Source organism: Anthonomus grandis, chromosome 9 (genome assembly GCF_022605725.1).
Source record: "Anthonomus grandis grandis chromosome 9, icAntGran1.3, whole genome shotgun sequence".
NCBI classification, from domain to species: domain Eukaryota; kingdom Metazoa; phylum Arthropoda; class Insecta; order Coleoptera; family Curculionidae; genus Anthonomus; species Anthonomus grandis.
The window spans coordinates 14,567,691-15,650,879 of NC_065554.1; the positions used below are offsets into that span (position 1 = coordinate 14,567,691).

The 1,083,189-nt window shown below is 31.8% G+C and overlaps 26 protein-coding genes and 3 long non-coding RNA genes across 58 annotated transcripts in view; 14 read left to right on the forward strand and 15 right to left on the reverse strand.

The window, feature by feature from the left end:
* Positions 1-7,922: 7,922 nt before the first annotated feature.
* On the reverse strand, positions 7,923-9,065 carry LOC126740703 (uncharacterized). Its single transcript, XM_050446830.1, has one exon. The coding sequence runs from the start codon at positions 9,063-9,065 to the stop codon at positions 7,923-7,925; it is 1,143 nt and encodes a 380-aa protein (XP_050302787.1).
* A 2,744-nt stretch (positions 9,066-11,809) lies between these two features.
* On the forward strand, positions 11,810-12,858 carry LOC126740773 (transmembrane emp24 domain-containing protein 2). The gene is made up of 3 exons (XM_050446939.1): positions 11,810-12,040; positions 12,179-12,460; positions 12,519-12,858. Exons 1-3 carry the CDS (start codon positions 11,911-11,913, stop codon positions 12,707-12,709), a joined length of 603 nt encoding a protein of 200 aa, XP_050302896.1. The 5' UTR covers positions 11,810-11,910; the 3' UTR covers positions 12,710-12,858.
* A 4,546-nt stretch (positions 12,859-17,404) lies between these two features.
* Positions 17,405-45,339, reverse strand: LOC126740771 (uncharacterized). Of its 2 annotated transcripts, XM_050446936.1 has the most exons (5): positions 45,132-45,338; positions 19,365-19,593; positions 19,171-19,310; positions 18,916-19,101; positions 17,506-18,437 (listed from the first exon to the last, which is right to left on the reverse strand). In XM_050446936.1, the coding sequence occupies exons 2-5, from the start codon at positions 19,589-19,591 to the stop codon at positions 17,953-17,955; spliced, it is 1,038 nt and encodes a 345-aa protein (XP_050302893.1). In that variant the 5' UTR covers positions 19,592-19,593; positions 45,132-45,338; the 3' UTR covers positions 17,506-17,952. The 2 variants fall into 2 exon arrangements, with proteins under 2 accessions (XP_050302892.1, XP_050302893.1); XM_050446935.1 differs by having other exon boundaries at positions 17,405-18,437; positions 18,916-19,310; positions 45,132-45,339.
* A 4,966-nt stretch (positions 45,340-50,305) lies between these two features.
* Positions 50,306-60,992, reverse strand: LOC126740768 (serine protease gd-like). Its single transcript, XM_050446928.1, has 8 exons — positions 60,688-60,992; positions 56,922-57,081; positions 56,715-56,859; positions 56,333-56,559; positions 51,090-51,265; positions 50,886-51,015; positions 50,702-50,833; positions 50,306-50,642 (listed from the first exon to the last, which is right to left on the reverse strand). Exons 1-8 carry the CDS (start codon positions 60,916-60,918, stop codon positions 50,446-50,448), a joined length of 1,398 nt encoding a protein of 465 aa, XP_050302885.1. The 5' UTR covers positions 60,919-60,992; the 3' UTR covers positions 50,306-50,445.
* Positions 60,993-65,688: 4,696 nt separating this feature from the next.
* Positions 65,689-91,767, reverse strand: LOC126740131 (glycogen [starch] synthase). 2 transcript variants are annotated; one of them, XM_050446048.1, is made up of 15 exons: positions 91,601-91,767; positions 88,454-88,603; positions 86,602-86,783; positions 86,343-86,534; positions 83,021-83,221; positions 82,862-82,970; positions 82,647-82,800; positions 82,467-82,587; positions 82,247-82,413; positions 82,073-82,191; positions 81,944-82,017; positions 81,669-81,891; positions 74,008-74,171; positions 73,748-73,945; positions 65,689-66,095 (listed from the first exon to the last, which is right to left on the reverse strand). In XM_050446048.1, exons 2-15 carry the CDS (start codon positions 88,593-88,595, stop codon positions 66,069-66,071), a joined length of 2,073 nt encoding a protein of 690 aa, XP_050302005.1. In that variant the 5' UTR covers positions 88,596-88,603; positions 91,601-91,767; the 3' UTR covers positions 65,689-66,068. The 2 variants fall into 2 exon arrangements, with proteins under 2 accessions (XP_050302005.1, XP_050302006.1); XM_050446049.1 differs by lacking the exon at positions 91,601-91,767 and adding an exon at positions 91,059-91,256.
* Positions 91,768-91,855: 88 nt separating this feature from the next.
* LOC126740134 (thioredoxin-related transmembrane protein 2 homolog) lies at positions 91,856-107,500 on the forward strand. The gene is made up of 5 exons (XM_050446051.1): positions 91,856-92,103; positions 92,175-92,355; positions 92,416-92,601; positions 92,653-92,775; positions 107,234-107,500. Exons 1-5 carry the CDS (start codon positions 91,960-91,962, stop codon positions 107,398-107,400), a joined length of 801 nt encoding a protein of 266 aa, XP_050302008.1. The 5' UTR covers positions 91,856-91,959; the 3' UTR covers positions 107,401-107,500.
* Positions 107,501-107,912: 412 nt separating this feature from the next.
* Positions 107,913-113,087, reverse strand: LOC126740133 (cell cycle checkpoint control protein RAD9A). Its single transcript, XM_050446050.1, has 6 exons — positions 112,796-113,087; positions 112,469-112,719; positions 108,940-109,210; positions 108,689-108,869; positions 108,504-108,627; positions 107,913-108,451 (listed from the first exon to the last, which is right to left on the reverse strand). The coding sequence occupies exons 1-6, from the start codon at positions 112,827-112,829 to the stop codon at positions 108,065-108,067; spliced, it is 1,248 nt and encodes a 415-aa protein (XP_050302007.1). The 5' UTR covers positions 112,830-113,087; the 3' UTR covers positions 107,913-108,064.
* Positions 113,088-117,887: 4,800 nt separating this feature from the next.
* On the reverse strand, positions 117,888-147,992 carry LOC126740271 (zinc finger protein 711-like). 6 transcript variants are annotated; one of them, XM_050446219.1, is made up of 7 exons: positions 147,685-147,992; positions 140,795-141,289; positions 140,108-140,735; positions 137,592-137,656; positions 137,440-137,538; positions 137,308-137,385; positions 125,916-126,763 (listed from the first exon to the last, which is right to left on the reverse strand). In XM_050446219.1, exons 1-7 carry the CDS (start codon positions 147,853-147,855, stop codon positions 126,044-126,046), a joined length of 2,256 nt encoding a protein of 751 aa, XP_050302176.1. In that variant the 5' UTR covers positions 147,856-147,992; the 3' UTR covers positions 125,916-126,043. The 6 variants fall into 6 exon arrangements, with proteins under 6 accessions (XP_050302181.1, XP_050302180.1, XP_050302176.1 ...); XM_050446221.1 differs by lacking the exon at positions 147,685-147,992 and adding an exon at positions 144,353-144,651; XM_050446222.1 differs by lacking the exon at positions 125,916-126,763 and adding an exon at positions 131,284-132,346.
* Positions 147,993-155,581: 7,589 nt separating this feature from the next.
* LOC126740088 (uncharacterized) lies at positions 155,582-189,520 on the forward strand. Its single transcript, XM_050445961.1, has 16 exons — positions 155,582-155,969; positions 156,066-156,165; positions 163,878-164,009; positions 164,075-164,248; positions 164,309-164,493; positions 164,563-164,716; positions 164,772-164,826; positions 164,929-165,079; positions 165,137-165,322; positions 165,380-165,513; positions 171,391-171,500; positions 171,567-171,783; positions 175,847-178,230; positions 182,733-183,014; positions 183,646-183,738; positions 188,160-189,520. The coding sequence occupies exons 1-16, from the start codon at positions 155,941-155,943 to the stop codon at positions 188,253-188,255; spliced, it is 4,482 nt and encodes a 1,493-aa protein (XP_050301918.1). The 5' UTR covers positions 155,582-155,940; the 3' UTR covers positions 188,256-189,520.
* A 103-nt stretch (positions 189,521-189,623) lies between these two features.
* Positions 189,624-231,753, reverse strand: LOC126740089 (histone-lysine N-methyltransferase eggless-like). Of its 2 annotated transcripts, XM_050445962.1 has the most exons (24): positions 231,314-231,753; positions 227,985-228,103; positions 227,819-227,930; positions 227,669-227,760; positions 227,331-227,457; positions 227,143-227,240; positions 225,979-226,215; positions 225,748-225,909; positions 225,506-225,688; positions 225,141-225,317; positions 216,486-216,642; positions 216,233-216,429; positions 211,776-211,957; positions 211,484-211,696; positions 208,982-209,209; positions 205,172-205,298; positions 204,855-205,009; positions 204,610-204,752; positions 201,340-201,517; positions 201,108-201,280; positions 200,931-201,029; positions 196,570-196,766; positions 196,358-196,518; positions 189,624-190,001 (listed from the first exon to the last, which is right to left on the reverse strand). In XM_050445962.1, the coding sequence occupies exons 1-24, from the start codon at positions 231,514-231,516 to the stop codon at positions 189,795-189,797; spliced, it is 3,927 nt and encodes a 1,308-aa protein (XP_050301919.1). In that variant the 5' UTR covers positions 231,517-231,753; the 3' UTR covers positions 189,624-189,794. The 2 variants fall into 2 exon arrangements, with proteins under 2 accessions (XP_050301919.1, XP_050301921.1); XM_050445964.1 differs by lacking the exon at positions 200,931-201,029.
* A 6,430-nt stretch (positions 231,754-238,183) lies between these two features.
* On the forward strand, positions 238,184-290,666 carry LOC126740116 (uncharacterized). Of its 3 annotated transcripts, none has more exons than XM_050446023.1 (20): positions 238,184-238,420; positions 250,705-250,885; positions 251,001-251,155; positions 251,209-251,340; positions 254,711-254,834; positions 254,891-255,057; positions 255,117-255,287; positions 255,352-255,542; positions 258,261-258,510; positions 258,569-258,721; positions 262,481-262,670; positions 264,289-264,448; positions 266,625-266,761; positions 267,527-267,652; positions 270,597-270,755; positions 274,245-274,498; positions 278,929-279,061; positions 279,116-279,451; positions 282,626-283,030; positions 285,121-290,666. In XM_050446023.1, the coding sequence occupies exons 1-20, from the start codon at positions 238,295-238,297 to the stop codon at positions 285,534-285,536; spliced, it is 3,966 nt and encodes a 1,321-aa protein (XP_050301980.1). In that variant the 5' UTR covers positions 238,184-238,294; the 3' UTR covers positions 285,537-290,666. The 3 variants fall into 3 exon arrangements, with proteins under 3 accessions (XP_050301980.1, XP_050301982.1, XP_050301981.1); XM_050446024.1 differs by lacking the exon at positions 238,184-238,420 and adding an exon at positions 248,345-248,449; XM_050446025.1 differs by lacking the exon at positions 267,527-267,652.
* LOC126740117 (ELMO domain-containing protein 2) lies at positions 286,682-302,468 on the reverse strand. 2 transcript variants are annotated; one of them, XM_050446027.1, is made up of 4 exons: positions 302,398-302,468; positions 301,939-302,255; positions 301,559-301,780; positions 286,682-298,618 (listed from the first exon to the last, which is right to left on the reverse strand). In XM_050446027.1, exons 2-4 carry the CDS (start codon positions 302,210-302,212, stop codon positions 298,158-298,160), a joined length of 957 nt encoding a protein of 318 aa, XP_050301984.1. In that variant the 5' UTR covers positions 302,213-302,255; positions 302,398-302,468; the 3' UTR covers positions 286,682-298,157. The 2 variants fall into 2 exon arrangements, with proteins under 2 accessions (XP_050301984.1, XP_050301983.1); XM_050446026.1 differs by lacking the exon at positions 302,398-302,468 and having other exon boundaries at positions 301,939-302,391.
* A 4,299-nt stretch (positions 302,469-306,767) lies between these two features.
* On the forward strand, positions 306,768-321,907 carry LOC126740265 (46 kDa FK506-binding nuclear protein-like). The gene is made up of 8 exons (XM_050446209.1): positions 306,768-306,956; positions 307,166-307,362; positions 311,600-311,780; positions 311,838-311,935; positions 311,995-312,147; positions 314,508-314,645; positions 314,702-314,874; positions 321,577-321,907. The coding sequence occupies exons 1-8, from the start codon at positions 306,947-306,949 to the stop codon at positions 321,656-321,658; spliced, it is 1,032 nt and encodes a 343-aa protein (XP_050302166.1). The 5' UTR covers positions 306,768-306,946; the 3' UTR covers positions 321,659-321,907.
* Positions 321,895-339,274, reverse strand: LOC126740263 (uncharacterized). 3 transcript variants are annotated; one of them, XM_050446206.1, is made up of 10 exons: positions 339,108-339,274; positions 338,797-339,047; positions 338,579-338,717; positions 338,328-338,525; positions 332,250-332,413; positions 331,856-332,146; positions 328,538-328,682; positions 327,384-327,461; positions 327,195-327,257; positions 326,949-327,136 (listed from the first exon to the last, which is right to left on the reverse strand). In XM_050446206.1, the coding sequence occupies exons 1-10, from the start codon at positions 339,150-339,152 to the stop codon at positions 327,044-327,046; spliced, it is 1,467 nt and encodes a 488-aa protein (XP_050302163.1). In that variant the 5' UTR covers positions 339,153-339,274; the 3' UTR covers positions 326,949-327,043. The 3 variants fall into 3 exon arrangements, with proteins under 3 accessions (XP_050302164.1, XP_050302163.1, XP_050302165.1); XM_050446207.1 differs by lacking the exons at positions 326,949-327,136; positions 327,195-327,257; positions 327,384-327,461 and adding an exon at positions 321,895-322,192 and having other exon boundaries at positions 339,108-339,273; XM_050446208.1 differs by lacking the exons at positions 326,949-327,136; positions 327,195-327,257; positions 327,384-327,461 and adding an exon at positions 327,859-328,062 and having other exon boundaries at positions 339,108-339,273.
* A 6,388-nt stretch (positions 339,275-345,662) lies between these two features.
* LOC126740174 (TBC1 domain family member 1) lies at positions 345,663-433,639 on the reverse strand. 4 transcript variants are annotated; one of them, XM_050446104.1, is made up of 20 exons: positions 433,492-433,639; positions 402,836-403,030; positions 363,603-363,728; positions 359,741-359,911; positions 359,274-359,678; positions 359,100-359,220; positions 358,744-358,891; positions 358,530-358,691; positions 358,300-358,468; positions 358,023-358,243; positions 357,728-357,966; positions 356,879-357,037; positions 356,502-356,818; positions 356,194-356,446; positions 352,998-353,167; positions 352,626-352,937; positions 352,398-352,566; positions 352,158-352,338; positions 347,260-347,402; positions 345,663-347,205 (listed from the first exon to the last, which is right to left on the reverse strand). In XM_050446104.1, the coding sequence occupies exons 1-20, from the start codon at positions 433,603-433,605 to the stop codon at positions 347,033-347,035; spliced, it is 3,948 nt and encodes a 1,315-aa protein (XP_050302061.1). In that variant the 5' UTR covers positions 433,606-433,639; the 3' UTR covers positions 345,663-347,032. The 4 variants fall into 4 exon arrangements, with proteins under 4 accessions (XP_050302061.1, XP_050302063.1, XP_050302064.1 ...); XM_050446106.1 differs by lacking the exons at positions 402,836-403,030; positions 433,492-433,639 and adding an exon at positions 380,651-381,010; XM_050446107.1 differs by lacking the exons at positions 402,836-403,030; positions 433,492-433,639 and adding an exon at positions 376,920-377,037.
* LOC126740178 (uncharacterized) lies at positions 347,807-350,274 on the reverse strand. The gene is made up of 2 exons (XR_007661807.1): positions 349,889-350,274; positions 347,807-349,691 (listed from the first exon to the last, which is right to left on the reverse strand). It is a non-coding gene; the product is annotated as an uncharacterized LOC126740178 (long non-coding RNA).
* On the forward strand, positions 379,329-398,920 carry LOC126740176 (fasciclin-1-like). 2 transcript variants are annotated; one of them, XM_050446110.1, is made up of 8 exons: positions 379,329-379,441; positions 388,878-389,065; positions 389,137-389,382; positions 389,471-389,671; positions 389,814-389,985; positions 398,072-398,311; positions 398,365-398,563; positions 398,622-398,920. In XM_050446110.1, the coding sequence occupies exons 1-8, from the start codon at positions 379,426-379,428 to the stop codon at positions 398,803-398,805; spliced, it is 1,446 nt and encodes a 481-aa protein (XP_050302067.1). In that variant the 5' UTR covers positions 379,329-379,425; the 3' UTR covers positions 398,806-398,920. The 2 variants fall into 2 exon arrangements, with proteins under 2 accessions (XP_050302067.1, XP_050302066.1); XM_050446109.1 differs by lacking the exon at positions 379,329-379,441 and having other exon boundaries at positions 388,806-389,065.
* Positions 403,102-428,553, forward strand: LOC126740175 (cilia- and flagella-associated protein 61-like). Its single transcript, XM_050446108.1, has 24 exons — positions 403,102-403,367; positions 403,418-403,551; positions 408,961-409,164; positions 409,226-409,423; positions 410,391-410,583; positions 410,633-410,812; positions 410,868-410,998; positions 411,045-411,151; positions 411,203-411,303; positions 411,363-411,447; positions 414,237-414,396; positions 414,836-414,977; positions 415,031-415,206; positions 415,262-415,443; positions 417,155-417,330; positions 418,695-418,906; positions 418,958-419,136; positions 419,218-419,437; positions 420,815-421,052; positions 423,703-423,829; positions 423,885-423,995; positions 424,139-424,333; positions 424,397-424,462; positions 428,349-428,553. The coding sequence occupies exons 1-24, from the start codon at positions 403,168-403,170 to the stop codon at positions 428,532-428,534; spliced, it is 3,903 nt and encodes a 1,300-aa protein (XP_050302065.1). The 5' UTR covers positions 403,102-403,167; the 3' UTR covers positions 428,535-428,553.
* On the forward strand, positions 428,838-434,297 carry LOC126740179 (uncharacterized). Its single transcript, XR_007661808.1, has 3 exons — positions 428,838-429,063; positions 433,524-433,988; positions 434,047-434,297. It is a non-coding gene; the product is annotated as an uncharacterized LOC126740179 (long non-coding RNA).
* Positions 434,298-439,231: 4,934 nt separating this feature from the next.
* On the forward strand, positions 439,232-449,301 carry LOC126740493 (glucose-6-phosphate exchanger SLC37A2). 3 transcript variants are annotated; one of them, XM_050446524.1, is made up of 12 exons: positions 439,252-439,364; positions 439,423-439,642; positions 441,961-442,124; positions 442,183-442,403; positions 442,885-443,017; positions 443,114-443,274; positions 443,335-443,427; positions 443,574-443,612; positions 448,009-448,204; positions 448,265-448,413; positions 448,474-448,675; positions 448,737-449,301. In XM_050446524.1, exons 2-12 carry the CDS (start codon positions 439,491-439,493, stop codon positions 448,904-448,906), a joined length of 1,680 nt encoding a protein of 559 aa, XP_050302481.1. In that variant the 5' UTR covers positions 439,252-439,364; positions 439,423-439,490; the 3' UTR covers positions 448,907-449,301. The 3 variants fall into 3 exon arrangements, with proteins under 3 accessions (XP_050302480.1, XP_050302482.1, XP_050302481.1); XM_050446523.1 differs by having other exon boundaries at positions 439,232-439,642; XM_050446525.1 differs by lacking the exon at positions 443,574-443,612 and having other exon boundaries at positions 439,233-439,642; positions 448,737-449,300.
* Positions 449,302-454,156: 4,855 nt separating this feature from the next.
* On the reverse strand, positions 454,157-456,046 carry LOC126740307 (gamma-secretase subunit pen-2). Its single transcript, XM_050446270.1, has 3 exons — positions 455,880-456,046; positions 455,715-455,819; positions 454,157-454,451 (listed from the first exon to the last, which is right to left on the reverse strand). Exons 1-3 carry the CDS (start codon positions 455,938-455,940, stop codon positions 454,312-454,314), a joined length of 306 nt encoding a protein of 101 aa, XP_050302227.1. The 5' UTR covers positions 455,941-456,046; the 3' UTR covers positions 454,157-454,311.
* Positions 456,047-460,668: 4,622 nt separating this feature from the next.
* Positions 460,669-482,224, forward strand: LOC126740328 (uncharacterized). Its single transcript, XM_050446300.1, has 8 exons — positions 460,669-460,843; positions 462,966-463,175; positions 464,029-464,263; positions 464,321-464,555; positions 464,614-469,702; positions 477,410-477,571; positions 477,626-477,735; positions 477,808-482,224. The coding sequence occupies exons 2-8, from the start codon at positions 463,022-463,024 to the stop codon at positions 477,955-477,957; spliced, it is 6,135 nt and encodes a 2,044-aa protein (XP_050302257.1). The 5' UTR covers positions 460,669-460,843; positions 462,966-463,021; the 3' UTR covers positions 477,958-482,224.
* Positions 482,225-491,795: 9,571 nt separating this feature from the next.
* On the forward strand, positions 491,796-888,407 carry LOC126740249 (ly6/PLAUR domain-containing protein 6B-like). 2 transcript variants are annotated; one of them, XM_050446187.1, is made up of 7 exons: positions 491,796-491,966; positions 563,430-563,476; positions 762,944-763,016; positions 843,564-843,614; positions 887,623-887,833; positions 887,884-888,014; positions 888,063-888,407. In XM_050446187.1, exons 4-7 carry the CDS (start codon positions 843,612-843,614, stop codon positions 888,300-888,302), a joined length of 585 nt encoding a protein of 194 aa, XP_050302144.1. In that variant the 5' UTR covers positions 491,796-491,966; positions 563,430-563,476; positions 762,944-763,016; positions 843,564-843,611; the 3' UTR covers positions 888,303-888,407. The 2 variants fall into 2 exon arrangements, with proteins under 2 accessions (XP_050302144.1, XP_050302145.1); XM_050446188.1 differs by lacking the exon at positions 843,564-843,614.
* LOC126740251 (uncharacterized) lies at positions 716,894-735,756 on the reverse strand. Its single transcript, XR_007661850.1, has 3 exons — positions 735,661-735,756; positions 733,371-733,551; positions 716,894-717,021 (listed from the first exon to the last, which is right to left on the reverse strand). It is a non-coding gene; the product is annotated as an uncharacterized LOC126740251 (long non-coding RNA).
* LOC126740704 (uncharacterized) lies at positions 790,077-790,706 on the forward strand. The gene has a single exon (XM_050446832.1). The coding sequence runs from the start codon at positions 790,077-790,079 to the stop codon at positions 790,704-790,706; it is 630 nt and encodes a 209-aa protein (XP_050302789.1).
* Positions 888,408-899,347: 10,940 nt separating the features above from the next.
* On the reverse strand, positions 899,348-931,054 carry LOC126740381 (sodium/nucleoside cotransporter 2-like). Of its 2 annotated transcripts, XM_050446367.1 has the most exons (12): positions 930,731-931,054; positions 921,131-921,216; positions 919,493-919,685; positions 919,258-919,435; positions 912,281-912,434; positions 908,172-908,369; positions 906,603-906,764; positions 906,433-906,526; positions 906,219-906,378; positions 906,011-906,156; positions 905,776-905,954; positions 899,348-900,044 (listed from the first exon to the last, which is right to left on the reverse strand). In XM_050446367.1, exons 2-12 carry the CDS (start codon positions 921,164-921,166, stop codon positions 899,772-899,774), a joined length of 1,773 nt encoding a protein of 590 aa, XP_050302324.1. In that variant the 5' UTR covers positions 921,167-921,216; positions 930,731-931,054; the 3' UTR covers positions 899,348-899,771. The 2 variants fall into 2 exon arrangements, with proteins under 2 accessions (XP_050302324.1, XP_050302325.1); XM_050446368.1 differs by lacking the exons at positions 921,131-921,216; positions 930,731-931,054 and adding an exon at positions 920,688-920,790.
* Positions 902,375-903,423, reverse strand: LOC126740382 (piggyBac transposable element-derived protein 3-like). Its single transcript, XM_050446370.1, has 3 exons — positions 902,978-903,423; positions 902,632-902,795; positions 902,375-902,559 (listed from the first exon to the last, which is right to left on the reverse strand). The coding sequence occupies exons 1-3, from the start codon at positions 902,989-902,991 to the stop codon at positions 902,375-902,377; spliced, it is 363 nt and encodes a 120-aa protein (XP_050302327.1). The 5' UTR covers positions 902,992-903,423.
* A 7,619-nt stretch (positions 931,055-938,673) lies between the features above and the next one.
* LOC126740395 (uncharacterized) lies at positions 938,674-952,719 on the forward strand. 2 transcript variants are annotated; one of them, XM_050446389.1, is made up of 8 exons: positions 938,710-938,836; positions 947,779-947,817; positions 948,280-948,496; positions 948,549-948,750; positions 948,837-949,074; positions 949,155-949,403; positions 949,538-950,350; positions 950,401-952,719. In XM_050446389.1, exons 1-8 carry the CDS (start codon positions 938,767-938,769, stop codon positions 952,506-952,508), a joined length of 3,936 nt encoding a protein of 1,311 aa, XP_050302346.1. In that variant the 5' UTR covers positions 938,710-938,766; the 3' UTR covers positions 952,509-952,719. The 2 variants fall into 2 exon arrangements, with proteins under 2 accessions (XP_050302347.1, XP_050302346.1); XM_050446390.1 differs by lacking the exon at positions 947,779-947,817 and having other exon boundaries at positions 938,674-938,836.
* A 34,286-nt stretch (positions 952,720-987,005) lies between these two features.
* Positions 987,006-1,083,189, forward strand: part of LOC126740062 (uncharacterized) — a 313,797-nt gene continuing 217,613 nt past the window's right edge. For 6 of the 8 annotated variants that reach the window (XM_050445914.1, XM_050445915.1, XM_050445916.1 and 3 more), the window contains exons 1-3: positions 987,087-987,116; positions 1,002,296-1,002,934; positions 1,026,979-1,027,164. In XM_050445914.1, coding sequence (XP_050301871.1) covers positions 987,102-987,116; positions 1,002,296-1,002,934; positions 1,026,979-1,027,164 — 840 coding nt within the window. In that variant the 5' untranslated portion in view covers positions 987,087-987,101. Of the gene's footprint in view, positions 987,117-1,002,295; positions 1,002,935-1,026,978; positions 1,027,165-1,052,459; positions 1,052,764-1,083,189 lie in introns of those variants that run through there. The other 2 variants (XM_050445920.1, XM_050445922.1) reach the window with 2 other exon arrangements.

A 1,083,189-nucleotide genomic window follows, 5' to 3' on the forward strand; every position in this document is an offset into this window, starting at 1 on the left:
TCAAAAACAGAATGGAGAGAAAAAAAGTCAAGGCAGAAGACATCTTGGCTCACTAAAGAGATTGATTTGCATTAACATCAATTTTACCAGTGCTTTTGGAATTGGTTTAATTCCCTCTACGTTGTTAAGTTTTAAAAATCGATTTACGGTTCTAGAAAATATGGAGATTTAAATGTTAGTCAAAGTAAATTCCTTCAAAAGAATGCACTGTTGTTAATTTACAAATAATTTAGGCTTATATTTTAGTGAGTAAACAATTCTGGAGTTCGTGCTTCACATTTAGATAGTTATAGTTGTCTTGTGACTATGATTGCAGAATTTGTTTGGAAACTGAACCTAAAACTAGAGAAAAGTAGCGACTTATAAATCCTGTACTAAATGGACCTACGGAACCTACTGTGTCCAACCAATCCAAAAATTTTTCAGGAAGCACACACAAAACATCGCAGAAGTTGAATGTAAGAGCTTGTATCTTTAGAAATTTTATTGTAGGCCCTTTCTTTTTAAAATGAAATTTAACAGGTGATATAAAAATACCATCGATCTAACTCTAACAAATATCATAGAGCCTACATACAATGAACAGGAATTCATTTTCCCACAAGTGTGACCAATTATTTTTACGCGTTTCCAACGCTGGATTAGACAGAGGGATGGAGCCCCCTCAGTCACCAGACTTGAGTCCTCTATATTTTTTTGAGGGGGCACAAAAAAGCAAAGTTTACCGTACTCCACCTAACAGCATTTACTGTACTAATTCGGTAAGTTTAAAAGTAAAATTAAATCTATCTATGCATTTTTCTTATAATCCGATGAATTTTTTTATTTTATGAGTGTATTTTGTTTATGCAAAGATTTACTTTTGGAACATATGTTATTTATCTTGTTGTCTGTATGTGTATTTCAAAAAGGTAATTGCATCTGTTTTCCTATTAATCAGTAGTATTGTCCTCATTGAAACTTTGTTTAGTTTTTAATGACAGTTTTGTTTATAACAATAATGAATAAAGTATATTTTGACTTGATCTCAGTTGTGACTAAAGACACAGACCATCTTAGCATACCGTCCCATTCATCTGCATTTTTCCAAAGAGGCTCATACTATAATATGTGTACTTAGGAAAGTAAAGGATTTAGTTTATTACCACCTCGCAAGTTTGCAGTTGCATTAACAATTTTTTGCTGCAATAATAAATGTTTGTTCTCCTTTATTTTTGATACTAAATTTTTAAGCAAAAATTACTTATATGAGTAACCAAGAATTATGGTATTCTTATTTTGGCATTTTATTAATTAAATTATAGTAGCAGTTGTTTGTATATTCAATATGTTTTAATGTCAATTAGTCTTCAACTTATTGTAAAATATTTTATCAGAAATTTACAATATTTATTAACGCTGCTGCCTTTTTAGTAACATTTTATGGGTAATGAATAGATTATTTATTTATTTAACTAAGGTTCTTTAGTTATCACTCACTGTTATTTACAAAAAAAACATAATAATATAGGAAATTGCCTTTTAGGGTGTATATACCGAAATTTACCAGTTTGGTGCATATAATTAAACATTTTTGCGAACTTGAAAAGCGTTCTGCAAGCGTCTAACCCAATAACCTAATACCTCAGTACTTGCTGACCCAAGGGTTTTGGGTTATAAAAAATCTAATGCAAATTCATAATACTGTATTTAATTTCAAAAAATTGTGTAAACCACTATCAAAAGTGTAAAAAAGTTATCCTACTACGTACTGCCTAAAATACATAAATAACTTAAATTATAAGGTACACAATTGATGGTTGATCATGAATGCACTGGTGCAATATAAAAAGGCTAGTAACAATAATGGAAAAAATATAAGCGAATAAATCAATTATAAATATCTAATACTGCTTCAAATCATACAATTCGTGATATGCATAAGGCACATTCTCTTCAGACTTAATTTATAATATCACTTAAAATTAAGTAATGACTTAGTTTTAAGTTAATGTTTCAGCAAACTCATACATACTGGTACATTTTCCTTATCAATGGTGGTAGTTGGAGCATAAGGACTGTCAATCCCAAAGGGACTATATAGTTTTTCAGGGGTTCTCCCCAGCACTTGTCTGGATCGGGTGTATGGAGTTTGTGCAGTTGGTGTCATAGGGCCCTCTTCTAGAATTTGTCTCCTTTTCGTTGCAGTTTTAAAACGCTACAAAGATTTACAGACATAGATAAAATTATCACAAATTTTATGTTTATGATTAATTTTTAAAAAACCTTTGGTTGAGAATATTGTAAAGTTATTTCTGGTAGTTTCTAGATTTTTCTTGGTAATTTTTTAGATTTTATATGCTTTCTTAAGATGAAAGAATTAAAAAATGTATAACTGACATAAGAGTATTCTAGATAGGACTGCTTCTGAATTCCATTACAATTAGTGTCAGAAGTAAAAGAAATTAAATATAGAAATAGCAATATTAATCTATATAGGAAAGCCCAACTTAGTAAAGTGCTTAATCAGAAGTCCGGCCAAGATGGAGACTAAAAGATTTGGAACTTTTGACAGTCCTGAGGAACCAGGAAAACTTGCTAGAAAGCTTCATGTAGATAAGATTTAACCTGCTACTACATCCTGGAGAGGGCTGGGTAGCACCAGATAATTGTCAAATGGTGATGGATACAGCATCAAGTCAGAAGTCAGACCATTGTGAAGCCAAACGACGAGGCACACATCGGAATTACACCACCACCAAATTTAATCCTTGAGACAGCAAATAGAAAAAGAATTCTGATCATTGGACTACATGAAGTTGAACTCATCATTAGCTTAACAACAGAATTAGATATCTATGATGATTAGATGTACATGCTCAGCAATTTAAAGTGTATGTATATAAACTTTATCTAAGTTATCTAAGGATAGTACCAAACCAGCTAAATTAGAGGGTTTGATTGAGCCCATGGCAAGTTGTTAAATATATGGAAATGGATTTCTTCCAGCAAAAACCTTATAACATTATCAAAAGATATGATCAGCTTCTGAAACAAGTAAAGAACACTGGTGTATACTCTGAAGTAGTGGCAGTTATGAAGAATGCTGATGGAATTTGTCAATCAAGGTCTGTCATCAACTGTATGTTTACAAAAACTATTAAATTTAAATAAAAACTTAATATTCTTTCTATTGAATTTCTGATGCAGCATCTTGGATCACTGGATTTCTAGTCTCTAGTATTAAATTGACGAATGAACCATCTTGGATCTCTTGAACCTCTCCAGTTGTATAAGTAAAGAAAAAAGATGACCAGATTCTGTGTGGAGTATTATTGACTAATATTACCAAAATACAGCAAATATCAAGAATTAGAAACATCCTGGACAGGCTATCAGGTTCACATTGGTTTTCAATGCTGGATCTGAAGAGTGGTTACTGGCCGGAAAAATGTAAAGAATGTATTCGCGACTGAAACAGAACTTTGGCATTTTATGTCCTTTGGATTCTGTAAAGCTCTACTATTTTTGATAGGTTTATGGAAACTGGGTTAAGTGGAATAACTTGAGAAACATGTCTAGTGTGGGCCTTTGTACATATTATGGAAGATTTGAAGAAAATTTTGCTAACCTTGCAACAAATCTACATTAGCTCACACAGGACAAAATGGTATTTAATTGGTCAGCAGACTATGAAGAGTTTCAAAGGCTCAAAAAGCACTGTGCTTATCTCCAATATGAATGTATCCAATTCCTGGACAAACACTTATTTTGGATATATACCACAACACCCTTAAACAACATTATCACAATCTATCCCTAGATTTATAAATAGGAACTATATATGGTTTTTCCCTAACAACCTAAGACTACAAAGATTTATTCAAAAGAAGCAAATGAGGAATATAAAGATTGTTTTAGTAGTTTCTAAGAACCAAATGTTTGAGAAAAATTGTCAAAAGTTTCTCCAGCCAAAGATAACTTCAACTCTTTATAGAATGCTCTGTATCAACAGAAGCAAAATACTCAGCAAACAGATTAAAATATTAATACCATTATCAGCAAAAGCATTAACTTAATTAGTCTTTATTTTTATTCTGTTGAAAACCAAATAGTAAAGGTACTTTTATGAGTGACTTTAAGTCCTTCAGACCAGACAGCCTTATCAGTTTTTCTAAGGCTGCTGGGCTCTGGTAACCGCCGGTGGGGCATGACAGGCTCATCAGGAGACCTATATGCACAACTGCCCTGGCAGCCCACTGTTTCTACAATTTCAATTTCAAGGTACTTTTATGAGATACAGTTACAAATTGTCAGAATACTTCAATAAGAATAAAATAAAAATGTTCTATGGAAAGCAAAATATTGAGTACACAGATAGAACAAATATTTAGTTTTAATTATCCCATCACTAATTAAGATCTTCTTAATATAATTTTAAAATTATAAGCATTTTTACATAGATAATGTATTTTAGATTAATAATCTATTCACTCCTGTCTCTACTGGTAGATGTCTAGGTAAGGTAAACGCACTAGTCTTTGACCCATTAAGATACTTCTCGAAATTTAAAGTAATACCAAAATTAGAAAGATTTATTAAAATGGTTAGCAATTTTATTACCATGTAGCTTTATTAGTTATTTTTACGAAAATTACTTTTAAGACAATCGTAATATATTTCAAATATTAAAAAAAAATTATTTAATAAAAAGTCCAATGGGTTAGTTATTGACCTATGTAAAAACGACCAGCGCTAGTGTTTCACCAGTTAATGCACTAGTTCTTGACCAATACAGGAAATAATACGCTTTTTGATAAAAAAACACTTTTATTTAATCAAAAAAAAAATTTATAACCAAAAATAAAAATTCAAATTCTCTAAAAAAAATTCAAAATTAAACTGTATTGAAAAAAAAATATATAAATCATTCCAAAACACTTAAATATTTTGCAGCTTCTGGCATGCTGTAAGCCCTTCTTTTATTAATAGGTTGTGGCTCATTAATTGTCTCTAACGCGTCTTCTTCAGAATACCAGATGATGTAATCTTTGTCTGGCCAAAAAAAATATCTCTTAAAAGGAGTAGGAAAGTCACTGTTGACTTGCTCATAAGACAACTCGGGAGTTTTATAAATATTTTTATAAAAGTAGGGCAGTATTTTTTCTACTAATAATATTTACTTCATCTTCAATAGTTGTTATTGCGTCTAAATCAGTTCTTTGTCGCTTTCTTGGTATTATAGCTTCTCCAGAGAATCTATTGTTTTTAGGAGAAGCTTGGAACTTTTGAATTTTTTCAGGAATATTTTCTTCATCTTCAAATGGATCTCGATGAATCTCAGCAACTGTTGTCATTGTTGTTTTAATATTTGACTGTATTTGAATTTAGTTTTTGACCTGCCAACTTATATGTCTATAACTTATAAGCTGTTACTTTAAGTATAGGACAGCAAATAAAATTTAAAATATAGGTGCTTTGGTCTGTAATAAAATACTGAAAACAATTTACATTAAAAAAGTATGATGATAATAAAATAAATTTTAGTTATTCTAATCATTTTTGCTTGATTGACCAAATTGCGTCAAAAGTTGACCTATTTTGTTTCAATGTTTGTAAAGATTAACAAAGTGTTTCAAAAAATCGTAAAGATTAACAAAGCGTTAGTATTTGTCCTAATGGTCAATCATTAAAGCACACATTAAATATATTGTGCTAATGTTTGTCCTACTTAATAAATGAAAAAATATATAATTTTTCGTTACAAAGAGGTAATTTTTATTTTATATTAAGTATTTAAAAAACCCTAACCAATAAATATCCTGCTACAGTACATTAAAACAGGCAAAACACTTACATGTTTGTATAGAGGTTCCTTAACATTTCACTAGCAAAACAGATCTGAACTGCATTGACAGGTTGCGCACTGTCAAAAAACTATTTATTACGGTGTCTGTAGCAAAGCAACCATGCTTAAATTTATTGAGTTGACAGAGAGAATGTATAGACGGCGTTATAAGGCAGTCATATAAAGACAATAATAAAAAAAATCCTTAATATTTTGAATTAAAGTGAAAAGCGGTCATAGACTAGTACTTACTTAGTGAAATGCTTTATCCACAGTATATTTTGATTTGATAGACTATAGATAAGAAATTCAATTTTACTTTTTTTTTTTTTTTTTTTTAATCCTTTATTCAGAAATCAAAACAATTAACAAGTTATAATAGGTAACAATATACAGTAAACTATAATATAAAATCCGAATTAAGGTAATCTCCTAAGCAATACTTATAGTATTGGTACCGGAGATGACGCCCATAATTTCAATCAAAAATAAAAATAACAAAACATATACTCTCTTAAGCTTTAAAATAAACAAAAAAAATCCCTATCCAACACAATTTAAATATTTAAAAATAGTTATACATAGTCCCAATTAACAAGGAATAATTTTAATCTTTTTACAAACAAATTGTACGATTTTAAATTCTTTAGTTCTGATGGTAATCTGTTATAAACCTGTGTAGCTGCAGCCAGTGGGCTTTTCAGTGCCTTATCTCTTCTAGCATTGTCCAAACGTATATTTGAACAATTTCTCAAATTATGGTTATGAATTTCATTAACATACTTTATTTCTGTATTGGATTTATATTTAAGATTTATTATCTTATATATTAATTTACATTGTTCCAAATTATAAGGATTGATAAAGATCTTTGTTGGTGTCAAATAATCAATATTAAATAAAATTTTTAAGGTTTTTCTTTGCAGAGACTTGATAAGTGATTGAATGAATTTAAAAATATTAAAAGAAAATTATTTTAATATTACCATTTAAGAATTGGTTCTTTAATTTTGTGACATACTGTAACTATTTCAGATTGTATGTGCTTATATATTTATTTCTAGTTTACCTGTGAGAATGTGCCAAATGATACCCTCATTGAGTTAAAAGTTTTAGATATCCTATCAGCCCCATTCCTGATATATCTTCTAGTATCATTCATATTTAATACTGAAAACACAGTCCTCTCTTCACTTCTGTTTCTTGGACAATCCAAATCATCAATCTCAGATCTGTCAGATTTACAATTTTCGGCATTTTCACAATTATCAAACACATCTTTTAGCCTTATGCGGCAGTGTTCTTGTCCATTACTTCTCGTGGAGGAACCTGTAGGGTGCACAATACAAAAGTGAACAAAAATGTGTTATTATGAATGAAAAACGTTTAATTACTTACTTGAGGAGTTGCCTGAGGTGTTACGTTGGAACCGGAAAGATTCACTCTTTAAACCTTGCATTTTAACTTAAAATAATTGTATCAATACAGTAAATAGTCAATTGAATGTTTATTTATTGTTCATTTGAAAGAAAACCGTTAAAAAAAAACAAAAGCATTGAAATGTCAAAATTATGTCAGTCTAGCGGCAAGTCAGATTCAACCAAATTGACGACGTTGCAAGCAAGGGCGGCGCCAGCCGGTGCTAGGGAGGGGCAGCATGAAAGAACTAAAGACAAAAAACAAAAATTTTAATGAAAAAAAAAATAAAAACCGAACAAAATATTTACATGAAAATCAATTGAAACATAATCTTCTAGGGTTCTTTGCGAATTCGTTAGTCACTTTGTTAACAAAATCGTCCAAGTTTTTAAAAATGTGTTGCCTGTGTACACTCATCATAGCAAGGCCATTGAGTCGAGTTTCAGACATGGTGCTCCTCAACCAGGTTTTGATTCTCCTAAGGCTACTAAATGACCTTTCAACTGTACAAGTCGTACAAGGTAATGCAACAAGGATCTGTAAAGCCTTCTTAATTTCAGGAAAGAAATCATCAGTTTCCTTGAGGATGTCCACAACACTCATTTTGACCGATTCTGGTTTTTCCTCCCATATTTTTTTCCAAAGCTCTATCTCATTTTGGATATTTGTAACACCCTTAAAAATTTTTAAATTTCTCGCAAGCCTCTTCAAGTTCTTCCAAAGAAATGTTTTTCATTTGCGCAGGATGTAGTTTTGACAAAGTAAATGATGGTTTATTTTCTTCAGAAAACCTTATTTCTAGGGAATTTATAATTGAGTCCAAATAAGGAATTGTTATGGACCGCACGTTTACTGTTGGTTCTAAAAGAGCGGAATATTTGGCTATCAATCCAAGGCTAAAAATAAACGAAACTTTGGAAGCTGCAGCATGGAGCTGATATGCATGTTTCCTTGTCGCAATATTGCCATCTCGAGACAGGGTTTCTAGTGCCTCCATTATATCACAAAAGTTCTCTTTAAAAACTCTGATGCTCTTGTATTTCTCGCTCCACCTTGTTTCGCACAGCTGGGGAATATTGGGTATTAATTTTCTTCTTAGAACCGATTCACGAAAAAATGTAAATATATCTTTGATGGCCCCAACTGTATTTCGGATCTCCGGCAGAGCATTCAGATCATTGATTACCAGGTTGAGTTTATGTGACGAGCAATGAAAAAATAGTGCTTTCTTGTATTTTTTACGCAAAATAGCCTGAAAGCCACCTTCTTTTCCAGATATCGTGGAACAACCATCGAATCCCAAACCAACGCATTTATCTGGATCGAGATCCTCTTTCGTCAGGAATTCGTTTATTGTCGTGGCAATCGATTTAGCGTCCAAGGCTGTAAGCTCAGCAAATCCGAGGAATACTTCTTCAATGTTGCTGGTTTCCTCATCAAAATATCTTATGCCAACTGAGAGCTGTTCCTTTCCAGAGATATTCGCTGTTTGGTCTGCTAAAATGCTATATGCTTGCGATATCTTCACATTTTTGATGCAATCGGCCTTAATAACATCTCCACAAATACTGATAATCTCATTCTGGATGTCAACCGATCGATAACTTCCATTTTTCTTTCTATGCTCAAGATGGTTTTTTAAAATAGTGTTTCCTGCGTCAATTCGCATCTTATACAGCCCTTCCAGAATTCCATCACCATAGCTTGCCCCCCTTAATGCTAGGTCGTGGTATCCGCAAAACGCAACGCAGGAAATAATCGATCTTATAATTTTCCTGTTTTTTTCAAGACTTTCCAGAGTATTTGTTAACTTGCACATCTACTGGCACATTATCAAGAAAATATTTAGCTGCTTCCAATGCCGTCTTATGAAAGTGAGTATCTGCGTGTTTTCTGTAGTATTCATGAACATCTTTGAACTTACAAAACGGCCTTATAATGAACGAATCTAAAACACCTCTAACGGAGCTCAGATTGGGTGGAAATAGTGTACAGAATTTATAGAAGGCTCCTTTTTGTTGGCGGGAGTATGCTAACCATGGTGAGTACATTTCCAACCAGGAATGATTGAATTTTCTTTTCAGATACTGGGCGTCTTTGGCAAAGTCGTACGTTTTCCGTAGTATCTGTAGATTCTTGGCTCAAAGTGAGCGTAATCGTTTCAATTCGCTTTTCACTTGCGAGCGCTTCGAGCCCCCGAAATGTAAATATGTATAGGTATAGTAAAGCCTTATCTTAGATTAGAAATTGAAATTAATAAGTGATAGTGAAATTAGAAATTAATAAGTGATAAGTTACGAAATATACGTTTTAATCTAAGTTTCAATTAGCCGGATGACTGGTTTAGCGTTAACCTCTAGGCCTCTAGGGGGAGGCAGCTGCCCCCTCCATGCTCCTCTCTGGCGACGCCCTTGGTTGCAAGACTAAAAGCAACACTGGGTAGACATTTGAAGTAAAAGTGGGGCTTTCTTCAAATAGGGATAGATATCAAAAATACATTCATATAAAGTTGTTAGTATAGCCCATATATTATAGAACTATTAATTCCTATGAATGATCATAGAATAACCAGACAAATTCTCTCATTAGCCTATGGAATGAGTAAGCAAATACGAAAACCAAACAGTAATAAATACTAAATTAGGTGTATTATTCCAAACTATTCGACTTGTGTGAGTCAACTAATGAAGTTGCGACATAATATCGACTTTTTTATTAATAGCAATAAGCACATACATATAGGCTCTAAAAAATAGACCTTTACGTTTCTTTTAAACTCTTTAAAATTTATTACGTTCTACTATTGTTCCTTGTCCTCGAACCAGCTTGGGTTTTAAGAAAAAAAATCGAAGATCCGATTATGCAATTAACATTCTATTTGTAGCTAAAATAAGCCTATATTAAGTATACTTGTGGACTTAACAAAAGCCTTTGATACGGTAAAATTCTTTTAAAAAAGTGAGAAAAATGTGGAATATGTGGAGTGGCAAACAATCTTATCAAAGGTATTTATTTTGTGGAAGGCAGTTGATAAGTAATAAAGGTGTTTATAATGAAATACGGGACGTAAAGTCTTAAATATATTTGTTCATGTTTATATGGAATCATACTTCATAAAACAAGGAGATCAGAAAAATCTATTAGGCCCGGTTGTACAAGCAGTGGTTCAACTTAAGTTCTACTAACCTGCAGTTCTTCCTTGAACGTAGTTCAGAGGTTCGTATGCTGTTCCAGTACAAGTTTAGATAAACTAGGTTCTATTTAGAGTCTGCAATGCCCACATAAAAAAGAAGAAAAAGAAAAGAAGAATCTAACCTATTCATTAAAATTAACTTATTTATTTACTTATTTGTTTTTTGTCTGTTGCCGATTATTAGTATTTTTTGAACACAAAAAATACCGTAAATTCCGAAGTGCTGTTTGTTTAAAATTATTTTGTGCCGCCTTGCTATTTGCCAAACCGTTTGGGTCTGCTTATCTGACATAGAGAAAAAAATTAGGGCAAGCAATTTTTCTGTGAGAGAAGAAAATGTTCTTATTAATTTAGTAAAGAAATACAAGGAAAGCATAGAATGTAAGAAAACGTATTACAAGAATAATGAAATCAAAGCAGAGGCCTTGGAGAAAATTTGTCTTAGAACTGTTACATTTCTAAAAAATAAGTATAAGAATATAGAAAAAGGGCGAAGCAAAAATTTGTAACAATAACTGCAACCGAGAGTGATATCCATGAAATATTAGGGAGCCAAATTACAGGACTAACATCAAAATATGACGTTGATGCTACTGCAGGTTTTTTTAACTTGTTTTAAATCATTTTCAATCCTAAATATTGTAAAATTTTAAGAATCAATTGTTATTCAGATTGAAAGCAAAAATGCTGACGAAATTCTATTTAAAATCTAAAAGTATTTTTAAAGTCTATAATTAGTGTAATTGAACTAATACAAATCATCATACTTGTCCGCAACAGATGAAATTTGTTCAGAAATTCGATCTACTATGAATCTTACAGCTTGCTTTTCCAACCTAAATCTAGCCTTAAATTCTTTATCATCCCAAATGTTCAAATGATCCGGTCTATCCCTGTACACCTCTGATGATCTAGGGTGTACAATTTTATTTACTAATTCCAGAAATTTTTCGTTATCCGCAATATCTTCCCAAATAGGATCCATTTTTATATTTATGGTTTATAAACTAAACCTAGGGTACCTAGTCACTAATAAATTAGCACCTCACCAAACACAATAATTATTGAAAGGCGGCTGTATTTACATAAATAAAAAATATCAAAATGATATACTAAATATTAATTTAATCTAAAAAATTTGCTTGCACTCCCTTTGAATGCTCCAAATTGGACGTTCAAGATGAACTGCAGTTTATCGTTTGAACCAACATTGTACAACGGATTAATTCCGCTGAACCGGAGATCTTTATGAACTGTTGTTGAACGCCCATTGTACAACCGGGCCTTAGATTTTGAAGCAAGAAAAACTTTAAATTGACCTGGCAACGCTGTTTATCAGTCGCATAACCGTCACTAACAGCTGACAGTGACAATTTGGAGCTTGTCAAAGCAAATAGAGGTTATAAATACGTGGCCCCAAAAGAAAGTTGTAAAATTTGCAATATTTAATTATTGCGTATAATAGTTAAAGATGTATTATTTAGGAATAATATGTCTATTATTCTTTTCCTATTTATCTGGAGCCCATAGCTACATTGTTACTGTAGACGCTCATGCCGAAGAATGCTTTTTTGAAAAAGTTGAAGCTGGGACCAAACTAGGTATGTCAATATTTGAAATCAATTTGAAATCCGAACTTGAGCTCTTTATCACATAGGTCCAGTATTTAACATCACAAGGTTATACTAAAAAAGGCGCTTCCATATGCAAAAAATTAAATTAATTTTTCCTATTTTTAGGTCTAACTTTCCAAATTGCAGAAGGGGGATTTTTGGACATTGATGTAAGGATATTGGGTCCTGATGGTAAAGTAATTTATGAAGAAGAGAGGCAAACATCTGGAAAATATTCATTTGCTGCCAGTTATCCAGGAGTTTATACTTTCTGCTTCTCAAATAAAATGTCCACAATGACCCCTAAAGTTGTTATGTTTGATGTGGCAGTAGGAGAACCACCTAAACCTGAGGGAGCTGAAGGTCATAGCGCTAATAAGTTGGAAGAAATGATTAGGGAGCTATCAGGTAGATGTTGGAAAAATTATTGTGCTAACAAACTTATATATAATTTTTCTTGTTATAGCCTCTCTTACAGCAGTCAAACAAGAGCAAGAATACATGCAAGTAAGGGACAAAATCCACAGGGCGATAAATGAAAATACAAACTCAAGAGTTGTAGCTTGGTCATTCTTTGAAGCTATCATATTGTGTGCAATGACAGTTGGTCAGGTGTTTTATCTTAAGCGGTTCTTTGAAGTCAGGAGGGTAGTTTAAAATAACAGCAAATTTGAATACAGACTGTTTTTGTGATACTTAAATTCATATAGTGTGCAGATATCTTTGTGGATATGTTAAATAAGGTTTTGAAAGATACAATCTCAAGGGGTAACTTAATAATTTAATATATCTCATTAATTTCTTTATGTTTGAAGTTTTATGTGTGTTTCTACCACTTTCAATAGTTAAAAGAGAAATTCAGTTAAACCCATATTTCTTTGGAATTCTTTTGTATTTATGTTATTTTTATTTTATTTTAGCAATTACTATACAATCTAGGTAAATTTTTTTGTAAGTTTTTAATAAATGGGTATTGAAGAGGAAATCAAGGAAGTAGAAGTTTTAAGTTTCAATTTTAGTTCTAGAAATATAGTCACTTTTTTTTTGCTTTAAGGATTATCTTTCATGAACACATCCAAAGCATTTGGTGTATAACTCTTGTGTTATTTGGCTTGGCTTATTTTTAAAAGTTTTATGTACCAGGGATAATCTATCAATATTATTCCATAAAATTTGTCACACACAATAACAAAGTCAGTCATTTCACTTTATTAGTGAAATCAATTTATGGTTAAATGTAAAGCTAAATTTATTGGCTTATAGTTTATAGTTACACTATTGTTCATATAGAGCAGAGCAACAAAATTCTTATCTTACAATTTTTTTGCTGTGAGGTTCATAAGTAGAGCAATTAGATACAAAATGCATGAGGTATTCATTTATTTATAGAAAAAAAAAAACAAAAAATTGTAGAAAAGTTTAGGTAAGAAGAAAAATGCTGTAAAATTGTAAAAAAAAATTAAGTTTGAATAAATTAATAGCATTAAGATTTCCAATTTTAACAGAAGAAATACTTTAGAAGCAGTCCCCAAGAGTGGTAGAAGACCCAAAAATACTAGTGCCATTGACAAAAAAATTAAAATGCTTTCTGCTAATGACCCCTTTATGAGTGCATCCTGTATAAAAAAATAAATTTATGAAGTGTATGTGCCTGTAAGTACCATAAAACAAAGACTAAAAGAAGCTGGTTTATATGGGAGGAAGTCCGCTAAAAAGCCCTTTACATCTAGAAAAAATTAGGGAGGCTAGACTTCACTTTGCTTGAGAACATGTGAATTGGTCCTGTAAAAAATGGAAAACGGTACTATTTTCCGATGAGAATCGTTTTAAACTTTTTAAAACATCTAATTTGATGGAATTTCTTGGGTGAGGCGACCGATCAACGAACGTTTCAACCCCAAATATACAAAAACTCCATGGTTCAGGAGGAGTTGGAATTATGGTTTGGGGATGTTTTTTGGGGTTTGGCATTGATCCACTAGTGAAAATAGAGGGAAGAACTACATGCTTCCATTGATAATGACCTGAAACACACCTCCAAATTAATAAAAGATTGGTTTGTTGCAAATAATATCCATGTAATGTTTTGCCCAGCACAGAGTCCCTTTTGTGTTTTTGTGTCCGACATAAAGAACTTCTGACTGAGAGACTGTGCGAGAATATCAAACGGTCTCGTGCAGCCGTGACTCGGGTAACAGTAAATAAATACTTCGATAATGTCCAAACCAACTTGCAAAACGTTGAACCTGAGTCCGTCATTTATTATGATGAAACATGTTTTGTGGATGATCCCGGACGGAAAAAGGTCATCGTAAAAAGAAAAACAAGGCATCCAGAACGGATCATCGATTCAACAAAACAATCGTCATCAGTGATGTTTGCAGTAAGTGGTGATGGCCATCTATTACCCCCATTTGTTGTTTATAAAAGCGAGCATCTATACGATACCTGGTTGACAAATGGGCCATCAGTTGCGCGGTATGGATGAAATAAAAGTGGCTGGTTCGACCAGCCATTGTTTGAAGACTGGTTGATTTCCATAGCTCTACCTTTCTTGAAGAGGCGTCCGGCACCAAGGGTGTCACCAATTTGTGTAGTCATTTGTCGCATAGGGTAATTGAATTATGCCAAGAAAATAATATTCTTTTTTGGCGCCAAATTCAACCCATTGTGTGGCTGTGTTACACTTGACGTGTCCGTTTTTGGCCCGATGAAAAAGGCTACTCTAGAAGGTTGGAAAAAGCAATACAAGGGTTCTTTGCCGAAGGAGTATTTTCCAAGCCTACTAAGGCAAGCTATAAGCAAACTAGAAGCAACTCTAACCCAAAATATTACAATATAAAATATTATGACTGGACGGAATCTGTGGTAGAAGTGCTTAACGAAAGCAGGAATGCATGCAAGCCTACTGTAGCTAGGAAAAAGAAAGTTACAGTCGAGCCAGGCAAAAGCATTTCTACCACAGATTTTTTAGAAGCGCAACCGCAACCGTCAACAAGCAAGACAACAGTGCCTCAAGACTCTCAAGAGGACGACATTTTCGAACTTGAGTCAGATAAAGCAAAATCTGAAGCAATGGAACTGGACGAGTGTTTTGATGTACAGCATCCAATAGAAAATAGCATTGCCACTGACGATTTTGTCGAGGTTAAGTTTAAGACAAATAAAGTGGAAAAATATTTTATCGGGCAAATTAAGGGACTCTTTGGTAAAAGTTTTGAAGTTAAATTTCTCAGATCAAACCGAAAAATAAAAAATTGTTTTATTTTTCCAACAGTGGAAGATATTTGCATGATTACGCCGGAACAAATTAATAGAAAACTACCTAAACCAACCGGATTGCGACGAGGAGGATACAAATTTCCTTTACAATTGAAGTTAAAATCTTATGCCATTTAATATCATTATATTATTTCTGAAAATATTTTTTTTTAATGTGGTTTTTTTAAGTTTGTAACTGAAAACTGTAAAATAAAGACTGTTTTTGTATTTTACTGTAGTATTTTTTTTTGTTTTTATAATTAAAAATATATGAAAAATATAATGTTTTTTAATTTTTAGTCCGGATTCACCTCATACGCGGGGCGACATGCATTTTACATGGCCTAAAACGGCGCGTCCCGATTCGCCCCAAAACGGGGTCAATCGGGACACCCTATATTTTTTTATTTTTTTTTTATAATCCATGGAAATTAAAAAATAATCGAATTCATATTTCTGCTGTTGTATGGACTACGGTCTTTCTGCTAAATTTGAACTTTGTTCGGCAGTTGTATAAAAAAAAATAACATAAATATCTAATAGTCGCCCCGATTGACGGTAGCATTACTAGAATTGAAAACTATGTAAACAACAATGAGAATAATTTAGACATTAATTTTAATGAATCTGTCATTAGGAAATTGTCGGAAACAGTCGCAAAAGGCTTTTGAATCATACAGTAACATGACGAGTACAATTATTGATTGAAAATAAGGATGATGTAGACTCAGCGGATGGGGAAATTATAAAGGCACAATATTTTAGAGATTCAGAATAGAGGTAGGGTAGCCATAACTTTAAACTTGCAACAGTCTCAACCCTCCACTTCTACATTGGAAAGTGATTCTCAGGGCAGAGTAAGATTAGCGAATATAAATGCACCTACATTTCCTAGTAAATATAAAGATTAAAAATCTTTTTATGATCTTTTTACTGCATTAAGTCTGTTCAAAGGTTTATGTACTTAAAAGGTGCACTTTCACAAGAAGTGTTTTTGACAACATTTCTATAACAAAGGAAAATTATACAGTGGCATTGAAAATTTTAAAGAAAAGGTATGATAATAATTTATTTACTATAAACTCGTACTTACAAGCGTTAATGAATATTCCACAAATAATAAGAGGTCAAGGGGATCAAATAAGATAATTTCTTACAAAAGTTAGACAACATTTAAATACACTTACTAAACGAATTTCTTGAATTCTTAGAGAAACATTGTTTGGCATTAGAAAATATTAGGGAGACTGATAAAAACTTTACAAATTTTAAAGGGCAATATACAGGTAAAAGGGAAAAGTTCTCAACTTTTGTAAGTACACAGCACACTAAGAAACAAAATTGTTTATTTTGCAATCGGGAAGGACAATCATTAAATAAATGATTCTATATAGCAAAAAAAATGTTTTATAATTGTTTAGGTACTAACCATACAGTAATACACTAAATCTTTAGGGCGTAAAAGAACGCTTAATTCACTTTTATATGATAACAACATTAAAGACAATGTGCAAGGGAGAAGGTAAAGTAATCAGGAGTTGTTTCACTAAATAGCATTGAAGAAAATAATCACCAGGGTCAAGGAGTCCATATTCAAAATGTAAAGGACAATTTTAAAGACTTTATTGACCATGGCTAAAACTTATACAAGAAATAGCAGCCATTTACTTTTAAATAATTTATTGCAAAATATTCCTAATCTAGATTTTCAATTACTAACATTTGCTTAAAATATATTTTGAGAATATAAATAGGTTGATCACCTCACTAACTTATCCTTATAAAAAAACATATAATATGTATATACCTTCTTCCCAATCCAATTATTTTTTCAATAATTGGGATCATTTAACATTTTGTCCAGAAACACTTAAAAAATTTCATATAAATTGCTCCAAAAATTTTTGAGATGAAAGTAAAAAAATATAATAACGTATATATATAACAGAAGTAAATATATTTTTAAGAGTTAATGAAGTAGTTCATATTTTTGGCGACTTAAAAACGTTGTGTGCAGTAATTTGAAAAATAGCGGTAAAACCAATACTTGTAAACAAATGAGCCAAATTTCAAAATGTTTGTATGATTTAGTAAAGTTAGATCTATGTGAAATTTCGATGGAAATAAATATAATATGTATTGAATTCCTTAAAGTAGAATTCACAAAATAGAAGAAGAAAACCCAACATTACTTAAGTTTTATTATATCTTTACAATTAAGAATATTTTTTTCTGTAAAGTTTATTTCATTAAACAGTTATATTTAGTAAAAAGAGACTTAGTTTTTTTTAATAATTTATTAAAAGTTTAGCAACAAAACCTTAGTAATTATTGGTTGATGAAATTATCATACATAAAGATTTTTTTTATTGTGCTTCAAGATTTATTAATAGAGTTTCTGGACTGCTGTATTTAAGATCCTTGACAAAGATAAAACCTTAAATCTAAAATTGCACAGTATCAATGAATAAATATTATTCAGTCAAAAATGTCATCTCTAAAAACGTTAGAGCTTATGCAACATATAAATCTACATCAAGAGAAATACCATTAGATATCAAATCAGTAACTGTTAACAATTCAATTTAAACCCACTAATCACATTTAATAAAAACCAATTGGTAGTAATGAAGTGAAATCTATGCCATATTTTGTACATTATATATCATTTGTCTATTAGGTTGAGGAGCAGGACCCTTTTTGGCCCTAGGTGGTACCGTCGGAGGGAAATTTTGCATATTACTAATTTTATTCTCTCCTTTTTCCCCTCTGCTTTTAACCCACTCTCTGATCTGCTTACCAACTCGGTAAAAATGAAAATAGAGAAGGAATAAAACTAAAAATGCTATTAAAAAAGATAGCAAACTAATAATAAGTGCTGAAATTGGATTGTAGCTTTCTTCGGGAGTAGGTAGTTCACCAGGTGGTACAACAGAGGTAGATGAAGGTACCAATTCATTGTATTCGTCATATTCATCATCTGGTATAATTGGTACGGTTGGCACCACCATTTGTTCATCATCAGCTTTACCTGATATAGTGATGTCTGAACAGGCACGGAATTCCTCTTGGGGACCGCAACCTACTGCTCCGGTACCATTAGGACAGTTACCCCAATTGTTTCCTGTGGATTTAATAAACGTATATACAAATTGTTTTACGATGAACTGCGACGATCAGGTTCTCGAAATCACACATTTTATGTATGTTATTTTGCAGAAATTACTCAAAAACAGTTAATATTAGGCGTAGGTCATTTTACAAAAACTGTATCTAAAATTTTATGTAGAATTTCAAATGCAATACCTACTAGGGTGTACCAAATGAAATTTAAAAAAAATATATTTTTTCGGTTTTATATAGAAGTGATCATTACTGAAAATTTTTTTACCCGCCTAGGTGGCCAAATTGACTAAAGGCTTCTTTGGAGAAATCAATCACCGTAGTTGCTACTGGCACACCCGTGTATAGGATATTTAATACATAACGATAATTTAGAAAATCGATAGTGATCCAAATAATATTTAATAGAAGTGGCAATTAGATAGGTCTTCTTGGATTTTCAGTTAACAATTAGAAAAATATGAGAATGTCGAACTTACCAGCAATATACTTCCATTGTAAAACACAATGTTTACAAGTCTTTTTAGGTAACCTATATTTCATTTCGTAAATTTTGTTGCCTTCCTTGGGGAAATACCGGTGATTTTTGTGATCCATTCCCTCTTGGGGCTTTATTAATTTTAGAATGTTTTGATCTAAGCATTCTTGTGTTGTTGATTTGTAGTCTAAAAAAGATAAGTAACATGAAATATATTCTCTCATTAAAACATGTTTGAGTGAAGAAATAAATTTACCTGGGCATATCCTAAACTCGAAGTATCCATTATGGTTTGCTGTAAGCTCCACTCGAATGTTCATAATTCCACCCACGCCGTATTTGCGTACAATAATTCCTTGTCCAAATACGCCGCCATACTCGTGAGCTCTTGGTTTCCTGAAAATTATTATTGGAATATATTAACTATTCTCACAAAAAAAAAATTAGTACTTTGAATCCCAAGGGTCTCCACAAACTCCACATTTGCCTTCATTTTTCACCCACTGTCTAGTAAATCCTCCACAATATAACTCGTGATCATTATAGTTGTGAGGCGTGTCGAATCCGTATCTCCAGGCAGAGGCACGGGATGGAGGTTCTATTAGTCTACCATGACCTTCAATCCACTCCACTAAGGAGAAGAATATTGAGGTAATAAGGAAGAATCGTACTTCCATATCTGAAATTAAAAAAAAAATAGTTTAGGATAGTACACCGGATAATGAGAGTCGTTAAAGTATGCCATAGGGTTATTTGACTCTTGGAATCTCCTTTATAACGCAAGGCAAACCTATAATATTTAGTTCGGCTCAGGAATAGCTTGCAGGGAGTCCTAAAACATTTCTTGAAAAATTATAAAACCGTTTCATCCAAATATATATTTTTTTGACTATTCTACATAGATATTCTCATAATAACGCAACCTTTATAACGTAGTATATCGGGCTTAAAATGTATGTATATAATATTTGTATACAATAAAACTCAATCTACATATACTAAGTTTACTTATTATTTTTTATTATGTAATAATAGATTTAAATGCTATAAATGAAAAGAAAATTTAAAACTAGCTTAAAGTAAGTTATAAAGTATAGTAAGTAGAAGAGTAAGTTATAGTTAATTTGAAAGTTTCTATTTTTTTTTCAATTTTTCTTTAAATTAATTCAATTGAAAAAAAAGTAATTTTTCATATTTTAGTATTTAAATTTTTTGATTCAGAGATTAAAAATTTATATTAAAAACCGAAATATTCTAATGTATCCTAATATATTGTTGATAGGGATAGAATTTGAGGTTATGGTTGGATTTGATTATATATATACCACTTAGATAAGTTATGTTTTTTTCCGGATATTTTTTTAAGTGTTGCTAACTTTCAAATAAGAAAAAGGCCTGTGATTATATAGTTCCGCTTTTAAGATATGTAAGCCAACTAAATTTCAAAGCACATATGCTTATAAATCATCAATTTTTTTATATCGTTTTAAAAAGATGGATTTGTAAATATGTTATGATATGAGTGGACTGAAATCGCGTTATTATTCGTCTACTCCCATAAAAGTAAATACCTAATGGGTTTTTTAAACCTCTGTGGGTAGTATCAGTAATAAATTCTGTTTGGAACCATTCTTAAGGTTAAAAAAAATTAGTGAAAACACCTGCTCGTGTGACTTATAAAATTCGTCCTTCTTAAATCAACTAGGTATTTAAAAACCCCCCGGATATCTTTAAAGCAAAATTTTTCTTTACAGTAGCCAGTAAGTCAACTCAAATGCTGCAAATAATAATTTATCCAAAAAATTTTATCAATATTACATATATATACGTATATTGAAACCAGTGTTTTATTGTAATTATTATTGATTGCAGCTAGTAATAGACCTATAGAAAGTGAGTCCGTTACGTGACTTTTTTTATTTATCGCCTGATTGACACAATATGAATAATGCTAATTGGTTCAATTCAAATGCATTCCTTTACTAACTGTCAGAAGAGAGGTCAAAAGCCGATAGAAAAATTTAAGCACAGGGAATTCTCCATTTGGGCACAATTAAGGCGATCTTTAGGATAATTAAACAGATGATATGCTTCATGTGATGTCTCGCTACTTCATGTGAAGCAATAATTTTAAAGTGATTAGTACAAACTCATTTTCAATCCTATTAAATCTTCTTTTTATTAGATACCTACTCGTAGTAAATATTTTACCAGACAATTACTACTTGTTAATTACTGGAGGACTAGAATTAAAAAGTAAACCGAACGGCCTTTATCCACTTTGGTTCCAATTACCTACCGACCGGTAATTTCATATGCAAAATTAAAATTATACTGTAAACTAGCCGGCCTATATATATCATATAAGTGAATGTCATGTGTTTGCAAGTGTCTTACAATAATAATTGTTTTATTTAATTAAATAATATAAATTTTGTATGTGGTCTAAAAACTGTCCTTACAATTATATTTAAATCGTGTAAATCCCCTTTAGAAGTACTTCTTGTTCTTTTTTGTCCTCGTTTTCATCGTATGATACCGATTTATCTTTTTACAATAACTGTTTCAAATGACCTAAAAGAAAGTGTGAGCTATCAAATTCCTAATTTTTTAGTTGGAGTAATGTAGAAAAATGTACGTTGGGTAATTTTTTTTAAGTCGTAAACAAATTAGGCAAGGACACATTAGAGTGTTGATCATGTAACGGTTTCTATTTCATGAACAAAATCTCTGTTTTTTTTTAAACTTGTTGAGGAAGCAGCTGACAGAAGACTTATTAACAAACCGGTTAAAAGAACCTTCTTCTTTGTTGTTGAACTTGTTCTTTGAAAAGATGATGGTTGCCATTTTTAGATAATACAGAGAGATCCATATAATCGAGGTTATAACGCAAGAACATACCAAGAATGTTATACAAGTGTATACCTAGGATATTTAGAACATCTCAAAAATATTCTTTAAAGTTCTAGGATAAAGGTAAAACTTGTCTTATCAAAATATTTATTTTTTTATGAAATAACTTTGCACTTTTGGGTTACCCTTACCATATCATGGTATCAATGTATAATAAAAATAGCCCAACCTTGTAGCAAACCATAATTAAATTATTACATTTAGACCCCACACAACAGCGATTTTTACGGAAACCCGACTTGTTAGGAATATTTATTTTATTCTTATTACAGTGGGTAAAAGCTATTCCTTTACACACCTCAAGTTTAATGTGTATAATGTTTCCACTGTGGTTGCAATTCGTCGAATTATAAATAAATTGGAAACTGAATTTATTGTACATTAAACGATTAAAAACTACCATAGCGACGAGAAAATTCATAAATTCCTAATCAGATTTCTGCTGTAAGAGCAATAAATGCACTAGTAAATGTAACTGTAGCGGTAAATCGTCTTTCTCTGTTGGCCTCTGTAGATAAACGAATGAGTATTTTGAGGACGTATTCTTTGATTTACTCCCTTACAAGAATTATTGAAGTTACAAACAACAAACAAACAAAATATTTATTTCAACAGTCAAAAATATGATTATAAAACTAATGGAAAAAATATTCATAATGATCTAGAGGTCAAATGATCATGTAACGGTTGTATTAAATGTATGTAAATATGGTTGTATTTTATGTATTAAAAGAGAATTCAGTGCAAATTTGAAAAATATTGAAATTAAACACATCTGAATTTATTTTGGAAACACTGCCAAACATTAATTTATCAAAAATTCATCGTGGTATAGCGGGAGATTAATAATATATGACAATTTAAAGTAAAATATTGAAAATTCGAGATAAGAAAAGCTAAGTCCTTATTACTACTCAACCATATCCAAGTGACCGATGAAATTTAGGTGCGCAGTGGCAAAACCCTTTGACGTACACCGTAGCTCATTTACAGAGCTTCGGTTATAGAGGCCTCTTGGCTTACATCGCAGTCTTATAGCCGAGTGTTTTTTGTGCATTTTCGAAACTTATTAATTTTAAAATGTCTTTTAAAAGTAACATAATATATCTGTCAAAATTATCAAATATTTTAGCAATTTTTTAAATTTTATGGAAACTGAAGTAAGTGGCTCAAGAAGTCATATGGACAATGGAAAGGTAGTAAATAATGTAGGCTTATTTTGGCAATTATCCATTTTGCTCAAAACTGTACAACTAAAACAGGGTAAGTATACATTTAACGCAAAATGTTACTTATCTGGTTTTGGCAGTAAACCGACGATATGAAAGTTCGAAATCAAATACCACAAGTGGCAACTATCATCATGACATGAATTACAAAAATTATAAAAAGTAGTCACGGAGAATGTGAATCCAAATTTAAAACCACGAACTGTGATTGTAATCGATAATGCCCCGTACCACAATAAACCACTAAAAAAAGCTCTAACAATTTTGTCAAGGAAAGCGGAAATGCAAGAATGTTTACGGCTTAAAGGAATTGCATATGATGAATTTATATTTAATCCCCAATTATCTATTAAAATAAAGCTTTACAGAACTTTTTAATGCAAAAGGTCATGGCGTGTTACGATTACCTCCATTTCATCCAGATCTAAACCCATTTGAGTTAGTTTGGGCTGAATTAAAAGAATATGTAGCCACACTGCATTAAAGATGTGTACTTTTTCAGATTAAACAACTTAAAATGGAACTTCTCAATTTGAATAACTGTTGCATCGCTGAAAAAACGAACATATGGTTCTTTTTAATAAAAATAAAACATTATTTTTTTGAGATTATTTTTTTTCTCCAAAACGGTTCATTTTTATCGGTAATAAACAAGAGTGCCTTTCCTTTAGTTTAAGGTTCAAGCTATCCATATTTATTATTTCAGAGTGTGTATCATACGGGGTGCTAAAAATCTAAGAATTATAATGTATAACCTAGTCCGCCCCTGGTAAAATAAACAAGGTAAATGTGTTTTAAGAGGCCCTTAGTAGGCTTGATCACGTAATATTTTTATTAAATTATACCAAGTACTTCAAAAGTTATTCAAGAAAAACCGATGTGGAACCTGTATCCGAGAGATTCCCCACATTTTCCGGGACACCCTGTATATGCTTTTATATTAAAGGAAAAAACCAAACTTCATCGTTATTTAAAAAAGTTAAAGGAAAAAGAAATAAAATATCTTAAAAAAAAAGGAATAATTCTTTCTTTTATCGCAATCTTCGTAAGTGATTCCCTTTCGCCTCTCATTTTCAAATGTTCTATCATTTGCTATGTTTTTCCAATTGCTTCATTTGGTGTCTTTTACTGAATTTTAAATTTCTGTTATAATTTAATTATTTCTAATAATAATTTATAGTACAAATATAATATTTGCTTCATTAACATGTTTAAAATACATTTAAAAAACGGTTTGATGCTGATTTCTACATATAAAATACATTAGTATAATTTCAATTTACTGAAATACTGAGCAAAAACGTTATTTTGCACTCTTGACATATTTTCCTAAACAACCAGATGTTTGACTTTCTTTATTAACATAATAATTACATTTTCATCGATATTTTTTTTAACCTTTTTAACACCATTTGCTATCATAGACCATATTTATTAATATGCATGAAAGAACTTTCTGCTGAGATAAATATAGTGTAATTAGGCACAGGTCGTATTTATCAATTTCACTTTTGATTTTTTATGATACGATATCGCGAAATTATTGTTTCTTGTTGAAACGATTGCATGTTCCTGCATGAAATATAGTATCATTTACGCATGCATGTTGATATTATAATACCGTTAGGTTAAACTAGACTAGTCGTAAAATTAACTTTCATTTATATAGAAAAAATATTTTCTTTTTAAGCAGAAAGGTTGTTAAAATAATCGATTTAACTCAACGAGGCTGCAACAGATGTTCTTGGAGGCATTACAATAAAACAAAACATTTTGTTTCTGGACTTCTGATTTTTATAGTTCATAGTATAATCTTTTGTGAACAATGCAATTGCATTTTTATTTAATTTTTGAAAAACATTTTTTTAATTCTTGTCTCTCAAATAACTCGAATATGTACCATCGATACTTTAATTAACTAAAAAATGTTAAAAATTGTGATAAATCCCGAATTATCAAATAATAAATGTATATTTGGCTTTTTTTTAAATTTTACTAGAATATCCACATTTCTTAAAAAAGCAGAAGATGCCCAGTTCTTCGACTTTTAATTAATGCGGCTATGTGGCTAAAGTTTTTATTTTGTCAGTTTAAGTCGGTTCTTGCATGTTCCTTGTCATATCATTTATTTCCCATGTTTTAAGTCAAAAAAAATTCTTATAACTTCCAGGTACTGGCACTAATTCGCTGCGTGTTTAAGGCATTTGAAGGAATTTTTTAAGCTTAATTTTAAATAATTTTTTTCTGGCTTTTGGGCGTAATTTATTTTGTCTTCCAAAAGTCTTTAATGATTTTCAATGTTTTCAAGCAAGAATTAATTTTGTATGTCTTCCGGACATTTTTTTTCTTAACGAATACTTTTATTTGGTTTTTTAAGTGTCGCTATGTACTTAATAAACCTCGTTATGCATGTACCTTTAATTTGTAGGTATTATAAACATTATACTCGAAGCATAAGAAATGTAAAATGTATTTACATGTTTTCCTAGTTCTAGGATTTTGAAGTATTTTTGAAAAAATTCATTTTTCAAAGTTTTAAAAGTTGAAGTTTGTTCTTAAACCATTGAAATTAATTCTTTAGGTATTCTAGGCATTTCTAATTATAAATTATACCACCAAAGAAATGGACCAATCACTATTAGAAGCTATTGACTGAAATCAGCGAAGAATGTATTAAACACACCTATGGATGTGTGGATGATACAATGAGCTTGGAAACGAAAATTCGATTATTTTTTAGTAAAAAAGAGCAGGCTCCAACTTAAATTTAGCAATTTATTTCAGTTCTCTAGCATTTATAGTTACTTCACAATTAATTTTCAAAGTTCGAATAAATATGCCATGTTTAATTTTTTCGCGGCGCAAAACGCAAAAACAGCTGATATGGTACGGATATATCCAAAGGATGGAAATGAGTACCAGAGAGGAACAGTGGAATAACAAAAGGGAGTAAAGAGCCACTGGACAACGACCAAAGATATTTTGAAACCTATATTATTCCAGGCATTTAAAGTTATTTTCGATTTTTCGAATATCCTGACATAATTCATTATTATACTTTTTAAACAAATATACGTTTCGTTATCTACTTTATATATTTTTGAGGCATTCAAAATAATTAATAAAAAAGAATTTAATTTATATAAGGTCTGCAAAACGTCAATAACTCGAATCATTTGAATGTAGACCCATAGAACTCCGTTAGACTTGAACAATATACAGGGAAAAATAAACATGTTAACATGTATTGCCAGAATAATCGCAAATACGACCACATTATACCATCAGATTTTCAAAAATTTCCTAGCCATAGCCTTGAATAAAGGATAAATGTAGTTCCTATAATTCCACTCTATAAAGGTAGATTAATGCAAAAAATCATTTCTAAGCACAATCAGAATGTAAGAAAAAAAAATTCAAAAAAGTTGGCCTTAACTTAAGATAATGGTAGTTATCATTCACCGGAGTGAAAGTGCAACTATAAATTTATTGATATTTTCGACGAATTTAAATATTATCCACGCGAAAGTTGTAAATTTAATACGGCATTTTTTCACATTTTTTATATATAATGCATTCATTCTTTTAGCGTGGGAAGTGTGTCGTTACTTACTTTAATCTGATTTTGTACTGAAGTCAACACTATGATAATGAAAGTAAATTTTTATAAATATATATCCTTGGTGTATATATAAAGTATATATAAATATATATATTTATATATATTTATATATATATTACCACCTTTATATATATCTAAATATATATAAAGGTGGAGTGAAAATGATATAAAGAATAGATAAAATGAAAAGCTCACGTTAGTGAACACGTATGTAAAAGGACAAACGAAATATGTGAGCTTGACAAACGTTTTTAGAAAAAAATTTGAGACAGACTCATGTGCTTGTCCTTGATTTTTATCATATTTTTCATACAGTAAAGAAAAACTCCCTAAATGAAATTAAATGGAATCAAATCATCCTCCTTAACTAACTAAAAGTTTTATTAACCACAAGTTTTATTCGAATGGTAAATTTAGTCAAAGGTAATGAGGGGGATTAAAAATCCTAACCCTATCTAATATAAATCCTTAAGAGACCAGGTGAAACTAGGGTGTATACAAATCTATTTTCATATATAAAAGCGACGATTGCCGCCGACCAGGGTATAATATGAGCGGGCACCTGGATATTATATGAACTCAAATAACAGAAAATAAGAAACAAAAATTATAAGGGAATAGATGCGTAATTATTTGACATGATTAGTAAGATCGTTATGTTTTTAAGATAAATTTTATTTTTGGTCTTTCGTCACAAAACGTATCAGCATTCAAAGCTGCTTGGTAAATGCTATATATAGAGAAATAAAATTTTATCAAGGCTTCTTGAAGGCTTAAGCATTTTCTCCAAAGTAATATCCAGGAAATTTATCCAGAACTATTATAAGTAACGCGTACTTCAATTTAAGTAGTTAATTATTATTTATATTAATCCTCGGAAGCTTAAATTGCAACTCATTTTCATTCTTGTTTGATGTTTATATTTTAAACAAACTCTATCTGTGAACATACATATAATTTTTTTTGTACATGAATATTTTATAAATATACCACTACAGATTACCTATTTAATTATTATTTTTGTGACAATTCTCTTCCATAACAAAAAAGTAACTGATTATTTTTTTAAAATAAATTTAATAACATATAATTAATGTACAAATTAATATGGTGTTACATAACTCTTCAATATTACACTCATGAATTTCTTGTATTTACAGAAGGTAACATTTTCGCCCACTTTGGCCATTATTTATAGGATGGTAGGTTTTTCAATTAATTTGATATTCAATATCTATGTCAGCAAGTTATAAAATTATCACAACAAATTCGGAACATTTAAAAGTGGAGATGTTATATACTTCCTAATTAAAGCAGAATAAGCGGTTGTTTTATCTTGCAGTGTTTAGTTGGAAACCATAAATTTAAATGAGAAAACCACCTCCGGTTTCACTAACCAACTGGCTGGCATTTTTATTACATGCTTAGTAGAGCCTAAAAGAATTATAGTTTAACTAGAAAATAGTTTTTGCAAGTGTAATTAATTAATTAAACCCCATTAACTCATTATATTGGTTAAAAACAATAAAATTAACGATTTCCCTAAAGCCACACTAAGCCAGTCCTTACCAGAGAATCATGTAATCGCAAATATGATATTGAAAATCTTGAGTAAATTGACCTTGCCCATTAAAAAATTACATGATTTGATCTGGTTTTAGATAAATTCATTTAGAAGTTTCCTTCTGCTCATTGTTCATATTATTTTAATTACTTACTACCGTAACACTTAAATCATTAATTAATAAATCTTTTTATTAAAATGATTGTAAAACGTATACTTTGTCTCGCCAAGACAATTTAAAGCCTTTTAATTATGTAACATTTGTAGATTAAAGTAGTCATGTAACCGTAACAAGTATTAAAAATTATATGAAGATTGCCATTATTTCTACGAATACGTAGGCTAAAGTTACCGTAATATGCGGCTGTTGATCTCTAATAGACTTAGTGCTTAGTGAATAGCGACCAAGCAAGCAGATAACTTTAAGCAAAGTGGGATTAACAGGATTTTAATTACTTTATTATTATGAAGTCGCCTTTTAAAATTAAATCAGCTCATTGTCATTTCCGGATTAATTTTAAGAATCAATGACTTTATTACTCATAAATATATTTATAATGAGTCACACGCGCCCCGTATTTGTTATGATATTTTTTGATTCCTCGAAAAATATTTGTACATGCTTTTAAGCTACTTTTCCTTGTGAATAATCTTCAAAATAAACCCATTGGAGGGCGAAGCGTCGAGAGTTTTGATCCTCAACATTTTTTCTTCGTTCATAAGCTCAATAACCTCTGAAAATATGATATTTTGAGGTACATTTTATTCTCTATGAGAAGCACTATTTTTACACATTTTTTATGCAGAAATATTTGTCATTACCTGTAGTAGAATGCAGTTCTTTAGTAGTCGTCCTATTGTCCTCATTATTATTGTAATACCTCGGGATGTGCTGGACCAGTATAATATAAGTCGTTACAATCATAATAAAAATAACTGAAATGACGTTGCTCTTATTCAAATTTAAACGGTTTTGAAAATTACCTGCTCAATCGCATAAACGGTGATGAAGGGGGATTAAAAACACCAACCTAAGGATATATAAGGATTTATATATTTAATATAAATCCTGACAGGATCTGGTGAATCTCTGGAGTATACAAATCTACTTTCATATAGAGATTCTCCGATTTCTAACCAGAGTATAATATGGATACCCGGATATAATATGCACTGAAATGACAGAAAAAGAGCAACAAAAGTTATAAGGGAATAAAAGCTGAATTCTCTGAAATGATAGCTAATTTTAGTTAGCTTCTAAGACAAATGTTATTTTTGGTCTTCTAAAAACGTGCCTCAAAAGAAAGTCAACACAGGAAGAGGGAGAGTGTGGAACGCAGACAAGCTCATCTGGATTAACTTACTTCAGTGTTCATAGCTAGATACTATACCACATAAATTTACAGATCTTTAGTCAGATATTGATCACTGGGATCTATTATAAGAAACCTGACATGAAGATATTCTCTTGAGAGCATGCGGAATGGGACTCTTTCTAATTGGCTAGTACGAGCTCGATCTACAATGTTTAGAAAAATTGTTCTCTGCATGACTTCTTGGATGCCTTGCTCACCAATGCATCAAAGAGTGGTTGCAGCATCAACGCATCAAAAACTATTCACAGTTTAAAATCTCTCTTCAAACACATTCAAGCTAAGGACAGTATGAAGAGGCTTAATATTAATTTCATAGCTTAGAAAATATGCTTCAAGTTCAGATTCGTTAGTTAGTGTATTAAAAATCGTATTGATTTGTGTATATGAATGTATACTTTAAAATCAGTGCAAAGATCAGAGCTAATGATGAGCAATTGATGTAGTAAAAGTCTGATGTGAAAAATTGTTTCCTCAAAAGCAAATTAGTCAAAATAGAAATGATGTTCAAAAGACTGCAGTAATACGAAGAAGTCATAGCTTTAGTTATGTTGTTACAATTAAATATGGGAAATGGGAACTCCCTCTCATTCAAAATCTTTAAGAGAACAATAGCGCTAAAGTAAGAGTAGAATAATAATGTAGACTCAGAAGCCTTTACAACTAAGGCAGGGTGGAGATAAGGGTGTATATATATATTTTACTTTTCAAAATATATACAAAACATGTAATGCGCATTAATGGATGAGTAGGAAGGCGGAATAACCATTAGAGGCAGACTCTTAAATAATCTCAGATACGCGGATGACACTCTAATTATAACATCAAATGAGGAAGAACTGGAAACGATCATGAATAAACTAGTAGACGCCAGTAGAGCCTGCGGCCTAAAAATCAACGAATCTAAGATAAAAGTGATGACAGATCAAATCCTAACCCATTTCACATCCATAGAATCGCGGGATACGAAATGGTGAAAGGATTCCAATACCTCGGATAAACGATGAAAAATATAAGACAATGTGAACCGGAAATTTGAAGGCGATTGGTACAGGTCGTACTGCAACCACATAGCGTTAAAAAATTTGGAAAGACACGAGCAAACTAAGAACACAAGCCACAAATTCTCATCTTTCTCATAACAATGTACGCAGCCGAGACTTGGACAATTAAAAAAGCAAACATGAACAGAATCAATGCTTCTGAGACGTGGGCGTACCTACGCATACTGGGCATGCCAAGTACTGCACACCGGGATAAACCAATCAATCATATATGCCGAAAAGAACTAGGTATAAAGAAAGGGCTGACCACGACCATAACCTAGTCATACCAAAGGTTCATTGGACATCTCGCGAGGCGTGATAATGCTATGGAAACCTGGATAATTCAAGGAAAATTGAGGGACGCTGTCTGAGGGGTACATCACCAATAATATGGATAAACCAAATGAAGATAATAACAGGACAAATATTACAAGAAGATACCCATTCAGCTCAAGATAGAGATCTCTGGAAGACCATCAACTTAATTACTAAACTCATGATGCCCCTACGAGGGGTGAATGGACTGAGAAGAGAGAGAGATAGAAAGTAAACCTAAAAAAAGTTAACCAAATTTATGGGGCATCAAAAAATATTCCTAATGAGTGCTATATAAAAAATTAGGAAACACAATGATCAGATTATGTGAGAAAAAGAAAACTTTAAGAGTATTTTTAATAAGGAGCACTACAACATTAAAAACATTTTGGAAAATATAAATTAGGACCGCCAGTAAGCCACAACAAAAGACTCGTACATTACTAATTGAGGGCAGCTCGGTGTTGGATAGAATGATGAGAATAATAGTGAAAGTGTTTTTTTGTTTGATTACATCTAAGACTTAACCTATAATTTAGTTTAACAAGGATTTTGAGCTGAGATTTTATTAATATAGTATATAATAAACCACGACGCTTCATTTGCACAATCATAAAAAAAACATTACATTTCACAATTTAGTTTCCGTACGTATCAAAATTAATATTCCCGATAAGCAGTCGCCATTTCCTAATGACACGAAGGTCTAGAGGGTCAAAAAAAATATTAGAGTTAACTACCGCAATTTCTGTTAAACAATGGGTCGGTGTTCGCGTTTCAATGTCTTCTGTTTTAATATGCAATCGGTGTCGAAATATTTGTTTCACAAACGCCGAGTAAAGTATTTTTTTGTAATTAGTTGTATAATCATGAGATTTTATATAGGATATGATTGATATATTATGATTATATCGGTATTTATATTTTCTTTAATATGGTAAATTATATTGACAAATGTTTATTCGTTTATTATATCTACTATTAAAAATTGACACTTTTATGTAAACAAAAACAAAAAATGGAATTTCAGTCAACTATGAACAATATAACAATAGTGAATAAATATTAAAAACTTAATTGCCGTTATAATAGTTTATTAATGACCAGACATAATGTATATACAAAACTTAATTAAGTGTGTGGTGTTGAATATCTTTCTTTTTATTATTTTAGTCCTACTAAAACTTAGTATACTCTCCTTTATAGCCGCTCAACTTCAGCAATATCTTGAGAGTGGGATTCTTGTAATGCCATAGAAAATCGTGATTTATTCGCATAAATGCAGGATGCACACCAGATTGTTTATTTTGATAATCTGCTCACTTAGATAAGTCCTAAACCCTAAACTATAAAAGTTGACCAGGATATATGTTAAGGTTTATTAATATTATGCCATTTTCAATATATAATCAAATACCTTTTTTACGACACAGAAATCAGTTGATGTTAATTTACCTTAATTGGCTTCCCTTAATTTTAGCTAGCTAGCTCCCTTAAGTTTACATTCAACTTTTCCAAAAATTATTTTTCACAGTTTTCATTTATAGTAGAGTTTCAGTCTAAATTACCATACATGTCAAAAAATAATAAACTACTTAACAGGAAAGTTGACAAATTTTTTTTTTGCTTTTTGGGAAGAAAATAAAAATCAGTAAACATTTTTTCAGACAGTAATTCAACGCTTTTTTCAATGACTTTTTTCTCAATTTACTCAGAATACGTAGAATTATCCCTTTACTATGCAATTGAGAAAAAAAAATTGAACGGAGCTTGAAAACTTTTGCTGCGGTCTCCTGATACCTGCTTAAAAAATGTAGTCATTAAATTTTTTATTTAAAATGGCGCTTTGTTTTGTAAATTTGACCTACGCGTCACTGTGCAATGGAATTTCGAACATATTACTGGACCTTTTTATTCTAAATTCTTTCAACTAAATTTTTATTCGATTCTCCATGGTACTGTCAATAGACATAAAAAAAATTTCACAATAAATCGTAGACCTTGTCGTCCACATTTTGTATTTTAGTTTGGCAGTTTTAGTTTGAAGTCGGTTTTTATAGTCCATATTTGCTAATTTAGTCCTTATTAACTGGGTTAAGTTCACAACACTTTTTTAACATCTATAACTATACACAATTCCGCAATTTCTTAATTAATATGAATACAAGTTTCAGTAGACAAGTACTATTAGCTGACATTTTTTACAGTTGAATCTTGCCATTTGAATTGTAAATTCAGTCGCTAAGTTCCTTCTTATATTTTGTTATTCTTTTAATTCCTTTGATTTCATTTGGAATCATAATATATATTTTAGGTACTAAGGAAGTGATATTTTTGTTGCTATAGTCTTGCTAATGTACTCATATTATTTATCATACTTCTGGTTTTATGTGGATCGGTTGAAAATTTTAGAGGTAAATAAGAGCAATTTTTTTAGTATATACTTGCCTAAAGGTACACATTCCCATCTACACAGACCATATACCAAATGAGATTCCACAAGGGCAAAATATAGATTTCTTAAATCTGTTAGTTTAGTGCTTTCTATCACGATACACTCACGATATTTAAATCTGGAAAAATAGCAAGATATCCTAATTGGTTAATCAAATGGTTTACCCGTAACTCCCACCTCAAATGTTGATCAATTTGAATGCCTAGATATTTTATTGAATTAGTAGCTGTTATATTTATAGAGTCAGATAAGTTATTATTATGATTAGAAATTCCTAAGCTGTAAGAAGTAAATGTTATAAAATGAGTTTTATTAGCACTGAAGATGAAAGTGATGAAATCAAACCACTCCTTTAATTTGGCGAAATTTTGCTTTGCAATGTTTTTATCTCACTCCACGACTTAATGAATAAAAATGTATCATCCGCCAAGCTTCGTATTTTGGCATTTAGCTTTAGGTCAAAAACATCATTCATACAAAGAATAAATAATAATGGTCTGAGAACCGTGCCCTGGAAAACACCATATTTAATCATTTTAAAGGAGCTTGTTGTTTCACCAATTTTTACAGTTTGTTGTTGATCATACAGATAACTTAATAACTAAATTTATTAAATCAAAGCACGGTCCCCTTATACTAACTAATTCAAATTTTTTAGAAAGCTTGGGCTAGATCGACGAATATTCCTAGAGATGACTCTTTATTCTAGGGTCTAATAAATTTATTTCGTTTAAAACATTATAGGCTTTAACATTATAGACCGATTGATTATAGGCAGTATTGTTTCTTTCTCTCCTATTTCCGTGGTGACTGATTTTGATTCGGTTAAAATAAAAATTGATACTGTTATATATATGGCATGTAGTGAAAGGCACCTATAAAAAATAATAATAAAAATACGGTTGCAATTTTCATTATATATTGTAACTCGTTTATGTCCGGAAATAATGAATAATTTGATTATAGTTTTAATTGGTACGTAAAAGTGCGTTTAAGTTCCTAATATGCTTATAATTACGCAAATCTGAATGATAAAATAGGTAAATTGAGTTTTTAAAATTTAAACTGCCAGGATTAATTATAAATATATCTTTTCACTTTTATTTTTCCAAAATAATGTTTGATGGCGCTATTCAATGAAGGTTGGATTCTACATATATAATTTCTTTTATATTTTTCATCTTTAAACATGTTCTTTAATGAGTATTGAGAGAGAAGGAATTTGTAATATTTTTGGAATGTTTCATGTATAAACTTAAAATATTTACTTTATTTATATTGTAAATTTAAAATATTTACCATGATTTCGATAAACTATTTTTGCACATTAAATATTCACTAAACATCTTCAACAAATTTTTTTAAACGTTCTAATTTTCATTTTATTATTTAGTTGTCTAAAAAATCCTAAATAAATGGCCATGCATATCCTACTTATTTCTATTCTGATTTCTGTTAAATTAAAATCGACACAAGCTAAGAAAAGCATAACAATAAATAAATACAGTTCAAAAATTATTCAAGTTCAAGTATTATAAACTGCTTTTATAATAGTATATTTATGACCAGAAATAATTTGCTTATGCGTTTAAGTTCCTGATATGTTATGATGACACAAATCTCAATAAATAAATTTAGTTTAAACTGAAAGTATTGCCGCAAAATGATGTTGGATTGTATTATTTCGTTAAAGTCGAATTCCATCAACTAGTTTGATTTTAATCTTTTTTTCAATCTTCTTTAATTAGTGGAGGAGGATTCAGAAGATTTTTTTAGGAGCAGATATCACAGTTTACAAAAAATTAAATATTATCTAGAATCCTTTTTATATAAGAAAATTTTAAGGTGAAACAAATATTAAAAACATTTACTAAACCATCATGTTTACCATTCTTGAAGTGCACGAATATTTTAATAGTTTTTAAGCATATGAGCATAAAATAATTAAAGTAGTATATCTTGTTTGGCGATATTTTAAAAACTAAACCTCTTTTGAGAATAATAGTTGAAATAATATTAATACATTTTAAGAATAATACGATGATACAACGATACACATTTTCTAGTCTGAGAGATGTTTCTAAAACTGAAACATTAGAGGAAACAATGCATGAATATTTGACACATATTCAAGTAACTCAAGATAACCTGCTTCAGTAATACTTCTTAATCAGTTTATTAAAGTTCTCTGGAAATGTTTATTTTTACACTGCTTTTTTTTAATTTGAATTATGTGTGATGTGTAACGTATTAAACAATGCTAAATCGATAATTATTCCGAAAAAAATACTCTTTTTAAGCATTCTTTTGCAGAAATCACGTATGTACATAGCCTAGTTGGAACAAGTCCTTTTTTTGCCATTAAAATCTATCATTTTGATTTTTATTAAAAAGAGTAAATTAAACATTTATGTCAAAGCAAGTGATGGTTTCGTTCATCGTGTGAGTTCTGAACGTGATTTAGTGGGGCTAAAAAATAGGCGTGAAAAGGACTAATACATGTGAATAAAATGACAGGTACTTTCGTAATTATTTGGTTGCTCAAAACTCTTGTTCTTGGATAACTTTGCGACAAACTAACTTCCTAAACTTTTTAGTTACCTTTTTTTTTCTTTTAACTCTTTTTTTATAATCTTTGTTACATATAGTTTTTTTTTCCATAACATCTCTTCAAACGCACTATTTAAGTTTTTTTTTTCTTTTATTTTTGTTTTTTACTTATTTACTCGGGTTCTAATATATACATTAATTTATGTCCTTGGTAAAGGTTTCACATATAAACTGTAGGTCGCTGTTGGCTTATTTTGATGATTTTTCTGCGGAATACTGTTCAGGGGATTTTAACCTTATTGCAAGTACAGAGTCATGGCTGACTCGCGATATTGATAGTGATGCTGTACGTATCCCTAATTACCAGCTAATAAGAAATGATCGACAAAATTATAGAGGTGGCGGTATTGTTGCCTTTGTTCAGAGCAGATTAACCTATGAAATTCTTTTGTCTGAAATGTATGAATTTTTAGAAAGCCTTTGGTTAAAAATTAATATTGATGGTGAACCGCATATTTTTGGAATAATTTATAGACCTCCAAATTCTAATATTCAAAGTTTTTTCTTAACATTAGAGGAAACACTAATTGATATGTTTTCTAGTTTTAACCATATAACCTGCCTCGGGGACTTTAATATTGATGTTTCAAAAGCTTATGACAACTATGCACGCCAATTAATATCTTTGTGTGAGACTTTTAATCTAAAGCAGGTTATAGCTGAGCCGACTCGTATTTTTAATGGCACCAGCTCTATTATCGACTTTATTTTTACTAATCAGCTAAATATTTTAGAGAGTGGCATTATTAACTCTACGTTTTCCGATCACTTTGGCATTTTCTTTGAATTTAGTGGTATGGTGCCGGAAGTGCTTCCTAAAGTCGTGACCTATAGACCCCTAAAAAATATAAACTTAGATAACTTTCAGGCCGATCTAGAGGCCATTCCATTTCATCTTATATATGATTATCAATCTATTGACGGCAAAGTAAAATTTTTAAATACCAACCTAATAAAATTGTTTGATACCCATGCTCCTGTTAAAACATTTACAGTGCGAAGTAAGAGAAACTCTCCTTGGTTGACAGACAATATAAAACTTCTTCAAAAACTAAGAGATAAAGCGCTAAAAGATTTCAAAACAAGTAAATTGCCTGCAAAGTGGGAGTATTACAAGCAACTTAGGAACTATACCACCACAGCCGTTAGAGCAGAAAAAAAAGCTTTTTATAGAAATAAATTTAGGAACTGTACATATAGAGAAAAATGGAGTGAATTAAGAAAAATATTACCTTGTAAGCAAAAACAGTTTCCTGAAGATTTTAAGAATCCCGATAATTTCAAAAATTATTTTGTTGACAGCAGTAAGGTACCTAGCAGCGATAATAGTCAGGAAATAATTTATTTTTATTTCGCACAGTGAGTTATAATGATATATGTTCTATTTTATTTAGCATTAAATCCAAAGCATTTGCTATCGACAATCTTAATATAACATTAATTCATATGTGCTGCCCTTTTATAATACCATTTATATTGCATATAATTAATAAATGCATTGAAAGCAGCTATTTTCCCAAATGTTGGAAATAGGCCTTTGTGATGCCATTGCCAAAGGTAAATAATCCAACAGATTTTAATAAGTTTAGATCCATTAGTATTCTGCCTACATTTTCAAAAATTCTTGAAAGAATCTTAGACTAGATATTTTGCCCCCTAAACAGTCTGGGTTTAGAAAGAACTTCAGTTGTGCTTCAGCAATGGCGGATGCTATTGATGACATCATAAGATCTAGGGATGATGGTATGATTTCTGCCGTGGTTCTATTGGACTATACGAAAACCTTTGATTTTGTTAATCACGAAATTTTAAAGTCTATATTTCACTATATAGGTTTTTCTGATAAAGCTATTCATTTCATTAATTCTTATTTAAGCGGTAGGGTGCAGCGAGTCAAGATAGAGGAAAATGTATCTGAACCCTTGGAAGTTGATAATGGCGTACCTCAGGGTGGTATTTTAGGACCCTTATTTTTTATTATTTATACTTTTAGATTTTATTTTTATTTAAAAAACTGCCTTTACCATTTTTATGCCGACGATGCTCAGTTGTATTACTCTTTTCGGCCAGAAGATGCTAAAAATGCGGAAGCAAAAATTAATCAAGACTTACAAGCCATATGTGATATTTCTTCAAAGCATTTTCTAATATTAAATCCTTCTAAGTCGTCTGTAATGTTTATTGGTAATAAGCAAAAAATTAACCATATTTTAAACAGCAACACTATTAATATTAAGATGGGTGATGCTAATATTCCTGTTGTAGATAATTGCAAAAGTTTGAGCTTAATAGTGGATAGTGATTTGCGATTTCATCAACACGTTTCTAATGTTCTAAAAAAAGGGTATTTTGCTTTAAAATTAATTTACTTCCATAGGCATTATCTAAGTGAAGATATTAAAAAAATGTTGTGTGACTCTTTAGTGCTGTCACAATGCAATTATTGCGATGTTGTTTACGGTTGGTGCCTAGACTATAATGACAGGTGCCGATTGCAAAAGCTTCAGAACTCATGTATTCGCCTAATTTTTGGCATACGCAGACATAATCGCGTTTCCCATAGACTTTCCGAGCTAGGGTGGTAAAATATGCAAAATCGTAGGGTTGCTCATTCACTTACTTTTTTTTATAAAATTCTTAAATACCGTAGTCCACCTTACCTATACCTTAAGAGTACTTTTAGAAATGATGTTCACCATTTGGGCTTAAGAAGAAACACAATTCATATTCCAAGACATAAGACTCAATTATTTAAAAGGTCCTTTTCCTATGATTTTGCAAATCAGATGAACTCTTTGGGCATACATTTTGAGTTGGGTTTGGTGTCTGTTCAGACTTTTCGCAGGGGAATGATGGTGCGTCTGATGAGTCAGCAGCGGTCTGCGTAAAATACTGAAGGGTCAATATTGTTAGTTTGGGTATGGGTGGAGACTGAAAATTTGTGTTTAGTGTGGGTAACTAATGTGCGTGTTTTTTTTTTGTGAGAGGTACTATGTTAATGTTATTGTTCTAAATTTTTTGGGTAGGTGAGTATAATTAAACTTAGTCTGTTACAAGCGTTTCTACATTTTGTTTTGTAGTTAGTTTTTTTAAGTTTTGGCCACAATGTTAAAGACCAGAATCTGCCTTGGCAGAATTCTGAATTTGTCGGCCTTTATTTGCATAAAATAATAAATGTGTATTTCCTTCTCTTTTTTTTATGTAGTTATGTTGAGTTTGCATATAAAAAATATTAAGGAACGCTGATAATAAATTTTTAACCAAATATGTAAAAATTAATTTCTTTCGGTTAATCTTATGTCCCTTATATGATCGATAGATTGAGAGAATCTTAGTTGTTTTTTGTTCGTTTTCGGCTTACATAGTTTTATCGAGACAAATCAGGAAAGGTGCAAATTTAAAAATAAAGGCAATCTATCTTAAAAACGATGCATCATGTGAAAAAGTGTACATATGGTTTTTGTAGTTTATTTTAAATAATAATTTCTTTTAAATCGTTGCAACATTAAAAAAAAAAATGACATTTATTTACCCTCAAAAATTTTTTTGGGAACTTTTGGCTTATTATACCTTTGAAAAAGCAAACTTAAGGAGATACTCAATATGTCAAAAATATTATCCCCAACAATTTTTATCTACTACAATAATTTTTTGTTGAAAAATACAATAACTCAAAAAGCGCAAAGAAAGAGGGCATACTAACGATTTATGCAAAAAAAATAAACGCTGGAAAGCGCTTTTCTATGACGTAGATTTTAGTGTATAATATTGCACTATTTTCCTAATACCAAATCTCCAAAACGAGAATGTTTTAGCACCGCTATTTAGATACAAAAAGCTTGTTAAAAAAATTTGCTTAGATCAAATACCTGTCAAAAATCAAAATGTGAAAAGGTAGAAAAGTTTTTTCGTCTTTTTTTCTTTGTATTTCTTAGAAAATTTTCTAATGAAAATTTAGAAAATATAAAAATATAAAGATAAGTAAAAATACATTGTTAATAGCCCTATGCACCACAGTAATCAACAAGTCTTTTTTTAACTTTTTTACTACTCTACTGTAAAAGATTATCCATATTATTTTTTCTTACCTAATTATCCCTATTATTTTTTCTTACCCTTCAAACTAACAAAAAATTCAATTCTAATTTGAAGAATAAATAAGAGAAAGTGGACACGAAAAAATACAAAAATTATTTAATTTTAAGATCTATCCATAACATTCAACCCTTAGATCTATCTTTCTGAAATAAGTGACATAATGGAAAGTAGTCGTCCAGTTTTTCCTGAGACCTATTTATTACAAGAAAACATATGTTAACAATTACACCCTGTCATAGAGATTCCAAGTTGCTTTTTTTTAATATATTAACTTGAATGTAAAATTTATAGAAAGTCTTCAGCCATTAACAATATTATGAGATATTTAGGGACTTCACAGTTACTGAGACTAAGCCTGCCTTTGCTAACCTTTCTCCTATCTTCGAAACACTTTTTTATGTCAATTAAACTACTTTGTTGCAGAGTGTTAACCTGGATCTTTTAGAATACTTGAAGATCACTAGGGAAAATAGGTGTCATGCCTTAGTCTGTGTAAATGATGTTTCCAATTTCAAGCATGGTTTAATTTTTAATAACATTAAATAATACAATTTTTCCATATGGTAATCACTATGATTTATTTTCTACAATATGCCCCATTTAGCGGAGAGTGTCAAAGCACTTGCTTTTGCTGGTTTGTCGCAATCTAAGTTCGGGCCCGAATCGGGTCAATTATTTTGTTTTTTTTTTGTATTTTATTTTACTTTTTATTTGTTTGGGTTGTTATTAAGTTGTTATGAGTTAATACGTTTTAAAGTTGCTGTTTTTTAAAAGATATTATTTTCAGAAGCTGTTGATCAGATATCACCAATCAAATGTCACCAAAATGTAAAAAAAATTGCAGCCATTTTTGACATATCGCATTCTAACACTTTAAGACACTCATCCTATAAATGTTAGTTTAAATAGGTTGTAATATTTTATTATTTTTACTTAGTACCGATGATAACTTATTTTTAATTTGAATATATGTTCGAGACTTTTGACCAAACTTATAGTTTTCTTGTAAGTAAAACAATGCTTATTTAATTTTATATAGGCATTACACTGTACCATATTCAAACAATTTACGCTAACTATTGCTAATTGCTATAATAACTGTTATAATTCAATCAGATTTGCATTATGGCATATTTATTTAATATTTTTAAGGTCTGCCTTGAAACATAAATTTAATAAATCGTAATATGTTGCAACAAGCATATAGATGTTGGAAAATTTATACACTCTATTTTAATAAGTGCAGTACCCACGATCGATAATTATAGTTTTACAAATGAAAAATTATTATAAATCGGGATACTGGTTGTCCCAAACATTTAAAAGGCTGCACTTTTTTAGTTTCTTGTACAATTTTTGAAATTTGTTTGTACTTCTGTAAAAGTAAACTGTAATTTCAATGGCGAATGATGTGAAAAAATATGTCCGCATTAAAAGACGTGTCAAGGAAAGTCTTCCAATATATCCAAGAAGGCTCAATAAATTTTTTCGAAAGAAAGAATTTATTGAGTCTTCTTAATTAAGATACATTTTCAGTACAAAAAGACTCTTCTTGAGGTTGGAAAATAGGAAATGAAACCGATGATTTTATTGTCTTTTTCAGTTTGCAAAACTTGGTATCTAGAGTTTCTAAAAAATCCTGAAATATTTTCAAAGGAAGCAGAAATTAATAACAAAGCAAAGGCAAAGGAATCTGATTTTTGCTTATTTCCTTAATCCAGCAATTTTAAAGGCTAGCTATAAGAATTTTTAAAGTATAAAACTAGGAAACGGAAAACAATTATTAGGGCCCTTATGATGTTTAATCCCACTGAAGACATTCCAACAATAATAGTGATTTATTTCATTAATATTCTTTAAAACTTTTAATCGAAGATTAACTAGTCTTTAGTCAAAAAAGAAAAAAAGAACTTTATTTGAAAAGAATATTTTTTCAAATGCACCCTAAACGACTTTGAGATAAATGGAAATTAGGAAAGCATCTCGTGCAACTTGCAGACCTAAGTATAGTCATACTAATAAAATCTGATCCGAAAAACAGTTTGCTTTTAATAGAATAGACCAGGATTTATTTACTGTTATATGAACAAAGTTAATTACTGGAGTATTTTTAATGATCGAAAAGGTTAGAAATCGATGATCGAAAAGTTAAAATATGAGATATTATAAGAAGTGGTGTTACGAAATGTGAGTTATATCTATTAAATCTGAAGTCTGTGTGCTACGTATCATATCGAAAATCTAAATGCACAATCAATACTACAAATTTAAATATCTTCATTACAGAGTGGTTAAATTAATTACCAAAGAAATTAGGCAGAATAAGTTATAATAATATCACTATAGTAAAACCTTCTTCAGACAACAAAATACTCAAAAAATTATATAGTATACATACTGATAAACTAAAACTCCAAACCTTTGCGTCATGAACATTAAATTTGTCCATAAATACTATGAATAAGATTATAGTCTTGATATACGTACTTTCTAACGTGAGCCTCAATTATGTTTAATTAATTTTATATAAAAATTAACCGAATTATGTACTTTTATATTAGATTTAAATATTCCTGTTATTACAATTTTATAAGAACTTTGATACTAAAAGGTATAATCTATTTATATCTATTTATTGTGGATTCGTTTAGTAATCGTTTGACTAAAGGCTTTAGATATAACCGTCAGACATATCTGACGTCAAATACATCTAGACCTAAACTAATACACCTAGAGCAATGCAAATATTGCATGATAAGGAAAATGCAAAAGCAGATGAGACACTAATTATTTAGAAACGGAAAGGCGAAAGAAATTAGGATAAATCAAAATAAAAGTTTTTTTTTATATAACGTATTGTTCTATATTATGCATTTCTCCATACAATGTACTACCAGTTACTGTTGTTTATGTACTAACATATTCTTAGAATCATATAAGCGGTCGAGAATTGTGTTCAAAATAGTAAAATGGTAAAAACTCGTAAAATTCGCTGATTTCTATTTGGGTTTTGTCAGTACAAATCAAAATAAACATATAGGTATATAAAAAAATCGACAAAGATTTTAAATCGGAACCTGTACATCTGAACCAGCAAATAAGCGTCAAAAGCTTGAATATTAGCCCGGCAAGGATTTTTACATGTGGATTTTTACTGAATTATTGATAAAAGTTTTATTTATTTAAACAAAAGGTTATTGTTTAAAATTGCTTTTATACATATCTTACTTTGTGCTTCGTATAAAATAATAATATTTCTAATATTTGTACATTTTAAGTAAATAAAAAATTCTTAAATCTTTGGACTATTCATACAGGTAAAAGAAAATAGTTTATCGTTGATGGCAGCTATATATAGTGATTATAATATCCTTAATTATACGAGACTATTATTTATTTATGGTATTGCTCTTAAATCCTATTCGATTTTTCGTTTTATCCTACGCCATACCACTGTACTACTTAAGCATGATACCATATGTAAAAGTAAGATAAACATACCCATTATGTGTAAGCTTGCAAAGACCAACCATCAGCATAAGTATATCATCTTGACATAAATAACATTGTCTATTGTAACAAGAAAGGTTAAAAAACTGTATATTTTCGTAAAAACTTCATCTGTTAAATTTATTGTTAATTAATTTTGTCAACTTTCTTCCGAGGATCCGATGACACAGAAACGCTTCGAACTTTAGTCACGGCCAGTGAGATACAAAAATATTTCTGAACGCCTCGACGACCACTTAATTTCCCATTTATTTTAAATTAAACTACTATAATATACGTTTTATGCCCCTGTCTGCTCTGTTTAACTGCTAAAATTAATTTCATGACTAATTTTTAGCAAGAAATAAGATATAGATAAAGTTTACTCATGTGTGAGATTCATGGTTGTTTGATAGCGTGCACAAAATAAACAAAGACGGCACTAAAGAATCAGGGGTTTCGTTTTAAATGCAATGTTTCCAATGTAATTTCACTAAAAGGTATCTAGTTCGAAAAATTGATGAAATATTCAGTGCCTTAGTAAACTAAGGTGATTCGTGATGATTGGGGTAATATCAATTATTTTCGGGCACCTTATGCTTTAGGCATATTAAAGATTTGTTACATATTCCAGGACTCCTGATGTCATTCAGTTATTCGTTATATCTTTCAGATTCAACTTTTCAGTTTCATCCTAAAGTTTGAAACCATTTATTTCTGTTGCGCAAATTTATTGATAACATTAAGAGTCAATTTCTATTTTATTCCAGGCATTTAATACGTTTGGAAGGTAGTAAAACTCATGGTTTATTGCTTCCATATATTTGAAGTCATTTCTTATTTTATTCCAGATCTATTAAGTTATTTTTTGTATGTCTTTTAAGTTTTTAATATAATTTTCACATATTCTAAGTATTCGATGCCATTGCCAATTTCTTTTCATGTAATAACTTCGGAAGTTATTCCTTCCAGGCAACTGAAATAATGATTTGTTTTTCCAAACATTTTTATTTTTTCCAGACTTCTGGAAACATTTTTTCATTTATCTTCCTGGTATTTGACGATTCTTGGCAGAAGTTGGAATCGTGGATTACTTAATACACATTGTAGGATTTGGGTGTGATGTTTAAAGAATATTTTGAAATAATGAATGTGAACAGAAAGAAATATAATTTTCAATTTTTATGGAATATCTTAAATTTTTCTCAATCCTAAATCTATGTATATGTATATATGTGTAATAATGTAATTAAATCAGTTTATCACACATATTTGCAAAAATCTTCTGCTTTTCAAATAATTTGGTACTTTATTATTCGCATTATTATGGAATAAATGATACTTCTACTAGATACAGGACATTATACAACCTTTTAAAGAACAATGAAGTTGGTCAATTTATATTTCCGCAATGTCTTTCAAATATTTTTATCACAAGTACACTTGTTAACCACCAAAAATGGATTATTAATAATATTCGTAAAATTCAGGGTCAATACTTACCGCTGAAATTGAATGATCAATATTCCATTAGCCAACAAACAACAACCTTACGAGTAAATTTTTTAAAATAAAAACTTTTTAAAAACGATGTATTTTATTACCGCCCAAGTAAATCAATAATAAACACAATTTACCGGAAACAATTTAAACTGACTGTAACACACGGAACACGGTCTACCTCGTTTCTGCGGTAAGTAGGTGACTAACTTCTTGATGCCGATATAAAACCCATTGGTCGGGTAGAAGAACGCAAAGAGAAAATTTCACCACTCCACTTTACTTTGTTATGAATTAAGTTCGGCCAGAATGGGTTAAAGTTGTTTTGCTTAGCCCAGGTTAAAATTTAAAATGTTAAAATTGGGTAGATGTTGGTGTTGAACAAGAAACCTCTATAAACGTTTTCTGAAACATTGCAATTATAGAGAAACTTCATTTAAATATGTCAAAGGAAATTTTTTCAATCATCTTAAATTTTCTCTAGCTATTGTAGTTAAGAGATATATACAAAAGAAATTAATAAAACCAACAGGAGCAAAGCTATGTAAAAATTAATTAGGGAAACTGGTTTTTGAAAGTTTCACGAAATATGGGAAATAATAACAACAAAAAAAATGTCGGAACTAAAACTTAGCACCTAACATAGAGGCTTGGTGATTACTTTCAATTTACATCTAAAACGGTGCACATTTACAAAATATTTAATCATAATTTCGTAAACAGCAAACTTAAGCACAACGCAAGCTTTGGTATTGTTGGTATAAGCTTGAATAATAACAGGTAATTGTTCATTTTAAAAATCAATTTAAACAGTACAAATTACAAATGTATTTTAAAAAATTGAGGTTTTTAGCCCCACATGATGCATGAGTGAATTTTGTTTGACCTACCATAACTACTGCTTTAATTAATTAACAAATCTTATTTTAACATTAGAGTCATCAGTAAATATTCCACTATATTAGATTGAAGTAATTTTTCGGATGCATCTGAAACCATCATTATTCAGGTTGTTCAGAGCTTATAAGCTTTAAACAAGTGATAGCTAAGCAGTATTCTTCATAGTTGTATGATTGAAATGGTATTATTGGAGTAAAATAATAGAAAGCTCATAATCGGACAAGTCACGGCAGAGAATATTGAAACCAATATTCGAGAGATCTGGGCATCATCCATAGAGTTTTGTGTCCATTTGGAGTATACTTCCAAATCATCAACTTTACCATGATGGATTCGCTCCAGGGAGTATAACTATATAAACTCGATATTGTAGGGTCAAGATCATACTGCACTATTTTTTAGATTTGATCACATATCCAAAGACAAATAAAATATTTTAGTTTTTATTTAGTTATCTTAAATATGTGGGTATAATGATAATTTGTGAATTAAAGTTCTTTAAGCAACAGACCGTAAGATGTCAGTTCTATTTAATATATAGAGAAAGATTATTAGTCAGTGACCAATTAGCTAGAGACTATACAGATTGATCTGGGAGGTTCTCAACCACATTTTATTATTTAATTAAGAATAGTAAACTGAATAATGAAAAATAGTTTCTGTTTAAATTGTTACTGTTTACATTGGAACTTTTGCAGTACACCTAAAAGAGTCTGGGCATGCGAGAAATGAGGCTTTAATTTTATTCGTATTATATGAAATTATACTTGGCACAGATGTAAATAGCTCCGCTCGCTATATATAGCGTGCGGAGCTATTTACATCTGTGTACTTGGTCAAGCTTTGAAAACTCACTATAGACAGAATCAATCTGAGTTTTATTCCCAAAAGCTTGTCAGTCGGCTTTATATACACAAATACCAAAAGATTGATCTCTTGCAGCTATATTGGATTTATAAATAAATAATTTATATTGGTTTTATAAAAATATATTATGGCTAATAACGTTAAATATCTCGGGACTTCGGAAAAAGACTTTTAGGGGCTTATTAGTGTGGACCTTAACTACATTCTCCAACCAATAACTAATAGCAATTTTAGTTTAAATAATTATTTCAAAAATTGGCTACTTATTTCTAAAGAATATGGTACTTTTATTTTCATATCCTTAAAAAATTACTATTAATTAAAAAAGTTACTCAAATCGAGGAGGTGATCTATTTAATCATAATGCCTACTATATTGAAACAATAAATATTAATACTTTTTTTACTAAATTAGTGAACTACACTAATATTTAAAATTTTAAAAATAGTATTAATTAGTTCTAGGGCTTAGTTAATATAGCATAACATAAACTACTTATTCTTGATTACATATTAAATAATTTTTTCAGTTTTAATTAATTTAAAAAAGAAGCCCAACAGCTACAGTGACAATATTTATTACACGTCAAGGTCGGAAACAAAAACTAAAATTTTTTAACAAAAACGTATCTCCTATTTAATAAACAAATATGCTTCTTTTAAAAATATATTTTGTAGGGATAAACTGTTTGCACCGTGGACACAATTTTTTTAAACAAATTTTTTAAGAGAAGGGAGAAGATATTTAGAATAAAGCAAAAAAAAATAATTTACCAAAAAAAAAACGTTTGAATTACTGAAAATTTTATTGTACCCGAGGGCTTTTCAAATACCATAAACCATAAACTTTAAGAATTCGACATAATTAAAAAATTTTAGCTTTTATGTTATGAATAGTTTAGTGATAAAAATTGACTCATTCTTCCCCGGTCATCACTGCAGTAGTCAAATATTGTGAAGACTAGTGTCTCTCGCTTTTCATGGACTGTGATTCCAATTTATAACACTGTCTTTGGGGATATAGAGATGTTAACATAAAGGGGCGCTCCCTGGTTGACTTTCTGTGCTCAAACGGCCTAGCACTTTCTACTACAACGCCTGTTATCGATTTTACAATCACACCATGACACTATTGACACGCCGACTCCTTCGCATGGCAGAGCTCGCGTTCCACGCAGTGCAAACCCAGTACAAAAAGGTACTTAGGGACTCTAAAATAGTCCTGCTGGAGGCGGTTCTGCAGGGCTGTTCTTTGCGGCACGCCTGTGCACTGTCCAAGGATTATGCTAAATTGGTGTCGCTATCACTGCCAGATGGCGGCTACCAATGAGCGGGAGGCCTAGGAGGTTTTGCTACGTACCCACGTCCAGACTTCAACTTGTCTGATAATCCCCCTAGCAACACGCGGGCTCGATTAACGAGTACGGTACTGCTAGAGCGATAATCGACGAGATGGTGAAATGGGCAATCAAATCAAAAATATTCCATCCTTTCAAATTCCGGGAATGGATGGGTTATATATATGCCTCTTGCAAAATCGATTGGATGTACTCACTCTGCATTTAGTCAGGCCATTCAAGACTCTCATTACTCAGCACCACGTCCCCAAGTTATGGAAAGAGGTAAAAGTTGTGTTTATCCCAAAACCAGAAAAAAGCGTCTACAAAGACTTAAAATCGTACTAACCAATCAGCCTTGCCAGTTTTCTGCTGAAGACGATACAGAGGCTGATTGACCGATACCTAAGAAAGAGTACCTTGGCTAAAAGACCACTGCATATGCAACAAAACGCCTACCAGACAGGCAACTCCATGAACCTGGCCCAACGTCACCTTGTGAGCAAGGTGGAGAGTGCTCCGGGAAATTAAAAGGCCTATCTGGGTGCGTTCCTAGATATTGAACGTTTTATTGAACACTCACTTCGCAATAATCTACCAAGCACTCGGATATCAGGTTTCAGAACCCTGTGGGTACTGCGTATAGTGGACAAATGGCCCTCCGAGAGGCACTATTTATCTATCACACTATTACATCTATCTGCTTTGTTTGGGTCGATCTAAGGATAAACAAAGCAGAGCTTCTCGTATTTTGGTACACCACCTGTTGTGTCCCTGGGAGGCCTGCAGTTGGAGTACTCCAGGGCATTTAGATTTTTGGAAACACATTAGATTACAACTTCTAGTATGATCACGCAGACATCAGACTTAAGACCAGCTGCGCGCTTTGCGCCTGTAAGAGAGCTTTCGGTAGCACCTCTGGTCTGTCTCCTAAGAATCCTAAGATCCTTCGAGATTATCTATTGTCAAACCTCTACCGGGCTATCGTTGGGTGACCCTGTACGGAGAAAACAAAAATTTAAGCTTAACTGGATAAAGTCCAACGCCTTGCATGACTAGCATAATGGGTTCCATGCCTGCAGCCCCAAGTAGAGCTTGAGACTATGTTGAGGATTCCGCTCTTGGACCTTCGGGTGCAATTCGAGGCAATGACTTTCTATGCATACGCATCTATGCTGGAAACAAAGAAGCGGACTCACTTGCTAGACTGAGATCTGCAAAACGGCCGGTAGGCGCCGGACCTATAATCGGTATAGCCAAATGTATGACTGTGGCATCAACTAACATTTACATAACCAGGACATTGATTTCAATCAACGTAAGTAATATATATAATAATGTCTACATAGATATTAATAAATTTTATATAGATAATAATATTATTAAATTATTTTTTACCGAAGATAAAAGCCCCCAAAAATCATTAAGGATGAATCATAAAACCTTTTGACCCCATCTAAATCGTCCAAATAGTACTGACCATATTTATCGCAAAGAGATGTTGAGGAAACGTATGCAGTACCAAAAATAATTGATTTGTTTTCAGCTTTTGTTTCCACAAAGGTCTGCTCAATGAGACTGGTGCACAAGCTCTTGAAGAAATTGTGATAAGCACATCTCCGCCTCTTGTTTTATCAGTACATAGTTAGTTGACTAATTAAAGTAAACACAATTTCAGCTAAAAGATGACATATAGAGTGAAATTTAATACCAAGACAGTCAAAAAGAAAATCAGTAATTTTCATCTATTCAGTCACCTTTTGATTCTTGATTTGTCTCATAATTTTTTGTCTTGATCTTGATTGATTTTTTTATTTGTCTCTATGCTACTTATTATATTTTACATTAGTATTGCTGATAAAACAATTTCCCTTTAACATGTAAGGTATTATAAATTATATATTTTGTCCAGACAATGGTATCTACTAGATTCTCATGAGATGGATTTATGCTATCGGGTAGGCTTACCATAATAATAGACAAATAATTCGCAGTTGAAGGGAGAATGATCAATCCACAGACCTCAAACTTATGCTTATGACATCTTGTAAATTTATGAAAAACACGGAAGAAATAGTCTCAAAATTTTTATTAATAATTTTCAAAGGCATATTCTGATTTCACTAGTTCTTTATCTTAGAATGGCAATATATTTGGCACATATAATATATACATACTAGTGAAATATAGCATATACTAGTATAGTTACATTAATTAACTGTTTATAAACTGTCTTATCCAGTCCGTAAGTTTTCCCACATCACAGAAAACCATAAAATTAGCAAGATCACATTTTCCTTTATCACTTAAAACCAGTGAAGCTAAGCCTCGGAGATAGAATTTTCCATTTTTAACCATCATAAAGCCGGCGCCACTGTCTCCTATACAGGTACCACTACCATCCCGTTCACCTGTAAAAAATAAATTGAAAAAACTTACACATCATCGTACAAAAATGTAAATATAGTACCCGCACAAAATGTTATATCTGAAGTCAAGGTAAGATACGAAAAGTTGGAAAACAAGCAACTATCCTGAGACACCACTGGCATATCCACAGATTTTGCTTCAGAAATACTAAACTTATGGTTCTTTTGTGCAACTAAAAAAGTTAATTTATTACGAGAACTATTTTCCATAAATTAATGCAATACTTTCATCTGCTCCCCATCCAGCCACTGTTCCAGTTCTATTTATAATATGGTCTAATTCATTACCACCCTCCCACAAGCATATTGGGGAAATGGTGCCTGAAAACTCTACAGGCCTATCCAACGTTATTATCTAAAAGTAAATTTATTAAATTAATCATGAACCATCAGGAATAATGTTCATGAAGGAAAGGAAAAATGTCTTACTGTAACATCCCCATGGCCAGAGTTGGAGTTAAATTCTGGATTAGTGTGAACCTCCGATGCTCCTCTTGTAACAGCGCCGCTGGTCGCCCAGTATCTTAGGTTGCTTTTTCCAAAAACAAATAAAATATCTTCTGTTTTTACGACTTGAAGTCTATGGAGGTTCACGCATCTGGCAGCTGAAATTCAAAAGAAAGCGAAAGTAAAATTAGAGCTAGGAGTGAAGTACCTTTACAAGTTATAAATTAAATGGTTCTAGATCAATTATATAAAAAAACATATTAGCTGGTACCCTTTCAAACGATTTTTCAAGAATCCAGTCTTAGATGAAAATGGGTAAGAGTATTCCAAGTCTCCAGACGTGATATCCACTATTATTTCTTGTCATATATATATATTTAATTGGCTAGATATATAGACTTTACAAAAGAGTTTATATATACAATTATTGGATAGCTTCCTATTATCCCTGCCGGTATTCCTACTATCCCGGTTTGAAAGACCTCGCCTAGAGATCTTAGACTCCCTATTTTAATATCTATTTCTTATTCCAAGCCCAGGAGAACGTGAAAGTTTCTTTGCTTGATTATCACAGACTGTGCAAATGGATCTTTCTTTTTAACACTCTTAGTCCCTACTAAAAGAAAGTAGGGAAAGAAGTCCTAGACCTGTTAGCCTTACGAGGATCACAATTGAAGCTTCGGACGCCACCTCAAGGCTTTCTTCTTGAACAAGTACTAATTTTATACATCTTATTCATATTGTAAAAATACTAGCAATGTAGCGAATATCAGCTGTTCTTCATTATTCTGAAGTCCACGCATGACGCAAGTTGGCACACCGCACGACATCTCTGGAGACTCGTGGAAGGTCAGCGAATCTTCCGGAACAAAGGTCTACTACGGACCCATCGCCGCTGGAAGGCTAGTTTGAGTCGAAATATTGGCACGACTTTTAAATCAATATAAATATTAATAAATGAATACAGTGTCAATAAATATAGTCTAGTAATCTTAAGTGATCGTGTTTAGTGTGTACGTGTACAATAAATCAGTTCAGTCAGTCAACTGGAGATTGGTGAAAAATCAGTAATAGTGAACTGAAATAAATCAGACTATCCGTGTATGAAAATGCCAAAGCTGGTGGGTTTAAAAGTTGTTGAGCTAAAAAAGAAGCTGGAGGAAAGAAACTACGAAAGAAATGTTATTACGGGAAATAAAGCGGACTTCTGCTGAAGCGGCTTCGTAACTCATTACTTGAGGAAGGCGATGATACGGACATGTTTGTTTTTGCTGGTGCTGCAAGATATCGATCAATTGTTGCAAGATTTGAAAAACGAATTGCTAGAAAATTCTGCTAACCTGGAAGCTAAATTGCTGGAAAATTCTGCAAAAACGGATGAAGGTTTAAAAAATGTCGTCAAGCTGGAAGTGAAGCTGCTAGATAATTACGCTAGACTGAAAGCTAAATTGCTGAAAAATAGTGCAAAACTGGAAAAAAAGTACGCCACACTAAGAGAGAATGAATTATGGCAGGTTAGAAGAAAAAATTTTAGAAAATAAGAAGGAATTAAAAGAAGAAAAATCTTTTTTACTAAAAAAGAGATTCTTCCATTAATGGAGGACAGAATCCCGGAAGTTCAAAACAAAATCACTTTCTCATTTTACTTGCTCACACAGTCAACACTTTCGATAAGCTGCCCTGTCGACCTTCAGCAGTGGACCACAAGAACAAAGTTTGTGCCGTTGGGCTAATGTCCCTTAAACCACCTCAATTTGATGGTACTACATCGTGGTATATTTATTAGTGTTAGTTTAAAGCGGCTGGTTACCCAGGGAGAAGACCATTGCCTTTACGTTGGCCTTGAAAGAAGATTTTCCTGCCATCCTAAAAATAATGTCCCTTGAAGAGTAAGAAGTCTAAAACCACCTGGTGAGGCATTTGGAAGCGCGTTATGGTTAGTCACACCTGGAACATATCTACCACATGAAGAACTTGAACCTGAGATTGCGCGTTTGGTTCAAACGGCATATCCAGATGTCCCGGAAAGAGCCATGGAACGTTTGGCAGTTTAAGCATTCCTGGATGGACTCTATGGTGAAGTGAGGTCGGGCTTACTATTAGCACATTCACCTAAGTTAGTAGATACACTAACACGGGCCCTTAAATTTGAAACTGCCAAAAACACGAACAAGGCACAGGATCGTGACCGCCAAGTGATTTTAATAGAGAACAACTTTGAGTCAGTCAAGCTGATCATTAGGCAGGTTTATGGAGGGGGTAGACGTCAGAAATGGACACTGGAGGAAATGTCGCAAATGTCGGAAATGTCGCAAAGCAGGTCACATAAGAAGACACTGTCCAAAAGGCAACAGTTCAACTACCACCAAACTAAGAAAAATCCATGCAAAGAAGAAATCGTCGACTTGCATTCAGCAAGCCGTATCAAGAAGACCCTGTCCGAGATTCTGCAAGCAAAGAAGAAAGATGCTCAGTTGTTAAAAACCACCATCGTCAATAATAATTTGCGAAATGCAGATCTTATAAGAGACCAACATCTCAATATCCAGATAACCCTTAACTGGATAAAGGAACGAAAGAAGTCAATTTGCCAAGTATTCTCTCAATGTCAAGTCATATTGGGCATAATGGGACTCCCTAATTTTGGAAGATGGATTTTTGCAGCAGAAAATAGTTGACCACGACAGCAAAGTGGCAAGAAGGCAAATTGTTGTGCCTAAATGTCGGATTGCTAGAGGAAATCCATGCGGGTGTGTTAGGACATCTTAAAGTAATAAAGACGTTGTGAAAAGTTAGGGAAAGATTCTACTGACTCAATAGTAAAGCAACCGTAAAGGACCTGTGCAGGAAATGCGTTTATGTGCGGCAAGTAATGGATCGCAGAAAAATCAGAAGGCTGCATCAGGAAAACGTGAGAAGTTCCTTTGCTATTGACGTTGCCGGTACATTTCCGGAATCAGAAGCAGGGAATAAGTACATTGTAGTCTTGATAGACTACTTCAGCAAATGGTTTCAGGCGTACCCTCTATCAAATCGGGAAGCCTCTACTGTCCCCGACGCTTTAATAAAAGAATGGATCTGCCGATTTGGTGTACCTTTCGATCTACATTTAGACTAAGCACAACATTTTCAGCAGCTGTTTCTTGAACAGTTGGAAGGTGCTTAGAATAAAAAAAGAGGACTACTACATTACATTCACAGTCAGATGGTACTGTTTTCTTATATTCGTAGTTTTTAGTTATTTCTAGATTTTTTATAGGTTTTTTAAGGCCTTTTAAAAGTTGTATATTTAGGTCTTATAGTTTTATTTTTTGACATTATCCGATACTTATTTGTAGGAGTCTATGAAAATATTTGAGATGGCATGGTGAAACGAATGAATAGAACCATTAATCGGTATTTGATCAAAATAGTCTTTGGCCTCCAAAGAGACTAGGATAACTTTCTTCATTTATTTCTGCTGGCTTATCGATCTCCATAAAACCACAGGAGAGTCTCTTGCTCGAATAGTCATGGGAAGAGGAATCTGTCTGCCATGCGCTCTGAACTGTGGTTACCCGCCAGGAACCGATGAGAACCGGGAGAATTACATCAGTGAGCTACGTCAAAGAATGGATGTCATTCATAGTCACGTGGGTTTCCATTCAAGATGCCAGCGATCGGATGAAGGACGCATATGATCTCATAGCCTAAGACGAGAGGTAGAACAACGGTGACTTGGTTTGGCTTTACGAACCTAAGAGACGAATGGTTCTGTGCGCAAAACCTCAAACATCCTGGGAACGAGCATACAAAGTTCTGGAAGTCATCAACGATGTTCTTTACAGAATACAAAATCCGCCGCGGGATAAACCTCGAGTCACTTACTTTAACCGGCTGGCTCCTTATTACGAAAATCACGAAGACGTTGAATTGCGGTACAACTAAAGTCGGATTTGGCATTCTATGAATTCATGGCACATCCTTCTAATGGCCGAAAGAGTTGGTACGGCGTGACCTGTGAAGTGCAGCAAGACCTGTCTACTTTTCCAACTGAGTATGCTCTTGCATATTGAGTGGCTAAGGATATACAAATATCTGGAGGTTTTCTGCCGAAAATACAAAATAATTCAAGAGCTGCGTGGGTCTAATAGCTCGGGCAGCCACTTAAAATAACTGATGAAGAGACCGGTAGAAATGTTTTCTACCTGGTTACCAGAGGCGTCATGTCGGAAGCCAACCTATAAGGACGTTTGGAACGCTTTGTGTTCTCTAAAGGAGCTTGCCGAGAATTTAAGAAGCCTAGCAATTCTTGAATTGGAGATGAACGCAGTATGTAAGAGGTATTCTTCAGGTTTACAGGTGTCCAAATTATGGGGTGCTGTTATATTCCTCAACCTCATTTTTTGGAGAAAATCATGGGTTGTTATTTCTGCGAGAGATTCTGTTGCAATGAGGTTTACTTATGACGACGTACGACATCTCTGGAGAAACGTAAAAGTTTAGCAAATCTGCCGGAATAGTAGTCTAGCAAGTATAAGGAGCCGTCGCCGCTAAGAGGCAAGTTTAAGTCGGAATATTGGCGCGACTTTTAAATCGACCTAAATAAATACAGTGTAAATAAATGTTTCTAGTAGTTTGAAAAAAATCAGTTGACTACTTGTGCAACGAGTATTTTAATTCACACCTAACAAAGGGTAAAGATGCTAAGATTTAAAGATGTAAGATGCTAAGATTTATAACGTATCTCCTTTCATTTATCACTACTGTGACGTACCAAAATCACATATTTTGGCACGTGATCTCATGTTAAGTACGTTAGTATATATTGGGCGCTTTTGTTTTAAAAACCTCTAAAACTCTTTGCATCAGAAACTTTCTAATTAAGCCCATAGATACCTCAAATCAGTCAGAAAGAATCCATTGAGACCCCACATTACCACCGAGAAAGTTTTGATGCCAATGACTGTGGGATGCATATACTTATGCATATTCCTAGATATCTCTAAGACTTTTAGATACGAGGCAACTTTTTTAAGTAACGCACTGACTGCATTCTATTCTTAAAAAAATAAACTTTCCAAGTCTCCACTTACAATAAATTCAACCTCCTTCGCCAAATCCCTTTAAGGATTCTATTTCACACTCTATTTTAGGATCTAGTTGCCATACAGAAAACACTAATAAATTTCAATCATAAGGCATCTCACATATTTTAATATTTGCACCTTTGTTGAGGCACTTACCGGTAATTACATGCCTATCCGAAATCAAATTGGCGACGCACTTGTACTCATAACCATTTCCGCTGCTAGTAAACATGGCAGCTAACCAAGGAAACATACCATCACTAACCTCTTTCCCCCCTACGATAAGAGGTATGTGTTTGATCTTACTTACACCGCATTCTTGGACTTTTTGGGTGGGTGGAAATGTGGCGATCTGCGTCATTTCTGGTTTTGGTGAAGAAGCCCTATATTAAATTAATTATAATCAAATAAAAGCAGAAAATAAAGATTATTACTATTTGTTTTTTTTTTAAGAATTCATATTTTAGAAAAATATCTTCTACTACGAAAAGAACTAACACAAGAACAGATTATAGTGTTAAAAGTTTAAATTTCTTACCTGTCGTCTTGAGCATTATACACATTTTTGTTCGAATTGTCGATATGAGGTTCAAAAGAAGGAACGGGAGAATTCTCGTTTAAAGTGTGAAAATAGTAGTGATGTCCAGACCAGAGGCTTGTCACTCCAGGGCTTCCGGGAATCACTAGAAATAAGTAATTTAAATTATTAAATTAAATTAAAAAATAAATAAAGACTTATATTTACAGTCTTCCGGAGGTCCTGAGCAGAAATCTTGTTGGTTAAATCGGATCTTGGTGATTTTTGGAATAGCATTTTGTATTGGAAAGCGAACGTCATAATTTACGGTGCTCGTCGTTCGTTGGATAAGATTCTGACCTTGTGTTACCATTTTTATAATTAGTTTCTGAAAGAGAACCTATGTTATAAATAAAATATACTGGATAAATCCCAGGGACCAGAGGAACCATTATAATGGTACAAGATGAATTTATACTAGACGTCCAAATATACAGTTTCAGTTAATTTATTTTATACAAAAATGTGATTGGTTTAAGAGATTCACAAAAGTAAAGGGTGTATATTTCATGAAATATTGGAATTTAAATACTTTGCACCTCTCAAACCTGTGACAGTTGTTGTATTACATTTTTCGACGTGTTCTAAGAAGACTCATAAACATCGACATTTAGAACCTCCTGAAAAAACAATATTTTTAAGGAGTATAAATAAAAACCGGATACATTATCTACAAATAATTCTAATGAAAAAATAACATCTATTAAGATTCATTATCATTATTATGGTTTAAACGAAATATGCTTTGATCATCGATTGATTGTTATGATTACTAGTAACTAGTTAATTAGTTCCTATAGAATTGAACTATGATTTTTATTATGGTATTTATATTAATTAAGTTATTTGTATTCCCCGAATTAATTATTGTGAATTACGTATTTTATCTTTAAAGCAGATTTTGTGAAAAAAGTTTCACTATTCATTTTTTCCTGTATATTATATTGGTAACAATTTATGAAAAAAATTAACAAAATCTTAAAATAGTTTGAATTATTCATAATTGTCACTTATTTCATTCGAAAAATTCATCTATTATCCCAAAGATGCTGGTCATACACTTTTATAAAAGGTAAAAACACGAAATCTACAGCATCACAAATACATTTAATAAAATTACAAAGGTTACATATTTCGCTCGACTAGAGCATCATCAGACCTAAACAATAATTAAATTTATGTAACCCGAAAAAAGGAAAATTCAACAAAAACATATAAGAAAACAAAGCTTACCAGTAATCTTCAGATCATATTTAGAGGTGAATTTTATTTAAGTTTAAAAAAAATATAGTTTTAATTAATAAATACAAAAATATTTTTAAATATATGTTTTGATGTATCTACGCTTCATAAAAATTATAAATATGATGAGAGATTTATTTTTGGATTGCTGATGGTCAAAAATAAATGATCACCTAATTAGGAAAAAAACACCTTAATAGAAATCGAAAATTAATGGCTATCTTTGTAAATTAAGTGTGCAGATCCGGTTTGTTGAGGTAATTCTAATTTAGTGAATACTTAATCCGCGCTACTGGTTGTCCGTTTTTCGGTCATATCATCTGTTTTTAATTAATATATTTACAAATCTGAAGTTGTTTATTAGAATATTATTTTAGAAATTTGTTTGGCGGTATTTTTAATATACTTTTGATTGGTAATATGCAGTTAATATGCAAGGTCTAGCAAATCCAAAGCTCGCCACAAAAATTGTATTTCTCAAGCTAGACCAATAGTAGGGCATGATGCACAGATTCGCCTTGGTGAAGTCATCACCATCTTTTATTCTAGATAAAAGGAAAAATAAGAGATTGAAAAATTGTATTTTTACTATCCTGCTAACCATGGTATTCACAAATCTAAACTAATCTAACTTCTTTAAAATATTATTTATTTCAAGAAACCATATAATGCAGTTCATTCCAAGCTTCTCCATCACTACCCGGAGTAGGTAACAGATAAATTTAAAAATGACTAATTTTTAATCTTTCAGAGGGTATGGAGTGCGGTGTATAGCAACTTGTTTAGAGCTTTCAGGGGAATTTCATCCCAACCTACTTTATCTTGTCTACTTTTTGATTCTTTAAGGGTTTGCTGTAATTTGTTCACACTTGTTGGCATCAAAAAAATCATGTTTATATTTTCCTTAGCATTTTGGCAGAAATTTTTTCTCCTATAAGATATAGATTTTGTAAAATATTAATTTCAGATTTAAGGCCATTATTAGGTTTCTTTTAAGGTATGTACCTGGGTTTGCCATATTAATTATACAGTAAAACAAGTCTAATTACTAATTAAAATTAAAAGAAATGTTGATGATGAACACATTACATAGCATCGTAGAATTACTTTAAAATCGATTAGGTAGGTTGGAAAAAATAGCCTTTAACGTCACAAAAAACAAATTTAAATCTTTTTTCGGTTATTTACGGAAATATTCTGATTTAAAAAATTAATTGATAATTTTATAAGCATCAAATTGCGTAACTATGCCATAATTTAACCAACCTTTAATTTTTTACTTTTTCTTTCTTTAATCTTCTTAACTTTAATCTTTTTCGCAACTTGAAATACATTCATATTTTAATAGAAGATATATCCGATCCCTCAATATTTATTACCAAGCTTTATTGTTTAACTAGTCAGTATCTTATAATTAATTCTTATAAAACTTTGCCGAGAAGAACAATATTTTTTTAATAATTAAAACTTTTTTCAACCTTAATATATTTATTCCTTCAACCGTAGTATTTTCAATCTAATTTTTACTAGAAATATTTGTAAACCCGAAATATTGAATATATCAAACATTGGTGGAATTCTATTACTATTCCAGCAATGACTCTTTAGTTGTATAAAATATCAATGCACAGGAATAAGAAGTAATACATAAAATATATGGAAAATAAACAGATAATAAAATAATCTGATTTTTTTACTAAAAACACATAAAATGCAGCATTTCTCAATTTTTAAATTAAATATTTGCAAGACAATGGCCGCTGGCTGCAGAAAAATCAAAAGCTGCACTTCTATACAGCTGCACAATAACCCATATAAAAAGTTATAAAAATGATAAAATGAAACTACAAGCAATCATAATAAATTGTAAGAATATTAATATTTCAAAAAAAGAAAAAGTTTTTGCTTATTGGCAACCAGAAAACCAAGAATGGAAAAAATATCGTTTTAACATTTAATCATCCGTGATAACTTTCATTTTTAAATAAAAAAAAAACAATTAATTAAACGAAAATTTTAATATTTAAAAAAGGGATATTTTTGATTAAATTAGTTTTTAATTGTATATTGAAAGCCTAAATTAAAATTTTGTTCCCAGTTTAATAAAACATAAATAAATACTTAAACATTTTTTAAACAAAAATCTGTATTTTCTTTGTTTACCGATTAGAAAATTTTTTGTATAATTTCTTATTTTGTTATACTTTTCATATAAAAAAATCTTCATCTGACATAAGTATAAGCGTCTCTTTTATTCAGACAAACTTGAATTGAGAGATTTAAAAAAAAGCTATTATTATGGTCACTTGAAGACAAATATTTATTTAATTTATGTAATTAAAATTTATAATTTATATATTTAATAATTCTAGCTTTACTATATATTTAAATATATATATATATATTTTTTAAATTTTGGGTATAAAATTTGTCAAAACACATTATTATTCAAGTTAGGCTATCTTTGTCAAAAATACATATTTTAAGATACAAATATAATAAGATAAATATTAAACATGATAATTATTGAATTTTTAAGTGAGCGTTTTATTCCTGGTTTTTTTATCAGATTAGTATATTTTTTTAACAATTAATTATATTTTACCGTGTTTTTAATTTCAAATAAATAAAGCTAATTACTAACAAAAACCGAAAAATAACCACATCTTAAAGAAACCCATTATTGACTTACCACTTTATTATTATCACTATAATAACCCTTCATGGAGGCGTTAACTCCCAAAAGTAAATCGCTGCTTCCATCGTACGGTATACTGATTCTCCCATAAACATAACCATTCGGATCAGTTTGGTACTGAAAGACGTCTGGACAAGGAGAGTTTGGTAATACTTGTGTTGTGATTTCAACAATAGCTAACAAAAAAACTATAAAAAATATAACAGCCCGTCTAAAGACGTTCATGGTAGTCAACTAAAATTATTCTATGTAAATGTGTTTGTTTATATCATCTGATGGCATTGACTCGTCAGTATTAATTTGTAATTCTCGAATGAAGCGCAAGGAGTCTATATATATGAGATCTGGTTTTACCGACTTTTTGTTAATAATAAAAGACAGTGGCGCACGAATAAGACAAAAAGATAAATCTATGCACGTAATTAGTAAAAATAAATATTTTTTTTAAATAGAAGAACGATAAAAAGAAAGAATTGCGTACATGTAAGTTATACTATATAAAAATTATTATAAGTTATATTAGGCACACAATTTAATAAAGAAAGTAATTTAAAAGAATCTGAAATTAAACAGGCATAATAATGAATTATTTTAATTTTTTCGTAATTTTATAATAAAATCATTAATGCCTTTTTTAATTTATTTTATTTGAATAAAAACAATGTGAGCTACGTTAAAGCTAGTAACTAATCTGTTACTAAATCAATTATTTCTAAAGGAAAATCCCTGTATAAAGCAATATTTAAAAAGGTTAAATAAAGGCACTTTTCATATACCATTTAGATGTTTATGTTTTTGACACAAATGGTACATTATAGCGTTTGGAAGGAAACTACAATATTTTTCCTGGAACGCGTTTTTACATTTAATTTTAGAGATTTTTTGGTCTGGTTTAATATTGGAAATGTTTAAATTACTACCACGTTTCTTAAAAAATCTATTTTTCTCGACATCTATTTATAAGTATTTGGAAACTACTAACTAGTAATTTAAAAAACCAAACCGGAATGGCAAAAGTTCTTTCTAGCAAATTTTAAGCATATAATAATTTCTTGATAGCAAACATCGTTCAGCAAACATTCCAAAGTTCTACCAATGTTTAAATGTTCTGTACCTTAAGGGGATCTTTCTTTAGGAATAAATGCAAATAATTTCCTAATTGTTATTATGGAATGTTCACAGACATTTAAGAAAATAGGTAGAATGTTTATTAAGATCAAAAGAAAAAATAACCTGACCAGTTTTGTAAATATTATATGTATTATCAGATGGGATACATTAATACAAAGGTGCTATCTATCTGATACTAGAATAGGTTACATCCTAACAACAAATAGCCTTTTAAAGTGCTATTTTAATTCATACAACTTTCATACATAAAACATACCACTTTTTGTGTATATAATCAATCAATACAAAAAGTGGTGTTTTATTTATGAATTAAGTAGATCGTACATACATTTTATGATACACTCATTAAATTCATATTTAGCAAGAAACTATAACGATTTTTCTGGTCAAATAGGGTTGTCAAGATTTTTGTAAACATAAAGACTGAAGTCTTTTGTTTGAACGCATAGAATGACTTTCGAAAGGACAAGCCTAGAATACGAGCTATTCAGACATAATAAAAGTATCAAACCATAAAAGTGATGTCGATGTAAATAGCCATAGTTCAGTGTTTGTGTAAGTCTGTAGTATTAGTAGTAACCTGAGATGTCGTGTACATTGTCCATACAAATGAGCTCTCACGTATCTCTAATAAGTATACGGTTCTCTAGGGTAAAGATCTAAATTTTTGGTATTTATTGGAAATGTTTATATAAGATGCCTATGATAACGAAATGTCTTCATGAATATGTCACGGCAAATGATCTGTTTTTTTATGTAACCAAAATGCAGAATACAATCCCTTACATTCGGAATTAGAACTGAGCAAGTGATTTCAATCAGTTGCAGTGGTTAAGAAGAGCCTTTATTAGCTTATTATTTTCGTGGGATCATTAAATTAATAAGCGTTTAGGTTAGAAAGTCTAACATGCTGTATATCTAGGTACTGTTATACCCTTGGGGTAATAACAAAACTTGTGAGCACTACAACTGCTCTAGGTGCTTAGATCCAGTCTAGGCTAGCTAGTGATTTTTGGGAACAACTCATCTGATATACACAGAATTCTCGTCATACAGAAGAGGATTTTTTTTTGTTTGAAAATTGTAGCCTTGTCTTTGTTGAACAAAAACATATTGTTGGAATGTAAAAGTTGAGTCAACAGAGCGAGTGCGCGAAGTAGTTTATTATCGTGAAAATAATATTTGTCGATTGCGTGCTCCTGCTGTCCAACTTTTGTGGAGATTATCCAAATATACATTAGTCCAGGAGCAAGCACACCATCGATAACTTACCTTCAGTTTTTGAAGGTGGTAGACAATGGTACAGTGAAAACATCTTGTCGAACTTGCATTGTCTTATTTATTTAATGTAACACGACGTTTCGGTTGGTAAGTATCTCCAACCGTTATCAAGTGTAAACTGTTTACACTTATTCCAACACACCCACATATTCCAACTCTTAGAAAAATAAAATATTTTAAACTATAAAGTCCAAATTACTGGAAAGGATCAAAGATTCTATACCTAGTACAAACACTGGACTATTACAACCCATACCACCACAAAATGAAATACACTTTACTCTGCTTTGAGATAGAGAGAGAAATTCAACTACAAAATCTCCCAATATTCAATCTAAACCTCAGGAAACATGAAGCAAGCTCATATAAACAACCTAAATTACCTAATTCTAGATAGACAGATCCAAATATGGAATGGATCAAAAAAGGATATAGAACAGGCCTTGGTGTGCACTGCCTTAAAAAAACACAATCCTCGAAGCCTACCTAATGAAGTAGATATCTGCACTGATTATCAACTACAGACTCGAGAAGTGCTCTGAAAAAGTTAAACAGAAAAACAGTCAATCCGGACAACGATGAAATTATCCTCAAAACCACAAAGACTCATTTTTAAAGCTTGGATTCTTAAGTATTCTAACCTGACAGGGAATGACAAACCTGACAAATATAGGTAAAGAACTAAATGTACCTAAAAACCTCCCTCTGGAACCCTCGCCGATATTACCATGTCAAGGAAAGAATTAGCCAAGAACACGCTAACCATGGGTCAGACGACAAGGCAAATGGTACAAAAAAAAATTCAACCTAGCTTTCCAAAAAAGTCTAGCATAGGGATATATGGGTTGATGGATAGGAACACATAACAATATCACTACGATGAGAACTGGTCACTGCCTAACTGCACAGAATCTTCATAAAATAGGAAAAAAACTGAACCAGCTTTGTGATTGTGGGGAAACAGAGACTCTGGACCATATATTCTCGGGATGTCAGATAAATAAAATTGTAGGCTTTGGTGGTTATCGCACATTCGTCAAAAAAAGGGATAAAGGTAAAGGTAAAAAGCTGTTTTATCTTCCTATAAAATTTTAGACAAAGAATGACGGTCTCCAAAGGTAATATTAAAGAGTACCAACCCAATACATGCAAAACTCAAAAAAACAATAAAATAAAGTGTTAATTACAAATAATCCTGCCAGGCAATGGTATTAGGTAACTTACCTGTTTGTGTCACAACCCAGTATTTAATTCCCTTATTCCTTAATATCTTGCAACCAAATTCTTATGTTAACATTGGATAACCAAGTCAAAAAAAAAAAAAAAAAAACAAACGCACGGCACTTAATAAAAGCAAAAGTTCAGTGTTAAGTAATGGTTCGATCTAGACAAAACCCGTGTACAAATGAGCTGGCAAATTGCTCCAGGGGTGTAAAAGCCAAAACACTTGAAGTCAAGACAATTCAAGTAAATATTAGTCGTCTTTTATTTAGTTTCGAGCTATTACAAGAGAGGCGATATATAGCTGACAAAACAATACAAAATAGATCTTATTCACAATAAACCAAAAATAAATTATTGAATGCGAGTACCAGAACTAATGCTCACTATAAAAAAGAAGCGATTATCCCTCGGTGCAAGAGTTCTAAAAACCTATGCAAAAATATATAAACACAAGGCTCTCATAAGATGGTTGCTAGGAATTAAACTTAAGTTTGTTTTAAAAAAATATTTATTAAGTAATTCGTTATTTTATACCAGTGAACTTTACAATGACCTTGATAGGAGAACTTATACCTAACAATTCGAAATGATATCTTGTGTAATTTCTGACGTTGCTCAAAACCCTCCTGTTTTTTTTTGCTGCTGTTTATTGTAAACACTGAACAACAAAGATTAACGATTACAAGGTGTTTGAGACGACAAACACATTTTTGAAAAATGTATTTTAATCGTTTTGGGCCACACTGTATAAATAATATCCCTGTTACATAAAAAAGAAAAATATGACACAGTATAAAATCGATGTGATCTTCAGTAATATTAACATTTATTATTTAAATGACCTGCTGATTAGTAATCGGTCGGCACAAAAGTCACAGGGGTTCCAATTAAACATATATAATTTAAAGTCGACAGTTATCTATTTTAAATCCAGGTGTTGAAAATTTGAACTTAACCGTTGGTGCTGCTATACTCCACTTTGGAACACCTGGCATGAATAAATTGCAAAGAGAAAATAGAAATTTATTAAAATAGTAAAATATTACATGCAAATGATTACAAATTGTATTTTTAATAATAAATATGTTTTAATAAATGAGCAGGGGCGTACATATTACTTAGTTTTACTTTCAGTAAAACTAAGCATAAAATTTAGATAAATTTATTCTTCCCCAATCTCTCTCCATCATTTCAGAATACAATAAAACAATGTATATATTTATACACAAAGCGATAAATGTAGTAAAATTTTGAAAAATATTATTCTGAAAAATAATAGTATTGATGAAAATATCAAGTTATATATCCAGTTTTCAAAGCTTAAGGCAAACTAAAGAAATATAACAAAGTTTTATATTAAAAAAATTTATATATTGGCACAATTTGTCGATAACATTTTTTATACTTCAACACTAATATTGATCTAAATATTTTAATATACTCTAAACTATAAAACTCAACAATAATTTCATAAACAATTTAGAAAACTTTATTAACAATACAATCTATTAATATTTTTTCGAGTGTTAATGGGTCTTAAAATACACAAAAAGGCAAGGTTTCGAGTATCCTAGTAAATACTTATTTGTTCGAATAGAGAGAATATATAATAACCGATAAAATGATCTAGTTAATCTAATAAAAACCATCTTAAAATAAATGTATAAAAAGTATTGCATAGATGCCTTATTATCTAGCAAATAAGATTACCCAACTCCAAGTGGATTCTCTTCAGATTCTTATTTATGGTTCCGGAGCTCTTCCAGCTGTAAAATAACATAATAAAATTAGGATTTAATGTTGATTTTAAAAAAATCAGTATTGAATGAAATTATAACAATTGTAATATGGACAAGAAGAGTTGTGGCATGATAATATTCATGGATAAAACAATTTATTGCATGAAAAAGTTAACCAAAATTTGACCCATCTATAAAAATCATTACATTATTAGAAGCAAGTACAGCTGTACAGGTATCTTAAACTCTATGGGAAGTATATTAAAAATAGCCTAAATATTTTTTAGGTGTAGAGAAAAAAATTACATTGCAAACAGAAATTAAATTATCACATTTCAATAAAAGCTTAAAGAGCTTAAGGCTAAAGCTGCACCATGATCAAATTTTCGGTTTAAGATATGGATAACTTAAAGTCAGATATAATATTTGTTTAAAAAAGGTTAATTGACGAAATATTATTGATCGGAATATTCTCATATAAACTAAAAATCAAGAGAAGAAACCAGATATATAAAAGTAAAAGAAAAGATTATAAAAATAATTTTAGGCCAATATCGATTGGGTGAATTTTATTTTTTAGGTACGACTGACCATACAAAGAAATCAAAAATTGTAAGATCGGTGGATTTAGCGGGCCACCTCGCTGGACCGTTAGTTTCAGACCCTAGTATATGTAACTCATACTTCACATTTACAGATGACTGTAGTGGTATTTACAGAATCTGAGGGCCAAACAAAAACTAAGATTTAACAATGTACACTATGTCCGATTTTGATTGTAAAGATTTATCTTAATTAGTTTTAAAGATTTTAAGGTTTTTGCGAACTGCGAGGTTTTGCCTCTGACTGAAAAAAATTTCACTTTTTAGGGTGCAGAGATATTTCGCACATTGTAGAAAAGATAGCAAATAGGTAAAAGCTGCTTTGGATACACAATTTCGTGTAGAATTCATTGGTGTGCTTAAAAAAAAAATGAGAGGCTTAATCTATCGTTTAAGAGTATGCTCCCAACTTGGCCTTTTTTTAATGGAATTCGTTGTATCTTTTGACGTCGATGACTTAAATAAATATATTTATTTATTTTTTAATGATGTATAATAATGGGGACTTCATTTCTAACGAAAGCTCTCAATAGCAATAAAAAAATTTTAGCTATAACATTAACAGTACAAATTATAATACCTATGTATACAAATTATAATACATAGGTATTATAATTTGTACGCTATTACACATTACATTATACAAATTATAATACCTATGTATTATAATTTGTATGTTATATTGCATTTTTATAGAAGAATGTGGACTTAATTAATAATTGATACCGATCTTAGATTCTATGAGAACATACAGTATCGGACAAAAATTCAGCGACGCTATAATATTCCTAAAAAACTTGAATGAACTGTGACTGTACCTCGTATAATTAAGAACAATTTTGTAGTATCAGTACATACCTTTGTTAATCGTATTTAAACATTCTTTGCTTCTTGTCATGAATAGCAAGAGATTAGTAAATTGTTGTATGTTTTTATGCATTTTTTCATGGACAAAAATAAAGCGACTTGATCGATATTGTTAGATAAACATCGGTTTTGGTCGGTATCAAATCTATATTTTGTTTAAAAATGCCTCGTGGTAAAAGTTTTTCTATTGATCTTAAAGAAAGAATTATTGCATCGTTTAAGATGGGAACACCACAATACGTAATAAAACAAGAACTAAGGGTTTCAAAATCTGTTGTGTCGAGGACCATTCAGAACTATCGAATTAGAGGAAAAGTAGTTAACCAAAAACAGACGGGCAGACCGAGAAAAACTTCAAAGAAACTGAATAGAAAGATTAAGAGGATCTTCCAGGCAAATCCTTTTCTGTCAGCAAAGCAAATTTTGGCTAAAGCTTGGGGCTCTAATGTTTCCTCTCGAACGATACAGCGCAGACTAGTTGAAGCAGGCTTCAAAGCATGCACACCTGCCAAAAACCGCTTCTTAGTAAGAAGAATATTAAAGCACGTCTTCTGTATGCAGAACAACATGCTCACTGGACACCAGAGCAATGGAAAAAAGTACTTTTTAGTGATGAGTCAAAGTTTAATTTGCATAAAAGTGACGGTGTTCAATATGTTCGTCGTATTGCAGGTAAAAGACTTGACCCAAAGTATGTCCAAGGTACTGTAAAACATGGAGGTGGCAACGTGTTAGTGAGGGGTTGTTTCTCTGGCTATGAAATGGGACCAATTTACCAAATTGAGGGCATTATGGATAGGTTTAAGTATAAATAAATCCTTGAAAATATCATGCTACCTTATGCGGAATGGAATATGCCACTACGTTTTGTTTTCCAACACGGCAATGATCCAAAACATACAGCAAAATGTATAAAAGAATGGTTTAATGAAAATAAAATAGCCATTCTTAAATGGCCAGCCCAATCGCCCGATCTTAACCCGATCGAAAACCTGTGAGAAATTGTGGATAGGCAACTTAGAAGTAAAACCTATAAAAACAAAGAGTACATTTTTGAAGAAATTAAAAATATGTGGAAAAATATTGATCAAGATATAATTGATAGTTTAATTTCTTCCATGCCTCAAAGGTGCCGCAAGGTAATCGCAAATAAAAGCTTGTGGACTAAATATTAAGGGCGCAATCTGATAATGTTTTCTTTTATTTTTATTGTAAGCGTCGCTTAATTTTTGTCGTATAGAAATATTTAACTTTTCTTTCTTTTTATGATCTTGTTTATACGGAAGAATTTTGGTATGTTATGTAATAAATATATGTTTATTAATAAGTGTATTTGTTTTATTGAGTTTTAATTCTTCTTGCGTTTTTGCTTTTTTAATAAAAGAAAAAAACTGTATCGTGGCTTTATTTTTGTCCGATACTGTATATCATTGTATAAAAAAAGCCTCACACTTATTTATAGCCCAAGATATTTAAGAAAAATCCTCTATGACTCGCTGGTCTATATACATAACGGGCTATGTGCGGTAGAGATGAAAAATGACGGATATAAAATGGTTGTGTTCATTAAATTGGTGAAATAAGAAAATCTGACACAGGATTAAATGCAAAACTGAGAGAAAGAGGCTAGATAAATATGTGTGAAAGAAGGTTACTTTATAGTTTAGTTTTGTATAACAAAATAAAATTCAAGAAACTTCTTGTCCGGTCATATCTGTCATATCTAATTGTCCGGTTTAGATATTACACTCATCACTTAGACACAAGAATATTATTTCCCCTTCTAGGCATCGGACTACTCTATTAAAACGCTCATTTTCTCACCAGATTTCTAAATATTATAACAAAGTTCAAGCCGGACTTAAAACTTTATATGCATCCCCTTTCAGAGGCAAAATTAATAAGAGGCAAAAAGAATAATTCAATAAATATTGAATTATTCTTTAAATTAAATAATTTAAATTGCTTGGATTTTTGTCGTGTTTCCCATTGGTTTACCACTATTCAAAATCCGACAGCTTATTTACAATGTATGTACTGTTGAAATGTATTTTTTTAGACATAGTTATCATACAGTCTTATAGTCAAAAAGATGAAAATAAGCAAACTTTTGTTGCAATACCATACGATCCTATTGACGAGAGGCTTTGATAGAGTTTTCAAAAACTTAGGTCTAAGAATGGTCAAGGTTCAATTAAGGTTCGGCCAAGTTACGAAATCTTTTAGGAAACCCAAAAGATTGAGTCCTATATTTATATAACCGGAGTTAATAAACATATTTATTAACTCCAGTTATTGACGGTTATTTTATAATAAGTTTGCTTATTTTTTAATAAATAAATTTTGCGGAAAAATATCTATCCAAACCAATTTTCACCTTTTTTTATCTTATACAGGATGCCACCGCCTAAAAAGCGAGCATGTCACTGTCCTAACAAGAAATTTTTCGTTTTTATCTGTATCTCAGAGTGAAAACGAGTTACCTTAATTCTGTTTGCAGCAATATTAGTTTTAAAAGAAGTGAAAGGTGGTACAGGTTCGCGAAAACCTCAAAGTTCTATCTTTAAAGATAACCGAGATACTATGAAATGACCAAATTGGGACACACAATGTACGTACATATAAAGTTGAGAGACGATTTACGTTCATTCAATGTCAAATTCAAATTAATGCATAAATTAAAAGCATAAAACATCATTTTCGAAATTATATTAAATTTTATTTCGTATTTTCTGTTTCGGTCAGCTATGATTGTCGTGTTTTTTTAAATAAAAATTTGCAGTAAAATTATAGTTGATATCCTAATCGGTGTATGTCGAACACCAAGAGCTTAAAAAACCTCTATTGGGATGGTAAAACGGACACGACAAACGGCTGTTTATGAACCGGGAGTTACCTTAATTCTGTTTGCAGCATTATTAGTTTTAAAAGAAGTTAAAGGTGGTACAGGTTCGCGAAAACATCAAAGTTCCATCTTTAAAAATAACCGAGATACTATGAAATGACCAAATTGGGACAATATAAAAAGTACATACATATAAAATTGAGAGACGATTTGCGCTTATTCCATGTCAAATTAAAATTAATGCATAAATTTCATTTTCGACATTATATTAAATTTTATTTCGTATTTTCTGTTTCGGTCAGCTATGATTGTCGTGTTTTTTAAATAAAAATTTGCAGTAAAATTATGGTTGATATCCTAATCGGCGTATGTCGAACACCTAGAGCTTAAAAAACCAGAGTTCCTCTATTGGGATGGTAAAACGGACACGACAAACGGCTGTTTATGAACCGGGAGTTAACCTTAATGAAAAAAACTTTTTTTTGTAAATAGAGGTCCATTCTTGACGTGGAGTGGTTATAATATAGCGGGTTAGGAAGGGCGGTAAGACTTTTCTCCACAAATGAAAATGCCAATCTTTTTGTCAAGTTATATATTTTGATTATTTTGAAGTTCACTCATCATTAAACTCTTATACTATATAGCTATAATTTTTTGTTGTTTTGAAATAAAAAAGGAAGTTTGTTACGTTTTTTTTTGTGTCATTTTGAAAAAATACTTATTAAAACATAATAATAAATTGACCAGTAACATGTAAATGAGGCACTTTTGAAATTATGATCAAAAAGACACTAATCAATTCAACCTGTCCAAGAAAGTTCAGAGACTTTTAAAACCGTAAGAGATACAGTTAAGTAGTTATATAAAAATGTAGAATATAGTAAAAATTTATCAAAACTAAAAAAAAATCGATCGGATCTAGTAATTTTCCAACAAATTTTGGAATAAATTACACTTCTGCTCGTCTCTTGGTAGTCCTAGATTTAATATCCGACAATGCTTTCCTATGCCATCATCACCTTTATTTCTTTCCAACGATATCACAGTTGCATTACCAAAAAAAAAAACAAACCATTTAAAATACAAAAATTTCATTATTTCCAGAATTCCCTAAAACAAATCAGGTTTTTACCAAAGCGGTATTTTGTTTAGGCTGTGTATCTTTTGCTCACCTTATCTCAGATAAGTTGATTTCTCTTCGATTGTAATTTTTTAACCAGTTAAGATATCAAAATGCTTTTTCAATTTTTTTTTCACTAAGTTTCTGTACTTTTTGAATTGTACTAATTTTTTAAATAGTATAGAGTTTAAAAAACCAGAGTACCTCTATTGGCATTATAAAACGGACACGTTAAATAGCAGTTTATGAACCGGTGAGTTAACTTTGACGAAAAAACAATTAAAATCTAGTAGAAGATTTAGAGGAATATCCCTATAAAAAAAACGAATTTTCTGTATACTGGATGTCTTTACCAACAGATTGTTTAAAAACTTATCCATTTAAAAAGAAAAAGTGTATTTGTTCAGCTTTATGAGTCATACTGGAAAAATACTTAAAACATAATAAGAAATTGCAGAAAATTTGCGAATAAATTTTAAAAAATCCAGTTTTGAAATTACAACCAAAAATACAATACTAAATTTAACATGTCCAAAAAAGTACATTTAAAACCGTAAGAAATACAAAGTTGGTTAAATAAAAATGTAGATCCTATTTTTAAAACTAAAAAAACTCGGATACGATCTGGTAATTTTCCAATAAACTTTGCAATAAATTACACTTTTACTCGTCCAAGTAAAATAAAGTGGTATTCTTAGATTTACCATTTTCCAACGATATCGCAGTTGCATTTCCAAAACTACAAAAATTTTATTATTTCTGAAAATCTCTAAAACAAATCGGTTTTTTTACCAAAGCGGTATGTTGTTTAGACTTTGTATCTTTTACCCTCCTTGCATCTTTTACCCTACTTTATCTCCGACAAGTTGTTTTATCTTTAACCAAAATCCCATCAGAATGCGTTTTTAACATTTTTTATGTAAAGTTTTCGTACTTTTTGATTAGGTCATAATATTTTTTTTTAATAATTATAGCCAGAAAAAAAGATGTACTAGTTATTAAAAAAATCCTATGATAGGATTTCTGTTAGTACCTACATGGAGAAATTTTCCAAAAAGTACCTAGTAACTATAGCAATCACAATATCTAACAGCAAATCTATATTAGCTGTATTCGATTCAACGCCGGTTCTGGTTCTGGTTGACAGCTATTTGACGCTATTAACAGAATATTTGACGTATTTGGTTACAAATAATGACGTCAACGCATAACCAATACCAAACCACCCAAATGTAATAGTTCTGCTGTTTTTTTATTGGTTATGGTTCTTGCTATATTTGTGTTCTGTGGGTTCTTGTTTATCTTTTTGCTTCGGTTTGGTGGCGTTTGCTTTACACTTTTCTACTTTTCCCCCCAGAAAAAAAATAAAATTGCTGGTCAGATTGGGGTACCTTCCTCTATAACGCTATATATTTTAGACTCTAGAAGATTGTAGCAGATATTTCTGTTCAAGTCTACATCTATTAATGTTCTCTAATTATTACTAATCCTCTTTTATATTATAGTAGGTATGGAGTAAGATTTTACCAGCCCTGCAACTGTAAGAGACCTTAATCGACATGCGGCCCGTCATTGCCACCTGTCTTAAATAGTCAAGTGTATAATCATCATCTAAAAATTTAAAACAAAATACCTAATAATTTAAAGGGCTATTAAATAAATTATTGAGTAATAAAGGCCCTGCATTTATTTCTGCAGTGTAGTAACCGAGAGTAATATGATGTATGTAGTTTTTATTTACTTTAGTAGAAAAGAAATACCTACTAGTAAGAAGTAAATGGCAAGTAGAAATGTCAGCCTCTATATATATGGACTTATCGTTAATTAAAGTGAACATTTTCTATGTTATCTGGTTTAATATAAATACTCCTTAATTATTACTACCCTGTGGGATCTTATTATTGTATATTCAAGTTCAAATATAAAAAATTTATCAATAAAAACAATTTTGTCTTTTATCTCCTGTTTACAAACAAATCCAAACCAAATCGGATAACCACCTCGGCGGTCTGGTTCGAGATATGACAGACCAAAAGTAAACAATGACGTCATTAAATGTAAAGCGAATACCGTTGGTATCACTTCGGTTAACCGAAATAAGAACCAGCGTTCACTCGAATACAGCTATTTAAACATATATATTTTTTTAAATATTATAATAACCATAATACCCTCAAATATTTTAAGATTAAAAAGTTTATTCCACATTTCTTATTACGTTCTATATTTTATCTAAAGAACTCACCTCAGCCTCGCTATCCACAGAATCGCCCTCATCATCGCTGCCATGAACCGATGCCGCGGGCGTAGTTACGTGACTCGAGTTAGGACTCGGAGGCTCAGAAATTGGTCTGGGATATTTCATAGTTCCAACATTTTCAATTTCATCGACATAATCAGGAAACAGCTTGAGTAGGGCTTGGGTTCTAGCTTGACGGTAATACTGAAAAATTTAAGGATATTTAAGAAATATGTTGCGTTTGAAAGTATAGATTAACAACTTACTGCTCCTAAACTTCTCCAATCTAGCATATCACTCAACCGTTCAGTCCTATTTCTCTGAATAATTCGTTGTCTTCGACTTAACCTAGAGAAGTCATACATGAAGTGCGCCAACTGTTGTACTGACTGTTCTAAACCGATGTAACGTCTATCGACGATGTATATACCTAAAAAAGGTGTTTGTTGTAAGAGCAATTGGTTACATGGATAAGTTTAATTTATTAACAATCTAATAAATGACTAGAAACTTTTAAAACTTTAATCATCATCAAAACCCAAACAGAATTGAAATAATAACACAAACATGTTAAGCAACCCTATCTACGGCTACGGAGTATTGGTAACGAGGATGCAAGAATGAAACATGACTGATTTCATTTATAAAGGGAGTGTGGAGTTAACATAGAAACTTAAAACAACACTAAACGAAACGGTTAAACCTCGCCACTGAATACCATGTGCAAATAAGAACTTTGGAAAAACGTTAACTTTAACACGTTCGCTACCAGCGTCGCATATATGGACACATCGGTTCTTGCTTTTGAGCCCGGCGTCGCAAATGTGTGGCGTGACTGCTTTATCAGTTTTTGCTACGGTATTGCACTATTTTTGAAGCAAAAACAGATTCAATAGGTTATAGAACAATGAAATAACTTCAAAATGTTCTTGGTCTGAAGATAATAACATTTGTTAGTCCATGAGAAGCAGTTGAATTTGGCAGTTCAATGTTGGAAGTATTAAAGCAAATTGAATTGGTTTATATATTTTAAATATTAAAATTACACTTATTTACCGTAAGTAGATAGATATGCGGTATAATAATATATTGTTTAACTGCATATTTTACCTTAGAATATATTTTTTGCGTTTACAAGATGTCAACCCTACGTAAGAAATCCACAATGAAGAAAAGGCGTGTTATATATTCAAGTGAAGGAGATATAACTGAAATTACAAATAAATCGAATGAAAACTAGCTTTACGGACTATGAGGATAGGAGCAGCTCATCAAGCTGCAGTGAAAGTGAAAATTTTGAAGACAATTCAAATTATACTAACGGCGGCAGTAGTATCAATGTTTCAGAAAGTAATTCACAGTGGACAGAAGTAGATGCAGATCCAGCATTACAAGATTTTATCGGCAAAGAAGGATTAAAAGTGAATTTATTGCCAAATAGTACAACTTTAGATAATTTTTTATTATTGTTTGATAATAATTTATTTGAAAAAATTGTGGAATGGACAAACACCCACGCTAAAATATTATAAGATACATCAAATATTTCAAGTGAATCCAATTTAAAGAATTGGAAAAACGTTACGGTAGATAAGAGGAAGAAATTTTTAGGTTTGTGTATTTTAATAGGCAATATTCGTATGCCTAAGCTCTATTGGAGTAATGATATTCTGTACTATCACCGTATATTTGGACAAACTATGTGCAGAAATAGGTTTGAATGTATACTTCGTTGCCTGAGATTTTATGATGAAACATCAAATAAAACCAGTCGCCTTTATAAAATATCTGAGGTGTTAGATCATCTGATCACAAATATTGAAAACGTTTATTATCCTGGAGAAAACTTATCTTTAGATGAAGCGTTACTATTATGGCGAGGCCGTTTACTATTTAGACAATATATTCCACTGAAAAAAGCTAAATTTGGAATAAAAATCTATGAATTGTGTACTCCTGATGGTTTCGTCTTGAATTTTTTTATATATTGTGGAAAAGAGACGGTTAGTAAAAAAGAAAGAAAGAAAGAAAGAAAGAAAGAAAGAAAGAAAGAAAATGTGCTATATTATGTAAGAATAATCTTGTGTACAAGCATCCAACAAGCTAAAAAAACAGTAATGAAAATGGTCATGCTTATAGTGTTGTCTATAAGTTGTTACAAAATTATTTGGGAAAACGGCACACAGTTTACATGGACAACTATTATAACAGTGTGCAATTAGCCGCTTCGCTTTATTGAGACCAGACACACGTTGTCGGAAGAGACTTTTTATTACTGCGGAATTTGTAAGACAAATAATGGATTACCCATTGGTCTATGTGTTGATGAATGTTTTCAAATTTTTCATGAAAAATAATAAATTATATCTTTTGGATTTGAAATTTTGTTTTTTTATTCAACCATTACTATATAATTACATTCCTTTCACTAAATACATATAACATGTGGTCCTTTAGATATCCCTAGACCAGCGTCGCAAATATGCGTCAGGTTGAAAAATAGCTTATTTTGCTTTATTTCAATGCTATAAATATAATATTAAAAAATCTGATGCCATTTAAAGTCATTTCATAAGAAAAATTTCCATGGCCTGTGGAACAAGATTTTCTTCTCAAGCTCCGGTAGCGAACGTGTTAAATACTCAGTAGTAAGAAAGTATAGATATTGAAAACAAAAGTAACTATGAAAGTTTATTAGACACACCAGGTGATATATGACGTCAAAGATACGCAGTAAATTATACTCATACGAGGATTAGGATCATTTATGTGAGATAGTTTGCGTGGTCTATGGAAGATGTAGTCACTGTCGCAGGAGATAATCGGCTTTTTATTGTCTCCAAAAAGTCCAACTGTTTGCCATTGTCGCAATTATGCCAAATTCTTGTCATTTTATTCTAGCGGAAAAGTGTGTTTATTTTCTAAGAGATGGTTAGGGAACGCTGATTTACTGTTAACGACGTCAGTGTTAAAGTGTTTTTCGAACTGCTATTTGTGTTCTTTAAGTGTAAAAAAAGTGTGAAAGTATCTTGACGACACTTTCTTACCAGATATATACAGCTATTGTCCAATATATACAGCTGGACATTCTGGGCATGTGATTTCATATACTCCAGAAGTCTTGTTCTTAACCCGGACAAGGTGGTCTTAAAAGAAGTGCTGATATTGAATTTTGTAAAAAAGTGACTCAATGCGTTAGAGATGCCAGCAAAGTATAACAAACTCTGTATGTTGTCACTTCGTCCATTCAGTATGTATTAAATTGAAAGACAATTTATATTTGTTAACAATCTCGATACGATTAAGAATAAGACTGACATAAGTAAGTATTATAGGAAATTTGTTTGATTATGAAATTTGATGATGTTTGAAGTTCCTTATTGAACACTTTCCTTGATAAGGGAATAATTAATAGAATAAAAAGCTGAAGCTAGCAAATTTATGGGTTGTTGAAAAATTAGAATTGACCTAGGTTTTCTGTACATCTCTAGGTTAATACTATTATTTTCCCTTATAAAAAGAACGAAGTGTAACTTGTTTTATTCGTTTTCAAGTTTAAATTATTTTTTTACAATTGTATAACATTAACTTCTAAATTAAAATTATTTTTCACTTAATCGCTCTTTTTAAAATTAAACTTTCGGCAACAAATAACAAATATACGACGGGCAATAAAAAGTGAAGGCCCTGAGGATGGCCTAATTTAGGCCGAAACGGCAATATTAAAATCTAAAGTCTGAGTTTTATTTGACGCCAAATCCAACTCACTTAGCAGAAGCATAAAATATTTTTGAGTCACAAAAAAACATTAATCGAAAATGTTTGTTTGAATTCCTGTGGTAGCTGCATATAGCCAGAGAATATATTATAAATCATCAAAATTTAATAAATTTATAAACATTAAAACACTTTATTTTTCAGACATTTTAAAACAAATTTTGTTATCTTTTTTGACCCCATAATGGTATAACAATTTTGTCAAAAGGCGTTAAAAGCAAGTAAATAAACCACATACTGCGGCACATGAGATTTGATAGAAACAACATAAAATATCATCAATAAATTGAAAAACACATAAGTTAATAACATAAACATAGTAGGGAAGCTAAAACTATACAAATTTTAATTGAATTTAGCAAATCTATAAATTAATTTTATTATAAATAATACATCCCCATTTAATCGCAGGATACCTGTAACAAATTACGTTACGACTGACCTAATGAGGTTTAGACAAATATTTGCGATGTTTCGCTCAAGAAGTTAAAATTTATAATTTAGTTTCATATATTTAGTATAGTTCTTCTCTTTCTTGCCTGCTGGTGTAGTTCCCAGTAAGGCTGTTTTGGTCTAAGCAACTTTGGCTATTTGAAAAGGAAAGGATAAAGAACACCCACATGCTCACTGGGTGACGGTTAACGCGGAAATCGTTACTAGAGTTCATACCAAATAAACTTCAATACACGTCATGAGTGACGTAATTTAGTTGCCAACCATATACATTTTTGGGGTAATTAGACTGTTGGTAAAAGATGACATACATATTGCTCTAATGTGCCAAGTTAGAGCAATATGAGTTGATAAAGCAATACAGAGTTGATTTTCAGTTGACTTGCATTGAAGTTGAAGTATATTTTTTACTTCCGATTTAACCGTAAGTAACTAACAAGTTTCTTATTTTTTTATTAAACCCTGTGTCTTTTCAGTGACATATCACAAGACATATCACATTGAATTAACAGTTAAAAGCAATTTTAACGTAAATCGTTTAGTAAATCATAATGTAAATTATGGCTATGGACACCGCGTTAGCAATTGTTTTAGCTAAGTGTACTTGATTTAGAAATTGTGTACATGTATATATTTTGTTACCTTTTTTTGTTTAAAAATTAGAAAACATTTAATAAAATGTTTCAATGCGTTTCATAATACATTTACTTGTTTTCTGTTATGACACTTTAACTTCGGATTAGTAAAAAAAGATAGTGTGCTATCTCAGAGATACGAATGTATTTATCCATGTAAGAAGCATAATCAAACTGACAATTTTGTCATGAGACCTTAATCTTAACTGCTCTAAAATTATATATTTAATAAATTTTACAACAAACTAACATAAACACAAAAAACAAAATAAAGAAACTAAACTATGTATAGAAACAATAATAATATAACTAAAATCAAAATACATGTTTCTCTCACAGCAAGTATGGTGAATATTATCCCTACGTATTTGTAACTTTCATCACATTTTCTAACCTCTTTTACACCTCTTACTCGTCTCTCTATGACGTCTCTATCAGCTATAGTTGTTTGGCTTTCTTTAAAATGTTTCCAAACAAAAAAGTCTAGTGGGGTAAGATCCGGTGATCCTGCTGGCCATCTTATTGAACCATAGGTGCCTAACCAACATTCTCCAAATCGTCCTCTTAAATAATTTTAGACCAGCCTGGTGTTATATGTAGTGCTCCATATGGCTGGAATATTATGGGACCAACATTTAAAGGAAATTCATCAAGAAAATTTTCAATTTAATTTTGGAGAAAATTTAAATATCTTTCTCTATTTAATACATCCTCAAATATAATAAATAGGGCTAATCATTTTTCTTCCAAGTATTGCTTCCACAAATTGTTCTTGAAAACCACTGTCTCTCTTAATTCTGGGATTTTCTTCCGACCAATATCGTGTATTTCGATTAAATAATATCAGGTATGTAAATCTTGATTCGTCAGAAAAAAGAATATTAAAATGATCAAGAAATCAACTTTAATAATTAAACCACCTTACATAATCGTTTTCATATAAATATTGGTGTATTTGATATTTGTAGGGTTTAAATTTATACTTTCTTAAAATGCGGCAAGCTGTCTCATGGTTTGCTCCAATTACACTTTATATTTATCTCAGCGAAATTGTTGGATCTATTAGAACAAGTGCCAAGACATTCACTTCTTGTTCTTCGCTTCCAATACCCCGATTTTGGGATGGGTGTTGGTTTCTCCTAAATTACTCCTTTGAGTCTCCCAAAATAATTATTTGGTGGGCAATTTATTTCGGCATATAATTTAACGGCTCTACGACTATTTTATTGACATTCGCCATACGCTAATAGCGTGTCCCTGTGTTTTAAATTTAAAACTTTTAAATGAAAAAATGTCAAGTAGTTATAAAACAATACCTATTTTAAAACGACGCATACATATTTTGCTATGAATCTATTAGTTTTAAATTTTTATTTCATGGCTTTATTAAGTTCAAATTTCTCGGCTACGTCGCGAAGGCGTTAAACCAACATAACTTTACATAATTCATTACGCAACCCAATATAGGAGAAAACTTAAGCCAAAGTTTACTGAATAAAATACAAGTTGCTTCACTCGGCAAAAAACCTTTTATATTTCGATCTCAAAGGCAGGCCGCCGAGCTCCTGGAACTAGCAAAAAATGTAAAGGGGAATTCTGGTAAAAAATCGGTCGCAATGTGCGTGAGTGGATGAATAACCATTTTCCTGAAGGCTGGATTGGTCGAGGTGGTCCTATAAATTGGCTTCCTCGATCTCCAGATCTAACTTCGTTAGATTATTATTTATGGGGACATTTAAATGAGTTGGTATATGCCGTGGAGATAAATACCCCTGAACAACTGATGCAAAGGATTAATTGGGCTCTAATTATGGAAATAAAGAGAAATCCATTTTTTGTTTTAAGGGCTACTCGCGCAATAACGCGTAGGGCAAGATTGTGTCTTCAGCAAAATGGAAACCACTTTGAACATTTGTTGTAATTTGTGCTTTTTTGTTTGGTGTTTTTATGTTTTTTTTTTTTACGTAATAAATTAATTGTTCCTTTTTTTTACCTATTCAATTACATTAAAAAAAAAAAACAATTGAACTCGAAAAACAATTTTTGATCTTAAATAAAGTATTTGTGATAGTCTTAGGTCATGTTTATCCCCAACGGATTTTTAAGATGCTTTTTAATTTTATTAACTGTTGCCAAAATAACTTACGCGTTCTCTTTGTAAAACATTTACATCTAATTTTTTCGAAAACGGAAGCTCCTATCGAAATTAGACAAGAGCACCTTTTTTATGTAAAAATGTTTGTTCTTTTTAATTCTAATACCAAAATTATCACGGAGTTGCTAGAAAAAAAAGTTTTAACAATTTAAACTTTACCGACCACTTATTTTACACGACCCTGTATACATTTCGGCAAAAATGGTTGCAATATCAGTTTTAAATAGTAACTGTTGAAAATTTCAAAAGATTACAACTAGGCGTTCCGGATATATTAACAAAAAACCATCTTTAACATGATTCATAAAACACCCTGTAACTTAAAAACGATGCACTTTTGAACCATACTGTATATGGACTTTTTGTCTTATTTTTAGACAAAGATGCGGCTGGTAAAATATTCCGATGTAATTTCGGGACACCCTGTATAGCCACCTAGATGAATTACTAAGATTACTTTTAACTGTCACTTGTTAACTAAATGTCAACTTGTAAAATGCCGCTGAAAAGAGTCACTTTAATGCACAGCGAATGGCCTTAAAAAAATATACAGGGTTGGGTTGGAAATTTTAAAAAAAGTTATGTAAACTAAGCAGCGTATATAAATTTCTAAAATAAAAAATAAAAAATTCAAAGCCCAACAAAATTAGAGCTTGTTACATGGTTGCTGTGCCACCCGGCATATGTTTTGATTTCAATCTTATTTTAATTTTTCACGATATGACGTTAAACTAAATTTATTATTTTGAAATGTTATTTTCAGAGGCTCTTTTTACCCACTGTATTTCGTACCTTGGTTGTGCATTTTCAATTATTAAAAGCTTTTCCTCGAAAAAGAACTGTAGAATTATTTTAAAATAAAAAAAAATATATGAATTACATGATGCAAGAAATCCAAAACTCTTACCATAACTTTCCGGATCTGAGATATGTTCTTGCATAAAGCACCCAAATCCACTTAAATTCGTGGTTATACTTGGGATTCCCATAACTGTGCATTCTGCTGGAGTATAACCCCATGGTTCGTAGTAGCTAGGAAACACGCCCAAATGGCAACCTCGTACAAATTCCTCATAATCCAAGCCAAATAGCGGGTTTGTTGTACTCAAAAATTCTGGATGGAAGACAATCTAAAAAAATTATACACCGCATTTGGTTAATAGTCAAATGTTTCTAACTTACTTTAACGCGGTCGTGAGTGGTATTGAATAAATTGCATCTTCTAACATGGCACAAAACGGGATCGTTCCAGTCATCTACAAAGCGCAAAAAAAATAAGGAAAAATATGATTAAACATTTACATCTCTCACCAATAATGTTATGTGTAGTAACTGGTGGAAGCCCATCCCTTTGCAAGGAATATATACAGCGTTTTAATCTGACCATTTCTTCTTTCGTAAGTAATTCATTACCAGCTGGTAGCCTCCCACTTAAAACCGAATATACTTATAATACCTTTTTGTTATAACTAATCGTAAACTTACTTCAAACAAATCTCATACATCCTTTTTCCGATTTTATTTTGTACGTCTTGTATTGAGTCCCTTAAAGCCTTAGTTACTGCATGGCCTCTCAGAGATTCAACATTAAAATTGTTTGTTTTTGTTGGGAAAATCATAAAAGCGACTACTGTTATTTCAGGGTGTGAGCTCTAAAACTTAAAATGTACAAAAAAACAAATATAACTATTTTTTACTACTATACCTTTAAATAATGATTCAACCTAGCCAAAGCTTCAATAAAAATATCTGCGCCTTTGTTCCCAAACTCGTACCTTCCAGCAATAAAGAAATATAGGGTCTTATCTAAGTCGAAATCATAATGCCTAATGGTAATAATAAAAATCAAATTTAAAGATAAAATTATGAAAATTTCAAGTATTACCCATAAAAGTGACCTCTCACAAATTCATGAATTTTATCCTTTGAAAGGGCGTGTAAATTTTGGAACTCGTGCAGAGCTGAAAACTTCTTAACGTTTAAACCGTTTGGCGTAATAACGTCGGGCTTTCGCTTAAGTAAATGTTCTGCCTCATAGCCTGAAAAAAAAACCATTTTTGATAATACTTACACCTTTTAAAAACTAAAGAAACAATTTACCTGTTATATCAGAAACAGTAGTAAATGTATGACATAAATGTGTAGCCGCCCTTTCCAAGCAGTATCTATGGTATATCTGTCTTTTACCAGCCTCTTCATCTACTGCAAACTAAAGAGAAGCCCTAACAACCAACTTTTAAACTAGTCAATGTGGCTTACCTTGTCTAAATTATTATAAAAATCTGTGTTTCCAGCACACAAATACCTCCCTAACAAAGTAGCGTGAGTAGTAAATACAGTAGCTATATGTGTATGTCTAGTTCTGACTGCTATCAAACCAACACCGGCCTGCCACTCATGAAAATGTGTCACAATTTTAGGTACAACGCCATCGCCATCATCTTCTGATATTTGTCTAAACTGCAAACATAAGGTTCTCCTTAATATTCAGTTTGTGGATTCAAAAGTAATTGAATTAGAAGTATTTTTTAGAATCAGTAGATTTTCCTAGTATGTTAATTCTTGCTTAACACTGGTTGAGGTCTGCTAAGCCTATTGATATTCCTGTTTATGTATTGATTTCCTGTAATAATCCTGTATTGATTTCCAAATTCTCACTCAGGCAATTTGCACATGATGATACATTTATTATGATGGAAAATTCTTTTTTAACTAAGTTGACATTTATTACTGTTGATAGATTTGCTAATTTATTGACTGAAAAGGTTACTTTCGTATTGTATTTAGCAGTAAGTTAAATTTGTATATTTTTATTAGAGATCCCCCTCTGGAAATTTATCAATGCCAGGATAATTTTGTGACTGGTGATCTAAATGTACATTTTATAGAAGAAAAATTAACTTAAATTTTAAGATGCACGTGGATCAGCCAACCCAGTTTTCAGCATTTTCTTCCTCAATAATATATTTCTTTTCTACACATTTTAACCAAAATGATAATCAGGGTAATACTATCAATGCCGGGTTATTTGACCATGAGGCAATAGTATGGCTTAAGGGTTTGTGAAAGTTAGTAGTGGAATTAATGAGAATAAGTTTAGACACAATAGACTTGATATAGGAAGGGTTTACCGAGTATCTAAAAAAAATATGCACTCTCTTCACTATATGAGCAAATACTCTATGAGCAATGTCTCATTTTTAAAATATTTTAGCAGGGTCGATTAAAATGGCAAAGTGCACTAATTTCTTCCATAGAGCAAGAGAATCTTGGCAAATTATAAAGGACCTGAGAGGAAAAATAACGTCTTTGTTTCTCCAAGCACCTTAAATTACAATGTCCTCAATTCCTTCTACTGTAATATCACTAGTAAACCTTCAGCAAATATCTCACGGAAAATAGAACCCTGAAGCTATCTAAACAATGTGGTAGTAGCTGAATCTTTCTTTTTCGCTTCAACTAGTGAAGATGAGTTTAAAAGCTTATTCAATAATATAATTAAATAGAGTTCATGAGGTTGGTATATGGGCTTTCACTAAAAATATTTTTGGCCTCCTCCGTTTACCTCCTGTTGCCTTGCAGGTTTTAGGTGAAGCAATTAACTTTTCATTTGTTTCTGAAGTTTTTCCGCTTTGCTTAAAGAGAGCAGTGATTATTCTTCTTTACAAGGGGGTAAGCATAACTCTCCTGCTCATTTTAGACCCATAACATTACAGCCTAGTTAACTACACAGTTAACTCATGCAGTAAAATGCCTTCTCAAAGGCATTTAACTGCGTGAGTCACAGAATGCTGCTGGCGAAAGTAGAGCTGTATGATTTTAGGGGAACTGCCTTTAAGTGGTTTCATTCTTATCTTTCAGATCGCGTTCAGGCAGTTAAGATAACGTGAACGATCTTCCACAATTACAGATATCTGGCAATTTTACGTTGTTTGTAGATGATACCTCCATCCTCTGGCATGAACATAGATATGAGAACAGATTTGTTGAAAATAAAAGACTGGGCTGACGCAAACTGTTTTACAATTAAACGTTTCGAAGACCAATATCACTAATTTTAAATGTAATAATAATAAGCATTTATTTTCAACAAGCTAATGCCCAACTAAAGGAAAATCAATTTACAATTTATGAATACAATATGCAAAGTAATTTTCAATTGCATACAAAAAAATGTGTAGTTGCCGTAAATATAAAATTTAAACCAATAAGTACATTACGAAAGACAGGATAAAATATAACAAGCATAACTTAATTTCTAAAAATTAAAACAAAATACATACATACTTGCTAATTCCTCTAAATTTCCAAACAAATTCTACTCCAGCCAGTGCACACACAACAATTAAGGGACAAATATAGGGGAATTTCTGCATATATTTAAAAGTGGCGATAAGCTACAATTGTTTGTCACCCTCATCAGAGATGAGATACAAATTTTTGGACATAATGAAAATGGGTTCGGGGTATATGAAAAGACAATTGTTCCAGAAGGAAGGAGCAATCAATTTTGTTGTTAATGACCTTCCACAGAAAACTGATTGAATGTAACGTTCGACGTTCAGCTAAGGGCACTCCTTCTAATCTTAATAATAGTAAAGTGTGGTCTATACCTCTATCTGGCTAGACACCATCCTCTCGATATGCCAAATATTTTGAAAAATACCTTTGAACAACCTCCAGAGTATTCACATGGCAAATATAGTAAGGCTTCCAAATTAAAGAGCCATACTCAAGTAAGGGAGTTGGGTGTTATATCATCATATGTATGTAATACCAATGGTATTTATTTAAACAAGGAACCCATCACCATGCCAACCTTCAGCAAGCTTTTGGGTTTTCAAACAAATCTCTTAAATTTGGAAACCATATCGCAAATTTATGCAAGACAGTTTCATCTGGCTGTTATGCCCTTCGAGTTATTGTCAGCAATCTAAATTTTTCCATTGCCAGATGTGGATATTTTGCGACTATTAAGTCCTATTTTCGATATGGAATCTGCTTCTAGGGTTAATGCTTAAATTACCTTTTTAATTCACTATTTGTTTTGCAGAAAAGGGCCATTAGATATTTATATGGAGACAAGCCTTGTGACTTTTGTCGTCCTCTGTGCCTGACTCGTAATATTTTAACGCTATGTTGTCTTTTTTATTCTGGAAACAGTTTCTTTTTTTGTAAACTAAAATTATGTAATCAGTACAACACTTGACAAAATTACCCGCTGAGGCTACTGATTCCTCACTCTGAATTTATACATGGCTCTATTGTATATGGAGTTAAAACGTTATTTAATAATCTTCCACTAGAAATAAGAAAGCTTAAGACCGAACAAAACCTATGTATAAAACAAAGAAATTTCGCGCTAGTACAGCTAACTATAGTTTAAGTGAATTTTTAATGATTAGCATTTAAATATTTTTTGTTTTACATTTTAATCTAGTTTTGTTTTAACTTATTGTAATGTTTTGTAACTTATTTTATATTTTATGCTTTCTCTACAACATCAAAAGGCATTTTTTGAATTTTTTGTTTGAAACAAATGCATACATATAAAAGTTCAATTTAAGCCCAATCGACTTACTTCAGCTAAGAAATCTGCCACCATATACCCCAAAATAATCGCATCATTTGCTTCGATGTCTAAATGCGGCACTCCAATATTCGTTTTGTCCCAAAGTTCTTGCTTAAATTGGTCTAATTTCCATGCGGCACTACCTATGTCAAATAGAATTATTTGGGGGTTTCCATCTACCAGCCATCGACCTGTTACCACCTAAAGAAATTGAACGAAAATTGCGAATGTCATAAATTATGTTGATAAATAACTAAAAAAATATTACTTTATATCCCTTGTTTCTACAAGCATCTACTGCTTTGTTTAAGCTATTGTTAGAAAGAGGACCCTCTTCAACTTCGGTCCTGGCACAATGCTCTTTGTATGGTCCCATAAGGCAGTACTGATCTCCCATTTCTTCTGTTGATACATATGCCTTTGATCTAATCACAGTGTAGATTCCACCAACTAAATATTTCATAAAAATATGTAGATTAAATTATGATAATGGTTTACATTATAATAGAATATAATAAATATATGAAGTATTTTAAACATCAAAACTTTGAAGTTTGATACTGTATACCCAAATTAGCAAATAGAATAGGCAATTAAAATTCATCATTAAAAGTGTAAAAATAGTTTTAAAGGTTAAATATAGTCGGATGAGGCCAAATAAACTGAAATAGTAACACACAACTACGTTTCTTTGAATGAAAATAATCGATCAATTCGTTCTATGTGTTTGTATATTTTTATTATGTTTAAACGATACTGATATTATCAACATCGGTGTATTTCCCTTGAATAAAAAAAGAAACATCCAGAACAAAACCCTTTATAATGTTATGAACTTATTTCTGAATTTAGCCCATTACCCATTTATAAGAACTTAATCATATAAAATTTTTAATTTTTTCTAATTATTTTAGAGAAGCCAGAAAAAAAATGGATTTCCAACAATCTTTACATTAAAACCCTTCTAATAATAGATGTATATATCCCTCTTATTTAAATCGTTAGCATCTAGAGGATGACAAAATATATTGTTAAAATATCAAAGTAATTAAAAAATCAGTTTCCTGTGTTCCAACTACAAAAAGTTAAAAGAAATAAAAAATGAATTTATTAATCTATTTTTCTCTCTATTTTTTATATTATCTATTAACACCTACCTAATTTGAAAATTTTGCCGCCCTTTGGGTGAAAATACGAAAAGGTGAATTTTCTATGAGTATCAATTATTTTTGAAAGAACATTTCTTATTGTAATTATAGATCCAACATTTAAATAAGTAGACTCGTACTGTTCCTAAACTTAATTCCAAACCATCTTTCCAATTTCAAGGGCTTGTTACAGAAATTGTTACATAAAACTTTTTTGAATGATATCTAGACATAACTAGATAACTGGTAATCTTGTACTCAAGAAAATGGGACTTACAGAAGACAACACATCTATTTGTAATGGTAGAGTTGATGACTTAGAATACTAATTTTTTTATTGCGATTATAATGCAAATGCTTCTAAGTTTGTATTGTCTGAGTTAGCAAAACACTATTTATTACCAACAAATGTAAAATCCCTAATTTCTATGATAAGCCAAGATCCAAGATAGTTACATTTTTAGAATAGGTATTACTTTTGTTCAAATGTGAGAGAAAGTTATAGGGTATAATATTCTCTTGTCCTTCATATATGTTATGCCCTTTTATCCTGGTTGATTGTCCTTGTAAGTTGCCTAGATAGACCACTATGTAGTATGTGACCTTATTTTTTATGTTTTAGGATATTTAAGGTATTTTATGTTTTGAATGGGTAGTTTTTAGATTTTAGGGATTTGTTGTAGTTAATTATAGGGGCTGTATGCGCTATTGCGCAAAGCCAATCAAATGAGGAAAAAGCAATTTTTCTATTTAAAATAACAAAGACGTTGCTGATTTTGTATAGTGTAGTGCCGCATTACTGCAAATATTTTTAAAACATATATATGTAACCCTTAATCCATGATGCCAAGTTTTCAAATATTTCCAAAGTGTGAAAAATCGATCGCTGCAATTTGTCGTGAGACACTGAACTTATATAATAGAAAGATCTAAAGATGAATGAAAATATGTACCCTTATCTCCCTGGCTTACCTTTATTGGCTGCCTCCCAAGCCACTTCAAAAGTCCATCGGTTTTGTTCTTCAGCAGTCATACCCCTATCCATAAATGCCAGAAGGTTTGACGTAGACTCTCCACGATAAAACCTTCTACTACTTGATCTTTCACGTGACATTGTGGTTACTATAAAAAAAAAAGAAAAATTATTTAAATAATTAGCAATATCTTATTCCTTTTTAAAACAGTACAGGGAATACATAACTTGATTAGTTAGCATATAACTTAACAAGTTGGCATATAATCTATTATCCACAGAACATTAATTATTTACTAATTCTTATCTCATGAGTTAGGATATCTTCAATCTTGACCCTCACAAAGGTCCTGGTCCTAACAACATACATCCCATTTTACTTAAAAATTGTTGTCTCATCTTTTCCAAATCTTTATATTTTATATATAATCAGTCACTAAAAACAGGCAAACACTTTCAAAATTTTCGGAGCTATGTGGTTCCCATCCAAAAGTCTGGTGATACCTGAGATGTGAAGAATTATTGGCTAATATGTGTTTTAAGTACCATCTCTAAAGTTATTGAAAATTTAGTTACAAAGTTCGTTACTTCCTCTTTGGGCTCTGAAATTATGACTTCTCCAAGACATTTGACAGGGTCAATCAAGAGATTTTACTTAGTAAACAGTACTCCTTTAGAGTGTGTGCAACAGATAAAAGATTTGGGACCGCTACTTAACTCCAACTTAGACTCACTCCACATATGAATCTCAAAATTGATAGATCTCTAAATTTACAAGGATTCATTAAATGTAGTACCAGAAATTTTAATGACAGTACCTCCATTAAAACACTGTACTTTGCCTTTGTCAGAACCCACTTGGAGTATGGCTCCTCTGTTTGGAGCCCAAGCTACACATTTCATATACATTAGCATGATGGAAAGAAATCAACATAAATTTTGCAAGTACATTCAATACATGTTTTAGAATTTTGTTATATGACTGTTTGCTCAATAGTAGGTCTTGAAACCTTATCAGCTAGAAGAAAGTAGAAAAACCTAAAAACTCTCAATAGGTTAGTCCATTCAACCATAGATTATCTATATCCCTCTTTACAAATCACTTTACATGTACCATCTCACAATAGACATACCTTTTTACAGGACAAACTATGCCAAAAATTCATTCATTCCTGAACATTAAAACTAAGCAATGAGCTACATAGCCTTGATTTCTTTCAACCTTTGAAGCCTTTTCTGGAAGCTTTATCTAGCCTTCATTTATAAATTAAGTTGATTGTCAATAAATCTTTGTATCCTTTTTGTAGTACTTACTTACATAATTTTGTATTGTGCTTGACCCATTAATAAATAAAATAGAACAGTCTTATGTCTTCTGACAAATTAAACATGTATTATTAACTTTTTACATGTATTATTTATGAAGTTATTTTTATGGTATACTGGAAGTTAATGAATAGCATTTATTTAAATATTGTCATTCATTTTGTGTGGTACTTCTTGTTGCTGTGTGTACATTTTTGGAATAAGATTGTAAACATGCAAAGTTGCGAGATGCAAACACCTTAAATGTTAAAAAGAGGAAAAGACTAAAATATAGAATTTCTCCCGCATAATTCTAGTGCATTTTTGTACAAATCACAAGCAAAATTAGACATTTTTTTATAATGGATCTACCATGAGTTTTATAAATTTCCAAGTGACTTAAAGATTCATTATAATTTTCAAATTGGATAGTTTTGTATGCATATTGGTCTGTACAATTCACTCTAACTTATACATGCAATAAAGGAAATGATTATATATTCATAAATTATGAAACAGTATAAAAAATTTATATAGGGAGATCAAGTTTTATGAAGAATCTTTTGTCCGAAAATTATATTAGGCCAAGTTCAAAATTTTTATTAACTTTTTTTATTATTGCAAGTTGCTTTTTTTGCAAATACATCAATTTCTGTATGCTAAATTTAAAAACATAATAAAAGAAATATGTATGTACATTATATAAATATGAAAACCTTATACTAAAATGGACTTATACTAAAAGTCCAACTATTTTCATGTAAAATTTTTTTACATATTTTAGGTGGTTTCTAAGTTATGCCCATGTTCCATTATGAGTAAAACACAAATGTCCCATAATGACTAAAAATCTTGTTGTCACAATATGCATTTCAAAGGTTTGAATCTGATGACTTCTGGACCTGGGTTGAAAAAATAGCCTCTCAAAAAATGCTTATAGTAGGTACCTACCAAGAACTATTTTTATATTATTATTTTGAAATTGTTGGAAAAAAAATGCTCCTTTTTGTTTAACCTTTTTAAGAATACTGAAATTATTTCATAAAAATTGTTTGAAAAATATTAAAATTGTCCTAAGAAGTAGCAAAGAAATTTCCCAACCAAATAAAATATATAAACATGGCCATCACTTTAGTAGCATGTTACTCGATCTGTGATCTTTTTAATATTTGAAAGTTACTTATACAGTGTATTTTGTAATAAATAAGTTTTAGTGTCTACTGGTAACCAAAGAGGACAGTATATAAAAATATATTTTTATATAATTAACTAATTAAAATACATAATGCTAATGCTTACCAATTTTTCAAGGTTGGAATAATTTATCTTGAAAATGTCTAAAGACCCAATGACTATAAAAATATTATTAGAGCAATATATGTAGAACCAAAAAATTAACCAAAAGTTATCAGTTAAAAACAATATAAAACTGTAATAGAAATTTATAGCAATAGATAAGAATTTATATAATATTAAGCAAGTCTAAATAACATTAATAAGCCGTCTTATCTCATACTTTCAATAAACTAAGATGCATCTGTAATTTTAATTTAATTTTTGAAAATAAAATACTATTTGCGTCATTACGCTAATTAAAAATAGATATTGAGTACATGCGATTTGGCAGAAATATTTTGGAACTATACAAGTTAAACAATATAAAGATATTCCTGCAAACATACCAAACAAAAAATAATTCACAGGATAAAAAAAGTAGTACTTAGGCATGTTGCCAGATAATTGAATGTTATTGGTAAAAGAACTATTTTTTTACATTTTACCTTACGGATATGTTTATTTATAAAAAAAAATCGCTAAAAACCAGGATTTTTTTAACTTACAGCAGTTTTTCAGTCACAACTTTCGAAATCAAGATCACTCCGGCACTATTACACAAAAATTTAAATAATAAAGAAAACTTTTTGCACGACCTTCCTTCACGTAGTTATTCTATGAGACAAAAAGCATATTGTGCGTATAAAATAGAGAGAAAAGCCAATCGGATGACGTAAAGTATAATATTTGTGGTCCCTGCCACAAGGTGACCTTCCTGTCATATTGAGGAAATGAGTTTTGATGTTCGTTGAGCTGGGTCAACAGAGCTGTCTGTCATCTGTCAATGTGAAGAGCAAAACCAGCTGAGTGCTTATATTTGGTTAGTTTGTTTACTAGTTTAAGTCGGTTTAAATTTTACATAATAATGTCGGTAAAGAAAGATCTTTTACAGCTCTTAAGGCCGTATTATTTAGTTAATATAATTCTTAGTTTATCATACATTGTTATTAAAAGAATTCCAGGCGTTTGCAACTATATATTTAACACAGACAACTGTGAATTTGAAGGGGTAAGTGGCATCACATTTTCTTTTTGGTGGATATTATTTAATTAACTCTAATTTCTTGAATTAAATTGTAGAGGGAAACGGAAATACTATTTTTCCTACTTATTGTAATCGTAATGCGAACAAGAAAAACAGGAAGTGTTAGCATGATCAGCTATTTATCATCCAGTTTTATATACACAAAAATTGCTAACCTTATATTGTGGTTTAATGCAGATTATAAAATGGGCATTGTTTATGGAATTCTATTTATATGTAAGAGACTTGTGTTAATCCAATGAAGCTTAATAAAAGTTGACTAAAAATGTTTTATAGTGGGTGCTTTATTAGTTCCTGAGCCAGCCTACTCAGGTCCAAATAATGTGATCTACTTCAAAGGGGAAAGTGATTTAACTGAGGAGGTTTCCAATAAGACAACTTGGCTGGTGGCCTTTTACACTGCTTGGAATCCAACTTGTGTTAATTTAGCCCCTGTGTTTGCTAAATTAAGTACAAGTTATGGTAAGCAAAGCCTAAAATAAATATTGTAAGTACTAAAGAAGTCGTTTTTAGCTCTGGACAATTTAAAATTTGGAAAAATTGATATTGGGAGGTATCCAGAGGCTGGCAAAAAGTATCATGTTAGTGACAGCAGTATGAGTAAACAGTTACCAACTATTATCTTGTTCCAAGAAGGTACAGTTCAATATCTTTAGTTATTCATTATGTGGGTATTTTTCACCAAATTTTGACATTTTATGGGCACTTGATAAAATGAAATTAGTAAAAATATATTTTTTCTTTCAAAAAGTTCAAAATTAATCTTAAGGATGGTTAATTAGTCTTCCATATTCAGATTATTTATTGGTATTCAAAAAGCTTACACAAGTCAATAGAAAAATCTTAATATACAATTGTTCTCTCAAAGATTACTAATTACTTAAAGAGAAAACTATAATATCATAAAATAAAATGATAAAATCTTACAGATAATTATACCTATTTTATTTACAGTCATTTGACTAAAATTTGTCACAAAATCAATTGATTTAATAATCGAACAGAGATCAACAATTCTGATATGTATTCACTTAAATTTTACTTTTGCAAATGATTTTAAAATATACTTTGTAGTTGGTATTACAGATGATTGTGTTTGTTTAAAAAATAATTTGAATACTGTGGTGGACTGATGTAACACAAATTGCCTTACTATTAATATTTAAAGTGTTGTGAAATGTCTCTTACTCTGAATAGGAATCTTATATCATATACCTATAGCACTATTAGGAATTGAGAAAAAGAGAGAGACTTGGGTTTGATAATGGACTGTTATATTGTCTTCACAGATCACATTGTTAATATGGTAAATGAGGCACATAAAACAATGGGCTTTATCATTAGATCTACCAAAGGTTTTAATGTTGAGTGTTGTCTGAAAGTTTTTGATAATTTGATATTACCAAAACTGAAATATGGTAGTATTAGATGGGTACCTCAATATGAGTGTATGGATTAAAACTATAAAATGTGAACATCGAAAATAAGTTTTTATAATACATGTTTTATAAAAAAATTAGATATTACCTTGGATATTATACTTTTAAGGAGAATTGACACATTGTCCTTAGAAAACTGGTGAATTAAAACTTGTCTTGTTTTTATGTATAGAGTATTAACAAATAAAATTCAAGTAACAAACAAAAAATAACTCTCCAGAACTTCTTTCAGTACTCCCTTTCTTTTGTAAAGGGAAAAAGACTTTCCACCTGGAATTTCCAAAAACCAATAATTTTAAGATTTCACTGGTTAAAAAATGTGTAACTATTTTAATACTTTTGCTAGTGATTTTGACTTGGATATAATTAGTTTGACTACCTTTGTAAAATCACTTGAGGATAGGCTTTTTGCCTCCTTGAATCAGACTAGTAGGTAGTGGAGTAGTATATATATTTGACACTTATTAGTTTATGTAAATTGTTTTTATTAATGTCATGGGTTAACCTATTTTGTTCTTGTTCTAAGTTAATATATATTAAAGATGTTATAGTTAGTGTCTGTCAGTGGCCTCTGGCTGTTGATACTGTTATGATAAATAAATAAATGATTTTTAATACAATTTGTAATTAAAAACATTAAATAAAAAAGGGAAGCATTTTTTGAATTGTACATAATTACCTTTATATTATACTCTAGGGTGTCACTTATATTCTTATTACAAAAATTATTAGAATTTTTCAATCACATTTCAGTCCACCCCAGCTTTATCTTTTTAATTACTTTTTGAATTTTCTAGCTCCTTGACGTTCTTAAGTAGTTAATTTTTCTCTGAAAAAGGTCCATTTTGTCGCGTGTCTTCCGGTAAACGTCATAACAAGGATTTGTACAAGAGAAAATTTTCGTAAAAGCGTCTCACAATTTCGTTAAAATTTTAATGAAAATGAACCAAAAAATGTCAGGGAAAAGTATCTTAGGTATGTTAGGGTGATTATATATTTAGTTAAAAAATTTACAATTAACTTTATCATCTCTATTTTTTGTGGAATATGTTCCCATCTCCTGGCCATCTCCAAAATATTAATCCTCACTTCTTACCTCTTTACCATTTTACTTTATCAAAAACAGAAATAACTAGGGCAGTGAATCTTTGATTTTTCCATAAAACCAGGGCAAAATGTCCAATAGCAATTTGATAATGACAGCATTTCTTGTCAATTTCCTTGTGCATTTCAGTAGAAGAAGGCACAGATATTGTCCATTCCACACAGTTCATTGTTATCTACTATATTAATTTTTATAAGCTGTGGGGGTTTTGTGTTTAGTGCAAGTATTGCTCTGATGATTTAAACAATATCTGACATAATCCATTATAATTTTTTGCACTGGAAAGTGTTCTAAGCAAGAACCAAGGAGACAACAACACTGTTAAAAGCTGGGTCGAGCCAATCGGAGTGAGATATACTTCTGACCAAACGTGCCGACGTGGCTACTTTCTGAACCTAGTTATCCTTCATTTTTGGGTACGCACGCTTAGCGTACAGACCAGTCTTCTTACATGTAGTCTTCTTCGTAAGAACAAAATCTGGCGCACCTTCTGTATACCTCAGAATGTGGGAATAGTTTTTAATTTCTGAATAAATTCTTATATCAGAAACTTATGTCAAGAAACTTTTTCAAAAACTTTTTCACTTAGTTTGACTTGTTCTTCTATTTTAATTTTGAACTTTGTAATCTCTGCGTACAGAATAGTTCGCCGCTTACGCATTCAACCTCTATAATAATACATAAATATCAATATCTAATTGCTTTATCTTTCAATGATTCAAATTTTGTCAGTTGTCTGGTAAGATTTGGGGTTTTCCGTCTATGTTTATATTTATTTTTATGACTAGGTTCAGAATTTTAAAATCGCCCTGAGGAAGCAAATATATTTTGCGAAACGTGGGCCATTTAAGTTAAACTGGACTTTTATTTCTCTGATCCCGAAAGCCAAAATCTTACCAGATAACTGATCAATATCTAACTTAGTAAAATGAATAAAGAAAAATTAGAAAAACAATTTTATAAAAAGTTACATGTATATGTATATTGGCTTCTACCCTCTAAAGAATATAAGTTTAAAATTGATTTAATTTGAGAACAATTTATATCATTACAAGGAATACCTATTCAACTTAAGACCAATCCTTTTCAAAGCATAAAATGGCTGCCAAATGCAGGATACCTATTATAAAACTGAACTGACTAGGGCACAGTAAAAATCCTTCATTACAAAATTATTCTCAAGTTCCTGTAAGGTTCGAAAAACGAAACCTTATAATCATATTGCTCTATAGGACATGTAATCAATATGCTGAGGAAAAGTAAGTTCAAAATCAAAATAAATCCCCAAATCCTTAACAAGACACTGACGTTCCTAGTATTGCTAATTGAAAGTAAATGGATTCTTCTTACGACTGAAGGATATTACTTTACATTTATTGATATTCAAAATTAATCTATTTTTATTGCACCACAGCAAAAAGCCATTACGATTAGTTTGCAGCCACTTGTTATCCGACTTTATGACTCTAAACATGTTTACATTATCTGAAAAAACCAGAAATGTGGCAGAAAATACAGATTCAATATTGATGAAACAATCAAAAAGGAATGTTTCATCAATCAGAGAGATACCCACCTGATGTAATCACAACTTCGAAAGAGATAGAGTTTTTTTTTATTTTATCTGCTTGTATAAAAGAAAGCCAACAGATCACAAAAAATGTCGGAAAATTTCATGACAAATAAGGCAAGACCACCTTTGTCAATGGTTTTCGGGAAATCGGTATAAATTGAATCAACCTGGCACCTATTTTCCAAAGCTTGCAACAAGGCCTGTTCATAACACAAAAGGTTGATAATGGCGGATCGACCCTTCATGAAGCCATGTTACTCAACTACAATAACATGCTTAAGCAACGGAAGCAACTCTTATCAGCCACTAATGCCAGTTCAAACATTTTCGAGATGAATGATGTCTTTGATATAGAGCGATAATTCTCAATATTTGACCTATTTCCATCTTTGAAATATGGTGTAACATAGTTTTTTTCCAAAATTCTGGAAAAATTCCCCTATTTAATGGTTAAAAATATTACATAAAACTTGGGCAAGCACTAATTTACACGACTACAAGAAAACCACAGGGATGCCATTTGGGTCAGCACCCAGACTCGGCTTTAACTCGCTCAACCTATTAAAAACGTCAGTAACAAAAACGTGGAGTACACTCAGACTTACAGATTTTTCACAAGGGGGATCATCTGGGGAATTTTGGGAACTTTGACTCTGAGGAAGCACCAATGCAACATGTTGGTTGGAAAATGTTTCCAATGGATCACTTGACTCAATATCATTAAAATAATAGTTTAAGGATACTCAGCATTTCTCCATTTTGAATTGACATACCTATGAAATGATCTCTTTTTCAGTTTTTCTACTTTTAATATCTCCCAAAGAATTTCAATGCGAAAACCATGATGTCTCTTTACCTTGGCTTCTCAAGTCAGAAAATAGAATGTAATCATCCATGGATGATGACAGCTTATTGGTTTTATGTGCTTCTTTCTTTTTCAGGATTATATCCTTCAAATCATGCAACATCCATTTAGCAAATTTAGGGGTTTTGTAACGGGCAACAGGTGTACCAAATCAAAATTCAAATGCTTTCTTTCTGTCATGTAGTCCTTTAGTAAGTTTTGCGGACCATTTCGAAAAAGCATTTCCTCTAACCGATCAAACATAAGAGCATGTAATACGGTGTCAAACGCTTTGGACAGATCCATAACAACAGCTTTTAAATTTCCTTTGAAAATGTTGATTGATTCTATTTAGAAATTCAAAAACTGCATTCTCGGTGCTTTTACCTTCCCTAAAGCCAAACTGTTTAGAATAAAGTATTTTTTTTCTCTACAAAATTTACGATTCTTTGTTTTAAACATTTTTCGAATATTTTCGCAAAATTGTTAATAACTGATATAGGTCTATAATTTGTTAATAAATTTTTTATCTCCGCTTTTATGAACTGGTGTTACCACTGTCGCATTAAACTCTGAAGGAATTTTATATGTGGAAAACGATAGATTTATTAAATAAAGTAAGGGTTTAAGAATTGTTTGGATTTCCAATTTAAAAGCCGGCTAATAACCGACCACTAAGACAATTTCTTATAGGCCAACTTTAACCCTAACTAAAACATAATTCATTATACTTCTGGGAAACCATCATACGATTATTAAACGTGTCTGGGATTTATTTTTGGCTATTAAGAGGGGTAAAAGAGAAGTCAGTTGCTCTTCGCCTTTCATAATATTGGTTACGTCTCTCGTTCTTATTTTTTTCATTCTTCCTGAAATCGGTTGACTCTCGATCTCCGTTATTTCCTTAAATATCCAGTATTAATATAATTAGTAAACATTTTAAGTGAAAAAGTGTTTTATTGGTCCTTCATTGGGAAAATATAAGATTTGAGAGTTTGGGGCATTTGTATAAGGAAAAACTTAATAGTAATCAGAACCAGCAGTATATCGAAGGTGGATTCGCTAATTTGGGATTAAATTAGCCACAATTGAACCAGCGACCATTCATTTTGGTCCAAACGATCCGGATTATTAAGTTTTTACTGGGATTCTTACACTTATACTATCGTGACCAGGAAGGAGTTTTGGGAATTTGGAAAACTACTGGGACAAGCTAACGAAGTGATTGGGATTTGGATTTACTTCAAGGCTTTGGGATTTGCAGACTTACCGCTGATAGTTGAGGGCAAAGCTGAGGGAATTTGCAGCAAGAGTTCGACGAGCAACTCCGAGACATTGGAATTGGGAACTTTTCACTCCAGAGCGCTGGACAAAGGGACTTACAAGGTCAGATCTTTCAGATTTATTTTATATTTTACGTCGATTATCGTACTCTGTTGCAAGTGTAGTGAATTGACTTAGAAGAAAAGTGTAAAATTTTTGATTCAATTTTCTTTGTAAATTTGATGTACTCTTACAGGGTGGATCTAATTAGTTTTTGAAAAAGAATTTTAATAAACACAAAGGGTTTTAATTGTTTGTGGTTAAATGTAAAGCTGAATTTATAGCTAGTTATTACATAGGGTTGTTTAAAATAACAGTTCTAAATTTAGAATAATTTCTAAGGTATAAAGCTTTATTTTAATTAAATAAAGATTAGGTCTGGGATTAAGATTTACTACTACAAATGTATATTGGTACTGTTTAAAAGGTTATTACGTTATTTAAAGTTGAAACAGATTTTAGTTGTTAAATTTAGTTTCTTTGGTGTATTAAAAATTAAGTATGGAAGAAAACAAAAAGGAACGTAGAAAGCTAAAGAGTAGTATCACTAGGATTGAAAACTATGTTAACAATAATGAGAGTAATTTAGATATTAATATTAATGAATTTGTCATTAGGGAATCGCATTTACAAAAGGCTTTCGAGTCATATGATAATGTTCAATCATTAATTGAAAATGAGGACGACCTAGAGTCAGCGGATAGGGAAATTATAGAGACACAATATTTTAGAGCTTGGGCTAAAATTAAAACAATAATTCAAAATAGAAGTCGGGTAGCTACAACGGTGAACTTCCAACAGTCTCAACCCTCCACTTCTATATCGGGTAGTGATTCTCAGAGTAGAGTAAGGTTGCCGAATATAAATGCACCTACATTTTCTGGCAAATATGAAGATTGGAAATCTTTTTATGATCTTTTCACTGCATTAATACATGATAATATTCAGTTGACCAATGTCCAAAGGTTTATGTATTTAAAGGGTGCACTGTCACAAGAAGCGTTGAATTTAATTGACAACATTTCTATAACAAATGAAAATTATACAGTGGCATTGGAAATTTTAAAGAAAAGGTATGATAATAATTTATTTATTATAAACTCACATGTAAAAGGGTTAATGGATATTCCACAAATAATAAGAGGTCAAGGGGATCAAATAAGATCATTTCTCACAAAGGTTAGACAACATTTAAATTCACTCAAAGCTTTAAATTTACCAGTGAATTCTTGGGACATCTTACTTGTGTACGTTTTAAGTCAAAAATTAGATTTTCAAACTAGGCGTGCTTTTGAATTAGAAAGGGATATTACAGTGTTGCCAACAGTAAACGAATTTCTTGAGTTCTTAGAGAAACGTTGTATGGCATTAGAAAATATTACGGAGACTGATAAAAACTTTAAAAGTTTTAAAGGGCAGTATACAGTTAAAAGGGAGAAATCTTCAACATTTGTAAGCACACAGCACACTAAAAAACAAAACTGTTTATTTTGCAATCGGGAAGGGCACTCATTAAATAAATGTTTTAAGTTTAAAGGAGCTAGTCTTGTTCAAAAAAGAGAATTTATACAGCAACAAAAACTGTGCTATAATTGTTTAGGTACTAATCATACAGTAATACATTGTAAATCTTTAGGGTGCAATTTTTGTAAAAGAAAGCATAATTCACTTTTACATGATGACAATATTAAGGGCAATGTGCAAGGGGGAAATGTCTTAGGTTTTAGTTCTAACAATGAAAAAGGTAATCTCTCACAAAGTAATCAGGAGCGTTTTCCACTGAATACTATTCAAGAAAATAATCACCAGGGTCAAGGAGTTATGCATACTCAAAATGTAAAAGACAATGATCAGATTTATTCAAGTACAAATGGTACAACTTCTTCTTCAGTTATTCAAAGAACACTGCATACTCAGGGATTTAAGTCACAAATATTATTAGCAACTGCAATTGTTGAAATATGCACAGGCAATGGTAAGATAATTAAAGCTCGGGCTATTCTTGATTCAGGTTCTCAGTCTAGTTTTATATCATCTAAACTTTTAAGAGAATTAGAGGTTCAACCATATAAACAGCATTTAACGATAGGGGGTATAGGAACTAGTATCGCTCATGTAAATGATATGGCGGACATTCAGATTAAAACAAGGTATTCTAATAATAGAAGTATTAAAATGAGCTGTTATATTTTAAATACAGTAACATGCCCTTTACCGCATGTCAATATAGATATAGACAAATTTAATATTCCTGGGCATATAAAATTAGCTGATCCGTATTTTTATAAAACTTCAGAGATAGACATGTTAATTGCAGCTGATATATATTTTGATGTTCTCTTACCAGGACTAATAAAATTGGGTGTTGGATTGCCTGTTTTACAAGAGACTCAGTTAGGGTGGTTGGTTTGTGGTACTGCTCCAGCTAAGTCAAGGGATTATTTTAATTCATGTCATTTTCAAGTTGCACTTTTAGGGCAATCGTTGGGTACTGAAAATATCAACACAACTATGCTAAAATTTTGGCAATTGGAAGAAGTTTCAAATAAAAAAATTTTATCCTTAGATGATAGACATTGCGAACAGATCTTTTTAGATACTGTGAAGATTTTGGATAATGGACAGTATCAAGTAGATTTGCTATTGCGTAGCGATAATGATATTCATAGGTTGGGTAATTCTTTAACTACGTCAATTAAAAGATTTTATTCTCTTGAACAGAAGTTTTTAAAGTATCCAGAGATCTTTTATGAATATAAGAAATTTATTGAGGAGTATATTTTATTGGGACATGCACGTTATGTAGAATATGATTTTAAACAAAATTTAGATCAAAATGGGGTACAAAGAAATTTTTTACCGCATCATTGCGTAATACGGGAATCAAATGTATCCACAAAACTTAGGGTTGTTTTTGATGCTTCGGCAAAGACATCAACAGGGGTTTCATTGAATGAAATAATGCTTAAAGGATTTACAACTCAACCAGAGTTATTTGATATTTTGTGTAGATTTAGAACTTTCAGCTATGTAATAATAGCTGATATAAAAAAAATGTACAGGATGGTGAGGATTAATCCTCAGCAATGCTATTTGCAAAATATTATTTGGAGAGACGATCGAAATAATAATTTTAAATGTATTGAACTTCAAACTGTTACTTATGGCACCAACTGTGCTCCATATCTGGCTACTCGTTGTTTGAGTAAGTTGGCTACTGATAAGGCCATGGAGTTTCCATTAGCATCCAAGGCTCTTTTGCAGCAGTGCTACGTAGATGATATTTTAGGAGGAGCTAATTCAAGGGAAGAAGCCAAGGAGTTGTTGACTCAACTTACAGAATTGTTAGGATCTGCGGGATTTTATTTACATAAGTTTTCATCTAACGACTCATCACTACTACTTTCAGATTTAAGTGATTCTAAAAACGAAATAGAATTTCAAGATGAGAGTGTATCGAATAAAATTTTAGGCTTATCATGGTCTCCTTTTAAAGACTCTTTTAAAATTTTAGCTCCCGTTGAGATAAAAAACATGAAATATACTAAAAGAATAGTCTTATCACAAATTGCGCAAATGTTTGATCCATTAGGGCTGGTAGGGCCAGTAGTGTTGTTGGCAAAAATCTTAATGCAACAAATCTGGATAAGCAAAATAGATTGGGACGATGAACTTCCAGCACATTTGTTGGAAAAATGGCAAGGTCTTTCTGATACTCTTCCAGATTTAGTCAAATTGCAAATTCCTCGTTACTTATTTTTGGGTTCAGGAACATTGACAAATATAGAAATTCACGGGTTTTGCGATTCTTCTATGGCAGCTTATGGTGCTTGCATTTATATTAAGGGCATCTCTAAAGATGGGAAGATAAGTTGTAATTTGATTTGCTCAAAATCTAGAGTTGCACCTTTAAAATCAGTATCGTTGCCGCGACTAGAACTATGCGGGGCTTTACTCTTATCAAGACTACTTAACAGAGTCTTAGAAATTTTCGGGATGGAGCCAAAAAGGGTCATCTTATGGACAGACTCAAATATTGTTTTGTGTTGGTTAAAGGATACTCCTTCACGTTGGACTACATTCGTGGCTAATCGTGTTTCTGAGATCCAGGAACTAACCATTAACTATGAATGGAGACACATTAAGTCTGAGGACAATCCAGCAGATTATATATCACGTGGAGTTTATCCAAGAGATTTGCTTTTGTGTGAAAAATGGTGGAATGGGCCGTCATTTCTTCGCGAAAATAAGGAATTGCCAGTTATTAAGCAAATACAAAATTCATTCGCATCATTACATGAAGAAAAAAAAGTGAGTTTAGTTCAAACTTGTTCACAAATTGTTATTGATTGGAAAAGATATTCTAGTTTTTCTTTTTTACAAAGAACTGTAAGTGTTTGCTTTAGATTCTTTAATAATTGTAAAAATGTTAATAAGCAAATAGGTCCGTTAACAGTTGAAGAGTTAGACATTTCTCTTAGAACTATCATTAGATTAGTTCAAATGGAAAGATTTGCTCAGGAAATTCATTATTTAAAAACTTCTAAAGGTGTTGATCAAACAGAAGAAAGACAAAATTTAATATTGAAAAACAGCACTATTAAATGTTTAAATCCTTTTATTGATATCGATGGCTTATTAAAGGTCAATGGGCGTCTTGCAAATGCAACAGTTAGTTATAGTCAAAGATTTCCTATTATTTTACCATCTAAACATCATGTTACTAGGCTTATTATATTGTTTGAGCACAAAAAACTACTGCATGCGGGAGCTCAAACAGTTTTGTCGAACTTAAGATTGCGATATTGGCCAATAAATGGATTAACTGAAGTTAAAACAGTCATAAAGGGGTGCGTTATTTGTTACAGGTTCAAGGCTAAGGTTTCAAGTCAGTTAATGGGTAGTTTACCGTCGGATAGGGTTTCAATTTCACGTCCATTTTTAAAGGTAGGAATTGATGTTGGAGGTCCTTTCTTTATTAAGCAGACAAGGGTTCGCAAAGCAGCGATTTCAAAGGCATATATAGCATTATTTGTATGTATGGCTACGAAAGCTATACATCTTGAATTGGTTTCAAGTCTATCCACTGACGCATTTTTACTAACATTTAAAAGATTTATTTCACGACGGGGCTTACCAGGTACTGTTTATAGCGATAACGGCACTAACTTTCAGGGAGCGAAAAATCAATTAAGCGAAGTTCATGAATTTTTCAAATTAACTTCAAATTTAGACACAATTAAACATTTTTTATCCACAAAGGAAATAGAGTGGAAATTTATACCGCCTAGCAGTCCTCATTGGGGTGGCTTATGGGAGGCTGGAATAAAATCGACAAAAACCATTCTTCGCAAAATTGTAGGGGAAACTCAATTAACATTTGAAGAGTTTTCCACTGTCTTGGCTCAGATAGAAGCCATTTTAAATTCAAGGCCTTTGTGCCCAGTCTCAAATGATCCGAACGATTTTAATGTACTAACACCATCTCATTTTTTAATAGGGGAACCACTGACTAGTTATCCCGAAAGGAACCTAATTAATGTACCTGAAAATAGGTTAAGTTTTTGGCAGAAATGCACTAAGTTACAGCAGGCCTTCTGGAAACGGTGGTCAACTGAATACTTAAATCGGCTACAAAACCGTCCAAAATGGTTCGTTGCATCTAATAATATTAAAGTTAATTCAATCGTTTTGATTAAAGAAGATAATTTACCACCATTAAAATGGAATTTAGCTCGTATTCTGGAGGTATTTCCAGGAAATGATGGTAAGGTTCGTGTAGCAAAGATTAAAACAAAGAACGGTGTATTTATAAGGCCCATTACCAAAATGTGTCCGCTTCCTTACAACATGAGTTGAGGACTTCGCCTCAAGGGGGGGAGGATGTTTGGATTTCCAATTTAAAAGCCGGCTAATAACCGACCACTAAGACAATTTCTTATAGGCCAACTTTAACCCTAACTAAAACATAATTCATTATACTTCTGGGAAACCATCATACGATTATTAAACGTGTCTGGGATTTATTTTTGGCTATTAAGAGGGGTAAAAGAGAAGTCAGTTGCTCTTCGCCTTTCATAATATTGGTTACGTCTCTCGTTCTTATTTTTTTCATTCTTCCTGAAATCGGTTGACTCTCGATCTCCGTTATTTCCTTAAATATCCAGTATTAATATAATTAGTAAACATTTTAAGTGAAAAAGTGTTTTATTGGTCCTTCATTGGGAAAATATAAGATTTGAGAGTTTGGGGCATTTGTATAAGGAAAAACTTAATAGTAATCAGAACCAGCAGTATATCGAAGGTGGATTCGCTAATTTGGGATTAAATTAGCCACAATTGAACCAGCGACCATTCAAGAATATTATGATGTATATTTTTTATTAGTGAAGAGGTAATTTGATCTATACCAGGTGCTGAATCATTTTTTAACGAGCTAAGTTTTTAAGTTCGTAATTGTTGACAGGAGTCAAAAATAAAGTATCGCTCAATGCAAATGTACTATTGGATTTCGGAATTCAATTCTGTAATTCTCTCCCTGCCTCTATAAAAAAGTCATTAAATTTATTACTAAGCGAGTGTTCATTCGTTAACAATATAATATATGATATGCATTTGAGGATTTTATTTTTGAATTTATTTCGTTTAAAGAATTCCAAATTTGTTTATAATCATTTTTTGAATTAATAACTGTTTGTTTATAATAGTTGTTTTTAGCTGCTTTTATAAGTTTAGTAACAGTATGTTTATATTCTGCTGATGCCCTTTTAGAGAAGTGCTTTTTACGTTCTCTTTTCATGAAATCTCGTTTAGCAATACTACAAATTAGATCCTTAGTTATCCAAGATTTTTTTTTAAGTTTATAATATATTTCTTTGTATTTAAATCTATACCGGGTGGTGCGTCGCCGAGCGGAACATAGGAAAACCCATGTAAATTTTAAGGGGGTCAATTATTGGCTTCCCTGTACATTTTATAGAAAAAATGTAAGATAACTTTTTAAAGAGACCAATCTGGAAAACCCTTGTGCAAAGTTTTAAAAAATTTTAGTAAGCTAATCTTAAATGATTCAATTAAATGTAATTGCAAAATTAGCAAATTTTCGGTTCAGGTAAAACCAAACAGACAGTAAAATGTATAAAATCCAGTAAAATGAATATTGTCACTGACGTGAGGAAAAGTGTCAATAAATCAGTGACAGTCGATATTTGAAAACAAGTATGAATTATTCAATCGACGAAAAAATAGCCACAATTAAGTGGCATTATGCGGGAAACAGTTTTAGAGCAGTATCTGAAATGTTCCAGTTTATTTCCCCACCCATTCCGTAAAAAAAAAAATTTCTTGTATTCGACTGTACATCAGATTTGACAAAGCCTTATAACAAATTGTTTGCTGGTGACTCGGGTCTGGTTTTACCTGAACCGAAAATTTGGTAATTTTGCAATTACATTTAATTAAATAATTCAAGATTCGCTTATTTAAATTTTTTGAAACTTTGCACGAGGGTTGGTCTCTTCAAAAAGTTATCTTACATTTTTTCTCTAAAATGTACAGGGAAGCCAATAGTTGACCCCCTTAAAATTTACATGGGATTTCCTACGTTCCGCTCGGCGACACACTACCCGGTATAAGACAGTACTTTTTTTAAGTGTATATGCTTCTATATTTTGACTGTCAAGAACATCATTCCAAGATCCATTTTCTAATAATTTATTGAGCTTTTCATAGTTAATTCTGGACACTGTTGTTTCATTATATAAATTATTTTTTTTATTTTCTATCATCTCATCTATTGATTATGCTATTGTGTAATGATCAGTTAGAGAATTCTTTAATATAATTGATTATATATGATTTTTTTGTAATATAAACATTATCTATCTTAATAAAAATATGATCAATAGCTGTGGCTGTTTCAGTTGTTTCCCTAGTAGGTTTATTAATGAAGGATAAAAAACCAAATTAGGTAAAATTATTCATATACTCAATAACTTTGAGGTTATTTTCATCTAAGATATTTATATTTACTCTCTTTATATTAAGTCTCATTATCCCTATCTGCTAACAATTCTGTTTTAAGGTCTTCCAGAAATATATCAAGATCTGTAGAAAATGGTCTATAAACACCAACGATATTTAGATTGTTTTCTATGCTTGAAACTCGTTTTTATAATATTTATCTCCAACAGTTTTATGATTTTGCTACTTGCATGAACACACCATCATTTTTGTTAAACTGACTCATTATAGAACATGTCAAAATTTGGTATATTATACCTGGAAATATTTTTAATTGTAAATGTTTCTTACAGAACCAAAACATCAATATTGTCAGTATTTATTATGTCTAAAAAAATAATTTCAATGAAATTCTGTTGAATACTTCTGATATTTAAATCCAGGGTATTTAATTGATTCTTACCACAAAGAATATTACTTTTTTCCATTATTATGGTGTATAGATGTCAATAATAGAATGCAAAATTTGAAGTTTAGACAGAACCACATTGACATGACAGTAATAGAAAATTTCAATTTACACTTGAAACAAAAATGTTTCTTTAAAAGTCGCATGTGGAAAAATTAAATGTGTTTTATACTTTTTTAATTAAACAAAAAAATATCTGATTGAGTTGACTTTTCTGAGTTATTGCAATATCTAAAAATTCAGTACAAATTAGACGATTATCTTTTCAAATTTAGACCATCGATGTATTCTCAGTCACTTCTATTTATTCAGCCATACATATTGTGTCTGAATAAAATGGATAGTAACCAAAAAATTCTAATTAATATACTTATTTTAGGAAAAGAAGTTACGAGAAGACCAATGGCAGATGCAAAAGGAAAACTAATAAAATTCATGTTCTCTGAAGAAAATTTAAAGATGGCCTTTGGTTTAAACAACTTGTATGAAACAGCAAAAAAAGAAACGAAGTCGGAAAACATTAGTAATTCCAAAAAAAATAAATAATTATAAAAATGCAATCTTTATTACCGTTGAGATTGAGGATAGAATAAAATGTTTGTTTGTGACACAATGAGCACTCGAAAAAAAAAATTTCTTAAAATAAGCTTTCTTAGGATATTTGAGCTTGAAAATATGTTTGATTTAGGATTTATAATTTTTTAAGTAATTAGTCCCATTGTAGGTAATATTTGTGTTCAGTGTTTCATTGATTTATAAAAGTTGCATTTAAAAAATTGTAGAGCTGGTACTATACTATAGAATCTCTATATAGATAGAAGTGAATTGTTACAAAATGAATAAATTATTCAACCAGTTAGTTTTTCGAATGTACAGCTAGATTTTTCTTAAAAAATGTGTACTCATGTCAACCATTTTGTTTGTTTATTTGACATATGCGTCAGAATAGTCTTCGAATAAGGATTGTTTTTGCAAGTTTGATATTGTATCTAGTCCTTTATAAGTTTAAGCAAGTCTTAATATTTACAAGTGTTTAAATAAGTTTGATTAAAATAAAATTAAAAAAAAACATTCATTTATTTAGTCACTCAATATACAAACAATAAAGCCAACCTTAACATACATAACTTAATGAGTAACAACTAACACTTTGGACTTATCCTATTCTTGTTGCAATTTTTTACAGATTTGAATATCACAGTCCAAAAATTTACTCAGAGTCACTATCCTTGGCAAAGATCCTTTTATTTATTGGATGGAAAGTGACATCATAAGATCTTTTAAATATAAGTCTGGCCTTTTTTGTTTTTGGACTTTCCGGACTTCTTTGTACCACATCCATATTAGAATCAACAAAGTTATTTTCATCCTCTTCTTCCAAAACGAATTTCTTGGGACCCTTACTAGCACATTTTTTATCTTCAAGCCAGCTTAAACTATTATCTTTTGTTGGCATTATATTTGAATGGTTTTTATCCCTATCTGGATTTTTTCTCATTTCATGATCCATTTCAGCTTCAAAATCCTCCCAGTTTTCATTTGTTAAAGCTACTAAATCTTCATGAGTTATATTATTTTGTATCCCATTCATTTGAACCTATAACATATGAATGCTCAAAAAACCATTTAAATAATATTAATAAAGCTACCTGTGATACTTTAGCTCCAAGAGATGTAGTAGCAATTGTTGACTGTCCCTCCATGTATGGATTTACTGTGGCAACTATGAAAATCACCTCAAATGTAGGGTTTTTCATAGAAATTGAAAGTGGGCTGGAGAAATAAAAAATCTGTTGATGTTACATAATCTTTAGGTTTTTATCTTAAGACATACCGGCCTCCTTTATCAAAATCAATCCCAATATTTATGTTGAAAGCATCAGCAAAACTTATGGCTGTCCTAAATGGCTTCAGTGGAAAGTTTATGGTGGTTTCCTCACTTATTCGAAATAAAGAAAACTCTGAACTTCTCAAGTTTACTTGACTCCTAACAGATTTTGGTTTATGTGGGGAACCTATTTGATTGAACATACATTTTGTATGATTATTTTGGCTGACAGGATTGGCTGCTATTCATAAACTTACCTGCACAATAGTTTCTAGCCACTAATTTATTTTTGGTGACGTCAAAAGAAATATCATCATCTGAATTACTAAATAAGCTTAAGAGGTTATTATAGAAGTTGCTGGGGGCACTAATACTGTTAGTTTGTATTCCCGAGTAATCATCTATGGTTGAGATTTCTGGATCCAACAGTCTCAAGATGTGAATCATTGTGATATCGTCTGCCTTATATTTTACTTTGAAATGGATTGAGTCACTTAGAGAGGCGTACTCAATTTTTATAAAATCAAGCTAAAAAGAGATAATTATCACAATACATCACTAATGTGTAAATTTTGAGATTTAGGATAAAGCGCCTACTATTCCCGAATTCGTTAAGCAATTTTGCTGTTCAATTCTGTGAAAAACTGATTTTTTGCTATATTTTCCAGTATATATCTCATATCATTTAATTACGGAAAAGAGTAAGAAAAATTGAGTATATGAAATAGTATTTTCTAAATTTAAATTTATTTCAACAAAATAGGTAACTAAGCGAAAAGTCATCACAAAATTGATAGATTTCGATTATTACCAACTAATGTTTTTGTCTTCATCTATACTTTTCATATTAAGATTCGTTTAATTATATTATCTTTTTTATTTTAATTCGGGCTCGAAAATTATCAAAATTAGACAGGGAAGTACCTCAGGAAATCTATTAAAAAACTACTGCATCGTCGTCATCTCAAAGAATTAAAATGTGTTTTGCTGGTAATTTCCAATCACAGCCCTAGAAAAAGTAAAGTGAGTATCATAAAGACGCTTCATTAGATTATTCGCAATATATTTAATTTATTCGCAAATAGATTGGACAGTGAAGTTTTACAATGAAACCTAATTTCTGTGCAGTGAATGTATATATATTGGCTATTTTAAAATATAATTTTCAGAAAGCCCTATTGAGTTATAATATTCGTTACAGTTCTTTTTTGAGTTTGCCCAGAACATGCGAAAAATAATTTTCCAATCATTCTCAAACATAGTAAGAAATAGGTTTGCATATACAACAGGTTTAAATCATTCATGCTTCTGAACAAAGAAAGATTCCTACTTAATCAGATCCAAAATAATGAAGATTTTTATTTATGTATGCAACATGTTTTGTTAAAAGTTTTTTTCAGAATCAATAGAAAGCTATAGCCTTTTATTTTTTTATTATACTTATAAGTTATAGCTACAGCATAATGTGTATAACTTGGTGTTTTTTTTATTGGAACATCATTTTAATATTTTCTGTAAAATTAATGTTGATATTAACCATATAATAAATATGTGTCATAGAGTAATTTTTTCTGCTAATAAAAAGCATATCACAAATGACTAACTGAGTTACTTGAATTAAAGTTTTCAGACTGGTCAGAGCTCTTGATGTTAATTCACCAAAGTTATGCATAAAGTACTAATCAGTAAAATAAAAGCCAAATGGCACTGGAAAGTTTTTGACTATTTTACTAAATTTTTCACAGCTATTCATGTTATGTAATTCTGATAGTATTTTATTTGTTTTGAGTTTTGGTTAATGTAGAAGATTCAACAATCTGGGCTTGCAGTTGAGCTGGAGTGCAGATTGTCCCTGTACTTTAAAAACACATTGGCAGTAGGTTATGCAGTTACAGTTCAGTATTCCTATTAAATCCTGTGTTATGAGTTTAGCAAACCAATGTTCTCCAAAAATTTTCGTCTTATTTGATAATATTTATATATAGACCCTAAATAAACTTTAGAAATCAGGTAAATTATATCAAGAAATTGTGTTAGTGAGGACAAATTTCGAATGTATCTGGATTGAGATAATTTGAAAAGGCCATATTATGATCCTGCGTAAAAAATTTTTACACTGTATTTACTTGATTTAAAATTTATGCTAAAGTCTGTACCAATATTATTTATTGATATTGGTACAGACTTCAGCATGAAATGAAAATTTTTGTTCAAATAGGGCTTATGTTATTCTGGTTTTGGTTTAGTTTGTGGTTGTTTTATGGCGCTGCAACGAGGCAATTTGCCAGCACAATTTGGAGACTCGGGAAAACCGTCGGGTATGTACCCTGTTTCCCGAATCGTAAACTTTCACAAAATTTAATTCTTAAATGCACGTTATAGAAAACGGCATGGGGTAGGAAAGGAATCTGAAGGATAGGAAAGGAAAATGAACGACCACGTGTTGACTGGGTGAAGGATGACGCGGAAGTGTTATGTTATTCATTTTTGTGGGCAATGCACTCATAACCTAAGAATTTTTGATTACACCTGGTGTGGGTTACCAGCAGAATTGTTGGGATATTTTATTTCTAAATGAAAAATAATAACTTATCCTTTAAAGCCCATATCACTTATCGCAATTTAGTTTTGACAGTCTTTTTATTTCTCTTGGTCTTTCAGAATACAAAGTATTATAGACAAGTCTAGAATAATAGTTACTACAGAATAAAGTCAACTAAATTTAAAATTTTAAGATAGTACTGATACACTATGGGTAAAATAGTAAAAACACTACACTTACGTACATTTTAAAATAAAGCAAAAATATAAAAATAATACAAAATACAAAGAAGTCAAAATCCCTAATGATAATCATTTTTGCAAAAATTGACAAAAGGGACACAGGTCAAAAACTCTCAGAACCTGAAAATGAAAATTCCTATGCACAAATCATCAACTATTTATAATATCCAGCAGAGAGTTGCATTTTTTACATTTTAAATAGTTTTGTTTTTTAATATGGAAACAATAGTCGATGTGAGTCAGGTGAAAATTGTTATCTGACATTGATCAATAAAAAGCTTGTGTCCCTGACATGACATTTTTTTTAATGGTGCAAGTGTGTTCTTAAGTTCTGATACTATAATGTTATTATAATTTAATGTATTTATGTTCAATTATTATAATGTTTAATGTTCCAGTAACTCAAAATTAGAGTGCAGTTGGCATAAAGATTGTCCTAAGACAGCTCTAGAGTTTTCCTACATTATTAAACAAAAAACATAAAGATGTGACTATTTCTTCTTTATTATTTGCAGTGTTTGTATGTATTTTAGTCATTTCCATTTTTTTAACCCTGCAAGCATATTACATAGACCATATATTTTATTGCAATGTTTTCTGTGCATAGGAAATTTTACTTGATGGGCATGAAATCATACCATTTATTAACTTAAAGATAAAGCAAAGATTATACACGATCCTCTATTTGTCAAGTCAAAAGTATGTATAATTTGAATCTTAAATATATCCCTGGATCTATCCTAAGCTCCAGGCAATAATAGACTTCTGTTTAAATAATAATGTACAAATAGCTCATTCATCTGCAAAGCTGTTTTCACTATATATTTTCAGAAGAATTTTACATGATTTTCGGTAGTATTAGTAGGATAGTAGATTTGTGTAGTATAAACACAAATATGATAGAATGGTATATGTATAGATTGGTTATATTATTAAGATTCAGGATTATAAAATATATAAGTAGGACACTTCACCTTAGTTGTTAGGAATATTTTATATCACCTTTTTTTCCAAATTTGTTCCTTTAAATAAGGGTAGCAAAGTCTTCATATGAATTTTACAGCCAATAGCAGAATTTTCATTAAACTCTTTCTCTTTTACACTATATACCGAGAAGAAGCTCTCCAAGAAGTGGAACTGCCCACACACTGTTTTTGATTGATTGAAAGTTAAAAGAGTAAATTTTTCAGATTTTGCTTCTATAAACAGTTCATCCCCTATTTTCGCTAGGGCTTGTAAAGCCCTCGCAAGCACTAAAATGTAATATTAAGTATAAATTATTGTGAAACACACAAGGTAATTTACCAAAACTACTCGGCTTATATTTACCTTTAACATTTAGTCCAGGAATTATGCAGTTCATATTGACTAAAACTATTTTTCACAATAATTTTAGCAATGAATATATAATAAACAAAAAATTAAAAAAAAAACATTAAATGTTTACATTTTGCAGTTTACTTTTGACTTTTGACTGACTTCGGCCCGCGAATTTAGGCACTGTTGCCAAGTGATTATATTAATGTTACTGCTGTAATATAAATTTTAATTTAAATAAACATTTAAATATTTTCTGCAAGCACATCTAAAATGTTCAATATTTCTTGGTTCATTAATTAAAACCAAAGAACCATCAACCAATATAACCTTACACAGTTTACACCTTACACAGTTCCAAGATACTGAAAATGGAAAAAATTGCATGCGAATCCCCCAAGTTGGCAACACACTATTTTTAAGGTTATATCTCTCATTTTCAGAAAGCAGTTTTGATGTTTTTTATATAATCTATCCAAGAAGACTAGAGCGAGGAAAGATATCTCTTATTCTTAATCAAGTTTATTGAAGAGTGTAGATCTTCTGAATGCCTTTGGAACACGAAATCGTCTACATGCAAAAATATGCAAATGCGGCAAGACTCACTGCACAAAATTGTGGAAGCAATTTTGAACAAAAACAAAATGCGAAATTTACGATCAACTTAATATCAGGAGAAAAGAAAAATAGAAAAATCAAAAACATCTGGCAGTGGTTCTGATAACGTTTACCTACCCAGTCTAAAATGGTATACTGTGATGAACGCTTTGCTAAAAGACGTAGATAACGTGAGAAATATTTCCTATTTTATACTAGATTTTTTATTTTATTTTAGATTATACTAGTTTCTTGTTGTATACTACATTACACTTTTCAAAAATATTTCTTGCTTCTAAATTAATATTCTTAAATTCAATGGATCATTCTGTTTTGCCACAAAACGCCACCTTCATTTACAAAGTAGGTTGTAAGTCTTTCCCTCACCATTCGAGCCTGTCTTGACGAGTGGTTGCTATCTAGTCGGTCAATACTCAGCAACATAAGTTGTTACGTCTCCTGGATCCGGATATGACATCTCCGCTATTTACATCTTCATAATCTACTGGCAGTACCACCTTTAGCATAAAATTTTAATCGTTCTTCTTAATTTTGAGTAAACAGTAACACAAAATTTATTTTATTGTAGTCAGTTTGGCGTGACAATACCACTAATTAGTGATGTAAAATTCTCGAGCACGTAATTTAAAAGAATGTTCCCTGAGCACGAACGAGCATGAACGAGAATATACAAGCATAAGCGAAAAAACTTGAGAATTTATGTTTGGGATGTGGTAAAGTATTCAAAAACTTATTTTTCATGATTTTTTTCTCAAAATGCTCAAAATTCTCAAAATGCCTAGAAAAAATCTCAATATTCTCCTAATGCTTTGTAAAATACCGACACTGAATTATTATTCTAACTTTATAAAAACCTTAACATCATAATATTCATAAATCCGGATAGAATAAGAATATTCATCATAAATAACCAAATATTATATCTAAAGGGGTTTTTAAAGAATATACAAGAATTTATGTTACCGATCAGGTTTGATATTATATTCTTAAAAACTGAGCATAGTTTGTGTGCTATGCTATGTGAATACAAATACAACGTAGGTAAAGTAACATGAAAATAACATAAGAGACGTTTTATGATGTAAGAAGGAAAAAGTAACTCGAAAAAAAGCTTTATATAAAAAAATAAACTGCCATCTGCAATAAACCAGAAATACAGTTTTAACCTAACTCAGGTACCTACTCTAATTGTGGATCAATATCAAGATCAAGAGTAGTCAAGCCCATCGAAACTTTCTGGCCCGATGCTACTATTGGAATCGAAATCGTGAACACTGTAGGCCCCGCTCTCTTCGTCATCGGACTCATCAGTCTCTGAACTATATATTTGTGTTCTGTGCTCTGAACTCTCGTTTTGTTAAACGCAACACAAAATAAACAAAAAATAAATAAATAACATGCAAAAACTACAGTCGGTATTGCTACAAAAGAGACCGGTCGTAATATTCGGGGAACCGCCGCTGTCGGCGCGGGCGCCGCTTTGTCTTTGTGATCGATGCTGTTGCCGACGCCGACAGTAGAAGTCTAGTTTTTGTAAATAAAGCGCGCCGAATACGGAATCGTGCTGAAAATTCTCTGGCGAACGTTCGTGCACGAGAGAACGATCTATCTTGCGCGCACGAACGATTTATCGGGCGCGAACGTGCGCGAATATTCGCCATAGCACGAAGGGAACGTTCCTTCATTTACATCACTACCACTAATAACTAATAAATAGAAATTCAATAAAACATTTTATTGTGTTAAAATTTAAGAAAATCTGTTGCTAAGTTTTTGTGAATTGCAAACTCTTTGTAGAGCCAGGACGCTCCAAGAGCAGGATACCGCGCTCGGGCAGTCTTCGCGGGCACTTGGGATAAGCAGCAGATTATCTTGTTGTGCGAGACAATAAATCGCGTTTGTTTTAAGTACTATTTGTTTCATTTAGGGTTGAAGTAACCCTATTGTTTACAAATATATTATTGTAAATAGATTTTAGAACCACATAATTTAAAGAGTTTTTTTTTGTACGGAATTTCATAAATTTAGAAAAAATGTGGCATTCCATATTCGTTCAACAGTAAAAGTAGTAAATTTGAACGTTGTTAAAAGACTTGTCTTGAGTGTAAAGTCTTCAATTTTTTAATTCATCATTATAACTCAAATAATCAGATTTAAGTACTTTTTTTATTTAAACGCAATGCCCTATTTAACTAAAAGGCACAAGATTAAAATCTTAATGATGATTGGATACGGAGATAGAACAAGAACCCAAAAGGAGGTTATGGACTAACATGTATCCTGATTTACCACCGATATCGTAAAGTACTGTAAGCAAAATTGAAAAACAGTTTCGGGAAAATGGCCACGTTAGAAGAACAGCTATTTCTCGTAAATCTGCACTCAATGAAAATCCTAATAAAATGCATCCATTCAAGCAAATCGTAACATTTCCCCTAGGCAAGTAGCCCGCGAATTGGAAGTGAGTAAGAGTTCTAAAGGCACAGAAATTTCATCCCTTTAAACTAACAAATCTCCAGCAACTCAATAAAGAGGATGCAGATAGCAAGATCGAATTTTGGAACAATTTATGGAAATACTGCAGAATAATACTGTTAAAACAGAAAATGTTCTCTTTTATGATGAGTTAACGTTTAGGGTGAACTGAAAAGTAAATCGACAAAATTGCCGTTATTGGACACAAGAAAATCCATATTGGATGAGACAAGGCCACACTTAACACCCAGAGAAAGTAAATGTTTGGGCAGCAAGATAGGCCCAATTTTCTCTGAAGCAAACCTAAATGGAGCAAGATATTTACAGTTTTTGAAAGAAGAACTGCAAATTTAGCTGCTCTGTTTCCTTTCCAATATATATTTATATTTTCCAATAGAAGCTGATATGCCAAATAGGAACATCCGGTTTCAACACAATGGCGCGCCTCTCCTAAACTATCTGGAGTCTATATTTCGAGGCAAACGGATTGGTAAAATAGGACCTTTTGAATGACCACCAAGATCTCTCGATCTAACTCCTATGGGGATATTTGAGATCCAAAGTTTTATGTGTCTAAACCCGCAAACATTCAGGAGTTGAAAACCGGAATAAGGCATGAGTGTAGATTAATTTAAGTACATTTAAGGCATTGCCATAGAGTAAATGAGCCACATTTTAATAAATTATAACACTTATAAAAAGAAAAAACTTTGAGTAAATTTTTGTTTTTCTTGAAAAGAAGGTGTTTCATCTTGGACATCGTAAGTCATAAAAACTTGAAGTTTTGTATAAGTTGATATGCTCCTTATAATTAAGCAATAAAAGCCATTTTTAAAAAAATCATCGATAACATTATAATATGTATTTCAATTTTGGGACACACCGTATATCAATTTCTAGATAAATTGTTAAAAATGTTCAAAACGATTTTCAAGTACATACGTTTAGGATAAGACGAAATAGTTAGGATAGAGAGCCTTGTCAAACCCGGCTAATAAGATTTTGAAACTAAGAATTTAGGGCGAGGAAAATGCGGTGTCTGGTGCGAAAATCACGTTATTATTATTCGTCTTTATGACAGGCATCAACTACTAAGAACGTTTCATAAGTAGTGTGATTATATTTTGAACCCAAAAGAAAGAGAAAGTAATATCAAATAATGTAAATTTGGTTAAGTTTGGTTGGTAAAGTTTATCTGAAATTATTGTGATAGCCTATTAGCTGGTCATTCCCATCCTCCAGATAATCATCATAAGTCGTTTAAGTATGCGTAGACAGTCCTGGATTTACACTAGGGGCAGTCGGGGCAAGTGCCCAGGGCGGCAGAATTTTGAGGGCCGGCAAATATCAAGAAAGAAAAGAAATTATTTTCAACGGTTATGGGGAATGTTTACATGTCGAATATTAAGAGTAAAATTTGCTTTAATGAAGTAATTGCGAAGATATCATCGAACAGTTCGCAACACAAAAAGTCAGACGCGTCTTTCGATGAAAACGACACGCTCATATACATCTTTAGATTTCTATAGCTGCCAGATCGTTTTTCGAAACAGTTGTTATAGATATTTTCATTGTCTACATGATCAAACAAGTCTGTAATTAAAAATCCGTCTCCATTTTGCAATTGTATTAAATGACAGAATATTTTACATCTTTTAATTCTTAATAAAAAGTATTTTTCTCCTGTTATTTCGTATATTTTTTTTGTCTTAACCTCCCTTCGTGATAAAAAAAAAGACGAAAGCAAATTATATTTAATCAGATACAAACTAATTTAAAAAAAAAGGCAAAAAAAAGGGCAGCATTTTTCACAGTGCCCAGGGTGGCATTTTTTGTAAATCCGGGCCTGTGCGTAGATCGCGAATTCCACTGTTACCAGTATGGAGTTTATATGGATATGGTAATAACCCTAGATTCGCCACACCAAAGAGCGAATTTTCAATAACAACCAATTCCGCCATTTTTGGGACGAAAAGTAAGAAACACGATAGATTAAAAGATCAATAACAGATATAATACACAAAATTCTTTATTTTACATCGCCGTTGCTAAAGATACATTTTACTACTGACTTAAATATCACAGAAATAAACATTTAAACCGATAAATAAATAAATAAATAAATATATAAATAATTTAATAAATAAGTAAAATAATTTATGAAAATGATACCTGGGGCAAAAGTAAAAACAGGTAGGTATAAAAGTTCAAATGGTTTTATCCGGCTATATTATTTACGTCCAAATTATCCATTGTAAATGGGCCAATATAGAACACAGTGTTAGATATGAAGGCCAATTTAGGGAACAAACCGGATATCTATGTCTCAATTTTTCTTAAAATTTTCAATTTAAGCCTAACACACCTCAAAATATATACATTAAGTCTAATAAGTGAAGTGACTGAAGTACTTTTATCCATACAATGTTATAAAGTAGATTCATACTTTTTTGAAACAGTGTTTCCTTAATCACTCCCTTATTCTGCACAATCAAAAGTAATACTACACAAATTATTAATAATATAAACTACGTAAAGTTACTTTCGTACATTTATCATTGCGGTGAATATAAAAAACTATTCTACATCCGAAGTTATGGCCACATATGACTAGAAAAATTAACATACAGGATTAATCTAAACCTAAAATACCGGATACTGAGTGCCAGCAATTTTCTGAAGTTAAATATTAGATCGAGATTTAGTCCAGTAAACATCATAAATAACTCCTTATTTGGTTTAGTTGTAACACCCAGTATTTATTTATTGCAAGAACACAATAGTGCAATAAAAAAAACATTCAAACGCCCTATAAACAAATCACACATAATCATAAAAAAAGTCAAAATGGCACTCTCTCAGAGGGAACAAATAAATAGATAGTGCTGAAAAACCTTATTTACAATTATAACTCCAATTGTGCGGAGATTCTTTAGAATTTAGGACCTATGATTTGTATGTATAGTTATCTGCAGTATTCTTGTCTGTTGCCCTTTATATGAATCAATGGCAGCAATAATGAAGGCAAAAATCCTGAACTACCATAATTAAACAAAAAATACAATTTTATTGGAATGGTTGAAGGTAAATACAATAAGAGAGTTAATGAACTTGTACTCTACGAAGCAGCGGGATTTTATCTAGACAAGAAAAAGTTAAATGTATGTTAAATGTATCTATAGCCGACATTTTTAATTTGGTTCCTCGGTAAGCAAAAAAAGACCCTAATACTAAAATTATTCAGAGAAGAGTTAAATATAAATTTATAATAACGATACCTGAAATATTAACACTAAAAATGACTAGATAGGTTTTCTCTAACATTGACCACTTAAATTTTTCTTGTAACTGTAGATTATGATACAAAATTTTTAACATATGCAATGTGATACATTTAAAACCGGGACACTGTTAGTAAAGAAAGGTGGTAAAACTGTAACGATCAAATTTGCCACAAACAGACACAAACAAATTGTATTACACCCAATATACAAAATTTAAGAATTTAAAATAAATAGTAGTAATACGTTTTTCTGATGAAAAAGTTTGCTTTTTCAGCACCTCGTAACCTTCATTACCTTTATGGAGGGTGACTATTGGGATCTCAGAAACCGTAAATTCTGGCAAAGTTGCGTAATTAAAAGCTTATTAAATTGCCGTTTAAAAGTTAAAAATATTCTATAATAAACAAATGTCAAATTTAAGATTTTTTTGTTTTTAAAAATCATTTTGCGGGTCAATATTAATTAAAGAAGAACTTATACCCAAAATAATTGTTAAAAATACATTCAAAGGATAATTAAAAAGAATAAAATTCATCTGATATAATCAAATATGGTGCTTAGATGCTAATAGACAAAACGTCGTATCATCGATTTTAAATCACTACACGTCTTATTTATTTTGCTCTATAGCTTTTTTCAATTATCTCGCTAACATTCATATTTCAACTTTTTAAACGGAATTTATTTAAGTATCAAATTACGTCACTTTGCTCTAAGCTAAACGACCTTGTATCATTTACGGTTAAAGCACCTTTCAATTTGAAATCATAATCTTGTTATATATAATAATCTTTTTCATTAAAAATGGTTGAAATCCGCACAACAGTGTCCGATCTTTAAATTAGTAACCTTACATATGAAAAATATGCGAGCAAATTAAACCGCAAAATGTTTTATACCCGTAAAATAGTTCTCACTCTTACAATATCGCGTAGATACAGTCTATCCTAGGACTGCGCTATTTCCTTTTCGATCTCGCGTTTTATTGTTTCTAAAGTGATTTTGAAATTATCCAGTGCCTCTTGCTTTTCCTTTTTAAAGTCTGGAAGTGGGTATGGATGATTTCTTGCCTAAAACCATATAAAAATTGTATAATATGAACTAGTGTCTATTTCCATCTATTTTGTTGGTATTATTTTCCATCATCTTTTACAAAAGTATGTACACAGGAACATTATAATTCAAGAAACTGACCATGGCAAACTTATGACGTTATAAAATGCAAAAAGATATAGATTATAAAACCATATAGAGGACGCTGACTTTTACTGTACAAATTCAAGTAAGACATAATAAAAGGACTTTTAACAATAATTACAAAAGCTTATTTATTGTCATATTTAAACTATTTTTTTTTCGTGGAAAACTTCGGTTATTAATGGAAAAAGTCATATATAGGAGAGTTGTAATAAACGTCCTTATTTGTTTTTGATTAGTGATTATAATATGCGGTCACTATTAGTTTCGATCGGATAAATCGAACTAAAATTTTGGCAAAAAAATATTCCAGGACCAATCATAGTTTAAAATACTTCATATTCATCGAAATAAAAAAGAAGTATTTTTCGAAATTAAACAACACGCGTTAATTTATAGACATAAAAATTTTAAAATATATAGAAACATGTAAAATTATTATCAGAAATGAATAACAGAATAAATATTTTAAATTAAGCAAATTTAAGTTTGAAGTTACATTGTTACTTACCCTCGGATCAGCTTCTTTTCCATGTTTCTGCTTTTGATGTCGCCTCAGCTGATAGGGGGAAACACACTTGTAGCAGCAGTGGTCGCACGTTAAAGGCTTCGTTCCATGGGTGAATAGATGCTTTCTTAAATTAGATTTATCTTTGGTGGTATAAGGACACACGTCGCAAGTATATTCTAGTCTTTTAACAATTTTTGGTGTGGAGTTTAGAGTGTTTTCTGAAAAAGCGCTATTTAAGATGATCGGGCCTAAAAAACGTTTTTTTTTTAAGTTTTAATAAACTATTACTTTGTTCTTCTTACCATCCGATCGTCCATGGGCCGACATATGATGAGATCTAAGGAGGTCCAAGCTTTTAACACTAAATGGGCATATCGAACAAGCGTAATTCTCCGTAACTTTAAAATTTATGGTGGTTTTTGGTGGCATAAGGGATTGCGGATGTACCATGGACACGTGTTTACCTTAAAGTATAATATAGTTATTTTTAGTAATTCATTTATAAGTTTCGAGTTTTAAAAATATCAATTTAGCAAAAAATGATTTAATATCGGCCCAATCGTTAGAAAAACAAAATCACAATAAATTAAGAGTTACGAGGTTAACCAAGGGATATACAGTCTTGTCTAAAAAAACTACACTCACGTTTAAGAGAATTTCAATACATATCTCAAGTCTTAGGTAACAGTATATTTACAGGAGATATAGATATAGTACTATTTTTGGCACTTGTTACAAACATTCAAAGAAGTTTTCAACAACAATGAGATTTACAATCAATTATATACAGGGTGATTTTAAGTTGATACTTTTTTTTAACTGTGTATAGAACTCGGTAAAATAAACATTTTTTTCAAATAACAAAAATAAAAAAATTGCATTGCCAAAATGTTATAAAATGAGTCCAATACGGTCCTCTCTAATTTAAATAAGTTGTTCAAACTTGTCACCATTAACTTCAACACAACGATTTGCTCGACGAAACCACTGTTCCGTAACGGCACGCATAGGGAAATCGGTTTTTGTCTAACTGTTACCGCAGCCTGCTCAATACGTGCTATTAGTTCTTCTTGTGTGTCGATAGGCGTCTTGAAAACTAAACTTTTCATATATCCCCACAAAAAAAAGTCACATGGATTTAGGTCTGGCGACCTTGGTGGCCACGCAACTGGTCCGTTTCGGCCAATCTACCGATTTGGGTAACTTATAACCAAAAATTTGCTCACTTCTCGTCTAAAATGGGCAGGTGCTCCATCCTGCAGGAGCCACAGAACACGCAGATTATTTTGCAAAAAGTCCAAATAAACATCGCCCGTCAAACGGTCTGGTAAGATAAATGGTCCAAAAAGTATCCCATTCACAATTCCTGCCCACACATTAGCAGGAAAGCGGTGTTGAAAATTGGTTCTGCGAATTGCATGGGGATTATCAGCAGACCAAACATGCGTATTTCGAAAATTGTTAATTCCGTTTCGGGTGAATGTTGCCTCGTCCATGGCTAAAATTTTGTTCGAAAAATGTTGATCATTTTCATGTTGTTGTAGGACACAACCATTCACAAAACTGAATTCTGCGGAGGAAGTCTTCAGGCAGTAGCGCTTGGACACGTTGAACATGAAAGGGATTAAATTGATTCTCGCGCAATGTTGTCCATACTTTTGTTTGACTTAATCCGACCTGCCCTGCAACAACTCGAGTACTTGTTGTTGGATCTTCTTCGATGAGATTTAAAATTTGTTCTTCCTATGAACATTTTCAGGTCTCCTTCCTCTTCCTGCATGCCCTCCACGACGTTCCCGTAAATCGCCAGTATCCCTAGCCCGTTGAATAAGATTTATGAAATTTCTGGGTGTAGGATGATTCCGCAAAGAAAAGTGGTCTGCGTATAATACCGAAGCAGCAGCAGCACTTTGAAGACACTCTCCATAAATAAGCAACATATCCACAAGTTCATTGTTTTCATAACGATGTGCCATTTTTAGGATTTGCAAATTTAAAATTTACAACAATAAACCAAAAGTGTCTAAGACTAACTGATGCGTGATCGATAATACAAAAATTCGAGCAAAAACTAAACATAAACAGACGATAAAATACAAACCCATATTCACTTTTTTTATTCTGTATGTCCCTTGTTTTTGAGTGTATCGAAAAAAGTTAAAGTTATGAAAAAAGTTAAGAGTTGTCGAAAAAATGTATATTTTACCGAGTTCTATACACAGTTAAAAAAATGTATCAACTAATAAATATATATATATATATATATATATATATTACATAATACTATATATACTACACCAGGACGTTAAGCCCAAGTACAGGCGCAAAATAAATAAGAAAAACTTTTAATAAATTCACAATATAAGTATTAATATAATAATTTATTCATACCCCAGGTATGGATATGGAATGATATTACATATTCATATCTTAATAAATAATCCCCTATATCTTGTTGTATCTTACTTCAATTCCATCTGTGATATCTATGCTAAGAAAGTGAAGGTAATAAAAAGGACAGAGACCCGTTTGTTGTAATTCTGGTCAAACTTCTAATAATTGCAACCTTGTGTGTAATTACTGGAACATTTTAAGTTTAATAACTCAGTATGCTTTAACTATACTTTCTTGAAAAGTTATGTTAATGTAGTGTCTAAGAATCAGTCAACATACATTCTAAGTGGTTGAAATGAGTTATCAAAATATGATTTTTTAAGCATTATTGATGTTAAATGCTTGGAGATGGAAATTCTAAATTAAATTAACTGTTTGTAGTCATGGTGTACAAAAGAACTTTTAAAATAATAAAAAAATTGTCTATTAAGATCAAAATCTGACAAACCTGATTATGTAATAAAAAAATGATCTTTTTATGATACTTATAACAATCAAAAAGGTAGGTACTTTCTTGTGTAATAGTCAATGCAAGCAGTGACTATAATAAATAAAATAAGTTTTGATAATGGGATGTATTAATTAAATTACTCTACCTATACAGAATGGGATAAAAATATTATGATGCTAGATTAACTTCTTAATGTTTACAACTTACAAAAAGTAAATAGGTAACGTTCCTAATTTTATGAGTAGATTTCTACATCTTACTCTAAAAAACATGAATGAAGAACACAATAAACACATTGTGGGTTATTTTCTACTAGTGTATTTGTATCACCCAGCTCTCAACTATACAAATTATAGGAAACTTTCCAATTGTTCAGGAAACACTTAACAAGCTAAGAAAAAAAAATCTATACTCAAGGGAAATATTACTTCTTTATTTGCTTATTGTATTTGGTTTTTATTATTTTAATACCAGGACCTTATGATGTTTTTTAGTTATAAATATGATGTTTATTCACATCATTCCGTTCCAAAAATGAATATAACATGCAATGTCACTCGCAGGTTCCCTCAAGATTTGGTTTGCTTAAAATTAAAAAAAAAGGAAACAAACAACTCGAGCAGCATGGCTTCATGAAAGGTAAATTAACATCCACTATACAATTTGCTTATTTCTCACGACTTACTAGTTGGAGAAAGGGATTTTCGTTAACGTTTCCTTGCGAACATATTTTTATGATTGCTTTTTTCTCATATTTTGTATTTCTAGTATTAAATATTATTATATTGTTTATAACTTCATAATATACACGTAATTACTATTAGCTCTATAGTGTTGGTAAGTTTCCTTAAATAAATTATATTAATGAAACAACTTATTTTTGAATGAATCTTTTTTATTTAACTTAAAACCCTAGTTAATATTCAACATTTAAGCAGTATATTAATCACGAACTAGTTGCGTTTAAGATTATCTTAATATTTTATGTTATTTTTCAAATAAAATACCTTATAAGTATATGAACTTAAAAAATGGAATATTCTTTACAAAACGAAAAATACAAAATTTATTAGGCCTTATTAAACAAAAACGAAAATATTAGGAAGGAAAAAGTTATCTTAAAAGTTATAAATTAGATGTATTTATATTTGTGTATGTATACTTAACCATTGTTTTTCAGATGTTAATATTATCATTTTTCTAATTATATTATTTGTAGAAACAAATGAGGGGACTGAAATGTAACCAAGATAATCTAAACGCATATAAATTATTATATTACAAAAAATTTACAAAATCATTCCAGTTTCTAACGAGAACAACCACTTAAACTACTGTACATCCTTATAATAACAAATATAAAATATAATTTAGTACTTTACCCCGTTTGCTCATGATCGAATATAATGCCAAGCACTTTTTATTTCTAGCGCACCCATACATGAGCTTAAAGGGAAAATATTTTATTTATTTATTTAAGGTATTTACAGTGATGCATGTTTTAAGGTGTCTTCCTTTTTTACATTATTATTTGTTACTTGGAAACAATGGGTACAAGTGGCAACCCTAAGATTGCTTAATGGAGGCGAACAAACTTTCATAAGGTCGTTAATCACCCCTAATTAAAACGAATTAAACTATAACTGTAAGAAGTCTTTGAAGGACTGTTCGGCGATATGGATGACATAGAATCTATGCCAATATCTAATTTTTTTTATATTATTAGCCCCAAAATTCCGCATGTCCATAAAAATTAACTGTAATTAACTGCACTCGTATATACAGCATAAGGAGATATGTAAGAAGAATCGCAATATTCGAAATGATATTTTGGAAGAAATAAATAAAAACGGCTTAAGAAAAAATGTCGAGCTGACAAAATCAGGTCAATCAAGGTCTGTCTACTGCTGTAGCCCATTGCAGATTAAGATGTACAGTAAAACTTGATTGTCGTTTTGCCGATTCGGGGTATTTACCGAACTTCTTCTTTCAATAGTTTCAAAAGTAGGTCAAAACAACCAAAATACCATACTTAACAAAGGATCAACGTAAAATCTTATCGTGGGATCAAGAATGGAATATAATGGTTCTTTCAGGAGTTTGTCTATGGGCTCACAATGGTCGAAAAAGGGACAGCCGACTTGATTGTTCTTAAAATTATATTTTTAAGAACAATTAAGTTTGGAAAGAAAACTAATGAAAGCTAGTGAACAAGCAGATTTTAATGTTCGAAACAATTATAAAAATGTTCAGAAGTACTTATCAGAGAATGGGACTTTAAGCCACATACAGGAATTTTTATTCTCAAAGAACAGATATTAAAAATAAAATTATTTTGTTTGCTTTGCTTTATATGCGTGATAAATAAAAGTTTTTACTCTAGTCCAGTCTTTATTATTTAATATATGACGAAATTCCGTGGCACATTTCATACATTCTTTTTTCGAAGGTGTCACTCTATTTTTCATGTGATCTTTAAAGTACTCTAATACTAAAGCCTTTTCTTTTTTATTCCAATCACATCGGTAATACGGTAGATTGGGCTTATCTGGTATTATCTCTGTTGTAGTTTGGTCCTGTTTTGTGTACTTAGCAAGTAAGTTGGAACTAGTAGAGTCAGAACAAGGACTATCTTTTGGACGGGCATTTGAAGGCGCCATAAAGCAAACTTTGAGATGGTCAATAAATACGTCCGAATTAAATCGAACGCCACAATAATTGCAAAGAGCTTTTAAAGCGACATCTTTATCCACATCTCTAGAAAACTTATTCGCGTAACAGATTTGAATATGCCTCTCAAAATATATTCCGCGGTTGTATTGTATCCAGCAAAATTTACAAGTCTTCTTGTCAGAATTAGGTTGGTTTCGTAATTCAGACAGTAAAGCGTAGCGCTCTCTACTACGAGGCGGATACTTCAATACTTCTTGCACGTCTTTTTCCGTTTTATGGAAGCGAAAGATGTGCCTTGAGAAATTAGCAACTTTTTCGTTGCAATACAAGCAGAATATCGCTCGATAATCTTCGTTGTCCACTCCGTCCTCATTAATCTGAAATTAATATTAGAGAAAATGTTATTTGTTTATCTTTAAACCCTTAATTGTTCATCCTCAGGACACAAAGTAGCATAATTTAATAGCAGAAAACATCTATGGCATTAATAAAGTTTAACGTCCTTAGTGTGAAATGGAAAGAAAGTATCGCAAGTTTAGGACTTCAAATAAAACTGATTTTATTTCAGAGGAACTGCCAACGTTTCGGCCTTTATTTAGACCACCTCTAGGGCTGGAAATGACGCGTTACACTTTACAATTAAATAAAGAAATAAGTAAATGAATAAATAACTAAATTAAAACATTAAATAAAAAACGCGAAGAGAAAGCATTATTTCAATCCCGGATAAGTAGAGTAAAAGATAGTGTTAAGATGTACATACCTATTTCTGTTTAAAAAAACAGCCTATGTCCAGTGATAAAGTAAGCAAACATCTGGAAGTATTACGCTGTACATCTACGTAATATATTTTTTTCTTCTAAAACACAATTTAAGGGACAAAACAAAACAGCTTGTACATACTTATCAGCGACTGCTATTGAAATCCATTCAAGCTATGCACCAGTCATACCAATAACTGCCGGAATGCTATTAGCGATATTCTTTAAGATAGTAGTTTTTGTTTTATTATTTAACACTAATTATGTTCCTATGCATTATTAGTTTAATGTCATGGTTATAAATGTACAGCAACTGATTATATTGGGCACTAAGGCTTTGGGTGTCTGTTCTACAATTTACTGTGTCGTTAATATGAATAAATAACATTTCGGAGACATTGCACTTCAAAAAATGTACTTCCCTATCCAAGATCTTAACTTTCGAAAAATCGAAATTATGACCCAATGAAAAATGATGTTCTTTATTGGTGATATAGCAATCATAGTTGTGCTGACTCATTCTGCTTTTGATATATTGTCTAGTTTGTCCAATATAACTCTTATTACAGTTACAACAGGGAACCTTGTTAATTAAATTAGAAGATAGTTCTTTCGGAATAGGGTCTTTTTTTAGTGACAATAGAGCCTATTAATTTTGTATTATAAAATGCAAGTTTAATATTCTGTGCTTTTTTCATAATAGTATTTCTTACACTATACATCTATAAACATGACATTAAACTACCAATGTAGGAACGTAATTCTCATTAAACAATAAAACAAAAACTCCTATCTTAAAGAATATCGCTAATAGCATTCTGGCCGTTATTGGTATCACTGGTGCATAGCTTGATCGATTTCAATAGCAGTCGCCGATGACTGTGTTTACGAGCAGTTTTGTTTTGTCCCTTAAATTGTGTTTAAAAAGAAAAACAATATATATTCCAACTTACAGCGCAACACTTCATAATGTTTGCTTATTTCATCACTAGGCTGATTTTTTAAACAGAAATAGATCTGTACATCTTAACACTATCTTCTCATATTCGGGACTGAAATACATGCTTTCTCCTCTTTTTTCCCTTTAAAAATTACAATCTTTATAATTTTATGTAAACATAAGAAAATAAGACTGCCTCATTTACAGTATTTTTTATTTCATTTATATATTCATTTACTTAATTGTAAAGAGTAACGTGTCATTGCCAGCCCTGAAGATGGTCTAAATAGAGACCGAAGCGTTGACAATTCTTTTGAAATAAAATCAGTTTTATTTGAAGACCTGCGATACTTTCTTTCCATTATCTATATTGTGTGTCAAGCTGTCACAAGTACTGAGACATAAATTATTTTGTATAACATAGAGCGACTTTAGTTACTCATTTATACTTTGCTAATTTAATATAATCCAGAAATAGTTTTTATAAGGATATATTGTTTTTGACTACCGATAGCAAAACTTATTTAGACATATACTATTAAATTTTCTAAAAACCTTTAGTAATTGTTTGTTTGAGAAGACCTATAATTCTGTAAATAACAACCGTTTTTAACTGTAAGTAATTATCTTATATCGGACGCGAATTATTTAAAAAATAGAGCTAAATAAAGAACAAAATGCTTAATAACTCTATTAATAATGACAATAAAAATCAAAACAAAAACGAAACAGAAGCCATTTTGAAAATGTATCTTATTCTAGGAATCAAAGTTGTCAGTTATTCAATTAAAGTGATTAAAAATGTATTTAATTTATTTTTGTGAAATGTTAGTACGTAAAGAACTGCTTAAAATGCCCCCCAAATTGGAAATTATAACACTAAAGTGCACCTCAATTTCGAAATTTTAATCAAATACGGTAGCAGAGAAGTTACAAGAAGAAAGTACAATCTCTCAAATATCTACAAAATGTTAAAATTTATTAATTTTGACACACGTTGAACTTTTAAGATCAAGTTATAAAAAAGGAAATCCTATAGCTTTCTTATAGGCGGCCCATTCCTATAATTAGGGAGCCAGAAAGGTGATTTAGTGATAAAGGTGATTATTTATGTTCTATTCTTGTCGAAGTCGAACCGATTACTTTATTTTTTGAATAAATAAAATATCCACAATTCTAGTTAGTTTAATTTGCCTGAGGGTTTATCAGCAGTGGATGCTCTATTAAGTCTTTATTTAAAGATTTTCCACAGTTCTGAGTGAAGCTTTAAACATATGAGTCTATTATCTCTTGAAACTTTTAGCAAACAAACATACAAATTTGATACTCGAGGATAATATTAATGAATTTCTTACTATCTTCACTTACTAAGTAATAAACTATACCGAAAACTAGAAAATGGAGCCAAGGCATGGGTTTTTCCACGAGCAGCAAGCATGCAAATCTGTCGGTTGTGCCATGATGATTCCGGACACCTTGGAGTAGAAAAATCTCCACAAAGAATTCGAGAAAACTATGGGTTTGCAAAAATGAGAAAATTCATTACGAAATATGTCAATGCATGCTTAAGCTGTATGTATTACAAGTATACGTCTTCGAAAAGAGAGTGTAAATTACATTCCATTGAAAAACATCCAATTCCGTTTCATACATTACACGTAGACCACGTTGGTCCATTTGTGACAAGTAAGAAGAAAAATAGGTTTCTTTTTGTAATCGTTGATGCATTCACAAAATTTACTATAATCGAGCCAGTTCATAATCAAAAGAGTAAGCACGTAATCAGGATTTTAACTAACTTACTTTAAGTGACAGGGGAACAGCGTTTACATCCCGAACCTTTAAAACGTTTTGTGACACGTATGGGGTCAAGCACAAATTAAATGCCGTAGCAACGCCTAGGAGCAATGGTCAATGTGAACGCTATAATAAAACTATTGTGAGTGCCTTGTCAGCAACATCTGCGGGGAAAGACGAAAGAGAATGGGATAAATACGTGAACAAAGTGCACTTAATACGAGCTTTAATAGGGGTATTAATTCAACACCTATGAAGGCGCTTATTGGCTATAATTCAAAACACGCGGCAGAGCCAACAGTTTTGAATGAAGTCCAAGACGAAATAGATAGGCTAGATCTAGAAGAGCTGAGATGTAAGATTTCAGATCACATAACGAGTATAAAGGACCTTTTCGTATCACCAAGGTTTTATTCAATGATAGATATGAAGTTGAAGACGTACGAGAAGGGTTCAAAAGTAAGAGGACTGTTGTAGCCGCAGACCATGTTAAAAAATGGATTAGTATACAAGACGAAGTCAGACAAGAGCTTAATATTAATGAATTTCTTACAATCTATCTTATTATCTTCACTTACAAGAGTCGTATCTTTAATAGATTGGAGAAGCATTTTGACATCTTACCAATGTCTTCTTGGCCCTGCACATTTTCATTAATGGTATTATTCATAAATACAAGCCATAGGTGTTTTTTGCACATGACACGATGGGGACGACTTTGAGGAGCTTTATAGAAGGTCAAATCTGTGTGTCAATAAAATTTTAGATTGGCGTGCTCAATATGGAGTCAATGTTAAAAAAAACAGCTTAATATAGCTTCACCAATAAGAATAAATAGGCATAGAAGCCTGCTATTAAAATATAATTATAATCAATTGAATCTTAAGAAATTGAGTTTTTGCGCATCAGTATAGATTGCCATTTATTATTAAATACTTATATGGATCTACTGTATGTTAAACATGTTTTATTGAAGTATGCTGTGCGTCAGTTAACCGATTATATAAATACACTTTAAAAATATGTTATTATACATCTGTGAGTACTGTCTGGAATGTTGATTTGGGGTCATTTGTATAGAGACTAGAGAAACGCGTGTGAAGATTGTATATAAGAGAAAAGATCTTAAACATTTCAGTATTATACAATTTTCAGAGGGCATATAATATTTACAAGAATATAATAATAAACGATAAAACTAAGTATACGTAAACGAATATATAAATAATAAAACGAAGTAAATATAGATCTTGTGGAAAAGTTTAATTCTCAAAATAGTTTGTTTTTGAGTACTTGGGACATGTCAGTTAAGAATTAATAGAATCTATATGTAGGCATAGTCTATCAACTATGAATTATAAACATTTTCATAAATAATAAAAATATGCCTAAAGGTAATTAATTTTATTTACCAGTTTTTTTTTAACCTTTCATAAAAAATTCATAAACAGGATTTACCAAATAATAACAATAATAAAATAAAGTATATATGACGTAATCAATTTTATCATTGAAATTCGGTAAAGTTTTAGACTCCTAACGGGCCAAGTTTGAGACCTTCAGGGAAATGTAGAAACAAGTATGTCCAACTTTTTAATAATTTCTTAAGGCATTTTAAATAATTGAGTTGACATATCCAGTATTTCACGTTCTTTTTAACAGATATAATACAGACAAATTGTAAAATCCCTTATATACAACCCTGGTCCACCATTTTCTTACAATAAGTAAATTAACTTGAGTTCACTGCCAAATTCATAGTGAAAATAAAGGACTTTACTTTAATCCAGTCCCACGTTTTAGTCAACTTTTTGCCAAACTGCTTAACAAATTTGATACACTCGGTTTTATTAGGTGTCGATTTATTTTTTATGTGCTCTTCAAAGTATTTTAATATAAGTTGTCTTACATTGTTGTCAGTACAATTTCGTTTTATAGAAGGGCATATGTCAAGGTATTTCGCATAACATTTACATTAAATAATTTATAACAGTAAGTGCAAGCGCTAAAGTTTACATAAGCCTCTGAAGGCGCCTTAGAACAAGATTTAAGATGGTCTATAAATGCATTGCTATAAACGGCAGTTTTACAGTAATAACAAATATTTAGTTTATTTTTTTCTGGATCCAGTCCCGGGCATATAGGCAGATGCTTTTGAAAGGAAGCTGCATTATTAAAGCACTCTGAGCAATAAGTGCAAACCGTATAAGTATGCCAAGTGTCAGGACTTTTGGACATAAAGCCTTCATTTTTTTAGATCCTTTTTCATGTAGATCAGCCAGCCAAACGAAGCGCTGCTTACTGCCAGGCGGATACTTCAATAAGGCTTGCACTTCTTTTTCCGTTTTATGGTCGCGGAATATGTGCAATGCAAAATTCTTAACTTTTTTATCGCAATAAATGCACCACGCAAATTGATGTCGGGATTGTGTCTTACGTGTCTTGAGTGCGTCCACGCTGATCTGTAATTAATATGAGAATTGTCAACTGTCAAGGTTTGTATTTTTAATTGGTCATCCTCAGGACACAAAACGAACATGATGTCTACATACCCTCTACTTAATTGCCATAAGCGTGGTTATCTCACCAAGCTATATCAAAAGAATTTTATGGAAAAAGTATTACCATTATGAATTTAATCATAAGACTGGGAAAATATTATAAATATTTCAAAAATCACTGTAATGTCAATATTTCAGGAAGAGATTGATCCTATATAAGATATTACTTAAAAACACACATTGTTATAAATACATGTCCTGATCTATGAAAAATTAAAATTATAGTTTTATTTTTATGTAGAAATCCGAGAAGGAACCAAAGATAAGAAATCTTTATATCACAAATTAAAATAACTAAATCAGATATGAGAAAGTTACGCCAAAAAATATTCAGAAAAAAAAATCTACGTCTAAATAAGTAGAAAGACACCAAGTATCCATTTAAAATTTCTCGGTAAACTGAAAGTGACAGAAAACAAATGAATCCGTTAATACGGAGGCGGAAATTTCCTAAAATGTTTAAACAAGCCATTATTAAAGCCATTTTTAAATCTGGAAAGAAAGCACTACCATTGAACAATGTATAGGCCTATTTCATTATAAAATACATCCAGCAAATTCATGGAAAAAATTATTAAAATTAAACTGGTTTCTTCTTTTAAAAAAACAATCATCTCCAAGAACCAGTTGGGATTTCAGGAAAAATTGTCAACGAAGATGCCTTAACTGAACTCATGAACAACAAAAATATTTTCCTTAATGGTAGAGATAGGACCTTGGGTGTCTTTGTCAACTTAACCAAGGTGTTTGACACCGTTGATCATCCTAAACTGCTGGAAATACTGGTGGTAGCTGGCATTAGATGTATTGCACTCGACCTATTTAAAAGTTACTTGTCTGAGCAAACACAAAAGATAAGTATTGATGATAATATCTATATCATTGATGATGATATCTATGTCATCATCACACATGATATATAATTTATTCAATATTAAATCTAATGAAACATTAATTTGCTTTGCTGAGGACTTTGCAATATCATATAAAGGTGAAGACTGGAATACTCTGAAGAAAATTGTCCGGCAAGCAAATCTTTTAACAACAAACTTTGAAAAAACATATTTTATGCAGTTTGGATCTTACTCAGACTCTTTTCCTCACTATCAAGAGCTAAATATTGAAATAAATTGTAGAATTAGGTGTTATACTAGATTGCCATTTAAAGTGGAATGGGCACATAGAACAGTCAACAAACAAGTTTAGAAATCTATTGTATAGGTTTACCATGACTAAATATTTTCAATCTTCCTATCTAAAGATACTTTACCTGGCTCTTGCTCAGTCTCACATAATATATGAAATAATAGTGTGGAAAGTATCCAAAAGTGGATACTAAGGGTAATTTATAAAAAGCCTAAGCTTTACCCAACAAACTTACTTTACAAAGAGGCAAAACTTTTAGACTGTTTATACTCTTTATACAAAAAATAGCTTTGACATAATACAATAAAAAAGAAACTTTAAAAATTAAAAATCATAACCATAATACTAGACACGACAAGTCAACAGACTATCTTCCAAACTTTAAAACATCACTACCCCAAGGATCTTTTCTTTTCATAAGTCCAAATATACACAATTCCTTGCCAGATTTGCATTACACTTTCATGACAGATTTGCATTAATGTGTATGGAAAATAGTAATAGAACATGAAAAATAAAAGACCATGTCAATGAAGTCTTCAGGCGATGCCAGAAACTGATAAGCCTAAGTTTCATTTGCTTGCCTGCTGTGTGTTTTTTTTCTCGATTTCGACGAAAACTTTCCGACTTTAGACTGTATAAGATTATTTCCAGAAATAGACAAAACCCTGAATTTGACTTATATATACAGGATGTCAATTTGAAAAGGTACCACCCTCTATATTTCTGCCCCTGGAGAAAGATAGAGATCTGGGGACATTTTTTATGTTAGTTTTCAATCAAATTGCAGCAGCCCTCTGGCGAAGACGGTCTAAAATCTTAAATGCCTCATTTTAAAGGTCTTTTAATTACATTTTCAAAGATACCACATACTTTAACTTTTGGTTAACACTTACGAAACAAATTAAAACCGTAAAGATATTTATTTTTTTAAGTAATAATTATTGTAATGAAATAGAATATAAAAAAGTAATAAAGGTAACTTAATTTATAAAATATTCAAAATGTTGTCCATTCTTTTCCAAACAGTAATAAAGTCTACTCTCAAACTCCTTTCTAACAACTGAAAAACTTCTGCCTGGATTTCTCTAGACGCAGCTGTGATTCTTCTTTTTAAATCTTCCAAATTACTAGGTTGTGTTTTAAAAACAATCGATTTTAAATGTCGCCATAAAAAAATCTAAAATCGTGGTGGCCATTAAATTGCTCCCCGTCGATCAATCGTTTAACCACTCTCTAACCGGAAGAAAATAGTGTGAAATTTTTCTTGCAACATTATATTACACGCTGCATCAGTTTGATTTGATAAGCTAGATGTAATTAAGGGGTCTATTGTGCCTTCCAGCAGATTAAGATAGAGTTCATAGGTTAGATTTTCTTTAATAGATAATAGTCCTATAATAGAATTTCCAAGAATTCCAACCCAAAACATTTATCATATCTGGATGCTGGGTGTTTTTGAAATTCGCGGAGTTTCACTACTCCAGTAGCGACATTTTGTTTGTGACATTATCATGTAACTCAACAATAAAGCAAATATTCTGTAAAATATTTTGGTTTTCGTTTATAAAATTAGTCATTATTTCACAAAACTCAATTCTTTAATCAAAATCGTCATCAACAAGCTGTTGAAGAATATCCATTTTATATGGGTAAAATTGATGTAACTTAGTGCTTTTCTTACTGTCTGGTGAGACATTCCTACCTGGCGTGACACACTGCGAAGTGATGTAGAGGGCTCTGCATTAAAGGTGCCTAAAACTTCCAGTTGTGCAGCTTCATCCAAAACATGACGAACCAGGTTCCATAAACTTACCAATTAATTTTAAAACATATTTATGATTTAATTGACTATTAGGATATCTTTCGTTAAACAAGGCAAGCCTTGCTGCCGTTCTTCTTGCACATCTTTCCCGTAAATAAAAATAATTTCCGTTCTATGCTCAAGATTAAACACCATTTTTTAAAAAAATACTTAAGAGCGCACAACGCTTGATTTTTTTGACAACTTTTAAATTAATTTGTCAATCGTTACTAAAGTGATTACCACGCAAGTACTAGTTAGGGAAATCTATCATGTTTGCTTGATTTTTTGCTCTGAACTTCTCAATCAAAAGGTCGACTACGTGGTATTTTAAAAGGTAATTAAAAGACCTTTGCAATGAGGTATCACTCGACTCCCCTTTCCATTTAAGATTGTAGAAGTTATGTTCGCCCCCGCCAGAGAGTTGCTAAAATTTGATTGAAAAATAACCTACAAAATGACCCCCTCAAAAATAAAATTGTATTGGTAGTACTTTTCAAATTGACACCCTATATATATGATATAAATATGCTTTCTAATTCTAATTCTTCCCTCTTATTTAATATAAGAAAAGATTTGGCACTTTACTTGGCCATCCTCAAGACACAAAATAATTTTGATGCGATTTTTTTAAATAATTTTGCAAGTAAATAAATGATATTATTATTTTGTTAAAAATGCTTGTTGCTTAAATACTGAAAGGGGTAGCAAGCTTAATTTTAATTAAACTGAAACAGACTCACATACACAAGTTGATTTAAGATGGATGATACATTAGAACTATATACAGAATGGCAACATTAATTGATTTAAAATTTGGCAACATCGCCTGCGCAACAGCCTATAGATATTATATTTTGTAAACTTATGCAATGGCATTTAAAACAATACCCTTTTTTCACCTCTCATAATAGTTAAATTATAAATAATTTAACGAAAAAAAACTCCTTTTATGTGTTATGTCAGATACCGACTAAGATTCTGGACTTACTTGTCAAACCCGGCTGGCGAGCATTTTAATTATAATAAGAAATTATTGTACAGGGTACACTTAAAAGTGTGTTGTATTCTTAGCGCATCAAATAATAAAAAACTTAAGTTTTTTGTAATAGAGTTAAAAGCCCACACAATATGCGAAATGTCTTTCTTGAATCACCTTGTATATCTTAACCTCAAATATATTTATGACTTCCATATTTGAAATTTAAATTCTTTTATTCTAAAAACCCTATTAGGTATAGATAATCAGAATATAATCTTAATAATTAATTTAATCTGTTTAATTATAAAAAATAAACAAAAGAGAAATTCAATAAAAAAATTGTGTTAAAGTAAATTCTGTTAAGGTCAAAATGTATTAAGATTCTGGGTATATTAAATCTCTGAAAAAAGTGAATGATTCATATATTTTTGTAAAATTCTGTAATTTTGATTCTGCTTCTCATATTCTAAATTGGTTAGGAATATTTACTGATTATTATCAACAACTGTACTCGTATAGTACTTGCCTAATCTATCGAAATTATTATGAAATATTAGTTTAAAATGTAGCAACAGTTCATTTTAACGATTTGACAAATTATTATTACACTTTCGTTATGAATCTTAATTGATCCACATAACTACCTGTCATGAAACTAACAAAGTGTTATTATTACAAATTATAAATCCGACACATTTATTAAAGCCTAATTATTCCTAGCTTTTTTCACTCTTCTGTTTTAAGCTATTTTCAGCATTTTTAAAATCACATGACATATTCTGGGAAAATAATTAAACCTTACTCTATGTAGTGTTTTTCTAAGAAAACGAAATGTGTCCTGAGAAGGATCAATTATAAGCTGATTCTTACAACCAAAATAAATTCATATGACAATTAAATAATATAATAATGTATTGTTTTAAGTATTACCGTTGATATTTTCTCGTTCGCCTTATCAGTGCCATAGATTTTTTCTTCTGTTAATATAATTGCTGTTTTAACCCCAGGCTAAAAATTGAATTAGTACTGCTCAGAGAATATATTTTAAAATAGAAATATTACCGTTGGATTATTCGAAATGGATGATGAGGTGTCAACAATAATCTCATGTTCACTCTCAGTTTCCCAATCTTCGACAAAGTGGATGTCTTCTTTATTTGACTAAAAAATTTAGGTAAGAGAAATTGATACACAAACGAATAATCTAGACTTGCCTCAGAGCAAGATGGTTTATCATTGTTTTTTGTTATACATTCATGTTTTATTTCTGACGGTGTTCCTAAAAACGATCAAAATGATACCAAAAACTCAAACGCCTTGACTAACCGAGTCTCAGTCAATAGAAGGTTCAGTGGCTAAACTGTGAGTGATTTAAAACAAATATGTTTATAGACAAGACCTTGCAATTTATAAAAATAACCTCCGATCGACTGTGAATCGAAATTTCCATATATCTCAAAAGCCTAAGAATCATATACGACTTGATAATTTCGGGCATATATCTGTTTAAAATGTGTTAATAAATTAGTTGAATTAATAAAATTATTATAATTGTAGCTCCATTACTTACCTTATATTAAAGAAAACTACTAACATTGGGAAATGTGAACCGAAATATTGTCAATCCAATTTAACACGCTAAAATACGCGACGGAATGACTGCGAATTTTAAAATGATAGGCACTGAAATATCTGCTCAAGATGAAGAAATTAGCATGCACAAAAGCTAGCGATACAAACTCTACAGTAAATAAAACATAAAACTTATAAATAAAAATAAAACACAGGTGAGTGGAGAGTGGATATATTCCTCGAAAAAATCGAGTCGTATGTGCTTTGCAAAGCTTTTGAATTCACAGAATTAAAAATGTATGCCGATAAAATATGATAATGTTTTAATATTAATTTTTATACAGGGTTAAATTACTTGAGCATATTTACAATGAAAAAATTATTTTGTAGGATTCAGAATGAACAGGTGCAGGTGGTTCACCAATTTTAGATCTTATGTATATAAATGTCAACACTTTATTTAATTATGAAAGACTCCTCTTGTTTCAAAAAATGTTTTTTTTTTTATTTGTTATTTTGTTTTGTCAAGTTTGTTGTAGATTCATAGACCAAATTTAATCATATCAACCGTTTTTCAGCTACATGGTATTTAATGTATCAATGTGAATATCCATTATAGCACAACAGGAAATAAAGAAGACATTTGTATGAAAAATAGCCATTGGTCAAAGGAGATTAGTGAAGTTTGAGTAGGTATTTTCTTATGTATGTATGTATGTATTTCAATAAATGGATTCTTTTACCTTTGCTAAGACTTTGCTACATCCCTGTTTATAATGAAAACTCTAACCTTTAATCAGACTTATAAAATTTCTAATAATACTAAGACTCTCTTACAAAAGACTTATATTATAAAAGCTCTTTAGGTCTAGATATAGGATTAGATCAGGATAATTATTGCAATCAATAGTTTATATTATCCATATTTTATTTTAATTGGCTCTAAATTTAACTTTCCAGATTTGACAGTATTTTTATATTTTTCTTGGTCAAGGGTACTATCAGTTCTTCTTATGAAGCTCATTCGGACCATGAAAATATATTGCTTATCAAGTTTAACAATTTTTTTTATCATATTTTAAATACTTGACTATTTAGACTATCTATACTTCTTGGTCAGATTACAAACAATCTGCCATGCAATTTATTTTTGTCACATTTTAATTCAAACTAGTTTACACATGCTCTCTTATTGAGCAAGTAAAAGAAATAAGGAGAACAACAACAAGCAAAATATTGAAAGTCAATAAGATGAAGTTTGTTAATCATAACTTTTAAGAAGACAGTAAAGTTATTATTAGTTATATTCGGAATGTAATATAAATGTAAAAAGAAAATAAAATACAGTTCAACATTAACAAAAATGCTGTGAGCTAATAAACTTTTTTGTTTTTTTTTACACTTACAAACTAGTGATATCTCAGGAGAGACTTATCTATTTTAAATGTGGAAATGATAGAAGAATATATAGGTTTGTGTGGATATTTCCAGGTGGGTTAGAGGATTTGCAAATATATTTAAAATTATTGAAACACTTAAAAGTCTACTATTCACACATGTTCTGAAATTTTTGAAAGCTATATTAGGTTAATTGGAATACCTAAGAACCTAAACTAAAAAGCTTTAAAAATAAGACAAACAGACTAAATGCTCAGTGGTGCATTAACTGTCTTCTGTAGTTGATGAAATTGGCAAAGAAGTACTTAAGTACGTAGGTAAAGTAAAATTTATAAACTTGACCTTTGCCAATACAGTTCAAATATATACACTTGGTGCTCAAAATAAATGTATTCCCGACGTTCAAGACTCATAGCATATTCATTTAATAAATAAGATGGCAGTTGTAAAATCATATGTACGACATTGTTGTTTATTACAATCTAAATTGTAAAATCAAATGAATATAGCTAATATGGATATTAACAATTATTATGGATTAAATTAAATTTCCAAGCCATTTGACTGGTGTATGAAAATCTGTATAAACAATATAACAAGCAATAAGAAAAATGTTATTTTCTTCCAGCATTGAAATGTCTAGTGCCTTTTCCGAAGTCTCTTAAGACATAAAAATAGAAGATCTCCAAAAAGCAAACCAAACAAAAAATGAAAAAAATTGGCTAATAATACAGAATGCAACACTCAAAACATCACTTACCTAACAGTTCAACTTTTGAGGTACTAAATGGACAGTGCTGACATGTATAGTCAAAACTGTGAAATCGTCTATTATGATCATACATTTGTATCACATCTTTTGTCTCATAATTACATTTATTACACTTATACTCTGTGTCTGGAGGATCTGATGTGTCCTCTTCTTCTGTATCAACTGTACTGACAGAGACTATTTTTGGCAATTTAGGTGAAGAATCTATACTTGTATCAGTTACTTCTACAGTGTTAATACTAGGGGTTAAGGGTTTAGACTGGTCTTTGGATTCAACTTCTTGTAGTTCTAGAGGTTTATATGGAGCCATACTTTGCAATTTCTTTCGGTCAATTTTTATCACAATGCGTCCATTTTGAGCCATCATTCCCTTGTTTAGGATAAGTGAAGGTTGTTCCTTTGGTATTTCTTTTACTATTAACTGAGGGGGTGGCTGACTAGAATCAAACAAGTCTTTCCTCACTGCAACAATGTTAACATGAGATTCATCTTGTTTTGTATCCGGAGGTTTTGGGACTGGTGGCTCTTGCCTTGGGTCATCTGATTCTTCAGAGTTGGCTTCAAAATCTTCTGACACATCAAAGTTTTCTAGGTCTTGGCTACCTCCATCCATACTCTAAAATCAAATATTTCTTTAAAAAAATCAATTACAGAAGCAATATGGTTTCAGCATACCTCATCTGGTTCAACAATTTCTGTTTTTACAGTTTTTTCTGAAGTTTCTAACAAAATGTCATGAATAATTGCAGCAGTCTCACTAGAATCCATTGTGTCTTCTTCATCAATCTCACTAAGTTGACAACCTGTGTTGTTAGTTTCATTTTCAGTAACACTTATTGGAGTAATAATCATCATAGGTTTTTGCTGAACAGGAGTTGAAGATAAAACACCAGCTGATTCAGAGTGAGATTCACTTTTATCAGGCAGATCCAACAGAAGTTTGATTTTATTTTCAATTTGACTTGAGAGTAGTTTTTGGCTTTTCATTTTCAGGTCTTCAATCAAGACACAATTTAGGTTTACATGGTTATATTCTTTAAGGTTATTTCTGGTTATATAATCTTTAATAATGTTTTCACCACTTAGACATTTTATTTTGAAATTGTATACTTGAACAAGGATTGGGAGACAGCCATAACATACTACAGGTCGATTAGAGACATACAAATCCTAAAAGAAACACAAAAGTAATAATTTAAGTGATAGTATTGATAATCCTGTAAGTATAAGGAATATAGCAGATAGGATTTTTAGCAGATTGCAGTAAGAATAACACATATGAACAATAACAGAAAATGTCTTGGTGTTTTTATTGACCTAGCTAAGGCCTTTGATAAGGTACCACAGACTAAGCTCTTTCAAGTTCTAGTTAATAAACTATAGTTTATCATATAGCTGGTTGGTAACAGGTGTGTGTTATTAGTCTTCCACCATTCAGGTCTAATGATGCTCAACTCCTTGAGCGAAACATGTAACCATTTTAAGAATTAATTTTATTATATGACTTTTGCGACCAAGACTTTATGTTTTTTCTCCTATTTAAAATCATATTGGGGTCTCTGAGCAAAATAGCCAAATTTTTTCCAATAGAGATTTTTTTTTTCCAATAGTCCTTTTTCATAGATTGTTAAGTGTTAATAGATAAGGTATTGTAATATTAGTTTCATTATTTCTAGTTTAATATTAACAATGATAAGTGACAACTAATGCACACAGGTGTATATTTTACACTTAGACGTCACAACAACTTAAATTTGTAATACTGATCCAGGAAAAATCTGTGCAGTTTCTGGCCAATTAGTTATAAAAACAATAAATGTAGTAGGGTGTCAAAGTTTACTGATCCCTCCAAATAAATGTTAAAAAAAAATTGTATGGTATGATGGATTGACCCAATGTAAAGTTATGTAATTTGTAATTAGTGTTGTAAAATGCTCGAGAATTTATTTTTCGAGAACGTTCCTCGAGCACGAACGAGAATTTTCAGCACATAATAATAATATCCTTTATTTGCCAACAAAATCGTATACAGGACGACAAAGCAACGTCATACAAAGGAGGATCTAGCTCCCATGGGGTACATTAATTTTTCTTATCTAGAATTCATAGAGGCAATATACTTATATAAACAAAATAACAAAATTTAAAATAAATATTCTAAATATCTAACACAAGTTAAAATTATTATTCAAAAGTAAAATTATAAAAACATTTAATCTGCAACCAGTGGTAAACAGCTTTTTTAAATTGGACTGTAGATTCAATGCTTCTAACATCAGCAGGTAGCATTCTATAAGCCCTGATGGCCATATAATGAGAACCTCTTTCATAGTAAGCTGAATTATGCAATGGAATACGGAGATCGCTTCTATGTCGTGTAATCATAGTCACATCCTCAGCGTACATTTCCCTATTCTCAACAAACAAATGATTGTGTCTCTTCACAAATAACACCAAGGAAGAAAAGTATAGGGAGGGAAGGGTGAGTATTTTTAGTTTGCAGAAGTAAGGCCTACAGGAAGTTCTGTAGGTCATGCCCAATAAACAACGAATGATACGCTTTTGCATTCTAAATATATCTAGAGCTCCTCTTGCAGATCCCCAGAAACAGATACCATATTGTAAGATCGACTGTACCTGTCCGAAATAAAATAGGCGAAGAGATACCTCAGACACTACATCCCTTAATCTTCTAATCAATCCGCACAAGCTAGCTAATCTGGAATAAAGGTTTTTAATATGTTTCTCCCAATTTAAATTGGGGTCAATGTGTATTCCTAAGAATTTAATACTATTGGCCACAGGGATTGACTGCCCACCAGACCACACAAGTAGAGATTCTGAGACAATATTGGCCTTCGAAAAATTAATCAACCCCGTTTTACCAGAGTTCAAAGACAACTTACTGTTCAGACATCAGGTCCTCATGCGCTCCACTGCGGATGAGCAGCCCCGTGAAAGATCTGCCACTGTCTTCCTGGCAACTATAACTGATGTGTCGTCGGCGAATTGACAAATCATATCAGAAGGGAACAGCTCAGGCAAGCCATTGACATATAATAGGAAGAGCACAGGTCCCAAGATTGAGCCCTGAGGCACACCTCTTCCTATAATTTGGGGGCGGGAAAACGTTGGTGAGCCGGAATGTGTCACACAAACTATTTGTTCTCTTTGCTCTAGATATGAACTGAGTAATTTAGATGCTGCACCCCTGATGCCATACCGTTCCAGGATGTCCAACAGTAAAGAATGGTCAACCGTGTCAAACGCCTTAGACAAATCGAAATACAGTCCAGCCACACTGGCCTTTCTCTCAAGATTCTCCATAATATATTGTATTGCACTATAAATGGCCATTTCCGTCGATCTTTTGGGAACGAATCCGTATTGGTGTTTATTTATTATTTGATGGTGAGTTAAATAATTCATAACTATTTGATAGATAACCCTTTCAAATACCTTCGATATGGATGGTAATACGGATACTGGCCGATAGTTGGCAATATTCGTTTTTTCTCCCTTCTTAAAAACAGGCACTACTTTTGCCCGCTTAAGAGCAGAAGGAAAAATTTGGGTAGAAAGACTCTCATTGATCACATTGGAAATGGGTCCGGCTAAGTGAATTCCAACAAACTTTAAGACGAAAACCGGAATTTCATCCAAGCCAGAGGAAAATTTATTTGGAAGGTTCATCAATATCTTAAAGATATCCTGAGAATTAACAGGATTGAGAAATATGGTTGGATAATCATTATGCAAGTCATGTATATTGGAGTTACAGCTTTGTTGATGGTCAAGAGTAAAATGTTTAGCAAATAATTCGGTGATTAAAACTGGGTTTTCAATGGACTGACCATCTTCCCTTAAAACAATATTGTTGTTAGTTTTATTTTTACCTGACTCAGATTTTATGATTGACCATGCTGATTTTATCTTGTTTTTTGAATTTCGGATTTTGTTATCATTTATAGACTTTTTATAAGAGGAGATGTAACGTCGATATTGTTTTCTTTCATGTTTGTATGTAACGTAGTATTCCCTAGAATTAGTATATTTGTACCAAACATAGAGATCTTTTATGTAGTTTGAATATCTTTTTATCTCGGGTGTAATCCAGGCATGCAAGCTGAATAAATGAAAAAAATGCAAAGGAAACATATTAGGAAAATATCTGAAATTAAAAATGTTTGTGTTTATTTATGTTCTATTTATTGAGGTAAACTTTCAAACAACCTATTTAGGAACTCTCCTCCGAACTATCCTCTCCCTCCTCGCGCTGGCTTGATTTTAAATCACTCAGAATTTCCGTTAAATCAAATTCAGAGTCGTCAGACTCAGAAGAATCATCTTCAATGGTATTAATTTCAGCCCCAGATTTGGTAGTGAGTTTTATTTTTTTTGATTTTGGTTCCATTAAATTGGTAGAGGTGTTTGGCTGTCCGGTATTTGAGCTTATACTTTGACTTTTTAATTTTGTTTCTAAATTAATATTTGAAGCAACAAATGCCAATTTCCCCGCCCTCTCAGTGGTTACTGCCGAAAACCGACACCAAACGTTAACACTATGGGAACGTTCACATTTTTGGGGAACGTACGGATTCATGCTCATTCGTGCTCTTGAGAATAAACGTCACGAAAAAAGTCGTGAACGTTCGCGAACGTTCTTCGAGAATAAACGGGAACGTTCCATTGCTCACAACACTATATGTAATGTAACACAAGTTCTCTTTCATGGTCACTAAATTGCAAAACTAAGAATATTAATAAGTATATGAAGAACATAGTTTTTTATTTACTGATTTGTATGCATCTATGTATTTTATGATTAATGACCTTATACCGGGTAGTGTGTCTCCGAGCGGAACATAGGAAAACCCATGTAAATTTTAAGGAGTCAATTATTGGCTTCTCTGTACATTTTATAGAAAAAATGAACAGACCAATCTGGCTTTTATGATTAATGACCTTACCGGTTGGTGCGTCTCCGAGCGGAACATAGGAAAACCCATGTAAATTTTAAGGGGTCAATTATTGGCTTCTTTGTACATTTTATAGAAAAAATTTATGATAAAATGAACAGACCAATCTGGCAAACCCTTGTGCAAAGTTTCAAAAAATTTTAATAAGTGAATCTTGAATTATTCAATTAAATAAAATTGCAAAATTAGCACATTTTTGGTTCAGGTAAAACCAAACGGGCACCAGTTTGTTCCCACACCCAACTGAATGAAGTTTAAACATTACTAAGATCTTAACATATGATATATTTGAAGGTATTAGCTCACTCCCTAACAAGATTACTGCAGGCCCAGATGGGATTCCGAATTTTCTCTTGAGGAAGTGTGTATGTACTCTTGCCATTCCTTTATCTTTGTTATTTAATGCTTCCTTACAAACATCCACATTTCCAATTGCCTGGAGGGAAAGTTTTATTGTGCCGTTGTTTAAAGCTGGCCGTCGGGATGTCATAGATAATTATAGAAGTATTTGCATTCAATCTTCAATACCTAAACTTTTTGATAGCCTCATAGCTAATCAACTTTCTTGGTTATGCAAAGGCTTAATATCAGATTCACAGCATGGGTTTTGCAAGAATAAGTCTACTGCCACTAACTTGATCTGTTACCAATCTGATCTTATGAGTAAATTAGAGGATCATAAACAAATTGATTCTATATACACCGATTTTAGTAAGGCGTTTGATCGTATTGATCATCAAATTCTTCTGTCAAAACTGATCTCCGTAGGGTTTCATGTTGATTTTGTGAGTTGGATTAAGAATTCTTTAACTGGCCGTATTCAAAGGGTCAGGGTAGGTGGACATTTTTCTGATCCTATCAGCGTAACATCAGGTCTCCCTCAGGGAGGGCATACATCACCCTTATTATTTAATTTATTTATTAATGATATAGTTAACTGTTTCCTGTATAGTCAGTGTTTGATGTTTGCAGACGACTTAAAATTTTGGAGGGTGGTTGGTAGTATTGTGGATCAAGATTTACTACAAGCAGATATGGATCGCCTAAATAATTGGTGTGAACAAAACAATCTTCATTTAAATGCTAGGAAATGTTGTGTTATTAGTTTCACTCGCAGGATCAACCGGTTTCAATCCAACTACTTCATTAATAATGAGCCACTGAATTATGTTGCATCTATTAGGGATTTAGGAGTTATTTTTGATGAGAAACTCACATTTATTGATCATATTAATTCAATTTCTATAAAAGCATCAAAATTGCTAGGGTTTGTTATGAGAAACTGTTCATATTTCTCAGTCTCTTCAACAAGAAGGGTTTATTGCTCCCTAGTAAGAACTATATTGGAGTACTGCTCTGTAGTTTGGTCTCCATACCACCAGATTCATATCGATGCTTTAGAAAGAGTTCAACATAAATTCCTGAGATATTGTGCTCATAGAACTTTAACTGTCATTGAGAACCATGACTATTCTTATATTGAAAGTCAATTATCTATTCCGACACTGTCGCAACGCCGTAATATTTCTGGTGCTAGTTTTATATATAAGATCGTTAATAGGCTTATTGATTGCCCTGATCTGTTGGGTCGCATACGATTTAATGTTCCTCATCACGGGTTGCGCCATAATGTAACCTTTAACATTCCAATCCACAGAACATCCTATGGAATTAACAATCCTATGGATAGGTATATGAATTTGTTAAACAATTCGAATATTGATGTGTTTAACATAAGTTCCTTAATGCATCTAAAGAGGTCACTTACTTCATAATTGTGCATAAAGTTTTGTATTTACATTCTTGCATATAAATTATTAAGGTTGTTTCTAGTATATGTAGTATAGGTGTTTTTTACTTTAGTATTAATTTTTTAAGTAGGTTTAGATTATGAAAGTTGTTTATGTAAATATTATTGCTTTGTAAAATTTACAGTTAATGGGGTTTTCCCGTATTATGAATAAATAAATAAATAAATAAACTATTAATTTTAATGTGCATCCTGAATGGGGTAAACAAGATTTCTTTTATATGACTGTAAAACAAGATCTGAAATATTAATAGTTAAATTATATTTATAAATGATTTCTAAATTATTTCTGAAAAAGTTTTATAAGAATAAAGGATTGATGATTAAAGGTAGGTACTAGGTCTAATTAGTTAGCACTTACCAACCAATAAGACACAATTTTTACCAGAATAAATATACTGGGAGATTACCAGGACTTTGTTTACCAGTATATTATAATACCAATACTCAAGCCATTAGGAGATTAAAGCCAGCCCTAAGTTTAGCTTATCTATTCATGCAGGAAGATGTAATACTAACACACATTCTATGCAAATCTCCAGCTTCCACCAGTCAACTTGTGGAGATTCAATTTGCTTTTTTGGTCAAAATAAACATGGACATCCGTGAATTAGATGAAAAATATATTCCACATAATAAAACTTATTTTAAATTTAATAATGTTCTGTACAAGATTTCAGTACAAAAAATCTAATTTGTACTAAAATCTTGATAAGTGATGGCTTAAGGGGTGGTGTTTACCAAGCCTTAAACAAACTTGTTTGAGGAAAACTTACCAGTTCAGGAATACAAAACTGTAACATTTCCCTAATACTGCCCACATCTTTAACATAACTGGTCTCATCATCAAGATAGGTGAATCCAGTACCTGATAAGTGGTCCAGGACTTTCAGGCAAGTCCTACACACGATACTTTCCTCGTTTAAAATCATTTGGGGTAATTCCATGTTCGGAATTTACGTGGTTTTCATTATTTACCAATTTGCATTTATACCTTTTTAGTAGTTTCTAGGGTGGTAATATTAATCCGCTGGGGTAGTTTTTCCGTCCATGTTAATTTTTTTCCTTGTTTTGTTTGATTGATCTGCCAATTATGTCATCTGCCATAAAAGTCAATGTCAATATTTTGGACATGTCACATTAGTACCATGTCAGTGTTGCCAAACAAAAGGCAGCACAGTGAAATGAAAGTTCGAAGAATCCAATCAAATCAAAACATGCCTTATTCATCATATCATAAAATGCAAAGTATTTGTGAACAAAGCTTCCTACTAGATGAAACATTCAGCACTTAAATAGCAACTAAATAGTGATTAAAAAATACTTAAATCTTAAAAGTAATATTATTGTTTTTAGTAGCAAATATGATTAAACAAAAAAGGAGAAGATATTAAAGTTACCCAATAATTTTATCAATAAAAAAGGCAAACATTATAAACATATAACAAAATTATCACAGTTGTGACCAAAAACAAAATTCAAATAGAAAAAAAAACAAACTAGTCATTTGTTGACTTAACAATTTGCCTTCTACCAGACAAGAATGATTCGAACCATGCCATCTCTGAAACCATAGCAAAAGAACTTACCGAGTAATAATCTGCAGTTCACGCAATCTAATGCTTCGGAGAAATCAGAAAATACCGCTGCGGCTGCTTTTTGCAAAACAAGCTTATTAAGGAATATGACCTCCTAGTGCATTGAGTGTGGCTCTGCAACGTCTTTGCTACTAACTGGGAATTGCTAACTAACACTGATGAAATTTGTACCAATATTTTAAGCGTTTGAAACAGCAAGAGGTTCTAAAACATTTCTAACCGAGCGGTCTGCTGATAAGAAACGATACAGAAGAACGAGCTTAGTTCGACTCCTAAGAGAAATTCCTGCCTATTCCATATTTGTGCCTTCTCTATAAGTGTGAACCTCCTGTGTATGATAGATTCGATTTTCTAGGTGCCTTCTATATAATATGTATTCTTTGAGAATCTGGATACAAGCCAAACCGAGATTTATCAGTAAATAAAACATGTCATTGATTTTGATCCCAAGTGATATGTTCCTGAGCCCAAGCTAGTGGACTGGCGCAATTCTCTCGATTTGAGGGTTGGCACACAGAACTTATATATATACCCTTACCCTTATATATATAAGGGTAAGGGTATACTTATACTTCAAGGCAAACATTATGAGCTCTTGAAACAGTAACATTATAAGCTCCGCGCCGATGACTTAATTATGGTTGTTACTGTGTCATTTCGTCGAGCTTCTAACTGAACAGATCAATCCATATGAGTAGTAGTCACTCTTGATCGATAAAAATGATTTTGGCGTGTGGTTCCAGTGTCCCGATACCGGCTCCAGAAGCAAGAGATAATTCTCTGAGAGGTGCCTATATGCATTCCAGCCTCAAACGTCCCCATAGCCCTTAACATCTCATTATCTACCAATTGATATCTAGGCATATTTAAGCAATATCAATATTGTGTATTTTGAGCATCTTTAACAAATAGTTTTTTTTGTGATTAAAATATTTGCAAATGAAAATAAGTCGTATATTTAAATCAAGAAATAATGCTAGAACCGCGTTACACTACTCAAAACAGTTTAAAGTAAGAAAGAAATAGTTATCAAAAAATTAATAGTTAACGTTTTAAATATCCCTAGATTTTGAGCATGTGTGTAATACAATTTTTTTGCATTAAGATTTGATCTGTGATATTTTTAGAAGAGAGCTTGATTAGATTCAAAGCTAAGTAGGTAATTCAAACTAAGTAAATCATCAGCAAAAGCCTGTAGCTGACAGTTATACATTTTTGAAAATAAATCAAAGGTATAAATAAAAAATTACAACGGACGCAGTACTAACTCTTGCGACACCCCTATAGTAACCGGAAGCGAATCTAAATACATACCATTAATACTAACTTTTTATTTTCGATCCAACTTTGAATTTAACTCATCGTGACTGACCGTATCAAATGCTTTCGAACAATGAAGCAATACAAGGGAGGTTAACTTTTGATTATCGATGGCTCTAGATATTGAATTTCGTCAGTGGTATAAGATGCAATTGACTTTCGCATCTTATTGCTCAGTGGGCGAAGTACCTACGTCCTATTTAGGAGCCATTTGTATAATAATGGTCTCCGGTTTTCTTGTGTGTTTGTTTTAGTAGAGTCATCCTTTAACGAAGTCATGACCGTAATGATAGCCTACAGTCTAAAGCGCTAGGCAGATAATATCAATATATTTCTCTGAACTAGACATCTTGTTACTTGCCCATGTACAACCTTCTCCAAGATTTTTGTTAAAACCGGTAATAAATTAACAGGTCCTAAATCCGTAAATGTTTCTGGCTTGGAATTTTTTTAGATGTGGGCAAATAATAGATTCCTTCTATTGTAAAGGAAAACAACGTTTTCTTAAACATACATTTATTATGTGGCATAGTAGTGGGAAATAATAATCCGAGGAAAAGTAGCAGGAAAGAATAATTCAACATCCGCAGCGTAAAGTTATCATTGCCCGGGGTGTTTGATTTTATGGAATTAAAAATAGAGCTTACGTCATTTACTGTAGCTAACCCTAAGCGAAAACTATCATTTCTAATTTTTTTAAATTTTGATACATAAAATCTGTATTTTGACATTCCGAATTTTTACTATTAATCACTTTAAAGAAAAAGTATTAAGAACATTTGGTAGAGCCAAAACTGCTTTAGCTGTACTATTCAACCCTAAGTCACTAAGAGTCCTCCAGCCTTTTTTATTAATAAGAGAAAAAATTCTATTTGTGTAAGATATTTTCTCTCTCCTGATACTTGGTTATAAGCATTGACTAACACTTAAATAAGAAACTCCCATAAGAGCTAATAGAACAGTAAACATTGATTGAATGTTGTGCCCTCTGAATGTAGAGGAGTAATACTAACCAGAAATGAAAAATGGGTATGTGGTGGTTCTTCTGGAAATTATTGAAGGCAGATTGAAAAAGTGGTACGTTGGAACTTTTTTTTTGTCCCCACATTAAATAAAGTCCTCGATTTGTCACTTTTTCTATCTGCGTACATTAATTTCTGAGAAACCCGTATATTTCCTATTAAATACATAGGTCTGGGTTTGAGAAATTAAACAGAACGTATTAACAAATATATTATAAACAGATTAAAAAAAAGTTCACAATTTAAACAATTAAAATTAACAGTTATACATGCTTGTTAAAATATTTAAATTCCATAATGTATAAACTTACAACTAAATTGAATGAGGAACTTTGTTGTATGACAAGCAAAGTTTGCAAAGGAGAATTTATACAGGGCAAAGTAAAAGTACAAAGGTGATAAAAGTTCTATAAAATTATCAAGGAATAACCCCCTACTCAATTCACTAGTAGTGTTCCTTAGTAAATATTATAAATTAAATAACTATAATATCAACAAATTAGTAAAGGTAAAAAGAGGCAATAAGTAAATAAGTAAAATTTACAGGATTTACCATTTTTCTATTTGTTTACTATGATAAAACAAGCAATTTATCATTAAATTTAGCTTAGGGCCAAATTACGGACCAGCTGGTAAAGTTCCTGTGTGTTATCAGGCAGATAAATTCTATCCTCTCAGTAAACCTACCTGTAAATAGCTGTAGGAGGAATTATGAATCAAATTTTAACCTGTTGTTATGTAGCAGAAGGTTTACAGTTTGGCAACAACATAATTGTTGTGGCCGATACAATAATCTTAAGACAAAAAGAAAGATTATAGGGTTATGAAAATCCGGTCCTGAGAAAAAAACAAAAATAATGAATGTGTTTGGTTTTTAATCTGTGATAATTGTTATAGGTACTTGCATACTTGTTTGGTGCCAAATCCGATATTCTTTCTGTTAGTACTAGTATAAATATGTATTTGCATTTTTGCTAATTGTTTGTAAGTATCCCACCGAACATTTTCAGTGAATCACAGTACGCAGCTTTTTAGAAACTGTATACTGTGCAGTGAATTTGCTAGAATTTTAATCAATTTTTTTTACATTATTTTTTTAGAGGATGTCTCAATAACCTGATAAAAAAAGACGTTGATAAGCTTTTCTAAAAAATAAGTTATTTTGCTCTGTAATTTAGTAAGTCAATATGCGGGTACAATTGAATGAAAAAAGACTGATGCAACATCTTGGAAAGAAAAAGATCAGGCCTGGGAAAAAATTGACAGCAGAGTTTAATGTAAAAAACCCTGTGCTAGGGGTGGTTCGAACCCTGAATAATCTTCGAACAAAGTATGAGGGTATAAACAAAAATCTAAGAAAAAAAGTAGCCAAGAACAAACAGGAAATATTTAAATATAGTGGCTCAAATTTGATGTTTCTATATAGGATTTCTTAGATGTATGTTTTCTTTTTATTTCTTAGTCACATAACAGTGGCATAGCCAGCAAAGAGGGGCAGCTGAGGGAAGGGTGTAACCTTAAGTCGGGCATTATCATATTAAATAAAGAGAGATTTAACCAGATGAACAATAATAAAATACTCATACAGATTAAGAACAAAATTTAGAATTTTATACTCAAACTTCTTGCAAGACTATGGAAGCTCCAACTCTTTGAAAAATTTGAGCTAATACATTTCCTGGTAAACCTTTTATACGCTGCTTTTTCCTGTTGTTAACTTATTCTACTGGTAAGCAAGAATTATCCCGATGGTAATACAAACAATAAGTTCGTAATTCACAATTTTTAATGTTACCAGCAGGATAACTTTTCCAGGCACTTTACCAGCTGGTCCATAATTTGGCACTTAAGCTTACAACTTTCTGGGATCACTTGTTACAAAGACCTACAGCTTCTTCTCAGAATCCGTTTCTCACTTTTGTTGTTTACATTTGCACTTGGCATTTTCACAAAAAAAGTTGATTGCAATAACCACATATGCAAATGCACTATCGCCAATGTCTTTATTCAATTCCATTTTTTTACTGTTCATCTCTTAATTCTCAGTTCACTTGTCATCACACCTAATAAAAACTAACCACAGCTGACATAAACATACTGAACTAAGCACCTGCAGAAATTTTGTGCAAAATATGAGAACAGAACAGATCAATTTTGTTGAGAATTTTAATGAAACGTAGTTTTTCGGCAAAAGTAAAAAGAAGGTGTAAGCTAAAGAACTATGAAAAATGGCCGCATGTTAATAATTTTTTATGACATATCAGATGTTTGACAGTCCGTGTAGTGTCAAGGAGCCAAGGAGGTAATTTCACTCTCTTACCGCCAGCTATATGTCGAGGAGTAGAAGCTTTTTTAGCGTTTCGTAAATCGCCCAAGCCAAGTAAATACGTAAATCTAAGGATTTACCGATAAGTATCAACAAATCGACGCCATGCAGAGACGACTTGAGTTATATGACATCCAATTTCAATTTAGGTATTGTTCTTTTCGAGCGGCTAGTTTGCAGCACATGGATGAAACTTGTATGGTGAAAATCGGAATCGTATATCGGCCATCTTGCTTGGCAAAATTGACAGGGAGCTGACAGACAGTTGTTGACATTGACTGATAGAACATCATTTGTCATTGTCATACCATTTGAGTTTGTTTTTCATTTCAATGAATGCCAGCGTGGGTTTAGTTTGCTATTTGTTTTAAGGATGTTGTTTTAAATTTATGACTTTTTTTCTAAAAAGTTCTCTTTCAATATTGGGAGTAGTGTTTTAGTTAATTTGCGGCAAGCAATTCCAGGTTTCTGGTAAGACAATCTAATTTTATTTATTACTATTATGTTTTTGTATTGTCAATTTTTAGTCTTTAATAAAATCAAATTCAGTTGATTTCAATGAAGAAGTTTCACTTTTCAACTTGATTATTTAATTTTTAACTTGATTATTATAAATACATATTACAAAATGTCTGGCCTCTCATTTTCTATTCAACAATTAAAAATTTATTGAAATTTTCTTGACCTTGATGTAAGAGTATGTATATTTTAAATGTTTCTGAGAAACAGTAATAAAAGATTTTTTTAATTTCCTTTAGTTCATATTACAAGAAAAACATGGAGAGGGATATTCAATGTAAATATTATTAAGACTGAGCTATAGAACTTCTTCTGATCAGTTCACAAATTTTAATAATGCTGATACCCCTGGCTTTACACTACAATACATATTTATTTAAACATTTATTTTGTCTTTTTTTTTACATGAATCATTTAATAAATTGATTTATAAGGTTTGCACTGTCTATTTTTTTATTTTATTTCCTGCTCGTATCATACCACTTCCTGTGTTCAGTGGGACAAGACATAGGTATAGCGGCTAAGAGACCTGAGCCCCCGGAATGGATCAGACTTAATGTTTTTCTTACATCTTGTGTTTTTTTGAGAGTTTCTTTTTATTTTATGTAAACATGTATCCTTGAATTAAGCTTTTAGTAATATTATAGTTCCAAGATATGTTGTTAGTATTATAAGAGACCAACAAATATATTCTATGTAAGTGATATATGTTTATACTAAAAAGTTGTTTTCATTTTGAAAGAGTTTATTTTGTTTTGTCGATGGATATATTGTTTCTTTCGATAATACTCTGCTATAGAATTTTTAATTAATTTTAAAAATTAATATTTAGATTATAATTTAAATAATTTTAAAATCTGTTAAATTTTTCTTTAGGAAACAGATACAAGTACATATTAAATAAGAATAATTCATCCTCTATTGACTCTATGTGTTAATAAAATGAGGATATTATTAACCTAATGGGAATGCCTTTAGATGTATTATGAGAAAATAGCACAAAAATGTTGACATCCTTTTCTAATCTGTATAAAATTAGGGTAGTTCAGTGCTAACAAAATAATTTTAAACATTTTTAGATTAATTCTAATTTATATAATGTCTGTTATAATGAATTATTGAATATTAAGTATATCGATTTAAAATAATTTTTTTTCCGGGAAAATTAAATAATAAATGTTTTAAAGCAAAAAAAACATTGTTTTATTTCCATTTGTCCAATTGGTGATATATCGTACACTATTGTTAGTACACTTTCGTAGATTATTGCAGTAAATTAACCTATTTAGATATGTAAAATAAAGCTGAAAAGTTTTATTTTTGTTCAGATCAATATCTGATGCTAACACCTAAACAAAAAGGCTTTTTTCTCTATGAGTAACCTTTTTGATTAGGCGTTTGCTTTAGATATTACGATTAAATGATAAGATTGTCAGATTAAATAAAAAGTGATTTCCCGCCTTAATTTGGCCACGCCTTTCTACCATTTCGATTGGTCCAATTAGACACGTCAAACTGTCAAGTTAGTTACAACAGTTTCCGCTGCCAAGCGAGAGGCCGCTAGCTGATTTGTCAGAAGAATTTCTTTCAGTTTGTATGCAACCACCACTTCTCTATATATTTGTGTTCTGTGGTTTGCAGCAAATTTTGAGGAGCAAGTTTGCATTCAAATTTTAAAGAAAAATACATCGAACAAAAATATGGATATGTTTCGATATATCAAAAGAAAAATATCGAGTATCGAAATCATCGATATTTTCTATACTACGATGTATCGTGTGCATCCCTACAAGCTGTCAACAATGTCAACACTAAATACTCAAAAGGAAATCTATTGGAGTCTGACGCATGCGTTTTTAAAAATGGCCGAAAATCCCGACAATTGCCGATTGTGAGTGTAAATGGCCCGGTCGTGTGGTTGTTAGGAGTGTTGTGGTCCATGTGAATGTTTACGCATTTTTCATCAAAATATGTAACAAACAATAGTTAACAATCATTTCGAACAGTGCAAAAAGGTGCCGTTTAATATTTGGTCTATTATTTCAAAGTATATCGGATCGGTGGACCGTTTATTATTGATTTTTTGTGTTTGTTTTGCCTACGTGAATATTTGTGTGTCAGTAATGGCCGCGTGAAATATATATTAAGAGCCTCAACATGATTTTTATAAACTTTTTTTGCTAAGAACGGCCCTTTTTATCGGTGCAAATTTAGTTTTTGTTGCTGCTTCTCGAATAAATTCTAACAATGGGTGAAAATCCTCATAGGACACACAAGTAAGGGCAATATTTTTATTCTATTGTGTAATGTTTGATTAAATTTGTAGAGGGATTAATGTAAACTTGCTATACAATTTGTTTGTATTTATTTAGAATTATGGTGTTTCGACCAACCTGGGAAGAGTTTAAGAATTTTGGAAAGTATGTTGAGTATATGGAGTCCATGGGTGCACATAAGGCTGGGCTTGCAAAGGTAAATTAATTGGTTAGGAGACTTTGATATAGCTGATTATTTTTAACTTTTATGTTTTCTAAAGTTGCCCTACCATGTAGCAGGAAATTCTCCATATTATATGGAATATTGTATACAAGTTTTTTTCAGGCTGTAAACAAATTCTCTCTTTAATTAAATATTTCCAAATTGAGTAATTGTGGTGCAGCAGTGGCCAAAAGTGGTTATTGTTCACATTAAACAATTCAAACAAATATATTCACAACTACTTATTAGTAAATCTGGTTCTAGTCAACTTTAGGTATCTCCGAATAACATTTATTGAATATGAAATTGTAAGCTAATCTTCTTTGGACTATTTTAAGCAAAAAAAATTGGAGGATGAATAACATTCTTTAATAAAATAATAAAAACAAAAAAAAATCATGACAATGTGTACCTATGTACAATATAAACTCGTTTTCGAACATTCGCCGCAAGAGCTTTATGGCTTAATGGTAATGAAAGTGAACTATGAGCCGGTCGGCCTGGGTTCAGATTTCAACTGTGCCAGTTTTACTTTTTTTATTTTTTTGCGACTAAGAATTTTGTAGTTTGGAAAAATTATTTAATTTAAATGAAATTTTACATAAAATATGACCAAAAAGACGAAATTGTTTATATAACATAAAAAAAAGATTTTACCTTTTCTTGTAATTAAGTCCAATTATTTTTGTGTAAAAAAACATACCGAAGACACCTATAATGTATTATTTATTGTTTTGGTACTTTTTAGATTTTGATCCTAATTAAAAATAATATGAAATATAGGCATATTCTATTTAAAATTAAGTTTAAAGGATATTTATTTTTCATATAAATAACAAAAACAAAATTCCTTCCACCTTCCTTCATTATTCTTTTTTATTGATATAATGACATAACGCCGCGAGGTGACAGCGTTGCCATACATGTTCTTTGATGAAAGAATTTTTTATTTCTTCTATATGAATGTTTTTAGTGTTTTAAGCTTGGTTGAATTGCATTGGGTTGATTTTGGGTTACGTTAGTATACGGGGGGCATAAGCCCCCTGTGTGCCTCGGTGTTGGGATGAGATGAGATGGGTTGGGATGGGATGGGTTGGGTTGGGATAAATTGTTTTAAATTAGGATGTTGAGCACATGGGGAGTGGCAGATAGATTTAGATGTCTTTCATGTTTTCTCATATATAAGATATGCTTTCGAGTTTCGATCATCAAATAGAGTATAGTCGAAGTCGTTTATAATAGTCAGTGACGTCAGAAAAAACCAACAAGCAACATAACTAGAGTGGCTTAAAATAATATTTAATTCCCTAAATACAAAATCCATTAAAAGCCGGTGACACGCGCCTACTCCAATTGTGTGAACTCAGTGGCTGTTGTCATAGGCCCGCCTTGCTCGCATAAAGCGCGCAGTGGTGCCAAGTATATTGCTCATCCTTTTCTCTCTTGTTTCGCGGTAAATGGGGCAGCGAGATAAACAGTCATTACTTTTAACAGAATGGCAACGCCTATAAACGCAGAAACATGCTTTCCTTGTTATACGTTGATTTGATACATCCCATGGGCGTGTTTGCGGGTTTATTGTTTATTTTAGTGTTGTTGCTTGCGTTAATATACGTTATTTTAATAAATAATATATATTAATATATATTATAAATTTATTTTATGACTTATAATATTATTAATTTACGGTATTTTTCTTCGGTGTTTAATACGGTGTTTTTGTTGTTTTGTTTGTGAAAAAAGTGTATTTCAAATATAAATTTTTAGTATAATGGAACAGGGAGAAGCTTCGACTAGTCGTGAACCTCCTCCAAAAAAAGTGAAAAAACATTTAACTATGGGCGAACATGCAATGGTAAAAAAAAAGATTTCGCGCTGGTAAAGAAAGTATTCGCGCTCAAAATCCCGATTTATGTGCCGAAGACGCAGCAAATTTGTGCGGAAGTTTAACAAAATTAGGACAGTTTTCCGATCGCTTAAAATTAATAACAAGAAGCAAAAAAAGGAAACAAGAGGTAGAAAGAAAATTGTTCTAGAGGATGATATAAAATATATACTTCGCCGCAAAGTGCACAGTTTTTTTTTTAGAAATGAAATGCCAACACTAAAGAAAATTAAGGCTGAAGTAGATGATGATGATTCTTTAACCAAAATATCCCTTGGAGTTTTAATGGAGTTTTAAACATTACGCGGTGTAAACTTCCGGTATTTGAAGCGAAATCGCAAAAGCTTTTTAATTGAGAAAGATGACATTGTGTTGTGGCGAAGAAAATGTTTAAAACAAATACGCGACCATAGGCTTAAAGGGAATAAGATATATTATACTGACGAGACTTGGTTAAATGAGGGACACACTCGCTCAAAAGTATGGCAGGACTTAAATGTCACAAGCTCACGGCAAGCATTCCTTGACGGGTTATCGACAGGCTTGAAATGACCTTCCGGTAAGGGCCGTCGTCTGTTCATCAGTATTACGGCTTGTGGAATCCGGTTCGGTGATCGTTATAGACAATGCGCCGTATCACAGTCGCCGAGTAGAAAAATTACCTACGTCTGCTTAGCAAAAAGCCGACATAATAGACTGGATAAAATCAAAAGACATCCAGTTTGATGAAAATTTGCTAAAAGTACAATTGCTTGATATTGTCCGGGTACATAAAGACCGGTATATGTTATCGATGAAATGGCGCATAAATGTGGAGTTACTCTATTGCGATTACCTCCATACCACTGTGAGTTAAATCCGATAGAACTTATATGGGCGCAGATAAAAGGTGAAGTTGCGAGAAAAAATACAACCTTTAAATTAAATGACGTTAACCTGTTGTTAAGTGAAGCTATTAATGGCGTGACAGCAGATGATTGGAAGAAGTGTCTGCAGTAGTCTGCAGAAGCTAGTACTGCAGACTATAGGTACCTGACCTACCTGAAAGAGTTTTAGGGTTTGCGACGCTGATTATTTACTAAAAATTCTACCCGTAATTAGAATAATAGGAAAGTAATAAATAGGTTCTCGAACTTGCAATGCCTTTATTTTAACATTTAACACGACGTTTCGGTTGGTAGTATCCCCAACCGTTATCAAGTGTAAACTGTATCTATTTATTACTACTCTACCAATGTCTACCACCTTCAAAAACAGAATAATAGGAATTATATATATAATAGGAATTTATAAATATAGTAAAGGTACTAAGCCCATATGTGAAATTCAAATCATTTTATCTTTTAAAACTAGAAACTCTTTGTATGAAATAAGCTGGAGATAGGAAGTACATATTTACCTCTTTATTACTATCCCATTATAATAGGCATTATAAATAATAACTAAAGAGAAGTTGTTGCCGCTACTGAATTTATTTCCCTCTTCCCTTGCTTCACTCGGCGCGCCCTAAAGCTGAAAATACGTCACTGACTATTATTTCCGTCTCCTAGTATAGAGTAGACTACTTTTTTGACATAATTTAATATTATTTTTTAGCGTTCTATGTGAATGATCCGCAAATTTATTTCTCTTAATCTATTATTTTCAAAGTACTCTTTATGCTCAAATTTTAAAATATTGCAAAATCGAAGATACTTAAAGGCAACAAGACCTGTAAATCTTAACAATTTAATCAATATCCAAGCTTGATAAAATTACTGCTTCACTCTATCTTGGTTATTTAATTTGAAAAGCTTTTACAGGCAACAATTTAAATCACTAAAGTTTGTGAACTTATAGTTGAACTGAGACTATGAATCCAGAAGTCATTCATCAAAAACATCTTGCCAATGTTGAATTTTCTTTCCCATTATTCAAAATTAAAAAAATAAGAAACTTTTAAACAGATTTATAAACAAACAAACACACAGCTCAATAAGAAGACTGAATATGAAAATGTTACCTAATATATGGTCAGGGTTGTTCCTTATATTTTCCCACCCTCCTTAACTTTTTTGGACCATCCTATATAAAAGTTGTAGGGTTTGACATATAGTTTTTTTCAGACTCTCAGAATTTTTTAAATATTTTAGTTTAAAGTTCATTGTCTGGTTGCCTGCTTTCATTATAGCTCAGTACAAGATAGTACCTTAGAAGAAAGGGCAATAATATGAAATGTAATTCCATTAATATCTTTTTTGTTAGTTTTTTAAACTTCTATATATACTCGAAAAAATACACAGTTTTGGGCCTCACAAAACCCATACAAATTTTGATAAATAAAAATTCAGGGTAGAGGATCCCTCCACATGTGGAGTAGTAAATAATAATGTTATTGCTCCCATTTTTTATGAGGGATCTTTAAGTGGTAAGAGGTATATGGAATTTTTTAATGCAGAAATAGGGGCATTCTTAGAGGAGATTCCAATTTGTCAATATGCGTAAATAATATAGCACCAAGTTGGAGCTCCACCAGATAATAAGAAGCTTGTACATTTTTTAAATAATAGTGAGGAACCATAAACTGACCACCAAATAGTCCAGAACTTACAAAAAGTTGTAAATAATCCAAAGGGATTAATTTTTTTTTTTTGGGGTTTTTTAAAGGACAAAGTATATTCACAAAGAAGTGCAAATATCAGAGAACTTGGGGCTAGAATTTTAAATCCTATAAAATGATTTAACCAGAATTCAAACTAAACTTGTAATGCAATCTATAAGTTAGATAGGGACTTTTAAAGATGTGTTGTTCAAAATAGTAGGGTTATTCAGGAATTATTGTGAAATTTTACTACGAAATTATACTTAGTTCTATATTAGTTAAGAGTTCATATGTTAAAAAGAAAATAAATTGTATTCTAATTATTGCATTAATTTATATTTATTTTTTCATATAAACATTTAAAAATTATAAACTATAAAATATTTCACAATTAGCTAAACCAAATGTTAATAATGCATATATATTTGAAATAAGAATAAAAAGACTTATTTAAAAAATTAAAATACATGGTGTCCCATATAAGAAATTTTTACAACACCTGTATATGTACAGTAATGTTTACATTTATCATTTTTTATACAGGTTGGCTGAAAAAAGCTAAGGGGGGCAGAAAAATATAAAGAATGATCCTATACATATGCATACCTTCAAAAATGAAAAGATATGTGGTATGTAGAATAGTGTGCATAACTTAATGTATCAAATGTTTTATAACCTTAAAGCAAAGGATAGATTAAATAAAAAATAAAATAAAATAATCTTTATTGTATGCAATAAATAAATTACATCTATTCTATAGGTATACATACAAAGTTGGAAAGTACCACTAAGCATGTTTTAATAACCACTACAGTAAATAATAAAAGGACAGTACAATTTTCTTAAAAATAAAAATTGAACAAAAATGATTCAGAGAACCATACCAGAATCAAAGTTACACCCGTATTAAAATATCAGCAGTCTCCAAAATTTTTGTTTAATTTAGACTTAAAAGAGGCCATGCCTAAATCTTTAATTTCAGCAGGTAGGCCATTGTAAATACAGGCAGAAGTATATATGAAAGAACTTTTCAGAAATTCAGTCTTATGCTGGGAGATGGCCAGTGTGGTTGTGGAATATTTACATTATGTGTATCTCCCCTTTGAATAAGGCATTCTGACAGATATTCTGGTTCATGGAAATTAAGTAATTTATTTACAGTGCAGCTAATACCCAAAAATCTTCTTTGGGCCATATTAAGACTATAGACCTGCTTTACATGCTCACTCACATGAACCTTCCGAGGCAAATTTCTAGTAAATCTTACACAGGAATTTTGAATTTTCTGGATTTTATATTTATTTTGTTCAGTTAAAAAAGGACCACTTACAATATTTAAGTATCCAGCAATACTAAGCATTAAACTCTCTGTAAGGATTTTTGTTTTATGCAATAATTATGACCACAAAGTTCTGTGAAGTGCAATTATTGAGTTTAAACTAAAGTATATAATAAATATATTAGATACAATGACATCACACTTACTACAACACTGGTGTGACCTTTCCTCACTATAAATTCCAACCCACGGTTGTGGTGCTCAAAATGAAAAAGTAGTCAGAAAAAAGTTAATGAGTTGTTCTCTATTTGTTAATAAATAAAACCCACTACTTGTATTCAGCATATAATAAATTAAAAATTGCTGCCTAGCATTTTCGTATGCAGGCCAAAGACATTATCAAAGCAACAACATTATTTCAAAACAACAGTATACAATATATTGCCTATGGTTTCTTAAGTGCCCTTAGTACTTAAAAAATCACAGAAAAAAAGGTACTCTATCCTAGAGAAGTATGAAATAATTCCTGTGAACATTTTAGGATTACTATTTCAGCAGTTGAACGACATCCATATTCTCATGAAAAGTATAAATTAAAACAGAGCTAAACCCTGAAATACAACTACAAGACAAATACCTGTGTATGTCTTAAAAATATGTTGCCCAATATTGTGTGTGTCTTGTAGATGTTGTCTCAAGAGAAGTTATAATGTTTCACTTTTATTTTAATTACTCCATTTCCTACAGATTATTGTGGATATATCCTCTTTCAGGATGACATCATCCTGGTTGAAAATAAAAAAAATCATTAACTCTGTATATTTTCCTATATTTATTAACATAATCATAGTTATAGTTTGTCATTATAATATGAAACCCTTAGTGAAAGCTTGATATACATTTTAATTGAAGACTTACCTGACAAAGCAATATCTATTTTGACCTTTATAGTAATAAGTAAATTTGAAACTTATTATCCTAGGTTACTTTATTCCACTAATTAATCCTAAGTAAGTAATATTTAATTGACAATGGGTAATATCTTATAAAATTACATTAAATTTTGCAAAATTGGAATTCATGTTTATATTTATCAGCCAGCTTTAACTTAAATGTGTTAAGACATTAAGCTATGCTAAACTATGCTAAAAATCTTGGATATGGGATCACTGAAGTTTTTTATTGCATAATCTTCAGTATCAATTGTAAAAGGAGTCACTGAATAGCATAAAAAATATTTAAAAAGCAGAAGAAAAAAATTCTTGCATAACTTTACCAGAAACCAATGACAATCAAAAAATAAAAAAATTAAAAATATGTATTTGTTGAAAAGTAAGCTACATTCGGAACACTTAATATATTTTCATATTAAAATTAATTGGGTATTTCCTTTCTTAATTTTTTTACTTAATTTGGGAAATGCCCTGTAATGTATGTTGATTGTCTTTACATTCAAGAATCAATTTTGTATGAATAGTAAAGTATGGATATAGCACAGGTTCTAAATTACCTAGTTCAAACCAAGTGATTAATGTAATTATTGTTAATTGAAAATTAACAGAATTAATTAATTATATGACATCATCAAATAGGTTTAAAAATGGTTGAGTTTATTTTCATTTGGAGAACATGGAATGACACTTTAAAGAAAATATGAATAAAAAATCAAATTTTATAAAATATTTCTTGTTTTATTTATTGATTATTTTAAATATTAAAGAAAATAACAAAATTCGTATTTGAATAATGTTATATAAAAGGTCTGTTACACTTTCCCTTCAATTAGACCTAAGTTATCAAATATTCATTATAGTTTCATAAGAATAGATTATTTTTAGTTTGGTATGTTTCAGGTAATTTTTTCCTTTAATAATTTAAAGTTCTCATCTATTACGAATTTTAAAACAATATTTTCAAACTCTCAGTAATCAAAGTGTTTAATCCTTTTTATTTCAATTAAGGTGATTCCACCACCAGAATGGGTTCCAAGAAAGAATGGCTATAATGTTGAGGAATTAAATGTTACTATTCCTGCCCCAATTTGTCAGGTAGTGACAGGAAAACAAGGTCTTTATCAGCAGATCAATATTCAGGTAAACAAGTGATTTTAATTTATGTTTATAAAACAATATTTGAATGTTTCCTTGAATATTTTCAGAAAAAACCAATGACAGTTAAACAATACCAAGATCTGGCAAATTCAGAACGCTACGCAACTCCTAGACACTTTGACTATGAAGATTTAGAAAGAAAATATTGGAAAAATATCACCTATGTTGCCCCTATCTATGGCGCTGACGTCTCTGGCAGTATAACAGATAATGATGTTAATGTAAGACACCACTAGAGAAAAGTTTTGAAAAATGTGTTTTTTGTTTTAAATATTTTACAGGAATGGAATATAAACAGATTGGGGACCATATTAGATTATGTAAATGAAGACTATGGTATATCAATAGAGGGAGTTAACACTGCTTATTTATACTTTGGAATGTGGAAGACTACATTTGCTTGGCATACAGAGGATATGGACCTCTATTCCATAAACTATTTACATTTTGGGGCACCTAAAACATGGTGAGTGTATTTTTTGTAGTTTTGAACCGGTTGTTATGACAGTTATTTTAAGAAAATGTTTTTTTTAAGGTATGCTATTCCACCAGAACATGGGAGAAGACTAGAACGTTTGGCTAATGGCTTTTTTCCATCTTCATATAAAAATTGTCAAGCCTTCTTAAGACACAAGATGACACTTATATCTCCTCAGATTTTGAAACAATATTCTATTCCATATAATAAGGTGAGCTCTATTAAATACCATTATTGAAAAATTGCTAAATTTGTTTTTATTTTAGATTACTCAAGAAGCGGGGGAAATAATGATAACATTTCCTTATGGATACCATGCAGGTAAAGTCTATTTAACTGTTTACTAGTACTTTCATTATTTACTATATATTTCTTACTTAATGAAATACAGAATCAAATTAAATTGATATCATTTAAATTTAGGCTTCAATCATGGCTTTAATTGCGCCGAATCAACGAATTTTGCATGCGAACGTTGGGTCGAGTATGGTAAGAGGGCCACACAATGCACTTGCAGCAAAGATATGGTGAAAATTTCTATGGACACATTTGTTAAACGGTTTCAACCTGACCGGTAAATTAAAGATTTTCCCGCGATATGAAAATATTTAACAAAATAACTATTATTTAGGTATGAAAAATGGTTAAAAGGTGAAGATGTAGGACCTCATCCTGAAGAGCCTGACCGCAAAGTAGCCGCGCCTTTACCGATGCCTCAAGATATTTTATGTAATAAAAATAACCCTAGCTTACCTCAGAGTTATGTCGAAGGACCTTTGAAGAAAAAGAAAGGTAGAATGATGGCTGGCTATCCCAAGTAAGACCATTTCTAATTTCTTCAATAATTTGTACTTTATTTTTGTTTTTTATTTAGTTTTGATGAGTTACCTACCGAACTTCAACTGCAGCTAATGGAGGAAGATAATTTGACATTTAGTGACGACATTCCGCCTGATGAACAACAAATGGAGGTCTTGGAGGATATCTGGTTAAAGGCCGGGGAAATAGGTAATAATTTTTGTCTTTCAGTGTAAATATTTTCCAAGATTTTATTTCTTTATTAATAATAAAAAGTGCACCATCGAAATATAAGATTTTAATCCTACAAGTTCATGTAAAAAAAAGTGATTAAATTCATAAATATAATATTACTAATAAGACTCATATCTTTAACCTGATATAAACAATTTTAAAAGAAAGCTACAGTCTACAATTTTTCTTGAAGATCCCCAAAACGATCAAGTCTTGGATTAGTATTTAATGTAATTAAAGATCATGTTAATGGCATTATGGAAATCCATAATTTGCCTGATTTTCAATCTTAAATCAGTTGACTACATTAAACAAAGTTCATGCTGTTTTTTTATTTGAATACTACATTTCGTGTCCAAATATTTCACAAATTTATTTTAAAAAGTTCATAATGTGGACCTAACACCCATTAAATGTAATTAAATAAAAAGTGCTTATAAAGAACTTAATTAACACTCATTTGCAGAATAGAATAAGCACATACAATGTGTTAATAGCTTTCCTAAGATTGTCCAACAAAAGAGGAATAAGGTTATTAAACAAACTCCAAAAAATTAAATGTATACTTTCATAATGCAGCTGATCTTTGAAATGCCATCAACTGTTGCATATATGATATTCTAATTTTAAATCTTTTAAAGCCAGGTTATTACATATCAGTGATTCAACCCTGAAACATATCTTTGTGCTTGTATCATGCAGTGACAAGAATATCATTTTTGGTGCTCTCTACATCCCTTCCCTTTGTCAGTTTATGACGAATTTGTCCTTTTATCCATGAATCTTCTGAGTATTTATACCAGTTGTGATATTTTATTCTGTGGTGATTTTAACCTGCCGCTTGTGGTATGGATGAACTCTGTGAATGGACTATGTATTGAGACCGCTGAGTCTATATTGCTTGCAAATGTGCTATGTAGTGGTTGTTACTATCTTAATCTGAAGCAGGTGAATAACTTGCCAAAGTTGTTTGGTACATTTCTTGATCTGTTTTTCTCAAGTTTGTCTGATCATGTCTTCATCAATGTTGAAGGCATTTAGGCCACTGAAAATTCGGTACCGGCTTTAAATGTGATCAATCATAGTTCTGTAAGTATGTTTGCTGATGACCTGAAGCTCTACATGCAGATTAAGCAGGTGAATGATATAGCCAAACTTCAGAAAGACCTTGATGCTTTGTGTGAGTGGTCAGTGATGAACAGATTGAGGCTCAATATTTCCAAGTATTGCTACATATCATTTCATAGAGGTTCGAAGAGATTCAATTCTACATATAGTATCCTTGGTAAGTCCTTGCATTATGTGAATGTAGTCAAGGATTTGGGCGTGTGGTTCGATGAGCATCTGAGATTTGTTCATCACATCTCTCTCTGCAAGCCTTTAGACTCCTTTATGTCTCGCTGGTTAGATCTAATCTTGAATTCTCTTCAGTAGTGTGGTCTCCTCTATATCAGAATTCAATAGATATGATTGAGAGAGTGCAAGATGGATTTTTACGGTGTGCTGCATTTAGAATGGGCATTAGCTTTGACGAGTACCATCGTGAGGACCTGAGAGTAAGACTTAACCTGGACACATTGGCCAAAAGGCGTGTGAACGCTGATCTTTGTTTTGTCTTTAAGCTGGTTAATGGCATGATTAATGCTCCTGACCTTTCTAAAGTGGGTCTCAATGTTCCAAATAGAACTCTACGCAATTTTGACCTTTATCATGTTCTTATGCACAGAACTGAATATGGCCGTCATTCTCCTATCGATAGATTTCTGAGTGTCTTAAACGCTCATAACATTGATTTATGTAGTAATTCACTGTCCATTTTTAAGAATAGCCTGAGCAGACTATGGCTGTAATGGTGTCAACTCAGTTCTTAGATATATATATATATTTATTTACATTGTATCAACTCACTAGGTTAAGTTATCTATTATGTAATAATCTATTTTGTACATTTATTTTGTAAAATGGGGATTCCCGTAAATTTAATAAAAAAAAAAATTCGATCTCAAGTATGAAGTTTATCATTATGATTATGTAAACTGTGATTTTGTTGCTATTAATAATTACCTTGCTAGCATGAGTTATGGGATATTGCTTTTGATCAGCAAGATATTAATAAGTACATTGACATTTATTACAATTTTCTCTATTTTGCTATTGAGACGTCTGTTCCAATTAAACATTTCAAATCATCCAATTTTTCAACTTGGTTTAGTAGAAAATTAAATAATCTTGTATTTCAAAAAAAGAATGCTCACACAAAATTCAAAAATAGCAAGGATTATGTTCATTTTTCGACTTCAATCAATATCTCATATCAGGCAAATTTTCTGATTATGGGAAGGTAAGCTTTTTAACATCAATTCATCAAAATGACGGTAGGACGAATATTTGTAACTTTCGAGGTGAGTTTATTCAGTCTGTAATTCCTAAGCTGTTTGACAGGTTGTTTTCTGTACAATTTTCATGGCACTGTAAGAAATTGCTTAGTGATCATCAACATGGTTTTTCTTAGAGTAGCCTACAGTGAATAATTGGGGCTATGGGCCTTGGTGAGGTTTGGTTGGATTTTGTCATGGTTTTTTGGTTGGTTGCACAATGCACATAGTTAGGATAAATAAATTCTATTTCTAATGGTATTGAAGTATCTTGAGGTTTGCCTCAGCGTTCACATATTGGCACAGTCTTTAACTTGTTCATAAGAGATTTGAGTGATGTAATTGTTCATTCAAAGCATCTTGCTTTTGCCGAGGTTTTTAAACTGTATAAACCCATTGAGTCATATTTTGATGCTGAGCTACTTCAATTAGATTTAAATAATATTGTTGAGTGGTGTAATAGCCATAGTCTGGAACGGAATGTAAAATCATAATGATGTAATAAACTTATTAATTATCAATAGACAATCAATAACAATGAACTTAGGTCAATTGATACAGTTAAAGATTTAGGCGTTCTTTTCAATGTTAAGCTAACTTTCTTACCGCACATTTTGAATATTATTAGTTATGAACAGAAGTATGCATAGTTTTGGATTTATCACTAGGAATAGTGTATATATTTCACCTTACTGTTTCAAATTACTTTTTATTACTATTATTGCTCTTTGGCTCGTTGCTTGCTCAAGTAACTAATTTAGTTCCCTTATTATGATTATCATATTGAACGCATTGAGGCTGTACAGATAAGTTTCTTAAGATTCTTTGCCTATAGAGCTGAAGCTAATATTTTTCGTAATTATTAAGTCGACTATAATGCTATCAGTATCCAGTTTGATATCCCTAATCTTGAAATCAAACGGCATAAATTCTGATGCTTTAGTACGGCCTATGGTGATTCAGGTTAATCTTACGAGAACCTAACCGATTTTCAATGTGGAATAATTCTTAGTTGGTATTTACCCATGCGTTTCTGCGATTCTGGTTTTAACCAAAATAGGAGAAAACATAACGTCACAGATCAGCTGTTTGGCGTGTGATATTTACCAATTATTACCCGGCTTTGGACTTGGGTTACTCTTTTGGTTATACAGTTCAGAAGAAGGTTTTGTTTAGATTGTGAAAAATTTCTTGAGGATTGCGATACGGCGTGCGCCCTTTATAAAGTAAGAATATTAAATACCAATTAGTTTTAAATTATCGAGGAGACGTTAAGGTTGAGGACCTGGAAATGGCAAGCAATTATTGCATACCTAGTAAAGTATTTTACTTAGTAAAGAAAAGTTAAATTAAATGAAAGAAAATTTAACAATAATTCCGGAAATAAGGCGTTGATGGCTTCATCTATGCAAATTTATATGGCTGTTATTCATAATTTATTTCAGATCCAATAAAAGAACAATAGTTTATTTGAGAGAAAAGAGTGGCTCAACTCTTTGGAGTTGAGTGGAGGATTAAAAAATTCGAATTTATTCTTTAATCAAACAGAAAAGAAAAACATATACTCTTTAATTGCTAATAACCAATCCATTTCCGCGACTGTTTGTTTAGATAGTAATTTTTAAGTGGTAGGGGAACAATACGTCACACTTACCTGCCAAAGTTGTCAACCAAAAGAGTAACCGCGGTTTTTACCAATTCCACGCTGAAAATCAGGCTTAGATTCCTTGCATAGTGATAAATTATTTTTGTGTGAAGATTTTAGCTTTGTTAATGATTATTTGTTCTGATCTAGGCTTCTGAAGTTTTATCTTGATATACAGTACTGTGCAAAAAGATAGCAACATTGAACTTTCCTGTTATATATCTTTTAGTATATATTTTATAAGTAAGGTTTATATATTATTTACAAGAATAGTTAGAGCCTGTTTATATTTTCATATTATCATATTTTTTGTATCATAATAAATAAAACACCAAATTGTTTTATGCAAATTTATTATTCAAAAATATAGCAACAAAAAATAGTTTTCATTCTAAAAAAAATATAACCCAACTAAATTAAAATCAATTCAATATTTCGTGTAGTACCCCTCTTTATAACATCTGCACATCGTCTTGGCATGGACTCAAATAATTTCATAATATAGTCATTGTTCACTTCTTTCCAAGCTTTTTCCACTATTTCAAAGAGCATATTTGTATTAGAGCATGTTAGGCCTGATTTTGGTGTCAATGTAATGCCATAAATTCTCTATAGGGTTTAGGTCTGGCGATTGAGATGGCCAAAGCATTACATTTATTTTTTCATCGGATAGCCATCTCTTAACAAATTGAGAAGCATGTTTTGGATCGTTGTCATGCTAAAATATGGCTGTTACTGGCATGACTTCATCCATATATGGCACTATGAACATATATCCATATATGTTTGCAGAATGTCTTTGTATATGAAACGATCCATTTTGCCCACTATTCTTACTATGGGTCCCATGCTACGAGCCAAGAAACATCCCCATGCAAGAATATTTCCCCCTCCATGTTTAACTGTGGGGCAAATGTACTTTTTGTTTAATCTTGTTTTGTTTAATGTTCACTGGGGCGTCTGACGTACATCAGTCCTGAATAAATTATATTTAGATTCATCACTAAATACGACTTTCTTCCAATCAGCTACAGACCAGTGGACATGAGATTGGGCAAAGTGAAAACGAGCCTTGACGTTCTTCTTTGAGAGTAACGGTTTTTTGGCGGCGCGACGAGCAGGTAAGTTGGCATCAAGTAATCTTTTCCTTACGGTACTGGAACTGAGGATTACTCCTTCAACCCTCTTTTAATTTTGCCAAAATTTGGGAAGAGGACAAAAAGGATTTTCCTTGGAAATTCGTAGCAGCTGCCTATCCATCCTCAAATTTGTTTTTATGGGTCTACCAGGAATGGGCGCCGGTGCAGCTGTTCCAGTAAGGCGAATTTTTTTGCAAAATCTGGATACGATTGACCTGTGAAGCCGTAAGCTTCTTGCAATGTTACTCTGCCTAACACCGTTTTCGTAATGCTCCACAATAATTTTTCTTACATCACCAGAGACGGTTTTTGAGCAACCCATTTTAAGTTAATTATGAGATTTAAAAATAACAACTTTACAGCAGGTAAATCGATATTTAACTGATAAAATAAATGCGAAACAAGAATGTTGCTATATTTATGCACATTGTCTAAATAAACAAACATGAAGTTCCTTACTCTGCATTGCCATTCTTATGATATCTCGGTATATTTATAAATAATACAGAGGCGTGTACTGTATATATTTTTTGGTAATTCTAGTATTATTGTGTTATCTAGTATTTTCTATTATCTAATATTATTTTTATAAATTGGCTCTGCCGTATATTGAAATGAATTAATAAATTTTTATTTACAGCATTATTTAAAAAATAACTAAAATTTATATAACATTGATTTTTATCTACCGTAGAAGCTGAAGATGTTGATATTTGTGATGCGGGCTATAATGTGAAAAAAAGCAGAAAACTGGTTCAAAAAAAGCGACGAGGTCGGAAACCCAAAAAGAAGGACGCTATTGAGGTAAGTGATTTAATTTAAATCGATTTCGTATTCGTACTACTAGATCATTTTTCATTGTAAAACCAGGGTGAAGAAGGTGGATCGAAAGATGAATTGGAACCAAAAGCGAAGAAACAATGCGGGAAAATCGTTTCTCTTAAGAAAGGTCCCACAATTGATAAGGACACTGAAGAGTTGGTTAAATCGTTGGTGGCCAGTGAGACCCTCAAGCTTAAAAAGCCAAAACACAAGGAGCGAACAGAAGGCAAAGAAAAACTCAAGAAAAAACATAAGAAAAGAGAAAGTAAGTTGGTTTATTACCTCTAACAAATATCCATTAGTCAAAAGCACAACAAAATAAAAGCTCAATATCCATAATATCATGAAAACGTTTAACTAAAACTATAACCATATGTTTCACCCAACTATTAGACCTACATATAGCTCTTATCCTATTCTGCAGAATGTAAATTTATAGTGAAAAAACTTTTTTTTAACACAAACTAACAAAGTTTTTAAATACAAGCAAGGTAACATCTAATTATAAACAAACGAAGCCAATATCAAATATTTTAATTGAATATCGAAGACATATGCAACAAACTGTATTATAAATGTAAAACATAAATATGAATTTCTAAAAGCCCTTTGAATATCTGTCACCAACAAATCAAGTTTTTTACTCTTATTTTGTTTATTACTCTGTTAAAGAGATGGTTATCAAAAGAGGACTTTATACTTGCTTTAGTCTCTCTATATTTATTGAACTGGACTTTATGCTGAATCCGTTCAAAGGGAACATACTTTTTTGAGGCAATTTATTTCATTACATGAGAGAGAAATTTATTCTTATTTATTATAAAAATTAGATGTGATGTTTTGTTGGTAAATTGGTCAAATACTGAAGAAACCTATTTGTTTCTAGCCAACGTTTCAAATTATATTTATCTTCAGGGCTCTATAATAGACGGAGAGAAATGGCGTTTAAAATTTTCATGAAATATTCGCTAAAAGAAAATATAAGTTAACATTTATGTATGTGAATGATAATATGCATGTCATAGGTATAGGATATTGCTCCGAAGGCTTTAACATTATGGTTTCAGAGTAGCATTCTCTTGTTACCTTCATGATCGTCGAAAACGTCTATCCTTTGGCTCTGGCTAAATATGAATATGTGTCATGTAAGCCTCAAGGGTCGGTCTTAGGCCCAAAATTTTTTTTCTCAATGTACATCAATGATCTTGATTCTCGACATAGGAAGGATCCTTTAACTTGCGACAACAATCCTCTAGCACAGTCCAGATGGTAATGTTTTACCATCTCCAGATGGTAATGTTTTACCATCTCCAGATGGTAATGTTTTACCATCTACAACATCAAATGAGGAGTTTGGGTGCAAAGTCGGATATATCCTCATTTCACCGAAAATCGTTTTTTGACGATTTTTGGTTCTTTGCTATCATTTCTATAGGTTCATATATTTGTTTGGAAGCAAAACCGACCAAATCCCATTTAAAACGTTAAGTAAACTTCGACATTTGGAGCAAAACAGGATATATTCAAATTTTGATAACAAAAGCGGATATATTCAAATAAACAAGTTGTGCGTATTCTATTGCACTTTTTATTATCTATTCTAGTAGTTGTTGTTTGGAAGTTGAGTTGTGATTCCACGCGCTTTTAATTCCTGTAAGACCAGTCAAATAAAAGTGTTCTTTTAGTGTTTTAAGTTCATAAGACATCCACTCATTACAACAAAAGAAAAATACGTTGAAATATATTCGGAAGTAGGTTTGGTAAAAACACTGGGCCTTGACTGGCAAACGTCTAATGTTAAAGAACTGGGAACGGTATATAAAAAAATGAAGGGAATTTCAGAATGCAAAAGAATTTACTTAAAAAAAAATTGAGAATGAACATAATAAAACCACTGTTAAAATTAAGATATCTCAATTTTATCGGTTTACATCATTGGGTGACACAGTTTGGGAATCACTTCTTAAGAAGGGAAAATCAGAAGACAACATAGTTTAGCACACTACCACTAGGTAATTCCATACCAGAAAAAAGTTTAAATCATTTGATGGAGCATTTTGGGGATGATTGGCGAAACAGGGAAGATTTTTTGTGGTACAAAAACCTATTACATAGTAACAATACCGGGGCTAATGTGGATACTTCGGTAAATTTTGAATCCCAAGAAGAAAATGAGCTATGCGATTGCCTGCATGAAGAAAATACAATACACATTTAATTTTCCTTTTATTACTTTAGTCAAATTAATTAACTTGATACAGTTTGTTTAAAGAGAAATAAATATATATTTTTACTTACTATGTCTCATTTGTGTACAAAAACGGATATACACAAACTTTTATTGCTAATAATGACGAATTGTTATATTTCGTTTGTTTCTTTTTATGTTAATAAATTGGCCAACCCCGCTTAAATAAAGCTATTTTCTTAAAATATCACTATTTTTAAATATAAATACACAGGGTGTTTTTCGCGTTTCCTGAAAATTGTCTGAAAGTGGATATATCCGGTTATGCACGCGAACTCCTCAAATGAACCCGGCAGATAAAATAGTGGTTTGACTTAGATCTTCTCAGTCTTAATTCCCAAAAAACTAGACTAGCTTCAAGGGAGTACTAGAGGGTGGTACTTTTGACAATAAGCTGGTAGCACAACATGCAACGGAGATCTACTCTTATTGGTTCACATCTCCAACATAGCATCTATTTTTGGGGCAATGCAAGGAACTAACTCATTCATTTGCTGTTTATCATACAGCAGCGTGCTTTAGATACATACAAATAAAGCGAAAACTCAAGATTCCTGCTGGCATTTGTTCAACAAAATATTCTAATAAGTGTATCAGTTGTACGCTGTGTTTGATTAATAAATAAAACACACTACTTGTATTCAGCGTATAATAAATTAAAAAATTGCTGCATAGCTCTTTCGGCCGTAGGCTATCATCAGGGCTTAAGACACTATAAAAGATATATTAAATTAGAACAGGAAGGACCATTTTAGAATTAGGCAAACATTGTTAAAATATAAATCGTAATAAGTCACAAAAATGAAAAAGACCAGCCACAAAATGGGATGAAAAAACATAAGACATGATACAAATATGAAAAATCAATCCAATCTTAAGATCAACTTACTTGTCAAAGCAACGTCACTATTCGAAAAAACGATAACAAATATGGTTCTGTTTATTGCATGATTTGAAATGAAAAGAAATATAAATTTAAAATTTCATTATATTGTTATTAGTACTATACTATAATCAAATGTTTATGGTTTGGTGAGGTTGTCAGTCAGGTAAGAGTTACGACCAGACTACAACTTAAAATTATCCGTTTTTTGCTTTTATTCTTTTGGTTTAATAAATGCTCCTTCCTGTTCTAATTTTATGCATCTTTTATAGTGTCTTAAGCCCTGATAAAGGCCTACGGCCGAAAGCGCTAAGCAGCAATTTTTTAATTTATTATACGCTGAATACGGTAAAGTGTTTTATTTATTAAAATATTCTAACACTGGCCTGTCTTTATATACTTGAAATGATCAGTATAATTCACAAAAATCGTCATAATTTAATAATAGAAAATCCCTGACATTAGACTCGTCTGCATCTACTTATCTCTCGATCATACTACAGCCTTTCGGAGTTTTACGGTGACTCTTTTTAATGTATTTATTTTAGTAATGTTTTAAATCTTGCTTTTATAATATATATGTGTGTTTTGCTTCATTTTACTTTGGATGGTGATTTATATTTAAAAAAACATAAATATGTGTATTTATTTGACCTTTGTCTTTGACATGTTTTAAGAACGAAGGGAAAACTATTAAAAACACTTACCTAAGTTAAAGTTGTCTCGGCTCCAAAACAAATTTCTCGTCCAAAATTACAAAAAGAGCACTACAAATAATTTATTTGTTACTTTGGCGCCCTCTAACGGTTCTCGTTGATTATACAGCTTTACGCCCAAAAGATAAATTGTAGAAAATTTAATTATTTTCATTTTTATTCCTTTTTAACTTCATCTGTATGGATTTAGCCAGAAAATCTAATTCAAATGGATGCATATTTTGTTTTTTTTTAAACCTTTCCTTTGGAACACTAACGATTGACAAAAAACGGCGGCTTCATGGATGCATTAAACCTAAAACTTTAATCGACTAGACTACTATAAATTTATATTTTTTAAGATATGATAAGAACAATTTGTAGGTCTCTTAAATGTTCTTGTGATACTGTGAATTTTGATCTGATGTAATGCTGTTTTTTTTTTGTTGTGCAGATTGTTAGATAGTATCTTTGCGACTATTTTTTCAATTTGTATAAATAGGTTTGGATTCTTCAACCTCAACATCTATGGACATATCAAAGGATCTTGACGCCTCCCTAACTCCACAAGATCCTCAACTAGCAGAAACCGAGAGACTGGAAAATGCCAAAGCTAAAGAAGTAATAGATAACATTATTAGACAGGCAGATGAAGAGTATAAAAGGGAAACATCCCTTACTAGCACTAGCACTAATACAGCCTGCTTAAAACCAACTACTTCTGCTTCCAGTACTACTACCAGCCCGACCTTCATAGCAGACGCTCTAAAATCGTTCAGAAAAATTCCAGTAGAAAAATTAAAAAGTGGGAGTAAGACTTTGCTAACGACCGAAGATACTACAAAACGAGTTCCACCGATTCAAGGCTTCCACGGTGCTCCGACCGCTACGAAAGGATTTGAAAATGAATTTCTGTCATTTCTCACTACTGTTAAACCCAAAAAGAAAGATATCTTGCCTCTCTCGAATATAGTGCCTAGGAAATCCGTCATTGCCGCTCCAGAATTAAGTTCATCGGAAAGCATTTTGATGAAACTTAAGTCTAACAGTCAAATAACGCTTAACAGCGCGAGTAAAGTTAATGAGCAAGTTGGAATTTTAAAAGAATTGGCTGCACCCGAATATCATCCCGATCCGACACCCCCTCAAGCAACAGTGTTTCCGAAACTCGACGCCATTAACTGTGTACCTCTGCTATCTAACCATCAAGGTATTGCAGATTTAAGTCTATTTGATCAGCTACAAGGGAACAATCGTAATCCGGATTCAAGCAATCAAAATTTCTTTTATACTCCTCCACAACCTGAACCAAGTTACGTGAACCTGCATACCAATCAAAATCCAAGACTATTAATACCCTCTGGTTCAGATGATAACACTATAACGTTGTATTCAGCGCCATCTGGAAATACTTCGGATATACCTCAGTTGGCCACAACTTGTATGCTCGCCAGTAATCAGGTGGCTGTACCTGTCAATAATATTTTAAGCAATCCACAGATAGTCAAGCAAAATGTGGTGATAGTAAATTCAAATTCTGCTGATCTGAAAAACATGATTCGCTTACAACATGTGAAGAATCAACCTGTTGCCATACAAAAGCTAGTTCTGCCTCCAGGTTTGTCACTTGGACCAGTGGTTTTGAACAAACCGAATGTTTATAGATGCTCCGAGACTATTTACGACAATAAAGATCGTTTTATGCCGATGACCAGTCAACCTATTAAGTTAGATCAAGAAAGCAAACCTGATCCCGAGCTAGATAAATTATTACAAGATTTAAGCTCTGAAAGTGACGGTCTAGGTCTCGAATATGGAATAGATTTGAGTGAAGAAGCCAGATCTGAAGTGGTTATTGAAGAAGTAGCAGAGGTGCCTGAAATCGAACGCGACGAGACGGTTGATGAGGAATCCGTTAATGTTGAAAATCTTTTAAATGCAGTTGAAGATATCGCTATGGAATTTGTGCCAGAATCGAATCCAAACGGGTCAGGGCTGTCGATAGGTGATGAAAATGTGATAGTAGATAATATAAATGAGGATATTATGCTTGCCGGGGAGGAAATAATTAATAGTCAGGGTCTAAATCAGAAAGTGATGGTTGAAAATATTCATAATAAATATTTAGAAAGCTTAACGCCGATCGATTACGATAATATTTCAGGAAAAAGACTTATTATTAAGATTGACCGGCAAAAGGACGAGTTGATTACGAATTTAGCTGAAAATCAACAGAAGACCCTAGAAGTAAAAGAACACTCCAAAGATATAATTGAACAGACGAAGTTAAACCAGAAGAAAAGTATGGATTTCAAAAACCAGAAACTAAAACCGGAAAACTTAGAATTCCAAAAGCCTAGACCGTTGGAAAAGCATCACACAAAACATTCCGGCATAGGTCAAAAGTCGACGAAATCGAAAATTTTAAAGAGCAAACTGTTTCGGCTTTTTATAAAGTCCAAACAGAAGGCAGCGTCTCCTAAAATGGATTTTTCAGAAATAATCGGTCTCAAGAAGAAAGGAAAACAATCTAAAATAGAGAAGCAGAAGAACATAGACATTTTGAGGGAACTAATAAAATTCTGCCGTACGCATGTAGGTGGTGCGAAGAATCGGGTTCCGCCAATACCCGACTTAAACACCCAAACCAAACCCAGTATGGAAGAACAAAAAGCAGCTTTAACACCGATGAATCTTACGGTGGAGGTCGATGACGTCTTGGGATATCTGCCGGTTGCTGTGCGGCAACGTTTAATGGGCGGTTTACCACTATGCGACGTTCGGTCTTTGCCAGCTTCTTTGATGGTGAAAGAAAACCGAACAACAAAGGCAAAAGATGGAGGCAAGACATCACGAATCGATCGGCTAAAGGCTCACAAAGAGAAGGTATGTTTGTATAATCATTATTCTCTTTACTCATAAGCTATCATCATTTAACTTCGGTAGTGTTTTATAGTTAAATCCTTGTATTTGAAAACTTCCCGCCCTTATATTGGGTGTCAATTTCAAAACTTTTCACCCTTAATATCTTTTGCAGTTAAAAATATGAAAAATCGGAAAGACGCGGTAATTTTATTTGTACGGGAAACTTTTCTTTTTAAATCAGTCTTTATTTAATGTGAATTGAAATATTAGTTCTTCTAACAAAATATAGAATTACAGTATCTCATTACAAAAAATTATTATTATAAAACATACTATTTGTTTTAATATTGATACAATAAAGCACTCAGATGTGAAACATCTGTATGTGCGGTATCAAATCGTGTTACTGGGATCAAATGTTCAGACAAAAGAACCTTTAAAATTGATGATTGCTTTCATAGATTACATTTTTACATAAAAACTTAATTTGTTTTATGGAAGTGCAACTTCTACAAGTAATTGGCAACAAGTTATACAGTAGAAAATCATTAGTTATAACATTAGATGAATAGTTTTAGCCTTCATGTTCAAGGGGAAGTAGATGTCCCCTTAGAATCTGAAATAGGAATGGGGTCAAGCACATCGTTTTAAAGGGCGTTTAATTATCTTTTCACTGGTATCCTACTTTGTTGCTTTTTGTCTAGAGGATTCAAAATAATCGCGTTTCAAAGTTGCAGAAACAATTAAACTTGCCTGCATTGAGATTTTGGTTTACAGGATAGTGTTAAATTGTAGGTTACACCGTTAAAATGGTTGAATAACAGGAAGAAAATCAAGTTTAAATAATTGATTTTCTGTTTATTGATTATTTTACTTCGACAAAAATTACTTTTTATTTGCGAAAGACAAATTTCTAATAAAACACATGGGATCTACTTATGCACTATCTTATAAGTTGCTGAAAATTTCAAATTTTCTATAAATAATATTTTCGAATTCCTGCCTAACATTTCGGAAAACTTCTTCGGGAATCGGCTGGCATTCTGCTGCAATTCGTCTTTTCAGATCAGAAATATCAGTAGGTTGCATTTAAAGACAATGGATTTAAGATGCCCCCAAAGAAAGAAGTCAAAGAGTGCTAAATCCGGTGATGTTGGAGCCCATTCAGCTGGTTCCCCTTCTTTCAATCCATTTATCCGGCAATCTCTCGTTCAACCACTGTCGAACCGGAAGAAAATAATAAGGTGGAACATCCTCCTGCGCTGGAATGTTCACAAATTCTTCTGTAAAACTGAATTACCCTCTGCTGTACTAATTTGAGTTTTTAGATCATGCACGACAAGAGGATCAATAATTTCTTCTAGCATATTAAAGTACAGATCACCTGTCATAATTTCATTCAATGAATAAAGGACCACTAACGACATTTCCACGAATTCTAGCCTAAACATTAACTTTTTTGGGGATAATGTGTATGTCCTCGAAAAATATTCGTGTTTTTGTTACTCTAACATGGACAATTTTGCTTGGTAACGTTTCCATTTAGAAAAAATGAACATTAATTGCTGAAACAGATATTCGGCAGCATATTAGGGATAACGTTGACTTGACGACTCATGAATCCACAAAACTCTATTCTTCTATCAAAATCATGGTAATAGATTTCTTGAAGTATCAGAATTTTGTATGGAGTTTATGCACTCTTAGTGCCTTTCTTACTGTCTTTTTTGATATTCCTGTCTGTTCTGCTACTGTCCGTAAGGAACTGAGAAGCTCTGCAGCAAACAATTGATTTTTTTTTCTATTACAAACTTCTTTAGCGTTGGCTCTAATTATTTAGTCTGAATTATATGAATACCAACGATATGTGGTTTCAACAGGATGGGGTTCACACAGCACGAGCGATTTGGAGCGAGTGCAGCAAAGGCCAGTTAGAGCACTCGCCTTTGACGGTATTGGACTGATCAACATCTTTCTCAAAGAAAAATTAACTGACGGCGTCCTAAATTCTAAACAGGGACTTTTTCGGAATGTATTGAACGCTCTTGGATCTCATGCGAATTGGTATTATCTGAACAGAATTTTTTTAATGAAAATTAGGATCAGTTTCCAACTGCTCCCGCGAACACACGTTGTTGTCTAGGGTCGTTTACCTTCAATTCTTGGCTCAGTTGAACTTTGTGCGACTAGAGGCCGAAGTCACGAGGCATTTCTTGTAACTGACGCAAAATCTACTGCTTTAGATTCTCTTGCATGGTATTCACGGATAGCGGCAATGTTTTCGGCAGATATTGCATTTCGTCGACGTGCAAGTGTTGGTTGATTTTTTTACTGAACCAGGAAACTCAAATTTATCCACCACACTGTTAATAGTGCTTTCGGTAGTATGATTATGGTAGCGTAAAATGGGCAAAACGCGCGTAACGTTGTTCGAACACAATATACATTTTGAGAAAATAATGTTATCATTTGCAAAAATTGTTGAACACTACGTATTCATGGTGATTTGGCAAAACATACTAAATAAATTACAGCCAATGCTATAATGTAGTTTCAACAATATAGCTACTAGAAATCGTCCAATTTCCTTTTTTTTTCCACATTGCAAGATGCTATGTTTTGCTTCGCTCGCTGTTTTAAAAAAAAGTGATTAATTAGCAAGAAATACCAATTTGATAATCAGCCATGCTCTAAAGATTTGATTGCCGGGATGCCTGGCATGGTCGTTATGGTATCCGATTTGCACCAGAGAGGTACCGAGTTTAAATCCGCTTAATGTTCATACATTTGTTTTTCAATATTAGTTAAATTAGAAGAGAGATTTTGTTTTCTAAGATAAATACTTAATATTTTTGACGTGTTAAAATAATTACATTATGGTTGTATTTAGAATGTTTTGTTTCACACATACAATTAAACATGCTTTTTAGTAATATCATTGCAACTATGTTATTAATCTTTTGAATAAGGAAACGTCATCAAGTGCTTTTGATTCTTATTATTTTTTTTCTGTAGTACAAAGAAAATGTGTATCCATAAAAAAGGATCATTTACTTGTTACGTAAATAAGTATTTTATTTACGATTTAAAATTTGATGTTGAAATTAGTAATAATTCAAGTAGTATGAAAATAGAAACACATTTTATAAGGCACCTAGAGCGCTGAATTAAACTTCCTCACTTATTTGACAATACAATGACTATAACCCAAAAATAAAAAAAGACCCTCTGCAAAAATTAGAGGATTCTAAAATTAAACAGTTCTGTAAAATAAAACAACTAATTTTCTTTTACGTTCTTTATGCTAAATGGCTTAGAATTTAAGTTTGATAAATAAGTCAAAAATTTTATGTTTAAAAAGGGATAACTGACTACAAATTCAAATTCATATATTTCGTGTTTATACAATAAGATAATTATTGTTTACATATGTCAGGATTATCAGGTTTCTATAATAATATACAGTAGGTACAAAGTAATAATAAATTATCATAGAGAACCAGTAATTTATCTAAATTTTTGCTTCAATTGCTTTTTATCTCTACCCTCTCTAAAGAAGATCTACGTACTTATAAATTAATACACTTATAACATTGAAATCTTAACACTCTTATAACACTGTTAAAAACGGAAAACATCCAAAAACAACACTCAAAATAGAACACCAAAACACCTTGAAATTTCTGTATCAAGCATCTTCCTCAAGCATGAGCCGTCAGGCCGAGACCACAACAGATCCACTTAAGAAGTCTTCATATTTGTATACAATATTTTTCATTATTGCTGTTTTAATAGCATTAAGAATTTTTTTATTATCAAGTGATTGAACATTTCTTGGTAATTTGTTAAAAAAGAGGGGCGCATAATAATTTAAATGTATCAAGTGTTATAACCATGATTGATAATAATCTTATCTTCTTCTTTTTTCATAAATAACTAAGCAGGCAGATATAATAAAGAGTTCTTTTAAAAATTTTCATTGTATATCTGTTTTCACCCACATCTTTTAAAGCACTGACCATAAAAACTGAAACTATAATATTATTATTAATATTAATGCGTTGTCTTAAGATATAGTCCTTTAAACTATTGCCAAATTTTTAAACGAAAACCTATAAAAAAACTGAGATTTCCTGGAATGAATTCTAAAGAAAAAAATATTTAAATGACCTTTGGTCTCTACATTTTTTTAAAATCAGAAATTACTTTCTCTAATTCCTCCATTAGTTTGAGTGATATATTTGACACTATATTTACTCAGATTTTTACCCATAGAGAAATAAATGTGGTTATTAATTGATGTCCGAGGTTGCCTTTCTTTTAACTCTTTGATGAGTAACTATTTTTGCAACTGGATGATCTTGCAGTCCGAATTGGTTAGTCTAATCTATTAAATATTACACCAAAATATAAATCTGTAGTTTTTATTATCTGAAATCTTCAGCCATCACTGGTGCTTTCTAGTTTTTTGAAAATGAAGATAAGATATAATTAAGATTCTTCATCTTAAATTATTCTTCTAGTTAAATCGTGTTCCGATCGCGCTCGGAGACGAAGTGTGGGCAAAACACAAGAACAACCGCTACTACAAAGCAAAGGTGTCCAATATAAGTAGCAGTTATAAGTTTTGCGTGTTATTCACATGCGATCAAAGTTTTTCCAAAGATATTACGCTGGACCGCTTGGTTGGTTGGCAAGGATCGAGACAGGGGCCCAATAATGGTGATATGGTCCGGTTAAGGTGGACGGACGGTGATATTTACGAGGCCGAGTGTGTAGGCCGGGTAGATAATTGTATATATACAGTGAGTAACATTTTATTTCAAATACAATGATTTGTTTTCAGTTTTTAACTTTGTTTTGCCTTCAGAGAATTTAAAGTAATTAAACTTTTTTACAAAAATTTGGAAATTATGCAGGGTGTTTGATCAAAGGTGGCGAGGTACCATATCACAGCAACAAATTATCCAGGAGCTTCGGGTTAATAAAAGTGCAAAAAGAAATGTTGGAAATTATTTTTAAGTTCCTAAACCCGCTTTTTTCTTAAACCTCTTAAAAGTTACACAAAACTATTACGTCAATAATTTTTTTTTAACACTTTTTTGGCAAGAGAGGAAAGTTAAGAGAGAGAATTGCAGTGAAATTATTGATGTATTATTTTTTTGTAACTCTTATGCTTAAACATCCAGTTTTTTAAAACTGTTTATTTTTCAAAACTCGGAATGTTAAAAAACCTTTTTTTCTTGACCATAAGAAATACACCTAATAGTTGCTTAGAATTTATTTCTATCAATTTGTATTAACGGAATTTCTCCCCAACCTTCTAAGATTATTTATTTCTGAAATATGGTACCTTGTCCTCTAATCGCTTTTAGTCAAGAATAATATTTTAATATATAAATAAGTGAAACTCTTGTATCAATAATTTCTATTTAGGTTATATTTGAAGATGTTAGTCACCTAGATTTGCGCAGAGAGAACCTCTATGCCTTAACGGAGAGTATTCCAAAGCGAATAGCATCAAAACTGGTAAGTTTGAGATCGTTTTGTCATCATAAAGTTCAACACCAAATTTCTTCTTATAAAACATCTTGCTTGCTATGTCTGTCATTTTCGATCGTAATCATTGTTTTGTTTATTTTTTGTTGAAGTTATGTGTGGCCTTCTTCTGTTTTTGAGGGTATGTTTCACTTGTCTTGACTTTCTATTTTTATACAGAATCAGATTTCTTTTTTGGGATCTTACCTCTCGTTATAATAATTTTAACACCTTATATTTTAATTCTTATACAGAACCAGCCTTCAGGAAGTCGTTCCAGGAGTTGGTATAAAATGTTTGTCTAGAAGAACGGTCATGTCAAAAGTTAACAAGGTGATATGAACTTTTTTTATCTTTAATAGGGCAAAACACAAGTTTTCTGGTTTATATAAGCTAAAGCTTTATCGGCCGGTTACGTTTTACAAAAATATATATGTGTTTAAAAAGGTACTTTTTCCAATATAAACCTTTTAAATATTTAATATATATAGTGTGGACCAGCTAATTAGACGCGGATAATAGTGGACACAATCTAATTTTATATTTTACTCTAATTATATTAATTTTTGTAGCAATACTACTCAATTCTAACAATTTACCGTTAACAACACTCAAAATATCTGTAATTTTTGCTAAGATATTTTAAAAGAATATAAAACAATATTTCGGGCTTATATATTAAAATTGAATTAGAAACAAGGTGTAGCTCTCAATGACAAATAATATTAATACGTTAATATTTTGTAGCAAATCATCAACAGCCATCCATTTCTACAGGTTCTCGGCTGACATTGTTTTCATACAAACGCGTATCCATTTCCAGCTTTGCTCTGTTATTATATTTGGGATCATTTTGATTGGGTCAAGGCTAGAAGATTCTATTATTGTTACATGATTATTTTTTCAGAGATTTAACTGCTTTTCATATTTTTAAGTGCCTATTGTATACTAAGCTAAGGATCGTTTTCTTTATATTTTTGCTGCCGTACAATCTACTATTATTCCTAATAATTTCGTAAACGTTACAGTTTCGATTTGTTCATACTCCAATCCTGGCGAGCTTTAATCTAGCCTGACAATTTTTGTTGCTTAAAAGCTCTTTTTTAATTTTTAACAAAAACTCTGCTTTATTGAGGCATCTTTTACAAAGCTAGTCTCTAGAACTCTGTGATTATTTTTTTATCCGTTTAGTCATAATTTATTCCATTCTTTTCTGTGATTTTAGTATGAACCATGCTCTTATAAGTGTGTGTCAATGATCCGAATTATTTATTTTGTAAATGTTCAATAATTGTTTTATAGCTTTACCCACAATTCTTCAAACCTATTGTTTTACCCATTGTAGGGCAGCGAATCTTTTTCTACTTATTTTAAAAGCTTATGAAGCGCAAAGTAGAAACTCTTATTATTAAGCAAGTAAGAGAAATACTAAATTTATTTGTTTGTGTTCCAAGTATATGAACTTATAAAGATTTGAAGAACCATCAAAAGCATATGTTTTAAATTAGTAAAAATATTTAATCTAGTGTTTTCTTTTAACGATCCAATAATTTAAACACAGTCGAAGTTGTTGACTTTTTTTCAGTCCAGGGAGAAATAAATGAGTCTCAATGTATTGAACCCGGCCGACGGTTCCTCAAATATATTGTCTTCTTTCCGGTAAATTTATGGACAATACATGGATAATTATATTTTAAGATAGAAATATCACAGATAAAATAGTATTACTTTGAGGTGCATGTCATAAGTTCAGTAACGCACTGCACGTCTAGCTTGCGATCATCCTGTATTAGTAAAAGTTTGCCAGTCTTGTTATGTAATGACTAATTCCAGAATTCTAAATTTGGTCCGACGAACACTAAACGTAAATTCTATACATTTGGACTTATTTATTGGTTACTATAGCCAAAAATTCAAACACTGCAAATGTAAAATATTTAATGGCTTCTTGCTAAGTGAGTTGGATGTGGGGCTCAAATAAAACTCAGGTTTTAGATTTTAATGCTGCCCACGTTTCGGCCTGTATTAAATCTAAAACCTGATTTTTATTTGAACCCCACATCCAACTCCCTTAGCAAGAAGCATACAAGATTTTTGGGTCACAAAAAAAACAACAAAATATTTAATGTTTAATTTTGTCCCGGCATTTAATTAGTTGGTCCCAACTGTATAACAGAATGATATGAAATATCTATGAATTTCATTTGAATACTTTTAATGTTTTTAAGATTCATTAAAGGCATTGTCTATTACAGTATTTAATTAAAAGGCTCAATAAAGAAATCGTAAATATATATTTTTTATGTGTCTAGTAGGCGAAACCTCGAAAAATAATTGCTTTTTAAATAATTGTCCTAGATAGCCTGAAAGAAGTTATGATATATAATAAAGCTGCTATTGCAAGAAAAACGGCGATTAAAAAAAACGTTTTTTCTATGTGGTATAAAAGCCTGTATTAAGTCTTGTGAGCACAAAACTATGGGTAATTTTCTTAGCTTTATCCGAGAAAAACGAATTGTTATTAATTTGCTATCGCAATTCTGCACTAATATGTAAAAGAATGTGCTCAAAAATAAAGTGCTACTTAAATGTCATTGATACTAATGTTAAAATGCCATTTCTAAAAAAATATGCCATAAATCATCGATAAAAGAACTAAACATTTGTCAATATATTGCAAAACCATCATACGATATCTACTAGACGAAAATTATGAGGGTTGTTATTTATATTTCTGGCTTTGGTAACAGTGAATGTTGCCACCTGACGTTTTCCTTGGAAACTTGACATTGTTGAACATAACCTTTTTCAGAATATTATGTCATTTGAGTGCAATTTGTGTTGTTTAGAGTTAACTCTAAGTTAAGTTAAACTAATTTAGAGTAAAGAGTAAAAAATTAATCTTGATTATGAAAAATAACTGCTCGAAAATTTCGTGGATTATCAAGACAAGGATGTATCGATGAACTTAATTCTTTATACAGCCAGAGAGCACCACCATCCTACAGCACTGTAAAAAAAAACTGGTATAACGAATTTAATCGTGGCTGATGTTCGCTTCAAGACGAATTTCGTGGAGGCCTTCCAAAATCGGTTGTTGTGCCAGAAAATATCGATGCTGGGCGTGAACTGATAATAACAAGATCGTCGTATGACATACCGTGAGATTGAGGCATCTTTGGGCATTAGTATGATAAGCATCAGTAAGATACTGCATGAACTGTCTGGAAAAAAAATTGTTCGCGGTGGATTAAGCATAACATGACAATCGCTCAAAAGAAAGCTCGTGTTGATTGGTGGAAGAAAATGTTGAAAAAATACGTTTAAGGTGCACTAAGGCTGTGTATAACATCTACACAGGTGACAAATCGTGGATCTATGAATATGAGCCTGAAAGAAAACAGCAATCGACTGTATGGGTCTTCCAGGATGAGCTAAATCTAACAAAAGTTGTTCGCGAAAGAAGCCTATCAAATGATTGTTCTTCGGCATTACTGATGACGTGGCCATAAAAAAACGTAGGACGATCAATTCTGAATAGTACACGACCATTTCTTGGCCAGAAGTGATCTATCCGCCGTGCAGTTCTGATTTGGCACCTAATGACTTTTTGTTCCCGCACATAAATTACGTGGTCAACGATTTTCGACACTCGAAGAAGCGGTTGATGAATTCAAAACGCATGATTTGAAGTTACCTTAATTGGAGTGGAAAAAGTGCTTCGAATTTTGAAAAACAATAAAACCTATTTTAATTATAAATATTTGTGTTTTCATTATGAGGCCAGAAATATAAATAGCAACCCTCGAATCATGAAATTTTTCAGTAATATAGTTAATCGGTTGAGTAGGCTCTAGAATTACGGCCAAGTCGAGAAACATGGTTTGGAGAGAAAGCGTTTGAAATCGCAAAGTAGTTTGTAAGTCAATCTAGCGTCGAAACGACTTCACTATGACGATTTTGTTCACCGGTTTATGCTCTTTTTCCGTAAAAAACTTTTAGACGCTATTGTCCGATGAATTATAAAATTAATTGAGCGGATTACCGGCGTAAGATTATCACTTAATTTTTTTAGATATTTTTTCAATATCTTTATTCTGACGTCTGGTAGATCTAAAATTGCCATTCAGAAATAACTTAGCCTTTCAAGATCCAGCAACAATATTTAGAAGCAATAATTCTTCTGAAGAGTTACACCTACTTGAAAATTAAATGTATAGTTTTTGTCAAGCAGCCTAATTTCCCAAATAAAAAATCATATTTAAATTAGTTTATTTTTGATTAATTATGTCTGTATTTATGTGATTTTTTTGCTATCACAAAGTGTTTGCTTGCCACTAGTCATTCAACCAAAAATGAACCTCATTCCATAAAAATATTAACAGTCGCCGCAATAGCCTCGTTTTTTCTAGTCATATGCGAGCGAAATGCACCACAGAGAACACCTATACGACCTGGAGCGACAGCTGCCTCAGAAGCGACCCGTCAAGAAGAAAGCCTTTGAGTAACACTACATTAGTAAAACTTTTCGTTTTAATTTAAAAGACTGATGTACTGAAGTTTATTAATTATTTTTCTGATTAAGTTGCTATAGACGTACTAATAAACCTTATGGACAATATGATTTTGTAAAACCTACTTAAGAATTGGTGATATCTTGCTAGGTCTGTTCAATTTTCATTTTTAATGTTTGGTTGCTCTGACCAAACAGATTGAAAAGATATACGTTCTTATTAAATGCAAATCTTGACTTGTTGACCTAAACTTATATATTATTTGTTCATAATGCTTTGTAGTACAATTTAGTAGGGCGAGTTAGGTTCCGTTAAGGAAAATATATTATTTTTATTATAAGTACTCGCCAAGAAATAGTGTTTCATGAGTAAATTCATTTAACATTGTTTTAGGGTATAGAATCGATTTGAAAAAGCAAATTTTCATGTTTTAGATAAGTTATATGTAATGCCAACACATGTTTTTATTTTCAAGTTTTATTCTTTAAAATACAGATTATTTACCAGGACAATACCGTTACTTTAGATGATATCAATGCTTCAAATTTAGATTATCTGAATCGGGGTCGCTTGAACTGTGAAAACATTAAATTAAATTAGAAGCGCTTTGAATAGGGTGGTTTTTTATGTACATAGCTGTATATAAGGTACTTTATTTTTTAAACGGTTTTCATCTTAGATGCACGTTCACTCAGTTTCGTACAAACATAATTACGTTTGTAGTTTTTTTGCCTCTACATACTGGGCTTTTAATTATCATTGGGGATTATAAAAATATTACAGTATAGGTTACGTGATGCGCAAAAGATTTATTTATTTATTGTGCAAAAATATTAATTATGTTTCTGAATTTTATTGACCTGGATTCAGATAACAACTGCCTACAACCACATAACTCTTTATTATCAATTTCGATGTAAACATGTGAATTATTGTGATGTAATTAAAATCGTATTAACCAGGAATTTTCGTTTGAGAAAACTCGCAGCACTTTTTTTTTTAATTACGTAGGTTTTGATTTTGTGTGTGATATTTCGCCCAATGGAACGTTAACTAACTTAATTTACTAGAATAGTTGGGTTTATACTATCCACGTTTAGTTCATGTTCCTATTGTCGGTACTGTATTTTATGTATATAATGTATTAATTTAAACATTGGATTAAAAAAACCCTTATTCCTTTAATAAGAGTTTGTGCAAATACATTTTCATGAGTTTTGTCAAGTATTAAAGTAATATAATAGATTCTTTTAACAAAATTATTGAGTTGTTATTAAATAAATTACATTTTATTAATGACTCACAAAAGTCTCTAAACAATTACAAATATTTTTCTAGTATTTGTTATAACATTAAAAAATATCTAAACAAATGCATTTATTAGACTACAACAAAAGATCCTTAAACTCATTGACTCTTACAATCAGACTCACAAATAGTATACTGTTTTTTTTTTCACAAAAAAATACTATACTAATTAAAATATTGCCTTAACAAAGATTATATAGTCATAACTAAATCTAAAAAAAAATTTTACAATAATCTACCTTTGCACTCGGTGGATGAGCAATGACAATACAGTACCCGTCCCGGTACACTGCCAATGTCATAATTATAATTCCATGTTAGTTCGGTGCCGGCCCGAATAAACTGTGACGAGAAAAATGCGACCCATGGGAAACGCAGATCCTGAGTATCTACAAACACATTTTGGACGAACACGTTCGGTGAGCAGGAATGCTAAAAAAATATTAATGCTATAGTCCGTCTAGAAAGTATCTGGAATGTTTTATATTTTTCTAATTTTAATATGTTTTCTTTTCTCAACATTCTATGGCCGCAATTATAGTTCGAGGTGACGGGCGACGTCACCCATAGCCATATTTTAGCGAGTAAGTGGTCTTTAAGACATCTCATTCAAGCGATCAAGTCATGACGTCATGGTATAAGGCGCTTTAACCGTTTGTTAGCGGTCTCCCGAGACCGCTAATAAACCCGATATGTCAAAGTCAAAGGGAAGCTATACAAACAATAAATATTGATATAATTTTTTTCATATTTTTTTAGAGTTGAGAAGCATTATATTTCTTAGTATTAGTTTTAATTTATTTAATATTAATGTATATGAGACAGTTAAGACATCCAAACCAAATAACAATGCAGAAAAGAATAAATTATAAAAAGAGCGAATAGATTTGCAAAAAATATAGTGATGAACGTAAAGGTGAGGTTGCACGGATATTTTTTTAAATTCATTTTTGATTAGTTTGTGTTTATTTCTGTGGACAAAAAATATGAGTGAGGTTATGTTTACGCCAGTAACTTTTTTGTCTATTGTATTTCCTCTTGGGCAAATGTCTGTCCTTTATAAACGTTTTCAGGGCGAAATTACTATGTATTTTGTTACGATCTAGATCTGATCCTAAAAATGTATGAGATCGGTTTTAGACTCAAAACGTTTTGAAAACTTAGACAAATGGGTGTTTTCATGGTTTAGGTCAGTCTTCAAAACGAATGCAATACCGATGAAAGGTATAGCTAAAATTTGGACTCTGACAGCTGTTAGACATGACGTCATTCGAGCGCAACCATATGATGACGTAACGCTTAAGACATTGTAAGGCAACCGAGTAAGGCGCTTACTCGCTAAAATATGGCATGTTTGATTTGTTTAATTTTCAATTTTGTTTATACTTGATCCGGGTCGCCTACTAACAGCCGTAGCTGCAAAATGTAACACATTCGCAGCTTGGCACCCAGCGTGCGCGGCATTCTCGCGCAGTATATTTATATTTTTCACATCATTATAATCGAAAAATTACTTATAATTTTGTTTTAATTATAATAATTTATAATGGCAAAATACGCAAATCTAAAGAAGATCGCGAGATCTTAATCAGTGAAATGCAGACAAGATCTACAATTTAGAACGATGTTTAACAATGTTAATTTAAAAATTAATTAATGTTAATAAAACGCTTTTTAAACGACATCCGACAAAATATTAACTTAAACTGCATTTCTTTTTGGTTTGTAACCAACCGTTGACACCTTAATACACCTGCAACTTGTCACCTGACACCTATCGCCTGATGCCTGGGAAGTATAATTGCGACCTAAGGCAAAAGTAATACATTAAGTAGATTGTGCCGATAGTATGGATAAAATCGTATGGAAACTTTATCTATCATATAGTTGATTGTAGCAGGCATGAATTTTGTGAGATAATGTCTCAAAATTCTCGGAAACAATTTAAACTTAAAACTCAAAATAAGATAAAATTTAGTGAATTTAGGACGACCAAATCCGAGCCAAGGGTTTCGAAAACTAGCCAGCAGATCAGAAATCTGACAAAAATTGTTTCCAGATTGGTACAAACCATCAAAATCCTGTGAATAGAAAATCTTACCGTTCAAATTTCGAAATTTGTCACTAAAATAATGGTTTGGGGTGCAATATTTCACCGTGGTGCCACGCCTATCTGTATAGTTGATGGCACTGTTAAAAGTGCAATGCATTGTAATATTTTAAATTTTTTTTTCTTAAAACGGCGCCTTTATATCCAGAGAGGTGGCGTTTTCAGCAGGATAATCCAAGATGCCATACTTCTGCATATACTCAAGCTTGGATGCAAGAACACCAACTGACAATTTCATGGCCAGCAGCTTCATCCGATCTTAGTCCCATTGAAAACATATGGGGATTAATGAAGATTGAAGTGGAACGAATAAATCTGTTTGATTCCTTGGGTTTTACATGCCTGAACCACCATCACTGAGGAGTATAGCAATCACCTAGTTTTAGGTGTACTTGTACATTTATTTAAGCGTTGGGATTAAATGAATGTTGTATAAGTAAATGAAATGAATGTTGTTATTTTATAATTCAAATAATAAAAATATATACTGCAAAATTATAAGTGTGTTTTATTTTTTCCGGATATTTCTACGAGAAGTGAATAATAATAATCTAGGGGATTTTGTGATCGCCCTTAGGCATGGTACAGTTTATTTACACTTGAAATGAAGTAGAAGGTAATAGACATATATTACTTAAGTTGTAACCATACAAACACAATGAAGATATTCACTTTAACTCTATTGGAAAAATTAGACTCTACAAACACTGTGAAGATAATAACTTTAACTCTATTGGAAAAAAAGATCATGCCTATCATATAATATCAGACGGTGTACTCTATACCGTTCATTTTTTTTCCCATATTTCTCAAGAAATTCAAGATAGTTAACTCACATATCAGAAAATATGAAAATCGCAATGAAGAAACAATCGTATAAAAAGCAAATTTCGAATAAAACTGAAAAGTAACCGGATCGAATATAACCTAAAAAAATGCATACTTAATTTTGAATAATTTTTTGCAATTCTATCATTTTTTGGAAATTTATTGAACATTAAAATAAATAAAAACATTATAAGGTATTAGTTCTTTCCTCGGCTAGTAATAGACAATAGTCTGAAACGTTATGGTCCCCTCATTCTCCTAATCTAAATTCTAATTTTGAGAAAAATTAAACAATGCGTATTTCGAGGAAAGTTTTAAAAGCTTAGCTAAGTGCGTTGGGTTTATTAGCCATTATTAGTGCTAATTGGCATCATGCATAGGAAGTCAAAGCCAAATTAAGGGCAAATAACTGATGGATAAACAAGATTTAAATGACATTTAAACAACCAGGACTGCAAAAACGAACGTACAATATATAGTTTGGTTACCTTTTGGTAAACTAAATAAACAATAGAAAGTTCTTCGTCTTTAAATATTAAAATTGTTTTATTTTTCTTTAATCTATGAAGCAACTCGTGCATAACATTGAATTAAATTATTAGACACAATTAATTTAAATAGCAATAAATTAACTAAAATATTAACTAGATTTTGTAGTTCCATGTGGCACTTCTATTCAAACCGACAATCAATATTTCGAACAATTTTTTATAGTTTTAGGATTGTATTAATTATCTATTTATTTAAAAATTTATTATTTTAAAGAACAAAGTGTAAAATACACTTAGATCATAATTAAACACTTAAGAAAAACGATAATGCTTCATTAGCTTGTGCGCGCTTTTGATATGATAGAGCAGAAGCTGTAAATTACCAAGAGCATTATTGGAAGGCTATTGCAGATATTTGAAGAAACTGGTAATTTGAGAGAAATATGTAGTCCAAGAAGGGCAATAGAACCTAAACATCATAGGTTTAGGTTTATTCGCCTTCGGCATTGCAAAAACCCCAATATTATTGCCAATCAGCCAAGAAGTGAGATTCAAAATGTCCTTGGCGTTAGTGTTACTCAAGGAGATTGATCTGTATGCTAAACGTGCGTACCTAAAAGTGTGTGCTAGATAATTAGCTCACATTTCTTGAAAGTAGCCCCATCGGCGCTATTGTCAAAAGTGTAGAAGGAAAAGAAGAGTGTTAAAGAAGTTCTGGCGGTCGAGGCTAAGAGCATCATCTAACAATCTTAATAAAACTATTGGTAGGGCCAATATGATTACATTCCTTAATTCAAAAGGTTTTCCATTAAATAATGCCCACAGAACCCTATTTAATTTCTCTTAAGAATAAAATTAAATCTTATAATTTGTTATTAACGAAAGCAGATAAAGGTTCTTATTTGGTGGCCATGAATAAATGTTGCTGAGGTGATCGAATTTCTTTCATATGATTTCATCCCTAATTTTTCCAGTAAAATGAAAAGTAGCTTGGACCAATGTCTTTTCACTTTGGAGTATTTTGAAACTTCCAAGACCAGCTTATGCTCTATAAACTCCAGAACAGTACTTTTAATTGCCCAAAATGCACAAGGATGGTTATCCGGTTAGATCTGTTGTTTCTTTTGTGGACTCAAAATGTTTTAAGGAAGACTACTGGTTTTTATTAAATTTATTCTATAAAGAACTCTGCAGGTTACCTAAAATATCTTGCAAACCCAGGCAATACTCTTTTACATTCTTTGGACTTTAAAAACACTTTTCCCCAGTATATCATTACAGGAATGTATTACTATTATTGAAAAACTCCCTAATTCCACAACACTTCCCAAATTACTCATAATCTAATCTTAACCTTTATCAATTCTATTCATCAAAATATATTTACTTTTGAAAACTAATTAGATAGGAAACTACCCTTCTTAGATTTGCGTCTTCGGAGAAACCCCAATCATATCTTTTTATAAGTTTCCAGAAAACCGTCATACACCGACGTCATTCAATTTAATTCAAATTCTCCCGATTAATCCAAATTTGCTATTTTTATTTCTTTATTTTACCGCCTTTTTAAACTCCCTTTATCGAAACTTGCTGTTTTAAAAGAGTATAATTAAATTAAAACCATAGTAGACTTTAGTACTTTTTACTTTTACTTTAGTACTTTTATTAGTACTAAACTTTAGTACAGATTAACACTGTACAAAATTTTGAATTGAAAGAAGCCGTCCATATTCTTAAAGAGACCTTGATATAACAATATCAAAAGAGAATACAAAGTAAAGTGGTGCCACGTGTTGTAATGTATGTGTAAGAGCTGCTATCAGACCTAGAAAAACCCAGTTTTGACTTGCGTTAACGACGTGTTCAATTTTGAGCCGGCATTTGGGAATTTTTAATAACATTTAGTCCCCTCTTTTCTTTTCAAGCTAACCTTAAAACCTCAACCTTCAAGTGAACCTTAACAGGTTTACTGAGGTTGTAGGTTCGAATTCTATGTTATTGTTATATTTTACTGTTCAATGTGACCCAGTTGGTCGTGTTTTAACCTTTTTATGGTATACTTATTCGTTTAACTTTAACGTCTTTATTGTAATTAATTGGTTTTGTGTGCATTGTTTTTTAGGTCTGATGATGCTCTTAGGAGCGAAACACGTGTCACCACTTTACGTATAATTAATTAATAACATTTTTTAAGACCGAGACTTTGCGTTGTTCTCTTTTGATAAAACCTTAAATGCTTAAGCTACTTTAGTGGCATTTCCCAATAACTAGCAACATTTTTTAACCCTTTTGTTACAATATCTTTTAGACAAATAACTCACTAAAAAAGAACTTAGGCTTCAGATCAATCAGGCCGGCCCTCTCTCTAAGTCTGGTGTATATTGCCTATAATTTGCACATAGTTCCTGAAAATGTGTTAGGTATTAACCAGCGCCACAAGAGTATAGAAAGCTGGACCTTCTTAAAAAGATGGAAATCACTAAAGCCAAAAAAAAGCCGCATTCAAACTTGCGTGAATGATGTTGTCACCTTCGAGTCGGGACTCATCTTTAATACCCTTACTTAGTATCACACTTACTTTCTTTCATTCCTAAATCATATATCAAACCTGGGTAGCGCAACGGTCTAAAGCTCTTGCCTATAATAAGCAGATGGGAAGCTATGGATTCAAACAACATGAATAATTTTAATTTTTAATTCGTGTTTAATATAAATGGGTAAATTGTTGTGGTTCGGCTATTTTATTCTCAGTGTTACTGTGTAGTTAGTAGATAATATGTATGTGTGATGATGATCAGGTAATATTTTTATATCACTATATTATATTTTTATTTTTATATAATTTTGTCTTGCAGTGAGATGTATTTTATACTTTAGGTCTGATTATGCCTAATTCTTTAAGCGAAACATGTTACCTATAATTTATTTGATTATATAGTTTTGACTGAGATTGCGTTTTTTTCGTTTTATTGTAAATGTATAAAAACTTTATTCTACAATTTGTTGATAAAATGAATAAATGATAAGATAAGAAACGCCTTAATTTAACACTAATACTATACCTAAATAATGTGGTATAAGCCGGTTTCGGTGGTTTTGTCGATTTTAGTGTTTAGCAGCACATATGATCTTTGTCTGAACGCAATTTATTAATAATGAATGTGATACAGGTATACACTAAAGAATGTCAATCTATATTTGTCAAAAGAGATTTTTTTTAAGGAACAAACAATTAATATTAAGGACGAAAAAACATTTGGTACCGTTGGTGGTTGAGCAAACAATGATAAAATCGTGAAAAGGAAAATGATGAAAGAAGATATAGAAAATTATGACTAGTATTAAATGATAAAACTTACATTTAAAAATCTCCCAATATTTCCAGCATTTTTTGCATCCATAATATAAATATTATCTTTTTCTTCGGGCCCAAACAATTCCCTAACAGAAACGTGTTTGAGACTTCTTTCATCCACATCTTTCGTTTTAGGGTTAAAACTAAGGACTTCCCTGTTTCCATCTAAAAAAACAAAATTGTTGGCTTTTGTACGTTTATTCATGAAATACGTACCATCCTCCTCATCACTTATAGTGACGGTGTCAACTTTATCACTTATTTTTTCTATAATCGAGGCTACGTCCTTATCTGGAACACCAGAATCTTGTTTCATTTTTATCTCGGATCGGTCTCTTTTCTCTTCCTTGTCTCTTTTTCCTTTTTCTTTTCTGTCTTCTTCGTCTTTTCTCTTTCTTTCACGCAATCGCGACCTATAAGAAGAACACGCGGATAACGACACAAAAACTTTAAAAGGCACAGAATATAACGACGTTAACGTAAATACTATTTACAGCAATTTAGTAATATAGAATAAGAAATTTCTTATTCCTTTAATAAAACATTTTGACGACAGTAAAACCGCGACAAAAAGAAAAACACCATAAGCCCAAAAACAAGCAGTGACCAAGAAGGAATCTGTCCTCCTTATTTACAGAATACTTCGATAAAAATCTCTTGCAGAATCCATGACAATATCAATCACCATTATCTAACTCATACCAACATCTACTATGACCATTCCCAATAATGTTATGCAATTTCGATGCCTATACAAGAGAACCCTTATTATGACCAAAGAATATTAACTACAATCTTAAAATATAAATTATACTAATTATCATAACAAGAGTTAAGGATAAAAGCAAATGTATGACATTTAAGAAATGTTTGTACCATAATAAAGAAAATTGATGGTTAAGGAAAATGGAAAGTGAAACTTTTTTTAACATTTGATATAAATAACATATAGTAGAAGAGTCAGCGGACATTAATCTCCCGTCCAAAAACATAATTCTCGATTTTCAGGATTTACCTATTTTTTGCGTAGGAAATGAAATGTCATTCGCCTGGGTCGCCCTTTATCTGTAAGTAATTACACGCAACTACATCTCAAAACATTACCGAAATCATCAACTTATAACTTTAAAAGTTAAAGTTTAGAAAAATTAATGATAAAAAACAAGCAAAGAAATAGAAAATGATGTGATTACTTTATTTTCTATTTCTTGGTAAAACCTTAAGATTTAGTATTGGCTTAAAATGATGCAAAAAAAGGTTTAATGTTTTTAAATCAAGATTACCTCAAAAGATATTTTGGACAAATTAGCAATGCTTGTGGAAATGCTAGAAATCCCACTCACATTCCGTTTAACAGAGCATATTGTTAAAAGGGTAACTAATTAATATTAATTGTTGAGAGAATACTAATATGTTGAGAGGATATAAATGGAGGCAGCAACAAAAGTAAACCAATTTTAAAAATTCAGATTAACAAAATTTACATTTTGAAGAAGGCAGTTCACTGTATGACTTAGATAGTTTTTATGTGTATTTTTAAACATACAATTTTTAATATAATTGAATTTTGTACAAGCGATATTCACGATAAAAATACAATTTCTTGTGGAAAAAATCTACGAAGGTAGTCGCAAAGGGCGGTTTGAAGCATTACAAGTACCTTAAACAACTTTTCTAATATTATGACAAATTAGAAAAAATTATGAATTTTGTTTGCAAGATAGTGCAGGCATATGCAAAAAGTGTTCAAATAGATAATTTTCATACCCTTGCCTAAGCTTTTCTCCCAAACACTTGCCTTTATAAAGAAAAAGGATTTACTATATTCCTAAAATTTGCAAATAATCAACTAAGAAGTAAATGAGACCAGTGGTTTCTCTCGTCAGTTCGCCCTGCTATAGACTTAACACTACTCTCAGGACAATAACAGGATTTCAAAATGAATTTTCAATCAAAAATTCAATAGAATTTGCAAATTTTGTAAAAAATATTAATATACCCGATAATGCTATTTTGATTTCCCTGGACGTAAAAAATCTCCCAGCATACCCGCCTCAGAATGTGTAACGTTAGTTGAAGAATTGCTTAATACCACCAACCTCCCTAAGTTAGTTATAGACAACCTCGTATGTCTCTTATCGCTGGTTTTGGACAAAATTTTTTAAGCAATCAGCAGGAATCGCTAGGGGCTCATGCCTTTCACCTTTCTTAAGCGAAGTATTTATGAGATATTTAGAAAATCAAATTATGGTTAGTAAATTTTTTAAATTTATAATTACATACAAAAGGTATGTCGATGACATTTTTCTAGTCTGGAGAAACGACGATGATTTGGCGGGATTTTTGAATTTCGTAAATTCTCTTCATAGTAACATAATTTTTACTTTGGAAAAAGAAGTTAAGACTTTACCATTTTTGGATTTACTTCTGACTAGATACAACAATGGAATAACTTTTGAAGTGTACAGAAAACCATCCGCTACAGATAATATTATCCAATTTAATTCCCTTTCTGCTGGCCAACAAAGTTTGCTGCTCTTAACTCATTCTTCTATAGATTATTTAATTTACCTCTCTCCAATGTAGCCTTTAAAAAAGAGTCCAATATAATACAATCTATTGCATTCAACAATAACTTCCCTCTATCAAGTTTCAAAAAACTATATTTTAAGTTTTTTAATAAGTACAAACTTTCGTACCACATTGTACATCAGGAGGAAAGGGAACGTAATAATTAAAATTTTAGATGTTTAACTTACTTTGGAAGTATTTCCCAGGGGGTGGCGAAATTCTTTAAACCTTTTAACATCTCAATCGCTTTTAAGACTTCTAATTCCGTAAAGCGAAATCTGGTTAAACCATTGGATAAGTCAGATCCGCTTTCGAAATGGGGAGTTTATAGTTTGCATTGTGCCGATTGCCCTACGATTTATGCGGGACAGTCCGGGAGGAAAATTTCAACAAGGGTACAAGAACATCTAGGTCTGGTGAACAAGTTTAAAGCCACCGATATTGTCGAGACCAAGTCAGCGTTTGCCAATCATTTATTGTCAACAGATCATAATTTTTCCTACCTCAATAATGTGGCAGTGGTTCATGACTGCCAGAAGGGCAAAAAGCTGGATCTTCTAGAGAAGCTAGATATTACAAGAGCGAAGAGTCCAGTTTTAACTTGCGTTAACGACGTGTTCAATTTTGAGCCGGGACTCATTTTTAATAACATCTTGTAGTCCCCTCCTTTCTTTTCAAGCTATCGCATGAACGGTGTGGCCTAGCGGTCAACGCAGCAAACGGTAACAGTCTTGCTGTAAGGTTGTAAGTTCAAATCTCCATAGTTCCTTTTTACTTTTTTATTATTTTCTTGTATTCAAGTTCTATGTTATTATTTTTTATATATTTGTGACGTCAGTTTTTTAAACTTATATTTTACCGTTCAGTGTGTGTGTATATTTGACCCAGTCGGGCGTGTTTTTAACCTTCTTGAGGTATATTTTTTTGTTTAACTTCAAGGTCTTTTTGTAATTTTATTTGGTTTTGTTTACATTATTTTTAGGTCTGATGATGCTCTTAGGAGCGAAACACGTGTCACCACTCTAACAAATTAAAGGATTTTTTTTTGAGACCGAGACTTTGTGTTGTTCTCCTTTGATTTAAGAAGTAAAGGACATAAGAAGAAAAACTCCAACCAAACAATTTTGCAAAATTCAAAGTTAAAAAGAATTTATGTTGTGTAATATTTTTTGTTTTATAATTGTATTTTTATGTATTTTATTATACTCTAGAATTAAGTATGCAATTATAAACACAAAAAATATACATCGTTTAAAAATCCAATTGCTCTTTTTATTAAAAACTAAAGTTAATTATCATGTTACAAATGAAGCAAATTACTAGTTGCGGGCAAATAGATAATGCAGAAGTTTTTATTGTGCATTATCAAAAATGAAAAAAGCAAAATTGAAATCAATATTTAAAGCCATGCAAATAATTTTTTTAACATCAACTGCTGAATGAGTGCACCCCAGTTCTCGAATACGCGCTCTACTCGACTGATTTAGCACCATGTGATTCTCCTGTTTCTGAACATTAAAAACAACTTTTTTATAACAGTATCGTTATTTGATAGCTAGAACTCATATACATATATGAAAATCTCGGGAATGTACTTTAATTCAATAATGAGACACGTAAATACTAATAGGTACTTAAGTTAAAGATAAAGGGTCAAGTTTTGCCGCGTCGGACATGAAATTGCATTTTAAAAGCATAAAAATAAATAAATCCTGAAAAGAAACAAGTATCGCTATTATAGTATCGCTGGCTCTTAGACTATTACGATAATTAATTGCTGAACCCTATGGTACCTATAAAATTTTAAGTTATAAGTTATTCTTAGTCATGTTATAAGTGTGATGATTAATGACAAATTTAGAGAGATGCATTCCCTACCATGATGAGCAAAACATACTCGGCAAGACTAACAAGCAGGGAAAACAATACCTTAGGGAAATCAATATCTAACAAAAAAGTGCTTTTGTAGGGTTATAAGACAAGCAGTGAACAAATAAAAATCTTGCCTTATGCCATCATTGTTACCAGGTGAGGAAGAAGAATTATGAATCCTAAAATTAGTCGATGCCGAAGGCGTAAAATCATTATCCTCCAAATAAGGATTCCTAAAAAAATACAGTTGATTAATCTAAACCGCTTTTTATTATGGCGCCTGAAATAATTTAAAGGTTAATTTTTCATACCTCTTTTTGCCCGAAGATTTCGTATGTTTTGGTTCATCAATGGGCGGCGTCTTTTCTCTTTCCATGTACTCCTCTTCCTCCATCACTTCCGCTTCATAATCTTCTTTGAATTTCTCGACAGTTTCAATGTAATCTAGTTCGGCAAAATATTCATCACCATATTCCTTCCCATCCTACAAAAAATTGTAAGTTTTTCTTTCAACGAAAGACGAAATAAAAGGTTTTCACGCACCTCATTCGCTCTTTGTTCTGTATGCAATGTTCCCGCGTAGCAACAAATAAAGGTCCCTTGCGGAATGTCGTTTAGACACCTTATACCCCAACCCCTGTTTGGCGTTTTAAAGACTTGAAGTTTTAAAGACATGGGGTTTTGAGCCACCCGGTTCAGACACGTTGATGTACATTTACATCTAAAAATATAGAAAAAAAAACTGGTTAATATAACAAGTATTGGAAGAATTTTATCATTTTCAGAACCGAATACCCTGCATTTGAATACTTTTGAGAATGGAATAATTATTCGAATAAACACAATCGAATTTAAGTTTCGAAATCGCTGTTCTCGATATCGCAAATCTTCAATTAGTGTCCGATACCTTTTGTATGTGCTCGGGATTATCGAGTCTCGCTTTCGAATTTAAATTGCCTGTGACGATACGTTAAAATAAAACAGAATGGTGGAAAGAAATTAAAAATATAATATATTTTTATGTCTATATAATAAAAATTTTATTATAACGGCATTTTTAGCACACTTCGCCAATAAGCTACCAGCTGTAGAATTAAAAGGTAAATAAGCCTTAAACTTCTAATTCTACTCCATTTGTATGTTGTTTTAATTTCGCATGTCCATTTACTTGAATTTTGTACCCAAGTAAACTATACTGTGGGCAAGGTACTGTGCGATCGAGTCCTAGGCAGTATTGCCGATGTGCATAATTTTTCTCGCTACCTATCTTAATGATATTATCGATCAGTACCGAGTGAATCCTAAGCCATCACAATGGTCTGCGGTAACCAGGTCGCGGCGCGCGAATCTTCGATACAATGCGATGCTTGCAAGGAATCCATGCATGCAGCCTGCGCTGGGCTATCTACCGATGATTATACCCGCATTACGAGGAAAAAGTTCGGGCCTTAAAAGTTTTATGCTCACGTTGCGAAATAAAATTGGAGAATATCTCCAATTAAAGTCAATTATAAAAGAGGAAACATCCATAGCTGAGTTGGAAAACAAAGTAAGGGAGCTTAACTTGGAAAACGCAGGTTCTAAAGAATGTATTACTCCGACCCACTTTGAAGAAATTATTTCGGAGATTAATGAGCGTAACAACCGGAAACGCAATTTAATTATATTTAATCTAAAAGAGCCGTCGTCCACTATCAGTAAGGATCAAAGAATAAGTCAAGAGATGAAGGATGTCAAGGGAATAGTTAAGTCGATCGTCCCGGAGTTTCCGATGGATAATTTTCAATCCCATCGCCTGGGTAAATACACTCCAGGTAGCAACAAACCTCGTCCTATCAGACTGACATTTTCAAGCGAAGATATCGTACATAAACTAATAAAACGTTCCAAAAAGGTCCAAGAATCGCAGGATTATAAAAACTGTCTCTTACGATAAAACCCCTAAGCAAATAAGTTATTACATTATAAAGAAAGAAGTTAAATCACAACTGAAAATAAGAGAAGGTAATGGTGAGCGTAATCTTGTGATTAAATATATACAGGGAATTCCTAAAGTAATTTCTTTAAACTAGTAAAGTCACCCCCTTCCAGCTTAAATGTTTCAAAAACTCTTGTACTTTACTACCAAAACTCTAGAGGTTGTAACACTAAATGTGACGACATTTTTAACTCAGTTTCCACAGGTTTTGTGACGTTATGGGACTTACAGAAACGTCGTTAAAGGCCGATATATCTAACTCTGAATTGTTTCCCTCTAACTATGATGTCTGTCGTGCTGACCGCGACTGTGAATCTCATAGCGTCGGAAGGGGTGGGGGTGTGTTGCTAGCAACTAAATCGGAACTTAGGACTATCCAGATTGATTTTGCCGATTTAATTCGGCGATTCCCATTAATCGATATTGTATGGTGTAGAATAAGCATTAATAATCTATGTCGTTTAAATATTATTGTAATTTATATTATGCCTTCTCTACCCTACGACTACCTTATATTATTGTTTATAGAAACAGTATGCATGCATGATGAAATTCTTAATCAAAAACTTATTATTATGGGCGACTTTAATGTTCCTCTATATGGTATAAATGAATTTGACAACAAGGCTGCACTCCTTGACTCTTTTTTAAATATTCTGTACCTAAAACAATTAAACATTGTCAAAAATGGGGCGCACATTGGACTTGGTAATTTCAAATATCGATTGCGAAATCTCTGAAACAAGCAGACCCCTATCAAGAGTCGATCATTATCACCCCCCCTTACTTATCAATATTGACAATTTAATTATGGAAAAATCGTCTCCTTTTGGGTTGTGCAAAACTGCTCCTAAGGCATTTAACTTTCGTAAGGCAAATTTTCCTCTTCTATATAAATTAATCTTGAATATCGATTGGAAGCAATTGTTTGAATACACAGATGTTAACAAAGCCTGTGACATTTTGTATAACTTAATTAATAATGTTTTTAAAACCACTGTACCATTAAAAATAAATCAGAAACGAAGATATCCCCCTTGGTACACTTCTGAGATCATTCGCTTAATTGAAAATAAAGAATTAGCTTACAAAAAATATAAAAAACACAAAACTAACTATTACTATGAAATATTTCGAAATGCTAGACTAACTCTTAAAACACTATGATTATTTACGTCAATTACAAAATAATATCCACGCTGACAGTTCTCAGTTTTGGACATACATACAGATGAAGAAGGGCGACTCCAGAATACCAGGTGTGGTGAAAGATGGCACTAATGAGTTCTCGGATCCCAAGTCAATAGTCGAGGCTTTTGCTAATTTCTTCCAGAGCGTTTTCATTGATTCAGATGCAAGCAACTTTGTTCCTCATACTTTACTGCATAATCAAAACACAGTCTTAATTAATCCTGTTCAAGAGTCCGATATAATCGAAGCATCCAAAAAACTCAGAAACAGTCGGTCAGCGCTCGAGCCTCGACCACTTTACAAGCTAAGAACTAAGTCCGAAGTCTAATAACGTCAGTTACTACACAACCCACAATTTATCTTCTCGAGCCACTTAATTAATATATTCTTGTTTATTGAAATTATCGCCCGGTTTAATGTTGACGAACATTGAAAATTGTGATCATATCTCTAATCCTATATCGAAAAAGAAATGAATCGTTCTAATAGTAATAAATATTTGCTAAAAGTTTTGTTTTTTATATAATAATTATTCAGGTTTAGAGTAAATTTTTTCCCGAAATGATCCTTGGATCAATATAAATGGTTTAAAGTAGAGCTCGTTTTATTAGTAAACATTATCTTTGTTGATTTTAAATTTTTACCTTGAATTGCACTCATAAATTCCAGTAATTACTTGCTCCTGCAACCTTCGATAAATATAACCAACAGAAATTGGATCGGTATCTTTTGCTAAAAATTTGATTCCTTCCAGAGTAAGCTTCCAACATGCACATTTTAGTTTATCCTAAAAATAAAATGATTTATAGGTTTTTGTCGGTTTAATAAAATATTTTCTTTTCTTTTTTTATGCAAATATATTTATTACTTGTAGCTTTTTCGTACTTACCACACAATCGTCTTCACAGTCACACCCACATAGAAACTCTTCGTCAACGTTCAGAAGTACCCCGTCTGTAGGAATCCGCGTTATAGAATAGTTCCAGAAATCTAGCGCTTCGGTACTTAACCCATTAATAACGGGAATTGGAACTTGCTCAACACCTAAAAATACAATGTTTGTTTTTTAATTTCTTTAATATACGGAGTGGCACAAAGAGAACTATTTAACTTGTGTCAGTATTTAAAATAAAAAAAAAAACAGAAAATGATTTTTTAATTTAAATTAAAGTCTTCGCTAAGCCACCAAATTATTGATCTACATACCCTTCGATAAATCTTTTGGATCAGGCACACAGTCTACACTAAATTCTGCCAGGCACCTAACCATGTGATTAAAATCGAATAAGTCCACTGTCATTTCGCTTTCAGTCACTCTAAGATAATAGTGTATCTAAAAATAAAGATATATATGCATATTTCTATTTAAATCAAAGTAAAAGTTTTTAATAGGGTAAGTAATTTAAAAAGTGCATTAATTTATTTGTTAATAAAAGATTTTCTATAGAAAGTGTTTCCTAATTATTGAGGTAAAAAAGAAAACCTAGAAGAAAAATGTGTTTTTCTCTTAGCCATATCCAGTCGTAAGGATTGTGATTTATAGGAGGGCTGCTCGCTATATCAAAAATTAAACTCAGGAGCTCTGTATAACTTAAATTCGTCGCGAACCACTTAAAATCAATAGGACGTGTTCTATCATAAGTAAATCTAGACACAACAAGAAATTCAAACAGAATTTGAATACAGTAATTGATATGACTAAATCTTAGGTCGCTGTAAAAAAAAAATAACAGCAATATCTACATTGAAGAATTGAACTTTTTTTTGAATAAATTTGCTGATATTTTTTCTCTTACCTATTAAAACACGCTACATTTATCTTTAGACCATAATCGTTCAACTACTGAAGAATGCAACTGATGTACTAATATTGCTATTTAGTTTAGCCACGGCTTGGTTAGCTTAGTTTAATAAAAGAGAATTTTAAATTTTAAAATTTAGAATGAAGCTTAGGGATTGCAATGTACCGGCATCGCGATCTAGAAAATCTCGAGATCCCGGACAAAATTAAGTGTCCAAAAATCCCAGGATATCATAGTTTAATCCCGGGAAAAAAGGAATCACAAAAATGGAATTAATTAAATCTGATACCAGACATTTTAGAAAGTCACCTCTGAAAAATAAGATATTATGAAATTATGTGAATCAAGATCACAAAAAAGAACCTGGAATTGAACACGTTGGACCAGCTTTTTTATATTGCTGGAGAGTTATGCAGGGTGTTTCCTAACTACGGTACGAAACTATACAGGGTGAATCTTAATTGCAAAAATAAATAAAAAGCTGCAAAACAATTAATTATTGGCCTTGTTTTTTTCTCAACAATAAGCATGTGGTGCCCACTGACACGCCACTGGACCTAATAATTTCAATCTAGTTACAGCTAAATAAGCGTCTTATAACTTCAAATAACTGCACCAAATTTCAACCAAATCGGTTTAAGGATAGTTATAGTATTTTTAAAATACCGTTATTTTTTTGAACCTTCATCGCCCTGTATCTCAGAAACAAAGCAACTCCCGACATACGTTCATAGGAACTTTTTTTCATAAAACGACCTAACGATTCACCCTGTATAGTTTCGTACCGTAGTTAGGAAACACCCTGTATATTGTTAGAAAATTACAATACACGCTATAGTTGGTATAAAAATGACTTTCTAATCAAACAGTTAGCTCTAATATTAGAACCAATAAAGTTGACTGTAGAAACTTTATGTCGGCGAGACATAAACCTTTATAAAGTAGATATCTCAATGCAATTGATGATGGAAAAAATAATAAAAAACATCGCCATTATTTTATCTATTTTAAATTACTGCCTTATAGTTTATTATCCTTGCTTAGGCCAAATAAATCGTTACCGCCTGCAACGCGTGCAGAATACTTGCTGTAGATTTATTTTTAACCTCGGAAAGTTTGATCATGTATCAGACTCTATATTTCAGTCGAGGTGGTTAACGCTACCTTACCTATTCAAATTCTTCACTTCTACTTTTCTCTATCGATTATTTATGTTAGTCAAAGACCTGAATATCTTTTTGAAAAGTTAATACCAAGAAACCAGGTTCACACTCGAAATATTAGATACAATATCTTGACCATGCCGCACCATTCCACGGCTCTGTTCGAGCGATCTTTTACTTATAATGCCGTTAAGTTCTTTAATACCTATAAACCAATATTTAATACTTCGTTAAATGTGTATAGGAAATATTATAAACTTTTTTTTTTAAATCAATCTAAAAGTATAGTCTAGTGTTCTAGAAGATAAATACTTTATATATACTTGTTTCTTTTTTTGTATTTTTTTCTCGTTTTCTCCATTTAAACTGTGAATGTTAGGAAGATTAAGAGTTAAAGAGTAGCTTTAAGCTAATCTTCGCCTTCTTTGGCAATGTAGTATTAAGTAATATTGTAAGATTAATATTGCTTTTTTTTAATAAAGACATATTATTTTTATTATTATTATTATTATTATTATTATTAGGAAAAGCTGACTCCCTTACAGTACGCATACAAGAATGCAGGACAATTTTTTCAGGGATACTTAACTATTTGGAATATCCTATAAACCTAAGAACAGGAATGTCGCTATTGCATGGAAAACCAATTCAAAAAGTGTTAGGGTAAGAAAAAGAAAAACTTTGGTAGTAAAAAGGATAAGGATAAAGATGATAATGTAATAATTACTGATATACAAAAGCAACAACTGAACGAAGCATATCCTCTTCAGCGTTAATTTGTTTGAAAACTAGATCCAAATTAGACGACAATACTATTAATTAATTGATGTTTTTGTGCCATTACTTTCGGAAATAAACAATGTGCGTCTTGCATAAAGTAGTTTTAGTTTAGTGGTACCTAATTTATTATTACTGCATAAATGTTTTTTGTTGTTTTGTTAGGTTTAGAAATAAGTTTCATTTCGTTGTTGCTTTTTTTAATTAAACTTTTCAAAAAAGAATAGTATTTTATTTTATTAAAATATTTTCCGTTTTAATAATTTTTATAATAAATTAATTTTCGTGGGGCTATAGACAAAAGAATACACTTGTTATAACTAAATTGTCAAAAAAATTACGTGTGTACATAATATTACAAATTCTTATATTATATACGCGTAACTATTATATACGCCTACATACCTAAATTTGAATATTTGTACCATCGACATTAAAGTTCCATGATAGTTAGCCACAGTTTAAGAAAAAAAATAGTCATAGCAAAAAAAGATCACTTTATCTATGGTCTTAACAAAACATTAATTTGATGGTACGACTAGAATTTTAAAATAAAAATCATTAAGAACGTACCAACACACATACAGTTGTACGCCAACCAAGTAACTGATGAATGGTATTCCTATGATGTTATTTAGGTCACTTCGCTTTAATCTAAAAATAATCGTTAAAATAATGTAAACTTAACGCTGTTTTTAAAACTTTTTCCATATCTGTTACATAACAATCATATTTATATTGGTAAATGCATTTTTTGAAATATATTGATGTAAAAGTTACCTCAACAAACTTTTACAAACATTTACAACAAACTTTTAAGGTTTGACAAACGGGTTTTAAAAAACTTGTTTGTTATCCCATGATTTTGGTACAAATTCTGTAAATTACGATGTTTAAGAGGAAGCTGTTAATTAAGCAATACATAGATAAGGCGACCCGGATAATTGTTTTTAGGATTTTTTGTTTTAATATAGAAGAGTTCTTTGAATTGTGAACTTTAAACTGTATGCTGAGTTATCATTGGAGCCCAGCCGAATTTGTAACAAATTTAGGCTAAATTAATCTATCACTGCAAATAACAATACAAGATTTCACCAAAAGTGGATGACGATCTATATTATAATGAAATCATTTAAAAAAATATATTTTCCATGTCGATTTATGACACCACTTAAACACGACATTCAACTAATAAAAGAGACACTTGACTTGTATATACTTACATAGTTTGCAATATATGCATACGCGATATGGATAATGAAACGAATTCTTACCTCGCTAATGTTTCTAATCATCCTTCCACAAGGCGCCTTATAAATAATCTCCTTTCTTCCTCGGTCCTTTAAAGTCATTCTTGCCCAGCCACACAACAAAGGTTTCGAGAGCGGATTATGTCCTCGCAGTTTGGTAAAGTTGTGGGTAATAAATGTTTTACACATTGGGCCACATTCGTGAAGTTTATACTCCTGTCGGGTTACTTGTTGGTCTCTTGGAGTAAAATACTAAACAATTAAAAAAATGTATGCAATACTCGTAGGCACATCCAAGGTAAAGGTCACTTATACTTTTTTACTTTATGGGAAATATACTACATTTTTAATTACAAAAAAAATAGGAAGGTTAGGCGATCTTTGAAAAAGGAAGTTGTATCTTAATGAAGTTAGAGTTAATTAGAGCAAAAGTTAACGTAATGTTAAAAAGTAAACCTTTGATAATTGACTTCGAAAATGGTAACTTCTAAGAAAATGAAATAAAAAAATAAAGTAAAAAATTTCAGGATTATTACTGATAAATGTATGAAATGGATTATTCGAGAAATGTAGTAAATGAATTGTATATACTAAGAGAAATTCTCTCAGAAAATTCTTCGATTAGCATAATAATATTAAACCACAAACAAAAGTTGTAAAACTTTAATTTTTAAGAACATAAAAGAATTTAAAGATCTATTGATTTATTTCTATGCAAAAGTTTTATTTTATTTTTGGATTAGAAGTTTACTTTATAGTTTAATTTGTGAGGAGTTAATAAAATTAATAATAGAAAAAAATTAATAAAATATTTTGGTTCAGATTTAAAATATTTTATTACCCACAATAAACATTAGATAGGGTGTTAATTCACTCATGCAGATATTTCAACGGGTTATAGTACTCGTCAAAATATGATGATTAATCATATTTAGAATACTAGTTATTTGCAAACTATGGTGTTTAGGCAACTCTATAGGGTATAAAAAAAGCGCATACAACAATTTTATTAACTTTTGTATAGTCTTTGCCAAAAAAACTTGCAATTTAAATGCATATAGATGTTTAGTAATGTTGGTGATTTATAATTGTTGCTATTATTATATTAATTTTATATCATAAACTAAAAGCATTCCTCATTTACGTAATATATTGTTAAATAAATAAAAAAAGGACGAAGAAAAGAATAAAGAAAGGAGGAAGGAAGAAAAAGGAACTAAGTGCAAGAAAACAGGGTAAGGAGGAGAAACTAAAAATATGGAAAGTGAGGGCTAGGAGGGAGACTTAATAGAGGTGACTGCTTCAAAGATCTTCTTAAACGGGAGCCTTATTGTTATAGTGGCATGGGTTCAACTAGAGTTCAGTAAAATATAAGCGCCACCTGTTTTATCCCGGGGACTAAGAAAATCCCGATGAACAACAAAACAAGAAATTACTTAAAGCACGAGACCTACAAATCTGAAAGTAAATCTCTTAAGGAACAACAGATAGGAAAATTTATAAATACAATAAATTATATTGACCCAAAATAATATTATGCCTAAGTGGTATGATGTAATTATTATTGTACATAAAAGAATTAAATGAACAATAAAATAAATATTAACCCTTAAGTTGGCTATTAAATTACAAACTTTACTGTCAAAGCTTCTTAATACTCCAAAAAAATGTCAAATGGATTTGCTATTACACTAAAAGTCTTTTGTCTAACTTAGAAAGTTAGGATATTTCGAAATTCAATACTAACATAAGAGAAAAGCTTAGTTCTGCCATGAATTTAGGTCAATCTATATTAAAATAAAAGTTAATAATCAAACTTATTATGTTAAAAACAAGTTATGTTGCCCTTCTCAAATATAGTGTCTATATCAATGGTAAAATGTGATATGTGGTATTTGACGTTAAAAGTTCGCGTATATACTTTCGAAATAGGCCTATTTATCCAGTTTACAATATAAAAAATGTATTATTGTATCATCAAAATGTATAGTTAGTTTTTTTTCCGGGTGGACTAAGATAACAGTTTTATATTGCACATTACAATTTAATAAATGCATAAATAATTTAAGGGTAAATTTAAGAGTAGGGTTTAGTGACTAAACAAGCTAGAATTCGCCCTTTAAGATTTAATAATTTAATAGTGTTATTATTCTTAATAAAGACATTATTTATTTATTTATCTATATAATTTCTTGTAATGAAATAACTAATACAAACTTAATTATTGGGAAAATATTCAAAACAGTGGAGAAGTGACATCTAAAAATGAGGATGATAAAACATATTTTTGAGGTTGGTTTTTAGTATAATATACTATCGTAAAGCTATAAAACATCGAAAGGATTATGATGAATATGAATAAGCGACTTACTTATTTAGTAAATAATATATTTCTAAATTAAACTTAAACGGCAGAATGATTCCCCAGTAAAAGCTAAGTTTCTCTTATAGCTTTGTCGTCCTAATTAGTAATAAAAATTGTAAAAGTAGTATTGAATTTGAACAAAAAAAAAATTTAAAACTTACCATAATCTTACTCGTAGGTCCTGAAGCGTTCGAGGTCGGCTGAATAGGAGGTAAAAATCGCACCGCTTTCGGTGCGGGTTGGTTAACGCTATTAGGTTTGGTAGTACTCTTACGCGCGACAGCTCTAGTTTCACTAGGCGGTGTATTTTCTTTTTGAGAAGACTGAACAAATTCCTCGTTTCGACTATATTGAACTACCGCAGCAGATTCGTTCTAAAATTTATTACAAAATGTATTATAACAGACATTTAAAACAAGGTTCTATAAAATTAAAACCGGTGTAAGAGCTTACAGGTCCAAGTTTTCTAGGAGTTCGTATGCCAGTGTGTCTAGTAGAAGCAGCCAATTCCTCCCTGTACATAGGACTTAATCTGGTCGAGCCACGATAAATCCATTCCCACCTGTTTATTTGGTCGAAATAAACCTTCACTAGGGAACAATCGACGTGTTTTATCGTGCACAGCCACCATTTGCCTAAAAAAACAAAAATATGTATTTTTTACTTCCGCTGTTAAAATCCATTACGAAACAAATTTACAAAAAGATAAAGGCAAAATCAGTTTATAAACCAACCTTTCTTTTGTTACGAGGGCTAAAAAATTCAAGAGGGTCACGTTTTTTAAATGCGGGACAAACAAAAAAAATTAACTTTATTTAAGCCAATGAATTTCTAATAGCGTGTGTTACCGCCCCTGGCTCTAATTATATACTCTATTTCAGAAGTGTGTAGAGCAATAAAACCTCATTAGGTATGCAAAAGTGGTACCTGGTGATCCACCAATATTTTATGCCACTACCTTAGTTGGGTATTAGTTTCAATGTAAAATTCTTTCTTTTCGTTGATTGCAGGTAGTGCCACCCGGTTTTGGGTCAATTTATGAGTTTTGCCCATTGTTACCCACTGATAAACATTGAAAACGGTTCGCCAAAGGCGTGCAACTGGGACTTGTTTTTTACCTTATAATTAATGTACTTAAATGCTATTTTATTTTAGAAAGTTACTTTTGTTTAAATGGAATAATATATTTTTTTCACAAATTTATTGAACATAATATGTAGAGTAAAACAGTTGAAAATGTCACTTTTGGATCTGGCACTTTTTGAACAGTGTATAACAATTTTAAATTATAATAGATTGTAGTCTTCTTCGTCATCTGACGAACTGTCATCACCTCTTGACATTATAATTAAAGGATCGACTGTCTGATCGATGAGGTTGTCAAGATCCCACATTTTGTCCTCTTGCTTAATTACATGCTGGACTGCTTTTCGCCAATTCTCTGGTGTCGCTTCCGTAATGGCTTGATCAAACAGTAGCTTAACATCTTTCATTTTAAAAGTCGTGTTTTGTCTTGCTACAAATCCTTTTACCTGCGCCCATATCAGTTCTATAGGATTTAGTTCGCAATGATATGGCGGTAAGCGCAGTACAGTTATATTATATTTTTCGGCTATATCTTCCACGGCTTATTTCATGAAACGAGTTTTGTGTAAGTTTGCTATTGCCAGCAGTTCTTTTTTTATCAAATTTGCTTCAAACGCAATACCTTTTGCAGTCAGCCAATCGATAATTTCTTGCTTTCTCCAACTTGAAGTTGGCGTCTTCTCTATTCGCCGTGAATGATAGCTTGCGTTATCCATAACCACCACCGAATTAGCCGGAAGAAATTTTATCATTTCACCAAAATAGTCCTCGAAAACGTCTGAGTTCATGTCTTCATGGTAATCTCCTGTGCGATTCGACTCAAAGGTTAGCAGACCTTCTTTTAAAAATCCCTCTTCGCTTCCAATATGTGTGATTATAAGTCTTTTTCCTTTTCCCGAAGGTACTTTAATACCCGTAGACAGGCCTTCTATGAAAGCTTGGCGAGCACTGGTTATATTTTTGTCTTGCCACATTTTTTGGACTATATAACCTTCGTTAATCCACGTCTCATCAAGATAAAAAACTTTCTTTTGCTCCCTGCGGTACTGCTTGATACTTCTCAAGTATTGTTGTCTCCAACAAACAATTTCGTCGCTCCCAGTAAAAGTGCTTTGCGGTTATGCTTTTCCCAGGCAAAATCCATATTTTTTAAAGTTTTCCATAAAAGTTTTCTACTTATCAACGGAATACTGTCATCTCGGCCAAGCTCCATTAAAATTTTGTCTAGGGTGGGTATTTCCTTTTTAAAATAAAAAGAGTGAACTTTTCTTCGAATTATACATTTAGCATTTTCATCAAGGACTTTTGTAGGTCGTCCTGGCTTTTGCTTGGGAGATTCCACTTGACCTGCTACTTTTCTTTCCCGCAACAATTTGAAAATGGTGGACTTTCCAATTCCACTCATTCGAGAACATTTTTCAACAATTTCTTGCACAGTAAAACTAGGGTAATCGTGTTTTATGCAATCATGTACATTTAAAATAATAACTTTTTCACTCAGCGATAGTGGAGAATTTTTAGTACATCTTTTCGTTGGACTGAATACCTCCATTTTTTAAATATTGGGATAATAATATTGTGATTACACTACAGCGTAGCAGTGACTACTAACGTTTAAAATATGATTTAAAAGTATTTATAGTCTGTATATATTACCTGACCCCATTTTTGCATGTTACAAAGCGTTAAAAGATAGGTACCTATACAAAAGGATTAAAAGTATTTATTTAGTATTTAATCTCTTTCAAAATAAAGGCATTTAATCCGTGAAAATTAAATTCATAAATATTATAAGTACCTGCGCCTATGAACTACCACGAAATGTAGCCAAACAGAACGGAATTCCCCAGTTTATTGCTCTATACACTTCTGAAATAGAGTATAGCTTCCATTCGTCTTCGAAGGCTTCTAAACAGGTTCTGGAGGTATTCTTGCGGCACGTTTGCCCAGAAGTCAAAAAGAACATTTTGAAGATCATCTAGTGTTTGAATTTACCATCCTAGATGGTCCCAGACATGTTCTATCGGATTAAGGTCCGGGCTACGTGCAGGCCAGTTTAGGGTGGGTATCTCGACCTCTTCTAAGTATTGCCGAACAACTCTAGCCGTGTGTGGACGAGCATCTCATGCATTAGCACACAATTATCACCGATATATGGCATATAGGGCACTACATGGGGCTCTAGGATATCGGTTATGTACCTATCAGCATTTAGTCTTCCATCATTCACTTGTACTAGCTCCGTGCGACCCTCAAAAGAAATTCCTCCCCAAACCATCGATAGACCCACCACCAAAGCTTTCAGTTTGACAAAAATTAACCTGATCGTGCCGTTCACCACGTCGCCTATATACTGGTACACGCCTATCTGATGAATACGGACAAAATCTTGATTCATCCGTGAATAAAATATTGGACCAATCTTGAATATTCCAATTTGCGTATTCTCTAGCAAATTGCAATCTTGCTACTCGATGTTCTCTGGTAAGACGTGGACCTCTAGCTGGCACTCTGGCTCATAAACCTGCTTCTCTCAGCCTATTTCGAACTGTCTGTAGGCTTATTCGGACATTACGAGCAGCCAACAGATCTGTTTGCAGTCTTCTAGAGGTGGTATGCCTAATTCTTAAAGCCGTTAACCTTAAGTAACGATCATCTATTGCCGAAGTTACCCTTCTGCGGCCTTGTCCGGGTCGTTTGGATAATTGTCCTGTTTCTTGGTAGCGATTAACAACTCTGGATATGGTGCTTTGTTGAACTCCCATTATCCGAGCGACGTATCTTTGACTGCGGCCATCTTCTATACGCGTAATGATTCTAGCGGCTTCTTCATTAGTCACATGTCTTGTTAAACGTTCAGGCACATCCATTATTAACAATAAATTTAAATTTTTACTTTAGAATAACACTATTTGCTTAGAACGTTTTCGATCTCAATGCATTCGCCAACACAGGAATAATCTACGCGAGCATTTTTGCTTCAAAAAAAATATGTAAGAAATTCCGATCATTTTTTGTCCATAATAAGAAACCAGAAATATCTTTTAAGTTGATACATATACAGATTGTCCCAAAAAATATTAAAAATATCTTAAAATATTAGTAATGCGATAATTTTTATGGGGTGTGTATATATAAATAGCTATTAAACTTAAAAAATAGTTTGCTACTCTATTGAATGAACTTTAATCCTGTGTTTAGAATGTTTTTATTTCTTAAATATAAAACATATTAATAGTATTATTTAAATATATCACTATATAGTATTATCTTTATAGTATTATAGTAATATCTTTTCAATATCAATCAAATTAAAATATTCACAAATGCATAAGGAAGCGGTATTTTTAAAGAGCTTTCTTTCTTAAGTAGTATAATAAAAGGCCCTATTCGGCGTAAATTTAGAAAAATTTCTTTTGAGAAAAAAATATGTTGACATTTAACTCATATTTTTGTGTGCATTTGTGTGTAAAGTTAATATATTTTACTCATTAATGTATAAAGTAATTTAGTATTTTTGGACGTAGAAATAATTTTGTATATTACTCGTGTGTAAAATCCCCTTTTTTATTCACGGGAGCTGTAAAAAATTACCAAAATTCTCATTTATAAATAAAAAATCATTTTATACATTTGTTAAGTAACTAACTATTTTCACCTAAACCCACAAAATTTCGCATTTAAACTTTTGTGTTTAAATTAACACTTAAAAATAAAAAATGGCACTTTAGATACCATCTTATCTATCCCACCGAAAAATGTTAATTCTGAGATATTTAATCGACGTGCATAAATTAACATTAATAAATAAAAATAATAATTACCATTATATTCCACTCTAACAGTTTGACCAGGAATCAACTTAACCATAGGCCTGTCCTGGCTTTCCAAATATTTTTGTATAAAGGGCCTAGAATCTTCTGGCATATCCTTCCACACCTGCGCATCAGCTTCAAACACTAAATTGATTCCATGATGATTTACGTACTGAGCATATCCAATATCAAAAAATATCAAATATCTGCAAGCGAAAAAGAAAATATTTCTTTATAGCATTGAAACTTAAGAATTTTTTACCTGTAAAAATTAGACTCTACTGGATTTTCTCCTACAATTCCAGCATAATAGGGATCAGACCTGGCAATTTTTGTACCCGGAATTCGATTAGTTTCCTTAAACACTGAAAGAACTCTAGTTCCTACAGTTAGGCGTGATCTGCAAGGATTTATATAGGCTGAAAAAAAAATTAATATATTAGTAAAAATAATTACATAGCAATATTTTATTTGTTTACATTTTAGATCTTTGCTTTAGTTTTGCCTTCAAATCGGGTTATGTTTTTTTCGAATTCTTTGAATCTCCAAGTATATACAATAAAAAAAGAGAAATTTATTTTAATGTCATAAGTGAATATCGTTTTACCTTGGTAATAAATCAAGCAATAAGATTAAATAATGGCTCTTCCGGTTTCCTGTACAGACCATGTATTTAATAACTTAAAAATAAATAGTTATGTGTGTTTATGGTGGACATATACAGATATAATCATTCAAACCTCGCCTATAGGAAATGTCTATGAGCGTAAGCGAGAGAGGACATATGGAGTCCGCATGAGACAGACAGAGAGCACAATACATGCCGTTTCCAAATTAATACGTTTGGCAACACTGATATTTCTGCCGCACGGCTCTCCGCTCGTGCATCGAAAAACGAGACAATTCTTATCCCCACCACACTGTACCGCCAATCTGAGATTGCATTTGAAAGTTTGCAGAATTGCATTCACGTTCGAAAATTGGCCCATGCCCGTACGCAGCACAATTTTTGCAATTATCCATAGGTTTGAGACTTTTGAGTGCTTGCAAAATTGCAGGAAATGCTACGCAAATGAGCAACCACCCGTTGTTAGACCGCTAGGCGAAGAAAGCGAGCTTCGAGAGGTTAATGTTTGTGCTGTTGTTGAAATGAACTTTCGTTGCAATAGTACAACCATTGCCAAAGAAACGGGTATTGAGCCTTTAAGGGTTAAAAGAACGTTAAAAAAAAATAAGTACAAGCGCCATAAGTTGCAAAAAACCCAAGAAATTTTCCCACAGGACCATGAGAGACGGGTGGAATTTTGCCATGAAGTACTGGAAAGGGCAAATCGGGACGAAAGGTTTATTAGTAACATTTTGTTTTCAGATGAGTCCTCTTTCTCTATTTGTGGTAAACATAATCCGTCCATTACAGTGGGTTATTCGAGGGAAAATAAACACATAAGCATACCAACACGTACACAATACCCTCAAAAGATTAATGTATGGGCTGGCATTTTAGGTGATTCAATTATAGGCCCTCTTTTTATCGATGGAAACATTAATGCCAACAAATACCTTAATCTTTTGAGGGATGAAGTTCTTCCTCCTATTAAATTAACTTAATTTTTTGCTTTGTTTTGAATTAATGTTTTTATTTCTTGTCCAATATTTAGTTAATTTATGTTTACAACAATATTGCAGTCGGTTTTTAGTTTATTTTTTGCTGTTAGGACAGGCAGCAGCAAAGACTCAAACGAAACAATTTTTTTTTAATTTGCTACAGAGCAGTGCATTCCCGCTTGAACGCCTTAAGAAATAAGAATACTGAAAGATTTCGGTTTCGGGCTTCGGCGGGGTCCGCTGCTTCGAGTATGTTGTCACAACGTTGCCAGACCTACCGCGATATATAATTCCTATAGGCGAAGTTAGAATGATCATATCTGTATAGATTCACCATGAACAATAATGAAAACCAATATACTATCATAGATTATGATAGTATATTGACATTATTGAAGAGAGATCGATTCATCGTGCCATGTTTTTTTATCGTTTAAGTTTTTATTAAAAAATCCACGATAAACAGTTAAATAGTTTCAGAAAAAGACGTCTTGATTCTTGTTTTACAAAGGGATTACTTAACTCTATTAAAGAACGTGATACAATTAAAAGAAGGCAGGGTAAAAAATTCACTAATGCTGAATTGTAAAATCGTTTTAAAGAATTGTAAGAGAACGAACTGTACCTTAAATACTTTCTTTATTCTGGAGAAATTCATGACGAACTCAAACTCGAACTCTCAAACAATTTTATTATATTTTATTATTATTGATATTATTTCTACGATTATTATTGCATTTAACTCCGTGTACTAAAAGATGTGTGGCGCCTTTGACTTACTGGTCAGTACTTTTAATTTTTAGGATAAGGATGCGACTGTCTTAATTCTTGGATAGTTATTTATTTACTTTGTATTTATTAATTAATGTTTTAAAATACAAATCTCCATTGACCAAATAAAGTGCAATTTCCCTATTTATCTTTTGGTTTCTTTATCCCAGACAAAACCCCGTTACAGACTACTGTGGACGCTTAAGTAAATTGAATTATTATGACTCAAGATCACGAAAATAACAACAAAATGTGGGAATCTATCAACAAAATAGGAAACATTTTTGATAAAAGCTCACAAAACTCAATTCAGTACTTTCTCTTTAAAATTGAAGATAATAAAACATAAAAATTAAAATGGCTGCAACATCTTTACGCTCACCTACAGTTACAAATTTGAAATTTTTATCACTTATAAATGAACATGAAATTTTCGGTATTATGAATACATTAAATAGGAATTCCAGCTGTGGTGATGAGCGCGACCTGCCTGATTATACGAGTATCGCATCGTGTGTAGGCTAAGTGATCAGGATCAGGGTGCTGGCTATCAGATAATACAAGGCACTATTACACAAATCAATTAAAACAGATTTTTTCACTTATCTTTGATTTTAGTAATGAAAAATTATTAGGAATTTTAATAATTCGGGGCCAAGGATAATATTACAGTGCAAATATGAACTATGAAGGGAAAATACAACAGCTCATGAAAAGAACTAATTGAGATTAACCATTTTTTTTGTCCCTTGTAGAGCACATACAGCCTTAACTTAGTATTAAATAATGCATGTGAGGTTTCATTTGAAGCACTTGACTTTATTTTAAATTCTGGACTACAATTCAAGAAACATTAAATTTTTTGTCAAGTAGTACAAAACGCTGGTCTGTGCTTAAGAGCAAAATACAAAATGTTTGCCTTGACATCGCTACACAATATAGTTTGTGATCATAATAGAACAGGTTGCTAATATAGTATTTAAAAAATTATACTATTGGGAAGGCAAGGAACATTAAATCCACAATTTTAAAGTTTTGAAGTGACGAACATCTCGCCTATCATTACGGTTATGAAGATAAACGAGGAACCTTTAATTAGTCAGAGAAATATTTTAAAGTAAACATTTTCTTTATATGTTTTGACGCTGAGCTGGGTGCTCTTACTGATTTAAAGATTCGATTATTTGCATTGCAAATCCTAGTCATAAATAAAGAACTATTGATTAAATACTAATTTTACAAACATAGCGATTGCATCACGAATACTGCTGATTCTTATGTTGTTAGTGGGAGGGGTAATTTTCAAAATTAAAACTCATACAACAATAATTAGAAATAATAATGTGGCAAGAAGGTTTGTAACGCCTTAGATATAGTATATTTAGTATATTAAGATTTTGTGACCTTAAAAGCCAGAAAAGTTACATTTTAGTGAAGATGTTGTTGTGGTAGAGATGTGTTATACGGTGAATCTACCAAGACTTTCTGTTACAGAGACAGCCAAAATTTTCTTGCAATAACTGCGAGGTCTTTGCAAATTGTACGCTGTCGAGTCCATTGAAACTGGATTGTGTGCCTTTACAGATTTTTATTTTCAAATATCTAAATGAAAAGGAAAAAAGTGCTGCTTGAAAATATTGACATCAGAAAAATACGAATAGATGAAAGTTGTGTAAGTACGATACTTAAATGATACGAAGACTTAATGTATATAAATCCAATTTCATGTGCTTTAAATTTAACAACAGAAAGTATACCATTAGGAAATCAGTTGGTTTGCATTAAGACATTTTAATTAAATCTTGGTTTAATTTTTTATCCACAGTTACAATAGAATAACCATATCGGTCATCGAAATTGCAAAAATGTAGGTACTATAGAGTCTTTTAAATTAAACAGTGATTTTATTAATTTACTGTGAACTGGTGACAAACTAGGACAATTCTGTGGTAGAATATATCTAGGTCGTCTTTATTTTTGTACATTGACCTCAAAACGGACCAACAAGATGCATCCCAAACTATGATGCAATAACTAATTATAGACTATACAAGAGCAAATAAACTTCATGAATGGTTGATAAAATTTAAATATTTTTTGTTGCCGCAGAGGCTTGAGTACCGGAAATTTTTACAAAAACTGATTTACCTTGTTTTAAACTTAGATAATGTTAATGGTACCAGCTCCTTATTTTTTTAAAAGCATATTCTGCTTTAAATGCGGTTTCTATCTAGGTATTTCCTGGCACAGTATCATCCGCAAAGAACACTACATTGCTCTCAGTTGATTTTAAAAATTCAAACAAACCATTTATATAGATCATTAAAAGCACCACGCCCAGTACTGTTCTCTGCGGCACATTAAATTCCACTAAACTAGTACTATTTATTTTAACATGTAAATATAATTCTAGTATTCTATTTTAGTTTTTTCTGACATTTGTGTGTAATTTAATTGATTTATTTGCTTTAGATATTATTTAGTTATATTTTGGTTAGTACAGTAAAATAATTTGGCACCATTAACTTTAATTAGGTTGTAATTGTACCCACAATCTTTATATTCTTAAAGACATATACCGGGTGTTCCAAAAGGCTTTTAAGAGCATAGAACATCCCCGAGGAACCACCCCTAACTTTTTTTCAAATGGCACCCCCATTTAAAGAAAAGATGTTTAATTCTGAATATTTTGGAAAAAAAAGTATTTTTTTCATTAAAGAAATTGAAGGAAACTCTTATTTATTGATTTATAAATAAATCAGCAGAAAACAATAATTTCATTAATAAATCACAAAAATATGCCACTGGGGCCGCTGCATCTTGTTGGTCTGTTTTGAGGCCAATATACAGAAATAAAGACGACCTAGATATATTCTACCACAGAATTGTCCTAGTTTGTCAGCAGTTTACAGTAAATTAAGAAAATCTAACGCTGGGTTTTAAAATTTAATATGAAAATAATATTAGTTGGCGTAAGAGGTAGAGCACTATTGATATTAATAATTGAATCGTATTCAATGTATTTTTCCATTGTACTAAAAATGCTATTAAAAAAAAAATGGAGTTGCCATTAAAAAAAAAGTTAGGGGTGGTTTCTCGAGGATGAATTAGTTAGGGGTAGTGTTGAAAAGAGCATTGTCTTCCATAAAAAATGCATTTTGACATTTTTTGCTATCTTGAAAAATGGCGAAAAGTTCTATGCTCTTAAATGCATTTTGGGACACCCGATATATACTGGGTTACTTTTTAAATTTGCTCCTATATTTCTTCAGGGTTACCATAACAATTAACTTCTCTCTTAATCTGTCAAAAAAAGAAATCTGCATCGTAAAATCAAAAATACAATGGCAAGTTTAGTTTTTTTTTTATTGAAACAACTTGTATATTTTTGGCCAATAGGAAAGATGTTCTTATTCTGATTTTAAAATATATACATCAACATTAATTGAAGCTTTATTTAAATAATTTAATCCCTAGACCAATAAACACTATACAGGGTGTTTGGCGGAGGGTTAGCCAAACTTGGTGGGCATGTAGATAGGCTCAGATAGAAGATATTTTCTTAAAAAACTTGTGTTCTAAAAGTCTCGGGTTTTTTTATATCATTAATTTTGTGTTATTTTCAGGATTTTCAAAAAATTATGCCTTTTGACATCTTTAAATTTTTTCAGCATATTTTTCACGTTTTTTTTACATTTGTATTTAGTCTGTAATGTATCCTGTATCTAAAAAAATCAATATCAAGTACAAATAATACCGAAATAATTCGTTTTAAGCTCAAAAAGTTAATACAAGTAGCAAAAAAAGTTATGAAAGGTAACTTTAACTTGACGCAAAAAAAAATTAAAATCTATCAAGATGTTCAGGTAGTTTTAAAAACATCTCCAGCTAATACTCTTTTCAATAATATACGATGTGTAACACAAAGCCGACTAACTTGCCACAATTCATGACTTTAAGTACAAAAATTTTTTTTTAAATTTTATGTATTTATTTCAAAATTACAAATTTTATTAAAACTGCGCTCCCCTGGCTCTAATACATGCCCTACGTCGCCGTCGTATTTCCACTGTCGTAAAACGAAGCCGCATCTCTTTTCTAATAGTTTGAAAAGCGGCATCGATTCTTTGAATGGTCAAATGAGGAGATCGTGGAACGTGCTATGGGATTGTTGTTGTGATAATAACAATATGTGCTACATATTGTTGTTGTCATTCGACATTTGTCATGGTGTAACTTTTTAGCTTTCTTACGTTTCCAAGTCGTTAACACTTTTCGTCGATTAAGGGAAACAGGCAATCTAAATTTTCAAGAACCGAGGATCAATTGGAGGCAGTATGATGTTGATGAAAACGTTATTCGCGCATTCGATGAGGATCCCACCACTAGTACAACGAAAGTAGCTACAGATCTGAACATTTCTACATGGAAAGCATGGTCAGTTGTCAAGGCAGAAGGAAGGCATCCTTTCCATTACACCCCAGTGCAAGGTAATTTCATACTACATCAACAACTTAATTCCGCAATTTTTACTGGCATCGTGATACTCTATTCTAGGTCTTCTACAAGCCGACTATGAGCGACGGGTACAATTTTGCCGCTTTTTGCTTCATGCAGACGTTGAAAATGGACACTTTTTAAAAAGCATCTTATGGACAGATGAATCAACATTTACACGTGCGGGGATATTTAACCAACATAATTTACATTATTGGGAAAACAAAAACGTAAATCTGCATTTGACCAGAGCCAAGTCTTTCCAAACAAGATTCAGTGTTAATGTTTGGGCAGGTGTGATTGGGAGACACCTCATCGGTCCACACTACTTGCCGAGAAACTTCAACGGGGACAATTACTTACATTTTTTACAAAATGATCTCCCACAATTATTGGCTGATATACCCATATTTAATGAAGACCCAATCGTCTTCCAGAATGACGGGTGTCCTGCACACTATCGAGTCGCCGTTAGAGAATTTCTGGAGAATACTTTTCCCAATTTGTGGATCGGAAGAGCAGGTCCCATCGCATGGCCTCCACGGTCCCCTGATTTAACCCCTCTCGATTTTTACGTATGGGGACGTGCGAAAGAACTCGTGTACGAGGTGGAAATTGACAATCTAGACCACTTAATTCAAAGAATCAATGCCGCTTTTCTAACCGTCAGAGAAGAGATGCGACTTCGCCTTACGACAGTAGAAATGCGACGGCTATGTAGGGCATGTATAAGAGAAAGGGGAGCGCAGTTTCAACAAAATTTGTAATTTTGAAATAAATACATAAAATTTAAAAAATATTTTTTTTTTAATTTATTTTCCTAAGTCATGAATTGTGGCAAGTTAGTCGACTTTGTGTTACACATCGTACATCACTGAAAAGAGTATTAACTGGAGATGTTTTTAAAACTACCTGAACATCTTGATAGATTTTAGTTTTTTTTTTTTGCGTCAAGTTAAAGTTACCTTTCATAACTTTTTTTGCTACTTGTATTAACTTTTTGAGCTCAAAACGAATTATTTCGGTATTATTTGTACTTGATATTGATTTTTTTAGATTTAGGATACATTACAGACTAAATACAAATGTTTAAAAAACGTAAAAAATATGCTGAAAAAATTTAAAGATGTCAAAAGGCATAACTTTTTGAAAATCCTGAAAATAACACAAAATCAATTATATAAAAAAACCCGAGACTTTTAGAACACAAGTTTATCAAGAAAATATCTTCTATCTGAGCCTATCTATATGCCCACCAAGTTTGGTTAACCCTCCGCCAAACACCCTGTATTTTGAATCTTGCTGGTATTTTCTTCTTTATAACTTTTTACGCCTTACTTGTGTTTGAATTTATTATAGTGAGTTAGACATGAATTGCACAAATGTAATTTTTACCGTATATCTATTTTAAAAATAAAACTTAATAAATTGCTAGCTAATAGCCCTAATTCAAACCCTCTAAATATTTCTCTGTGGAAAAATCTAACATTAAATATCTGTTTTTAACTAAATGACTATCCAGATTTTATATTGAATACTATTCATAAAAAAAACCAGAGAAAACTATTTAAAGTGTATTAGAAGTCGTAGTGGATATAAAAAAAATAAATAAACGATAATTTAGTTTATTGTACATCATAACAGTTAAAAGTCATGAAAATGTTCAATGCTATTCATTCTATTGTAATAAACGTTTATTAGCTATTTTAAATCCTTCATGAAATGTTGGCATATTATATATTTTTAAAATAAGAAAAAAAACATCTTCCATTTTGGGCAAAAATACACAAAGTGTGGAAAAACGAAAACTTGCTATTATTTTTCGATTTTAAGATGCTCATTTGCTTTTTTTAACAAGTTTATAAGATAATCGGGAAGAGCCTTATCCAATTAAAAAAAACATACGTATGAAACTCTTGTAGGTATAGGTGCAAATATAAAATAAAAATAATCCTGTACATTCCTGTAATCATATATTGTCTACTTATGATATGGATAATTTGGATATGTTCTTATTATTGTTTTTAAAGACCCAATATCTTACCTAGGTATTTTCCAGTAACAATCCTCTCTTTCTGCTGTTTGAGTTCAGTTAATCTATAGCTAAGTTCAGTATACAACTGACCTTTGTATGTGGTATTTGGTTGAATGATTTGCTGTAGCCTTGCCTTGATCCAACAGCCTTGGATATTGTTTTCTTTTGCAATGTAGTATAGACCATCTAAACATTAATATTTATAGTAACTAATTAATTAATGAAGTTTTTTGTAAATAAATTAGAGTGATTTTAAATAAAAGGTTACAAACAGCATTGGTAGTTTAACAATTTGAATTTTTTACTGTTAGATCATAGTTGCTTAAATGGTACTTAGAATTTCACTTATATTAGGATTTTTTACATTTCCTTACCAATTTGTGGTACTGGTTTATCCACTACCAGACTGACTGGCAAATCTTTAGGTATCTCCACTATTCCAGGATTACCTTGAGTAGTTTCCTTTGATAATGGTGTTGCAATATCTTCCTTCACAATTGGCTTTTGTACTATTCTATTGCTCTTCCTCTGGATTGAGTCTGATGGCGGATTGTTTTCTTCAGAAAAAATAGACATTTAAATCATAAATTAAACACTAATATTATATTACACTTACCTGGACGAATTTGCAGTGTCGGACTCAAAGAATAATCGTCCAAAATCATAATACCCTTCAAATTTCTAAACTCAGGTCTGAAATGACTGTATAAATCTAATTGTATAGTGTCTAATGAAAGTCTGATTTCGTTAACTTCTTTAACTAACTCCTCGGAACTCTCTAAAATAATCAACAATAAAAAGGATGGTTACAATTAAAAAGTAAATATGGTAATATTATAAAACTAACGTGCAACTTTATCAGCTACGTCTTTGAGATATTTTCTCTCCTTCTCTAAGTGGTTTTTAAGTCCGAGCTTTTCAATAGTTTCTTCAAGCACTGAATCAATATTATCAGCAATAAAATCTAAATTTGATAAAGGAATAAATTCCTCCAGTTGGTTCTCGTCTTCGTCCTCTTCATCCGAATCATCAATTTGGAGGGTTTCATTAATTATTGGAAAGTCAACTTCAAATAGTAGATTACCTATGATAAATATTGAATATTCAATTAAAGGGTTTAAAACTACTTAATAAATAATAGATTACTACTTACAGTGCTGCATATACACAGCTTTTTTACAACATGAAATATTAAAACTACTATATTATAAAAATGTATTAAAAATCACCTTAGTCAGTTGTTAAAAAATACTCTCAAAAAACTATGCTTCACATGGCAAAATTCGGAAATTACATAAAAAATCTTAAAATATAATCCACATTTAATATAATATGAGCCAAGCCACAACAGCAAACATATCTAACAAGACCGTCTTTAAAAGCTATAATATTTATCTAACAATAATATGGCAATAATAAAGCTTTATCAAGCTTAACTTGCAGAATAAACAAAATATTTCCACTAGTAATATCCAATGGTAGTATTTTGCATGGTATCATTCTTTTGGTAATGATGAGAAGTAGTGCAAATCATGGTTTTAGATTATAAAATTCAAATTTTAAATGACTATTTAAGATATTAATCCAAGGGGAACTCAAAAACATAAAAAAATATATTCATAAAACAAATAAATAAATGGTTTTTACACAAAAAGCTTTTATAAAAAAACATTTAAATAGACATCATTTTTATTAACCCACATTGGTAAACATTTGGTGCAATATATAAACACGTTAATTTAATTAATTTTTTAACAATATCTACACCAAATTACAATACTATTAAGAGCTCAAATCCTAAAGCATTTTTACTTCAATTAAACCATTTATACATATAGGTTGTTTTATATGAATGCTTAAATTGTTTTAAAGGAATTTTGTATACTTTATTATAATTTAAATCTATTTATTTACTTTTTTATTCAATTTTACAAAAAAGAAATAACAGTATATTAATTATATGCAACAAGACCACCTAAAAGCTATAAGGCTATATGAATGTTTAATCTACCTTTAATTAGGCTTTCTGCTAACTTGTCATTATCTATGACGGACAGTTCATAACAATCCATACAAATCTCTTCTCTATTACCATAAGATCTCTTTACTCTAAAATAAATGTTATTTAAATAAAAAATTTCACAGAAATAATATATAAAATCTCAGCCAAAGAAATTGAAATAATCCATTTTTACATACCTGAAATAAGACAAACAGAAATCCGGTGCATAAATAAATTTCAAGCTATTCCCCATACAATTAGTATTAATGCATCTGTTACTGTTTTTAGGTTTGTCTACCAAATCAATTATATCTTTTACAGGTTCTAAAAAAATTTATATTTAGACCATTCAAGTATAAATTGAAAAAATATGCCAGCTTTTTTTATTTTACAATAACCAAAATTTGCTATAAAATTATTAAGAATTTATTTAAAAAAAAAACGCTTTAACAACATTTTTTGTAGATTATATGGCTCAATTAAATATTACATAATATTATTATTTAACTTAAGCATATTACTTAAATAGCCATACCATTAATTCTAATAGGCTTTTTGTTGTTCTTTAAGAAGAATGCATAACATGTGGTACAGATTTCCATATCCTTATTTTCTACTCTTGGTACCCTAAAATATACATCAAAATAGTCCAGTTCACATGGCTAATATTAATTTATTTACTTACTGAAAAAATGCAAGACATATATCAGATGCAGAAATAAATTGGGATGACATTCTTTTGCATTGTTTGTTGAAGCATCTGTTTTCATGTTCCTGCAGACCAACTTCTTTTTTGCCTAAAAACCCTGAATGTAGATGAAAAATTTTATGTGAATGTATCTATCAAATACCAGTAATTTCTTGTGAATTTTGTTCACTAGTGGAAGATACATTCAATTTTTCATCTTCATCATCCAAAATAACTATGCTTGGTTCTGAGGTTGGGACGGAATCTTTTATTATTGAATTCCTAAATAAAAAATAAAAATCAGGAAGGAAAATCAGCTTTTCTATTGAGGCTGTAGAAAGCAATAGATCTAGTGATAGAAAATGAAAGATTACTTAACATGCATTTTGTCTTCAAAAGACAAAACTAATAGGGACAACCATGTGTTCTATGAATTCTGAATTATCTACTGCACTTAGGATAAGACAACTTTTATATAACTATAATATTTTTTTACAATCTAAAATTTTGAAAATTTTTGGATTGATTAAAATAGTAGCTCTACATTCTTTAGTCCACTCAGTCATTGTAATGTGTAAAATTATTCTATATTTGTTGGCTATTTATGGATAGTTAGTTATTTATGGTACCATATATTTAAATGTAAAGTCAAAAAAGCTTTATCATCATAAGACGGATCTTCTTCACAAAGCCAATATAAATTACCATAGTTTAAAAACTATGGTAAAAAACTTAATTTTACAATATTAGCACTACTTACAAACTATAAAAGTAAACTTAATATACATACATACATCAGATATAAATAAAAGGTATAAAATAACTAGACAGAAACAAAGCCTGAAATTAAAATACAATTGGGTAAAATATAATATAAAAAATATAAATAGAAGTATGTAAATAGTGGACCTAACATACTACCAGACAACTGCAAATAGAACTGATACAAATTTTTAAAAACTTAAAATAAAGAATAATAAGAACATTAAAAACAGTCACAATCAAATTCATTTAATCCATAATAGGCTCTACCAACTAGCAATCTCCTAACTTTACTTTAGACATATAAAATCATATCTCCTCATATTCACATTCAGACATATCTCCAACCTTAGATTCAGTATATATTACGGTAATTAACCAATTTTCAAAATAAATATAGTATATAAAATATTCAACAAAGTAAGATTTTATATTGCAATAAAGCACTTGAAGTATTAGTACTATCATTAAATATCTAGCATAAATAACAGATAACAGGTAACATCAATAAAGTTAAATAAAATATAAGGACAACAATGGTTTAAAACAGAGTAACTGCAATAGAAAAGAAGACACACTTTAAGCAAAGTCAAGATATAAAATTATATTGCACTTAAGCAGATTTTAAAACTCGTTGAAGTGAACTCAAAGAACAATGAAACAAATCTATACTGACACTATTTGAGTTAATCATCATTCTACCTATTGCACAGTTTTCACCATACAGTGTACAATGTTGTTCAAGGTATCGAATAATCTAGTCTGTCTGAGCACTGTAGTAGGAGGAACATTTAAAAAACTTAATGCTCTCATAAACAGTTGATCTTTTTAATAATGATGAATGAGGTATGGGTAATTGTAATTTTGAGGCATTTCAAGTCATATGAGTGACATTCTTAGGCTGAAGCCTGTGTTGATATAATTGTAACCAGACAAATATGACTCCAACTAAGAATGCGACAACCCTCTAAAGCCATAGTTGTGGAGATTTTCATCAAATGTGATGACTGACACAGTCAAAAGCTTTTGGAAAGTCACAGAAAGCTGCTGCATTTACTCCACCAGTATTAATGCCTGAATATAGTCCTAAAAAGTGAAAACTGGCATCATTTGTACTGTGTTGCTCTCAGTACCCAAATTGAAGAGTACTTAGAATATAGTATAATAGTAAGAATATTATATTAGTTGACATAGTTACATAATAATTCTTCTTTTGACTTATTCTATTAGATTTATATATATATTATGTATTAGTTATGATTTAGATTTATAATGACTTGAAGTGATAGAAGTTTATTCATAAGTATAACATAAATATAGTATTTTTATATGTCAAATATAACATCAAAAATCAGTAAACCAGTAAAATATATTGGCTTACATCTTAAACACGGAAAATATTCAAATAAATATACATTAAAAAAAACAGAAATATTAACTTAGTTTAAAATATGGCAGTTCTGGAAATACTCCCCAAAGTCATGAATGGCTCAATTTAATAGCAGGTTCTTTATTACTTTTATATATTATATTTTGTCAAGCTTCCTAACAGGTTGGGACAGAGAAATAAAAAATTTTAAGCCTAAAAAGGTTGAAAGATGTTCAATAAATAAAGTGTCCTTATTCATAGTAGGTTAATTGAGTACATCCTCATAAGTTTTTAAAAACCTACAGATTCTGCTGGACAAACATTAAAAATTGTAGGATGTAAACACTTGGGAATGTTAATACCCCAAGACTTACAAATGTCTGATGACAGTCCTCCTTGAAACCCAGTCCAGCCACCAGCCACAAGCCACCTTCTTTATAATTTAAAGATCTTAAGGCCATGAAGAGAATGACCTCATTCTAAGATTGGATAACCCACAACCACACTCGAAGCATTCATGATATGCCACTAAGAGACATTTGGTGGAAACACAATGTGGCAAATTTCTAATCAAGTACAACAGTTTAGAGAGCTTCGTGCAGACATGTTCTTTATGGTAGTTCCAAGACAGTGTTCAGCTCAGGTAAACACCCAAAAATGTCACCTCATTAGAACAGTTTCTCATTAAAGGATGATTTTATTTTTGCCTTCTTACAGTAAAGTTTATTATTGATACAACTGAAGCAAACTCAAGATGGTGCCTTATACAATCTTATAATGCAATGCATCTTACAATGACCTGAATCTGATAGGCCAAATAAGTAATCTGCTAATAAACAGGAAATTAAGACCACTTTTAATACATATAACTAGTCTTTGGAACAACAAGGTATTTGTTCAAAAGACTGCAACAGATATTTATGTAATTAACTTTTAAATGTTTAAAAACTGCACTTAGACTATTTGTTCTAAACAGGAAAAAGCACTTAAATATCTTAAAATTGCTCATTAATAAATATTATAAATAGAATTACTAGGTAAAGTGCTATAAAAAATAAAACCTAAGAATGAGATTTGTGAAAAACATCTGGTTTGGTGTGAAAAGAAATTCAACTAAAAGCACTTAACTCACTAATATTTTCCCTTCAACTATTTTTTAAAACTTACTATTTTGCTATTTACAAGAGGCTGAAACTTCAATAAATTTGACCAGATCAACCAATTTTCAATTAATTAATATACATCCTATATGTTGTTCTAATCAGTTTTTTTATTTCTTTTTGTTAAAGACAGATTCTTCAGAGTTCCGCTTTTACTCTTAAATTGTTGTTTTAAATTTTATACAAAGATTTAGTACATACCCCTCAGAGACTCTATTTTCTGAGCCCTGTAATCTACTGGATACGGGAGTTCCATAAGTGGTAGATGTAATCTCATTGTGAGATATTGAAGCATTAGGATCAGAGTTTTCAGTAGGGAACTCATTTAGCTTTCGTTCAATTATTGGGGTGACAGGAACAGGTTCATCAATGTCCATAGCATCATCACCTTCTTCAATATCCATATTTATGTTGATTTTTTTCAGGATAAAAAGAAATGATTTTAATATAAACTTAGTAGTTTCCCTGCTTAACGTGTATATCTTCTAACAGACTGTTAATTTCACCACTGCATTTAAATATGTTAAAAGTAATGCTAGAAAAATTAATACATTGGGATATAATCCATAAAATCTGAAAATTTTACTTAAAAATCTGAAAACACGGCAAAGCAAAATCGAAAATTAAACGAAAAATTTTGTTTGGGTAATTGACATGTGACATTTGACAGCTTGAAAAATCGATTAAAGGATAAATGTTCAATAGATGCCAACGTTGCAAGATGAACGATACGGCAGTTTTAGAAGCCTTTAAGGTCCTCTTACATGAGTTTTTAACTGTTTATTAACTGTTAACTTTGCTATTTAACTGCGACATGACTAGTCACAGAAGGTCTTAATGTAATATTTTTATTTATAGAGATTCTTGTAAACCTCTCTTTATATGTCAAAAAATCCTAACTCTTTTTTCTCTTTTTATCTTAGAAACAGCTACTCTTATTCATAAATGTCCTAAACCTCCCTCTAACACTGGTCATATGACTCGTCAGGTTAACGATTTTCCCTTACCAATCCCTACATCCTCCCTCACCAAGAACTCACTTATATACCTTAGCAAAAAAATTTACAACCATGTTCCTCTATGTATCAGACAAATTTTAGAAGTTAAGAGATTCAAAAAGGAATTAAAATTACTTTTATTATCCAGGGCATCTTATAGCCTTGACGATTTTTTTAATGATACCTTTTAACCTGTGCTCTGACATCATTTTAGTGTTTTAGTTTTCTTTCCTGTTAAATAATTTAATTTACTTCTTCTAAATTCTGTTTTATTGACAGCTTTACTTATTTTTTAATGAAATTTATCAAAAAGATGCTTTTTTTTTCTCAATCTGTTTTGTTATGATTAATTTTGGTAATGTGTGAAAATTTTATGGTAAAGTGTCTTAGATGTTATGTTTGTTTGAAATTTGAAATTTAAAGTGAATTTGGAATTTTTTAGTTTTTAGGATGCTTGTATACAAGATTTTGTTGTCTTACGTAATATAGCACATTTTCTTTCTTTCTTTCTATTTACTCCTCAAACGAATTTCACGTACTTACAATCGTAGGTAGAAGCGGTGTATACATACTGCTAGAAGAAACTCGGTAGTGCGACTTCTGCTGGCTAAACTTCAACTTATTGATTTTGAGAGGTATAGTACTTGTCGGTTACTATTTGCTATTTACTCGATATATTTCAATGTAAAATACGAAGCAATTTTGATTTGACTGATCTAATTTATGAAGAATGTGAATGTCTCTAAATCCTAATTTATTTGATTATATTGACTTTACCGTGCACTGTTAAATGGAATAACGGCGGTAAAAAATTTTGGAATAATTGCTTGACAAGAAGCTTTTATTTGTGCTTATCTTTAAAGGTTTATTCAGGAAACATATAGAACTGTAGACTTGGCCTCTACATTTTTATTTATTTATTCATCTATTAGTTTAAACAAGCAAAGCACAATTACACGTACATGTAGTAAAGACTTTTCATGCTCAAAAATTTTATTATTACATATATAAATGTATACCTGCTCACCGTTTAATATGTTTGATATTGATGGCATTGAGAACGTACAGAAAACTTTTTTAAGACTGACTTTTTAAACTCAGTTCCTTTTCGTAATAAAGCTGATTTATATTTTATGATTGTAATTATTTTTTAAGAAAGATTAACTTTTAGGCTTAAAAAATTAAGAGACCTAAATGTAATGTAATCAAGTTAAAACTGGATTTTACGTTAAATTTGTGTAGCCTATTAAACTTTGAATTAAAATGGTCAATTGTTTCTAATAAAAGCTGGTAATAGTAATTATTTATTACGTCATGCATAAGCACCCCTTAGAGAGTTCTACAGATAGGCAAGGATAAGAATAGAATATTGCTTTTGACGACAAAAACACAGAAGCAACTTTAAAAAACTTCTAATTTCTAATCTAGCTAGAGTTAGAATATTATATATAATAAAGACTTATTAATTCTAAATAGCAATTGTTACATAATAAAACATATGTTACATAATAAAGGTTGAAAGATCTCTTGTGGTATAACTTATAAGGAAAGAAAGCTTGCGGTATGATACTATATGATCTAAAGATTTACTTTGCATACCCTGCAGCGATCTATTTATTGGACGGTGTAGATATTTATAGAACCTAGTCTAGTACAAACAGAAATGATAATGTATTAATACATGAAATAATTATTAGCAAGAATACAAGAAAATATTGTGCTGTTAGAGTGATTTCAAATGAAGTGGGATTGGAATCTGCAAAATCGGTCTACTTTTCTTTGATTGAAAGTCACCCTATGGTAGAAGATAGAATTTTGGGGTTGTTGTGGTCAAGGACTTTTTAACTCTGTGTTTGTTTTGCAAAAAAGAGCCATTGGTTATATGTGTCATAAATCTCCACAGGACTCATGTAGACCCCTATTTAAAGATGCTTTTACCTTGTGGTGCTTGTTTATTGTTGAGATGTTGAGTCTGCTTGCGTAATATATAAAAAATATAAATAGTATATTTTTTATATATTAGGTTAGATTTTTTGTCATATTATATTTTATATTATTTTTGTGATATTACTCTCATAAAATTTTAACTCATTTCGTCTTGAATTTTGTGTTATTATTTTTTATGCTAGTATGTTGAACCCAGTATTGTTTTTTTTAATTATGTGTTAGTAATATGCCGATTTATCTTTATGTTTTATATTATAAGTGGCTTTGTCAACAAATACCATGTATTTGTTATAATAAAGCATGCCCTTTTTGAGTGTCATGCTCCAATAATTGAAAAAAGAGTTACTTACTAGACCTTCTTCTCCTTGGTTTACTGATGCCCTGCGTGAAATGAAAAAGCATCGTAATAACTTATTTTCTAAATATAAACGGACCTTTATTACTTTTTTTTTATTATTTACAGTAGGTCGAAAAGTAATATAGATATTCCTAATCACTTGGAAAACCCTGACATAATTAATAAATACTTTATAGACTCAGTAAGGTAAATCTCTAATAATGTGGACCATAATAGCATTTCCATGTACCTTAACACAAAATGCACCAGATCAAAATTTGAACCCGAACTCATAAACGAGGATGAACTCGTCTGAGCTCTCTCGGAAATAAAATCCAATACGACTGGTGCAGATGGAATCGCTTCTAATGCTGCGGCTGTGTTGTCCAACAATTCTTCCTATTCTTACTGAAATATTTAACACATGCCTTAAAAAAAGCATTTTTCAGCATTTTTCCCTCACAGTGGAAGGTAGCGGAAGTTATACCGTTGCCAAAAGTAAGTTGCCTCAAAACAGTCATGGAACTTCGACCCATTAGCCTGTTACTTTGCTTTCTAAAGAGTTTGAAAAGCTTATTTACAAACAAACCATCGATTATATCACTGAAAACAACCTGGTAGCCAAAACGCAGTCAGGTTTCCATAAAGGATATAGCACAGCCACGGCCTTACTAAAAGTGTTGGATGACATCTTATTAGCAGCAGGCAGAGGAGAAACATCTGCTCTAGTTTTACTAGATTGCAGCAAAGTATTCGATACCCTCAACCACTCTCTGCTTTGTGCCAAACTAAGCTATTTCGGATTCAAATCTAAGACCATCCAGCTTATCCATAGTTATTTGGACAACAGGTCCCAGCTAGTGATACTTGATAATATAAGATCAGTGCCTGTAGAAGTTGATAGGGGGCTACCTCAAGGATCACTCTTGGGTCCTCTTTTCTTTATCATTTTCACAGCTGACATGTCAAATTGTTTTAGAGAGTATAGTGGTTGTAGATACGCGGTTCCTCATTTAATTTTTTTTACGATCTGATGCAGTGGAGGCATCAAGGAGACAAATGTCTAGCGTGCGTCTTTAAATATTCGCAAAATCACAGCTTAAAACTTAACCCAAATAAGTCAGCTATTATTTACTTTGGACCGGCCAAGGATTGTGCAGTTGAAAATATAAATGTGTCAATAGATGGTGTTAAAATCCCTATTCTTGCCGAGTATAAAAATTTGGGTGTAGTGTTTGATAACTCTCTTCGTTTTCGTAACCAAGTATCTAAAATAATCCAAAGAGCCTATATTAATCTCCGCAATATCTATAAAAGCAAAGATGTTCTGGACTTTGGGAGAAAAAAAATGTATGCGAAGCACTTAAAACGTCTTAGGTCATTTAAATTATTGAAATTTTGTATACGGACCTTGTTTAGATATTTCAACTAAATTTAAATTACAGAAAGTCTAGAACTCCTGTATTCGTCCCATTTATAACCTGAAACGTAGTGATCACGTGAGCAATAAACTTCAAGATCTAAAGTGGCTAAATATATCCTATCGACAAAAACTCCATGTTACTTGCTTCCTGCATAAATCAAATCTAAGGGCCCTTTTTACTTGTCTAAAAAACTAACACGTTGAGATAATATTCATCTACGTAAAATTCGTTTCAATACGCACTATGAACTACCCAAAATTAACAAAGCCATGACTCAGAACTGCTTTTCTTACACATCAGTTAAACTTCTTAATCAATATCCAATTATCAGTCAAGTTAATAATAATAACTCCTGCACATTTGAATTAAAATTTAAAAAGCAACTGTTACGTTTAAATGACTAATATCCTGCTTTCTGCTAAACTTGAACTTGTATCTTTTCTTTTTAATGCTCGGTTAAACAACAGCTAAGCTGAATTTCGCCGAGTTGAAAATAAAGGCGCTTTTATTTATTTATGTTTTTGAATTTGAATTTTGATAAACCCAGCTATAATATGACCTTTGTCAAGCTTAGCCAATTCACAGTAGCACGAAGTGTGCTCCTTTTTTCTATTATTAACGTCATTTAGGGCCAAATTACGGACCAGCTGGTAAAGTTCCTGTGTGTTACCAGGCAGATAAATTCTATCCTCTCGGTAAACCTAACTATAGCTGTAGGAGGAATTATAAACCAAATTTTAGCCTGTTGTTAAGTAACAGAAGGTTTACAGTTTGGCAACATCGTAATTGTTCTGGTAGATACAATAATCTTAAGAAAAAAAGAAAGATTAGGGCTATGAATCTCCGGTCCTGAGAAAATAAATAAATAAAACAAAAATAATGAAAGTGTTTGGTTTTTAATTTCTAATAATAGTTACAGGTACTTGCATACTTGTTTTGTGCCAAATGCGATATTCTTTCTGTTAGTACTAGTATTAATAGGTATTTGCATTTTCACTAATTGTTTGTAAATATCTCACCAGACATTTGATAGTGAATCATAGAACACAGCTTTTTAGAAACTGTATACTGTGCAGTGAATTTGGTAGAATTTTAATCATTTTTTTATATTATTTTTTTAAAGGATGATAAACAACCTGATAAAAAAAGAAGTCGGTAAACTTTTCTGAAAAAGAATAATAAATTATTTTGCTTTGTAATTTACTAAGTCAATATGCAGGTACAATTGAATCAAAAAAGACTGATGCAACATCTTGGGAAGAAAAAAATCAGGCTGGGAAAATTTGACAGGAGAGTTTAATGTAACAAACCCTGTGTCAGGAGTGGTTCGAACCCTGAATAATAATTCTTACCTCAGACTCTTACTTCAAACTCAGACAATAATCTTCAAACAAAGTATATGAGGGTATAAAAAAAGATCTAAGAAAAAAAAGTAGCCAAGAACAAACAGCAAATATTTAAAACTGCTGGCGGTAGTGCAACCGTAACACCTCTTACCACCTATGAGGAAATAATTTATAATTTAATAACACTGAGTGTTTAGGGACTGCCTGATGATATCATGATGATAGTAAGTGACAGAATATAGTGGCTCAAATTTGACGTTCACCTAGATCTCTTAGATGTTTTAGATGTTCAGATTTAACCAGATGAAAAATCACAAGGTACTCATACAGATTAAGAACAAAATTTAGAATATTATAGGCAAACTTCTTGCAAAAGTATGCAAGCTCCAACTCTTTGAAAAATTTGAGATTAAATTTCCTGGTAAGCTTTTTATACACTGCTTTTTCTTATTGTTAACTTATTATACTGGTAAGCAATAATTATCCTGCTGGTAAGACAAACAAGAAGTTTATAATTATACCAGCAGGATAACTTTTCCAGACACTTTACCAGACGGTCCATAATTTGGCCCTTAGATATGCGAGACAAAAGCACGATATTTCTATCAAAACACAATAAAAGTGTACACGAAAAATACTTAGAAGAATTAAAATTTTAATTTTTTATTAAATATATCTATGCAAAAATAATATTATCAATTATCAATTATACAAATACTAGCGATAAATATACCACTGACTACAAATGTCACTTGTGGATAGCAGAGCAAATTTCTCATTAAACGCCGAACACATTCTAAAGAATCTATTCGGGGCCGAATTCGTTTTACTTCGTACCCTCAATGTGTGTGTGTGCCTTTAGTAGCTTCGAAGAAAATCTCGAAAATGCCTACAACGGCAACAGTGGTGCAATTCGATTGTTTAGCCATCGTAGTCTTTTGACTAAAGAAAATACCCACTCGTAATTTCCTGTCAAATTTCCAAGGAAGCATGAATGACGTCATGTGACATAAATTTCATTGACTGACGTGAGATCTACATGTGAAAAATCGTACTAGAGAATTTCGTTTAGTTGTCTAGTTGAAGAATAGTGAAGTTTTTCATGGTGTTTTTGTGGAAAACATTAAATCATGTCCGGAAAATCTTTTCCCGTCGAAAAACTAGTGCGGGTCGGATATTATGAGCTGGACAAAACGATAGGCAAGGGAAACTTCGCTGTGGTGAAGCTAGCAACACACATCGTCACTCGTACAAAGGTAAATTTTTCAAAGACAAGGGAAATCTTTAGCGTTTTAAAGGACAATTTCTCCATTTTCCTCGGTAGGAACGTTTAGAATTCGTCGCGTCCCATTTCTACGCGCCTAACAGCAATTGTAAACCAGTTGTAACCCAATAAATTAGCACCAAAATTCAATCAATTTTAATGAAAACAGAAGGGTAATTAGCCTTGACAGGTCCATGTCCTCCTCTAAGGGCAATGCGATATTTTTTATTTATTGCTTAAATATCCACTACAAATTTTCTTCTTATAAACTTAATTTTTGGTGGACCCAGTAAATTCACCAGTGTTTCTGTGATAGGCTTTAAATATTTACAAAACATACCTGAAACATTAAATGATTTATTTGCATGTAAGTGTGTGTGTTTTGGGAGATTGTGTTTGTCAAGGTGTTGTATTTGGCTGTTCACCATGAACCTTTTTAAGACATGTTTAAGTTGCTGTTTTGTATGTTTATTTAGCATTTTTCTTTTCTTTTGATCAGGGTACTTTTTTAGTGCAATGTTTACAGAGATTACTTAAGAATGTATAATATTAATAATGTTTTTAAGCTTCTCCACTAATGTTTTCTCAGATATCTTTAGTTGTGACTCATAGGAAAAATGCACTTATGTTTATCTGCTTTTTCTTTAAATTACAATTACAGCTATATAAAGACCAAAGGATCTCTAAAAATTAATGCTTGACAGTTTTGCTATACATAATCCAGTATAAACATCCTCTACTTTTTAAAACTATTTACCTGTAGAAATAAGAATGGAAAATATTGTCTCCAATACCAATGCTTTATACATTGTTTAGGACATAAATTCATGTAGGTTAAAGGAATTTCTTTTTTTTCTTCCTGTAAGATATTACAATTTATTAAGTTAATCACAAGCTATTAAGTTAAAAAATGTGTAAAAGAATACTTAAATAAACATTTAATAAAAAATAAATTTTATATAAAATGCAATAGTGGATGGCCACTGCCGAGGTCACAGCTATAGTGGCATCCTTTACGAGTTTAAACCAAATTGTCCTTGTTTAGCTTTATAATGTTTTTTTTAGGCCTGTAAGGTTTCTTCAAAGGTAAACTATTTAATTATTTAAAATAAACATAACAAACAGTTTAGAAGGAAGCAGTTTTAGGTCACTGTATTTATTATTATAGTAGGTATAGTAATACCTATATTAGTATAGTAATATAGCCTTAAATTTTAGTTAGTGATTAGTCCCATTATTCAAGGCAATAACATATGGTTGAAATAGCCCTAATTTTCTATAATGTGATCTACTCCTCAATGGAAAGGTTTATTCCTCTAAAGAGGTACAAAAGTTCTTCTTTTCCATCTTGGTTTTCTTCAGAGCTTCACAGTTTGATCATAAGAAAGAAACAAACTCACAAAAAGTTTAAAATTAGTGGTCAACAGCAGGATTATGATGAATTTGTATTGTTGAGACAACAATGTGAGTACTTAAGAGAGTTGTGCTATCAACAATACATTAATAAGGTGGAAATGAATCTCGCTAGCAATCCAAGGTACTTCTGGTTATATATTCAAAATAAAAGAACTGGTTTTAGTCTTCCCTCCAGAATGACATACAATAACAGGATTAGTATGAATATCACCGATACTGCAGATATGTTTGCAGAATACTTTTCATCCGTCTATTCGGATGAGCAAGTCAATGACATACCATCTTTTGATTTTGATAAATCAATTTGTCTGAGCACTTTAACTCTGTCAATGCAGGATGTTTATGAGGTTATTACTTCCTCTAAGAATAAGCTCTGCACTGGACCAGATGGAATTCCGGCATTCTTCCTAAAGAAATGTGTTTGTGTTCTTACGAAACCAATACTGTTCATTTTTAACAAATCTCTAGGTACTGGTTCTTATCCCTTTCTCTGGAAGAGAAGTTTTCTAAAACCCATTTTTAAATCTGATAGTAGAAATGAAATTTCCAATTATCAGGCTGTGTGTAACCAATCTGAGTTGCCAAAGCTGCTTGACTGCCTGGTCAGTCATAGGATTGCCTGGAGTTTTAAATCTTTATTTAATCCTGAGCAATTTGGATTTATAAAAGGCAGATCTACTGATGCTAATTTGGTGCTGTATGTCAACTACCTCTACCGCTGCTTGAAGAAGGGACTTCAGGTTGACTCAATATATACAGATTTTTCCAAAGCTTTTGATCGGGTTAACCATGGGGTAATCTTGCAGAAGCTTAGGGCTTTAGGTATTGTGGGGACTCTTCTTCAGTGGATCTCGGGATTCATCAGAGGTAGAACCCAGATTGTTAATCTTGGAGCTACATGTTCCTCTCAAATTTTGGTGCCATCTGGGGTGCCACAGGGCTCTCACTCAGGCCCTGTTTTGTTTTGCCTCTTTTTGATTGATTTAGCTTGGAAACTTGAAAATTGTCATGTGCTAATGTTTGCTGGGTTTTATCCAAAGGTCTACAACTGATTTGTCTTTGTTTACTTTTAGATTATTTTATTGCTCTCTTGTTAGGCCCATCTTGGAGTATGGCTCAATTGTGTGGTCCCTGTCATATAACTGCTACATTGAGCAGATTGAAAAAACTCAAAATAAATTTTTAAGGGTGGCGGCTTTTAGATGTGGTTACAGGAGACAGGAGTATTACTATCAGTGGGTCAGGGATAACCTGAACTTACCCACATTAGAGTCACAAAGAACATTACTCGACTTATGTTTTATGCATAAGGTTTTAAATGCTACTATAGATTGTCCCGAGTTATTGTCTCTTTTTAAACTTAGGGTGCCTTCCAGATTGAATAGACAATCAGAAATATTTTCAGTCCCATTCCACCATACCAATTATGGCATTAATGAGCCAATTACGTATGGCTCGAAGTGCTAATGGTCTGTCAGGACAGATAAACTTTTTTGACTCTAGAATTAATTCTTTTAAGGGGCAGTTAAAGAATATTATTTCATAGGGGCTTTAATTAATTAACTCATCTACACCTTTCATTGATTTATAGATAGTTTTGTATCTGAATATATATGTTTGTATGGGTATGCTATGTAACACTTTTGTAAATGGATTCCGTAAATAAATAAATAAATATTTTGACCTGGATTTTCACTGGTATTTCAAATTGCAGTTGTAAAATATAGAAAGCTAAGGACTAGCAGAATCTTTAAACTCATAAATCTGAAACTCATTCTATAATTTGTGAAATTATTAGCAGAATATTATGTCAAGATATGTTATTAAGTTTCTGCAATATATCAGTAACATTTTTTCTTGTTGGTAGCAGATATATCAGCAAATAAAACAAGGAGCACAATTTATTTAAGAATTTCAAGCTCTAGTTATTTGTTCATATCTACTGAAAGATAATAAAAAACTTGATACTCTTATCCATAAAACATAATCCTATTCGATGTGTGATTGTGCCTCTGCATTTGCAAAGCCTCTGTACTATCTTTAACTTACTTTTTTATATAAATACCTTTCCTAAAGACTGGAAATTTGCTAAAATTTGTCTCATCTTCAAATTGGGAGTAAAAAATGTGGTGAAAAACTATTGTCCAATTTCCAAACTATCAAACTTTTCTGATAATAGCCTGATGATACTATACCTGACTTTTCTGATGATAGCCTCTTTTACCAAGTAAGAGATAATTTTACCAATCCAGCATGTTGCATGATCTTTCAACAGTAACTAACTTAATATCATTTCTTCAGACTGCACATGAGGCTATAAATAATAAATGTCAACTAGAATAATTTACACAGACTTCACCAAAGACTCTAATAAGATGGATCATGAACTTCTTGCTTAGAAACTTATCAGGCTTGGTTTTCATTCCAATGTTGTACAATTTTTTGCTTCCTCTCTGGCAAATAGACACCAGTTTGTAGAATATAATCGGTTTAGGTCATATGTTTATTAAGCATATAGAAGTGAAAGAAAGAAAGAAACTGTGCTATATTATGTAGGAATAATCTTGTGTATAAACATCCTACAAGCTGAAAAAACAAAACAAAAATACAATTTCAAAAATTGACAAAACAATGAACAAAATTAAACACAAGAAGACTAAACTTTTTGAACATACTTGAATTAAAGATAATTAAATAAAACAATCAATTACTAAACTTGTTGACAAAACTAGAGAAGAAAAAAGGTAAAAAAAAACCTTTGCAACATGTCCAAGGTTAAAACCTATCATTAAAAAAGTCATCCAGGTTATAATATGCCTTAGCCAATAAAAGCGTCTTTAATTCTCTCTTAACATCCGATATATGTCTAACACATAGAGGAACATGATTGTAAATTTTTTTACTTATGTAAATTAATGAGTTTTTGGTGCTTTACAGGGTCGCAATCTTGCTCCTTTTTTGTTTCCCATTTTTATCAATGACATATCTGTTAACATTTTAAGCAATAGTGCTTCTGTTTGGTGATGATCTAGAACTATTTCACATTGTAACTAATTGGGAAGACTGTTTGCTTCTCCAAAATGATACTAATTTAATCTACAACTGATGCAAGATTAATAGGTTTCCTCTTAATATTGAAAAGTGTAATAAGATAATAAATTAGCTTCAACTATACATTAAATGATTGATTTGGGTTCACTATTGATAAGAAGCTTAATTTTTGCATCATATACATATCATAGAGTTATCTTGGTTCTATTATAAGAGCTACATCAGACTTCACTAATATATATTGAGTAGAATCATCTTATTTAATTACCTAAAATCTCGATTACTTTATGGGGCTCTACTGCGGTATCCAAACTGTAATGTTCACATTATTAGACTTGAATCTATTCAACTTAAATTTCGGAAACACATCTCTTTTAAGACTGATGAAGCTTACACCGACTCTACAAAATAGGTGTCTTTTATCTTTTAGTCTATTGTCATATTTAAGACTCTTTTTGTCATTTTTAGTTTATGTTATAGAGTTAAGTTCCAGTATATTAACTGAAAGTTTAGTTGATCTCTACCTACATAATATTTATGTGGATTATTTGTCCTTTATGTGGACTTTTTGATGTATCTATTATGATTTAATGCTTTAAATGTGTTTTAAAAAATATTTTGTTAATTTTTGATGTAGCCTGTTATTCTTTGTTATCAATCTTTGTTTTGTATATTTCTTATTTTTTGCATACAAAATTCTTTCTTTGTGTGATGTGTGATTTGGGGTTTACATCAGATCAATTTAAAAAAAACCATATGGTGTAAACTCAATATTGTTGATCCTCCATATTATTATATTATTCTAGTACTATAACCTTAACCAATATTTTTTTAGTGCTATAAATTAAGTTTAAAATTCACCTTTTAAACCCTGATTGTTTTAAATTATACTTTTAGTATAACATTATATAATTATTTTATGTGATTTATGTGACTTTCTACTGTTAGTTAGCTTTAGATTGTGTGTTTTTGTGTACAATTTTATGTCATATGTATTTTCATTTCATTTTAAATTATGCTGCTTTAGTCATATGTAAATTTTTTATTCAAGCTTTGTTAATCATATTTTAAAATATTGTATTGTCAATAAACCATATTTTGAATTTAAATTATACCAGGTTAAATAGGTATGTAAATAAAGTTTTTATCTAATGTTCAAAAGGTGTGTTTGTGATCCTGAAACAGATTTTAAAAGTAGGTTTTGTTAGATAAGGATAAAGAAAAAGCAGAGATTTATCTCATGTGTATATTGAAAAATCAATAAATATACTTTCATTTCAAAATGAAGCATCCTTATTAACTTCTTAAAGAAAAAAGGACAAGAAATGTCAATCTAGATATACAGGGGATGTTTAATTTTATATTTGACAAAGTTCTGTCAATCAGCTCCTCACATCCAGCTAATCTCACTTTGATATGTCAAATGGGAACCCCCATCGTGTGACACATTGTAAGCAGCATTGAAATGTCTTATTCAATAGTGCCATAAAAAATTAAATTGTACTAGAGAATAGTGATCATTGTTGACCATGATTTTTGTCTGGCCTAATTTATTAAAAACATAGTTATCAAAAACAATAGTTAAAAAATAGTTATTGAACATATTGATTAAGACTAAAACATAGTTAGAGTTAACATCTAATTGTGTCAAAGTCAAAGATAGCTTTATAACATGGTTGTTGACAAAGCCATAAAATAAAATAAAAATTTCATTGTAGATATAAAATATAAGCAATAATACTTATAATAGGAACAAAGAAATAAATTAACAAGCTTAAATCACATCAGGTTTTTACTTTGTGACGACCGGCATCTATTTTTTTTTGTTTAATTGAGACAGATTCGCATGCCACAAGACAGTTGTATCTTCTGCAAATGCAGTGAACTTCCCTTCAATTAAAATTTGGTAGGTCATTAACATATAAAAGAAACAACACTAGGCCCAAACTGAATACTAGAAAAACCAGTATTGACAGACAAGTCCCTTGATACTTCATCATTAAAAACTACTCCCTGGACTCGGTCATGTAGGACTGAAACCACTTCAAATCAACACCCCTGACATCATAGATCAATAGCACTTCATGATTCATGCAGTTGAAAGCTTTTGACAAATCACAAAACACCTCTGCAGCAGCATCACTGGCTAGTAACCTATCATAGAGCACTCGAAGAAATGCGAAAAATCGCGTCCCTTCAAATCAAATCATTTATTTTCATCGACATCATAACTATGTATAGGAATTGTCAATAAAAAACTACAATCCTAATAAAAATAGTATAAAATTACAAAGATATGAAAGGAAACAAATTGAACTTAATTTAGTCAATAAATCTAGAGTTAAAGAACTCTGTCAACGAATAAAAAGGACAGTCAGCTAACATGGCCCTAAGAGCCCTCTTAAAAGTTGGAAAAGTCTTAGCTCTCTTTATTCTACATGGGAGATGATTAAAAATTTTGAGATATTGACACATTGCCAGTCTGTTAGATTACATCTTGACTTAAATTCTTAAAATTTTTCGCAGCATATAATCTACCTATTCTCACACTAGACTTTTGTTTCATATTAAAATTCGCATAACCAAGAACTGCATGGTGGCCAGATAACCCGGCATTAACAGCTTTGCAATAGATATTGCGCTGATCAAGATTAGAACAAAAATAATCTATTAATGAAGAATCAATTTCTGTGAAACGAGCTGGCTGATCTTTGTGCATATTTTGGTTCATTGATGTAAAAAGATTTTCTAGGTACTTACTGTGCTTATCTTGTTTATTCAAAAAAATTATGCTTAAATTACCACATAGCAATACTCTAGGGTCTATAGGCAAGTTATATATTAGTATTTCTAAAAATATATTTACTTTTTCTAAAGGAAGTCAATATAAGGCTAAAACATAAAGGGATCAACTTTCATAAAATACCAAAGAGAATTAAAAAGTCCTCTCCTTCAAATGACCATTAAAGACTTGTCGGAAGATACATTTATAAATGAAAATCATCTTTTTTTAACCAGTATTCTACAAATACTAAAATATTAAGAAACTCTACACTCTCCAGAAATAATTCAAGTTCATCACCAGGTGATGGACTAACAATGTTATTCTCTTCCAGAATTTAACTCAACATCAGTATTAACAACTAAATCTGGCTCAGTGTTTACGATATTTAGATACAAATTTTAAACAATATCATAATTAATATTTGTATAAGTTGAAGAACTAATTTTTACAGATTTTAATGAAATTTTCTTACATGAGAAATCGTTTGCAACATCAATATATATGGAGAGAGGTTTCCAAGGGATCTATTTGTATATCTAAATTTAAGATTTGTTTTGATGTCTGCAATTAATCTAATGCTAGAGTTATAGCTTTGAAAGTAGGTCGATATACATTTTATGATCCTTTAGTATTTCTGATCAGAATACATTGTTTAATTACATTTAATAGACATTATTACATTTTTTGTTTTACCTATAGCTAGAAGCTTTCTGAGATTGTTAATGGACAAGAGTAGGGTGTTCAAATTTAATGACACAACAAAACTATCAGAATTTTCTATTCAGAATTTCCATAGAGTTAGTACACTATATACGTGTCCCTTTATTTTATAAGGTAGGTCCTCACAGAAAGACAAATTTCGAGCCAGTTTTGGGCAACAGTCTTTCTATAACACACATTATCACCAATTTGTCATGATTTTATCATGACAAAATCATCTGGATCCATACCTGGATCCAGTGCTAGATCTGCATCAGTATGTAGGGATATTGAGATTACAGTGGATGTCATTCCTAGCTTCCTGTAATTCACTATTCTGATATTCATTGCTTACTTCAAAAGTCTTCATCGAACAGACCAAATCCTGTTGAATTTTCTTTCATTCCTAATTTTCCACACTGTAAGTCCTGCTAAGTTGCTCAATTTTCAATAGTTTTGATTGGAGTAAATTTTTTTATCTGTGACTGTAAAGAATCAATAACCTTTCGTTGCTCACCGACTCTAGCTTCTGGTTTGTCTCAATTGCTTCATCTCGAAAACTTTGAGACTTCTTTGCTTCTTCAGGTAATTTCACTTTTGAGTTCTCGTTCTTTTATTGAATATGTATTTTGCATATTGTTCATTTTAGATTTTATGCCTCTTAAAGCCTCATTATGCTGCTCATATTTTTTGAAGCAAGGAATCTTGCACTTTCCTAGGCTTTTAAAAAAGTTCTGCATTCTAGACTGCTTGGGTAAAAGACACTATAGCAGTTGATGCAAATCGAATTTGAAAATTCTTTATTTTTATAACACTTACATAATAAAAAAGTAATCTACATAACGATATAGTTATAAAAATCCCGGTTTATTAAAAGTTTTTTTTTTATTTAATTAAAACGTATAGTCCAAGGCGGCAATGTGCTGATTCCAATTTTCAAACCTCATTGTTGACTACTGTTAGCTAATGTTTATAAACCATATATAATTTATAATTCATTATATTATAATTCAAATAACAAATGGTATTTTTTAAGGACTAAATTGTAATAAAAACCAATCAATTAATGTACGTATCATATATTACTATATATACATTATTGTCTAAGATAAATTTAATTTAGCAAAGTGGAGATTTTCGAAAAAAAAAAATTTTATTAAAATTTTGCAAATTTTTGCACACAAAATTTGGAAACTTTGGGCCCTTTTTTGGAAAATTTTGGGAAAATTAAATATGAAATATAAAACTTACCCATATGTAGAAAAGAGACAATATTAGATGATATCTGCAAATTTTAATACTCGGTTTTTTATTCACTGGAATTAAAGCATTAGAGAAAGATGTATAGACAGTATGGTTATTACTCTTGATAGACTCTTTATAGTTACTATTTCAAAATATTAAAATAGCGTCCTACGGGATTTTTATAGTTCCTAAAATTATATACATATAAATCATTAATCATTATTATCTGAGTACCTATGTAGTTAAATCAGTATGTAAATAAACTTTTTGTCATTTTTTCAAGTGTACTTGTGAACCAAAAACAGATTTTAAAGGTTGGTTTTGTTGAAAGTAGTCAAGATAAAAAAGAGGAATCTTTTTTATATTGACTTATTTTATATCAATGGTTCCACAAATTTTATTGTCATCCTGAAGATATACTTTACCAGTTGTTTTATCTAAGTTTTTGTTTACTTACAAAATAATACTTGTTCAATCAATAAAAAAGGTTTATTATATAAATTTAAAAGTGAAATATTGTTAACTATTTAAAAGATAATGTTATTAAACATGATGACCTCTAGGATAAATAATACATAATAAGAATGCCTCATCCATCCAAGACATTATACAATTTTGTTAGAAATATACAATTTAAATATGAATTTGGAGATAATAATTAATGAGATTAGATATCTATCAACAATATAACTCTGAATAATTAATAATTTATGACTGATGATTAGTGTAGGTTAATATGACCAGAATTAGTAGTGATCTAAGATTTTATAAATTTGGAAATTATATTTCTTCTGGTTTAAATAATTAGAAGAAATGGCTAAAAACGTAAGTAACCTTTCACATGGCTAAAAAAAACTTAAAATCATTACCATTGAAATTATTTTAATGATTACTTGGAATTTCGTAATTAATTATTGAATTTTTCAAATATGCGATAAGATATTGATTTCAGGTTTTTTTTTCTGAATCATGTGTTAAAACATTCAAATGAAATACTATTGTTCTGTATTACCTAAACCACATTATAACCACTTAACAAATTAACAAAAAGATATTGTGCCATATATTTAAGCTATTAAATGAATTTTATATAGAATGTTTTTTCATATGCATAATTTTTCTAATCAATTTAATTTTAACAGTAAATAGCTATATTATTATTTTTCTATTTAAAGGCCAATATATATAATTTGATTCGTTTACGTTTGAACGACAATCAGACACGTGTTTAGGCGCTAAAAGGATTTAAAAACATCACCTCATATGTTTCATTTGAATTAATGCGAATGCGTTTTATCCCATCACGTCTTTATCAAAACAATTATCCAATCATGACGTAATATCAAGTGTGAAGACGCTTAAAGAGGCATAAACATTTTTGTTTTTTTGGTTGGGAAAATTTGCTTACATCAAATATTCATACTTTTTTTATGATTAAGTTTGTAGATAGAGATTTTTCATTATTATGATTTATTATTTTATTAATGTTAGGTTTAACGAACATATTGCTCATGTGAAATATGGAAGAGTTGCAAAGTCAAGTGTGGCTGAACATGTATTAAATACTGGCCACTTTGTAGAAATAGACAACTTAAAATTACTTAAACCAGTTAATAACAATAGAAAATTAGATGCATACGAAAGTTTAGCAATATTCCAAAATAAAAAAAAAACATTCTTAACAGGGATAAAGGTCCAATCCCTTATAGTCAATTAAATAGTTTAGTTAGTGTTTAAGATTTGTTCGGCCTGCTTCATTGCATTTTCCGCTCTATTAGTTACATCATTAGTATATAAAGAAAAATATAGAAACACGTGTCGAGAGTAAAAATAAATAGTTTTGGTTAGTGGTAAAACTGTCTCATAATTTGAGTGTCACACCAGGGGTTTCAACCTTAGGATGATGTATCTTAGGGATGTTCATTGATTTTTAAGGATATTATTTTACGTTTTAATTTTCTTTGTGAAAAACATAAATAGGCAAGGTGTGCAAAAATAAATTCACAATTTTTCCACATTATCTTATAGAATATAATTTTTAATTTGATCAAAGTATAATTTTGTTATGATGACTAAAAAATATAGGCCCAACATAGTATAGTTTAGTTTAAGCAAGACGATACTAAACGAAATTAGGTCTTTAATTTAAAAGAGTGCCGCACAGCTATTCTTCCCTTCATGAAAAGTTTCCAGTTTTCCACACCAAATTCCTCTGTTGACTTTATATATCCCTCTAAGGCTCCCAGTCTGCATTTTGTAAACTGTAATAAGTTATTTGATTTAATTCTAGAACTATTTCTACATTGTTTTGATTATTTCTTCTATGAACTAATATATTTTTTAAACACTTTAATCATCTTGTGATAATAATAAATCTGATCAGTAACTTAATTTATCTACAATGATACTTAGATTAAAAATATTTCGTAATTTAAAACAATTATGTTTAGTTAAAAAGTTATCACAATAATTATTGCTTGGAAAGATCATAATTTTTTATTTTCATTATTCAATATTGCTTTATCTTTATGTAAATAATGGAATTTTTACATAATGCCATACATCACTTTTTTTGCTTAATTTGAAGTAGGCTTTTAACCGGTATAATATTTTTAGGTCATCATATTTTTATGATTGAATATGTTTTAAATTAAATGCCATTTTATTATTTTTGGGAGTTATGCCTCTATCTTTCGTCCAGTTCTGGTCTATAATCTTTCATGTTGGAACTCCTTTTAAATTAGTGGTTTATATAAAAAATTATCTTTATTTATTTCTCATAATTTTTGGTCCAAATAGGTGAAATATTTTTTACAAAAACACCAAGTTCATTGATGATATTAAGCAAAAGTATGAAGGTATTTTGGAGGTCTGATGATGGCCGAAACACGCGTATCCATTTTAATAACATTTGTGACTTTATCTGTCAAAAATAGCTGAATATACTGTTTGCAGAATAGTTCTTTTTCTATTTTCTCCTAAATTGGCTAAATTTATTTTTCATTTATCACATAATCAATGAAAAAAAATTAATTGATAACATAACTTTATAATAACTGCAGAATTATTTTTATTTTCAGGTGGCTATAAAAATAATAGATAAGACTGTCCTAGATGAAGAAAACCTAACTAAGATATTTCGAGAGACTGCTATTTTAAAGAAACTTCGACACCCCCATGTCACCAGGCTTTATCAGTTGATGGAAACCAAACAAACCATTTATTTGGTTACAGAATATGCCAGTAATGGTGAAATTTTTGGTAAGCGGTTTATAGCGAATATTGTAACTCTTAAGTGTTCTCAACCCATTGTCTGAAACCAATGTCATTTTTAGAAAGATCCAGCGAGCATATTCTCAAATCTATTGTTTTACAGATCATTTGGTCGCCAAAGGGCGCATGTCAGAGCCGGAGGCGAAACGGGTATTTAGCCAGATTTTGGCTGCAGTAAGCTATTGTCACTCACAGGGGGTCGTGCATAGAGATTTAAAGGCTGAAAATTTGCTGTTAGATCACAACTTTAACATTAAAGTGAGTGTGGATGCTTTACTTTAGTATATGACACTCATCACCATTTTATTTAGCTTGCAGATTTTGGATTCAGTAACCAGTTTACTGAAGGAAATTTACTTACGACGTTTTGCGGTTCGCCTCCTTATGCAGCTCCTGAACTATTTCAGGGGCTTAAATATGATGGGCCAAAAGCAGACATATGGGTATGTTGGTGGATTAAAGTCATAATTAAGGCCAGCTTTTTACTTTTTGAAAGTACGAGCTATGTGTACTTCTAAGCGAAGATTAACACTAATTTGTGTTTACTACTTATAAACTTTCTTGAATTCTTAAAATGTGTGAATTTCAAATTACAGTTTGACGTCTTAATTTATATGTTATGTAGCTCATCATGTATATTCACGTATTATGCATAAGCATATAGCTGAGTTAACTAAGAGGGTTGTGGATGATTTGTTGTTGCTTGTGAGTTGACACTAAAAGTTGCTAGGAGTGTTTATTACGCCTTAGTTGCGGCCTACTTACGAAAACTACCAGTCTTATTCATACTTAAGATGTATTGTCTGATTCATAATAAATATAATGAATAATGGATAATGGATAAATATAAAAAAATATGGTCTTTTAAGTGCATACTATGCTATTTTTTATTCACACATTTCATATGGTGTAATTTTATGGGGTAACTCTTCTCACTCAATAAGAGTGTTTCGACGCCAGAAGAGAGGTTTGAGGACGATTTTAAATCTTCACTGTAGGGAGCACTGTAGACCATTTTTCATAAAATTAAAAAAAATGTTCACATTTTTTCAAAATGAGTCTCCACAGTAATTCAAGATATAATTCCTATTTGGACGATAGCATAAAATTCAAAATCTTATTAACGTTTTATGAATGTTTTCCCAAAAAGCTCGTGTTTGGAAATTCCCAAAAACCGTGGGGGTTGTGAAGCACAAATGAAAATTGCAGAAAATTGTATTTTGTGATGAAATTTCTTTATTGGAATCGGAGAAAATAACAAATTGTGAATTGTAATCTAATTTTTAGCTAATATAATTATTATTATAGCTGCAAAAGTTTAAAAAAAATTGAAAAAATGACAAGTTGTTCAACTATTCAGATTCGCAATGACCACAAGTATAACTGCTGGCCTATAAATCAGCACACTTGAAGTGGACTGTTCGGTCGCATCCATTACAATGAATTGCATTGTTTTTGGTCAAATTTTCCTGTATCAGTCCGTTGCAGGTGATGTAAAATTTTTCCTCCGAGTCCGATCCCAATTCTAGTAATGCCAATAATGTACAAAGTTTACGTGCTGCTGATGGTTTAGACTGCTTTTTCCATTTTCTTCTGTTCGTTCTTGGTTCGCTTGCCTTCAGCTTTTTGTGAAAAAGACTATAAACAATTGTGAAGTTTTCAAATTGCATAAGGTATAACGAAATTGTATAGAAGTATAACGAAATTCATTGAAAAAAAAATTGGAATTGCAGACATAACAGTTAAGTTAAGTTTAAATCTATCATATTTGTTGTGCTTCACATCTCCCCACTTAATGTGCTGCATTTCTCCTCATTCGCTACTTTTTCCATTTGCCCACAGAGTATGTAACTTTTTTACCCCACCAAGTAACTAATATAATTTTTTTGCATAAATTCTTTCACACTGAAAGCATAATCACTAATAATCATTTTTTGTGTACTCATCTTTTTGATATGCTACAAAATATTTATGAAAATGCCAAAACATGAATACTCCAAAAAACTTTTCGAGCAAAATATCAAACACACTCTCTGAATACATATGTAGAATTTGTAAGGAGTCCATTCTTGAAGTAGGGTGGCTATAATATAAGCTGGTTAGTAAGGGCGGGAAGACTTTTCTCCACAAATGAAAATGCCAATCTTTTTGTCAAGAGTAATGCATTTTGATGAATTGACTCATCATCAGACCTTAAAATTAATTTTTCTTGAGAAACATTAAATAAACAAAACGTAAGTCAAAATTATACAAAAAATTTAAAAAAAAGTTTTAAAAACCTTACCTTAAACTACATACCTGTAATGTTTACATGAAAAACAATCATTATTATAATAAACAAATGGTAAAAGTCACGACATTTAGTGAACGCAGTTAAAACTAAGGTTTGAACATTGGATCATAAATCTATAACGATAAAGGCGAAAAAGCTCGAATTATTATTGAAATGAAAATACTTGTAAAGGAGATTATCTAAGAAAAGGGTGAATTAAGAAAAAAGGTGAGGGGGAGGGAGGGATGAATGATTAGTATTTCTCAATCTAATTAGGATATCGAAAAGAAAAAACGAGGTCAGGGATCGATAGATAAAACCTCAATTCCTGGTTATATAAAAAATCTATTATAGCTCAACTCAATCATATTTCTTTTAAATACGTGAATAAGTCTATTTCCATCTTTTTTTCGATATTTGAACGTGTGACATAGTATTTTCTAAATTGATTTTTACTATAAAGGTGAAGGAATACCTAACAAGTTAAGTAACTTCTAATATTCTTATTTTCGCCTTGTATTTTTTTTGTATTAGTTCATTATTTATTTTAAGTTAATTATTTTAAGAAATATTATTTTATGGAAATATTTTTAGTTTGACAGTTAAATGGACTAGCAGTGCTAGATGTTAGAATTAGTCATACTTTACGTTTATTATTATTATAAATAATAGCAGGGAATATTCCTTAGTTGTCTGATTTAAGAGAAGAAATATTTATAACTTATTCTTAAACTTTAAAATATTTAAACTTCTAAATTTAAGAAGTTGTACATACGTATTCATGCCTGATATTAACATTGTGAAGTGCTGACCTAGTAACAAAAATAAAAGTTGATAATCTAATGCAGAAATGCAACCAAATGAAGTCTCTTGTAGTTTTCCATTCTTAGCCATCGAAGTAAACTCAATAACTCAATTTTTGAGATGTGTTCCGTCTCTTTAGACAAAAAATAATATGCGCTAAAAATTTGTTAAGAATATTAAAACTTGATCCCAAGAAAATTAGAATTACTTAAGATAATTAGAATTATTAAAAGCAAAATCTCCGATCAATATGGTATTACCGTAGCAAGTAGAACGATGAAAAATGGTCTAATTGATAGAGGTCCTTAATGAGTTAATTTACGCTGTTTGTATATTTTTATCATTCTTTTAATGATTTACCTCAGTTTGTAGGTTGTTTAAATTTAATGTTTATATTTTAATTCTTTTCTACCTTTACGATTTGATATTCCTTTATTTTTAATTTTTAATTGCTTTTGTCTACAATATCTAAAATGATATCTCTATGACATGTAAAAGAATAAAACTTGTTTGACTGTAACGTTTTAGTATTAAAGGTATAGGTTTTAAGTGATAAAGAATGTATATGGGTGATATCGTAAAATCTTATAATATTTCATGCCAAGTCGGGAATTAATATTTTTCAAAGAAATCTATAATGGAATAATATATATTATGGAAAAAAAGTAACACTGAACTTTAAAAAATAACTTTTTTCAGCTATTTAGTAAAATTATACTTTTATTTACGTTTTACAGAGTTTGGGAGTAGTAGTATACGTTTTAGTATGCGGTTCCTTGCCTTTTGACGGTCACACTTTACCAGCACTGCGAAATGTTGTAATAGAAGGAAAATTTAGGATACCGTTTTTTATGTCACAAGGTAACATGACATTAATTGGTAATGAACAAATTATCTACCTATTTTTTTCCATGTAGACTGTGAGCACTTAATTAGGCATATGCTAGTTGTGGATCCCGAGAAACGCCTAACCATACCACAAATATTAAAACACAAATGGTTGACGGACTCGGAGCCACCTCTTCAATTAGACGATGAGGAGGACCAACGGCTAAATAATACCGTTATAGATCACATGCTTCACGTAAGCTATTTAACGTATTCTAACAAACAAGTTGTTAAAAATTAATTAATTAATTTTAGCTTCCGGGGTTAGATAGGGCTGCAATACAAAAATCGTTAGAAGATAATTCGTTTGATCACATTTACGCCATATATCACTTGCTGCTCGACAAACTGAAAAGAAGAACAATGAATTTCCAGAGTAAGGTGGCCAGACATAGGAGAAACACTGTTACACAAGAGCAAATGAAGGTCTAATTTTTTGTTATGACTTGAGAATTATTGATAATAGCTAATTTTTGTTATACTTTTACAGGCGCCAGAAGATTCTGATTGTTATTTACAACCTCGAAATCCCAAATATACAGAGCGCAGCGAGTCATTTAACGAGCAACAGCTTATTATGCAATTGGGAGTTAGTACGGCCACGACCCCATTATCCGTTGATGATCGACTCTCATTCCAACCCGAAGATCAATCCGGTCAAAATAACTGGAGGCGCGAAAGGTACTTTATCTATACAACATATAAATTTATAATTAAAATCTATGTTGTTGTGACGAATTCACAATTAGTTAACTATGTTATTCAGTGTTACGTCACTATTTAAACTATTAATAAACATAAATAATAGAGATTTTATGAAGAACAGAACTATTTTATAATTTAGCATTTTATCTAAAACAGACCTATAAAAAAAAACTATTTTTTTTTAAAGTCCAATTACTTTAATAATTCTGCCTAAAGTAAATATTCTTTCAGCTTTGAAAAATGCAAGAAACAACAAGTAAGTCTATCAAAGATTGAAAAACTAATACAAATTGAACACTGTAAAATAAAAAGCTGTAGAACCCCTTAAATCCGATAACACTATTAAAATTTTTCCAGGAAATAGAGGTAAATCTAGTGTTATAATTGACCCCACATACATTGGGTATTTTAGCCCAATTACGCGTCCATTAAATACGTTTTGAAGATATTCCCTGACTTGCTGTGAATTGTGCGCAGGACAGCCATCCATTTGAAACTAAATCTCATTTTCAGGTGCAACTTCTTCCAATGCTGGTCCCATTTGATTTTGTAAAAGTTCCAAAAAGGCGTCTCTTCCCAAATATTTTTCCAAAAAAAAAGACCCAATAATTTTATGACCAAAAATATCCGCCCAAATATTTACCTTTTGATGGTACTGGGTCCTTATAAGAATATATCTGTGTTTGTTTTTTTACTCCAGTAAAGAAAATTTTGAACATTTGGCTCATTATTTGAAGTAAAGGTAAATTCGTGCGTAAAACAAACCTTATGTAAAAAATCCTTGTGGTTATTCGCCCTTTCATAACTTCAATTTCACCGCCTTCCCTTAGCTCTTGATGTTTTTGATATTTAAAGGAATGGTATTTGTATTTTTTTAATGTGTGCAATACTGTACTATGATCTTTTCCGATAACTTCTCCAAAAGTTCTGTTGCTAATTCTTTTATTTTTCTCCCTCTTTATTTTTTTTAAGCCTTACATAAAAAAAAATCATTATATCTCAAATATATTATTGTAATTAGGAATTAGTGAACTTAATTGAATTAAACTACGAAAGGCGTCGTTAAGGTGTAAGTTTCTTCGAAGAAATAAACTGATCAAAAAAAGTTAAGGATATTGTAAATTGTTTAGGTTTCGGAAAAAATTAGACTTACATTTACTTTCATTCAATTTTATTATTAGTCAAAAAATATACTTATGATTTACAGGAGTTTAAATGTTTTAAGTTCTGTAATTATGTAACTGTTGCTTTGTTTGCGTGTTTGTTTATATACTAGCCATCTGAAAAAGTCTCAAATCCGAGACGAAACGTCATGCTGTACCAATAAAAACAAGTAACGAGAAAGTGAGGCTGTATTTTTGGAAACCTTTTATTTAGAAAAACTATACCCTCGGCCTGGAACCTTTACTCCAACTTTTCTCTAATAACGTAACAAAACAGTAGATTGTCAAAAAGAAAAAACATTAATAACGATCGAGGGTATCGCATAAATGTGGAAGATGTTGGCTCGGTGATCTGCGGTCCTGAACTAGAGGTTGGTGGGCAATTATGGCGCCCTTCCGAGCATGTTCAATACAGCTTAGATCTTGGGAGAGCGAGGGTATTGCCAAATGATTAATTTAATTAAATGCTAGCCCTTCTTGTACTCTATGCGTGCTTATCATCTAGAAATCTGAAATTGGTTTCTTTATTCTAACGATAACCATTTACTAATTTATCAATCATGTCGCGGGCATCAATTACACTTTTCATGGTACCTTTACAAACGTACAACTCCCGTAAAAAAATTCCACTCCAGACTATTTTACCTCCACCTTCAAATGGATGCATTTCTTGAACAAATCGGTTATAACTCTTGAATTTCTTAGACTCGAACTGTACGTCTTTCAGGAGGAAGACAAAAGCGGCTTTCAGCTCTGAACATCGCAGTACGCCATTTATTATTCCAGTTGTCTTATTACACCAAAGAAAACCTTGAGATTTATGGGCTGCGGTTGGAGGGCGTCTTATAGGTCTCTAGCAACGTAAACCTGCTTTATTTAAACGGTTTAAGACTGTCCGAGGTGTAATACGAATTCTGCTGGCAGCGAAAACATCCTGGCTGAGCACCGTGCAGTTTATTTTAGGATCCATCCAGCTCCTCTTACTAATCTTCAGTCCTCCCTAGCACTTGCCGATTTTGGTCTGCTCTCCCTAGGCCTGTTCATGGCAGATCCAGTCTCATTAAATCGGGTATGAAGTCGGGAAATTACACTTTGAGAGACATTAAACCCATTAGCCTCATAAATCTCTCACGCACCTCCAGCAAGCAACCCAATAGCTTGATTCATTAAATGTGACATCATTTATATTGTCGTAAACATAATAACCACAATATCGCAAACTGCCTTTTAGCAACACACAAATTCAATTAATTCTTACAAAAATAGAATCTGCATATTTTGTGACAATGCTGTTTTTCTGTTTGAGTACAATTTTATATGTTTACATACCATAATTCTTTTAAACGCAAATGACAGCTATTAATAGCTATACCACATTTTTTCTAGATTTCTTGTGTATAAGCTTCTTCTTTTCAATTATGGAGCATATGAGTATTTCTTGAATGATTGAAATGACGTGTGAGTTGAAGTGACGTAATACATATTAAATAAAATAGGTAATTTACAGAAGCTTATGTGATTTCCTTAATAGCTTCAATGAGTCCTATCTTCGCAACGATCCTGCTTCAACCGGATTTAACTGGCGACGCGAAAGTTTTAACGAAAATTACCTTCGCGGAGACGTTCAGGGAGGTGGAGGAGGAAATGCTCCGATGAATCAAGATTCTGAAAGGAGAAGATCATTACAGGAAGGAGAAGAAGCTGGTTCGCCGTTTGTTTCTATGCCGGCCATTCCTGCCGTGTATTTGGCTGCGGATGGGGAGGCACAACCGCTGGAAAAGGTTACATTCAATCTATCGGGTGGTTTAAGGAAGGCTAATTTTCTAAATTATTTTGCAGTTTGGTGAAATGGATTTGGATCAGAGCGACGACACTTGCTCGTTAGCTATTCCGTCATATTCCACTGGATATAGTAGTTGTTCTTCAAGTGGTGATCGGTATTTGACTATAAGAAGGCATACAGTGGGTCCAGGTGATCCGGCTCATGAACAGGTTAGTTATTTGATTACAGGTCTTTTTAGTTTTTGACAGTATGTATAGTAAAACTCTTTAAATTTCAGTAATTTTTAGATAACATACTTATGATGAACCTATTTTTTTTCTAAATTATATTATTATCAGTGGTACCAAAATTTACGTTTTTAAATTCATTCTTAAATAACATTTTAATCTTTGCATTATTGACAAATTAAAAAAATAAAATAATTATCATCATTAAAATTGTATGGCTACAATTTATGGCATAATGATTTTTTATTATGAAATTAAGAACTATCGCCCAATTACTATTATGAGCTCTATTTCTAAAGTCTTGGAATTGATTATCTTTGAGTGCCTATTTAGTGAAATACCTAGTCGCATTAAGGTCGCGCTGGTTGACATGAAGCAACATGGGTTATTGCCCAAAAAATCAACTTTCACTTTCACTCTTTCACAAAAGAATCTTGTCTCATTCTCCCAATATGTCCATGAATCTATTAATGGAAAATCCCAGGTTGATATCTACACGGATATGGAGAAAGCATTTGATATAGTGAGACACTGTAGAATCCTGAAATCTATATCAGACTTAGATGTGTCTCCTTCTATTACTTTCCTAATTCAGTCATACCTCTGTTGTAGGTTTCAATATGTTGAAATTAAAGGTTTGAAGTCGTGTATCTTTAAAAGTACTTCTTGTATTTCACAGTGCTCCAATCTTGGACCACTCTTGTTTTTGGCTGCTGTCAACGGTCTGACTTGCAATATTAAACATGCAAAGGGATTATTGTTTGCCGACGATTTCAATTGTTCCCTTCAGATTCAGTCTGAGAATGATTGTCAGGCGTTGCAAGATGAATTTTGCGAGATGATGCGAATTAAATAGCTTCAGATTAAATGTCCTGAAGTGTGCTTGTATGTCATTCACCCTAAATAGTAATTCCATAGTTTTTAATTACACTTTTAAAGGTGAACAACTTCAAAGAGTACTCCAGTAGAGGAATCTAGGAGTGATTTTTGACCCGACTCTTTGATTTTCTAAACATATTTTATCTTAAGTAGAAAATGCCCAAATAATTTCTGGATTTATAGTTAGAACCACCAAGGAGCTAAGTGTTATAATTAGTCTCCATCTTTTTGATAGCTTAGTTTTGCCAATCTTGGAATAAGGGTCCATTATTTGGTCTCCCCAGTATAGTATCTGGGTAGCAATGGTTGAAGGCGTTCAGAGAAGGTTCTTGAAGTGCATGTTTTTTGGAAATTTGGTATATATCCCCAGAGAGGTTGTGATAATGATCATTTGTTGCAGGTTTTTGATAGACTGTCTCTGAGTAAAAGAGGAATTAGAATATTTTTGTGCACTCTTTTCAAAATACTGAAAAACAAAATAGATTGTCCTGAGATTCTTAGTCAGTTACCTTTTGCTTTAAACAAAATTAACACTCGCCATCCATTAGTTTTTTATCTGGCTTATCTACGAACCAAGCTATATAAAAATTCTCCTATTTATATAGTTTGTGAATATTTTAACTATATGCTTCTGATATTTACATTGATTCAACTAGTCTAAATCAGTTTAAAAAAATAATACTAAATAAACGAAAACAGAACTGAACTGATCAGTGATGTGTTGGGTATTTGTTATTGTATTTTATTAATGTGGATAATTTCTGCGTTATTATGCGCATTGCGTATTTGCTCATTTTTGTATTCCCTTTTATTATTTATTTCAGTACTTTTTATGGTATGCTAAGTTAGTCTCTGTAAGTGGCCTTGTAGCTGTTGATACTTGTAGCAAATAAATAACAAATAAATAAATTATTGCTATTGGCCATGCTCTTCTTCATTTTCATCGATCAGTTGAACCTGCGCTTGACATCATCTGGCAGAAACTTAGTGTTTGCTGTTTGATGCGATGACTTAGAATGTTGAAACTCTGAGTTTTCATGAGGTATTCGCGTAGACTCTAATACTGTGGCAGGTTGGGGTATTGATAAAATGCTAAATTGTGGGGAACTTGATACAATGACTGAGCTTGCAGAGAATGATGTAATCGAAAATTGACCCATCAATAATTTAAAGCAGATATTATCAATCGCATTCTGAGCAGATCAAAGTTGGATCTATCGCTATCTTTAAGTTTATTAGCAATATGCTCCCCGTAAACAATATATTCGTCACGTTTTGAAGCATGTCGGCAAGCGTTTTCATAAATTTATAACCTTCAACTGCATTTGAATCATCAACTTTTTGTAAGTTCTTTAGTGGTGGTGAAACAAATTCGTTTCTTTTTATTGGTAATGTTCTAGACTGATCGACAATGTTTTTCTAGGGATGAATTTCACTTGCATAAGTTTTATCTTTAATAAGGCTTTGTGAATTGTCTTTCATCACATTATGGACGGTAAACATGTTCAAATTATTGTAGCAGCACATAGAGGAAGCTTTTATTTTAATTATAAGAAGACAAACACAGTATTGTGATGTTTCGTCATTGCAGACGCAAATTATAATGTTTTATGTGCTGATGTTGGATGTCAAGGGCGAATATCTGATGGCGGAGTTTTGAAACATAACACCTTTTATAGAAAACTTACTGAAGAAAGGTTTCAACCCCATCAACCATTGTTTGGAAGAAATACGACGAATTACTTTAACGACAAACATTATAAAGCCATATCTTGGTCAGTTACCTGGTTCGAACAATCCCAAACGAATTTACAATTATACACATTCTAGAGCAAGAAGAATAATTGAAAGGGAATTGTATCTTCAAAATTCAGAGTTTTTACTTAAGCCTAAATGGCATAAGACCTAAACAAAGTAGAACTGGTTAAATGTTGAACTGTTGAAATCATCAACACTTATTTCCCACCAAGAGCTTTTGGCACTGAAGATCTCAATAATAATTTAATTATCCCAGGTTCGTGGAGACAAGATGTCCAAAGAGACTAATTGTCTGGATTGCAAAATGTTGCAAGAAAATCACCAGTTACAGGGCAAGAAATACGAGAACAATTCAAAGAATATTTTGTATCCCTGCAAGGCTTTGTACTTACCTATTTTAGTAAGTGTTTAAATAAAGTTAGAGTTTAAAATTATTCAAAGCAAAATTTTTTACCAAGATATCCGATCGGGAAGTCAAATGGATAAATAACAACACGTATTCAGTGTAAAAAATATATTCATATTATTTGCCTAGCGGTTTCGGCCGTAGGCCATCGTCAGGGCTATTATTTGTGACGTGCTTCGCCCATTCAACTCGATACAAGATATCCGATGATATGTTTTGCATAATATTAACATTGTCACATTACACTTAATAAATCCGTATTTATTTCAAGATATTTTTTGAAAACCGTTGCCTTACTTCCTAATAATTATAAAATAATTAAAAAAAATTAAGAAAAACCCACGTTACTTCAAAAATGAGAGAAATATTATCGTTTTAGTGCCTTAATACATAATTTGTAGGGAAGAAGACAAAAACAAAAAAGAATAAAATATTAATAATTACAAGCGCTACTGACAAATGAAATAAACATTTGCCCCAAACGCAGCCAGAGTTCTTCGATGTCGAATATAAAAACATGGGTTTGACAATTGGCATTTGGGAAACCAAAAACCTAAAACATTCATTTAAATATTTTTAAACAAATGTTTCAATGTTGGCTGGCAAATGTATGTAGGACTGGACTAGGCTTTAAATCAGAGGAAATTCTCTATATGATGCATTCTATATATGTATAAATTAAGGTTTTTTTTATACAGGTTCTGGAAAACCATTATTTGGGTCAAATGGCGCCCCAAGATCCAAACGCCACCAAAATGTTGCCCAGTACAAATCTTCACTTGCCCATGTTGGGACAGCAGAATCCGCATTACTTTGGCGGTAAAGATCCACATTTATTGAAACCTCCAACTGTCTTAAGCGTGGGCGGATTTGGTAGAAGAGCTTCAGGTAAGTTTTTTTGCTTATTCATCGTTGTAATTAAATTATTGTATAGCTTTTTTTTTAAAGATGTTATATGTAAATAAATATTGCTACACAGCTTTATATTGGTAAGCTTTTGGTCGTAGGTTGATAAATACTTACCACATTGCCATAAATCAAAAATAAGCTAGGCGCCACTCAATTTAAATTACAATACCTTTTAATTGTTTGGAGCCACTTGAATTGAAACATTAACTCACTATTTAACTTTTCTTACCTACTGAAACGGTATTTTGAATAGAACAACACTTTTATATCAGGTTTTAATAAGCTTTATTATAAAAAAATCCCAATCAAATATGTACACAAAATATATGAAATAACTCTTCTGATTCCGAAATGAGAATCAAAGTAAAAATGCATCGAAACCCTTTTTATTTTGTTTTATACCGCATAATATCGATTGTCTTTGGCCAAAGAGTAAATAGATACTGCATTTGAAAAAAACAAAATATTAAAGAATTAGTAATCACAATTGTTTCACATTAAATATTAAGATTTAGAAAATAATTGCTTAAGTTTTAAATATCGGCAGAAAAGTTTTAAATAAATGGTGTTATAGTAATAAAAGTTTTAAATAGATAATGGGTGAATCTTGATTTTAAACAAAATTTTAATATTATAAGAATGATAACTGGCCTTAAAATTCCTCTGATTGGAACTAGGTGATCACCATGGGGGTCACTTCGAAAGGTATAGCTGAGTTTTAGTCAGGTACGTGAGCTAAACCAGGGTAGAGCTGTTGGCGATCAGTGGACAAAAGCCTTCTTATAATCACCGATATTATAGGTGTATAAAAGAGGTTATAAACGAAAATGGATAAAAAGAGTTACCCCAACCATAAAGGTTTTGCACAAAAGAAAGTTTCGAGAACACGTGACACGTGATTATCGAATTCTTATTTTCCTATATGTGCATTTAAAAGATTTTAAGAAATATTCACTCGGCGGTGTTAATAAATATTGATGATACTTCTTTGAGACATAATTAAATTAAAAAGAGCCTCAAAATTGAGCCATTTAGAGAAAACACCCGAAAAAGGTCTTCAAAGTTGTCCCTTTCACCTGCCCGCAAAGTGAAAAGAAAGAAATCGTTCCTGTTAAAAACATTGTTCAACCGAGTGACATATGACAAGGCATGTGTAAATGACGGATAGTGATCGTGACAAGAATCAGTTACAAGTATCTCACAACGCTTAAACTTGAAATGACCTCGAAGCTTTGTATCGATTTTTATTAAGTAGAACAAACGCAAAACTGGGTCAGTAGTGCGGGTTAGGGCGAGAGTTTGGATTATGACATAATAATAGGACTATAAAGTATTTAAATGTGAAAATAAATAATAAATAAATTTAGTAAGACTAGTCTAAAAAATAAAACTCTACAATTGCAATCATTTAATGTGTGACAGTTCGCGTGTGCTTGTATTTTTATAAACCTTATTTCATCTTACTATTTACATTTATCAATAGTGTGGGGCACCTTGTGTCCCTCCACTGCGTGTATAATATGTAACAGCTAGTTTATTTTTACCTCATTATAAGGAGTGCAATGGAATTTCAAGAATCCTCATAATAACATTTTAGATGGTGGTGCTAATTTACACATGAGTTGGGGTGCACCCGGATCCCACGAGCAGCTGTCGATGATGTCGACCAGTTCTAGTGGCAACCCGAGCAGTTTAAGCAGCGGCACCGGCACTCAACCTTTGGATCCCAGTCAGCAATTTGATGACTTAGCTACTAGGTAAGTTCATAATTAATAATAATAAACATTTTACTTCAATCAATCTCTTATTTAACTATATTATAACAAAATAGTATTGTTAAATTGCTGGCAGTTGCTTCCCAAACTAAAATATTCTATAATTTCTGCACTTATTACTTTTTATTCCTCACTCTTTATACCCTCCCTATTTCTAATCAAATATACAGGGTTGAGATGCAATGCATATTCAGACCCATTTCTATACCACCACCATTATCCAAGGTTATATAAAAAATTATGTGCAAACAAATTAGGGATCATATTAATGAATACTGTATCCTACTAGATAGACAATCAGCATTTCATTCGGAGTATGGTTGTGCTACAGCACTGCTTGAGGTAATAGATGATAGTTGAATAGAAGTCCATATTTTGTAGGAGAATGCGTATATAAAGATAACAAATAGGGGAAGTCTTTATCTCCAAGAAAAATGCATGTGGGACACTTAGGTAAATGTATTATGCATTTCGGCTGTGTAAACAGCCATCATCAGATACTAAAATAAAGAGATCAGATAATAAAATTACCCGTTATCGGGAAAAAAACAACAATAAATTCTACAATTCTTGTGAATGAAATATTAATGTATATGTATTCATTATTATTACTATATTATACAGATTATTATTACTGAATGCGTTAAAACCAGTGCATTCAATACTTTTTTTCCTAGTCAAAGGTACCCTAGTCATAACCTAGTTGAAAATACCCTTATAGCCAAACAATGCGTATTGAGTACGCAATATATTAGCATAAAAACAAGTTTTAAAACGTGTTTTCTTGCCATTTTCTACAACAATTGCGTTCAAGTTGTTTTTCGTCATGTTGTGGGTCTATTTAATGAACAAACTTACACATACACCTTAAGTGATTTCTAAATTATGAACATTTTTTTCTTCTTAGTCGTATAATTGTGCTATTTTTACAAATTTTGCTTAATAGATTTAAGCTCTTGTTGACAAACCTTACAACGACTTTTTTCACAATTATTGTATCGAACTGTGCTTGGAACCTCTTAATATTGTGCAATACTTTGAATTGCTTAAATTTAAAAAAAATATTTTCATTTCTTATCGGCTATCAGAACAAAAGTCATTTATATGTCCTTCCTCACCATTAGAAAATGATCCTTGCCAAACCCGCCTCCTTATCCTGGCTTTTCACTAAAGTTTGTAATTTAGACCACATTAGTCTATTCCCTTTTATTTCTAATGTAAAAGTGGACACAGTAAATACCAATAATTTCATAATTAGTCATTTTACGAAATATTACTTGTTGATATACAGGGTGCTTAAAGATATGCTTATATTTAAGGGGAAGATTCTTGGATCCATTTTAAGAAAAAACATCCTATGAATGTATGTCTTAAAGGCCTTCAAATTTTTTGTCACTGCTTTCTATTAAAAAACATTTTTCTTAAACCCTCATACATTTTTGAGCAAATTTGATCTCCCGATTTTTCTTTATCCGACGCATGTTTTTCAATCAATTTCTTAAAAATCATGTACGGTATGGAGACGCTTGTGAATCAAGTAAAGTCTGAGATGCAAAAAAGGAAGAAATGGAGAAAATGCAAAAAAAAATTTCTTGTCAGATGCACTGTTCTTAATTAAAATAATTAATTGAAAATTGTTTCAGTATCGATTAATAATTTTTGAAAACATAAATCTCGGTTATTATTTAAAATATTTTTTTGTTCCCATCGCCCTGTATCTCAAAAGTTAAGACTGTTAGGACAAACGTTCATAGAAATCATCTCTTTAAATAATCGCATGTCTTTAAGGAACACCTTATATGTATAATTAATTTTGCAGAACGATTTGCAATTTTAGCATCTCAAAACACAATTTTTTTTAAATGTCTGTATGAAATGTTAATATTTTCTGATCTTGGATCATCTTTTGACCAATCAATTTTAATTTCTCTCTTGATAACTATTGTTTGATTAATAAGTCAATTTTTTTTTCCCTAAATTTAACATAAAGCCACTCCCTTTGGAGATCAGTGAATTTATTCTCTTCTATTGCAGATTCGCTCTCATTAACATATCACTTGTTTGTCCTTTGCTTCCTTGTAATCCTTAAGGCAAAAAACCAACTTAATGTAACTTAGTCTTAAAAAAAGCTATGTCTGAGTTATTTTTTAACTTTTAGGTACCTGCAAGGCCGAGGACATACTAAACGCCATACAATGGCGAACCCCGAAGACGTACATTCCTTGCAATCTGGATCGGGTTCGGGAAGCCGGACCCGTAGAACAGGGTTGCTTACTGTGATGGAACGACCACCCGGTAAGGAATTACGTTTTTATTATTAATTTTTGCGCGTGTTTTCTAGCTTGATGTCTGTTGTCCTTGCTTGTTTTATATGATTTGAGTTTAATCTGTTTGAGAAATACTATTTTCTAAAATCCTTAATAAAGTTAATCTCTTAGGCTGTCAAAATCATTCAAAATTCAGTAATTTTTTGCTACTATATTTTGTTATTTTATAAGAAATATCTTACAATATTTGACTATTGCAATTAAGATACTTCGTCGTAGAGAAAAAGTCGGATACGTACTGTCAATCTGTTTTAGTAATAACAGATTCACTTTTTTTATTACTTTTTATTTGATTTTTTTTTTGTTTTAAAAATTAAATGTTAAAATGATAAGAAATACCAATAACATAAAATATTGCACTAAAGCCAATATATAACGTTGACCTATTAATTATTATTATTTCATAATTAATATCGAATTATTATTAACATAATATAACTTAATTATTTTTACGTACCAATAGATACGACGTCTTGTTAACGATGACTTTTTAAAACCTAGTTTCGACTGTCGAACTGTTTTCGTAAATATCCAATTTGGTAAAAACGAAAATTTCACCAGTATAACTTAACCTTTTAAACGAATCCGAATTCATAATCTTTTAAAATTCATATAAATTGACAAACCTTTATGTCCCGAATGTATGGCAATTATATTTTCCACCGTTTTATGGCTTGTGCTCACTTTTTGTTTTGTTTTATTTATTTTGCATGCACTTTGTTGTAAAATGTAGTAATCCCACCCGAACTCGTGATGGAGGTCGAGGCGCGCATGAACCGTAATTATATGCCCTCTATTCTGCCACAGCGTAAGCCTAGCAGACATGTCAGGCCGCAGTTGCCGACTGTGCAGGAGTTAGGTAGGTTTAATTTATTTTTTACACTTGGAACTTTTTTGTTTTTGATGTTTTTAAGCTTTTTTTGCTGTTTAAATTATGGTTCCCCGAATGTACAGATTGATTGATGATCGATTGTACCTATAATTTTCCTGAACCAGCAAATCAAAAGTAGCAACAACTTTTATTTCCTTAGTTTAATGCGCAGTATATTATAACAGTTTTTTTATTCTTTTTTTTAATTCGGAGTGTTTTTTTTCAACCATAAATTGAAAGCACCCTGTATATTTTCAAGTGTTTATATAAACAAATTGAAGTTTCGTCTCCTTAAATTAACTTCTTTGCAAAACATTAGGGTTTGTCGGAACGTAGACTAGGACTATAATTAAACACTATTAGTTTAGTGCGACGTTTGGCCGGTTTAATTCCAGCTTCTTCAGGCATTAAAGCCGAAGAGACTGAAAATAGGGAGAAGTCTCTTTCCCTAAAATAGGCGAGAATTACAGCCTTTGTTCAAATATAAATGTAAAAAAAACAACCCAGTTTAAATAAAAAGTCCTAAGTGCCGACAAATCCTAACGTATTGGAATATATTTTTTTTAATTCCTCAAGAAACCAGATATTATGTTAATGCTCCATATGACCACCATTGATTTATAAATATTTAAAAAAAAAACATTATTTTGTAGATATATTTGTACTTATTTTTTCATTGGTCTCCAGTTTTCACAACTATTGATAACTCGTTGCCGCAGATCTTCTTTACTCTACTATACTGATGTTGTGTAACCCGATAAAGGAAAATCAAGTGGTTTGAAAAATCAAGAGCTAGGATCGCGCCAAAACCACTGGTCAGAAACCATTTCGAACGATTTTCTCAAACTCTTGTGACGGCATATTTTTAAGACATTTACCACTAACCTTCTCATTTTTACATATTTAGCACAGTTCAGTGGTTCATCTTGTAAATCAAGTCTTATTCGATTGTAAGAAGGCTACATTTTTTCTTGATATCCCATTTCTTAAGTTTACTTGATTCGAATTACAGAGACCTTCTCTAGAAAATATGTCTTCGTGTCCAAATTATTTCACAAAATAAAAGAGGTCTACTGGTTTTAGGAGCTAAATTCTATTAAATTTAAATGACATTTTGTGACAGGGTCTTTTAAATAGCGTAATATGTATAATGGGAATATAGTACTTTATTTTAAAGGGATTTTATTATAAAATCATAATATAAATTACATTTATATATTTAGAGGCACCTAGGTGACTTAAAACCTGAATGTGCCTAATAACAGGATTTTTTTTTATTATACATATTCTATTATAAATTGACATGATGCTAATGTTCACTCTACCTAAACTACCGATTCAGTATTCTAAACTAAACTTCACCTATTTGAATTCAAACTTATAGTTGAATCTACTCTTAAATAATTCTTTAAATATTCTATCATTTGTATAGATACAATTTCAGCAAGATTACTTAAATGTTTTTCTATTTACTATTTTTCTTACATCTTTTGGAATTCAATTGAGTATTTTTGGTGCAAAGTAATTTATAAAACGCTTATTTAAATATTTGTTACTCTTGGGAATTATTAAGTGCTTATTTATGTTATTGCTAGTATTATGGTTATGTGTACAGCATTATTTAGTTCCGGATTTTTCATGAACAATGCAACTTTCAAGAGGTTAACTGATCGTTAAAAATATGACAAAAACTACCTTAATATCCTGTATTATTTTCTATATCAAGGGAACTAAATTTAGGGAGATTTGCTTCAGTTAATGAAAAAGCAATATAGTGAGTTTTTGATACGTTACATTAAGTGATAATTTAAAAGTGTTTTGCCAGTTGCTTATCTTACCCACTGTTAGAATTATTAACTGGTTGGCTGTTATTTGGTGTAGAAATGAAAACACTTTTTACTAAACTACATTTGAATTGTATTAAATAAAATAAAAGAAAAATAAAACGTTAACAAAACGAAACAAATCGGCTACATTATATTATCTAATCTCTACCGCAATCAACCTTTCTTAAGTTATACTCGTGATCTTCTGCCTATTATTCCACGATGAATTTTAGAAGTTAAACAAAACAAGCGGACTCCCCTTTTTTGTCAAACATGCGGTCCAGCGTCACTACGTCCGTCTCTCTCGCTTCTCAATAGCCAGCATCTCCACGTTGGTTGGAAGAAAAGAAGGCCATAAACGAATGTAAGCTAGAGCACTACAAACACCTTTAATATAGGCTTTCGCACTTATTTTTAACGGGCATATTTAAACGCAAACACCCACTTTAAATATTGCGCTGTCTTTTACATTTTTACAAGTTTTTTAAGAAAACATTTTAAATTGAAATGAATAACATCAATGCTCCATTCAACAAAAAGCACTTTTTGCTATTTTATGGTTTAATCTTAATATTTTTATTTTTTATATAAATTTTATATTTTTTGCTATTTAATGTTCAAGGGATATATTAAACGATCCCGTATAATAAAATGTGTTTATTATGTTTGAACTCATTTCAAGTATTAATTACCTGACAATAAACATGTAGTGTAGTCAACGTAGGTGGACGTTTTTACGAAGAAAAATACAAATTATTATTTTTTTCTTGGCAGCAGATATGTTTATGAAGTGCTGCAAAACTGCTCAGTATTGAAAAGAGAATCAAAAAAAAAATAATATGTAGGATATTTCATTTAAGAAATCAGAGTTGCTGCTACTTTTTGATGTAGGTCGGAATGAAAACAATATTTTAAATTGAAAGAGGTCTGTTACCATAGTAAGTAGTTTTTTGAGAAAAATGATTTTTCTAGTTCTAGCATATTTTCATAATACCGGTTATCAATCATCCCGTATAGGAAATTATAAACTATTAGTTATACAATTACACTTTTCCAAAACCTGTGCCTTTTCTTTTGAATCAAAACAATATTTCTATCATTCGTAGGTCGTGAACAAAAATCTGAAAGATTTTCACCCGTGAGACGCGGCAGTGAAGGATCAGCGGGTCCCTTGCGAACCTTAAGCCCTTCTACACCGCAACAAGAATGCCAGAGATTGCAGAGAGGCCTTCAAAACAGGTCGAGTCCACCAAGATCCATTCCAAGTAAGAAAAAAAAAGTATTTTGCAAGTAAAAGTATTCTGAACTTGATTAAGGTTAACCATTCTTAAGTTAGCAGGATTCAATTGTCAATAGAAATAATTATTTTGAAACCCTAAGAGTCAATTTATTTTGACAAATACACACATTAAAATTGTCTAGGGCCAAAAAAAAAAGGCGTTTTATTTTTAGTTTTAATTGTGTTTATTATTTGTTCGACATTCCTTTGAACATACCTTATGGCATTCATCATATTAAGCAGTCCTGGATTTACTTTTTTTTTTTCACCAGGGACAGTCGGGGCAAGTGCCCAGGGCGGCAGAATTTTGAGGAGCGGCAAATCTCAAGAAAGAAAATAAAATATTTTCAACGGTTATACTTATAAATTACCATGAGGAATGTTTACTTGTCAAATATAAAGAGTAAAATTTGCTTTAATGAAGTAATTGCGAAGATATCATCGAACAGTTTGCAACACAAAAAGTCGCGTCTTTCGATGAAAACGACACGCTCATATACATCTTTAGATTTCTATAGCTGTCAGATCGTTTTTCGAAACAGTTAATAATATTTTCATTGTCTACATGATCAAACAAGTCTGTTATTAAAAATCCGTCTCAATTTGCAATTGTATTAAATACCACATTTTACATCTTTCAATTCTTAATAAAAAGTATTTTTCTCCTGTTATTTTATATATTTTTGTCTTAACCTCCATTCGTGATAAAAAAAAAGACGAAAGAAAATTATGTTTAATTGGATACAAATTAATTTTTAAAATAAGGATTTTACCAGTATTTTAATATGATAGTTTTAGATAATTTGCAATCTAATATTCAACAAACCAGCTTGACTGACCAGCAACAAATAACAAACCTCAGCATACGATTTTACCTACCCTAGCTTCGCAAGCTAAAATCACTTAAAAAAAAAAGGGCGGCATTTTTCACAGTGCCCAGGGTGGCATTATTTGTAAATTCGGGCCTGATATTAAGTTATTTTTGTTGATATTAAATAGCATTAAATTCTTCAAGGCATATTTGGTAAACTGAAAAATGTATTCAGTACAATTCTTGCTGCGAGTGTAGTGAGAATTTGTTTTGATTATGAGTGCAACATAGTCATTATACAAAGGCAAGTTCTTGATCGTGAAATACAGTTACCAGCTGTTGGTGTACCAGGGTGGTACCAACATCTTTAACGTCGCAGAAGCTGTAAATTTTATCAACAGCACTATAGGAAAGTTGTGACAGAGATTTGAAGAGAGTGATGTGAAAAAAAGACATACTGGTCCAACAAGAGCAACAGAAGCTTTACATGTTAGGTTTATTCACCTTCACGCATTCTATTACTGCCAACCAGCAAGTGAACTTCAAAATGTTCATGACGTTAGTATCATTGAAGGGATTTTACCAGCATATTGGGATCAATTGGAACTCACTCTTCATCCATCTACTACAAAGTCAAAGTCAAAATATACTTTATTTGCCAAGTTTACAAACTAGTGCTGGCTTCCTAATCCTAGAATTTATAATACTAGTATTTATTTGGTTATACAGGATACACGACAAAAACAAAATACAGAATCGATTTTGATTGTACATAGAAGCATATTTTATATAATCAAAGAAAAAACCAAAAAAGAAGAAAAGAAAAAGAGAGAACCAACATAAAACAAGAATAATAAAAAAAAATTAATCTGATCAACAGATATATAATTAATTTTAAATATTAAAATGAGTCGTTAAAATACTCTTCAATGCTGTAGTAAGCTCTCGGTAAGATTAATTTCTTTAGTTCTCTCCTAAACTTTTTAAGGTCTTTAACAGTCCTAATCGAAAAAGGAACATGATTAAATATTTTACGACTAATAAATATAGGAGAGTTTCTCGTAAATGAGGAGGTGGGGATTGGAAGAGATAAGTTGCCCACTTGACGAGTATTATGACTGGTGCAGGATGGTGGACTTTCGGACTTATGTATGAGTGTTGCGGTTTCCAATATAAAGAGTGAGAAAACTGTTAAAATTCTTTCAGCTACAAAAAGAGGTTTACAAGAGACTCTCAGACCAACACCACACAGATACCTTAATGGTTTTTTCTGAATAGTAAAAATTATGTTAGGGAGTCCCTTGAAGCACAAACCCCAAAATGGCAACCCATAACGGATATGAGAGTCTATTAAGGCGAAATAAACTGAACAAGCAAACAACCCCCCCAACTCATGCCTGGCAACCCTGACTGCAAAACAACCAGAAGAAAGTTTAGCAGCGAGGCCCAACACGTGGTTGTCAAACCTTAAACTCTTATCAATGAAGAGGCCGAGAAATCGGCAATAATCCCCACCATGTAGTGGGCTCTGCTCATCAAACAAAAAACCCTCTACATTACACTTAAAGCCCAGAACAAAAGTCTTATCAACATTGAATACAAGCTGATTGCAGATGCACCACTCTTTAATTTTGTGAAGGTCCTCTACTATGAGAGATCTGACTACTTTTTGATCTTTGTTATGCCACAGAATTGTAGTATCATCGGCAAACTGAACTACTAGTCCATGCAGTGATAGAGAGCTTAAGTCATTAACATATAATAAAAATAAAATAGGACCTAACACTGACCCTTGAGGTACACCACATTTAAGGTGTGCTATCCCTGACGAAAATCCAGATGCAACCACCCTCTGAGTGCGGCCAGATAGGTATGACTTCAACCACCCCAAAGCCACTCCCCTAAATCCGTAAAAATCAAGCTTTGACAGCAGTATTCCATGATCCACACAATCGAAGGCCTTGGACAGATCACAGAACACCGCTGCTGCAGCCTCCTTGGAGTTCATAGATAGATACACACTCTCCAAGAATCTGAAAATGGCATCCTGCGTGCCCTTAGATGGCTGAAATCCATACTGATTATGGGACAGCACATTGTATTTGGTCAAAAAAGAGACAATTCTCTTTTTTGCAAGCCGCTCAAGAACCTTGGAGAGGGTAGACAAAATTGATATGGGACGGAAGTTAGAGGGTCGGTCCAAACTACCACCTTTATGAAGAGGAATAATCATAGCTTTCTTTAAACAGGACGGGAACTCGCCTCGAAGAAATGACTGATTGATTGCCCAAACCAAAGCACCTAAAGCGCTCGCAGGCAGAAGTAACAGCAGACGTGAAGAGATACCATCGGAACCTGAAGACCTATGATTCTTCAAGCACTGAATTCACACTACAGAATTCGGTGCTTTTCTATAATTTTTTTTATTTTGAATTTTTGATATTTTACTTTTTTAAATTGTCATACAATATTGATCTCCTGGTATACTACAATAAGTTTTTGTCTTTTTGATAAATTTATGTCGAGCAGTTTTCCAAATGAATTCAGATGTGCTTAATTTCAATATTTTTCAAATTTTCATTTAATTGGATTTTAATACATTTGTCACCTATACCATTTTGATGTGTATATTTATTGGCATTAAAATTTCTATTTTCACGTTAGACTCCCCAATCCACCAAATATCCTCCGGACACCAGATAAATTCGGAGAGCGCATCACCTATTCACCAGTTTTACGGTGGTGGCACTCAAGATCAGGCAAATTTGCAAGATTATTCAAAATATGCGGGTATACGAGATCCAACCTTGGGTTTGCCGCCTGAAACTTTTGTACCTGGGGCTTTAGGGGGATACGACAGGAGCGCCTTGCATGGGCCTACAAATTATGGTGGACCGACTACGCAGTCCTATACCCAGGTAAGTAAGTATAAATTAAATATGAAATATAAATTGTTTTTGTCTCTGGAAAATATACATTTTTCGTAGACACATTTTCGTATCAAAGGAAAACATCAAAAAAAAACAATTATCCGAAATTTTTTAAAATAAGGGTAATTAAATAGTGTTAAAAATAAAATAGTGTAAAAGTAAAAATTAAAGTCGAATCTCATTAATAGTTTTATCAAATACATCTTTAGTCTTTTATTAAAATATTTAGTTATAGCACTCTAAAATCCAGTGGGAATAAGTTATAGAAACTGCCTTTTTATCTTAGGTAATGCAGCCACTTTGTCTCACTACATTTGATATTTATAGAAATTAGATTTTATTTATGTAAAAACTATATTATTGTGACAATATTTTTTGCTGATTTAAACTCAATATAAGAATACCGTCTCAATTACGAATGAATGAATATATTTAGATAGAAACTCGTATATGTATCTAAATAAAAATTATACTAAAAATCAATATCAATAAATAATGCAAGAATTAAAAATCACAGAATATCAGAATTATTTTCGTTTTTAATATTTTAATTTAATTTAACTATATTCCCATATTTACCTGCTCAGTAAAATAAACTTTTATAGTTTTATATGCACAATATATTTTTTTAAAGTTTTACCCTAAACTCTCTTACTGATGACACACTTTTAATACTAATGGCAAATGCTTAAAATCAATAAAAAATAAATCATTGATTCTTCTTGTGGTTATAACCAATGAATTTCTCTCCTCGAAACAATAAATTCCTTGAAATATTTTGGAAACATTGCCTTATTTAACTTAAAAATGAAAATTATCGATCGCAGTTGATCCCGAAAATAATTCTCAATTCCTGATTAAGTAAAATTAAGAACTCTGAATAGATGCTTTATCTGCAGAGCATATGAGTTGCGTTGAATGATGGTTTTAAATATCGGTATCATTGGAAACACTACTGTCCATATACAGTGCCATGAAAGGAACAAATTCATTTAAAATTAAGGTGTTTTTTCTTCTGTTAATTTTTTGGACACGTCCATTAGCATTGCGCGTTTTTTGCAATAAAAATTTTTTCTACAGGGTACCTCAAGTGGAAACTATTGCGTCAACATTTATTCTTTTAAATGGAACACTCTACATTTTACATTTCTACATTATATTCTGTATACTTTTTGTATAGATAGCATACCATATGCATAAAGTCAGTGGTTTGTCAAATTTGACGGAATAGACTAATGAAACACGAAATTAAAAAATGAAAATGTATAATGAAATATTTATTGGAACTGATGTAAAATTTGTTGTCCATTTGATTCAATGCGTCCTTTGCAATGAATTCAATTTTATATAAATATCATTCAGATTATTTCACAGTAAGACAAAATTTACACAGTTACAGCCTAAGAAACATTATAAGACTTCAAATACCGCTGAATAGAACTGATTTTTTGTTAAACTCTAAAGTATACAACTTAATAAGTTCATGCTCACTTTTAAGAAGAAATACGAGGCTTTTCTGTTAGATTAATATATACCTTTATTGTAATGTTAAGTAATGAATTTAGCATGAAGTAGTATTGTATTAGAACTACTCACTAATACTGTATTTTTCAAGTAGCATGGAGCAACACATGTGAATGTAATACTTTGTGGTTGCATAATACTCGTTTATTTATTTACTTATTTATTTAGATAAAATTTAGTTGCTCAACATACAGAGCGCTTAAAAACTAAAAAATTATCAGCAAAGAATGTGGCTTCACCAGATTAACAAAAATATTCTGATGATGGTTTCTGTTTAATACCAAATCTTATTTATGTCTGAATTCCTAAATATTATGGTATTAAGTCTTTTAGAGTATTAGAATGAAACAAATGATTTTAATAAAGATTACAGCAAAACATTTGAAGAAAACTTCTAAAAAGTGATTGATCCCATTGGGGTGGCCTTAGAAAAAATCGATTAAACGCTCAAAATATACAGTGCATCTCAAAAGTTATGTCTAAATTCATTTAAAATTTAGAGGTGTGTTCGAAAAAAAAAAAAAAAACGCTCGGACCCGTCGATTTTTATTTCAAGTTGCGCATTTTTGTACGTGAAGTTTGTATATACAGGGTTGCTCAAAAATAAATTACGACCATCAACTTCATTTTTTCAAATGAAAGCACCTTTTTTTATTTCATCTTTGAATTTCGCGTGGAATTCTACGTATGTTTCATGCATCATGTCATATATCTAAAGTCAAAAGTTATCGAAAAAAAGAAGATTCATGTAACAAATAAAAAAAGAACAAAAATTAAGTTAAATGTTCAAAATGGTTGCCATTCACGGCTTGACAATATCCAAGGCGATCAATAAAGTCTCGTTGCACATTTTCAATCATTTCCGGAGTTATGGCGCGCACTTCTCTCTTTCAAGTCGTCTAGATTATTTGGCCTATTAACAAATACCTTCGACTTGAGGTATCCCCACAAAAAAAAGTCCATTGATGTTAGGTCAGGCGACCTAGCAGGCCATTCGATGGGTCCTCTCCTTCCTATCCACCGATTGGGAAAGATTTCATCCAAAAATGTACGCACAATGGCAGCATAGTGCGGAGGAGCGCCATCTTGCTGGAAAATTAGTTCTTCGTCAGGGTAGTCTGGGTCAAATGGATTTGGAAATAAAGCTAGTAATGCTGGAACTAATTCAAATTGGAGAAAATCGAGATACACTTGTCCCGTTAAAGTCTGTCTAAAGAAAAATGGACCTATTACTCTTCGGCGCACTATTCCACACCACACATTTAGTTTTTGAGGGTACTGGGTGTTTACCTCCGTCATCCAATGCAGATTTTCTGTTGCTCAATATCGACAATTTTGTCTGTTCACACTACCATTCAAACTGAACGTGGCTTCATCGGAAAAAATAATATTTGTTACCAAATTATTATTTAGATTGCACATGTTTTGTAAGCGTTCACAAAACTCATTTCGCCTATCGAAATCGTCATCAAATAAATCTTACACAGGAATAACGTTGTAGGGGTGGTATTTGTGCTTTTTAACTATTCGGTGAACTATAGATTTCACCATGTGTAAATTTGCCCCAATCTGCGACAGAGGAGTGCATGGATTTTCTTCCAAAGAAAGCAAAACGTCAAGTTGTTCATTTTCATCTTGAGCAGGACGACCAGATTTCGGCAGATCTCTAACATGACCGAATTCTCTAAATTTAGCCTCTATTCTACTCACCACCTTTTGACATATCGGAGGACGATCAGGATGGATTTCATTAAATAATTGAGCAGCTTCTCTTTGAGTACGTGTCCTATCACCAAACCCAACCATGCACAGAATTTATATTTTTTCTCGTTCCGTTAACTTTACCATTGTGAAAACCGCAACTTTGCTCGTACACTTCACACTTGACAATATCTGTTTGGCGTACAACTGTCATACAGTTTCTATGAAAATACACTGTCGCCAGCCAACAATAAAAAAACACGAATGAATGGAATTTTGCTCTGTATAAAAATTCTCAGAGATAAGGTGACCCGTAAGGTGAACTTCAATAATAATGTTTGGTCGTCTTTTTTCCGATAACTGTTGACTTTAGGTATAGGACATGATGCATGAAACATACGTAGAATTCCACGCGAAATTCAAAAATGAAGTAAAAAAAGGTGCTTTCATTTGAAAAAATGAAGTTGATGGTCGTAATTTATTTTTGAGCTACCCTGTATATACAAACTTCACGTACAAAAATGCGCAACTTGAAATAAAAATCGAATTTTTTTTCGCGTTTTTTTTTTCGAACACACCCCTGAATTTTAAATGAATTTAGACATAACTTTTAGGATGCACTGTATGTTAACATATTCTTAATACTCGTGTAAAAAAATATAAAAAATGAAATACGAACAAAATTATTTATTGCATTCTATTTCAAAATTAAATCATTTCTGGGCGTTTACGATTGTTTTTAGAATATCATCTTCTATCGACATATGTAATAATGAGGTGTTTAGCCTATTTAAGCTTATGAAATAAAAACAACAAGCTTACATGTTTCGCTTGACTAGAGCATCATCATACCATAACATACACAAAACACCTAACATATAAATAAAACAAAAAAAATACAAAAATTTTGGCGAACCGGAGGTGACAGAAAACAACTGAATATATATAATATATAAAAAATGCAGATTTACATACCATACCTACATAACACTTCTCATTTATTTTGCCTAAAAAGTAAAAATGTTAGATGTTAAAGATTGAGTGTTCCCATTTTGTGCCATCTGACGATTTAAAGTAACAAAAATAAGCCATTTTTTTATTCTTTTAATCAAATCATAAATTTTTTTGAGTATCTCACAATATTTTCAAAAATGATCCACTACTTGCATGTTCATAACATATAATTATTTTAGGTTGGTGGCTTAGGAATGTTTAGCAATGTACCACCATTGATGAATCCCCTGTTAAGTCCATCTGCCTCTTCAGGGTTCGGTAGTTATTCGACGCCTACAGGGGCCGGTAATAGTGTTTCGTCAATTACGCAAGGTAAACGACATCTGACTTATAAATCGATCCAGTAGAACTTATGTGTTAATTTAGGTTTAAGCGGCCTAAACACCGCTGGTAGCGGGTCGATTATCCAAGGAACACCATCGGTCAACCTGCAAATGGGAGCTCCGATGGACGATGGTAAAATGGACACCCATTCGATTCCTTCGTATATGACGTCGAGTCAGCCCTTCATTCATCAGGTGCCTCATCACATGCACGTGTTAAATGTTCACAGCCACAGGAGCCTTACAAACTCTCCGATAAGCAATCCGGGTAGTCCCGGCTTGGATATGATTCAGGAAGAGGCGTCGCAACAGTTGGCTCCTTTTCAGGCGAAGGCCGATGGTCCCAGCCATCCGCAGATCTCAGTTACTGATGTGTTGGGTAAGTGAATATTTTATTTAGTAAAAGCTTTTTCCAAAATCTAAGCAGATTATACCGGTCAACAAATTTTTTATCCAAAAACCAAACTATACTTTTCCGAAGGTTTTCGGTGCGTTCAATTTACACCTTTATTAATTTATTTATTTCCATAACAATAATTCCAAAATATATCGGGTGACCCAATAAGACTGTTTCTTGGCCATATCTCGGAAACCGTTCGACGTAGGACTTAGGGGTAAAAAAATATATAAATTATAAATGGAATTATAAAGGGTAAATCGGTCATGAAGAATATCTTGAAAATATTTTGCAGTTCTAAAAATAACCACCAGAGGGCTTAACTGTTATTAACTGAGTTTAATTGGCTTAACTAAACATTATTTTTTTCACATTTTTAAAGAGAACCAGTTACCATTTTTGTAAAAAAAAGTTATTTACACAGATTGTACAGATTAAGACTAAAATGTTAAATTAAGTCTATCACTGCTTAGACTGGTTCAAGATCCAGAAATTACTGATTCTTCAATTGATCATAAATTTATCGTGTCAGGTCATAGCTTCTTCTGAATGATGCGGATCCGCAGTCATTAAATCAAAGACGAATAAAAGGGAGTTTATTTATGAAGATTGGATTAATTTAGTTACCAGTGGTACAAAACCATTTAGTAGGCAGTATCAAAATAGGTATTCAAATAAAGAACATTATTTTCTTGATAACGACACTTATATTGCAAAAACTTCAGGAAAGAGAAGGTGTGGAATATTGTTCAGGAACTCTTCTACCCCAATACTACTTTTGATAATATTTACCAGCAATAAATAACGTGAAAACTCTAGCTTCAACTTCAAAGGTTGCGTAAGTTAATATCTTTCAAGCTATTGGGATAATTTCACGGTATTATAAATATTTTTTTGTCCTAATATTTTATGTTATGTCTCAATAACAATTGTTATTAATATCTTGACAGAAATATTTATTTTATTACAAGTTTTGGACAAAACCCATTTTCTACATGTAGTGATTTACGCTGATTGGCTTCTGAGATCTGTTTATTATATTTACAATATAGACAAGGGGAAAATTGCAATCTCGCAACTTAATTTTACGAACTAATTAGTGACCAAAATCATTAGAAGATTGGGTTTTTACTGATGAAATTGGTAATTTTCGTTTCAGTGGCAAGTCTGAAAAAACATGGAAGGAAACATTGGTTAGCTTAGTAATTACAAAACTAAAAAAAAAAACATATTCAATTCATTACTTTTCAGTGTTCAGTGGCTTCCTGATGTTCTATCTCGTTAGGATTTTGAGATATCCTAATCGAAAAGTGGAAAAAACGTTTCTATCTGTGTACGACAAGTTTTTTTCGCGAAAAAGGATACTCAAGATTTTAAGTCATCTTCTTTTAAATGGCGTCAAGTTTTCTCAATATTTTTTTTGCGCTGAGGTGGATTGCAATTTTAAATACATTTTTTCAAATTTTTCTTTGTCTTCTGGAAATTCACGGAAATAACATAAGAACAATACAATAGATAGCTTTAATCTGACTTCTATGTATTTTTTATGTTTATTAAGAAATTTTAAGTTTGTAAATTTAAAAAAGCTAAATCTGTAAGAGCAAACTTACGAGCGTACTTTATGTAGGCATGCGTTTGTTATAAAGCAAGAACTTTGCACGCAGATTTAGGATCAACATATCGAAAACCCTCGAAAGATTATTGTTAGATTTCTGGGTGGAAAGTTTACACCAAGGAAGTTCACTTTCTAAAAAATTCAGTTCCTGAACTTATTTAAAGAACAACCTTTTGGAATAGTTTTAGAACTATTAGCAGCCTTCTAGATTTACCTAAAATATGTTGTTTTTAGAATTGCTTTCTTGCCTTAAATTGCTTTTGGAAAATTGGCATCCTTGTAGTTTAATAGGTTAGGACATATGTATAGTTCTCTTCAGAGCTTATTTCCTCAGTGAAAGCAGTTTTGGTAAAAAAATGGGCTTTTATCCTCAAAGACATAAAGATATTATGGACTGAACTTTACATGGTGGCAAAAGCACAATGATTTAAAATAATATAAAAAACACACAGAAACTTAAATATGATCATATTTAAAACTCATATATTTAATTTTCAGTTTCGTGTTTGTGACCCAATATCTTCAATATTGCGGAGGGTTGTTCGGTGGGGTCAGAAATAAAACAGAAACCTGTTTACCTAAATGTCGACGTTTCGGCTTATATTATGGACACTGAAATGGATTCAAGTAATTACAGAGATAAAACAAAGTAATTTCAAGTACATAAAAAACACTATTAATATAAATGTTCTTTAAGTGTACAAAAATTAGAACAATAAAAACCACGACACAGTTAAAATTACATTCAGGTACAATCCGTTAAAAAAAATTTATAAAAAAAAAACAATATAAAATTAATTTTGTATACATTACACCTAAGTCTAGGTTTCTTTAGTTATAATTAAAACACATTTATAATAGGAGCGTAGAATTATTTTTAACATGGGTTAAATTATTTTTAACATGGGTTGAATGTAATTTTAACTGTGTCGTGGTTTTTGTTTTTTGTTGTTTTAATTTTTGTACACTTAAAGAACATTTATTTTAATAGTGTTTTTTATGTACTTCAAATTACTTTGTTTTATCTCTGTAATTACTTGAATCCATTTCAGTGTCCTGAGGATGACTTAATATAAGTCGAAGCGTCGACATTTAGGTAAACAGGTTTCTGTTTTATTTCTGACCCCACCCAACAACCCTCCGCAATATCATATATTTAAATTTATTTTGTACATACCCATGGTGTGTTGCCTCTTATTTTATATTATTTTGCTTGATATAATAATCTATAGTTCAGAGGATAACACCTTTATGTCTTTGCGGAGATCTCTCTGTTTACGAAAATTGCTTTTAGTTAGAAGACCTAAATAAATAGTCGATACGTCAGCATTATTTGTGAAATAAAGTTGTTTTATTTATCTGCTAACTTTGCACTACTATTAACCTATAGCTATTACTACTATAAATGTGTAAACACATTTTCTTTTACTTGTTTTCGTAACCTCTGTAAAGAATCATTAATTACAATTATATAAAACCCTAACATTTAGATCATGTTATTTCCATTTTATGTGTTTCCATATAAAGGAATTTTAAAATAGGAAGCGAGGTGACTTTGGTAGCAGGCTCCGATACGTCCGAAGACTCGATGGATAGCCTGGACAATCCAAAAATCTCGAAAATCCCATCATTCATCATATCCGAACCATCAGAGAACACCCCGAGCATAACCCGGGGTATCGGCCGAAAAACCAGCCAAGAAAACGAGCCGAGACAGTCGGCTGAAGAGTCTCAACAACCGCAACATTCCGACGAGTTTTTTCTGAGGCGTAACTCGGACAAAAGCTCGTGCTATTCGGACGATTCCCTGTCCAATGATAGTTTGAGTATAGGGAATCAAAGTCCGAGCAGTAGTTCCAATACGCAGTCGAGCCACGCGTTTGACAGCGATTTTAGGAGTAGAGCAATCGATACGGTGCAATTAAATAGGGAACTTAGTAATGCCGGTAAGTTTCTTTTTTTTAAATCCGTACGCTATGAGGTTACATTAAATCTATGTTTTTTTTTTTAAATCCAATTATTCTAAATAGGAGAATAAACATTTTAAATAATTTTTGTTGGTGATTATTGGCTTTGAAAACATTGAGCAACTTTTTGAGAAAATACAAAACGCATTTTCTCTTTCTAAATGTCAGTTTGTAGTAAAATATTGTAATAAAACTCAGGAACATGCTTATGCTAGGAACACACTCTTTTTATAGTCAACGTCAGTGTACTAAACTTTCACTTGATTCACGTTGCCTGTCTAACCGTTCATTGTAGTTTACGTTAAATCGATACTTGAGAAATTTAAGACCCAGTGATTTTCTGTTTTTTTTTTTCAATAGAAAGGGTACAGTTTGGAATATCTTAAAATAAAGAAAATTTTGGATGAACCATTCTCTGTACTAAAGAAGGCAAACAACTCACTAAATGAAGTCATTTTCAAAACTTACAATGCAAAACTCTTTGATATGTCAATTTTCTGCAAGGATTATTAGCATTGTTGCCATACAAAATTTCATAAGGTTTAGGTAAAAGTAAGTCCGCAGGTATTAGCAACAGTCAATGGTGAGTTTGGTTTGTACACGGGGTTAAGTGAATTACTTATAGTTCAGTGTTTATATAATTAATAAGAATACTAAACTAATTATTGTATTTTTACACGCACTAATATTTTTATATTCGCAATTGGGTTGGGTTGGTTGTTAAATTAAAGAGTCTAAAAGCTGGAGTGTCTAATACCTGCCACCACATGAATTGATCGACGTATTCTGGTGGAAAGTCCTCTATGTGATTTGTACAAACGCCCATCATTGGATCCACAAAATTTCGACATTAATTTACAGTTTTATATGGAGATACTTCAACTATAACCTCCTCAAGAGTCTGTCCAAATTTCTGTTCTTGGAAGTATATGTTTCTCAATAAGTCTTTGCAGGGTTTAAACTGCACGAATATTACAATTTATGGTTCATCTATACCCAGTTCCTCTCCAACATTTCAACAAGGTCAGTTCCAATACTTTGGCCAGCACGAAGCCCTGACTCAACGCCCCTTGATTATAGCATATGGGGTGAAAGAAAGCACTGGTTTATACGACCCCAGTAAATACCCAGGAAAATCTTATCCTAAGAATAACCAACCCGTCCAGGAGATCCGGAGTAAAATAACAACCAGAACAGTAAAGACGGATATGAGCGGACTCTGCCGAGTTTGTATCCTCAATAAAGGCTCTCATTTTAAACAAGATTTTTGAAATGTAAAGTTACTTTTTTATTATTCATAATAAATTTAGAAAATGGTGTCAAGCAGTTTTGAAAGCATTTGTAGGCTGTGAGATAGCTTAGGTAATAAGGAAGTTTTAAGCACATTTTTACAAATGTAGCTCAAATATTTTTCGAAAAATAACGCCTAGAAAATGTAATATTTATTTAAAAAAAAACTTACTCTTTGCATTTTTAATTTACCCATGGTTATAACTATTTCTGAACTTTATCGTTTAAACGTAATACCATAGTGTTGCGCATGTATTTTGCTTAAAAGCTTAAAAATATTTACAGCAGATTTTCTGGAAACTGACTTTTAAACCTTAAAATTAAGGTTTCTGGAGTACCTACTACCTTTTGGAGAAAAACAGAAATATTTGAATATCTCAAAAACTATCAACTTTAGCATAATTCAATTTATACTGCTTACTGCATCCCCTATCACATCTCCAAAGGAATGTATTGAATTACCAGTACCAGTATACCAGATTGTATAGCTTTGTACCGTTCGTCTTTACCGTTGGCTGTCCAAGTCTTGTTGTTTGTCCAAGTATGCGACTCAGTCTATGGTTCTTTTGCCTCTTTGAAACTCGAAATAATAAATAATTTTTAGGTAATAAATGTAGGTTTTCAGACCACAATTCAAAGGCAGTTTTTTTTTAAGTCAACCACTAAAAAACAATTTTGAAAAGGCATAAATAATTGCCGTGTTTTTAAAAAATAAATATTTCTCTGAGAAAATGATATTTCTTAGTATTTTTCTTCAAAAAGCCGTTCATTATTTCCAGGTGGTCAAGCGGAGAACTTTCAGATTTTTCAAAACCTGAAACTAAACCTCAACGAACCGTTAAAATATCCGAACAGTTCCGATTGCCACGGGAGCCTGCATCACTCGAACCTGCACAAAAATTCGGGTTCGTTCGAGTTCGAATTGAGCGACGTGTGCTCGAAACTCCACGCCAACGATATCCTAGAGCTGGTAAAGAAAACTATTAACGACCAGATACCTCCTAAGCAGTTAGTAAGTTCCAATGATGTAAGTGATAGGTTATCTCTAGAGTATGAGGGGGGTATTCAGATCGAGCTGAAAATCGTCGACAAGCCAAGGGACTCGAAGGGCTTAAAAATGCGACGCATTTCCGGCGATCATCTCGTTTATAATCAACTTTGCCAGCAGTTGATATCGTGTATGACTGTTTCCTAGCATTTAAAGAACCTATTTTAGTTCCATTTATTTAAGTAGAATGAGTTAGAACGTGGTTATTTTTAAGGTGGTGCAACATTCAATAAGAATCAGGTATAATGACTAGATTTGGCTGACTGTTTAATATAACTATTGCTTGAGCTTTTTGAACATAATTGGCGCCTAAACATATTTTTTAATATCTAAAGATTTTCATTTTACTAAATTAAAATATGTTGATCAATAGTTATTTTTTGTGATGCAGTTCTTGTTAAACAAAATACTTAGATATGTTCAAATATTTTCCTAAAAAGCATAGACTCGGGTCATAGAAGAGAATTGAGATAAAAATTACCTTTTTCTAGCGAGAGATAACATAATGTCTTTTTTTTTTCAATTTTTTATTGAGGGAAGATCATTGAACCTTTTGTTGATTTACTTAAGCAACAAACAAAACTTCCCACTTTTTATTTAAGTGGATATTAGAAACTTTGTAACCTACTAAAAGTATATATATATTCTGAACTGATTATTTCTTATTTTCACTCTTCACATTTTTGGTCTGATGCCTAAAGTCGCATCTGACCACAGTGTGTGTCTAATACTTTAATTAAATTACGTTAAGATAGGAGCGTAACTTTAGGTAATTTAAATTAACGAATACCGTGTTAAGAACGGGCAATAAAGCTTATTTGCTAGATAATAAAAAAAAAATTCTAAATACACTTTATAGTACTGAAGAAGACGTTCGAAGAAAATATAAATGTTATCTGAACTTCTCTAGAATTTTTTTCTTCAGGACACGAGAAGGAACAATAACTAGATCCTTCTTAATTCGATTTATGACTCTGAAGAAGACGTAAAAATTAGCATACAAGAGTGTAGCAACATGCTTTATTACATGTATCTAATCGGCTACTTCAATGTTAACAGGTTTATGGACAACGCAAAATTGATAAGTGAAAAATATCACAGTAAAAATAATGGTACATTACTGCTGGACTAGTAGAATTTGTGTGTGGTACAATCTAGAAAAATTATCTTTATTTTAAGTTCTAAATTTTATGTATTATAGTACAGTGAACTCCGGTTATAACGTACCCTCTAGGGTGAATAAAATTATTACTTTATAACCGGAGGTACGCTATAAAAGAAACCCATAGAAATAAATATGTAAAGATTTATTTGTATTAATTAAAGGACTAAATTAACAAAAAATACATTCTAAGTATTAAATACAAAAAAAGATATAATATTAATATGTAAAATATAACATTGAAATAGGATACATATACATATGTAATCAAAATAAATCTGTACTATTTATTAGTTACGATTGTTCAAAAAAATAACGTGTTATTTTTGTTTGCTGATTTTTTTTTACACAATTTGAAATTCTCGATGTGCTTCTCAACTTTTAACGAGGCTTGTAAAATTGTATCATCAGATCCGTAATCAGTATATTGTAAGAAATTCGTAACAGTTTTAATTGCACAAAGTGCTTCACAATAACTTGGAATGGGCTCGTTCACTGGTCCATCATCATCGCCGCTTTTGTTATCGGAACATACATCATTCGTTGAACAGTTTGATTCTATAAGTTCGGCAATAATGTCGCAATCCGTTAAGGTCTCTGTTGCTACCAGATGGTCGTCGATGGTCGTAAAATTATCTAGTTCAGGAAGATATTTTTCTACAGTAGTTACGTCTTGGTAGTGATTTTGCAACCAATAACTTAGCGGAATATCGCAGTCATTATCATCATCAACACTTTTATATTTCTCGTACCACTGATTCAGAGGCAAGTCATCATCTGAATCAAACTCCTCGATCGATTTCACTAGAGCAGCAGTCGAAAGCAGTTTTGAATCGTTTTTTGTGAAACCTCATTCCAAGATTTCGCAATTATTTTTATCGAGTCTAGAATTGTTAGATTGAACGTTTCCTCACTATCCAATGCTTGAATTAGGCGATACATAAAATATCTATGGTAATAGGTTTTCAGGCATTTTTTTATGCCTTGATCCATTGGTTGTATGACAGAAGTGCAATTGGGAGGCAAAAATTCTAATCTGATATTTGTCAGATCTACATTCTTTGGATGAGCTGCACAATGGTCCACTAGAAGCAATATTTTTATTTTTTGACGTCTTAGTTTTTCATCCCACTCTTTCAAATAATTAATAAAAATGTTTGAAGTCATCCATGCGCGTCTATTCGATTTATAAATAACAGGCAGGTTTTTAATATTTTTCATGCACCTCGGTGGTTCGTGTTTACCAATGACAAGAAGTTTACGTTTTTTACTACCTGTCATATTTGCACAAACCCAAACGGTGTATCTTAGCTTTGATTGTTTGCCTCCCATACACTTTTCTCCTCTAAATTTCAGTGTACGGGCTGGAGTCATCTTGTAAAATAGTCCGGTCTCATCCCCATTAAAAATGTCTTCACAGCTGTAATTTTGTGCAATACCTGGCCATTTCTCGGTTAACCAGTTCACCACAGCTTCCTTGCTAACATCTCCTGCTTCACCGGACACTTTGCCGACATTGATGTTGTGAAGAACTTTAAAACGCTCGAGCCAACCTGTAGAGCACTTAAAATCTCCACCGTGTAATCCCTTAGATAAATCTTCTGCTTTTGCTTTTAAAAGTGGTCCACTTATAGGAATATTTTCGGTTCTTCTCACCTCAAACCATCGAATAAGAGCTTGATCCACATCTGGGCGTACGGGATTCCTAATTTTCTTAATTCTTTGCGATTTATTTTCACTTGCTTGCTTGATTTTTTCACGATTGCTCCAAATTGTAGAAACTGTTGTTTTTGCCATGTTTTTCCTTCTCCGCAATTTCCGATTTGTTAATGCCACTTTCAATACTTTTAATGATGTCTATTTTTTCTTTCAAATTTATAGCTCTGCGCTTATCAGTCATTTTACCAAAAAAACTACTAAAACTCGCACAATAACACGCAATGTCCAATCTAAAACTATTTTTCTTTAAAATCCAATAAATTTGAAATCTTTGAGGATGTGGAAAGTGCGGGACGACCGCGTTTCTTCGGTAGAATTTCGGAAGTTTTCTATTTTTTTTTTGCTGCGTTTGGTTTCGGCTTTTTGAAGCAGAGTGTCAGCATTCTCTGGCGATGTCACAATGGTGGTTCGCATCGACTTTCGGCGACGATCGGACTTATCCCTGGAGTACTACTTTTGAGAAGATTTACTTCATCTCTTCTTTTAATGCACTATAAGTCGATGGACGATATGGGTCCAAGATTGGACCCTTCTGATTTGGAAAACATCACGCCTTTGTGTGCTGCTGTCTCTAAGACATCATAACGAACCATTACAATTCGATAGTCATCAGAGTGATAATTTTCGTTTTCGGTGCATTTATTTTCTCTACTCAAACTAGTTGCTACAAAATCTTCAGATGTAAACAACATTTGGATCAAATGGAAAAATGCCAGTTGCCCGAAAACCCGCTTTTATATTCTTGGGCCTGGCAGCCGCATCAAGACATTTATCAGCGATAGCTAATAAATGTCAATATTTTTGATAATATTTTGATGATATTTTTCAAACCAGTATGGCGTTGGTTGTGATACATGGATTTGAATGGTCCAAATACGGTTGCATGCAATGTGAACAATGGAGGGGAAACTGAATCATCGTTATACCATGACCAATTGCCAGCTTCGGGTTAATTTGCGGATGCATTCGCCGGTTTTATGAAATGTGACATAAATTTCACGAGTTCTATGGCAGTCATCCATGCAGATTCATAGGCAGTACCAATCGCTCTAGAAAACATCCGTTAATTTATTCACACTGACACAGTTCGAGAATATGATTCTATATGTTCGAGAGATATATGGTATCTTTTTAAATGGCTTTTCATTTTTATTAGTTCAATGGCTGCTCTCTTTTTCAAGCCATGGGATTAAGAAATTCGTAAATCTATCGTACGTCCCATAAATATTAAAGAAACATTTTTCGACTACAGATGGACATATTATGCATATATAGAAATAAATTTAAAAAAAGAGTCCAATGGCTTCTCAAGAAAATTTATTCACTGGACTCAAGTAAACTAATTATACCTTTCAAAGTTATTTTGATGTTCATTGGTTTTCCAAAATTCTTATTCATAGGGTGTTCATTATTAATCCATTGACATTTCGACCTAGTTTATAGCAGTACTGGACTGTCTGGGACGTCCAATATATGCATCAATATGAAGAAACATTTTTCATCAAGTAGTACCAGAGTCCAATCGCGTTTCAAAAAAAATCATTCTATTGGACTCAGTTAAACTAATTATACTTAAGTCCACTGGACAAAGATAATTTGAAGTCTGTTGGTTTGTACAAGATTGTTATCTGTTATGCTTTACTGTTATAGCAGTATTGTCCATCCACTTGTTAATGAAATTATATGAAAATTAAAATACAATTTTAAATACACAACACATATTTAAATATCGTTTTTGGCTGAGCAGATAATTTTTTTAAGAAATCGAGCAATAACATATTTTAACCATGTGAAAAATGCGCCTTTTTCACAAACTGTATTAATATTCAGAATCTTAATTTTTCTGTTTCTATATATATATACATTCTATTAAATTTGATATATGTATGTTGCATCACCTTAACCATTTAGGTGAAAACTTTACACAGTGGAATTAACTGAAACATTTTTTTTAACCTTGCAAAGGGCCGATTTTTTTGCTTAAATATTTAAGACATTTATTTTTTAATCAACTTGTACAGAAAAATAATACATTGCACACTAAAATGGACTGATCTTTCATATCCGGAATTTTGCCACTTTATTTTTTAAATCGCGTAGTTCGCAAATTCTGGTTGAATACCATTCAGTTGATTTGCTGACTTTAAATAGCTGCAAATCATATTTTCTACCATTTATTTTAAAAACTTTTAATATATGCCTGAAGAAGCAATTTTATTTCTCAGGTTTTTAAAATAAATGAATTTTTCGTTGTGATCTGCCTTTTAAAAAGGCCCATATATTATATTACTTTATCTTGTGATAGCGGATGGAGTTACGAGTGATATAACTTCATTTTAATGTAAATAAATTTAGGAGAAATTGTAACTAAGTAAGTAAATAATAGTTAAGAATTACATGCAGTTTTATTTGCCCGGATTAGATATAGTATTAGTAAATTTTTATTTGCCAAAAGAGCTGGTCCCGGCTATTTTGACGGGAAAGAGTGGCGCGATATAAACATTTAAACCCAGAAGCAAAATCGACTGTATGTATCGATTATTGAGCGGAATACAACTAAAATATTTTGTTAGTTTTGGCATATTAGGCTTTACAAGATGTATATCAACTAATGTGGTTACATTTTTAGGTGAAAATTTAGTTTCAAATGGAATCTATAATAATTTATAGGATGTGATATAAAAGAAAAGTATCAAATATTTTAATGGTATGTCCCCCAATGGCCCTGCAACATTGAAAAATGTTCAGTATTTTCTTATTTATAGTTTTCCTTTAATCCAAAAATGCAATTCCCGGAAAATTACATTGTATACCTAATTATATAGATGATTCTACCATACGTATCGATAGCTATTTCACAATCATGAGGTGAACATTTTGAAAAACAGCGCAAACTGCAAAAATAAACTAATGGACATAACAAAACTAAGAAATCTGTCATGATCCTAAAATTATGGTTTTAGTAATGTGGCTTAGTAAGTCACCAATTTAAAGTTAATATCTGGATTTTTTTTAAGTTAGTTTTTTTTTAAATATCTTTTCATTTTGATTTCGCAGAATATTCAGTACTTTTAGGGATAGAAGCCAAAATTTTGTCGATTTAATTTATTGCTTTTTGGCAATGGTTTATTTAATAATAATAATTATAAGTTTATTTATATCAAATTTCTCAATATTACAACTCAGTAAAACAAATAAGGTAAAATAAATAAACGATTACCCACAAAAGGAAAACTTTGTTAGTGGGACAAAGGTTTTGGTTAATAATATTTTTTATGTTTAGGGATGTTCATTGCAAGATTTAAAAAATAGATATACCTGTCGTAATTTCAGAATTTTTGTTTCAGTTTAGTAGGATATAAAGTATTTTTATTCAAAATAATGTTCTAAAGGCGTCGCCAAAGGGGCCCTTCCTAACCTCTACAGATTCCATAAACTAAAAATTGAAAATAACTACAAGTAAAAAATAAATAATTGAAATAAAATCGCATTGCACTATTTTCAATATTATAACGATTTCAATATTATAACGATTATTTAAAATTCTTGGGTTTTATTAATTAAGCTGGTGTCAGATTTGCAAAGAATTTTTTTTAAGCTTATTTTTTTCTGATTTTTATTTAAAAAAATATCAGTTTTTTTATCAATTCTGCTAGAGTTAAAAGCGTTTAGAAAAATGTATTAATTATAATTATCATTGGCACCTGCTCCACTAAATCATGACCCAAAAAAAAAAATCTCTAAAACTTTTATCTACTATAGAAAAGATAGAACAAACTTATATTGGACTTGTCATTGCACTTAAATGTCTGAAAAATATTAAAAAATTACGTCAAATATCTGGAAGAAAAATAATTTTAAAATAACTTGAAATAGGTAGAATAAAATTGAAAATTAGTACAAAAGTCTGAAACACACATTAAATTATTTTACATATATGAAAGATGTAAAAAAATTACTTCAAAGTGCCTCGAAGATTTTAAAGGGTCAAAACAATAGCAGCTTTTGCTGAACACCTAGTCGACAGCTGAGTTAATAAAAAACAGTAATTTTTACATTTTAAGAAACTTTTTTTGACCTCCCTATAAAAAAGCACATGAGCCGCCACTGAATTTTCCGATTTTGAATTCCTAGAGTTTCTTTCATCTTGTCTCACTCCACACGCCACAGGCTGGCGACGTTTACTTTATCTTGTATCCAATAAGTCCTTAGGCTACTAAATGAAAATTACGGTTGAACCAATAATTGGTTGCCTTCTTAATTTAGCAATTAAAAGTTCGAAGCTTCAAATGACTATTGAGAGTAAATATTTTATTAAAAGTTTTTTTGGGACATTTTCTATACAGTGCAATATTTATGGAAACTATTTAATTTTTTGGAAAAGTGAGAAATTTAGGAAAAAAAACAGAGATAGGAGGTACAGTTTTTATTGAGGTGAATTCACTTTAAGAATTGACTGAACGCAGCACATTTTCGTTGGTATTTCAGAACCACACGTTAAAGAGGAATTTTAAGTAAACCTGAACTTATTTACTAGTACATGGTGAACAAAATAAGTAGGGAGTGCATAAGAAAAAACGTTTTGTAATAAATTAGAGCAAAACTGAAAACTCATCCGTTACAACTTTAACATCATAAAGTAGATTTGTAAAAAACTGTTTAATCTTCGTTCATTCCAGAGGTATTAAACTATTTTATTAGTTTTTTTACGTTTGAAGTTGAATTGGTATGTTGACATCCCATGTAAATATTTTCAAAATTTATGGCTGGTAGGTTTATTTCTCACCCCTTAAAATGGCCGAAAAAGTTAACTAGGATTAAAGAAAAATTTCATGATTAAATTAATTTATTGTTATAGCCTGTTGGCCTTTAAACACGCTCCAAATGTTGCACCCAACATAATTTGGACTAGTCCTAAGCCTAGATAAAGTGTGAAGGGAGGCACGGGAGATAACAATGAAAAACTATATAAATCATTTATCAACATTTTTTCTTGGTCTTCTTTTCACAATTATGGTATCATCAGGGTTAGGTGATCAAGGAAAGCAAAGAAACCTTTAAAATATGACTGCTCATATAAAAAATAAGGTTGTATTAACTACAGTCGACATGGATATAGAATATTGATAAACCTGTCAGCCCTCTGTTGGTAATGTACCGAATATATAAGTAGGTATCGTTGGGATACCAAATTTTGGGACGCAGGTTTTTGTAAAAAGCTGAAAATATCTAGTTCCATATATATTTGGAAGAAATTGCCCTTAGCCTAAGATTATGTTGTATGTATGCATGGTAAAATTGATGATATACACCATAATTTTGTATACATAATATTATTCCTTACAAAAGTTTATTATTAATATTAAGTTATAAATATATTTATAACTAATATTCACTATTCCATAATTAACTGTGGTATGAAATAGAACATTTCATTAAAAAATTAATGTATAATTTTATCTTTGACGTATTTTAAAATTGGATATTTCTAATAGTCTTATCTTTTGGTATGTTCCCTTAATAGTTTCGAATGTGGGTAGCTATACTAGTAGCTACACTGTAGAAATGAATATTTGGTATAATGGAGATTTGTAACATAATCTTATCTTTTGGTCTGTCTCCTTAATAGCTCCGCACGCAGTACCTTGAGGAATGGAATATTAACGAAAGATATTGAAAATATATTTCGTTTATTTCTGGGTAGATTTATTAACAAAAGTGTTTCGAAAGGCGACATTTTTATAAAAGTTACTTCAAATATGATTATATCTGAGGTCACCTATCTATGTTAAATTTGGTGAAAATGTCGTCACAGGTTGATACCACCTGTCTGAAGAGTCAACGGAATGACGAAACGATATTATTCATCATTTGTTTGCGAAAACTAACATCTAACCAATTTATACTCGTTGGGTACCTTCAGATTGAAAATAATTAAAAGTTTTAAATACTTCGTTTTGTTTGTTAGGCACTTAATATATTTTGCTAAATTTGTTTCTATAGCTATTATAAAAGTGAGCGATATACAATATAAAATACTTAAAACGAAAAAGGAGCCACTACTCCATAAGCTTATATTTCACGTATTTTGTAATTAAATTAATATATTATTTTACAATCACAATGTAATATAGACTTTGTGTTAGTTTTCTCAGAAAAAAATGTTAGTCGGGTCGCTATAAACAGACCATAGTCTCGGTATTTAACTTGTGACATTACTTCAATGTCAAAGTACCACATCAGCTCGAGAAGACCGTTTATTAAGTCTGAACCAGAATTTCTGATCAAACAGTACGTAATGACTTTAGTCAGTCTCAGTTGCATGCTAGAAGGTCGGTTAGAGTGCCTCGTTTAACATAAGCAGAGCATCGAAAAGCTCGAAGAATTTTTGCCGAACCACACCGTCATTGGACAATACCATAATGGAGTAATGTTTTGTTTACGGATGGGTCCAGATTCTGCTTACATCACAACTATGGACGAGTTCGTGTATGGCGACGAATAGATGAGCGGTATTTGGACTCCATGCAAGAAACTGTTCGGTTTGGCGGAAGGTCTATTATGATATGGGCTGGTATATGTTTAAATTGGTGCACCGACTTGTGGTAATCGTAAACGGTTCCTTAATGGCACTACGTTACTTAGAATACATTTTATGACGCCACGTGATTCCTTTTACGGATAATATGGTAGCAGATTTCATTTTACAACTTAATAATGCCACACGTGGCTAAGATAACAAAAACTTTTTTAAATGACTATAATATTCAAGTTATGAAATGGCCGGCTAGCAGTCCAGATCTTAACATCTGTGGGATACAATAGGACGAAGATTATTTGAGCGGCAACCTATACAAACCATCCACGAACTTGAAGAACTTCTTATTCAAGAATGGGAACAACTACCCCAGGAATTGATCAGAACCTTGATTGAGACTATGGCCAGTCGTTGTGCTAAAGTTATCAGATCCAGAGGAAGGCTTACTCGCTATTAAGAATAGTTTTAAGATATTGCCTCATTAAAAGATGGAAAAAATTATATCATGATTTATTGACTTATTCAATTTTGAATTTTTTATTCCTAAATAACACATCCGACAGGTTTAAGACATTAACAATTTTAACAGTAGTCTTTTACAAATAAAGGAGAAAAGGATAACTTTTTCAAAAAACTATTCACAAAAAATGGTTTAAATTTTTTTAAGTGGCTCAGTTTTCGTTTTGAGTAGTTTTCCAGTTACGTCTCCTGTGCGCGCTCCATCTACGTCTTGTGTGTGTGTGTGTACAGCCGGTGCCTTCGGGTATGCTCGTTCGAGAAATCATGCGACCTTTTCACGGCCGCAAATTGCTTGAAGAAAATCGATGATTTGGAACCGTCTCAAAAAATCCAACTTTAAAACTTTACCGTTTTGTCCCTATTTTATGTTTTCGATTTATTCTTATCGAAAGGCTTTGTATCGTATCGAAAAAAATGCAAGAAATGATAATTCTAGATTTTCAAATTTCTTAACGGAATACTCTCATCTTACCCTGAATTCTTCCCTTAAATTGGGTTGACACTATTTTTGGGACAGAAAATCTCAAGAGCAGCCAAAAAAACGTGGACTTGCAAATTTTCAAAAGATTTGACGCATAACTGTAGTCAGTGTTCCAACTAATCGATTTTCTTCAAGCAATTTGTGCGGGCTGTAGCTTTGGGAGGGTGCATATGTTTAGGATGCGTCGCATGTGCATGTTTATAGGAAAAAAGTCTTATTTTAAATCCAACAATACGCTTTTAAAATATTTGCACCGAATTTTGTGTTGTATATATAGAATATTCCAGTATGCGAAGAGTAATGAAATAGCGTGTTCTCTGTAAGATCCGGAGACGAAAAGTACTTTCTCAATTTCCATTTTACGGAAAGTAGTTGAAAATTTCTGGTTAATGCGCATCAGAAATATAACCATCAGAGCTTGTTGCCGGCTGAACCGCCGGTGGCGTAATATGTTACGCACGTGATATGATGGTTGTAAAGTTTTTTGGTCTAAATTTTTAGTGCGCTTTTGCATATTAAGCTGTTTGTAGCAAAAAACGCTCCGCGTTTAGTGAAATATCACTTGTTCACAAATATATCGGAACCACGATTACTATGAGATAGTACTCATTTACGGGGATGAGATGGTACTCAAACAGTATCCGACCTGTTCAGGAGTACGCAGTGCGATTTCTAAATCGTCCAACTCCTTCCGCAAACAACGTTACAAGATTCCGGTTAACCGGCTGTATGTTAAAGGTGTACTTCAATCCGATAGAAAAATTTTTGGAAAAACTCTTTTTTTACTACACCTACTGTTTTAGGACTTGAAACTGAGAAGTGTTTCGACATACGACATTTTTATAAAAATCACCATTTCAAATATAAATATATATTTCTTAAATTTGTTGAAAACGTTGTCACAAGTTGACGCCACCTACCTGAAGAGTCAACGGAATATCGAAACGATATTATTCACTATTGTAACCAAAAACTAATATACAACCAATCTCTACTAAACGCTAACTTCAGTCCTTTGAAAAATTCCCAAATTCGAGGCTCACATTGGAGACTTCAGAAGCCGAGAGATACAATGTTACTAATTAAAGTAATGCGATGCTTGATTCAAAATATAGGTATGATAACTTAAAAATGTTAAATACTTTTTTCTGTTAGACACTATTTTTCTATTTTGGTTTTTAAAGTACGTTTTAAACGTGAGCGACACATCATGCACAACATCAAAATCAAACAAACTAATAGAAAAACGAAGCCGTATTAGAAAAAGTAGCGTGTTACCATTGAAACTTAGAAGTTTCAATAATATTTCTCTATTAGTAATAACTGCTATATTTTCTTAAGAAAAAAAAATCAGTAAAAAGATAGTTTTATCTTTTTGTAGCGTAATCTTATCTTTTGGTATTTTAATTCAATAGTTTTGAATATTTAGTATATTAAAAATCTCCAATATATATTTATTTCTTATGTTTCCTGAATTCCTCACTAAAAATTCCTTCTTTATTTCCGATTTATTGAAAACAGTTCTCTATTTTTAATGTTTCTTATGATTTGTTCCATTTTTTTTTACATATTCTATTTAACCCTCGAATATCGGTAACAATCTACTATTTCTTGGCTATCGTCCTGAGGTGAAATGAAAGTGTTTCGAAACATTAATTACTATATTTGGAGAAATTGACGTCACAGGTAGATAGTACCTTTCTAAAGCGTCAACGAAATGACGAAACGAGATCCTTTACCATTTATAGGAAAAAGCTAATAAATACCAGTCTATATTGCACTAATTAATTTTCCAAGTTAAAAAATACTTAATATTTTTTCTTGTTTTTATCTATCTTGTTGAGGCACTTGAAATAATTCGCTATTATTTATTTTTTAAGAATGTTATAAAAGTGAGCATTATATAACATGTTTTACAATATTCAAATTAAACAAGCTATCTTTTTTATAATAGGATGAAATTTTTTTTTTTATAATGGATTTAAAAGAACAAGTAAAAACTACCTAAGAGTAAAATTTTCAAATAATTGCTAATTAAAAAATTTATTAAATTTTTTAGTAAGCACATTGACCCATTGTATTTAATACTGCCTTAAATTATCACTTGTCATATTTTTATAACAGATCTGAACGGCATTTTCAAACTTTATGTTAAAGTGCAGACAGCAAACTAGAACACTTTTATATTTCTCTTGGCCGTGAAATTTTATATAAATATGGGGAGTTGTCACGGCATCCCCATAGTTTGAAAATAGTCATATGCCTTAACCTCTGGTCACCTTTAGTGTTGATATTCAGATACCAAAGCGCAAAATAAATTAAATCTTATTTTTAAACAGTCCTTAACCACTAAACTATTTCCACCGTCAATGCGATTTTAAACTCAGTCCGCGGATTTTGCAAACTAACTCGCACATTTTTTTCAAACTTGTCCCTTACTGCCGAAAATTCCATTATATCCGTAGGCTTACTATCTACCCAAAACTTGTCAAACTCGTAAAATAAATAACTATAAAACGAGTGAAACAAGCGTATCGCCGGCAAGCTTCTTGAAGTATTATAGAAGTAGGTCTTGGCGCTACCGTCTCTCAGCATTGACCAGGCCATTGAAGTCAAGTTGATTCCCACTATTGCAAAACAGTAGCCATATTGAGGATGCATCGAGTGGGAAAGCACATGTTGTGCTGGCGCTTTGTACTCGGTAGCAAAGAAGAGTAGATTTTCTAGACCAAGCAAGCCCATCCCTCGAAAATCAGTTTTAGGATCATCACCTTGGAATCCTATATCCTGCCACTGTTTCGTGATGCGACCTATAGAAAATTAAATGAAAATATATAGCAACAATTATAAAAACTTATAATTTGGAAAACTTCATATTAACATCATATAATTATGTTGCAATCTTAACCTTAACCTAAAATTAACTTTCGGGAAACTACCAACAGAGTAATCCATTAAAAATATGTAATGAATCTTGTTTTAGATTTCCATCATTAGAGTAATTAGCCATCTGACCCTATCCATGCCAAAGAGGTCTAATGAAAGCCAAAAAATACTACATGAAATATAAATACCTAAGTAATATTGTTTAGATATTATGTAAAAAACAATTGCAAATATTGTTGCTTTAATTTTGTCCACTTTTTTTTATTATTTTAATGCCTCATATTTTCAAATGGAAAAATAAAGAAATTTCATAATTAATTTTTTTTAAATCTTTCTGGAAAATTGTAGGTTCTCTCCATTTGTTCCACTCTTAGTCTTAAATTATATCACTTATAATAAATAGTCATTACAGTACAATTTCAATATTCTTGACAGCATCGAAAGTTATATTCTGGATCTAGAGCATAGAGAATCTGTAAGGCTTTGCATCTTTTTCTTATTTATTTGGAAGTCTTTTTTAAAGCCCCGATAGTGAAATGTTTGCTTCATCTGATTCCTTTGTATCTGGGAGCCTGTTTAGATACAATGCTGCTCAACTATTGTTAATACTCTTTTTGAGATCTAGATTTCAAATATATATCTAGATTATAAGTTAATTTTTTAAGTTAAACTGCTCTAAAACCATCACCATTTACGATAAATAATATTATTTAGTAACCCTTTTAGGTGTAACTTATATATTTTGGATCAAATTTTGATCCAATGGTTGCAAAATTGCCATACAACTGAGGATGATAAACAAAACTTGGTCAAAATCATGGTCAAACTACAATTTGGCCGCAAGGCATAAGTAACAATGCTTTAAAGTCTATATGCCATAGATACCGTTGCTCATTGACTTATATACGACTGGTATTGTCGAGTTCTTAAAAGTCCTTGGATTTGCCGCTTTACCAGTCACTAACAGTTTTAATTTATGTAGTACAGCAATGCATAAATGTTACTCAATATTTGAAAAATTTTCGATCTGGTGTTGATTTTTCATACCTGTGGACCAAAGTGGTGTCTAACTGTAAAGTGGTTAGCTAAGTAACGCCCTCCAAAAAGCTGCTGATAAGCACTATAAATCTGGTGCCTACCTAGCCCCATCTCTTCAACTACAGCTCAAATTTTTTAATGATAAGTTTTTAAATGACCAGTTTCATTGTTTTAATTTTGTTTTTTTTCGAACGTTTTTTACTTTATCAAGACATTCTTAATATTTAATAAATAAGCAGTAATGTTTTGTGGAGCAGTTTAATAAATGGCGCCATTTTTTTGCAAAGGATCGACACAGTGCACACATCATAGTTTACAAAGCGATTCTCACATGTGCTAAAGAAGCAACCAATGATAACTTGGTCACTCATTAGCCTGTTTATTTTGCTCTAATCAAGTCTAAGATATGGTTTCTTTTTGGAGATTCTGAAGCTAGTACCGCATAGACTCATAGAATGTGCTAAGGTATATTGGCGGAGCAAAAATTAAAGACAATTGTAAATTTTGTTTAAAAAGGACAAAAATTTATCTTTTGGCTGATTCAAAAACTATGAGTCTACAAACATCGGCAGAGGTTTACATCAAATTAAGTGTATAGGTATAACAAGTAATGTCTCAAACCTTTTAAGGTCAATACCTCATTCAGCCTTAATAAAAAAATCATCTGTATGTGAAGGAATCTTGTGACATTAAAACTTGCATTACTTTGAGATTCTTTAGGAGGAGGATCCAAGGTTTGCTTATTAGATGGGCTATTATGGTCTAAATGAATTTTATTGTAATAACTTTTAAATGGTATTTATGTTTGACTTTCAAACCTGTATGTGATTAGTTCTTTGCTCTTTTAACTCTATATTTTACTTTTTGAAATAACATTTAATATAAATGTTCTTTACTTTTACTATAATATATTACTTATATTAGACCAAACTCAGGGTGATAAAAAGTAAAAACCTTTTGTTGACAAACATTATAATGTACAATCACAAAAATGTAGTGAACCACAAAAATGCTTATTATATACAATAATGTTTGTAGTTCTTAAACAGAAGTGGAAGCAACCAATGATTTCATTATAATTAAATCATTAAATCAAACTTTAATGACGCTAACAGTCTATAATACATATGCATAAAAATATTTTTCAGGCTTTCTATTTACAGGCAAAAAGTCACTACCAAATTAAATATATAAAAATAAGCAATTGTTTAATCCCTATATATTAAAAGCCTTAGCAAACAAAAAAAAAACTGCAATAAACAATCCAAGAATCATAATTAAGCACTCAATTTATACCCTGCTGATTCATTAGAAATAAAATTATTTTTTTAAGTAAAAAGAAAGTATTACAATAAATTGATATTTGATTTAGGTCTAAATTTCAGGAATTTATTTGTTATGCAAAGAAAATGATCATTTGAATAACTGTATTTTATGCCTTGGAATATAAATAGTATTTCTTCTTAAATTGAAATGAAATGGTGTACATTTCTAAATATATTTTCTGGTAGAGATAAGTATGTACTGTATCTTTACTTTACTCTCATTGTTCAGTCCTGTTTATAGCATATATGGTTTGATTTGATATTTCAATAAGACAAAATAAGTTGATTTTTTTATATTTGTAACCAGCATATTACTTTGCCCAATTTATAGAGGCAAAAATTACAAGATATATCTGGAGTGTCCGGAACAGTGAATGTCTGAATAAGAGAAGTTGTACTGTATTTAAATATCATAAATTCAGTGAAAAGTGAGTATATACCATTTTTTGATTCATATAATAGGTTTCAACCTTAAACTTTTAAAATTTATTATTGACTAACCTTCTAATTGCTCATGTGGCATTAAATTCTCCCACAAATCATATAACTTTCTTTCATGCTCAAAGTCATCACAATCAAATGGGGTCTGGCGCAACATTTCTACTTCAGCCATCAATTGCTTATAGCCCCAAATTTGCTCAACACATTTTCCAAATGCAGTAACAAACTGCTGGTGGATTTTAGGGTTGATTCTTTTAACTAAAAGAACTGTACTAACAGCCCCTGTAAAGAATATTACATACTGAATATGGATATATGGAGCGTGTGGTTAAAACACACAAAGCTGTTAAGCTAATAATACATGTATCGAATGTATGTTTTAATTTATGTAACTGATATACTAAAAATTTGTGAGTTTTATCATATGAAAAAATACTTACCTCTTAATATTTCTCTTTCATTAGCTCCAGTAAACCTCCTATTCTCCGCAATATCATTTAAATGATCTACCAATTGTCTAATCTGCTTAGATTTAGATAAGTATAATGATTGTTCGACTCCCTTGACTCTTGGAGCGCCACTGACTTCCCCATAACAGATTCTTTGAAGTTCACAAAATCCAGTGGTTTTTCGAAGAAACCACTTTATAATTGAGCGAACATAACAGTAGAGAAACCACCATATAGACAAGTTCATTATGAATTCTGGAATCATGGAGCTTTGTTACGATTTTTGAAGTTTGGTGAAAATCAATGAGCTGTAGAATACAAACATAGTAAGTTCATGAAATTGGATTGTTTAAGTTAATGCAACAATTTTTATTTTTTTAGATATATTCTCACATAATGACAAAGTTATTTCGACGCGTTTGTTAAACAAAAAATAATAATGTATTCTACCTTTTGGTTAATAAAGTGAAGGGAATATTGATGAGGAATAAAAAAATATATAAACATTAATTGACCTTGACCCTTGTCAATGTTGGCATATGAGACAGTTACTACTGCTGATATTTGACAGTCTAGCCTTGGGTCTCTGATGACCCTAATAGCATTTTCCAGTTCCTATTATTAGTTTATCTAATAGAAAAAAAGTTACGGTTTTCACAAAAATTGTTGAAAATTGTTCCCATTTGTTCGGTTAACACACAATCTTGCTCGGCGAATCCACGACTATTTACAAGCTTTGAAAATAAAATCAGAGTTTTCACAAATTAAATCACAAGAATTTTCAATGCGTCTTGAGTTTCTTCCGAAGTATTTACTGCTCTATCATGATACACCAACGTTTTTCAAATTGCAACAGAAAAAAATCAAAAGGCGTTATATCTGGGGAGCGTGGAGGTCAAGAAATAGGTTCATTGCGCCCTATCCATCTAATCGGAAACTCATTATTTAGATGGTCATGAACTTCTCGTCTCAAATTCCATCATGTAAAAAACATATACATGCATATTCTCTCTCACATTTGGAGGAACATCTTTTAATATTTGTGGCAGATTGTGTAGAAGAAAATCTAAATAAATTTTACCGGTCAGTCGAGATGGACAAAAGTAGGGCATAATAAACATGCCATTTACCACGCCAGTCATCTCCGTCATTACTTAACATATTAAAAAAGTAAAAAATGGTTTTCATAGACTGTTGGACAGTCTTATCTACGACCAAATTTATTTCTATTGTAAGGAGCTGTTGCTCAATCAGCAGCATGGGTTTAGTTCGGGCAGATCTACGGTCACTAACTTGTTGATCTATCATCAGGATCTGTTGGATGCCTTGGAGAGGGGATGTCAGATGGATGTGATTTATACAGACTTCTCCAAGGCTTTTGATAGAGTCGATCACAGAATCTTGCAGGAGAAACTTAGAGTGTTTGGTTTCTCCAATCATATAGTTGCCTGGTTTGACCAGCAGGTTAGATGTAGTGCTAGATCCAGCAATATCAATGTATGTTCTGGTGTACCTCAGGGTGGACACTGCTCACCATTGCTCTTTAACATTTTCATTAATGATATAGCTACATGTTTTGAAAATAGTGCCTTTTTATTGTTTGCAGATGACCTGAAATTTTATAGAGTAATCCAGACTCCCAAAGACCAAATTTTGTTACAGAATGACCTGAATAGACTAAATGATTGGTGTGTCAACAATATCTTATTCTTAAACATAAAGAAATGTAATTATATTAGTTTTCACAAAATAAGTAAAAAAGTTGTAACATCATACAATATAGAGGGAAGCCCTGTTCAGTATTCTGATACAATCAAGGATCTTGGCATTTATTTTGACGATCATTTAAATTTTAATATACACATAAATAATATAGTGGTTAGGTCCTCCAGGGTTCTGGGTTCAGTCGAGACCTGTAAGACAGTGTACATGTCTTTGGTGGTTTCTTTATTGGAGTATGGCTCAATGATATGGTCCCCCTATTACATGAACAGCTGCCTGGCCCTTGAAAGGATTCAGAATAAGTTTTTGAGATTTTGTCTATTTAAATTAAATTTGGAAATACCGAACGATCATGTTTATGATGATGCACGGAAAGTGATGGCTATGGCAACATTGAGAGAAAGACGTATTCGTGGTGATTTAACCTTTGTATTTAAGCTTCTTAATGATCTGATTGTATGCCCCGACCTTCTCGATAGAATTAGCTTCAATGTCCCCTCAAGACTCTTGAGACGAAACCGACTATTTGCTTTGCCTTTTCACAGTACCAACTATGCCACTCACTCCCCTATCGAAAGAACCTTAAATATTATCAACCATGAGGATATTGAAATTGTGGGCATTGGCTTGTCTAGTTTTAGGAATCAAATTAGAGAGATTGTGTAAACTCTTCTGTTGATTTTATGTTGGTTTGCCTGTAAAAACATATTTGTATTTTAGCTATTTTAAGTTATGTTTAGGTGTAAATATTGTAATATTTTTTTTTGTAATGGGGTTGATCCCGTCTATTAAATAAATAAGATTTCTATATTTTTTTTCCGAAACTAGTATTCTAGGAATGGCCGAATAATACTAGCATTATACCAACCATTTTGTTGAAAATATATATTGTTTGAATTTCCTAAGGAAACATTTTATAAATGGATGGGAGTGACTTATTGTAGTAGATTTTAATATCGGTTTGCTGTTAGCACCCCTTTAAATATTCTAAAAACTAGTGGTCCATCCACAATAAAACATGCAACGCTAAAGCCGAAACTTCCTTGCCGTTGACCTTCAAGAGCAATATGAGTGTTTTCTTGGTGCCTGGTATTATGCCTATTAAAGATTCCATCTGTTGAATAATTTTTTCCTTGTTAGGGTGAAATTTATGAATTTTTAGGATCAAATGGGCCCTGCTTTTCTTAACCCCGACTTCAAACTCAAATGATTCTATAAGATGTAGATGGATTTGCAGCCTCGCATGTCAAAACACTAATTTCATCCAATTGATTCGCTTTTTGATAATTTTTTGGTCTTGGTTTCAAAAAATGGTTTCGCTTTTAAGTTTTAAAAACTTGTCAGGAAAAGTTTGTCTTCTCTGGGGATAATTAATTACAAGAGATAATGCAACCCGTTAATAAGTAGATATGATGGATAAAAAATTTGTATTTACCTGTTAAAATATAAGTCTACCGCCTGTAGGAAATTTTGACTACATCTGATATAGCAAACTAGCATATCAGATTTTTCAAAATGTTATAACTAGAAAGACGCAACTTTTTTTAAATTGAGAGTTTTTTTAATTATCTGGCATACTGTAGCGACCCCCTTAAAAGCAATTCGGCATTATTACTCATGGATACTCGGATGCATGATCATGACCTACTATTAAGATTAAAATAATAAAAAAATATTTTACGAAAATTGTCTCTTAATTAGTCCATAGTATTATAAATTTAAATTTTTTTTTTATCTTAATATTCTAAACTATTACAATAAAACAAATTATATAATCGGGTTTTACGGAGAAAATCCTATTAAAGACAATATTTACTTTTTAAAATGTTACATATTAACGGAAATACTAGGGAGGTCCTAAAATCAAAAATTTTAAAAATTACTCTGTAGATTAAAAACTGTAATCTTTTTTTAAAAAAATAGCACAGTAATGCGAAAACCGCAAGACTCCATTTCCTATAGCAACCGAGATAACCTACAAAAGTGTCCAAATTTGGACACCCTGTACACACACGTCAATAGCTTTTAATGCTTTACAAGCCTCATATTCATTTATCTCTTAAGTATGGCTCTCACATATGCAGCTCTGCATCCAAACATATTTTGAAGCTGCCTAATTCCATCCTGAAGAGGGCCATACATCTTATAGGAGATCCAAAGATAACTAGAACTTTGGACAGTTTGGCGCATAGAAGGAGGGTGGCGGAGCTTACTTTGTTTTATCGATACTATCACGGTATATGCTCTTCCGAACTGGCCTTTATCCTTCCACCTAGAGTTAAACACGTAAGATCTACTCGACAGGTAGATGCGACTTATGAATATCAAGTGCATCTGCACACGCCTCTATGAATGTCGCCATATTGGGACTTCTTTTTATGGAGAAATGAAAGTGTGTGGAATCAACTCCGATAGTATATCTTTCCCGAACATTACAACTTGCAGAACTTACAACGAACAGAAGAAAATTATCCACCGACACCTTCGTAGTACTGGCGCTACTCGTGGTGCTCGAGTACCAAAAGATTTGCCCTTTCGGGCCTGTGCATTCGGTGTAAAAAAAAGCGTTTGGTGGTCTCTGTCTGAGTGGATAGCTGCCCTTCAATGCTGCGACTATCGCACGAGGGTGAGTTCGCCAGAAGGGTGTACCTTATAAACATGCTCACACTATCACCGACTAGTTCCTCTCGAAAGTGGTCCCAATCAGCGTTCATCGGATTTCTTAAGCTGGAGTATCGCGCCGAGCATGTTCCTCTAGCTCAAATAGGATACGTGTAAGGTCCGACGTTCGGACTTACGGACTTACTATGTTATTAATAAATATAATTAATAACATATTCCTAGATTGCACTGCGGAATTGCCTCCATAAAACCATTTAATAATTTTAGCTCTCTAGGAAAAGATATAATAGCTATAATAAGTTAAGAAGAAAATAAATAGCGCCTTAACATTTAACAGTGCATCATGGAGTCACAGATGTATAAACGATGCTTAAATATCGATGCTCTTCTTATTATGCGCAACCCTAGTTTCGATGACCCTAAAATAGCAGAATAACCGCCAAAATGTGTTTCCTAACCTCAAAATTTAGAGCGGCAGGGTCTGTCAGAATAGCGTCGGATGTTCGGTCAACTCGATTACTCGAGTCACTTTTTACGTTTTAAAGAAAATTGAAGAATATCTTGGGAAGTGGTTCTCACAGCTATATTATACGTTCATTTACTATAATTTAAAATCCTTTTTCGCGTTCTTTCCTTTACACAACACGAAATCAACATGTTTTGGGGTAAGTACAATGTGTTGAAATTTCCACGTGGTTTCTTTACTTTTCTCATGTTTTTTGTCCAATAAATCTTTAAAATTAAAGTCTCTAAATTTATTACTGATACCATATCAGTGTTTCTGGCATTGACTTACAAAATCTTCTGTATGTTTCTAACATTTTAAATATATGCCTTTCCTGAAGTGTTAATTTATAACTTGAATTGTTTCCAGGACTAATAATGGAGCCTGAAAGGCGCTACACTCAAGTTGTGAAGAAGGGATTTCATATATCCATGGCTTCATTAGATATTAATTCATCAGACTTAGCTCCTTCACAAATTATGTGTGGATATGAGGGCAGAAATTACTTATTGTGCACTCTGAGGAAACCTGATATTATCCAGTGTCCGATGGATTTAGAATTTGCAGTAAGTTTATCATTTTTAAATACAGTGTACTCAAGTAGCTATTTTTTCTGTTTCATATAAATTAATAATAAAAATACAATTAATATTAAATTTATTTGCAACAGCTCAAGGGAACACTACCTCATATATTCGCTAATTTATCTAAGGTTATTGTATTAGGTGTCTTAAGGTGACAATTAACATTTTTAATAAAAATCAAAAATAATTACCTAGTAATAGTTAAGATTAAAACCTCAAAGTTACTTACAAAGTTACTTATAAGATAGTTTATATAGTTTAGGGTTTTGGACTGAAATATATTGAAGAAGCAAATTTTCTAGTTACTGTATTAAATTGTAAGTTAATGCTTTCCTATATTTAAATTCATTTATTCATGTTAATATGCATTAATTATGCTTACATATATCAAAAAGAAGAATGTAACATAACACATATCAACATAACAATTAAATTAAAATAACACTTATTAGATTGAATTACAGGATAAATACACTTTAAAAATGCAGTCAATGCAATACAGTCATCACTAAATTTAATTGACAATAACATAATATAAATGGTTATCAGTACTGTTGAAGGTGCCAGAGACTCAAATGCTTTTAATGGTATTCTTAAATTTGCCTAGGCATATCTCCGATACCTCTCGACAGATGATTAAAAAATTTCACACCCTGATATTTGGAAGCAAGATTTTTTACAGTCACCCCTTTAGTTCAACCTCGCTAAGGCTTGATTAGCCTTTCTTTGTAGCCCAAAGATGCAGACACCTGCACTGTGATCCCACATAGGCTGTTTTTAACACCTATAAGCTCAAGAAAAGTGCAATGCTCAAGCAAGGCATCATAGTGCATAAATGCTAGAACCAAGCTTGTTAGCTTTACAAATATATGAATGTCCCATTTAAGTAGTGGGTCAAGATAAACACCATTAAGAAACCTAACAGAGTCAGTTGCCACATTTGTGATGCCCAGATCAAATAAAAAGACCATCCTTCGAGTTTTGTTCTAATTAAGCAAAAACTATGCCTTGGTATCAGACTAGCAATCCTCTAGATTAGATTAAGGGAGTCACCTTTAGCAGAAAGGGTAGTATCGTGTGTGAATAAAGTAAAAGCAGCTTTTACATTAGGAAAGGGCAGGTTATTGATGAAAAAAATAAACAATATAAGGCCTAAAACTGAACCTTGTGGGACTCTTTCATGCACTTCCCTCTCCTGAGAGGTGCTTTGTCCTATCTTGACTACCTGTGACCTATTTTATAAATACAGATTTTAAAAGAGAAACAACAACAGGATTTAATTTGTAGTTTTTTGATCAAGAGATCATGGTTCATAAAATCAAATGCTTTGTTTAAATCACAAAAAAGCTGAGCCCAGTATTTTAGTTGCTCAAATGGGTCTGAAAGCAAAACCGAGGCCTTGCAAGATAACCACTTTTCTCCAAAAATGCAACAAGTCTCAGAGCAATGCACTTTTCTAGTATCTTAGAGGTAAGAAGCAAGCTAACTGGTTGACATTTTTTGACAGTTTTTTTTTTACCTCTTAATTATTGGCATCATCAGAGCCTTTTTTTAAGATATAGGGAAAACTGTCTATAAGTTTTTGAATTGTTTTAAAGAGATTTACACTGAAACCAAAGATATCATGGCAAGCTTAATTTTTAAGACCTCTTCTCTTAGTAAATGAAAATTTGAGAATAACTCAGTAATGTTTTTAAAATTATCTAAATGGTTAGTAGCAGAGTTTGGTAATTTGCAAAGAAGATTATGTGCAATGAGATAATTGAGTCATGGTTTCAACATTTCTGGTTTTATCTATAATCAATATTTTTTTCTCTGGGTTATTTGCAGAGGCTCTACAATTTGCAGTAATTTTTGCATCCTTTATTGCATATCTATATATTGAAACATTTGTAGTCCTCACTGATATTCAAGTTTCTATACTTCTTATTTAGCTCTGCCAGAGCATTTGGATGGATGCATATTATTTTTAGGTCATTATTAAACCAACAAGGGCTATTAACCTGATTTGAGGGGATATGGAATTTTTTTCAGTAAAAGCTTTTAGATATGCATATTCTAATACCTCATTAAAACATATAAAATTTTTGATTTATATCTTAACTTATCTCTAAACAGTATGGCTTCTACTGTGTTATAAATAAAAAATAAACTGAATTATAGGTCTACAAGTCCTATTTTCTATTTTGCAGTTTTCTTTATTTTGTTGGAAGTTTTTGAACTTTATTAACTGTGATCTATAATCAGAAAACTTGGGTTCAATTATGTAAACTAGTGAGTCTTCAGATGCAAAATTCAAAAAAACATTGTCCACACAGGAATTCAGTCTCAATGGTTTACTTATGAATCCAAAGCTGTTCAGGAGATCACAGAGCAAGGCTCTCTTCTGTTCCAAAATAGACATTAAAGTCCCCAAGTGCTACATGTGCAGTATATATTTAAAAAGTATTCTTTAAAGTCTAGTTCCAATGTCTAGATTAGTCAATATAAAAGATCTCTGTAAATTAAGTTTTATACCATTACTTCTATTTAATTTTTTTTATCAAGTACCATGAAAATTTTTGTACCATTGAGCTTTAAATTTAAATATTTAAATTTTCTTGGTCCTTCAAAGTGATATCTTAAAATTAAAGTTATATGCCAGCCTATCAGTTAAAGGTGGTTTAAATTATGCCATTTTGCATCATAGTTTGTTCTCTGAAAACTAATTATTCAGTTTATACCAAAACATTATTTTAATTTTGTACTAATGTGTAAAAGTTTTCCAATATTCAATATAGCTTGTGTGGCATATTAGCAACTATAAAATATCATGGTTAAAATAATTCAAATTTTAGTAAGTGATAAAATATATGAAGGCCTCAAAAGAATACAGGATGTCCCAATTCTATTTAATACAATTCATACATTTTTGCTCCTGTATATAATGTGAAAAAATAAATAAAAAGTGTGATTATAAAACTAGAATAATTAAAAAAAAACTTATAGTAAATGTTCAAACTGCTGACTGTTCTCGGTTTGAGAGAGTTCATACCTTTTTATTAGCACAAAGGTACCATCGTGCGGAAAAAAAACTGGGACATTAAAATTTAGGTAGGGAATTGTCTCCTAGTCTATAGTAAATCGCATTCCTTGGGTATGGTATGCATATTTACGCATTATGAATTTTTGGAGTCTTAATAATTACATATTTAAAAAATAATATTGATACAAAACATTTTTATTTTTCGATATTTATTTTTATTTGGAACACATTTTATAAATAAACCAAAACTAACTAATATCTTTTTTGATAACATGGAACAAAAAATTATTAATACTTAGTAAGCACACCGTCGTTATCAATTACAGCTTGCAAACGTCGTGCCATACTTAAAATTAAGTTTCTGGTATATTCTTCAGTTATTTGGTCCCATGCATCATCTATCTTTAGGTTAAGTTATCTTTATACATATATTTTGCCATTTTACCCTAAATGTATCCAATTGGGTTGATATCAGGGCTTTTCGAGGGTCACGGTAAAACTTGAATTCGTCTTTCGTCTAGATAGTTTTGAACTATACGAGCTGTATGTTTAGGAGCTTTTCATGTTGGAAGATAAAATCTTGCCGATAGACTACACCAACCGATGGCATCATAACATTGTTCAGGATATTGCAATATCCTAAGGCATTAAGCCTTCCCTGTACTATTTGACAAACGCCTGGTCCTCTAAAACTAATCCAGGCCCAAACGTTTATACTAGAACGTCCACTTTGATTAGTCTTATGTATATATCTTTCATCACATCTGGTATTAGAAGGCCTGTACTGTAAACGCGAATTTTGCCATTATTGCACGATTGCAAGCACATGTAATTTAACAAATTTCTTAGCTCTTTAGTGTAAATTTGTCCCTTGAAACATCACCTCAAGAAAAAAATCTAGCAGTGTTAAGTCATGATCCAGTTCTGATCCAGTACCTTCCAAATCTATTGTCAAGGAAATTTGACACAATTTGTGAGTTATCAGGTGGAGCATTATCTTGTTGAAGGCACATATTACATAGTTCTGTATATGATTGATGTGGAATTAAATAAAGAGTAAAAATTTGGTAAAATATATAGGGCGATCTATTTAAAAAAACTTACTTGACAATGAAAAATTTGTTTCTGAGACACTCTGTATATTTACCAATAGGGTCAACAAAAATTAGTATTAATTTTTTATTTGTCCTCCAGGAAGGTACTGAGGTGTCATTTGTAGCAAATGGTAAAGCACATATTCACCTTACTGGTTATGTCACTGAACCAGATGAAGGACTTGGACTTGCTGACCTGGAAGAGCAGGAGGAAGAAGAGGAGGTTGAAGAAATAAAATCAAAAGGAAAAAGAAAAAAGTTAACAAGTCTGAACAATGACAGTAAGTAGCATGTTGCAATCTGTGATTGATTAATTTACAAAAATATTTGCTGCTTAGAGGCTGCAAAAAAAGCAAAGTTAGCAAATGGCAGTGCTGATGCTGAAGAAGAGGAATCTGATGATCCAGATTTTGAAGAAGCTAGTGACAATGAAGAGGTAAGTACTATAATAATAAATGGCACCATATAATTAATTGTATATATATATTTTTTCAGGAAGCTAGTGATGAAGAGGGAGAAGGAGAAGGTATTGGTGAAGAGGAAGATGATGATGATGATGAGGAAGATGATGAAAATGATAGCAGTGATGAAGAAGTGGAGGAAGAAGAACAGCCTGTGCAGAAAAAGTCAAAGCAGCAGCAAAAACAGGTAATTACTGTGTTTTTTTAAATTTACAAATATTACAAACCTACCTTATTAAGTGAATTCCCCAACTTTAATCAATTTGTGTTTCTAGTCATATTGATTACTACATATTTTCAAAGTTTAAGAAAAATTAAAGGTTATTTGTTGTTAATAAGTCTGTGATCCAAATATACTACCAAATATACTTACCTATCATAGCATATCAATATTTTAGAACTTTATTTATTTGAAGAATGCCTTAATTTTATAAAATTGAATTTTATTTATTATTAAAATCAATTATACCTCTGAAATTATAATCAACATAATTTTTTTTTGCAATTCTCTCAACTTTATCAGAAACATCAGGATCATCAAAAATGTAAAAAGTTGTAAAATCATCAGTTGTAAAATAAGATTAGTTTGCACTGCAATAATATCAGATTTTGTAAGTAACTTTTTGGAAATTCATGATATTTTTAGCTGTTTCACAAAAATGCGCAACTTCGCCGAAACTGTCAAATTTTCATGTCTTAAAGTTACAGTATTATGAATTAATTAACGGTAGATATGTATAAATTATTTTAAATTAGTTTTAGTGAATAATTAATTTTTCCTTATAAAGAGAGAGAGAGATATTTATTATAGACGCACCGGTAATTTAGACCTTTTGGCGTCGTATCAGAATTTTTAATAGTTATATAAATAAGCAAGTTAATACATCTATAAAATGTCTATGTACAATATAAGAGTATGTGTATGCAAATAGATTGGACAGACAGATAAATAAATACAACAAAACAAATAAATAAATAAATAAATCTAAAATGTCTATGTACAAGGCTCGTATATATCAATGATCTCATTAATAATAAATGTGTCTTCTTTAATTTGTTTTCAAATTTTTGAGTATATTTTTGTCTCTTTTAGAAGTAAGATAATTAATTCATTGTATTTAGGGCTGAGTAGGATTTTGATATTGTTAAGTTATATTTTAGCCTAGAGTCTTTATACTTAATACATTCAATTAGTATATGCTGGACTGACAGAGGTATATTGCATGTTTCACACATTGGCTGGTTACCTTTTTGTACTAGATATTCGTGGGTGATTTTTGTGTGGCCTATTCTAAGTCTAGTTATTACTACTCTGTCTTTTCTTGTGAGGTTTAATATTTTATTTCTCAAGAAAAATTTGTCTTTGATTCTGTATAGTTTATTGTTCTCGTCTTGAAGGTCCCAATCGAGTTGTATTAGATTTTTAATAATATTAAGGGAGAAGTTATTTATATCTTTTGCATAAAGATGTTTATGTATGGTAATTGCATTAAGTTGTTCTTTAGCGAGTAAGTCGGCTTTTTCATTTCCCTTTATTCCAATGTAACTGGGGACCCAGATGAACATGATATTATATTTATGTGAATATGCGTTTTCTAATTGGTGCTTAATATCAAGAGCAAGTGGGTGGTTTGGGAGATATGATTCAATACATTGTAATGCACCCATGGAATCAGTGGCTATTAACCAATTTGGATTTTTTAAAGTAAATAGATGTTCAATTGCTTTATGTATTGCGAATAGTTCTGCTGTAAGAATCTCTGTTGATTTAGTCAGTGAGAAATTTTTTCAAAGTAAGTATTGTAATAAGATGATCCTACCCTGTTTTCCGTTTTAGACCCATCTGTGTATATAATATGATGATGTTTGAATTTAGTTATATTGTCTAGGAATAGTTGCTTAGAAAGAGACTTGAAAAAGATTTATTGGTAAAAAGGACAGAATTGTCCTAAAAAAGAGAGACTGAAGTTTTATTAATTTTTTACTCATACATTTTAAGTCAATATATTAATTATCTGTAACTAGTTATCTGTAGTATTTATCTGGTTTGGTTCAAATGACCCAAGTACACATTTGTTTGCACTTACGTACAAAAAGTTTCTAGATTAGTGAATTGCATAATACTGTGTATCCGTAAAGTAGCAGATAAATTCAATAAAAATTAAATGGATTGTTCCTGAAAAAAATGCTTGAACCCGTCGATTTTAATTTAGGGATTTAATTTCCATATAGAAAAACCTTAAACCAAATATTAAAATCTTCAAGTTCAGGCATTTTTTTCAAAAACGGTCCATTTAATTTTTATTGGATTTATCCACTACTTTACAAATGCACTGTATTTCCTTTTCTTTCTGTTAGTTTCTTATTTTCAACTTTTTAGTATCCAGCCCATAAGGAGTTGCAGGCTTTATTAAAAAAATTTAACACCAGCTATGATATTAAAACAAAACCTTTGTGGATAAAAACCATTTTGGGAAATTACTTTTAATAAAACTTTTTTTTTAGTAATTAACATTACTAAGAATACATAGAATAAATAATTTTTAGGAAAAAATCGAGGCAGCAAAAAAGAAAAACGCAGAACAACCTAAAAAGAAACAGGAACGTGTGCTAAAAGGCGGTGTTACGGTCGAAGATGTATCGGAAGGTAATGGGCCACAAGCCAAAGCAGGTCAATTTGTCACAGTGAGTATATTGATTTAATTTATCATTTTATGTTTTGTTATTTGATACTCTTTTAGGTGTATTATGAGGGCAGGTTAGCGAAGAATAATAAAATGTTTGATTCAACATCAAAAGGTCCAGGCTTTAGGTTTAGGCTGGGAGGCGGAGAGGTAATTAAAGCTTGGGATGTCGGAGTAGTAGGCATGAAAGTTGGAGGAGTGAGAAAGATTGTTTGCCCTCCGCAAACGGCGTAAGTATAAACATTTCAGCTTTTTTGTACAAATACCAGGCATTTTTTTATTAATGTTTTATAACAAGACAGCATATATTTGGCACAAAATTGATAAAATAAAGCAGCCATTAATAACAACAATAATTCTGCAATGTAGCTTCTTTAAGCACCATAATGAACTTAATTTAGTGGATTTTTTTTGTTAAAATGACTCATTTTAGCGTCAAACTTATTTCAAAACTGGAGATAAGAATCATTTTGCAAGTATTTTTTATCCTAAATAAATTTTAAACTTTTTAATCTATATCATTCATATTTTCTTTCTAATATTAAAAACAATGTAAAGCAAAAACTTATTATGTCAATTTTCAAATATAAAATTTGACTTTGAGGTATTTTATTGAGGTATAGAGGTTAATTTACTTGATAATAGATTTTTTATGTACCAGGTGCTCAGATTTTATCTATGGACCTCTGAGCTTGTTTCTTCTTTTTAATATCCTACCTAACTTATTCTGAATATTGAAATTGAGAAGAACGAAAAACTTATTGGATAAAAATACCTAATTTGAACCAACGTTTCGGTAGTTACATCTACCGTTATCAAGATGAATAAAATCAAATAAAAAATATTTCTTTTTTTACTTCTTTCTCATTCTTAAAAATGTTTTTTAATATACTTTTTTTATAATTTGATGGTTGCTTGACTTTGATAAATTGTTGTTTTGAAAAATAACAAAAAATACAAAAGTTATTTTTTTTTTAAATAAAGGGGTGTGATTCTAATATAATTTACTGAAAATATATGAATAAAATATATTTCAAATTAATTTTAAGAAGGCCTACCTCTCTCTTTAGCAAAGACATCCATGTATTATTAAAATGAACCGAAGAAGTAACATGCATTTGTCTTCATTTAACATTATAAACGAACTTTCCTTTAATTTACGTAATTTGTACGTACGTTGAAATTGGTTCCTTTCCTAAAATTGAGGAAACAGCCCAGTTTATGCTGGTTATGGTTAATGTCAAATGCCTGTTGTGTAATTTTGGACTTTTAAAAATCATTGTGTTTTATGTAACATTTATGTTCATTAATTCTTTTGATAATGGTCTACACTCTACAGGTTTCACCTATGTAAAATTTACCACAAGTACAAGGAATTTTATATATCATATTTTTATTAATATATAATTTCTAATTTTCATTGAAAGGTTTAATCGAATTAATGAACATAAATCTTACATATAAAGCACAATGATTTCCAAAAATCCAAAATTACACAATATGCATTCGGAAATAACCATAGAATAAACTGGGCTGCTTCCTCAATTAAAGCAGAGAAAACAATTTCAACCAAAAATCACATAAATTAAAGGAAAGTGCATGTATAATGTTAAATGAAGTTAAATGCATAGTTACTTCTTCGGCTGATTTTAATAATACATGGATTTCTTTGCTAAAGAGAAAGGTATGATAGAGCGTTATTAACATTATTGATAATTTGAAATATATTTTATTCATAAATTTTCTCATCATTAAGTTACATTAGGATCACACTCCTTTATTTTTAAAAAGTAACCTTTAAAACAGTTTATCAATGTCAAGCAACTTATGAATTCGTCACAAAAATACAGATTTTACTTATACAACTAAGCCAGAACTATAGAATTCGCTTATTTACACAACATTCATTGCCAGGAAAGTTAGATACCTACGTTGGATTCTCGGTTGACTGTCAACCTCATATTTTTCAGTTGGGTAAAGGCTTTTCTACTAAATAAATAAAGAAAATAATATTTAAAAAAAGAGTATCTGTGAATACATCTTTACAATTAGGCAACTTTGTAGTTATTACTTTCTTCTGAATTAAAAATTGGAGTATCGATTAAAAATGTCATGATTTTAATTAAATAAAACAAATTGGTAAACGTTTTTTTATGAATTTCAATACTGACAATAATCAAAAAGAAATTCAGAATGTTTCTTCCAGTTTTAAATTATGAGCATATCAACGTTTCGAAAGTTCAAAGTTAGACATGTCATGACGCAGAGTTAAATACATCAGATGGAGAAATTGGGAGAGAACAGAGTGCCTGTTCAAACAGTTATTTTTTATTCCGCATCATAACGAACTCTCATCTGAGCCGGCTTTTGCCTAACCGGCTAAAACATATTGCCGTTGTTTCTTTTATTCCTATAATAGAACGTAAATTAAAACCCTGAAGCGGTACTCTCTAACTCGATAAACATAAAAATAGACAAGAAAAAATATCTTTCTATGCGCGATTAGCACTTGCTAACCTTTTCTCTATGTCACTCGGCATCGTTCGGCTTTAGACATTCTTATACTACCCAATCTACAAACATTAGCCTATTTTTATAGCTCATGGGATTTTTCACAGCCCACAATGTCAATTACTGAAATGTCATTTGACATTATCGATCTTTTAAGCTATAAGTATGCTTTGTTATTGTTTCTGTTTTCATCCTATATCCATAAGGGATGCCAATAAGGGAAAAGTTTTCTTATAGATTTTTAAAGTAATTTTAGGTATCAATAAGACGGCGAATTTTATGATGGATCCTCCTAATTTTATCTTATCTCTTTCCTAGTGTGTATTTATAATAGCTTAATACATTTTCTTTTTTTTTTAATTTAAATATATTTACTATTAAATTTATATTTTAATATTTGCCTTAAAATATAGATTTAAGATAATAATATTATTAATTTTGCCTTAGAAATGGAAGAGAAAGAACAAACCATTGAATTAAGGATAAAAGGATTATATATATAGTATTTTCAAAATTTGTGAAGAGTAATAAAACCCATTTTACTCCCTTCTGTGGAGTCACTGGGAATTTCCCAATTTCGGGGCGTAAATAAGCGTGGTATAAACTATATGCCCTTATAAACTTAATGATCGTTTTAAACCTGAAAAAAGTAGTTAACAAATTATAGTTCACTCAAAGATATGCCATTGATCTTTTGACCGCAATAAAACCCTAATTATCTGTTGTAACCAAGTGATTTAAGTAAGATATTTTTTCGTGGACTTTTATGGTTTAACATTTTCTAATAAAATACTATTCTTTAATTAATTAGTAAGTTTCATTTAGAATCACTTTCAAGGGAATAGGGTCGTATTCCCTTTCTCACTTCTTAAAAACGTTGGTCCTTGCACAATGGGGCTTAATGGTCTAATATGAGAATTCGTTGATTTTCAAATCTGCTACAAAAACATCCCCACAACAAAGATAAATACATCTTTTTTTCAATGTACTAAAAAGAGACGAAAGTAATAGCAAGACCATACAACCTCTTTCTATATTTCTATTCCGAAGGTTGCCGACGGCAACCCGAACTCTACCCGATCGAAGCCAGTTGAGATTGAGAGTAGAGTTTAGACTTTTTCTATAATAGAAAGGCATTTTCTTTCTATCGTGTTAGAGAGTTCGCTCGCTGGATAACCTAATAAGCAAAGAGATAAACTTTAGATTTTTAAACAATGTTGAGTTACAGAATACTCACAAAATAAAACATTTTGTATAAACTTTTAGCTGAAGCAACAAATACCGACAGTAATTTTTACTCGACATTTGTCAAAAAATTTAATAAATCTGTTCCTAAACCATTATTCTATATTATCAACCTTATTTTTTGCACATGAAAATACCAGATCCTTTCAATTGTAAGTCCAATATTAAAACAAGGAAATAAAACCTTCATAAAAATTATAGGCCTATAAGTTTCATCACAAGTTTCTCAACAATTTTTAAAAAGTGCTTAAAAGTAAGGCTTTATGACTATTTAAATCTCTACAACATTTTGAGTACAAACAGTTTTGGTTTCTGCCTAAATTAGATACAAATGATTCTATATTTAAAAGTAGTCAGTAAAATTGAAGGCTTTCTAGATAAAGCAGATAAATGTGTTGCAGTATTCTTGGATTTAGCAAAGGCCTTTGCTACAGTGCCACTTTAAAAATTGATTTGCTGCTTTAATTGCTTTAACTGAATGGCATCAGAGGTCTTGACTATGAAATATTTAAAGACTACTTCAGGGAAAGAAAACAAATACTAAAGATAAACAATATACAGGGTGTCCGGAAAGAGGCCAATCCGCCGGCCACATATAGGGTGGACCAAAATAATGCGACTTTCGTTATGTAATTTTTTAAATGGGCGCTCGGTATTCAATATACAGGACGTCAAAATGATAAATATAGAATCGTTTTTTTTTTAAATAAGTCGAGTGTTTCATAAGATATTAAATTAGAATTTGGTATGAGGGGGTTTTTTAGAACGAGAAATTGAAATCCATTCACGGATTTGCAATACCTTGCAGAGGGCACCACCTGCGGTATATTGCATGTGTTAAAAATACCAAAACTTTTTTGTACCCCTGTATATTAAAGTTCTAGTAAAAAATTTTGGAAAAAATCTTGGATAATTAGAATTAGATTTTGTCTCAACTATGGCCGTAGGATTCTCTTCAGCCAATATGTGTGCGTTATGGATATTTGTCATGCCCTTTCTCGTGGCCTCGTCAGTAAACAGAATCGCCCTTATAAAATCCACATTTCTATTATTCATTTCACATAACCATCTACAAAAACCAAGTCTTGCCTCGGGATCGTCGGGTAAAAGACCCTGTACTTTTTGAAGATGAATTGGGTAAAGTTGGGTAAAGATTCCATAAAATATGATATTGTGTCTCGGTTTTCCCAATATTGCCCACCCCTTCAGCCAAAACCCTAGTACTAATGTTTGGTGATTCTTTGACAATTCTTAAAATTTCTTCCTCTTGCCCTGATTGCAACGCACGAGATCCGCCGCAATTACCCTTCCGTCTTTCGCTGAAACTTCCAGTCTGCCTTAGGCAGTTGATCAAACTTAAAAAATATTTTCTTTTGGGATGAAATCGGTTTGGGATTGTGGGTATAGCGTCTAGCGGCTAAACTAGCATTGGAGTCACATTTTCCTAGTTAAGAATTCACAGGTATTTACCGTTTACAATAATATTTAAAACTTGCCAAACATCAAAAACATATCCGCCATTTTGGAAAAGGGTACATTTCTTGGTCTATGAGCCATTATGGTTTTATAAGTTGTAAGAAAACACACCAAATACAAATATGTAATTAAAAAAGGAATATTTATTTTAGGAGTAATTGAGAAGCTTGTAAAAAGCGTCAGAAGCGTTTAAATTTGTTACTTTGACAGTACGTAAAAAGTTACTGGATCCGGGAGGTCAGCCAATTTGTTTAGAAAGAGGTATCTAGATTTTAAAATTAAGATATTTAATAAACGGATTCTTAGGCCGACATTTACTAAGAATACTTTTTTTACAAGAAAAGATTGGATAATTATAATTTTTTACTATAACTTTATTATACAGGGGTACAAAAAAGTTTTGGCATTTTTAACACATGCATTATACCGTAGGTGGCGCCCTCTGCGAGGTATAGCAAATCCGTGAACGGATTTCAATTTCTCGTTTCAAAAAACCCCCTCACACCAAATTTTAATTTAATATCTTATGAAATACTCAACTTATTAAAAATAACGATTTTATATTTCTCATTTTGACGCCCTGTATATTGAATACCGAGCGCCCAATTAAAAAATGGCATAACGAAAGCCGCATTATTTTGGTCTACCCTATATAGTGACGCACTTTGAAATGGGAGTTTCACAAGGCGCAGTCTTGGGCCCATACTCTACATAAACTCTACTAAAAATTATCGAAATAGATGGAGAAATAATTTCATATGCATATGACTCAGTATGTCCACCACTTACTGCTTTTTCACTAAATAATTCAAATAGGCAAGATTTAAATAAATAAAGTATTAAAAATAGTAATGGTTAGAGTACAAATTGACAAGAACCTTAAGTGGCATGATCAAACTGTGGCTCTCAGTAAAATGTTTAGACAACCTATTATGATCTACAATACATAATATTAAATCAATAATTAGGCATGGTATTCTTGTTTGGAATGCATTATATGATATTGCTCTTCACGCACTAAGTGTAAGGCAAAATTACATATTAAGCATCATGTTAGGAAGGATAGATTTTTTCCTTTGAAAGTTATGTTGGGACAACTCAATCTTAAATGTACGCCCACGTCATGTTTTACTATAAAAATCCACAGCTTGTAAAAGTTTCGAATCATACCCGCAATACAAGGCAAAGAATGTACGTACCGCTTTAAGATACAACAGTAAGTCAAAGATTTGCAACTTATATAGGGCCACAAGTAATGAACAGGCTTTTAACTTTAATTAGAAATATCGAAAACCATAAAATATTTTCAAGTAGGATTAAACAGTTTTTAAGGCGAAAATATAGAATATTTTGTTTTTTTTTGGAATAAGTATCATATAAGTGATTTTTGTTAATAAGTTACTGCTTTTACATGGATGTTATCTTTGTGTAGAGAGATATAATATAAATTTTCCTTTGACACCCGTCTTTGTACCAAATTGTAGTGACGCATACAGGATGTCGTTTTCCTAGGTGTATGCTTTCCTATTTACTAATGTAAATTTATTTGATAACAAGTATGTATGTACATTTGTCTTCACAGCAAGCTTTATACTAAAATGAGGCACTTTAACAAAAATTGAAATAAGTTGCTAAAATACAGAGTTACCAAAATATGTTTATGATTTATACCAGATAATTATTCAATGTCTTGTTTTCAGATATGGTGCTAAAGGTTCACCCCCAGCAATCCCTCCAAACTCGACCCTAGTATTTACAGTTACTCTTAAGAAAATTAAGTAAGTTTTAAATTTAAGTTTTTTTTTTAATTTTCTGATATCGAATTTTTATGTATCTGCTTCTCAAGCTTCATTACTTTTTGATAGTTGTTTGTTCTTTGCTCATAACTAGTTATTTTTGTTACATTAAGTTTTCATTCATGTTTCTTAATAATTAATTCTTTTACAATTATATTTTTTTTACTGGATTATTTGTCTATTACCTATTGTAAAGGAACTCTTTAGGCTGAAATAAACTCATTTGTTATTTTAATGGTCTTTAATTTTTAACATTCTATAGTATACCCTTGGTAATTTAATTTAAAAAACTTACAAAAAAGCACATAATTAAGCTTTAGCTGCCATTTGATTTGTTGTAAGGATCCTCGGGCTTCTTGTAGTAACCCCTGTTCATGGGTCTTTTCCTGTACTTTGGTTTTTTTATAGGCTTTTCTGGACAATTTAAACTTTCGGCACGATCATCGCAACAAGGAGGCGGATGTCCTTCGTCTCCTTTGACTGGTTTTTTATCCAAAAACATGCCCTCGGCCGCGAGCATCTAAAAATAAAATAATTTTTTAAACATACTATTACATACATAAAAAACATGGATTCTTCCAATCAATGGGATACAAAAAATTATTAGATACAAGTTTACATCTAGATGATAAATAACTAGATATTTTTTTACTTGAAAGGGTTTTATTTTTTTTACAATCTACAAACTAATAGAGATCTAGTGTGTGAATAATATGGCATACAGATTTTAAAAATATTGTTCTTTTCTTGTTCATATTTTGTCAAGATCTTAGACACATAAATAATAAATCCTCCATTAAAATCAACGATCTCCTAAAGAAGATTAATAAATCTTCAATAAAAATAAAATAGCAACAAAATTTTGTTTTAATTTAAAATAATTTACAAAAATTATATAACTTGGATTACTTGTCCAAAACACCATTAGTTTAAACATTGAATACACTAGAATAACCAATGGCTTCTTTGGATTGAGCACACCATCTACACAGAGGGTATATTTTGTTGCTAAACATGCTTAATATTCCAAGTTGCCGCTGATTGCTCAATTTTAGTAAAAGCAAAAAAAAAATATAATAATTATTAAAATTTGGGTGAATTGAAGCATTATTTATTATAAGGCAAAAGAAGAAGTAAAACTCGGTTAATAACCAAAACTATTTTGTACTATATTTATACTAATAATAATTATTATTTATAATTTAGCGTCTTTAAGTCGCCACAATTACAAAAAGTATCAAAAAGCTGCAGGTATTTTTAATAACTGACACCTAGAGAAAAATCTTCACTATGGCACAGTAAGGAAATATTAACCAAATTTAAGACTTTTGGAGATGTAATTAATAAATTTCTGAAAGAACGCCAACAACGGGTTGTCAATGATGACATGAACTTCGAAATAATGCTGTCAACAATCGACCATACAACAAAATCCTTCAGAAAAAAGGCAGCTTCCATGTCATATCCTATAAACAAAGATACAATTTCGACTGTTTAAAAAAAAACAGGTTTCACCCATGTAAGCAACAATTTATTCATACGTTAAGACCAGGAGATTGTGACCGACGCTTTGAATTCTGCTGTCATATCCAAGGAATCTTAGAAGATAACCCATTTATAGAGCGACATATTCTTCTTTAGGATAAGACAACATATTCGTCAAATGCAAAAATATTTTCCCAAAATTGCCGTTGGTCGAGTGACAATTTAAATTTGAGAACTGCCTACTAAATACTACGTCCACCCTTTGTCCGGCTGATATCACGTTCACTGCCAAGCAAAATTTGCAATTATTCCACTAGCGCCACAAAAGTAGGGGCCAAGAAAAAAAAAGTTCTCCTGAAGCCACTTTGTCTAGTCAAAGGCTTTTAGTTATTATCACGTCACCTGCAGTTAGTTTTTTTGTAGATGTCATTTTTATGTCAAAAGTGACGTTAATGTCACGCGGTCTAATAGACCGAGGCGGCGTGGAAGTAACTTTTTTAATCATACGCGCCAACGCGGTCCATTCCTCGGTCCGCACAGCGATTTTGCGCAATCCTAACAAGTCAGCACGTGGAGTCTGCTGTCTTTCTAATTACATTTCAATTAGTAAACGTTTCAGACGGAATAAGTGGTTTTTGTTGATATTTTTGTTTGTACTTTGCGTTTCTATAATGTCCAGGAAACGTGCTTTGACGCAAAAAGAGTTACAAGACAAAATGGATCGAATCTTTTGTGCAAAGAACCTTTTGAAATGTTCTTTTTTTTCACTGGTTGATGATCCATTTTCCAATACATTGCTGACCAAACGAATCTTTATGCCACACAAGTTATTACAATTGAGGCAGATGTAAGTAGTAAATCTAGGTTACATAACTGGTTACCCACAAATAAAAATGAAATCAAGAAAGTTTTTGGCTTGCTCTCCTATATGGGTATTGTAAAACTGCCTAATATACAAGCCTATTGGAGCCGAGAAGATATGTATAAAACTCTATGGCTCCCAAAGTTATGACACGTAATAGATTTGAGCTGTTACTACGTATGTTGCACTTTGCAGATAATCAGGATAATCCAGAAATTGACTCCATAAGATTCAACCTTTGGCAAAATAGTTACAAATTTTAAATCATCATTTAACCTTCTGAAACTTGCATTGCATTGATGAGTCTCTTATTCCATTTAGGGGGAGATACCTAAGGAGGTTATACCTACAACTTTAAAATTTATGCAGGAAAACACTTAGACCAAGGTCGTACTACTCCTACATCTGTAGTTATGAGTCTTTTTGAACCCATATTAGATTCAGGCCGTACTCTCGTAACAGATAACTGGTATACAAGTGTAGATTTGGCAAAAAGACTGATGGATAGACAAACATATTTGATAGGGACATTGCGAAAAAACAGACGAGGGCTTCCAAAAGATCTGGTAAACAAAAAACTTAAATCTGGAGAAATAGCCGCTCTCGAAAACCAGGATGGTGTCACAGTAATTTCATGGAATGATAAACGTAACGTTTTAGTTCTTTCTACAAAACATAGCAATACAACAGTAGACACAACAAACCGCAGATAAAAAACTTTAAAGAAGCCTGAAGCCATTGCAGCATATAATGCAGGAAAGTCATAGGTCGATATATCTGATCAAATGACAGCTTATCAGACACCCTTAAGTAGAACCTTTAACTGGTACCGTAAGTTAGGCGTGGAAATTATCCTGAATACTGCGATGGTCAATGCATGGATTATGTATAAGGAAAGTGTGGATGTCACAATTCCCTTACTTCAGTTTCGAAAAGCTGTTACATATAAGTTATGTGAAGCGCAGGATCCTTTAGAGCAACCGGATGCAGAGATTACTCCAAAAAGAAAACGCCAAAAACACGAAATGAGTAAAAGTGACTATAAGAAACGAAGACCTTGCAGTAAATGCTATGAAAAACTAAGAACCGAAAAAGGATGGAAAGAGGCACGAAAGCTCACTAGAGTACGTTTTTATTGTAACGGTTGCGATGGTGAACCGTTTTTCTGCTTAGACTGCTTCAATAAAGTTCATAGATATGAAAATCCATAGATAGGATTTTTTTTATTACGTTTGTTCATACATTATTATGTAAACTACTGGTTTTTGTTTAAGATTATTTCAAAAATAAATAATATATTATGTAAAATATTCTTATTTCTCTAACCTACCATATCTAGAAATAAAATATGCAAAATAATAAAAAACAACTCGAGTTCGGCATATTTTTAGAAAACTAATATGTTTCCCAACTATCGTCAGACGCCAACTCGGTCTATTATCAGCCCTAAACCAATGTAAAATAAAACAGTTGGCGAAGGAGGATTGAATATTTAGCTCGGTCCTATAGACCGCATTGGCGAGGGTGGCAAAATTTCTTTTCGGTCTTATAGACCATGGTGGCGAATAAAACTAATTCGTTTTTGGTCTTATAGACCGAGTTGGCAGCGAACGTGATATGGAAACAGTCAGCTAGAATATACAGAGTGTTTACTTTTGAATGTAAAGCACTGAGAATCCGTGCAAGGGTACAGGGGTGATTGTCGAGAGATATACTCATCCTTAAAGATTGTAACCACTATAACCAGAAGAAATTCGGGTTTTACCATTTTTTGTCAAAAATTATGTTTTATTAACGAAATTTTAACGAATTATATAATTTTCTTACTCTTTAAATTAATTCTTAGTCTCTATTAAACACTACATAACTGTTTTTAAACATAACAAAAATTGTGTTTAGCCTTTATTTTAGTCATTTTATTATGGTTATTTTTTAGTCATATTATGGTCAGGGTCTTTCCCCATATATTGACCCATCCTCTACAGAGGTTAGATGAACATTTAGGAAAAAAAGTATAAAAAACATTTGTAGTTTTGCTTAAAATTTTTGAATTCGATGTCAAAGTTTTTTCTCTTTTTTAGAAATGTCAAATTTTAACAGATGGTTAGATTTTTCTTATGGAACTTTTATGATTTGAAATATTTATGGTTTAACTACTTTTAGTTAAACTGTTTTGGAAATATCGGTTTCAAGTTTTAAAAAAATAAATATTGGCGATCTTGGTAGACGGTGCATTGTTATTGTTTGACATTTACTAGGAAATAAATAATTCTATTATAAATTCTATTATATTAACCAAAATCTTAGACAATTTATAATTAATTCGATAATAAAAAAATTGAACGTTTTTATAAAATGTATTAATAATGGTGGTGGTCATGTATAGCAGTAATAATTATTTGGATTTAATTCAAAGTAAAACAATTATTAAAAAAATATATTTTTGTCAAAAAAAAACTAAATATCGCTTAATAAACATTAAAGGTTTTATTATTATTACTTAATTTATTCCAAAACGGTTTAATTAAAAGTAGCTAAACTATATACATTTGAAATCAGAAAATTCGGCTCTTTTTAACTATGAGGTCATATATAGGGTGATCCATAAGAAAAAACTGACCATCGGTCATGACATCGGATTAAAAAATTGAAAGTCACAAAAACTTTTGTTATTATCAAAGTTATTATTTTTTTATTATCAAAGTTTTGTATAAAATTTTTGGTTTACTTTTCACCTAACCCCTGTAGACGGAAGGGGTCTATATATGGGGAAAGATCCTGTACATATATTGCAATTTTAGTGCTACTTTGATTATTTAGGACATGTATACTATTCAAATCCGTGGACGTATATAAGAATAAAGGGTATCGAGTATTAAAAACCCATCTCAGTAAGTTGGTAATTTTTGAACTGTACAAATAAAAATAGTTTTTATTAATTTATCCTATTAATTTATTTTCATTTTCCTGTTATAATTATGTACTAACGCATTAAGAACATCCAGAAATTTATTACACTTTATCTCAATATTTTCTTCGACTCTGAAATGGCGTCGTCTTGTTGTTAACCTTGTCAATTTTCTTTGGTCGTTTGAACCACGTCTTCTTTGTCACCTCCTTGAAAAATAAAAATGCATCATAATTTTATATTTAGATCAACATTTTACTATTTTACCTGTTTGCTTCGGATAGTAGTCTCCGGGCATTTCGTAATACAATCGTGCTTATCATCCGGATGCTAAAAAACGAATTATTTATCAAGTTTGTCTCATAACTAATTAATTTTCTATATTAATACAAGGCTTTAAATTTTTTTTTTTAATTATTAAGGAAAAAACTCGAAAGTTTTTAAGATTGTACATACCTTTTTTCCGATAATAACTGTCTTTTTTCCTCGCCCTGACCACCAATCCACATTTCCATATTCAATCGATAAATCAACCTAAAAAGGTTTAAGCAATTGCAACTCTATGGTCTGCACTTAAAAAAATTTTTTCAATTCAATTTTTTAAATGCATGTATTTAGTGAAATCTTTTTACATAAATCAGGGCTCAAAATTTTATAACCGAAATAGTGTAAACTATAACTATGTTTCTCTGTCTGTATCAGAAACTTTAAATGCAATGTGTGATTATTTAAATGCAAGTTTTTTAGTTTAATGAGTGTACATATGGGTTATACTTTATTAAAAACCTGTCATTTTCCCAAATATATTATAGTATAATAAAATAATGTATTTTTTTACAGATGTTCTATACAATCATGTACAATAATGCAACCCAGTAATAATGTAACCAATGAAATCTAGAAAGATTTTAGAGAAAAAATATGTGAAATATTAAGTGTCGACATTCGTTTATTCACCATGTTAATTTTTTACATTTAAAGGGTTATTTTAAATGAGATGAATATGAGTTGCTGTTTTATTCTCTCTTATTTGTACAGACCATCAGTTCACAATTGTAACAGTGATTTAAAGTTAATAAAAGTTTGGGTCGTCTCGATTCTTCCTATTGGTCGGATAGACACAGGGGACCTTAACCTGAAATTAAAGAAAAATAAAAAAATACCTTGGTGTAAGTAATATGCTCAATTTCATAATAAGACAAGTTACCCATAATTCCAATATTAAAAAATTATTTAGAGAAATTATAACTTACCTACATATTAGGCACTGACACTTAAAATGCATATGGGGAACTTGCCTTAATATGATACACTATTGTGTCTAATATACTATGTCAACCTCAAAGGGCTTGAAAATATATTAGATTTAAATAGGTTTAGGTAAAAAAGAGGGGTTATCACAATAATGCACATTCCCCAATTGCATTATTGCCAATCACTAAGTTTAATTAAATATGGATAAGCACAAAATTTTATAACTAATAGTCATTTAAACCGGGCATTTTTGATTCTAAAATTATTTTAGACAAATTTGACATTGTTTTAAGCAAACGTTTCATACTTTTGTTTAAATATCACTTTATTTCAACTAAATATCGAATATTACTTACTCTAGGAGCTTTTTCGTCCGGCCGTTTTGGCTTCTTTCTTTTATTGCAGTTGGGCCATTTTTGTTTTTTGTCCAACAACATATCAACAACTTCGATATCAGTCCAAGAGCTTTGTTTTCCAACAGGTATTTGGTCAATGTTTAATCTTGAAAAAAAAGAAAATTATAAATTTTCATGTTGATCAATCGGGAAACTCTGGGTGTAATCCTAGGCGAATAAGGTCTCCAATCAGTAAAGTTTATAAGTGAACATAAATGAAATTTGATAATTCCTGGAACTTAATTGTATTGAAATATGTATACGAAATCGAAAAAAATAGCCATGTCTCCACTAGGCAGATAGCTACGGAACTTTATTACAAAATTAGCCAGTCTTCAGTGGGAACAGTTTTTAAAGCTGAAATATTTTATCCTTATAAAATAACAATCCTCCAGTAACTCACCGAAGATGATTCGAATTGACCACTCCAGTTTTGCGAGCAAATGATGGAGCTACTAGACAGGAATATTCTACAAATATAAAACATCCTATTTTCTGATGAATCAACGTTTATGTTGAATGGTGAGATAAATCATCAAAATTGTCGTTATTGGGCAGACAGAAACCCACACTGGATAAGCTAAGGCCACATTCAATGGTGATCCGAGTTATGGGACAGATTTTCTTCAAAGAAAATCTTAGTAGAGTATATCTTAGTTATCTTAGTTACTTATCTTATAATCTTAGTATTTAAAATTTTTGCAGTAGGATATAGTTCTGAATTTAGCTATTTCGTTCCCTTGCAATATAGAATCTGAAGTTTCGAATAGAAATACCTGGTTGCAACAGGACGACACGTCTTCTCATTTTCTTTACCTGGACTTTCTAGTACCTGGATGATGTATTTCCAGGTAGATCGATTGGCAGAACAGGGCCTTTTGAATGGCAACCTAGGTCTCCGAATTTAACACCTTTGGATTTTGTCTTTTGGGGTTAGTTGAAGGGAAAAGTTTTTATGGCGAAACCGACTAATATTGAGGATTTGAAAGAACCAATAAGACAGGAGTATAGGCTAATTTCCGGAAAAGTAATTAGTTAGTATTGTCAGTTAGTAAATGGACAACATTTTAAATACTTCTTAAGAAAGACTATTGACTTGAATTCATTTTTCGAATTAGATAATGTTTGTTAAATATCTTTTAAAAGACAATGAGTAAAACATTTAAATTGGACACGCATGTAAAAAAATTAAAACTCTTTAAAAGTATAAAGTAGTATCTTTAATAGTATATAAGCATTAGACATTAAAAAAACAGGGTTGCCATTAAAAAAAAAATATCGATGACGTCATATCTCACATTTCAGACAGCCTGTAAAAATTGTTTACATAAAAAAAAATTAAAATACTATCCACATATCCGAGCATATTTCAAAAAAATTAATTGAATTTTTCTCAAAGTTAGAGACACGCACTGTATTAAGCTTTTGTTTATGCTGCTTTTTACCGTAATTTGTTTATGAAACATGTCTAATTCTTATAATTGGCCAAATGGTTTGTCCGACATCGACCTCAAAAATTATTTTTTACATTTTCATAGGACATAGTCACTAAGAAGAAAGAGCTAATGTTTCGAAAAATTAAAAAAATTAAAACAAAATTAAGGCTAAACTGTATGGATTCAAAACCAAGAGGCCAAACGTAAGCCAATGTCCACGCTCTTCAGGTACAAATCAACAAATGTACATACAGCCTCTCAGCTGCAGGCATTGGACCACTGGATTGAATTTTACCTCTGATTCCTCTTAATCCTAAGATTGAGTTATTTCGGTTTCGAATACGTTGCGATATTTGGTAGAGCATTGGAATTTTAAATGAAAATTTTCTTGTTATAATAAAACCATTGGTAACCTTTTTGCAAAATGAGCTATGGACTAAAAAGTAGTATTTAGGCTGCTAACAATGTGTGCCAAATTTTTGATATAAACGGATTCAAAAAATAAGAGAAGAGGGGGGACAATTAAGAGCCTCACTGTATATTAAATATTTAATAATAATAATCTCATGAAAAAAATGTCAATTTTTGCAAAACAATATTCATGAATCTTCTTTATTAGCTGAAACCTGATTCCAGACTTTCGTTGACTATTAAAATGAGTATTTAAATTATAATCTAGGTCCATAAAAAAGTTGTTTAAAGTAACTAATTTAACTACATAATCCTATGCAGTAGCTTCGAAGAGGCACAATGTTGACTTTTGCTTTGCTTTTAAAATTATACACAAATCACATCTCTTAGTATGTTTAGAGCCTATTTATAAAGTCATGTCTCTAATATTGTCTTAAAAGGAATAATCTGAATATTACGATGCCTTATAGAACATATTACAGATTGTAAGATACCTATACTTAAAATAATTAGCTCTCGAACCTGTTCTAACTTTTCTAAACTATTCTAAAATTTTATCCAAAGTTGTTATTAACACTTGTAATTCGCGTAAAAAGTACCCCTTCTAAGATTTTTTTAAAATTTGGACTACGATTAATTGATTTATAGCGGCAAATAAACTAAAGATAAGATACAACTTAAAATGGCGTGATTTTAAAAAAAGCAAATGTTGATCTTACGATAAATCAGATAAAAGATATGCATAAAAATACATTTTAACAGCATTTTCTATTTGATGCACTGGTGCTCACTAATCCCAGTTTTTATATTACATTTTACTGCACCTTTTAAGTTTTTGCATTCCATTTGAAAACCAGTGCATGTAATATTGTACCAAATGAATGTTTTCACGCACCTTCGCTGGGAGATCAGTGTACTTTATCAAACATAAAATAAAGCGACAAAAACAAAAGTCCAAAAGTCATCTAGCTGCTATTTTAACTATAATAAGCAGTAGCGAATCAGACTCTGAAGATGAAATAATAATGATTGAACGTATCCCTCAACCCAAAGTGAAAAATTTTATAGATGTGATTTTCAAATGCAATAGTAAACCTTTCCTATGTTCTATTATATATGTATGTACTTTTCCCTGCATATCAATAAATTTGCAATGCATATACTTATAAAGATAATTGATTGCCAAATATTTTGCAGTATAAACAATACTTCAAATTGGAAAGGGGAAATACGTATAAATGAATTGCCAAAATCATTTAAACTTAACCAAAAGAGTGAAAATGGGACAATTTACACCCAAGGTTAAAAATACTATTTCATTTACGACACACTCGTGCACAATTTTGATAACACAAAAAAAGTGCTCACTTAGTGCTGCACTATCATTACAAATGGAAAACGCTATAAGTAAAAGTGTTTACATAAATCTTACCTCAAAGAATTCGAAGGATCCCCAATAATAGCAGCGTCGCTTAAAACCATGCGGTTTATCTCCTCAGAAGCCTTCTTGGGCTTAGGAGGAATCCTAATTTCTTTTTCTCTCCGCAACTCGTCCTCCTTCTGTTTGCGCACCTCGCACGGTCCAGGTGGCGGCTTGCAAGGAATATTTTGCTTATTACATTTGTCCAAATAAATTAAATCCATGACTTCGACAACTTGTGGAGGAGGCAGGGTCGGCCCAACAACTACTCCAGTGTTAAAACCGAGATGTCTTGCCGACGTACTGTTTAAAATAATAAATGAAAATAATTTAACATAATACTATTTACTGTTTGTTTTTAAGTTTTTTTGTTAAATAATCCACTTTTTTTATAAAATCATTTTACCTGTAGTTTCTCTTATTTCTCACTGGTTTTCCGGGTTCGATGGAATCGGCAGCATCGCAGGAACGCCACGGGCATTGCTCGCATTCAGATGGATCCTCTGGCAACGCTTCTGCGCAGGCTTCGCTATATGACGGATAAGGCGCAAACTTTTTTGTACAATTTGTCTGAAAAAAATTAAAAGATTTGAAATAAGGGAGCCAAGAAAGTGTCCCATTGTCACATACAAATATTTAGACACATGCAAAACCATCAAATTGACCACAGGCGATTAAAAGCAGTTTATTGCTTGATATAAGAACAGTATAATACTCCTGCGCTACATCAGCAATTAAATAAATAAATCTGGCCTTTATTAAGTGACAGTAAAAAAGAAAATCAAAACGGCGAAGTCTAGCAAGTTCTGCTATTCTACTGAACTAAAAATCATATCACATGAGAAAATTGGTTCCCTTTAACAAAACACAATGTAGCGGATTATAACCATAACAATTATAACAATATACCAAACAAGACTGATCTCTACATTCCAACCCCAAACTTAGTCTTAAGATTTTCACCTTAAAATATTAAAACTTCTATTCTACTGGTAACTCGTTCAAATAGAAGTTGATGTAAAAGTAAAAGATTTTTAAAAAATGAACTTTTAAATTTAGGAAGAAATATTTATGCATGGTATTATAATACTGTGAAGTATTGATCTTGTACATAACAAAAATAATATCTGCGTATTTTCAGCAGAAAAATTAATATTCTACAGAAAGGCACTCGAATAAAGTCTCCATTGGTTTTCCATTCTTAGACTTCGAACTAAACCCAATTTTTCAGATATGTGGTCGCGCCTGTTTAGAACAAAAATAAGTTTACAACTTGCATTTTGCATTACTTGAATCAAATCTAAACTATTTTCATTTTTCTTCACGTATTGTTATTTTAATTTAATAGTAAAATAATGTATGTACATATGATTTTCTATTAATAAATTGACCACGCATAAAATTGTTTTCATTTTTTCTTTCGCATGTCAGATGAAAAAAAGTCAAGATATCAAATTTGCCATAAAATAAATGGAGATTTTTTATACGGAATATTTTTATTAATTGATGAAATATACATAAAAAATGGCTATTGATACTCAAAGCGTGTATGCTAAATTTCATAAACATATCTAGGAAGTTATTAAAGTTATGATAAAGAAACGATTTTTTTCTTAAGATTTTAACACCTTATGGCATAAAAGTTAAGGGATTAGGACATAGCTTTATTTAAACTTTTCGTCTTAAAATCACTTAAGGATTAACACCCTTAAAGATCAGCATCTTATCCTGTAACACTCTGTAAAAAGTCACAATAGTTGAATCTTAATAGAACTAAAGACTTCGATAATACCTTTCTTAAGTTTAAATTAAGATATTGACGATTACAATACAAGAACTTAAACTATAAAATGTCTTCTTCCTAACTTCATCAACGTGACGTTTAAATTTATCTTCAAATGTCCCAAATTGCCACGTCCACATACTCAAGCGAAATATGATCAATACAAATCTATATTGTTTTTTAAAAATCAACCTTACTCTTACTTGCTAATAACATCACCTTAGGAATGGAGTTTAAATTGAAATTATATTCTGATGGTGAAATCTGAATGACAAATTTGCGCAAGTTATTACTGTCAAATAAAAAATACAATTGTGTATCATCAGCATAAGCAACAACCTTGCAGTGTCTTGAAGAGATTACGAACTATGACGTATAGATATGAAATAAAGGACCCAAAAGCGAGCTCTGTGGAACTCAAAATAAAATATTTAGCTTTTCGGAACAATTGTCTTTATATGATTTGCTTTGAGATAGATATGATGCAAGTAACTCCAGAGCAGGTAAATTAAAGCCATAAAATTTAAGCTTGAAACCAGTAACTGATGGTTAATAGGGTGCAATGCTTTTAAGTAGCCAAGCAAAATAAGGAGCGTGGCAGACCCTTTATTGTAGGCTTTAAAAATGGCATTTGTTACCTTCGCTAATGCAGTTACTGTACTAAAGCCATTTGCCAAATCAGGGAGATAATTTCTTTCTATACATCTTTTCATACAATATAATAAAATCAGTCACAGTTCGTTTTAAAAGCAAATAAAAGAACTGATATATTCTTTTGAAATCTTGAAGTAGTCAGATGCCAATTTGAATGAAATCGATAGGCTAAGCCGTTAGATTAATTGAGGAAATTTCGATGTCTTCACACCAACGCATCAGTAAATAGGCTATACCTCCATAGACGGCGACTCTCTATATAAAGACGGGAAGTGACTGCTGAATATACAATAATAACTCTGCAAAACTCAGGACATAAATCTAAGGCAACGATTGCTCGAGTCTCGAACAAATAAAGTTAGAGATTACACGGTATGCACGGTAGATTCCCCAAACACCTAAAGGAAAAAACATATACCAAGTAGCTTCTTTAGCATGGCTCAGTGAAGGCCAATTATATGCAAAATCAGAGGGCTTCCTGTCAGCTATTCAACACCAAGTTATAAGAACACACAACTATGAGAAGCATTATTTGAAACTAGACATAGAGAACAAATATAGGAAATGTGGTAGATTGAACGTATTGTAGTGCGTGACGACAGGGCTTATTTACGCCGGCACAACCATGTAGCAAAGATCATTAATCAACAGATGACACTTAAGAACGAATTATTAAATATTTATCCACGCATATTACAAATATCAACCTGCAGCAGTATTAGAATCAGAGCTAACAGTTCTCTATTAGGACAGACTAATAACTAGGGATAAAACTGCAGATTATATGTAATAAACCGGATCTGTTAATTATTGATAAGGATCAGAAGTCTTGAACAATAAGTGACATTGAATCATAATATAGGTAAAACAGAGTGGGAAAAAAACAAATACGAAAGCTTGGCAAATGAATTGAAAGACATACGGATCACGTATCTCTGCTGAAGGAGAAATAACTAAAACATTTAAGAAAAATCTTCAGCGAATTGTCCTACTTTAGAAGATCGCGGGATGTGTACCGCAGGCCGTTGCTCTACAGACCTGCTATATCGTGCAGGATATTTTCTGAACTAACTTTTCTGAATAATAATTAATAATAATAATCAGAATAAGATAATGGTTATTTAAGGTACTGACGAATTTTACAAATATCTAAAAGCATCAAGCAATGAAGAAAGAACTAACTACAAGGTTCATTAAAAGGGTGAGATAGGTATTACGAATTTATATTAACAGTGAAAACATTTTCAAAACATTGAATATATTATATGATTGCTCCGCACTTGATTACTCCTTCAGTATAATCGATTGGAGTAAAACTGATATGGAGAACTTACAACGGAAGATCAGGACACTTGTGACAAAAGCACACAAACATCACCCTCGCTGTGCAGGGGACGCTGCTACCTCGACATCTTGGAGGAAGAGGACTCATGGATATCAGCAGATAGCTGGATGGTCAACCATTCGGTCTGCGATCGTATTTTTAGAAACAGGCAAATACCTCTTTATTAATTTATTATCAATATGCTAGGTAGACTACGCAATATCTTTGAGCTTGAGTGAACAGGAAGTATGGATACCTCATAAGACCAAGCAAGAGAAAATGCGCCTTTGCAAAGAAAATTCTCTGCATGGGCGACATCAAGGTGAGTCAGGATTATGTTGACAGTATCATGTAAAACTATTGGCTGATGTCAGGAAAGATGATCCCAGAAACGGAGCGTCTTTTGCTGGCTTTTTAAGATCAATTCAAGAAGAAGCTACTAAAGTACATTGTTAGGAACACGTCTGAACATAGTGACAAATGTCACTATGGATGCCAGGTAGAGCAGAGATACATCAGGCAGATACACAGGCATTGGCTGTGACAGAATACAAAGAGAGGCAAGATTTAGTGGAAGATCAAGAGCTGTATCTCTCTCCTCTACTTTAAATACATCTTTCAGTTTGTTCTCGTAAACAACAACTATAAGCTATACTGGGATCCCAGTATTCTCACAGATCAGCGAGTGATGCATAATAGACCAGATCTCATACTTGTAGATAAGAATGCTAGGCAAACAACTCTTGTCGACGTAGCAGTACCAAATAACAGCAATCTACTTGATAAATATAATGATAGCCAAGTTCAGTGAAAGTGAAGTGCAGATAAAGCAGTGGAAGATGGAAAAATTCCAGAATTCTAAATAATATTAAGCTACTTGAGCTTAGTCAAGACCTTTATTAATCTATGTAAAAGTTCATTTACTACAAAATATTCACAAAATGCAAAAGCGCTGTTGGATCCTTGCAATTTAGAAGAGGTCGCAATTCGAGTGTTGGTTCAGAACTATTACGATCAGAGAACAGATGTGTCTTATAGATTTCAAAAAAAGAGTTTGAGTGCAACATAATAAGTTCGTTTAAATGTTAAAGCGACTCGACATAGATCATAAAGACATACGCTGTATTGAAAACTTGTACAATGAAGAAGCACAGAAAATCCTTAAAGGTGTAAGACAGAGATGTAAAGAAATATCTTCTCCACACTTCTGTTTAACATTAACTCTAAAAACATGTTCCAACAAGCTCTTGAAGGCCAATATTCAGGCATCAAGGTAATTTATTGAACCTAATAGTTAGGACTGGGAAAAAAGCCAGGAATTATTGGAGAAGGCAAAGACTGTTAATAAAGAGCCGACAGGGAATAAGAGACTTGGTGGGAATCCTATCTGAGCATAACTGCCTAAACGGGGATCTCTTTCTCTTACACCTTCTTGGTATAGAAAGTCCGCTCTGTTTGAAGTGCGATATCGGGGAGAAAATTTCATGCCACATATTTGGAACTTGTGATAGGTGCAGTGGCCTGAGATGAAAAAAGTTTGGAACAACGATACTGCAACGGGAAGATCCTAAAGATCTCGACTGTGACAACGTGGAAGCCTTTATTAAAAGGACCTGCCGACTCAGTAAAAACCGTGCATTGGGAGTGGAAGCGTAAAGGTAAGTAATTCTGAGGTTGGCAAAAAGGAACTGGCTTTCCCACCTTATTTACTACTACTACTACTACTATTTAATGGCACATGGATAAACAATATATGCGGTATGCAGATGATACAGTCTTCATAACACATAATATGAATGACATCCAAAGGCTTCTGGACATAATTGCAATTCATTCCCATAAGGGAATTAACATTAACATAAAAAAGAAAAAAAATCTAGTAATCACCTGCTAATTAGATGAGTTTCAGAATGCTAAAGTGGCATACGATAGTGAAGGCATACAACGAGTAAAAAAGTGTAACTATCTGGGGACTGGTTATATGAGACTGGTCTTCAGACATAGTAATCAAATGCCGGATAAAAAAAGCGAGGAGCTCATTTATGAGATTCAAAAAAGTCTTTACGAACTGTGACTTTGAACTTAATCTGATATCGAAGGCTGGACATTGGAGGTTTAACAAAATAAATAGGATGAAAGCATTTGAAATGTATCGAATGCCATGGGTAGCAAAAAATCCAACAAGGAAATTTTAAAGATAATAGAAAGAGAACGCCAACTGGGCACGATGAAACGCAGGAAAACAGCGTACGTGGCAAAGAAATATCAAACATTGAACATGCATAAGAACCACAGGAGAATTAATTCGCATGACCAGAGCTAGGTAAAATATGGTAACAGAAATATCTTCAAATTTTATTTTTTGAATTTTTCTCTAAAAGAAACTTAGTTTGTAGTTGATCCATTGACTTGATAATACTCCTAATTATTTTGTAATAAATATAAAATTATATGCAAATTAATTTGTTCAAGTATCCTAGTTAAATCAAGATTTGAAAGTTCATACTTTGTTTATAGTATAAACATATCTCTATATAATACATCATGTTAGATATAGAGGACAACTTATTTCTACTTACAGAATTTTTAACTTCCTGTATAAGGAAATGAAAAATGAATATCTCAAAACTGCTGTGTAAAAAATCATGTTATAAATCAAGTCAAAAAATGTACCCACTAACCCTTTGCTCACTTGCCTATTTAAACATATTAAAATCACTTACATCCAAATAATTCAATGTGCAGTTGGATCCCTTTGATTGTTCGCAATCGGGCAATTTAAATTTAGGACAGTTTTTATTCACCACCTTGCAGTTATTCACTTTTTGCCTGAAGGCGCACTTGTCAATCTTCTTACCACAATCGCTTGAACCTGTATTGTCAGCGGGATAAGTATAGAATCGTTTCGGGATTTTATAGGTCTAAAATAAAACAATTATTTTAAAAAATTCAATTAAATTTTTTTTTAACTTACGGTTGAATAATTTCTCGATTGAGAAAATCCTGACATTTTGTATTTTAATAGTTTATCTTCGGCTTTCTGTTGGTCCGTGTAAGCTACGTGAAGTCTATTTTTCTGTCTGATGTTGGAAGGGAACGGGCTGTTATTAGTTCTAAATTTAGAAAAAAATATATTTTCAATTTTGAAAACAGTTTTTTATTTGACATTAGCATGAAATCTGTCAAACTTACGCTTTTTCAGCCCATTTTGGGGAGCTAAAGTCAAATTTAAATTCCGGTTTGGCCGAGGGTTGTAGGTCCGCAAATAAAGTCGTCGATTCCTCCTTGAAACTTATTAGAGGCACCCCTGGAGGCTTGGTGACATTTGATATTTTGTAACGAAAATTTTGTTGAGCTTTAACAGGTTCTTTACATTGTTGCGCTTCTAGGTTGGCTGAAATGTGCGTTCTTAAGCCGGCACTTCTCGAAATGTACTTGTTACACTAAAAAATGGAATTTATTGCAGATGGGAATAAGTACGATATAAAACACAATAAACTTACGGTTTGAATTAATTCACTGCTAATTTTGGATGGTCTGAGAGCCATTTTGGCTCGATGATGTTAGGTCATGAAAAATAAAACAACAACTGATTGTCGATTTGTTTAGTTGCTATGGATTTCTTATTTCATAGCACTCTTAATATGGCTTAAAGTCAGTTTGGCAGTTTTTTGACACTGCTAAAAATAATATACAGGGGATTTTACATGTTAGTTGCATCCGCCAATTAGTGATCTTCTTTTTAAAATAAGTTTAGTATTATACAGGTTGTTCTAATTTGAAAGATAAAAACCAGCGTTCAAAATGCTTTTCAGAATAATGGAAATAGATTCATTATACCAGAGCTTTTGATATTTTAGCTTAAATGCTCGAAAACTGGGAGTTTCACACGATACACAATTGGAATTTTTTGTTGTTTTTTTCTATTTAGATAAATTATTAAAATACGTTTATTTTAAGCAAAAACTTTTTGGATTGAATACAGCTTTACTTAATTTATCTGAATATTCCCTCGAGAAATCTAGTTACTTCCTACGCTGTTTTTATATGATGTGTATCTATTATTGACCCTTATTTAATACTGCCAAAATACAGTTTGTCACTCTACGTAAAACTATGAGCATCTACTTTGGCCCATAGCGTATTGTGCTCGATAATTTTTTTTTTAAATATGCCAAACTCATTAGAAACATAAAAACAGCTCTTAAATTGGGTATTTTAATTACAGGGTGTTTGGAAAATAGGTGCAATGCTTTAAGGGGATGAGAGATGACCTAATTTTAAACATTTTAAGGCAAACATTTAAAGGTCGAAGTCCGTTTTTAAATTTTTTATTGCAACTTGCATTTGTTCCAATAAGTATCCAAATTTCGCACTTAACCGGCAATACAGCGCAAGATACAATTAATATCTAAGTTTCAAACCTTATTTTGTTTTCTCTAATATTTATTTAATCAATACCATTAATTCGAAGCATCTATGTTAACTGAGAAAAAAATAGGTACATTAAAACGTGAAAAATAGTTTTAGAGGTAAAACAAGATACTGTGTTTCATGCTTAAATAAAATTGTCTTCATCCTTCAACCCTTTTTAAAAATATAGCTAGTACCTGCCCTTTATTTTAGGTTATTATTCATCGATGTCTGGAAAATTCTCAGAATTAGAGTCTGTATTGTGGAGCATCTTATTGTAGGGTAATTTCAAGCCTTAATAAAACACAATTTTGTTTAATCCATTTATTTTCATACTTTAAATATGATCATTCATTTCTAATAGAGACGCGAGATCAGTAGTGTCAGTAGTCAGTAGTTCTTACATCAGTAGTGGTCACCCTTATCGTCATCCCTTCTTTTATTCTGGAAATGCCTGATTGATTCTGCCAACAAACTCTTTCGTCCTTATCTTCGTTGTGTATACAAGTTCCTTGGCTTGATTGCAGACGAAAAAATCCTAGGGAGTTAAGTCAGGCGATCGAGAGGGCCAAGGAAAGGTTCCGCCTCTACCGATCCATTCCTCCGGAAAAAACAGTCTTCCAAGTAATTCCTGACAGCCAATGTCCAATGCGCTGGATAATCATATTGTTGGAAGATTTTTGGCCTTTCTTATTCCAAGTCCAGCTTCCGTTAATTACAGATTAATATTATTTTACAGGAACTACATAAATAGTTAGCTCTATCTAAATGATCTGGTAGAAAATGTGGCCCTATAAGAATTCCGCCTATTACTCCAGCCTATATGTTAACAAAAAATTTGCGCCCTTAGGAGTCCACTCGTGGAGATGTGGAAGTTCGTAACACCCTCCCTCGAAAATTGAAACTCGTCTGTCCACAGAATCCTTTTTAAAACCAACGGATCTTTATTGTCCATGTTCAACAAACAGTGGCAAAACTAAATTTTTCTTGCCAGGTCTTCTTCATTTAAGCTCGGCACATCCATACCATAAAAGCGATACGACAGATGTAATCTGTGGCGATACTTCATCTTTGTGGATACTCGCCAATCTAGGGTTGCCAAGGTCTTTGGCTACTTTTCTGACGCTTGCCGTAGGATCTGCGGTATAACCTGCCAGTATTCCCTCGTCAATCTCTACATTATCACCAGGGCCAGGGTCACTAAACTAGGCCGACGAAAGGTGTTTTGAAATACCCTGAAGTAAACTCTAATAACGCTGGTACAAGTGTCGCGCCAAAGCTTCATTACCATCAGCTTGTCAATACGCGAAGGCAATGTAAAGTGTTCGGTCCGTAAAACGTGAAGGAACTTGATTTAAAAAACATGTACGTTGCAGTTCATGATAACCTTATACAAATTAGTCACGAGGGCAGATGCTCAGTGACTAAAAACACTTTTTTGTTTATTAAGTGGGTCCTCCACTCTAAACTGCAGATCAGGTACAAATTGCTACTAGATTGGGTAAACTTTAATTTGCATAGGTTTCCCCACAATAGAGGCACTACTTCTGAGAACTTTAATGAGAGATCTTAACCCTTTGGGACCCAATTTTATTTTTAATGATTTTAAGGATGTTTTTGCGAGTTATAGTATTTTAAGAGAAGATTTGACAATATATACTAGTTAAAATAACAAAAATAGGAGGGAGAGCAAAAAATTATGGGACAAATATATCCCAGCGGGATTTTTAGGTGGGTTATAAATATCTCTAGGGGCCAAAAAAACACATTTTTGTATTTCAAAATTTTAATTTTTTTTATTCACAAAAAGACAACCCGCAAAGGTAAGTATTTTAGGACGAATGATAAAGCGCAAAACAATGCTTGCACAACCCTACATCGCACATTGCACAAATAGTAGTGGTTCTACGTTCTTTTTTCTGAAGAGCGCAACGAGCACATCTTCGCCATTTCGATGTTTCTATTGGAAGGTGATCAACCAAATTTTTCATTACTTTTGATCTATTTGACCACATTTTTCAATACTTTTGATGATAAAAATTTCAGTAAGGGTATCTTTTTTTGGGTACGACGTAAGTCATTATATATTACCCAGCTGTTAACAACAGCAATCATCAAAAGTCGATAAAATACTTTTTTCCACCATTTGCATGATTTTCTGCCAAAGTCATACACACCACTCATCTGATCAGCGAGATCTACACCACCCATGATTTCATTGTAGTATGCAATAGCAGTGGGACATGGTACGTCAACTCTCTGCCCAGTCTTGTCTTTTCTCTTCACACAGGTCATATCAGGGGTATGGCAGTTACTCAAAAGAATAACCTGCTTTGTATCTTGCCATTTGATCGCAATAGAGTTTGTTTGATTTGATAAAAACTCGCATTCACCTCTAGACATTTTTCGTTTTTCGATAATTTTTTTTTGCATGTCTTTTCTTGTAATAATGGCTGTTCCTACAGCTGGGTATTGGAGGGAATCCATCAAACGGACTGATGTAAAAAATCGATCAAAGGCCAGAACTACGTTTGGATTTTGTATAGTTTTACATAATTTTTTTACAACAGTTTCGCCCAAAGTTCCGCTTCTTTCAACGTCGTCTTCGCCGCAATATACATTTGCATCGTATGTATATCCTGTTTTGGCATCACATCTAGACCATAATTTTATGGCTCTTTTCACAGGTTTTTGTGGCATATATTGTTTCAGTGAAGATCTTCCTTTGAAGCCCACCATGCTCTCGTCAATACTTTAACTTGTACTGTCGGATCGATATTTCTGAAACGTATATTTGAAGCAAGATAGAAGCTCTTGTACATAGTAAATCTTACTGGCCCCTTCTGGCTTGACTAGATTATTGAAAAAAGCTTGGATAGTAAAAACAAACACCTGTTTTTGGATATGGCCGATTTGATGGCCTTGTTTCCCAAAGATGGCCAGTAATGGCGAAGTTTTGGCACCTTATTGAAACACATAACTAATGTGCAGCCAATAGTAATCTTAATCTCCCCTGCATCAGTGAAAGTCGCCTTTTTTTTAAATTTTCTTTGTAAATTTTGATTCGCTGGTTTGTAGACTCAGCAATAAAAGTAAATAAACTTCGAGGACAAATTTTAGTGAATATGTCCAGCGGGGAGGCATTTGCAGCAATGGAAGGATGTATGATACATTGACTTTCATTTGGAATGCTAAGTCTTGGGACATAGGTATTTGTAGGTAATGACCAAATTATATTACCAGTTGTAACAGGAGTTTCAGCCTCTTGATCTGAATTTTCAGCAGAAATAACGCCGTCGTTGGGTTGGGTTAGGTTCTCGTTTGCATCACTTTCAATGTCTCCACTATCTTCGTCCGAAGTATCCGAGGGCTGATACAACTTTACTATTATGGAATGGGTCTTCTTCTGAGGAAGAGTCTTCATATGGGGATTGTACCTCTTCTCCGGATGACAACTCTTCTAAATTGTCAGCAAGATCTTGAAGTTCTGCCCTAGTCAACTTCTTTCTTGACATACTGTAAAATACCATTGGGATATAAATCACCCTATCAAAAAACCCACTGGGACACATATATCCCATATCCAAATATTACACCCAAAATGCAAAAACCAACACAAAAAAACCATCAAAATACTTTGCTATTATATATGCTGAACTTACCTAAACAGATTGTTTCAAAAACCACACAAAAACTATCAAATTTGTAGAAAAACAGTGTCAAAAATCAACAATGTGCTCGCTTTTCGGCGTTTACAATCAAAATGACCTCCAAAAATCGTGTCGCTGCCTGTCGAAAAATTGTTAAAACCTTAAAATACCCGCTAATGACAATTTCCATTAAAAACGGGACAGATAGCGCCCCGCAGATGTTATGAAATGTATGTTGGGATTTATTTTTCCCATTGGGGCCGAAAGGGTTAAGCCAGAAACTTTTGTTTACCTAAACTGTATTACAATAGAAGCTCTGAAGAATTGGTCAGACATCGGTATGAATAATTGACATATATGACAAAGAAAGGTCTTAATTGTGGAAAGGCCAATGATATAGAATAGACAACAACCTTTACAGGGCACGGGATTAAGGATTGCGATTTCCTTTAATATTATGTACTTTGATTTTATTTTCATAATAATAATAATAATAATAATAATAATATTTTTAATAACTTCTTGCTTAAATAATCAAATATAACCACACCGTCAACATCTACAGGGTGTTTCAATTCGACCCTTGATATGGGGATCTCGGAATCTATAAGAGAAACGAAGATGGTTAAGTTGGGATTTAAAAAAAAATCGGAATGGTTTCCGCAGATGAAAAAATACTAAGTTTTGAAAAATTGATTTAATTTTTTTCTGGTTTTATTTCTTATTCGATTTTAAAATAATTTGCACTTTTGCCTTGCTACTTTTTTACTGTTACATGGTGTTTTTAGATTTTGATCTATAAGTTTTATTCTAAACCAAATTTGCACATTAAAAACAAGTACCTCTCATACTCATATTAATTTATTGCAAAATGTTCAATATGTTAATAGGGCTAGATATTCCAAAGATGAGTTGAAAGAAAGCTTTAATTTGGGCCAATGAAACAATAAAAAATTTAGACTTATTGTCATGCCATCTTAAATGTGTCATATTGATTGCATTAAGCAAAAATAAAAAAGATTTTGAATAAACTGCTCGTTTAAACAAAGTTTCTTCAGTTAATGGTCATTCTACGAATCAGTGTTGTCAATTTAATTACGGACTTACTGCAGTCTAATAACTCTAATAGATCACAGCATCAAATAATTCCAATTCCAATAAGTAGGGCGCTCGAGAGGTATAGGTTATTATTAGCAGATTTCTCTCTTAATTATATCGAGTAATACATTTTTTAATTTTATTCACAAACTAGTTTTTATATTCGATTTATGAAATAACTGTTCTAGGTTGTGGGCTTTTGGTAATTGGTTGTTACCCTTAATTAATTAATAAACATAACTGACAAAAATAAAGCACACACAGAGGCTGACAATAAAAATAATATTAAAGAAACTTTGTTATAAAATTTTGTCAATTTGTTACTATAATAATAATAACAACAAATTAAAAAAAAATATTGTCACCTACATAATATATAATTTGTGTTGCGACCGTATATGTATTTACTCTAACAACAAAACTAAATTTTTCTTGCAAGGTCTTCTTCATTTAAGCTCGGCACCTCCACACCGTAAAAGAGATACTTTCCATTTTGGTGGATAGTCGCCCATATAGGGTGGCCAAGGTCTTTGGTTACTTTTCTAACGCTTGACGTATAATCTGCGTTCTCGCAAATTTTTCAAAATTCGCTTGTCAATCTCTACATTATGACCAGGCTTTTTCTGGTTTTATTTCCTATCCGATTTTAAGATAATTTGCACTTTTGCCTTGCTACTTTTTTACTGTTACATGGTGTTTTTAGATTTTGATCTAAAAGTTTTATTCTAAACCAAATTTGTACATTGAAAACAAGTACCTATGGACTTAAGTTAATTTAATTTTCCCCAACTCATATTAATTTATTGAAAAAAGTTCAATATGTTAATAGTGCTAGATATTTTAAAAATGGGTTGAAAGAAACCCCTTATTTTGGGCAGATGAAATAAAAAATGTAGACTTATTGTCATGCTATCTTTAATGTGTCATATTGATTGCATTAAGCAAAAATAAAAAAGATTTTGAATAAACTGCTCATTTAAACAAAGTTTCTTTAGTTAATGGTCATACAACGAATCACACGAATTTAATTACGGACTCACTGCAGTCTAATAGATCACAGCATCAAATAATTCCAATTTTATAATTAGGGCGCTCGAGAGGAATAGGTTATTATTAGCATGTTTATCTCTTCTTAATTATATCGAGCAATACATTATCTAATTTTATTTACAAACTAGTTTTTATATTCGTATTATGAAATAACTGTTCTAGGTTGTGGGCTTTTGGTAATTGGTTGTTACCCTTAATTAATTAATAAACATAACTGACAAAAATAAAGGTTTGACAATAAAAATAATATTAAAGAAACTTTGCTATAAAATTTTGTCAATTTATTACTTTAATAATAATTACAAATATTTCATAAAATAATATCATCTACATATTATATAATTTTTTTTGCGGGCGTATATGTATATACGTGGATATATATATATGTGACCACATGACTAATATTTTTTTATTCTTTATTGACGAAATACTCAGCAAATTATATTGCCATACGCTTACATAAACAAATATGCCCTTATTAATATTATCAGAACTATTTGCTAAAAATAAATTAAACAATAACCTTAAGTACAAAATATACATACTATGACTACAACAATATTTTTCTTTAAAATTTAAAAATTGCCATTAAAAAAATATAAACGATCTATAAGGTGTTCCATAATGCCATAAATTGGTATGAGCTATAAAAAAGTTCAAAACAATATATGTTCCGAAATTTGTTGTATTGTAATTTATATTCTGAAACTTATCTGTAAGTTTTATTTCTAAACCAAATTTGGACATTGAAAATAAGTATGAACTTAAGTTAATTTAGTTTTTTTTTAAATTCATATCAATTTGTTGCAGTTATTAGGGTTTTCTGACAAAATTTCTAAAAATATACATTGCGTTGTTAAAAAAATTATTTAGGTGTGTTTTTAACTAAACATAACATAATATAGGCTAATATCACCAAAACTAATATATTCTGTGATTAACGTGAAATATCTAAAAATTAAAATGGATACAATCCTTATTTTAACACGAGTACTAAGAAGCAGTGAATTTATGAATATTAAAAAAAAACATTAAAAAAATCTTTTTTGGTTTAAAATGCCTAGAATTTTCAATTTGCGGAATAATTTTTACTCTAGAACTTATTTCTTTTTATATTTTGGATATTTTTAAGGCGGATTGTAAAGCATTCTCACAAATACCTATAACCTAAGAACTATCACGAAAAATCAAATAAATGAGAATTTTTATCATCATTCCTAATTTAATTTCGCATTTTCAAGCATATCAGGACTCGAGTTTCGTTGATAATGCTTAAGGCTTTTCAGATTTTTTAATTCTTTAGTGCCACTATAAGTAAATGTTACGTCACAATTACTGAGCGGGTGGTGTTCGGGTATTTTCGGGCTTGATGGAGTACCAACTCCACTATCTAAAAAATGGTAATTATTAATTTGTTAACTATCAGTAATGTTTAAGTACTTACCTATTGAATGTGTAGGAGAGGTATTTTTATTTGGGTTTGGTATATCTATTGATGGTGTTTCGGAGTTTTTCCTGTTGTTTTCGCACTCTTGAACCTTGATGTCTATTTTGCTATTTAATAAAGTAGTTTGGCTACTATTTAACCTAAGAAAAATAATTATAAAGTATAATCGAAAAACCGCATATCCATTATTATAAATATATTAATTTTTAATACCGTAAAGTGGGGCTACTTTGTGACAATTTTTTAGGTTTTTTGATGATAAATCATGTAAACTTGCAAATAATATTATTTTAGATACACCAACTTATCGTTTCATATTTGTTCTTGCTTGATTCAAATCGGTAACTCGACATGTGAAGTAGAATTTGAGAAAAAAACAAAATAAAGTGTCGCAAAGTCTACTTTGTGACAGGGATCATTTTGTTTGATATTTAACGTGAAATACAATTTTGGCACAAAGTAACACCCATGCTCTATTTATATACAAAAAATATATAATATTAAAATTTTAAATAAGGATATTTGATTGATAAAAACACATAAATAATTACAAAATAACTTTTATTTTGCATGTCTAAATGCTCTTATGCAAAATATTAACAAAATGTTTATTAATGTGTAGGTAACTTTAAACAAAAGAAAACTAAGGAATAAAACTGGTGGTAAATAATATATGATACACCTGTGATATCATTTCACATCATTTTTATAAAATATCTCGTCTTTCTTTTGAGGCCACTTCCACTGCTTTCCAACACGTTCCGTCACATTTACTGTCGCTCCTATGCTGTATACGGTCGTAACTTGACCTGTAAAATACTTTCCTTCAAATTTAACAACGACGTACTTTCCCTCTGACTTTTCTGCTTTTTGGGCTACAGTTCTTTCTTTAAGTACCCGTTCATCTTCATCACTGGAAAAATGTTCATCCCATGGACTGTCATCACTTTCCATGTATTTAATTTGGTCCTGATTTTCACTGGAACTATCTGATGTTGATCCATTACCTCGACCGCTTTTTAGGCGTTTCTTTTGTTGAATGCCGGAGGGTCCAGGTTGAGGGTCATCGTTGTTTTGCGTATTCTCAGCAGAAATGGCAGCAGATTGGATGTTAAAATCACTACTACTTATGCTTTGACCTGGTGGAATGTTTAGCCGCTTTCTTCTTTTGATCTGCCTCCCTTTGGTTGCGTCAGTCCTTACATTGGTAAGGTGTTAAATAAAACTATTACCCACAACCTTAGCTATTTCGGTATCTGCTGTTACAATACGAGTGCATAAACGGTCCATGACCTCGTTTCCATCTAAAGGATAAATGCCTGTCTTTCTAAAACCAGATCTTAGGCTATCAGGTCCTCTTTCTTCTAACTAACTCATCAGCTTTTTTAAAAGGCTTGGAAATTCATCCTTTGGTATGGAAGAGACTCTGCTACCGTAGTGGCTTGCCTTCCACTCGTTTAAAATTTTGCGCCATTTTTCCTTCATTGGGCGGAAAAAGGCCACGTCAAGTGGTTGGAGTAGATGCGTTGTATTAGGAGGTAAAGGTATAAAGCGAATATTATTAGCTTCACATGCTTGAATGACCTGCTGATTTAAATGCGAGCTAAGATTATCTCCTATAAGGGCCTTTCGCCCTTCTTGGCGTTTTAATATTGGCAGCATAAGATTTAAAAACTAATTCTCAAAAACTTGGTAGTCAAACCATCCCGAAGCCGTTCTATTATATCGCGCGTTTGCGGGTTTTGAGATTTATAATTAATATAAAGTGGAGCTAATTGACCCTCGGCATTTCCGCATACCATTAGAGAAGTACAGGCTTTGGAAGAGTTTCTGATTCACTCAGGGTACTTTGTTCCCCTTTTGGTTATTATTTTTGTCTGGCCTGGGTCGTCAACAAGGTTTGTTTCGTCATAATTCCATATATTTTCTGCAGGAATTCCTTCTAACTCAGCCTCCAAATTATCAAAGAAATTTTTTACAGTTTCTTCATCAGTAGCATGTGTAATATTCTGTGCGATTCTCTGTGAAAGCTGTGGTTGTCGCTTTAAAAAGAACTTGACCCAATCAGGTCCTGGCATATTGTTTTAAAAAGGCTTAACTTTTTTGCCTTGACGTTCTATATACGATTTAACTATACATCTTAGATCAAATGTGCTTACGGGAAAACCAAAAGTTGACACAGTGATAATATGGGCGGCAAAGGCATCTTCTTCTTGGTCGGTAAATACTTTTTGTTGTCCAGGCCTGTTTTTGTGCCGTTCTTTAATTTTCAGCCATAAATTATTTCGATGTATACAATATTTTTCCGCAGCACCGCGTAATGATATTCGTTTATTTTTTATATCATTAAGAGCTTCAGCTAACGTTTCTTCTGTATAGTTTTTGTAGCTGCGGCAGCCAATTTTCTTTGTACGCCCTTGGCATTGTATCTAAAACAAAACAATTTTTTTGGTCTTTGTTTAACAGGTAAGGGGCTACTTTGTGACATTTTTTTGTCACAAAGTCGCTGCTCGTTTTGTACTTTTTTCGTAAAAATAGAAAAAACAAATTAAAAAAAAACTCGAAAGTAGGTATACATTTTTTACAGTAAGGCAAGCAAACATATTATACTTTAATATAAACTTACCTTAGTTAAAAAATCTTTCACGGTTTTTTGTGTTCAATAGAAAGTTTACACACAAATCGAAAAACATCTGTTTGCCTAATTTTCAACTCTGCTCTGGTATGAGGAGCGATGTTTTGCTACCGGCTTTTGTCATATTGACCTAGATGGCGCACCCGGTACACTATTGTTATATGAAATTTAAATGGTTCTATCGTTTTTAGCGACCTGGTAAAAAATTAATTTTAATTAAAAGTGGCAATGTCACAAATTAGGCTGTAGTGTCACAAAGTAGCCCTACTTTACCGTAGCAAAATTAAAGACAAAAAATGCAAATTCAGTATTACAGTTATGTTCGTATTGAGCAGATCATAGTAGACTCAAAATTAAAATCAAAAATCTAACTGTGATTGAAATTTGTAGATTTTGTGATTATAAAGTGAATATTATTATAATTTATTTACCCAAGTCATTCTAAAAGTATTTATAGAAAAAATGCACAAATAAATCTTCAACTTCAAATTATTATTTCACATTCTCTAGGGTCCTTAAATTGTACTTTTAGGTAATAGTCGCATCCAATTAAATTATGCAAAAATTAGTTTGTGTTTTTGTGGTACGATTTATATCTTTCTAATTTGATTAGTATTTTTCTAAAATAAATATTAAATTGATGTTAAATGAATAATTTGATGCGACTGCCAAATATCTTCAGATTTATGTGTGATCAGAATCTTTTTGTTGTTTTTCTACAAGAACTAGAAGAGATGAATAGTAGTAGTAAAAATTAAGCATTAAGTTATCGGTATTTAAATGTAGCTAAGCGTAGGTATAAAATCATGACTTGTTTTTAAATTAGGTTTTGATAACGGGGTAACATACATTTATTAATAGTATATAAAGAAATTCTGCAGAAATAAGCCACTTGGTAAGTTCTGGAAAAACTTAATATATTGCAACTCAATTTCAAGGGTAAAGTGCAAAGGGATGCCAAAAAAAATCAGACGACAAAGACTTAGACTTGCAGAGATCTATTAATAGGCGAGATTTGTCTATAGTGTTACGCAAATAACCGCTGAAGATGCAAACTGATTATGGACAAAAGACGTGAAAAAGAAAGTTAAAAAATAGAGCAAATATTGAATACCTCAATTGAGCTTGAATATACGAGTATGAAAAATATCTGCTACTATACTGCTTCAACTTGATACGCTGTGACTATAGACGATGGTGGAATAGTCGATCTCACTAATGTTTTGTACAGCAATTTGGTGGCATTTAGAAAATAAAAAAATCCCAAGATGTTTTGGATTTTTATGCTAATCTTAAGGATATGTGCTCATAAAGGTACAGTTTTTCATTCAACCAAGAAGTTTTTGTCAATAAAAACAGTGCAAGAGGTAAATTTTACCTGTATATCTAAGGTTAACTTTCTTATTTCTAAAGAAGCCTATGTAGCAATAGTTTTTAATGTCCAAAGAAAAATTATTAGCCACTGGTCAACTCCAGAGACTATCCTCGCTAGAACTTTAATAAGTTTCTCTACTGTTTTATGTTTCTATAAATCTTAAAGTTGTCTAAGAACATACTGAATACTAATTAATGATGGTTTTATTTCAGTTGTAGTATCCAAACTCAATTCAAGGCTCTATTTGAAATAGGAGACAGCATGATGCCTCCAATAAGATACAAAAAGGAACAGAAATATTACTATAGCGGATGCCATCTAAATAGTATTCCAATGGTCTGGCCCAACATTAAGTTATTATGAGTAAATGACAACGGGTCTAATTAGTAGATGCCTTTTAAGGAGTCTTTGACCTTACATCCTTATGAGGACACGAACATGGCTCAACTTCTCTTTTTTATTCCTAGGATCTAGATCGATCAAGAATAGTTATTAAAAATTCTAAAACGCTCGCAAAGAATATTATGATCTAGATAAAAACAACATGAATAAGACCGCAAACAAGAAGAAGACCTGATCGTGAAAATCGCAATAAAGAAATTAAAAATTAAAATAGAAAACATAAAGGACCAAACCTCAAACCAAAATACAAAAATACCTGATCAAAATCATTAAAGAAAATAAGACATAAAGCAATAACTGTCTAGGAATATTAAAGCAAAGCTCGTCGAAAAGAAAAAAGAAAGGGAGGAATCAACAATTAAGATTTTAAAAAGAAACAAAGTGAAATAAAAGCTCAAATAATTTTTTAGTATAACAGTGTCTGGTAATCAAAGATTGAATAAAAGTTGGTTTAAAAATGGGTTTAACAGTAAATAAATTTACCTTTGTTGCTCTAATATATTACTATGCGAACTCGAAAAAAAGCTAGACTTTTTCTCGGTAGAACCAGATGGTGATTTTTGAACTTGGTTTTTTAATAGTGGTACAATTATATTTTCTTCTTTGGTATTTAGACTGTTTGCCCTAGACATAAAGTCTAAGGATGATGGAACGGTTATTTTGCCTAAAAATATAATTTAAATAAATAACAAAATTATATTTATAAATATAACTACTACTGACCGGTACTGAGAGATTTAACCATCAAACGATCCGGCGGCTGCATACGATTCTCCTTTTCTTGTAGTATTTTTAATAAATTATTTTGCCCTTTTCCCTCAGATTTTTTCTTTTCGGAAAACGTGATTTGTGACAATATCCTTCTTACTTCATCTGGAATTTCTATGTCGACCTAAAATTACATTGAGTCTTAATTTTTTATGCTTTTTAAAACTTTTCTTAAAATTTTACCTTTGTCTCAATTAAATTATTAATAAAATTTCCTAGGATAGATATGGTTACATCCGACCCTCTACTTTGCATTTCCAACCTGTTGAGCTGCGCTTGTTGTAACCCCCTCGTTTTTTCTAACCTCTCAACATTTGTCAGCGCTACCGTTAACTGCCCCATTAGTTCTTGATTTTTTGCATTTAAAAGTTTATTTTGTGCCTCTAATTTGCGCATCGCTTCGACTTGGGGCTGTACAGAGGCCATTTCTTCTTGTAATACTTGATATTCCACTTTGTATTCGTCAAGATGCCTTGAGATATCTGTAGTATAGATCTGGAAAATGAATAAATTAGGAGTTAATTGAAATCCTTATTTTGATAAATCATTACTTACATGCTTCATGACTTTATCTAGTATGGGTTTATCTATGGTAGCCAATGGTCCTTTAAAATAATTCATAATTTCTTCAAAACTATCACATAAGAGGATATTTTCTTTATGGTAAGTAAGGAGGGCCAAAGCAACTCGAAATATCACATCTGGGCCTTCAAGGAAAACTAAATCTAAAAAAAAGACGAAAAGATTGAGTACAGATAAGTACTGATTAAAAAAAGAAGACAGGAAGTCAATTGTTTTGGTCGTTATTAATAAATTACAAATATACACGTTCTAAAGTAAATAACTTAAATATATGTTAGATTTTTAAATATTACTTTTAACCATTATTGATATTTTTGAAATATTACATATTTAACTGGAAAATGCTATTTACATTAGCGAAGACCATAGAATATTTTTTAATTAAAGTAAGATTTTAGAGTAGTTATTTTAAAGGCCTACAATAAAATTAAAAAATACTTTAAATGCATACAAAATATAAAAAATAATTTCCGATTTCTGGAAAACACCAAAATTTAGATGCGTTAATTGCCTAGAATAAAAAAGAAGCCTTAGAAGGCATAAACGAATACTTCAAAAGCGTGGGAATTGTACAAAAATATTAAGTTTTTAGAAAAAATAAAAAAATATTACAATTAATTTTTTTATAAGGTGAAGGTAGAAAAAAGGTCTTATTTCTCCAGAAAATTTCTATAGGAATATTCGGATAGGTATTTTCTGAAGAAACAAGACCTTTTTTTCCTTCACCTTATAAAAAAAACCCAGAATATGGACATCACTCTACAAAATGAATTTTTTTGCAAAAACTATTTTTAATTTTAAACAAACTGTAAAATGCATGAAACAAATTAAGAAATGTGTTTAAAAGCCTGGAACAAAAATGAGAATTAGTTCAAACCTACAAGAAATATGAATATATAGCAGCGTCAACCAAATACGGAATCAACAGCAAAATTAAAAAAAAACACAAATTTCTAAACAGCAACTAGTAAAAATTTAATTTGCACAAATACTGAAGACTCTCCAGATTCAAATTTTTTGGCCATCCAGCAAAACAGTGTACAAGCAATAAAAGATGCCAGGTATCCACCGAAACTCAGAAAGAAAAGGAATATATAGAAAACCACCCAACCTGCGCATACTGCACCAACACACACAGAACTACGGATAGGAATGGCTCTGAGTATCTGAGATAAAAACAAATAAAGAAATTAATGACATTAGAAAAAGTCTCATACTACGAATCCCGAGGCCGATGCCCCAGAACTTACAAACACATACAAAATATAACTGAACCACACAATTCTCCGGCAAACACAGGGATTTTCCAGCCACTCTCCAATAAAAAGCACAAACAAATTTCATAACCCTGAATTAAAGAAGCATGTACCTAAACGAGACGAGAAGCGTACACTATACTCTAAAAATAATGTCTAATACAAGAAAGAGAAGAAGGTCCGCAACCTCAGGCAAAAATAAACAAGAACATGAACCTCTACTATTACAAAACTCATCGAGAACCCGAATTGATACCACAATCATATCAAAGAGCTAAACCTCAAACAAAGAACCAATCCAGATCCTGATCTTCTGAACCGGCTGCTTGCAAAAATCACTTTTACAGATGAGGGAAAGAAACTAGTGTTGAATAAAGTAAAGAAAGCAGAAAACTTGGAAATAGAAACAGAACATTGAACAAGACCAAACGCTAGGCCCTGGTAAAAGAAGGGAAGACAAAAGTTGTCTGATATATCAGAAGTACAGACCCCCAAAGACACCTAAAGAATGCTTACCAGTAAAAAGCTAGTGATACTACAATAGAACTGCCAAAGCGTCAAAAACAAATACCCAAAAACTATCCATTTACCACATACAGTAAAACCTTCTATATTCTAGTCTTAAATGAAACCTGGCTTAACCTAACAATACATCAACTTTCCAGCTACTCACTAATCCGCCAAGACAGAGAGGATAGCAGTGACGGAATTGCATTCCTAATACATACTGATTCAACATTCATATTAGTATCATTATAATCATGGGCAACTGGAACAGACAGAATCACCTATGGGGTTCCAACACGAAGAAACTTAGCTCAGATATTCGAAGACAACAATCTTGTAGTACTGAATGACCAAGCCCCTACAAGAATAACCCATCAACGCAGGGAGCTAGGTGCTGCGACATCACTCATGTCCCCAAACATCTGTAGGACCCTATGTACTAGATTAAATAAGTATCAGCGACCACCATCCAATATACTGTAGCATGAAATTAAGAATCAACAACCAGGCATTAGAAAAACCCAGACTCAAATGGAATATCAGAAAACCCAACCGCAAGTTTTACATAGAGTAGTTTAATCCAGGCCAGAACATGGTGAAGATCTGGTAAGCCCAATACTCGCTGCAGCGGAGGATCCTGCAACAAAAATAACCATAGGGAAGAAGAAAATTCCAAAAAACCGTACTGGTAAGATAAAACATGCGAGGAATCAGTCAAAGAAAGATCTGAAGCCCTGAAAATTTACAACACCAGCAGACCTAAATAAGATCGGGGTTGAAGACAACCCCTTATATTTATGTGGAGAACTGGGAGACTCGACACACATAGCACTAAACTGCCAGAACCGAGACTAACAAATTAGAGAAGTCTACAGCCGTCATGATAACTGTTGTAGGTAAGCAGTATCGATAGGTCAGACCTAGACGTGTGTGCCACGCTTTGACTGCATATTGATGATAAAACCAGATATAATCCACTGACTGAATGCTCCGTCAAGGCAAGAGGCCATAGTAAACTGAAGAATAAGAATAGTACCGCTCTCGTAATTTTAAATAATAATTTTACTGCCCTATTTACTAAAATTTAATACCTTGTCGTTCGAATTAGCTTTTTAAAAATAATTCTGCTTCTACTCATATATTAAATATATATAAAAGGTTTAATATGCCATTCCATGAATTTCTATATTGATGGCACAACAGCGATTTTATATGAATATCCCTGATTCATTCAGAACTAGTACCCTTGAAACTCCTTTCACATTCATTAATTATTCATATTCATTAAGAAAGCTTGTAACGCGAAGTAATCCAGATATTATCCTTACAATTATTAAAATTAAATTATTTACACCAATATTGTATGTTTCTGTTATTGTATGTACTTAGAAACTAACAGTACTTACCAAATACTCTAGTGACAAATCCTAAAGGAAATTGAGAAGCAAACACCGTCAACATCCACGGAGCAGCATATAAAGTTGGCGCGACTTCGTGAAAGTCTAGATGCTCATACAAGTCAGGGATCTGATCATGTAACAGTCGAGAAAGCTGGTACAGTTTAATCTGAAGACCCACCATATCTGGAAGATATTGATTACGCATGCCTCTGCGAAACATCAAATGACGCAAAAGAGAAAAGGCTTTTGATTCCTCCATCTGTCAAAAAAATCCATATTAATAAATGATTAGTTAGTATCAGAGTTAAGCTTACATGCAGAAGTAACACTCCGGCTACAAAACTTAACCCTTGACAATAACCAACTTCAGGATCCAGCAAGGAGTAGGCCTTTAACAAATTAAATAGTGCCAACTGTCCTGGACCCAATGGACTACTGAAATACGAGTGATTTGGAAATGTTCTGCCAAGATCGATCAGGATGGCGTGCTGATGTGAAGTTAGTTGCCTCAAGAGTTGTTCGTAAGGTATGTTATAATTAGGATATTTGGTGCGATCGGGAGGTGCAGACTTAATACAGTGCTGCTCTGCGAGAAACTGCCATACGTCTCCACGTTTACCTCTTGGAACACCTACAATAATTACAAATTTCATAAATTGAGACTTTCTTAGGTGATCTAGTTAACACTGACCTTGCCGAATGGCTTGTAACAGCATGGGCTTATTTAATTTAATATGAGATTCTTGCTTATTCGTTATCATCTCCCAAACTTCCATCACTTCGCGTTGATTGGGCTTCATCTCGTCGTATTCCAGTTTTATTCTTTTAACTGCAGATTCTTCTTGTTGAGCTTAAAAAAAGAAATGCATTAAAATAAAACCTGGCTTATCAATACTGATAAACCAGCTCATTTAGGTTTCTTTTTCTCATGGAGAAAATTCTTTTTCAAAAGAGAGTCTCCTAAAAAATGAATAAAAGCTTATATAATTCGTGATTTTTTAAAACATAATAGACATAAAGAAAATAATTTATAAAAATAGAAAAGTAAGAAAATCAAAAGAATAAAGAAGTATCAGAATCAAGTATACTAAAGGAATGTAAGCCGAAACTACTAGATCACTAGTTCATTGACCGTAGTGTTATGTCAGAAAGCCAAATGCAAAACAAACCCCAATATACTTCATCAAGAAGAGATAATGTATGCCGTCGTAAAGAAAAAAATCGGTAGTATTTCAGAAAAGCCAACTACTTAATTATGAAAATTATCAAATAACTGAACTTATGAAAACTATTTTGAAATAAGGGCTAAAAGGCTTTCTCTAACTACAAATACCTCATCTCATTAGAGAATTGTGAATCCACACTTAATGATGATAACTGATGATGGCAAAATAAATAGTGTGATTCAGCTCAGTAGACTTCTCCACATTCATACCCAATTCCATAGTCTTGGAGCATAACAATTCAATATTAAATTAATTCATGCAAAAAAAAAACGCCAGTCTCGTTCAACCAAATCGCACTTTTAAAGACCTCTTACCTTTTAATCTTTCATTTTCTTTCTCCATCCTAACCAATAAAATTGCTTGCCTTATGGCTTTTTTCCATAAAGTTCGCAATTCTTCTTTAGTTTTTTTCTTTCTAGGCTCTTGAATATCTTCTTCCTTTTTAGGAGTAACTACCCTTTTAAAAATCGCCTGTCTCCATGAACTAGCATCCAATTTATGCAGATCGTCCTCCGAAGTTGACGACTTTGGGTTGTTACCAACTTTCATAAAGCTTTATGATATAAATAAATAAATATATTTTATATACTTATTAAAAAGAGAACTTACATATCTATCATGGGTGATTTCAATCCTTGCCCTTTATCCGATCCTGTGGTGCTTCTATCTGGCGATATTGAAGCTTGTTTAGATTGCCTAACAGACAAATGCTGGTCTTTTCCTTCACTTTGGGATTCTAGGGTGGAAGATCTGGAACGAAATCCTTCAGAGTCTTTATCGGAATTTGATTCATTTATTTGCGGCTGTATGGAAGAAGATGGTGATGATTCCTGAATAAATACATTTTAGATATATTATAAAAAACAAGACATATACATATACATACTTTATTCAAATTATGTGATATTGGTAGACTCATTTGTCGACTGCTTGCGAACTCGGCATTGGAAGTCCGTCTCTTAAGAAACTGGTCAAATGAATTGGTAAGAGACTTTTTTGCTTTACTAAACACATTTGATCCCCCTACACCTAAATACTGGTTTAGAAACTCTGACCTAAAAATTTTAATTTAAAAAGTAAAATGTGGAATATTCTTTGAAATATTTATCAATTAACCTGTTTTCTGCCGTATCGTGTATATGCCTGGCCTGCTTCATTTCACAATGAGCCCTCAGCAGCATCATGAGAAACTCGTTTTGTTCTCTAACAGAATCAGTTTCAGCACCTCGGAATTTGGTGAGGATAGTCGCTTGTTCTTCAGGGTCAAGATGTTCTAGCCTAGAAATTTAATGTATAAGTATAGCATAGAAATTATAGTTTTAATTCTTACTTCCTGAAAATTGCTGCTTGAGTTTTCTTATCAGACATTTGGACGACTTCTGCACAAAGTTTATGAAACCAGACCATAGGGCAGTGTTCACATGAGGTAATTAAGACTCTATCTTTTGCTTCGGTTGTTAGGAAGGCTTGAGTTATAGCTTAAAATAATAAAACAGTTACAGTTAGGTAAATATAAAAGTATGGACTTCTTCAGGACCTTATTAATATATAATGTTGGTATTAATCATAATAACTTTGAGATTACTTATATAGACTTTATCGAGGATTTTGAAGGTATTTATCATAAAATGTTATTAAATACAATTAAGCAGCATATACAATCAGTGTAACATTTTGATTACTTACCTGCTACAGCATCACTCGCAATAGAGGCAGATTCACACTTAAAAATGTAACCCATAAACGTTTGTAGGCCTCCAGCTTGTTCTTTACATATAAAGCCAAAATGGTCCGGACGAGTTATCCCCTAAAAACCAATAGGAATAGGATATTGAAAAAAACATAATCAATAATATTTACTTGCACACAAGTTGTTACGTCCCGATGATGCTTATGCAGCAAGATAACTTTTCTATCTGGACTTATTAATCTCAGATCTGTCCGGTCTACTTGCAGAACCATCGTTCTATTATGCTCGTCATTCTCTGATGATTTCACTTCTTTTGCTTGAGAATCGTCGTTTTTTATATCTGAAGACTGACTTGTTGAGTCTTCTTTTGCATCCTTTGGATTACCATTTTCATCGGTTATTGGAGCAATACTAGTAAGTTTACCGGGATCGACATCCTTGTCATGTTCGTTCACACCGCGGGGCGGTTTTTGTAAAATATTTGAATGATAAGATATGGACCTTTGAATCTGTGGTGTCGGAGTGCTTGATGAGGTACTATCTGTTGATGAGCTGTTTTCGCTAGTTGTAGAATCCTTGAAAAAGCATTGAATAATAAATAATTAAAACTTCGCTTTGTTCAATATAGTTAACTTACGATGGATCCCCTGTGGTAGAGGTTATCCACACTTTGTTGTTTTCCAACATGTTCTAATTGTCGCAATTTTGTTTTTTCTAGTTCATGAATTCGAAATTTTTCTAGTGCGTCATCTATAAATGTGTCTGCGACCTTCTTTTGCCATACTTTAATTTTTCCAATATATAAAACCTACAATGAATACATTGTTTAATAAATATCTCATTATTTTACAAGTTAAGTTAATTTCGTCTAATATTAATTTAAAAATAGTATTACCTTACTCCTACGCTTAATTTGCTGTAACCTCATTTTGAATATATGGGTGTATATTGGAAGTTTTCAAGAAACTTACTAATTTTAGTTTTCATAAATTAAAAATGGCTTTTAATATTTCATTTAACGCCCTGGTATTATACATAGCAGTGGTGTACGAAAAAAATAGCAGTTCTCATACATTTTTATTACGATAATTATACAGAAAGTATATACAAAATTAATTTTTAATTAACCAGCAATAATAAATCTGACTCAAATCATTAAATTAACTACCTAAGTTTTGCTAAATACAATAAATCTGCATCGCATATCAGTTCTCTCCCTCATACCCTGCACTGTGTTTTTAACTTTAAACTTGTTTACTGAAACTAAATTTATGACCGAAATTTATAATTTATATTGCTAACATTTTAAAGGTTTATAAACCTATTTGATAATAAATTTATTAGAAAATTATGTTTGTTTACCAGTCGACAGGAAAATATAACTTTTTTCACTTTATTCTACTCATAACAAGGGGAGGTATATCTCTTCCAGTCTGTCAGCAGACAAATCAATATAGGAGATCGAAGAAGGTTTTAAAAGTTCGATCAAATAGTTTAGAGATTGATTAAAGTTGCGAGATTTTTGACATTAATAGTGTTCATTCAATCATTCACCATCGACACCATCCATGATCGATTCAACAATCAGACAAGTCTCTAAGTCGTGCTTGGTTCCGTAAGACCGTTAAATGAGAAATAAATATGAAGAAAAAAATAGGATTTACTTGTAATACCTATTTGTATTTTGCTTTTAGATTTTCAAGAGTTGGGCTCTGGAAAATCTGAATCTGAACCTGGAAACTTGTGGCTTCAAATTATTTTATAAATTTTATCAAGAGTTTTATCACCTACCACATACGACTGTACTAGCTGCTTACAGTCTTATTACCTAGAAAGGTTCGAAAAGCGTTTTCAATATTCACAATTAGGGGCTAGACAAAATACAGCCTGAAATAAAGACTGACAAAAGCTACAAGCTCAAAAATAAAGATAGGGAAAAGAGACGACTCTAATCGATGAAACATTTTCTTGATTCGTTGAATAGGATTAAGATCTTTAAATAATAACTAATTAAGATATGATTGAAAATAATAGCATAAGATCCTGGTTCTCCTTGGCAGTTGCTTATTGGGTCCTTGGTTGTATGTATTATATTAATTTATAATAATATCTCTATGAGTATTTTCCCAATATTGTCCTGAATATTGTCCTTCTTAAATAAGTCTTAGTTTCTTTAGCGAATGCAGGACTCTATTCTTCAATCATGCAAATGTCAAGCGATGATTCTACATATTTTGTTGAAGTTCATGGCAGCTTTTATTAAGAATTCATTACTTTTTTTGATTATAGAATGATCTAGTTGTTTATATTGATAGACAATGAAAAAGGATCAGATAATAAGGAATTAAATACATGTATTGGAAGCTATTAACATTTGACGTGAGGATCTACACTAAATTAAAGACGGAAGAAAAGTTTTAAATGGTAATAAACGTAATACTCAGTAGACTACTGCAAACAATACATCTTCTCAAGAAAATAAGAATCGTGTGAGGTTAAAGAAAGAGTTCCATAAATATCAAGACTCAACAAGATACTCGGAATTTCTCTATTTTTCAATAAATGTAAAATGTTGACAATTGAAGGTATACTAAAAGAATCGAAGAAGTTGCAGATATGAAAGGACATTAAATTGCGGAAAAAGTAGAGAGATGCTCATAGTTATAAGAAGCAAAGGATCGGATAAGGAAGCAGTAAATTTAAATATATATTTGGTTATATAATTTAATTTGCAATGCAACACTAGCAACCACTAGTCGCGCCAGAGCTATTTCTGGGACCACTTAACTTAATTATGAATAGTAGGGAAAGAAGATTTCATAACTTCTGGATGGTGAAGCAAGCAGATTATAATTATAGTCAGAATCTTAGCAAAGCATTTTGGAATCAAAAAGCATTTATACCTGATGAGTTTACTTACTTCACGTATTTTTAACTCCGCTCTACGCATATTGTTTTTGTTGTTCATTTTCGTTAACTTTGTTTTATTATTACTGTTGTCTACTATGGCTGGCGCCTTTACAAACGAGTAGTACGCCGATATCCTAATGGCATATGGTAGAGCTGATAGAAATGGACGAGATGCAAAAAGAATTTACCAAGAGCGTTTTCCCAATAGACGCCAACCTAATCGTCATACTTTTGAAACGACCTTTAGACGCTTAAGAGAAACTGGTAGTCTAAGTCGCCGTGAACCTGGAGTTCGCAGACAATTGATATACAAGATAATGTTGCTGATGACGAACGAATTCTGGAAGCTTTTGACGAAGATCGCACAACGAGCATCCGGACTGTAGCTGCCAATCTAAACCTAAGTGTATGGCAGGTCTGGTCTGATCTTCATGCCAACGGAAAGCACCCCTTTCATTACACTCCCGTGCAAGATCTCGAAGAAAACGACTACCAAAGACGCATTCAGTTTTGCCGCCTCCTGCTACATATGGACGTGGATAACCGCGATTTCTTGAAAAACATACTGTGGATAGATGAATCCAAGTTTTCAAGGGAGGGAATTATCAACTTTCATAATTTGCATTATTGGGCCCCAAAATAAGCAAAACCCAAAAATGAAGAAAGTCGTGTCCTTTCAAAGGAAATTCTCAGTAAACGTTTGGGCAGGCCTAATTGGTAATGCCCTTATTGGTCCACATTATTAACCGGATAATCTGAATGAGGATAATTATCTCTTGAACGGGGTTCCAAATTTTCTCAATGAAGAACAAATGACGTTCCAACACGATGGGTGCCCAGCGCACTGGAGGTTGGCGATCCGGGAGCACCTAGACAATGCATTTTCCAATACTTGGATTGGCGTTGCTTTCAAGAAATTAGTTCACGCGTCCTTGAAGACAAACTTATTTGTTTCTCGTAAGTTACCTAATTATTTTTGTTACATGTGGCACATCGTTAGAAAGGCTATTAACTAGCGAAGTTTTTTAACACATTTTAAAACCACACAACTTTTTTTATTATTATTTTTTTCATTGTAAAGCTGACGTAAGATTTTTTTTCTATTGATTTAAGGAAGTTTGTTACTCCACTAGTAGTTTCTCTTTAAATATTTTTCTCAGTTATTACCTAAATCTGAATGAGACAACATTAGTCTTAAAAATAAAATTAATTGTGCGCCATTTTGGCCAAAAATTAAAAAAAAATTGAAGGTTAAATTAAAAAAACGGGGAAAATCTATTAAAAAAAGGAAAAAATATATTACTCCTTAAATCTGAGAAAAAACAAAAAAATACTATGCATTTTAAATAGCCAGTAATCTCACCTATTCACCATTTCCGTTTGGCTACTCACCTTTCAAACACCCTGTATATTTCAGTATCTATTTCCTAGAAGACTATCGTTGTATCCAATATATTAGTAATTAAAACTTATTCTATTAGAAAAGAACAAAGAAATTAATGGAAGCGAATTAAGAATAGTGGAGATTTTTATTTTTTCACAGTTCAAATTTTAGATTCTTACATGATCAATAGATGTTTTGACATTACCTCAAAAAAATTACTCGAACTTGGCGAGATGTCCACACAGAGTGATGTCAAAGTTGCTGCGCTACTAAGAGATCTTGTGGGCGCGGTATAGCTTTGTTCTTTCATTTGCTTGTAGAGGTCGGTAACCTAGAAGAAAAATTTAAGAATTAGAAGAAGTATTTAAAAAACAATATATCATCATCCAAGATGAGTATATTTAATGAAAAAAAACATTTTATCAAAGCACTTCAGTTTTAACCATGCATCTTTACGCACCGCTGAAAAATCTTGTTTTATGTAAACGCAACTGCCTGCTCCTTCTATTTTTAGGATTTCTTAGTTTGATTGACCTCAGGGCGCAAAAAATTTTCGAAAATCAAAACTAACCGAAAAACCAGACGTGTCTTATTTTTGAGTTTAAAAATAACTTTCGGCGTGTTTTGTGCGTTTTCAGAGAATTTGTATATGCGGTACTTGACACCGGCGAGGTTAAATGCTTAATTACTCCTCATTTAGATTGATTTAGACGATTGAAAAGAACCACATAAAAAATGAAAGCGTAATAAAAGCTTTTTTCTAATCTAAGAATTGTTTGACTATTAAGGAAAGAACCTCTGAAGATGGTTATTAAATAGAAATAATTTGGGCAAAAAAGATGTCATTAGAAAATGTTGAAAACAATATCATTCTTAATTCTTTTCGAAGAAACACTGCATATTTTATTACCATTTTTTTATTTTCTTTTAATTAATAATTTTAATCATTTTTGTGATCAAGGTGGCGAGTTAGGAATATAGGAGAAGGATGTGGATTATAGACTACGTTTCGTTAAAAGTCTTTTAAATACAAATTTAAAATTTCGGCATTGTAAACAATTCCTTGCTTCTCAGGTCTATTATGACAATTTTAAGCTTACTTAGTGTTATCGCTTATTTAAGCTTACTTACTTTATGTGTATCGTTACCATTTTGTAGACAAAATTTGTAAGGTGTCAATTACATCTGTTGGACATAGTTAGTCAATTAGTTTTTAAATATTTTATGAGATATATAATCACTGTTTTTAGTTCCATATATCAATTCGCAACACGAGTTCACGATTTTTTTTTGTTCTTTGTTTTTCGAACAACCTTAAGCATGGTATATATAATCGCAGTATGATTAGTAGTTAAAAATAAGAGAGCCACGAAGTACCCGTTTTAGTTTAAAATTGAACAAAAGCCTTTGGTTAAAAATTAATTTAAGAGATAAAAAAGGTTTTTTATTCAATTTTCTGACATGTTCACTAAAATGCAGATTCTCATCGAAATGTAAACCTACATTTTTAGAAGAGGTTACAAATGCGGCCTTAAAGTCATCTAAGCTAATATTAACATAATTTTTCACCATGTGTCCCTTTTTTGGCAGTACATTATACATGTACAAGTTTGGATTTATTTGAGTTATTTTGTAGATTGTGCTCGTAACATAATGATCTATCTTAAATCTTAGTTAAAACGGTCAACTAGTTATACTAATGTTATAAACAAGTTGTTTATCATCAGAAGAAAAGCTGTAGCTGTGCAATCATTTGGGGATAAGAGAATATCGATACTATGCTTTTTCTGTCACAAAGGAATATAACTAATCCTTTCAAAAATTTTGGACTCAGTAAAATACTAATTCTATGCAGATCAGAAAACGATGATGGATTAGCCAAAGGCATGCCAATAATAGTCTTCCAACAGTCCGGAACGTGATCCGAACTTTGATCAATAATTCAATTATTGATCAATGCCTGCTATTATGGTTATACCCAATAAAGAAAAAAAACATATTGATAATATATGTCCCCTTAGAAGTTGTTTTTACTGAATGAATATTTTAGGGATATCCGAAATTAAAGAAAGTTCAAAAGAAAATTAATAGAGATATTTTGTAAAAATTAACAGAAAATTCTGGGTTTAATAAAATATGGGATGGTAAGTAATAGTTTTTAGTACGTTATAGAGTTTAGGCTGATGCTTAAGTGAGTTTAGTTTAAACACAATAAAAAAACGATTCATAAGCGGATAACCTGTTAGTAGAATGTATACCGAATGATGTCACAAAATCTGGATGGCCTACAAAAATTAGGTCAATAAGAGTGCTACTGTACTCCAATATTCTGGTTGGTTTATTCAGTATTTGAGTAAGAGAGTATGATTCATAAAATTGAGATTGAGAACGAGTTATTCACATAAAAGAAAATTATAGTACATCACTTATAATAATGACGTGATCAAAAATGTGGCAGATATGTGATAATAAATTGTCAAAGTCTATAATTCTATTATTTATTTTTATGTTGAGAAGTTTATAAAAAACGCCCATCCCAAGGTTTATCAATCTTTTCTTTTAAAATTAGATGTTTAGGCTGACGGTTAAATTGAATGTCAATTTGAAACATATGATTTTAAATTTTGCTCAAGAAAACTGTTTTTATGCAACATGTAATTTGAAATACTTTGCAATCTTGTATCAATTAAATGAAAGTAATTAAATTAACTCATTAAAACTATATTCTTGATTGTTACATGTTAAAAATTGCCTTTTGTGTAAATTTGCATTTCCTTAGGGTTTCCTTGCATTATTTTAGTAGGTAAGTATCAATTTCCTAAAAAAATTTCGAATTCTATATAAATAATATATAAATATAAAATATAATATAAAAATATAAAAATGATTGGTTATGATATTTTTTTTGTCCTTTTTCTTAAGAAATAAGATTTCTAATTGGTATCAGAATCACATTAAGTAGTTTGAAGTAGATTTTAGATAAAGCAGAAACAATTAAACAAAGTTGATCAGTTAATGATATTTTTTTATTTTTTAACATAAAATTGAACTGGTCTTACGAAATAAGGCAAATTAATAAAAATATCAAGCATATTTATTATGAATAAAAATAGGTATTTATGCCAATATTTTTTTGGAATGTAAAAAATGCTACATATAAAATCTAACCTTTTGATATAATGCAACGTAAAAAATAATTTTTAAAATTTAATTGTAGGCTAATTTTTATTCGAATAATACAAGAAAATTCTATTTTTTAGGAATTTTTCAACTAATTTCTCTTTTATCCCTTTACAAATTATAAATAATGATTTTTAAATGGGCTATTTTAAAATGGTTTACATTGTTCTATTAAAATCAAGCCTGGGAATAAAGTTGTAGGCTATTTCCATAAAATTTGCATATAGAAAAGAAAATTTTTAGAGCCGAAAATAATTGCACAAAAAGTAAATATGGAACGTTCTAGACGGTAATAATCGTAGTCTAAAATGAGAAATTTTACAAAAAAGAAATATGATTATAAGTTAGTAACACGCTATTACGAGTTTCTTTGGTTTTTCATTGTTGGCATCATTAAGGCGAGAAAATGAATTTAATTTCCCGAAAAAAAATACAATTAATATTCAGGAAGATTTTGCGTTTGATTTTTCTATACCATATTTTTAAATTTGTATCATAGAGGATTTCCTAAAAAAATTAATTTATACTATATACAACTATTAAAAACCTTAAAAAACTATGCAAATATATTATTCTAGACAATTGCTTACGACATTTAATAACAAAATAATTCTCCGACATTTTTACTTGGAAAAAGATTATCGTAATAATCGAAATTAAATCTTTAAAAATTATGAGAAATGTCATTCTTTTGAAATTTCCTATACATATATAGCATGTAAAAAAAAAATCTTTTTGCGTCTTGTTCAAGTATTTCTCATTTTTTATTGTTGGCGAGGCAATTTGTTTTTTTTTCTATTTCTAGAAAGATTGATACATAAAATGATAACAGTTTACAAAGAACTTTTTATATAAAATATTAAATAATCTATACCAAGCCGGTAGTCTATGAATTAAGCAACTTCATTCCTATAATGTATGTACTTTTCTATGATCACATAAAATATATACATATTAATGGTTTGTTTACTCTTTTTGGGAATCAGTCGAGAGCACAAAATATATAATTATTAAATAATATAGCGTTTTTTTATGATTTAATTATTAAAAATAATAAAAAAATATAAATAAATCAACCCACTTTAAAAGTAAAATATTATTTTAATTCTGACTTTGGCCTTTGCTCCTTACTTTTAATTAAACTTACAACTTTCCTCTCGATGTAGGAGGCATCACTTTTGCTATGAGGCTCTGCGATGTAAGGACTATGTAAACCGACAGGAACAGATATCATTTGTCCGAAATTCATTGTTATTTACACAAAAACTACTTGTAATAAAATATTACACGTTATTTTACACAACACAATATTTTACGACAAAATTATTGGTAATTAACACAAGCGAATTAAAGGATGCAGGAAAATATAATAATTTTGATCTTTTATCACAAACAATAGCATAAAACCGGATTTTCAAGTGAAACAAGTAAAAAATATAGATCATATGGGAAAAACTCAATTACTAGGAAAAATTTTTAGAAAAAAAGATTTTCGCGATGACGCGGGACTTTATTTTCGGGAATCACTCGTTGGACTAGTGGTGCCTGTTGGCCTCATAGCCAATATTCCCACTGAAATGCCTTGTAGTCCGGGAAAAAAAGGGTAAAAATTCTTCGCCATTTTATGAATAAAACCATAATTTTTTAAATTACTCTTTTAATTCTATGACTTGAAATATAATGACAATTATAATTTGTATAAAGGGTGCCTTTAACTAAGTCGACACTATTGGCATCCAAGAGTGGAATCTCTGGCGATACTCTTCTAGCACTCTGTCATTATTCATTATTATTTTTTCGGCATATAAGGTAAAATGTTAACATATCACATTTTTCAATATGCGTAAAAGGCATTTTAGTAATTTAGATTTTACAAAAATCACAAACTTTGCTAACATGTAACTGTATGTATTTATTTATTTTGTTAAATCTCTATGGCTACTGTTATTTTATTATTCAAAAATGTTTTATTGCACTCAAAAGTTCAAACCCAATTTGGCTGAGTTTGGTAAAATTAATAATATCGCTATAACATTGTTATTTTTCGGTTTAGGCTATTAGTGTAAATAACATATTTTATTAAGAAAATTATTTTCTTTTGATTTATGTAATTATAAAATGCTGGGGATTCCAATTAACAAAAGTACATTTTTCATTCTCGATGTTCATTTATTTTTGCTTTCACTATTTGAATTTAAAAAAAATCCTAGTAGTATATCTAATTAATATTAACAAAGATGCCAATAGTGCCAACTTAATTGGAGGGACCCTGTATAATACGAATAATTAGTTTACTAAATTTTGATTTATTGCTAAAATCTATGAGTCTGTAGAAAAAAATTAGACAAAAAAACCTGCTAGAAAGTCGATTTACGAAAAGGAAAAGGAAATTTTAGTGGACTGAAATAAATCTATCAATATATAGGAAGAAGAAAGTCAGTTGAGCTGAATTTCCAATTTGCTTGAAAAATATAAATCTTATTCTAAAATGGATTTGCACTGTTGACTTCATATATCTAATTTCGAAGATATTCTATAAAATTCTTAACAACATAACATTCTGTTTTATTTCACAATATAAGTCACAAATTCATTAATATAAAATGAAATGATTTCTAAATAAATAGGTTTGGCCATATCCGGACAAACATTTTTATACACACCAAGCTCAATCTTTCGACAAATGCCTAATATTCTCTGGCATACCTCTAAATTTCATTAAGTTCAGCTTCTTACATCTTTTATAGCCATTTTGTAGGGCCCCAATGGTCACCAAAATTTAGAGAATTATCTTTTTTTGAGTTAATTTGTTCCGATTGTTAGTATAAGGTACTTGAGACTCTACTTAAAGATCGGATTATGAATTATTAACTTAATTTATTATTCTATGTAGCAACTTAGGCTGTTGAATTTTGAATCAGGTCAGCACTCCCATACCACAGATTTGACCATTATAGTGACAAACTATTGCAGACCTATTTAAGTGGTAGCAATCACTTTATTTACTTTGAAGTCATTTCACATTTTATCGATATGCTGATGATACTACTTTCTTTATTAAGGATAATCGTTTTTTAAATAAATGTTGCAGGACACATATCAGTCTTCTGCTTCTTTTAGCAATTCTAACTAATTAAGTCAAAAATACAACACTTAATTTTTTTAATTTAAGATGTTAATATCCAATAACCCCTCCTAGGACGTATCTGTTAACTTTTTTGGTATTAACACTGGATAGTACGTGAAACTCTGGATAGTAATGTCATGTTGAAGAATTGTCTAAGCCAACTTTTAGGTGTTTTATTTTTATAAATACTTTGATATCTAAGAGTAATTGGGCAAATAAATTACACAAAATGCTGTAATATTTATTATCTAGAACCTAGAACCTATACTCTTGCGGGTCTATTACTTGTTTGGTTATTCTGTGAAATTCAAATTTATCTGTGAGGCATAGTAGCACTCACCAGTATTTCACTAGGATCACTATTTCACTATTTTTGGCATTAGTTTTAACAATTTCAGTAATATGAGGGTTGATGATATTCTCTAGCATATATTTACATATCATTCTGTCAAGTTCTAATATATGTTTAACATGCATTTCCTAGATATTGCGACTGGAATTTTTTTAATACATGCGGATTGATAGAAACGTAGTAATAGTATAAAAATATAACAGATACCAGCGAACGTGTAAATTTAATATCGCTTTATCTACCATTTGAACTTGCCTTTTTTCCAAAATTAACGGACAATCCGTTTTTTCACAGGAATAAGACGTTTTTTCACAAGAATAAGAGACGTTATATTTCAACATAAAAATCTAAAATTTTTGCCAGTTTATACAATTCAAGAATCGAGTTTTTGCAGATGTTTGCATTTTCAAATACTGCAATATTCTTGAAAAATTTGTTCTATAGTCGAAAAAGATATACGTAGTTCTGATAATGGCTTTTTCTGAGCCCAAATAAAGAAAAAATAGTAAGGTCACTTTTGTATAGTAAAAATATCAAACCAAGTGTGTATAAAAGTGAAGATATCAATATAATATGAATGAAATGCCCTTCTAATAATATGCGCATCGTTACCTCTTAAGCGAGGAAAAAATTAACAAACTTTGTTGGATCTCGTTGGTATTAATTTTATGTGATTTTATAGAGAAGATAGTAATTAGTTTTGATGTTAGCCTCTAACTTTAAAAAATTGGTAAGTTAACTATAATTTTAATTTTAAATATGCTAATAAAATGAAGACCTGGTCTTTTCTTAACACAGTTAATTACTTAATTTAATTAATTACTTTCTTAACACACTTAAGGTAAATCGAGTTATATGTAGTTGGATTAGTTGTCTGTTATTTTCGTTTGGTATCTATTTTTTAGAAAATGTAGTAAAAGTTATTTGTGTTAATTCCTTCTAACCTTGAAGAAGATAAATTTGATTTGTATGTCTTTAACCTACTACTTTACTCATCTATAATACATCCAAGAAATTTGATATATTTAATCATCATACATATAATATACTATCTTTCATTTATTAATTATTGATTATTTACTTTAATATTTATTTCTTTACTTTAATATATATTAATTGAGAGCTCAAAATAAGGACTTATGTAGTGTTCAAGAAGAAACAAAAATGAATCCTTCAGATTCATTAAACCTATTTATCTACATATAAACTCATACAAATTTATATTTATACTGATTTAAGTAAATATTTAAGTGGACAAAGAGGTTGAAGCTAAAAATCAAAAAATCTTTTATTAAACTATATTTTTTCCACATTTTTACTGCACTATAAAAAAAATTACCAGCTGGTTTGCCTGATCGCACTTCCATGAAACTGGCAAGTTAAAAAAACCCCAATGTATGTTGTAAATTGAACTGGTCATGCAATAAGTTAATAATGATTTGTGCCTTACTTTTGGTTTTTTTTTTTAAATGACCGTGCATGTGCCGACTAAGAATGAATTATTTAAAAATAAAATAAATTTCAAACTCTGATTGGAATATGCTCTTCCTACTCGCGTCCAGACTAATGGTGATATTTTTAGACTAAAACATAAAGGTGGTTGCTTACACATACACAACAGTCGACCTTTGACCATCTGTTTGTCCTACATCAAGATTTATTGAATCTTCTATTTTTGATTCGGGTTCAATATCAACAAAAAATATTTTAAAATGTAGAATTAAGCATTTATAAAAAAAACGATTTAAAGTGTTAAGGACGACTTAATGTATTGTTAAATATAACTTTTGAGCAAATCTTAAAATTGATGATTTTTCATTGTTAAAACCACTATTAACTCAAAACCTATAGTATATATAATTTCATTAAACAAAGGAAATTATATTAGCATTAAACTGATAAATATATATGTATGTATTCGGAGGCCATATGGTTTCTTTTGTTGTGTACAACAGAAATTTAATACAAAATACATAGTTTTATGATAATATGATAATTGACCATATGTGTGATAAAATGGATCTAAATATCATTTATTGTGCAATAAAAAACCATTTACAATTCCAACGCTTATTAGTATTTAAATTTTTAAGGATACGTGCCATTCAATAAATGATAAACGATGGTTTGTTTATTTATCTCCTGCCAGAATTAGAATTTCTAGTGAATATGCAAAGCGTTTTTTTTAAACATACAGACCTTGGTATAGTTAAAATAAGTGCAAAATGTTTAATGAATAAGTGAAAAAAAGATTATATCCCAAGCTAAAATTATATAAATTTAATAGAAATATTCGTTTAATGCCCTTAAGTAAGCCTACTTACCCTCTACTAATTGGTGGTAGAATATTAACATACATTACCATGTTTTTTATTTTCAATTTTTTCCTAATATTATCATTTTTGACAGCGACTAACCTAAAGTGTAATTATTAGGAGTGTTATGATTTTAAATTAGAATAAGTTATATCTGACTGCGACCAAATATAACTTATGTACACTTGTTTAAAAGATATCTAAAAAAGTTTTTTTAACTTCATGGGATTTAGGGTTTTTTCCTTAGGATTTTAACTGATGTGAAACAATCAATAGATAAATCAAAAACAAAATAGAAAAATTTAAATATTATGTAAGGAGAATATATAAAGAATATTTGACAATATTCTTAAGTCGATGCGAGCAACTCGTTTGAAATACTTTCAAGATGCCGACACTTTTCACACTCACGAAGTTGAGACCTACAGGTGTAGTAGTTTTTACGTTTAGTCGTTATTTTAAATGAAAAACCCAATACATTAAATTAAATTTTTAAATTTCTTGTAGGGTTCTTCGTAAAGAACTATTTTTATTAGAATTTGTATGAAATTTCTATAATTATTAATACAGGATAGTCAAAAAAGAGGAATAATTTTTTTTTTATTTTGAAGGAACTTAACAACCCATTTTAAGTGACTGTATGTGACTTTATTCACATAAAGTCACTGCTAATCATTTTCAAATTGTGAATAGTAAATCGTATCGAAACGACTAACATAACAAACGCAGACATTTGTTTTTTAATTCAATTTAAGAACTTTTAAAAAATCTTTTGAAAGTTTTGAATTAAGGTTTGAATTTTTATTATTAAATCAACCAATTATATTTTTATTATATCAAGACTTAATAATTAAGATCTATTTACTGAAAATTTTGTCTGATATGCAATCCATCCTCAATTATTTTATTAAAAGGCTGGTGATTGAATGATTTTCTGATTCAAAAGAGCGTATAAATATTACTGAAAACAACTCTGATTCGCGTATAAAAAAAAAAACAAAAAAGAAAAAAATGAAGAGGCCCAAACTCCTAAAAACAAGCAATGAAAAAAGACTAAAAAATAGAGTAGGCAAAAAAGGCTGGCATACCTACTCAAAAGGCAGAAGCATCTGCCAAGGCTCTACACCCAGTGGCCGCAGACATAGGGGCTGAGGGTAGCACATATGACCCGAAAATGCAAAGGTCTGAACAGGAGACGGCACCTAAATCCACAGCCAAAAAGAGGCCCAAGGATGAAAAACCATCCACCTCGCGAGCTGCAGTCAAACAAACTAGTGTCCACTCAAAAGCAGCCGACAACCTCATACAAAGACATCACAGTGGGAGTCAAAATTGCGGTTCTGGCAAAGATATTCAGAGTATCACTCTGGATAAAATTGTGGCTGACAAGGATCAGGCTACAAAATCTGCTTTTCTGAGGTGTACTTACAAGGCAGGATACCTAGTCCTGCATTGTGAAGATAGCGCAATGTAAGGATAGGGTAAATTGATAAAAATTATGGACCATGGGAGCTAAAAAGAGCAGAAAAAGGCTTTCTTGTTACATTGGTCCTTTCGGTGCACCAAAAATCAGCAGCCAGCGGTATTTCAGCAAATGGAGGCGGTTGAGTTGGGGAGAAGCAGGAAAGACCAACTTCCAAATAAGAGGTAACCACATGAAATATGTACAGCCAAATCTTTATTGTGCTAAGGCTGTATCGGCCGATATTAGCAGAAGGTTTGCTGGTGGCACCATCAACATAGGGCTTATACAAGATCCCTGGATATTAAGAGATCGTATATCAGGCCTCAATGTACAAAAAGGTAACTTAAGGGGTGCGCTTATCATGTACACCGATATTAACTATTTGCCTCTTATAGAATTTAAGGATGGTGAAACTGCTATAGTGCTAGTTGAGTTGGACTTAAACGGAAGCAGAAGAGAGGTGCTTATTGCCTCAGCATACTTCCCGAGGGACATAGACATAGCACAACATCTTAATATCAAGAGACTAGTAGAATATTGTAATTGAAATGGTTGTATTGTAGGTAGGAAAAAAAGACCCTAATCGTTGGCACGGAAGCACGGATATGAATGAAAGAGCTGAATGACTCCTAGAATACCTAATGCTCACTAACATGGGGACTGCACATAGGGAGAATAATCCAACAGTTTACAACACTATTATGGAAGAGGTTCTTGATCTGACACTCATAACTAACAAATCTTTTGATATGATCAGTGACACTGGAGGTTCTCTTAAGAGGACTTCATGTCGGATTATAAACACATCATTTTTGATGTAAGGAGACCGATAAAGAGTCAATAATAGAAACCCTAGGGAAACCTGTTGGTTAAAATATTAGATTCATATTTCCCATTATATCATCTGAGGAATTGGATACATTAGTAGAAAAACTTATACGATAATATCCTCATTCCAAGACTCCACGAAAAGAGTATGTACCTTCGTGAAACAGAAGTCTTGAGAAACTTTGCAGCAAAACAAGATTGGAATTCAATAGAGCCAAAAGAACTGAAAATTGGGAACAGTCCAGGGAAGCCTTAACTCGACATCGAAGGTGATTAGGACCTCATTTGGAGCCACGGATCTTAGTATCACTGCGGTTCCCCACAGGGCGGGGCATTATCTCCCGTTCCATAGTCTGTATTGGTGAATAATATATAGATACTGACCAAGCTCCTTAACCGGAGAGGGCACAAGACCATCGATTATGTGAATGATATCTCATACATCTCATAAATCCGGCGAAGATGGCCATTTTACGTACCATTTACCAGGAAAAGGATGATGGATGTTCCAGCCTTAGGATAGGCGGCATCGAGGTCATTCTCAAAAAGACGATAAAATATCTAGGTTTCATCTTGGATAGAAAGGTAACTTGGGAACTGCACCTCGAATCAGTAATAATAAAGGCCACAAGGAACCTTTGAAGGGCAAGACAACTACATGGTAAATTCAGGGGTATGAATTCCAAAATGACCTATTGGATATATACCCAGATGGTGAGATTCAACATACTGTATGGTATTCTGGGCATCGGCTATGTCTATACGACAGGAGGCAGCCACGAAAACAGTCTCCAGGAAAGAAAACCTTAAGGCGGGCAACCTTACTGGTTATTTGTCAATCCTAAGAGAAATCTGGGATATATTTGATATATCTCAGGCCGGCGATCATAAGGACCCGGTAAACTTGTTTGGATAGAAAATCCCTACAAGAGAAGAATAGTACACAAACCCAAGGTGATTGGGGTGATGAATCGCAAACACGGATGGATAAAAAATGCCCCAAGGAGTTGGGGCAGGAATAGTAGGGTCTAGAGCACACAAATCTATAACACTAAGCAAGGATACAACAATTTTTTAAGCGGAACTGGATATTGGAGACTATCAAATCGTAATCCGGAAAGGACACATGGAAATATAGGTTAAGATATTTTCGGATAGGTAATTGGTTTTTAGGTCCAGATTACTACTGGAATGACACAGCAGGGTCAATGACATCTGCAATGACTACCTCTAAAAAATGGGCTTATTTGACACAGACATTACAGATTCTGCGATGAGAAAGAGGATGGAACACTAGATTGCAAATTGCGGAGCACTCACAGGAAATACAGGATCTTATACATATGTATGCTGAGTAAATAGAATTTGCTGACGCTCCTACTGAAGCAGCTGATCCTGTTCGCGATTGAATAGACATTTTGAATAGATATAATTGAATAGATATAATTGAATAGATAATAATTGAATAGGGACAGGAACAGCACAATAGGTCAACAATGGTCGCAGTACAAAAGGCCATCCTGGGCCAGACCCCATTCACTACATTACATTACACTGCCTAAAATAAAAACACAATTGAAACAGCTATGTAGCTATAAAATGAAAGTAATTATTCACAATACAAGAGTACAACAAAAAAATAAATGGAAGCAACTAATGCTAGGAGCGAAAAAGACATTAAAAGGAAAAATAACAAAATACACGACAGTCAGAGATATGATTCAAGATGTATTCTCATTTAAATATACTTAAAGGCACAACAAATTATATTTAAGGTTGTAGATTATAGAAAAAGTATCCAGCCATAGGATTTTTTTAATGATTCCCCACATGACAGTTGAGAAATTATTCTGATTGTTTGCTGAATTAACTATTTCGTAAATTTTCATTTCATAATGCAGGAATATGATAGATGGTTTAACAAAACACGTAAAAAATAGGTGGTTTGAATAAAAACAAATGAAGGCTACATTTTTGTTGTTGCTCCTTTGTTTTATCATTTTGCATCAGTTTAAAGTTGGCTCCGAATCTTAAAGGGCAGGTTTAAAAAAAAACATTTGATTTTTGAGTAATCATACACAGTCCATATGGCTGTAAGATGTAATTTTCATGTTGTTTTCCGTTAATCGAAAAACAACTGCATATACTTTTCTTCCAGAAAAGAAACTTACTTAATAATCTTTTACTCCACAAAAACTAAAATACACATCTCAACTTTCTAGGATTCATGTGTGTAGAAATACAGTGATACTTACTTAACCGACATGGATAAATAACATTTCTGTTCTAGACTCCACAGTCCCTTGGACACTAACAATAATGATCCAGAGGTTTTTGTGAGAACATGGTCGTGACTTGTATTGGATAAACTGCCCGAAAATAATAATTCCTTATCAGTAAAGCTTGATGTCAATGATGAGTCAATCGAGCAATATCAATAAAACGACAACTTCACCTTGAATCTAGTTAAAGATTTTTTCATGAGGACTTCATCCATCATTTAATTAAATTCCCTTGATAATAAATTTGACAGATCTTATCGTTTTTAAGAAAATATTTAAACGACTTTTTAAAGTAAAAAGATTTAGTGTTTCAGATATCACTCCCTTTATATTAATAATTATAGATGATTTAGTTGATTTTAGGGTAATTATATTGAAAAGATACCGCTCAGTGTACCATGGAAGTATTTTAGAAAACAAACTTTTAGAAATTTTGAAAATTTTTAATATTAAAAGAAGCTCGTTGGGTTTCTTTTAATTATTTTTAAGTAGTTAGAAAGTGGCCCAAGGAACGGCTTCCAGGTACATGAACTGATAGGCAAGGTGCAGTGCAAAAGCCAGATTTAATTCTTTTTTACACCCTACACGAAAGAGTTTTTTATTTATTTAATTCTACCAAATTTATTTTTTAACACAGGCATTTGTTTTTTTAAAATGGGAGTAGTCGTTTCCCTATGTAAAGATGGCCACAAAGAAGATATCAATGATTATAGTCATATATTACTTATATAATACATAGCCAAGATATTTGAAAATACTTTTTAAAATAGACTAAATCTATTTTTAAATAATTTCATTAACTTTTGCAATAACCAATATGGATTTTGTGAAAAGAGATTAACACAGGATGCTGTTTTAAAATTAACTTCTTATACAGTGCGGTCTTAGTTGGGAAGATAATTCTTTCTCTCTAACTCCCTCTTATCTTTTGAATGCGTTTGTATAAAAATTTGAAATTTGGCATACATCATTAGGAACCTAAATAATACGTTTTGGTCCCTATCTCATTTTCAAAAAGTTCAAAATGGCGGCTACAAATGGCGTCATTTGTGGGCTTTTGTATTTCAATTCAGTTTTTTTTTTATATTATAGTTCCAAGGTATGTTGTTAGTATTATGAGAGACCATCAAATATATACTATGTAAGTGATATATGCATATATGCTGTACTATAAGTTGTTTTCATTTTCAAAGAGTTTATTTTGTATTGCAGATAGATATATTGTTTTTTAGATAATACCCTGTTATAGAATATTTCATTAAGGTGTAGTTACATTTTATGTATGTATTTTTTTTGCTTTTTGTGTCTGGATCTGGCATGTTTTGTTTTTAAATTATTTTTAGTAATATAGATTATGTATTTTTTTAACTGTATCTTTAGTAGGTACATGGATGTTTGTACTTATGTCGTTACTATTATCTGAAAGCATTGCCTTAATTGCTTGCTAGTTGAACTATATACTTTATAAAATATTGCTTTTTTTGGATCACAATGTTGAAGTGCAGTGCAAAAATCCTTTGTCGACCTTTTATTTCCATATATAGTTTTATATTTCACTTATAAATATTTTATGTATTGTATTTTTGCAAATAAAAAAACATTTATTATTAATATATTATGGTCTATTAAACCCATATTTGTGTTAGTAAAATAGTGATATTATTAACATATTGGTAATGTCTTTAGATGTATCATAAAAAATAGCACCAAAATCTTCACAACTTTTTCTAATTTGTTTGAGTTGGCGTAGTCCAATGCTAACAATTTTTTTAAAAATATTTTTAGATTATCTCTAATTTATGTAATGTCTGTTATGATAAATTATTGTATATTATATATATAATTGTAAGTAATAATTTTTCAGGAAAATTAATAAATAAATAAATAAATGTATTAAGTATAATAAATGAATAAATGTATTAAGGAAAAACATTGTTTTATTTCCATTTTGAAATTGGATATTTAATTGGATTTGTTAACTGATTATTGCAGTACATTAGCTCATTAAGATACGTAAAATACATATTTTATCCTGATCAATATCTGATGCTATTACCTAATCAAAAAGTAACCTTTTTGATTAAGCGTTTGCTTTAGATACTGCGATTAAATAACAAAATTATGAGATTTCCTATTAAATGAAATTTGATTTTCCCGCCTTAATTTGACCACGCTTTAATCGCCTTTCTACCATTTTGATTGGTCTAGTTAGGCACTTCAAACTGTTAGGTTAATTACAACAGTTTCCGTTGCCAAGTGAGAGGACGCTAGCAGATTTCTCAAAAATCAGTTTGTATGCAACCACCACTTCTCTATAGTTTTGTATATTGCATCTAAGAAGTATTAATTTATGATACCTGGCTTAAGGCAGCAGTAACTTAAAAAATAAAAAACCAATGATAACAAAATAGTTATTGAACAGCTAGAGCATCCATTTGCCACATGATCAGTTAAAGCAAAACTAGCAATTTTCCTGAAAATGGAGAAATCTACAGGTCAGATATTTTGAATGTTATGCTTAAAGGTTTCAAAGATGCTCAAAGCAATAAAACATGATTTAGACTTTTGGAAAGAGAGTTGCTTTGAAAAGATTGTCAAATAAAATAAAGCAACACTTTTATTTAATTTTTAAGAGTTGGAAAAATGGTAAAAAAAAATCCAAGCTTTTTAATTTTTTTTTAAACGCCAACGTTTCGGCCTATATTATCCCTCTTCAGGGCACTACAAAATTTAAAGAAACATAGTAAAAACATTTATAGACAAGTCAAAACGGTATGTTATACAGTGGTCAAAAAAAATTATCAACAATTAAAATACATTAAAAATAAATTAAATAAGTATATTAAAACTAAGAGGAGTTATGGTTAAAATTAAAAATTAAATGGGAACATTTAAATATACTTACAACAGAAACAAAATTATCAGGATTATAGTTCAATATATAAATAAATTTAAATTTTATATATTGAGAAAAAAAAGATTTCTAGTTTAGATTAAAATGAAAATAGCTATAATATACTACTATTATATATATATTATACTACTATTTGAAATATTTTATTTTAGACTTTAAATAAATATGTAGGCTCGTGTATTGAAATTATCACGTATAAGTAGTATCCTGCTGCTTCTGTGATTATTGTTTATCTACCTTTTCTTTTAAGTGATGCCTGATGTTTATTTGTTTCCTGTAGATTTGTTCATAAACTTTATTATTTTTTCCTTCTAGTCATTTAAAAGGTTAACTGAATAGAACGTAATTGTACTAAAACGTAGAGGAGAAAAACAAAGGAAAAGTTGCAAGGAATTTCAAAACAAGCTTAACACATTTTTGCCATATGCGTCAAAAACAATTTACAATGGCAACGTCGCAAACGGCATACACAACTTATTAGAAACATGCTACTGCCACATTTTTTCTAAACACCTTATAGATGGTAACAATTTTAAAATACTTCTTTTATGTCATTTGATAAAAATGCTCTCAAAATAGTAAGGTCAAAGACGAGAGTACTATATGAACATGATGTGTTTTAATGTATCTTCTATTTTTGTCCATTTTGTTTTAAGATATTTATAACTTAGAAAATTTCTATTGCCTCTTAAATTTTTAAAAGTAATATAAAAAGGCAATTTAAGCCATCTTGGACATCGACTATTTTACATTATCCAGCACAATATATCGTCGTCTTTCTTTTACTTACTTTCAATGTAGAAATAATAATATATTCAAAAAGCCTCTACGTCAATTTCTTCTTTCTGACAGTTTTAACAAATAATTCCACCACCATGTGCAATTGTTCATTATTAATTCAACATACTACAACAGAATTAATGCGCATTATTTATCACTTTTATTAATTATCACTTGTCAATTCTTGAAAAAAAATGAGGGAGACAAAATTAATAACGACACCACGAACAATACAGTCCATATAAGTATTTAATGATCACAATTTTTACGATTTTTCTATTTCTATAATACACAACACGAACCGAGTAAAATAGTGTTATTCAGGTATTACAGGTTTTCAAGTCAAAACTGAGAAGGTGTGTGTGTGGGGTAATTTGTTGGCTCAACTGATTAGTTTAATTTTAACCAAAAATCGGGTACGCAATGGTCCGCTTCGTGCTAATTTTTATGCCAACTTATAATAATAGCAATAAAACATTAACGATAGCAGTGGAAATAATATCTGATTGTAAAATATTTATAGGAGCAAATGAATTCTTTGTAGCTTTTTTAGGTACTTACCAGTAGCATGTTACACAATTGTTATAAAAACCGTTTTGATTTGGGATTATTGGAAACCGTAAAAGTTACAAGGTCAATTTCAGTTAAATTGAAGCAATCGGAATCGAGTAATTGTTCAAAAATTTAAAAAAAAATCTGGAAATTATTATCAATAGCTGTTTTGATGGACATAGGCTTGCCGTAAATCATTCTATTGTTTCCAGTCTTGAGCGCTTTGCATCTAGTTGTGCGGGATGCGCTTGATGTCGTTATTGTCATTCGACAATATGACATTCGTCATTCGACAATACGACATCTCGTTGGAGGACATTTGCTTTGTCCATCTTCCATCTCTGACTCTGACAACATGCCCTTCCAGTTCCATATCAGCATTGTACTCCATTCAACTGCGTCCGTAATGCTGATTCTTTCCCTAATTATATTATTTGGAACTGTGTCTCTGATGAGTAAATTGACTTCATCGTCGCTCTCTGTGCCACTTGAATTTTGTTTATTGCCTTCCTGGTAAAGGTCACTGTTACTGTTCCATATGTGAGAGCACACACTGATCAAAAAGACATGCCTCTTTAAACACATGAGAATAAATTGATTTAAAAACTTTTTTTAGTTTTCCGTAAGCTGCCCACGTCAGTCCTATTCTGCAGGGGATATTTGAAAAAAATCAAAAATCTGTTTAATTTTACAAACCACACGGGTGGGTAGATAATTTTTGCATATAAATTTATTTTCATCTTAAAAATATGCAAATTGAAAAGCTAATTAATGATATTATTTAAATCTGATATATTGGAATATATGTAGTTCCTTTAAGAAATTGTTGATACTCGCTATAAGCTGAAATGTCGAATCATCCGTCGATTCTGTAAATCTTCATTTTTTTCAAGTCGAGAAACATCGAAATCTTTTTAAATTTTCGAACGACATTTTATTGAGCATTCAATAACCCAATTTTGCCTCAATTTAACCGACCTTATATCTTTTACAGCTTTCGAGTCCTTCAATTTGGGACAACTTAATTTTTCTGAAAATATCTATAATCAAATATGGAACTTCTTGTGAATGTATATCTGATTTTATTTATTTTTTTAATTTAAATGCATGGACTCATCTCCGCAATTCTAAGCACATCTAACTAAAGCTTAAGGCTTAAAAAACTCAAAGGAAGTCACTGGCAGCTAAAATTTTAAGTCATCTGCAAAACACAAATATGGAATAAATTAAAAATAGTCAGAAATATCAGTAATAATAGGAAAATAGCAAATGTCTAAGATGAATGTTCAAAAATTTATAGATCCCTATTTTTTTATTTCAAATGCTTGAAATCGCACAGGTAAATAACTCCTTAGCCTTTTTAACACTGGACCTCTGGATACCAGTAGTTTCAAGTTTCCTTAGCAAAGTTAAATATGTCGATTGCTTCTAAATCTAAGCTGTTTGTTCATTACCTATAAGCCTAATTTTGCTTTTAAACGGACAGGTAGTATTTTCTAGTATGGCATAGTTTTTGAATGGACCTGAGAATGCTGACTGGCCTATTGTTTCATCTATCAACCCCATTACCAGATTATTAAAAATAACTTTGACTGTGCTCATCTTCCGGAACTCTGGAAAGATACTTGTGGCGAAGAAGATGCCAAATAAAATATGAACTAGATGTGGAAGACAAAACTAGAAGATCTCAAAGCTCTTAGATATGTCAATATTAGTCATCTCATTATAAATGGTAGATATAAATATTTTATATTCAGAGAAATAGATATAACTTAATCATAGCTTACCTTACCTGTCACTTCTTTTAACCGTGATAAAATACCAGTATTGTCTTATGTTTCTAAACAAATCATATTTTATGGCACCACGGACATAAATGTTTGAATTTCAGTCGAGGTCTACACCCTACTATAATTAACATAATCACTCCTTAATGCTAAATTTTTATACGTTTTGTAAGTATCTTTTTTCTGATTTCAGCTGCTGTAATTCCGAAATCAGCAGAACTTTATCAAGAAATGATTAAACCAATGTGTCGTAAGCAATAGACGGTCATCAACAATGTACGAACAACCAAAGAGAACTGCTAAATCACGAAAATTTAAACTAACATAATGCGAGAAAACCAAATAAGAATATTTCAAAAAAAGTAAGAAAAAATTTGAGAAATTATGATATTGGACAAATCAAGAATACAACAGATGAAAATAGAAGCCTAAAAGCCTTAAAGAAAAAGCTGAAAGAGGTAAAAGAAAAATAGTAAAGCTTAAGATCAGATACGGCAAAAAACAACCAATAGTGATTAATAACTCAAAGTAGTAGAAGAATTTTATGCAGAGCTATACTGAAACAGATATCAATTGAAAGAAGAATCAAAGGAGATCAACAAAGTGGAATAATAAATTAAAGATCGGAGAAAATTTGCAAGATCCCAATAGGCAAAATTTAAAATTCATGAGATGAAAAATAATAAGTCAGCAGGCAAACCCTGATACATAAAAAGATGATACTGCTAAAATTACAGGCCTATAAAATTGCTATCCAACCTATACAAACCTTTCACAAAGAATATAAATAAGAGACTGGAGAAATACCTATATTTTTATACCAGAACAGGCATGTTTGAATTACGAAACAAATTACCATTTTCTTACATTAAAGTTACTTATTAAGAAAATGATAAAAAACAATTGATGCCTATGTTGACTTTCAGAAAGCATTTGATACAATCGAAGTGCATTCCATTCTAGAAGCCTTTTGAATTGAATTGAATTGTCGAAACAGTGGGCTGCCAAGGCAGTTGTGCATATAGGTCTCCTGATGGACCCGTCATGTCCCACCGGGGGTTACCAGAGCCCAACGACCTTAGAGAAACCGATAAGGCTCTCTAGTCTGAAGGACTTAAAGTCACTCGGTACATTGGAAGTGTTACCCAAATATTTGAAACTGGCGCGCGTGAGTGCTGGGCACTCCCCGACTACATGGTCAACGGTTTCATCCTCCTCACAGCACCATCGGCATTCCGGGTTGTCCGCAATACCGATAGTATGGAGATGGCTTCTTAAGTGCCAGTGACCGGTTAAAAGACCTGTCACTAGCCGAATTTCGCGTCTTTTTAGGCGTAGTAGATTTTTGGTGAGACAGGCAGAGGGCCCACCTATGTGCGCTTTGGCCTGTTTCATACCAGGGGACTCAGTCCGTCTTCGGTGGGTCCACTTGTCCAGTAGACCCTTCATTGACGCGACCGCGACGCATTTGGCGATACCAACTATAGGTTCCGGCCCCATCGGCACATTCGCGGATCCCAGTCTGGCAAGAGAGTCCGCTTCCTCATTACCTGCATGGCCTGCGTGGCCAGGTATCCAGACGAGCTGGACCCTGCAGCCAACCTGTACCAGTTTTTTCAGGACTTTACGTCTCCTCGTGAATAGTAGAGGCTATGCTTTTTTGGGGTTAATCCTGAGCCCCCCGAGAGGCACCATATGTCCACCATATGCAGGGCTCTCGTCATAGGGTCCCGCATTGAGACGGCGTCTCTCCCTGGGCAAAGGATTACCAGATCATCAGCGTAGGCCTGTGTGTATAGGCCAGCATTGTTTAAAAGATTTATCAGGCTGTCGACCACAAGACACCACAAGGTGAGCGAGGTGAAGCGACCGACAATACTTCTCCCTGCGGGTAGTCCCTAGCCGCCAACGTTTCGACAATCTCGTTGTTGAGCTGGGCAGATACATGACGTTTCGAGAGCATAGCCTCTATCCAGCTAACCAAACAGAGTTCTGAGCCGCAGCTCTCGAGTGCTTGACAGATTAATGCGAAAGGGATGTTGTCGAACGCCCCTTTAAAGTCTAGAAACGCACCCAGACAAGCCTTGCCACTACCCAGAGCACCACCTCCACCTTCCTCACGAGGTGGTGTAGGGCCAGGTCCGTGGATTTGCCCGCCTGATAGGCGTATTGGTGCACATGCAGTGGTTTGTTGACCAGGATGCTTTCCTTAAGGTACCGATCAATCTAGAAGCCCTTAGTAAGTATCGGATAGACTACAGATACACTCGTGAGATACATATTTAAAGTATCTCAAAGGTAAGTGTTAAGATCCATTATACTATTAAGAAGTTTCCTATACAAATAGGGGTAATACTGGGTGATACTTTGTTTCCAAAACTATTTAAAACAGTTCTAGAACATGCTTTTAAGAACCTAGGTTGGCATAAATAAAGGCATCATCGAGAGGAGAAAATAGTAAACAAAATAGGCTTTGCGAATGACATGCCAATAACAGATGATTAGAAGGAGGCCGATTAAATGATAAGAACTCGGGAACGGAAAAGGCAACAAAAAAGTTGGCCTATACACAAGTCATAAAAAAACTAATAAATAATTTACTACTATGGGAAACTATATCTTTAGAGAACAAATTCTTTAAAGAAGTCCACCAATTATAAGTATCTAAGATACGAAATCAGAATAAATAGAGTTAAATAAGCATTGGAACTATAAAGAAACATTAGTCTTGAATGGACCGCATATGGAAAGCTAAGGTATATTTTTAAAACCAATATACCAATAAATTTAAAAACAAAAGTATACAATCAATGCGTATTGCCAGTAATGACTTAAAATGAAGAAACGCTTACATTGAGAAAGAACGCTGTACATAAATTAAAGGTCGCTAAATAAAAATGAATATTGTAACTGTTTGGAATTCGAAATCAATATCGCGTAATAAATACACACATCCGGCAAAGAACAAAAGTAGAAGACATAAAACAAAGAATTATGATACTAGACTAGAAGTGGCCAGGACATATTACAAGATTCAAAGAAAGCGGACGTCACATCGACAAGAGAAGCAGAGACAGACCAGCAATAAGTTGGAGTGATGATATAAAAAGAGTAGATAGACTCTGAATTAGAGCAGCTAAAGACAGAACCCAGTGCAGTCCATGTCTAGATGCATGTCCAGCAATGGATTCAATACCAGGTTGAGTGATAATTATGATAAATGTCTTTATTTTTGTCATTTTGTCTATTATTTTAACATATATGTCATGATATATGATAAAAAAAAGAGAGTATAGAATAAAATATTAAGCAGATAAATAATATTTTTAGTTAAAAGGGATCGATATTCGTGAGTCACGTATCTAAAACAACCGATTAAAAGAAAAACAATATACATAGCAGGTAACAACTATTCACTAGATAGAAGAAGGGATTTAATCGATTTCCTGAACTTCAATAGGCTCATATTCTTAAGATATCTTTAGTTATCATTTAGCGAGTTATAGGAGGAATGTAGGAGAAACTATTCTTAAAAAATGCTTGACGAAAACGAGGTATAGTACTAAGTCTATGATTGTATCTTAAGACAACGTTGTGTGCATTATAGCGATATTCAAGTTTATGGTAGAGATATTGGGGTGCTGTGGAAAAAAATACTCGGTATACAAAAATTGAATAAGCATAGGTATGCAATTTAACAACTTTAAGTCAACTTTAAGCACTATCGGAAAAATTTCAACGATTTTGTTTTAGTTTGGTCCTTCCGAATCCAACGGGACCATCTGCAAGGACGTAGCTTTCATATTAGCTGAGATATGGCATTTTTAGAGCCCATTTTTAGGCTCAAAAACGAGGTCGAAAAATTAATTTTTCCAGTTTTCAAGTGCTCCTATTCCGTTAGTTCTGCTCGAATCCCGGTATAACCCGCTGTTTTCGTGATGTAGGTGATACGAGCAAGCTGCCGGTGTAGTAGGTTTGATTTCGAAAAAAATCAATTTTTGATGAATAAATTCCAGCCGATATCTCGGCTTCTATGGGCACTATCGGGAAAATTTCAACGGTTTTCCCTTTGTTTCGTCCTTCCGAATTTAACGAGACCATCTGCAAGGTAGTAGCAAAGATGTAAATAGCTCCGCACGTGTGGAGTATAGAGTATAGTGTAGTGCGGAGCTATTTACATCTGTGGTAGTAGCTCGCATATTAGCCGAGAGCATTTTTAAAGCCCATTTTTGGGCTCTAAAACAAGGTCAAAAAATGACCTTTTCCGAATTTTTAAAGTGCTCTTATTCCCTTAGTTCTGCTCCAATCCCGTTATAACCCGGTGTTTTTGTGATGTAGGTGATACGAGCTGGTATAGTTAGTGCGATTTCAAAAAAAATCAATTTTAGTTGAAAAACTCGATACGAGGAGTTTTTAATGCTTCTGCAGCCTGTATGCAAACGTGGTGTAGATAGCCATATGATCCGGTATTAGGTCAGCTAAAAGTATTCCAGAAGAAGTTACAAAATTAAAGTTATTTGTGTAGATCGGGTCTGTAATTTTTTCTGTGTTTATTTTAATTAAAGAAATTACAGTAATCTTCTGTTACTATTGCTTACTTATCATACATTTATTTGAAAAATTATTTAGTGACAGTGATTTAGATGGTTCATCGATCGTTAACTAGTAAACAAATAGTATTTTATCTTATCGGCTTAGGTGCGATAACATATTTATCTTGATAGCGATTTTAAGGGTTTGTCCATTTTTCATTGACACATTTCAAACAAAACATAAATTTTAAACAAAATTAAAAAAATGGAAAATGGAATCATCTGACATAATTGAGTATAATTATTTATTTATAATTTAAACTATACTATTATATTATTTAGTTAGCAGATAGGAACTAAGATCGAATTCAATCCAAAATGTTTAGATGTCGGTTTTATAACTTTATTTAATCTTTATTATTAAAGTAAAAATTTGTGAATTAGATAATATAAGAATTTAAGTTAAAGAAAAACATTGATTTTGCATGTTTTTTATTCAAAAACTAATAAAGTTTTATTGGAGATTTTAAATATATTATAAAATATATTAAAAAACTATTATAAACAATAAAAAAAATCTACTTTTAATAAAAAAAACATTTTTTCTCCTTTTATTATTTTTATACATATATACAAATGAAAAAATTATAAAGCTTTTAGAACACAAATAAATTAAAATTTGGATACTTATTCAGAAATAAGTTTATTTTGAAAACGACTGTTAATTTTCGTAACACAAAAATTTGTCAAATAATAATAGAAGTAAAATATTGAAAATTTGATGTAATAAAATTTAAAGAAAAGAAAAGAATCTGTCATCAAAAACAAAAAACTCTTAAAACAACAACACACCTATAAACAAATTACACCTGAACAAGTGTAGTAAAGTAAATAAAAATGCTTAAAATTTTGTTATGGGTAGAAGTAATGACTTAATATTCTAGGACCATAAAGCATTCAGTGGGAGCTATCAAACGATATACCGCATGACCCACCGTTTCTATTTAATTTTAATTTTTAAAATGACGTCCCGTTGCCATACTTTAAACTCTTTAACTCAAAAAACTTCTTATCATCCTATAGAAAAATTTAAAAAAACTAATAAGGTAATAAAAACTGCGATTAAATCCAACCAAAATATTAGTATATAACTTTATGCAGTAAGTAAATTTCTAATCAGTTAGATCAACACCGAATCGCAGAAATTATTAGAGCAGGTCACAGCCTTGCCACTTCTGATATCCCAATTTTTTATGTAAGCTTGTAAACATTATAATTGACTGTATACTTTTCATTGTCAAAATATTAATTATAAGTAGTTGGACAGTGGTAAACATGTGGAAAATACAAAAGCTACAATTTTTAGGATGGTGTGCCTTTTTAAACTGGAACACTGTACTAAGTGTAGTGCTAAACACACAACCCCAAAGAAGTATTTATAATAGGATAACCCAAGACGAAGAATTTAAAGATTTTGCAGATTTGATTCATTTTAATGGAGTTGCTCGAGTGGATTTGTTGCAGAGGGAACTCACAATATTTGTACCGATAAAAGTATATTTTAATACCTTCATTAATGACTAATATCAAGAAAATTGTTAAATATTCTAATTAACAATTTTCAGACGAATGTGGCTTTCCAAAGCTACAAAAAACCTCTACATTCTGATTTGGCATTTTATCATATGGCATCCGGTGTTTGGCCACTAAAGCATCTACAAACCACTAGAAACATAAGCAGTATCAAAGATGGCCTTCCGAAACTCTGGATGACCAAAGCTAATGACAGTTTATTTATTAATAATGCGGAAATTATTCAATTTAGGTCTGACTATAATGGACAGACAGGAAATAATCTTGTTGGAAAACAGGTAACCTTTCTTTATGTAGTTCTGTTTGAAGAAAAATTGTTATCTTGATACATATTAAATTGGATCAAATGAATATGAATATTTTTAGGTTATGCACTTAATAGATGACGTACTTGATCCGATAATACATCATTCAGAATACTCGTACACAGCCTACGACTTTTTAACATCAATTGAAAAATGGAAATTGGGTTCACAAATAACCGTGGCAAATTATTTACATAAAATTAGGGAATTTCATCTGGAACACCTTTATCGATCACCAGGAACAAATACCTATTTTATACCGGTAATTAAAATTTAAGAGTTGTTTCAAATAAACTCAGCCTCTTCGTCAAATTACTCAACGGTCTATATAATTTAACACCCCTTGCTATTTAAACAACAATTTACATATAATCGAAAGATCCAATATATGCATTTGTTTTTAGATAGATACCGGCATAGATCCCCAAAAGTTTAACATGTTCAATAAAGATATTATATTTGGGCATATAGTACCACTCATGGTCTTATTCACGAGACCTACAGAAAAAGGCAGGAATTATGAGACGATGGCCAATGGAGATGATGTTTATATCGTTTTATCATTCGAAGATATCGGTAAATAAAAACAAATATTATTTCAATTTGAAAACATTCATATTTTAAATAAGCAACTCAAGTGAGACTATCTGACGACTTCAATATAAAACTACATAGAGAAAGATTAAAACACTATATGGGACTTCACCTACTACCTCTCCTGTTTAAATGGAAGTCCTAGAAAGAGAAGTGGGTATAATCAAATGGATTTGGCATAACATAATAGTAAATCTGATATTTAGAAATAACGACAAAATAGCGAAAATATATGTAAGGGTGGAAAACCCTGATTAAAACCAACTAGTTGTTAATTTAAATTTGTAAATAGTATATTACTAAATTCAATTATTAAATAAGTAGTATTTATCAAATGAAGTGTTTTAGTTAAATTCAGAAGCACATAGAGACATTTTAGACATTTTTCGTTTTCGTTACTTTACTCCAAGACAAATACATAGTAAAATTAAAGTTTAACAATACATGAAAATAACAAGGAAATTAAAAAGAAATCATGAGTAGATATAATGGAATAGGATAATGGAAAATATCCGGGAATAAAAATTTCGTGTAACAGATAAAATTAACATAGAATAATTAGGTAGAAGAGAATAAGGAAACAATTTGTCAGAACCGCGGACCAAATAATAAAAAATAAAGTACTGTCTGGTTGTCCGGTCGACAGTTATTTTTGTAAACGCTTGGCAATACCGCATCCCTTCCATATCACGACGTCATCATGCGCGAGGAGAGCGCCGCGCGAGGTGTAGAAGTGGGAACGACGGACTCTCTCGTTTTTGACTTTCTGACGACGCAAGCAATGGCGTCATACTATTTAATTTAATAATTTATACTGTACTTATTACTGTGTTTGGCAAATAAATGTTGTTTTTTAAATAACGTGAAATGCAAATAATTTGAACGCCACACACTACATTTTATGGTCCTTCGTCGCTGGATTTGACTCCTGAACGGAATTTTACTGCATTTTAACATTCGTACGGGACTTTCAACGAGGCTTTTACCGCATTTATTTGTGGCTTGAACTGGAAGAAACGCCGACCGCCGACCCAATCGACACAAGTTTGGATATTTTGCCTTTTTGACGACGGAAACAACAAGACCGTCTTCTCAGGGAACACCGATTGGTTTTGCTTATTTCACTACAGGTTAGTGCGTTCCTTTCTCACTTTCTTTCCTTTACTTTTACAGGCCTCTGTTTGATTTATTTGTTTATTTTTTTTAATAAACTTAAACTGCTTTGTATTTGTGTTACTTTATGGTGGTTACTTTGATGGTACTTTACATTGATTTACAAACGATTTCGTAATATTTGATGCTACTTTGGTGACAAAATTAATACCTTTAACTGACATTTGTTTACGTTGCAATATATTACACATTTTGCTGGTATACTATACCTATTTACACTCATTTCTTTTGGTATTTCACACTCCCTTTGATGGTGATTTCTACTATTTACATTTTATTAAATTTTGACATTTAATATACCTACTTTATTAGATATTTTACACATTTTTGGTGTCACTTACGTAGGTCTGATAACTTTACATGCATTTTAATTAAGTGTTCTGAGAAACCTATTTAATTGCATTGTTTTATTACTTTGCCTCTATTTTAAACAATTTCTTTGAAACTACTTGTATATTTGTATTATTAACTATTCGAGATGGCTGACGCAAGAAATAAAAGAAAGGCTACTAAAGCTGCTCTTACACGGTTTGAAAACTATTTTCAAGCTGTTAAGTCAAACAGAAATCTTTCTCAAACTGATTTGGTGGAACTCAAAATGCGTGCGCAAAAGGCTGATCAATTGTTGGACGATTTTAACGCTGCTCAGTTAAAGATTGCCGCTACGGAGACTGATATTGATTTTGATGAACATGACAGTGAGTCTGAACAATTTGAAAATAAATTCTACCGCATAACATCTGAAGCGAGCAAATTTTTAATTGACCAGATGCAGCCGCAGGTTTTAACTCCAAACGTGGAAACTAATTTAGCATCTAATTCTAATGATGATTTAGCCAACATTAGACTGCCTCCAATAAACCTTCCAACGTTTGACGGTTCATATGACCAATGGTTGTTTTTTAGAGACACTTTCAATTCTTTAATACATAGCAATTTCAAACTGACACCAGCCAAAAAATTTCATTACTTGCGCCTCTCTCTAAAGGGTGTGGCCGCTGAAACTATCTCATCACTTGAAATCTCTGACGCCAATTATGATGTAGCCTGGAACATCTTAAATGAGAGATTCGAAAACAAACAGATTTTAGTCAGCAACCATGTAACGGCTATTTTTAATTTGCCATCTTTATCACGTGAATCTGGACGTGGCCTTAGAGTCATACTTGACGGCTTACAGAAGCACATGGGCGCCTTGACGGTTTTAAAGATGCCCACAGAACATTGGGATGCCTTAATCTGTCATATTGTGACAGGTAAATTTGACAATGTGACTAGAAGAGCTTGGGATTCCAAAACCTTTATTGAAGAACTCCCTACTTACAAGGAACTTATAGACTTTTTAAAAGACAGATGCCGAATTTTAGAGTCTTTCGAAAACAGCTCTTTAAGAAACGCTTCAAACAAAATCGAAAGGCCTCGCCAATCACACCCCAACTTTCATAAAAATACTTCTCAATCCTTTGTCGCTACTAACAGTAATAAAAAATGCACGTTTTGTCAAAAAGAACATCTCATCTACACATGTCCTCAGTTTTTACAAATTTCTGCTATTGAAAAATTAAATAATGCTAAACAAATGAAGTTATGTATTAACTGCCTTTCTATAGGCCACGCAACTAAAAACTGTAGGTCGTCTGGATGTAGAAAATGTGGAAAATTCCATCATACCCTTCTACATTTCAACAAAACCGATTCTGGGACTGTACAAACCAATAATAACAACACATCTACCTCTTCTTATTCCAACAGCACTGAGACTGACTTGAAAGACGTAGCCACAACCTCTTTGTCTACACATGTGATGCACACTCCTCTTATATACTCACCTTGTAGTTTAGTGGTAAATGAAAAACTTAATTTAAACACTGTATTATTATCCACTGCTATCATCAAAGTTTTTGACACTACAGATAAGTCACACTTGTGTAGAGTACTCCTAGACAGTGGAAGCCAATCCAATTTCATTTCAGAAAGACTTTGCAACTTGTTACAACTTCCTATTGAAAATATTAAACATTCTATCACTGGTATCAGTCAGAAAATTGAAACCATAAATTCTAGAGTTTTTGCTAAAGTCCAATCCAATTTTTCTAACTTTGAGGCGAACATATCGTGTCTTGTACTTAAATCTATAACTGGAAATATTCCAGCTATATCCTTTGACTCCAGTTTATTACATATTCCCAAAAATATTGCATTGGCTGACCCCGATTTCAGCTCTGCAAAACCTATTGACTTACTGCTCGGAGCAGACATTTTCTGGGAACTGATCCATATTGGTCAAATAAAATTGGGTCGAGGACTTCCAATTTTGCAAAAGACACATTTTGGATGGATTATTTCTGGTCCTTTACAAACTAATCTTAGTTCAAGCCTTTGCTCAAAGACACAGTGCTTTTTTACAACTTCAATTGACAATCAGCTAACTAAATTTTGGGAGGTAGAGGAATTTCCTAAAACTAAATACTTATCACCAGAGGAAACCTTTTGCGAGGAACATTTCTCTCAGCACACTTCTAGAGCCCCTGATGGTAAATTTGTAGTACATCTTCCACTTAAGGACTCCATTGATCGTCTTGGGGACTCGAAGTTGACAGCTACAAGTCGTTTTTTAAATCTTGAAGGGAAACTGAATAAAAGCCCTGATTTAAAACGTACTTATCAAGATTTTATAACAGAATATGAAAAACTCGGTCACATGACCCTATCTAAGAATCAAAATGATACTTCTGGATATTTTTTACCGCACCACTGTGTGCTTAAATTAAGCTCCACTACAACTAAACTACGGGTCGTTTTCGATGCTTCCTGTAAATCTGACTCAGGTTTTTCTTTAAACGATTTACTTATGGTCGGACCTAATGTCCAAAACAGTCTTTTTTCAATTCTCTTACGGTATCGTATACATCCTGTAGTTCTCAGTGGTGACATTGAAAAAATGTATCGACAGGTCTATGTAGCCCCTGAATATCGTAAACTTCAGAGAATTCTTTGGCGTGCTAATATTAATGAGCCGATTTTAACTTACGATTTGTCCACCGTTACATACGGTACAGCCTCTGCTGCATTTCTGGCTACTAGATCTTTGCAGGAAGTAGGTAAAATACATGCTAAAGACTGTCCAAAGATTTCTAACATAATACAACGTGATTTTTACGTTGATGACCTTTTAACCGGCGCACAAACAGTCGATGAACTTAGACAAATTAAAGAAGACATCCATGATCTTCTTATGAAGTATGGATTTCCACTTAGAAAATGGGCTTCAAATGAGCCAACCTTAACTTCTGATTCCTCAATACATTCGATTTCTTTTGATACAGATATTGCTTCTAAAACCTTGGGCCTTTTATGGAATCACATTTCTGACACGCTAGAATATAAAATAGGTCCTATTGAATCTAGCACTCGCGTAACAAAACGTACAATTTTATCTTCAATTTCTCAGATTTTTGACCCTCTTGGTCTACTTTCTCCTGTCACAATCTCGGCAAAAATCATCTTGCAACAGCTGTGGAAGCTTAAAATATCATGGGATGAATCGATTCCAATGGATCTTTTTACAATCTGGTCATCTTACAGGACACAACTTGTGGAATTGAGTAATCTTAAAATACCAAGACTAACTCTTTGCGGTAATCCTATTGAGCTGCAATTACATGGCTTCTCTGATGCTGCGGAGCCAGGTTATGGTGCCTGCGTGTACCTTTGTTCAAAGGATTCGTTAGGCAATTCTTCGTCTAAACTACTCTGTGCAAAAACTAGAGTCTCTCCACTTAAAGAATTGACTATTCCTAGGCTTGAGCTTTGTGCAGCATTACTCTTAGCAGAACTAGCTAAAACTGTGTTAGCTTCAATACCCTCTACTTTAGACTCTAAGCACTACTGGTGTGACTCTACAATAGTACTTGCCTGGATTAGATCATCTCCTCATCGTCTAAAGACATTTATTGCTAATCGAATAGCTCAAATTCAATCCATAACTAATATTGATGAATGGAGATATATTAGAACCGCAGACAATCCAGCTGATCTACTTACTAGAGGAATTCCACCTTTAAGCTTGTTAAATTCGACTTTATGGTTTCATGGACCTCCTTGGCTGACTGAAGATGAGTGGCCAACCGACATAGTAGATTTATCAAATATTGATACTCCTGAATTACGAAATGTCACTTCTTTTCATGTGTCCATCGAAAAACATACCAATAATGACTTACTTACTTTAATTGACAAATTTTCTAATCTAACTAAACTGGTTCGTACTTTTGCCTTTGTGCTACGCTTTAAAAACATCCTTAAATTAAAATCTAAATCTGACTTTTTTAATAGAGAGCTTTCAACTCTGGAAATTGAGAATTCTTTGCATACACTTGTCAGCTTGGTACAAGCTTCAACATTTTCTGAAGAATTTAAAGCACTGAAGAATAATAATAAGGTCTCTAATAAATCCAAACTCCTTACCTTGAATCCCTTCTTTGACCACACTCTTAATCTTATTCGAGTTGGGGGTCGTTTGCAACAATCTGATTATGAATATCAAAAGAAACACCCTATAGTTTTACCCCCTAAACATAGACTTTCACTTTTGATCGCACATTCTGAACATATTAAGCTACTTCATGCTGGTCCACAACTTACATTGGCATCACTTCGTGAAAGCTTCTGGCCAATCAATGGCAGGAACTTAATCAAAAAGGTTTACCATGACTGTTTAACTTGTTTTCGCTTTGTTGCAAAATCGACAAAGTACCTTATGGGTAATTTACCCAAGACACGAATTACACCCTCTAGACCCTTTTCTGTGTCCGGTGTTGACTACGCAGGGCCCTTCTCCCTTAGGGATCGCAAAGGACGTAATTTTAGAACTAACAAGGCATACATAGCATTGTTTGTGTGTTTTGCTACCAAGGCTATTCACCTAGAGCTAGTAAGTGATCTTACTAGCGAATGTTTCTTAGCCGCTTTGTACAGATTCATGTCACGAAGAGGCAAGTGCATACAAATTTATTCTGATCAAGGGACAACATTCGTGGGTGCATTAAATGAATTAAATTCGTTTCTCAAAGGACACTCTTCTACTATTTCGGATAAATTAGCAAATCAAGGTATACAATGGAATTTTATACCGCCTCGCGCTCCACACTTTGGTGGGCTTTGGGAGTCCAGCGTTAAATCGGTAAAGTTTCATCTTAAGCGTGTAGTTGGTAGTTTATCATTAACTTTTGAAGATTTTTCTACAATAATTACTCAAATAGAAGCCTGTTTAAACTCCAGACCCTTATGTCCTCTTTCTGATAATCCGAATGATCCAAATCCTCTCACTCCTGCGCACTTTCTTATTGGTGAACCATTGACGACGTGCCCACAAGTTGATCTACTGGGAGTAGCAGAGAACAGACTATCAAAATACCAACATAGACAACAAATGGTGCAACATTTTTGGTCTCGTTGGGTCAAGGAATGCATTGCAGAACTCCAGATACGTACGAAATGGAAGCAGAATTACCCGCAGCTCCTGAAACTAGGCGTTCTTGTGCTCATCATGGAGGATGGATTACCACCATTAAAATGGCGAACTGGCCGAGTGGTACAAATATTTCCTGGAGGAGATGGTATTGTCCGAACAGTATTAGTGAGGACTGCTGCTGGCGAGTATAAGCGTCCAGTTACGAAGATTGCTGTCCTGCCTATTTATGATTTTTAAAGCCTGGAGGCTTTCAAGGGGGGCGATATGTCTGGTTGTCCGGTCGACAGTTATTTTTGTAAACGCTTGGCAATACCGCATCCCTTCCATATCACGACGTCACCATGCGCGAGGAGAGCGCCGCGCGAGGTGTAGAAGTGGGAACGACGGACTCTCTCGTTTTTGACTTTCTGACGACGCAAGCAATGGCGTCATACTATTTAATTTAATAATTTATACTGTACTTATTACTGTGTTTGGCAAATAAATGTTGTTTTTTAAATAACGTGAAATGCAAATAATTTGAACGCCACACACTACAAGTACCTGTATCAGAATTAAAAAGCTGATGATGTTTAGTCAAAGATAATCAAAATGTCCTTCGAAGCCAAGAAAATTAGATGGTAATTTAATCAAGATATGTAGTTAAAAATTGAAACATACCAAGGCAAGATTCTTGATTAGAATATACAGTTCGTAGGACCAGTAGATACACTGTAAGATAATAATCTTTATGTAATCGGAAATTGTCCCTAGTCTGCGAAAAACATCAAGTGTTATTTAAAATTGTTATTTAATAAAAGATCTTGCTACAAAAAATGTTTGACTTAAACTTTAATAATATGTAAAATATATGCGTCTGGTTCATAGATCATCATCAATTATTTGACATAGTTTACAAACAAAGAAAGTGAACTTGCAAAGAAGCCTTAGAACATATGGTAGCAGAAATTTCAATAAATCATGAGGAACTTGAAAAAAATTATGTAACTCTTGTTGGTCCACAAGACAATATTGAACTATCTGAACTATCCTGAACCCATAATTTAAATTTTGGACCTTCTTATTGACAGTAGCAAGGTTTAGGCTTATATACATAAAATATGATAGATAGGTACTGCAAAAATTAAATATAAAATATAAAGCATGTCGTAATATAAAAAACAAAATTAGAATATGTATAATAGTTAAAAAACATTATAGCAAACGTAAGTTTCTGAAATACCTTTGCTGCAAAAAAAGAGGAAAAAGCACAGTAAAGGCAAAAGCAAATATTGCAAAGTAAAGGCAAATATTCATGTTAAAGCCTTAAAATCATCTCTGCTAATTCTCTTAATTAATATATAGATAAAATCTCTCTGCCTTAACGATTGATTTTACTTAACCTAACGAGATTAATTATCAAATTATTTATGTATCTTTTAGATAATAAACTCTTTATAAAAGGAACAACTGTACATGGCACCACCGAAACACCAAATGGGGAAGTATTAGCAGAAATCGTTCAGGCAAACATACCAGTTGATAATGGAGTAGTACATATAATTTCCTTACCTATAGGAATATTTAAAAGGAAACTGAAACTTTTTCCATATTTACCGGTCCTAGACAAACTGGCTGCCGATCCAGAGTTATCTACAGTATATGAAATGGGAGAAGAAACTGGTAATATTTCATTTCATTTAATTTATAATAATTTTTTTTTATATTTATTCCAGGTTTCAATAAAATATTTGAAACAAATAATGGCCAGTTCACTTATTTTGTACCAATTGATTACGCTTGGCGACAAATGAAAGCTAATAGATATAAATACAATCTTAATAATGTAGATCTTTTAAAAAGACATTTGATTGTATCTGAACATCCCTACACTATGGAAAATCTTTTTGCAATATCCAGTGGGAGAAATTTTACGTGAGTGTACACTCTCCAGATAAAAAACTACAAATTAATAGATTTTGTTTTATTTCAGGAACATTGACTTGCAAACGACTGGGGAAACCATTCGTTTATTAGTACTAAAATTTGGTAAACACTTTTATATAAAATGGAAGAATTTATATATAAAGGTGGTACGACCAAATTGGGATTGCACAAATGGAATAATTCATATGCTGGCAGGCCCTATGGTTGAATTAAAACGTCCCTTTATTTAAGTTTTGGATTTAAGAAGTTTCGATCATATGGTCGAGGAAGTTCCGTAAAAACTGGTGGCATTGTACAATTTTGTTGTAAATATAAATTTGATGTTAATATATGCTTGAGAGAAAACTGTTTCACTGAAGAAATCAATTTTGTAAGCGGATTAATAAGGAAGATACTTTCTTGGAAGGAAGTCTGTTCTTCACAAAGTAAAATGCCAATTTTGTTTCAAGAGTGAAGAAATAACTCATCATCATCAGACTCAACACTTAGTTTCGCTGATTATAATCCATTCTGTTGTAATCAGGATGGTCAAGTAAAAAAGTCAGGCAGTTGACACCTATTATGAATTTTATAATTTATTGAAAATGAACTTACTATTAAAAGTATTAGGAAAAGATGAAGTTTAATATTTTAGTATAAACTATTGAGTATTGTATAGGGTGCGTATATGGAACAAATCTATTTTGAAGAAGTTTTCTCAGCTTAGCAAAGTAGCCATTAGCAAGAATCCATGTTTTTGCTATAGTTGACAATAGAAAATATTGTAACGATATAGGCAACAATGGAACTACCTAATTCTGGAAGATAGACTTTTGCGGCAGAAAATAGTTGACCATAACAGCAAGGAGGAAAGAACGCAAAAAGTTATGACTGAATTTCGGAGTAGGACTACTTCAGCAAATGGCTTGAGGCATACCCTCTACCAAACAAGGAAGCCTCTACTATTGCCGGCGCTTTAATAAAGAAATGGAGCCGCCGATTTGATGTACCGTTAGAGCTACATTCAGACCAAGGACGGAATTTTCAATCCTGCCTGTTCGAGAACATTTGTAAGAATTGGGATCAAGAAAACCAGGACTACCGCATTGCACCCGCAGTAAGAGAGCATATTTGTCCAAAGTGGTCTCCAGCCACTAAATAGACTGGGATAAGTTTCTTCATTTGTTCCTGCATTGACCATGAAATCACAGGAGCGTCTTTGACTCGAATAGTGATATGAAGAGAACTCCGTCTTCCATACGATCTGAAGTTTGGTTAATCGCGAGCAACTGATAGAAGAGCTGCATGGAAAAATGAATGTCATTCACAGTCAAGTGTTTATTTAAGATGTCAGCGAACGGATGAAAGGCGCATATGATGTAAATGTCAAAGATCCGAGGTACAAAAACGGTGACTTGAGTTAACTTTATGACCCTAAGAGGCAGAATGGTCTGTCACCGAAAAAGCTCCTGGGATGGACCAAGCAAATCATCAACAGACAGATCAGCTTTAAATGAATCAAAAAATCAAATCTACCTTACAGGGAGAGCATTTTGCAATAAATCTTTAGCTTTTATAAGACAAATTTATGTAACGTTTATCAGTCTAACATTTAGTACTATGCCATCCGATCTGGAATCCTTACTTTGCCAAAGACATAGAACTCTTGTAAAGGGTCCGAAGAAAAGAGAGCAGAATTCGTATTGACACTAGGGACATGCCAAACAAGGATAGATTAAAGCTATTCGATATAACAACTCTGGCAGAAGACAAAGCGGAGACCTCATAGAAACATACCAAATCATCCGCGACCACTATGCTGAATTTCTAAACTTAACATTTAACTTACTAAGCACGGCCAAAACTAGAGGGCACTCAAGAAAACTCTAAAAAGAAAAATTTTTCAAGAAAAGTTGTTAGTGTATGGAACTCTCTTCCAGAGCTGGTTGCGCGTGCAGAAAATAAAAATATATATTTAAAAACAGACTAGCACTAGACAAATTTGCTTAAAAAACATAATAATCTACATCTAACGAACACAAAGAGTATAGTTTCATTGTAGCAAACCGCTTATCAAGTATGAAAAAGTTAGTAAGTATAAAGTATTATAGTAAGATGTTCTTTACAAACATAAAAGCCGCCAAAGGGTAAAGCTCACATTATTTACTTGAACTGACTGGCTTCTTATTATGCGGCAAATCTCATCACGGTGGGTTTGACGTTCGATGAATTTATGGCCCGAATGGCCGAAAAAGCCGGTGGGGCATAACCTGTGTTACATAAGTGTACCAAGATCTGTTTACAGCTTCAGCTGACTACGCTTTGGCGTATTGTGTGGCTAAGGATTTACAAATGTCTAGAGGAATAGCTAAGGTTTTCTCCTCAAAAGATTCTGAAAAATTTAAGAGCTGCGTCGGTCTAACTCCAGAGTCGGACAAGCACTCAAGATAACTGATGAAAAAACTGGTACAAAAATCGAATTACCAAAGAGGAATTTTTTTTTGGTTTTTTTGAATTTCTGTTTGGGACGGTTAGTGTTCTCTAAAATAGGAGTTGTTTGCTGAAGATTTGAGAAGTCTAGCAATTCCCAAACTCGCTTTGAATCATCGCGGTGACGCAAGCGGCACAACGCACTACATATCTAGAGACGTATGGAAGGTTACAGAATCCTCCGGAACTATGGTCTGCTGAGTATATAAGTAGCCCGCGCCGCCGGGAGGTCACTTCAAGTTGGAATTTTGGCGCGACTTTTAAATCGACGTAAATAGTAATAAATAAATATTTCTAGCAGTCTTAAGTGATGGGTTGTAATGTGTACGTGTAAAATAAATTAGTTAACTAGTTTTGTGCATCAAGTATATGAAATTCACAACGAACGGTGAAAACGCTAAAATATGCTAATTCTAAAAAATCACTTTTACGAATTAAAATACGGCATTTGTTTTAAAGGTCTTGAACGGGAGAGTCGACAGCTTTTCCCTCCTATATAACTTTAAATTATTATATAATGTTTAAAAGTTTCACTTGATTATTAATGCTTAAAAATAGACTGCTACAAAATGCACCAGAAAACGCATTTTCAGAGCGGTGCGTGTACCCCTTGACATAATTAGGTCGACTAACTTAATCGATAAATTGAGTGCGGGCGATGAGGATGTGGTTACAGAGCAGGTCTCCGTATAGTAAAGTCAGTTGTGATAAGATTGGTCCGTTATGGGCGCTTCAGACGCGTTTAATTGTTATGGGAATCACAACAGGTCTCAATATATTTCTCGAACTCTTTTTGAAGCAGCCAAATATCAAATGTTGAATTTTTTTTATGCAGAGTATTGCAACACCTTAAGACCTAAAGGTATATAATGAAGTAATGATCAGTTTAAAATCATATTCAACCAATACAAGAATTAGCTTACATCTAGAACTTTAGACCAAGGCTCTACACCGCCTATTACGACCCATGTTAGTGAATTTATCAGATCAAATGACAAAAAGGGATGAAATAACAGCGATTGAAAAAGTTAAATCTCTCTTTTTTATTGATTTACTATCTGATATAAGATTTCATTATATATTTACAGAGTGAAATGTATTTCACCTGCCTCAAATTGCTAATATTTTAGGTGAAGTTAAAAAAAACCTTAAAAAATAACTCATAATGAATATGTAAAAAGCAGCTGCTGAGTTGATAGGAGAAGTGATCCTCGCAAGTAATTTTTTTTTTATAGTTGGTTGCGTCAAAGCCTCAAAACAAAATTTTTGACGCACTAATATTCTTAAATTGGCTGTCGTAATACACCGTCACTTGATCATCAAAGATACGTAGATTGCAATTTATTTACTCAATTGAATTTTAATTAAAAGCACTACGTATTTACGCCTTGCGGTTTATACAACATAAGAAAGCTAATTTCATGTTCATTATTTCAAAGCAAATGCATTAATAAAATTCAATAATAATGGCCAGTAGAGGCCTTATTGCATGGTTTTTGTTGATTTTTATATTTTTTGACGTAAAAAAATATATAGCAAGAATTCAGACTAAAAGTAGTTTAAGAATTTGATTTAATAGATTGCATAGAAATGCTTTGGTTACATTTTACTACAAATTTATCTATCAGTGAATTTAAACAAACGTTGATGGGATCGGAATTAAACACCCAGCACAATTGCAATCTGCTCAATGAAATCGCCCAACTAATTATAAATTTTTAATTCAACTTTGAGGTTTGAGATAAATATTTCTTTCATATAAATTATTTAAAATTTAACAGAACTACTTACGTCTTTCGTCTTTTGGGCTTGGAACAAATAGCAATAAAGCAAGTTATCATTTTCATCCCTTAATAGATAGAGAAAAATACAGGCATCCGTGTCAGCTTGAGAAAATCTAGTAATCTGGTTAATCCTATGTGAAAACTGCAACTCAAAATCCATGTTGTAGGCCTGTAGAATGCCATCTTCTACTCCAACACTTAACTGAAACAAAAAAGTAATAATTATCACACTGAGATTGATATCACTTGTGAACAATATGTGTAACAAAAATACATAAAATTGACGTCTTTCAACATATTGTCAATATTATATAATTTTATTAAATAATTTATAAAAAGATGGAACGTACAAATAAAGGAGGTCAGTCCTTCCATCGAGTCAGTACAATCTCAAACGATTATTTGAACCGAAAGCAAAGTGTATTGAATCCAAAAAGTGTAAAAAGAATCAGTAGAGAACAGACCAAATCGATAGCTAAGTTTTATAACGCAGACCTACAAAAGATTTTTGGCGAAGTCCAAACTATTGAAGAAAAGATGTATGTTATTGTTCCGATTTATAACGGTTAATAAGTAGAAATATTTTTAGAATAACGAGTTTCACGACACTAGGAGTTGAGGATGAGCACGGACATTTGGCTGGTATATTGAGTTTACAAAACTATCCCAATATTCCTGCTGTTGCACCATGGGGCTGGGAATCAGTTTTTCTCACTTTATATGGTAGGTTTTGTTATAATTCCAGGTACTACATACTAACAAAAGTACTATTTCCAAACAAATATTTTGTTTATCGTTTTAGTAGTTAGTTATTGTTTTAATAATATGTTATTGTACTGTGTATATAAAAATTAATATTTCTTTATTCTTATGAATATTTTTTCCTTTATTTATATTTGCTAGTCTCATTTTGTTCCATTTATTTCTTTTTCTTCTTCTTCCTTGTTGAGGTCGCATCTTTGCAGATGGCTGTCCATGTTCTGCTTACTCATGAAAGGCGTAGTCTAGAGTTACGTCTGGATCTTTTCATGCCTTTCATGGGGTAGTCTTTCCGAGTTTTTTTTCTTTTCTTAAAGGTTGATGTTTTCTTTTGTTAGGTATTCTATGATTTTGTGCCTGGTCATTGACACTGGTTTTGTTAAAATATTCTTGATATCTACTGTTCCTAATAGTTCCTCATCCTTACGAGTGTAGTAACTTTAGTCATGTTTGTGTATTTAGCGTTGTTCAACCATGTTTCCTTTTGTAATGTAGGTTGTATTTGTGAGTAGCTGCCATATTTTTCCTGTTTTCAGATGTCATATATGAATATCCATTTTCTCCATAGGTTTTTTTTATTAGTTTAATAATTATTCTGTCTTCCTTCTGCTATCTCATTTTCTTTAATTCTAGTGTTACTGGGTACTTGATGTCCCTGTTTTCAATACTAAGTTCTTTTTTGGTGCTTAGTGTTATGTAATCTGCATCTCTTCTGATTCCTATATTTGATATATTTTCTCGCGCATTTATTTATTTATATTTTTTAAGTATTTAGTTATTGCCATTATTTTTGTCCTTAAGTCATATTTCTTTATTTGTTTATCAAAATCTTGTTTTAAAATCTTATTATTGCATATTTATTATCTCGTTTTAGCGTCTCGTTTCATTTTTTATTTATGTATAGTTTCTATAACTTGATTCTCTGTTTATTTTAAGCATCTTTTTTGTTTAATTTTTTTGCCCATATTTTTTTCTTGTGAGCCTTATCTACCTTTTTTATCACGGCAGACTTTTATTATTATATATTATTTGCTTGTTTTTTATGTTTGATACATTTTAATTATTTTTTTGGTTTTTTCTTTAGATTTGGTTAAACTCATGTACTTTTTCTATTTTCCACCACGTTTTTTTCTGCTTACAGTTTTCTATCCATTTTGTTTTATTGCTTTTTAATATTTTTTCAACTACTAATTTTTTTTCTTTGCTCATGATTTTCTTTTCATATTCCTCTCAATTCCTTTTCTGTCTTATATCTTTTTATTTAATCATTGACTTATCTTTCTTCCTTATCCCACCCCTCATCTCTGTATTTTTTTGTTTGTTCTTCCGTTTCCTCTTACGCCTCTCTTCCTTTCCTGCCTGGGTATTCTAGTTAATTAACTGCCTTTTTTTATTTTTGGCTAATCTTCTTGTCTTATTTGAAAAAGAAAAATGAAAAAGGAGAAACATAATGAAAAAAAAAATATGATATTTATTCTCTAATTTTTTATTATAGAATATTAGAGAATAAATATCATATCATAAATAATTTTGCATTTTCTATTTGCTTGCCTGTTATACAACCTATTCTGGTTGTTGGCTTCATTTTTACTCCATTTTTTCCTCATACCCTTCCATTTACCACGTTGTTTTCCTCTTTGTTATTTTTTCTTTTATAGGAGTTATTCTATTCAATTTCTTGTTTATTTATATTTTTTCTCTTCGCCTTATTCGCCTTATTTTTTTTGTGCTTCCGATTTTCTTTCCATTCTGTTTCACATTTTTATCAATTCCTTTTTTATATCCACTTTTTATCAGAATACTTTAAAAAATAATGTATTTTAAGTGGATGATTTTTTTAAAAAGAAGCCAAAGGATTAAAAAAAACAGAGCAAAAGAAAAAACATATTTTAGAAGGAAAAGAATATAATAATTAAGTACCAACTAATTTTCCAAATAAAAACAAAAATAACTGAAATTAAATCAAAAAGAAAAAGGTTCTCTTTAAAAATAAAAAAAGTGCATAAATACATAAGAATTTCAATAAATAAATGAATACAAAAAAATAACATATAATTAAAAAGCACTAAAAAAGACAAGAAAATAGGTTACAAAGATTAAAACGAGAATATAAAAAGGAATGAAAGTTTTAAAGAAGGTTTGCTAGGTCTCAACTTAATATTTTGTTGTTTTTTTTTGAATTTTGCTACACCTTTTTAATTAAGAGTATTTTTCATATATGTATATAAAGAATATACAACGTCACAGGCTCTAACTTTATTTTTAAATATAAAAATTTTTAAGAAATAGTATTTTTAATAGTTATAGGACCACTACCCAAAATTACTTTAAAAACTACCTCCGACAACTTCATCCCCTAAAAACCACCACAACTTTTTATATGGCACCACCATTATTTTTTCGAATGTTTGGAATGCTTGTAAAATTATTAATTCAATTTTTTTTGTTATAAAAATTGTCGAGAGAAATACTGTTTAAGCTTTTTAGTTAAAGGATACAATATGAACTAATGTAAAGGGTGTTTTTTTAGAGGCGGAGAACTTTAAATTGAAATTTAAACACACAATATTTTATTGATATGAACGAATTTGCTTTTATATTAAAGAATTTTTTTTGGCTTTAATATTTAAAAATGATTTCGGGCATGTGACCTCCACGGCTGGCGCGTACGTGGCGAAATCTAGAGGTCCAATTTTCACACACTCTTTCCAGTACTGCAGGCTGTATTTCGGCAATCACGCGTCGTATGTTGGCTTCCAAGTGCTCGGCAAGTGTTTCGGGTTTATCAGCGTAGACTTAACATAGCCCCAAAGAAAATAATCTAATAGCGTCAAGTCGCACGAACGAGCTGGCCAGTGTACAAGTCCATTCCTTGAAATTATTCGTCGCTCGAATGTCTCTTGCAGAAAAATAATTGTTTGGCGCGCTGTATGGCACGTGGCACCGTCCTGCTGAAACCACGTTTCTGCAACGCCTGCAACGGCTTCCAATTGAGGCACAAAAAAGTTGGTTATCATTGTTTCTGTATCGCTCACCGTTTACTGTAAAGGCGCGGTTAGACCTGAGCACGCACGCACTGAGCCTCCGCGCACAAACGCTCACAGCATTGGAGCGTGCTCACCAAAATTGTTTAAATATAAACACACGCTCGCTATACAGGGGCTGATCCAGTTGTTCGCGGATAACGGAAAGGTGAGTTGACAAAAATGGAAGACCAAGAAACAGCAGCGGTCACATTGTGATGTATAGGTTAATTACAAAAATAGGAGAAAAAAACGCCAACGCCATCATTGGTGGCAAACAGAACTTTTTCGTTATAGAACATTTTTTAAAGATTACAAAATTTTGAGTTATTTCTAAGCTTGATAGAACCAAAAATTTTTAAAATGGATACCTATTATACACAAACAATACCTAGAGAGATACTAGGGTATATTATAGAACACGTATAGAATACGTTTAGCTCTGACTTTACGCTTTTTGGCAACTGGAGATTTAAAAATTACAACAGCATCCTGCACTTGTTTAAAGTCTCCAAATCTTCCCTAACTTATATTGTTCCTGAAGTTTACTAAGCCATAGTAGAAGTACTACGTGAACGGAAATATATAAAGATAAGAAACATTAAAATTTGTTGTCATCATTGTCAAATGTAATTTTTATTAGGTTACATAAAAACAAATAAATATATTTTAATTTCTTTAATGTTTTAACTTTAAACCACAGTTATGAAAATAGCAGTTAACAAAATAAACTTAGTTGCCACCAAACGGCTGCAAGTAGGTATTGTCCGTATTTATATGAGCGTCAATTTGGGTATTATTGCAAAAGGGACTAATCACCAGCGTGGTCAGTTAAAGAGGGAGATGCCAGGATATTTGTTATGGATTGAGAGTATCAGTTTAGCTATTATCGCCACAGGGACTGTAATCACAACCAGAAAGGTCAGTTAAGGAGGGAAATTTTCAATATTTAAATTGTTTATCAGTTGTTGCTAGGCGTAATTTTTTGGGTCTTTGAAAAGTATTCTGGATGTTGAGCATTGCACAACACCAGCAGTTTCTGAATTTCTTGTATAAGTAATAATAAAATCTCGTTATTCCACTTCATATTTATATATTTATTAACTCTCGCACACGAATAACGTTGCACCGCATTCCCGTACAAACTTAGCAGTGCGCGAGCCAATTAATTCCTTTGAGCACATCCCGGATACCGACACCGGCCGGCTCGCGTCCTACTTATTCGCGGAGCAGCTACGCACGTGGTGAGCGTGCGCGCATAGATCGTTTTCACCTGAGCATTCGCAGTGGATCAGTGCGTGCGTGCTCAGGTCTAAACGCGCCTTAACGTTCTGACCATCAGCATTTCTGAAGACATAAGAACCAATAATTCCACCGGCCCATAAAGTGCATCAAACGGTTAGTTTTGGAAGCGTGGATTCTCATCCCCCCAAATTCGGCAATTCTGCTTGTTTAAATAGCCATTTAACCAAAAGTGTGCTTCATCATTGAAGAAAATTTTCATATGAAATTGGATGGACATAAGTTCACTTGTTGAGAACGACGACGAATTGACACATTTGGATCATTATCAACACTATGCTGCACAGCAGCTATCGCTTGTTGCGTGCGCACTGTACGGCGTCTTACGGGATGCATATTGTCGACTAGAGTAAAAGTATTGCGAAAACGATCAACAGTTTCTCGAATTAATCTCTCTGAAGGACGATTATGAGCACCATAAAACTCACGTAATGCCCGATGTGGTTCTCGCATAGAACCATGTCTTTCAAAATAAATTTGAACAATTTGGAAACGTTGCTCAGGCGTGAGTCTGTTCATGATGAATTGCCAAACCAAACTAATCTAAAAATAACCCAGAACTGTCATGTCGGCTGTCATAAAAAACAGTGTTGCCAAATGAAAGTTTTCCGCCTCTAAAAAACACCCATAAGCATTTATTAATATGTAAAAATAATTGAATAATGTGATGAATAATAAATGAAAGTGAAAAATTATTTTTTCCAAAAAATATCCAACCAAAACTATTCAAACAACCCATCAAGCAAACCCATTCCTAGTAACTATATTTTTTCTGGCTAATAAGTTATGCTCAAAAATGTACGCTAATGACAATTGCCATAATAGAAAAAATGTGCGCATCTTGATTAAAATAATTTTGTTTGTATCTTGATTAATATACGTAAAAATGCGCGTCTCAATGGATTTTCTTAGGTCTTGGTTGGTAAAATTGCTACTAATTCAGAAACTTTTTGAGGCATATATATTCAGATATTATACGTAACTCTTGATTTTTTTACACTTGTTAATAAAACTTTTCAAATATAACTGTCCTTCTATGGCTTTTTAGATCTGCCCAATATAAACCCACGCAACACATTCTTTATCCACTTCATGGCGTTTGACCCTAAATATGAGATGTTCTTTGCAAGGCCAATTTTGCAATACATTTTCAAATTCATTATGCCCTTAGCGCAAATAATGTTAATATTACCTCCAGGTGTAGCAAGGGTTGAGTGCTTGGAACAATTTGCAGTAAGAATTCTCCCTAAAGGTATCTATTAGAAGTATACTTTACCAAACGCGAACATATATCTCACGAGTCTTCTTTTCAGATTATAAAAAATCCCAAAAAATACAATCTATATATAGAATTGCCAGAGAGTCGTTTGTGTTATCATATAAAATAAGACGTGCCGTAGAGGAGGATAATGACGATTTGGTTCCAATGATAGATCAGTACTCTAAAAGATTAATAGAGCTTTATGGGCACTATTATATTGCTGAAATATTGACAAGGCATAAGGATTCTGGTAAGCATAACGTTTGCTGGTTAAGCTTTGGATTCTCTGATCTGGTCAGAGAGGCCCGAAATATTTTGGTGAATATTCGTGTACAAAATGTTCCAGATTTTCGAACTCAGTTCATTCAGAAGTTTCGTCTTTTCGTGGTTTTTCTGAAGCTAGCTTCAGAATTAATCCGTTGCGATATATTTCAGCCTTTTAAAATTTTACGTGCAGTACATCTTGCATTTAAAAACTAAAAAAAGGATTCTTTATTGGTATGATTTTAGAAGCAGAACAGGATGATGATAGCCAATGAAAATAGAAGAATAGTTTTAAAAATGTTCGAGAATGGGAGTAAAGAGAGAGTATATAAATTGTTAGTGTTAAAGCATCTTTCGGATAACTACACAAACTTTAAAGAAATTTTCTGTTTAACGCCGCAACCGTTTTACACTGTACTACATCATATAAAGGACGAAATTAGTACGCAACCTACAAATAAAAATCCGACTCTTATTTCTCCAGCGGAAAAGTTATATCTTAGCATGTAGTGTGAACATGTCAAATTGAGGAAGATCTAGGAAATGATGTCAACAGCTTACGTGCTCACGTGCACGCGCACACGAGCGGAGCTGTTTACATCTGTGTCACTACTATGTACTCCGCATATCCTGGGTTTCACCGGAACCGCTGACGAACTTTTCGTTCCATATCGCAGAAATATTTCGGACCGATCTGGTCAGAGAAACCAGGCCTTTATAAAGCTTTTAGAAATTAGAAAAAAATATCCAGGGTACTTCCATATTACAAATTCATCGAAAGGCAGTCAGGTAAAGATAACAGTAAAGGTAGCAAATGATGAAAGGTAGTAGTTCCTCCCAGTGGATCACCAGAATCAAAGATGTGATGCGCATAAATTGAATCCGGAGACAACGCACGACAAAAATTGTAAAAGTTTGCTAGGCTTAAATAACTACAACTTTTATTATTTAAGGAAGACAAATAATAGTGGCTGAATATGGAGGTTCCGCCGTTGGAGTAATGATCTTAAATGAAGCAGTCAATTACGACTTATTAAACGAAGAATTCGAGTTGACACCCTTTCATGGCTTAAGACAGAAGTCGGAACAAGACGATGTTGATTTAGAAGTGATCAGTCAACTGGAGCTTATTCAATCTACTAATGAGTAAGTGAAACGATCGAGCCGGAAATACATATAAAATTCATTATTTTAGTATACAAGAGGAAATTGATCTAGATAAAACATCTAAAGGCATCTTTTCTTCTGAATTCGAAGACGAAGACGATTTTTTGGTCGATGTAGTCGAGAGTGATAGCGAATATTCCCTGGTATTTACTAATTCAGACTTATTTGTGTTTGATGAGGATGAAGAGGAAAATCAAGAATTGCCTTCGTAAATAGATAATCTCTCTCAAGTTAAACAATTCAATAAGTAATAATGTTTTAAGATATACTCCAGAGATAATGCAATCGGTGACTAGTTATGAAATTTTAAGAGAAATGGAAAAATTAAAAATGTATGAAGTTGATCCGAGATTAACCTACGCCGATATGATGGAAAAACTATCTCGGAGTATCAGTAAGTATTTAAATGTCGTTAATGAATAACTTAACCAATAAAGTAGTTTCCACAAGTTGCAAAAAGAAAGTTCCAAAATATTATGGCAAAAGCAATGCGTTCTGTATCGAAGTTGCAGCTGCCCATGCTGACCACGAGTTAAGTCTATTATCCGTAAGAATCTCTTTTAATTATCTTTTATAGTTCTAATAGATGCTTTTTTAGTTACTACAAGCGGTTTTTGAGTGCTTTCCAGATAGGGACTACTGCTTAATATGTATGCCTAGTATATCTTCGGTGGAGCCTTGGATGTATCCATTTAACAGGTATACATACATACATTAGTAAATATAAATATGTAATATATAAGAACTGTTATTTTAAGAGTGGTTTTAAGAAGCAATAGCAACTTTCCCAATGACCTATATGTGTGCCACAAAACATCGCTTCTGGGTAGACTGCAGGTAGTTGTAAGTAATTCAAAAATGTTCTTAATACTCATGGTGGTTTCATAAACACGCAAACCTTTATGTTTAAATTACGAGACCGTTTTACCACTAACCAAAACTCTTTAGTTTATTCTCGACCCGTGTTTCACTAACGATGTTAGCATCTTCGAAAAAAGATTAAAACTTTACACAGTTTCGAGAGTAAAATTAAGAGTTTTGATTAGTGGTAAAACTGCCACGTAACTTGACTCTCACACAAAAGGTGCCAACCATGGGATTTTATGTTTAATGATAGAATGTACAGCGGCCTTCCGGTAGGACGTATGAGGCATATTTGAGTACGTAAGAAATCGCTAAATATTAGGACTTTAGGTCCTACTAGCAGGACAAATGTGCGTATATTCTGATTTGTAAAAGATTGTCTTACAAGCGCATTTTTGAATGACGTCAATATCTGTATTGAGTCCGATTTTATAAGAGCTGAAACTTGTCAATTAGTTACGCGTGAAAAATGGAAGCCGGCAGTCGTATTTTTACACCCGCTACGGTTTTTGATTCAAAAAATGATAATTCGTGGAGTAAATCACAGTTTGGGGATAAATGGCAAATTTCAGTGTGTTATGGCGTTGTGAAAAAAATGTTTAAAACAACAAATATGGCATAAGTAGAGTGGGAATTAGATGGAAACCAAACAAAAATTAGTTGCAAACATCTGCGACTTGCTAATAATGGTAAGTTTTTAGTGGCGTATGTTTGTAATTTAGAGCAAATAGAGGTACAGGATTTTATTTGTATTTTATCTCGGCGTATTTTTACATTCCCGTTTTTTATTTATTCAGGGAGCTAGCCAATATTATTTTGGTAAGGATTACAGGTACCTTTAAAAATTAGGAAAATTTAATGAAGGCTAAAATACTCTTTTTATGAAATACAAATTTAATTTTTGGGAATGGGTAAGATTTTAGTGTTGAAAAAAACTTTGTTGGTTGGTGTTTGCTGGTGGGTATGAAGGTGATTTTGTAAATATTAGGTGTCCCACTCGTAAATAGAATCACCGCATCCGAGCGTTTTCTAAAAAAGCTAACTGTCCGTAATTGCCATTCTTTTTAATTTTATTTTTCTTTCAAGGCGTATTAGAGACAAAAGCCCCACCACTCAAACGCAAAATTACTGATGCCATAATATCCAGCTGTAATGATGAGCCTCACCAAACGTCATCTTCGTCTTCCTCTGAATCATCTGATTCAGATTCAGCTGACGACGATGCAGAATCCACCATGGAGACTGCGCATGATGAATCTGAGACGTATATGCCAGTTATTCACAGTAATCAAGTAACAGTTCATGACTGTACCTGGACTTTTGGAGAAACCGTGACCATCAATGCTTTCAAAGATGCGCAATATAAGCCCCAATTACATGTTAATAACATACCAAACATGACTGAGTTAGATTTTTGGCTAGCATTTTTTCCGTCTGAAGATATAGATGTTATTATCCAAAGTACCAATGCAAGATTGAGGGAGCGCCGAAGAGCTGTAACCAAGGGCGACCTGTACAAGGCTTTAGGAATTATGTATGCGATGACTCTGAATTCACTGCATACAAAACGAGAGTATTGGAGTACCGAATCTAGTTTGTTTTCGGCTCCTGCTTTTGGTCAAAGGTTTGGGATGGGATTACATCGATTCGAAGAAATCATCAATTGCCTGGCATTTGCAATGCCTACTGCTGAAGAACTTAACAATGAAGAAAATATGGATAACTGGTACCAAGTCAGAGCGTTCTTCGATATGACAACATCTAAATGGAATGATATTTTCAGCCCGGGCTATAAGGTAACCGTCGACGAATCGATGTTTGCGTGGTACGGGAAAGGACTTCATAATGAACGCGATGGTATGCCAGCTGTAATAAAAATACAAAGAAAGCCAAAAGGTGTCGGTTGCGAATGCAAAACCATTGCTGATGTTCAGTCTGGAATCATGATAGGGCTTGAAATAAACGAAGGAAAAGAGGCAATGCAGAAAAAGGAATAAATTTTAAAAAAGATTTTAATAAAAAGCATTGTGATTTTACTACAGCTTTGGCATTACAACTTATTAATAGCCAATGGACAGGTGCTGTAGTAGAAACTCCGCTGCCTCCGCGGCAAGTACATAATGAAGCACGGCTACCCCCGAGACAGATTGGCTTCCTGGAGAACGCACTCTCATTGCCCTGAGTAAGGAAGATGAATGGCAAAGAGTGCAAAGAAAGTGTATTATTTGCAGTAGAATAAGAAATGTGCAGCAGAAGTCTAGTTACAGATGTAGCGCTTGTGGAATCCGAGCAGTAATGTGTTGTCCAACTACTGGAAGAAATTGTTTCACATATCACATTCAGCATGGTATACCAGCCTAATTTTCTATCAACATAAATTTATTTCCTTTTTTTTTATAAAATCCTTATATGTTAAGTTGATTAAAATATTACCGTTTTATTTAAAATGTTTTATTTTTTATTTTGTACTTACATATCAAGATAAAGTTAATAAAAATAATCGTTTTTTTAAACATTGAACTTCTGGAAGTACAAATATGCCTAAATATGAGTTCCGCCAGCAGGACATGCACTGATTAAGACGATGAGGCTGCATGCTTTATTTTTTTATTTTGCACCTGTACTGCCAGAAGGACGTTTTGTTCTGCTTGCAGGCTAATCTTAGTACCTAGTACTTCCAGAAGCGCTTCTGGCAGGACAAGCCTCTGTACAGTCTATCATTAAGTAAATTGATCAATATTTATGCTATTAATAATTTTCTTACTAAGCTTGCTTCAAAAGAGCACATGCAAGAAGTGCATACGCTATTAAGCACAATTCCGACTCGGTCAATTGTATTATCACATTTTGAGATATTCATGGAGTATCAAAATAGTCCGTATCAATGTTTCGTCATTGTATGTGAAGGTCACGTCGTTGGAACAGCAGGTAATATAATTTTTTTAAATTTGTACATATTTTCTACTATCTAATATTCTTTATCAGCGACATACACATGCCAAATTGTTCTCGTCGATGTAATATGGCAACAACGCCTTTAGCAAGTAGGGACCGAGTATACTCGTAGCAAATCGCAATCTATTATACTAGTGTACTAATTTGATTTAACTTTAACATTCACTTTTTACGTTAAGCCATAATGTTGTAAGATAACTTTGGTATCTACGATCACAAAATTGGGTATATTAGTGTAGTTGCCACATGGTGCGAAAAAGTAGTACAGCTCTTAAAATTCCAAATACTAATGTATTTTAATTTAAACATTGAGTGAATAATGAACGCTCTTTACACTAAACCATAATGTCGTTAGATAAGGGCAGATGACTTTGGTATCTACGATCACTTAGTATAAGCATTGTTATTTTAGTTTTATCGGAAGAGTACGGCATTAATCATATTGATGCTCAATATGACATATCTACCTGGGTACCATTGAACTACTTTAAAAGCGGTACTTTTGGAATTATTGAAAGTTTTGTTCTAGCTACCAACTTTCATTGGGCGGGAAGGTACAAATGAAACATGTGCATATGCCTTAAAATAATATATTTTTATTCTACAGGTATCTTAAGAGAGAACTTCACCGCCTAAGTGACTACTTAGTGCTGTTTTACAAGTACAAAAATATAGAAAAGGGTACTTTTAAGGAGCGTCCGATCGTTAATCTTCTGCATTGGTTTCAGCCGGTACTGCCTCGCAGGATGCCAGAGTATGATTTTAAAATGTTGTCGGAGGAAGGTATGTAATAATTAGAGGCACTTCAGGTTTTTTCTGTTAAAACATTTTCTTATAGGTTATGGGGACTGTGAAGTATTGACGAAAAAAGATCATTTCGCTCTTTATGTGAGTACAATTTCCCAAAGTAGTATCCAACGCATCCCTATTAATACTAGAATCGTTGTTGTCGGATGCAGCAATACGGCATACGCATTTTTAGAAGCGTTATTATTGAGACAAAATAACCCCAACTATAAGGTAAATATCTTTTATGTCATTAATTCTTAGTTTAAGTTTAGTTCTAATATTTTCCTGAAGATGCTAACATTGTTAGCGAAACATGTGTCGGGAGTAAAATAAAGAGTTTTGATTATAGTGGTAAAACTGTTTCGTAATTTAAGTGTCACACCAAAGGTTCCAACCATAGGACTACTATATCTGCAGTCTATTAAAAAAATCGTTAGGCTCTGCCTATAAAAGATAATTGCAAAATTAGACAGGTTCTTCAAGATATTTTAGGTATAAATGAAAATGCTCAGGATCAATTAATCAGGAATCCAATATTACAGATATGGAAATCCGTAATATTACAATTGTAAGAGAAAAATATTGAAAAAATATAATAATATAAAAAAATTGTATAATAAAAATATGCAAGAAAAGTTTTCACTTAGCTATTCGATCTAAGGAATATATTGACTTTTTTTAATTCTATATATCTTAGCGCTAAACGAAACGTTAATAAAAAATAAATAACTATAAAGGTAACTGAGAATGGGTGAATAGACCTTACATACGTGGTAAGACAGACCATATAATTTTTAACCAACCGATGAAAATTGTAGAACTTGCCCATATCCAAAAAGAGGTTGTTGAAAAATCGAAGGTGCAAGCTTAAATAATTTCTAACGAAAATCTTAATAGTATTCTGCTATTATCCTATGAACATCTCCTTGAAGAGAAATAAAAGAGAAAGTCAAGAATTTTGTTGACAAACAGACTGACATTTTTGCTCAAAAAGATATATAGTTTTTTGATAATACTGGCAAGTCAGCATTTAGAAAAATATAAAAAAAATATTTTCTACTACAAATGGAAAACCATTAGCTGATCTATACTGGGTAAAGTTAAGGCAAGCGTGGAATATGCTTTCCTAGGTCTTTTGCTAGTAATGGTCTAGTAATGTTGAGTATGTCCATGCTTGATTGAATATCTCGTGGTTCTTTTTGGCAAAGTCCGCTCCCTTCTTTAATGTGTTTTACTAACGTGTGTCGATACTAAACCGCTTATTGTGGTTCCAGAATTAAAGATAGTATTTATAAAATATCTGATAATCAATTGTAGTAAATTTAGAGACTAAAGTACCTAAATAAAGAAATAATCTGATCTAAAAATTGAGAACTTATAGTGCACTTTCAACTATCTGATTAGTACAAAAACATACCATTTTTCAAGACAGATATAAAAAAAACATCTTTTGCATCGAAACTTCAAGGACTAAGCTGCATATCAAATTTTATTCTGAACTTCTTTAAAAACTATAATACCACTTTAACATCCTACTAAGTGAAACTATTGGCATTGTCTTTAGTGACATCTTTACTTATGTGTTAATAGTACTCGTGGGTTCGAATCCCCCAGAAGCTGAACTGTTATTCAATTTATATTAGTTTTTTAGCTTGCAATATTTTAATTCTGACTATATAATAGTATGATAATGAAAACTTATAACGTAAGAGTATAAATACTTGCGTTTTTTGTCTATTAATGAACTCTGTTTAAAGGCCAAGGATGTAGTTTTAATAACAAATGAATAATACAAAGTAGCACCCAATTTAAGTTTAATGTTGTAATTATGTAAAATAAGAAATACGACCGCTTGAAAAATGTTTTATCTCCTAAATAAATATTTTTAATGAATAATAATGAGCTAATTTTTTAAAAATAATAATGTCTTTTTCTTTTACAGTGCGATTTTAACAATGTGACGTTAGTATGTGCAGATGGATTTCACGTCAAACTTTCCAAGAAAGTAAAGGAATTATTTATGGTCCAAAAGAATTTTATGACAGACAAGCATATTGATATGATGAATCTAAAAGCTTTTGTAAATGTGGTCTCTGGAAATATCTCACAAATTAATAGGTATGTTACTTTTAACATCCAAAAATAAGAGATTCATTGGAATTGCGGTTTCGATATAATATGAACTATTGGATATCTGGCGTAAATATATGTAACTATAAATCCGGTAATACATATATTTACGATTTCGAATATACTCATATATTCATAAAATACTTAAAGAGTTGCAACTAAATACAGAATGGTACTGACAATAATGTAGAGAGTCATCACGTTCTTCGTATATCAAGGAAGAAACTTCGAATCTAATTTATTTCAAAACATTTGTAAAATCCGCCAAAATGGTCTCTAACCATCACTGACTGAGTTATAGTGAGACTATCTTCATTTTTGGCAGAAGACAGTCGTGGGAAGAGAACTAAAACTTTCATGTGACCTCAAACTTGTCTAGAACTACTACTTGACTTACCGGTTCTAGTATCGCAATGAATGCAATTCAAAACTAAGTTAGAATATTCACTTAAAATTCCAGCGATGGGATGAAAGATGAAAGACATATAGATGCCAGGGATGTAAGGTATAACAAAGGTGTACAATGAGAACAGGACCAAAGAACCTTGACCTTTTTGGAACGGCCGATATAAGATTTTAGAGGGCATAAATAATGTTCCCTACCGAATCCAAGATCTTGCATATTAGTGGTCAGCTGAGTCAATATGGTGTGACCCATGAAGTTCAGCATGATCTCTGTACCAGTTCTTGTGAATACCCTTTGACAAATTGTTAAGCTCAAAATTTTCGAATGGTCCAAGCATCAATCTAATCCGGAGTTCGGATAAGTACTCCAGTAAATTAATCCAGTTAAGTAATTGGTAGGTAGATACTTTACCTTTAAAAAGACCAAAAATGAAGGATTTCTGAGATAGTGTATTTTTTTCAAGGGGTAATTTGCTAACGGCGGATATAAAGTCAGCAAACAAATTTTACAGATATTCTACTCTGCTTGTGTTCTGAAACCACCAATTAGGGAATTTTATTTTAATCCAGTTTTTAAGTGTAATTGATTCTAAACGTATTAAGTTGCGGCTTTAACCTACTGTGGCTAATCTATTCGCCTCATTTCCTTGATTATTTTTATGAATAGGTACCGAGGCCACTTTGTTTGACAAAGCTTTAGTATTATTCAATATTCATCTAGGGTATATTTCGATTCTTAGAGATTTACTTACTTTCCAATTCTTTTTTCTTGTTTTGCTTCCAATTTTTGAATCCGCTAAATAATAAGAACAAATGTCTATTTGGCAGAAATATACGTAGATATAAAATTGCCCATGCCATTAGAAATAAACGTACCAAGAAAATATTGTAATAAAGTTACCAAGAAAATGTTATAATAAATATAAAAATTTCAAGTAAAATTTTAGGAAAGAAAGATATATTACAGTCAATGAACGCAACGCCCTAAGGTACGACCTTTTATTCCTAATGTGTGGAGAGAAATTCCAAAAACCACTGCAGGACTACAGAATGCCTTTTGCCGAAAATCCAGATAATTTCTTTCTTATTAATTGCCCCGCAGATGGAAATAAAGCCATAACGAAATTAAGAGACTTTCAAAAAGGGGACTATAGTGAAGGTAACAAACAAGATTATTTTTTTAACTGGTCGTAAGTAATAAATTTTGCAGAAAATATAATAGTATATGGACATTTTCTACAAGCGTACAGTTGTTTGGCAGGGCTATTGGAATATGGAGTGCCTGGAAATAAAATTACGCTTGTCGAACCCTTTCCTTATAGTATGAATATCGATAAGAAACGAAGGCACAATATTTCGGTTTTTAATGATCCAGAAATTTACCATGCCGTAAGTATTTATATATCCTAAAATACTTTTTTTTTCACTTTTCTTGTGTGCATAATGATTTGTCATCATTGACTGTTTTAGACAATGGAATATATTAATGCTCAAGGCATTGAAGTCTACTCTTCCTATTATTTTATTAACTGGACTTACTGCCCGGAGGAGAATATTATAACAGAAGTAAAATTCGAGTCCAAACATAAAATGTTAAAAATGGCATGTCAAGCTATAATTTTCTTTTACGAGAAAAGCATCAGTCCACGGATATACCAAGTTATTAATTCGGCTGGGCTTGTTTTTGATGGTAATAGTCAAATTACATTATACAATAATAACCTGATATTTTACCTGATATTTAAACCATAGTTGGAATGGACTTCAAAAATAAAACTTTTCATTTAAACTTAGTCATTATCTTCAGAAAAATGCATTGTAATAAATTTCTTAACAGGTGTGGAATGTTTTCAAAGTATTATGATCGCCACTTTAATCGTCTAATTATTCATAACATGTGATAATTTTGGTATACATAATTTTCCAATTTAGTTTTAACTCGTTAATTTGTCAATAAGTTGGAAGCTGATATGAGCTTAAGATATCGCTTCTGCAAAAGCAACTGTAGCAGAGAATGCAAATGTTTCGTTAAATCGTCATTTTTCAAGTATTGTACCTCTCTAGAGTGACAACTTGCCATATTGTGAGAAACCATTTCGGTTTATAGCCTTACAAGATAATGCTGGCTTACGAACTAAAGCTACTTGATGATCGTAACATTGTTTGGTTAGTAGCGTCAAGAGCAATATTCTCGAGAAATCTTTGAGTCCACAAAAACTTAATCTCTGTGGTTTGGTTTATGACGAAGCTGAAAGATATCGGACGGTGACAACAGATTTTTTCCCCACTACATAATTTTCAACAAAATGGTTTAATATTATACTTAACCATATTATACCATTACCCTTACTACTAGGGAAACCATTGACTTATTTAACGGAAAATCACCTGAAACATTAATTTCTTTTGATGTGAGAGATCCAAGAAGAATTAAATAACATCGACTAGATGCCTAGGCTTCCGAAAGTTTTGATTGATTGACACCGTTTAGATTATTTGTTTAGAAATGTAAAGTTCCTAGTCTATGCGGAACAAACCAAATATACATTAGAAGTCTTAAACTATCATAGAAAATTATAGGATTTTTTGCAACAAGTGACTAAATATAAGTTTGATCGAATTTGCTCTTACATTCATCAAAAGATGCTTCTCTTTGTAACGATATTGTAAACATCGACAAACCAAGTGATTCTCCGTCATTCCAAAATGACATAAGTGGCGCTCCGTACAATGTCCGGTTGGTTAGCGAATCTTCCGAAATGTTCAGCCGAGTATATAAGGAGCCACGTCGCCGCTGGGAGCTAGATGTCAGTTCAGTGAACTAAAGTTCGGAATATTGCCGCGTGATTTAAATAGTTGTAAATAAATGCAATTCAAATAAATATCGTGTTTTCGTAGTGAAGTGGATAAATAAATTAGCTGACTATTTTCCATTGTTTTGATCCACTCCTAACGAACGAAAAAAACGCTACATCTTATTCTTTACAAAAGACAAATGATTTACTGTTTACGTAAATAGTTTAATGTTTACTTACATTCAAAACCAAATATATTTTTTCTAATTAAGGTCGACTAGTAGTAGATAGCAACTGTAGGACGAACGACGATCGAATATATGGAGCAGGAACATTAACCAAGTATTCTAGAAGATATTTTGCAGCCAACATGGTGCACAAATATTTCAATAGAGTAGAGATTGGGCGTAAGTTGGGCACACAAATACGAAATATGTTAGTTCCCGGATTTGTAAGGAGGTCTGATCCAAAAAAACATGGTTGGAACTTTCATTTGGATATTCGGGATAGGTAACTTTTAATGAATAGCTTAATAAAGCCTAATTTAGCGTATAATTTTCATGACACCTACAAAAATTGTCAACTAGGTAAAGTGCGTAAGTAAGGTTTTTGCATCTATGATGCATATTTTTTATATCAGCAATAAAACTCATAAGTAAGCGATTAAATATGTTACTTCAAGGATAAGTCATTAATTTTGTTGTTCTGAAAATCGGATGATTTTGGTAAATTCCGCTGTATGCAGAAAAGTCGATGTATATTAGTGATGAAAATTTTGAGCATAGAAATCTCAGATTAGAAAACAATATATTAAGAGTAACTTAATCAAGTCCACTGAGAATTTTGACATGGATGCGGTACCCGCCCAGCAGTGGAGCTTATTTTTATTCAATGCCTTTAAATATAGTACAAGTTTCAAACTAAAATTGATGTTTAAGTCAATATTAAATACTTAATTTTACAAACATTTCCTACAACTATTAACGGATTATATAGAATTGTCATATTTCCTATATAATCTGCAAATTTTCCGCAAGAGGATCATTTTTGTAATTGATAGATGTCATTGATACTTCGATATATGTAGTTACGTCGGTAACAACGATATAGCGATTTATCTTTGAGAAATAGAAAATCTAAATGCTACAAATATCTCATATTGTCTCGCAGTTGTCAACTGTGCATAAAAGCAAGTATGTCGAGTATAATGGTGTCAAATATTCACAAACTTTTGCAATCGATGCTTGATAGTTCTGAGAAATGAAACTTTGTAAATATATTAGATTTTTGTTGTAATTCTGATAACTTATTCGGTGCATTTAAGGGCAGAATGTGTAAATTCAGCAAAATAGCTCATATATTATGAGATAACTAAGAAGTTCTATAATGAAATATTAATTTAGACAAACTGGGTTGAACTTCTCGGCTATTACTATCCGCCCTGCACCCGTCACATCGTCGCCGATGATGCTAAACATTGAAAAGTATTAGATTTATGAATTTGCTTTAAAATTTCCGTCGCTGCCGAGTTTCATTTCATCTATGTCATCCTGACATATACCAATTTCTCCATTGGCACGTTGTTAATAGAAACGTAATAGAATTTTTAATCAAAAAAGAAAAAGAATAAAAAAATTAACAAAAACAAGCACGTCTTTTATCACCTTCGTTTATAAACTTGACGATTGACGTTCGTAGTTTTAGTTCGACAAGCATACCCAATGTTCGTAAACTTTTTACAAGCAAGGGTTTGACATGCGACGGTACGCTTGTCAAAAATGTCTACTGCACGAACTTAATAAATATACCTGGACTGCTAATGCATATGGCCACATTATCCAAAAATGAGCACTGCCTGGTGGCCGCCATTTTTATAGTGGTTGTGTCCTTGATGTTGGTCACTTTGAACATTTTCAGTGTTTCAGCCAAAAAATATATTAAATAACTGTAATGAAGTTGAAGACGCTGATATATAGCGGATTGCCTAGTTTTTGGCGATTTGTAAACGACGCTTGGGTATAGGTATCGTCTGGAACAGGCGCTATAGCTTCTTCCTTATTTAATACGTCGATAATGTATCACCATCTTTATTCTTACACCATCTTATAGATATTTGGATTAGTGTTTCTCAAAACCTATAAATATATATAACTTTTACTATATAAACCCTTGCTAATTACAAACACACATAATATCATCTATATTTTGATTTTCATAGATGGTTGTACCTATTAATGTGAAAACACTGTACATAGAAGGAAAGTAAAAGTCGTAGTAGTAAAAATAGAAAGAAAATAAAAGTGTTTTTAACTGAATTTGTATTAAGTAAATACAAGCAAAAATTTAAATGAAGATCATCATTTTCATGGTATTAGGATTTATAAGATTCAAGTTTAAGTTTAGATTTATAAGATTCAAGGTTATCAGAATAATAAAACAAATATTTTTGCATTTTTAAAGTGCATCTATTCCAAGTTAATTGAAACTTTGTCTCAATTTAGATGAGGATTATTTTCTTTCATAAATGTTAGCGAAATTCTTAGAGAAAAAGGCGAAAAATCACAAATCTAACGCAACTATCTTAAATTCTTAACTAAATGTAACTTTCTATTTTGTATTTGTAAACATATTATCTCAAAAACTTTAATTGTTTTGTTTTCCTACAATTGGCACAACTGAAATTTGTCACAGTGACCAACATCGAAAGAACACAATCACGCAAAATGGCGGCCTCCTAGTAGTGGTCATTTACTTTTCATTGAATTGGCTGTCCAGGTATATTTATTAAGTTCGTGGTCTATTGCCATTACAGTTTTAAAATTAATATGAATTGGTTTAAATAATTCCTTGATTATGTACACTCTCATTGATTAAATTACTATGCTATGGATATGGAAAAAAAATGAAATATTTCTGAACTGTACCATAGATCGATGGTCAATAAACCAGTTTAAGAACTCGGCCTTAAACTTTCTCTAAACCATCCTAACCCGCTGGCTGGTGACAACAGAGCAAGTTCATAGGTCCACCTTAACTTCCACCATAACTCACTTATAATAAAGTATGAAGTATTTTTTTGTATAAGAAATAAAATTTGAGGCTTTCCAAATAAAGCATTTAACTCAGACTAAAGAATGTAAATGTTTTATAAATATTTTAGGCTAGTTCCAAAGTACGACCAACCCATAATGAGGTACTGTCGTTTACCGGGTGGTTTATATTATTTGTCAATTGTCAAGCCTGGCAGACGGATTCCTTTGGAGACCGCCAGTTCTATGGAAAACTATGTAAGTTCGAGATACTTAAAAAAAAATTAAAAATATAAAATCTTTGTTTGTTCAGGGTCAAGTATTTATTACTGGTAGTTGTCGCAACTTGGATCAACAAGGCTTCTTTAAATTGCATTTCAATGAGTATAACCGGGTCGAGACCATCACGTGTCTAACAAAGTTTGTAAGTATACATTGTACAAATACAAGTAAAAATAAAGTATACAGTACAAATTAATTTACTTTGATCATCAGAAAATCAATCGGCAAATAATAAAATATCAGACATTGACATATAGTTTTTGGTACTTATTGTTCCTTTTTTAGGCGATTGACGTAAAAAACATATACTGTCTTTGGGGCAAACACGAAAAACTCCTCAATAATCTGCAGCTTCGGTTCGAAATGGTTTTAATCACTGACTTCTTTGAATATTTCAAACAGCCGTGGGCATACGCTATTTATCACGATCGTTTTGAAAACCTATTGGATGAACTGAATAATATTATGACTTCTTCAGTGGTAAAATTGATTACACAATTTTTTTATTTTATTTTTTAATAAATAATCATGAACTTTTTGTAGGGTAGTGATGAAACCTGCCTTATTACTGATATAATAGAAATGTACAAACAACAAAAATGGCAACCGGTAAGATGTTTACAGTTTTACAATAATAATTTTATTGAACTACCACCATTGTAAAGAAACATTCACATAGTTGCGTAATTTTCATCCATATACGGTAACATTGCTTTTCATTGGGTTTTCTCAGAATTACATCCAACAGCGACCAGTACGCATATCAAGTGTTATTGGGTATGTGAAATATGTTAAATTTGATTGTATCCTTGTAACCCATTGTAGAATATTCTTATGTTAATGTTACAATGAAAGGCTCGAGACAGAGTTAGGCAAAAAATATGGATCACTAGTTTACATAAACCACTTACAAATTATTCAACAATAAAAGACCTGAGAAAAACCCTTTACAAACTTGAAACTTAAGCATAGCAAAACCAAACAAAATGAAAAAGTAATGAAAGAAATGGATGGAATTTGTTAACCCTAATACGACATCTGGCTATTAAATAACGAGATTTCGCGTTGCGCAAGTATCAAATGTCCACTATTAAAATAAGAAAAGACGTTTTTATTGCTGTAGTACTTTTTTTTTTATGGAAGTTAGAAGTAAATGTATGTTTTATTATTATGCCGATAACAATGTGTTTAAAATTAGCAAACGGTTAAATTTGAAATTCCTCAAAAGGTCTATGGTGAGAAATTTTTATCTTGTGCGCGGGTTTCCAGATGGTATAAATGGTTCTGAAGGCCAAGAAAGCCAACCAATAAAACCAACCTCCAGTTCTTATTTCTAGTCAAAATCAATAAAATTGTTCGCGAAGATCGTCATATGATTGCTGAGACTGTGAACGTCGATAAAGAAACGTGGATCTTGCGACATACGACACACTGTCTGAAGCGTTCTTTAGCTGCTAGAGGCACTGCAGTGCTTGAACACGTGCTGTATTCGACTGATTTAGCAGATTAGCACCCTGCTACTTTTTCCTGTTCCCGAAAATTAAGCCTTTACGGTAGACTTAATTTTTAGGGTATTTAGGAATTCGGTTTGAGTCGATGGTAGATGTGAAGCGAAAATCGGCAGGGGTCCTGTAATGCCCATAAAAGAAAACTTTCAGCAATGCCTTGACCAATGGAAAAAAAATAATGAATTGGTGTTTGGCGAGTGAAGGACAAGTACATTGACGGGGAGAATTCGATTGTAGATTAATTTTTAAAATAAAACTCTTTTTCATAAGTAGTCCCGTTATTTAATATTCAGGTCTCCTATAACCATATTGCCTGAAAACTTAAGTAATCTTAATGATATAACGACGATCTTTAACTTTTGCGTTATTATTATCAAGGTGTCTCGTAACTTAGTGGACATAGAGCAGCATCACATTCTTTGATTGAAAATATTACGATTTTACCAAATTTGTCTAGTTCAAACATCGATAATAACCGAGATACAGGATGTTAAAGTTTTAATTTTATTTTCATTACCTCTTAATTAATAGTTCATACAAAAAGAAACATATCAGCACAAAATTTGGTTTTTGGTTAACAAATTAGAATTCAATGTTAATTTATGCGTAAGGCCTAGAAGGCGATTTCTGCGACACTTCGACTAGATAATAACGTGTACAACTTTTTTGTGCCTTAGTGTATATGGATTTTTCATAGAAAACTTAAATTTCCATGAATAATAATTAAGACAGGTATACCTTTGGCAAGTCGCTCAGAGCAATTATGTTTGAGATAATTGAATTTTCAATGCTTCAATTTTTTATTTTGTTCAATTGATGAGTAGTATGGAAATAAGGTATCCAGCATAATTATATGTTTTGTACAGACATAATATTTTATATTTTAATATAATAGTTAAATATGTGTGAAATACAATAATTTATAACAAAATAAATATAAATATTTATTATAATATGACTTCATAGAAGAATTTGGAATAAAAACAAAAGGGTAATATCAATAATAGTAATGGAAATTTAATTTTTTTTATATTACAACAAATGCTCAAAATAATCTCTGTTAAGTTGATTACAGTTAGCTACGCGTTTATTGGCCGACTGCCTGATATTTCATAATATGTTGTTGTCTAGAATTAATTCTGCTGCATTCTGGATTTTTTCCCATAGCTCTTCCCGAGTACTGATTGTGTCTTGATATATAACTGACTTCATGTATCCCCATATGGCAAAGTTGACGGCATTCAAATTAGGGCTCCAACGTGGCAAAGACATTTGGCTCCCACGACCGATCCAGCGGTTGATCGAGATATTCCCTGACAGGTCTGAAAAAGTGAGCATGGGTTTCATTCTGTATGAAAATCATACGTCTCCGTAATTGCAATGGAAGACCATCCAAAAACTCGATCAGCTTATTTCGTAGTTTTTTTGTTCGCTTTTATTTAGTAATTGTGTTGATCCCAGAACGTAATTCCAATAATAGCACTAAAATAAGGATTTTCAATATTATCCTAAGCATGTTAATTTCTGAAATTAAAAACTCCTCTTCGAGTAAAAGTCGTTTTGTCACTGAACAAAATCGTATCTAACAAAAATGGGTCGGCAATTCGCTCGTGTGACAGAAATGATCAAATTCAAGACGTCTTTTATGTAGATCGGAGAGGGGTAGCAAATTTTGAACAGGAGTAAAATGGTTAGAATGCAATTTTTCTTTATGGAATATTCGAGAAACTGTTGATTAAAAACAATTAACCCAAAAACTCTCTACTACCAAATTTTATGCTGATATGCTATTTTTTAAAGGACTTATAATTATTATATTATTATATTATTTACTTTTAACACCGTATATCTTGGTTATTATCGGTTTTTGGACTAAAAGAATTTAGTCAAATTGTAATATTTTTAAGCAAAGAAATTGCTTTTGCCCTGTGTTTAATAAGTGATGGGACGCCTTGTATATTATAATGAATATTTCAGTTAAACATAAGTCTAAAGCAATCGGTCGTGATAATAATCTAAATTTAAAGCTTGTTTTATTTTGTTAGGAAATTACCAATCCTAAGGAGTACAGTGATATTCGTTCTATCTCGATATTGCCAATTTTATCCAAGTGTATTGAGCAACAGGTTGTATTATTTTTAGCAATGAATTCTGTTCTTTCTTCCTTTAAAGAAATTAGGTTTTCCTTTCACTTATAGTTATCTGCTACAGCGCTTTGTGAGGTAATTGATCATATTGTTGTGTCTTTAGAAATTGCGATAGAGCTCGTAAAAAGCTCTATCACAAGTAGAAAGCAAAGAGTCTATTTAAAGACAAGAGTGTTATTTTCGAAGTACCACAGCTCAATATTCTTCGCCGTCCTATTCTTTATTAAATTTAGGATTCGCATTTATTTAAATGTGTAAAATATTGAAAACATCATACTTGTGGCGATTACACTTAGTTAATTGACTCTGTTCACTGTTTAAACCTTCATGTTGTCAACCACTACTTGAATCACTTGTCAAATCTATACGATTAATTTGCAAATGAATCCTAAGAAACCTGTAGCAATGCTGTTTAGTAAAAAAACCCGAGGCAATATCTTTTAGATAATCTAATTCTAAAAATGTTTGTTAATAGGGAACGAAACTCATTAATAGGCTACAACATCCCTCAACTATGTTGCTGAAACCTGATCTTTAGTTCGCAGTACCTTTTTATGTACGTTGGTAGTAGAGATAGTTAAAATCCTTTTTTAATGTTGCATGTTTGCTATTCTTAATGACAGGTTGATCATCAGAAATGTTGCCATTTGGCGGAAAAATTTCAATGATTATTCTGATGGATCTATAATTTTAAATCATAAAAAGTGGCTGCATCCTTATGAAAACTAGGGAAATAAAACCGTTATATTTTAGGTTATGGATATATCTTATAAATAATCGGTTAAATATATTTTCTTTTGGCTGTGTATTAAATTCGTTAACTGTATTTTTATATTTTAGCTTACAAATGACCAGCAAGAGAATATCGAAGAAACGTTCCCTAACATGATTTATCCGAAAATACTCGAACAAAAGGTGTTAGATTTTATCCAAGAAAATCTAAATTACTTGCCAATGTATGCCCACCCCATAGTAGTTAGAAATATACTGGAAGGATTTGATAAAAGTCCCTTATTTTCAAAATAAAAATAGGTTGAAACTGAAATGAAGACTGTTTCATTTCTTTTAGCTAATCTAACAGGGTGGATTGATCTCTAGAAAACTGTTAAATTAGAGTAGAATTTGAAACAACCTGTATAGGTTTTGAGCTTATTAGTCTATTGTTAGCCTAATTATTCATAATATTCGTGTATGAAAGCCGCAAGGTCAGGAAAATTTGCATTATTATCAAATTAGTTTTATTTTTACGCTGATATAAAAAAGTAGAAAAAAAAATTATACATGCAGTAATATTAATTATTCCTCTCTCAAAGTAAGCGATTTCTGGAAATAGTTTTTAATTCTTTTGGAAGCTTATACTATATTCTACTGCAGAGTATCGATGCATGAAGTATATTATGAAAACTGCATTTTTAGATCGAACAAATTTTAACAAAAAAATTATCTAGTGATTAAAAGTTTGTCTTTATTGGCTCTATGATGAGAAACACAGCCATTCCATTATTTTGAAAAAAAAAACGTTTGTACGCAAAAGCACGGAACATGCATGGTATAGGTGAGACAACTCTTTGATCATTATTACATGAATATACACACTCAGTCAAAATCTAAGACAGTCCAGTACAGTCACAGTACAGTACCTTGATACTTTAGTTTTTTGTATATATTTATAGATAAATTCAATCACTATAACTTCAACGCCTTAGAGGGGACAGCATTCACCCTTATTTTTTCATATTGAAAGATTTTGTTGTATTTATATGCAATTTGAACAGGCATTCAATTTTCTTACAAATGGCCCTTGGTTTTTGAAATTTGAGCTTAAGGTTGTCAAGAAATTGACTTGAATTGTATTCATTGGTACTATAGTTATTATAGCTACTTTTTAAATTTTTCTTTGATGCAACCTGTAGGGTGCAGTGTGGGACAAAAGGAATTTCTGAAGGGTGGGTTTTGAGGATTTTGAATGAAAGAGATAGGAATTGATTAGTAGCATTGGCTGGAGCCTAGACGGCTGAGAGTCCGGGCAGTTTTAATTTATTTTTTAAAGAAATAGTTTATTCTAAAATTATAGGGTAGCTGTGTGCTTCCTCAATATTTTCTATTTTGATTGTGTATTTCATCGTTCCTTAGAAACCAAGTAGCTCCCGTGATGGCTCTATGAACTTTGTTTTGGAATTCTAATCAATGAGTTTAGAATTGGATACTTGTTTTTATCGCTATGTTTAATTTTTTAAAGTTAGATACTTTTTAAATAGGCCATATAAAGACATAAATTGTAAAATGTATTTCTGTATTTTTTTGGTCTAGTTTTTTTTTATTTTGTACATTTAAATTGTTTGTGGGCATTGTTCGTTTTTTTGGAAATAAGAAGTGCCTTTGTTTTTTTCTGTAAGACGAATATCCTTTCTTTAGCGATACGGTTCCGTAATCTTTTAAGGATCCAGGTTGGGTAATATATTTTCATAATTATATATTTGGGCATAAATTTTCAATTTCAATTGTCCTCACAAAAAGAAATCAAAGGGTGATCTTGCAGGCCGTTCGATAGCCCCCCTTTTGCCAATACATCTGCCAGGAAAGGTTTCATCCATAAACTAGCGTTCACGTAATGCATAATGGGGAGAAACTTCGTCTTGGCAAATATAAAATTTTCTTCACGGTCGTCCATCATTTCTCGATTTTAATTTTAATTAGGGTTCAATCCAAATGTTTTATTTCTGAGGATGTTGTTTATGAACCTCATGGGAGACCTTTGGAATCGTTTCCTGACAGCATAACGACACATTTGTTAATTAACAATGCCATTGAAAAAATGAGTATTTGTCTGAGAAGCAAACATTAAGAAGGTACTTGGGAGTATTTAGAATAATTCCTTAAATTATTTCAGAAAATTCTAAACGGCAGTCATTATCATCATTCAAATCTTAAAGTAGTTGAATTTTATGTAGGTGCCATATGCACTGCATTCACGATGAAAGGAACAAATTTATTTCATTTACAATTTAGGTATTTTTTCTTCTTTTATTTTTTGGATACATCGATTAGTTTTGTCACTTTTTGAAACAAAAAATTTCTATACAGGGTGTCTCAAGTTGAAACTATGGCGTCAACAATCCTTTTTTTAAATAGAACACCTTGTATATTATGACTTTTTACAATTCTATAATGTATTCTGAATACTTTTTGTATAGCAAACCATATGCCTAAAGTTAATGGTTTGTCAAAAATGGCGTAAAAGACTAATGAACCATATGAAATTAAAACAAAATAGAGATTAAGATTGATTGAAATAGATTGATTGCACCTAGTGTTTTAAATTTGTTGCCCATTTGATTCAATGCGTTCTTTGCAATGAAAATATTTGTTATAGAGTGTTTCAAGTAGAAACTATGATGCTAACATAAATTTTTTATGTGATTTATTAGAACGTAAGTAGATATTATTTTCGGTTTCCAATCTTAGAACCTTCTTGATAACGGTTTGCCATGCATCTATGAGCATCTATAATTGTCATATTAGTTGTCATTTCACGCATAATTTTTTAATAAAATGCAAGATATATAGATAATAAGAGCCCTACTGCAATGGGTGCAATGGGAAATTATTACCAGCAAAAATGCGTTGAAGCAAATGGACAACAAATTGAACATCAGTTGCAATAAATATCGTATAAATTTTCATTTTTTAACGTCGTCTATTTCATTCGTCTATTACATCAAATTTGACAAACCGCTGACCTATAAAAAGGATATAATTTTTTATACAGTGATCTGGAAACTCCCGTTACATCAGATAGTTTTCTGGTACTTCTAATGTGGTATTCATAGTAATTTGACCCAAAACAGCTATTTCTACTGAATTATTTATCATCATATTTTCAATATTCTGCTTTTTACTTTCCATTGAACCAGTTTGCCGCAATTTTCCTACTAATTATTATATTATGCAAATCTGCCATTACTCTTGCACATTACTTGTTTAAATGATAAATAAATATTTTGCTTTAAAAATAATTTTTTCCTAGAAACAAACATAGAAAAGAGGTCCAGTAAAATGTGCAACATACCATTTCTGATTTAAAAAAATAATAAAATAGGATATAACCTCATTTACCTTCCTTTTCAAAAACTATCTGAAAAGAAAATATAAAGAAAAAAATTAAATTCATAGGATTTTCTTGAAGTAGAAGAAATACCTTTAAGTTTGTGCAGAAATTTATGGTTTCAGTCAGATGTTAATAATAAGCAAGAATTGTGGGAACAAATTTATTATTTCAAGTATTGAAACATTTATTGAAATAATGTTTTAAATTGCAAATTAAAATATATAACTAAAATTATAAATTGCAAATTAAAGATGTTTTGCAGAAAGCAAAAGATATAATCATTATATCATATTCAGCCTATTCCACCCATCGTCGACTGAAAGCATCTCTTAACATTCGCCATTCTCTCCTATTATTGGTTCTCCCTATCCAGTTGTGGTCAGCCAGTCTTTTTATCATGTCATCCGACCATCTAATTTGCGGTCTACCTCTACTTATTTTATTTTCCATTCCATCATCCTTCGCGTTTATCTGTTGTCATTCTACTTTAGTGTACATATTTTGTCTATAACATCTTTAGCTTTTGGTTCTTCTTCTTATTTTTATGTTGTTAATGCGATCTTGTAGTTTGATGTTTAGGATTCGTCTTTCTATGGCTCGCTGTGTCACTTGTAATCTATTTATAATATTCTTGGTTAATGCCCAGGTTTCTGTTTCATAAGTGAAAAGGGATAGGACATACTGGTTAAAAAATCTAGCTTTTATTAAATTTGCATTTGTCTATTAACATTCTTTCAAATACTAACCATGGCAAGAATATTCGGCGTGATAAATCTGTAGTCAGATTGTTTCTTGTTATCTCTGTCTTTTGACCTAAAAGTATATACATATATGATTCTACTTTTTCAGCTGGTCAGTTATTTATGATTATATCAGGTTAATTTTTAGGCCTATTTGCTTTGATTTCTCATTTAAATCATACTCCGCAAATCATCTTGGTCACATCCTATCAATGTGATGTCATTCGCACAATTAATGCTAAACTTTGCCTTTCACTGTTTATGAGAATACAGTAGATATAGTAGTTCTTACTAAAAGGGGTATAGGTTTTTTACTGTCTTGTCTTAAAACACTAGACTTAAGACTTGTTCTTAGAGTATTTTTAGTTATTTTTGAAATCAGGAAGATATTTTTTTTCTTAAACGCATAATCTGTTAAAAACACTTTATTAACAGATTATGCGTGTTTCCGCAACGTGTAACCATCTTAATGAGAAGATTAAAACTCCCTTATTTAATTTTTAGTAAAAAAAAAAGTTTCAAAAGTTAAGGCTTCTGAAGTAGGTGCAGTTGCTGGCATTTTAGCCATCATCTTGCCGGCTGTTTTATGTTAATAAAAGATAATAATTTAACAATCAACTAGTAGTTTTCCTAGTAAAGTAATTCTACAGTTTAATAAATTTAGTTAATATGAACCTTTTTCAATTAGATTTGTTGTTAAAATAACCCATTTTAGTGTCAACTAAAAGTGGCGAAAGAAACGTCTTAACAACTCTACTCAATCCAATGCGGCATGAAAGCTGCCTTATAAGCTAAAAATTCTGATTAAAATAGATAAGCCATAATGTTAAAAAAATCGTTAATATTTAAAAAAAAACATTTTACTTATTTAAATAGTGACATTATAAATAATTACGTTATAAATAATACGTTACGAATATCAAATTTGTTGTTGTGTTGACATTTTAATTATTGTAAAACTACACAATATTGCTTACATAACCTACTTTGTATAATATATATAATAACAAAGAAGTAAATAATAGTTTAAAGTTTGGATTACCGGAATACCCTGTATAACTAAATGAGCATATGTTTAGTAAGTTAGTTGTAAAAACCTCGAATTTATACAATATATTTAAAATCAGAATTATACCTTTTCATTGTAATCCCTTCGCCTTATTTCAGACACAATCCAGGGTAGCATGGCACTAGAGAACCTTCGATCCATGGAGGTAAATCCATGATAAATTACAGGAATCAACTTCATTCTGTTTTACTTTGACCGAATAAGTAATTAAATAATATTGTAAATAATGGCCTTTAGTGTCCGAAAGGGCTTATAAACAACACACATAACCAACTCTATTCGGTGAAAACGAAACATGAGGATGAACACAACGATAATATTTTCACAAAAGGCATTGCATATAGTGCACTTCACAAAAAATTACATTTCACTTTTGGCCTTATTCGAGCCAGTGTTAGCCGTGTTATTGATCGCTATATAAGGCATGAATGAGAAGTAAATCCCGCAGGAAAGTGATTCCTGCGGCGCACAACCGTCGCTAAAAAATCGATCCGACGAGAAAAACTTTACAATAAGTAAGTAATTAGTTAAATTGAATAGCGATGGTTTGTCGCACGTTCAACGTACGTACACATCAAGTTCAAATTTGACACGACAGTTTTATAGAATTTTTTTTTATAGCTTAATTGTTTACAACAAACAATGCGGGACCGAACCGCAGGACAAGGACGCAGCGAGTGCGTCGAAGATTTCCGCGAAAGTTTGGCTTAGTGCTTAAACATTTTTAATATTGATTTGTATTCTGATATGTATATATTCGGTATATCATAGTATGGACTAAATACACTTTATTGTATTATGTATGTATTATGCATTTACTTAGTACATTTTGAAAAGTACTGTGCCAAAAGTCTAAGTAAATTTTATAGTATTGTGACGAATGTTACCTACCTATTTTGTTGGATATTACGTTACGATTTAAATAAATATCAATTTAGAAAATAATAATAATAATAGAAATAAATGGCATTTTTATTAATATTACTCTCTACAACAACAATAAATAATCATAGTAATTGGTGATAACAGAAAAGTTCAACTAAAACTACCTTCAAAAAAAAGAAGAAATAAATGATTAATAATGTTAAAAATAATTATTTATTAAATCTATTAAATCTCAGAACTTCTTGACAAAACAGTGTTTTTAATATTTTGTGTTTGAAACTGAATAGAGAGGTAAAAGATTTTAAATCACTAGGTAGCTAAATGCTTTAATTACAGTATAAATAAATGAACTAAAATTTAGTAACACAGTTGTAGCATATACTCCTATCCTGTGCTTTATCGGACTCTTTGATAAAAATAGCTTATAAGCTAGCGTAGAGAGATACACTTGGTATCTATTTTCTAAGTTCAACCATTTAAATGCTTTAAATAAGTGTTAAATGATCAAATTTTTTACCATTGTACGTTTGATACAAAAATGTTGAAGTGTCTGTTAGCTGCGTTTTTCTTTGATTAATTTTGATTGACGGCCACTGAAGTACGTTACAATATGAAAATCTTGATAAATTAACGAGTTTACATAACTTTAATTTAACATTAGTTGAAAGAATATCTTTATACATATAAAGAAGTGTTAGTTTTTGTATAAGCATCCTGAAGACCTAAAGTAAATGAATATTACTTCAGAGTGAGATCATTAAAGCTTGTAGTTTCTAAACAGCTAAATTTTGATTTTGAGCTATTAAGAACAAATTTATGAGCTTTCATTTTGTCGAGAGAAGTTTTCGAAATAGTTGAAAGATCAGAATTTATATAGTCTACAGAAGCAGCTATATCTTCAGAGGAAAACGACAAATAAATTTAGCATTCAGTATGCTAAATTTATAGGCGGGAATGACATTTTACTAAATGGCAATAAAAATCGCATATGTACAGAGAAAATAAAACTGGACCCAAAATTGACCCTTGGAGAACACCACAGTTAACTCTTAAATAATTAGACATTTTTGATCCAATACAAATTCATTGTTTTCTATTGGTTAAATAATATATAATAACTTCAATAGCATTGTCATCAAAACCAAAATATTTCATCTTCTTGCAAAGAACAGCCCCATCCAAAACTTCCAACAGTTTGGGAATTTGAATTGGGTAACTTAATGAGGTATTGACTATTAACGATATTCAATATTTTACGTATAGAGTTGCTAAGGACGGTATTTTAAAATCAATATCTTCACCTCCACTTGTCTGCACTTTTTCATTTTAGAAATTATTTTATCAATATCAGTACAAGTTACATTGAAAAAATTAATCGAATCAAGAACATTTGGATGTTTATTATCTATATGATTTTTAACTAAACTATTATTAGAAGAATCAGTAATATTGGGAACATATATAAAAAAATTATTAATTTGCAAAAATCAACATTGACCTCGTTAAATTAATAACTTCTTGATTGCCTTGAAAACTTCGCGGATCTGATTTAAATTTAAACTGTAAATATGCCTTTTTCTCAGATCTTACAACTGAAATTGCTAAACTATTCACGTATTAGTAATAATTCACGGTATTCCCTCAAAGCAGAGTCTGTTCTTAGTTTTTTATAATTTTTGACGAAACTTCATCAAAAGCTTAACGTTTTCCGTTAACCAAGATGCAAGAGCTTTAGTAAATCGTGTTTGTAGTAAATGTTTTCTAAGAGGTATGTCAACTTAATAACTCAGTTAATTTACTATTAAAAAATAACATCCTTTCATCGACATCTAAAATAAATTCCATAAGTTGCAAGACAATATTAAATAAGTCTTGGAAAAATTTTTGAAAATTAAATTTTAAATAATCTCGTGTTGTTCAGAAGTAATAATAACGTCAATTAAACCACTAGAAGAGTCCGTAATTGTAATGTGGTCTTCCACTAATTGAAAAAGGTTATACCTTTTCAATTATTATTATTAGAATTTTAAATTATTATTAATAAAAAATGTCACTTCACCTTCTCTATCCTTTCTCAGGATATTATAATTCGTTATAGAGAACTGTTAGAAATAGCTTTATCTTTAAGTCTAAGACAAGCCGATTACATTAAAATGCTTCAAGTCAACAATATTAAAAAAGGCATCAAATTTAGAACACAATGAATGCATATTAAAATGTACAAAAACATAATTGTCTTTATCTTTCATGCAAATACCTGCAGCCTCTGCAGGAATAAATATGTGATAAAAATAGAAACTAAATGCATCATATATTTAATGGGATATTTTAAAATGTTATTTCTTTGCATTTTAGAATTTCAATAATACATTTTTCCAAAATTGTATCAAACATTGTTATTTCCATATTTGCTTTGCTCTTCACATATAGTTGTTTATTACGGCTGATTAGTCAGATCCTCAAAAATGGCAACAGATTTATTTTTAAAGAGTTTTATGCAAAAATTAGTTATTCACGTTAAGAAAACCAAACATGAATAATGTGGAGAAAAGGAAAAGCTAATGGTCTAATTTAGCCAATGAGAAAGAGCATATTTTTCCCTATAATTACATTAAGGTCGATTCTTGTACATAAAAAAACTTTATGAATTAGAAGCAATTTTATTAACAGCCATCAAAGAAGCTTTCAAACGTATATTGCAAATATCCAGCCTTTAATTTTTTTTTGATTTTTATATATATCATGAGCAATACAAAGATCTTAACAGTGAAATGAAATCTCATTTATCTCACAGATATATGTATATTTGGCAAACCCCGTTCAAAAAACATATGTTTTAGATATAAAACAGACATATTTTCTTAATTGTGTTATTCGTCAATATGATATAGATAGATAATAGTTTAAGCAGTAGTGGTCAGTCATTACAAAAAAAAAGCAGAATCTATGTGAAAATACATGTGTTACATTGATAAGATTGAAGTGTTACTTATATCTTCTTGACTTAAATTGTTTCGGATACTTGTCAAAACTCCTGCTTTTTACCTGGTTTGTCATGTTGTATTTACCTTGTTTGTCAGGTCTTGGTGGCGATTATATAAATAGGATGAAGAATCGTACTCTAACAATAAAATTTCTTAAGTTTCATTTATTTACTTCATTTTTCTTATGGTTCTTAATACTTGGTATGGTAAATATTTTATTAGGTATATATGATGATAGTGATATATTCGAAATGACACAAAATCTGTTCTTGAAAATAGGATATTTTTAAATATTTCATAGAATAGTATTGCCTTTATTATGGTTTGCGCCTTCCTTGATAATAAATGGCTAACATAATTAAGGCAAATAAACAGATCTTTATAAAGAATATCCTAGGTCAGTGATTTAACTGTAAAACATCCAGAGATTTTTCTGGAAAGACTATAAAGTATTATAAAAAATTTAAATAGTATAATTGTAGATACTGTTCCTACTGCCCGAGATCATAACTAAAAGACAAAATATCTTCTTAATTGAACTAAGATTGAAGGCCTTCTTAGGAAAGTAAACAGAAGACTTTCTCACCAATGTGTTCCCGAAAATTATTTGAAATATTATTCACTTTCCTTGTGGCATATGGTCGAGCAGGGACCAGTGAATATTGTAAGTTGGAATACCTTTTGAAGACTAAGCAAACATTTTCAAACAAATACAAACATCGTGCAGCTAAGATAAAAGTAGGTTACGAAGACTGCCTAGAAGAAATTTTAAATATGAACCTTAGAGCCCCTATAAAAGCCTTCTATAAAATATATATTAAAGAAAAACTGGTGGTACTTAAACAATCCCAGAATGCCATGCCATATGCAATGTGAGAGTTAACTAAAGAGAAGTAAACAGATCAGTAAGTGATCCAAAAGGACTTTCAAGGCTTAACAACAAGAAGATTTTCTTAAGACTCTGGTCGTGCAAGTTTAAATTGCATAAGTCGGTTTTCGGTTTATAGAGTGGCCAGCATACAGTCCTAACCTAAAGCCGATCGAACCATTATATGAGTTTATTATTATTTATCATTATACCATAGTATGAGCTAAAAAGAGGAATTCGAGCTAAGCTTCATACCCCAAAGTCAACCCCAATTCAGTTCTAAATTGTCAATAAGCCTATATAATATTAATATTAAAAAGGCATAATTTGTTTTAAATATTTTTAATGGATTAATTTCACTATGTTAAACATAGGAAATCAAAATAAGTTTTCATAAATTTATACTCACATAAAAGCATAATTTAATAAATTTTCTTTCAAACAGCATGTTTTTTTTTGATCTGATAAATAATTTTAAAAAAATTACTTAAAAGTTTACAGTGGACCGATTTTTATAATTATCTTTCCGAAGTGTACGATAATTACATACATAAATTAATTTTTTCTTGATTAATTTTTTTTTTGGGATTATAACTTTCCTTAGTTTTTAAAAATGATTTTGACATTTAATTATAATTTATTTTGCTTTAATTATTTTTTTCATTTTTTCTTCTTTAATGTTTAAGTAATAATATCTAGTTTATACCTTTATATTTAATTTTTTGTTTTATTTGTATATTTAACTAGCTTTTTTTATTAAAGAGAAGCTGTGCGGCGTTTACCCATTCCGTTTAAAATAATCTTAAATAATACCACAATTTTATCAACCACTATAATTTATTTTTAGCACTGTTTAGCTTAGCTATTTAATATAATAAACAAAAAATCATATCAGAACATTATTTTAATCTTTAGACTTATGTTTACAAGTTTTTTTTTAATAAAATTAAAATATCTTTATCAAGCTAGTTATTTAGCGGAAATATATCCAATTTAGCGGATTTTAAAAGTCGATCTAGCGGATTCTTTGAAAGTTGGCAACACCGAATGCCACGAATCAAGTTTTGAGGTTGTGTACGTTTGTTATTGAAGGTGGATTGGTGGTGGTAAGATTAGATTACAAAGAAGTGAATAAATTTCTTATCATTTTAATAGATAAATAAACAGTTTACCAACCAGACATGCCTAACAATTATTAAGAAGTAATCGCTCATTAATTCCAGCAAGTTTTTATTCAAAAACACCTTGTCAATTTGTCAGGTCATCAGTTTTTGCTAATGCAGCAGTTTTCAAGGAAACCCATTGTTTTATAGGATTTACTTAGTTTTATGCTTTTATATTTACGATCAAAGTTAAGGCTTATTAAACGGAGACTTAAAATGAGCCTGAGCTCCAGCGAATTGCCCTGGGGAATAACACTGTTACAAAAAGTTTCGCAGAAGTTTTGTCCAAATAGACTACATTTTAATAAAGAAGTATGGTAAGTTTTTTTAAGAAATTTAAGTAAAGCTATATTTGCTTCGATTACTGCTTCTTATAGAAGATTTTTATTACATGACATGTTGAACTTAGAATTCATATCACAGAGCTTGAACAATCTAAAGAGCATTCAATTTATATGAGTAAAGAGCATTCAACATTTATAACATCAAGAGACTGGCTTATCTATTCTTAACAGCTTTTCAGAAACTAATTCTACATGCAACTAATTGGTTTCATATCATCTAAACTGTTTGAAACATATCTATGCTAATGCCATGTTACTGCCAGACTTAATGCCATGAGTAGATCTTTCTAAATATTTTAATAAATAGAACTAAATTATATTCTATAAAACTTGTTGCATTACTACATCAAAGATTTTTTAATTTTACTTTCTATTTTATTTGTTGTGTGTACACCAAACATGTCATACTTGAACTCCATAATATACTTTTATTGCTAACCAAATCATATACAATGATAAAGCAACATCACAAAGAGAAAAAAAATACATGTGCACTATAAGAAATTTTAACTGGTATAGTAACAAGCATTCATAAATAAAACATAAACAATCATACATTACAAAATAACAATTTAAAAACAGTGTGAGTAAAAATAAACAAATAATTAAAAAGGACACATTGTGATAACTAAGTAAAAGTAAAGGAGCAGTAATGCCTGCCTAGTATCAAATCTAACACTGCTCTTTTAAATGAATCGAAATTTTAAATACATTGTATATTCAGTGGTAGCATTTGATAACCCATCACCTCCATGTAATGTGCCCCTCTTTCATAAAAGGTAGAATGATGTAGTTGGATTTCGCCTTGGTCTCTGTTTCTGGTTGCTATGACCATGTGATCAGAATAATGACTGGAATTTGTTGCAAATAAGGTGCTGTGCTTTTTTACAAAACATAACAAGGATAAATAGTAAAGCGAACCACCTGTCAGATTTCTAAGTGACTGAAAGGGACAAAGACATCTGCTTAATAAATTCAAATACAAAATATGCTTTATTGCTCTAAACATTTATTGTTGTGAACAAAGTTATATAAAACAAAAAAAAATAAAATTAGGTGAGAACAAACAACAAAAAATATATGAAATATATACAGAAATAAAATAAGATAAAGTACTGATAAAACCTAACGCTAAAAAAAACACAATGAAACTTATACCAGTAGGAACTAAATACATTAAAAGGTATCATTATAATATTCTTTAATATCATAATAGGGTCCTACAACAAGCAATTTCCTGACTTTCTTTTTAAATCTATGAGCCTAAAAAATTCAAAGTGATATGATCTTGTTAAATGATAAATAAAGAAGTTGTGAATTAGGAAATTTGTAACAAGAAAAAAGTGAAAAAATCCTCCCAGTTTGACAAAATATGTTTTCTTAGAGGATAATACTTAAACTCAATCAATCATTTTCGAATATAACATTAATTTAAATAATATTAATGAGAACATAACTATTTAATAATGTGATGTATAATGTTGAAAGTAGTATTCTGCCCCAACAATTTGTTTTCAACTGTACTGCTAATAAGAGTTATTTGCTCAATATTTAAATTACATAGTTCAGTACCTATATAGTTGAGAACAACTGTTTTCAAGTTCATTGACCAAACCTCAGAAAGTCCTATAATATCTCTGAGAGTTTAATTCTGGGAATCTTAATATTTTTTTCTCAGATCAGTTTGATAAAAAGAATGTCTGAAAACTGAAGCCTAGGATCTTACATTCTCCAAATCTTTCATTTAAATAAATCCTCATACTGAGACTATTTGCATCTATAATAATTGTTGATATATTATCTAATTATAAACAACATTTTCAAGTATTTTATCTAAAAAATGCAAAAACCTTTTTAATTCAAGTTGTTGAAGTTGCGTGGATAATGAAAATAAAACAGTGAAATTTATTTTGTGTTTATCCTCAGTATATGAAATTAAATAGGATGGTATGGATGTTTTGAATGTTATTTATTAGTGCGACTCAGATTACTTTTTTATTTCTGTGTTTTATTTCACTTGACCTCACTCAACTTAAAAATTAATTGTTGGATCACAATTTGAAGTCAAAAACTTTTTTGTCATTGAGGGAAAAAATAAGTGGAGATCATAAAGTATTATCCTAAAATTTTTATTAGCTCAAATAACAGGCTTAGCTTTTAACTGAGGTTCAAATATACAAGTGAAGGTGGATTTGAGCAGAAATCTTTGACACAATCTGTTTGCACTTCTGCAAAAAGATTTATACATCAATCTAAATAAAAATAATAAATAATCTCTCTGAAATTTTTAGTTACAAAGCCAGTATAGTCTTCTTAACTTACATGGGATATATGTCCTATCATCTATCAAGAAAACCCATATCAGTAGTGAAAGCAGTGTTACATAGAAATTGTAGCACTCTTACACCACCTACTGCTGATGCACCACAAAATTGGTGTGATTGGGCACCCTTTGGTAAGTCTCAATTATGTGTTTTAAAAGCAATATTTAATCTTTTAATCTAATTTTATAGATGGATCTGATTCAATGGCCTCCCAACTCTTAGGTGAACTGGACTCAGCATTTTTGTTTTGCTATGCTGCTGCCATGTTTTTGTCTGGTTTTATTGCTGAAAGAGTGAATCTTAGATACTTTCTCAGCTTGGGAATGTTATTTTCAGGAGTATTCAGTTACCTGTTTGGCATAGGAAAAACCTACAACATTCACAATATTTGGTATTATATCATTGTACAGGTAACTTTAATATCACAGTATTAAATTAACTGTAAATTATTAAAATATATGTTCTGGGTTTTAAATCAAATTACATATCCTTCATCTTTGAAAAATAGTTTATTTTAAGAATAAACGGAATAGATTTATCGTTGCGTATCGTCAAAGTATTTATTATATAGAATTGTTGCAGGAAAAAAAATTAAACAACCTACATGTAGTTACGTTGGCTGATTAAAATTTAGATACGACGTCATCAACTCAATATTTTTAAATGATAAATTCTTAATCCTTTAATTGTTTAAGTAGATATAAAAATTGTTTAATTACTTTGACGCTGTTAATTAATTTATATGGCATATTTACTTAAAACCGGACTTTAAAATATTACCGTCAAACACTTTTTTTTTAACCTTTGATATGATTTATGTTGTACTCTTTTCAAATTTCTTCTTTTGCTGTTTTAATTTAGATATATTTTATATATTCTTTTGCTTTGTAGGGATTGGCAGGAGTTGCCCAGACCACAGGATGGCCTGGTGTAGTAACAGTCATGAGCAACTGGTTTGGAAAATCTAAAAGAGGATTAATTTTTGGATTATGGAATTCTCATACCAGCATTGGCAACATTTTAGGTATATGTCCTGTATATTTATAGTTTACACGATTTTATAACTTAAAAGAAAAATATAGTGTACATATCAGTAATTAAAAACCTACATTTATTTTAGGTTCATTAATAGCGGCAGAATATGTTGAAACTGACTGGGCCCTTTCTTTCATAATGCCTGGGTTAATAATTGGCGTTATGGGCTTTATATTGTTTCTTTTTTTAATTGTCAATCCTAGTGATGTGGGATTTACAACAACTGAGACTAGAGTCGATTCAGGTGTAAGTATGTTTAATATGTTAAGCACACTTGCCTCTTATTTTAAGGGAACAATTTTTTAGAGAGTTTACAGACCCGTCGAAAGTCAAACTACGAAATCTGCATCTGGGTCGGATTCAGAAGTTGACGATTCTGCGATTATTATAGGCGAACATGTAAGTGAGTTATAAAGCAATTATTATGACCTTTTAAAGCCAGGTTATTAATATCTTTCTGGTTGATTTTTTGTACACCGTTTCATAATTTATTAAAACTGATTATTTCTTATAAAAAAACATTAATTGAAAGAAATCTGTTCTAGGCAACACCTTCGCGTTACTCGATCAATTCAGAAAATACAGTAAGTTTTTTTTTAACAAAATTTAATATGGTTTGGTGCTTTTCTTCCAAGAGTCATTGTTACACAAAAAAACATTAAGATAAGATCAGCAACACGTTACGTTCATCAATCGTAATTGAATGTTAGCGAAATTTTTTGAACACTATACGTATAAAATAAATTTACACACCTTGTATATCAGTGTCATTTGGGACAATAGTTCAGTAACATTAGTGATTTTCTGAGATAACTGGTTAGATTAAATCGAATTAATAAAATTAAGGTATCACATCAAGCTCTATTTAATTTATAATTGGTAACTGCAATTTTTGTTTTTAATTGCTTGAAACACAAAAAACATATATGATGTTTGTTAAACATAGTTTAGAAAATGATAGCTGTTGCTTTTTGTTTGTTTGGGTATTTGATTTGAAGGGAACATACATACATAATACATAGCAATTTTAAATATACTATTGTAATTTTTGCAAAAAAGTTCTAGCGAGGAGCTAATTTATTATAAGGAACATTTTCTGGAATCTTAAGGTTATGTATATTTACTTTAAATACAGACATAACAGGGTTTACCCCAATGAAACAAAAAATAAAACAAGAATAACTGGTTAAATTAGTCAAGTAACATTTTAAGTATGTAAAAGTTACTCGAGGACTGTGAATAAAAACATCTCTATTATGCTCCTGTAATGGACATTATAAGTTCATACATGTTACCACAGATTTAACGAGACAAACAGATAGAAGTAAAGTAATGCATTAAAAACGGTGCACCGAATGGATCCCAACTTTAAAAAGTTAAGATCCATTATGCGTGTTTAAGTGCACCTTCCAAGAAAAAAATTAAATTTGAAGAAGAAAACGAGTTTGTTAAAAAAAATTTCGACTTCCCGGATGCTCTTAACAGTCCAAGAAAAGTAAAACTTAAAAATAAAATCTCTTATCAAAGGAAAAAAAATACATAATATTAAGAGAAAACTTACTCGGTTGAGAGAAAAAGTTCGCAAGTGCAAATTTTCAATTTTTAATTTGTTACCTTTTTTATCATTTTTATCCATATCTGCAAAAACGTTTGTTATGATGCAAGTACGGGGTAAACGTCGTACTTTATATTCCCGCAACGAAAAGGAGTTGGCTGTCTCCCTGTACTATAATTCACCATCGTGTTACAATTTTTTAAGAAGAAAAGGCATTATATTACCATCTACGTCAACCATTCAAAAATGAGTGGTCAAAATACATTTAAGACTGGCGTAGATGATAATATAAAAACCTGTCTTAAGCTGAAGTGTGCAGGTATGGATAAGAATGAAAAAAAATGTTTGGTGGCTTTTGATGAAATGTCAATCAAAAAACGCCTCGAATATAATAAAAAACTGGACCTAATAGAAGGTTTTGAAGACTGAGGGGCGAAAACCAACGGAAGCCACTGATGTCTTAGTTTTTTCTATTTGAGGCATATATTCATCATGGAAATTTCCACTTGCATACTTTTTCTCTCACACCACTACAAGTGGCAAGAATTTAACACTTTTGATTTTTTACGTTTTAAAATCTCTAAATGAGATTGGTTTTATTCCCAAGGCAATAGTGTGTGACCAAGGAAGTCCTAATAGGGCAGCTTTTAAATTATTGAGTGTTACTAAGGAACGACTTTTTTTATTATAATGATTTAAAAATTTTTGCTCTATTTCATGCTCCGCCTCTTTTCAAAAGTATTAGGAACAATTTGTTGTCGGGTCGGGAACTTTTAAGTTGGGAAATAAGAGCATATGTTTCAATGTTATTAGGAAAACGTATGAAATTGATAAATCTTCATCTACAACAAGAACTCTTCCCAGAATTACCGATAAACATATTTTTCCTAATGCATTTGAAAAATGTCATGCTCCTTAGCGCTACAGGTTTTTTCAAGTACTATGGCAGCCGCTATACGAACTGCTGTCGATAAGTGTTTTATACTTAAGGAGCTAGGTAATAATACTGCTGATTTTATAGAACTTATGAACAATTTATTCGATGCTTTAAATAGCAAACGCCCTTTTGCCAAAAATCCTTTTAACCGTGGTCTTAGCGAAAACAGTTCTTGTGTGAATCTGGTTTTTGGCAAAGGTAAATCTGTTTTTGAAGCATTGATTAAGTTGTACCGTAAAAAAAGAAAGACCGTAATTAGCGAAACAAGGCCTCCATATTTCGATGGAATTATTCATACTATAAATGCAATTAAACAGCTTTTTGAAAGTGAAAAAAAGGAAAATATTCAGTTTATTCTTACAAATAGATTAAATCAAGATTTCTTGGAAAACTTGTTTTCAATGGCCAGGCAACAAGGTGGTTGGAATTTAAATCTAACTGCAAAGTCATTTCGACTATTTTTCAGGATTAAATCTATAACGGGTTTATTAACTCCATCAAAGTTATCGAATTGCGAAGATGATACAGATACTCAACTTTTGTTGTCAGGAATTACAAAAAATATTGATACAAAATGTGACAGCGAAAAAACCACTCAAGGTGTTCATATATCACAAGAACTAAATACTAAAGAAGATCGGTCTGAAAGTCCGGTTTCTGAATTAGAAGAAATTGCAGCAGTCAAAGAACCTGAGATAAATTTGGAAGAATCGGCAAATAACTATTATGCGGGGTATTTGGTTCGACGTGTTATCGAACAATTTAAATGTAAAAAATGCAAATTAAATTTTCAAAACAGCACAAAATTTACAGACCCCTTCTCAAATTTTTTCCCTTCATAAAAGTTTCACTGGGCAAGAGAAAACATCTCTTGTAATTCCTACTTCAGAAGTTGAGTATATTGTGTCAAAAGCAATGTCCAAGTTTCAAAAATATTTAAAAAAATATAAGCATCAAGAGTTTGTGGCAACAGAAATTAAAAATAAAATTGTTTCAAAACATCTAATATGGTTGGGGAAAAAACTGACGACTGTCATGACCATAAACTGTTTTTATTAAATAAACTTGTTCAAATAGGTCTATTTAAGTTCTGCAAATGGTCAAGGGAAATGTCAAAAAATCAGAAACAAAAAATTAGAAATTTGCAAAATTTGCAAGAAAAATATAATGTACTTAACTTACCTAAGAATATTTTTTATACCATACTTTATCTACAGTGCGTTTTTTAAGAATCATCATAGATGATCTTTACATGGATGATTTTACATAAAAAAAGTTATTTTTTAATTTATCATTTCAAACATTTTTAATTTAATAGCGGAGATCAAAATTTGAATAGACAAAGGCTAGGATTCATGTTAAGGTAATATAACACTGAAAAATTTTTTTTCTTAAAACGCCTGGTATATTAATGACCACCAATTTTAATAAAATTAAGACAATTTGTTAAATTTGATAATGGCTGGTTTTAAATACCTATCTCGATAAAAATTTTACGTTTTTTAATTAATTTTATTGTTTTTTTATACAACTCCAAAAAGCTTTTTAATAATTAAATTTTACAAAAAAAAAACAATTAATTATTTGATAATTTTAATAACGTCTTTCAACACCAAGCACACAAAATTAGTACTTTACCACCAAATAACATCTAATAAGTTATAAATATTAAATATAACACCTCCAAATCAATCCATCTATCCATCTAATAAGTTATAATAATTATAACAACTTCAATATGTAGGTATGTTGATATTCACGGCATCGCAACCCACGAAAAAGACGAGAAAGTCTTTTTAGTTTGGCCGGGCAGCGTACGTACTTCGACTAAACAATCAATAAATCGCGTCTGTAGATATTAGGAGAGATTCTATCCTAATAATTCACATATGGCTTATAATCTGGCAACGTGGTCTAATATCGTATTGCCGCGAGAGAAGCAAAATTTAAAATATTGAGAATTTAACTGATCGCTTGATCGAAACGCCGCCAAACACCGTGTTCCATATACCGCCGTAAGATTACGTATCTGTTTGTCTCGTTAAATCTGTGATGTTACATAAGTTCAACTATGGCTATCACAATAGAGAGGATTATAACACGTAATTGACAAAAGAACGAACGAAAATTTAATTGACATATTCAAGTGTTTTGTTTCAGCATCCCAAATAAATTATTGAAATTATATAAGAACTGAATTACAATGCTTCTATTTCTAGAGCATGATTTATATTTAAAACCTAATATTAATCATCATATAAACAAGAATGTAAACAGACATATTCCATAAGTGTTTTATTCTAGCATCCCAAAATAATTTATTTAGGATATGTGAATTAAAATATAATATTATTCATTGAATAATTAAGAACGTAAATTTAACTTCGTATTTGAGTATGTTGTGTTTCTCAATTACTGAATGAAGCATTTTGAAAATGGAAGTGGATTATCTAATAATATGAAAATTACTTACATACTATGATTTTAGGAAATTCTTCGAAGAAGTGTCAACGAGAGAAGCCGGCTTTTAGGTGACTCGTCGAACAGTTCACAAGATCAAGCAATTGGTTTTTTAAAAGCTCTTAAAATACCCGGGGTTGCCGAATTCTCTTTGTCGCTCTTTTATGCTAAATTAGTTAGCTACACTTTTCTTTACTGGCTACCGCTTTATGTCTATCATTCAAGTAAGCATTTTATTATTAACATTAATGTTTCTATTTTTCTTACGTTTACTTTTTTGTTAGCCACAATGGGAGCAACATTAAGTGCAGACATGTCAACTCTGTTCGACTTGGGTGGCATATTGGGCGCAATAGTTGCTGGTGTAATCAGTGATAAAACTGAAATGCCAGCTACCACTTGTGTTGGTATGTTACTATTTTCGGCGCCAATGGTAAAAAAATGCCAAATATATATACTTATTTTTTTAATAGTAAGAATGTTTTTTTTTCAGATGTTTATTTACCAAAAATTCAGTGCAGAAAGCATAGGTTTAAATATGGTGCTACTTATAGTGGTTGGCTTGCTGGTAAATGGACCATATGCATTAATAACCACAGCGGTATCAGCCGAACTAGGAACGCATCATAGTTTAGAAGGAAATTCTAAGGCGTTGGCCACCGTAACGGCTATTATTGATGGTACCGGTTCTATAGGTGAGACTAATATTAATAAAATGTGAAATATTTATTATTGATCTATTTTTGTTTACTTTAGGTGCTGCGGTAGGTCCACTTCTAGCAGGTTTTGTCTCGAGCTATGGTTGGCACAACGTATTTTATATGCTTATTATAGCAGATTTGCTAGCTTTATTGTTTTTGGTAAGGTTAGTTAAGCATGAAATCGTCAAATACCGAAGCCATCGGAGGGGTTTAAGGATAGAATAATTAAGTATCAAAATGTACCTATGTACGAGATTTTTTATGGCAGCCTTAAGTTTGGCTATTACTGTGATAATTTTTCCCAATAGTGACCAACATAAACCCTTATTCCAGAAATAACACACGATATTTAGTTCCTAGAGATGTATTTCACATTTTATATGGTAATTTTAAATTAAGAATTTCTAAAATTGTTTTTTTCATTATTTTCTTAAACCATTAAAAACTTTCATTTAAGACTATCTATTGAAAATTAGCATTTCCTTTGATTTGTTAAGATTATGGTTCTTTTATTTAATGAAGTCAAGCCATCCCAGTCCAGTATTCATAAAGTTCTTTTGTCACTCTTTTTTTCTTTTTTAAAACTTCTCTATATGAAATTTTTTTATTATTGCTAGTTACAATTTAAAAAAAAATGTTTTTTTTTTTCAATTTATATAACTTGCATTTAAATTTTTTGATTATGTGTGAAATTGTAAATAAATTATATATTTATTGTGGTGTACATAAGTTGTATTAATTTGCCTCTTTTTAATGATTTAAACTTATTTATGTATAAGAATTTATTTAATATCAATATCCTACAATGGTTTTGGAATGAGAACATTTCAAAGAAGAGAAAATAAGATAGAAAGAAAGAAAATGTGCTATATTACGTAAGAATAATCTTGTGTACAAGCATCCTACAAGCTAAAAAAAACAAAACAAAAATACAATTTCAAAAATTGACAAAACAATGAACAAAGTTAAACACAAGAAGACAAAACTTTTTGAACATACTTGAATTAAAGATTACTAAATAAAGGTAAACTTGTTGACAAAACTAGAGAAGAAAAAAAAAACTTTCCAACATGTCCAAGGTTAAAACCTATCATTAAAAAAGTCATCCAGGTTATAATATGCCTTAGCCAATAAAAGCGTCTTTAATTCTCTTTTAAATTTCTTAACATCCGATATATGTCTAACACATAGAGGAACATGATTGTACATTTTTTTACTTATGTAAGTTAATGAGTTTTTGGTAAGGGAAGACGTAGGAATAGGTAGGGGAACATCATTTACACGACGAGTCAAATGGCCAGTGTCAGAGGGTAATTTGTGAATAAGAGCAGCTGTTTCTAAGATAAAGAGTGAAAAACGATTTTTTCAGAAATGAAGAGGGGTTTGCAAGAATCTCTTAACTTAGCAGAACACAGGTGATCATCTAACTGCTTTTTTTTTGAATAACAAAGACAATGTTAAGTAGCCCCTTATTGGTTAAACCCCAAAAAGGCAAGCCATACCGAATATGAGATTCAATAAGTGAAAAGTACACTGAACGTGCAACCACCCCTCCCAGCTCTTGTTTTGCCATTCTTACTGCAAAACATCCAGAAGATAATTTCCCAGCTAAATGTAAAATATGATCTTCAAACCGAAGGCGACCATCAACGGTAATTCCTAGGAACTTGCAGCACTCTTTATTCTGCAAGAGGGAATTTTCGTCAAACATCAGACCCTGAAGATCGCACTTAAACCCCATAATAGACGTCTTTCTTACAATAAAGACGAGCCTGTTGGAAGCACACCACCCTGATAAAATCTAAAGGTCCTCAAGGATACAAGTCTTAATATAATCAGAATTTTTATGGCTCCATAGTATGGTGGTATTATCAGCAAACTGAACCACCTTGCCCTGCAGTTTCAATGAACTCAAGTCATCCACATACAGTAAAAATAACAGTGGTCCCAACACTGAACCCTGGGGAACGCCGCATTTTAGGGATCTAGAAGCAGACAAACGCCCAGACACTGTAACCTTCTGAGTACGATTTGATAGATAGGACTCAAGCCATCGCAACGCTACGCCCCTAAAACCATATTTATCGAGCTTAGATAACAGTATTCCATGATCCACACAGTCAAATGCTTTGGATAGATCACAAAACACTGCCGCCGATGACTCTCCAGAATTCAAGGACACATAGACGCTCTCCAAAAAGCTAAAAACAGCATCATGAGTCCCTTTACCGGCTTGAAATCCAAACTGATTTGCAGACAAAATGCCATTATGATGTAAAAAGGACAAAATTCTGCTTTTTGCAAGTTTTTCAACTATCTTAGAGGGGGTAGACAAAATAGAAATGGGACGGACATTACAAGGCTGATCCAAATCTCCACTCTTATGAAGAGGGATAACCACTGCCTCTTTTAAACATGAAGGAAAAATGCCAATATGTAAAGAATTGTTTATGGCAGAAACTAAAGCATTTAAGGCTGAATCAGGCAAAAAGAGTAACAACCTCGAAGATATCCCATCAGCTCCAGATGATTTATGGTTTTTTAGGCGTTTGATTTAATTTTCTACTTCGGTGAGATCGAGAGGATGAAAGAAAAATGAATGCTCAACCGACACTTGTTGAAGATAGTGTAAGGGATCAATGTTACTACGAATGCCCTTGAGCAAGATATTAGGTATACCACAATAATAGTCGTTGTCAGGTCTTAACTACGGTTCAGATACTTTTCTATGGCAATGTCTAAAATCATTAATAATCGACCAACACTCTCTTTGCCTATTTGATGACATATTTAAGCGATCCCTAATAATAATTAGATTTTGCTGCTTTAATTGTCTTTCTGTACAGACTACGGTATTTCTGATGATATACAAGGATATTTTCATTTGTGGTATATTTGCACAATTTAGTCAAAAAACGGAGGTTTTTAGCTGAAATTCTAAGGCCTCTTGTAACCCATGGTTTTCGTTTCTTAGTTTTAAGCCTCATCTTATCACACAGAACTTGAAAAAATAAAGATATAAATAATAATTTTGTCCCTATAAAAATTTGCAGAAACATAATAATATAAATATGTAATGAATATTATTTTATTCCTTATCTTTCAAATTTAATTTGCCTTTATTCTTTTAAGTGTATAAACTACAGTTAAAAAGGCACGACGATTTCCATAAACGGAGCCGAGTTCACTCGATATAATTTGCAGGAGGCAATTAGGAAGTTTCCAATTATTTTTCCTTAATAAGTAGTACTAAAAATATAAAAAAGTTATTATCTTCCAAAATTGCTGGAAATTAGGTATTTTAAAATTCGCAATTCGACTGCTAAAAAAATAAGCATGCTTTAAAGAAAAATAATATTTATTTGCACGTCAAATACATTAAAAATTTTATTTTGTAAAAAGTGCACTAAAGCATTATTTAATGTCAAATTAATTTAAAAATATACTAGTTTCTAAATATTATTTAGCGTTTTTTTCTTTCTAATGTATATTCATAAAAAATTTTAGTGGAAAGCGGCGGGGCAATGTGATCGCAGTTCCAAAAATTAAATTTTTTAGAAGCAAAAAGCTGTTTTTTTGGGTTTTCTTAAAAAACATGTTTAACACAGTTGTACCACGAAAAAAATCTAAATAAATGGTTTTCCTTATAGTAGATCTAATTCAATATTATATTTTCTTTACAAAATTCTAACTCTATATCTAACATTTTGGATGAGATTGAGGGGTTATAACTATATATAATATATTATATATTTATATGTCTATAATTTTTTAAGATATAGCTTTGCGGTTTTTGCGACCCTGTATTACTTTTTTCTATCAACTTTTAAAGTCACAAACAGAAATATTCCAAGTACTACTGAAATACAGGGCGAAAAATGTTATTTTTGGAGATATTATTTCTCATGTCCTGTATAAGATAGAAAAAAATTAAAGCTGCTTATAATAGATGTTTTTATATTAAAGTCAGTGGCGCATTTAGAAAAAAAAAGCATAGTTTTTAACATTTGCCACAAACTTGTTTGTTTAAATAAAACTATATTTTAACGTCAAATTTTTGCATTTTTTTCTGCATACATTGATGTATAGCAACCTAATCTTCAATAAATTGTAGCTTTAAAAATCAGAAAAATTCATATTTATGTTTGTTTTTTTAATAGTCCATAAAGTCTTTCATAAATGCATAAAAGTTGAACATGCATAAAAAATATTTTGTTTATTGCATTGTATTCATGCAAACTAAGCCACAGAGTCAATACACTTCAATAATGATGGGCTGACGGTAAAAACATCGAATTTCAAAATTTTTAAAAGATCATACTATACTAACATTTTGTAATTTGTTTAAACAATTCAACCGAAAATGTCGAAGCAGCGCTGCAATTATATTTAAACAGGTATAGAATCGGCATATTTTATTCTGTTACAAAATTCAGAAAAACAAAAAGATCTTTTAAGTTTCCAGAAAGACGTAGCCATCTCGGGCAACGGTATTCCGGTTATAATGCAATCTTTTAAATTATGGCTGCTATTTAAAATCTAGGCAACCTCATGATGAAAGAAATGAAGCTGGCAAAATAATTGTTTTAGCGTTTATGGAAGCAGGAAGACCTCAAATTTCCTGTAGAAAAATAGAGGAAGAGGTAGGAGTTTCAAAAACAAAAGTGCAAAAAATTAAAAAAAGGAAATTGAAACCATATAAGGTAAATATTGTTCGAGAATCTCCGAATGAAATTTTCTAATTGGTTTTTAACCAAAACTAATGAAGATCTTGATTTTGCGAAAAAGGTAATATTATCTGACGAATCCCATATAAGAGGCAGCAACATATGTATATATATGCCAGAGTTGCTGAAGCTGTGCCAAGGATATGTCACCTTTGGCACAGTGACATCAGATATATTTCCAGCAAGATGGGGCGTCCTTACATAATTCAAGGGTAGTTGGAGAATATTTAAGTGCTGATTTTGGTAGACTAATCTGTTTTGATAGAAAAAAAAATTAACATTTTACTTTGAAGGGCAGTAGCACTGATAACCACTACTTAAAACGTTCTACACCTCAACACCATACACAATAACAAACTTTTTAATATATTGCCAATTTTAATCTTTAGCTCTTCTCCTTAAAATTTGATTTATAAATGCTTGCACAGGGTTTATTCTTAAAAATTAAGGTGGCAGTTTGTTGAAATTAAAAAATCTGACAATTACCTTTCAAAAAATTCCAACCTTAAATTTAAATTGTAAACATCCATTCTAGAACAAAGTTTTCCATATAAGTACCTTGGTGTTTTTACTACCTCTGGCTCAAGTATATTAATATACCTTGCAGTTGACTATAGTGCTATAGAAAAAAATCCTTCCTTTACAAAATAAGTTATTATTTTTTGGCAAGTGTATCAAGCAATATGTTACTATATTAATGGTGTCTATCTTGAAAAGCATAGAACTTGTTCTTTTACTTGTATCCAACTTTCTGAAAAAATTGTTTTTATTCAGCACTTTCTAATAACAAAAACATTTTAAAAAGTAAAAAAATATTTAATACAATGAATCTATTTGGTAGGTAACTAAACTAGAGACTATATTAATTTAATCTTAAGCAATAATTTAATACTCTTAAAATAATTAAGGTGTTCCTAAAGGGATGATAAAGGATATCTGGTCAGCAAAGGCTCCCCAAGATGATCTATTTAATTGGAAAACTGTTATCCACGAAACAAGGATGATTAGCCATAGTAAAGCCCCCAGTGCTGAAAATATAACATCTAAAACAAACAAGATTAGTTATTAATATTTAGATTTAAAATTCCACTAATGCATGGTTTATACTACTAATACTTTTAATTGGAAATTGATTTTAGCTTGTGATATAACTTGACTGTGGTACTCCATTCAAGTACATACAATTTAAGCTAATAATTAATAGCTATGTAGGTATCATATTTTCTTAATAACTTAATAATGTGACAAGAACCTAAATATTTCCTAAATTAGACTATTGTTTAATAATAGACTATTTAACCAATAGCAACTTCCCAAAAACTTGCTATAAGCATTTAAAGTTTTTCTAAGGATGTAAATTAATTTTAAAAACAGTAAAATTAAGACCATTCAGAATTTTGAAAAGAAAAGAAAGAGCATGCATCTTTCTTTTAGTGCAACTAGGATTTCAAATTTACTTTAATAATAATTTTGTTCTGTAAATCTATAAGAAAACCTATGCTATAGAGGTTTATTGTGTGAAGAAGATAAGGCCTAACTAAACAAAGGTAAAAAAGCATTATAGTGAAAAGGCAAAAATTAAGATAAAAATATAAAATCAAGCATTAAAACACCACTAAATGTCAGTTGAAGGCGAGTTTATCAGTTTAGATGAAGAATTATAGGATTAACCTCTAATCTTTAAAAGTGTTATTGTTGTTTAAAAATAATAAAAATACACTAATAAATTTTTTTCAAGGCTTAGGCTTGCCCTTCTCTTCCTCCTTTTTATTTTTATGAACAAAAATAAAAACCTCGTAAGCTAACATCCAATGAAATGTCATTTTGGTACTTCAAATAGGTCCTAGGTGTACACCAAATTTTTTTTTTTAAATCTCCATTGTTTGGGAAGTATCAAATTCTCATATCAATAGTCCTCGTGATGTCATTTGATCTAAGTATTAAACATTTGGTACATGTGTTGTAAACATAGCTTGTGGCACTACTGAATAAAATAGCAAAATCTGTACTAATAAAACATGGTTCTTTATTTGAAAATTCCAAACAGTTTTAAATCTGCAAGGAAATAACAGCCAGAATTCATGTTTTGTCTTACATATAGGTTCAATCTGAAGTACAAAAATTGTAAATGTATGATGTTAACCTATAAATTTTCTATCCTATTGAAATGAAACAATATTATTTTAAATATATACTTTATATTAGGTATCTCCTGTTTTGAAAGTTAACTCTCTTGTATGCCCTTCTATGTTTTTTATGTTCTTTTATTAGAAATTATGTATTTTAATGCTAAATAATCTACTTACATTTTTTAATTTGCTTTTGTTCGGGATACTCCGGCTTTCTAAATGCCTCATTAAAAAACCAAATAGCATTTACCGCCCACACAAAGGGTAGAAATGCAAAACCAACTGAAATTAATATTAATTTCTTTAAATATTGAATATTACAAAAGAATTAATTTAACTTACCTCTAAAATACCACATGCATAGGTTAAGCTTTTTTTCGTTGGGAAGTTTCGTCAAATCCATATTTTAACTTTTTTTTTAAAAATTTAATGTTTACTATTTGAAAACAACAAAATTGAATCATGAATTATCAGCTGTTCTCAAATGACTCTGACAGTTCACGTGTCGATGTCATATGCTGAGTAGACAGAGACCCCAATAACCGTAAGGAAAACTTCTTGTCGTGACCCCATTGTTAAGCAAGAACTACAAACCCATAAGCCATAATAATTTTGGCTGGAAAATGCATGAAAAATTGGACTGTAGAAATTAAATTCTATTAGCCAGTCGGAAAAAATCGTTGCTACAATCGGAACTAGACGCTGTGAGCAAAGGTTAATTTAATTAATTTTGAGATTAATGCAGAGTTCTCCGGAATAGTATGTGGCAGCCATATTACATTAGTAAAGTTCGGGTGAAATCTTGAGACTTTGGAGTTGAAAGAGTTTGATTATTATAAAAACCAGTAGCAGCCTGGAGAGATAACTTCAGTACAACTGTGCCCCAAAACAGAAAAGTACCTTACCCTACATAGCGAGGATGTGCCGCCACATATTATAAAGAGATAGAATGTCTCGTATAGGACAGAAGTGATGTTAGTGATACTCTTGATGTTGAAAATTTTTAAATTCCAATAATTTCTCCTTTTTTATTTTATAACAATAATATTATTAATAATACTATTATTAGTGATAAACATTATTGAAAACTTAAGCTAAAGCTTATAAAAAGCGAAGTTCAAGCTAAGATTTCAATTTTAACCCTAGAGTAGTTAACAACGTTTTACAATAACTGATGGACACACTTTAACCAATACATTAAATAGAAAATCTTATTTGCTGCTTCATAAATTCAAAATAATATTCGATAATGTCCCTTTTAATGTTAATAAAATCAATAGTTTAAATTGATTAAGCATTCTATTATATAAAGCCGAAGCCTGGTATCGAGAGGTGATCATTTATGCCGTAAGTCTAAATTATATGCATCGTATCTAAACTTAATTTTTTGTTACAGATAGGTCGGCGATTTCTTTTAAATTTTAAGATTTAAATTTTATGATATATCAAATAATATAAAATCCTTCTTTGCTTTATATTTATTACCACAAGAGTTTTGCATTAGTTGTATCTGCTTCGAATCATGTTCAAGAAGACATCCACTATACAAAGCATCATAATACGTAAATTATGATAGTACCAAACCAACGCTTTTTTAAGAACACCCAAACGATGTCTTCGACTATATACAGATATAATCATTCAAACCTCGCCTATAGGAAATAGTCTATGAGCGTAAGCGAGAGGGGACATATGGAGTCCGCATGAGACAGACAGAGGGCACAATACATGTCGTTTCCAAATTAATACGTTTGGCAACACTGATATTTCTGCCGCACGGCTCTCCGCTCGTTCATTGAAAAACGAGATTCTTATCCCCACCACACTGCACTGCCAATATGCGATTGCATTTTAAACGTTATTTTTATTCCTAGCTTCCTGCTTAATCAGCAAAGATTAAATTTAAAACCGCTCGCTATTTTCTTGTTAAAATGTGTTCCCTTGAGGAAAAAAGGCAAATTATTAAGTGGTATTATGCCGGCTGTTCTGTCGATGAAATATCAGGCAGAATTGCATTCACGTTCGAAAATCGGCCCATTCCCGTACGCAGCACAATTTTTGCAATTATCCATAGGTTTGAGACCTTTGTGTGCTTGCAAAATTGCAGGAAATGCTACGCAAATAAGCAACCACCTGTTGTTAGACCGCTAGGCGAAGAAGCGACCGGGAGCTTCGAGAGGTTAATGTTTGTGCTGTTGCTGAAATGAACTTTCCTTGCAATAGACAACCATTGCCAAAGAAACGGGTATTGAGCCTTTAAGGGTTAGAAGAATTTTAAAAAGAAATAAGTACAAGTGCTATAGTTGCAAAAAACCCAAGAAATTTTCCCACAGGACCATGAGAGACGGATGGAATTTTGCCGTGAAGTATTGGAAAGGGCAAATCGGGACAAAATGTTTATTAGTAACATTTTGTTTTCCGATAAGTCCTCTTTCTCTATTTGTGGTAAACATATTCCGTCCATTACAGTGGGTTATTCGAGGAAAAACAAGCACATAAGCATACAAACACGTACATAATACTCTCAAAAGGTTAATGTATGGGCTGGCATTTTAGGTGATTCAATTATAGGCCCTTTTTTATCGATGGAAACCCTAATGCCAACAAATACCTTAATCTTTTGAGGGATGAAGTTCTTCCTGCTATTCGAGGGCTCAATATCAATTTAGAACAAGTTTGATTTCAACAGGATGGTTGTCCCGCTCATACGCATTAGTGGTACGTCAATTTCTCAAAACGTCTTTCCCTGATCGAACAATCAGTGGAAACGGTACTATTAAATGGCCCGCCAGAAGCCCTGATTTAGCCCCCAATGATTTTTTTCTTTGGGGATACCTAAAAGAACAAATTTATAGTCATGAAAATGAACGGGCTACTAATTTAGAAGAGCTTTGTGTTAAAATTAGGCGAGCATTTAATAGTATCTCCATTAAAATGTTGTCGAACACGAGAAGGTCGTTTTATGATCGACCGACGTACTACACTGCTAAGCAGGGTGGCCTTTTTGAACCTGACATAAGATAATTTAAATTTTTATTTAATATTATTAAATTAACTTAATTTTTTGCTTTATTTTGAATTAATTTTTTTTATTTCCTGTCCAATATTTAGTTAATTTATGTTTACAACATTATTGCAGTCGGTTTTTAGTTTATTTTTTGCTGTTAGGACAGGCAGCAGCAAAGACTCAAACCACAGATTTAACTAGCTAACGCAATTAGCTGTAGCTTGCGTTAGCTAGTTAAATCTGTGCTCAAACGAAACAAATTTTTTTTTTAATTTGCCACAGAGCAGTGCATCCCCACTTGAACGCCCTAAGAATACTGAAAGGTTTCGGTTTAGGGCTTCGGCGGGGTCCGCTGCTTCGAGTATATTGTCACAACGTTGCCAGACCTACCACGATATATAATTCCTATAGGCGAAGTTAGAATGATCATATCTGTATAAGTTTGAGGTTAGTTAATTTTCGTTTAATAGCTATTAACATATTCAGAGAATCCTAATACATTTTTGAGGATTCAAACAGGGAACTGAGATCTTCAGAAAGCTTGACATTGGCGTCATCAATATATTCCGAACTAAGAACTAACTGGCCAATAAATTGCGTATCATCGGTCTAAAAGTGCGAGGACCTAAAGCTCATATGGGTGCAAAATTAGGAATTATAGAGTGTAAAGAAAAGTAGGATGAATATAGATACTTGAAAAACACCATTATAAGCTACTCGACAATTTGACTGCTGTCCATTTAATTTTACGCATTGTGTGCGACCCAAATAACTTTTTATTAAACAACGCTTATTTAACTACTAACATTACTAAATTACAAATAATTTAAGATAGCCAACAATAATTGAGAATTTAACTTATCGAATACTTTCAAATAGTAATATTAAGGCCGTACAGCTATGATTCTTATGAATGACTGTGTATGTAGTAGAAAGGATGCTTATCGGCTCAAATCTTTGAATTCAGGTGCTTAGAAAATTTTAGATATCGGTAAAAAAATGAGCTTTTTCACTAAATAATTAATATAGCGGCTTCTATACAACTGTTTACTAAATGCAAAATTATAAGAATAATGTGGGGAATGCAGTTATCTAGCAGAAAGAGTCAAACTTCATCAGTTCCAAAAGCCCTTGATTTTATGTATTTATACGCGGCTGTAACCTCATCAATCGATGCTTATTTTCAAAAATATTCACGTATTTTTTGTTCTGCATATAAAAATGAAGGGTGGTAGGGTCTGGAGTTTCAGAAGAAGCCGCTTTTATAAAATAATCATTTATTTCGCTAGGACAACCAATATCCAATGAAATATGATTCGTATCTCTAGAGTAAATAAATATTCATTTCTTTAAGGATTTCTTTTACAATTTGTTTTTTATATTATCAGCATGCAGATTTGTTTAATTAACCGTAATTACTAGTTTCAAGCATAATATGGTGGTAAATTAAGGCATATAATTTGAAAAGGGTTAAGTTTCTAAGACATATGGTTCCTTCAGTCAGACAACACAGGCTAAATGAATGAAAAAAATATAAGCTGGTAATAATATCTAGGTACTTTAAAATTATTATTATCCCCTTCTGGGTCAAGGCTTAGGTTTGATGCAATTTCATGGTTTCCTCTAAAATATCAGGTTCTGTTAGAACAGAGCAATTCTTCGTTCTTCCAAAAAGTAAAAAAAATATTCAGATGATCAATTTGTTAATAAAGTAATTCAAGTTGCAAGCTTGTAGATACAAGTGGTATGTTCACTTTAACTATCTCCTCAGGTAATGTCAGGAAGTAAACAACTAGTTCAATACTACATATTCTTATAAAAAGTGTCTTTTACTGTTTTATTATTTTAACTTAAAACCTCAGTTTCATTTGACCCTACAACCAATTGACTCAGTAAGAAGCATTTAAATTATAGCGATATAGTTTGGACCGAACTTAACAAGTAAGTTCGTTTGATCCATAAATTTTACAAATTCAAAATGAATCAATAGGAAGATTATACGCAGTTCGCGTTATATGAGCTTCTGATCGGGGCTTAAGGATTTCTGATACATGAAAAACCATCAGATGTCATTATTTACCAAACATCAAATGAACTGTCATCTGTCATATCTAATAATTTTGAACTTTGAGTTTAGAAGAGACAACCGTTGATCGAGATGAAAATTATGTTTACAGTTTATACTTTTGTATTCTTATCTAAAATAAAATAAAGTTTACAGCTACAAAATATATAAATATAAAAAAATATTAGACGGCAGAAAAGAGGAAAATTAATGTTTATGCATGTTTGTTACTAGGTAAATAAAATTAAACTTTTATTTTTAATTGTATGTTAGTGGAAGATAGTACATAATTATTATTTTATTCATGTTATTACTATTCATTGACAGGGAATACAATAAAATATAAGTTAATATGCTATATGCTAGTAATATTTCGGAATTTAACTAGTTAACATTGCAATTAATTCAGTAAGAGTAACAAAATTTATAAGAACATTTAATTACAGCATTAAATCCTATTTGGTATTTTCCAAAGGCAAACCTTACTCTAGCATATTTAATTTAGCCAGTAAATATTTCTGTCCTTGGGAATGTGTAGCCAAAATAATTGTGATCCATAATTTTGGACCCTAATGAATCACTAACTTTGTGTTGCTTTCCTCTCATTTCTTTAAACCTGTAATATTTAATTTAATTTAATACAGAGTAGGTCCTAAGTTTTTAGTTCTCTATAAGAGTAGCTTGTGTGTTAGAATATTAAAAGTGGAAAAAGTATTATCCACCCATAATGTATTTCAAATGACTTATTAAAAGTATTTCAAATTGTAATCTAATATTGTTGTAACCAGATTGAGAACCCCTTTTTCCAGATTTATTAAGACCTTCTTTAAAGATAGGCTAGAACTCTATCCTATAGGTCCTGGACAAATTAAAATATTTGTAAGCAAAATATTTCCAATAGATTTGCATCAACTGGCATTGTTGATTGTAAAAAACTATATAATAGCCAAGTTACAAATTTTAAGTCTGTTTTAGGGCCCTTTCTGTACTTTTTTGTGTATGGTATGGTATTATAATACACCCATTTTAAAAGCACCTACAGCAAAGTACCTGCTTCTAGCAGCTTAGCAATTAATAAATTAAATCTATCAGTGCATATTGATAAAGTGGTTTATCAGATTGTACCTATGCTAGGTACTCCATATAGATGTAAATCATATCTTAATAATGCTTTATCACACACTTCTAAGTAACATAACAATTCTTGTTAATACACTTGTGGAGCTGTAATATGAAAAAAAAATGAAGTGAATCAAAAAAGGCTATTAAAATCCATTTTAATTTGTTATTGAGAATGCATATTATTGTTTTGGAATCTTTAACCTCAATAGATCCACATGCTATATAGTTGAATTTGAAGAATGTTAGTGAATATACATAAATGTTCCCAATCCACTGAAATGTACCTCGAATATAGTTTCTAATAGTGACATCCATATTTTATAAAATGAAATTGTTGTGACTATATTGAAATGTGCGTGCTAATAAAGACATATTTAATGTGATTGTATTTCATTATATTCATTATAAACAGCCATTGTTAATTAGGGTTAAGATAACAATTCTTCCTGTGATATATGAAATTGTATATTCTAGTTAAAAAAAGATACAAATTCCCTCCTTTTTCACAAAACCCTTCCTCTAGTTTTGCTGCATTTAGTATAATTTAGCTTTTATTGTCCTCTTTATTCTAGAAAAGAATCTAATGTTTCCTTAGCAGAAAGGATTCCCCGGTGTCAGTATCTATCTAATATGCTTGTTCGGCTAATTTAGTAATTACCTTTGAACTATCTGTCTATTAAGTTTATAATGTTATAACTTGGCACTTAGCCTTTTGTCTTGAACCCTCATCTTTTGTTGGGACTACTATCCATCTTATATGTCAAAGCAAACTTTTTTGTAAAAAATTAAAGAGCATTCCAAATGTTAGTTGCAATGATATTAAATGAGAAGGTAGGCATATCATTTAGGTCCATTTGCAAGAAAGTACATAAAAAAATTATTTAACATAAGAATGATGAGGATAAAAGGTGGAAATTACATTTTAATTTTTAGTCCAGTTTAATTGGTTCAACTAACTTTACCATTTTGAAATATGTCTGTATTGAAATTTTACATTCTATAAATGATTATAGAATTAATTCATTCATTTTGCACAACGAAACATCTATGCTATCAAATCTTATGATTTTTAAATGCTAAAATATTGTTTTATTCTTAATTGTATATATTATGTATTCATTTACCAGTATGTGAGCTGATATGAGTTGTAAATGTATTTTTACCCTATAGAAGGCAATAAAAGCTGAATTTGCCTTGTTTTAATATTAAGTTCTGAAATTAGATTTTATTCTAGGTGTATTTTTTGGTGTATATAGTTTTAACTTTTACTGTCTTAAGTCAACTAGAACTATGGGATCAACTAATATTCAGACTGCAATTAGAGTTAGGCCTCTAATAGAAAGGGAGAAGAAGGAAAAACTAGAAACAATGTGGCTAGTAAAAGAAAATAGCATTGTTCAACTAGATTCATATCAGAATTTTGTGGGTGAACCTTATAGCTTTGGTAAGTATGCATTGTTTGAATGGCATTAAAAACCTAGGTTAAGTAACATTATTATTCAAATATGTAAAGTGTGTATTTTGTTAATTATTTTACAAGGGGATATGTACACATGAATTTATTAGCAGTTAATTTAATGAAGTTTTACACATAATATGGGCATACTAATTTACAAGCTTAGCTCCTTAATTTGGTCCTATATAATTGATTGCCATTAAACAAAATAGATAATTTTTTTAGTCCTATAGTTAGAAATATTTTCTTTTATTATTAAAGAATTTGGTCTACAAAAGTTAAAAGCCTATATGGTTTACATACAATATAGGGGTGGGTATAAGGCTGCATTAAGAAATTACAAAAGGGATTCGAAATAGAGTTACTGTAAGTGTTCAAATAATCACATTCATTGTTCAAATTGTTCATGAATTTTTTGACAGTGTTGCTACACTTATGAGCGTTGCCAGACTTATGCCAAGCCCTTTATTATAATACATACAATTATTCAGTCACTAAAACTATTTGAACTAAAATTTATATTGTGGATTGTGAGAAATGTCTGATAGGTTTCATATTTCATTGTATATTACATCATATTTATCAGATAAATAACAGATAACTTCAGAAATATATCAGCACATATTTTGAAAAGCAGAAGAAAATAGACTCAGATGTTTTTAAAAGAATTTTTTGAATTGACTTTTTATTTATGTAAATAGTGATATATTATTAAAATTTAATAAGATATCACTTCATATTAATTAAATAAAAATTTGAACAAATTCATATCTACCTGTTATACTGCATACAAATTTTCATATTGCCAGGTTTTGGTTTATGTATCTAATTAACCTTTTAGATCACATTTTTGACCACACCAAATCAAATCAAGATGTTTATAATAGTGTAGTAAAGCCTCTTGTCATGTCTTGTCTGGAAGGTATACATGCAACTATATTTGCTTATGGACAAACATCGTCAGGTAAAACACATACTATGTTGGGAGATAAAAATGTTCCTGGCATAATCAGTTATGCTGTTCAAGATATTTTTTCTTATATAAAAGAAACTTCAACAAGAGATTTTTTATTAAGGTGAGTCTCTAAAAATACTAAAATGTTCTTTGTTTTCAATGTATCAACATTTATTAGGTGTTCATATTTGGAGATTTACAACGAAAAAATTAATGATCTGTTAGACACAAATGCAACAGATATAAAGATAAGGGAAGGTTACGATTCAGGCGTTTATGTTGAGGCTAAGGAAGAAGTAATAAGGGAACCTTTAGAACTATTTAATATCATGAAAAGGGGAATGAAAACTCGGAAAATAGGGTGTACAGATATGAATGAACGATCTAGTCGATCTCATACTATTTTTAAATTGGTAAGAAATATTATTTTTCTTGTTTTGAATCAATTTTTAATTGAAAACTCACTTACAGGTTATCCATTCTCAAAACAAAGGAGATTCAGAAGTTTCTAAAACAACAGAATCAACTTTAAGTCTTGTAGACCTTGCTGGATCAGAACGCGTTGGTCAAATGAATATGGGTGGCGTCCGACAAGCAGAAGGTGTATCAATTAACAAATCCCTGACAACATTAGGACTAGTCATCAGAAAACTTAGTGAAAACGAAACTTACATTAATTACAGGGATTCAAAACTCACCCGTTTATTGCAGGATTCTTTGGGAGGCAATTCCAGCACTTTAATTATAGCTACTGTAACTGTAGCAGCGGAAGAAACAAAATCAACATTGGAATTTGCCCAAAGAGCAAAAAAAGTAAAAAATCGACCCATAATCAATGAGAAAGTCACTGACAAAGAGCAACTGAAACAGTATGAACATTTATGTCAGGATTATAAAAAACAAGTTGAGAAATTACGACTGGAGAAAATGGAGAGGGAAAAAACTATTGAAGCTTTAGAAGGTAAAATTGGCAATATTAAACTGTTTACTGCAGGGAACGATGAACGACCTCGAAGTAGAATACCTTCTAGAAGACACACCTTGGGATTTTATAAAAGTCATGCAAAACTAGGTTTGCCAATTTTTAATGATGAGTGTGATCAAGATGAATTTATCAAACCACTTCCGTTATCACCAGTCAAATCTGAGATTTGCTTTAGAATGTCTAACTCTGATGATAAAGAAAACTCGATAATTCAGTCACCTCCTCTTACACCTATAAATTGTCAGGAGTTTAAATTTTTAGAGCCTCCAAAAACACCTTATTCTTCCTTAAAAACCGAAAAGGTACTTCTAGAAGAATCTTATGAAAACCTTAAAGAGTTTACTACGTTTGAAAAGTTGTTACAAGACAAAGGGGATGAAGTACAGGAGCTGCAGAAAATAATTGACAATTTAAGAAACGAAAATTGTAAATTACAGGAACAAAAACTAAAATGGCAGGAAATGGTGCATGAAGATAATACATATTTGTCTGATAGGCTCGTTCTTTTAGAAAATATCTTAAAGCGTGATGAACCTAGTAAAAGAGGATCTCTAACCACCATTTTGGAAGAAGAACTTGAACTTTTTTCTGATAACATCGAGACTTCGGATCACAGTATAGATTCTGATAGTTTAAACTCCAAAGAAGATGAAGAACTTAATAGATTGAAACAGTTGGTCGAACAGTTTAAGTGTGACTTATCAAACAAGGACATGGAATTAACTATTCTCACAGAAGAAATTAGAAATTGTAGGAACAAAATTATTCAAAAAGATGAAATTATTGAGAACCTTCAAAAAAAGATCATACAAGAACAGGATGTTAAAGAAGCCGAATTGGAAATTTTAAATAACAAAATTATTAAATCAAATCAGTATAAGGAAATGATGCATACTGAAATTGCAAAGTTAAAATGTCAGAATGAGGAACTTCAGAATCAGTGTAACACAGAGTCTGAAAAAAATACAATTAATGACTTAAGGGCATTATGTGATAATTTAAGATCTAAATTGACATTTACTGAGTCTCAAGTATCCGACTTACAGAAGACTAATATGGCTTTGGAGGATAAATTACAAAACAGTATCGCTGAACTTCAGGCATATGACATTTTAAAAGGTGAAATGGAGCAGTTAAAATCTGATGAAAAAAATGATGCTGATAAGTTGCGAGAAGCAAATGTGGAAGAAATTAATAGATTACAATCTGAACTATGTAACAGAAAATCTGAAATACAGAAACTAATATCTGATTTAGAGTCTTCTCAATCTCAACTTGCGGGTAAACAACAGGAGTTAGAATGCACTAGTCAGGAATTAGACCTTTCAAAAAAACGTATTAACGATCTTGAAGCCTCCGTTCTTGAATTGGAGACTAAATTAACGAGCAACGCTACTGAACTTCAAGATTTAGTTGCTTTAAAAAGGCAAAAGGACTTACTTATATCTGAAAATGACAATAAAGATAAACAAATCGAATTACTACAGAACTCAAATGATGAACTAAAAAATAATGGTTCTTTATTGGCAGAAAAGGAGCTACAAATCAAACATCTAAATTCTGAAATTGAAAAACTACAAACAGAATTAGACGATGTGAATTTCCAACTGACAGGAGAGCAACAAGAATTAGAAAGTACTAATCAACAATTGGAATTGGCAAAACAACATGTAAAACACCTTACAGCTGAAGTACTTGCCTTGGAAGCTGAAGTAACGAACAGTAAGTCTGGGCACCAGGAATGTGATTCCTTAAAACACCAACTAGACTTGCTGAAGTCTGAAAGTGTAAACAAAGACCAAAAGATTGAAATACTTGAAAAATCAAATCATGATCTAAATAATGAAATTGCATCTGTGGCGGAAAAAGATAAAAAATTGGAGGGATTAAATATCGAACTTTTGGAGCAAAAATCTCAACTAGAAAAACTTGAGTCTGACTTAAAAGACGCCTATTCCCAAATAAACCGTAAGCAACAGGAATTAGAAGATACTGTTCGGGAATTAGAGTCTGTAAAACAACATATTGTAGATTATGAGACCAAAGTTGTTTCTTTACAAAGTGATCTATTGAAAGTTACCCTTCAAATTCAAGAATACGATTCTCAAGAAAAGCAATTGAATCAATTGAAATCAGATTGCATATTTAAAGATGATGAGATTCTCATATTAAAAAAGTCAAGTCAAGATTTAATTGCCGAGCTAAAGGAGCGTAATGAGTCAGAGAAAACATTAAAGGATGAAATTGACCATTTGAATAGTCAAAGTCTAAGTAAAGATGCGGAAATAGGTGAGCTAAGAAACACAATTGACAATCTAATGGGACAGATTACCCTGCTAGAGCAAAACATGAAAGAATTAAAATCCCAGCTTCTTGACAAAATAACTGAATTAGATTTATTGCAGTCAGAGAACTGCAAAATTAATGTATTACAAAAAGCAAACTCTGACCAGTTAAAAGAGCGAAATGAGTACAATGAGAAAGTTAAAGTATTAGAGGAACAAATTTGCCAATTAAAAGGTGAAAATTTAAATAAAGATACCCAAATAAATAAACTGGAGGGGACAGTCAATAATCTTTTGGAACAAATTTCCATCCTAGAGAAAAACATAAACAATTTACAATCAGAGCTTGTGAGAGAAAAAACAACTCAACTTGATTCTTTGCAGTCTGAAAACAGCAAGATTGAAGTGTTACAAAAATCAAATTCTGATTTAAATGAGAAAATCTCTACTTTAGCAGAACAGGGGCAGAGAGTGGAACAAGTAGCCTCTGAACAAAAATTGCAAATTGAAAAGCTCAAATCAGAATTAAATTGCAAGTGTCAAGAGTTAGATTTTGCAAAACAACAGGTTCAAGAATTTAAAGCAAAAGTTGTGAACTTAGAAACTCAACTTAACGTTAGGACTTCGGAGATTAACGATTCTTTAAAACATGAATTGGACTTGCTTAAATCCGAAGGTGCAAATAAAGATAAAGAAATTAACAAGTTACAGAAATCTAACGACTATCTGAACCAGAAAATAGCAGAAAAAGATGCTGAAATACTGAAAAAACAAGAAGACTTAAAGTATGCTACTCAGGAGTTTCAGGTAACAAAAGAACATATTAGCAATCTTAAAACTAAGATTACTGATTTAGAAGCTGCATTAAAAAATAGTGCTATAGAACTTCAAAACTATGAATCTCTAAAAGGTCAACTAAATTTACTAAAATCTGAAAGCGTTACTAAAGATCAGGATATCCATAAGTTGCGCAAATCATTGGAAGACAATGTTTGTAATATGGAATCACTACAAAATTCCATTTTCACACTCAAGAATTCCAGGGAAGAATCCATAAAAGAAGTCTTGCACCTGAAAAGTAAGTTAGTCCAAACCGAGACTAAATTACAAGAAAAAGTCCGCCATATCGAGTCTCTGGAAAATACCATCGCGACACTGCAGAGTTCTAGAGACCAATCCATAAAGGAGGTATCTCATCTGAAAAGTAAGTTAGCCCAAACTGAGAAGGATTTAGAGATTAAAAATAGTAAAAAGTTAAAAGATATAGAAAACTTATCAGAGATTGAATATGCCAGAATACAAGATTTGCTAATAGCTAGGGAAAGAGATCTGACAAATAAAATAGAAGAAAATGAGAACCTTAAAAAGGAAAATTACAATCTAAACCAAAAAATTCGGCATCTACAGGTTGAAATAAATGATCTTAAAACAAAAATGAGAGAGAGCTATAAAGATGCTTCTGAGGTGGATGATCTTAGGATGCAGTTACGCATTCTGGAATCTGAAGCAAAAGAGAAAAAACTTCAAGCTCAATATGCTCGTGAGGATTATTTAACTTTAAAACGTTCCTACAACTCATTGGAAGAAAAGTTACTTTTGAGCAAAAAGGAGCTCGCTGATCAGAAAAAGCTGTCTACAAAAAGCGAGAAAACGTTGGAAATTATAAAAAATGTCATGGAAAAAAACGATTTTGGCCTTAAGTACATGCCCTTTGAGCAGCAACTTACTGAACTAATCCTAAAAGTAAAAAGTTTAAGTAAAGATTTAGCGGAAGCGCATGCTGAAGTGAACTTAAAATCTTCTCAACTTTCAACAGCACAAGCTGAATTAAGTAAAATTTCTTCGGATCATCAGTCCTGCATTAAATCTATTGAAAATTTAACCCGGGAAAAAAATGATCTTCAATACAAGTTGGCTGAAGCTGAGAAATCATTGGCAAGGGAACAGAAAAAAATTGAATTGAATGCAGAAGAACTAGTACAAGCTGAGAGGCGTTGTAAAGACCTACAAGAAAAATTAAAGTTACAAAGAGATAAGATGATTTCATTTAAAGAAAAGCTAAGTGCCAAAGAACAAGAAGTTCTAAGTTTAGAAGCTAAAGTGGGTGAACTGTTGAAGTTTAAGAAAACACTCCAAGATTCTCAGGAAAAGATTGTGGTTCCAAGAAGATCGGACGAGAGTAGCAGGTCGATGTCTCCAAATGACCTTAGGAAAGTTAAGAGGCAGCTACTGCTGGACCAAAGGAGAGGATTGAGTCCAGATATCGCTAGTTCAGATGAGGATTCGAATGGTAAGTTTAATGCTTTAGTTTGTTAAAGGTTTTTTATCATACAGCAATACATGCTTATAATTTAAGAGATATTGTGATGGCTAAAGCAGGATAAGGCCCACTTTGTGTGTTTAAAAATATTTCATTAAAAAGTTATAAAATTTTTGAACTTTTGAATGTGTTTTCGATCTTAAAATAAATAGCAAATTTATGTTCTTAATTTTTTGCTGCTCCTTACTGGCACTCAGATTCACGCTGATGTTTTGTCTTTTGTCTACCATTATCAACTTGTTTTTAATATGGATGCATTAACTAAATAGTTTCTTTAATTAGCTCTTTAACGATAAATTTTCTGTAATTATAGAAAGAGACATGTATTTAATTTACTGTTGATTGGAGCAGTTGTTTGAAATGCAAGTGTATTGTGTATCATTGAAAAAGTAATTAAAGGGACTACTTAAAACTGTAATTCAATATACAAGGTCTACCGTAAAGAATGAGACAAAATTTCCGAACTAGTTCGTTACGCAAATTTGAGTCGCAAATGTCCTATAAACATCCGGGTCCGTAAATATTACTATAACAAAATATGATTTTTTTTTTCGATTTTTTTTAAAAATAAATGGTACTATACTAAAATATATTTACACTCATTATCAGTAAGCCGTCTATGGCTATTCTCATCAATAAGATGTTTAAATTGACCTAAATTAAGCCTAAGTATATCAATATTATAATTTCTTCTGTGCTCTAGTGTATAGAATAAATGTTGTTGGCTAAGAGCATTGTGGAACCCTAAAACCTTATTACAGATGTTAAGTTGTTGCATTTAATGTATACATGCATAATTTTAAATAAAAACACTGCTAAAGTCTTCTAACTTTAAGGTTTTAAGTATTAGAAACTATTCCATTGTTTGAAGTACTTAAAACCTTAAAGTTAGATAAAGTCGAAATTATACCCATTTGTAGTTACGTCATCCAGGTGAGAAAAAACGTATGGCGTAGATATTTTTACCAATCAATATTAGGTTATAAACTCTACCATCGCCTTCAGAAATTAATAGTCTGCTATGTATTTTTACGTTCAGAAATTAACAAATGATTTATTTTAGCAGCATATTATTATATTTTTATACTTGTGTATATACTTTCATTCCCAAAAAAATTAAAAAATCTTGTAGTATTTATTGTATTATTAACAAACTTAACAATTAACAAATATTATTATAATTAATCATAAATAATGGGACATAAACAACAAGTCCGAAACGGAATTCCACTTCAAATTGAGAATGTGATAGAGCGAGCCGCAGATGCAACAAAATTGAGCACAACAACGATCGCAAATATAAAGAAGAATGGGATAAAATCAGATCAGGATTACGCTGCTCATATATTTTCCAAGCAAAAGACCGCAAAACCAAATCTACAACATATTTGAAAAGTAGAATTCGGCACGAGCAGTAGACGTAACAAAACTTACGAGCTTACAAAAATTGTGAATAATGGTATAAAATTATTTTAACTCACTGAAAAAAATTTAAATACTGACAATTTAATTTACTTGTTCATGAAAAAAATGCTGCTTGAAGGAATATGTCAACACATTAAAATGAAAATACCATTCCAAAAAATAAAACATACAAACTCATAAAAAACACGCCATATTGCATTACCAAGTTAATGAAATTGCAACGATATGATTGAATACTTAAACGACGATCATAAAATAAAATTTGCTAGAACAAAAAAAGCTTAATCAATCTCGTCAGTATTGTCAGAGTCAGAACTGAAATCAGAGATATTGTCTTCGTCATTGTCGTCTTCATCAGTCGTAATCACAAGTGGCAGAATGTCATAGGGATCACACACTTGTATTGCCTCCCAAGCCTTTTGAATTACCTTTTCTGTATGAAAAACATATTTTTGCCAATGACCTATAGAAATTTCGTTTATTACCCTTTCCCATGTAGTCAGAACTTCTGAAGGTGACCTCTTAAAATTGTAAATATATTGATCATATTTTCGTTTACATTCCGACCATACTATTTCAACTGCATTAAACAGGCAATGATATGGTGGCAGTCGCAAAATTTTGTGTCCTAAAGGTTTAACATATTCATCAAGGAAGTACTTTTTTCACTAGTGCAGTTTCTGCGTACAATACTCCATATTTTATCTTTCATGGCTTTTTCTGGAAAGCCAATATTCTTTTTCTTCAACGATTCGGTCAGTCTCTGCTTTGTCCAAGATTTTCTCGGGATTTCTTCTAATAAACCAGAATGGTAACTTGCATTGTCCATGATTATAAATGACTTTGGGGGAATATTTGGAACCAGCTGAGTTTTAAACCAGTTTTCGAAGTTTTTCCTGTTCATATTGTCATGATAATCTCCCGTTTTTAATCCACTCTTGAATATTAAATTTGCACCCTTGATGAAGCCATCTTTGGTTCCGGCGTGGACCACGATATAACGATGACCCTAAAAATAAAAGATAATTCTATTCTCTTCTTTTAGAAATCATTCTTCCAGAACATACATTTAATATAATTAATAAGTAATGTTCCATGCACATACGAGTAGTGTATGGAGTTAAATTCCCTCATATTGTCTTAGAGAGAAATTATATGAAACTATGAAACAGATGAAATTATGAAGTTAGAGGGTCCTAACAAGGGCAATAGTTTTTATTCAAAAAAAAAATCTAAAAAGATAACCAGATAATTTTTACCTTCACTGTTTTTCCTTGAATTCGTGTGCTTGGTGTCATCTTGCCAGCTTCTACGAAATGAACCCTTGCTAAAAATCCACGTCTCGTCAATGAAAACTGCAGTAAAACCTTCCGGACTTTTCATTTTTCCTTTCTATTCAATTTCTTCCCTGAACTTTTCTCTTATTGTTGCCAATATTACATATTCTTTTCTGGCGTACATAGAATAAATTGTGTGCCGAATTCTATGTTTCAAATATGTTGTAATTTTGGTTTTTGCTGTCTTTTGCTTGGAAGATATACGGGCTGCGTAATCCTGATCTGATTTTATCCCATTCTTCTTTATATTTGCGATCGTTGTGCTCAATTTTGTTGCATCTGCGGCTCGCTGTATCACATTCTCAATTTGAAGTGCAATTCCGTTTCGGACTTGTTCCTTTTCCAGTTAAAAAAAAGCCAATATATTTAAAATCATCAGCTGCGATTGTTCATAATACCTATTATATCTTTTTTTAGGCATTATCTAACACTTTTCGAAATAACTTTCAAGAACAAGTTGACAAATCAATATTTTTGATTGACAGTGACGGATATTACACATAACCTAGTATATAAAAGATGAATAATCATCAGACACCAATTTTTTTCAAAAGTTTGTTGTCGCCGCTGCTTGGAATATGCTTAACAAAGATAAACAAAAATGACGTCAATACAAATGGGTATAATTTCGACTTTATAATGGAATAGTTAATATATTTATAGTAAATCACAGTTTATATAACAGAAATTTTGTTGTCAGCTTATTTTTAAACGTTGAACATTAAAATTGTTTTGGACACCAGACAAAGTGCAATATTCTAAAATAGACGTTAGAAAACAAATATCTAATTATTACTAAAATCAAACAAGATAGAAAATAAAACTAAAATAGAAAATTATCGGTATTTTACTTATTGTAATTACACTAATTACATAAAAAGAAAGATTAAAATTCATTATGTAAGCAATAATGATCTTATATTGTAGTAAATATTGTAAATATAATTAAAAACAAACTTATTTACTGCTAGCTTGTGCTTGGCTTCATTGTATATTGAACACTAGAGCATTATTTTTATTTTTTGCCAGTTAAATTATGCAAATCGCTTTTGATTTGATCGTCAACGCCAAACTTTTTTAGTAAAGGGTGTTTTTTTTAAAGGCGGAGAACTTTGAAATTACAAATTAAACTACATTGAAATTAAACACAAAATATTTTATTGATATGAACAAATTTGCTTTTATATTAAAGAATTTTTTTTGGCATTAATATTTCAAAATGATTTCGGGCATGTGACCCCCACGGCTGGCGCGAACGTGGCGTAATCTAAAGATCCAATTTTTACACACTCTTTCCAGTACTGCAGGCTGTATTTCGGCAATCACGCGTCATATGTTGGCTTCCAAGTGCTCAAGTATTTCGGGTTTATCAGCGTAGACGTGCGACTTAACGTAGCCCCAAAGAAAATAATCTGATGGCGTCAAGTCGCACGAACAAGCTGGCCAGTTTATAGGTCCATTTCTTCAAATTATTCGTTGCTCGAATGTCTCTTGCAGTAAATTAATTGATTGGCGCGCTGTATGGCACGTGGCACTGTCCTGCTGAAACCACATTTCTGCAACGCTTGCAACAACTTCCAATTGAGGCACAAAAAAGTTGGTTATCATGTTTCTGTATCGCTCACCGTTTACTGTAACGTTCTGACCGTCAGCATTTCTGAAGACATAAGGACAAATGATTCCACCGGCCCACAAAGTGCACAAAACGGTTAGTATTTCTGGATGTAACGGTTTTTCGCCAATAGCTCGTGAATTCTCATCCCCCCAAATTCGTTTTCACATAGCCATTTACCAAAAGTGTGCTTCATCACTGAACACAATTTTCATATGAAATCGTGGATCAACAGCAATCTTTCCTTCCGCCCATTCAGCTAATGTACGGCGCAAAAGATGATCCTGGGGTTTCAACTCCTGGACAAGTTGAATTTTTTATGCTCGCAATCCGAGATCTTTGCGCAAAATTTTCCATAAAGTGGATGGACATAAGTTCACTTGTTGAGAACGACGACGAATTGACACATTTGGATCATTATCAACACTATGCTGCACAGCAGCTATCGCTTGTTGCGTGCTCACTGTACGGCGTCTTACGGGATGCGTATTGTCGACTAGAGTAAAAGTATTGCGAAAACGATCAACAAGAAGTCAACGATCAGTAAGCTGCAGAGTGACAAAACGCAGTAGACGACAGTACTGGCAACACCACACCTAACCTCACCTTAGTTGTAACCTATTTGTTGTCAAAACTAATCGAATACAGGGTTATTCTAATGACGTTATTCTATTCATGTCCCATAGTGAGTGATTTAGTGCGCGATAACACACTCTTCGTGATAAAATTTGGCTTTCCGCCACTCTTAGTGAAAAATATATATCCAAATCCACCCATTTTGCAAAAAACCCGACCATTTTTCGTTAGTTTTAACAAAAGCCGCTAAACTGCAGAATTACCCGATCGGTAGTTTCTCAAATTAATCTCTCTGAAGGACGATTATAAGCACCATAAAACTCACGTAATGCCCAGACGAGCTGGACCCTGCAGCCAACCTGTACCAGTTTTTTCAGGACTTTTATGCAGTGTAGTACAAGCTTGGAGCTTACCTTTGCGGCCGTGATAGTCTTAATGGCAGCTTTGCTATCCGAGCATATTGATACGACTGTATTGCGGTGTCCGCAGCTTAGGATTTTCTGTCCGCATTTTAATACATCAAATACTTCGGCCTGGAAGACAGTGGCGTGCTTCCCCAGCGAGTATGCCCTAATGGTATGTGGGATCCCACCACAAAGCCCTGATCCAGCTCTGTTATTCATTCTGGAGCCATCTGTGTATCAGATGGTCCCCCTATTTAGCAATGCAGGTCTGTTGGAATGCTGCCACTCCTCTCTGCCTGCAATGTGCGTCACGAATCCCTCGCAGTCCACGGTCACTGGAGCCATGCAGTCACTGCCTATCAGAAGGAGAGGACATTCCTGTTTGGCCCGTGACCACATTTTTGCGTGACCGGTCTCGCCAGCACGTAGTTCGCCGAGGACGTATAGCCTGTACGCAGTCCTCATTGCCTCGAATTGCATAACGAGGTCCAGAGGCGGAAGGCTCATCAGAGTCTCAAGTTGGCGCCGTCCGCATGGAACCCGTTATGCTGAGACATGCAAGACGTTGGACTCTGTCCAGTTGAGCACGAATTTTCGCTTTCTCCGTACATGGCCACCAAACGATAGCCCCGTATGTGAGAAGAGGTCTCACAATGCGCGAGTAGATCCAGTGGAGGATCTTAGGAGACAGACTTCATTCTGGTGTCTGCATGATCGTACCAGGAGAGTTTGGGATCTAACTTGATTCCCAGAAATCGAACTGTCCTGGAGTAATGCAGCTGCACGCCACCTAGAGATATAACAGAGGGCGTGCCAAAGTTACGTCGTACTATTTTATCAATTTTAAATCATCACCAAGTAGAGCCAAAAAAGTGGCCATGAAAAAGCCATCGTTTATTCTGTTATACGGCTTTAAATATCGTCAGAAAAAAAAATAAAAAGATTTTTAAAATGTTTTTTTTTTAAGGATTTTTTCGTAAATATTGGCTTTTTTTGCTTTAACCGTATTTAGTAAGGATTGAATCACGCAACCTTGGCTACATTTAGGCGTTTTCAAAATTCTTTGTATAGATAGGTGTTACAGGATTATTATAGGATTACTTCTCCATACAGTTCTCAGTGAGCTACCTAATTAGCTTGTAAAAAAGGACAGTGATCATTAATTGATGATGATCTTTCATTGTAGCAAAATTAGGGAGAGTAAGTTTTTAGTGGGGGGTTTAGTTATAAAAGGAATGATGTATTCACCTTTGTTTCAAAACTAAAAATTTAATTAAGAAAATAGGAAAGCTAGAACAAATAAACAAAATATTTATTTCAACAGTCAAAAGTATACCTAAAGGTACATATATTACAATACACAATGTTTCGTTTAAAAACTACATGTACATACTTACGTATTATTTTCCAACAAACACTTTTTATATTCTATCTATATGTTATTTACTAACTATTTATTCCATATTTTAAAATAGATTTTGGGTGTCGATTATAATTTATGTTATAAGTTTTTAAAAATGTTGATTTTTTTTAAACTTATTATTAAAAATATGGCCATTTCATTTAAAAAAAAAACATTTTAATTATGTTGTGCGGTGCGGATACCGCATAATTTGTCTAACGAAATTTGCTTTTTTCAGGGGACCTTAATTCAGATGTTGATCTAAATCGATGTTTTCTGTATTACTATTACCAGTCGTCTTGAATCGCCGTGTATTAATATGATATTTAAAAAAAATGGCTACTTACAAATATAGTCCAGGACTATAAGACGAAAAGAAGACCAATCTGCAAAAAAATTCTTATCTGGTTGAATTTTTTACCAAAGCTTCTTTTCGACATTAAAAAAAACCTCTATGAAAAAAATTCGTTTCAGACCTTTTTTGTGAAGAATTTCATATTGGACAAAAAAGATTGCATTGCATTCACTCATTTTATCGTAGGATTCATAGTTTTGACTGGACCTCCATAAAAAAAGCTTCACTTTGATTCATCGAGGCTTTTGATTTCAAATGTCAAAAAAAAGCTCTGGTAAAAAGTTCAGATGGATGGGAATTTTTTAGCAGAAAAAGTCTAATAGTTCTGGACCAATAAGGGTTTCTCGAATTTGTCATACATTTTTGAAGAAGCTTAGTTCAGTACTACGAGTGATAGCCTAAAGCGAGTTTATATACGGGAGCACGATATTTTGATAATAATACGCGAGAATTTACTTTTTGGACGTTTTCATTCTTTTACTTTATATTACCTAACTCAATTATTAAAATATTCAAATTCACTTATTCTATGAATAAATTCTATGCTATCTTAAACTATTTTTCAGGTTGTGAAACGTGCGTTAAACTCAATACTAAAATCTCCTATCTTAAAACTGTTAACGAAATACTTAAAGAACAGATGGGCGAATTAAATAGTGACATTCGGGATTTAGACAAAGAAAATGAAGATTTAGAAATTAAAGTTAAAAACATGGAGGAGAGAAGAGGTAAGACTATTTTGAAGACCATTGTTTACATTATCTGATTTACTTTATGTCTAGATTCTCTAGAAAAAGAAAATGCTGATCTGAGGGTTACAATTTCCTGGTTAAGTAAACAAAGCAATTCAAAGGGAAATGGACCTAATGTTGAAAAAGGCGTGCAGGTTGAGGTAAGAAAACTTACGTTCATGTTCTATTTATATAGTCTAATATCTAATTTGTTCTTAATATCTTATTTTTAGTGTAATAGTGATATCCAAGAAAAACTAGAGTTATATAAAAAACTTGCAGTAACGAGGCGAAAAGAGGCCAATATCTTAAGGTCTAAATTGGGGTTACCTTTGGATTGTCCTGTGCTGCAAATGCAAAAAAATCATGACGACGTGCCTTAACTTTACAATTATAGATTATTTTGTAAAATTACAATTTAGTCATGAGTTAAAAAGAAAGTGGAACAAGAATGTTAAAGATTTAACAAACCAAGTTTAAATAATTTTAGTTTTAGCCTTAAATTTCGACAAACTTATATGTTTGGAATCAAGGTCTGTATATTTTTAATGCCTTAAGACTGATCTTTTTGTGTAACTTTATAATATGATGTGATGTTACCACCATGTGATAATAGAGTATTAGTGCCATTTTAATGGGACTATTAAGTTTTTAAAACGATAATTAGATTATATTTTAACACTGTGTGGCTAATAATTTTGTAAATTTTAGTGTCTAATTAATGTATTCATCCCCAATTTTTTCATAATTTAATAAAATATAAATTTCATTTTCCAGAAATGTAATTATATATGGACTAGTTTTAGGGAAAAAAATATACCAGTTTTTTTTCTTGAACGCGAGAGCCGAACGTAGAGAGTAGAAAGCAAAAAAAAAATCGAATTATACTGTAGAAAATTACAATTTTTTAGTAATTATTTAGGGTTTATAGTGATGCTTTATTAGAAAAAACTAGTTAAAACTAAACAAAACATAAAAAAAACACAAATTTTTAATCTTAGCGGATTGTAAAAGGCCAAAGAAAGAAATATGAAAAAACTGCATTGAGTAAAAAAAAACAATATAAACAAGATTTACGAGAAAAATAAAGCATATAATTTTAATTGTTTTTAAATAATTCAATATGTTTATAATTTTGTGTGAAAAACGTTTAATTTACTTTAGTTTAAGAAAATAAAGAATATTAAGGACATGATTTTAAATTACAAAAAAATAGCAACGCGACTCAAATGATAAAAAGATAGGTCTGTACTCTTACAAGTCGGATAATTGGGATTTTCTTTGTATTTTTGCATTTGTCCTTTGTTTTTCTGGTTGCCTCTTCCTGAAGAAGCCAATAAGCATCGATTAAAATATAAACAAAATACAAGTACAAATGATTGTAATGTACTACAACGATATTGGTGACGCCGCAAATATCAGCTGTTCTTTATCATTCCGGAATCATCGTGGTGATGCAAGCGGTCACACTGCACGTCTTTGGAGACGCGTGGAAGGACAGCGAATCTTCCAGAATATATATAAGGAGTGGATAGTACGGAATCTTTTGGGCTGACTGGATGGCACTATATCATAAAATATTAATCAGCGTCAGTTTAAAGCGGCTCCAAAAGCAAACGATTGATCATATAGGGAGAAAGCCATTGCCCTTACTTTGGCCTTAAGAGATGTGGCAGCCATCCTGCAAAGAATATCCCCAGAAGAACAAGTGTACGACCACCTAGTGAGGCATTTGGAGATGTGCTACTATGTGTGGTTCGACTGGTATATCCTGATGTCCCGGAAATAATCATGGAGGTTTGGCAGTTCAAGCATTCGTAGATGGACTCGTGTCCGGCAAGTGATTCCAGAAGAGAAATGCTTTGAGGAATCGGTAAAGCGGATTTTTAGGGAGGCGATTGGAGCACGTAGCCGGTATGACCGGAAATTGGGCTGTTGCAAATGTGACAAAGTAGTTCACAAAAAAAGACACTCTCCAGAAGGCGCCAAACTAAGGAAGATCGGTGTTATCGTCTATTCAGCTAGCCGTAGCAAGAAGACTTTATCCGGAGGACTGTAAAAAGCATTGTCAGCGAACAGAGGAGAAATTCAGTTGTTAAGAACCACGACCACAGATGTAAATAGCTCCGCACTATGTATGTAATGTGCGGAGCTCTTTACATCTGTGCTACCACCTTCCATAATACTTGGCAAAATGGGGATCTTATAAAAGACTAAGAGGACGATATCTAGATACTTGTAGTCTGGATAAAGAAAAGGAAGAAGCCAACTTGGAAAGAAGTTGCCAACTATTTTCCTAACGTCATATTGGTCACAATGGCACTCCCGAATTTTGGAAGATAGACTCTTGGCGGCGGAAAGTAGTTGACCAGAGGAAATAAGGAGAATCGTTGTGTTTCAATGTCGGATTTCGGTGTTGTTAGAGGAAATCCATGCCGGTGTGGCAGGAGGACATCTTGGAGTAAGAAAGACCATGCGCAAAGTGAAGGCAAGATTTTACTGGGTCAATAGCAATGTAGAGTAAGGAACTGGTGCAGGAAATGCGTTGTAAATGCGGCAAGTAATGGGCAGAGAAAGAAGAACGCTTTGTTGCGTAGATCTATTTAATCTATCTAACTGGATAATTTTTTATCCAGCTTATTCCAGATCATCTGTAAGACGCTTGGAATAAAGAAAGCGAGAACTGCTGCATTACACCCGTAGTCAGATGGCATGGTGGAACGAATCATTAGAATCAAAGTAGCCTCTAGCCATCAAAGAGACTGGAATAACTTTCTACATTTGTTCTTGATCGGCCATCCATGAAATTACACGAAAGTCTTCGGCTTGAAGTGATCTTGGTTGCCCGCCAGGAACCGATGTTGCTGTCGAGGAGTACGTTAGGGAGCTGCGTAAAATGAATGTCCTTTACAGTCAAGTGTGCATTACGATTCAAGATGCCAGCCCTCATATGAAGGAGGCATGTGATTGGTGCAACAACAGTGACTTTGGCTTTGAAAGGCTGTGTCACCGATACTTCAATCATCCTGGGATGAGCCATACAAAGTTCTGGAAGTCATGAAAGGTGTTCTTAGACAGAATACAAAAGCCGCCGCGGGGTAAAGTTGGAGTCATTCACTTAGACTGACTGGCTCCTTATTATAAAAACCACGAAGATGCTGAGCTGTGGAAAATTCAACCAGAGTCGGATTTGACATTCTATTAATTCACGGCTCATCATTTTCATTTCATTTCATTCTTATGGTCGAAAAAGTCCGGCGTGACCTGTGAAGTGCAGCAAAATCTGTTTACTGCTCCAGGTGAGTAAGCATAGGTACATTATGTCTGGAGAAATAGCTGCAGTTTTCTGTAGAAAATTGGAAAAAATTCAAACGCTGCGTCGGTCTAACCCCAGAGTCGGGCAAGCATTTTTTAGATTTTCTACCTAATAATTAAAGACTCGTTTTATCAGAAGCCGGCCTGTAAGGTCCTTTGGGACACTTTGTGTTCTCTAATGGAGGAGTTGCTTGCCGAAATTCTGAGAAGCCTAGCAACTCCCAAGCCGACTCGATAACTTGACTGGAGAGTGATTCGCAGTATGTTAGATGCGGTATTTAGGTTTAGAGGTGTTCAAATTCTGGTGTGCTGTTATACTCCTCAACGTTCTTTTCCGAAGAAAAGCGTAGATTGTTATTTTTACAAGAGCTCCTGTTGCAAGAGGGAAACCTTATACTGATATCGACATCTACTATCTTTGGGATCATTTCGGGACAAAATGAGCTTAGGTCGGGTGCAGTGTAACAATATTGGAAAACGTCGCGAATATCAGCTGTTCTTTGTCATTCCGGAACTATCGCGATGACGCAACCAGGCATACCAGTGGAATGTTAGCGAATCTTCCGAAACCATGGTCTGCCGAGTATATAAGGAGTCCACGCCGCTGGGAGGCCAGTTTAAGTCGGAATACTGGCATGACTCTTAAATCGATATAAATAATAGTAAATAAATATATCTAGGATTCAGTAAAATAAATCATTTTTGTGCATCGAGTGTTTTAATTCCCAACGAAACGAATGCTAAAAGTGCTACAGTACTTTTAGATGAAAAAATGTTGGTCTTCAAAACGTTAAACCATAGGAGGCTTGTATGCCAACATGATTTCATGGTCAAGTTATTAGGTACGCTCTTAAAATGCGGTAATATTAGAGTTGCACCAAGTTAAACTACTATCATGTGTGAAGAGGCTGGTTTTGTCGGTAATATCCAGACTAGCAATGTCTTGATTAATAGCCATACAAAAGCTTTTGAGAAATTACAGAACTTGTTCCAGATTTTTTAAGTATTATTTGTTCAGGCTGGAGTATCGAATATTAAAAAAGCAAAACAGCATAATTTGCGTATTTTTCGCTTAAAAGTCCAAACTGGTTCGTGATTGGATTCTTATATGTAAGCAGAAATGTGTCTTTTTTTAACCAATCTTTGATAACCTATGGAAAAGTGCCATTGGCCGATCTTCATTTCCTCCTTTATAAAAAGGAATGATTATCGCCGTTTTGAAGCAATTTGGAAAAAAACCATTTTGAAATGTCTTATTAATGAAATTAGTCCGGCGTCAAACAAATATGTGTAATAATTCTTATTTGCATAAGGGAAATATAAAATTGCATCATGGGAACGAGTTTTATTATTCCTTAATTTTTTTTTCGACATTTATAAAGTATTTGCCTAAGCTCCCCGTTAAAGCAGAGATTCTGCTAGAAGAACCTTTATTTCTTAAATTACTTACAATATAGCATATTTCTTTAGCAACATTTCTGGATGTAGCTAAGCTCCTGATATAATAAATATCTTCGGTAGCTTTTATATAGTGTTAAGATAAACTTTTCTGTAAAGTTTCACGTAATCCTGATGAAGAAAGACGCTGTCCGAGAATTTCGAAAGATAAAAATATTATTGTCCATTGCCAGAGCTTCCGGTATAGAGGCTATGGATATAATAAATTCTTTCATACATCAGTATCTTCCATTTGTAGTCATGATCACACAATATGTTATGCATGCATTTCCGTAATGATTTAAAGAAAGTTATTGTGCTTTTTTAAGCAGATAACTAGAGCCTCGCTATTTTCATAAGAAATCTCTGAATTTTGCATGTTGTGCTACTTTGTCGTGTAGGTATTTTGGCGTAGGAGAGTTAAAAATACTACAGAAAAATGTAATACTATGACACAGTACTTTTGTTATTGCTTTACAATTCATTCATGCGAATATTTTTGCAACATTCCTCACAGCTAATTTTGCATTTACTTTTTTCACGTTTAAAATCCGCCATTTTTAGTGTAAAGTTCAAAAATTTTAAAGACGAGTTCAATAGCAACTAAACAAAGTCAGTTAAACTAAACAGAAAATTAAGGTAGTACTGTTTAAATACAAATTACATGGATATCGATGAGATTGCAGAACACAACATAAAATCAAAACAGGATTAATGGAAATAAACATTCAGTATCAGCAGAGTCAACGACCGAAAACACCACCGACTCGTACGACTGCTGGTACTGAAAATCTATATCTTAAAAAATTGTTAAAAGTAAAGCAAAGCTCTAAATTAGGTAATTCATTTTAGTAGAGCAATAGACCCTTCGGTCATTTTAAGAAGGAAAGTGAAAACAAATCTTTGTCCCAAATTTTTTTTGATCTATAGCAGATATATTTTTTTAAAATCATAACTAGCATCTTTCAACTAGATATTTTTATGAAATTTAGCCCTTACGTACAGTTATATTCACCCACTTAAATGTATAACTGTATAATCTACTATCAAATCATACGATTTTATGAAAAATAAGTACCGAATATCAAATATTTATATAACAAAATGTTTTAATACCATCATAAATCTTAAAAAAAAAACAAATAAAAGTGAAGAATAATATAACAGTTGAAACCTCAGCAAATATAATTTTTTAATTCAGAATAAAATAATATAAATGTGAAGAAACCAGTAAAAAAAAATAATCGCTTGAAGACTATAAGAAGGCAACTAATTAAACACAATTGATAAATTTAATTAAATCCTTTTAAATCAGACTTTTAGTGATTTAGTTATAATGTGTATTTTAAAATCTACAGATATTCTTTAACATATTATGCAAAAAACTGAAACTCATTAATATTTAAATTTTGAGAAACTATTTTTTTTTGAATAAGCTTTATATTTTTTATTAATTTTCAATTTTCCGAGAAAATAATTAAAAATAAGTTCTAAGTATATGAAATTAAATTTTCCTTAATTGAAATATCCCATTTCTAATTACAGAAAATAAGTAATTTTCTGTAATTAGAAATTACAGAAAATTTAATGAAATTAAATTTTCCTTAATTGAAATATCCCATTTCTGATTACAGAAAATTAGTAATAATTAAATCAGTGAATAATTTAAAATAGTATTAACAAGAAACTTAAAATTAATGATACTGGAGCGTAAAAAAATAAAAAAAAAGAATGAATGCAAAAGAAAGTTTAGCTAGTTCACATTAGAAAAATAAAATAAAATCCCATTAAATCTTTTAGCTGAGATGTAAATCAGGTTCTATTACGTAAGTTACGAATTTTAATTAAAAAAATTGTGTTTAACCCAATTAGTGTCCAAGCTAACCAACGTATCAAACAAGCCAGAGTTTAACCGAAACAGTTTCCAGCCTAACCCGTGTCTAGTTCAACTAGTTTAACAGAATATCGGGTAAAAACCACTTAATTTAAACAAAAAATCTACGGATTCTTGCAGCTAATCTAATTGCTGCAATTTATATGGACATATTGAAATTTCAAAAATTAAAACTGACAACATGCGAATGAACAATAACCGATTTTTAATTATTCAATAGGCGTTTGGGTTATACATTTTATTTTGCAAATTGTGGCTATAAAATGTATAAATTATAAATAAAAAATTGTTTTATACCAGATATATTTTAACAAAAAAACAGTTAAAGCCTATTACATTTATAGTATGTCTTAACAGTGTGTATAGTGTAATAACATTTTGGCTACTGAAGCTCTTTTTTATCTATTGAGAACACGCCGTTTTCCTATACAAAGTGTTGAAATGCAAATATATTTATTTATAAAATAGAGATTACACCAAGTAAAAATATAATAATATTGTTATAATATATTAATATATAATATTATCCCACTACAAAAAAACTCTTACATCACCTATGAATAGAAAAAACGTATAAATTAATCTTTCTACTTTTAGTTTTCCTCGTTAATCATTCATTTGAACTACTAGCCTATGGCGATCACGCACCTCTATCTGACCAAATATAATTTTCTGATAAACCGGGCACTTTTTCATCGCTAATATTAAACTACCCTGGTGCAGCAGCTAAAATTGCCATTTACTACAAATTTCACTGTTATCAGTTCTCATAGCATTTGTTTTTGAAGTACAACTTGCATGTAAATTTTAATTTTACTAAAATGAAGTTTTTCAATAATTCCAATTAAAAGATTAATTTTTACATGATATGAAGAGTTGCCAATTTTTTTTTAAATAATTTTTTTTATTCAAGCGGATTTCTTCGCAATACGATAATCTTTGACATATACAGATCCGTTTATATTAAACTCTATTAAACGAGTACCTTTATAATATATTTTTTTTAATTCGCCTGTTGTTATAGAACGTGATTTTTTATTATAATATTTTCTTTAGAAGCACCATATTTAAGAACGTATTTTTTTTATGTCAATAAGTAAACCATCCTCAAGAATAGCTTTTCTAATGGTTTTAAAATTTATCGCTAAATCTAAATTTTCTTAACATAAAAAATTAATATCCACGTCAATTATATTTACATTGGGTTGTTGCAATAAAGTATTCGTAAAGTATTCGAGTTAACAAAATAAATTTCATAATTATACTTAGATAAAATTACTGTCCACCTGCGTAGTCTATTTGCCGAGTATTGAGGAATATTTTTGCTTGGATTGAAAAACGTAGTAGTAGTGCTTTTCAATCTGTTAAAAGAATGAATTTTCCATTATGTAAATATTGGTTAAATTTACATAATGAAAAAATAATGGCCAGGCACTCTTCTCACCCGGCTGTAATTTTTTTCAGTATTAGATAACGTTCACGTTGAATATGCTATTGGTTTTTTGATTGACTCTTATTTTGTCAATTTTTCTGATATATCACTAAAATTGGCACAGATTGTAACCACTTTTTATTATATTCTTGCTTTTAATAAAAATTGATTGATGTTGAAAGTCTTTAATAGAATGACATATATACTAACGGCAGCTTATCAGTCTAGAGAACATTAATTGATGGTGGGTTGGCATGAATTATTCTAGAGATGCTTACCTTTTAAATTGTGGGCGTCATCCAGTTTGATGTGTTTATTTAAAGTGCAGTTGAAAGAACCTTTAACTGGCAAATTGGTTTTCATATAAACAAAAGGATGTAAAGACATATAACACATAGTAAAACACAAAAAAAGCTTTAATTATCAACAACACTGTATTATAAAAATATGCAAATACTGATTAATGTTAACTGTTTAACCTTTCACTTAAGTAAATCATTGTTGTAAAAGTTATAAGAGAGTTTCTTGTTAAAAGTACAACCCCTAAAATCAAAACTCTAGGCACCAACGTTATAAAACATTTCAAAAAATCAACAACCCGCTAGTATGTAACTAACCTTTGGCCTAAAAATTGAAATAACAATAACGAATCAGAAATCGTAACGTTGCTTAAACGTTCCTCTTATCTTATCTTGACCTGGTAACCCATTGTGGAGATTTAAGGACAGCAGCTGACTAAGGTCCAATCAATAACGTCATGAAGAAGCTAGATAATGAATAAGATAAATCCTAATAAAGCTTTAATCTAATCCCAAAAGGCAAGTATTAAAATGACAGAAAAAACAACCGCCCGATATTGAAAATGCTAATACGTAAAAAGTTGATCTTTGAGCATGGCGTACGTGACGAATGACAAAGGACAGACAGATAAAAAAATTACTTTAGTACTTTAGAGAGAAAAACAACCTGGTTCCAGTAAATTGCTTAAAAATCGAAGCGAAGAACCGCTAGCGCCATCTAGGATCATCTTCTTACTTTTTTACAATGTTAATCCACTTTACAGTAGATGTCGCGATCCCTACTATTCATACAATAATAAATTATTACATTATAAAAGCAACCAATAAAATAAAAGAGCTTCAAGATATATTTTTTTAAATTTTATTAAAATTCTTTTCACAATCTCATGACCACACCGAGTCCACCGTATAATAAATTATAGGATGGCAACAAGGGAAAAACTGTTGCTAAATTAGGTACAAGAATGACGTAATAATTTATTAGTCCTCTAAATAATTTTAATTGAGCGAAGGACAAGGAACCTTTTCAATAACCTCAACTTTGTCTCGTGGAAAATGTGAACCGTTTTTGTCGATGTGAAACCTAAACCTCATCCATAAAAAACTGACATTTTTCTAGGCTAAATTTTAATGGTATATCCAATCTTTCTAATTGTTGTTTAAAATCCTTACCGCAAGTTAACATGAACAAAGATGGTTACGTTTTTAGGTCCATCAAATAGAGATTCCATTTTTTTTTTAATTTTCACGTATATTTGATACCCTAAAAGGTCCTCCATTCTATTGATAAAGGCTTTTATGAGTTGAAATAACCACTAGCTTTTTCGAGCTTGGGTATACCCCCTTATAATTTAACAAATAATTCGTTGATCCTTTATAACGGACACTGAACTATGTGGTTAATGGAACCTTTAGATATTATCACTGATTTAAGTAAAATCTTAATTCTTGTGACAAATTCATAATCAGTTACTTATGTTGTTGGGTATTACGTCTCTTTTACAGTGAAAATCAATTTAGCAAATCTATCTCACAGGCTCAAATATCGAGAAGAAGAAGAAAATAGACTTAGGTATTCCTATTTAGAAGATATATGAACTTAAAGCCTTAATGAATATAATTTAAAATATATTTTATTCATATGTTTTCTATCATTAAGTTATATCAAGATCACACCACTTTATTTTTAGAAGGAGTAACCTCTGAATTATTTGTTACTTTTCAAAACAGTTTATCAAAGTCAATCAATCATCAAAATATAAAGAAGTATTCTAATTATTTTCGAATTAAGAATTAGATTAAAAAAAAAGGCAAACAAGATGAATTAAGAAAAATAACTATTTTTTAAAAATTTAAGTTTTTTTTTAAAATTTAATTTCATTTTATTTTATTTACCTTCATAATAGGTTTTTTCATTCTTTTCAATTTTAAAAATTAAAATAAAGTAAGGTAGGATATTGAAAAGAAGAATCTAGCTCAAAGATCGACAGATAAAACCTCAGCTCAGAGTATATAAAAAAATCTATTATACCTCAAGTAAATTATTCTATTTAACATTTATTGAACTTACATTTAATTAAATATAACGAAAGATATCGTTAAAGATTTAAGTTCATATTTCTTCTAAATACGTGAATAATTCTTACGTAACACCCATTAAAATAAGTAACTCTTTAGATATTATCACTACAAATTCTTATAGAACTATCATCTTTAAGATAGGTACTACATGGGCGTTCTCTATTCAGAATAATCAATTTTAGAGATAGTTCCGAACCCTTCAAGATTGTTTAATTCCTTCTCCACCTTTGTCTTTATTGCAAAAGAAGCAAACAGAAGAGTATGTGCTCTAAACAAATGTTGGGAGCTGGATTAATTTTTGTAGTAGTCTTAACGCTTAAAGTCCTCCAACTAAAATATCGAATATGGTAAACTGCGTTAGGAAATCTTTCGTTAAGGGTAATATAATACCAGTAACTAATAAAATTATTAACGAGTGTTTCAATAAACTAGCACGTGTTTCGGTTTACCAACATACTTCGAGAAAAGAATTAAATAAAAACCAGTCCTTAAGCCAACTAATTTCATTTTTAGAATTTAACTTTCACCTTTAAGTAGATACAAGTTCTGGTCTCGATAGTATCACATAACCATACTACAAAATTTTCCTAGTTCTGGAAAACAATTGATAATGAAAGTCTTTAAAAGTGTTATTGCTCACAAAAAAAACATAATTTCCAAGTCATCAATCGTTTTAATCAATAAGCCGAGTGAACCTGATAAATTCAGACCAATATCTCTTTTCTCATGTATTAATAAAACCCTTGAGCTAATTTTAAAAAGTCGTGTAGAGTGGTGATGATAGTCTAATAGTACCTTTTCGGTCTATCAGTTCATAGGGGTAAGAGTATTACCGAGTATAATTTTGTACATCTTGTTTCAGACATATTACAAACATACTAAAAATGTTATTTGTGATTGTTTCTTGCTATTCAAATTACCTATGAACACGTTAATTTTTATGTCTTTTTATAGAAAGGCTTATTGGTTTAGGCATTTCCAGAGGGTTTGGTCATAATCCTATTACCTATTAGATTATTAACAAACAGATATATTGCCATAAAACGAGATTATAGGACAACATCTTCTGGCGTACTTCAGGGCTCGGCCTTAACCGCCCTAACTTTTTAATCTTTACATAGTTAATTTCCACACGCTTAAACTAATATATAAAATATTGCAGACTTTTTTGAATTTTTTGATTTATTGTAGTGCAAAAGATATTCAAAATTGTAAAGGCACTCTTAACCATATGATGAATGTTTTAATAAATATTTTCCAATCAATGGTTTTAGTATTTTCTTACAAACCATCAGCGTCGGTAATTTTTGGAGTTAATTCATGATTTAAAGTGCTGTAATTGTATGAATTGCCCTTTGACATAAATTTTTTTCACCCCAAAATAATTCCTAGGTTTATTGTCATATAGGTACTCAAACAATTCTTAAGGATATTTTAAATCAATTCCGAAAATTACTTAGAAATATACACAGATGAATCAAAAACTGGTGATCGAACAGTTATCCGAAAAATTAATACTAAAAGGAACTTTAGGTGTGACGACTGTGCTTCTACTTATTATACTATATGACTTATAATTTCATACTTCTTCCGAATATTTTCCTCTTCACAATCAGTTTTTCAATCACTTAAAACCGGACATGTACTTGTAAACCTTGTATATCTGTATATATTGTAGACTTTTAAGAATAGTTGTATAACAAACTACTTTTTTTTCCCAACTTTTTTGAGGACAGTACTGCATACAAGTTGTTAAATCAACCTAGGCATGACCCCTCTATTGTAAAACAGTATGTGTATATAATGTTTGAATAAATTGAGAATTGGGAAATTTAGCAAATATTTTAAATACATAGACTGTGATAAAAACATCCCTTACCAGTTGGTTTCCAAAGTTGCTGTAACATAGGACATAACATTTCAAGAAAACAATTTTCACATTTTAATAAAGTAATTTTGACATTTTCTCAGCTCCATCATTTTACCGTCTACTACAACAAAACATTTTTTCCAATTTAAATATTGCAGAATCATATTGTATTATACATCATTGTATTCATAATAAAATATGCTGTTCAACACAGGATATACCTTTTTTACGCGCCATATAAACAAATAAAGTTGATGATGGTTCCTCCGAAACGAAACGTCGTATGGAAAATCCCTTAACGCTGTTTTGTAGAGCTTAAAAAGTGGCCATGAGAAAGTGTTTTTGTTTTTCCATATGTCTTTAAATAACGCTAGAAAAAATAAAAACAAAATCAGTAAATCTTGGTTTTTTTGGACATATTTTCGGAATTTTAAAACTTTCTCAACGGCATATTGTTCGGCTTGAGAATATAGCGTGGAAGTTTATTTACTCTGAATCTGAAATGATTTTAGTTACTTGATGATATTTACCTACTTTTCCTCACCTACCCTACTACTTTTTTAAAAAACATAGAGGTGCCGTAAGGGTTTGAATGCAGTACTTAACGATAAAGCTGAAAATCAGGTTAACCTCCTCAATTTTAAAAATATTAATAGTACTATCCAAACCCGGTATTTTCGTGATCTACTTGAGAACAATCCGCTAGTATAGTTAGTTCGAATTTGAAAAAAAAAAAATCTGAAAAAAATCCAAACGGGAGGGTATACCCGAAAAATGAAAAAACCAAAATTATGAAGGCCGATATCTCGGCTTCTATGGGGCTATTGGGAAAATTCCAACGGTTTTGTCTTAGTTTCGTCCTTCTGAATCCAACGAGACCATCCGCAAGGTCGTAGCTTTTACGATAGCCGAAATACGGCATTTTTGATGCCCATTTTTGGCCTCAAAAACGAGGTCGAAAAAATACTCGATTTCGTAGTTCTGCTCGGCTTCCCTTATAACCTGGTATTTTCGTGATCTACTTGATGAAAACAATCCGCTGGTATAGTTATCTAAAAATCTCATTCATTATTCTCTAAGAGACCAACATACAAAAAAGCCATGGATGGCTTCTAAATCCCTGATGATGCTCTAACTAGAGCGAAACACGTGTAGCCCGTTTATTACATGTTGTGAGACCGTGACTTTGTGTTTTTCTTTTTTTTCCTCAATAGAATATTATATGTTAAATTCTGTTGATTACATATCATTTTTATGTGACCTATTAATTGAGTTCTTTAAGTTGTTTCTAAGGTTATTAAAAATGTCCAAAAAATTATCTGTCCTATGTTTACGGTGGTTTTTGTTTGCTTTTTCTTTCTTATTATATTAACAATCTCCTTTTTGTACAAGGCAGGATACCTTCTTCTGCTCATCTCGTATAGTACATTTTCTTAAAAAATATTATTTAGAATAAAAAATATTATAAATCGCAAGTTTTGTTTATTTTTGAACAGCAATAGACACTAAACCAATCGGCCTATTCGTTCAGGTGTATAATAAAGGAAAGTCGACTTTCCTAAAAATTAAAAAATTTTGATATGCGATAACATACCTTAAACCTGCACACTTCTTAATACCTTTTTAATTAACTTTTATTCTATTTTTGATATAGTTTTATTAACTTTTATTCTATTTTTCATAAAATTCGCAATAGAGAATGCCCTTCTGTTCAAGTGACAATATTGTTAACATTTTTATCAAACTGATCTCCTTTATACCGCATTTCTTTCCGGAAAAATCAAGCCTCCCACGTTGCTCCCGCTAAATGTCGACCGATCCCGAACCCGTTTCGAAGCTCCCAGGGCTTCAGTATTTCAGTTTAGTTCAGCTCGTGATTTCCACGTGGAAGGGCTCGGAATTTCCCATTTGTTTTGCGGAAAATAATAGGAAACGCGTAATAAATTGCGGCATTTTCGAAAAACCGAGTACTGGTGCAGTAATTTGGTTGTGACAGTTGTCCTGGAATATTTAAGTGGACAATCTTAGAAGCGATATTTTTTAACATGACAACTTAAAACAAGGTAGGTATTTGATAATTATTAGATGGAAGTTAAGTAATCTAATATCTTGAAAAAAAGATAGGGAAATCGTATACGGTTTTTTAAGATGAAATGTCCAGTTTATAACTTTAGGTGTTTTAAGGTTTAATTACGGACTATAATTACGATTTTAGGAAATTAAATGAAAATAACAAAATATTGCTTTACCTATTAGTTATAAGTTTTGTGTTATAGAGTTTTTTGTTTGTTTTGAGTTTCTTCTTGAGATTAACGGAAATAATAAAGGCACTTTATTTATAATGTTTTTTAATTTCTTTTTAAAATAATATTTGCATTTAAAAAATTATTTATCCCATAATTTCTTAACATAATAGTTTTTTTCTTATTGCAGAAAATATAATTGTTTTCTCCAAAAAAAATCAATTTTAAAACGCTTATAAATCTTTAACAATTTCAGAAATCGCAATACATAATCACCAAATCCGAACACTTTGTAGAGTGGAATCGTTATATTTTATTAAACACTTCAGATTGGTTCACTTGAAATAATTGCTGGTGTTACCTAGCTCCTTCAAGTCTGACTCAAAGCAATTATATGAAAGAAAGTAAAACACCATCAGTAGAATATTAGTTTAAAACCACAACAGTTTTGATAGCAAATAGTTTTGACTGTTTGATTGACTGTTTTAGAACTTAGGCTTGTCTGTTTAGGATTAACTCTTTGAATTTGCTTTCAAGTATTTTTTAATTTAAAATTTAAGAATTCAATGGGGAACATACGTTTTAAAATAAAAAGTCTTTTAAATGATTCTACACTTAGGCCTAAAGCGTAAATATTATATTCATTTCTTTAGCTTCCATTATTATATTTTAAATTAATAATGGTACTAATGATTTTCCATAGTGTTTCTCTTTACCAATATAGTTTTTTTAAATAGATTATTATATTCACAATGAGTGCATTTAGATGAATATAATTTTTAAAACTTAGATAACTTTCGCCAATATTATTAAAAACAGTAAGTAAACTAATTAATCATCATAGTGATGAAAATAAAATAAATATAATAATCTTTATGATATAAATAAGTATTTATTCGTCACAAATTGCCAAAAATATTATCAAAGATGATCTTTCCAAAATTACCAAAAAAAATTTTTGTAATGTTTCAGATAAGCTCATATCTACTCGAAATTACCGAAAAAACCCATTTTGAACTAGCTCTAAATATATATAGACAAGAATAAAATAAAATAGTGTTATGATTTCGATAATCGAATCTTACAATCATCATCTTACTTATAAATGTTTATTGACCAAAATCTATTAGGATTCACATAAGGTCATTTCGACTACGAATTATTTAAATCATTATAACATTTAATTATACAAAAATATTAAAACCATTTATTTCAAAGGTTCATGTATAAACTGGGCGTTAAATTCTGATTATGATTCAAATAGTGAATATAAATTATCTTTAGATCAATTAAAAAAATGCTTCAGTTGGGTTGTGCTCGACTGAATTAAGAAAATCATAATTTTATTGAAAAAGTTCATTGGCAATAAAGAGTCGAAATAGTTATATTATTTATATAATAAAATTTATATGTTTCACCATTAATTAAGTGGAAAAAAATATAATTAAACTTACTTCAATGGTTGTTTGGTCGTAATAACTAAAATAGCCCTAATTGGTCACAAATTAATTATTTTCTATATATTTATTTTATCGGAAAAGTCAAAATACAAAAAAAAAACAACAAAAACACGTATTTAGCATAAGAAAAAAATTCCTATGCTGTGTATTCAGCATTTTTTTACACATTTTACTATAACTTTCTCATAGAGGGCCCTACCAGCAACATTTTGTTTTTTTCTTAACTTTGGCATAATAAGTTTTTTAAGCTTGGCATAATTTAATTTTTTATTTAAAATATGCATTATAGCATGAATACCAAAATACAAAAGATAAATGTAAAATAAAAATTATGAATATTTGCCAGTAAATAATCGACATGACCTCCATTTGTCTCAATACATTTTAAAATTCTTTTACTGAAAAATCGATAAAACTTTAAAAAAAATAATTTTGAAATGAATCAGCAGCAGTTTTATCATTAATTTCATATATCCCCATACCATATGCAAAAATCTAATGAGTTAAAGTATGCACTTCGTGCGGGCGAAGTTCTTCGTCTTCTGCGTCATACGCAATAAGCAACAATAAATATCAATAAGTAAAAGAACTAACAATAAGAACGTAATAAAAGGTAATATATAACGTTTCTACTTATTTATACCCCGGTATGAATATAATTTTTTAACATTTATTATCTGCTTTATAGACTCTAAACTAGTATTTGTTATGATTCGAAATTAAATTTTATAGTTCTATAATTATTCACAACGCATCAGTAGCTTAAAATAAACAAATATAATGACTCAGATAAGTTTTTATTAACTGTAAGTTGATTCGGCATTAATCGTGATAATTTAAAGAAGATCAGCAAAATATCTATAAATAGAAAAAAATTAAAAAATTACAATTTGCCAACAGTAATTTTTAAACATTCAAATCAGATGCTGTTATTTATGGCGATTGATTTTCTTTAAAACAACGCATCGGTATGTAACGAAATTTCAAACATGTTATTGGATCTTATTTTTTAGGTTCTTTATTAAACAAATATGTTTAAAGTAAGAAAATATTTCTTTATCTATGGATATTTGGAATTTATCTTCAGAAAAGTAGTTGATGTATCTCTAATCGATAAAAACGATTTCTTCTATTGCAAAAAGAGTCGAAATTAATAAATTACATTTCATACACGTGGACCTATATAGAGAATTCTTAAACAAAAGTGGCACTACCTTTTTAATGTTTGCTTCTGAGACGAATGTTCACGTATTTTTGATGGCATTGCCAATCGACTTGCTAACTAAGTATCTACTAAATTAATTGTTTGGGCTGGTATTTTAGATCTACACATAATTGGACCACTTGTATTCAGCACTTACTGAAATTAAGGAAAACGATCAACCATGAAGAAAATCTACTTTACAAAGTTAGTTATCTTGAAGAAAATAACGGAGATCCTTCATATAATGCACTACCTGTTCAACAGCCTCTGAATGAAACGTTTCCTGGTAAATGGATGGGGAAAAGCACTCCTTCCTTCTTCGGATCAATAGCCTAAGAGATCACCTGACTTGTGTCCCAGGTTTTTTTTGTGGACACGCACCCTAAATCCTTAAAAGAATTACGGAGTATTATATATAGAAATCTTATTACTAATAAATGCTATGAAATTACACCTGGTTTTCTTCATAATATTCGGGAAAACTTTGAACAATTGCTGTACTGTATTTTATGAAAGCAAACGACGCATATTTTCCAACAATTAATAAGACAGTGCTATATATTAAGATATGATAAGTGCTAGTCGATTAAAATACTTAAATTCAATTTCCTAGCAAACCATAACTTAACTTGAAGAAAGCCAAGCGCCATCATAAAGAATATTTAATGATTTTTTTAAAGATTGAACAAACCCCTTCTCATTTTAAGAAATAGAGTTTAAAGGATTCTTCTTAAATTTTCACATTCAAAACCGTAAACCTTGCTGCACAACCCTATATTTAATTGTAATATGATCATTTTGATTCGAATTTTCATGCAAATGTTGTATGATGAAAGGGTTGCATTTTACCATTATTTAAAAACTCCTTTAAAGAAGATTGCTGAACTAGATAATTACTTCTAAAAATGCCACGGTGTACACTTTTGTATTCTTTTTTTAAATTTTTTATTTGTAGTAACCTGTCTTTTTTAATTAATTGATTCAAATGTTAAATAAAAGTTAATTGTTTGCCACTAATCCCGTTCTTTTTATTATGCATAATCTAAATGGGTATTATTCTTAAAGTGTTATCATTTATCCACTGTTATAAGAAATGGTTTTTAGTCTTATTTTTTAAAGCATATTACGTATTTAGTTCTTAATCTGTGTTGACATTACTTAGATAGATAGCCGTAGCTTTTTATAAAAGGAGAGATAATTAAATTTCAATTTTTATAGTGTGAAACGTCTTGTGCTGAATGAATTAGCTGTTAACTTATTTAGATATTTACCGTATTTAATTTTGTCAAATTTTATTAAAAATGGTTTTTACCTTATGGGCATAAACTATTTGTCGCTCTTTTTTCTCACAGTCGGGATAAATAATGATCTTTGCGACGATTGATTTACAAGGCACTTGTTTTTTTAATTCAAAAAGTTATAATTTTGACGTAATTATCCTTACTGCAAACAATGGGCATGATTATTTTCATAACCTAACTTGCGGTTTCATACTAATAATTACGTCTAAAAATAGTTTACACGTTGGTTTTTTGCAGTAACTTTCTAATAAATTAGTAACGATTATTACAAGTTAAATATTTTTTAGTTGAGTCTCACTTTTTCTGTTGTATAAGGCTAAAACAATTAAATTTTTACACAAAAGTAACACTAATGTATTATTATCAATAAATCTTACACATAAATTACATATATGTCGTCTAGATAATACGAATCTTTTATTTAAATTTTTTAACTTAAAGTGACTTAAAGTGACATAATGTTGTATATGCAGTACATAAGATAAGAAAATAAAGTGCCATAAATCTGTTTATTTTAATAGTCACGTTTTCGTATCTGTTCCGGAATACACCTGAGAAGAGACGATACTAGCGAACAATACGTTGTGCCTTAGATAGGAAGAAACAAAAAAGTATAGGATTTCTAAAATGGTAAGACGGAGAAAACTGTCTTGTAAAGAGCGGTAACGAGGCAAGAACATTGAATAAAAGGCGTACAATATTCAGCTTATTAAAATGCGACTTGTAAATTTTACAAGATGGGATTTGTTTCAGAGATATTCCGAAAAATTTATTTCATGAGTTTACATATTCAAATGGGGATTGATTTTATTTAATGGATTATCTTATATATTAGTTATCTGATCATTTGATCCTACAAAATCATTTTTAGTCTGAGACAGCCATTTTAAGCATGGCTAATTTTGTAAATCAATTGGTTACAAATTCACTTTCTTCATCTATCTATTTAATACAATACAAAGAACTACATTGTACACTAATTAATGTAATAATGAGAAAATACGAACGTGAACTAAAAAAATTTGTAATAATTTGTATTTTACAAATAAGTATGTATTTCTAAAAAACATCGTACTCTAAAATACACAAAACAACATACATTGCATTAAAATATAATCTGTTCAATAAATAAAAGAATAACAGGAAAACTCTTTTTTCATTTTCATTAAGCTTAAACTTGCATTAGTTCACTTCTAAATATTATAACCAGTGTATTATTTACCAAATAATATTCGCAAAGCAGGGTGCCCCATCGAATGCTCACCGCAAGGCATTCCAGGGTGGGAAAGAGATTTGAGTAAACAAGTAAAAGAATTATTAGAATCACATAATATTAAATATATTTTACAACCTCACAACCCAATTTGTGGCCCATATGGCAGGTAGAGAAAAGAGAAAGGACTCCAATGGACCTTCATTGCTAAATAGGGAGAACTATTTGGTATATAGATGGCTCTAGAATGTAATGGCTCAGCAGGTGGGGCTGATGAAAGTCGGTTTATTTCTAGAGGAACTGGTCAAGGTGCACTGCAAGGTTACATTGTTTCTCATTGAATAATATAAATTTTTTTTTTATTCCTGTAATTTTTAAAATTTAACAGAGTATCTTACTAGAGATAAGTATAGATTTGGAAAACTACTTTGCCCATTTTATTAATTTTTTCTGTTTATTTTTCTGATTTTATTAATAATAATCATTTTAGACTCAAGGTGACATGAAAAATTTTTCCAACGAAATGTATGCGAGAATATGCAACGGTTTCAAGCAAAACTAAAAAAAGTGATACGTGCACAAAACATCATAAACGTACCTCTGTAGCAGTAAAGGCATTCTAATTTTATCATTAAATTAAAATATACATTGTGAGTACACAAATAAAAATAATTTAGGATATTTGGAAAAAAGTTACAAAGTAGGCCACCGATAAAATCAATAATATGTTAAGGCAATATACTCTCAATTTCAATCCATTAACTTCAAAAGATAAACAAAACATCGTTGCCCCAAAACCTAAACACTTAAAGCCCAACATAACCGTATGTAAATGGTCCGAAATTAAGGTTCAGTTTATACAATCGATCAGCAAAGCATGGTAGAGGAAAAAGAATGAGATTAATTGACATAGCGACAACGAAAAAAAAGTTTTACTAGGTCCCACTGGCAACGAAGATATAAATTATTGGTTAGAAAAGAAGTTGCAAAGCGTTTACAAACTAGACAGAAACTTTTTTTTAAGCTTGTCTCGCCTGCGTATAGCGCAACTTAATCAGAAAGTTTGAAGTTAAAAAAAAGTTTGCGAAAGAAGAGTTTTGCTGCAGCGCAAATTAATGCAGATGATAACTTCCTTAACTTTTTTTGCGGCTAGCTTTTTTGCCTAAAAGTTTCCAGTTATTATATTAAACTGTTTTGGGTACTTAATGATTTATGAATCTTTGAAAATTAGAACAGCAAGTCAAAACCCAATCATGTCTTTTCATAATGTGGTATATATAACAAATATCTTCTATCTAAACTTAATTTAATGAGAAGTTAAAATTATTTAAATTAGTTTTAGCATCAACTTCAGGGAACCTCCTTTACTTTCAATGTTGCTTCTTACACATATGGAAACCTCTCTTGTTCGGGTTCATCTTCGATGTTTTTTGGTCTTTTAACATTCACAGGGGGTTTTGTAGACGCAGTTCTTGGTGTCCAGTCGCCATTATGGTTTGGTATTCGATACTTAACCTCATAGTTATCTACGAACTGAAGGCAGTCTTAATGCTAAACCTTCTAGCAATTTTTTTTATTAGTTCAAACTCCTTAGAAAGAAGTTCAGTACTATCCGCCAGTTGATGTGGATCTTTCCTTGTTATTTCTGCTGCTTTCCTGTGTGCAAAAATAAAAAAGTTTCATAATAATTAAAAACAGTTAAGATAATCCTGTTATAGTTAAACAATTAAACTCAGATGAAGTCAGTCCTCCTAATTAGCTAAGATTTTAATGGATATTTACATATCCCATTTTAAATAATACAGTCATTAATGGTGAAGAGTTCCAAAAATTAATTCTGGTTGGTTCCAAAAATTAATGTATACAGGGTGTTAAAGAGCCTGAGCCGCTACTTTAGTTTTTATTCTTAAGCTGTCTCCTAAGGAAGAGACAGCCATTTAAATATGGCGCTAGTTAAATGTTTTTTTTTTTGCTCATAATACTTGAAGTAACCGCCATAAAATTATTAAATTTGCCAGGCGCTAAAGTATTTGCATTAAGTATAATCTTCATAAATTGTTAGTGGTATAGACTAGAGAAGAACACACCTGCTTATTTTTGCCTACAGATTTTTTGTTCAAATTACGACAGTTTTACCACTAACCAAACTCTTTATTTTGCTCTCATGACCCTTGACACGTCTTTTGCTTACGATGTTAGCATCTTCGGGAGAGGATTAAAACTAAATTAAAACTATTTACAAATAACTTTATATGTTAATGATGTAACAAGTAGAGTGGAAAATGTAATGAAGCATGAAGGAAGAAATCTTAAACACTAACTAAACTATATAATTGACTATAAGACATTGGATCTTTATCCCTGTTAAGAATATTAATTGATCTTCTAGTTTGTACTATATACTTTTTATCACAATCCTTGCAATTAATCTCATAAATCCAAGACTTTTCATTAGTTTTTATTATATCTTTTGGGTTTCCTAAATGATTTCGTAACTTGGCCGAACTTTTATAGACCATTCTTAGATCTAAGTCCTTGAAAACCCTATCAAAGTCTCTCATCAAGATAGCATCATACGATATTGCAATAAAGGTTTGCTTATTTTCATCTCTTTGAAATATATCTTCTAATCAGTTTACCAATAATCTTACCATCATAACCAATGACCCTAGCAATTATTTTAATTGTTGCTTTTTCTTTATTAAATCTGTTCTTACTTAGAAGACGATGATGAAATCAGACGATGTTCCAAGAAATGCAAGCTAGCCATTTTATGTTGAAAACAGTGGTTAGAGTCACTTGTAATGTATCTAAAAGTAATGTATCTATTTATTTCTGTTCTATAAATATCAAATTCTAACTGTATCTTATTTTTAATGACAAAAGTATCTAAGAATGGAAGTTGGGTGTTTGTTTCTTATTCGAAGCAGAGCTCTTCATGAATTATTTTAAGTTAAATGCAAAAAATACATTCCAATACGTTCCTTGAATTTGGTTAAGATATGTTGATGATGTGTTTGCCGTGTTCAACAAAACCAAGTGCAATATTGATAATTTTGAAGAACAAATCAATAACTCTTTTCCATCTATTAAATTTACCTTCAAACAAGAAACAAATACTCTTGTCATCAAAAATAATAATCATTTAGAATTTCATATTTATATAGAAGAAACAAATACTTTTGAGATACATAACTAGTGACTCTAACCATTGTTTTTAACATAAAATGGCTAGCATGCTAGCATTTCTTGGTACATCATTTGGTCTCATTTTCTCTACGTAGTAATAACAGATTTACTAAAGAAAAAATAACAATTAAAACAATTGCTAGGGTCAATGGTTACAACGATAAGATTATTGATAAGCTGATTAGAAGACTACCACAATACTCTACCACATTTCAAAAAGATAAAAATAAGGAAACTTTTGTTGCAATCTCATATGATAATATCTTGACGAGAGACTTTAATAGGGTTTTCAAAGACTTAGGTCTAAGAATGGTATATTAAAGTTCGGCCAAGTTACGAAATCTTTTAGGAAACCCAAAAGATATAATAAAAACCAATGAAAAGTCCGGGATCTATGAAATTAATTGCAACGATTGTGATAAAAAGTACATAGAAAAAACCAGAAGATTAATTAATGTCAGATTAAAAAAAAAACACGTAGCTCATATGAAATATGGAAAAGTTTAAAAGTCTGGTTTGGCTGAACATGTTTTAAATACTGGTCACTCTGTAGGGATAGACAACTTAAAATTACTTAAACTAGTTAATAACAATAGCAAATTAGATAAAAGTTCAAACCCTTATAGTCAATTATATACTTTAGTTAGTATTTAAGGTTTGTTTGGCCATACTTCATTGCATTTTCCGCTCTATTAGCTACATCGTTAGTATATAAGGCCATTTGTAAGTAGTTTTAATTTAGTTTTATAATATTCTCCCAAAGATGATAACATCGTTAGTGAAACACGTGTCGTGAGTAAAATAAAGAGTTTTGGTTAGAGGTTAAACTGTCTAAACCATAATTCAAGCGTTACACCAAAGGTTCCAACCATAGAACTAGCTTTTTTGTTGTTTAAAAGTTTGGCCCGGAAAAATTTTTTTTTTGGTCCACTCTTTCAAAAAGTCACTTAAACTTATCCTTTTCAAGTAAAGAGCATTTGAACAAAATTGACATCTGCCAGGAGAAAAATTGTTTCAGAAAGTTCATTCTCGATTGTATGAAACAGGATATACGAATTACCAATATGATTTAGAGCAGCGTATGCTTTAGCGTGTTAATGATGAATTGGAAAATAAATAAGTTTTTCTCTTTTAACTAGTAAATTGCACTGACTAGTTTAAACCAATGCATCCTCCGCTAATACAACCTCCCTAAATCCACGTTGGTGAGAGGACTTACTACTACAAAAAATTTACTAATCAATCATTTTACTAAAAATCTTACTAACGGAACTTAAACTTGAAAATGGTTGATAATTTATATTTAGTTCTGACCCTGATTTGTAAACTGGCTTGAGAATGATCTTTTTCAAGATTTTTGGGTTGTAACCATTGTCAAAACATTTATTTACTAAAAAGATAAGCGGTTTCATTACAAATGACTTAATTTTTTTTAACGTTGCACTTCTAAGGTTGTCGTGACCTGAAGATTGCCCATTTTTCAGTGCATAAATTGTTTTAGCGTCTTCAGTTTCAATAGTTAGAGACAGGAATAAAGTATCATTTACTTTTGGCGTAAAGAATTTAAAAGTTTTGTTTATTTTTAATTCTTCTCTCCACTTCTGTTTCGTCTTTACTAACTAAAATAAGATTATATGTTTTGTATCGCTTGTTGGTGTGATTTTAGTTTAAGGGGCGCTTAACATTTTTCCAGAGAATATAAGATCAATTTAAGTTTTAATAATTATATTTTCTAATAATTATTTATTAATAATAATAATTTCATTTTATAACAGTTAAGGTATTCCTGGCCAACCATTTTATTATACAGGGTGGCGCATCGAAAACAAAATAGAGGCAATTACGAGCAGTCCATTAACTTTTTTAAAAAAATGCTCGGACCCGTGATTGTTTTTAGGAGGTTCTTGGTAATATCCACTTTTTGAAATAAAGGATGGTGCATACGGCCACGGCAGAAAGAGTTAAAATAATTAAAATATTTTAAAGAAATAACTAATGTGCTAAAAAAACAGCGGAATTATAACGAGCGATATGAGAACAGTAGGGTGCAAGGAAACTATATACTGGAACTTGTTTGTAAATTTCGAGAATCTGGATATGTGGCGAATTGCAAAAACATCAAATCCCTTAAGGAATGAATATAACATGACTTAGAATATGGCTATTCTAGGGCATGATAATGAGGATTCCTAAGTATATCTCAATTGGAAACTGTAACAGGTTTTTAAAAAAGTTCGTAACTCTGTATAAAATACATCTTGTACAAGAACTAAATGAAGACGATTTCTATCGGCGATCGCAATTTCATAAAATTATGAGTGAACAAATTACTAATGGTGATTTTTGTTTAATACCTTTTCTCTTATTAGTGCACTTTTTTCTTGAATGACGTGGTAAATTGTCATAATCACGTGTATGTTATGAGCCACAAAAATTCAATATTTGGGCTGGTATCTTTAGCGATAAATTTAGTCGGACGATTTTTCTTCTCTGGGTATCTGACAGGTGAAATGTGCTTATAGATACTACAAGAGGAACAACCGCCATTATCAGCAATAATTAAAATTTAAAATGACAGATATGTTGATGTTTCAGGATGGTACCCCACCACATTATTTATTTATTTATTTATTAACATCACTCAACAGAGAAACTCTTTAACAGTGAAACTCTATTTCAGAAGTGTATAGAGCAATAAACTGGGGAATTCCGTTCTGTTTGGCTACATTTCGTGGTAGTTCATAGGCGCAGGTACTTATAATATTTATGAATTTAATTTTCACGGATTAAATGCCTTTATTTTGAAAGAGATTAAATACTAAATAAATACTTTTAATCCTTTTGTATAGGTACCTATCTTTTAACGCTTTGTAATATGCAAAAATGGGGTCAGGTAATATATACAGACTATAAATACTTTTAAATCATATTTAAAACGTTAGTAGTCACTGCTACGCTGTAGTGTAATCACAATATTATTATCCCAATATTTAAAAAATGAGGGTATTCAGTCCAACGAAAAGATGTACTAAAAATTCTCCACTATCGCTGAGTGAAAAAGTTATTATTTTAAATGTACATGATTGCATAAAACACGATTACCCTAGTTTTACTGTGCAAGAAATTGTTGAAAAATGTTCTCGAATGAGTGGAATTGGAAAGTCCACCATTTTCAAATTGTTGCGGGAAAGAAAAGTAGCAGGTCAAGTGGAATCTCCCAAGCAAAAGCCAGGACGACCTACAAAAGTCCTTGATGAAAATGCTAAATGTATAATTCGAAGAAAAGTTCACTCTTTTTATTTTAAAAAGGAAATACCCACCCTAGACAAAATTTTAATGGAGCTTGGCCAAGATGACAGTATTCCGTTGATAAGTAGAAAACTTTTATAGAAAACTTATGGATATGGATTTTGCCTGGGAAAAGCATAACCGCAAAGCACTTTTACTGGAGAGCGACGAAATTGTTTGTTGGAGACGACAATACTTGAGAAGTATCAAGCAGTACCGCAGGGAGCAAAAGAAAGTTTTTTATCTTGATGAGACGTGGATTAACGAAGGTTATATAGTCCAAAAAATGTGGCAAGACAAAAATATAACCAGTGCTCGCCAAGCTTTCATAGAAGGCCTGTCTACGGGTATTAAAGTACCTTCGGGAAAAGGAAAAAGACTTATAATCACACATATTGGAAGCGAAGAGGGATTTTTAAAAGAAGGTCTGCTAACCTTTGAGTCGACTCGCACAGGAGATTACCATGAAGACATGAACTCAGACGTTTTCGAGGACTATTTTGGTGAAATGATAAAATTTCTTCCGGCTAATTCGGTGGTGGTTATGGATAACGCAAGCTATCATTCACGGCGAATAGAGAAGACGCCAACTTCAAGTTGGAGAAAGCAAGAAATTATCGATTGGCTGCCTGCAAAAGGTATTGCGTTTGAAGCAAATTTGATCAAAAAAGAACTGCTGGCAATAGCAAACTTACACAAAACTCGTTTCATGAAATACGCCGTGGAAGATATAGCCGAAAAATATAATATAACTGTACTGCGCTTACCGCCACATCATTGCGAACTAAATCCTATAGAACTGATATGGGCGCAGGTAAAAGGATTTGTAGCAAGACAAAACACGACTTTTAAAATGAAAGATGTTAAGCTACTGTTTGATCAAGCCATTACGGAAGCGACACCAGAGAATTGGCGAAAAGCAGTCCAGCATGTAATTAAGCAAGAGGACAAAATGTGGGATCTTGACAACCTCATCGATCAGACAGTCGATCCTTTAATTATAATGTCAAGAGGTGATGACAGTTCGTCAGATGACGAAGAAGACTACAATCTATTATAATTTAAAATTGTTATACACTGTTCAAAAAGTGCCAGATCCAAAAGTGACATTTTCAACTGTTTTACTCTACATATTATGTTCAATAAATTTGTGAAAAAAATATATTATTCCATTTAAACAAAAGTAACTTTCTAAAATAAAATAGCATTTAAGTACATTAATTATAAGGTAAAAAACAAGTCCCAGTTGCACGCCTTTGGCGAACCGTTTTCAATGTTTATCAGTGGGTAACAATGGGCAAAACTCATAAATTGACTCAAAACCGGGTGGCACTACCTGCAATCAACGAAAAGAAAGAATTTTACATTGAAACTAATACCCAACTAAGGTAGTGGCATAAAATATTGGTGGATCGCCAGGTACCACTTTTGCATACCTAATGAGGTTTTATTGCTCTACACACTTCTGAAATAGAGTATAATAATAGAGTGGAAACGATGTATATAAACATGAAATCATCTTATCAAAATAAAATTATTATTATAGATATGATAAATTATTAATAAATATATAAAAAAGAAGAAAATAGGATTATCTAAAGTAAGCGAATTCTTTTAATTTCGGCTAGGCTACAGTTAAATATATCGCATTGATTCTGTATAGAGTTGTATGTATTGCAAGCTCTACGTATAGGCGAAAATTTTGTAATGTTGGTTTGAGATATTGAAAAGTAAAAAGTTTGAGAACTGTAAGCTGATAGCCGAGAAGTGTGTAAATTTAGAAGTTGCAAGATCTCTGGCGAGTCATTTACGCCATTAATTAATTTATGTAAGAACTGTAAATCTGCCGAATCCCTTTTTTTCTGTAAGGATTTTATCTGAAATCTTTCAAGCAAACGATCATAGAAGCCGATTTTCGGGTACACTCTTTCGCATTTAAACCAAAGGAATTTAAGAAATTTTTGCTGTATATTTTCAAGCTCTTGAATATGGTTCTGATAGTATGGCGACCAGAATTGAAAAGAATATTCCAAAATTGAATGAACATATGTAAAGTACAGGAGTTTAATGCTAGCGATATTCTCAAAGAATGGAGAGTTCCTGACAATAAAACCCAACATTTTATAACTTCTTTTTATGATATCTTCGATATGAAAACTAAATAAAAGTGAGCTATCAAAAATGACTCCCAAGTCTTTGAAGTGGGTTGATCTTGGTAGTATCACATTATCAATTTTGTATTGGTAAGTAATGTGATTCTTTTTTAGCAGCATTTAGAGGCATTTAGAGGCAAGTTGTTATTCTTGCACCATTCATTCACTGAGTTAATGGATGCTTGGAGTTTAATGCAGTCCTCAACAGTATCAATTCTACAGTATAATTTTTTATCATCACAGTATAATAACCTGTTTACCTCTAGGGCCTTAGAAATGGTATTAATAAATGAATTAAAAAGTAGAGGTCCCAATATGGAGCCTTGTGGTATGCCTGAAGGAGCGACTATTTCAGTTGAGCTGTGTCCAAAGCATTCAACATGTTGATGACGTTTAGTAAGATAAGAAGAGATAAGAGAAGTTAACTGAGATGAAAACCCAAATTGGTCAGAAAGATTTGATATAAGAATGGAATGGTCAAAACGGTCGAAGGCTTTCGAGAAATCTGTATAGATTACATCAACTTGAGAATTATCATTTATAGATTCTGATATAAATTCCGTGATCGTAATAAGATTAGTGGTAGTGGATCTGCCCTTTATGAAGCCATGCTATCCAGTGTCTATAAGATGTTTTATAGGAAAATATAATGCTGAATGAAGGACCCGCTCAAAAACTTTAGAAAAGTTGTTAATAAGTGTAACTGGCCGATAAGATTCTTATCATTTTTTTTATAATCAGGAATAATTTTAGATTTTTTTCAGAGCAGAGAAAATTCTCCAGTTCTGAGGGCAAGATTAAACAATATTGTTAGCGGTTTACAAAAAGCATACGGATAGTCAAATGTAAGAAATACAGTTAATTTATCGGGACCAACTATAGCTTTGGGCTTAACTGATTTTAAAGCACTTAGTACTTCATTTTCTATTAAAGATGTGATGTTAATAGTATCACAATGTGAGTAGTTGATTTCAGTTATCTTCTGTTGGGATGTGCTAGTGTATGAGTTATAAAAAAAATTGAGCATTATGCGTTATATATTCGACAATATTTAGACCACACGTTTCCAGTATGAGATGCAAAATATATGAGACTGAACACACTCTATTAGAAGATTGACAAAGCGTAATTGTAAATGAGTACCTTCAAATCACGCCTTAGGTATTTCAGAACGTGCAGTAACGTTTTGACCAAAATCTGTATTATTGTATGGAGAATGGAGGTGGCCATTTGACCTAATAAGCAAATTCTTTTTACATATATTTTAGCGATAATTTTTTGATAGTCTATACTTAAAAAATTAAAAATTGTTTGTATGTTAAAATTATCTCATTTTTTTGTCTCACATTTAGCAATAGTCCATATTTTTACGCTACGTTCTGGCATCTACTAAACCTGTAATAATCTATAAAGTTTATATTATTTATTTTTACAATCTAAAGTTTACATGCGAAAATCTTTAAAAAGTAATAACTTAAACTAAATCAAAATCATTGGAAAAATAATCAAAGGATCTTTCCAATAACATATCAGTCAGCCAAGCTTTTAGAGTTTAGAATAATTTTTAGGGGTCTAGCAAATAAAATTAAAGAATCCGAACGTTTTTCACCTTTGTTTCGTTTTCGATGCACCACCATTACGGTGTTTTCTAAATTGTTCAGCATACGTTAAATTTTTATAGTGATTTTTATTACTTTTTCTTCGTTTGTATTTCTTGATACTCTCTCTCTTGATGTGTAAATAATTTTGTAATCACGATATTAAATTTTCTGTAGAGAAATCAAGATATCAAGGTTTCTTGAATGAGAGATACAGTTTTTTTTCCAAGGTTCAATCTCAATCTTAATCTAAGTATGCTTTTTTAGATTTAAAGGCGTCCAATCTGTTTAAAGGCTTCCCTTAAACAAAATACTTGGAAACTGTCTAATGTTTGCCCAATATTAAAATCTGGAAATAACATTGATATGTCTAATTACCGACCCATAAGCATCTTATTGTCTATTCCTAAACTTTTTGCAAGCAATGTATTGAGGCTGTTCCGAAGAACGCTTTTCAAGAGATCTTAGACAATCAGCAACACGGATTTGTCGATGGCCTTTCAGTCGATACCAACCTTTTCATATTTACGAATTTTATTTTTATTTCACTCCATGAAAGCCATGAGATGCATGCCATTTATACCGATTTTAGGTTGATTTACCAACTTTCACAGCTTGGTATCACTGGCATCTTATTATCTTGGTTTAAATCATTTTTAAGCAATCATGAGCAGCAAGTTAAAATTGATGATTGTCTTGATGCTTTAAGGTTTTTCTTTAGAATGGCTAGTTAATAAAAGAGATCGATGATTATTACTGGAATTAAGGTTGTTGATATCAAGGCTCGTCTTTAAAAATACATGAACCAAGGGGGCACCTCTGTCTAGAGATTTTATATCATTTCTTGATGAAATGAGCCCGTATTCACTAACGATGTTTTTGTATTTTTCAATATTACTTGAATATTCAAGAAAATAAATATTAATATCTCTCACCACTAACTACTATAATTTCCTCTACATTTATTCTTACGACAAAACATGGTTTGAAAGTTTATGGTTTTTACGCAATTCTTTTTTATTTCTAGTTAAAAAGTATCTGAGAGAAGTTTAAGAAAGAAATATCGTACTTTTTGCGTGAACTCAAACCTTTTAAAACGACATTTCTTATCAAATATCTGGAGTAATGTGGTGCAGTAGCAATCTTCTTTAGATCAGCAGTTTAAAACTTCGATTTAAAGAAGCTTGCAAAATGCACTTAGAATGGGTGGATAAAATAATCAGATATAATTTGTCACCGAAACGTTTTGCTGGTAACACTTTTAAAAATAGTTAAAGGTGAAGCCTCGTTATATTCATAATTCGAACATATAAAAATATAAAAATGCGGCCAAGGTTTATATGGTAGCGCTCGTTGAATTACCTCCGGTTCTTAGCAATTTTCAAGCAAAATTGATAATGGCGTACTTTCGCTACAGTTTCTGCTATTAGCGTGGTAAAACAACCCATTTACTTAGGAAAAGTTTATTATACTCCATTTCTTTAATGGGTGTTGTTTAGCTTTTTATTTAAGGGCATTTTTACTTAGTGTAGCAAATTTTTCATAGTAATTAAAAAGAAGTTAAAATAAACTATCTAAAATTTACTTTTACCCGATTTTTTCCAGTAAATATATAAAATACACGGTATGAGAAATTAAAGCTTTCTATTTAAAATGACATCTTGATGGTCGGACATTCAGTGTATAGTCAGGATTATGCAGAAAAATAAAATGTATACTCTCGTTAATGTCAAATTATGCAGTAAATATAAAGAAACATAAATACACAAATTCATGGAAAATCTACTGTGACCGACTGCAATATAACCATGTTATCTTATTGAATATAAATAATTCTTTTAACTGTTCTGCCCTTAGACATACTGGCGCATTTTATATCCGCAATTCTTGGCGAACAGGAGTTCTCAAACTGGAATTTCTTCAAAGATATTGTTTCCCGTCGGCTCGCTTAATGCTCTACTTTTCTGACAAAATGGAGAAATTGTTAGGCAATTCGGAATTTCAAATGCATTATTGCTTTTCAAAGGAAGAAAAGGCTATAATCGTATAAAAGTGCCTTAGATATTTGCAAAAAAAATGTAAATGAAAGTTCTTCGATTTTGTGGTATTAAAATTAATGTTGGTTGGAAATATACCTAAAAAGAAGATAATCTTTGGCATAAGGTATCTGTATTAGTTATGCAAAAATGAAAATAGTAAAAGTAAACAAGCTGTTTAATTTTAAAGTAACGCAAATCTACTAAAAACTAATTGAATAATACTGAATAAGATGCTTTTCTAGTGCCCATTCCAAAAAAATATAATTTTTTATAGATATATAATAAAAATCATATATTTTTAAATTTTTTGTTAAAAAATCTTGGTAAATAATGATAATTAAAATAAATATTTGAAAACTTTGAATTTTCATTTTAAATAAGTATTCACTACGTCACCCAGTTTTTGAACTCGGTATATGTCCACTGCCATTTACCTAATTTAATAAATAATTAATGTATTTGATAATTTTAATTATTTTAAATTTTATGAAATATGACCACTTGTAATAAAAGGGCCTCATAAAATCAAATTATATTTAACATTTTCATTAATTACATATATACAATGATATTAATGAAGTATTTAAAAATTACGTGAAAATGTACTAACAAAACAGACTTTTAGTTAATCCATTAAAATAGTTAACATACCTGTTTCAAAGGTTTTTTTTTAAATCTTAATAATTTTAGTAGTTCCTAGGGAATAATCATGACTCGCAAATTTCTTTTTTGCTACTGAAATAACTATACAGGGTATTACAAAATTCGGTGCAAATATTTTAAGAGCATTAAGTTAGAGTTAAAATAAAATGTTTTTTTCCTATAAACATGTATCCTAAAATGCGTCCCTTCAGAGCTACAGCCCGCGGAAATTGCTTAAAGAAAATCAATTATATGGAACCGAAACTACAGTTATGCGTCAAATCTGCTAGAAATGTTCCCGTTTTTTCTCTGATGGTCAATATCTTATAGTTCCGATTAAAAAATTAAAAATCATGTAGTTAGCAATGGAAAAATCTTAAATTTTTGTCTCTTGCATTTTTTCGATTTAATTAAGTTTTCCAGAAAATCGGTGATAAACGAAAGGGAAGCATTATTAAACTCGATTAAACTATGAAATTAGAAAAAACGAAGTGGGCTGTGACTGCTTTAATTTTTGTCAAATCAAATTAATTTTATCGAAAAAATGCAAAAAAATGATAATTTTAGATTTTTTCATGGCTAATTAGATGGTTAGATTTTTAAATTTTTATTGGAAACACAAACTGGGTTTACCCCAGTTTTGGGACGGAAAATGTCAAAAGAATCCAAAAAAATGGGGACTTGCAAATTTCCAAAAGATTTGATGCATAACTGTAGTTGCGGTTCCAATTAATCAATTATCTTTAAGCAATTTGCGCGAGCTGTAGCTCTGAGGAAATGCATTTTAGGACACATGTTTATAGGAAAAAAAATCTTATTTTAATTCCAACAATACGCTGTTACAATATTTGAACTGAATTTTGTCACACCCTGTATAACATATATTCATAAGCAAAACCTTAATAAGAAACAGAGAGAACTACAATACTTTATTAATTCCCCAATTGTCCAATTACGATTGATGCTGAAAAGCAAAATGCAATACACCACACGTCTTTGCCATCTCTATATGATCAATTTAAGTCAAACAGCGGGCTACATTGAGTATAGGAGAAGTAGGATAAACGCTATCGTTCTCGCAAGTTGAAACATTGATTTCCGCATCCAAGGTCTTCGTTTGCCGGGCGTGTATATTATGTTTCTAATTTTAGGGCCGCTTATTTGACTTGAAATTCTTCTAAAAATGTATAGTTTAAAATTAAGAAACCCTATTGAAATTTAGTAAAATATTTTTAGTTTTGGAGTTATCCATATTTTTTTAATAAAAAACGTGTATTTTTTAACGTGTTTAATTTAAACTAATTTAAAGCAACTGTTCGAAGTTGTTTCCATTATTTTCGATACAAACTTGAGCTCGTCGAATCCATGAAGACGTACATGCACGGCCAAACCAGGCTGTAGGCGAATTGCGTCACTGGCAGCGTTTATGCGATGTCGTAGTTCTTGCTCAGTATCAACTTCGTTTACATACACCATTGTTTTCATATGACCCCACAAATAAAAGTCTAATGGATTAAGGTCAGGCGAGCGAGGGGGCCACCCAACTGGACCATCACGGCCTATCCATCGTCCGGGAAACACACGATCTAAATGTTGTCGCACTGCTCGTGAAAAATGTGGTGGAACACCATCATGAAGAAACCACATGTTCTGCCTAACGTTGAGATTCATATTTTCAAGGAGCACTGGTAAATTGTTGCACAAAAATTCTAAATACCGAGCACCAGTCAAACGATTTTCCACAATAAAAGGTCCGATCAGCATCCCGTTCAGAATTCCAGCCCATACATTTACAGAAAAACGTTGTTAAAAGTATGTTCTCCGTGTAATATGCGGATTTTCCAAAGCCCAGTAATGAATGTTATGAAAGTTGAAAATTCCATTGCGCGTAAAATTTGCCTCATCCGTAACTAAAATGTTCATGGTAAAGTTTGGGCTTAACTGCTGGTGATGTAACAACCACTCACAAAAGTGTACTCGAAGCGGCAAATCTCTTGGAAGTAGGGCTTGTACCCTCTGCACATGAAACGGGTAGCGCAACAGACGATAGATGAACGTAGTATGTGACTAGGAAGTATGATATACGTCTAGTATCTTATACCTAACATACTTTTCTCTGATATTATTCGGTTAATTATGAGACGTTTTCACAAAAATATATGTAGCTGTTGATAAGATAATGAATTGTAAATAGATACATGCTGTTGACGGTCATATTAAATATGACCATCATTGTTACGACATTTACCGAAAAAAAACGCGACAAAATGGACCGATTCATTTTTTTTGTACTATTTGTAATATCCAGAAATTCAGGAAAGAAGTTGGTAAATTCGAAATGATATATCTCAAATACTGTAAGAGTTTGCGTTTTGTAACTTTTTGTGAATGAGTAACAAAATTGGCTCTTTTAATGTTGCCAGGTAGAGATCGCTAGGTGGCGTCATACATAAAAAAGTTATCCAGACAAATTTACAGTAATAAAATTAATAGGAGTACTTTGAATCAATAGTGCTTATTTTACAAAAATGCTATTAACCTTAAAAAATTTATCACTATTACTATTTCTCTTTTATTTTCAAAAATGTCTATCCGTTTGCCAATGTTGTTCTAAAAATCTTACAAGAAATTCAGTTTGTTAACAATTTTTCGATTAACAATTTATAACTTTAAAATTCAGCACGAATTATTACATATACAAAGTTACAATATCAAGGAATGTCTATATTTGTTGCCAATATTCATAACAAATTTCAATATTCTGCTAGCGATGCAGCCAAAGTTAAAAATTATAAATTATAAGTGTAAATTTTTCCTCCAAAGGTAGGAATTTTTTAGTCGTAGGTGGCGCGATATAAATTATATTTTAAGGAATATAATAAAATAACGTATATATTTTATTTTATTGTTTTAATAATAATTTCCAAATGTGACAAAATTGTTCACTGAAAGCTGTAACAATTTTTGCGTATTTTAATTAGTATATTTATGTATTCACTTTTTGAGAAGCGGTTTACACTATCAATTATTTAATATAATTACGTCGGTATAATACTTATACCCATCCCGCATTAAATAATATTAAACTATAGATGATTATAATAAATAAAATTTTTATCAATATCAAAATGGCAAATAGTTTAATTCAAAAGCTGCATAGCTGATAGTGATGTTATAGCTTTAATAATTCTAATAAGTTAATATGATAATTTTTTTCTCCAAATTTAATATTTATTAGTGTTAATACTATATTATTTATGTATAAATCTATTTTATTTGAGATAGCCTCAAATTAGAAAAACGGCAATAACAAAAAACTTCTGGTAATAATTACCTAATGTTACTGGAAAAAAAAGGAAAAAATTAACTAACTAATTAAAAACTCTCACTTTTATTTTTTAAGGATTTCAGTGTTTATTGATAAAATTTTATGTTTTAAGTTTTTATTTTTGTTATATTAAGGAGAATTATTAAAAGTGGCCTTTGATCCTCTACAAATTTTGGTCCATCTAATGTTCTTTTTGAGCAAAAATAATGTTAGCTTAAGCATTTAAAATCGACAATACTAAAAAATGTAGATAATTATCACACAGAAATTACTGTTCTTATACAGTATGTTCGGCGATGTAATAGAGCAGCGCACAAATGAATAAAAATTTTATATTTGAGAAAATATCTTTATTCATTCATGCTGAAAAAATTTGATTGTCAATTAAAATCAGCTGAAAATACTCTATATACTTTTAGAAACTAAAACTGAAAATCGGATATAATAGCAAAAACAAAATCGTTTTCACCGGGAAAACTTGATGAATCATTTCTCAAGCTTTCCAAGAGTCGTCGTTGTCTTTTATTTAGTAGTAGTAGCACGGACATTTGGAGAAATAGGTTTCGATCTGCGGAATTTTTTGGATCTGGAGACACAGAAAAATATATAGCAATTTTAACAACTATTAATAAAAATTTGCTACTTTTTATTTTATAAAATTCTCATTGCTCTTTTATAAGAATAACAATACCAAAACTAATAATTCGAATGCAAATCCTAGTTTTCCCATTTGTTTCCTTTAAGCTAATTTTGTTATGTGCACAATTTAATTGGATATGCGAGTAGCTTAGTCATACAAATATTTTAAATTTTATCTTCTCAGCTGAAGTTACGAACATTAAAAAGCATCCAAGCAACACCGCTACGTGCGCCCACAAAGCGATTTTCGAAAACCTTAAGCGGAACGATTATTTCTTTTGAATATGGAGTGCTAAGCAAAGTTTAAAGGGCCCAAGGGCCCGCGGGATTTAGCTTTCCGCTACGACTGAACGATTAACTTAATTTAGGTTTTAAATGCAGCCGGAGATTTCCTATGGTCGTTTTAATGTTGAAACTTTGCGTGAGAATTTGTACTTTATGCTTCAGAGCTGTTTATTATTCGAAAATTAAAAATGCTGATTCATGTTAAAAGAGAATTTAATACTGAGTTGAACAAACATGTTCCAATAATAAGATTTATTTCTAGAAACTGGTAAACAAACTTTTAGTGTTTCACTTACCTCTAAAAGTTCTGTAGTGGTAAGTTCGACAGGTGTAAATGATAAGTTGAGTATCTGGGAAATATTTACTGCAATCCGGAGTAGTCAGTTTGATTTAATAGTGCAATAAAGAAGCTCTTAAGCCCTTCTTTGGTAAGTTATATTTTACGTTGGATGGCAAAATGTCTAAATAAATTTGAAAATAATGTTAGCTATTATGGTTTCAATATTATAATAAGTTTGTTACTTTTTATATAGGTCGAACATAATATCATTTTTTCATAAACTGTTATGGTAGAAATTGTTCACTAGTCGTCGTTTGGCAATTATTTAAATATTTTTTAGTTATTAAGAAAAAGTGTAACCAGTATTTTTATAGTTAAATCTAGTTTTTATATTAGTTAAATTACAGTATTATAATATAGAATTAGGACTATTAAGTTAAATTTATAGTTATGGAAATAAGGTTTTAAGATATTTTTTTAACAGTTGACAGCTATGCATAATAGGGTGGAGTGAAAATGGCCGATTTTTTTTATTTGTGAGATATGGCGATGCCTATATTTGAAAAAGTTGCCTTTTCAAATCGCTGATTACTCCGCAAAATATGGGTTTGGTGTGACCTTATCTTTGGCTGCCCAACGAGGCATGAATATTAAAAAAAAAATCAACATTTTTCCAAATTTCTATGCAGCTCTTCGCTTATTTCCTTTTAAAATTTTATTGAAACTACTTTTTTAAAAGAAAATAACCCAGAACTCATCACGTGGAGGTGGCTGCAACTCGAGTTCCAACATGCGCCCGCCCGCCCGCATTTCACCACTATATAGCTTATATGCTCATAATTTTTTTAGTTCTCTAAAACTTTATAATCTTGACTTTTTGTTTCAAATATTGGCAATGCGGCTCTAGAAGCTATTTTGGAACTTATATAACCATCACGTGCATCAAAGCCACAGACTGCAGTTGATGCTTCAGTTACCAATTTGACGCAGCGTTCCACTGCTTGTGAATGGCATGGAAACTTTAAAATGTCAATTTCACTTGGAACTTCTGAGATCATTTCCATAAGGCTGCTATCGGAAATCGACACTGTAAGGGGAGGCTCGGTAATTGTTATCGACTGCCAATCAATTAGGTCAATGTAGTCTGTGGCCTTGAAATTTAATAAGGGTACCTTAAACTCAGGTACTTTTAGTCCTAATGGCTTGTGTTGTCTACATTTTAGCAGTCTTTTTAAACCTAATTCTCTTACTGCTTTTCTACTATCAGAGAGTATAGCTAACAACATGTTTTCTGGGTGAGCGAAGTACCCGTTTCTTTGAATGACAGGATAAATAATATTTCTAATTTCTTCTAATAAGAATCTGGGTTTTTGAATAATTCCAAAAACATGTTTGCTGCCATGCCTACAGGAAGGTTTAGATTTTATTTCAAATCATGAAACAGCATACACTTTCATAATATATTGCGCTAAAATTTTAAGATTTATTGATGGATTTTCGGTACCAACATATAATCTCAAAATTCGATTGGCTGTAGTTAACCACCTGGAATGATTCAATTTTTCTGGTCCTCTCTGCGACAAACTCAAAGAAATGTTTCCTGTTGAAATTTCAGTACAGATTTCATAAAGGTATTGCTGGTCGTTACTAAGTTCACTTGGAGTAATTGCAGGCAAAGTAGTTTCGATTTTTTCAAACTTTTTAACAGGCATTTTTTCACAGTTTTTCAAATGTTTTCCTATTTCGCCGCTATATCCTTTAGGCCCAATAGTACCGCCGTCCAAATTTTGCAGTAAATGACGCAAAGGAAGTTCGTTTGCATGTAACAAACAAACGAACCATTGTAAAGGTCGTCCAAGAGAAACTTCAATTTGTCTCAATATTCCATTTTTTACACCAGTATTGTGACTACTGACAGGTGACTACTGTACCATCACATCCAATAGCTTAAAGTTTAGAAAGATCCATGTTTTTCTCTAGGAATTCTAAAATGCTTTTTTTGATATTGGTCGAATGACCAGAAGTTGGAGTTACATGACCTAAATACGTGGATCCTGGCTCCGATACTAGTACAATATGCTCTTCTATTATGGTTTTTCTTGAACATGTATTTTCGCCTTTGACTTGAATTATTGTTTGGTCTTTCCGTCCGTCAAAATATAAACCATATAATGGAAATGATATTTCCTTATCTTTTCTTTTTAGGTCACTACGCGCTTTTGTTCTCTCTCTTCTTATTTTGCTTCGATCGACGATCTTGGAGGGGTCTTCATCTGTTAGAGCTGCATTTACAATAATTGCGGCAGATCTATCGGATACGCCTGTTCTATCGCAAGCTTACGCTAAACTTGGAAGTTTTAGTCCCATTTGAGAAGTTGAGGGGCAGCTTTCTTCTATAGAACTTTCGCTATTTGCCTGGGAATATTCTTTTTCTATAATTTTACTATTTTTACTGGAAGAAAAAGGCACTTCCGACTGGTTATCTGTTTCAGTTTCTTTCAAGAGATGTCGTTGCTTTCTTTCTTCCTCCTTAGTTTTACGCTCTAATTTTTTTTGGATTATTTTACTAACCTTGGCGTCAACATTGCCAATTGCCATTTTTTGAGTGGTTCGCTGATCTAACAAAAAATCCCGTTCAGCTGACTTTTGCCTTATCACTTAGTATACCATCCCTTTTAAGAGGTTTTTTAATATTACGGTACTTGCTGTAGTATTGTCTTATTTGATGCAATCTGTTGGTCCGATACCACAGATATGGAACTTTTTGCCCACAAAGATTTTAAGTCTTTTATTAATGGCACACAGACAACACTTAAACTAGGTTCTTGTTTACTAGTTTTTAATAGTTTTTCTCGAATCAATAAATAATACTTCATTACATCAAAATATGTAGGCAACACATTTTCACTAAATGGTTTTGGTGCACCAAACACAGGACAAAACAAATCAAAGCGGGTGCGAGGCATTTTAATAAATATTACGAACGGCGCGTATGAAACCACAGCATCAACTAAAAAGAATTACACATTAAATCGCCCTGGTCCCATTGTCTCGAAGCGTAATACGATTAAAAACGAACACTTACGAAGTCGGACAGCGGATTTTATATAAAAACTCTTACGTGCCCGCGTAATATAAAAAGCCAATTTTCAAGGTCATTTGGGCAGCCAAAGGCGACGTCGTAGAAATCTGAAATTTTGCACACCAATTTGTAATAACAAAACGCAACTTTTCCGCATATAGGCATTTTAAGTTTCAAAAAAAATTTTTTTCGCTCCACCCTAATGCATAATTCATCGGACAACCAATTACAGATTAATTAATTTTTAAATAAATTTTGCAGATATTCATATTTGAATACACCATTTATTTTTAAATTTTAATTAACTCTTTAAAACATTTAATTTTAAATATTACTTTATAAGTGAAAACGACAAAAATGTAGTGTTTTTTTTTCATTTGTATATTAGAGGATTATGGTTGATAAATTGTTATTTGTTCCCAATTAATTTTGTCATTAGTGAGTGTGATGCCTAGACACAGGGTAAATTATCTTGCAGAAGAAGGTACCAAATCCATCCTTTGGCGAATTCACACAAAGTACATATTTTTTTGAAACATCAAAATATTGCAAAACTAACTTCTCAGCTAAAATGTCTTAAAACTCCTTACTATGGTTATCATCTCAAATAAATGAAAATTTTTTTTAAAAGTGATCTTTTTTTTATAATTCAGCTAGGTCTTCCAGTTATTTTAAATCACATAAGTAATATAATTAATATATGTTCGGAACTTGGCTTTTGTCTTAATGTCTTCATGTCTTAATGACTTTCGACCAATAATAGGCCCATTTTTATAAACATCCTAAAGAGGGTTGCTTATAAACAATTACTTTTATGCCTATTTAACCCAACGTAATCTGTAACAGCTCATTCACAAATACATGATTCGATTATCAAAGTTATGGATACTAATTTAATACTGCTAGATTTATCTCATGTATTGGACTGTGTTAACCATAAATCGCTGTGTGCAAATATACATTTTTTGGTTTAAATGAAATTGCTATATCGTTTTTTTAAAGTTATTAGAGGGACAGACGTCAACTTGTAAGAACCTGCTGAAGTCTGCTGTGGATGTTGCACCTTCAGGAGTGCCCTAGGGCTTCACCTTGGGACTCTTGTTATTTTGATTATATACATTTGACCTTAACTTACTTCATCTTCACAAGCCCAATCCTATGCTGATAACACACAGCTTTTATTTTGACCCACATTCTCTAATGAAATATCAATGCAGATCTGCAAAGTCTTTTTGAGTATAACAATAAGCATAATCTTCAACTTGTTAATACTAAAACAAAGTGTTTGCACCTATATGTCGTTTAGAGTTTTTAAAGGAATATGTTATATTCAATCTCAATGATCGACCAACGAAAAACCTGGGTGTGATATTTCATAGTAACTTTAGGTTTAGTAGTCATTTGTCTAACCTGAGTAAATAGGCATATCTAACACTTAAAGTTCTGTACGGAAATAAGTATATCTGAAACTATAAGGTAAGTGAAAAGTTATGTGAAGCATACGTTATCTTTCCTTTATATTATTGTCTTGTTTTATACTATCCTGGCTTAACGCAAGAAAAAAAGTGTCACTTGCAAGTCATGCAGAATAATTGTGTTAGATTTGTTAATGGCTTAAGAAAATACGACCATGATTTTTTTGTGTATGTATGGTAAAGTTGAATAGTTAATATAGGTAGATTTTGCCATTTAAGAGATTACCTTTTATATTTATAAAAATTATTTATTTATTCATTTATTTATTTATATAATATTTGTTAGTCTTATGTTAAAGGGTTTGGTACAAATGGGTCTACATAATTTATTATACCTAAAAACCTTTAAAGTTCTGATTTATCTTTTAGAATAGGCATATTAAATAATATTGCACTAATTTTTTTTTGGATCAGGTAAAATACCTTTTTCTGTTAATATGAGATTCATATACAGTGTGACTCTTAATTGACTCTTCCTCTTATATTTTAAATGCGTTTATATACAAATTTGAAATTTGACACACATCATTAGCTTAACTTAAATATTACTTTTTGGTCCCTAGCTCATTTTGCGATCGATACATCGTTTTAAAGCTCTCACTGAATGCTTTATGATCCTAGAATATTAAGTCATTACTTCTACCGATAGCAAAATGGCAGCCTTTCAAAATCCTATTTTTCGCATTTTTATTTTTTTTTATTTTTTTTTAAATACCTGTTTTTTCTCAGCAGAAATGTTATAGAATATTTGACTCATACTAACTCTAATCGGCGGATTGGTCATCGAGGGCCTACCGAGTGGCCAGCCAGATCGCCCGATCTTACAACTCTAGACTTTTTTTTTATGGGGCTACTTAAAACAAAAAGTGTACGTCACCCAGCCAGAATCTATCTTCGATTTACGTTAAAGAATAATTGATTCCAATAGATTATTTTACTGTACTGAAGTTAATAGTGCACATTTTTAACATCCTTTCTAGAGAAATAGTTATATTCTTGTGTTATCTATTGTTCCGTCAAAGCGGAATGGTTATTTATTTATATATATATATTTTTTTCTTTATAGGGTCTTGTGTTTAAATATAATTAACATGAGCTTTATTGGTTTTAAATTATAATCTTATTCTAATTACTTGCGGTCTTTTATCGCGTCATAGTGAGACAGCCTTATTTTTTGACCGAGAAGAGTCGCACGCATCATCAAGTAGTACTGCACCGAATTTTGATGCAATCGGAAGGAGCGCAAAAACCTTGAACTAAATAGGTTGCTCTTATATACACACATATTTTTTCGCGAGTGAATTCCAAAGACATAAAGTGCCGGCACGCCTTTGAGCAAAATAACCCTCCGGAGGTGAACCTGTGGGACAAGCAGTTTGAATTGGATAGAAAAAGAAGCGACAGCAAGGTAGGCCACCACTTTAATAGGGTTGTCTTAACCGTCGTAATATTTTATTCCACCTATAAAAATATAGTCCATTATTCTAATTTTACCCCCCATTTTTTGGTCACTTCGATCGCGGATTTGGATTTAAGATTTATTGCATATATTTAGCTGAAAATTACATCCAAAACGTGTATTTAATAAATAACTAATGCATAAAAAACTCATGGTCAAATCTTATCGGTAAACCTCATGTTAGACTTTTTTTGGTAAATGATAGAAATTCCGTTCTCGGGTCAATCCTATCCTACTGTCTACCTGTCTCTCTCCTCACATCTATCGTCTCGACGTTTCGCGTCAAGTACACCACGCACGGTGACGTCCGCTGTAGCGCCGCTGTCGATCATCCGTCTTTTATATTGCTAGTGTCACGATTTTTATACAGAGTGAAATCAGGTCGGTTTCGTTCTTTAATTATTCATTTTCATACTCTACGCGCGGACTTATAATTTGCTTTTCATTGTTGCCTCTTATCGTACTCTTACTTTATAGTTATACATCGCCCTTTATTATATTGATATTAATATTTTATGACTTTTCGGTGAAAGATTTGGTAATTAATCTTATTACCCCCAAATATTAAACCCCCTGGTTTGCCAAATCTTCTCTCTCTCTTTGTGATACTCATAGGCGATATTTGCCTCTCTCTTCTTATTGTATATGGTATTATTTGTAATATTATACTCATAATATCTCGCATAACTCCCTAAATTGTTTTGATTATATATTGTGACTGCTTCTCTCTATTTGCTATACCTTCTCAGAAATTTGTTGCAATTTAGTGTATCAAAACAATTTCATTTATATGGTCTCATCCATCTCTCCTTCTTTTTAATGCTCTTAATATCTCTTGATCTCTCTATATCTCTGCTCTTGCGTGAACAATTTTATACCTAATTTAATCAACTATACCCTTCACGGTTAACGTATAAAATAAATATACAAAATAAATCCATTTTTTGAATCTCTGAGTTTATAGCTCTATATCAATAGGTATAAGTAGCTTGTTTAATTTCACCTTATTAAGCAATTTTTACTGTTTAATCAAAATAAGAAAAATAATAAACCCCTTTTTCATTTTGTCTAAAACTTTCCTTTTTGCTCAGTATTGCTTTATCTCGGGTTAAAATATTTTAATCCTAATTTAATTTTTCTTCTTTCGCTCTCGTTAACATGGCTGATAAAAAGCTAAGAGGTCTTATTGCTCAACGCGATAGTGCTGTTAGCCGCTTAGAAGAAATCAAAGTAGTTGCTGAAAATGCCATTAATAATGTACGCCTTCATACACAGTTAAAAATTCGGGTCGAACACCTTGAAGGGATTGTTACTGAATTTAATAATCGTCACGCCTCCATTTTAAATATTGTAGCCCAGGGTGATGATGATGATTTGGCGACTCAACAGGCTATTCGAAAACATTTTGATAAAAATTTTTATGCAATCCAAGCAACTTGCGCTGATTTGTTTGATAATACTGAGCAAGGGGCAGAAAGGGCAACCCCCAGTCATGTTAAATTACCTAAGCTGGAACTTAAAAAATTTAATGGCACTGTCCGAAATTGGAAGACTTTTATTGACCTTAAAAATTTCAAGTCTTTCCAATGTTGAAAAATTTACATACCTCTTAAATTGCTTAGAAGGACCCCTACTAAGTATTGTCCAATGTACTCCTTTAACGCATAATAATTATCCCATAGCCTATGACACATTGAAGGGTAGATATGAGAACAACCGATTAATTTCTGTTAGTCACTGGCGTGAGATTGAAAAAACTGGGAAGCTTTCGAACGAGCATGATGCAAAAGCTCTTCAAACTTTATTAGATACGTTTAATGAACATTTAACTGCCATTGAGAATATGGGTCACCCTGTTTCACAATGGGATTTTATTTTATTTTATATGCTGTTTGATCGCCTTGATTCAGGCACGGTACGAAATTCAAGCTCGAATGTGGTAAGTCTCTTGACGAGATTTGTAATAAGCATAAGCATTTTGAAATTTTATTAGACTTTCTTAAGAAGCAGTGTATCGCATTAGATACCGTCTCAAGCTCTTTTAAAGATATAAAGCCTAAAACTTCTAAATATACAAAGCCAAAAAGAACTTTTGTTGTTAGTGCTGCGTCATGTTACTTTTGCCACAAAAATAATCTCTCAATTTATAAATGTTCAGAATTCTTAAGTAAAAATTCCCACGAAAAATATAAAATTGCAAAAACTAATAAATGGTGCACTAATTGCCTTGGTTTAAAACATAACTGACTTAATTGCTCATCTCGTCGCCGGTGCGAAAAATGCTCCAGGCCTCATCATACTCTTTTACATCATGACTCCTTTGAAGTTTCTCAGCCACCTGCCGTAGAGCAGGAATCTTGTCCAAATTCTCTGTCTGTTGCCTTGACGAATATCAAACCACACAAAAATACTGAAAGCTCTGTTTTATTGGCCACGGCACAGAATCGGGTTCTGGATTCCCAGGGTCAATTTATCAATGCGCGAATCTTGTTGGACAGCGCAAGTCAAGTGAATTTTATTACAAACAAATTATGTAAACGTTTGGGCCTGGTCAAACGACCTCTTTCTCTGTTTGTTAAGGGCTTCGGTGATACTGTCTCAAATGTCTCTCATGAAGTGACATGCATCTTCACTCCTAAAGGTTTCACGAACCACAGGTTTTCTCTTGAATTTGCCGTAATTCCTAAAATTTGCGAAAATCTCCCTCCTTCTGATTTACGCACAGACTGCTTTCCTCAGTTTTCTCATCTCGAACTGGCGGATGAAACTTTTAATATCTCGGGTCCTATAGACATGCTGGTTGGAGGTGATGTTTTTGGTTTTCTTGTCAAATCAAATCAAATCAAAAATGGTTTATTTGTCAAAATGTACAGTTTTATAGGTCAATAAAAATTACAAAGGAAAAAAATTACATTGACAAATAGGACTATTGTATTATTATACTCTCGATTATAAAACCGTTTTCCCTAGTTAGCACAAGCAAAGAAGGGATGAAAAAGCCCTTTACAATTTACAGAAACAATTTTACAAAAATAAAAATAACGTTTTCATATAGGAATGCAAAGTAAGATATAGAATTAATTAACCTAAGATTTTAAGACAGGCAGCGGCAGTGCGACAACGGACGAGCGCAAGGAGAGAGGACAGACGAGGCGAAAAAAGACCCCAAAAAATAACCCCAAGATGCGTGCATCGGCCTAGGCTATTAAAAAATATACGTATGTATGTTACGGAAAAAGAAAGAATAAAATAAAAAACGGGATTTTAAAATATAATCTCCGAACATTCCACTGAAAATTAGCATATTATATACACATGTATATCTTCTGTTACATGTTACTATTTCTTGTATTATGTTATTATACGCATTATCACATTTTATATATCACCCTACTTGAATTAATTGCCAATTATTTGTTCCATAAGTAGTTTAGATTTTATTTGACCAGAGAAAGCTCCCAAGGGCATTTGCTTTATGTCATTGTTTAAGCCATTCCACATTTGAACAGCTACATACTTAAAAGAACGTTGAAATGCTGCGCTTCTATGCAATGGTACGATAAAAACGTTATTTCGTGTGGCATGCGCATGTTCGAATTCTTGAAACTGACTTCTTAAATTAAATGGTTGATTATTATTTACTATGCGATATACAAAATTATACATATGTAGCTTTCTTCTATTGTTCATATTTAATATTTTATTATTATTGAGATAAGGCGATATATGGTTTCTATAGGGGATACTATAAGAGAATCTCATACAGGAATTTTGGACTTTTTGTATAATTTTTTTATTTTGTGAAGATAAAGAATTTCCATAGACTACGTCACCATAATCAAACAATGACAAAATAAGACTATCGCACAATAAGTACTTTTGTTTTGCCGATAAATTTCGCTTAAACTTAAAAAGTTTTTTTAAACGTAAATAAGCAGTTTTCGTTTTATTTTTTATGTGTAATTCAAAAGAGAGAGAGCTGTCAAATATAACGCCTAAATTTTTTGCCTCGGAAACAACAGGAATTGAAGTATTATCAATAGATATAGGATTTAAGGATAAGTTGTGTTCGAGCCCTTGCCTTGTGAAGCAAGGCCAGATATCGCAGTCCATAGATAAACCTGTCGCTCTAAATACTAAGTTAGGGTGGATAATTATGGGTCGTGTGCCTCACCAGGAATCTATTTCTCGCTCAATCCCTAATAGCCTTTGCGATACTGTGGCCCCCACACTTATGGATATCGTTAAAAGATTTTGGCAACTGAAACAGATCCCTAATTACAGTCCTCATTCTCCTGATTGCTGCAGAAGAATTTTTCCAGAGGACACATACTCGAAATTCCTCAGGAAGATATGTTCTTCAACTTCCTTTCAAAAATTTGAAAAATTTGCCAGTTTTTGAAAATACTCGAGATATTGCTCTGCGCAGATTTTATTCTCTTGAGCGGCGTCTGGAGTCTAATCCCGAGCTCCATGATGAATATCGTGCTTTTATGCAGGATTTTCTTGATACTGGACATATAGAAATCCTACCCTCAAATATAGATATAAAAAACTTTTATTATATACCCCATCACTGTATCCTTCGTCCAGAAAGTTTAATGACGAAACTTCGTGTTATTTTCGACGCTTCTGCGAAGGCTGCAAATAATATTTCTCTCAATAACACTTTGTTGGTCGGCCCCAAGCTTCAATAGGATATATTCCACTTGTTGTTGAAGTTTCGTACTTATGCAATTGCATTCACTGCTGATATTAAGCTGATGTTTCGATAAATACTCATAGATAAACCCGATAGGAGTTTTCAAAGAGTTTTATGGCGGTTCTCTAAATCAGATTCTGTGAGAGACTATCAATTGAATACCCTAACCTATGGTGTAGCTTCTTCACCATACCAAGCTATTCGAACTTTTATTCAACTTGCCAGGGATTATAAGGCTGAGTTCCCTCGAGCTTTTAAGGTTTTAGAAAACGAAATATTTGTGGATGACGTAGTTAGTGGTACTAATTCGATCGAGTCAGCTCTTTTTCCTCAGTAAAAATTAATTTCTCTGTTTTCTCTTGGTGGCTTTGAATTGCGAAATCGGGCGAGTAATGCTCCTTTATTGCTTTCTCATTTAGACACTTCCTTGACACAGTTTAATCCCCTTTCTTTTGATAAAGAAAATGCCTCCACCGTCAAGATTTTGGGCTTACAATGGAATCCTCTTAATGATTCTTTTGTTTTTAAAATAGACTCGAAACTAAAACCATCTACAAAAAGGAACATATTATCAGATTTATCTCGTATTTCTGATCCTTTGGGATTTCTTTCTCCTGTTACCGTCTCTTTGAAATTGATTATCCAATAATTATGGTCTTCCGGACTGGACTGGGACCAACCAGCCCCTAACTCTATTAAAGAATGCTGGTCTTTATTCAAGGACGGTATTTCTTCTCTATCGGACCTCTTATTACCTCGAAGGATTATCCCTGCTCAGATGAAATTATGTGAAATGCAGGGTTTTTGCGATAGCTCGGAAAAGGCCTATGCAGCTGTGGTCTATTTTCGCATAATTACTGATGACGATAACATGCAGACTTATTTGCTATGCTCTAAGGGTAGAGTAGCCCCTCTAAAGAAAATCTCGCTTCCAAGGCTAGAATTATGCTCGGCTGTCTTATTGGCAGATTTAATGGCGTCAGCTAAAGAAGTTTTTGCTCCTTCTATAAATCTTTCGTCATTCTTTGCATGGACGGATTCCACGGTCGCTTTAGGCTGGATAAAGTCTTTTCCTCATAAATGGACTAATTTTGTAAGTAACCGTGTGTCCTATATTCAAGAAAAATTATCGGCAGATTGCTAGGCTCATGTTAGGTCGGAAAATAATCCTGCTGGCTGTGCAACTAGAGGTCTTCTTCCCCCCGTGTTACTTCACCTCGAAAAATGGTGGGCTCGACCCGGTTTTCTTACATCCTGTCTCACTAAATGGGTTAACGATTCTTACACGCCTGACGATAATATGGACCTTAAAAAAAGGAAGATTGTATTATTAGCCTCAACTCCAGTGGTTGACTTATGGAATAATTTTATCTCGAGATTCTCCTCTTTATCCAAAATTATTCGTGTTTTTGCATATGTTTTACGCTTTTGTACATATGTAAAGGCTTCAAAACTCGTTGACAATAAAGGTCATGTAACATTGGCAGAATTGAATAGAGCTCTCTTACTTTTAATCCGACAAGTTCAGAAAGTTTCATTTGCTCAAGAAATGGCAGAACTTTCGAAATCCAATCCTAATCTAGGAGCATTACCGAAATATATTCGAAAGCTATCGCGTAGCTTAGCTCTATAGCTTTTGACGCGTTCCTGAAAATAAAACTTTAGCAGCTTATTATAAGGGCATCTAGCTGAAAATGCGATAGAACCACCATAAACAATCCATTGTGGATAATTGTGATCCATGAAATTCTGGACTGCAATTTAAAAATTGCTGGTGTACTATCCATTTGCTTGAGCATTGCATCCTTTAATTGAGAACTTTAGATAATTATTGGCATTTATTCTCATAGGAAGAAAGTAAGGACCAATTAGCAAATCATCGATTAAGCTATCCCTTACATTAGGTTAAATGTTAACTAGGCGGTCTCAATTCACATTACAGTAATGGTCTTTATCAAGAAAGCACCGCAATTTCCGATAACAATATAAATGCTCGCCATAATTCGCCAAACAGTTATTTGTGGTTGTTATAGTCTTGATATTTTCATAGTCGACGTAAACTGTAAAGTCAGTTACTCTAGGATTAGCATCCAATACTTGTTCATCTAAATCTGCTGACAAATTTACTGCTACGTCGAGAAGAAAATCATGTAACCCGCATTCTTAAATATCTGCTTGTTTATTTCCAAAAATACTCCACGTGCATTTCCGTTGCTATAACTAAAAATAAAATGCTCCTGGGTTTGTACGGTATTTTAAATAATTGATTACACACTTGCAACTGAAAGAAAGTTTGAAATTCACACTTGATATTCTAATGAAATATACTGTAAACATTTATTTTGGTTAAAATGATATAACACAATTATCTTGGTTTCGAAAACAATTGTGAAACAAAACAGACATCAGAGAAATTAGATAAGTTTTTATCTAGTGTGCCAATTGAAATCTGTTAATTTGTAACTTTGGAACGAATAGAAATCGACCTGTTACTTTTATCAATAGGTAACTAAAAATCCTTCCATAAATTTATTCAAAAATTAATAATCCTACATGTTTCGGACATATAACATGTTCATCATCAGGGATACAAATTAAGGGTTTTCGTCAATACATATTAAAGATATAGTCCTCCGGCAAGGTCAAAAGGTTAAAATAACTAACAACTAATAAAAGTGCCATATTAAGATGTATGAGAATGGGACTAAAACTAGATCTGCACAAAAATTCGTGTCACTGTTAAAGTGAATTTGTTAAATATTAAAAGTTGTTAAATAAGTTAACTTATATTGAAAAAATGCCTTATTTTTTCCGAATCCCACAAGATTGAAATCTTAATGATGATTGGTTATGGGGACAGAAGTGGTACTCAGCTAGAGGTTGTCCACTTATTCCGGCAGAAATATCCAGATTTGCCACCTATTAACCAAGGTACGGTTAGTAGAATCGAAAGCAGATTTCGAGAAGTTGGGCACGTGAGGGATGTTTCAAGACAAAGGTCTTCTAAAATCGATGAAAACACCCAATTAAATGTATTGTTAGCGATGGAAGAAAATCCGGTAACTGCAGCCAGAAGAGTAGCTCGCGAAAACTCTATTCATGATAAATCTGTGCTAAAAATTTTAAAAAGTGCAAACAAACGACCTTATAAAATGCAACCCGTTCAAGAGTTATTGGAAGACGATCCAGATCGCAGAGTTCAGTTCTGTGAATTAATAATGAACGCCATTGACGAAAATCGCATATCTTCGGAGTGGATCCTTTTTCTGATGAGGCTACATTTACCCCAAATGGCCATGTTAATAAGCAGAACTGTCGCTACTGGTCTGACGAGAACCCACACTGGGTAAGGGAAACTAATACACAATATCCTCAGAAAACTAATGTTTGGGCTGGCATAATTGGCAGGCAAGTTATAGGGCCCATATTCTTCAATGATACTTTAAATGTGGGAAAGATATCTAGAATTTCTTGAACATGAACTAGTTCCAGTCTTACGTGTCTTATATTTGAGTCAGTTCGATCCAGATTTGTATGATGAAAGAATCTGGATGCAACAAGATGGTGCTCCCCCACATTATGCCCGTAATGTACGTCAGTATTTAGATGACAATTTTCCAAACAGATTAGGAACAGATAGAAGAGGTGCAATCGAGTGGCCGGCACGTTCTCCCTATGTCACCCCACTTGATTTTTTTCTGTGGGGACATTTGAAAAGTCAAATTTATATGAGCAAACCAGGAAACCTAGTGGAACTCAAAGAACGTATTAGGCAAGAAATCCGACAAATATCTCCAGAAGTGTTAGAAAATGTCAGAAACGAATTTTATTATCGTCTTGGGCTTTGCCAACAAGTAAATGGTGCTCGTTTTGAGCATCTTATACATTAAACGCAGCTTTTAATGGTCTTTATTTTTTTTTCATATTTCTCCTTTAGATAATCACAAAAGTAAAAAGGGCAATTTAATCAAGAAAAAGGGCTCTTTTCAATGAGAGTTTAAAAGAAGTGGCTTTCCATTTGAAAAAAAAAACTTGGGGTTAATTTGGATCCCCCCTGTAGGTAAAAAAATACAAAATCTTGAAATGTGAAAAAAAATAAATAATAATCGACGGGTCTCAGGAATTTTGCGATATAAATTTTGATTAGTTTTAACTGAATTTATTCCAGTTAAAGTCACCACACTGTGTATTAACTCCATTGCAAGTATGGACTACTTCTTCAACATATCACTTTTATGTTTTTTTTCTTTAGTCTAGAATTAGGCGCTTGCAAAATTTGAACATAAAGATACGTCACACCATCTAAAAAAATCCATGTCTGCAGATATCCAAAAAATTAAAAAACCCAAACGATTGCGAAAAAACTATTCTTGGGTTTTAATAATTCCAATAATTTTTAAATGTTCTTGATTGTCTTAATTTAATGAGACTATTAGCTACTCCAACTTTTAGGCACAACTTTGAGTCTAAAAAAATGATCATAAGTCTTAAGGATCCACTCAAATCTTATATTAATCCGATAGTTTTGTATCCATAGCGTGAGATAAAACTCTGGTGTCAATATAAAAATAATTAGAGATTGTTTTCAACATTTTTCTTCCTTTAACTTCTAAATTTCTACTTAGATAATTAAAGTTATTTTTTGATGTTTGCCACAATTTTCATTCAGGTAGTCTAAAAATATCTTTGACTGCTAATTTAAAAATAGAGATTTTACTTATCATCTACTTCACCATGTTAAATGGTACAAAATCGGTAGTTTAATGGTATTAAATTATAGGTCTTAGGTCGCACAAATCAATATAATAACTTGCAATAATAAGTTTGAAAAATGAAAAGACCTTCAAGAAAGAAAACCTTTAAACCTTTAAAGATATTTCCACAACAAAAGATAAACGTGATATTTACGTTTAAGAAGCGCAAACGTATACTTATCACTTTGTAACCTGTTTTAATTCAGTCGTCCGTTTAAAAATGTTTCCTCCTACAGTGTATTTTCAGAAGAATATTTATCTTTTATTTAATCAAAAACGAATTCACCAAAAAACATATGATAATGTTTTTGGACCAAAAATTTAATTGCTGTGTTCAAATAAAAAGGATGGTATATTGGATCTAAATTAGGTGATCCATTTTTAATTTTTAGAGCCAAAGAGTCTATTCACTCCAAAAAAAAATTATTGTACAAGCGATAACACTTCTGAAATATTTTTGTCATCTTGGGGTATTCCAATAAATTACAGTTAACCCTTAAAGTCGGCCAATTAATAATTAAACAATGGAATTTCATAAAAATTTAAAACTAATATGCTGCATTTATTAACATTAAATTTACATTAGTAGACGTATCATTTACGAACATCGGCGTCTCCAAAATGTGCGCTCGCAATCTGGAAATCTGGTACATTTTTCATTTACATCGCATAAATCTTATATCAACCCAATGGAAAAATGCCGACATACTCTGACTGGATAAGTTTATGTGCATATAATATTTAATTTTCCACTAATTTTGAGTTATTCGTCTAAATAAAATATTTAATACTTACAGAAGAAAGACTTTTGTTTACTGTATAAAATATGTCAAGTAAAGAACTTATATAAATAAATAAATGACGCCTTTATTTATACTTTTTAGCTTTGGGAAGCGGAGTAAGGGGTTTTCTGAACAGACGATTTAGAAAAAAATTAAGCAATTCCAAACCATTTAGCTACAATGTTATTTACTATATATAAAAATACATGTATAACTAAAATAAACGTCAGTATAAAATATAATCCAAATAAATACGTAAAGAAATAAAATGGTTTTAGACAACCATTAGGCAAAAAATAATTAATTGGTTATTTAGTCTGTTAACCTATTTGTGCATTTGTTCATAATAGCCAATTAAACAAATTTAATTAAACCTCCCTGAAATAAATAACATATTTATTTGTTTATGTCTATTAAGTTAAAATTTCAATTTTTTAAAAAGATATCCTTTAAACAATCTTTTAGAGCATGGTTGTTTGGTATTATAAAATAGCAAAAGTTTATATTCTTTTTAGTCCTGATGCAATATATGCCTGAGATGACTTACCACTTTCAAGTAACTTACATAAAATACTTGCCTGCATTTAATATTAAGCAACTTTAAAACAAAAAAACTAATAATCCAGACATACAAGAATTTTAAACTCTTTGCAGCATAGAGACCATAGACTAAACTACTGCTTTTCCAAATGTGCTTTCTTTGAATGCTCTGCCATCACTATTTCGTCCATATTCACCAATATCAACTGACAACAATAGCCCGTCTGCATCAGCCATAGCTAACAATACAATAGAAAAATATCCTTTGTAGTTGAAGTATGCTGACTCAGATTTCGGGGGGCTTTAATCCTGATATGATTTCCATCAATAGAGCCACAGCACTTAGGCAAATTCCAAAGTTTTCAGTATCTACTCGCTGTTTTAAGCCATAATTGTCTTGATGGCTTGGGCAGATATTCTGGCTGGAGTACTGTCCAAACTGCTGTAGATGTTTCGTACACAATTTTGCGTACAATAGTATGTCCTCTTAAAAATAGTAGGATAATGCTTAAAACGAACTACCAGTAGCAAAATATCTGAAAAAAAAAACAATGCTTGTACAAAAATATTTCAAGAAAGTATTGCTTAAACTAATAATATGATGAATGTAATCAGGTGTGTGAGTTTTAATCAACAGCATTTATACTAGAAATAAATTTTTTCGCTCAAAAATAAAACAGCTTTTTTTCCATGTCTCCTAGACTATTTTGATGTTGTGTCTCATAAACATAATTTAAAAGAACTCAATTAATTTTATCATTATTAAATTTTATTAAAAGGAAATAAAAGGAAATTTTAAAAATTAAAAAGAAATTATTATATGTGAAAGAAGGCATTGAATGAATATTTTTATAAATTTTCAATATTAATTTGTTTCATTAAACGTTTTAATTGACACGAAGGTAAAAAATTAAGTGCCTGAATTATAAATGAAATAAGCGTGTTATTTTCTACGAACGACTAAATCATTACAGAATTGTTACACAAATATCAGCTACAATATAACAATTGATTTTCCTTACTTGCCTTTCAAAACTTTTTTTTATGATTTGCACTTATAAAACAATGCATGATCGATTAATGAATAAGAAGTCCTGGAAAAAGTCTAGTTAAGCGATGAGAAGAAGAAGTGTTATTTTGTCAACATGTTCACCTTTAAGCTTGTTAAGCATAGGTTGTATTGCAAAGTTTATGATATTAAATTAATATAATTCGGTGTCGTAAAATAGTAAAGTTGCTTTTAATAAATTTTTATTTGAAAATTGATATTTATTTAAAGTGTTGGATTGAAAAATCTCTTAAAAAATTTTTAGAGAATTTCAATTCAACATACATTTTTAACTTTTATTATGCTGCCAATAGTTCTTAAGATATAAGCAAAAAACAAAAACAAGAAAAAAAAATCTTGTGTAAATTTGTGAAAAATGTTTGCAAAATTACATTAAAGATTTCTACCTAATAAATTAGAGAGAAATTTTCTATATACAAAATATAAATTTTGTGAAAAGCATAAAAATGTGGAACAATGCAGAAGTTACCTTCACGGAGAAAAGATTAGCTTTACAGAAACTACACTTAAGTATTTGTAAATATTAACTAAATTTAAAAAAACTAGCATCATAAGTTATATAAATGAAAAATTTTCTAAAAAGGTAAAACAATTCTAAAAAATCATTTAAGAATTACTTTTTTTTCTTGACTCGAAAACACATTTCCTGAATTAGTTTGCAGGCGTCTGTTCGTTTACTTTGTTTTAAACCAGACTAGAGTTTCTACACAGTATGCATAGCTCGAATTCTCGGTTTTAGCTCCATTAACCTCGAGCGTCATTACTTCTAACTTTCACAAAGGGCATTTGTTGAAATGAATTGGTAGTTCTAATTCAGCAAAATAAAAAAAGGTGCAGTATTTCAATTCCGTAAATAATTTAATGTAGGTAAAGTGATAACAAACAGTCCCATTAATTAATAAAACAGGGAATATATTTCCATGACAATGGACGTCTCAAGTTCCGATGCTATTAGACGTGATACCGGTTTTGACGATGCGCTGGAGGAAATTTAACATTTACTTAACTGGTAAAATATGAAAATTAGGACAGTGTGATCTAGATTTTTTCTTTTATTTAAAATATTTTTTATAATACTAACTTATCATTAATTGAAACATCATTTATATTTATTTTTGTAGTATTGTGCGAACTGAATCGATACATTTATATATCGTACTTGGAACTTGCGCATTTTAGGTAGTCGTATTAAAATACTTTTAACATGATATTCCAAATCAAACTCTTTCTATTTTATAAGGTTTCCGATTTTCCATTTAAGAGTCTGAAAAAAGACTCTAGTTAACATTTACTTCCGCTATAACTGAAAGTGCCTCAAATATCAAAATATGTTAATTATATTTTTTTGATCGACTTCTATTACCACCAAATTTTCCAAACGCTCCCAATAGTAAAGAGTTAATCAGTAAAATATACGTCTATAGAACTAATTGATATTGGCATAAAAAAGGTTTTGTTTTTTCCCAAACAAATACTTTTTATATTATTTCTTAACAAAATAAAACCACCGTAATTGCAGACGATACGGATCCTTTAGGAGCACTATTTTTTTTGTGAAATTATGCAATAAAATAAAGTACGATATTACGAGTGAAATAATAGAATCTAGGGATTTAATGCTGTAATAATAACTCCAATAGAAATACTATCAACTATTCTATACCTGCAGTCAAGGAGGATATTCATCAGACTGTTCTAGAATTTTTACTTCATTTGGAATCTATAAAATTTCTAAACCAGTCACAATCCAAGTATTGATTCAGAACTGCTACGATCAGAACTGTGTTTCATAGATTACGAAAAATCATTTGATAAAGGGCAAGTTCATAAACTCGTTTAAATTCAGGAGATATATCAAAAAGACATACGCTTTATTGAAATCTTGAACTAATCATTTGCTGTTTATTATATTTGTCAACAATAATAAAAAGGCAAAAAAAATCCTTATAGGTGTAAGATAGGGATGTCCTCTCTTTCCAATTCTGTTCACCATTTATTCTTAAAGCATTTTTCAACCAAGAAGCTTTGGAAAACAATTAAACATCAAGGCAAATGGCACATGGATCAATAATATACAGTTGGAGATGACACAGTGCTAATAATATCAATGACCTCCAAAGACCCTTGGACTGGAATTCCCGAACGACCTTTGGAAATTAACATCAGCATAAAAAACACAAAACTCTCTCTCAATGAGTTTCAGAATGCTAAACTCTCATATTGTAGTAAAGATATAGAACGAGTAAAAAATTTTATCTATCTGAAGACTTGGTTATGTGGAGACTGGTCTTCAGACGTAGAAATCATAAGTTGGGTAGAAAAATCGACAAGCTTATTGATAAATGGTTTTACGAACTCTGAATTTAACCTCAATCTCAGAATAAACACAAAATATTATGTACGTGAATCTATCGAAGAATCTTGAACAATGGTCCCATGGACAGAAGGAAAAACAAACGAGGAAATCTTAAGTATAATTGGGAGAGAACGCTTATTTATATTTTAAATTTTCAAATATCATATTATTTTGTATTTAAATTATTGTTACAGAAAATGTAACTCTTGCTTACTAAACTAACGGATATACCCAATATTTTTCAAAAGTAACATATAAAATAATTAAAGAAAAGAATACGCTTTATTAATTTATTGGAAATTTATCAAAATCCTAACGATATCATTAAGCATTTATTAAAACTGATTTTAATAACTATATTAACCACATAGAAAGTGATATACCAAATTATTTTGGAAATTTAAAAGGGGTAACTTTCAATTGCCATCAAATGTGACACAATTTATCCTATAAACTTTAAATCTGTTTTTGTAAAGTCAACCAAATAATGATTTTAGAATTATTACAATAACAGCCTTAGAAATAAAAATTTATGTCTTCAATTTAAACTGGAAGATGCACTCACTGTAATACATAAGTTAAAACGTAGAAAGGGCGCAGGTTCTAGCGACATTCCTTCTGTATTTGCTAAAAGTTGTGCTATTGAACTTTCGAATCCTTTATGTTTGTTATATAACCAATTGCTTCTTAATGGCCAATTCCCAAGCGCTTGGAAAATATCGAAGGTAATTCCAATTTTTAAAAGTGGGCATAGATATTATTATTTCAAATTATCAATCTATAAGTAAATCTTATATGTTTGCTAAACTTTTTGAAAAGATCTTAAACAAATATTTTTTTAATTTGGTAAAACGACAATTTATTTTTGAGCAGTACGGATTGTTGATAGTTACCCTCTTCCATAAACCGAATTATTAAAGAGTAAAATGGATACACGTATTAAGGTTATCTCAGACTTCAGGTACATGAACTTCAGCTATACTCTATTTCAGAAGTGTGTAGAGCAATAAAACCTCATTAGGTATGCAAAAGTGGTACCTGGTGATCCACAAATATTTTATGCCACTACCTTAGTTGGGTATTAGTTTCAATGTAAAATTCTTTCTTTTCGTTGATTGCAGGTAGTGCCACCCGGTTTTGGGTCAATTTATGAGTTTTGCCCATTGTTACCCACTGATAAACATTGAAAACGGTTCACCAAAGGCGTGCAACTGGGACTTGTTTTTTACCTTATAATTAATGTACTTAAATGCTATTTTATTTTAGAAAGTTACTTTTGTTTAAATGGAATAATATATTTTTTTCACAAATTTATTGAACATAATATGTAGAGTAAAACAGTTGAAAATGTCACTTTTGGATCTGGCACTTTTTGAACAGTGTATAACAATTTTAAATTATAATAGATTGTAGTCTTCTTCGTCATCTGACGAACTGTCATCACTTCTTGACATTATAATTAAAGGATCGACTGTCTGATCGATGAGGTTGTCAAGATCCCACATTTTATCCTCTTGCTTAATTACATGCTGGACTGCTTTTCGCCAATTCTGTGGTGTCGCTTCCGTAATGGCTTGATCAAACAGTAGCTTAACATCTTTCATTTTAAAAGTCGTGTTTTGTCTTGCTACAAATCCTTTTACCTGCGCCCATATCAGTTCTATAGGATTTACTTCGCAATGATGTGGCGGTAAGCGCAGTACAGTTATATTATATTTTTCGGCTATATCTTCCACGGCGTATTTCATGAAACGAGTTTTGTGTAAGTTTGCTATTGCCAGCAGTTCTTTTTTTATCAAATTTGCTTCAAACGCAATACCTTTTGCAGTCAGCCAATCGATAATTTCTTGCTTTCTCCAACTTGAAGTTGGCGTCTTCTCTATTCGCCGTGAATGATAGCTTGCGTTATCCATAACCACCACCGAATTAGCCGGAAGAAATTTTATCATTTCACCAAAATAGTCCTCGAAAACGTCAGAGTTCATGTCTTCATGGTAATCTCCTGTGCGAGTCGACTCAAAGCAGACCTTCTTTTAAAAATCCCTCTTCGCTTCCAATATGTGTGATTATAAGTCTTTTTCCTTTTCCCGAAGGTACTTTAATACCCGTAGACAGGCCTTCTATGAAAGCTTGGCGAGCACTGGTTATATTTTTGTCTTGCCACATTTTTTGGACTATATAACCTTCGTTAATCCACGTCTCATCAAGATAAAAAACTTTCTTTTGCTCCCTGCGGTACTGCTTGATACTTCTCAAGTATTGTCGTCTCCAACAAACAATTTCATCGCTCTCCAGTAAAAGTGCTTTGCGGTTATGCTTTTCCCAGGCAAAATCCATATTTTTTAAAGTTTTCCATAAAAGTTTTTTACTTATCAACGGAATACTGTCATCTCGGCCAAGCTCCATTAACATTTTGTCTAGGGTGGGTATTTCCTTTTTAAAATAAAAAGAGTGAACTTTTCTTCGAATTATATATTTAGCATTTTCATCAAGGACTTTTGTAGGTCGTCCTGGCTTTTGCTTGGGAGATTCCACTTGACCTGCTACTTTTCTTTCCCGCAACAATTTGAAAATGGTGGACTTTCCAATTCCACTCATTCGAGAACATTTTTCAACAATTTCTTGCACAGTAAAACTAGGGTAATCGTGTTTTATGCAATCATGTACATTTAAAATAATAACTTTTTCACTCAGCGATAGTGGAGAATTTTTAGTACATCCTTTCGTTGGACTGAATACCTCCATTTTTTAAATATTGGGATAATAATATTGTGATTACACTACAGCGTAGCAGTGACTACTAACGTTTAAAATATGATTTAAAAGTATTTATAGTCTGTATATATTACCTGACCCCATTTTTGCATGTTACAAAGCGTTAAAAGATAGGTACCTATACAAAAGGATTAAAAGTATTTATTTAGTATTTAATCTCTTTCAAAATAAAGGCATTTAATCCGTGAAAATTAAATTCATAAATATTATAAGTACCTGCGCCTATGAACTACCACGAAATGTAGCCAAACAGAACGGAATTCCCCAGTTTATTGCTCTATACACTTCTGAAATAGAGTATAGACATTTAATAAAGTAGATCACTTAATAATGCTTTTTAAAGTCTTGTAATGTCTAGTCTAGTTAAAGTCTAGTAAAGTTTAATGGTAAAATCTCTAAATTAGTAGACGTTACATTTGGGATACATATCATAAATGATATTTGTTAATGTCTTAAAAACTTTTAATTTTTTCTTTATGTAGACGATCGAAATCTATAAATCAGTTTAATCAATTCAGGATTGTCATCTCATTTAGGAAGATATAAAACGGCTTGTTAAATATTGTCATATTAATAGTTTATTTTTAAATACGGATTACATGTCATTTCATTTACTAAAGACAAATTAAAGATAAGATACGATTACGGAACATATCGTGTTATTCTTAAACAAGGTGAAGAAGAAGGATCTGGAAGCTTGATGATTTTTGACGAAAAATTAATTTTTGACAAACATATTAATAATTTACTAATAAGCTGATATGAAACGTTTGGCTATGTTAATTAAGGTAAAATAACTTTTTCCATATACATTTTAGATATACTTATAGATGCCAGTCATCTCCTTGATGCAAAACGATGAAATTTTCAAATTCTTGCTATTAAAATATAAACATAGATCTGTTTTTTATTATTCAAAAATAACTTAACGTTATATTGCAAAAACATTTTTTGTAAAAGGTCTTTTGTGTACTAGTTTTCGTTTTCTCATTTTGTTTATTAATTTGTTAGAAAATATCGTTTTTATTTATGGAACGAAAGAACATAAAGCAAGGTATACTACAAGTATACTCGCATTTTCAATTATATTAAAGCTGTTTCTATTAGATGGATTTTTAAAATTTCCTTGACTATATTTTTACCCACTTCAGAAAAATATTTGTTAAATTCTTCTTCTACTTCTTCTCGATGATCCAACTCTGGATTTTTATCGTCAATCTCCCTATATTTATCGTCTTGACCCATTCCTTTCTCAACTGTTGCTTGTTTTATTAATTTTCTTGTTTGTGTCCACTATTACTTTTTGATAATTAGAATTTATGTGCATAAAACATATTTTTTGTTATATTTAATAGAATACTATGTTGATCTCTATAAGTCCTATAGTTATTATATGCTTCTACAGTATTTTGTATTGCATTGATCTCTCTTAGTTTATCGCGTTGTCTATTTTAATGTTATTCACGGCTTTAAAATTTTATCTTTACACTTAATAAATTTTTGTTTAGTAGCCATACTAATATCATGCTTAAAATTATTTACCAAAATATCAGAATACCTATCCATATCAGTGCATGGTAAAATATAATTCCAATTTTCCTGCTTAATTCATTCACATCATTTTTTAATATTAGGGATTTATTTGCAGTTTAACGTTTAAGATAATAGAAAAATATTTCACTCTGCATAACTCTTGATTGTATCTCAAAATGTTTTTGTATTACATAGAAAAATTATTAATACAGAAGGGCTGTTGCACTATTTGAACTCTTGTGGCATAGTTTACAGAAATTCAACCTATTTCATAAATTAGTACATAAAACACTTCTATATCAAAGAATTATAATTTTTTCGGTCAAGAGATCATTTAATTCACAGATGAAGTAATTTTTATTAAGTGATGGTAGCCTATAATACCCAATAAAACCTATAGTGGTTTTGTTTTTATTTAAAACTGCTTTTATAAATTTAGTAATTAATGTTTATTTTATTAATAAACATTCCCTTAATAAACAGCTCCTAACATAAAAAATAAAACTATTGCATTTATTCAAAAAACTTTCATGATACATGTGATCAAACGTCATGAATTACGGGGATACCAATCAAAAGTCAATAAATCATTTAAATGCCTTTTTAAATTATATAGATTTAAGAGTATGGTATTTAGTGAATCTTCAGAAAAATTCAGGTAAGATCATGTGATTTGATATGTATCCCATTTGTTTCCTGCCTTAATCTAGCATATATGTTTCTACTCCTTTACCATCCTGTACCCCTATTGAAACTCTAGGTTTATTTATATAATTTAATATTATATATTTTTATTAATATACAATATAATATAATAAAAATATTTCTTGCTTGTTGAATATTGCATATTACTCCAGCTATCTTACTTTTTTGTGAGCTCATTTTGAGTACCTTATATTCCTTTTTTTGATTTCTTAAAGCAATTTGTACAACCTCTTAATTTTTTTACATTTTTTATTATTTTTATAAAAGAAAAATCCTCAATTTGAAATATCTTGTCCACAAATATCAAATCTTAATAGCTTTTTTCCGCACATGACTTAAACTCTCGTGTGGGTTCTTGGACAATGATGTTAAACTAAATTCTGTATTGCTATATTTTCCTGCTGCTGAATATAGTTTTTTACATATTCCAATTCAGCTTTAATTGATTGTTCAATATTCATTCAATATTTACTTTTTCTCACGTTCTTCTTACAAACGTTTGTTTAAGAATGTTAAAGATTATCTTGTATTTCCATTAGCTATATTGACGTTAATATGGTTTCTTCTACAAGTACATCTATACTATAGTTACAGCTTCTTCTAGCACCAACACCGTTTTGTAGTTTATATTTTCTGCAAATCAGGGTAGAGTTGTTTTTGTGCATACTCCACAATTCGCTGTCGCTTATTCTCGTACTGGACGAAACCATCTTTTACATGTAACACACTTTATACTGTTACGACTATTTGATGATACTTAGCGTAATACGTAATAATAGCGTAATGTGAGAGACTGTAGCTTTCTAATGTGATAATGCTGGCACTTAAGTTGTTTTTTGCTTGGGCGCTATTGTTATTTCTTTAATTTAAGATTACCAAAATACTGCATCAATTTATGTCGCGCAACTTTTACAACGTTGCATTTTTTGATTTTACAAAGATTTCGATATGCAACATAAGTATACTTGTTTGATATAGCACACAAAAAACTAAGATAAATTGCACTGCTATTTAAAATACGCCCAACAACAAGAGTTTTATAGTTGATCCTAGTGAGTTGTATAAACAAAAAATATTTAATGTTAAAATTCTTATTCACTCGATAGAGGTTATTTTTTTAATTGGTCTATTGTAAAAAGATATATTGTAGTAGACATATGGTTCCTTTTTTTTTTTAATCTATTGAATATTTAGTGCTATTTTAAACAAATTGAAAATAGTAAAACTAATTTACGCGCGAATTTAACTCTTGTTATTGATTACTAAGTTTTCTATTCAATAAATGCTAAATAAAAATAACGCGTCATATAAGATAATAAGAAATAATAAGTAATTAAAATTATGGTAACTAATAACTTGTCAAAACTTAAAAATTGTTTGCAAATATATCTGCATGTAGTAACCATTTGTTTATTCTTTATAAATAATACTTTTCCGTTTTTAATTTTCTATAAGTGCATCTTTGTGAAACAGATGTTGTGCAGAATATTTATTATCAGATATTTTAAAAGCTAGATGTATTGGGTATTCTTTCCTTTGAAGTATACTTGAAGTGTTTTTTTTTTGTAATTCTTGCATAGTCTTCCAATACTAATCAAACCATATGCTCCTTTAATCCGTGGAGGTATTATTTGCTCTATATTTTACAACTCCAAATATGTACAGCAAGCCGCCAACAGATTTAAATTCAGCTCTAAAAACAGAAAACAAAGGTCATGTCAATCATTAAGTGTGCATAATCTAATTGTATCCGATCCGACACCTATTATTTATGTAAGAAACTAATTGTCTTTTTATATAAAATTGACTATCTGTATATTAATGTTGAAAGTTTAGGATTATATGGCGTACCTAAGTCATTCTCGTCTATATGCAAGGTGCTTTGTGTTCTATTTGCTCATATTACCATTAAAATATGTTGATGGCATTCTATTATGTACCACATAGATATATTGCATCCTACTTATTCGAAGTAATCGTTCCCAAACAAGATACGTGCATATGTGTGAAAATAAAGCTCATGAATATTAAATGTTGTATTAGTCGATGTAGGTTTAAATCCAGTCCTGTATCTATGCTGACAGCAAATAAGCTACAGTCTTGGATAAAGTGATTAAAATTATTAACCGTTTTTAGGCTTTACTTTTGATTAAACATTTTCTGGTAATTGGACACATTACCAGACTTAGACATATGCCATTGGCATTATAATTTATTTGTTTTGACATATTAATATGGATCGAGCGTTTGTTTGAAGTATGAAAAAATTGAAAAATAACGTTTGGGTAAATTAATTTTTCACTGCTATTTATGAAATTAGTTTTGTGCACAAGCGTTTTACGTATTTCTTTTAATAGTATTTTTTGTATCGAAATGTGAAATTAAACAATTATAAGATAATCTACAGAGTCAAAAGAACTGGCGTCGTAACTCTTTGCCTTTAATATTTTATAATTAAAATTAAAAAAAAGACGCAACTTGCAAAATCCAGTTTATTTAAAATAATAACGCTATTTAAGGTTAGTAAAAGTGCAGAATGGATCGGAATAAGTTTTATTATTATGTATTGTTTTAATTTTTTCTATTTCGGGTAAATAACACATTAGTTCTCACTCGACAATTTTATATTTGTGAAATTCCCTGTCCATCATTCTCATCTTATAATTGCACCATATTTCACTTACATGCTGAAAACGTTGAATCATTTTCTTTTCATTAATTTCGTATATTTAAAAAACCCCTTTCCTCCCCGGCATAAATTTTACTATTTTATATGCGGAAATGCAAGAATTTTCTTATGAGAATCAAAAACCCTGGCTGAAACAATAAAAATATGTCGCCGGAAACCCTCGCTTCAATTTCATACTCTTGTAGCTTTTTGAAACATACTTTTCCACAATTTTACCAACAATGGATTCTCAAGATATTTCGAAATAGCAGGTGGCAGTTTTTAAAAGCCACAAAAGTTTCGCTGAAACAAAAGTTTCATTTTAGACTAAGAAAAGTCTGGGCGAAATAAATAGAGACATTTTAAATAAGATCTTTTCATACTAATTGTGCATACAATTTTAAATTAACAGCCTTTGTCTCATTTTTTAAATATTTTCTCTAGGGCAATATAACAACAGCAATAATAGAACTTTTTTTGTTAACAGATATAATATAGGGTTATTCAAATTATGTATCACCATTGGTAACTTTGTTATTAGTGAAAAGACAAAAAAAGCAATTGAGTCGTTTTAAGTTTTTTAGTAAAATAATAATTTTTTAAAGGAAACGAGGGTCAAGATTCTCCTGGTTCCTAGACCGTTTTGTCGCAATACAGGTCCAAAGAAAACTCATTTTACCGGCATCTGTTTTGGTACAGCGGGTCTTGTGAGTACATGAAGGTTTCGGATAAAACTATCAGAACTTATTTGCATAAGACGTGATGAGGTAGATTTGGATTTAAAAGATGGGTAGTACTTTTTTTTACAGACAAATGTCGATTTTTTATTTTTATTTTATATCGTTTTTATTTTGATTCGAAAAGTACTGAGACAGTGTAGTGGATCAATGATGTTTTGGGGTCAAATTAGACTTGGAGAAAAAACGAATTGATACAGAAATAATTTGGGATAAAATGGTGCTTTCCATAATTGTTCCACATTAATGTGAAATAGGTCCTAATTTATTGCTGCAACAAAATAATAAACTGCCACACCACAACAAATTATTCAGGACTTTCGTTTTGCTGTGGCACATGCTTGAGAGGATTTACCTCGAGAATTTCATAATGATTTAATATTAAGTATGTGTATGCGAGGTCAGAATATTAATATTAGAGGTGAGCCTTCTGGCCACTGACCTTTCAAATTAGTAAATACTCTTGTTTATCAGCTATGATAATAATGATAACACTTATATTAAATAAGTGTTATCAAAAGTTAATATAAGTGTAAGTGGGGCTAAAAAAATAGGCGTGAAAAGGACTAATACATGTGAATAAAATGACAGGTACTTTTGTAATTATTTGGTTGCTCAAAACTCTTTTTCTTGGATAACTTTGCGACAAATTAACTTCCTAAACTTCTTAGTTACTTTTTTTTTCTTTTAATTTTTTTTTTATATAATCTTTGTTACATATAGTTTTTTTTCCATAACATCTCTTCAAACGCATTATTCAGGTTTTTTTTCTTTTATTTTTGTTTTTACTTATTTACTCGGGTTCTAATATATACATTAATTTATGTCCTTGGTAAAGGTTTCACATATAAACTGTAGGTCGCTGTTGGCCCATATTGATGATTTTTCTGCGGAATACTGTTCGAATCTTATTGCAATTACAGAGTCATGGCTGACTCGCGATATTGATAGTGATGCTGTACACATCCTTAATTACCAACTAATAAGAAATGATCGACAAAATTATAGAGGTGGCGGTATTGTTGCATTAGTTCAGAGCAAATTAACTTATGAAATTCCTTTGTCTGAAATGTATGAATTTTTAGAAAGTCTGTGGTGAAAAATTAATATTGATGGTGAACCGCATATTTTTGGAATAATTTATAGACCTCCAAATTCTAATATTTAAAATTTTTTCTTAACGTTAGAGGAAACACTAATTGATATGTTTTCTAGTTTTAACCATATAACCTGCCTCGGGGACTTTAATATTGATGTTTCAAAAGCTTATGACAACCATGCACGCCAATTAATTTCTTTGTGTGAGATTTTTAATCTAAAGCAGGTTATAGCTGAGCCGACTCGTATTTTTAATGGCACCAGCTTTATTATCGACCTTATTTTTACTAATCAGCTAAATATTTTAAAAACTGGCATTATTAACTCTATGTTTTCTGATCACTTTGACATTTTCTTTGAATTTAGTGGTATGGTGCCGGAAGTGCTTCCTAAAGTCGTGACCTATTGACCCCTAAAAAATATAAAGTTATATAACTTCCAGGCCGATCTAGAGGCCATTCCACTTCATCTTAGATATGATTATCAATCTATTGACGATAAAGTAAAATTTTTAAATACCAACCTAATAAAATTGTTTGATACCCATGCTCCTGTTAAAACATTTACAGTGCGAAAAAAGAGAAACTCTCCTTGGTTGACAGACAATATAAAACTTCTTCAAAAACTAAGAGATAAAGCGCTAAAAGATTTCAAAACAAGTAAATTGCCTGCAAAGTGGGAGTATTACAAGCAACTTAGGAACTATACCATCACAGCCGTTAGAGCAGAAAAAAAAGCTTTTTATAGAAATAAATTTAGGAACTGTACATATAGGGAAAAATGGAGTGAATTAAGAAAAATATTAGCTTGTAAGCAGAAACAGATTCCTGGAGCTTTTAAGAATCCCCATAATTTTAACAATTATTTTATTGACAGCAGTAGGGTACCTAGCAGCGATAATAGTCAAGAAATAATTAATTTTTATAAAAATGATTCCTTGCCCGTTTCAAATTTATTTTTATTTCGCACAATAAGTTATAATGATATATGTTCCATTTTATTTAGCATTAAATCCAAAGCATTTGGTATCGACAATCTTAATATAACATTAATTCATATGTGCTGCCTTTTTATAATACCGTTTATATTGCATATAATTAATAAATGCATTGAAAGCAGCTATTTTCCCAAATGTTGGAAAGAGGCCTTTGTGATGCCATTGCCAAAGGTAAATAATCCAACAGATTTTAATTAGTTTAGATCCATTAGTATTCTGCCTACATTTTCAAAAATTCTTGAAAGAATCTTAGACAATTAAATTCGAAATTTTTTAAATGCTAATGATATTTTGCCCCCTAAACAGTCTGGGTTTAGAAAGAATTTCAGTTGTGCCTCAGCAATGGCGGATGTTATTGATGACATCATAAGATCTAGGGATGATGGTATCACAGTCTAACAAAAAAATCTATATACTTTGATGGTATGATTTCTGCCCTTGTTCTATTGGACTATACGAAAGCCTTTGATTTTGTTAATCACGAAATTTTAAAGTCTATATTTCACTATATAGGTTTTTCTGATAAAGCTATTAATTTCATTAATTCTTATTTAAGCGGTAGGGTGCAGCGAGTCAAGATAGAGGAAAATGTATCTGAACCCTTAGAAGTTGATAATGGCGTGCCTCAGGGTGGTTTTTAGGACCCTTATTTTTTATTATTTATACTTTTAGATTTTATTTTTATTTAAAAAACGATGCTCAGTTGTATTACTCTTTTCTGCCAGAAGATGCTAAAAATGCGGAAGCAAAAATTAATCAAGACTTAGAAGCCATATGCGATATTTCTTCAAAACATTTTCTAAAATTAAATCCTTCTAAGTCGTCTGTAATGTTTATTGGTAATAAGCAAAAAATTAACCATATTTTAAACAGCAACACTATTAATATTAGGATGGGTGATGCTAATATTCCTCTTGTAGATAATTGCAAAAGTTTGGGCTGAATAGTGGATAGTGATTTGCGATTTCATCAACACTTTTCTTATGTTCTAAAAAAAGGGTATTTTGCTTTAAATCTAATTTACTTACATATGCATTATCTAAGTGAAGATATTAAAAAAATGTTGGGTGACTCTTTAGTGCTGTCACAATGCAATTATTGCGATGTTGTTTACGGTTGGTGCCTAGACTATAATGACAGGTGCCGATTGCAAAAGATTCAGAACTCATGTATTCGCCTAATTTTTGGCATACGCAGACATAATCGCATTTCCCATAGACTTTCCGAGCTGGGGTGGTTAAATATGCAAAATCGTAGGGTTGCTCATTCACTTACTTTTTTTTATAAAATTCTTAAATACCGTAGTCCACCTTACCTATACCTTAAGATTACTTTTAGAAATGATGTTTACCATTTGGGCTTAAGAAGAAACACAATTCATATTCCAAGACATAAGACTCAATTATTTAAAAGGTCCTTTTCCTATAATTTTGCATATCAGATGAACTCTTTGGGCATAAATTTTGAGTTGGGTTTGATGTCAGTTCAGATTTTTCGCAGAGGAATGATGGTGCGTCTGATGAGTCAGCAGCTATCTGAGTAAAAATATTGAAGTGTCAATATTGTTAGTTTGGGTATGGGTGGAAACTGAAAATCTGTGTTTAGTGTGGGTAACTAATGCGCGTGTTTTTTTTTTGTGCGAGGTACTATGTTAATGTTAATGTTCTAAATTCTTTGGGTAGGTGTGTATAATTAAACTTAGTTTGTTACAAGCGTTTCTACATTTTTTTTTCTAGTTAGTTTTTTTAAGTTTTGGCCACAATGTTAAAGACCAGAATCTGTTATGTTGAGATTGCAAATAAAAAATATTTATTATTATTATTATTATAAATAAGTTTAAATTTTTCTATCAAGTCTACAATATTTTTTTAATACCCATTTCATTATAAATGTGAATATTATAAAAACTAATTTTTAACTTAAAATATAATGTTATTGCATTTATACCCTTTAGTTAAGGTTACAAACATGCCTGAAAACATAAATATTTAGACAAAGTAGTAACAAATTATTGCGTCAAGATATTATTCACTAATTAAGTAATAATTTTGGTATAATATACAAAAAGCAAAGGGACTTTTTGTATTAAAAGTTAAGGCTAAATAAAATTTATTTGGAATTTCATTTTTGAGTTCTCTATTTTTTACTTTAATAATTTTATTAAAAAGTAAATCTAACAAAATACCTTTGCATCTGTTTTAATAAAATTAAAACGATTAAACCCCATTTTGTGCTTTAAAATAGAAAAATTGTTATTACGTCAACAGATGCATAATCTAATTGTATCAAATGGACATTATTTATGCGAAAATTAATTTAATTTTCATTTTAAAAAAAACGTAAAAAATAAATTTTTAGGGCATTAGTGCCGCTTAGTTTTGAACTAAACAAAAGCTTTTAGAACTTTTGTAATGAAATAATAATGTGTGTGCCTTTTAATCTGCTTTTGACCTAAATAATGTTGTTGCCTGTGTAAAGCTCTTTATGTTCTCTTACATTAATATTTCAAAATTGTTATTTAATATTCATTGAATACATTAAAGTATAATGTTAATACTATGCTAATACTAAACTTAAAAAATGAGAATACAAAAGAACATTAGATATAATAAAAGGGCCTAAAAATATTAATTTATTTGGCCTAACAAATTAAAGTAAATTATTAAAATAAATAAGCATGTATAATTTTTCACATAATAACTATTTTCAGGAATTTGCAATAAAATTCATCAAATAATTATTTACAATGGCACTTATTAAACATGAACATGCAATTATTTGTGCTTTATTAGAATAGCAGATGACGTTGCACCGCATTGTTTCCGTGATTGATTAAAGCCGCATTGACATGAAAACTAATATTTCCACTAATTACTATAAAGCAGCTGAAACAAGCTGTGCCAACTTATATTGAAAACTTTAGTGTCCAATATTGTGCTACCCAATATCAAAATGAATTAAATGATTAAGAGAGAGGTTAGACTCTCGAGAGGTTAAAATAAATATTGAATAAGAAAGAAATTATGTGACTAAAATTTCAAAATTAAATAATTTCTTAATGAGTAGTGTATTTTTTTCCTTGGAATTTTTAAAAATAAAATTAGTAAGACCTTCTTAGTGAAATTTATATTATTGATTGACTTACTATTGCAACATATGCGATGACTTTTTTGTTAATAATAGTCTAATTCAGCGTACCATTAATAAAAATTTATTTTTCCTATTTTTTCGTTTTTTTTTCTCTTTAACATAGTGCGTGTTTGTGGTTAAATGGTATTGAATTTACGTTTTCAACTTATTGATCTATTTTTTATACTTATGAGGGCTTTTTGTATACAAAATTATGATTTTTGTTTGAAAAGGTAAGTACGTATTATATTGCCATATTTTTCTTTTCTTTAAAAAAAATTATAACACTAAAATAACAACTTAAACTATATATTTTTATTTAACATACGGGCGGAGTTATGCACGGTTGAATATGTTGAGAAATAAGTAATTTTTCCAATTTTTTAAATGTAGGTAGTTAGATAGGCACATAATTTTTAAAAAAATTTCGTCGTTGATGGACAACTATATAAATACTTTGATTTAAGTTTGGTCCCCAGATCCCAGATTCACAAGTATTTAAACCGCTTTACATTCTAGATCTCCTCTTGGTTTTAGAATAATAAGTAACTCTTGTTGGCATCCTTAAACGGGAAAAATTCTTATTTTTCTGTAGTGCCAACACAAGTCTTTACAACATCACAACTTTTTAATAATTATAAACAATATCTAGCAATTTCTATCACCACTTATTAATTTAAAAATTGTATTTTTTCAGATATGGATAAATCAAAAAGAGGCTATAAACTACTCCAACGGTCTATTGGCCTACAAGACATTAAAAACTCGATTGATAATCAGTATTCAGAGCTACTGGAGAGTGAGAGTTTTGAAGACCAGCCACCTAAAAATTCCGATAATATTCAAGCTAGCAAAACATATGATTTGTTAGAGGAATGCCGACTAGCAGAAGAAATTTTAAATGATGAAAATATATTATTTGATAGTTCTGCGGTAATATCAACTAGTTTTGTTAATAATTAATGAAGATGAAGATAATCATTGGAACTTTAATACAACAATTGACTTGGAAGTAGGAGAGAATATAAGTAAAACCGATGAAAAAGAACTTGAAAGTAAAAATTTATTAGAATCAGACCAAAGAAAAGAACATAACCCAAATATTACGAAAACCTTGAACGAGCTAAATGTGTCAGAGCACGAAGATGTTAAAATAGTTGAAGACCATGATTCCAGTTTTGAAATGGAACAAGAAGAAGAAAATGAAGCGACCGATGGTGAAGCGAGTGATTAGGGTCTACTACCGGAGGAGGAAGAACAAGCATAAATTTCTTCACGTGAAGATATTGATAACCAGGACTTAAACCGAAAACGAAAAAAAAAAAGAAAATTTTGCAATCCTGAACAGTGGAAGTATAATGGAATAAAAAAAAGACGAAAACATGGTTGGCGAGTGAGTTTAAAATAAACAAAGGAAAGAAAACTGTAAAGGAAAGGTGTAAATGTGTTAAAGTAAATACGAAAATTCAGTGCTTTAAAATAAGTGACCTAGAACGAGACAAGATGTTTCAGAAGTTTTGGAAGTTAAAATGGCAAGAGAAAAGAATTTAGGTGTCATCTAGGGTATTAGCGCTGCCGACAGCTCAAACAAGAAACAGAAAAGAAGACGACATTAAAGATCCATTTCGTATTAATACTTTCTACATACAAAAAATGAACAAGTTCGCGTATGCCAAACTTTGTTTTGCAACAACTCCCAAACAACAAACACTCAAAGTGCCGTAAAACTTTGTTTGACAACACTTTGGGAGTTTCAGTAAGAACAATATCTGCATAGATTAAAAGTGGCACCAAAAGTCCTAATAAAAGTGATGCCAGGTCGAGCGAAAATTGTGATAATAAGACTTCAAGAAAGAAAAACTTAAGATTCATCAAAGAAAAGGAAAACCTAAAATCTTTTTTTCATACACTGCCTAAGCTTGACTCTCATTACTGCCGCAAAACAACATCGAGACGGTATCTTGAACCACATTTTAGATCAAAAGCCGAAGTGTACCACATTTATAAAGAAGATTGATGTGCTAAAAACAAAATAAATGCTCTAAGTATAAAGACTTTTCACGAAGTTTTTGACGAACTTAATTTGGCACTATATGCTTCAAAAAAAGATGAATGTGATGTATGCGTGGGACATAAAACAAAAAAATATAGAAGAGCAAATTTACATCGAGCACATTGAAAAGAAAAATGAAGCAAGAAGTGAAAAAGAATCTGATAAACTTTCTGACGACAAAGTATTCACAATAGATCTACAATCGGTTCTCCTTTGCCCGAAGTCGAACGCTTCGGCTTAGTATTATCGAACAAATTTAGTAGTCCATAATTTTACGATTTTTGATCTTCATACCAAAGAAGGACATTGCTTTGTATGGCATGAGGGTGAAGGAGAACTAACCGCAGATTGTTTTTCCTCTATTATTTCCCAATTTCTCATGACTGATATTATTCCAAACCTTACCCCTAATCAAAAGATCATTTTAATTAGCGACGGATGTGCAGCACAGAATAGGAATGTCACATTATCAAATGCTCTTCTTAATCTTTCTGTAATAAACCAGGTGTGTATTGAACAAAAATATTTGGTAAAGGGTCACACCCAAATGGAATGTGACTCGATGCATTCCACCATAGAACGTTATTTAAAAGGACGAAATATTACTGTGTCCGCTGTATTGTTGCTGCCTGTAAATATGCGAGAAAATTGCCGAAGCCCTATAAAGTTAATTATTTAAGTCATGAACATTTCAAGAATGTTGACGAAATTAAGTTAGTGAAGTCCATTCGACCAGGATTTAAAGCAGGTGATCCCACTGTGAATGATATACGGGCATTAAGATATAATGTAAATGGAAAAATTGATTACAAAAGACACAAGCACAATTTTAAGGAATTACCTATTAGGCAAAGTAAAAGTAGAGTCTCTCTACCCTTTAATTCGTTACCACCGCTTTATAAAGATTCCTTAAAAATAAAAAAGGAAAAATTTAATAATTTAATGTTTTTGAAGAAAACAATGGAGGCAGATTATCATCCTTTCTACGATAACTTGAAGCACGAATAACCTTTTATTTAATAAAAAGATTTTAATTTGTTATTGTTTAATAAATGTTTCTGTTCTATGATTAGTGTTTTTCTTAAAATGCATAAGTCCCTTCCTACATGGTAGTTTCCAAAAAAACATGAAAAATCAAAATGTTAACTATTTTTAAAATAAGTAAATAAATTTCAGTAAAAAAATTGCATCTTTTTTAAAATATAACCCCGAAAATACAGTTTTTTGCTTCTCCTGTAAAATTACACATTTTGGACTTATGCACTTTTCACAGTAAGGCGACGATATGGCAAGAGATGCAAAATAGATAAAATTTCTACAGTTTAGGATTTTTTAGGCAAACTCCTCCTTCAACTCGTGTACTTAACTTATTTAAAGAAATACGAAAATATTTTATTTTTTTATAAAATTTATTGTTTAAAAAAACATTTTCGGTAGCATAATATAAACATAACGTAACCCAAAACTATAGCATTTCAAACAGATTTTCTAAGTTTATTTAAATATTTGCAAATTAATCAATATCACCTGTACAATTAATAATTGTATTACCAGAAGATAATGTTCTATATGATGTTTCTCCCAAATAACCTGCACTGAAAAAGTGCCTAAATATTCAGTTCTTATAATACCATTATGGTCTTTAAGCAAACAACTCAGCAGTGTAATCAGTGCATAAAGCTGTATCCAATTTTAGATGTGTATCTTGAAAATAAATTTATGCTGAACTTTCTCAATGCAATTCATATGATTCATGTAATTAGATGACTAGATTATATTAGGAAGACCTACACAAAGGAAATATGTAAAAATAAAAAATAAAGTCCTTTTGTCGTCTCTCCATAAACTTCAAAGACCTTTCTACTTTAAAAATGATAAGCATGTATCAATTAAGGTTATGTATAAGCTTAGAATCTAAGTTTAGAAAGACCCCTAAATCTTGATGGTCTCTTTATATGATGAATTTAGTACTACGTTTAGTTAACAACAAGGTGCAATTTTATAAATGTCTTTATGCAGAGGAATAATATAATTTGGAGAGACAATTTGTAGAGTCCAATAGCATTGGTAAATGGAAAAAAAGCAGAGGGCAAAGGTGCTACCAAATATATATTAGATATGTAAATACCTATTGTTACTTGTTATCCACTATTAGTTAAGTAATAACTGATACAAGACACCAAAGGACTAAAAACACCTAGATAATACAAACAAAGACAAAAAAATGGTTTGTCTAAATGAAACTTAATATCAACTGAACATCCAATAATAAAGCCATATTGCTTATCTCTAATAAATTCCTGAAAAGCATTCATTAAAAATGCTTCTACACACTATTCAAAAAGTTCTGAAATAGATGAGATTTAAAGATTCGACAGAAATGTGACAACTTCCATTTTACCAGGAACTTTTCCTATTTTTTATGATTAATTAAAAATCAGGAGCAGTGGTAGATAAAGAGACCCCCTGAATTCCTTTTAAAGTATCTTAAAAGATATGGCCGTACTTCCTTTTATTAACATCTAATATTGACAGTATTAATATAACATTGGTGGAGCTTATTTCCAGATTAGACAACAAGTTCAATTTATCTAAATAATTATTATTACACAAATTATCATAATTTCAAGATACATTAATGTGTGAATAAAAGTCGTTTTTTTTAGCTAGCAGCAGCACAAAGCTAACGGAGTCAAAGGCCTTAGAAAAATCGGTAAATATAGCATCAGTCAATGATTCCCTAAATTGTCATAATTAACTCCACGATGATTGGTAACATTCTCACTATTGCTAGATTTATAAATGATCGTTATGAAACTATACTTCTGTGTTCCTTGAAAGGCCTTTAATGATAAATTGAAAATCGACTGGCTACTACTAAAACTAATAAAAAGACTAACACTTTTTAACAAGACATTAGGATTAATTTATGATTACATATTAATCATAAATTAAAGTTATCCAACAAAAAAATTTATAGTCTTTTATAAAACTTCAGGTTTTAGAATAAAATTTTACTTCAAAATTGCACACAAATAGTTTTGTTCAATACAAACATAAGGATTACGTAAAAAATTAATCTTTATCTTCAGTTTAAATAAGACTTTAAATTGAATAAGGTAAATCGCCGTTTTCTGTCATACCTATCCGCCTGACGATGCTTTTGCCCATTCATCTTCCGGAAATTCTCGTGCAATTGAGGCACAGTCAACGAGAGGCTGCTGACAGCTGGAGCGACATAGAAATTGAATTATCTTTAAGCGCAAGAGAGATAAAATAAAATCAGATTTGGTTAAATTAAAATTTAGTAGAACGGAACTTTCAAGGTTTTCAATCTAAGGTTTAGCATTATTTAAAACAAGCGAAGCAACATTAATTAATGCTCAAAGCTTACTCGATTATGCGAAAATCAACACTATAAAATCTTTTATTAAATTTAATTTGTAATTCCACTTTTCATCACCTGTCACAATTAATTTCCACGATAAATGTTGACGTACAATGTTTTATTTATAATAAAACCCCTCCGGTGGAAATTTCAAACGGAACGCAATGACAAGTTCCTATTTTGAAATTTAGATTTATTCCGAACGATTCGTTTTAATTTGTCCTATTTAGTAAAAGGCCCCAATTGGTCGGTGTATTTTTTGACCGTTGTTTGGCTTTACTATGGCTATACAATGCATAATTTATTACCTTTTTCTCATGTAGATTATGCGGATATTTAAATATTTTGCGTCCATTGTAATTTTACAATACACTTTTAATGTAGTTCAAAAAATTCAAATTATTCATCAAAATTCTCTCATTAGATTTAGAACTAGGAAAAATATTAATATACAGAGTGTCTCAGTACTAAGGGTTTCAAACAGGGTGTAAAACTTCAATTTTTGTAGATAATTTTTAAAATTATGCTGATTTTTAAATCTAAATTTGTATCTGGATTTGTATTTAGGCCTCTACTCGTAGAAGGCGCTATCTACTTGTTTTTTTATACTTTGACCTATCCAATGATTTGGATATAGTGTGCTCAAATATTCACGTGCCACTAAACTAAAATTAGGTAAAGCACCGTGGTACATGAACTACATATATTTGACTACAATCTTAAACTGGTATGGAATATAATCCAAAAATATGGTCAAATCATTTCCAAGAAAATGACGATAACTTCTCTAGTAACCCCGGTGGCAAAAAGAAGGGTATCAAATAATCTGCAACGGTGTTGACCTGGCTTTCTACAATTGCATGTAGAATCTCATCCGCTCGTAGATAATTATTATAAAAATTTATTATATTTTAGTTTCTCTGGCAATAAATAAATAATATTTGGACAACTAGTTATTTTTTGTTAATTTTTTGCATGCAATGACATAAATTACCTCGAAAAATTTAAAACTGAGAAATCAGTCGATAATAGTGCTTGTACGCGCTGAATATACTAAGAACATCAGAGATGAAATTGTAGATGATCTTATATTTACGATTAAATGGAATCTTTGTAGAATTTGTAGGATTTTTTTAAATTGCATAAAGCACATTTTCTGTTACTTGAAGAATTGCTGTTTTTGGTATCTTTTAAAAATTCTCGTTTTACGAAGTCGTTGATGGAGACGTACAAACGTCGTATAATGCGGGAGAGCTCGACTCGGATATTTTTCCTCATAAAGAGGCCTGGATGCTAATAAATTGCCGTTGGCCAGTCCGTAAACAAAATGCATGTCGCACATCGCACATGAGCACTGAAAATGTTTTTACACACATTTCTGTAACATTCCATTTAAATTTATTATTTTATTCACTAGGGAATTTGAATTCTTTTTCAAAAATTAAAAAAACAAACAAATTTAATGCAACGAATTTTTAGGCGTAAGTTTATAGATTTTTTTTTTTAAGTTAAAGAAGTAAGGAAACCCGTATTTACCATAATAAAAAAGTAAGAAAAATAAAATACTTCTACGAACCAAACTCTTTAGATGGTAAAAGCTTGGTAGCATTTTATTTATTTTTTATTTTTGTTTTATTTTATGCTACAGCACTTTTTAGTCTAACCGTGTTTCAATAAAAACATTTAATAATTATATTATTTTTCAATTGAAAATTTTATAAGGGTTAAAAGAGTTGCATGTACAGTGGTGGCCAACGAATTAGAAACAGTTTGAATAAATTAATAAAAATCATAAATCTTTTTAAATAAAATTGTTTGCTCTTAGATTTCTCGCCCATTGTCGTAACTAACATTTACCTTTAATATTACCATAAATTTAGTGGATTTGTCTTCACATATATACTTTTAAAAAAAAGTTAATTTATTATACAAATATTGAATTGGACAACTAATTAGAAACCAAAGAATTATCAATTTAAAAAAACAAAATAAGAACTCTAAACCCTAAATAAATCAATATTTTGTAGCAAATCATACATGAGGGCCAATCAAGTACATCAACATGGTTATCGTCAAACCATTTTTTACAGACTTAGCCGTGTGCTTGGGATCATTGTCTTGTTGCAAAACCCAAGATACCGGCAAAGTTTTATCAGCAAACGGCAACATGTGGTTCTCCATAATATCTTTATATTTTTCTTGGTCACGAATACCGTCAATTTTCACTAATGAACCAACACCACGCCACGAAAAACATCCCCATAATTTTATATTTCCACCTCCATGTTTGACTGTGCTGGTTGTATAATTCGGATTATTTTCCGCACCCCTTGGTCTTCTCACAAATATTGTACCATCACTACTAATGCGATTTATTTTTGTCTCATCAGACCATAATACTTTTTTTCCACTCTTTTATGGTCCAATTAATATGGTCCTTAGCGAATTTTAATCTAGCCTGGCGATTTTTCTTCTTTAGCAGTGGTTTCTTGCGGGATACCTACTCGTCCAAACAGGTTGGCCTCATTAAGTCGTCGTCTTATAGTTCGTGATGATTTCGCGATACCTGGAGAAAATTCTTCTTTATTCTGGTTGGAGGTTAAAAATGGATTAATTTTAGCCATTCGAATAATAGTTTCATCAGTTCGTTGGCAGGTTTTTTTAGATCTTCTCTTGCGTGGAATATTTTCGTACGTTTTATGTTCTTTTATGTGTTTGAGTGCATAGAAAACCATTTTTTTGAACATATTAGGTGGTCAGCTATTTTACTATAAGTCCAACCTTTTTCCCTTAGCGTAAAAATTATTTTACGCATTGACGGATCGCAATTTTTTTTCTACCCATTTTAAACTGTGGAAGACACAAAGACAAGGCTTGTAGATACAAAAAACACAAATTGTTACCAGTACAAAGGTTTGAAATGTACGCGCGTTTATTTTCGTCATTTCTAAGTAACTGTGTTATCTATAAATTTTGTTTTTATTCTGCATTCCTTCCAAATTTCTTAGCAAGCGTTGGCAAATTTTTAAAGTTAATAAGCTTAAAGATAAAACCTTTTTTTTAAATTTTGACAAACAAATTCTTAAACTCGTGAAATTGGGGAAACGTTAAAAGAGAATTCTGCGATTTTGGAAAACAATGCCAGTTAGAAAAAGAATAAAAAGAAAAAAAGTCTAGGTCTTTTACACTGGAAGAAACGGATTCTTTCATTGATGGAGAGAAACCGCCAAGAACATAAATAAATGTCAGGCTCGTATCCTGCAAGTGATTGCTAGACGGTTGACGGTTTTCAGAATTCACAGAAGATGATTAGGTATTAATATTTCTAAGTTCTAACTAATATTTACTAAAACTTGACATAGGAATTTACTTTAAGATTCAAAAAGGTCAAATAATATGATGTTGGTTTACTATTCTGAATGTTCTATTGAGCATATGATTAGGACCATAGTTAGTACGGTGGATTGAGTAGTCAAAACTATCAGTAGCTCTTTTTGGTCTCAAAGAAACATGAATTTGCTTTTTATGAAAAATTTGATTTAATTATTGCTTTTTGGAAGTACTTCTATAGCTTCAGATCTCCCATGTAGGATATTGTAAAAGGTAATAAGATTTCTATAAGATCTAAGAATTCTTATGACCGGCAGTGATGCTGGCCATATTTAGCATATCAAGTATATTAGTATCATTGTATTGTAGCACTCTTCAAAATATTTCTTTTTTCTGTGCTATTTATTTTAAAAATGTGTGAATAACTAGTTAAAGTGCATCACTATGTATTTCATAGAAAAGAGACCATATACAGGAAGCGTGCTCCAGATGAGAGCAAACCAAAGCACAGTGGAGTGTTTTTTAAGTGACAGTATTTGTAAAGTTGTGAGCACACCTCCTAACAAAACCAAGTATTTGCAAAGCCTTATTAATAACATTATATATACAGGATGTTCATTTGAAAACTTCCCACCACGGATTTATCGAAAACCACTGTTTAAAAAAAAAAAACGCCGAAATACGTCAAAAGGTTTGTCAAGGGGGACAACTTCCTAACCTAAAATTAGTTCACCCCCTTTCACCCATTGCCCCCCAGTTACATTTGTGACGGTCTTGGAATAGTAAAAATTTATTTGTTGAATTGAAGATTTTACTTCCAAAATGGTTTACACACTAGCCGAAAGAGTGAACATTATTCTAATTTATGGTGCCCAAAATCAATGTGCTCGGCAAACTGCCATCACGTTTAACGCCAGACATCCGGAGAAGATAACTTCGCATAGGTATGTTTTGGACCTTGTTACTAAGTTTACTGAAACTGGATCTGTTGCAAATAAAAAACGTGATCATCGGCGAATTTTGGATGAAGCCGCTCAAGTTGAAGTTTTGGGTCATTTTGGAATAAATCCTAATACTTCATTACGCAAAATTGTTGCTGCCACTGGTATTTCATTAGGCTTTGTTCAGACAGTTACCAAACTTCATAAATTTCATCCATTCAAAATGAAAAAATTGCAAGAGTTAACCGAAGACGATTTCAATAGACGAGTTGAGTTTTGTGAAAAAATAACTGAAGCGATTAATGATAATACTATTCATGTAAAGAATATCTGCTTCAGCGATGAATGCACATTTTATCTAAATGGATTTGTTAATAAGCATAACTGTAGATATTGGAGCAATGAAAATCCTTATGCATTTGTAGAAGGGCATACCCAGTACCCTCAAAAAATTAATGTATGGGCAGGCATTTTAGGAAATAAAGTGATTGGGCCATTATTTATTAACGGAAAATTAAATGGAGACATTTATTTGAATATGTTGGAAAATACCATCAATCCGCTTATCACTGAATCCATTGAAAATCAAATCGATGATGATGGAAACCCTATACTTGCTAAGGCTGAAGTATATTTCCAGCAAGACGGCGCTCCTCCTCACTATATTCTTCCCGTTCGGCAATGGCTAGACGACGAATTTCTAGATAAATGGATAGGGCGAAAGGGGCCTATAGACTGGCCTGCTAGATCTTCTGATATAGCGCCGTTAGACTTTTTTCTATGGGGTCATTTAAAATCTATTGTGTTTACTCCGCAACCTGAAAGTTTGGATCAACTTCGTCAACGCATCATCGACAGCTGCCATGATATCCCACAACATGTTTTTGAAAATGTCCGTCAGGAATTTGAACATCGCTATGTCATCGTTTGGCCAAAAACGGGCAACATTTTGAATACTTATTGAAATAAAAATTGATATTTTCATGTTTTTGTTTTTTATCTGAACAAATTAAGATAAACAAAGATTTTTCTAATTTTCTTAAAAACGAATCGACCGATTTAAAAAATGAAACATCAAAATAAAAGACTTTGAAAGACCTTTTAAACAAGCTTTTACTCGATACCCCTTGCCATTTAAAATTTTTTACGGGATGACCCTGGGGGGCAATGGGTGAAAGGTGGTGAAGTAATTTTAGGTTAGAAAGTTGTCCCCCTTGACAAACCTTTTGACGTTTTTCGGCGTTTTTTTTTTTAACAGTGGTTTTCGATAAATCCGTGGTTTTCAAATAAACACCCTGTATAAGTGATGAGAGAACTGTGATACCCATGAGAATGATACCCAAGAGGGTATAGCTACCAATTATATGGTCGAAATCAATGGTATATCTGTGAGGAAATGTCATAATGTAACATTTAGCTGGATTAAGTTCCATACTATTTCTTTCGCACAAAACTACCAAGTTATTTATTAAGTAATTTGTCATAATCATCAGGAGATTTGATTATTCAGCTCAATTTTAGATCATGGGTAAATAACAAAAATAGGCAGATAGTGAAGCATTTATTTTCTTATGTGGAACAAAGGTCTGGAGAGATTTTGAACCTAAGAGACCAAATAGTCTGTCATTAAATCATCTTGAGAGGTCATCAACGATGCTTTCATAAGGAAACAAAAGCCCCGTGTCGTGAAGCTTGATTTAACTGACTAGTTTCCTATTACAGAACCTTAGAAGAGAACTTATAGAACTACTAAATTCTTATAGAACCCATGAAGATGCTGAGCTACGGCAAATACAACCAATACATTCATGATTCAACATTTGATAAATTCATGACTCATCATTCTAATAGCCGAAAGACTTAGTACAGCGTGGCCTCTAAAATACAGCAAGACTTTTTATTTTTATTTACTGTTATAGCAGAGTATGCTCTAGCACATTGTGTTGCTAAGGATTTGTAAATATCTGAATGAATTCCGCATAAAGTTTGAAAAAATTGAAGAGCTGTATCGGTCTAATACCATAGTCGTGCAAGCACTAAAGACAAACGATGAAGAGACTGATAAAAAGTTTGTCTACCTGGTTATAAAAAAAGCGTTACATCAAAAGCCAACCTATAAGGACGTTTATGATACTTTGTGTTCTCTAAAGGAAGAGTTCCTGAAACCTAAAAAGCCTGGCAATGACCAAGACATGCAGACTCGATAATGTAGTAAGTTGTGTAAGTATTAGTGCAGTAATTTGATCGATGTTGGGGTAGTAAAAAGTTCGTTTTAAAGTTCGTTGTTTCCATTACTCATATTACGCTGGTATCTAGAGAATAAAAATTTCAAATACGGGACGTAATTATAAGTATTTCAATGTCGACCTAATTTTCGTTCTATTTTTATTATGTTATAGTTTATCTCAGTTGTTTTCGTGACCTTAGATTACTTTTGCACAATCAGTGTTTGTTGTATTCACCACATAAATAAAACATTCTTGGACAACCATGTCCGCATATTATGTCAACGTTTCGATCTCTTTGAGGTCATCCGCAAAACATGAAAATATTAATGATATTTAAAATATTACAAATTTAGTTTCTTGCATATTCGAAAGATTGACATCAAAGATAGGCTGATCGGGATTATACAGATCCCACTTTCTTGGTTGAAATTGTTTGAAAATGTCACTGCATAAGAAAATAAGATTTTCCTTAAAATAGCAATTATTTATGTTTTGCACTTAAATTCATCACAATCAACATTTTTTCTCTTTGGTCGACATTCAATTAAGACAATATGGACTGAAGGAAGCCCTAAATAATACCTAGATGAAAATATGTAAATTTTGGTTAAGTTTAGCAAAAAAGGGATAAAGTGACATCAGTTCTTCAACCTAAGTAGGCGGCCATAACGAAGCATCACACATCGCACTTCACTTAGCATTGTACCTCAGCATCCGTGTGCTAAGCAAACTTAACTATTAAATTCAATGCGTGCGGCCATACCGGCGCACTGCCCCTCGCTTCGCATTGCCCTTGTACCTAGGCGCATCGCACAGTAAATTGAGCCACAGTATAAAGAACAAGACAGTAGGTTCACTCTCTTGCGGCCGTTTGAAGTAGGGACTTCTAAACAGTGCCGACTTTTTTTACGCGGTCGTAAATCATTATTTAGTTTCGGCGGCAATCCTTTACGATACAAGGGGTGTTTGAAACATTTTTAATAAGGAATATTTTCGTACATCGCGGCGGGCAGCGTGTAATATATGGAATTTTTTGAAATTAAAGGCACTTTGTATTATTGTTAAAATGAAATTGAAAGAATATTATTAAGTATCTCTTTTGAACAAATAACTGTAAGAAAAACACTTGGTAGATAGCTTTAAAATTAAGTTTATTAGAATGTACACAATTAAATCTTAGCTTTACGTCCCTTTCATGCTCTTTTCTTAACTGACCTAGAAACTACCTACCTAATATTACATACACTTAATTAATAATAACTTCGTTAATATACCCATTTTTTAAATATTTAATAAAATTTACATAATAATGTGATAACAACACTCAGCATATGGAACTCGGTAACAGTGAAATATAAAAAGGCAGTTAAATAAAAAAACTTATTAAATGCCTAATTATTTGCTTTTTAAATAGGGGATGAAAGAACAAACCACTAAAATTCAAATAAAACGAAAATAGGTGTTTTACAACCTAGAATTCATATAAATATGCAAAATAAATATAGTTTTACATTGGGGATTATAGTACACATCAATATTTTGAAACTTAAACCCTTAAAAACCACCCTTAATGACGAAAAAAATGCAGTTTTAAGTATGGTTAGACGGTATAAGTGGCTAAAATTTATATCATTCAAATGATTGCAATGCAACTAATAATAAATCGGATAGCTTTCACTATTAAAAACCACCACTAATAACAGAATATTACCAAAAATTTTGCATTTTTTTAGATTAAAATCACGATTTAAAAAAAATATGTACTCTAAATCGCTGACACTTTTTGAATTTTTTTGTAGGATCTCAATTTTCCGAGATATTTAAGAAATACTAAAGAAAAGCGTGTATTTTTTTCTGTAAACTAATCCATTTTTATTTTAAAAAAAATGTATATCCCCTTTTACTCCTGCAGCCATCTACGCAACATATCGCCGGCATTTTTAAAGTAGAAAATTTCCGCACAACGCTATTATAGTTCTAATATTGAAGACGCCCCTGTATAACGCAGTCGCCACCGGGCAGCAAAAAAGAGTAGCATCAGAAAGCGAGTGAGAAAGGCAACATTTTGGGCGGCGCTTAGAGTGATCCTTCTATTCTAGTTTATGTTCGGTGATTGAGCTTAGTATTTTTCGTAGCCTCGCACGTGGTTGTTCGCTTTGTTTTTGAAATTGTTAGCGGGATGGATAAGGATAAATTAATTACCAGTATGTTTACCAGGGAGGCGATCTGGAACAAAAGTAGTAGAAATCATCATAATTCGATATTATTATCGAAGTTGTGGAAGAAAACGTCGACCATCTTTTCTTAAATTCTTATAAAGGTGATGGAATTCTCCAAAGTAACTTCGTTTTTTATTTAAAGGGTGTACTGACATCCTTGGTTTATTTTTAATTAAATACCACTTTGTTAAGTTAGAATCTAATAAAATATCATCCTCATCTGAAGATGATGAGGCCATGTTTAAAAGTAAAAACAAATTACTACGGAAAACGTACTGTGCGCTGTGCGCCAACGTGGACACTTGTCGGCAATGCTCTGTGCGAGGCAGGGGCGATACTATGGTACAGGCTTAGGGCGGTGCGCCGTTGTGGACGTACTCTAATAATTCAGGCCTGAAAAGTTAAGACACTGCGACAATATGGTTGCATTATCTATAAACAAAATATATCTTCCTACATTATTCGTAGTAAAATCATTTATCAAAATAAGGATTAAAAATGCTTTCAGAAGTCAAAGAAACTTATAACATTACAGAAAGAAAAACCTATAAAAAAGAAATCTGATTTTAATCAATTAAATTTGTACATATTTTTCTTTATACCTTTAATACTATATGCCTGTAATTAATTAAGAATTATTTCAGGTCGATCGCTTTTACAGGAACAGATCCAGGAGCTTCTATCTAAGAGTGTAAGTTTATTTATTATTTTTTTAGAAAATAGAATAATTTTTTACAAATGTATTTAGAATTAATAGAATATTATCTCCACTAACAACTAAACTAAAGCAAATAACAAACAAAAAATAAGAAGTTAAAATAAATAGATAGAGAAAAAAGAAAACAAATTACAAAATCCATAACAGTTGTTTAGCAAGCTTATCCCATAAGTCAACACCTGGAACATTCCTAGGGACTTAACTTAACTAAATAAAAAAAGTAAGCCAGACAGTAAGCCATATTGTTTTCCTAAAGTTTTCCTTTCCCAAAAACTTTAAATATAAATATCTTTTAAACCAAAATTTGCTCAGACAGTTCCATGTATGATATATTAAACTCCATTTTAAAATATCTGGACGAGTTCCAAAAATTTTTCTAAGAAAAATGATAAAATAATATAGGAATATGTATTGCAGGAACACGAGATGCATTGCACGATAGGGGAGGGCTTTAGTAAAGTTAACGAACAAGAATTGAATGTTAAAATAGCAACGATAATAAAAATGACATTTTTAACTATTTTTTTTTAATTAAATTGTAGCTAGTTGGTAGATATAATAGACTGAAAATGAAAAGAGAAAATTGAAATCAAGTAAGACGCTCCTTTGAAGTTATAAATCCGATTAGAATGAGGGAGCGGAATCACGAAGCAGAATTACTTTAACGGAGATAAATTCGGAAATGTTTGAAATATCATTTTGTAAAAAGCCGAGTTTAACTTAAAATAATAGAAAGTTCAATAGGGCTTATAAAAAAAAAATATCATAAAAATATGTTATTTATGTTTAATATCATCAGCAAGAGTAAAGAATTTTTCTTTGGAATATTTTAATTTAAGTTCTTACTTTAATATTTCTTAAAAAACCTTTATTATTTACCATTACAATAAAAGACTAAAAGTAGATACCACCTTCAAAATGAAACAATATTTGATTTAAAAATATAACTGATATCTTAAAATAAAGGAACATATCATCCTTAATATTTTAGCCTAAATAAAAAATAAAAAAACAAAATACAAGAACACGTACACCTTGTTTGTTTGGGAGACATTTTACGCGCTTATTTTCAGTCAAATTATAGCCAGTCCCCAGGGATGGTAAATTCAATCCCCTAAGTCTTAAATGGGGGAGCTAAATGATACCTTGTTTTAAATATTGTTCCATTTCATACATAAATCACGAAAAAAAGCCAAATTGATTCCAATATCTGAGTTGTAATAAAACATAAAAAATATTAAAATGTCCTAATTTTACAGGTGTTTAAAATTATCTTGAGGACAATTATACGATGTGTTTGCAAATCTCCTGTGACGTTTCGAAATATTTATTGATTTTTTTTTGACACGCTGCTCTTATTCTTGCGTTAAAGCTTTTAAAGTTTCACGACTAGATTCTTTAAGTAACAGTATAATTTTTCATTGTTGATTATAAATTACATAACAAAGATTTACGTTTTGTACGTTTTTACAAATTTTGTCCTTTTTTTCTTTAACGTTTTTTTATTTAACAAATTATTTTAATCGCATATCTTTTCCTGACTTCCTAACTTTTTTTCTGTCAGATCTTTTCGTAACTCAGTAAATATTGTACCTACATAAGGTTGAATAAGGTAGCTAAAGACGTATTTGTTAAAAAAGACCATATAAAACAGTTTTCATAACACTTTTTTTCAGGTGTTTATTCAAGTTTCACATAGATATTTTTTTTAAATTTTATTAACTCCAGCACCCATAATTCATATTTAAACACGTTTGGTTTATATTCTGGTATTCTATTTTTATTTGTATTCTCCCTATTTCTTCCTTATGGATTTCTCCACTCTCTTATGTAGCCACTACAGAAAGCTCTTCTTGCTTATGATTTTCAACTGAGAAATAGAAAATTATTATCCTGCATAGTCAAAATTTTGAAAACTATTCAAAACCATACGAACAGATTTTGGGTATGTAATTCTAAATAGTGTGGATACAGTAGTTTGTTTAATTGGGTTTCCCAGACTATTTCTTAACCACGCAAAGAAGGATTCATTAAAATTGCTTTTTAGAGATTTGAAAAAACATCTTTCTAAAGGTTGGAGATGCAGGTAAGGATAGCATTATAATGTCATACTCACAAGCTAGCTTTAATATTTTTTGTATGGGTAATATGTCCATCTAATATAAGAAGTTGAAAAAACTCGTACATTATCTCAGAGACTTACGTGGGGTTTTTATTTTTTTGTAAGTAGAGAAAAAATAAAAACCCCAAGTCTCGATCTCAAAACATCCTTTATATATATCCCGAAGGTTACATGTTTCGCTAATAAAGCATCATCAGACCTTATAAACTAGATGACCTGGCCTTGTCAACTCTACAATTTGTCAGTACAAAAATTTTATAAAAGAGTACGTAAATGCTTACTTTTGAAGTACTTAAAATTTTATTTGTCACTAAAGCTCCTATCTTTAAGCAATGGTTTATCCGCACTTCTTCAAATACTATGTTCTCTTTAAGTGTTGGCTATCATTAGCGTTATTTGCACCTTTTCCACTGCTTTTCTGAAAAGCGACATTGTATTAACAATAAACCAGTGCCTAAGATTATTGGGTTAGGAAGTACGCCTACCACCTGAGCCTCTCCCCCACCTTTGCCTTTGATTTTGCCTTTTATTATAAGCTTTAAAAGTTTACATTTTTCGTGTCTCAAAATGAGGCCAAAATATTCAAGTTTACGTCATTTATTGTTGAATAAAATTTTAAAGTCTTTCTCAAGTAAAACGCCTATATTACGTATTCTGTCCATCTAAGATATCCTGATCATTTCACGATAGCCTCACATTTCGGAAGCTTCCAACTTTTGCACATAGCCCTAATTAGTAGAGTATGCCTCTATATACACCTCTATTAGGTTAGTTACACCTCTATTATTATTATTATTATTATTATTATTATTATTATTATTATTATTGTTATATATACGCTTCGTAATAAATTGAATCCATTTTTATACAAAAGCAAGGTCATTTTACCATAAATAGTTCAGAAACAGAGAGCATATTCTAAAATAGCTAACTCATTCAAGGATAAGATTTCTTGACGGACAAGTTTATGCCGTCAGAAACTAAAACCACTAGGATGCGCAAAAATATTACAGTATTGTGCAAAAAGATAGCAACATTGAACTTTCCTGTTATATATCTTTTAGTATCTATTTTACAAGTAAGGTTTATATATTATTTACAAGAATAGTTAGAGCCTTTTTATATTTTTATATTATCATATTTCTTGTATCATAATAAATAAAACACCAAATTGTTTTATGCAAATTTATTATTCAAAAATATAGCAACAAAAAATAGTTTTGATTCTACAAAAAATATAACCCAACTAAATTAAAATCAATTCAATATTTCGTGTAGTACCCCTTCTCCTTTATAACATCTGCACATCGTCTTGGCATGGACTCAATTAATTTCATAATATAGTCATTGGTCACTTCTTTCCAAGCCTTTTCCACTATTTCAAAGAGAATATTTGTATTAGAGCATGTTAGGTGCCTTATTTTGGTGTCAATGTAATGCCATAAATACTCTATAGTGTTTAGGTCTGGCGATTGAAATGGCCAGACCATTACATTTATTTTTTCATCGGATAAAGCCACTCGTAACAAATTGAGAAGCATGTTTTGGATCGTTGTCATACTGAAATATGGCTGTTACTGGCATGACTTTATCCATATATGGCACTAAATGTATTTGCAGAATGTCTTTGTACATGAAACGATCCATTTTGCCCACTATTCTTACTATGGGTCCCATGCCACGAGCCGAGAAACATCCCCATACAAGAATATTTCCCCCTCCACGTTTAACAGTGGGGCAAATGTATTTTTTGTTTAATCTTTGTTCACTGGAGCGTCTGACGTACATCACTCCATCAGTCCTGAATAAATAATATTTAGATTCATCACTAAATACGACTTTCTTCCAATCAGCTACAGACCAGTGGACATGAGATTGGGCAAAGTGAAAACGAGCCTTGACGTTCTTCTTTGAGAGTAACGGTTTTTTGGCGAGGCGACGAGCAGGTAAGTTGGCATCAAGTAATCTTCTCCTTACGGTACTGGAACTGAGGTTTACTCCTCCACCCTCTTTTAATTTTGCCAAAATTTGGGAAGAAGACAAAAAAGGATTTTCTTTGGAAATTCGTAGCAGCTGCCTATCCATCCTCAAATTTGTTTTTCTGGGTCTACCAGGAATGGGCGCCGGTGCAGCTGATCCAGTAAGGCGAAATTTTTTGCAAACTCTGGATACGATTAACCTGTGAAGCCGTAAGCTTCTTGCAATGTCACTCTGCCTAACACCATTTTCGTAATGCTCCACAATAATTTTTCTTACATCACCAGAGACGGTTTTTGAGCGACCCATTTTAAGTTAATTCTGAGATTCAAAAATAACAACTTTACAGCAGGTAAATCAATATTTAACTGATAAAATAAATGCGAAACAAGAATGTTGCTATATTTATGCACATTGTCTAAATAAACAAACATGAAGTTCCTTACTCTGCATTCGCATTCTTATGATATCTCGGTATATTTATAAATAATACAGAGGCGTGTACTTAAAAGTAAAGAAATATCGCTTGTTGCTATATTTATGCACAATACTGTATATTTCCTATTAAATATATATTTGCAAATACTTTCAATGATAAACGAATGAGTTGAAATAAATTTGTCTTATGTGGATGGCAGAACAAATTTCTCATTCGAAAGAATTTGTTCGATCGCATTCGGTCCCTCAATGTGTATGCGCCTTAACAATTTAGTCAAGAAATGCTACTTGCGGCGGATTCATTAGTTCGAATATTATAAACGAGTCTTCAGAAATCCCAGTTCGGGAATTCTGATTATTGACGTACCCATTCAGTTAAAAATTTACCTCAGCACTCAGCAGAGAAAATTATTTTCTTCAAGAAATCCGCATCAATACCTCCCATAGTCCATTGTCTTGACTTCTTCAATGAATAAATTATTTATAGGCATACAAACACACATTTTCTTCTCAAAATTAATTGTGAAGTGGTACTGTATATTCTGTGGCTATCGAATTTGCGGGTACGAAAGAAACTCACACAAAAATTGTCGACGTTGCCTAAATTGAGCTGGACGGAAAGTTATTTTCATTTAAAATTCAATGTTGTACAATCACAAAGAAATATAGAAAAGAAGTACTTAATAACTATATTTTCTTATTACTGCATATAATTTACTATTAACATTTTTCGAAAAATCTTATCCGTGTCAGTTAAACTGGCAACGTCACGAGAAAGGGGTGTGTCGATGCAATTTAATCGCACCTAATTGCTTAATATGCTCTTTGCTATGCTCAAATTGGACCGGTTATTGGACAGAGATCGTGCCACACGTTATTTGCTTTTGTCTAAAAGTACTGACTAATATTGAAAAATTCAGTGGCGGAGGTTTTCGTTTCGTTCTATATTCTTATAAGTTTGTATGTTTAGTGTTTAATGATGATTATTATATGAAATTGTACACGCCGCTGCCGCTATTTTTCCACATAGATTCTAGTGCTGAAAAGGGTACTTTGGGATAATACTATGTTTTATGCCTTATTTTGTTATTAACTACAGGTTCTCAATAGGATTTAAACTGACGAAGGTGGATGCTACTAAAAAACGTTAATATAATTTTAGATATGAAGGTCTAACCCTCCAAAATAAACTGAAATTTGATTCGTCACTAAAAACGTTCTGGTTCCACTGAAATGTCATCCACTAGACATGTTCTTGACCAAAATGTAATTGCGCTTTCTCATTTTTTTGTGGAGAAAGTGGGTGTTTGCTAGTTATCGACCAAAAAGATTCAAGAATAATATTTTTAATATTAAAAAGGAATTTAATAAACCTGAGTGAATAATCTTTTAAAAAATACCTATTTTATTATCTGAAAGATTTTAAGACAATACTTAACTTGTTTTGCCTTTGACAGTACAATTTGTAAAAAATTCTGTTTCATATTGAAAGAATTATACGGTCAGTCGCAGATCCGATAATACGATTTTCTCAGTCGTACATCCGAAAACGGCAGTTTAAACCTAACCGAGAAGAGAAATCTCACATAATACTTGTTACGGCTTCCGAAATTGAACGAGAACGAAATTATGTCACTCCCGTAAATAGAATAATCTATTTTCATTTTTCCTGGTCTGACATTGTTCTCAATTGCCAGTTCATTTTTGTAAAAGGGAACATTTTTAAAATTCTATTCGATGAGATGAAATACCAGGAAAATTTGAAGTCAAAAATTTATTTAAAAGATTTATAAGAGTATATGTATTTTATTATTTTAAAATAAATGAGAACGAAGCTAGCATAGAACAAAACATTAAAATGGCATTAAAAATACAATATCACTCTAAATAATGGTAATTTTTATTTGTTATTGTTATGTGTATAATTTGGAGTAAATTTTAGAATTTCCTATGGATTAAACATAAGTAAGTAACAAACATATTTTTCTTTGTAATGAATTTTTTTATCTCAGTATATGATGCTATTATAGATGTATAAAGGCTACGTTTTTATGTTTAGTTGCCGCCCGACCTGAACTAACCAAAAGTGTTAAGTAAAAAGCAAGAGTTTTGACAGGTGTACAAAATTAATTATATGTATCGCCGACTAGCTACATTTGTTGGCAACCACGTACAACCATTATGACATATATGAAATGAATAGAAAATACAACTAGTATTTTCTATTCATTTTAAAATTTTGCATAACAAAACTTACAAACTTGTAGTCATCGTTAATCGAGGTGCCAATATAAAAATTCATCAGAAGCTAAATTAATTTTTAAATATTTAAAGTGCTCTATTGATACAATTAAATACTGTAAAAATTTTACAAGCAGAATTTATTTATTTTTTGCCAGATTTAACAAACTGATTTATTGAAGCCATTTAGCTTCATACCATTTAATTCAATCCAAGTTTCATTTTGAAGTATCAGCATATCACAATCATTTCTGACTCTCCGGATAACCAGACAGATAATAAAACTTTCTTTTGGAAATAAGCCCATCCATCATTAGTCCTTTCTTATAAGGGACTGTAAACCAATAAATTATGAATTTTGAAGATGGTAGATATTATTGGTACATAGTAATAACTGGATTTTCGAATTTGCAATCCCTTTATTTTTAAATTTAACACGACGTTTCGATTGGTGTGTATCTCCAATCGTTATCAAGTGTAAACTAACAACTATTTACTATTTTATGGTATAAGCCCGTAGTACTGTACTAATGATGTGCGTAGTCATGTGAAAATTTTGGCCACGCGTGAAATGCACTATATCGTGTAGAGTCTTGACAGTAGAGATCTCCAGATGTTGGGAATTTTTGCACTAGGATGGCTGAAGATTCCTTGATGTACATACGTTGCTTTAAGAAATTTTCTTTTTTACCAGTACTGTTCCTTACATAGAATTTTTGCTTCTGCCCAATTTATGTTATTGAATCAAGCATGTTCTGCAATTTCTGATCTAGAAACTTTTCCTGTTCGGGTACACTTTTGGTGCTCCTTTTTCCTAACTTCCACGGATCGTTTTGTCTCGCCAATGTATGATTGCCCGCATATACATGATATTTCATATCTACAGTTTTTGGTATTTACTAGGCTTTTTGGTTTGGTCTTCGACACTAAACTTCGTATGGTTGTATTCGACGTCTTAACTTAGTCGTTAAACTTAGTGATTCTCCTGATTTTCGCTGAAGTTTCCCTGATGTACGAGATCGTTAAAAACTCTAAGGATTCTTCTGGATCTTGTAGTTCTCTTCTTTTTGTTACCGCTGCTTTCTTGATTGTAGTGTTGACCAATTTTGGTGGATTCCCATTTTTTAAAGGTCCTTGGTGATATTTTCTATCTTCATCTTAAGATCGTCACTGTTATTGAAAATAACAGTGACGGGCACAATATGGGCACCCTTTTATACTGGCCAGTATGCGTGGGTTTGCGGTAGACTGAAATCTAGAGACGCCCTTTATTATTTCTTATAAGAACGTCTAAAAAGGGTAAAGTTAATTCAGTTTCCAACTCCATCATTAGTATATAGGCCGTAGAATAGTAGTTGCTATTAGATTACACTTTATAGCGATAAAAAACTTAATCGAGAGCACGAGGGGGGAAACCCTACTGCTGACAATAGCAAAAGCTTGATTGATCAAATAATTGCCTTTCTATTTTACATATTATTTACTTAAATATTTCACAATATATGGAAGTAAGACTGATAGAACTCTAACTCGAATTTATTTGTTGTTAAATATACTAATACTTTTTGCTATTAATTTGGATAAACTACTGCAAAGACGATTAAGTACCACTGTAAAACTACATTTGATATTGTTTTGTTATTATGAAAACTAGGAACGACAAACTTCAATATTTGCTAACTAACCCACCAGTGGTTTATTTACGAAATTTGGTATGTAATTTATAAAAAGTTATTCAAATGTAACAGAAGTAAATGATAAGGGATTTTAAAATAAACAAACTTTAAAAACTTAAAAATAGCTTATAACGGACTATAAAAATAATAAATTAAAATTAAATATATTCATTATTTTTATGCTGCATATATAGTAGGACTACTTTAATTACCCATATAACCTTTTAAATATTTACCCACATGATTTCCTTTTCATTTAATAGCATCCTAAAGCAAAAAATATATTTAGTTAAAATCCATTAATTAAATAAGAACTTTTCAATAAAACTTCATATAGATCTCTAACAATGTTAAACAAGTTGAACTATTTTCTATAAAATGTACTTTTTCACTACTCTATTGATTGAATATCTTCTAAGAGCGGTTTCTCTCTGGATGCTCATTGTAATGGCTTCAAGTGGAAATTCTCTCGTGTAACTAATACTCTGACACGCAATTAAAAAGTTTTAAGTTCCTGGAATGTTTGCAATAGTTTTTAACTGACATGCTCTAATACACGTAGATATTACTTATTGGCTTTATTAAGAAAGAAGTTATTTAAATTAAAATTAAGCTTACAATTTTTTTCAATAGACGCCAAATTCTAAAAGGAAATATTTAGTTATTTCAATATTCTTATAAAAACCTTAATGATTTGTTTTTTAGTTAGTGTTATTTAGTTAGATTTAAATTTTCTTTTTTAAAAATATTTTTTTAACGTTTCTTTATGTTTCTGTTTGTAAAAAATATTAAAAATAATGTAATAATCCAACTCATTGTTTCGATTGTTATCTAATAACCTAGTTAAAAAATTAACCTGGAAAATATCCACTATAGATTTTACCAAAGAATATTCTTCTTAGAGCTGTATATATACGTTTCATTTCAAATATTAAAACTGACACACTGCACACAACAAATATCTCTTAAAAACAAACAGAAAATTCTTCTAAAAAAATTACATCTAGGTCACTTACAATGACTATAAGCAATTTTTTAATATACAGGGTGTTATTAAAATATATAGACAAACTTTTACCATCCTAATAGCCTTGTTTTCGAGCATGAGCATTGTTACTTAAGAAATACAAGTAACGTTCTAATTACGTCCAGAATAATGAATCGTATTTATTAAATAGTTAGTATAACCTTTGATCGATATTACATGTTTTGCAAGTTGTTAAGCCTGTTAAACTTTTTGGAAAGAAATAACAACGATAGAAAATATTGAACAGTTTTTTTTGCAATAAAAGTTTAAAGTGGACGCTTTTAACTCAAATACAGGCATCTAGTCTCTTAAACATTGATTGACGAACTCTCCTGAAAATATCCGGCTTATTTCTTATAGTGAGACATCTCTTCTGACACTCTCATCCACCTCTGATAATCCAACGGTGCCCAAACCGCTGAGCCAAATACTCGCGTACTTGTACAGCAAAGTGAGCCGGCGCTCCATCATGCTAAAACCACATTTGCTGTCTAACGTTTAGTGTAACATGTTCAAGGATTTCTGGGAGAGCTTCCTCCAAGAAACGCAGATAAATAGGTTCTGTTAACCGTTCCGGTAGAAGGTATGACCCAATTAAATAATCATAAACAATGCCTGCCCATACGTTGACAGACCAACGATTCTGATGTTTTCTTGGAAAAATTGCATAAGGATTTTCTTCGTCCCAAACATGGTTATTCCTACTATTAAAAATACCGTCTCTTGCGAAAGAGGCTTTATTGGTCCACAAAACATATCGTAAAAAATTTGGTTATGCAATGATGTGATCCAGAAGCCATCGACGAAATTGAGCTCTAGGATGATAATCGGCTGCAGTCATACCTTGAACTTTCTGGAAGTGGTAAGGATGGAGTTGTTGCTCATGTAGTACCCGCCAGACACAAGCGTTACTCGTATTCATATTCTTAGCGACGTCACGTTTGCTATTTGATAGTTTATCGGCAACTCGCTGAAGCATCTCTTCTTCAAATTCGACCGTTCTTACGGTTCGAGCAACACCAGTATCATGCATCTTGGTCTTAAACATGCCTGTCTCAGCGAGCCGCTGATGAACCGCATTAAACTTTTTGTATTGAAAGAACTCGTCTATTATCTCAAAGAGACCTACGTAACTAGAGCAAAAATGAAAACCCCAAGTCTCAGTCTCAAAATGTCTTTTTAATTAATCAGGTGGTGACATGTTTCGCTAATAAAGCATCATCAGACCTTATAGCTAGATGACCTGCTAAGTACTGGTTAAGTACTTTTTGTATCCAGGATGCTGTCGTTCGAGATAACGTTCATGATACAACCGCGATGCTGCTCGTGCATTGCAGTTTGTTGCTCCGTATGCCAAATGCATATTCGCCAATTCTTGATTGGTAAAGTTTTCCATTAGCAATAAATGTTTAAAAATTGTAAGCTATAAAATTTTTAAACACCACATTGAGAATTGACATTGATAAGCGTCGATTTTAAACAATTGTTGTTATGGTATCATGTACAAAAGGTAAAAATAAATGCAGCAGATCCTATTTAGGTAATTAATGTTTTTTATAAATTTTAACGCGTCTTAGGGCCGTAGTGGCGTAGTGACGCATTTCCGGACATGGGTTCCTATACTCAAATGGATTCTTCTGTTGCACTGAACAACCCCCAGAAGTTTGATCCCATAGTTCTGAAACACCTTGTATATTTATTGCTTACTTATATGGTACTCTTGCTAACCAAATATGTTGTTGAATTAGGTTTATGACATAAAACATTATTATTAATATTATATCAATTTTTGAGGAAATTTTTTGTTTTTCTATGTAGCTATTTATGCTAAATAAAGATTATTATTATTATTATTATTATTATCAATAAAAATGTGCAAAAAGCAGGTCTGAACTTCTCCTTTCCTACTCCAAGGAAAAAACACTGACTTATATATGAAAATAACACAACAATATTTTAACTCTTTCATGCTTTGAGACTGTGAATTATTTCTAAAAAAAAAACGAATAAATGATTTTAAGTTCTAATAATATTGAAACAAAACTGTCAAAGAGATGAAGGCGATGTCTTAGATGCGAAAATATTTGGTAGTTCCAGCAGAAAATCCTGATATTTTCAATTTTAACTACCTATGTAATTAGAGAAAAAGCAATGCATCACTAATATTTCTTACTACTAAATTTACTTTCATTTTAGTTTAACTTATTTATCAGTTCTGTTTACAGTATTGCGGTGATCATTTTGTAATAATATCTTAGTTATTATATTAATCTAAATAGCTCGTTTAAAATCATTAGCTAACAGTAAATGTTTTTGCAACTACGTACACATCTTTTAGAATCATTGCAGCAATGCTCCTAATGCTCTTTACGACAAACGAAAAGTTCTGTTAGCTTTGCTGTTATTACTTTGTTTAGTTAAAAGTTCTCAAGGGGGATGTTAGCACTTTGTTTTGTACAAAGAAAATACTTCCTTTTAATTCGACGCTTCAAAAAGTTTGAGAAAATAAAACGACAAAGCGGAGTTTATTAAAAGTCTGAACGGAAATTTGAAAGTGGAAAAGCCACCGACTTGCAAATAATATTTGTGTCATTAAAAAGTTATTGTGACTTTTAATAACTCTTTTATTAGTAAAAAAAATAGTACAAAAATTGTTTGTATAGGATATAAATCGAATTCTGCTTAAGAAACATCTTGAGCTTTATAATAGATTTTAATTTTGACTTGTTTATTTGATATTTTCATAAATAACACAGATATTTAAATTACAGAACTTTTAAGAGTTCTGTAATTTAAATAAAATTTAAAAATAGAGTGAAGAAAAAATTACTTAGCTGTCGTTCGTATTTTTTTTAACTTAACAATCCATAATAAATGTCGAGCACGTAGAAAATTTTATATCCTATCCCAAGATACAAAAAAAAACTATTAAAAAAATATTATTGAAAAAATGTACTTTTTTTAAAATCTAATACATAGAATAATAAATCTTTCTATTATGGTATTTTTTATCATTTGCTAATTTATTATTTAAAAAATATATATTTGTTGTACTACTCGCAACCATAATCGGTTTATAAAATAAATAATAATTAAATATTTACCCTATTTATTTTGGGTTGTAATAATATATTTTGAAGGATATTTAATTGGATTATAATATATTGACTCAAATATTTAATACTCGATAGACAGTATTTTATGTCGGTATCTCGATCTTTAAATCAATTTTTTGTCTCCTTTTATTTCATTTTTTTTAAAGCTAATAACCTAGTTATATCAAATAATCTTGATTTTATAATTTATTGTTTTTTGTTGATTTAACAAAAACAATCCCGTTAAAAAATCTAAGATATAACTAATACGCTTTTTATTGTTTTACATAGAAAATATGTTACCGTAAAACGAGGTGACTTTGCTCCTCTTTTTGAAGATAAATTTAAAAATTGCTAAAATTATTACAAAATCACGAAATTTCTCTATAATACTCTAGTTGCATTCTACATACAAGAAACATCTTAAAGAATTACTATTTTGAAGATTTGTGCGTAAAAATATCGAATATTTTGTTTTTTTTTTAGTTTGAAAAGTGGAGCAAACTCGCCCATAGCCCGGGGTTATTTTGCCCCACCCTAAATATGTAGGCAAAACTCTTACATTTTTACAAACTTTTACATGCAAATGTTTCTTAAATATTACAAAAAATGTTAACACTTGAATAACGCATTGCAGTTTAATTAAAAAATAAATGCTAAACTACAAAAATTAAAAATAGATTCTAAAAATAGGAAAGAAAACACGTATAATAGGTAAGGCATTAGGTTAATAATTAAAGTATGGATTTAGTCACTATACCAGCAGGCGAGCTCAGGCACAGAGAAGATGCCTCTTTTTGTAACTTGTTTAAGGGGTTTAATAGATCCCCGAACATCAGACCATGAATAAGTAAGCTCGTCTGGCTTTGAGGGCCATTTCCACATCTTTAGCGACTTCTGCATAGATTTAATTTGGACATCCTCTCTGGTAAAGGAAACGATTTGCCCGGGGTAAAGTTGTCTTTAATAAACAAATACAACAAAACGCCCTACTTCCTTTACAACCATATTGAAATTATCTTTTTTTTGAGGGTCTATTCCTTCAACAAAATTTATAAACTCATTTTCGATTTCATGTTCTTTCTCAAGCTCTTCAAAGTTTATATCATCTGATGAATTGTCATTAAAATGAAGTATATCCTCTCTCTGTTGGGTGCCTTGTGTAATAAAATCTTCTTGTTCCATGGCTTCATCTATTGCTCCATCTTCTTGTTCTATTGCTTCTTCTTCTTCTTCTTCTATTTCATTCTGAGCGCACACACTCTTGCCTGGAGGAATATTAATTATTTTTCTACGATTATTTTTTGTAATCGTACACAAAGTTCTTTTTGTGTCCAGTATTTTAAGGAAAAAATATTTTATCATACTTTTATTATGTGAGGTTGAAGGAATGCGAGTTAAAACCTCCTCAATATTTAAAGGAAATATTCCGCATTTGCGAAAGCTGGAAAGCAAGTTATCTTTGATGGTTGGCTCAATCATATTCATCATTTTTGATAAGAGTGGAGGAAAATTTTGTTCCTGAATGTTTGTGTTTCTAATACCATCTTTAGTGCCTTTCCATTCTGATAATACAAGCTATTTTGATTGGACGAAAAAATACCACATCCAAAGGCTGTGTTAGGTGGGTACTATTTGCCGGCAAACAAACTAAACTTACTTGATTTTGACGCTTTAGATATTAGCACTGTCTTTCCTTCTAATTTTTTCAATATCGGCATCATTTGAAATTCGAGCCAGTCAGTAAATATATTGCTATCAAACCAACCCGAAGAACTAGCATTATAGCGACATCCTTTTGGCCCATTTTCTGTCCATGTAGTCTACATATTAGTAGCTCGATAAACCACATATGGTGGCAACAGTTCTCCAGCAGCATTTCCTGCCAACATGACAGATATTGATGCCTTCGAAGCATTTCGAATATATTCAGGGTATTTGGAACCTTTCTTGACAAGGACCCTTTTTTCCCCGGATCGTCCGTAGGGTTTGTCTCATCAAAATTCCATATATTGGTTGAAGAAACATCACGTAATTCACTGGCCAAATTATTGGAAAAGTTGCGTAGAACAATTTCATCTACTGCCGCTCTTGCACGCTTTACATTCTCGGCAAAGCGTAAAGACAAATGGTGATGCATGTCTTGCAATACACGAATTTGCCCATTCAATGCCGGGTAAATTATTCTGGAAGTTCTTCACATTTCTCCCACATCTGTCTAGATAATCCTTTATAATATGACGCAGCTTTTGAATATCGACTGGAAAACCAAAGTCTCCCAAAGCAATAATGCACTTAACAAAATCCTCTTCCTCTTGTAAAGAAAAAAACAGGTTGACCACCTGGTTTTCTATTATGTTTTTTCTTAAGTTTATTTAAAATCGTTCTTCTAGGTATCTTGTACTTTTGTTCTGCTTTTCTGTGTGATAGTGCCCCTGATCTAACTTCAGCCAAGCATTCTTCCAATGTTTCATTGGTATAGTCTGCATACCTTCTGGCCCCAGCTTTTCTTTGATATTTCCTAGGCATGCTGAAACAAAAAAAATAATTCATGACGCCGACCTTTATTTTTTTTTGATAAAAAACAAACAGAAGCTTTCTTCATTATTTATTTGAAATACTTTAGCCGGAGCAAAGTAACCCCAGGCTTGTAGTTTGAGGTGGCTTTGCTCCGGTGAAAAGAAACCCCCAAAACTGCGACATGTTGACAGTAAAACCGAAATTCGTTTTTCAAGAATTATTTACGACTATTAAATAGTTCTACTAGGTAAAAAATAATCACAAGGTAATTCAATATCAACTTTGCCCTATTTACTTGTTACAAGCAAAATACACACAAAATTTTTTAAGGTTAAATTATAACAAAATATTAAGCGTATCTTCCCTCTGCAGTTGACTGAACGGTACTGAAGGTATCGACGTGCGCAGCGCGCTCCATATAGCCAAATTGGTAATGTAGGATACACTCGCGGTTTGGGTGCGTTATATTTACACGTTTTTGAGCGGGAATTAAAATAAACTTTTTTTTTAAATGGAGCAAAGTCTACACGGGGGTGGAAAAGTCACCCCGGTTTACGGTATACTATTTCATGAAATTTCACATTAATATGACCTTAGATATTATATACTGTTATGAAAATGTAAATGGCAAAAACAATTTACAAACTTCTAAGCATTTCTAAATTATTCCACGGGTCTTCATGACACTTTAATCAGTTTTGTTGTTGACATAGGAAACAAATAAACGACAGTCAACGCGAGTTAGGTGGAAGTTTTATAATATGACGTTGTCAATAAAAAGAATGTGTTTTTGAGTAACGTTACAATACTTTAAGACATTATTTTTTGATTATTGTAAAAAACTCTATTTTATGCTTTTAAAAACATCTTAAAAAGAGGATTTCTTTATTAAAACAGTATAAAAGAAAACACTATTTTAACTCTTTGAAAGAAAATAGCTTATTTTCGGCATATTTTTTTATTATTATTTCATTTATGATTAAAAAAATATATAGAACCGAAAAAAAAATTATGCGTAATTTTTTTAAGGATAGTTGCATATAAATTAACACATTTTTTAAATATATTATTTTGTTTTATATTTTACTTTAAGAATAAAACGCAAACAAACCTAAAATATAGATATTATGAGCTACCGATAAATCATAGAGACTAGATTTAACCCTATTTTTAAAACTTTAAAGCAAACACCTCCCGTTCCTTCAATAGATCTGTTATAAATTTAAGGACAAGTTTACGCTACATAAATCGAGATTACCCTTTTAAGGACAACTTTTGCGAAGAATGGGAACGAATTACTTTTTCTGGATAAAATATCGTTCGACTGTTGAAAGTGTGATGCTTTTAGTTTTCTAACTAGTCATTCTTATAATCACTATACATTTTCCTTCACATATAATTTAATACATCTTTTAAAGTAACTGTTTAAAGTTTAATAAATGTTTGTGAATAAATGACACATTTTATTTGGAAAGTAATGGTAGCGGCTATTGAAATGCAAAACAAAAGGGCCAAGTCCACTTAATTTTCATTGTTGTGTTGTCGAGCGCACTGACAGTCTCTTGATATTTTTGAGTCTATTATAGATATTGTGCATGGCTCTGCTATTATATTTATATTAAATATTTACATTGTAATAAATTAACAAGAAATTAAATTAAAGTATTATAAAACTTTACCATTTTCTGCTAATATTGATATATATTTAGAACATTTTTTTAAAAGCCATAGAGCTAATAGTAATTACATATGAAATGTAAAATAAAAATCAATACCTAATATTAGAAAATTAAAAACATACATGTTTTTTCTGTATATGGTTTATATGGTATGGTACTATTATGAAAATGTTAATACGTTAATTATTCTCTCAGTTTTTGTACAATTTTTTTAGATTCGTAGGGTTTCTTTAGGGTTCTATTACGTTTACTTTTTTCCGAATTTTCAAAGTGCTATAATTCCACTTGTTCTGGTCGAATTCTGTTATAATCCGGTGTTTTCGTAATGTGTGTGATGGGAATAAGCCCCTGATAGAGGTTTCTATTGCTATTTTCGGGTTTAAAGAAAATCGATTTTTCGCATTTTCAAAGTGCTATAATTCCCTTAGTTTTTCTCGAAACTCATTATAACCCGGTGTTTTCGTGTTGTAGGTGATGGGAACAAGCCGCTGGTATAGTTAGTTCATATTTTAAAAAAATCAATTTTTGGTGAAAATTCCGATACGGAGGGGTATACCCTAAAAATGAAAAATCTCAAACTTTGGAGGTCCATATCTCGGCTTCTATGGGCCCTATCGGGAAAATTCCAACGGTTTTTACTTAGTTTTGTCTTCCTGAATCCAACGAGACCATCCGCAAGGTTATAGCTTCCATATTAGCTGAGATCTCGCTTTTTTGTTGCCCATTTTTGGGCTCAAAAACGGGGTCGAAAATTCACTTTTTCCGAATGTTTAAAGTGCTATAATTCCACTTGTTCTGATCCAATTCCGTTATATTCCGGTGTTTTCGTAATGTGGATGATGGGAATAAGCCGCTGATAGAGGTTTCTATAGCTATTTTCGGGTTTAAAAAAAATCGATTTTTCGCATTTTCAAAGTGCTATAATTCCCTTAGTTTTTCTCGAAACCCATTATAACCCGGTGTTTTCGTATTGTAGGTGATGGGAACAAGCCGCTGGTATAGTTAGTTCATATTTTAAAAAAATCAATTTTTGGTGAAAAATTCGATACGCGGGGGTATACCCTAAAAATGAAAAATCTCAAACTTTGGAGGTCCATATCTCGGCTTCTATGGGCCCTATCGGGAAAATTCCAACGGTTTTGACTTAGTTTCGTCCTTCTGAATCTAACAAGACCAACCGCAAGGTCGTAGCTCCCATATTAGCTGAGATCTCGCATTTTTGTGACCCATTTTTGGGCTCAAAAACGGGGTCGAAAATTGACTTTTTTCCGAATTTTCAAAGTGCTATAATTCCACTTGTTCTGGTCGAATTCTGTTATAATCCGGTGTTTTTGTAATGTGGGTGATGGGAATAAGCCGCTGATAGAGGTTTCTATAGCTATTTTCGGGTTTAAAGAAAATCGATTTTTCGCATTTTCAAAGTGCTATAATTCCCTTAGTTTTTCTCGAAACTCATTATAACCCGGTGTTTTCGTGTTGTAGGTGATGGGAACTAGCCGCTGGTATAGTTAGTTCAAATTCGAAAAAAATCAATTTTTGGTGAAAAATTCGATACGGGGGGGTATACCCTAAAAATGAAAAATCCCAAACTTTGGAAGTCCATTTCTCGGCTTCTATAGGCACTATCGGGAAAATTCCAACGGTTTTGACTTAGTTTCGTCCTTCTGAATCCAACGAGACCATCCGCAAGGTCGTAGCTCCCTTATTAGCTGAGATCTCGCATTTTTGTGACCCATTTTTGGGCTCAAAAACGGGGTCGAAAATTGACTTTTTTATGAATTTTTAAAGTGCTATAATTCCACTTGTTCTGGTCGAATTTTGTTATAATCCGGTGTTTTCATAATGTAGGTGATGGGAATAAGCCGCTGATAGGGGTTTCTATCGCTATTTTTGGGTTTAAAGAAAATCGATTTTTCGCATTTTCAAAGTGCTATAATTCCCTTAGTTTTTGTCGAAACTCATTATAACCCGGTGTTTTCGTGTTGTAGGTGATGGGAACTAGCCGCTGGTAGAGTTAGTTCAAATTCGAAAAAAATCAATTTTCGGTGAAAAATTCGATACGGGGGGGTATACCCTAAAAATTAAAAATTCCTAACTTTGGAGGTCCATATCTCGGCTTCTATGGGCACTATCGGGAAAATTCCAACGGTTTTGACTTAGTTTCGTCCTTCTGAATCCAACGAGACCATCTGCAAGGTCGTAGCTCCCATATTAGCTGAGATCTCGCATTTTTGTGACCCATTTTTGGGCTCAAAAACGGGGTCGAAAATTGACTTTTTTACGAATTTTTAAAGTGCTATAATTCCACTTGTTCTGGTCGAATTTTGTTATAATCCGGTGTTTTCATAATGTAGGTGATGGGAATAAGCCGCTGATAGGGGTTTCTATCGCTATTTTCGGGTTTAAAGAAAATCGATTTTTCGCATTTTCAAAGTGCTATAATTCCCTTAGTTTTTGTCGAAACTCATTATAACCCGGTGTTTTCGTGTTGTAGGTGATGGGAACTAGCCGCTGGTATAGTTAGTTCAAATTCGAAAAAAATCAATTTTTGGTGAAAAATTCGATACGGGGGGGTATACCCTAAAAATGAAAAATTCCTAACTTTGGAGGTCCATATCTCGGCTTCTATGGGCACTATCGGGAAAATTCCAACGGTTTTGACTTAGTTTCGTCCTTCTGAATCCAACGAGACCATCCGCAAGGTCGTAGCTCCCATATTAGCTGAGATCTCGCATTTTTGTGACCCATTTTTAGGCTCAAAAACGGGGTCGAAAATTGACTTTTTTACGAATTTTCAAAGTGCTATAATTCCACTTGTTCTGGTCAAATTTTGTAATAATCCGGTGTTTTCGTAATGTAGGTGATGGGAATAAGCCGCTGATAGGGGTTTCTATCGTTATTTTCGGGTTTAAAGAAAATCGATTTTACGCATTTTCAAAGTGCTATAATTCCCTTAGTTTTTCTCGAAACTCATTATAACCCGGTGTTTTCGTGTTGTAGGTGATGGGAACTAGCCGCTGGTATAGTTAGTTCAAATTCGAAAAAAATCAATTTTTGGTGAAAAATTTGATACGGGGGGGTATACCCTAAAAATGAAAAATCCCAAACTTTGGAAGTCCATATCTCGGCTTCTATGGGCACTATCGGGAAAATTCCAACGGTTTTGACTTAGTTTTGTCCTTCTGAATCCAACAAGACCGACCGCAAGGTCGTAGCTCCCATATTAGCTGAGATCTCGCAATTTTGTGACCCATTTTTGGGCTCAAAAACGGGGTCGAAAATTGACTTTTTTACGAATTTTTAAAGTGCTATAATTCCACTTGTTCTGGTCGAATTTTGTTATAATCCGGTGTTTTCATAATGTAGGTGATGGGAATAAGCCGCTGATAAGGGTTTCTATCGCTATTTTCGGGTTTAAAGAAAATCGATTTTTCGCATTTTCAAAGTGCTATAATTCCCTTAGTTTTTCTCGAAACTCATTATAACCCGGTGTTTTCGTGTTGTAGGTGATGGGAACTAGCCGCTGGTATAGTTAGTTCAAATTCGAAAAAAATCAATTTTTGGTGAAAAATTCGATACGGGGGGGTATACCCTAAAAATGAAAAATCCCAAACTTTGGAAGTCCATATCTCGGCTTCTAAGGGCACTATCGGGAAAATTCCAACGGTTTTGATTTAGTTTCGTCCTTCTGAATCCAACGAGACCATCCGCAAGGTCGTAGCTCCCATATTAGCTGAGATCTCGCATTTTTGTGACCCATTTTTAGGCTCAAAAACGGGGTCGAAAATTGACTTTTTTACGAATTTTCAAAGTGCTATAATTCCACTTGTTCTGGTCAAATTTTGTTATAATCCGGTGTTTTCGTAATGTAGGTGATGGGAATAAGCCGCTGATAAGGGTTTCTATCGCTATTTTCGGGTTTAAAGAAAATCGATTTTTCGCATTTTCAAAGTGCTATAATTCCCTTAGTTTTTCTCGAAACTCATTATAACCCGGTGTTTTCGTGTTGTAGGTGATGGGAACTAGCCGCTGGTATAGTTAGTTCAAATTCGAAAAAAATCAATTTTTGGTGAAAAATTCGATACGGGGGGGTATACCCTAAAAATGAAAAATTCCTAAATTTGGAGGTCCATATCTCGGCTTCTATGGGCACTATCGGGAAAATTCCAACGGTTTTGATTTAGTTTCGTCCTTCTGAATCCAACGAGACCATCCGCAAGGTCGTAGCTCCCATATTAGCTAAGATCTCGCATTTTTGTGACCCATTTTTGGGCTCAAAAACGGGGTCGAAAATGGACTCTTTTACGAATTTTCAAAGTGCTATAATTCCACTTGTTCTGGTCAAATTTTGTAATAATCCGGTGTTTTCGTAATGTAGGTGATGGGAATAAGCCGCTGATAAGGGTTTCTATCGCTATTTTCGGGTTTAAAGAAAATCGATTTTTCGCATTTTCAAAGTGCTATAATTCCCTTAGTTTTTCTCAAAACTCATTATAACCCGGTGTTTTCGTGTTGTAGGTGATGGGAACTAGCCGCTGGTATAGTTAGTTCAAATTCGAAAAAAATCAATTTTTGGTGAAAAATTCGATACGGGGGGGTATACCCTAAAAATGAAAAATTCCTAACTTTGGAGGTCCATATCTCGGCTTCTATGGGCACTATCGGGAATATTCCAACGGTTTTGACTTAGTTTCGTCCTTCTGAATCCAACGAGACCATCCGCAAGGTCGTAGCTCCCATATTAGCTGAGATCTCGCATTTTTGTGACCCATTTTTGGGCTCAAAAACGGGGTCGAAAATGGACTCTTTTACGAATTTTCAAAGTGCTATAATTCCACTTGTTCTGGTCAAATTTTGTAATAATCCGGTGTTTTCGTAATGTAGGTGATGGGAATAAGCCGCTGATAGGGGTTTCTATCGTTATTTTCGGATTTAAAAAAAATCGATTTTTCTCATTTTCAAAGTGCTATAATTCCCTTAGTTTTTCTCGAAACTCATTATAACCCGGTGTTTTCGTGTTGTAGGTGATGGGAACTAGCCGCTGGTATAGTTAGTTCAAATTCGAAAAAAATCAATTTTTGGTGAAAAATTCGATACGGGGGGGTATACCCTAAAAATGAAAAATCCCAAACTTTGGAAGTCCATATCTCGGCTTCTATGGGCACTATCGAGAAAATTCCAACGGTTTTGACTTAGTTTCGTCCTTCTGAATCCAACGAGACCAACCGCAAGGTCGTAGCTCCCATATTAGCTGAGATCTCGCATTTTTGTGACCCATTTTTGGGCTCAAAAACGGGGTCGAAAATGGACTTTTTTACGAATTTTCAAAGTGCTATAATTCCACTTGTTCTGGTCAAATTTTGTTATAATCCGGTGTTTTCGTAATGTAGGTGATGGGAATAAGCCGCTGATAAGGGTTTCTATCGCTATTTTCGGGTTTAAAGAAAATCGATTTTTCGCATTTTCAAAGTGCTATAATTCCCTTAGTTTTTCTCGAAACTCATTATAACCCGGTGTTTTCGTGTTGTAGGTGATGGGAACTAGCCGCTGGTATAGTTAGTTCAAATTCGAAAAAAATTAATTTTTGGTGAAAAATTCGATACGGGGGGGTATACCCTAAAAATGAAAAATTCCTAACTTTGGAGGTCCATATCTCGGCTTCTATGGGCACTATCGGGAAAATTCCAACGGTTTTGACTTAGTTTCGTCCTTCTGAATCCAACGAGACCAACCGCAAGGTCGTAGCTCCCATATTAGCTGAGATCTCGCATTTTTGTGACCCATTTTTGGGCTCAAAAACGGGGTCGAAAATGGACTCTTTTACGAATTTTCAAAGTGCTATAATTCCACTTGTTCTGGTCAAATTTTGTAATAATCCGGTGTTTTCGTAATGTAGGTGATGGGAATAAGCCGCTGATAGGGGTTTCTATCGTTATTTTCGGATTTAAAAAAAATCGATTTTTCTCATTTTCAAAGTGCTATAATTCCCTTAGTTTTTCTCGAAACTCATTATAACCCGGTGTTTTCGTGTTGTAGGTGATGGGAACTAGCCGCTGGTATAGTTAGTTCAAATTCGAAAAAAAATAATTTTTGGTGAAAAATTCGATACGGGGGGGTATACCCTAAAAATGAAAAATTCCTAACTTTGGAGGTCCATATCTCGGCTTCTATGGGCACTATCGGGAAAATTCCAACGGTTTTGACTTAGTTTCGTCCTTCTGAATCCAACGAGACCATCCGCAAGGTCGTAGCTCCCATATTAGCTGAGATCTCGCATTTTTGTGACCCATTTTTGGGCTCAAAAACGGGGTCGAAAATGGACTCTTTTACGAATTTTCAAAGTGCTATAATTCCACTTGTTCTGGTCAAATTTTGTAATAATCCGGTGTTTTCGTAATGTAGGTGATGGGAATAAGCCGCTGATAGGGGTTTCTATCGTTATTTTCGGATTTAAAAAAAATCGATTTTTCTCATTTTCAAAGTGCTATAATTCCCTTAGTTTTTCTCGAAACTCATTATAACCCGGTGTTTTCGTGTTGTAGGTGATGGGAACTAGCCGCTGGTATAGTTAGTTCAAATTCGAAAAAAATCAATTTTTGGTGAAAAATTCGATACGGGGGGGTATACCCTAAAAATGAAAAATCCCAAACTTTGGAAGTCCATATCTCGGCTTCTATGGGCACTATCGAGAAAATTCCAACGGTTTTGACTTAGTTTCGTCCCTCTGAATCCAACGAGACCAACCGCAAGGTCGTAGCTCCCATATTAGCTGAGATCTCGCATTTTTGTGACCCATTTTTGGGCTCAAAAACGGGGTCGAAAATGGACTTTTTTACGAATTTTCAAAGTGCTATAATTCCACTTGTTCTGGTCAAATTTTGTAATAATCCGGTGTTTTCGTAATGTAGGTGATGGGAATAAGCCGCTGATAAGGGTTTCTATCGCTATTTTCGGGTTTAAAGAAAATCGATTTTTCGCATTTTCAAAGTGCTATAATTCCCTTAGTTTTTCTCAAAACTCATTATAACCCGGTGTTTTCGTGTTGTAGGTGATGGGAACTAGCCGCTGGTATAGTTAGTTCAAATTCGAAAAAAATCAATTTTTGGTGAAAAATTCGATACGGGGGGGTATACCCTAAAAATGAAAAATTCCTAACTTTGGAGGTCCATATCTCGGCTTCTATGGGCACTATCGGGAAAATTCCAACGGTTTTGACTTAGTTTCGTCCTTCTGAATTCAACGAGACCATCCGCAAGGTCGTAGCTCTCATATTAGCTGAGATCTCGCATTTTTGTGACCCATTTTTGGGCTCAAAAACGGGGTCGAAAATGGACTTTTTTACGAATTTTCAAAGTGCTATAATTCCACTTGTTCTGGTCAAATTTTGTTATAATCCGGTGTTTTCGTAATGTAGGTGATGGGAATAAGCCGCTGATAGGGGTTTCTATCGCTATTTTCGGATTTAAAGAAAATCGATTTTTCGCATTTTCAAAGTGCTATAATTCCCTTAGTTTTTCTCGAAACTCATTATAACCCGGTGTTTTCGTGTTGTAGGTGATGGGAACTAGCCGCTGGTATAGTTAGTTCAAATTCGAAAAAAATCAATTTTTGGTGAAAAATTCGATACGGGGGGGTATACCCTAAAAATGAAAAATTCCTAACTTTGGAGGTCCATATCTCGGCTTCTATGGGCACTATCGGGAAAATTCCAACGGTTTTGATTTAGTTTCGTCCTTCTGAATCCAACGAGACCATCCGCAAGGTCGTAGCTCCCATATTAGCTGAGATCTCGCTTTTTTGTGACCCATTTTTGGGCTCAAAAACGGGGTCGAAAATGGACTCTTTTACGAATTTTCAAAGTGCTATAATTCCACTTGTTCTGGTCAAATTTTGTAATAATCCGGTGTTTTCGTAATGTAGGTGATGGGAATAAGCCGCTGATAGGGGTTTCTATCGTTATTTTCGGATTTAAAAAAAATCGATTTTTCTCATTTTCAAAGTGCTATAATTCCCTTAGTTTTTCTCGAAACTCATTATAACCCGGTGTTTTCGTGTTGTAGGTGATGGGAACTAGCCGCTGGTATAGTTAGTTCAAATTCGAAAAAAATCAATTTTTGGTGAAAAATTCGATACGGGGGGTATACCCTAAAAATGAAAAATCCCAAACTTTGGAAGTCCATATCTCGGCTTCTATGGGCACTATCGGGAAAATTCCAACGGTTTTGACTTAGTTTCGTCCTTCTGAATCCAACGAGACCAACCGCAAGGTCGTAGCTTCCATATTAGCTGAGATCTCGCATTTTTGTGACCCATTTTTGGGCTCAAAAACGGGGTCGAAAATGGACTTTTTTACGAATTTTCAAAGTGCTATAATTCCACTTGTTCTGGTCAAATTTTGTTATAATCCGGTGTTTTCGTAATGTAGGTGATGGGAATAAGCCGCTGATAAGGGTTTCTATCGCTATTTTCGGGTTTAAAGAAAATCGATTTTTCGCATTTTCAAAGTGCTATAATTCCCTTAGTTTTTCTCGAAACTCATTATAACCCGGTGTTTTCGTGTTGTAGGTGATGGGAACTAGCCGCTGGTATAGTTAGTTCAAATTCGAAAAAAATCAATTTTTGGTGAAAAATTCGATACGGGGGGGTATACCCTAAAAATGAAAAATTCCTAACTTTGGAGGTCCATATCTCGGCTTCTATGGGCACTATCGGGAAAATTCCAACGGTTTTGACTTAGTTTCGTCCTTCTGAATCCAACGAGACCATCCGCAAGGTCGTAGCTCCCATATTAGCTGAGATCTCGCATTTTTGTGACCCATTTTTGGACTCAAAAACGGGGTCGAAAATGGACTCTTTTACGAATTTTCAAAGTGCTATAATTCCACTTGTTCTGGTCAAATTTTGTAATAATCCGGTGTTTTCGTAATGTAGGTGATGGGAATAAGCCGCTGATAGGGGTTTCTATCGTTATTTTCGGATTTAAAAAAAATCGATTTTTCTCATTTTCAAAGTGCTATAATTCCCTTAGTTTTTCTCGAAACTCATTATAACCCGGTGTTTTCGTGTTGTAGGTGATGGGAACTAGCCGCTGGTATAGTTAGTTCAAATTCGAAAAAAATCAATTTTTGGTGAAAAATTCGATACGGGGGGGTATACCCTAAAAATGAAAAATCCCAAACTTTGGAAGTCCATATCTCGGCTTCTATGGGCACTATCGAGAAAATTCCAACGGTTTTGACTTAGTTTCGTCCTTCTGAATCCAACGAGACCAACCGCAAGGTCGTAGCTCCCATATTAGCTGAGATCTCGCATTTTTGTGACCCATTTTTGGGCTCAAAAACGGGGTCGAAAATGGACTTTTTTACGAATTTTCAAAGTGCTATAATTCCACTTGTTCTGGTCAAATTTTGTTATAATCCGGTGTTTTCGTAATGTAGGTGATGGGAATAAGCCGCTGATAGGGGTTTCTATCGCTATTTTCGGATTTAAAGAAAATCGATTTTTCGCATTTTCAAAGTGCTATAATTCCCTTAGTTTTTCTCGAAACTCATTATAACCCGGTGTTTTCGTGTTGTAGGTGATGGGAACTAGCCGCTGGTATAGTTAGTTCAAATTCGAAAAAAATCAATTTTTGGTGAAAAATTCGATACGGGGGGGTATACCCTAAAAATGAAAAATTCCTAACTTTGGAGGTCCATATCTCGGCTTCTATGGGCACTATCGGGAAAATTCCAACGGTTTTGATTTAGTTTCGTCCTTCTGAATCCAACGAGACCATCCGCAAGGTCGTAGCTCCCATATTAGCTGAGATCTCGCATTTTTGTGACCCATTTTTAGGCTCAAAAACGGGGTCGAAAATTGACTTTTTTACGAATTTTCAAAGTGCTATAATTCCACTTGTTCTGGTCAAATTTTGTTATAATCCGGTGTTTTCGTAATGTAGGTGATGGGAATAAGCCGCTGATAAGGGTTTCTATCGCTATTTTCGGGTTTAAAGAAAATCGATTTTTCGCATTTTCAAAGTGCTATAATTCCCTTAGTTTTTCTCGAAACTCATTATAACCCGGTGTTTTCGTGTTGTAGGTGATGGGAACTAGCCGCTGGTATAGTTAGTTCAAATTCGAAAAAAATCAATTTTTGGTGAAAAATTCGATACGGGGGGGTATACCCTAAAAATGAAAAATTCCTAAATTTGGAGGTCCATATCTCGGCTTCTATGGGCACTATCGGGAAAATTCCAACGGTTTTGATTTAGTTTCGTCCTTCTGAATCCAACGAGACCATCCGCAAGGTCGTAGCTCCCATATTAGCTAAGATCTCGCATTTTTGTGACCCATTTTTGGGCTCAAAAACGGGGTCGAAAATGGACTCTTTTACGAATTTTCAAAGTGCTATAATTCCACTTGTTCTGGTCAAATTTTGTAATAATCCGGTGTTTTCGTAATGTAGGTGATGGGAATAAGCCGCTGATAAGGGTTTCTATCGCTATTTTCGGGTTTAAAGAAAATCGATTTTTCGCATTTTCAAAGTGCTATAATTCCCTTAGTTTTTCTCAAAACTCATTATAACCCGGTGTTTTCGTGTTGTAGGTGATGGGAACTAGCCGCTGGTATAGTTAGTTCAAATTCGAAAAAAAATCAATTTTTGGTGAAAAATTCGATACGGGGGGGTATACCCTAAAAATGAAAAATTCCTAACTTTGGAGGTCCATATCTCGGCTTCTATGGGCACTATCGGGAATATTCCAACGGTTTTGACTTAGTTTCGTCCTTCTGAATCCAACGAGACCATCCGCAAGGTCGTAGCTCCCATATTAGCTGAGATCTCGCATTTTTGTGACCCATTTTTGGGCTCAAAAACGGGGTCGAAAATGGACTCTTTTACGAATTTTCAAAGTGCTATAATTCCACTTGTTCTGGTCAAATTTTGTAATAATCCGGTGTTTTCGTAATGTAGGTGATGGGAATAAGCCGCTGATAGGGGTTTCTATCGTTATTTTCGGATTTAAAAAAAATCGATTTTTCTCATTTTCAAAGTGCTATAATTCCCTTAGTTTTTCTCGAAACTCATTATAACCCGGTGTTTTCGTGTTGTAGGTGATGGGAACTAGCCGCTGGTATAGTTAGTTCAAATTCGAAAAAAATCAATTTTTGGTGAAAAATTCGATACGGGGGGGTATACCCTAAAAATGAAAAATCCCAAACTTTGGAAGTCCATATCTCGGCTTCTATGGGCACTATCGAGAAAATTCCAACGGTTTTGACTTAGTTTCGTCCTTCTGAATCCAACGAGACCAACCGCAAGGTCGTAGCTCCCATATTAGCTGAGATCTCGCATTTTTGTGACCCATTTTTGGGCTCAAAAACGGGGTCGAAAATGGACTTTTTTACGAATTTTCAAAGTGCTATAATTCCACTTGTTCTGGTCAAATTTTGTTATAATCCGGTGTTTTCGTAATGTAGGTGATGGGAATAAGCCGCTGATAAGGGTTTCTATCGCTATTTTCGGGTTTAAAGAAAATCGATTTTTCGCATTTTCAAAGTACTATAATTCCCTTAGTTTTTCTCGAAACTCATTATAACCCGGTGTTTTCGTGTTGTAGGTGATGGGAACTAGCCGCTGGTATAGTTAGTTCAAATTCGAAAAAAATTAATTTTTGGTGAAAAATTCGATACGGGGGGGTATACCCTAAAAATGAAAAATTCCTAACTTTGGAGGTCCATATCTCGGCTTCTATGGGCACTATCGGGAAAATTCCAACGGTTTTGACTTAGTTTCGTCCTTCTGAATCCAACGAGACCAACCGCAAGGTCGTAGCTCCCATATTAGCTGAGATCTCGCATTTTTGTGACCCATTTTTGGGCTCAAAAACGGGGTCGAAAATGGACTCTTTTACGAATTTTCAAAGTGCTATAATTCCACTTGTTCTGGTCAAATTTTGTAATAATCCGGTGTTTTCGTAATGTAGGTGATGGGAATAAGCCGCTGATAGGGGTTTCTATCGTTATTTTCGGATTTAAAAAAAATCGATTTTTCTCATTTTCAAAGTGCTATAATTCCCTTAGTTTTTCTCGAAACTCATTATAACCCGGTGTTTTCGTGTTGTAGGTGATGGGAACTAGCCGCTGGTATAGTTAGTTCAAATTCGAAAAAAAATAATTTTTGGTGAAAAATTCGATACGGGGGGGTATACCCTAAAAATGAAAAATTCCTAACTTTGGAGGTCCATATCTCGGCTTCTATGGGCACTATCGGGAAAATTCCAACGGTTTTGACTTAGTTTCGTCCTTCTGAATCCAACGAGACCATCCGCAAGGTCGTAGCTCCCATATTAGCTGAGATCTCGCATTTTTGTGACCCATTTTTGGGCTCAAAAACGGGGTCGAAAATGGACTCTTTTACGAATTTTCAAAGTGCTATAATTCCACTTGTTCTGGTCAAATTTTGTAATAATCCGGTGTTTTCGTAATGTAGGTGATGGGAATAAGCCGCTGATAGGGGTTTCTATCGTTATTTTCGGATTTAAAAAAAATCGATTTTTCTCATTTTCAAAGTGCTATAATTCCCTTAGTTTTTCTCGAAACTCATTATAACCCGGTGTTTTCGTGTTGTAGGTGATGGGAACTAGCCGCTGGTATAGTTAGTTCAAATTCGAAAAAAATCAATTTTTGGTGAAAAATTCGATACGGGGGGGTATACCCTAAAAATGAAAAATCCCAAACTTTGGAAGTCCATATCTCGGCTTCTATGGGCACTATCGAGAAAATTCCAACGGTTTTGACTTAGTTTCGTCCTTCTGAATCCAACGAGACCAACCGCAAGGTCGTAGCTCCCATATTAGCTGAGATCTCGCATTTTTGTGACCCATTTTTGGGCTCAAAAACGGGGTCGAAAATGGACTTTTTTACGAATTTTCAAAGTGCTATAATTCCACTTGTTCTGGTCAAATTTTGTAATAATCCGGTGTTTTCGTAATGTAGGTGATGGGAATAAGCCGCTGATAAGGGTTTCTATCGCTATTTTCGGGTTTAAAGAAAATCGATTTTTCGCATTTTCAAAGTGCTATAATTCCCTTAGTTTTTCTCAAAACTCATTATAACCCGGTGTTTTCGTGTTGTAGGTGATGGGAACTAGCCGCTGGTATAGTTAGTTCAAATTCGAAAAAAATCAATTTTTGGTGAAAAATTCGATACGGGGGGGTATACCCTAAAAATGAAAAATTCCTAACTTTGGAGGTCCATATCTCGGCTTCTATGGGCACTATCGGGAAAATTCCAACGGTTTTGACTTAGTTTCGTCCTTCTGAATTCAACGAGACCATCCGCAAGGTCGTAGCTCTCATATTAGCTGAGATCTCGCATTTTTGTGACCCATTTTTGGGCTCAAAAACGGGGTCGAAAATGGACTTTTTTACGAATTTTCAAAGTGCTATAATTCCACTTGTTCTGGTCAAATTTTGTTATAATCCGGTGTTTTCGTAATGTAGGTGATGGGAATAAGCCGCTGATAGGGGTTTCTATCGCTATTTTCGGATTTAAAGAAAATCGATTTTTCGCATTTTCAAAGTGCTATAATTCCCTTAGTTTTTCTCGAAACTCATTATAACCCGGTGTTTTCGTGTTGTAGGTGATGGGAACTAGCCGCTGGTATAGTTAGTTCAAATTCGAAAAAAATCAATTTTTGGTGAAAAATTCGATACGGGGGGGTATACCCTAAAAATGAAAAATTCCTAACTTTGGAGGTCCATATCTCGGCTTCTATGGGCACTATCGGGAAAATTCCAACGGTTTTGATTTAGTTTCGTCCTTCTGAATCCAACGAGACCATCCGCAAGGTCGTAGCTCCCATATTAGCTGAGATCTCGCTTTTTTGTGACCCATTTTTGGGCTCAAAAACGGGGTCGAAAATGGACTCTTTTACGAATTTTCAAAGTGCTATAATTCCACTTGTTCTGGTCAAATTTTGTAATAATCCGGTGTTTTCGTAATGTAGGTGATGGGAATAAGCCGCTGATAGGGGTTTCTATCGTTATTTTCGGATTTAAAAAAAATCGATTTTTCTCATTTTCAAAGTGCTATAATTCCCTTAGTTTTTCTCGAAACTCATTATAACCCGGTGTTTTCGTGTTGTAGGTGATGGGAACTAGCCGCTGGTATAGTTAGTTCAAATTCGAAAAAAATCAATTTTTGGTGAAAAATTCGATACGGGGGGTATACCCTAAAAATGAAAAATCCCAAACCTTGGAAGTCCATATCTCGGCTTCTATGGGCACTATCGGGAAAATTCCAACGGTTTTGACTTAGTTTCGTCCTTCTGAATCCAACGAGACCAACCGCAAGGTCGTAGCTTCCATATTAGCTGAGATCTCGCATTTTTGTGACCCATTTTTGGGCTCAAAAACGGGGTCGAAAATGGACTTTTTTACGAATTTTCAAAGTGCTATAATTCCACTTGTTCTGGTCAAATTTTGTTATAATCCGGTGTTTTCGTAATGTAGGTGATGGGAATAAGCCGCTGATAAGGGTTTCTATCGCTATTTTCGGGTTTAAAGAAAATCGATTTTTCGCATTTTCAAAGTGCTATAATTCCCTTAGTTTTTCTCGAAACTCATTATAACCCGGTGTTTTCGTGTTGTAGGTGATGGGAACTAGCCGCTGGTATAGTTAGTTCAAATTCGAAAAAAATCAATTTTTGGTGAAAAATTCGATACGGGGGGGTATACCCTAAAAATGAAAAATTCCTAACTTTGGAGGTCCATATCTCGGCTTCTATGGGCACTATCGGGAAAATTCCAACGGTTTTGACTTAGTTTCGTCCTTCTGAATCCAACGAGACCATCCGCAAGGTCGTAGCTCCCATATTAGCTGAGATCTCGCATTTTTGTGACCCATTTTTGGACTCAAAAACGGGGTCGAAAATGGACTCTTTTACGAATTTTCAAAGTGCTATAATTCCACTTGTTCTGGTCAAATTTTGTAATAATCCGGTGTTTTCGTAATGTAGGTGATGGGAATAAGCCGCTGATAGGGGTTTCTATCGTTATTTTCGGATTTAAAAAAAATCGATTTTTCTCATTTTCAAAGTGCTATAATTCCCTTAGTTTTTCTCGAAACTCATTATAACCCGGTGTTTTCGTGTTGTAGGTGATGGGAACTAGCCGCTGGTATAGTTAGTTCAAATTCGAAAAAAATCAATTTTTGGTGAAAAATTCGATACGGGGGGGTATACCCTAAAAATGAAAAATCCCAAACTTTGGAAGTCCATATCTCGGCTTCTATGGGCACTATCGAGAAAATTCCAACGGTTTTGACTTAGTTTCGTCCTTCTGAATCCAACGAGACCAACCGCAAGGTCGTAGCTCCCATATTAGCTGAGATCTCGCATTTTTGTGACCCATTTTTGGGCTCAAAAACGGGGTCGAAAATGGACTTTTTTACGAATTTTCAAAGTGCTATAATTCCACTTGTTCTGGTCAAATTTTGTTATAATCCGGTGTTTTCGTAATGTAGGTGATGGGAATAAGCCGCTGATAGGGGTTTCTATCGCTATTTTCGGATTTAAAGAAAATCGATTTTTCGCATTTTCAAAGTGCTATAATTCCCTTAGTTTTTCTCGAAACTCATTATAACCCGGTGTTTTCGTGTTGTAGGTGATGGGAACTAGCCGCTGGTATAGTTAGTTCAAATTCGAAAAAAATCAATTTTTGGTGAAAAATTCGATACGGGGGGGTATACCCTAAAAATGAAAAATCCCAAACTTTGGAAGTCCATATCTCGGCTTCTATGGGCACTATCGGGAAAATTCCAACGGTTTTGACTTAGTTTCGTCCTTCTGAATCCAACGAGACCAACCGCAAGGTCGTAGCTCCCATATTAGCTGAGATCTCGCATTTTTGTGACCCATTTTTGGGCTCAAAAACGGGGTCGAAAATGGACTTTTTTACGAATTTTCAAAGTGCTATAATTCCACTTGTTCTGGTCAAATTTTGTTATAATCCGGTGTTTTCGTAATGTAGGTGATGGGAATAAGCCGCTGATAAGGCTTTCTATCGCTATTTTCGGGTTTAAAGAAAATCGATTTTTCGCATTTTCAAAGTGCTATAATTCCCTTAGTTTTTCTCGAAACTCATTATAACCCGGTGTTTTCGTGTTGTAGGTGATGGGAACTAGCCGCTGGTATAGTTAGTTCAAATTCGAAAAAAATCAATTTTTGGTGAAAAATTCGATACGGGGGGGTATACCCTAAAAATGAAAAATCCCAAACTTTGGAAGTCCATATCTCGGCTTCTATGGGCACTATCGGGAAAATTCCAACGGTTTTGACTTAGTTTCGTCCTTCTGAATCCAACGAGACCATCCGCAAGGTCGTAGCTCCCATATTAGCTGAGATCTCGCATTTTTGTGACCCATTTTTGGGCTCAAAAACGGGGTCGAAAATGGACTCTTTTACGAATTTTCAAAGTGCTATAATTCCACTTGTTCTGGTCAAATTTTGTAATAATCCGGTGTTTTCGTAATGTAGGTGATGGGAATAAGCCGCTGATAGGGGTTTCTATCGTTATTTTCGGATTTAAAAAAAATCGATTTTTCTCATTTTCAAAGTGCTATAATTCCCTTAGTTTTTCTCGAAACTCATTATAACCCGGTGTTTTCGTGTTGTAGGTGATGGGAACTAGCCGCTGGTATAGTTAGTTCAAATTCGAAAAAAATCAATTTTTGGTGAAAAATTCGATACGGGGGGTATACCCTAAAAATGAAAAATCCCAAACTTTGGAAGTCCATATCTCGGCTTCTATGGGCACTATCGGGAAAATTCCAACGGTTTTGACTTAGTTTCGTCCTTCTGAATCCAACGAGACCAACCGCAAGGTCGTAGCTCCCATATTAGCTGAGATCTCGCATTTTTGTGACCCATTTTTGGGCTCAAAAACGGGGTCGAAAATGGACTTTTTTACGAATTTTCAAAGTGCTATAATTCCACTTGTTCTGGTCAAATTTTGTTATAATCCGGTGTTTTCGTAATGTAGGTGATGGGAATAAGCCGCTGATAAGGGTTTCTATCGCTATTTTCGGGTTTAAAGAAAATCGATTTTTCGCATTTTCAAAGTGCTATAATTCCCTTAGTTTTTCTCGAAACTCATTATAACCCGGTGTTTTCGTGTTGTAGGTGATGGGAACTAGCCGCTGGTATAGTTAGTTCAAATTCGAAAAAAATCAATTTTTGGTGAAAAATTCGATACGGGGGGGTATACCCTAAAAATGAAAAATTCCTAACTTTGGAGGTCCATATCTCGGCTTCTATGGGCACTATCGGGAAAATTCCAACGGTTTTGACTTAGTTTCGTCCTTCTGAATCCAACGAGACCATCCGCAAGGTCGTAGCTCCCATATTAGCTGAGATCTCGCATTTTTGTGACCCATTTTTGGGCTCAAAAACGGGGTCGAAAATGGACTCTTTTACGAATTTTCAAAGTGCTATAATTCCACTTGTTCTGGTCAAATTTTGTAATAATCCGGTGTTTTCGTAATGTAGGTGATGGGAATAAGCCGCTGATAGGGGTTTCTATCGTTATTTTCGGATTTAAAAAAAATCGATTTTTCTCATTTTCAAAGTGCTATAATTCCCTTAGTTTTTCTCGAAACTCATTATAACCCGGTGTTTTCGTGTTGTAGGTGATGGGAACTAGCCGCTGGTATAGTTAGTTCAAATTCGAAAAAAATCAATTTTTGGTGAAAAATTCGATACGGGGGGGTATACCCTAAAAATGAAAAATCCCAAACTTTGGAAGTCCATATCTCGGCTTCTATGGGCACTATCGAGAAAATTCCAACGGTTTTGACTTAGTTTCGTCCTTCTGAATCCAACGAGACCAACCGCAAGGTCGTAGCTCCCATATTAGCTGAGATCTCGCATTTTTGTGACCCATTTTTGGGCTCAAAAACGGGGTCGAAAATGGACTTTTTTACGAATTTTCAAAGTGCTATAATTCCACTTGTTCTGGTCAAATTTTGTTATAATCCGGTGTTTTCGTAATGTAGGTGATGGGAATAAGCCGCTGATAGGGGTTTCTATCGCTATTTTCGGATTTAAAGAAAATCGATTTTTCGCATTTTCAAAGTGCTATAATTCCCTTAGTTTTTCTCGAAACTCATTATAACCCGGTGTTTTCGTGTTGTAGGTGATGGGAACTAGCCGCTGGTATAGTTAGTTCAAATTCGAAAAAAATCAATTTTTGGTGAAAAATTCGATACGGGGGGGTATACCCTAAAAATGAAAAATTCCTAACTTTGGAGGTCCATATCTCGGCTTCTATGGGCACTATCGGGAAAATTCCAACGGTTTTGATTTAGTTTCGTCCTTCTGAATCCAACGAGACCATCCGCAAGGTCGTAGCTCCCATATTAGCTGAGATCTCGCATTTTTGTGACCCATTTTTGGGCTCAAAAACGGGGTCGAAAATGGACTCTTTTACGAATTTTCAAAGTGCTATAATTCCACTTGTTCTGGTCAAATTTTGTAATAATCCGGTGTTTTCGTAATGTAGGTGATGGGAATAAGCCGCTGATAAGGGTTTCTATCGCTATTTTCGGGTTTAAAGAAAATCGATTTTTCGCATTTTCAAAGTGCTATAATTCCCTTAGTTTTTCTCAAAACTCATTATAATTCGGTGTTTTCGTGTTGTAGGTGATGGGAACTAGCCGCTGGTATAGTTAGTTCAAATTCGAAAAAAATCAATTTTTGGTGAAAAATTCGATACGGGGGGGTATACCCTAAAAATGAAAAATTCCTAACTTTGGAGGTCCATATCTCGGCTTCTATGGGCACTATCGGGAAAATTCCAACGGTTTTGACTTAGTTTCGTCCTTCTGAATCCAACGAGACCATCCGCAAGGTCGTAGCTCCCATATTAGCTGAGATCTCGCATTTTTGTGACCCATTTTTGGGCTCAAAAACGGGGTCGAAAATGGACTCTTTTACGAATTTTCAAAGTGCTATAATTCCACTTGTTCTGGTCAAATTTTGTAATAATCCGGTGTTTTCGTAATGTAGGTGATGGGAATAAGCCGCTGATAGGGGTTTCTATCGCTATTTTCGGATTTAAAAAAAATCGATTTTTCTCATTTTCAAAGTGCTATAATTCCCTTAGTTTTTCTCGAAACTCATTATAACCCGGTGTTTTCGTGTTGTAGGTGATGGGAACTAGCCGCTGGTATAGTTAGTTCAAATTCGAAAAAAATCAATTTTTGGTGAAAAATTCGATACGGGGGGGTATACCCTAAAAATGAAAAATCCCAAACTTTGGAAGTCCATATCTCGGCTTCTATGGGCACTATCGGGAAAATTCCAACGGTTTTGACTTAGTTTCGTCCTTCTGAATCCAACGAGACCATCCGCAAGGTCGTAGCTCCCATATTAGCTGAGATCTTGCATTTTTGTGACCCATTTTTGGGCTCAAAAACGGGGTCGAAAATGGACTCTTTTACGAATTTTCAAAGTGCTATAATTCCACTTGTTCTGGTCAAATTTTGTAATAATCCGGTGTTTTCGTAATGTACGTGATGGGAATAAGCCGCTGATAGGGGTTTCTATCGCTATTTTCGGATTTAAAGAAAATGGATTTTTCGCATTTTCAAAGTGCTATAATTCCCTTAGTTTTTCTCGAAACTCATTATAACCCGGTGTTTTCGTGTTGTAGGTGATGGGAACTAGCCGCTGGTATAGTTAGTTCAAATTCGAAAAAAATCAATTTTTGGTGAAAAATTCGATACGGGGGGGTATACCCTAAAAATGAAAAATCCCAAACTTTGGAAGTCCATATCTCGGCTTCTATGGGCCCTATCGGGAAAATTCCAACGGTTTTGACTTAGTTTCGTCCTTCTGAATCCAACGAGACCATCCGCAAGGTCGTAGCTCCCATATTAGCTGAGATCTTGCATTTTTGTGACCCATTTTTGGGCTCAAAAACGGGGTCGAAAATGGACTCTTTTACGAATTTTCAAAGTGCTATAATTCCACTTGTTCTGGTCAAATTTTGTAATAATCCGGTGTTTTCGTAATGTAGGTGATGGGAATAAGCCGCTGATAGGGGTTTCTATCGCTATTTTCGGATTTAAAGAAAATGGATTTTTCGCATTTTCAAAGTGCTATAATTCCCTTAGTTTTTCTCGAAACTCATTATAACCCGGTGTTTTCGTGTTGTAGGTGATGGGAACTAGCCGCTGGTATAGTTAGTTCAAATTCGAAAAAAATCAATTTTTGGTGAAAAATTCGATACGGGGGGGTATACCCTAAAAATGAAAAATCCCAAACTTTGGAAGTCCATATCTCGGCTTCTATGGGCACTATCGGGAAAATTCCAACGGTTTTGACTTAGTTTCGTCCTTCTGAATCCAACGAGACCATCCGCAAGGTCGTAGCTCCCATATTAGCTGAGATCTCGCATTTTTGTGACCCATTTTTGGGCTCAAAAACGGGGTCGAAAATGGACTTTTTTACGAATTTTCAAAGTGCTATAATTCCACTTGTTCTGGTCAAATTTTGTTATAATCCGGTGTTTTCGTAATGTAGGTGATGGGAATAAGCCGCTGATAAGGGTTTCTATCGCTATTTTCGGGTTTAAAGAAAATCGATTTTTCGCATTTTCAAAGTGCTATAATTCCCTTAGTTTTTCTCGAAACTCATTATAACCCGGTGTTTTCGTGTTGTAGGTGATGGGAACTAGCCGCTGGTATAGATAGTTCAAATTCGAAAAAAATCAATTTTTGGTGAAAAATTCGATACGGGGGGGTATACCCTAAAAATGAAAAATTCCTAACTTTGGAGGTCCATATCTCGGCTTCTATGGGCACTATCGGGAAAATTCCAACGGTTTTGATTTAGTTTCGTCCTTCTGAATCCAACGAGACCATCCGCAAGGTCGTAGCTCTCATATTAGCTGAGATCTCGCATTTTTGTGACCCATTTTTGGGCTCAAAAACGGGGTCGAAAATGGACTTTTTTACGAATTTTCAAAGTGCTATAATTCCACTTGTTCTGGTCAAATTTTGTTATAATCCGGTGTTTTCGTAATGTAGGTGATGGGAATAAGCCGCTGATAGGGGTTTCTATCGCTATTTTCGGATTTAAAGAAAATCGATTTTTCGCATTTTCAAAGTGCTATAATTCCCTTAGTTTTTCTCGAAACTCATTATAACCCGGTGTTTTCGTGTTGTAGGTGATGGGAACTAGCCGCTGGTATAGTTAGTTCAAATTCGAAAAAAATCAATTTTTGGTGAAAAATTCGATACGGGGGGGTATACCCTAAAAATGAAAAATTCCTAACTTTGGAGGTCCATATCTCGGCTTCTATGGGCACTATCGGGAAAATTCCAACGGTTTTGACTTAGTTTCGTCCTTCTGAATCCAACGAGACCATCCGCAAGGTCGTAGCTCCCATATTAGCTGAGATCTCGCATTTTTGTGACCCATTTTTGGGCTCAAAAACGGGGTCGAAAATGGACTCTTTTACGAATTTTCAAAGTGCTATAATTCCACTTGTTCTGGTCAAATTTTGTAATAATCCGGTGTTTTCGTAATGTAGGTGATGGGAATAAGCCGCTGATAGGGGTTTCTATCGTTATTTTCGGATTTAAAAAAAATCGATTTTTCTCATTTTCAAAGTGCTATAATTTCCTTAGTTTTTCTCGAAACTCATTATAACCCGGTGTTTTCGTGTTGTAGGTGATGGGAACTAGCCGCTGGTATAGTTAGTTCAAATTCGAAAAAAATCAATTTTTGGTGAAAAATTCGATACGGGGGGGTATACCCTAAAAATGAAAAATCCCAAACTTTGGAAGTCCATATCTCGGCTTCTATGGGCACTATCGGGAAAATTCCAACGGTTTTGACTTAGTTTCGTCCTTCTGAATCCAACGAGACCATCCGCAAGGTCGTAGCTCCCATATTAGCTGAGATCTCGCATTTTTGTGACCCATTTTTGGGCTCAAAAACGGGGTCGAAAATGGACTTTTTTACGAATTTTCAAAGTGCTATAATTCCACTTGTTCTGGTCAAATTTTGTTATAATCCGGTGTTTTCGTAATGTAGGTGATGGGAATAAGCCGCTGATAGGGGTTTCTATCGTTATTTTCGGATTTAAAAAAAATCGATTTTTCTCATTTTCAAAGTGCTATAATTCCCTTAGTTTTTCTCGAAACTCATTATAACCCGGTGTTTTCGTGTTGTAGGTGATGGGAACTAGCCGCTGGTATAGTTAGTTCAAATTCGAAAAAAATCAATTTTTGGTGAAAAATTCGATACGGGGGGGTATACCCTAAAAATGAAAAATCCCAAACTTTGGAAGTCCATATCTCGGCTTCTATGGGCACTATCGGGAAAATTCCAACGGTTTTGACTTAGTTTCGTCCTTCTGAATCCAACGAGACCAACCGCAAGGTCGTAGCTCCCATATTAGCTGAGATCTCGCATTTTTGTGACCCATTTTTGGGCTCAAAAACGGGGTCGAAAATGGACTTTTTTACGAATTTTCAAAGTGCTATAATTCCACTTGTTCTGGTCAAATTTTGTTATAATCCGGTGTTTTCGTAATGTAGGTAATGGGAATAAGCCGCTGATAAGGGTTTCTATCGCTATTTTCGGGTTTAAAGAAAATCGATTTTTCGCATTTTCAAAGTGCTATAATTCCCTTAGTTTTTCTCGAAACTCATTATAACCCGGTGTTTTCGTGTTGTAGGTGATGGGAACTAGCCGCTGGTATAGTTAGTTCAAATTCGAAAAAAATCAATTTTTGGTGAAAAATTCGATACGGGGGGGTATACCCTAAAAATGAAAAATTCCTAACTTTGGAGGTCCATATCTCGGCTTCTATGGGCACTATCGGGAAAATTCCAACGGTTTTGACTTAGTTTCGTCCTTCTGAATCCAACGAGACCATCCGCAAGGTCGTAGCTCCCATATTAGCTGAGATCTCGCATTTTTGTGACCCATTTTTGGGCTCAAAAACGGGGTCGAAAATGGACTCTTTTACGAATTTTCAAAGTGCTATAATTCCACTTGTTCTGGTCAAATTTTGTAATAATCCGGTGTTTTCGTAATGTAGGTGATGGGAATAAGCCGCTGATAGGGGTTTCTATCGTTATTTTCGGATTTAAAAAAAATCGATTTTTCTCATTTTCAAAGTGCTATAATTCCCTTAGTTTTTCTCGAAACTCATTATAACCCGGTGTTTTCGTGTTGTAGGTGATGGGAACTAGCCGCTGGTATAGTTAGTTCAAATTCGTTAAAAAAATCAATTTTTGGTGAAAAATTCGATACGGGGGGGTATACCCTAAAAATGAAAAATCCCAAACTTTGGAAGTCCATATCTCGGCTTCTATGGGCACTATCGGGAAAATTCCAACGGTTTTGACTTAGTTTCGTCCTTCTGAATCCAACGAGACCATCCGCAAGGTCGTAGCTCCCATATTAGCTGAGATCTTGCATTTTTGTGACCCATTTTTGGGCTCAAAAACGGGGTCGAAAATGGACTCTTTTACGAATTTTCAAAGTGCTATAATTCCACTTGTTCTTGTCAAATTTTGTAATAATCCGGTGTTTTCGTAATGTAGGTGATGGGAATAAGCCGCTGATAGGGGTTTCTATCGCTATTTTCGGATTTAAAGAAAATCGATTTTTCGCATTTTCAAAGTGCTATAATTCCCTTAGTTTTTCTCGAAACTCATTATAACCCGGTGTTTTCGTGTTGTAGGTGATGGGAACTAGCCGCTGGTATAGTTAGTTCAAATTCGAAAAAAATCAATTTTTGGTGAAAAATTCGATACGGGGGGGTATACCCTAAAAATGAAAAATTCCTAACTTTGGAGGTCCATATCTCGGCTTCTATGGGCACTATCGGGAAAATTCCAACGGTTTTGATTTAGTTTCGTCCTTCTGAATCCAACGAGACCATCCGCAAGGTCGTAGCTCTCATATTAGCTGAGATCTCGCATTTTTGGGACCCATTTTTGGGCTCAAAAACGGGGTCGAAAATGGACTCTTTTACGAATTTTCAAAGTGCTATAATTCCACTTGTTCTGGTCAAATTTTGTAATAATCCGGTGTTTTCGTAATGTAGGTGATGGGAATAAGCCGCTGATAGGGGTTTCTATCGCTATTTTCGGATTTAAAGAAAATCGATTTTTCGCATTTTCAAAGTGCTATAATTCCCTTAGTTTTTCTCGAAACTCATTATAACCCGGTGTTTTCGTGTTGTAGGTGATGGGAACTAGCCGCTGGTATAGTTAGTTCAAATTCGAAAAAAATCAATTTTTGGTGAAAAATTCGATACGGGGGGGTATACCCTAAAAATGAAAAATCCCAAACTTTGGAAGTCCATATCTCGGCTTCTATGGGCACTATCGGGAAAATTCCAACGGTTTTGACTTAGTTTCGTCCTTCTGAATCCAACGAGACCATCCGCAAGGTCGTAGCTCCCATATTAGCTGAGATCTCGCATTTTTGTGACCCATTTTTGGGCTCAAAAACGGGGTCGAAAATGGACTCTTTTACGAATTTTCAAAGTGCTATAATTCCACTTGTTCTGGTCAAATTTTGTAATAATCCGGTGTTTTCGTAATGTAGGTGATGGGAATAAGCCGCTGATAGGGGTTTCTATCGCTATTTTCGGATTTAAAGAAAATCGATTTTTCGCATTTTCAAAGTGCTATAATTCCCTTAGTTTTTCTCGAAACTCATTATAACCCGGTGTTTTCGTGTTGTAGGTGATGGGAACTAGCCGCTGGTATAGTTAGTTCAAATTCGAAAAAAATCAATTTTTGGTGAAAAATTCGATACGGGGGGGTATACCCTAAAAATGAAAAATCCCAAACTTTGGAAGTCCATATCTCGGCTTCTATGGGCACTATCGGGAAAATTCCAACGGTTTTGACTTAGTTTCGTCCTTCTGAATCCAACGAGACCAACCGCAAGGTCGTAGCTCCCATATTAGCTGAGATCTCGCATTTTTGTGACCCATTTTTGGGCTCAAAAACGGGGTCGAAAATGGACTTTTTTACGAATTTTCAAAGTGCTATAATTCCACTTGTTCTGGTCAAATTTTGTTATAATCCGGTGTTTTCGTAATGTAGGTGATGGGAATAAGCCGCTGATAAGGGTTTCTATCGCTATTTTCGGGTTTAAAGAAAATCGATTTTTCGCATTTTCAAAGTGCTATAATTCCCTTAGTTTTTCTCGAAACTCATTATAACCCGGTGTTTTCGTGTTGTAGGTGATGGGAACTAGCCGCTAGTATAGTTAGTTCAAATTCGAAAAAAATCAATTTTTGGTGAAAAATTCGATACGGGGGGGGTATACCCTAAAAATGAAAAATTCCTAACTTTGGAGGTCCATATCTCGGCTTCTATGGGCACTATCGGGAAAATTCCAACGGTTTTGACTTAGTTTCGTCCTTCTGAATCCAACGAGACCAACCGCAAGGTCGTAGCTCCCATATTAGCTGAGATCTCGCATTTTTGTGACCCATTTTTGGGCTCAAAAACGGGGTCGAAAATGGACTTTTTTACGAATTTTCAAAGTGCTATAATTCCACTTGTTCTGGTCAAATTTTGTTATAATCCGGTGTTTTCGTAATGTAGGTAATGGGAATAAGCCGCTGATAAGGGTTTCTATCGCTATTTTCGGGTTTAAAGAAAATCGATTTTTCGCATTTTCAAAGTGCTATAATTCCCTTAGTTTTTCTCGAAACTCATTATAACCCGGTGTTTTCGTGTTGTAGGTGATGGGAACTAGCCGCTGGTATAGTTAGTTCAAATTCGAAAAAAAATCAATTTTTGGTGAAAAATTCGATACGGGGGGGTATACCCTAAAAATGAAAAATTCCTAACTTTGGAGGTCCATATCTCGGCTTCTATGGGCACTATCGGGAAAATTCCAACGGTTTTGACTTAGTTTCGTCCTTCTGAATCCAACGAGACCATCCGCAAGGTCGTAGCTCCCATATTAGCTGAGATCTCGCATTTTTGTGACCCATTTTTGGGCTCAAAAACGGGGTCGAAAATGGACTCTTTTACGAATTTTCAAAGTGCTATAATTCCACTTGTTCTGGTCAAATTTTGTAATAATCCGGTGTTTTCGTAATGTAGGTGATGGGAATAAGCCGCTGATAGGGGTTTCTATCGTTATTTTCGGATTTAAAAAAAATCGATTTTTCTCATTTTCAAAGTGCTATAATTCCCTTAGTTTTTCTCGAAACTCATTATAACCCGGTGTTTTCGTGTTGTAGGTGATGGGAACTAGCCGCTGGTATAGTTAGTTCAAATTCGTTAAAAAAATCAATTTTTGGTGAAAAATTCGATACGGGGGGGTATACCCTAAAAATGAAAAATCCCAAACTTTGGAAGTCCATATCTCGGCTTCTATGGGCACTATCGGGAAAATTCCAACGGTTTTGACTTAGTTTCGTCCTTCTGAATCCAACGAGACCATCCGCAAGGTCGTAGCTCCCATATTAGCTGAGATCTTGCATTTTTGTGACCCATTTTTGGGCTCAAAAACGGGGTCGAAAATGGACTCTTTTACGAATTTTCAAAGTGCTATAATTCCACTTGTTCTTGTCAAATTTTGTAATAATCCGGTGTTTTCGTAATGTAGGTGATGGGAATAAGCCGCTGATAGGGGTTTCTATCGCTATTTTCGGATTTAAAGAAAATCGATTTTTCGCATTTTCAAAGTGCTATAATTCCCTTAGTTTTTCTCGAAACTCATTATAACCCGGTGTTTTCGTGTTGTAGGTGATGGGAACTAGCCGCTGGTATAGTTAGTTCAAATTCGAAAAAAATCAATTTTTGGTGAAAAATTCGATACGGGGGGGTATACCCTAAAAATGAAAAATTCCTAACTTTGGAGGTCCATATCTCGGCTTCTATGGGCACTATCGGGAAAATTCCAACGGTTTTGATTTAGTTTCGTCCTTCTGAATCCAACGAGACCATCCGCAAGGTCGTAGCTCTCATATTAGCTGAGATCTCGCATTTTTGGGACCCATTTTTGGGCTCAAAAACGGGGTCGAAAATGGACTCTTTTACGAATTTTCAAAGTGCTATAATTCCACTTGTTCTGGTCAAATTTTGTAATAATCCGGTGTTTTCGTAATGTAGGTGATGGGAATAAGCCGCTGATAGGGGTTTCTATCGCTATTTTCGGATTTAAAGAAAATCGATTTTTCGCATTTTCAAAGTGCTATAATTCCCTTAGTTTTTCTCGAAACTCATTATAACCCGGTGTTTTCGTGTTGTAGGTGATGGGAACTAGCCGCTGGTATAGTTAGTTCAAATTCGAAAAAAATCAATTTTTGGTGAAAAATTCGATACGGGGGGGTATACCCTAAAAATGAAAAATCCCAAACTTTGGAAGTCCATATCTCGGCTTCTATGGGCACTATCGGGAAAATTCCAACGGTTTTGACTTAGTTTCGTCCTTCTGAATCCAACGAGACCATCCGCAAGGTCGTAGCTCCCATATTAGCTGAGATCTCGCATTTTTGTGACCCATTTTTGGGCTCAAAAACGGGGTCGAAAATGGACTCTTTTACGAATTTTCAAAGTGCTATAATTCCACTTGTTCTGGTCAAATTTTGTAATAATCCGGTGTTTTCGTAATGTAGGTGATGGGAATAAGCCGCTGATAGGGGTTTCTATCGCTATTTTCGGATTTAAAGAAAATCGATTTTTCGCATTTTCAAAGTGCTATAATTCCCTTAGTTTTTCTCGAAACTCATTATAACCCGGTGTTTTCGTGTTGTAGGTGATGGGAACTAGCCGCTGGTATAGTTAGTTCAAATTCGAAAAAAATCAATTTTTGGTGAAAAATTCGATACGGGGGGGTATACCCTAAAAATGAAAAATCCCAAACTTTGGAAGTCCATATCTCGGCTTCTATGGGCACTATCGGGAAAATTCCAACGGTTTTGACTTAGTTTCGTCCTTCTGAATCCAACGAGACCAACCGCAAGGTCGTAGCTCCCATATTAGCTGAGATCTCGCATTTTTGTGACCCATTTTTGGGCTCAAAAACGGGGTCGAAAATGGACTTTTTTACGAATTTTCAAAGTGCTATAATTCCACTTGTTCTGGTCAAATTTTGTTATAATCCGGTGTTTTCGTAATGTAGGTGATGGGAATAAGCCGCTGATAAGGGTTTCTATCGCTATTTTCGGGTTTAAAGAAAATCGATTTTTCGCATTTTCAAAGTGCTATAATTCCCTTAGTTTTTCTCGAAACTCATTATAACCCGGTGTTTTCGTGTTGTAGGTGATGGGAACTAGCCGCTAGTATAGTTAGTTCAAATTCGAAAAAAATCAATTTTTGGTGAAAAATTCGATACGGGGGGGGTATACCCTAAAAATGAAAAATTCCTAACTTTGGAGGTCCATATCTCGGCTTCTATGGGCACTATCGGGAAAATTCCAACGGTTTTGACTTAGTTTCGTCCTTCTGAATTCAACGAGACCATCCGCAAGGTCGTAGCTCCCATATTAGCTGAGATCTCGCATTTTTGTGACCCATTTTTGGGCTCAAAAACGGGGTCGAAAATGGACTCTTTTACGAATTTTCAAATGCTATAATTCCACTTGTTCTGGTCAAATTTTGTAATAATCCGGTGTTTTCGTAATGTAGGTGATGGGAATAAGCCGCTGATAGGGGTTTCTATCGTTATTTTCGGATTTAAAAAAAATCGATTTTTCTCATTTTCAAAGTGCTATAATTCCCTTAGTTTTTCTCGAAACTCATTATAACCCGGTGTTTTCGTGTTGTAGGTGATGGGAACTAGCCGCTGGTATAGTTAGTTCAAATTCGAAAAAAATCAATTTTTGGTGAAAAATTCGATACGGGGGGGTATACCCTAAAAATGAAAAATCCCAAACTTTGGAAGTCCATATCTCGGCTTCTATGGGCACTATCGGGAAAATTCCAACGGTTTTGACTTAGTTTCGTCCTTCTGAATCCAACGAGACCAACCGCAAGGTCGTAGCTCCCATATTAGCTGAGATCTCGCATTTTTGTGACCCATTTTTGGGCTCAAAAACGGGGTCGAAAATGGACTTTTTTACGAATTTTCAAAGTGCTATAATTCCACTTGTTCTGGTCAAATTTTGTTATAATCCGGTGTTTTCGTAATGTAGGTGATGGGAATAAGCCGCTGATAAGGGTTTCTATCGCTATTTTCGGGTTTAAAGAAAATCGATTTTTCGCATTTTCAAAGTGCTATAATTCCCTTAGTTTTTCTCGAAACTCATTATAACCCGGTGTTTTCGTGTTGTAGGTGATGGGAACTAGCCGCTGGTATAGTTAGTTCAAATTCGAAAAAAATCAATTTTTGGTGAAAAATTCGATACGGGGGGGTATACCCTAAAAATGAAAAATTCCTAACTTTGGAGGTCCATATCTCGGCTTCTATGGGCACTATCGGGAAAATTCCAACGGTTTTGACTTAGTTTCGTCCTTCTGAATCCAACGAGACCATCCGCAAGGTCGTAGCTCCCATGTTAGCTGAGGTCTCGCATTTTTGTGACCCATTTTTGGGCTCAAAAACGGGGTCGAAAATGGACTCTTTTACGAATTTTCAAAGTGCTATAATTCCACTTGTTCTGGTCAAATTTTGTAATAATCCGGTGTTTTCGTAATGTAGGTGATGGGAATAAGCCGCTGATAGGGGTTTCTATCGTTATTTTCGGATTTAAAAAAAATCGATTTTTCTCATTTTCAAAGTGCTATAATTCCCTTAGTTTTTCTCGAAACTCATTATAACCCGGTGTTTTCGTGTTGTAGGTGATGGGAACTAGCCGCTGGTATAGTTAGTTCAAATTCGAAAAAAATCAATTTTTGGTGAAAAATTCGATACGGGGGGGTATACCCTAAAAATGAAAAATCCCAAACTTTGGAAGTCCATATCTCGGCTTCTATGGGCACTATCGGGAAAATTCCAACGGTTTTGACTTAGTTTCGTCCTTCTGAATCCAACGAGACCAACCGCAAGGTCGTAGCTCCCATATTAGCTGAGATCTCGCATTTTTGTGACCCATTTTTGGGCTCAAAAACGGGGTCGAAAATGGACTTTTTTACGAATTTTCAAAGTGCTATAATTCCACTTGTTCTGGTCAAATTTTGTTATAATCCGGTGTTTTCGTAATGTAGGTGATGGGAATAAGCCGCTGATAAGGGTTTCTATCGCTATTTTCGGGTTTAAAGAAAATCGATTTTTCGCATTTTCAAAGTGCTATAATTCCCTTAGTTTTTCTCGAAACTCATTATAACCCGGTGTTTTCGTGTTGTAGGTGATGGGAACTAGCCGCTAGTATAGTTAGTTCAAATTCGAAAAAAATCAATTTTTGGTGAAAAATTCGATACGGGGGGGGTATACCCTAAAAATGAAAAATTCCTAACTTTGGAGGTCCATATCTCGGCTTCTATGGGCACTATCGGGAAAATTCCAACGGTTTTGACTTAGTTTCGTCCTTCTGAATTCAACGAGACCATCCGCAAGGTCGTAGCTCCCATATTAGCTGAGATCTCGCATTTTTGTGACCCATTTTTGGGCTCAAAAACGGGGTCGAAAATGGACTCTTTTACGAATTTTCAAAGTGCTATAATTCCACTTGTTCTGGTCAAATTTTGTAATAATCCGGTGTTTTCGTAATGTAGGTGATGGGAATAAGCCGCTGATAGGGGTTTCTATCGTTATTTTCGGATTTAAAAAAAATCGATTTTTCTCATTTTCAAAGTGCTATAATTCCCTTAGTTTTTCTCGAAACTCATTATAACCCGGTGTTTTCGTGTTGTAGGTGATGGGAACTAGCCGCTGGTATAGTTAGTTCAAATTCGAAAAAAATCAATTTTTGGTGAAAAATTCGATACGGGGGGGTATACCCTAAAAATGAAAAATCCCAAACTTTGGAAGTCCATATCTCGGCTTCTATGGGCACTATCGGGAAAATTCCAACGGTTTTGACTTAGTTTCGTCCTTCTGAATCCAACGAGACCAACCGCAAGGTCGTAGCTCCCATATTAGCTGAGATCTCGCATTTTTGTGACCCATTTTTGGGCTCAAAAACGGGGTCGAAAATGGACTTTTTTACGAATTTTCAAAGTGCTATAATTCCACTTGTTCTGGTCAAATTTTGTTATAATCCGGTGTTTTCGTAATGTAGGTGATGGGAATAAGCCGCTGATAAGGGTTTCTATCGCTATTTTCGGGTTTAAAGAAAATCGATTTTTCGCATTTTCAAAGTGCTATAATTCCCTTAGTTTTTCTCGAAACTCATTATAACCCGGTGTTTTCGTGTTGTAGGTGATGGGAACTAGCCGCTGGTATAGTTAGTTCAAATTCGAAAAAAATCAATTTTTGGTGAAAAATTCGATACGGGGGGGTATACCCTAAAAATGAAAAATTCCTAACTTTGGAGGTCCATATCTCGGCTTCTATGGGCACTATCGGGAAAATTCCAACGGTTTTGACTTAGTTTCGTCCTTCTGAATCCAACGAGACCATCCGCAAGGTCGTAGCTCCCATGTTAGCTGAGGTCTCGCATTTTTGTGACCCATTTTTGGGCTCAAAAACGGGGTCGAAAATGGACTCTTTTACGAATTTTCAAAGTGCTATAATTCCACTTGTTCTGGTCAAATTTTGTAATAATCCGGTGTTTTCGTAATGTAGGTGATGGGAATAAGCCGCTGATAGGGGTTTCTATCGTTATTTTCGGATTTAAAAAAAATCGATTTTTCTCATTTTCAAAGTGCTATAATTCCCTTAGTTTTTCTCGAAACTCATTATAACCCGGTGTTTTCGTGTTGTAGGTGATGGGAACTAGCCGCTGGTATAGTTAGTTCAAATTCGAAAAAAATCAATTTTTGGTGAAAAATTCGATACGGGGGGGTATACCCTAAAAATGAAAAATCCCAAACTTTGGAAGTCCATATCTCGGCTTCTATGGGCACTATCGGGAAAATTCCAACGGTTTTGACTTAGTTTCGTCCTTCTGAATCCAACGAGACCATCCGCAAGGTCGTAGCTCCCATATTAGCTGAGATCTTGCATTTTTGTGACCCATTTTTGGGCTCAAAAACGGGGTCGAAAATGGACTCTTTTACGAATTTTCAAAGTGCTATAATTCCACTTGTTCTGGTCAAATTTTGTAATAATCCGGTGTTTTCGTAATGTAGGTGATGGGAATAAGCCGCTGATAGGGGTTTCTATCGTTATTTTCGGATTTAAAGAAAATGGATTTTTCGCATTTTCAAAGTGCTATAATTCCCTTAGTTTTTCTCGAAACTCATTATAACCCGGTGTTTTCGTGTTGTAGGTGATGGGAACTAGCCGCTGGTATAGTTAGTTCAAATTCGAAAAAAATCAATTTTTGGTGAAAAATTCGATACGGGGGGGTATACCCTAAAAATGAAAAATCCCAAACTTTGGAAGTCCATATCTCGGCTTCTATGGGCACTATCGGGAAAATTCCAACGGTTTTGACTTAGTTTCGTCCTTCTGAATCCAACGAGACCATCCGCAAGGTCGTAGCTCCCATATTAGCTGAGATCTTGCATTTTTGTGACCCATTTTTGGGCTCAAAAACGGGGTCGAAAATGGACTCTTTTACGAATTTTCAAAGTGCTATAATTCCACTTGTTCTGGTCAAATTTTGTTATAATCCGGTATTTTCGTAATGTAGGTGATGGGAATAAGCCGCTGATAAGGGTTTCTATCGCTATTTTCGGGTTTAAAGAAAATCGATTTTTCGCATTTTCAAAGTGCTATAATTCCCTTAGTTTTTGTCGAAACTCATTATAACCCGGTGTTTTCGTGTTGTAGGTGATGGGAACTAGCCGCTGGTATAGTTAGTTCAAATTCGAAAAAAATCAATTTTTGGTGAAAAATTCGATACGGGGGGGTATACCCTAAAAATGAAAAATCCCAAACTTTGGAAGTCCATATCTCGGCTTCTAAGGGCACTATCGGGAAAATTCCAACGGTTTTGACTTAGTTTCGTCCTTCTGAATCCAACGAGACCAACCGCAAGGTCGTAGCTCCCATATTAGCTGAGATCTCGCATTTTTGTGACCCATTTTTGGGCTCAAAAACGGGGTCGAAAATGGACTTTTTTATGAATTTTCAAAGTGCTATAATTCCACTTGTTCTGGTCAAATTTTTTTATAATCCGGTGTTTTCGTAATGTAGGTGATGGGAATAAGCCGCTGATAAGGGTTTCTATCGCTATTTTCGGGTTTAAAGAAAATCGATTTTTCGCATTTTCAAAGTGCTATAATTCCCTTAGTTTTTCTCGAAACTCATTATAACCCGGTGTTTTCGTGTTGTAGGTGATGGGAACTAGCCGCTGGTATAGTTAGTTCAAATTCGAAAAAAATTAATTTTTGGTGAAAAATTCGATACGGGGGGGTATACCCTAAAAATGAAAAATTCCTAACTTTGGAGGTCCATATCTCGGCTTCTATGGGCACTATCGGGAAAATTCCAACGGTTTTGACTTAGTTTCGTCCTTCTGAATCCAACGAGACCATCCGCAAGGTCGTAGCTCCCATATTAGCTGAGATCTCGCATTTTTGTGACCCATTTTTGGGCTCAAAAACGGGGTCGAAAATGGACTCTTTTACGAATTTTCAAAGTGCTATAATTCCACTTGTTCTGGTCAAATTTTGTAATAATCCGGTGTTTTCGTAATGTAGGTGATGGGAATAAGCCGCTGATAGGGGTTTCTATCGTTATTTTCGGATTTAAAAAAAATCGATTTTTCTCATTTTCAAAGTGCTATAATTCCCTTAGTTTTTCTCGAAACTCATTATAACCCGGTGTTTTCGTGTTGTAGGTGATGGGAACTAGCCGCTGGTATAGTTAGTTCAAATTCGAAAAAAATCAATTTTTGGTGAAAAATTCGATACGGGGGGGTATACCCTAAAAATGAAAAATCCCAAACTTTGGAAGTCCATATCTCGGCTTCTATGGGCACTATCGGGAAAATTCCAACGGTTTTGACTTAGTTTCGTCCTTCTGAATCCAACGAGACCAACCGCAAGGTCGTAGCTCCCATATTAGCTGAGATCTCGCATTTTTGTGACCCATTTTTGGGCTCAAAAACGGGGTCGAAAATGGACTTTTTTACGAATTTTCAAAGTGCTATAATTCCACTTGTTCTGGTCAAATTTTGTTATAATCCGGTGTTTTCGTAATGTAGGTGATGGGAATAAGCCGCTGATAAGGGTTTCTATCGCTATTTTCGGGTTTAAAGAAAATCGATTTTTCGCATTTTCAAAGTGCTATAATTCCCTTAGTTTTTCTCGAAACTCATTATAACCCGGTGTTTTCGTGTTGTAGGTGATGGGAACTAGCCGCTGGTATAGTTAGTTCAAATTCGAAAAAAATTAATTTTTGGTGAAAAATTCGATACGGGGGGGTATACCCTAAAAATGAAAAATTCCTAACTTTGGAGGTCCATATCTCGGCTTCTATGGGCACTATCGGGAAAATTCCAACGGTTTTGATTTAGTTTCGTCCTTCTGAATCCAACAAGACCATCCGCAAGGTCGTAGCTCCCATATTAGCTGAGATCTCGCATTTTTGTGACCCATTTTTGGGCTCAAAAACGGGGTCGAAAATGGACTCTTTTACGAATTTTCAAAGTGCTATAATTCCACTTGTTCTGGTCAAATTTTGTAATAATCCGGTGTTTTCGTAATGTAGGTGATGGGAATAAGCCGCTGATAGGGGTTTCTATCGTTATTTTCGGATTTAAAAAAAATCGATTTTTCTCATTTTCAAAGTGCTATAATTCCCTTAGTTTTTCTCGAAACTCATTATAACCCGGTGTTTTCGTGTTGTAGGTGATGGGAACTAGCCGCTGGTATAGTTAGTTCAAATTCGAAAAAAATCAATTTTTGGTGAAAAATTCGATACGGGGGGGTATACCCTAAAAATGAAAAATCCCAAACTTTGGAAGTCCATATCTCGGCTTCTATGGGCACTATCGGGAAAATTCCAACGGTTTTGACTTAGTTTCGTCCTTCTGAATCCAACGAGACCAACCGCAAGGTCGTAGCTCCCATATTAGCGGAGATCTCGCATTTTTGTGACCCATTTTTGGGCTCAAAAACGGGGTCGAAAATGGACTTTTTTACGAATTTTCAAAGTGCTATAATTCCACTTGTTCTGGTCAAATTTTGTTATAATCCGGTGTTTTCGTAATGTAGGTGATGGGAATAAGCCGCTGATAAGGGTTTCTATCGCTATTTTCGGGTTTAAAGAAAATCGATTTTTCGCATTTTCAAAGTGCTATAATTCCCTTAGTTTTTCTCGAAACTCATTATAACCCGGTGTTTTCGTGTTGTAGGTGATGGGAACTAGCCGCTGGTATAGTTAGTTCAAATTCGAAAAAAATTAATTTTTGGTGAAAAATTCGATACGGGGGGGTATACCCTAAAAATGAAAAATTCCTAACTTTGGAGGTCCATATCTCGGCTTCTATGGGCACTATCGGGAAAATTCCAACGGTTTTGACTTAGTTTCGTCCTTCTGAATCCAACGAGACCATCCGCAAGGTCGTAGCTCCCATATTAGCTGAGATCTCGCATTTTTGTGACCCATTTTTGGGCTCAAAAACGGGGTCGAAAATGGACTCTTTTACGAATTTTCAAAGTGCTATAATTCCACTTGTTCTGGTCAAATTTTGTAATAATCCGGTGTTTTCGTAATGTAGGTGATGGGAATAAGCCGCTGATAGGGGTTTCTATCGTTATTTTCGGATTTAAAAAAAATCGATTTTTCTCATTTTCAAAGTGCTATAATTCCCTTAGTTTTTCTCGAAACTCATTATAACCCGGTGTTTTCGTGTTGTAGGTGATGGGAACTAGCCGCTGGTATAGTTAGTTCAAATTCGAAAAAAATCAATTTTTGGTGAAAAATTCGATACGGGGGGGTATACCCTAAAAATGAAAAATCCCAAACTTTGGAAGTCCATATCTCGGCTTCTATGGGCACTATCGGGAAAATTCCAACGGTTTTGACTTAGTTTCGTCCTTCTGAATCCAACGAGACCATCCGCAAGGTCGTAGCTCCCATATTAGCTGAGATCTTGCATTTTTACGAATTTTTAAAGTGCTATAATTCCACTTGTTCTGGTCGAATTTTGTTATAATCCGGTGTTTTCATAATGTAGGTGATGGGAATAAGCCGCTGATAGGGGTTTCTATCGCTATTTTCGGGTTTAAAGAAAATCGATTTTTCGCATTTTCAAAGTGCTATAATTCCCTTAGTTTTTGTCGAAACTCATTATAACCCGGTGTTTTCGTGTTGTAGGTGATGGGAACTAGCCGCTGGTATAGTTAGTTCAAATTCGAAAAAAATCAATTTTTGGTGAAAAATTCGATACGGGGGGGTATACCCTAAAAATGAAAAATCCCAAACTTTGGAAGTCCATATCTCGGCTTCTAAGGGCACTATCGGGAAAATTCCAACGGTTTTGACTTAGTTTCGTCCTTCTGAATCCAACGAGACCAACCGCAAGGTCGTAGCTCCCATATTAGCTGAGATCTCGCATTTTTGTGACCCATTTTTGGGCTCAGAAACGGGGTCGAAAATGGACTTTTTTATGAATTTTCAAAGTGCTATAATTCCACTTGTTCTGGTCAAATTTTGTTATAATCCGGTGTTTTCGTAATGTAGGTGATGGGAATAAGCCGCTGATAAGGGTTTCTATCGCTATTTTCGGGTTTAAAGAAAATCGATTTTTCGCATTTTCAAAGTGCTATAATTCCCTTAGTTTTTCTCGAAACTCATTATAACCCGGTGTTTTCGTGTTGTAGGTGATGGGAACTAGCCGCTGGTATAGTTAGTTCAAATTCGAAAAAAATCAATTTTTGGTGAAAAATTCGATACGGGGGGGTATACCCTAAAAATGAAAAATTCCTAACTTTGGAGGTCCATATCTCGGCTTCTATGGGCACTATCGGGAAAATTCCAACGGTTTTGATTTAGTTTCGTCCTTCTGAATCCAACAAGACCATCCGCAAGGTCGTAGCTCCCATATTAGCTGAGATCTCGCATTTTTGTGACCCATTTTTAGGCTCAAAAACGGGGTCGAAAATTGACTTTTTTACGAATTTTCAAAGTGCTATAATTCCACTTGTTCTGGTCAAATTTTGTTATAATCCGGTGTTTTCGTAATGTAGGTGATGGGAATAAGCCGCTGATAAGGGTTTCTATCGCTATTTTCGGGTTTAAAGAAAATCGATTTTTCGCATTTTCAAAGTGCTATAATTCCCTTAGTTTTTCTCGAAACTCATTATAACCCGGTGTTTTCGTGTTGTAGGTGATGGGAACTAGCCGCTGGTATAGTTAGTTCAAATTCGAAAAAAATCAATTTTTGGTGAAAAATTCGATACGGGGGGGTATACCCTAAAAATGAAAAATCCCAAACTTTGGAAGTCCATATCTCGGCTTCTATGGGCACTATCGGGAAAATTCCAACGGTTTTGACTTAGTTTCGTCCTTCTGAATCCAACGAGACCAACCGCAAGGTCGTAGCTCCCATATTAGCTGAGATCTCGCTTTTTTGTGACCCATTTTTGGGCTCAAAAACGGGGTCGAAAATGGACTTTTTTACGAATTTTCAAAGTGCTATAATTCCACTTGTTCTGGTCAAATTTTGTTATAATCCGGTGTTTTCGTAATGTAGGTGATGGGAATAAGCCGCTGATAAGGGTTTCTATCGCTATTTTCGGGTTTAAAGAAAATCGATTTTTCGCATTTTCAAAGTGCTATAATTCCCTAAGTTTTTCTCGAAACTCATTATAACCCGGTGTTTTCGTGTTGTAGGTGATGGGAACTAGCCGCTGGTATAGTTAGTTCAAATTCGAAAAAAATTAATTTTTGGTGAAAAATTCGATACGGGGGGGGTATACCCTAAAAATGAAAAATTCCTAACTTTGGAGGTCCATATCTCGGCTTCTATGGGCACTATCGGGAAAATTCCAACGGTTTTGACTTAGTTTCGTCCTTCTGAATCCAACGAGACCATCCGCAAGGTCGTAGCTCCCATATTAGCTGAGATCTCGCATTTTTGTGACCCATTTTTGGGCTCAAAAACGGGGTCGAAAATGGACTCTTTTACGAATTTTCAAAGTGCTATAATTCCACTTGTTCTGGTCAAATTTTGTAATAATCCGGTGTTTTCGTAATGTAGGTGATGGGAATAAGCCGCTGATAGGGGTTTCTATCGTTATTTTCGGATTTAAAAAAAATCGATTTTTCTCATTTTCAAAGTGCTATAATTCCCTTAGTTTTTCTCGAAACTCATTATAACCCGGTGTTTTCGTGTTGTAGGTGATGGGAACTAGCTGCTGGTATAGTTAGTTCAAATTCGAAAAAAATCAATTTTTGGTGAAAAATTCGATACGGGGGGGTATACCCTAAAAATGAAAAATCCCAAATTTTGGAAGTCCATATCTCGGCTTCTATGGGCACTATCGGGAAAATTCCAACGGTTTTGACTTAGTTTCGTCCTTCTGAATCCAACGAGACCAACCGCAAGGTCGTAGCTCCCATATTAGCTGAGATCTTGCATTTTTGTGACCCATTTTTGGGCTCAAAAACGGGGTCGAAAATGGACTCTTTTACGAATTTTCAAAGTGCTATAATTCCACTTGTTCTGGTCAAATTTTGTAATAATCCGGTGTTTTCGTAATGTAGGTGATGGGAATAAGCCGCTGATAGGGGTTTCTATCGCTATTTTTGGATTTAAAGAAAATCGATTTTTCGCATTTTCAAAGTGCTATAATTCCCTTAGTTTTTCTCGAAACTCATTATAACCCGGTGTTTTCGTGTTGTAGGTGATGAGAACTAGCCGCTGGTATAGTTAGTTCAAATTCGAAAAAAATTAATTTTTGGTGAAAAATTCGATACGGGGGGGTATACCCTAAAAATGAAAAATTCCTAACTTTGGAGGTCCATATCTCGGCTTCTATGGGCACTATCGGGAAAATTCCAACGGTTTTGACTTAGTTTCGTCCTTCTGAATCCAACGAGACCATCCGCAAGGTCGTAGCTCCCATATTAGCTGAGATCTCGCATTTTTGTGACCCATTTTTGGGCTCAAAAACGGGGTCGAAAATGGACTCTTTTACGAATTTTCAAAGTGCTATAATTCCACTTGTTCTGGTCAAATTTTGTAATAATCCGGTGTTTTCGTAATGTAGGTGATGGGAATAAGCCGCTGATAGGGGTTTCTATCGTTATTTTCGGATTTAAAAAAAATCGATTTTTCTCATTTTCAAAGTGCTATAATTCCCTTAGTTTTTCTCGAAACTCATTATAACCCGGTGTTTTCGTGTTGTAGGTGATGGGAACTAGCCGCTGGTATAGTTAGTTCAAATTCGAAAAAAATCAATTTTTGGTGAAAAATTCGATACGGGGGGTATACCCTAAAAATGAAAAATCCCAAACTTTGGAAGTCCATATCTCGGCTTCTATGGGCACTATCGGGAAAATTCCAACGGTTTTGACTTAGTTTCGTCCTTCTGAATCCAACGAGACCATCCGCAAGGTCGTAGCTCCCATATTAGCTAAGATCTCGCATTTTTGTGACCCATTTTTGGGCTCAAAAACGGGGTCGAAAATGGACTCTTTTACGAATTTTCAAAGTGCTATAATTCCACTTGTTCTGGTCAAATTTTGTAATAATCCGGTGTTTTCGTAATGTAGGTGATGGGAATAAGCCGCTGATAAGGGTTTCTATCGCTATTTTCGGGTTTAAAGAAAATCGATTTTTCGCATTTTCAAAGTGCTATAATTCCCTTAGTTTTTCTCAAAACTCATTATAACCCGGTGTTTTCGTGTTGTAGGTGATGGGAACTAGCCGCTGGTATAGTTAGTTCAAATTCGAAAAAAATCAATTTTTGGTGAAAAATTCGATACGGGGGGGTATACCCTAAAAATGAAAAATTCCTAACTTTGGAGGTCCATATCTCGGCTTCTATGGGCACTATCGGGAATATTCCAACGGTTTTGACTTAGTTTCGTCCTTCTGAATCCAACGAGACCATCCGCAAGGTCGTAGCTCCCATATTAGCTGAGATCTCGCATTTTTGTGACCCATTTTTGGGCTCAAAAACGGGGTCGAAAATGGACTCTTTTACGAATTTTCAAAGTGCTATAATTCCACTTGTTCTGGTCAAATTTTGTAATAATCCGGTGTTTTCGTAATGTAGGTGATGGGAATAAGCCGCTGATAGGGGTTTCTATCGTTATTTTCGGATTTAAAAAAAATCGATTTTTCTCATTTTCAAAGTGCTATAATTCCCTTAGTTTTTCTCGAAACTCATTATAACCCGGTGTTTTCGTGTTGTAGGTGATGGGAACTAGCCGCTGGTATAGTTAGTTCAAATTCGAAAAAAATCAATTTTTGGTGAAAAATTCGATACGGGGGGGTATACCCTAAAAATGAAAAATCCCAAACTTTGGAAGTCCATATCTCGGCTTCTATGGGCACTATCGAGAAAATTCCAACGGTTTTGACTTAGTTTCGTCCTTCTGAATCCAACGAGACCAACCGCAAGGTCGTAGCTCCCATATTAGCTGAGATCTCGCATTTTTGTGACCCATTTTTGGGCTCAAAAACGGGGTCGAAAATGGACTTTTTTACGAATTTTCAAAGTGCTATAATTCCACTTGTTCTGGTCAAATTTTGTTATAATCCGGTGTTTTCGTAATGTAGGTGATGGGAATAAGCCGCTGATAAGGGTTTCTATCGCTATTTTCGGGTTTAAAGAAAATCGATTTTTCGCATTTTCAAAGTGCTATAATTCCCTTAGTTTTTCTCGAAACTCATTATAACCCGGTGTTTTCGTGTTGTAGGTGATGGGAACTAGCCGCTGGTATAGTTAGTTCAAATTCGAAAAAAATTAATTTTTGGTGAAAAATTCGATACGGGGGGGTATACCCTAAAAATGAAAAATTCCTAACTTTGGAGGTCCATATTTCGGCTTCTATGGGCACTATCGGGAAAATTCCAACGGTTTTGACTTAGTTTCGTCCTTCTGAATCCAACGAGACCAACCGCAAGGTCGTAGCTCCCATATTAGCTGAGATCTCGCATTTTTGTGACCCATTTTTGGGCTCAAAAACGGGGTCGAAAATGGACTCTTTTACGAATTTTCAAAGTGCTATAATTCCACTTGTTCTGGTCAAATTTTGTAATAATCCGGTGTTTTCGTAATGTAGGTGATGGGAATAAGCCGCTGATAGGGGTTTCTATCGTTATTTTCGGATTTAAAAAAAATCGATTTTTCTCATTTTCAAAGTGCTATAATTCCCTTAGTTTTTCTCGAAACTCATTATAACCCGGTGTTTTCGTGTTGTAGGTGATGGGAACTAGCCGCTGGTATAGTTAGTTCAAATTCGAAAAAAAATAATTTTTGGTGAAAAATTCGATACGGGGGGGTATACCCTAAAAATGAAAAATTCCTAACTTTGGAGGTCCATATCTCGGCTTCTATGGGCACTATCGGGAAAATTCCAACGGTTTTGACTTAGTTTCGTCCTTCTGAATCCAACGAGACCATCCGCAAGGTCGTAGCTCCCATATTAGCTGAGATCTCGCATTTTTGTGACCCATTTTTGGGCTCAAAAACGGGGTCGAAAATGGACTCTTTTACGAATTTTCAAAGTGCTATAATTCCACTTGTTCTGGTCAAATTTTGTAATAATCCGGTGTTTTCGTAATGTAGGTGATGGGAATAAGCCGCTGATAGGGGTTTCTATCGTTATTTTCGGATTTAAAAAAAATCGATTTTTCTCATTTTCAAAGTGCTATAATTCCCTTAGTTTTTCTCGAAACTCATTATAACCCGGTGTTTTCGTGTTGTAGGTGATGGGAACTAGCCGCTGGTATAGTTAGTTCAAATTCGAAAAAAAATCAATTTTTGGTGAAAAATTCGATACGGGGGGGTATACCCTAAAAATGAAAAATCCCAAACTTTGGAAGTCCATATCTCGGCTTCTATGGGCACTATCGAGAAAATTCCAACGGTTTTGACTTAGTTTCGTCCTTCTGAATCCAACGAGACCAACCGCAAGGTCGTAGCTCCCATATTAGCTGAGATCTCGCATTTTTGTGACCCATTTTTGGGCTCAAAAACGGGGTCGAAAATGGACTTTTTTACGAATTTTCAAAGTGCTATAATTCCACTTGTTCTGGTCAAATTTTGTAATAATCCGGTGTTTTCGTAATGTAGGTGATGGGAATAAGCCGCTGATAAGGGTTTCTATCGCTATTTTCGGGTTTAAAGAAAATCGATTTTTCGCATTTTCAAAGTGCTATAATTCCCTTAGTTTTTCTCAAAACTCATTATAACCCGGTGTTTTCGTGTTGTAGGTGATGGGAACTAGCCGCTGGTATAGTTAGTTCAAATTCGAAAAAAATCAATTTTTGGTGAAAAATTCGATACGGGGGGGTATACCCTAAAAATGAAAAATTCCTAACTTTGGAGGTCCATATCTCGGCTTCTATGGGCACTATCGGGAAAATTCCAACGGTTTTGACTTAGTTTCGTCCTTCTGAATTCAACGAGACCATCCGCAAGGTCGTAGCTCTCATATTAGCTGAGATCTCGCATTTTTGTGACCCATTTTTGGGCTCAAAAACGGGGTCGAAAATGGACTTTTTTACGAATTTTCAAAGTGCTATAATTCCACTTGTTCTGGTCAAATTTTGTTATAATCCGGTGTTTTCGTAATGTAAGTGATGGGAATAAGCCGCTGATAGGGGTTTCTATCGCTATTTTCGGATTTAAAGAAAATCGATTTTTCGCATTTTCAAAGTGCTATAATTCCCTTAGTTTTTCTCGAAACTCATTATAACCCGGTGTTTTCGTGTTGTAGGTGATGGGAACTAGCCGCTGGTATAGTTAGTTCAAATTCGAAAAAAATCAATTTTTGGTGAAAAATTCGATACGGGGGGGTATACCCTAAAAATGAAAAATTCCTAACTTTGGAGGTCCATATCTCGGCTTCTATGGGCACTATCGGGAAAATTCCAACGGTTTTGATTTAGTTTCGTCCTTCTGAATCCAACGAGACCATCCGCAAGGTCGTAGCTCCCATATTAGCTGAGATCTCGCTTTTTTGTGACCCATTTTTGGGCTCAAAAACGGGGTCGAAAATGGACTCTTTTACGAATTTTCAAAGTGCTATAATTCCACTTGTTCTGGTCAAATTTTGTAATAATCCGGTGTTTTCGTAATGTAGGTGATGGGAATAAGCCGCTGATAGGGGTTTCTATCGTTATTTTCGGATTTAAAAAAAAATCGATTTTTCTCATTTTCAAAGTGCTATAATTCCCTTAGTTTTTCTCGAAACTCATTATAACCCGGTGTTTTCGTGTTGTAGGTGATGGGAACTAGCCGCTGGTATAGTTAGTTCAAATTCGAAAAAAATCAATTTTTGGTGAAAAATTCGATACGGGGGGTATACCCTAAAAATGAAAAATCCCAAACTTTGGAAGTCCATATCTCGGCTTCTATGGGCACTATCGGGAAAATTCCAACGGTTTTGACTTAGTTTCGTCCTTCTGAATCCAACGAGACCAACCGCAAGGTCGTAGCTTCCATATTAGCTGAGATCTCGCATTTTTGTGACCCATTTTTGGGCTCAAAAACGGGGTCGAAAATGGACTTTTTTACGAATTTTCAAAGTGCTATAATTCCACTTGTTCTGGTCAAATTTTGTTATAATCCGGTGTTTTCGTAATGTAGGTGATGGGAATAAGCCGCTGATAAGGGTTTCTATCGCTATTTTCGGGTTTAAAGAAAATCGATTTTTCGCATTTTCAAAGTGCTATAATTCCCTTAGTTTTTCTCGAAACTCATTATAACCCGGTGTTTTCGTGTTGTAGGTGATGGGAACTAGCCGCTGGTATAGTTAGTTCAAATTCGAAAAAAATCAATTTTTGGTGAAAAATTCGATACGGGGGGGTATACCCTAAAAATGAAAAATTCCTAACTTTGGAGGTCCATATCTCGGCTTCTATGGGCACTATCGGGAAAATTCCAACGGTTTTGACTTAGTTTCGTCCTTCTGAATCCAACGAGACCATCCGCAAGGTCGTAGCTCCCATATTAGCTGAGATCTCGCATTTTTGTGACCCATTTTTGGACTCAAAAACGGGGTCGAAAATGGACTCTTTTACGAATTTTCAAAGTGCTATAATTCCACTTGTTCTGGTCAAATTTTGTAATAATCCGGTGTTTTCGTAATGTAGGTGATGGGAATAAGCCGCTGATAGGGGTTTCTATCGTTATTTTCGGATTTAAAAAAAATCGATTTTTCTCATTTTCAAAGTGCTATAATTCCCTTAGTTTTTCTCGAAACTCATTATAACCCGGTGTTTTCGTGTTGTAGGTGATGGGAACTAGCCGCTGGTATAGTTAGTTCAAATTCGAAAAAAATCAATTTTTGGTGAAAAATTCGATACGGGGGGGTATACCCTAAAAATGAAAAATCCCAAACTTTGGAAGTCCATATCTCGGCTTCTATGGGCACTATCGAGAAAATTCCAACGGTTTTGACTTAGTTTCGTCCTTCTGAATCCAACGAGACCAACCGCAAGGTCGTAGCTCCCATATTAGCTGAGATCTCGCATTTTTGTGACCCATTTTTGGGCTCAAAAACGGGGTCGAAAATGGACTTTTTTACGAATTTTCAAAGTGCTATAATTCCACTTGTTCTGGTCAAATTTTGTTATAATCCGGTGTTTTCGTAATGTAGGTGATGGGAATAAGCCGCTGATAGGGGTTTCTATCGCTATTTTCGGATTTAAAGAAAATCGATTTTTCGCATTTTCAAAGTGCTATAATTCCCTTAGTTTTTCTCGAAACTCATTATAACCCGGTGTTTTCGTGTTGTAGGTGATGGGAACTAGCCGCTGGTATAGTTAGTTCAAATTCGAAAAAAATCAATTTTTGGTGAAAAATTCGATACGGGGGGGTATACCCTAAAAATGAAAAATCCCAAACTTTGGAAGTCCATATCTCGGCTTCTATGGGCACTATCGGGAAAATTCCAACGGTTTTGACTTAGTTTCGTCCTTCTGAATCCAACGAGACCAACCGCAAGGTCGTAGCTCCCATATTAGCTGAGATCTCGCATTTTTGTGACCCATTTTTGGGCTCAAAAACGGGGTCGAAAATGGACTTTTTTACGAATTTTCAAAGTGCTATAATTCCACTTGTTCTGGTCAAATTTTGTTATAATCCGGTGTTTTCGTAATGTAGGTGATGGGAATAAGCCGCTGATAAGGCTTTCTATCGCTATTTTCGGGTTTAAAGAAAATCGATTTTTCGCATTTTCAAAGTGCTATAATTCCCTTAGTTTTTCTCGAAACTCATTATAACCCGGTGTTTTCGTGTTGTAGGTGATGGGAACTAGCCGCTGGTATAGTTAGTTCAAATTCGAAAAAAATCAATTTTTGGTGAAAAATTCGATACGGGGGGGTATACCCTAAAAATGAAAAATTCCTAACTTTGGAGGTCCATATCTCGGCTTCTATGGGCACTATCGGGAAAATTCCAACGGTTTTGATTTAGTTTCGTCCTTCTGAATCCAACGAGACCATCCGCAAGGTCGTAGCTCCCATATTAGCTGAGATCTCGCATTTTTGTGACCCATTTTTGGGCTCAAAAACGGGGTCGAAAATGGACTCTTTTACGAATTTTCAAAGTGCTATAATTCCACTTGTTCTGGGCAAATTTTGTAATAATCCGGTGTTTTCGTAATGTAGGTGATGGGAATAAGCCGCTGATAAGGGTTTCTATCGCTATTTTCGGGTTTAAAGAAAATCGATTTTTCGCATTTTCAAAGTGCTATAATTCCCTTAGTTTTTCTCAAAACTCATTATAACCCGGTGTTTTCGTGTTGTAGGTGATGGGAACTAGCCGCTGGTATAGTTAGTTCAAATTCGAAAAAAATCAATTTTTGGTGAAAAATTCGATACGGGGGGTATACCCTAAAAATGAAAAATCCCAAACTTTGGAAGTCCATATCTCGGCTTCTATGGGCACTATCGGGAAAATTCCAACGGTTTTGACTTAGTTTCGTCCTTCTGAATCCAACGAGACCATCCGCAAGGTCGTAGCTCCCATATTAGCTGAGATCTTGCATTTTTGTGACCCATTTTTGGGCTCAAAAACGGGGTCGAAAATGGACTCTTTTACGAATTTTCAAAGTGCTATAATTCCACTTGTTCTGGTCAAATTTTGTAATAATCCGGTGTTTTCGTAATGTAGGTGATGGGAATAAGCCGCTGATAGGGGTTTCTATCGCTATTTTCGGATTTAAAGAAAATCGATTTTTCTCATTTTCAAAGTGCTATAATTCCCTTAGTTTTTCTCGAAACTCATTATAACCCGGTGTTTTCGTGTTGTAGGTGATGGGAACTAGCCGCTGGTATAGTTAGTTCAAATTCGAAAAAAATCAATTTTTGGTGAAAAATTCGATACGGGGGGGTATACCCTAAAAATGAAAAATCCCAAACTTTGGAAGTCCATATCTCGGCTTCTATGGGCACTATCGGGAAAATTCCAACGGTTTTGACTTAGTTTCGTCCTTCTGAATCCAACGAGACCATCCGCAAGGTCGTAGCTCCCATATTAGCTGAGATCTTGCATTTTTGTGACCCATTTTTGGGCTCAAAAACGGGGTCGAAAATGGACTCTTTTACGAATTTTCAAAGTGCTATAATTCCACTTGTTCTGGTCAAATTTTGTAATAATCCGGTGTTTTCGTAATGTAGGTGATGGGAATAAGCCGCTGATAGGGGTTTCTATCGTTATTTTCGGATTTAAAGAAAATGGATTTTTCGCATTTTCAAAGTGCTATAATTCCCTTAGTTTTTCTCGAAACTCATTATAACCCGGTGTTTTCGTGTTGTAGGTGATGGGAACTAGCCGCTGGTATAGTTAGTTCAAATTCGAAAAAAATCAATTTTTGGTGAAAAATTCGATACGGGGGGGTATACCCTAAAAATGAAAAATCCCAAACTTTGGAAGTCCATATCTCGGCTTCTATGGGCCCTATCGGGAAAATTCCAACGGTTTTGACTTAGTTTCGTCCTTCTGAATCCAACGAGACCATCCGCAAGGTCGTAGCTCCCATATTAGCTGAGATCTTGCATTTTTGTGACCCATTTTTGGGCTCAAAAACGGGGTCGAAAATGGACTCTTTTACGAATTTTCAAAGTGCTATAATTCCACTTGTTCTGGTCAAATTTTGTAATAATCCGGTGTTTTCGTAATGTAGGTGATGGGAATAAGCCGCTGATAGGGGTTTCTATCGCTATTTTCGGATTTAAAGAAAATGGATTTTTCGCATTTTCAAAGTGCTATAATTCCCTTAGTTTTTCTCGAAACTCATTATAACCCGGTGTTTTCGTGTTGTAGGTGATGGGAACTAGCCGCTGGTATAGTTAGTTCAAATTCGAAAAAAATCAATTTTTGGTGAAAAATTCGATACGGGGGGGTATACCCTAAAAATGAAAAATCCCAAACTTTGGAAGTCCATATCTCGGCTTCTATGGGCACTATCGGGAAAATTCCAACGGTTTTGACTTAGTTTCGTCCTTCTGAATCCAACGAGACCATCCGCAAGGTCGTAGCTCCCATATTAGCTGAGATCTCGCATTTTTGTGACCCATTTTTGGGCTCAAAAACGGGGTCGAAAATGGACTTTTTTACGAATTTTCAAAGTGCTATAATTCCACTTGTTCTGGTCAAATTTTGTTATAATCCGGTGTTTTCGTAATGTAGGTGATGGGAATAAGCCGCTGATAAGGGTTTCTATCGCTATTTTCGGGTTTAAAGAAAATCGATTTTTCGCATTTTCAAAGTGCTATAATTCCCTTAGTTTTTCTCGAAACTCATTATAACCCGGTGTTTTCGTGTTGTAGGTGATGGGAACTAGCCGCTGGTATAGATAGTTCAAATTCGAAAAAAATCAATTTTTGGTGAAAAATTCGATACGGGGGGGTATACCCTAAAAATGAAAAATTCCTAACTTTGGAGGTCCATATCTCGGCTTCTATGGGCACTATCGGGAAAATTCCAACGGTTTTGATTTAGTTTCGTCCTTCTGAATCCAACGAGACCATCCGCAAGGTCGTAGCTCTCATATTAGCTGAGATCTCGCATTTTTGTGACCCATTTTTGGGCTCAAAAACGGGGTCGAAAATGGACTTTTTTACGAATTTTCAAAGTGCTATAATTCCCTTAGTTTTTCTCGAAACTCATTATAACCCGGTGTTTTCGTGTTGTAGGTGATGGGAACTAGCCGCTGGTATAGTTAGTTCAAATTCGAAAAAAATCAATTTTTGGTGAAAAATTCGATACGGGGGGGTATACCCTAAAAATGAAAAATTCCTAACTTTGGAGGTCCATATCTCGGCTTCTATGGGCACTATCGGGAAAATTCCAACGGTTTTGACTTAGTTTCGTCCTTCTGAATCCAACGAGACCATCCGCAAGGTCGTAGCTCCCATATTAGCTGAGATCTCGCATTTTTGTGACCCATTTTTGGGCTCAAAAACGGGGTCGAAAATGGACTCTTTTACGAATTTTCAAAGTGCTATAATTCCACTTGTTCTGGTCAAATTTTGTAATAATCCGGTGTTTTCGTAATGTAGGTGATGGGAATAAGCCGCTGATAGGGGTTTCTATCGTTATTTTCGGATTTAAAAAAAATCGATTTTTCTCATTTTCAAAGTGCTATAATTTCCTTAGTTTTTCTCGAAACTCATTATAACCCGGTGTTTTCGTGTTGTAGGTGATGGGAACTAGCCGCTGGTATAGTTAGTTCAAATTCGAAAAAAATCAATTTTTGGTGAAAAATTCGATACGGGGGGGTATACCCTAAAAATGAAAAATCCCAAACTTTGGAAGTCCATATCTCGGCTTCTATGGGCACTATCGGGAAAATTCCAACGGTTTTGACTTAGTTTCGTCCTTCTGAATCCAACGAGACCAACCGCAAGGTCGTAGCTCCCATATTAGCTGAGATCTCGCATTTTTGTGACCCATTTTTGGGCTCAAAAACGGGGTCGAAAATGGACTTTTTTACGAATTTTCAAAGTGCTATAATTCCACTTGTTCTGGTCAAATTTTGTTATAATCCGGTGTTTTCGTAATGTAGGTGATGGGAATAAGCCGCTGATAGGGGTTTCTATCGCTATTTTCGGATTTAAAGAAAATCGATTTTTCGCATTTTCAAAGTGCTATAATTCCCTTAGTTTTTCTCGAAACTCATTATAACCCGGTGTTTTCGTGTTGTAGGTGATGGGAACTAGCCGCTGGTACAGTTAGTTCAAATTCGAAAAAAATCAATTTTTGGTGAAAAATTCGATACGGGGGGGTATACCCTAAAAATGAAAAATTCCTAACTTTGGAGGTCCATATCTCGGCTTCTATGGGCACTATCGGGAAAATTCCAACGGTTTTGACTTAGTTTCGTCCTTCTGAATCCAACGAGACCATCCGCAAGGTCGTAGCTCCCATATTAGCTGAGATCTCGCATTTTTGTGACCCATTTTTGGGCTCAAAAACGGGGTCGAAAATGGACTCTTTTACGAATTTTCAAAGTGCTATAATTCCACTTGTTCTGGTCAAATTTTGTAATAATCCGGTGTTTTCGTAATGTAGGTGATGGGAATAAGCCGCTGATAGGGGTTTCTATCGTTATTTTCGGATTTAAAAAAAATCGATTTTTCTCATTTTCAAAGTGCTATAATTCCCTTAGTTTTTCTCGAAACTCATTATAACCCGGTGTTTTCGTGTTGTAGGTGATGGGAACTAGCCGCTGGTATAGTTAGTTCAAATTCGTTAAAAAAATCAATTTTTGGTGAAAAATTCGATACGGGGGGGTATACCCTAAAAATGAAAAATCCCAAACTTTGGAAGTCCATATCTCGGCTTCTATGGGCACTATCGGGAAAATTCCAACGGTTTTGACTTAGTTTCGTCCTTCTGAATCCAACGAGACCATCCGCAAGGTCGTAGCTCCCATATTAGCTGAGATCTTGCATTTTTGTGACCCATTTTTGGGCTCAAAAACGGGGTCGAAAATGGACTCTTTTACGAATTTTCAAAGTGCTATAATTCCACTTGTTCTTGTCAAATTTTGTAATAATCCGGTGTTTTCGTAATGTAGGTGATGGGAATAAGCCGCTGATAGGGGTTTCTATCGCTATTTTCGGATTTAAAGAAAATCGATTTTTCGCATTTTCAAAGTGCTATAATTCCCTTAGTTTTTCTCGAAACTCATTATAACCCGGTGTTTTCGTGTTGTAGGTGATGGGAACTAGCCGCTGGTATAGTTAGTTCAAATTCGAAAAAAATCAATTTTTGGTGAAAAATTCGATACGGGGGGGTATACCCTAAAAATGAAAAATTCCTAACTTTGGAGGTCCATATCTCGGCTTCTATGGGCACTATCGGGAAAATTCCAACGGTTTTGACTTAGTTTCGTCCTTCTGAATCCAACGAGACCATCCGCAAGGTCGTAGCTCCCATATTAGCTGAGATCTCGCATTTTTGTGACCCATTTTTGGGCTCAAAAACGGGGTCGAAAATGGACTCTTTTACGAATTTTCAAAGTGCTATAATTCCACTTGTTCTGGTCAAATTTTGTAATAATCCGGTGTTTTCGTAATGTAGGTGATGGGAATAAGCCGCTGATAGGGGTTTCTATCGTTATTTTCGGATTTAAAAAAAATCGATTTTTCTCATTTTCAAAGTGCTATAATTTCCTTAGTTTTTCTCGAAACTCATTATAACCCGGTGTTTTCGTGTTGTAGGTGATGGGAACTAGCCGCTGGTATAGTTAGTTCAAATTCGAAAAAAATCAATTTTTGGTGAAAAATTCGATACGGGGGGGTATACCCTAAAAATGAAAAATCCCAAACTTTGGAAGTCCATATCTCGGCTTCTATGGGCACTATCGGGAAAATTCCAACGGTTTTGACTTAGTTTCGTCCTTCTGAATCCAACGAGACCAACCGCAAGGTCGTAGCTCCCATATTAGCTGAGATCTCGCATTTTTGTGACCCATTTTTGGGCTCAAAAACGGGGTCGAAAATGGACTTTTTTACGAATTTTCAAAGTGCTATAATTCCACTTGTTCTGGTCAAATTTTGTTATAATCCGGTGTTTTCGTAATGTAGGTGATGGGAATAAGCCGCTGATAGGGGTTTCTATCGCTATTTTCGGATTTAAAGAAAATCGATTTTTCGCATTTTCAAAGTGCTATAATTCCCTTAGTTTTTCTCGAAACTCATTATAACCCGGTGTTTTCGTGTTGTAGGTGATGGGAACTAGCCGCTGGTACAGTTAGTTCAAATTCGAAAAAAATCAATTTTTGGTGAAAAATTCGATACGGGGGGGTATACCCTAAAAATGAAAAATTCCTAACTTTGGAGGTCCATATCTCGGCTTCTATGGGCACTATCGGGAAAATTCCAACGGTTTTGACTTAGTTTCGTCCTTCTGAATCCAACGAGACCATCCGCAAGGTCGTAGCTCCCATATTAGCTGAGATCTCGCATTTTTGTGACCCATTTTTGGGCGCAAAAACGGGGTCGAAAATGGACTCTTTTACGAATTTTCAAAGTGCTATAATTCCACTTGTTCTGGTCAAATTTTGTAATAATCCGGTGTTTTCGTAATGTAGGTGATGGGAATAAGCCGCTGATAGGGGTTTCTATCGTTATTTTCGGATTTAAAAAAATCGATTTTTCTCATTTTCAAAGTGCTATAATTCCCTTAGTTTTTCTCGAAACTCATTATAACCCGGTGTTTTCGTGTTGTAGGTGATGGGAACTAGCCGCTGGTATAGTTAGTTCAAATTCGAAAAAAATCAATTTTTGGTGAAAAATTCGATACGGGGGGGTATACCCTAAAAATGAAAAATCCCAAACTTTGGAAGTCCATATCTCGGCTTCTATGGGCACTATCGGGAAAATTCCAACGGTTTTGACTTAGTTTCGTCCTTCTGAATCCAACGAGACCAACCGCAAGGTCGTAGCTCCCATATTAGCTGAGATCTCGCATTTTTGTGACCCATTTTTGGGCTCAAAAACGGGGTCGAAAATGGACTTTTTTACGAATTTTCAAAGTGCTATAATTCCACTTGTTCTGGTCAAATTTTGTTATAATCCGGTGTTTTCGTAATGTAGGTAATGGGAATAAGCCGCTGATAAGGGTTTCTATCGCTATTTTCGGGTTTAAAGAAAATCGATTTTTCGCATTTTCAAAGTGCTATAATTCCCTTAGTTTTTCTCGAAACTCATTATAACCCGGTGTTTTCGTGTTGTAGGTGATGGGAACTAGCCGCTGGTATAGTTAGTTCAAATTCGAAAAAAATCAATTTTTGGTGAAAAATTCGATACGGGGGGGTATACCCTAAAAATGAAAAATTCCTAACTTTGGAGGTCCATATCTCGGCTTCTATGGGCACTATCGGGAAAATTCCAACGGTTTTGACTTAGTTTCGTCCTTCTGAATCCAACGAGACCATCCGCAAGGTCGTAGCTCCCATATTAGCTGAGATCTCGCATTTTTGTGACCCATTTTTGGGCTCAAAAACGGGGTCGAAAATGGACTCTTTTACGAATTTTCAAAGTGCTATAATTCCACTTGTTCTGGTCAAATTTTGTAATAATCCGGTGTTTTCGTAATGTAGGTGATGGGAATAAGCCGCTGATAGGGGTTTCTATCGTTATTTTCGGATTTAAAAAAAATCGATTTTTCTCATTTTCAAAGTGCTATAATTCCCTTAGTTTTTCTCGAAACTCATTATAACCCGGTGTTTTCGTGTTGTAGGTGATGGGAACTAGCCGCTGGTATAGTTAGTTCAAATTCGTTAAAAAAATCAATTTTTGGTGAAAAATTCGATACGGGGGGGTATACCCTAAAAATGAAAAATCCCAAACTTTGGAAGTCCATATCTCGGCTTCTATGGGCACTATCGGGAAAATTCCAACGGTTTTGACTTAGTTTCGTCCTTCTGAATCCAACGAGACCATCCGCAAGGTCGTAGCTCCCATATTAGCTGAGATCTTGCATTTTTGTGACCCATTTTTGGGCTCAAAAACGGGGTCGAAAATGGACTCTTTTACGAATTTTCAAAGTGCTATAATTCCACTTGTTCTTGTCAAATTTTGTAATAATCCGGTGTTTTCGTAATGTAGGTGATGGGAATAAGCCGCTGATAGGGGTTTCTATCGCTATTTTCGGATTTAAAGAAAATCGATTTTTCGCATTTTCAAAGTGCTATAATTCCCTTAATTTTTCTCGAAACTCATTATAACCCGGTGTTTTCGTGTTGTAGGTGATGGGAACTAGCCGCTGGTATAGTTAGTTCAAATTCGAAAAAAATCAATTTTTGGTGAAAAATTCGATACGGGGGGGTATACCCTAAAAATGAAAAATTCCTAACTTTGGAGGTCCATATCTCGGCTTCTATGGGCACTATCGGGAAAATTCCAACGGTTTTGATTTAGTTTCGTCCTTCTGAATCCAACGAGACCATCCGCAAGGTCGTAGCTCTCATATTAGCTGAGATCTCGCATTTTTGGGACCCATTTTTGGGCTCAAAAACGGGGTCGAAAATGGACTCTTTTACGAATTTTCAAAGTGCTATAATTCCACTTGTTCTGGTCAAATTTTGTAATAATCCGGTGTTTTCGTAATGTAGGTGATGGGAATAAGCCGCTGATAGGGGTTTCTATCGCTATTTTCGGATTTAAAGAAAATCGATTTTTCGCATTTTCAAAGTGCTATAATTCCCTTAGTTTTTCTCGAAACTCATTATAACCCGGTGTTTTCGTGTTGTAGGTGATGGGAACTAGCCGCTGGTATAGTTAGTTCAAATTCGAAAAAAATCAATTTTTGGTGAAAAATTCGATACGGGGGGGTATACCCTAAAAATGAAAAATCCCAAACTTTGGAAGTCCATATCTCGGCTTCTATGGGCACTATCGGGAAAATTCCAACGGTTTTGATTTAGTTTCGTCCTTCTGAATCCAACGAGACCATCCGCAAGGTCGTAGCTCTCATATTAGCTGAGATCTCGCATTTTTGTGACCCATTTTTGGGCTCAAAAACGGGGTCGAAAATGGACTCTTTTACGAATTTTCAAAGTGCTATAATTCCACTTGTTCTGGTCAAATTTTGTAATAATCCGGTGTTTTCGTAATGTAGGTGATGGGAATAAGCCGCTGATAGGGGTTTCTATCGCTATTTTCGGATTTAAAGAAAATCGATTTTTCGCATTTTCAAAGTGCTATAATTCCCTTAGTTTTTCTCGAAACTCATTATAACCCGGTGTTTTCGTGTTGTAGGTGATGGGAACTAGCCGCTGGTATAGTTAGTTCAAATTCGAAAAAAAATCAATTTTTGGTGAAAAATTCGATACGGGGGGGGTATACCCTAAAAATGAAAAATCCCAAACTTTGGAAGTCCATATCTCGGCTTCTATGGGCACTATCGGGAAAATTCCAACGGTTTTGACTTAGTTTCGTCCTTCTGAATCCAACGAGACCAACCGCAAGGTCGTAGCTCCCATATTAGCTGAGATCTCGCATTTTTGTGACCCATTTTTGGGCTCAAAAACGGGGTCGAAAATGGACTTTTTTACGAATTTTCAAAGTGCTATAATTCCACTTGTTCTGGTCAAATTTTGTTATAATCCGGTGTTTTCGTAATGTAGGTGATGGGAATAAGCCGCTGATAAGGGTTTCTATCGCTATTTTCGGGTTTAAAGAAAATCGATTTTTCGCATTTTCAAAGTGCTATAATTCCCTTAGTTTTTCTCGAAACTCATTATAACCCGGTGTTTTCGTGTTGTAGGTGATGGGAACTAGCCGCTAGTATAGTTAGTTCAAATTCGAAAAAAATCAATTTTTGGTGAAAAATTCGATACGGGGGGGGTATACCCTAAAAATGACACATCTCGTGAGAGTGGAGGTCCATATCTCGGCTTCTATGGGCACTATCGGGAAAATTCCAACGGTTTTGACTTAGTTTCGTCCTTCTGAATTCAACGAGACCATCCGCAAGGTCGTAGCTCCCATATTAGCTGAGATCTCGCATTTTTGTGACCCATTTTTGGGCTCAAAAACGGGGTCGAAAATGGACTCTTTTACGAATTTTCAAAGTGCTATAATTCCACTTGTTCTGGTCAAATTTTGTAATAATCCGGTGTTTTCGTAATGTAGGTGATGGGAATAAGCCGCTGATAGGGGTTTCTATCGTTATTTTCGGATTTAAAAAAAATCGATTTTCTCATTTTCAAAGTGCTATAATTCCCTTAGTTTTTCTCGAAACTCATTATAACCCGGTGTTTTCGTGTTGTAGGTGATGGGAACTAGCCGCTGGTATAGTTAGTTCAAATTCGAAAAAAATCAATTTTTGGTGAAAAATTCGATACGGGGGGGTATACCCTAAAAATGAAAAATCCCAAACTTTGGAAGTCCATATCTCGGCTTCTATGGGCACTATCGGGAAAATTCCAACGGTTTTGACTTAGTTTCGTCCTTCTGAATCCAACGAGACCAACCGCAAGGTCGTAGCTCCCATATTAGCTGAGATCTCGCATTTTTGTGACCCATTTTTGGGCTCAAAAACGGGGTCGAAAATGGACTTTTTTACGAATTTTCAAAGTGCTATAATTCCACTTGTTCTGGTCAAATTTTGTTATAATCCGGTGTTTACGTAATGTAGGTGATGGGAATAAGCCGCTGATAAGGGTTTCTATCGCTATTTTCGGGTTTAAAGAAAATCGATTTTTCGCATTTTCAAAGTGCTATAATTCCCTTAGTTTTTCTCGAAACTCATTATAACCCGGTGTTTTCGTGTTGTAGGTGATGGGAACTAGCCGCTGGTATAGTTAGTTCAAATTCGAAAAAAATCAATTTTTGGTGAAAAATTCGATACGGGGGGGTATACCCTAAAAATGAAAAATTCCTAACTTTGGAGGTCCATATCTCGGCTTCTATGGGCACTATCGGGAAAATTCCAACGGTTTTGACTTAGTTTCGTCCTTCTGAATCCAACGAGACCATCCGCAAGGTCGTAGCTCCCATATTAGCTGAGATCTCGCATTTTTGTGACCCATTTTTGGGCTCAAAAACGGGGTCGAAAATGGACTTTTTTACGAATTTTCAAAGTGCTATAATTCCACTTGTTCTGGTCAAATTTTGTTATAATCCGGTGTTTTCGTAATGTAGGTGATGGGAATAAGCCGCTGATAGGGGTTTCTATCGTTATTTTCGGATTTAAAAAAAATCGATTTTTCTCATTTTCAAAGTGCTATAATTCCCTTAGTTTTTCTCGAAACTCATTATAACCCGGTGTTTTCGTGTTGTAGGGGATGGGAACTAGCCGCTGGTATAGTTAGTTCAAATTCGAAAAAAATCAATTTTTGGTGAAAAATTCGATACGGGGGGGTATACCCTAAAAATGAAAAATCCCAAACTTTGGAAGTCCATATCTCGGCTTCTATGGGCACTATCGGGAAAATTCCAACGGTTTTGACTTAGTTTCGTCCTTCTGAATCCAACGAGACCATCCGCAAGGTCGTAGCTCCCCATATTAGCTGAGATCTTGCATTTTTGTGACCCATTTTTGGGCTCAAAAACGGGGTCGAAAATGGACTCTTTTACGAATTTTCAAAGTGCTATAATTCCACTTGTTCTGGTCAAATTTTGTAATAATCCGGTGTTTTCGTAATGTAGGTGATGGGAATAAGCCGCTGATAGGGGTTTCTATCGTTATTTTCGGATTTAAAGAAAATGGATTTTTCGCATTTTCAAAGTGCTATAATTCCCTTAGTTTTTCTCGAAACTCATTATAACCCGGTGTTTTCGTGTTGTAGGTGATGGGAACTAGCCGCTGGTATAGTTAGTTCAAATTCGAAAAAAATCAATTTTTGGTGAAAAATTCGATACGGGGGGGTATACCCTAAAAATGAAAAATCCCAAACTTTGGAAGTCCATATCTCGGCTTCTATGGGCCCTATCGGGAAAATTCCAACGGTTTTGACTTAGTTTCGTCCTTCTGAATCCAACGAGACCATCCGCAAGGTCGTAGCTCCCATATTAGCTGAGATCTTGCATTTTTGTGACCCATTTTTGGGCTCAAAAACGGGGTCGAAAATGGACTCTTTTACGAATTTTCAAAGTGCTATAATTCCACTTGTTCTGGTCAAATTTTGTAATAATCCGGTGTTTTCGTAATGTAGGTGATGGGAATAAGCCGCTGATAGGGGTTTCTATCGCTATTTTCGGATTTAAAGAAAATGGATTTTTCGCATTTTCAAAGTGCTATAATTCCCTTAGTTTTTCTCGAAACTCATTATAACCCGGTGTTTTCGTGTTGTAGGTGATGGGAACTAGCCGCTGGTATAGTTAGTTCAAATTCGAAAAAAATCAATTTTTGGTGAAAAATTCGATACGGGGGGGTATACCCTAAAAATGAAAAATCCCAAACTTTGGAAGTCCATATCTCGGCTTCTATGGGCACTATCGGGAAAATTCCAACGGTTTTGACTTAGTTTCGTCCTTCTGAATCCAACGAGACCATCCGCAAGGTCGTAGCTCCCATATTAGCTGAGATCTCGCATTTTTGTGACCCATTTTTGGGCTCAAAAACGGGGTCGAAAATGGACTTTTTTACGAATTTTCAAAGTGCTATAATTCCACTTGTTCTGGTCAAATTTTGTTATAATCCGGTGTTTTCGTAATGTAGGTGATGGGAATAAGCCGCTGATAAGGGTTTCTATCGCTATTTTCGGGTTTAAAGAAAATCGATTTTTCGCATTTTCAAAGTGCTATAATTCCCTTAGTTTTTCTCGAAACTCATTATAACCCGGTGTTTTCGTGTTGTAGGTGATGGGAACTAGCCGCTGGTATAGATAGTTCAAATTCGAAAAAAATCAATTTTTGGTGAAAAATTCGATACGGGGGGGTATACCCTAAAAATGAAAAATTCCTAACTTTGGAGGTCCATATCTCGGCTTCTATGGGCACTATCGGGAAAATTCCAACGGTTTTGATTTAGTTTCGTCCTTCTGAATCCAACGAGACCATCCGCAAGGTCGTAGCTCTCATATTAGCTGAGATCTCGCATTTTTGTGACCCATTTTTGGGCTCAAAAACGGGGTCGAAAATGGACTTTTTTACGAATTTTCAAAGTGCTATAATTCCCTTAGTTTTTCTCGAAACTCATTATAACCCGGTGTTTTCGTGTTGTAGGTGATGGGAACTAGCCGCTGGTATAGTTAGTTCAAATTCGAAAAAAATCAATTTTTGGTGAAAAATTCGATACGGGGGGGTATACCCTAAAAATGAAAAATTCCTAACTTTGGAGGTCCATATCTCGGCTTCTATGGGCACTATCGGGAAAATTCCAACGGTTTTGACTTAGTTTCGTCCTTCTGAATCCAACGAGACCATCCGCAAGGTCGTAGCTCCCATATTAGCTGAGATCTCGCATTTTTGTGACCCATTTTTGGGCTCAAAAACGGGGTCGAAAATGGACTCTTTTACGAATTTTCAAAGTGCTATAATTCCACTTGTTCTGGTCAAATTTTGTAATAATCCGGTGTTTTCGTAATGTAGGTGATGGGAATAAGCCGCTGATAGGGGTTTTTATCGTTATTTTCGGATTTAAAAAAAATCGATTTTTCTCATTTTCAAAGTGCTATAATTTCCTTAGTTTTTCTCGAAACTCATTATAACCCGGTGTTTTCGTGTTGTAGGTGATGGGAACTAGCCGCTGGTATAGTTAGTTCAAATTCGAAAAAAATCAATTTTTGGTGAAAAATTCGATACGGGGGGGTATACCCTAAAAATGAAAAATCCCAAACTTTGGAAGTCCATATCTCGGCTTCTATGGGCACTATCGGGAAAATTCCAACGGTTTTGACTTAGTTTCGTCCTTCTGAATCCAACGAGACCAACCGCAAGGTCGTAGCTCCCATATTAGCTGAGATCTCGCATTTTTGTGACCCATTTTTGGGCTCAAAAACGGGGTCGAAAATGGACTTTTTTACGAATTTTCAAAGTGCTATAATTCTACTTGTTCTGGTCAAATTTTGTTATAATCCGGTGTTTTCGTAATGTAGGTGATGGGAATAAGCCGCTGATAAGGGTTTCTATCGCTATTTTCGGGTTTAAAGAAAATCGATTTTTCGCATTTTCAAAGTGCTATAATTCCCTTAGTTTTTCTCGAAACTCATTATAACCCGGTGTTTTCGTGTTGTAGGTGATGGGAACTAGCCGCTGGTATAGTTAGTTCAAATTCGAAAAAAATCAATTTTTGGTGAAAAATTCGATACGGGGGGGTATACCCTAAAAATGAAAAATCCCAAACTTTGGAAGTCCATATCTCGGCTTCTATGGGCACTATCGGGAAAATTCCAACGGTTTTGACTTAGTTTCGTCCTTCTGAATCCAACGAGACCATCCGCAAGGTCGTAGCTCCCATATTAGCTGAGATCTCGCATTTTTGTGACCCATTTTTGGGCTCAAAAACGGGGTCGAAAATGGACTTTTTTACGAATTTTCAAAGTGCTATAATTCCACTTGTTCTGGTCAAATTTTGTTATAATCCGGTGTTTTCGTAATGTAGGTGATGGGAATAAGCCGCTGATAGGGGTTTCTATCGCTATTTTCGGATTTAAAGAAAATCGATTTTTCGCATTTTCAAAGTGCTATAATTCCCTTAGTTTTTCTCGAAACTCATTATAACCCGGTGTTTTCGTGTTGTAGGTGATGGGAACTAGCCGCTGGTACAGTTAGTTCAAATTCGAAAAAAATCAATTTTTGGTGAAAAATTCGATACGGGGGGGTATACCCTAAAAATGAAAAATCCCAAACTTTGGAAGTCCATATCTCGGCTTCTATGGGCACTATCGGGAAAATTCCAACGGTTTTGACTTAGTTTCGTCCTTCTGAATCCAACGAGACCAACCGCAAGGTCGTAGCTCCCATATTAGCTGAGATCTCGCATTTTTGTGACCCATTTTTGGGCTCAAAAACGGGGTCGAAAATGGACTTTTTTACGAATTTTCAAAGTGCTATAATTCCACTTGTTCTGGTCAAATTTTGTTATAATCCGGTGTTTTCGTAATGTAGGTGATGGGAATAAGCCGCTGATAAGGGTTTCTATCGCTATTTTCGGATTTAAAGAAAATCGATTTTTCGCATTTTCAAAGTGCTATAATTCCCTTAGTTTTTCTCGAAACTCATTATAACCCGGTGTTTTCGTGTTGTAGGTGATGGGAACTAGCCGCTGGTATAGTTAATTCAAATTCGAAAAAAATTAATTTTTGGTGAAAAATTCGATACGGGGGGGTATACCCTAAAAATGAAAAATTCCTAACTTTGGAGGTCCATATCTCGGCTTCTATGGGCACTATCGGGAAAATTCCAACGGTTTTGACTTAGTTTCGTCCTTCTGAATCCAACGAGACCATCCGCAAGGTCGTAGCTCTCATATTAGCTGAGATCTCGCATTTTTGTGACCCATTTTTGGGCTCAAAAACGGGGTCGAAAATGGACTTTTTTACGAATTTTCAAAGTGCTATAATTCCCTTAGTTTTTCTCGAAACTCATTATAACCCGGTGTTTTCGTGTTGTAGGTGATGGGAACTAGCCGCTGGTATAGTTAGTTCAAATTCGAAAAAAATCAATTTTTGGTGAAAAATTCGATACGGGGGGGTATACCCTAAAAATGAAAAATTCCTAACTTTGGAGGTCCATATCTCGGCTTCTATGGGCACTATCGGGAAAATTCCAACGGTTTTGACTTAGTTTCGTCCTTCTGAATCCAACGAGACCATCCGCAAGGTCGTAGCTCCCATATTAGCTGAGATCTCGCATTTTTGTGACCCATTTTTGGGCTCAAAAACGGGGTCGAAAATGGACTCTTTTACGAATTTTCAAAGTGCTATAATTCCACTTGTTCTGGTCAAATTTTGTAATAATCCGGTGTTTTCGTAATGTAGGTGATGGGAATAAGCCGCTGATAGGGGTTTTTATCGTTATTTTCGGATTTAAAAAAAATCGATTTTTCTCATTTTCAAAGTGCTATAATTTCCTTAGTTTTTCTCGAAACTCATTATAACCCGGTGTTTTCGTGTTGTAGGTGATGGGAACTAGCCGCTGGTATAGTTAGTTCAAATTCGAAAAAAATCAATTTTTGGTGAAAAATTCGATACGGGGGGGTATACCCTAAAAATGAAAAATCCCAAACTTTGGAAGTCCATATCTCGGCTTCTATGGGCACTATCGGGAAAATTCCAACGGTTTTGACTTAGTTTCGTCCTTCTGAATCCAACGAGACCAACCGCAAGGTCGTAGCTCCCATATTAGCTGAGATCTCGCATTTTTGTGACCCATTTTTGGGCTCAAAAACGGGGTCGAAAATGGACTTTTTTACGAATTTTCAAAGTGCTATAATTCTACTTGTTCTGGTCAAATTTTGTTATAATCCGGTGTTTTCGTAATGTAGGTGATGGGAATAAGCCGCTGATAAGGGTTTCTATCGCTATTTTCGGGTTTAAAGAAAATCGATTTTTCGCATTTTCAAAGTGCTATAATTCCCTTAGTTTTTCTCGAAACTCATTATAACCCGGTGTTTTCGTGTTGTAGGTGATGGGAACTAGCCGCTGGTATAGTTAGTTCAAATTCGAAAAAAATCAATTTTTGGTGAAAAATTCGATACGGGGGGGTATACCCTAAAAATGAAAAATCCCAAACTTTGGAAGTCCATATCTCGGCTTCTATGGGCACTATCGGGAAAATTCCAACGGTTTTGACTTAGTTTCGTCCTTCTGAATCCAACGAGACCATCCGCAAGGTCGTAGCTCCCATATTAGCTGAGATCTCGCATTTTTGTGACCCATTTTTGGGCTCAAAAACGGGGTCGAAAATGGACTTTTTTACGAATTTTCAAAGTGCTATAATTCCACTTGTTCTGGTCAAATTTTGTTATAATCCGGTGTTTTCGTAATGTAGGTGATGGGAATAAGCCGCTGATAGGGGTTTCTATCGCTATTTTCGGATTTAAAGAAAATCGATTTTTCGCATTTTCAAAGTGCTATAATTCCCTTAGTTTTTCTCGAAACTCATTATAACCCGGTGTTTTCGTGTTGTAGGTGATGGGAACTAGCCGCTGGTACAGTTAGTTCAAATTCGAAAAAAATCAATTTTTGGTGAAAAATTCGATACGGGGGGGTATACCCTAAAAATGAAAAATCCCAAACTTTGGAAGTCCATATCTCGGCTTCTATGGGCACTATCGGGAAAATTCCAACGGTTTTGACTTAGTTTCGTCCTTCTGAATCCAACGAGACCAACCGCAAGGTCGTAGCTCCCATATTAGCTGAGATCTCGCATTTTTGTGACCCATTTTTGGGCTCAAAAACGGGGTCGAAAATGGACTTTTTTACGAATTTTCAAAGTGCTATAATTCCACTTGTTCTGGTCAAATTTTGTTATAATCCGGTGTTTTCGTAATGTAGGTGATGGGAATAAGCCGCTGATAAGGGTTTCTATCGCTATTTTCGGATTTAAAGAAAATCGATTTTTCGCATTTTCAAAGTGCTATAATTCCCTTAGTTTTTCTCGAAACTCATTATAACCCGGTGTTTTCGTGTTGTAGGTGATGGGAACTAGCCGCTGGTATAGTTAATTCAAATTCGAAAAAAATTAATTTTTGGTGAAAAATTCGATACGGGGGGGTATACCCTAAAAATGAAAAATTCCTAACTTTGGAGGTCCATATCTCGGCTTCTATGGGCACTATCGGGAAAATTCCAACGGTTTTGACTTAGTTTCGTCCTTCTGAATCCAACGAGACCATCCGCAAGGTCGTAGCTCCCATATTAGCTGAGATCTCGCATTTTTGTGACCCATTTTTGGGCGCAAAAACGGGGTCGAAAATGGACTCTTTTACGAATTTTCAAAGTGCTATAATTCCACTTGTTCTGGTCAAATTTTGTAATAATCCGGTGTTTACACATCTCGTGAGAGTGGAATAAGCCGCTGATAGGGGTTTCTATCGTTATTTTCGGATTTAAAAAAAATCGATTTTTCTCATTTTCAAAGTGCTATAATTCCCTTAGTTTTTCTCGAAACTCATTATAACCCGGTGTTTTCGTGTTGTAGGTGATGGGAACTAGCCGCTGGTATAGTTAGTTCAAATTCGAAAAAAATCAATTTTTGGTGAAAAATTCGATACGGGGGGGTATACCCTAAAAATGAAAAATCCCAAACTTTGGAAGTCCATATCTCGGCTTCTATGGGCACTATCGGGAAAATTCCAACGGTTTTGACTTAGTTTCGTCCTTCTGAATCCAACGAGACCAACCGCAAGGTCGTAGCTCCCATATTAGCTGAGATCTCGCATTTTTGTGACCCATTTTTGGGCTCAAAAACGGGGTCGAAAATGGACTTTTTTACGAATTTTCAAAGTGCTATAATTCCACTTGTTCAGGTCAAATTTTGTTATAATCCGGTGTTTTCGTAATGTAGGTAATGGGAATAAGCCGCTGATAAGGGTTTCTATCGCTATTTTCGGGTTTAAAGAAAATCGATTTTTCTCATTTTCAAAGTGCTATAATTCCCTTAGTTTTTCTCGAAACTCATTATAACCCGGTGTTTTCGTGTTGTAGGTGATGGGAACTAGCCGCTGGTATAGTTAGTTCAAATTCGAAAAAAATCAATTTTTGGTGAAAAATTCGATACGGGGGGGTATACCCTAAAAATGAAAAATTCCTAACTTTGGAGGTCCATATCTCGGCTTCTATGGGCACTATCGGGAAAATTCCAACGGTTTTGACTTAGTTTCGTCCTTCTGAATCCAACGAGACCATCCGCAAGGTCGTAGCTCCCATATTAGCTGAGATCTTGCATTTTTGTGACCCATTTTTGGGCTCAAAAACGGGGTCGAAAATGGACTCTTTTACGAATTTTCAAAGTGCTATAATTCCACTTGTTCTTGTCAAATTTTGTAATAATCCGGTGTTTTCGTAATGTAGGTGATGGGAATAAGCCGCTGATAGGGGTTTCTATCGCTATTTTCGGATTTAAAGAAAATCGATTTTTCGCATTTTCAAAGTGCTATAATTCCCTTAGTTTTTCTCGAAACTCATTATAACCCGGTGTTTTCGTGTTGTAGGTGATGGGAACTAGCCGCTGGTATAGTTAGTTCAAATTCGAAAAAAATCTTTTTTTGGTGAAAAATTCGATACGGGGGGGTATACCCTAAAAATGAAAAATTCCTAACTTTGGAGGTCCATATCTCGGCTTCTATGGGCACTATCGGGAAAATTCCAACGGTTTTGACTTAGTTTCGTCCTTCTGAATCCAACGAGACCAACCGCAAGGTCGTAGCTCCCATATTAGCTGAGATCTCGCATTTTTGTGACCCATTTTTGGGCTCAAAAACGGGGTCGAAAATGGACTTTTTTACGAATTTTCAAAGTGCTATAATTCTACTTGTTCTGGTCAAATTTTGTTATAATCCGGTGTTTTCGTAATGTAGGTGATGGGAATAAGCCGCTGATAAGGGTTTCTATCGCTATTTTCGGGTTTAAAGAAAATCGATTTTTCGCATTTTCAAAGTGCTATAATTCCCTTAGTTTTTCTCGAAACTCATTATAACCCGGTGTTTTCGTGTTGTAGGTGATGGGAACTAGCCGCTGGTATAGTTAGTTCAAATTCGAAAAAAATCAATTTTTGGTGAAAAATTCGATACGGGGGGGTATACCCTAAAAATGAAAAATTCCTAACTTTGGAGGTCCATATCTCGGCTTCTATGGGCACTATCGGGAAAATTCCAACGGTTTTGACTTAGTTTCGTCCTTCTGAATCCAACGAGACCATCCGCAAGGTCGTAGCTCCCATATTAGCTGAGATCTCGCATTTTTGTGACCCATTTTTGGGCTCAAAAACGGGGTCGAAAATGGACTCTTTTACGAATTTTCAAAGTGCTATAATTCCACTTGTTCTGGTCAAATTTTGTTATAATCCGGTGTTTTCATAATGTAGGTGATGGGAATAAGCCGCTGATAAGGGTTTCTATCGCTATTTTCGGGTTTAAAGAAAATCGATTTTTCGCATTTTCAAAGTGCTATAATTCCCTTAGTTTTTCTCGAAACTCATTATAACCCGGTGTTTTCGTGTTGTAGGTGATGGGAACTAGCCGCTGGTATAGTTAGTTCAAATTCGAAAAAAATCAATTTTTGGTGAAAAATTCGATACGGGGGGGTATACCCTAAAAATGAAAAATCCCAAACTTTGGAAGTCCATATCTCGGCTTCTATGGGCACTATCGGGAAAATTCCAACGGTTTTGACTTAGTTTCGTCCTTCTGAATCCAACGAGACCATCCGCAAGGTCGTAGCTCCCATATTAGCTGAGATCTCGCATTTTTGTGACCCATTTTTGGGCTCAAAAACGGGGTCGAAAATGGACTTTTTTACGAATTTTCAAAGTGCTATAATTCCACTTGTTCTGGTCAAATTTTGTTATAATCCGGTGTTTTCGTAATGTAGGTGATGGGAATAAGCCGCTGATAGGGGTTTCTATCGCTATTTTCGGATTTAAAGAAAATCGATTTTTCGCATTTTCAAAGTGCTATAATTCCCTTAGTTTTTCTCGAAACTCATTATAACCCGGTGTTTTCGTGTTGTAGGTGATGGGAACTAGCCGCTGGTACAGTTAGTTCAAATTCGAAAAAAATCAATTTTTGGTGAAAAATTCGATACGGGGGGGTATACCCTAAAAATGAAAAATCCCAAACTTTGGAAGTCCATATCTCGGCTTCTATGGGCACTATCGGGAAAATTCCAACGGTTTTGACTTAGTTTCGTCCTTCTGAATCCAACGAGACCAACCGCAAGGTCGTAGCTCCCATATTAGCTGAGATCTCGCATTTTTGTGACCCATTTTTGGGCTCAAAAACGGGGTCGAAAATGGACTTTTTTACGAATTTTCAAAGTGCTATAATTCCACTTGTTCTGGTCAAATTTTGTTATAATCCGGTGTTTTCGTAATGTAGGTGATGGGAATAAGCCGCTGATAAGGGTTTCTATCGCTATTTTCGGATTTAAAGAAAATCGATTTTTCGCATTTTCAAAGTGCTATAATTCCCTTAGTTTTTCTCGAAACTCATTATAACCCGGTGTTTTCGTGTTGTAGGTGATGGGAACTAGCCGCTGGTATAGTTAATTCAAATTCGAAAAAAATTAATTTTTGGTGAAAAATTCGATACGGGGGGGTATACCCTAAAAATGAAAAATTCCTAACTTTGGAGGTCCATATCTCGGCTTCTATGGGCACTATCGGGAAAATTCCAACGGTTTTGACTTAGTTTCGTCCTTCTGAATCCAACGAGACCATCCGCAAGGTCGTAGCTCCCATATTAGCTGAGATCTCGCATTTTTGTGACCCATTTTTGGGCGCAAAAACGGGGTCGAAAATGGACTCTTTTACGAATTTTCAAAGTGCTATAATTCCACTTGTTCTGGTCAAATTTTGTAATAATCCGGTGTTTTCGTAATGTAGGTGATGGGAATAAGCCGCTGATAGGGGTTTCTATCGTTATTTTCGGATTTAAAAAAAATCGATTTTTCTCATTTTCAAAGTGCTATAATTCCCTTAGTTTTTCTCGAAACTCATTATAACCCGGTGTTTTCGTGTTGTAGGTGATGGGAACTAGCCGCTGGTATAGTTAGTTCAAATTCGAAAAAAATCAATTTTTGGTGAAAAATTCGATACGGGGGGGTATACCCTAAAAATGAAAAATCCCAAACTTTGGAAGTCCATATCTCGGCTTCTATGGGCACTATCGGGAAAATTCCAACGGTTTTGACTTAGTTTCGTCCTTCTGAATCCAACGAGACCAACCGCAAGGTCGTAGCTCCCATATTAGCTGAGATCTCGCATTTTTGTGACCCATTTTTGGGCTCAAAAACGGGGTCGAAAATGGACTTTTTTACGAATTTTCAAAGTGCTATAATTCCACTTGTTCTGGTCAAATTTTGTTATAATCCGGTGTTTTCGTAATGTAGGTAATGGGAATAAGCCGCTGATAAGGGTTTCTATCGCTATTTTCGGGTTTAAAGAAAATCGATTTTTCGCATATTCAAAGTGCTATAATTCCCTTAGTTTTTCTCGAAACTCATTATAACCCGGTGTTTTCGTGTTGTAGGTGATGGGAACTAGCCGCTGGTATAGTTAGTTCAAATTCGAAAAAAATCAATTTTTGGTGAAAAATTCGATACGGGGGGGTATACCCTAAAAATGAAAAATTCCTAACTTTGGAGGTCCATATCTCGGCTTCTATGGGCACTATCGGGAAAATTCCAACGGTTTTGACTTAGTTTCGTCCTTCTGAATCCAACGAGACCATCCGCAAGGTCGTAGCTCCCATATTAGCTGAGATCTCGCATTTTTGTGACCCATTTTTGGGCTCAAAAACGGGGTCGAAAATGGACTCTTTTACGAATTTTCAAAGTGCTATAATTCCACTTGTTCTGGTCAAATTTTGTAATAATCCGGTGTTTTCGTAATGTAGGTGATGGGAATAAGCCGCTGATAGGGGTTTCTATCGTTATTTTCGGATTTAAAAAAAATCGATTTTTCTCATTTTCAAAGTGCTATAATTCCCTTAGTTTTTCTCGAAACTCATTATAACCCGGTGTTTTCGTGTTGTAGGTGATGGGAACTAGCCGCTGGTATAGTTAGTTCAAATTCGTTAAAAAAATCAATTTTTGGTGAAAAATTCGATACGGGGGGGTATACCCTAAAAATGAAAAATCCCAAACTTTGGAAGTCCATATCTCGGCTTCTATGGGCACTATCGGGAAAATTCCAACGGTTTTGACTTAGTTTCGTCCTTCTGAATCCAACGAGACCATCCGCAAGGTCGTAGCTCCCATATTAGCTGAGATCTTGCATTTTTGTGACCCATTTTTGGGCTCAAAAACGGGGTCGAAAATGGACTCTTTTACGAATTTTCAAAGTGCTATAATTCCACTTGTTCTTGTCAAATTTTGTAATAATCCGGTGTTTTCGTAATGTAGGTGATGGGAATAAGCCGCTGATAGGGGTTTCTATCGCTATTTTCGGATTTAAAGAAAATCGATTTTTCGCATTTTCAAAGTGCTATAATTCCCTTAGTTTTTCTCGAAACTCATTATAACCCGGTGTTTTCGTGTTGTAGGTGATGGGAACTAGCCGCTGGTATAGTTAGTTCAAATTCGAAAAAAATCAATTTTTGGTGAAAAATTCGATACGGGGGGGTATACCCTAAAAATGAAAAATTCCTAACTTTGGAGGTCCATATCTCGGCTTCTATGGGCACTATCGGGAAAATTCCAACGGTTTTGATTTAGTTTCGTCCTTCTGAATCCAACGAGACCATCCGCAAGGTCGTAGCTCTCATATTAGCTGAGATCTCGCATTTTTGGGACCCATTTTTGGGCTCAAAAACGGGGTCGAAAATGGACTCTTTTACGAATTTTCAAAGTGCTATAATTCCACTTGTTCTGGTCAAATTTTGTAATAATCCGGTGTTTTCGTAATGTAGGTGATGGGAATAAGCCGCTGATAGGGGTTTCTATCGCTATTTTCGGATTTAAAGAAAATCGATTTTTCGCATTTTCAAAGTGCTATAATTCCCTTAGTTTTTCTCGAAACTCATTATAACCCGGTGTTTTCGTGTTGTAGGTGATGGGAACTAGCCGCTGGTATAGTTAGTTCAAATTCGAAAAAAATCAATTTTTGGTGAAAAATTCGATACGGGGGGGTATACCCTAAAAATGAAAAATCCCAAACTTTGGAAGTCCATATCTCGGCTTCTATGGGCACTATCGGGAAAATTCCAACGGTTTTGACTTAGTTTCGTCCTTCTGAATCCAACGAGACCATCCGCAAGGTCGTAGCTCCCATATTAGCTGAGATCTCGCATTTTTGTGACCCATTTTTGGGCTCAAAAACGGGGTCGAAAATGGACTCTTTTACGAATTTTCAAAGTGCTATAATTCCACTTGTTCTGGTCAAATTTTGTAATAATCCGGTGTTTTCGTAATGTAGGTGATGGGAATAAGCCGCTGATAGGGGTTTCTATCGCTATTTTCGGATTTAAAGAAAATCGATTTTTCGCATTTTCAAAGTGCTATAATTCCCTTAGTTTTTCTCGAAACTCATTATAACCCGGTGTTTTCGTGTTGTAGGTGATGGGAACTAGCCGCTGGTATAGTTAGTTCAAATTCGAAAAAAATCAATTTTTGGTGAAAAATTCGATACGGGGGGGTATACCCTAAAAATGAAAAATCCCAAACTTTGGAAGTCCATATCTCGGCTTCTATGGGCACTATCGGGAAAATTCCAACGGTTTTGACTTAGTTTCGTCCTTCTGAATCCAACGAGACCAACCGCAAGGTCGTAGCTCCCATATTAGCTGAGATCTCGCATTTTTGTGACCCATTTTTGGGCTCAAAAACGGGGTCGAAAATGGACTTTTTTACGAATTTTCAAAGTGCTATAATTCCACTTGTTCTGGTCAAATTTTGTTATAATCCGGTGTTTTCGTAATGTAGGTGATGGGAATAAGCCGCTGATAAGGGTTTCTATCGCTATTTTCGGGTTTAAAGAAAATCGATTTTTCGCATTTTCAAAGTGCTATAATTCCCTTAGTTTTTCTCGAAACTCATTATAACCCGGTGTTTTCGTGTTGTAGGTGATGGGAACTAGCCGCTGGTATAGTTAGTTCAAATTCGAAAAAAATCAATTTTTGGTGAAAAATTCGATACGGGGGGGTATACCCTAAAAATGAAAAATTCCTAACTTTGGAGGTCCATATCTCGGCTTCTATGGGCACTATCGGGAAAATTCCAACGGTTTTGACTTAGTTTCGTCCTTCTGAATCCAACGAGACCATCCGCAAGGTCGTAGCTCCCATATTAGCTGAGATCTCGCATTTTTGTGACCCATTTTTGGGCTCAAAAACGGGGTCGAAAATGGACTCTTTTACGAATTTTCAAAGTGCTATAATTCCACTTGTTCTGGTCAAATTTTGTAATAATCCGGTGTTTTCGTAATGTAGGTGATGGGAATAAGCCGCTGATAGGGGTTTCTATCGCTATTTTCGGATTTAAAGAAAATCGATTTTTCGCATTTTCAAAGTGCTATAATTCCCTTAGTTTTTCTCGAAACTCATTATAACCCGGTGTTTTCGTGTTGTAGGTGATGGGAACTAGCCGCTGGTATAGTTAGTTCAAATTCGAAAAAAATCAATTTTTGGTGAAAAATTCGATACGGGGGGGTATACCCTAAAAATGAAAAATCCCAAACTTTGGAAGTCCATATCTCGGCTTCTATGGGCACTATCGGGAAAATTCCAACGGTTTTGACTTAGTTTCGTCCTTCTGAATCCAACGAGACCATCCGCAAGGTCGTAGCTCCCATATTAGCTGAGATCTCGCATTTTTGTGACCCATTTTTGGGCTCAAAAACGGGGTCGAAAATGGACTCTTTTACGAATTTTCAAAGTGCTATAATTCCACTTGTTCTGGTCAAATTTTGTAATAATCCGGTGTTTTCGTAATGTAGGTGATGGGAATAAGCCGCTGATAGGGGTTTCTATCGCTATTTTCGGATTTAAAGAAAATCGATTTTTCGCATTTTCAAAGTGCTATAATTCCCTTAGTTTTTCTCGAAACTCATTATAACCCGGTGTTTTCGTGTTGTAGGTGATGGGAACTAGCCGCTGGTATAGTTAGTTCAAATTCGAAAAAAATCAATTTTTGGTGAAAAATTCGATACGGGGGGGTATACCCTAAAAATGAAAAATCCCAAACTTTGGAAGTCCATATCTCGGCTTCTATGGGCACTATCGGGAAAATTCCAACGGTTTTGACTTAGTTTCGTCCTTCTGAATCCAACGAGACCAACCGCAAGGTCGTAGCTCCCATATTAGCTGAGATCTCGCATTTTTGTGACCCATTTTTGGGCTCAAAAACGGGGTCGAAAATGGACTTTTTTACGAATTTTCAAAGTGCTATAATTCCACTTGTTCTGGTCAAATTTTGTTATAATCCGGTGTTTTCGTAATGTAGGTGATGGGAATAAGCCGCTGATAAGGGTTTCTATCGCTATTTTCGGGTTTAAAGAAAATCGATTTTTCGCATTTTCAAAGTGCTATAATTCCCTTAGTTTTTCTCGAAACTCATTATAACCCGGTGTTTTCGTGTTGTAGGTGATGGGAACTAGCCGCTGGTATAGTTAGTTCAAATTCGAAAAAAATCAATTTTTGGTGAAAAATTCGATACGGGGGGGTATACCCTAAAAATGAAAAATTCCTAACTTTGGAGGTCCATATCTCGGCTTCTATGGGCACTATCGGGAAAATTCCAACGGTTTTGACTTAGTTTCGTCCTTCTGAATCCAACGAGACCATCCGCAAGGTCGTAGCTCCCATATTAGCTGAGATCTCGCATTTTTGTGACCCATTTTTGGGCTCAAAAACGGGGTCGAAAATGGACTCTTTTACGAATTTTCAAAGTGCTATAATTCCACTTGTTCTGGTCAAATTTTGTAATAATCCGGTGTTTTCGTAATGTAGGTGATGGGAATAAGCCGCTGATAGGGGTTTCTATCGTTATTTTCGGATTTAAAAAAAATCGATTTTTCTCATTTTCAAAGTGCTATAATTCCCTTAGTTTTTCTCGAAACTCATTATAACCCGGTGTTTTCGTGTTGTAGGTGATGGGAACTAGCCGCTGGTATAGTTAGTTCAAATTCGTTAAAAAAATCAATTTTTGGTGAAAAATTCGATACGGGGGGGTATACCCTAAAAATGAAAAATCCCAAACTTTGGAAGTCCATATCTCGGCTTCTATGGGCACTATCGGGAAAATTCCAACGGTTTTGACTTAGTTTCGTCCTTCTGAATCCAACGAGACCATCCGCAAGGTCGTAGCTCCCATATTAGCTGAGATCTTGCATTTTTGTGACCCATTTTTGGGCTCAAAAACGGGGTCGAAAATGGACTCTTTTACGAATTTTCAAAGTGCTATAATTCCACTTGTTCTTGTCAAATTTTGTAATAATCCGGTGTTTTCGTAATGTAGGTGATGGGAATAAGCCGCTGATAGGGGTTTCTATCGCTATTTTCGGATTTAAAGAAAATCGATTTTTCGCATTTTCAAAGTGCTATAATTCCCTTAGTTTTTCTCGAAACTCATTATAACCCGGTGTTTTCGTGTTGTAGGTGATGGGAACTAGCCGCTGGTATAGTTAGTTCAAATTCGAAAAAAATCAATTTTTGGTGAAAAATTCGATACGGGGGGGTATACCCTAAAAATGAAAAATTCCTAACTTTGGAGGTCCATATCTCGGCTTCTATGGGCACTATCGGGAAAATTCCAACGGTTTTGATTTAGTTTCGTCCTTCTGAATCCAACGAGACCATCCGCAAGGTCGTAGCTCTCATATTAGCTGAGATCTCGCATTTTTGGGACCCATTTTTGGGCTCAAAAACGGGGTCGAAAATGGACTCTTTTACGAATTTTCAAAGTGCTATAATTCCACTTGTTCTGGTCAAATTTTGTAATAATCCGGTGTTTTCGTAATGTAGGTGATGGGAATAAGCCGCTGATAGGGGTTTCTATCGCTATTTTCGGATTTAAAGAAAATCGATTTTTCGCATTTTCAAAGTGCTATAATTCCCTTAGTTTTTCTCGAAACTCATTATAACCCGGTGTTTTCGTGTTGTAGGTGATGGGAACTAGCCGCTGGTATAGTTAGTTCAAATTCGAAAAAAATCAATTTTTGGTGAAAAATTCGATACGGGGGGGTATACCCTAAAAATGAAAAATCCCAAACTTTGGAAGTCCATATCTCGGCTTCTATGGGCACTATCGGGAAAATTCCAACGGTTTTGACTTAGTTTCGTCCTTCTGAATCCAACGAGACCATCCGCAAGGTCGTAGCTCCCATATTAGCTGAGATCTCGCATTTTTGTGACCCATTTTTGGGCTCAAAAACGGGGTCGAAAATGGACTCTTTTACGAATTTTCAAAGTGCTATAATTCCACTTGTTCTGGTCAAATTTTGTAATAATCCGGTGTTTTCGTAATGTAGGTGATGGGAATAAGCCGCTGATAGGGGTTTCTATCGTTATTTTCGGATTTAAAGAAAATGGATTTTTCGCATTTTCAAAGTGCTATAATTCCCTTAGTTTTTCTCGAAACTCATTATAACCCGGTGTTTTCGTGTTGTAGGTGATGGGAACTAGCCGCTGGTATAGTTAGTTCAAATTCGAAAAAAATCAATTTTTGGTGAAAAATTCGATACGGGGGGGTATACCCTAAAAATGAAAAATCCCAAACTTTGGAAGTCCATATCTCGGCTTCTATGGGCACTATCGGGAAAATTCCAACGGTTTTGACTTAGTTTCGTCCTTCTGAATCCAACGAGACCATCCGCAAGGTCGTAGCTCCCATATTAGCTGAGATCTCGCATTTTTGTGACCCATTTTTGGGCTCAAAAACGGGGTCGAAAATGGACTTTTTTACGAATTTTCAAAGTGCTATAATTCCACTTGTTCTGGTCAAATTTTGTTATAATCCGGTATTTTCGTAATGTAGGTGATGGGAATAAGCCGCTGATAAGGGTTTCTATCGCTATTTTCGGGTTTAAAGAAAATCGATTTTTCTCATTTTCAAAGTGCTATAATTCCCTTAGTTTTTCTCGAAACTCATTATAACCCGGTGTTTTCGTGTTGTAGGTGATGGGAACTAGCCGCTGGTATAGTTAGTTCAAATTTGAAAAAAATCAATTTTTGGTGAAAAATTCGATACGGGGGGGTATACCCTAAAAATGAAAAATCCCAAACTTTGGAAGTCCATATCTCGGCTTCTATGGGCACTATCGGGAAAATTCCAACGGTTTTGACTTAGTTTCGTCCTTCTGAATCCAACGAGACCATCCGCAAGGTCGTAGCTCCCATATTAGCTGAGATCTTGCATTTTTGTGACCCATTTTTGGGCTCAAAAACGGGGTCGAAAATGGACTCTTTTACGAATTTTCAAAGTGCTATAATTCCACTTGTTCTGGTCAAATTTTGTAATAATCCGGTGTTTTCGTAATGTAGGTGATGGGAATAAGCCGCTGATAGGGGTTTCTATCGTTATTTTCGGATTTAAAGAAAATGGATTTTTCGCATTTTCAAAGTGCTATAATTCCCTTAGTTTTTCTCGAAACTCATTATAACCCGGTGTTTTCGTGTTGTAGGTGATGGGAACTAGCCGCTGGTATAGTTAGTTCAAATTCGAAAAAAATCAATTTTTGGTGAAAAATTCGATACGGGGGGGTATACCCTAAAAATGAAAAATCCCAAACTTTGGAAGTCCATATCTCGGCTTCTATGGGCACTATCGGGAAAATTCCAACGGTTTTGACTTAGTTTCGTCCTTCTGAATCCAACGAGACCATCCGCAAGGTCGTAGCTCCCATATTAGCTGAGATCTCGCATTTTTGTGACCCATTTTTGGGCTCAAAAACGGGGTCGAAAATGGACTTTTTTACGAATTTTCAAAGTGCTATAATTCCACTTGTTCTGGTCAAATTTTGTTATAATCCGGTGTTTTCATAATGTAGGTGATGGGAATAAGCCGCTGATAAGGGTTTCTATCGCTATTTTCGGGTTTAAAGAAAATCGATTTTTCGCATTTTCAAAGTGCTATAATTCCCTTAGTTTTTCTCGAAACTCATTATAACCCGGTGTTTTCGTGTTGTAGGTGATGGGAACTAGCCGCTGGTATAGTTAGTTCAAATTCGAAAAAAATAAATTTTTGGTGAAAAATTCGATACGGGGGGGTATACCCTAAAAATGAAAAATTCCTAACTTTGGAGGTCCATATATCGGCTTCTATGGGCACTATCGGGAAAATTCCAACGGTTTTGACTTAGTTTCGTCCTTCTGAATCCAACGAGACTAACCGCAAGGTCGTAGCTCCCATATTAGCTGAGATCTCGCATTTTTGTGACCCATTTTTGGGGTCAAAAACGGGGTCGAAAATGGACTTTTTTACGAATTTTCAAAGTGCTATAATTCCACTTGTTCTGGTCAAATTTTGTTATAATCCGGTGTTTTCGTAATGTAGGTGATGGGAATAAGCCGCTGATAAGGGTTTCTATCGCTATTTTCGGGTTTAAAGAAAATCGATTTTTCTCATTTTCAAAGTGCTATAATTCCCTTAGTTTTTCTCGAAACTCATTATAACCCGGTGTTTTCGTGTTGTAGGTGATGGGAACTAGCCGCTGGTATAGTTAGTTCAAATTCGAAAAAAATCAATTTTTGGTGAAAAATTCGATACGGGGGGGTATACCCTAAAAATGAAAAATCCCAAATTTTGGAAGTCCATATCTCGGCTTCTATGGGCACTATCGGGAAAATTCCAACGGTTTTGACTTAGTTTCGTCCTTCTGAATCCAACGAGACCATCCGCAAGGTCGTAGCTCCCATATTAGCTGAGATCTCGCATTTTTGTGACCCATTTTTAGGCTCAAAAACGGGGTCGAAAATTGACTTTTTTACGAATTTTCAAAGTGCTATAATTCCACTTGTTCTGGTCAAATTTTGTTATAATCCGGTGTTTTCGTAATGTAGGTGATGGGAATAAGCCGCTGATAAGGGTTTCTATCGCTATTTTCGGGTTTAAAGAAAATCGATTTTTCTCATTTTCAAAGTGCTATAATTCCCTTAGTTTTTCTCGAAACTCATTATAACCCGGTGTTTTCGTGTTGTAGGTGATGGGAACTAGCCGCTGGTATAGTTAGTTCAAATTCGAAAAAAATCAATTTTTGGTGAAAAATTCGATACGGGGGGGTATACCCTAAAAATGAAAAATCCCAAACTTTGGAAGTCCATATCTCGGCTTCTATGGGCACTATCGGGAAAATTCCAACGGTTTTGACTTAGTTTCGTCCTTCTGAATCCAACGAGACCATCCGCAAGGTCGTAGCTCCCATATTAGCTGAGATCTTGCATTTTTGTGACCCATTTTTGGGCTCAAAAACGGGGTCGAAAATGGACTCTTTTACGAATTTTCAAAGTGCTATAATTCCACTTGTTCTGGTCAAATTTTGTAATAATCCGGTGTTTTCGTAATGTAGGTGATGGGAATAAGCCGCTGATAAGGGTTTCTATCGCTATTTTCGGGTTTAAAGAAAATCGATTTTTCTCATTTTCAAAGTGCTATAATTCCCTTAGTTTTTCTCGAAACTCATTATAACCCGGTGTTTTCGTGTTGTAGGTGATGGGAACTAGCCGCTGGTATAGTTAGTTCAAATTCGAAAAAAATCAATTTTTGGTGAAAAATTCGATACGGGGGGGTATACCCTAAAAATGAAAAATCCCAAACTTTGGAAGTCCATATCTCGGCTTCTATGGGCACTATCGGGAAAATTCCAACGGTTTTGACTTAGTTTCGTCCTTCTGAATCCAACGAGACCATCCGCAAGGTCGTAGCTCCCATATTAGCTGAGATCTTGCATTTTTGTGACCCATTTTTGGGCTCAAAAACGGGGTCGAAAATGGACTCTTTTACGAATTTTCAAAGTGCTATAATTCCACTTGTTCTGGTCAAATTTTGTAATAATCCGGTGTTTTCGTAATGTAGGTGATGGGAATAAGCCGCTGATAGGGGTTTCTATCGTTATTTTCGGATTTAAAGAAAATGGATTTTTCGCATTTTCAAAGTGCTATAATTCCCTTAGTTTTTCTCGAAACTCATTATAACCCGGTGTTTTCGTGTTGTAGGTGATGGGAACTAGCCGCTGGTATAGTTAGTTCAAATTCGAAAAAAATCAATTTTTGGTGAAAAATTCGATACGGGGGGGTATACCCTAAAAATGAAAAATCCCAAACTTTGGAAGTCCATATCTCGGCTTCTATGGGCCCTATCGGGAAAATTCCAACGGTTTTGACTTAGTTTCGTCCTTCTGAATCCAACGAGACCATCCGCAAGGTCGTAGCTCCCATATTAGCTGAGATCTTGCATTTTTGTGACCCATTTTTGGGCTCAAAAACGGGGTCGAAAATGGACTCTTTTACGAATTTTCAAAGTGCTATAATTCCACTTGTTCTGGTCAAATTTTGTAATAATCCGGTGTTTTCGTAATGTAGGTGATGGGAATAAGCCGCTGATAGGGGTTTCTATCGCTATTTTCGGATTTAAAGAAAATGGATTTTTCGCATTTTCAAAGTGCTATAATTCCCTTAGTTTTTCTCGAAACTCATTATAACCCGGTGTTTTCGTGTTGTAGGTGATGGGAACTAGCCGCTGGTATAGTTAGTTCAAATTCGAAAAAAATCAATTTTTGGTGAAAAATTCGATACGGGGGGGTATACCCTAAAAATGAAAAATCCCAAACTTTGGAAGTCCATATCTCGGCTTCTATGGGCACTATCGGGAAAATTCCAACGGTTTTGACTTAGTTTCGTCCTTCTGAATCCAACGAGACCATCCGCAAGGTCGTAGCTCCCATATTAGCTGAGATCTCGCATTTTTGTGACCCATTTTTGGGCTCAAAAACGGGGTCGAAAATGGACTTTTTTACGAATTTTCAAAGTGCTATAATTCCACTTGTTCTGGTCAAATTTTGTTATAATCCGGTGTTTTCGTAATGTAGGTGATGGGAATAAGCCGCTGATAAGGGTTTCTATCGCTATTTTCGGGTTTAAAGAAAATCGATTTTTCGCATTTTCAAAGTGCTATAATTCCCTTAGTTTTTCTCGAAACTCATTATAACCCGGTGTTTTCGTGTTGTAGGTGATGGGAACTAGCCGCTGGTATAGATAGTTCAAATTCGAAAAAAATCAATTTTTGGTGAAAAATTCGATACGGGGGGGTATACCCTAAAAATGAAAAATTCCTAACTTTGGAGGTCCATATCTCGGCTTCTATGGGCACTATCGGGAAAATTCCAACGGTTTTGATTTAGTTTCGTCCTTCTGAATCCAACGAGACCATCCGCAAGGTCGTAGCTCTCATATTAGCTGAGATCTCGCATTTTTGTGACCCATTTTTGGGCTCAAAAACGGGGTCGAAAATGGACTTTTTTACGAATTTTCAAAGTGCTATAATTCCCTTAGTTTTTCTCGAAACTCATTATAACCCGGTGTTTTCGTGTTGTAGGTGATGGGAACTAGCCGCTGGTATAGTTAGTTCAAATTCGAAAAAAATCAATTTTTGGTGAAAAATTCGATACGGGGGGGTATACCCTAAAAATGAAAAATCCCAAACTTTGGAAGTCCATATCTCGGCTTCTATGGGCACTATCGGGAAAATTCCAACGGTTTTGACTTAGTTTCGTCCTTCTGAATCCAACGAGACCATCCGCAAGGTCGTAGCTCCCATATTAGCTGAGATCTCGCATTTTTGTGACCCATTTTTGGGCTCAAAAACGGGGTCGAAAATGGACTTTTTTACGAATTTTCAAAGTGCTATAATTCCACTTGTTCTGGTCAAATTTTGTTATAATCCGGTGTTTTCGTAATGTAGGTGATGGGAATAAGCCGCTGATAGGGGTTTCTATCGCTATTTTCGGATTTAAAGAAAATCGATTTTTCGCATTTTCAAAGTGCTATAATTCCCTTAGTTTTTCTCGAAACTCATTATAACCCGGTGTTTTCGTGTTGTAGGTGATGGGAACTAGCCGCTGGTACAGTTAGTTCAAATTCGAAAAAAATCAATTTTTGGTGAAAAATTCGATACGGGGGGGTATACCCTAAAAATGAAAAATCCCAAACTTTGGAAGTCCATATCTCGGCTTCTATGGGCACTATCGGGAAAATTCCAACGGTTTTGACTTAGTTTTGTCCTTCTGAATCCAACGAGACCAACCGCAAGGTCGTAGCTCCCATATTAGCTGAGATCTCGCATTTTTGTGACCCATTTTTGGGCTCAAAAACGGGGTCGAAAATGGACTTTTTTACGAATTTTCAAAGTGCTATAATTCCACTTGTTCTGGTCAAATTTTGTTATAATCCGGTGTTTTCGTAATGTAGGTGATGGGAATAAGCCGCTGATAAGGGTTTCTATCGCTATTTTCGGATTTAAAGAAAATCGATTTTTCGCATTTTCAAAGTGCTATAATTCCCTTAGTTTTTCTCGAAACACATCTCGTGAGAGTGTGATGGGAACTAGCCGCTGGTATAGTTAATTCAAATTCGAAAAAAATTAATTTTTGGTGAAAAATTCGATACGGGGGGGGTATACCCTAAAAAATGAAAAATTCCTAACTTTGGAGGTCCATATCTCGGCTTCTATGGGCACTATCGGGAAAATTCCAACGGTTTTGACTTAGTTTCGTCCTTCTGAATCCAACGAGACCATCCGCAAGGTCGTAGCTCCCATATTAGCTGAGATCTCGCATTTTTGTGACCCATTTTTGGGCGCAAAAACGGGGTCGAAAATGGACTCTTTTACGAATTTTCAAAGTGCTATAATTCCACTTGTTCTGGTCAAATTTTGTAATAATCCGGTGTTTTTCGTAATGTAGGTGATGGGAATAAGCCGCTGATAGGGGTTTCTATCGCTATTTTCGGATTTAAAGAAAATCGATTTTTCGCATTTTCAAAGTGCTATAATTCCCTTAGTTTTTCTCGAAACTCATTATAACCCGGTGTTTTCGTGTTGTAGGTGATGGGAACTAGCCGCTGGTATAGTTAGTTCAAATTCGAAAAAAATCAATTTTTGGTGAAAAATTCGATACGGGGGGGTATACCCTAAAAATGAAAAATTCCTAACTTTGGAGGTCCATATCTCGGCTTCTATGGGCACTATCGGGAAAATTCCAACGGTTTTGACTTAGTTTCGTCCTTCTGAATCCAACGAGACCATCCGCAAGGTCGTAGCTCCCATGTTAGCTGAGGTCTCGCATTTTTGTGACCCATTTTTGGGCTCAAAAACGGGGTCGAAAATGGACTCTTTTACGAATTTTCAAAGTGCTATAATTCCACTTGTTCTGGTCAAATTTTGTAATAATCCGGTGTTTTCGTAATGTAGGTGATGGGAATAAGCCGCTGATAGGGGTTTCTATCGTTATTTTCGGATTTAAAAAAAAATCGATTTTTCCTCATTTTCAAAGTGCTATAATTCCCTTAGTTTTTCTCGAAACTCATTATAACCCGGTGTTTTCGTGTTGTAGGTGATGGGAACTAGCCGCTGGTATAGTTAGTTCAAATTTGAAAAAAATCAATTTTTGGTGAAAAATTCGATACGGGGGGGTATACCCTAAAAAATGAAAAATCCCAAACTTTGGAAGTCCATATCTCGGCTTCTATGGGCACTATCGGGAAAATTCCAACGGTTTTGACTTAGTTTCGTCCTTCTGAATCCAACGAGACCATCCGCAAGGTCGTAGCTCCCATATTAGCTGAGATCTTGCATTTTTTGTGACCCATTTTTGGGCTCAAAAACGGGGTCGAAAATGGACTCTTTTACGAATTTTCAAAGTGCTATAATTCCACTTGTTCTGGTCAAATTTTGTTATAATCCGGTGTTTTCATAATGTAGGTGATGGGAATAAGCCGCTGATAAGGGTTTCTATCGCTATTTTCGGGTTTAAAGAAAATCGATTTTTCGCATTTTCAAAGTGCTATAATTCCCTTAGTTTTTTCTCGAAACTCATTATAACCCGGTGTTTTCGTGTTGTAGGTGATGGGAACTAGCCGCTGGTATAGTTAGTTCAAATTCGAAAAAAAATCAATTTTTGGTGAAAAATTCGATACGGGGAGGTATACCCTAAAAATGAAAAATCCCAAACTTTGGAAGTCCATATCTCGGCTTCTATGGGCACTATCGGGAAAATTCCAACGGTTTTGACTTAGTTTCGTCCTTCTGAATCCAACGAGACCCAACCGCAAGGTCGTAGCTCCCATATTAGCTGAGATCTCGCATTTTTGTGACCCATTTTTAGGCTCAAAAACGGGGTCGAAAATTGACTTTTTTACGAATTTTCAAAGTGCTATAATTCCACTTGTTCTGGTCAAAATTTGTTATAATCCGGTGTTTTCGTAATGTAGGTGATGGGAATAAGCCGCTGATAAGGGTTTCTATCGCTATTTTCGGGTTTAAAGAAAATCGATTTTTCGCATTTTCAAAGTGCTATAATTCCCTTAGTTTTTCTCGAAACTCATTATAACCCGGTGTTTTCGTGTTGTAGGTGATGGGAACTAGCCGCTGGTATAGTTAGTTCAAATTTGAAAAAAATCAATTTTTGGTGAAAAATTCGATACGGGGGGGTATACCCTAAAAATGAAAAATCCCAAACTTTGGAAGTCCATATCTCGGCTTCTATGGGCACTATCGGGAAAATTCCAACGGTTTTTGACTTAGTTTCGTCCTTCTGAATCCAACGAGACCATCCGCAAGGTCGTAGCTCCCATATTAGCTGAGATCTTGCATTTTTGTGACCCATTTTTGGGCTCAAAAACGGGGTCGAAAATGGACTCTTTTACGAATTTTCAAAGTGCTATAATTCCACTTGTTCTGGTCAAATTTTGTTATAATCCGGTGTTTTCATAATGTAGGTGATGGGAATAAGCCGCTGATAAGGGTTTCTATCGCTATTTTCGGGTTTAAAGAAAATCGATTTTTCGCATTTTCAAAGTGCTATAATTCCCTTAGTTTTTCTCGAAACTCATTATAACCCGGTGTTTTCGTGTTGTAGGTGATGGGAACTAGCCGCTGGTATAGTTTAGTTCAAATTCGAAAAAAATCAATTTTTGGTGAAAAATTCGATACGGGGGGGTATACCCTAAAAATGAAAAATCCCAAATTTTGGAAGTCCATATCTCGGCTTCTATGGGCACTATCGGGAAAATTCCAACGGTTTTTGACTTAGTTTCGTCCTTCTGAATCCAACGAGACCATCCGCAAGGTCGTAGCTCCCATATTAGCTGAGATCTTGCATTTTTGTGACCCATTTTTGGGCTCAAAAACGGGGTCGAAAATGGACTCTTTTACGAATTTTCAAAGTGCTATAATTCCACTTGTTCTGGTCAAATTTTGTAATAATCCGGTGTTTTCGTAATGTAGGTGATGGGAATAAGCCGCTGATAGGGGTTTCTATCGTTATTTTTCGGATTTAAAGAAAATGGATTTTTCGCATTTTCAAAGTGCTATAATTCCCTTAGTTTTTCTCGAAACTCATTATAACCCGGTGTTTTCGTGTTGTAGGTGATGGGAACTAGCCGCTGGTATAGTTAGTTCAAATTCGAAAAAAATCAATTTTTGGTGAAAAATTCGATACGGGGGGGTATACCCTAAAAATGAAAAATCCCAAACTTTGGAAGTCCATATCTCGGCTTCTATGGGCACTATCGGGAAAATTCCAACGGTTTTGACTTAGTTTCGTCCTTCTGAATCCAACGAGACCATCCGCAAGGTCGTAGCTCCCATATTAGCTGAGATCTCGCATTTTTGTGACCCATTTTTGGGCTCAAAAAACGGGGTCGAAAATGGACTTTTTTTACGAATTTTCAAAGTGCTATAATTCCACTTGTTCTGGTCAAATTTTGTTATAATCCGGTGTTTTCGTAATGTAGGTGATGGGAATAAGCCGCTGATAAGGGTTTCTATCGCTATTTTCGGATTTAAAGAAAATCGATTTTTCGCATTTTCAAAGTGCTATAATTCCCTTAGTTTTTCTCGAAACTCATTATAACCCGGTGTTTTCGTGTTGTAGGTGATGGGAACTAGCCGCTGGTATAGTTAATTCAAATTCGAAAAAAATTAATTTTTGGTGAAAAATTCGATACGGGGGGGTATACCCTAAAAAATGAAAAATTCCTAACTTTGGAGGTCCATATCTCGGCTTCTATGGGCACTATCGGGAAAATTCCAACGGTTTTGACTTAGTTTCGTCCTTCTGAATCCAACGAGACCATCCGCAAGGTCGTAGCTCCCATATTAGCTGAGATCTCGCATTTTTGTGACCCATTTTTGGGCGCAAAAACGGGGTCGAAAATGGACTCTTTTACGAATTTTCAAAGTGCTATAATTCCACTTGTTCTGGTCAAATTTTGTAATAATCCGGTGTTTTCGTAATGTAGGTGATGGGAATAAGCCGCTGATAGGGGTTTCTATCGCTATTTTCGGATTTAAAGAAAATCGATTTTTCGCATTTTCAAAGTGCTATAATTCCCTTAGTTTTTCTCGAAACTCATTATAACCCGGTGTTTTCGTGTTGTAGGTGATGGGAACTAGCCGCTGGTATAGTTAGTTCAAATTCGAAAAAAATCAATTTTTGGTGAAAAATTCGATACGGGGGGGTATACCCTAAAAATGAAAAATTCCTAACTTTGGAGGTCCATATCTCGGCTTCTATGGGCACTATCGGGAAAATTCCAACGGTTTTGACTTAGTTTCGTCCTTCTGAATCCAACGAGACCATCCGCAAGGTCGTAGCTCCCATGTTAGCTGAGGTCTCGCATTTTTGTGACCCATTTTTGGGCTCAAAAACGGGGTCGAAAATGGACTCTTTTACGAATTTTCAAAGTGCTATAATTCCACTTGTTCTGGTCAAATTTTGTAATAATCCGGTGTTTTCGTAATGTAGGTGATGGGAATAAGCCGCTGATAGGGGTTTCTATCGTTATTTTCGGATTAAAAAAAAATCGATTTTTCTCATTTTCAAAGTGCTATAATTCCCTTAGTTTTTCTCGAAACTCATTATAACCCGGTGTTTTCGTGTTGTAGGTGATGGGAACTAGCCGCTGGTATAGTTAGTTCAAATTTGAAAAAAATCATTTTTTGGTGAAAAATTCGATACGGGGGGGTATACCCTAAAAATGAAAAATCCCAAACTTTGGAAGTCCATATCTCGGCTTCTATGGGCACTATCGGGAAAATTCCAACGGTTTTGACTTAGTTTCGTCCTTCTGAATCCAACGAGACCATCCGCAAGGTCGTAGCTCCCATATTAGCTGAGATCTTGCATTTTTGTGACCCATTTTTGGGCTCAAAAACGGGGTCGAAAATGGACTCTTTTACGAATTTTCAAAGTGCTATAATTCCACTTGTTCTGGTCAAATTTTGTTATAATCCGGTGTTTTCATAATGTAGGTGATGGGAATAAGCCGCTGATAAGGGTTTCTATCGCTATTTTCGGGTTTAAAGAAAATCGATTTTTCGCATTTTCAAAGTGCTATAATTCCCTTAGTTTTTCTCGAAACTCATTATAACCCGGTGTTTTCGTGTTGTAGGTGATGGGAACTAGCCGCTGGTATAGTTAGTTCAAATTCGAAAAAAATCAATTTTTGGTGAAAAATTCGATACGGGGAGGTATACCCTAAAAATGAAAAATCCCAAACTTTGGAAGTCCATATCTCGGCTTCTATGGGCACTATCGGGAAAATTCCAACGGTTTTGACTTAGTTTCGTCCTTCTGAATCCAACGAGACCAACCGCAAGGTCGTAGCTCCCATATTAGCTGAGATCTCGCATTTTTGTGACCCATTTTTAGGCTCAAAAACGGGGTCGAAAATTTGACTTTTTTACGAATTTTCAAAGTGCTATAATTCCACTTGTTCTGGTCAAAATTTGTTATAATCCGGTGTTTTCGTAATGTAGGTGATGGGAATAAGCCGCTGATAAGGGTTTCTATCGCTATTTTCGGGTTTAAAGAAAATCGATTTTTCGCATTTTCAAAGTGCTATAATTCCCTTAGTTTTTCTCGAAACTCATTATAACCCGGTGTTTTCGTGTTGTAGGTGATGGGAACTAGCCGCTGGTATAGTTAGTTCAAATTTGAAAAAAATCAATTTTTGGTGAAAAATTCGATACGGGGGGGTATACCCTAAAAATGAAAAAATCCCAAACTTTGGAAGTCCATATCTCGGCTTCTATGGGCACTATCGGGAAAATTCCAACGGTTTTGACTTAGTTTCGTCCCTTCTGAATCCAACGAGACCATCCGCAAGGTCGTAGCTCCCCATATTAGCTGAGATCTTGCATTTTTGTGACCCATTTTTTGGGCTCAAAAACGGGGTCGAAAATGGACCTCTTTTACGAATTTTCAAAGTGCTATAATTCCACTTGTTCTGGTCAAATTTTGTTATAATCCGGTGTTTTCATAATGTAGGTGATGGGACACATCTCGTGAGAGTAGGGTTTCTATCGCTATTTTCGGGTTTAAAGAAAATCGATTTTTCGCATTTTCAAAGTGCTATAATTCCCTTAGTTTTTCTCGAAACTCATTATAACCCGGTGTTTTCGTGTTGTAGGTGATGGGAACTAGCCGCTGGTATAGTTAGTTCAAATTCGAAAAAAATCAATTTTTGGTGAAAAATTCGATACGGGGGGGTATACCCTAAAAATGAAAAATTCCTAACTTTGGAGGTCCATATCTCGGCTTCTATGGGCACTATCGGGAAAATTCCAACGGTTTTGACTTAGTTTCATCCTTCTGAATCCAACGAGACCAACCGCAAGGTCGTAGCTCCGATATTAGCTGAGATCTCGCATTTTTGTGACCCATTTTTGGGCTCAAAAACGGGGTCGAAAATGGACTTTTTTACGAATTTTCAAAGTGCTATAATTCCACTTGTTCTGGTCAAATTTTGTTATAATCCGGTGTTTTCGTAATGTAGGTGATGGGAATAAGCCGCTGATAAGGGTTTCTATCGCTATTTTCGGGTTTAAAGAAAATCGATTTTTCGCATTTTCAAAGTGCTATAATTCCCTTAGTTTTTCTCGAAACTCATTATAACCCGGTGTTTTCGTGTTGTAGGTGATGGGAACTAGCCGCTGGTATAGTTAGTTCAAATTCGAAAAAAATCAATTTTTGGTGAAAAATTCGATACGGGGGGGTATACCCTAAAAATGAAAAATTCCTAACTTTGGAGGTCCATATCTCGGCTTCTATGGGCACTATCGGGAAAATTCCAACGGTTTTGACTTAGTTTCGTCCTTCTGAATCTAACGAGACCAACCGCAAGGTCGTAGCTCCCATATTAGCTGAGATCTCGCATTTTTGTGACCCATTTTTGGGCTCAAAAACGGGGTCGAAAATGGACTCTTTTACGAATTTTCAAAGTGCTATAATTCCACTTGTTCTGGTCAAATTTTGTTATAATCCGGTGTTTTCGTAATGTAGGTGATGAGAATAAGCCGCTGATAAGGGTTTCTATCGCTATTTTCGGGTTTGAAGAAAATCGATTTTTCGCATTTTCAAAGTGCTATAATTCCCTTAGTTTTTCTCGAAACTCATTATAACCCGGTGTTTTCGTGTTGTAGGTGATGGGAACTAGCCGCTGGTATAGTTAGTTTAAATTCGAAAAAAATCAATTTTTGGTGAAAAATTCGATACGGGGGGGTATACCCTAAAAATGAAAAATTCCTAACTTTGGAGGTCCATATCTCGGCTTCTATGGGCACTATCGGGAAAATTCCAACGGTTTTGACTTAGTTTCGTCCTTCTGAATCCAACGAGACCATCCGCAAGGTCGTAGCTCCCATATTAGCTGAGATCTCGCATTTTTGTGACCCATTTTTAGGCTCAAAAACGGGGTCGAAAATTGACTTTTTTACGAATTTTCAAAGTGCTATAATTCCACTTGTTCTGGTCAAATTTTGTTATAATCCGGTGTTTTCGTAATGTAGGTGATGAGAATAAGCCGCTGATAAGGGTTTCTATCGCTATTTTCGGGTTTAAAGAAAATCGATTTTTCGCATTTTCAAAGTGCTATAATTCCCTTAGTTTTTCTCGAAACTCATTATAACCCGGTGTTTTCGTGTTGTAGGTGATGGGAACTAGCCGCTGGTATAGTTAGTTTAAATTCGAAAAAAATCAATTTTTGGTGAAAAATTCGATACGGGGGGGTATACCCTAAAAATGAAAAATTCCTAACTTTGGAGGTCCATATCTCGGCTTCTATGGTCACTATCGGGAAAATTCCAACGGTTTTGACTTAGTTTCGTCCTTCTGAATCCAACGAGACCATCCGCAAGTTCGTAGCTCCCATATTAGCTGAGATCTCGCATTTTTGTGACCCATTTTTAGGCTCAAAAACGGGGTCGAAAATTGACTTTTTTACGAATTTTCAAAGTGCTATAATTCCACTTGTTCTGGTCAAATTTTGTTATAATCCGGTGTTTTCGTAATGTAGGTGATGGGAATAAGCCGCTGATAAGGGTTTCTATCGCTATTTTCGGGTTTAAAGAAAATCGATTTTTCGCATTTTCAAAGTGCTATAATTCCCTTAGTTTTTCTCGAAACTCATTACAACCCGGTGTTTTCGTGTTGTAGGTGATGGGAACTAGCCGCTGGTATAGTTAGTTCAAATTCGAAAAAAATCAATTTTTGGTGAAAAATTCGATACGGGGGGGTATACCCTAAAAATGAAAAATTCCTAACTTTGGAGGTCCATATCTCGGCTTCTATGGGCACTATCGGGAAAATTCAAACGGTTTTGACTTAGTTTCGTCCTTCTGAATCCAACGAGACCAACCGCAAGGTCGTAGCTCCCATATTAGCTGAGATCTCGCATTTTTCTGACCCATTTTTGGGCTCAAAAACGGGGTCGAAAATGGACTTTTTTACGAATTTTCAAAGTGCTATAATTCCACTTGTTCTGGTCAAATTTTGTTATAATCCGGTGTTTTCGTAATGTAGGTGATGGGAATAAGCCGCTGATAAGGGTTTCTATCGCTATTTTCGGGTTTAAAGAAAATCGATTTTTCGCATTTTCAAAGTGCTATAATTCCCTTAGTTTTTCTCGAAACTCATTATAACCCGGTGTTTTCGTGTTGTAGGTGATGGGAACTAGCCGCTGGTATAGTTAGTTCAAATTCGAAAAAAATCAATTTTTGGTGAAAAATTCGATACGGGGGGGTATACCCTAAAAATGAAAAATTCCTAACTTTGGAGGTCCATATCTCGGCTTCTATGGGCACTATCGGGAAAATTCCAACGGTTTTGACTTAGTTTCGTCCTTCTGAATCCAACGAGACCAACCGCAAGGTCGTAGCTCCCATATTAGCTGAGATCTCGCATTTTTGTGACCCATTTTTGGGCTCAAAAACGGGGTCGAAAATGGACTTTTTTACGAATTTTCAAAGTGCTATAATTCCACTTGTTCTGGTCAAATTTTGTTATAATCCGGTGTTTTCGTAATGTAGGTGATGGGAATAAGCCGCTGATAGGGGTTTCTATCGCTATTTTCGGATTTAAAGAAAATCGATTTTTCGCATTTTCAAAGTGCTATAATTCCCTTAGTTTTTCTCGAAACTCATTATAACCCGGTGTTTTCGTGTTGTAGGTGATGGGAACTAGCCGCTGGTATAGTTAGTTCAAATTCGAAAAAAATCAATTTTTGGTGAAAAATTCGATACGGGGGGGTATACCCTAAAAATGAAAAATTCCTAACTTTGGAGGTCCATATCTCGGCTTCTATGGGCACTATCGGGAAAATTCCAACGGTTTTGACTTAGTTTCGTCCTTCTGAATCTAACGAGACCAACCGCAAGGTCGTAGCTCCCATATTAGCTGAGATCTCGCATTTTTGTGACCCATTTTTGGGCTCAAAAACGGGGTCGAAAATGGACTCTTTTACGAATTTTCAAAGTGCTATAATTCCACTTGTTCTGGTCAAATTTTGTAATAATCCGGTGTTTTCGTAATGTAGGTGATGGGAATAAGCCGCTGATAAGGGTTTCTATCGCTATTTTCGGGTTTAAAGAAAATCGATTTTTCGCATTTTCAAAGTGCTATAATTCCCTTAGTTTTTCTCGAAACTCATTATAACCCGGTGTTTTCGTGTTGTAGGTGATGGGAACTAGCCGCTGGTATAGTTAGTTCAAATTCGAAAAAAATCAATTTTTGGTGAAAAATTCGATACGGGGGGGTATACCCTAAAAATGAAAAATCCCAAACTTTGGAAGTCCATATCTCGGCTTCTATGGGCACTATCGGGAAAATTCCAACGGTTTTGACTTAGTTTCGTCCTTCTGAATCCAACGAGACCATCCGCAAGGTCGTAGCTCCCATATTAGCTGAGATCTCGCATTTTTGTGACCCATTTTTAGGCTCAAAAACGGGGTCGAAAATTGACTTTTTTACGAATTTTTAAAGTGCTATAATTCCACTTGTTCTGGTCAAATTTTGTTATAATCCGGTGTTTTCGTAATGTAGGTGATGGGAATAAGCCGCTGATAAGGGTTTCTATCGCTATTTTCGGGTTTAAAGAAAATCGATTTTTCGCATATTCAAAGTGCTATAATTCCCTCAGTTTTTCTCGAAACTCATTATAACCCGGTGTTTTCGTGTTGTAGGTGATGGGAGCTAGCCGCTGGTATAGTTAGTTCAAATTCGAAAAAAATCAATTTTTGGTGAAAAATTCGATACGGGGGGGTATACCCTAAAAATGAAAAATTCCTAACTTTGGAGGTCCATATATCGGCTTCTATGGGCACTATCGGAAAAATTTTAACGGTTTTGACTTAGTTTCGTCCTTCTGAATCCAACGAGACCATCCGCAAGGTCGTAGCTCCCATATTAGTTGAGATCTCGCATTTTTGTGACCCATTTTTAGGCTCAACAACGGGGTCGAAAATGGACTTTTTTACGGATTTTCAAAGTGCTATAATTCCACTTGTTCTGGTCAAATTTTGTTATAATCCGGTGTTTTCGTAATGTAGGTGATGAGAATAAGCCGCTGATAAGGGTTTCTATCGCTATTTTCGGGTTTAAAGAAAATCGATTTTTCGCATTTTCAAAGTGCTATAATTCCCTTAGTTTTTCTCGAAACTCATTATAACCCGGTGTTTTCGTGTTGTAGGTGATGGGAACTAGCCGCTGGTATAGTTAGTTTAAATTCGAAAAAAATCAATTTTTGGTGAAAAATTCGATACGGGGGGGTATACCCTAAAAATGAAAAATTCCTAACTTTGGAGGTCCATATGTCGGCTTCTATGGGCACTATCGGGAAAATTTCAACGGTTTTGACTTAGTTTCGTCCTTCTGAATCCAACGAGACCAACCGCAAGGTCGTAGCTCCCATATTAGCTGAGATCTCGCATTTTTGTGACCCATTTTTAGGCTCAAAAACGGGGTCGAAAATTGACTTTTTTACGAATTTTCAAAGTGCTATAATTCCACTTGTTCTGGTCAAATTTTGTTATAATCCGGTGTTTTCGTAATGTAGGTGATGGGAATAAGCCGCTGATAAGGGTTTCTATCGCTATTTTCGGGTTTAAAGAAAATCGATTTTTCGCATTTTCAAAGTGCTATAATTCCCTTAGTTTTTCTCGAAACTCATTATAACCCGGTGTTTTCGTGTTGTAGGTGATGGGAACTAGCCGCTGGTATAGTTAGTTCAAATTCGAAAAAAATCAATTTTTGGTGAAAAATTCGATACGGGGGGTATACCCTAAAAATGAAAAATTCCTAACTTTGGAGGTCCATATCTCGGCTTCTATGGGCACTATCGGGAAAATTCCAACGGTTTTGACTTAGTTTCGTCCTTCTGAATCCAACGAGACCATCCGCAAGGTCGTAGCTCCCATATTAGCTGAGATCTCGCATTTTTGTGACCCATTTTTAGGCTCAAAAACGGGGTCGAAAATTGACTTTTTTACGAATTTTCAAAGTGCTATAATTCCACTTGTTCTGGTCAAATTTTGTTATAATCCGGTGTTTTCGTAATGTAGGTGATGGGAATAAGCCGCTGATAAGGGTTTCTATCGCTATTTTCGGATTTAAAGAAAATCGATTTTTCGCATTTTCAAAGTGCTATAATTCCCTTAGTTTTTCTCGAAACTCATTATAACTCGGTGTTTTCGTGTTGTAGGTGATGGGAACTAGCCGCTGGTATAGTTAGTTCAAATTCGAAAAAAATCAATTTTTGGTGAAAAATTCGATACGGGGGGGTATACCCTAAAAATGAAAAATTCCTAACTTTGGAGGTCCATATCTCGGCTTCTATGGGCACTATCGGGAATATTTTAACGGTTTTGATTTAGTTTCGTCCTTCTGAATCCAACGAGACCATCCGCAAGGTCGTAGCTCCCATATTAGCTGAGATCTCGCATTTTTGTGACCCATTTTTAGGCTCAAAAACGGGGTCGAAAATTGACTTTTTTACGAATTTTCAAAGTGCTATAATTCCACTTGTTCTGGTCAAATTTTGTTATAATCCGGTGTTTTCGTAATGTAGGTGATGGGAATAAGCCGCTGATAAGGGTTTCTATCGCTATTTTCGGGTTTAAAGAAAATCGATTTTTCGCATTTTCAAAGTGCTATAATTCCCTTAGTTTTTCTCGAAACTCATTATAACCCGGTGTTTTCGTGTTGTAGGTGATGGGAACTAGCCGCTGGTATAGTTAGTTTAAATTCGAAAAAAATCAATTTTTGGTGAAAAATTCGATACGGGGGGGTATACCCTAAAAATGAAAAATTCCTAACTTTGGAGGTCCATATCTCGGCTTCTATGGGCACTATCGGGAAAATTCCAACGGTTTTGACTTAGTTTCGTCCTTCTGAATCCAACGAGACCATCCGCAAGGTCGTAGCTCCCATATTAGCTGAGATCTCGCATTTTTGTGACCCATTTTTAGGCTCAAAAACGGGGTCGAAAATTGACTTTTTTACGAATTTTCAAAGTGCTATAATTCCACTTGTTCTGGTCAAATTTTGTTATAATCCGGTGTTTTCGTAATGTAGGTGATGGGAATAAGCCGCTGATAAGGGTTTCTATCGCTATTTTCGGGTTTAAAGAAAATCGATTTTTCGCATTTTCAAAGTGCTATAATTCCCTTAGTTTTTCTCGAAACTCATTATAACCCGGTGTTTTCGTGTTGTAGGTGATGGGAACTAGCCGCTGGTATAGTTAGTTTAAATTCGACAAAAATCAATTTTTGGTGAAAAATTCGATACGGGGGGGTATACCCTAAAAATGAAAAATTCCTAAATTTGGAGGTCCATATCTCGGCTTCTATGGGCACTATCGGGAAAATTCCAACGGTTTTGACTTAGTTTCGTCCTTCTGAATCCAACGAGACCATCCGCAAGGTCGTAGCTCCCATATTAGCTGAGATCTCGCATTTTTGTGACCCATTTTTGGGCTCAAAAACGGGGTCGAAAATGGACTTTTTTACGAATTTTCAAAGTGCTATAATTCCACTTGTTCTGGTCAAATTTTGTTATAATCCGGTGTTTTCGTAATGTAGGTGATGGGAATAAGCCGCTGATAAGGGTTTCTATCGCTATTTTCGGGTTTAAAGAAAATCGATTTTTCGCATTTTCAAAGTGCTATAATTCCCTTAGTTTTTCTCGAAACTCATTATAACCCGGTGTTTTCGTGTTGTAGGTGATGGGAACTAGCCGCTGGTATAGTTAGTTCAAATTCGAAAAAAATCAATTTTTGGTGAAAAATTCGATACGGGGGGTATACCCTAAAAATGAAAAATTCCTATCTTTGGAGGTCCATATCTCGGCTTCTATGGGCACTATCGGAAAAATTTTAACGGTTTTGACTTAGTTTCGTCCTTCTGAATCCAACGAGACCATCCGCAAGGTCGTAGCTCCCATATTAGCTGAGATCTCGCATTTTTGTGACCCATTTTTAGGCTCAAAAACGGGGTCGAAAATTGACTTTTTTACGAATTTTCAAAGTGCTATAATTCCACTTGTTCTGGTCAAATTTTGTTATAATCCGGTGTTTTCGTAATGTAGGTGATGGGAATAAGCCGCTGATAAGGGTTTCTATCGCTATTTTCGGGTTTAAAGAAAATCGATTTTTCGCATTTTCAAAGTGCTATAATTCCCTTAGTTTTTCTCGAAACTCATTATAACCCGGTGTTTTCGTGTTGTAGGTGATGGGAACTAGCCGCTGGTATAGTTAGTTCAAATTCGAAAAAAATCAATTTTTGGTGAAAAATTCGATACGGGGGGGTATACCCTAAAAATGAAAAATTCCTAACTTTGGAGGTCCATATCTCGGCTTCTATGGGCACTATCGGGAAAATTCCAACGGTTTTGACTTAGTTTCGTCCTTCTAAATCCAACGAGACCAACCGCAAGGTCGTAGCTCCCATATTAGCTGAGATCTCGCATTTTTGTGACCCATTTTTGGGCTCAAAAACGGGGTCGAAAATGGACTTTTTTACGAATTTTCAAAGTGCTATAATTCCACTTGTTCTGGTCAAATTTTGTTATAATCCGGTGTTTTCGTAATGTAGGTGATGGGAATAAGCCGCTGATAAGGGTTTCTATCGCTATTTTCGGGTTTAAAGAAAATCGATTTTTCGCATTTTCAAAGTGCTATAATTCCCTTAGTTTTCTCGAAACTCAATATAACCCGGTGTTTTCGTGTTGTAGGTGATGGGAACTAGCCGCTGGTATAGTTAGTTCAAATTCGAAAAAAATCAATTTTTGGTGAAAAATTCGATACGGGGGGGTATACCCTAAAAATGAAAAATTCCTAACTTTGGAGGTCCATATCTCGGCTTCTATGGGCACTATCGGGAAAATTTTAACGGTTTTGACTTAGTTTCGTCCTTCTGAATCCAACGAGACCATCCGCAAGGTCGTAGCTCCCATATTAGCTAAGATCTCGCATTTTTGTGACCCATTTTTAGGCTCAAAAACGGGGTCGAAAATTGACTTTTTTACGAATTTTCAAAGTGCTATAATTCCACTTGTTCTGGTCAAATTTTGTTATAATCCGGTGTTTTCGTAATGTAGGTGATGGGAATAAGCCGCTGATAAGGGTTTCTATCGCTATTTTCGGGTTTAAAGAAAATCGATTTTTCGCATTTTCAAAGTGCTATAATTCCCTTAGTTTTCCCTTAGTTTTTCTCGAAACTCATTATAACCCGGTGTTTTCGTGTTGTAGGTGATGGGAACTAGCCGCTGGTATAGTTAGTTCAAATTCGAAAAAAATCAATTTTTGGTGAAAAATTCGATACGGGGGGGTATACCCTAAAAATGAAAAATTCCTAACTTTGGAGGTCCATATCTCGGCTTCTATGGGCACTATCGGGAAAATTCCAACGGGTTTGACTTAGTTTCGTCCTTCTGAATCCAACGAGACCAACCGCAAGGTCGTAGCTCCCATATTAGCTGAAATCTCGCATTTTTGTGACCCATTTTTGGGCTCAAAAACGGGGTCGAAAATGGACTTTTTTACGAATTTTCAAAGTGCTATAATTCCACTTGTTCTGGTCAAATTTTGTTATAATCCGGTGTTTTCGTAATGTAGGTGATGGGAATAAGCCGCTGATAAGGGTTTCTATCGCTATTTTCGGGTTTAAAGAAAATCGATTTTTCGCATTTTCAAAGTGCTATAATTCCCTTAGTTTTTCTCGAAACTCATTATAACCCGGTGTTTTCGTGTTGTAGGTGATGGGAACTAGCCGCTGGTATAGTTAGTTCAAATTCGAAAAAAATCAATTTTTGGTGAAAAATTCGATACGGGGGGGTATACCCTAAAAATGAAAAATTCCTAACTTTGGAGGTCCATATCGCGGCTTCTATGGGCACTATCGGGAAAATTTTAACGGTTTTGACTTAGTTTCGTCCTTCTGAATCCAACGAGACCATCCGCAAGGTCGTAGCTCCCATATTAGCTGAGATCTCGCATTTTTGTGACCCATTTTTAGGCTCAAAAACGGGGTCGAAAATTGACTTTTTTACGAATTTTCAAAGTGCTATAATTCCACTTGTTCTGGTCAAATTTTGTTATAATCCGGTGTTTTCGTAATGTAGGTGATGGGAATAAGCCGCTGATAAGGGTTTCTATCGCTATTTTCGGGTTTAAAGAAAATCGATTTTTCGCATTTTCAAAGTGCTATAATTCCCTTAGTTTTTCTCGAAACTCATTATAACCCGGTGTTTTCGTGTTGTAGGTGATGGGAACTAGCCGCTGGTATAGTTAGTTCAAATTCGAAAAAAATCAATTTTTGGTGAAAAATTCGATACGGGGGGGTATACCCTAAAAATGAAAAATTCCTAACTTTGGAGGTCCATATCTCGGCTTCTATGGGCACTATCGGGAAAATTCCAACGGTTTTGACTTAGTTTCGTCCTTCTGAATCCAACGAGACCAACCGCAAGGTCGTAGCTCCCATATTAGCTGAGATCTCGCATTTTTGTGACCCATTTTTGGGCTCAAAAACGGGGTTGAAAATGGACTTTTTTACGAATTTTCAAAGTGCTATAATTCCACTTGTTCTGGTCAAATTTTGTTATAATCCGGTGTTTTCGTAATGTAGGTGATGGGAATAAGCCGCTGATAAGGGTTTCTATCGCTATTTTCGGGTTTAAAGAAAATCGATTTTTCGCATTTTCAAAGTGCTATAATTCCCTTAGTTTTTCTCGAAACTCATTATAACCCGGTGTTTTCGTGTTGTAGGTGATGGGAACTAGCCGCTGGTATAGTTAGTTCAAATTCGAAAAAAATCAATTTTTGGTGAAAAATTCGATACGGGGGTAAAAATGAAAAATCCCAAACTTTGGAAGTCCATATCTCGGCTTCTATGGGCACTATCCGGAAAATTCCAACGGTTTTGACTTAGTTTCGTCCTTCTGAATCCAACGAGACCAACCGCAAGGTCGTAGCTCCCATATTAGCTGAGATCTCGCATTTTTGTGACCCATTTTTGGGCTCAAAAACGGGGTCGAAAATGGACTTTTTTACGAATTTTCAAAGTGCTATAATTCCACTTGTTCTGGTCAAATTTTGTTATAATCCGGTGTTTTCGTAATGTAGGTGATGGGAATAAGCCGCTGATAAGGGTTTCTATCGCTATTTTCGGGTTTAAAGAAAATCGATTTTTCGCATTTTCAAAGTGCTATAATTCCCTTAGTTTTTCTCGAAACTCATTATAACCCGGTGTTTTCGTGTTGTAGGTGATGGGAACTAGCCGCTGGTATAGTTAGTTCAAATTCGAAAAAAATCAATTTTTGGTGAAAAATTCGATACGGGGGGGTATACCCTAAAAATGAAAAATTCCTAACTTTGGAGGTCCATATCTCGGCTTCTATGGGCACTATCGGGAAAATTTTAACGGTTTTGACTTAGTTTCGTCCTTCTGAATCCAACGAGACCAACCGCAAGGTCGTAGCTCCCATATTAGCTGAGATCTCGCATTTTTGTGACCCATTTTTAGGCTCAAAAACGGGGTCGAAAATTGACTTTTTTACGAATTTTCAAAGTGCTATAATTCCACTTGTTCTGGTCAAATTTTGTTATAATCCGGCGTTTTCGTAATGTAGGTGATGGGAATAAGCCGCTGATAAGGGTTTCTATCGCTATTTTCGGGTTTAAAGAAAATCGATTTTTCGCATTTTCAAAGTGCTATAATTCCCTTAGTTTTTCTCGAAACTCATTATAACCCGGTGTTTTCGTGTTGTAGGTGATGGGAACGAGCCGCTGGTATAGTTAGTTCAAATTCGAAAAAAATCAATTTTTGGTGAAAAATTCGATACGGGGGGGTATGTATACCCTAAAAATGAAAAATTCCTAACTTTGGAGGTCCATATCTTGGCTTCTATGGGCACTATCGGGAAAATTCCAACGGTTTTGACTTAGTTTCGTCCTTCTGAATCCAACGAGACCAACCGCAAGGTCGTAGCTCCCATATTAGCTGAGATCTCGCATTTTTGTGACCCATTTTTGGGCTCAAAAACGGGGTCGAAAATGGACTTTTTTACGAATTTTCAAAGTGCTATAATTCCACTTGTTCTGGTCAAATTTTGTTATAATCCGGTGTTTTCGTAATGTAGGTGATGGGAATAAGCCGCTGATAAGGGTTTCTATCGCTATTTTCGGGTTTAAAGAAAATCGATTTTTCGCATTTTCAAAGTGCTATAATTCCCTTAGTTTTTCTCGAAACTCATTATAACCCGGTGTTTTCGTGCTGTAGGTGATGGGAACTAGCCGCTGGTATAGTTAGTTCAAATTCAAAAAAAATCAATTTTTGGTGAAAAATTCGATACGGGGGGGTATACCCTAAAAATGAAAAATTCCTAACTTTGGAGGTCCATATCGCGGCTTCTATGGGCACTATCGGGAAAATTTTAACGGTTTTGACTTAGTTTCGTCCTTCTGAATCCAACGAGACCATCCGCAAGGTCGTAGCTCCCATATTAGCTGAGATCTCGCATTTTTGTGACCCATTTTTAGGCTCAAAAACGGGGTCGAAAATTGACTTTTTTACGAATTTTCAAAGTGCTATAATTCCACTTGTTCTGGTCAAATTTTGTTATAATCCGGTGTTTTCGTAATGTAGGTGATGGGAATAAGCCGCTGATAAGGGTTTCTATCGCTATTTTCGGGTTTAAAGAAAATCGATTTTTCGCATTTTCAAAGTGCTATAATTCCCTTAGTTTTTCTCGAAACTCATTATAACCCGGTGTTTTCGTGTTGTAGGTGATGGGAACTAGCCGCTGGTATAGTTAGTTCAAATTCGAAAAAAATCAATTTTTGGTGAAAAATTCGATACGGGGGGGTATACCCTAAAAATGAAAAATTCCTAACTTTGGAGGTCCATATCTCGGCTTCTATGGGCACTATCGGGAAAATTCCAACGGTTTTGACTTAGTTTCGTCCTTCTGAATCCAACGAGAACAACCGCAAGGTCGTAGCTCCCATATTAGCTGAGATCTCGCATTTTTGTGACCCATTTTTGGGCTCAAAAACGGGGTCGAAAATGGACTTTTTTACGAATTTTCAAAGTGCTATAATTCCACTTGTTCTGGTCAAATTTTGTTATAATCCGGTGTTTTCGTAATGTAGGTGATGGGAATAAGCCGCTGATAAGGGTTTCTATCGCTATTTTCGGGTTTAAAGAAAATCGATTTTTCGCATTTTCAAAGTGCTATAATTCCCTTAGTTTTTCTCGAAACTCATTATAACCCGGTGTTTTCGTGTTGTAGGTGATGGGAACTAGCCGCTGGTATAGTTAGTTCAAATTCGAAAAAAATCAATTTTTGGTGAAAAATTCGATACGGGGGGGTATACCCTAAAAATGAAAAATTCCTAACTTTGGAGGTCCATATCTCGGCTTCTATGGGCACTATCGGGAAAATTCCAACGGTTTTGACTTAGTTTCGTCCTTCTGAATCCAACGAGACCAACCGCAAGGTCGTAGCTCCCATATTAGCTGAAATCTCGCATTTTTGTGACCCATTTTTGGGCTCAAAAACGGGGTCGAAAATGGACTTTTTTACGAATTTTCAAAGTGCTATAATTCCACTTGTTCTGGTCAAATTTTGTTATAATCCGGTGTTTTCGTAATGTAGGTGATGGGAATAAGCCGCTGATAAGGGTTTCTATCGCTATTTTCGGGTTTAAAAAAAATCGATTTTTCGCATTTTCAAAGTGCTATAATTCCCTTAGTTTTTCTCGAAACTCATTATAACCCGGTGTTTTCGTGTTGTAGGTGATGGGAACTAGCCGCTGGTATAGTTAGTTCAAATTCGAAAAAAATCAATTTTTGGTGAAAAATTCGATACGGGGGGGTATACCCTAAAAATGAAAAATTCCTAACTTTGGAGGTCCATATCGCGGCTTCTATGGGCACTATCGGGAAAATTTTAACGGTTTTGACTTAGTTTCGTCCTTCTGAATCCAACGAGACCAACCGCAAGGTCGTAGCTCCCATATTAGCTGAGATCTCGCATTTTTGTGACCCATTTTTAGGCTCAAAAACGGGGTCGAAAATTGACTTTTTTACGAATTTTCAAAGTGCTATAATTCCACTTGTTCTGGTCAAATTTTGTTATAATCCGGTGTTTTCGTAATGTAGGTGATGGGAATAAGCCGCTGATAAGGGTTTCTATCGCTATTTTCGGGTTTAAAGAAAATCGATTTTTCGCATTTTCAAAGTGCTATAATTCCCTTAGTTTTTCTCGAAACTCATTATAACCCGGTGTTTTCGTGTTGTAGGTGATGGGAACGAGCCGCTGGTATAGTTAGTTCAAATTCGAAAAAAATCAATTTTTGGTGAAAAATTCGATACGGAAGGGTATACCCTAAAAATGAAAAATTCCTAACTTTGGAGGTCCATATCTCGGCTTCTATGGGCACTATCGGGAAAATTTTAACGGTTTTGACTTAGTTTCGTCCTTCTGAATCCAACGAGACCATCCGCAAGGTCGTAGCTCCCATATTAGCTGAGATCTCGCATTTTTGTGACCCATTTTTAGGCTCAAAAACGGGGTCGAAAATTGACTTTTTTACGAATTTTCAAAGTGCTATAATTCCACTTGTTCTGGTCAAATTTTGTTATAATCCGGTGTTTTCGTAATGTAGGTGATGAGAATAAGCCGCTGATAAGGGTTTCTATCGCTATTTTCGGGTTTAAAGAAAATCGATTTTTCGCATTTTCAAAGTGCTATAATTCCCTTAGTTTTTCTCGAAACTCATTATAACCCGGTGTTTTCGTGTTGTAGGTGATGGGAACTAGCCGCTGGTATAGTTAGTTTAAATTCGAAAAAAATCAATTTTTGGTGAAAAATTCGATACGGGGGGGTATACCCTAAAAATGAAAAATTCCTAACTTTGGAGGTCCATATCGCGGCTTCTATGGGCACTATTGGGAAAATTTTAACGGTTTTGACTTAGTTTCGTCCTTCTGAATCCAACGAGACCATCCGCAAGGTCGTAGCTCCCATATTAGCTGAGATCTCGCATTTTTGTGACCCATTTTTAGGCTCAAAAACGGGGTCGAAAATTGACTTTTTTACGAATTTTTAAAGTGCTATAATTCCACTTGTTCTGGTCAAATTTTGTTATAATCCGGTGTTTTCGTAATGTAGGTGATGGGAATAAACCGCTGATAAGGGTTTCTATCGCTATTTTCGGGTTTAAAGGAAATCGATTTTTCGCATATTCAAAGTGCTATAATTCCCTTAGTTTTTCTCGAAACTCATTATAACCCGGTGTTATCGTGTTGTAGGTGATGGGAACTAGCCGCTGGTATAGTTAGTTCAAATTCGAAAAAAATCAATTTTTGGTGAAAAATTCGATACGGGGGGGTATACCCTAAAAATGAAAAATCCCAAATTTTGGAAGTCCATATCTCGGCTTCTATGGGCACTATCGGGAAAATTCCAACGGTTTTGACTTAGTTTCGTCCTTCTGAATCCAACGAGACCATCCGCAAGGTCGTAGCTCCCTTATTAGCTGAGATCTCGCATTTTTGTGACCCATTTTTAGGCTCAAAAACGGGGTCGAAGATAGACTTTTTTACGAATTTTCAAAGTGCTATAATTCCACTTGTTCTGGTCAAATTTTGTTATAATCCGGTGTTTTCGTAATGTAGGTGATGGGAATAAGCCGCTGATAGGGGTTTCTATCGCTATTTTCGGATTTAAAGAAAATCGATTTTTCGCATTTTCAAAGTGCTATAATTCCCTTAGTTTTTCTCGAAACTCATTATAACCCGGTGTTATCGTGTTGTAGGTGATGGGAACTAGCCGCTGGTATAGTTAGTTCAAATTCGAAAAAAATCAATTTTTGGTGAAAAATTCGATACGGGGGGGTATACCCTAAAAATGAATAATTCCTAACTTTGGAGGTCCATATCTCGGCTTCTATGGGCACTATCGGGAAAATTCCAACGGTTTTGACTTAGTTTCGTCCTTCTGAATCCAACGAGACCATCCGCAAGGTCGTAGCTCCCTTATTAGCTGAGATCTCGCATTTTTGTGACCCATTTTTAGGCTCAAAAACGGGGTCGAAGATAGACTTTTTTACGAATTTTCAAAGTGCTATAATTCCACTTGTTCTGGTCAAATTTTGTTATAATCCGGTGTTTTCGTAATGTAGGTGATGGGAATAAGCCGCTGATAGGGGTTTCTATCGCTATTTTCGGATTTAAAGAAAATCGATTTTTCGCATTTTCAAAGTGCTATAATTCCCTTAGTTTTTCTCGAAACTCATTATAACCCGGTGTTATCGTGTTGTAGGTGATGGGAACTAGCCGCTGGTATAGTTAGTTCAAATTCGAAAAAAATCAATTTTTGGTGAAAAATTCGATACGGGGGGGTATACCCTAAAAATGAAAAATTCCTAACTTTGGAGGTCCATATCTCGGCTTCTATGGGCACTATAGGGAAAATTCCAACGGTTTTGACTTAGTTTCGTCCTTCTGAATCCAACGAGACCATCCGCAAGGTCGTAGCTCCCATATTAGCTGAGATCTCGCATTTTTGTGACCCATTTTTGGGCTCAAAAAAGGGGTCGAAAATGGACTTTTTTACGAATTTTCAAAGTGCTATAATTCCACTTGTTCTGGTCAAATTTTGTTATAATCCGGTGTTTTCGTAATGTAGGTGATGGGAATAAACCGCTGATAAGGGTTTCTATCGCTATTTTCGGGTTTAAAGAAAATCGATTTTTCGCATTTTCAAAGTGCTATAATTCCCTTAGTTTTTCTCGAAACTCATTATAACCCGGTGTTTTCGCGTTGTAGGTGATGGGAACTTGCCGCTGGTATAGTTAGTTCAAATTCGAAAAAAATCAATTTTTGGTGAAAAATTCGATACGGGGGGGTATACCCTAAAAATGAAAAATCCCATACTTTGGAAGTCCATATCTCGGCTTCTATGGGCACTATCGGGAAAATTCCAACGGTTTTGAGTTTCGTCCTTCTGAATCCAACGAGACCAACCGCAAGGTCGTAGCTCCCATATTGGCTGAGATCTCGCATTTTTGTGACCCATTTTTGGGCTCAAAAACGGGGTCGAAAATGGACTTTTTTACGAATTTTCAAAGTGCTATAATTCCACTTGTTCTGGTCAAATTTTGTTATAATCCGGTGTTTTCGTAATGTAGGTGATGGGAATAAGCCGCTGATAGGGGTTTCTATCGCTATTTTCGGATTTAAAGAAAATCGATTTTTCGCATTTTCAAAGTGCTATAATTCCCTTAGTTTTTCTCGAAACTCATTATAACCCGGTGTTATCGTGTTGTAGGTGATGGGAACTAGCCGCTGGTATAGTTAGTTCAAGTTCGAAAAAAATCAATTTTTGGTGAAAAATTCGATACGGGGGGGTATACCCTAAAAATGAAAAATTCCTAACTTTGGAGGTCCATATCTCGGCTTCTATGGGCACTATCGGGAAAATTTTAACGGTTTTGACTTAGTTTCGTCCTTCTGAATCCAACGAGACCATCCGCAAGGTCGTAGCTCCCATATTAGCTGAGATCTTGCATTTTTGTGACCCATTTTTAGGCTCAAAAACGGGGTCGAAAATGGACTTTTTTACGAATTTTCAAAGTGCTATAATTCCACTTGTTCTGGTCAAATTTTGTTATAATCCGGTGTTTTCGTAATGTAGGTGATGGGAATAAGCCGCTGATAGGGGTTTCTATCGCTATTTTCGGATTTAAAGAAAATCGATTTTTCGCATTTTCAAAGTGCTATAATTCCCTTAGTTTTTCTCGAAACTCATTATAACCCGGTGTTATCGTGTTGTAGGTGATGGGAACTAGCCGCTGGTATAGTTAGTTCAAATTCGAAAAAAATCAATTTTTGGTGAAAAATTCGATACGGGGGGGTATACCCTAAAAATGAAAAATCCCAAATTTTGGAAGTCCATATCTCGGCTTCTATGGGCACTATCGGGAAAATTCCAACGGTTTTGACTTAGTTTCGTCCTTCTGAATCCAACGAGACCATCCGCAAGGTCGTAGCTCCCATATTAGCTGAGATCTCGCATTTTTGTGGCCCATTTCTGGGCTCAAACACGGGGTCGAAAATGGACTTTTTTACGAATTTTCAAAGTGCTATAATTCCACTTGTTCTGGTCAAATTTTGTAATAATCCGGTGTTTTCGTAATGTAGGTGATGGAAACTAGCCGCTGGTCTAGTTAGTTCAAATTCGAAAAAAATCAATTTTTGGTGAAAAATTCGATACGGGGGGGTATACCCTAAAAATGAAAAATCCCAAATTTTGGAGGTCCATATCTTGGCTTCTATGGGCACTATCGGGAAAATTCCAACGGTTTTGACTTAGTTTCGTCCTCCGGAATCCAACGAGACTATCCGCAAGGTCGTAGCTCCCATATTAGCTGAGATCTCGCATTTTTGTGGCCCATTTTTGGGCTTAAAAACGGGGTCGAAAATTGACTTTTTTCCGATTTTTCAAAGTGCTATAATTCCACTTGTTCTGGTCGAATTCTGTTATAATCCGGTGTTTTCGTAATGTGGGTGATGGGAATAAGCCGCTGATAGAGGTTTCTATTGCTATTTTCGGGTTTAAAGAAAATCGATTTTTCGCATTTTCAAAGTGCTATAATTCCCTTAGTTTTTCTCGAAACTCATTATAACCCGGTGTTTTCGTGTTGTAGGTGATGGGAACAAGCCGCTGGTATAGTTACTTCATATTTTAAAAAAATCAATTTTTGGTGAAAAATACCCTAAAATGTACCCTAAAATGAAAAATGAATTATACCCTAAAAATGAAAAATCTCAAACTTTGGAGGTCCATATCTCGGCGTCTATGGGCCCTATCGGGAAAATTCCAACGGTTTTGTCTTAGCTTCGTCGTTCTGAATCCAACGAGACCATCCGCAACGTCATAGCTTTTACGATAGCCGATATATGGCATTTTTGATGCCCATTTTTGACCTCAAAAACGAGGTCGAAAAGTGACAATTTCCGAATTTTCAAAAAGCTCTTATTCCTTTATTTCTGATCGAATCCTGTTATAACTTGGTACTTTTATGATCTACTTATTGAGAACAATCCGCTGGTATAGTTAGTTCGATTTCAAAAAAAAAAAATTCTGAAAAAAGTCCAAACGGGGGGGGTATACCCTAAAAATGAAAAATTCCTAACTTTGGAGGTCCATATCTCGGCTTCTATGGGAGCTACTGGGAAAATTTCAACGGTTTTGTCTTAGTTTCGTCGTTCTGAATCCAAGGAGACCATCCGCAATGTTGTAGCTTTTACGATAGCCGAGATATGGCATTTTTGATGCCCATTTTTGGCCTCCAAAACGAGGTCAAAAAAGTGACAATTTCCGAATTTTCAAAAAGCTCTCATTCTCTTATTTCTGATCGAATCCTGTTATAACCTGGTATTTTCGTGATCTACTTGATAAGAACAATCCGCTGGTATAGTTAGTTCAAATTCGAAAAAAAAATCTGAAAAAAATGCAAACATACCCGTATAATATACCCGATAAATGAAAAAACCCAAACTTTAAAGGCCCATATCTCGGCTTCTATGGGAGCTATCGGGAAAATTGCAACGGTTTTGTCTTAGTTGCGTCGTTCTAAATCAAAGGAGACCATCCGCAACGTCGTAGCTTTTACGGTAGCCGAGATATGGCATTTTTGATTCCCATTTTTGGCCTCAAAAACGAGGTTAAAAAGTTACAATTTCTGAATTTTCAAAGTGCTCTTATTCCCTTATATCTGATCGAATCCTATTATAACCCGGTATTTTTGTGATCTACTTAATGAGAACAATCCGCTGGTATAGTTAGTTCAAATTCGAAAAAAAAAAAAATTTCTGAAAAAAATCCAAACTGATATGACTGACTGGTATACCCGAAAAATGAAAAACCCAAACTTTGAAGGCCCATATCTCGTGTTCTATGGGAGCTATCGGGAAAATTGCAACGGTTTTGTCTTAGTTTCCTCGTTCTGAATTCAATAAAACCATCCGCAAGGTCGTAGCTTCTATAGTAGCCGAGATATGGCATTTTTGATGCCCATTTTTGGCCTCAAAAACGAGGTCGAAAAAATACTTGATTTCTTAGTTCTGCTCGGATTCCCTTATAACCCGGTATTTTCGTGGTCTACTTAATGAGAACAATCTGCTGGTATAGTTAGTTCGAATTCGAAAAAATAAAAATGTTCTGAAAAAAACAAAAGGGGGGGTATACTCGAAAAATGAAAAAACCCAAACTTTGAAGGCCGATATCTCGGCTTCTATGGGAGCTATCGGGAAAATTCCAACGGTTTTGTCTTAGTTTTGTTTTTTCGAATCCAACGAGATCATCCGCAAGGTCGTAGGGTAATAGCCGAGATCTCATATAGAGATAAGTGTTTAAGATTTAAAATGATGCAGCTATTTGTAATCTAGACAATTTTTGATTTATTTAAGACGTACCAATGATGGTTTAGTTATAATCCTACAATTATTTTACTTCAGCTTGAGCATTAACGATAGTGTTTCATAAGATAGAAAGCCTTAGATAATAAAAAAAAAATCAGTTCAGAATGTTTGCCGACGACAATTTTATGGCAGAAATGATTTAAAAAAAATTAATATATTAAGACTGATATATTCATTTTTACTGTACTATAAATTTTGCTAAACAATACTTTATAAACAGAAAAACGTATACGGTGTGCAGATTCAATAACACTTAAAATATAGCAATTAATGCTGAACCAGATAGTGTCACACACAAATAAAAATCCGCTTTTTTCGCGTATAATTAAAACTAAAAGACCAGAAATCACTGAGATTTATAGTATACAAGTAGAAAAATTAAAGGCAGCCGTGCTGCATAAATTTCAATTAAATCCCGGGTAGAAAAGTGGTAGTCTCCAGTCCGGAAAAATTAAAAAAGAAGCAAAAAATCCGTGTTCGTTTTATTTATTTCCTGCGGACGATGGATAGATCTTAAGTTCAAATATGATTTTTTGGACAGTGGTAGAGATTGTGAAAATTCGTTTGTCATATTTTTCCATTTTTAAAAGGTTTATAAATAAAAGAAGGATTACTGACTAAATAAAAGTAAAAAGCAAATTAATTTTTAAAATTTATATTGTCCACTTTTAATCTTGAACACATTTGATTTATATTTCAAATAAATAAAATAATTTATTCAATTAAAAGGTTTTTTTGACTAAGCTTATATGTCAATTTAAGTACAGGATCTCTTTAAGCTTTCACGTTAAATTAAACGTTTCCTGCAACCCTTTTAAATTTGCTTTAAAAACCCGCCGAAAAACCGACCGGAAATTCTTTTTAAATCGCCGGAGACGGGGTAGAAATAGAAATACGCAGTGGCGATTCCGCTCGAGAAATTCTTGAACAATACGCTTGAGAAGAATTTTAAAGGTTTATTTATTTTATAAATGATCCGTTGTTTTTATATTTTAAAATCTCTTTACCAGTAAACATTGAAATAATGTATCTCAAATTTTGCAAATAAATCTTCTTAAAGGAAACACTAACAATTTACGAATGTACTCAGAAGTACTGTATATTTTATTACAACTTTAATAAAATAAACTGCTTCATAGCAGTTAAGGATATCAGTTCTTTTTAAGTTAAAAATTATGTAAAAATTCTATTTTTTAATTGATAAAAAAATAGCTATACTTCATGAAAACATAAACGTAATTTCTTATAACTAGAAAAACTATATAAAAATAAAAAAAAAACTTTTTTACAAGAAAAATTTGTTTTTTTGAAGTTTTAAATATAGTTTTAATGCATAAATAACAGCTTGGCAACACCTCTGCATACTGTCAATCAGCTTGCTAAGCTTCCTAAGCTCAGCCATTGTTTCGATAGCGGGTCTGCGTTCATCTAGCTGCAACATGTCTCAAGCGTCTTCTATGCAATTAAGCTCTGAAGATAATGTGAAAGATGCGAAATTCCATTCATTTCTATCGCATCAATAAGAGCTCTATCCCTATGAGTTTTGGCATTATAAAATTGTGGTACAATGTTATTAATGACATGCCGCCTGTATTGTTGTGCGTTCATGTTTCCATCGTAAATGTAAATGTCGGTACGACCGTTAAGACATATGCCATCCCACACCATTATTAAGCCACTTCGGAAAGTCGATTTCTAGGTGTTCTAGGTAGGGCTCATACTCTAACTCTTTGACTATCTGATAATATGGCATATCTGAATTCATCTGTGAAAAGTACAGACCTCTATTCATTGACCCAATTTACGTGATCTTTTTCCCATTGTAACCTTTGTTGCATGTGGTATTGGGTTAGTGAAAACCGGTATTTTTTAATAAGATATTTTTTAATCGCATTATGTCCTTGATTGATCATCGTAAGTCATCTAATAATTTAAATGCAGTAGAAAAGCGCATTTTATTCATGTATTTCGAAAGCAAAAATATGGCAAGCGTCCGCTTAGTGTATAGTAAAGAAATTTTATGGAATCTGCGTACCGCAAAAGGGAATTTAATAGTCTTGTAATCGTAATTATTTTGTAACTGTGCTCTTTCAGCTAGTTGATTTTTCAACTTTGAATCAAGGACTCTTGTTAAGTTTCTATGAGTAGTTTTTTTGTATATAGTTTAACCTTACTATTTTATTCATTCTTAAGGATGTCAAAAAAATAAAGACTATTTGTTTGCTGAATTTATTTTGTTAAACGCTTATTGGGGTGAATATAATATGGGTAATCGAGAAAATCTTAAAGAGAATCCGGCCAATATGGCCAAATAACAACTGTATCACAGTATACCGTTTTCAGATTTTTGATATAAAGTGGTTTTCTTTTCAAAATACTCAGTAAAAATATCGGCTATAACAGGATTTATTCTATGAACAATCCATTGCAATACCTAATGTTACATGCAGATTTTGCCCTAAGCATGTAACATGGGATTTCATATAAATTCGGGCAAAAGTTTATGGGTTTTGGTATCGGCTTGGAAGGGTTGTGTGATTTACAGCTTTTATAAATGGAATTTGGGGTTTGATAGCAATGCAATTTATTTTTTTAGGCTTTTGAGGTTTGATTATTTTTAGGAATGTATTTACCTACCCTATCCTGTCAGCACACCTCGGTGGAGTTAGTTGTATTATGTTTCCTTAGTCCCTATTCATGTACCTGGTGTTGGGAACTTTCTGACCTTTGATTTATTTGTCAAGAGTTTCTATGAGGCTCTCTGGCTGTCTGGGGTATGGAGGGACTTCTAGAGGGTGCTGTTGTGCCACAGATTGCGCTATGAGTGGAGTAAATAAGACCTTTTAGATGGTGATCCGTTAGTGTAGGAAAACTGATAAATACTTTCTTCTATAGCGGAATCATGTTGGGCAGGGTATCCTGATTGATTTGAAATTGGCCTCCCCAGTTTTGCTTGCTATATTTCCCTTCAATTCTTCAAGTTAAGTTTTAGTAAATAAACGTGCCTTGACATCTGGTTTCTAACCCTACTAGCCAATTGACAGTGACTGTGATTGACAGTAATGACTATTGACACACTTATTGTTGTGGAGGTTTGGCAGCGTTGCTGTTTCCCAATAAAGTTTGGTTTCCATTTGGCGGATGACGGAGCGTCATAAATCAGGCAGAGCGACGTAAGAGGAAAATTGGAATTTCGTAGCCCCGTTGGGAAAATTTTGTTAGTTTTCCATGTTTTAGTATCCGAGCAGTATCATTTTGCTGTGGTATTGCGGAATTTCTATTTTGATAGAGTGAGGCTCCGCGTAGTTTGCACCAAGAGGCAGGGTCAGATCGTGTCGAAGAGAGAGAGTGCCAAGTTCACTGCCAGTGTCACCTGTCATTGTCTGGTCGGTTGTCAGTTCCTTGTCCAGCCGGTAGCCATCCCGTTATTAGAAAGAACAGTCGACATTTTGTGGTTTTAAGGAAAATTAAGGTTCATCTTGCCGGTAATTCGGTTGAATGGAAAAATATTCCTCCCAAGTTTTGGAGTTTAATTTGATGAACGTCTAGTGGGAAGTTGTAGCCGAGAGGATTTCGGATTGACCTGATATTTTTGGATTTGGTCGGCTGCTCCCACACCATTTATGGGATTTTGAAATTTTCTAACCACAAAACGAGACTCTAGGCCTCGCTCACCACCTTAGGTATGTAGCAACATGTTGGTAATTGCCATATAATTGATTGTGTGTTTATTTTACTGATTCTTTTTGTCCTCTATTTTAGAGGCCTCTCTTTTTTCTCATTCTCTCCTCTATTCTCTGGTCTCTTCCTTCCTATTCTCTGGTTTCTTCTGGTCATCCCAATTGGCCAACACTGTTGGCAACCGGCTGAAGTGAGCCTCAACACAGCCTGGACTAAGCATTGTACTGTGGCTCTGCGATTTTGGATTTGAACTTGCCTGAAATCGACTTGCCCATGTGGTCGTTACTCTGGTTGTAGCTGACTACCTTAGCCAAAATACACAAGAGATTAGAGGACACGCAAGTTTTTGTACATTTTATTTTATTATTCTCTTATTGAACGGTTTGATTTAGGGTTGGGGGTTGATTTATTGATTTGAATTTTATGGGTTTATTTTCTTTTATGTAAAACAAATACGTTAAGAGGTTCTTGCTAAGTCTATTAATATTAACCTAAGGGTTTTCATTTGATTCGAGCATCGACATAATTGATTTTGACACTGAGTCTGGATCACCTTGTAAGGGATCGGCTATTTGCTACAAATAACCTATTTAGTCATAATGTTGGTTGTTGGTTAACAGGTTGTATTGCACCAACATACCATTAATAGGCTTTTAAATTCGAACCTTACTATTTAAAAGTTTTATTTAGATTAATGTGACTTGACTAGAGATTGTAAAAGGTATTTTAGGGCCAGTGAGGTATTGTGAATTAGGCTCCAAACATATACTTCTTCTAAACAACACGTGATCACGTTTTGGATTTTCCCCTTGAACAGTAGTTCAGTGCGGATTTGTTTTTTTTTCCTTACTAATTCCTCGCCTTAAGCATACCTCAAGTAACTCTTAATTCTTTTATCAATTTTTTTTATTTACTTAAAATTACTACAGTATTAGATTTTGAATAATTATCTAAATTTAAATATCTCAGTGGAATTTAATTTTTTTATATAAATGGAAGTGACTATGTAAATTCTTGGATGATTATATCAATCTGGTGGACCTATGGTTTGTTATTTGAGTTTTTCCCAAATTATTTTCAGCTTTTAGGATCTAGGTACAGGCATAAATATAGGTCATCATTTTCTTGATTAAGGGGGGCTTATATTACCATCATAATATATCAGGGTTTGGTGTAAAATATTTAAATCAAGTGGCGCTCTTATCAAAATTTTTCCCACTACCTTCTCCACTGTCTAAAAGCTGGCGGCCACCAAATCTCTGAATCTTTTAAAACAAAATTTGCTTGTCTGGACTTAGTAATTTTTTTTTGTGGTTGGATAGTAGGTATGACTCCCACGGGTTGGAAATAAATTGGTTTGAATCGAATTACGCACTTGTTCAAAGATTTTCACGTTGCATTGAAAATATGCTTTAGAAAGAAATAATATTTTGATCCAGATATGGTATATTGCAAACATTGATTCTATGTTAACATCTGGCTATTTGACCCAACAAAATAAGAATAAACATTCAAAACCGGTCTAAGAAACTAGCAAGAATATATGTTAAGATGTGCTAATAATTATCGTAAGAGAAATATTGAACTTGTTGGATTTTTGGAAGACCGTACATTCTTGGGGTTTTGGTATCTTCTGTCTTAAGAAACCTTGTAAGATCATGCGGGTTCTGATATAGTTTATAGCTATTTATCATGGCTTTTTTGAGATTCCTTTTAATCAAAGGAATATAATCCTTACGTATTATTACTTATATACTGTAGTATGTCCATTACCACTGTTGTGTTACCCTTTTCTTTTAAATAATAAAATCCTTACCATAAAAAAAATAAATACGAAATAAACAACTATTTAATACATTTTTATAATGTCAGAAATTGCGTAAACAAACACTAACACTAAAAATTAAAACAAACTTAAACAAGAGATCCTTTAACTATCTTGCACCAAAATTTTTTAATTTAACTCGAACTAACATCAAAAGTGTTTATAGTTTCAAAACAATCAAAAAAATATGTAAGAACTTTATTTTCGAAAATAACCGGAAACTTAAAGAACTCTATATTATCTAGGCTGCATTTTTTTGTAAGTGAGTTAGGCCTAGGGGTAGGATCATGCGAATTTATTTGTATATTTTATTATTGGGGTCCTTTTTTTATAATGGTTACTATATTGTAATTTTGTTTAACTTTTTTAGTAAAAACAATTAGGGGCACATACAGATATTCGGTTATCTGGGTGCATAATTCGAATGTGGATAAATAAAATAAATAAGAGATATATAAGAGATCCTAAAACGTTCCATTTTTGACTATTTAAGGCTTGGAGTTTTAGCATTCTTCAGTATCCTTGACATCATTAAAAAAAATCCGTTTGTTGTTTGCACCAAAAATGTGTTTAAAATACTTCTAATATTAAGAATAATATCTTTTTTCAATATTCACATAAGGAGCAAAGAAGAAACTTAGAAGATTTGTCTCTCACTTAAATTTGTCTGCCTCAAACAGTTCAGTCTTTAAAATACTGACTTCTGTGTTAAGCAGTAATTGGTAAAAGTTTTGGTTTCCACCCCTAATTAGACCAGTCCAAGGTTATCATATTTTGGAGTATGGCATTTTTAACCCTTACAGTACCGAGATAAAAAAAATTGAGTTTGGGGTTTATATTTATTTTACGCCGATAAAGTTGGGTCAAAAGGTAGGGAAAATTATTTTAAAAAATATTCGAAAGGGTTAAGGGAGGGATTTAGGGAATACACAGTTGTGTGTCTAGGAAGCCAACATTAGAAAAGCACAATTGTGAAACAAAATTTATTACTTTGTATGGAATGAAATAAAACAGTTTTTATCTTTGGTTAAACAAAGAAAAACATTACATTTTAGGCAACGCATTCTGGACCGACTTTTGCACCCTTCTAACCTGCATTTAACTGGGTTCCTTATTTCTTCATTCTTTGGCCAGTGTCCAAAATCATCAAAGCGTTTGTCTACGCAGGGCAAACTGGAAGGCTTTTTTGAAGGCTGAATTCTATTTTTTATTTCATTTCCTTCAACGCTAGTCTCTTCCTCTATATTTTCTTGGCATTCTGTGTCCTCCAATACACGCTTGTTAGTACCGGCAATCAGATATTCCCCAAGATTAAGTCTAAATTCGAAAAGATCCATAATATCTTTGCTTCGAAGGTTTTGACTATAACAATCCCTTCGATACTCCATCCAGCTGTTTACTATTACTAAGTCGAACAAATGTAGGATGGCTTTAAGAGTCCATTTCCGGGTTCGAAAGAAAGATCGATAGTATTCCATTATTTGGTCGCAAACATCTACACCACCCATGTTTTCGTTGTATCATTTAATAACAGCTGAGCATGCTATGCCTGAACGTTTTTTTTCTGTTTTATTCCATCTTTGCACCTCAGTTTCCGGCTGTCTTCCAAAAGCTGTGGATATCATTAAAACTGATTTATTATATTTCCACTTTGTAATGCAAATTTTATTATCGGTTCTAACAACTTCTTCTGACTCTCCCCTATTCATTAAACTGTCTTTTTTAAAATCAAACTATTTCACTCTGTTGGACATAATTATAGCAGTTGCATCTATATTCAAATTCGTCAATTTGTTCATCAAAGCAATAGTTGAAAAGTATCTGTCAAAATACAGGTAACTATTTTGACGTAATGTTTCTACTAGACGCAATATTATTGAGAGTCCCAAGTCTAAATCCCTATCTTTTAGTGGGGTAGTATTGCCCTGGTAGATTTAAAAATCCAATACCAGTCCGTCGGATGTCGTAAGAACGAAATTCTTCAGTCCCACTGGTCTTGGTTTATTTTTAACAAATTGTCGAACTGGACATCTTCTCAAAAAAGGAATCATTTGTTCGCCAATAGAAAAAGCTGTCTTTTCTTTTGTTTCAATGGCTTTACATCTACTGCGAACCAAATCAATTACCGGCTGTATTCTCCACAATCTATTCTTTTTTTGTTCCTCTTCTGATACGCTAAGATTGTCAACGACATGTAAATTTACACGGATCATGTAAAACCTTTGTCGGGTCATGACCCCATAAATTAATTCTTTAGCATTTTGTTGCAAGAAATACTGGGAAGTGAAATTTGCGGCTGACTCAAAAAAATCATCATCCAAATATTTAGCAAAATATTCGTTTGGAGTTTTTACGATGGATGGAGTATAGTGCTCTTTTACAGGAAAATCCTTGCTTCTAAAGTTTCCATGCTTCCACTGGAGAGTCTGGAAATGTATGAGGGGTAAATCATCTTCTGAATCTGAAGAGCTATCAGCTTCATTTGATGCCACAATTGGGATCTTTTCGTGAATTTCAAACTCATCTTCTTTATCCTCGGACTCTAAATCCGACCGAACTTCGTCTAGAAGTTGGAACAATGCCTCCTCATCATCCCTTAGATGGTCCAAATCAATAATTTCCTTACTTCTGCCTGTAACAAAGAATTAATTGTATCCAACTTAATTAAAACCAAACCACGTTAACTCCCGTGGCTCACAATTGTGATATACATAACAAAACCATTCTTGTAATTAACAATTCTGAAGATATTTTCAATTTTTAAAAACAATACACTTAATTGAAGTTTATTATACCTATTTAATATTAAGCACTTCTTTTTTCCCCTAAATTCTATAAATAAATAATAACTTACCTGCAAGAGCCATTGTTGAAATTAATCTGAAACTTTTCAGGTTATGACAAGAATGCACTCCCGGCAAAATAAACGATTTGTGCGTGCACACCTATAAAATGCACTATTCACAATCATGTCGCACGGTTCTCCACCCAGATTAAACATTTTTTGATCCTTATAATACTAGGAAATAAGGAAGTCACAATTGTGACATCGGGTAGCGTAAGGGTTAAATGACATACCTAATGGATTTTTTTTTTCGGTGTAGCTGTATAAGTTATCATTGTTCACAATAGGTAAGATTAACGGTAAAATGGAAGTTGGTCTTATTTATCGATGACTTATAACTTTGCGTGTTCTGGATCTTCTGGCGAAGCAAAGCAAATGATTAACAGGAAAATTGTGCTTGCTAAAGGAAACTTGATGTAATGGTTATTTTGAGGAAATTAGGAATAACATTAATGTTTCTACAGTGGGTAAAAAACGTTCAACTACATACAGGGTGTTCATTTGAAAACTTACCACCACGAATTTATCGAAAACCACTGTTAAAAACGCAAAAGGTTTGTCAAGGGGGACAACTTTTTAACCTAAAATTATTCACCACCTTTCACCCATTGCACCCCAGAGTCATCCCCTTAAAAATTTTAAATGGCAAGGGGTATCGAGTAACAGCCTGTTTAAAAGGTCTTTCGAAGTCTTTTATTTTGAAGGTTGATTTTTTGAAATCGGTTAATTCGTTTCCGAGAAAATTAGAAAAATCTTTGTTTATCTTAATTTATTCAGATAGAAAACAAAAACATGAAAATATCAGTTTTTATTTCAATAAGTGTTCAAAATGTTGCCCGTTCAATGGCCAAACAATGATATAGACGATGTTCAAATTCCTGACGGACATTTTCAAAAACATGTTGTGGGATATCATGGCAGCTGTCGATGATGCGCTGACGAAGTTAATCCAAATTAGGAGATCTAGCAGGCCATTCTATAGGCCCCCTTCGCCCTATCCATTTATCTGGAAACTCGTCGTCTAGCCATTGCCGAACGGGAAGAACATAGTGAGGAGGAGCGTCCGTCTCTTCAGATATTCTTTACATGAATAGTATTATCATTATTCGCTTCAGTCATTTTTTCATAAAACTCAACTCGCCTATCGAAATCGTCTTCGGTTAATTCTTGCAATATTTTTATTTTGAATGGATGAAATTAAGTTTGGTAACAGTATTAACAGAGCCTAATGAAATACCAGTGGCAGCAACAATTTTGCCTAATAAAGTATTAGGATTTATTCCAAAATGACCCAAAACTTCAACTTGAGCGGCTTCATCCAAAATTCGCCGATGATCACGTTTTTTACTTGCAACAGATCCAGTTTCGGTAAACTTAGTAACAAGGTCCAAAACATACCTATGCGAAGTTATCTTCTCCGGATGTCTGGCGTTAAACGTGACGGCAGTTTGCCGAGCACATTGATTTTGGGCACCATAAAGGTTAGAAAGTTGTCCCCCTTGACAAACCCTTTGACGTATTTCGGCTTTTATTTGTTTTTTTTTTTTAAACAGAGCTTTTCGATAAATCCGTGGTCGGAAGTTTTCAAATGGACACCCTGTATAAGTCTTAGCAGGGTTACGTTTTTTTTAGCAAAAATAGAGCGTGAATGCTTAGCAAATGTTATTAAATATGTCAAGTAAAAAGGAAGAAAGAAAATTAATATTATTAGCTCATCTTTTAGTTAAGAAGAATAAATTGGGACCATTGTTCATAAAATAATTAATTTATAATTTTCTAATATATAAAAAAATGCAGACGAATTTGATGATTATATTGAAGATATTACTGACGGTTTATCTCTTTCAGAATTCTGATACCAGATCTGCAATACTATAGTCGGCGCGCCGAAAAGATGCAGTAATCATGTGAATAGCACGCGACAGTTAAAACGAAAGGCGTTTTCGAATACCAGTAAATACTGGAGAGTTTTAGAGCAGGAGTTTTGGGGCGCGTATACGGTCTGATTATTTTTTAATTTGTTTGCGTCTCTGTAATTGTAAGTTTATAATCTGTTTATCTTTTGTGTGTATTAGTTTGTTTTGAAAAATGGGTGACGTATCTGTGGGGCATCTTTTGAATTCACACCCTAAAAAACGAGCTTGTAAGAAACATTTTACGGTTTCTGAAAAGGAGACAATTATATATATGTCTAAAGTATGTGAAGTAAATCATCCAGATTACAGCAAGACACAAAAAGTATCTTTTACAGCTGATGCAGCAGGTGTGATATAATAAAATAGTCTTTACTTACCTAAATAATTATAAAAAACCTGTTAAAAAACGTAAATTAAACTAAAATAAACTAAGGTATATTCTACACATATTGGGCAAACGAACATTGAAAACAGCATTCTAATTTGGCTCACGGTGTAGAAAATTTTAAGAGTCAAAAATACGCCAAAAAAAAACTATATGCGTTTCAATTGACTAGCAGTTTTTTACAATGTTTTTTTGTATTGTAAATACACTTGTTGATTATTAGTTTATTTTTTACATATATTTTTGTAAAGAAACCACCATTAAATTTTTGTACAACAATAACGAATTACCTTGTATCATTACATTTTTGAAATATTATGTATTTACTTTAAATAGTTAACAAATTATAGTAAATTCATATTATTTACAAGGTATAAGGGTGAACGTAAATGAAAACTCACACGGTGTTTCATAAGAAATTTTTAAAATAAGCCCTTCCAGTGACCTAAATATCCATAATAATAAATTTCTAATAATAAAAAATAAAAATAATACTAATCGATAAAAATACATTTATCGTATACTTATAAAGACGTAAAAACCCGCTCGAAATCTACTCGTCTAATACAACAAAATGGATCGCGCATCGAACACTCGCTGATCACGCGCCAACCACGCGTTTTCCTTGCTGCATCTATTCGGTGCGTCAACTATAAGAAACGGCATTATTGTAAAAGAAAATAAATATAACGGACAACCCAGCTAAGCAGTATTAAGAACTGCTAGTCATTTCACCTTGAGGCCTAATTTGATCTAGTTCAATTTTCGAAAACTATTGTTAACATAATATCAGTCTTAACATTGATAAAAGTTATTAATGTCAAGAGTCTTCTTAAAAATTATTGTGGCTATACTATGGCCTCAATTTATAAGTTGCTGTATAACTATTTTAATTAGTATGGGTCCTATGGTACCTGGTAGTTAGACCCAGCATTTTAACATCTATGAAGTTGACAGGTGACTTACATACCTTAAAGTGTGAAGGGGATTTATTTTTGACATATCTAGTTTAGTGGGTCATTTTTCATCTGGGTGTGACAGATCTCCAGATAGTTTCGCAGATTTAAAAAAAAGTGGATCCTCTATGATTATCGGCTTGTTGTATTGACATTGATTAGTTTGATTTATCTTTAAATACTGGGCCAAGTATGTACGTGTATGTAAGGTAGAATATAAGAATATGGGCGTAAAGTACGAATTTTATCAATTTAAGCCATATTTAAATTATAGATTAAATATATTTTCTTTTCTTGTTATCATATCTTACCACGAACTTATAAATATATCCGGACTGCCAATTCAATGAAAAGTAAACGACCACTACTAGGGGGCCGCCATTTTGCGTGATTGTGTCCTTTCGATGTTGGTCACTCTGACAAATTTTAGTTGTGCCAACTGTAGGGAAACAAAACAATTAAAGTTTTTGAGAGGTTATGTTTACAAAACTACAAAATAGAAAGTTACATATAGGTAAGAATTTAAGATAGCTGCGTTAGATATGTGATTTTTCTAGTACTTCTTTAAGAATTTTGTTAAAATTTATGAAAGAAAGTAATCCTCACCTAAAAGGAGGCAAAGTTTCAATAAACTTGGAATAGATGCATGCACTTTAAAATATTTGTTTTATTATTCTGATAATCTTGAATCTTATAAATCCTAATATCATGAAAATCATGATATTCATTTAAATTTTTACTAGTATTTACTTAACATAATTCAGTTAAAAACACTTATTTTCTTTATATTTTTACTATTACGAGTTTCTTCCATGTACAGTGTTTCCAGATTAATAGGTACAACCATCTATAAAAATCAAAATATAGATGATTTTATGAAGGTTTGTAATTATAAAGGGTTTATATAGTAAAAATATATTATTCTATTATAAACAACACAGACGGACAATTCACAATAATTCGGTTTTGAGAAACTGAACCAAATACCTTTAAATAAAGATGGTGATACATTATTCACGTATTAAATAAGGAGAAAGATACATCGCCTGTTCCAGACGATATACCCAAGTGTCGTTTACAAATCGCCAAAAACTAGGCAATCCGCTATACTCACACGTCAAACGTCAGCATCGTCAACTTCATTACCGTTATTTAATATATTTTTTGTTGGCAACACTAAAAATGTTCAGAATGACCAACATCAAAAGGACACAACCACCATAAAAATGGCGGCCACCATACAGTGGTCATTTTTGAGTATCGTGGCCATATGCATTAGCAGTCCAGGTATATTTATAACTTCGTGTATCTGACATTAAGATAGAGGTTAAATTAGTTTGACAACTGTGACATTATCATCCTTCGGAATACTAAAGCTGGGTTAACCGTTAACGTTTGCGTTTTTTTTACCATACAATAAATAAAAATTGCCATCAAGCCTGGAACCCACAATTAGATTTTGCGATAAAAACAAAGCTACAGCAGTTAAAGATCTTCATATTTCCTCCATTTTGGCTCCATAGAATGTTGTTAGTTTGGATAGAGAGATTCGACCAAAACTGATTGCAACATTATCTACGAAACTAATCTAGGATTTTTTGGTGCTCTGGTTATTTTCATTTTTTTGGGCATATCAAGTTTAACACTCTCCTTCCATCGGTTTAGGAGAATTATGCTTTCATTAGTGGAAAAATATTGTTCAGACGAGAAAATGATTACAAAACTCTCAACAGGGTGGAGACTCTCAAAATAAATAGACTAATTAACATTAATAGCTGGTCAGTCCGAAAGTTAAGTATGATTAAGGTGTATATTCTTTGATATTGATCCTATATATTTTTAAGGTATAAGCAGATCTATTAGAGTCAAGTGTGATGAAGTCAAAGAATGGCTGGTAATAATGCCAGTCTTTAAATTATAGTTTGCAATTATAAATAATTTAAGAGAGGGACTTAATTCAGAATAATCTAAATTCGATGTTAGATGATAACTGTAGTTTTATTTATTGGGTCTGACTATTCAATAGCTCGAAACACATGTAACCATATAAACACAAAATATACAGCAAAGAGTGTGAATATGTAAATTGTTTTTCAATTTAAAAAACCAAGTCTCTTAAATATAATTACCGAAATGTTTCTATTTGTTAAGAAAAATTGAACCTTATTATGGGTACTTACGGTAAATAACGCGTCGTTCGAATTTTCATTTAGGGAGGCAGCATATAGTTAAAAACAGCATAAATTTTCAGAATAATACAACTAAACCCTTATCTAAAAATACTAAACTGTAAACTCTGGCACGAACAGGATAATAAAGATGCAAAGCTTTTTAAAAATATTTTTAAATAAATGAAGGACATTTATTTTAAAAACTTAATAATGCTTATTAAGATTATGAGTTTAAAATACGTTTAACTTAAAAAATCACTATACAAATTAACGCTTCACCAAAGTTAATGGTTGGAATATTAACCTCTTGGTTAATAATCCTAATAAACGGTGTTTAGCAAATTTAATAAGCAGGGGTAAAATGTTAATTAATTTTACTTTAGCGTAGTTTAGTTAAACGCCAATATCGTCATTACATGATTTAAGAAATGATTCTATTTACGTGATTACGTGGTAGCGGTATGTAGTTCGACAACAAATTATTAATCATCAATATTTTAAACCTTATAAAACAAAAGATAGGAGGATACGTGGAGATAGTCGAATCTTAAACCTAAAAATAAAATGCATATTTTGACACTTTTCTTTGCATAATTTTACCAAAAATTAACCAATATATTTAAATAAAGTTAAAGATATCTAAGTTTTAAAATGAGATAGTACAAATGATGTTTAAAATTCAGAGAAATAGAATGGAAATTGCTTTTGTTTCCAACAAAGCCAGACTAATTACTCTTGTTAAGAAATTTAAGCTAGTTTATATGCGGCATTTAACAATTCCTCAAGTAAGAGATTTCATGTAAGTCTTTGATCTTTAGGAAGTTCACAATTTAATATAAATTTCAGATATGTTTCTATAACATATTTAATGCGAGTTAACGTAAAGAAAAACATCAAAGAAAACAGCTTATCTCATTGTGCATGAATAAGTAATTATCAATTTAACTTTTGTTGCATTTTTTGAACTTGAACTAATCAAAGTAGAACCTTTAATAAAATGCTTATTGGCCAATATGATTTCTTTTTAAAACCACGATACGGTACATAAACTGACTACATATTTTTGAATCAATTTTTGATAATATTAGGATAAAAATAATGATAATAACAATTCATTTATTGGGACGCAAGCAAAGTATAAAAAAGGTAATAACTAAAAATAAAAATTAATTAGATGCACTTACATTGCATTCCTCACGATTACAAAAAATACAATTTACAAATCTTGATTTAAAAAAGCCATATTATTACTGACAAATTATAACATTCGAGATTTAGAATAGGAATATCTAATAGTGCATTTTAAAATAATTTTTTTCTGATTTTGTAAATAAATATTGTAAGAGACACTTAATAAAGTTAAATTCCACTATAGGTACTTAAGGTAAATGAGATGTCGTTGGAATTTTCATATACGCTGCATGAAGTTCCAATTTTCAGGTTTTACTAGCAATAAATCTAAAGAAAAATACGACTAAACCCTTATCTAAAAATACTAAAGTGCAAAATCTGGTACGGATAGGGTAGTAAAGCGCGAAGCAGGTAAATTTATGCGATTTGATTTCGAGACTGGCAAAAATTGCCTTTTAGGGCTTTCAAAGGCTTCTTATATTATTAAAATATATTACTTAGATAATAAGCCATTTACATCAGTTGTTTACAACTATAACAAAAATTGTTCCCAGTTTCACTATCTTAAGTGCTAAATAAATATATATTATATAAATAAACATTTCAAAGCATTTAGTGACTTACTAAAGAGTAACTTACTTGAATGCGTAACCGGCTTATTTAACTGCTTACTAAAGAAGCTTTGTGTAAGATTCTTGTTGCAGGTGTAGTCTTCCTTTTAGAAAAAGTTTACCAAGACCTAATGAAATATAAATGACAAACTATGAGCTCCTTTTATTCTCTTGGGTTTGGTCAAATGTTAATTTATTTTTTATTTTTTGGGCAAGTACTATAACATAACTTTACAGAATTTATGTTTGCCTTAACTTCAGTCTTCTTAAAATCATATTTTTTTTACATAATTTAATTTACTACGTACCTCGTAAGTCAAAGTCAAGTCAAAGTAATAATAATAAAAAATATAAAATAATATTTTTTAAAAAATTTCTTGGTCTTTTAACTATTTTGTTTAGCTAATAATATTCAAATCATTTAATAAAATTATTAAAAAATATTCACGTGCATTTTTTTTAATTAATTGAATTTAAGAAGATCATGCCTAAAAAATGGATTATTTATTATTTTATTCGTCTCCGCTTTAATTCATTTTGCTGTTATTATCTGAATAACCTTAACATATTATTCTTTAAAAATTATAATATTTAAATGCAATTTTATACGGATAGGACAGTAAAACAAATTTTATTATTAATAAAAAAAAAAAATAAATAACCTCACAAAAAATTATACTAAGTTTAAATCGGAGGACCTTAAAAACTGGCTCACCTTGCCCGATCCAACAATTTGGATTGATTGTCCAGATGTTCATTTAAGATTTGCAAATTAAAGTTTTTGTAAGTTTAAATAAACAGCACTATTTAAGTTGGATATTAAAATGCATAGGGACCGATTAAGGAATTATTAGTAAGGCCGCACCAAATATTTAGCACAAATTTTTGTTAGGAATGACCCAGCCTAAAGGATTGTGGGTTTTCGCTGACCCAGACATGGAGACGTCGTGTATTGAAAACACCATCTCGCGTAAATTGGGCTTCATCAGTGAAACACATTTCAGAAAGCGTCCTTCTATGCGCTTGCTTCATTGCGAAAAAGCAACTTTGGAAACCAGATACTTTTCTTTGTACCTTTGGGATATGATATAAGTCTAAATTTTCTTTCTGAAGCAGACGCCCTTTACTTGTTGGTGATAATATTAACTGAGCATCTATTCTTCTAACACTTGTCTTAGGAGTTTCACGAATAATTTTCAAATCGTTTTCTGTCAAAGGTTCTTCTTTTGGAGTTTTCTTAACTTGAATATCAGTAGAGGGAAACCGATTGTTTTCTCTTAAATAACTAAAAACTTTGACAAAAAATTGGTGATTAGGTATTCTTTGGCTTGAAAAACGCCTTTCATATTCCTATTATTTTTGTATATGCAAATGTACGCAAACAAAAAAAATAATATGTGCATACTTTGTATTTGAAAATATTGCAAATTTTTAATTAATTAATTTATTTATTAAAAGGCTGGTTAAGACTTTACTTGTTTTTGATAAGTTGTCAAAAATAGTATCAATACCTAGTACGCAGGTAGGAGTTGGTCCTGAAATATGCTATACTAGCTGAATGCCCGCAACGTTGCTCGCGTGAAAATAAAAGAAAAGTCGAAGAAGGCCTCCAATAATAGTAAATGCAACCCACATTACACAAAAATAAAATCCGAAGCCTCGCCTCATTGATAGTACATGCAACCCACAATTACCACGCCGTTTTTCTTGAGGTCAAGGGGCGCGATTAATATAATATAATTATTATAGAACCAAGACACAAATAATCTTAAAAATGATTCGTTAGATGCAGAGCGAGCGGTAAGACTGAGTCGAGTCACCTTTCGGGTATCAGTCTCGCATGGACCCGCCTTGTTGTTGTGTCTACCAAAATATAAATAATACAGAGGCACTCTTTCAATCGTATTTATTAATCAGTTTTATGCCGCTATGCGATATTTATCATATCGCTAACACCCCTTATCGATCGAATTTCATAAAGTTCGTTCGTATCCGGGGCCTACATTATAAAAAAACATTGTTGCAGTTAATTTTTTTTTCTTAAGTTGATGCCTGCGACTCGTCGGTGCGGGCAGTCTCCGTTCAAACTCCGAAGCCACGCTGCCTTAGTTCTCGAGGTCACGGGTAACAATTTTTCATTTTTTTACCCCTTATCGGTGGAATTTCGAAAAATCCGTTCTTATCCGGTGCCTACATTATAAAAGGAACCCGTTGGCAAAATTTCACGTTTCTAGCTATTGTAGTTTGGGCTCTGCGATGATGAGTCCATTAGTCAGGACAAACACTTTTATATATACATATAAAAATATACAAATTCTTTTATATATAGATATAAAAATTATTTTTTGTATAAAGACACTCCTATAGTCTAATTTTCTTATTTAAGATTTGTATACCTTTTTTTTCTGTGGACGCCTCTAAATAAATAAAACACCTCTTCAAGAAAATTTACTTATATTCGAAAAAAAAAGGAGAGAAAAGCCTTTTATTATAAGCAGAGAACAAAAAGAAAGTATACTTTACGATGTGGGCCGTAAGGAAGTTTGCCTATTACTTGTGGCGGAACATGTCAAGTGTGGAAAAATTTACATTTTCAACTAACAAGACGAAAGAAGCAGACCTGAAAGATGAAAGAATAAATGGCTTGGCGTTATTTAAGTCCGCAGGGAATCCAATTTTTGGTATGTAAGAAATTCTGTAGGTAAAATAATGAGCTTCTCGTATATACATTGATTACTTAAAAAAAGTATTGATTTCATAAAAAAGTTAAAAAATATATTTTTTCTTAATACATGCACGAAAACTGAAACTGTTAAGTCATACTTAATTATAAGATATTATAAAATAAGAAACAACTAGCATGACCGAATTACTTACTATCAATCCTAACGTAAAAAAATAAAATATGAGAATTGGTAATTTTTTTCTTCTTTTCTATTATGAGGTTATAAAAAATATGGGTGTATTACACAATATTTAATCAGATATTTTTAAAGAAGGTTAATATGTAATACAGCTATACAAAAATAAGCTATAATATCCGAGTGACTTGGGATGTCTGACGGAAATCAATGCCTTTATTCTCTTTGGGTAATATATTATTTATATGTAAAATTTGAGTAACAATAATTTAAAATCCATATTTGCAAATAAGTTTCAAGTAACGCTTAAGTTTCAAGTAACGCTTATTATCCCAGTTTCTGCAAATTTATTTATTTCCCGAAAAAACTTTAAAACAGAACTCCAAAAAGCATGAAAAGGTGGCACGTGCAGTTCATTGACAATCATTTTATTTACCATTATCTCTAAAAGGGTTTTGCTGCCTTAGTGTCATGCAATGAGAGTTGACAACTTTTCTCCTTACTATTAAAATAGAAATGTAAAAAAAATCCTTACGTTATCCTGGATGCTAATATACGCATTAAGAATAATTTATTAAAACGAATAATGACAATAGTTTATTAAACAAATAAACACATATAAACTGAAGTCTATCCAGGTTTAAAGCCTCTATTTGGGATTTTTAAAGTCACCTTGTATTTTTTTTGTTACAATTTAAACATTTCAATGACGCTTTAAATTTTCTTATAAAGAATCATTACAATATTAATAAATTATTACAGTCATAGAAAAAGCAATTATAAATATTCTGGCGCCAGTCTGATGTATATGCCGATTTCTCAAGAATTTCCCTCTTTTAAGTTATGAGGTAAGATATTAAATATATTTGGTGCCCTATTTGTTTTAAATAATTTAAAAGTTTTTTAAATATGTAAAATACGTTGCAGTGTAATGTTTTCTCAAGAAAATTTTTAAAACTATTTTAGCTTCTTTGTTAAGTGATTTAGTTCAAAACAATCTATTTATTTTTGTGGGAGATTACTTTTAGGACTAATTTTTGAATAACATCTAAATTTTTTTAATTATATTATCTCACACTACCTTAATACGCTACTCAGTCGTTAAAAAAGACCGTAATAATTTAAAATGACCAATCAAAGATTTTGTTCTGATAATAATAGACTTTGCTATTACAACAATATTTAAGTTTTTTGTCCCTAGGATAAAGTTTTCAGATGTACTTGATGCAAAAGGATCCAGCTTTTTTTGCTATTTTGCACTTGTAGATTATTTTAAAGAAAATGTTTTTTTTTTTTCTGTTTTTCATTCTCTATTGATAGGTATTTCTAGAGAGAGCAAGAGATAGATATTTCTAGTAAGAGCTTAAAATTTTTCCACTTTTTGAGCAATTTTTTTTTCATAATTGTTCATTGAATTTTTTAAGCTTTGTGTTAACCAGTGTACTTTTATTTTAAATATGCATGAAATAATTGTATTATATTTTCCTTTTTCTTTTACTTTTCATATTTTCAATCTCTTCCTAACTTATGAAACTTTTCACGAAGACTGGAAGTTACAGAATTTTCCTATTCTTTTGGGAAGGAAGGAACTTTCATTAGGAATCTTATATATGCCCGATTTTTAAATTTGCAGCTAAGAAAGACATAACTAATTATGGTTTTATTAGTATCCTCTCTTTAATTCTTAAGCTGTTCGAGTACTGTGCAGAGGTAGTTCTTTCGGCAATATTTCAGGAAAACATTGGACATCAACAATATGGATTCACTAAAGGTCATTCAGTAGATACAAACTTTTTAGTTTGTAGCAACTAAATCTTTGAACGACGGTAATAAAACACATGATATATATGTTATCACTTTAAAACTCGATTTCTTACATTAAAGCCAGATGCATGGAGTTGTCTTGTTCTCTATTGATCAGAACAAACAGAGGTTTTCCAACGATGTTCCACTGCCTGTGCCAATGAGTGAGGACGCCTTGTTTGCTCTCTGGGAGTCCTGAAGATGGTCCGTTGTTCGTCTAAGGGATTGGAATCCGCCGTTAACAGTTAGCATTCTCTTGTTCTGTTGACGTTTTACGCATCCTACCGACTGCGCCAATTGTTATCACTTTAAAATTCAATTTCGCTTTTTAAAAAAGGTTTATTTAATAATATAATTATTATTTAATTAAAATAATTATTAAAACTTCAAAATTCAAATGGACATGGATTAAATATACAACTTAAAATGAATCTTACAGAACTAACTTAAAATTATTATGTGTGCTGTATTTATACAAAATAGTACAGCGGTGTCAGCGGTTCCCATGGTAGGAGCATCGGGCGTAGATAATGGTAAAGCTGCGGTAAAGGAATCAGGCCACCGGTTTGCTAATCGACGGAAATGGTATTGTTGCCAATTCCTAGAACTGGTGACTCTGGTTCGTTGCGAAATAACACACGTGTGTGGTTTTGTATTTCAACATATAACAGCTTCCTCATTTAGTTAAAAGCTGATGCCTTGCAGCAACTTTTTAGGGCGAGGTCAACTCTGTGGAGTCCTCGGGGGAGTCATCAGGATGAACGGCAGGTCTTCTTCTGGGGAGGATGCCGCTGAGTCAAAAGCTTTGGAGTTTGCGGTTGTGAATTCTCGAGGTTGATGGGAAGTCATCTGTCAAAGTCGTACTCATCGTTAGCATCGGTTGTCTCTTGCGTTTACATTTTATCCAAATGTAAATGGCAACGAAAAGGACAATTAGGGTGATTGAAGTAATAGTTAACCAGGAGATGTGTTGATTTGTTGAAGGTTGTTGCATCATTTGTTCCAAATTTTTAGAGTATTGATCCAGTTTGTGTTAAGCAATATTGAGATCGTCTGTATCGATCTTATTTAGTTTTAAAGGCTGAAGATCTGGGATATATTCTTTAGTTGGTAAATGCTCACAACATTTATAGGGAATAAGTACGGGCTGATTTTTATAGCTGATATTTTGATAGGTTTCAACAATATATTTTGCTTGAACTCTGGTGCTACCAATGAAGGCTGTAAAAGAGGGTTGAAGTTGTAGGATACTATTTAGATTAGCGATACTAGAGGAGGGCTCTCTTCCTATACATTTAATGGTGATGGGTAGTGGGTCAGACAGCGAAATCAACCATAAGTTTTGGTCTATATTTTGGACGTTATAACCTTTGACTAGGAGAACGTTAACTTGGCAGGTTTGTGGTAGTAGTTGGGCGTTCTGCTTCAAGAGTTGTGCTTCACAAATTGCATCTCTATCGATAGGATGAGGTAATGTGTCCAGGCAGATTTTCTGGCTTCGTCCTAAGCTTTTACAGTGTTTCGAATTTTGCAAAGATACGTAAAGTAATCGAATCATCCCATCTTCTTTTATATATTTTAAGCGATTTGATGATACCATTTGTTCGATAATCTGATATAGGTTATTTGAATATTTTATATATCTTTACGTTTAATAATTTTCATATTTAAATATAATAAAATCTATTTACCAAAATGCCACCGAAAGAAACTCGTATGGCAACAACAGAAACAGAAATTGAACCCTATAAACATTCGGAGATATTTTCAATTATCCCTGAGTATGAAGGTGATCAAATCTCCTTAAACACCTTTATTAGTTCGTGCGATTGTGCAAATAATATGGCTATAAATGATCAAAAAACTTTACTCACTTTATTTATAAAAAATAAACTTAAAGGCAAAGCTGCCCAACTAATAAATTCAAGAAATCCCCAATTGTATGCAGAAATAAAGCAACTTCTTAATCTTCATTTTGGAGATTCTAGAGATTTATCGTCTCTTATTCAAGACCTACAACGACTTAGGTAACTCCCAAATGAAGCCCCTCTTACATTTTTTAATCGCTTAGAAATTCTAAACTCAAAATGCATGCTTCCATACAAAAATCTTTACTAAATGCTGATCAAAAACTTGCTCAAAGCAATCTAATAAATACTATGGCTCTAAATACCCTTCTTACTGGTTTGGAACCTAGATTAGGCCAAATCATTCGTGCAGGAAATCCAAGAGATCTTTTAGATGCTCAATCGAGAATTCGTAGAGAACTGCAACTCTCTTATTTTGAAATCCAGAAACCCTCCCCTAGGACGGTCATACTTCCAAAACCTCAACAACAAACTATTAGTAGACCTTTACTTTAACCACCTAAATGTTCAAATTGCGGCCGTATAGGACACTATACCAATGACTGTCGCGTTTTTCATATACAGCGATCTAATTATTCTTATAACAATAATAATATTCATAACCAGAATATGCAACAAAGACCAAATATACATCAGCCACAAACTGAACGCTTTTCACCAACGCAGACTCATTACAATCGACCCCAACCTAGCTCAACTCAATACCCCTTCTGTCATTCCGTTATTCCAATAACGGAAATAACACACGTGTGTGGTTTTGTATTTCAACATATAACATATATACGGACTTTAGTAAAGCTTTTGATAAGGTCCACTATAATATTCTTATCTCTCATATTTAGATCTTGGTGGTCTTTTGCTCAACCCATTTTCGATCACTTCAGGGGTCTCTAAAAGCTCCCACCTAGGATTATTGTTATTCAGCTTCTTGATCAATCGCCTTGGCTCCCTACTGTAATTTTAGTTCTTACTGTTCGTTGATTTTCCTTCTCTCAAGATCAGTTGGTGCTTAAGAGAGTTATAAACAAGATGGCTTTTCTGGTGTAAATGAAGTAAAACGTCATTAAATATTGAGAATTGTCAATATATAATTGATGGTATCCCCTAAAAGTAGCTTGACTCAATCAATGATTGGGTGTCTTTTTGAATCCAAGTCTTAATTTTTCTTACTAGTTTCAAGATACAATAAATAGAGCTAATAAGCTGCTTGGATTTACGAAAAGATCTTGCAAAGACAGTAAGCAATGTTTAAGCTTTGAACACTACATATTAATCTAGTGAGATCCCATGTTGAAATTTCTAATACATTGTGGTCATCTTATTTTCTGATCTATATTGAAAAGTTTATAAGTATTAAGTGCAAGTTCATCAAGTTTGCCAGATATGTTATTATAAAGTCCGGCTTGGATCTTATCTGTTCTGAGACCACGTTTTACATCAGTATTTATTTCTTGTAAAGCGAATGGCAGTGTTTTAATTTTTGTTTGTTTGTATTTAAAGTTCTAAATGGTATTATAAGATTAGAACTTCTCCAGAACTTCTGTGCCTTTTTTCTTTACATGTATCGGTCGCTTCTCCATACTCTCTTTTGCAAAGAAAACTATTTACTAAATAGTCCTGTTAACATAATAGCTTTTATAGTGAATAAGTTTGTAAAATATCTTGATTCTTATAGCATTTCTTTAAATAAATGTTTTATTTATTTAATTGAATAACTTAATTCCCTAATCAGCACGAATATATATTTTTTTTACTTTCTTTGAAATCTATATATATAAAAGAGTTTGTCCCTCCTGACTGACTTATCATCGCAGAGCCCAAACTACAATAGCTAGAAACGTGCAATTTTGCCAACGGGTTTCTTTTATAATGTAGGCACCGGATAAGAACGGATTTTTCGAAATTCCACCGATAAGGGGTAAAAAATGGGAATTAGTGTTAGCCGTGACCTCGAGAACTAAGGGGGCGTGGCTTCGGAGTTTGAAGGGAGACTGCCCGCACCAACGAGTCGCAGGCATCAACTTAAGAAAAAAAATTAACTGCAACAATGTTCTTTTATAATATAGGCCCCGGATACGAACGAACTTTTTGAAATTCCACCGATATGGGGTGTTAGCGATATGATAAATATCGCATAGCGGCATAAAACTGATTAATAAATACGATTGAAAAAGTGCCTCTGTATTATTTATATTTTGATAACAAGGCGGGTCTATGCGAGACTGATACCCGAGAGGTGACTCGACTTTTACCGCTCGCTCTGCATCTAACGAATCATTTTTAAGATTATTTGTGTCTTGGTTTTATAATAATTATATTATATTAATCGCGCCCCTTGACCTCAAGAAAAACGGCGTGGCAATGTGGGTTGCATTTACAATCATTAAGCCGAGGCTTCGGATTTTATTTTTGTGTATTGTGGGTTGCATTTACTATTATTGGAGGCCTTCTTCGACTTTTCTTTTATTTTCACGCGAGCAACGCCGCGGGCATTCAGCTAGTCAGCCGTAAGTGCCATCTGAAAGTCACGCTTTAAACCACAAATTAAGATCACAGAATTTAAAAAGATAAATTATTCAAATGAATATACACAATATACGGGATACAAAGGTAACCCGTTTTCACTTTTATACATATGTACTGCTTTTGCTTCAGCTGATTACTTAATTGATGCGAAAATCTTTTCTTGTGAGGTATTGGTATGTTAAATAAAATCAATTGTCGTTATTTTTAAATATGAAAATAACAATAATTGTCATATACATAAAAATATTACAAATAATGGAAAGGTAAAACTAAATTTATGTTTGATTTAAATCATGTTATTCAAAATTTCAGTCAAATTCACATGTGATTTTTTTATTCTTAGAGTTTTTATACACCCAAAACTTCAAAACAGGATGCCAAACGAACTGGAAAGGTGACACGGGGAGTTCATTGAAAACGCTTTTTTATTCCGTAATTTCTAAGAAGGTTTTCATCTTTTAGCGTCATGCAATTTGAGTTAACGCCTTTTCTTTATTATAAGTTCTATTATTATTTAAAGGATAGAATTTTTCTTAAGGAGGTGCTAAAAAGGAGGTGCACTTGTCATAAAATTTACTTTTTATGATAAATTAAACTAAGTATGCAAGCACATTTTACGATAAACTTAAAAAGATGCAATTTTCTTCACTAAACTGGACAATATCTTGACCTTTATTCTGTTCTAACGCCTCACTGCTTTAAATATCCCTTGAAGCCCTTATCCTGTACAAATAATTCGAGCATGCGGAAAATATTCGCCACTTTTGTCACAAGAAATTTCTCGCTCTTTTTAAAAATCCTTTTTTTCTATTTTTCTCTCGTTCTCCACGCGATGCTGCAGCCTTTCAAAGGGTCCCCATCTTTAAATCTAATTTTCTGTAACTATTTGAGGGCGAGCTTGAATAGATGAATCTGATGATTTTAAATTTCGCTTAGGGGGATTATTTATTTAGGGCTTGTGACCTACAAAAACGTCCATTTTAATATATTATCAGGTTTAAATGGTACTTTAAAGCATTTGTCCCTAATTTGCATTTGGAAAATTAATTATTTAGTTCATTTATTTTATTGTGACAAGTCTATTATTATGTTTCTGTTTAAAATAAAAAAAGCAATCATCTTTTTTGGTCGAAAATTACCATACATATGCAAAGTATACAATAAAAAATACAATACAATAGCAAATGCAAAGTATTTCTTTTTCTCATTTCTTTAACTGTAGTACCTATATTAGTCTCGTAAAAAAATATAACAAGAAAATATATAATTTCTAATGCCAAAATTCAACAACTATCAGGAAAACAATTAAAATATAACAGTGACACATACCGAAACCCCTTGTTCAAACTATGACGTCCTGAATATTATTACGTCTTTGTAGATTGTATCAAGAAAGTTAAATATATTGTATATAAAATATTCAACAACTCGGCATATATGAACTTTTCATGAAAAATAAAAGATTATAGGAATTACAGGTGATTAAAAAGAAAAATTAAATTGAAGCTCCTGTTGTGTATATATAATGTGCATAAAACAAAAAGTATTTTAAAAAATAATTAATAGTATAATTAATATAATTAATAGTGTTATTAATAGTAATTAATGTATAGGGTATTTAATTTAAAAAAAAACCAAAGTAAGCATTCACTTTCATATAATATTTACTAGCCATGGCTTAAAATATTTCTGTTCAAGACATACTTAATCAACTCTAACAATATCTGAAATAATCAGAATATTTCTATGTAATTATGTAAGGAGAAGGAGAAAAAGTTATTCTTTATGTTATTTTTAAATTTATATAAATGTGTCCTATAATAACTTATTATAAAGATACATGTATTAAATATATTTCTATATTTTGGCTTAAATAATTTAAATTGAGATGAAAATTCGTAATTATATTTTTCGAAAACTTAAACAATAAAAAGGATTTTATAATTAAACTTTAATTCGTAACAAGAAATTAAATAAAAGCCTATGGAAATGAAGCTAAAATGCATGCATACTACAAAGTAGTTTGATGGCTTTTGATGTAGTTTGATTTTAGATAATTTTCTAATTTAATTAAAAGAACTGCGTGAATCGTTGATATTGTATTTAAAGCTTCCTAATTTTTCATGGGAGTTGTTAATGTCTGAAAACACCTTATCATGTATGATACAATTTAGAAATCTTTCCAATTAAAGACCTCTGGCTATTAGAAATCGTAAAAATATGAATGGCTCAGGAAATATAGGTCTTTGTGAAATACTTAACTTTATACCAACCAATTTCCTTTATAAATAAAATGGTTAGAGAGAATAGTTCATTTACTTAAAAATTTCATATAAGTACCAAAAAGTTGGGATGCGAAAAGTACACTATAATAAACTTTGAATTTTATTATACCAAATAGAATCCAGAAACAAGTTTTGACATATTAATATAAATTATTTGGAGAAAACCGATAAATAAATTAAAATTTATCACTGCATCTTTAAGAAAAGCATTTAGCGTATGTGAATTTTGAAAGGATTTATACATGAATTTTAAAAGGATTAACTAGAATAATTTCTCTTAGTACTTATAGGATATTTAGAAATACCCTGTAAATTTTGCATATTATTTGGGTTTAACGATTAGACATTTTTTTTTAAACCTATTATCGAACCAAAAATTGTAAGTAAAATTAAACCCACATAAAAACTTATCTCGATTAAAAATCGGGAATTAATTTTACATAAAATTAGCTATGAAAAAAAGATGGGATACTTCGAGTTTTTACATCTATCAGATTTTCAAATTTCTGGTTACATTTTAGCAAAGAAATGAATAAAAAAAATGTAGGGGTGGTAGACTACTAACCAAGTCTGGAAAAGCCGAAATGATTTTGCTTAGTCAGGAGTGACAAAAAATCTTAATTGATTTATTAAATAGTCACAAAAATCCCGGATATAATCTCATTTTTAAAATATAAATAACTGAAACAAATAAACGAAGACACATATTTGGCTAAAAAATAAGAAAGATGTATAAATATTTAATAATAATCCGTATACATTTAAGTTATGCATGTGTATAAAGTCGGAAGAAACTAGCTGGCGGAAGAAAAACCGTTTTAAAACTAGCAAAATGTAGTGTTCTAAAAGTAAATGCAGAACATACATTATTAATTTGTAATAATAAATACATAATTAATTTTCCAAATATAAGTTGATGAATACAGTAGGATTGCAAACAGTTTTATATGACGTATTATTCCGTTTTTATTATTTTGGGAGCAACTGAAATATAAATTAGTCAATGCATGAAAATATTTAAAATTTTGTCTAAAAACAGACGATGTGCTTTACAAAAAAAATAATAGTTTTATTTACATTGAAAATGTAGGTTAATTACAATATGTGATTCTTATGGCTAATAAATAAACACGTATGGTGCGTTCCCGCTGCTATGATAGTACTAGAAGTATTTATTTATTTCCTTTACCAATTTAATGAGTTTCAATAATGTTAATTTAAAGTTTAAATAACGATGAACGGGCTTATTATTGCAAGAAATTGAATTAATTTATATTTTTCTTTTTTTTTATTGCTATCATGCTATTTGCATTGAATTTTGTTTTGCGGGACTTAAATAAATTAGAGTATTTTTTTTTAACTAAACATCTGACTTAGAGTAGAGTCTCGATAATGTGAACGTCCCATAACGTGAACAGCCTAATTGGTATTCAGCCTATTCTAAAACGTGAACGCCAAAAATATCTCGCCTCTATAACGTGAACAAAAAAATATTTATATCGTTTTACCGTTTTACCCGTAGGCATTAAGTGGCATTTCCTATGTTCCCTTTGTCGGCAACTTTAGTACTAACTTAGTGCTTTTGCATATCGCCGCCAAATTGTATATCTTGTTTGTACATGTTTGGAAGAGATATGAAATTTGCGTCTTATTCAGTGTTTGTTCGCCGATCAATACGAAACAAGCACGATGTCTACTAAGAAAGTAAATTATTTAACTCTGGAAAAAAAGCCCCATTCTTGTCCGATGTTAGTAGAGGTTGTGGAGTTATCTTTTTAGCAAAAAAGCCAAATCCACGGTGTGTGCAATTAAGAAGAAAAAAGACCAAATTACTTCAACAGTTGCCTTGACTTTTTCTGGACCTGGTAAACGAAAATCTCTTAGACCTTCTGAATATCCATTAATGGAAAAAGATTTGTATAAGTGGTTTTTGCAACAACGAGAGAGGAATGCACCAATAAGTGGTTTAATTTTAAAAGAGAAAACCAAATATTTCCACGAAAAACTGTACGACAAAAATTCCACTTTTTCTGCGAGCTCAGGGTGGTTGCAAAAGTTCAAGAAAAGATTTGGCATACGCTTCCTAACAATAACTGGTGAAAAACTATCTTCTCAGCCCGAGCTGGTTTCACCATTCTTACGTAAACTTGAAGAAAAAAATCAAGGACCTAAACTTAGACTATAACCAAGTGTACAACGCCGATGAAACCGGCTTGTACTGGAAGCTTTTACCCGGAAAGACTTACGTATCCAGTGAAGAAAAAACTGCCCCTGGAAGAAAAACAGCCAAAGAAAGAATAACGTTTCTAGCATGTACAAATGCGACTGGACTACATAAATTGACTCCTTTGGTAATAGGAAAAGCTAAAAAACCACGAAGTTTTAAGAACTCTTACATTCCTGTACACTACAAAAACTCACAATCTGCATGGATGACAGCCGGAATTTTTAAGCAATGGTTCAAAGAAATTTTTCTCCTGAGGTAAATTTCCTGCCATAGCTAAACACTTCAAAATTAAAAGTTTGTTTTAATTTAAGGTGAGAAAGTTTCTTAAGAAACAAGGTCTTCCAGAAAAAGTACTTCTTTAATTGGATAATGTCCCCAGTAGAGGAACTTTTATTTGATGATGGACTAATTCAAGTTATGTATATGCCTCCCAATGTGACACCCTTAATTCAACATATAGACCAAAACGTTATAAGGTTGACTACACTGCATTATGGCTCCATGTTTTTGGCAATGGTTGTAGCTAATAAATCTAAGGACATGAATGTCATAATCAAACAATACAACCTCAGGGATGCTATTTTAAACTTATCACGAGCATGGAATAAATTAGAACCAGCAACCATTAAAAAGTGTTGGAAAAATATTTTCGAAAGCCAAAGCAATGATGATCGTGAAGACACAATACCCTTGGCAACTCTTCGTCAAGAATTGCTAAGCCTGAATAACATTGTAGAGACTAACCTCAATTTATTAGAAGAAATCGATCCAGGGCAAGACTTCGAACATGGAGATATCGAAGAATGGAATAAAGATGACTTCGTTGAACATGATGAGAATTATACTGCAGTGTCTAATGATTTAAAAACCGAACAGGATCAAGATCCAGAGGTTTCTCAGGCTATCGATAAAGTCACTCACGTTGAGGCAGTTCGTATATTTAACAGAGGTCTCTAGAATAGGCGGAGCAAAACAATGCCGACTTCGAGGATATTCAGTCTTTACACAAATTACGTGAATGTGCAACTATTCATTCAAACAAACAACGTATCCGTCAAACAAAGTTAGATAACTTTTTTCTAAAAACAACGGATTAAATATAAATAATGTACATCGTACTTACTTACATACAGATACTTACCTATATAATAAATATTTTTTTCTTTATACCATGTATAAACATATACATATACATTTTCAACTATGTATTACTAACTGTATAATATGTTTTTGTTTGATTTTCCAATAAAATATATATTCAAAGTACATATACGTATTAGTTTATCATGCGATTAACTTTATCCAGTAACATGAACTCCTCGAAAACATGAACACAGTCATCCCTAATTAGTTCACGTTATCGAGACTCTACTGTACTTGATTTCCTAATTATTCTCATTTGATTATCCCTTTTTACACAACCTACTGTATAATATTCATACGCGGGCATGAAGTTATTCTGCGCCCTTTTACGGGTCAAGAAGGTGAGAATGTAAACTGGTCAAATGGAAATTTTGGCAGTGTAGTACATAAAATAGATAATAATACATAAAATACATAAAATAAACAGTACCGGCACCGAGATATGGTACGTTACCCCTAACCTTCTTTTGCAATAGTGGTAAGTCACAGTTTTTTTTTCCTTTTGTTTTGTATTTTGCCATTTTTTTTTTCAGTTATTAAATGTGATCAGGAGGCATAGGTGATCTAACATAATGTTGTATCCGAAACCGGCTTCTTTTAGAATTAAATACAATCCTCTATTAATTCCATTAAATAAGATTGGGATAGAATATATTAACGTATAATACTAATAATAATATAATCGGGCATTCTAGCTATTATTAGAAGAATATCGGTTAAGTTAGTAAATTTGTCATATTTCTTACATATCTAAAATCTTTTTACCATGCTATAAAATTCCTTTCAGGTTTTGAGCTACGGAGTGATATTTCTGTATTTAAAGGAAATTAGGTTAATGGTGAGAAAATATTAAAAATATTTAATATTTTATATCTGTTAATTTATTTCAAAATATTAGCACCCAAAGTGTTATATATAGTCCACTTTTTTACATCACTAGAAATAACTTGTTAGGTTAATTCTTCCATCCTATTAAAATAAAACATTTGAAAAAAAATATTTAGTATAACTTTTTAAATATTCACATTAAAAGGTATACTACAATCTTCTCTAGTTCTACTAAAAAAACATTTAATAAACAGCAGTATTTATCTTTTAATTCTAATAATATTTCCGCTTCTGCTAGCATCACTTAAGCACGATTTGTCCAAATATTATAAGCTTCATATAAATAAGTACGTTTCTAATGAGGAGTCGACTTGAAAATTGCTACGGATCCTTTTCGCTCCCAAGCTACACAAAACTTCATTATAGCTATAAAAGAGAAGTGTAATCAGGTATATTAGCAAATGCTTTTGACGCCTTCGTAGTATGCAGGCAATGTCGTAATTTAAAGATGAAATACTCTAAAAAAGTCTTTAGGATGCAAATTTCTATTTCCGTTTAATTACAGTAATAATAAAAACTTTAAATATTGCAAGGAAAATTTAAATTGCCGTGTTATTATCATAATTTTTGTTCTTTTTGTACTGTTTGGTTTTTATTTTGTAGTTGGTTGTTGATTGGATGGCTAGTTAAGTTAGAGGGGTTTTCCGTTGCTTGTAACACTAAAGGACATGGTGGTTTTTGATGTGAAAGAGCAACAACTTTATTGTATTAAAATCTTAATTAGCATATAAATATAAAATAAATATAAAAACACATACTTAAATAACTGGTATTTTAAAAGTTTGGTAGAAATCGGAAAAGGCATGCTTTTTCTGAGATGTAAATAGAAGTAAGCATCAATATACAATCTCAAATAAAGAATTAATTGCACGAATCTTAGATATACGTCTGCGTCTGGCCAACTTCGGTCTAGTATGCGGACATGAATAAGTTTGTCAAACAACTCTAAGTCATAAATTGAAATGAGAACTCAGTTACTAGAGCTAGACGATAATATATTGATCACGAGAGGTCAGTACACAAAAATATATTTCTTTCCTCAGCAGCCAGCACTAGTGGGGAATCGCTGAAGCTCTGCTATTCTTATTTTAACTTCAGTCCTATGATCTATTATTCTATGTTAATGATAAGTATTTCGGCACCCAAAAGAGAAATTAGCCCGTTGTGTGTATCACAGGGTAAGATTTTGCACTATAGAATTAATTTAGAAAAGGCAAACTTTAGCATTTCTTCATAACCAAATGATCCATCACAATCTGAAGCTTACAACTTAAGCAATTTTTTTAATTTAGGAAGGCAAGGTGAAAATTAAACCTGTCTTTAATTTAGGATGCCATACTGAAGATTAGGCATTGAACAAAAGAAGTGCACATGAACTATAGTTTTAAAATTTTCTCTGATTCGTGGGACTTTAATAAAATTGAGGAGATTACAAGCTCCAGAATAAAACTCTGAAATATTCTCTATATTTTTGGTTTATACTAATGCTATTTAGAATATGCAAAGATTCGTTAATACATATGCTCTATGCTTCAGAAACAATAATAGAAAAGTTTTCCAGAAACAGAGTTTAGTGTAATTTGAGTAATTTTTACTGCTATATTTTATCAAACCCACCTTTATCGCCAATCTTATATAATATTTATACTGCCAAGATAGATTAAACTAAACAAAACTGAATTTACTTTGATTGCAGATAATACTTACCCAATAAACCAATAGTTCCTTTAGGAAACAATGAATCTACTTGAATATAACAACTTTAAGGCCAAAGCCTAAATAAGTCTATGCAGTTATTCTTGAATACCAACAAGTTTTATAATTATTTAAGACGTTCTCCCGTTTAAACTTTTAATTCTTTCCTTTAAATAAAAAACTTTGCCCGCGGATCTAAAGTTTCTCTTTGTCTCTGCTCCGGTAATCACAAGTTTTACTTTGAAGTTCCCTAACTAAACACAGTCTTAGAAGTTAGGACCAACAGTTGACCCTTTCCGGTCTGCTGCAGGTGTTACATTTTCTGAATTTCGAATGGAACCACTGCAACTGCGATATTAGTTTAGGACTTCCTACGAACTTCCTGATAAGAAACAAATTTAACCGTTTAACAGCTCAGATAAGAGTAAGCTGGGTTTTTTTTTAACAGAGTAGTAAAACAATTTTGCTGTATAATGTAATAAGTCCTAAAATATATAAATTACGTACTAAATAAACTAACTTTTTTTGGTATAATGATAAATGCAAAATGTGCACTAAATTAAATGTTTATATATTTTGTCTAATTTGCTCATTTAAATTAGAAGCAAATATTAACTAAAAAACCGCACATAAATATTATTAACTTGTTGTTTAATTAAAATTGAGTAATTAAATTGGGGAAAATTTGTAGCGCCCTCAAACACCAAATGCTATTTTATTAAATAACGAGGTGTTATTATTTTTATTATGATTTAATCCTATATTTTTTTATTGCCAGTAATGAAATGACAAATAAAACTGAAAATCTCTATTTATTTATTTAGTGGTTGAAATTGAATTTATTTAACAAGGTGATTTTGTGGTGGCTGTTTTATTTGCCATATATTTTTTTAACTTGTTTTATGAGAAAAATATAGTGAAAGTTTTAATAAATTTATAAAAAAGTATTTTTGTTTGTAGGATCATTTATTAGCGAAGCTTTATTTGTTTTTGTAATAGTAATTTAACTTTTTGAAAGGTTTAATTTATTGAAATCACTATAACAATAAAATACCAATAATTATTACATTATTTATAAATTGATATTATTTATTTTTATTAGGATAGAAAACAACATCATATAATAAAAATCTTTAAAAGAATAATTTTTATTGTATATTACTTTATTAAAATATATATTTTATGCATAACTTAAATGGATATGATTTTCTGATTTAATTAAAAATAATTCAGCTAATTAAAAGAAAGTTTTCGTAAACTTTTGCTTTTGGAATATTTGAAGTATATAGAATAAAGAATCGTTTTAACAAAGAAAACAATGTTTTTAACAAATAAAGAAAGCTCTTAAGTTTATTTTTTGTCTACATTTATTGTATATAATATACAAGTGACCTGTCGAATTTACGGTTTTGAATGTGAAAAACTAAAAAATCCATGGACATGATTGAATTTCAAATAATGCAGACGTATTCCAATACACTTCTAACATAGGCAATAGACAACCGACGTAAGCATTAAAGTTTGTAAACTCCTTAGAACACCAATACTAACTATATATTTAATATGTGGTATAAAGGTCAATTTGTGGTCAAAGATTGTTCCTAAGGTAGTCAGTTATACGTTGAAGCAAGATATTATTAATTTTGTATAGAAACAGTATAACTTTTTTTTCTAGTATAGGATTGCATTAAAAATTTACTTACAATAAAATAAAGTTTGTTGCTAGTAAATAATAAAAAGGATAGAGGATTGAATTGTAGAGAATTGTATCTTTGGGCTACTCCTGACGTCGGAATAAAAGTCCTTAAATTATAGTGAAATCCAAACTGAAAGTAGACTCTATCTAATACTATTTTAAAAGACACTTTATTTGATAAATTTTAATAAAAAGTTTGCATGTATGAAATAAATTTGTATTCAAAATATCGGATATATCTTTGGTAGTGGTAAACAAATTAATAATTGTTTATCTAGGTTTAAGAAAGCCTTGCTGGTGAATGGAAATGCTATTCTTTCTCTGGCTATAGCCATCCCTGGCTATGATTCTGTTGATATTGGCTCAAATTTTGTGACAGGAGTTTATGGTTTGGCGATTGGTCGATAATTTTCTATATTTGCTTTCTCTACCTTCTTAAAAGTTCAGACAACTTCTAGCCTATTTTTAACGCTAGAGAAAATTACCGATTTTAAGACGTAAATTAAATAAAGCCAATAAGGGAAAACTAAGAAAGCTAAAGTAACCTTTAAAAAAGAAGGATGGCGTAGACACCAATCCAACTGCTTTTCCGTCCTTCCTAGTATCTAAAACATCAATAATATCAGAGGTATTTAAATTGTAGTATTTCAGTTTATTCATCATTTTATATTTTTTGTATGCTTGGTAGTTTTTAATTCCAAAAGCAAAATTAGTAAATTATTATTAAGTATATTAAGAGTTTGCTACTAGCTAACGCATGTTTACGTGAGCTACATTTTTCTCCGAATTTCTCTAGTTATATTATTGATCTGTTCTTACTAAAACTGATCTTATATAACATTGTCACATGGTACTCTACTGTTGCAGATAAATGCTTATTCGTGTAACCATTATCAAAATAAAAATCAAATTTAATCATTCTAATAAGTTAACTAAGTAATGTTTTATTTAATAAACAAAAAAAAAACAATAAAAAGATTTTGTACAAAATTTTCAGATAATATCTTAAGTAGAGGGTTGCCATTTAGAATTTGAAAGTAAGAGTAGCTGTGGGTGAAGGAGTTAGTGAAAGAGTTAGTTATTACATTATTCCAATTTCCCTATGTATATAATTTTGTTCGACAAGTTTTTAAATCAGTTCGGTAGATATATTCTAATTTGTCAAGATGTCACCTACCGCATGACGTACAATACTTCTTTTCAAAATAAGAAGCTAAATTTATTAAATATAATGGGTGTTTTTTATAGATAGAAATTGAAATTAAACACAAAATATTTTATTGATATGAACGAATTTGCTTTTATATTAAAGAATTTTTTTTAGCATTAATATTTAAAAATGATTTCGGGCATGTGACCCCCACGGCTGGCGCGTACGTGGCGTAATCTAGAGGTCCAATTTTCACACACTCTTTCCAGTACTGCAGGCTGTATTTCGGCAATCACGAGTCGTATGTTGGCTTCCAAGTGCTCAAGTGTTTCGGGTTTATTGGCGTAGACATGCGACTTAACACAGCCCTCAAAAAAATAATCTAATGGCGTCAAGTCGCAGGAACGAGCTGGCCAGTTTACAGGTCCATTCTTTGAAATTATTTGTTGCTCGAATGTCTCTTGCAGTAAATTAGTTGTTTGGCGCGCTGTATGGCACGTGGCACCATCCTGCTGAAACCACATTTCTGCAACGCCTGCAACGGCTTCCAATTGAGGCACAAAAAAGTTGGTTATCATGTTTCTGTATCGCTCACCGTTTACTGTAACGTTCTGACCATCAGCATTTCTGAAGACATGAGGACCGAAGATTTCACCGGCCCATAAAGCGCACCAAACGAATAGTTTTTCTGGATGCAACGGTTTTTCGCCAATAGCTCGTGGATTCTCATCCCCCCAAATTCGGCAATTCTGCTTATTTACATAGCCATTTAACCAAAAGTGTGCTTCACCACTCAACAAAATTTTCATATGAAATCGTGGATCAACAGCAATCTTTCCTTCCGCCCATTCAGCTAATGTACGGCGCAAAAGATGATCCTGGGGTTTCAACTCCTGGACAAGTTGAATTTTATATGCTCGCAATCCGAGATCTTTGCGCAAAATTTTCCATAAAGTGGATGGACATAAGTTCACTTGTTGAGAACGGCGATGAATTGACACATTTGGATCATTATCAACAATATGCTGCACAGCAGCTATCGCTTGTTGCGTGCGCACTGTACGGCATCTTACGGGATGCGTATTGTCGACAAGAGTAAAACTATTGCGAAAACTATCAACAGTTTCTCGAATTAATCTCTCTGAGGACGATTATAAACACCATAAAACTCACGTAATGACCGATGTGTTTCTCGAATAGAACCATGTCTTTCAAAATAAATTTGAACAATTTGGAAACATTGCTCCAGCGTAAGTCTGTTCATGATGAATTGCCAAACCAAACTAATCTAAAAATAATCCAGAACTGTCAGCTCGTCTGTCATAAAAAACAGTGTTGCCAAATGAAAGTTCTCGGCCTCTAAAAAAACACCCTTTATTTAGTCATCGACAGTATTCTTTCCTTACATAATGACGGTCATACAGCGCTTACTAAATGCTTGTTGAATAATATACTATTACTAATACATAATCTTTATTTTATAATTAATTACCTTAATAAAATACAAAAATCATGCATAACTTATATAATTACGATTTGTTGTTTTTATTTACAAAGTCATTAGCTATGAAAATCTTATCTGTGAAATATACCCTGCAACCTATTAATAGATAACTATTTTAAATGCGTCTTCATATCGAAAAGTTCTTCTTTTTGATATGAAGAGAAAAATGTCATACTGTTATAAAGCGTTAAAAAATAGACAGTTAGTAAAAGTAATAATTAAAATTGAGAAAACACAAATTTAATAAAGATTACATATCTCTTAGTAGGTAACAAAAGCTATTCCTAAGAATAATAAGGGAAACTATAGATTTTTTGGATAGAAACTATAAAATAGAATAAGTCATAAGAAAATACTGTAATAAATAAATACACATGTATAAAGTGTTTCTAGTAAACAAAAAAGTTTATTAATATTTTTTATTAACTAAAGATGTTTTTAAGCTTTTTAAGTTTAACACGAGCGGCGTTTCCTCTTATATTGATTTATATTTGCTACAGATTTTCTATAATACCCTGAAAAGAAAGAAATTGCTTGTTATCTAGTTATATAAAGGTAAATAATGCTTAATGGGTTTAGATCAGAGAGAAAATGATGCATTATTTACAAGAATTGCCACGGACGTAACAGTATCTTCTTCTACCACTAGTTTCAGAAATCGATATATTTTTATTGTGATAGATTACTTCAATAAACCGCCCAATCATTGATTCCTTTAGAATTCAGAATCAATTAGAGAAGCTTAAACGCTATCTCAAAATAATCTGCATATTTGATATCTAGAGAGGATAAAAATTAAACTTTTAGTTATAAGGCTTCTACCGGTTGTTCTTAATTTTTTAAACATAATTTTTCTTAAATTTTACGAACAAGAAAGTAAACGATCAAAATTAAGATTGTTTCCTTTCAGTCAGGTTGATTTGGCTATATCTGGACTACTCCATTAAAATGGTCATCCAGCTTCAAACATCCTTATGAAGAAAATATTTATGAGCAACTAAATACCACTATTATGACTATTGGCATACTTCATCTACTAAAAATACATAATTTTTAGAATTATACTTCGTCTAAAAAATTATGTTTTATTATAAATTGAAATTTAAAGATATGTATTTACTTATATTTTTATTGTAATTATTATTACATTAGATTAATTTAACAACTTATAAGTCAAATAGTTAAAACACAAATAATTTATTTTTAAATCAGAAACTTGTTTCTTCTAATATTTAATTGGTAAAAGGATCTTAGTTTAAGCCTGAACATTTTAATTAAATTTTGCATTTAAATAAAAATTATTAAACATTTTTTTAAATAGAATAAATAACAAAAATTTAAAATAATAACTTTTTATATAGTCATACATATATAGATGATGCATGTTGTTGAAATAAACCCCGCTAACTGGTATACCAAAATGGCTTAATTTAGACTAGAAAGGATTACAAAGTGGATTTATTTTTAATACAATAGTGCGCCGAAATAATTATGGAATTATTTCCATTTTAATTTACGGATTTTAATTAACTTTATGAACTCTAGTTTATATGATATATAGATCAATTGTATTAAAGCAATTTACGGTCGAGCATTTAGAAAATCTACATATATGTAAAATAAATTATCCATATTAAGTTACATTTGATGCTTTTTAAAGTGTCAACTAAAATGCCTCAGCTATTGTTTTAAAAGGAAAAATTGTAACTCAATTTATTGCCTATATATGACCTACTTCCTAAGTCTAAAATAACATATCTAATATTGTATATTGCATAATATATCAAAATGACGACAATTTTAAGCCAAGAAAGGAAATAAAGCCGAAATCACGAGAACTTCCTAGTTTACAGAAATGTTTGAGATTTATAAACCCTTAAAGCCAGCCACGGTTAACGTGTCTGAGTTTTTGTTAGTTCACCGGAGAATTTCAAAGGAAAATGTTTCCTAGAATTTAAGTTATAGGCATAAGGGCTTAATATTAGCCATCACACTTTGTAGATTAAAAGTTATTATTATATTATTAATATAAAAATCAATTAAATTAACATAGATTGTTATTAAAGGCCAAAACTTAAAATATAAGTTAAATTAAAAATAAGATATTGAAATCTTCTCTCCTTTTTAAATAAATTTTTTATTTGGATAAATAATTTTATGCAAAAAATGATGTTTTATCTCTTTTAAATTATCTATTCACTTTAACTTCTGGCGGCACTAAAGACCTATTTAAAAAAAAGCAAAAAAGCAGATTAAAAGTTAATGCTTTCAATTCTGTATGATGAGGCGAAGTATAGTCATTCCAATTATGCTAATAAAATACTTGAACCAGATACAAATTATGAAGTAAAGTCTATTAATTTGTCGTAATTGGAATATAAAATAATAAGGTAATTAGGGTAAAGAACATTTTTAAATAGTGCGCTCAATAAAAGTACCTATCTTAGAAAAGAGTTTTATTTAAGATAGAACAATTTATATATTTTATTTAATTATTAATAAAATTAAACAAAAAATGAATACATATTAGATATTAACTTTATATGTGTATTTTAAAAACTGTAGTTAAAGTGTCTAAGTTAAACTGATCTGTCTAGATTTAATATAATAAAATAAATAAATGCACAAATTCTATAAACAAATTGTACACAAATGATCTCGTTAGAATTTATTGGATCTTATAATGCTGACAAAAAAAACTCCGATAACGTTCGATAATACTTTCTAAAGGTAAATTGAAACTCGGTTTATTTAAGTACGCTACCATTTCAAATTACAACTAACAGGTTCTTTAAGTTGAGAATGCAGAGGATAGTTTTTTACTATTAATCGTATTTTATTGGTTTTTCTAATGGATTAAGCTATACATTTTAAGTTTAAAAAGCGTTATAAATTATTAGACTAAACTATTTAATTATTAGATTTTATATTTGGCCAAAATATTCCGAGTTAAAATCGTATTCGTTTGAGTTATCCAAATTTATTTTAAGAATGTGTAAAAAACTTAATAAAATATGATAAAAAAAAATCATTTAAAAATGTTTTATTTGTGTATATAGCATTATATACTATTAAGATTAAAAAATGTTTAAGCTAATTTTTGTCAGTATTGATATATCAGGAATTAAAAAAATCATACTGAATGCAAGTAGAATAAATTGAAAGAAAAAGGTTTTTTTTTTAAGTTTTGTCATATCTTAAGAAAAAATATATTTTATTCTGGTTTTGTAATAAAATAAAATTTTTATTGTGATTTTTGTGGGCTTGAATTAAGCATTTTTAATTTTTTTTATTTTACATAAATAATTTCATAAAAGTAAATTTTATGATAAATAGATTTTAGTTTTTTAATATATACTATAAAGTGTGGGTGCGATACTAAAGTATTATAAATCAAAAATCAGGTTATAAACAACTGTTTTCAATTATGTGCTAGACATTTCTATTAAATAGTGCTCTCAATAAAACTGCCTATCTTGGAAAAGAGTTTTATTTGAGGTAAAACAATTTACATATTTTATTGAACTATTGAGAAAATTAAACAAAAACGTAATAAATATCAGATATTAACAGTATGTTTATGTATGTTAATATTTGTATGTTTATTTAAAAATCTTTAGTAAAACTATCTTAGTTAAACTGATCCATCTAAATCTAATAAAATAAGATAAATAAATGCACAAACTCTATAAATAAATTGTACACAAATGTTCTCGTTAGAATTAATTGAATCTAAGGAGTAAGGATTATATCCATTTAAGTTATGCAGTATTGTAATTGTTATTGGACTGGGTTGAGTTAAAAATTAACAAAAGCCATTCGAAGTCGTGATATAGTTTCATGAGATTTTCTTAATTTGGATTACAACTTAGTTTATTTGGTACTGTATCAGTGGAATTTAAAAAGTATTTAAAATATAATATAAAGTTATTTGCCTTTTGAAAGAAGTTCTGTACAATTATGTATGGAATTATTCATTCTGTATGATTTAATTCTCTTGAAGAAATTTGTTACTTTGCGTAACCAAACAGGTTTTATTCCAATAATTTTACCTCTTTAATGGTGTGCAAGTTATCTTTTTCTTAGAAAAAATGTAAATTTGTTAAATTACTTTTAATTGGTCCAAAACAATCTAAAAAATTACCGTGCAGCAATCTATTGTTTTCTTTTTTTATGTAGCGAGTGGTACTATTTTATTGAAACCAGAGCAGTTTAATATCTACCTAGTTTTAGAAAAACATTAAAATCATCTTCTGGTTTTTCATATTGTGTAAGAGATGGCACGATTCTGTTGAAGCCACAGATGTTTAATTTGATTGATTTGATCCTTTGTTATTATTAATTATTAAAAACAATCTCTCATGCAGGTTCACAGTAAATATTTTGTAAAAATAAATAACTCTTGATAAAAAACAGTCAGCTGAGACCCCTTAAATCCTACAAGTAATAATAAAAGCAGAGAAACAATTGTTTTGCTTAATTAGTGAACTTACCGTTAAGAATGAGAAATATTTATTGAATGGAGCAGCTAAATGAAAAACATTTTTAAAAATATTTTATTACAATATAAAAAAAACAAAAATCGACTGTTATAAAGCGAGTATTACAAAAATAAATACCGTTTCCGATTACAGATAATAGTGCTTTTCCAACTTGATTCCCATGAGTTCGAAACTCCAATATCTAGTTATTATCGTCGTTCAATGGCCCAATAGGAAGTTTTTCGATGGAACCGGTAAGCCCAATAGTAATGCATTGTTATTATGTGGAGAACGGAAACTTTATAATGTACTGCATAGAATGGGAACATAAAATTATTTACGTTAGATGCATAGGAAATATAACAGCATATTTTAAGCAAGTTTTGATTTAGAAGAGTTGTTAACTTAGTTTAAGTAAAAAATAATTTATAAAAGCTTAACAAAGTCAAATTTTACATTTCATTTAAATAAGTTAATTTAATTATTTATATTTTACCTCATAATATTCTAATGAATAACTCTGTTAAACGATAAAATGGTAAAGTATAAAATATGGAGGCCTTATCATAAGCTTCCTAAAAAATTCCATCAAATGCCATGTAGGCGTTTCATACCCAAAACTTTTACTAACAATATAGCTTTAGCCCCTTTGAGTAAAACATTTATTAAAGAATCAACTTGTGAGTCATTATAGAAAGGGGATGTATAGCCAATATGTTATTTTATTCCCTGAATATTTTTTTTGTTATATCGGCTGATGCAACGTTAAAAACGGTTGAACTAAGAAATTAATTAAATTAACTATTAAAGTTAAAGAATGTTTGATATAGTAGAAACTATTTATGCAGAGTTGTACTACTTAGAATGTTTTGTACAATAGTTTAAGTCGCAAATTTATAATTTAATACAATATTGTACGTTACGAAAGGAGGCATAAAAATGTAGTTAAAGAGAGATATCATATACCAATTCTTTAACTAGATACAGGATATCCTGAAACAATATTTAAATAATTTCAGGTATGATCCTACATAAAAAAAATAAAAATTTAGTAGTAATTAAATTAAAATGATGAAATGGTTTACCAATTTTTATCTCTTGTATTTTATTTGCATCAAATCAAATCAAATTAAATATGCTTTATTGTCAAAAATTAAAAATTAGACAAAGCTATACATAAAAAGCAAAACACACAAATATATAAATCAAAATACAAGTACTAAATAAATATATACAAAACTGGGTACAAAAAGACATAAATGTACCTGGTCAAATTTCCTATACTAAATGTAAAAAGTAAGAAAATAGGAAAGTAAATAAAAATAGTAACAAGAAAGTAAAAATAAAAAAAGTAAAAAAAGTAACATAAACAATCAAAAACATTAATACAATGTTTAAAAAGTCATAAAAAATTTTATAGAAATTTAGCAATACAAAATATTGCTATTCTACATCATAAAAAATTTAATAATTAGCCAGTGCGTGCATGATACTCAAAAATTAATATTAAAAATTAAAAAAAAATCATCTAGTGCATATAAAGCTCTCTCCAGTAAATATGATTTCAAAGCATTGCGAAATCGAGGAAAAGATGTCAATGATTTAATTTCCAAAGGCAGATGATTGTGCATTTTTTTAGCTTCGTAAAGAATTGAGCTTTTTATTAATTCTGAGCTTGGGATTGGCACATAAAGATCATGCTCTGCGTTTCGGAGTGGATAATTATGAGATGGTCTATTAGGAATTTCTGATATATGCTTGCGAACCAAGCAAATAGATTCAAGAATAAATAAAGATGAAAGAGTTAATATTTTAAATCTTTTAAACATTTCTTAGCAGTAAGCTCGACTATCAAGTCCTAGCAAATAGCGAACCGCTCTCTTTTGTAGTTTGTAATGAACCACTCTCTTTTTTAACGAAGATGGGACTCAAAAAGGGCATAATACACTGTTCTTGATGACGAAAGATTTAATTCCCTGGAAACTGATCTTATGGCAAAACAAGCTGAACTTAAGTTTTTAGATAAAAGAGCTGTCAACAATAAGTCCCAAAAATTTCACAGATTCAACAACGTCCAAGCTGGCTAAGTACAAAGGGTTGGATAGTACCTTTATAAGATAAGACTTTAGTTTTTGAGATCTTTAAGCAGAGAAGATTTGAATCGCAACACGATTTAATGTTGATAAGGTCTTTAGCAATAGTTGCATGAAGTGCCGCAACATCCGGATTGCTCCATGTAAAGCCAGTATCATCGGTAAAGAGACAGATTTTGCCGCTAATGTTAAGATGGGCTATATCATTAATAAACAGCAGAAACAGAATTTGGCCCAGAACTGAACCTTGAGGTATCCCACATTCTATTGGTCTGCTAGAAGATATGATCGTATAAACCTTTACGAGCTGACTTCTGTAGCTAAGATAGAACTTAAACCATTCGAGAGGCGTTCCTCTAAACTGAACCCATAGTGCTATAATTTGTTGATAAAGATAGTATGGTTTACACAATCAAAGGCCTTGGAGAAATCACAGAAAATAGTTGCTGTTGAATGATGATTATTTATACTGGAGTAAACACTATTAAAAAGGGAGAACATAGCATCATTAGTGCATTTATTACTCAAGAAGCCAAATTGATGGGGAGTTAGTATTTTATATTTAAACAGGAATGATAATAGCCTTTTTTTAACCAATCTTTCTATGATCTTCGATAATGTTGGAAGGAGAGCGATTGGACGATAATTTGAAGCTTGCTCTTTATCTCCTCCTTTATGCAAGAAAATAATTATTGCAGTCTTAAGGCAGTTAGGAAAGACCCCATTTTGAAATGATTTGTTAATTAGGTTTCTCAGATGGTTTAAGGTGTTATCAGGCAGATTTGAGAACATTTTTAGAGTAAGACCTGTACCAGATGATAATTTGTTTCTTATTTCATTTATTGTACTTTGAAGCTCTGTTATTAGTACAGGAAACTCTGTAAGTTTTCATTTGAGAGATATGAAAGTGGATCATGAGAAGGTGTTACAGTAGTTATTAGGTTTTTAGCTACGTTTACAAAGTAATCGTTGAGATTCTCAGGTGAAAAGGGGATAGTGCTAGTTGAAGAAGGCTTATTTCTTAATTCGTTAACAATAGACCATGTTTCTTTAGCAACGTTACCAGAATTAGCCAGCCTGTTATTATAATAAATATCTTTTGCGGCTTTTGTTGCCTTTCGATATAATTTCCTGTATAGCCTTACACAATTATGAAAAAATATGCTGTCCGAAAATTTTTTAGGTAAGATAAAGAGCGCATGTTCCTTGCAGACACACGTAAGCCTTTAGTGGACCAGGGTTAATGATGCTTAATTTTGATGGGTCTATAAGGAAAGGACTTATTCGCAATACTTGACAAGGTCTTTACAAATCTAGAAAACTCACCATCGATATCATCAGAGATAAATTCAAAAAAATTTTTTTGCCAAAAATACGGCTTAATTTACGAAAATTATTTTTGCTTAAAGTGTCAATAGTAAATTTGGCCAAAACAGCTTCATGGTCAGAATGAATTGAGAACAGTACAATCAACGAAGTTCAGAGTAAAAGATGACACGAAATAGTCAATGGTGCTGGAACTATTTTTAGTTATTCTGGTTGGTGAATTTACATGCATTAAAAAACCCATTGAATCGAAAATAGACTGAAGAGATGCTTGAGCAACACACACACTGGAGTAGTCAATATTAAGGTCGCCACACAAAATTAATTTACTTTTTAGAGGCATGGATTCTAGCAAGCTTAGAAGTTTTAGACAGAAAGTCTGTACATCAGCGTCAGGTGTTCTATAAATACAAACAATATAGAGGTCATATAACTTATGGTGAACGATGGAAATTCAAAAACTTTTTCAGATAATAAGTTATCAAACTTAGTCACTGGTGAAAAATCGGTGATTGTAGACATTATCATAGTACCTCCATGGGATAAATTACTTTTGTTAAATTTTGCTATTGTAGTGTAATTTTTAATAAAGACAGATTCATCTATGTTTAACCAATGTTCAGTTATAGCAACAATTTCTGGAAAATTTAGCTCTTCCAATAAAAGAAATAGATCATTAGTTTTGTGTCTTAAGGACTGAATATTAAGTAGAAATACACTAAGCTTGCTATTGTCCGATTTATCAGAGGGTGCTTGATCCTCTTTTCGCGTCACTTCATATAAAAAAATGTATTTCTAGATGGGGAACCGCTAGAAAAATAGTTAGCATGACTTTTCCTAACTTTTTGAAGCCGTAAAAGTCTTTCAGATGAAAAAAAGTATCTAAAAGCAGAGATGTCTTCTTCAATTTCATCCGAGCCAATACCATAGACGTCGTGGAAGCGGTTATAAAGACGTCGCAGGAAATCTAAGTCAGTAGGTAGTCCCTCAGATGCCAGCATTAATTTGACACTGGTGTTGGTGTGACCTTCAAAACATACATTCGATCTCTTAGTGTAGCCAGCAAGTAACGTCCATTATCAGCATCCGAACTTTGGGACAGCCGCACTATTAGTGGAATCATCGGGTGCATTTGTAACCCATCATCATCCTTGGCCTTCTCCACAAACTTGATGGTGACTTGCTCCCGTCCTAGTGACTTGCTTGCAGCTATCGCCTCTTTATCGGAGCCAATCGGCCGAACAACCAACGGCGACAATGGACACATTTCAAGACCATCAATTACAGTACCAGCTGGCCAAGTATTTGGCTTTTTCAGCTGGATAAAAAGATCCTCATTTTGAACACCAATTTTAAAAGTGGAGTCTGAATTGTTCTTATTCTTCGGCAATGGAAAACATCGGATAAAGTCAGCAGTTCCAAGTTTTTCTTTGATGGAAAATGTTGTTTCATGTTTAAAGAAAAAGAATAATACCAATTTATTACATGCTACATGCTCTTTTTTATTAAGAATCTACTTTAATTTTCAATTTCGTGTTTGTGACCCAATATCTTCAATATTGCGGAGGGTTGTTGGGTGGGGTCAGAAATAAAACAGAAACCTATTTACTTAAATGTCGACGTTTCGACTTATATTAAGTCATCCTCAGGACACTGAAATGGATTCAAGTAATTACAGAGATAAAACAAAGTAATTTCAAGTACATAAAAAACACTATTAAATTAAATGTTCTTTAAGTTACAAAAATTAAAACAACAAAAACCACGACGCAGTTAAAATTACATTCAGGTACAATCCGTTAAAAAAAAAAATTTTATAAAAAAAAACAGTATAAAATTATTATTTTTTTTTTATACATTACACCTCTTACCTTAGTCTAGGTTTCTTAAGTTATAATTAATATCGAAACATCTCATGAAATTGGATCAACAGACATCAGTGTAGTTTAGGTTGAGAATTAATTAACAAAAATCACAGGTGTTTATAATAAATTTATATTTATGTTTTTTTGGTCAGGTTATTATTATTATTATTATTATTATTATTATTATTATTATTATTATTATTATTATTATTATTATTATTATTATTATTATTATTATTATTATTATTATTATTATTATTATTATTATTATTATTATTATTATTATTATTATTATTATTATTTTGTTATTTTACCTAAGTGTCTTTTTCTTATCATAACGATAATCGGCTATATAATTTTTGAAGATCATTTTCAAAACTACTAAATATTTACCAAATTAAAAAAAAACATATTTTTTATTTAGAACAAGATATATCTAATTATATTTGTTAAGCCCTTTTAAATTTTTTCCTCTATTTACATAATCAAGTTAAAATATTTTTTAAATATTTTAATGAAAAATCATTAAAATATTTAAAAAATATTATATCATTATGCCATTTTTTTTTTTGTGTCAATGGTTAATTAAAAAAGTCGAAAAACAAAGTTTTGTATGCCGTCATTGTCGTTTCTTGGGTACATTTAATTTGATTTTCTGATTGAATCGTAAGTATATAAATTTACGAAACAAAAAATTAAGAAAATTTAATTCTCTACAATTTATCTTTTAAAGTAAAGCTGCACATCCAATGGGAACAAAGTTGGAGGGCACTAAGAACACTAATTCAATAAGTTTTTAAGTAATTTTATTTTAGAGTAATTCAATTGCATTAAATTATTTTTTTTTTTTAATTATAAAGACATCTTTACGCTTTTAAAGTGTATTACTAGTCATTAATATTTACCTAATAGATAACTGAATTCAATCTTCATCTCTAAGTTAATCGACGTTGTATCAGGACGACATTAATGTGTGTCATTTTCATTATAATATATGTGCTTTATTGTTATGGAATCTGCAAAATTACATCCTTGATTCTGGTAAAAACGTAAAACATGTCTTCCCTAGAGCCTTGTCGGATCATCCTGTTAGGAAATTAAAAAGTAAATAAATTTTGTATCTTAAGATGCCTTATAAAACAAAAGGATTAGAAAAAAACTATAGGACTGGCTTTGATTTATTAATTTTTATTTTTTTTACTAACAAATAACAGTATTGATTTTATTGAGTAAGTAGTTCAATTGATGCTAATATATTTCAATACATCAGTATTATTAATGAACCTAAATTATTCCACCTTTATTTAAATAATTGTTTTTTTTAGTTGGCAAGGTATGGTATTATTTTCAAATTCGCTATTTCGTTTATTATTTCGGTCGAAAATGCAAAAAAAATAACTGTTTTAGTTCTACCAGATGTTACTTATCACCAGCTGTTTATCTGTGATTAAACCATTTTGCGATCAATAAAGTTTAAATTTATGCAAAAAAATTGTGTTTATATTTATATATAAAAATAAATTTCATAAAAAGCTTATAATATAAGAACAATAAAATTTTAATCTTCTTCTAACTTTAAAGAATTTTAAAATTATTGATAGTTTTTACAGCCTCATAAAATCGTATTTTCGTTATGGAAATCCACTGTGCGAATTGCGCTTTTAATTTAACTATAATGGTATAACTTGTCTTTTTATCCTTATTGGAACCTACGATGTCAGAACAGTTTTAATTTAGTGCAACTCATTAAATTCTACGCTTTCCTCTTTACTCTTCGATGTCTGGAAGTTGTAATATGTCCACTCACCGACGACTGGATTAAATTGCAAAACGGATAAGGAATTTCAATAAGTCTGCGTAATAACTTTAATTGAAAGTTATTTGGCCGATATTAGTACAAAATTCGAGTTTTTCAAATTTACAACTCTCGCACTTAAAATTATATACGAATAATTTTTGTTGAAAATATGCAGAAATAGAACTAGGGTTTCTTGGTTTCAAGGCTATTTTATTGATAAATTGTATTTAAAACATTCGGCTCAAACTTACAGATCACACGAACTTCATTTTTGAAGGGGCTTAAATCATTCCGGCTTTCACTAATTTAAAAAAACTTCAATTATTGAAATAGTTAAACAAATTAAAACAATCCTACTGATTTAGTCCTCACGTGAATTATGTTTGCAACAAGACTTCCTTTTCTAAAAAAAAGATAATAAAAAATAATAAAAGTAAATAAGAAGGTTTCAGACAAATGTTTCAGACAATTCTTTATAAAGGACTATAGACAATTTTTCAAAAATTGTATACAAGGCCTTAGATAGTAGCCGCCAATCAATTATTAAATAGTCTTTTTTGACACTATTTATCACAAATCGTTAAATAGGAAGTTCTCTTTTCTAGAAGAATCTATAGCCCTCTACCAAGATAATTTTTAATTAGGGCCGTTTAGTGAAAAATAATTAAAACTGACAATGATAAATTTTATTAAATTGTAAAATAACAAATATATTTGAAAAACAGCAAGAATAAATCAAAATATTCTTACATATAAATTTAAACTTTATAATATATTTTCATTAAAACTACTATTCCCTTCCCGATATTCTTAATGGAAAACTTTCCGTTTAATACCTGAGGTAATTTTAATTTGAAGGAAACTCATTTGAGCGTTTCCTTATTCCGCCCACCGATTTGGCGTCTTCGGAGACATTGTAAGTGCATAATTAATCCTTTAAGAGAAGTGCAAGATAAAGGAGTCAGTCTCACTTCTCAGATGTAAATGTGAGATACTTCGAGTTTCCAGATTTGCATTTTTTTTCAAAGACGCTTCGAAATGAAGTGGTTTAATGAATATCGAAATGTTAATTATGTTTTATCTAAGGAATTTTCTTATCAAATTCATTGCAGTTGTTGATTTTGCTGTGACATGTCAATGTTAGAGTAGAATACTTTAATAAACTTCAATGTTCCATTTTTACTCACAAATTGACCATATACACTTAGTTTTTAAGGTGTTCACTTACTGGATTATAATTTTTGGTTTGTAAGTTAATTATATATTTTGTTATTCATGTGTGTAAAAAAACATTTAAGAAATACTGCCAAGTCCTATTAAAACAATAAACAATAATTACCGCTAAATAAAAAATAATTACTGCATGCAATTTGGATAAGAATGTTTTAACAGCTTACCTCTTGTGTTATAAATAAAAAAAATATTTCAAACGCCCAAAATACTAGAAGTAACTTAAAATAATGCACATTAAACTCAATTGCGACACGTTCTCACAAGATCACCATTGAAAATGCACATGGCTGTGGGGACTTGGCTGTGTTTACAAAATGGATTTGAGTCGGCGGGAGTGATGTTATTCTCATCGTATAAAATAAGGAATATTATTACACATTTATAGTTGGCAGGTTAACTAATCAACGTAGAATATATAGTGCTGTCGGTTTTTCGAAAAAACGCATTTTAGTCAAAAATGGACTTAGTAGGTTTACACTTTAAGGCGTCGAAACAAGGAAATAGATTTTACTTTTTGCATTAAATCTAATGTTTCCCATTTGTGATAAAGTAAATTTGTAAATATAAAGTTGTATTAGATATAACTTTTTATTTTGGTATAAAATATCATTCTAAATGTCCTTTAACGTATATCACAAAATTACCTAGAACTATTTTTGTTATTCAATTATAAATAAAAACATAAATTCTACCTTTAATACCCGATAAAAATTAATAAATAACTACTTAAGATAACAAAGCCAGAAAAAAATATTTTAACCATTTGCGAATAATTCCCAAAGTCAAAATTTTCAATAACTCCTAAACAGAATGATTTAATGGCGTCCCGAACTTTGGAATTAGAAGCCCCTTTAGCAGGGTTAAGTTCCTTTTCTAAAGGGCCCACGGGTTAATGTCTGCCTTTGCGAATTATCGAAAGAGCCATTAACATCTTTGATCAAAATTTAATGCATTAGTGCCCACTAATACTGTTAATTCGTATGAAATTTGGAGTTTGTCTTCAAGAAGCTTATATTATTATAAGTTTGTTAAGAGGCTAATTAATTAAACTATGATAAATTCAATTAAATTTTAAATAACAATAAATAAAAGAAAGAGTATAGCGGTAAATAAATAATTTTAAAGGAAAGCGAGGGATAAAACTGCAAGGATCTTTTTGATATCAATGAAAAATAATTTCCGCAAATTTTTCGCCCTTTAACTTATTTCAGTTTGCGAAAAAACGTAATTTTTCAATTTTATTTCTTTTAATATAAAAACTTAAAATCAATGATTTTTTCGCAATTCCTAAATGTAAAAGGAATGTTCTGATAAAATGTTTGATCTGATTTTTTAGGAGCGTAAATAAGACTAAAATTTGTTATTGAAAAGTGTTACTCACTAAAATTTAATAAAGATGTCTTTTATGCTTTCTGTTAGAGCTTAGTTGGATGTGGGGTCAAATAAAGCTCACATTTTAAATTTTAACATTGCTGACATTTCGTTGAGGACATTCTCAGGGCAGCATTATAGTTAAATCATTAGTTGGTTCCACTTCTCCTTAAGAACCAAAGAGAAAATGTTTTATATTAAATTTTCTTTTCGTGGTTCACCACATTTTTATGTTTATACATGTAATATTTATGAACAATAATTTGTCACTTTTTATCACCTTGAGGATGGCCTAATATAGGCCGAAACCACATAAAATTAACTTAGCAAGAAACACTAAAAACTCTTGATCTTTGAGTCAAGAATTTCTTCACAATTTATTCAGGAATTTATTCAATATTTTCAATTGGTGGAATATTTAGAAGATAAATAAGAACAAATGTTGCTTCAGAAATTATACGCTTAAACTAACTTATAGATTTTTGATTCTTAAAAAAATATATAGAAACTTTTTTACCGAAAATTACATGACTAAAGTAACTTACATTTTACTTTTACGAGTTACAAATAAAGTTTTATATCTCTTTTAAATTTAGATTTTTCATGTTAAAAATAAAGCATTTAACAAGAATTAATACCCTAATATGAATATCATAATCTCAGTCAAAATTTAATATTATTTTTACTCTGTTTCTATGTTCTTCTCTTCTTATTGTTTTCGAAAAAAGTGTCATAGCCAGAGACCAAAACATTAACTTTCTTACTTAAATAAACTATCAACAAAAGCACAAATTTACCAAATTACAAATTAAGGTCATGAGAAATCATTCACATATAAAAATATTAAATACTTCAAATTTAAAAATAAATAAAGGTGCTAAAAATCCTATTACAAAGTCTGCCCTACAACTTTGATACATTGTTATTTTATTCCCTCTTATTCAGTCTATATTAGTTATCGAAATCCATCTTTAAGACTCAAGCATCATTTTAAATAATCAACCGAATAAATCCGTATCTTCTTTTCTTTTTATTCTCCTATTTGTTAAAACATTTGTTTAAAAAATTTTTTAGGATATTGATTTAGATCTTTGTCATTGTTGTATTACTAGATAGCTAGGCAGTACTTATCTTATTCTGTTTATCTACCTTATTTTTAAATTCTTTTAAAAAACTCAAAAAAATTTCTATTTATATGGATTTTTCAGAGAGTGAAGGGACACAAAGTCAAAGGTCTCACTGTATATTTATTTTATAAGCTTATGACACGTGCTTCGCCCTAAGGCATCATCAGATCTAAAAGTAAAAAGCAACCCCAATATAAAAAACAACAATGCATAGACACAAATTACTTAAATGAATTACAATATTAAAATACGACTTACCCGTAAAAAAAAGTTAAAAAGCTAATACCCTAAATATTAAAGTTAAAATAAAAAAATTAAATGCTACTAACATTTAAATTATATTACATTTAAAAACTATACAAAGGCGAACAAAACAAGCAGAATAAGATTAAGCTTAATGGGAAAGCGAAAAAAAAACAAAAAAAGATTTGACTTGGATCGAGAATATTGATTTTAGCAAGTCATAAAATACCACATAAAATTTGGGATTTTGAATTTTAAAAGAAGATATTTGTGGTCTTTAATTGGCTCGGATAGAATTATTTCATTACCAAACTTGTACAAGAAAATTACAATTTACTCTTATTGAAGCATGAGTCCTTTTGTAGTTCTTTTAGAGCTTCACAAGCTTGACACCTTAGGTTTTTGATTATTTTATAAATTTAAAATTGAAGGCGGTACATTGGTAAAATCTAATTTTTGAACTTAAAAACTAAAAACCCTATTTGCATATTTTAAATTTGAATATGCGTAGCATTTTATACGACTGTAATTGTACAAACTCGAGAATAAGGCGTCAAACAGATACGTCAGACACAATAAAACCGACCAGACAATCAGTACCTACAGGATTTGTGTAAAGAAATTATTTAATTACGCTATGATTTAAAAGCAAACGGAATCGGGTAAGAACAGCGAGTTTTTCAAAATTATTTTCACGTGTACCTGTAGTTTAGTGCGTTCCTCCCGACTCGTCCTGTATAATAAGACTAGTTATTTAAAAATTTCTTTATTTACATAAAAACATATTTTTAAAACAGAAGATGATAAATTTTCATTCCACCATAGTCAAAGCGTATCACTGTTTTACGACATTCTGTAAAAAAATATTAAATTAGTTTCCAGGTTCAAAAGGCTCAACCGCCAACATACCCTTCTATAAGACTCGCCCTCATTGCCTGTGTAATTTTGCTTGATTCTGGCTCATTTAACCTAAAAACTGACTCCAATACAGCAAGTTCTGTAGCTGTACTGTCCATTCCTGTAAAAGCACAATAGTCGTTTACTACAACTCCTGCTAAACTACCACAATTTACTGTACCAGCCTAAAACACAATATTAAGGAAGACTTATTTATAAAACTGCTGACAATGAAGCACAATTTTTAAAAGAAATTACAATTTAAATAACATAGTACAAAAATCTTACCACTAGAGGAACCTGCAATAAAGAAGACAACTCTTCCTGATCAACTATACTAGTATTGGAGTGAGCTAAGGCCCCTCTATTATTCAAAACACAGTAACAACGTACAAGGACTTTCTTCCTTTTTTTTCCTACTCCCAAGGTGTCTGATATAATTTCTTCTGTTTCCTGGTAGTTAAAAATGTAAGGTATGGGTTGTTTCACAAATAATTACTAATTCCTATATACGTACTTTATCTAAATTTGGATGCACTAAAGCAACATAATCATTACAAGTTATCACATTGCCAAGGGCAGATAACCTTTCTTCAAATCTCTGTACTTTTACAGAATCTGATAGTGCATTCCTTAAGTATTGTAGTTCTTGGTCAAAAGTCGAGCTTGGTAGCAAAAGTCCTTTTTTGTTACCAACACACATTCTTCCTACAATTCTGCAGCCTGCCAACGAAGCATGCACCACAGGGATGGTTTCCGCCAGTTCTGATTCAAATGTGTTGTAAAAAAAAATGGGTGAAAATCAATACAGCAAAAAAGTATTTTAAATAAGTTTTCACTTATATTAAACTATCTTTAGGATACTCAATCTAGGTTTCTATAGTTAAATGGAAAAACAGAAAATACATTATACAATAGTTAAAGTAAAAATGTAACAATCGCTATGCTGTTCTGCTTATTTAAATATTTATTTTGATAGTGACAGTATATATCTGTATACTGGCAGATGTTCAAGCTTAAATTCTATACTAGCTTTTATTTTTACTACAGTAAAATTATTGAGAGCTTATCTTGATTCCGGATTCACCTGCCATATTTTGAATATATTAAGTAAAATCTTAGTTTACTATACCTGATCAAAAACGACCAGAAAATTGTTAGATTAAGAAATCTTCTAAGATACTGTGATAATTATTGTTAGGAGTTAACAAAATTGGTTTTTATTCAAACTTACTGTCACTCTTATACACAAGTATAACACGGACAAATTCGTGAACACAATCTTTGAGCGCAGGATGGTGGAACAGTGGTGTCAGAAGACAGGGCTGCTATTCAACCCAGAGAAGACCGAACTTATTCTGTTTTCTAAGAGGCGAAATTTGACAGGCTTCATACCATCCGCTATGTATCAGACTTGGGAGTTACTTTAGTTAACAAACTCACATAGAGCAGGTAGTAAATAAGGCAACAGCATTTTTATTGTAAATTTAGCACGACTAAACTAACAACATCTATTCTACAGGCTTATACAGGGTGATTTTTAAGTTAATACTTTTTTTTAACTGTGTATAGAACTCGGTAAAATATACATTTTTTTCAAATAACTTTTTTCGATACACTCAAAAACATGGGACATACAGAATAAAAAAAATTAATATGGGTTTGTTTTTCATCGTCTGTTTATGTTTAGTTTTTGCTCGAATTTTTGTATTATCGATCACGCATTGTACCGATCAGTTAGTCTTAGACACTTTTGGTTTATTGTTGTTAATTTTAAATTTGCAAATCCTAAAAATGGCACATCGTTATGAGAACAATGAACTTGTGGATATGTTGCTTATTTATGAGAGTGTCTTCAAAGTGCTGCTGCTGCTTCGGTATTATACGCAGACCGCTTTCCTTTGCGGAATCATCTTACACCCAGAAGTTTCATAAATCTTATTCAACGGGCTAGGGATACTGGCGATTTACAGGAATATCGTGGAGGGCATGCAGGAAGAGGAATGAGACCTGAAAATGTTCATAGGGAAGAACAAATTTTAAATCTCATCGAAGAAGATCCAACAACAAGTACTCGAGTTGTTGCAGAGCAGGTCGGATTAAGTCAAACAAAAGTATGGACAACATTGCGCGAGAATCAATTTAATCCCTTTCACGTTCAACGTGTCCAAACGCTACTGCCTGAAGACTTCCCCCGCAAAGTTCAGTTTTGTGAATGGTTCCTACAACAACATGAAAATGATCAACATTTTTTTAACAAAATGTTAGTCATGGACGAGGCAACATTCACTCGAAACGGAATTAACAATTTTCGAAATACGCATGTTTGGTCTAATAATCCCTATGCAATTCGCAGAACCAATTTTCAACACCGCTTTTCTGCTAATGTGTGGGCAGGAATTGTGAATGAGATACTTGTTGGACCATTTATCTTACCAGACCGTTTGACGGGCGATGTTGATTTGGACTTTTTGCAAAATAATCTGCCTGTTCTGTTAGAAGATGTGCCACTGAATATCAGGCAAGCTTGATATGTGGCTCCTGCAGGATGGAGCACCTGCCCATTTTAGACGAGAAGTGAGCGAATTTTTGGATATAAGTTACTCAAATCGGTGGATTGGCCAAAATGGACCAGTTGCATGGCCACGAAGGTCTCCAGACCTAAATCCATGTGACTTTTTTTTGTGGGGGTATATGAAAAGTTTAGTTTTCAAGACACCTATCAACACACAAGAAGAACTAATAGCACGTATTGAGCAGGCTGCGGCAACAGTTAGACAAAAACCGATTTCTCTATTGCGTGCCGTTACGGAACAGTGGTTACGTCGAGCAAATCGTTGTGTTGAAGTTAATGGTAACAACTTTGAACAACTTATTTAAATTAGAGAGGACCGTATTCGACTCATTTTATAACATTTTGGCAATGCAATTTTTTTATTTTTCGGTTTTTGAATAAGGTTATTTGAAAAAAATGTTTATGTTATCGAGTTCTATACACAGTTAAAAAAAAAGTATCAACTTAAAAATCACCCTGTATACTAGAGGTGTGTGTAGAGATATGTGATGTCCGGTCATATATAAGCATTAAATCTGGCAGTGTCCTGTCAGTAGGGGTCTTTAGATGATGCGAATAATAATACTGGACCGGCTGAAGATTCCTTGGTGTAAGTCCAGAAAACTTATGTTCCCCCATGCATACAATTTTTGCTTTTGTCAAGTGTATATTGTGGCTATTGCACTAAGCATTTTCTAATATTCATTAGCTGAAAACTTTTTTTATTCAGGTACATTTCGATGTTCTTTTGTTTTGAGTTCCGGTGGTTGCTTTTTACTGGGGATTTGGTACACGCAGTTCTTGGTCTTCTATGGACATTCTGGCTTGGTCTTTAGAATTTAAAAATCCGATAAGACTCTCCAGTTGGTATGGCTCTTTTCTTGGTATATTTGCTGCTTTCCCAATAGTTATCCTTATTAGTTTACTTGGATATTTGTTCTTCTGTAAGTATTTGGTAAAGTTTTCTATTTCCCCATTGTTGTTGTATATTGGGGTTGTCATCCTATAAAGCATTCTAATAATTTTCACCTTTGTTAAACCAGGATGATTGGAGTTGTGGTGTAGGAATTATCCTGTGTGTTGGTGTGCGAGAGACTAACGTCCTTAGGTGTCTATTACTGTTCTTTACAAAAACATTTAAGAAGGGAAGTGGTGACTGCGATGGAATTTTCAACTCTATTGTGAACTTGGTGCTTGGTCTAACGTCATTAATGTGTATCGGTTTTATCCCAAATAATTATTTCTCATAGACCACTTTTAAAAACTGAAAAATTCAAGCAAGACGGACCCAATAAATAACTTCTTTAATGAATAGTTATATTATACTAGTAAAAGATGAAATATATATTTACTAGCTGAAAGCCCGCGGCGTTGCTCGCGTGAAAATAAAATAAAAGTCGAAGAAGGCCTCCAATAATAGTAAATCCAACCCACAATATACACAAATAAAATCTGAAGCCACGGCTCAATGATTGTACATGCAACCCACAATACACAAAAATAAAATCCGAAGCCTCGCCTCATTGATAGTATATGCAACCCATAACTGCCACGCCGTTTTTCTTGAGGTCAAGGGGCGCGATTAATATAATATAATTATTATAAAACCAAGGCACAAATAATCTTAAAAAAATGATTCGTTAGATGCAGAGCGAGCGGTAAGACTGAGTCGAGTCACCTCTCGGGTATCAGTCTCGCATGGACCCGCCTTGTTGTTATGTCTACCAAAATATAAATAATACAGAGGCACTTTTTCAATCGTATTTAGTAATCAGTTTTATGCCGCTATGCGATATTTATCATATCGCTAACACCCCTTATCGGTGGAATTTCAAAAAGTTCGTTCGTATCCGGGGCCTACATTATAAAAAAACATTGTTGCAGTTAATTTTTTTTTCTTAAGTTGATGCCTGCGATTCGTTGGTGCGGGCAGTCTCCGTTTAAACTCCGAAGCCACGCCCCCTTAGTTCTCGAGGTCACGGGTAACAATTTTCCCATTTTTTACCCCTTATCGGTGGAATTTTGAAAAATCCGTTCTTATTTGGTGCCTACATTATAAATAAATAAATAAATAAATAAATAAGTCTTTATTTCCAACGGTCACCCACTTACAGGAAGTGCAGAAAAAAAATACAAATCAAAACAATAATAACAGAATAAAAATTAAATGCAAAAAAACAAAGTAGTAAAGTAAAACAGTTAAAACTAATTTAAAGAATAAACAAAAAGAAAAGAAAAATAAAAAAAAAGAACTCAACAAACCTTTATGCCACACTTCTAAATAACAAACAGCATTAGACAGGTACTTACAGGTTGTAATACTAGGTTATTGATTGAGTAGCCTCAGCACAGAAGATAGCGTATCAACAAATAGATCTATGTTGTAGTTACAAAGCGTATTAAACAAATTACATATGTAAAAAATCGGAGCTCCCTTGAAAATATTATTTAATGCTCTGTTGCACTAAAAAGTGCGAGAATTTCTGCAGTTTATCCTTGGGACAATGTACCGAATCTGATTTAGGAGTGAAATGCAGTCTATTTTGTTATTTACTAGCTTATATAAGAAAGTTATAGCCGTTGTCACACGACGATCGAGTAAGGTTTTCATATTGAACCGTCCAAGCATGACATTTTGGCAAGTGCCTCTGGCTGGATAAACGCCATCTTCCCTATAGTGCAAATACTTTATAAACCTGCGTTGTATATATTCAACGTTTTTGATTTCAGTTTCATATATTGGATGCCATATAAGTGACGCATACTCGAGTCTTGAGCGTACAAAAGATTGATATAATAATAGTACCACGCTGGTATCGTTAAAATTACGACAATTTCTAATAATAAACCCCAAAGACCTGGATGATGATAGTACAATATTCTGAATGTGGCTTTTAAAGTCAAAATTTTCATCAAACGTTACACCCAAATCCTTGATTTCATGGCATCTTGTTAAAGGAAGATTCTGTATATGGTAATCATATTGTATAGAAAATTTATTTCTACAATAGGAAACAAGAAAACATTTTGATACATTAAGAAAAAGTCTGTTATTCTGACACCAGCTATTAATACTATTTAATACTTCTTGAAGATGTTGGCAGTCGGCTAAACAGTTAATTTTAGTGTAAATTTTCAGATCGTCGGCAAAAAGCAATTTATAACAAGAGATGATTGATGCGAGATCGTTAATAAACAATATAAACAACAAAGGACCCAAATTTGCTCCCTGGGGAACTCCAGATTTCACTATATATTGAGAAGAACGAAAGCCGTCGATCTCGACAAACTGCCTACGCCCATTGAGATACGAGGAAAGAAAACTTAACAGACCTGTGGAACAGCCCAGATAATCCAGTTTTTTTAATAAAATTCTGAGATCTACCTGATCAAACGCCTTCTGAAAGTCCATGTAAAGGACATCTACCTGACCTCTAGCATTAAGCGCCTGACACACATATTTAGAAAGACAGCTCAGGTTTGTGACACATGATCTCTGCTCCACAAACCCGTGCTGATCGATAGAGATGAAAGATTTAACTTGATTGTACAGTTGTTTATGAATACAAATTTCAAAGAGCTTGGAAAAATTGCATAAAATAGATATAGGTCTATAATTTCGAAGCTCCGACTTATCGCCCTTTTTAAAGATTGGTATGACTCGCGCTATCTTCCAGCAAGAAGGAAATATACCTGTGCGTATGCAGAGGTTAAAAATGTAAGTCAATGGTTTCGCCAATGCCGCAATACAGTCTTTCACTATGAAGCTCGGAATAAAGTCTGTACCGCAAGTTGACTTGTTTTTAAGTTTTTTGGAGGCTTCAATAATATCAGACTCATTTAAATAATTTAAAGTTACATCACTTTGACAATGTTTTAGTGTAGATGAAGTAAAGTTGTTAGCGTCAGACTCAATGTAAACACTCTGAAAAAAATTGGCGAAAGCATCAACTATCGATTGTGGATTCGAAAAGTCATCGGCACCATCCCTTATAATACCCGGTATTCTAGAATCGCCTTTCCTCATTTGAATGTACCTCCAAAACTCAGAACTATCCCTGCAAATATTCGTTTCTATATTACGTAGATAGTTATTATATGCGTTTGTTTTTACTGTTTTGAGAGTAGTTCGTATGTTTTTAAATTTATCATAATGGTAGATTGTATTATATCTTTTATAATTCTTGTGGGCTGATTCTTTACTTTCAATTAACTGTATGATCTCTGAGGTAAACCAGGGAGGATACCGACGCCTTCGATCCTTCCTCAAAGGTACAGTGTTCATTATAAAAGGAACCCGTTGGCAAAATTTCACGTTTTTAGCTATTGTAGACTTTGTCTAGCTTAGGAAAGGTACAGCACGTGTTGTTCGACTCGGTTGCGCAGTAGATTTGTTTACGCCGCTGCCAAAGCAATGGTATCGATCGCCCCGATTTGCATATAAACAGTGCCGTTGCGTTAATTTTTATATTGGTGTTCTGTGCCTTTAAATTAAATTAAATTAAATTTAAAAAAGGCGCGCTACTGTCGCTAATCGCGCGTTATTAGGGGACAAAACTTGGCGCAGCTTTGAAACAGATGGTGTACCTTTCCCTAGCTAGACAAACTCTAATTTGGGCTCCGCGATGATGAGTCAGTCAGTCAGGACAAACTCTTTTATATATATATAGATAGATTAGTCGCACAACTCCTACGTTTACGCACAACCATTGAAGTACAGGGGCAGGTTCTTTCAAATAATCAATATGGCCTTCGGGAAAGTTTTAACGATGTAATGGCAGAGATAACATATTTAGTATTTAAACTAAATACCAAATCTGTAATCGTTGACTTGTAAAATGCTTCTGACACAGTGGGAATATGGCACTTCACTAAATACAATTAATAGTATAGGAATAAGAGAGACCTATAAAAAAAGTTAAAAATAAATGCCCATCAACCACTATTTCGAGAATACTAATTGTATAACTTATAGATTAAAAGAAAAAAAAATCTAGAGATTTATTTTGACTTTCAAGATTAACTTCGGACAGACACAATTACTATATTATATTATCGTGGATCTCTAAAATTCTAGTAACAAGCTATACAAAAGCCAAACTTGGATCGTTTTTAACAATTTTGAAGTTTCCGATGTTTAACATGTATTAAAAATTTAATATTCTTTTATTGTCTTTGATTCAGATAAACAGAATAAAAGGAACACATATAAGTAAAATAACATATTTGTAACAATAGAAAGAACTTTATTTATTCTGCAAAGCCCTTTATATTTGTCGAAACATTTTAGTTCTAAATTCATAACCTAAAAATAATTAAATTTCCAGCGTTATTTTCGTTTGTAGTTAATATAAATTTATTAAATAAAATAAAACCTTAATCGCACTGCTTTAGAATAAACTGTCTGAAATTTGTGTTTTAAATAATTCTAGAGGCGAGCATTTTAACGTTAAACTTTAAAAATTTCTCATATTATTATGATAAAACCGTAACAACCGAAAAGTGATTTAAAACGGTGGAACGCGAAAAAGTTGAATAAGTAGTTGGTAATTAATGTGCCGCTCAGCGTCGCATTAAAAAAGTTGCGAGAGTATAATTAAGTTGTTTAATTAATGTCCACCGTCAGTAGTTATGAACAGTTAGACATATTTCATTACTCAAAATATATTAACTTTTAGTTAAATTAAATACAATAATTAATTTTAGGTTAAAATAAGTTGGAAGAGAGGATGCAAGCAGCCCTAAATATCGTGAAGTAATGTGCGACAGGAACAATAAATAATAAAATAGACATAATACAATAATAGAATAATAATTAAGCTAGACACTTAATATGGGTTTTTTCCTGAAATATTTACCTTATAACCAAATGTATAATCTATAGTGAAATTTTGTCGTGCTTAGTAGTTTTGATACAGTATTTTGTCTGTTAGTTACATCAGTCGATGTTTATTTTTTAAATTCAATTTCAAATTAAATTTATAATTTATTTTTAAATTATCTAAAGTTGTAATTATTTCTAATAAAATTCTGTGACAATCACACAGAAAAAAAAGCAATACAAAAAGTCTCAATAATTACCATTACAAGAAAATTATCAAAAAATCAATATAAGATTTAAAACAATTAATAAAACTTGCCAAATAAAATTGAAACAACCATAAAAGCGGATTATCTTTATTTATTTTCAAAAGTTAATAAATAACTCACTATCGATAAATAGAAGCTGGGAATGGTGGGGTTAAAGAAGACAAAGTGGTCTGGAACGTATTTTTAGCGCAGAGCGTGCCACTTAATCTTCTTAAGAGTTTTTAATCTTACGTCTTCGAACCGCAGTATTAAGAAACTTTCCTTCGAACCAGCTTATAATTTATTTTAGGTTTTCATTTAAAGGCAACCAAGAGAATAAAAATGTTTAAGTTTTCATGATTAAGTCAATTAGTAATAAGAAATAAAAAGTTAATTTAAAAGTTTGTTTAAGATATAAGAGTTAGTGGTCCAAGCTCATGAATTTTATATAATTTTAAACTTTCAACCTTTATAAGTTCCCTGTTAATAAAAAAAATGATAGCGTAGTTTCTATGAGTGTAACCAGGGAACCGCAAATTATTATAATGTTTTTCCCATTCGTCTGTGTTTTATGCTATAGTCATATTAAACAATTTAAAAAATGTGGGCAAGTGTCACCAGAAAATTACATTGCTCTAAAAAATTCCAATTACTTTTTTAATGAATTAGATTATATGTTGCATAGTGTATTTATTTAAAAATGTAAAATATTATAGGGTAAACCACCCAGTTATTGGCACCTTAAGGACTTCTCAGGTTTCACATCCACTAGTTTTCAGAAAATTGATATTATAGTCAGCTTGTGACTAGTTTATGTTCTTTGATGATTCTACTTTGTTCTCAAATGAAAAAAAAAGATTTTTTTTTTGAAATTATAATAGCAAAATAATAAAAAGTAAAAAAAAGCTTAGAGCCTAATTGTTGGCACGCTTTCCCAGTCATTGGCACCCAAAACTATCCCAGTTATTGGCACATTTTCCACTACGCACCTCAAATATTAAATGGACTGGAAATTTTATGATATTATTAATATATTATCGGTTTATTAAAAAAACAACAATTGATCTTGATTATAACATGTAATACCACCAAAAGTAATATCAAAATAATATTGTTTATATAAATAAAACGAAACTAATATTCAAAGGTTTACAAAACGAATAGTTAAACTTAAAAGTAGGATTAATAATATAATGTCTTATAAAAATATTTACAAAAAGCAGCATAAGACTTAGACAAACAAGAGGCACAAAGAAATCCTTTTTTATATCGACCTTACTTTTCCAAACATAATACATCATATGTTCTCGCACAATTTTTACACCTAAGTTCTAGTTTCGACCTGTTTATATTTTTGACGCAAACATAGCTAACTTTATTTTGTAACAAATTATCCATTGATAAAGTGGATGCCGTCAAAGGTGTGCAGAGAGAAAGACGCTTTTTTGGCGGAGAACTGAAAATTTTTCTAACATGGCTTTGATGATCATCCTTTTTTGCAGTTAGAGTCTTGGCTTTGTTTTCCTTTTCTATCTTTTTTTGCAGCCTGTCGCTTGAGTCTCTCTTCTTTTCATTGATTCTTCTGCTCTTCCTCTTCCCTCTGAAGCTGTTCTTTTTCCTCAACAATATTTTTGAAACCCGACGACGAAATAACATAAGGTTAATAACATTTTGGTTACTGCTCTTTTGCCCTTCCTCTCAGGCGTTTGTGGTTTAGGTAAAAATAATTCTATGGACGACAAATTATCAACTGCTGTTAGAATTTCGCTATCAGTATTCATCTTTTCATTGGCGTTATTCTTCTGCTTTTCTTCTATATTTGTGTCGATTACCTCAATAACTGTGGGTTCAATGGTGAACTGTTCTTTATTTAGGTCTGAAAGTCTTAGGATATTATAATTTTCCCCTTTTAAAACAATAGACATATTTGCTATTTCCTCTTCTGTATAATTTGTTTCAAAATCACCTTCTGCCATTTGCCTAAAGGATGTTGAAAAAAGATCTTTTTCACTTATTTCATTAAGGTAGTTAAATAATCTTTTTAAGGCTGCAAAATTCTCGTGGCCCGATGTCATTCCCGCCTGTCCCAGTTCCATAAATTTTCTATCATCTATTAGCTTTTTGGACAAAGTCAAACTTATTTGTTTTTCTGATTGGCCTTCACTAATATTTGCTTCTGGTTCTCCTACACTATCAATAATATGGGTATTTTTTCCTAGGCACTTAGTATAGTCTATTGCATTGGAGTCCCAAGGAAATAATCCACATGCTTTAAAGCCGTTTGAAATAGTTGTTTCATCAAGTTTTTCTACTACCGTGTACAAAATAGGAGCAAAATCTTCCTTTCGTAGTTTCATGAATGGATTATTTCTTCTCCAGTGCAAAACCCCATAACGCCAAAGATTTTTTAAGGGTCTGAAACTGGCAACATCGGCGGGTTGAAGAATTCGAGTGGAGTTGGGATATAGGGCTATTAGGACTATCTCCAGCCTAGAGCATAAGGTAGTTACTTGGTACGTGACATGCGTTTTGTGTCCATCAACAAATACTATTACTGGAAACACAACTCCAGATTTGATTGAAGGCTGGGATGCAAGACAAATTCAAGGTAAAATAAAAAAGTTTCGGATTTTATCCAGCCATTATCAGTTAACGCATATGTCCATCCTTGAACACTGTCCTTCAGCGATTGTGGAAGTCTCTTGTTTGGGAAGATGATCATCGGCGGTGTTATTGTACCCGATGCTGAGAAGGTGAACATCACAGTGAGATTCTGTTTCGCATCTCCCATACCTACTTCGTAAACGTTCTTGCAGCGTTTTAGAGCAACGACTTGTCCAAGTTTTGGTATATAATAAAAGTTTGTTTCATCGCCATTAAAAATTCTGCTGGGATCCTTCATGATGTCAAATAGGTCCTTCTTTTTTAAATAAAATTGGATATCAGTGAACCACTTTTTAATATCGCTTTCCGCTACATTTGCTGAAGCTGAAGAAACTGCCTCTGCAGTTCGATTTGCTAACTCAGGATGCCGCTTTAAAAAATGGTTGAACCATTTATCGCCTGGTAAATTATTTTTGAATGGTGTTATTCTATCAGTTTGATTTAGAAATGTTTGAACAGATGTTTGAATGTCAATTTTATGCCTTGGGAAACCTTTGCACTGAATATCAATGATCCATTCTTTTAAATGAATCTCCTCTACCTCTGTCAAGTATGTAGACGGACCTTTTTTAATTTTTTTTAATTTCTTACTAAGTCTGAATTGTAGGGTTGCCCTTGGAATCCCATACTTTCGAGATGTTGCCTTTTTTGATTCTCTTGATCGAATTTCTTCAAGAGCTTTTTGAACAATTTCCTCACTATATCTGGTGGAGCCATTGGGGCGATGTTTCGTTTTGGAGCCATCTTAAAAAAGAAAAGAACCTATAAAACCTCTATACTCAGGTATGTAAGTATTTTCTTGAACACCCTATATTTTATGCAATATTTTTTAAATTATAAACACCGCAGATGTAACATGGAACAAGTTCTCTTGTTACATCTGTTTAAATACATAAAATTTTAGGTATTTTTTTTGTGGGTATAACAAATGCCATTATTTTATTCATGATTTTTTTAAAATGTAAATAAAACCCTGTATCAAAATACAGTCATTCTTGGTTTAAGAAATATACAGGGTGTTTAATAATTGAGAGCCTATAATACAGGAAGTGTTTGATTTTGAGAATAAAAGTTAATAGGAACATATATCGTAAACCTTAAATTTAAAAAATAATGTTTAAAAAATTTTAAAAATTATACCTGGTGAATTTAACAACAAAAGTTAAAGGTTTTAAGACAAAACTCATTGCTTGAGATGAGCAAATAAAAAAACAGAATAGGGTGCCAATGATTGGGAGAATATTATTAGCGGCAATAATCCAATAATTGGCATAGGTGCCAACCACTGGCAATATAACATTTTTCTCTGCCTATCATTGGCACCCTACAAATTTTAATTTATATTGAAAAATATGTATTTTTTACGAAAAATCATTTTAAAGATAATTAACAATATCACCAATAAGAAAAATAACTATTTGATTAAGAAGTCATAAAGTTTTCACGTTAGTTATGAGTACCAAACCCTTAACAAAATCATAAATTCCTACCTTTTTTCAGTTTCACGCAGGACACGTCAAATTCGATTCGCAATTTTTCTTAAACTTAAGGAATAATAATACGCGTTGGCGGTTCACTAGTCTCGGCGATGTTGCCAAAATTACCCTAATTAATAAATTGACGATAATATTGTCAGATTCATTTTAATTTCTGCCAAAAATTAGACGGGGTGCCAACAATAGGCTGAGTGCCAACGATTGTGTGTTTTACCCTATAAGTATTTAATTTATAGAAGAGGGAATTAAAAAAGCAAATTTTTAAACATAAAAAGAGGTTAAATATTAGTGATTGAATTATTATCTGTGTTGGTAGGTTCTCCAAAAATTTCAAAAGATAAGTTGTTTAATTTATAAATGTCTTTGAATTAATTTTTTTACTTTACTTTATTTTTATTTAAAAAAAATAAATGGGATTGTCAGACTCCTATATCTGAGTAAAAAAAACAACTTTATTGGCATAGCGCTTTAAGGTGCCAACATGGTCAGTGCTTATTCTAACAACATAACTTAAAGAATCAAGGACACAAACATACATAAAATTAAAATCAAAACTTATATACCAAGTAGTGAAGAAATAGTCCATACTTGCAGTGGAGTCGTACGTTAAGGTAATATGAAAATCCTCAGGGAATTTTAAGTTAACTAAATGTTTAATAAATAAGTGGAGGGAGACTGCAGGATTTTCATTTACCTTATATAAGGTTTTTATGACCAAATTTAAAATTGAGTTCTAAAGAGATTTCCAATTGACTTAAGTAGTCTTTGCGTAATATTTAAAGAACAATTATAAAGTTATTACTACTTAAAGATCTTGCTTTTACTTCTATAACCTGTAAGATATTTCAAAGAAAATAATTTATAACTTATTATATTTGAGCTATATGAGAGTCCATTATAGTATTTTAACAAATATCATATATTATAGTACCTATATTTAAGACAATGGGTGGAATGCATAAAAAGTAGTATATGCTAATGCTTCAAGTATGTACTACATTTCTAAAGTTTATACTACACTAATGAAGCATTTACTACTCTCTGTAGCATATACTACTATGTACGCGATATATAGAAGAAGGTGCTATGCTTTGGAAGTATCTACTAGTTATACTAGTATTTACTACAGTTTAAATGAAGTTGGTGTTTGACAAACTTCGGCCCCAGCAATCAAAGTGTTTTAATAAAAAATGGCAGTTTTTATGGATGTGCATCGTCAAAAAGTTTACAAACAAAGAAGAGAATACAATAATGACGATTTATATCGAAAATTATTTAGGTAATTACCATAAATTTAATAGATTTTTCTATGCCAATCATCTAATCACGCTTTGGTATTTTAGATTTAACAGAGAAAATGTAGAGTGGCTTGGACATTATTTTCTCCAAGATGATAATGAACCGGTGGAAACCAGGGGTAGAGCCCTGTCACCGACTCGGAAAATGAAGGTTTTTTGATAAGTTTAGGTGTTTCTAGTAAATTATCTTTGTAATTTGAAAAATGTAACTAACTTTTCTTACAGGAGATCCTGGATTTCAGCAAGGAGTTGGTGTTGATCTACACGTTAATCAAAGCACTGTTTCCAGAACCTTAGCCACGGTATCTAAAGCAATTTATTCAAAAAGAAACAATTGGATAAAGTTCCCCAACACTAACGAATTGCTTAGAGTTGCTATTAATGAGGGAGCACGTGGTGAGCGAATGCCCAGGGTTATAGGTGTTATTGATTGTACCCATGTAAAAATAAGAAAACTATCTATTCACGGTGATGAATACGTGAACAGAAAAGGGATATGCTCAATAAATGTTCAAGCTACTTGTAATGCCCGAGAAATCTTTACAAGTGTGGATGCATCTTGGCCAGGCTCCGTACACGATAGTCGAATTTGGCGAAACTCCATAGTGCATGGAATTATGTATAATAATGTGCACGAAGCACTTTTATTAGGTGATGAAGGATATGGTGTTGCCCCATGGTTATTGACACCATATAAAAAACCAACTACACCAATGCAAGAAAACTATAATTTAATCCATGTAAAGGAACGCTGTGTCATAGAGCGCTGCTTTGGTCAGTTAAAACGGCGTTTTCCAATGCTCCAGTATACTTTTCGCCTAAAAACTGAAAACATTCCGGAACATATTGTAAGTGCATTTGTACTTCATAATATAGCTAAATATCTACAAAATCCATGCTATGATTTTAATCGAATTGAGATGGAAGTTCAGCATCCCAATGAACTAATGCCGGAGGGTAATCAAGCACAAATTCGAAATCAAGGTACACAGCGCAGAAATGAAGTTGCTGAGTTTTTATTTCGTAATGATAACTAACATACCTAATCATTTAAGTTATTATTATTATTATGATAATTATATACTAAATAGGCAACTTATGAAGTGTTCAATAATAAACTAAGTATAAAAAAGTAACAACTAAGTAAACTAATTATTTCAATTTTAAGTTTGTGACAAAATATCAAACTATAAAAGAAATAAATGGATACTACACCTCATATTATATTTAAATTATGGGTTCATACGTAGATTTTATATTCCTGTTAATAATCCAACATGTCCCACCTAATTAAATGGTCAACTAACTGCCCACCAGCTTTGGCAAAATTTACCAATGCAATCGTGGCCCGTTCCTGAGCTTCGGCTGAAGACTGTTGTGCTCGAGAAGCAGAAATTTGGGCTTCGGCTGCTTTAATTTGTTTTTGTAGACAGGTCTTTTGTAGTTGAATAAGTGTCTCCTCCTTATCAGCTGCTTTAGAACCTTTAGGTGTTATGACTTTAACTTGTTTGGAGCCAGATTTAGAACTGAGGAAGTCATCTTCACTGTTTTGGAAGGAAACACCAATCTCATTGCTTATACCGGCCTGACATGCACCTGGTACTCTGCGTAGAAATGGGTTTTCTCCTACATTCCATAAGTCGTAGAATTTTTTTTGCCATTCCGTCAGTACAATTGTTTTATTTCCAGTTTTTTTCAAGTCAACTATTTTTTTAACTTTTGTTTTCATGTTATTAAACTTTTTCAAAATTTGTTTTGGGTCTCGGTTTTTTCCCATTATTTTATTAAAACCAGTTGTTAATTTTTTTAGTGCATCTTCTTTTTCGTTTTTAATTTTTGGTGTCATCTGTTTATTAAATAAAATTTGATAACTTTCAAGTAGAGTAACAAATAATACTTGTTCGTTTTTATCTTGTCATAGCTCTTTTGTTGCATCGGAATCTGAAGAATCACTCATAGTTAAAACAGTATTATAATCACTGAACTTTTAAAAAGTTTGAATCCGAACCGAATTACACGAACACACTTAATACTAATAGACGCACTGATAGAAAAACGAGTTTTGACAAGTGTCTTGTCAATTTTGAGAACTTTGACACGCGCTTACTGCGACACTAGTAGATACTTTTTTCTTAAGTAGTAGGTACTTCTGTTGGGCCGTACAGTGTAGTATTTACTTCATAGGCGAAGTAGATACTTTTATGTAAAAGCAAATGCTACAAAGTAAATACTTTTTAGCGAAGCATTAGCATCTACTACTTTTTATGCATTCCACCCAATAAATTACAATCCAATACATTGTTTATTTTCCTGTCCTAAATTTAAGCAATAAATACCAAATTAAAAAACTATTTATTAAAATATGTTTTTTATATGGTTTTGTTTATACATATTCTACCATTAAAAAATTAAAAACATTTTTTTTTTCAACACATTTGATTGTGTTTCTTCTAACACTTTCCTTTTATTAATAATTTTAATATTTTTTTCCTATATAGATATATATTTTTCTTATGTTTTTTATTAATTATATTATTTACACTTCCAATTAACACATTTTCTGTCATACTACTTTTTTTTCTTTTTAACCCTTTTATTAACTTTAACTTTAACTCCATGAATTTTTTTCTTCTGGTTCAGATTCAGCATCATCTAAGTCATGAGGCCCCACTATATCTCTTACATCTTCAAACTCTACCTCACTCAGACCTTTACTGAAATTACTTAATCGCAATTATGTGGCTTCTTTCTTTAAATTGAGCATCTTTTACTTTTTTTATATATTTTTTTCATCATCTTTTAGATTCAAAACATCTAAAATTTGATAAACGGTAGCAGAGAATATAAAGCCACACAAATCAGGAAAAACACTGTTGATAAATGGAACTAATAACATATTTTTCTCTAAAACTTATGTTGACTTACAGGATGTCTATTTGGGGTTTAGATGAAAATAATAAACTAGTAATTTACTTAGAAACCAATTTTAACATCAATTTTTGCATACTATTCTCATTCATTTTAAAAACAAAGTAAAAAGCAGTCTCGTTTACACTTATACACTATAAATTCGAACAATCCAGAGCAATTTTAGTTCCGAAAATCGTTTCTACATGCACAATGAATGTAAATCATTTGAGTTAAATCGGTAAAAACTTTATTCGGCATTCGAATTTTGGACCGTTCCTACTGACAGGGTATTTTGGGATTTCTGGATTGGTTTTGGATAACAATCGGACAATTTTCAAACGTGGCAAATAAAAAAAATGAGACGTTCATATTTGGTGAGAGGCATTGGCGCGTTTTGGTGCTTGTCCCTAAATCCCTTTTAATTGTTGTCATATTTTACAGACGCAAGCTGCATTTATGATACTGTTTATTATTTGCTATGCCGTTCCAAAACGTGCCAATATTTAAGGTATTATTTTATCTCATTTAGTAAACAACATTTATAATCAGCGTTTCGTTATTTGCAATATTCATTTTGCAGGTTTTTTGACAAATGCGCATTGGCCTATAAATAGAAAGGTTGGTAATAGATTTCAAGAATATATTATTTATCGGGATTTAAAAACATTAAAAGTTTATTAAACAAAAATTGGCAAAATGCACATAAAGTTTAAAACTGTAAATAAAATTATTATTTTTAAATTAAAATTTAAATGCGTTTAACGTATTTTCAAAACAGTTCAAGTCCAATAGTTTGTTGATGTTTTTAATTGAAAATTATATATTTTCATACAGTTTAATGTATAAAAAAAAGATACATATGAGTATAAATAAATATTAGGATTTAAATTTACCTACACCAGGGAATTCATAAAATCCCAGTAATACCAATATTTGAACATAAAAATTATCGAGGGTACATATTAAAAATTACAATAATTTTAATACCACACCTCTTTCTGGAAATAGAATAGATGTTGAATTATGGAGTTTTTTATTTCTTTTTTAGAAATTCTAGTTTGCAAACCTCTAATGTTATATACTTGCTAAAATACTGTACTCCTGTTAATTCAGAACCGGCTTGAGTTTTCCTTAAACCTTATATAATAATATGAAGAAAAGCATTTTTTATTTTCCTTTACATGAATACGACAAGCAAAAGATAATCGCAGGGAGGGTGAAAATTCTAATTGCAATGGAACTATCGGTCGTTTGTTTGCTTGCAACTGACACGCGCAAAATAATACTATTTCTCTTTGATGAAATATGAAGCATTTTTTTCCATAAAATATGATAAGATACTCTATAAATAAGTTAAACATTCAAAGTTAAATAAATGCAGATAACGTCCCTATGTTAGAGAAAAAGTCAACAGCATTGCAACGCCGCTCGATCACATAGTTGATTCCACCAACACAAGTAATCTTTACCAGTGACGTCGTCCAAAAATTTTACATGATAAATATTTATTAAAAATAGATTATGTTTAAATTATAAACAATATTACTTTTTATGAACTCTTTATGCGTTTTTTTAACGTACTTCATTAGAGTAAAGGTACTTTTATAGAAAAAACATATTTTATAATTATTATAGATTTCTTAATAAGTTTTTATTATTCTACGTTTATGATGACGGTTGTCTCTTGATGTTATGACAATATAGGTGTTGCCAATTTACATTTTTTAGAAGCGGTTTTAGGAGTAAAAATGTTAATAATTTTCTTTTTGCTTTAAATATGTTATTTTTGCGCTTAGAATAACATATAGCTACTTTTTATTTTTAATCCAAAATCTAACATCAACAAATAAATTAATAATATTATAGGTGGCGATATATAGCTGGAAATTTTCTCTTTTGAAAATGCCTATAAACTTGATGAAAATATTTGTAAACCCCTTTTACCCTGTACACATGTTGAACTCAACAAAGTTATTGCTTACTAATTCTAGCTTTTTCATTTTCGAAGGGTATGTATTTCTTAGGGTATCCAGTAAAACTGATCCAGCAATACTTTTCAGCAAAAAAGCTATACTGCTCAATTACCCACATATTTGACTACTGTGTGCATCTCAGTAAGTCATTCTGGATATGGTTACTAAGAAATTTTTTTGCATTTTGTCCTGATTTAGTGACAGTTTGTAATGCAAACAAGCCCTCTTCTCTGCCCTCAATGCCTTTCGCTCTATTACTAAAAGATAAATGTCCTAAATTTTATGGTGGTATCATCAGCAAAACGAGTATGCTTAGACTCCGGATCATCCAGGTGATAAATGAATATAAGGAAGAAGGTCCAAGAACCAGCCCCTAAGATATCCCAAATTTCTTCATTATATATGCCGACACTGTTTCTCCTACTCTAAAATGTTTCTTTCTTTAAGATAGTATTTAGTTATTTTAATACTTTTAGGTTTAAAATTATAGTATGCAAATTTGTTGTTATCAGGATCATGGGAGACATAATCAAAGATCTTGCTCAAAAAATAAGTTATGTTATATTTTCCCTCTTCAATACCATCCATAGTTATTGTCAAAAGATCCAGGATAACCTGAACAGTATCCCCTCTGTCCCTAATGCCAAGCTTGCAGTCAAACAAGAAGTCGTTATTTTTAAATTTATAAGGAAATCTGGCTGCCATTTCTCCATTACTTTCGACAGAATATGAAGTAGAGATATGGGGCGATAGTTTAATAAATCATTCTCGTTTTCGTTTTTGAAAATCGGTATTACCACTGTTTTTTTGAGATGATGTTGGAAAAGTACCTCCCGAAAGCGGGACTAACTTCATTAAGACAGCAAGTGAACGTTTTAGAGGGATTTAAACCCCTTAAATTTTTAACTATATTAATATTTGTATGTTGTATTTTGGTAAATCGGTTAGTAGCTATTATCGAAAAGTGGTCAATAAAAGTAGTAGGATCTATGTTTGGTCATTTTTGTTTCTCTTTTATTATTTATAAGGTTCTACATTATTTGCATTGCATTTTTAGCAGTGTGAATCAAGTTGTTGTTTACTTTTAATTTTTCAAATTAAAAGCAAATATATTAAATAGGGAATAGTTTCTCGCCGCTTTTAAATCTATGATCTCAAGAAAGTTCCATGCATATGATGACAGAATGTAAAAGAACCTTTGTAAGCCGTTTTGTGTAATTGGTCTTAAAACTTTTTTCTCTAGATTTTGTTCCATGCCTTGAATTACGAATTTAAAAATAATTTCCGACTGTTTGTCTTTAATTTTATTAGTCTCCACAATCAATTGTTGGATTTATGGCAGAAAATATAATGCTTATAGACAAACAATAATTTATATTTTGGCCCCATTTTTTTAATCTCTATACTCTTACTTCTTGTACTCCAAAACTAAGTTTATTTCTGTTACAACTGGGGTACCTTAGGGATCTATTTTAGATCTGTAATTATTCTAAATATATGTGGCTGATCAGCCTTACCAGTTTTATGCAAAAGACGATGAAGAAGCTAATTGACTGAAAGAAAACACGTTGGTTCAAACACACGTTTGCAGCATGTGTAACGATATGCCTACCATACTGGCAAATCTACGGACCTGACCCTACACCACCTCGTGAGAAAGATGCTCTAGTAAAATTTCTAGATTTCGAAAAAGAAATTAATAATACATTTTTCGCAGTAAAATGTCGGGTACTCGATAGCCGTGGCTCAAAACTCTATCCGATCAGATGGATAGAGGCCATACTCTTACAGCGCTATATATCTGCCGACCTTAATAGAGACATTGTTTAAACAATAGTGGCTAGAAGCTGTTCAAAGGTAGGAGTGTTGTCTCTAACTCTGTGATTTGTAGTAGTCGACGGCTTAATCAATCATTTAAACAAGGCAGGCCTGTACACGCAGCTCTATGTTAATAGCCTGATGATCCTATGCCCTGGTAAGAACGCCGCCACAACGCAGGACTGAATAATAAGGATACAGGACCCTATACTTGGGTTACCGAACAGATGGAGTGGTCACGTGATCGTTCTGCGCCGGAGGTGTGGCCTAGAGCCTCGATAGGGTTCGTGACTTAGGGTTTTATTTAATTTTATTAGTCGAGCGGCTTTAGATCGTTTTGGTTGAATTTTCTGCTATTCGAATATTTGAATCTTCGCAATATTGAAAAGTTGAGATTGTGTTTATTTTTTTGTTAATTTGTTTGTTAACAAATAATGGCTGACGCACCATGTACACCCCCATTGTCACCCCCAAGAAAAGAGTACGAAATCATTTGACCATTGCTGAAAAGGAAGTGATTATGAACATATATAAAACATGTGATAATGAGCATCCAGCATACAACAAAGTGCAAAAAGTCCAGTTTACAGCAGAAGCAGCAGGTAATAAATATTTTTAATATACAGTGTGTGCCAGGATGAGATGATGAAATAATTTTAATTTTTTACATAATTATGTGTAAAGAATGTATTAAAATAAATGTAGTATTTGTTTCTTTCTTAAATAAGGAACAAATATATACTTATATTCAATCTATAAATTTATATCTCACAGGCCTACCAGCGCAGCCCCTAACTTGTTATTCCTTCTTTCATTTTAAAACACATATTTAAAAAAAGATAAAAGCTACTTAAGTAATTCTCAAAACCAGATTATGATCATAAAATTATATTTTATAATGGCCGGGTTTGTCAGAAAAAAGCGCTCCCTGAGGGCTCGATTGTTGCTCAGGTATGACAATTTTTATTGGTCCTTACTATTATAGGCAAAACTTGTAGCGCTCGGTTCTGATGAACCTGGCCAATTACACCCTAAATGTTTGACCTGGCACGATTACTTAAAAGGATTGCCTATCCCTTTTCGGTAAACCCCAATATATTAACAGAACTTTGCATAACAAAATACTTAAAGGGATTATTATATCATAACCTGGCACAACCTCAAAATCGGTTTGGACCCATTTTACAGGCGACCGTATTATATTTTAAAAAAAGCTGCTTACAAAGTAAAATGTACGGTAAAATAATTTAAAATAAGTAGGCATAATTCTCCTCGTCTAAATCTGCCAAGGTTGCATCGATGGGTGGGCCTATATTTCGCGCAGATCATTTACTCCATCTGTTCGGTAATCCGACTATAAATATATAATGAGCCAGTGGTGCTCTTTTAAAGGCTGAAGGATTAACCCCGAAAAAGCAGAACTTCTACTTTTTACGAGGAGATAATATAACTAAGGCACATCACCAAATGTGTCTCTGGGAGGCACGAAGGTCAAATACTGAAGGACAGTTCGATTTCTAGGAATAAAGCTGGATTCCAAACTTAAGGATCAAGGCTACCACTCGTGCGAATGACTACAACCAGAGTCTTTGAGACTCTGCTGGACGCTGCTGAACCTTGTAGTACGGTTTGAGGCAATAAGAAAAGTCTTTGGTGTACTACGGGTCGTTAAAACTAGTAATGCTAAAATCTGGTCAAAGAATAAGTACCTATAGGGCACCTGCAGTAATAAACTATCAGAGTTAAAATCTGATCCGTAGACAGGCAGGACGAAGTGACTGGTGCAGGCTTCTGTGGGGAGGTTCCACATATCAGCAGAGCCAGTACTATGGAAGCACCTCAGTATGCTAAGGCTTATTTTTTGAAACTGAATACTTCAAAATCGTGTGTCTTTTAGTAGAGATAACTTAAAACATGTTTTTTGAAACTTTGAGTTTGAGGTGGAAGTGCGAAATTCTTGTGTGCTGTTTTCCTTTAATATTTGCTTCAGAAGTCATATTTCGTCATCACTTAATATTAACTTTATTTAATATTAACTTTATTTTTTCAATTATAAATAGACACATCTAACACATACTATTTTATATGCAGAACCTTAAAGGTGGGACAGCCTACATATTAAAGAAAACTTCTTAATGTGCATAAACACGTCAACATTTCAAACGTAATTTTTTGTTGGTTTATTGTAGTTCAATTATTGAACAATTAGCCTTATTTTGCTAATTAACATTCTCTTTACAAAAATATATTAAAACATATGCTTATGCTATCATAGTATAATGAATATTTATTCAATTGCACGTGAAGAAGGATTTTTGAGATTTTCTGTTCTTTTCATTGAGGTAGTGTCATATTCACACTCATTATGGTTGTACTGAGTCAGGCTTACACTAACATTCTCATTATGCTTTTAATATTGAATGAATATGTGATATACTTATGAAATAAACAAATTTACACGAAACGAAAGGGTCTAGGGGTGCGACCTGTTTGTGACTCTTTTGGTATATTTTGTATAAACATATTTAACAAATGAAATAGAAAACTTTTTTTCTTAACAACTCAACATGTAATATATGTAGTTAAAAATAATAAAAAATTACTCTATATCAAGCTACTTTTATTCAAACTAATAATTACAACTACTTTGACATCTATCAGCTTAAAAATAATAGAATATTTAGCAGGTATATTTCCTTATCCGATAAATTTATATTATAAACAAATCCTCTGAATGTCGAATATACCCAAAAAAAACTGCAATTTGTCGTTTTGCAAAAAGCCAAAATTTTCAGAATTGTTTTGGTAAATATTTTTATTACTTCTTGTAAGTTTTCTTAATATATCTCAAAAAAAAGTATCCCAACGTGACAACATTCATTTATAATTTTACCAATATCTATCAGAGATTTATTGCTATATTCCGAAAAATGGAAAAATATTTTTACTGACCTTTATATAAATAAAATATGCTTTAAAATAAAATGCGTTTTTTAAAAAAGTTTTACAAGTTCATTATTATTTCAGGTTTCTGACGTAACACTTCATTAAGGCCCTGGCAAAATTTGATAATGTTGTTTGGGAATGCCGAAATAGGCTGGTAAGTAAACTCATTTATAATGCTACGTCTTTGGGTAAGTTTGCGCTTTGAAGTTATGACAGTTATTACGAAAAATAATTTTAAAGTTTCCTTCAGATGAAATACAATCCACAAATATAAAATAATAAAACTTGTTACTCGAAATTTGTTTTTTTTTTAATATAAAATATAATAAATATTTTGATCCGAAAATTGAGCCAGTGAATATATAAAACTGGTTGACGATATCGGGGTATAATGTATCAATATTTAATAGGGAACAACTCCGATGCAAATTTAAACCGGATAGCTTCGAAAATGTGATTTTGTGATCGGGTTGCGTTCTAAAAATTAAATTTGTCGCACCGCGTTCGATTTCCACGTAGGTATTTAAAAAGTCTTGCAAAAATACATCGCTGAAATTACTTTTTAATGGATTTTACGTGTGTTCAATTTACATTTTGAAATTGCAAAATCCGCATAGTGAGAAATATTATAAACGAATTTGAACTTTTATCTGCGCAAACAAATTAAAATTATTTCTTTATTTTATATCACATAACAATTTATTTACTTTAGTTTGGTTTTACCTGCCTTAAGTGTCGTCTCACTTTGTAAGTAAAATAAGGGAGATGAATTTGAAATAATATTTAATGAAAAAAAAAGGTATTTTTTTAATGATTTTATTAAAGTTAAACGAAATGCTTCTGAACTGAATAACTGAAGTTTGGACGTGTGTTTAGTTTGGTTTTTATACAAGACCATATTATTGGGTAGAATAAATATAAATACTAATATCAGTTAGCATACGAGATAATGTTGATAATAAATAGAAAATTTGACATAAATTAGTCTCATTTTAGTAAATGAGACTAAATTAGATAGGTCAGTTAGTTGTTTTGTGACTTATAATAGTAGTGTTTGGAAATTGTTGAGCTTCTTAAATTTATAAGTTACGACTCAATTGCAGAAAGAATACAAATTATTGAGCTTTTTTTTAAGATGTGGAAATCGGTTTGCAAAGCTATTTAACTACTTAAGTATAAGTTAATTGCTCATTATTATATGAGCTTGACTAGTATATCAACCAATATTCAAATAATATAATTCGTATAAGATTCAGTTAGTGCAAGAGCTAAATGAAGATTACTGTCATCGTTGCTTGTAATTTTGCAAAATTATGACTGAAACATGACATAGGAGATTTTTTTATAAAAAAATACACAATATGGCCCAGCAAGCAATTAATGTTATATAATTTCCTATAAGCGTCGTTTCCTCTTGAGTGGTTTAGGGAATCGTCACGATTGTATTTCTGGGCTCTTTGAAAATTTCATTATATGTTTTTTTTTCTTCCTGAAAATTTAACAGGCGATATGTAATTGGATTTACTTTAAAATGCCAGCGACATATATTTATCTAATATTATAGAAAACTACCCTGCATAGAATGAACTAAATTTCAAATAGCGTTTAGCTCCTCCGCTTTATTCTCCAAATGTGTGCAATCAATTAAATCTCACGTTTCCAGGACGCTGGATTAAATGAAGGGATGGAACTGAGTAGCCCTCTTGATCGCCAGACTTCAGTCTTCTGCATTTTATTTGTGAGGGAACACAAAAAATAAAATGTAATAACTTTCTTGTAGATTCTTATCTTTTTCTTAAATTTATGATATACAGTGAGATCTTCAGCTATAATACAAGACAATAAAACGTGCTCATTGCTGCTTACCACAGTTTAAAAAGGTGTCAAACCGGCCTAGGTTATAGTTGCTATTAACGATAATATGTCAGAGCCTCTGAGCGGCACCTTGGACAAATAAAGCACAACATTGATTATTGGTCGAAGCACCGATACGTTGTTTTTTTCAATTAGGTTTTGTATAAAGAGATTAATTTAAAATATTGTGAATGTTGTACTATTAAGTAGATTGGTTACTGTTTTAGGTATTAAAAGCATGGTTTGTAAATTTAAGAAAAAAATCGACAGAAGTGATTGAAGTTGAAACTGGTTCATCACTGGTTAAAACAACACGTTCCCGTTCTCGTTCGGTGTGCACATGTAATGATGAATAAATTGAGTTTAAGATATAAGTCAAAAGACATGCTACTATTGCTATTGTCCTAGTTTCAAAATGAATTAAAAGAATAAATAACTTCATTGCAGACATTAATTTCTTTTTGACGTATGCATTAAAGTTGGTGCCACTATCAAAGTATACTCCTATATACGCTCGCTTTTCCAAGGAATTACAGCATCCGACACTCTCAGCTGCGCTATGTCGCGGTTCCTGTTTTTGGTGATTAGAATGGCTTTGATTTTTTTTAATCGATTTTTAGTTCGCGTGTAATAGCTCGATCTTACTCTGTTATCATATGCTAAGTAAGATAAGTAAATTGAGTTTAAGGTTTATGGATGGATACTTATAATTATTAGCATAGATTCAAATTAGTGTAATTGTTATCATCAATAAGGATGATGAATGAGGATATGTTATATATAATCATGTGGGATTACATTTTATTTCAATAAGTTATGTTTATTTTTGTATTTAACGCCCTGATAATAACTTGTCACATAAAGCATTTAATAAGAAAAAGATACCGCGCGAAAACACTTTCACAGAAACGCCGTCGTCAAAGGCAGCGAGACATGCAAGCATGTTTTTTTCTAGCGAAGCAGTCTTTTTCCAAAAACTGTAATTCAGGTGGTTGTAAGAATACCGCGCCAAGTCAATCGACGAAGGCGGGGAGCGTGGTAGGGTAAAGATCTTTAGGTTAACAAGATTGCATCATTTCAGTGAGTTGGGTTTTTTCCGAGCTTTAAGAGCGGTATTTTAATTGATTGACGAAAAGACGTGAAAAAGCATTTTTCCGGGTTAAGACGAAAGATATTAGTCAAGAGAAGCTTAACTAATTACCGGTATTGCTTTAATGATCATTTAATGCCAATTATCCAGACGGGGTCTTGGTGTTATTATTTAAGACGACAAGACGAATTGTTGAAAAGTCGCTGTTCCTGGACTGTAAAAGTTGTGTACCTAAAGTTATAATTTTATAAGCTAGTATCGTTAGCTTATACCGCCGTTGTGACTGTATTCTGTGTAAATCGTTTTTCCTGTGCGTATCTATCCGGATTTTCGAAACTTATCATTATACTTCTTTTTAAAATGAACCCCAGTAGTTTCATTCAAATACCCTAGACAACAAGAAATTCCTACAATCATGTAAAAGTGTTTGATAAAGCTCCTTTAGTAAGAATACAAAATTATCTAAATAAAGATTAAGTTCTTTTTCAAAATCAAGTTGGTTTTACACCCTCACCCTCAACTATGGATGTTGGTTATAGACTTACTTCTTCAATCAATAATTTTCTTAATAATTAACAAAAATGTATGGCTGTGTTTCTTGATCTGGAAAAGGCAATTGACACTGTGCCTCATAAAAAATGACTCGATAAACTTCATGCATATGCAATAAGAGGCTCCATGTCAAAAGTCTTTTCTAGATAAGAGACAATATGTAAGAGTTGAGTACGACATCATAAAAAAAATGGAAATATCTTGAAGAACCATCTTGGCTTCCTTAATTTTTTAGTTTACAATAATGACTTATCTTCGCTAAAACTAAATGGGCAATTAATTTTTAATGCAATTGACACGAAAATATTTTTTAAGGATATTCATGGAAAGGACAATAGCGAAAATAGGACAATTTAGTAAAAAAACTGACTAGACTATAACCTTCTTTCTATAAATATTGCAAAAAAAAAACATTATTAGTTTCTCTATAAATAAAAGAGATCAGCCAGAATATTCTAAAAATAGCCTCAAAAATTACTATAAAATTGAATAAATTGAAAAATTTGGGGGCTATTATTGACCATATATCGAATGACCATCTAGCGTTTGGAATTTGAACCAGCTGTTATTTCAACTATGGCCAGTTAAATATCAAAATGTTTACGTTAAAAATATTGTCAAATGTTGTACTTTTATAAGCAAAAATGAAAAATATTGAAAACTTTTTTCCATAGTGGAGAGTTTTCAACACAAAGAAAGTAAGAAAAAGAAAGATGTATAAATAGTCATACTACATCTACAAAATGTCAATATCAGGCAGCAGCTTCGAATCCAAAGTGATGAATTGAGGAAAAATGATTTAGGTAGAGTCGAATAAGGCAAATTGTTAAAAATGTTGAGCCGATGATTACGTGTAATCCATGTAGCCCAGTTGTTATAAAGAAAGTTGAGCCATAAACTCTATCTAAAATAGTAAATGGGGCTTCTATATATTCAAATCCTTGAAGGATTGTAAAATAAAATCCTAAAATAACAGTAATAGCAAGACTTGTGATAGCTTGATTATAGTTATTTTCTATCATTGAGTGGTGGGATCAAGAAATAGTGATTCCTGAGGAAAGGAGAATTATTGTATTAAGAAGGGGGATTTCCAATGGATTAAAGGTAATAATTTGTTTTGGTGGTCAGTTTAGTCCTAATTCAATTTTAGGTGAAAGTCTAGCATGAAAAAATGCTCAAAAGAAAGCAAAGAAGAAAAATACTTTTGAGGTAATAAATAAGATTATCCCTTATCGTAGGCCTAAAGTTACCTTTAAAGTATGAAGGCCTTGAAACGTTCCTTGTCATACGTAAGAAATGAAAAAAAAATTACAGAAGTGATTGACTTTCGAGGTCAGTTGAAATTCGTTTATTAGTAGTTAAAACAACACGTTTCCACTCTCGTTCGGTGTGCACAGCCGAAAACGTTGCTGCTGTTGTTAAGAATGTGCGTAAACGTCCATATAGCAAAACTTGTCATCGTTCTCAGATATTTAATATTTTTCGCACTTTGCTAAGGCAAATTTTGCATAAAGACCCCGATGTGCAGGCTTATAAGATTCAATAGTTGCAAGAACTGAGGCCTCGTAACCATCCGGCACGTTTTCGGTTTGCTAAATGGGCTCATAATCGTTTGGCCGAACATTTTTACCAAAAAATTATCTATTTAGACGAAGTTTATTTTCACCTCGGGAGCTATTTCAACAAGCAGCATTGTTGGATTTGGGACTGGGAAAATCCACGTCTAATTTTTCTTCAAAACTGGCCAAGAAGCCGCCGTTACTGTCCATGAACAGAGTTACCGAGCTATGCTAAAGGAGTTTTTGCTTCCAAAAATTAAAAAAGGTTGGTTTGGACGATATTTGGTATCAACAGGATGTCATAACTTGCAACACAGCCAAGGTAACAGTTGAAATTTTGGGCCCCGTTTTTGAAAGTCGAATAAGTCGCAATTCCGAAGTCGTTTGGCCTGATCGGAGCTGCGATTAAAGCTTGTTAGACTATTTTTTTGTGGGGAACCATTAAGGATAAATATTACGCCAACTATCCAAAGAAAATTGAATACTTGAAAGGCAAATTTGACATTGCTATTGATAAGATTCAACCCAAAGCAGTAGAAAAAGTACTGGAAATTGGGTTGATTAAATGGGTGATTGATTGAAAGGACTGACTTGGTGCTCGTTTGGTGAACTCCTACAGACTATGAAATTGTTATACAACATTTCTATGTCCTAAATATATTTTTTTTATTTCATTAGTACAGTACCCTTAGCATAAATACTACTTTTTTCAAATGATATTGTTGAGATCTTACATGCGAAATAAATTTTTATACATAGGCATTAAAAACACAAAATTGTTTCTTTACACTTAAATATAAAAAATAGTTATATTATGTTAATATAATATAATATACTTATATCATATACTTTTTGAATTTATCCTGTGTTGTCGATTTGTATGTAACAATAGGTATAGCACATTAATATTTATAGTAATTTGTTTACATTTAAAAATACATATAAATGATTCTTAAAAATAAATTAGGAGGCTTAGCCTTATTTGCCTCTTTTAACGAGCCGCCACTGACTATTCGATGCATATTCTTAATAGCACGCACACAATACGTCTTTGTGAGTTGAGATTTTGTTGTACTTCTCTGCATTCAGTATTAGATCACTTATATCTCTTTTCTAATAAAAAGCAATGTTTTGCCTTTTCACTATGGGAATAACTAAAATAATTATAATGGATCTTGTCAGTCATCTTGTTAGTGTAGATTATATAATGTCTATGTATATTCTATACAGAATGTTTGTGTTGATCTATATTAAATATTATATGAATATAGATATACCTGACTTGTCTAGAGAATAATTACGTAATGGCTGTCGCTCGTAAACTATACCTAAGGTAGAAAATACAACTTCTCTATAAAGTCAGAGATTATTTGTTTGGGTGTTTAGTCAATGTCAATTATCCAGCAAGATTTAACTCGTTTGGAGACTAATTATGATCTTATGGTAAATATGTGGTTCTAATATACTACTTTGCGTGTAAGCGCTTGTATTAATAATTAATTCTTTAGTGTTCATACAATCCACTAGTGACGGCGTTCCTTAAATACAGAATGGCTGGAACTATTTATAGCATGATCATTTTCATTTTCCACCATTTTTGCGTCACTAACCTTTTAAATTACTGCTTAGATAAAAACTTTATCGCATCTAAGCCAAAAAGTCAATAAAAGTACAAAACAATTTCTTTATTGGTTGCGATTTGTTGACACCTAAAAGTTCAGTTGTTATGCCAGTTGAACTTATGATACCCTGTATTTGAGATATGTCCAAAATATTTTAAGAAATCCAGAAATTGAACAATAAAAAAATATTGTAATTATAAAATTATTAGAAAAAATACTAATCGACAATGTCCAAACATTTTTTAGCACGTCCCTTTTTATCTTTTATCAAAATTATTGCATTTGGCTCTGCGTTCAGTATTTCGCTGGCCATATATATTTTTATATTAACAATATTTGTTAATTTTTTTGGTTTAATGTCACTGATCTGATAAAATATAAAAATAATAATCGAAATATATATTGTTAGCTTCAAGCCGAGAAAAAAATCTTTATTGCATCTTGTCAAGCAGTGTCCAAATAATTATGTCTTTAATTTTTATTTCGTTATTAATTCCAGATTGTTAATTTCTTAAAATCATTGTAAATAATAAATAATTTAATCCTTCTATAACCAGTTTTCCGTAGGATACAGTGCCTTAGGTCGGGTTATAATTTATATATGCAACACTCGCATCATTTATTAATTGAGGTAGTTTTAGAAGCCAAATAAAATAAATTTTGATCTAAGGTTAAATATTTCATAAAATATAAATGAAATGACTGCTAATTAAAGTTTATGGCAAAACCTAAACCTTAAACACACCTTTAAAGCTAATTAACATATTTCAAATAGCAATCTCTATTTATACAAACCACTACAAAACATCGCAATTTCCAATAATAACAACATAAATTGAAAACAAATTAAATGCATTCGCGTCATCATGGCGAATATTGCCAATTTCGATACAATGATATTTGTAGCCTCTTCGTAAATGTTTAATCGACAGATAAAGTACGTAGCGAAATTCCACTAAAATCGTTTTATTTACGAGTCGCCATATAAGGGCGGCTTTAAGGTATTTGGATTGGTATGAAAAACCAGGGATGCTTTTTATTGCACTGAAGCTACTATATATATGATTCATTTCGATGGATATATAGGGGTTTATTCGTAGCCAATAAACTTTTACTTGAACCATTTTAACTTTATTACCATGCATTTATGACTAGATGAAATAATAAATAACGAAGTATTGCTAAATGGGACAATATAATATCGCGAAGTATTTAAAATCAATTTCGATTTTTCTGGGGCATTGCACATTAGAAAAATGAACTGTTATATCCTAGACACCAAGAAACGTTTCATTTAAGTTTGGACATTCATTGCGCACTCTATGCAATTTTGGGTTCAAATATATATGGCCCTGGTTGATAAATGTTCGTGCGGCTTTAATACTGAAATAGCACTCGTTAGAATAATGGCACATCTTGGAACTACAATTACGGAAATATTTTATTATTTTGAACGTCGGTAAATTGAAAATATTAATCTTGGAAGGTTTTTCATTTTCCACTATTCCCAGGCTATTGAGTTTAAAATTTTAAATTTAAGAATTCACTTTATCTACAGTATATCTACTATATAAGTTAAGGTTTTTATATTTAGTTTATGAGAAACTATAACAAAGGCATGGATTAAATTATCAAAAAGTTCAAATCTCGTGAATTTTACTCAGAAAAATTAGCAATCCAAAAATAAACTTAAAAAAAATAGTTTTTGATGTATTTCTCTAAAAGTTCCGAACCTTGGTAACGTTTATATGGTTTACTTTTAGTGAAAGAGCCCAGGTTCAAATGCGCCTAGTAATACACTAACATAAATTTATATTTTTTTATAGGGTTATTTTGGTAAGAAAGGAAATGAAAGCATAATACTCAAGGCATAGTATATGGCTCTATTTTCATTTTCAAATGTTATAACACTTTTCTATATTTTTTATATCTAACTTTTTCTTTTAGGCAAGTGTATAAAGCAAATTTAGCCACTGTAAGGGATCACGGATTTCCTTGTATGAAACTCCTTTAGGCCACTAACGTTAGAACCATCGGTCAGCTAGTAAGTTCTGATTTTGCGAGTCTTCCAAACTCAAGGTGTGGCTTTAATATATTAATGACACATTTATGATTTAGGATAAAAGCGATATACAGCTAGCAAATTGGCTGGAGCCCATTAATAACATTAGGTCAAGCATCAAATTTACGATGGAGTTGGAAACTGAGTTAGCACTTTCCTTCTTAAATATTCTTGTAAAGAATAATAATATACAGCAATAATACACTACAACTCCAATTAGGGTTTTATTGCTAAACCAAAATGATTGAAGTTGTAGTGTAGGTATATAAAGTTTTAGCCACTCTGTAATTATTAAATAAGTATTATGACATTTTTTTTCATTTTAACAACGTTGATTTTAAATAATTTACCTTTTCTTTATCTTATAACTCTGGTAGGTATTATTAAATAGTTTATTTTTTTAAGGTATTTCTTGGTGATTTCAAAATTTTATTTTCTCCAATAGCCTGTAGAACCTGTAAAGAGCTCAATTAAATAAATCCTGTAATTTATATACATTCTGTCTCAAGATAGTACTATCTATAACAATTCTGATGTAACCAATGTACTAAAGAACCGGAGGAGTTTTAGCTATGCTAAGGCGGTTTACGTTGAGGCTGACCTCACTCCTAGTCAGAGGAGTGATCTGCAAAAGGTCAAGGACGTACTTGAGCATCGGCGATCCAATAGAGAAACAAATCTGTACATCAAGTTTGACAATGGCAGGCCTGTCATCGCCACAAAAAACTAAATTCTTCCAGCAATTCACACCACCTACGTCTTTGTTATCAAAATGTACGTGGCCTCCGCACCAAGACTGATAAGCTTTATACAGGGATCTCCGTGTGCGACTTTGACATCATTGCCTTCACCGAAACGTGGCTTCAACCAGATATTATCGACTCTGAATTGTGTCCAGAAACATTTACAGTGCTCAGATCTGACAGACAGCTGGATAGAGTGGCCGCTACTCGTGGTGGTGGCTGCTTGGTCGCAGCTTCTCACAACATCCACCTAGAGAGGGTTAACTTGGAAGACATCCTTAACTCCACACCACTTTAAGATATTTTAGGTTGTAAGCTCACTTATGGCTATTTTGTATTTTATTTATTTGTAATCTATGTCACTCCTTGCACAATCGCGAGAGACTTTGAGACCTTGTGTGAAACAATTATGTCACTGGATCTGGTCCACACAAAACGCGTTATGATTGTTGGAGATTTTAATGTTCCGTCTTATCAGACAACCGAAGCTAGCAGTGTCAAGTGCAAGCTTTTGACCAACCTATCCGAGATTCTTGGTCTTAAGCAGTTTAACAATATTCCAAATGTTAATAATAGGCTTCTTGACTTGGTTTTTTCAAATTTCGACGTCAGTGTCATCCAAAGTATATCACCGCTTATTGACGAAGATTTGCATCATCCTGCTTTGATAATTTCTATTAAATCGGCTTCCTCTCATAAATATAATCCTTCTATAAGTTCAAATAATCTACAGCAGTTTAACTTCAGAAAAGCAGACTTTCCACTCATGTATAATTTGTTGGTTGATGCAGACTGGTTGTCCGTCTTGCAGTCTTCTGACGAGTCTTCTGACAGCGCTTGCAAGGAACTTTACAAAAGACTTGATTCAGCTTTTGCTGCTTCAGCACCTTTAAAACAACGAAGACGACGGCGATTTCCAGTATGGGTTTCAAAACAAATTATTTCTAATATCTTTAAGAAGGAAAAAGCATATCGTGATTATAGATCCTCTCCAACTGAATTTAATCTTTCCAGATACAACAGGCTTCGTCAGACAGTAAAGTCTCAAGCCCGTGAGGCCTATTACTCATTTGTGACCCAAGCCGAGGAGAACATTGTCACTGATCCCTCATTGTTTTGGTCTTTTGTTAGAGCTAAGAAAGGTCACTCCTCACTTCCGTCTATCATATGCGATGCCAATGGTAATTCTTTTCAAGAAACAGAAAATATTGTGCCAGCTTTTGCCAAACTTTTTCAGAATGCCTATACAGATCCAATCAACCTCGCAGAAACCTATCCTCCTTCTAATTCCTCAGACCTCATTGACATTCTTCCATCAATTACCACTGAGGAAATTATTGCTGCTAGTCGGAGACTAAAAAACAAGTTGACAGCCGGTCCAAATGGTGTTCCAAGTTTTGTGGCCAAAGACTGCATGTTTGTCCTTTGTCAGCCTTTATGTCATATTTTTAACCTTATTTTGAAAACTGGCAAATTTTCAGGCGTCTGGAATATGCTAAAGTAGTACCAATTCACAAAAAAGATGAAATAAACAGAATCGACAGCTACCGACCCATCTCCATAATTTGCAATTTTTCCAAAAGTTTTGAAACTATTGTTTATAACAGAATTCTTCCCCGAGTTCAATCACTACTCTCTATAGATCAGCACGATTTTATTCCTAAAAGGTCGTGCATCACTAACCTCTGTAATGTGACTCATTTTATTTCTTCAGCCCTCGATAGAAAAAGTCAGGTTGATGTGGTATATACTGATTTCAGTAAGGCTTTCGATCAGATAAATCATAGCATTCTGCTGGAAAAATTAAAGAAGCAATTCAACTTCTCAAAAAGGCTAATTTCGTTGCTTTCGTCATACCTTATTGACCGTCTACATTTTGTTGAGGTGGAAGGTTGCAGATCTAATACCTTTGTTTCAACTTCTGGAGTCCCACAGGGATCCAATCACGGCCCACTTCTTTTTATCTTTTATATTAATGATCTTATAGAATTGATTTCCTGCCTTAGACTAGCTTATGCTGATGATCTAAAAATATTCTGGTGTATCAATAGTATCTTGGACTGCTTGTTCTTACAGAGTAACTTGGACCTAATTAGGGGGTGGTGCAGTCGAAATCAGTTATGTCTTAACATCTCGAAATGCTGTGTGATCTCCTTTCACCGAACCAAGGATCCTGTTTTGTTTAATTACAATATAGACAATCAAATCCTCTGTAGAAGTACTTCTATTAAAGATCTAGGGGTTGTATTCGACGATAGGCTCACATTTGTGCCACATATTGAACAGACAGTGACCTCCTCGTTGAAACTTCTGGGTTTTGTCATTCGAAATAGCCGACTCTTTAACAACTCAAACTCAATAAAACTATTGTACTTTTCCTTTGTTAGATCAAGACTGGAATACGGTTCCTTGGTGTGGTGTCCTTTCTATGAATGCCATGTTGGCTACATCGAGAGTGTTCAGAGAAGTGTTTTAAAGTTTCTTATGTTTCGTGAGGATGGAATATATCCTGTTAGGAGACATGATCATTATCTGATGTTAGGTAAATTTAATCTGCAATCTCTGGCCATGAGGAGAACAATTCATTTTGTAACATTCTTTTGGAAGTTGGTCAATATTCAAATAAATTCTCCTCCTCTCTTGAACGATATTCTATTTCATATACCACGATTTGCTTCTAGAGCAAATATCACTTTTGCTTTAGATCGCGCCAGAACTAACATTAGGTTTCAGGATCCCGTATATCAAATGTACAGAATTTTTAATTCAGTATCATCAACCTGTCACATATTTGTATGCTCCATAAAGGATCTAGTTTTGTCTCTGACAAACCAACAGTTACCATAATTCCTTTTCTCTTCGTTTTTTCCCTTGTCCCCTGAATCCCTTTCTTTGTTCATTCTAATGTTAATTTACATCTCCTTTAATTTTGATATATACATGATGTTACTATAGTAATTTAAGTTTTCCTTATTTTTCTTTCTTTTTGTTATTTAATTTATAGTAATTTAATACTTGTTTACACTTTCAAAACATTAATTGTAGATTTTCCTATAACTGGGCTTTGCCTGTTGGAAATAAACTGCTAAATAAATAAGTAAATAAATAAATATACGAAAAAATTCTTATATGAAAATTACCACATTTAGACTCAGTTAAATACGTTATGTTTTATGATGTAATGTTAAGTAGCTTAACCGTCTTTTTGTAAATAAAAGGATATCTAATGTGAGATAATCCCAAAATGTTTCCTTAAGTCACAAAAAGAATATAAACTTCTCAAGATAGATCCTCCCTTTAATAGAAAAAATCCAGTTTTCCTGTTACACAAATCCATGAAATATGAAATACTCAAGCCATAAAACGAAGGAAAAATTGATTTATTTATATATGCATGAATACAAATACAATAAATAATTCAAACCTTTTTTATTTTCAGTTGTTTTTGGTGCTCGATTATTTAGTAATGATATTTATTTTATAAACCAAGGTAAATAAAATCGAAATATAAAAAAATATATTTTTAAATTTATATAAAAATAATATACTATATTTTAAAACTATAGTTGTATACTTAAAATAGTAAAATCCGATAGATTTGAGTAAAATAGACCGGAATTTTTATTGTGACTTTTGTAATAACCTTTTCCTTTTATAAAATTAATCTCTTTTTAATTATTTTCTTTATTTCTATAAAAAAATATAGAATTTGTACTGAATGTCTTTTGAAAAAATGCTTTGTGCTCGCTACAGCCAAAATTATCCTTTGCAGCTGTTACGTATATTGTAGACTGTTCCGTAATATAAATACAATAATTTAACCACTCTGAATCTTATCCGTATATAATAATAACATTATAAATAATTATAAACATTATATACATAAGTTATTGTTTCATGTTACATAAGTTATTTTAATAACCTTATAAAAAATTACTGTCAAAACCTTTATAAAAGGCATAACTTAAATGAATATGGCATGCCATTCGTTATAATATATGTAAATATCAATTTTGAGAATTATATACAGGGTGTCCCGGTTCATGTGGGAAATCTCTCGGATCCAGGTGGAACATCGAAAAATAATACCGAACATTCCTATAAAAAAAATTCCTACAGGCCTTCTTTACGAAGATACAGCCTCCTAAAGGACGCTGCTGGAAATTGATTTTTCATAAATTACTTTTAAACTACCCGGTAGAATTTAATAAAAATTTTAGGTGATAAACACTATTAGGGACCTCTAAAAATGACATCCTTAAAATACATTTACCTTGCTTACTTTACCAGGGGCGGACTAGGTTGTACACTTTAATGCGTATATTTTTAACACCCTGTTAGTCTAAAAAAAATAAATTTGGATACCTTCAACCCTAGGCTAAAAAAAAGGTACTCTTGTTCATTATCGATAAAATGAACCGTTTTGGAGAAAAAAATAATAAACGAGCCAATGTTTTTTTTGTTAATTTTTTTTAAATGAGATAAGTACGCCAGTTATTCAAAGACCAGAAAATTTCGATGAAAGTCATTTAATAAAAAAAAAATTTACAAAATATTTTTTATTTATTATACGTTTATTTCTTTTTTGTTATTCTTAAGATAAAAACCAAACATAAAAAAAACTAAAAAAATAATGTAAACCAATTGTATTGTACCTGACTTATTTATCGGAATTTTTGCATTTTTGAACGCATTATTGTTACAAATGTTGCTATAGTCCAAATTTAGCAAATACCTATCATTTAAACCTAATCTTTGTCAACATATTCATCCTTTATTTGATAATATTTTTTTAATTCTTGTATTTTTTGGTAACTTTTAATTTAAATTACATCAAAATATGGAGTTTACTATTATTGAGTATGCAGATATGCATCTTATGTATGGTCTGGCGTTTTGCAATGCATTGGAAGCAAAAAGATTGTACGAAGAAAGATTTCCCAATCACAATATTCTGGATCAGAAAACATTTCAACGTGTTGATCAACGTCTAAGGGAAACTGGTAGGTTTCTGTTTTCCATTTCCACGCAGCGAAATATCCCTAACTTTATCAGCACGATTCTTTTTACGGATGAAGCAGGGTTTACCAAAAATGGAATTAAAAACTTACATAACTCACATGTATGGGCTGATGAAAATCCCCGTGATACTATTATTTCTCATCATCAACATCAATTCCAATCAATAAATATTCCAATCAACTTCGTCTAGAAGTTGGAACAATGCCTCCTCGTCATCCCTTAGATGGTCCAAGTCAATAATTTCCTTACTTCTTCCTGTAACAAAACATTAATTGTATCCAACTTAATTAAGACCAAACCACGTTAACTCCCGTGGCTCACAATTTTGATATACATAACAAAACCATTCTTGGAATTAACAATTTTAAAGATATTTTCAATCTCTAAAAACAATACACTTAATTGAAGTTTATTATACCTATTTAATATCAAGCACTTCTTTTTTCCCCTAAATTCTATAAATAAATAATAACTTACCTGCACGAGCCATTGTTGAAAATAATCTTGAACTTTTCAGGTTATGACAAGAATGCACTCCCGGAAAAATAAACGATTTGCGCGTGCACACCTATAAAATGCACTATTCACAATCATGTCGCACGGTTCTCTACCCAGATTAAACATTTTTTAATCCTTATAACACTAGTAAATTAGGTCACAATTGTGACATCAGGTAGCGTAAGGGTTAAGGATCTAAAAGGATTTAATAGGATCAATTTTTTAAAAGAAATTGTTTAGAACATGGTTCTTATAAAAAAACTCTTATGCAAAGATATATGTATGTTTTTGTAGGTTGCTATTCTCTTTATTTGAACTACAAATCCAGACAACTTACTATTAGTCTCATCTATTTCTCTTTTGTAATGCATTCTTCTGATTAATTCGTATTTTGGTTTGGTTTGGATAAGATGATCATTGATGGAGATATCCATTTTAAGACAAAGGTTATGAGTAGTTAATAGAGTTTAGTAGAGTCAGTTAGGTAGTAGAAAAAAGGTAACGATTAGTAGTTATCCTCTTGAAGGGTTAATCCATTTGAGTTTATACTTTCATAACATATCATTGAAACTTAAACTATTGTAACTATAAAATATTGTCACCATATATTGCGGCCATCAAATATTTCGATTGAGTCTATTTTGTTAACTATTAATGAAATTATTCTATTGCGGTCATAAAATATCAACGATTTGATTTTCTCTTTAAGAATTATAATGGTTATCGTGATTCAAAACTTTGATTATAGCTATAGAGCTACGGCTCTAAAATATTATCTCAAATAACCTATGTACCCAATATTGCTTCTAGGCAATATTGCCAGTGTGGATGTTTTAGCACGATGACTTACGATTCTCTTATTTTGACGGCCATTGGAAGCGATAATTTACGCCTGATGAATTAGAAATTTTGACAACAAGGAAATATTTTAACATATTATAATTTATAGATATCATGGAAATTAGCAACGGAATCAGAAATAAAAATTAATTTAATATTTTAGTATTTTTTAAATATCTATGCATCGAGCTTAAAGCCGCAACAAAACTTTAATCAATTACTATGATTTTTTAAACTATTTGGCGGTGGCTTACACTCCTTTATAATTTGAAATAACGTGTGCCCTTGAGATTCACTATACTGATAATAAATAGTCTTTTTTATTTCAAAATCTACATAAAATGACTAATTTTAATAGACGGCGAGATCTAGCACAGCTACGTCATTTAATCACCAACCTAAAAATATTTTCATAAAATAATATGTCTTATCTTAAATAGTTGATAAAAAACTAATACAAGATGAATATAAGATTAGACAGAATTTAGGAATTAAAATGACGCTACAAAATAAAAAATTGAATAGCATTTCTAGAGCTATAATCGATATGATGGAAACATTGATGGACTTCACGAACGCTTTTAAAGAATAGTCCATTTAATTTCATCATTAAAGTTGGATAGATGGGTAACATTAGAGAGAGTATGAAAAATTTTATTCGCATTATAGCTAACTGATTTTGTAAACTTAGCTGTCTTGATTTTAGTAGTAGCAAGGCTTTTTAAAAATATATATGGAAATTGTTGATAATACAGTTTTGTAAGTAAAAGTAGAGAGATGCACTATATGTATTTCTTCTAGATTAAACCACTTGCATGCTTCAAACAAAGGCATTACATGGTCAAATTTCCTAACATTATTGCCAAATTTAAGATAAAAATTCTGAACTTTTAACAAACTCTATTTTTCCTTTTGGTTCATGATGTGTATGCCGATCCAGTACATTATAATAAAAAAAACTAGATAAAACTAATAAACAATAAATATTTATTATCGAAAATCTTCTTACGTGTATAATAGTTTTAATTTTCAATAAGCACTTTGACGATAATAAGACACATGATTTCAAAGTGCATTTAGTTGTCAATCCAAATGCCTAAATTTCTTTTATACTCACAAGGAGTTAAAACCATGTCTTAAATTTTAATTTTAAAATTTTACAGGGGGCTAATATCCAAACAAGAGTAGCTTAAATTTAGAATTACTAGAAATAGGTTTGTGAGCATTGGATGTGTCCGAAACGATTAAAAGAGACAAAAGTTATTATTTTAACTGTTTTTTTTTGGTGTAAGTTTGTAGGAGGAGAAAAACCACACACATTAATTATTTTGATCCTTTGAGTTTAACTCATGATCCTCTATTGAGTGCTTTATTCTAAGAAAGCTAATCCTATAGATTTTGGTCTATTAGATTATCAAATCAGTATGGTACAAACAGTTGAAACAAAGTCATATGTTGGTTTTTAATTTATTATTTTTTTATAAAAATATACTAATTGAAAAAGTCATTTTTTAATGAGAAAATTGTCTTATTGATTTTATTTTATTTAGATATCAAATATTTTAAGTGAATTTTTGAAAATAAAAGCTTAATTTTTACTATAGTCGCCGTTAGACTTAAGTGTGAACTTTTTTTTCCGGAAATCAAAAGTAACTGTTAGAAAGTACATAAACCTATTATTAAAATATCATATTAATAAAAAAATCATGACATTTAAATATCAAATTTAAAAGCCATAATTTTTTTGCAAGAAAGAAATGCTAAAGATCTTCAAAAATGCTAAATATCCTGCTAAGTACAAGATTTTATTTTAACTACATTTTGTCAAGATAATAAAAAATAAAGCAAATCTTTAATAAATGTTATTACAAATCACCATGCTGCAATGTTGCAAATTAGTATTCCTTAGAGCCAAAAAGACAAAAAAATATATAGTAATTATAATTAAAAGCCAAAAAATAATAAATGACAATCACAAGTGTAATATCTTGGGATATTCTACAAATTAATATGAATTTGGAAATAATTTAAATAAAATGACTACTGATCTGAGTAAGTTCATTTAATAATAATTGGTAAAAATTCCTACATACACAGGTGTGAGACAGGGCCAAAGCATCAAGAGTTTATAGAAAAACCTATTGGCATTTTAACAATTATTAAGGAGATTTCGCACAGCGATATTTATATATAAGAAAGTATATTCATACATTACACCCTTACCCACAAATAAATCCAAATTAATTAACTAAAGCACTAATCTATCAGGTGGTTGTAACTTACTGCGACGCCTTAACACCCTGTTACTATCTATTATATTTTCTAAATTTTCAACTGTATTTCGATCACTTACACCAGGTACTACTTTACTATTATTTTTCACATAACTATTTTCTAAATTTAATTCAGAGCGTGGAATAATCGAAATTTCATTTTGATTTTTATTTATTGAGAAATTATTTTTATGTTGATCTGTATGACGTTTCCATGTCATTCCACAATCTGTTTTTACTATGTAGGTTGTTCTACCAAGCACTTCAAAAATATTTCCTGGGCACCATGGAAATTTGCCTCTGCGAAAATCTTTTATCCATACTTTATCCCCTTTCCCAAACAACGTATCTTATAATATTCCTTATTATAACACGTTATTATAATATTCCCTTTGTTTACTTTCTTTTTCTTTAACTACATTTGATACCGAGGATAAAAGCAAATCAAATTTAGTTCTAAGAGAACGACCCATTAAAGTTTTAGCTGGTGTTTTTCCTGTCGTACAATGTGGTGTGTTACGGTAATAAAATAAAAAACGATTAATAATTAAATTAATACCCATAGTTGAATTCTCAAAACGAGCCTTTAATATTTCGTTTTCCATTATACCGACTGCATTTTCTGCTATGCCATTTGAAGATGGATGGTATGGATCTCCCGTTACATGTCCTATGCCGCTTTCCTTTAAAAAATGCATTTCATCGCATGTAAAAGTTTTTGCATTATCAGTACAAAATTCCACGGGAAGTCCGAATCGTGCAAAAAGATCGCGTAGAATTTTAATTGTTGTTGTAGCCATCAAATTGGGTACCTCGAAACATTCAATTCACTTTGATGTGGCATCCCTAACAACAAAAAAATTCCTATTTAGAAATGGACCAAAAAAATCCGCATGTAAGCGTGTCCAAGGATTACGTGGCCATTCCCAAACTTGCAAAGGAACTTTTTGCTGGGATTTGGAAAATACATTACAAGCCTGATACTTTTTTACTGTTAACTCAATTTGAGAATTTATTTGAGGCCACCAAACATAGGATCGAGCAAACGCTTTCATTTTAACCATTCCCATGTGAGTGGAATGTAATTCTTCTAAAATATTTTCTTAAAATTTTAATGGAATAATTAATCTAAATCCCCATAACAAACATCCTTGTTCGATACTAAGTTCGTCCCTCCTTTTAAAAAAAGATAAAAATCATTGTCAGGGCAGCTCTTTGGCCATCCATTAAAAAAAAAAAAAACATACCTTAGCTAAAATTCTGTCCTTAACAATTTCATTCTTAATTTGTACAAAATGCAAATGAATTTTTTGATTTTGTAAAAAGTTTAAATTTGAGACTTCAGCACTTATATTAAAAAATAAAAGTTTATCTTTATCTGGCCCTTTAATTTGATTTTCTAAAGGAACTCTAGAAAAAAAATCCGCTGTATTTTTTTTCTAAACAAACATACTGAATTTCAAAATTGAAAGCTGATAGGATATGAGCCCACCGTTGTAACCTATTAGCTGCAAAAACCGCAGTGCCCTTTTTTTCGCCAAAAATGGTTAATAACGGCTTATGATCTGTAACTAATATAAACCTTTGATTATATAAATACTGAAAAAAAATGTTTACGCCAAAAATAATTGCAGCCGCTTCTTTTTCAATTTGGGAATAAGAAATTTCTGCTTTATTTAGTAGTCGCAAAGCAAATGCTATTGGTTTTTCGACATTTTTATCAAAAATATGGCTTAATGTAGCGCCTAAAGCAAATTGAGTTGCATCTATAGTTAATTTAATTTTTCTCGATGGATCAAAATGAACTAGTATCCTAGATGAAATCAATAATTTTTTTGCTTCTTGAAAACTTTTTTTACAGGGATCCGTCCAATGCCATTTTGTATCCATCTTTAGAAGATTATACAAAGGTTTCATAATGCCCGATGCGTTTTTTAAAAATTTGCAATAAAAATGTATCATACCCAAAAAGGATTTTAATTCGGTTACATTTTTAGGTGATCGACATTCTGTTATTGCCGTTACTCTTTCTTTAGATGTAGGCAAACCTATTTTATCTATAGTATGAGCCAAGTAATGAACCGAATTTTGAAATAAGGAACATTTTTCTTTTTGACCTTTAACCCACATTCTTGGAGACGGCGAAAAACTTGTTCCAGGCGCTTCAAATGTTCTACATCATCTTTTCCTGTAACCAGAATATCATCAATAAAACACGCAACTTCCGGTATTGAAAAAATTTGTTTCATGATTTTTTGAAAGCTTGCGGGGGCGGTTTTTATGCTATATGATAATCTGGTATAAGAGAATAAATCTTTATGTGTCGAAATCGTTACAAGTTTTCTAGATGGTTGAGAAAGTTTTATTTGAGTTTCAGATAAATCTATCTTTGAAAATTTTTGACCACCCTGTAACTGTGTCTACAAATACTCAATACGAGGTAATGGAAATTGAATAGTTGTAAGATGATGGTTTAAAGTAATTTTAAAATTACCGCAAATGCATATATTTCCATTAGGTTTTAAGACAGGCACAATAGGAGTCGCCCAGTCTGAAAATTCAGTTTTTTCCAAAACTCCAATTTGAACTTGAACAAGTCGTTCAAGTTCATTTTCAATTTTTGGTTTTAATGCAAAAGGTACTGGTATAGCTTTACAAAATTTTGGTGTAACTGCTTCCCTAAGTTATAAATTCACTTTAAATTTATTAAATGTACCCAATTATGAGTCAAAAATATCTTTACATTTTTCTATTAAATTTGAAACTGGGTAGAAAAACCTGTTCCCCTAATTTCATTGCGTACATACTATTATTTTCTATATTATTTATAGAATAACTAATTTGATTATTTTGTTTACAAAATCCTAAATTTAACATAGATAAAGCATTTCTGCCAATTAGTGGAGGCACAGATGTAAATAGCTCCGTGCGGAGCTCCGTGCGGAGCTATTTACATCTGTGGTGGAGGTCCTCCATTTTTAATTAAGTACATAAGTTTTTAAGGAATAATTTCTTTTTTCATAAGTAATATTTAAAAGCAAAAAACCCAGAGGTTTAAATGTTATACCTACATAATCTGTAAGAGACATCATATTTATATAAATTGCAATGTTTAAAATGTTTTAAATATATTTTTTCTGAAATTGCAGAAGGCGCAAAACCTGAATCAATTTCAAAATTAAGTGGAATTTTTTCAGCATGGAGTTTAATATAAAATGGTTTAATGTTACCTGAATCCTGAATATTATTTACATCCAATTGCCTAATATTAAATATAGACTCCTCGTTATCGGAGTTTTCCGACCGCTCACTATTGTCCTGCATAAAATGATTGCGGTTTCGTTTACACTGGGGTGCTAAATATCCTTTTACACCACAATTATGGCACTTACAGTTTTTATACACGCACTGATTGGTCTTATGGTTTATACGGCCACACACCGAACACTTTCTTTTTTTCAGTAATTTTATGTCCACTTGGACCTGGATGCGAATGTTGTGCTGGTTTCCTTGAAATTTGAATTTGAAATTTCCTCTCATTTACTTTTTGAAAATAAACAGGTTCTTGTTTCACCTTTCCACTAAAATTTCCCCTCATGTCGTGCTCTAGGATTGCTGATTCCTTAGTTAATGCAAGTCTAACTGCACTATCAAATGTTAGCCTGGAAACACTTTCTTCGAAGAGTCGATCCATGATTTTATCATCATTTATTCCAACAATAAATATGTGAGATGCCGCAATTCATATATTCTGCATAAAAAAAGGTTTTTTATCAGAATTTTCTTAAAAAAAGCTTAAAAGATATTAATCCTTTTAATTCTTTTCAGTTTGATAGGAAGTTTATTATATAAGTTAATCGGTAAAATTATTGGGGGTTTGCAACTTTGGTTAGTTTATGTTTGGGTTAGTCCAACTTTGGATTAGCTCTTAGCTGAGACTGTGCCTCTAGGTACGTAATATCTGACAAGTTAGGTCTTATATGCATATTTAACTTAAAAATCGCATGGATTGCAAATCTGAAAACAGCATTCTGTAACAAAAATCATGAGGTAGAAATAAAACAGTTCTTATTATTTTCTTAAAGGCTCTGAAAACCTCATCTTTCCTAGACCAGTTGACCCTCTTATAAAAATAGAGGGTACATAAAACACTTGTTACTTAGATCGCAAGTTTTTAAATTGTTACTCTATAAATTTATTTTCATAAAATAATTAATTTTAAATAAATAAAAAAACTCGCAAACATCATTGTTACTTTTTCACGCTTTTCTTATAGAATATCTTAAAAATCATCTTCATTGATAGTACTAAATTTTACCTTATAAATTTTATAGTCCTTTGGGATTGATAAAAGAGAAGAATAGCTCAGTCAAATAACCCAACTGTTTGGCAATGTCTTCGCTATAAACCGCATAAAATTTTGGGGAGTGTAATGGCGTCCGGTGTGTTTTATAGAATAGCCATTCCGTTCCTTTTTATTTTTGACCTGAAAGCAAATCGTTTGAAAAAGAGAAAACAATATTGTAATATCCGTCAGGCGCTATATATTTCTGTTTTATGGTGCCAACTTAATAGTTTTCTTTTACGGGAAACAAAATATCTATTAATGCAGTTTGTGTAATATTAAAAAAAATTATAATGTATTAACTTTTTTTGTTGTAAATGTGTTCCTCAGCTACGAGTTTACGGATTTTGTCATTCGCGGTGACTATAAAATATAAATTTTGGAACAGTTCCAATTCTGATATTCGATCATGCAAATGTAATTTTTAGAAATGCTTGTCACGAACTGATAGACTTTGGTTCAAAAGACCCGTCTTGAAAATAAGAAATATTTAAACAAAAATTATTGTTTTTACCCGTTTTAACTTCAAAAGTTTAGTAGCATTTAAAAATGTATAATCAAAATGTACATAAACTTCAGAATAATAATTTATATTGAAACCACAAAGCACAAGAATGGAAATTAATTAAACTATTGCTTCCAAGGTATTTACAGCAAGATTCCAATTATACTTCACTAACGAAAATCCGAATAGCAGAGTTTGTGTTTGCCCTGAAGGATCTCAACTGAATGATAGGTTCCAATTTAAACGGGTATTTACCTGTAAGCTCTGATTCATCCATTTGATAATAATATGTATTGGGGTTATAAGATTGTATTGTAACAAACAGCTGTTCTCTAAATGGCCTTTGGGCAATTTGAATGAATATTGCAAATTCGTTAATTATAAGCAAATATAGCTTTTAATAATTGAGCAATAATATAGTATTTTGTATATTAATCATTCATGGTAGTAACAGTAGCACAAAACAAGCAGTAATCAGTTTTTACAAGAAAGAAAATTAACCCTCCGTTGGTAAGGTTGGTAATTGTCACAAGATTGGTAAGCTGGGGTATAGCATACCCCATTAAAAAAACAAACATGTTTCGAATATAAACTAAACATGTTTAAAATATTAGCAATAAATAATGTTTTTTTATTGGTCTAAAAGTAAATGTCGAACAAGACGCAACCAGGTATTAAAAATATATTATTATTTTCAAAATATTTACTTAAAAATTAATTTTCGATTAAGTATAAACTACAAATAACTAAAGAAAAATATAAACTAATACATTGCTTTATGTTTTATGTACTATCTATAGAGCTACAGTTGTCGCATGTTTGCGCTGCATGACTCAGGCAAACAAATTAATTACAGACCCTACAAGTGTAAAAAGATTTGCGATCTTTATTTCTTGGACATATATAACACCTTCTGGAAAATTTTTGCCTTTTTGTGTCTTCTCCAACTGTTGTTAGGACAATTTCCCCCTGTATATCGGAAATCTTACGTTGCACTGCTAGACTTCTTCGCGGCTTTTGCAGTCTACTCATTTGGAACGGTTTTACTAAACTCAAAGATAAATCTTTTAGAAAAAAGCCCCGTTTTAGATTTTCATTCGTATTGCAATCAAAAATTATAAAAGCGTTTACAGCAGCTGAGTTTATTAAGGAAAAGAATAAAAAGTTAGTGGCCACCTGCGGCTATTCCTTGATATACTATAAGTGGCAGACAATTGATCTACCGTATCTACTCCTCCTTTTGTCATGTTGTAAAACATTATTATTTCTGGTTTATTTTGGTCCCTAGAATCGGGATCAATTGTGTTGTCATGATGGAGAGTTGATAAAAGGAGAACATTTCTATTTTTTTTTGGAATATAAGAGACCAATGTTACGTCTGATTAAAATGCAAATTTGGAACTTCTTTCTTTTCGCCTTGTTGTGAGTAATTCGCCAGGAATTTTTCTTTTATTTTTTTTCAGCGTCTCTACTGAAATAAGTTTATATTCTTTTAGTAACTTTATTACAAAGTCATAACTTTTAAACCAATTATCAAACGTTATGTTTCGCTTTGTTCCCCTAATTGGTTCTACCAATCGCAGAACTATGTCAGCCGGTTTGTTGCTAAGGGCGTACGGACCTTCGGGCTGCTGGCCCACATATGCTTCTAAGTTTAGTACATAAAATGTTTTTGAGTCTACAAGTGCAAATACCTTGAGGCCATATTTAGCTGGCTTGTTTGGTATGTACTGCCGAAATCCGCACCTACCGCGGAAATACTCAAGTTTTTCGTCTATTGTTAAATATTCCGTACGTAGGTACATAAGCTGCTTGAGAGTTTTCCACAAACCGATCAAATATTGCCCGAATTGGAGCTAGTTTATCAATTTTAAGACTTTCCTCCCGAGAATCTTTATTGTCGAACCTCAGGCACCTTAGTAGGAACCTAAAACGCTTTAGGGGCATCGTTGCTCTAAACATATCTATACCGGATCCATCGCTAGCCCAAAGCTCATTTAAATTTAACCTACTAGCCCTAAAACGACCACACATATATAGTAGTTCAATAAGGGCTTTCAATTCTAAAGCTGTTGTTTCTTGTACGATTGATTTGTCATTATAGTTTTCAGATTTCGTTTGAATTAACTGATTAGTACATTCAACTATAGAGTCAATAATAAGTTCGTCTATAAAATATTCCAACAATCAAAGAGAATTTGGCCTCTTTAGCAACACCTTTTGGTCCCGGAAGATGGATAATAATATTTTCCTGACGTGTACGCACAGCCTTATTTCCTGGATTCGCTACCCATTTAGTTTTTTTGTCAACTCCCCATAAATACCTTGACTTTACTTCAGGCGAAAACTCCTCGACAATGTTATCTTCTAATATTTCTTGCTCAAAATCAGACTCCTCAGAACGCTGGCTAATGTGGTCGTCAAACTCGCCCTCAGAGCCGGATTCAATGGGCTCCTCATCAAGTATTTCGGGTACCTCTGATGAATTATTTATATATAATATATAATGATATAATTTATATATAATATGTCGTACTTACCTCTAAAAGAACCAAAGAATTAAAGAAAAAAAAATTACGAGAATGGTAAGCTGGGGTATGATATACCCCAAATCACTTTACTTGCGTCGATCAAAGCTCACACGCGACTGACGCGCTCCAAAACACGTGCTTTCTATCACTTGACATTATATTTAAAGGTACAAGATATATAGTAGATATATAGGTATAATAATAATATAAGTAAATAATATTATACGAGATACTAGATTATATTTAAACGTATAGGTCAACCAAATAGTCGTGGCTTCTTAGAATCGGGTGCGCGGTAGCAAGACCCCCAGTCCAGCTGGAGAGCTCATTTTTACTTGTGCGTTCGAAGTGTTTAGAGAGTTTACATCGGCGTATTAAAGTTAGTTGTGAAAAATTTTAAATAGTGACCTTTCGTTCGTTTTTTTATTTTTAAAATGCCTTTTACAAGTAAAGTTACGAAACAAGTGTTGAACGGTCAAAGTCGTGAGATAATTAGTAATGTATTGAAGTTAATGCAAGCAGAAGCAGTTGCTGGTGAAGTTAGTATTCCTCTACAAAAGGTATGTTTTTAATTTTTTTTCATAAATTTACTTTTGATTTCAAATAATGATAAACTTTTATTATTTTTTGGTTAACTTTAACAATTTGACATTTCTAAATAAAGCTGTGGTTTAATTTATATTGATATTTTTGCAAAATTTGTATTATTTATTTTTTTTGCATAAACAAATTTCTATAGGATATTGCTCTGTTTTGCATTAAATTTAAAGTGCTGTATTAAGTTGCCTGACGCTGTTTTAAACGTTCTTACTGTGTGAAAAACTGATTCTTATTATCTGATCTTTTATCATTGTAATTAAAAAAAATGTTTCTATAAAATAATATAAAACATGTAAATATTCTATCGTCACCTAAAACAAAAAAAACTAATTTATCTCATAAAGGAATGATAGTGGCAAATTTTTAAAATATATGGAAACTTTAACACTGTTACAGCCGAAATTTATTTTTTATTAGCTTGCACCCTGTATATTACTTCTATATTCTGCAAGTGTGATACATCTTTAAAAAGAAAATTAAAAGGGCTTTAATGGAAAATTAAAATATGGCAGACAGATTTTTAAATAATAATTTCTTTTGAAGGTTCAATTTTCCCTAAGGAGTATTCGCAGAATTAAGCAGGAGGCAACCCAAATGGAAACAGGCGAAGCAACAATGTTTTCAACACCCAAAAAAAGACGTCAAAAGAGAAAAACAAACACTTTTCTTGACGACGCTGATTTAGGAGTTTTGCGTAGAACCGTAATAAACCATCACATCACAGAAAAGATGGTCCCCACGTTAAAAACAATACACAGCAAATTTGTAGAAGACACTGGCTATCATGGATGTAGAGAGACTTTGCGTAAAAAGATCCACAAAATTGGTTTTCGCTGGAGAACGTCAACCTATAAGATTGCTTAGAATAGAATTTCTGAGAAGGATGCGAAAGTATAGGGAGGAAAATCGCGACATAATTTACATGGACGAAACGTATATTCATGCCCCCCATACGCACTTAAAAGTAATGGAGTGTGGAAAGTTCAGAGGGGATCAAAAAACCTATTGGAAAAGGACCATGCCTTATCATAGTACACGCAGGTGGAGAGAACGGATTTATCCCTAACGCATACATAAGGTGGAAATCAAACAGCACAAGTGGCGACTACCATCACGAGATGAATTTTGATAATTATAAAAAATGGGTAACGGAAAATCTTATTTCTAATCTAAAACCAAAAACTGTAGTAGTAATTGACAACGCTCCATATCACAATAAACAAGTAGAAAAAATACCCACATCTTTAACAAAGAAAGCGGAAATACAAGACTGGTTACGACTAAGGGGAATACCTTATGATGATAATATGTTAAAGCCGCAAATATACTATTTAATAAAGCTGCATAAGCCGAAATATAAAAAATATGAAATAGATGAACTCTTTAACGCAAAAGGTCACGAGGTATTACGGCTCCCTCCATATCATCCCGATTTAAATCCGATCGAGTTGGTTTGGGGTGAACTCAAAACATACGTGGCCAAAAAAAACATAAATTTCAACTTCAAGGAAGTTATAAAATATTGTGATGCCTTTTTTGAAGAATTTTCAGCCGAAAAATGGAAATCTTGTTGTGAACGGGCCAAACGTCTTGAACAGAAATATTTAGAAAAAGAACTAACCATAGACCTAGTTGTCGAGCAGCTGATAATTAACTTGGATTCAACGAATAGTGATACAGAAAGTGACACTGAAGATGACGAAGATAGCGAATTGTCTGGAATAGAGGAACTTGACGAAGATGATTGATCACAAAACTGTTGAAGAGGATAGAACCTATGTTAATTTATAAATGTTTGTTGTGTGTTCATAAATAATATTTTATTTCGTGAATTTGCAGTTTATTTATCATCAACCAGCCTGTATATAGTTTTAAATATTTTTGTAACTGGAGAATAATAATGTAATAAAAAACGTGATTTTAAGAAAAAAACATTTTTTTTTAAATATGTAAACCAATATAGTAAACGAATGTTTAAAAAAACACCTACAGATTAATATTTAATATAACAAAGTTTTTTTAACCTGCGATGGCGTAGTATTGGACGCCATCTGAAATATTTATATAAAACGAATGTTATTGTAAATTCTTAACCAGGTTTAAAAAAAAATCACATTATAAGTCTGATCACTACTACTGTTCTATCTAAAACTTTTTCGATACACTTTTTTTTTGTGCCATGCAACATTTGTAACAAAATATACAATTGTAAATATTTAACTGTTCGTATGGTGTATATTTAAATATACCATTATTTCATAATAACTTAATAGTAATATGTATTATTTCACGTAGTATATCAAATATTTATGTAACTGACATGCACAAAATATGCAGGGTCTAAACACAGCACATCCTGCCTAAAGTATTAATTTTCTCTTCTTCGTCTCTGTTGCACACACTGGCTTTTTCACTCCTTTGTTTGCGCATCTCAGAGGCCACGTTTATTTGGTTGGCCTGTACTCACGAGATGACGCTACGTATTTTGCAACGGACAAAATTATACAGATATTAAGTAGGTTGGGGTATGATATACCCCACCTTACTAACGGAGGGTTAATGATTTCTTTATGAGAAGACTTTGACTATAAGCATTAATTAGTTAATAAAATATACACGGTTTTTTAAAATATGATAATATTCCCTAAAGAAGTGATCTTAAGAGACTTTTAAAGTTTTTTATTATTTATAACTTGTACAACTACAAGCAAGTATTGGATGTATTTTTCTAACTTTTGTTACCTCAAAGGGAACATGTACTAGATCACTTTTAAAAAATATGATGTATCCCACTAATTTAATTTACATAGTTATGTATATTAAATATTTTACCCTATTTTTGTCTATTTTAAAAGTTAAATTTATTTTAAAAAGCCGTAGCGTATCATTTTTATCGATAAGGTTCGGTTACATCTATGAGTATGGCTATTTTAAAGATATCGATATCGTGGGCCAATGCTTATCTAGACGCCATTGATAAAAGAAAAAATGAGGCTTTATAGAAAAATTAATATTATTGTATTTGGTATCTACCTACATAAAGTAACTAAAGTTGAAAAAAAAACTTAGGTAAAATATAAGATATTGATTAACAACTTCACTCTACTAAAACTATTAAATTTTAACGTCCATACAGAATTTAAGTAAAGAAACTTCTTGGAAGATAATTTGGACGCCACAGATTCTTCAAAAAAAAAACCTTTTTTTCTTTTAGAACCAATTTGAACTTATTTGTCCGGCGCCCTATTTTGACTTAGAAAAAGATTTAAATTTCTTTATTGTCAAATTAGATGTTAATTATTATTTCATATTTTAGTATTTTAGTGCAGTGATGTACAATTTTTATCTATTGTATGTACAATTTTTAACAAAAAATTATGCTTTTTAAATAATTAATATATCTGTGTCTGGTGCGTACATTAACAAACAATCTAATGTTTAATGAAACTAAGGTAAAATATTATTTACCATTTACTTATCTAAGTATAAAAATATTTTTTCCATAAAAACTGCATGTTGTACGAAAAAAGTATACAAACCAAATTTGGTCTAAAGCCTATGAGGATGCAAAAAAAATTTAAAAAAAAAACAGCGGTCTACAGAATATTTAAATAAAAATAAATATTAGATCTTAAAGTTATCGTAAATAACTTTTTTTTTCTCAAGACTATCATTTATACTGACTTAAATCGCGTTGCGTATTTGAGTAAAGAAAAAATTAACTCCAAATATTATAATTAATTTATAAAACAATTTATGAATATTTTCTATATTTTTTTAAAGAATAGTAGCCAATCATTTAATAAAATGAGTCTATTAATACAGGGTGTTACTTAAAGGTATGTCATAATTTAAAAGGGACATTCCTGGACCGATTTTAAGTCAAAAAGTTCATATAAACATGGGTCCTAAAATGATTAGTTTTTAAGATACAGGGTGTTAAAGTTTTATTTTTTTTTCGTTTTTAATAAATTTTTCAAATACGGTTTAAAATATTGAACTGGATTTTGGCACAGAGTATTATGGCCTAAAAACACATTTTTTAGATGTTCACCTACTTTTTTTTAGCAACCAGTGGCGTAGCTATGATGAATTTTTAATACAATTTTACAAAAAAAATACTACGCCATTGACTTACAAAAGAAATTTGACTGAATGACTTTTGCTGTAAATCTTACCGTTTAGGTGTAATCGTTAATTAAAAAAACATCTTTTATGCATAAAATGCATCTTTAAAAATTATGGAAATAAATCAAGTTAGCTTTACTCGTTGCCAGCAACTGTTTTTTTGTTGTTGTAAATATTATGACACTGACATTAATGATTATTTTTGATTGTGTTAATTTTGATTTTATTTTTAGTTTTTATTGGGTACATTTTTCAAATATTTATTTTCAAGCTATTTTTTACAAAATAGTGAACAAAAAGCAACAACAATTAAATACAATACATACATACATAATTTACAACAAATGTTGGAACTGACCACCTCTTGCCTCTATGCAGGCTTCTGCTCTTCTTCTCATAGAATCACGAACTCTTTCGAAAATTCCAGGCGTGTTTCGTATAGTTTCACATCCGTCAATAATTATATTTCTTAGTTCTTCTAATGTCGCAATTGGTGTCTGATAAACCAATGTTTTTAGGTGTCCCCACAAAAAAAAATCTAGGCTATTTAAGTCAGGTGATCTAGGTGGCCAAAACTGTGGTCCTCCACGGCCTAACCATTTATTTCGGTAGATTCTATTTAAATGCTCACGAGCCAATATGCTAAAGTGGGCTGGAGCACCATCATGCATATATAAAAAAAAGTTGTTGCCGTAACTAAAGAGGAACATCTTCGAGAAGCAAAGGCAAATCATTTTGGAGAAAATTAGAATAATTCTGTCCTTTAAGGCGTCGTGGTAAAAAAAAAGGTCCAATTAAATGATCGGATGCGATACCGATGCAAACGTTTATTGAAAATTGTTCCTGAAAATGTATCTCTGTAATCGCATGAGGGTTTTCTTGAGCCCAGTAATGATTGTTATGGAAATTAACAAAGAATCCCTTAAAATTTCTCATACCGTCTTGTAGCAGATGTTCATTACCATACCAATTTTTCGTGTACTTGGGGTCGGATCCTCTTCGACTGCATGTAGGACAGCTTCTTCAACTGCCGGTGTCCTAACTGTACGGGGCCTTCCCTCGGCAGAATTAGCCTTAAAACTCCCAGATTCAGCCAGACGACGATGTATGTTTATAAATATTCTTCTATCTGGGACAGCGCGATTAGGACACATTTCTTGATACAAACGCCGCGCCTCGATAGCATTACCATTGGCAAGTCCATAAAGGAAATGAATTTGCGTCATTTCCAAATTAGAATAATCTACCATTTTTTAACTAGTACAATTCACGTTTTAAGTTCCAAAGGGTACTAAAAACAAACTGTCGAGAATAATCATCAACGCAAGAGTCATAATATTTAAAACAACAAAAAACAATTTATTTCCATAATTTTTAAAGATGCATTTTATGCATAAAAGACGTTTTTTTAATTAACGATTACACCCAAACGGTAAGATTTATGGCAAAAGTCATGGAGGAATTTTATTTTAAACCGTATTTGAAAAATTTATTAAAAACGAAAAAAAAAATAAAACTTTAACACCCTGTATCTTAAAAACTAAGCATTTTAGGACCCATGTTTATATGAACTTTTTGACTTAAAATCAGTCCAGGAATGTCCCTTTTAAATTATGATATACCTTTGAGTAACACCCTGTATAACCACGTATTCGCGGTTTAAAATAATGCGCATGTTATCGTGAAGCTCTGTTATTATGCAGCTGCAATTCTGATAAAAATTTTAAATAATCCAGAAAAATAATGTACGGCTTACCTTAAGTGATGAAGATAAAACTTTTGAAACTTCAAAAACACATTCGCATGCATATAACCTTATATACTTATCTTCTTCGATAAATATGTAGAGGAGGGAGGGAAAGTAATAGATGCACTGGCCATCCAGACATAGAGCCTTAAAGAGCTCGTAAAGTATATTATAAGTCCATTATATATTGTATCTGTCACTGATTTACCATTAACAGCAACACATATTTTGGCTCTTTATTGTACTTATTTTTGAATCAAAGATGACCCTGCAGCCATAGCAGCTCAAGTAGAAATTATTTATAGTAAAGTTTGACATAGTTAAATATGACAAGAACAGAATTATCCATATCTTTATCAATGGGTACAAGCGTTACAACTCAAAGATCATCCTAGAAGAATCCAAAAGATTATATGGTAATCAAACAAATGGGAACAATTTTAATAAATTTTTCTAAAAACGGTAACCAGTGAGTTTAATAAAGATTTTTTTTTTAAATAATTTTCAATAATGTGAAGTAACTCTTTTATTAAGCAACTTTGATATAGGTGACTTTTGGTATATTAACTTCTTTTGACGAGTTCTATAAAGTATTAAAATAAATGAGACTCAACTTTGAATGCATGCACAGATAATTTGAAAAGTCTTGCATATGATTAAAATTATGTAGAAATATTGTGGCCACAAAGTTTTAATGGTTTATTAGTTTATTAAAAAGCTCTATTGTGCATTACTTTGACCTAACTTTTTTATGCAACAGAGCTGAAAGGCATAATTGATAAAATATGAGCAAGTGTAAGGGAGACATTTATAGTTTTTAAAATACCGAAAGATAAAAAAATCTTGATATTATTATTTTTACTGATTAAATTAAAATATAATCTAGTGTAGGGGGTATAGTGGGTAAGTCATGATTAAAAAAAAACTAAAAAATATAATTCTTTTATCTAATATGAATTTTTTCATTCCTATAAATCTTCATAATTTTTATTTAATTACCATGATTTTAATTAGAAGTATAAACAGGGGTTATTTTGTATGCTTATGCAATTTGTTACATTTAATTTTTTTACCGTGTGTTTTCAAAATCACCAAGTTCGTAAATTTGCAAATATTTTAGTAGATAACAAAAGAAATTATTTCAATTAAATAAACAAATACTATAGCCAAGGCTGATATAATATGTCAGATGGATACGGAACTCGTACGAATTTATGAGTACAATTTTTTTGCTAGCGTTATTTTTAACGTTTCCAATAGCATAAATAAGCAATCGGGCCGTTTGATACAGGGTTTGAGATTTTACCCTAATTATGATTTACAATACTATGACATAAAATTTTATCACTTTTGTGTTTCATTTCTTCATTCGTATATTTATAGAAAAAAAATCGCTTATATTAAACGTGTACAGATACTAAAAAATGATTACACCAAAGATTAGAAAAGGGTTCAAGGTAAGCAAAAAGAATAAAAACATCTTTGACAAAGAAGAATTCATAAGATCGTCTGGAATTGATTATCTATAATCTAGCAACGATCATCACCTAAAAAAGAACGTAAACAAAAAAAAAGAAGAATATCAGTTACATAGATTTCCCTAAGAAAAATGCATGAATAAGCTCCCAAAAGAAGAGAAAAAAGACAAAAAAAAAACTTAAATATTAGTCACTGCCAAAGTCTCATCATCATCTTAAAATCATCCAACAAAAATGAGAAGAGAAACAAACAAAATCAGTCAATAATAAAAAACTAGTCAAAATAGCTGCAAAGAAGACATTAAAACCAAATCACTCTAAGGAAAATTAAAAGGCAAAAGAAAATATGTCCCAATAAATGAAAGTAAATAAAATAATATTTCCTTTAAGTAATATTTCACTTTAGCAGTTGTCTTCAAATAATGATAGTATGATTATAACCGTAAGATGAATTTGTGTGATTTGTATTCTTAGAGAATTAAAAGTTTTAATTGCTCTTTAGTTTTAGGTTTTTAATGGCCGCTAAAATGTTTAATTTTTATCATGTTGTATTACATTCATTTATAGGACCTACCGTACCCGCACTCCTAACTGGTTGGTGTGTACAGTGGATCTAGTAAAAACCATTTTTAAAAATTTATTGTTAGTATCAATATTCTATGTAAATAAAAAAATATATCTTAGTCATCGGTAATAATGATAAAAAGATTTCAAAAAATAAGCATTGATAATTTGCATTAAAAACATTTAGTTAGGTAGGATATTGAAAAGAAGCAACGAGCTCAAAGGTTGATAGATAAAACCTCAGCTCCTTGGTATATAAAAAAAGTATATCATACCAGAAGTAAATTATTGTATTTAAAATCTATTAAATATAACGAAAGGTATTGTCTAATAGATTTAACGTCATATTTCTTCTTAACATGTGAACAAGTCTATTTTCTTCTTCTTTTCAAAAATTAAGCGTAATTTTTTAATCGATTTTTACTGAAATAGTGACGTAATAGTGAATAAAATAAGTAAATAAGCAATATTTTCTTATGAAAAATTGAAATAAAAAAAAACACCATTATTATTATAATTTTAAACAAATTTAGCAGTCTGGCAACTTATTACAAAGTCTACAATCAAATACTACTAAATTCTTACTTTATTACTTGTCGCGAAAACTTGGAAATAAATAGAAATTTTCTTAATTTAACGTGAAAATATGCATTGACAAATTTGAATTAGTGAGATGTATTTCCTAAATGGAATTTTGCAGTCTGGTCGAATTTCTTACTGTTCTTGAAATAAAGCATAGTGTACTGATTGTTAAAAAAATCACTTAAGAAAGAGCTTCGTTGCTATTTGTTATTGTGGTCAGCAGGACCATTATTCAAGCTATATACAGTTGTGGTCACATAAATAGCACACTTAGCCTTTTCATATATTACTTACAAAAAACAAATTCCTGACTGATAAGAAAATATTTAAACAGTTAATCTCCTCCTAATATGCAAGACTTTATGTTTATTTTAAAAATATATGCACATACAGAATTTCATTCCAATATTAACGTTTTAAGGCTGGACACATAAATAGCACACCTTTCATTCTTATTAAATATATCGAGTGTTAATTAGTAAGTATTATTTTAACTTTTAAATTTTTGAATATTGTCAAGGGTAGTTTTGTTTTTAGTGGGTAGAAAGAAACATTGTGGACCAGAGAGGAGAGCTCTTATTATAGAAAAGAAAAATCAAGGCTTTTCTATTTCTGCTATAGCAAAAGATTTAAATTGCTCTAGGAAAATGGTTTATAATGCTCTGGCTCTCTATGAGACCACTCAAAGCACAATGAACAAGAAAAGATTAACAAGGCCTCGAAAAACCACGTATAACATGGATAAAATTATTATTAGAATAAGCAAGGGTAATCCATTTTTTAAGTTCCGCCCAAATAAAACGTGAAATAGCAGACCAATATGGCGTCAATATTTCTGCAAGAACAATAAGAAGAAGAAGATTATGTGAAAAAGATCTCAAAGGTTGTGTAGCTAGGAAAAAACCACTTGTTTCAAAAAGAAATATTAAAAAAAGATTGGCATTTGCTAAACAACATATAAATAAGGACATTAATTTTTGGAAAACCATATTATGGAGCGATGAAACCAAGATTAATAGATTTGGATATGATGGAAAATGCTATGTTAGACGTCCTCCCAATCGTGCCTTAAACCCTAGGTACACAATTAAAACTGTTAAGCATGGAGGAGGATCAATTATGATATGGGTAGCAATGTCATGGCATGGTGTTGGACCTATTCATCGTATAGAGGGAATAATGGACCAATACAAGTATAGGGAGATTTTGCAGAATGTTATGGAACCATACATGGAGCATTTTATGCCAATTACATGTAAGTTCATGCACGATAATGATCCAAAACATTCTGCAAAATCAATAAAACGATGGTTTACTAAAAATGTGGTAGATGTTTTGGAATGGCCGCCACAAAGCCCAGACCTAAACCCTCTGGAAAATTTGTGGGATCACGTTAAAACCGAAATTAAGGTATTAAATCCCTCAAATCTGGATGAACTATGGCAAAATTTCCAAGAGGCTTGGAACAGTATTCCGGCAAGCGTGTGTGCAAAATTGGTGGAGTCAATACCCAAGCGATTAAGTGAAGTTATAAAAAATAAAGGATACCCAACAAAATATTAAATTGGTTTTGGTGAAAGTAAATATTTTTTAAGTGTGCTATTTAAATGGCCAGCATTTCTTTAGTTTTTTTGTTATGTTTCTTATAAATTTAAAATACTCTTTTAATTTTAATTAAATACAACTCTTTGTAGAACATCTAAGCTAAATATATTATAAAAAAAATAGAAAATAGTATTTAATATTTTTTATCGCAATTTAGAAAAGTGTGCTATTTATATGACCATAACTGTACTATCGTATTTGGGCCTTTTGGTGGAGACCTTTTTTTATCGCACTGGTGAAAATTTACCAAAACGTAAAAATATTAATTAAAAATTAATGTATAAAATGAATTTTGCAGCGACAGTAGTGTGACAGCGATACTCGAAATTATTGAGAAAGTGACCATAAGCAGACATTTATGGAGCATAAATTTGAAATTTAAAAAATGAGTTATGAAGTTATTCTATGATTTAATAAATAATATTTTACAGGTGAAAAAAATGTTACAATTAAACTATTATCACTAAAAGTTTAATCATGATGAAGGTAAAATATTCCACTGAAAAGGGTTTATTAATTTTTCTTTGACATCCTAAAGGCTTTGGTTTATACATTATAAGTTATTTTTAATTTAATGTATTATTCAAGGTATAATTAAGTAGAAGTAACTTTGTTATCAAAAGAACTACCGATTATCAGGCACATTTCTTAGTTTAATGTTTAATTTTCCTTGGACTAGAAAAGATGGGGATCTCTCCCTGTAATGTATCTAGGTCTATCCAGTGAATCCGGTGAGGTCAGGAATACAAAGTAATATGTATTAAAGTATTATGCTGTGTTGAGTTTCAATTTAATTTATAAGTTCACGAATAATGAAATAGCTCTGAAAGGCGTAAAATATTTTAGAATGCGAGACTTATATAGAAGCAAGTTTGCATTATTATTCCATAAGAGAAACATAAATACTTAAGATATTCGTTCATAATATATTAAAAGCAGCTGCAAAGCAAAATTTTGAGGTAGTCAGTAATTACAGAAATGCCGCACTTAGATGGAAAGATATATATTAAATTTTGCTATAGAGCAAAATTTAATATATATCTTTTCAGTAAGTCTTACAAAAATAAAAATTATTTTCAAAAAGAAAATGCTGTCTATTCTAGACTACAACTTTTATACCAACTAAAACTCGTCCCGATCTAACTATAATAATCAAAGCCTTTTTCCATTTATCGCTGGATAAGCTGGCTCATGCATGAGAACCACTTTATATCATGCCGTAATGGTCTGGCAGTTTATGTAATTTATCTTGCACCGAAGATCTTCGCGCTATTTATTACATTAAGATGGCGTTAAAATTGTTTACGATATTTTCTTGGCAAAGTCCCGAGATTTTTTTATTGTTTAGAGATTTACTATCTGTGTTAAACAGATTTTTGTACAGTTTGGTTTTTTTTTTAATATTTAAATAAAAAAAAAAATTTTTTTGTTAATTTAAAATAAAATTTATTAAAGTATATTTACTAAGTATTATTCTAAGGTAGTGTAAAAATCAGTCAGAATTATTAAATTTGTTAGTTCTGCTAGCACATTTCTTGAAAAAATTATAAATGCAAAGCTTTTTCTGCGTTTAAGCTGCGATTTTCCGTTATACTATTGAAATACCTATAATAATCCTTATTTCTTTCATAGCATACCGGGTATTTTGGTCTTTATTTTACTCGATGCACGGTTTTTGCATAAAAAAATTGAAACCATAGCTGTAACGCCTCCTAAATCTTATTATCTTAATAATCCAATATTATCTTTATTACAATTATTTTAATTTTTTTATGGCATTTTTTAAGAAATTTTTAATTTAAAGTTTGTTCTTGTATTATTTTCATTTTAAAACATACTACTTCAAATAAAAGACAAGTATTTTTAGCTTCATTTCATTCCAAAAAAAAATCTCTAAATTTTTTTTCAATATTAAAAGCCTTGAACAAATAAATATAGCTTTTCTTATCTTGCTTTCTTTCTTTTACAATTTGTATTCTGTGAACTAAATCTAAAACAAAACTGAAAATTAGGTGATCAGGGCATTACTGATTATTACTTTTTTTTATTTAATTAAAAGCCTTTCTGCAAAATTTGTAGCTTATAAATTGAGTATTGCTTAAAAATATAAATAGAAAAAAATTAAATAAAAAAAAAGTAATAAGAAAGTAGTCATAAGCAAACTACTCTATTGGACTTATTTCAATCAAATAACAAAAGCTACATCAGAATTTTAGAGCTTTTATAATAGTTGGTATTTGGATTTCTTCCTTATTTAATGGTAAAGCAAATTTACCAGACCTAAACCTATAATAATAAAAATTCTTAATATTATTCGGAATGACACCAGCTCTATAATTTTAAACAAGATAGCTATCTATTTGTCAGTCAAATTTACTCTAACTTAAACTTAAATTAGCTCTACTTTAGTTCTTCATATTAACTATGTTATATAATTCTCAAACTAGCCTTTTTCATTTGAGTGTATACTTATTCTTAAAATTACTCTATAAAAAAATTGGAAGATTATACAGGGTAGCAAATTACCATATCTCAGAAATAATCTCAAACTAAACCGATCTTATTAAACTTACTCTCCTCGCTAGAGATTGGTATTTGAAAAATTTCCTTATTTCTGGAAAAAAATCAAATTAACTTTTCAAATAACGGCCTAGACTATCCTTGCATATACTTCACCCAATCTACTTATGTATGGTAAAACTTCTTACATATGCCGATGCACAGAGAAAGCAAAAAAAATGTGAATGCAATTGGATCGGTTTTAAGGCCTCTTGTACCACAGGATGTAACTAAAGCTTTTTAGTTTTTTTAAAACTTGAATGAGGACTGCGTATAGGCGTGAACTACAGGCTTTGGTAACTACAGTGAAACTGGACATGCTAAAAATCTTGTCACACGCCATATAGGACTGTTTTTCTTTTCTGATAGTCGACTATGAGGGCTTTGTGACTCATATGGTAGGCAAAGAGGAGTAACAGTGATCTAGTATAGTATGATCTAGAATAGGCCTGTATTTATACACAAGTAGATCTACTACATAGGCTTCAGAACTTAAATAAATACTTGCACGCCAGAGGAACTGCAAGCTTTTATTGGGTGCCTTATATACCAGTAGAATCTACTCGCCAGAGAAGCACCCTGTCTTAATATATTGTAACGAAATTCGGGAACACACTTTTATTGTCAACGTCAAAAACACTAACCTAACTCGCCTTGACTGTCGTTTAATTGTTTCCAAGGTAAAAACTGACTAAACAATTAAAACTGAATGAATTGTCTCGAAGCGCGTCCTTTTTAAAACCCGATGGAACAGTTTCGAAATATTTAGAATTATCTTCATTGTTTTTGCTCAAAGAGACCAATAATTTTAGGAGAATACTGACAGTCAAAGCAAGCAAGTATACAAATTCCAGAAAATTAGAACTACAGGGATTTACAATAATACAACCTAAATAACCTAAATTGGGGCCAAAATGGGGCTCTTAAACAAGATGAACTACTTAAAAACTAAACACTATAGATAAAAATAATAAACCAAACGTAAGTAGAACCCTAAAGAAACCCTACGAATCAACTTTAACTACAGAATACTAATAAAATTGTACAAAAATTAGGAGAATAATTAACGTATTTACATTTTCATAATACTATTAACACTATTAGGGCATAAAGAGCTCCAAGCTTGTATTGGAGTGTATCAAGGTTCCAGAGGAAATAGTGCAGCGTGTAGCATAAGTATCTCGTAACTCAGGTAACAAGGAGGCGTACTTTCTTAATAAACTGGAATCCGCAATACTGCTGGTAGATCATGAATCTACAATATTTGTCCTAGCCAAAAACATTCCAGAGATACACGACAGCATTAAACTGCTGAGGCTTCTTGTTGACTATATCTCTAAAGAATATCTCCAAAGACTTTTTTGGAGATATTCATAATTACGAAACTAGACAATGTACAGATTTCACACTAATAAATAGATGCAACTGGTCAAATGCTTAATTCAGTTTTATATAAAGGCTTAATCCAGCTCAACGAATTACCTGTGATTATTAAAACGTGTGATAACTTAAGTTAATTTAAAAGACTTTTCAGAAAATTCATTTTAGTTAGGCCATAGTAAGATCGTTTGTTTTTTTTAGATAGATTAACTAGTAAAATTTAACTATTAACTTTAGTTTTACTGTTTTATTATTATTATTTTACCCTTAGCTAAAGTTTGAATTTTATTTTTACAATTTTATCCTCAGATTAAGTTTTATTTATATTTTTAGTTTTAATCATATTTTTATTTATACTTTTTTTTATGTTACTTTTTTTTACACTTATTTATTGTTATTATTTATGATTATTATATTTATAGTTATTTAGTATATAGCATTATTGCTAAATAAATACCTCATTCATTCATTCATAAATGAAAGTAAATAAAATGATATTTGCTTTAAGTAATTATTTAATATAGCAATTCTCTTCAAATAATGATAGTATGACTACTTTTTAGTAACTATACAATTATAGAGACAAAAGAAGATTTAGAGATATGAAAGCTAAAGAAAAAAACTATAACATGATATGAACACTTAGGACCTTTTGATGAATCATAAAAAAGTACAAGTCATGAGTTAAAATCATTATTTGCTACTCGTCACAAGCCAATAATAGCTTTAAGGTAGAACTTTCTACTTAAGACAGAGTTGAAGAAAAATTGTGTTACTAAAAACACTCTAGTAACACAGATTTTATTATTGGTTGACTATTTTTGTATATTGAATATTTAAAGCAGTATAGTTATTCAATTCACTATCGTAAATAAATGTATATCCGCTTATATAATAATAAATAGATAAGTATTTGAACTAGACACCAGACAGATAAACATAGCTTTAGTATATTACTAAAATTGCGTCTAAAGAGGCTGAAAAGCCGGATTTCAGTGGGAGTAGCATGTTTTTTAACTGGAAACTGGCACTTGGGATGGAGGATGCCAGCTCTACACCCTAGAAATGCGGATAACCTAAAGCGCGTTGGTGTTATTTGTATAAACCCCTAGCTGCTCTCTGTCATTCAAATTTAAAAAATGTTACTCTAAATAGATGTAAAATTATGAACGTTATAATTCTTAAGACCTTTATGGAGATATTTAAGAAAACGCTACTTTTTCTTGATAGAAATACTAACTTAAACGTTGTTTTCAGCATTGGAAAAATATGCTTATTAGAAAAATGTTTACCTAAACCAAAGCATTTTCTGCATACAAAATAAGTGCCAATATTGTTTTAAAATTCATGCAATTCGATAAAATAACTTCTCATCATTGGGCTCTAGAATATATTTATACTCAAAATATACATGATTTAAAAAGACTATTAAAAGACTAGAACTACAAACAATCTTGACAACACAATCAATAAAATATATTCTAAACATTCATATAAAATGCAAAACTTCTTTATAAATACACTAAAGAAATCAAATACTAACATATATTATCACATTTTACGATAAAATATCAAATTAGGTGGCAAAGATCTTTCAGAAAAATTATCATTATAGTCGAAAATTAAATGTTTGTTTCAAGACCTCAAACTTCTTGCTAATGCATTTTGTCAATATAGAAGCCAAGATTCGTGTCACTCACAGATGAAGTTTACAGATTTAAATATTCTTATTCTGACTGTAATGTATGTTCCACTGGTGAAAGAGGAAGGAAAATAGAATTTCGTGTAAAAGAACATACTAAATTAATAAAAAATAACTGAAAGAGGTTTATTACTAAACTTTTTTCCTTTTGCCAATTAAATTCTTGAAACTAAACATAAGTTTAAACCTGAAGGGAATACTGAGGTGGTGCATGTTTATCAAAAAGGGTTGTTGTTGAATCTCTTGAAAGTTCTGAAAATTACAAAAGCAATAAAATGTCATTATGTTTGTACCAACAAACAAACTCAGTTCGAAAACAACTGGTTTTTTAATTCTTTCTTCTTTTAAACCCCTAATCTCATACCTAACTTTAAAAGTTTTCCTTTAAAATATAATTCTTTAATTTATTTTTCATTTATCCTCCTCCCTTAATAAAATTTAATTAGTAGGCAGTAGTTCGAGTTTTGTTGCTTAAACTCTGTTCCTCTGCAGAATTTACCTTAATATGTTTAAGATTAGCTAGTTTTAATATGAATTATTAGATATCATCTTCTATGCAATTTTAATATTTATATTTTTGATTGTATTTAATTAGCAAACTAAAGTGCTGTCTATAACTGAGTCTATTGTGGACAATTCCGTTGGTGTTGAAAAGAGGATGAAACTAGAGGTCACGCTGAAAAATGTCCAACATTTACGTGCCTTAGATTAAAATATCTGGGCAATACTTTTGGTTTGCCCAGTAAGCAGACCAGACACCTTATTGGCTTTTTCAAGGCTATTACCTCGGTGAAGCCTAAAGGGTGTATGCATAATAGCTCACTCAGTTGTTAATTTATTGAAATTCAAGTAATATTCTTAGAAACTTTCATGAGATTTAAAAAAAAAGACTTTTTTCTTGACAAAGCTTAAAAACTATTTCGAGCACTAAAAAATTACATTTATTTCAAATAAAACAATTTTTAGGTTTTTCCTAGGTGATATACGGTACCTTGACACCCTTTACAAGCATTTATCCGTGTTCATTAGCTTTTATAACTTCTTATATTAGTATTGTACCTGTTGATTTAGTCCACTAATTAGCTTTTACACTTCTCTATAAATAAATCATATAACATTTAAGCTACTACAAATAGGTTTCAACCCATTTTAAAATATATTCCTCCTAAATAAGTTCGTAGGCGAAGGCATATTATAATAGACATCCTAGTCAGATTCTAGGGTAAAAAGGCGTTGGCCATTTTACGGTGATAAAGTGCCTTGTACGCCAAAAGCGTGCCTACTAGCCGATAAGGTAAACTGTTGACCTCATATCGGTTTAGGAATTGGTTAGCCCTTAAACTAGCGCCCTTCGCGGCTTGTAATCTATAAAGCGTTCAACTACGTGATTTATAACCCACTAAAATTTTTTTTTTAACTTGTTGCAAATAAAATAAGTAGGTATTTTATAAAAGTGGGCGTTAACGCTAATATGCAATCTCCTCTTAGAAAAACGATATACTATTAATTTTGACAAAAATTCGCAGATATTTTCAAGAGCCAGATCTATAAATCCATAAATAAATTAGGTATTTGATCTATTAATGGGATACCCAATTTTTGTCAATATATCTTTTAAAACACTTACAATTAAATTTTTAGGATTATTATATAATATAACTTTTCTAAACAATGTAGTTCGTCAAATTATCTTTTATACATATTTTCTCTATTATACTAGAATTTTACTTAATTTACGAGAATTACAGTCATTGATTTTTACGTTAAGGGTTCTCGTTAAAAGTTCTATCGAATTAAATATAGAACTACACGATATAATTTTATATCGTGTAGTTCTCTAGAAACTGCCTAAATATATCGTAAGGAAAATATTAAAAATTTAGCAACCTGGATTATTTTTAGTTAAACCGAAACTAGATGACAATTTCGTAAATTAAAATGACCTATTTTATATATTATTAAATTATGCATGAAATTATAAGCATATTTTATGGGTAATATTCTATAACTAAATTAAGTAATTTTTAAGATATCAAAAAATCATTATTGTTCTTAAGCAAAGATTTATATTGTTTAAATATAAGTAAACATTTTACTCTAGAATATATGTAATTAAAAATTGGCCTAAATTAATTAATAATTATTAATATTTATTTCAAAATATTAATAATTCAATAAAATAATTAAAAATATAATTAAGATAAAATTGTCGAATATTCTAAGAACCCCAAATTTATAAGTTTTTAGACTATTTGATGATAAAATATGTTACATATTTACATAGAATCTAAATATGGTATAATATATAGGGGATTTATTTCAAATTGACGAGGTTGATATCCAAATAATATAACACCTATAACATTATACATAGCTGTATGTTCCCCATTAACTCTCTCACGTTGTTAAATTTAAAATATTTTTTTATTTATGGTTTTCCTATAATCCATCAGCGAAGTTCTTAAAGAACCACCTTAAATAAAAAACAAACCCTGAGGTTTCACAATTTTAAACTAAAATCATATTCAACTAAAGTAGGAAAAATGGGGTTGGGTTTATCTTTATCTTCCTGGTATCTGACTCACCTTATTAATGTTGAAATTTCTTGTCTTTCTAAATTAAAAATCTTGGATCTATATAATATATTTTCGCAGGTTTTTAAATATTGATACAGTTTCCTAATTTAATTGTGAGGGAAAAATTCTTCAAATAAAACCCCCAATCAATAGTATTATCTTTCTTAATTTATGCCTTTATTCTCTTTGCCAAGTTTCTGTTAAACAGAAAAAGATCTTTAGATAAAATTTTCGTTAATTGTGTCAGCTATTAGAGGAACAGTGCTTCTTTAGAAAGCATTTTTGAACTGAGTTAGAATAAGAACTTTTTATTTTTATTTTTTTACCCGGATTTAGTATGAACTTTTATTTATATTTTATATAAAAGGTCATAATATAGTATTTACTTAGATTTTCAGTTCACTATAATTTTACTTCAAATTTAAATTATTCTAAATTTCTAAATAATGTGTCTTTTTCTTATATTTTTAAAATATTTTTTTTTGCAACTTAGTTTGAATCAATAAACGATCAGATTTTTTATTAACGGTACGTACTAACACAGATATAACAAGAAAAATGAATACATACTTGCCTTATTGAATATGTATTACTATCCAATTCAAATATACTAAGAAATTTTAATTTTAGCTTAAAATTAGATACAAAGTTATTTAAAGTCTTGATCCTCCTTACCTAATTTTTTCGCCAAAATTTTGAAATTCTGAGGCTTGTAAAGTCAAAATGTTAATGCACATATATTTTTACATTTGTTAACATGGCATAAATGTTCCGATTTCGCATGCGATTTATGCTTATTTTTAAATTACTTCATATATTTATACATTGTATATTTTACGCATTTAATTTGAAAATATCCTGTTATCATATTACTGGTATTGTGCATCAGGTAATTATGAGCCTCGCCTATCTATAATGCTATTGTTATCTCAAGCGTTGTTTGTATCGATAATCCATGGCAGCTTAACTGCATTAATTAGATGGTTTCTGTAACATAAACAAATAATAATTTGGGTTTAAAAAACATGTATTGCCAAAATTAAACTAGACTGCTAAACTAACTAACTTTATGCTAGTTTATTTAGATATTAGTTTTAATGCAGGCTATTTCATTATATGTCATTAAGCATCACGTTCAAAATGTGTAATTAACAAAATTAAAGTTTAATTGCAAATCCTATCAGAATACAAAATGATTAATTTTGTTTAAAACGTGCACCAGACAAATTATTATCCGACAATATAGGCAAATTAAAATTATTATTAATGTTTTTGCTTATTAGTTTATTTTACAATTTTAGAATTTTAATGAATACAATAAAGCCAAACTACTAAAAAATACATAATTATTTCTGAATATCTTTTTTTAATATTAGTAGACTGTCCTGTAAAATTAGGAACTAAAATTCGAAATAATTCGGACACATCTTTTAACTCAGTTTTGTAAACCTCCACAAAATTTTCACTTAAAATGTTCTGAGCAACAATCTTAATTGTTGGTCAGATAACTTAACAAACTAATTTATTTTAATTTAAGTTAAATATTTACTATTAATAAAATTTTGAATAACTATTGAAAGAGTGATCTAATGTTGAAACTTTAAAAGACCTTTTTTTGTAGAGAATTAAATTACCGTTAAGAATTTATGTTATTTTTCATAAATTTATTTGTTCGTTAGTTACAAAATTCTAAAATAAAAAAGGTATATCTATATTTAAAGTTTAATTATTTGGAAATGGCTCTTCTGCAGAAAATATTCAATGAAAGGTTTTTTTTTAGGGAATTGAATTTCTTATATGCATATGTGAAGATAATTTTTAAAGATAGATTTAACTTTTACAGTTTTGACGCAAAAATTAAAATACGAATAAACAATCAAAATGTAAGATTACTATTAGACTTAATATAAATTTTTTATTTAAAAAAAAATAGCCAATTTTTTTGGCTCTGTCTGGTATGGAATCGTACAGCTATTTATCTTTTTCGTGTATAACTTGCGAAATTGTTACCTACGTTTTAACAAAAGTTGTAAATAATAAAATTTCCCACAATATTCGTTTAAACAATTTTCTTGTGTGACTCAAAACTTGGGTTGGAGGATGCGTCAAATATTGAATTCAGCAATAAGCACCGAACATTTTTGATTACGTTATTTGATACAGCGAGCATTTATTTCAGACGTAAAATTTATTTATTACGGCCACTTTTTTATATTATTTTGCACTCTTTTAACCCTATTTATGTCCAGCATTTACTTATTTCCATTTATGTCCAGGCAGTCCAAAAAAAAAATCAATATACGTAAAATCTGATATCTTATCTAGAAATCTGCCAAAAAAATTAACCTGCTTGAATTTTCTTTCAAACTAAAACTTTCAAGTTAAAGGCTGAAAATTCCAAATCTCTAGGCTCTCAAGAAAATATCCACAAATTAAAAACTGGTTTTGGTGTCCTAGAAGTAATTACGAATTGTAAAAATTAAACAATAATATTAACTACCTTTAAAAAATAAACAAGAAAATGCTTGTAAAAACCAAATTAAAGACCTTAAAAATGCCAGAAAATCAAATAAAATAGGATTATAATTTAACAAATTTGATTCAAAAATGAGTCACTAGATTTGTGTGTGTACATGTTACAAAAAACTATAATAATATCTAGAACCCATCGAAAGAGAAAAATTGCTGCAATATCGACACAGTTTTTCCTCCCATGACCAAGTGGCGTTTTCCACTTGCCTTAGTGGTGTGAGTAGAGCTGGATGAGGGTACCGATATCGCAATGTCTGGCTCTTGCACTAAGTGTAAGACTGCAGTTACTTGTAGAGAACCTAAAAGAAATGGGGAAGTTTTTAGTTACCCTTGCGACCATGGTAGAAGCATGGTCTGTCAAAGCTGCAGTGATTTAAGTGCTACTGAAATCAGGACAGTGGTGTTTAGCAAGAGATCTATGCCCTTCTACTGTAAAGAGTGCTTAGGCAGCGTCAAGCACCTGCTGGGACTGATCGATCGTGTAGGAGTACTTGAAAGGGATGTTGGAGTGCTGAAGACTGAAATATGTAAACTGCCTGTTGTACTGGATTAACTTGAAAGGGTCAGGATAAAGTTGGATGCATTACAGGTGGAGGTTACCTCATCTATGATGCCATTGGCTTCCAATGGCAAGTCTCAACAACCACCACTTACTCAATCAAACGCCGAGGCTAGTAATATTGTGTTGCAGGAAATTATGGAGAGGCAAAAACGTAACTGCAATTTAATGCTTTTAAAGTCTGAGTCGTCTGAGATCCGACTTTCACAGCAGACATCTCTACTCTGCTTAATGATGTGTGTGGCCATAATATTCCTATATCCAAGGGGTCTAGATTTGGAAAACCCAACTGTAATGGCTGCGGACCAGTTAAGATCACACTGGTGAACCATGGGGATGTCGGATTCCTACTGAAAAAACACTAAAAAACACTCCTTAAAAAATCTAGTTTCTTGCTATTACCAGAACACCCGCGGCCTGCGCTCCAAGACCAATACCTTCTTTAGTGCTGCGTCTACTTCTGGCTAAGATATTATCTCCATCACAGAAACTTGGCTCCAAAATGATATACTTGATAGTGAAACCCTTCCCAACTCATACGTAATGTACCGTTCTGACAGAAGAACTGACCTTGTTGCTGCTTGAAGGGGTGGTGATGTTCTACTGGGGATTCTGAACCACCTCTCCTCGGAAATCGACCTGGTAGGATGTAGAGTTAAATTTAATTATTTCATACTGTATATTTTTGTATTGTACGTTCCTCCTTCCATCGACTCCGTGCAATTAGAACGCTTTCTCGAAGCCTTTTCCATGGTTAATGTAATCTATTCTAAACATGTGATTATCCTGGGAGACTTTAATGTCCCCACTTATATTGAACACGCGGTATCTCCCAATAGTAAACGTCAACTTCTTAGAAATTTTTATTTAAAGTTTTGATTTCCTAAACTATAAGCAATTCAGTAACGTGGTAAATAACAATCTTCGCTGTTTGGATTTAATCTTTGCAAGTTTTAATATCTCTGTACTTAACAGCGGTGCAAGTCTTGTTCCGGAGGATACCTATCATCCTTCTCTGTCATTTGAATTCCATGCAGGCCTTATCTCTATCAATAACCTACCCCTTAATAAAGCTGAAATAAAGGAATTTAATTTTAGAAAGGCTAACTTTCCGCTTTTGTATCAGCTGCTGCTAGATACTGATTGGTCATCTGTCATGGTGCAACAGGACGTCAACTCTGCATGCGATGTTTTTTATGATATACTGAACAACACTTTCGCTAGAGGGGTACCCTTCAAGGTAAAATGTAAAAGACCAATCATACAATACGCCTGACAGCATTGCGCCCGCTTTTGGAGATTATTTCAGGAGTGTATACACGAACTCACTTCCAGGCGATCATCCTGTCGTCTCTGAACCTCCCTTAACTTGCATAGACGTCGTCGCGCTCGCGGCTACCGACATTATAATGGCGAGCAAGTTTCTCAAAAGCAAAGTTATTCGAGTTGGCTCTTTATAAATTAATTTTTCCCAAGGTCAAGTCCATGCTGGCCAACGATCAACATGGCTTTGTTTCTGGCCGCTCATGTACTACAAACCTAGCATTCTTCTCTCAGTTTGTGTGCGAAGCACTTAATGATAGAGGTCAAATCGATGTTATCTACACAGACTTTCAAAAGGCTTTTGACAAGATTGACTACTTCATCCTATTAAATAAGCTTGAATGCCAGTTTGGATTCTACGATCGATTGATAAAGCTCCTTAACTCCTATTTAGTTAATCGCTCTCAGTTTGTAGTGGTCTAAGGCTTTAGATCTGCTTGTTTTTCACCCACCTCTGGAGTTCCTGAGGGCTCTAACTTTGGCCCCCTTTTTTTTAACGTTTTCGCTAATGACTCACCCTCAATTGCTCTCGGTTAGCATATGCTGATGACCTAAAGCTTTTCCATAGGATTGAGTCTATTGAGAGAACATCAATACTGTACACCATTGGTGCACTTTGAACCGGCTTAACCTTAATGTCTCCAAGTGTAATGTGGCCAGCTAGTTTCGATTTAAAAGTTCAGTTGTCTTTAATTACTCAGTTAATGGAGAGTCTCTGGCAAGGTCTACCTGTTTTAAGGATCTTGGAGTCAGCTTTGACCAAAAATTTTCTTTTATCCTTCACATCGAAGATACTGTTTCTAGAGCTACTCGCATGCTGGGCTTTATTATTAGAAATTGCAAACTTGTTTCGAATACTGCCACTGCCAAAACTCTCTACTATGCATTTGTAAGATCCAGGCTGGATTACAGCTCCCTCATAATTAAGTCTCCCATTTACAACCAGCACATTCACCTATTATAATCAGTCCAACGGCGATTCCTTAAATGTTTGGCATTTAAGGATGATGGAGTCTATCCTTCAAGGGGTTTTGACCATAACCTGCTGCTTTCTAGATATACTGAACGGTCACTTGCGAAGAGAAGAGAAATGCATTCGGTGAAATTCTTGTTTAATTTACTTAACCATAAAATTGACTGCCCATCCCTTTTGCAAAGGATTTGCTTTCATATACCACGCCCAGAATCTAGACAGTGTACAACTTTTAACTTGGACACAGCCAAGTCCAACATTCTGTACCAGAGTCTTATTCACTTTACGTATCAAAACTTTAACACTATTGCTGATTCTTGTGACATTCACTATGACAATTTGGCACTTATTTTGAGTCACCTGCGTATGGTCGGTGGTGGTGGCTAGGTTATTTAGTTTTTAGGTATTTAGTTTTTACTTTGAATACATTTATTTACTAATTTTTTTCTGCTCTTTTGATTTAAATGAATTCTTGATTCCTATCCTAATTTAGTGTTAATTTTTTATTATTTATTTTCTCAAACTCACTACTTTTTGTTATTATATAGCAATTCTTTTATAGTTTAGTTGCATGAATCTAATACAGTTCATGCATTCGTACTTGTACTTTTATATATTTAATTGATTCTCCTGTAACTGGGTATATGTAACCTGTTGGAAATAAAGCTTATTATTATTATTATTATTAAATCTGCCTTTTGCTCAGTCCGATGTAAGGTTCTAGATCAACTGGTGGGATAGATGATCCGTACCTCGCGAACTCGTCCGATCGCTTGTTTTCCTCTACTCTACTGCATCCTGGAACCCAACTTAGCTAAACTAACTCTTCTTTAGCCAACAGATTTCAGAGATTTTCAGAGTAACTTTGCACTCATGCATCAGTTTAAAATTTGATCTGTGCACTCGGAAGGCTCTTAAGATAGCCTGACTATTTGGCTATAAATTGCAATGTCCTTTTTCGTTTCATTTCTAGCTTTCTCTCTAGTGGCTACCTTCAGAATATTGAACACTTTCACCTGGATTTGAAAAATTTTCTCTTTAAGCTTTAACAAATCCTCTTTTAAAGTAATTGTAAATCGGTTAATCTATGTAATAATACTACGACAAATATCTGAGTTGTCAAATCAATACGAAACTCCGGTAAATACGCGAATTGATTTCTGTGACTTTAAACAAATCTCATCTCATTCTGGCCGAGAAAAAGCAGTTGAAGACAAACAAATGGATGTTGAATCTCGTTTTTATTTAAAATAGATAGCAATAACCTATATTAATTTAATTTTACTAACTACAAAACTATTTAATTTTAATACTCTTAGACGCAATCAATCTGAAGTAATTAACAAATAAAATTCTCAATAGGAAATTCGCTGATTTGGTCGGAAGACCATTAGTTTAAATAGTTTCCTTATCATCCATAAAAACAATAATAATTTATGCTACTCAGTGGTAGTAAAAGCGTTTTTACTAATATAAGTGACTCACAGGCTTCTTGCGTACTGAACTAATAAATTCAGTAGACTTGGTTTGTCTGCAGAGTTCTGTTTTGAAAATGTAAAAGCAATTTATATAACTTAGCTAAAACATTACAAAACTCAATTGAATTTTAATACTCAAATTTAAAATACACGTTTTTTGTTTATCACTTCAGACATTTCCCGTCCACCTCAAAATTTTCAGTCAAATTATATACCCTTTACTTCCATTAATAAACTAAACACTCAAGCTTATTACCTTAATCTACTTAGGTAATATAAAATACCATTTAAAGCTCACTGCACTGTGCTGTATATTCAGGTATGTAAAACCCTACAAAATATAAATTAAATTTTTAGAGTCTGCATACGCGTAGCCGCTCCTGTCAGGTCGTGTAGCTTATTCCATTAAGTGTTCTAGTCTGCGTCCTTCGGTAATTAATGAAAGCACTGCACGTCGGATTAGCTTTCCGGGCGAGCCACGAAACTGCAGAATTATTACGGACGTGCAAATATTAACACCCTAAATTGTTGTCCTATTTGATATTAAACGGTATTAATTTCTATCACCTAGGTTATAGGACTTAACAAAGAATAGAAATTTATATATCATACCGGTTCAAGTTTTTTTTTGCAGGATTTTAACGGATAAAGTAAAATGCTAAATTTGATCCTAATATATATTTTAACGGAGTGACGCGTGATGGTCCGTTCGAACAGGGCTTTATATTCAAGTCAATTGAAATGCAGTAAAATGCTAAAAATTTATACATTTATCTGCATGCCGTTCCATCTTGTTAGAAAATAGGGCGTATTTAAATGTCGCTATCAATAAAAGTCTTTTACGAGAATCGTCTCCTCATTTCTGTTTAGTTTTTAAAGTTCATTGACCATTTTATACAATTTTCGGTTTGTGTTTAAAAGCATAAATCCGTTAAGACTAATTGTTACTTCGTTTATTCAAACGGAATATTCTTCAAGGTATTCATGTACCTTGAATTGAATTTATTAATAGATGAAAATTTTTGGTCGAAACAGGAGGTTTTAATAAAACTAAGGAAGTTATAATATACAGTTCAAAAGGGTAAGTAGATTGTGTAGCGTGGTAATTAGCTAACTAAGTTTCATAAATAAAAAATTACTTATATCGTGTTTTAGAAATATTAGGAAAAACATAATTCCATTTATGTTAATTTTTTTAAAAAGCAGAGTGATCTGCAAATAATATAATAACTTCAAAATAAGTCTTCTAAAATTTGCTTCATAATAGATAAAAATATTCCAGACTACACCTCTTACTCCAATTTGTTGCAGCATTATAATAAGTATCAAGAAGACTTTGATACTTATTAAAATGTGTGGTGAAGGTTTTTATATTGTTTTAATTACTATAGAGGCATAAAAAATACAGATTTGTAATTACCCTTAATCGGAAATACAGCGCAATTTACGATAATTGATATCTAAATTTCAATGTATATTTTATTTTGTTTAATGTTTAATAAATTAAATACCATAAATTTAGTCAATTATCTGCGTTAGCTGAGAGTAAATACTGAGACATTGAAATGTGCGAAATATATCTAGAGTTAAAATAAAATAGTCTGTTTCATTTTTAAATAAGATTAAATAAAATTGCATTCATCGCTAAAACTTGTCTGACCAATTCTTAGAATTAGAGCCTATATTATTAGATATTATAGGAGAGTTCAGGTAAACTAAAATTACTGGATCATTAGGGCTTTTAGAATTAGGGCCTCTATTGTGAGGCAGCTTATATAAACAAAATTTTACCTAAGCTGGTAGCATTTTGTTCATTTCTGCAGGGTTAGGAACCCTCTTAATAAACAAAAAAGTGTGTTTTTAGTCTTTAGTTGCTTAGAACCAGCTGTGCTGACTAATTGTGTAAAAATTTTATTGGGCTTATAATTAAATAAAAAATATTATACTCTATCATCTAGTTAAAGCTGGATTTTTGACATGAGAAATGCCAACAACCTTCCAACAAGATGGCTGTTCAGCGCATTAGACCTTGGCTGTCAAGAATGTCTTGGATGACTGTTTTAGGGAGTGTTGGATCGGCAGAGGTGTAATTTTTCCTTAGCTTTCTTGATTGCCTGATCTAGCATCCCTGGATTTGTTCATCTGAGGTCGGGCAAAGCAGCTTCTACACACAATAGAGACAAGAACGAGAAAAGAGTTGGTTGACAGATGCAATTAGGCTTTTGACAGAATAAAAAAGAAATGACGATAAGGGTTACCACCAATGGAATAAGAAATAGGGACCGTGTCTGTGTCAAAAATGGCGGTAAACATTCTGAGTATAAAAATAAACGAAATTGTGTTTTATTAAACATTATATTTTACATTACAATAAGATACCCTACATAGAGGGTACAATTCTCAAAATTGTCAATTATTTAAATAAAGGGTAGTAACTAGGCGTATTTTCAAAAAGGTTTGAACAACGAAAACAATTTTATTTAATATTATTCACACATCAAATGAGGTATTCCACTCTTCAACTATTTTTTACGTTACAATGTTTTTTTTTTCTTCAGTTACCACAGATGCTTGGAATTTATGGTATTTGAGTAAATAAACATTAGACAAAATAAAATAAACTTTTAAACTTAGATATCAATTATTGTAATTATTGTATTGAGCTTGAAATTTGGGTATTTATTGGAAAATATTCAAGAAATATTTAAATTAGGTCAGCTATCACCCCTGAAAGGATTGTATAAATACCACAAAGTAGTAGATAACTTACAGACCGACTAGGAGCACGAATTTTGAGTATTTGTCAATAATATATTTAATTTACCTTGCTGTAAGGAATTATTTATCACATACATTATCATATTTTGCTATTAGTAAAGTATTTTTTCGAAAATCGATAAAAAATATTAACATTTTTGACAACATATTTGAAAGAAAAAGTCAATATTTCCTCCAACTTGATTGTTGCCTGGCAACCGAAAATAACAGTATAAAGGAAATATTCACTTCTGTACTGTAAGGAAATGTTATTTTAATACAGTAAACCTTAGAACATAAATGCGGACAGGTTTTTTCCTAAACAATTTTATTTTTAAAACTTTCAGCACAAATAAGGTTAACATTATATTTTAAAATTATTACTTATTATTTGTTATATTTACTGTTATTTGACAATTAGTACAAGTATTGAAAACTGGAAGAACTTGGGAACTAATAGCATTATTTTGTTAAATATTTTCCAAACTAATAAATTTATTTGTATGACAATAACTAATATTGGGCGTTACTGCAGTATTAGAAATATTAGATTTACTTTCTTGATTTTTTTCTGCTGTGAAAATGTTATTTGCCACTTCTTCCTTATTAGTAAGAGACTCTTCTGTATATCCTTCAGCGACGTTTGTTGATTTCCGTCCACCCAGTCTCTTTAAACTAGTAATATCTTCACCAGAATCAACAAGCATTGTGGCAGACAACCGATAAAAACAGTGGCCGGTATATTCTTTTGAGTTTGGCAAATTCAAATAACTGGCCACTATTTTAGGCATGTTTCTAAATTGGACAATTTAGAAACACCTACTACTTGTCTACAACCTTTTTCATTTTCGTACTTAAAAAAAAACCGAGTGGTATTCATGCGGTATAGATTTAAGTACATTTCGTTACGATCTTGATGTATTAGTTTTTGAATCCAGTATGGTAACTAAAACTTTAGATACTAGGTCTTGTATATCTTGTACAGTCAGTTTAACCAGCTCGTCCATTCTGCAAGCTCCGGAAATTCCAAATATTACAGCTACCTACAACAATAAATAAGCATGTCAAGAATCCAAATATAATTTGAAGTTTTGTAAATTACCTTAATAATTAAATATTCCTTATCTGAAGCTTCCTGAATAAATTTGTTTATTTCTTCTTTAGTTAAAATTTTGGATTTTTTTGGGTTATAGGCATGTGCTTGCCGTTTCAGGAATGCCCGAAGTTTTGAATATTTAGATATATCCACATCATGTATAATTGCAAGGGTTGGGTTGGGTTGGGAATTGAATTGAATTGAATAATTGGCCCATAAAGTTGAAGATTTCATCTTGGAACTAAGCTCCAAGAAGTATGCCATTACAACATTTTTCGAGAAAGAAGTTACATTTTTATTCGTACGGTAGTCCATGAAGTGGTTGTATGCATAGTTATATTTTATTTCTAGATTTTACTGGTGACAGTTCCAATGATGCAGCATTCACTGCCTCCGTTAGTTCTGGGGGGTTCCAGAAATGGAACAGTCATCATCACTCATCATTTTATACGTTACTTTGGCTTTTTAAAACGTTATAAATCAACACTTACTCACTCGTCAAGTTTGACAATTTAAAATTATGTACTTCGTTTCCGTAGTTACGAAACAATGTTTCATGGCTTCTTTTATTTAAGGGAAAAATAATAATGTTGATTTGAAATTTTTAACATGATTAGTAATGACCCTAAATAGGAAATAAATTGCAGCACACTTTTATAAGAACCACAATAAAACGTTTTTTGTTGTCAGTCATGGATTTAACAAAAATTAAATTTAAATGGGATATTAGGCATATTTATTAAAATCAGAATTTTGAAAATACACAAAATTGTAATTACTTAAGAATATACCGAGTAAGGGTAAAAATATACCGGTATTTCTTACGTTTTTGGCTACGAATTAGGCGAAATAAACTGGCATAAATACTCAATCATTAATAAAATTATTGTATAATAAAATATACTATATATATATGATACATATAGTATATTATATGATAAAATTATAAACATATTTTTTAAATTAAATTAATAATAATTCTGAATTTTATCTTTATAAATACCTTATTTAATTGGATGTTCCAGAATACCACCGGCTTGTGCCAAACAATATTCAAGCCTATTACTTTTTTGGTACTGTAGAACTTTTCATATTAATATCCTCTATAGTATATCTCCAAAGAAGAAATTTACTAAGAGATAAATCTAAGAGATTATATAATCGTGTCCTTTGCGCTAATAATGCGATTAGCTTGTAAAAAGTTGATAACTATTTTTATATTATGGACAGGGCAACCTTCGTTATACCAAATTTTATTCAAATTGATATTAAGTCGCCGAAGCGTAGGAATAAATTGTTTCCGCAAAATATTATGATATTTTTCTTGATTTAGATTTTCATTGATAAAAAGAAGAACCGATAATTGAGTTTCCTAAAATGCCGGCTCATACTTTAACCTATGTTTTAGTTACTATATTTTATTGTAGTTTAACTGTAATGTTTATTTCCTGTTTAGTAACCTACCGCAATAGATGTATGGTGATATTCATGAAAAGATGATGAGATGTTGAATGATGATTTATCACTGAATAAAATATTCTCTACAAATGTTTTTTGCCTGTTCACTGCATGTTTCATCAATTACTATAACGAAAATAAATGAATAAAAATGCGAAAAATAAGATTTTAAAAGGCTGTCATTTTGCTATGGGTAGAAGTAATGACTTAATATTCTAGGCCATAACGCATTCAGTGGAGCTTTCAAACGATGCATCGCATGAACTCCCTTTTTATTAAATTTTATTTTTCAAAATGGCGCCCCGCCTCTATTTTGAAGTTTTGCAAAATGAGCTAGGGACCAAAAAGTAGTATTTAGGTTTATAAACGCATTTAAAAGATAAGAGAGGAAGGGGCAATTAAGAGCCACACAGTATATATTTTGTTAGTAATATCGTAATTGCTAAAGAAACATTTAAATAATGAGAGAAAAGTAATTGTAGAAGAAATATTAAATACAATAGTTTTATTACTAGATCAGCCAGATTGGCCAATAATAGAAAATCTCTGAACCTAGATTGTAATATAAATGCAAGGCACTTTACTAAATTTGTTTAGAATATTTATTTGTATTGTTGTGTATTATTAAGGTTTTTATAATAATTTAATTAAATTAAGTATTTATAATTTATTAAGGTATTATAGGTGTTTCGGGACTGTTTATAATATATGTTTAATTACTTAAATCAAGGTTATTTCGATCTTAATTATTTATCAAGTTATCAAGGCCAGACTGTAAAGAAATAGGGACGCTGCTCCAGTCACACTGAAATAAGGTGATCCTTCTGTTTTCGACTATGTAATTAGTGAAATAAAATAGAAACAAAATAAGAAGAGATACAATTTAACGTGAAAGGAAAAAAAATGACTCGACTTACCCTAGTAATAAATGAAGTATAGGATGTTGATATAAGGAACACCCCAATCAGCTTTCATTAAATCGATAAAGACGTGATGCACTTCGGTATTATCTCACATGAGATTTAGGTACCGATTCAATAATTGCCGTAGTACTACTGCTTTCCGGTATCGGACACCTGTTCCGTATTTTAAGTTTTGGCGGATGAGCTCGGTCAAATAGCTAGCTCCTCTCACCCCGAGGGGTCCATAAGGTAAAGTAGGATAAAAGAGCAAGGCTTTATGGAAGGAACATTGGAGTAAGAGAGTAAGGAAATGTAAGATAGGTCGAGTTTAAATATTAGGAATTTACCAGTAAACGCGTGTGTTATACCGGGTGAACTTTTGTATGCAAAATCAATGTAAATAAACCAAAATAAACAAAGTATTACCGGACTAATTATTAAATATCTTAAACTTTAAAGAAAACTTATGTTAACTAAAAATAAGTAAAATTAGCAAAAAGTAACAAAAGGAGAGAGAACGAAACAATAGGTAAATCGTGTAGGATTTTAAACTGATGTGGGCTGGTATAATCCAACTTGTGACGATTATTAATGGAATTCGTCATGTTCTTTGGTTATTATTTTTTTTTACTTTTTTCTTGTTGCTGTAATTTATTAGCCTTGTTTTGTTTTATGATTTTGATGAACTCTATGAAGTAAATAACGTGTTGATGTTAGGCAAATGTACGTTGCAAAAATCTTAACTTATCAACATAAAAATAAAAATACTCTTACCATCATTCATCGTTATCACAAGACCAGGGATAGACAAAATATGCAGGCAACATTATTCATAGCCTTAAAAAAGCACGTACAATACTCAAGTTAAATTTAAGTGTTGTATTTATGTCGTATATTATCATTTAATATCATAAATATTAAAAGCAAAAAAACAGCTGTTAAAACAAACATCTAACTAAAGTCCACAGTTTCACGGTAATCTATAGTTTAGTCTAAAAAAAATTGTACTACTATATGCGTTTCATAAAATTAGTGATTAAAAAAAATAATTTCATAAATGTGGATTTCAAAAATTATAAAAGTTCTTATATGCCTGTGAGAAAAATTCGGAAGAAAAATTAGATTTCAAATAAACTTTAATCAATAAATGAACAAGTAAATACGAAACAGCATTAAACCAAGCATTAAACCCATAGAAAGACACAGAAAACGATACTGAGATATCTAAAACAATCAAATTAACATGTTAGTCCCAGATCTAAACGAACAAACCAAAGAGCACGAACGATCACATGATCCGATAAGGAAGCATGTGTATTGCATAAATGATAGATTTGATTAAGCTCACATTGCTTATAAGGGCGATATTAATAATAAATTAAAACGAGTTCTTAGCAAAAAGAAGGCAATATGGTATACTGAGAATTTTTTGTATTTAAACTATAGACCAAAAGAGATAGATATTAAAGAAGAATAGGATTATTTTCTTAGCTTATATTAAATTGTTTCAAAGAAGATAATTCTTCTTTGATGCAACGAATATAGATTAAAGCGCCTCAATATTTCAACTAAAAATAACTATAAGCAAAACACTTGGACTTCAATTGGACCAGATGAATATGATATTAAGAAAGTGGAACTAAAACCTCTTTAAAGCTTACCCAACATTATTGTTAATATGTGATAATAAGATCGCTTTTTAGTAATTTAGGGTCGTGGGTTAGGCCAAGATCAGTAATCTGATCAAATCTGTTTAACATATATAGTAGCGTGAGTGGAAGAATTATAGGTGATATGTTTTATTTAGAATATCTGACCAAGTACTTGTACGTGTAAATTGTTTGTATATTATTGATTATTGAAGTTGTTTTAGTAATTATGGTCTTGGCATATAGTTAGTTAAATAAATATTAATATTATAATAAAATTATGAAAGGTATACTAATTTGTATCTTCTTAATTAATTTTTTAAAATATATTAAAATATTATATTTATTTGTAGAAATTACGTAAAATAATTGTTCGATCTTAACTTGAATGCAATACTTTTGTAGAGTTATGTCAAGATAAAAATAAAGAAATGTAGCTAGAATACATTAATTTTAACCACGGTAAGCTCCAATTAGTTAAATTTAATAACGGTTAAGTTGAACGTTAAAGTATGAGTTTGAAGTATTTTCAAAGTTGCTGCATAATTACTTGCAGGAAGTTTTGATGCCGCTACTAAGCGTTAATAAACTTTAGCAGAAAAATTGGCCCTAAATAGTATTTTATAATGAGCAACTACGAGATATAAAACAATTTATATGCGGCCGTTAAATTTATATACGACCACATATTTGCCTAAAGCACCAAAAAACCTCTCAAAACGCTATTTATTTAGCCAAAACAGCAATGGCTGTGTGGAACAAAGCCTTTGCGAGGCATATGCAATATATTACACGTTAAAAGCGTTAGGGCATTTTCTCAATTAAAGACTTCCGCTGCCCGACCGAACTAATTTCCTCGGGGGTCTCTCCGTGGGATATAGTTACTATTAAATTAATTATTATATTGTTCGGGTTAAAGTTTGTGTGCTACAAAGACCTCTTTTCAGTAATTTTCTAGGGACCATTGTTGGGCTTTATATTCGTTTTTAATATCATCAAGTTTTGTCATTAATAATTAATTTGGGTCCGTTAATAAGGCTTTTTAATATAAGCATAAGTTATCATGTCTGAAAATCCAGACTCGAATTATCTATTATTTAGTCTAATCAACTTTTCTAGGTTTAAAAATTTCAGTCTTTAAAATTTAAGGTAATTCTTTATTAGTATTGATCGAAGAGGCCTAAAAATAAACGAAATTTCAATACTGGCTACGAAATTTATTTGCAGATCCATAAACTTTTGGTCTCTTTTTAGTAATGATTTAATTTAAAAAAAAAAAAATATAGAGCTTCATTGAAAGAGTTTTAAATGGGAAAAAAGCAGCAGCACTTAAGAAATTTAGAGATTTAGGCTAGGATTAAATTAATTACAAGGTATATATATTATGGGATCTTAAAACTGGCAATTTTGATTAGTCCTTAGATAAAACTATTAAAAATCTTGTTAAATTACTTATCTAGTTTAACTAATATAGCAGCTAATAAAAATATTATTTTTACTATTTTCTTTTTTTAATATTTCTTTTAGTTAATGCTACTCTTAAGTATATTTAGTAATTTTGATGTTATTAAAGCTGCTAGTAATTTCAAATAAATTCTATTTTATATTACACTAATAATATTTTCAGCATTGCCCCTTAGCAAATCTAAATACATGTTTTTATAATCTGAAGCAAAAAAATACAAAGTTCACTAATCATATAAGGTGTTAATGATTCCAAGGATATAAAAAAAATAATTTAATCAATTAGGTTTTATCCTGTTCTCTTTATTAGTACAAGGATAAAGTATAAAACAATTGTAGACACACATACACACTTTCATATATGCTTTCTATAATAAGATGATAAGGTCTTATATTTGTACGCCATTACACTGGCCAATACACTGCCACAAAATGGTAAACTCTATGGTACTCGAATATCACAAGTAGGGCCAGTGCTATGAAAGTGTCTGTGGATATTTTTTTCTCAGTTCTGCAGGTTGTAATGTTTGGGAAAGACGTGCTTTGGAAATTGATTTCGCAGACTTCATTGACACTCTATAAAAATGTGTTTCGATATAGCGATGATCTAGCCGTCTACAGATGCACTCGATATTTATGAGATCACATCTGCCTGTTGAGTAGATGAAACACTTCTGAAAACTAATACAGCCCTATTTGACTCTGTAGCATTAAGTGATGAATAGTGCGGCATCAGTTAAATGTTAACTGTTCGTTGTACTACTGGAAATAACTACTCTACAATGGTGTGCAATATTCAGTCTAATATGTGCACTATTTACCCCATTACTGGTAGTAACTGGTGGACTATCATATAAACTGCCAGTTGTATGATGAGCTTTCTATTTTAAAGTATTTTATACATATTTAAAATTATTTTTACAATAAAAAGCATTTCCTTTAAGTATGATAATATCTGTGTCACAAAATCTGTTATACATTTTACATCTGGAAATATTCGGAAGCCAACGATAATTTTAACAGCCAATAGATAACCTTTTTCCATTTGAATTTATTTTTATATATTTCTATAGAAATAGATATTTATAATAACGTGATCTGTGATATGGGAATTAATTCCTACATTAATGGGGTAATAATTAAATTACATTAGTTCCTTTCTTTAGAATTAATGAGCGTACTAATGCAAAGTACATTGTCGTAAATGAAAATCATATTAAATTTTTGAAAAATTATAATTTCTATCAGTATTTAAACCTAATGTATTGTCAGGAAATAAGTGATTCCGTTCTCTACCATATGCAAACACTTTCCTGACAAACCATGGTCCAGAGAGATCTGACCTGACTCTCATTTGGCTAAAGCAGGAACAACAATTGATTCAATATAAAGACCTGTCTGTACAATATAATAATCTGTCGGACACTTCTACATTTGGCTGTGGTACCTGATGAATAATTTGTTCGGTTAATCCTTAAATTTAATAATTGATAGTGATAACTTACTAATTGATATGTATGAATAAAACATGCTCACATTGCTCACTCCTTTTGCTTTATAACTTTACAGCATTTTGGCAGTAGTGCATGATTAATTCTGTCAAATGCTTTTGAGAGGTCGATGTACAGACCCGTTGTAGCTTTATTTTTGTTTTTTAATAATTTCTAATAGTGCATGAAAAATAGTCATTTCTAGTTTAAAATTCTTCCAGGTGAAAATCCGACCTGAGTTATCTAAACAAACGTGTTTTTTTTTAAGGTCTTATTAAGGGTATCTTGTGTTTCATATTTAACCGTTGAATTTTTGTTTATAAAATTATTATAGTTAAATAGACGGTTAACAAAAACTTCCTATTGCCATATTACTAAAAGGGTATGGAGGTATTTTATTAACTTTGTCGCATAACTGCAAGTTTATTTCTACAATTCTTGATTGGTCTTAAAATTTTTGTTACACATTTTTTTTCACCATAGGTAATAAGAATTGTTGGATATGATTGTTTAATTGATACAGTGAAAATGAGTTTCTGTTTTTTAAATTTGTTTGTGCTTCTACTGCTATTTACTATTTTAATCATTTCCTTTATCGTTTTAAATTAATATTTTCATATAACTATTAATATGCCATATTTATTCTATATAGTAAATGTAACATTATAAAATATTATTATAACATTTAAGCATGAAAAAAGTTCCGATATGATATCCGAAATAAGAACAAATTATTACCGATTGTTACTAATCTAACCCTAGTATGAGACGCTATTGGGTCAATTAGGGAGTAGCTCTTTGTCGATAAATCTATGATATCTCTATAGATAAGCAGAATCAAGTCTATTTCTTAGATTACCATTTCCCTTTATCAGCAGCAAAATTAGCCAAGAGTAATTCAAGCACTACTGAGGCCAATAACATGCAAGAGGGTTGAGATCAATTTTTACCAAGAGCTTAGCAGACCATTAGGCGATTAAGTAAGAAACACCTATCAGAACCAGTCGAAGTAATAACTAATAACCCCAGGCTAAGCCCTTACATACATTACTGCAGTGTACGTCGGCCAGTCTGGTAGGAAGATTTCTACTAGGATTAGTGAACACAAGGCCCAATACAATAAATTTAAAAATACCGAAATCACAGTGACCAGATCAGCTTTTGCTAATCACCTTCTCGACTCCAGACATGATTTTCCTGACAGCCAAAATATAAAAATACTGCATCAATGCAACAAAAGTAAAAAACTAGACCTGTTGAAGACAATGGAGATTAGTAAAGCTTTTAAAAGCCCATATCTGTCCTGTGTTAATGAAAGGTTTGATTTTGATGGCCACCTAGTTTTTAATAACCTCAAGTAGTTCTACACTCTTAAATGATGGTTAGATTTCTGAAATGTATAAAGGATTTGATTGTTTAGTTGAGTTCTTTGTACATAGATAGTGCCACTTTATTGTAATCTTTGTTTACTTAAATATTAGGTGTTTTGTGTATGTTATGGTAAGTTTTTGTTGAATTCTTCTGTTTTCGGGTTACATAATTTTAATTATTGTTTAGGTCTGATGATGCTCTAGTCGAGCGAAACATGTAACCTTCGTTATTTTATTAAATGTATTTGTGATGCTGTAGATTTCGTGTTTTTTACCTTTTATAAAAGTGTATGACCAGCATCTTTGGGATAATGGATGAGTTTTTCGAGTTACATACATAAGATTGGTGCTAAGTGAATAAAGTTAAACATAAAAAACGACGATAAAATGATAGATTTTTTAAGTGGCTATCTAGCACTGGAAAGAACTAGGCAAAAGCCAGATGATAGCGTAATAGAAGAAATCTATACAGGTGAAAGCCACAATAGAATAGTAAGTTGTAGTGAAGAGCTGTCGCAGTTTAAACTCAACATAAACTTACCTTTTCTTTTAATTGTTATCTGGTTAAATATTTGACATGCTGATATTTTGAGTCAAAAATTTTTAAGGAGTTACTCTTTTAAATTTTTACTAATAAAAACCCAAAAAGTTATTCTACCTTTAGGAATTATACCCCATAATTTATTTTTAACAAACAATTTTTATATTTACATTCACTAAGGTTTGTTTATTGAGTAGATTTCTTAGTTGTTGTTTTCTTTTCTGTTTTGTCCCTGCATCCCTGTCCTTCTGATAGGCAGTCATTATGTGATATCGACAAATATCAGGGCGAGTTTACCATCATCCTGAAATCGTAGTATAATTTTAATGTATTTATCTGAAAAAATATTAATTTTTTTTAACATTTGTTTATATCTACCATCCTTATCATTTATTATTTCTATCTTAAATATTATCTTAGATAATTTAGTTCTTTACATTCTATAAAAATAATTTTATAAGCATTTTCTAGGAAATCTAAAACATATATACATTTTTACTTTAACGAAGTAAATTTAATAAAATTTATTTCTCTAGTACTGTGTAAATCAGGAAATTAAGTCAACATTTTATTTTTTTTGTCATGATGTTGCTATTTGCATACATTTATTTAATTTATTTAATTTACAAAAATTGAGTTGAAATTAATGCATATATTTATCAAAAAATTAATAATTAGGAAAAAAATATGTTACATAACTTTAAGCTAACAATACATACTTACTAGTTGCTTTTAATTTTACGAATAAATTTTATTGTATGGACTTTTATTCTCACAAAAGGTTTTTATAAATAATATTCAAACCAGCCAAGCAAAAAACAAAGTATAATTTTACTTTTTTATTATAAATTGATAATTTGATTATTTCAATAATTCTACCTATTGAGTAAGCAATACATTCGAGACTCGCCTTCCACATCAGCGTGTAATATGACATTTTATTAGGTTGTTTTTAATTTTAAAGAATATATCCATAGAGATTATGCAAATAATTAATATACATTGCTTACTGTATAAGCATATAAAATAATGTAAATTCTTAGGTATAATCTATTCAGCTTTAATTTATATAGCGATCTCATAAAATAACATATTCTGTTGCTATATTTGCAGCCTGACAACGACCTCGAAATTTCTAATTTAGACCGACCATGCTAAACGTTTCATTTCTCTCTCATATAAATTTCTGTATTCGTGTCTCCTTCGTATCCCAACTGGAAAGAGAAACAGGCCGGCATATTGTAACCTCAAGATTGATGCAGCGAATACGTTATTCTCGAGTCTCTGCCAAGAAATTGTATTTAGTTTCTCTCATGTACTATGTTCACTGAATGTAGAAGATTTATTGTCGGTATGATGCGTTTTGTTTTAGTATTGGAGCTATCTGGGAGACAATAAATTATCATGGTCATTTTCCGAATAGAATTATGAAACATTCAAAAACTTCGAAATGGCTTCAGATAGTCGAGAAATGCGGCAACAAACTCGGAGAAATACTAAACTTTTATTACAAATTGTCAGATGATGTACATATTTAATAACAATATTATTTATATAAGGTGTAAGCTAGACGTTTACGGAAAACAAGAGAGGATTTTTAAGAAAATTTTGAAAAATTTCAACTGAGGTAATGGCTAGTTACCTAATTTTCTAAAACATTTTTATGAATGAAACGTTCTCCAATGCAACATTCTCCAATTTTCCACGAATGCTTCAAAATGTCGCAAGGTATGTATGCAGCTCGCTCTATCTCTGTCGCACCATCGGGCCTAGGCTACGGATGAGATTATTTCCAAATGCAGGAGAAGAGCTGGTATATTCGCAGCTGTTAAGCTCGTTATGATATATTAATACAGAAATAAACTGGATTTAATTAAAGAATTTTAATCTGAATCATGAACCAGTACTCACTATTAAAAACACTCAAGAAGAAAAACTTTTTTTTGACCCAAAATCAAAAAAATATACACCAAAAAATTTAGAAAAAAACCTTTTTACTAAAATTTAACTCTGATAATATTTTGTCTTTCTAGCTATTACGGTATGATCTTAATACCCGCGAATATACCTGCTATTCTATAATAATTGGAAATAGCCTCGTTCTTCGCCTACATCCGAAGGAGCGACAAGGATGGGCAAACGGCAGGCACACCTTACGACACCTTATTATATACGTAGAAAGTTGGCGAATGTTCTAAATCAATGGTATACTTAATCTATAAGGAGCCCTGAATATTGTATCGCCTTTTAATTCGAAATAAATAATTGGAATTTAATATTGTATGAATAAATGTTTATAGTGGTCTTAAGTCGTTGTGTTTCATGTGTACGTGTCTAATTGTGTGACAAGTGTATAACAAACCGATTGACTATTTTTGTGTATTGAGTGTTATATTCACACCTAAACGAATAGTAAATATGTTACATTAAAAATGGTGAAAATAACCGTTAAACATAAATATGGAAGTATCAAAAGCCCTATGAGAAAATGCATATTTTTATTATTTTATTCTTTACTACTTCAACGGATCCATAAAAGTTATTGTTATTTTATTATTATTATTCAAAACAAGTTATTATTTGCTGCCGGTGGTGTGTTGTAAAATTTCCTCTTTAAGTACCTACAAGTATAATGGAGCCACTTTGTTTCAATTATGTTACTTAATGTAGAAATATTAACATCGACGAAGATAAATCTTCTACTTTGTCAATAAACAATCTCTAAATAACTGCTGGACATAAATATTTAATTGGTTTTATTGACCTTAAAGTTCAGAATGTATTATTATATTACAGCCATTAAACCTTATAATTTTTTTAATTTTTTAAACCAACGCTTTTTGCTAGCTTAGAGTTCAGATTTATAAAGATTTAAATAGTTATTAAAACAATATTTTTTTTGCTTTATTTATTTGATACTCTAAAACAAGTTTCTTTCTGCGTACAATATGTATAAAAATTAAACTTCAAAATCACTTTAATTTTACTATTAATAAAGCTTTCTAGTAAAATAAATATTTCATTATTATTAGCAATTACGTCTATACCAAAATAATAATTTTTTTATGTATTTTTTCATAAAGCAGTTCAAAATTGCTATAAAAAATATCTAATTTTCTTATAGAATTCTATATGTTTTTATTTTTACATCGCAAATAAACCAAACCAATATTTAACTACATCTATACATGTATAAATCAATAAAGAGATCAATATTTGCATCAAAATATATAAAAGTGAAAAGAATGTTTGTTAATTCTAGATGAACTTTTCTTGCCATTATATATATTTTTTACATAATTCCTAAATATTATTTTTTTTACCGATAATAAGAAAAACACATATGTGCACGAAGGTCCTATTCGCACGAATTCCTATTGCAAATTTCTTTGTACATCTAAATTTTCTCCCTAATCTTCTAAATATTACTAATATCCGCTTAATATCAAGAAACCTATTTTAAGAAAAAAATTTATTACGTCAAAGGAACTTATAGTCGTTTAAATTTGGACACACGTATTTTATCAGGTCAGTACCATGTTTAAGGATGCACCAACCTACCAGGTAATTAAAGCCTATAACGAATTTTTTCTAATATTAAAAGCATAAATAATTTCAATTCATATAAGAGAACAATTAAATCAGTTTTAAAAAACATGCTACATACTCACATAATGACTAATTTTTAAGTAGCTGAGAAATTTCCAACCAGCATATTTAAAAGTTTTATTGCCAGTTCAGTTTTAGTTTAGTTTTATTATATGTATTTGTTTTTTTTATTTATTGATATTTTAACAATAGTCTTATACCTTGTATTTTCTTATCCATAAATTTTATATACTTTAGTTGCAATTTTAAAATTTTAGAAATAGGTTTTTATTGTTAATAATTTTACAGTTTTAAGGAATAAATAAACATTGTGTATTAACATTTAAATTATAAATCAAGGAACTACTCCGGTTATACATATTTGTTAAATCATTGTTAATAAAAATATTTAATCTTGCCTATGTTTTTATATTTTAATTTTTTTAAACTCGATTTTTTACGTTTTTTAGAGTATTGTCATAATAATAAGTAAAATAACTTTTTTTGGCACGAGTATATTTCGCTTTTTTGTTTTTGTTGGAGAGAAGTGCGTTGAATACCTTAATTATCTTAAATCTGAATGAGCTCTCAAACATGCTACTGATGAAAAGCTTAGGTCTGATAAAGATCTAAGTATATATTTTAAGGGTAGTATTTAATCGAACATCAGTTTTTATACTTTTTAGCACGTTTAAAAACTGGGTGGAGCAACAAAAATACTTATTGAGCATCTAATCTTTAGCATCTAATAAAGTTAATATTGTCAACTGTTTTATACTAATCTGGATAGCTATTTAACTAATAAAGCTTCTAAAAACTGTTTGAACTTCATACTTTATAATATGACAAAAGCTAGTGAGCATAAAATAAAACAAAAATAGACATCACAAATATACTTTATTGTCTTCTATTTATAAAACAAAAAGAACGAAAAATGCCATTTAAAACAGTATTTGAACTACAAAACAAAAAAGAGTGAACATTAAACAAATTATTAATAAGACTTTAATAAATTAAAAACATCACTGAATTACCAAAGCAGGTTTGGATTTTGATGGACGTCCACGCTTTCTTTTTTGTCCAATATGGATATTTTTTGCCTCTATAGGCGGAACTGTATATTTTAATTTAATTGGTAGGCCCAGAAGATGTTTGCACATATACATCTTTAAAAATTGTGGACAATTGCAGCTACCATTCATCCAATCATCTTTTTCTTTGGGAATTGGTACTTTCCAAGTGAAAAAAAAATTCTTTGAATTCATCAAAAGTTTCCCAAGGTTTTTCAGCCTGAACATCCAATACTTGACCTCCTGGTACTATATAGACATTGTTCTTCGTGTCAGCATCTAACACCTTTATTTTTTTGTCTAATTTTGCCCATTGATATGCTTTTGTCCAATCAGGAAGCTTAATAAGCGGAGTAATTGAAAAGGACTCCTCTGTAGTTTTGCACGACCATTCGTTAACCATCTCCGATGCGATAACCAGAAAACGAGACAAAGGAAATCTTTCGCGTAATGTATTGCAATCTTTTATAGTTCTATTAAACGATGAAATGATCCTGCCCTAGGATCATTTCATCGTACCTAGGTACCAATTGCGATTTTGAGTTAACCACTCTTCTTTGAAGTATTTAATAAAATTAGTTTGGGTTTTCCATTTGCTCATAAAAAGCTGCGATGCGCTAGTCAATGTCTTGTAATATATTCTTTCGGTCGTTTTTGTCTGAGCAAGTTTGTTCAAACCTGGTTTGCATTTTTGTTTTTGCATGTGCCCAACACATTCTCACAATGGGTTCAGGACCAAAGACTTCTGTAAAAGCATTTTGGATGCTCTTTGCGGTATCACAAACTAATACCGACGGTTGTAGAGAATGTCCGTATACAAACAAAACCTGTTCTTTTAAACTATTAGATAATATGGTAAAATCTTCCTGATGCTCGTTTATCGAAACTCCTAGACATATCGGATAAAATTTTCTATGTTTATCTGTAGTTCCTACAACTAATACCGGGAACCCTTACCAAATCAACTTGTATCAGCATGGATAATATTTGCATGACGTTCTGCTAACCCCAGTAAATATTTTGTAGACAATGCAAAGCGAAACGACATTGGTTCATCCTCGAATATATAATAAGAAAGTACAAACACTTGGTGTATGTCCTCTGGAACTGCTAAATGATTTAATATCCATCGCTCCAGTTCTCCTAGACTTATAGTTGAGGAACCGTATTTAACACGTCTATGACTTGATAGATAATTGTTCAATTGTTTCATTGATGGTAAATTTACTCCCTCCATCTTACTAAGACTTTTTAAAATAGCTGTAGGCTTCAAATGTAAATCAAATAGTTTGTTTATTTCTGTCTTAACTTCCTGACTTATTCCGTAATCAGAACGAATTCCAATCGACTCGTGGTTATGGGCAGCGTCTACACGATAGAGCAAAACACCATTTGATGTATCTTCACACAGTAAATAAATTTGTGCCGCACACTGAGAGCCACGACGTTTTGCTTTCTTACAGCGATAAAACCTTTTCTTTCCTTCTTCAGTCATATGTGTTATTAAAATAGACCAAGTATTTTCTACACGAACAACTTCCTCCGCTTCTTTAACACATGCAAATTTTCTTACAAAGAGCCACTACTTACACTCGCCATGCTTTTTTTTTGTTTCTAATTCTTCAATCTCCGAATCACTGTCCGAACGATATGAAGGAATTTCTATTTCATTCTTCATTTGAATATTGTCATCAGAACTATTCCCGGGTAAAACAGTATCGAGTTCCATGATTATTTAATGTTTAAAACGAATAAAACGGTGCATAAAACAACTGTTTATACTACTGAAATATTATATACACCAGAACCAATAACCAATGAATCCCAACCGCAGTTAACTGTCGCTCCAGTATAAACGCACGTTGCCGGATTTCTTTGTAATTCATTAACGAAAGCTGTTGCCGAATGCAAAATAAAAACTTTTAAGAAAAAAAAATTGATGATTATATAATATTTTAGTTAAAATGAATTTGAAAATTAGATGCTCATTTAGATTTTTTGAAGTTTAGTTGGTATTTTGGTAAACTGGTTTTGAAAATTAGAAGCTCATTTAGATTTTTTGTAAGCTTTGTGTATTTTTTGGTACCTGCTTTTGTTGGCAGATTAAAAATATAAGGATGCCTTAAGTTTGTTCATCGATAAATTTATTTGATATACAGAAATATAAAAGTTGCCATGTTAGTTAAAATAGTTACCGCATTTTGTTGTACATCCATAATATTTGATGCTCATTTAAAGATTTCCCATATTTTAATAAGCAAGCAACTAAATTTAAATTTACATATCAGCAATATTGTTCCTAAAACATCAAAAGTTTTATACTTTGTGCTGCCTTATTATAGGGAACTCTCTGTTCTAACATGTAAAAGGTTATACCTGTCTATGGTGGAATATAATTTAATGATCTGGTCTTCTTATTATAAAAATAAATGTTTGGCTCTTATAACAGTCCCAAATAAATTACTTGGATTTTGTCTTTATACACTTCTATTAGGAATCTCGAAGGACCAAATATACAAACCATATAATTATCATGTAGTTTCTCCTAAAATCCTTAGTAGGAAACTATTCAATGTTACCTCTCGAAATTTTAAATTATATAGATTGTTCTCATTGCACTAGTTATGAAATGCACCACCTATTGAAAAAACTTAAAGACTGATCAACGATGGGACATTGAAACTTTTGTATGAAACTTTGAGACACTTTGAGTACCTAATTTATGTGTCAAGTTCTTAATTATATTTGCTGCATTTAAAATTTACGAAATATTTATGGTTAGTAGCGTTACTAAGTAATATTGTTTAATTATTTAATTTAATTTTTGTTATATAATTTTTTTGTAATGATTGAATTTATCAAATCAAATAAAAGTTGATTTGCGTATTAAATAAATAAGTAAATATACTATTACCTTGAATTATTACATTTTTTAAATTTATTTTAGGTCGTTGAACTTTCGTTGAATATGTTTTCAATAGTGAAAGATAAATTTTTTTAATATAATACAAGATGAAGCAAGTGGGTTAATTAGTTATAGAATTAAAAAATCATTTAAATCACTTGTAAGAAAAATATTTTTTCATTTTTATTTTTCAACTGGGTCTTAATATAAAACCTTAATCTAAATAAGAAGTTTAAATTAAGAAGTCTTAATATAGTCAAATATTTGCTTTCAGTTCTAAAGTCAACGAATTACCTTTAATTTAGAATAAGTAATATTAAACAGAATGCTAATGTCATGCAGAAATTAGTAAATATGGCGTCGAACTAAAAGTGGATACGACTAAGCTTAAGACATAAAGCATTGTAACTATTCTCCATGTTTAAAATTAAAAACGTTTTTAAATTATTTTAACAATTCCAATTATTTTAGTAACAGGATTTGCATTTATTTCCATTATATCTTAAAACTTTTTGTTTGCTCTTTTTAATCCATAAATTATCTTTATTATATAAGGTTATATTCAGTTTTAAAACAAAACCACTTAACAATATTTTGCCCTGATTTACAGGTCTCTTGGTAGTAATTCATGCAAGCGGAGTCCAGGCAGACAGATCGTTACAAATAACAGCTGAGACTGCAGCATTATAACTGATATGCAAATGCAAGTGCTTTATAACCTGTATACGACAAAAACGTTACAGCTTTACTTTATTAAAAATAGGATGCTTACGTTGCACCGCGAGATTAAGTTTAAGTGATTTGGCCGAATTTAAAATATCTTATGGGTTATTGAAAAAGATTTTTTTACTACTTTAATTTACGAGGCGGACACTTAATAATTACAAAGTTTCATATGTACAACATCGTCAGAGGAATTGGCATCAATCCTAAAATCATAAAATTAAAAAAGGGTTCAAGTAATACGTCGTTGGAGAGCTCTTTTGATTTTCTCTCAAATGATACCTGTAGTATAATGTAGCTTAAGAAATTATTTTTTTAAATGTTATATAAATTAATTATTTTAAAATTGCCAAGAATTAGCGTAAAAGTAGAGGAGGGCCTAATTTCATTAACTCTTGCATTTACTTTAGACCTTCTGATTATAAAGGGGCGTCAAATTAATTACACCAAATATATTAAGCAAAGTAAGTTTATTTAAAACAAATTTGAGTACACCTCGACCATAAATGCTATCACAAGAAGCCTATAAAATTATGAGTCATGTATAGATTTTAGCTTTGTTAAAATAAGTATTAACTGCACAATAACTTCTGTTGTAGTCGAAACCTCAATAACGGACCATTAGTAGATAGTACCGTATTGAAAGTCAGTGATTTTATTCATCAAAGTCATCCTGCCGTAGCCAAATATAATATGTAAAGCCTTAATTATTATATCATTTAAATATAACTGAACCATTAGTGAAACATTAATTAAAATCTTATTAAATCGAAAAAACTTAAACTTTTGCGAAAAATGTTGGAGTTGCATTGGGATAGGAAAGTTGGATAAGCTTCGAAAAAAGTGGATTCATATTTGATCACAAAAGAAAAAGGTTAGATAACGAAATTTCAGTATGATATAGAAATTTATTGCTGACTTTTAATGAATGAAAGTAATAGGACAGGTTCTCAGGGTGTTCTCTGAAATGCTTTATATAGTCATCGTGTAAAGCTATATAGGACAAGAGTTTTGAAACAAATAATTGTAATACAGTTATTCATTTTAGCTATACAATACAGCTGAAATAAATAATATTGAATTTATTTCAGCTGTATTCCCAAGTTTTGTTTTTTCTTTTGGTAATTTAGATTGATTTTCCTATTTAATAAGATATTCGAATTTATGTCGTTTATTCATTTTTAATGATAAGATCTTTAAGTAAGATGTTATTTAGTAAAAATTTAAATTGTTCGTTATTGCTGCAGATCTTTACACAGTTATTTTAAGTCTAAATTTTGCATAATATTTACAAATTATTTATGAACTAAAGGATCTATGACAGATATTCTCCATTAGGAAAATCATCACTTATATTTTGACTATACTCTTTATACCTATGAGTAACCACACATTCTCTTTAATTGATATAATTTTCAATGAAATATTTAGTTATTACTATATAAGTAGCTATATTTTTATATACTATTATTTTTATAATAAAAATTTAAACAGTTTATCCGAATTCACTCCGCGTCTTTCAAGCCAATTTGTTCGGCCAAAAGTGCAGTAACGTATCATGTATCCATTTTTCAACTTCTTAGGAAAACGGCTATTTTTATAAAACGTGACCAATATAGAAACGTTCATAACATATTAAGGAAAATAACACTATAATAAGTTAAAAACAAACATTTTGTGATTAGGTATATTACGGTAATTATTTATAAAAGCATTGACCAAATTACATATTATTTAAAATGGACGTCATAAAGGTTTTCGATGAAGTAAAAATTTCTAAAATTGAGCTTAAAGATGCTAATGTATTATTAGGGTAAAACGTGCATTTAAATAAAGTACTAGTGACCCTATTTTATATACAGTTTAGAAGCCTATTATATCATAATATTTATTTTTTTAAGCTCTATTAAATCTTTACAAATGTTTACATGTTTATTTGTTTCAACTCCTTTAAAAAAGAAGAACAATTTTTACAATTAGTAACTTTTTGTATAGCTACAGATATCATGGTTTTTAAATAGAAATTAAAAATGTATGAAATTATTATCATAGCCTTTTAAGTTATGCAATAATATTTATTTTATCTACACTAAGTTATGTTAAATTAATTTTTAACCAATTTGTTACACTAAAAAAGTGGACTTTACCTTTGCAAGATTTTCAAATAAATAGTAAATGAAATTTTTCTTCTTCCTTTTTTATTTTATTCTTTCATGCATACAATTTAATAATTCAATGTCGTTTTATCATGTAAAAAATTAAGCATTTGAACTAGTATTTAATTTTTATCTCAAACTTAATTATGTTAGACTTTCAAGCTTGCTAAAAAATTATTCAAGTTTCTCTGTGGCCTAGAGGCACTTAAGTTTAAATCAAGATAATTATAATTTGTCTGATCGCTGCGTGACTAATAACTAATGAAGTTAAATTAAAAAGAGTGATAAGGTACAAGACAGGTGAGCGAAGTAATAAAATTAAGAAATCTTTCAAAAATTAAAATTAAAAGCTTTTATAATTAGGATAAAAAAAAACGTTATTTTTTTAAAATAATAAAAATCTTGTATCAGAAAAAATGTAAACTTATTGATAAGTTAAACGAAAAAAATATTTCTTTTAGGCCAAACATCAGTTAGGGTATATAAATGCAACAAATTTCCTTAGGGTCTTAACTAACGGAAATAACGCGGTTTTCCCACAGTTCAAATGAACCGACATTTCAAAATAATTAAATTACATATGTATCTAGCCTTGCTTAATTGTCCGTCGAAAATTTAGTTTGGAAAGGTTTAAAGCTACGGCTGGACCATTTAATTCCAAATGAAGAGCAAGGGTTGGTTTGGAAATTATTTAGTTTATAGTAATAATAGAAGGGTACAATTAGAATGTTGTTTAAATAACAGTGCTTCAGAATATTTTTATATATTGCCATAAAAACCAATGTATAGCCAACAATAAGCAATACTTTTATAATAATTAAAAATACTGTTTAACAATATTAATTAAAAAGAATGAGATTGGTGAAGTTTTTTTAAATATCAATATTAATTTTTGTCCTTATAATATATGTTTAAATATCAAAGTGGGATACATCGTTAAAACGGTAAATTCAGGAAAAAAAAGCAAAAGCTGATTTATTTAGATGCCGACGTTGCCACTTTTATTAGATCATTTTAAAGATACTAAGATTTTTTAACACTTCAGCTATGGAGAGTTTTGTGGTGTTTTGCCCTTACCAATAGCAAAAAAAGTCTGTGATTCTTTATCCAATTTTTTTAAATTACATTTTTGTGTACTTTTATAATATTTATTACTTCAGTTTATAGCTTCATCATATCAACAACTTTTTTTTATTTCTCCGAATTTATTTTAATAACTATCTCATTATGTATCATTTAATTAACACTTTTATGTATGTAAGCGGATAAATGTAAACACCACCAGATCCGAGACCAGGGCCACGTTCTTTGCAAGCTCAGCAAAGCAGAGCTTGTGTCGAGGGCAACACGGGGGCCTGGAACGGCGAGGTACCGCGTACAGCCAGTCTTCGCGCGCACGTATTATAAGAAGCATATTCGATAGTTGTCAAGTTGGCTAATAAATTACGGGTGTTTTTAAGAACTTTGTTTTATTTAGGGTTAAAGTAGCCCTTCCGTTTACATCAGAAGTGGGATAGCTACGTGCTGTGTAATTAAGGATTTTCTAGAACTTTGTAAATGAGTAAAAATGACTGAAGAAAACGGTTCGCGTCGCGGTGTGTCGAGTGTCGTAGTGGGTGATGTGCTGGACGACAGAGAAGTTCTAAGTCCAAAACGCCAAAAAGTGGATTGGCAAGAGACTTTAATTAATTTAGTTGCTGCTCAGCAACAGCAGCTAGCTTAATTAACCCAATTAGCGCAACAGTCCAAGATGGCGCCGACGTGTTCAACGCCAACGCCCAGCAAGACGGGCGTTGATGGCTGTAGTGCGCACGCAACAGCAGGGTCGGTGACATCATTCAAGCTGATGAACTATGATCCTGATAAAAGTGCCTATTCCATTGAGGAATGGTTAGATGACGCCAGCAAATTAAAAGAGGACTTGAACATAAGTGACCATTTTATGATTACCAAGGCGAGTGAGGCGTTAAAAAATCGTGCCTATCGCTATTGCTGTGATTGGAGACCCCTTTCTCTCGTACCTGGGCTACATTTTGTGCAGATTTAATTATTGCATTTCCGGACCAGGAAACTCCAGGGGCATGTGCCTTTAAGGCAGCAATGCTAAGGACCCGAGAATGTGAGTCTTTATGCGAGTATGGCAACCAAAAATTGATTGAATAAACAGATTGCAGGAGAATCTGCCATGGCACAAAATACTAAGTATGGTGGAGTTTGGATTAGACCATGGCGCGTTCTGCAATTCATATTCAAAAACCCCAAAATGAACGTGATTTGTTAAAACTATTAAGCGAGTTTGATGCGCGACGGAGCTCCATAAAAGCCTCCAGAAATGCTGCCGCTCACGATATTCGAAGGAAACCAGATCGGCGGTTTGAAACAACAAACAAACCGTTTAAAGGCACTTGTTTTAAGTGCAGCCGTCGAGGACATCAAGACGCATGCCAAATCAGCGAAAGATCGGACAAAGACAAAAATAATACTGACGTGCCAACCTGATATTTTTGCAAAAAAATGTGACACAATGAAATTAGTTGTTGATCTAAAAATGGTAAACCGAAAAAGGCATTTGTCCTAAAAAAATGACGCCGGATGAAGAGTACCCGGATTTCCACGGTTTTATGTTTCAACCAGGCACCAGCCATAACCCACCTGATTGACCCTGGTTCTGATGTTTCATTAATAAAGGAATCGGTTGTGAAAGCAATTAATGGGATCATAAAGCCCGATAATAGTTTACGTGCTTTTTCGGGGCTCGGTTCTCAAGTGGTTTATGCTGTTGGCATTAGTGACCTAATTATGGCGTACTGTGACTTTAGAAATTTCTTTTATGGTAGTTTACGATAATGTAATTCCTGGCGATGTTAATGTTATTATAGGATGGTATGTCATTGGTCGACCGTCCTTACGTGTTCAGAAAGGTCGGGATGGGATCGAATTACACCACTTATCTACTATGACAAGAGTGTTTAATTTAAAGACAATGGATGCTGTAAAAATTAATCAGTTAGATTTAGAGAATAGTTTAAAATTACGTTTGGAAAGTTTATTGGCCTTTTATAGAAATAAAACCCTTGATAAAATAACGTGTGCAAAAATGACTATTAGGTTAAAAGACAATAGTCCAGTTGTGTACCGTGCCCGTCGTTTAGCTTAGCAACAAAAAATAGAGGTTAATAAAATAATTAATAACCTGTTGAATAAAGGCATTATACGAAAAAGTCACTCTGAATGTGCTAGTCCTATTGTGCTAGTTCAAAAGAAAGATAATGAGACGCGAATGTGTGTTGATTTTCGCGATGTAAATAAAAAAAGTTTTTAAGGAAATCTATCCCTTGCCCATAATTGAAGACCAAATAAATGCCTTATGTCGTGCAAGGTATTTCACATAATTGGACATGAAATCTGGTTTCTATCAAATGGAAATTGATGAAGATTCAAGACATATTACTGCGTTTATTACTCCAGATGGATTATATGAGTTTAATCGCATGCCATTTGGTTATATTAATGCTCCAGCAATTTACCAACGAGCCATTGATGCAGCATTAGGTGGATTGAAAGGTAGCAAGGCATTTGTTTATATTGACGATGTTTTAGTCCCTTCTACAATAATTGAAGAAGGAATGACAAATTTAAAGGAAGTTCTACAAGCTTTGGATTTTCTTTAAATTATGATAAGTGCTCATTTTTTAAACTTGAAACAGAATATCTCGGGTTTCTATTAAGTGAGAAAACAATTCGCCCTAGTCCGCAAAAAGTAAACGCATTGCTTCAATCGCCGACTCCTAAAGATGTTAAAAGTGTCCGACAATTTATGGGACTGGCTGGATATTTTCGCAAGTTTATTAGAGAGTTTTCTATGCGCCAATTACAACCTTGTTAAAGAAAGACAATGTTTTTGAATGGACTCCTGAATGTAAAAGTGTTAAGCAATAAATTTTAAATAAACTTACTGAGTCGCCTGTTTTACGTATGTTTAATCAGCATTACAATGTGAACTTCATACTGATGCAAGCACAGTTGGATTGGGTGCTGTGCTTTTTCAAAAAGAGGATGGTGTTTGTAGACCGGTTGCCTATTTTAGTCGACGGACTACAGACTATGAATCGAGATATCATTCATACGATCTCGAGACACTTGCTATAGTGGAAGCTGTGGAACATTTTCGTGTTTATTTGTATGGTATTCATTTTGTTGTTTACACTGATTGCAACTCAGTCCGAGCAACGGCCTTGAAGAAAGACTTACATCATCAGGTTGCACGTTGGTGGGTGAAATTACAAGACTATGATTGTTCTATTGAATATAGACCAGGTAATAAAATGGCTCATGTGGACTATTTAAGTCGAAATCCGCAAAATGATGAGTGTGTGTTGAAAGTGTATGCTTTAAAAACTCTGAGTCCGGAGAAAGTGTCAGACATTAAAACTCTTCAAGAGTTTCAAATGAACGATGATTTTTGTCGTGAAATTTTTGTAAATCCAGAGGCTGATTCGGACTTTACAGTAAAAGATAATGTAGTGGTTACTAAATGGAAGCCTCATAAGTGTTTTGTTCCCTTTGCTGCGCGTTTGTTAACAATGAGACTATATCATGATGAGTCTTCACGTATTGGATGGGATAAATGTATCGCCAAAATGCGAGAAGATTTATTTTGGCCTAAAATGGGACAATGCTTGAAAAAGTATATTAGAAACTGTCGAGCATGTGTTCTGGGAAAATCTTATACCGGTCGTCGAGCTGGATTTTGGCAACATGGTGAAAAACCGGATGATATTCTTCATACCTGGCATATTGATTATGTAGGTCCACTTGTAAGGTCAAAAGGATGCACCTATATTCTGGTTATTATTGATGCTTTTTCAAAATTTTACCGATTACAGCCGATTCCCAAAAAAACGACAGACTCAATGCAATAATATTTAATTTTATCTACACTAAATTATTTTAAATTAATTTGTAACCAATTCGTTACACTAAAAAAGTTGACTTTACCTTTGCAAGATTTTCAAATAAATAGAAAGTGAAATTTTTCTTCTTTACATTTCCTTTCATGCATACAATTTAATAATTTAATGTCGTTTTATCATGTCAAAATTAAGCACTTAAAATAGTAAAAATTGCAGTACTCATAAAAAAAAAATCAACATTCTGTAAACTAAGAAACTTCCGTTTTAAAATCCGTCAAAGAGTTGTCCATTTTCGTTTGTATATGATACTTCGAAACACTCTGTACATACATATTGTGTAATATCCTAGGGTTGTATTTCGCATGTTAGGTTAGTTCAAATTAGTAATTTAATTCTTATGTACACGCAAATAGGCAAATCTAATTAAAAAATCGACAAAAACGAGAATTAAAGTTTTTCAAGAATCCCCAAGATAAGATACTCATTAAATACATTGTTGTCTCATTTAAGCATTAAACCGCCAAATACTTTTTTTTTAGGAACAGCCTCTGTTAGCGATTTCCATAATAAAATAATACAAATGCAGCATTTCCACATTTTACTTCAGTAACTATTCTATAATAATTTAATTATTATCGCTTACTTCAGCAAACGAAGTAAGATGCTAAAAGGAAATATTTGCATATCTGCAGTTCGGTCGCCATACCAAGGCTCATTGTTAATGCTGATCTGACATGCAAGCACTTACATTAACGGATAAATGCCAGGAGATAGACCGGAAGAATTTAAATTACCATTTCGTGGCCCGAGTGGGTCGTTATTAAATTTTTCCTGTATAAATTATATTAATATCTTTTATTTTTATTACTTTATTAAGCATATAGCGTTAAATTTATTTAATAAAAATGGGTGTAAAATAATATTCTAATATACCTTTATATTAGAATAGTTATTGACAAAAGAAGAGGAAGAACCTACATATCAACAAAAAAGTAATTTTATAATTATCTAAATATAAAACTATTTAATTGGGTTAAAGTTACTACGATTTATTTTCTACTATAAAAGCTTGATTTGCTTGTGAAACGTTTAAAAAGCTTTCAAGCTTTCTCTTTGAGGTAAAAAGTATTAAATAGGGAAACATGTTGCACACGCCTTTCACTTTATTGAAGTGCATCGAGTGCATTTTCTAATAAAAAGAAGAATTAAGAGGTTGGTAAAACTAGAGTTGGTAATAAGTTTGCTAAGTAAAGATGGAGAGGTTGTAGAGAACGCACATATAAAAGGGAATAAAGCTTCTTTACTTATCATAGTAACAATTATTTTATTTATTTCAGGTATGGGTCATCTTTCTTTAAGTATAAGTCTACATTTTCGTAGCCTAGATGGTAAGTTCAAAAATTAAAAAAAGAACACTTAATGCACATATTTAAAATGAAACGATTTTTAGTTTCAATAACTAAGCACAATAATTATTTTAACATTATTTTTCTTTAAACAAAAAAAAATGTAATAATAATAACAGTTATATAGAATATAATAAATGTTGTATATTATAATAAATTTCAGTTTAAGTTTTTTTGAGAAGAAAACCCATAATGATTTTAAATTTGGTAGTTCCTTTATATTTTTTTTATAATTTCCTTTAAGAAATTATCTTGTCTGTATATGGTTGATACTAGAAACTTTTAATACAAGCGATAGAATTTCTTCTACTAAATATTCATTAAATTAATTTTTGACATTCTACTTTGCCAAAACTTGAATCCATTCAGTTAATCGTTTATAATTTATTTTAAAAAGTCGTAGAGTAATAGGAAAACGAAATGCGGTAGAGGTAAATAATAAATATCACTTTTTTTTATTTAACACGATTTCGGTAATAGTAGAAAAACATAACTTTAACCTTCTTTTGAAGTGGTGATGAGTTGAGGTTAAAAAAATATTATTTTCTCCTTTTTATAGGTTATAACTAATACCTATAATACAAATAAATACTGAGAAATATGTCAAGGTAATTTACTTGAAGAAATAAAATTTAAAGGTAAGAGATAAGAGGCAAAAATATAGAATCAGAATTGCTTGTTTTGAGATAGAAAAATTGATCAGATCCACATATGTCTTTTTTAACCAAGTTTTAGAAATATACTCGACTCTTGAATTTTTAGCATGAGAAATTATTTATGTTACTATTTATTTTTTAATATGAATCTATGCATAACTTAAATGTATACCATTAACTGTTTAGAAAAATAGAAGAAAAATAGACTTACAGAAAAAGCAACGTTAAGAAAATGTCGGAAACAGTATATTTTTGTTCTTTTTAGAGATAAGACGTAAGACTCTTGGACTTTTTTGAACTTTTTCTCTTATTGGTTATTCATAAAAATAATGATGGGAATCCTCTTATTATAATTTAAATGCAAACATATTTACTAAAAATTGAAAAGTGGGAATTTAATCATCAGACAGCTACATGGTACAGAGTAGTAATAGATAGTAATGATAGATACCTAATTCCACAACATGTATACGAGGGTGGTCCCAGAAGTACCCGGCTTGACCTAGAGATATCAGTAGTAGTTTAAAACATATCAGTGTATTAGAAAGTATACAATCTATAAAGCATATGTTTCAAGTTTAAAGACGCCACGTTGTTTAGTATTTGTTTGGCAGCCATCAATAGTGAACGTTTTCAGTGAATTTGTGAAAATGGAGAAAATTGGTCATCGTTATGTGATACAATACTTTTATTTGAAAGGCCTTAACCCAATACTCTGGGTTGGGTGAGTCTGCTCCTTCGTTAACAACAGTAAAATATTGGGTAGCAGAGTTTAAACGAGGCCGTACGAGCTGCCAAGATGAGCATCGCAGTGGTCGACCCAATGAGCTGACGACTCCAGAAATTTTAAAGAAAATTCACAAAGTGGTACTGGATGATCGCCGATTGAAAGTGCGCGAGCTAGCGGATATAGTAGGCACTTAAAAAAGTGTGGTACATCGCATATTAACTAAAAATTTTGACATGAGAAAACTGTGTGCAAGATGGGTGCCGCGTTTGCTCACACTCGAGCAAAAACAGTGTCGTAAAGATGTTTCAATTGAGTGTTTAGCGAAATTTAATAGCAACAAAGCAGAATTTTTGCGTCGTTTCATAACCATGGATGAAATATGGGTCCATTTCTTTACACCAGAGACAAAAAAAAAATCAAAACAATGGACTCAAAAGGGAGAACCGGCTCCAAAGAAGGCGAAACCCGTTTCATCTGCAGGAAAGGTCATAGCGTCGGTTTTTTGGGATTCGCGAGGTATTATTTTCATTGGCTATCTTGAAAAAGGTAAAACTATCAACGGCGAGTATTATGCGAACTTATTGCAACGTTTGAGCGAAGAAATCAAGCAAAAATGGCCGCATTTGGTTAAGATGAAAGTGTTGTTTCATCAAGACAATGCACCAGCTCACAAATCCGTTATTGCAATGGCCAAAATTAATGAAATAAAGTTTGAATTGCTACCTCATGCACCCTAGTCGCCAGATTTAGCCTCCTCAGATTATTTTCTGTTTCCAAACTTAAAAAACTGGCTTAGTGGTCAAAGATTTTTCAACGATGAAGAAGTGATGTCTGCAGTTAATAGCTATTTCGAGGCGCAAGACAGTTCTTATTATAAAAAGGGTGTCGAACTTATAAAATATCGCTGGGAAAAGTCTATAGAGCTGAAACGAGATTATGTTGAAAAATAAATACACATAAATAAATACACTTGAGTCGGGTACTTCTGGGACCACCCTCGTACATGTCAGCGTTAGTTTACAATACACAAACCATACTTACATACACCCTTAAATTTGAAAATATCATGATTAAAAAATTATATCCCTTATTTTATTTGTTAAAAAATTTCTATTCTTGCATTAACATAAAAAAGTCTTCTTATACTTATATTAATTTTAGCGCATTTTACATGATAGTCTGTCTAAATGTCTTTTATTATTCTATCGTAGCAGTTTAATTTATAATTGAAAGAATATAATTTAATAAAAATCTACATTTAAAACTAAAAAATTCCCCAGTTCCATTAATATAAAGTCTGAACATTTGCTGTAAGCTAATAATTTCGCGGTTCGTTATGCAGTGCATTTTTAACAAAGCATTTTAATTTACTTAGTTTTGTTAATTTCGAGAGACCATAAATTTTTGGCACTTTAGAATTTACAGCATTTGCAAATATAAAACGAATCTATTTAACAGAAAATATTAAATTTACTTTACACTTACTTAGGCATATATAAAAATAATCCTTAACCTCTTTTTCTTTTTTAAAGCTTTGAAAGATAATACCTTTTCCGTATATGCAGATATTATGATTTTTTGCTTCATTTACTAAAAGAAAAACCGGAATAAACTCTAAAAGACATAAACCTTTTCTTTTATCTTCCGGCTTAAGTTTCTCTTAAAACTTTGAACTAGTCGCTATTCTAACTTTCTTTCTGTAAGGTTCAACTTTGTAATTTCGGTAATCCAGTCTCGTTCGTGTAAAATCTGAAAAATGATTTTACCCCCAGGGACCCACTCAAGTTTTAATTAAGTTTTGCTAAGAAAACTATTTTTAGACATATCTTTTACATTTAATGTGCAATATAAGGAAGGTAATATGTTGTTTGCGCTGGGATATTTTTAAAGACAGAGTAAGCAAAATTTGCAAATATAATTTAAAAAAACCGTAAAGGAAAAAATAACTATAATATCTTAGTTATTTTCCATATTAGGTCTTATTTTTATAAATCCACTTTAGAATTCTTCATTATTACTAAATATATTTATTAATACAAATCCTCAACATATCTTCTTAGATAATTTTTTTAACATTTTCCAGCTTATTTTTTTCATTTCATGCCCATCGTTTTCTGTATCTGATGAAAATATGGAATATTCTGAACCAGATAAATAGAAAACAGATCAAGGCATTCAAAGTTATGTATTTCCTACACTTTGGATAGATTGGGTGGCAAGACTTTTAACTTATAGGTTATACAATTGCTTATTGGGCTTGAAAAATATTAATTATTTATCATCACGGTGATTTCCTGTAGCAAATATATTAAGAAATTAAGTTGTTGGAAGAGTATTTGTTTCTAAAATTGGGTTTAAAAACTAAAAGCTTATTACTTAGTTTTGTTTATAGGCCTGCAGGTGTGTGTCCAAACGGGCAGAAATTAAAGTCTTAAAGAAATGGGCCTAAATTTACCAAATACCCCCTTGATTCTGAAGCCCCTGGTAAATTTTTTTTTTATTTAGTAGGTTCAAAAGAATAAACGTACTAACAATTATTTACCTCCCAAAATTGGTTGCGGTAGCTAAAGTAGTTCTGGAGCTATTAAAAAAAATAGTTTTTAAAGGTTATTTTCAAAGAGCTCTAGCTCCCTGACGAAGCTTTTCCGGACCCATGTTTATATGAACTTTTGTTTTTCTTTTGACGTTTTCTATCTGCCCTAGAAGTTTGTAACATGATCAACGGAACACCCTGTATATTATGAAATTTACAATTCTAATCTGTATGACTTTTTTACCTTTTACCTTTTTTTACCTTGCTGAAAGTACTTGATAAACAGATTGAACGATAACCGTTTAAGTCACCTGTAGCTCCTTTTATTATGGACTGGAATAATTTTAGCAGTTTTTAAACTTATTTTTAAACTTTTTACCTATAATTTCTACTATTTTGTGTCCAGTTATATCAAATGCGGACAATATATCTTCTTTATTAATGCTATTATATTCTAAAACTTAATTTGTTTATTAAATAATCATTTGCATTTTTTTCAATTTCTTGTTAGGTCTTTAATTCTTATAAATTAATCGTCTGTTTTCTTCCATATTTTGTAGTTTAAGTTATTTAAGATTCTACTTACATTTAATTTAATATTTTCACCTATAGGGCTTAGTTCATCTTGTTTGAGGGTCTCAATTTAGGTTATTTTATTGAAAATGCTGGTAGTTTAAATTTTCTATACTTTGTGATATGATATGAATATTCTCCATCGGAAAAAATAATGTAGAAATAATTCATTCCGTAGATCGCGTTTTATGACGTTTTATTTAGCGTAGAAATTTAAACCACAGTCAACGAGAGTCAGGTGAAACTTCTAATCTGATGTCAGTAAAAGAACCTGACGTAAAAGCTTATTCCTAGCGTATGTGTGTTCCAGACAGAAGTATGTTCTTGAGTAACGTTACAATATCAAACTATAGTTATATTGTACATCTAATTTGTTATTGTTTTAATATGCGTAGAATCAGACCGGACTATGATTAAAGCTATTTTCCTAGTTTTAACATTGTAACGAAACTCAAAAACATACACCTGTTAGAAACACAATTTTCAACAAAACTTTCACCTAAGTTTTACTTAAAGTTTCATCTTACTTAGTTATATGTTTAATTATAAGTTTCATCTAACTAGTGAAGTAAACTCTTTATTAGGCATTTTTTTTATTGGAAAAATATGTTTAGGAAAATATAATAAAAAAGAAATAAATGTTAATTTTTCAAGTTTTATTTGGATATATGGTTAAATCAAAAACTCCAGGCTTTTTTTATTTATATGATAAAAGTATAGCCCTTTCGGCCTATATTTATGTATAAAAACCAAAACTTGGTATTAATAAACTGTTTTATCAGCAATGGATTTAACCAAAAACTGTGAACCATATTGCTTTTGTCGACTAATTAATTGTGTTTATTTGATTTAATTGTAACACTCAAAAGCCGGCCTAATATAATATGCCAGAAAGATAGCATGACAACAAAATATAAGCCTTCCAGTTTTATTTGACCCCATATTCAACTGAAACCAACAAAATTAAAATGAAATAAATTTACTGTTATTGCTATCGGCCTGAAAGTAATGAAATATTTTTGAAGGTTTTTCAAGTAGAAGTCAAACAAATTGCTTTTTCAATTGTTAGAGTGAGAAGAAATTATTAATTTTATTTCTTTTCTATTTATTAGTTTGTGTATTTCTTTATTTTGTCTGTATTGTGGTGTTTTTTTTTTGTCTATAGCTTTATTTTATAATTGTACGGTAACTGATTTTTTATTTTTATGTCTTGTTCACAAAATATATATATATATATATATATATATATATATAATTAGTTAATTAACGAGGTATTATCCAACAAAATTCCTGTTGAACGAAATTATTTTATCTCAGTAGTGATTTTAGAGTTGTTTTAATTTTCATAAATACAAATATGATTTGTATAGATAATAATATAATTATTTATTAAAATAACCTTCACCATCTTAAACTCTCGATAAATTAAACCACTTTAAAAGTATTTAATATTAGAAACCTTGCGTTCATGAAATTATATTTGAAAAATAATTATAGCATACTTTTTAGATTTTGGATTGCTACAAAAATTATAAATATTTCTATATTTACAAAACAAATTAATAGTACCAGTATGTTTTTTTGTTTATTGGATTAATAAAGCCAAAAAATTATAATAAAAAAGTGGTACAATTTTTCAATATATTTTATAACTTTAATTTAATTAACTGCATTCTATTATGTTATGCTACATATTACTTATTAAGCTTGCAGAATTTTATACCTTTATACTGTTTCTTAAGAGGGAAATTATAAAAATCATACTTGGCGGGGAAAAAGCACTATTATCTATGCGGTACTATTCTTGAGAGAAAAAATGAGGTTAGTGTTCTGAAGAATCATTATTATTTATTTGCTTAACAGAAAAATTAATTAACATAGCAAAAAGAGAACTGTCTAATTATAAAATATAGCAATAATACAAATATAACTATTAACGATATAACACTACTATAATGTTATATAATTTTGGATATTGCAGCCATTTGTCTAAGAGAGCAGAAGTGTATATCGCATAAAGAAATAATGTACTTAGTTATATTTTACCATCATCAAAGAAATAGGACATTTTTTAGCAATATTATTTCGAATTATCGAAATATTAAATAAAATTTTTATGTAATCGTAAATTTTCACGGGGTGTTCAAAAATTTAGAGAATCAACAAGATTATAAATTATCTAATACAAGACATTTGGAGAAATAAGGGTTATTCTAAATTTTTATGACTAAGTACTAATTTGTGATAGCAAAACACTCTCGAGTGCATCAACGTGCACCTAAGAGATAGAATACCTAATTAAATAATAATATGAACAATTATGAACCCCAATACTCTAATAGCAGATGATACGATGGACTGAATATGTGACATATGAGAATCGAAGGTAACTCCTAAGTCAAACTTTCAGTACGACTCAATAATTCAAGACCAATATAATAATTATAATTTAATATTATGCGCTTTCGAGTATATGTCATAACTTTATATTTAGAGGTGTTTTGTTTTTTGTAATATTTAAGAGCACCAGAAAGATCGTTAATAAAACGGAAGAACAGCAATGGTCCTAGATTTGACCCTTGGAGGATACCATATGAAACCATGTATAATTCTAACTTACAACCACTGTAGAATAAATATTGAAGCCTTGAGGCAAGAAGACTTAAAAGGCAAGTTCTTTAAAAAGTCGGTGAACACCTCGTTCACCTGACCAAAATGATCAATGGTATCACCGAGGAATTGAATATGTAGAACATGATTAAATGACGTTGATTGCCCAGGCATAAAGCCATATTGCTGAGTAGCAATAAGATGCTGGACCACTGGAAATATTCAGTTATATAACACCCTCTCAAAGATCTTCGTAACATCGACTACGTTCCCCTTCATTAAAATGTGACACACATTTGTTAATGTGTGTCCCATGTTTTTAATGATAATGTTTTTAATGATATAAACAAAATTAAAAAGAGATGTAAGAGGTTTCACTAAGACGGAAATGCAATTTTTTTAATAAAAAGCAAGGTATAAGATCGTAGCTTGACATGTAATTATTTTTCATATTCTTTAGAGCGCACTAAACTTCTAATACAGGAAACTTTACAATATGAGAGGAAAAATTTGATAACATTAAATATGATTCATCTGGATTAAATAAGATTAGATTTTTATCACTAGCTGTACAACACTTTTAAAATAAGATGCAAATGCATTCACTATATCCGCTTGACATCATACACTGTATGAGTGACCTCAGCCGTTAGATGATATTCACGGCCTGTGTTTTTAAAAGCGTTGTAACATTTTCTTTAGGTTTTGTGTTAACTTTAAGTTCAAAAGAGTACCAAGTTGTAAACCAGCGATTTTTACTACTGCCATTATATAGAGATACGAGAACGCTCATGAAATGCTCAAAACACATTGATAATGTAGGATGGTGATAATCCTCGAGCAATAATGGTAAACCGAGAACGCTTAGCGGATTTAATAATTAAAAAATTACTGTAGGCATAAACTTTTAATATCGACCTAATCACTCTAATAAAAACTTAAAAATTAAAATCACCCACAACTGAGACATGCTTGTATCCATTCCCTAATTCAAAAGAAACATCTAAAAACTCTATGAAAATTATGAGAGATCGTTGGCGGTAAATAAATGACTAATATGTGAATAATTAAGTGAGATTATAGATTAAGATTATTATAATTAAGATTACATTTATACCCGACAGCATCAATTAAACTAGATATTAAGAAATGTCTACTATACTCGATAGTTTCAGTTTCTAAATAAGCACGTTAAGCCAACATCACACCGTTACCCATAGATATATCTACTATATAATACCTTTTGTCATATCAACAAAGGTGGTAACAACTGGAAAATAATTTACAGTCATTCATAACTTTTGACAACCAAATCTTTATCAAACCACCGATAATGAACCCAGTAATATTAAATAATAACTAAAAATTAAACTCGATAATGTTAAAACAAGAAAGGCTTATAGAGTTCCGCGTTTTTTGATATGCAATAGTAATAATTTTTAAACAAACCTAATCATAAAATCATATATTGCACCTATTATCTGGTTGACAATTACTGATAAAAATTTTAAATTTTATACGTTTAAAGCTTACCTTATTATTAAAGATTTTTAAGATATATAATATAATATAATAATAATGCATATCCCTACATGATGTCCTACACGCAGATGCCCGAATCATTACTCCTAGTATATTATTTGTAGGAGATTTACTCCTACAAATAATACGCTAGTTATTTTTAATGCTTTATTGAATGGTTCCCAGTTCCAAGACTTATTATTTTTTTACACAAAAAAAATATCGATGTGTTGCTTTGTACCATATCACAAATATGAAGTGTTTGTATAAGTAATTAAATATTATATTTTTCTTATTGATTTTTTTGTAATTTTATTTTTATAGTTTTAATAAATTATTAATTACTCTTCTCTGTGCCGTTACAAGTATTTTCACTTTTAGTACTTTTAAAGCCAAATAACTAAAAAATCAAAAAGCAGCAGTTTTTTTAAATAAAATTTCAATTTCAAAATCTATCAAAATTAATTTTTAGCGGGTTTTTAACCAGCAATTTTTTTGCAAAATCATGCCCACTATCTAAATTAAAAGTGGCCCAGCAAACCTTTGGAGGGTATCAATACCTGTCCGTGCCAGCAAGCCTAGACACCAGTGGACGTGGTAAAATAGGGTAAATTGACAAAGAATTCAATTAATGCAAAAATCGAATGCAAAAAGCAATTAAAACCAGATTGATTTAGAGATCTTCGTTAACATTTTTTACGCTCGGGCTTTTTATGTTGTTTTTATGGATTAATTAACAGTTTATGCAATAAAGAGCTAACCCGTTTATGTTTTGGAAATGCAAAAAAAATTGGGTCGAGCGTCCTTAAATTAATGGGCCCCAACATAGTATTTCCTAAAACTACTCCACACAGATATTCAATATTCATTAAGTATAAGGTTTACGTAGAAATACTAACCACTAAATTCCAGAACAGTTTATTTAGGAGTCCATATCAAGTCGACGAGTTCATGAATAAAAGATGGCCAATCAGCCTTAGAGCCATTGGTAAATGTTTGCGCCTCAAATGGATTTGGTGGATAATATTTTAGTTTTATAAAATATTTTATATAAGTAGGAAATAGGAAATAGGAGCATTTCTTTGAAAGCGATATAAAAAAAAGTAGCTATAGTACAGTTTGAACCTACAATATTTACAAAAATATCGCAGGAAAAAAAATTTATGCCACAAATTTTCGACTGTTTCCAATACCATTTTATCATTTATATAACATCTGTAAATGTATGTTTTTTTTTGGCAAAATATCTCGAAATTTTTACATATTCTAGTGCACATTTATGTTAATAAGTTCACATTCAAATTCAAATTGAATTTGCTCAAATAGTTTTAATATTGACAGTCTTATCCTATGTGCCAAGTGGAAATAAGTTTAATAATATGGGACTTGTCAAAGAAATATTTAACTGAGTAAAGGAACAAACTCAAAAGGCAATATAGTTGTTTAAGTCAGAAAGAAAAACAAACCGGTAGAATCCATATTCGATTTAAAGCCTTTAATATATATTTTTGAAAATTTTTTAAACAAAAACAAATTTACACATTTCCCTTCAAATTATAAGGAGATCATCTGTAACGTGAGAATATGCGACCCTGATTTTACTTTAAAACCAGCAATGGACATGCATTTCAGTAAATTCGAAAGTTCATTATACCCCGAAACAGCATTAAAAAGAAAACATCTGTGAAATAAGGTAGAATGAAAACAAGGAGCCGATAATTTACTTATAATTTTAAGATTGACGTCATGCACATCTCTTCGAAAACTGAATTTCTAACGAAGGTAAGCAATGGAGGATGTACCAAGCAATCGATGCACAAAAACGGCCAATTGATGAAGATAAAGATTCTCTACACGCAACTATCTAAGAGTACACATTTTTTCTGAAACTCTGGTCAGTCAAAATTAGTGATGAATCTACAGCACTGATTTTGAAGACCCTGCAAACGATACAGGGTGACTTTATCTAAACAAGGAACATAAACAATGTTATAATAGTTTATAATAGGAAGTACTAAGGACTCGCATTTCTCGTGTACTTTGTAGTTAATGATACTTTTATTAGCGTACAATGATTTAAGCGCAAAATAGGATTTCTTAATTAAGTCAGAAACGTGCATTTTGAATTTCAAGTCCTTCTCTAAAGATTCATAATGTTATCAACTATTTTTAACTGCGTTCCCCCTATAAATAGTTGTAGATTATCCAAGACAATTTTTTTCTTATTTTTTGAAGAGAAACACATTGGAGAACACTTGCTAGGATTTCATTTTAAATTATTGCTTGACGAGAAAGCTGAAATACATGACAAATCTTCATTTATTCTACTACAACCCCTCAATACGTCATCAGCTTTAAAAGAATAATAAATTTGTGTATCATCCACAAAGCCTTGAATACTGCAATATTTAACAATCTTATATATGTCGGCTATGTACATTAGAAATCAGATAGGACCCAAGACGGATCCTTGTGGTACCCCAGAACTTATTTAAGAGCGGTTTGACTGAGCTTGATTTAGTATCACCTAGTCGCCGTAGTATCACCTCTATCCAAATCCTCAATGATTTCTTGAGTAACTTTTAACAAGGCAGATATGGTGCTGTGCAGCTTTCAGAAACCAGACTGGCCCTGCGGGATTATGTTATTTATGATGAAGAAATCATAAATCTGTAGCTGAATAAACTTTTCCAAAACTTTCAAAATTACTGGAATAATGAATATAGGTCTAAGGTCGCAATAGTCCTTTGGACTACTGATTTTAGCTCAAGGCATTATAAGAAAAGTCTTCCAAACATCAGGAAAACAACCTCTTTCCAAGGCAAGTAGGAGCAAGATGATGAATACAATGTTCGAGCATATTCGCTGAGATGCAGTCACTACCACAAGCAGTAGATTTGAGATCTAAAACTATTTTTGAAATTTTTGCTACAGTGGCTAAGCGAAATGAGAACAGAAGATCAGGACTAAATAAATATTCGACTGTCTCTGGTTATCTGAAGGACTATAAACTGAGGAAAAAGAATATCATTTATTTTGTCAGGATTTTGAAGGTTTTCAGGTATAGAATGGTTAGAAGAATTTCTGAGACTAAGGTTTTTATTGCTTTCCATAGTTTTTTACTATTGCTGCTTTTTTGATGAAGTTCCAAATATGCTTTCTTTTTCCGCCTAATCTTCCCCATCACCGAATTGCGTAGTTACTTGTAGAATAACCAAGCGGGTAAACTCTTAGACGTTTTAAATCTCGATAACGTTTAATTTTTTCTTTTATAAAAAATTTAACGCTTTCGGTAATTCATGGAGTATAAGGTTTAGAAATCCTTGAGGTAGTTAATGGGGCATGTGTCTCAAATAATGAACAAACGTTGCTGGACAAATTCTCGACTTTTTCACTTAGACCATAAATATGGTAAATATTATCCCAATCTATTTTTTCTCTATTTAACTTAATATTTGATATTATTACAGGATTTTATTTTCCAGGGACGTATTTTTAAGTTATATTAATAGTTTTAACAAAATAAAATTTATTTTTAAACACGTTTATTAGGTTTAAAAATTTAAGTTGTTTAATTCTTTTAAATAATATCTTTGAGTTATCTCTTGTTTAAAATTAAAAGTAAAGCATTAGTTGAAAAACTGAAAGTACGCGTTAACCTTTTTGGTCTCCAGCCTGGCCCCATCTTGAATTTCGTCGTAACTTTCGCATTGGAAAATAGATTTCCCCTGTCGGGAATATTTGTTTAGGCGTTGAACGAGGTCAACCATTTTTGAATAAAATATATTCATTCAATCTTGTACACTGTCCCCATTTTGATTGAAATTGCGTGGCATCTCTCTTTTTATAATAAAACGAAAAAAATAAAGATAAAACGAAAAAAAGTAAAAACTGTTAGGATTAGACATTTTAAGGTAAAATGTGAAATGTATCGAGTGTACTTTATATAAATTAAAAAATAACTACACACTTAAACAGATCATCGAATGAAGAGTGTGGTTAAATAGCCTTCTTTAAATGTTGAAGTGAAAAAGAACTTTAGAAAATTAACTAAGAAAGGAACGTAGAATCTATGATGATTATAATTATGATTATATTATTATGATTATTTTATTATAATTATGATATTAAGATGTCTTTAAAAAACAAAAAAAAATATAGTGGCTCGACAAATCCTTAAATAAAAATCGCTAATCCTAATATTGGAATTGAAACAAAATCCAGAGTTATATATATATATATACAGTGCATCCCAAAAGTAATGTCTAAATTCATTTAAAATTCAGGGGTGTGTTCGAAAAAAAAAACATTCGGACCCGTCGATTTTTATTTCAAGTTGCGCATTTTTGTACGTGAAGTTTGTATATACAGGGTTGCTCAAAAATAAATTACGACCATCAACTTTATTTTTTCAAATGAAAGCACCCTTTTTTATTTCATCTTTGAATTTCGCGTAGAATTCTACGTATGTTTCATGCATCATGTCCTATACCTAAAGTCAACAGTTATCGAAAAAAAGACGATTCATGTAACAAATAAAAAAAGAACAAAAATTAAGTTAAATGTTCAAAATGGTTGCCATTCACGGCTTGACAATATCCAAGGCGTTCAATAAAGTCTCGTTGCATATTTTCAATCATTTCCGGAGTTATGGCGCGCACTTCTCTGCGAATTCTCTCTTTCAAGTCGTCTAGATTATTTAGCCTATTAACAAATACCTTCGACTTAAGATATCCCCATAAAAAAAGTCCATTGGTGTTAGGTCAGGCGACCTAGCAGGCCATTTGATGGGTCCTATCCTTCCTATCCACCGATTGGGAAAGGCTTCATCCAAAAATGTACACACAGTAGCAGCATAGTGCGGAGGAGCAGCATCTTGCTGGAAAATTAGTTCTTCGTCAGGATAGTCTGGGTCCAATGGACTTGGAAATCAAATTGGAGAAATTCGAGATACACTTGTCTTGTTCAAGTCTGTTCAAAGAAACAGGGACCTATTACTCTTCCGCGCACTATTCCACACCACACATTTAGTTTTTGAGGATACTGGGTGTTTACCGCCATCATCCAATGCGATTTTCTGTTGCCCAATATCGACAATTTTGTCTGTTCATACTACCATCCAAACAGAAGGTGGCTTCATCGGAAAAAATAATATTTGTTACTAAATTATTATTTAGATTGCACATGTTTTGTAAGCGTTCACAAAATTCATTTCGCCTATCGAAATCGTCATCAAATAACTCTTGCACAGGAATATTAATAATAATATAACTTTGCAGGGGTGATATTTGTGCTTTTTAACTATTTGGTGAACTATAGATTTCGCCATGTGTAAATTTGCCCCAATCTGCGACAGAGGAGTGCATGGATTTTCTTCCAAAGAAAGCAAAATGTCAAGTTGTTCATTTTCATCTTGAGCAGGACGACCAGATTTCGGCAGATCTCTAACATGACCGAATTCCCTAAATTTAGCCTCTATTCTACTCACCACCTTTTGACGTATCGGAGGATGATCAGGATGGATTTCATTGAATTTTATTTTTTATTTTTATATTTATGTACAAATATAGTATTTTCGTAAAAATTCCTATATACGGAATTCATTTATGATTATAGTCACTTAAGGAATTCATCTATATAAACAAAATCATTCGAACGACTGTGATAACTTTAGACCTTTTACTTAAATCCCAGTTATCTCAAATGTATTACATAGTCGACCTAGTATTTCGAGTCAAATAACCTAATCTATGATTATCAATATGGCTTTAGAGCCAATCACAAAAGCCATAATAAGTTTCATGGAGCACGCGGTTGGAGCAGGGTCACTTTATGGAAGCTTTATTTTGGAACCTTTCAAAAGACTTTGACTGTGTGTCCGATGGAATACTTATTGACACACTAACACTAGACGGATACAATTAGAACTTTTAACAAAGGAGGCTACTGGGACATCGCAGTAATAGTGCATGCAGTTCCTCAAAGAACCATCAATTCTTTTTACAATTTGTGCAGACCACCTTTTAAATGCTATAGCTAAGACAAATCTTCTTCAATTCGCAAATGACATTACAGCCATAGATCATCACATACATAGACAACACCTTAAAATAAAAATTACTGAATATTAAATAAATAAATAAATAATGACTTTGATTAAAACAAAAATCTACATAATGAATAAATGCTCATACAATATTTCATTTCTGTTTTAATGTAGTTTAAGCTTAGCCACAGTATTGGTTCACTTCTAACAACTTGTCTTTTAATAAACAAGACATTTTTTTAATAACCACTACCCTATGTGAACATACTAACGATAACCAAGTCAATATTTAGTGGTTTATTAATATCTAAACCTATCTTTTAAAAACCATGTGAAACATGTTGCTAACAAACTTTCTTCTACAGCATTTTCAACAGGCTAGATAAAAGTAGAATTGCCCAAAATTTTATAACAATTTTAACATCAGAAATATTGTTATTTTTGTGTAGATACAAGTGTTTTTTATTGATAATATTAAATTTTATTGGGAGTTATTGCTATGAATTTTAAAAATGCTCCAAAAATTAAATATAAAGGAAATTTGATAATTTAATTAATTAAGCTAGCGTCGAATATTTATGTTTTATTTTCAAGGTCTACCTAATTTGTTTCGAGCTTTTAATGATAATCTCGAGGTGATTCGGGGTACCTTTGACATATCCTTTTCAAACGCTGTTATATAAGATTATTATGTTTTAAGCCTAAAAAAATAATAACATGACCATTTCAGCAGAAACAGCAATTTAAAATATTAGGTACTTACAGTAAAAGATGCTTTAATATTTAGAAGTACTAGAAAAAGATAATAAAGTACAAGGCATGCAATACAAAAAAAAATCTAAAAAGCAATACATTTTATTATTATAAGATAAAAGTTAAAAGATGATTCAAAGGTAATTAAATTTTTTTTTAATATTTGAACGATAATTGAAGGATATTTTATTTACGTGAAACAAACTTGTTTTATCGATGAGAGTACAATTTTTTGACGTAATGGAATAGTTAACGGTCAAAGCTGCAGGTATATATTTTATCTATACCTCGAAATATATAGATAGCAATTTTCCTATGAATAAAGGTTCAGGCCAACATAATGGATCGCTGTAGATCTTTTATTATTATAAAAAATAGCTCCACATAACTTTAAATAAATGCTGATTCAAAGTTATTGTACTATCTATTCTAGATGTTCTTGCTGAAAACTATTTTTTAATTAATTAATCTTAAGACGTCAGAAAATATTTGTAAACTTAAACCCGAATAGGTAGATACAATTATCTAATATTAGCTAATATTTAGTAGAATTGATATCTTGTTTACCAGATCCAACATCCCTTAATTGTTTTAATAGGCCTCGCCTCAAGTTTATGAAATTATACCGTATTTTCTAAATGAATTTCAATAAGATTATTATGTGTGAATAACCTCTACTTTTCTACCTGATGTGAGAGAAGAATTATTTGAGAGGTCTGAGACAATTTTTTAAGTTGAATGTTTTTTTCCATGAATTTTAGTCTAATTATAGTATTGTATTGATATTAATTAATTGATTGATATTAATTAGAATATTAGTAACTCTCCTTAATTTTTTGTATTTTTAATATTATCTTTTATTACTTTTTATATTGAAATCATTCAAAAGTAAAAAAATCATTCAAATTTATTAATTGTTAGAATTTAAAAAGAATTGCATCTACCGGATTTTTTTTCAAATTCTACTTGTCTAATGCTTAATATAATTAAGCGTTTTCCTTAAACCCATGCTATAACAAAAAAAAATGGGAAAAAAGACTATTGTTCTCTTTTTAATTTATTTTTCATATTTTATTAAGTGGATACATTCATTTTCGCACACAAGATATAGGTTGGAATTTTATATTAATAAAAAGCATATAGGATGGGTTTTTTTCTGGCATTGTTAGGATATCATAAGGATATGGAGGTGGACACACATTTTATGATGGTTTTAATATTTGTTCCTCCCATTTCTAAGAGGGGAGGAGGGTCACTTTATTCTTTACAATGTTATGATCTGCTTTTATTTTGAAAATCGAATGTACATCAAACGTGCAGGCTGGTTACGAAATTAAAATGAAAAATCTTTTAATTAAATTCCAAATTAATTTAAATATTTTTATCATACTGCAATATCCTAGCGTATATTTTTAACATATAAAAAATTTGAGGTTTTATTGTCAACTAAATTGTTTTTAAAAAGAAAAAACATGGAAGCGAATTTCAATGTAGAAGTTGATATGTTCATTTTAAATTTGAATATTGTTATTGTTATTACCTCAATTACTAAGCCAGATTATAAATTCTAATATATGGTTGTAGTAGGATAAAGCTCCACCCCATTCTGCCATATATGCTCGTAATTATTTAAATAAAATTTTTTAAAAAGTTGAAGTGGTCGAAAAGCTCAACTAGCCTGCTCGTTTACCATATTTAACCTTACTTGATTTTTTTTACGGGGATATATAAATACTGCACCTACGACTCCAGGGAACATGAAAAATTTAATTTGTTCTGCTTGTTTATTGGTGACACCAACAATGCGAGTACAAAATTCATTTTGAGAAAACATGAGAAAGTGTTTCGGTCAAAGGAGATCATTTTGAACAACTTATTAGGCATATTAGATGACAGATTATTAAAAATCAGGTGGTAGAAATTTATTTTATTGTGTTACATATTTAGTCCTAATTCCGTAACTAGTAGAGCGATTAATTTTTTTTGCAAATAGACTTGACATTTGATGTAGATTCAATTTTTAAAATATTAATTCAAAATAAGGAAGTGACCTTTTCCCATTCTTAGGGGTGTGAAGGGACAAATGTGAATATCATAAAATCTTTCTTCCCGTATACCTAAGATGTCACCAACTCAGTAACTCTTTAAAAAACTCACTTATCATAAACCATATTTTACTTATAACCAACCATCAATGAAATCCTGTATAGAAGTACCATAAATTCTGTAAGAATTCTAGATAAAGTACACTTAACTAAATTCGCCTGTATTAAGTACTTTGCATTCGTCCTTTTTAAGAAAATACTCCCATCCTATTACGTGTCATTTTGTCTATTCACATGTCTTGTTACGAGACATATCCATTAGCGGTTTGAATTACAAACAGCTTACGCTTTCGAGAGCGATATTTATTGGCTATCTGTCATTTCAGTTGGCCCAGAATTAGGATCGGGGGTGAAACAGAGAACAAATTATATCGATAAGCCCCTGACAAAGCCAAGATGGGAAGCCGTAACAAACGATGTTGAAAATGAACCGTTATTTGCATAATGGATGACGAATGGACCGCGTAATTGGTGTTTATGCAAGTTTAAAATAAATTTTATTCTGCGGTAAGGTATTGCTACAAAAATCCAATCATTTTCATATGTAGATATAAGACACGAAAATACAATTTTTACTTGAAATAAAAAGCATTTTTAATTAAACTTTTATCAAAAAAATGGAACGAGATGCGATTTTAATTACACCCCTTTTATGAATACGCTATTTCAGCTTAAGGCTAAAATGCGGGTTAAATCTGTAAAATGCAATTAAGAGATGCTACGAGAACTAAGCTAAACACGCCGCTGTTATAAAATCTACAAAAATGTAATTTTAAAGAATAATGAGGCAATGAAATTTATTAAAATTTCGAATTCCATTTATATTTTATTAGCGAAGAATGGATACGTCTCTTGTTATTTTACCATTATAGTCCATTTTTCTAAAGATATCATTTTTATGTATATGCAAGATAACTATTATTTAATTATATAGAGTCATAAGTGTTGTCAATACAGGGTGTCTGATGAGAGTATGTCATTGAAATGTTGTAAAAAAAATCGAGGCGTTTACTTCTAAAAATAGTAATAAATGTTCCTACCTCAAAAACCTCGCTCAAACATAATAAGAATTATTAAGTACCTAAATTGTACATATTTTATGTTATATACATTTATATTAATGTATACATTTATATTAATTTTGAATAGGAATGCATCGCACCATTTTTTGTAGGCATATACTAATAAATATTAGAATAAGAGGTACTAGTATTTTCCCTATATTTTACTGCCTTAGTCTTAGCATTTTATGTTGCTCAGTTTCAAGTTTCCGATATAAATTTTCATTAAATATATGTGCAGAAATCATTGGAGATTAAGTTTTAATAGGAAGGAGTGTTTTAACTTTCTTAAAAATTATCATATTGACTTTAATTTAAAGGAGTTTTGAGGAAATATGCATTTTTAACCTGATCTGCTATTTTTTCTTTAACTATATTTTTACCTTTAATGCTATATTAAGTTCTTATTTTACATCACTAAACTTAACTCACAAGAACAACTGCTCGAAATAAGAAAACAGATTAGAGAATAAACGAAAAGAAAGATGTTTAACTTTATGGACGTCGTGTGGGATTATGTAATTGCTTAATTATTTAATGCAATAAATAATTTTTGAGATTTATTTCTTTATTTGCACTTTATTGATTATATTACACTGATAATCCAATTATGAAGTGCATTCCTAAATCCTAATAATTCCACCGAACTATAAACTAATTACATTGTTTTAAAAATTCTTATTAGTTAGGGTAAATTTATTAAATCTAATTAATTTAATAAATCTATTTCATCTTGTATTTTATTATACAGCTTAAACATACTAAAAAAGAGGAGAATTTTCATATCTAATGTTATTCGATATATCGGTGACCACGGTAACTTTGGCAAAAATTGTAGGGTAGGTAGGGACGCCATAGGCAAGTATTTTGAGCATAGGAACCCATGTCCGGAAAAGCCACCATTCGGAGATGGGGCTGTTTTAAAATTGGACCCTTTGCGGCAGGTGGGTAGGCAACAGTACACGAAAAGTTTTTTTTTACTTTTTCTGAATCCCATGTATAGTTTGTCAAATGTCAGGTTGACTTTGAAATCGCCTATTTGGCGGTTAAGGAAGTAATCACGATTTATATCCGCACAGACCGTACTAGTCGGATCAAATGTTGTGAATTGAGCGGTTGTTTTAAAATTGAAATTTTTGCGTTAGATCGGAAAGCAATAAGACAATCCTGGCAACCTATCGTACGCGAGCCACAAATTAAACGCTTTAGTTTAAAAACAAAAAGATGTAATAATTGCAATAAAGCTCTCCACAAAAAATACCGGAGATACTCATAAAACTAAAATTATTAAAGTAAAAGTAGTCTTAAATTAACAGTATTAAAATAAAACGAAGAAAATAAAACAAAAACAAAGTGATGGACAGGGGCACTACAACAGATGCTCGAAGTGCTGCCCGTTCTCCTGGATGCATTTATCGATCCGTTGGTGCCATGAAGTTTGCATTCGAGCGAAAACACCCTGCTGCTCTCGAATGATCTCTGCGGCCATTACAATTCGCGCAATTAAGTCCTCCTCCGAATCCAGTGGTGTTAGAAAAACCATTTGTTCCATGGTGTCCCACAGAAAGAAATCTGGTGGCGTAAGATCAGGAGACCTCGGTGGCCACGCAACGGGACCCCCACGTCCTATCCAACGATTGGGGAAAATTTCATCTAAATAGTCCCGGGTCGGCCTTGGCCAGTGCGCAGGACAACCATCGTGTTGCCACCACATGTTATTAATAATCTGTAGGGGCAAATCTTCAAAATATTCCTGTAACTGGCCTTGGAGAAATATCAAATAATTTTCTGCATTCAAGCGGGCGGGTAGAACGTATGGACCAAGCAAGTGGTCGCCGACAATGCCAGCCCAAACATTACCAAAAAACTTCTTTTGATATCCTCGGACATGCATGGCATGCGGGTTTTCTTCCGACCAGAAGTGGTTGTTGTGGGCGTTTAATATACCTTCTCTAGAAAAGCCCTTTTCGTCGGTGGAACAAACATACCGCAGGAAATCAGGATTTTCCCCAATGCGCTGGTTTAACCACTGGCAGTAGTGAAGGCGCCGAGGGAGATCGTCAGGAAAGAGATGTTGAACTTTCTTCAATTTAAATTGTTGCCGTGAAAAATATTTCATACCGCCCCTGGCTGCAACCCACTTCGGAAGCGACCTGACGAATGCTTTTTTAAGGATTGTCGGCAATACGTGCCATTACAGCATCTTCAAGTCCATCACGTGCTAGACGCAGTCGTCCTCGCTCCCGCTGTCCCTATATAACAGTCCCGAATAAATGACTTACAATAAATGTATACTTTGGCAATAAAAAAATACTTTTAAAGAACAAGACTTACTTGAAATCATCCCGTTTCCCGTAGTGTGCGGTCGATATTTACAAACACGCTGCGGTGTACCTGGTCACGTTGCGGAAATCGCTGAGCGTACAAGCGCTAAGTCGCCAATGCATTGCTGCCTGTAGCTCCATAAACTAGATGCACATCAGCAAGCTCGCGGAAAGTTAGCCGGTTCATCGTCTACTTTTTCTCATACAAACGTGCAAACAGATTTTTTTTCCTGTCAGTCAGGTTGAAGTTTCCGTCAAAAATTTATCGTTGTCATTGAAAAAAAAAATACATGGTATTCAGAAAAAGTAAAAAAAAAACTTTTCGTGTACGTTGGGTTGCCTACCCACCCGCCGCGAAGGGTCTAATTTTAAAACAGCCCCATCTCCGAATGTGGGCTTTTCCGGACATGGATTTCTGTGCTCAAAATACTTGCCTATGGAGCCCCTACCTACCCTACAATTTTTGCCAAAGTTACCGTGGTCACCCTGTATAGTGTTTCAACAATAAGGCTATTTAGAAATTTAAAATTGGATATATTTCTCAGTGATTCCCTATTGTAAATATTACAAAAGTGGTTTTAAGGGGCATTATTGTTGTAATATTTGTTTTCTCTAGAAAACATGTAACGTGCCATTATGTTTTTAATACGCTGTAAATCATATTTAAAACATTTGTAGTATGGGCTCCAAATTATGCAGGCATATTCTAATAAACTTTATATAGTACACCTGCCTCAAATATGATGGATTATTAAACTCTCTTAGTATATTATTATTAAAACTCTTAGTATGTCTTACTATGTACTCATATATTTAAGACGCTTTATCTGTAAATTATTCATAATGAGGTATAAATATTAATAAAAAAATTAATTAAATACAAATATCAAAATCTTTTACACTTTATAACTGAAATATTATTTAAAAAAAAAAAGTATTTAGATAAGTAAAAATCAAACTATCTACTCTCATTATTAATGTATTAATTGATTGGTCACTGATGGGTCCGATAATAGATGCATTTACATACATACATATTGCGCCAGCAAAATTTAAATTAATTAGTCACCTAAAGTGGCTTAGTAAGCTGGCGTCAATACTATATATTAATAATTAAGAACCAAAATATAAACATTTTAAGCAACGATTTTTACGTCTCAAAAGTAAAAAGTTAACATGAAAATACCTAGCTTAAAAACTTTTGTTTTGCTTTTGCTTTTTTTATGCATAACTTAAATGGATAAGATTTTCACTGTTTATTAAAAATATAATGTATAGATATTAAAATTGCCATATTTTTGCCTAAAAAAAGGAAGACAATTTTTTGCGCATAAAATAATTCTTAATCAATACCCATAAATATTCATTGACACTGATAATCTTAATAAATATTACATGACCTATACAAAATGTTATAAAAAATGCACACCAAAAATAACAGTGGACGTGTATTAGCGTTTCTTTTCACATCTTTCATTAATCTCGTTAAAGTATTCCAACATCCAGACTTGCGCTGTATACAATAATCTTTAACCGGCATTTATACCGGACAAACTCACCATTTCTTAAAATTAATAAAAAATATTTAGAAGTTGACTTTTTATTATATCCACACATACCGATAAAATAAAGGTCAGGGCTGTCCTTTCAACTCTTTGCCGTATAGTACAGGGCAAACTCATATTTCCTTTTTTATGTCGGTCCCGTGCGATCCACAGTTTATTCTTTACGCTGTCGTCAAGATGACGGTTTCTCAGTAGAGTCTCCTTTATTGGAAATATATTTATTGGATATTTTTTATATAAGGCAAAGTTCTTGGTATATGGTGGAAAAATAATAAATAATCTTGAAAAAAGCTATAACCTATATTATTTTTTAAAAATGATATAGATAATGTCTGATACAAAAACAGCATAAGACCAAATTTTAATTTAACTGGGTTGGTGACCCTTTGACACATAAAAACGTTTCTATGACGTCATATTAGTTTCTGTGAAAAAATCTTCCAAAACAATGCTAAGATTTAAGCAGTTGAAATTTTGATGTTGCTCCAGAAAAAAAATATCTCTTCCCTTCAATCCAAACACCAGAAAAGCTCGAGATAGGATATTGCAATAGATCATTAAATAGATCATTTTATCCGACTTAAATTCACATAAGATCTTATACCTTTATTCCAGATAGTTTTTTTTTAAATTCGCGTTTAAAGAAAAATTTATTAGGCCATTTTTGCTTTAGATTAGCCAAAAATTACACTTTTGCAATTTTAAATCTTAATTAGATTAGAAGACCGGGTTTCTGCTATTTAATTTTCTTAAACCAGATATATATATATTTTTTTTAATTTAATTACAAATTTTGTTATATTCATCTTCTTACATTTTGTCATACATTTTTCGCCAATAGAAATCTAACATTTTCAAAATTGATGTCACCCATTTTACAAACTTTTCATAAAGGCAATAGAGTATGATTTATCGGAAATAGAAATGTCACTCGTGCGCCATTTATTTCATAGTTTATCGCCCATTTGATCGTTTAACACTTTAGAGGCTATTGCAAAGATATTGCTAGTTGAAAAGATTCTTTTTTACGCAAAAAGATCGTTTCTTCTTTTAGAAGTAACTTTTCTTAAACTGTTATTACAAAATCAAAAAAATTCTAATTCACGATATTGGTTCCATAATTGTAATAACTTATTTTTATTCATTTTAAATATTACCATGAATTTATTTCACAAAAGTACAAATTTTATATTAATTTGAATTTAGTAAAAAAAACTCGAAGCATCTGCAAATATTTCTTTCAAATTTAGTTTCACTTATCCAAGAATATGTTTTAACAATAGATTCAAATAAATTTATATTTTACTGATAAAATGTCTATTTTTAAATTATAAATTTCCTACATACAAATGCTGCCGGGAAAATGGAATTTCAATAAGGTCTCTGACATACAACTAAAAATTTTATATTATAATAAAATTTAATATCATTGGCGCACATACAAGTAATATCTCAACTTAGATATTTCGAATTAAAAATAATTCTTTAAATGATCATTTAATTTGTGACAATAAATATTTGTTGCTTTTTTTATAAATAATTTTTTCTTTTATCACACAGAATGGAAAATTTTGCAAAAAAGTGCAAAATTGTCAGACATGCATTTTGACTATGGTAATGGAAATGATCAACGAGCTCTTACCTATTGTTTGCTAAAATATATCAAGGACGTAGTATTCCATCACACAATAGTTGCTCGTCTTTACCAACGCTTTTGGTGCATTGCCAACCATATTAAACGTAAATAATATTCTTCAATTTGCATCCGTATCATATCTATCGTGTGCAACCTCTACTACCTATAGACCTTTTTTTGCACCGAATTTTTTGCCTATGGATTTTGCCCTAATTACTAATTTTGAATAACATTTTATACAAAATTTGCACAATAATTAGTTAATTGTGAAACTTATTTTCAGCTTTATTTTTTAGGAAATATATAGTATATAATATAATAAAAACTTTATCTTAGTTTCCTACAGAAAGAGTTGCCTATTCTTTAAACAAAAACTATTTTTCTTTTCCTTTATAGCTGAGTCAAAACCTCAATAGTTTGGGCATAATAGTACCCCAGCCCATTTTAGCCTTAACATACGTAATGGCTTAGATACAGTTTATCTAAAACATTGGAAAAATAGGGAAAGTACGGAACATTTGCCTGATTGATTGTCGGATTTAATCCTCTAGATTTCTGCTAACCAGGAATATTTGCATGAATACGACAATCAATGGGGAGAAGAGCTAAATCTTGTATTATATCTGAGGGAGGTTGAACAATTGTTGTAGCTTTCCGTTTATTTCAAAAGTTAGTAGGATAACTTTTTATTATAGTTCTTATTTATTATTATTGTATTAAACAGTTTCTAATTAAGATAATGTATTAAAAGGCAAAATAACTACTTCTTAAAATCTATCAAATTTCATTTGCATATCTCAACCGATTTGTCGGTTCCAGTAACGCGGTGGGTCGGTATTCAAGTGCCATGATCATTGGTGTATATTCGATTTAATTTTAGTATAAATTATTGTAAAAACGAAAGATTATTTTGTATTTGTTCTGTATATACTTACTGCTAAACACTAGTTACATTTACATTTACTTCAGAAATAGTTTGAGAGTAAGGCTTATAAGCCTTTAATATTAATATGTTCTTGTCTTGTTTTTCTTTGGTAAGGGTATTACAACTGAAGAGTGGTATTGTTGAGGATAGGCGTCAATATCGTGAAGCTTATTGAATTAAATAAGTCCATAAAAAGCGTCCGTAAGTTTAAGCAATTCAAAAGGAATTTCACCTGGAACACTACCTTGTTATTTTTGGTGTATATATTCTTAAGCCGGTCCCAGATACTACGTGCATTCGGCGAATGTGCGAACTTTTATACTATGTACTACGCTTTCGGTCAGCTTCCCAGACGATACGTTATTTGCAGAAATGGGTCCAATATCAAATATTTCTAGTAGTACTACGTAGAGCAACCAAGGACGGCGACAGACGACGTCTTGATTTTCGGAGGCGCGTGCAGTGTGCAGTTTAAAATGAACAGTGATGAAGAGCAAATCGTTGTCGCCGCTGCTAGTTGTATAATTTTCAGCAGTAATTTATTATTATGTAATAAGAAAAAGGAACGTAAAGGAAGAAGATGGTGGATGTTATCTTTGAATAGAAGGCGTTCTAGGTATGTATTAACAGTGACGTTACAGACAAGGGCGTCCGGAGAGGGCACTTGCCCCCCTGTAAATTGCTCTTATTTATTATGAAAATAAAAATTTAAAAATACATTACTTCTTCGGGACAATCAGTTGCCGCACTAAAAAGTCTAGTTCGGACTGTGGCTAGTAATTTACTCGATTAATTTTTTTGGCGTATAGTAAAATTATATTTTTTCAAGACATTAAAGATGCGAACATCGTTAATGTCTTGAGCATGCGCTCAACTTGTAAGTGTAGTCACACCATAATATTACTAAATATTTTTGCAGGTATAATGCCTTAAATATACTACAAGATTTGAATCAAGAACCATCTGAAAATTTCGAAAATTTTTGTCGAATGTCAGCAGTCGACTTCGAATATCTCCTTAATAAGATCGATCCATATATAACAAAAACTGATACAATCATGAGAAAAGCTATGGCTTACTTTAAGATTTTTCACTTCTGGTGACAGTTTTGTTAGCCTTTCATATCTATTCAAAATGTCTAACCAAGTAATATCTGACATAGTACATGAGGTTTGCGAAGTAATGATCACCTCGCTCAAAGATAAAATAAAGGTCGGAGGCATTTTTAACGTGCAGGTCCAAAGTTCCCCTTTTACAACAACTGTCAATAATTTGATAATAGTTTTACATGCGAAATCTTCGAAAAATGGAGTTTCGAAACGAAATTTTGACCTTTGGACCCGCACGTTAAGAGTGCCTTCGACTATAATAATAATATTGTTATCAACATTTATCTATGTAATATTAGTACTACATTAGTATAAATCATGTTCATTTTGCGAAGCAATCGAAGGAGATGGTGATAATAATGATGCTTGAAAAGAGGAAGTGTGTGAATCAGGAAGAACAGATGGTGATTGTTGGGGAGTTGGAGCGCATGAACTAATAGAACTAGAAGATGACATGAGGTGATCGGGAATGGAAATAGAGGGTGAATGTTGAGAATAAGGCAGCAATCCGACAGGGGTTTGCTGAGATGGCCGTGGTTCAGAAGCGGATGACATCTGAGACAGGGATTGACAAATAGGCATAGACTGGTGTGATTGTTAAGAATGATTTAATCCAACAAAAGACTGCTGATATTGTAAATTATGTGCCTGCCATTTCGACTGCTGGAAGTTGGAGTTTGATGATTGTGAAGAAATTGTGGATGGCAATACACCTCTTTTAATTTTCATGGTAGTCTGAAAAACTAATTCGTCAATTGCGTGCATTAGAAGCTCTCTGTTCAGTTCTTCTATCGCCCTCAGCCTTGTAGCAAGAAGTCCGCCATATAGAGAAAAATCATCTCGACCCGGTTTAATATTCGTCATTTTTTGCATGACATTTACGGCCTGTATTAAGTGACCCTCTATTGCTTCGGGTGGCATCTGCGTTGATGACTTGAATCTTTTTGCCTTGGATTTTGGTGGCTGGGGAGACGGTGACGGCGCCGACGGTTGCGGTGTGATGTGCTCCAGGTGTTGCTGGTCAACAGCTTCTTCGTTTTGAGCCTGGAAGAATAATGAATAATTAGTACTTTGATATTGCTCTTGTATTTTATCGTCTTTTTTTCGAATTTTAAGGTAATAAAAAGGGTTTAGACGTGTAACATAAGAATATTTATTTTCAGATGCCACAGACCACGGAAGAATGGATTTATCTTTCAACGAATACAATAATAAATGAAATTTTCCAAACTGCATCGAGGCTTTAGACGGCAAGCATGTGGCTTTGTCGGCACCATTCAATAGTGGATCAGAATTTATTAATTATAAAAGCACATTCAGTATCGTGATGATGGCTCTTGTAGATGCTGACTATTGTTTTAGCTATGTTGACATTGGCTGTCAAGGACGGATAAGCGACGGAGGTGATTTTCGAAATACTTCTTTATTTAAAAAAATTGAAGAAGGTGATTTAAATCTCCCTTCACCATCCTATATCATCAAATGGACCATCTTTTCCTTATGTGATAGTAGCTGATGATGCCTTCAGCTTAAGTCAATATCTAATGAAACCTTATATAGGAACCCACGAGAAAGGTAGTAAAGAGAGACACTTCAACTATCGCCTCTCACGCGCTCGTCGAGTTGCTGAAAACGTGTTCGGAATAATGTCGTTCTTATTCCGGGTACTTAGAAAACCAATGCTTCTCGACCCTCAGAGAGCTTCTAATATTGTTATGGCTTGTTCATTACTGCATAATTTCTTAAGAAAAAGTCGAACTTCATCATCATGTTTTCCCCCCTTGCAGGTACATTTGATAGTGAACACGATGGGCAGATAGTACCAGGAACATGGAAACAAGATAATAATAATTGTAACCTCCTCTTCTTTGTTGTCACTTCGAAATATTTCAAGAAAATCGGGAGCTCAACGAAAACAAATCCGTGAAACATATGCCGAATATTTTGCAACAGTTGATAAACTACCATGGCAGGACCTATATGCTTAAGTTTAATTAAAACACCTTAATATCTACTGGATGCTGTTAAAATATGGAATCACCAAAACTATTTAAAAGCTATGAAATTACTAATAAGTATTCCATATTTTATTAGTTATCAAAAGGAAAAAAACTTGAAAGTATGACTTACCTCTGTACTTATCGTATCTCTTGGGGAATAAACTGGTTGGAGAAAATTAACCATTGTTTCGTATGCGAACCAAGTAGGTTTGTACACTTCATCTCTGTCCGCACCCGATTTTAAACTGGACTTCACTTTATGGAACAATTGCCGAAACATTGCCTTTAATGAATGCTTCTTTTTCTCAATTCGACTACCGAACAGTCTCCACTAAAGTTTGCCTTTATGTTATTCCAGGCATCTGCCACCTTGTTTTGATTTTTGTGATCTGGAGTCTGTGGATTCCAGATGACTGCTTCATTTTCAAATAATTGTAAAAATTCCAAAGTTAATTTGTTGCTCCATTCCATTTTTCAAGAAGAGCGACGCTAAATAAAAAACAAAAACAAATAGCCATAGCGTCTGGGAGAAATGCCGAAGTTGACTACGCTGCACCCCGCCGTACTACGAGCTCCTTTGATTCGTGTCAGTTTACCGACAACCGCCGGAAAAATGACGTAGTACGAATCTTCATCGAAGGTAGTCTCCCACACGCTACGCGAATATGCTCGAATACCGAATATTCGTTGAATGTGCGTAGTGTCTGAGACCGGCTTTAGTATGGTGTATTATATTTTTTCTCTAGTGAATGAACCTAGACTCAACAACCAATAAAGTGCAATATTAAAATCTTTATTTGGCATTAATTTATACTTTTGTGCATAACATAAAAGCATACGCTGTAAAGTTTGCTCCCAGACCCAAATAATTTGGGCTCAAGGTAATACTCAAACAATTATTTATTATTAACTAAACTTTTGCTCAAAAATGAGCAGTTTATTAGAAAAATTAAACCACTATATGGGACTATAAAAACAATAACATTAATAAGAGTTTAGGTTGTAAAATTTCCAAGAGATTTTTCATCTGCCTTCTTTTAAACTATGTTAATTCTAATAGCTGTATCTGCACAGCGCAAAGCCCGGCGATAGCAAAATAAACTTGACCGGCTTCAGAGCAATAAATATTTCTTCAATTTGTAAAAAAAATTAAGAACCTTAATTTTTTCTTACACAGATTTTTTTTAACAACAATCAACACATTCAAGATATACGATATTTAAACAAATTGACATTTTTGTGTAGGTCTATTAATGAATACATGCATTCCGGTATAATTTTGCACTATAGCTCCCTTTGACAATCATGTTTTAAAACTGTTACTATGTTAGTTTTATTTATATTTAATTAATATTCTAAATATTGCTAGATATAATAAACCCATTACACTCTAAGCTAGCTAATAAATACTATCCCAATAAATTATTTCTTACATATATTTTTTGGTTCCTGAGTTATATAATCCGATATAAAAATTAACCGGCTTTTAAGGTAAAATTTAAAAAAAAAAACTCAAAGTTTTTACCGTTACTTTTCTCCCTTGCTAGAATTCGAAATTTTCACATAAATTATTAAAGACCGACCCAAAGTTTGCAGACAAAAATAATCCAGAACTTTCCAAATTAGTTTATGCTTATACGATGCTTTATTTTGGTTTTATTTGTCAGCTCCTTACAGTTTCATTATCTAGGGAAATTTTGCGTTTTTTTATCAGTTTCTTATCTGAAATATGAGTTTTAAAACGGATACAAATATATATTCATTTCTTTATTAAAAAAATATTATGGTCCACAATAAAGACAAAAAATGCCCTACTATATTGTCTCGTACATAACTGATGTTATTCTATAAAATTAATAACCCATAAAAGCATTTTAATTAAAGGCAAATTTCTTAGCTATAATAAATCATTCCTCCGTTAAAGGGCCTTTTCATATTTCATGATGGCTCTTGAGTTTTTCCTTTCTGACAATGTGATGCTCGTTTTTGCAGTGATTTATTATATTTTATTTAATTGTTTTATAAAGACTAAATAATGCTTTTAGAATTGGAAATTTTGACTTTTTTAATTTGAAAAAAGATTAATTTATTAAGATTATATATTTTTTAAATGGCGGTCTAAATGACGAGTGAAGGCTTACATTAGTGATTTGAAATCGAAAGCATCTATTTAACTATTGAAAATTTTAAAAGTAATTTAGTTTTAAATGTTGAAACTTAATCGATTTTGCTAATGTCTTCAAAAATTTACTATTATTCGAGTAATCTCTCTCTTATATTACATTCTTCAATTTCAATTTAACCTCTCGATAATTATTCATTAATTTTTGTGATGAGATCTGCTTTTTAAGTCTTAATGTTAGTTAAGATACTACTGCCACTATAAGGCAATATATTAATTATTCCTTAGATCTCCTAACTCTAAAACTTATTTGCCGTCCTCACCTCCTGTTGGTGAAAACTTCTATTACAGTAACCTCCTAACCAGAAATTAATTTAAGTTATAGGGTTCATGTATTAGATTAGATAATATGTCATCGGCAAGTAATGTGTTAAATATTAGCATTTCATAGGGTTTATTAATGCTTGGTCTGCATTAATTTTAAACCTATATTAATAATGTTCCTTTAATAAGCCAAGAAAGTAAATACACTCTATTTGCTAATGATACAATGATGATTTTGCCTTAGAACTTATAAAGTATATATATCGAGATATCCTAATAGAGGAATAGTTTCCAGCTAAAAGACAACTGCATAACGTAGCAAAAACGATCAGAATAATATTTTGTTGGTTAAAGAGAGAAAGCGAGGGTTAATGGGGTACTTTGCAATTTTTGAGTATAGATCTAGGTCCAGTAATTTTATAAAACATTTATAGCCTGGTTAGTGGACTCAAAAACATGCATTTCCCAAGTTTCAGTTCAAGCCGCTTATTTCGCAGTATTCTACTCTCACATGTCTTATGAGCTTTTCATTACAACGTTAAGCTGTAAAAATCCTGATGAGATTGGGTCATTGACAAGATTGTAGGGAAGCATTACACATTTCCGTCATTGTTTATCCTTGAAAACTTACTATACATGGAAAAAATTATGTTAACCTTGAGACTTGTGAGAATGTTCGTAGGTACCTTATACAATAAGCGGAAAAAGTTTTTTTATATAATAGGCTAAAGAGATGTCAAACTAGGTATAAAATAAAACTAGTCTTAACTGCTAATTTAAACTATTAACCTTAATGATTTTTTGATAATTTACCTTCACTTGATATTAGCATACAGATTTTTTGTAACCTTGTTTAGATTTTAATCCGTTTTACAATAACTAGAATTTTTTTTTTAAATTTTCTTTTACAAGCAAATAGAAATCGATTTTCAAACTAACATATTTAGTAAGTGAAAGCTAATTATAAGATAAACTAGACTTTAAGATATTTATAATAGGTTTTGTAAGCTCTAATTAATTAACTCAACAAATAGCTTACTTCACTTTAACTATGTTAATACAAATATAAATTTACTAATGTTGTAAAAAATAAATCTCTGCGCTGTTAATTTTGTCTGCGTTCGTGAAAGCAGAAATAACGACCCCTTTTAATTTAATGTGGCTTTTAGTGCAATTGAAAAATAAGAAAACAAAGAGATTGAAATAAATTTCATTTGGCAAAGGCAAGAAAGGTGCTAGCTTTAATGATTTTTCCTACTAGTAATATTAACATAGCACAAGTTGGCTAAAAAATTTAAGAGTAAATAAATTATTAAAATAAGGTTTATCTCAATAAACAAAAGATTTGACTTTCATAATTAGAACATTTAAACAAGTTATTATCCCGCTTAATACTTACTTGCCTGTAAAAGCCTAACGCACCATACTCAACATTTTACCCATTAAATTGGAAATTCCAATTTGCGGCATATTTGCATCCACTTTATCTGCATAACATGATTGAAGGTACAGAGCCAATGCTAAAAGGTATTACTCTGACAGGTTGGTTTTGAGGCGATGCGGCTGAAAGGCACTTTGAGATGTGAATGGATAGCACCGGCGTTGATGCAGTTAATTAATACATGCTTCTTATAATTTGCTTAGTTGGTCATCAATTTAGCTTTATTGGTTTCTGAACTGTTGAGTTTTAATGTTTTGTAAGATTATAAAGAGTTTATGCTGTTTTAAGTGGTTTCAAGTCTATACAGGGTGGTTTCGCGGGAACTGCATTCGCTGATTATAAATAAACTATGAATAGGAAAAAAGTGAAATATTGGTAACATAGCAGTATGCTTAGGAAAATACACCTAAAATATTTGAATAGTTTTGGAATATTTGGTTATACTGGAAGTACGTAGTCAATTTTTAGAAATTAAATGAAATACCTTATATAGGGTGCATTGATAAATAAATAGGTGGCTGGCAATTAAAATATACTTTATTCTCAATTTGGTTAATAGAAATCGAGTTGAGAAATTTCGCATAAATTCTCCCGTTAAAATAAATCGAGATTCACGCCCACCTCTTGCTCAAAACTTTATATTATTAAGAAACAATAATAACAAGCAGCAATTTGGATGTCAATAAAAGAATTGAGTACAACTGACTGCGCTTCAATGCCGAGTCGAGGAATCTATGTTTCAATAGCGTATAATTCAATTTCGATAATTTGTATTAAAATTGTTAAACTGCTTTAATTCTGCTTTTAAAAATTAGCTTTTTTAAATTATACAGTGATGATTAGCCCTTTAAAATAAGAACATAAAAAACGATAAGTTGAAGAAGTAGTCCATTCTTGCAGTGGAATTAATAGGTCAATGAGTAACTAAAGATACTTCGGTCATCCTCCACTAAATTTATTTAAAAAATATTAATCCTACATGTTTCGGACATATAACATGTCCATCAGCAGGGATAACAAATTAAGGGGTTCCGTCAATACATCTTACAGATCTAGTAACGTGCCTCAGACAAGGTTAAAAGGTTAAAACGAATTAATATACATGAGAATGGGGCCAAACATGGATTTACAAAAACTTTAAAATTATATTATTACGAAAAAACGCTAATTGTTTAATAAACAAGAAGTTTCTTAGTTCTTCAGTAGTTACCCATCAAAAAACGATAATATATAATATAAATTACTCAATTCTATATTTAACTATACCTATAAAATATTGGTGCCCATTCGAATCCTTCACATCGATTAAATAATTTTATCATATATTTATTTCTTTTTTCTTAATAAGGTAATATTTGGGATTGAACCAGTATATAACGGATATTTTTATTTTGTAAACTCATGTATAATGAACAAATTATAGAATAGTCACGGACAACCATTATTTTAGTATTTTACGGATATTAAATAAGAAAATAAATTATAAATAGTTTAATAATAAGACTTTTATTTCCAACAGTCACCCACTTACAGGAAATACAGAAAAAATTGTGTAGAACAAGTTTAAGGTTTAAAATTAAATAATACAATATAATATTAAGCTAAAGGAAAAGTTATGGAAGAGGCTTATAGGCTATTAAAAATTTTAGAAAACATACATTCACTCAAAGCATTACCTACCTACAAAATTTTTAAGAGAAATTTAAGATTTACGATTATTGATTAAAAAATCCTACTAAGAAAGACATTGAAGCAACAAAGAGGTCCAAGTTGTGGTTACAAAGAGTATTAAATAACTTACACATATAATAAATCGGCGACCTTCTAAAAATGTTACACTGAAATGTTCGAGAGTTTCTAGAGTTTAATCTGCGAACAACAAACTAAATTTGATTTAACAATGAGCTACAGTCGATTTTATAATTAACTAACTTATATAAAAAGACCACGGCCGCTACCACACGGCGGTCGGCTAAGGCTTTCATGTTAAAACGTGCAAGCATTATATCTTGACATGTTCCTCTTGCTGGATAAACACCATCTTATAGGTCTTGTATATTAAATATTTTAAAAATCTACGCTGAATTGACTCAATTTTATCAATCTCCACCTGATATACTGGATGCCATATAATTGAAGCGTACTCAAGCTTGGTGCGAACAAATGAGCAATATAAGAACTGCACCACCCCAACTTCATCAAAATTGCGACAATTTCTAATTATAAAACATAGAGATCTGGATGCTGCTATAACTGTATTATAAACATGATTTTTAAAGTTGAAATTTTGGTAAAAAGTAACACCCAAATCTTTAATTTCAAGACACCTAGTCAAAGGAAAATTTTTTATTTCATATTTATGCTGAATAAAATTTTTGTTTCTACAAAGAGTTACCTGAAAACACTTTGACACATTAAGAAAAAGTCTGTTATTCCGACACCATATATATTATTTAGTTCAGATTGAAGCAGTTGGCAATCAGATATGGTTTCTATTTTTCTATAAATTCTTAAATCGTCTGCAAAAAGCAGTTTAAGACTTAAAATAGTCAGTGCAGGGTCATTAATAAACAACAAAAAAGAAGCGGTCCCAAGTTTGCACCCTGTGGGACACCAGATTTTACGATGTATTGATTGGAGCGAAAACCGTCGATTTCGACAAACCGCATTCAGTCTAAAAGGTACGAAGAAAATAATTTTAATACATTTTCAGAGCAACCCAGTTAATAAAGTTTTATCAATAAAATAGTCATATCTACTTGATCGAAAGCCTTCTGAAAATCCATGTACAGAACATTCTCCACTTGACTTCTGTTGTTTAGGGCTTGACATATGTATTCGGAAAGACAACATAAATTAGTGATACATTTCTTCGTTCCATAAAACCATGTTGATCGGGTGATATTAGTGTACATACTTGTGCGTGTAATTGTTTGTGTATACAAATTTCAAAAAACTTAGAAAAATTGCATAGAATTGATATCGGTCTATAGTTCCTAAGTTCTGACTTGTCGCCCTTAAAAACTGGAATAACTCGCACGATCTTCCAACAAAACAGAAACGAACCTGTTTGAATGGATAAGTAAAAAATGTGAGCTAATGGTTTCGTTAAAGGTGTAACGCAGTCTTTAACTAAAAAGCTTGGAATAGAATCGGTACCACATGTTAATCTGTTTTTGAGTTTTTTGGATGCTTCGATTATATCGGGCTCTTGAACAGGATTAATTAAGACTGTATTTTGATTATGCAGTAAAGTATGAGGAACAAAGTTGCTTGCATCTGAATCAATGAAAACGCTCTAGAAGAAATTAGCAAAAGCCTCGACTATTGACCTGGGATCCGAGAACTCATTATTGCCATCTTTCACCACACCTGGTATTCTGGAGTCGCCCTTCTTCATCTGTATGTATCTCCAAAACTGAGAACTGTCAGCGTGGATATTTTTTTGTAATTGACGTAAATAATTTAGAAATGTACTATCAAGTAGTGTTTTAAGAGTTAGTCTAGCATTTCGAAATATTTCATAGTAACAGTTAGTTTTGTGTTTTTTATACTTTTTGTAAGCTAATTCTTTATTTTCAATTAAGCGAATGATCTCAGAAGTGTACCAAATCTTCGTTTCCGATTTATTTTTAATGGTACAGTGGTTTTAAAAACATTATTAATTAAGTTACACAAAATGTCATTGGCTTTGTTACCGTCTGTGCATTCAAACAATAATTGCTTCGATATTCAAGATTAATTCATATAGAAGACGAAACTTTGCCTTACAAAAGTTAAATGCCTTAGGAGCAGTTTTGCACAACCCAAAAGGAGACGATTTTTTCATAATTAAACTGTCAATATTGATAAGTAAGGGGGGTGTGATAATGATCGACTCTTGATAGGGGTCTGCTTGTTTCAGAGATTTCGCAATCGATATTTGAAATTACAAAGTCCAATGTGCGCCCCATAACATTTTTTACAATGTTTAATTGTTTTAGGCCCAGAATATTTAAAAAAAGAGTAAATCAGTGTAGCCTTGGTGTCACATTCATTTATACCATATAGAGGAACAATAAAGTCACCCATAATAGCTTAGTTTACTTTGCTTTTTAATGCCTGGAAAATTCTCATCTGACTGCATGAATAGTTTCCATCGTAATTAATAGTAGCTTGAATTTAAGTTTATATATAATTATCAGAACAAATGGTCATTAAGTTTTTAAGGAGCTCACTGAATACAATTTTGATTTTTATTACCCTTACACTATATCATTTGTATTATCTATATATGATTCCTTATATTTGCCACTATTTGGTGTAATGAAAATCGTAACTAGGAAGTATCCACGATGAGAGAAACATATAGATCTTGCTTAGGAAAAAATGTAATCAACTTATTTATCTAGATCTGAACTTGATTAAAAATTACGATCTTTAAGGACTTCAAGCCAGCGTTTAGTATGGTGTTTTAAAAAAAAAATTAAGTGCAATAATAATAACTTTGTTATTAACAAACTAGATGATCTCTAGCCTCTCTGTTAATACAATAGTCTTTGTTACTCCAGTAATTCCAAGTAAAAAATTCCGGTAATTAATACAACGTCGACTTAATCGCACTTTATTATACATTTACAAAGCTGAAAAAAAAAGTAGAATCGTCGCAATTGCAAAAGGTGGTTCTAAATAAAAAATATAAATATGATTTAATACTATTTTTAAATTGTTACACTTTTATATTTACTATTTTTTGATATAATGTAAAGTAAGTCAAATACAATCTTTAAAGATTGCATCTCAACTATATTTATATATAAAATTATTTATGTAAATCAAATTTACCAATTTACCTAGATTCTGCACTAGGTTTTAAAATATCTAAAGTTTTAAAAAGTCGTAGCAAACTTTTGGAGAGCTGTTAAAAGCGCAAATTTGAAACTTTAAATATTTTTCAGTAGCGAATTTAAAACGGATTTTCAAAGTTTTAACCCTAATCTGTTAAGGATCTTAACTGAATTGCAAGCTCTTATTTTATGCGAATTTGAATTAGTTTTCTTATTTAAGAATATTACTTTTTAAAATACGTTTATATTATTATTTTTACTTCTGCAAAATTTAAAAATGACAAAAGTAGTACCCTTCTGTAATTTAAAAATGTTAAATTACAACTCTGTCTTAAATGACATTAAATACATGTCAAAAGTATTAGTTTTATAAGTTTTTACTCTTAAAACTTAAAGCAAAAGTGTAAAGAGGTGTAATGTAGGATTTAAAAAAGAATATTTTCAGTTATCTATTAAGTTATCTTGCCTAGTATTATAATTTATATTAGCAGCGGGGCAAAACCATATATTATATTTTTCCTTTTTTCACAATTTAAAAAAAATAAAAGTCGCTCTACTTGCTATTAATTATAATACTCACTATCTTAGTCAATTGGCTTAAAATAGTTTGTATATAATATCGGTAGCCTTAACAATTTGCCTCAATTTGGATAATAGTTATAATATGAAAAACTTTTACTTAAATTGAAAATTTACAGAATAAATATAAACATAAAAATATGTTTGTTTCAGTTTTCTTTAATTTAATCTTACGGACGAATAAGTCAAGTTTATTTTCTACTTTCAACTACTGTATTTATGAAAAACCACATTGCACCTAATTGTCAGCAGCACTATAATGCAATTTAACCTTATTTTAACTATTTTTTATTTTTTATGGCTAGATATCAAATGAACGAAACTAGTTTAATTTAATTTATATAATAGATATATTAAACGTGATATCTTATGCTTAGAGCCGGTCGTCTATTTTGTGTTGCTTTTCTGTAGTTGTATTTGTAGTTATTACTTGATTACAAGATATTACTTGATCGATCTCTTATCCTGTTTTTACAGAAAGCTTGCACAAAGGCTTTGTGGAATTTCTGATATGAGGCGTACTCTACTGTACTCTACGCTGCCTGCAATCCGTGTGAATATACATCATTTTCTTAATAATAAAGAAAATGAAATGATTAATAACGTTATAAGAAATTTAGTCCCAACTAATATTATGAGTTTTGTGGCTTAGGCAAGACAAATTTACTACTAATACAAAAAATTACCCAATCAAATATCTATCATGAGGCTTATTAGCAAAACATAAGGGGTCCATGCATGCCCATAAAATACTAGTATGTTATGCTACTCTATATTTTAATTCCTAAAATAAAAGTCATCTGTTCTGCTCTATATTTTTGAATAAACGACAAGATGAAAAATGATTTATCAGATGACAAGTGAAAAGACTTTATTCTATTATAAGCTTTAAAATATATACTCTCTAGATATCATATAAAGGTAAAAATTATATTTCTTAGCAAAGTTACTTTTTAGAGTAATTTTAACAGGTATTTATCTGAGCAACACTACTATCTCTTGTTCTCAACACTAGTATGGAACGTTGTTCTTTTTCTTTGAAGGGAAGCAATTTAAGTTCATAGATTGTGTTCTAATTTAGAAGCAATTATTAAGTTTTAATTAACTACGATGAATAACAAAAGTAAGTTTCAGTTACCTCGCAAACTCTAAGGTATTATAGCGTTACATCTGAAATGTTGAAAATGAATGTAATTTCTTAAAAAGTTACTCTTTAAATATATAATTGAAATCTATAAATGTTTTTTAACAAAATTTATTCGAAATAAAACCTTTAGTATTAATAAAACTATTTTATATTTGTTAACTATACATAACTTAAATGGATACTATTTCTTTTACTTACCTTTTTCTTGACAATTGAAGAAATTTATATTTTTATGCATGCTTATTTTTTTTACATTCGTATGTGGGCTTTTATAACATAGAATACTAAACAGCCGTTTACTACATAAATTTACCCAATAGTAATATATTAATCATACATAAGTCAATAAAAATGTAAATATGAATAGTGATTTTCTTAATAAATATTTTAAAGCTGTTCTTTTTTTAAACTTTTAAAATTGTAGCTCTTTAGAAAGCTTTCAGTCTGTGTTACTGTCTCGCGGCATTTTCCGAATTATCTTACGAAATGATTTAGGATAGTTGCCTACGACGGACTTAAATTACCCAGCTTAAACGGGAATATGTTGCGGCGGTAAACTTAAATTCCCTTTTACACGCCTGGTGTATACTGTACAATGGCTTTATGTTACATGGATCGGAAATTGTGTAAAGGAAGATCTTGTAGCCAACAATCTTATTCTATGTTTTGGGATAATATAGCCAAGACACAATGAGGTAATCGTTGTTTGTTGTAAAATAATTACATGAACAATAATGTTTTGTTAATACTAGTATTAAGAAAAAACAAACTTTTTAAATGTTGCGTTAACTTTAACAAGATTAAAAACAAGAGAATTTTAGCATTGCAATTATATTAAATTGAAGAAAGGGTAGAAATAACAAAACTGTATTAGGTATTAAATCCATAGTTGTTTTAAGAAGTACACTCGCAATATTCTAAACAATAAATATGTGAGCCGGCATTTTCGAAAATCATATTAGTAGGTAGGCTTTTTCTTTATTCCTGAAAACTTGACGGGCAAGAAATTCTTGAACATGTTATGTAGAAAACACCAAAGAGCCACAGATTACTAAACTAATAGAAACTCATGTTAATTATAATAAAAAATACATTTATTTATAATATATACTCGTCACCACCACACTACTATGTGCCTTCAGTACGATAGTCTTTTGACACTCATTTCCCGAATTAGTGGATAGACAGATCACTGTATAGATCTTTCAAAATTGTAAGAGATTCGAACAAAATCTTTGTTATTGCATGAAGGTGCAGCACTTCTTACCACATTGACCTACCTCTTTTTCTTCACTTTAACTTTGATGTACGTGTAAACTGTAAGCTGTTTTTATTTTTTTTTTATATTCGGAGAGTTACTTAATTTTGGTACTTTGAGAACTGTATTGATTATTACTCTCAAGATATAATCCCTTATTATCTCACATCTACAATTTTATTATAAAATCAAATAGTCTAAAGATAGGTATAAATATTTATATACGAAGTTATAATAAACTTCATCTAGAACCTAAAAATTGAAAAAATGGAGGTTTCAATTAAAAAATCTAATATATAACGCAATATCTTAGTTTTAAATTACTCGATATTGTACCGCTCTAGAAAAAAAGATTCATTTATAGCATTTCTTTAAAACATACCAGGAGAATCACAAATAAAGGTGAGACCTTTTCGGTGGGCCCCCTTGTATATGTGATTATTGACCCTCTAGCTGTTTATATCTTAGAAGCAGTTTTAAAAGACAAGTTTCAATTTCAAAGAAGTTGCTTTCGTTTTTCAAATTCTTAAATCCGTAGAAAAAGCTAGATCTTGACATAAAAACAATTCTTTTAAAAATAAATGCTATATTTATTTCATAAAGCCCCTTAATAATGATATTGTGCAGAAGTGATGATAAACCTGTTATTTTAAAACCAAAGAAAATAATGAGTCCGACTTTAAAAATATAGTATGGTTTAATGTAATAAAAGCCTATGTGAGGTTAGTTTAGGCATGAGTTGTCGATTACTAGCCCTCCATTGTGACTTACTTATATATTTTAGCTCACTTCTACTTAGATGTTTCTAATCAAGTCGGTACTTTTGAATCAGTTGATTAGGAAAAGTGATTTTGGACAGCTATACATAACATGTTACATCCTTTATTTTCTCTCCATATATTTTTTGCACTCAGTGTTGTCTCCCAGGATAATTTTATACATTTAATGTTTTGGTTTGGAGTGATCAGCCTACACACCTATTGGGGCTTTGAAGTGCTTTTTGTTTAATGCTCTTATAGAGTCTTTCAGACTTCTTGTAAGGTTCAGTGAGTCTAGGAACTGGCAATCTTTTTCAGCATCGTTTAGATTTTTATTTTGTTTTGATGCAGAATTTTACTTTAATGTATGCAATGTCTTAAGCTGGTTTTGGACCTCTAGTGTTTTTGTCAGCTGTAGAGATTATGGTTCTATCCATTAATAAACCTAGGACTTCTTTGCGGTTCCATATCGATTTAGATGTTTATGCTTTGGAGCGTTTTCGATACTCTCTTGCTATTTAAGTAGACATTAATATTTTTGGGTTTCAGTTGCTGATCTGTCAGATACGTTGCACACATTTTAATGGTGTAAGTTTCCGCCTGAAGTATCGTTGCGTATTTGCCAAGGCTAATTGCCACCCTTGATTTGTACCCGTATATATCAGTGCCGATACCTAAGTCAGGATTGGATCGTTAGGGTACATACAAATGTCTTTTCAGCATTATTCTGTTACGTAATCATGTTTCTCGGTGAATTATGATAACTTCAAAGAATTTGGTCTATGTTGCCTATATTTGGCATAATGTTAGAAGGCATGCCCAGAGTATTGTAGTTGCATTTTTCCAGCAGATCTATTAGCTCCATTCTTACGTTATGTCAGTTGTAGCCAATATATATGTAATGCTCAAATCCTCTTCTTGAATGGAAAGATTTAGGATAGCTTTTTGGTTAAAGATTGCATTGGTGTCCTGGCTGATCCGCTGACATACATTTTCAACCTAATACTGTCAACAGAACAGATTCCTGGAATTTGGAAGACTGCTAAAATAATACCTATTTTAAAAGCTGGGGACTCTGATCAACTCGTGAATTACAGGCCAATCTCATTACTCTGTAACTTCTCAAAAATTTTCGAAATTATCCTGAATCGGTCGCTATTTAGTCACGCAAAAGAACTCATCTCTGTAGACCAGCATGGATTTTTTAGCGGGCGATCTTTTGTTACTAACTTATCCTGTCTGTCTAGCCATATCTGTGAATCACTGTGATGTTAATACTCAAGTCGATGTTATTTATATCGACTCCCAAAAAGCCTTTGATCGAATAGATCACTATATTTTGCTGCATAAATTAACTCAGTATGGTTTTTCAGGGAGATTATTTAATTTATTTCATTCCTACTTAATTGGTAGATCTCAATATGTCAAATATGAGGGCTTTAAATCGAAACTTTTTAACATAACGTCGCGTGTGCCACAGGGCTCGAACCTGGGTCCGCTTCTGTTTAGTTTTTTTATAAATGACTTTATTAAGTTACTCACTTGTCATAGGCTGGCTTTTGCTGATGATTTGAAGCTATATTTAAATGTATATGGTTTGGAGGATTGTGTTTTTCTTTAAAACTGCATAAATACATTGGAGGTATGGTTCGCTGTTAACAGGTTAGGCTTAAATGCGGCTAAATGTAGTGTGGTCAGTCACTCTAGAACAAAAACACTCTAAAATTTTGATTACTTTATTAATGATGCTATTTTGAGTAGACTAGAGCAAATTAGTGATCTTGGTATCACCTTTGACTCTGAATTTACATTCGTCCCACACTTCAACAATATAGTCAAGTCAGCCCTGAGAAGGCTTGGGTTCATAATCAGAAGTTCTCAGAGTTTTACTTTGGAATCTACATTAAGACTGCTTTTCTGTTGCTTTATGAGATCAAAACTGGAGTTTGGCTGAATTACATAGAACCCGCTCTATCAGAATCATGTTATTCTCCTTGAATCTGTTTAGCGTAGATTTGCCTTTTTGAAGTTTTTGCCCTTTAGGCAGGATGGCATATATCCAGTTAGAGGGTTTGATCATCGGCAACTGTTGGAACGCTTCAATCAACATCCATTACATCTCAGAAGAATGATCTTCGCTGTAAAATTCCTGCATGGGTTACTGAATGGATTCATTGATAGTCCTGAACTTCTTTCTGGTGTACATTTCATGGTGCCTAGGCTTAATGCTAGACATTCCCTAACATTCTTTCTGCCAAGGCCTCATACTAACATCCTGTTGAAATCGCCGCTATATGCAATATGCGCTATATTTAATTGGATCTGTCACATGTGTGGTATAAATTTCTCTCCGGGTCATGTGATTGTTGATATCTTGTTGGATCATTACTCTTGGGATTAAGACCCATGTGTTTAAGTTATAGTTAGTAGGTATATTGTAGTTAATTTAATTTTGTTGAATATGTGATTATCTTGTTAAACTTTTATAATTAAGTTTTTATATCATATTAATAGTTATTTGTTCTAATTTTTTGGATAACTTTTGAGATTTTGACTTTACTTTTTTTTTCTTTTTATTCATCATTTTAGGTTTGTTTTTTTTGCTTTAAACTATATTTTTCATTGTTTTGCAACTGTTTTTTGTTATTGGGCAAGTTGCCTGTTGGAAATAAAGGCCTATTATTATTATTATTATTATTATTATTATAAAAGATACAAGGAGGTTAAATCAAGTAGCTCCTTAATGGCAATTGTCCGTGTCGTTCTAAAGGAACTTGTAATGAGTAGGAAGGCCAATCTTTGAAAACGGTTTTATTAGTCTTATTAAATGCCTAGGGTTTTTTCCTGATGATGACTTGACTAAACTTCACTCGTCACAATTTTTTCTAACCAACTTTTTTTACATACGATTTAATATTAGGCTAAAAGACGAAATTTAAATGTTCATAAAAAAACAGCAAGGTGACATTCCTGATAAGCTACTGACAGAAAACAAAGACTGCATGGATTTTTTAAAATATTATCGGTCTTCATTGTATTTGAAAGATAGCTTCAAAGCCTTTCAAATTTACAAGAATATTTCTATGAAAAGTAACTTAAATTCATAACGATTTAAATGATCCCCATAAAGACGTATAACTTTACATTGCGCATAATATTATTTGGTAGTAAAATAGCTGGTCTTTTGCCACTAAATCATTTCTAATTTTAAATGTAATATTTATATACTTTGGAAATCTTTGAATATATTGAACGATAAATAACCTATTTAAAAATTTCTAATTATATCCTCAAATTATTTAGTTATTATTCTAAAAATTTGTTTAGTTATGTTTTGATACTAATTAGAAAATAAATATCTTAATTTTAATTATCTTTCTTATTGCAGACGGTGATGTTTACCCTTGGCATGCTCCTAAGTTGTATTTTTATTACAAATACTGGATTAGAAGAGCAAAACATTGGATCCAATTTGGTCGACCAACCACCAAAAGACTTCACAGACTTTGACCAATACGCCGTCACTTGCTACATATGCGTCAACGTTTCGGACAACGTCGTTTGTAACCAGTTTGCTATTGATAGACCTTGTAAACCTGGTAAGATATTGTCAAAATACCTTATATAATTTTAAAGAAAGTATTTTTAGGTGAAACCTTTTGCCACACTTTACACATAATGGACTCGAAGGGTACCAGTGTACTGGTAAACAAGAAATGTACCACTGAAAAGGAATGCCAACGAAACAAAGTTGGATGCGTGGAAATCGATGCACAGATGGTAATTATCAATTGAAATTAAAAAAGCGCTTGAAAATGTTCTTTTCAGATGTGTATTTCATGCTGCGACCAAAACTATTGTAATATGAACGTGCCAACCAACAGTTCTACTGCAATATATGACGACAAGATCACCAAAATGCGGATGCTTGCAAAAAACCTTTTTAGAGAACAAGAGAAGGCCCTGACGACTTCTGTTAAACAGAACAGCAGCTGCTATGATCATTCACTAAGTTGGCTAAATATTATTATTTTGTTACTTTGGTCTTTAAAATATGCGATTTCGTAATATTTTTAGGGAAATTATGGATATTTAGTAAAAGATTATGTAGAAGTTAGTGTTTCATGTCACTTGGTTTTATTTTTTTATAAAGCTTGATTTTCGCAATTTGTCTAGTCGGTAATAAAAGCAATAATGGATCTTTTATTATATTAACTATAGGCTATTGATGTTTATATTTTGGCAATGACACAGTAATTTCTCTTTTTAAAAAAACATCCTACTGTTGTTTTAAATTAAAAAATCATAGAATGAGATTAACGATTAGAGTAATAAAAATGCGTTACTTTTTTTTTAGTTTCCTGATAATACTATCTGATAATACAATTAAATAGGAAAAAAAATTCTCACCATACCGAAAAGAACTAATAAAAAGCTAATGTCCAGGCTGATAGATTTTTGATGAGCCAATAATAAAATTTTATTGGGTACTTTGAAATAAAATATTGATCCTCTTGGAAAATGTTATTTTGTCTATTGCTAAAACAATATAAAAATGTAATTACTTTGACAAATATATGGTCAATGATTTTTTTTTGTGTTCAGCCATTAAGTAGTTAATATTATTTTATTTTAGCATCTATTTATGTATATTATGTTTTTCATAGTTTATTTGTTAGCGATTTTCGTATAAACATATGCATATTTACACTTAGCTATGGGGAAAATTACAACGTCTGTAATATTATGCGATAAGATACCTCGTTTAAAAAATGTTAATATATTATATTTATAACACTAAATTATTTAAATTAATGTATTGTTTATATTATTGAACCATTTATGGGGATCAAGGGAATCTATAATTAAAATCAGAACATGATAAATATGTAAAGATATTACTAGAGTAATCTTAACTTAAGCACTAAACGTGAAAAATCTAATCTAAGTCATTTATTTAAGATTTAGTACATATTTGCTCTGATGATTCCATAGAAACCCACCGTTCATAAGTAGAACAAGTTCGATGAGATTTCCTTTGTTTTAATTATGGACAGATGTAATATCTTCCCATTTCGCATATTTTTTTATATACTGTTGGCTGAGGTTTATTTCCATTCTTATGCTGCTTTGATAATATTATTTTTTCTCCCTATGGGCAAATTTACGTTTTTTATCCATTCATGAAGGTGGTCTGTAATAAAAGATAATCCTAACTCTTTCAAGAAAAAACATCACTTTATCTGTAATTACGATAGCATTAATTCCAGAGTTATTTAAAAATTAATAAAATATGGCTAGGGCTAAGCTTATAGCTACTATTAATCTAGCAACAATGTCTTCTAGTTTTGTACTTATTTGGAACGCACTTTCGGATTATTTTCATAGGTACGCCTCTATATTAAATCAGTAAAATATTTTTGTATCTGAAATAACAAAGAAAATTAAACCGTATTATTGCATCTCTCATATTAGTTTTATATAATCTCAATTATGACATATTCCCCAAAAATGTAGTAAGCTGTGCAGCTTTTCGGTAAAAAGAATGGACAAATTTATACTGCATAACTCGCGTCCTTCATTTCTGGATTCTTTGGTAGCACATCACATAGAAGATGAACATTAAACGTTTTAGTGAAGTGATTATTCTAATATCTATTTCTAAACAAGCAGTACTCCATTAATCTTCTAAATTCATACTAATGGCACGAAATATACCAGCCAAGTACTGTAGTCCAAAAAGCTCCTTCATTTCTTGTATTATTGGTTTAACGAGATATTGCATACTCATCTTATAGGCTGTTGTTATATGATCCATATTCAAATTTGTATATTTTACAATAAAACAAAACAAAAGTAAAAAACTTCAACTCAGAGTCTCATTAAACATATGTATACATAATTTCTTACAAAGCTACACATGTTCCGCTCCCATTGGAGCATGATCAGGCCTAAAAATAAATAAAAAAATTGGGCCTAAAAATATTTAAAAAATGTAATTTTGTTTTTTGTGTGATCTCTTGGAGAAAGAATGCATGGTGTTTCAATTGACTTTACAATATCTGGCAATATCATATAAATCAGGAAGAAAATAAAGCACTCTAGTTTAGTTTATTTTGATTAATACCACAACTCAAGAAGTTTGTTTTTCTTTAAAAGTCATTCTGTAATAAAATATTACTTAAATCCTAGGAAATATACAATAAATTTCAATATATGTATTATTGAAATATCTTGTGCAGTTTTTGTGCAAATCACAAGACAGTTTTAACACTAACGAAAACTCAATATTTTAGAAGCTAGCATCTTCGGGATCTTCTCCAAAAGATGCTAACATGGTAATTGCAATTAATGGTAACACTGTTTTGTAATTTCTTAGTTTTTGATGATATTTATTTAACTTTTTAATATTAAATTAAACAAAAGTTGTCAAAAAAAACTTAAATTTAGATAGAAACAAAAAGTATGAAATGGTAATTCAAAATAAGCACAAATTCAAATCGAAATAAATCAAAATATTAGAGTAACCGAAATGTTACTTTAAACGTTATGGAAATACTATAAGGTTTTATTGTTGGTTCCATTACTAGATACATGCCAAATCAGGTTTAAAAAAATTATATTAGGGAAATAACGCAATTTTAAAGACAGATACAATTTGTAATGCAAAAAGGCCGGACGAACCAGTAGCGTGACCTTTGTTACTCTTTTGGAACTCTCCTGACTTACAACTACTCTTCATGAGATTCTTAAAACCATAAAATCTATATAAAAGGGCAGCTAGTGATCATACTTTAATAATTCGTTTATTGGAAATAGCTCCTGCCAATGCCACTCAGCTCCGTTCCGATGCAAGTGTTTTCAATGCAAAATATTTTCTCTATATCTAGATTTAGCGAAAATAATTTCCCTACATGAGGTAATGATCCATTTTCGACCAATCTCACAATATCTTCAATCTGGTTGATTTGGTTTTCTAATGGCAAAATCACCTCTTATGCTATATTTTTAACTTTTCTTTGATCAGAAATTCTCCGAGCTATCGAAGAAACTTAAGCAACTGCAGGTGTGTTCTTTGACTTACTATACTTTTTGACTATATAATTTACAGAATACTGCTCTCTGTATATATATATAGTGTCAAAAATATTGCACTAAAATAATGAAAGAGTTGAATATGTGTTGTAGAGTTTAAAATAAACTCACCAGTCGTAGAAAAACTTCAGGCAACAAGTGAAAAATATGGCATCAATCTAAATAAGAATAAAACAAAAATGATGGGTATTAACAGAAGCAATCAAATAAACGACCATAACTAAAAAGGTTATGAGGTTGTGAAACAGTTTATATATCTGGGCTCACTTATTACTAACAAGTAAGGATGCGAAAATAAAATCAAACGTTGACTAGCAATTGGACTAGAAGGTCAATCATATAACTGACAAACATATGCACAGACTTTACACTTACTAGGAAAATAAAACTAAAACTCCTCCAGAGCCTTATATTTCCCATTGCATGAATACAAAATCCGAACTGGGCTTTCATCTAAAATTAGCAAATGATATCTGAAATATGTTGGCCATCTGTTACAGAGAACCGATAATTTAGAGAAACTTATTGTGTCAGGAAAAGTGCATGAGAAACGACCGAGAGGAAGATAGTATGACAAGATAAAATCCTTAGTTGGACTGGGATGACATGAGTCCCTGTAGGCTATTTAGGATAAAGAAGCTTGGAGAGTACTAATGGATGCCGCTACAAAATAATGCTACCATACCCTTTTAAGGATCAAAGGACGGACAGAGAGAAAGAGAAAGAATTTTTGATTAACTGTTAATCGTGGTTTTTGAAATTTGCTTGAAATACATATAAACTTTACATTTTTTGCTCATCACACGTCAGCATTATAGTAGAATAAGGATTCTCAGGAGCCCTTATCTGATAAACAACAGTTCTCCAAATTTTTACAGTAAAATTATTTTACTATTTATCACTCCTTCTTATATTGTTCTTTTCATTCCTTTTTATACATTATTTATTTTCCGCTCTGAAAGTAAAAGAATTTAAGCCTTAACTTATTTTTATACCAAGCCTAAAATATTTTATTAAAAAGCATTCTAACCTAATAGTTTTATATCATAAACCGCATTCTCTTGTAACGTACTATTATATTATACTTACTCTTGATGGTGATCTGGATTATACAGTGTGTCCCAGGATAAGCGAATTTATTCTTAAAAATGACAAAAAATTTTGAAGTTGAAATTTGACCGTTTGGCATCTAGCACTGCTTGCTTGATTAAAAAATAAAATTTAATATATTTTTTTTTTAAATCAAGCATGCGTTAACACTAGCATTTTTAAATTTTATAAGTAGGTAAGGTAGTAATTCTAGGCAAAATACAAAAAAAAGTTTATAAGAAAACGTTGTTTAGAATGCAAAATTATACCCGAATACCGAATTTCACAACCATAGGCCTACTTTGATTTTTACGTTTTGTGAACCAATTAATTTTTTTATTCATATTTAATTATTAGAGAAATACTAACTAATTTATGTATCTAATAAATAAATCACTGATCTAAGTGTTACAAACCATCCTCAAAAGTATGTTTGTAATAAAATGTACATACCTAGTACGTCTAATTTAAGAAGAAAATTTACTTTATTTACTTATTTTGAATTTATTCAATGTAGCTACCTCCATTATCGAAACATTTTTCAATATCTTTCCTAAATATTTAAAAAAAATTTCTAATTTCTGTAAAAGAAATTGAATTACAAGCATCTCTAATTCTTTGTTTAGTTTTTGTTTATCTCTAATTTTAGTAATTCCCAGGTCATTTGGTAATGGCCCGGAATAAACAATCTGCTTGAGCCGGCCTCATAAATAGGAATGAGAAATGGTTAAATCAGGTGACCTTGGTGGCCACTCAATTGGGCCGCGTCTTTCAATCCGTTGATTCGGAAAAATTCTATTCAACCATTCTGCTACTCGAATAGTGGAGTGCGCTGGACAACCGTCGTGTTGAAATTAAAGATTTATTCTTTGATCAACTGGTAAAGATTATTCTTCTAAGAATCTTTCCAAAATTTGAAGATACGTTTCTTGATTAAGAGATCCTTTAATAAAGTATGGTCCAATAATACCTCAATGGCATGATATGGCGCACCATACGTTGATTTTTTTCACGAAAAAGATTCAAAACGTACTTTAATGACATACTATTTACACTACCATATGATTGCACAATGAACATTTTCTGATCCAAGTTTAACATTTTCCTGTCAATTCTGATAATATTATTAATAACTCTTATGAACTTTACAATAAGATAATGACATAAGTACGTTTTTTGTACTTAATTTTGACAGTGACAATGTTTTATAGTAGTTGCCACATTTAATTGAGAATTATTCCATTTTAAGAAGTTCGACAAAAACTCGTAAATGAAGCAAAAAAGCAACCAATATAATAAGCGGCATGCATTCCACGAGCAAAATATTTCTACCAATCGTAAAAAGAATTACTCCAAGGGCAATAATTTTTTAAATAATTTTTACTATTTTAACTATTAATGGATTATTTAGTTTTTGTTTAAACTTTTAAAAAAGTGAGAATGAATAATTGAACTGATTATTTCAGAAACCCGTCAAGTGTCAAAATTATAGTTTAGAGAAAAGTAAAGAAAACTGTTTCATTATAAAAACAATTTTTTTTAAGGATAAACGTAATTTTTTACTGAAAGTACTTATAATACTAAGCGTTTTTATGAAAACAACAATATAATTATTCTTTTTCTTGTGGTACCTAAACAATTTTTTTTTGAAAATCGTGTACTTAACGTGTTTCTGCACTAAACGATAATATTTTTTGTTGACATATTAAAAAGTATTTTTTTTAAGAAGTTTTTTGGAGTAATTAGGAAATAATGTTGTCAGTTATTTATATTGCAGCATTTATTACTTTTTTTTCTGTTACATTTTACAGATAACTACAAAAAAATACTCTTAAAACCGCGAGTAAAATACATCTTAAAGTTTAAATTTAAATCTCTTCAATGGGTTGTGGTGCATCTCTATGTGTAGTAGGCCATTTAAAAATCCGGTCATAAAATGCCTCGTAGCCGGCAAGGTAAGGTTGCAGTTTTTTTAAATCTTTCATTTTCTTGATGTTTATGGGTACCTGAAAAAACTTTCAAATTTATCAAGTCATCAAGACTCATGGAGCCAATTTTTTTGCCTTTCCCTCTAGATAAGCTACTTCCACTGGTAAGTTTGGAGGATTCGCAGTCTTCAGTAGAGAAAATGTGAACTTTACTAATCCGTCCATGTATTCACTAACTACTACTTTTCCTTTGGTTTCTTTACTATAGAAGAACTGCTTGTAGGTAGATATTTTAAAACTCTCTTTCTCTCTGCCATGACTGTCAACAGAATATGTGCTTTTTTTATTATGTGTTGGCCACCATTTCTTGAAACTAAAGACTTCTGACGTTTTTAATAAGTGAACCTTAAAGCGGTTCTTGGTACTAGCCTTTAAAATTAGCTCAACGTATTGCTCTGGCGTGTAGATGCGATCCACTTTTCTCAACATACGCTTTATACTTCCAAAGTCGCGATCACATGCTAATTAGGAATGTCCTCTGACTGGAAAGTTGTGTGTTATTGTAAAAAACCTTTTCCTGTCACAAAGATTCATCAAAAAATGAGTAACTGTATGGTTTTTATTTTGGCCTGAGGGATCATCGCTGAATAGAACAAGTTGTTTTACAGTTGCGGGTACTTCAGTGTTGATGTAGTTTAAAATCATACTTCAAACTTCATCAGGGGATTTGTTTGCTTTCCCCTCAAGATATACGTATAGCTTTGACTTATTAGTTTTCAGATCATGTATACTAAAGAAATTTACCCAAAGTTGACGCATATAAAATATTTCTTGCACGGGAATATTTGGCAGAGGCAGATTTTGCATGAAATTAAAGCACAGAAAACAAGTAGTATCATCATCTTTATTCTCTGATGCAGCTTTCATACTTGCATAGAACTTTTTTGCTGTTCTCTTATGAATGACTAACTCTGCTACTGCAACACCTTTTGCAGTGTCATTTAGAACTTTATCTTTTATCTTAACATTTTGACTCTCGCAGAAACTACAAACGTCAACTTGAGGCCGCCCGAATGAATACCCGAAGTTTTCCTTGAAATACATATAATAATAGTTATATTTAACTTCATTTCTCAAGTCCGCATTTTCGGATATAAGCATTTGATACATTAGTTTAATATTCAAACGTGCATCTAGATATTTTTTTGGCTCTCCGCCATAGTGCGTCTTTTTTACATCAAATTTGGAAATATGTTCATGGATGCGAAAACAAACCGCTCCAGGCTTAGCATTTCCACTTTTATTTTTACCTCTTTTATCAGTTGGCGTTCCAAGTAGCTGACAGATTCTATCTACCCTGTCACGCGAAATTCCGTGTATTTGCAAAAAACAATTTTTACATACAACTTTAAGTACACCATGTACTTTTACATTGTATCTATATGTAACTTTTCTTTTAGATTCTAGAGGTTCTTCGGTCTTTTTTCGTCTTCGCTTGACGTCTTCGACTTCTATCAAAGTTTGTAAATAGGTATCTTGAAGATCCTTGGTTTGTAGAAAATAAAATGTATGCCATGTATCATCTATTATATTTTGATTTATTTCTAAACGACATTTGTTAGCACACTTACAAGTTATTCCATTTGGCTTAACATTCTTGAGGAACTACATTATTCTTATAGTTTGTATAAGTCTCACCTTTTAATCAAGCATTGCGCATTTTATTACGCTTGTACAAATCCTCATGGGCTATTCCAGGTCTTCTTTTAGGCACAGGTTCATCCTCTTCTGAACTGCTTAACATGACTGACCGAGCACTAACACTATTATTATCATGCAGAACTACATATAATTACTTTTAAATGATTATTATTCACTTTACGTAATGTTCAGGAACACCGACAAACAAGGACTAATAAGAACAGCACAAAAACAAACGCCTGGCAGCTAATAATGGCGGCCATGTTCAGTTAATATTCGGTTTGGCGCAGAAAGCCGTTAAGCGACATCACTTGGCGGGTTTCTGCACTAAACGGTATAAATATGGTCCGCATACCCCTTATACGGCAACGGCGTTTGCCGGGTTTATGCGCTAAACGATGCAACTATATCCAAATAATTTTTTTCCGTTCGTAACTCATTTTTGCATACTTTGGCGCTTGACGGGTTTCTGAAATAATCGATTCAATTAAATAAACAATAAATAACTTAAACGTAAAAATCAAAGTAGACCTATGGTTATGAAATTCGGTTATGAAATTAAAAATTATTTGGGCATAATTTTGCATTCTAAACAACTTTTTCTTATAAACTTTTTTTATATCTTGCATAGAAATACTACTTTACCTACTCATAAAATTATAAAAATGCTCGTATCAAGGCATGGTTAATTTAAAAAAAATATAAATATGCAAAATTTTATTTTTTAATCAAGAAGGGGTGGATGCCAAACAGTCAAATTTCAACCCCAAAAATTCGCTCATCCTGGGACACACTGTATATGTAGGTATGATAGGTAGCGAAAACGCAAACTTTATGCAGAGATATGGAACTAAGTTTTGTTTGGTAGTCTTAAAATAAAAGTGGCTGCATAAAACTATAAATAAAATATATACTTCAATGCTAAAATTAATCATAAAAGGGAAAAACAATACGCAAAAGATGTTAAAGATGGATGATGTTTATAATTTTCTTTGACATCGCTAATGAGCAAAATTTGATAAATTATTTAAATACAGGCGAAAATAATGACTAGACCCCAGAAAAATATTATAGTAGAATTACAATATGCGGATGGTCATGAGATATGCAGACTACGTATGTAATGATGACAGTGAGTCCGCAACTAATATTAACTTTAAGTTCTCTACTCGCATTTTTTTGAAGAATTTAAAACCTACTAACCTAAGAAAATACACAGAAGAAGGTGTAAATTAGAATTAAAATAAGGACTATATCGTTGTTAAAGCCTAATAAAATATTACTGTATTAATATGGCTAGAAATATTTCGTTTTTATAATAAAAAATTGTTATTAATTAAAATGTTAGTATTGTATACATAAATTGTTTATTTGGACAAGAAAAATTGCGAAAATAATTCAGGTTTAACCCCATCTATGTCTGACAAATAAAAAATGTCATATGATTTTAAAGAAAACTTTATTGATAAATAAATAATTCATTAGATTCAAAGATCAAATTAATATACAATTTGATGGTCAAATTAAAAGTTTGGAAACATTCAAATTTTAAAATATTTTTTAAATTAACCGTAAATATGCAAAAGCACACATTTCAAAAAAAAAAGATTCGCGGTCTTTTAATTATTAATTTTGTAAAGATAACTTTCAAATACAATTTTTATAAAAAAAAAACAGATTTATTTTATTTGTCGCTATAAGTTATAATCATCTATTACATATATTATATTAATAATTTTCAGAAAAAAAACTTAGTACAATGCAACAGTGAAAATTATATAAAGTCCTATCTTATTATAATATAACCCAATTTATCCTTAAAAAAAAATCGATTATGATTGAGTTAATCAATGTTTAAATTATTACGTAGAAAATTCAAATATAAATATTTAAAAGACTGCTCGATGGCCGAAGGATTAGTTGTAACACATAATAATTATAAATATAATACCCATCCTTAATATTTATTTAATATTAAAAAATAATTTCTTTAGAGTTATTATAGTAATGGTTTAAAATTATACCTTATTGTATCTATATCTTTCATAAATCTGCTTCATGTTATATTTAAGCTGTAAATAATCATCTGTCGCTAATATAGTGCTATAATCAATAGCTGTAAAAAACAATAAACTGTACTATATTGATATTATTAAGGCTTATTTTTGTGCTAATTTGTATGATTTAAAAATCAAAAATGTAAATCAAAAGTTGCAGACTATATGTAGTTTTATAGGACACCTCTAACTACTATTTCTAAGCTTTTTTATTTATGTTTTAACCACAACCATCTTTGTACTCAATAAAGCTCTAACGAAAATTAATTATAAGTGTTTTATTTATGAAAAAACATGGTCAAAACAGAAAAAGGATCAGGAAATTAATTAACTTTCTTTAAGAAACACACGTGTGAAGGTTGAAATAATTCTCAATATGGTCGTACAGCCCTTGATACAACAAAACGAAAAAACGTAAAGTTTTAGTCTTTAAAACTATGTAATAAAGCAAAATATAAGCTATGGTATCTCGCTTAAGGAATTAGGCATTATCAGACCTGAATAATCAGTAACATTAAAATTAACACCAACGGAAGCATTGGTAATAATATTCGAGGAAGGCCTATTATCATTACTATTAGTAGAGAAAGTGCTTTTGCCTAAAGTCCAACAACTCCGTGTGCACATGCTACATTCCCCACTTTAGCCTTTGCATAAGTAATTTTTTTTATACCACTTGTTTTTGCAGAGTTATTCGTGTGGTAAATGTAAAACGAAACATCCTGTATTTTAAACGCTTCTGTGTACAGAAGTTTGCGAATCATATTTTTTTCTGTAATATAGGTAGAACACATTATAGAGCCGAAAGTTTTTTAGAAGAATACATTAATTGGACAAAGATTTATAAAAAGATTAATAATGAAGAAATAGTCCATATTTGCAGTGGAGTCGTAGGTTAAGGTAAAATGAAAATCCTTCAGTCTCCCTCCACTTATTTATTAAACATTTAGTTAACTTAAAATTCCCTACATGTTTCGGACACAGTGGTGTCCATCATCAGGGGGTAAAAGGTTTAAAATTAGTAACAGGCACACGCCGCCCCAGGGATTGATTACATATCAAAAACCCTCTATTTATTATTATTGGAATATTAAGTAAACTAAATGTTTAATAAATAAGTGGAGGGAGACTGAAGGATTTTCATTTTACCTTAAAAAAGATTAAGTTAAGTCGAGTTCGAGCTTCTCTTAAACCATATTGATGGATGAGGTATAGTCCGGAGATGAACAGGAGATAAATTGAATTGTTTGTAAAATTATGGTTTATTAAACTTTACTTACTTGCATCTAAAACTATAATATAAAATAAAAAATTTAAAGATATTAGGTTTAATTAAATCTTTTGCATACTGATTATTAAAATATTGTCAATTATCAAAAATTATAACTAAGAAATAATAGCACAACGAGGTAGTGAACCAAGGTTGTAATACATGTATTTTAACAACTGATAGAAATATAGTAAATACTAACTCTTTTAAAAGATACATAATCTCAACATTCTCATTATATTAGGTTAATTATAACTTAATTCAGGTACTTATATTTTACAATACCATATTTAGGTTGTCCGACTAAACACAGAAAATACTTCAGTGTATGCACTCATTACAAATTACCGTCATATTTATATAAGTACATAATTTACTATTAAAACCTACATAATACTTAAAGTAAAGTCGTAGAGTTGCTTAAAAAGTTTAAAGTTCGATTAGAAGAAGATGAATTATCAGATATGGCTTCATCTGTCATCAAAAGTCCGGCAATGCAGGCAGTCATAAAACAAACTAACGCACCTCCTACAAATGCTCTAAACACTAATCTAGTGACATTTTCTTGTTTCTCAGGTACCAAAGCTGCCATCGTTGAAATAAGGATTCCGATTGATCCGGGGTTTGAAAAACCGCATATGGCGTATGTGGCGATAATTCTGCTTCTTGCCTACAAAACATAAATTTTCATAAGCTTATTCATGTTGATGCCTAAAATAATTTACTGCAAAATATATGGATATATATTCAAGAAGTTAAAAAGATATTCAATAAACGTTTAAACAAAAAAGTTTTCCTTATGATAATTCACGTGTTTTTTTCTAGAATTTCTTAACTTTTAAAATACAGTTACATACTAAAAAATATTAAGTGTGACCAATTATATGTGGTGATATGTATTTTTAAGGAGATTACCTACGTATTCTACCTCAATAAAATATTGATTTATAGGGTCATTAAATGCCAGAATACTGTGACTCTCAAAAATTTATAATTTCTCACTAGACTAAAGAGCGCCTGAAAATTTATTGTTCAAATTCAAAACTACATTTAGTTTGCTTTCAAAGAAGTTCATAGTGAAATTGTTCTATAAATCTAGCCTTGAAGCTTTAGGATAATTGTTAAATCAACATAGAAGTTTTATTTTAATTATGTATTAACAGCCGTTTAATCCTTACAAACTGTTAATTGCCCAGCTCTTTTTATTAAAAACTTTACATATTTATTATTTACGGCAACCTGATAAATAATTTCTCACAGATATCATTTATAAGCACAAGTGACAAAAGGTATAAATGCATAATTTTATCAAATAATCCATGTATTTAGAAGCAAAATACTGCCAACCTAAGTATGATGTAGTAGTTAGATCAGAACAAATGCAATAATCTGTTTGCTTTTCTAAAAATTAAAAATTTTGAATATTTAATTTAGATTAAGTATTATTAACCCAGATACTCCCGAAACTATTTTTTTTTAATGTTATATTTTTTACTGAAAATGCTTTATTTATGATCTAAAAAGTAATTTTTAATTTAATATATATTTTTTTAATTTGGCGGTTTTAGAGATACGGACCGTCCTTTATAAGGGTCAGTGGGAATATTAGGGGATTTTTATTAATATAAGATATGTATAAAAAAATACGTTATTTATTTAAGAAAATAATAAACATTAATGAAACAAACCTTACTGTAGTATGAAATGTAATAAAACAAAATTTGGGAAGCAAACCTATATTGCACTTTTTTATGGCAAAAACGACATTAAATTTGATTATCATGGTATTCGATCAGATGGTCTCTTCCATCGTAACGCAATATTTCTCTGTCATGCATCCTAGGACGTAGAGGCCCTCTCTTATTGGTTTCCAAAATTCCTTTAGCAATGGTTCTTCGAAATGCATACTGGTCTAATTTTCCGCCATAATGACGGTGGAGGTGCCAGGCGTTTTGAATTGCCATGTCCAACCGATGACAAATCAATGGAAAATACCATTTTCCCCCTTATACTTACACGATAAAGACTAATATTTTGATCAGCTCTATCTACTCCTCCCATGTTTTGGTTGTAAATCTTTGTTAGTTTTGGTTAAGGAACATTTATTTTTTTCTTTTCTTTTTGAGAAAATCGAGAAACACTGCTTGAAGGCAATACAGACTTACAATTTGAAGCTATAGTAACAGTGTTGTTGTCATTCCAGCGGCAAACTATAATATTTTCGGTTTTCTCTAAAGCATATTCAAACGTACCCCTGTGTTCTTTTTTTAGATCTTTGCTAGATTTTATTATAGGAAATGCTATTCGATTTTCTATTAGAGTACCAGTTGCTCTAATACACCTGTCCCTTAAAATTGAAAGCAAATCCCAAGAGGTAAAAAAATTATCAAAAAACAGATGAAACGGCAAACGACCTTTTTCTGACGTAACTTTATCAACAAAAGTTAAAACAACGTTCTTCCCTAAACCTAAATCTTTATACCGTTCATAAAGTGGAGTCGTTGAGCCTTGATAGGGTTCAAACCATTCGATATAACCTCTGCTATCTGTTCCCATCCAAAACTTGTAGCCCCATCGTATTGGTTTGCTTCTTATAAACTGTTTTGACCCATGTGGTCCAAAATACGCTATCATCGATACTATGGTTTTGTTTGAGTGGGGCAAACTCCAAAAAAAAAAATCCAGGTTGTTACTACAATGTAAATTTTGCATGATAAAATCGAATCGGTTCCTTGAAATAGCTTCAAATACGATTTTATGATCTCCATCAGAGCTGATTTGCCAATATAGGGTTCTTCTGGATAGAGTACAATATCCACTATAAGTCAGAACTCCAAAGAAGCATTTCATTTCGTCTGCTGACACATCACCAGTTCTATTGTGTTGTTCCGCATAGATATTTGTGTATTCAACTAACATATCCCAGAGCTTTTCGTCAAAAAAGAAGTTGAAAATATCTAAGGGTTAAAGATTATTATTTACTGAAGTGACCTCGCCGTGTCAGATCGGTAAAGTATCTGTAATGTCCTGTCGAACCCAGTCATTATTCCTACACTTTTTCTTATATTTCATAAAACGAGATAGAGGCACATCATCATCACTATCATCTAAGTTATCCTCATTGTCATCGATTGCGTAACTGGTTGCTTTGAAAACAGGTTCAGCCTCAGAATTAAGCAAACTACCTAAAATAAAATAAAATGATATAAAAAATAATGATTACAAATACCAGGTACATATAAAAAAAGATAACTTACCGGGAAGATTGTTCATTGTGACCTGGTCATCGTCCTCGTCTGTCACATAGCCATTAGCATTTGTTAGTGGCAGAATCAGAATCGCATCCGGAGAGGGAATTTCGTTATCAATGTTCTCAACCTGTTCTAATAATTCATTTAAAGTTAATGGTTTTTTCCAGTACCTAAAAAGTAGCCTATATTCCCAGTGGCTTTTTAAAAGGACGGTACTTATTACACCATAACCTAGCTTTTGTTTACAATCAAAAACTATTCTCAAATATCAAATATTATAAAATGAACTATTTTACACTGATATTTATACAAAACTATAAAAAATATAAAATAAAAATAAAGTATTTCTTACCAGATGTTGTCCATTATCGACTAAAAAAAATAGCGAAAAAGACTTGCCTCCGTTACCAAATAAACAACAATAAATATTTAAGCGAATGTCAAAATTAACTGGTGCATTCATAAACAAAACAGTGTTAGTAGCGCCCCCTCTTTAAGAATGGTCTAACTTTGCGAAAACAAAACGATATTCCAGCGTCCATTTAAAAGGCCAGCGGGAGTATCTGGGTTAAGAAAGCATGTCTATTAACAATTTCTAGTTTTTTTGCGAATTTAAGCTAGTTACTAAGTATTTTAGAAATAAATAAGAAAAAATAACGAGCCTTCATTATTTTAGAAATTTAACAAAGGTTTAAAGTTCCAATCCATTTTAATATCTGTCTACCCTTAGATATTAAGAGAACCTTAGCATTAACAATAGATGGATAACCGAAAGCGTTGCCGGGTTATGTAAACGCTTGAGCAAGTAAAAAACATGTGTGTAAAGACTTTAATATATATTATGAATGGGCTTTTGTCATATTTTTCTACTTATTTTTTATACTTTTTATCAAACCTGAAACAGAATTAAATAAAAATGTGTTTGAGCTTATAACTTGGTTTTATAGGAAAGAGAATTTACTAAAGGAACATTAATAATTTTCACAAGTCAAATGAGACTAAGTCTAAATTTTAAAGAAGCAAGCAATTACGTAAGTCAAAATGATAAAATTCACAACATCTAAAAATTTATATTTTAATACTTACTAGATAATTTTAATATAAAATCAACACTTATAAAAAATACAAAATGATATATGAAACCACATGTTACTATGTTATTACGATAATACTCGTAATAAGAAAGTCCCTAGTGCTGTAAAACGCCTATTATTCTAAAACTTTTCAGATATTTTATTTAAATTTGCTTAAATAAAGTTCCATAACAGTCTATTCCAGCATCTTCTCGATATGCTATCGCTATGTATGCTACTAGCCTCTTCCGCAAATGTCAATTATGAAAGTTTTTAGATATCCAATATTTGTTCCACAATTTTGTATAGGTATATAAGTGGAACCGAAAAGTCAATATTTCCCATCATCTGAATGCAGCTCTAAAATCTTTCTTAAAGACCAAATGTGGCATAAGCGTCAGAGCTGTTATCTTAAGGACAAAAACCTGGACAAAATATGATGTCATGCAACATAAAAATGTCAGAAGTCATACTACAGTGAAATTTAATAAAACGCTTCCAATATGCTTTCATGCAAGATACAACATAATTCGCAACTACAAACAGCAGATGTAGATTTAGTGCCGTTAACTCTAAGTTCATTGAAAGAAAGCTGAAAGGCTTATGCGGTTTACTGCTACTCTCTTTTAGGGAAAATACGAAATGTTTAGTTTTCTTAGCAATGACCAGCATGCGCCTTATAATGAAGCGCTTCCTCTGTAGAGGAAGGTAGTTAAACGGTATGTAGATCACGCTCATCTTCAGCAATTTTAACTGATTATTTATAAATATTAAATATAAGTATGGACTAACTAATAAAATTTTATATCAAAACAGTATATGTCTCTGTGGTATGCCAATGTCTCAGAAAGAAATTCAGAAGACAACACTTTTTTATTATGTACTGCCTGATAATGGTCACTAAGGTGTAATACATAGGGATATTAAACTCGTTGATCGATTCTGCTCATTAGATTTGCTAGGCAAAAAGAAGCAATATCAAGGAGTATTAAGCACTAAGAAACAACGTGCTTTAACAGAGAATTAATTGAAAGCAACTTGAAAAGTTTATTTTTGTGTCGAGTTTCCGGGAATGAAATTCCTTTAAGTTTTCATTTATGGATCTCTTAAATAGGTATTTTTATAATAAGATTGTTAATCTAGTACTGCTAAAGTATGTATTCTTTTAGTGACTCAATTATTGCTAATTGCAAATTCCCAAAAATATTTTAAACTTAATTGATTTTTTGCATCAGGTGATTCGGATAAACCTTTCGATTTCGGCTCGTGTCCACCCAATTACTTAGCATATATTTGGTATCATATCTATTTAGCAAACAATGTCAATTTTGAAGATTCTGGGTAGACCAAGTAAATAATTTTTGGAAGTCGTCGAGTTTGTTTTACTGTCTGATAGTATTTTATCTACATAGGAGTTCTATCTAACATGAATTTGTTGGTTAAATGCTTAATTGGTACCTTCTAATTAACGAATAAACAAGTTGTTTGACAATTTTTTTGTGACTCTCTAATTTTAATAAATAAGTATCACGTTTCATCCTGTTGAATCCAGTGTTTGTGCACTTTTTTCCAAAATGTTACTTTGGCCGATCTTTTTCTCCAACCATTTTAGGTCTAACTTCAATATTTGATTTACAGCCCAACGCACCAAGAGCATCCCTTTCCGTTTTTTGTTACTTAATGGTATTTGTCTTTATTTACAGTAATCGTTTTTTAATATTCAGGTTTTAACTTTCTCCAAAGTCTGATAGTTTTTACTAATTGCTGGTTTATCGAAAGCTTTTTCCACGTTAAACATAAAAACTTAGCTAGATAATTTCTTACCTGTCCTTTTCTAAAACATGGTCATATACTAGTTTACCGACCTTTTATGGTTTAATTAGTACTTCTTACATAAGTTATAAATGTAAATAATTAAGAAATAAACTTAATCTCTTACTTTCGAATACCGATTACCTTTTTTGAAAAAAAACATAATAGTAAAAAATTTAAAAAAATCCTTATTTATATAGATTATACCTATATACTTAACGTATTTACCGTAGCAAGCCTAAGAAAAAGTAATTTTTAAGCTTACCGATAAATTAAGGCTCTTAAGTCGCGAAAATGCAACAAATTCATTAACCATGGTCTTGATTCCGATAAGCTGACCGACTTTTTCACATTCATCCCATTCAACTCCCATTATCCATGCTACTGGTATAAAAATTTTACCTGCGATTAATTCCAATGTCCAGGCATGTTCACCTGTGAACCCTAAATAAAATTCAATATATAGGCAAAGTTTTCAGTAAAAAGTTATATTTTCCTACCTACTAATATGCCAAACCACGTAAGTACCCCATTAATAAAGTAAACAAATGCCAACGTGGCTGTAACTCCTGAAATAATGGCTGCAATCAAGTGAAAAGCATCCGAAGCCCCTTTGCTTGCTGCATCCATAGCTGACGAATATTCTCTAAAAAGCAATAAATACAAAATTCAAGAAGAAAAATATGCCTTATTAGTAAACATGCATACATTGAAACCATATGAACATCTTTCTTTTTTATTTTAACTTCCTCAGTTTCTGGATAAAGCAACTTGCTGAAACATAGAGCTGAAGGGGCTGACATTATACTTGCTGTAATCAGGTCTTGGGCTCTGGCACCATAGCTTATATAAGCCGCAAATGTAGAACCTAATATTTAAAAAAATATATTAAAATACTTTCGAAAGTTAGTAAGAAATTTACCTGAAACTGAAGCGAATCCTGCTAACATCATCGAATGTAGTTCAGAATCAGTAAGGTATTTTAAATAGGGTCTAAGCATCATTGGGCCTTCTGACTAAAATATATATTTTCCTTATTATACAACTTTACTAGATTAAAATATCTGATCCTAAAGCTAGATAAGAGCTTACCATTCCTACAAACGCCACAGCGACACTGTTAACACTTTCGCAAATGGTAGTTCCCATGAAGTACTGTAGAAATTCTCCCAGCATATTAACAAACTTTTGCATAAGACCATAATAGTATAAAAGATTAACAACAAAACCGATGAAGAAAATGACTGATAGAGCCTAAAATAGTTTAAAAAAATAATATTAATAATAATTGTAATACGTTTATTTGCCAAAACTTTACAATTTATCGTAAATAAGCACATACTTACAAATAAACAAAAAAATTACAGAAGTTGCCCTCATTGGCAACTTGTTTTTTTTTTCTTGTTACTTCTATAGCTAACTAATTATATATGGAATTTGGATATTTAGCATGATATCTTTCCCGTCATGTATTAATCTTGCAATAAAAAGTGCTAAATTACAAACACAAAACAATAACGTCTAAATTCGGGATGTTTCACAATTTGGGACAAAGTCACAATTAGGTTCATAGAGGTTGAGTTTAGTATATTTTATTTATTGTTTACTAAATCATGTAAGATTTGGCGACTTGCTTTCTGAATCCATTCTTGTAGTTTTGATTTAAAGCGTTTTTTTCCAATTACATTTTAATGATTATATGGAATCATGTTAAATGCCCCAGGATCAATAAATGTAGAACATCTTTGTTCAATATTTTTTTGCTTATTTGAAACTATAACTTTTTTTCCGGGATTTCTTGTAGCATAGAGAATTTTGTATATGTAATTGTCTTATAATTTGATTTCTTTAAATAATGAATCAATTCAAAGCAATTTATTTGTTCCATTGTTTAGTGGTTTAATATGAGAATCTCTAACTTCTCCCTAGCTGGTTATTCCGTGAGTAAGTTAAGATTGTATTAACGAATAGTAGATTATCACCAGATGTTTAATATCTAAATAAGCCTTTAGGTACTTAAATTTGGATACCAGACCTCTGAGCTTTTGAATATAAATATTCTATTTAAGATTTTCATTTACAATAATTCTTAAATATTTAACGGTTTCTGTTTCGGAAATTGAGATTTTTGGATTAACCATTAATGGTTCCATTCTATGAAGCTTATCATTATCAAATGTAAAACTAATATATTTTGTTTCCTTGTCCTACATTAAGTGTAAGCCAGTTTTTCTGGAACCAATTTGAAATGTATTTAACACCTCTTTCAGCAGTGTATTTTAAATCTTGCCACGTCTTTACAGTATACAAAATTCTAGTGTCATCACAATAACTAACAATCTCCCCATTGCAATTTATTTTTAAAAGACTATTAACGTATATTATAAAAAGTAGCGGACCTAACACCTAAATCCTTGAGGGACTCCACAAGTTACTTAACTATTATATGATTAAAAAGATAGTTGATATTTACTATTTGTTCATTTATATAATTTGTAATGATAAATTAATTTTCTACAACAAGTTTTAAACAAGGAACAAATTAATCACAATAAATTTATAACAGGCCTTAAATTATAAAAAGGGTCACAAATTGGTAATAGAGTTCTCCTCCACATTAAATAAAGAAAAAAAAATCTAATAGAATTTTCTGCTACTTACTCTAAACGCAAATACTTGTTGGTCATTCACAAGAAAATCGCCATAAGTAAATGCGGCTGCTTCCATTCCATAATCCAAAAAAGTGTTTACGTGATCGGAAAATGTAGCCAAAACATTTCTACCAATTTCCCATCTGATAGTTAAAAATCCAAATATGAATTGCAGGATTATACCCCAGGCTACTGTATGCCATGGAACCTGAAAAAAGCAACATTAAAGAATTATTTTTGATTTATAGGCTTTTAACTTAGGACAATTTATATGATTTTGTGGAAAAGAAGCTAAACATAATTACTAAAGTATATTACTGAAAGTTAAAATTTAATTTAATTCAAGTTTTTGTAAGTTATTGATGTAAAACTTTTACGCACAGTTGTGTTGGGTAGTAAGCTGGCGAATGCATTACGAAAGTGTTATGAAAAGTGTGATCGGGCGAGGCGAACGGTAGTTGAGAAAGAGATATGAGTTAGTGAAGATAGAAAGAGAGACAGTTACGGGTCGTATATTACCGTAAGAGCAAGATAGAGCCGTACGCGCACACATTTTCTTTCTCTTCTCCTCTCATAGCCAGGGCATGGAATATATATATATATATATATTTCAGTTCTACGTAGTTCGTTTGCGAGTTTGCTAGCGTTACGCGAACGGTGATTTCTTAATTATTTCGTAATTTCATTTCGTTCTTAAACAATTTTATAAATTAATTTTTGTTGTTCAATGTATTAATTATTCTACGTTTAAAGTGAAGAAAAATATAAATTAATTTTAAAAATCAGTAAGTATGACAGAAAGTGATACAGAATCTGAATATGAAAGTCGTGCTCCAGGACCATCAACTAAGAAGAAATTACGTATAGAAATTGTGCATAAATATACATATGAATGAAGCTAAAGAAGTTTTACTTCAGTCGTGTGGTCTTAAGCACATTAAATTTTTTATTTATTTTGACTAATTTGAATTTAATATTATATTCCAAGCAAATATATGTCAATTAATCCTTTTCTTTTTTTACCAAATTTTAACTTTTTTTACCTCCTTTAAGGTTCTTTAGCCTTTTTTATGTAAAAAAAATATAGAGTATACAGTGTTACTTTTTGAAAATAAGTCGATAATGTATTTTGGCAAAAGATAAGACAAACAAAAAAAAATACAAACTTTACTTACAAAAAACATGTACCTATTTAGACTAAAAATTACTTTCAATACTTACCAAATAAGTAAGATGTAAGTGTAATGATTTTTATAATTTTTTTTATAGTCAAAATATGTCAAATCAAAAGATTTAAAGATCGGAGTAAGAGACACAATATTCTTTGTACGACATTCAGTGATAGCTATAAGAAAAGTGGAGAAAAATTGATTATTTCTAGTTGCATATATGTAGGTACACCTATTAAAATGGCCTAACGGATAAAGGTATTAAAAGACAATTTAATGAAAACTTGAAAATTTATCTGGAAATATATCGAAAAATAAGAAAATTTAAAGAAACGCTAATAGAACTAAAAAGTTCTTTTATTAACGTGTATTACTACCCCTATTAGTAATAACACCTTGATATCAGCTTAACTAACTAACATGCTCCTAATTAAATTGGTTATACCGTTTTGTCTAATTAGTAACAATAGTAACCATAGCTCTTACATACAGTTTAGCAACTTTCCCATTGTCTGAAAGATTGTTCAATATATCCTAACGTGCTTGATGGGATTGAAGTCAGAGAATTACTCAGACCTTGGTAATACCTGTATAGTAAAAAGTTCCGCCTTGGTACCTATCAACTTCTTAAATATTGGTTTGTAAGCGAGACGCGTTGCCAGATGTTCGCTATATTCTCAGCCTTGTTAAACCAAAACGTAAACCAAACTGGTGCATTAAAAATGCATGTGCAGTCAGGCTCTTGCCAATTCTGATTTTTTTCTCCTCATCATAAATTTCTTGCGCTATTTCTATGGGACAATACGAGAGCTCGAACAGGACGTCTGGCATAAAGTATATTTGCATACTCCTTATTGTTTACAATTTTAATATTGGCTGGTAGTAATATTGGGTCATGCTTGGAGGCGAACAAGACTATCATGTACAGGCCGTCAATTAAAACACTGCCCACACTTAATATCTTTGTGACAGTCAGACAGTCAATTAAGTTAATATGTCAGTTTTATTTATAAGAGGAATGCTTTCAATAAATACTTTTTGCCTTCTTGTTTCAACCCCCTAGGAAGGGTAAATGTCACCATTAAAACCTTAAAGGGGAATAGGCGTCAAGTGACACATGTTTTTAAAGGGCGTTTTATTTTCTCTTAAGTGGTATCCCTATTTTATTGCTTTTTGTTCAGAGGTTTCCGAATAGTGACTTTTCAAAGTTGCAGAAATAGTTAAGATTTTATGCATTGATACTTTCGTTTTCGGTCTAGTGTTTACACAAAATCTATTGCAATGGGTCTCCTTCTAGTACAAATGATAAGAGGAATAGATTTCAAGAATAAAATCGTTGAATAACTTTGAAAATTTGGTTTAAAGTCTAGTTTAAAAAATTGAATATATCGCTTCAAAAATTGCTTTTTAGTTACGAAAGACAAATTTCTAAAAAAAAACACTTGGAATCTACTTACGCACCATCTAATAAATTGCTGAAAATCTTGTTAATTTTCCACAATAATAAAGTCTGTTCTTGAACTCCGAAAATTGACTGGCAATCTGCTGCAACTCGTCTTTTAAGATCAAAATATCAGCAGGTCATGTTTTATAAAGAATGGACTTAAGATGTCCCTAAACAAAGAAATCTAAGAGTGTTAATACAGGTTATTCGGAAGGCCATTTAATTGGTCTATTTCTGCTAATCCATTTATCCTAAAATCTCTTATTCAACCACTGTCGGACCGGAAGAAAATAATGAAGTAGACTTTTCTTCGGCTGGAATGTCAACAAATCCTCCTGTAAGACTGAATTACCCTCTGTACCAATTTGAGTTTCTAGGTTATGGGTGATAAGAGGATGAATAGCCTCTTTAAGCATAAGGAAAGAAAGCATTTGTGAGTTTCCTTCAATAAATAAAAGACCACAAACGGTATTTTCAAGAATACCAGCCCATACATTAACTTTCTGGGGTTATTGTGTATGTTCCTCCCAAAAAATATTAATCCAATATCAACAATTTTGTTTGTTAGCATTTCCATTTAGAAAAGAGGAACATTCATCGCTAAACAGCTATTCGGCAGATTATTAGGGTCGCCATATAATTGACGAGTTCTGATATACAAAACTATTCATTTATCAAACTCATCGTCATAGAGTTATGGCGAAATAAAAATAATTTTAGTTCTTTCTTGAAAAGAATAAATAATTCCCACACTTTATGCACATAAAATGCAAATAAAAGCTATCAATGTGAATAGCTTAACAAGCAAAAGCAAATCAACCTATTCTTCTTTAAAATTTGCCTACCGTGTTTGGTTAAAAAAATAACGTATTTTTAGGTTATGGTTAGTAAACACTAACCTGAAAACCAAAATCATAATGCAGGCGAGTTTAATTGTCTTTGCAACTTTAAAACGCGACCATTTGGAAACCTCTAGATCAAAAGCAACTAAGCAGAATACAACTAAAAAGAAAATAAAAAGAAAGTGGGAAGTTCTTAAATTAACACCCAATATAGCATATATTGCTTATATTTGCATATATTGCATATATTTGTTGTATAAATCTCATATCTTTCTCACAAATCACCAGTCTCTTCAAATCTCTTGCACAACCATCCTATAGTGCTCTGGGTGGATTTTATAGCTCTTAACTGTATCAAGACATTGCTTTTAATATTGGCAAATAATATTAACGATGGTGTAATAAGGTATGATCAAATAAATGTCTAACAATTAATAAACTCAATTAATAAAGTTTGCCTTGAAAATAGTTTTTTTTATCTAAAACTAAAACGGCTTTTGATCCTTGTTCCCTAAATCATTTTGATGTGTGTATATAAAAATAAATATTATTTTAAAAACATCGAAATTTAAATCCATTTCTCGATTCTCTTAATTTTTTTTAGCAAAAAAAAAAGATTTTACAAACTTACGCTGGTAAAATAGTACTAATTCATAATACTTACATATCTATGATTTGCTGAAAATATAAAACCTGTTGCCAAAAATACTGCTAATCCTAGTAATGGTATTAATCGTCTTTGATTATCCCGGGTGTCATATCCTAGGTAGGCCAAGGTAATTGCTAATATTGCTACGTAGAATATGATTGGCCCATACCTAAATTATAAAACTAGAAATTGGTTATTCATATTAAAATAAAGAATTCATATTTACTTTTAAATATAAAGCTTATATGCAAATTTTAAACTAAAAATTTGATTTCTTCAACAATCCAATTAGCTTAACAAAAATATCATCAGCTCCATGTAAAGTTTCAAAAAAATTACAAAAAAAGGATGAAAAATTAGAAAAAGTTCTAAACACACAGAAATTTAGTTTATTGTAAAGTAATTAGTTTAAGCAAAATAAAATATAAATAACAGGATCGCAAAAGTGCTGTTTAAATAATATTATAAGTTGCAAACGCATAAATTTTTTTACAAAGTGAGCAAAAGCGGATGGCATTTTGTCAAGAAATAATGGAACCTTTTCCTTTATAGACATCAGAATCCATCTAATAAACCAGTTATCTGGTAGACGTTATTAATGATATATTAGAGAACTACTGTAAAGGGGGCAATAAATTGATGCTGTCTCACTCCCATTGTTCTAATCATTTAATAAAAATACAATTTATTAAAGGTCCAGAAGGAAATAAATAAATCAAGGTGTGATATATAAAAAGAACTAAAAAATTTTTTTTTTTAATTTATATCACTATGTTTCTCTAATATATCACAGCAAAGAGGGAATTAATAATGCTGCCTCACACACACTATCCTAATTATTTAATAAAAACACAATTTTCCAGAAGATCTAGAAATAAATAAATAAATTAAATGAAGATATATAAAAAGGATGTCTCAATCACACTGTCCCAACCATTCTAGAAAAACACCTTATTATTTTTGAAAATAAAACTGATGAATAATATTTGACAGAAATAAGCAAAATATTTTTTTATAATAAATTACTTTTAAGTAAAAATAACTTCTAAATTATTATTTCCCCTTTCTTTTAATTTGTGACTTTTTTCAAATTGTAAATATTTCTTCAGTTATCCACAGAGAATTAAAAAATAGAATAATAACCAATATAAATGTTTCGTTTAAAAAACACAATACATATAGCGTAAATATTTGTTTTTTAAACTGAGTATATTAATTTCTTAAACTATGAGACTTTTTATCGGGTGATGCATTGCCAAGCTGGCCTTAAGAAATCTTATATAAATTATGATACTTTCAAATATTGGCTCCCCTGTACATTTTACAGAAAAACTATATTAGATCTTTTTAAAGGTGCGAGTAAGCCATATCGTTACTTTGTAATAAGCAATTTAGAATTTATTTAAAAAAACTAAAATATGAAACTACTAACGAAATAATCGAAATCGTATGTTAAAGTCATGTATTCAAGTCAAGTCTCCGAAATGTTAAATTAAACAAAACAATTAAATAAAACAATAGTGCAGAATAATATTACTAACTTTGAGGCTAAGGGTACAGTAATTGAGGCGGGTCATTCAAAGTGATTCTTGTCCACTTTGAAGAATTGTTGGCAGATTGAAAAAAACGGATAAGTTGAGGTTTACCAGCATTGTTGCTTAAATTAACACTTTAATATTATACATTTTGATATTCGAAAATGTACAAAGATTGTCCCACAAATCAGTTTTGCTTGGAATGCCTTAAAAATAAAATTGAATTTTGGACAAGATGCATTTTGGAACACCACTGTGGATTAGACGCATTAGGGAATAACAAATTAGACAAATCTTGCAGTATTATACCCATATTTTTTTAGTTTATTTAAACTCAAAATAAAACAAAAGGCCAGCATTTAACTAAATTAAACATTTTATTTCATATGACACATTTTAATTTATCAACTGAGAAACAAAAAAAGTGGTTGATAACAAAAGTGGTTGTTAACAAAAAAACGCTTTAAAAAACAAGGTTTTAAGGTCTTTAGGCTCCTCTGATAATTGGCAGAAGTTATCATCTTCTTCCTCTTGGATAGTATCAGAGTTTTCCATTATTTCTTCCGATGTAATATAGCTTTCCATTAAGTTTCTAAAAAACTCACACTCAGAATTGTCCATCCACTGGTAACAAAAATGAGAGTTCAATAAGGGTTTGAATATCTTTAACTTTCGCAGGTTTCATGGGCACTCCTTTTGGAAGATTGTAAAGACTTATGTTGGAACTATTTTTTCCGCGCTTCCATAGACTCGCAGATTTGCCAAAATCCCTTCTATAGAATTCCTCTCCTCGCACTGTCACATCTTCTTTCTTGTTCTTCGTAAGAATGATCCTCTTACATTGAGTTATTTCAAAATGCCACGACTGCACTCCTTTAAAACACTCTTTAGCTGTTTATCACCAATCTCGTACCTGACAATCTTCTAATTTAAAAACTGTTGCTTTTTCTGCAAAGAGTTCTATATAGGTGTTTGGGTTTGTTATAGTAGGCATCTTTCTTAATTTTTTTTCTATTCTGCCAAACACACGGTCGGATGATAAAAAAGAGTGACACCTGACTGGAAAAACTAATTCAATTTGTTTAAAAGAAATTGAAGAAATTTTACTCAAATAGTAGACCAGCATGCCAACCATTACTGAGTTTCTATTTTGTCCTCTGCATCCGTCTGCACAAAGTCTTAGTTTATTAATGTTGTTCATATCAATAAATGAAAGCAAGTAAAATACTGCAGACGCAATTTCATTTAAGCTTTTTTGGTATTCGTGCTCCATCCAGGTGAACGAAAATACGTTTGTTTTTGTTAATTGAGAAGAAGACGTCCCTTTTACAACAGAAAAATTATAAGTATATACTTGCCTACTGTAATATGCTACTTGATCAGCTACTTTTGGATTTACTAAATTTTTTTGACAGTCATAGGAGAAAGTCAACATCCCATCTTTCTCTTCCTTCAAAAAGTCATAAAATGTTTTACTGCGCAACTTATGTACCCTTTTTTCAATAATAAGTTGGTTTTTTAGATTAACATCTTTTGTTGTCTTTATTTGCTCTGATAGCGAGATACATTTTGAGTAAGCATCTGGTGACCCAAAGCCAATATAATCTTGTGTGAAAAATTTTCTAAAGAAACTTCTTTTTACCTTTAAATTATTGGGCGCAGTATTATTGTACATGTCCATTATTTTTTTAATAGAAAGATCACAAGAAAGGTACTGTCTCATACTTTTATCTCTACATTAATGACTTTCTACACCCTTTAATCTTTCAATAAAAGCCTTCACAGAGATCCTTTTCACTCTATTTAATTCCTTTTATCTAGCGCCACCTCTTTTTTTAACATTTTACCAGTTTTAATATAGCGATTAGCAACCCTTTGAACTCTGCTCTTGGTTACATGTAAAATGCCTAAAAAAGTTTTTTGACAGACCTGTATATGGAACTTATCAGTATTGTACACTTTGACAAAATAATTTATTGTAATTTGTTTTCTTGATGAGGTTGGTTTTGTAGCTCTGTCACGTTTTGGCTTTCTTATATCAATATATTTCAAAATAAATGCATCTTGTACCTGTTATTTCTTAACTTCGTAGAATCTTTCATGAAAATGTTTCACGTCTATCATTTTTAGTGAATGACATCGATAAGTAGCTTTGGTGGAGTGATTACAAGTTGGGTAGACCGGTGGTTTATTCGCAGAATACCTAAAAAGAAACACAAGTTGAAAAAAATCTTAACTAAAAAGACCTAACAATAACTAATAACCCTTAACCAAATTAATAATGTAGCCAAAAAAAACAACAAAAAACTAGGAATAACAAGCCTTACCTCTTTTCTTTTTTAATATTCTTTTCCCACAAATTTGGATCGGATATTTTTTTTTCATCCTATACCACGTGGTACAGCTTTAATTGTTTCTTCCACCATTATTAAATTTTACAAATGACCACTCTGCTAACGTCTTACTCGCGTAAAAAGTTGCAAACATAAATGACGATAGGAACAAAAAACGCACCACAAAAAAGGCGTCATTATAACTACAATAACAATAATGTCCACGTTAGATTTCGCGCGCTTTAAAATCCGACTATGTGATTGGTTAGTTGGATATGACTCGCTTTGAAACAACACCTCTCGTGGATAAGAAGCGTTTTGGAATAACACGCAAAATATGAATGCATTTTTAATGGGATTAGAAGCAATTTGGACGAAAATTATGTCTTATAAAATTTCAGCTGCAAAATGTTAACGTATATTTTTGATATAGGTATCAAACTCAATTTCGAAAAAAAGTGGATAAGACGCACTTTGGAATGACCCGCCTCAATTAGTAAATGCTCAGAGCAAAATAATAATGATGGCTGTATAATAATAATGAGAGCTAGAGAAAATAATTCAGATTTTGAAACTTAACTTCATTTTGAAGAAAATAAAGAAATTAGCAGCAGAACTTTTGGAGATATTGTAGGAAAAGACCATAGTACAGTATTGCGACACTAAGAAAAATACAAATACCATTCGTTACTGGAGTAAAGAAAACGAACACATATATATTCTTACAAGAAGCCCTCAAAAGATAAATGTTTGGCCGGGTATTCTTGGTCATAAAATTACTAGACCTCTTTTTGGAAAAATATTTAGGAGACACATTTTTGGAACTTTTAAAAAATCAAATTGAAAAAGTTGCACCTGAAAATGAAATGATTTCAATTAGATGACTGTCCTGTACACAGCAAGTCAGGGAATATCTTCAAAACGTATTTAATGGACACGAAATTGAGCGAAATTATACAAATAATTGGCCAGCCAAATTTCCGGACCTTCTACTAAACGATTTTATCCTGCTGGGTCGCGTTAAAAGTGTTATTTATAAAGATATGCGTTATCAAAATTAAGAAGAGTTAAATAGGGCAATTTTAACATCATATAATCAAATGACCGCATATTAGCTTATAGATTACTAAGCTACTTTGATTAAGAAAAATTATTGTATTGGTTTAAAAAATTATTTTGCATTAATTTTTAATACATTTTTATTTGTTTTGTTTTGCTTTCCTATTTGTTTGTTGTTTATAAGTAGTTACATTTATTTATACAATCACTTAATGAAAAGTAAAGAAATTTAGTATAGTGGCTTATCTTACTCGCACCTTTAATAAAATCATGTTAATAAAGTCATGAAGTTGCCATTTCTGTTGTCGCCATGAACTGGACGGGCGAGCATCGTGCCTTCATTATCGAAACATTTTTCAAAAGTAACGAATCTGTGGTTACGACACAAAGAAATTTTCGTACTCACTTCGCGCTTGTTATACATGATCCAGTTTTAGATCGCAAGACAATACTGTTGTTAAAAAGAAAATCAACTGGTAGACCCAGAAGTGTTCGGACACCTGAAAACATGCAGGTGTAAGAGAAGCAGTTGAACGATCTCCTAGACGTTCAGCTGTTAAACATGCCTCTGGTTTGCGTTTGTCAGATCGTTCTGTGAGAAGAATTTTGCACACCGATCTGAAGTTTCACCCATACAAAATGATGATCGTGCAAGAACTTAGTGAACGAGACTGGGAAAATCGCCGAGAATGTTCCAATGATATTCTTCAAAACGTCCCACAAAATGCGCTTTTAATAACGAGTGACGAGGCTCATTTCCATTTGTCTGGCTGTGTAAACAAGCAGAATTTTCGCTACTGGGCACTTGAAAATCCGCGGCAGCTCCATGTAAGGCCACTTCACAGCCAAGGTGTTACCGTTTGGTGTGCTGTTGGTTCTTTTGGTGTTTGGGGTGCCTATTTTTTTGAAGAAGGAGCGGTAACGGTATATCGACATGCTACGTAATTTTTTGGAACCAAAACTTAGAGAACTTGAACATCCGGATGTGTGGTTTTAACAGGATGGGGCTACAGCTCATACGGCAAGAAGGACAATGGACCTGTTAAGAGAAATATTTCCAGGACGCGTAATCTCGTTACGTGAAGACGTTGGGTGGCCTGCGCGTTATCCCGATCTTACCCCATGCGACTTTTTCCTTTGGGGCTACCTGAAAGAGAAGGTTTTTCAACATCATCCCCGAACCATTGACGAATTGAAAGCAGCGATAAGCTAAGAAATTACAGGAATATCGCCTCAAATTACTGCTCGAGTAATGGAAACTTTCAGAAATCAGCTTCGAATGTGTGTCGAAAGAAATGGTCGCCACTTGGACTCTGTAATTTTCAAAACTTAATAAAAACAAAATAGCATATCATATATTTTTAGTTAATAAAAATAATATATAAATAGCATTTACATTGGCGTTTTTATTAAAAATCAAAATATGGGAGATCATTTTGCCGGACCCTGTATATGGGATTACTGATGACAAACTTGGCGATGCACCACCCAGTATAAACAGTTTGTCCTTAAAATATTTAAGGATAAACAAAGACAGTTGTAACATAATTTTTCTTGACATTTTTACTCTCAAAATTACAATGGACGCAATCAAAAAAAATATTACATGAAAACAAAGGTCTTAAACATGATATTTCAAATTATTGATTCAATATAGTAATACTTGATCTGCAATCCTTTTTTTTATAATTAGAATCTTTTACAGGCTTAAAGAATTAAGAATAGCTTAAAAAAGTAATATTTTAATATTTTGAATATAGAGAAGGGTGTTTCAAATTAATCTAGCAATGCAATTGAACATAGTAAAATAATAAACAAAATTTAAGGTTGAGCACTTGACATTAAGAAAATATTAAGAAAAATAATTAACTGAATTAAGGAAACATTACATTGCAATGTGATAATAATAAGAGCTCTTGCATATTTTTATTTAAATTAATAAAAAAAAAACTTTAAGAAACAACTTTTATTTATTTTAGAGTGAACTTTGCTAAACTTTATTATTTTTATTCTACATTTTTATATTCTCATTACATTAATATTAAAGAAGAACATGCTTGCTTACCTAATTTTTCGTAATACTTCAGTTGCAGGTATCCAAACCAATTTCCTAGTCTTAGGCAAAATATATGGTTTTATTAGGATATAGTAAATAAGAGAATAAACATAGATAAGATAAAGTATAACCATCAATCCATATCCTTTTGGTGTCGTTTCATTAAAGGCATCCCAATCCAAATAATCTAAGATTATTTTAACAATAACAAAATTTCACTCATTATAACATTTACTTATTTTACCTGTATTTTTTATAAAATATACTGTGGCCCATATTGCATGGGAAGTTATTATTACAAATATCACAATATTTATCACATATTTGTTGCATAATATGTCTAAAAACGGCGAAAAAACAGTTTTCGTTTTTTCTTTGCTTTCATTTTTAGAGTCATTACTTAAGTCTATGCTGCTATGATTGAAATCTGGACTCTCCTAAAATAAAATAAGAAATGTTAGATATAAGCCAATCATTGTATACTGTTTTATAACATTATCACATCATACGTGTTTCGGTAACCTTAACAGAATCTTCAAAAAAACGAATAAAACTTTTAATAGTTGCCTAATCTTTGAAACTAATAGTAATTGAGTTTTTAGCATAACTAATTGATTTAAAGGGACAAATTAAAAAGACAGTATGCTATACTGCAGACTTCTAACACTTCCTTTAAGAACTATCATTCGAGATATTCCCTCAAAATAACCAAACAATAAATATTGTGAAAACTTATTTTCAGACTAAAAGTACATGCACGGTGACCTTTCCAGATCTGGGCAAACACCAGATTTTATGCGCAAAATTAAAAAGTATAGGACTACGAAATATTTCTTATATTTTCTTTAAAAGCTATGAAATAATTAAATTCATAAAGTCGTCCGAAGTATATTATAGTGGAGTTTGATCTACCACAGGGAACGGTTATTTAGTACCCAGTATAAATGGAAAAACGTGGGAGAATACAATATCATCGGCAGAATTTACTATAAGGAGAATAAGAAATTAGTTCTATTTCAACTATTTTACATTAAATTCTGAGCAAGTCATGCTTTTTATGCTTCTTTATTGATTAAAAAATCAACCTGTAGTTTATTTTATATTGTTCTACATAACAATGACTGCCAAGACTCCTAAGGCCAATCTACTAATGTGCAATTTTATTTACAAATTTTTTATTACTAGCTTAACATCAAATATATAAACATATAAACTTTTACTATGATTAACCTTTTGTATAAATTGTCGGGTATAATATACAAAATATAATAAAAATTAACAGTTAAAATAATCTTTATAATATACAATAAGATCAAAATTATAAAACTTAGTAATTGGATAACAGATCAAAATAACATTTAGTACGTAAGTTAAATATTTTCAGTTGTTACATATTTTATTTAGATCTTATGCACCCATAAAGTTAAAAATATACTTACTGGTACACTCATTAAAAAATTAGCAATGTAAACCTTAATGCACCTAACCACAACTCACTTGCAAATTAATAAATTACGAGCTATAATAAAAATTTAGTTAAACCTCTTATCAAGGAAATAATCAAATTTTATGATCTTATTATTTAAAATGTTTTCTTATCAATATCTTAAGCAATAATTCTACTACTTGAAGCATATCAGAAGTTCTTTAATACTGATAATCGTATTGATAATTTTTATTTTGTAATTCATTAAAACGCCTGTAGTTTACCTTTTGTTCTATTATTTTACTATTATTTAAAAGGGCGAAATGCTACTTGTAAGACCTATATTTTGAAAATTCGAAAAAAATTAAAATTGATTAATACTCACAAACAAATATTTTTTATTTATTTTTAAGACAATGTCTAAACTACCATAAATTCAATTTTTTGGATACTTACTTTTAAAATATTAACAGTTGATCCATTGTTCTCCATTGTAAGTTAAATTTTGTCAGTAGCAGCAAATACTTACTACATTATTAGATCTGAAAAGAATAAATGTATATAAATCCTGAGCTATTTAACTGAAATGACTAAATAAACTATTTAAGACTAAAAACTACCAAACTGATATTTAATTTTTCCTTTATTGCTCAACCACTAAAACACACAATTAACTATACCAAGTAGTTTTCCTAATATTATTTATTAAGGGCTCTTCAAATATTTAACATAAGTAATAACGTTTGCATATTAGTAAAATTGCGTACTCAGACGTTGTCTGCTTTTAGGCAGGTGGAATTTAATTTGGGTTTAATTTACTACATGAGCATGTGTAGGGTAAATATAAAATAGAATGTAAAAAAATATGACAACAAAAATATTTAAAAATGTCAAATCTTCAATTTTTTTAGGATTAACAAAGTTTTCTTAAACTAAAAAAAATACAAAATCTGTTTATAAAAATTAATTTGAAAACTAAATTTAAAATTTGGTATACAATTAAAAATTATAAAAAGATAGGGCAAGGTAGTAGCCAAGCAGTACAAAAATAATATAGTAAAAAATTGACAGATATAAAAACTTCTTTGCAAAAATAAGAAATAATGGCTTATAAAAAATTATTTCTTAAAATCAACTATAAAACATAGTTAAATAAACCATTTTTTAACACAAAACAATTTTTTAACACACTATTACACAAAATTAAAAGAATTATGTGCATAAATCGCAAAAAGGCTCTGACGTTGTTTAAATAAAGTAATCTGGGAACTACATCAGTCGTTAGATAATTTTCTAAGTATTCAGCATTCAAAGAGAAATAAAAATTACTATCGTTAACAGTATACGTTTGAATTACTTTAAATAAAATTAGTTAGGTTTTAAAGTGAGCTTGCCCCTTTTTGTTGCCAGTTGTAACGCATTTAGTACATTTTTTGTATTCATACTTTTGATTTTCCATAGATTTAGAATAAAGCTTTAATAAGACCTTTACCAAAAATATTCATGCTAAAAGTGTTTATAAATCTTTGTCCATTTAGTGTCTCATATACAAGGTGTTTTTAAAGTTATTTGTTTCAATGCCTAGGACACGTCAAAAAAAATTATTATACCAAAAATTACAAAAAAAAACCTTATTAAGACCTTATTTAGTTAAATTGTTACCGTTTCTACAAAAATTACTAAAAATTACCAACTATTAAATACCAACTCTTTCAAATAATCCCACAGAAAAAAATCGCATAGCGTTAAGTCTGGGGACCGAGTAGGCCAAGAAATTGGTCCATTGCGCCATATCCATCTATTCGTAAACTCATTATTTAGAAGTTCATTAACTTTTCATCTAAAATGTGTGGAGCTTCATCATGTAGGAACCACATATTCCATCTCACATTTAGAGAAACATCTTCGAATAATGTGGCAGATTGGATCGAAGAAAATCTAAATAAGTTTTATGGGTCAGTCGAAGTGGAAAAAAGTCGAATCCAATAAGTATGCCATTTACCACGCTAGCCCAGACATTTAATAAAAATCAATATTGAAAATTAGATGTTTTTCCAACATGTAGATTTACTACTGCCTAAACATGGTTGTTATGAAACACTACTGTGCTTTAATTGTTCACCACCCTTTAATAAATTGGTCTTTCCGATTATTGAATTTGCTTTTGCAGGAATTTTTCATCACAGTCTATTCGATTGAATAATATTTAATCAAATATACTTTTTATTAGAAACGGCCTATTATACTTAATTTAGACAACCTTTCTTTGGGAAGTTCCGGTGCTATGTGCATATTTTTAGGATAATGATACAGAGGTATATTTAAACTGCGATTCAATTAATACTAAACTTAATCGGTTAAGTAGATTTTTATACAACCATTCATATGCATCACTATGCTCATCAGTATACTATCATATGCTCAGTACGCTCCACTGTATTGGATTTTTTACGGGTTAATAGATACTACAACAGCCTTTTCCAATGACCAGAAACTGTAGAAGTCAGATGTGAAGTTGTTAGCGCTTTACTATAGAATGGTAGGCATAATTTTATATTTCCGAAGATATCTTCTCCGTCCCATAAGCATTGGTTTTTATACTCTGAACTATATGACACATCGTTTTCATCCACCAATGTAAAATCAAACTCTTCAGTAAGAGCATTAAACTTGTTACTATTAAAGTAAACTAAAAGTTCATAACTAGGTTGTTAAGTCACTGAATTAATAAAAAAATCATTAAGCTTACCGGTATTTCTAAGCTGTTTGGAATATAATCATGCTTTTTTCCTATTATAGATACCTAATTTATTTTATGTGCTCTAGAGAGCCTCTGAGTTTGTAATAATTCGTTTAAGCTTAGACTGAATGAAGGACAATTTTGAGCAATATTTCCGATGGGTTATATTAATATTTTTTAAGAACTCTCAATAACTAGAGATTGCATATTCTCCTATACGCATCATTTATCTTATGGTAGACGTAATTCATGGACAAAATTTTTTAGTAGGACGCATCTTTTTAACATAGGTATAATGGTCGAAAAAATTGAGATTTTTTTATTAAAATTAAATTTACTTAGCATTAATGTTTGGCGCATAATACATATTCTCTTAATGGGTATTTAACGCATTACAAGTCATTAAATTTGGCAATACCGATATTATTGATATCCCCAGTTTATTGAAATATATAATTTATTTAAATTTTGTCTTCAGAAGCTTAACTAGGTAAGTCGATAGCCTCAGAAATGTGGTATATAAATCCGGTCAGATTTTATTACAATATTATGCTCACTAATTAGAATATAATCTATTAGAGTACCTACTAGCTTCAGAGATAACTCTTATGGACTTATTCACAACTTGACTTAAGAAAAATATTTGAAGAATCGAAAAAAAGCTTTAAAAGTTACACTTGGTAAGCGATATATACACCCAATATTTACCATTCTGTGAATTTTACTCCCTGCAATCAAATACCCTCTCAAATTTTATGATTTTGACATAATAACATAATTTAACAGAAATTAGAGTTTCATTATCTCTGCCTCTAAGTTATTCCTGACGTATATAGGACATATACCCTTGTATTTTTAATTGAAAATCTTTAATATTTGCGGTTAGCCAATTTTTGTAAAAAGCAGAAAATATGAGGCTGATGTGAATAAATTAAATATTTTATTTCCTTAAATATGTTTAATTTTGACGGAACATTTAGGTAAGCGGTTATTAGCTTAGCTCCTGCATTATCCAATCCATTATCTACTACATCATATTTGAGCAAAGACATATTTTAACTACTACATTTTTCCATGTATTTTACATCCATCACCAACAGGTGACACAGTTTTGCGAAAACCTGTTATAGTTTCAAAAGTTATAGTTTTTAAAATAACCGAGATATCCTGCAACTATAACTAAAATGGGACTTTTAATATAACGACACATTTATAATACATAACACAATATAATACACTTCGGGTGAACTGTAACTCACTTTTTGAATTACGATTTTTCAAATTTGTGAAAATTTTGCTCGATCGCCTGATTTTAGTCTTGTCGACTATTATATTTGGGCAGATCTAAGATCCGAGGTTCATAGTGCACATAATACGAGTCACGAGCAGCTGAATATAAAGTAAATAAAGAGCGATTGTTATGAATTACGAAATAGCCTAGAGATTTTTTAAAACTTGCTGAATGAAAATGTTTTGAGAGTTGTTACGTTTATATTAAATAGTTTGAATTTGAATTTTTGAATTGAACCTTATTATCAGTTTTTTTGAGGTTCCAAGGCATTATTTTATTTCGAGAAATTTATCAAAATTGAGCAGTTTTTCTTATTTTGATAGTCCACTATAACTAAGTACCCAAATGTAAAAAAAAACATCGGGTTGTTTAGAAATTATAGAAGATATAAAAAAATATAAAAAAAAATATATTAATATTAATATTATAATTAAACCATTAAAAAATGTTTTTTTTTTAACTTCCTCTATAATTTCTATTTGTATTTAAAATACATATCTCTCTTTCCCATTAAAAAACCTTGTATATCTTATTAAAAAACAATTATCTAAAGTAATAAGCAAATTTAAATTTTGGCTCCGATCTTACTTTTTTTGGTTTTCTTATTGTTGCCTATGAAGTTTTTCTGATAACTTAAGCAAAACTTAATTTTTTCATTGCCAATTTTATTAATATTAATAATTTAATTACTCTATGAAATATTACTCATATCAAGTATTTTATAATAGTTATTTTGTGTTATAAGTATTATGTGTTCTTCAGTAAGAACAATTGAACCCTATGCTGGAACAACGTTGTAACCGCCAATATGTGTAAATACGGTATTTCCGTGGAACAACGTTGTATGCGACCTAAATAATCCGTCGACAAAGTAGTGGGGACATAGGACAATTTTCTGGTGGTTTTTAGGCGCCATTTTAATTAGTCTAATTCATTCGTTCTGTGGAACACGTTTCAGACACGTGTTTTATTAATACGTGTGTTAGGTGCGCTGTTCATTGTTATAAGCCGAAATGGATGTTACTTTGACAAGCTCTGTGATGACACAGATTAATAGGGGAAAAGGGCGAAAGATGCAGATTGACAATTGGAAGCAGAATGCCAGAAAACTGTCCAGAGATAGTGGAGACGCTTACGTTTTATCTAGAAATGTCCCTAAAGAAGCTTTAAAACGCCCAGATGAAGTAAGTTAATTTAAAGTACCTACCATTTAAAATTCAGTAACAGTGTTAATTTTTAGAGACGTATGCAAGTGTTCTCAGTCGCTTAATGGGTGCTCTGCTGAATTATTGGTGGGAAAGCACCAAATATTATTCCAAAATTTCAGACAGCTAAGTTATGATAGTCAATCACAATACCTATCACAAATTATTTCTATTCAAGAGCCGAAGAGAACGAGGGTTGAGGAGGCAATATCCCGCCGCCAAACCACTGTGAAATACGCCATAAAGAATATACCCGTATGCAAATCAACAGTTTGTTATATATTCTTAATCACCCAGAGACGACTTCAGTGCCTTGTGGATAAAATAAAATCTGGTGCAAATATAACTGACCAACGTGGAAAGCATATGAATCGCCCAAAAAAACTAAAGCTAACAGATGCAGAGAAAATATGTGAACATATTAATTCATTTCCACAGCAGGAAAATCATTATAACAGAAATGCATCCACAAAGAACTGCCTCCCAGCTGATTTGAGCATCTCAAAAATGTATAGATTGTTCTTGGAAAAATACCCACAAAGTAAAGTCTCATTAAGGACTTATCATGATATATTTAAAAGTAAATTTAACCTACGTTTTGGACTTCCTAGATCAGACACCTGTTCATACTGTGACAAGCTGTTCATGAAACTTTGCTCAACGAACGATGAACACGAAATAAGGGAAATCGAAAATGAAAGTAAAATCGATTACATGCAAGCAGAAGCAGGCTACCAGGCATTAAGACAAGATACCGAAATGGCTAAGATAAATCCTAATTATGTGGTTTTATGCACAGATTTGCAGCAAGTACTTTTTTGCCCAAACCTAAATCAGAGGCAATTTTCTACATATAACTATTGTGTTCATAACATGGAAAATAGTATAGCTACAATGATGTTATGGCATGAAATAATGGTAAATCGAGGCATCGAGGTTCTACTGAGATTGCATCGGCATTACTATTTTATGTCACCCAAAATTTCAATCGTCGTGGTCGAGGGCAGGAAAGAAAACTTGTGGTTTGGTCGGACCGATGCGTAGGACAAAATAACAATTGGAAGATGATAATATTGCTTTGACTATTACTGAAAGAAACATATTTTACCCAGGTGGAGCAAAAGTTTTTGATTAGTGGACATAGCTTTTTACCCTGTGATAGAGACTTTGCTCAGATTGAAAGGGTCAAAAAACTTTTCTCGGTTTATGTTCCATTCCAGTGGGCAAATGTAATCGCCAAATTAAAAGTAAACAATCCCTTCACAGTTATTTACATGCATCAGACATTTTTTAAGGATTTTAATGATACAGAAAATTAAATTTGAAAGGATCCTAAATGCAAAATAACACAAGGAGTGTGGATTAAAATAACATCGGATGACCCGAACAGTATCCGGATAAGAAAATCCCATAACACAATTCAACCATGGATGTCGTATTCGCTAAAATCACCCAAGAAAACGATGGTTGAAGTATCTCTGAATGACCTACGGGAGGCCTATAATGAACCTCTTCCAATCAAAAAAGAGAAACTTGCCAACTTATTACATATGTGTGATTATATTCCATTAAAATATATCAATTTCTATCATAATATTAAAAGCGGTGCCTGAAAATATGTAGTTTCGTTTTATTTTTGATTGACATGAAAAATAAAAATAATTTTTTTACTTTAACTTTATCTTTATTTTTAATCCTAAAACAACGTTGTAACAGCCTTATTTCCCTGAAACAATGTTGTAACCGACGTGGATATACAACGTTGTTTTATTGAAATAAGGAAAATATTCTCGTAAATACGAATTCTGTATGTGGTCAAGTCTGCAATGCCTCTCTATGGTTAAGTTCTTTAGTGTTATTGATATTAGCCATATATATTCATTTGATTAAGCAATCGGTTATTTTTCGTTTTTTTCGATTTCCCAACAAAACAATATTTGGCGGTTACAACGTTGTTCCAGCATAGGGTTCAATTAGCAAAACCTATCGGTAAACAAAACTAGTAACTCATTTTTAATGCCAAGGCAACCAACAGTGCAATTATTAGATTTTGTAACCAGTTTCACAAAGCAGTTAGTTTAACATCAAAAGCAATTAAACTTGTAATTATTATTATTGATTTTTACTGTATCGGGTAAATCCCAGTAGGTAAATATTACCTTTTGCATTTTTAAAATATATATTGTTTTCCTAATAATAGTTGTGACGTAATAGTTCCAATTTTATTTTTATTCGATGAAACATATAATGTTTATACAAAAGGAATGTAAAGAAATTTTATAAAAAAAATAATAAATTAAAATCATAAAAGAACATGATATAATATAGATGATATTTAATAAATGCTTCATTTATAGTATAACATTTAATTTAAATTAAAAATAAGACATAATATTTCCCTAGTTGACATGCTTTATTACTAAAAACGTAAATAATTAATCACTCAAAAAAGTAACAAAATATTAAATTAGGAAGGTGCGTAAAGTAATCTGGATGGAATTTTAAAATAGTTTTTTAAACCTTCTTTTGAGACAATTATCCCATAAATTAATTAAATTATTAGTCTTTGTACCACATAAAAAAATCGGTAATAATTTGACTAACAATTTAAGTTTAAAAAAATTACATGGACAATGGAAATTTATTTTAGGAAACTTAAGTCTTATCTTGGGATGCTTAGTCTAATTTATATAAATTAGCCATTTAAATTCTAATTTTATTTTAAGAATTTTTATTTTCTTTGATTGTGTTTAAGCAATAAAAAAAGATAGAATACTGCTGACAGACAAATTACGATTAGAAGGTCAATAATCATATTTATAGGAAATAATAATTTTGACAGTAATAAAAATATAAGATATATATAAAGGAAGTTCTTATCATGATTTAAGTTTATGATACGTACTATTGTTTGAATGGTAATAAAGGGATTTTCTAATTTGCTTGGTTTTATTTATCAATAGATACTAGGATCTCTGTGTCTTTTACACTAACAAGTATTGTTAAGGTAAAAACAAACTTGCCTCTCTAAAATAACATGATCTGCAATTTATTTCTTCTCCCAATATCAACCGCAGTTAAACAGTAAGTGACTATCCGGATTTAGTGCTTCTTTAGGTCTGACTATGTGTGTCTTAGCCTGTGTCATGCAAGGTGTTTGTAGCTATTTTTAAAGTGTCTTGCTCTTTAGCAGACTCTTCAGTGATGCGACAGCTTCACATTTGCCACATGGCCTAAGGACAGTATCACGGATCCCAGTTTAGTAAGGGAATCCGCTTTTTGTCTATCTTGGAGCTCACCTGCTAGACCGCAATAAAGTTTTACGTCATTCTAGAGCATTGCCTACTAAATGGTCCCCTTGTTTAATAATGCAGATCTATTAAACCTGCCATTTCTTTCTGCTTTCTATATCGATCACGATCAGGAAGTGACTTTTTGTCTTTTTGAAGGAAAAACATTATAAAGACTCTATATTTTAGGTTTTTTTATTGCTGTAATATATTTTATTACAATTCAATTTTTTTGATTATTATGATCTTTAGAGTCAACTATTGCTTCCGATCTTAGAATCAAAGATTTCTTTCGAATGGCTTAAGTCGACCTTCATGACGAATTCAAAAAAGCCAAATTCCTCTCAATGTTATGACTACTGCATAATTAGTCATATGCGACTTCATTTCAGATTGGACTCGCCACTCAAGAAGCTTTCTTTTCCTTGAACGTGCTAAGACAGATATGTAGCGACATAAACATAGATGTATACGCTTGTCTTATTCCCTATCGTAAAGCATTTGATTGTGTCAGGTATTAGAAGCTACTAGAGATATTATTAGCAACCGGGATTAATAAGAGAGACATTACAATCATAGTACAACTCTAATGGAAGACAACTACCCAGGAGGAAAACTCACAGAAAACAATTATTAAAGAGTCAACTGCGTCTAGTAAAAATAAGTAAACAGAAAATACAATAAGACTTCAGTTGCAGTGTCAGAAATTTATTAAGACCTTGCCCCGTCATAAGAATAAATCAATCAAAGTAGTGTCTTCCATTGTCCAAGAAGTAACATAAATATTGGCCTTATTTTGTCTGTTATTCTTTCATATCTACTGAAAAGTTTGTTTTGGGAATGAACTTTATATTGGGAATAAACTTTTCAACTTTCATTATATTTGCTTTTTTTTAACTAACTCTTTAGTATTTTTTGAATTTTATTTAGATTTTTTACATCTCTTTATATTTTTTCTAGTTATCGAGACTCTATTTTCCCTCTTTTATGTTGTTATTTTTGTTCTTCTGTTTTTCTTTATTTAGTCAAGCATAGGTTATTTAAATCTTGTTCTTTAGATCTAAGAACCGGTCTTTTGATTTATCTAACTAGTCTATTTATTAGCATCAAAGCTTAATCAACTATTTTATCTCCATAATTTATATTTTGAAAATAACATTACATTACCATAGCTAAAACCTTATTACTATGGTTCTGAGACCACATATAAGCAGAACTTTTATATTGGGGTAATACCCAAAGGTTTTACGGTATTCCAATGCCACTAATATTATGAGCGTAATAACAAACATAAATTAGCATATTTAAAAATTATGAAAAAAAATATTTTTATTCATTTAATGATAGCATTTTAGTAATTTTTAGGCTGCTAATTGTATTTTTAGCTAAATAAGATATATTGAGTAAATAATGTACATTTTCCCCTAAAAACTACTAATTTACATTAATAACTTTCTATAGTGATTCCAATAAAAAATTTTGTTTGATTAAAATTTTAATTTTCATATAATATTCCTAAAATGTACTCACCATAGTGGTTACTTAATAACACAATTTAATGTAAAAATCCATAAAATTAGAACCACAATATTTAGTACCACACATGCACCGTCTTAACTGGTTGGTTCATAACTATTTCATAAGTATTGGCCGGTCATCAAGCTTTTACTGTATTACTTTTTTATTTATACAGAGTGTACAACCACAAATAGCATACAATTTTGGTCTATTATTAATTGACATAAGGTTATAACATTTATAATTAATACTCCAAGAGGACCAAAAAAGTAGACTTTTTTAAATAAATTTTAACTGAAAACATAAACATCGACGCGTTATCGTTGTACCGACAATTTAACTAAGGTTAAAATGGTTTTCGTGCTGAAATGATAAATTTTATGATTCGTGCTTAACATTATAATCCTGTTGGCCTATAATTGTTATTTATTTACAACCTTGTGCTTTTGTATGTCATTTTTTGCTCATTATTTAGTTGGATTCGCATATTGAACAAAAAGATAATTAGGATTAATTTTTAATAACAAATCGACCGGAAAGTGATTAATCAGATATTATCTCTTAGGACTTTAAAGATTACTTGCGTCGTCACATGCACGTTTTAAGTTATATTAAAAAAAATTAATATTAACGGTAAAGTCTGTCTTTTTTTTCAAGAAAATGGCTAGAATTTTCTATTTTAAAAAAATATCAGCAAAATAAGAAAAAGGTTTAATCAAATATTTTTTGATTTTTTTTGTTCTCACCTTATAGAAGTAAAAGTATTTCAATAGGTCAACAAACCTAACCAGCCTACGACTATTTTTTTAAATTTAGTTTGCTTATTGATAAACTGAATTATTTATTCACTATGACAGCCTGATATCATGTTTATAGTCTTCAAAGTTTTGGCTCTAGAAAATCCAGAGAAGATTTTTGAGAGAAAAATGTTTTAGCGAGTATGTTTCAAACTATATTAAGCATTCCGGTGGAATAAAAAAAAATACACATAAAAAATTCTTAGCTTTAAACTCTTATTAAAAAGTGATGCAAAAGTTAATTTTCTTAAAATATTTAACTGTGATGAACTTAGTTGCTGCAACTAGAAATCGGATACAAAGAGCGCAAAGATATTGTTGTGTATTGAGGATTTGCCTTTGACATAAGGAAGGTGAACGTCATTCAAAGCATTGCAATAAACGACACGGAACCCCGAAAATGTTTTTATAGATAAACTCTATATATATCCGCATCAATCTATTACCCAAGAAAAAATTTTGAATTTCGTGATTATATTTATCAATTACCCCTATGTCACCAACTGTTCAATCTGTTCTTAGGTTTAAAACTTCAATTTACCAAAGGTGTGGTTCATATATCGTAGTCAAGCTGTATAATGATTTTGGACATTAATTTAGCAATCTTGCTATAGTGACATAAAGGAAATTAAAAAAATATATTGTTTTAAATGCTTTCAGCCTAAAAGGGTCGGCTTTCTGTATATTTTTGCATGAGTCTAGTTTATGTGTCTATAGCCTTGCATAGTGGAATAATCGAATCTCTACACATTAGCCAAATAATTGGCTTAAATTTTTATTTGTTTTTGTTCTGTTTTTAAACTTAGTCCCAGTTCTGAAAATTTCTCTGATACTAGTGAATATCTAAAAGAACGTGACAATATAGGTAGTATCAAGTATCACATATTTCTGCATCATCAGCCCTACTACTTGCATATTTACAAGTGCCCACAGCTGTTTAATTTCTCAGGGTCAATATTGGTATTGTTTGGTATTGCTATGACTATGAGATAAGCTGATTTTTGTGCTTATTTATGATAGTAATATCTGGTCTGTTATGTTTCACAATTCTGTCTATAATAGTGTTCTATCCCAGTAAATCTTGTCAAGTTCTTCTACTAGAGGTGGTAATTTTATAATAAAATGTCTAACTATCTTGGTCAATATTAAGTTTTTTAAGATGTTTTTCGTAAACTATGGCCGAACTTTCTTGTGCGACTTCAAATATTTTCCATTTACTAAACAATAATTATAATAATTCGTCCAAAAACTAAAAACGCATTTTTGGTTATTTCGATGTTTTCTTTTAATATTTGTTTTCGATAGTTTCTAGTATTTGCGTTATTATCTTGGATGCTCAGCACAAAACCTTTTATTTCATAAAAAATTGAGCTGCTCTGAATCCAGCAGAATGAGGCAGTTTTGTCCACAATCTTGTTTTGCAGCTTATTTAAAAACCTTCCATAAAGTTCCATACTTAAAACTTCTATTTTTTTCTTTTGTTCGTTGGTGATCATATTTAGAAACAAAGGGTTTTCAAGATTTTTTTCAAACAAAGAGTAGTCTTCCAACTATCGCCCTATCGCTCTTCTTCCCACACTTTCAAAAATTATTGAAAGATTGGTAAAAAAAAGACTTCAATCATTTTTGCTAAAATATAAAATACTTACTTCCCATCAATTTGGATTTTTAAATAACAAATGCACAAATGATGCTATGTTTTCTCTTTTTAATAATGTATACTCTACCTTAAACAACCAACACCCTACAGCAACAATTTTCTGTGATTTTTCTAAAGCCTTTGATTGTGTTAATCATGACATCTTATTAAAAAAGTTGCAATATTACGGGTTCAGAGGAGCGCTTTTTGAATGGTTTAAGTCGTATCTCAGTAACAGAAGTCAAGCTGTGAGAATTGATTCGACTATGTCTTCTTGCAAGCCAATACAAAGTGGAGTGCCTCAAGGCTCCGTACTTGGCCCTATTTTGTTTCTTATCTTCATCAATGACATTGCTAATCTAAATATTAACGGTAAAGTCTGTCTATTTGCTGATGATACTAGTTTTACCTGGAGTAATCCGGATATTTCTACACTTCATAGAACCGTATCAAGTGATTTAACTACTATCAAATCATGGTGCGACTCTAATCTCCTTTGTCTCAACATTTCCAAAACTAAAATGTTGTCCTATAAAAATACCTTGCAATCTTTTGTACTTGTTGTGAAGTTGATTCTGTAAAGTTTTTAGGGCTAACTGTTGACAACTCGTTAAAATGGGACACACATATTGACTTTTTATCAAGAAAATTAAGTTCCGCTTGTTTTGCGTCTCAATTTCTAAGGAGCTTAGTGTGTCTACTTCTAGAACAGTTTATTTTACCCTTTTTGAATCGCACCTTTGATACGCCCTTCCATTCTGGGGTACATGTAGTGCAACTCAATTTGACCGTATTTTTAGACTACAAAAGAGAGCTTTACGTTATACACTGAGACTTAAATACAGAAGTCATTACCAGCATTTCTTCAAAAAATTTCAAATATTAACTTTTCCATCTTTATTCATATTTGAGTCCCTTTGTCTAATACGCAAACACGGTTCAGCATCTGATAGGCCTTCCCATAGTTATCTACTTAGAAACACGGAACATGATCTATACTTGCCTACCCCACATTCAGAGTTGGTCAAAAGTTCCATATTATATAATGCAAAAAAAATGCACAATCATCTGCCATTGGAAATTAAATCCATCACATCTTTTTTTGCATTTCGTAAAGCATTCTTACTGGAGAGAGCTTTTTACACAGTTAACGATTTTTTTTTTGTAATCATTGATTTGAAATTTCGCTGATTATGTATTTTTACTATCTGCACATGTTTAGGTATACTGCTTTTTGCAGCTATTTTAGGATTTTTTATAATTTTTTACTTTTTTAAACATTTTTTTTTAACGTAGAGATTTTTTAATGATCTTTTTTTTTGACATTGTATACATTAAATTGTATATTTTATAATAATATTTTTGACTACTTATAATTTTTAAATTGTATTAATCTGTATATATTGTAGATAATCTATTCTATTTATTTATTTTTTTTTTAAATTTTGTTTTGTTTTTATTTTTTTAAGTTGTGTTTTGTTTGTATTTTTATGTCTTTTTTGTTTTACAGCTTTGTCTACAAATTGTAACAATTTCTTGACAATAAAGCATTGATTGATTGATTTTGAGGGTTTCTGAGTTCAGTAAGGAAAAGAATTTCTTGAGACCTTGTAGGAGACATTTTTACGGGTGAACATTCCTTTGTGTGAAAAATTACCTTTATCGTTCCAAATTATACAGTATAAAATATTATCATTTGCTTCATATGCAATGCGTATCTAATTGAGAAAATATATGTGTAATTAAAAAAATACTATCTGATACTCTCAATTTCTTCTTTTTTTCTATGATTGATTAATTTGCTATTTATTCATATAGTGACGTAATACTAAACAAAATAGATAACTAATCTGTTTCTAATATGACTTATACTTAGATGTTAATGTTTAATGTAGTTTTTTTTTAAATTAAAAAAGCTTTAAATAGCAATCGGAATTTGAGTAAAGGTTCCTCCTAAATATATATTAATTTCCCAGCGCATTCGCCATTGATACTTCTTTACTACTTCACCAGCATATCAAGATAAGGAGCGCCCGATTAATAAGAGTGGTGAAGGTAACTAATTTTGATACTCAAATAGGGTTTATAAAGCTTTTCTTAGTCTATAAAACCAATTATGTGAATTATGTATACACTTTTTAAATAGAATTTGACTATAAAAAAGTGTCAGTCTATGAAATTCCAAAAATGTTTCATCTTAATAAACTCAAATAGATCAAAAATATATTAAGATTCATGTTATAACTTATATAGTTATAGCCATATCTATAGCTAAAAATTAAATAAATATTTCATGTGCAGTGTTGTCGAAAAGTTCATCGTTCTTAATTTACAGGGTGGTTTATGGAACATAGTGAAGGTGATTTGTGGTTAATACATTTGTAATGCCAGGTCGTAGATAGTTAATTTTAAGTATTTGCTGTTAATATTATCAACTAGATGTCGAGTATAATTAATTATAAGTAAGCAATTTTGAACCTTTTTTTCTTAGCGCTTGTTATTGATTTTGGTCTTACAAGCATTCCTATATAAAAAAGGTGTTTTTATATTTTTCGACAGAAGTCTTCAATTCTTTCGAGTAAACTAACTATTAAAATTTAAATTACATTATGAGAAAGTATATAAAAAGCTAATCTAGTTTTTTTGAAATTAAGTTTTGATTATTTCGAATTCAATTTTTAAATGTTATATACAGATATAATAGACTTTGTCTCGTTTTATCTGTGCTCCTAACTTAATCAAGTTATCATATAAATCCACCTAAATTTTTGTGTGAATAGATTTTTTCGAACAGCTCATGTGAACTAGATTATTGTCTGATTTTTCTTAGAATAGATTTTTTACTGGAAAAAGAACTATGTTCAGACTCATACATATCCCTCGCTCAATAGTAAGTTATCAAAAATAAATACAAATTAAATATTTTTGGATAGTGAGTCCAAGATTAGGAACGAACGAATTTTTAGCTGAGAGTCAAAATTTGTAAGTGGGTTATTGGCCATCCAAACGAACCTTTCATTTTTCATACTACTAGTAAAAAGGTCATTTTCGAAGCTATAGGGCTGGATCATTTTTAAGGAATAATTTCGGGAAGGATTTCGGTAAATTTATGTAGGGGACTTATTTGCAACTAACTTATTGGCTCAGTGGAGCTAATCATCTAAGTTCAAAAAATTGGGGAAGACAATCTGAAAGACTTACTTCTTGATTTGCGACAAAACATGATATTAAAGCTAGACTGGATAATCAATTTTCTGGTATTTGGTTTAGTCGAGGTGGTCTTTGGCCTCCATGATCTTCAGATCTAAGTTTGGTAGACTATTGATTATGGGGACCTTTAAATTAATTAGTATATTCTGTTTAAATTAATACGCGTGAAAAACTATTACAAAGTTATAGGTAGGCAGTTAGCGATAATTATAAGGAGAAATCCATATTTTTTTATTTCTTACAATTTCAATTTTTAATATCATCAAAGAATATTACATCTAAGTATAGGACTGAGTTTATATTTCTATCACATGTATGTCTTTGCGTTAATAAGAGGTTCAATTATATTATCCTAAAAAATCACAAAAAAAAACCCTAAAGCTGAGTATATAAAAAGACTTTGGGTATACAATATTTTGATACTGTTTTAATGTAAATATCTACTGGATTATATATCCATTATTATGTATCTATTTAAATATATAGGATATATATTTAAATAGATACATATATCCCAACTCTATTTACACACGTTTTTTCTGCGCCCCTGTATATAATATGAGAAGAAAGTTAGGATAAAAAGTATTTGCTTAAAAATACTAATTTTATTGACAATAATGGTAAATGTATAGAGTGTCTTAAAAATAAAGTTTTCTTTGTCAAGTAAGTTTTTTAAATGAAACGCCCAAATTTTTATTCTTCATTTAGTTCTATAGGAAAATGTATAATGTAAAACTATACGTCGTGATTCATATATATGATCCATATCAAGTTTTGTAGGAATATATTCAAGTTTATCAGAAACTTCTAAGTGTGAATGAAGGGTCGACAGAAATATATAAACACTCAGTTAAATACAAAATAAGCTTCAATCAGTTTTAATAATAAGTAGTCTTCTACTTTTGACTAACATATATAACTGTTATAAAAATTAAAAATTACAAATAAACTCTTAAAAAAAGCAAATAGTTTTACCATGCCTCTTTTATCTATCTATATGTAACAAATTTAAATGTACAATATTACAACTCTCTTTAAATATATAAATACTTTTGGAGCTTTTAAAAATATATAAATACAAACTGCTGAATATCTACCTTTGCCCAAAGTTTTATACCCATTTATAAAAAATAAAGAAATTAAAACTCGAGAGATTATTTGAAGATTTTTATTTCTATTAAAAAGTAAAGGAATTTATTTTAACAGTAATTAAGTTAAATAAAAAAATGTTCTTATACAATTGGCGGCTAGAACAGTACTTCTATGAGAATTTTACACCCAGGCCAGATCACATAAATAGTCATTAGCAATAGGAAACATTCCCTACAACAGGGCTTTACTTTTGATTAACTGGCTTGACTAAAAGCACACGTAGCACATGGTAGGTAATGGTATGGAAAGATAGACAATGGTAGTGAACTTAGAAGAAATACGTAAAGCGAGAAAATAGACAATAAAAAGGCCTTACCTCAAGATCTTGGGGAAGGGTGTAATAATTGATAAGTACGCATGGTAAACATAACGTCTTAAAGAATATCAAAAGGAAACTACGTGTCACCTCAAAATTTGGCCTACTTTCGGCTTTTTACAAACGTCTTTTACTCATCAGAGTTCTTCAGAAAAAGAGGTCCAAGATGGTCGATAATCGAAACTGCTAGGTTACAATTTCAGGGGTTAATCTCCACTCATCATTAATAATAAATATCAAACATTAACAAAATAACAAATGATTTTATTCCAAATTGACGGTTAACATTAGGGAAAACAACGGCAATAAAACTCGATCACTATAAATTGAGGAAAAACATACGTTTACCCACTAAATGTAAAAAAGAAGATCGCATAATCGTTCACTGTCTGGGATTATTACTTAGTGTCAACGGTCAACTCGATCTGTGGCCATCTCTATAAGGATTAATACATTTATTGTATGTTATTATGCTATAATTTCTTCTTCTTGTTATTATTTTATACTGAAAGATTATAATTAATGTTGAGAAATTAAAGCTTATTAATTTAGTAATTAACCCACAAAAGTGGCTAGAAGTAGCTACAAATTGACACAAAATGTTTTATTTTAAACCTAAAGTGAAGCAAAAACTAATAAGTCATATAAGTTTGACGATAGCAAGACTATGAATCTATATATAAAAAATTCTATTTTGTCTAAACGAGTTATTATTATTTTATATAATTCAGCACATGCTGCACCCAATGTTATAATTCCGACTTCTGACTGGTTCATTAACCACCATAATCGATTCGATATAAGTGACTGCACATTTGATTTGTATATCTGCCGCCAAACTTAATTTCCCAAGACAAACCAGGAGTTCTAAAAATATCGGTTTGGCTGTCAAAGCAGTGTTGGCTTTGGCCAGCCGTTGAAATGGTGCGATATTATGGGGAACGCGCACATAAAGCCCCATCCGCGAGTGCGAAATAAGAAACAAGTTCACTGGAAAGCTGCAGGTATATTAATATTGTTTTTAATTATCATAAAAAAGAGTTTTTTAAAGGGTTAATTGATACTTAAACTGTATCTAATTACCTCATAATATAAACTGGTGATGTCAGGTTCGAAAGAGCAAGCCAGAGTATTTTTAGAACTGTGTTAGCGTGTCGAGCATACAAGTTATTACAAACTTATTTTTAGTTTTTAGAAGCTGGAAAGTGATTTTTTTAGTAAACATAGCATGTTTTCTTATCAAAGCTTGTAAACTGCATAAAACTTTTTTCATATTATATTTGTAAAAACTTCGTAAAAGCCTATCAATTAATAGAAAAATAATAAAAACAATATTTATAAAGATAAACTATTAAACAATAAATCAGTTTACTGCTCCAAAAAGGTGTAATTAGATAAATATATCCTTTGTAGAAAAAAAACTACTTTAAGATGGGACTACTACCCACCTGTTGAACTCATTAAAAATTGTTTAGTAAATAGAAGCCAAAGAGTGTGTATTTTTATCTAAATCCTTTAAATATTTGGGTATTAATTGAGAGAGACATGCATCAAAGATTAATTCTGGGACCACTTTTATTTCTACTATTTACACTATATGTTAAATCCAAGGGTGGATGTTTTGTCATTTGATTTAAAAAAAGATACTTTTATTTTTCGTGGCAGTATTTACAGCCATAAAGCAAAATTAATAAAGATTTTGAGGCCACATTTCTCGCCTTACATGATGAAGTCAGATTATATAAAAGATGATACGTTTCGTCTGTTAGAGTCCATCATCAACGAATGAATGTTTTAGCGATGTACTTTTAGTGAACGTTTCAAATGTTTAAAACATTTTGAGGATAAAAGTTGTTTGATATGTCGACTTATAAAATATATTCAAAATATTTATTAGATATTATAACGAGCTATATAAAAATCTTAATTATTTAAAATTTTAGTTGATTTGAAAAATTAAATAGTTTGTCAATGGATTAAAAAAAAATTATGCTGTTAAAGATTTAGCAAAAATCTAATAACTAACAACAATTTAATTAAATAAATTTTCATATTGAAGCTCAAAACAATGGTGCGTTGTTTTACTGAAAATGTATTCAAAAATGACTCGAGTACTTTACATAAGACCTCTATGAAAACAGGGATGGGTGGATAATCTTTACATGTAATGTAATTTTTTCCATACTTTATACATACTATTTAAATCTTTTACAATCCGATATGGCACCAATAAGAAAAATAAAACTGATGATGGTCAAAAACGAATCATATAGGGCGAAAAAAGTGTCCATAAATAAAAGTAATTTATGCGAGTTAATGGCTTTAAACAACGTTATCAAAAAATATATATTTTTCTTATTATCGTTCTATTTTTTCAGATGTTTCCAAAAATATTTTAAGCAAGTTTTTTGATGAAATAGTTTAATTAAGCATCAAATAACGGTACTTTTTTTACGATTCCAGTTTGCCTAAAAAATAAATTTTTTAATAATATGCAAATGACACCCAAACTTATTTTTAACGGTATGAACTTTAAAGCAGTTATTAATTAAAACCATTTCAGTATTTATATATCTACAGCTCAAAGCTCATAACATCAATTCAAAATTTTGGTATCAAAATTGCTCCTATTAACTGTTTTTAAATACATATCTTATATTTTATTCAGAATAATTCCTTGTGAAAAAAATTTTTGTAACTACTTAAAACTGATTAAATTAATATGTACTCTACTCTACAGTAGTCTAGAAAGTAGAAACTTTAAAACTTCTATACCTAATGTTTTACAGTGGTTGCTATATTGGTCATGTTACTTCTTTATTTAATGTGTCTAGCTGGTTAAGTCTGGAGATACGTGCGGCATATTTCTACTTACTTCTTACCAATAATATAAGTTTGTAACTAAACTTATATTATCGGTATCCGATTTTTTTTTAGCAAACATATGTCCTTTAGTCGACCTACGCGTAATGCTAATTGCTTTAATTTCTAAGCATTGAACTAAATTTAAAAGTTACCATGCAGTCATTTAATAGACTAATCTTTTAAAATCTAGTGAAATGTTACTCTACTAAATATCAATTTAATAGTTACTTTAAATGGTGGCATAAAAGTTGATTCTGGTTTTATGGAGAGGAATTTCCTGAGCAGGTTGCATGTCTACAGTATTGTTGCTTTTAGAACAGGGTCTGCATTGCTGAGTCAAGTTTATATTTAGGTTTTCCATGAAGCCCTTAGGGGTGACTCAAATGGGTGCTATAACTAATAATATTATTTTTAGATTGTTTTGTTTCCATAGTTCGGTTAGTTCAATGGCTAGCGTTGTGTATTTCTAAAATTTGTTTTCTTATTTCTGGCATCTGTCGGTAATATGATGTTGATTACATAAGTAGATATGTTCTTTTTTAAGGTAAATATCTGGTTTATTATGTGCGAATATTTTATCTGCATAAGTTGTAATATCCCAATATAGTTATGTATCAGAATAGCTTATGAATTGGCAATGCAAGCTCTTGTTGGATGTTTTTAGCTGTATTAAGTCGAACTGTATATTCTGCTCTCGCATATAATTAACATCTGTTTATAATGTGATGTGTTGTCGATGTTTTCTGAACATATCTGTGTCCATGTTTTTTGTGTTTTTTTGTAACGACCACCTAGACTTGTGTCGCCATGCTAAGCCCTTCTGTTTCAGGATACAGGTGCCTTTTGGCCAGCTATGTGAACTAAGGTTTTTTTTGTCTATGTGCTGTTGCTAGGTTATATCATAATGTCTTCAGTGAATTGTCTTGGGAGACCGTTATAATTACGTAAATTTGGTTGTTAATGGTGTTTCATTGTTTTGTGCTTTATCATCAGCTATTTACTGACTCAAACCTAGAGGTGTATGGTTCCGATTATTAGCTAGATAGATTAGGTAGATTATCTGCTATTATTACCGCTTGATGTTGAATATTATTTTTATTATTACCGAGTTAAGTGTACTTCGCAGCATAAATTCCAGACCTTAGTTCTAATATTTTGGCCAGAATATTTATCGAGCCTCTAGTTAATAAAGTGGTTTGGCTCGGAAGTTTAACCCAGCTCCTTTATCCTTTCCTAAAAATTTCCTTATTATCTGGAATATTTGAACTGTCCTTCTTTGAGAATGGTTGATAACAATCATAATAATTGCAGATTCTTAGTGAAGTTGTTTGGCAGTATTCCGTCTATGGAAATCAACAAGGGGTATTCGCTCTTATTTCAATTTTCACGTGTTCTATAAATCATATCCCAGATTCTCGTACTTGTGTATTTTCTCCTTCTCAGTCTTGATAATATTATGAGAAAGTGGGACTGCTATATACTTCTGCCATTTTTTTTTTTTAATTCTTTATGGGCAGCATATACTACCGATATTTCTGAGCGTATCCCAATATAATACGCAATCTTCCGACTCCAATACTGGTTGTGGCCTTCATTATGAATTTTCGGACAGTACTAGACCATCCACCCATTACATACGCTGTTGTCTCTTCAACATTGCCACATTTCTAGCACATCTTCTTTTAAACAGTGTCGCTTGTAGTTGTTAGTTGCAGTTACTCTGTTCTGAATTGTCATCAAAAATCATTTTATTTCTGAGTATAGGTGGTTCTCCTTTAGCCAAATTAGTGAGTTTTCCACATCTATTCCTTCACTGTAGAAAAATGTCGAATACCTTCTATGTAGAGCCCCTTTTCTCTAATTTCTGATATGTGCATTTTTAGCTGATATGCCCAGTATACAGTTAGGATGATCCAAGTCTAAATGACGTATAGTCATCTTAAGTCTTCCTTAGCAACCTCCTTTATCAATTCAGCATCAGATTCCAGAAACCTTTCCCGCATTATCTTTTCTTAACTAAGGCACAGTTTCTTGATGTTAATAAGTCCTCTTCCACCTTCTTTACGTAAAGCATATAATCTTCCTACTAACGAATGAGGGTGCGGCTTCCTAAATTTTGCGAAAGATTCTTTGGGTTAGTCGATCCAGCTCTTCCAAATTCGTGACAGACCATTTAACAATTCCAAACGAAAACATAAGTACTTCCCTCTAAGAGATAAGTATTCTACAATTTAGTCATGCGCTTGTGATATTTGTCCTGGAACTCCTTCTTCAACATTATATGATCTAACCGTTGATTTTGTGGCATATCCAGATAACGATAGGTTTCTTCAGGTGGTAGTTGGCTTACTTAATTGTTTTAGCATTGGCTTCCATAGATACAAATTGTAAAATAATTGCTAAGTAGGAGTCTAAGATGGTAACACCAGCGATTAGATAATTTTAGTTTAAAAGATCTATTAGGGATAAGCGATTAACCACAAAGAAATTATGTTTTTTGTAATTCTAACTTCTAAAAATGTTTTCTGCTTTTCATATTATTTTTAGTTGATTTTTTGTGCTTAAGTAATAATTTATTCTTTAATTTAAAACAATATTAAAAATATGCATTGGTTAAGCTTATTTACTAATGAACGTATAAGTTTTAGTCTGTATATGTTTTTATGTATGTGTCCGGAAAATATATTTTCGTAAGCCTTCTTAAGCTTTTTCGGCTCACAACAAATATATCCTTATATTTATTTTATTGTAAATCTTATATAGTTGCTTAAAGAACATTAAAAAAAATCAGCTGTTAGACCGTGGCGAAGATTACAAAACTAGAAAAAAAATGTAGTTAATTAAAGTTTTAATATTTTTAAATGAGATAGTTGTTTCACAGGCAAATATAAATAGTTCTGCATATAAGGATCAGAGGTCTTTGGTAATTATCACTAACTCTTAAAAAATATAAAATTAATTCATTTAAGTCCTTTAAAATAGTTTTACAATAAAAAAATTTTAAAAATTCCTTAAAATAGCCACGTCATGTGTTTTTCTGCCAAACCGACACGCATTTGGCATAAAATACAAATGATGAAAAATTTTCTTTTAAAAAAAAATTAGGCATTTCTATTATTGAATTCACTCTCAAAACATACAATACTAGCATAATGTAAGGCCTATCGGACGGTTTGGGCAAAATTTAAGTATTTTTGATTGGCAGAGCAACCTAATATATTCTCTAAAGGCTTTTGGATTCGAGATTTTAAAAAAAAAAGTATTAGTTCATGACACGCATAGTAGTGCGCATTAATCTCTATTGATTTTTAAAGATTTCCACCCAAGTCTTCTCTAAAAAAGACACTGATCAATACATACTTATGCAATACATGTATTATTTTTTATAGCTATATTCTAAAAATACTTTACATCATTGCATTGTATTATTTTTTAAATAACCTGGATAAAGTAGCCGCGGATAAAATTAGACAATAAAATAAAAAATGCCATTAGAATTTATTGTTTTCTTTTTTGTAGCATGATATTAATATCTAGAGTATAACGGAAACATTGGCTTTTTTATTTAATCCTGGCTATGTAAACAGTAACATTTTATTAATTTTTATTATAAAATATTCGACATTGAATATATGTATGTTAAATCAAAAAAGCCATTCCTATCAACGTACTGTGCATGTCGGCATATTCTGTGAAAGAGAAATATTCATCCATCTACTAATATAAAATCTAATGGATTTCCTTATATGGAGTCCATCGAGTAATAAATGATCATATATCATACCCGTTTATTATTAAGATGCGATATAAAGAGGGTGTCACTCGTAGTTTCTATTGGATGTTTTATCTAGATAGCGACATATAGATCATGACCACATGAGTCCGTCTTTAGATAGTTTCTTAATCCAGGCAAAACCATATTGGATTTCCAATGGATGAATTTATCTGTGAAATGCTTTAAATATCCTAAGATCTTAAGATCTTAAGGTAGGTTGTTGAGATGGTCTCTTGTAGAAAATGGTCGTTGGTAAGAACCTGCTGTTCCCATATGCAGTTTTTACATAAGATCTTTTTTTTTAACTCATTATTCATATATCGTGGTCCAGAGGGAACATGACGTGGTTATGCAATGATATTTCTTATTTGTGTGCAGTCTTGTTATAGTAGAGGTTGTAAGATTTATTTTCCCCCGTGTTGGGTATAATCGAGGATATAATTTTTTTAGTGTGAATAATTTTTTTTCTTTCAAAGTTGTCCTGTTAATATTTCTTATTTTATGTATGAATATCAAAATTCAGTTATAGGTTGGTTAAGTTTAAGAAGTCTTAGGCTAGACTTCCTTTTTATTGATATATGCAATATTTTCTTATTTATTGTAAGAATCTTTTTAAGAAATAAAAGACAATTTATCATTATTATGATTATCTTTGTTTTCATACTATACTGTAAAAAAAAAGAGAATGTCGGCCAAAGATCAACATCTACCAAGAAACAGAGTGTTTTTTTTTCATATCATTTGTATATTTGACAATTTTAGATTAATTTTATTGCTGGTTATAATATAGGTTGAAACATAATTGTTACATCGGTTACAATTTAATTTTTAAGCAAAAGTAATACATATAAATTATTAAGTTTTTTTTTTAATTTCAAGACTATACGACTGATATTTTTTATAAATATTATTTAAGCAAAATGCTAAAGCAAACAATTACTCCAATATTTAGTAGTCCGAAAGCCAGGACTCCGGGAGCTATATTCATCATTAGGACTAATTATTAATGGTTTTGTGGGTGGTAATATTAGGTAAAAGTTATTCTCCTTATTTATTACGTGTTCTTTACAGTTTCTCCATATATCTCTATTTAGCTACTCTAGCCTTATTAAAAGACGTCATGCAAGTATATAATGTTGGACTTGCAGGCATTTTTGCTGAAGTTTAATAGTTTTTCTTGATTCCATGAAGACTATTTTACCGTTGAACTTTTTACGTGTAATTAAAGCCACACTTAATTAATTAAAATTTCACGAACAGTTTTTAAACATGTAAACTTACATTATAAGTACATATTATAAGTCTATTCCGAAACATTATTTTCTAATGTTGGGAATAAATTATCCTTTTAGAATCTATAAACTGTCCTTGTCAGTATTATTAATTTTCCGATGCTACGAATCCTTTTTTTTCTTTTTAGAGAATGGTCTTGGACACTCATAACTGGATAAATTGTAAAATATAATATTAAAGGTAATTCTGTAATTCGCGTAAAACATAGTATGCTCCGACTGATCACTGTCTCATTTTAAACATTGAAAAATATTTTTTTTAATTCATTAGCTTTACACATATAGGTTTGGTTAGAAAGCCTTGACCAAAAACATCATCGCTAGTTCTTCGTGCGACATCCTCCTCAAATGGTCGCCAAAAAGCCATTTCCAATATTATTTAATAATCAATAAAACAAAAAATTAAAGACTTAAATGGACTAACTAAAATTTATTTTTCTACTAAAACGGTAAAACCATAATAGTGAAAACAAAGAACGACTCGGAAAACAAATATACAAAAGTATAAACAGCTACACACATAAATATCCTTTAAAAACAGTGCGAAACAGGCACTGGCACTATTTACAAACTAGAAATCTGATAAATTCTATGATATTTGCTTGGAAAATGAAATCTCATTCAGGTCTCACCAATCTCAATCACTTTCTCAGACTCGCCTTGACTTATGGGACTTTTGATAGTTTTGTACAATTATTTAATTTAAAATGGATATACTATACTTGTCGTAAGTTTATACACACACACACACAATCTTTGTTTACACCAAGAAAGAACAACATTATTAATTATTGAAATACCGATTACTTCTGTCGAAAACTTAAAGGGTAATAAAGGCGCAAATCGCATAATTTGATTGTCGTATTGAAAATTGGCTAATAGGACTGAATGGAAATTTCCTTTAACACAATATAAATAAATAGATTATTACAAACGAATGGATATATTGTAGGTATAAATAGATTGATATTCATTGGGAAAATTGTCGGTTGTAACAATCGAATAGTATGTTTACCATAATAGAAAACTTACATTCTTACAATAAAACTCTTTGATTATTATAATTGAATATTTTTACTATCACAAAGTCAACTTATTTAGTTGAGGAAACTAAATTCATAAAAAAATAACAATACACAACAAGTATACATGTATAACTTATTGCAATAAAAAGGGAAACAAGAATTAACAAGAAACTTAAATAATACATATATGTTTAGGGATAAAAAATGTAAATACAAAAAAAAAACTAAAAGATCAAAGTAAGAAAATAGAGATTTACTAATCTACTATGGAACCATAGGTACAGAAGATTATTTTATAACTTACGAATTATGATCAACTTAACTCAATCCTTATATAGTTCTTCAAATTTTTCCTTAAATATTTTTTTTTAAGTCAGTGCAATACTGCGTAGATGAATTATGAGATACACTGATTATTTACGGTAACAATTTAGAGTAGTGGTTCTAAAGTCGTAATCGAAGTTTTAGGTAAGCATAATCAAAAACTTCGATTGGGCCATTTTTATGGATGCAGTATCACCCTCTATTGGCTTGTAAATTTAAGACTTTTTTTGACTTCATTCCTTAATTGGTTATTTTACTCCTGGTTTTGATAATTTACACTGCTTCTATTGATAAATGCATCATTTTGCCTGGACCAGCTAAAATCCACGGGTGACCATGGTCTTGTTTGAACAGGATTCCTAACCTGCTGTGTCCAATGGCCATACATATCTTACAAGTAGCCCTTTAGATGTAAGAAAGCCTCTTGTTCTAACGCAGGAAGCATATTATTTTTGGCATCATTTATATTTAAGGAAATTTCCTTTATTTTAAATTTGGAAACTATTTAACATGGTAAACTATTAAAAAAACTTAAGAAAAAAATAATTCGAAGTTAACTTTCACAAAGACCTATGATAAAATAAAAATAATGCTAACTGTTAAATAGCTACTAATAATTTTATTTAATATTTTGATAACCACAACTAATAATATTTTCATTATAGGCGCTTGCTTTGGAAAAGGACAATACAGCTTTGATATAGGTAAACCAGTCACAAAACTGGACCAATTTCAAGAACTTACTTGCATGAGTTACTTGTTCAGTTATTTTTTTAAGCGGCATAATTAATATTAATAAGACAGTTTTATTTTATGTTCGAAGAATATCATTTCTACTAACGATAACAAAGTGAGAATCCCCAATATTTGTATTGTGCATGACCAGTTCTACTTTTATGTACATCTAGGTAACATCTTGTCTCTGGTTAAATATGAAGTCAATATATTTATTTAATAATATTGTGCAATCAAGCAAATATTTTTATATAATAATATACAGTCAAATTAATGAATGGTTGCATGTTTATGAAATAAGATATAAAAAAGGAATGAGGATAATTATTTTAATTAATTACCAAAGCAAACAATTTTTTAGTCCACCACTCATTCATTATGTTTAATTTCTAAATATTTTTTTATCACTAATAAGCCAAGTTATTTCTTAGACCGATCAGCACCTCCAGGAAAACCAGAACTATTGCCAGAAGCTGAAGTAACCCCGGACCTCGTAACTCTTCGCTGGAGTCGACCTATTAACGATGGAGGCTCACCAATCTCGGGTTACCTCGTGGAACATCGTAGAGTTGGCTCACCCCATTGGGTGCGAGCCACGCCACTTCCAGTTCCTTTTCCTGAAATAACCCTAAGCGGACTCGAACCTGGGTAATTTTATTTTAATATAAAAATTAAATAGGATTTTAATTCTTTGTTTTAGGTGGCGATATCAGTTTAGGGTAAGCGCCGAAAATGCAGTGGGATATTCAGACCCATCAGAAGTTTCCGAACCGATAACAGTGACTTTGCAACGATCTGCAGTAACTGCTCCGAAATTTACTCAAGAAGTCGAAGATACTTCTGCTTTAGAGAACGAAAAATGCGAGTTTATTGTACATTTTCTTGGTCAACCTGCTCCAAAGGTAAGTAAGCTGGCTTATTCGCAAATTATTTAAAATTTTTGCTTATTACAAGATATTTAAAACAAAATGAAAAAAAATCTTTTTAGGTATGTTGGTTCAAAGATGGTTTCGAAATATTTAGCAGTCGAAGAATCCGTATATTAACGGAACACGATAGAAGTATATTAACGATCCACCAGACGTCACTGTCTGATGAAGGCGAAATCAAATGTTCGGTAACTAATAAAGCAGGACACGTATCCACTAAAGCCAAGTTAACTGTAGAAGCACCTCCTAGCATTCGATTGCCCAGAAATTATGAGGAAGGTCTTTTATTTGAGATGGGTAGGTACTAGCAACTAATGGCGAATACCCACGGAAACGCGTTTTATAAAAAGTAGGAGTAATATTAAGTTAATTTACAGGTGAAGTAATTCGACTAAAAGTATCAGTAGCAGGTCGTCCAACACCTTTAGTAATCTGGACTCATAATGGAGAATCCTTACAGAACAATGATAGGTTTGACATTGAATTTGCAGATAAATCGTTTTCCTTGAAAATAGCCGATGCCAAAAGGAGTGACCGTGGAGAGTACCAAATTAAGGCTGTCAATAAGCTTGGCGAGGATTCTGCTTCATTTTTGGTCACAGTTACTGATAAGCCATCACCACCAGGTAACTACCAAACCTCATCTACTTACAAATTTCAAATTTTCAAAAAAAATCAAATGTTTAACGTCCCATTTGCAATATAAACAATAGCTTGCTTGCTATAAGATGCACAAACTGTTTTGTGACTTTTGTTCCAGGCAAGGCAAAAGTGGTAATGACCCTTGGTAGATCAGTTACTTTACAATGGACTTCTCCAACCGATGATGGAGGCTGCAAAATAGGCAATTATATTGTAGAATACTACAGGTTAGGATGGAATGTGTGGTTAAAAGCTGCCACCAGCCGGCAGCTAACCACTAGATTGGGTGATCTTATTGAGGGCAGTGAATATAAGTTTAGGATAAAAGCTGAAAGTCCATACGGCATTAGTGATCCCAGCGAAGAGTCAGAAGTAATTTTTATACCGGATCTAAAAAGGGGCCTTTCTCAACCTTCGAGAAGTGGAAACCAACAAGACACTGAATTTTTTGAGGCCATTACTTCACCAACTGCTATGAGACGAAATAAAAAAATAAGGTCGCAGTCGTCATCTAGAGCAGAAGAAGAATCTGGAATACCACCAGTGCGACCTAAAAGATCCAAAAGTAAAAGCCAACAACAAACACCGGAATCGTCACCAATGCTGCCTCGTAAAGAGATTTCTACTCAAATTAATAATAGAATTTTTGATCGCGCTTCATTGGCTAGAGATCTAGCCTATGGTACTCCAGATATCAAATTACCCAAAGATATAGCACCTTATGGTCTTATTAATGAAAAAAAATTAACAAATGAAAAAAGTAATGTTGCTGATCATGCAATTTATAAGGTAACAATTGAGCAGCCAAAGGATGAAATACAGATTTCCGATTCACTTAGTCCACAAATGGATAAGAGGAAGCTAATTCGAGATCAGAGCGGGGGTAGTTCGGAATTCATGCTAGTCTTATATCCCGATGAGAATAATCAAGGTAAGCCTTATTTATAAAATAGTATTTTATATAATATAAAATATTTTCAGGTATGTCGGATTTACACAATTTCGATGAAAATTCAATGCCTCCACCCATGTCACTGTCAGCACCAGAGCTAGCTAGCTTGGAAGAATTTCTATTTCCGGGTATTAGAAATTCTGCAAGCTCATCTGAACTTCTCCATGAAAAAGCGATGATGCGCTTTTATGAAACAGCACAAGCAGAGGAAATGGAACTAGAATCCAGAAAACAATATACTTCTCACAGAAAAAACAGCATAGATGTTCCAAAAATTCAAATTAATTCTCAGGATAGTGATATTATAGGGCTAGATAGTCGGCATAGTCTTAGAAGCAAATCACAAAGAAAAGGGTCGGTTGGCTCAGTTGGATCTCAGCAAGCCAAATGGGCTCAAAAAAGACACAGCTTAAAAGCTCCAGCAGAAATTAAAGCTGATTTATTTAGCAGCAACCTTAAGAGAGCAGATGACATGACTATTCAGACATCAGTTGATAAGCCATATACCCAATCAAGCTTTGAACGAAAACCTGTAACATTTGCTGAAGAGCAAAAATGGAAAACAGAGTACGAAGAGAGCTTATCAGAAAGCGAATCTGAATCTGAGTCAGAAATTGAAAGGTTCAAATACGAAATAAATTATAGAGCACAAAAAGTACACACGGACCAGAGTTTTGATGAGGAGGAAACCACTTATCGACCTGTAGGTGGACTAAGTGACATGAAAGTTATAAATAAGGAGCCGTTTGAAATACTAACAAAGAAAAAAGAGCCAAACCCAAATTTCATTCCAAAGCCAATATTAAAAAAGACAGATTCACCTGGGGTTTCGCCAACACTTTCACCTACAGTTTCTCCTCCACCATCACCAACGGCAAAAACTTCTAGGGCATTATCACCAAGACCTGATATGGTCCTTCAGAGAAATAGATCAAAATCTTTGGCCGTCCCCGTGTTACCACCTTTAACTGCTTCCTCGGGAGAAGAAAGTGACGAGCCTGTAAATGGGTCAAGAAACAGATCATTTTCCCTAACTGCAGATCTAAAGTTACCTTCTTTGCGAAAAGACACATCCAAAAAGGCAAAAAATAATACTACTTTACCAAATATATCATCTAAAAAGCAAACAAATAATGCTACTTTGCCAAGTATATCAGCCATGGCTGAAATCACAGGAATCACAGCAGCAAGTGTTATTATTCCTAAAAAACTCTTAGAAAAGAAAGCAATGGATGAAGAAGCTAAAGTGGTCGTTGACAATTATGACTTATTGGTTAAAAGTGTTGGGCAAAGAAGAAGCAGTAATCCGTTTTTAAAGCGTCCTGAAATAGCTGAACCAAAACCAGTGAAATCACCGGAAATGACAAAGGAAAAAAGTCCATCAAGTGAAAATTTGAGTCAAGATAGTGGCTTTCAAAGTGTTTCAAGTTATAGAAGAAGTAGCTTTACTGATCACTATGACACCTTTGCAAAGTTCAGATCGCCAGTAAGAAAACCTCCAGAGCCAAGGGTTGCAGCTAGTCAAATGTCTGATATAAGTGATGTAACTAGAGTGCAAAAACAAAATAATACCGTTTATGAAATTAATACAAATATACCAAATATAAGAGGTTCTATACAAACTCCAGAACGGTCTATATCACCTCATAGGCCCACTACTCCGAATGTAGTTGAAAATAGGCCACAGAGAAGACATAGAAGATCAGTAACACGTTCCAAATCGCCAACCAAGAGAGGCATGAGTGTTACAAGAAAAGACAAACCACCTGAGCCAGCTGCTCATTCTGTTTCAAAGCAAACATCAACCACTACTTGTTCAACTTTATTCCCAAAAAGACATCCTATGTTAAGAGAAATCATGACTCAAACATCAGATTTTCTGGAATCCCTAGATCTGTCTATAGGGACTCGTCATGTATATCATAGCGGAGAAACTGAAGTAAAAGTAAGGTCTGCCATAGATTGGCTTATGGACTCAGCAATGTTCGCTGTTGCCTGTTGGCTTTATTTATTTGAAAATGAGCTTCTAGCCATCCCTGTGTTATTGATTATGGTATATAGGCAACTGCAACATGAAATTAATAAAAGGATTCCTAATTTTATTAAAAAGAGATGGAATACAAAGCCTAAAGAGTGACCAATAACGTTTATTTATTATTACATCTTAAGTTTATTAACTTTAATATTTTTATATCATATTGATTTAAAAATGTTTAGAACTTGGTTCATATAATTATTGACAATAATATAATATTTAGTTAAACTGTTTTACAAAAAAATATTATTTATATGTACTACCATGCCATTAATTAATTAATAATTTAAAAAATAAATAACTATTAAGTAAACGTTGTACTTTATTATTAGCAGGGTAGAATTTGGCAGACCATTTAGAATTTGCTTTTTACTTTCTGTTTGGTATCATTGTTGGAATGCATACAAATGGTTTTTTTTTTTAATAAAAGTTCTAATTAATTTTTAATTTAATAATGTAATTAATTTTTAAACTCTTAATAATTTTCGCTTCTGGTTTTCTTCTGATTTTATGACAGTTTACATTTTCTTTCTCTTATAAAACATAGTTTTTTTACCGACTTTTACTAAGAGCACCTTTTTTATGTAAAAAGCATAGGAACATCATAATCTAATGCCCAAACGGGCAGAAATTAAAGTCTTAAAGAAATGGGCCTAAATTTACCATATACCCCCCTGATTCTGAAGCCCCTGGTAAATATTTTTTTTATTTAGTAGGTTCAAAAGAATAAACGTACTAACAATAATTTACCTCCCAAAATTGGTTGCGGTAGCTAAAGTAGTTCCGGAGCTATTAAAAAAAAACTAGTTTTTAAAGGTTATTTTCAAAGAGCTCTAGCTCCCTGAGGAAGCTTTTCCGGACCCATGTTTATATGAACTTTTGTTTTTCTTTTGACGTTTTCTATCTGCCCTAGAAGTTTGTAACATGATCAACGGAACACCCTATATATGTATTTCTAAGGCATAAATATTAAATATTTTTAATTTTTTACAATTATAGTTTTTAGAACATTTGAAAACTACTCGGAGAATGTAAATTCTGGATGATTTTAAGAGTTGTTGCATTTTTCGTTATTTCTATTATCATTATATAGACGCAAAGAGAGTACGAATTCCTAAAGTTTAATCAGTATTGAGATAGTCCAAGCCTGTAATACCGTAACAGCCCAAAATCATATTAATTATTTAAAAATCATTTTACCTAATGGTCCTTCTTTTTTAACATCCATTGATTTTTGAAGCGCTATTAATTTTTTTTTTAATATATTTGCACTCATGTTTATTGAGGTTATAAATCATTGCTTCAGAGTAAGTAATTATTAAATTCATTGTTTCTTAATAATTTTATAGTCCCAACCGTATGTCACAAAATGTTCTATATTTCAAGGTTTATCTTATTATAAAAATTTTGTTTGATTTTGGCTAATTATAACGTTAATCCAATAGTTGTTATAATTCTGGGCTCAAAGTCATAGTTTTTTCGTTAGGCTCTTAAAATTAGAACAAAAAATGGAAATATTCCAGTATTGAGCCATTTATGTACAGAAAGTGATACAATTGGAATAAAATAAAAGTAAATATATGATCTAAAAAAACCGATAGACTCTCAACATTCATTTATGAATTTTACTGAAGCCCTTAACATGAATTAAATATGATTCGATGACGTGGGCAAGAAACAAATAGTTTTCTTTAATCCATGGTCGATTTACTATTAAATAGAACGTATGATTTATAATTTTGGTCACTAGTTTATAAAAATAAAATAAAAATTATGGCTTAAAATTTTCGAAAAAAATCGTTAAAAATAATTTTATCTAATTACTTGTATATTATGCGAAAGGTTAGGCAAAATCATTCCTCTTCCTTTTAAACCAAATACTACTTAAATTAAGTCATAAAACCGGGAATTCAGTGCTAAATGATATCTGCGCATTACCCTATGATCCAAACGGAGTAATTCTTCATAAGTTGCACCTTTAACATCTTCACTGTTTTTTTTCTACAAAACGTTGATAATTTTTTTAAACTTCAAATCTAGCGATTTTCATTGCATAGCTGTTAAAAATAAAACCATTGTTCAAAGTCTCAGATTTTTTAGATATTGAATAGTATTAAGGTTTAAGCTACTATTATTAGTGTCATAAGTCTTACTTTTCTTATCACTATAATCCCTCTTCATAAGACCCTTTGAACCTACATGGTTTACCACCACTACTAGACGGATTTTTTAAACAAGCAAATATAACTGAATAATTAATAGGTATTAAAAAATTAAAATATGCTTGTAATCGAAAAAGCCGGAATTTTTTTTATAATTCAAAATTACCAAACTAAAGAAAGAAAATATATAAAGAGTTCAAATAATATTGAATATTGACATATGACATTTAGGATGTGGTTCGTTATTCACCATATATTATAAAAAGATACTGTCGTTATTACTGTAATAGGTGTAGGTAAAAAAAAACTTTTTTATGTGCACTCGAGTCCTTTTTTAATAAAATTTATTAAATTCTCTATATATAGGGTGTTCATTTGAAAACTTTCCACGATGGATTTATCGAAAACCACTGTTTAAAAAAAAACGCCGAAATACGTCAAAAGGTTTGTCAAGGGGGACAACTTTCTAACCTAAAATTACTTCACCCCCTTTCACCCTATATCCCCCAGGGTCATCCCGTTAAAAATTTTAAATGGCAAGGTGTATCGAGTATTAGCTTGTTTAAAAGGTCTTTCAAAGTCTTTTATTTTGACGTTTGATTTTTTTAAATCGGTCGATTCGTTTTCGAGAAAATTAGAAAAATCTTTGCTTATCTTAATTTGTTCAGATAGAAAACAAAAACATGAAAATATCAGTTTTTATTTCAATAAATGTTTAAAATGTTGCTCGTTAGGGTTTACCAAATCTACAATTCGTTTAAAATTTAAAACGGAAACTACCAACATAAACAGCAATTCCGAAGATTAGACGTGGAAGAAACTAAATAACACCCTGAATTTTTTTCCGTATTCTTTTCATCAACACAGATATCCTGTGCGAACTGTATTTATTGTTATACCTGCTTAGTTATTTATAGTCATACAGTTGACGGTGTCATACATCACGCTTAAAGCCGAGTCAACGCCTTGACGCCATTTTCAACGCCGAGCCCTGCCTTCAACCCTTGCTGCTTCCAGACTGCTGACCTTCATCCTCACCCACCTAAGGCCATGCCTTCAGGCCTGTCAATCGCTGGATAATGCTTCCCTAGCATTCCTACGCAGTAACGCTGAGTGTTTAAGCTGCGTGGCGGAGTTGGTAAAATTTCATCATACTTATATGAACTTGGTTTAATGATTTATTTATTCTATTTTGATTGATTGTGGTATTTATTTTTGTTGGTACACATATTTTGATTTATAAGTAGCCCTGTGCGTACTGTCTTTTTAATCCTTTTTTCCTGCGCAGAGAATTCATGAATTTTCCCCAGGTTTAACGTCATATAATTAATGTCATATTCCCATTTTAATTTAATATAAACCCATAGAGCTACATGTTCTCTTTGTGATATTTGAGTGTTACTATCACTATTTTCAGTATCTTTTTTATCCATTTTTTTTTATCACTATCACACCACCATTTGTAAATAGTTGTAAGTATTTTATTGACCGCACGGAGTGCAATGTTTCAGTTGACATCTAGGGTATAAAATAAATTTTGTTAAAAAATTAAAATAAACCGTTTCACTTGAAGTTGATACCAGTCCAGACTATTGCTTAAAAAAAAAAAAAAACATAATTAAGTTTCTTGATTTACTTAATTATAAAGAACATCTTTAATTATAAAATTTAAATAAACTTTAATTAAATTAAGTGGCGTCCAAAGATGAAATCAGTAAGTATAAAAAGGGAGAGATGATCTGCCCACCACCACGCTCATCAGACTAAAAGCTGCCGTGCATTTATGAGGCAAAAAAAATATCCATAGGGTAGAAAAATTGCCACAATATATATAGCTGAATAATAATTTTTATGTTAGATTTTTGTTTACATTTTTCATGTACTACTATTATGTTAGATTTTTTTTTACCGTAATTTAGGCTAAATTTAGTTATTTTTATGTCATCAACTTGGGAAGAACTTTATACCAAGTTATCAAATTTAAAAATATTAATTACTAACGAATCAAAAAGAGTCTTAAAGAAAAAAATACCTAAATCAGAGGAAATAAAAAAAGAAGTTATATAATTTAATTATAAGTTTAAATAATTTACTTAAATACTATAATACCTTTGTGCAACTTGTATTACATGATTACACAAATTTAAGTCAAGAACAGTATTTTGCTGTTAAAAAACTTTTTTCCGTCTCAAGAGATAAAGTAGTCAGGGTATATCAAGTATTAAATGTTTCGTATAAAATATCTACATCGTGCACTGAACTAATTGATCCAAACGTGATTGAAGAGGATATTATTGACAGTGAAAAATCTTCAGAGGGTTCAGACGAAGAAAATACAAACACTGAAATTAAAATTGAAACTGGCACAATGGCGATGACTAAAATGGATTTTTTTAATTTTACCATTTTGTGCAATGATTTTGATGGCTCAGCGGATAAACTTCGATCTTTTATTGACGCACTAACTTTAATCCAAGAAAATCACGAAGCAAATGCCGTGGCTCTTATTAAAACTAAATTAGTTAGAGTTAGAGAGAGAGAATTAGTAGATGATATTAAATGTGAAAGTTTTACTTTTAAAAGAAAAGTGTCAGACTGGTTACTGAGGGTACTATCGCGGGAGGATTTAAACAGTTTTGTGAACCAAAATAAAACAAATATTAAATTATATACCCAAAGACTTATATTAAAGTGAAAAAGTGTAAGAAAGTGTCACACAAAAAGCAAAATGATTTTTGCTTTTTCGACAATACTTATGAACGTTTATTACGGTAAATTTATGGTAAAATATGTATTAATATCGAGATTAATATTGAATTAAAGTTGTATTTTACATTTGTTTAATAAACGTCCTATATATAGTTGGTAAAGCAAGAGACCTTATTGGCGATAATGATACCATACCAATTATAATTCAAAAACTAACAAGCAATATTAAGGGTGAAAGTTCGCGGTTAGTTTCGGCAAAATTATTAGCTCTTAAACAAGGATCCAGCGATACATCAAAATATGCATCTGACATAGAAGCTGGAAAATTGATGAAATTAATGTATGGGCAGGCATTTTAGGAAATAAAGTGATTGGGCCATTATTTATTAACGGAAATTTAAATGGAGACATTTATATGGATATGTTGGAAAATACTATCAATCCGCTTATCACTGAATCTATTGAAAACCAAATCGATGATGATGAAAACCCTATACTTGATGAGGCTGAATAATATTTCCAGCAAGACGGCGCCTTTCTTCCCTCACTATGTGCTTTCCGTTTGGCAATGGCTAGACGACGAGTTTCCAGATAAATGGATAGGGCAAAGGGGGCCTATAGAATGGCCTACTAGATCTCCTGATATAACGCCGTTAGACTTTTTTCTATGGGGTCATTTGAAATCTATTGTGTTTACTCCCCAACCTGAAAGTTTGGATGAACTTCGTCAACGCATCATCGACAGGATGTCCCACAACATGTTTTTGAAAATGTCCGTCAGGAATTTGAACATCGCCTATATCATTGTTTGGCCAAAAACAGGCAACATTTTAAACACTTATTGAAATAAAAACTGATATTTTCATGTTTTTGTTTTCTATCTGAACAAATTAAAGTAAACAAAGATTTTTCTAATTTTCTCGAAAACGAATCCTGCCGTTTTAAAAAAGTCAAACGTCAAAATAAAAGACTTCGAAAGACCTTTTAAATAAGCTATTACTCGATACCCCTTGCCATTTAAAATTTTTAAGGGGATGACCCTGGGGGGCAATGGGTGAAAGGGGGTGAAGTGATTTTAGGTTAGAAAGTTGTCCCCCTTGACAAACCTTTTGACGTATTTCGGCGTTTTTTTTTTTAAACAGTGGTTTTCGATAAATCCGTGGTGGGAAGTTTCCAAATGAACACCCTTTATAATATGACATTAACCGACATACTTATGACGATCCAAGGACATTTTTTGTTGACACAGGATAAACCGCATATTTTAAGATGACGGATTTAGGGTGATCTTATTCACAGAGGAAGCATTAACAGTTAAAGAGGCTTAAAAAAATATTTAAATAAAAAATAATATCCTATTCAAAAATTTAACAATATATCTCTTAAAATAAAAAAAAAATTATGCAACCACTTTTCATGAATTAATTTTTACTCGAGAGAAATCAATTCTTAAAGTTCTTGCAAACAAGCAAACCTATACGCTTTGATTAAATATGGACAAAAGCGCTTGTTAGTTTCTTAAGATGCAAGTCGGTGTTAAAGCAATTATTTCCAGACGTCCGAAATATACCACTTGTTGAAAATTACTCCTTTTGGATCATAGGATAATTCACAGATATAAGTTATCAATGGATTTCTGATTTTACAACTTATTATTTATTTTCAAATTGTAAATTCGACAGCTATGTAAGAAGAAGGATTTTGTTGAACTATCTCAAAACATGCAAATGATCAGATAGAAGGTAATTTTTTTTCGACGACCCAGTTTTTTTATTATTAAATTATGAGCGGAGTTAGCTTTCTTTGGCTATGCGTCAGCATTAAATACTTTAATTTCAAAACTTTTTAGAAATATTAAATAATACGGTGGACAATTTCACATTCCTATTTTGACAGAAACAGCTATTGCATTAAATAGTTATCTTTAATAGTATGTTAAAAGGCGATGCTTTTCTATTTAGCAAAAACCCAAGATTTTGGTAAATTCCCGTAGAGAGAGCAATTTAAGAAAACATTCCAGAATACCAAAATGACCTCAAAAGTTAGTTGTCTAATTAAGAGCAACTAAACCACTTGGACTTTAACAAGCTAGAGACTAAAATAAGACCGGATATTAAAACAGCTATGAGAAAGGCATGTTCCACGTCTAGAAAACCCAGACAAACAAAAATTATCAAAGAAACAAAACACTTTATGAAAAAAATAGATAAAATATTAAAGGCACTCCTGAAAGTAAAGAGCAAAACAAATTAAAAAGACAAAAACCAGAGATGACCTAAGACAATACAACACAGAACTAGGTTTTGAAAACAACAAAAAATATAAAAGTTCTCAAAGCGATTAACATAAAGGAGCGACTTAGAATACGTCAATTAAAAGACGCCAACCGAAATACTACAGAAGAAAAAAGAGAGCTCATAAATATTACCAAGAATTTTTATAGTATATTACATCAAGAAACGATTTGAAAAACCACCAGAGGTAGATAAAAGAAAAATGCTTAACGTTGGATCCAAAGAATGGCCTGACATTACCATAAAAGAAATACAATTATTAATAATAGAAAAAAAGAACAAGAATGCACTAGGAGATGATGGTGTTATAAGTGAAATGATGAAGCTGAGAGAGTGTGCAAAAATTGAGTCTATCAAAATCCTTTTTAACAAATGCCTGACACAAGGTATTATTCCAGAGACATGGCAGAATACTTAGGTGATTCTATTGCACAAAAATGGTGATAAGTTAAAAATAGAAATTTATCGTCCATCTACTTTTACTCCTACATCCCTATAAATTGCCAACAAGGATTATAATAAACAGACTGACAAATCAGATGATTACCAAATTCCTGAACAGGTTGGATTTTTTAAAGGCTTTAGTACAATTAAATATATTCAGTCAATTTGACCATAAGTAAAAAAAAAAAAACAATACAACGAATACAACGAACCGCTGCACCTTATTTTTGTTGACTATAATAAGGCGTTCGATTCCGTAGAACTGTGGGCCATCTTCGAAGCCTTAAACAATGCAAGAGTTGCTTCAAAATATAAAGATCTAATAAAAAATATATATAATAACGCAACGGTAATAGGAAAAATAGCAAAAAATTTAGCAACTATAATAATAAGGGGAGGTACGGTGACACTATCTCTCCAAAGTTGTTCACTCTTGCATTAAAAGACGTTTTCAAGACACTGAAATGGGACAGAAAGAGCATAAGAATTAACGGTTATAATTTAATTATACACTGCATGACAGCGCAAACTAAGTCCGCTTAAGTTTGCGCTGTATGGAAAACTTTGTTATTATTATTTTTAAAAGATGTTATTTATAAAAGTTTTACTTGGTCCAAAATGATACAATCAGATATTAACTTTTTCCAGTCGTATACGAGTTATAACATAAAATATGAATTTCACTAAGACTAAAGTACCTTTATTTTTGAAAATATCGAAAATTGTTGTTAAGAACAGTTGATACGAACTAAAAACTACGTATATATATATAATTGCATCAAAATGTATGGAAAAATCTTTTTTTCTCATTTTACTGCAGTAACAATTCAATTGTAACTGTAGTTACGTGAAGTCTAGGATGTACTGATAAACAAATCATTTCTTGATAGCAAGAATTATTTGACAGTGAACATGAAAGAAAATTTGTTAACATGCCAGTGAAGTTTAGTGTGAAATAAATAATAGAAATTGTGTTAGTAGCTGGTGATAATTATAATAGTTATCGTAAAGCAGCTGAAATATTTAACAACAGACACTCAGAGAAATATATGTACTATACATCAGTAATGAGTTTTTCATATTGTCAAAAATAAAGGTATTTTACTAATAAAGGTACACGACTGGAAAAAATTAATATCTGATGGTATTATTTTAGGTTTTGGACCAAGCAGAACTTTTAATAAAGAATTTTGTTTTTTAATTAATTATAAAAAAGTCTTCCATATAATGCGAACTTTAGTGGACACACTGTATATTTTCATCATTTTATTGTTTTTAATTTACCTTGAACACTGAAATTAAATTTTTTAAATTTTTGATCTTTTTGTTTTAACGTTAATCATACAGAACTTTGCAAATTTATTGAAAATATTATTTTTTTAAGTTTCTTCCAGTTTTCTAATTAAAATTTCCTAATTTTCCTAATAACCTTGAATCTGTATTTTATAAACGTTTACTAATTGTTAAGGATTCCCTATGGTTTATTATGAATTAAATTTAAAAAAATATGTTTAATGCTCCTAGCCAAAGTTTTTACAAGCAACATGATACTTCTAATAGTACATCAGACACCATCTTGTTTATTCCCACACACAGACACACTTCCGGCATTAAGGGTTGTATTTTACATTTATTAAAGACTGCACGTAAATCATCGCAGTCATAATATATGGGGTTGAATTCATAGGGGCCCTAAACTTAAATAAGGGCCTATTGTATCTATGCAATCTAAAGGGAGGCTAATTTGTTATTCTGTTAATAGTAAATCGTTTCTGATCAGTATGACAAAAGGAGAATATTTTTCTGATATGTCGTACTTCTTTTTCGCGGTCTACGTACATACCTCTTTATAGTTTAGCGCAATAATTATCCAATCTAAATACAACATAATATTATTTCACATATTACAACATCCCCGGTGTGTTTACTACTCGTTTTAATTGACATCGGCCGAGTTGCAATAATTATTATGCTACGGTGCATTGTTCTAATTTTCAAAAATAGGCAATCGTGATCTTTTGGTTACTTAAGACAATGTCTCGGACTCATATCGGTTCAAGCTATTTAACGATTATATTATTTATTAATATGACTCTAGATAGATTTAATAAGCCTTAGTCGTATAATGAGTTGATATTTTAGCGTTGATAAGGTGCCTGATGTATGTTAAATAGGAAGGACACTGAAACACGATGCATAATGATTGGCACTTTGTTTTAACCTACTTAGAAATCTATCTTAATGAGTGTTTTAGTGTTGAGTATTGTAATAATAATTTGCTTACTAGTTTCAATTTAGGTTTTTTTAAGGGTTGCTCGTTATGTTATTTTAGTTAAAATTTGAAGCAGATTAGTCTCAATAAATCTACAGACGTAATTACAAAAAGTGTAAAGTATTTACAATATTTTTTTCATGGTTCCAGTAACTAGACTATTTCATAATAGGGTGAATAATAAAAGAGAAAAAAGTGAATCTTCACATGTCTCAATAATATGATATTTTATTATATTTTTATTATATTATATTTTTTTATATTTTTCCTATTCCAAACTAACTAAATATTGACACGAGAAATCAAATTCTTACTCTATTTCTTTCTTGTTAATTTTTAGTAATTTATTAAAGATTTGTGTGAAAAGATAGAAACCTTAAGATATAAAGGGAAGAAGTAGATAAAAAAAAAACAAAAAAATAGTAAAAGTAAATGATTTCTGTTTCTTGTTTTTTTAATAACACTTTTGTTTATTATTTAAAATCTTAAACTTTAACTATGTTTTTCTCTCCGTTCTGCCACCACATCTATAATGTATGGATACCTCAAGACATGTTTTACAACTTTATTTTATGTACATATATATTATTACTATATTAAATTAAGGAATTTATTAAGGATATATACTGTTATAAGGAATTTATAACAGTCAATAAGTAAAAATTGATAACTTTAATGTAAAGTATATTAAAGAAATATCTAGGATTACTCATAGTTAATATCACCTCATGTTAGGACCAGATACATATTAATTTGTATTTTGTAGGGATTATAAACAGAAATGCTTTTTTTTGCAAAATCTTCTTTCTTTAATACAGTAACTATGAACTATATTGTGTCCATAAAATTCCTCTGCAAACCTTATCAATGCAGCTATCTGGTTTTGGCATAGGTCACAAAGCGTAACTATTATTTATAAATCATCAGAAGTTATGTTTCAAGAATCAGTTATGCCATAGGCTATTTTAGGACCTCCGTTTGAGTTCTATATATAGAATTTTATAAATTGTCTTTAGGTTTGCGATTATTATTTATATGCGGATGATATACAAATCTTGTTTTTAGACGAGATGATTTATTGCTGAAGCAAGAAATCACTTTGTCCGACATTTCAAAATCATCTTTTACAATTAAATTTTGTGAAGACATTATTTTGTAATGAAGGGATATAATATATTAAGTGAACCGAGTATTAATATAGCTGACTCTGATATTTCTCTCAAAACCAGTAATAAATATCTTGTTAACGGATATTAAGCTTAAATTAAGTAAACAGATAACCTTTTCTATTAAGAATTTTTACTATGCACTAATGTTTCTTTGTTCACATAGAAACTATTTACAAAATTCAAAATTAAACTGGCTGAGGCAATAATATTATTAGATTTAAATTTTTCTGATAAGGACTGTATTAAGATTTAACAGAGACTCGTAGACTGCAGAAAGTTTAGAACTAACACTAAAATTAAAATATTTATTATTATTTGTTATTGATATTATCAATTATAAAATTTCCTACGCCATAACAAAAAAAATAATATTAATATGAAGTATATAACAGTTAATATGTTAATGCAAATTTATTAAAATTTTAACTTAAGAAAAAATAATGTAAATTTTTTGAGTAAAGGCTATTACTATTATCTTTGATGTCATTTTGTGTTAGAGTTTTTAGCCATAATTATAAAGGAGCGAAGTATTTTGCTATCGTATTATATATGTGTGATCGCTCTGCACGTACCTAGAAGAATAGCACTGAGGGCTAGATTAATGACATCTTTTGTCTTTTCTAAATTAAGATTTTTGACTTTTTCCAGAAGATGTTTTTGGACCAGCCCATTTGCCAATACAAAATTGGTAGATGGCTTCATGTGCTAATTTGATATATTTTGTACTTTTGGTTTCTTGCTTCTTTTAAGTTATTATCTTCCGGGATTATTACGCCAATTATCTGAACCGTTCTCTCTACTTAGTTGAATATTATAATATCTGGGCAATTCTCGATAGTTCTCTTATCTCTTACAATTGCCAGGCCATTTTATCTCGTAGAAAAAGAACTCTTATTTATGCCGAACTTATGCTTTTTTATTTTCATCATTGTTTGCTAACTTACTCATCTAATAGCCTTTCGCTTCCAGATTTCTGAATGATTTCTGGTTTGTCGTTGCAGAGTCTGCATCTGTCATTTGGCATATGCTATTTAGTATATATTTGCGATAGTTTTTAGCTACCATTATCCTGTATAACTCCAATAAACCCCTTAGTCAATATTCCTAGGAGACAGTTAAGTAAAATGCTGAAAGATTAGTGTTAACTTTATTAAAGTGTAATTCAGCTGCATGTCTTCCATTTGCTTAATTATAGTTTTTAACTATGGTGTTGTTCTTTGTTGGAACCACTAAGTCCACACCGTGCACCTATATGTGCAGTGTTCAACGGATTTGTTAGCGATAGTTTTGATTACCTCGCAAATAATTCTAGAAATAAATCTTGTTGCATCTATCATCATTAAAATTACTGTATTATGCATATGCCACAATTTCTGAACCTCAATTTGCGAGTCCTTATAATAAGGTACTTTTCTTCGTCTTTTTGAACGATGTTATAATCAGATGGGATTGATGTATCTATTAGTAAATATTTTTTTTTTATTTTTAATATGTATGTCTGGCTTATTTGCAACTATTACTCGAGATGTTTGGACTTGGTATCCCATATAATAATAACTTGTGGGCTATCTACAATTGCAGCAGTATGTTCGTACCATTTCTCTTTAACTTGTATCCCATATTCTTTGATGTTCCAGTGCAGTGTATTATGGCAATCCATATACATCTTTTTTACAAGTCAAAGTCTAGATCTTGGGTTAATGCCGGTTTTCATAATTCTATCACCCCCATGTAGTTAGTTGCTATGGCTTGCTCTTAACATGCTGTTATCAATGCTTCTGTCTCTGCTTTTGAATTTGTATTAGTAAGCCACTTTCATGATTGTTTTTGTAAGTGATATGTTTGTCACCTTCTTTTAATATTTGTGCATGTCACTATTTTCCTTTCCATCATAGTCATTTGCTTTTGTGTCTTAAACTTTTCTTCAAGCTTTAAATTCTATTATGTTTCAAATTCAATAGGATTAATAATAATAATAATAAAGATTCTTTTATTTCAATAAATATACATTATAAATACACAATTTTAAAGTAAAGGCAAAGTCTAGCCCTAAGGGCTACTCTAACTTAACCACAAAAAAAATAGCATATGATTTTTTTAGTTAAATAAACTAACAATAATAAAATTAAGATTATATTCCATAAAACTAAAATATAATACTTATAGGTTAAACATAACAATAATGAGGTTTATAGAGTCTTGCCGGAAGAGTTCAACAAAATAATACGGATTTTAATTAAATATTAAGAACATAAAAAATATATAAGGTTGTAGATGTAGGAGCCCATTTAAAATCAAATATGATTAAATAATAAATTTTATAAAAGTTTCTTTTATTTTATGTGATATATGTTCACTCCTTTTAATACCATATGTTAATCTGCAACAAAAATTTTGCATTTTTTTGATTCTTTTTTTTTCTACCAATCGAAGACATGGCATGTATTTAAAATCACAGTACGAATAATGGCTCAGGACGAGACTATCACACAGTATTTTTTTAAATCTAAAATTAAGCGAATTTCTTTGGCTGTATATTAATTTAAGAGAAAGGGAAGATTTTTTATTTAAATGCTTAACGCGCTCCTTGTAACGTAAATTTTCATCGAGGATTAATTCAAGATTTTTAGCTGAAGTAACATAATAGAGTTTTGAGCCATCTAACACAATATCAACCTTTTTCTTAATAATGTTGCTGTTTTTATTTTTGGCAATACATAAAAGTTCTGACTTGCTTGACTTAAGTTACAAATTATGCTGATAAGATAATGTTCTAATAGTTTCCAAGTCCAGATTGACCTTCTGCGCCGCATCGACATAGTTAGATGTGCCAAAATTGTATACAAGCTGTGTGTCGTCAGCGAAAGCTGTGACTGTGCAGTAACTAGTAGATTGAAGAATATCAGCAGTATATAATATAAAAAGTAGCGGAGACAGAACTAATCCTTGGGGAACACCAGATCGAATATATATAGTTTTAGAGCAACGTGTATTGTACGAAATTTTTGAAGATCAATCACTCAAAAAAAAAGAAATAAGTGAAGTGTGACGCAAAGAAGTGAATGGTCCAAAGTGTCAAAAGCCTTTGAATAGTCTAATAAGACCAAGAGACTGGCCAGTCCCTTATTGTTTGACTCCATAATGATATTTGTAGCCGACGCTAGGGTAGTAGATGAATTAGAGTTTTTGAGGAAGCCACATTGGTTGTCTGGAGTAATATGATGATCGGTCACAAACGCATACATCTGATCGTAAAATTTTTTCAAATACCTTTGAAAGTGCTGGCCAAATGCTTACAATTCGAAGATCTGATAAAGATGCAGGATTCCTAATTTTCGCCAATGGTTTGCCAATTGCTGTTTTCCAAGAATTAGGAAAATATTGTTGTTCAATACAGCAATTGATTGGTGAAACTCCTAACTCTTCGACTTAATTATTTAATATTTTCAAACTGTCTGTAGAACATCTTAATGTATGAATTTATCTTTGCTAGTCTCTCTCATTACTAGCCATCTTCCTCCACTTATTCTGCCTATTAGATATAATAATTGTCTTATTTGTCTCTCAAGTTTTTTTATTTTACATGTGTCCATTTAATAATGTCAAAACTATATTGAATAACGGGTACCTACAGCAAGTGATGCGTTAGCTGATATTTAATTTTTTGGATTTAACTGTTTTTAGAAGGGCTGTAATTCTTTTGCAGTACTTTATTTGAATTCTTTATCTTGTTTTGTCAGTGATTTAATAGTCATTTAAAATAAAGATAATTTCTTTATTTTGTAAGTTGGCTTTGATGAAACTGGCTTTAGTACACTTTTCAAAGCCAAATTGCATGTGTATGTCATCGTTAAATTCTTTGACTAATTCTAGTTGTTTAATGAGTTTGAGTTTGATATGACTTATAGGTCACCAATAAAGCTTGTTTCATTTTTGCATACAGAAAAGCAATGGGCACAGTCTTCTTAATAGATATCAGCTTTACTAATATTATTAATAATTGTATATCGGCTCAATCCTTTTGTCAGGTAGAGATGAGTTTTCCAGACAGGCATGATTCTAGTTATAAAGAAGAGGGATGTTCCTGTGTTGTTACTGAATATGTTCTGTATATGTTTATACCTTCAATTAATTAACTATAAGTAATATTATTACATTTTTTTTAAATTAATCTACGCTATTAACATGCCTTTGATTTTGACAGTCTTTTTGAATCATATTACATTTGTGAGGAGTTGATCTATACATCCGTCTGAATCTTTAACACTTTTTTCTGCTCATCTGGAGATAAGTTATTCTTGTGCTTACGTTAGTTCGGAAATAATTTTTTTGGTTAACATTTTAAACATAGTATGCAGGCAGATGATCGGCGTTATAACTTTTGACTAATTCTTTTGTTAATTTAAATCTGTGACCATTTTGAGGAAAATATAGTACCTCTTGCATCTGTTATGTTATTTTTTAGAAACAGAAATATCCAAAATGTATTATATAAGCATTTTATTAACAAACCAATATTGAAAATTACAGTTTCCCAACTCCCTTACAGCTATCCACAACTTTATACATATAAACACAACGTTTAACAGTTGATATTTGAGCAACAGACGTAAACACATTTTCATAAAAAGAATCCAGTTAGATTTGACAAAGACTCGAGCTATCACCTAATTTTTTTTTTCTTTTTACCAGTCACCTCGAATTTCTCCAAAAATCTGCTATATAAAAAAACTCTACATTAAATAGTAAAAAACAATTAGTGATAAAATAAATTATACGATACTTACATTATGTTATAAAAGAAAAGAGGCTTTTAATAATAACATATGATAATGAGATGAAACAACTAATCATTTTTTCTTTATTTTTTAGTTAATTCTTCATTTTAACATAAAAATGTATAATACTTTTTCTGTCTTTTTAAAGGAAATATTTTTTAAAATTTATCACTCACATCTCACTTAATTTAAAATTAAGTGAGTCAATCTTCGTCAATTTATAATTTTATTAGAAGTATATTACAACATTGTATTTGCCTTATAATATATTTACACTATTTACTTTCTATTTATTTAAAACTATACTTTCCTTTATAATTTAAAATATCATATTTTATATTTGATCTCTAGTATAAATAAAACTTGATTGAGGTTTGTTTTAAAAGTGACTCTAATCAATTCCTTAATTTGTTTTTTAAAAGCAAAACTTAGTAAATAGCTAAATGTATAAATCTTAATATAACATAAATTACTAAGGATTACAACCTTTTGACTTTTTAATGAGGGTAACATTTTCATTGAACGTATACTTTTTTTGGTTTTTAACACAGTTTTTTCTCAACGATTACGCACGTACCTGTTTATTATTTGAAATAAATTTATTTCATAATTAGTGTAAAGGTAAAAACAATAATAATGTAAGCGTAATTGTTACGCCGAGTAACCCAAATTAATTAATCGTGATTATTAATATAACAGAAAAAAGAACAAAATCTTACATTTGTTTTATTTCTTTCAATATAACTCATTTATTACGTTTTTTTGTGGGGCAAAAATATACAACATGTTATTTATTATTTTAAAAGCAATGGGAATAAAAACTGGTAAAGGAATAAAACTTTCATTGGCATATTGAACTCCTCCCTAACCTGTGGTTATTCTTCCATGAGAACTTTTAGATTTTGTAATAGCCAAAGATATATTTAAGAAATGCTTTCCAAGTATAGCCTAAGAAATTGTGGTGGAATTGAAATTAGTACAAATGTTTCTAGATTTTCAGTTCTACGTTGTAATGAGCTTAAATGGGATTTTCTAGCTAAACTTTTTGCATTTAATCACGATAGGCCGATGAAATATTTTTTCACATATTATAGCATTTTAACGTTCCCTAATAGCCCAAATTTATTCTTGAATCAAAGTGACTATCCTAACATTATAAAGCTACTAAACGGTTTTTTTGAAACTTGAGTTATTTATAATAACAACTTGTAGAACTCGTATAAAGAAGTCATTATACCAAAAATCACCTACAGAAAAGTTGCATAATAAGAGATTTACTTGATATTATTAAAAATAAATAATAACCGTTTTTACAAAAAATGTTAAAAGATATCCTGATTTGTTCGATTATCACACAATCTTACTCGGCGAACCAACGACTCTTTACAAACTTCGAAAACAAAATCCAAAAATTAAATCACAAGAATTTTTAATGCGCTTTTGTAGTTCTTCCGGAGTATTTACTGCTCCATCATGACCCACTAATTTTTTCAAATAGCCCGACAGAAAAAAATTATAAGCCGTTAAATCTGGCGAGCGAGAAGGCCAAGAAATGGGTTTATTGCGCCCTATCCATCTATTAGTAAACTTATTTTTTTAATGTTCATAAACTTCTCGTCTAAAATGTTGTGGAGCCCTGTCATGTAGGAATATATTCTGTCTTACATTAAGAGAAACATCTTCTAATAAATATCGCATATGGTTTTAATTTTACTGATCAGTTGAGGTGGAAATACTAGGGTCCAATAACCATGCTATCTAGCATGCCAGCAGGAACATTGAATGAAAATATATGTTAAAAATTAGATCTATTTACGGCATGCGGATTTTTTACTTCCCAAACATGATCGTTGTGAAAATTTTGCACTCTATCTCGTGTAAATGTGGCCTCATCTCTATACAAAATATTATACAAATTTAAAATTTTTTATGTTTTATTATCCCTTTTAGTACCTGTACAATTTTATATAGGTGATATTTGGTGTATAACTTCGAAAATACCCTGTAGATCAAACATATATCATACCTGATTTAAGTCAACCTATATTACATCAGACATGAGGTAACTTAACACATGAGTAACTTATTTTATGACTTAACTTGTAAGCTCATAAAATTACATGTAAAAAGTATAAAATAAATGATATGGGAGAAATGAAAGTACCTAAAGAGAACTAAAAGTAATAAAAATGATATATTATATATATAATTTTAAAGAGGTAAAACAGAGAGACAAGGGGTAGGGCAGACATTGACTAAAATGTAATTAAAAGTGGTAAGCAAGAAAGTCAATTTTACGCTATTACTATTTAGTAGACAATGTTAGAGAGCAGCTTCTGAATAAGTGAGGTTCTTATGGGTGTTTATATTTATAACAGAGGAAACAAGATATTATATAAAATTGACGAAAACAAAGAAAAACACAAAGTCACGTTCTCACAACATATAATAAACGGGCTACAAGTGTTTCGCTCTAGTTAGAGCATCATCAGGCCTAAAACAAAAATATTACTTAAACAAAACTAAATAAAACAATAAAAAACCTTTAGAAGCCATCCACACACTTCACAGTACATAAATAAACAATAATTTTTTGGTTATAAGTGTATAAAGCAAAAAATAAAAAAGTGGAACGCAACAACATTGACTCATCGAGAATCGAACCCGGTACCACAAGGTTAGAAGTATAAGTGTAAAACCTATCGACTATACGGACCTAATGCTAAAATAACTTAACACGTTAGCCAATGTAAGTTGAAGAAAGTTACTAAAAGGAAAATGTTAAAAAAAATACTTAGCTAAATTAAATTGTTAAAAATTAAATTAGGTTTAAAAGTAAACATGTTATTCACACACACGAGAACAGGACCCTTTTTAGCTTTTGTAATTTCCATTTTCTCAAGAAGGTCAAGCTTCTTACCTTTAGGGCATTCATGAAGCATTTCTGCTCCCACCCCCGGAGTAAAATTATGAGTTGAGATCAGCAAATGGTTAGCAAACGCTGATTTAGTATCACTGACATTGGTATTTTTACATTTTTCAAAAAGCGCGAGGTATTCTGTAATGCGTGTAGAGATTTTTCTTCTAGATTGGACAATGTATACTGCGTTGCAATCGTCACATTTTAAAGAGTAAACTCCCGATTTAGAAAGGATGTTTGCTTTGTCCACTGTACTGACCAATTGGTTCTTTAAATTATTGACTGTCTTAAACACGATTTTTACAGTTAGAGATTTAAAGAATCTTGCTAAATTTACGGAGATTGAACCCAAAAAGGACAGGGATCTAAAGGATCTTTTTGAGTCGTTATTATGAACAATATTGTAGGTCAATTTATATTTATTTACAAATTTGAAATAAATTTTGTCTATTAAATGAAAAGGAAATTTGTTGTTGAGAGCAATATGTTTTATAATATTCAGTTCTTTAGCGAAAGCTTCTTTTGGCAAGGCGATATTAAACAATCTCTAGAAAAATGAATTAAAGGAGACCAATTTATATGAGTAGGGAGAATTTGAAGAGTACTGAATTACATTATCGGTAGTGATGGGCTTACGATATATTGCAAAAATAAGTTTATTATTGCATTTCTTAACTAGAAGGTCAAGAAAAGACAAACTACCATATTTTCCTTCTTCGATTGTAAATGAAATATTAGGGTGTAAGGAATTTACGAAACTTTGGTAGGTCTTCCTTCCTGTCATTCCAGATTAAAAAAATGTCATCCACATAACTCTTATATACCGTGGGACAATCTCTAAACCTACCCTCAACTATTTCTCTTTCTAGATGATTCATGAAAATCTCGCTTAGAAGAGAACGAAAAGAACCAGTAGCCAAATCTGAGACCTGCCTGAAAATTTTATTGTCAAACTGGAAAAAATTTTGGTTGATCACTATATCGAGTAAGTCTAAAAGACCCCCAATCCAATCAAGTCCAGAAAATCCAATATCTTTTAAATATAGTCAGTCTTGTTTAAAATGACTAAGCAATTACCATTGTCTGCTTTTGACAATATCAAATCGTTACTCTTTATTTTATTTTTTAGCGAAATTAGGTGCTTTTTAATGATGTTATTGTTTATGCTATTCGAGCCACATCTAGAATTTAAAAAGTTTATTATTTTAGCGCGTAAGTTTCTTATTTCTTGTATCAGTCGTCTGCAAAACACTCTCACAGCTAAAGTCTCTCGTGTTTGTGAGTCCACCTTATTATAAAGATTAAACTTATGGTTAAGGTTTAGTATACTTTCTTCGTCAGAGGTAAATATAACATCAGACAAATTTAAAAATCTTTTATGGAACTGAAAATGACAATAGCCTAATTTTATTTGATATTCTCTAAATTTATTAGACCTAACGATGGCTTTAAGATGGTTCAACTTATTGTTTAATTTATTAAAAGTATTTCTAGAACTAACCTCTTTTTTATCCCTAAATAAACAGTCTAAAGTACTAAATTCCAAGTAACTTAAAAATGAGTTTAACGTAAAGGTATATTAGTAAAGAGTTTACCTTGTTTAAAGTTCTATAATGGCACTTCACTTCTTCCTTCAACCAAGTTGTTCTGGCGACGTTCACGGCAGTTTTTAATGAATTCGTTCTTGTTTTACACCTCAGATTGATGATTTTCGGGGTCAAACCGAAAAGTAAACATTGTTGAAGAAACCATATTTTTAGCAGCAGATTCTTCCGTGCAAAAAGGTTCTTTTGGTAGTGCCGGATGAGCTTAGCTTGACTAGCATTTTCAAATCCAAAAATCTCATCCATTATTCTCTAAGAGACCAACATACAAAACACGTGTAGCCCGTTTATTACATGTTGTGAGACCGTGACTTTCTGTTTTTCTTTGTTTTCGTCAATTTTGTATGTTGGTCTCTTAGAGAATAATGGATGAGATTTTTGAAGATATTATATACATACAAAAATTTTCCCTGTAGCGCGTTACATGCTACATAATATCCCTAGTCATCTGGCTTTTCATTAGTATATATTAGGTTTTAATAGGGCTTATATTAAATATGTTCTTGCTTTAAGAGCCCATCCTTTGGAAGGGAAGCTTGCTATAAAAGCCTTTTGTCTTAATTTATATATTTTTGTTTTAATTGCTTTAATTGATTGAAACAATAAAATGATTTATTATTAATATAATAATGAAATACGTAATGAAGAAAATAATGAAATTACCTGGGTAATAAAGCATTTTTTTTTGGGTCTCAAAAAATTTTTCATATACTGACGTAAATATTGAATTTCAAAAAACATATTATTATCTATAAGTCTGATTTGTATGATTTCCAATAAGAGTTACAAAATTAAAGTTATGATAATTTCTATAGAAGGCGCCATGTTTTCTGAAAGTGATAGACATTTTTAGACAAATTTAGTTTTAGAAAATCCATTGATTTTCTTAAATTTGGCACGATGTTTCGTTTAGAAAGTATCTTTAACCGGCGACATGACCCTTATATAAAGTAAATGTACTTTCTTTTTAAGTAAATTCTATAAAATGATCAAAAAGTGTCTATTGATATTGAGGATTCTTGGGAATTACCACTGCTTTGTCCCAAACTTGGACTTAAAAAATAAGGGTTAAGTTTTTAAAATTTTTATTACCTTTTTTTAGAAATATTTTGCAGTGAAACGTTCTAAAGTCTAATAAACATGCATTTTTGTTTCAATTCAAAGCTATGGCTTTTGCTTACCAGAATATACATTAAATAATGTCGGCAGTTTTGATTTTTATCGAAAAAACAATAAAATTTAAAGTTTCATGTGTAAGTTAAATTAGTTCTTAAATTACACTATTGTATAAAAAATATAAACTTATCGCAAAAAGGTATTTTATACTAAAGTAAAAATATGAAAGTATATCTTACATTGGAATTATTAAAATTTTAAATATGTACTTAGAAAATAGTGCAATTTTTTTTTAAAATCACTTTCATAATATGCCTCTGGATCGTACATACGTATTACACTTTTAACATAAAGAACATCTCTAGCGAATTAAGTTTAGATCAGTTTGGAGTTCAAATTGGCTAAATGGTCACTTGTTTAGACGGAGGTTGGGCAAAATGTTTTTATTTAGCTGCAATGGATTGCTTATTGGACTATCTCATAGAAAAATTCTAGATGACTTTCTTAATTATTAACCTTGAATAGGCGATGCATTTTAGATCATCCAATTGAAAAAAACAATATTATGGGATAAAATAAAAGTTATTTTAGATTCGTAGACGGAACTTCTTGTATCCTATTGAAGTGACCTTAAGCCACATCCGCACAATGCTATAGTTAGTAATACCTGACAGGTTATTATGAGAATAACATCGATATATAGCACAACAAACAAAATATTTTGCAACCAGCTCGTTGGGCGTTGTAAAGACTGCCGTTGATCACCACACCTTTGCCGATAGATAAATACCCTCTGACATGACACCAGTTACGTCACATCAACTGCACCGGCATAGTACAAAGAACTTATTTATTATATTACTAAAACACTATTAATAATTTATTATCGATATATGCCGTCCTATCTGTTACTCATTCCCATTTTCGCGTTCGTTTATTGTGTAAATGGCATTTTTTATGATTGTCTTTATAATTATATTTAATTACTTGCGGTTTATTAAATATGAAAAAATTCTTGGTACAATTAATAAAATATAATAAATGTTTTATAATAATAATATACATACCCTGTAATAACAATATACATACATGTCGGCTATACGTATTTTTTTAAGAATATTAAGATAAGGATTTGTTTTGATTAGTAATAGGTTTGGTATTAAGTTACTGTCAACGATCGGCGGTACGGCCGTCCATTAATAATTTTTTTGAGTCTGGGTTTATGTTGATTTATAGTAAAGTTTATTTAGAAATAAAATAAAGACTCAATATCTTTTAAGAGATATCGAGAGAGTGGAACGAAGCCGGGAATGAATACTTGGAGAAGCATAAAGGAAAAGAAAAGGGAGTCTTTTGAGAGAACTAATGATAGATAGAGCGGCTTCGGATCACTGGTTCTTTTATTTTGTTCGCGACGGTACTTTATACTGACAGCACGTTAGTTTACTCGTTTATTTAGTGTAATTGTGTGTAATTCGTGTTTATTTGTCAATATAGTATTTAAGTGTCTGTTTTCACGAATTACGAGTTTTACTTACTTATAACGAACATGTCCGCCGAAAATAATGAAAGTGACTCTCCGATATACAAATGTTTTATAATAATAATATACATACATATACATTTTGTACGAAGTTGAAATTAGCAAATAATTGTTGGATTGGGGTCGAAATAGAACGAAGCCATTTAATAAGATACTTTTGTTTTATTTTTACCTTAACACCATAAATCATAAATAAAATAATATATAGTGTACAAGGGTAAGTGTCGATAGAAAACCTATAATTAGGAGAAACCTTAAAATTTGATAATACATTAAAGTGGAGGTAATTAGGCTAAAATGTTTTCAAGGTAGAGGCACTTTCGGTTATACCGGAAGTAGGTGTCAACGTCGTTGTTTTAACTGAAACACCTTATATATTAAGGCATTTTTGAATTCTACATCAGAATCTAAATACTTGTGTATAATGTCCTATATTTAAGGGTAACCGTCTTAAATACATTCAGGTTTTTATTTAAAAAATTACCATTCTAGACCATACAAAACTATCAATTTTTCCTATATATAAGCAAACCTTTATCATTATGTTTGGTTATGGTTCCTTAAAGAGCATATCAATATAAATAAAGTTTATATGAAACTGTGATAATCAAAATATAGGGTGATCTATATATATATATATATATAATATCTATATCTATATCTATATATATATATATATATATATATATATACTAATTTTAGCAAACCGCTTACAGTGGATTTTTTCAAATTTAAACCGTCTATTTTTATAATTTAATTGTAATAAACATTAAAAATAAGAAAAACTTTGTATGAAGATGGCTATTCCGAAAATTTGTAGTTTACAATTTATTATTTTTCTATCGTAAGAATGCTATACGGTTTCTAAATTGAAATTAAAATAAAATCCAGGTATGAACCCAACATGTCATTATTTATCAATTGCAAATTGTCAATGATAAATTTTATTAAAAATAATAATAATAATAATAATAATTTGTCTTTATTTAAAAAAAAAGCAATACTAATCTTACAATATTACTTAATATTACATTGCCAAAGAAGGCGAAGATTAGCTTAAAGCTACTCTTTAACTTTTAACCTTCCTAACATTCACAGTTTAAATAGAGAAAACGAGAAAAAAAAACAATTATACAGGGTGTCCCAAAATAGATAGAGGGAGTCATGTTCAATTAAAATCACCCCCTATGTTGTTATGCAATTGTGAATAGTTTAAAAGTTATAGCCATTTTTATGTATTTTTTAAATTCAAGCACACTGTCAAATAAAAGCTTATAAAAAAATTATACAGTGGATTAAACAATGCGTTTTTTTGTTTGTTTTTACCTAGTGTGTGTACCTAAGTGTTGTACCTTTCTAATAAAAATATTTTTTTAAATATTACTTTTCGAAAGAGCTAAAAAAATTTCTTTTTGGACTTTTTACAACTTTAAAAATAAGTACCCTTAACTTTGATGCCATTTTTTTCTCAAAAATGTAAGACTTAAGAGTGACCCTATAGCTTAAAAACTTCTACGTTTCATACCGATTCCAGCAAGGCATGATTTAAATAATTTAAATATTATTAAATTAAAATATTAAATATTAAATTTAAATATTTCTTATTGGCAAAAAAGAATTTTATGGCTAAATCAATATTTACCAATTTTTTAAAATATATAATTGTGTTTTGTTGGGTTGGTGGATTGCAATAAGGTACAAAAAACATTAGAAAATAGTTTATTGTTTTACATGATGGTTTTGCTATCATTTACAATAAGTGTTCAAAATGTCTGCCGCGAAATCTAATGCATAACCTACATCGGCGTATAAAATTTCTCTTAATCATTCTGAATGAACGTTCATTTTGGGTAATTAATCTAGTTGCTGTAATTATTTGGTGGCGTAGCTCTTCCTCATTACGATTTTCCCTGGCGTATACCAACTCCTTAAAGTACCCCCATAGAAAAATTGGATTGAGGTCGGGGGAGCGCGGTGGCCAACGAATTGTACCTCCCCGTCCAATCCAACGACCAAGGTAGGCCCCATTTAAAAACTGTCTCACCTGAAGGCTGTAATGGGCGGGCTCTCCATCGTGCTGCAGCCACATTGATTGACGAATATTTAATGGAATATCCTGAAGTAAAACAGGTAAGTTTTCTTTCAAAAATAATTTTCTAAATTTTCATAAAATTTTGTTAAAAAATTGTGGATCCTGCCTATTACGATAAAGCATTTCTCTACAAAATTCCACCCTCTTGTCATAATCAACCGGTAATAGATCTTGAACCCGTTGTACATGATAGGGATGCAACTGGTTTCTTCGTAGAATGCGGTGTACTGTTGTTCTTGGAATACCAGACCGTCTTGATATGCGGCGAACACTAGTTGAAGGTTCCTCTAATGCCATTTCAATGATGTAATCTTCTGCCTCAGCATTTTCATCAGGTCTTCCTATTCTGCGAGGATTTCCAGGAATCTGCTCCTCCACGTATTTTATTATTTAGTTATGGACTCGTTGAAACACCCTGTAGTCAGGATATCGTTCACGACAGGAAATCGTTCACGATATTCCCTTTCAGCTGCTCGAGCGTTTCCATTACAAAATCCATAAACATAATGCATCTGCATACTCACGGACGGTATAAGGCATTATGTGTTCAGTTGTATAAATAATACAAAATTGTATGTACTTAGCCAGTACCTGGACAACACAACACTACCTATTTTAAATTATTTTTAAATTTTGTTTACGACAAAAAACACGACAAATCAACATTCTTCAAAATAACCGCAGATAAATTGGTCAGTATTAGAAGTCGACATACTTATGTATTTTTAAACATTTTTGAGACACTTTACTATCTTAATTTTATTATTTTTTCGTAAAATAATAAAGCAAAATATTGATTCAGCCATAGAATATTTTTTTTGCTTATTTCTTAAAAAAATAAAAATTTAATTAGACAAAAAGAAATTTTAATAATCTATTCAGGTTGTACTTTGCTAGAATCAGTATGATTTAAAGAAATTTTTAAGGTTCAGGGTCACTCGCATGTCTTATATTTTCTTTGCAAAAAAATGGCATCCAAGTTAAGTACTTATTTTTAAAGTTGTAAAAAGTCCAAAAAAATTGTTTTTCTAGTGCTCCTTAAAAGTAATGTTTAAAAAACATACTTTTGTTGGAGAGGCACATCATTTCTAGATAGCCTAGACAGATTGTTTAATCAACTGTATAATTTTTTAAAAGCTTTTATTTGACAAAGGTGCTGGAATTAAAAAAATACACATATATGGCTATAACTTTTAACCTATTCACAATTGAATAACAACATAGGGGGTTATTTTGATTGTAAATGACTCTCTCTAACTCTTGTTTGAGTTTGATCCATCACTTTTGGGACACCCTGTAAATAAAATATTTATCTTCTAAAACACTAGAGTTCACTTCACAAGTATTAAATATTTGTTTATAAGTATTAAAGAACTTAACGGCATTATAAATAAAAGCAATCTCGAACAGAGCCGTGGAATGGTGCGGCATGGTCAAGATATTGTATCTAATATTTCGAGTGTGAACCTGGATTTATGGTATTAACTTTTCAAAAAGATATTCAGGTCTTTAACTAATATATAATCGATAAAGAAAAGTAGAAGTTAAGAATTTGAATAGGTAAGGTAGCGTTAACCACCTCAACTGAAATATAGATACATGATCAAACTTTCCGAGGTTAAAAATAGATCTACAGCAAGTATTCTACACGAGTTGCAGGCGGTAACGATTTATTTGGTCTAAGCAAGGATAATAAACTATAAGGCAGTAATTCAAAATAGATAAAACAAGAGCCACTACGAGTTTCTTCCTAGTTTTAAAATTTAAAATGTGTTTATTGGCATAAAGAATACGCATGCGTAAATAACCCCTCTGCAGAAGAGTATTAACATGTTCCTTAAACCTTAAAGAATTGTCTATTTTAAGTCCCAGAACCTTCACAGTATCAGAGAACAAAATATTTTTGTTATCCAATTGAATGCGAACAGTTTCCATTATATTTTTATGTGATCCTTGGTTTGAAAACAAAACCATTTTTGTTATATTAGGATTAATGATTAATGATGTGATGTCATGCTCTTTTGAAAATTGATTTATTACGTTTAGATCAGCGTTAATAGTATCAGCCACGTTATCAAAATTAGCAGAGTCAAAATAATGTATGTATTGAGTGTCATCAGCATACTGATATATTTCAGAATCTTCAACTAGACCGGGTAAATCTGAAGTATATATATAAGAAATAATAATGGGCCTAGGATCGATTCTTCTGGGACACCAAAAATAATATTTTTCGAAGCAGAATATTCCTTATTCACCCTCACTTTCTGGGTTCTTCGCCACAAGTAAGTTTTAAAAAAGGACAAAACAACCTCACTACAGCTATAATATTTCCGTTTTGCTACAAGCAAATCATGATCGATGACATCAAATGCTTTCTTGCTGAAATTTTTTTGTCAAGAGCTCGCATGATATTATCGGTGACATTTAAAAGTGAACTAGCTGTACTATGATGTTTCCTAAAACCAGATTGATGGAAAGGTAGGATATTATTTGACATTAAAAATGATGACAGCTGCATATAGACTATTCTTTCGAGAACTTTGGAGATTACGGGAAGCAAACTTATCGGACGCAAATCTTGAACACTTTCAGGACTGGAGGATTTGGGAATCGGACATACCACTGACTCACGCCAGGCCCTGGAAAAATATCCTATAATAATATCAGGGAGACATAAGTGTAACATACGTCGAGTTATGTTATCCACACCAGAGGCATTGAACCTAATATTTTTTATAGTTTTTTCGACAGTATTTTGGTCTACTAAAGAAAAATGAAAATTATCCTCGGTAAATTTATTACTGGAGTACAAATTAATTTTGTTTACACATTTATCAGATTTATTAAAGACGCTTACAAAAAAATCATTTATTTGATTTGGATCAGATATATTAAACGGCAGCTCGTTATTGTTCTTGGTTGTTTTAATATTTAAAGTATCTAGACGTTTCTAAAGTTTTTTACCAGTTTTGTCACTCTCCAAGCTTGGAAGATATGCAGCTTTTTCTTGTCTTATTGATGCCAAGGCAAAATTACAACACTCCGTGTAGTATCTCCAATTTTCTAAACACTTGTGATTTTTGTATTTAATCAAAGCCTTATCACGTTCCTTTAAAATAAGTCTTAAGGTATCTGTCAAGTAGGGAGCTGGCTTTTTACTGACACTTATAGTTCTGTAGGATGCATGAATATTAAATAAATAATTAATATTTTGTTCTAAATATTGAACTAATTAGACACACAAAGATTTTTTAGATTTATTTACTATTTACTGAGAATGTATTTAAAGTTTTTTAAGAACATGCAGTATACTTGTGACTCAATTTCTGAAAAAAAATTGAAACTAGCACAAAGTACCAGTAAGTAAATTATACAAAATATCAAGAATTTTTTATCGACGTAAGCTAAATAAGTCAGTGTTACAAGTTAACAATGAAAATATTGAAATTGCAATTTTGGTATATTTTGCATCTTATTTAGGACAATCTAACATGCAAGTAGCTATAGAATCAAGAATATCTCAGTCATCGATAACAAGAATTTTACGAAAACACGAGTTTCATCCATATGCCTTTAACATCGCTTAACATCTTAAGGAGACCGACTTTTGACCAAGAAAAGAATTCTAAGAATACATTTTACTTCGATCTTAAATATTTCTTTCTTTGGATAATATTGGGATAGATGAAGCAAAATTTAAGAAAACTGGGATTTTTAATCCACAAAATTCCTATTATTGGAGCGATACAAATGTGCACCCATTTAGAGAACTACATACTCAGGAGTTCTGTCAATTGAATGTTTAGTGTGCCATAAGAAATTGCAAAGTCGGAATATAAGAATGTGTGGACAGTATCAAACTCTTCTCTTATAAAACGTCAAAAATAATACTTTTTAGGTGAGTATTATCGTGAAAACATCTTTCAATACAATTTTGAAATTGACTACTTTTAAAAATTTGCCGCTGGCTGATCATAGAAATGTATTCTACTAAGATTATGAAGCACCTCCACATAATGCAAGTAGGTAGTAGTAGCAATCGCAGTAACAAAAAAGGAAGGTTGCACGGTTGGTCAGAACTACTTTTAAAGAGTCTCCCATGAAGAATTACTATGTAAATGCGAGAAATGTCTGATACTTCAAGGGAATCAGTTTCAAAATCTATCTGCTGTCCAAGTCTACCATTACTACTTATCAATACTTTATTATTTAGGTATAGTTCAAAAAACTTAAGAATTTGAGCCGAAGAACCAATATAATTTAATTAAGCCAAAAGCATAGAGGGGAGGGAGGCTCTGTTTCCAGGTGTTGGTTCAGAGATGCAGGGATATCTCTATTCTTGTTTCCAAACCTAATTGCACAAATTAGGGTAGATTAACAGATGAAAACAAATTTTCAGGCGAAGTTCGAGTCAAAAAGGGTGTCTGGCAGAGTTGCATCTCTTCATCATTACTTTTTAATATTTACTCAAAAAAAATATTCAAAGGTAAACTACCCTGAAGGAATTTCCATTAACGGCATATACATGAATACTCTTAGGTACGCTGACGACACCATCATTGCGAACTCGGGGTATCTTGCTTGTCTATCTGGCAACTAATAGTGCAGAATTTGGATTAAATTTAATCACTAAAAAAACCTAATAGAAAGTCGTTAATAAGACGTATTCAGTTATACAAATAACTTGAATGTCAAGTCAACGAAAACTGGGCTGCTATGCAGGAGGTACGTACCCGAATTATACAAGCCAGAGCATCCCAACATGGTTGTTACATCTTAAGTATTCTTTATTATGGAATTGAGGCGTGAACTCTAATAGATGCCATGTGTAAAAAAAAGGAAGCTTTCGAAATGTGAACGTATCGAGGGATGTTAAAAATCTTCTATATGGATAGAGTGCGAAATATAGATATGCTTGCGAGAATTTCAAATGATTTCGAAGTAATGCTCATATACTCACACTTAAAAAGCGAAAGTTGGAATACTTTAGACACATTCTCAGAAAAAAAAATACGGATTCAAATTAATAGTAGAAGGTAAAATAAAAGACAGAAGAGGACCTGGAAGTCGAAGATTATAATGGCTAAAGGAGTTGTGGCAATGTATGGTCTGGTAAGACTATGATAAATCTCTTTAGAAAAGCTGTCGAGAAATGCTAATTATTGCCAACGTTCATAAATGACGAGACACGTAAGGAAAAAAAGAAGAGCATAAAATAGGCAAGAGAGTCAAAAGCCATGCTGAAATCCAATGAAGCTCTACGAATAGTTCATTTATTTTTCTCATTTCTCCTAATATCAATAATCATATATAGTTTTGGTTTTTTTCTAAAGCCTGATTGAAATTAAAGACTTTTAAAGTATTTCGGATCTTTACAAATAGATTTAATATTAGCATTATATCATAATGCTGTAAATATATTGTCCAAAATATAGAAATTGATTTTATGTGTAAGTAGGTTTGTGCAATAAGGTAAACATATAAATCATATCTATACTCAAAGCGTTAGAGCTGATGCCAATGATTATTTTATATTATAAGTTGTTGTTCAGCTATAAATTAGTAATTGAAAATATTAGATATCAAATCATATATTTGATCTGATGATTGAATATGAGTAATGCGTCAAAAATTGGCTGGCTGATTCTTTCTGTATATAAAATCATTCAAGGAAAAAAATACACTGATCTTCTATTGAGACTTGGTTACTACAAACCTAGCATGACAATGCCTAACTACCATGTTACAAACTCTACTTAGTTATAAAGATTAACCTTTGATTTCTTTAACCAAGATATATTAGTTATTATGAGTATCCTCAAGAGTAACTTGCCTGATAGACGAAAACGTATGGAATAATCTGAATCAAAATTTCTCTTTCAACATTTTCACTCATTGGGAATGTTAGATCTTTAATTTATATGTAAGATCTTTAATTACGAAAAATTATTTAATACATTCAGTTAAACGATAAAGGTTTTATTTGCCACCATATCACAAGACTATTTGTAGACATTTTTTGCAATGAGGAAAACGATGAGTGACTTACTATTTATTTTCAAAGATACAACTAAATGAAACCTCTATCTGATGTTTGGGGCTTGTAACCAAAATATATTAATACTGTCTTTTTCTTAATTTTTATACATGAGATTAGAATTGCATCTTTTGACGGTAATATATGTAAGTTCTGAAGTATATATATTTACATTAATCAATATTAAAGACTAAACTAGTTTCCAATCCTCGTCAGTATTGCATGATTTGGTAAAACAACAGGATGGTAATGCAGAACGTTGCTGTACTGCGAATATTTTAAGATAATGTATGAACAACTACTATACAGATTTCGAAACACTGCAGAACAATTTAACATTGTCATATTTATCAAGAAGATCACTTACAATATATTATAAGAATAAAAATGGCTACCTGAGAACAGGGAGTTAAGTGAAAACATATGAGCCTGCAAAAAACCAATAAAACGTATCCTATCGAGAGATTTCGTTGATCGGGCAGATTTGGACAAAAATTAATATCGACAAGCGAACATTAAATGTTAGGCGGGCCACATATCAAAGAAATATAAAACAGGAAACGTGAAACAAGAAGCATGAAATATGAAATACGCAACGCGAAACTGTTTCGGTGATACACAAACTAATGAATCAAAAATAAAATTAGTTTCAGTTTTCAGTTAGCAATGGATACCGATGATAGTTTGGACGACGCAATAGTTGCTGTTGTTACCACATTATTATTATCAAAACATAATAAAAAACGAAAGAAACGACGTTATTGGGTGCATTCGGATAACAAAATAAACCTTAAACATGGTTCATATATAGTATCAAGAGAATTAGGTCATCATCCGGATAAATTTCAATTATTTTATAGAATGTCTTTGCATACATTTACTAGATTAGTTTCTGTGCTCGGCCCTCATTTATTTTAAAAGGATACGAACTTCAGACTGGCTTTAGGAGTTGAAGAAAAAATATTAATTACTTTGAGGTAAGTAAAAAATAAAATTGATATTAAACATATATTTTAATATAAGCAGGTTACAGAACTCAAAATATTATTTTATTGAAAAACAGTTGCATTAACAAGGTTCGCATATTGCTTTCCATGATCAGTTGAATATTGTATGTTGCTGTGATGAGAAGATACTGATACTGTAGAAGAATATGGGGATTGAAGAGGAATCTATCTGTACAGTACTACGCGCACAGTCTTCATTTAAGATATCATAAAGAACAAAAATTCATTTTTTGAACTGTCTCCTTTGAGCATCATTTAATTTTTTTAAATCAGGGAGTAAGCTTTTCAGGGAAAGTAAGTCGGCGTCTTCTTCGAGGAATAATTCTGTCTTTTCTGTATTTATATTATATTTATTACTTAAGGCATTAAGATATTTTACAGCTAAATTTTCCCAGTTTTGAGTACTTTACCTAATTTTGCGTTTCTTGGAAGAGAACCTTTGCGGATTTTTTTTTTTGGGAAATCTGTCGGCACTGAAGAAACTGTTCTTTCCAATAAGTGTGAAGTACCTATTTCATTCACTTCTACTTCAATATCATTGTTTTCAATATTTGAACTATCTACACTTTCTTCTTTATTGCCATAGGTTTGACTGTCCCCCATTTGCGAATGATTATCACATACCTCGCCTTCATCAGACTCCGCATTTCAAGTCTGATGTCGGCTTTTCGTATATGGTATCAAATACTTCATTGCATCTTCTAAATAGAATGGTTTCTTCTTTTTTCCAGAACTGCCACTTACTTTCTTCTTTTCTCTTAGATGCCTTAGGAGACTAATTCATAACATCCTCCACCTCTTTTTACATTCCTCAACTAAAATCAAACAAATTAAATTTATATTGAAAATATACTAATGCTATTTATATTTGTTGCAGGCTTCTCGCTACGGGTTGTTCATTTCGAGCGCTATCATTTTACTTTATGAGAGGAGAAACTACCATAGGATATGTAGTGAACGAAACAGCTAAAGCAATTTGGAAATACCTCTAAAATGAATATATGCCTTTACCTTCAGAAAATACGTGGCTGGAAACTGCTAAGAGATATGAAGAACTATGGAATATCCCCAACTGTCTAGGTAGTATAGATGGTAAACAAATGCGAATCCAAGCTCCACCGAAATGTGGCTTTGCTTTCTAAATTATAAATCATACAATTCAATCGTCTTAATGGCAAGCGCTGATGCCGATTCTCTTTTTACTGCAATATCATTAGATGATTTTGGAAGAAATAGCGATGGTGCAGTATTTAAGAATTCCCAGATTGGTAGGCTACTTAATGAAAATAAATTGAATATTCCACCGTCCAGATCACTTTCTGGAGATAATAGTGGTCCTTTTCGAATGTTTTTCGTTGTAGATGAAGCATTTGCGTTAAGACAAGAAATAATGAAGCCATATCCACAAAGAACCTTAAATAATGACAGAAGAATTTTTAACTATCGCCTTTCAAGAGCGAAAAAAAGTGTTGAGTGCCCCTTTGGAATACTCTGTTCTAAATTTAGAGTGTTTCATACCCCAATAACATGCAATGTTGATAAAACTGAAAATATTGTAAAAGCTGAATGTGTCCTACACAACTTTATCCCAAAACACGATGCAGTATTTGTTTCATCGAATACTTCCATGCAATTACCCCAAAACCTTATAAATATTCCATAACAATTATGTGGTCGACCAACAATTGCAGCAGTTCAGTTAAGGGATAGATTCTGCCAATATTTTGTAAAACCAGAAGTGGCTTTAACAAAATATAGTATTTGTTTAATATAAAATGTTCGATTAAAATGTATTTGCACTAAATAACTAATAAAATATTTTTACAAGACTCATAAATCTAAATTTTTAGTTTAATAGCCACCTGCTGCCATGCTAATTCCTTGGCGTTTCTATTAGAATACTTCTCCAACTTATAATTATAAAGAACCTCATGTTTTTCAATCACTAACACAAACATCACATTAAATTCTTCGTCGTCTTTCTTCTTGTTTTACGTTTCATGTTTCATGTTTCTTTGATGTGTGGTCTGCCTTAGACATCACCGTTTTAGGATCTCATTAAAGATTAAAAAAGGAATGGATACCAAGGATTATATATATTAAGATAAATTAAGAAGAAGAAAAAGAAAAAAAAGACAAATATGTTGATAAAAAATCTTGACTATTATTAAAAAACTGTAAAATTACAATTAAAAATAAACAAAACTTCTTGTTTTCCCATACTCATTGCAGTAGGTAAATGCACTTATATAAGCACACAAGGGTAAGTACAGACGTTTCTTGCAAACCATTTTAATCCCTTAGCAAACCATGACAATTAGATTAGCTTTTAGTAGCCCCGGCAACGTCCGCCGACCAAACCTATAGCGTCGCGACGCCACGCTACAGTCGTTATTAAGTTAACTCGGGATGCACCCCAAACGGGGCGCGTTTCCTTCAGGTGTCGTGTAAAAGTTTTATTGTGTTCCTTTATGAACTTCGTCACTTTGTTAGTTTAACCTAGAAAGTAACCTTTCAAGTTCTAATTTAACGGATTTTGCAAGAAATGTTTCAGTTTAATGTAAGTCTTACGTTTATATTTATTTTATTTTAAATATCTTTTATGTATTAAAGAAGTAATTTGTTAATTAAAACCAGTTTTATTGGCTTATTGATTACACTTCATTATAACTTTTCATGCTATAGTATGTTATAGACTGAAAAATTATATAGGTATCTACAAGAAAATATACTCAACATAAAAAATCATATAAATTACTAATACTTTCATTAGGTGTGACTGATTAATAGCACACTTTTGTTTTATTTTTTTTAACTAAAAAAACTTTCATATAAGGAATGGTCTAATTTAATGTAAGGGCTGTATGTTATTATGAGCGTAGAGCATTTGTACATTCTAACTAAATACAAAAATACACAAATAATGTAAAAGTACAATGAAAAAAGGCGTGCAAAATGTGTTTATAGTTAATCCCACTATAGTTACAATTAAAGACCACAATATGAGTATCAATAGGCCAAAAAAAATTTTGTTTCCGATAGTCAAAACAATTGTTAAAGTATAAGTAGAACGCTGGTCTACAAGTGGTAGATTTTTAAAAGGTTAATTTACATAACTGATTCAACTTCGTTTTTGATGGTGGTAGACAATGGTACAATGAAAACATCTTGTCGAACTTGCATTGTCTTATTTATTTAATGTAACACGACGTTTCGGTTGGTAAGTATCTCCAACCGTTATCAAGTGTAAACTGTTTACACTTGATAACGGTTGGAGATATCAAGTGTAAACAGTTTAGAGATACTTACCAACCGAAACGTCGTGTTACATTAAATAAATAAGACAATGTATCTCCAACCATTATCAAGTGTAAACTGTTTACACTTGATAACGGTTGGAGATATCAAGTGTAAACAGTTTGGAATGATTCCAATGATTCAACTTCCTTAAAAATAAAAGATATTTATCAAATCTGGATAAACAAATTTTTTGTTACTTTAGTAATAAGGGTATTATTATTTATTTTATAAATATCTTTAATTTAAAGTTGAATCAGTAATGTGGATTTAACTTTTAAAAAAAATCTACCAGTTGTATCTCATTGGTTCACCCATACTTTTATAATTGTTTGCTATTCCAAACAACCAAGAAAAGATTCATCAAAATCATTCGTACGTTAAATAATAAAAATAAATAAATATATATAAATGCCTTTAAATTCAGTTACGGATTTTATTAGTTTTTACATTAGCATCCTGTTTTTGGAAATGTAATACTGTTTTAGTTTACAGTTAAAAAGTTATTTTTCAGTTTCACTAGCTTCTACGTAAGAAATAATTTTCTAACATTTTAAAAGTTAAGGTTTTAGATTTTAGTTATATGGACTAGCCATAAATTCAGTGAAAATAACACCAAACATAATTAAAGATTTATCGGCATAATCTAATTGGACATGATACAAATACTAAAATTTATTGTTCATTTCTTTTTACTGGAATTATTTACAAGTAGACTATACAGGATTTTTCTAAGTATTTTGTAAAAACAAAGATGGATGACTTATCTTCTTAAGTTTTCGTATATTCGGTACTAGATTTGCAAACGCTTCATTACCTATTTAGAGAGTTAATCGGAACTGCAATTTCTACAAAAACTTATTTAAAGCAATTACGAATTATAAGTATTAATACTATTTTTAATAAATATTAAAAGTGACTCTGTGAATTAAGTGAATCGTACGTCAATCAATTTGATCAGTAATATTTATTACTAGAGAAATATTTCTGCTGTTGCTCCTGTGAGCGACATTATTCATTCAGAATCACTTCTTCATAGTGTTTGAAGAGTACGTTATCTAATTGTATCATTGCTGTTTTTTTTTTAAGTTTATATTTTCACAAGACGACATCAGCGTGTCCGGTGTATAAGTGAAGCAGAAGGTAAATTTGGCCGCTTCATTGGCATATGCTCTATTTTTCTATTTGTTAAAAAGTAAAAGTGAAATAGAAAAAATATACACAAGCACTTCAACAATATGTAAAATAATGTGTTAGATATATTAATATATAATTGTACATAATATTATGTCATACATTTTAACTCAATAAAAAATTAAAGAGTTAATAGCATGAAAAAAATATGTAGGTACTTAATGTTAATGGCTACTATATTACACACCAGTAATAATAAAAAAGGAAAGTTTAAAAAATTGTAGCTTCTTTTGAGATTTTGTATAATAATTCGACTAATATAACTAATACCTACTAAGGCAAGTAGGTAATGATACAATAAGTTATTAATAAATAACAACCAGCATAGCCACATTTCTAGACTGGTGAGCCAATCAGATTAAGATTATCTATGCGTCAAACGATATGTCAACAATAAGAAACTAAGTTTTAATATTGTTAAGATCAAATGCGAAAAGTAAATTACGGAATAAATATTAAAAAGCTTATGATGATTTAAAAACTTTGCTTAAGAATTTGTTACATCTCATAAGTTCTATTGCTTAATTCAGAAATCGTTGTCCGACAATATATAGTGCGTCGTGATGTCTAAATTCATTTAAAATTAAGCAATGGGTTTTTTTGCAAAATTGCTTGGACCCCTCGATTTTTATTTCAAGTTGCGCTTTTTTGTACGTAAAGTTTGTATATACAGGATTGCTTAAAAACAAATTTCGACTATCAGCTTTATTTTTTCAAATAAAAGCACCTTTTATAATTTTATTTTTGAATTTCGCGTGGAATTCTACGTATATTTCATGTATCATATCCTATAACTGAAGTTAACAGTTACCGAAAAAAACGCGATTAATGTAACAAATAAAATTAAAATAAATTGAAAGTTCGAAATGGTTGCCATTCACGGCATGACAATATCCAAGGCGATCAATATACTCTTGTTGCATATTTACAATCATTTCCCGAGTTTCGGCGCGCACTTCTCTGCGAATCCTTTCTTTCAATCGTATAGATTATTTTGTCTATTAACACACATCTTAGACTTGAGGTATCCCTTCAAAAAAAAGTCCATTGATGTTAGGTCAGGTGACCTAGCAGGCCATTCGATGGGTTCTGTACCTCGTATCCATAGATTGGAAAGGTTTTATCTAAAAATGTATGCACAATGGCAGCATAGTGTGGAGGAGCACCATCTTGCTGGAAAATTAGTTCTTTATCAGGATAGTCTGGGTCCAATGGATTTGGAAATAAAGCTAGAAATACTGGAACTAATTAAAATTGGAGAAAATCGAGATACACTCGTCCTGTTAAAATCTATTTAAAGAAAAATGGACCTATTACTCTTTCGCGCACTATTCTACACCACATATTTAGTTTTTGAGGGTACTGGGTGATCTCCTCCATTTCCATCTCCAATCTAATTCGGATTTTCTGTTGCCCAATATTGGCAATTTTATCTGTTCACACAACCACTCACTTTTTCTGATAATGTCACAGAACGTGACATTATCAGAAAAAAATTATATTTGTTTTTTAATTATTATTTAGATTACACATGTTTTTTAAAAATTTACATTTTGCTTTAAACTCATTTCGCCTATGAAAATCGTCATCAAATAACTCTTGCATTAAAATAACTATGTATGGGTGGTATTTGTGCTTTTTAACTATTCGGTAAACTTTAAAGTTCGTCATATGAAAATTAGCCCTAATTTGCTATAGAAGAGTACATGGTACAGCTGTAATACAGTTTCTATAAAAATATACAGTCAGTTTACGTTAAAGAAGTACGAATAAATGGATATTTGCTATGTTTATAAAAATTATCACAGATAACGTGCGCCTTTCAAAAATAATTTTCAGCCGTATTTTTTTTTAAAACTGTTAATTTTAGGTATAGGATATGATGCATGAAATATACGTAGAGTTTTCGCGCAAAATTGAAAAAATTAAATATAAAAAAGGACTTTCACTTAAAAAAATGATGTTGATGATCAACATTAATTTTTAAGCAATCCTGTATATACAAACTTCACGTACAAATAAGCGCAACTTAAAATAAAAATCGACGAATCCGAGCATTTTTGACAAAATCCTATCGCTTAATTTTAAATTGATTTAGACATAACTTTTGGGACGCACTTTATACAGACTTCTTCCGAATAGCTTCTCTTCAATGTCTATTTGCAAGATCATAGGCAAAAAAAGGTTCTCAGCCATTTCAGAATTCGGCGATATTATCATTTTAAGCAGGTTAAGAAGAGAATTTACTAATTTTATTATAACTCGCGACGTTCTAAACTAAAGGTAAGAATTAATAAAACCAACATATTATGCAAATAAATCCATAGCCTGCAGGAGCATCTCAAAAAAATTAGGATCATTTAGGTAATTAGGAAAAAATTTTTTCGATTTTTGTCACTTTTATCCATAAGAATGAGAAATAAGAAACAAAAAATTGTAAATAATCCAAAAGGTTTCGGATTTTAGAATTTACCAGCGGCATACCACAAAAAAATTCAAAGGGAGAAAAGGGACTCTGTAGAACGGTAAGAAAGCATGTGCGCTTTTAAGTTTTCAAAAAACTTTGGTCCTTATCTTTCTTAATCGGATATTTATAATTTCTTCCTTTATACATTATATTATTATCACATTTAGAAACGCCGTATATGTCTAGTTGAAAATCATCTCTTAGAAGCAGTATAAACGATGAAAGATATGTTATTTGTTCTCTTACTTAAAATGAGGTTAATTCATAAAATACTTATCGATTTGTTCTACTTACTTGATATTAATAAATACTTAATTAACATATTGAAATACGATCAGTAATGCACACAAAGGGTTTCTACTTATCGTTACCCTATTTTAATCTTGTCATTATACATGATTATTATATGAAATGTCTTTAGGTAGGTGTAGTATATAACTTTGAATGTCACTCTGATCAATGTTTCAAAGGTAATCGATTTTTAAGATGTAACTGGACTTTTTTTAATTTAACGTACAATATAACTATTCATTTTAATATATGTTTTTTTTACTATTAATTTAAATTTACTATTTTAATTCTAGCGTAACACTTCCAAATATAAAAGGTAAATTTATTTATTTTTTCAACCACTTTTAAGAAAATCGATATTCTATTAATCACATTAGGTTTTAGCTAATTAGTCCCAATCCACCCTAAATTTCGCGGAAAGAATAAATGTTTGTGTAGTATACAAGACCAAGGTATATTATAAAGCAGTTGTCATGCAACATTAATTTTATGGTGAGGGCATAAAAAACCGGCATTTTATTATTTTAATAGAGCCACACCCAAAATAAATGATTGGTCAATTTTTTTTATAACATTTCAAGGTGGCTGTACTCCCATAAAAATACCAGGATTATAATAAATTCGTATTTTTTTATGTTTAGCAGTTATATCTACTATATTTCCAAAAAATTAAGGTAATATATGACATAATACCTCCTAGTATTTAAAAAAGTCTTTAGAGCTTTAATTTTCTGAAATGCTTTATACGAGTAATAATTTTTTACCTGGTTTTAATTAACATTACTTTGTGAAGATAAAATATAACTAAATAAGAAATGAAACTGATAAGTCGACAGCTTTAAAATAAAATTTACAAAGAAGACGAACATATATATTTTATAAATACTCCATGACTTTCCCTTTATATTGATACTCACTGGTAATACTGCTTCGCTCAATAGAGTTAAGCACAAAAAGTAAAATAGTCAAAAATTAGAGAATATAATAATAATCCATTACAATAATTGTTTCCCTTTATTGGCTTTTGCAGTACAAGGTAACCCTAGAACACCGAAAGAAAAGATAAAATAGAAAAAAATACACAGCGTTAGTCAGACTAGTAATATAAAAATGCAGCATATAGAAAGCTTTTATTGCTCTTTATATAGAATCCTTTTTAATACATACACGTACTCAACTTACACTTATATGAGTTATATAGTGCGTTTTATCCCCTTTAATAAACGAAATTGCCTTCGAGTGATTTTAGTCATTTGTAGAGAACGAAACTTGAAATCTCTGCAAGAGTGACTAGATAGAAGAAAAACTACAAGGTTGGAAATATGGCCGATGACTGACACGAGAATGCAATGTCGTTATTGGTTTATTCAGTCCCTCCTGAGCTTTAAACACCTCTATTAGATGAGATAATTATGCCCAATTTAAAATTCCATATAATAAATACCATTAGACTATTGGCCTCATGTAAATGTTCTAGTAAGTCGTTAATATATAGAATAGTCGCGGCAAGGTTATAATGGACCGAGAAATACTATTAAGAAAGTTATAATATTTTTCTTTGTCATATCTCAGTTAATTTTTGCTACTAGCTTACTATCTCTAAATATGGCCAGTACATTTTTGGTTATAGGTCTGTAGGATAATAAATGAATTTGCAATACCAAAGATACAATTAGTTAACTCAAATAGTTAACTGAAAGTCTTAGGAAAGTACATATAACTTTCTGCTAGTAATCGCCATAACACAAGCAGATTAGGAAATAAATTGTTAGCTTTTCTGGTTTCCTTAGCTATAGTCATCATTTTACCAAAATTAAATATAGCTATAGTTGGTATCAAGGTTGTGTGCAGTTGATCTTCAATCACTATTATATTAATATAGTGGCGCACTAAATGCGGCTATGACGTAGTTTTCCTTTCAATCAGTTTAATTAGCACTAAAACAATATATAATTTCTAACATACACAATAAGCCAATCTATGTAGGTAATAAAAGTTTGCAATAACGACGAGTGAATTTTTAATACTACTTTGATTTATACAATGTAAAAAAAGAATTTAATTAAGCCAATTTAAAGAAATCCAATTAAAATAGCTAAATTATCCAATCCAAGTGCCCAATTTAGGAAGTCGTTAATAAAGGTAGTGATTTCGTACTAAAAAAGACTGTCAAACAAAAAGGCAATACTTAATAGACCTGTTAACCTATAGCTCTAGAGCCATAAATGATTTATTATTAGAACAAGTAAATAAATTGCGATAAATTTATTATTATTGTCAAAATATGTGTGCGTTTTATGATTTATTATGGGCAAATTATACGATAATTAGTTCTTGATATTATATTTTGATGTTGTAGTATTTGTTTTAGTATGCACCTACCTAAATGTTGTCAACTAATTATATTTATTATTTAAAATAATGATTTATATTAGTGTTTTTAAAAATTTAGAAATTGGTAAAGTTATGAAAATTAGGTAAAGAAATGATATTTCAACATTTTCCTTAGTTTACTTAATTAAATCATGTAAAACGTGAACGAGAACTTTTCGAAAAATTAGTTAATTTTGTAGCAATACATTTTTCTGTTTAAAATCTTTGACTATAGATACATTTCTTAAAATCTCCAAATCTAAAATTTCCAATTCTATGTTTTATCTAATACTCAAGTTCAAATTATTTAAAACTAATTAGTCTAGTTATAACATAAAACCATACTAGAAGTATCACTTATTTTTTATGCAGATTAAACTCGAATTTTTTCAAGTAAATCAGATATGCAAATGAAACACATTGTATAAGATTTCATGCAAGATAAAATAGATATACCGATCTAGATTTTTAAATTAGTGTTAAACATATCACCATTGTTTATTTTAAATTATTAGGTAATTAATTGGATTCGTCTCTTCATTGGAAATCTCATTCTGATTCTATTATTTCCAGTATCAATAGTGCCACTCAGAGAGAATACTCAATAACAGATTCAATAGTCAAACTGCAGTCTCCTCTATATTTTTGATATTTTCACATATAAGAAAGATATATAAATATTTGTAAATAAAAAGACCAGTATCTAGTAGTTTCTTATAAATAAGACTTATATTAATCCGCTAAAATCATATATATTAAAAATTACGTTTTCAGAGTAAGTATTACATCTACATGCTAAGTTATAGAACTGGAGTAGGTAAATAAAACTTTAGTATCAGCATGGATTGCATGGATCCAATCGACTCTGAGGAGAAGATATCCTAGAGACTTGTAAGGAGATTAGAGATATTCTAAGGAAAAAAGAATTTCTTGAATAAGGGTCTCTCTAATATCCTAATTTATGTTTTATTTTTCAAGGGTACCACTAAAAGTACCACCTGGCCAGTGGTATCTTTGATAATAAAAGAAACCACACAATAGATTATAGTTAACGGTAAATATAATGGGCTTAGTATGAAAGCGCGTAAGGTGTTTTGCATATCTAATGCAAGCTATGATCTAAGGGTTTAAGATAAAAGCGTTGAAGATGAATCAATCATAGGTCGTTAAAAATGATATTTAAAATGCTAACTGATTCTTAAAATAAAGGTGGTGTTGAAATTTTCTTTATAAACTAATGATTTATTTATTGCTCTGATTTAAACTTGCAAATGAAATTTGATGCGTTTTAAGAGGGAGTTATTGTACAATTTTTTAGATTTATTTACCCCGTTTTATTGCACATAAATCAAATTAGCATTCTTTTATCTTCTCAAGATAATTTTAAGTTTTTAACTATCAACAAGAATGATAAATTTGATAAATGTTTTGATGACTCGCCAGCGATGCATTTTATCCGTGGTTGACGAAAAATTGTCAAGAAGACTGATAATTGTTTTTGAGTTTCCAGATCGTGAAATCACACAATATTTGATACATTTAAGAAACAAACGTCTGATTGGATAGTCCCTCAAAGAGCATTAACTGTGCAACTAAAAGAGTCAGTGCTCATGAAAATTACACATTCACTTAAAACTATTTGAAAAATTACCATTTTATTGCATATATATGATATTTTACTTTATTTAAAGTTTTATCAAGAGATTCTTTTTTGTGTCACTTTTAATAATTATTGCCTAACTTGGAGTAATTATTTACTACCTATTAAACGGTCTTTATTTCTTTCCCTATTAACTAGGAGGCGAATATTAGCTTATTTTTCTACAGAAAGAGTTACCTATTCTTTTTGAAGAAACTTCTTTACTGCTACTCATGATTTATGCATGATGATGCACAAGCCTATTTCTGCATTAATGATCGTAATCACTTAGATACAGTAAATTCAAACCGTTGGATAGGTACGGAACATTGGTCTGCTCAATCGCCGGACTTAAATCCTCTAGATTTTTGCGTCTGGGGGTTTCTTAAGTCCTTAATTTATTTCACTGCCGTCAAAAATGTAAATAACCTGAGGAACCCAATTAAGGCCGACTGTAAAAAAATGAAGAATACACCAGGAATATTTGTCGGAATACGACAATTAATGGGGTGAAGAGTGAAGTTTCGAGAATCTTGTGTAACGTCTGACGGAATTCTGCCTATTGTACGGCTGGATGAACTAGATTAGCTTAGTGGTGCCTGTCCAAAACCTGGATAAGAGAAGGGTTGGATGCTAGATGCCAACCACCTGGCTTCATTATAATAAACCTCGAACATAGCTTCGGATACTGATAGACCTAAACAAAGATGACAATGGAAAATAAAAAACAACATGAGGTTTGGACGCTATATAAACCTGACAAACCTGGAGCAATACAGGAAATGGATCGTGAGATAAACCAGAAGAATCTTGATCTATGTGCAATACAAGAACTTCAATATACGTAAGAAGTTATGATGGATGTAAGTGACCCAAGAGTATACTAGAGTGAACACTCCACAGAGCAAAAATATAGCTTCGGCTTCGTCCTTAACAAAGAAAGCTGTCCTTGAATTTAGGCCTATCAATGGCAGAATATGCATAATCAGATTTAGAAATACTCGAAAACATTTCTATCGTGAACATATATGCACCTACAGAAGAGGCGACAGACGTAATCGAGGAAAACTGATACAACAAAGTATAAAGAATATATTAGCAGCTACCATCGTGCCATGTCCAAATTGTGCTAGAACGCGAAAATAGTCAAAGAAGCAATCTTCTTCCGAACAAAAGTTAGAGAGAGCCTTCACACATAAGCTAATGACAACGGTAAGCGATTAATAAGTCTTGCCGCACGAAACAACCTTATATTTGCAAGCACATATTTTCCGAAAAAAAAACATTTACAAGTACACGTTGATCTGACCTGAACAACACACTAAGAATCAATTTGACCATATTCTGATAGAAAAACGTCACAAAAATGATATTACAACTGTGAGAAGCTTTAGAGGTGTAGAGTGTGATAGTGAGCATATCTGGGCTATGGCAAAAATTAGGAATAAAATACGAAAAGTTGAAAAGCAACCCTCCAGGGAGTGGGTTTATAAGGTCAACGTAAATAAAACTACAACACGCTTAAGTTAAAATAGCCTATTAAAGTAAGCAATACAAAGATTGAGAACAAGAAATTAAAACCAAAAAGCAATATAAAGAAAAGTGTCGGGTTAATCCTCCTACTAAATTGAATATGAGCAAATTACAAAGAGCCTTAGAAAATTTATCAAGCGAAAAAAAAAGATACATGAAAGAAAAAAAAATGTTATAGCGCAACAATATGATCAGGAAAAAATAAGAAACTTCAAAAAAAATATGGAGGAGCCAGATAAACCGTTGAAGGAGAATCACGAGACAGTTTTACCACTAACCAAAACTTACCTTATTTTACTTTTGACACGTGTTTCGCTAACAGCGTTAGCATCTTCGGAATAAGATTAAAAGTGGCGACGTAGTCCAAAAAAAACATTAAAAAATATAAAGGCTCCCGGCCTAGATGGCCTTTAAGCAGAGCTTATACAGCAGAGTAAACCAAATATGAAAAAACAATTATACAATCTTATCGGACACAAAAGTGTGTCAAAACTACAGAGTCGTCTCACTACTGTCTGTGGCATACAAAATACTCTTTAACATCCTGCTAAATACATTGACTTTTTTTGTGGAATGGTGTATTGGGAAATATCAGTGTGGGTTTCGAAGAAGGAGGGAGACAATTGATCAGATATTCAACGTGAGACAAATTCTGGGAATACGGCCAAGCTCGAATTGTAGACTATAAATAGGCTTATCGCAGAATCCATCCAGGTCATGAAAAACTTCGGTTTCAAATAAACTCATGACGAAGAAGTGCATCCTAGAATCCAAGGCCCAAGTCAAAACGTCAGAAGCCTTCAATATTAAGATGGGCTACGGCAGGGTGCCTCGCTCTTACCATTATTCTTTAGCATAGTTCTAGAATATGTGAGAAGAGGGCTTGATGATAGAAATGGACATGAAATTCAAAAGATTCACTCGGACGATTTCGGAATTATGTGCAACACAAAGAAAGAGACTAAAAGACTCTATAGTCGAATAGAAGGGATTGGTAGAAAATTGAAAGACTTTAAGTACCTTAGCTCACAGATAGACGAAACAAATTATGCTAGAAAGGAAATATAGTGCCAAATACAAAGGGGAAATAAAGTTGTAGCTGCTCTGCATCGACCACAAAATTTATGAAGAAAAGTGAAACTAAGTGAAGATATACAATATAATAGTAGTGGTATGGGGCGTGGACCATGACTATTAGAGAATAAGAGAGGCTACTCTCCTTCGAGAATGAATTTTTAAAGAAGATATGTGGATCCGCTCAGGACCCCGTAAAAACCCTGTGGATGAAACGCACGTTGGCGAAATAAAAGAAATGGCTCAACACCCATAAATAACTAGCATAATAAAATCCAAAATGCTTGAAACACAAGAATGCTGCCAGGATGATCGAGATAAAGGTAAAAATATAATGTAGAGAGGGCCGCTAATATAATGTAAATACAAAATTGGGAAGAAAAAGTAAGAGGTACGACTAGATGGAGGGCGGTGGTCGAGGAGGCTTAAACGCTTTAAGAATTGTTTGGCCAGGTTAAGTAAGTAAGTAGTAACGTCTGACGGTGGTCATTCCAAATAATATTAAAAATTGTATATTTGTAACTTTTTGTTATTGTTCTGATTTATTATTATTGTATTGGATAGTTGTTACTAATGCATTCAAAAAACAATAATTAAGCATTAAGATTATATTATTATATATTTTATTTTATTAATTAAATAAGGAATTTAAAAAAAATAAATAAATTAGCTTGCTAGAGTGCCTTATTTTAAGAAAATTGAGGTTATTACCTTGAGCACAATGATAAGCATAAAATTACTTATTGTATATTGAATATCAAAAAATATGCGCCTTAAAACCCACAAAACTTCATCTGTAAATCGCAACCGGTTTTAGAGCAATAGATAAATTTTCAGTTGTAAGAAAAATATCAACACCTTGTATTTCAGAAAACAGAGAATTTGCGGACAAACGTCTATGTAGGAATCTATAATTTTTTTAATATAAAATCGCTCGAAAATTTACTAACACCATGTCTATACAGGGTGATTTTCAACCTATGCGCCTAAACTTGAAAAATGATAGCTGATGAGTAATAATGGAAAAAAAAATAGTAAAATATTTTTAGTTTTGGAGATATTCATGTTTTTTTAAATAAAAAACGTGTATTTTTTAACGTGGTTAATCTAATCTAGACGTACATGCACGGGCCAAACCAGGTTGTAGGCGAATTGCGTCACTGGCAGCGTTTATGCGATGTCGTAGCTCCTGCTCAGTATCAACTTCGTTTACATACACCATTGTTTTCATATGACCCCACAAATAAAAGTCTAAGGTCTAAGGTCAGGCGAGCGAGGGGGCCACCCAACTGGACTATCACGGCCTATCCATCGTCCGGGAAACACATGATCTAAATGTTGTCGCACTGGTCGTGAAAAATGTGATGGAGCATTATCATTAAGAAACCACATGTTCTGCCGAACGTTGAGATTCACATTTTCAAGGAGCACTGGTAAATTGTTGCGCAAAAATTCTAAATACCGAGCACCAGTCAAACGATTTTCCAGAATAAAAGGTCCGATAAGCATCCTGTTCAAAATTCCAGCCCATACATTTACAGAAAAACGTTGTTGAAAGTATGTTCTCCGTGTAATATGCGGATTTATAAAACCCAGTAGTGAGTGTTATGAAAGTTGAAAATTCCATTGCGCGTAAAATTTGCCTCATTCGTAACTAAAATGTTCATGGTAAAGTTTGGGATTAACTGCTGGTGATGTAACAACCACACAAAAGTGTACTCGAAGCGGCAAATCTCTTGGAAGTAGGGTTTGTACCCTCTGCACATGAAACGGGTACAGCAACTCGTGCCTTAAAATTTGCCAACTTATAGATTGCGATGTTCCCGTCGTTCTAGTGCTAATTCCAGGTTGTTCTTCGACAATTTCTAAAATATCCTCCTCCAGATTTAGAATGTGCCCAGGTCTAATAGCTCCTCCATCTTGTCCAGGCCGCGGCCGCAAATTGCCAGTTTCTCCACCCCGCTGAATAACACGTAAGAAGGCCCCACGTCTCGGGTGATATCTTCGGGGAAAGTGTTTGCTGCCTTCTGATGCGTTTCTCCGTAAACCAAAACCATGTCGATAAGTTCTTCGTTTGTAAAAATGTGCGCCATAACATTTGACGCTTTTATTTTGTTCGTGTGAAAATTATGATCGAAAACGATCACAGCCACCAACAAACTAAGTACTGCTAAAGATTCCAAACAACAAATTCCAAACATTATGGCTTGTTTACTATCAGTTATTAATAAACAAAATATGTTCGTCTGATACACGTTCTGTTGACATTTGTTTAACTTTATTTCGGAAATCAAAAATATTTTACTACATTTTTTTCTTATTATTACTCATTATTGATCTTTATCTACCATTTCCCAAGCTTATGCGCATAGGTTGAAAATCACCCTGTATACTTAATTATGAACGATATTAAATACAGATTAAGATTTAATAATTTCTTTTAAAAACAGCAAAGACTAAATTTTGGGGTAGTAAATACACTTATTTTATATATCTAACTGAAGAATCAAGAAAAGTAATATGTTAACCATTTGTAATGAAGTTTTTAATATACTTGTTTATGTAGATATTTTTATTGAAAAAGGAAATGAAATTAGACAATATTATGAAACGCTCAATTTTCCTTAGCATAAACATTTTATTTAAGTTTCTGTTATTCAAGTACATGAATAAAAGATTGCAATACCTTTTTTCCACCAGTATTCAGTATCGAAATCTTTACTACTTTTATACCCGGACGTATAATGAAACTACTTGAGTAAGAAACGAGGGATCTCTCTTATTTACAGCATATAAAGAAAAAAATCTCTTACACCTTCTAAGGAATATATAATTTTTTTTTTAATATATAAGATTATTGAAATTTTAGACTATCAGCATTTCACAAATAGAATTTATTTACGGCCTTCACTATTTCATATAACTTACGAATAACTTAATAAGTTCTCATTAATTTTTCCTCAAGCTTTTTGTATAATTAATCAATACTGTCTTAATCAAAAAGAAAACTTTGTTATCGTTAAATACAGCACTTCTTTATTAAAGATCCCAACGTTAAAATTAATACACGTGTGTCGGTAAAAATAAAATACAAAAGCCCTAATTACACGTGTGTCCAATTAGGGCTGGATTGTCGGTCGGGATTTTCAAAAAGTCATCCTGTAACTAAGACCCGTTTTTTTTTTTTTAAAGTAAAACTGCAATTCATGTCGATTGCTTAACCGATAAGTTATAAATTGCTTGCTATACGAGTCAGTAAGTCTATAGGTTTGCAAGCCAATAACTTGTAATAATATATCTCATAAAATCTAAATTAGTTGGTGATGACATATTTAAATATATATTGATCAGTGATCATATTCAGATCACTGACACATATAATTGAGTAAACTACTTAAAAAATAATACAATATCAATAACAATGGTTAAAGAGCAAACACAGTTGCTTGAATTACCCCATATAAATTAGAAATAAATAGCTTATGAACAATGTTTTATCGATGCACCACTTTTGCGTGTTTTAGGTCATGCCATAGCTGAGGGCAGGATAATTATAGATTAGAAATAGAAAACTGGGTTACCTATTATTGTATTTGAAATGGATATCATTATATTTTAAACTAAATTACGCATTGGATATGTTTGTGATTTGTTAGGGCTGGTATAGAAATAGATCTTAGGAAGAACGTGGAAATTGGGTTACCATGGCTTTTTAGTTAAGAAAATGATATGTAATAATAACATTTATTGTTTTATTTTATTGATTTACTAATAAAAAATAATTGAGAAAATAGAATAGTTTTATTATTTAAATAATGTCAAAATTTACTTTGATTTTACTAAAACTTATATTTTTATTCTATTTTTCTAGATGCTACCCAAAAATGATACCCACAAAAAGTTCTGGAAATCAACATCAAGCAACTTATTAACCAGTGATATAAGTAACTCTACTAGCCGCAGCAAAACAAGCAAGTTTATCAAATGTTTAAAAAGGTGTAAAAGTATTTTAACCCTCAGCAGGTCAAATAGCTCAGACTCTATGTCAGTTAGTAGTCAAATTCCATCTAGTTCTTCATGGTATTTGGAATCAGATTTAAACAGTCGCATACAAATCGGCAAAATAAATTATGTTGAAGATTGCTTTAAAGAAAGTTGTATGGAGCTTCTGCCAATCAAAACAAAAACGTGCGAACAAAATAAGTTAGAACTTTCTGAAAATTTACAAAAAAGTTACTGTTTTTCTGAAGATACTATATCAAAGAGTTCCCTAAGCATAGACAATTTTGAATCAGTTTTTAGTAGTGTTAGTGACGAAACGTTTAAATCAGCCGAATGTGACATAATTTCTATTGATAAAATACAGTTTGAGTGTAATGAAAATGAAATTACTGAGGATAATCTTGAAATTGGATATTCATTGCCTTATCTTGAAGCTTTTGAAGAAATAGTAAATGATCCATGTAATATGAAAAATAATAGAGCAATTAAAGCCGAGCTGACAAATAAGGTAAGAAATAGTTTATTTTTAAATATATATTGATAGATTTAAGTCTATATTAGCAAAACGTTTACTGCAAAAGTTACAGGTTTTCTTGCCTTTGTTTTTGTTTTGTTACTGTGGACTGGGTTCCATGCTTTTAGTATGTCTTCGTTTATTCATAAGCAATCACCATCATATACATATTTCATAAACATCACCTGCGTCGAAGACTCGCAATTGACCTGCAGATCAATCAATATGGTAAAGATATACTTATTCAGGTTTGTTTGGGACAAAATATATTCTAATAAATGTGCTGTGGTATCTATATCACGCAAGTACTATGATATCAGTTTCGGTAGGGAGGTTACAGATAACGTGCATCATCAGTTGCAGATCATACCATAGCTGAGGGCAGAATAATTTATAGCTTTAAAATAAAAAACTGGGTTAACTAATAATTTGGTATGAATATAATTATATTTTAAACTAAATAACGCATTGAATATGTTTAAAATTTATTAGGGCTGACATAGAAGTTCTCGTTGTCCGACTACGAAGTCGTCTTCGTATTGAAGTCGGGCTTGGTAGCACTACCATTTCTTAAAGTTCGTTTAAGCTTATTAAAATTTAATTTATTAAATAAGTACTGCATAAAATGACCGGCGGTTGATATTTATAAGGCTGAGAGTAGTAAACTTTTACAAAGTCTACTTGCAAGGGTGTGTAAGTACTACTGCAATTTCTTTCAATTTTTGGCAATGCACTTGGTCTGCCTTGTTCAAGGTCAGTAATAACAGACGGTTAATTATTAAAGAACTATCCGATAATTTCCTAACTTAAATTTGCCCCAAAATATTTAAAAAATATATATTCCATATTAATTCAACTTGCATTGATATCCAATATTCCATCCACTAAAAACATGGGTTTCTTCCAGAAATACACAAAAAAGTATAAATTACTGTTTTTTTTTAAATTATTAGTAGCCTTAATAATTAGAAAATTATTAAAACTACTAATAATAATAATTTTTAAAAAATATGTCCTGGCAGGGGACATATATTAACCGCGGGCCATTGTAGAAATTGCCCATTAGAGGGCTTCAGAGTCACAATAATTGGTACATACAGCAGTCTTTACCTGTGTGCATACTAATAATTCGAGCAAGAGCCAATTCAAGAGGAGGTCTTTTTTCGTTTTTTATGAGAAACAACAATCCTTCTGGAAGATTGAGTTCGTGATTACACCTCTTACTTCGTTACTAAGGAGTATGTTAATATTCCTGCGTCCATCTTTTTCAAAAATCATGAAAGTATTTGTGGCAATACGGCAGCGATTGAGACGATTTAAAAATATGGAAGCATAGTCAGGATTGGGAAATGAAGAGAGTGGAAAGTAAAGAAAAGTCCATGAGTCAGTGTAGTAATCGATGACGAAGTCGAGAATTAAGAAAAAAATCTATTTGGGTTAAAAGAGTATAGAATTCCTCGTATGTCGATATTTGATTGCCAACAACTCTATAAATGTCACTCTTTCTTTGTTTTACCATAGATTTTATTAGAATATTAAAATGAGGGTCACCTCATTGGATAGTTCGATCACTTATTTATTTGCTTCTTTATAGTTCGTTCCTTGATCCGAATATAAATCAGAGATCCTACCGCGACGAGTTATAAATTGCCTAAAACTTGCCAGGAAAGCTTCCAAAGTCAAATCTAATAACAATTCAAGGTGAAGAGCTTTAGCGGCGCAGCAAGCAAATAAAGAGATATAATCCTTGGTAGTTTTCGCCTTTCTGTGCTTTCCCATAGTAAGTAGAAAAGGTCCTGCATAGTCCTAAGATGTCCTAATCCTAAAAGATGGAACATCTGCCATATTATTATACAATAATAATAATAATAATAACGTTTATTAATTCCAAATACAATTAACAATTCAATAATTACATTGCTGTAAAAGAAATAATAATAATATAATTGTGCGGGATTACATGGCCCAATTTTCAGCATCCTAACAATTACGTAGGGGCTGTTGAAGCCAGGAAGTAAACTTTTTATTTCTTTATTTATTTACTTTTTTATAATTATATATATAAGGATATATTTACAAAATAAAGGAGAAAGAGAGAGAAAACAGTAAGAGAGATCGAAAGAAAAGAAAGCGTAAAAAAGAGAAAAGAAGAGACGACACTATAAATGCAGCGCTACGTCACATAATGTATAATTAAATAGATTACATATTAAAGAAGCATTTTTTTCCAAATTGAATTTCTAAATCAGCTGGCTCACTAATTACTAATTTTATACTTATTTATCAGCTTGGCAGCATTATAGGAAAAAGATAATTTAAAAATTTCCTTATGATGTCTTGGAATGTCAACAAGATATCTTTGTCTTAGGTTTACATGATGTGCTAAAGTTCTTAGTTTAATTTTATTAAAGAGGTAGTGAGGGTGCGATTTTTTAAAATTTTATAATAAAAAGAAACTGAATGTAGCTCTCTACATCTTGCCATATCTAACCATTTTACATCTTTAAGCTATAAGTAATGCTGTTGCGTCTTCATATATCAAAAATATATCTTAGACAGGAGTTTTGAATAACTTGAATTCGACATTTCGATTCATTATCCAGGCATGGGTCATAAATTGAGTCACAAAAGTTAAAGTGAGATAAGACCAAGGATTCGCATAATGTTTTTTTTGTTGTTTGATTTAAATAATGTCTGTGTGAATAAAGCATTTTTGGGGTTCAATAGGCTTTTTTAAATTTTGTAGTGATGTATTCTTTAAATCGTAATTTATGATCTATAATTAGACCCAAGTTATATGGCTGGGGTGCTTGAGGTCTTAGACGAAAACAAGTCACTTTGTTTTTTTTTTCACAGTTTTTTTCGATATTAACAGCCTCTTTTATTACCTTAGGAAGTTTAGAACGTAAAATGGAGGGTTTTATAGGTTAATTTTGAGACCTTTCAAGCAAGAAATCAGGCCCATCCCCCCAAAGTTTGTATTGTAGAAGTTGCGAGGGAGTCAATCCTAGAAACACAATCCGCGAGATTTTCCTTGGTAGGTACATACTTCCCGGAAAATGGAAATAGAATTTATTGAATATGAGCCACTTTGTCAAAATTGATAACCAAGCAAGTACAACTTGCTAATCTGACCAAATATATATATCATCCAAATTAAGCGTATTCCAATAAGATTCTTTGACAAATAACAATACGTCAGAAAGTAAATAAGATGCACATAGCTTGAACCTGAACAAAAAATCTTTTTAAGAGGTTCAACTTGTGATTTTCCAGTAATTGAGTTAATTTTAATATTTTTGTCAGAATCAATGATACAAAATTGTACAACGCAGCCATATCCTACGGTGCTAGCGTCACAAAAATCATAGATTTCAATTTGACAACAGTCTTACGAAAACAAGTTTCTTAAAAGGTTTGCTTTAGAAATTTCTGGAAGTTCGGATTTAAATCGCTGCTAAATTTCAATACTATTATTTTCAGGAATATAATTTTAATCATTGCTTTTGATAGCCAAAGTTGTTCGATGATATGTTGTAGCGCGTAACTCGGTTTAAACCAATTTATTTCTAACCCATGTGAGTCATACCTACTATCCAACCACAAAAAAAAACTACTAAGTCCAGACAAGCAAATTTTGTTTTAAAAGATTCAGAGATTTCGTGGCCGCCAGCTTTTAGACACTGGAGAAGGTAGTGGGAGAAATTTTAATAAGAGCGCCACTTGATTTAAATATTTTACACCAGACCCTGATATATTATGATGGTAATATAAGCCCCCCTGAATCAAGAAAATGATGACCTATATTTATGCTTGTACCTAGATCCTAAAAGCTGAAAATAATTTCGGAAAAACTCAAATAACAATCCATAGGTCCACCAGATTGATATAATCATCCAAGAATTTACATAGTCACTTCCATTTATATAAAAAAAAATAAATTCCACTGAGATATTTAAATTTAGATAATTATTCAAAATGTAATACTGTAGTAATTTCAAATAAATAAAAAATTGATAAAAGAATTAAGAGTTACTTGAGGTATGCTTAAGGCGAGGAATTAGTAAAAAAAAACAAATCCGCACTGAACTACTGTTCAAGGTGAAAATCCAAAACGTGATCACGTGTTGTTTACAAGACGGATATGTTTGGAGCCTAATTCACAATACCTCACTGACCCTAAAATACCTTTTACAAACTCTAGTCAAGTCACATTAATCTAAATAAAACTTTTAAATAGTAAGGTTCGAATTTAAAAGCCTATTAATGTCAACCAACAACTAACATTATGACTAAATAGGTTATTTGTAGCAAATAGCCGATCCCTTACAAGGTGATCCAGGCTCAATGTCAAAATCAATTATGTCGATGCTCGACTCAAATGAAAACCCTCAGGTTAATATTAATAGACTTAGCAAGAACCTCTCAACGTTCTTGTTTTACATAAAAGCAAATAAACCCATAAAATTCAAATTAATAAATCAACCCCCAACCCTAAATCAAACCGTTCAATAAGAGAAAAATTAAATAAAATGTGCAAAAACTTGCGTGTCCTCTAATCTCTTGTGTATTTTGGCTAAGGTAGCTTAACTCGACAGCTCTGGAACCAGTCAGCCACAACCAGGGTAACGACCACATGGGCAAGTCGATTTCAGGCAAGTTCCAATCCAAAATCGCAGAGCCACAGTACAATGCTCAGTCCAGGCTGTGTTGAGGCTCACTTCAGCCGGTTGCCAACAGTGTTGGGATGACCAGAAGAAACCAGAGAATAGGAAGAGACCAGAGAATAGAGGAGAGAATGAGAAAAAGGAGGGGCCTCTAAAATAGAGGACAAAAAAATCAGTAAAATAAACACACAATCAATTCTATGGCAATTACCAACATGTTGCTACATACCTAAGGTGGTGAGCGAGGCCTAGAGTCTCGTTTTGTGGTTAGAAAATTTCAAAATCCCATAAATGGTGTGGGAGCAGCCGACCAAATCCAAAAATATCAGGTCAATCCAAAATCCTCTCGGCTACAACTTCCTACTAGACGTTCATCAAATTAAACCCCAAAACTTGGGAGGAATATTTTTCCATTCAACTGAATTACCGGCAAGATGAACTTAAATTTTCCTTAAAAACCACAAAATGTCGACTGTTCTTTCTGATAACGGGATGGCTACCGGCTGGACAAGGAACTGACAACCGACAGAAAATGACAGGTGACACTAGCAGTGAACCTGTCACTCTCGCTCTTCGACACGATCTGACCCTGCCTCTTGGTGCAAACTACGCGGAGCCTCACTCTATCAAAATAGAAATTCCGCAATACCACAGCAAAATGATACTGCTCGGATACTAAGACATGGAAAACTAACAAAATTTTCCCAATGGGGCTACGAAATTCCAATTTTCCTCTTACGTCGCTCTGCCTGATTTATGACGCTCCGTCATCCGCCAAATGGAAACCAAACTTTAATGGGAAACAGCAAAGCTGCCAAACCTCCACAACAACAAGTGTGTCAATAGTCATTACTGTCAATCACAGTCACTGTCAATCGGCTAGTATGGTTAGAAACCAGATGTCAAGGCTTACTTATATTTACTAAAACTTAACTTGAAGAATTGAAGGGAAATATAGCAAGCAAAACTGGGGAGGCCAATTTCAAATCAATTAGGATACCTTGCCCAACATGATTCCGCTATAGAAGAAAGTATTTGTAAGTTTTCCTACACTAACGGATCACCATCTAAAAGGTCTTATTTACTCCACTCATAGCGCAATCTGTGGCACAACAGCACCCTCTAGAAGTCCCTCCATACCCCAGACATATACCGGCCTCATAGAAACTCTTGACAAACAAATCAAAGGTCAGAAAGTTCCCAACACCAGGTACATGAATAGGGACTAAGGAAACATAATACGACGAACTCCACAGAGGTGTGCTGACAGGATAGGGTAGGTAAATACATTCCTAAAAATAATCAAACCCCAAAAGCCTTAAAAAAATAAATTGTGTTACTATCAAACCCCAAATTCCATTTATAAAACTGTAAATCACACAACCCTTTCAAGCCGATACTAAAACCCATAAACTTTTACCTGAATTTATATGAAATCCCATGTTACATGCTTAGGGCAAAATCTGCATGTAACAATGTGTATTAAGAAAAACAGTTGGGTCTAAAAGCGCACTTCGCTTCGTACACTGCCCGTCAATAGGAGTACATGTGTATACGTCTTTATAAAAATTCCAATGAAGACCCAGAACCTTACTAAAACTGGAACCCTCTAAATCGAAATTTAAAGGTGCCTGAACATCTACACTAGATACCTCAGAAAGGATTGCAGCATGATTAATGCTCCGTTTACGAAGTTTAAACTTTCCAGAGTCTAAGAGAGGGATAAGTTCCGATTGAAGCTTAAAAGCTCTTAATTTGCTCTAGAGACACAAACATCGATATAAACTGCTTCCTGGAGGACTTTGTATTACATGTATTGCGATATTTATACTGTTCCAGGATTGCTAACTCCTTTAAAGTTCTACGTGATAAAAAAGGAGCCGAAGACACTTTAAAGGTTACTCTGTTCAGAGTGTATTCCATAATGCTATCATTTTTAGAGAAGCGCCAAAGAAATTTTTGGTATTTTCTGTGTTCAGGTTTGACAATTTGGCAGTACATTTGTTTGATGTCGCATGTAAATACTATCCCAGTAAATACTAACAGTATCATGCGTCCTGGGTACGTAATTTTTATGGCATTTTTATGTCCATACGTCCATTCTTATAAAAATAACGTATTTGGTATATACTTTTGGATACGTAGTTCAAATGTACTGTAATGTCTCGCGGACATACATACGTAAATGTTTATATAAATACTTAGAAAATGTTTTATCTCTTATGGATTATACAAGAATAAAAAAAAACATGGAATTTTTTGTTAACACACAAAACTATATACTGAAAATATATATATTTTTTTAATATTGTTATTTTTTAATACTTCTAAGTTTTAATTTCAATATTTTTTAATTCAGGCAGATAGAAAAAAAAACATTTGCATGCTTCTTTGCTTTGATACAAAAAGTCAACGAATTTGGTATAAATTAAAAAGGCAAAAACATATTGTATGGCACTAACATATTGTACAAATTTAGTTAATTTACATGTTGATCTGCTCGAAAAGTAATTAGGTATAGGATTTTCAAAACATCTGAAAACTATAGATAATTTGTCATAATAATATCATGGTCGGTCGCAAAAGCAACCCAGTGTCTTCCATTGCCCCCACTGACTGTGAAATAAGTAATTAGCAATAGGAGGGAGTAGACACTGTTGACAGTGTTTAAGACAAACGTCATATGCCAGAACGGACGCCCTTCTTTCAGTCGGCTTGGCAATATTGGTGTCGCAAAGAAAACTGAACACTGTATTTTACAATAGTTGCGAAGAACAAATTATGTTATTTATTTAACGTTTTTTTATTTTGTTCTTTAGACATATACATGTTTTGTTTTATATTTTTATATATTTTTTTATAATCAATATAAGTTCTTTCTAAATTAGTTATTTCTTCTCCCAAATACATTTTACCACACAAAAAAAAGAAAAGACGTGTAAACATACGTCATATTATGTCTAATACAGGACGTAAAATGTCTTAAAAGTACGTACATATGACGTGGAATCTTGCTGAAAATGGGCGTCTTATATATGTCCGTAAGACGTAATACGTCTTTTGGGATAAGTAGTGTGTACGTACATTATGTTGTAGAGTACGTAATAAATCCGTCTTTAGTATGTATCTGTAGTGTTTGAGATATATAATACGTAAGAAATTTAAGCAACATCTTGGAAAGATCCTGAATCCCATTGGAACGTTTTGCACTGGCATGAAATACCCCTCATAGTTTTGTTAATGAACTATTTGACTGTAAAACACAGTAGTGCGGTAAATAAAACGAAGATGATTTGATATTTGATGTAGTATCTCTGAAATATAATCCTTTTCCAAATATTCTTTATTAAAGGTTAAATAAAACAGATGAAGATCTGGTTTCCTATATAACCTATTTCCTACAAAAATAAACCGTCTAAGGGCTTGTGAATAAGTGTCCCCAAAAACTGGTTCTTGGTTACGAAAAGGCAACGCTTCTAGTGCACGTACTTTTAATTTTTGGCAATGCATTTGGCCTGTATTGCGCCAGGTCAGTAAGTTTACCAGGCTGCAAAAAAATATGCGTATTTTCGCGAACAACATATTTTAAATAAAATAGCTAATTATTAAAGAACCATCCTATAATTTCCCAACTTATACTTTCGCAAAAATAATTTAAAAAGATATATTTCATATGAATTAAACTTGGGTTGATATTCAACGGAAGTAAATCATAGAAAGAACGAGGAAATTGTGTTACCATAACTCTTTAGCTAAGCAAAATGTTATGTAGTATTCATTATTTAATATAGTAGTTGGTGCACATTTAAAGCTTTCACGGCAGTTTTTAATTTTTTGAGTTATTTGATGATTTTTGTCAAACCAAATGTAAATTAATTATCTATTCAGAGCTTCTTCCATATAAAAAAAAATAATAAAAGTAATAGTAGTTTTAATGTCAAAAGTTTAAATAAGCTGAATTTGATTATTTATCTTGCAACTTTTAAAGAAATTAGGCCATGTAATAATAGATAACTGGCCCATGTATTGAAAAAAAAATTGAGCATCATTATTCGAACTGACAAATAAGTTAAGAGTACACGTTATTTAAATAATTATTATCCAATGCACCTCCATCTTGACCCGGAAACGCTTAAACTAGACTTTTGATATATTATTAGTAACTAAAACATGTAAAACTGAGGAATACACGTTATTATATTCTGAACATGAAATATTACACTGTCGCTTGTCACGATGGTAATTATTATGCGCTTCATCCATTGTACTACTTTCTTCCTAGATCTCTTTCTTCCTTGGCCATAGGCCATGGCTTAAAAGCAACCATGCCGAGCAATTTTCATCGTTTAATTTTTTTTATTTTGTGTATTTTATGGAGTAGTAAGAAAGTGCCACAACTCTTCTTAATATTTTTACGTATAAATTTATGACCGTTATACTAAAAAGCAGTCAGGGCACGCTCTTCGAAATAAAGATAAAAACGTATTTAAGATAACTGAAATGTTTCAAATGCTAAGGATATTATAAAATCGTCTCGTTTTTCAGCCAATCCAAATATGGTTAACAATTACATCCCATCCTAATAAGTTGCATACTTCCCGTCGCTCCATGAAGCAAACGCAAATCCCAAATATTTACTTATTATGACAACTAACAGTACTAAGGCTCCAGTTATTTTCAATTTACGGTACTGCGATATTTACCGATTAGAATACTCTACACATTTTGCGTGCTCATTCTTTGATAGAGGAAAAATTTTAGGTTGATTTATCTATTTTAATCTAATAACTCCCTGACTATAAATTATTATATTATTTTGTAACGCCTAGTTTATTTGTATTAATAAACAGTTGCTGCCAATTATCTATGAGTGCGAGTAAATTTTTTGGAGAGTTATTGCAAGGCGTAGCTTCACGGATGACAAATTTGGAACATATAGATAGAACCTTTTAATTTCTTTTCTCTGATACCAAGCTATCTTTTAATACAATGCATCAACTTTTTAGCAATCTCTCATTCTTTTCCTTGCTTTTAAACTTTGGCTTAGACAAAAAGAATCTTCGGCAGCTTCAACTCAAGATGTAATAATGTTACGTTGTCTTTTTGGATTCTACTTTAAGTTTTCACTTTTTTTTTCTTGTATCTGTTATATCTATCTGATACCAAATTTTTCTACCTAATTTCTAATACTTCATTTTAAATTTCCTGGATCGGCATGAACTTGGTTAAAACTGGTTATTGCAAAGCGTAGCTTCACGGATGACAAATTTGGAACATACAGATAGAACCTTTTAATTTCTTTTCTCTGATACCAAGCTATCTTTTAATACAATGCATCAACTTTTTAGCAATCTCTCATTCTTTTCCTTGCTTTTAAACTTTGGCTTAGACAAAAAGAATCTTCGGCAGCTTCAACTCAAGATGTAATAATGTTACGTTGTCTTTTTGGATTCTACTTTAAGTTTTCACTTTTTTTTTCTTGTATCTGTTATATCTATCTGATACCAAATTTTTCTACCTAATTTCTAATACTTCATTTTAAATTTCCTAGATCGGCATGAACTTTGATAATTTAAGTTAACGATGATAATTTAAATCATCGAGCGTACCAAAGCAAACAAAACATTTCGAGAAATTTTGGAATCAGCAACATACATTCCCGAATCGATTGCTTTCATGCTGATTATTCCTCGACAAGCAGAACGTCAGAAAATTTGGGACAAGTATGCTGGAAAGCCTAAAGGATACTATAGGTGATCGATCTACATTCTATTCTTGGACAAGTACTCTGAAGAGCTTCAACTAAATTATTAAAGCAACGGGATCTGTTTACCAAAATACAAAATGTTATCTCAGCAAAATGTGCAGAGATTAATGGGGTTGAATTGGACAAGACCATCTCTGTTTTCCAAAAAGTATTGCCAAATGAAATTACTGAAACTACTGAAGAAATAAAATCCGATTTTAAAATGTGGAAACGTATTAGATAAAACTTGGAGCTCTTGATCAGTTTTCAAAACACGTCTACCAGTTAGAGTAGGTTCAAGTGAACAGTCATTTTTAATTTTATAGAGATTAAAGACGCATCTGCGTAAAAAGACTCGAGAATAACAATCTAATGGGTTAGCGTTATTCAATATTCAGCGTGAAATTCCAGTGACTAGTGAACAAATAATGGATATTCTTGTGAAAAAAGACTAGACGTTACTTTGTAAATTGCTACTCAATTGCATCTATTAACTATTTATTGCTTAACGACAGGTTTATCCAGATAATCATTAAATTGTGTTGTGGTTATTGAGTTGACATAGGTTTATACCTTGATTTTAAAATACACTTAAAACTTTTATCATTCTGTCTCGAAGTCTTATTAATTTACTTTGGAGCATCCTACAAAACTATGACTTAAATGGAACGTCAACTGTTTTAGTTTTTGATTCTCCTTTTTTACCACATTGTAATGGTCTGGTTTATTTAGAATGTCATTTAAAATTTGTCATAAAACTAAATCAGGGATTAGATTAAAAATGTAAAGTAATTTCTTGCAGTATAATATATTCATTAAACTCTTGGTAATATTATAATCGTTTTCATTGGTAATTGTTTATTAGTAATCAGAAATAGGCTATATCCTGCTCCGGTGATTTTTCTTGCATATAGTAATTTTTATGAGCCTTGTCCTCCTTTTTTCTTTACTTCTTTGGGTCTAATTATTGTTGTTGATTATTGGTTCATTTTCTCATCTTGCTCTCTGAACATTTCTTATCTGAGAGACCAAATGATAGATCATCTTTAATATTGTGGATATCACGAATCCTTGAAAACCAGCTAAAAATATAGTACTTTTAGAATGGAAAAATTTACCATAGATAGAACTTACCATCACTTGGGTGTGCTCTTTTGTTTCCATTCAAGTAAAGCCTTTTAACTTTCCGCATGTAAACTGTGGTTTTCCACAAAAGGACTTGTTATGTAAAATAAACAGCCATTATGGTCATTATTTATTTTTGGATTTAGAGATTTTTGGTCGTATTCGTATGATTCGTATCGCTGGTACGAATATTTCATCATATGACATGTTGGTACATATCATACTTTTATGATTCGTACCAATGATACGAATCTCATTGTACTATCGACTCATAGGAATCGTAAAAAACTGTTCGTATTCCTATAAATTCGTATCGCACCGAACAGTCTTAGTTCTACCAACTACGTTTAGGTTTATTGGCAATAGCAATTCGTATATATCGTATTTGTGCTACTGGCCTCATGTTATAAAAATATATTTATACAAATGTAGAATATGCCGCATATGAGGGCATATTGTTCATTTATACAATACGTAGGTCACGGCTATTGTATATATCTACGATTTAATTTTAGTACGATTCAAATTACCCAACTCTATTTGAATTGACGGTAGAAGTAACAGGTGACTCATGGATCTCACCTAAGGTCAATTGTCGACGTCGCCGTTTTTCATTTTTCTGTTATGAGTCCATCTCATTTAATGTTTGTTCTGTCATTTGTCTTTTATTTACTTAAGCATTCAATGTGAGGCTTTGGAGGGCAAAAATATTCTAGAACGTTTTTAGTTCGTTGGAGGTTGTAATTGTATTCGCATGTGTCATTAGGATCCTTGGAAATTTAACCCTTTATAGGGGATAAAAGCAGTTTAGTTACATTTAAAATTTCGGCATAGTTGTACTTCTTGTAAAACGTTATCCTATTTTAATAGAGATTATTTATTTTAGGGTTTCAGTTTCAGTTTCAATTTCTGTTTGAGTTTGAGTTTTACTTTCAGTGGGTTATTTTGTTTATCAATGAAAAGGTGAAAATTGCATCAGATATACAAGCGGTAGCTAATTGAATCATTGGCACCAAACGTAACAGTATCTTGTTCTAGACATATTGCGGTGAATTAAATTGATTCAATCTCGATAAAAAATTACACGTCAGCATACATAAAAAAATAACGTTACATAAAATCACTTTACTTTTAAGTAAACTGAAGAAGAATATGACGTAAAGAATATTTTGATAATTTGAGGAACATAATGAGTACTATTACATCCATTCTAAATTATTGTTATTAAAGCAATTGGGCTTTAACAGTAGCAAGGATTCCACATAAAGTTTTAAAACAGGCAACACATAGTACTTTTCCTTGTATTACTGTAAATATAAAAAAATAAGATAAGAGATAAGCAGTCCAAATAGTCTATAGTCTATGTAGATTATTTGAACTACTCGTCCTTTAACTTGTGCTCCGCAATACAAAATAGTCTTTCGTGAGTGGATTATCTTGAATGTTTGAAATGGATTCCCCCCAAAAATATTTTCTAGATCCGTCCCTGAAATAATAATAGTTTATCATCTTATCTAGTCACTAAAAGTAAAACTTTCATTTAGACTCAATCAAAATTTAGACACCTAGTAAATATGTATCACCTCTTATCTTTAAGAATAACTTTTAGTATAAACTACTTGAAAAAGACTTTAATGATAGGTAGTTAAGCATAAGAAAAATGCCTTCAAAAAGGAAACAGTTGAGAAGATGATCACATTCACGGTTATTGTTTATTTGACCAAGGAAATAATAACTAAACGTACATACTCAAAATTAAATCAAACTGAATGGTGACATGATTATTAATTTATATAGTAAATAAATGAGTGCTACCTTCAGGCTGTTAAGCTAACTACCAAAACCTTAACCTAGTCTAGCGTAACATACAGTTTTAGATATTTTCGAATACAATTTCTAACCCAAACTTTATTCTCTTACTATTGAATACTGAAGAAAAATTGAATACCATCTTAACATCTTTAATACTTGAAGTTTATGATAATAGAATCTCCCTCTATATCATAATTCTATATTAGGACTTGTTTAGCTAATCTACACTATTAGTGCTGCTTATAAAGAAGTTAAAATACCACCAGAATACCTCTGTGGTATAAGGATTACGGTTGAATTTCAAAAGTCAAAATCAAAGAAAAGCTGAATTGCACAACCTATTATAAAAATCTGTTGTAGTAAGAAAAAAATTTTATTTTATTTTATTCGAGAAAATGGAACATGAATTTTAAGAGAAAAAAGACTGATATATGCACTCTCACTCTTGAAACCTCATTTTCTTTGCAAAAAATCTTAACTTACTGAAGCACTGATTTAACTTTTCTAAAATTTTGCAACAAGCATTTAAATCGTTAAGAGAAGCTTCCTCATCTAAATTCTTTAGCACATACTGCTATAGCCGTTTCTCAAGCCCGCTTCAAGACATCTTTGAATGGTTAAAGGCTCTCCGAAGTATGCAATTTAAAAGCTCTATTGCAGCCGCATTTTGTAGGAAGGTAAGAAAGATATAATTCCAGTAATTTTGGCAAACTTAAGCCCACCTTATTACTGCTGATATTTATGCTGAATTTCTTGAGTATCCTAAGAACGTTTCGAAAATAATAAAAGGCAGTTCCTACTTCAAATAAAATTTAAAAGAGAAAAATAAAGATAACTACTAACCTAGTTGATTTTATTCCGAAATGCTTGAAATCTCTTCCAGTGGACAAATTATCATGGTTTATCACCAAAGCCACTCTTTAAAGGAATATAAGCAAAAAGGGCATCTTTACCTTTTTATGCAAACTTTGGCTTACTTTATTTTGTTTCGTCCCAAAAATCTAAAGAACGTTCTGAAAATAGCGGTTAGCAGTTTCAATTTTAAATCAATCGCAAGATAGAAAATTCAATATCATGACTACCACTCCTCCTAAAGCCACTCAATATTTTTAAAAAGAATTCTTATTTACGATACATTCGTATTTCTTAGACCTTTAAAAACCTATTTTATAAATAATATTTGATACTTTTAAAGCCTTTCTTTTTTATTCTCATGCCACTTTCAACCTGATTTGAGATATTTAAAAACATTTATATACAGGGTGATTCATTAATATTGCACGAAAATGAAATGCCGGTTTTTTTGGGTTAAATTATGACGAAAAGTTCCTATAAACATATGTCCGAAAGTGCTTCGTTTCCGAGATACAGGGTGTTCAAATTTTCTTAAAAAATCGATTTTTTATTAATATCTAAGAAATGCCTTTGCTGTTTGCAATGTCATTCACACCATTTCTGGATATCTTAATGATGTATCTTTTTGACATATGACAGTTGATTTGTTATTCCAGGGACGTGCCCACGGGGTAAGCGGGTTAGGTTTTTTGTACAAAAAATAGCACCTAGTAGATTTTTTGAACCTCCTGTACATTTTTTGAATGACGCAACTAAAGATGGAATTGTTTCAACTCTTGGGTGTTTTTCGTATCTCCCTCCGTTTCCGATAAAAAAATTAAAAATTGCTTTTTTGCATCCCTCTGTAAAAATACAAGTAAATGCTTTTAAATCACGCGAAAGCAAAGAAATAATTTTCTTCCTAAAATGTAATACTTACCTATTGATAGTGTCGAATATCAAGTACAGCATTAACAACTGCTGATCTAAAAAATACTGCGGAATGTTGAAATTGTAAATACATATTAAACAAAATTTAGTAAATACTATTATCGTTTTAGTTTTTGTCGCATTCTTTTCGTTGCTTTGAAAATGCAATAAATAAAATACCAGTTCATTTAACATTATTAGGTGTGGCTCAGTGATAAGGTGTTGTTTTTTTTCTGTCAAGTAGACAATTTCCTCATTTTTGTCTAAAATGGAGTACACTTATAGTGAAATGTGCGATATGCACTTTGTGTATGGTCTTGCTAATGGTAATTCACAAGAAGCGAGGCGTATTTACGCGGACAAATACCCTAACCGAGTACTTCCTCATAGTCAAATGTTTACTCGCCTCCATCAACGTCTCAGAGAAAGTGGAAGTTTTAAAAAACTTACAGTCGACAATGGACGACCCCGCACAGTTGCAACCGCAGAAGCTGAAGAAGCAGTGCTCCACGAAATCGAGGATAATCCTTCAACGAGTACAAGACAGATTGCTGCAACTGAAAAAAAAAAAAAAACAACTTATGAACCTCATTTACCACAGCAAATCCTTATATGAATATGTGAAAGAGAAAGAATCCCTAGTTATTTATTCAAACTTCATTGGCGGTTTCATTATACTTCATAAGACGAGTGTTTCAAGTATTTAAAAAACGTTTCAAAAACAGCAAAGCTGAAGTTACCAGAGCTTACGAAACTACAAGATCAATAATTAATGACTACAATTATCATCCTTTAACTTCGAAAAATGTTCCTCTATTGTAGTAATATTTTGTTTATGACATGACAACATGACATATCATAAGTACATTTTACCCGAACATTAAATCTTACGAGTTTTAATGTAATGTAATAAATAATAAATAAGGCTAACAAAAATTTAGTAATGTTTTGCCGTTTTACCTTTAAGTACGGTTAGTGACATTTTGATTTCACTTGCTCAACATGATCGCGGTAGTTCATATAAAACCGTCTCGTTAAACCATAGAAATGATTGATCTTTACACTTATAGATTTCATGTTTTATTGCAAGACTGAAATAAAGGAACGGCCGGAACGTGACCTACCGCGAACACCATCTTATCCGAGTTAAAAAATCTTGTGTGGTTTTTTTTTTCTAATGCTACATGAGTTTACAATTCCTGAACGTGTCAAAGGCATATATTTAGATACCGATCTTGCACACTTTCTTTGTCCTTTCGTACTTCTATCGTTGTCTATGGGTTTAAATAGATTGAACGAACCAACCATAAAATAGCATAAAGCGATAAGGAGAAAATCATTGAAATTCGACAGTGATCTATTGTAAAATAGATATTTTAGCTCTTAAGTTATTTGCATGCCTAATTTGAGAACAAGGCTTTTGAAAACGTTTTTATATCATTAACCATGCAGTTCACTACTTATACGTTTATTTTTTAGGTCGAACGGATCTTGGCCTAATTTCCACAATATTTTCTATAGATTCTCATGGTCTTTTAAATTACTGTAATTAAGGTGCCAAAAAGCTGTGGTCGCTCGCGAAAAGATGACCCGCACTTGACCTCCATGATCGTATAATATTAAAACAGGTAAATGGGGCCTACCAAAATATTCTTCGAAAGAGTTTTTTATTCATAAGCCCGGCCCATAAATTTCGGAACTAAATTGGTGATCATTGGTAATGGCATGAGTTTTGGCAATTTTTATATACTGCTTGAGATAAAAAAGGGAAATTGAAAAATTGAGTGACATGAAAAACTTCAAATATAAAATAATGATTTGTGTTTTAATTTTTTTTTAATTATATTTTCTGTCGCTGGTATGGTCATTTTTATTACTAAAGTGTTAGAGATCCTCTGTTTTAATTTATTTTTAAACTATTTCTTTCGCTCTATTTCATTAAATATTTACTTACCCTATTTTTTTAAAATTTCATCTTTTATAAAGTTTTCTATTTTTTCACCTCTAAATAAACTTATGTCGAAATCGTAAACTAATTTATTATAACTCTATTTAAATTGGAGTATGCCAAAATATATTGTGCCCTAAAGAATATTTTATTTGTATGAATAACTTCATTCTATAATTAACGCGAGAATATTTATTCTCGCCCTTCTTTCGGAATAAGTATATGTAACGCCATCTAAAGGCAAGGCTTCAAAGCTTAAATTGAGTCACTGGATCTAAAAAGTGACACCATTCCAATTAATGTGTCTTGTTTACATTTTTATATCATTGCACCATCTAACATTCATGCTTAATTTAAAAAATGTGTGAATTAAAAAGAAAACTGATTGATAGTTTTAAAAAGTGCGTTATAAGCAAACTGCCAAATGAGTACCTGAGGTACCATCTGAAAGTCCAACTTCAAACATAAATTAAGGCCATTAAATCTGAAGAGGTTAATCCATTCAATTAATAAATGTGTCATTTAAACAAATTTAAATTAAAAAGAAAACCGTAATAAAGCTAAATTGATAGTCGTACAAAACCTGCAGTCTAGAACAAGGTGGCGGAATACAGAAGTTTGTTGTGGGAGCTGTTCGGCGACGGGAACAGCTTTAGAAGTATAGATTAGTTACTATTTTGTATCATATACTGTGTTTTTACGATTAGTACTAAATATGTGCATTCGGATATAGTTTTTGATAAACGAATAGCTCAATAGTTAACTTGTGCAAAAATATTCGTTCTCGCCCTTGTTTCGGAATAAGTATACGTAACGCCATCTAAAAACTTGACTTTAAAGCTTGAATTAAGGTCCCTGAATCTACAAAGTTTAATTATTTTAATGGATGTTATCTCGTTTTCATTCTCATATTATGGCGCCATCTAACATATATAAAAAATTATTAATTGAAAAAAACTAATAAATAGTTTTAAATATATCTTATAAGAAGTGTGTAATAAGCAAAATTTCACACATGGAGAGAGGTGTTTTCACCTTAATTTCAAAATGAGTGCCTGGGGGTGCCATCTTAGTAGTAGGGTGTTACTAAATCTAAACAGGTAAACTATTCAATCAAAGGATATTATAGCGCCATCTAAGATTCATGCTCTATTTAAACAAATTTGAGTTAAAAAAACCGTAACAAAACTAAATTAAATGATAGTCGTCTAAAACCTGTAGCCTAGAACAAATGTTAAATAAGCAAAATTTTGCACGAGTACAGAGTTTGTTAGGCAAGCTGTTAGGCAAGGAAAACGGCTTTAAAAGTGTATACTACACATCTCGTGAGAGTTATACTGTTTTGTACGACTGCTACTAAATATGTGCATTTAAATATAGATACTTAATATGTGCTTTTAATAGATTGAATACCTCAATAATTAACTTTTGCGAAAATATTCATGTCTTGATCTTATTTAGGAATGAGTATTTTCAACGCTATCATAAAGTTAGGCTTTTAAATATAAATTAATCCCCGGATCTAAAAAAGGAAAACTATTTAAATGAATGTATCATAATATCTTAATTTGATAAGATATATGTGCCAAAAAGATAAAAATTTAAATTTACTTCATGTTTCTTCTAAATAAGTGAAAAACTCTATTTTTTTTCTCCGTTTTAATAATAATTGATCGTATGCGATAGTATTTTCTAAATTGATAATTATTTAAATAGTAACGTAATGTAAATTACTGATTTATTTTATTTTACTGGGATTGCTGTTCTACGAATGTATGCTATTTACTATTTTCTACGAAACATTTGTTGTACGACTATAAGGAATAGAAAAAAAAATAAAAAGTGATGGTAAATATATAAAATATAGTCTAGAACAAGTATGAACCGAGTAAAATTTAGTGAGAGTAGCAGGGTTTAATGCTTAAGCTGTGGATACTATTTATGTATTTTATACAGTATACTATTTTGTATGGCTTTTACAAATTATGTGCATTAATATAAAAGCTCAATGAGTAATTAGTACGAAAATTTAATTCTCGCTCCTATTTCCAAATGAGTAGTTGTAGCGCCATCTTAAAGTCAGGCTTTAAAATATGAATTAAAGCCGAAAAAATAAAGCATTCAAAATATTTATGAGTAATATTAGGATTACTGGAGTATTGGTAGCCTATTCAAATAAATAAGAAATGAAAAAAATTTAAACAAAACTTAGTTAATAATTTTAAAAAGTATACCTTATATCAAGAGTGTAGTAAGCAAAATTCCACCATTGTAAAAAGGTATTTTTGCCTTGCCTGTTTCAAGACCTGAGAACCTGGAATGCCATCTAAAAGTCATTTTTCAAATCATAAATTCTGGTCATTAAATATGAACAGGTTGAAACATTGAATCAAATAATGGGTTCCGTTTTCTCTTTTATATCGTGGCGTCATCTAAGAGTCATAATATAAAGTATGAATTAAGGTCTCTGGGGTGAGAAAGGTAAACTGTTGAAACAACCAGGACCTAAAAAAATGAAACGGAACTACATTGACAGTCGTACAATAAGTATATGCTACTGGTTTGAGAAACAGACTTTTTTACTCGTGTAGATTATACTTATTTCATACTTGTCATCAGACGTACTATTCATTTCCTCCTTTTAAAATAAAAATTAAAAAAAATCGTTTTTTTATGATAAAAAAATTATATTTAAAAAATTGACGATAAAATGTATATATAAATTTTTCTTTAAATAGAGCTTGGGCCTTATATAAGGCCTCTCTCTCAAGATTGAGGAAAGAAAAGCATAATATATTGTAGCGTTTTATTTTTCTACTCCTTATGTTCAGTAACGCTCCATTGATTTTTCATTAATTTCAATCATTACACTAATAATTTCAGTCAACTTCTGTTATTCATATTTCTTTAAATTAACACTGTCAATGACACATTACTACTGTAACGCATCACTCTCCTGGTTCAATTATCCATGCTTTCTGTTGACGGTCCGTCACTTCTCTAATTGGTCATAATTAATATTTTCTCTGATTGGCTGATATTGACAGCTCAGCTGTGAGGGGGTCGTTACTGATTTAGTCGGTACTGCATCCATTTTTCGACGACTTGCTCTCGTGTTGCAGGTAGGAGCGCACGTAAAACACGAATGAATGGAATTTTGCTCTGTATAAAAATTCTCAGAGATAAGATGACTCGTAAGGTGAACTTCAATAATAAGGTTTGGTCGTTTTTTTTTTGATAACTGTTGACTTTAGGTATAAATGAAAAAAATTAAATGAAAAAAAGGTGCTTTCATTCGAAAAAATGGAGTTGATGGTCGTAATTTATTTTTGAGCAACCCTGTTACATACAAACTTCACGTACAAAAATGTGCAACTTAAAATAAAAATCGACGGGTCCGAGCGTTTTTTTTTTCGAACACACCCCACACTGAATTTTAAATGAATTTAGACATAACTTTTGGGATGCACTGTATATACAGCCAACCATTCCTATTAGGAGACATATTTCCAAATATAAGATCTTTTTTTATCTTCATTTTTTTAAGCAGTATATTCAAAATCTTATAACTACAGGTTTCAAAAGGGCCATAAATTTTTGACATAATAATGACGGTATTTTATGAATGTCTTCGCTAGATTTATGTGACGTGGGTGTAAAAAAGATCGGTTGTTGATCTCAGTCCCTTAAGACACTGTACCTGTTGCAACTTTTGACTAAAGTGATTCTTCGTATGAATCGACTGTGGTGTTTCAATTGTGTACGATTTATACCAAAGTTTTAAGTCATAAGACACTGCAATAAATACAAAAAAATTGAGAATATTTAAAAGTATCAAAAGCAACGTTACTTTTTGAGTATTATTACAAAGAATGTGCATTTTCATTGAATAAATGTAAGTATAAGCTAGTGACGCTGATGAATAAGTTGAAAGTGGACCTTTGCAAAATTTACTTAACTCAATTTAATAAACTAGATATATAGTATAAATGTGTTTTATCCTCATTTTTTTGGAGAGCTTCATGGTATATATGTTGTCAAGTTTTTGAAATTTTGTTACCGTTTTTCAGAAAGCTGTTACTATTTCCACGTTATCTTGTAGTTTCCATTTATCATATTTTTATTTTAACAAAAATTCTGTATACAAAGCAAAATAAAAATACAACATCAAAATCACAGACAAACGAGTGTAATAAATTGATTACACGTGTTTTGCTCTGTACCAGAAAATCATCATACTTCCAGAATCTACCTCCTAAGGTCTAGCTTGGCTCTTGTTTGTCGCCATTCTTAAGTAAGATCTTTATACACTATCTAGAGAGTGAAATAATTAAATATTTTTTTACCCAATACTTTCCTTTTTTTATAAGATACCTGAATTTGATATGTATCATTTGAAATGAAGAAGGAGATCAGTTGAAAGATTTCCTGAATTTTGTTATGAATTCAATACATGCGAATATTATTTTTTACATTAGAGAATATGATTAAAGTAAAATCTGTATTGTTGTGACGAATTCATAATAAGTTACCTATTATATTGGGTATTACGTCACTTATAGCAAAAATCAATTTATAAATTTTTATCTCACACGCTCAACAATTGAAAAGAAGAAGAAAATAGACTTATTCACGTATTTAAAAGAAATATGAACTTAAATCTGTAACGATACCGTTCGATATACTTAATTTAATTTAAGTTCAATAAATTTTAAATGCAATAATTTACTTGAGGTATAATAGATTTTTTATATACCTAGGAGCTGAGGTTCAATCTATTAATCTCTGAGCTCGTTTCTTCTTTTCAATATCCCACCTAACTTTGTTATGAATATTACAATTAAAAAACGATATAAAACAACAAGAAGACCTACTTTTTTTTAAAAATACCTAATTTGAACCAATGTTTCGGTAGTTATATCTACTACCGTTATCAAGGTAATTAAAGTAAAATTAAATTAAATTAAAAATAAAATATACTTATCTTTCAAATTTTCAGCAATGTAGTCTCATCAAAATTTCTTCCTAATTCGAAAATACTTTATATACTTTTTTATATGATTTGACGGTTTATTAATAGTTTGACAAACTATTTTGAAAGATAACAAAAATTTCAAAGGTTGCTTTTTTAAAATTAAAGGGGTGTGATCTTAATGTAAATTAATCATAGAAAATACATGAATATCAAATATTTTAAATCATTAATTAATTTTGAGAATACCCTGATCTACTTCTCTCTTTAGCAAAGGAATCCATGTATTATGAAAATCAACTTAATAATCAACATTTATAATGTTAAATGAAGATAAATGCTTAGCTACTTGTTCGGGTACTTTGGGACTGGAGAAAAAATAGGACCTTTTTTCCATTAGGGGCTTTTGAGTAATTTGAGATAACTGAGTAATTTTATGTGGTGATTATGGTACAGCGTCCATGTAAGTTGCAGGATTATCACGGTTGTTAAGATTGCAATTAGAAAAATGATGGATTCGACAGAAACTTTAAACACCTAGGATATTTCCATAAATATCTTAACTTAGATAAAGACAAGGAAATGGAAATTCTTAAAATTTTTATTTGTGGAATATGAAGGTCTTAGAATTAGAATTTAATGAAAATAATAATAAATCCAAAATGCACTTCAACATTATTAGAAAGCACTTAGTTATGTCATAATTGAAAAATTTTGCTGTTCTTTGCTCGGTGTATTTTTCCAATGATTGGATGTTTGCACACTTGTAAAATGATTTACCAACCCATGATACCGAAAAATTATATAAAAACTATAAAAGGCTATAAGATTAGTCAAAAACCTTAACTTAGGAGAAAATCATGGGGCTTGGCTTATTTTCCATCTAAAGGGAACATCAAAAAAGATAGTCGAGTCGTTAAATATGACAGTTAATATATCATTAACGTCATTAATGTCACATTTTATGCACGTCAAAAATTGGCCAATAAGAATCCGTCGACCAATCTTCATACTTGCATGGATGTGTTTATAACAAAATAGAGTCTACGACGACATCTATCGAGGATACAAGCAACTATTGTTTGTGGAGCTCAATCATTCATATAATTATCATAATAAAACGTGAGCTCTAATCTGGTTCTGAACAAATATCAGGAGAGCACCAATCAATGTAAGCAATTTTTTTTTAATTAGAACATCTCAGTTAGGCTTAAAATATGTTTTCTTCTCAAATGCTTGCCAGCTAACAAGTATCGAGGACGACTGCACAATTTCCAATGTGTTTCTGACCCAATTGCTTGAACTTTTACCCATAAAAAAAAACAATAATTTTTAAATATTAGCGCGCTTCTTGATCCGGAAATCATTGTTTTGTTAGTAAAGGATTCGTGCACTTTCACCTCGGCCGTACTGTGTCGCTATAATCGATTCAATACGTCACAGGTCTATGGCATTATTCTTGCATAATCCCTATTCTGTGTGTGGCTATACATTTTTCAATACATTATGATGTAAGGATCGCAATGATGTATGGTTATTGGGCTCTTGCATGGTAAATATGCTTTCCTAAGGATATACCGAATAAACTTAAACGGGCTCTAATATTGTTAAGTGCCTTTGGTTCGTGATCTTTGCCCGTATTAAATCAATTTATTCTGCTGAAAATGTAGCAAAAAAAGTTCTGGTTATATGGTAAAATGTGTGTTATGTACCAGTTTAATTTGATGGGATTTATGAGCATGGGTATTTATATAGCTTTGTACTTTATACTGGGTCGTATAAATGAGGTGTCAAGAGATTTAACACCGAGATGAGTACTAATTTTAAACACAAAACAATTCGCACGAATACGAATAGAGGTTCGAAATTTGCATAAGATAATCTCGCTTCTAGCTATTTCAAGTCAGTCCATTTCAAAGTGCTTTGTTGCAAAAAATTGCGAAACATTTCTTTTTTGGGATGCGTTTTTCTTTGTGTGCTTAAATGATATTTATCTTGTTTCAGAAATCCAATGATGTAAGCGAACTAATCGAAAAGTACTTTGGGGATATTTACGGAAATTTTATTGGAGCTAAAAGGTCACTGATAAGGCAGGCAAGGGACATTCTGGTGTGTAATTACCATGGATGCCTTAATAAGTTTGAAAATGAATTTTGTACTCAGGCTTCAAGGTTACTTCGACACTTAAAGGTATGTTAAATTTTGATTTTTTTTTCATTTGGAGAGTAGTGTTTAAACTGGGTTTAAGAGTTTTAACTTTTTTATCACAAAACTTGAGCTCACTAAAATGTCGTTTAAACATTTTGTAGAAGCCTAACTATTTTCGGAGATCCGAAGTCAAAATATCCTAAAAAAATTAAAATGTATACAAAATATTTTTCTCAGACAGTATTTTAAAACGTAGGGCAAAAGAGATATGTTATTTTCTTATTGCTACATTTTTTCCTGCATATTAATTATGTAAAATTAATAATACAACGTTTTGTATTATAGCGAAGTCCTTTTTTTTTCTTATAAATATCAGATAACAGTTTTTAGTTACATTTTCCCAACAAATGTTTTAAGCGGTTCTTATTATATATATTATATATATTATAAATTGTCATTTGTAATATACAATAAATTTAATGTCATATACATTTAAAAAATGTCAAAAGGATATATATAATGAAACAATACTTTTTGCAGCACTTGTACACAGGGTATTATCAAATTACTAAAGAGGGTATTTCTGGACCAATTTTAAGCAGAAAAATTTATATACGTGGAACCTAAACTGCTTGATTTTTATGGTATGGTATGGCTATAATATATATTGGAGTTACTCGGCACTCCTTGTTCTATCACATGATGACCACCAGTCTTCTTCATGTTACTCGGGAAGTCCAATCGCCTTTGTGAAAGATAGATTTAGTCCATAGATTTAGAATTAAGTTTTAAGTTCTCTGGTGCCATAAATACATCTTTAAATTGCCTTAATCTTTGACGATGTTTTCCTTTCTTTTTGATGTAATACCTTCTAGATTCATGTCCTTTAAGAATATTAACAAACATTTTAAATTTGTTTTTCTGCAAATTAGAATATTTTTTTTGAGTATTTAGGCGAGTGAGATATGAGTCTTTTTATCTGTCTCTGACCAGGTGCATTTACTTAATATTAATTTTTCTGCACTTCTTCCACATTCTTAATTATTTTTATTTAGATACCCTCTAGAAAGAAAAAACTAAGAAGAAACTATTCTAGGCCCAAAAAAGGTGATCTGTGCTCCATGCCTAATAAGTTAGTCTGCAACTTCGTTGCCTTCCACGCCTTAATGTCCTGGTATCCACATAAGAGTGAGTTTGTTATCTGTTTGTCAGTTATTCTGCTGCCAGCAAACAAGCTCGTACTAGCCGGGAGTTAATTCTATAGGATTCAAGCACTTTTAGTAGCTTAGATGGCATGCCATAGCTATCTGTATATCTTCCAGAATCTTGAGGTGACCAGTCAGATTTCCTGATATTAGATTCTGTATTTGGATGATTCTCTTAGAATATTGAAAGACTAGAATCAGTAAACAACAACTTTGTTTGAGCTCAACATCTGCTCAGGGGCTAGGAGGGTGTTTTGTTTACAAACCTATTAACCGATGTTCTGTTGTCAAGTTTACACACATTTTCAAAAGAGGAAATTTTCAGCTATATATTAACGTATATAATCAAGTTAATTTAACTTATTGTTGTTAGATTTTAGATTAAATAGATATATCTTATTTTAAGCGCAACGAAAGTAAAAAAATAACATTCTTATTCCTAAAACTGCTTCTAAAAAATGTAGAATGACAACACCGCAAGCAAAAACTGATGTCATCTTGCGAAATGTTATTCTGTTAAACGGCTTTGTATTTATATTTGGCAATAATAAAGTTCTGTATTTTTTATTTAATTTTTGGTTAAAATAGGAAAATAGTCTCATTTGAGTATTTTTGTAAACTGTTACGATGGTAAAAACTTGTGCAGTAGCACAAGAAAAAGGCGATTTAAGCTAATCTTTTCACAAATAAATACTGATACTGTCATAACATTATATCAAAGAAGAACAGTCATTACATATAAACGTAGAATAGGGGATCATAGAAATAAGCCTAAGTAAATGCTTACTAAGAAATCTATAATAATTATAAAACATACTTTTACTTTAATGAAGTACGTTAAAAAAACCCATGAAGAGGTCATAAACGAAAATGTTGTTTATAATTTAACGCATAATCTATTATTTATAAATATTTATCATATAAATATTTTTTGACGACGTCACTGGTAAAGATTCTTTGTGTCGATGGAATCAACAATGCCGTCGAGCGACGTTGCGATGTTGTTGCTTTTCTCTCTAATATACGTTATCTGCATTTATTTAACTTTAAATATTGACTCCTTAATAAAGTATATTATTAAAATATTATATTAAAGAAAATGCTTTATATTTTATTGAAGAGGAACAGTAGTATTATTCATTCTGCCTGTCAGAATAAGTGACAACATTTTTTATGATATTATGAAATATTTATTTGCCATTTCTACACAAGCATTTGGCATTCTTACATCAGAGATGTTGCAAATAAACAAACTGCCCATAGTTTTACGGTAATGCTAATTATAATCTGTCAATGTTCTAAGATGACTCTGTATCTAAACGTCTTTTTCCATATATGCATGCATGGAAGGATGTCAAGTTTTAAGATTTGAGTTTTCTAGGTGCTGACTTGTTTAAGTATTGATGCGTCCCGTTATTTTTAGATAAGCAAGTATGCGTAATATTGTCGTACTATTAATTCCTTTGTTATTGTCCACCATACTACAGAAGCATGTTATGATATGCTTTACAACAGTTTGGTATGACCACCAACTAATTCATTTTCACCAAAGACCCTTTGCATCTTGCTTTTGTGGTATTTTTTCTACATGTAAATTTCAAGTTAGTTTTTGGGTAAGAACACCTTGATAATTCATTCCTTTTAAAAGGCTTACAATTTTTTCTTTCAGGGTTAGTGCTTATAAAGGTTAAGTGCTCTTGACAAGAGAACATTTTTATACTTGCCCTTTATCATCATAAGTAGCTACCCTTAAACTCCAAATCCTGCTTCAGTCAATCTTACCGACATTAGGAATAGGTCAGAGGTGATAGGACGTTACTTTGAAAACATCCTTTTATTATCCTTAACAGCGTGGCCATTAGCGGTTGTTCCACCAATGCTCGTTGACTTTGCATCTAGTCATTTATTGAATTTATTTTGTACCAGTTTGATACACTTTTCTAGGAGTTCTGGCTCGCTTAATTCATATAAAATATTATCAAGTGCTCCCTGTATGTAAAGCACACAGCGCCGTTTCTTTTGCCTAAAGGGTCTTTTTTAAATCCCGTAGGAGAGAAAAAGTTAATGTTTTATTTAAAAAACCGTTTCTATAAATCATCAATATACTAACGAACATCAACGTGCACTAAAACAAAACAAAAATCGCCAGTAAGAACTTAAGTATAAGAGCTAAATGTTAAGCTTTAAATAAGTACAAAATAGAGCACTACTCATTAACACAATTTTGTATACAACAAAAATAGTAATCTTATTTTAAAATCAACTCCAGTATAACAATCCGACAACCTAAAACAATATTCATGCAAAAATGGATGTTCATTTTATTGTTATACAAGTGACCTATTATACGAAAAACCGCTTAAAAAACGTAATGGATACAGGAGCCCTCAGAAAAGATATTCCTTTTCTTTGATAGTACCTTGCTAATAATATAAGATATTCGGTAATAAATCGAAATTGACGTGTCCGAGCGTTATACCCGAAACATACCAGGAGAGTCACATATAGGGATGGGACCATTTTGGTGGACCACCATGTATGTCTTAAAGATAAAATGATGCGCAAAGTAGAATAAGATAAAGGGTAGGAAGTGCGCAAAAGGGGAAGAAAGAAGAAAACTAACGCCGAACCAAAAAAATAATAAAATTTAAATTTCAGTTGCTAGAGAAACCATTTCACATTATCCTTTTTACTTCTCCAGAAAACTTTATTTAATATTAACCTTTCTTTGCAGACAATTAGGTGCCCTTTTCATTATTGTATAACTTTATTGTTTGTAGCGTGATCTCATTTTCTTTTTATTATTATTAGAAGTTTATGTAATTTTAACTATATTTCCAAATTACTTATTAAGCCTTTTTATATACCCTAGTTTTTAAGTATTAAAACGAATAGTTTGTACATGTACAGATATTTTTTAACGCTCATATACATATTTGGTGCTTACACAAATTCGAAAATATACGGAACTTAAGTCGATCAACCTAATTTAATTAAAAATTCACCTTACCATCAACTTCCAAATTCTCATCGAAATGTTCGCCAAGGGACTCAAATAATTCCACAAACGAGATGCAATTACGATTTGCACACTCCACTTGGGGCCAGATCTCATGAATGAAGTTCAAATGTAGCACGCGACCTGATTTCGATTTTGTATATACCATCCGAACAAGATAAAGATGAGATACTTTGGGCTTTTGATCGTGCGTTTCGCCGATCTGATTGAGTCGTAATTGATTACAATTTTGCGTGTCTGAAACTCTTCTGATCGCCTTCAATGATAACAGTTATTGTACTTTTACATGGAAATCTATAGGGAGGATAGATGTTTAAGTGAAAGTAAACATATTATTGATAAATCGAATTAGTTTATGAGCCATATGGTCAAAAATTGATGATAATAGTTTTATAAAATTGCATTTGTAGTTAACTGAAAAGTACACAATCTATAAGATACTTGTGTATTATTTATTTATGTCATAGAAACAACTATTATAAGTAAGTATAAAAATAATATTTCATTATTCCTTTCCTCTCATAATTTTACAAGTGATAATTCTCAAGGACTAAAAATGCTAATTAGCATAACATAAGAATATTTTGTAAAAGACAATCTAAAATTAAGCATTTTGAAATTGTCTAAATTTCAAAATGCGTAGGCACATCAATTCTGCGACGGCAGTACGCTTAGCCGTGTCATTCAAATTTTGGTCTTTTATTTTGTTATTTAGTAATTCACAAGACGAACAAACATCAACTTGTGGTCTTCCGAAAGAGAGATTAAAATTTTCAGGGAAAAAGCATCTATAAAATGGTTCGGCTTTATTACCCTAACTGAGGTAAAAGGTGCAATCAAAGCATTAAATTATGCATAAGACGTTCTACCTTATTATTTAGTCCTGCAAAACTAAATACCTTAGCACAATTTATCACATTTATATCACGATTAAAAGCTAACCTATCCAACCCCTTAAGGTTTCTACAAGTAATGAACTTCTAAGTATTGAATCTTGGAGCATTTATTTCAAAGATACAATAAATAAGTTGATGGTCGGAGGGCTAATGTATATCTTTCTCTATGTTAAACACTACCAATAAAATTTTCATTTCGCAAAATTATGATGTCGACTAGAATAGCTTTCTTCCTTGAAAATCTTGTAGTTCATTACTATCTGTTAGTAATTAGAAAACGTGAAGAACATCAAATTGATCATCATATTTATGTTCTAAAATATATTATTGAGATCACCGATTATAACTGCTTCATCCACCATTGAAAAAATGTTCGAAATCGAGTTGTCTAAATGCTACAATGCTTTAAATGTATTGAACTGAGGCGGATGATACCAAACTCTAAACCCCACTTTAATTTAATCTACTTCTAAAAAAAAACACTGTTCTTAAAAAAAAATAATAACAAATAAGTTCAAACTATTAGCAGAATATTAGTTGTCAATTAAATTAGGATTAAACTGCAATTTACATACATCATCTTTTCTTATTGTTGTATACAGTTTAAAACCATCCACATAAAGTAAAAAAAATCTTAATCAACTTTGCATATTTTCTTAAAAATAACGTAAATTACTATCAATGGCTTCTGCAATTTTCTGCGCAATACATAACCGCAGATGATTAGTAACGTAAGATGAGTAACCGCAAACCTGCCCTTTAAAAAGTCAATAACTTTACAAAGTTACAAATAATAGAAACAGGTCTGTAGTAACCAATATAGGACTTATCGTGTTTATATATCAGACATAATTTGTAAATAAAATTTTTCATGAATTAGAAATAGATTTTAGATGAAGACGTAAGTTAAACAAAATAGTTAATGATTTTACAAGTACATATCTATGATCTTTAATAAATACATGAGTTAGATCTGGTTTAGTAGAAGATTTTGGTTTTAATTTATTTAAAGCATTAATAGTCTCTATTGATGTAAGATATTAAGATTAAGATTATTGCTGGCGATTAGACTTATAACAAAATTACTTGAATTATGTGTCTTTAATTCTTTATAGCATCTAGTGTAAACCAACGTTTAAAACATTAATTTTGTGTACATTTTTATTGTTGTTAATAATGCACACATCACAGCAAATTCTGATAGAACTGTTCGGTATTAAAAGTTCTGTCTTTATTCTTTTATTTTAATAATTTTAACCGAACCTAAACCGCATTCTTCATTTTATTGATAGCATCTAAGTAACTTTTGTCGATATGTTTCGAACACTTTGAACCGCCGTTAAGTAAGACACTGAACAAATTTATGAATATTGGAAAGTAATTGATCATCTGTGGCAACACCTTTGACTGGTACACCTTAACAACGCCAACATTTATCATTTATAAACTAATTTAGGAGTTCATTGATGCCCCCAAATGCGGCCTTTTCGTATACGATTCACATCTTTTTTAATCAGCTTAGTAGATGAATAGGCACTGGAGAGCCGATCGAATTTCACAACAGTTTCGAATGCGGCTTGGCTTCGGTTATTAAAATTTTTTAATGAACTTAAATGAACGGCGTTTCAGACTTAAGATAAATTTTAAATATTAATAGGGATTTAATAGCATACTCGTCCGTTCAAAGCTTAAATCAATATAAGCTTAAAAATTGGTTATTTTTTAAAATTAACACCTACGGCTAAGAAAGCAAAGTGGAAAACACATGACGTAATTGTTATAATGTTTAATATTTTACATGTGGTTATTTGTAAAAAGTAGTTACATACTACCCTTAAATATAAAACTCAATTTCTTGTTTAATCGATATTAGTTCCTTTTAAAATAGGCCAAGGAAAGAACGAAATAAGCTCATACGTATAAAAGGTAATTTATTTTAATTACGTTATTAATCTTTCAATAAAACATAAATGCTGTGTCAATTTTTTATGTTGGTAATATACATATACATTTTTATGCCAACTATCACCCTGACTAACCTTATATAACTTAAAGCCTAGATCAGATATTACAAGAACGCATTGTTTTTATTGGACAAATGCCTTATCAATATGACACGAATGCCCCGGACAAAAATAGCCTAAGTTAAAATAGAATAGAAGTTGCTGTAATATGCCGTTAGAAGTGTAACTCTTAAAGTCAATTGGACTAGGTGTCTAAATAAAAATAGTTGTCAAGGCAGTTTTTCTGAGAGATTTACAAAGTGTTGCTACCAGGTTAATCTAGCATCCAAATGTATAAACAATCCAAAAATTTAGCTCTCATTTCACATTTATGCAAGGATTTACGTACAACCTCCTTACTATTCCTAAGAGTGAATGTAATACTTTTCGATTTCAAATTATTTAAAGATAAATGCAATTTGCTAAAAACCATTGAAATGAAATTCTTTTCTGAAGTTTTATAATTAAGATTATTCATTTATGAGGGGTGATAGCTTGCATAGAAAATTATGTCATTAGCATATAACACAATGTTGACTTCTTCACCTTATAAGTGGGCCTTAAGGGCCTAATAAGGATTTTTGAATTGCTTCAAATTTCAAAAACTGTTTTTTGGAATTGGATCAGTTGAAAAAAATATCTCGATCAGAGGGATACGAGTCAAGAAGCTCATGATGTCATCTTAAAAATTGTAGACAGATTTTTTAAGAGGATGGTGTGTATAACGCAATCAAATGCCTTTATGAGAGCTAAAAATGATGCAAGTATATCAAGGTATTTCTCAAAACATTTCCAGATATTACTAGTGAAGAGATCACTAGCTAAGATTGTGGATTTACCTTTTCCAGAATCTAAATCAATTTATGGCAAACTATTTGCTAAATTGATTTTTTTTAAATATATTCAAAATTCTTGAAAATAAATATTGCCTACAGAGACGTAAGATGATAATTACTACAGTTATCAATTCAAGCCTTTATTCTTTACAAGAGGTACTATTTTTTGCAGTTTTGAAAACTTTAGAATACGTATAGATTGATTGATTTATATTATTGAAGCTATAGATTAATTTATTTATGCACTAAGATGTTAACCTATTTTATTTTTTATTCCTTTATTGATTCTTGTGTCAATATCATCTGGAACTTTGCTGCTGCCATTTTTTCTTTCTGAGAGAGTTGTGTTAAGATCACTACGCCTACCAGAAGGAAATTTGAAAGATGATATGTTTTACATTAAAACAGAATTTAGGTAGCCTGCAAATGCCTGTTGAGAATTTCAAGTCTATTTATCACATTTTCAGCGGTTGAACAAAAGTTGTTATTAAAATTATTTGCATTGATTTATAAAAAATCAGATAACAAATATGAATTTTTTCATTGTATTTATTGCTACAGAACGTAAACTTGTTACACTCTGGAACTACGTCAAATGCCACATAAACAAAACGCCAAATAGTAATAAATAATATTTTATTCATGGCATATAATTGAGTAAAATAAATAATATTATTTAATTTTTTTTTTCATTAAATTCTGTGTATCCAAGTTTATGGCTAATAAAATTCTTAATAATGATACCACTTTAAAAATGGTAAATAGTCGGTATATTAAAAAAACCTTATGAAACGTACAGGATTATTCTTTCACATATGGCTCGCTATTAAATTTTAATCTCCAATTATCATAAATAAAACTGTCGGCACTGCAATATATTTAAGTGTGCGCCAATAAATTTGTTACTTCATTTTAATGCAAAAATCATTTACAAAGTAACAAGGGTATTAAGTAAATTATGCAACTTTAAGAGTTTTATTCTAAACTGCATATATTTCATTTCATATAACTTAATGTTTATTTGATTTAATTAGATGTTCATTGATGTTCTTAAAAGTATAAAGCAGCTGGTTCCTGTAGTTCTTATAAATAAATAAATTTTCAAGTATTATCAGTATTGTTTTAGTGAGGTTTTTATTTAACTTAATATCAGACTATTATGCAATAAAACGTTAACTGAAACCAGAAAATACTATCACACGTATTATATTAATTAGGAAAATTTTATGAAAAGACATTTTTAAATATATCCAGAGGCTTGTTTTTATATGCAGCGTGTCCCACAATCAACGTCACAGGCTAGAATTTTTTTTTTTAATATAAAAATTTGTAAGAAAATGGGATTATAATAGTTATAGGACTACTACCCAAAATTACTTAAAAAAACTGCCCCCGACAAATTCATCCCATAAAAACCATCCCATTTTTTTTTCAGATGGCACCATCATTATTTCTTCTAATGTTTGGAATGCTTGTAAAATTGGTAATTTAATGTTATTAAAAAAATCATATAAAAACATTAACGTAAGGCACAGAACAGTCAAAAATTCTAACTGCATAATCTCTAATACATATATTTTTTTTTTAATTAAAACTCAGTAATGGGAACGAATGCGAAAAAAACACACATATCACTTAAGGATGCTTGAAAGCTTTTACTGCAACTTGGTAAATAGTCAGCAATATAACTACAGTAATAGGTTTTGAGATCAACTAAATGTGTTTAAATTAGAATTTAGTTGCTGTTTTCTCATTTTTAAAGTTTTTTAAAGAAAAGCAACAATTCATGTATTTTTACCATAGTCTTTTTGCAACAAAAGAAGCGTCACTACAAATTTTTATAAAATATTAAAAAAATGTCTTAAATAGGAATTTGCCAAACAATCAATTTAGTTTTCCTGATAGTATTAGTAATGCCGATGCTATAGTTAGAATTAGAACTACTATCACAATATCTCTTATACATATAGGAAAAATATGTTTAGCCATTTTTCTAGAGTTAGCAAAGGCTTTTTATTTGATTCACTTTTAGTTTGAATACCTACGGAGTACGTCAAAGTGTAAGTAAGTATTGGAAGTATTCAAAAACTATCTGACTATTAGGAAACAAATAACTGAAGTTGGTAGTGATTATTTTGATCATCAGAACTACGTCTCTGTATACTTAATTGGTTTAGGATTCCTGCTATTTTATAGAAATCCTTTAACAAATATAATGACTAAGTAGAGTGGTTTCTTATGATGACAGTTGCAGTCTTTGTGAGTAATACTTGGTAGAAAGTTAAAGAGAAACGGCTGTAGGATAAAAAGTTCAAATGATTCTATTAAGCCAACGATAAATATTTACAAAACTATTTACATTACTTTTTCTACAAACCGACATAATTTCAATTTCGTTAAAGTCACCGTATTTGTAAACGAATTAAAAGAGGTTCTCTCAAATAAAGATACCTATCAAATTTGAAATAAAGACCTAACTATTGCTATTCATAACAAACTTAATAAACTATTAGAAAACCTGTGTAAATCAAACTTCTTCTCAAAAGATCAAATTAAAAAATCAAAATGCAATAACGGAGTGCCTTTAAAATTGTATTGTTTACCAAAAATACACAAAGAAAATACTCCTCCTCTAAGACCAATTGTAAGTTTTATAGGTTCCTTAATATATAATTTGAGTAAATATTTAGCAAATTTACTTAGCTTAGCATTTAAAAAAGGTCAATTCTATACAAGAATCCTTTGAAGTAGTCACGCAATTACAAAATTTTAAAATCTTTATTTACTTTATATAAAAATATATTTCAATATACATCAATAGATTTGAGACATACAACTAAAATAACAAAAAAAAAATAGGGTTTTTATTTAAAAACCTTAGGAGCGATATTATATAAAATATCAAGGAAAAAAAAATGTGTTTACAATACAAGTGAAAATATACTGCAAATGCACTATAGCAAAACATGTCGAGAGTGAAATAAAGTTTTGGTTAGTGGTAAAACTGTTTTGTGATTTCAGAAAATCCAATGAAGAATAGCTGAATACAGCTCAAAGGCTAACTAAACTAGATAATTGACTATAAGGGATTGGACTTTGAAGAATTATATTTTTTTTTTGGATATTGCTAAACTTTTGTATGCATCTAATTTTCGATTGTGACTAACTGGTTTCACTAATTTGAAATTATCTTTTCCTATAGACTGGCCAGTATTTAAAACATGTTCAGACAAACTTGACTTTTTAACCCTACTATATTTGACACCCTATTGAGCTACATGTTCTTTAAATTTGATTTACAATTAATTTTATAGATCCTGCACATTTCATAGGTCTGCATTTTACATTTAAGGTTTCCTTAAAGATTGCTTAACTTAGCCGAACTTTGATAAACCATTCTTTAAAAACCCCATCCAAGCCTTCTGTCATAATAGGATCATATGGTATTATAATTATTACAATGTTAGCAAAACAAGCGTCGAGAGTAAAACAAAGAATTTTGGTTAGTGTTAAAACTGTTTTCTCATACCAAAGGTTCCAACCATAAGACTATCAAAGTATCTTGACTATTGTTCTTCTTAAGAAGTAACAGTTAATGGAAACAAGTTTGCGGCTGATTAATTAAATAACCAAAGCTGTAAGCCAGAAAGAGGAGATTTTCTTAAGACTAACTACGAGAAGTTGCAAATTTTACTACTATACGTGTTAGAACAAATATAATTTATTTGTTTTGCACCCTTATTGCTCTCTCTAGTACATTCTGATCCATGTAAGATATTAAACAATAAAAATGTGCTTTTTAGTATTTGATAATTTGTTCAATGATAGTTAATATTAAAATCACTGTAAACATTTTTTTTTATCCTTTTCGTTAGAATCTAGCATATTATATCGACAAAATATTTAATTCAGCGTTTGGTGATCAATAAAATACATTTTAGTACAGGTAAATTCGCAGTGCCCTTCAACACTATTTATGATTTGAGGAAAATAAGGTTTGACTTAAAATCATGATTAATATAAGTTGCATTGCCACCACCTCTTGATTCTTTGATACAAGCAAATCTAATGAAGTTAAAAGTTAAATTATAGGAGTTTGCACTAGTCTTTTTCTCATCTAACCAGGATTCATTTAAATCCACAACTTTGGGTAATACTGCACTAAAAAATATACTTAACAGGTCTACTTTATTCCTTAAGATTAAATGGATTCTGGCACGAAAAAGCTTTTTTCTTTCTTTATTATTTAGGTTGTCAATTTTAGTTTTTTTCTTTCTTTTTCATATTAAGTAAGTAAGAATTTTTTTTTGATTTTACCAGAAGTTGAAGAACGATTTAAAAGAATTTGAATTAATAGTACCAGTATTACTACTACTATTACTTATATCTACGATTACTCCGTCTATAACAAAATGTTTTAGATCATCCACACTATCGTTTAGTTCAATGGTTTTAATACATTTAGTCGCATTCCGTGTGCAACTGACATTTAATTATCTTTATAAAAATAAGTTGTTTTTGCCTTTTTAAATTTGTTCTTATAGTTCTCTATTTATTCTTCACTAATAATTATTATTTATAATCTAAATATTTTTTTTTTTACATTTTGAAGTATTTAAAAATTTCTTATTTTTTCAGAATAAAATGAAGCAGCTTAAACCAAGTTCTTATAAATTCTTGGACACCTTATACATAAATTCAAATGCTCTTATAATAAACCTAATTAAAAACAAATAATTACATAATGTTGTATGGTAACAAAAGAAGCCTTGACTCATATTGCATATACTACTATATGCAAAATCGTGAGCAGGGTATTTAATACCTCTAAGAAAATATTTACTCGACTTTTTCATCTGGCTTTGTCAATCTAACCACTAAAGAAAAAATAAAAAACAGTTCATGACTTACCGTTAAGTGCCCACATTAACGTGAAAAAGGTTAAGGTGAGAACATGCGGATGATGGTGGGTGGTATTCTATAAAAGTGCATGTTGTGACCTATTTTATTACAATTATAAATTAATTAACAACACGTTTTTTTTAAATTATATTATTGTATATATGCTAGTTGTAAATTCGTTTGGTGGGAGACATATCGATATTAATATATTGCATATTATATTAGTCATGGTAATAGAAATTAAGTAATGTTAAGAGCAGTAATCATGAGTGATGCGTCATCTTTGATAAATCAAAAGAAAATTTTTATTTATAAGGGTTTTGAGCGAACTGTTTTTAATTTTTTCTAATGTAAATAACGAAACAGATTAAAATTGTTATATCTAAAGTAGCAATCCTTAGTAGAAGCTTTGTTCTCTATTAATGGTTTTTCTTACTACAATTAAAAAATATATGAATAAAAGTCTTATTGTTTTTGGAGATTTTATTTCAGGGTGCAGTTTTTTATTTTTTTCGGAAAAAAAACTATTATGTTTTTGTCAAAATCATATAAAAAATCCGTAATTATTTACCGTAGCTAAAAAAAATACATAAGTAGACATTTTACTTGTATTTTAACAATAAGCATCTCGGTTATTATTTTTGCTATACTTTTTTGGTATTTTCTTTATATCTATTTTATAAGTTTATTTTCTTTATCAATAAATTGTTTAATAAAACATAATTTGTATCTATTTTTATTAAATTGTAACGAAATTCAGGAACTCACTTTTATTGATAACGTCAAAAACACTAACCTAACTCGCCTTGACTGTCGTTTAATTGTTTCCAAGGTAAAAACTGACTAAACAATTAAAACTGAATGAATTGTCACGAAGCGCATCCTTTTTAAAAGCCAATGGAACAGTTTTGAATTATTTAGAATTATCTTCATTGTTTTTGCCCAAAGAGACCAATAATTTTAGGAGAATACTGACAGTCAAAGCAAGCAAGTATACAAATTCTAGAAAATTAGAATTACAGGGATTTACAATAATATAACCTAAATAACCTAAATTGGGGCCAAAATGGGGCTCTCGAACAAGATGAACTACTTAAAAACTAAACACTATAGATAAAAATAATAAACCAAACGTAAGTAGAACCCTAAAGAAACCCTACCAATCAACTTTAACTACAGGACACTAATAAAATTGTACAAAAACTAGGAGAATAATTAACGTATTTACATTTTCATAATACTGCTCTCCTCTCAAGATCAAACATGGGACCACCTGAGTCATGACAGGGCGCTAGCCGGACGATGTTTACAATTTTCATCTTCGTTGTCGGATGTCGCTGGATACGGTACACCACGTCGTTAATTCTGGTGACCACATTGAATGGACCTTCCCAATCCTTTTGGAGCTTTGGTGATTTGCTCTTCGTCCTCCGTGGATTGTATAACCAGACTTTATCACCAGGATTAAAACCGGCAGAATTTGCCTTTATGTCATAACGTGATTTAATTCTGTTACTTTCTAGATGAAGTTTATCCCGTGCTTGTTCGTGAACAATTTGTAAACGCTCTTGTAAATGGTCGACGTACTCCTCAAGGGTTTCAAACTTATGGGGTCTTCCAGTAATAATGTCCAAAGGTAAACGAAGTTCATCACCACAGACAACTTTTGCCGGGCTTTTTCCAGTCGACTTGTAGATAGAAGAACGATATGCCAATAGGAATGGTTGTATACAGGTATCCCAGTCGGTTTGCTTAGAGTTTACCACCATCCTCAAATAGGTTTCAAATGTGCGGTTAAATCTTGCAACCATTCCATCAGACTGAGGTTGTAGTGGGGTTGTACGGGTCTTATTGATTCCCAGCAACTAGCATACTTGTTGGAATATTTGTGACTCAAAGTTCCTGCCTTGGTCTGAATGTATCTCTCTGGTTACACCAAATCGACAAATTCAGTTCTAGAACAGCACTTCAGCTACTGTCGTTGCTTCTTAGTTTGGAATCGGATAAACCTCGGGCCACTTACTAAAGTAATCCATAGCAACAAGAGCATATCGGTTTCCGGAGCTACTAGTAGGAAAGGGTCCTACAACGTCTATGGCAATTCGTTCAAAGGGTGCACCAACAAGATAATGCATCATCTTTCCTCTTGTCCGGGTTCTTGGGCCCTTGCTTGACGAACATTGCTCACACTGTCGGTACCAGCTTCAACATCTTGATGACTCTTCAGCCAGTAAAACCGTTCTCTAACTTTTCCCAAGATCTTACTAACTCCAAAATGTCCTCCGCCGACACCGCCATTAACAGCTTCAAGAACTTCCGAAATCCGTTTTCGAGGAAGGACTATCAGATATGTCTTTCCTTTTCCATCTACGCTCTCCCAGACTCTTTTTAACAATCCATCTTTTATAACCAATGAATTCCATTGAGACCAATAAGCTTTTAGTTCTGGAGATTTGTCAGACATATCTTTCCATTCTGGTTTTGAAATTTCTCGAGATTTCAGTTCGTAAATAAGACCAAATACTGGGTCATCACACTGATCTTGGATTAAACTAGCTACATCCCACTTTTTAGAACTGTGAAGGCTAATACGATTACAAGTAACTATCTCTGGATGCTGTTTTGATTTCTTTTTAAAACAATGTTGAAATTTTTCAATACAGGGTCTTCTCGATAAAGCATCGGCATTTTGGTGATATTCGCCTTTCCTATGTTCTATTGTAAAGTCATACTCTTGTAATCGTTGAAGCCACCTTGCTATTTGTCCTTCGGGGTTTTTAAACTGAAACAGCCATTTCAACGAAGCATGGTCAGTTCTAAGGATAAATCGTTGACCATACAAATATTTATGGAAATGTTCGATAGCTTTTGCTGCTGTCAGTAGCTCTCGTCTGGTGACACAATAGTTTCTTTCTGGTTTTGATAACGTTTTACTAAAATAAGCTATCACTTGCTCGCCATCTTCATATTTTTGTGATAGAACGGTCCCAATTCCAACATTATTTGCATCGGTATCCAAAATAAAAGTTTGTCCAGGAATCGGATATGTTAAAATTGGAGATGTGCATAGTGCTCTTTTTAACCGTTGAAATGCTTCTTCACAGTCTGTTGACCAACTAAATACCATTTTGTCCTCCGTGAGCTTATGTAGAGGCTTTGCAAGATTAGCGAAATTTCTTAAAAATCTTCTGTAATAGGTACAAAGGCCCAGAAAGCTTCTTAACTTGTGTTTGTCAGTGGGTCGTGGCCAATTTTCGATTGCCTCTACTTTATCTGGATCAGTCTTGACACCTTTTTCTGATATTACATGGCCAAGGTATCGAACTTCCTTGACCATATAGTTTGCAGTTTTCCATGGGCTCAATGAAAACAGTTTCTCCCTCTTTTTCTCCAGTTGTAGCATTAACCACCACCTCTGAATTTCCTGGTATAGTAACATCCTTGAATAACTTAACGACTCTGGTATTTACTTTATCTTCATATAGGTGGTGCATAAAAATCTCTTCATTTCGTCGTCAATATCCGGTTATATACATCCATTTTAAACTGCTGAGCGTTCATAACATCTACTTAAAAACTAAACACTATAGATAAAAATAATAAACCAAACGTAAGTAGAACCCTAAAGAAACCCTACGAATCAACTTTAACTACAGAATACTAATAAAATTGTATAAAAACTAGGAGAATAATTAACGTATTATTAATATATTTAGGAAAATTTTATATATAATATATTTAGGAAAAATGTATTTGTTATATATTTTAAATTTTATCCTATTATCTACTTTTCTGATGTTAAATGGAAAATGGATATTTTCATGTGATATCAGCATTGCGAAAATGCACTTTTTTAACGACCATCATTGTAATCGCTTTTAATTGGTCAATTGGTTTTAATTTAATTGTTGCGTTTAATCTAATAACGCTGGTAAGTAGTAAGCGATTTCTCAGTTGTTGTTTAAATCGAAATTAATTTAAGCCAATTGTCTCTTATAGATTATCTAATAGTCTTATATTGAATAGGAATGTGACATACATTTAGTTTTTGTATGTTAGGAAAAAAATTAATATTTATTATGATTAGTTAGAATAAAAAAGCCAAAAAAGGAATCAAATTAAACAAAAGAAATTTAGATATATTCGATATAAATCCTGTAAAGAAACAAAAAAAATATATAAAACAGACTATAGAAGTCAAATGTACTGGCCAAAGGGTTAAGGATAAGTGTATTAACTAAGTGGAATTATGGTTTGTTGATTTTGCATCTAAAATTTTATAACATGTAAATATTAAAATAATTGTAATAAATCCTAAGGTCATGAATATTGGAATTTCATATTTTAGTTCGAATTCAGTTCAATTCGTATCAAGAAAATTAAAATTATTTTTGATAAAAACTGAGATGAATATTTCAGGTACAATAAGACATATTTTCAGGGCTTCAATAAAATCCTACTTTCGACAAAGGGTAAGAAACATGCACGTGCCTCGCAAATTCTAGGGATAATTTAGGGTCTAAAAATATCGCCAAAATGGAATAATGAAATTTTAAGAAATTCATAATTCCTAAAGATCTTATCTAAACTCATTATTTCTGTTATGTAATTTTTTTTTCAAAAATTCCAGTTGCAACTCTTTAAATTTCTACCCGAATCTCGGATACTATTGTAATTCATGGGCTAAAATTATACTTAAAGGAAATTACTGAAAAACTCCTATGCCTGGAAGTATCCATAATATGAAAACCTTTGAAAGAAGATTTAAAAAAAAAAACTATCCTTTATAATTTTAAAGATTTTGAAGGCATTTAGAAAGTTATACCTCTTCCATTTTTCGCGATCTCAAAAACTTTAAGGAATGTAATTTTCCAAATAAATTGATCCAAAAAATCTTTCCAATTAGCTAATATTGTTAATAAAATTAAATTTAGGCCCAAATGAATCCTCTAAATAAGATAAACTACTAAAAACTACTTCTTTCAGTTAAAATATTAAAATCTAAAATTATCTTGACTTCTAAGCCTACACTACAAAATAAAAGTAACACAATGCAACAACCAGCATTTTTACATTCTCCCAATATTATGTGTGTAAATATTTTAATATTGTTTGAATTTTAATTCTACTCCAAAACTATGTCATAAGCTATAATCAATAGTAACTTTCTGCAGAAAAAAACTTAATATGCCAAATGGGAAACCGACATTTTTGGTCACTATTTACTTGCAGAGTGTGTCATACAATGCAGATTCCCATTTAACGTATCAAAATGACTACATGACTTCATGTCTAGTTTTTACTTCAGGAACCAGTACTTTTGGGTAAATTGGTTAATAACTTAAGTTTTGATGCGCAGATCATAATAATTTTTATTTTGAAAGTTTTTTTGGAGTATTTCTCAGCCTTTATTGAAAAAATCAAAAAATTCATTTGAACGGAAAATTGTTTATGCTAGTTTTGGTAAGTCACGTCTAGTATTTATTCTAAAAACCAGTTCTCTTGGGTAACTTAGTCCATAACTTTACTTCAACTGATCATATTTTTATGATTTTTATTTTAAACCATTCTTTGGACAGTTTTTCAGCTTTAAAATGACGCTAGCTGGACGCGGATAATAGACGGAAATATTAAATTAAACTTAAACCCTCTGTATATCTAAATTAACCAGTTTTTGAAGAATGGTTCATTTGGAAATTAAAGAAATTAATAACAATTATAGAGTATTATAAAAAATAAAAAAGACTAATTAAAGATGTACTATTCCCCAATTTGGAATAAATAGATAGAAAGAGGCATAAATGTCTAGATATTTTTAAATAATAAATAATATTTCCATCTAGGTGTTCCACCAAAAGAGTTGGACAAATATGTGAAATGCAACAATATACTAAGTAAAGTTGCTAGCATATTGTAGACGAGGTAAAAAATATTATTTAATCAGATTTTTAGGTTTAACCAAAAACGGTTAAATATTAGATATACATATACAGGGTGTCTCACGACGAATAGACGCGATCGATATTTCGGAAACTAATTTTTCAAAAATTTTGAAAATTTGGCAACATGGCACTGTCGAGGGGGGCTACACAACTAAAATATTTTGACAGTTGTGACGTTTCCGGTTATACCGGAAGTAGGTGTCAACTTCGTTATTTTAAATGGAACACCCTGTATATTTTTACTTTTTTGGCTTTTACGTGAAATTCTAAGTATATTTTGTGTATAATGTCCTATACCTAAGTGTAACCGTTTTTGACATATTTTTAATTTCATGTGAAAAACTATGTTTATAAGCCCTAACATAATCACCGATTACTCCCTTTTAGTAGCCTTTATTTATTGGTTAGTTTTGGTTTTATTTTAGAGGAAGGACCACTTTAAAAGACTATTTTAAAATTTGGCTAAAAAAAAGATACAGGGTGGTCAGAAACTAGCATTAAAAATTAAAATGAAAAAATCATTAAAAGTCAATTTTTTTAAATGGAAACCCCCTATTTTTATAATTTTTTCATAAAGATAATTAAAAATAAGGTTAACTTTGTATAAGGTTATCTAGTCCAAAAATTGATAGTTTCCGAAATATTGGCAGTTTAAATTTGGCCTAATATTAAAAGCCGTATAATAACACGGCTCAAGGATTGTTGATTAGTTGGGCATGACGGTTGTCATAGTAACCGCTAGAAGCGGCAGTAAGATAATGGATTATAACAGAAATGTACACTTTTTAATTAAATTACACTTTTACGAAGAAAACTTAAATAGCAAGTAACTTATAAATTTAATGCATATAATCTATTGTCTTACTGCCGCTTCTAGCGGTTACTATGACAACCGTCATGCCCAACTAATCAACAATCCTTGAGCCGTGTTATTATACGGCTTTTAATATTAGGCCAAATTTAAACTGCCAATATTTCGGAAACTATCAATTTTTGGACTAGATAACCTTATACAAAGTTAACCTTATTTTTAATTATCTTTATGAAAAAATTATAAAAATAGGGGGTTTCCATTTAAAAAAATTGACTTTTAATGATTTTTTCATTTTAATTTTTAATGCTAGTTTTTGACCACCCTGTATCTTTTTTTTAGCCAAATTTTAAAATAGACTTTTAAAGTGGTCCTTCCTCTAAAATAAAACCAAAACTAACCAATAAATAAAAGCTACTAAAAGGGAGTAATCGGTAATTATGTTAGGGCTTATAAACATAGTTTTTCACATGAAATTAAAAATATGTCAAAAACGGTTACACTTAGGTATAGGACATTATACACAAAATATACTTAGAATTTCACGTAAAAGCCAAAAAAGTAAAAATATACAGGATGTTCCATTTAAAATAACGAAGTTGACACCTACTTCCGGTATAACCGGAAACGTCACAACTGTCAAAATATTTTAGTTGTGTAGCCCCCATCGACTGTGCCATGTTGCCAAATTTTCAAAATTTTTGAAAAATTAGTTTTCGAAATATCGATCGCGTCTATTCGTCGTGAGACACCCTGTATATTAAGCAAATCACATTCAAAAAGACGATTTAAAAATTTTTGGACATGTCCAAGGCTAGTGTAAAACTTTAACAAGAAATTTAATTCGAGGCTACAAAATTCTGTTCCAAAAACGTCAATGTCCCTTAGGAGCGATTTGATTAAGGCCTCGGTTTGCTCTCGTATAAATAAAAAAAAATCAGTTTCGAACACTGTATGTTTTTCATTCCCAAAACCAATTTACCACCGATTGCTTCCATCTGTCCCAGTGACTTTCCTACTTTATTTGGTATAGTGTTTACGCAGTTTTCACCCCATTTTAGATCAGGAGAGGGTCTGTTTTATTTGCCAAATACTAAATGCATTGTGTCCAAATTGAATGGGCGGGGAGGGGTCGGATTGTTCACACATTGTGGTTTATCGCACCCGCGCTACTTTAGTATTTTTATAGGGTAGTTGTATGAATTTCTAGTGTTATTAGGGATTAGGGTAAAAAGCCGTAACTTATTTAGTTATACTGTAGTGCCTATCCGTATATTTTATACATGCTTAGAAGTGCATAGGGAGACTTAATTTGCGAATTTATTATGTGCATGTGAACATTTTTACCCTGCTAGTTAATGTCAAACTTGTATCCGCCTGATTAATCTCAATATTGCTCTCATAATGATGATCGGATTCAATTTAGAAATTTCTATGAAAAGTATAAGGGGCTCAAACCTTTAAAAAGGATTTATAGGTCCCTTTGAATTACAGAGAAGTGTGTTTTTCAACTTTCATCTTTATCCATATATGCACGAAGTAGTATAAGCCAGTAAATTCTATTAGTTTAATATTGGTCCGATTAGAATTTTTACAAGAGGATTATTATATTTATTTAAATATTAAATTATACAATTACAAACATATAAAGTTTTTTATAGGAAAAATGTTATTTGTTTTGTTGGGTTGGATGTCATATAAAACATAGGGATTTATAAATTTTAATGTGTTATGTAGAGGACACAAAAAAATTGTGAGGTCCGGATTCCGAAAATAATTTAGGTACAATTGGATGTATGAATAATGTGACATTGTATTATATCAAATAGATATTTTTTTTATTAAGTATCAAATTATTTTAGGTTTTGTTTGCAATTTTTATAATAACTATACTTGTCCATTAAATAAGCTAGATCTAAATTAAGTTATACAATTATAGTATATACATATATTTATATAGTATAGTATATATTATATAATAATAGTAATAAATAAAGTACAGCCCTCCTATGTACCCTAATAGTATATTGTAACTTACGCCCATTTAGAACAACCTCTTATATTAATAAGAGGTAGATCAAAATATATAACAGTTTTTAAGGCTACTTATTTGACCTTAACGACAGTGATTTGGAATAAAATAAATAATATAATATTTTGTGTTTTGGTGACCATCATCAACTTTTTTTCTTATGGACATCATAGTGAGCACCAAATATAAATAGTTCTTAGTCCATAGTTACGGTTCCAATAAGTAAAAAAACTTTTTGATGGTAAAAATTAATTTATATTTAGACATTTCTTTTATTTCTGTCTTTCTCAAGGAAGTTTCATAAAATGTACTCATCATAATTATGGGATATTATTGTAAGCTTTACTAAAATTTTGCGGCCTTTTTGACGCTATTTAGTAATTTTTCAATGGATTTCAAAAATTTTGATACTGTAAAAGACTTATAAGTTATTCTACTTCATTAAATCAATGATTCTATTGATTTTAATTTCGTACGTAAAAACAGAGTTGCGTCTAAAACTTGAAGCAGAAAAATAATTTCATTAAGAGTCAATTTAAATCCAGGAGGAAATAATAACATCGACAAGACGACAAAAGTGTAAAATAAAAACATTGGATGACAAAGAAAACTATATAGAAGATAAAAGAAAGGAGAGTCACTAATTTAAATTCACCGATAGGGCAAAAAAACTTGAAGCTGAAAGAAATAAATCTTTAAATCAAACGATTATGCAGGCGAGACAAAAATAATTAAATAAACCGAGTATTCGAGGAAATAAAGAAAACACGCAAGCAGCACCTAGCTACATGAACTATTTGTAACATAGTTCATGTAGAATAAATATATAAAAGTGAAATATTTAGCGCGTGAGTTGTACAAACTACACACACAAAGTATACGGGATTTGAACGGCAGCTTAGTTAGAAATATAGAAATAATAGCAGAAGTACTACGTAGAAAAAATACTGCTGCAATCTATTTAAGGATCTTACGGTACATACTATGGCAGTCAGAAAAATGGTCACACAAGTAGTGTCAATATATATATATATATATATATTGTATTAAAAAGATCACACACGAAATGCACTAAATACAGGACAATTGCACTAATACCACAGGTCAGCAACGTTCTACTTAACATATTAACGAACACTTTAAGTCATATTTAATCCATCAGATACCAGATGGGCAGACAGATCTTATGCCTGGAAAGGCCATACGCAAACAGATCTTAAACACATGACAACTCATTGAAAAAGGACATGAACTCAACACAATGATATCTATCTTCCTTTGCTATGTTGACTATCGTTAGGCGTTTGATACAGTAAAAGGGAATAAGCTCTAGAAAATTAGAAGAGAAATGGGAAAACTTAATTTAACTCATCTTAAATATTTATGGGAACCACTACGCTAAAGTGAGAGTTAATAACGGAAACTCATATGCCTTCACAACTATCTTCCCTACTTTTCAAATATATACAAAATACGTAAGACGCATAGTAATGGATAAGTGGGTAGACGGAATAACCATTGGGGGCAGACGTATAAATAATCTTAGATAACTGGAAACAGAGGAAAAGCTGGAAACGATCATGAATAGACTAGTAGACGTCAGTGGAACCTACGGCCTAAGAATCGACGAATTTAAGACAAATGTGATGATTAAAGACAGAGCAAGTTGTTACAGCTAATCCAAAGAATCGCGGGATACAAAGTGGTGGAGGAGCTCCAATACCTCGGATCAACGATAATAAATACAGGACAATGCGAACCGAACATTCGAAGGCAATTGGCAATGCACGTACTGTAACCACAGAGCTAATAAAAATTTGGAAGGACACAAGTATATCTAAGAATATCAGACAAAGAACAATACATTTGCTAATTTTTTCCTTAGTAACGTATACAGCCTACATTTAAGCAATTAAAAAAGCGGACAAGAACAGAGTCAATGCTTTTGATATGTGGGTGTAACGAAGCGTCCTGCACATATCATGGACTGCACACAACATAAACCAATAAATCACAGAAGAACTTGGCATACAGAAAAGGTTGATGATAACCATATCCAGTGAAACCTTAGATTGTTTGAACATCTCGCGAGGCGTGATGGGGCCATGGAAATGTTGGTAATTTAAGTGAAAATGGGATGCTGTCCAAGGGACAGGTCGTCAATGAGATGGATAGACCAAATGAAGATGATAACTGGATAAATATTACAAGCAACTATCCACTTAGCTCGAGATAGCGATCTCTAGAAGATGAACATCAAATCAACTACTTACCTCATGATACATACCACTATACCCCTGAGGAATGAGAGATAATTTCGTACTAAAGTGCGTAATGCGTTTCCTTACTAAAACTTTGTCCAACTATTATTTAGAGTCATGAGATGAAAAAAAGAGCAATTTGTAGAAATTTGTTTAAAATTCTTAAAGGGTTTTTATCTAAATATGGTATAATTCAATATGCCGATTTTAATAAAAAAATAATAATGGTTGCCCAAAGAGGAAACATATCGTCGTATTATAAATTTTACATCATTTATTTCACTTTACGCCCTTATTTTAGAAATATTCTCTTTAATTAATTTTATTTTTGTATTATTTCCCCAGATTAATTATTATTCGAAATTTAATTTATTTGAATAATTAAGTATTCGAAATTATATCGATTTATCTATTTCTATCATATTATCAAAGAAAAATTATTAAATATGTATTCAAAAAAAAAATTAACATAATATGTATATTTTTTGTCACCTTTTTTGTTTAATTTTATATTTATACAAACAATAAATTGACAAAAATTCTATTCTCACAATTTCAAAACAGATTTTTTTTAAATAAACACAATGGTGTCAGAGACATCTACAGACTTACGCAAAACTATTTAGGTACTTATCCACAGTATACAGTTCCATTATTAATTAATGTTGAAATCAATTTTTTTTTTAACTTTTGTGTTTTATTTTAGTTTTTAATTGCTAGGGCATGCTGTTATAAAATTTTATGCATATTTGATAGATCATAATGCCTGGTCTTGTATTATGTCTATGATTTGGAAAATAACAAAGAAAACTATCAAACTGTTTCTTAATCTAAGGAATTCAAATATAAATATTGCCAGCAACAGCAGAAATTGTAATTTTCTAAAGTTACCCCTACATGTTTCTCTTGTATCCAGCTTTAAAATTTGTCTAATGGCAGTCCTTTGCAAAACAAAAGGACTCCCTTCATATTAAGCATCAAATTACGAAACTGTGCCATAACTTAACCGACCTTGTATCCTTTACGGTCTCCCGACCATGTAATTTTCTAATTATGTTAAAAAAAAAAAGAGGTTTAATGTTATTATTTTTATCAGTAGAAAACATCTCAGTGTTTATGAAAATATAATGCATCAAAACATCCCACCCCATTAGCCCAAAAAGCACGTCATTTATCTTGCCTTTTTCGTATCTATAACAAAGGCTATATAGCAAAGTTGGCCGGATCTCTGAGCCAAAACTACCACCGCACCCCGCCCCCCTTGCCACCCCCACTAACCCAAACGAAAAGGTCTTTAATGCACCAGACGTTTATGCATTTCGAACAAATGTTCCCCTAAAGGTGAAAAAGGACGGCGGTATTAGTGTGCCTCTGCTCGTCTCAAACTTGCGCTTCCACCAGAGTGCATTCACAGCAAGCACGATCTCCTGGTGCTATTATAGTCTCGCATAAGGTGGCGTCGAGGAAGAGGTTTCTGTGTTGCTCCGTCTGCGGTTTTATCATAATATACGCGGATTCATAGAGTAATAAATAATTAGACTGAATTATTTTTTTTGCCATCTATTGGCCTAATATAGGACACCTTTACTTTTTGCTGTGGACTAATTTGACTTTTGCTGGTTATGTAAATAAAATTATTATTTTTTTTATTAAGTGGCAGTTTTTTAGACTTGATTAGTGCTGTGGGAACTCAATTTGTAATTAGGTTTTAATTGGATTAAGTTATTTTTAAAGGTAAGCGATTTATAGCAGATTAATTAATTAAATTAAAAGTGCTTTTTTTACTCTGTACTGACGTTACTGAATGTGATGATGCCATGATTTATTTAACCATTATTTTCGTATAGCAACCCTTAGGGTAAATTTAGTTTCTTGGATGTGTAGATGTACTTATACATATTGATGTGATTTATTTTATTTTTTAAATAGTACGTATTCCACTTTTATTTTAAAATATTTTTAATAAGGGCATACATGTTGGTAGTAAGCACTATTTCATTTTAGGATTTTCATACTTTAATAGAAAATATATATGCATTATTGTCAAAAAAAAGTAGTGATTTCTAAAAAGGGCTTTGGTTTGTTAAGGAAATAAAATTAAGATTTTTTTTTTTAATAAGACAAAAAAGTAGACGAAAATATGTGTTAAATATTTTTTATTTATTTTTTTAAAAACTGTAGATTTTGTTTAAAAATGTAGATTTTTATTTTTTAAAACTACATAAAAAATAAGGAACAACTGCAAAGTAGATAAATAAATTAGATTTTAACGCTAAAGATTTAAATAAAACTATTATCCTAAGAAGTCCCTAAAATATATCAACATTTTGTATATCTTTAACGTTCTTGATATTTCCTAATTATTGCTATTGAAAAACTAACAGTCAAATGATGCTATCAATAAAATAAATATTTTCTGACAAATATTTGGACAGAATTTTTGAGGACTATTGATAATTTATTATATTTATCGATCTGTTTATATTATTTTTGCTAATACTTTAATATTTTACAATTTCAGTGTTACAATACAAACAATGCACTCAGATCCATTTAAGTTATGCATTTATTTGCAAACATTTTTTAATATTAAAAATTACATGAATAAAAATATATTTATAATCACTATATATATTTATATTTTATTATAATATGCTGCTTTAAGGTAATTTGATTTTTATATTAAATAAGAAAATGATAACTGTCAAAAATTATAATTATTTTTATGATGCTATTAAGCATGCACTGTTTTAAATATTTATATTAAATTTTCTTCGATATTGCTATGAAGTACTGTGTGGTTTAATGATATTAAATTAATTTTTCTCTCTAGAATTTAATTTTTATTCATAATTTCAATTTCTTCCAGCAATGCATATATATAAAGAATAAGAATTTTAAGTGTTACTAGGCTCTATCTCAGAGATTTTTTAAGATAATTTAATAATATAATTTTTTTATATATAAATATTATTATAAATATTATTATTTATTTCATAACGAGATGCACCCTATTATATATTTTAAAGCTTTCTTTGGCAGACAAGTGTCTCATTTCAAATGTAAACGTACTTTTTTTATATTAGAAAAATCGAATTTATATGAACAATTTCGTATAAATAAACAGAAACCTGCATTTTATTACCAGAAGTAGTTAAAATTAATGGTAAATAATCATACGAAATTCAACGACGGTCCTGCTTAAAAATTTTTCATGTGTATTAACATCAAGCCATATTTAAGTAAGAATTATGTCTAAATCTAAATTTATTATAATTAATATTAAATTAATATTAACGTATCTATTCCTTGACTTTATAATCTCTCAATGAAGCTAAAAATAAAATTATAGATTTGCAATTGCAAGCATACATTCATACAATTTATGAAATCAGTATTTTTTTTTTTATTATTTTAAATTCTGTGTATATTTAACGATCTTAATACTGCCTAATTACTGCTACTAAAAAGCTTAAAACTATATTTTCACGTTTCATATTTTAATGTGTTAAAATACAAACAAGGCATTAACATCCATTTAAGTTATGCATTTATTTGCGAAAAATTTTTAATATTAAAAATTAATAAAAATATACCTTTATATTTTATTATATCCTGCTGATTTTAGGTGATTTTAATTTCTTATAAAAGAAGTAAATATTAAATAATTGTTGAAAATTGCGAATATTTATTTGAAACCATCGCAATTGTGTTGCTCGGTCTGCGGTTTTATCATAATATAGATAGATTCATAAAATAATAAATAATTAAACTTTGAACAAATTTTTTTCCTAATAAGTTTTTGGCCTAATCAACGACACCTATACATTTTTGGTATAGACCAATTTGCTGGTTAAATGTAAATTAAATTATTATTATTCTTTTCATTCAGTGGTAATTTGTTTTAGACTAAGTTAGTATTGTGGGAACTCAATTTGTAATTAGGTTTTATTTGGATTAACTGATTTCTAAAGGTAAGCTATTTATGGCAAATTAATTATTACTTAAAATAAAAGTTTTTTTTAGTCTATACTAATGTTACTGAACGTGATGATGCCTTGATTTATTTAAGCATTAGTTTTAAATAGCAAGGGTTAATTAAGTTACTTGGGTATACATGTAGATACATATATGTACTGATGTGATTAATTTAATTTGAATAGTACGTATTACACTTTTATTTTAAATTATTTTTACAAGTTGATAGTAGGCATTAAATAATTTTAGGATATTTACACAATAATAATATAGCAATAGAAAATACATGTGCATAGTTGTTAGTAAAAAATAGTTATTTCTAAAAAGCGGCCTCGTTTAATGTGGAAGCAAAATAAATAAAACCATTTAATTTTTTTAGTAAGATGAAATATATTAAATAAATAAATAACTAAAAATATGTATTAAACCTATTATTCTCTTATAAATTCTAAAATTTATTTGCCTAAATATTTGTTTTAATTTTTTTTTATTTATAAAAAGTAATTTAAAACTGCAAAACAAATAAATAAATCGGATTTTAAAGCATCTCCACTAAGAATTTAAATAAAACTATTATCAATATTTTACTAAAAGGGTTTTGTAACGTAATAAATGTATAATGACTAGCTAATAATTAGTATTTGTATGTAAAAGTTTATTTTTACCTTGCTGATTACTTCACTTTGATATATTTTAAACAGTAATTTCTCAGTGAATCTTAAAATTAAAAAAAATGGGACTTTAATATCAACCATACGATCATACAATTTATGAATATAATTAATAATTTTTTTAAATAATTAAAGTTTTTAATAATATATTAAGATTTCCGTATCTTTAACGATCTTAATACTTCCTCATTATTACTATTAAAAAAACCTATAAATATATATTTTTTCATGTCAAATTTTTAAATTTGTCTTGATACTAACAGTCAAATGTTGCTAGCAGTATAATGAATAGTTGTTGACAAATATCTTTACAGAAGTAGGTATTGATATTGATTTATCGATATTCTTATATTATATTTGCTTATACTTTAGTATGCCACAATTTTTATGTTAGAATATAAACAAGGTTTTCATATCCATTTAAGTTATGCATATATTTTCAATTTATTAAAAATGACATGAATAAAAATATAATTTTAGTTACTACATACTTTACTCTTATGTTATATTATATTGTGCTGATTTTAGGTGATTTGCATTTTTATATTGAATAAGAAATTAATAAATAAATATTGAAAATTATAATACATTGGGATATACATAAATTTTTTTGATATAGCTATTGTTTCTGTGGTGCTCGGTATGCGATTTGTCATAATATACGCGAATTCATAGAATAATAAATAATTAGATTTTGAGCAATTTGTTTTGCGAGTTTTTGGCCTAATCATCGACAACAATAAATTTTTCGTGTAAACCAATTTACTAGTTGTGTGTAAATATAGTAATTATTATTTTTTTCATTTAGTGGCAATTTTTTTTAGACTAAGTTAGTACTGTGGGAACTTAATTTGTAATTTGGCTTGAGTTGGAATAACCTATTTTTAAAGCGAAGCTATTTATGGCAGATTAATTAATTAAATCAAAAGTTTTTTTTACTCTATACCGATGTTACCTAATGTGATGATTTATTTTCGGATAGCAACCTTTAGAGTTAATTAATTTTTTTGGGTGTGTGGATATAGATACAAATACGTATTGGTGTGAATTATTTTATTGTTTTAAACAGTACGTATTCCACTTTTATTCTAAGGTATTTTTGAATAAGGGCATGCAGAATAGTAGTACATACTAAATAATTTTAGGATATTCACACATCATATAGCAATATAAGATATATGTGCATAATTGTTAAAAAAAGGTGATTTTTAAACTTTTTTTTTTGCTTAAAGAAAGTTTAGTTAAAAAAAGTTTTCTATTGTAATAAATATATAATAACTGGTATTTGCATGTCAATGTCTGAATATTACCTTGCCTATTACTTGAATTTGATATATTTAAGAGTAATCTCTCAGTGAAGCTTAAAATAAAAATATGGATCTGCAATGCAAGCATACAATTCTGTAATTTAAGATATCATACTATTTTCAAATAATTGAACTTTTCAAAAATATATTAAGACTTTGGAGATTTTTAAGGATCTTAATACGCTCTAATTATAGCTATTAAAAAATCTTAAAATGTATTTTCATTTTAGATTGTTTAATTTGTCACGATACTTACAGTCAGATGCAGCTAGCAAATAAATGAATAGTTGCTGGTAAATATTTTGACATTCATTTTGATGATTTATTACATTTATCGATATGTTCTTATTATGTTTGCCAATATTTTAATACTCCACAATTTCTGTGTTACAATATAGACAAGGCCTTCATATCCAATTAAGTTATGCATTTGTGTGCAAATATTTTTTAATATTAAAAATGATAAATAAAAATATATTTTCATTCATACTATTGTGCTAATTTAAAATGATTTATTTTTTAAATTGAATAAGAAAATAATACATGTTAGAAATTAGAATACATTAGGATATACATTTTTTTAATGAACTATTGAATATTGACTATTATAAATATTCATACTTAATTTGTCTTTGATATTGCTATGATGTACGAGGTGGTTTAATATTAGTTATGTGTTACTATGAGTGCCAATGACTGTTACAGACAAATTTTTATATGTCCTTTTTTTGGTAGACAAATGTCTTATTTAAAATGTGAAATGTAAATAAACTTAAAAAAATAAAAAATCGAATTTATATTAAAAATTTCATATAAATACACAAAAAAAATTCATTTATTTTAATTAAAATAAGATTGATGGTTAATTCTATTTTTTTAGCATTAAACACATTAGTTTTATAGATGCGTAGATTTTAAGTGTAAAGATATAACAGAATATAATATGCGGAATCCACATGAAAACTTGAGTACATACATAATTCAAAATAATATAAAAATATGTGGTTAACTTTAATTTTTTTTTTCAACTTAATTAAAGTCAATTATGTATCAATAAAAGAAATTTAACATATGTTGTCAGCCATTTACTAAAATTGTGGAAGAAGTTTAACATATAAAAAAGTTATGAACCCACATCATTTAATATTGTCAATATTTGACAGAAACATTTTAACCTGCCATTATGATATTGCATTGTAAGGCTTGTATAAATATAAATTTGTCTTTCTGTATACATTCATACTTTGGTCAATTTACCATGTTGATATATGCCCTAAATATTGCAGATTATGGTATTATTTTTGTAAATAATATTAAATGTGTCTACAAGAATCTTCAAAATTGGTGTCTATTTTACTATACAAACAAATTTTAATAGTATATTTTCACTTAAATTATATCCTAAATATAATACCAAAGAAAACTATGCTTTAAACATACAGTCTGTTACACAGGATAATAAAAATACTTTTTTACTATAAATATGCTTTTTAAAATTTATCCGCTCAAAAATCATATAATTTAAATTAGAATTATAAATATATATCAAATGTTTTGAAGATTTTATTATTGCTTTAAATATAAAGAATATGTCCAGTGAATAATATGCAAAATAATTTTCTTAAATGTGGCATAAAATTTGCTCCTTTTTCTACAACAAAATAGAAAATTTACATCAAAACTAAACCACAAATAAATGTAAACGGTTTAACAAACGTTAAACTTACACCCAAATTAAAGTGCTACTTTACAATTTAACATCACCTGAAAATAAAATGTACGCAGTCTGCCGCTACAATATGGGAATTACAAATATGTTTAAAAATGAAGGTACATAGTAGATAAAAATTTATGTTACTGCTTAATGTCTATAGACTCTAATTCTGGTACAGCTCACTTAATTTTGAGTAATTATAGACTTTGTCCGATTCATTTTGCTCATCTTACAACCCCACTGCAAGAATAGACTACTTTTATAACACTAACGTCATCTGTTATAAAAATAAGATTCCATAGGTCATTGCATGTAATTAAATATTACTTTTTTTACTTATAAGTTAATACCTCATAAACTAAAAAAACTGTAGGCAACTCTAATAATTAATCTTTTAATTAAGTTTTGAGACACTCTTTGCAATATAAAAATATATTATTTAAATTATTTATGGTTGATGTCAAATTGCTTATTTTATACGTATTCATTATTATCACATGTCTATATAAGATTATTAAAAAAATCTTTTTCTTAACATTATTATTAGTATTAATGTTTAATTTTATCGAGCAAAGCAAATCATTAAGCTTCAAAAATATCATTATCATTATGCCTATGAAGTAACTTTTTCAATAGTCAATAAGTTATTTTTTATTGACCGTCATTAATCTGTATGATAAAAGTGTTCCACCAATCTGCCATTAACTTCCGTTATTATAAATGGTTGTACGTCAAGAAAAAAAAAACGTTTTCAAAAGTTAAACAGTTAATCAGTATCTTTTCACAGTGACTATTGAAATTAATATTGTTTAATCTTAAGTCAACTTTCCATTAAGCGAACCACCACGATCATAATTACAGTAATCAGAAAAATTAAGGTAAAAGTATGCGATTACGGCCAGAAAAGAACAAAAATAAAAATTAATTGGGAGGATCCACTATTATGGAGCGTCTGTGAAAAAATCGGGTCAGAAAAGAGAACTTGTCGGGTCTGAAGGAAAGTAAAACCTTTTATTATCTCAACGATTTAATGGTCAAAAATACTTTCGTTTGCGGTAAGGTTCTGGGGTCAAGTGTTGTTAAAAAAATATAATAATTTGTTTAATGACGAAAGTTTTAATTACACGGTTAAGATATTAATTTCTTTGTTATTTTCAATTTTCACAAAGTAAACCAGTTCTTTTAAAGGAAATTCAGGCAACAATTTTCATGTATTATTTTAAATGAACTACTAATCAATATAAAACCAATCACAACCTGCGTTCATACATTTCCATCACGTTATCACCATAATAATCCTCAACCTGTCAGTCACTGTTCACCGGACCGTTTTCATTATTAATTTACACCAGTCTCTTACCATGATTTACTTTCTTCGGGTATTCATAATAAAATTAAAATATAACTTGCCGGTACAAGTAATTATTTTACTTAGTTATGTAGAGAAACTGATAAGATAATATCGCGGTTGGAATAGCTAATAGTACAGTCTTTAATGTTAAATTATTGCGTCAACGGATAACGGTTTTAATATACTTTCAGAATTTAGAAAGATATGTGAAGCACTTGTTTTTTAATAGTTTCTGGAAATGCTCATTTTATTGCATTTAAATTTGAAAAGCATGTCTGCAAGTCATTGTAAATGGTCATATTAAATGTTAAATAGAACAATATTAAACAATAATATAGCTGAGGAATCAAAAATAGTACGAAATGATTGAAGAGATGAATTATTTATTCAGTTTGTATTAATTAATTAATTAATAATAATTTAATGTTAATTTAATTAATATTTATTCAGTTCTAGAAAACTTGGGTAACTTAGCATTTTTAATTTCCTTCCATGTTAATGTTTATAAATTTTCGAAAGCTTTTGACTGATCTCCATTTGTTTTTTAAAAAAATTCATATAAATAGTGTGACTGCTGTGGCTTTGAGTTCGAGTCATCCTAATGATATCAATACGAAAATAATATAAAACTGAACAAATTTATGTATCCTTGACAAAATTGATAAATGAATCCTTATCTTGTCATCCGTTTCTAATAGTCCTTAAAATAATTTGTTTCCTGATATAAAGATAAGGGTTTTTCAGGCGATTATAACCACTATCGCCCAATATCTCTTACCAATTTTAACTGAATGATTTGAGTGCCTTACAAAACCTCAATGAATGAACGTTTTGAGTCAATAACCTATTTTCAGTTACCCAGTTCGTATCCTAAAAGCAAGAATAACTCGCTTAACAATAAAGGATGGATCTTGGTGAATCTTGATAGACTGTATGATAATTCTCCATCCTTTTCTATCTTACATCAATCTCAGGATCGTATTCTATTTGCATCGCTCTTAGATCTGCAACAATATTGCAGTCTCTCGATCTTATACGCGGTCTCTTCATGGATCTCCGCCCTTCCTTATTTTGTTTTCAGAACATTTTATTCACTCGAGTGTCTGGTTGTCAGTATGCATATCCAACCCTCCGCTTAACCATCCGCTCTTAATTATTTTATTGTCTGGTTCCTTATAGAGCTTAGTCAGTTCATTATTTGTTCCTGTACAGAACTGCTCTGTTCTTGAGTCTTTGCATGGTCCAATGATCTTGCGCCGAACTTTTAGTTCAAAAAACTTCAGCATGCGCTAGTTTTTCTCTCAAGTCTCGTTTCCATATATTACTATTAATTGTATGTCTTATATATTTTAATTTTTAATCTTTAAAATAAATTTGTGCTACTGATGTAACGAAACAAATAAATAAGGCAAATAAAATATTCGCCTCGTATCATATAAAATATTTGTGATACTGTCTGTGTTCATATATCTGTGTATCTATAAGATCACTGGATCTTGATTTTCCTTTGACGATTTTGAAATTAGTTCTAGTTTTGAAGAAATCTTCTCTGTTGTAAATAAGAATTGATCTTCGCCATCATTCTTTGACTACGCTATAAAAATTTATAGGCATTTGACAATGTTTAAAATCCTAATTAGGTTGCTTTAGCAATATTTTCTCATAAATCAATTAAAATTAAAGGCCTGGTATTATCTTAAGATTTCATAAGTTTCATCTTCATTAATGGAAATCCTTCAAGTACTTGGTGACGATGACCATGGTAGACGAATTTGTGGTGAAATTGTGCCATACACAATTACTGCAGAACCTCGACTCATTAAAATTATTTACTTTAGCGATTAGTGTACTAAATGAGTACGTTAATAGATTAAAAGGTTATAAGTAAAATAACCATAAACCACGCGTATTTAACAGAAAAGTACGCAATACCTTTAAAAATTAATATTTAGGTTGCTATGTTGGTATATATGTGCTATTATTGGTCATTGATATAAAGAAATTCACGTGACAAAATGTATGCTAAAGAGATCTAATGATATATTACTTATATAACCAGTGAGAATGATGAAATTTTTAGGATGTATCAGCTTTTTGATATCTTGATTTAGTTAGGTAAAGATAAAGTATTGTTGGTGTCCGTTGACTGAAAGATTATCTTATTGAATATCCAAATATCTAAGCCCCTATATTAAAGAAAATTCTAAAATGAATGAAGCATATCTTGGTATATTATTTGTGTAAGAGAAGCCAGTGGTCAAGAAGAAGAGAATATATTGAATATCGGCGATATATCATATTTTGTACCCAATGAACCTTACATGCTTGAAAGAAAATTGTTGGATATTTAGATTGTTATATATATTTAGATGCTTTATTCAAACTACTATTCTGCCCAACTATGGAGAAAGGCAGTAACTAGCAAAAAATCCGAAATTCATTTTTGAGCACCATTGATTATCTTATGTTGTTCCCAAACTCACCACAAAAAAGCAGCAAACTATATAATTTTGTCTAAAAATTGGGGAAAACATTTACTGCCTTTTGTAAAATCTATTTTGTCATGCAGACTGTTGGATGCTGCCTTTTTGTGTTGACCAGCTGATTTTAAATTTAACTTCCAAACAAAGACCAGAGGGGTACAAAGCCACCTACTAACAAACTTGATAGACAAGTGATATTATCGCATGTTCATTCATTTAATCCATTAATATCACACTACCGTCGAGAATATGCGCCCAGAGTAAAATATTTACGTAGCGACGTTACGGTAACTATTATGCATAATGATTTTTTGGAAAAATGTCCGCAAAATAAATGCGGGTACGAAGCTTATCGGAAAATACTATTTAGTGAAAATATCAGGTTCACTAAACTTGCAACCTAAAAGTGTGAGCACTGTGTAATAATGGACCTACATCCCCATAAGCATGAAGACCTTCATCCAGAATTTGGCACATGTAAAAAATGGTCCATATAAACCGTGCAAAAACAGCGCGACAATAATATCAGAAAGATGCAGCTATTGAGTATGACTCAAAAACTATCTGCGTTTCAGCAGATTTGGAAAAAATTTGCTGAAACGCACGCTGCGAGAATGGAGAACTTCAAAAAAGTTTTGTTTACACAAATACTTGTTTTGTACAACGAAACATTTGTACCCCTTGGGACAAAAAATAAAAAGATTCTACCGGTTGCAGTTGTTTGGCATGAAGCCATTCGTGGTCAAGAAAAAGAGGAACTGATCAACTTTTTCCAGTTCATGCTTCATAATCGTGACGCCGAGCATTTTATATTTTGGCTGGATAATTGTTCAGCACAAAATAAAAACTGGACCTTTATGACGTTTCTCGTTTATATTGTCAATTCATCGAAGATAGCTGCTGAGACACTATTAGTGAACTATTTCGAGCCAGGACAAACATTTATGTCGGCTGATTCCCTGCATTACCAAATAGAATTATCGCTTAAGCGTCAAAAAAAGGCTCAAGATTTTAATGACTTTGTTTAAGCAATACAAAAGTCGAACAATGGAAGGGTTACGACAAAAGTTATGCATATTGAAGATTTCTATGATTTTCAAATCGAGAAGGAAAAAAATACTTTTGTCCAATATTAATCAAGTTAAGGTCTCTCGAGGTTCTTTCAATTTGCAAATTAAGACAGACCTTAATTCTAGTGTATTCAAGACACTTAATTTTTTTCAAGGGGACATATGTAAAAGGAAGGACATTCCAGATCAAGCCTGTCAGAGTATTCCATGTGGGATCTCTCAAGAAAAAAAAGATGGTATAATAAAAAATTTATTGAGACTTATGGAGGAAAACAGAAAGGACTTTTGGTTAAACTTGCCAGTTACTACAAACACTTAAATTGTTACAAAAACTTGTAATAAAAAGAAATCTAAATAAAATGTTAACATTCTTCTGCGTTTTATTTCTATCTATAAATGTAAGATTCTACAATGGAAAAAAGAAGTTAATTTAAAACCAGCAGAATAAAGCAGCATATGCCACTTACTATTTTTAAGTCTCAATAAAAAAGTACCCGAATGAACAGAAAATGTGTATTTAATAATTCGTTTGCAAACTTTTTCTCTTTTTGGACACTGAAACTAAATTCAAAGCCTTTTTCCTAATGTCAAAGCTAGGTTTTATGAGTAATCTCTCTTAGAAAACCCTTATCGAACGGCATCAAACTTGAAGCCGATTTTTTCATAGTTGGGCAGTATTATGGTATATAAAATATACTGCACAGGACAAAGCACCTTTTTGATATATAATATATTTATTCATTAGCCAAGCAAGTAGCTTAGAAAGAGTTTCTATTAAATATTCAGATGCCTACACATGCAGATCTTTAAATATTTTACTCAAATTAAGTATAGAATAATACTTATTTAAATTCATATGATATGCTGTTCAATATCTAAATTGCTAGACATTTAGATCTTCAGGCCCAACTTCTTTTCAAAAAAATATACTACAAGTTTAAATATGTAAGGTAACTTAAAGTAAGTTGTTATAAGTGAAAGACTATCACTTATTATAAGTCAGTTGAGGTGTAAGTATTTTGATAGAATAATAAATTAATAATAAATAAAAAAAGGCGTGTATAAATCTATATAAATATCTTGTTTCGCGATTTTTGTATTTGATATCATTATAATATTAATTAGATAAGATGTGACACTATAATTTCATTTAATTTTTTTTATTACTCGGGACTAAGAGGAAAATAATAATAAGGAAACTAACAGAAATGTTGAAATAATAACCAGCAAACCTAGCCCTGGATGCTCTACTCCTATTAATGTTTTTAGAACCCATAACATATTATTTGTATTCTTAATAAAAAATAAAGTACAGTAAAACCATCTTATTAAAATTATTTAATTTAAATATCAATTTATAAATATCTAGTACTATACTAGTTGCTGGTTTTTAGGAATGTAAATTTTAGAAACTGTCGATCAAGTTTGATGATGCCCTTAAGGGCGAAACATGTGTAACTAATTTTTAATCTTAATATAAGTTAGAGACTTTTGACCAAATTTTAATTATGATTTTCATTTTAGCTAAAGAATATTTTTTGGAAATGAGGTTGTATTTTAGAAAGTTTTAGAAAATGTATATCAAAATCCAAAATATCTTATAACAGATTTTATCACAAACCGCTTTTTATATAATTCATTACATTATATACATTTTGGTAGAATTATCATATATTAATAGGAATGTAAATTGAAATCAGTGGATTGTAATTCCGTATTTGTCAAGTTTCCTTTAAATATATATATATATATATACAATATTATGTCTCAGGAGAAACGTTATGAATATTAAGATATCAGAGGATAAGTTAATTCCGTATTTCTGTTTCCGCTCATTGGCTTTTTTAGGGCAAAGCAATGAGAAAAAATTGGAAAAAATATATTAAGTGACAAATAGTAGCGAAAAAATTATTTTTAAATGCAAAAAAGAATACTCCATATATGTGGGGTATAAGACAGCATAAGCTTCCTGTGTGAATAGTCTTAACGCAAGTTAATAGAATTTTAACAAAAGGAGTTTAAGACGGAAAATTAAATAACAAACTTTAAGTTTTTAGTTTTTTAAATTTTACGTGTTTTATGAGTTAATGAGAATTTTTTTAGAAGATCCTATAATATAATTATAATATATACTATATATTACTTAGTGTCCTATATCGAAAATTAAAATGTGTTTTTTTTTATTATTTCGAAAGTCAAAAGGACATTTTTTTCACACGAAATGTATTTTAAAGACACATTTTTTAAGGCATATTTATATAAAAATCTAAAATATCAGGTATATTATTCATAGAGTATGCATATAAAGTAAAATATCTTTAGATATATAAATATTAATGTAAATTCAAATTAGTGGGTCATAACCCAGTATTTTTTAAGTAAAATTTTAATATATTGATTTTAATATTTCTCAATCAAAAATATTATAAATATTTTTTTTTAAACAAACGCGTTATATAATAATTACAATTTACTGTTTTGCTCTTATCTATTTCTCACCTACTATTTTATTAAAAATAAATGTGTATGTTCATTACAAATTATTATTAATTAAAAACATTTATTTCTGTAAATGAAATTTTGAGTAACTGTCTTTTAGAAATATTGCTCTAATTTTAATAGTTTTAAGCAGAAGACTTTTTCATAAAAAATATATTTCAAAATCAATAATATCACATCTATAATATGCACAAGTATAAAGGAAATTACTATAACTCTATTATTATAAAATTTAATATATCTACCTATATTTTTTACATTTTTATAAAAAAAACTATATGTTCATCAATGTAAATTTAAAGCAGTGGGTTGCATTTTCCTATCCGCTAGTAAAATATGCAAAATTTAATTTCTGCTAAGTAAAATTTGAATATATTGACGTTTTCTGTTAGGTAGATATTTTATGAACATTTTTGTTAGACCAAAGACCCTATACAGTGTCATTAAAATGGTGTACAAAAATTCGAGGGGTGATAGTACTCCTAAAAATAGTAAAAAAAGTTCCTATAAGTATAGAGCGGAAAATGGATATTAGGAGAGTTATGGGCACTGAAAGGGTGAATTTAAAAACGTAATTGTAGTTTGAAATTGTAGGTTTAAAAACCGAGATAAAATTTTGAAAAAATGTTGACGCTTAGTCAAATGGTGATACTGAAAATATATTTGGAAAATCGAAAAGGGTAGTTTTTGTAAGGGGAGTTGTTTTGTGAATAACTTTTTTGAGTTAATTTTTTTAGCAACGTGGATTCATCTTTCCAAAATTTCGTACGTTTTTCTACAAAAAAAGTACTTAAATACTCTTTAATAATTTAACTTAAAATAACTCTTAAATAATTAAATAAAACATCAAAATTTCCTGATTTTTTTAAACACCTTATAGCTTTAAAAAATGAAATAAACCAAATACCAAAATCCATACTTCTTTGATTCATTGAAAGTAAGGTTGCATAGAAGGTACTGATTGCGGTCTTATCAATTTATTTACTTTGCTTGTACGCAAAAAAATATTCTAGTTCACAAGTATTTTTGCCAGTTTATTGTTTTTGTATGCATAAACGTAAAATTTATCAAATTATGGAATATACTATGCGTGAACTGGCAGATATATGCATTTTATTTATGGAAGAGCGAACGGAAACGGACTTTTGAATAAACGTTTGTATGTCCAAAAATATTTAAATCTGTGAGAATTCATTAGCGGCTAGGAGACACAGATTCATTTGAACCCAGAAACTCAGAGCGTAGTCGTAATTTAACGGTACGTACACCTGATGTTGAGGAGCGCATTTTAGTACATGTAGAGCAAGATCTGGGGATACTGTAAGGAAAATTGCAGCGCGGGAAAACGTGGGTACGGGTAAAACAAAGGGTAAAAGCTCTCGCTCCGGCAAACTATCCCGCTCAAGTCATCTTCTGCGGTGGTCCACAACCTTGGCCAGCAAGACTACCAGATCTTAATCCACTAGATTTCTGGGGACACAGACAACTTTGGTTTACTTAGTAGTGCCGATTAATACTAAAAAGCCACTATGGCAACGCATCAAAATACAAAATACATCACTAGGGATATTCATAGGGTACGCAGATCGTGAAGAAGAAGAGCAGATGTCTGCATTGAAATGAATGGTGGTCACTTTAAGCATTTAGTATGAATTAATTAAGGAATGCATTATTTTAATAAGAAATTTTGGTAATTAGTTCATTTCATTTTTTAAAGCAATAAGATGTCTTAAAAATAATGAGTTTGTTTTTTTTTTATTATTTATTAAATACCTACTTGCTTACTTTTAAAATTTTATGTTTATTAACCTGTGAGCAACCCATCAGAGCCAATTGTTTGCCTTCAATTTTCTCTAAAACCATTGCTCTAGGCGATAGGCAACAAGAGTACCTTTTTTGTAGGAAAAAGTATGCAGTTTTCAAAAAATAAACCTGCATTGCAAAAAAATTACCTTAAAAAAGTTATTCATGGAACCACCACCCTATCCTTGCAAAAACTACCCTTTCCGATTTTCCAAATAATTTTTTAGTATTACCATTTGACATAGGGTCAAAATTCATAACAGAGAATTTGTTTTCGATTTCTTATCTCGTTTTATATGCCTACAATTTCAAAAAAATCGTTACTTAAATTCACTTTCAGTTTCCCTTAATATGCATTTTCCGTCCTATACTTATAGAAACTTTTTTTACTATTTTTAGGAGTATTTTCAGCCCCCTAATTTTTTACACCATTTCAATGACACTTTGTATAATTTTATATTACTTAAGTTCTCTATAGAAAGTTTAAATTAAAAAAGCTATAATATCTATCTTATATTATCTTGAAAGTAGGTTACTAATAAATAATAATTATATATTATGAAATATTAAGCAATTATACGACATATTCAATTTATATAATAAAATGTTTCTCTCATTTTCATTTTCATCCTCACTTTCTATTAAAAAAGTCTTATTAAAAAAAGATTATTTATTAAAAGAACTTAAATAAACCAAACTATATTTTTACATATTTATGTCGTTCTTTTAATATTTAATTTTATTTTGTTTCTAAATTCAAACTAATCCTCTTAAATAATTTTAAATTTTGTATGCTAAAAAACAGTTCTTTTTAAGATAAATGCGCATAGGAAAAATGACTTAAGAAAAAGAGAACGTCCGTGTCAGATCCGTTCCTATTCAATTTGCCTTTAGGGAGAAATTGAAAACTAATGACTGTCAATGAATTAGGAGTTGCTGGTAAAGTGTTATTACTGATTTTATTAGCTTATTTCCTTGTTCTGTACACGCGAGTGTAATAACAGTTTGTAGAACTTTTTTGCTATCAGCATCTGTTATTTTTTTAAAAATTGTTCTAAACTAGCACCTTTAAAATTAAAAATTAAACTTTTACTAGAGAAAGTATAAAAGTGTCGGTTAATAGTTATTGTTGCTGTTTATAGTCGCACTTTTATTACTTAAACACGAAAAAACGTTCAGGTGATAATGCGAACTAAACAGTCCAATGTCAATAAAAAAACCGATAAATAGATTTATTTAAACCTTACATGCGGAAAAATCGCAATTTCCGCTTATACGATCCTATATTAAGATAATTTCTTCATTAAATTAAAATACGTGTTTCTTGCCATATTAGCTTAGTTACCGTGTAATTATGTGAACGAAACCACATTTTATTTTAGGCATGTAGATGGTTTTCCTTACAAGAAATGACGCACCCACATTTTAAAGAGTAATTATTGATTGTTTTTGTATGTAATTTACTTTTCGAACCTATTTATTACAATACAGTTTAAAATAATCGAAGACGTTGAGATTCCAACAGAGTTAGTCACATTTTCCTTTCCAAAGACCATACATACCATCGACAAACATTTAGCGAAATATAAATCTTCTCCTCGAATAGGTTTTCTTTAAATGGCCGCACTCGAACTCGTTGTCAGTGACAAAACCAAGTTCAACAAGTAAAATGTTTCCTTCTCTGTGCAAGACGTTCAAATCACTTTCAGTATTATTTCTTTCTTGCCTTATTTGGTTTTACGTTATAACGGGACGCCTAGTTAAGCCCGTTAGTGTCACCGTTTATTTTTTTAAGTTATTTTGCTTTGTCTCAAAAAGTAGATTTTTGAGCGCCGTCGCATGTTTGCGAAAATTACTTTAGCATATGCTGCAAGGAAATTGGTTTTGTAAATTATTGGTAGGAGCTTCTGAAGAAGTTCTTAAACAGTACAGTTAGTTTGTCCTTTAGCATTAAATATTGTAGTATTAATATATTTATTCTGCCCAAGTTGTTTATTTTTCGTCTTCGAGCTGACACAATAGAAGTCAAAATATATTTAAGCAACCCAATATTTCACCACACATATAGGCTTCCTTAGTACTAAAATACGATGCATGGCAAGTTTAGAAAGCGGAATGTTAAAAACCAAGAGAGAACCACAAAATAAAATTTGCTTTTATTATAAAGTATATTCTAAATTCGTACTTACAAATAAGCAGGGTGTCAAAATTTTTAATTTAATAATATATTTTAAACTTTATGAAATATTGTGAAATTTTGATTATTGAAATATTTAAATAAAACTTGGAATATTTGAATAGATTGTCTAAATACATTTCTTTAACCTAAAATTATTATTTTGCGAATACATCTTAGCACAATTTTTATTTAAAAAATAGTACGCTACAAACTTCTTTAGAAGCAAAGGTAATTTTTATGTTTAATCTACTACAAAAAAGAAAGATTACTTTTTTTCGTTTGACATACGGCATGCAAGTAAAAAATTAAAGTAATTTAAGATTTCAGGAAAATAATTTAAAAAAACAAACTTAAAAAATTTAATAAGTGGTTATTAATAACGAACAAACAAAAACAAAATAAAAGGTAAAATTGTACAAAATGTTCGAAATGTAGTCCACCCTCTTCAAAAAATTTTTAATATCCTCTTAATAATAGTGAACCAAACGCTGGGTCATAGCGATGGAGAGGTGTGGGAGGGTCACACTTCCCAGTACGTTGTAGTCGGCAAATTAAGGATATGTTATTACAGTATTAGGGATACAAATACAAGTAAAAACACAATCAGCTTTTAAGTAGAATGAAGAACGAAGCAGCACCAAATTTGTTTGCATTTTTCGTGGACATGACTTACTGTTACGAAAATTAACGAAGAAAGTAATGAGCTCTTGGAACCTGCCAAAATAAAGGAGAAAAAACTTGACGGGCATAAAACGAATGACTTGCATGTTAGTAGCGCTGTTTTTGTAGATCGTGATCCTGGAAAACGTTCTGAGATATCAACAGGTAATGAGCAACGATAACTAAAATCTTTTGGACTATATCAGCATAAACATGACATTTTATTCGACTAGTATAGATATACACTTATCCAAGCAATGTCCAGCATGGTAGTTCGAGTTTCCATTTTTAGAGTACAGTCCTTAAACCTTTATTTTATTTTTCAAAAAAAAAAAAACAGTAATCGCACATTTATCCGGTTTGAATATCAGAGGGTATCCATCAGTTGCATAATATGAAAAGCAAAGGAAAAGATAAAAATGTTTTTTTTTTTGCATTTTACTTCTCATGGATCAGGTTTACATAATTACTGCAATTTCGTAAATGAAGAAAAGCACAACACTGTTTTATTGGACAAATCTAGCCGAGCACACAAAATTTAGAAAAAACATGAAGATAAGTATCATCTAAAGGTTCTGCAAATCCTGATCGGTTTTATGGTCACAAGGGATCACCTAAAAAGAGCGATGGGAAGTTTATGCAGATAGTCCATCTCGTTTCACGTCATTGTCCTTTATTAAAAATTGTTAGATGATACATCAGAAAGACCATATCACATCACGTACCTAAACTCGGTTACCCAAAACGAGTTTATGGATTTCTTAGGGGCTAAAACTAAGGGACAGGAAAAATATAAAGCACGTCTTTCAAATTGACAAACAACACTAATATCAATATTAGCAATAACTCAAAATTAAATAGGCTGGCACAATTGAATTAATTGTCACACAAATGTTAATTTGCCAACTACGACAAATTTAAAGTTGTTTAAATTGAAAGAGCTTTAGGAATTTTAATTTAGAAGTCGAATATTTTAGAAGGCAAAGGATTTCCGATTTAATTTTTACTTAAAAAAAAAATCAATGCCTTGTTATTTTTTAATTTAAGTTGCCTAAAGATGTGTGGTATGTCTTTGAAAACTGGACTACCTCGTATAAAACAAAATAATAGAATTCTTATAAAAAAATGAACTCTGAAAAAAATTAATACAAATTAAAAAAAAATAGGTGAAAATGGTTATAATTTAAAACTAAACGAATAAAAATTTTAAATACTACAAATAAAATTATGGGTTTTATAATTATTAAGAAAACTTCCTTTTTTTATTTTGTTCCTTAATACCTTAATGAATGATATAATTAGTATAGTAAAGCATAATTAAAAAATATTTTAATTTACAATATAAAATATAGAAGGTTTAATTCGATAAAACGATTCGACATTAGTTTTGTAATTAACGCAAAGAGAATAACAATAAATAGCATAGAAATTAAAATGAATAATAAACTAATTAAAAAGCAATTTATTTTTAAATGTCCGCGATCAAGAAAGTCATAGAAAGTATAGACTATGCTTACACTTTATATAGATACTTATATATTTTAAAAAAGCGTAGAAAAATCGTACTTTTTTTTTAATTTTTTTATAAATATTTTGATTTGCATTGAAAATTTGATTTTACTTCTTAAGTCATACAAAGATACAATTGCTAGTGCTTATAAGGAATACGTTAGTTATGTGAAAATGGATGCTGTTATCAAACATTAAAAAAAAGTTAGCAAAATAAAAATAGTGAAAAATGATTTCTTCGTTTGCTAAATAATACCTAAGTAGGAAAAAATATTGAATTTAAAATAAAGATATTAAAATAAAAAGAAACAAACTAAAAATCTATGAGTAATACCTATATTTTCCGTGACATTAACATATACATTTAAAATGGTTTAGGGAACAAAGGTATTATAAGAAAATTAAATGAAAATTTAAAAATTTATTTGCAAGATATTAAAATTAAATACACTTTCGAAACACTCCTGAAAATTAATTTATCAAAAAAAATAAAATTCATCAAAGTATACCGAGGGATTATTAATGTTCAACAATTTAAAGAAGTAAAATATCAAAAATTCGAAGTAATAAAATTAAAAGAATTATTAAGAAGAAAGTCAATAGAATAGAAAAAGTCCAATTGGTTGGCTCCTAATAAAATGTTTAATGTCGTCTTGGTCAAATTATAGCTATTGTCTTTGCATACAGTCCAGCAACTCTATTCTTATAAACAATTTTCCTTGGTTGAAAATATGCTTTTATTTATATAATTTATCCTAAACTTCCTTGATAGGATTTAAGCAAAGGGATTTTTCAGGTCATGGCGATACCAGAATAAAGCAATTAACATCTTTATGAGAGATATGTAAAGAAAGCCACCATGTACATAAAGTTTTCCTAAAAATTAGAAAGATAATTAAGACTAAATACCTTTAAAAAAAAGTAATGCTGTATTTTAGCCTTTACAGTTCTCTCAGCAGTAAAAGTTTTTTTTTGTAAAGACAAACTTTAATTAAATTTTATACTTTGCTTTATGTAATAATATATTTATAAGCACCACCCCTTTTATTTTTTGTTATTTATGGTAGGGTAACTTCAAAAGGCAGTCAAAAACTGTAACATAATATTTCAGGAAGACTGATTAAAAAATCGGATTACTCAATATTTTGGATAAAAAACTAATGTATGGGGAAGAACACATGAATCCCCTAACAAAACAATTTTTTTAAAGAGCAGAAATTATATTTTGCAGAAAATTTGTAACTACTTTAATTGCATTCCCTAAAATTTATATTTTTACATAAGAAGTATTTTTCGAAATAATCACCTTTTAAGATATCTGCTTAAAATTAAGAACACATTTTACTCTTATTCAAGCATATACAAACTGCTCACAATCGAAGTGGATATTATAAAAATCTGCAATTTTAGTATGCCAATGATTTACAATAAAACAAAATTAAATGTAATAAATAAATCTGTATTAAGTTCACTCACAATAGCCCCAAAAAAATAATAAACAGATATCTCCTAAAAAATTTAAATTTTTAACACACAACAGGAAAAATTAAAATAAAATTACACCCTGTAAAGCGTGCCCCAAAGTTCTGTCATGGAAATTAATACCTCGTAGGTCCACCCCTGGCTCGTCTTAGTGCTGTCACCCTGCTTGGCATAGTTCTTATTAAGTTGTTAATGTAGTGTTGAGGAATGTTTTGCCATATTTCCGGTAATTGATTGGCTAGTTGTTCTAAAGTTAGAGGTGGTTGTTCAAGCTGGTTTATTCCTCCAGACATTTCGGCTCATACATGTTCAATGCAATTCATGTCGAATGAATGTGGTGGCTAGTCCATTCTGGTAATGCCATGAAATTCAATGCGATTATTGACAATTCTCGCACGGTGCGGGCACGCATTATCATCGATTAAAACGAATTCTTCGCCTATTGCACTAAAAAACGGTACAAGTATGTTCTCTATAATAATATCTCTATATCGTATAGCGTTCATTGTTTTATTTCTTAACACCACTAAATCGGTGCGGCCATCGAAACATATGCCTCCCCAAACGCAAACTGAACCGCCACCAAAAAGGGTCGTGAGCGCCATCAAATTTTCATGGTATCGCTGTCCCCTTTCCCTCCACACCAAAATTCGACCATCATACATATGTAGCCGAAATCTGGACTCATCCGTAAATATACAAGACCTCCAGTTTTGAAAATTCCAATTACTGTGTTCTATTGCCCACCGATTTCTGCATGCACGATATTCCCCCGTCAACCGTGGATGTGTGCACGTCGTCTGGCTCTTAAATTGGACGCATGTAATCTTCTTCTAACAGTCTGATTAGAAATTACGCTCCCAGTAGCATGCCTTAGGTAGCTGTTAATTCTCGTAAATGTTCGGTTTCTTCTTGCGGTAACTGTTATATAGCGGTCTTGAGCAGGAGTTGTAGCAAGTTCTCGGCCTCCACCTTGCCTGTAAGCTGCAGACCCAGTCTCTACATATCGATTCCATGCACGACTCACGACACTTTGGGACACATTTGGCCGGTTAGCAACTTCTTCTTGAGTTAGGCCCTTTTCTAACCTCGTAGAACCATTATTTTTAAGAAAGTAAAGAGATTTATTGGTAACAATGAGAATAATAGAGTCTCTACAAGCACTTTTATGTGACTAAATTGTTAAGATTTTGAAACCGAATTCTTTAAAAGACATAAGAATGTATGAGAAAAAGGAAAAAACGACAAAAAATATTGCTATCAACAGGATTTACTCATAGCATAAAACGCAACTTGATGAATTTTATTTTTTTAGGCAAATTTCGGTAATTTATAAAATATCCAGTTCGATTGTTGAGCAGTTTATTTCATATAAATTTATTTTTATAAAAACTAGAAATAGCTAGTGCGACTTGGTGTGATCCTCTCTCCCAATTAATAAAAGGACAAAAATGCTTATAAAAAAGGCTAGGCATATATACAACATTTGAGTCTTTACATTATTTTTTTAAAAATTTAAATTCAGTTTTCTCTTCTACCTTTTGTTATTCTTTTTCTCAACTAATCTTTATTTATATAGGGACCACGTAAACGAATTTATTTATGAATCACTAAACACTAAATATAAAGGATTATGGTCAGATGAATAGGGTAGCCAATGAATAGGCTGTCTACCTATCGACCGGTTACTTAAGGTGTTTTCTTACTTGTTTTTTTTTAATTTATATGGAATATGCTGTTGTGTGAGAAAAAATATTTATAAAAAATATATAAGACGAGATATAAAAAAATACTTTTTTAAAGTTAACTTGAATTAATCTCTACATTAAAATTCAGAAATTTTTTTTTTTAATATTTAAAAAAAGATGTCGTTTACCTATTGACCTACTAGTTTGTAACACCATGTATATGTGCCAATTTAAGATTCTTGAAAGAATGATAGAAAAATAAAAATAGTAGGTACAAAGAGGAGTTTATAAATTTTTAATATTTTATATTTTAAGCCATAATAACTTATCCCATATCCAGTATTCATAAAGCGTCCTAATAAAGTAATAATTGCCATAAGTAGTGAGTTGGGTGTGTAATAAATGTCTACCAGGCAGTTAAGAAATGTGGGATATTATGATTAAAAGTTGTAAATTTTAATCTTTTCCTTGTATTACACAGTATATCTCTTAAACTGCAGTACCAAATTATTTCTTAGTAATATCGTTTTATTAAAACTTTAAAACCTAAAGCCTAAAAAACATTATTTATATATAATTTGATTAGTAAAAGAGTAACAAAATATAGCGTAATATTTATAAAAAATTAAATTAAAGTATTTTAAATAAATTTAGATCTTATGGTAAAATAAAAATAGAGTAGATATTGAAAATAGCAGAAAACATACATATATTCTTTTACTCAAATATTTTAAAAAATAATAATAAAATTTAAATAGAGCTATTCTTTAAAGAATATTATACTATTCTTTAAAGTTTATAGGGCTTTTCTAAAATAAATTTAAAATTATCTTAGTTTTTCTTTTTTTATGGATATTTACGTACCAAGGTAAAAAAAAATGGTTAAAGTACTTTCATTAATAACAAAATTTAGGCCTATATCATTTTGTTCGTTAGCAGAAACATATTCAAACATATTTTTAAAACGTAATACAAAACTATAAATATTTAAATGTTAACACACGAATCTTCTTTAAAACCCATTAAGATTAAATAATCGAAAGCAAATATAAAAGCGCAATTAAAAATTACCAAATTTACTTATGCAAGAGAAAATTGGTTTATTAAGGTACCTTGTTCTCTTAACACTTACTGATAAATTCAATTTAATTATTTTTTGCAAAAGAGTGAAAAGTAGGTTATCTGATTAAGTACCCAAAAAGTCATTCGAAAATTTAATTTAAAAGTAAAAGCATATTTGTAACATTATTTAATAGTCAATTTTTTAAATATAAATCTTTTAATAATATATTAATATAATGGACTTAAAAATTACGGTGTCATATTTTTTTATTACGTTTTAAGATTTTTATTATGTGTCTTAAATTCAATTTTAAATTACATTAATTAATTATTTTATATAGTTATCTTGCTGGAACATGTAGCAGATCATTTAATTATTTTTTCATAACTTCTCTATTTATTTAAATATTAAAAATTAAATAATAATTTTTTAGTATGTTATTTAATTTTTCTTTATTCCTTCATGTTAAATATATATATCTATTGAAATTTATGAGAAACCTGAATATGAAAATTGTATATTTCTACGTTTTTAAGTTAACGCGAGTGAGGCAAATAACTATATTAATATTAAATTATCCTATCCAATTAAGTTATGCATTATTTTGGAAACAGGTTTATAAAGAGTTACGCCTCCTTTTATATAATTAGGTTGTAAATCGGTTATGGAAAAATAGAATGCAGAAATTTGTATGCACGTAAAATGTATCCAAATAAGTTTAATTAGGTTGAGGAAGTTAATATAAAATAAAACAGAAAAATAGAAATACTTTTATTCTAAGGAGCTCTTATACAGTTTTTGCCACAAAAATTTAAATTGAATTGAACTTTTTTAAATAATTTTATCTACTTTAGTTATTTTATCGTTTAAGGTATGCTAAATGTGATTAATGATCTAAGTTTTACTAAAGCACCCTTCGTATTAGCAAAATATTCAAATAAATCACAGCATAGCCGTATCCGGTTTTCCAAGGTAAAAAATTAGTATTCTAGAGAATTAACGGAAACCCGTAGACACGCGATGATATAAACGCCAAAACACGGCAAAGATGAAATATTCTTATATGTATATATAGTGTTTAATATTATTCAATGAACGTAATATATTTCCTTTAGAGTAAAAAGCCATCATGTCAATAAGTCAATGTTACAGCTAAATAAATTATATTTCAGCCTCGCCTTCATAAATAAGTAGATGTAGTAGCTCCGCTTTGCGTCTATCTCACACAGTCCAAAAGTAAAAAATTTCCATCCGACCACCTAGATCAACCCTCCGCGTCCGCATCAGTACATTCTTCGTTTGTGTGTCGTGTCGAACCAGTCGGTTTTTTTTTTACAGTACATTGAATTTTTTGTTTTTTGTGTGTTTTGATTTTGGGTATAATGCCTAGAAAAGTCACGAAACGTCGGCATTCTTCTTCTGATGACAGAAGTTTTAATAAGGTAATGAACTATTTAAAAACTATGGACAATCGGTTAATGAAAATCGAAAATAAGCATAAAAGTAGAAGCCGCACCCGTACCCATAGCCCTTTACGCAAAAAGCGGCGGACGCGGGTGTTATCGTCTTCTTCGTCATCATCGTCGAGTTCGTCGTGTGCTTCATCCTTGTCTAACAGATGTAGCAAGGTAACATCCCCCGATTCATGCATAATAGATCCGTCCAGTGGTGATGTAGATAATGGGGTGCTTGTGTTGGGGACTGTTGCCAATAATAGAACTCAGGCTGATACATTAGTTCAAGGTAAGGCCGATTTTATATTTTTATGATTTTATGTTTTACAAGATAGTCAGTCGATGGGCAACTCTTGATAATTTTGGTATTAATGATAATACCTAATAAATGCTTGATTTGGTTAGATATCAATGAGAATATCTTATCGCTTATAGTTTTATTTTTAGGGTCAATGAGCAACCCTTTTGGCCATTAATTATGGTATTAATGAAAATACCTTAATATTTTGGCTTGATGTCAATGAGAACATCAAAATTTTTTAAGTGGTTTAAGAGTCGATGAGTAACTCTTAGTCATTATGTAATGGTTTTAATGAAAATACCTATTTTATTTAGTTGGCATGATGTCAATGAGAATATCAATATGCCCATAAATGTTTTTAGGGTATCGATGAGAATACCATATTTCATGTAGTTTATTTTGGTTTTATATATTTTAATGTGTAAGGTATCACATGGGACAATAAGAAATGTTTTCTTTTTTCCTTCCAGAGGATAAGACTTCATCTCCTCTTCCTTCCACTTCTAATGCCTCTCTCTCTGACGATATAGTGGCAATTTTGGGCCCTAAAGAGTGCGATGCAATTAAATTTGGTCCTAACTTACATGATGATTTAGCAGTGCGTTGGGGCATGCTATTAGCCTCTGGTTTGTCCGATGATGAGAGACAGAAATTATGTGAGCGTTACCCACCTCCTGGAAATTTTTCCACATTATCAGCTCCTAAATTGAACCCAATTATTGGAAAGATTCTATCATCATCAAATCAACAACGAGATAATCGTTTGGCGGCCGTTCAGGAGCAGATTGCAGCAAGTTTGGCTGTTGTTGGTCAAGTTTTTACTTCTGTGTTGTTGAAGGAGGGGGGTAGTAACACGCAATATGTTAAACTACTTAATGACGCCAGTAAGTTATTGCTTGATGTCTTATACCAACAAACGGTGACTCGCAGAGGTTTAGTAGCAGTAAATTTAAACCAAGAGTTTAAAGATGTTAATAATGAAAATATACCCACTGACGAGTTTTTGTTTGGGGTAGATTTGGAGGAGCGTCTTAGAGCTGCTAAAAATTTAGAGGCCTCGGGGAAAACCCTTAAATTAAAGCCGCCGGTAAAGCCTGTTTATAAAAGGTCTTTAAACTCCAAAGCCCCATCTCGACAGCAACGGGGAACGATTCGTCGAGAGGGGCATCGACAGAATCAGTTCCGAGCTGTTCCCAGATTGCAAGTTCAGCAAAGACCTTACGACAAGAATGTGAACATGAACCATCCACAACACAGGAGGATTTACCGCCGCTGGCAGAACTAGATAATAAGGTTTGTGTTGCTGGCAGATTAAATTTGTTTTATCCAATATGGTAAAAATTTTGTCAAGACAAATTAGTTTTAAGTTGGGTTAAAGCTCTTAAGATCCCTTTTGTAAGTAAACCAATCCAAAAAAGATTTAAATTGGCCTCATGGTCACTAAAAGAAAAATCATCAATTAGAATTTGTATTAATAAATTACTGGATAACAAAGTAATAAGTAAAGTTGTTAGTTGCAAAAATCAGTATATATCAAGGTTTTTTCTAAGGTCAAAAAGTGATGGTTCAAATCGACTAATATTAAATTTAAAAAATGTTAATAAGTATATTTCATGTAGTCATTTTAAGATGGAGGATAATCGTACGGTTAAAAATATGATAAAGGCAAACTGTTTTATGTGTAAGATTGATTTAAAAGATGCATATTTTTTAATTTCCGTTCATAAAAAACACAGAGCATTTTTAAGGTTTGAATTTGATGGTAATATTTATGAATATAATTGTATGCCTTTTGGTCTTAATATAGCGCCTTATGTTTTCACGAAGTTAATGAAACCGGTTATAACCTCTCTTAGGATAAAAGGTTTCGCTTCTGTTATTTTTTTGGATGACATACTTCTTTTTGGAAACACCTATTCAGAATGTTTAGAGAATCGTAACATGACATTAAAGCTACTTCTTTCATTAGGTTTTATACCCAACTACGAGAAAAGTATTTTAACCCCTACACAAGTTATGCAATTTCTTGGTTTCATTTACAACTCAGTAGACATGTCCATCAGTCTTCCTCAAAATAAAGCGTTAAAAGTTTTAGAGCTAACAAAGATATTTTCTTTAAGGGACAAATGCATTATTAGAGACTTTGCTAAGATGCTAGGAAATCTAACTTCTGTCTGCCCTAGTGTGAAATACGGATGGTTGTACACAAAAAATTTTGAGCGTGAAAAATTTTTAGCCTTGCGGAATTCAAATGGAAACTATGATGCTATAATGGACATTTCACCAGTATTAACTTTTGATTTTCTCTGGTGGATTAAAAGTTTATATCAGCCTAAAAATTTCATTCAAATTGATTCTTTTGCATTAGAAATTTTTTCAGATGCATCCAATACGGGCTGGGGTGTTAGCTGCTTGGGCAAAAAATCACGGAGGTTTTGGTCAGAAGCTGAAAAACAAAATCATATCAACTATTTGGAGTTGCTAGCGGTATTTTTTGCATTAAAATGTTTCGCTTATAATTTAGAAAACTGTAATATATTGTGTCGTGTTGATAATACTACAGCTTTGGCCTATGTAAATAAAATGGGGAGTGTTCAGTTTCCAAAGTTAAACGGTCTTGCACGTTTAATATGGCAGTGGTGTGAAGAAAGGAATCTGGTTATTTTTGCATCTTATATTAAGTCATCTGATAATAAGGAAGCAGATTACGAATCTCGTAGTTTGGGTAGTGAAACCGAATGGTCTTTAAGTCAGTCGGCTTTTGAGCATATAAAATTATCTTTTGGTGAACCTGAGATTGACCTATTTGCATGTAGATTAAATGCTAAGTGCAAAAAATTTGTGTCTTGGTTGAGAGACCCAGAAAGTATGGCAATTGATGCATTTACTTTAAATTGGGCTCAGTTTTATTTTTATGCATTTCCACCTTTTTCTCTAATTTTAAGAGTTTTAAATAAAGTTATTTCTGATAAAGCTAGAGGTATTCTTGTGGTACCTTTCTGGCCATCTCAACCATGGTACCCAATTTTTTCTTTCGACTTTAGAAAACAAGCCTTTAATTTTTCAACCGCATAAAAATTTATTGTCATTTAATAGTGTACCACATCCTCTTTGGAAAAAGACTACCCTGGCAGCAGGAATTGTATCCTCCAGGCTTTAACGTTAGGACAGGTACCTGCTGAATCGTTGGAAATCTGTTTGGCCTCAGTTACCAGTAATACCATTAAGCAGTACAATAGCGGATTAAAATTATGGTGGAAATTTTGTCGTCAGGAAAAAATTGATTTTTATGCGCCTTCGGTTCCTGCGGTTCTTAGATTTTTTACTTTAGAATTTAAAAAAGGGGCATCTTTCAGCTCTCTAAATTCGTATAGGGCTGCACTTTCACAAATTGTTGGTCCAAATCTTAGTGAAGATTTCAGGATGAAAAGAATTTTTAAGGGTTTTGCTTGTTTAAGGCCTTCTCAGGCTAAGTATAATATTACTTGGGATCCAGGTGTAGTCCTTAATTTTATTAAAAATACTTATGCCAGTAACCTAACGATTGAACAGCTGACTTTTAAAACTGCCATGTTACTTGCGTTAGCTACTGGTCAACGGGTTCAAACTTTGGCAAGCATAGAATTAAGCAATATCATCAAACATTCTGATAGATTAGAGATTAATATTACGAAACGAATTAAAACTTCTAGACTTAATAAAACTCAGCCTACCCTTATCATTCCATTTTTTAAACATGATACTGTAGTCTGTCCAGCTAAAACGTTAATTTTATATTTAGAGAAGACAAAAATTATTAGAGGGTTAATAAATAGTTTATTTATAACTTATAAGAAACCATATCGAATAGCTTCATCACAAACTATTAGCAGATGGTTAAAAACTGTTTTGGCTAAAAGTGGGATAGATTCCAATTCTTTCAGTGCACATAGCACTAGACATGCTTCTACATCTGCTGCTGCTAGAAACGGTCTTAGTTATGACAGCATTCGATTAGCGGCTGGATGGACTGAAAAATCCAAAACATTTGCAATGTTTTACAATAAACCATTAATTACTGATAAAACTAAATTTGCCAAGGCAGTTTTTACCTCCAGTTAAATATATTTTTGTTATTATTTAAGGTTTTTATTATTAAAACTTATTAGAAACTTAGATCATTTATTTTTAAGTAATATGTTATCCTAGTAATATGCTTGTTTTTTGTATTAATTCTATAACTTACACTTACACTTACTAGAATATACATTTTGTTATTGAGTAATTGTTGCAACTTACTTTAAACTACTACATCTACTTATTTATGAAGGCGAGGCTGAAATATAATTAAATGATTAAACGAACTTACCTAAGTGAAGTTTAATCCTAATTATATGAAGCCTCGCCGAATAAATAAGGTCCCACCCTTAGCTTACCTACCCTTCCCAAAATTAGTTGCAACAGGACTTTAAACAAGAATGAACTGATGCGGACGCGGAGGGTTGATCTAGGTGGTCGGATGGAAATTTTTTACTTTTGGACTGTGTGAGATAGACGCAAAGCGGAGCTACTACATCTACTTATTTATTCGGCGAGGCTTCATATAATTAGGATTAAACTTCACTTAGGTAAGTTCGTTTAATCATTTAATTAAAATCCATTTAACAGAAATTATCATTTTCGTATTTTCTAGTTTAATTTGCTATTTATAATTAAAACATATGGCAAATAAAATGGTTTAATTATATAAGTTCCACTTTATTGATACAAAAATATACCAATTTTTATTATAATTTAATTAGGGAATGACCATGAACTTTTATACATAATGTCTATAATAATTCTACATTACAATAGAATATTTTTTCAAAACCCAATTGAAAAACTAATGCATCCGATATACTTATCATACATATTATTTTAAAGTAATAGCCAAAATAATAAAATCAAATTAATATTTATGAATTAT

What these genes read in the sequence shown, in the direction of transcription:
- LOC126740703 (XM_050446830.1), bottom strand. Translation starts at nt 9,065, where the DNA reads ATGTGCAAGTTAACAAATACTCTGGAAAGTCTTGAAAAAAACAGGAAA.
- LOC126740773 (XM_050446939.1), top strand. Translation starts at nt 11,911, where the DNA reads ATGTATTATTTAGGAATAATATGTCTATTATTCTTTTCCTATTTATCT. An exon ending in TGAAGCTGGGACCAAACTAG is followed by an intron (nt 12,041 to 12,178) that starts GTATGTCAATAT and finishes TCCTATTTTTAG; the next exon opens with GTCTAACTTTCCAAATTGCA. An exon ending in AATGATTAGGGAGCTATCAG is followed by an intron (nt 12,461 to 12,518) that starts GTAGATGTTGGA and finishes TTCTTGTTATAG; the next exon opens with CCTCTCTTACAGCAGTCAAA.
- LOC126740771 (XM_050446935.1), bottom strand. Translation starts at nt 19,591, where the DNA reads ATGGAAGTACGATTCTTCCTTATTACCTCAATATTCTTCTCCTTAGTG. An exon ending in GGAGACCCTTGGGATTCAAA is followed by an intron (nt 19,311 to 19,364) that starts GTACTAATTTTT and finishes AATAATTTTCAG; the next exon opens with GAAACCAAGAGCTCACGAGT. An exon ending in ACAATGGAAGTATATTGCTG is followed by an intron (nt 18,438 to 18,915) that starts GTAAGTTCGACA and finishes TTAAATCCACAG; the next exon opens with GAAACAATTGGGGTAACTGT.
- LOC126740768 (XM_050446928.1), bottom strand. Translation starts at nt 60,918, where the DNA reads ATGAACGTCTTTAGACGGGCTGTTATATTTTTTATAGTTTTTTTGTTA. An exon ending in TGGATGGGGAGCAGATGAAA is followed by an intron (nt 50,834 to 50,885) that starts GTATTGCATTAA and finishes TAACTTTTTTAG; the next exon opens with TTGCACAAAAGAACCATAAG. An exon ending in AGATATAACATTTTGTGCGG is followed by an intron (nt 50,643 to 50,701) that starts GTACTATATTTA and finishes TATTTTTTACAG; the next exon opens with GTGAACGGGATGGTAGTGGT.
- LOC126740131 (XM_050446048.1), bottom strand. Translation starts at nt 88,595, where the DNA reads ATGTCACGTGAAAGATCAAGTAGTAGAAGGTTTTATCGTGGAGAGTCT. An exon ending in TTTATAATAATTTAGACAAG is followed by an intron (nt 82,971 to 83,020) that starts GTAAGCCACATT and finishes GCTTCTCTTTAG; the next exon opens with TTTGCAGTAGATGAAGAGGC. An exon ending in CCACTCACGACCGCGTTAAA is followed by an intron (nt 81,892 to 81,943) that starts GTAAGTTAGAAA and finishes TAATTTTTTTAG; the next exon opens with ATTGTCTTCCATCCAGAATT.
- LOC126740134 (XM_050446051.1), top strand. Translation starts at nt 91,960, where the DNA reads ATGTCGGTAAAGAAAGATCTTTTACAGCTCTTAAGGCCGTATTATTTA. An exon ending in ACAACTGTGAATTTGAAGGG is followed by an intron (nt 92,104 to 92,174) that starts GTAAGTGGCATC and finishes ATTAAATTGTAG; the next exon opens with AGGGAAACGGAAATACTATT. An exon ending in TATTATCTTGTTCCAAGAAG is followed by an intron (nt 92,776 to 107,233) that starts GTACAGTTCAAT and finishes TACTTATTTTAG; the next exon opens with GAAAAGAAGTTACGAGAAGA.
- LOC126740133 (XM_050446050.1), bottom strand. Translation starts at nt 112,829, where the DNA reads ATGAACTGCATAATTCCTGGACTAAATGTTAAAG. An exon ending in GGCTAGAAACTATTGTGCAG is followed by an intron (nt 108,870 to 108,939) that starts GTAAGTTTATGA and finishes TCAATCAAATAG; the next exon opens with GTTCCCCACATAAACCAAAA. An exon ending in TTGGAGCTAAAGTATCACAG is followed by an intron (nt 108,452 to 108,503) that starts GTAGCTTTATTA and finishes CATATGTTATAG; the next exon opens with GTTCAAATGAATGGGATACA.
- LOC126740271 (XM_050446219.1), bottom strand. Translation starts at nt 147,855, where the DNA reads ATGGAATTACCCCAAATGATTTTAAACGAGGAAAGTATCGTGTGTAGG. An exon ending in CTCAAAAGTTGAACTGTTAG is followed by an intron (nt 137,657 to 140,107) that starts GTAAGTGATGTT and finishes GATCGTTTTTAG; the next exon opens with GAACACCGTCAGAAATAAAA. An exon ending in ATAAACCATCTTGCTCTGAG is followed by an intron (nt 137,539 to 137,591) that starts GCAAGTCTAGAT and finishes TAAATTTTTTAG; the next exon opens with TCAAATAAAGAAGACATCCA.
- LOC126740088 (XM_050445961.1), top strand. Translation starts at nt 155,941, where the DNA reads ATGGGTGAAAATCCTCATAGGACACACAA. An exon ending in ATAAGGCTGGGCTTGCAAAG is followed by an intron (nt 156,166 to 163,877) that starts GTAAATTAATTG and finishes ATTTCAATTAAG; the next exon opens with GTGATTCCACCACCAGAATG. An exon ending in GTTAAAGGCCGGGGAAATAG is followed by an intron (nt 165,514 to 171,390) that starts GTAATAATTTTT and finishes TATCTACCGTAG; the next exon opens with AAGCTGAAGATGTTGATATT.
- LOC126740089 (XM_050445962.1), bottom strand. Translation starts at nt 231,516, where the DNA reads ATGGATATTGAAGAAGGTGATGATGCTATGGACATTGATGAACCTGTT. An exon ending in TGATTAGAAACATTAGCGAG is followed by an intron (nt 205,299 to 208,981) that starts GTAAGAATTCGT and finishes CTTTATTTTTAG; the next exon opens with ATACACTATTATCTTAGAGT. An exon ending in GGTAACAATGATGGCATAAG is followed by an intron (nt 196,767 to 200,930) that starts GCAAGATTTTTA and finishes TTCTTCTTATAG; the next exon opens with GTCGCGATTGCGTGAAAGAA.
- LOC126740116 (XM_050446023.1), top strand. Translation starts at nt 238,295, where the DNA reads ATGTCCGGAAAATCTTTTCCCGTCGAAAAACTAGTGCGGGTCGGATAT. An exon ending in CAGTAATGGTGAAATTTTTG is followed by an intron (nt 250,886 to 251,000) that starts GTAAGCGGTTTA and finishes ATTGTTTTACAG; the next exon opens with ATCATTTGGTCGCCAAAGGG. An exon ending in ATCACAACTTTAACATTAAA is followed by an intron (nt 251,156 to 251,208) that starts GTGAGTGTGGAT and finishes CATTTTATTTAG; the next exon opens with CTTGCAGATTTTGGATTCAG.
- LOC126740117 (XM_050446027.1), bottom strand. Translation starts at nt 302,212, where the DNA reads ATGATTCCAGAATTCATAATGAACTTGTCTATATGGTGGTTTCTCTAC. An exon ending in TGAAAGAGAAATATTAAGAG is followed by an intron (nt 301,781 to 301,938) that starts GTAAGTATTTTT and finishes TATTCTTTACAG; the next exon opens with GGGCTGTTAGTACAGTTCTT. An exon ending in GCCACATGAGCAATTAGAAG is followed by an intron (nt 298,619 to 301,558) that starts GTTAGTCAATAA and finishes AATTTTCTATAG; the next exon opens with GTCGCATCACGAAACAGTGG.
- LOC126740265 (XM_050446209.1), top strand. An exon ending in AAGCTAGTGACAATGAAGAG is followed by an intron (nt 311,936 to 311,994) that starts GTAAGTACTATA and finishes ATATTTTTTCAG; the next exon opens with GAAGCTAGTGATGAAGAGGG. An exon ending in CAAAGCAGCAGCAAAAACAG is followed by an intron (nt 312,148 to 314,507) that starts GTAATTACTGTG and finishes AATAATTTTTAG; the next exon opens with GAAAAAATCGAGGCAGCAAA.
- LOC126740263 (XM_050446206.1), bottom strand. Translation starts at nt 339,152, where the DNA reads ATGGCTCTCAGACCATCCAAAATTAGCAGTGAATTAATTCAAACC. An exon ending in GCACATTGAATTATTTGGAT is followed by an intron (nt 332,414 to 338,327) that starts GTAAGTGATTTT and finishes AATTTTTTTCAG; the next exon opens with ACAAATTGTACAAAAAAGTT. An exon ending in AGAAATAAGAGAAACTACAG is followed by an intron (nt 332,147 to 332,249) that starts GTAAAATGATTT and finishes TATTTTAAACAG; the next exon opens with TACGTCGGCAAGACATCTCG.
- LOC126740176 (XM_050446109.1), top strand. Translation starts at nt 388,847, where the DNA reads ATGTGGAAAATACAAAAGCTACAATTTTTAGGATGGTGTGCCTTTTTA. An exon ending in CAATATTTGTACCGATAAAA is followed by an intron (nt 389,066 to 389,136) that starts GTATATTTTAAT and finishes AACAATTTTCAG; the next exon opens with ACGAATGTGGCTTTCCAAAG. An exon ending in TGAAATGGGAGAAGAAACTG is followed by an intron (nt 398,312 to 398,364) that starts GTAATATTTCAT and finishes TATTTATTCCAG; the next exon opens with GTTTCAATAAAATATTTGAA.
- LOC126740175 (XM_050446108.1), top strand. Translation starts at nt 403,168, where the DNA reads ATGGAACGTACAAATAAAGGAGGTCAGTCCTTCCATCGAGTCAGTACA. An exon ending in TCACGTCGTTGGAACAGCAG is followed by an intron (nt 414,397 to 414,835) that starts GTAATATAATTT and finishes TTGTTATTTTAG; the next exon opens with TTTTATCGGAAGAGTACGGC. An exon ending in TCACGTGTCTAACAAAGTTT is followed by an intron (nt 423,996 to 424,138) that starts GTAAGTATACAT and finishes TTCCTTTTTTAG; the next exon opens with GCGATTGACGTAAAAAACAT.
- LOC126740174 (XM_050446104.1), bottom strand. Translation starts at nt 433,605, where the DNA reads ATGAAGTTGATTCCTGTAATTTATCATGGATTTACCTCCATGGATCGA. An exon ending in TGCGAGTGATGCTGTAGCAG is followed by an intron (nt 358,892 to 359,099) that starts GTAAGTAATCAA and finishes TATTATTTTAAG; the next exon opens with CTATAACTCAAGCCTTCCTA. An exon ending in CACGATACGGCAGAAAACAG is followed by an intron (nt 358,469 to 358,529) that starts GTTAATTGATAA and finishes TAAAATTTTTAG; the next exon opens with GTCAGAGTTTCTAAACCAGT.
- LOC126740493 (XM_050446523.1), top strand. Translation starts at nt 439,491, where the DNA reads ATGCTTTTATATTTACGATCAAAGTTAAGGCTTATTAAACGGAGACTT. An exon ending in GGTATTATATCATTGTACAG is followed by an intron (nt 442,404 to 442,884) that starts GTAACTTTAATA and finishes TTTGCTTTGTAG; the next exon opens with GGATTGGCAGGAGTTGCCCA. An exon ending in TACTATTTTCGGCGCCAATG is followed by an intron (nt 448,414 to 448,473) that starts GTAAAAAAATGC and finishes TTTTTTTTTCAG; the next exon opens with ATGTTTATTTACCAAAAATT.
- LOC126740307 (XM_050446270.1), bottom strand. Translation starts at nt 455,940, where the DNA reads ATGGATTTGACGAAACTTCCCAACGAAAAAAAGCTTAACCTATGCATG. An exon ending in ATGCATGTGGTATTTTAGAG is followed by an intron (nt 455,820 to 455,879) that starts GTAAGTTAAATT and finishes TATTAATTTCAG; the next exon opens with TTGGTTTTGCATTTCTACCC. An exon ending in ACAAAAGCAAATTAAAAAAT is followed by an intron (nt 454,452 to 455,714) that starts GTAAGTAGATTA and finishes TGTTTGTTTTAG; the next exon opens with ATGTTATATTTTCAGCACTG.
- LOC126740328 (XM_050446300.1), top strand. Translation starts at nt 463,022, where the DNA reads ATGGGATCAACTAATATTCAGACTGCAATTAGAGTTAGGCCTCTAATA. An exon ending in ACAAGAGATTTTTTATTAAG is followed by an intron (nt 464,264 to 464,320) that starts GTGAGTCTCTAA and finishes AACATTTATTAG; the next exon opens with GTGTTCATATTTGGAGATTT. An exon ending in CTCATACTATTTTTAAATTG is followed by an intron (nt 464,556 to 464,613) that starts GTAAGAAATATT and finishes ACTCACTTACAG; the next exon opens with GTTATCCATTCTCAAAACAA.
- LOC126740704 (XM_050446832.1), top strand. Translation starts at nt 790,077, where the DNA reads ATGAATTTTGATAATTATAAAAAATGGGTAACGGAAAATCTTATTTCT.
- LOC126740249 (XM_050446187.1), top strand. An exon ending in TGATAGACCTTGTAAACCTG is followed by an intron (nt 887,834 to 887,883) that starts GTAAGATATTGT and finishes AAGTATTTTTAG; the next exon opens with GTGAAACCTTTTGCCACACT. An exon ending in TGGAAATCGATGCACAGATG is followed by an intron (nt 888,015 to 888,062) that starts GTAATTATCAAT and finishes TGTTCTTTTCAG; the next exon opens with ATGTGTATTTCATGCTGCGA.
- LOC126740382 (XM_050446370.1), bottom strand. An exon ending in CACAATGAACAATCTTCCCG is followed by an intron (nt 902,560 to 902,631) that starts GTAAGTTATCTT and finishes ATTTTATTTTAG; the next exon opens with GTAGTTTGCTTAATTCTGAG.
- LOC126740381 (XM_050446367.1), bottom strand. Translation starts at nt 921,166, where the DNA reads ATGGAGAACAATGGATCAACTGTTAATATTTTAAAA. An exon ending in AGGATTCGCTTCAGTTTCAG is followed by an intron (nt 906,379 to 906,432) that starts GTAAATTTCTTA and finishes TTTAAATATTAG; the next exon opens with GTTCTACATTTGCGGCTTAT. An exon ending in GTGGTTTGGCATATTAGTAG is followed by an intron (nt 905,955 to 906,010) that starts GTAGGAAAATAT and finishes AATTTTATTTAG; the next exon opens with GGTTCACAGGTGAACATGCC.
- LOC126740395 (XM_050446389.1), top strand. Translation starts at nt 938,767, where the DNA reads ATGGGGAACGCGCACATAAAGCCCCATCCGCGAGTGCGAAATAAGAAA. An exon ending in AGGTCTTTTATTTGAGATGG is followed by an intron (nt 949,075 to 949,154) that starts GTAGGTACTAGC and finishes GTTAATTTACAG; the next exon opens with GTGAAGTAATTCGACTAAAA. An exon ending in TCCCGATGAGAATAATCAAG is followed by an intron (nt 950,351 to 950,400) that starts GTAAGCCTTATT and finishes AAATATTTTCAG; the next exon opens with GTATGTCGGATTTACACAAT.